The following is a 963,985-nucleotide window of genomic DNA, read 5'->3' as shown; positions in this document are numbered from 1 at the left end:
GAGAGCTCCTTTAGTGGATTTTGAACATTCTCATCATTAAGCAAAATCGGTGCTTGTAAGGTCACGTGTAATTTCCACATACTTGGTTGATTTTCTTGGAGAGGAGTAACCATAATACATGTCAAGCATTTGAATTAACAGCATTTTCCCGTTTATAAAACTATGCTCCGGAAACACAAATTATTGAACGGAATCAGTTTATATTTTCATACATGGTCTTTGAAAGTCGGGGGACTTTGATGAAAAATGAGAGAATGTGATTTAATGGGACCTCTATCAGTCACACTCCGCACTTATCTATCGATGAGTTGAAAATTAGTGAAAATATTGACTAAACGACACTTTGTTTGGCACTCGAGAATATGCTTTTTATATGAATATTGGCCTAAATTATGATTCAGTTTATTCATGCTATTTGTTTATTATGTAGGAAGTAGTAGCTTATTATCATTCTTACGAATTCATAGGTTTGGCACGTTTGGTATGAAATAATAAAGATTAGAATTTAAATATTTGATGAATGTTTCTATGTGAACAATATTTGCTTTAAAATATTTTGCCTCAAATGTTGGTATTGCAACGTTGGCCTTGAAAAGTCGGTTTTTTGACCAGGGTCAAAGGAGTACCCATCATTGGAACGAAGTTGGAACAAACACTTGTTGTAAAACTACACATATTTCTTTCCTCTTTCGTGTGAATGTTACGTGTTTTGTATGAAAACCCAAAGTTTCCAGTATCATCCAATTTATTATAAAAGAATTTATCTGTTGTATGCTCCATCACTTTTTTGCCTCGTTTTCATTTCTTTAGAAGAGGTTAGGTAAGCTTCCATGTTTCGTCCAATTTTCATCCAAAGTTTGAATGTGAATATTGGCGCAATCATTGGACGCATATTGTAGTTGCAGCACTATATCCAGCCTTTCTTCCAATGTTCAACCGTACTTTGTAACGCGAATGTTGCCACAAACCTTGGACGTATCGTGTAGTACTGGCTTAATAATAAGAAAAAAATCAAAAATATACTGTTAAATAATATTAAAATATGGTCTCCGTTTATTCTTTTACAGTATAGATTTTAAGCTTACAACATTTATTACTTGCTTCTCAATACCTCTTTGGAATATACGTTTACTAGGGACAAAGTATTTTTAACAAATTGCGGAAAACATCAGAGGTCCAATGAGCACTACAAACAAAACGTTCTAGACGTTCTTCTATAATGCTGTAGGTTGTCCAGCTAGGCTCTCTCAAACAACCGTTTAATTAAACGTTCTCTCGTCTTTCAACAGTGTTTACACCAGGGAATTATTCTCTATAATTATGCTAGTAACTCCATAATCTAATATTATAAGAATTTACTTCCTACTGATAAGGAACTTAGAGATTTTGTAGCAACAGAAGTATGAACATCAAACCTCCAAATCAAACCGTAAAAAACTGGAAAACTTAATAAAACATAAGATCTATTTCATGGTAAGAACATGATAGAAACTGATTTTGGTAAGACTACTTTTTATAATATTTAATATTCTATTTTTAGAGTCAAATTTAGAAAATATAGTTATATCTTATATCGTACAGTTTATATTATTTATGAGGCGATTCTGTTTTATTTGCTGCTATTTGACGAATAAAAAATTTTTATTTCAAAGAACCTCATTAAATTAATTTAGGTCGCTTTTGTTTATTCGCTGACTGATCTAATTTTTAGTTTTTACATAATTTCGCTTTTACACGGTTACACACAAATAATTTAGCCACATATTCGAATATACATATTGTTATAATTCCCATTAATTTGGTAACACTGATGGCAATAAATACATTTAGGGAAATACCCTTGATACGAGTATGTAGTACAAAAGTAATTCATGTGAAAGCAAAACCATTTGTAGTAAAGTGAACAAATCTCCAATTTTTTACTTATCTAAACTGGTAGGAATGTTATCCTAGGTATTTGTATCCATTTTTCAAGCTTCCAAAGTATCTAAAATTAGAAAAATAGAGAAAATTTCTATTTTTTTTAGATAACTAATGAAAAAACATGGATCACTGCCAATGCCTTCAAATAATAGTTTTGGTTTAGTGACGTCCTATAAGTCAGAAGATATATAAGTCTTTCAACACACCATTATTAATCGATTATGTACACTACGTGATCCTCTAGATTTACAACACAAAAATATGAAAATCGTTATTCTTTTAACAAAAAAACAACTTCCTTATTGTATCCCTCAATCCAAGAAATAATTTCGGTTTTCAAAGCACTTTACATCAAGAAAATATTCAAATATATTTCAGAACAAATAGAGAATGACTCATAACTCATACGAATAGATGGAAAAAATTTGCAATCCTAGATTACGTCAAATATGTTAAATTGTCTGATCAAACAATCAACGCTCGAAACCAGCTGGGAATTAGTTTGGCTACAAGCTATTGAAACAAAAATCTTATAGTAAGTGACGATTTTGAAGATTTTCCTCAAGTAGCTTTTGGAGAAACAAACCAGACGAAGACAATGATATCGATGAATGCAAACATGAACAATTTATGTTCAGAGTGAAAGCCATCAGCGTATTTAGCAAAACAACATGAGCAATTGTTAATTACAGATTGCGTTCTCAATTTGAGATCTTCCAGACTTCGTTGACTGATGAATCAAGACCGCACCGATTACTCAAGTAACAAAAGTGATATCATACCAATTAGGAACAAAATGTACTAATAGTTCCTGAAATGACAACAAATAAACTCAATGATTTAACTTAATTAGTTTTTTAAAGATTGTTTGTTTCTTTTTTCCCATTGTAAAGGAGGTAAGTTACCAATATTACATCATTTTGTTGACAAAATATTTATCAAAGTTGAAGTTTTTTTTGATGCTTTGTTCTTGTTTTACATAAATAAATGACTAGATTACTAAATCATAAATTAGTTTCTTATCCTAGGACTAGAACTACACGGTTTTATCTGTTAATTGAGGGATATGATTGGCTACTTCCAAATTACTAACTAAAACATTCTTTAGAAACTTAATTATAAACAAAAATTATAATTATGATTAAAATGTAGGTACAATTACAAGTTTTATTATACAATGCGGTGCATATGTATGGAATAAATTCAATTTTAACGTTATTATATACTATGTGAAAAAAAACCTGAAACAAGTCGATTTTTATTCTTAAATTGACAATTTACAGTATGAAAATATTATTCCCCTCGAAAATTTTGAATAAAGTCGTGTGGCACCTTGTTGGAAAGGGATTTTAGTCCTCTGTTCAGCAATATAAAGTTTTTTAAATTTGCTGTAATCATAACTAGGAAAATTTATTTCCAATGTACTTTACAGTTAAATTAAATGTTCCAAATAGTTACAATTTACTTCTTGACAATAACCGAAGTGATTATGGAATTCTCGTACAACATTTTGTATGACCTCAGGGGTTGTCAATTTCTTCCCTTATCCTAAATTTTGAATAAGCAATATTGTCTGGTCTATTAAAATATACTTTAGAAATAATCAGGTATTTTCGTTCTGTTCTGCTAAACATCAGGAAAAAAATCTTTGAAGATACTAAAATATTAGTCAAAAAGCCAACCCTGGTCAACACGTTTCGCTCTCTACAATTAGCAATATTGAAAAAAAGTTGCGTGAAACTGGAAATGTGAAAAATTTTGAACAACCAGGTAGAAATGTTCAATTTACTGACGAAAAACACTTAGATGTACTTCTAGAGATTGAGGAAAATCCGCATAAGACAAATCGAGAATTTGCCACCGACAATGATGTAAGTAAATCATCTATTTTGAGAGTTTCGCATAAAGAAAAACACCACCCTCACGAAGTTAAGTTGGTTCAGGAGTTAAATAAAGATGATTCTTATAGAAGGCTAGAATTCTGTGAATTGATGATGGTCAGAATGAATGTAGATTTGTAGTTAATGAACAAAGTAGTGCGACGTTTCATTTGAACGGATATAGATATTGGAGCAGAAAAAATCCTCACTGTAGGTGTGAGGCACACACTAAATATCCTAAAAGAGTGAACGTTTGGGCTAGTGAGGTTTAACTAGTTTTTTATTAACTTAACATTACAAAGACTTTTTCCTGATGTTAATCATCTAACTGAGATATATCGAACTATTTATTATCAACAAGACGGAGCTCTACTGCATTTTGCACGTATAGCTAGAAATTATTTATACGAGGTTTTTCCCAATAGGTGGATTGGAAGACGTGGAACGATCGAATGGCCGGCTAGATCGCCCGATTTGACTCCTCTCGATTACTTCTTACGGGGTTATTTGAAATATAAAGTATATTTTAATAGATCAGACAATATTGCTAATTTAAAAGCTAGGATAACGGAAGAAATTAACAAAATAGCCCCTGAGGACATACAAAATGTTGTACGAGAATTCCAAAATCGCCTTGGTTATTGTCAAGAAGTGAATGGTGGTCATCTGGAACATTTAATTTAATTGTAAAGTACATTGGAAAATACATTCCAAATATTATGCGACATCTCCATTCTATGTAAAGTTTTGTGATAGAGATATCATCATAATTTTACATCTTAAAAATGAATTTTCTTAGTTATGATTACACCAAATTTAAAAAACTTTATATTGCTGGATAGAGGACTAAAATCCTTTTCCAACAAGGTACCACACGACTTTATTTAAAATTTTCGAGAGGGTGCTGGAGATGGATAATATTTTCATACTGTAAATTGTCAATTTATGAATAAAAATCAACCTGTTTCATATAATAACGTTAAAATTGAATTTATTCCATACATATGTACCGCACTGTATGTTTGAATTTGAATGAGGACAAGTTCCATAAACATTTATATGGTTATGCTGTTGACTTTATAAATAAATGTCGTATCCTGAGTATTTCTTTGCAAATAGTGAATAGAGTTTACTTATTTGGGGGTGTTTGATAAAATAGTTTATTTAACGATATCCAAGTAAGAAAAACTATGCATTTCTATAATGTCTTTATTTTTGATTTATGAGTAATTACATACATGATAATACAACACATACTATATACAAAACCTATGGCAATAATATTACACAAAAGTTAACTATGTTTTATAGACAAGGGCACTTCAAAACTTTAAAAATTTTCTCGTTATAAATGACTCAAATGGATGAGTTTTTCCTAATAATATTTACAACAAATCATAATAATACACAGTAATTAAAAATAAGAGATTGCTCTGAATATAATTTTTACATACGCACTTTTTTCTAAACTATTTGATCATATTTCAGATTTACGAAAATTGAATTATATTAATAGAATAAAACATTGCTTCAACGATTCTTGTTTCCTATATAATTTCATTCATACACGTTTGATTATTTGCTACACACATTATTTAAAATCAAATAGGATAGTGGAAGCTGCTTCCAATTGGCCATCACTGTAAAAACATCATATTTAGAAGGCGAAAAGCCCCTGGATTCATTGGTATTGTCCATGTTTACTTATGAGGGCTGATCCATTTGTTCTATGCATGAACCGATTACAATAGAAAATGGGTGAACATATCAATTTTATTATATAGTACTTAATAAGGTTAAAAATTGTTTCCCATTAATGTTCTAGCATATTTAATACGTCTCGAAATAAATATTGTTTAATCTCTGCAATCCACTGATTAACAGCTGTAGGACATCATTATACTATTATAATGGTTTACCAGGCAAGTGTTTTTTTAATTGTAGAAACAATCGATATTCGTTAGGGGCTAAAGTTAGAGAAAATAGTGGTTTGGTCAATTGATTAAAAGCCTGCCTGATCTATTACGGCTATTGCAATGGCGGACCTGTAATCATAACTTCTTTTGGCATGTTAGAATGATCTTACCTGCTGAAGATTGCATCTTGTGTATTTTTGGCGGTGGTGGATCTCGATGTTACCACTCTTATTTAGTCATGGATAAGTAAGTTCTTGGATCTACAGGCACATATCGTCAAGTGAACTTAATGCTTAGAGAAATGATTTAATCAAAGTAAATTTTTACATATGAATCACACGCCTTTTTATCAATAAACATAGCATTCAATGACTAAACTTGTAAGAAATCTATACTACGTTGAAAACGACTGCAAATATTTTAGAGTTTGCTTGTGTGCATTTGCTAACATTCATGTTCAGTTCGGCAGTGAGAACCATATGTGATAGGAGTCTACATGTTTGTCTGTACACTTACCAAATTTTTTTACGTCGACACCTAGATCTATCTAATGAGCTTATTTTACGAAACAGGCTTTGCCAAGACATACCTACTCATAACAGTGAAAAAAAGTTTTATTTTGTAGCTTGAACGATTTAAAATTTTGTAAAAGTGATGTTCTTAGCTTTTTACTGAAGTCCTAGTAAGGTTTTTTAATTATTTTTTTCATTTACTTCTGCTTTGGTTAAGGGTATTGTTGAACCACACTGTCGGTCTTGCTATATGGTGTTTCTTAAGTAGTTTCTAATAATTCTCAATTTCTTTTTGCGGACGTTATACTTAAAATATACTTAATTTGTAATTATGTATTGAAACATCTACTGAACTTTAAAGAAGTTTGGTAGATTCTGGAATAAAAAATGTAGTTTTTCATGAAGCTCATAAGTTTCTAGGTCTTTGCCCTCTTAGTCTTCAAGTACTATACCTAAATCATTACAGTGCTCCAAAAATTATTTGTTTGATAAAAATTTCAAATTATTTATGTTTATCCAAGATAAATAAATAAAGAAAGATTCAAGAAAGTGGCCTATATCACTACTTCAATAAATTTTAATCAATCTGTAATACTTAGTAATAAAAGTAGTAGAAGTAAATAAAAAAGTATGTATTGCTTCATGATGTAGTCTAAAAAGCAGTTAAAACTATGAAATTATGATGGATATTAGCGAGATACTAGACTTTAACAAAAATCAGGACATCCCCAGTACATAGAGGACAACTTTCTTAGTAACGATTCACTCAGTTGAGTGACACTTGCCAAATTTGAGTAATCGAAATGCTACAATATCTTAAAAAGTGGGTGTTATGACTTCTATTATCAATTTCAGGTGTAGGAAAAACTGTATTCTTATTCTGTCAAATTTTATACCAATTTTATGCAATGTATGATACTGCAGTTTCTCTTATTGTCTCCTTGTAATCTTTGTAAATAAATAAACGCACGTATTTAATCACTGCGCGTCACTCTATACCTACTGAGATGTGACTCTCTCGGCTTCTACTCTAGTCGTTTCTATCTTGAGTATAAACATAATAGGTTACAATGGGACATGGTGATAAATAATTAATTTGATTTATAAACAGGCGGAGCAAAGGGATCAGCTCTCATACACTTATTCATAACGTTTTTTACCTGCAGTAATAAATGCATGTTTAACGTTCCTCATTCATTTTATTTTTATTTAATTTATTCTACAATAATGACAAGTTTGTATATTATGGAGTAGGGAACAGTTTTCAAAACAAATTTGGATAATTTTCTAAAAAATATGACACTACGTAAGGCGGAACAAAATGCTTTGCCCTCATTTGAGAAGCCAGATCAAATAATTTGAAAAAAAATTGAAATACTGCATAATAGAAGCATATAACATTATCAAATATCTATTTCGGATATATGGCAACAATACAACTATAACTTTATTTGATGTTTCTGAATATCTAAATCCTAGTTATTTGAGAAATGAAACTATTTCGTTGGTTTGTCACATAAAAATTCACTTCTATAACTCCCTTTGTAGTTCTAGGAAATAATGAAATATGACAAATTATATGACGAACCAAAAATTATGCCTGTAACCGTTGGAAAATATTATTAATGAAAAACTTTTCCACACAAAAAATATTAAGTCAAAATCTTATTGTCAAGTTAACAGATAATTTTAATAAACAAATACAAAATAAACGACAATTTGGCCATTTTAAACTAACTAAACGTTTAACCAGAAAGAAATTTATTGAAATATATAAGTAGAGCTTTTTATTTACATATATACAGGTGTTACTCAAAAACTATGAAAAATTATATTTTAACATGCAAGTGATACAAAAGTTATATTAGAATAATTTTTTTTCGAGATGCATTAATTCTTTTTATTTTTTTGGAAAAAGATAGGGGGCATCGATATTAAGTGTTACAGCAAAATTTGTGATGAAGATATCGAGATAATAGGTTCCAGCTAACAAATATTCCATTAATTTTCGTAGAATTGGAAATATTAGCCAAGTATTTAATCCTTTTAAAAAAATTCAGTTAACAAGAGAGAAAATTTCTCTGCTCTCGTACCTAAATAAAATAAATAACAATATTTCGAGTCATCATATTTCACAAAAAAAATTAGTAATCATTGGTTATATACTGAAACGATTTTTTTAAGAAATAAGAAGTTCAGTTCAAGCTAAAATACTAAATAATAAATTAAGAGGTTCACATAAGCTAAACAATTAGAAAATATATTATGTAATATATTATGATTCTTTGAAACAGTTCATGAGTTGAAAAGATCATAACAATTTAAATAAGGTTTAGAATTTCCTGTTATAAATTTAGGAGTATTTTAAATTTATTTTTAATTCAATGTCATGTTATATACTAACCAAAGCTTCAATGATCTTTTATACCAACAATTTAAATACAATATGTATGACCTAAAAATGTTGCAAACCTGTTTTGGTTGGGTTTGGTGTGAATGTGAGTTTGGGACAAAAATATTTAGGTTGGTATTACACTCGTTATTTGCAAACCAGAAACCCGCGATCTTGAATTTCGAATCTACAATAACTTCAAGAATTAGTTGGTTTCTTTCGATATTTGTTATCTCTCTGCAAATAAATTTATCAGCAGAATTTTTGTATGTTATATATTTTTGTTCTCAAAATAATTCAGTCTACAAAACATTATTTGAGTTCGTAGAGTGGGAATATTGAGTTTTCATAAAATATATTGAAATAAAAAAATAATATATTTTGTGTAAATAATCGTTAGAAATAGTTTGCAACATAACATTGAAATAAGATCATCAAAATAGAATATAAATCTAACAACCGTGTACATCCATTTTGATCAAACTCCTCCTACTAATGAAAATCGAAGTAATTTGGCTTTAACACAATTTTCAAAATCTATATCCAGATACCAAACAATCTTGCCTATTATGTTTGCCGAGCCTAAGTGATATTAGCTGCCGTAAAGCATCTTTGGAATGAATGAATCACAATTACACCATATTCTTCAAGTTATATACTTTTTGTACAATTGCATGTTTTAGGTGATCCATAAAAAATTGCTACAACTGGTTTCGTTACAGTAGCAATATTTCTTTTAATAAATTCCCATGAACCACTCTGTCAAACAATGAAAGGAATGTCTTCACTTATAAATATTTACAATAAAGGTATCTGAACATGCCTTCCTGGATCCACAGGCACATATCTTTAAGTATACTTAGTGCTTATAGAAATTATTCAATCCGAGAAAATTTGTTCAGATAAATCACATGCCTTTTTTATCAACATACATTTTGTTTAATTATGTCAAAAAAACATTGGACGGACATCCAACATTTATATCTTGATGTAGAGCAAGTTTATGAAATATGAGTAGCACAATAAACAAAATTCAGTTAGAGATGAGAGTATGTGATGATATCCAGCATCACAAATCAAATATATCACAAGACTATGCGCTTTTCTACATGTCTATGCCTCATGTATGAAGCCAAAGGACCCACCACCTCTAAACCCTTATATTATAACTCCAAGTTTGCAGAATCGTTTAGTGAATATCAAGATCACAACTACTTATTATTTTGTTGAAGAAAAATCTGCTAACACTGTTTATGGATTTCAAATATAAGCCTTAATTATTTATGTAGTTGTACGTATTTTATTCATATTATTTCACAGCTTCCCCTACAAGAAATCTGCTAAATAGGGCAATATTTTACTTTCATATCAGTTTATATACAAATATTCAACTAAATTAATTTTATTTTCAATTAATTCATTATAGAGTTTGCTTTAAGTTGTTATGAAATACATCATATTATAACGATTATTTTGAAAAAAATAATCAAAAGTGATTAATAAAGCAGACCGATTGAAGAAGGAAATCTCAAAGCAATAGCAACGTTCACCGGGTTTCCTATGCAAAATGGACAAATTTAAATTATGATTGCTTCCACAGCCACTATATACTCCCGATCTGGTAACAGTGACTACTAAAAAAATGTTCCAAAGACGCATTGCTCAATAGAAGCTTATTCTGAAGACAAGGAAAGAATAGTTAATATGATTGTATCGCTCTCTAAGGAAATTGTCTCTCATAGTATAATTGTTCAATTAGAACACTTTACACATAAATTAGGTAATAGAAAGAATTGAATAATATGTCTTCAAAATGAAAGTTATGAAAATTTTTGGGATAACTAGATGTTAACTTATTTTGGTACTTGTGCTACTCTAATGTGAGTGATACTAAGAATATATGAAAAATTATGTGTATGGTACAAAATGTATAATAAGAAACAGTCATATAAACATATTCCTAAATTTTATTGACGAAAGCTTAAGGCTGATTGGTAGCCTTTCCATGAAATACGAGCAACATTTCTTTTAGTATATTAAAAGTAACAATAAGACTGATCTGGGTTTGTTGACATCTTGCAATGTATTAGTGAACCAATATTTAATTGAAAGTATAATTTTAACAAAATAATGTGATGAGAAATCTTTTTTTCTTTCAATTTTCATTAAAATTCTTTAATATTAATGTCTGAGGTACTTACGAACTAACAAGCGTTACAGTTTTTATAGCTTCTTCATTTAAAACTCCATTTAAATATTAATAAAGTATGTGTTTTATTATTTGCTTTAGAAATCCGAACATATTTCAATTAACAAGAACAGTAATCCCAGGTAAACACATATCGTAGAGAACCAATTAGGGTATTCTTCTTTCCCCAGTATGACTTTTGCACCATGATTATAAAGTTCACGAATAATCTGGATTGTTTTTGATGTTCTAGGTTATTACGAGTATAGTTATGTTGAAGAAATGTTTGAATAAGGTTCGTATTGGGTATAGATAAGCGTATGATAGGAGGCACAGGCACAGGACTATAAGATCGATTTAAAAATTTTGAGTAGACAGTTATAAACTATGATTTTTGTTATGAACATTGATTTATGTAAAAAAGAAGAAATTCCAATGTATTAAATTTTTTTTCATACGACATTTTCGTCCATAAACATCTATCTCATATCGTACTAAATTACTTCCCGGACTAAATTACTATTTCTTTATTTTCAGTAAGTAGAAAATACTTTCATTTGTATTGAATCAAAAAGGCAGTTTGTTGCTAAAGATTTTAATATTTTTCTTTTTAAGCAAGGGGAGGAGGTTAATTTACTTTTGTCGAGATTTGTTTTGGTGTGTGATATAAATAAATGAATTTTTGTAGCAGCAAATATTTAAGCTGCATCTCTTTCAACTAGTTTTTAATATAATAATTCACATTTTCTGGGAGTAGAAAAATATTTTTTCCCATTAGCTGCTACCCTGCAATAATCAGTTTTATAGTGAGACGTCAACCACAATAGTAGAATTCTAAAGTGTTGGCTAAATAAATGATTTATTTTTTTCTTATTAGCGGATCATCCTGTAATATATAGTTTCTGATTTATAAATGAAATTGAATGCAATGTAATTAGGATTACTTTTTCTTAGTCCTCGACAAAATCCGAATTCCATTTATATTATCAGTAATATAGAGCTAGTAATACTATGCAAATTTTAGGGTGAATATATTCATATGACCTGAAATTAATTTGGTTAGTTATATATTATTTCACACATGAATGAATCGACATTACAGCTAAATACAAAACATAATTTCTATATACAAATAGACATACATTATAACTTGTTCAAAACTCCATACAGTATATAAAATTAACACCTAAAAATAATTCAAAATGAGGAGTTTTGAACATGTTTTATACAAACATTGTCAAAATTCGGATTGAGACTGCTATAATCACAGTCCTATAATTGTCTTAGCTTGAATTTAAACGCTATAATAAACTAAAAACCAATTTTAACATTTATAAAATACAATTATAAAATTTTTATACAATAAGAAAATTATTACCGTTTCTAACATTCATTCATACTCTTATAGTAGACAAATTTCCAAATATACGAGGCGTCCTTCAAAAGTTTTTTTTAAATATAAAAAGTGACCAAAGAGAAAATTTTAAACGGGACAGTAATATTTGACATATATAAACTATTAACTGGATAGTTGGTCCTAGTCTACGAAGATATTTAGGAAGTTTTTTTATAAACACACAATATACGAGGGGTTATTTAGAAATTTCTTTCATTATAAAGGGTGATCAATATTTAAATTTGAAATGCGACAGTATTTAACATATTTATAATACGAGGTCGGTTTTTCTCAACCTTCGATAGGCTATAAATCGAAGACAAGTTCATATAAAACAATAATTTTATAACCAAAAGATTGGTACACTTTCGGTTACTTTTCGACATAATCACCGATGAGATTGAGATTTGTCATATCTGTGGACAAGCTTCTCAATACCCTCTTCAAATAAATTTGCCGTCAATGCTGCCTAACCGTTCAGTAACAATACAATCAAAAACAGACCTTTAAACTTCTGGAAATTCCGTAGGCAAAGCAGTAATGGTGAATCTGCGGTTTTCTTTAACCATTCTGTCAACTTGTTGAACCTGAAAGGACAGATTTGCGCCCTTGGCTCCTTTCATCATGCATATCATTACGGCCATTTTTAAACCTTCGACACCATCACTCATGAAATTTTCGCCATATACACGACTCATTCTCCGATGCAGAACTATTGCCTTCAGCATGTGGAAAACGAATCACACTTGGTGGGAGCATCAATAATGGCGGAAATGTTTACGTGGCTGTAGCACAACGCCGATTGACGTCTGAATGTCAACATTGAGAATGTAGTTCATCGGTAGAGTATTGAAATTATTCGTTGAAGTTAAAAAGAATGATTGAAACATGTGTAAAGGGTGTTAAGGAAGGACAAATGTTCATGTTGCAAAACAATCTAGATGGGTACGTGTCATGAATACTTGATAACAAAGTTGATGATGAAACACTATTTACGAGCTTAATCAGTAGTCTATCAAATTGCGACGCTTACAAAGTAACTGGTTCAACAGTCAGGCGAGAGAGTTCTTTGATGATGTTATCCAAAAGTTGATGCTACGACTCGACAAATGTTAGATTTTATTAATTACGTTGAAAAGTGAAATGTTCATATTATAGTTTGTAATATATTTTTAAAAAGTGGCTATTTTATGATCACAATCTTGATTCTATAACACATGCGTCTGTATTTTGAGGCATATTGCGAAATAGGACTGAAGAGCCTGATTATTTTTCTATTGGTTAGGTATTGCTGCGAAATCACATTGAGTATTTGAATTTTGGCGATTTTCTAGATAAGAATTCGTAATTCACATACTAGAGTTCGGTTAATAGAAGTATTAGTATTTCAACAGATGCGAGAAACGAGAGCTCGAATTAGTAAGTAGTGCATTTGAAACACCAATTAGTTGTGTATAGTGAATTGTGTAAATTAGATAGACAAAAAATTGCAATATGTTCAAATTTTCATTATATATAATGGTTATTGAACAACTGAAATTTCTTGTTGCTCCTTGTTCTCATTATTTTCAAGAAAATATCATATGCGATTTTCCTAGTTAAAAATTTTTGGAAAAAAAATTACTTTCTTCGGAATTGCTATGATTGGAATAGAAATTCATGGTTAAAAATAATCTTTCTTATATAGAAAATAATATATAATCAAATATTATTATAAATTAGGATACGTTTGAACGAGAGGTAATATTCAAGTTCTTTATCAATAGAAAAATCTCTTTTTCCTGGTCAATTATTGGAAATATATTGAACTATATTGAACATCGTTTATATTGTAATAAAGAAATATGAGAAAAAAATTCATCTTGTGGAAACAAGTGTCATTATTTCGAAAAAGAAATTTATTAACTTCTATACAAAAAAGAGTAAAGAATTTACGGTAGTAAATTCAAACAGGGGCTCTCATTGTGGAGTTTCTTGAATTTAAACATTTCTTGAAATAAATATTCAAATTAACGTGAATGCAAATAAGTTAAAAATATAACAGTGAAATCGACTACAATTATTAATATTTCAAAACATTTATAATTGATCAAAATTAAATTTCATCCAAATGATTACGTGATAACAAGTCATAGATATGTAGTAACATTTTGAATGAGACAACTTATATTTTTAGTTCCTTTACATGAAGCCTCAAATAAACTTCTTGAAATGAAATCTTTTGATGTAAAATAGTTAGAAATTTGTGGTTTTAGTTCTAAATTTGCGAAATAACGTCGAAATCACTGACGATTACACAATTTCGATCCAGGAAATCAAGGAACACTTGATCTAGTCTTTCTAGAAGAAGAAACATAACAATTTAATCTACAATAAACTGGAATGTAATTAGTAGAGTGTATTTCATGAATTACATAGTTTGGTATGATTTCACAACGATATATTTAAGTGATTCAACGTTATGGAATATTATTGTGGTCAATTGATAGAATATTTGAAAACGTTTGCTACTCTGATTCTCTCTCTGTCTTTCTTTCTCTGGTCATATAGTAGTTGACTGGATTAGAGAAAAACAAGATGAATCAGGACATTGGTGAAACTTCTTGTGATTTGTGAAAGGTCCTTCCTTCACTTGGCGATATTGGAAACTATTCACGGATAACTTGAAGATTGTTATTTACTCTTCTTTTATTGGAAGTGCGATAGAATCAATAGGAGCCCAATTTCGATTAATTTTGTGGTTTATTATGAATGTTGAATGTTTTTTCTCTGATGGTTACCATGTTTGGTTGATTCCAATTACAATCAGACTTTTAGAGGCTTAGTATTTAATGGATCATTAAGAAGATCAGCTTTATTAATGTTTTTCAGCAGTACAGCGATCCGTAGGTTAAAATCTTTGAATAACCATGTCGTCACAAAGTAGTATGATGTCCTCTAATCCTTTATTTCTTCTTTGCCAACAATGGCAAAACACGTTTCTTTTCAGTTTTGGTTTCTGGTACCGTTACTACAAAGATCTTCTACATGTGTAACTAACTACAAGTTCATACACCATATCTGATCATGGAAAACGTTTAATGTTGTGCCTAATGAATAAGTTTTAGGATATTATCTCTGGATAAGAAATTGGATATTTTTGGATGGTACCCTTTTCACTCTTAACTTGAAACCTCACAACATTTGTGAATTTTTCAAATACACACAGCTTGGGGAACATTTTTCACATATACCATCAAAGTATCCCAACAACATAGTTTCCTAGCAATCACTTCAAAATTCATATTTTTTGTTTTATGAGACTTTTCTCATTAACATTAACTTTGTCTTTTCAGCTTCCTATACAATTTCCTCGAGAATTTCAAAATCTTATTCCATATTTGATTTTTGAGTTTTTTGACATTTTGATAAATATCTTCCTAGCAACAAAAGTGCTGGCAATAATAATGTAAAGGTGAAGTAAAGTAAAAGTAATAAATCTATTATTCAAAACGAATTGTTATGACATGAAAGTAAGTTTACTTACCTATAAGTTTTATATTGGTTATTTGTTTTTAATGTAAATACTAATTATAAAAAAGGTTTGACATAGTTAAAAAACAGTTATAGTAGATAAAGTTGTGAATTCTTCAAAGACACTTACAAATTCTTGAAAAATCGATTTCTTTAGGACGTATCAAAAAAGAAAATCATTAAATGTAGGTTATAAAGGTGGTTACTTCATATTTAATTATAGATAGACTAAGATTTCTATATCCTTTTTTTAATACAATTAATGATGAGTAAAAGTACGAGTTCAAATTATTAAATATATTTATTATTATTCAATTTTTTGATTGAATTCAATTGACACGAGGTAATACATTAAAATTGTTTCATTTAAAAATACAAACTTTCAAACAACGCCCTGTTAGATAAAATGGAACATAAATTTATATAATAAAACATTTTCGTAAATAAACACTTACTAATGAGACGGTAACATCTATTAAGTCATCATAACAATTACATTTTTTTTTATAAATATACCAGTTCTTCTGAATTACTTAATTTAACTAGGTCAAAAACGAGTTGCTGTGACTGTTCGAGGTAAAGTAGAGGTTATCGTTGGCGTTCTGGAGCTGTTGATATCCATCAGCGATTGAAGAGCCTGAAAATGGAAATATAAATGTCACTTATATACAATAATCATTCCTTAATAAATTTTAATGTCTGGAACTGTTGGTGATATTCATACTGAACACACTGTTTATGCTACCACTACATCAATACTCAGTTAACTGTCTAATCTTCTGCCAGGTAGTTTTTACTTTTGGTGTAGCTATGAATAGATTGTTCAACTATTATTTGATACAAGTTGGTTCACAATTTGTGCTATTCAAAAATCCTCATTGATGATAGGTTGTACAATTGTAACATATAATGGCATAGTCATAATTTTGAATGAAATCTACCACAAGCAAAATTTCATTAAAAAGTACTAAGGAACATCCATTTAGCGACTTTTCAAACTTGTCAAATATGAGGGTGTGAGGTCCAGTAATCGAGCTCGATGACTAATTCACAATTCGTTATTTAAATATTAATTGCAAAGAGACAGAGGGAAAGAGTACCAGTTTGCTTCTTGACATACTCAGATTTTCGGCAACTTGTTATTCTGAATTCGGTGATCGGATATTCATATATTAGTGTTGGAATTAAAACAAATAAAGTTAAATAAACTTTATATCCCAAAATAGGCTTTCTCTATACCTTTAAAAAGTAACGCTTGTCGTAGGACCCCAGTTAAATTTATTGATTGATCATCTGTTACGATTACGTCATCTATTACAACTAATAAGCCGTTTCAATATTCAGTTTACAAAACGGAAAGGGATTTCTGAATTATTATAGACACAGTCTGAGATTGGGTTCCAATCTTATTTCTTTAAATCACTCGCATATAGGCGAAATCCAAGAAATCGTGATCAACACCCTTCAAGCTAAATTCCGAATATTCGGGACCATTTTAAATTATGAAATTGGATGTCCCAAATTAACGCAACATTTAAATTTGCCGCCATTTATGCAGTAAAATGTTGATAACCCCAAAAAAACGACAGCTGACAGTTTAGGTTTAGAAAAAATGGAGCTTTACACGATAGATCAACGTGTCTTCATTATTGAACAATATTTTATAAATAATGAAAGATTGGCAGCGGTATTTCGAAAATTTAATACAACATATGGTCGGAATAGTGTTTCAACTTCGATAACTGTGATGAGATTAATTGACAAACTTCGGGAGAAAGGATCCGTTGGAGATGCAAAACACACTGGTCGTCCAAAAACCAGTGTTCCAAATGTCAAAATCAAAGCAGTGCGTGAGAGTATTGATGACAATCTAGGAACCTCAAATCGGCGTCGTGGACAAATTTCAAGAAGCGTATACTCACTAAACATCTGCGTCTCCTTGCTTATAAAATTCTATTAATACAACAACTGAAGACTAAAGACTATACACAGCGAAGAGATTTTGTTGCATGGATTATTGAGCATCAACTAATGGATGAGTTTTCAAGCAAAATCATCTTAAGCAACGAAGCACATTTTTACCTTGACATGTATGTTAATCGCCGAAATAGCCACTTTTCGAGAACCCACATGTGATTGTCGAAAAACAAATCCATCTAATACGTGCCACTGTTTGGTGTGCATTTTAACAAAGTTTTTAGTCGAATTTTTCAAGGAAAAATTAGACTGTTACGGTAGGCATGACTAGAAGAAAAATGGGGGGCACATCATTTTTCCCATGTTTTTGAGACCTCCTGAACACGATTATGATGGTTTTTCGAATGTCTGTAGTTTATATACATATCTGTTTAAGCTACAATTCTTATTTTCGTGTCTCGAGCAATTGCTATGGGTCCGATTTGGTTCAAAATTAGCATACATGGCTTTTTTGACGGCGGATTGATGTTATTAGAGTTTGGCTGAAAACAAATGAATATTTCGAGGGATCGCAGTGCCTAAAAAGTGATTTTTGACCTTTGCTCATCTCTGCTGGTCAAACGAAAAGCGAATGAAAAATGAAATTTCACATGTAGGTTCAATTAGTTGCGAGATGATTTCCTGTCTAAGGTCGAAACTTTCCATCTCCACCCCTCTCCATTTTATGGACATTTTTGTTATATTTTCTTATTGTTTGGCCAGAAAAAGTTTAAGTAGAGGGTTCGAACTTCGCATGCAAGTAGGGGTGATGTTGAAGAATTGTCTTTCTCAAGTTCAAAGTTTTCTTTTTCAGTTCTTCTAGCACAAAACGCCCGAATTCATTTTGATCGTTGTAATTGTTGAACTGGACCGCCTCCTTTTTAATGAATAATACGAGTATGATCGTTGCTAGGGTGATTTTTTTTACTTCCCATTTTCGAAATTTCTTTGTTGTCAATTGGAATTGAACAAGAGGGTTCGAGACCACCGGGTCTATTCGAAAGAGAGAGTTAACTTGTGAAATGAAAAGTTATTGCGGAATAGCAAATTTTCCATATAAAGGAATAAGATATAATTTCCAAGAAATTCATTTTATTGAAAGATTTGTTTGTGTATTAGTTAAATTCTTCATTCGACGAAAAATTCGACTTTCGTGATTGAGCTCTGCTGCTCACGGCTTTTTTTTATTCAAATTGGATGGTATTGATGTGGCCAATATGTGGTTCCAACAAGACGGCGCCACATGCCATACAGCCCATGAATCACTTTGATTACTTCTATATACTTTATGATTCAATGGGGTACTTGCATAGCTTGAGTAAAAAATAGTTTTTGATAGTTTATAACAACTTTTATTATAATTTTTAATTCTTTGATCAATATTTATAGAGAAAAAAATTATTAAACATTCAAAAATTTTGTAGGTAGTTCAAATATTTCATTATAAAATAGACAATGAACATATGGTACAAAGTAAATACGACATTTATTCTCTCGGTTAATCTAAAATAAGCGTTATTATTAAACTTTGATCAATCTGAAAAATAGTATATAAATCGTGTTTTGTGCCAAAATGTGAAAATACCACGACCTGATAAAGTTTTTTTATGGTGCCAAGAAATTCTAATATACAACAAAAATTGTTTGAAAGTGTTGATTGTTCTGACGATCCTGCGAGTTGTAATTATTTTTATTGCAAGGATCATTTTTATGTAAGAAAGATTCAAATTTAACTTATTTTCATATTTTATAGCAATTAAGTTTATTATGCTTTTAATTTTTAACGTGATTATGTAATAATGTGAGAACTTAACCTATAAAATGTTTATTCACTTTAATTGATACATATCTAATAAATAAAAACTGTATTATAACAGCACACGCTGCGTTGCCGTTAACGATAACCTCGTGATCATCAAGCAGATGCTTGCAATTTTTGCAATTTTCAATTAAATATTTAGGTTTTATTTTTTCATCCTATCGAAAAATTACTATAAAAAGACTGAAGACTGTGTTTTCTATTTAATTCATATCTTGTGTTGATTTTGGGATACTCTAAATTTCCAGAAATGAAAAGAATATAAATGTGAAAATTTGTAGTTAAAAAATGTGTTCTATAAAATTTCATGAGATCAGCAAGCTTTTGTAGAACTAGATTTAAGGAGAGAGCATTTGTGATTAGTTGATAAAATTAAATTTTGATTTATTAGATTGATAAACGTGTGAATGGTTGCATATTCAATTAGTTTGTTTTTCAGAAAATATTGTAATCCAAACATTATATTTTTAGTCAGTATTCAAATTTATAGTTCTACATAAAATTATTGTGTATACAAGTTATCCAAATATCAAAATGGCTTAAAAAGAAGAGTGTTGTTGTCAAAATCAACTATGAAGTCATGTTTGTAAATTGGGACATGTTATTATTATATACGAAAAATCGCTATTGGAAATACTAATCAACAGCACGAGCATTGTTCAAAATTTCACACCATAAAAAGTTGGTAAGTGAACATTTTATTTTCAGTCATCATTTATTCGTGGATGTCCATATTTCCTATGGAAGATATATTTGGGAGAGGATATTTGAGCAGATATAAAAATATGATTTTTCCAATATAAATTTCGACATTAAAACTGAATATTGTTGGTACTTTTTTCGGTTTTGATACCAAATGAAGTATCCCTAAGCGGCGTTATTGATTATGAATGTTTACGCAGTCTTCTCTATATAGTAAATGTAGACGGTACTGTCTACTACTACCACTACACTAACACTAACAATTACTCTGCCTAACACGCGTTTTGATTACGAAGTTATTTTTTCCAGAGGTCAATTGTAAGTGTTCGTGTATGTGAATATCATCAGTGCTTCCAGACATACCAATTTAGCAGTACAAAAGAGAACCAGTTGAGAACAACTTTGAGTCGATGATAGATAACGTCACACCTTAGATACATGATTGAATTGGATAAATAAATAGAAAAATATCCAAATATACTTACTCCAGTGTCTCTGGAATTCAACAAAGGAGTTTCGGAGCTAACTGATCCATCGTCCCGTACCGATCTTGGCATGTAGGGCGGTAGATGTGGATGATGTAAAGTTTGAAATGACGAAGGCCGGGGTGTGGCCATGGCTTGTAATGTATGTGTCGGCATCCGCTTTACATCGATTTGGGCGTACACTGTTGGTTCTTGTCTTCTGATAACTGACATAGGGATACACTGTTGATTGTAGATCACTTGCGGCATCTGTTGGTTTGCGATAGATAATTCAGCATATGTTATTTCGTCGTTCTGAAAACAGTTAGGCTACCCTGTTTTGTTGTGTTAGATTTGGGAGGTGTGTAGGAGAAAGGTATGTTACATCAAAAACAGTTAATAGCTACTAGGCATTTGAAAAGACGAGTTATGTAGTTTTAGTTGTGAATATTTTTATACCAGCCCAAGCAACCACATGTCATCAAGTAACTATTGACCTTTTTCCTTATTACGTAAACATCTTTTATCTTAAATTATCACATAATCTAGGTATGACTAAGAGGATATTAACAAGTTTCAACAGTTTTCACTCTTGTCTATTCAATGAAAATGACGATTCGATGGAACAATATTATTTATTGTCGTCATGTTGAAAGGTACGCCATAATTAAACCATAATCAGCCCATCATCAGCTACAATTTTTGTGACCGGTAGTGGCGAGGGTGGTGGCATCACAGCTATAAAAAAATTAGGAGGGTGGAAATCAACCGCTGTTGGTAAAGCTTACATCGAATATAACCTAAACATCAAGTTATAACGAGAAAAAAAAATTGTGGAAGTTGTTAAAAAGAATAACTGTACAAAGTATGTACCACAGAAAGTACTACTTATAATATTTCGAATGAAAGAAATCCACCTATAACTTTCAATACTGTACTATGAGGATTGCAGCTTAAGTTTTAAGTTATGGCAGCACTGATATCAAATGTCAAATCTGACATTGCCATCATAAAGTTTGACATTTTTAATGGTGAACATACTCAGAACGGGTTGTGATACGAGTGCTACTTAAGTTGTTTACAGATACTTGAAACATTCAGCTTGGTCAAAAAATGGAATTAAACCAGAAAATTTTCATACGATGATTTTCTATGACTTTCGACGTGGATTAAACCAACAGCAGTTTCCTTTGATTTTTGGTGATGAAACACTATCAGGAGTCGTCCAAAATCGGTTGTTGTGCCAGAAAACATCGATGCTGTGCGTAAACTGATATTGCAGGATCGTCATGTAACATACCGTGAGATTGAGGTATATTTGGGCATTAATTCCACTCGCATATATTCAATACTAAATGAATATATCCTAAAAATCAAAGGCAACTTCTGATAATTATTAAACAATATCAAAATCCTCTCACATTACCACTGGAATGCCCTTGAAAATTCTCTTCTCAAAATGTACACAACCTCTAGTTTGCTCAAAATTAGATGGCGATTGCCACATATATATCTTTGTTCTCAAATCAGACCACGATCTTTGAAACTCGATCTTTGAAACTCGGTGAGTAATACAGCTCTACCTCTACATGTTTAGATGTTTTTCGATCTAAGCCAATAGAAAGCCTGAACTGTGAAGTTAATGAGCCCCAGCTTTGAATTTGACGACAGTCCATAGATCTATCACAAAAAAGCCCTCTTCCTATTCCCACTATCCCACCATGGACTATTGTCCTTCCAAAATCAATACATCCCTTACGAGATACATCAAATACGCAACCTCCAAACAAGAAACAGAAAATGTCTTCTAAGAAATAATAACTAGTATGATAATTTTATATACGTATGCTTCAAAGAATGAAATAGGAGTCGGCTGAGCAGTTACAACGTTGCAAATTCCAATTCAATAATTTCTAATTCCACCAACCTGCATAGTTCACCCAGGTGAACATTTCAGCATTCTACAAGCCATCAATTTCATCACATCTCCTTATAAGCAGGTTGCAATATGTACAGACCGACTGGTTTTAATTTCATATTTTCACCAATCAATACTTAACTTTTACCAACCCCTCACATTCCAAAAAATAGCAGTTACTATCATCTGGTTACCTTCCCACATCGGCATAGTAGGTAAGGAGCTAGCAGACCAACAGGAAACATGTGTTTCCTGTTACCTGCGAAGTTACTAAGTAACTCTCTCCAGACGAGACTTAACCATTGTAAGAAGGATAAGAATCGGTCACTCAAGACTCATCTAATGTCTTCTGTTAGAGCTGCTATAAAAATTCATTCACCGTATTTTTCTTTTACACCTCATATATCTTATTGTTCATCTGAGAGGATCCAATTTTTAGAGTGATAGTAGAGCTAAAATTTGAATATTCGTTAAGCTCTATTTGTTGGTATGGGCGTAATATATCACCTGTCATATGTCAATATGATAGCACGGAGATAGCAGAATTTAGTTTAGAGAAAACGGAATATTGGCATTCAGAAAGTATGTATTGGGATGAAGTAACGGAACTACGTAAAATTTATTTTAGTGAAAAGTAGATTAAACGTAAAAAAAGAGGCGTATAAAAAAAGGGATAAAAATAAAGTTACGTAGGTTAGTGATAATTAAGACGTTTGTTGTCGATTTGGTTGCTTGGCAGATGATAATAATTGAAAGTAAGGTCATCATATTAATTCTATTAGGTGATAAGTCAATTTCATCTCAACATATTTGGAATTCAATGTTCACTACATGTATACAACAAACTGATTTAGTTCTTCCATTCACAATTGCAGAAGTAGCTTCAAACAACTAACACGTATATACCCTTTAAAGATTATGTGTACGTGACAATTCAAAAATTGGTATTCCACTAATTGAAATTGTGAATCGTTTGGCTAAATGCAGTATATTGGTCGAGAAGGGTATCTTATTTTATAGTAGAAAATTTTTAAAGCCACAAGCAGTGGTATGTGTTTGGTAGATACTGAGCCGAGGAATATTATATTATGTTTTGTCCTGTTGTTTTTTTGTTGGAGAATTCGGTGTTTTTCGACTATATCAAGTGAGAATATTATCATGAGAGAGAGAGAGAGAGAGAGAGAGAGAGAGAGAAATACTTTATTGTCGACAAATTGTTTACTATTTTTAGACAAAAGCTTGTGAAAAACTGACAAACACACATAGAAATAACTAAATAAAGAAACAAATAAAATAAAATAGTCGTTTATAGAGTAGAAGGTACTTTCCAGTAAATATGGCCTCAGATTATTGCGAAATGTAGGAAAGGACTTCAAGGATTTAATTTCAATTGACAAGTGATTGTGCATTTTTTGCATTTTAAGTATTGAGCCCCCATCTAATTCTGAACGTGGAATAGGTAGATAAAGGTAGTGCTTCGCGTTCCCATGTGGAGAACTTTGCAATGAGCTGTCTAGAATTGGAGAAGTGTGCTTACGAATTAGGCAAACAGATTCAAAAATGAATAAGGAAGAATGAGTTAATATACAAATTCTACTACAAAAACTTGCACACACAAACCCAACTGTATAAGCCTTTAAAAAGTGAAGAGAAAGAAATACATGTAAGAAGAAACTTAAAAAATAATTACTCAAGTTCATAAGAAAGGAAAAAGAATGAAAAATACAAAAAATTAGCCTTTTCAAATTCAGGCTATTAACAAGAAGTGAAATTAGGCGATTTTCAGTATGGAACAACAGTTGACTATGAATTCAATAATTGGAAAAAGTTATGAATATAGAATTGAGCAGAATATATTATTTATCCACTTTAAATAGGCGTCTGACAGAATGAACAAGAAACACTTAAAGGTCTAACAAATATTGGGGAAGCGAATACAACCCTGTTAAATATGCTTCAGATAGAATTATTAGAGCTACTAGTTTAAAATAATAACAAAACGGAAAAAAAGATAAACGAGGAAAAATTAGAGCAATGTTTGTATCCCGAGAGTTCACGAAAATTGAAACAAAAGAAAACGAGTATCACATAGTAAGTATTTAGGTCTCTTCATAAGAAAAGATAATGACAGGACTTTAGAATACAATCACAATATTGAACAAATGAGTACGGATCACTAAACTGACATGAAATAAAGCAGGATTGCGACAGAGGATGTTGGATAGAAAAATTAGTAGGAACATTTACGGTCTAGTTAAAGCAGATTAATGGGAATTTAATTAATGATGAAATTTTAAAGGAAAATAGAGAAAAAGTTATAGCGAGATTCATAAAAGTACGCAAAACGGAATAGTATTGACACTTTTATAGAAGAAGTGAAGAGAAAACAGTGAGAAAAAAATTGAGTGAAAACCAGTTGTAGACAAAACAACGAGAAGACATGAAAACCAGAAGACAAGAAAAAATAGATAGTTACCAGCTTCGGGTATGACTACAATTTTTTTGGAAATGTACTGTAATGTATAAATATAGAGTTGATAATCTCGTCTCGGCTGCTCAAGCGAAAAGCATCTGTGATTGTGAATGGAAAAAACTATAAAATGTAAATACCGTTAGATTATAATCTGTCTCGCGAGATTGTGAACTGCCGAAATATTGTGAGCCGTAACATATTGCTTACATTTTAAAGCATAATTTTTTGGTAGATTGTAATCAATCGATGTGAAACTGTTAAAAGACAATCTTACAATTGTCAAATTGTCAACTGTCCAAATGCTGTCCCTGATTGGTCGGCCTTACAGTAGACCGTTCTGTGTCCATAGAGCGAGGAATGAAATAGGTGTCAGTCAAATAAAAATAAATGCACTTTATGAATTGTGACATCAAGTATTTGTTTATTATTTTGTAGGTAATCAATAATTCTAACATCACAAGGTATCAAAACAGAAACGTAACAATATTTTAAACACAAATTAAATTTGAGAAAATAATGAAATTTTCTGTTAGAAAGCTTTTCTTTGATAGACATGTTTTACGCAAATTTGGAAATATTGAAACCGCACATAATGGCACAACATATTTATCTTCCAACCTAACCTAACAATTTCTTATAACTGATTCTAAAGTTATGAGTTCTTTAAAAACGACAACAAATCAATTAACAAACAGTGGCAGCGCGGGGCATATGCCGTTAAACCAATCAGCGCACGAGGTGCGTTCCGTTTCACAATTTGACGGTAGATTTCTCGCGGGATAAATTATAACCTATATAACGTTATTTACAATTTTACGGTGACATGTATATTGTAATTCACAGACATTTCCAGAACCTACAATAAATTTCATTCATAGTTTTCTATTCTACATCAAAATGTAATGTTTCGAAATTTGTTTAAAGTTGTTTTTATGTGAATTTTTTTGTATAAGCAAAAAGTTGATAGGTGTAAACCTATTCATGTTGATGTTATCATCACGTTGATCTTTATCGTCTTTTCAAAACATCAATTTTCTAGATCCCTTTTGTTCTTATCTAATATATTCCAACAGTGCCGGCTTCAGAGAGCAGTTTCATAAATAAATCATGAGAATACATTTCGTTGCTTTTCAAATTATGTATTTATTTATTAAATGTAAATCGAAGACCTCTATATAAATATATTTCTGTTTTGATTAGAAAAATATAACGGTCGATGATGGAAACTTTAAAGATGAAAAGAATTTTTAAATGGTTGAGCAAATATTAAACCTTTTAAGTACTTTACATTTTTTTAGTTTTCAACTAGCAGTAGATAAGAAGTGAAAAGAAAACATACAGATATTTAAGGAACCGAATTTTCAAACATTCCTCGAATAGATAAACTGACATAAATGAATTGAGTGGTTGATACTAAGACCCACCATTTTTATTAAATCATCGCAAGTATTTGCCTATGCAGTCCTAGAACCTTAAGAAGAGCAAAAGAAACTTTTGTGGATTTTGAGAACGCGGCAAAGAATATTAGATTATCAATTAATTCTAATAAGACAAAGTTCCTAGTTAATTTTGGGCAGCCAAGGGGCTGTTGAGCACATAGGCCTGTCGTGGCCTACTTGACGTTACCAAAGGCCGATATTCTTTAAGAAGCCGATCAGGCACTTTGGCTTGAACCCTTGTCATTAGGAAATTTGTGAGGCTTGCCTAAGTCTTTAAGCCGCGCTCGTATGAGTGCAAAGACAAAGTTCATGGCTGCCATGGAAAAGCGCAGGGCTAAAAATGCGGTTCAATATATTACAATTGGGAAATATAACATTGAAGCGGTGGATTAGTTCCTATAACTCGGAGCCTCGATAAACCCTAGTGTTAACGTTAGTAAACAGATAAAAAGGCGTATATGCTTGATGTTATTTTGGACTATCACAATACTTACATACCAGTTTCAATCTGCGGAAACTAAGACCCTAACAAAATTCGATGAGACGTTACTGTCGACCGTCGAGAGAAAGATACTGAGACAAATTTACTAACCTAACCAATAAAATAACGTCTGTGAACGTAGACCTTTGAGATGTACAACATATACAGAGGATCAGAAAATAGAGACTTGATAACAATAGTCAAGATTGGCAAACTTAAATGGGCAGGACATGTATCCGCAACAGCTTGCCCATGTAAAAAAAACACTAAGACCATACCAACGCACAGTAGAGACAGAAAGAGGCCAAGATAGAGAGACGGGGTCTTTGAATATGGTACAAAGATTGGATGGTCCTTACGAGAGACCGGTAAGGATGGCGTTAGATAGTAGCGCTAGTGACGATGACTTAGTTAATGAAATTGAATAAAACACATTCATTGTTGGTTTTCACAACATCTTTCAGCGATTACTTGGTTACTTTAGTTTTGTCGCGACTTCTAGTTTCTTATTTCTAACAACATCATAATATAATCATTTTCCAGTAGAGCTTTTATAAACTTTCTCTATTTTCATTCAACAAAATGTATGTGTAACTTATAGCTTTATTCATATATAAAAAACATCACACATATATTAGCATTATTTTTTAAGGAATTTATAGTGTTTTGAATTTAAGATGTAAACACCTCAATATGTTCATTATTTCAACAAAATTTTTGAGAATCATGGTCTTCACAATCCATAAACCAATGATTATTATCTGTGGCCCAGTATCTACACTTTTGAGACTACACAATCCCATTATTAGATGTCTTTTTCTTAAGTGCGAATACTCTGATACTCCGTTTATTATAGTATATTTTTAAAATTCCCAAAAATTGTCGGAGTGTTCATTTTTTAACTGCTCAACTAGTGAATCACTTCTGTTACAAATTTATGTACAACTATTTTAAACTTCCGGAGTACTCTACATTATTTATTCGAGACAAACTTCTTCTTTTCGTTTTGTTCTCTTAGTCTCTTCTTTTGCTTCTACATTTTGTCAAGTCAAGTTAATAGCATGCAGCAGGCAGGATAATATTTTTAGGCTTAAGTTTCAGTAATTACTATTTGTGAAAATTCGGTTTTCTATCGGCAGAGGTTTTAACTATAGTACATTTCCAATAAGCTTTATGTTAGATATCTGAATTACAATAATATTTATATATGTAGTTAATTTATATTGAATTGTTGAATTTCCTTAAGCCGGCACTGTATTTCACAAACAAACAACTTACCATTTTGGCACTGTAACCTTCATAAGAGCCGTTGTTTTTGAGCTGACTGTTTGGACTCTGCATTCTATTGTAAACTCTCATCGTAGTATTATTTAACCTTTCGAATGCTCTTTCCTCGTCTTGATATTCATCTTCTGCGTTGTTCTGGGGAATAATATCGGGATTTTTCTCTTCTAAACTGTCTACGCTGTCGTTGAGATCCTACAATAAGCCGAAAATATATTTGTGCTAATGTTACTACAATAGATTATCTGATTAATTGTTTCGAATTATTTTTTATTAGATAATAAGTATGGTATATCGATGAATTAATCAGGAGATCTATTGTATTATCAATAAAAATCAATATTGAATTTCAAATTTTCAAAACAGCGACAAAAACATGCTAGTAAACAAGTTTAGAACTGCAACAAAGATCGCAGATGAAGTCATTTTCCCCATTTTACAAGATTAAGTAATGATAAAATAATTTATCATAATTCTGCTCTAATACACCGGAGATTTTCTCAGGCTCCTAACAATTCTGGAAGTCATTGACTGGAGCTTCCCACATCATATGTTCTCAATTGTTTCAAAATGTGTTCCTCTTTCGGTCGTTGGGCGGTGAATCTGGCAAATAGGTGGTTTTGGCTAGCATTTTTCTGAAATTTAAGAATTGCAGCACACTCAGCTCATAGTAGCAGGGATCATTTTTATTTGAAAGTATCCTATCTAGACGCACATTGTTTTTTAATTCTTTTCAACACCTATGAAGATTTTGATCATAGAACACTTGCTTCACTGTCTGTCAAGGTAGATCGAACTACTTATGAGTTAAACGGCGACTGTCAAATGGTAGATAAGCATCGTTTTCACTTTCGACTTGCGCAAGCGAGTTTTTTTGATTTTGGATCATTTGGTAATAGCGATTGTGAATTCAGGCGATTCGTTTCGGTGTCTTACTGAAAAAACAAACTTTCGTCATCCATAATAATACCATCAAGCAACGTTAGGCTCATCCATAAGCAACGTAGGATCACGAAATCTTGAATTGAAATCAGTCTGACGGTATTGCGGTTGATAAGTAGTTCGTCTGCTATCATTCGAACTGCTTATAAGATCTTTTGTGCACCTAGACCGGTATCTCTGTCTGCGCTTCGTCTTCCATACTTTCACGGCTCTTTTTGAGCATTTTATGCCAATGAACCACTGTTTCAGGAATCATAGAATCATAAACAAACACATTTAGTACTTTACTGTAAGTTCTAGTCACAGAATCGTTCAATTTCGCACAAAATTTGATTCTCACTTGTTCTAGATTGTGTGAACCGTAGACGAATGCTGCAAATCGTACGAGTGGGAAATGAGTATTCCATTGGAATTATACACTATACTTTTTCTTTGGCTTTAATAGATAATAACGAAAGGATGTAATGAATAACATATTTGTGATTTCTATTTTTGTTGAGTCACCTTCACGCTTATGTCTATACTGATAGATTAAGATTTCAACAAACGGAGATCCAGTTGAACAGCAAAATTTCTTGTAACTTATCGTCTCTAGCAACGATAATTTATTCAGTAAAATAATTTAGGACTTGATTTCTAGACTCACCTTATTAAGGGGTTCCGTACTGGCCTTATCACTATTACCAGCTACACATCGACGTCCAGTTGTTGCTAATCCACCATCATCGTATTCTTTGTCATCGCGATCACCGCCGCCTCTTAATCGTATAACTACCACAATGATAATGGCTATTAGAATTAGTGCAGCAACAACGCCAATCAGTGCACCTAGAAGTGGAGTTATTTGGAAGAGTACCGGAGTTGATGCTGAAAAAAATTGTACAAATGATGAAAAAAATATTTTCAATTGAAAGAAAGCTATAATAATTATTTCAATTTATGTTTTTGTGGTTGAAAATGTAAATGCAATAACAAAGGAGAGTGACTGATTTACTATAATCGCAACTGCTGAAACGGAATTGCATGAAATATCTTTTGATGAATGATCACTCAGTTCCTTTACATCTAGAGTACTCGTAGAAGACAAAAACATCTAAATATTCTATTAAATACAAAAATTTTACATGTGTTCATGTTACAAAGAATGGAGTAACTATAGTCAAAGAAATTGAAATCGTGCCATTGAAACCGCAATAAAGGAAAGATCACTAATCCAATTGAAGAGATAATTCCAAACGAAAATACGGTGATGTTATTAAATAAAGTTCATTTGACATCTACTGAAACTAATAGCTACATTAAAACACCAGCAGGTACTTATTAACTAATAGGTCGTGAGCAGTACAACAAAAAAGGCTAAAAACTCAGAGAAGGAATAGAGAGGATATAACAGCTCAAGGAGAGTTTTTGATCAGGATAACATGATAACCCAAGCTTTTACTATCTTGTACCGTGGTGTCGTTCAACTTGAGAGTCAGACAAAAAAGAGCAAATTAAAGAAACTATAGGAATATTATAAGGTTTGATAACTAAGATAAATATAAATGAATGCATAAAGAGAAGATGAGAATCTGAAGGAAAACTGGTGAAAATGAAAGAAGACAGTTTCTCCTGAATCGAGGGAAGATTTGAATAAGAGAAATTCAATTCAATACCAGGAATTATACTCAAAATATTGAACTTCAAAGAAACATACAGATGTGGGAAAGAGGCATACCAGAGTTGCCGTCGTCATGGAATAATTTAAGAAATACGTAGACCCAGAAAATCTAAGAATAGATTCGAGAAACTTGATATTAAGACAGATATTGAAAACATCCGTGTTTTTCAACGAGATAAAATCAAACAGGCCTGAAAATACAAGATACATACTCAATAGAATTCTGGGAAAATAAGCGCCAAAGATTTACCGGACTGCTAGGGATACTAAAACTCGATATTAATTTAGATGAAGTTATTAACTAGTATGTAACTTTGGTTGTATTAACAAGTAAATAAGTCCAATAGAGGAGTAGAAGTAGATTAACAAATTAACAAAGCAAGCGTTATTGTCATAAATAACTCTGTACTCAGTAGATTAGGGCATTAGAGTTAGTTTACTTAAGTAGTTGATGTAAATAAAATAATACAGATCATAAAAAATGTCGCTAGGTATGAAAGTATTTGTTCATATAGGGAGTGTCCGTAATTTCCGAGCCGAAGGCCAAAGTTTTGTGCTCTAATCTGAACTTGTTTCCACTATTAAGATCATATTGGTATAACGTAGTGCAAATGGTAATATATAGTAGTTTGAGTTTCTTTTGATTTTACAAAAATATTAACATCGATAATTGCTAGATAAGATTTTTTTAATATGAAGTCATATCAAGGTAAATTATATATGTTCTCATGATCCTCCTATTAATAATCAAAATTGAATCCAAATTGGGAACATTTCAGGAGGCATTAAGATACTTTAATGTTCATTTAAATGATAAGTAATTTGGTAATTATGATGCAGGCCTGTTATATTGCGCTCACATCTCTTGGTACACGATTAGTATCAGTTTAATCTCTATGAGAGGTACCAGAATGTACATGTACAGTTTGTTGTAAAAAAAGAACTGGATTCAGAAAAAAGGTTATATTATTCGAGTTTGTACAAGTATTTAGTGGGTGGAAATAATGTACTATGCAAAAGAGACAACAAGAATGTCTTTGTGAAGGACAATTATTTCGGAATTATTTAATAGAGCTCACTATTAATGTCCAATAGAGCAGGTAGTTACCAATTTTACTGTTTTACTTAGTTCCCCAACTTAATTTTATTAGAATGAAAGCTTTTTTCTCCAGAACCTACAGTTCCAAGTCCAACAGAAACTGGGACAGAATAAGACCAAAGGTTGTTAAATCAACTGTGTTCTCTGATCAAACGTTAAATTGTAGTTTTCTTAGAAGGAAAATAATTGAATTAGGACGAGATTTATGATTTATTCGCATAATTTAGTTTTGAATTATAATGTATAATTCTTTCCAATATTTCCTCGTGGTACTTTGAGCTTTCTCCATATCAATAAATCCAAATAATGCATCTGTATCTCAGCGAACATCTTTTGTTTGATGGTAAATACGTGATCTTGTATACTTATACATTTGCGGGATCCACTTTGTGCATCATTTTGTGTAATTTCTACTTTATTATCTGCGATTTTTTCGTAAACTTTCATCGTAAACACAGTAAATTCATTCCTCTGTAGTTTTTACATTGCTTGCTATCTATTTACTTAAAAATGGATAGTAACAGTCTTTTGGTATATTTGCCGTATTTTAATCTTTTTCGCATATTTTTGTGAATAATTCTATACCTTTCTATCGCATAGCTATTAACATTTCAGGTGTTATTTTTTCGCATTCCGCAGCTTTTCATTTTTGGCTATGATCGCTTCTATAACTTCTTCCGTCGGCATCCTTTTTTCGTTTTCATCGTGGTCCTCTTTTTTACTTGTGTTAATAACTTCTTCAACTAGTCCATCGTCAACACCTGTTCCCATTAGCAGTTGCTATAAATACTATTTTCATCGTTCAATTATATCTCGTCTTACCTTCTTAAAAGATTTAATTTCTTTGTAAAACAATTTTTGGTTTCCTTTACTATCTATTTCCAGTTTGTTACCGTTTTCTTTGCATATATTCTACTTTTTTCTCTGCTTATTGTCTTTTTCATAGCTTTCTACTGTTCTGCTTGCCAGATTTCACTTTTATGCGTCTTTGTTCTTCGTAATTTCTTTCTTTATGTGGGACGTCCGCCATGTTGTCAATTTTTTGTTAGTAGTTGTTCTGCATATTTCATATACTTTTTTTGCTGCTTCGCTTATCGCTAAGTTGAAAACATTTCACGTTTCTTCCAAATTTCCCGAAAAGTGTAGCAACCGTCTTTCAAATTTTTAATAACTATTTTCGTAAGGCTCATAACAAACCTATGGGTGATTCCATTATAACTGTGATATTCAATGTCCTGTATTGTTTTTTTGTACTAGTCATTAATTAATAATCAATTAATAAAAATTTTGTGTTAATTGAATAATTCTTAAGATATTTAAACATTATTTTTATACAATATAACTTGCCACTTAAAGAAAACTTATACTACATCACTTGAATGTCAGTACCGTGTCATGTCCATTCCTAGAATTTACCGATAAATTATTAATTTTTTTTGTCGTAACAAATGATTTAAACTAATTACCTTATAAATTCTAATGTTTATGATCAAACTGAGGAAAATTGATGCACTTGTTGTTTAATATCTTAAGTTACCATGTCAGTACCGTGGATAAATGAGTCAGTACCGTGGAACTCAAAATCCGACATTTGTGTCTTGCTCGTGATACTTTGAAGTTGTAGTAAATTCCTCTTAGAGTTTTATTTTTACAGTAAAATAGATGAATAATATGCATAAAAAAGTTAGAAAAGTTAAATTTTAAAATCTTGAAATTTTGAATACAAAAAATCACAGTTAGAACGGAATCACCCCTATGCGTTTATCTCAGGGTAAACAGGCGTAAAAGGCAAACGAAGACACAACAGTTTCTAGTTTCGATTATAGAAGAATGATAAACACTTCAGATTCAACATAATAGAGGGTGCAAAATTTTGTGCCTTATAGATAAATAAAGTTCCAATTCAATAAATTGATGCCAATCTAAATAACAAAAATTTGAGGGTATGGTTAAAACATAATGCCATAGAAGATTTATATTCCATAAATATTATTTATGAAATCTGCAATAGTTAACGTAGAGCAGTTTTATTATTCAATTGCCTATCTAGTTTATGGTTGCAATATTAATCAAAGCTTGAAACAATAGCTAAACTATTAATGTTATTTTAAAATAGTGTTTTTTGATTTGCTAATAGTCTAGTTTGAATTTAATTTTATTCAGATTGAAACTTCATGATCGAATTTCATATCAATAAAAATTGGAACGCAAAAATTTACGGGCAATCAACACTGCAATAGTTTTCAATTATGATTTATTCAAGGTGAATAAATAAAAAAAAATAGCGAAGTTATGAGACATAGATAATCCCGAAAAGTGTCTAATATTTTCCTTTCCAGAGGAATACAAGAAATCACACAGAGCTGGATCCAAAGGGATAAAGGGATAAACATGCCCCTGACATCCAACTCAAAGGGCAACACACTTTCTATTTCTATGTTTTTTTTGAGCGTTCAATCTCTATTTCACTACTGCTTACTAGGTACGAACTTCTTGATTAAAATTTTGGAAAAAAATATTTTTTGGCCACGTAATCTCCTTTTAGCTCTATAAACTTTTCCCAGCAATGTTCAATAAGTTCGATAACCTTTTTATAATAGGAATCGTCAAGCTCCTCGAAAAATAACCATTAACTGTCGACATCACCTCTTCATTGTTGGAAAATCTTTGACCAACGATCCTTTGTTTCAAGTCTGGAAACAGAAAATAACCCAAGGAAGCTGAATCTGGCGAACAGGCGAATAGCCAAATGCGGCTGTTCTTGCTTGATTTTTCATTCAAACGTTGCAATAAGTTTGTATAGAACTCACCGTTGATAGTTTTTTCTTTTTCAAGATAGTCAATGAAAATTATTCCACTCAGAGTAGAATCTAGTTAAGTTTTTGTATTGGTTGGGCTAATGCCTTTCGAATAAAAGTATTCTATTCAATAATGATGATCAATTTTTTCCATGTTTACAAATTAACTGAAAGCTTTCACTATTAATGGCTGCCAAACAAATACGAAACAACGTGGCGTCTTAAAACTTGAAACATTTGCTGTATAAATTATGTACTTTCTACAGAGGTATTTTTCAAGAAACTACCGCCATCTTTAGGTCAGGCCGGGCACTTCTGCGACTATCCTTGTATAGTAAATATTGTGTATGTATGGCATCGATCAATATGTGCAGTGCTCTGGAAGGTTCATTATCTCGTAAAACTTCTAGAGTGATAAACCAGGTGCTTGAAGTTCATGATTTTGAAGTACAGAAAATGAAATCATACTATGCTATTGATCAAGACATTAAGAAAGTAATTCAGTGAAAAATAACTGGTGGCATATATAGAATGGAAGAGAACTTCCTAGTTCGATAAATATTTGTAATCTTGTAATATCAATATTGATAATTATTATTAAGAAGTCCAAAATACCAATAAACATAATAAACAACTCTCTATAACTACAACATATAATTAATACGTGAACAAAAACTCGCCAGTTTATGCAGATACAGATGAACATCTCAAAAAATGTGTAGAATTCATCTGAATTTAAAAATCTTTGAGTGAGAAATGATTACAACCCAGAAAAGCAGTTTCCTGTGCAAATATTTGAAAAAACTAAATTTTATGCCGGGTCGAGACTAAACAGACAAGAAGTGAACACGATTTTGATACGAACCAACGACAGCGCAAGAACGAATATTCTTCGTCCAATGTCGGAAGAATTAAATGCAACAGTTTTCGAATAAGACCCAACTTGAAATAGAAGAAATTCATTTCATGAATAAATTGTTAGTTTCATTAGGCAAATACAGTTTGACAGTCCATGTACTAACCATTTGGAAGTGAAATATTCAGCTAGCTCCGTGGTGTTTATATTCAATGTTAGACAAATCTCTTACAATTCATTAACTTTTTTATTATAATCCTAATTTTTCGAACCCCATGCATATGCTCTTTGTACAATTCTATCAATCTCCTTGAACATTCTGTGTTCCACTGTGTTTCGACATTGTACGTAAAGACCCTAGTGCTTCTTGACACAATAGAACTAAATTTGTGTGATTTTCCGCTGGTTTATTGGTCTCTTCTTTTATCAGTGCAGATCGTTCACACTGCACTGACAACTTGTAAATTATGCGTACCAAATATATGTATTTCTCTTGCCATTCTTTGTCTGTCTAGTTTGGACCCGGCATCACAAAAGACACACTATACTTCTGTCCAGATATTTGCTGAATTATCTCAAATATCTGTAACTGATGATCATTCTTCATCAGGACCCAAAATGGGTCTTGAATATTATCTTTCCTATGCAATCTATACAGTAAATTTCGTCTTTCATTTTAAAATACGTTTATTATTTGCAACCAACACTCGTTACATTAAGAATATTATTACTATCTCTACATCTACCTACTAAAAACCAATCGAAATATCTACAATCCAACACCAAACCGGAAAAGATTCCAGCATCTTACCACTTGCGTTCAATCTTGTTATTGCAGGAACGAATATAATACTAGCATCACTTGTCACGGATCTAGCATCCATAGTTCTAATAAACAAAAGTAAATCCTCGTGTATATCTCCCAAATTCCGGATGATTATCTCACGTGGATTTTGTGAGGTAGTAGTACCAATTAGTAATCGCGTATCAGCATCGTATACTTGCATTAAATAAATATCGGAAGGATGATATTTGTCGTCTGCTACTTGGCAAGCCACGTGGAGGAAATACTGTGTTTGGTAAATGATTGTACAATTTTCTGGTGGAAAAGGTTTGTCTAGTTGTGAAGTAGCTAAAAAGTAGAGTGAATATTTATTCTGCTTATTGATGAAGAAAAGTGATCTTAAACATGTTGTAGTAAAGTTGTTTTTAAAAGCAATACTTTGCAATTACTGTATTCCTTTTTTTATTATAGAAAACTGAAATTAGACTATATCAAATTCAATATGAAATTATGAAATTACAATTTGAAAAATGTATTCAAAATATGGACATATTAATGTATATATGTATAGGTACGACACAAAGGAACTATTGTGCCCCCTTTTCTTGCTGCGATACTGGGGAACCCAGTATTTACAGCAGATCCACTCCTTTTAGAAGCTTTAGAATGTGGGATGGCTTTAGTCGCCAGAGATTTCAATCTCATACATTCCGAAATGTAGTAATTCGAAGTTCTGTGGTGTTTAACACTTCGAGGGAATGTGGATAGAGGTTTCGTCTTCTGTGCGACAAAATCTGCACGAAGCATTATCTGCAAAGCCTAGGGTCTTCAGGTGTTTGTTGAGGTAACAGTGCCCCGATAGGACTCCTGTTAGTCTTCCTAGTTTGTTCTTAATCAGATTGATACATTCAACAGATCTTCTCTGATTATAGTTTCCCAGAAGAGTCTTTGCCTGTCTCGGCACCTGTAGGTTGTCCCAATAATCGGTTTTGCTCCTATTTACCTATCATACTAGTACAAGTCGTACTAACTAATTTGATAGCAGGATCTTTAGATCAAGTTATATCTTCAGTTTTTTATACCATCTGTTGCATGTTCACAATCATTTCAATCATTTATTTATATTTGTAAGACATTCAGTATCTAAAATTTGAATTAAGTATAAAGGATATCAATGATGTTCTTTAGGTGAAACCAAATTTTCATCAATTAAACTAGAGCTATGTTATACTAAAATCAAATATCGTGATAAACAGATATTGGAAGATACTAAAATCTTATTAAAAGGTTTGAAGTACCTCAGAGACAGAATCTGATTATTTTAAAATGATATTTGACTCATTTTACAAAAAACGTGATAATAATCGATTCAATGCAGAAGATATTTTAATCAGTGACATTTCTGGTAACAAAATTAAACAATCAATTGGTGAACCATCATCCGCACATTTCCGATGTACAAACTTTTCTTAAAAACGTTGTACAAGAAGTAAATTACAACAATACACAAAAGAGCAGCGGAAAATTTCGCTTTCTCAAATTAAATTAAATAAATTTTCAATACTTCATACAATTTTTCACGATTTAAGAAATTGACTAGCGTCCAGTTACTATATGAAATGCAAAGAATAGACTACACCCTTATATTTATACCTAACGCTAACAGGGTCGGATTAGGTACTGTCCAAACATCTTGGTTGGTGTTAGTTCATTTCGAGCCAAGAAATAGTGTGTATTATAAAGTTAGAGTCTTTTAAAATGTCTACCAAAGAGCGCTAATAATTGCCCGTTGAGACAAAAATGATAGCTGAAAGTATTCACTTGAAGTTAATTAGTTAATTGACCGATGCTATGAAAAATACTATCCTTTAAAAATACTTTAGCTTTAACGAGCATCCCTGAAAGTACAGTTTGGAAAATTGTGAGAAGACAATGGGTACCAAAGTTCATTGATTTCTTTCATGGAGGATTGAAACGTGGCAATATTTAAGGAATGTATGCAGAATAAAAAGTGCCGTTGATTGATGGTGATGATTCTTGGAAAATTCTCATTCTCCAACGGACAGTAATTTAGTCCTTATAGAGTTGATAAAGGTCATTGAAAGAGAAAATTTTTTTTATCAACTATTTGTTTGTTTTGAATAATTTTTGGTAAAATTCAAGCTTTTCGAGTAATTAGTTAATAAAGTTAAAATACATGTGTTTTTTCAGTTTCAATCGTTAATAATTTGGAGAGTATCAATTAAATAAAAATTTCGACCAAAATATTTTTATAATTATCATATCGATTTCCAAGTAAAATTGTTCTTTCCCCGGAAGAGGGTGCTTTTACCCCTAGTACAAAAGCACAGTCGACAGATCAGATTTTGAATTTTGCTGTATTTGAGGAATGATTCTATTCATCCATGCAAGACGTCTGAGGACAGACAGCGTATTTTCACCAAAGTTTCCTTTTAGCAACTAGGTCGACTTTGAAAATGAATAATTGAGAATCTATTTAATTCAACAACAATTTTATCAGTGATAAAATTTCTGATAACGTTATTTTGTTTAGTCTTTTCTATTCCACTACTACGTAGAAATTCAATTTCTGATTAAGCACGACGTTAAATATTCAATCTGAGACGCCATCAGTCCTTCACTTCTGATGATAATTACCAAAACATTTTGAATGGCCCTTGGGTCCATATTATAGAAACCAACAATTATAATCAGGGCCCGTTTCAGACCTACACAAAGCTGATATTCGTCCTCAATACACACAAAATATAATTAGGATAGTATATGTATACACGACATCATGGGCGTATAAAGACAAACGGGATATTATTCATGTAGTAATTACACCGACCTGATTTAACTGAGGATATATTGCATATTATTCAATAAATAAATAATGTTAACAAACAACTTGAATAGTTCTTGTGATTATAAGATATGTAAAAAACTATAGTTTCATTCTGATATGATTACTTTTCAAAATTTTTTATAAGGTAAACCCCAAAAAAGATAATCTACAAAAGTTTTAATACAAAAAGTCTTTTATATCGCCACGACTTTATCATGTTGTACGACGGGACAAAAATCATAACTCTGACTACTCCAAATGTAAAATAACAACAAAAAAATTGTTATCGATTACATATTCCAAGTGGTTTTCAAAGTTATGGTATCACGACTCGACTGCAGTATACATTATCTCTAAAATAGCCTATAAATTCATTCAAAGTTTAAGGGTGTGTTCCCCGTGTAAACCAGTCGATTTTTTGTTTTAGTTCGGGTTTTTGAGATGATAATACCATGTATAAAGTGTTCAGGTGTAAAATATTAATAATAAATGAAATATATTAATATATAAGTAGATAAACTTAAATATAAAACTATATAAAATATCATTCTCAAAGTACTATGCAATGCAATCAAAGTATTAAAATATAAATCAGCTATAACCAGTTGAACTAATTATTATTAGTTAAATTTGAGTTCTGAGGCTATGTCGCGCGGGTTTTCAACAAATCCCTATTTGCCGAAAAGTTATGGATCATTTTTGAATTGAATACTTTTTTAGTTTTTAATTTTCAATATATTTTATTCTGACATTGCTTGAATTAGAAGAATTTGGAGATCCATATCAGCAGAAATTATGTTGAGGTAAATAATCCTGTTTTGTTTGCAAAAAGGCGTTGTCGCTTGGAAAACAGTCTTTATGAGAAGTATTGACGATCGCAGATCGCAAAATATTGTATTTCCAAAGAGACAAGTTCAAATTATAATATGCTGCTAGGTCTTCTGAATGTATCAGGGTTTTCTAAGCTACCTTAACCTAACTAATCATTCATTTAATAACATATATGGGCTATAAATTATTTAAATGTTTTAGCTGCTTCAAGTATTAGTTGTTAAAATAATAAATTTTTTGTCATTAGTAAAAAAAAAACTATAAAAAGCGGGAGAAAAGTAGGTTGTATTTAGTTACCAGAAATAAAAAAAAAATTCTGATGTATAAGTAGTTACCGGAAAATCCAAACGGAGTGTTACGGAAATCGAATAGAGAAAAATCCGAAAGTGTATTTAGTGATTAGAGGACTCTAAAAGGAACGTAATAAGGAACAAATTCTGAAGTGTGCATAAGATCCAAAGTTAAAAACCCAGTACTAGTTATCAAAGTCAAACAGATTCCTGAACACAAATTGGACCGAACTGTCATTCGTAAATATAAACATTCGATATTTTAGATCGTCATAATAATTGGAATAGTGTAATCAGACTTAGATAGGATATACGAGACATATTTGATTTTACGAATTGTCTTTATTTCGTGTAAACCAATTTTTATAACCAATAAAATAATATTCGCATATTTGTCAAAATTTATTTCAATTTTTAATGTCTGTCTTAAATGATAAAAAACCGGAATAAGGACATTACATTATAAATTTCTTTGATATTTGATCCAAGATTATCTTTGAATCAATAAAACTGTCTACACACTTACCTATTTTTGTAAGATAGATTAATAGGTAAATATTTTGGAATATAAAGAAAATCAAAATTTTCGAAAAATATAGATAATATAACTAATTTCATAATTATATGGACAAAATTGGCGCTCAACGTTTTTTCTCTTCTTCTTTCGAATCAATATACCTTCCATCCATTTTTTCCTTGGTTTTCCACTTTTGCGGTTTTCTGATGGTATCCATCTCTTCACTTTCTTTAGTAGTCTTACTTTTGTAATTCAGTGAATATGCCAGTACTATACCAGTTGTTTCCTTTCTATACATATTATAAATGTCTCTTTTATACCCATTAGTTTCTCAATTCTCTCATTATTTACTGTTTTCGATAATTATGTCCTAAATGCCCTTCTTGTTGCATTCATTTCTGTAACTTCAACTTTCCATTTCATTTGTGCACGTCTCTGATCCATAATGGGTGTCCTACGACGACTTAAAACTATCTGTATAAGGCAAAATATTTATAGTAAAATCATGAAAATTTCTACGTTTGGGTTTTCAGATTCGATCTTTTTAACTGAAATATTTTCAAAGATGGCCGACTTCCTTTTCTACCGGAAGTCGACAGTAACTTTGTTATTTTAAATAAAACACCCTGTATATTAATACATTTTTAAAATCTACTTAAAATTTTAGTAAGCATGTGTCTGAAAACTTTTCACGAAAAATACGAACTTTTTGAGTTATTAATTTTTTTGTAAAAAATTTCAAAGTTGCAGACCCTTATAAATTATTTTTTTACGAAGATACCCTTAAATATATGAAAATGGTTTCTGTTTGGTTGCTTTTAGCAAGATCGTATTTGAATTGAATCTATGTTGAAAACTTTTCATTTTATACAGGGTGTGTATAAAAAGTGCTTAACTTCATAAATATCAAATTTCTTTATTTTTTTAAATAGGACCACTCAGTTTTTTTCTATGTTAATGCATTCAGGTGTGAAAAATAAGGCAAATTCATGTGTACTTTCCCATATCTAAACCTTACTGTTATACAGATATTGAATGTTTTCTGTAAATTTTTAGCAGGTGTGGTCTAAATTTTATACATTAGGTATTAAATTGAGAACGAGCCATTTTAACGATTTTCGAAAGTAGCAATAATTGAATAATGACAGTTAAATAAGTGCCAAAGTCTACTAAAAGTATTCATAAGAAATTACAACTTGTTAAAAAACACAATAATCATTTTAAACCTCAAATATCTCGGAAACGACTAAAAGTTGGAATAGGATTAGTAAATACAATTTGACCTGATTTTTTCACAGACCTTGACAATATACATATATATAAAAATACTTCTTTATTTCTTAGTGCTTGTATCAACGGGTCAAAATAAAATTTAGACCAAACCTACATCTCTAAAAATTTACAAAAAACATTTAATATCTGGATAACGGTAAGGTTTAGGTGCAGGAAAGTATACAATATACTGTAGAACGGCAAGTCGGCCATCTTTGAAAATATTTTAGTTAAAAAAATCGTAAGTATTTTGTTATATACAGATAGTTTCAACTCATCGTGGGACACCCTATATATTAACGTACTTTTGATCATGATGTCGTATATTTTTACCTTCCTTTGTTTGCCTATCTCTGAGCTCCACAGAGTTTCATTAAGTGCTTTTATTATCCGTTTCGACTAGTTTATTTTCGATTTTATTTTGGCCCCATCGGTCACTTGTTCATTAAAATTTACGGCTAAATATCTATCACATCTTTTTATTGTTCCATTATTTTCCAGTACAACATCCGTAGTCTCTTCACCTATGAGTTTTTTTGAAAATAAATAATAACATGAAAATGTGAAACAAGACATACTGAATATATATCCTTGTTTTAATTATTTTCAAACAAGTCAAATGAAATAAGGGAAACTTAAGAATAACGAATAATAAAAATCCCCTTTGAAGATAGAAATATAGAGATCTACTTACTGATATTGCAACACAAAAAATCATTTACATATTTCTAAACATTGTTTTAATATTTACTCTACTTCCTATACAGTAGTTAAAGATAATATCAGTCCCATATTATCAATTACTAGATCAAGATACTGAATTTATGGCACCACTCTTACTTTGTAACGAGTATTTAGTTTTTTAGCATATTGGAATAAAAAAAGATTGGTTTATTCATATTATGATTATGCCCAAACACACAGACTAAATGATAGGTATACAAAAAACACAATGATAATCAAATTGTTTACATAACTCAAATGTATATGATTTTTTTAATTCACCTTGGGAAAATTGGTAATCAAGTAAACAGGTACATATACCAATTATCATGATGATATTTATCCACGATTATTAGAAGAAATTATTATATACTATTAATAAACTCGTGGCCATAAATAACGCACCATCCTTTATTTCAATATCAAAACCTAAAATGGTGATCTTTTGGGTTTCTTTTTTTTCTATCACAAAAAGTTAAAGTATCTTAAATGTTAGCGATAAAATGTAGCAAAATTTCTTATTAGCAAATAACTGTTTTTGTGTTTTGTGTTTCTTTCATTCTATTGTTGTACCAACCATCAAGGTTTGTTAAAGTCCAGACTAGTTAAACAAAAAATGAATAGAGTTAGGCAGTTAAATGAACGCGAAGCTGAAAGAATAGCCAAGTTAGTTGGACAGGGACAAAGTTATCGTGAAGTGGCAAATCTGTTTGGCGTACACCACACAACCATTTGCAGATTGATGCAAAGATTTCGAGAGACTGGTTCACATTCTAGGAGGTCCGGACAAGGACGTCTTTCATTCCTCGAGATGACCGTTTTTTGCAAAAATTCATTAAGAAATCGGTCAATGACAAGTGTCGAGCTCAACAGTTTTTTACGAGAAGTCCGAAATGTAAATATCTCTGATAGATCAATAAGACGACACCTTCAGAAAGCTGGTTTACACAGCAAAAGAGCTGTCCAGGCACGCCAAATTTTATTTACTGTTGAGATAAGAATTAGTCTAATAGGTCCAGATGGACGTAATCAAATTTGAAGACGCCGAGGAGAAAGATTTGCGCAGTATTGTATCATTCCCAGGAAGCCGTTCCAAGGAGGGTCTATCATGTTTTGGGGAGGAATTTGTTTTGATTCCAGTACAGAATTAGTGTCTCTTCCTAGACCCGCCCTTAACGCAGCAAGATACATAACTGACATTCTTGAAAATCACGTCGATCCATTTGGGTCATTTATTGGTGATTATTTTCGTTGAATGCATGATAATGCTAGATCACACGTTGCGGCTGAATGACCTAAACGAAGTAGGAATTCATACATTGGACAGGCCACCAAGAAGTACAGATATGAATCCTATCGAGCATGTCTGGGACATTTTAAAACGCCGCATTCGTCGTCGAAATCCATCTTCTCAAAATTAAAATAAGCTTGAGCAAGCGGCATTAGAGGAATGGGAGAACATATCTCAAGAAGTGATACAGCACCTAACTGAAAGCATGCCCAGGAGAATGTTAGCAACAATTACATCCAGAGGCGGAATTACATTCTACTAGCAAAAAGGAACATTATTGTTTAGAATGCAAGTTTTATTTTTAAGAAAATTTGGTTTTATCGCAATCACTCAAAATTACTACATATTTCTTATTATTGCTTCAAAATGATTGAAAAGAAGTTAAACAATAGCAATATTAATATCACTATAGTTATTGGAAATTACAGGCAGATTTTCTTTTTTCCTCGTATTAAAGAGTTATTTTTATTAATTACTTCAACAATTCTTCTCACTCGTGCTAACTAGTTGTTTACGTTGTCTGCTGTTTATTTCCACCCTTCTAGTTTTTTTAAAGTTGTAATATTGCTCGCTCAGACATGTGTTGCCGATGATTTAATGAATGGCCCGTTTAAAGTTAAGGATGTTTCAGTTATTTATTTATTTGTGCCAGCTTTTTGTTTTGTGTATTTACCATTCTGTTAATTCGAAGCAGAAGAGTTTGATATGGGATAAGTGGGTCTCAGTGAAAGTTACTCTCTGAAAAAATTTTGTTAAATTCACCTATTTGATCGTCTTTTGTGATGATCAGTTTATTCTGCTTGATTTATTTATTTAGTTCCTCCGCTGTAAAATTCTTGATAGTTGGAAGACGACTTGTACTTGTTTAATTTAGCAAAATATACTAGAAACATATTTTTAGAAAAGGAGTAGTTTTCTGCGCTGTACAATCCAGAAAATTTTCTATCTACGGCATTATATTTCTTTGTGGAATTTATATGTAGCAGATTTTCTATTTCGCACTCGTACTAGTCTCAGTCTTAACACTTTATGAAAAACGAACAAAACATCAGATAGAAATAAAACAATGCACAATTAATATCATCGTCAATGAAACCCAGATAAGGCGCATAAATAGGCAAAACAATTAGTCAAAATATACCTAAAATTCTTGAAAATAGAGATTTATTGATTTACTTTAGATAAACGAACAAAGAAAGTGGTTTTAGTTATAAAAACCGTAAATCACTAAGTTTTCAACTAAAACATTTTGTCTCTTGTCTGAATATAAAAATTTATAAATGGAAAAATACCTTTCGACATAAACTGATGTAGTGATTTTATAATTGTTGATTATTGTATCCAAATGTATCCAAATAAAGGAATTCAGTAAATTCCCTCTTATAAATATTAACTACTTGGTGAAGAAATTGAAATCCAAATTTTTTCAATCACATTTGAATTTTCCAAAATTATGCCTTCCATTTTAACTGTGACATTTTGAAAAACTGCCTCACATTGCTCCATTATTTTTACATTATTTGTATTATTGTTCTTGAACCAATTGGTTCTTATAATCGAAAATTTTGTTGAATTATTTCTGTATTTTTGGGTAAATGCTTAACATCAGTGAGCAGTTGGGAAGATGCGTCAGACAATTCTGAAATTAAATCTTTTAGTTGACAAACATTCCCGTGATAAAAAAAGCGGCTTGCAACCATGTTCCATCTTGTAATTAAGCTGGCATTTTTGGAGCCGATTTATATTGTCTGACGCGCGTTTGGATAACCAGGGTTTCGTCTTCAGAAACTGAGTTTACCTTCAGTCTCTGAAGACGATAACTTTGTTATCGAAACAGGTGTCAGACAGGGTAATCATTAGTGCTAGTGTAAGCAGAGTATCCAGTCTGAAATTAAATTATTTTCAAGAGGAAAATATTTCCTAATCTCTTCAGCAACCTTATTTGAAGCATAGGTAAGACATGTTACATGTATTATAAGTTGAGGTAAAATATTTTTAAATTTTGCTCAGACTTTTCATGTGTGGTGCTGCATCTGATAACAATAAACAAAAAATTATCCGGAACAGGTGTAGGAAGGAAATATGTTAAAAGAGTCTCTATCAATAAAAAAATGTTCATTCCGAATTTTAGCTTTAATTTTTTCCGATTATAAGGAATCGTTTCTTCGTATTGTTGATTAACAATTGGATTAACTAGTACATTGGATTTTTGGAGAAAATATGTGAACTTTGACGATGGAATATTTGATGTCATCATTGCGTAACATAAAACTCGGTTAAATATATCTTGTTTGCTTATATGTTTGGAAATTGGTTGGAAACATTGCATAAATGTGAGTTGTGACACTTTTCTAGATTTCATCTTACCCAATTAAGCAAAAGTTTTCATGTGTTGTTCTATTTGAAATTTTTTTCACGTTTTACCTGCAATAAAAAAAAACAAAAATTGAATTATCGAATAGAAAAGCAACAATATTAATACTTAGATATAAATTCCTAACAAATAAATTTGAAACTCACACGAAAGTAGCCAAAGTGATTCGAAATCTTTCAATATCTTTGATTTTTCGGCATTAAAGAAATGTAAATAGAAAAATAAATCACGTTATACACAATCATAACAAATATACATTTATTTTTTATTGTGTATGCTTAAAAAAGATCTTGTTTTTGAAATTCTCGAAAAGATAACATTTATCGACCCACCTTTTGTAATAAATATAAAAAAATTATACTTACTAGTTTTACGCACGCACAACAGTACACTTTTCCCTTATCCATACGACGTTTTTGGTATGACTTGATCGATACTGACGCAGAACTGACTTTACAGAGCACAAACTCATGTTATCTGTTCTAAAGCTCAAAATAAATAAAAAATTGATCTGACACCGTATGCAGACCGCATAAAAGAGCCCTGGGTTAAGGGTTTAATAGGAATTACAGACTGGGTATACCCCTTCATTTTCTTTGAACCGTTTGACTAACCCCTTTAAGACCAGTCTCATGAGAACTCAATAAAAGTAATTGCTTCAGAATAGTAGATTTATGAACTTGTTTTCGTCTTGAAACGCCTGCCAAAGCTCTATATATTTCAAAATTATGCACACTATGCTATTTACTAAGGATATATGCATACTTGGGTTTTCTTAATAATTACTATAGCAGAAACTCGTTATAGTACATAGATTATGTAATAGTTGTGAATAAATAATTTATATTCAATGATATTTTTATCAAAATAACACGATTATTAGTTAAATAACTGAAATAACTTCGATGTTATCATTTTTTTTGGTTCTATATTTATTTTACTACGTTCATGAGAAGTTGAATATTTTCGTGTCAATTTCGAGTTATTATCTTAAGCTGGCATTCCATGCATCCATTTTCCAATAGGATGATTCCGAAAAACAAATAATTTCGTAAATGTTGCATGGCGTATCGTTTAGATCTGGATGTACGGAAAGAAGTCAAGATCATAAGTGTAAAAATTCGATTTGTTCTGTGACCTGTGACTTTAAAATTTAATTTTTTTAACTTTCGTCCAGCCAAGTTTAAAATCGTGCAACATTTTCATATAAATTCTAATTTTCAAAAATCCTTCAATCCAAACTCTTCGTGTTGTTTGGATTTAGGATTTAATTTCTTCTATATGTTTGTACGGATTATACTAGATATTTAAGTAATAAGCTATTTACATTTCCCAATTGATGGCGACGAATGTGTAGATGAGAATTATCCATGAATTCATCATTCCAACAAAATTAAACAACCAAAAAATGCAACACAAATACAAAACCTGGAATAAATCAACTCATTTGATGTATGATTTCTTAAAATTTTCAAATTCAAAATTAGTGCCAAACATTTTAGAAACCTACTGGATCGTATGTATGGTACGTCAGTCTTCATTGGGAATATTATAATTTGTTGATAGTCATATGACATGCGTCTGTAAAGACTTCCATTGTTATTTGTATGTTGAAGATATAAGCGTAAAGATGGAATTTATTGCATATTGATATGTCTACAGTCCCCCGTAGATGATGAATGAATTCTTGTTATTGAAGATTTTTTTCACATTTCCGCAGAATATTCCGTTAGGTTAGCTTTTGGTAGAAGTATTCTCATTAGCTGCTTCTTGAAGTGGAAATGCAAGAAAGTCAGTCAGTGAGGAGGTGTAGCTTGGTTATATCTTTTTGGATCAAATTGTATTAGATTTCCGAAAGAATATGATGCATGGTAGGAATTTTATACCATGTATAACTTTTAATTGCTCAACTTTGCCCTAAACAGAATGTTAATTTTCAGATGGAAAGTGGGACGTAGTTTTAGAGTTGCATAAAAGATCTTGGAAACAAGTTTTAATTCAATTAAATGAAACAAAACTTTGAGTCGGAGGCATTTTGTACATGATTCTGTATTTAGAATATACGAGATATGGATACTAAATAGACTGAAGGTGCACAGAAGAAGTGTGCACACGATCAACTTCAGTAGAGACAGCTCTTAACGTAAGATTATTAACAAATCAGTACAGCCGTACCCTTAATTTGCATTAAACTAACAGTACAGTAACAAATTGTTGTAAAATGTGGAAAAACCGCAACTGAAAATTCAATTTATTGAAGTGGGTTTTCACGCGCATATGTTTTTGAGTTGTTAAAACGTTTTCGACAGGGAAGACGTTATTGCTCGGATCGCTGACAGAAATATATTACGATAGCAAAAAATCATGGTTTTTTATTTAGGATCCTGAAACGAAGCGGCAATCCATGCTATTGAAAAGACCACAAAAGCTCAAATGAGCAAATCTAAATTCAATTCAGTCAATGTTTATCCGCTTTTTGCACCGTGCTATTTCAATCTGTTCACAAAGATTGAATCTACATTGGAAGGAACAAAATTTGGATACAATGAAGCTTTGAAAGAGAAAGTGGCAAGAGTATAGAAGACACAGCACTGTTTAAAACAATTGAAGGTTTGCATGGAGCGTTGTGGTGATTGATGAGAAGTATATATTGAAGAAGATGGTATGGAAAAATATATGAATTTAAGTTAAATTATTTTACAGTCTAACTATTTAATAGCCAAGCTTCTTATAATGAGAAACTTATCATCGTGATAAATTTAGATATAGAAGGTGATAATAGAGGTAGAATTTGTTGACTGCGATTTTAGATATTGTTTTTAGTACCTTTAATTTGCAGAGCTCAAAAAGATTATGCTTGCTGAAAATATTTGACTTGAAATAGACTAGCTGGAAGCGATTGAGTAGAACGTCAATCAACCTCTCGCGAATATTCATCAAGTTAAAAAAATATAATTTTGAATCATCATTGATGAAGAAAACTTTGGTTAAAGAAAGGGTTTTTCTCAGTTAATTATATTATTTAATTTCTAAACATACAGCAAACACAAATCTATGAAAAATATCTCAATGTTAAAGCTTACTTTGAAGATTGTTGGTTTTTTATAAATGTATTCGCTGGTACTATTAAAATCATGTCTTTATTTACTTTATAATTTATATAAGTTAATTCACTTTTGCTTAAACTAGTACCTCATCTTATTTGAAATCTTGAAATCTCTTATTATCTGTGTCTTAATATTAATTAAATTAGGTGTTTTTCATTTTCTAATTTCTACCAATCCATTTGTTCAACAAAAAACTAACATTTGAATTTTTTTGAAAACATTCCAACCCCTTCGCGACACGCTAGTTCCGCCATTGGAGCATAGACTTCGCAATCAAATTCTTCCCAACAAACAACCCTAATTTGTAGGAGTTTGTATATGAATCGATGAAGTATTCACATTTTGGCTTGGTGAAGGTTAAACAAGATTTGGGGGTTCTAAGTAGCATAGAAAGGTAAACAGTCGTGATTTGAAGATTGTTACTAAATATAATTTGTACGAGCTCCACGGTATATTGTTTGAGATTGAGTTGAATACAGAAGTAAGATGTTTGAGAAATATGATTTGTCATCAAATTCAATGCTTCTAAAGGTGAATTTCAAAATTCATTTCCATTGTATTTTGAAAAATTTATTCCATGAATTCCAAATCTATACTGTGTCCACATAAGTTCGGACCATATGGGAAACTTTCTTAATAATAGATAATACTACAAAAAAAATTGTTCTGCTTGATTTAAAAACTGGAATAGAACCAACAGATTTTGAAATTTTTCAGTCGTATATTAATTTTACTCAAAAGCAAAGTATCTTCATTTTTTATAATATCGAAAATAAACATCGAGAAAATTCATTTAAAATTGTAAATTATGTTAAAATTTACAGCCTTATATCAGAATATTGAAAAACTACGAATTTGTAAATTTTGTTAACTCTAAAACAGTAATAATTGTATAAGTATATATTGATACATTTTCAATCCATTTCCCATGATATTCACATTCTTGACATTAAACTTCGAATATATATTTGAAAGTAATAATGAATTTTGAGTGAAATTGCCGGTGGTATTGAATTTAGAAATAGAAATTGTGGTAATTGTGGTGATAATTATGAATTAAAAATAAAAGACGTCAAGGAAACAATATACATCATACAACTGTTGGAAGTGAGGCGACGAAGCTAGATGTAATGCTTTCTACAGTACTACCTAACCTCACAAAGATATCTAAATTTGTTGAACAGTCAACTGTATGATTTTATTGATGACCTACCAATACACGAACAACAAATTTGGTACCAGCAGGACGTAGCAAAATGTCATAGTACGTTGGAAGTGAGGCAATGTTTGAAAAATACTTCTAATGCAAGAGTAATACACAGATATTCAGAGATTGTTTGGCCAGCTAGGTTACCAGCTTTAACCCCGTTATTTCTTTTGTGGTTACTCGAATGAAAATGTATATAAACAAGGGCCGTTCACAAACGTCCAGCAAACTGAAAGGGTTATCAAGGAAACCATACATGATTACAAATATGTTAAGAGAATTTTGTAGTGGAATGAAATGTTAAGGAAAATTCACCATTCATCCAGTGGTCCTGGATTATGGTCGATTGAAAGTGCGCGAGCTAGCAGATATAGTAGGCATTTTAAAAAGTGAGGTACATCGTATATTAAATGAAAATTTGGACATTAGAAAGCGGTGCTCAAGATGGGACCCGCGTTTAGTCACAATGGAACAAAAACAGCGTTGTGAAGATGTTTTCATCGAGTATTTGGCGCAATATTTCACAGAAATAAAGCCGAATTTTTGCCCCGTTTCATTACCATGTATAAAACGTGAGTCCATCACTTTACACTTAAAGCAAAAAAACAATCGAAATTATGGACTGAAAAGAGAGAATCGACTCCTAAGAAGACGAAGAAATCAAGCAAAAATGCCCATAATTTTCCATTCCGATTGACGTACCTCCAAAATATGTGATCGCATCAACCGCAACTTCAGGTGTAAAAAAACTTTGATCTCGCAATTTATTTTTGATTTGTAGGAATAAGAAGGACTATACAGCGAATTATCCATTAATTGACTGTTCGTTTTTGTTTGAACTGATGTGAGATAACCAGGATTGTCGTGGTGGAGAATGATTCGTCTTCTGCGTTTCCTAATTTTTTGCGAAAACGTCTGGCAAACAGATGCTGATGTACCATTCAGATTTTACGGTTCTATGGTGCTCTAATGGAATGACGATGACATGTCCAGTTATTCCGAAAAAACAGGCGACCATTTGCTTCAAAATGATTCGTACACGAACAACTTTTGTTGAATTTGGCTCGTCTTAAAAGACTCATACAGTCGATTGTTGTTTAATTCCAGATTCATATGCATATATACATGATTCGCCGCCTGTCTCGATCTTATAGACGTGTTTTGACTGCATTTGAATGTTTCAGCATTTCTTTGCACCAATCGGCACTAGATTTTTTTGAGCGATTGTCAAATTATCCGGTATCCAACGCAAACAGATATTTTTGAAAGCCAAATTCTCATGTAATATTAAATGTTTGCGAATGGTCATTTTACACAAAGCCTGTTTTCTGGTGCAACAGCCGATTTTGGACAACCTTCACAAAATTCATCCTGTAAAGAATTGCGACTTCAGAAAACACTGTAGCTCGAGATGGTGGTTAATCACCAAAAACCAAAGCGAGTTGATCAGTACACTGCTGTTGGTTTAATCCACGACGAAAATCATAGAAAATCATTGCACAAAAATGTTCGTGATTTAGTTCCATTTTTTTACCAAAATGAATGTTCGAAGTATCTGTAAACAACTTAAATGGTACTCGTATGACAACATGTTCTAATTATATTCAGATTTGACATATTCAATCAGTGTTGCCAGATATCAAAACTTAGGTTAGCAATCCTTTATTTATCTATTTTTTATAATAAGCATGGATAGTTTCACTTTTCTATAAATAAAAGCCATTATATAGTCATAACCGATAAAGACACCACAGCTCGGAAGCGCGCTTAAACTCATTTTCATGCAAGATTTGTATCGTTTCCATAATCCACTTCTCTATTGACATAAGTGGTCATCTATATTCCTATAAAGACGTTAGTATGTTTTTTATTTCGTAAAAGCGTTATAATGTAAATATTTGTTCAGGTGAATGAAAATATTCGTATCGAAACATACAAAAGTTTTGTCCAATATTATAGTAACAAATTAACTTTATATTGCTATGACCGTGAGTTCAAGAGTATTCCAAATTGGGTCGAGCTTATATAATGATCATCATAATCATAAGTCTATGACTCGAAACATCTAGTTCATTATTATGGGGTGCTGCACAAATTGAAAGCTTTTCCGAAGCCAGTACAGTTAATTAATTACAAGCACTTTTAAACTTATTGCCTTGGTCCGAATAAATGTCTACATCTCTACTATAGAACGTTCATCCAAAAGTTTGTAAGAAATGTATCTGGTGAAAGATTCAGTTGAATGGCCTTGTATGTATCACAAACAAATAAACAGTGAAACGGTTCAGCTTAAGTGTCGCAGAAGGATATATATATATAGAGGTTTTAATAACAAACCGAATATAGGCCAAGCGAAAATTTTGGGTCAATCGAAATATTCATTATACAATAATGGAAAAAATTTCATTCATTGTGTTTATTTACATGAGTTGTTCAAGCGAATTTTCAATCGTCAGTAATGGAAGAAATTCTTCTCATTCTTTTCATTTTTCCTTTTACCCACTCCTAACCAATATATTTATAATACATTTTTCCATTTCCTCTATCTTTCCCTGACCTGTGCTAGTACAATCTTTTGATCATTTGATTTATTGTCTGTTTCTTTTGTTTTCCTATATCTGATATTTGTTCGTTCCATATTTTTCTTGGTCTGCACTCTCCTTCTTCCTATAGTTCTTGCTTTTCATATTCATTTTGTTAATCTATCATGTTCCATTCTCGTTCATTGTCCAAACCAGTTTAAGATTCTCTTATTTATTTTTTATTTGATTGTTTCTTGTTGTAAGTGGTTCATTATAATTTCATTTTCTATTCTATCTCAATTGCGGTTACACTCCGTTTTACTTTCTATGATATCTCCTTCTTTCTGGACACTGTTTCATTCAATGCATAGTTTATATTTGTTTTTTTTTGTTTATTCTGTTTGTAGCCTCCGATATTCAAAAGTTGAGACTTGTACTATTTGTTCTTTTGCAATTAGTCTGACTTTGTTCCCATTTTTCTCGTTTATTTGCAGTTCTTATATCTCTTCTATCCAGATTTTTGTTTTTTTTTCCATATTTTTGCGATTTTCTGCCTTAATTATCACATCGTCTGCATAAATTAAGTTTATTGGGATCCTATTGACGTATCCTATGTTCGTTTGGTTTGTAGGTGTCTCGTCCGTTCCTTTACATATTTTAGTAACTGATGCATTGTTAGTATGAAAAATAGTGGGCTTAGACTCCTTTCTCCATCATAAAGCTGATCTTTTTCCATCCAGTTCCACTTTCTCTTTTACTCTTTTATATACGTTTCTTGTGATAGTTATTTTTTTTGGCACTTCTGATTCTAATGCAAAGAAATTACTTCTAAATCACAAAATGCAATGAATTATTAATTGTGGAATTGTACATTCAGCATTAATAAATAACATATTAAGTGAATATATCAGAGAATTATCTTAAACCATAATCCAGTCCTAGTATAACCTAAGATAATATGAAAAATTGTAGGAAAAGTGCGACTGTAGATTTATGTTTCTCGAGCGTAAAGTGAAATTGCGAATTTCAAAAGAACTCCGCCCTCCGCTCTACGTCACGCGGCAAAATTATTTCTCAATTTGCAGTATGTTACTCAACGCTCTAAGTACACAAATAACTACTTCAATCCGATAAATAAAATGTTTTGTTTTTGGAATGTTACAATACTAGTTGATTATGCACAATCAGTAATAAACTCTGTTAATAATGTTGAATATAAAATTACCTCAAACAGTATCATGCATTTTACCTGCGGCGTCGTTTAACAATTTTCCTGCGGAGCAACTAAATCATTTATGTAGTAAATAGCACGAAATGAAATAGAACCCGAATTTCAGTATAAAATACTAGTTGACGTGATCATAACAACTTCGAATTAGTCACAAATCATACACAAAGGCCCCAAATTGAAATAAACCATTATTAAGAATAACTGATTGAAAAGAACCTATTCGACTGGCAATAATGATTACATTATTGCGTGTGTAATAAAATAAAAAAATGGAAGATTGTTAACTTAAAATATTAGTACGTCACATTGATAGATGAAATCTTTCCTTCCTTTATACAAAACCCAAGAATATAGCAACATTGTGAAGTTCGAATATTATCTCAATTTGTCTGCAGTTGCCTTAAAAATTCAGGCTTTCAAATTCCTTTTTTATGATCCAAGTTATTTTTTAGCATATTGAGAACCATGAACGATTTTTGAGCTACCGCTTCCTAAATCTAGAAATAATTCTTTTGTGTGGAATCTCATGTTGGTAACAGTTTCAAAATAAACTAATTCATTTACTAGCATCAAACTCGTACCAACATCAGATTCCCCGCAATTCAACGTTTTTTATTTGTTGAAGAAGTCACTTGTAGCATAAGATAGGAGCACAAAGTTAATCAAATCAGATCATTTTCAATTAGGAGAAATAAATAGAAATTTTTTATGGCTATTATCCTAGAAAATGCATAATCATAGTGAAATATTTTGGAACTGTTTGATGTAGCGTACGCCTTTGCTTCTAATAATTTCATATTCCATACAAGTCTATGATTGGATGAGTTCATTTCTGGTATCCATTTGATTCATATTCTAACTAAAATATTAATATTCCACCCGGTGATGAATATATTAAATTAACATGACGTGGTTATATAAAATTGACGCAAATTTCAAAATCAGTTGAAGAGCTGGACCTGTGAAAAACCGCTGAATTGACATAAAACATTATCAAACAACAAATATTTTACTATTGCTCAAATTTACAAACTAAAACCAGTAATTTTTGTTGTCAAAAATTTAGATTTTGTTTTGGTTAATGGAAGAGAAAAAGTTTTCCTCCAATGTCGATTTTGATTGAAGCAAAATCTGTTTTTATTGTAGAATGGGTCAACAAGAAGATATTGTCAAAAAACTGATTTTAGGTGCCGTTTTTTCTATATAGAGTCGTGACCGGCAAAAATACGACGTGACAGAATTGAAATTTGGAACATTTTCAAAATTCTCTGTAAACTTCCCAGCTAAAACTAGCAAACAACTGTATCACTTACTTTGACATTATTATTATCTGACTTTTTGCTGGAATGATAAATATTGGAATGTTTCATATGTCAGATATCAAGACTAGAACAAGATTTCGAAATTACCGAGAAAATCGCCAAAAAGACAGAAACAGTAGTGCAAAACCTGTTACCATGAGAATCTAGAGAATCATACGACGTAGAATATGACAAATTTTTGCAGTGAATATCAAAAACTGCTATAAAAAAAACATGATCGAATCTGTTTAATGATATATCCGAAAAAAATTTCCCGAGCTGAATATTCCATGATAAAGAAGACAATTCATCATTGTTTAAGAATATTCCAAAAGATGATTGACTACAAGATTCCATGTTGTGGAAGCTTAGGTGATAAAAATGCATTGATGTAGGTTGTGATTATAATAAGAAAATCATTTTCATGAAAGATTTGTAGTGTTTTTGTAACACAAAGTGTATAGCGTCGCCGCTTTTCTCATGAGAATCGACCTCCACTCTGTTTTTTGATATATGACATTTTAAAATGAATTGTCATACTGATATTATGATTCTGATTTTGCATGCTTATTTATCAATCATATGAAAATTGTTGAACGAGTTTTGATGAAATTTGGCATACATCATTATTACTTGGATACTTTTTATCCGGAAAAATGTTAGTTTCCCATCGGAATATGTGTTTTCGGTAAAAGGTTTGTTTATGATGTTTATGTCCATATCGTAACAGTGACTGATGATTGAATCCGGTATTTAGAACGCGAAGTGGTGGATAGTATCCCTGAAATATTGATACCTAGTTGTTTCTATGTCGAAAAATGTTATGTTGTTATGATTCATTTCAATGATGTTTTGAACTGTTTGAGATAAGTTGTGAGTGTTGAAGTAACTTGTACAATTTTATAGACGAACCTTTACCCGAGAAACGTATATTGAATACATTAGGCACTAAATAGATTTGGGTATAAAATTAGAACTTTACAAAAAATTCGAGTATTGAAAATACTAATGAGAAATTTATTATAAACAGAGCAACAATTCTTTTTTTTTTCTTTAGCTTGAATTGCTAAGGCCCAAATAAGTGAGGTTTAAACCTCAACATCAGTTTAAACTAGAGATATCAATTTTTTCACGTTGTATAGATGGCGTTTATCGACAAACTATAATTTTAAACCAAGGACAAACTTCCTTTTAACATGAAATGCAGGGTCCGAAGCTGTCTTTTTCACTTTGTTTACATTTTTTCAACGTTATAAACGGTTTTGGTGAAATGATTTATGATTCACACTCGACGATCATGACGAAGAAATAATCATCATGTCGAGGCGCCGAGAAAACAAAAAGTTATTCGTCCTAGAGTAAATATTTAAATTGTACCGCCTACTTTTTAAATTTTTTGTGATTCTATCGAATTCTTTCACAAATTCATCCAAAAGTACTACTGCTAGTCTATTTAACTGTGTCCTTGTTTATTTTTGATTTAAACTAGAGTTTGAGCTCTATCTCCAATTTTACTTTAGGTAAATTATTGCTTTGTCACACGTTTCATCACTTTCTGTAACCAATTCTAAAATCAATGCGGACGATGTCACGAATAAAAGTTAGTAATTGAATAATCGTTGAAATTTCCGTTTTAAAGAATTCAATATCTCCATAAATTAATGCTTAATTGATTGTATCGTGCGTTTTAATTTGCGGGCACATAAAAGTTTCTATTATTTATACCTGATTGAACATTTATTGATTTACCAGATATCATTTTTCTAATTATAGATCGTATTCAATATTCTGTTATTAATTATGAAAATGACAATGGTATTCCGTCAGTTATTAATGATATCTATTCTACAGAAGAAGTTTAATGGAAGAGTGACTTTTCAGATATTGATAATACCTTCGTTTATATTGTTAATTTCCTTCATAAATTTTTGATCTGTAGAAAAGTTCACAGATATATTAGTTTCAAATCTAGAAGAATGAAACATGTTTTCGTTGATTACTTTTTCGCAGCTAAAAATGAAGTTACCAACGAAAAGTTACGTCGTAGGCATCATTAACAGTTAGTAGGACTCCTATAATGGTCGATGAATTTCGTGCCCTTGTATTTAGTACTAAGGTAGTTGATGAAGTAAATATTTCAAGTGAATGGATATTTAATATTTTACATGAAATGTTATATATGATGAGAAGAAGTCTAGTTCTACGTTTGCTTAATGCTGATTATAAAACTCATCATACTAAAGAAATAAAAATTTAGTCGAAATAATGAACTTTATCTGAGTAACGTTCCCCAAGAAACCAAAAACTGTTTTTACGCTAATAAGGTCTGTGTATTTATACAATATTTTGAGATTTCGAAAGTGTATAATCACTCGTTCATTTATAAAGGTCAAAAGGCACAATTGTTGATAAAAAAGTTCTATTCACGAAAATTCTCACGCTATTGTTGCCGAAAAATTAGCCAAACTACGATTTTAGATAAATTGAGAGACGATGGCAGAGCAACATGGGTCAAAATGGTAAACCTAGTATGTGAAATTAAAAAAGTCACTATTCCAACAAGTATGCTATTATTGAGAAAATATCAGTTGTGTTCAAATTATGATTGATCCAACAATTTTGAAGCTTTCAACGACTTGTTTTTCTGTCTCGTTATGTTTTTAATTACACAAAAATACATAAGCATGTTAGGAAAAAGTTTTGTGGACAAGAAATCAACAAACTAACAAGTCAATATGAAGATGAAATGAAAAAATTAAGAGAAAAGTTTTATGAAAAGTTCAACAGAGAACTAAAGTTATTCATTTTGGAAATCAAGAAAGGCATCTAAAAGGGAGAAATTATAAGCATTTATCGGAAAACTATCTCACCTCTATCAATGAAAGAGAATAGACATAGATAATCCAGTCAAGTTTTATCATGATAATACCTCGAACAATTATAGATCATAAAATGATTTATAAAGCATGTATCGATACTTTTTTTCATACGAGCCACCGTTTTTGAGACATTATGATTGAAAAAGTAAACGTGATCGTCATAATATACCACATACATACATTTCTACAGTTTTAATATATATTAAAATATTTTGTGTGGCTTGGTTGGTTATCTGCTAGACCTTACAGAGCGGAGCTGGAAGTTGGTTAACAATACATTAAAGCCCTTCAACTTCTGAGTACAACTTTTTGTAACTTCAGAAAGGGATGCAGTGCTTAATGTGGTTGCAATAAAGTCGGACTGTTTTGTTATTTGGCATGTACAAAGCGCCAAGGCGGATCGTGCTCTAATGTTGAATAACCAGTGGATTCGTTTGATTTCAACGGGATAACATGTGATATATCGCTATTGATGCAGTTTACTTGCACTCATAATGCAGATGAAAAAGAGGAAGAACGACAAGAAGAACCATAAGAATTTGAATGTTATGAATTGTATGAATAAGCTTCACTACTTTTATTTTCTAACATTGCTTCTATTTTTTAGTAATTTCCTTAGAGGTTGAGGCGCTTGGACCAGACGACATCAAATGTCAATCTTTATTACGTGTTGGTGGATGGGGGAACGTATCAAAAGCGGCGGGAAAAAGTCTGATTTACATGGTGGAGGACTGTATATGATTAATTAATTAGTTAGTTTTAAATAAATAGTCGTAGCGAAAAGAACGAGTTAGTAAAAGTAACCGCAAAAATTATCTAGGTGATATTTATTTAAGTAAATTATCATAATTTAAGTGTATTATGTAAATAAATTAAGAACCTAAAATGTTTATTAATTCACCCCACGAGTAGAGAAAGGTTAAATAAATACGAAAAACTTTACAATATTATGACGATTACAATTTTTTCAACTTTTTGAATCGTAATATCTCAAAATCGGAGACTCGAGGAATAAAAGAATCGATTTTTGTCTGAAATATTTTTATGAGAAAACTCACCGTGCAGAAAATCACGAAAAACTCATTTTCTTGTCCTTTGATCTTTGGTAAAATTTTTTCCATACATGAGAATGATGGGTAATTTGAAAATTTTATTTTTATTTTGAACAATTTGACAGAGTTTCAGCTTGTTGTGACTTTAAGTATAATCAAATTGACCGGACTAAGACATGAATCAGCTTTTTAACATGTTCACTCTGTCAGAAATAAGTTTTACAATTGAAATTTGAAAGACAATTCACAATAACAATCAAAATACTGAAGTAAGATGGTGGAGAATGTCTTTAAATGATTAACACCGAATAAAGAGTCGCTAGGTCAGTACCTAGTACGCTTCTTATATAAAAAATTGAACAGAATCATTATTACTCGTAACTTAGCTTTTTGCCCATTCACAACCTAGCATTCTGACGATATAATCAACTCAATATCCTTTTCTATATTTCAAAAGCAGAATGTTCTATTCATTGAGAAATGACAAATTCCGCATTGATACGCGGTATTCGTCAAATCTTATGATTTTCTACTGTTTCGTTGGAGGTATTCTAATTTTGGAGAAGTTACTTTTTATACTACACCACAAAGAACTATCGATGTTCCAAGAGAACGAATTAACGTACGCCAAACAGTGTAAGTCTACGTTTTTGATACCTTTCTTAGATTTCTTTATAATTATAATTTGCACCACCACATTTATGAACCGAAATGTCCATCATTGAAAAAGAAACCATGATTTTGTTTTGTGTGGTTTCTTATAACTCTCGTCAATAAGAATTATTTCTAGAATCAATTAATATTTCGAAAATCAATTTGAAAACAACTATCGAGTATTTGAAACAATCCTTTGATCTAAGAGATGTGATGAAGAAAATTGATCCTTATAAATCTATAAAATTGAGGAGCGATTGGCGTTCAAATAATCTTAATACTAATCAATAATTGAAGTTTGATTTTTGGAATCCCAATGACAAAGATATTTTTCTCTTTTTCCTTTGTTGTGTTGTAAATGCCACTAAAGAGTTTGCAGGAAACAAAATAATCATTGTATTATTTTCACTTACCGGTATGTTTTTCTGCCGCTTTGAGAGTGAATGCTTGCAGACGACTAACTTGACTCCTTCCTTTTTTATTGGCAGCGTATAAACCAATATCAAATCCAGCTCCAGATTCCAAGCCACTAACAGCGAAAAGAGGTGTTCTTGAAGAAACGTTGCTTACTAATTTTCTAGTAGCAGTATCAAATACTTCCATGATGAATTCTTGCTTCAAACCACCATCAAATCCCTCACTACATTCGACATTTAGAGAATCAGAAGTCTGATTCACTATACTGCAGTTCGAAAGGGCATCTGGTTTACCTGAAATAATAATCATGTATATTATTCTTTGATACAACTATACAGTGCTTTTCAGATAAAAGTATCCACCTTTAATAACTTTTGTAATACTGGTATTTAGAAAAAATCCAAAAACACGTCAATTTATGTTGGAAGGGGCAAGCATTATGGCTTATTTAAACTTACTGGAAAAGCCACCACCTCACCCCTAGCAGCATCCCCTTTATTTTTTTAAATTACTTTTCATATTTTTTATGTAAAATTTGGATACTCCTCTTTGAGCTGATTTCAAAAATGTATAATACTTGTAGGTTAAAGTGGTTAGTTTATGAGATAAACAATTTTTCTTTTAAGAGCACAAATTTTACTTATTATTTACTTTCACCTTATTTGCCTGTACTAAAATGGGTTGTACAACAGTTCAAACTCTTTAAACTTTTTAACTGTGCTATTTATTCTACTTAAAAAATCCAAACAACAAAAAACTCTACTTTTTATTAAAGTTTGACATTGTCAACTAGAATTTGTAGTCACTATTGATAGTGTAATTTGATACATTATTTATTTTGTTTCTCTGAAATGGTTTACTCTTTGCAAGAAAGAATTGAAATTGTAGGTTTATACTACCAAAATAATAATTGTGCAAGAGCTGCTGCTAGAATATTTAACGAATTACATGACGGAAGACATGCAACTCATAAGTATGTAATTCAACTGATGGAGAAATTTACCACAACAGGGTCTGTTTGCAATAAAGTGCATAAGCGAGAGGGACTCGTAAATAACGAAGCAATCCAAGTGGCAATTTTAGGGCAAGTCAGCTTAGAGGCTCAACAACCCCAATCGTTGTCAACAATAAGTAGAGCGATCGGTGTTTCATCTTCTACAGTTTTCCGAGTTCTACATAAATTCAAGTACCACCCATACAAAGTTAAATTGGTGCACGAGTTGAATGAAGAAGATTTTGATCGTCGTCTAGAGTTTTGCGAATCAATGACGCAAATTATCAATAACAATCCACAATTGTTAAACAATATTTGCTTTTCTGATGAATGCTCATGGTCATTAAATGGCTTAGTAAGTAGGCATAATTGTAGATATTGGGCTGAAAGTGATCCACATATTATGCGTGAATTCCATACACAACATCCCCAAAAGTTAAACGTTTGGTGTGGTATCCTAGGTGACCACATTGTCGGACCTTTCTTCATCAACGGAAATTTAAATGGTGAATCATATCTTGAGTTACTCAGGGAAGGGGTTGACCCACGTATTACAACAATAATAGAAAATGATGATAACCTTTCCGAAGATTTACTGGTATTTCAACAAGACGGAGCTCCCCCACACTATGCTATGCCTGTCCGACAATTTTTAAACGAAACATTCCCCGCTCGTTGGATAGGTAGAAGGGGGCAGATGATGGAGTGGCCACCTAGGTCACCGGATTTAACACCCCTAGACTTCTTTTTATGGGGGTATTTAAAAACAAAAGTTTATGCTACCCAACCAGAATCTCTGGATGATTTACGAGAGAGGATAGAAAATTAATGTCGACAATTAAATTCAGCCGTATTAAGCAATGTCAGAGAGGCATTTCAAAATAGATTATACCATTGTATGGAAGTGAATGGTACTCATTTTGAACACTTATTGTAACTTCATAATAAATAGCACAGTTAAAAAGATTAAAGAGTTTGAACTGTTGTACAACCCATTTTAGTACAGGCAAATAAGGTGAAAGTAAATAATAAGTAAAATTTGTGCTCTTAAAAGAAAAATTGTTTATCTCATAAACTAACCACTTTAACCTACAAGTATTATAAATTTTTGAAATCAGCTCAAAGAGGAGTATCCAAATTTTACATAAAAAATATGAAAAGTAATTTAAAAAAATAAAGGGGATGCTGCTAGGGGTGAGGGGGTGGCTTTTCCAGTAAGTTTAAATAAGCCATAATGCTTGCCCCTTCCAACATAAATTGACGTGTTTTTGGATTTTTTCTAAATACCAGTATTACAAAAGTTATTAAAGGTGGATACTTTTATCTGAAAAGCACAGTGTATAAACTTTAGAACAAAATATGACATGAGCTATTGAGATACTACAACAGAATTCACCACGAAAACAAGGTCATATAAGACGCCATTTTTATGCTATAGGTATCATGGATAGTTTTTAATGCCGATGGCGCATTGATGTGGAGGAAACTGCAGACCACGTCTTCGGAGAGCTCTCAGAACACTCACAAGTGCAAGTTTTAAATACATGGGCAAGCTATCAAGTTTGCCTAGTGACTTTGAAAAGTTCAAGACGAGGTGCCTGATCAGAGTTTCCAAGGACATCGGCATCTGGTAGTTTTCAGAGGGGAGAAACGAGCCAACGTGTGCAACGGTTTATGACCTCTCACTGTCATAACTATGCACCATGAAGGGTTTTTTATATGCTACGAATTTGAGTGGTCACTTTGTAAAATCTGTTGTTACTTAAAAATGGAAAATTGTCAAGATATATCGTTTAAGAATTAAACGAAAGATAATGAAGGATACAAAGGATCCGAGCCAAAAAAATATCAGTTAAAAATTGAGAAAAGTTATCAATTACTTGATATCTAGTGAGGCGCATTCAGCATCTGAAGTGCCGGGGATTTGAAGCAAGATACTGATAAGTCGAAAAGTACGTGATATGTTCCTTAGAAGAGATATCAAAAAAATATTTCCTTACTAAAAATGCTAAAGTTAGATGAACATTTGCGAAATATTACATAAACTTTACTGTACATAATTATATGTGGATTACTTGGTTATCTATAGGCTCTCGCTAAGAGTGGAGGCGTTAGGAGTTCTAGACATCCATACTCTCCATTTATTCAGTTGCCCACTACAAAGTGGATGTGATTAAATGAACTGCGTTAGCTATTTTATGGAGTAAAGGAGAACGAAAGAGCTTATAGACTCGCTAAAATAGGGGCGGACAAACTCTACTAGGACCTGAATCCACTGGAAAAGAATATGGATAGGGACAAAATCAGTTACTGGGACAATCTACAAGGGTTGAGATAAGATACGTTTAGCATGAGATAACTACAAAAATAAATCAGCACAGAGAAGGTGATGGATTGCACTCTACAAGAAGTGAAATATTTGTAGTTGTACCTACCTATAACTTATTTTCTACTTATCCGATTCCACGCGTTAATTATTTTATTTCTATCTTTCTGATGAGAATTACAAATGATTGGTTTCATTTGATAAAGTTACATGAAGGTGATGCACAATTCATTGCTTCACTCTATCATGATAGAAAATTTCACGCTTTCAGAATATATAGTAGTGAACAAAAAAGTGAACGAGTGTGAGAGTGTGGTTAATTGTCTCGTCTCGCACGTCACGTTCTTTGATTCGCGCCTGAAAATCAAAATGAAACGGACCATCCTCACTCTTGTACTCGTATTTCCTTCTAGATAGTCTGGAGCGAGTTATAGAAATGAAAAGGTAAGAGAGTAGAATTTAATGATGACAATATTGACTTCAATGAAATGAATGGATGTCTGAAAGCTTGAGGCGTTAGAAAAATGTACAGAATCGGACGAAATGATGAGAAAAGGTACCTCAGTATTATGATAGTACAAGTATTGAAAGCTGTTGGAATGTATATGAAATAAATTTAATAAAGTGAATCAATCTGTTGGATAGACAATGCTTATATAGAACTGATTAAACTATCATTGAAATTGGATATTTAGTATACAAAAAATGTCAAATTGTGAGAAAAATAGAAGAGAGAAGTTATTGATGAAAATCCTGGTCATTTCTCTTTTAAACTAAGGAAGTAATTGTGAACTTAGAATTCGAGTTACAACGTCAATAATAATTCGAAGAGATCATCTCATAAATAAAATAAACACATAATCTTTTGTTTCCAAATGTATGAACATCTACATCTACATGAACATTTTCATTGTTTTGGGATTTGTTCGTTCTATGAGTCGTATTTTTCGTGAAGAATCAAATTTTCATGCGTAGTAATTAGCTATAGTATAGATAGTCAATATATGCGATTCTGTTCTCTGTGAACTTTATGTGTTGCTCTAATTATGATTCTTGACTTTCTCATTTTATTCAGTGTTTTCGTAAACAACATTCTTGTCGAAATAAATATTGCTCATATTATCAACGCACTGTCTTATTTGTATTTTACCGATTACTACTCGTATCTTATTTATATTTTGAATGAATTATTCACTAAACTATATACTAAATTATGTTCACCGACTCTCTACTCCTCCGTATTTATAATGTGAAGACTCATCTAGAATATTCGATTTCGAGAATTCCTCTATGCTTGCGACATTTCACAGTGTTCTATTTGACAGAGTTCGCTGATCTAAACAATTAAAAAGATTTTGTGGTAATATAAATGTTCAAATTTGTATTGCCCGGACTATACACAAGATATGAGCGTCTCTTTGAAAATTATATGAATATTTATACATTTACTGATTCATTAATTGGATTTATTTTCATCCAAAAACCGATAAACCAAAAAGTAGTCCTCTAAAAACATCAAACCATGCTCGACTCGAGCACGTCTAGTCAAGTACTCTAATTGCCGTTATGTATTTTTAACTCAAATTAAGTTTCGATTGATATATCTCGCTCAAGCTGATAATTTCTGACATATATCCAATTGATAGCTGTTGAAGTCTGGCGCAATATATAATTCGGTTTTTATTGCTTAAATTACGGTGCGACAAACGTGTCCAGTCCCCTATTTTCATTGCCGTAATTTTATTTTGACGCGTTTGGTTACAATATTTCTAATATAATTGGCATTCCGGATCCACGTCATATTCAATCATTCGATGACGTTTATTGTATATGAAAAGTTATTTGTGTAATTTAAAATATCCCCCAGAACATAATGTTGGATTGGATGCAATTTGAAGATGTTATTTTATAAAGCAAGTTTATTCTAACCTAGATTAATTTTATGTTTCAAACTAAGGTGTACTCAGCAGTGCTCCTTTTGTTCTGGCTGATGGGGTTACATTAAACTTAACATGTGAAAATGAACTAAGCTCTGGTTGTAACATTTTCCCTACACTAACACAAATGGTTTGATCCTTTTAAATCTTCTTCCTATGCCTTTGTTATCTAGCAGCTGGATTGATTAGAAATTCACTTGTCGATAAACTAATTTTTGGTAATGAAAAGCATGCCGTCATTTTTGGCAATTTATCCTCTTTTTACTGCTTTTTTTGGATATAGCCGATGAAAACAATCCCAAAAAACGTCGTTACCACTTTTCTGATCGACGCAACCGTCTTTGCTTTTTTCGGAATAGGTACGCCCTTTTCATTCACGATCTTGACTGTTTTCTCGTTTCAGGAATTTATTGGGATATTCAGGTACATTCTAATGTGTTTTTGGTCCAAATACAGCAAACACGACACCCAATGCGCAAGCATAATTCTTCAATCAGTATATAACAAATGTTTCTGTCTTCAGGTTACGGTGGGACACTTTTCAAACAACTATCATATATCTATATTCGCCTCTTTTCTTCCTTTAACTTCAATACAAATACAAATATAGTCAGAGGTCGGTTCAACTTTCTAATATTTGGATGTAGAAAGCTTCACTTCCAGCTATAAATATTCCTGGAGAGGTTAATTATTTTTACTTGTAATTCTGATTTTTAATGAATAAATGATAAGTTCAGGTTGAGGTAGGAAACTTTTTAGACAACTCGTATACTATCAATCAATATATGGTTCTTATAACTTGTTAAGCAAAAAATCCATTTAAAAGTTTGCAACTGAAGTTTCTCATTTTCATAGTCGCTGTTATATTAGGTTGACTCATAATACGTATTTTCTTGAATATATCAATCAAATATATTTTTTGTTATTCAATTTATCATTAGCTTTAATGTTACTTTATAATAAATAGCCGTTACTCCATAAAATCAATGTCAAAATCTGATTGATAACAAATTTATTGAATTGAAATAACGCTGCGTTTTAGTAATATGGTGGACGCGCCAGATGCATATTTCCAAAAAGTGCCAACCTTTGAATTACGTTTTTGTACAATCAATTTCTAGGAAATCGCAAATTATTTCTAATGTGTGTGGAATACGGTCTTGTTTCATGCTCGGCTTTCGCGTTTTCAACCTTAAACACGTGCTCTATGCGTGAATATGTTTTGGTTTACTATTTTTCTTCGCTAAATAGAGTTTAGCTCATTTGTTTACTTCAATGATTTACATTTGAAGATTATTTCAGATTATATTGTTTTATAAATTACATCTTGTCAAATAATAACTCGCCCCGAGATCAATTCTTTCCTCATTTCGAGTCTTTGAACATTGCGACAACCCACAACTTCACAATAGAAAAGAGCCATTGATTTTTGGTGTAATTGGAATATCATATTTCATTAGCAGAAAAAATATAGGTAGTTAGCCGCATATTTCCACTGAATTCCAAAATTCAACAAATTTATTTTTTGAATCAACAGCTTTTTAGTTATTTACATTCATGTGGATACTGAGACAAACAAAACTGCTTCGAAATTGATACTTACCAGCAGGATTTATATAAAACATGCAAGGTTCTTTTTGCATGCCTATTTCATTTTTACCCCAGCATAACAAAGTTCCATAATCTAGTTCATTCATCGGTTTATATAAAGCAACGCTTCGTCCTTTTTCGGTTTGGATTTGACTTTGCGGTATATCTATCATGTCGGCAGAGTTATTGAATTTCCAAACAAACACTATATCACTGGGATTTCCTTCCAATTCGCAAACTATCCGAGCAACTTCGTGTCTTGCTACGCCGAATACTTTAGGCTGACCTGGACGACAATTTGGAATAACTGGAAGAGAAATGAGAGCAATTAGTCAAAAATTGAATAATAATCTATCAATTGTATACTTTGTAGAAATAATTGGAGTCAAATACAGTATATATTGATTCGAATTAATCGAATATTATCGCGGAAAACATACATTCCAATTAATCATGATAAAACTACTATTTAACCAATCGGTTACACTTGGTCCCGTTATTGTTAAATTTTCATATTAATGGCATTCCATATTGTTAGCAAATTCAATGGATATCTTAATATATCATCATCATATATATCATCTACAATGATATTTTCGGTTCTTACCAAACCCTTCCCTTCTGGGGTATGTGTTCTGCGACTCTGAGCGAATGTCCAAACTACAAAAGAAAGCCATTAGATATTTACTCAGACTGAACAAATAGACTCACGGCCGGGACTAAAAGATTCAAAATATTGACTCTTCGCGAAGCATGATCTTTATCTACCTATTCCATGTTCAGAGTTAAATGCTCACTACTGTATAATGCGAAGTAAGTGCACAATCATTTGTCGATTGAAATCAAATACATATCTACTTGTCGTGTGTATACTTTTTATTAAGATTTTATTTTATTTGTGAGTTTGTTTTGTATATATTTACAAGCATTTATCGTTAAATAGTAAACAATTTTTTGACAATAAGTTATTCTACTCTCTCTCAATTTTTTTCATATGTATTGCTGTTCAAATTTACTTATCACACAGTCACAATTTCATTTTTGTAACTTTTGTAGATACTGCTTATCTGCTAATCAGGGCAGGTTTATCAATAAACTTCTTTCAAATAACTTCTGAGAATCCATTAAAATGTATCTAAATCTTTCATTTAGATAAATTGTTGAGCTTTACATCACCATGCGGTTGTCAACTTTAAAAAATAACACAAGGAACAATATAAATTCTCGTCTTAAAAAACCGCCTCTTTATCTTCATACAAAACGTGAAAATAAAGTAGCATCTCTTCTTGTAAAACACTTGAAGCAACCCTGACTAAAGAACTCTTGAAACTTTTACAAGGATCTATATCCCGAAAACGTATAAAGTTTCTTTGTGCAGGATGATCCTGTTTCATATAAAAAGTTAGTTAACAATTGACAAATACGCGTAGTTGAAACCACAGGCGTTCTCGTATTTACAAGGATATTCATGAGAGATATTATTATTAGTCAAATAGGTTGAATACGTGGGGTATGATTGCATATTGATTTACAGAGTGAGCGTTGAATGTAATAATCAAAAATATATTGTAGTCTTGTAGTGGAAAAGAGAAATTATCAACAAAATTTATTGTCAATAGTGTAATAATAATTTTATATATGGAATAATCATACAGTAACAGAGCATAGTGATGTATTATTTAGTACGGCTATGCAATACAAATGTGGTTGTTAATATTTTTGTAGCATTGATACTTGACCATAATTATCTACTCCAATGGGTTTTGGGATACTGTATATTGCCTTGGTACCAGTTTTTTATCGTGGTATCCTCCACTTGCTTCGGGAAGGATCAGTGAGGAAAATAAAATAATCCAGGAGTAATGGTAACCTGGATATTTACTGCTAGTGTTACTCACGAAGCTTTTAAGGTCGGAGTCGTAGAAGAAAGCGAAACGACGGTTAAACACAATTTCCTTTATTTGAAACTAGGTTTCACCCACTTAAGTTCGGACGAATTGACGCAGAAACCCTTTAACGGACACTTACTCTACTCCGGGTCTTGTCTTGCTGTAGGCTGCATCATGGACGGACTGCTGGTTCTTCGAGAACTACCTTTTTTCTTCCAAATATTAAGACGGCTGCCGGAATTTCCCTATTACCAATCCGCTGAACGGATTCCAGTTGATATTTTTACTTACAATGGTATTCCTTGCTTTTTCCTTCGATGAAGACGGTGAAAGGACTTCCTTGAATGACTCTGTACCATCTCTTTTATTGCTGTAGGTGCTTCCATTTCTCTAGCGGTGCGTAAAGGGGGGTCGTCTTGGCTAGGATTACTTGAGTTTCATATTTTATATTGACAGATATAAATTTACATTTAAAATTGGTGAAATCGTCGCTTTAAATGTAGTAAATTCGTTGCCCAAAATCGTAATTTTGTTACAATACAGAGTAGTCAATGGAAATGAAATAGAAGGAAAAACTTGCTGAAGTAGGTTCTCGTGTGGAATCGACTACAGGATGGAGAAAAATATAGTTACTGTGATACAGGAGTTGTGACAGGCAAAGATAGTATAGAGGAAATAATCTCCGAACCTCTAGAGACACCTGGAGACTAACGAAATAGGAAATGAAGACTGAGATTAATAGATCAGCTGTAAACACAAATTTTTTCTAGTGAGTCAGCAAGAAAGAGGACATAATCAAATTATTGGGTAGCATTGTATATGACACCTTAAACTGAAAATACATAGTTATATACGAGTTTGTTGCATATGAATTAACATATATTATTTTCGTATTTATTTACACTCTTTCTATTTGTTGGTTGAATTAATAAACACTGTCTTTTACGCTCTTAATTTATTTACACAATTTAAAGCATTCATAATAATTCACTTATGAATATCATTTAAATAATTTCTGCGATTATTTAACTAATTCCTTCTTTTCACTACGACTATTCAGTTAAAACTAACTACACAAATCATTATATAACTAAATAAAATTCTAAAAAGTTCTAGAACAAAAAGAAAGAAAAGAAATAAATGAATACACTTTCCAAGAAATTATTCAGAAGAAATAATGTGAATAAACCGCCTGCCATTAAGAAAATTATATAAAAATAAATATAAACGAGTTCCGTCGTTTATAAAAAAATTTGAAAGACGCCGCTCGAAAACCGCTACTGGAATTCGCTGAATTCTATAGTAGCTTGACAGGACCGGTCTAGGGAACCATTTTGCGAATTTCGTAATGTATCTATGTCAATGAGCATAGTAATTCTAATTTTAGTAATTTTAATTCTTGAAAAGATTTTTTTTTCTGTCCCAACGAGAAACAAAAATTCTCTGAAAGTTTGGGCCCTAAATATTAATATTAAGTCCTCAGCCGAGAGGTGAAGAGATTTCCCCTTGTAAAAACACACAGAGTTTTTATTTTCAAATTTCTATAGCTCAGTGGCATTTCATAGCATCGCTTCGACCATGGACGGGGCTTTTTCGGAGTTGAATGTTCTACAAAAATGCCAAGCTGTAACTAGAACCGACGAGGTAGTATGGGCCTCTAAGCTTAATTTTTCCGTGAAATTCACGTTTTTCCGCATTTATCTCGTGAATGATAAGAGCTACAAAAAATTAAACAACAACTTGTAGAAAATTCAATTTCCCACAAGAAAGTTCATTAACACTAAGTCACTAAAATAAATGTTTCTGGAGATACTTAATGATAAAGTTTTAATAGAACGGTAAAAAAATATAAATAGTCGGAAATATGTTAGTATCTACAGTGAAAAAAGGTTTTATATTTTAAGATAAATTGATAGGTTAAAAATTTTTGTAGTTTATAAGGAGTTGAAGACCCAAATTTAATTATAACCTCACTATTCATTTTCTATTTCAGTAGTCTCCAGGGGTCTCAAGTAGTCTGGAGGTTCGTAGTGTCTCACACATCGAGAGAATTAGAGGCTACTTTCTCTATACTAATTTGCATGTCACAATTCCTGTAGATTATCCTAGTAACCATTTTTTCTCTATTATCCTTCAGCAAGTTTGCCTGCTATTTCAATTCCATTGACTATATTGTATTGTAACAAAATTAATATTTTGCGCAACGAGTTTTCTATATATCTAAAACTTAATAGAGACCATTTTTTTTGGTACAACAAAATTCCACGAAATATTTTAAAAATATCACCCTAGTGATTAATTCCAAAATGATAACAAATTAATGATATAGACGCTAATCAATATACAAAAACCTATTATTTTTATCTGGATGCAATGTTAACGCTCAAACAAAAACGGTAAATTTTCTTTAGAAGTTTTCCAAGTAGAATCAATACAATTAGTTAAATTTCAGTTCCATTGTTAGTAAGTTTCATTAAACTTTCTATAAAGACAAAAATTAAAAACACATTTCAAAATCAAAAAGAAACTGGTTAAGAAGCATTCAAACCGTAGTAATTCATTAGAGTTTATCAGATAATGGTTATCATTAAAAAGAGGCTATCTGTAAAAAAAACTTCCTATTCCAATTACATGAAAGGGAGTGGAAATATCATTCATGAAATGATTTATTTAAATAAGACGAAGTTCTGTAACCGTCTGTGATCTTGGGGATTGTTTCTGTATATTTCATAACTGGAAATTACTTGATATCATGGAATGAATCAACCCTTTACTTAGTTACGCTTATGCGTTACACTTTATTTGTTGTTTTGGAGGAGCCGTAAATCACAGATCTCGAAACCGAGACCTTATCCTTAAGAGTCCGTCCGACCCTTCTCCTCAACTCAAAAATGATGGATGTGTTTGTGTATTTTTATTCTTAGCATTTCAGGTATATTTTCGCAGAACGTGATTTATCTGCTTTCTCTGCGAATATTAAACTTTTTTGTATTATTCGTTCAGTTTTTACTTATTTGTAGCGATATTGTGATGGCGTCATGATAACGTCGATGATGTATGAATTCCAACCATTCGCAATCATTATTTATAGACTGTCAACTGATTCCGGTTTGATTGTTACCATCAGAAAAATGAGATAACGGAATATGATCATCAAATGTGCAATTTATAACTGTAATGATTGTCATCCATATTGACAATTATAAAAAAGGATGTGCTTAAACACGTCAATTTTTACGAAACAGACACCTGGCTCTTGTAGACCTCCGTCTTTCATTTTCCCACCTTCTTGTTCCTAAATATATGTAAAACATCATAAGAAAGTCATTTATATGAATAATCCAGACATAATTTTCTCACATAGTGTGAAAATCAAATCCTATTGCGATTAGTAAATGAATAAACGTAGGTAAGTACCCACCATAATTACGATTCCTTTGCTTTTTTATTCTATACTGACGGACGATTAAAATATAATAACATTAGATAAAGAATATCAAAAATTATGTTGGAGCCCACCTTTAAAAAACTATAAAGAAAATAATTGCAGTTTAATAAGCCAACTTTCTTCTGTTCGAATGCGTACAAGTACTCTGACTTACGAACTGAGAAGGAAGCTCAAATGTAACTTCGAAAGTTTTACTTTTCATATAATCCTTGGACCGCCAACAAGCGGGATCTTATAGCTTAGTTCTATCGACAGTGTTAACGCCATTCGATCGAATTTTTGTCTATTCTGTACGTGAGGTGGAGTGGATATTATGACAATAACTTGAATCACGTGTTAAGTCGCACGATTTGCCGCTTTGTACGCCCGCTAACGGCGAGTCTGATAGGATTCACTGTAGTACTGTAATATTACTCAAATGCACAAGCGTGATGCCATATGACCATTCATGAATGTTCTTAGAAACATCTAAACCTTATCAAGGCAGTTGAATTTTTCACTATTTCCCAGAACAAATTACCAATTTTGCTATTTCTGCAGTTCATTAGAACGACAGACAGAATTTATAAGAGGAACCAAAAGAGAAAATAAACGTCATTTAGTAATTATAAGGGTTTAAAATTAACTATAACTAATTTTTTGACAAATTAAGGTCAATTCTCAATAGTATGCATTCAAAAGTGATAAATTTTATTAACAACAAGGATGATTTTATAATTGAAATTATCAATTTAAACAAGTAAAGTAATAATAACGAAGTTTTAATTATTCTGGCATTGTATAAACATTTCAATGTAAAATTTACGGTAAACACTCGTTATATATTCTTAAACTTTTGATGTTTTTAAGTTTGGATACGTACGATCGAATTGAATAAATTAAATTAAAGTTACCTACTTTAAAGTTAAATATTTACACTTAAGCCGTGCGGTAACATGTTTCTTTGGCGTAGCGGCGTATAGTATCAGTAAGCAACCGCAGGCGCATGATATGGCATGTGTAACCGCCATTTCCTGTAGCGATTCCGCCATTTGAGCATTCACAAGAAACGTTTCAAACTTTCGTTCTGTTTGTTGATTTATGGGCAAAGTTTAGGTTTGATTTCGTGGTTAACTTTCTTACTTTTAACGGCATCTTGTTTTCTAGTTATACTTTTTCGATTATAGTTTATTTCCCACAAGTCGGTAAAGAAAAATGAACATTCACGGTTCATTCAAATGTTAGTTAACGTTGAAGATAAATGAATTCTGTATGTTATTATATGTCACAACTATGATATGATATTAATTTTGTAAACATCTGTTTTAAAACAACCACAATTTTTAAGAGCAATCAAAAAATTAACCAGCTGTAACATATTGTATCGTGTGCTCTGATCCGTTCAATTTATTCTTACAAATTACATCATACATCATTTGCTCTATTCTGATGTAATTGAGTTGCACTCAATAATTATTTTTAATTGTCTCATGTGGCTGGCACAGCGAATGAAATACGTTCAAATCTGTATCATTCAGTTTTATCTCCTGCTCACAAATAACTGATTAATTTTGGATTTGATAACTTATGATGATTCAATCAATAAACGCAACGGTGTTGACATTACTCGAAGAAGCCTCGATTCGGTTAAAACCATCTGTTCCACATAGAATCTATACCGCAAGAAGAGTCTAGATTATTTTAATGATTTTCAAGCCGTACGATTTGAAGCGCTGTGTTTGATGAAGACGCTGACGCATTTCGGTGATGAAGTAGCCAAGCAAATTTAGTCCAAGGTTGTGATTGGCTTCTACCGACTGACTCACGCAATCTTCTCAAAGCTTGGACGTAGTATTAATAATATTGTGACTTCTCGGAGCACACCACGTTCAAAAATCAACCCTGTCTTCACTTTCACATGCGTTTTATGGACTCATTGGTGCGTGGTGGTGGTAACTCTCTACATACCTCATTTGAAATTTTTGACTCACAAACATGACCTCTATAGTCACTTTGGATAATTCTAGTTTATATTTATAGTATCGTGAATATGATAGTTCTCTTGTTTATCAATATTATTTAGCGTTTCCACCCTAATTTTCCTATTATTTGGTAATTTTTGAATGAATTTATTTATTAATACATTTCCTAATTTTGTGATTTAATTTACTTTTCTTCCCGATGTTCAAGTAATCAATTCTCTCATTATTTTTCGTTCAATTCATATTGCACCACTTCCCATAGTGCGTTGTCAATGTAGCTCATACAAGGCTTGAGAATATTCTCGAAACTTCTTTAAATTCCTGAACAATTTAGAACATTATGCATTTTTAATGAATAATTATGTATGTCCATTTTGAGTGTTTGAATGAATAAATGATTATACAGTATTATCTGAAGGTCATGAGCGGCTCATTCACAATGGTTAACAATCCTTAACTTTTACAGGAATAACCTTTACAATCTATGGAGGAAAGGAAATCGTTCGTTATAAAGAGGCATTACGACAAAAATTATCATAAATTGTACAGGAGGTATGGAAGCATGATAAAACATTTTTAATTGAACTGCATACTGTCGAATATCGTGTTATTTACACGAGGAAAAAATATTATAAGAAATATTCGAAATCAGCATATATTGTTGTATATAGCAAGCTTTCAAGATATCCCCCCAAAAATGAATCCGTTGTATTCAATTAAGGACAACGTAGTGGCCATGGAAATAGAACTCCCCGACCAATTCATCTAGTAAGAAAATTGTTATTAAGATGATTTCATATATCATTTAGGAAGTGGGGAGGGGCTCCATCGCGCATGACCCACATGTCTCTGCGAATGTTTAGAGGAATATCACATAATATGGGTGGGACAGTGAACACAAAGAACGAAATTATAGATAGAATAAACTTCCATTGTAACAGAATCTTGGAAAGTTCAAAGAAATATTCTCCGTAGACTCCGTAAGTGTATAGGAGTGCAAGGTGCCCACTTCGAACATTTATTATAATTTTTTTTGTGCTTAGTTGATAAGTTGTAGGGTAACCAATAAAATTTTTCCAATAAATAATCACAATTCATGCTAATTTTCTTCAGAATGTCTCTTCATAGTGAACAGTTTCCTTGGCATGTAAAACGATCTAAAAATCTACATATTTCCCCAATCATAAATTTTAAGGAGTTAAAAAATCGATTAGAAAATTAATTTTTGCTATCTTTAGATTATCCTTGTAAAAGTTACGGATTTTTAAGTCAAAGTAAAACACACTACATACATAAATATAATCATCCATTGAAAATTCATAATGTTCGAATGTATAATTTAAAAAATATATTTACATTAAGTTCTGATTTCGCAGCTTTATAACTTATAACTTATAGCTTATAACTCGGGATCGTTTTTTTCATTTTTTCATATTACAGCATTGTTTTAACGTCATCTAATACTCTCGAATTATTTGCATCAAGCACCCTCTGAACAACTAAAGACGAAGTTATAGAAAAACGAAAAATCTCTAACCGTAAACTATTAGTCAGATTCTTTTTTATAACAGTTGTTTTGATCGGCCAATGCATTAACATTTTATTATATTCCTTCTACTTTAAGATTAGGTTTTCATAATCATCCAGCTGATCATCATCAAATCATTCAGTCCTTACGGATTATAGCTAATGGTAATGCAATGCATTTTGATACATTCATTATTTTACAGCTTGCCATGGCACCTGGCTATTCCACTCCAGTTCATGTTGCTCAAATTGCATCGTTGCTCTGGGTTGGATCCAACTGTAATTTTCTTGATCCTTCTCAATTCTCTTCTTTTCATCATACGCCGATTGTCTTCCAGCTCAACATCTATTTCTTTATTACTCACGATTTTCCAACTGCGTTCTAGTGTTGATCAAGGATTATATTTCACTCTAATATTTCAATATCATTCGCCTCTTTTTTTATTTTACAGTTTAACAAGGCTCTTTTCTTTATCATGTCTAGATTAGTAAGCTTAAAAATTCTGCAGGGCTTTTAGGAACATGACATGATTTTTGTGAAAATGAAAGTAATTTTTGATAATTACCTCCAATTCTACATTTCACACAAATGCTCGCGCAAATTAATTAACGTTTCCACAGTAGCTTTTCAGGCTTTGGATTTACCGCGCGAATACTAAATGGTAAATTCATTGTTTATATTTTTTCAAATCATTAATTCGTTTTTCACAGTTTGCAGATGAAAGCAACACGGTTATTCCCGCTTTATATTTCACTAACATTATAATATCTTGTTTCCTTTTTAAACAGCCGCGGTAATTAATATCAAAATTCGTTTGTGAAGTAAAATTTTCACGTTTTATGTATTGAATCTTTGCACGGATAAATTAAAGAATAAATAACTAAAAGTGCACTAAGTTTTCGAAATAAACTGTATTATTTGATAACTTAGTGATTTTTAGGTTGTGCAAAAATTTTTAGTTGTTTTTTTCTCCATTGAATGATGCATGTATATTATCTAATTGTGTTGTTTTGTATAACACTTCAAATATATGAATAAATGGATATTACTTCTAATGAATAAAATATTAGTTTTTTTTGCTAACACACTTTGAGCGAGTTCTATTTATTATTGGCAAAAAGACATTTCGTGGCTCTTAAAAAACGTTGAAGTTATGTACATTGTAATTTTTAATTCTCCTGACTCAAGCTTAATTAATGTTAACAATTGGCGTATGTGCTAGGTCCTTTCGGTGTTTTTACAATGTATTCACCTATTTTTGTAATCTGTTTACATTATATTGTTACCGTTTTTAAAAAAAACAATGTCTATCAAGACCTTCTTGTTTGTTAATGGCATTCCAGATATCTCAATAACTCGAATTATCTAGAAATCCGTTGGGTATATATAAACGGTAGTTCAATATACCAAACGGTGTATTTAAATGAATTAGTAGTGTGTTGAGTATCAGTGAATAGTATATTTAGTGATAATTTATAAATAAATTAAGTAAGTAATAAGATACACCATGTATAACTTCAGCCTACAGTTTAAATACTGTTTGAATACATAATTCAAGTGACAGATGGCGTTCATAAAACTAAACTTGTGCAGAAATAGAATTTCTTCAAAAGGTTTGTTTGTTCACGGTCTTTATATTGTTAATAATAAAATCAGACCTGCATGCATTATTTAAGAGTTAGAAAATTCAATATCTTTAAACAACATCTTTACTTCTTGGTAATTATCATTAAAATCTCAAATCATATAACGTTAAAACGGTTAAACTCTATGAAATTATTCATTCTTAATACATTTCCCTATAATTGGAAACGTGAAAAAAAACTGAATAACAACACTGATTACCAAGCTCTCTAGAAACTGTAAATGTAATGAAAACATAAAGTGCCTAGACAATTTCAAAAGAGCCTTTTCAGTTATTTCTTTGAAGGTATTATGTTTTTGCTTCCGAATATATAGCGACACGTTCATTTCTATGTGCAAAGGAAACTAAAAGGTATTACTCTATGTTGCTATTAAGTCATTCATTATAAATGCTGGAGATATTATCTTCTTTTTGCTTCCAGTGTTCATTTCCATTTGAAAATATTAGTATTTTTTTTAATTACGAATTTATATAGGTAAAGCGATTAGCGACCTATGAAACCAAAACAATCTAATAAGAACCTTTCTTAATCTAATATGAATCTAAGTTAGTTTAAATCTAAGTTAGTCTAAATCTAAGTTAGTTGGAAAGTACTGAATGAAAAGTAAAACGTTATAATGCCTTTGTAAATTCTATAAAACTGTATCTGGCCCTTTTCTTCCCAGTTAGTGATGTTTGGTTATCAAGTTTTATTTTTACATCTCTGCTTTGATATACCTGGCCATTCTTTTCTTAATCTGATCTCATAAACATGCAAAACATTCCAAATTTTCTGTCAAAACTTTTTCCTATTTGGCATTAACTTGACATCAATGCTGACATTAGTTTTGACATTAATTTTGACATAAATTTCGACATTGATTTTGACATCAATTTTAATATCAATTTTGACATCAATTCTGACATCAATTTTAACACCAATTCTGAATAGAAATAAAACAAATATATAAATAGACCTTCTTAGAAATTAGTTCGAAAGAAACAATGTAAATAAATCGCCTGCTATAATAAAACCAAACATGAAAGGCGCTGAATTTAAGAATTCCACTAAAACCAGGCAGGACCGGCTCCAGGAGAGTGACGAAATTTTTTGAAAACCGACACTCATTTTCAAAGTTATAACTTTCGACATTTTTTTGTAAACAGAAATGGAAATATCATCTACTTTATATTATGAACACGTTTATTTGTATGCTAAGGACTGAAAGTGCTACTTTGTTGGACGAGTCTGAAAATTACGACACGAGCGAAGCGAGGCGAGCAACAGACGAGTGTTTGTGAACTTTCCATACGTGATCTTGAACCACACGAATGAATATAAATCATCTAAATGAATATTTGCCATATCCACGTAATAAAAATGAGTTTTTTATACTTACATTTGACGTCAAGTTGCACAGGATTGCTTTCTCCGTCGCCTTCTTGATTGTGTCCGACACAAGTGTAAAGTCCTGTACGGGCTCGCGTAATAGATTGTAATACCAAACTCTGATTACTCACTATCGTGTTAGTTTGGATGTTGTTGTAAAGTTGTTTGCCCTAGAAATAAATATGACAACTTAATTAGATGTGATATCTTTCAAGGAAATGAGATGTTGAGTCCGTGTCGCGATGGCGTAAATTACTATTTTTGAACGGCATATTTTTAGAACCGGGACCGGACACTGTTATCGATTTTTTAAATTAATTCCAAAATTTTTAACAAGTTCTAAGTTTTAATCAACAATGCAATATTCGTTATCAACAACATTTTGCCATTTAGTGTGCAACTTTTCAATGCAGCACCTATTAAACTCATTTAGTTTTTGAGTAAAATATCTTGATGTGATATCTAGATTTTTCAAATTTTTTACTACAAAACAGATGTCGGAATAAATGTAAACTCGAGATATCGCGATATCGGTCGAGTATTGTAGGTGAGGCAGTACCTCACTCACTACCCTCACTCACATTCCGCAATAATTCTGCATATATTCCACCAAACACACAGTAGCGTCTTTTTAGAGTGTAAACCGGGCTTCGCAGTACTTGCATTTGAAGAGAGCCACCCTCTTCAGCGTTTGGAATTATCATATATTATTACTAGCAGACCCGGCTACGCGTTACTGTGGCTGAGTGATTTGATTTCAAATAATTCTAATGACAAAACAATTACTCTCTCTTCTGCTTGTTCAATGAAATTATACTGGCATCGTTACACGTTACACGTTCTTCACAATTGCTCATAAAATAGATCTGAAGAAATTTCTGATCTTCATTTTGTATTGGCATCAATGATCCAATTTTATGATATACCTAGCCTTCAATTTTTAATGTTGTCTCAAAATTACGACCATCAGATGACAAATCACAAACTTTGGATGCTCCAAACGACGTCATTTGGAAGCAAGAATTAAATTTTCGTGTTTTACGCAAAAATAATTTTGATTCATTGGAAATGCCGGAAAGTAGGGATTTCAAAGGTTCAGGTGGAGTAGGGAGTGGTGACAATACAGCTTTTCCTGATGCGGACACATGCCGGGTGCTTCGTTGCGAAATGTTAACGCCTGACAATAATTGCAATTTTGTCCATCGCACCAATAGTAACTTTGGAATCAGCCGAGTAATTGATGTCTGGTTCATAATTAAATGCAAGACGAACAAATAATCCACGCGTTACTGCGCGATTGGTTCGATGTTTTTATCGGTTTTGTTCTCTATATGAATCTATGTGTTGTTGACGTGCCACCCTGGTTCTCAATGCATTTTCTTGTCGACGATTATCACGCTGTTCTCGTGCAGGAATTTCAGCTGTGCGAATTCTTTGAGCTACATTTCTTTCTGCTCTCTGTTCGACTGATTCATGAACTCTTCCAACATGTGCACATCTTCTTCTTGCTACGGGCATTATTTGTGGGAGGCATTCTACTAAAAATATTAATAAAATTTTTAATGTGAATGAATTTCGCTGTTCTCTATATAACATAGTCTCTATAATGTAGTTTAGAATTAAAAAAAAAACTATTCGAAGTAATGTACGCAACGAAGACAAAATGAAGAATGATTTTAAAAGAAGCGACGTTAAGTGGGATAGGCAAAATAAGGCATGTATAGTGTGTAGTCTAAGAAAATATATCACTTTAAAATGTGGCGCCATCTATAAGGTGCAAAGGACAAAATTTTACAGTTCTCTGTAAAGAAATTAGCTTCAGGCGCTACCTGTTCCAGAATTATGGAAACTACGAATAATAACAACAATCAACGTTGATGAACAGTTTATTATTAATTATTGGGACTATTAATTTAAATAATAACTATCCTATCATTTGAGTTGGACCAAATTACATATATATGCCAACTTTCATGAATATCAGTTTACTCGTTTTTGAGTTCATTCGGAACATACACACGGACACTGAATTTTTAATATTTAACCCAAAATCTCTAGTTTGGCTGGGATTTCTATAATTGTGAAATACTCAAGCAAAGAAAAACATAAGCCAATCTTAAGTGTATAAAACACGAATTGATACTTGTGGTTGTGGAACAAATTTTAGGTACATTATAATACAACTTTTACGATATAAGAGGATAATCCAAGAAGTACCTAGCTCAACAAAAAAAAAGAAAACACAGAAATTTTGTTTTGGAAAAAAAGATATTTATTTTTCAACGTAGTTTGATAATAAGAATCGTCAAGCGCCTCAAAATAGCTGCTGCATCTCTTCATTGTTGGAAAATGTTTGACCACCGGGCCATTTTTTCAAGTCTGGGAACAAAAAATAATCTGGCGAATAGGGTGCATGAGGTAGCCATTCAAACTTTCTCCTTAGCTAAATACGGCCGTTTTGCTTGATTTCTTCCCTAGAAACTTGCAATAAGTTCGCATAATACTCGCCGTTGATAGTTTTCTCATTTTCAAGATAGTCAATGGAAATTATTCCACGCGCATCCCAAAAAACCGATCCCTTTACCTTGCCTGTAGATAGAACGGTCTTTTTCCTTCTTTGGAGCCTTTTCTTCTTTTCCAATTTATTGTTTCGATTGTTTATTTCTGTGAAACATTGCCAAACAGTCGATGAAAACATCTTCATGACTCCGTTTTTGTTCCATTGTGAGTAAACGCGGCAACCATCTTGCGCACATCTTTCTAAAGTCCAAATTTTCAGTTATTATTCGATTTGCCGCACTTCTTAAAATGCCTACGATATCTGTTAGCTCACGCTCTTTCAGACGAAGATCATCCAGTACCATTTTGTAGATTTCCTTCAACATTTCTGGAGTCGTTACCACATTTGGTCGACCACTGCATTGCTGATCTTCGCAGGTCTCGTTTAAATTCTGCTACCAAATGTTTTAGTGTTGATTTTTTCCATATTTACAAATTCACTGAAAACGTTCGCTATTGATGACTTCCAAACAAATACTAAACAACGTGGCCTCTTCAAACTTGAAACATGTGCTGTATAGATTATGTACTTTCTATTACAGTGATGTTTTTCAATCTCTATGTCAAGCCAGGTACGTTTGGGACCACCCTCGTATGTGTGAACAGCGATTCAGGTTATTTATTGCTTAAGATTAGTAATTATAGTTATATACTGAAGCTATTTCATAAATAAATAAACATCTCTCTCTTTTGAATCGTTAATTCCCGCAGGTACAAGTTGACCTTACACCCATTTGCATTGAGGTCTCTAATTATATCATATCAGATACCCATTACCAACGTCTATATTAAGAGGTAAAAAGAAAAAAAAATAAATGGTGATTTGTTTCAGCTTTTTGTTAGATTTCGCCCAGAATTATTTTTTTCGTTCTAAAAACACCACTATACTTACAATTAGACTGTCTGGCTCTCATTTAGACAACCAAGTTATGGTCTTCAGAAACAGAAGGTAGTTTGTTGTGTATATAAAGATTATAAACGGATTGAGAAATTAATTAACTCAATTTGTTTACGATATTCAGACTCTGATGTAAACTCGAAAAGTCACACAACTAACTGTATATATATATATGTATATGAAAGAAATAATTTTACTCACGTTATGCCTCCAGCTGACTTTATATACCCAAGGATTTGATTTGATATTGCATTCAAAATACACGTCAACACCTTCTTTGATCGTACTTCCATTGAGCGTGCTGCCAAGTTCAAGAGATACAAGAGGAACGTCTGAAATTAAAAAATCGTTTTATAATTTCGAACAAAAATAATATGAAAATCTTTAAATTCTAGCAATAATTTCTTGCGTTTTTATAATTTTTTTTTGAAATGAAATTTATCAACAGCTGTTAAATTTTGAGTTCGTTCGAAAATCAATCTGCATCGACTGGAATGCGGAATAAGTTTAAACGAGCAGCGATGATGTTCAAAAATGAGGATGTTTAAAAGAAAATATGAAAAAGTCGTGTGAAACAGGAAAATAATAAAGTGAAATTGGGTGAAGTGAGATATCATGATGATAAAGATGGTTTGATCGTTGTTAAGTGCTGTCCAAGCGAAATCAACAGGATTTTCCGAATCGATATGTAACCATATATGGAAACTGTATTCATCATTTTTAACTCTTTCCAAGGTTATTAGGCTTCATTTGAAGTATATATAACTGGTACCCGGATGAAGTGAACAATTGGTATAGAATTAGACTTAGAATTAGCTTTCCAATGAATCGACATGAAAATAAAGATAAAACTGAAAAAGCTGGAAAAACCTTCGAAATAAATGAAATTTCTAATAGAACTAGCCTAGCTATTAGGATCCTCCAAACTAATAAACATCACCGTAAACAAAAAAAATTTCCAACAATAATATATTTATTACAAAAACAAATTGATAACCATCATAACTTATATATGCCAGAGATAAGAACTGGAACTTATCAGTGGAGAGTAGGGGTGGTTGTAGTCCACAACTGTGGACAACAGACCGTTGATGATGTAGTAGTTTTTTCTTAAGTATTGCCACATATCAGCTGCAGAGCTGAATAAAGTTTATTATCCAGACAAATTGACACATTCATCACAATGTACATCAAGTTGCATCTCTTGTAGGCGCTACTAATGCGTTTTTTTTGTCCAACTTGTTTTCCTTTAGTAATCCTTTCATAGTAACCTCAATGATACGGAATTGTAGCTTTTAATCCCATATTTTAACAACATAGGATAGAAATCATGTTTGAACAAGTCGCAGATCGCTTATCTGTCTCATCGAAACAATTTCAATTTAGTGGGCCATTATTTAATGTTAAGTACACATCAACGTCACTTGAATTTTTAGTATGGCAGGCATCGAAAGAGGTAAGTAATATCTATTTTACATTAATACTTTTGTATAACTTTTTTTTCCTTAATATCTTTAAATAACATTTTTTCGTTGATATCTTTATAATATTTAAGAAAAACTTCAAATCGACATATATCAATTTCGACCCAAAACATTCTTAGTTCTTGAAATATTCTGATTTAGAAACAAATATAAATCATAAATATAGAAATCATTCCTGTCTTGTACTGCTTTGAAGGCTTTTTTATGTTTATTTCTTTTAGAAAACATCATAGATCTGAAAAACATTGCTGTTCTGGAAACTTGGATAAATTCCAAAGGACCAGACAGAGTTTCTGCTATTTACGCTACTGATGTTGATCGTTTGCACATTTCTGCACCTTCAGATTCCATACATAAGGCTATTCAAAAACGTCAAAAATGTATGACTGGGCGATGAGGTAAAGGGCATTAAAATTTTCGAATAAAGTGGAAAACTGAAAATAAATTAATTTCTTTTTGTACTTGGAAGTGGCTATGAAACTGAAGTGACGACTGCGATACAATAATTAATAAACGAATTATTTGATGAAAATCTAACAGAAATATTACATATTATAATATACCTTCATTTATAAGTTCGTTACTTCGGACTGTACCCAGCAAAATCCGTGCGAAGCAAAAAAAAACAGCAATCGGCATATAATGTTATGGCCTCTGGGTGTTGAGATATACATCGCATTTTGAAAATATGAAAACAAGTAATAATAACTATTGTTTGACCAATTTCACATGTAAAAGTCCATGAAAACAATCATCAAATTCAATGAATAACATTTCGAATGGTATTCTCCAGATGTGGTCCCCAGAGACTACTGATTGATTTTATTTCTAAAAAAATCTCGAAGAGAAGAAATATCACTAACACTCACCATTACACTGTTTAACGCGCGTTTCGATAACCAAGTTATCATCATCAGAGACTGTTTGTAAACAGTTTACCTTAATACATAATTAAATTTAATTGGAGAATAATATTTTTGATTGAAATGAAAGTAAATGATCTCAGATATACTACATCCCAATTTACCATTTATTCAAATTAGTTGAACGATGAAAAACATTGATAGTTTTGTATCTGTTAAACTTTCTATCTAACAAAGACATTGATAAAATCCTGATCTGTTGAATAAAGAAAAGTTTCGCATTTTATTAATGTAACTTATACTAAATACTCTGCTTACACCACCATTACACTGTCCAACGCGCGTTTCGATATCCAAGTTATCGTCTTCAGAGGCTGAAGGTAAACTGTTTACCTTCGGAAACTGAAGGAAAGTATATCCTACATTGATAAAACGCAGAACTTTTCTTTGTCTTTGTCCAGATCAGGATTTTATTAATTTCTTTGTTAGATAGAAAATTTAACAGATACAAAACTATTAATTTATTCCATCGTTCCTTTCAACTAATTTGAATAGATAGTAAATCGGGATATGGTATATCTGAGGTGATTAATCTTTATTTTAATGAAAAATATTATTTTACAATTAAACTTGAACTATGTAATAAGCATGATAACCTCTACTAATAAAGTTTCACTATTCATTTTAATAGAATATTCATAAATACTACTTGATTTATTCTTCAACGCCTTCAATATGATGTACAGGGAAGGATAATAGCAAGGGATGCATTAAAAAGTGATGACATTACATTTTTGCGCTCCGCTTCCTTTTACCGATATTAGGGTTGGTATAAGTAAGCCATTTTTATCCGAGTTTTATATAGAAATGAACGCTATTGAAGTTCTATAAGTATTTTTACGAATTATGGTGCGACCTTTTTTAAGTAGGGGAATCTGGAGTAAATTTTTGTGTATCCATGTCATATTAGGAAATGTGAATACTAAAAAGATTCCAAATTTCTAATGATATATTACCTTAAGTTATACAGACTGTCAGAAACGTATTATCGGCTAAGAACCTTTCGTAAGTAATGGTATAGTGAGACCGTAAAAGTAACTAAAGCGAACCATATTTATTGGATGAGGTGGATCGTATCTACATTGTTCCTTAGAAAAAATATTCCGAAATCTAGCATGTCATCGATTTCGGAGAAAAATATCTTAAAATACTTTGGTAATCATTTTGTATCCTCTCAAGAAAAATAAGAAAAAATACGCAAGATATGAAAAAGATCCTTTAGTGCTTTACAATAAACATAGTTACCTTGGAGCTCACAATTCCAGTACGAAGGATTTGACTAAATACAAGAGAGTTGAACCGAAAATAAGTACACAGTAATAGAAAACTGTACCTCCTTCGGGTAATCATAATATGTTTTAATGGAACTGATGTTTTCATCGTTAATATTTTTAATCAAACATAAATACGCACACAGACGAGCAGAAAAATAGGATTATCTCATGATATTTTGCTACTTGATACTAAAAAATATATTGAAACCAATTTGTGTTTCAATGGCAAAATTTGCTTTCTCGATTATAATCATTTGATTCACATATAGTTTGTTGTTTTCAAATTTGTCGTAAGCTTCGAATAATCAAATTTTGAGGGATATAAGTATTCTGGATATTTTTAGTCCTAGATAGAATTGAAATCCCAATAACTTTGGAGTCAAACCAACCCATTTGCTTGGAGACCATACTTTTATCAGAGTTAAACTAGAGATCCCAACTCGATTCCATAACGCCAGGAAAGAAGCTGAAGTAAATTCTCTTTTCAGTGGAAGTGGTAGCGTGAATACAATTTATTAAAATAATCAACATTATCTAATACGCCCCTATCTGGATGATAAATATATATTGGTACACCGAGCAGATTATCATCTTGATATTGGTCAGCATAGACTTAAAAGATGTTCCGTTAATCTCTATAAATCGAATTTATTTCAAATGATATCTGGGTTTATCAAGTTCCGATAGGTCATAAATATGAAACGTATTGAAATAACAAGATGATGTTATTCGGTAGATTCATACTAATTTTTTTCACGAAGGTTAACGCGAGAGGTCACATTTTCTATATCATTTGCAAAAAAGTTAGTCTCAAGAGAACTTAAGTAGGTCCTTACAGCATGCTGAAGTTCTTCGTTGGTAGTGGAACGTTGTGTATTTACCCTCGTCTCCATTTTTCTCGTCTGATAGTCCAAAGCTGCTAGAAGGTCTAGGTAGAAGGTCGAAAACTTCCTAGTTGACCTTTCGAAGGAATTTTATTGTCAATTGGACGGTTAAGCATTTTCATGGGTCAGAGCCGTGCCAGAGGAGAGTATGCTTCTTCATTTGTTCTCTATATTTTCGCAGATGTAACGTTAGGTATTCCAGCAGCATTACTTTGTTATTGTTGTTTTTTGTTTTATAATCAAATTATCTGTAAGAAGCTTGTCTTTTTGTTTCAAGACAACGTAGCAATAGTTTTCTTTTTCCCGGTTGTTAAACTTCGATCTAATTGTAGCTCGAAGGAGGAATCACATAAGCATACATTATTTTGACTGTCTTTCTTGTTGATGTTAGTAGAGTATCGTAGAGAACTCAAGTCTTATTTTTAGTAATAAGAGTTCTTAAACTGTTTTCCTCAGTGTTATACCGTTGAGAAACGTTAAGGCTAACACCACTCTCTTTATTTTGTGGCTTTCTCAGAAGATTTTTAGGATCCAAAGAGGAAACAGTTTTCGATATATACCATTTGATTTTTTTAGAAAATATATGGAAATTCCGCTTATTTTAAACAAATTTGCTGTAGCAATTAGCTTATGTCATAGACAATTTTCCGATCTTTGGCAAGTGACGATCTTATCTTATAGCGTTGTCGCTTTTACAGTATTTATTATACACTGCACTCATCATTATTTAGCTTGTGTTTGTGAGCATAGATTATAGTGATTACAGATTTTCGACAATAGTTCGCTGACGACTGAGAGGTAGGAGCCAGCACCAGCGGTAGCAGTAGCCAAAAAGTGACTTAATATTACAACTTTAGTTTTGTTTTCTACCGCTACAAACTTTTAGAAACAAACGCAACAAACATAGGACATTGAAAGGACTTAAGTTGGAATTTTTGGATTTTGGACACCAACACTCACAATTACACTGCCTGCGTGTTGATAACCAAGTATCGTCCTCAGAGACTGAAGGTGAACTAAAGATTACCTTCAGTATTTTACTAGTGAGTGTTGCTCATGATCTGATGGAGTTGTTGCAAAACTGAAGGTACTGAATAACAGATAATCCACATTACTTCATAAGTTCTGAAGATACGTACTGTCAGAAAGTGAATGACTGATGTGGGATTCTGAGAGATTGAATGATTGACAACTTTCTTTAACAAATAATTGAAGGCTGATCGATTAGTTGACTTATTCGAAAAAGACTTATGGATGACATTAATAATCTTTCTTTTATATAGGACGGGAAACGTTATTAATTAATTTAAGAAACGTTCGTCGTTGTTTAGACGCCGTACATGAAGAAGAAACAGTTAACAGATTACTTTTCGGAGAAAACCAAGAAGTATCTTCTGTCAGATTGTGGTAATATTAAAAAATTTTCTGTACTTTTGACGCTAAGCAAAATATTGAGAATTAAACCTATTCGTGAAATCGTATTGATACGATATACTGTATGAGCCGCCAGACGATTAACATCGGTCATTATAAGGCTGCTATTGTTTTCGTATATTATGAACAGTAAATTTAAGTGTATATTGTTAATATATTGGAATAGATATGATCCATATGTGTATGTTCTTAATTTCTATTCAAACGAATAATTTTTAACTATTGAGACTCTTACTTCTTCCTTCTAATTACACTGGAGAATAAAATTGAAACTGTTGTGTCACACAATGTTCACTCTTATTTTTTACTTTGATCGATGACTAGTAGTAAAAATGAGTGAATAAAAAATATTGGCTAGATTTATGAATTTATTAATGTAATTGTAGATATTTCAACAAATAATGATTATACAAAACAAACAAAAATATGAATTTATCATCTAGGATTTTATGGCAGTTTTAGCTTTTTTTAATGTAAAACAGTACTTGGCCAACATCGATGGGGTTCATTTGCAATGATAGCGTTTTCCATTGCTCATAGCTCCCAAATTGCCAATAGAAAAATCTAGATGTGATACTGAGAAATGAACTTTGAGTGATATGTTGCATCTTAATGCTTGATAACCCAACTGCAATTCGTTAACCAACTCTTTGGACTCCTGACTCTTATGGTTGCCTAAAATATTAGCAAAGGAGTTTTCGAATGCATCTTTACTAATTTGCATCTGGATAAGTCAATTTTTCTCGAAAATACTTTATCAACTCCCTAATTTGAGGACCAACAAAAATACCCTCCTTATATTTGCGTCATTCATTTTAGAGATTTTTTTTCTACATTATACAAAAATCCGTTTCCATTGTATAATCTAATGCGTCAAGAAAGTTTCAAATTAACACTATTTTTTGGGCAATGGTAAAAGAAGAATTTCAGACGTCTCTACAATAAATAAAAATTTCAGATTTATTTTTTCAGGATTTGAAGATTTCGCATACCCCATTCTTTTTTATGATAAAGTATTTTTTCTCGACTATCCACTTCACAAAATATCTGGTGGTTTATGAGGTTCCCGTATTTACCACATATATTGGAAACATATTTTTTTAATACTGTACTGTAAAGTCTACTCTAAAGTACTAGTTTGAGTCCGGAATATGGCACTTTACGGTATCGTTTTTTTATATATTCTTTCGCGTACCTTTTCGAAGACTTTTCTTTTAGAATTGATACCTTTCATATCGATAAGATAGCAGTTTGAAACATAATCTCTTGGTTAGGGCCAAATACTGGGCACAGCAAATGGAATAGGACGGGACAATTCTTCCAGTTACTTAAATTATTAACACAAATTATGCAACAAATATGGGTAGCTCAAGATTTACCTGGATGTACCACAAGGAAACTAAAATATTGACGTTAATTCTCTATAGAAATATATATTGAATAGTTTATTCCATTTCTTCGATTACTCTGCTTGTTCTGCTCACTACGACTATTTATTATAAACTGAACTAAACTGCGCTACACAAACTCCTTATATATATACATATATATATATATATATATATATATATATATATATATATATATATACGTTCCTAGAAATTATTCTGAAGAAACAATGTAAATAAATCGCTTGCTATATAAAGTTATATAAAAACAAATATCGAACGAATTGCGGGTATTTCATCAAAGGCCGCGCCTTCGCTAAATTTGACAATTTCACTATATCTAAGCAGGACCGACTCCAGGGCAAAAATAAGTTCATAGCAATACTTTCTCAGCATATTCATGCAATCACAGCAATGTCTTATGAATTATTATATTCAAATTACTATGAAAACAATTATTCTAATGATTTTATTTTTGTCTGATTGTTTGCGTTTATTATCATAGTACTGGTTATACAAATAAACACGTCACAACAAATCTAAGATCAATCAATATAATACAATATAATGTTAACCATCAAATTTCGTGTGGCATGACTGACCAAAGTAGTCTAGTTGCTGAAAATATATTTCAAATTATTGTTACAATTATTAATTATCAAACAAAATTCAGGTTTTCGTTTTTCTAATTGAATTATAAGTAAAATGAGAATTTATTGTATTGACTAGACATATTACTTACAAAACACAACGTAGTACATGAAATTCTCGTATACGTTCTAAAACATCTACATTTAATGAAATAAAAGGCAGACATTGCTCATTTTAGTATTTCTATGAATTGCATTCGCCTTTTTAGTTGCTATCTATCCAAAAACTTTGTTCATTAATTCTCAGAAATCAAAACAAGTTTGTAACAGGTTGTAAAAGTTGGGTAGAATAAACTTCATCAAAACTTTTACCGGTAGATTCTAATCAGAAAGTGGTATGTGTTTCTATTTTAATAATTTACTTACTCATTACTTAATTCACGATAAAATAGTTGGAACCAAATTTATATTGAAGTTATTGAAATTACGTACTATGTGAGGGATACATTTTTTTTGAAATTGAAAAACTTGAGTATCGAGCTGTCATGAAAAATTTGTTTTTCAAAAGCAGATGAAGAATTAGTTAAATACTGTATATGGACATTCTGCACCATTACTCACGACCCCCGATACACATACACCGGAATTGTTAGCACAAATTTTTGACGCCTCGCGCATTACATCATGCTTGGATCATGTCATTAAGATTAGGCTTGAATTGTATATATTTACCGGGTTTCCATGTGTTTGTAGTATTTTTTTGAGCTTATCGACTTCGCCAGTATTGAAGACTACTGTAGAGTTGTTTTAACTGTTATTTTTTTTAACATACTACTTTCTGTTATAAGATCATAATGCCGGGTTGTGCCTTGGCTACATGCAAAAACAATAATAGATACAGGTATTGAATACTTTGTGATTCAATAGATGAAGACTTGGCGAAGCAATGGATAGGAGTTTCTCGTGATAAATGAAGTTTCTATTTTACATTTCTATATTTGAGAATAATTATACCTGTTATATTTGTTTCGTTGATTCACTTGTAGAATTATAAACAAAAACGGTTGGGAATCACCTACACATTTTGATGTATTTTGAAATATTTAAATAGGATACCATTTATTTATTTATTTTTTTATTTATTCATCTATTCATTTATTTATCTATTTATCTATTTATTCATTTATTTTTCTATCTATTTATTTATTATATCGCGTGTCTGTTCCTTTCATTTCGAAAAGTACAGTATTATAATGCTGATTATCTGGAGCAGGCAGGAAATGATATTCCTTGTAAACAGCAGGCAGCCTTAAGAACGTAGAATGTATCTGATAAACTCAATAACCTATATCTAATTCATGTATCAAATATTACTTTTGGAATCAAAATTAAACTTCATAAAACTATTTCATGATATAAATGCAAGTGGCCATAGGGCCACATAGGGTGTTTTTGAACCAAAATTGTTTAAACAATTACGAGGAATTGTTATTTTTCAACCAGCTAAATTTTTCTCTCTTATTTCTTGAAATACAAATAAATGTTTAGAGATATAAATTTTTAATGGTAAAAGTACCCAAATTTGAGATTTGGGTACTTTTGACCCATGAAAAATATATTTAAAAAAAATAGAATATGAATATAATTTTTTTCTAATTCTGTATGCAATAGTGGATAATTATCTTATAAGAGATTTGGGAAAATTTCATTGGTTACACCTATTTATTAATTGTTATTGCCGCCTCTCCGTCCTCAATCATTATTTGCCATTTATCTTGAAAAATATTAACTTTATCAATGTTTTTCACAGAGCAATATTATTAATAATTGAAATGTCTGTAATTTGTTTTCAATAATTTTTTTCTAGAATCAATTCTACAAAAGTTATTCAAGCATGAATCAGAACATTACTTTTTTATCAGTTTATATTATTTTTCTGTTATTATCTCAGTAATTATATCAACAATAATGAGGTATAATGGTATTTGTACATTTTTAGAATCATAATGATATATAAATAATAAAAAGATATAGATATTGGAAGAGGTAGGTATAACTAATGAAACTCTGAATCTCTTTTAAGAATATTATCAACTATTGTATAAGGAATTATAAGAAACATGTATTTAGTTTTTTTTTAATACTATTGTATGGGTCAAAAGTACCCAAATTTGAGATTCTTAGAATCTCTAAATATTCATATCTCCAAAAATATTAACCTTAAGTCATAGAACCTTTTTTATTCGTATTTCAATAGAGAATTTGAAAAAAAAACTTATCCGGTTGAAAAATAACAATTCCTTAAAATTTTTTAGACAATTTCGGTTTAAACTATTTGGTACGGGGATTCCCCATGGCAACATGCATTTATATCATCAGTAGGGTAATATGAAGAGGGTTGCATAGTAAAATTAAGGTGGAATAGTTTTCGGTACTCATGCGTCGCTTCCTCCTGGACTAAATAGGTTTATAGATAGCATACAATATACTTCATATTTTGATTATAACGTGAAGTCACATTGTGTTAGAGGGAACGAGCGTGCCCGCGCATTGGCATACTGGTATGTGTATATACGACTGTCAATTTTTGGGTAGCTGAATTCAAACGTGACCGTATCAGTTTGACTGACGATGAGTGTTCGGGAAGGCTAAAAATTGCGACAATCGGCGATGTTATCGAAAAAGTTCACCAAATGATAGTCAATGACCATCCATTAGGGAGACAAAAGAGGCTATCGGAATATCAAAAGAACGCATTTGTCTTATACTGACTGAAAGCGCATTCGAATGAACATTTTTCTTCTTGATGCAGTAAGCAAAATAGGTCGGAATTTTTTACTTTAATTAAAAATTGTAGATGAAACTATACGGTTTCATCGGCCGGAAAAGTGATCAAAGACTATCTTCAAAGATATGAAAAATAATTATTATTACGTGGCAAGATGAAGGGATTTGGAAAAAATAAAGTGCTTTTCCATCAGGTCAACGCACTTCATGACTACAGTTCACGAATTGTACTTCGGACTAATTGACTATCCACCATTTTGACCGGATCTCGCCCCCCACCAACTTTTTCCTATTCCTTAACTTCGAAATTTTTCTTGCAAAAGAGAGATTTCCATCATATGAGGAAGTTATCGCATACTCAGGAGAGAGACGGTGAATATGTTGAGAAATTATTTGGAAGGGTTAAAAAAGCTTTTATAAACTATGTATATGTATATGACTTAAAGGAGACTATGTTTGAAGATAAAGATGACCAAAAAAAATATCTTGTTAGGGCGAAAATCAAAAGGCGTAAGCATCAAAACGTCTATATTAACCTGTTTCGAAAATACCAAAGAAAACATTTATTTTTCATATTGAAGTATAATTATATGAATTGGATGAGCTGAGATCAATATGGCAGATATTTTTGAGGATGAAGTGGTCATTATTATTCAGACGAATATTTGAGAAATTCATATCGAACTTCAAAATCAAAATCATTGCAAAGGAATAATGATGTATGGAAGTACGAGTGCAAGAAAAAAATCTCTCACATTAAAGTTCCAGTGAGGAAACTTTCACGTTTTTGTTTAGATTAAGAAGCTTGGTTATAGTTTGGAGAGTATACAGGAAAACGAGCCGTTAAGACTTTGATGACTGCACATTATAATTTTGTGATGAGCGTTATCACATGCAAATATTTTGCTTTACATATTCACCACAGACAAGAACTTTGAGTCCTTGATACGCGAGGAAACTAAAAGATCAAAGCAGAAACCGTATAATGTATATTGAAATAGCTCAGAACTATAGTATACTAGTGTCTTCTTAATCAATATATGACATGGGTTAATTGTTCATAGGTACAAGTATATTTTGATGCCAACACTTCCAACTACTTTACAGTCTGAATGATTGTATAAAATAGAATTTTAATAAGATATTTGAAATGAACATTTTGTTTAATTATGATCATGAATTATTCTGATATTGAATGCAGAGTTATGATAAAGTGATACACAAAATTCATAGAACGTACAACGCTAATTTTTGAAACAAATGCAAAAACAAGTCACAAAAAAAACATTAATAAATAACAAAACATACTTTGAATTCATGGAACAATGTACATAATTAAAAAAAAATAAAAATTAATGTTATCGACAGATTTCGAAGTGTCAAAGGAACTTATGCTTCATTTAACAGAACCATATTTCAGAAGAAGTCAAATTTCTAGGAGCACAGTAAGCGTGAGGGACGCTTCAAAATCTGGAAGACCTAGAATAGGCGACTATGTAAAGCTAGATATTTTACTGTCACTAGAAGGTCACTAGACTGCACAGACGTTCCTAATTGTGTATTATTTTAAGGCTTGACAAGGTTTTATTTGAGTAGTACAGTAAATTGACACAATTCTCTCTACTGGGCTCACCACTAGATTCAGACACAACACACCCGGCTTCCCCAGAAAATTAATCTTTGGGTAGGACTCCTAAGAAGAAAAATTATTGGTCATCATTTGGGAAGACCCAGAATAAGCGACTATGCAACGCTATATATTTTACTGTCACTAGAACGAAAATTCTTCTTGAACTTCAGGAGATGATACGTTCCTAATTGTGTATCATTCTAAGACTTGATATCGTTTTATTTAAGTAGTACGGTGAATTGATACAATTGTCACTACTGGGCTCGCAAAATTCTCCACTAGATTCAGACAAAACACACCCAGCGCCCCCAGAAAATTAATGTTTGGGTAGGAATTTTAAGGGCCATCATTTCTTTCGTGGGAATTTAATAGCTTTGCAATATTAGAAACATCTTCTTATGGCAGTACTTCCGGACTTGGATCCCACTATTTGGTTCTATCAAGATAATGCAATGTCACATTGTGGTTTCAATATTCTGGATAACCAGTTTGAAGGAAGATAGATTGGGAGTCGAGGTACGGAGTGGTCACATAGGTCACTTGATTCTACCCTTTTCTATATAACTCCTACTTACATGATTTTTTTAACGTAGTAGAAGCTTTATCAAATAATTTTGTTTCTATTTAAAAAAATATTGACAACGCCATCACGTTGATAAATTTGTCAATGATTTTACATATTCCACAACAATGAAAATTATAAGTTTTATAAATTGTAAGCATTCGTTTATCATAACTCTATATATTATGTGTTATAGACAGGGAATATAAATATACGAGCCCCGACTTGGTAGAGTTGGTTTAACCATGAAGCTACCTATCAACGAAAATGTATAACAAACTGTGATGAAGTTCAGAAAACCTATAACTTATTCAATCTAAATGTTGAATACCTAATACTAAAAAAAATATCTAATCTAATTGAGAAAATTTTTAAGAATTAATTCAACCAAATAAAATCAAATCACCACATTACTTTACGACTGATTACTGAAGAATGAGAAGTATCAGCTACGATTATAGCCTTTATCTATATAAAAATTTATTTGATGTTGATATATCCTAAGTTCATTCGTCCAATAGTTTTGACTGACAGTCCCTACTAAAGGACTGTTGGTGAGGAAATTGGTATTTAATTCGCTGTTTCTTATTCACAGAAGAACTTTGCTAAGCTGATTATTAAGTTACACGTTGTGAATTCTTATTCACCAACAGTTTAAATTGAGGAGAATGTGAAGATTCGTATTTACATACACTTAGTAAGATTTCTTTTCTATGTTTATTGATAATTGAATTATGTGAATAGATATAGTAAATTTTCGAGTGTTTTCTTTTATATGAAAGACTTTCTCCCAATTCTTTCAACATCATACCACAGGACATTATTTGCAGTGCCACAAATGCAGTTGTGTGTGTGTGTGTGACGTTGGAAAAGTTGAAAAGGGTGTATGGGAAAAATTTCTTATCAAAAACCTAAGTTACCCGCTCACAAAAATCATTGCTAGTAGCTTCTCACCCATAAAAACTTTGAACTTGCGACTTTTTCCTTCAAGGAAAATAGAGGAAAATATATGATTTTTCAGTAAAAAGCCATTTTGGTTTGAAAATATTGGATTCTGATATATGTGAAATTAGTTTTACTACTTTTCCTGCACAAAGTAAAACGATATTTGGTTTTCACAATGTCCAAGCAATCCTAATGAACCACCTTCATAGAATATCATTTTTGTGGTGCAGTTCTGAAATCGTATCAAATGACTCTGCTGCAAATAATCGAGGTTGTTAAAAGATTAATAACGTCTAGTGCCGGAATTAATCCTCTAAGTTATAGAGATTTTTCATTTTGACCAACAAAAATAGAAAAAATAATCAACATTTATACGTTATCAGAATTGCAGAGATTCTTTTTAGCAGGTCTTTGTCTCATATTTGCTTCGTTTTTGGTCTTCTACAATAAGTGCAGAACTTTCTGCTTTTATTCATAACATGTTCTATTGTGTATTATATACTGTAATTATTTTGGATTTCGCTGAAAGTACTGCATGTTTTATGATAATTCAAAAACTTACTGTGACCTTTCTGAAAAACTGTTGTTCGTTGCCTGAAATGAAGAGTATTTAAGCTGGATGTAGCTCTGGAAGCTTAATTTTATAAGGAACTTGTGATGGAAGTTTCCCAGTTATTAAAGCCGCTTAAACATCGCAAAGTACTTGTTAAAAGTATTTAAATTAATTGAATAATATCGTGAAGATTAAATAGTTCGACGTTCTGCGAAATTTGCTAATTCCTGTCAGCGAGTTTTAACTAAATTTAGATGTAAATTTAGAAACGTTTCCCCTTATTGGGTGATTTATCCAAAGCAATCTGGGATTTCGTATTAATTTCAACATTAATATGCTAGAACTCATTGGTGTATGAAATGTCCACTAGAGGATTGGGAATTTCTGCCAAGTTAGTCAAATTATTGCGGAACTGGGAAATATTAAGACGGTGTATAAAGTGGCCTCACGAAAAGTTATAGATCTTTGAAGTTATTATAAAAATTAAATTGATTCTAACTGTACTATGAGCGTTTCCGATTATTGGTTACAAAAATTATTTTCGAAGCTTCTATTACAACTTTATATTTTTTCTTAACCTCAAACAATAATAATTAAAAGAGGAATGTAACGTAGGCTTAAAATAGAGCTTAAAAGATACAAACAACGATGCTTATAGTAAAAACAAGATGGAAAAATACAATACAAGATGAAAAGCAGAAGATGGCGCTAAGACTATGAACATTGAGTTGGTGGTGTAAAAAACACCTAAAGAAGGAAGTCGAAGAGAAGAAAAGAAGTATGATGGGAAATAGTAAACGTATATCAAATTGAGAAAAAAATACCAACGAATTGATAAAATAATATTACCAAGAATATAAAAGACGAAGAAGTCCCCTTTGTTTAAACGTAAAAATAGTTAAGGAATGTATGAAAAATAATAGATTGCTAACCTACAAAAGAAAAAGTCGAAAACAAAGTTGACATAAGTTTTTTGAATCAATAATTACAAAAAAAAATACCTGAAACCTTTGGTGGAGTTTGTACTTTATTTTCTTGAGATGTATATCTTCGTTATCGGAAAGAATAACTCGGTTATCGGAACGCGCTTCAGACTGTGTGAGCGTTGTTTTAGTGCTGATTGAGAAGTGTGTTCAATATGAAGAATGAAAAATCTCAATAAAAAAAATAATTTGGTTGATCGAAAGAGAATTCCATCATTTAACAATAGTTGTAACAGTTGTCCTTGATACTAATAGTATCGACATGACGTCTTAAATGATCGTGTCCGTTTAAAAGACTGGTCATCAATGGAATTTCACATCTGTATAGGTAGAGCAGTTGATTTGTAAGACTGGTATAAAACCTATCTATGTGTTCCTGTGGTTGTCTCATCCCAGGTGACTCTAGCCATTTCCACAGAGCTTGTTCTGCGATCAAAATGATCAGAGATGTAGTAGCTACAATTTTAGCTACAATAACAATGGGTTCAAAGCCTATTGATGGATTTTCTGATCGTAGTCGGACTAGCTTTCAGCCGGACCGTTGACCTTGTAGTCCAAAACGAGGTGGACCTTGTAATCATCACTCACTAGTTCTTGTAGGACTTCATCATAATCCTAGAGGACACCATTTTACTCGACATACTATTTATACTACTACTACACTATTAAATGCTTGACTAATGCCAATTAAATGACACGGAAAAAATAAATTTCTGGAGTCACGAAAAAAATGACTTGTCTTTATAATTACACTAGCTTTTACCAGCGGCTTCGCTCACATCGAATCCATTAAATAAGTATCAGAAATCATTATAATAGAAATATATCAATATGATAACATTCCAGGAGTTTCATCTTTTCATTTGAGTGCATTGCAAAATTGACATTTTTTATTCATTGAACCAATAACAATTAGAGGATGATTGTGATATTCCACTGTAGGGTCATATTGAAATCATTAAATACGGACCATTCCTTACACATGAAATTTCGACGACGCGTGGTATCTATTTCTGCTCGAACAATTCTCCTAGCTTGTGATTGGCGTTTCTATCGCTCTTCTAGCTTTCCGCTGCTGACCATGTCTTTCTAGGCGACGTTGGATTTGAAGAGGTCTTTCAGCAGCTCCCAGATCACTTTGTCGCCTTGCTTACTGTTGTCTTCTCAGCTCTGCCTGAATCGAAGATTCTTGATTTATTGCAACTTTTGCTGCACGGCCCCGTGACGAATTTTTAGATAATGTACATTTACACTTCCGAGGCATTTTTTAGACATACGCTTTCAGTAACAGTTGAAAATAACAATGGTACCTAACCTCAAAAATTCCAATCAGCTGAAACTATAGTCAATTTGATTGGATGTATAGATTAAGGTTTGAACTTCATTACTGTATGTTAGATAGTGCTGAAGTAGCAAAATGTTGACATTGGTTGACAAATTTTTTTTTGTAAGAAATATTTTTTTTTATAAAAAGTATACAATGTTACTTCTTGTACCTCCCAGAATATGTGTACAAAGTTTCATGATGATTCGTCAAGTACTTTTTGCGCGAAAGCGTAACAAAAAACCACACTTTCACATTTAAAATATAAGTAAGGATTCTCGTATAATGCTAATTGAATCATGCGGAAAATAGTATATTATATTATAAGGATTAAAAGTGCATATTTTTTTACGAGCAATATTTGCAGTTGCGAAGCGAGCGAAGCGCAGCCGAGTGAATGCAAAATTGCAAGTAAATATAGGCACTTTTAGTCCGTATGATATATACTACTTTTTCTCCAATTATGTCAAAATTAAAATAAAGTTAGTTTTATTCAAAAATCGTTAATAATTTGGTAATAAATTTGAACACCTATTAATTATAACAGCGATAGCAAGTCGATATCTTGTATTGTTGGTAAATATCGATTGTCAAGTACACGTCAGTAGACGTACTAATTTTTGTAGTAGTTTAGTAGTACTTTTAGTCCTAGGATTAAAAGTAGCGTTTTTAATCCTAGGATTAAAAGTGTTGCTAAGCAACGAGCAAATATTTGTACGGTAAGGGAATTGATGGCTTTTGCACCTGAAAATAGTACAAAAATGTCAATATTTTTTGATGGTTGGAAAAAAAATAATATTTTAGAGACTCAACGTCAGTGTTATGCCAAGAAAACTAAGAAAAGTCACTTTTTTCGTGACGTCTTCGAAAAATTCTGCATCATTTAATTGACATTTGTCGATAACTTAACTGGAATAGGAAATTTATTTTCTATTATTGAATTACATTTAGAATAAGACTCTATTGATTTTGCACATTTTACTTGCATTGCTATGCTAACTTTTTTCTATAATTAGCAGGACAGCCAATGTATCAAAATCTGCACAGCAGGAAATTTCTTGAAATGGCACTCAATTAGCACTTAATTTTTCGCTTATTGTTTTTTCTCTCTGTTCATATCGTTCTGCTAACTTTAGTGACATTGTACGCTCAATATTAATATCGATTATAACTTCTAGTTCTAATCATGCAGAGTTAGTTTTGAAAAAATGCCATAAAATTAACCCTACGTTTTAAGATTATTTTTATACCAAGAATTACTTTTCACTTTTCAGCTTGATTGATTATAGAATCGTGTTTTACAGATATTTTCAAACTATAAATTATTCCAATACAAAAATAGCGGAGTATCGACATTGCTTTTTGAACTGATAAAACCAAGCTTCATATTTCTTTATTTTATACTATAGATGAAAAAAACTGAAGTCATTTCTTCATCATTAAGAAACGAATATTTAACAGCTCATTTCCTTTTGTTTCGTTAGTAGTAAATGTTTTATACCCAGTCAGTATAAAATTCCGCAACTCATTACGTGGGATACAGACAGCTGTAATTGTAAAGGAAATGGATACCCTTCACATTTTCAAGTTTTTTGAGCTATTTTGCATGAAGTTTAGTTTTAAAATTATCTTACGACATCCCGGAATTTCATACAATGAGAAGCTTTGAGAAATGGTGTCTATGACGTTATATTCTTACACTACGCTGGTTTTCGTGTATGGTGAGATTAGTAAAACTAAACCGGTATTAAGAGTATTTTCATTATACATGGAGCTGAAAAAATTATCCTAATTACAGTTGGGTTGTCTACAGGGATGTAGATATATATATATTAATGTTCGCTACAGCTAGTGTTATAATGAATAATTTCATTGTTGATATTCTGGGAGAATTAGTTGACAGTAATGTTTATTATTACATAGCGACAATAAATGATTGAAATAAGCAGTGTAATTTCCACGTAGAAATGAACTTTTTTTTCTAAAAAAACATATTTTTAAGCCTTTATACATTAATATACATTAATTTTACTTTGAAGGGGATTTTATTTATTTATTTGACGTATTGAAAAAAAAGAATAGATTCTTATGATAATATAAATAAGGAAAATGAGAAACCTAATGGAATATATCTTATTACTTGACGCTAGAATATCTATTAAATGATAAATACTAGAGATTACGACTTCGTGGAAAAAACCAATTGTTGAGAAAATGAGATAAAAGTTCCATTATTAAAGATATAACGTCTCGGACAAATTTGACACTAGAAAATGTGGAAACTATTTTTTCCACTAACCATCCGACTAGATAGCATTAATTAAATCAGCACTTCCATTTGGATTTCAGCTGTTAGATGAAATCTAAAAATGTTTTGCGACAGTTAGACTCTTGAAAAATGTTTTGCAAGGAAATATTAGGATAACTGGATCTCAATGGATGTCGCTTATATTAATTATTTCTTTTCAAATACGTCAACATTTGCCGAAAATGGTATAAACGTATCATTTTAATCAGTTTTTTCTCTGGCTGTCAGCTGATAGTATTTCGTTAGGTGCCACATACCCTTTCCAACGGCAGAAAGGGTGAGAATCGTGTGGGAAAGCTTGAAAATAATGAAGAATGGTGGTTATAGTATTCTTTCTGAAATACTTGGAAGTCATAAAACATACATACCAATTATGATATTGCTACCCACCAGGAGAGTAGAGTCACAAATGAATGTTCGTCAAAAGAGTTATGAACGCATAATTATTTCGTCGTACAGGATTAGTGAAGATGATGAACGTAGATATATTCAGAAAACTGATACACCACAAAATGTTTACTTGCAGTTCTTGCATCGTATCCTTAAAAAAAGTCATTGAAAATCCATCTTATTAACCTGATTTGGCAATAGGTTATTTCCGGTTATTCTATAAATGTTTATATTATCGATATTTCATGATTAAAGATTAAATATTTGAAAAATTCATCGATTTTGGAAAGCTTTCGAAGAAATTATTTGCTGTAAACTATTACATTGTGGAAGCTTCAATTAATGTAGGTGCTGATTACTCCTCATGAGCGTGAATTATTGTTTAAAAAATATTTTTTTGTACCTTAAAATATTCGTTATATAATTGATAAATTGAACTAATGAAGTGCCACCGATTTCAATACCGTTTGCTTAGCATCCGTAATATTGAGGCATGACATTATCCCGGTATAATCCATAGCTTTCCTTGATTTTCCAGCTTGCTTGACAACGGGCGGACTGAAAGAAGTTTTTCCTTTATGTAGATGGACTGATTTCGTCTTCACGACGTGATTGAAGGGACCTCTAGTTCGATGCTTCTCACAGGAAGCAATTTTTCGCTTGGCCGCCTATTAATCCTTCACATAAACTTCATGTATTTCCCCTTAAAATCCTGTCCTGTGAGGATAAGATTCGGAACGTATAATTTATGGTGTATTTTTTTCTCTTTACTCCCACCTCACTGAATCCGATAACGTGCGATTCCATAAATTCCTGTGTTAGCCGATTTCAACAAGATTTTTTCTCACGCAACTTTCATGAAAGTTGATTTATGTAAAAAAGATTTCAATGAATGAGACTGTTTTCATTTGTGATATTGAAACATAGATCCTTAAAAAAAGAATAAATGACAATAAAAAAAAGCATCAGAATCAAAATATGAGACAGAACTATAAAAATTAGTGAGAATTTATAAAATATATAATTAATGTTGTGAATATAAACATAGAAGGCGCCTTTGACAAGTAGATAGAGCAACCTCCAGATGGATGGAACAAGGGCAAGACACCATTTGAAGAAAATAACTGCAAACAGGGGATGTCCACAAGGGAGAGTCACGTCCCCACTTATGTGGAGCTTAGTAATAGACGAACTCTTATGCGTGTTGACTGAACTCGACATACTTTGTCAAGGATATGCGGACGAAATAGTTTTATACGTAAAAGGATGCTTTGAGAATACACTCCGTGACATAGTTCAAAGAGGACTTAACTATACAAAAAAGTGGTGTTGATCGGTGAGGCTAAACGTCAATCTGAACAAGACCTACCTAAGTTCCTTCACTAGGACGAAAAAATTCAACTTCAAACCCATTAAGCTAGACGGGTAAGTAATCGAGTGGAAAATGGAGAGAAAATATCTGAGACTTACACTAGTAAACACTTCTCTGGAACAAACATGTAAAAGAGATAATCACCGAAGCCACAAAAGCTCTGATGGTATGCAGAAACTTTGCAGGGAGGAATTGGGGTTGTATCCTAGAGATCCTAAGGTGAATGTACATGGCAATTGTGAGACCAATCATTACATATGGGGTAGTGGTTTGGAGTACTAGAACTAGTAGGAATACCACGAGGAACAATCTTTCAAAAGTACAAAGTCTGGACCTATGATATCTTGCCCAACAGCTGCACTAGAAGTGATTCTTAATCTCCACCTTCTCATATAGTACTAGAAAGCGAGGCAGAGAATAACATGAATGACAACCAGACTTGCCAGCAGTTATTACATCATTTGTCGGTTATAATAGATTAACATGATTATATCAGCAGTAATTTTTTGTGAAAGTAAATTCTCTCAAGTTTCTATCAGTGTGCAGAAACTTTACAGAAAATAATTGAGTTTTTGCCACAAACATCCTGCTATTTTGTACAGGCTTATAGTGGATCCAATAATCACGTACGGGGACGTGGGCTACTATTACTTATCTGAAAACCATGAGAATTAATCTTCATAATTTGCAAACATTCCAAATGGCTGCTGCACTAGAATCTTAATTAAATATCCTACCTATTCATATATTAAAAACGCGGAGAAAAAACTTAAAATGATTAGAGAAGGAGATAATTCAAGATTGCCTTCAGAATGCGATCAAATCTGGGCTATGCCTCAGGACGAAATACCGAAAAAGTTTGGGAGAAAATTATTTTAAAAGAGTATATGGAATCACAAAATATTAGAAATAAGCAGAAATGCAATCATATGGGACACATATAGCTCCAAAAAATTGATAAACTGCAATGGAATTGTACAGGCTCAGAAGCAAACACTATAAAAGCTTGTCTAATACAGAAATCATTTTTCGAAATAAATATTTATCGGAAAATGTATTTAGTCCAATTTAGAAACGAATTATCGCAGACATCATCATCATCTTGTCGAACAACCAAACAGTATTTAGGGTTGCTTTCAATATCATAAGACCAAGCTGTTTGACAGATTTGCTTGAGAAAGAGCGGATAAATCCTCTATATAACCTAAATCCATCCCGTAATCGCCACAAGCGATTGTAAAACAGAAATACATACTGGAGGAGGAGGTAGATAGAACAAATCAATTACTAGGAAAATCTATTGGGGTTGAGAAAGGTATATATACTCTTGGGAATCTATGATCTTGATAATCTACTAAATATATCAACCTTAATATTAACATGTCTATGAACATTTTTTCGAAGTGTGAACAACTACAGAGTACTACACTTGTGGGCGTATAAAATGGATAATGAAGATCTTTCTGATAGAAAGATTGGGATTTATAGTGAATAATGTTTTACGTACATAATAAGAGGCCCCAATGAACAGCAAAAAAAGGTAATATACTTACGGGCTTATTCATATCATAATGATCATAATGATCTTTAAGTTCAAATAACCATATTGCCTATCACGCGAAAAGCTCGGTTTAATACTAAGTTATATTTTCTGAGCTACAATCATTAAATTATCCAGTAAACAAAATTTTTTATGATCAAGAAGGAAGTCGTAATTTGCAAACCAATTGTTTTCTTCGAGTTCTAATCCAAGGTTTCATAAATTTTCATTCAGTTCCTCGAGGAACTGAAAATCAGAAGGTAAGATTGGAAAAGTTGAGAAAGCCATCAAAGGTAACTTACTTTATTAAGATTTCATCCTCGTTGTTGAATTATTATTAGTAACAGTGATAAAACAAAATTTATTGAAACGTCGAAGAATATATTCTGACGGCAAAACAATTACTTTATTTACATTGGAGGGATTTTCATAAAATGGAGATGTCTTTGAACGATATGCTTTTCTTCACAACAAATACTTTAAAATTCGTTTTCTATAGAGTTTGACGGTAACCTATTTGAAAGAATGAATCTCTTGTTATCGGTATGTTTATGATCGATAGAAGAGCTCGAAAAACAATCTAAATGAATATTGAGATTGTTAAAGGAAAAACAACACACGATAAAATTGGGGGAGAGAAAATAATTAGTGAAAATTACGAATGACTTTTTGTATTTGAATAATATTATATCTAACTGACTAAGTTAAATATAAGAAAACGTCGAAGTTTATACAGACTTAAAGGTACTGGAACAAACATGGTGGAATTAATTGAGTAATAAGAGCATTGAAATCAACTTAACCACTTTTTGTTTTTCCATTTTTCATTAACATTAGTATTTCGTTCCAGAATTTTGTTAGTTCAGATTGTTCTGTTCGCTTGCACCCCAAGCAATTGCTGTGTGGTTTTCGTTTCAAACTACTTGATTGTATCTTTCGTTTACTACCTACTACTACCTTTGCTACATTATTTCTACATTTGCCAACCAAATATATTATTAAATTTCTGGTTTTTTCTTAGCAATGCTTGTTCTAGTCTTCACCCTATTATTTTATCACAGTCTGTCTCGTCCATAAATATATTAAATGAATTAATCGTGAATTTATCACATTTTGTTTGTGTATTTGTATTAAAGGATTACGTAACTAATTATACAAGGGTGTTCCAGGACTTGATGCAAAAAAATTGGAAGTGAATAGATGACATGCAAATAATACTGTGACACGGAAAAAAACTTCTCATACGACCCCTCGTTTCTGAGTTATAGGCCTTCAAAGATTAGAAATCAGAACTTCTATTTAATATAGTTTCTAAATTATACATTTTTTAATATGTCAACAATGTTTTAGACGTCCTATGAATACTCCTAATCAAATGGTCAATTTCTGCTTGAGGTATCCTATCCCTGGAGTATGTGGAGGGTAAATGGAGTAATCTTCTTTCCATAATATTCCAGACGTATTCTATTGGTAATATATTTGAATTCCTGTGGAAAAAGGTGATATATCGACTAGATTTTCTCAAAAATGAGTCAACATAGATATAGGTTCCAAAATTATTTCCTGGATGTAATACTATGGATGACTGGACGATAATTCCGACATTGTGGGTAAGTCTCCATTAAGAGAATGGACGATTTTATCATTTCTGTCACCTTCTTATTCTTGCATCTTTTAACAAAATTTTCTTAATATCATCACATACAATTTCATAGTTCAGCTGTACTCTGTATCGAGGCCAATCGATTATTTTGGTTTCTAGTCTTATGATGGTCTCAAATAGGTGAAAACTTGTGATTCGGCAATAAACACTTCGCAATTTTTTCGGTTTGTAATGTTCTGAAAACCATTGGTCTACAAATCATTTAAAGTGCGTTGATTATTGTGTCACATCCTGAACCTCTAGCTCCGTGATTACTAAAGTGGTCCAGGTGGACTGCCAGAGTTCCACGAAAGAATCGACAAGGGTCTACGTTGGATGTGACACAATCGTAAGTGAGGGTCTATAAAAGTTTATTTGGTTTCGATGGTGAAGAACTAAAATATTGGTTTGACTTCTCCTATTAATATAAATTAGTTGATTCTATTATCAAATAATTAACCCTTTGAAGCAATCAATTCAAACCGTTTTTTTTGAAAACTGTTATTTCGCCGTTGAAACTCAGCGACAACGCAAGATTCACTTATTTTCGAGATTTGGATACTGGTGGTAATGTAGCTGCAGAGGTCTATTAAACAAAAAAGTTCCATAACCAACAATATTTTACTACTTTTTTTATACTGTATGTCCTCGTAGTTCTGATAGCCAACTAGTGCAAATATTCGTAAAAATTATTTCTAATAAAGTTATCAATAATGTTGCTAATAATGAAGAAGCCTTGTCTCTCCAAATTGTCTGGCGAGTCCTTTTGCAGTCTCCTAGGTCATGCTTCCTCTAGCTCATAGAGGCTCTCTAAAATCTAAAATTTCTTATGGCTTAATTTGCAAGTATAGCATTTTAATTAGCAATATTTAGAGTAAATGGCAAATATTGTAGAAATATTCAAATTGATACAAAAGTATATAGAATAGAATTATAATACACCCTTTGCAGCAGCTAATATCTCAATATTTTCATATACAGTTACCCGACTAGACAGCATCATTCACGTCGTCATTCGTCAGTCCGTCAGTACCTAATATTTACATATTAGGTTTTAAACAACATTTCCATGATCAAAATTCATATCCCATATTAGTGTGACGAATGATGTAAATCCAACTTTATCTCGAAACTAAATCCTTCGTTCTGTTTGTATCAGTGAACAATTTCACCACCAAAGTTACGTGGTCACAAATAACAGTGCCAAAGGCTGAATTTTGACAAGTATTAGTGGTAGCTATCAAATTACTTGCACGAATTTCACATTTTGCCTATTAATTACGGTTACACGTGCCCCATATTATGCTGGAACTAATTTGTTTGTTTTTCATAATGAGTTTTATGTTCAACACTCCCCGTTGATGTTTTCAATGGAACTATTATATATCACGGCATTTTGCAGCTAATGAAGACAAATTATATATACCTGGTTTATTGTTTTTGAATATTTTAATGAAATCAAACGATAACGTATCTTTCAAAACATTTAGACGAAAGGAACACCCCAGTTTTTTGCTGCGTTGGAAAGCTACTGTTATTTTTTATTTTACGTCTTTTCAGTATATGTCATTCATTTGAAGCGTTAACAAAAATAATATTTTTTGCGGGAAGTTCTTCTTCATTACTTTAATATGAGGAAAAATGCTACCGAAAGTCATCGTATTTTGATGGAAGTTTATGGTGAACATGCTCTAGCTGAGCGAACGTGCCAAAAGTAGTTTGCACGATTTAAAAGTGGTGATGTTGGCTTGGAAGACGATAAACGTCCTGGGCAGACAAAAAAGTTTGAAGATGAAGAACTAGAAGCATTACTCGATGAAGATTGTTATCAAACACAAGAAAAACTTGCATAATCTTTGGGTGTCACTCAAGCAGCCATTTCAAAACTTTTAAAAGCAGCTGGATATATTCAAAAGCTAGGAAATTGGGTTCCACATGAACTCAAACCGAGAGAAGTCGAAAGGCGGTCTTGCTAGAATGACACAGAAGAAAGTCATTTTTGCATCGGCTTGTTACTACTGATGAAAAATGGGTCCATTACGACAATCCCAAATGCAAAAAATCATATGTGAAATCCGGCCAACTAGCCAATTCAACGGCAAAGCCGAATATCCATGGCGTGAAGGTAATGCTCTCTATTTGGTGGGATAATAAGGGTGTACTGTATTATGAGCCGCTAAATCCGGGTGAAACCATCAATGGAGAACGCTATCGAACACAATTAATCCATTTGAAGAGAGCAGTAGTCGAAAAACGCCCAGAATATGCGACCAGAGACGAGACAATAATTTTCCTTCACGACAACGCTCGGCCCCACGCTGCTACTACGGTTAAGAACTATTTGGAAACAAGTTTTAGCTCACCCGCCTCATAGCCCAGACCTTGCCCCTTCTGACTACCATTTGTTCCGGTCGATGCAGAACGTCCTCACTGGAATACGGTTCATATCAGAGCAAGGTATCAAAAATTGGCTTGATTTATTCTTGACTGTCAAGCCGGCGCAGTTCTTTTGGGATGGGATCCGTAAATTGCCAGAAAGATGGGAAAAGGTCATAGCTTCAGATGTTTTTCTTAAATTAACGTTCAAATTTTGAGAAAAACCGCAGAAATTAAGTTATAGACATTTGTTATTAGTTCAAGATAAATTGTTCAGTAAATTAACTTATCAACTGTTCTTCTGGAGTAGAAACTAATATTTTGATTATTATATTTCATACAGATGAAACGATTAGACCTAAGTAATATACTCATTCCTCACTAAAAATATTTGTGATTTAAAAAATAAGGTTTTCCCGTTTGCACGTATTTAATTCACTCAACAATGAAAAAAGTACATAGATATTATTCATGATGTATTTTAGACGTTCAAGAATAACTGCCTATGGACTTAATTGTTTTTCCAAGTTTATTGTGAGATTAATTCTAAACTTAGATGAATACTATAATTTCAGTATTTAATGAACATATACTTTTGTTGTGTGCTACCATGCTTTGTACTTATTTACAGGACATGACAATGCCCAACTTACTTTGAGCAAGGGCAACCTCTGTTTCGGTTGTTTTCCAACTGACAACCATGGTGTTAGTGAAATGTAACGCAACTAAATTAGTTTCTTTTTAAGTGCGCGTGTGTAGCGTTCTACGTTTTTGGTATTGTCAGGTTATATATTCTTTTACTTGGATTTTCGTTCTTAGTAAAGATAAATCTCAATTTTGCCTTAACATTAGAAAAAAAAAACAGGTGAGTGTTAATAACTAACAATGATATACCTGTTTTCGCCTGTCAACTCTAACGTTGCGGCTGACTGAGAGTTGGCAACCATCCTAATTGACCAAACAATATATAGTTGCATGTTGAATTACCTAATTAATTATACTAAAATAAACTACTGGTAATTTCGGCTAAGTTTTTATAGGCAACCTATCGCTAGTCCATTGTATACTTTCCATACATTCATTTAAACAATCTGCCGAATCGAGCGGTGGGATCTTAGACCATAAGAGGTAAGGCAAATACGGATTAACTTTATCGATTTATATCTTAAAAAGTCTGGAATGAAAATTGTGCTAGTGATAAACATGTTTGCTAGAATCTTGTATGGGATTGCAAAACTCCTCGGGTAATCCTCAGCAAGACTTCTTACAGATCCTGGGGCAAATATATAAAAGATAAAAAGATACAGCTGTAACAAATCGTCGTGGAGAAACAAACTTAATGTCGCGAAAAAATATTTAGGTCTGAATAAATCTACTAGAGCATTTTGAATTGATAAAGGCCGTGCAATTTCATGCATGGTCAACATATTGCATGTCGCTTGACATTAAGCAAGTCTCTTTCCATTGCATTATGGCTGCCACTAACAAAAATTCCATTGTAAAAGCAAACAAATTCTTAACCTAAATTTTTGTTCCATAAGTGGTCGGTGAAGCGCTGTCAATAATTATATCTGCTGCTATCTTACTTCTAGAGCTTGATGGATAGGGTGGTTGTTAAGCCAAAAGCTACTAGATTTACGCTATGAAAATGTCACTAAGGGCCGCCTGACATGGTGGAAGACAACGTGCAAGAAATTGCATGTTATTCCTTGAAACATCAAAATATTACATAGACGAATATTACATGTCGTTTGACATTGTGCACTGCATCATGGTTGTTACTAATCAAAATTCCAAAAGTAAAAGTAAACAATTTGATAGCCTCAAACTTCATTTAATATTTTGTGGGCAGTTTAAAATTGAAAATAATAAAGGTAATTAAAGTAAACTAGAAAAAGTTGACAAGTGCATCACTGACAATAATAATATCTGCCTCTGCCTTGCTTTTGGAGTCTGATGGACAGATTAGCTAGAGAATTAGACGGGAAAAACATAGAAAAATTAGTTCAGTATGGATGAAGAAATATTTGAAAAACTCCTAATGAAAATAAAACGTAATATTAGTAGATTATTAACTCATTTGCGCATGCTTCTCATCGAGAAATATTGCGTCTTACATTGCATTGCACGTTGTCTTGCATCATGTAAGCGACTTTAAATTAAGATTACCCAAATTGTACATTCATTCTTACTATCGTTCTCAATTTATAGTAACTTGTTTCATGTAGATCGATATCTACATGAAATATCTATTGCCAAAAATAAAATAAACAGTACCAGGATCTAAAACTGAATATACATTTTTAGAAATTTAGAAAACACAACTGTTGTCTACTCATTAAAAATCTCTATGTGTGAAAGTAGAAGCAAATTTAATGGTGGAAAAGAGATTATCCACAATTGCAAAGTAAAAATATAATATAAGAGTGGTGAGAATTTTATTGTTGAAAATGAAACACTTTCAAGTCTGAGTGTAGGATAAAAGAGAGAGAATCCACAAAAAAGGGTTTTAACGACAATCAATATAAGAGAAAGCCGAGGGACAATTTTCATTTTCAGAAGTTTAACGACTATATATTTCGTGGAGTTTACAGGACATTTGTGTTTAGACCAAACAGAACTGGACAAGAAAAGGTTCATTGTCGAGGGGACGTAATTTATTCACTCTATTAATTGAATAAATCAACGGAGTCAAATATATGAAAAAGAGAATTTATATCTATGTTAATAGGATATTGTGAAGTGATGATCAAATCAAGATAATCTCAAGGATTGAGCATAAGTGAATCTAACGAAATTATGATGATTGTGACTGGATAAGTTATAATAAAAATAAACATTTCCAGTTAATTCAATGTATCAATATAAGTACGTGACCACATAAGGTACAATGATGCTGATCTCGAAAAGTGAGGGAGACAATGCAGATAATATTGTATAAATATATGAAAGTTTCAATGGAGAACTGGAATTTGAACAGGTGGACAGATAATGGAATATAGCAAAACGATAGATTTGTGGAAAGAATAGTACTGAAGTTGCGAACAAAATAACATTCTGATCAATTCATGATTGAAATATTATTTTTAACTTAACTCAAATTTAGTACAGCAGACATTTATATTAATTTATCTTGTCCGGTGGGATGTTAATTATTCAGATTATTTGCGATATGATCCTACAACTAATCTGGAACTGTACAGTTAGTGAACTGGAATAACTAAGCTAAATACTGCCACAATAGGCCAAGTCACGAAACTAGTTTCAATATAACAGAAACATTACTTTATACAACAGCTACGAAAAATTGAATGAAAGTTATTTTCCTAATTGTTTAATCAATTTCCAGCAATCAAATATTTTTTATTACAAATATTATTACCATAACTAAGAATATGAAAGGCTAACTGCATGGGTAATCCTATTCAAGTGTCTTTTATCGCCTCTCTCTAGATCATGGTCCAGAGAGTTCTCAGATCTTCGATTTTGAAAAAATTGATGTTTTTATTAATTGCTACACATACCAGGATCATAATCTGATGAATTTGAACAATTGTTTTGGTCCTAGAGATTAAACTTCATAACCATAACGAATTGTAGGTTAAAATGTATGTACGCATATAATATGATAAAATCAGTAAGAGAATTGGATAACAAATGATTCAAATGATTCTCATCTCTCCAGTAAGAGCTGGAAGTTACCGTTTCTAAAACTTTAGCTTTCATTATATATCCTTAGATCAACATAGAGTTATTGAAAATCGATGCTGAATCACTTCGAATGTAATTACTAGAATTGAGAATTGAGGACTTGTGGAAAGATCATTTCGCAGAATTCAAGCAAGTTGCAAAATTTTGAAATACAAGAATATATGCGCATCGCACACCACATGTAGATAGTTCTAAATGAAATTTCGCGAGATGATGCCCTCGTATTCAGCGCTTGGAATAAAAAGAAAAATGACCCCAGAAGTCAACTAACCAACATCTGAAGTCGTACTTAGAATCGGAAACATAAAATTAGTCAACAATCGAAAACTTATGAAGAATTATTATAATAAATTTTGAGTAGCTCTTGGGAATTGGCTTTTACATATCCAAAAGATACTATGTGAGTTTAAATTTAACAATTACAAACTAGTAGTTAACGGGAAAACTATATTGAAATTCACAATAACATCTAATCAAACACTTCTTGCCTAGATAATATAACAGCAGCAAATCTGGAGTTTCTAGAACCGTTGGAATCTAACCTAACTCAATGTTAAGTCTCTGAAGACGATAACTTGGTTATCGGAACGTGCGTCACATAGTGTAATTGTGAGTGTTGATTTAGTGATGGTATAAACAGTGTATTCAGCACCAAATCTGTTCAAATAAAACAATGGTATATCCAGAAGATCGCTGCATATTAAAAAAATATTTCCAATTTGTGTATTACGTTTGTCCTATTACTAAATTATTTTGTATGTCAAAAATTGTTGATATGAAAATATGTGCTACTACACAATTTCCTGCTGACTAGTTGGAAGCTACATTGAATTGAGGTTTCAAAAGTAAGTCCGAAAACAAGACTGAAAACTAATAAATCTGGTTTCTTAAGATATATGGGTACAATTACCAAAAGACCGACAACGAAACTCTATATTTGTCATCTAACTCATCTTGATATAGTAACAATACAAACTCTATTTGAGAAATGCGAAACGTTAAATTTTGCATACCATGCAAAAAGTCGATTTTAGTATTATAAACAACCTTCTTTCGCTGATTGCATAATTAACTACTGGTACGTTATTTATGAACAAGTAGGACCACCAATACTGCCGCTAGACTTCTAACATAGAGAAAGTTTTCTTATTCCCCAAATTGTTCATCAATATCTTTAAGTATATATTCAAATACTGGACATAGAGGACCACAGTACGATTATAAATTGTGTAATACTTGCAAATAATTTTAGAGATTCTAAACCAAGTCAAATTAGAATCCAGTGAGGGTGTGCTGAAAAACAATACCGATTGATAACTTGCCACCAAAAATTATAAAGTGAGCAACTTAAACATTGGGTAAATACATTCACGAGATTCGATTCTTGAAAGACAAGCTCGCAGAATGTGTAAAATTTGAGCAACATGTAGAACATTGACTTTTTATTTCAAGATCCCATGTGTCTTTAGCCAAGGATCGAAACATCACCTCTAACAAAAGAAGAAGGGGGAAAATGAGAAGAGAAAATGAAGATAGGGTTGCGATCAAAAGTATGAAAAATCATTGATGATATTAGGCTGGTAACCTGAGAGATCGAAAAATGGAAGAGGAACGGAAAACATAGAACAAGGTCTGCAGAAGAGACAGGTCGCCCACTGGCTAGTTATATAATCTGCAGATCATCTGAATAAATGCCAAATAGTATAGATCCAGATACAAGTTTTTTTGGGGAGCTTATGTACGCGATGTCAAGTTATATTTGAATATGAAGGCAACTTCGTAGTTGAGAATAATGAATTGATGTCACAGTTCTCTATAGAATTGCTCTCATTTATTATCATCTATACTCAAATATCAGATCGTTTTTTTCCACTTTCTGTCATTGTATTTACGAATTGCTCACCGGCCTAATTGGTCTATGTCAAAATTAGGTCGTTTCACAGCAATGCAATAAACTAATTACACTACGGTAATTCAAATGTTAAACATTATCATGTAAACTGAAACATTATGCTATCTAATCTAAATTGTCAGAAAACAAATGGATTGACATTGACATGTGCAGTGCTCGCTAAGCAAAATTAACCTTTCTATAAATATTTCTACAACGGAATATGAATGCTCATTTGTAATTGCACAAATCACAGTAATTTTCTCTCTTCTTTTATTCATTCATAAATATCAATGGGGGAGAGTACGGAAAATATATACAGGATGATCAAGATTTATTAAAAAGATATCAAAATTTCATTCAAGGTGTGTTGTAAAATGTTTGCGAAAATTCTCACAGAGTTACTCAATCTTTAGTAATAACTTACAGCGGCAAGATTAGAATTTGCAGTTATTTTAAATTCGAATTCAAAATTTCAACATTCACGTTATAAAAGTTGTAGTTAATAGTCAACGAAAATAGTACGAATTTATGAAAATTATTGATTTAACAAATAATCTTTAAAACTCAATGGAGAAAGGATAAAAATACTCAACAAGTTTTTTTTTCATATTTATAGGGTTGTCGCTCATGGTAGAATCTTGTGCTGCCGTGTTTGGTAGAAATGTAGTATTTTCAATAATTAAAAAAATGTGATTTTGACGCACTCGCACTTTTTGAAAGTGCCGTATCTGTTACCAAGGTTACGAAAAACTATTTATAATATCTAGTATCTAACGAAACTTTTCCTAAGTAAAAATCATCAATAGCTTGGCTTAGCACAATCGTGAAATCTGACACACACGCATCCGTGTTTGCTAATCATAACGAACCTTCTCCGTTTCCACTTACCAAGCATCAGAATACATAATGACAGATTAGTTGTTCGTTAATATTTGTTGGAGTGAGTATTATTGATGAATAATACATCGAAAGTATGTAACTATGTACAAGCAACGAAGAAAGGTTTTCGACTTGGCGGAAAATGAGACTTTTCTTCAAAATAACAAACTTTATTTTGATAACAGTTATTGACGGAAAAGGAGCGATTATTCCTGAAATATTTGGGGGCACTTAAATGTAATAATAATTTAGGTTAATAAATTTTCAAGCTAAAACAAAAGTTGGGGCTACTTCAGTTTTCATTACTACATTATCAAATATAATGATATCAATGCTGAACGAAGTGTTATTCGTTATGTGAACCAGAACATACATATATCTATGTCTCCTCACAGCTTTCATCATCAGGTATAGCTATTACTGCTAAAGCAAAGAAAAACGTATAACTTTCCAGATTTTGTAAATGCGGTAGCACTAACAGATAATGGTGAAGTTTGCACAAAAATATGATACATCTCTCTCATAAGAAATTAGGGCAACAAATTAATGGAAATAAAGGGTCATATTGCGAATATAAACCATTCAATCGCTTAGACTTTCTTAAGTAAAAGCAGCAACTAAGCCGCATAGTATAAAATCACCAACGTCATTAAGTAGATCTGGTGAATTTTAATTGTAGAAACAGAAAAATGTTGTGAAAAATCTGGAAGCAGTTATGCCAGAAAACAGATGAGAATATTTTGACCCAATATTACAATAAGAAATGATTAAAATAAATTAAGACATTAAAAAATTTGTTTTCTTGTTGTTATTGATATTATCATTCATTGTTCATGATGATGTTTCCACAATAAATGGAACATAAACTTAGAAATGATTGTATTTTGTACAAAATTCTATCCAATGAATATTGAACTGTACTTGGTGAGAACGTAGTACTCGTACTGCACTGTTTTTGAGCAGCCTACGACTAGTTTTAGATTTGTTGCTGGAAAATCACAGTATCTCATCAAGCAACAATTTGGGACATTGTAATTTTTTAAAGATATTATAATTTATCTCCTTGAGCACAATGAAGTTTGACAAAAAAATTGCCCAGTCGTTTTAGGTTTCTCCGCTAAAAAAAGTTTTGGTCTATTGTTATCTTCTGTTGGTACTGCATTTCTGCTAATTACGGAAGTGTACCGCTATACACATCAGTATAGCCGCGGCCTTCGTTTGTTTGGGGCTGCACAACTGAAACTGAAACTTATAATTTATTGAAACAAGTGTATGGCAATGAATGTTTGTCGCGTCCAAATGTTTTCAAATGGCTTAAACGTTTTCAGGATGTTGAAGATGATTCACGGTCGGGTCGCCCTTTACGTCAAAAAAGGATAAAAATATCGAAAAAGTTCATAATCTTGTTCAAAAGAATGTGTGCGGCAAATTTAACCTGAAAATTTTAAGATACAAAAAATGTGAACAAAACTGGTGCCTAAAATCCTCACATTTGAAGAAAGCTCGCAAAAATATTTGTATTGATACTTTGGATGCGATTTAAAATAACTTAAATTTATAGGAAAAGCTAATAACGTGTGAAGAATCGAATCTAGATTAAAGGGAACAAGGACTTGAGTCTTTTATGTTCAATTTGAGTCTTGATTCAAAACAATTATAGATAAAAAAGGTTATAAAGAAAAAACCAAATATGATATATTCAGTTTATAAAATTACTGAGAAAATATCTATTTGTAAGTATGCCTACAATATTTTTTGCCCTCGTACATCTTCTCAATTATATAGAACGTCAAACACAATTTTCTAAGATAATTGATTCTTAATTTTATTTTCAAATACTCTGTATAACATAAAACAAAATTGTAGGGAACATTACTGGGAGTATTTGATTAAAAAACGTAAGTTCACTTTATACAGTGTTACCGAATAATCTCTCTCTACTAACTACTAATATTTGTAAATAACTTTTTGGTGTCTCGTTCAATAACAGATATAACAGATATTTTAATCGAGGTCGATATACAAACGTAACTTTTATTATAGTTTTCCAATTATAAAAACATCAATTCGAATTTCCGTAAGCTCCGCAGGTTTCAAACACAACGTCAATATACAAATATAACTTACGATGAATATCTAATTTCCAACCATCTTCTTTTCCACTATCATGAATATGAGGCTGCTGTCCTCGACAGGATAAGTATTTGCCGCCATCTTCGACTGTCGGTACAAATGTCAGAACACTCGTGGTCGTATTGCGATCGGGACTTGTCTGCAAAAAATAGAAATAGAGTCAATAATATGCAAATACGGTTGATAGAATTGGAATATTATTATTTGTTGGAAGATATTGTGTATTTTGGTGAGAATTCTAAGTTTGCAACCAGCTGGGATTTTATACGATGTGACATTTTTCGACGTACATACAAGGAAGTAATTTTATAAGAAATAAGACAAATTTTATAATACAACGGGATTGGATTTTGTTTCATAAACCTAGCATACAGTATTTTCAATTTATTTTGGAATCTTCTTTTTAAAATTGTCAACATAAATTAGAATGTTATAATCATATTGAGTCAAATATATGAAATTAAAAGTGTTGAAAATACGAATGTAATGTAACTGATTGTTCTAAATATGAGTGATACATACAATTATTATAATTGGTTGATTCCAGAAATCTTAAAATCTGTTGCATTCTCTGTCATTTTTTCCCGCAACTAAGATTAACTTTTGTTTTAATTTGTTACATTAGATAAAACACGCATACAAAATATCCCATTGGGTGACTTTAGGACTTTTCGGAAACTACGATTGGGTGAACCTTAACATGATCCAAATATTCGGAAACTAATTCTAATCACGTTTATTGTTGTTCTCAACTCATCGAATTTATTGGGCCGTGGTCATATGTTATGATCCCTCCTACCCTAGAAGACACCAGATTGACCTCATGTACGTTGTTGGAATCCACAGTTGGTATATAGGAATCCCTCTCATAATAAAAAAGACAAAATTCTTAGTAATCTTGTTCAAATTAGATAAGTTTCAGAGTTCATAATTAACGTGCAATAGTGAAGAGATTGAACGAGTAGCAAAGTATACCTATCTGGAAACTAATATGGAGACTTGTTATCAGACATAGAAATCAAGTACCGGGTAGAAAATGCTCATTCATGAAATTAAATTACTAACTTTCCGTGCTAGGAAAGGCAAGGAAAGCTGGACACTGAAAGTTGACACCATGAACAAATTGGAGGCATTTGATATGTGGATCTACCGATGAATTTCGATAGTTCCGTGGACAGGAATGACGGAATTGATGGATACCAGGATACCAGAAGAAGAAGAAAACACCGAAAAGACTCTGGCATATTAATGATTGATTTTATATTGAGATCACACATGATTAGCTCAGTTTTTATCGGTACTACCAAAAAATTACTATAAAATAATTTGCTATAGCTTAATTTACTTGGAATAATTTTAAACCAGTAGCTATAAAATTTCAGAAGAAATGAATAAATGAAATAAAATATTCCGTCACTGTATTAGAAAATGAGTTTTGATTTATCTGTAGAGATGTATTTCCACAATTACAATTTTTCCTAAAACTGCGACGCTGTGAGTAATGAGCACAACGAATATTTTTATCAGTATAAATGAGCAATGGGAAATCCTTTCATGCATTCGGGCTACTGTTGGTTTATCGTTAAAGTGGTTCCAGTAAGAATTCGCGTATCATAATGATTATTTATTATTTAATTTTCTATTCTTTTGAAACAAAGAACCTATTTGAAATAACTGTAATTATTTTCCGTTGAAGAAAAAAAAATATTATTGAAATTTTGCAATGGTTATTTGATTTATTGATTGAGCATAGTTCCTCATAGCAATCTAGCCCAGGGGTCTTCAAACTTTCCAGCCTTAGGGCCATACTGATTACTCCAGTAAGTTCCAAGGGCCAAAACCATATTATCATTGTTGCCGGTGGTGAAAAGTGGAATAGTCCACTGAAGAAAAAGAAAGTCCGAAAAAGTAGGCAACGTTTAAAAAAGGATGCAAATCGGACTAATGTCCGCAAAACGGCAACGCTGCATATTATTAATTTTCCTGTCATTATCTGTAATTTCTAGTTTAGTCGTAGAGTACGAGCCATGAGGAGTAACGTGACACGATATCTGGTGGAAACAAGCGGAAATAGGTAGTGCCTTCTATTTCTAATAGATGGCGCTAATAGCACGTACAGAATAATCTCGTTGATTCGAGAAAGTTCTGGTGTCTTCCACTCACTTCTAGCTGGCAGTAATTGGAATATATAAGAAGGCTAGTGGCGTAACCATAAGTCAGTTCCTATGACACTGTTGTGAAATAAAATACTGCGTATCTCCTTAAAACGTGTTTGTGCGTGTTTAAGCTCAAGACATCTTTGTAACAGTATTTTGATTTGAATTGTTGCTTTTGTGTCTGATTTAGTGGTAAAGAGAAGAAGCGAACCATTGATAGTGAATGCAGAAAAGTCAAAGATCAGTGGAGCATTCTTTTTTTTGTAATTGAGTCCAGTAACAAGGCGCTATGTTTGATTTTCAATGAAAGCATAGCTGTTCTCGAAGAATATGACAAGAAATGATCAAAGAATGCATAATTGCAGTAGCCGAAGAAATGTGCCCTGAAAAGGTAAATTTATTAAAAACTGTCAGTATGTGAGCAAAAACTATGGCTCGAAGGGTAGAAAATATCGCTGAAAATATATCTTCTCATCTGTTCGACAAAAATGGACATGTGGAGTGGTTTTCTTTGGCCTTGGATGAGTCAACGGATGTGTCAGATACTGCTCAGGTGTTGATTTATATTCGAGGAGTAGGAAAAGCTATGAAGTGCATGAAGAGCTTCTTGATATGTATAGTATTCATGACATAACTACTGGTACAGATATTTTTAAAGGAGTTGAAATGGCCATTGATCAAAAGAACCTTCGATGGAAAAACTTGAAATGTATTACAACTGATGGACGCAAAAACATAAGTGGGAAAGATAAAGGAGTGGTCGCTCTTGTATCAAAGGCTACAGAAAATGACGGTGGTTCAAAACCATTAGCCTTACATTGTATTATTCATCAAAAGTCTTTGTGCGGAAAATGTTTGGATATGTCTGAAACCATATAAACTGTTAATTTTATCAGATCTTTTGGGCTTAATCACCGACAATTCCGACAATTTATCGAAGAGATTGGAGAAAATGACTTACCTTATCATACTGCCGTACGTTGGCTTAGTTGTGGAAAAGTCCTTCAGCGCTTTTTTGATCTTCGAGCAGTAATCGAAATTTTTTCGATTGAAAAGCATGGCCCTCTTACTGAATTACAAAACAACGCATGGCTGTGGAAGTTAGCCTCCTATGTTGATTTGACAAAACAAGTGAACGAACTGAATTTGAGATTGCAAGGAGAAAACCAGCATCTTCCTGATTTTTACACCCTCATATCAAAACATTCCAGAAGAAATTAATACTGTTCCAATCACAACTACGAAGTAAATGTTTTTCACATTTTAAAACATGTGAAATATTCAGCCACACCACTGAGACTGAGTTTCCTATCGATTTTGCAATCGAAACTTTGAGTGCTTTGAAAATAAATTTTGATACTCGTTTCTCGGACTTTGATGCCATTGCGAATCAAATTAAGATTTTTCAGAATCCTTTTGATACTGACATTGAAACCCTAGCCCCGGAACTTCAAATGTAAATGATTGATCTACAGTGCAGTGATATAATTAACAACATATATCAAAACTCATCTTTGTTGGAATTTTATAAGAGTCTTCCACTGACACAATTTGATAATTTGCATAAATTTCTCGTTTTCTGTTTTTGGTAGTACTTATTTGTGTGAGAAGACTTTCTCCAAAATGAAGTACATCAAAAATGTTTATAGATCTAAATTAACTGATGAGCATCTTAAATTTATTTTAATAATTGGTACAAGTAAAATTAGTCCACAACTACAAACTATTGTCAGTGGAAAATCTCAATTACATAAATCTCATAAGTATTTCATATGTCATTATGCTTGTTATAAGTTATGTTTTTATTTAAAATGTATAAAATGTTAGTTGGATCCATTTCAATAATTTGTTAGTTATTATATACTGAAGTTAAATATTTTCTGCATATTATGATGTCTTTGCTACATACCACAATTCTGTGTTTCTTTAATCAACTTATCACAAAAACAATAACAATAAGACTACAACAATGTTATCAGTAGTTAGCCCATGGCCATATCAATGTAGATGTCATATTAATGATTATTCAACATAAAATTAGAAAACTTCAGTAAACTGAATTTAATTTCCTATAAAAAATATGTTCTCTAAAAGGAGTTTTCAAGTATGCTAGCTCTCTGCGGACCGGAGAAAATCTGTCCGCGGTCCGGATGTGGCCCTCGAGCCGTAGTTTGGATCCAACCCATGAAAATCTTTTAAAACGGACAGACGCACCAACATGCGAAACCTGTGATGTAGATCTTGTGTGGAAAATGTAATTGGTTCTTTAAAGGAGATAAGCTTATATATGTTATTAACTGACCCAGCCACACGTTGCTGTGGCTCAGTAATAATTATAGATTCAATCCATTTTTTACTAAGTCTTTTGGTTCAATCAAATTAATATTTCCAAAAAAAATTAAAAACAGATTCATTTATATGGGATTGGAAATAAAACAGTGACTTAGTTACAAGATAGACTATATAAATTGAAAACATATAAAAATTAATTGCCATAAATTAGGTGGATAACATTGAAATCAAACTATTATTTTTTCAATTTTGAATTATTGAAACTAAAAATTGCGTAAGCACTACTTTGAGTACAACATTCATGTTTAACCTGTCTAAAAATCAGAAATTAAAGCTTCTTACACGTTATTGGAGATTCTGACGCTATCAGTGGAATACGTTGCAGCGAGGCGATATTTTCTCAAAATTTTCCCGTCAAAATTGAATTACGGTATGAAATGGCTCAAAAACGTGGTATTAGAGTGTCCTGAATGCTATTTGGATACAGGCAAATATTTACGTGGCTTTTCACAATGTAAATATAATGGAAGAACGTTATAAGGAAATTAAACTTATTTGGTTGGTTAATAAACCAGTCGTAGAAACCTTAATGAAAGTAATGACCAACTATAGTGATAGTTCCATTTCAATCTCAGTGGTTTAACGAGATTATATGAGATATTGTTTGTCAAATATTAAAACTGACAGTGATGTTTAAGTAAAATAAATAATGGTGCTTGAATTTGAATGTTCACATGTATAATGAAGACTGATTTCATTTCTAGTTTATTAGACATCTTCTATATGAAAGTTTTTTTGCATTGTTGATTAAATTAAATAATTGATACTTTGGGCGATTGGAGAATATTAAAATCTTATATCTTTGTGTTATGCTTTCACAAATTTGAACATTGATATAGTGTATGTTTTGATACAACCTTACGATCTTTCACGTTACTAAAAACCCATTTAGGTCCATGAATAAAATATGTCCTTCTCCCAATTCCATATATACACCTTTTTATTTTCATCCGACAAAACTTTCTCATATAAGATATATAGAAATATACATATTTGAAATCCAATATTGCATACGCGTTAAGTCGGTGGTTCGGTGAGGGAAGAGACTCATAAAACAAGCGAATGTTGAAATTTTCATATTGCTATAATTAAAACTCGTTTTCGTAAGAATTATTATGAATTACAGTGATTATTTCGAGTAATAAAAACATTGGATTGAACATCAGTGAACGAAATATGAATTCCGGAGGGATAACACATGAAAATATGATATTTATTATGTGTCAAATGAAAGGCTTAATACCAAGCCTCTAAAGTATGTCTTCTTCTTACGTTAGGACTTCGTGCTTGCATCAATGGTTGCCTAGCTGCAGCTGGGATGATGAAGACCAGCTTTCATACCATCTTGTAGGTGGTATATTTCGCTATTGATCTCAGCATTCGCGTTTCAGTAGTTCTTAAAAGCCGCCTAGTTATGGTGTTCTCTGCTCTGGTCTCTATCGTATATGTCGTTACTGGTCTCTCATAGGTCTTGTATATTCTGACTTTGCTCCTGGTAGCTATATATTTATTCAACCAAATTACATCTATCAGATACCCCTGATATTAATGACGCCTTTGTTATTTGAGCTTTCACTTCATTCTTTAGATTTCTATTACTTGTTCGCTCCAAGATATTTGAATGACATCACTTGTTCTACACTCTGATCGTATATTGCGAGTTCTCTGGATACTGTAAAAGATTTGGTTTTCTTCGGGGATATTTGCATGTTAAAAGCTTTCGCTATTTGTTCAAACCTATAAAGTAGCTTTTGTAAGCTATCTTCGACAATGGGAGAATTGGTCATGAAGTTATACCCGGTATCAAAAACCGCTTCAACGATGAGACAATAAATGAAAGTGGTTACCAAATGGCATACAGAATGAACTAAGAATTAATAACACCTTCAACCCACATAAACCCCAACATAAGTATAACTTCGAAAACACACGAGGACACAAGTCAATAATAGACTACCTGCTCACAAATAGAAATATGCATCCGACAAGAATAGAGGACATGATATCTTTGGTTCCCGCCAACTCTGGAACGAACCACCAACTTGTGATAGCGAAAATACGAAAAGTCGTGCAACCAATCTGTAAGAAATTCATTGAAGAAAGAAAATTCAACATAGAATCCCTATCTGAAGAATCAACTAAACACCTATATCAAGAAAGATTCAGAGGAAAAATAGTTGCGAACAATATCCAAGACTGCGACGACGACGTCGAAACGGCATGGGTAAAGTTAAGAGTGAACATACTGGAAGCAGCAGAGGAAGCATTTGAAAAAGAACGATAAAGAACGGGGGAAGATCAATTACTAAACCTTGGTTCAAAAAAGAACTTAAGATTCTGCCTGAAGAGAAGAGAAAATCGTACTTGCTGTATAGATCCAAAGCAGTGACAAATGTATAAATCTGTAAGAACTAGGGTCAACGAAAATATTCGAGTGATATGGAGAATGATCTCTACGGGGAACAAAAGAAAATATGGGACCTACTCAGGAATAGGAAAAAGCCATTTCATTAGTACATACAGAACACAAAAATCAATGCGGAAAAATGGGCGAGGTATTTTAGAAAACTCTACGACTCATCAACAACAAGTACATCAACACAGAACTTACATAAAGATAAGGAACAAATTGACGTACCATATCTTTAAAAAAAAATACAACAAATGGTGACTAAACTGGAAAACAGAAAAGCTCAAGGTATTGACGAAATATCAAACTAGATGATCAAGTATGGATGTACCACGTTACACGAAGAACTACGGAATATATTCAATAAAATACTAGACACCAAAAGTATACCATCAGAATGTTGGTGACTTTTGACACCTTTATTTATGTGTGTCTTTTTTGATGTTGTGCCTTGGAATCTCACTTTGATGTCACTTCTATTTGGGAGTAATTTTATCAATTTTTTAGAATTCTTTATCTTCCTAGTTCTTCTGTTATTTTCTTTCTTTTTATTGAATCGAAAGCAATTCTGAATTCAATAAAAACTACTTTCTCTGCTAGTTCTTCCAATATTTTATTCATTAAATTTGTCAATATTTTGTAGGCGATATTTAGCACGGCTATGGCTCTATAATTGTCACATAACTTGGACGGACACAATAAAAGAATCGAAAAACAGCAGGGCGCAAGGAAAATCACAGATTGGAGAACAAACCATAAGATTGGCAGGAAGACCAAAATAGAGATGGGAAGATCAGATTGTATGAGATATGTAAAGTCTAGGATCACATGACTGGAACAAACAGATGCAGGACAGAAAGATATGGAGAACAATAGTTTATGCTTAAAAAATATGTCTGAAAAATGTCAGTTCGATTTAGGAAACCGACATAACCACGAAAATGCAAACTTCAAAACGAAAAATTATGACCATGTTTTTATTCATAAAATAAATGGGTTTTTCCGTTACACTTTTCGTCAAGAGTGATAATAATAAATGCCGGGAGGTATCGTGGAAATTTATTGAAGTGTACGGGCGCCATTTTAAATCAATTTCTAGTGGCGTTATTTCGCTTCGACAATAGGTGGCCTCGCATTGCAACAAAAACAAAGGCGAAATATCAACCACAATATAGTCCTAGCTTAGCATCATCAGACTTTTATTTGTGTTCAAAAATTGAGGTGTATCTTGGTACAAAGAACTTCTAAAATGATGACAGGATAGGAGAAATTATTACTAACCACTTTAACAGTCAATGAGAAGAGTTATTTGATTATTGCATCTAAAAACGAATACCACGACTATGATGATTATGTTACTTTGCAACACAACTATTGTTGTACGTTGTTTGCTACAGTATTTCGCAATAAACGTTATTTCCACGGCACTGAAGTTCCTTGAAAATAGGAATCTCTAAAAATTATATAACATTTTGTCGGTGCTTCTAATGAAATCTTGCCGAGCTTGCAATAACTTCGAAGACTTCGAAATATTTGTTGGAGTAACATAATTTAATTTTGTGGCATAACCGGATCTTGGACATTTTTCATACATACGTCCACGGGAAGTTTTGAAACTGAACAAACGGCCTGGAAAATGTTAAAAATAAAATTCGAGTCAGTAGCGTGACCCACGTGGAATGAAATGAATAATTTACATTATATTGTTTCAATGCTAAACGTTTTTAAATCTGCATTATACATGGAGTAGAAAATATGAAGTCACCTTAGAAATGAGATATAAAACGGGGGCTATTTTTTATCCAGCTTTGGGCTATAAATAAAAGATGAGTAAAAGTAAAAAGATTTTATTATGAAAAGTTATGTCAAATGTAGGTTCTGTACATAATCACTTTTTCAGTTTAGGTATTTGTCACATCTGTGAAGAAATATTACTCGTAAAAATTCAACACCAAATTGGAAATTTCTTACACTAGCTGGCTAGAACTTTTGAAGAAATATCCTCCTCATATAAATCTATTCCCTTTACGAATATGTCCACGTATACTTTGATGAGCTAAATATAAAATTAGATTTGAGATACATCAAAGCTTTTACAAAATCTGATGTTTATTGAAGCACATACATTTTTTTCTACTGTTTTATATCGCTTCTGTTTTCAAAATCGAAGAATATCATTGTAATGTACATAGGAATTTGAAGATAAGACACTAACTTAAAGATTTGAGGGCATTCTTCATCATCCGAGGAAAATATTGCTAGGAACTTATCTCCGCCCTGGAGCTGGTCCTGCTTGGATATAGTAGAATTCTAAAACTCGGCAAGAAAATACCCGCAACTCGTTTGATCTTTGATTTCATATCAGTTTCATAGCAAGCGGCTTATTGACATTATATCTTTTGAATAATTTCTAGGAAGTATATAAGAAGTTTATGCAGCGCAGTTTAGTTCAGTTCAAAATAGTTAGTCGTAGTGATCAGACCGAAATAGAAAGTTATCGAAGAATTTACAAAAATTATTCAAGTTAGTTAAGTGTAGTGTATAGTATTTGAATAAATTGAGAACTTAAGAGGCAATGTTATTGATTAAGCCCACGAAGAGAATTCGTATAAATAAACGCATAGTGAAGTAGAGAACAATATTGTTGCAGTCAAATATCGTTTGGGATATGATTTTTGTTTGAAATTTTCTGATAAAGGAATTTCTTATTTAATAGACACCTTAATGAACATACTTAATGCATCTAAATATTCTTGATTTTAGGCCTCTTTTGTTCTAAAATTAGTTTTTTTAATAATTTTTGGAAGATAAATTTTGACGTTTCGACTATTCTTTAAGTCTTTACCAAGAAAAGTCGAAACGTCAAATTTTTAAACAGAAGAGACCTAAAATCAAAGATAATTATTAGTATATTAAAATGTCTAAGAAATAAAAGAAATTGAACATACTTAGATATGGTGATAACCGAGCCCAATTGAGTATAATAGTAAACTTAAAATGTGATTGTTTGTTTTGATATTATTGCAAAGGTTTTTCAATATGCAGGAACAATTATTGTTTGTGGTTCATACATTTTTTCTTAATTGTTTCTCTTGTCTTCTTTCTCGACTGTTCCACGAAAGTACAATTTGAATACTTAATAGATTTCAAGATTTGCAAATAAGAAAGAAGGAGGGGTTGCATGAGTCCGATTAATCATAAACTTATTTGAGAATAGCAACAGATTCATGAATAACTGATTTTAACTGGATTTTACTCAAATATATTCTAAAATCGAAGAATTTTGAATTTTTTAAAAGCACCCTTCCACACAGGGTAGATTTTGAATAAAGGTGTAAGTAGAGCTTAAATCCAAAATATCATGAAAAAATGTTGATTAACAAAATTACACAATTTTAACATTTTTTGCGGTTGAAATCATCAGATTGAGACGCGAATTCGGAAATGTTTTACTGACTATTGAAAATAAGCCAAACCATTCTTTGAACCTTTTGCTAGACAGTGAAAATGGCAAGCGCAAGGTGTTTTTTCCCACAAATATAACCTCAGCTTTCCAATCCGATAACTAATGAGTAATTGTAACTTTTAATGATCACAAACATCATTAGCTCATTTTTAAGTCAAAGTTTTTATTGTTTCATTCCTATTATATGAAAAATGTTAGCATTTCAAATTGAAAATTTGAATTATTGAAACAAGGAAATTCATTATAATCACAGAAAACAAAAGATTTTAAAACAATATAAATATTATTATCATTTCGGCGATATTTCATTATTATGTCTAAAAGGCGTTGTTATAAAGTAGTAAACGTGAAATATGATGGATGAACGGATGTAAACTTCTGTTAGTAGGTTTTTGATATGTATACTAGTTATAAAGTACCTATTAAGGATAACTAAACTGATTATCAGTATTTCTTTGATTTGTATCATTTTATTTTCGTACGGCAATGAGTCTTTCTGTTGATAATTCACCAAATGATATCTTGAAATAGTATCGTCACATTTTCTTCAGAAATTAAATGTTTGATCTTAGAGAATGTCTACAGAGTTCCTTCAAAGCTTCAGTTTTATTTGTAAAAATACCGGTCCCGAAGGGCACGTCTCTACGTTTTTCTTTAAAGCGAATGCTCAAGAACCAAAAGCTAACTAAATATTCCATGATTTCTGTGAATTTGATCCTTTCAGTAAGGCGAGATTATTTTTTCTCCTATTTACATTTTTTGTTTTCGTTACTTGTATAAATATTAAATGAGTTTACTTTGTCAACTTTCTGTTAGTTGCATGCTCAATTCAAATTCTCTGTATTTGATAATCTGATAATCATTAAAATATATACCTACGTGCATGAATATATATTTTCGGTTTATTTCTCATCAATTTTAACATATATCAGTAATTTAGTCAGAATCTAGTTAATAAAATTGCAAAAAAGTCTATTTACCAGACGATAAAACGTCAAACAATTTTAAAAATCAGTGAACGGATTAATAGATAAAAATATTTTAATAGTTCGATGAAGAAATAGCTCATAAAGTTGACTATTCACTATTTGACAATATTTGCCTCTAGGTTTGCGAATTTTGACTATTTAGATACCTCTAAGTTGAAATGGGCAACTGCCTATCACCGTTTACGGCTGAACTGTTCATGAGTCATTTTGAAAAACAAATCAGTCAAGAGTTTCAGTATTTTCCCAGGTATATGGATGATATTTTCGCCATATTCAATACGAAGAAGGCAAACGTAGACGAATTCATTTTGGAACTCAATTCAAAATATCTATCTATGAAATGGAAAATAATGGACAGTTACCATTTTTAGATACTTTAGTAATTGGGAATAGTAATAGGTTAGAATTTGATGAATTTAGGAACAACACCACCAACGTGCAGGTACCTCCCAGCTGACTCTTTTCATTGTATCCAACATAAGATGACCAGTCTCCATTTCCTGGTACAATAAGGAAATATACCATTATTAAGGATTGGGCAAACTAAGAGATCCGTTATGGTCTGGTCTAAGGAGCACATAGCTCATTTGAAATATGGCCACGTTGCCATTCATAATCACGACGTAAATATTAATAATGTAAAATTGTTAAGAAATGTATCCTCCTATAATAAATTGTTGGATGCATTTGAAAGCATTGAAACTGCCGAATGTAAGAATAGCTTAAGTAGGGAAAAAGGGCCAATTCCATACAGCTGACTCTATAGTTTAGTAGTCAAGGAATAAATGTGACGATTCCCGCCAAGGAGGTTGTCCCGCTGGAAAAATTTAGTATGGAACAGATAAGTTAAGTCACTAGGTTTTAGTTTATCTTCAGACTCTGAAGACGATAACTCGAAACGTGCGTTTGACAGTGTAATTGTGAGTGTTGGTGGTGTGAACAGTGTATTCAGTACTTCAGAGGTATTCAGATACCTCGATAAGAAGATATTCAAAAGATTCAAATCTGGGAATGTCGACGCGCACTATCTTGTTGAATCTGGATATCTGTGTGACGTTAGTGTATTCAGAATTAGGCAAGAATATAGTAATTGCTACACAAATTCTACTAATAATAGTAATAATAGTAGTAGTAATAGTATTCGATTGTGAGTGAAACTTAATTTCATTCAATTTTGAGTATGAATTTTCCTTATGATGTGTGGACTCTCATCAGTTCAACATCGACCACTTTAACTACTTACCTCTTAGGATAAATGTACGGAATTTTCTCTACTAGATTGTTGTTCCTACCTTATTGAGTCATAAATTGATTACAAAACTGTGGCTTCCTAAAAAGATCATTTTCCACAATTTTGCTTGGCTACTGAGAAGTGGCTTACATACTCGTTCCCTTTTATTAACATTCTCTTTTACTTACAGTTCTTTGTTATACTATTTTTTTTAATATCTTGATTTCTAGTTTTTCATAAAAAATGATCCAAAATCTAGAAATTCTATTTTTCAATTTCAAATTCTTCTTGTAATCAATAAGGAATAAACATTTGATTTCAAGCAGTTATGTACAACTTTACAAACCTTGTGAAAATTTTCATAAAATTAGCAGATATCTCTAAATGGGTATACTCTATATACTATATAATTGAATGCTAAAGAGCAAGAGTTTTGTTGCAAAAAATCATTACTTGAAATCTTGATTTTATTTGAATTATAGACTGATTTTAGTCCTCGAACAAGTATAATCTAGTTTTTTCTTGTTCTCCAGATGTCATATGTCATGATTGTGATGTTATTTCCAGCTTTTTCTGTTGTCACCTGTAGTTAATCTCGAAATTAATCTTCATCATAGGAATTAGGATCATAAACAATTATTGCCGTTTGTTTATTTTTTGTTTATCCCACAATTTTACTGAAAATGCGCTCTCATACCACACTTTCCATTTATATATTTGTGAAATTTACAACGACTGCACAGTCGGCTCTTTATATTATTATCAATTCAGGTTATATGAATACGAGGGCATTTTGAGGGAAGAGATATTTTTCAGAGATTGACCACACTGTCCCTATGATAATTTTTGACGTCATCTAACGAAATTAAACATAAATCTGACTGACTTTAGAAAGTTGTTTATTATTTATTTACTTGAAAAATTCCAATAATTTCAAAAGAGACTATAAGAACATGAATGATGTTAGCAATAGACAGCTGATTTAAAAAACATGGAATGGTCAGGATGACGATACTCTTAGACTACAGCTACTAGAGCTACCAGACGGATGTTACTTTGTATTTTATGCTGATGAAACAGCTATCATCATCACTGGAAAGGACACGGAATAAATCTAAGATAAGCTAACCACGCCATGCGGATTCTGAGAAGATGGCTCGATCACTATGGACTATCGCTAGCGACGGAAAAGACCGATATGATCTTGATTAGGAAGAAGGCAGAATTTGACAATATAAAAACGACGAAAATCGAGGAGTTCTCCATCTACAATAGACTAAAGAATCAATAACATTTTTGACATTCACATTAGACTCGAAAATGAGTAAAAAAAGAAGCAGACGAAGCACAACAATCTTTAAGCTGACTAATGAGAAATGTCGGAGGTCCGATTGCCATCAGAAAAAGACTATTGACGTCAGTCAAAAATTCAATAATTCTCTACGGCTCAGAGATATGGGAGAAGACTAAGGAGACATGAGACTAAGCAAATAGAGGTACACTGCAAAAGAATGGCCAAGGTGTAACGCAGAAAAAATTTTACGTGCGTAGAAACGGGAAAGTTTGGTAGATGACCCAATTATCTAAAGCAACAGCTGAATAGATTACAGAACCACGAATGGACAGAGCAAACACAAATCAAGCGAAGAATAGCTATTCTGTGGAATCCTAGCGCGGGTCCAGGATGGGAACCTCAAGGAGGATTGGCTTAAAGAGGAAGGGTTTTTGTAGGTGGTACAAGTGTAGTATAGTCCTCACATCGGTCGGTCTCGATTGGCAACTGATGGCGCGATTGCGCATTTCCTTTTCTTCGGATAAAAAAGTCTTGATGATATAGATATACTCCTGAAAGAAATATGGAGTTGAAATATTCGAGAAATGTGCTCCCAACAAAGCAATAACAGTTTTTTAAGTCAATAAAGTCATGACCACATAGGTTTGGAGTCGAAAGGTGTAATTTTTATTGATTAGTAATAACTGGGTAATATTATGTTGATATGCCGAACAAAGAAAAAACAACATAATATGTTAAAGAAAGTAGTTTCTTACCATTACAATCATTAGGCCTCTTAAGTTGCAGAATATTTAGCCGTACTACGTTGCGATTTATTATGTCACTAGATTGACCTGATCTGGCTCACTTAGATTACTTTCTGTTTTCATACTTTGAAAAATGGCTTGGTTAAAAGCAACTTCAGACAAACGAAAAGGTTATGAAAGAAATAACGCATATTTTTCGAAATTTTTCATTGGATCATTATAAAAAAGATTTTATGTTCAAAAATAGAATATTATTTTAACAATAACTTCTTTCTTTGAGAAGTAATTCTTCGGTCAAAAAGGTCCTAACACGATAATTTGTTTGTTACTATTTACATCAAACGTCCTTTTTTGCTCAGACGATTGGTGCCTTTCTATTGATAATTCAAAAGTTGCTTTGAGATGTGTTGTTTCTCTAAACGGTAACAAATCATTCCACTAGTTAGCTCAAGAAATATAGAGATGTAAGCATTGTTTTTCTTGATTATTTTACTGAAAAACATGTTTTTACTCGAAAAATCTACATAACTAGACTTTGTATATCAGGATATTTGGAGTCTGTAACTCAATCAGTTTGCAAATTAAGGCGTTATAAACAAATTAATTGATTCTCGCTCTACACGACATTGCACATCATCCTTACGTAAGCTGTTTGTTTTGTTAGTATTTGTTGGTATTATTTTTCGAAAATATCCAATTCGGCAATTCAAAATGACCTTATTTGTACAAAGCAATATACCTCATGTTAATGAATTTTGTAATACATTATTACGTACATTTATTTACAGATCATGAAAAAGACTTTCATCTGAAAAAAGATTCGTCCAGATTACAACCATCAAAATTTAAACCTTATATATCAATAATTTCAGGGCGTAGGAAAAAAATAAAGATATTTATAATCGAAACATGTAGTACTTTTCCTGCTTAAAATATCTATTTCAAGGAAAAACTGTGCTTTAAGTCATTTTCAATGTTCATGCTCAATGTTTGTGCAACGTGAGAAAATTTCCTATTTTGCGCCTTTAAACTCGGCTCCGGAGATGCATTGGTACTGTTATGAGCTCGTTCACTGACATAGACGGTAAAGCCTGTCCTGTTTTATTAAGTTGATCTATGCTAAATTTTGTATGATGCTCTATCATGCCAAATCAATTCATCTATTTTTTATTACCTGTTTACATTAAATTGTGACTGTTTTTACAGAGACAATTTCTAAGGAGGCTTGTTTATTTGTTTGCGGCACACTAGACATTTCCATTAAATGAAATTTATGGAATTGCATAAATTTATTTAAATGAGGCCCTATCAGTCGAAGTTAGTTGATAATTTGATGTCACACATCGGGATAGTGTGTATATTTAAATAAATTAGTATGTTAACAATTATATAAGAGTAAGTGCAAAGTTTAGTGAATAGTGAATAGTTTAGTGTAAGTAAATTACGTAAGATAGCCCATGTATATGAATAAAATACTCCATTTAAAAGAATTCAAATGATTATGAAGGACATTAATGTACTTTTCTCGATAATTAACCAAGATATGATTCGATGACAGGAATCTATTCTTATAATCTGAAATTATGAAATTAGGTAGAATCGACCTTTGTTATGAGTTTAGGAGGAAAAAAGTTGTAAACTTTCTTTCTTTGATTGATGGAAGGGTAAAAAGATATGCACGAAAAACCTTATTTAAACCTTATTGTTGAACAATTTTCACAAAGTCTTCAGAGATCAGTGTGAATGTAACTTATTTTACATAGATTTTGTCCTCTTGTCAAGCAAATAAGCTACAGAAAAACAATGTGAAATTGTCATTTTCATTTAACATAACAATTACTATAGGTAAATAGCTTCCACTCTTATACCCCTATATTCTTTTTTATCAAAATTGGTTCATTATAGTGAAAAATAGGGAAAAACATTTCATCAAAAGATCAAACTATGGAAGATGGATTTTAAGGACGTTGAAGCTTTCCCCAAGAAAGTTATATAAGAGGAAATTTTCAAGTAACTTGTATCTTTATAACAACATTTTGCACACAAAATCTACCAGAAACTATTGTTCTTAATAGTGAATTTATTGTAAACAATATTTTTTTAGGTATTAAATATAACGACAACTAATAAAAAGATACATACATTAATTTGCTTTGTTTGTAGTTGTTCTAACTTTTTTTTGTCTATATTTTCGCGAAAATTTTATAGACAAATAATTGACATTTTTAAAACAAACACGTTGATCAGAAAATATTTTTGGTTACTTCGACGATGAAGACGAGTGTAATTTATTTCCGAATTAATAGGTAACTCATGTACATTTGAGTATTGAACAAAATAAAATGGTTAATAATTACAAAGAATATAATAAAAATCACAATTATATTAATTAATAATATTTCAATTGGAAGCCTTAGACATGGAGGTTGACGAAATTAACGAGCCAGTTTTTTTTGTGTGAATCTTTTCAGCTTGATGGTTGCATAATTTCCCCCATTTTGAATTCACGCGACACTTTTGAATTTCTGTAGGGCAATTATTGCTGTTATTTCATTAAAATTGTACTCCTCTTAAAATAACTTCAGCATATTATGAAAATGTTCATCTTTATTTGTTCCACTTATTTTAGGAATGACGACATAGAAGAAATTCAGATCATTGAATACATTAATAGTGTATATGCGCTTAAATTGATGATATATAATATTTGCATCATTATCTTTTGATAGACCATATTAAGCTTCTAAGTGAGAATCATCAAAGGATATACGTATAGGGAAAATAAATGAGCTGAGGGAACTATATATTAATGAGGATATAGGAATGTTCACTTAAGTAGCAAATTAGTTATGTACATTTCTCACAAATAGCGAATCAGATCGATATCTCAGATATAATTCACCAATAAATACGAGAAATTAAGTTTATTCAATATGAACTCAGTAAATACATGTGATGCATTATCTTCAGAGATAAATAAGGTTTGTTGTTGACTAGTAGATTAAAGTGAACATATATTGACAACGTATGACATAAAGAACGAAATGTCAATTCATGTTCAAATGCTTTGTCACCCCTCCGGGATAAATCTCCCACTGGGGATTTCTGTAACGAATTTCTTACGTCCACAGAGACATACATCGAAATTCCAATTTCTGCTGATATAACTGATATTACTCGTATTATGGGATGATATGAAACGAAAGATATCAAATTTTGCTGAAATAAAATTAAACGAAATAGGTGACGTAATAGACAGATAACAAAACGTGATTATCTCTGAAGCCTCTCAGGCTTCTTGGACTCGTGAGATAAAGAAATATAAGAGAGAACACGTCCACTCTCGTCGAAATGCACCAGTGAACTGGTAAAGAAAACTGTGTCTCAATATGCGAAGGCAACTGCACCACACAGTTTTTTCGAGATGCCTTCCTTTGCGCTGTGCTGCCCTGCACGTGTTCACTGCGTCTCAAATTGCGCCCGGCCTTAGTCTCGTCGATTGAGTAAACTAACGAATTGTCAAAATCAGTTGATGCTCATTTGCAAAATGATGATTTTGTTGTAAGTTTTGAGGAAGTTATTAGTTTTTGTTCGATTTTAAACCTTATAATTTCCAGCTTTCTAAAGCTTCGCTAATCGTAGAAGTGTGAAATTTTCTTCCTGGAACGTGGGTTGGTTGTTTTTTTGACTATGCATATTGTTGTGCTTAATGTAGGTAAGTAGGAAATATAGGTATGAGAAGCAAATATGTTGAGGATTAGTAAAAAATGAACAGGATTCTGACTAAAGCTCTTTTGATTCAATGAAAAGGAGCTAGCTCCACCCAAAGCTTAAAGTTTGTCCGTGTCCGCTGCTCGAAACTGACTAAAAAACCTGGAAAAATTCTTGATTTCCGCTTTGTTAATTTCAATACCTAAACATATCTATGGAGACCTTTTAATACCATAAAACAAAATAATTGATACAAAACAACGGAGCTACCGGAAAAAATCAGGAAAAGCTAACACGAGAAAGGGAAAAGGAAAAGAAATTAGATAGGAGCAAAACCAATTATTAGCACAGAGTAAATTTACAGGGGCAGAGTTAGGCAAAGACTTTTCTGAGAAACTATGACCAGAGTGGATCTGCTGAATATATCAACCTAAGTAACAACAATCTACGAATACTAACTGGAGTTCTAACGGGGCACTGTCGCCTCAACAAACACCTGAAGACGCTAGACCTCCAGAACACTACACCTAGCTATGAAGATCTCTGACAATTAAAGCCATCCCACATTCTAGACTTTTAAGACGAGTGGGATCAGCTTTGAACACTGGGTTCTCCAGTATCGCAGCAAAAAAAAGACAGAATAGATCCTTTGGATAGCAGTCTATACTAGATACAAAATCCATATGTACATACATACAACACGGGCACATACAAGAAAGTCGTTTTGTCATTTTGATGTTTTTTTAGGTTGCTCAATTGAATGGAATTGATAATTTGATAGAATAATATCAATCAATAGTCAGTATCAAATATCTAGAAAATCATATGTCAATCCGGAGGATTTCAAAGCCAAGACTGAATAAATTTCTTGAAGATGCACCAGTTCTTCTATTTTTTCTGATCAGAGTAAGTCTTTAAAAATTAAGTTTTAAAATATTTTGTCAGTGTTTTGTGCAAATTGCACTAATCATGAGTGTCATTAGGTATAGAAGATACAATGGAGCTCGTGTTTACATACTGGTGGCCACAACAAAGATCGTTTCCTGCGATCACCTCATGCCACATTAAGCTCTACATTCCATAATTGAAATTACCCGAATGATCAATGCACCATACGTTGGTTGTTATGTTTTTATTTGTGTAAGCGGAGGTACGGACGTCACAGCTGTGGAAGATATAGAAGGGTGGAAAGAAATTGTCGAAGGTCACTCAAAGACAATAAGACTATAAAAAGTGTAATTAATATAACAAATACAATTATCAAAGATAGTACTACTTATGATATGACGGATAAAAAAAGTCTACCAGTGGTAATATTCCTATTAATTATGATAATCATGTTTATAAAAACTAATGATAAATTGTATTTTCGCTCCTTGAAGCTCCTTGTATTTTAGTGATGCGGACAATTTCACGAACTTAAAATTCTATATTTAATAATTGTCATACTTTATAAAAATATTAACATTTTCCACATTAGTTGCGTAATCTATTGAAGTCCATGTACTGTAGAGATTGAAATGAAAATTTATATTGTATACTGTGACATATTGGCCTGAGTGAATTTTTTATTACCACCGAACTATATATTTTATAGTTCAGATTTTATAGTTTCCCAAGAACTAGCAGTAAAATTTTGAGAACAAAATATCTGTGTCTGATAATAAAAGTGTTAGGGTGTTCATATATTGTGATAAAGCATATTTAGTCGAGAAGTGAATGTGAACTATAGGTGCCTCCTTGTTTTATTATAGACTTTATCTCACACTAACCTACTCGGTTTGTGGAAACCAACAATGCTCTGGACAATCAAGCATATGGATATTTTATATAGACATATTATTAAATTTTTCATAAAAGGCGATGAGTCTCTGGTTATCGAAAAATAGGCTCAAACTATGCTTAACAATTTTCTCCAGATTTGGATTATATGTTGTTGCGCATATTTTTCAGCATAAAGATGTCTAGCTTGTCGATAATTACCACTTGCCATACCAAACACAAAATGCATGTCGGCAATTTCAGCCTTTGCATTCATGTTACAATACAGAGATAATGCAAAAATAATAACCTATATAAAACTTAGAAATGGACTTCGATTGGTAACTATAAACAACAGTATTTGATATCAGCCAACTACAATTTGAATAAACATTAAGTAAACATGGTAAATAAATTGTCGAACGGACAACAGCCCACTATTCTAAAACTTTGTGATTAAAAACAAGGTAGGGGTGGTTATTCGCAGCATTTATCATCGTATTAGATCGTATTAGATTTCACATCTTTACTGTTTTCCATTCAATTTATGAGAAAAAATATAAATTAAGGTGTTCATTTCATTCTCTGCAGCGGTTGTAGGAAACAATTTAAGAATAAAAAATATTTCAAGTTATCACTTTATTTCGTAAAACTGCATCTTGAAAAAATGTTTTGATATGAAATAAAGTAAGGGTATAAGAAAACAGGAATATTTAGGAAATAACCCCAGTTAGTCCTTTGCCAGTGCACGAAAATTACAAAATTTCAAGTTTCTAGTATTACTGAAATTTAAAAAAAAATTAGGCACCACCTTTTAAGGTGGAAGTGAGAGTTTCGTTTTAGGAAAGACCCATCTTAATTTCATACCGTTGATCACCTCTTGAATTTTATCGCTTCAATTTAGGAATATAATCAATCCGACAAATCACAATTTAAACTACGTTTGTTAAAAACTAGCTAACAGTAATTATGTTTTTATTGTTTCCTTTATCACATACAAATTGTACTATGATTTATCAAATAAATAAACCAAATCATGTTATATGAGCAAATTATTTTCTTTGTTCGTCAAAAATATTAATTATTCAGGATTTCTCCTATTTGTTAATATATTAAGAAGTCAAATTCAGGACCAGAGATTTATAAGCAATCTCCCAAAACTTTCTTTTAACTATTTTGATCAGAACAAGATTTTTTATTAAACTGAGAACGCTTCCTACACAATTTTTCTTCAATAATAAAGGCTTTGTCGAGCAGTTTAAGTTAAAAGGGAACAGAATCAATAGTCTTAGTCTTTGAATATGCATACATTTTCTCATATAATCTGTGCGTAGGTAGCTACAGAAAAAAAGGGATAATATGAAAAGCATATAGATGTAGTTGGTAGAGTGAGTAAATTGTGGAAAATATGGATTTTAACAAAAAATAGTATTATGGGTTCGTACCTCCGTTACGGGATTCACTACAAATACATCTTTGAAAATTGTGTGAAAGAAAATTTATAGAAGTTGTCTCAAAAATTAATTATTTCACGGGATCAAGTTTCATTATTGATAAAATTCTCATAAAATTATTTTCTTTCCTCAATTTGTTTTTACTTTTTATTCCCTTTTGGCGTTGAAATTTCTTCCATTATTTCCCATTCAATTATTTCAACTCTATTCATTTTCACTTTATTTTTCCTCACCTTTCTACAGTTAATTTGCTCTCCCCACAGCTTGTGCCATGAACTATCATATTTTTTCCATTTTCATCACCTAACTTCTCATTTATAACTGGTTCCATTTTATTTTTGCTTATATATTAGACGATCAATTGTCTTCTTTGCATAGGAAAATTCTCCGAATGTTAATGGTTTCTAAGCTAGATCAAATCATACAATCTTTATTCACAAAACCTTGTTAATTTTAAAGGTTTAGTACCGATAAGTAGAGGTAATCCAGACGCACTTCCAGTGTAATAACTTGCTTCTGTTATTCATGTGCACCCTAATGTGGATATTATCTTGTAGAGCAAGCTGTACCACGGTAAGTATGAGCACCAGCTTGGTCTTTATAACAGTGTATCTTTCTAAAGGAAGCATATATCTTTTTCTCCTTTCCACTTGTATACTCCTGCTCCAGCCGATCTCATTTTAATCTAATTCTTCCTTTTTCGGAAGGTAGACATTCAATTTAATTTGACCGTTTTATTCTAATAGGGGGCGGAATGAGAATACCCTTGCTTTGACTTCCTTCGGTCCATACCAACTTGGCAGTTTTATTTTAAGTATGGTTGTAATAGAAAGTAACTGTTAAAACAGTAAGTTAAAATGGTTTGGACACATCGTTATAATGAAGAATGTCCATATACCCCTAAGAAAACCTGGAATTAAGAAATAGCTGATATTTTAGAGAAAAGGAGCGAAAACGTGGGTATTAAGCAATAAGCATGGTAAAAAATGATAAGCTGAATTGATACATGAGTACAAAAACAGCAGAAGAAACATTGAAAGATAGTAAAGCTTTTTAAACGAAAGGTGAAATATGACAATATTCATTTCCACAAAATCAGTATACAGATACTAAAGCGAATAGTCAGGAATAACAAAAATTGGTGGAAAGCGGCATCAATAAATATCTCAAATATAAAAGTCGATATTCCTTACAATTTGTACTGTAAACCATTCTTATCAATTCGGTAATGGTTGTATAAAAAGTTTGTTTGCTCCGATTCCATATATTTCAAGTTGAAAGTGGTCGTTGGTATTTTTATTCGTACTATATTTTGTCTGTAACATATAAGTACTAATTTTATCACAAATACGTTAATGGGAGCTTCGGTTTGTGTGAGGCAACAGTAATTTCTCAGTAGTTTTCAATATACACAAACATTTAAACAGAAACTTGATTTCAACAATACTGGAAAAACTAAAATTCGCATAAGGTGCGTATATATTTTGAAAAATTTCTTTAGCAACATATTTCCCAGAAAAAATTGCAAGAGTCATTATTTTGTGTATATAATGGGCGAAAACCAATTTTGAAAAAGGAATATTGAGATTGCCCTATTGAGTTTGTCTAAGATTTTCGTGACGCTTGTGTCGCAGCTTTTAATTCTACATCCTTGTCAAATTTCGATATAATTTATTTTACTTATTTGAAACCATTTCTTTACGATATTGAATAAAACACAGTACAGTTTCAAAAATGTATCTTCATGAATCAACAACATACTCGATTTTTAAATCTTCTTAGAAATATTTTTTTACGAACTCGTCTACGACATGGACCGAGGCGTCGGTCCTGCGCGGTAATAATAGATTTCTGAAATTTGGCGAGTACGCCGAAAGCGGTAGCCTTTTTTGACATGTTTTTATCACAGCGTTGAAGATATAAGGATTACCACGTTAAGTCACGAGACTGACTCATTGTTCGCGGATCTAACTACCTTCCTGTCGCAAGACTGTCTGTTTTTTTGAGAAACTATCCTTTTGCTGATTACCATTGCTTTTGCAATTTATTTTTTTGAGGTATGTAGAATACATAAACATCATATCGTAATTGTTTAATAACAATCGTTACGTTTATTCATGATTTTTGTTGTCTAACGTGTTTCACATGTACCAAATTTTTACGAAATTTGCTTGATTAGTTGTTTATAATAACTGTTTTTTGCCCAAATAATGTTATAGTCAGGGCGTTTTATGATTAAATTATTTTAAAATGTTTTACTCCTTTTTTTCGATTAATGTTTCATGGGTCGTGTTTATTACAATATTGAACATGTTCGTTAGTAAGTTTAAACCATTTTCACCGGGCTGCTATAGTGCTTCTTAATGAATTCCATCTACCCCTATTGCTTTTCCGTTTTCTGCGCAGTTTACTGACCTTGACACTTCGTCTTCGGTGATACTAGGAACAGTTTTGTCATACACGTTTTTTATTCAATATTGTACCGATGTTTGAATGTCAAATCATAATTTCGATTTGGTGTTTCTATAATAGAGGATAAGTTATTTGGATCCTTAGATTTTCTATATAGATATAATAATGGAATGATGTATGTAGTTCTTCTATAGCATTTTGGATTTAAATAGGGGCGAATGGAGTTATATTGACCACTTTGGACATAAAATATAACTATAGGATTGCGGACATTGTCGTTTTTTTAGGTAATTGGCTGCCCTAATAAGTCGAGAATATTATTAAGAATCGACACTAGAGAACCTTATCATAAACAGTGATTCGAAAAATAAAAATAGCTAACATGGTACCATCTTTTTCATCATAGACCCACAATCCGATAAAAATATAAAACGTTTTCAAATTATGGTGACTACTTATTATTACCTTTATTATAAGATTCTACAATCTTGTCTAGTATCAATAAAAAATAATAAATGTTGGAACATATTCGACAATGTATTCAATCCTACGTGTTCTATCTCGAAAACGATACCTGCTTGAGTGAAAATTAAGGGGAAACGGCTTATGGATCTAGGAAGATCGTAACATAATTTCTGCTTTATTTTCCATTCCATGAATTCGACTAAAACAACCGTAAGTGTATATTATATCTAGACAAAGATTTCCTTTATGGGATACTACTGTAAATTAAAGTCATTGGTAGACATTGGGAGCTGAGAAAACTATTCGTTCATATTGGCTGCATTCAAACTTTTGAATTTATTATTCGTTTCCCAGAAAAACAGTAGGTAGGTCAGATTATGAAAATTTGCATTCTTTTATTCTGTTTTGAAAGATTCACGAAACGGTTTTAAGGAAGCGAAAATTCTATAAAATTAATTAGAGAAATATTCTATGTAGATAATAGAGGAAAATATTGTAATTTATATGCATGAATAACACAACCTATGATATTGGGAAATTTATATTCATGGAATATGTTAGCAATTATCTAAATATTGAGGATCCCCAGCAAGGTTTCTCCTATTAACTAGATTGTATAGTTTTTATACCATTCGAAAAGTTATTATTTATTCAGGTTAGTCAGAAGGTAAAATGAAAATTTTTTATCACGTCTGGTATAAGAAATCCTTATTTACTTGTGAAAACTTGGTTAACTTGGTATTATATATAGTAGGAGAACAATCTGTGTTTATGAAAAGTATCCTTCGAAATGAGTTAAACAAAGGTAGCACAGTATCAGGGTAAATTTCCAATAGATTATATCTACTACATTTTTTTTAAAACGTAAATCGTTGAAATTTCCAAATATGAACTGATTAAGTACAAAAATGATATTAAAATTATAAACTCGGCATACTTCAAATCATCTGAATTCGCTACATTCGTACCCTTTGTCTATACCAGCGCAATTGTGAAAGGTTTTTGAACTGTTATTTATCGTATACAACTGGAGACTTTTCTCACATGAGGGATCCTCCCTCTTCTCTCTACCCACCATACTTAGTATGAACAAAGACAAAATAATGGATTTTCGTCTTATTTTTGGACCAGTTTCTCTTATTTTACATCACCATTAATCAGCTAACCTAAAATCTCTGACATCTACTTCTTAAGTTACGAGGGAAAAAAATTTAATATAAGTGCAAGAAATGACTTCTAACTGTTTTTAGTAACCAAGCCACAACATCTTTTCCCAAAAACTCTCAGATAACCCTTTTAAATGACTTACAAGAAGCTTCTTCCTTGACAGATCTGTGGTCCAACAAATATTCTTTGTGTAATGTTTTCTTATATATTTATACTATTTTTATCGATGGGGTAAGTTGATATACATTGTCTTTTACGAACTTGCTTTATTAAAAAAATTACATACACTTAACTAACTTATATTTTTCGGTCAGTTTTCTATGTCGTTCACTATGACTATTTATTGTAAGCTAACTAACTTCGCTAAACATGCACGAATTTCTATCAGAAATACCATTTCTAGAATTTTAGGATGGAAAGAAACATAAGATCTTCCTAGAAATTAGTTCTAAGAAAAATAACATAAACAACTCGCCACTGTTTATAAATAATATATATCAAAGGCGCCGTCAAATATCAAACGGCTTATTAATTAAATTTTAGATTTTCATTATAATCGGACAGGACAGGCCTCCCGGCCCTTGCCGTTGACTTGTTAATAATACTTCTTCTAGTTCCCCTTCTGTAATATTTTAAAATAATCTATACAAATACAAAATCCTGAAGTCCCTACCTCACAAATGGAACAAGAGTATTTGGCAAATCCACTTCGTGAACTAAAACACTTTAAGGTCGCTACACATTTCCATTGATGTTTTTCGTACTTCATCAATATCATGAAAACATTGATAGCTCTCTTCTCATTTTACTGCATATCCTATGAGTATAAGCGATGTTGTATTCCCGTTGTGCAATAAATCCGCTTGTATTTCGAAAAACAACGATTAAACTCCATTCTGTTTAATTATAATTCAATTCTTTGCTTGAAAAAGTTCCGGGATATCAGTGCAATAACAGTATTCTCTTTTTAGTTTGTAAAATTACGAGTAAAACTTATTTATATTTCTGAACAAGGTAACTTTTAATCGAGATTTAAGACGTTCTGCAAAGTATTTTGATAACTGTAAACCTTAAGATCATCTAATCTAGCTTAATTGATGGATATTTTTTTTTTAAACTGTATGATATCTCTATCATTGTGATCTGATCATTATCACGATCAATGATAAACTATGTTCTATCATAAATTACTATAAATTTCTGTAAACTCGGGCCAAAACTCACGCGCAACGAGCGACATGTAAGCGGGCGTATTATCGTGATGAAGAATCCACCTGCCTCCTTGTGACATACGAGTTATGAAACGTACTCAGTAGAAGCTCGTTCAATTATTACAACTACAAGTATTATTGTTTATACTAACACTAATAAGTAAAATTATACACTTTGCTCTGCTTTCACACTTAGCACTTAGATAACTAACTCAAAAGGCTTCGTCCTCTTAAGTCTTCTGTCTAGGTTGGTGTTGTCGAGGAGCTGGATTACCTCGATGTTTAGTGAATATCTGACTTACAATGTATATCTCCAGGTCCTGATGAAGATCGCTATTTCAAAAGTACCAGGGTGCATCAACAATACTTCTCAGCACTTTATTTTGAAAACTTTGGATTATTTAAGTGTTGCTTTCGCTGGCACATCCCCATAGTTGAATCCCGTAACTCCATACCGGTTTCAGGATTTGTTCATAAACAAGTAGTTTCTTTTTTATGTGAGGTTTCCAGCGTAACTTCGTATCTGTTCCTCGTTTATTTTTACTGGCACATATAGCTCCTTGTTATTTGTGAAATTGACATGTAGTGATTTTTCTATTATATCGGTTACCCTGATTACTTGGTCTATGGTGGAGTGGTTTGCTCCGAAGCCAAACTGATGTGAAGGTATTAGTTTTATTTCTTCAAGTATAGGACTTAATCTTTTCAGTAATAGCTTTGGTGATAGTGATATATAAAGATACTACGTTTGTTGGTTTGGTGGTTTGAGCCAGGAGCTTTCTTCTCACTTTTATTGTAATCATTGTGAATATTTCCTTTGGAGTATTATAAGTAATTTTTTAGCTGTCTTGCTTCTGTATTAACTGTTCCAGTAGTTCTCCTCTTTCGATAGCTGTAAAAGTGTGTTCTAAATGTTCTGCAAATCTATAGCTTTCTGTTGATTGTTTCTAGCCTAGCTACCATCTTGGTTTTTGGTTGCAAGACTTTGGGTGATTGACCTCTTTAATCTTTTGGCCGCCTTTCATAGTGAGTATTCTGTAGGCTTGTCATTTGTCAATTTGTTTAAGTACTCACTTATAGTCTTACTGTAGATATTTTGAATTTTCCTTTTCAGTTGTTTAGTAGCATTATTCAGTTTGGTTTTATCTTCTCTTCTGGAGCTCCCACTTGTGTCTCGTATTAGTTCTCTTATTTCAATTTGTTAGTTATTGCCTTCCGTCCTTGCGATCAGGTTGGGGGTACTATCCCATGCAGCCTTGTCTAACTCTTCTTTGTTTTTGAGAATTACAGAAAGATTTGTTTTTCTAATAAAGTTTTGACATTCTGCCAATCTGTTTGTCTCTTCACTAAGCATGGTGGGTTTTGTTGAGGAGAATAAAGGAATGGTCTGAGTGCATATACCACGCCTCTTCTATTTGCAGATAATTTAATGATATATTTCTTGTTATGAAAAAAAAAAACGATCAAGTCGGGAATTGTAATCGGTTCGGTAGGCCAGTTTGTTGGTTTATCTGTTGATAGGATTTCGCACTTGAGTTGCTTAGTTTTTTTCTTTTGTTGTGATAAGCCTCCATTCCCAGTGGGTATGCCTAGCATTGGAGTCACCCCCAGCTATGAATCAATAGCTTTGTGTTTCTAGAAACCATATATATTGTTCTGTTTTGATAGTATGATTAATTGAATGTGAAGTATTTTCTTAACGAGATAAACCGTCCTAATCGCTAGGAGTGAATTAACTTTATTATCACTTTTATGGTCCTTAAATCAAAAAATTCACCCCTTCTGTGAAGATATAATCATGTTTTATGTAGGAATTCATTTATATGATTTTTATTTGATTATATAAGAATATAAGGCATCATCGAGCTGCGGTGGTTTTAGAAGAAATAGAAAGTTCAGGTTTTCTTCATCTACCACATCCACGAGGTTGTCTGATCTCAATAGCAATCGGTTACAAAAAGCGATTGATGACTACTATTCATGACCACAAACTATAAGAAATGTTGAAAATCTTCTAGAAATTTGAGTAGGAATCACATAAAATTTTCGGTATTCTTTTGGTATTCAACAGTTAGATGGATGAAGTCTAGCTTACAAGATCGAGTTCAATAATTGTTCTCATTTTCTGAGATCTATTATTAACTTTTGTTGGGCTTTTGTCGATAAAAAACCATTTACTTCGTAGGTTTTCATGAAGAAAAGAGATTACATAAAATGACTTATAATTTTTCAATGGCAAAACTTTCCGTTCGAGACACGTTAAAAAGCAATCAGGTGACTGAACTTTTTGTTTTATTAGCAGCCTGTTTCGTTATATCAGAAACTTGGAAATCTTTTCGTCATCAATTGTTCTTCTGAATAAGCAGCAAGGACCTTATTTGTATACAAGCATTAAACCAGTAAGTACATAATAATTTCCAATTTCTATAGTTAAATTATACATTTTATAACTTCTCAATATGTGTTTATTATCACCTAAAATTACTAAGTTCACACTGACTCAATTTTTGTGAGAAATCATTGGAATATAAAAGTTAGTACCATAATAATCGTTATTATGATCCTTGTAGCATAAATATTTATTAGAATGTCTTCCTGCTAACCGTACTGCCGTAGTCCTTCCTCATATTACGCGGAACAGTAAAAGCACAAAAGCTTATGCTGTTGTAGCATCAAATTATTTCTTATAATATGACTAAGATATGATTCTCCTGCAGCTTTTGATAACAGTAAATTGATAAGTAAGTTTCCTGATAAACAGAAAATTCTAATCATAAATAAACACATTCTAAATTGGCTATGATATTAAAAAGTTTATTAGTGAAACATACCTACACTAAAATTTTCAGCGTATTTTATGACTCGTAAATAGTGGATTTTTATGTCACATCTTTATGTTTCCCTTTATGAGTCGAAATTTTATAACCTTAAATAAATTATTGGCAACAAATGTTTCTTGTGCTCAGCAGTTTAGGACGTTAGAAGCTTCGACTTGGACGATAACTCATTCTCAGTTTTATACAACTGGTAATAACGGCACATTGTAAGTTATCATGTGCATGAGGTATCTTGTGAATTTCGAAAGGGCAACAATCCATTTATTTCAAATCGCTACATAGCTGTAACAAAGCCAATAAATAAATAAATCATCTCTTGATGATTATTATGTTACTCAGTTGAATATAATCTTTAGTTTGGAATAGAAAGTAATTACATATAAACTTGATGTGAATAAAATACTCTAAATAATAGGTATGATAAAAATATGGTGGCTGAAATTGTTTAGCAATTTATTTTAATTAGAACGTCTCAAGGCCAAGGCTTTCTTCCGCATCATGACAACACGCTGAATGTGAAGTTATTTTTGGCGAGTTTTGTTGTCTGAACAAATCCGCCTTACTCCACAGATATAACACCATGCGACTTATGAAAAATGTACTTGAAGAAAAATGCTTCGACACCATTCCTGAAATTGATCAGTTCACGATAGAACAAATAGAATCATTCCGAAAGTAGTCTTCTAGATATGCTTCCAGATATGCACCAACGTTGTGATAAAATTATTAACAATAAGTATCGAATGAAATTTGTAAATAATTTTACAAATGGTACAATCCAAGTGGGTTATTTTACAGATTGGAGTAGTAGTATTTTAGGAAAATATATGGTACAACATGTGAGAAAAATAACATAATCTAAAATATTCCCCAGAGCCGAAGGAGAGTGTGAAGCAGAAATATGTCATTTTTTAATTTGTAGTACACGATACTTTTTCTACAAAAGTTTTCAAAAGTATGTCCAGAATAAGAATGCATAATACATTAACTCATTTTCAAATTTTTTTTTCGATCATTGGAATATTAGCCGAGGGCGAGGTTGATATTACCCGTAAACGAATTTAATAATTGTAAAAATTTCCCTACATCTTTTGTAATTTAAAAAAAAAGAGTGTTCCTTCTGTGCCGGGTCAATGCTTTGCCATATTATATATATTAATTTGGTAGAATTCTGGTAGTGTCATTTGCGGAATTTAGATCTTCGGTGTCATTAACTATTTAAGGTGTTTCTTAACTTAACTGTCTCTTAAAAATACATCGGCCTGGACTTTTGGGTGGACATATTTTACCAAAAGGAGTACTTATCCACGTTATGTTACCTCTCCAGATCATTAAATTGCAAGAGTGACCAAGTGATATCTTAATTAAAGACTCTGTAAATTCTATCTGCAATCGACTATAATTTTCTTCTAATTTCATCAAAAAGTTCATTAAAAACTAGATTAATACAATTTGATATATTGTATATATCGATAAGAATTATTTCCATACAATGCTCTTATCTATTTCCAAATACTTCTATAGGATATTTCTTAGCACATTTGGAGTTGTGAAGCTGCAATATAAAATAACAAAAAATGCTGTGCTGTATAATCTTGTGGAAAAACAGTCCAGATCCCTTAATATTATTAAATCATTAGATCGATGTAATGTTTCAACAAAGTAGCTTCTAGGTTACCAGAAATACTGTTCGACAATCTGGTTAGTCATTTGATAATTTTAGGTATGACTTTCAATAAATAGAAGTAGATTGGTTCTACTTCAATTTGGCTTTAATCGCACATTGGAATCAAAGTAGCTTGGTCAGAAATCTTAGTCTAGCTTGATACTGATCTTCAGATTTACTTAACAAACCTCATCAGAAAATCTTGGCGCGATATATGGAGAGTACAACAGCAGTATACAATATTCATTCATCTACTTCTCACCCAATCCTAAATTTTTTGGGTCGAAGAGAAGCTGGGACAATGAGAAGATTCCGTAGCAACGACATAAAACTTATGATTATTTGAGGTGGACAGAGAGTCGTCCTGTCTACCAAAATTGGCACGTTTCTGTGTCCGTTCAGCATATCCTCACCTACTGCAGAAGTAGGATATAAGGATATAAGGATATAAGGATATAACCTTAACGAGACAGTCAACTGCCCGTCAGAAATCAGCAATGGAGCTCCTCAAAGTCACCAATCTGTATTATTAGATATAATTCATGTAACTTGGGTATTTGTGATTTGTGATATGATTTTGTGTCAATATTCTGTAATGTTTTATTTATTTATACGATTTCTATTCGTGGGGTGGATTAGTAGATATTGTCTCCTTCGTTCTTAATCTATTTGAATACTATACACTATAATTAACTGATTTAAATAATTTACTTATCATTATCACTCAACTAACTTTAAAATCTATTCAATTCTTCGATTACTTTCTATTTCGGTCTATTCACTACGATTATTTATTATAAAATAACTAAATTGCGCTACAAAAATTCCTCATATATATCCCAAAAGAATTCTAAAAGTTTTAGAAATTAGGAAACAAAATAAATAAATAGTTCTTCCTAGAAACTATTTAAAAGAAACAATGCAAATCAACGGCCTGCTATAATAAAAAGTTATATAAAAAATAAACATCAATGGCGTTCCGTCTGCCGAATTTTAGAATTCCACTAAATCATAAAGGATCGGCTCCAGGGCGGAGACGCATTCGTAACAGTTTAGCGCTGTCGAGACACATATCAAACTATTTAAACTATAGCAGTTAGAGTTCGTCTGTATTAGCTATGTAAGAATCTAGCAAAAAAGAAAACGGTAGTGACTATGTTTCATACAATTTATTGTTTCCTATTGTTTTCCACACAATGAAATGTATGGAACGTTAATATGGTGGCTACTAAATGATGTGTTGTCTTTTATTTTTTTATTCCATTGGTCACATGTTGACAAAATAAGGCATAATTTCAATTCTGCAGTATCATTTTCACAATACAACATCACGAGTATTTCCACAAAACCATTGATGAACTTCAAGAAACAATAATAGACGATTTGAGAAAGAAGTTACAGATAATTTGAAATAAGTATTATTCAACCAATATTACGTTTAATTAATAGAAAATTGATTCAATTTTCCAACACCTAATTATAGAGTGTACTGATTTTGAACTAGTTGCTCTCTGAGTCACTCGTAATACTGCCAGCTTTCTATTATAAATATATTTCAAATCATCAAACTGAAATTAGCGACCAAAACAATGAAGTGGCTATCGTTTGAAAAAATTAATGGGAATGTAAAAATCGCATGGTAAGAATTTTTGTCGTCACTTTCAGATTGATAAAAAAATTCGAAGCATTCTCTAATTTTGTTTTTGCTCGCTTTTATGTGATCATGATGAACAAATAGGATTGAAATTCTTTCGTTCTTCATTTGTGTCGCAATTTAAAGAATTTAATACATATCCTGATATTTTATGGTTTTCCTGGTATTTGTACGACAGCAAGCAGCAAATTAGGATATGAATCAAGTTCGTTGAAATGAAGGTGAAACAACTAATATTAGTCACAAATTTGATTTTAAGTTAGTTTTTACATTGAGCTTAGGTTTAGATTTCAATTACAAGTTAAACAGTAATATTTTACGAACTTGTTGTTCACAATATTGTATGTAAAGCTCACATCAGGACTAAATTAACGTATTTCGCAAAAAGAACATGAACAAACCTGAATATTAAGGGGAGCACAGTTTATAATAGAATTACGGTAAATGGGTATCGTTAAAAGGGTGGTAGGCAATGGAAAGAGAATGTAGAATGCACGGTTGTGGTGGGCATCCAAAGTGCTGGTGGTGTTAAGTATCAAAAGAACCGTCTCGGCTGTTCACAAGAAGATTTGCAGAAAAACAATAATTAATATCTTATTTGGAACTAGGTTTTTCGCTGGTAAGGCAGAACCTTTTACAAGGACAAGAGATAAGGGATCAATTTTTTGTAAATGTTGCCGTTTATCGAGAAAGCGGAAATTTGTTGGCTAATCTTATCCATCTCTTGCATGACAATTCAACCATAATATGTCCCAACTGTAAAATTTCAAATTACCAGGGCAGAAAATATGTAAATAAACTGACTTTTGATAATCTAAACTGCTGAATAATATTGTTTCATCGTCTTATTTTATCTTATTGAATTTAATAGTCAATCAATATGGGTTTAATGCCATTTTATGTACTTTATTACTGGTTGAGGACTTTATAACTAAAGATATATTGCACTATTTATAGCATCAATAACGGGAAGGCATAACATTTCCCCATTCATGGATATTCCGTAATAAAAGATCAATATATCGTATCTTGCTCGGAGGAATGGAAAGTTTGCAGTGATGTTGCTTACCGAAAGAATTCAAATAAATGAATAGAACAAAAACTGCATAACAAAATGTGTACTTCTATATTGGAAAATCATCTATTCAAGTTTAGAGTTCTCTAAAAGTTTCTTCTTCAAAAACATCACCTTGTTTTTTAATGATTTTACAATTTTGTTATCAGTAATAGTCACATTACCATCAATAAGATGAGGAAACAAAAATGTGAATATCACTGTAGGAATATTTTGATACTTTCAAAAAATTCCATGTCAAAAATAGGAAATTATCGATCCACTCAATTTGTTAAAAATGAATTTTTGCTTGAAATATGATCATTCTCCTCAATTTCAATTTTGTCTTATTCATTGAACTCTCACACGAGTTTCAATACGCACTTTTTGGTATAACTTCCAGTTCTGTATATTCTGTATTGTGACAAAACGCAGTCCTCTGATGATTCTTTTCAGTTTTAAGAATAGATGTGAAAAGTGAAGAATATCAATTTTGCTGAAAGAATACTGAATTATATAATGCCAAATCCTCGTATTTTTTCACAAAATTAGTACAAAACTAAAATCTTTATATTTGACCTCACGAGTTTCTGACACATATTCAGCACTTAGTATATTTGTATATACTTTACGCTTTTTAAGTTGACCCTCTTGGATACTGCTATTAAGATTATTGGACTTTCTTTATTATCATATCCATACCCGTAACCATCCATATATATATATATGTATATGGCATATAGAATGGCCTTACGATGTAAGGTATATATTATATACTATTTGCTCTTTGTAGCATTGGGTATGTTCAGTGTTTATAACTTATCTCTCATTTTATTCAGAAAGTTCAGAATGTAGGATGGCTTCAACTACCAAATACCTTCATTCAAAATTTCATATGACCTCAAGTGTAATGCTCTGTAGCTCAACTTCGAGAAAATGTTGGAATGATGGAATAAATACGTGATCTAGAGAGAATGACGATAAACGAAGGTATGCGTGAGAACAAAGTAAGAACTCGGAATATACATGTTGACAGCAGAAATGAGACTGCTTTGCGTTAAGTTTTAGGAACGTAGAAGATGGTATCCATTGTTTTTACCGAAAAAACGTATATCCAATTTAGAGGAGCATCTTTGAATTGAAAAGCTCCAGAAATTACGAGGTGTCATAGTCATTAGTCAACCCCTAAAGATTATTCCACTGAATCCTTATTTTCTTATCTATCTCCTCTTCTAGTGCTTTCTCTATTGTCCTGTAAATATGGCCACGGAAGGTTCTAGGTTCTACAAAATGAACTAAATATAAAAAATTATAATAATATGAGAGTACTTAAATTTATAAATGCACAAAAAGAAGTTCTAACTTCAATTGGCAAATAAAATAATGGAAAAAAGTTTTCTCTCTCTTTCTTTCTCTTAGATTTTTGTTCCTTATAAAAAGTTGGGCGAACATAGAAAATTCTAATCGCTTGAGAAATTTGTATTATCCACCAAGTTTCTCTATGGATAAAAAGAGTCGTAGAACACATGATGCCAGAGGGGTATGATAATATACTACCAACTAATAAGATGAGTAGACAGATGACTTTTTCAAAAAGATAATCAAAAGTGTTACAACCAGAAAGAATTATTTATCTACCATGATTTTTAGGTAAAATGACAGCCTTATATGTAGAATTGAGAGGAAACATTTGCGAGAAATGTTATTAATAAGACCATGTTTTTGCTGCCCGTGTAGCTACACTACCAGCCAAAAGTTTTGCCCGCCCTATACCAACAAATAAAAACAATACGATCGATTTATACTATAATATGTGCTTTTATTATTTCGGTGCACAATTTTATCATTCTCTGTAACGATTTCGACAAATTAGGTTTAATTATTTAGGACTGGACGATGTCATACTGGAAGATAAATTTTTTGCCGATCAGGTGCTGGCCAGAACTCATTAAATTCTTCATCAATATTTTTATAGCCTTTTTTATCGAAAGATTTCCAGCCGCCCTTCCCCCAATACATCCTCAAACTATCAACTAGCCTCCGCCGTGTTTCACAGTCCAGATTACAAATGGGTCTTACATCCGTTCTTCTTTTGCTTGTGCACAAACACCCATCTCTTAGACCAAAAACCTCCAACTTTGGCTCATCACTCCATAACTCCATCACTCTCTTTTGTGTTCAATTTCTATGTTATTTAGCCCATTGCAGCGTCGTCATGTTATTTTGACGACTTTCCTTCACTGCTACCCTTCTAAAAAGGTCAGCTTCTCTCAATCTCCTCAATGTAGAAGTACTTGAAGGCAGATCCCTATATTCATTTATTTGAGCTGCTATCTCTGGGCCTATTAGTCGTCGTCATGATGTTTAGAGGCCGACTTGAACTTTTTCTATCGCTAAAGCTTCTCGTGGATATTTATTTTTTCACAATGTTGTCCACGGTACGTGTAGATATTTTTAATTCGGTGGCAATGGTACGGTTACTTTTGTCTAGTTTGCCTAGTTCCAAGTCTGAATTTGCAAAATCGAAAACTTGGTCCTAAAAGTATGAATAAAACGTTTTTGCATCTCAAAGGGTTAGCTGGGATTCAATTACAATCATGAATCCGAAGAAATAATTCACTGTTGAAGAATAACAAACAAATAACGGACACTAATATTTTTGGTTGGTAATGCACCGTTTAAACCTTCGCTTGACAATATGAGAGAGAATGTTAAAGTGTATAATTTTGAAATTTAATGAATAGATTTAGGGGTACGTTTTTTGTCTCTAGATTTCAATGAGTTTGTTTTAAATCTTCTTTTTTACGGCGGATTTATGAAAAAAATAATGGGAATAAAAAAATTAAAACTTATTTTGGTTAGGTTAGGTTAGCTTAGAGAGGGGTGTGTGCTAAAAATTCAGAACAAATGTTCTCATTTTTCGTTTTTTTTTTCTGTAGACTGTTGAAAAAAAATATAACAATTTCATTTGGTCATTTGGAAAAAAGTTATCAACAATTATACGTGAATGAGTGCATTTTCATGAACATTCAAAGCCATGAAACCAATATAAGTTTTAATTTTTCTTTATTACCAAGATTCAAGAAAACATCATCGAAATTGATCGAAATCGGATGATTTTTCGATTTTCTAGAGCCAAATAACGAGGAGACCGCGAAAGTATAAAATCGCCTATACTTTTATCACAAAACTATGTAAATAATTTTCCATGTTTCATTATATATAAGATAATACGTGAATTAGTGCTTGGAGACGTCGCTGGTGACGATAAAATTACTATTTGGTGTGGTGGTTTTCCGATGATGACAAGAAAATTTTCTAGGACCCCGTACTGGAAAAGAACACACTTCTGAAGAGGAGAACAACAGAAAATTATAATGAACGTGCCCTTTCAAAAACCGAAATTAATCATTGGGGACAAGTATGGCTTGAATTATAAATGTCCTACAACAACATCCAGTGGCGTATAAGGGATTATGCTTTGTTTTATTTCCTTCTGCTTCAGATTAAGATGATAAGATTTGCAATATATAGCATTAAGTTAAGCTGGGTGCTATCAATTTGACCCCATTAGTAGTCTCTCTTGGGAAAATTCTTTATATTAATTTTTTACACAACCCGACAAGTCAATATGAGTATAAATTATTTGCAATCAATCAAACTTCCGATGATTAATCAATAATATAAGAATAGTCTCAACTAGTCTTTTTTAAACGCTTCGATGATCGACAGTTTTGAATGTAAATGAATACTGATGTTTCTCCCTCTACATCAATAATACTGAAGCAATTGAAACTGTTAAATTAAATGATACAGTTTAATGTATCTTTGAAAGTGTATCAATTTCCCATTATTGTTCTATGAGGACATCTCCTCTTTTCTGAATCCTTTATTTTCAAATGGCCAATGTGTTTTTATACCGTCTTTACAAAAGAAAGTCGTGCATCGACCTTTGAAAATGATGCGCAACGCCTATAGTTTGCTAATGTGTCATGTTTTCTTTCATACCAAAAATAAATTGAAACAAATCTGTGGGATTGTGATGTAACTGAAATTAATTAATTTCATAGGAATGATACGTAAAACAATTTGAATTTAAGAGTTAGAGAGAAAAGTGGATTCTCGAAATAAGGCCAGAGTTTTCTAATCACTTCATGTGTACCATTCTTTTTCTTAGTTTCAATTATCCAAGCGGGTCTTTTTCCAAAAAGTTATACAGAAATTTAAGTCGAAGAATTTACATAAATATCTAAAATATGGGTTACTAAATTGTTTGCCTTCATGATGCTGAATGAATATTTTCTTGCACATGTGTAGTTTTCCAAAAATATCGATACACAAAAAATGCATTAACTAGCAATAATGTCTTGAGCGGTATTGCAATTTCAATTAATATTTTTTATTAAATTTTTTGCGGATATCGAAACAAAGCATAGACGATTTTGATATTGCAATATTCTATTCCCTATGAGTTTCCATAAATCGAAAAAAGTTTATCCAAAAGCTAATGAATACCATGAAATATCTGGGAGGACAATTTTCTCTGGCCCATTCTGTATACAAAGTTTATTATATAACAAAATATTGAGCTAAATTACTATCTATCATTCTTGTTCAGCCATTTAATTTTCCCCCGGTCCTATTCTGCAAACTTAATTTATGAGCTGAACTTAACCACCAAGTAAAAAAAAGGGCTTTGACCACACTGAACCGCTTCCATTCCCTTCCACAATAAAATCCAATTTAGTAATGTCAATAGTCATCATGAAACAAAGTGAATATTCCCTGCCCTTCTTCTTAATGCTTCGACATTAGCTCAGAGCTGGATTAAGGATTAAAACAACATTAGTATCATAAAATAATCTTTTTCTATAGAAACAAAAAACAACAAGTACTCGTTTGGTTATAAAGAACCTATTTTGGAATCGGAAACTAGAGCCAGCATTAGAAACTAATAGATTGTTTTTATTCATAATATCGAGCTTTTACATAAAGAAAGATATTTCATCCTACAAGCTTACAGAAGCCAATAGTTATACTCAGAATATATTAAGGAATTGCTAAAGAGGTTTACAAAAATCTGATATACCACCCAGCTTTTTTAAGAGAGAAAAATGAGAGAAACTGCGTGTTGAGTTATATTTAGAATCCAAAATTGATAGAAAAACATATGTGTTGTAGATTCTTAATATTGCTATTACCTCATCTTAGTATTCTCAATACTTCTTTCTAAGTTAGATGCCCCCAAAGTTGATATTACATATTTAATTTTTCGTTTAGAAACGTTAGGATTATTACGTCTATTATTATATCACCTAATATTGTTTTACTTTCTCAATTGAAATTCAAACGAATTTAGTATTATTTTACTTATTCTTCTGCAAATTTTCATTGCGAAATCAATACAACTTAATTAGTTCTGACTAAAATTTCTGGGTATAACATTTTGAACATCCTTCTTTTTTTGCCACTATGAAAATATTGTTGCTATTAGAGTAAACAGAAATCCGAGAATAGGTATGATTAATAACATTGTACCCACAACAATTTATGAATTTATTTCAAGGTTCATTTCACGCAGACCTACATTAATAGTTTATTCAAGTTCATGTTCACAATCTGGAATGAAACTTGGCTTCGCAATATATCGATGGAATTAGTTTGGAAAGGGCCACTACGTTTTGCGTTTTGGGAGACTAACAATAAAAAAAAAACATCGTAGGCGAGCTTTTTTGGTCAAAAAGTGGATAGTACAATATTTAAACACCACTTAACCTAGATCTGTGATTGAACATACTTCATCTTTAATATTGAAAATTATATGGTTTTGTTCCTTTGATCATTTGTGGTTTGTTACTGGAAGCAGTTAGAAAGGATACAAAGCTCTGTTTTCACTGCGTCAACTGCCAGATCATTTCGATTATTATCTGATAATAGTACATGGTGCTAGAAATACTAAATGTACAATGTTTCGGGAACTTTCACTTTCTTAAAAAACAATCACAGTTTTCCCGCATTTGCATTATCTTCATGAATAAAGAAAAATAATTCTTCGTAAAGGCTATCGCTCTTGCGGTCTTGATATCTATACGGAATTAAGATAAATTGTCCCAAATTGAATGATTTATATAATAGAAAAATTATGTTTTCAAACCAAACCATTTTTTCCAATATTTTGTTGCTTAATCGTAAACTTGAACTACCTCCTCTTTTGGGATTTCTTTTTAAATGCGCTATAACCAGATTAGTTTGGGAGCCGAAAAATGAATCTCCGATTTTTAAATTTGTTTGTAAATAAGATATAATTTTATACACTTTAATAATTTGATAGTCTTGTTGGCCTCTTAATAAATATATATGAATTTCTATATTATACGATCATGATTTTTCCCCTTCTTGCAAGAAATAAGTTTTTATTTGATAGCAAACGATCAAGAGCTTGAAAAAGGCTTCATCATTGCACCGGTATATGTCCGAGTACTAGATAATAAACTTGCGGTCTTGTTAATGGAAAATCAGCCATATTGGACGCAAACTGGATAAATCGCAGCCCCCATTTTTCGTCTCTAGTGACCAAGCAATAAAAAAACCGTTGAAGAAAGACGTTGGATGTAATAGATTCATTCTCTTCGGATAGATTGTGCGGGAACTAAACACTTCCTCTGGTTACTATTTCAATTCAATTAACGTTGGTTAATGGTGTATGAAAGTTCTTCGATTGTCCAACTTGGATTTGCTCCCACATCTACCATTAGTCTGTCGTCGTCTAATGTTTGCATAACTAATAAATTTGGGTTAAAGAGATTTAAATCACTAGATTTGAGCTTAAAGAACCATCTCCAATATTTACAAATATGTAATGCACTTGTATACATATCACAGCGTTTATTCCCCTAACCAAACTCAATCAGAGTTTGTTAAGTCTTCTACTATTTAGAAGTCAAAATAGCCTAAAAATGTTTGACATTTCGAATTACTCAATGAGCTAACAAATGATAAACAAATATAAAACGAGCTGAAACAACATTATTTTGAGGAGCCCCATAGATGATATCTCTTCTTATAAATATGTTGCTATTCGATATTTCCTCTTGAAAATGATACTATTCATAAAACTTAAATCCTAAAAAAGTTACGGCAATATCTTTAAAGTAGAACTGAAGAACTAGACCCAAGATCTGATTAACGAGGAAAACTAGGTTAATTTAAGACTGCAACAGATTTATTACCATATAAATTTTTATTATATATGAAAAATGGGTTTTTCAAATTAGGAATGATGAGATTTATTACTATTTAGAAAGAAAGGTACAAGTATGTGATATAATATCAATTATACACTTCTATGTTAAAATTACTCTAAGATGTAAGAAATAAAGCAATCTCACACAAAAAACTACTCCAAAAAGGAGTTAAAGCTTTCTAAGACTAACGACGAATCATTGTTTTACAGCTTTGTGTACTACGGTGTAATGACATACTTTAACCATAAAAAATCAATTGAAGTGAACATTATATTACCGAATATATCTATTTTTATCTCATATTATATTTGTTGGAAAAAAGGAGTAAATATCGACAAATTTTTGGAATATTACCTCCTCCATTTCAAACCTGTTCAACGATATACATGAATCTCATTTCATCAACCTTCAATCTCTCACAATTTTAAATCACCAGAGAATTTTGGATCGATAGCGTATAGAATACAATCTGAGAATAATAAAACGTGCGAGATTTCATGTGAATGTGAAAGGCCGATTATCAATATCAACTCATTGACTAAGCCGAAATATTGAACTCGAATTTTAGAAATATAATAAGATATTTGTTGGCATGAGTCCAAATAAATTGTGTTTTAATTAAATCTCTTTGTTATTGCAATGTTTCCACTCACCTTAATGTTGAGATGGTGATGAGAATATCTCATGACCTTCTGTACTAGAGTGGAGAAATATTGTAGAAACTCTAGTAATACAAATGAATCGTTATAATCAAGAATATGACAGCCCAAGATGAATCTAAGTATTTCTCTGAAGAATTTTAGAAATATAATAAGATATTTGTTGGCATGAGTCCAAATAAATTGTGTTTTACTTAAATCTCTTTGTTATTGCAATGTTTCCACTCACCTTAATGTTGAGATGGTGATGAGAATATCTCATGACCTTCTGTACTAGAGTGGAGAAATATTGTAGAAACTCTAGTAATACAAATGAATCGTTATAATCAAGAATATGACAGCCCAAGATGAATCTAAGTATTTCTCTGAAGAATTTTGCAAGAATTCTTCTTGGGAACAACATTTCTCCAGTTAGTAACTCCTAACACTGCAAAATTCCTTCCCCTTTCTCTTTCTCGTTAGTTTTGAGGTTTTGAAAGAACGAGATTTTTTACGAAATTTAGATCGTTCATTCGCATAGTCAGCCAATTAAATCTGCCAATTTTAATGAGCCCAATGAAGTCGGGATCAAATACCAATATTACTCAATAAGTCGTGTGACTGAAACACAGATGGCGCTGCCATTGTCAAATCCATAACACGTTTATGAAGTGCCAGCTTTCAAAAGACTGTGTAAAATTTCATTACATTTCTTTTAGTAAGAAAAAGATGGAAATAATTTAAGTGAAGCTACATCATTATTTTAAAAACAATGGAATCAAAATAATTTTTTTGTTAATTGATCCTTACTTCTTGATAAAAAAAACAATACTCTACTCCAATGAAAAGAACCATTTGTTTTTGTTGTACAGTGTACAGGCACTGATGATGGTGACAATTCTGGTCGTCCAATTGAGGTGGTTACTCCAGAAAACATCAAAAAGCCCACAAATTGTTTATATCTAATTGTAAATTGAAATTGCGTGAGATAGCTGAGGTCGTAAAGATATCAGAAGGCAATTTTTTTACGATTATATATGAACATTTGACGATGACAAAGCTTTTTCCAAAATAATTGCCGCGGTTACTCACAGTCGACCAAAAACAATAATGAATTGATGGTATAGATTTATGTTTAGCCATGTTTACACGTAATAAATTAGATTTTATACATCGATATGATGATCAAGTGAACAAATAACAGTTTTGTATGATGACTTTGAAGAAGGACGTTGTATGTGATGGATCGGTTGGCTATTTTCTGTTAGGATAGTTTATAGGGAACCAACACACCTCCTCTGCTGTTTTCCAATTTACCGAACAAATTCGTGGATGGTCGACCAGAATTAGTTTAGAATTATGATATTGGGTGCAAAGAAACAGTTATTTTTTGAGAACAACTCAAAAAGTTGATAACGACCTTGTAATGATTTTAATGTCATAAGCTTATGACTTTTGATAGACTTAAAGACAATATGTACTCTCAATTTAATGCATGAGTAACTCAAAATTTTTTCAACAACAATATTAAATAGTAGACACGAACGTTAGTCACTAACTTGAATGCCATTTTCAATGGAAAATTCACCATTTTACCTTGAATTCGAATTCTTGAGAGTTTTAACAAACGGATAAGTTTTAATGCGATGGCAACAGCAGAATCAATAAATAAATAGTGAATATCATTATCAATCTTCAAGGTTCTTTCAAGAATTTGTGTCAAACTGGAAATGTATTTTACTTTGCGAGAATTACACTGATAATACTCTATTTGTGACTCAAATGAGATACATAAGAGGATTTTAGAAACTAATCGAATGCCCCGGTAGATCTTCTTTCTATGAATTGAGCAAATAATACTTGAAAACGAATCATTTGTTATCTAGCCCAACTATGATGGTGTTTAAATAACTCGCTACCATATTTGAACTGCTCTGGAGACTAACTATCGACTCCTGGTGCTATACTATATCTCAGTTTCCCAAATGCTAGTTAAATGATCCCTACTGATTCTCTCCATGAAAAGTATGATGAGGGTGACGAATACAAATGAATGATATTGTTAATGATTTTGTCGTTTCTTGTAAATCCTTTTTATAAAAAGATGTTACCAATTTTGAGGAATTAAGCGTCAAAAGTACTATCATCATAGAGATCTGATACGGTGAAGAATTGAGTTGAGCTTGCCTATTACATTAGCCACAAATTGAAAAAATTTGCAGCTTTAGTTTTTCATATCCACAACATGTATCCCAAATATTCCTCTTGAACTATTAGAAGACGTATTTCTTCTTCAGTTTCGGTCTATATAGATGTTTTCTGTAGTGCAGATGGCCAATTGTCTCGCCCTATTCTGTCTGCAATCTTGCGGTTCTTAAATATTTTATCGAGTAATTCAACTGGAGCAGGCCCAAATATTGGCGTGATTATTTCCAAGAAATACCAACTTATGAATGAAAGCTATTATGAAATATATCATTCATAAAACTGCATAACATGTGATGTATTGTGTGTATGACACGTCTACCGATTAGTTTGCTTTTTGCTGTAGGTAATTAAGTGCTACACCTGGTCCATCCTATACCTCAAAAACGGTTCGATGTATGGAAAAGTATTTCATACCAGAATAGTAGAAAATGAAATTCTCTACAATTTCTAAATATGATTCAGAAGAATAATTTAAGACACAGATACAGGATGATTTTGTGGAATCTTCAGGGTACTAGAATATAGGTTTTCAGTTCAATAATTCTTACTATGATATTGAGCTTTATTTTTGATCTGAATGAATAGAGTATGATGGCAGTGAATGAATTAGTAGATTAAGATATGACCAGAAGCCAAATTCACCGTCAGCCCAATTTAAAAATCAAAAAATATCCTTTTAAAGCTACAAATCTTCTACAAACTGAATAATTACTGACGGCACTATATTCGGTTAAGGAACGATATCAATAATTCTGTATTTGGAGTATCTCTTAATAGGATTAAGTCTTGTTATCTTTCACATGTACGTTACATTTTTTATTTGAAATTTTTGGAAAGCAGAAAAAAGCTGACCCCAGTCTAACAATGCTGCTTGATTAAATTACAGCTTTCCCTAACAATTTACGTTTCTTGTTTGTATTCGCTTCGTAAAATGCACCAAAAAGTTGAGATAATTGAAAAGATGACCGATCCCAGAGGGACCTTCACTTGTGCTTCATTACATCCCCTAATTATCTAATCAAGCGGCGGTCTTCTCGAAAAAAACTCCTAAACTGCCTCAGGGGACTCGAACGGTCGAAACGTGAAAGTTAACAATTAAGAATAACTACGGAAGTAGACCTGGACATAGTATTTTTAATTTCGCTAGTGGAGGCAATTGATATAAAGTATTGGTAGGCAAATTATTGATGAAGCTACGGAATTAGCAGAGCAATGCAAGTTAAATGTGTAAAATCAATAGATAATGAGAGTAGAATGCTTCCATATTTAAATGTTTCGTTGTTCAATCATGCAGAAAATTTTTTGTTAAAATATTTTTTCTATTCGTGGAAGGAATTGTTGATTCTCGCGCCTTTTTCCGGAGAGTGAAAAAGCAGCACCAAAGGACATCGCTAACAAATGGTTTGTTTCACAGCAGAAAAATATAATTGCCGCGGAATTATCACCTAGTGTCTTGTCCTTCTAGTTCCAAGACCCTTTCAGGATATGCGTCTAAAAACGTGCGATAAAAAATTTTTCATGAATCTTTTTTCACACTTTTCGAAAAGTTTCCAAAACATATGGAAATTTCTCAACTAGCTGGCTACTTAGTTTATCTTATGGACTATAGCTTCATCAATGTGAGAATTCATATTTCAGAACCTACTATTTCTCGCATTGACCTTCATTTTTTTTTTTGGAATCTCAGGCCAGTTTTATTTTGAAATCCTAAGCGACGATTTCTCACACGATGGGTCGAAATGTTGAATAAAGATAATGTACTTCGGGTTATATCTACTAACCATCATTCAATAACTTCAATCGGTCTATACAATTTCCTTCAACTTTTAAGAAATATATTTCAATTGATATGGAACTATAAATAATGATTGTTGCAATTTCTGGAATACGGTTAATTCATAAATAAATAATTCGAAATGTCAAAACTGTTACCAGAATCGGAGAGCGAATTCACAAATATCAATTGTGTATAAACGGCAAATCAACTATAAGAATTTTTATGAGATTCTGATTTCAGTCTACTCAAACCACGAATCCACTCAGTTATAGCCCAATTAACTTGAGCATGCGCGTCACTACTCTCGCACCATTACTGAAAAACAACACTTCAGGGCCACTTATCTTCAAAATGGACTATTTTTGGAAAAAACATATCATCACTTTTTTTGTGAGAATTGACACGCTCTAAATACTTGTTTGTTTACATGTGTTTTCAATCCCTTCGCCGAAATACCAATTTTTCATGGCCGTTCGCACGCGCAACAATTTTTTTCCTAAAATCAGTCTTCAAAAACTAGCTGTGTCCCAAAAATCATTACTATTTGTGTTAATGTCACATTTAGTAAAATTACTATCAACTTGTGATTGAAGTTTATATTTGATCCAATGCAATGTTATATTTTTAAAATTCATGAAAAATACAAAGAGGTGTATATACAACACCAACGTATATATCTGCCAGTTAATTTTTAGATTTTTGTCTTTGAAATACAGAAACCGCACTCCTGTTGGAATTTTCAACGGCTACATTTTATCACAAAAGGCGATTTCTCTTTCAACATTCACATCAATAGGTTCATGTGGCGGTTTTCAAATATACCACAAAATGTATTTGGAGTTAAACGCAGATTCTCGATCATTTCGAAGCAGAATTTCGATTATCAAAAATGAATTTATGACTTAAAAAATGTGTTAAATAGACAACAACCATTCAACAACTAATTCGTGATTGTTATTTCATTTGATTATGAAAATGTCGGCACAATCAGGAGAACGTAAACAATTTGGTTTTACCAAATATTGTCGGGTATTTTGTAAACGGCTTTTGTTTAATTTTTGATACCTTATAACTATATAACCAATTATTTTAAGTATGCAGTACTTTTATTTAAAGTGGTTTTAACAAGAATTGATGTTTGATTGGGAATTGGAATATAAATTGTAGGCGATTCGACTCGAGCGGAAAGTCTTATTATGTTTCAGGTGGAGTTAAGAAGGTTTAGTGTACTTTGAAATCATTCGAGATTCTCGAGCTATCAGTGTCGAGGTGTACACTTGACACTTATGCGAATATATGAAGATTTATTGGAGAATTACTCATGTTCAGTTAATCGAAAGGGTACTTTGACAACAAGATAATGCTAGATCACATAAAGTGAAACTTACAAGGAATACGGTCGATGAACTTGGTGATCTCAAAGAACTTGCTAAACTTTAGGTTGAAACAATAGAATGCGATTGGTTATATTTCGAATATTGAAGCTTTCTTTTGTATGGTTATTTAATAAACAAAGTAAACATTCTTAGCCCACATTATTCATGAGACACTCCCTTTATTAGAAAAAGAAACTTTTTATCTTATAAAAGTAGAATATTTACATTAGATGATAGTTTCCTCCTTTTAATTGTTTAGCAAGTCAGACATCAATATTCATGTTGTGAGAGATAATTAATAGAGAATACAAGAGAAAATATCTCACATTTAGCTTCAATATGTCCTGACTTGAATCTCATCATAGCTTCATGGAGTTATGTAATCAGAAATGTTGATTTAAACTTTGTGGTGGCAAATCTTTCGCAAATATTAAAGATAATGAACGAAAATACTGTAAGTTCTGCAATGAAAACTTCTTTCTTCACCTCTCAAGTTTTGAATATTATTCAATCAACCCACAATTTTTCAATTTATTTACGAGAGGGACAAGTGATATCAATAATAATATTGACATAATTGATCATCCAAATCCATATATAAAATGGATAACGAAGTACTTCTATATCGCTTAAAGAAAGGTTCCCATCAATTTAGAAAAACCGAACAACTTTATTCTCAAGTCGAGCAATCATATTGATATTAAGGCTAATACAAAGAATTTTCTAATACAAAGAAAATGAAATACGGGCATTGTTATGGGGGAAATCCAATGACTCGCATATGTTTCTCGATGAAAAAAATTGGAATTCTCTATAACTCGAATAAAAATGTTTGTATACCTCGTTTTGTCAAATTACGTTAACAATATGATAAAATAATGAGGATCATTCAAGTACGATTACAAAAAGCATTTTGTTATTGAATAATTGTATTTTGACAAGGATGAAGCTCATACCGAGTTGTTTATCATGTTATGTGATATATTCAACGAAACAGCGCATCATTGGAGTGTTACAGAAAAAGCTACTCTACAAATAGCAACTTGCATATTCTTGTTTTTCCACAGAGAGTCATAAATGTCAAATCAAGGTACACGTAATTTATCTTCACTTTTAACAACAAATCCTAAATATCTATACCGGGTAAAAAAGACTAAAAAAGAGAGGTTCGCCCATACAGGTGGAGACATTCTGGTCAACGAATGGCTCTAAGAAGTCGAAACGCGCTTATGAGTTACAGTATTGACGCTAAACGGATAGTAGCTGTCCCAGTAAGTCTAACAGACTTAGATTACGCTGAAAGGGGTAACCTCGATTTTGATCGGCCAATGTTCACCCTGTTCCCGAAGCTTATTGTAGTCTATTCTCCAATGTGTAAAATTAGTTGACTCCAATCTTTTCTCCTATTTTGGATTATTTCTAAGCATTTCAAATTCAGAATCTCACTTTTTCTTTTTCTAATTATTTCTCGATCGTCTCTTTTTCTTCGTTACAGTTGTTGTCCGTTATCTTTCACCAACTGTACAATTGCCAGTAATCACTCCAATGTGCTTCCGGTTGGGTGATTAGTGATTCTGATTTTGTTTTTTTTTTCGTTTCATCGATCATTGGCCAAATCCCTATGGATTACTTTTGTTTGACGTTTTAACAGTTTCATAGGTAGAAGCAGACTGCTACAGAGTTTCTTTCCACTTTGTAGCAGACTGTACCTCCGTGTCACGAATCCAGAAGATTGCTTCACGACGACTCACTACCACTTGTTTTTGTCACTATAGTTTCCAAAGTTGTATTGCTATATGTGTAGATTTCTGTTTTCCTGCTTGATGAACCACTTTCCCTAAGCAATTTAGCAGACTTACATCCAGTTTCCGTTTTGTATGAATTCTAGACGTTTAATTCCATAATACATTTTATATCATTAATCTGAGGGGATTGAAAACCCTTTTTCCTTTGTTTTTCCTCCATAATATATATATCTCATTCCATTTTTCTTTTGAAGGACCATCAGTTGTCCTACATTTTAATATTTTAAACTGATTTTTTATTTGAATTTGGTTTAGTTTCCATTTGAAGTGATCGCAAAAATGGCATTCTACGAAATTAAAATCTGAACATAGACATTTATGTACCACTGTATCACAATAAGCGCCATATTAACCATGAAAAATCTTAGATTTACATAAACATAATTCGAACTCACTTTCGTTATAATTTCTGATTCCGTTTGCTTAATCAATACGCCCTATGTATTTTTAAATTTTTCGGTTCTCTTTAAGGGCAATCTACTCGAGAGGGTATAGTTTTTGCCATATCTGGAAGTCATCCCGACCTTTAATTATACAATTAAGCCAGAACTCTCATGGCATAATACGCTAACGACTTCATTTGTTTTTACGATCCTAGCAGGTTTTCTAAGTGAAAAAAAATTAATTAGGTTTTTAGAATCGTATTTTCTGGTAGATAACAATCTAATTTGGTTTTTCCTTCACACATTTTTAATTAAATGAAGAAAGAAGTTTAACGAATGGCCGTTTCCAGATTGTCGGTAATAGCTCTAAAGATTTGTTACACTTTTAAAACTTTTAGAACATGTATCCTTTATCCCATTAAATTCTATGTTGGCACGTTTGTCTTTGACTTCAATTGAAAGATGATTCTGAGCCAGAACCAGTATGAAATTATTTTAGATTCAGAAGACGTCATCTCACGTAATATAATGTTGCTTATTAATAATTATTTGGTAAAAAAGTAGTACAACACTCTATATATATGTTTTATCCACCTATTTGTTTTGGCTTGAGGAATAGTTGTGGCATTTTGAATTGCATTGAACTTCATGTTTGACGCAGTTAGGTTCGGTTAGGTTAGATTAGAATAGGTTAGGTTAGTTATATTAACTATTGACTATATGGATAGAAAATATATATAATGACTATTGTACTACTTTTTTACCAAATAATTTTTAATAAGCAGCATTAAATTACGTGAGATGACGTCTTCTAAATCTAAAATAATTTCATTCTTGTTTTATCAGAACAGCCACTGGCCGTTTTCGGTCTTTGAACATATATACAGCTGCGTTTCATACAGCATGAGAAACTATGTAAGGAGAAATAAGGAGAACTTGGCGTTAGCATTTCGTAGATTTCATTCAATAAAATCAGGTATTTTCGGTAAAAATAACAATTTAGAAGAATAAAATTTCATGAAAGAAAAGAATAGTGATCAAGTAACTAAAAATACACTACTGTAGTTTTAGTTTAAAAACAAAGGCAGAGAAGGATTGAGGGAAAGAAATAGTTGTGAAGTTTTAAGTTCGAACAAAGTCGTTTTAGAGCGGTTCTTGTAACAGATTATTGGAAATTTTTGAAATTTTTGGCAAATGTTTTCATAGATTGTGACGGGTAAACATCCATACATCATGTAACGTTAGATTAGTAAGGAAGGGAGAGGATACTGCACATGTATATCTAGCAGTGGTTTTCTTTTGTTACCTTAACTAATCAGTCTGCTATTTTATTTATGGAAAACAAAGCAAATAGACGACATGAAGCTTTAGTGATTTTCTAACTGAAAAGTTTTATTTTTCGAATTTATTTTACACTTATTATAATTCTAAACTGTTGTGCTTTCGGCTGTAGAAGTCATGGCCAAAAAAATTACCAGGTAATATCGTTTCACAGGTAATCATAATTCATGATTATAGTATGCCTTCTTCGATTATTAGTAATCATTTATTCTCATTGTTTGAAAATTATTTGCATTGTGACAAGGATATATTATACCTATTAAACAAATGAAGATATTAAACTATTAAAGCTACTTTCATTTGTTATTCCAATAATTTTAACTGAAAATTTCATATTTAGCTTATAATATTAAAGAAGTATACCGTGGCGTAGATAATCTAATTCATATTTAAATGTTTTTCGTTAAATATATATTTTTCTACTCCAATTCTTCAATTATAGTATTTTATAATGCAGTACCTGTATTTCAATTAATCCATTACGACACAAGTTCGTGGCATAAAATACTATTATTATGATACAAATTAGACCAGTGGCAGTTTATTGTCAGTTACATGAATAAAAATGTATATTTTCACTTTTAAAAATTTCTTAAAATGTTACAGATGTCCTAAAGATGTGAAAAGAAGGAAAACGTAAATAAAAAATATGAAAATTTTGATTTTGATCAAATGTAGATCTAGTTCAGCTTGTAACAACGAGCCAATTGAATGTGGAGTTCCCCAAGGCTCAGTATTAGGCCCTATTTTGTTTCATCTGTTTATAAATGCCTATCTAGACATCAGTGGTGAAATATAACTTTTTGCAGACGATACTAGCTTCTCTTGGAGCAACCCTGATCTCACGGCACTTCATAGGACCATATCTAGTGACCTAATCACCATTAAATCATTGTGCGATTCTAATCTTCTCTGTCTCAACGTTTTTTCTTATAAAAATACATTGCTACCGTTTTTATTAAATAACACCACCATTGACGTCGTGGAATCTGTGAAATTCTCAGGGCTTGTTGTGGAGAATTCCTTGAAATTGGAATTTGCCGCCTTATCTAGAAAATGAACTTCCCTTCCTCCTGCTTTACGCTGAGATCAGTTTCCAAAGAACTAAACTTATCCTCCTCTTTAACAGACTATTATGCCTTTATTGAGTCTCATCTCCAATATTCCCTCTCCTTCTGGGGTACGTGTAGTGGAGGACTTCTTTAAAAATTCTGACTCTTCCTTCCTTATTCATATTTGAATTCGTTATCCTAATTCATAAGCTCGCTTCTCCAATTTCAGAAAGTTCATTGCACGGCTATCAACGCGGAGCACGACCTTTACCTACCTTCTCCATGTTCATAATTAGTTTATGCCCTTATTGAATCTTCAAACTACAAAAGAGAACTGTTAGATATTTACTCGGACTTAACAGCAGGGCTCACTTCAGGGACGGCTATTCACTTAAGAACGCGGAGCTTTATTTACCTGCTCCACGTTCAAAATTAGTTGAGGGCTCAACATTGTACAATGCAAAAAAAGGCACAATCACTTGCCAAATTAAATCAAATCGATATCATATTTTTCGTATTCCGCAATAATTTGTGGGCATATTTACTGGAAAGTGCCTTCTACTCTATAATTACCTTTTACTATTACCTATAATTTTGTTACTCTTTGTGGTTTTCTTCTGTATATTGGAATTTTATTTTATTCTTCCTTTATTTAGTTATTTTTATAATTGTTTTATAGTTTCTACAAGGTTTTGTCTACAAATTGTAACAATTTTTTGATAATAAAGCATTTCTCTCTCTACAAGACTGATACTATGTCACACGTTTGTTTGCTTAATCAGGCTGTCCCCATCTTTTTTCCTGAACTGCCTAAATATGTGTAACCATCAGTGGCAAGTAATTACTTTTGAAACCATTGTAATAAGATATGTATTGCACTGATGTTTCGATAAAAATGTAAGCTGAAATCAATAAAACTCTTCAAATTTCTGGCTCCTAAAACGATCTCTTTCTCAACAGCCAGGATCTTTAACAGCATCCTCAGCTGTAGTCACATTCACAGAAACCTCCAGAAAAAAGATGTTGAGGAGAAAGCTCTTCCATGAGAAATTCACGAACAAAGAGAAATTAGTGCTACGAAATAAAAGCAACTTCTTAATGGATATTATTGAAGAGCTCGAAAAAAATTCGAACACACGTGTGCTCTGCATCTTATCGTACTAAACTGTACTAAACATCTTTAGAAGCTATTTTGCACTTTTCACATATTTTTTGGTAAACAATGACAGTGTACCATTTTATATTGCAGTTTGTTCCACAAAAGGATAATAACAGCCTTTTTATTGAAATATATCAAATTTCAAGACGATTTATCAACTGAAACATATTGTTGACCTATCATTCATTATCTGTATATCCTTTATTGTATATCCTATAACACCAACTTGAAAGTTAGTGAAGGAGTTACATTCTCAACGATAAATAACACATTAACTGCTTTTTAATGAGTTGATTAGGATATTGTTCTCCAAAATCGACATTTTTGTGTTTGGATCACTGAATAACAACAATAAGTTTAAATGTAAACATGTTGTTTACACCAAAATCTATTATCTAGCGCTTCTAGTGTTTTGTTATGAATAGTTGGTATTTTATCTTGAACAGTTATGAGAACTGAACATTATAATATTACTTGTTTTCGTCTTGAAATGCATTCTTCGGATGTCAATTTTCAAAATAGATGACGCTCCTGTTTTCTGCATTTATATAAGCATTTAAGGATGCATGGAGTAGTTTTGATTTATTGCACTGTTATAAAATATACAAATGCTTTCCGTACCGATTATTATTTGTAACGTCTACTAGTATTTCATTGCTTAGATATAAGCATATATTATTTTAAATTGACTGAGTGTCAATTATGTAATGCCCTCTATGTTAACTGTTATCTTTTAACCAACTTTACTATATTTGTCTTACATATTCTGTTAAACTGGCTCTCAAGTACCACAGAGTTGAACTTCAGAACTCGTTTTCTATATTCACCTTATCGCTCTATGCAAACACAGATTGTATGCTACTAATTCCCGAAACACTAATTATAATTTCTTTAAAAATTATTTTTGTAAGGATCTGATTAATTGATAAATCAATGATACAATTGTGTCATTAGAAACTATCAAATAATCGTCATGGCCGAACGAAATGGTGTTATATCTTAAAATCCAAATTCGAATCGTATCAGACAACATTTTGCCTTGAACGTACTACATGTTTGTGCATTTTTAACTTCACGTCGGACCTCATTTTTCGTTGGGTCTTGTCAATCTTGTATAGTTACAAGTCAAAATAGGATAGTGTCAAGTTTCATTTCTATACAAGTTAAATATTCATTACTAACCACCCAAGTTGAAAAGTGTTTAGTATAACCTATTTATGGTCCTTCGAGCTGTATATTCTTCTGTTTTTAGTCACAACACAGAAGCTCCAATCGCTCTTCTTGTTACTCGATTCTTCTTGACAGTTATCCACTATATCTTAATTATATTCAATGACTCAATATTTTTTTGAGTCGTTGAACATTGATTTCGATGCACTGTTCACTTATTATAAGAAATATCTTAATCACTTGTAAAACATTCCAGGGTCAGTGCCGTGGCTATGTTAAAAAGGCAAAAACACCACAGTTTGTTGAACTATAGACACCTGCTATAGAAAAAGTCGGAGCTCGTCTACGTAGGATGGATTTTACTAGATAATGGGCTACAGCTAATTATCAATTAGCTTATAAGTTTCATCAAGTTCCAAACGATATTTGAGTTTGCAGGTAACATTCCATTATAGTTCGAGATTTTTTTATATAAAATTCATTTATGGCGATATAGAGTTTCTTCTTTCTTCCATTATTGGTCTAACGCCTGCTTCTTCCTCGATATCTTTCCTCATCCACCTTTAATCCGTGTTCCAATTGGAGCAGCCAAGTTTGCAAATATTCTCAATAAAATGATTTTTTTTATATACTAACGTTATAAGTGTTTGGAAAAGTCCAAATTGAAGAAATTATGCAAATAGGAAGCTTTTGCTAAAGTGAATTGTATAATGGATTCAATAATTTCATTGAAAGTCGTGAAAACAACAATTTCTAAATTGTATTTGATGATAGCGTCACTTCAATGTATTCCATGTCTCACAAACAATATTTCTTTAAAATTTTCGCATATATTGTAAACTTTATACGAGTTTGAGCTCAGAGAGATAAAACCATTCCTACTCTACGTTACGATAAAAAGACAGTTAAATATAATGTAAGTAATGACAAAGCACCGTCATATGTGAATAATCCGAGACAAGGTAATGGCAAAGAAAATTGGAAAATTTTTCACTCGATTTAGTTATGAGCACTCAGATTTTTCTGCATCAGCCATTCTCTACCCTAATGGTCAGAGAGTTGCATTTTCAAATAAATCTTATGTGTAAAGATTGATGTGAAATACGTTTATTGAATCTGAAAACATAATGATTCTTTTTTGGTTAGAAAAATATATCATCCAATCAGATTTGCAGTCATAATTATGGAAAAAGAGTAATTCCAAATAAAGACAGTGATTCGCCGAATGGAATTTCTTACGGAAACATAAGCAATCATCTAATAGATCACATTCCTGTATTCTATATATCCTAAAATGTGTCTTTGTTCATATACATACTGTTAATATGTCAGAAATCTGAAAGTGATAGGGTTGACAGAGGAATTCTAATGTAAATTCTGTCGATAAGAGAAAAACTGCGAGCACATTCTTTTTCACAGTCCTGTCAATATAAAGCTTGTAGAAAACGTGCAATTTTCAGAAATGTATCTAGTAAATCAATTCTTAGGAAATATATGAAAGATTTAGTCCCTAAACTAATAGATTTTCAAGAAAAAGAAACCTGGAAATTATGATATGTTAATTGGTTCTAGTTTGTATCTAGATCTAGATATCATATTTTAGAAAATATGATAGAATATTCCAGCAACAAAATGTGCTATTTCTACTTGCTTGTTCAATTTCTAGATCAATGCAGAGGAAAGGAAATATATTAAGAAATTGAATATGCAGTGGGATAATAATGAAAATTGACGAAGGCAATTTGCAAGAAATTTTGCTGTAAGCTTTCAGATATTGCACGCTTTTGATCAATAGAATATTATGAAAATCATACTTTATAAAGAATAGAAAGTGTACTGAAAAATAAAAAAAGGAACAGTACCAAAAGTGTGGGTGTTTATATTTCATAAATATCTTACCTCTTCCAAGAAATAGTTTATGTTTTTGTATTCTATCAACGGTTAATTTTTATAATAAATTCTCTATTATTACCAAATTCTACTTTCATAATTACCAACATTTTTTGCCTCGACCCCTATTGTTTCATTTTTTATATACTTTTAAATCTTTACGAAGTGTGATTCTGAAATATGTTTTCAGCTTTCTTCTCCTTATCAACTGCAAACGATGAAACCCGAGATGGAATAGGACGCATATATTGCAGAAATACAACATAAGTTTGATTTTTTGTATCCGTTATCATGTTTTATGTGGTTTTCAACAAAATAAACACTTTTGTCCGTTCATTCGGCGTCGAATTTAATTCCTGTAGAGCTGCACCAAAACCGAAGAAATTTTGGGCATTATTGGGAAAATTTATGAAATTAACGAAAATCCCTTTGACCTCAAACGACATGAATTGACGTGAATCGTCATCAATAGACATCATAAGACATGAACATCACCGTTTGCTGAAGGTAAAATCTTTTTACATGTTTCTGATGGAGCATCATTTTTTCTTTGATTTTTTGCTTACTCGTAACCTAAACATTTTTTATATCATCAATCAATCATCAATTCTAAATATATTATTGTTACGTACTCGCCCCAACATGAAGCCGATCATGTCCGGTTATGATGAAATTCTAAAATTCGGCGAACGCGCGTCACGTTTGATATACGTTTCATACACCGCGGAATTCGTTTGATGTTTGTTTTTTATATAGGTTTTTATCAGAGCAGAGAATTTGTTTCTTTTCAACTAATTTCTGGGAAGGTCTATCAGTGAGTTGACTATTAGTGATAAGTTAATTATATAACTTAGTTTATTGTAGTATGAAGTGTTTAAATGAATCAAGTGAGGAAAAGACAGTGTTTATAAATTTATCCCGCCAGTTTAAATAAATAAGAAAAACATCTAATTATTATCTATAATTTTTAATTATTACTTTTTATACTTTTTCTTTCCTTTCGAAACATGAGCTCATCACGAGGAGTAAAACCCTTTTTTCTTTTGTTATATTTGTTTATATTGGTAATATTAATGCGAACAAAAGAATATATCACAGACTTTGCCAAGGAGATTCATCTGAAAATTAAAACCAGATTTGTGAATCCCATATTCAGTCTTCATGATATATTTCTACTATTTCTAAGATCGTTATGAGGCATATTAATTATTTCTATGATATTCACTTTACAGCCTACATAAGGTTCTGTTTGTGATAATGGAGAATATTTCATATTTACAGAATTTTGTAGAATCTACAAGTGAAAGGGAGTATGAAAGTGAAACATTGGTGCAATAGGGGTATTATCAAAAAAGGGTCACTGATCTTTAGCAAAACAAGGAGAAAAACTGTGTTTTAAGTCTGAAAAGAAGGATAGAAACAATTACAACATATAGAACAAGAGAAAGAGATTGCCTGTCTACTGTATTTATATTGCAATGTTATTTCTAAATATGGGTTGCATAGAACAAACATACTTCATTATCAACAAGATGTGTGACTTCCAAGGAATTCTTCAAATGTAGGTAAATTCAAAATGTTTTGTATTATTATCACAATATTTACTGTAAACTTTAAAGGATCAAGATAACTGAAGCTCGCATTATAAATAACATGTTGACAAGCTTCGAGATTCTAGGAGCAAATATAAGTTTCTGATTACATTTTCTCTACAGTTATTTCGACAGATTTTCAGAAAACTATAATAAGGGAAAGCTCTTCAACAAGGTGCAAAAAGTAATGTAAGTATTCGATGATTACTGCTTACTAAAAAGAGATAGTTCCTTCAAAAATATAACAAGAGTCTACATTTTCTCTTTTTTTCAAGAAAAAAATGACAGAAATGAATCTGTTGATTTTTGTTTATCTTTTTTTATCTTATGTGTGATGAAAATGAAGATTGAAGAAATATCAGAGCCAATATATCAAAATCATTGATAGTTTAATGAACTGGGACCATAAATATGTTCGAAATATACTAATTCTAATGGAATAACAACAGTTAACAGTCAGAATCAATTATAATATAGCCGTGAAAGACTTTTTTAAGAATATTAATTACAGTTTTCCCATACCTGCGAATTAGTCGGAAAAAATCGGAAGTACACCTGTACGCTTCTCGATCCATTTGTCGACTCTATCAATATAAACACCCAAATAAAAGTTTTTGACATTGATTGATAATCATTTCCAAAAACGCTAAAAACTACCATTAGTTATATCTTTATCGGAAGGCGCCTAATCGAGTTTCTCTACACATATTCCTCACCTAGAGGAAAAGCAAATATCAAGTTCTAATATAAATGTTGTTTGGCACAAAGGGTTCTAAAGCGACTTAGATTGATATTATTGAATGTTCGACCGTTTGTCATGGTTTTTATTACAACTAGATCGATCAGGTCCGACGTCTTTTCCAAAATGACTGAATGTGCAAAAAATTTATTTCACACAATCACAGCTTAAGTGGAAATGAGTTGTTTTTGTGACGCTTTGCAATATTTTTGTTTCATTTTCAAGGAACAGTATGGTGAAAGCTTTCATCAATAAAATTTATTTACTTATTTACTTCTTATTCCAACGTGTAGCATGAATTTAAAATACAAGATCTAGCTATTAAATAACGAGACTGGTTACAAAAAAGGGTTTTATTATAAAAATCATTTTACATTCGAGTGCTTCCCTTCAATATACTCTCCTTCCCTTGCCACACACCTTTCCCATACTTTTCTCCATTGATCGAAGGAGTGCTGGAAGTCTTCTTTGGTGAGAGTCTTTAGGATATTTGCCGTTTTTTGCTTTACCGCTTTCATCGACTCAAATCGGGTCTCTTTCAAAGAAAATCTTTTCCTAACCTTTCAAGGAAATCTGATCAGACCCGTTGACGCAAGATCTTTTGGTCAGGAGTCAGATTTTTTGGCACCACCTTCGCACCCGGATGCCCATTCGATGATCTGCACGCACAATTTGATTGATTTTGGTCACTACCGGAGTTGAAACAGTGCGACCTGCGCTCTCTCGGCCCTCACTCAAGCGCTTACACCACTCAAAAACACGCGCATGGGATAGAGAATTGTCCCCATAGGTCTCTTGCAACAATATATATCACTAAATTACATTTTTTTCCAATTTAACGAGAAATTTGAGATTGATACGCTGCTCTTGTTTCTCGTCAAGAGAAAAAACACGTTCGTTTCAAAGCGCTACTGCACAAATATTATAATAATAACGAAAACGTGTTTTTGGGACGTGCATAGACAAGATTTTTAGATACCCAACGCACTACTCATTTTTTACCTCACCCGTCTAGGGCGTCCTCTAGGCGCGCAGTCTCGTTATTTAATAGCTAGACCTCGTACACAGTAAGTATATTTTGCTAAAGAAGAAGACTAGACATTCACCTTCGTTTCTTTTCATAACGTCCTTTGACTACGAACCACAATCGTTAACGTTACAGCTCGATTCTGTTTAGATTTGCATAATGAATGTAGAAATGTAAGATTCCGTTAGGACAAGTGCTCAGAAATGTTGAGGTGATGGTTTGGGGCGACACGATAGCCAAGGTAATATAACACTTGAGCGTTATGTTGATGTTACCCTTTTATCCTTTATTCTGTAATTTGTATGGGCGTCTCCAAATCCTTTTCCAGCATGATAACGCACGTCTACGTAGTGCCCGTTAACTATGAAGTTAGGGTTAATGTTTCACCATAATTACCAGAATCAACTCTCATCGAACAAGTGTAAATTATGATTAAAAGTACACTCTGGTACAGTTAATCAACCAAGTTACTTTGAGCGGGGATATTTATAAAATTAGAACTATCACATAATATCGATAATATCAGAATTATTTATCAACTGATGATATGAATTTTATGATTTAAGACATTGAAATTAATTTAAACCATATTTTATAGTATTTATTTCACTTATAAGGCGGCTTTTGCCTGATAGTTGACAATCAGTAACTTTTCCAGTCGATTTTCCAACATAAAGGTACTTTTTGTTTAACTCGTTAAAATTTTGGTTTAGGAGATATTTAGATTTTCAGATTATTGCACATGCTAAGGAAACCGTTTGCTATAAAGAGAAATTCTGAATAAAATTATCATAAATCATAATTATGTATTGAAATTACTTGAAGGAGGTATTAAACACCATCAAATATATCTGGGTGAATACTGAATAAATAAATACTACATACCATCGAATATCATATTACCGGCATAAGGAAACAGATTAGTAATTATTTTTCATCTGGTAGAGTAATGTCAAATGAGATACATGATATTCAATTAAAAATTGCAAGGGACTTATTTGTTAATGTCAGTTTGCTGTTGATTTTCTTAAAACCTGTCATCAAATTATCACATCGTATTCAAAGTTTCAATATGGTAGAATTTACATTTATTGAATATGTCGACAGGCATTTGATGTATGATTTGGCTTCTGGCATCTCGTCAGAGGCCAGAAGGTTGTATTCTGAACGCTTTCCGGGCAGAATTATACCTGATCACAAAAAGGTTTGTCTACATAAATTTTAGTAAACTAGTTTTCCTATTTTTTTTATAAAACGATATTTTAGGAAGTGCTCGACCAAAAAAGAGCAAAGTGCATTAGATACGGTTTTATGCTAGTGTACACAAAATTATATTACAATTTAACGTATTAACGACAACGATTCATAGGATTCTCCAAGAGAAACCTCTTCAGTTTCCTTGGCATGTACAACGATCTAAAAATCTACATACCTTCTAAACTAAATCGATTAAAATATTCATTTTCGCTATCAGGATGAGCCGCCCCTAGCCCTAGAAATATTTATTCCGCCAAACACTCTAAATAGACATACGTAATCAAATCATCCATTGAAAATTCATGATGTTCGAATGTATAATTTAGAAAATATATTCAAATATAAGGTCTGATTTCGCAACTTCAAATGCCTATAGCTCAGAAATGGGGGGTCGTATGAGAAAATGTTTCTGATGTCACAGCATTATTTCCACGTCATCTACTCACTTCCGAATGTTTCGCATCAAGTTCCGGAGCACTTTGTATATATTTAGATTTATTAGTTTTTTTTTGGCGACTGTATACACACGGGTGTAGAGTAATTTGGAAAGTTTTTGAGTAGGTCGCATGGGTTTCCTAGCTAATTAAAATTGCAAAAATTGTCACCGAAAAGAGGTCGAGTTGTATTATAAAAATTATTATGTAATTTTCTGTACAAAGTTTTGAGTTACTGCTGTTGGGAAGTTAATAATCGCCGTTATGAAATAATTATCTCGGTTTTTCAAGCATTTCGCTAAACTAAACAAACTTTATAACTTTCGTAGACATTTTAAGCTATGGCGCAGTCGGTAGAATAAGCGTCCAGAATTTGTCGATCTAATCAACTATGGTTCTTTCGTATCGTGCTCAAATTAATGTATTAACTATGAATTATTCATAGTTCCATCGTACATCGGCTTGTTGTTCTAATATTTAATAATGAATATACTATCATACATTGTATTAATGATTTGGGGATAAGAAGACACTAAATGTTTATTGAAAATTAATCAGTTTGCTGATTTTAGAAAATTTTGTAACTTTTAGTATTATGGAGAAATGTCCTTAGCACACTAATCATTTTCATATACTTTTCCATGATTCATCATATTCATTCTCATCAGACTTTTGTTAATGTAGAAAAATTATTCACTATCGACAATAATAAGATGTTATTTTATGAAAAATATTCTACATAATTTGATTTGTGAGTGATGTTTCTTCTGAATATCGACTTGAATAAGTAATGTAGTTAATATTCAAGTCCTTCGATTAATCACACCTGCCTCGTATCTGACTTACGATAAGACAGAATAATGATGCATATGATAATGACCGTTGAGGGAAATATTGGACATCAAAAAAAGGAGGTAAAAGGCCTTTTCCTATTATTCTGCCAGGTTCAGTTGTATCTATCAACTGATAAAGAATATCTTCATTGTGATGTTATAGTAAAAGTGAAGTAAAACAAATAAAAGTACATAAAACTGTGTACAACTTAAAAAATAAAAATTAAGAATATGAATTAATAAAGAAACTGAAATTGAAGCAAAAAATAAAAGTAGAGTAAAATCCGTATATAAGGAATCCCAAAAGCCACAGTTTTTTTTATTTATAACTATATTTTCCTTGATTCCAAATTTCCCAACATTTAGTTTCCAACAGTAAAAAATTCACAATGTAGGGGTGGTAGAGGTATCAATGAATTGGAAAAAATATACATGGTGCTCTGGGACTGGATGCAAAAATTTAGAAGAGAAATTCACTATCTTTATTCTGTACAGATTGTCCTGTAAAAGTTACGGATTGTGAACCATTGGATATGAGTCGTCCCTAGCCCGTAGAACTATTCCGTCAAACACACTATATAAACATACATAATCATCCATTAAAAACTGATAATGTTTGAATGTATAATTTAGAATATTTACTTAAATATAAGTTCTGATTTCGCAACTTCGAAGGCCTATATCTCATAAACGAGGAGCTGTATAAGAAAATTTGTCACAGCATTATTTTCACTTCATAAACTCACTCCCGAATTTTATTGCATCAAGTCCCGGCACAACCGTATATCAGAAATACATATACATATTTGAATATACTTTCAAAACTAAATTTAAAATATGATCAAAAGATTATGGATCACTGATGTTACATTCAAAAAACTTCAGTGCATTGGGTAATTTTGCAAATGATCCTTGATTATAGTCTAGGTGCACTCAGAAGGTTGGGCACGCTTGACTTTTTTTCCGAGACAAAATAAACTGCGAAAGTACTTTCATCGCCCACAAATTTCCGCGGATTTCAACTTTCCATTTCATTTATGATCGCAAAGTTCTAGTTTGAGGTTAGGCACTTTTTCTTCGACATGTCGTTTACAAAACACATTTTAGCTGCATATAAACGGAAAAAACGCATTATGATGGGGCAGGGAGGAACAGTCCGGCCAGCCGTGATTCCTTACAAATAGGTAACGAAATTCTTTACAACAAGTTTTTGGGCCCCCAGAGGGATGGAAGTTCATTCTTTACATAGAGGATTTCTTTATATATATGTTATTTATAACCATTTTCCACTCATATATGACATAATGTTAAGCATAATTGAACAAGAAGATCTTGAAAAAAATTTTATTGCTTCTGGCATAAGACTCGAAAGTATAATAGTTGGATACTATATAAATGTGCTAATGAATAATAGAAACGATCTGTTGATTTTTTTGGAGTTTTATGTGCAAATATTGAGATAGAATCTGAGATAAAACTTATATCTTAATATAAATTATTGGCAAAACTTCTTGAGGGGTACTTAAGAATGGACGTATCATTAGATCATGATTGTGTTTACGGATAAGATTTACTGATTCAAAAATAAACCAAGCAGGAAAAATTAATTTTTTTGTTTCTCAAAATAGAATTAGTGATCTTCTGTTTAAAATAAGATCATATTTTTATTATACAATGTATTACTAATTAACTTCGGTAACACCTTCCATGGCATCCAAACAGTATTCGTATATTATTTTGGAATATTTCCCATACACAAATGCTTAACACTATTTACATGATTTTATTGTGTTCGATTTTCTCAATATGAACTGCTCTCAAGAACCTCTTAGCTGCTTTTCATTGGACACTGCACGAGAAGACATCAATCAGAATGAAGTGACAATCTACCTCAGTTGGCTTCAATGGATGTTAATCGACAATATTTGACAAAATTAGACCCCAGCTCACCTAAATATATAACGATGAGATTTGATCTGAATCGACGTCAATAGACATCATAAGACTAAGACATCAATCAATATAAAGTGACAATAGATCTCAATCGACTTCAATAGATGTTAATCGACAATATCTGACAAAAGTAGATACCAATTCACATGAATATATAAGAAGTCGACGTCAACAGACATCAGAAACTAACTTCTGATAAGACATAGAAAAGTTTTCAGATCAATGTCAATGGGGAGGTTTTTATGTGAGGCCTAGCATAAAACTGGCCTTTCACAAATATTGAGCCAGATTTTTGAGATAAATAACACTTGGTGGTTGCAACGGAAGGCACTTGCCAGGTTTCACTTCAATGTTAACTGTTCACCATTCATTGAACAACTGAGATTAAATTTTATCCTCTTGTTCCAGGGGATGAGTAGCAGGTAGAGTAACTTGAACACAAAAAGTCAGTCGAAATTGTCATTTCCTAATAACAACGAGAATACCTGACTGCCGTCCAAGTGACGGCGTGGAGCTCGGCAAAAGGTTAACAATTGACGTACTCCAATAGAAAGATTATTTTTATATATTCCAATTAAATTAAGAAGCATTAATTATATTTATTTTTCTTTGCTTTGTCATATAACCTTATAAGAATATAGGTGATAGATGATAGTTTCTATTCCGATTCCATTCTATTTGCTAAGATGGTTTCATTTCAATCTTCTTTTTCCGTTCTTCACTTCATATTACTTATTTTCCCTTATCATCTCCACTGTCATATTTCTTCCAGCTTTCATTAGGCTAGTACCTAGAATTCCAATGCATTTGCAGGAGTTCAACACAGAAGTTGTGAATAAAACTTGAATAATAAAAATTTCAAAGTAAGTGAACCTATTGTACTTTTTCTAAATGTCATTGAATTTAATGTGATGCTCCAAAAGATTAAAAGTTTTAATCTAAAGGGTGGTTTGAAAGTATGGTCGAATGAAAAAATATTTATCTCTTCTTTACAATAGATGAATTTTTCGTGGAAACGAGCTCCAAGAGCAGATTTTAAAAGCCATTTGGTTGAGTGAGTTTCCGTAACAAAGTTTGTAGGGAAAAGTTCAAGAACATATATTTCAAGAAACTAACAGGAAAAACTTAATTTACGGAGTGATGACCGAAAAGATCGAACTATTGTTATTAGTTTCGATTTGTCCCACTTTATAAAATTTCATAAAATGAATAGTTACTTTGTAGCAAGCGATCGGAGGGGAAAATGTAGTTTTAATCAGATTTTTAGCAGCTTAAAACTTGGATTTAAACTGGACAAACGTTTCAATAATGTGTACATAATAATCTATATTCTAATCTCTCTAAAAACTCAACTCAACCCTAATCTTTACAATTGAACTGTTAAACTTTGAAAATACAGAATATAAATAACACGTGAAGTTAACTGAGGTTTATATGTCATTAACGAATTAAGACTGGACTAAAGTTGTGTCGAATATGAATGTTTCGAAGATATTAACATTAAGAGTATCAAAAACGATACTTTTTCATTGAGTAACTGATCTGTTCCACTCTATAATGGAATATAATAATTCGAAAACAACATGAAGAGGAAACAAAATGAACTTATGAATACAGGACACGCGATGGTGAAAATTAGGGTCTTTTTTATGTATGTAAACGTCCACAATATCGAGTTATAATAATTCAAACATATAACGAGGAAAATGGGGCCAAAGTAATAAAAGCCAATTACGTGTGTAATGTCTACAACAAAACTTGTGGCCCAAAATGGTTGAAATTAGCTCAGTAATATTGTTATATGTTAAAGCGAACGAAGTTATTTTGAGTTTAGCGTGGAGTAATACGGCGTAGTTTATTGTGATGTTATAAGAATATTTTATGTTTCTCAAAAACCTTTCATACATTAATAATATAATTGTTCGATCATTCAATTTTACTATATACGGGTATCAGTATGACGTATATGGAACTTTTACTCAAATTTTTGTTAACTGAAATGATTTATACTGATAAATTTGAGTGATTGCTCCAGAATAAAATATAGGCTAGTCGTTACTAGCTACTAATCATTTTAAAAAAGTTCTGTTAAGAAGTGATTCGTCAAATAAGATTTTTTTGAGACAGGTTACAGAATATACTTCAAAGAAGTTTGTTTGAACTATGGAATTTTGTTATCATTCAAAACAAAAAGTTATTAACAACCACCACTCGATCATATCTTAGTTTACCACTGATGCTACACTCTAGCTTATGTGCAATAGTATATGGAAACTTTGATGAAATTTTATTTGCTCCCTATTCTTCGATATGAAACAGAAGTTTTGTGAAAGAATGCATTGCCTCAATTTGATTCTAAATAACTTCGAATCTAGTTGCCATAGAAAATAAAGATTTTCTAAAGTTTGAATTTATTTTGATATGTCATTTTAATTTTTGTCAAATTTCAACTTAGTTACCCGAACAAGTATATACAGTTTAGTTGGACAGTTGTCAAGAACTTACACTGTAAATCTAGTAGAGAGCATAATATTGCACTTTCGATCAATTATAAAACATAAAGTGACTGTGAGAAAGGAATACCAAGCTTTGTATGTATAAGTCCCAGTCTAATAGATTGGTAGAATGTGCAATAGACAAACTAAGACCATAAACTCGAAGGCTGTCTCACCGATTTCGGGTTTTCCACATGATCATCAGTCGAGATCTTAAGATAAAGAGTAAATGTCCAGCATTTACTAAAGAGCAGTTGCGAAAAATTCCGATATGCTCACGTGCATTAATAAGACATCACTTCATAGAGCATAGAGTTGTGATAACGGATGACGAGAAATTTTTCACTTTCTCACCGTTAGAAATTGAAGGCAATGATGGATTTTATACACATGGAATATTCTCTCAATGACGTGAGATATATATCCGAAAAGATAACTGGTCTCGTGTGCCATATTACAAGCAGGCATTTAACGTCCTTATATCGGGTGTGTGAGGGGTCAGACTTTGGACGCACATATTTATACAGGAATTCTTTGATTTCATTAATACACATCATCCCAATGACTAAACAATATTTTGGTCAGATCTATCTTCTTGTCACTATGCCAGGAATATCAGACATTGGTTAAAAAGTGACGATTAGGAAGCCAGAAATGAGCAAGAGCTTTGATGTAGAATGATCAATCGAGTACATGCGACGCGTTAATCATAAATTACGCGTAATTGATGAAAATGACCTTTCTAGTATAATTTAAATTGTGTTTATTGTTACCTATATATAGGGAAAAAATTTTTGAATAAATAAATTTTTAACTTTATTTCCGATAACTTTTGGTACATATCGTTATATCATTTGTAATCTTCATATGCACTCTATTGATATTTAGTTTATAGTTCAAATTATATCTTCAAATCGTTCACAATAGGGACTAATTTCCATATATTATATATTTTTTCTATTTTGATTAAGGGACTTATATTCTCTCCACAACCAGTACATGAATATTTATCAGTTTTAGACTATGCAGTTACATGGACTTCTACTTTAACCGAATAAGTGGCACAACAAAGAGGACTAACGGCAAAACGACCATGCGTGTCTATGCAAAGAGTTTTCAATGTTTTTTTCTATTTTTAGATTCTTTTACAATGAATGATAACAATTGTCATTGTATTTAAAAGAACGAGAAATGATTTATATTCATATCAAGAGACTGACATTGATTATTAGGTCCAAAAAAAAGAATTAGAAAGTGGTATTTCTGGTATCAATCCCTACAAATTGACGTTGGTCCAGGTACATTTTTACTGTTAATGAGAATAGTAGTGGTAGAAGACCATATAACTATATAACTGTACAATTTTAGATAGGGATGAGCAACTTTTTCTGTAGCTTATATTCTTTTCATAAACATAAAAATTGAATTCAACTGACTAAATTTATTTATAATAAATTAGTATGAAATGGAAAAATTCTGAAGAGCATGATTAATTATTTAAGAATCCAAAGTAAAAAAGAAAATACATTCTAATTAATAAAACCTCTGGTACTGTATATACTTTGATAACAGTTTAATGTCCGGCTCGAGTTGCATGGTGCTCAAACGTAAGCTTTCTGTACGCGAGTCAGTTGTTTAAATTCTTTATTTCGATTTCAGAAACTTTGTTTTCGAGTAGAGCGGTTCACAACGATAAGTAGAACCAAAAAAGAAGTGAATGTACTTTGCATTAACCAAATCCGCAAATTGCTCAGTCGGCACATTCCTATAAAATTTCGGGAAAGGAATTTGAATTGTAAAATATCGGGTTAAAGTTGCTTCAATCCTCTTGTTCTCAATCCATATATACATGTGCACCATCATTAGGAATAATTACAGTATTAGAAAATTTTGATTTGAAAAAAGGTATCAAGGGCCGGAATAGATACTCACATAGATCGAAGCTGACTCGCGGGCCGTCTGTTGCCCTTCGTTACGGTTAATCTAAACTTCTGACGACATTGTAATAGTAATTGAGTCATATGGTTTGAGTAAGTTATGGGTAACGAACAAGGCAAATTGGTACAGAAAAATATAAAAAAGGAAGATTAGGATAAACATAAAAAATGTTATAAATCAGGCTATTATGATGAGAAATTTTCTAAAAGGATACTGGTATGATAATGTATTACAACGATCTAGTTGTGGGAAGTATTAGCTGATAGTTTGAAACTTCAAAATATGATTGAACAATAGGAAGTATGGTATTAAAACAAGATAATAATTATATCTGGCTTGTACTTTGATTTAGATGAGGTACGTCAAATAATTGATATATTGATTGTAATCTTGCTGAATTATAGTGAATTTGTATAAAAAACCATGATTCGAAATGAATGATCACATCAAATCTTCTAGTATCGAAATTACTACATTCGAGTAAAGTGATGAAAATAAAATAACACAAAACATACAAAGAAAACGATGTAAGGAAATAGTGAAGTGTCTTATTTTTAAAATGTTCCAGATGTAACCCGATATAATCTTACGATTATTAGAAGTGATGTTACGAGTGAATGTAATAGCGAATCGATGTTCCCTATACAAGACATTACCAACATTCTTTCAAGTCTTACAGCGGTGTATATATAAGCAGTAAAAATTTGAATAAAATTAATGGAAAAGAAGCAACCATATAAAGTAGATTTGCTACCTTAACTATGCTATATTGGGTTGATAGTAACAAGTGAATTTCGTTTGATTTGAATATGTTAGTGAAGTTGAATTGAATGAAGAATACTTTGAATCATATTATCCAAAGTCTTAGAAATGGTCATATAGAATAAGTAGTGAGAATTGAAAACAGTCTATGGTCTTTCGAAATATTGGAATACAAGTTGTATCTAAGAACTTAATCTGATATATTGAATTCATATCTATTTAAAGTAGACAATATAAAGTAAACCCTCCTCTTCACCATAATACAAGACTTTGACCGGTAATCTAATAAACCAAACTTGTGACTTGTTATTGTCTTTCAACATACGATGTTTATAATGAGAGTGCTCAAGCATAATATTTTTTTCTGGAAATTGATAAACCGGCATAGACATGAATATACCTCGGAAATATCCTAATGAGTATTAAATCCAACAAAAATGTAATTACAATCGATACATGATTCATTATATTATCAATTGACTATAATGAAACAAAATAACCGAATGGAAATAAAAGGAAATGACAATTAACGTTACCTTGTCGCGGATGTTAACTTTGGTAACTTTGAAAAAATGATTATCAGACTTTCTTATCTAGACTCTCAACTTCTGTCACACGTTAAAGTTTTAATTATATAACAATATGTCTAAGTAATTTGTATAAGGAAGATTACATAAAATACCCCCAAAGTTTCTTTTTGAAGAAGTTGGCGTATAACAAACTTTCGACATTAGTTTTGTCCGGCAACATTATTTAAGTGTGACCTCATAGTCGCTATTTGAGTTGCATCATTTTTCTACTGAATGAATTGTACTTGACTCACCGTTTCACGTGTATTTTTCATTTGAGTACTTCCTTTCCACCACGTTATTGTAGGTTCCGGTCTTGATCCTACAACTTCGCAACTCAATTCGTATGTTTGTTCAGCTGACAAAGGTTTGTTATCACCAAGAAGTCTCACCCATAGTGGTCTCACTGAAACAGGATATGAATGAAAATTAGCAACTAAATTTTCTTAGTAGAATCATATCATTCGAAGAAACATCTTTTCAATAATTCTTGTATAATATGAATTTATATTTCATGAAAAATGTATACAATATACGGAGATGTATATAACGGGATCAAAATCAGGAATCTATAACATGATTTTGATAAAACAGATGAAATCCAGAATTTCCTTCAAAAAGAAAACAATTTTGAAGCTAACAAAGTTATGGGAATTCTTTAGTGTGTTAATTGAAAAAAAAAGGAATTAAAAATTATACTAGAGCTTGAGAATTGTACATTTGGACTACTTTGGACAGATATCTGCCAATGGTCCTGTTTATTCTCTCAACCATTCCATTTGAATGGGTATGTAATGCAGTTGTCCTGTTCTTCTTCATCCCCAGCAGGTCACAGATTTCCTGGAACACATAGCTCTCAAAGTTTCTTCCTTGATCGCTGTGGATCTTCAAGGGCACACCATATACTCTGACTAATACTTCACCAATACATCTCCGACAGCTGTGACTTGATTCAGGACCGCACAAATTTCTACCCACATTTTAGAATAGTCCTTAGGTCTAGGATGTATTTATTACCACTTTCTTTCGTCGGAAATGGTCCAGCGATATCTAAGGCAATCCTTTGAAAATGTTTCCAGCATTATACTCTTAAATGGGCGCCTTTCTTTTACTGTGGTCCATTACTCGCAGCACAAGTCGTCCATTTCTTACACCGGTTCTTCACATCGTCAGAGCTGTCCATCCAATCAAACCTCTCACGAATTCGCTGAAGGGCTTTATTCATTTCCATATGACCTCTGGTATTTTTGACTTCGGAATGACTAGATATCTTCTCTCATTTCATCAATATGAGTCGGGGAAAATGTCTGCGCATCCCTTGAGAGATTCTCACTGAAACAACAATATGCCTACGAAAGAGAAAATGGAGGTATAGAGACTTTGTACCATCATTTTTGACCGTAAAGTTTTGGGCAGCTGATATCAAAAGTAGCCTCATTAGCATGACATCAGGACGGCCTAAACTGTGACAACCAGCGATCTCAATGAGAACTTCTACCATATAATAACGACGTTGCTGAATGAAGAATTATGCATGTCAGTGTACAACGTTTGCTAACTTTGGACCAAAATGCATTAGAATGAACACTATTGAAGCGGTTTAAGCAATATTTTAGACGGATTTTATTGTCGATTCATATTTGTAGATGAAACCTGGATTAATTAACGACTCTCCTGAACTGAAAAAAAAACTGTGAACACAGATGATTTCAAAGGCCGAATCTGTTCCATGAAGCAAAGACGGTTTCATCGGCTGGAAGAGTAATAGCAACGGTTTTTTGGGATAGTTATGGGATTGTGTACATTGATAAAATAATAACAGTAAAGTATTTCGCAACATTACTTCGAATTACTTCGAAGAAAAAGAAAGTGTTTTACCATCAGGATAACGCACCTTATTACACTTCAGTGATCACTCTAGCTGAATTCACAAATCGCTGTTAAAATTAGTTAACCACCCACTGTGTTCACCAGATCTGCTCCCTGTGACTTTTTAATGTTCCCTAACCTTAAAGTTTCACTTACAGAAAAAAGATTTTCATCTTACGAGGATGTTATCATAAACGTAACCGCATATTTTTAAAAGAAAACGGCAACTATTATTTATTTTGTAAGAGTTGAAAAGCTAAGAGAATGGATACAATGTATGTATTTGAAAGTAGACAATGTTGCGAAATCAAAATAATTATGGAAAAAAATTCTTGTTTCTGTGTTTGGTCGGAAACTTTTTAGACAACCTTCGTAAAATCAGAACGTCTTCCATTATGCAGTGATATTTTGGTAATAAGAAGGAGGCATGGAAAAGAAACGATTATTTGTTAGTGTTATAATATCAAATGTGTTCTTTTAGAATACCATTACATCGAACCTCCTTGAACACTCATATTTTCTGAAAAAATACTGTAGTAAAGGTTTGTATTCTGAGTCTCGAAATAGATGTAAAATATAAATTCATCCATTATCACATTGTTGTTGAATATATTTGTGAACATAATTGACAGTAAATTGATTGAAATATATCTCTGCGAGACTAGGAAAAATTAAATTTACATAAACAATATTCATAATATGATTCAAAACACATATAACAGCAATGCCAAACTTCGTTAGTATGTTTTTGTAAAGATATTTCGTATAAATTGTAACTTGAAACCCAGGTGTCAAGATAAGTTCCATGTTTCGGTTGTAACACCTAGTAGCAACCAAATATAACGTATATCTCCATGCCAAATACTTGATCATTCATGTAAGGGTCAATTGTCTACATGTTAATAAGAAGGTATCAATTTCTATCCAAATATGACTAGTAGCTGTGGAGTGTTCAAGAACGTATATATAATTTCAGATTATATCAAATATCATTTTAGGATATATTCTAATAAGTTTTCTCGGATGAATCTACACGTGTCAGATAAAGAGATTGACAAGAAAAACAAACAGACGGGAGTGATGCAATGCGACAGTTCCGATGAAAAGATACCCTAAAGCAGAGAACGATCATACATAACACCGCTGTCGAAATGTGTAATACCGAAGTATCTATTTCAAAGGAATTCAATATATAGAAGATCGAATGACATAGACCACAGAAATGTCGACACTTCTAACAATTATTATTGAAAAATTCCGAAGGAGAAATATTCGGGTCACACCGATTTCCATTTGATTTATCGACACAAAAAAAATTGAATTTAAAACGACAGATAACGGAAGCAAGTAATTTAGATTTTCAAATTTCTAAAATTCCTTAAAATATACTGGAAATAGTTGTTGTAACCTTTCCTTGAGAAAGTGTTTGGTCTGAATGCAGACAATACCGATGAGATTTTTGGTATTTACCATTGTCTGTATAGAAATGTTGAATAACGAGTTCCTAATTTGGTGGAGGGACACACGCACATACAGTCGAGCATGCAATGTATTTTTAAAAACTTTTCAGAATCCACAGCCTTTCCTCTGTTTCTGCAGTCCGTAGAGAAGGGTATAAAAATTTGTTGCTGCTATTGAAGGTGAAAGGTATGAGCCGAAACGGTATGTTGGTACTAGGTGGTTTTGATTCCTTCATTGTGTGGACATAGTTTTGAATTGGAAGGCTTCGAGTGATTATATTTTTGGTTTAATCCAGGAGTATCCTACACATATTCAAAATTTCATATCACTGATATAGTATGTCGAAATAAGAGCCAGAACAGCGAAAAAAGGATATATTCCTTTGGTTATTAAACGAAAAAAATGTTGCAGATTCTACAACTGATTTTCCTCACTTAAATTTATGATAGTCAGAAGATTATCCTGTCTATTGTTAAATGTTCACGGTATATTACTTCAAGCGAAAACAATTGGTTATTTCAGATTGTTTTTTTCTAAATAAGAGGTTAATGAACATAGGACAATATTTAGAGAAAAAATTAGCATCGAAATTGAGAAATCTTTAGTCAGAAAGATTGAATGAAATATTTGCAAAAGTAAAAGAGTGTAATGAAATTATGGGAAAAACCACAGGACAAAAATAGCAGCATACTTTGGAAACTACTGGAAATTACTTCCCCAATTTAATAATATATAAGTAATTCCATTCCTGCTTTCTATTTCCGCCATTTCGGCGTTTACAGAAAGGATTTTTTCAGTTACGAATTTGAAATACTGAGAACAGAGAAACAGAAGAAGTATCTCATTGATAGAAAATGAACTATTAATTTATAGTAATTTATAAATTGAATGTATTCACACACACTTTTATTTCAGACAAAAAATTGTCAAAAAATGCGAGAAGTACAAAAAAATATAGTTTTTATAGAAGCAAATGGGTAACAAATTTATCATTGTCCATTTTTAATTTTTCCCATAAAAGACTGAATCTTTTTGGAAGTGTACTATATTTTGGAAAACTTATTTTGAAAAAATACTGTATTTCACTGAAATAACGTTGGCAACGTTAGTCTCTGGTGTACGTTCATATGAAATAATTTATTTTCACTAAACAAAGCACTATTCCATAAAACACTTTTGATTCTACCCATATTAATGAATTGAAACTTTGCTATCTTTAGAAAATGTTATATAACAAGTTCTCTTTGTAATGTGATCAAACAGAAGAGCTGAACCAGCTCCGAACAACAATACGAGAAAGAAACTTGACAAAACATTGAGTTTTGTTCCTAGTTAAAAGAAAGGCCAAAGTGGTATATGGAATTTTAAAATCTCCTGATGATATAATAGCTCCGAGGACTGTCTTCAAATTATAAGAGCGATATATAGGAGCAGTCGACACGATCTTCCAACTAAAAAAAGGCTAGTTTACTACGAAGCGATGTACAAAGAAAGAGACTTGAAAATTGAGCCTGTTTAAATCAGGATAGAATTCAGAGGGACGTGTCTCTGACTGTCCACATGAACCTTGTCAAACTTATCACTATTCTACTCCTAGCTCATCCCGAAAATTTAGTCGGAGGGAAACGCTTGACACCATTTCTAACATCGATAATTCCAAGAAGTCCGTCATTCCGAAAGAATCTGTCTAAAAATACTTTCAGTCGAGAATTCAACATTGGGATGATTGCATTGCAATACTTTGAAGAAGTTTATTCAATCTGTTCATCCCTTAATTCAATTCCTAGTGAAATTATTCACTGTATGGTTAGATCACACATGCTAGTTTTCCAAAATCAAAGTTGTGAGCAATAAGAATTTTCTTGATATTGAAACTGGATATTTAATGAGAAATGTATCATCAATAGGACACACAAGACATGACATGATTCTTGATACGTGTCTTTTTACCTTCTAGTAATGATAGTGATATCAAGAGGCGAATATAACAATTTAAGATGCAATTTTCTAATCAAATTTAAAACTTTCTTTAGTGTTGACATAAAGTATATGTTAACATATTCATAATAATGATGATGATCATTTGGAACCTTTATTTAATAATCCAAAAGAAAGATATTGTAAAATGATGATTCTAAAACTGCAAGATGGCTAGAAGTTCACAAAAGACTAAGAAATAATACCATAGATAACAGTTAACGTCGAAATATTTGTTATTTTAATTAAATGTGGAGAAAAAAAACAAACAATGGCTCATTGTGAATAAGCAGTTTCATATGATGCTTTCTTTAAAACAAACGAAATTGGGAATATATAAAGATTGGATTAGTGGTAACCTTTGGTCATGAGATAACTAGTCGAACTAAATAGAAATAACAATAAATTTATTATGTTCAAGACAAAAAATTTGTGGAAAATTGATGGTTTCGTTATAACAGGAGACAGAAGAATAAAAACATTGATGGAATTGTGAGAAAAACAATGGAAGAAAAGTAGTGAAATATAAGCAAGCAAATTATGAGGGTACAGATATATCTACAGATGAAGCGAGAAGATACACTGAAAAAACTAGCAGAATGAAAATCAGTTGTAAGAAGAGCTAGGGGAAGACACATGACAAAATGGGTTAATACAAATTCAAAGAGTACTGATATTGAGAAAGCGAGAAGGAAGTGAGTGGCATAAAGTTGAGGAGATAAATAGTAGGAAGTTACATTGCACCATTTGATAAACAGGACAATGGACCATTAGTCTATGATAAATGGGTATATGTGGATATACAGGCATGTTTATAATCTGTCTTGTGAACAAGGTGTATAGACAGACAGTAACGTTCGAATTGTATTGGTAAAACTGTAAATCGAAACAACTGGCTCTATATCAAACATTTTCTTCGGGGAGGTGTGGATTACACCTGAAAATAAGTTTCAAATTATTATTCCATTGATATTATGTCCAGAATTGCATGGATTCCATCTTCTGTAGCAAAAGATAATGCCGGAAAAACGGAAAGAAATTGTTAAGTTATGTTTCGTATTGATTACAAAAAAAGTATGTGGGATTGAGGATCACATTCCGTTTCTACAAATTTGAGCTGAAAATGTCGTGTACATATTTTTTATTAAGTAATGAGATCAAACATCCACATAATAAGATAAATGTGCAACTACAGTTTTCTTCCATTATTTATGTTACTGTAATTGAGTTCAATTTCATTTGTAATCGATGGGTTTCTCAGTTTTAGAGAAATGATGTGATAACCTTCGAGCAATTTTCTATAATACCGAGTATATTAATTTGATGTTCAGCTCTAATCTCCTGTTATTACGTTGCATATACTCTCGGGTTGAATAAATCAAATTCGTATCCACCTAATTCTCTAAACCGATACCCAACTTCATAATGGACATTTTATTAAAGAGAGTGCATTGCAATGCGGGATAAATTTTGAAATAATCCGTAAATAAATTGGTCAAATTACTTTTCTAAGGCTGATTTATCGTTTTTGTGCCCTGAAAAGTACCAATGACGGCGAGAACGTGGATTATTAAAAATTGTGGGTTAGGCGATTTATCTGATGCATTTTAATATTAATTTGAAATATTGCGGAATTTGAAGGGTTTGATTAATGCCGAATCAATTTGTTTCCATTAGAAACCTATCAGGTATTTGAGCAGTCAACATGGAGTATTTAATTTGGGATGGAAGTAATTATGTAAATTTGATGCCGTAAAACATGAATCTATTAGTTTTTTGTTAGAGAATTGTTGTGAAAATTATAAAAATATGTAAGTTACTTCTCTTATTTTGATGAACAGAATAAACTGTTACATTTATAATATACCGCCTTAACAAGTAGATCGGAATAGAAAATGCTTAACGATAAAATATAATGAAACGATCAATTGATATGGAAGAAAATTGAAATTGTAGTAGAGAAGTATATTAGAAGCTTAGAAAATATACCGCTAAGAGTTGGTAGAATTATTCCGTTTCAAATAAATGTTGTGGATTGAAATTAATGTATGACATGTGTTTTGACATAATAATTTCTCATTTAAAATTATTTAAATTTTAAAACATTGCAAAAAAGTAACCCAGACAGAGATGCAATATCTTGTGAGTAAATCTGTTAGTCATTTAGTTGAAGGATACAATAACGTTCCTTATTTTTACCCTCCATTAACATACCCTGTCGGATAGCCCAATTTCTGTCTTATATTAATGTGACTAATGAAGAAACATAAATTTAAATTAATTATAAATTAAACTCAAGGTTTATTGTATTCATTGAGATTTATTATACACGATCTTAATAGGGACCCACATCATAGATGATTGATTCCGGGTGTCCCTTGTTCCATTAAGATATCAAATTGAGCTTTTTGTTTCGGTTGAAATGCTTCATTTCTTGCATCACTCCAATGTATTTTGTTCCACTATTTCTCAATGCCTAAGATCTCTGGCTCATTACAATCTATTTTTGCTAGTAGTAAGGGTCAATAAAGGATTCTCTTGGGTCTAATGAAAAGATGTTCAACCAAAAAAAATCTATTTGGAAAATTTCTTGTGTGGTGGTGGTGGTGGATCTTGAAACACATATCAAGACAGCATAATACCATAAGTCTTTTATCTTGTTCAGTCTCGCTCGACTGAAATTAAAAACATTCCATTAATAATATTCATTTTGATATAAAACTTTTCAAGTAAAAGAAATTTTATTCATAATTAATTTTTTCCCAAAATTTTCCAATTAAGATGCAATTTGTTTTCTCAAATCTTCGCAAGATGAATGGATGGTTTGGAAAGTTTACTAAAAATCGTATAAACATCCATGCCGATGACGATGATGACTATAACCTCCGTCTACCAAGCTAACCAAATGATCAATGAGATACGAAGACTTATGCTAAGAGAAAAATTTACCAAGAGCCAATAGCATCATCCATTACGTTCCTAAAACTCTATAACAATGAGGAGATCCAGAGACTGAAGAATGGATACACAAACACACTTCTAACAAACCAAAGAAAAATCCAAACAAAGTTTGACCAAAAAAGTGTGTTTATAGTTGATTTCATGAAATATGAGATCAATTTAAGGCTTAGTACCAATGTAACAAATGTTTCAATCGTCAATTTTTTCAATAAGTGTTAATTTATTATTATCATTGTTATCATCCTAGAACAAATCGTTTTCTGATATACGATCGAAATGATTATGAAGTTGATTCAAATCAGATTCTAAAGTTATATTGTCGGTTGTATCCTAAATAATTATACTTTTTTCAGTTGAACCTAAAATTTAATAAAAATATATGAATAAACCAATAGATGAAATGATTTAGGAAAAAGGTTTAGTGATTTTCTCGATATTACTACTTTGGTTTTATTTTGAACTTCTTCTGTCCTACCTCAGGAACACTTCGTTTAGTCTGACCGCTTCTTTTCTCATCTTCTCGTCCTGTTCGATCTTCTTCTCGTCGCTTATGTTGGGAAACCAATTGTACCTGTCGACTCTACTTGTAGTAGTGCAGTCTTTTATTACTTGGCAGATGGCTTCTTGCGGGTGTATTAGTTAATTTTCCAGTTTCGCTGCATGATTGACGATCTTCTTCAGCTCTTTTTCCATTATTCTTTCGCACTTGGCCAACGCAATTTAATCCTTGACCTAATCATCATGTGAAGACTTATATACTAGCAAAAAAGCACACATCTCCTTTAAGAGCATTATGTTCCAATTAGAATGAGCTCGAATAGCTGCTGAAGAGAGTATTTAGAATGGGAGCAAATTATATTTTTTTGTACATGATAATAAACTTTAAATAACTTTATTAACAGTATGATTATTAGAGTTATGAACATTATTTATATGTATGCTCGAAGTTTGAGATACTTGGGAACATCTATATAAAAAATGGACCTTAGCATGGATTATTCACAACATAAGCTTGATGGAGACTCCAAAAATATGGGGGGAGAATAAACATTAGAAACTTTCATGTGTCAAAATCAACAATGGAAGGAAATTTTAAAATTCTCGACGAAACTCGAACAAAGGCTCGAAAAGTCAAGCAAAATGTTTACCGTGGAAATCCAAAGACTCAAGTGACAAAGAATGTGATCAATTTTTGATGTAGATGTGAAAAAATGTTTAATGACAAGGATACTACTACGAACAATATTATCCTTCAAGGTGTCAACTGGTACAGGTTCAACACCTAATTCTAATGAGCCATCTTGTTGAAAGTATACATTTTTCGAATACAATCAGGCAAATTATTATATATAATGTATAAAACATAACTCAAAATTCTGACGTGTTTGGTCCACGTCTAAACGAGATACCTAAACCTAAATACGAAAACAGATACGGATAGCTCTCAAACAAACTCAGAAAAATATACCAAAAACAAAAAATGAAAAAAAAAAACTAAAAAGTAATATAAGTGCCGTTATACATTGGGGACAGCTGTGAAGAAGGCGAAGGACCACTCGTATTAGATCTTTTCTTGCCTAAGAAAGTTGGAAAAGGTTTACCCGATGCAGCGAAATCACACAGACATTAAGACGTCCAGACCAAGAAGACAAGAGTGTATAGCCTATTGGCTAACTCTTAGCAAAAAGATAATACTTCCCAGAATCTTCATTGGAATTCAGGACAGAAGAAGGAATACTGTGAGAATGAGAACCTGTCGAAATGATGGAACGTTCTTCGAATCCGGACGGATTTATTGTTTGCTGGATACTTAGAGGGACGGGGGAGCGGGCTTTCCCACGCGAACGGGTGTCTGTGTACAAATTACTCTTACTTTACAGGCGAGCAGTTTGAACTATATGCCTATGTAACCGAGCAAGAACGCATACAGTATAAAAGAGATGTGCACAGCATTTTGAAAATTATATCCGGTTTGCCGTTTTGCCGTTCAAACCTGTTCAAGATTAAAGAATATGAAAATAGATGCATTATTGTCTTTTTCTACGTATTAGTTATGTATTGGTTTTATTAGAGCATATGTACACCTGAACACATTCTAAAAATATGAAAGAATTTTTAAAAACCCTTGATATTTGAAACGCTTCGCATTAGAGCCTACCATTTACTTATATACTATATGAGTCGAAAGGGGACAAAATTCTTAGGTATACTTTTAATTGATTGTGAATTATTAATTTTTAAAAGTGGTTTTTGATGATATTTCTGCCCAATGATTCAAATGAGGAAAATACATTATCTATAGAGTCTATCGACGAAAAATTCCACCAATTCTTACAACTATTCAACTCCAATTGAGACCAATTGGCAAAAAATAGATGCATACAATGCATGGCATACATTGGTGTATGCCAAGTTTCTTTCTTGTAAGACAGAGCCCCAATTTTTACCATCGACGATGAATAGATAAATTTGAATATTCTCCCACAATTTCACTCATTGCCTTCTTAGACACGTTGATATATCAAAAAAGCATGTGGTATAAAATCTATCTGACGAAAACTCACCTATTAATTGCGCGAACTGATGATTGATATTCAAAGTAAATTTAGAGAAGAATGTTGCGTAATTCAAGCGTCAATCATAAATGTCAAAAAGTGGATGCTGGATGGAAGGTACCCGGCCATGAGTGTTTTCTAGCTCAAAAATATGACTTAAATTTACCAAAAGACAAATTTTATTTTGAAAAACAGTAATCTAATCTAATATTGTTGTCATTTTTAATAATAATAATCTAAATATTTTCAGAAATTTTCATGAATGAACCTGAGCAAATACGGGCTTTTATTGGTCTTCCATAACCATTCAGAGCAGTCTAAAAACTGGAATGGTCAACATTCCTGAGTACATTACATAACCATAGCATGAGAGTATGAGTCAATACAAATTTTCTATCTTGTAAAGAGATCCAAGTTTTGTACTCTTAACAATTCAGTTTAAACGTTACTTGCAAGGTGCACTGTGCAATCTAATGTCAATTCTATTGTAATTATGGAAAATTCGGCAAAATTTGACAAAAATCTGTGCGAAGTTGGTGCCAAAAAATCTGACTCAAGATCAAAAGCTTTTGCGTCAACGGGTACGCTCATATTTCCTTGAAAGGTTAGAAAGATCTGCTTTGAGAGGGAACCGATTTGAGTCGAAGGAAGCGGTAAAGCAAAAAACGGCAGAGCTCCTGTTTGGCGAGGGTATATTGAAGAGGAGCATTCGAATGTAGAATAATTTTTATAATAAAAACCTTTTTCTCAACCAGTCTTGTTATTTAATAGCCAGACGTCGTATCTTGAGAAATATTTCAACTGTGTACTAAAAAAAAGGTACGTCTATGGATTACTAATGCTTTATCTTATCATTTCATCACTCTCTGATACATAAAATAGTCCTTCTTTGAGCAAATAGCTACGATTAACATGATTAAATTTGAAAAATACTTTTTGATTTGAAAATTCGCAATCTCTATGACTTAAGAAAACTCAAATTTCATATTATGACAATAAATGAAAGCGCTGATGTTTATTGCTGGACAGTTGTAATCTATTTTTTTGTAGCTTTGTATACAAAAATTCAAATATAAATTTTTGAATTCATGTTATGCAATATTTTCTTATTTATACAATGTAAGATTAAAGCGTCATCATATAATGAAATAAACTTAACCACCATACACACCCAACACTTATATCAGATCAACCAGTTTAATTTACCGTCTTCTTATCCCTCTCCTTCATTAAGATTAATCTGATGGATAATGTTTGGTCTGGGAATGCACTAAAACCCAATAATATTTACTATCCTAAAGATTGCTGCCCTCGGTTTCGGCACTATCAGATTAGGCATAGAAGCAATCCCTGTGGTTCTTATGAACATAGTCGTACATAGGAATGAGCGCACGTGAGTAGGATACCACATGAATATATATATATAGTGATCATGAAATCTCAATTTCTATGATTTCATGCGAAAGGGTGTATCCAAAAGAAATTTACGACGTTTGTGTGTTAGCAAAATAAGAGATAGCACTATTAGAGAAAATAAGAATTTATAATACACAATCGAAGAAGGACAATTAACATAGTTTGATCATGTTATGAGAAAGGAAGATGAACGATAGATACGGAAGATTCATGAAGTACGAAATTACCCAAAAAGAAAGAAATAGGGAGCTGGAGAGACGATGGCAGGGAAAATCGAGGGATAATATGCAGGAAAATAAAACAAAAGACACAGGATAGGAAATTATGGAAACTGCTGCGGAAAAGAAAGCAAACGTAATGACTCAACTCAACTTTTTGATATGAGAAATGCTAGATACTCTCTTTAATTTAAAAAAAATCTATAAGAAGGAAACAGTAATTTTTTTAAACTTCGAAACGTAGCAGATACACGAAGGCGAATTCCTATCACACTTTAGGGTGGTGTGTGTTATTCTAATACATAGTTTTTTATTTCAATTGTTAACGTTTCTGTTCCGTTATTATTACCGGGAACTGAAATTTCATTTTGTTGCATTAAACAAGGAATGGCATAAAAAGGGTTACCGTTTATAAAATATTCATTTTATGTCTCTAGATATATAATTGTAGAATTTAGGGTAAACTACCATTGAGAAGTTCCCTATATGTTAATAATATTGTTTATTGTTTAATGCCTCGAAGAATCGTGGAATTTATAATGAACTGTATCATCTTCAGGGAAAAGTGTGGCTTCGTGCCTTCCACCAACGTTTCTATAGAACCCCGAGGATGAGAAAAACCACATACCCGGCGCGCTCGAGTACGTTTATGATCAAGCAAACCGAGTTTAACCACAAGTTAATAACAGGGATTGCCAACAGCAACGTAGAACGTTAATGAAAATAAGTTATATTTTGTATTTATAAATCATATTTATTCCAACTAATTTGATTTACCTACCTTTTTGGATATAAATGTTCAAAGCTTAATGCAAGGAATTGAATTTCATTTAGTTTTAATTATACAAGGTACTGGAAAAACTTCACTTTGTAAGGCGTTAGCACAAAAATTCACAATTAGAATGGGAAAAAGGTTTGGATCTGCTGTATTAATGGAAATCAACAGCCACAGTCTATTTTCAAAATGATTCTCTAAAAGTGGGAAATTAGTGAATAAAGTATTTCCTACAATATTATATTATACAAAATTAAAATATTTTACTGTGTGTGTTATTTAATGAAGTGGAATCGTTAGCGCATGCTAGAAATGTTGTTAATGCTCTGACTCAGATAAATCAGATTAAAAGAAACTTGAATGTCCTAATCTTCGCCAATATTACCGAAACATCTGATTTAGAATTTATTCATAGAGCTTACATCAATTAATTTTTAAGCAACTCTTCCGTACATGCAATTTATAAAGTTTATCATACTTGTATCAATGAAATAATTAAAGTGAACGTTATCAAGGATGGAATGCTAGATTCTATCGAATACATTATCAATAATTCTAAATTACCTTCGACAGAAACAAATAAATTATTGGATATATGTGAGAAAAGTCTGGGATTAAGTGGAATATCTCTGAGGAAAATACCATTTTTAGCTTATGCGCGTTGAAAAAAAATGAGGTGAAATTTCATTCATAATCTAGTTAAACCAATTTAGGCCAAATTTAAATTTACTTCCAATTAATAATAATATTCACAAATTCATGATATCTATTTAGTTACTTACACAATATGAAAATTTGTAAACGTGAAAATTGGAATTTGAATGTGAATATTTGACGTCCAGCTTTAATCGAGTGTGAACTAAATTAAACAGCACAGATATAACTTGAGTAAAATGTGTAAAATCATATTTGGAATGGGTTAGTTTTTGGCTTAGATATTCCCCGGTGGTAAAATTCGGTTCGAAATTGGAGCTTCGTACGAGAAAATTTAATCTTCTTATGCTTATAGAGGAAAATAGTAAAAAATGAACGTAGCGGCGCAGAGAGAAAATTGGTCTAGCAGATAACTACGGTTGTGTATTTTAGTTAACAATTCCAAGAGTGCACACGAACATTTTCTTCCAAAAATATTGCCAAGGAGAATATAAAGAGCATCGTTGAATTCATATTTATATATGCAACGTGAAGATTACGGTAATAATGTATACATTAGCTTGAACTAATTGAAAATGCAGAGGAGTATTTTCTCTACTGGGAGATATTGGGGATTTCATTAATTGCAGCTTCACATAAATATGCAAATATTAAATTAACAGACGTGTTTTTGTTAATATTTTTTATAGAAGAACGTTTATTCATTATTGGCGAATTGTTTTTAATAGATAACACAAATTAATGATTGGGAATTATTATTGAAATATAAGATGGAAATGACATTAATAGGTTTATATATTTCTGAATATCATTCACAAAATACATTGACAACATACAGAAAAAAATTGGAAGTTAATATCATAAATTAAACCGACTGCTTATGTTCGAATACAGATAAAGAGTTAAAGCTTTCTAAAGCTTCGATTTATTCAGACGTTTCAGACGTTATTTGATGTATTATACTGAAAAGTCAGAAATGGCTTTCTTATGAGAGCATCATAATAAAAAGAATTCGTGGTACTCTTTGGACCGTGAATCTTTGTGATACTTTGTGATGTAAATTGAACATATTATTTTTGGAATTACCTGAATGTTTATCAACATTTAGTTAACTATTTACTCAATTAACTTTTATATACGACTTGCATTTTCCATACATTCCTTTCAGTTCCCACTGTCTTCGGTTGACAAAAATCTGGTACCTTGAAGTAATAATCAAGTTCTAAATAAAGAAAAGTTGGTAATAACGATAGCCTCACAGCTATCCGATGATTTTAAATCGCCTTCACTTCTCTTCGACGATGTCAATTACATTTGAACACGTCCCCATCTACCAAGAGTCAACAAATTAGTGTTTGACAAATATTTTGCCTATTTCTGGAAATAATTGAAGCTTATTTCACTACATACATACTCCTCTCACTAAAATGTACTTTATAGGAAAGGTCGCTTGTAAAGCACAAATTAAAAAGTTGAAAATAATTTTTAAAACGAGCTTGTAACAATGATGAATGGAAAATACTATAGTTAATATGAAAAAAGCCTCAGGAACTCGATGTACGAGAAATATAGAACAAACCCACTCGTGCATTTGTTTTAAGCTGATTTTAAAAATTATTCTCAACTTTTTAGTGTGAGCTTTAAAAGCGAGTTTTTTAGTTATTCTAAGCTATATTTATTTTTTACTTTTTAGTTTCATATGCTCCATATGTTTTTTGGTTTTTTCAAACTATATTAATCAATTGATACCACACTTCGCTGCTTATGTACCTTCATCTCGTCGAAACTTGTATCGAGCGGTAACGGTGAAATTGGTGAGGTTATCAAAGTGCTTGATTTCCAACACGGAGATCGGAGGTTCTAATCTTCTATTGATCAAAATTTTCATTAAATAAGCTGCTTAATATTATTCCATGGGAGAGTTATAGAGTTCGCATTAGGTTGTTTATGTTTTCTAAGGGTTATTTAGAGGTAGACAACAAAACTTAAACGTAGCCACATTCTTTCACTGTAAAGTAAATCTGAATGATAGTGAAAGTAACAATTTTTGGTAATTATCATATTATTCTCACGCTAATATTTCTGTTACTTGTTCAGAACAAGTCCATTTTCTGGAAATTTGTCATTGATGCTAATTTTTAGTTTTTGGAAGAATTATGTAAATAGTTGAATTTGCTTAAATTCTGTGGAAGATCGACTTTTTTGGAATTATCTTAGACCGATTTCACAGTAGAGTGGATTTTGTTGTACAGCTTTTAAAGCAGCAACAACTCTGTAAGAAGTGGTAAAGTAGAATTCTTTACTTCTACTTTGAGTAACATTCAGCTTCCGAAGATTGTTATGTACTCGGTAAAAACAAATCTAATTATCTGTTATACAAAAATTCGATGTGATCAGAAACATCTAATTGGTATTTAGGCTAGATAGTTATTTCTAAATAAGTAATACTCCTGGATACAACTTATAAGGGGTTAGGGTCTACGATTTAAAGTATAAATAGTATTTTATCAACCATTGGTATTAAACTATTAAAAAATTTAACGAAACTGCAAAGAAGCGCAGTTTTTAATCTCGCAGTTTGTGGAAGTTCAGACTAATTCCATTAACCGCAGTTCATGAATATCTGCTAATTAACACCATATTTATCATTTAAATGAAAGTGCTAGACTACTGAATTATATTTTTATTCGGAAGTCGTTACGATACCAAAAACGTTTAGCATCAATTTCATAATGCGCTCTCTCCTAATCGATTAATGAGACACTTAACTACTTCCAAATTATGTCAACAACTTTGAAAGTTCTAGAAACTTACCACGGTTAACCACATAAAGACTTCTGGAACTGATAAGCTTCAAGTTTCCATTACTTTCCAACTAACACAGACACCAAAACGCATACAGCACAATTAGGGTCAGCCGCAAAATATGAGCAACAAGTTTATATTATAATTTCGTGTCTCCGGAACTATAGAATATTATCTGTTCACATAAATCGTCATGTTGTTATCGCCTCGAATAATAATTCGCCTTGGCGTCCAGTTAACTAGCTTAATTGGAACATTTACTCAACCGTTTAGATAGTTTGGAGTTTGACAGGTGTCGTATATAACTTAGTTAAGTATTCCATATCATAGATGATGGAGTTTGAGTAGACACGTTGAAGTATATCTGACATGACACATATAACATTTTACATGATTTGGATATGTAAGCGAATATACAGAATGGAAAAGCCATTGGGAATGAAAAAACTTATAAAATGACATTCCAAGGTCAGAAAATAAGATTGAACTGTCTCTGACTTGGGCTTGAGATAATAATTATAAAGATAATAATCATTTTTCAAAGCATGAATATTTTGTGTAGACAAAAGGACAACATACAATCATTTTGAATGTTTTCTAATTACTTTTGTTAATTTGTTGTTATGTTAGATTGTTAAAATGAAAAATTTTTTGGAATTTCTAATTTTAATTTGTGTACGGATTGAGAGTTTGTATGTTTTTTTAATAAAATGAATGTTTTGTTTCGCTACCACCCACAATTATACTTGCTGACGTCCTTATGTACTATAAAATATATGACATAACTCTCAGCAGTCATGCTTATGCTGTTTCTTTAAGAATATTCATTGAAAATATCAGAGAATATAGGAGACAAACATCACGATTTTAATAAATAAGAACTGTTGGTTGAAGTAGTAATACACATTACAAATGTCTCAAACCATTCTTTTCAAAACAACAAGAGTATTTAACTATGTGCCAACGCATTTTCTTACCAAAAAAAATGCAGCTCAAATTAACGATTTCTTTCCATTTCACTATGCCCTGCATTCGACTGTTCCAGTAACGTACTCCTGTATAATTTGATCTCCCCTTCCACTTTTTAGGTCTGACCAGCAGTATTTTCTTGAACACTCTTCATTCTGTTATTTTCCTTATCCCTTGTGGTTTTTATATTCTTTTAATCTGTCTGTATCACTGTTCTACGAATTTTCCTGATTATTCTCTTTTCATGTATCCTTTGTTGTTCTTCGTCGCTGATGCTACAACTCGCAGTCTTAATCTGGTTGCTTGGCTTATTCTCTTACTACGCATTATAGTTTTCTACTTACAATATGACCTATATCTTGTATGACTTCTTCATCTTTTATCGAACATTGTTCGTTTTTGTTGCTTCTCATTCCTCATCAAGGGTGTGAACTAGTTAGAAGCTATGGTCATTTATCTTTACTGTTTCTAGTTTGTGAACTCCATTTTCTCTCAGTTTCAATATACTTTGTCTTTATTCGGAATGTTGTTTTTCCTTCCTCTTTCACAATTTGTATGGAAATGCCTTTAAGACTTTTCCAGTCCCTCGGTATTGGAGATGAATCACCGGCATATGGCATTATTTGCTTTGATTTATCATTGATACTTCCACAGATATCATATGCCCTTACTATGCCGTCTAATGCAATGTTAAAGAATACCGCTCAATGAGAGACTATCAGCTTGCCTTACTACAGCATTTATTTGAAATCCATCTGATAATATTTCTTTTGTCATTAGCTTTCCCCTATAATTTGAGATAGTTAATTTCCCTAATCGTATCAACTTTTGTGGTACTTCAGGTTGTCTGTTATCCTTTATAATTATTCTCTTTTTAATACTGTGAAATGCTTAGTTGAAGTCGATTAGTAGCATTTGCATTCCAATGTTGTGCTTATAGCATTTTTCGATCACTTTTAGTAGATTTATAGCATGAATGACTTCCATTATTGATGTCCTTTATATAAAACAGTTTTGATACTCCTCTGTTTGTAGTTGCACTTTTTCAGTCATTTATTTATTATCAATGTTAGTATTTTATATACTGATTACTCTATAATTGATACCTATATTGGGACGTCCATTATTGGTACAATCAATTTTGTAGATCACTCTGCCTCGGATTTGTTTCTGATTGCCGTACTATTTCTACGAATATCTCAAATTATACTTTAAAGTGCTGGTATACAGGGTGATCTCGTCTCTAGGATAGATATAAAACTGAAAAATATTTGGGGTTTGCTGAGTAAAAAATTTTTGTCACTCCATCCATATTTTGAAAAATTGAATGAATTTTTTTTTATGTCTGACTCTCATATAGGTCTCTAGTTACACGGTTCGTACCAAGTAGTATTGAACATAACTTTTTTATTATTAGATTTATTAAGCAAAATTTCAAGTGAACTTAAACCTAATTTAATTTTAAACTAAAAAGTACTCTTGATAAAACTCTATACTGTGTACCGTTTTGGGAATATTTTGATTTGAAAATTATGAAGTAATAACCGATGCTGGTATGAAGTAATGATAAATTATGTATGTATTGATTAAGCAAAAAATCACATAATGAAAATTTAAAAACGGCTAGTAATATGGAAATAGAATTCAAATTAGAGTAGATGTTCAAAATGTCATCCGTTTTCGCAAATACTCCTTTTTTCTAAAGAACCCATTAATCTTCTAAATAGTTGGAAGTGAGCTATGAGGTCATTAAAATAACGTTGAATTCTATCTTTCAAGTCTTGAGGTGAATTTAGCTCTGTAATATAAACTTTTTCTTTAAGATACGAACAAACTGTGTGATCCAAGAGATGAAAATCGCATGACCGAGAATGCTAATGAATCGGAGCTTCTGCACCTCTACCAATCCACCGATTCGGAACCATCTACGACACACACCTTCTATCAAAGTGAGGTGGACCTCCATTGTGCATAAAAAATAGAGATCTTCGCTCTTGTAACGTTAAATCTTCTAATATCTTGAATATGTAATTGCTTTAAAAATCCAGGTACATATCACCATTTATAATTCCCGGTGGAATGCGATAACCTATTAATTTATTACCTAAAGTTTTGTGAAACGTTACAAGAAACGATAACCTTCAGTCAATTTTATTAATTGTATCCGTTTTATCGACGGGGTCTCATTTAGGCTACAAAATGTTCAAATTACATAATGCTTACTAATTAATAATAATAATGATAAGTAATAACTTTATCAATACTTTATGCCAGGATCGGTTATTACTTCATAATTTTCAAATTAAATTATTCCGAAAACGGTACAATGAATACTACTTGGTAAGAACCGTGTAACTAGTGCACCTACGAGAGTCAGACATAAAAACAAATTCATTGGATGTATCAGCCAAAACATATATAAAATTCAAGTATAATGTTGCCACTAGTTGCGGCAAAATCGTAAAAAATGTGTATTCTGTTCTTTCTTCAACGCCGTTTATCATGTATGCAGCTGGTATTACGAAAATTTTTTATTGAGCAAACTCCAAATATTTTTCAGTTTTCTATCTATCCTAGAGACGGGATTACCCTGTATTTGAAAATACCGAACTCAAGTTTTATATTTCATACAACAGCAAATACAATCCTGGAAATTATGTCGGACAGTAACATCTCTACCCTATCAATTTAACTTATGTAAACTTTAAAACTTTGTGAGAAATATTGATACGAACCCTCACAAAGCTTTTCAACTTAAATATATGTTACGGTCAGCTTCAGAACTAACAATATCTTGTGTAAAAAGAAGGGTCTTGTGTTTTATGTCTTTTAGTATGGACGTTCCGCTCAAAATATTTTCATAAATTGTAGAAAAGAATTTATGTAGACTGATTTGTGTTATACGAAAAACAAAAGATCTATAATCATTGGTAAGGTTAACATGACAGTAATAATTAAAAATTTGGAATAAATATATTCTTAATACCAACCATTTCACAGGTTATATTTTATGATGATAAAGAATGTTTTATATAACTTCTTCGGTATCGACATCCTACAAAAAGTATTTGTTTCATATAATTCCAAATTCGCTTCTAAGAGAGCACTGGGAATTTAAAAATCAAATGACCTCTGATTGTCGATTCAATCCAAATTCACTTTTTGAATTCTTCAGCGGTAGTCCTTTGTAATTTATATGTGTGTTCAGAATGTAATACGACTGGAGAATTCTAATCCAATAGTTCTGCTCCTAATCTACAATGTATCTCTGGATAAGTAAACGGACTCATGTGAGAGATAAAAAGAATAATTTCTAACATCATTTATGTTTTGAGAAATGATGTATACTTAGTAAAGTTTCTTTTATGTGGCAAATATGAAAAAAAGTTATTGAGAAAAATTGTTTAGACGCAACATCTAGGATTATATACCAAATTTTTGAAATACTTTTGATAATTAAATAGACATAATTTCAAAATCTCTTTTTAAATGTTGCATTCCATCAATTCTTCTTCTTCCAATGCGCAGTTTTAATATGTTTTCGGAATTGTCCAAAAGCTGCATATACCTTTTTTAGTCGAATTTTTCAAGGAAAAATTAGACTATTACGGTTGGCATGACTAGAAGAAAAATGGGGGGCACATCATTTTTCCCATATTTTGAGACCTCATGAACACGATTATGATGGTTTTTCGAATGCCTGGAGTTTATATATATATATATATATATATATATATATATATATATATATATATATATATATATATATATATATATATATATATATATATATATATATATATATATATATATATATATATATATATATATATATATGTTTAAGCTACAATTCCTATTTTCTTCTCTCGAGCAATTACTATGGGTCCGATTTGGTTCAAAATTAGCATACATGGCTTTTTTGGCGGCGTTTTGATGTTATTAGAGTTTGGTTGAAAACAAATGAATATTTCGAGGGGTCGCAGTGCAAAAACAGTGGTTTTTGACCTTTGCTCACCTCTGCAGGTCAAACGAGAAGCGACTGAAAAATGAAATTTCACATGTAGGTTCAATTAGGTCGAAACTTTCCATCTCCACCCCTCTCCATTTTATGGTCATGTTTGTTATATTTTCTCATTTTTTGGCCAGAATAAGTTTAACTAGAGGGTTCGAACTTCGTATGCAAGTAGGGGTGATGTTGAAGAATTGTCTTTCTCAAGTTCAAAGTTTTCTTCTTCAGTTCTTCTAGCACAAAACGCCCGAAATCATTTTGATCTTTATAATTGTTGAACTGGACCGCCTCCTATTTAATAAATAATACGAGTATGATCGTTTCTAGGGTGATTTTTTTTACTTCTCATTTTCGAAATTTCTTGTCATTATGACAATTTTTTCTTTGTTGTCAATTGGAATTGAACAAGAGGGTTCGAGACCACCGGGTCTATTGAAATTATGAATTTTCATTCGAGAGAGAGAGAGAGTTAACTTGTGAAATGAAAAGTTATTGCGGAATAGCAAATTTTCCATATAAAGAAATAAGATTGAGAATTGATATCATTTCCAAGAAATTCATTTTATGGAAAGATTTGTTTGTGTATTAGTTAAATTCTTCAATCGACGAAAAATTCGACTTTCGTGATGGAGCTCTGCTGCTCACGGCTTTTTTTTAATATTCCACTATCATTTGGAATGTGATTTTGATAAATTATTTTTATTCACCCTCCAGCCCACACTTATTCTCTAAGACCATTTTCCATCAAGCTAATTATTGAGCCAATCAGTAATCGTTTGTGTAAAATCAGCAGAGCAGTCACCATATTGAAATGAGTTTGTGAATAGTTTTTAACTACTATGCTAATTTAATGTTCCTTCTATAAATAAAGGTCCGCTGATTTCTAATTCATATGCTTTCAGTCACAGATTCAACATATTAGTATTACTATTTGATATGGTCAAAACATAAAAAATTCACTACTACTTACACTTATATCTTACACTTACACTTATATAAATATCTGCCAAAAGTCATAAAATAACTCGTTGTTTTTGTCTTTGTCTTTTATCACCAGTTGGTATCTTTGTTGGGTCGAATAGTTCTTTTAAAAGTATTGAGTTTACTTTTACATCGATTTCAATGATTTTGACAAAAATTCAAATATTTGTCTCTCATGATTTTAGAAATCCCTATAAGATTGATATTCATGGTCGATCATTTTTAAAACCAGAAAATATATAGAACTCCAACTTCAACTCGTATGAAAAAATTTTAAATTACTAAGTTGTAGGCAGTAAAAAAAAACTCAAAGTTTATGTAAAAATTGAAATATCTAAGTTTTTAGTTTTTTTAATATTATAAAATATCTATAAAAAAACATTCGTATCCAAAATTCCTTTTCAATCATTTGTAGAATTAACAAACGAAAAACGTTTAATTCCATGTTACAATGATAAACATAAGTAGTTAAAAGTGGAAAATTTTAATGAATACCTTGAAATTGTACCTACATAAAGATTAATTAGAGCTTACGGATGCGTTTTTTTGCCTTTTCAAAAAAAATCTACCAGGGTAATGGTAAACTTTTTTACGTCAGCAGGAAGTAGAGATTTTAATGGAAAAAACGCCCACTGACTTTTAAAGAAAACCTGATATTTTCACGCAAGAATTTTTGAATTAGGCGTAAAATTTTTCATCTATTTCGCGTGAAAACATTTTTTGGTCAAAGATAAAAAACAAATTTATTATTTTAATTTTATGTTTATGTTATAAGAGGTGCAGATCTTTTTATTACCTACAACTTAGTCATTTAACTTTTTTCCATAAGAGTTTTCCTTCCGGAAATAAAAATAAACCGTTTTTTACCCTTCAACCCCATCCACTTCCCCACCTCAGATCGCCAGTAAGTTCTTTTTCCATTTATTTTTATCATATTCTCTTCCTTTTTTGATGTGTTTCACCCTACTATTATTTTTTTCCCACTTTTTTCTTCTTTTAAAGTCTTCAGTCCTGGTCTATTAGTATATATTCTAGCGGAAGTCTCCTTCTCTTTAGGAGGGCGATATAACTTTTCAAAAGTTCACGGTGTTTCTGATGTCATCTGTGGTTGAGTAAATAAGAAGAGAAAGGCGTTTCGAATGTAAATGGAACATCTCTTTTTATGAGGAAATACAATTGATGAAAACGACGAAAAATTACGTGAATATTATCCTGAAAGTTCCTTGTCTCATAGAATTATTTTTATGGTTTATATACATCGTGCCATTTTATCATCGATAGCTAAAGAAATAAGTACGTCAATTAAAATGTTGTTCAAATATTTCATTTGAAAGATTACATAGGAAAAAATTCGTCAAATAAATTATTGGATGTTATCAACCGTAATTCAACTAAGTTGGAATTTCTGGAACCGTTGGCGATATTCATACTGAATACACTGTTTAAACCACTCACTACACCAACCCTCACGATTACAGTCTGACGCGCGTTTCGATAACCAAGTTATCGTTTTAAGAGACTTCAGAGTAAGTAAACTAGTTTATCTTCAGTCTCTGAAGACGATAAGTTGTTATCGAAACAGTTTATAGCTTCAGTATACTCGTATATTTTAGATGCATTAATCTGAAATCGAAGACCATTCGTGAATTCATCTGAAATTGAATAATAAAATTATTGATTGATTGTGACAAAATGTTTGCCAAAAAACTGCAAACCTATGAAAAGAATCCTTTATCAATACAAAATCATTTTTCTGTTGAAATTATGTGGACGTAGCTCTCTCTAACCAACTCCATTTCACCCTCTCGCCCATTTGGTTGAAACAAAATCCTTTTATATCATCGTATGAGATGTTTAGTGCTTTATATCGTATTCAAATTTGCGGCCTTTTCCTCATAAAATTCGAAACTTCTTTACTGTGGGTATTTTACATGAAAAGTCATATGATAATGAGTGGTTTGAGGTTTAACCTCAAACTTTATCCGACTTATAAAAAATGTTACGTGCTTCGACGAGGAGGAATTTTATTCAATTTGATCCTTTAGCATTCACTTTATTGGATTTGTTGTCGAATTTCATTTATTGAACATCCATTGCACTATCGAAGGGTTTACAACCAAAGTTAAGATTTTGTTGATACTTAGAAAGTGTACCTTAAAAGAGGTTAAGTATAATTTCTTTTTATTAGTTTGATTGATGTAAAAGATACTCAATATAGCATGAAACACAAAAATAATACCCAGAGACTGGGAAGAAAATCTATTGATACCTCTACATAAAAAAGGAGATGATCTAATGCAAACTATAGAGCAATAAGCTTATCTTCAGGTGGCTTTGAATCATGTAGGAGATAAAGCTAGGTAAATACATTAATGAGAAAATGGAGGAAGACCAAAGTGCAGATAGAAAAGAAAAATAAGCATTCACATGAGGAGCTTAATAGGAAGGAAAATAGAGCAGCTAGAAAAATTATATATTGAATTCATCGATTTTAAAGCTGCAGTCGATTCAATAGATAGAGAAATGGTATGGGATAGTATGAGGAATATAGTAATCCCTAAAAAATAACAGAATTAACCAAACGAGAAATGAAGACGTGAGAGGGAAAGTTCAAATAAACGGAAGAAGATCGACGAAATTTAGGATAGAGCAAAGAGATAGTCTTAGTCCTCTTTTATTCATGTTTGTCATGGATAGTATCATTATAACAATGAAAGAGTAGGACTATAAACTGGAAACAATAATTGGTTACAGAAGCCTAGAACCAGTAAAAATGAATAGATTAGTATATGCAGATACATTTAAGAAAATGGAGGAAAAAGTGGATATATGGACAAAGACAATAGAAGACCTAAGAATGAAATTATCAAGATATACAAAGGGTACTAAATCAAAACAAAGAACATTGGAAATATTTAATAATTAAAGGACAACGGATAGATAGAGTGTCCACTTTTGCATATCTGAGTGTCATTTCCACAAATCAAAATGTACTACGCTCTAATAAGAAAATTTTCGGGAAAAAAGAAATAGGAGAAGGCATAATAACAAAAGTATGCGACGCGACAATTGTACCCACGTTAATATATGGAAATGGAACTTGGGCAATGAACAAAAAAATACAAACTAGGATAGTAGCAGCGGAGATGAAGCAACTGAGTAAAATAGAATAAAAATTGGGATGGATATGATGAGAACTGAGCTAATTCAAGCGAAGCTCAAAAAAAACCAATAGGAAACGATGTAGCAAAAAAATGATATGGTACGGTACGAACCCATAAAGAGAAGAATACCACAATGCTTAATAAGAAAAGTAACAGGAGCAAAAATATATTATATAACAAGGAAAAGGAGTCCTAGGAAAACCTAGTTAAAAGAAGGAGCACAGGAAGAGGAAAAACAAGGGAAAACTATACAATATATAAATGAAATCGCAGAGGATCGGATAGAGTGGAGAAATTGGACGAAAGGAGAATGAAAACTAGTATTCAAATATTTGAAAGGAGTTAGAGAGAGCATGAAGCAAAATGACACTAGCAAAAAAATAAATCAACAAAATTAATGTGATTATTTCATACTATTCACATCAAAAGTGCGACAGGATCCATTTCAGTACCAGTAAGAAATTTCATAGAGTTGTTTTTACGAAAACAGTTTACCTAATATAAGCTCTCATCAAGTTCATGTCGCACCTAGTAAAAGATAAATGGCAAACTTCAAATTATGGATGCAACAGACTAGGGAAGGAAATCTGAAAACTATAGTACAATGTGGTTTCAGAGAAAGAATGCAAAACACATCGTAGAGAAGTATTCTGAATGAATTTGAAAGAAATCACGCTGTTTCGCAAGTTTACAATATATTACATGAAAATTTTGAAAAAATGACGGTAATATCCACAATACCATGAAGGCTCAGTGCTGGAGCATACAGTCTGTAACCTGTACTACGATGAGGTATTAAGACTATGATATGACATTCATTGAATACTGTGACGATCTCGCAGTGGAGGTAACAACCAAAGATGCCCATAACTTAGAAACGAAATAAGGAAGGGCAGTGGAGGATATTACATACTATCGAAGTTGTCCTATTCGCAGCTGAAAGAAAAACATTACAATTAACAATCGAAGTAGAAAGCACACGTATTGCTTTCCAAGCAGCAGTGAAGTACTTAGGGAATCATTTAGACCGTAATATGTATGTATATAAGATCATCAGAGAATCGCAGGAGTCATCAAGAAGAATACCATTCGGAAATGTAATCTCTTAGGTACTATACGGAAAGGCTACATACTGAAAAAAATAATACGATATAAAGGTGATAGTGAATGGATAAAAAAGTAATAACAGACTTGATTTTAATTTATGAAAAAATGGTACAAGAATTCTAATTGTCATTCTATTTTATAATTACCTATGTCGAGGATTATTCACAAAACTAACTGCACTATCTCCCATGCACAAATTAATGTTAATCATACTTATTACTATTGTCTAACATGAATCTCCTCAGAACCTTGATGCATTGTTGTAGTTACCTCTTAACTACGACTTCCCCTAATTTTAACAATGTTAACACTACATCTTAACTAACTACACTATTAATCACTATTAACGTAACTACTCTTGGTTATACTGCTTTTACTTATAATATATGCATCCTAAAATTGATTGTTCAACATGTGTATCAAAACATTTCCTGTGTTGCACTTCCATAATTGTTTTATATCAGCAAATTCCGTATGTGTGGACAGTACTATTTAGATTTTACATTATCCTTGAATCCTTGATATTCAAGAGGGACCTAGAAAATATCGAAACATATCATTTTCAATTTGGAATCACAAAATATAACAGTATTTTAAAGCTATTTATTCGAACATTTTATAATCACAAAATGGTTGGAAGAATATATAAATACTATGTTTCTAACTTACGAAAATTATTTATACACTATCTATTCACAAACACATAACTTAAAATTTTTCACTGATACCTGCTGCTGAACTTATATACTTTCATCACATTCTAGAATCTTACATGCCTGGAAATCTCTAGCTTACCGTGAACAAACAAAGGTCTTTTTAGAAGTTGTCTTTTTGAAAATAGTCATAGAAATAAGCCGACCTTCCAAGGAATAATTGTCGTGTCCACCAAACTTCAGCTTCAACAATAGGACCGGCTTCACGGTCTATACCAGTAGAAGAGTTTGTAGCAGCATAACAATTGTGGAATTCATTATCTTCATAACCTTGATGGAAATAATAGCTTCTATTTCATGCTCATGCTCCTCATATTATATCGTTTATTGAGTTGGTCGCTTTCTTAGGCTGTCTTTTTCAAATTACCCGTATAGTTGGGAAAGTCATGAATCATAACGCACGTTTCATATTGATCATTTTTTATAATGTTTAAAAACAACATTTCCATTGGTTTAAAACTTCGATATATTCCAAAAATGAACGATCTGGGACATGCCGAGGATTAAAAGCTGTTGCGGAGTATATATCTTCTTGGTCTTAAGGGAGCTTCAGCTTTTAGTGAAGCTGCCTTAGCTAATTCGGCCATGTGACTATGCTTTCGGTATCGATGGTGGTGATCTGTTGATTTGGGTGTCAGCCGAGTTTATGGGCTGTTTGATTTGAACGACGACATCAATACATCGTTGATGTACTGATGTACAGGAGAAAGAGTCTAGGTGAAAAGATGCATCCCTGCGGAATACCAGTATTGACCTCAAACCTCTCTGAGCTATGTCCATCGATAGCAACCTAGATGGATTGGTCTTTGAGAAAGGTAATAAATCAGTCGATACGTGAGGATAACATACCCTACGAACTAATTTAGAAGGTTGGCATTCCAAACCCTGTCAGTGTGATTCCTCGAGATTCCTCATATTTCTTCAATGCCCACCTTGATGACATAGGCCAAAAGATTTTCTATGTATTGATTGTTGATGATGTTAGTGACTCAAGATTCGCTGGTTAACCACTATCTTCATGACCTTATCAAATGCTGGAACTAAAGCGATCGGACAGTAAATCAATCTTAGATGTAATCTTAACATTCTGATAACTCAAGACATTTTAGGAATAAATAATATTTAATCTACAGATTTCTGCTAATGTTTATGTTTTTTGAACCACTGCAATATTTTAATAAAAGTACGGGTTTTGAGACAATACATAGAAAAGCTATTCGTGAGGAATCCCTTGAAATATTGAGTCTCTAAACTGATATGATTCATAAGAAGAATGAATTTGGAAAAGACCACGATAGGTTCTAGTGAAATAGGCTACAAGCGACTCCGTTAAATCTAATCTATCTCATCAAAGTCAAATTTTGTTATCTATATTGAGCTAACAAATTGTAGCTTTATAAATTATCAAGTGTTCATTCCATTCACCAACAAAATTCTGGCACAATTGATCAAATAACATCTCAAAATCCACAAAAAGACATATTACTGATAATCCTGAGGTTTTCAACTTTCAATTTATCAAAGTCCTTCAATATACGTATTTAAAATTATTTTTTAATAGTTATGGTTTGAAAACGACAGCTTCACAATGAATTTGTAGCAATTTATAATGGCCTCCCATACGGTTATCCGTTCAGATACTACTTCACAGTTAAAACGAAAGTTAAAAACAAAATGGCAGAAAAGTTTAACTAAGCAGATTTACCACGAATCGACCAACCAACCGACCTACAGACGGCAAAAGACAAACGACAAGGGTAAATTCAGTTAACGAATACGCAAAACTTCATGTTAATTCTGTTCACGAAGCAAACACAGAAAATTCGTTATGTTAACAGAACATTCGTAACGTGCATATATCATATTAGTGCTTTTCTAGATCAGAAGCCAAATGTGATCGCAGTGGCGGAACAGATTCTTTTACGATTTCATTCTATATACGGAGTTGAGGTATTGTCTGCTTTTTAGTGATCATTTATAGACTGACTGGCTTTACGGGAACTATCGGGTTAATGTTATGGAAGTAATCACGTTAACTATTGTTCGAAAACTGAAATAATCAGGTCACCGCCATATGATAAGATACTCAGGTGAGGAGTTGTTTTGATTCATTATGTCAAGGGCATGACAGTGCATCTGGACCGAGGGTACGTTAGTCGCTCGAGGGTGTTTACAAACTTTTATACAAAGAAGTTCGTTTTGGATAAAAAATTTTGTTTATTAATTTTTTTATTTTCATCTGCGATATTATCTTGACATTATTATTGTGTACGGTTTTATTACTATCGAGGTGGGTATTGAAATTTTTAATATGTCAAAGTCAAAAAACAAAAATGAAATAAGATTTTGATACTCCCGAACAAATTTCAAAAAAAACTGAAAAATAGATTTTGATGCACCTCTTGAAATGTTAAAAGGTTCCTATATTATTTGGTGTTTTTGTCGAAAGTCAGCAACAAGCACTAGAAGAATAAAAATCAGTCTTTATCTTTTTGTTGTAAGGTATCAGAAATCAAAAGTAACGAAATAATTTTTTGTTTTAAAAGCGTCGATAAACCAATTTATCATGCGATTGTTTAATTCACACAAGAGGCTTCGTATTAATTAATACGAATATTAAAAAAAGTACAACTAATTTTTTTTCTACGACTCTCTAATGAACTACAACATTTAAAAAAAAACCCATTCCACCTAGAAGCCAATTTTATACCTTTTCGCGTTTCTTGAACTGTCCAGAGAAGTCTAGCGTCAAGTGTCATTGCCAAATACTTTGCATTGTTGGTATGAGGAATTTTTGAATTTTTTATTTTCATTAAGATATTTTGGTTTTGTTAGTTCGTGAAGTTAACATGAGCAGTTTTATTTTCGTTTAACTTGATACGGCATCTATTAGTCCAGGTGTATATCAGGTGTATGGATGTTTGTAATTTCATATTAGCTTCTTCGTGGTTTTTTCGATGGCCGTTTCATTAGCAAACAATTTGGTATATCGCTCGTATACAGTAAGTAGATTGTAGGGCCTACCTTGAGGTACTCCTGCTTTTATTTATATTGAATGCTTCTTTCTGTTTTACTCTATAATATCTGTCTATAATTCAGTGTTCTAGCTTGATTTCATCACTTAGTATATACCGGTACTCCATGTTCTACCGGGTAGAAGCAATTTGAAAAGAATTGCAGAACATCAATACATTCAATTATCATTATTTTTGTCTTATGCTTGTTGTACCAAAACCAGCTGCTGATTTTCTAGTTAGTCAGATTCTTAATGAAGAAAAGAATCATTTTCAAATTTCCTGTGATATATTTCATTCTTCAAATATTCCAAAATTAATCACAATCATATTTTTTTATATAAAAACATGATAACTACAAAACAGAGAACATATTTCAGTTGTTAAGGGATGTCAGATGTTGATCCCTTCATAATTAACCCTTCTAAATTAAACGTTGACCCTTTCGTAAACGTGTAAATTCCTCAACGAAATACCCATAAACAAGAAACGCTTTCATTATTCTCTTTAAGTTACAGTTGAAATAAAAAAACAGTCTCTCTCGAGATTAGCATAATTAAAATGGGTTAAAAATGAAGTCGGGCATAGCAGTGCTGTTTCATTATAATATATACTGAAAAGTTTTCGCCCTTTGCACCTGACAAAACAAACGTTTGGAACATGCTGTGTTCTTCCTAAATAATTTGTAGAGCCAGTGCTTTGGGAAGAATGAAGGACAAAATTCCTTTATTAAATTATATTCGCACTTTATTACACATTTTCGGTGGAAACTATGTGACAAGATTTCTTTTCAACTTGTCTCAGAAGTGGAAGTTTTAGTTAAACTTGGATAAGAAATTGGCTAGAGGGTAGGCCGCATTCCAACTATAACCAGAATTAGAAGCTTTGTAGCAGACAAAACAGCTAAGTTATATCACTTCGTTCCTTGAATTTTCATTCGTGTGCTTTATACATTCATTACTCTACCCAAGAAGTTGTTAACATAATAGTAACGTGTGGAAGTAATTGACAGTTTGGTTTTTCATTGAAATGGGTGTTTTATTATAAATTATATTTGTTGCGGAATACCTAAGTAACTGTTGTCCATTTTTATGAATAAAAAAAAGTAATAAAATAGTAAATCATTCGTAATCCAAAAGTATTTTAGTATGAAATAACATTTGTATAAATATCATAAATATATGGGGTCTATACTTATATTTACACCAATTAGTCTGCTTATAATTTTCATACCTGTAGGTAAAAAAGTGCAATTTTTTTTTAAAAATGTTTCATTGTTTCACAAGGTATGAAAAACATTGTGCCATACTGGTTATATAGGTATGAGGGTTTAAATTTTATCTCGAAACAACCTTAGGTACATAAAGTAACATTTCAATATAAAAACTCAACGCTATGAGTAGAATTACTTCTTACAAATCCAAATCAGGATTAGAAGATTTACTGTTGCAACTAATATTCTTTGTTTTTTACGCACCGAAACGAAATATTCTTGGAATTTGAATTCTGTATATATTTTTTCAACCACTTATTAGTGGGCAATTTTATAATAGTCTTGAGTGCATTTTCTATCACTATTATACAGTTCTGAGGAAAAGGATCTATCATTTGTTAGAAAAATTCTATGACAACATCAGCAGATTCAAAAGCCAATAACTTTTAACAACCGCTTGAACTGCCGATGTGAACTATTATCGGTTTTTACCTCTTTCTTATTGGTAGAGTAAAACCATGAGATGAATTGTTTGAAAAAGCCTGTCACTTTTCTAAAATTTAATTGGTGTATGTCCTTTATTGATAAATGTTTTCTCTATGTAGAATATATTTCTTTATTGCTTCATATTTCTTTTATACTCCTCAGGTAATTTCTTCTCCATACTACGATATCGTTTTATTTTATCAAAATATATTTCATGGAATGCGTTTCCTATTTCTTTCAAAAGTTTCCATAGTGTGCTTCGACTCAGTTCGGGGTATATCCTCATCATCTCGAAGCGTGACAAAAACTTTGTTTATTGTCGGAAATTCCCATCTAAAGAAGAAAGCATATACTATCCTTCGAAGTCTTTATTTCAAATTATTTTCTATTTTAAATTTTGGTTTTGCTGGAATAAAACTTTACATGTTATTTGAAACTCGTCCCATTCTGTTGATAAGTGTATAGATCTACACTAATTACACTATGTCATAAACACTTTTACATATAAGTCTGTTTGTAAATTATTTAAAACAATTAAATATTGATGTTTTTTCTTGACTGCCGAAGAACCGATTCATTTGAGTTTACGGGACCCCGGGAAATTTTCCATAATTACAGTAGAATCCACAAGAGTATGCACAATGCACCTTGCAAGCTGCAACTGAACTAAACTGTTAAGAATTTACAGCTTGGACCTTGTTGGAATTTCTATCTGTTATTGGCAAATAAGTACTCAAAGATTTTATGATATAGCGATGTAATCTTTGATACAAACGGTTTTTGACTAATCCAAACCTTTTTTTATTGTTTTTTACAACTTGTGGTTATAAAAGGCCAATAAAAGCCCAAAAAATTGTATTCGTTCGGGTGCATTTATGAATTTTTTGGAAATATTTAGATTATTCTGTAATAGTATTTAAAATTACCGTACTGAAATGTGGATTGGTAAGTAGATTTTATTATTCTCTCCTACATAAAAAGACTATAGGGTATCGAATACAGAGTTCCACTGAAGCCCAAAATAAAATTATATATTGACATAAAAGTGACATCGATGAAATACGTTATTTTTTACATTGGACGTATTAATTTCTGATACAAAGGGGCTTTTCCAACACTTTTGAAATTTAACGGTTTGTTGAGTGTGGAGTCATTAAAAATCTCTTGGAAAACTGAATTTCAAAATATCCCATTTTTTTCTTTGGATTTACGTGATTGTTGGAAAAAGAGAAAAATTCTTTTATAACTGAAAAAGTCACTTTTCTACTTTTCTAGAGTAGTCGATGGGTGAATAGCGTAGCAGATGTTAAAAATGTCATCCATCCTTTTTTGGCAAGATTCCAGCCGATGGTAAAATCCGTCCATAGAATCCTGAATACCCGGTATGTTTGATTCCATGCTAAATTCAACACTGTTATTTAAATTTTTTACATCTCGCCAACAGTACTCTGGAAAAAGTAATTTTCAGGATTTTCCCCATTAATATACACTTTCAATTGATTTCTTATCTATCCCAACAACTTTGATACGCTGCTTTTTTAACAATTTTCGTTCAATAAATTGATTCGGATGTGTTCAAAAGTAAGCCAAAATTTTTATCGTAAAATATAAGTGAAAAACTCGGTTCCTGGTACAATTAAATAGTTTCTCTCTTTTCAAAATAGATTTCCCAGCAGTTGCTTACAATTGAAGTCATTTTGTTTAATGTTTTCCTGAAAACGTATATCCTAGCGAAAGTTGATGCCATTTTGCTTAATTAAATCTGAACACAGTGTATTAATTAGGTGATATGACAACCCAGGTTCGCCTTTTATTAATAAATGCTCAATTAGATCTAAAGATGGAGCCATCCATATCTTTTGTTACTATTTAAGAGATTTTTCCGTATTTCTCAATAATCATACAAGTGAAAGATTCCATTTTCATGAAATTTTCAAAGATTCGAAAAAAGTTGACTAAGATTGCAGTTAACGCCTTAAAGAAAAAATAATTATAGTTCAAAAAAGCCAAAAATCACGCTTTTAAAGCACACCAAACTAAAAACAGGAAAATATTCTCAAATATGAAAATTTTCTGTGAGTCATTTGTGTTTTAAATCCCCAATAGAGAGGCAGAGCTGTAAAATTCTTCTCTAACAACAGAATAAAATGTAAGGTGTAAAATTTGAATGTGAAGAGAAAATTTGTGATCGTTTCTAAAAAACCTTTGCCGACAAAACAAATTTTGAGATTTGAGCCCACGACTAGCCAATCCGGAGGTTGACTCCTTAGCCCGATAGGCTAACGAACACAATTGAAGTGCTGAGATATACTAACAGTAATAAGCTACAAAGTGTGTTCCAAATAAACAAACAAACATATGAAGCTAATAGGTATAAGCGTGTTAAAAATTTATATAACCTAACGCAAACCGATCAGTGATATCGAAGTAAAGTGCATTGCCAAATGACACCGAACAATATTGAGTTATCAGTCATCAGTTTTATGAGCTTCAAAAGCATGTTTTCCATTTTTACAAAAAAACAAACAATCCTTCATGTAGGAGAAGCTAATATAATCCGCCTGTTAAATAATATTCTATTAGTAACTAATACATCTAACGTAAAATCAATTCACGTGTTTTTTTCAAAATGATGTGATTAACTCAGCAATCTATAGATCAGAACCAACCAACATCAACTTCTCTTCCAATTAACGCTTGGCTAGTTGAATTAACTTAATAGATAGCGTAGTTGTGACCAGAACGAACGGACACCATAAAGTAAGAATTTTGAACGAGATAGAAAGTTTAATGCAGCTCTTAGCCGATAACGAGCGCTGCCCAGAACATTTACTCTTAATGACCTAAATTATCCGGCTTTTTGCCACTCTGTCGAGCTACATCTACGTATAGATGAGGGTTTTATATGTGGATAGGAGAGCGTTTTATTTTAATTTTGATAAGATATTGCTGTCAAATACACTGTACGTAGTTTTCTAGTTTCCCAAATTTGTAAGCAATTATTATGTTGGAAGACATTATCATAGTGAATTGAAAAATATGATCTTCTCACAAAAATTAAATTGCGAAGCTTTGATTTTATTTTAGAAATTGTCAGCTTGATTGTAACAAAGTTTACTGTTTGCTTGATTTAACAAAAATTTCATCATTATCATTACTATTATTATTATTATCTCTGAATTTTACATTTCTACTCAGTCATAAGTACGACGGCATTGATCTATCCATAGCATTTGCTTTTCCAGGTTTTAAGGAAAGTAAAATTAACAAACCCACAATTTATTATTAATTAGAATTTATAGTTGAAACCTCTAACTCATTTATTTTTAATAAAGGACTTCGAAACTCACCAGAATTAGACCTGACTTGGAAGAATACAGTTTTGGAATACAGTACGTTGAAAGAAAAGCAAACTACGAGGACAGCATAAAGAGAATCTCTATAGAAGAGCTCAAAGACTTATACATAAATAACTCACGAACACGAAACAAAAAAGCCCAATTAGAAAATGATCTTGAGCAAAAGGCAGAGGAAATGCCATTAGAAAAACCTTAACTGAAAGGCGCGTATATTGCCAATCCTACGTTTTGAAGATAACCGTGTCTCACCTGAGAAACGGAGCAAAAACAGGTAGAAATTCAACGAAGTTTTACCTACCGGAAAATACAACAAATATTGGAAAAGCTTGATATGTTATCGGTGAAATTTGAAGTAATGTAAATTTAGGTCCTTGTAATTTTTCTCCACTTCTTTCGGTTCCTTGGCTTTTTTTCTCCAGCTCCTGATATTTCTCTCCTCAGGTCTCTTTCTACTGCCCCCCTCTACCCTTTTTCTGGTCCACTTCTTTTGCAACTCGTTTCAAGATCCTGTCTTAGTCTATTCGCTCCAAGTAACATAGCCATTATAATCTGTTTAGTCTTTATAAACGCGATGATTTGAAAATGTATAAATTTCATGGTTGGATCGTCTCTCCCATCCTAACTCTGTCTGCTTTTCTCTCCCAGATATCCAAGTCTCACAGGTGTATATAAGGGTGGGTCTCAACATTGTGATGTTAAACACAGCAAGGTGTAGGCCACAATAAATCAATAAAGGTGCATTTTGATTCAATCAAAAACACGTATCATTAGAATATAACAACATAACAATATAATGATCATTGAATTTATATAAAGTACACTTTATGAACAATAACATTGATATTTGTATAAATATGTATATGAGAATCAGCAAATAGATAGATAGATATAGACACACATATGTAGTTGTCAACAGTCGCATTACTATAAATGTACTCACTGACCAACATGTTGGCAGAGGTCAGGGATTATAATATAGTGTAAGTATTATGAAATGTGTGAGGTGAAAGTGAATTAATGATATTTTTTATTGAGTTCCCACTGATAACATGCCCTCGCCCTCTTACAACACATGGCGACCCTTCAATCACCACATTGGAAAATTTGAAAGTGTCTCGTAAATGCCGAAAAATGGGTCCTTTAACAATTAATATCAAATGGTTTTGAATCATTTACAGACAAAAATTTATGTGAAAGTTTGATAACACAGTAGAATTAGTTGGTGGTACGCTCAGTTTTGAAACATCTACGATATTGAAGAACAGAAATGGGTTGAGTTTCACTCAGCACGTAAAGATCCAGGAAAACTAGAATTCCAAATAGATGATCATTTGAAAAAACAGAGATTTCGACGGAAAGTACATGTGATCTTTGGAAAAGAATTTCCGACTGTGAACAAAGATCTTGCCAGGGTTCGTGATGATAAGTATTACCCTGATTTAAGTCGAAAAACACTATGAAAACTTCCAAAAGAAATACATTTTCGGTTGAAAGAGCATTTCAGAAAGTCATTTTACAACAGTAAGGAACAATATTTTAGTCTAGAGAAGAAATAACCCAACGATTATAGAAGAAATGAGGAACCAAAGAATAAATTTATTTTATTTAGATGGAATGTGGATCAATGAAGGACATACATTTTGGTAAGATGAAACTGTTAGAAGTTGAAGAAGGGTTTTTACAAATAGTTCATCTACTGGCTCCAATCAACCAAAAAAAGGGCGCAGACTGAAAAAAATACACACGTGCAATTCAAAAACTTTTGTTTCTGAATCGGTTATTATATTTGTTAATCTCACTTTTAAATATGTTATGAGCAATTTTTACGGGATTTCACTTCACTTCATACTAAATAAAATAATTCTAACATTCCGCGGAAACTCTAGTAATAGGAATGGTAGAACAAGTTTCCTCGGTAAGGTATTTGATCCCACACCATTGTGGTTCCATACCGTTATGTATAATTCTAGTTTAGATTCCACGCATAAATTATTATCAAACTGACAGACATTCTGCCACGTTTCCTCGTTAGAATAATGTAATGGCAATTCATTTAAGTCGGAATAAATGGTAGATGTTTCGATAAAACGTATTTAGTAAACATAAGAGGATTTGGTTTATGGAAGCATCCAATGGAAAAGTTTTCTCCCTCTTCTATATAGAATTTCAATTATACTTTTCATTATATATAAATAGTCGGTTAATATAGCTTAAATTTCTAAAATAGTGTATTATATTGTATGTGATATTTACTATAAATTGTTTTGGTTTCAACAAGAATTGTAATGTTTTGATATTTCAATCTGTAATGCTCAATTATGTGAGTATATAAAGTATAGTATATATTTTAAAAAACAAATAACGCCTCACAACATATACAACTATTTATTTAAAACAATTTTATTTGTATTTATGAAATAATAACAGTTACGGGGCACGTATTGATATAAATATATTTTAATAAGGTATTAATACTGAAAGTAATCAATAATACAGAATTCATAATTATTATCAGTGAAGTTAGTTGTAGTTGAATGGAAATGTTTAGAGGTGAGTTGAAAAGTTCGTTGGCTAGCATAGAAAAACTTCTATTTGGTAGAATTCGATTTTTTGCCTTCGAGATCAATACAACGGTCATACTATTTTTTATATGATCGCTCTTTGTCTTTAGCCTCAAAATTAAAGCAATTATGCGACACGTTTTTTCGAGCGTAGTCTGTTTTCTCTCCCTCTAGTTTGTCGGGATATCTTCTCTTCTCGTGAAGGGTTAGTTTCGGTGACTATACACCCTTGTCGTTGCGGTTATTAATGTCGTCACAAAGTGTGTGTGTGTGTGTGTGTGTGTGTGTGTGTGTGTGTGTGTGTGTGTGTGTGTGTGTGTGTGTGTGTGTGTGTGTGTGTTTGTATAGATCTATGGAGGAAAACTTTTCTAACCTTCTTAGGAAAGAAGGTTAGAAATCTAATCCGACTGGTCATCTGCTTCTCCAATCCCCGATGTATAAATGGCACGTATGAAGTACCGAGTTACCGTGTCAAGAAGTGTCCACCTGTGTATTGACTCGAGTTCTAGGATTTTATTTCTTGCTAAAGTCTGTAGAAGGTTATGCAAACTGAAAAGTCTTCTTTCCTTCATATTCCACAAGAATAGGTGTTTAAATATGGCGACCAGGGTGATTCCAGAGGAAAATTAACTCTAGTTTCTTTTAGAAATTCCATAGATTAACGTACAATATGTTAAATTAAGTTTCATATCTAAAACGCGACATATTCATTTAAGGCAAGCAATAATTATAGAGCATCACCAACAGAATGCTCCTTTGTTGTATTGCTTTCAATAAAGCGGTGATCGACGTCCATAATAAATAGTTTCTTACTCCAACTGTTTTATGGAAATCCCGTCCAAAAGCCAACAAGATATCACGTTGCTTTTCATACAAAATCGCGACTTGTAACTCAATGAGATAATACAAAATTCTGACGCTCGGTGTTGTATTCTGTGCAACAGTTTAAACATTGACAATAGAGTTAATTCCCTGAAGCCTATCTTCAAGCTTGTTGGTGAGCTGTACCGATTGGTCTTCTTGTTTATCTTCCTTTTGCTCACGAATGCCTGACCGTCACTGCAGTACAGTTTACACGATTGAATATATCGCTATTGGTTAAATCGATATCTAGATAGTCCACAATTATATCCATGTGAAAAAAGGTGATAAAGGGATTGTTTTGATATATTCGAATTCGAGGCATTTTGTGTGTGTGCATATGTTCCAAGCATATGTATGCATATAATTTGTACTTTCTATTTTGCTTTTAATATCAATTTTAAAGCGTGGTCTGACCGTTCCTCGAAGGGGAGAACTAATACTTTACTGGGTAGTATGGCGACAAATATTAAATTCCATTTCCTTTGTAGAACGTAACGTCGGTCGACCAATGCGTTTGATCTGTTGAATTAGATATTACAAAAGAGTGTACTATTTCGTTCTGAAGAAATTCTAATTGATATAACCGGTCAATGCAATATGAGCTATTAAAGATGTTGATACGTTGTCAATATATGAGTGATATATTTTGATGATAAGTAACAAGGTATGTCTTTTGCCGACATAACGATGATTCATACAGGATGTTTTGATTCTAGCAATAGAATATCTTGGATTGTATGACATTTCTGGGTTATATGCTAGAACAAATTATTTTTTTGATGAAAAATACTCACACCTAGTTATTCAAACTTCGTTAAGTGTTGGTAATTTGATAATTAGAGAGTTAATTGCTATATAAACTACCAGACTACCACCAGTCTATATTGAAGGGAAATATACGAGGTCATAAGATTTCCCGCAAGAATAACGAAAAGTCCCCACTTCCCTTCCTCGAACTAATTGTGAGTTTACAACTGAAATCACCAACTCCAGAATATGCAAAGTTTCCACGAAATATTACGACCTTATATCATCTCCTCGAACAATTTTCGTACTAAGACAGATTTACCATCGCGAAAAAGTACAATTGTGTTCTCGTGATAAAATACCATCGGGAATTGTATGTATACGAGAATTGTTGAATAATTTTTCAACGTTTTCCTAAGCACTTTAAGCGGAGTTTCTCATACAAAAAAAGTCCAGAAAATAGAAGCGCTGTATCATAAAACGCTAATTGGCAGAAATACGACTTATGTTGTACAAAAACGTCTTTGCAAAAAAATATAGCACCAATTAACAGCTTGAGACTGAAATATTGGAAAATCACAGAAAAGTATAACAAAGTACCTTTTTAACTCGAACAATACCTGCAAGAAGTATCCTAATAAGATTAATGAATGTGAGAAGTTATGTTAGGGTTGTAACGTATTTCATCAGATTATTCCTCTATATCTAATTTTTCTTTTGTTAGTAGTTTTAGGAGTGGTTTGATCTAAAACGATTATTTCCTCGTCTATTGTGACAAAAATAATAATGTAGGCTAAGTAGGCTTTAATAATACCTCTACACATTTACATTTTACCTACCTCTCCTTCGAAAAATCCAAATGGAGAATTGACTTCGATGAATTAGAAGTATGATGTTAATTTCAGTTGATTCAAAGTTATCGTGAAAGTATATAAGTATCTTAATTCTCATAAATACCGTCTCATATTTATTATGCCTATATAGTAAATGAGGAGGTATGGTGATTTAGTCTATTACCTTTTCGGGTGCACAGACATCGCTGTAATTATGAATAGCTCCAGTTTATGATAGTCTGTTTAGGAATAACTTGTTAGGAATTGTCTTGAAAACCGTAAGTATTTAATAGAAAACTCTCGTGCTCGTGGTTGTCATGAAGATTAGACTCGTGACGGAAGATTATGCATCTCGGAACTTTAATTATGAAATGAAAAACAAAAATATTTTACATTCTAAACACAAAACAAAATACATAAAAAACAATATAAATATTACATTTGTATCAATAAGAGATATGTTCCACAAATTTATATTCTGTTATTTTATTGGACCTAATCAATTGCAAATGTAATTTATAATGTTATATGGAATTTTACAACATAGAGTTTCCGCTTTTAAAAATTCATTTCTCTATTGTACATTGTTTAGTACCTACCTAATGTTGAAATGCAGTTTAAAGTGTTTGGAAATTCTCGGTTTCATTTTTTGAATTTTCCAACTTTACAAAGAGGATTAGGTAGTAAATTCCAGGTAATAATTTTATCTCTCACGATTTGTATTATGTACTAGAATGAGCGTTAAAGTAGCCGCAAAGGAGTTTGGCGTTCCGTTGACAACGCTGAAGAAGAACAGCAAATACGTGTTTAGCAAAAAAGACTCTTCCAATACAAGAATATGAGAAGATTGTACTCAATATCTCGCATACCATGACTCGCTGATAGAACATCCCGTAATAGACAAAAAGGGTTACATTTCAGTCTGTACTGGGAAACCCAATCTTGGGCCAAGACTGGTTGACTTAATCTTGGCCATACGAATGATCACCCAAACTTAAACCAAGAATAGCTAACCCAACCTTGGCTAACTAAAACTCGGCCATATCAAGGATTATCCAATGTTGGCTTAGACTTCTTGACTTAGCCTTGACCATGCCAATGAACACTCAAGTATGGGCCAGGGCTGTATAACCAATTTTATACCGTTTAATCGGGACCCAGAATCAAGTTAGGCCATTCGGTTACATACAACGTGATTAGAGTATTTTTGTTTTGAGCATACTTGTTTTCATTCTGTGTCAGATCAATTCGAACTTTAGTTATTCTATCAGTCCTGAAAACCAAGCATGGACTTATCCTTAGAATTGGGCATGGTCCAATTAAGCATTGCCAGTCTTGACCATTAAGCGTGGCCTATAGTTATCACTCCATACTTCTACCAAGACTAGCGAAAGCCTGGCTCACAAACTTGGCCCAGAGTTCTATATAGTTGGGGCGAGTCTCTACGAGATACCATTTACATCTTATCTCTGGCAAGCCACGACTCGTTCATTAAAAATGCCAGTCAAAAGGAATTCTTTTTCATCTATCTATGTTGCCAACAACCGTTCAAGATCTTGCAAACCGCGACTCGTTAAAAAAATATATCGTTCAATACCTCGCTACTCTCCGAGTTAATAAAAATTTCCACTATAATAACTGAGGATATAATTAATCAGTAACTTATATTTCCGAAATGTTTTTGTATTTTTTTAAAATTATGTTAGATTTATGAAATAATTGAATTTTAGTAAAAATTGCAATACCAACAACAAAAATAGTGAGTTATCAAAAAGTGTTTCGTCATCGTAGGTAATTGAGTATTGAGAGTATGTTCAAAACGTAACTTTGTAATTGACTTTGTTCAAAGATTTTGATTTGTTGTCACTATTATGACAGTTACACAAAGACATTTTTTTTCATTAGAATATACTTGAATTCATTTTTTGTTAAATACCATAGGCTTCTTTCATCACTCGACTCATTCAAATAAGATATAAAAACTAATAAAAGATTTTGAAAACTTTTCCAGTTTCACAATATATTCGGAATTTCAATGATTGAACGCTGAAATCGAAACTTCTGCTGCCAGCAAATATATCCGGTTGTACTTTCAATGGGAACCAAAATCAGGCAATTGATAATCCTCACTCCAATTTCCAGTCACGATTTCTCAACTTTTACTTATGCAGTTTTTGATCGACGATTTTATATCCATTTTCTCATTTTTTTTCCATCCAATATATCCCCCAAGCGGATGTATTTCCAACTTTATATATATCTCGTTAAATTCTTCCAAGTATATTCCGTGTTTCAGTCCTTTTTCAAATAATTTTTCAATTTTATAGGTTCTCATAATTTTTCTTTGACAAAGTGGGTATTATTTTTAGAATAAATTAGATTTACATCAAATCTGATATAATATCCGGAAGATTTAACATGATGCTGAAGTTAGAGCAATCTGTTATTTATATAGTTTATGCAGGAAGTTGAAATTCTTAATTAACCAAATAGCAATTATTAAAAAACAAATATCACTTATGATTAATTTGATGAGCTGTATGACTATATATAACAAATAAAAGTTAAGAGCGCAAAATCAATAATCAAAGTCAATAAATTATAACAGAAGTATGTTTTTCACTGATAATTGGTTCTTCAACTTGCTTTTCGAAAAATAACATTTTTCTTCGATGGGGAAATTAAGCAATGAACATGTCGAGGCACGTCCCTTGGTAGTTACCACCAAACACAGAAATCGGATGTGGAAAAATTGTTTATCCTGATGTTGCTGATCAGGATCATCGTACGAATATTGAAATATACATATAAACTTTCATAAGTACTATAAGCAAGTTGTTTGTATGTTATATAGTATTGGTATGTTTGGGACTAATGTCCAGCGACATCATTTCTCACTATTTTTTGTTTCAATTATTTTGTGTGTATATAGGTTCTAATATAACTTAATATGTATAAATATACATTTAAAAACGATACGGCAAGTCCAATGCTTATTTTTTATCTTTGTATTTGTTCACCATTGTCAAGTAGGTTCACCGCCAGCTCATTTGGGAGGTTGTTAAGTCTATTTAAGTAGCGTTCACTATGAGCAATTATTTCTTCTTTGACAGAATTCACTTGAAGATCTTTCCTTATTCCATTGTTGGGTATAAATCACGGTACGTTGGCGATTGTACGTGATACTTCAGATTGAAACCTTTCTATAATCTCGGCTGTTCCCCATAACTGGATCTCATAGGTTCATATTAGTTTGAAGACGACTTAAAAAACTAGGAACTCATTTTGCAACGATAATTTGGATTCATGTCCTAGTAACATCCTAAAATCAATCGGAATCGACGCAAAAGATCTAAAGATCATAACCGGACTTTACAGGCACTAAACGGCAACAGTCAAAATCGAAGGGTCCACATCAGAAGAGATAGCAATAATAAGAAGTGTTCGAAAAGGATGTGTATTGTCACCCCTACTGTCTAACTTCTACTCTGAGGCAGTATTCAGCGAAGCCCTCGAAAATACAACTGCAGGCATAAAGATCAATGGAAACAATTTTCGTTACGCTCCATGAAAGGATCCTTGAACAAGTGTCTTCTCTAAGATACCTGGGCACGTTTATTAACCAGCAATGTGACCCAAAACTCGGAATCAAATAAAGAATTGAGCAAATGAAGAAAATGAGGACACTTCTGGCAAACCGCAACCTCAGCCTGGAACTCCGGAATAGAATGTTTCGCTGTTACATCTTTCCTGTTCTCCTATACGGATGCGAAAGTTGGACCATGAATGCGACCACAGAGAAGAAAATGCGTTCAAAATGTACGCCTACAGGCGAAGGCTGCGGATATATTGGACGGAACATAGGGCAAACATGGAATTCCTACAGCCAATGGGTAAACATAAAGAACTTCTCATGACAATAAAGGAGAGAAAGTTGCAGTAACTAGGACATATGATGAAAGGCGATATGAGATTCTCCGCCCGATAATAGAAGGGAAGATCGAAGGAAAACGGTCGGTCGGCCGTAGACAAAATTCATGGCTGAAATATTTGCGCAGATGGCTCGGACAGATGTCTGTAGCAATTTTCAGAGCTGTGGTTTCTCGTACGACAATAGTCATTTGGATCGCCAACCTCCGTAGGGAGACGGCGTCCTAAGAAGAAGAAGAACAAATAGCGTTTGCTGAATTTAGTTCCTAACTGTTTCCTTTTGGTAAGAAGTTGTTGTATATATGCAGCTACTACGTAAAGTTGTGTGTGGTTTGCTAATATTGCTTTATCGTCAGCAAATGATGTGGTAGCTATATTTCTACTTGTCGGAAGATCAGTAGTAAACAATAAGTATAGAATAGGTCCAAGCACGCTACCCTGGGTCACTCCCGATTTTACTGGAAAAACTTGCTTCTCGTCCATATGAGGTATATTGTGCATGGGAACTGCTTCTTAAGTGTGAAAAGTAAACCTTGATGCCAAACTTTATCGAAAGCCTGGCTCACATCTAAAAAGGCTGCTGCATAATAGGTTTTTGTCCGAATTGGTGGTGTTATTCGTTTAGATTACTGGCATGATCTTCGTACGTAGTAATTTTTCAGTAATTTGCTGAGTATAGAGAGAAAGCTGATAGGAGGTAATGTTATTGGGAGGTTTCTCAGGTTTAGAGATAAAGGTCATTTGGGAAACTTTCCACTAGGGAGGGGGAAGTGTCCTAGACGTTGGGTTGCATTAAAGATAATGGTCAGCAAGACTATATCTTCTCTAGGAACTAATAATTTATAGTGGAATAATGAAGTTAATATTTTCTTCAATTAGTTGTTTGAAATATTCCCAGGTGCTTCTCTTATTGATTTGTTTTTCCGATTTATCTCGATAACTGTGCCACTGATTGTAGTAATTACTGGTATGTGGTCAAAGAATAGATCCGACGTTCTGCAGTGCTCAAAAATCAACAATTCTCTCACATACATTTTTCTTATAACAGTATGCGAGTATTTGGATAAAATACTTGCATACTGTTACTACTCTAAATTTACAAAGTAGTCAATTTTCTACGATTATACCCAAAATTTGAGAAAAAACTAAGTATTAAGTACCTATTAATGTGAAGCTGAAAAAACTGAAATCTAAAGAGAATTTTAGCCTTAAATTTATTCAAAAGTTATTCTTGAACAAATAACCACGGCTTCTCTAACCATTGAATCGATATGCAAACTAGATCGTTGTTTTTTCACACTGTCGTAATGCGTATGTTGGCGTGTAATGCAGTAAAATACCTGTAGCGTACACGTATTCCAGAATCAGAAATGTAGAACTCAGCTGAACAACTAATTTATAACTTTAAAGCTATCTGATTAATACATTCGCTTGTATGTTTGATTTAAATATTTATTCAAAAATTACATTCGAGAATACTGCAACGACATAAATTCATATTCCGTTGGAAATTATTTTTCAGTCGGACGAGAAAAAAGTCCTTTTCATATAGTCACTATTTCGAGCAAACATATAAACTGCATTTTACCGTTATTGAGGTTTAATCATTTGCAATTCAGTTTACTAGTCAATAACAATCAATGTAAATGAATATTTTGAGTAGGATAAATATATAGAAATGTTAAAATAAGATAATAAAAAATAATGAATTGTTGGTTTTGAGTAATCCACAGAAAAGGTTTGGTATGATAATATATATGAAAATATTTTAGCACAGTTAGCTACTGTTTTGATTTAAGGTTACAAAAAGTTGTAGCAAATCGTTGTACAACCAAAGAGAAAAATTGCATGACATAAGTTGTGTAGTGTAGGATTTTGCTGGAAAAAGGTTTGTTACTTAAATTTTGAGATATGGCAACACTGATGTGATGTCAAATCTGATATTGCCATCATTAAGTTTGACATTTTTAATGGTGAACGTACTAAGAACCTGATATCATACGATGGCTATTTGAGTTGTTTCCAGATATTTAGAACATTCATCCTGGCCGAAAAATGGAATTAAATCACAAACATTTTCGTGCGATGATTTTTTATGACTTTCGACGTGGATTGAACCAATGTGTGTCGGTTAACGCGCTTCGAATTTTGGTGAAGGAGCATCATCTTGAACCAACGCCAGTTTTCTGAATTCAAGTCGTCAAAAATCGGCTGTTGTGCCAGGAAACATCGATGCTATGCGTAAACTGATATTGCAAGGTTGTCATGTGACATACCATGAGATTGAGGCATGCTTGGGTATCAATTGCACTCGCATACATTCAATATTGCTTGAAAATTTCTCTGTCATAAAGATTTGTCTACCGAATACCGCATAATTTGACAATCGCTCAAACAACCGGTTATGTCGATTGGTGCAAGAAATGCTGAAAAAATTTAATCGTGGTGTTTCGAAAGACGTCTACAAAAGCGCACAAAGCACTTCGAAGCAAATAGTTGCCTGTTTTATCGGAATAACTGGACATGTCGTCACCGTTTCGTTAGAGCAGCGCAGATTGGTCAATTCTGAATGGTACACCAGTATTTGTTTGCTAAAAGTGTTTGAAAAAATCGGGGAAACCAATCGCAGATGACAAATCATTCTCAATCAAGACAATACACACTCTCACACATCAGTTCAAATAAAAACATTTTTAAACAGTCAAAACATGGAATTGATGGGTGCAGTCTTTGTTTGGTACTAAAAAATTTCTTCTTAATTCCATAGTTTGGAAATAAATTGCGAAAAGAACGTTTCTCTACAAAAGAAGAAGAGGTTGATACGTTCACATCATATATTTTGGAGGTACCTCAATGGTAATAGTAAAAATGCTGTGACAATTGATTTAAGCGTATGCAAAAGTCTATTGATCTTAATGGAGAATATTTTGAAAAACCATATAGCCATATACAATTATAAATATTTGTTGTTATTTGTGTATGAACCCTTGTAACATGATTGACAAGAATATGTTTAATTAAAGAAAAGTGAAGCTATTACAAGAATAATTTAAGGATGAGCATTACTTCAAAATTGTATCTTCTGGACCACAATGTAAATCAATGGAAAGAGAGCTAACGAAATCACCCTATTTATCGCCTGCAGACTAAGTTAATCGAAAATTATTGTGTAAGAGACGAAACTGAATAGAATAGAATGGAAAACGAGTCCGTGAATAATTTTTTTCAATAACTGCAGAATAAATGAATTCTAATTATGCGGTTTTGATATATTTGCTATTCCGGTCGTGTACTTTAACGGTATTTGGTGAGCACATTGTGATATTTTTCAAAATTTTATACAGAGTTGATATCAGTATTTATGAGGATTAATTTCGCTTATCAGCCTTTGATCGAGTCGCAGTTACTCACAAACGAATCTACTTCGCACAATATAATGATCTAGAGAATAGTGATAAATATCACTATTATGAGACTGAAAATATGCAATTTTTCTTCCTACTGTGAAGTCAGAATCGATGAAGCATAGATATGTTTGGTAGGATTGTGAAGAATCACGCAATAGATAAATTTTTTGTAATGGTTTCTTGAATGGGCGAGAAGTTAAAATTATCAAATATCCTTGAAAACTGAGCAATGTCTAAAGTAAACAACAGGTCGCAGTATTTGCAAGGTAGATTCACCACCTTACGCCCTAGCTTTTTTCTAATCCATTGAATCGATTACACTATTAGGACTGATTATCTATAGTTAACTATAAAAGAATTCCATGTATTTTTTTTTCTTCTGGTTTTTCATTATTGATTACATAATTTCGATTTAATGTTAAATATTTCACCCAAATTAACAACAAATCACTACAGGTAATAGTAAATAAGTATTTTCTCTCAAAAACTCACAAATTATCGCGGATATTTCAACTCTAGAAGACACTATACTATACTATCATCATATTGAGTTTATTCTAATTATGAACACATTTTCCATAGTTTATCGTTGCTATTGAATTTCCTGGTTATTATTTCCATTTTTATTCATCCCAGTATTTGTTCAATAGTCCACTTTAATCAACGCTCGTTATCAGATCTATCTCGTCTTGTTTGTCGTAATGGAAGCAACACTAGTTTCCTTTACTCAGTCGAAATCCATTAAGTTGTCGTTCATATTCACACTGAATGCACTATTTACGTTACGACAACACCAACTCGCAATTACACTGTTTGACGTGCGTTTCTATAACCAAGTTATCGTCTTCAGAGACCAAAAAAACCGGTAGTTTAAACAGTATGTTATTCTTTGTTATTTTTATTATTTTTCTTAACATTCTTGTTAAATACCTTCAATTCAACAGATCTAGTTTTATTCGTTCTCTTTTTCTTCAATTTATTTCTAATATTTTCTTTCTTTCGTGCTTTTCCTTGTGTCGATTCCGATGGCATATATAAAATCACTATTCTTTTTTAAATTTTATTATTTTCAAAATTTTTAAATATGTTGTTGTTTCTTTCATGGATTCAATAACAGTTCTTATTTTTTCTTCGTTATAAACTTTATTTTCAGATAAGTGATGGTGACTAAAATTTCAAAGTCTTATTTGTGAGTTCCAAATTACTTTATTGTCACTATTGTTTCCCCCATCGTAATAAAATTTGCTCTTATCTGATTACGGCTGCGACAAAAGTAATTTTGAAATATAATATGAATACCTCTGTAACGTGATGATTATTTGAAAATACTCCCTAAATTATATCTGACTTGGAATTCTTCTCCGAGAAGAGTAATCAAAATTAAATTAGAGTTTCTTAGTACGCCGGATTAGCCCGACACGACCCCATACAAAACCACGAGTTTTATAGCAAAGCCACTTTTTGTTATACTATCTATCTCACCAACATGCAGTCGAGGTGTTCATAAACATCCTGGCTTATCCTGTGTCTACATCTACACATTACAAAGGAACAGGCAGCGTGTCTTTAAAGGAAAAAAACTCGTGTCATTATGTCATAAAATAAATGAGGCGCGAGAGAAAAGTGCGAAGTGTAATTTCGTATAAATGGCTTCCAAGTTGGTGGTGAAGTTTTCGGAATTATACAGTATGTTTAAATGGGAGAGGTACAAATGGTAATTTGCGTGTGGAAAATAGACTCACCTGGGACTAGATGTTGAATTTTGAATAATGTGGATGAAGTTTTTTGAGTAGAGCCCTTAGTGAAACCGTCATTAAAAAAGCGTCGGTGGTAATTAGAACCTAATTTTTGACTTTATGATTTATTGAACAATATTCTCCTTTTTAACATTCGACTCGAAACACTATATATATATGACCTAGAGCAAAATACTCTACGATCATTCAACGAATACTAATGATGACAATAATGTTTCCCTCGACGTAGCATATAGGAGAACTTCCCAAGAATTACGAAACGTGACAGATATTAACAATATGCGGAAGAATCCAATTCCAATAAGATATTCTAATAACTTCGAGACGAACAGAAATTTTACCGAAATAGCTTATTCGGGAAAAGCGAATAATAATATTGGCAAAGTCTCATAAGAGGAACGGGGTGAGGGAAAATATGCATTTGTAAATTATGGTAACTGCTAAGTTAAATACTCTCGTATTTGCAATGTTAATCTCGTTTTGGATCAATAGTCTCTGGGGATGTGAGAATTTCTCGTTCCGTTATATCAGTGGTGGCGGACAATGAGTCATCATGTTAAGCTCTCTTGCAAATTAATTTTTAATCTAATTATTGTTGCAGAGAACTAATGACGTTAGTATTTCAATTTCGTTTTATTCGCATAATGTTTAATACGAGGAAAATGAAAATATCTATAATATAAAAATGGATCGCTGAATGTGTCGCTAAGCACAAATCCCAACCTACTTAATAGACTTCGCTGATTCTTCTCCATCCTCAATTACGAGGATGATTCTTACGGAGAAAAAAATTCAAAAAATTGCCTAAAAAAGTCTAAAAACAACACTTATAACATAATCAAGTGCTAGTGGAGTTCAGGAAAGGGAAGAAAATTTAGTGACGTTATTATCAATCAATGTCAATATTTGTCAAGATTTATAAGATGGTAACATAGTCACACACGAGTTGTCTGTGGTAGAATGTCACTTGAAATTTAAATGTTCACATCCTGCAACATTTCCAAGAATTCTGCACAGGCAAATGATTTTCAGTGATATAAACTAATTGTTTGGGACGAATGCACGATGGCGCATAAAAAATCTTTATAGGCTTTAGATAAAACCTTAAGAAATCTACGGAACAACCAAAACCAATTTAGTGGCGCAATGATTTTATTAGCAGGAGATTTTCGGTAAACCTTGCCAGTGGTTCCACGTTCAACGAAAGCTGATGAACTAAATGCATGTTTAAAGTCCTCCAGTTTGTAGAAACATATCAAAGTATCACATTTAAGCAAAAATATGCATGTCATATTGCAAAATGGAGAAAATATTATCTAAACAACTCAATGGTAATAGCAGATTTCCTATAAACTGACTGGCTGCATCACCTTAACTGAGATTTTTTGTCAGTCAAAAGCTGAACTCATCCAACAAGTGTTTCCAAATGCTGCTCAAAATTAATTATTCTAAGATTGGTTGAGCAAACAAGCTATACAGGCTGCCAAAAACACTGATGTAACTGAATTGAATTTCAAAATTCAAGATGACATTTCTGGCAAAATAAGGACATATAAATCAGTTGATAAGGCAACTGATGAGGATGATATCCTGAATTATCCACCTGACTTTTTGAGCTCACTTGATTTTCTAGGTTGAATCTATAGTTATGCTTCGAAATTTTGATTAACTGCGACTATGTAGCGACACACAATTAGCAATAAAAAATTACTGTATAACGTAAAAAAAGCAAACTAACTGAAAGGAAAGTATGAAGGAGATGTTTTGATTTTTGTGTTTTACCATTTCCATTTTTTGACGTAATGTAATTGTCGACTTATTGACTTCCAAATAGCACAATAAGAATTAAAAAAACTAAAGAATTGACTGTTAGACGGTACGAAGTTCGCCAGGTCAACCAGTTATAAATATAATACGATTATAACGAATAATCTACAACTATCCTAGACTCTAAAAAATGATAGGTTCTATTGATCGTGAAAAATTACTGATATTGTATATGAAAACGAACTTCGAGAAACACTCGATTTTACGAAACATAGAAATGATAGTAGAATGCACTTCTTCCCACGCCACGTCAATGATCGCAACCTCTAAATTCTACGAGTGTAGCTGTTGTGCTCTCCATTTACCACAGATAGAAGAGACCTACAGTTTAATGAAGGATCTGCACGTCAATGCTGAGTGGTTTACTGGGTAGCTGTACTAATACCGGATATCCAGTTTCAGATGCCGTCCGGGCCCTGTTTGGAGCAGATAAAACACCATCACATTACATCAAGAAAACGCACTAAGAAAACTAAATCATAATGATAAAAGAGAATAACGAGAACAAAAAATTCAAACATGAAGAATATAATATAAGGAGACTGAATTCATATATGTGTGATAAAATCCAGGGAGTAATGGGGATAATATGAAATAGAATACTATGGATCGTCTTGAATTGGAGAAAGAATCACGGTATGGGTTACTGAGAATACTAAAACCTATAGTCTTGTAGCTGGAAAAAATATAGTACATATATTGTATCTATAAACGAAGTAAGACTGGGTATAGATTACACTTTCAAAGATCTTTGAAAATGATCAGGTTTCAGGCAACAAATGAAGCATTTTATATCAATATATTAGAAAATAAGCATACCAAGTGTGTTACAGTAAACAATCCCCTTATATTTCTCAGTATTCATCACATTATTTTTAGCTAGTGATTATACTAGATTTGATACATCCATTCGGCAATCAGACCTAATGATCGTCGATGCTTTTTTTATATTTAAAAGGTATTTATTCCATGTCATAGATAGCTACGTACATATATTTAAAAACGAAAGCAAAGCTATAGTGAGGAAGATAACAGAAGGGCTAAAAGGTAGATCAGAATCTTAATTTTGAAAGAGAAATAGAACAAATAAAAGATGATGAGGAATGAAGATGAATAGTTAGAGAGACGAGAGAATACCAAAACTTCTGAGGGGAAAAATATTTGATCTACAACGTATTGAAAGATTTGCAAGCCCGTTATAGTTTCTTTATAAGAGTATAGCTTGTATATGTATTCATAGGGATTCCAATCAAAAAGTTCCTTGAACAGTAATAAATAAGAAACGTGAAACTAAATCAGCCATGTATTCAAAATGACTTCAATTACCCTATTGTTCCCATTGACTGGAACAAAATTGAGTTATCACTCTAATTTAATAGGATAATTTTTAGAGAAAAAAAAAAATAGTTCAGAAAAGCAATATTTAATAACTCAGAGATGAAAATAACTAGAAAAGTGTGATGATGCTTTATTAAAAAGTTAAGTGCGCTAACTTTCAGAGTCTCATTAAAACCATCAAAATTACATTTATCAGACCCTACAGGAAGGCTACTACACCCACTAATTAATGTGTAAATGCTTGTCGAAATATTAACTCTAACGAATTGGAATACATTTTCAACTTCTAGGAATAAATATGAAAATAAATTAATTTTTCAAAATATTATTTGCTAATTAGTGATTTTATCAGAACCAAGGAAATATTATCACTTGTTAATGTACTGATATGCAGGGGATTTAATGGACTTATACGACTTTTTTGGGAACGAATAGAATAGAAGATTCTGCATATTTTAGGGCGTAATAACCTTTGTACGAAATCTTTTGTCTTACGAGATTTTTGGTATGTTGTCACTTCTTTTATAACAGCATATAATGTGTTCTTGAAACTGAAAGAGTTCAAATTAGTATTATTGCAAGTGGTGGTACAGACCGATAATAGTGGCAAGATAAATGGAAAAACGGCAAGATAAATGGAAATATTCAGACAAGTGGCACAACTATATGGATCGGCTATTACACGAAAGAAGTGGTCGAAGAGAATTATAAACTAGATATAAATAAACTATTATACCCACAATTGGAGATAGTTATGGATAATGATAATAAAGCAATTACCTATACCAAAATGAATCACGGTTAGACCAGGTTTTATATATAGTAATGTAAGTTGGGTACCAAGCAAAATTCAAGCAGCAGAAATGTCAAATTTTCACCATAAGCTATCGAATTGAAAGAAACGAAACAATAAGAGGAGACTTGAATGTTGAACCTTTGATTAAAGTCATTGACAATCAATAGTTAAGATTCATCCCCAGGGGTCCACGGGAGACTCAATGGGGGTCTACGTTGGGCGTGTGAAAAAATGAGAGTCCACAATCGTAAGCGGAGGTTCCTGAAAATTTATTTAGAGCTAAAATGTTAGCTTGACTCCTAACAAAATCAATAATATATTGACTAAGTTTCAAGATTTCTGGAAAGTGAAGTTCCTTATTTGAAAGAAACACCGATCAGCCTTAAATCAGAAAACGCGTATTTGACTGATTTGTTCAAAAAATTTAATGACATCAATTCACAATTACAAGGGGATAGGACTCCATTTAATAAAAACGAAGAGTATAATTTCAAATTTTCTTGGTGAATTCAAATTTATTAAGGAAAATATTGGTCGGGGTTAATTTCCAGAGTTTCAAAACCTGTCGCAGGTAAAATGCCTTGATGAAGACATTCAGATATAGGTTCAACATTTGATTGCCCGGAATGATGATTTGTAGAAGCTTCTGATCGCGTTTTTCTCGTCATATCTAGTCAAAAAAGTTTTAGTGCCTCTACAAACTTATTAAAAAAAAGGAACATATTGAATATCATAGAACGGGGAGATTTGCGGTTATTCCTTACAAAGCTCAAGCCAAATATTGATAATTTGCTGTAGTACATCTCTCTGAATGAAGTTAAATTGTTTTTGAGAAGTTACATAACGTTATAAAAGTTCAATTTTGATTATATTATAACTGTTATAACAATAATAATTAATAGTGTGATAGTTTATATATTTGAAATAATATCTACCATAAAAGACAATATATTATATTTTCCACTACTCCCAATATGAAGTTTTCTGAATAAAATTTGGTTTTTGTGCTTTAAGTCATTGTAGATTTCAAAACAGTCACTTTTTTCATTTGATCGGCTTTGCTTTTTTGATCACAACACAAGTAATTGAAATTCAATTAAAAATTTATCTAGTTCATTTTATTATCAAATAATTAACACTATCAAGCAAACAATTCTAGCCTTTTTTTGAAAATTGTCAATTCGTCGTTGAAACTCTTCACTTTTTCTCGAGATTTGGAAATTGGTAATAATGTAGCTGGAGGGGGCTTAAGTCCAGCATATATTTTAAAGTGGTCTATGAAACAGAAAAGTATGGTAACCAATGGTTCAGATTGTTTAAACACCTTTTTAGAAAAGCAATTGATTTAGCATATTAAGAAAGCGAAAAGTGGAAACTCAAAGAAATTATTGAGAAAACACAAATGATTAAAACCTTTGGGAGAAAAAAAGAGGATAATAATATAAAAATAATAAAGTGGCAGAAATACCGATACCCACAGTAGATACACATGGGTTTATTATTATAGGGATATTATGAAACTCGGTACTTTTTTTCTACGGATTGTCTTGCAGCTTTTCAACATTTGCTTATTAGAATCGCGAAAGCATTGTTTGAAAACTGATTTTGTTTTACAATGTTAATGTTTATTTTCAAGGTTTTATTAATATAATTTGATTTCACCAAACGGAGATCAGATCGCAAACGAACCGTAATCGACCTTATAATGTGGATCTAGCCTTAAGTTTAAAATTGGAGAATCACTGATATAGATCATCCTATATTTTTGTTTATTTCATTAATGTTGGATAACTATGGCTTCGAGAAAACTATGAACTGAAAACAATAGTAGGAAACTTAGAAACAATAGTTATTCTAGTTATTCTAGTCATACAAAATACCAAAGCTACTTTCAATAGTTTTGTAATGTAATATTATTGAAATTTTGATTATTGATTATTTGTCAAATGTTAATTTGAAATGGAATCATAATTAATACGATATTGAAGCAAAAAAATGTGTAAGAGTAACATGAACTAAAAAGATGAAATAAATCTCTAATATGCCTGTGAAATGTCAAATGGTGAAATAATTATTTGAAACTTTCTAAATAAGTTTTGTGTAATGCTGGAAAGTTCATACTATTTTCTTGGCAGTATTTCTTGCATAATATTAGCCTCTAGTGATAAATAAGAAGTTTGAAAAGTGAGAGATAAGACTCAGCATATAATATTTCAAAAAATATTTTCCGTAGAATTACAAGAGATCTCATTATTCACCTTTCCATATACTTTTGGAAATCGTAAATGAGAATTTTATTGATGAATGTAAGTGAACTTTTATGTACGGAAATATTCTTCTTCTTTCTCTTTTTTTAAGACTTAGACTGTTGTCGGTTCTACTATTCAGTTTCTTGAGATGTTCAGCTTTCAGGCTACCTCTCGAGAGGTCGCCCAGGAAGTTGGTTTTTCTTCGTTTAGCCCATCGTTAATTAATGGAAATAAACTCATTAGTTGTTTCTACAATTGAATAGATATAATAATAGTTCTTAGCATAACCAAAAAACTGTATATAAACATTAGGATCGAATAAGGAAAATTGAAAATGAAAAAAGAAGGAAATTTTCATTTTTTATTTCCAATATTCGAGTTGTACGCATCAAAGAAAAAATTCATAGGTTGTTTTTTAATATTTTTTTTTTCAATTCAGAATATCAATATTGTAACAAATTTGATATAAGAATATTTGACATCAAAAGAAACTGGTTGAAGTTTACAGGATTCGCTTGTCTTTGAAAACCAATAGCGTTTTGTTCATTCAGATCTTCTTCGCTCGTATTGCTTATTCTGTGAGGTGTTATTAGAAATTCCAACTCTTCAGAAAAATCCGATTTATTGCAGTAGATGAAATAACGCGTAGAGAATTTCACTCTAGACGATTTGTTTCATCTCAACTTTTTGTGCGAGATTGTTGAATCTGCGCGATTATTTCGGTTTCAAAAAAGAAATTCGATTTCAGATACTTATATATCTGGTGGTTCAATGAGTCTATCATCCAATAAAAAACACTATTTTATGGTTTTGAAGAGATTTTATTATTTAATATACGCTCCCTTAACTTTAATATACGTTTTCCAGTTATATTCCAATTTATATTTTCCATCTCTGAAGTAATAAAGTGAAAAACTGTCGAAATACGTCGCCGACTTTTTGAGATGATGAGAAGACAGAACTCTGTAAGGAAGTACGTTACCTTCATCAAAAATGATTTATTTCTCACGTAAACCATGTGATGTTTTCACGGAATTCGACAAGAAGTGTAATGGTATGTTCTATAGATAAATTGCGGTACGAGAACTCGAGAAATATATTCTATTTTCGACTCGCGGTGTGTGCAAAAAGTATACGTTGTTAGCTGCTTTTATAGATCATTAAATGAGCCCGGTACTTCTGGTTCTTCTATCTTCGAACTAGACGATACAATTCGAAACCATGAGGACAGCAGATAGGCTGAATATCCTTAACGAATTGCAGGTTGTAGCACCTGGTAATGGGAGCATCTGATTAAAGATAACAATTATATTAATAGTCTTAAGAGCTTGGGGGCACGTACAACTGACAAAGAACAGTGGACAAGTGGCTTTAACTTGACAATAATAAATCATGGAGCCAACTGCTACATGTGGTGAACACTCCCGCAGAGAACTTGTTTTGAATTTGGGGGCATGCTATCGTCTTATGTATTATCTTTATTTCACATTTCAGTGGATGTCCGATTCACAATGACACAGTAAAAAAATCTGAAAACACAGTAATCTCAATTTACTCAATCAGCAGAGCTGCTACACAAGTAATGACAGTGTGGTTTAGACTTGTGATGTAGTGTAAAAAATCTTGTAAGAGCTGGTGAGTGACAGCTGCAAATTCCAGTTCGTTTGGCTGCATTGTCCTTCAGATATCAAAGGTAACAATAAAGATGATTTTCTCACTAGATTGGGTACAGAAATTTCACCAATGATCCCATAATATTTTTGGTGTGCCCAAATGTGTGGCTATTAAACCTGCCAGAATTCTAAATCAGAAAAGGAAACACTAGTTTGATACAAGCTAAGGCACACATTAATGGGCCTCCCGCCTTTCTTACCAAGCAACTGCTAAAAAACATGAAAATAGGGTGAAATTAGACGGGCCAGAATGCTGCCTTACAATTTTCATAGCAAGATACATCTGAGGTACAAGCCAAAGTTCTGATAGCTTTTCAAAGGATACTAGCGGTAGTTTTAAGAGGTTCTATCAGAAGGAGTTTATGCGCAACGGTCCCTGACAGTCCACAACAATTATGAACTCTGATAAAAGAGAAGAGTGTCACGGGAAAATGAAAATCCAATCAAGATTCATCACGTTTCACTTCTAGCAGCTTACCGTATGAACCCATAATTTAAACAGGAAAAGACACTACGTATCCTAAAGGATTAAAATTCACGCAAAACAACTCTAATAGCAAAAATAACATATGGAGGTTCTCCACAAGCAAATTTTTTTTTGCCTTACAAAATTGATGGCCAATTACTAAAGTCTTATTTACAATTATTCGTCCTATCATTCCTAGAATACTTCAAATGTCATTAAGAAGCTAACATACGATTGTGTTTATGTTTGTTGTCAATGTCAAAAGTTGTATTTTGATAAGGACTGAAATTAGGTGTAAGTCGAGAATATTTTCCATAGAAAAATCTTCTCTGCTACTTCGTCACTTCTCCATTTATCTTCCTTTTAACTTTTTTATTAAATCAACACGCTTTACTTCTGCTAAAGCCATAAACTTCCAACCACTTGACTGTATGACAACTTCTTGGTAAATATTTTCTATTAAAATTTCCATAACAATTCCCTACCTGAAATATGAACTATAAACATCTGCAAACTTTTTCAAATAAGACGTTCAGTCCTCAAATATTTAAACAGTAATGTGTAATATATCGTTTGTGAGAACCGACTAAGTGATCATACAACTTTTTGTTAACAGAAGAATAATACCAGGAAGCAAAAGATATATACCCATTGGAACATACTTCATACCATGAATGCTGAATTTTCTTGATATACATATATCCTGAAGTTATATTCCCTTCATTATTTCAAGAAATGCCAAAAGGGAGAAATTTAGTCCATAAAAACTTGAATAGAACCAATATTGTTATCGAAATAACTTAACAGGTGAAAATTTCCGATTACCACTACAGCAAAAGAAGTAAGTATGATATGCCAAGTACTGTGTAATAACAATACACCCTTGAGAGATATTATATAACACCCCTTATTTCATATATATCCTTAGGCTGACTATATAAGAGACAAAAGCTGCTGATTTAATTTTGTCGTCCGCTTTTATTAAGGCCACGTTTTAAAATGCTTTTAGAGTGCATTAAATATCTTTTGAACGAATTGCGTTTATGAAATGCTGGTAATTGAAGACATTTCGGATCGGTTATTTCAAGATAGTCTTCTTTGATCTACGTTTAATAAATTAATGATTATGATTTTTCAGTAATGGTATTTTTATTATCTTTCTTTAGGAGGGCAAATATGTTCCAGCTTTGATAGATTTTTCAAATATTTTTTCAATATCACCGAGCTGCATGAGTATTCAACCTAGTCATAAAATCTATTCCATGCACATTTCAGTATTTTCCTGAGTTATTATTTATAATTGCTTTTAACGTTCAAATATTGATGACTGATGATATGATTCGTCTGATGTCTCACACTAAAAAATTACTGATCTATAAGTCTGCTCCCGCACATGTATAAAGTATTCTCGAGAACAATCACGGAAAGAATCACTAATAATTTAATTCTATAACAACCTTGAGAACAAGCAAATATCGGGACAAATGACCACCTCTCGACTCTAAAGACACTGATCGAAAGGAGCGTGGAATACAACCACTCTTTTTGATATTTGTTGTCTACGAAAAAGCATTCGATGCAATAAATCGAAAAGAAATAATGCATGTGCTCACAGAATGCCGTATGGACCACACGTATAGTACTACTTGTCTAATTAAAAACATACTTGGGGAAAACACGAGAAGTACGACAGGGAGTGGTTATCTCGCCAAATTTATTAACAGCACTTTTGACATGTTTGTTGAAAATAATATTTATTTCTAAGAAATTGGTATAAACATGAACACATTCTTCTTATTGAAGAAGCTAAAGAGATATTAAGAATACTAATGCATTAAAAATAGTGGGGCTTAACAGAAATCCTAGCATGATCAACCTCGGTATAGTCATATCGCTGGTACATTTAGATCCTAGAATCTGCATCTTAAGATATTACCAAACCTGTGAGCTCTAACGTAGAATTTGGTGAAGTGCAATTCGGAAACAAAACCATTCCTTCCAAGTAGATATTCCAATTTGTCTGTGGAGAAACGTTATGGAACGATGTGCATTACTAGTACTCACTCACGGAGCAGAAACTTTTACACGCAGAAAACAACTGGTGGTGACATGGATGCTAGGCCTTTTTCTCAAAGACAATGTTCCGAATAAACAACTGCGGCAATCAGCGAATTACTAATTTATGTGCTCAAATTTTTGTTAGCTGTACACATTAACAAATTTTTTTTTGTTGAAAATACGAAAATTAACTGAAGAAAAATACCTTTTTAGAAAATAAGCTTTTATTATTCGTTAATGAAATGAACTAAGTAAAATAAATTCCAATAAAAAATAATACTTAATACACTTTGATACCAAGAAGAATAAAAAGGTGCTAAATGTTCTTAATTATACCAAAATGTAACACGTATTTATTTATAAACTTGAGACTATGATAAAAACGGGAAGCATCAATAATTAAGGCGTAAAGTTTTAGTGTTAATTATGAAATTATATTTGCTATTAGAGTTAATTTTTTTGACTTTCCAGTTCATTTTAGTAACAAATAATAGAAAAGGGTTTTTTCTTTATAATTATTTTTACCTTTTCAGTATTTTTAATTCGAGATTTATTATTTTTTCAAACCATTGCCGCTTGTGGACATTGCTTTCACTAACAATTTTCTCTCTCGTTTCAATTTCGCCTGCTCATTTACGAGATAACTGCAAAAAACGCGAATTTCATAGAAGAATCAAGTTAAGACGCCTCTACAGCGGCTTCGCCGCAATGGACACTTTTGTAGAGCATTACATTCGGAAAAAACCCGTGTGTGGTCTAAGTTATGCTATGAAATGCAACTGAACTATAGTTTTGGTGTCTTTTTAAGGAGAAATCTTCACACCTCTTAGACGAAGACTTATTATATTAATATTAAAGACCTAAACCATCAGGGATTTTATTTGGTACTTGTAACAAAATTTCACGATGAGACAGAAGAAAAATAGTTAAAAAAAGCACTCTAATGCACTATCAAGCCACCTTTAATTTCATTTGTCAGTTTCTATTTCTGATTCTGATATTTTATTTCTTCACATCCCTCTTAAAGGCCTTTTAACCTCAATCTTTAAAGGTTTCATTAAATTAATGGCGATAGAGAAATGTATACTTTCAAAAACTAGTTTGTACAATATGGGGTTTCCAGAAACTAATCTTGGGAATATTTCCATTGCATCCAAACCTTCTATTTAGAATTAAAACAAGCATTACAAGTACAAACTCCAACATTCATTCCAAAAGTCAATTGAAAGAAGGAATAGTAATTTCAAGTTTTCTTCGGAAGAAGAAATAAAAATTTCAACTAATTGAAACGTTTTTAAAATAGAGAGAAAGCTGTAATAAATGTCTTGATAAAACTAGAGGCGTCTAAACTTGAATTAAAAAAAATAATTAAAACAAACTTTTTCACTAAGTAGTTGGAGTTCATTCGATCTGTCAGTTTACCAACAAAATGAAATTTACTACAAATTTCGATTTTACGTATGAGCCACAGGTGCTTGAATTAAAATATGTACTTTTTCCATCATAAAGTGAATCTGTCAAGTAGCGTCGGTTCTATCGATCACATACATACGCTGAGAGAAGTTATGAGTCGTAAAAAAGAATATGAAGTAGCACTGGTCATGGCCTTCATCGATTTTAAGAAGGCTTCCGACTCGATATATCCCGAAGCAATTATATAAGCAATAACAAACAACGGGTCGACAAACCAAATATATAAACTTTTCATCATAAACTAGGAAGCTGAAGCTAGAGTCATGATATATAATGGAACACCTGAATTCCTGACAAGCAGAGGAGCAAGGCAAGAAGACTTAATATCTCCGAAGCTCTTTACAGCAGCATTGGGAGAAATATTTCGTAAATTAGAATGGGACAACAAAGGTCTGAGAATAGATGGAGAATACCATAACTATATAAGATCTACTCCTAATTGCCAATAGCCCGAAAAAAGCTATAAAAATAAATCAATGAACTTAACAGAGCTAGGAATGAAATAGACATTAGAATGAACCTAGCTATAACCAAGGTAATGTACAATGAGTTAGTGAATAGAAAAGCCATCCTAATAAATAATACTACACTTAAAATTTTAGAAGATTACATATATCTTGGCCACACCACAGCTCCGGATCACTATTCAAATCAAATTCAAATCTAGAATGCCATTTAAACGGAAGAAAAGAGTCTTTGACCAATGCATAGTAGTCATGAGATACGAAGTTCACTTACGACCGGAATTACTAAGAAACTCAGGTTGCACAAAGATCAATGGAACGCAACATTCTAGGGTAACAAAAGGGGATCGTTAGAGAATAGAATGGATACTGCAAAAGACCTAGTTGATAGACGTCATCTATATATTCAAATCCCTCAAATGGTAATGGGCAGGACAAGAAGGACTGATAATAGATGGAACACAAAAATTACAACTGGTACTCACGAGACATCAGAAGACCCAAGAAAAACATAACCTAAGATGGGACAATGATATCAAAACGACATCAGGAGAAACTGGAATCCAACTAACCAACGATAGACATCAATGGACTCAAATGAAGGACCAATATTTGAACATGTGAGGGAGGCCGCTACGTAAAGAATCGTAAGATTAGGTTACATATGATGACATTGATGAAGGTAATCTATAGGTTACGATTATATTGCTGAATCTGTCGTAATTATAATTCAGTATCTGATGATTATATTCTTCTTTTTAGTCTGTTATCGAACACTTTTACACTAAGACTAGCGAATTCCCATATCGTCTTGTTTTGAGTTTTTTATGTCAAGTGGTGTTCGCGTATGGAAGTAGATTATCCCACTATTTCTGAAGCAGTCGCGCCCCGTACCACTCGTGAATTATCTTAGTTTCCAATGTAATAATTTATACCTTCATCTTCAGTTACTCGCCATATGTATATATTGATTTGATTTACATTCATTCTTCATTTTTCTTTTCTTTTCTTTTCTTGGTCAGAATCACCCTGCAGGATGTAGATCGCAATTATAAGAAATATACGAAATATATTCTAGCTTCATCACGAATATGAATCTTAATTTTCCGATTATAGATCAACTGAGCTCAATTATTTATTTCAGTTCGGCAGTCAATATATAGTTCAGTTATTCATACGTTCTCGATTTATATGTAAATACACGATATCATTGATTTGTATACTACGCGTATCACTTTAGTATCAGAACCTATATTCAGCTCTTCAAGTCTATGGATAAAAGTTTACATTGACTTATTAGTAGTTTGTCGTTAACAAATATAGGTGATTGAACTCTATATGTATAATACCTCTACGTTCGGAGTTCTGCTTCTTAAAGTCAAATTTCATTATAGCTATTCATTTGCTACTGGTATTGATTTAATCTTACTTTTTATGTGGCCCAGTGGCACTTGAACTATATGATATCATATTTTGATTATTTTTTATTATAGTACAATGTCTATGATCGACATTTGCTTTGTCCGTTACCACCAATCAAAGTCATAATTTGATCTATAGTCTTTTCATAGTTCTGGAATGCATAATGAAGAATATTTTTTGACATGTTATCGCTATATGAATGATATTGCTGTGATTTATTTCAATTTTATTCTTTCAAAAATAAAAATTGAGAATACTCCCCCTTGATTCAAAAAGAGACTCAAGTGCTCTGGACTTAAGCATTAATGGAAATTGCATAGCTGACACCATTTATCAAAAATTTTTGGGACTTTTCCAAAAATAGGAAAATTGAAACGTATTGGGGATAAAATTATATCCTAGAAACTGTCTTGTGGAAAAATTCTTCTCAATTTTTTCGCAAAATTTCTTACAAACATCAAAATTTGTATAGTAAAACTGAAACTTAAATTGAATTATCAAATTTAGTATATAGAATATTCAACAATTTTGAAATTGAATTTTTTCCTTCATATTCTTACATGTTTTCCTTATTTTTTTCCTTCATATTCTCACATGTTTTCCTTATTTTTTTCCTTCATTCAACAGTTAAGTTTTCTTGAAACCTAATTTTATATGTGCAAAAACGTGATTCTGATGTAAAAATAATTTTTACGTTTTGGTATAATTTGAGGCTTGATAGCAGAAGCTGATTTCGTTCAGAATTAAGAATTTATAAACTCTTACGTTCGCGCCCGCACCTACGCTCTCATTCGCGTTACATTCGTATTGGAAAGTATTTATAAACTTTTCTTTCCGTACTTACATATTTCATTTGTTTGGTAAAAGAAACATCTCGTCTCTGTTTCAAGTTTCTAAATTCTTCCTGTTTTCATTGACCAGGCGCTGGAACGCGGGCGTCGAACAGAAAAGTTGCCCATACCCATAGGCATAATATTTTAACTTTCTAGTCAAAATTGCGAATTCTATTCAAATGAAAATCAAATTTTTCATTAGATTAAGAGGTATATAGAGATAAGCCAGAGCCAACGCTCAATATTTCAATATGTCTACTGTATATAAATAATTATGACTATTAGGTAGCATCCACGCCACTCAAATTCCTCCGCTAGTTATGAGGAACAATTATATTTCACAGTATGGGTTACTGAAATATCTGGATTGAACACATACAATCTACTTTCGGTGTGAAGACGATAACTAACTATAGAAACGCGTGTTAGTTTAATTGTGAGTATTGTTGCGGTGTTAGTAAGTTTATTATCGACAATTACAGTTGCCTCAACTGTCACATAGCTAAATAAATAGGGAATGGTTATTGATCATAGGGGTATCAAGCTGTTTGGTTATTTTGCAGAGACTCATGAAACTAATTAGGGTAGACAGAGATACTCATGTCAATAGGTAGTTAATTCAATAGAATAGTTTGGTACGTGGTTTACCAGATGTTACGTAAACCGATTAAGATCCACCTAAACTCTTGAATACGATATTTCTCGTCTTCGGTTAACCTATAAGATTAACTATTCTATTATATTGAGCTGTATTACTATTTGGTTTTAGTGATTTAATCGGTGGTCTTAAACATACAAACTCGAATATTATTACGGCTCAAATTTTATGAACTAGATTACCAAACTAACTGAAATACTGAGAAATGAATGCAATGAGAGAAAAGAATGAAATGTTGTTTATAATATGGAACACTAAGAAAAACTAAAACCATTGGTATAAAGGCTCAAAAACTACATATAATATTGTGAATCATATTTCTTCAGAAATAATTTTGAGAATTGATATCTTAATTCATACAACTGAATGAAACTAAATATAATCAAGACTCCCTGAAACAAGAATCAATTCAATTCCTTTATAAACTAAGACAAGGTAATAAATTACAGAACACAGAAACACAAAATGCGAGCACAGAATATTTGTACTGACAGATAAAGAAACACATAAATCCGGAATTGTATACAAACACAATAAAAGAGCTGTTACAAAAGCCTAAAGTATAAAGCTCAATTCACATAAAGCAGTGGACAGAACATTGTATATGTACTGAAATAGAGAAGTAAAATAAGAAGTCGTAGGAACTAAAAATAAAAAATGGGAAAAGAAATGTGAAGAGGTTGGAGGAACGAAGGTGGCAAATAAAATATGAGAAAGAAAAATAACAGAATAATTTCCACCTAATAGGTATAAGTCAATGTAAAGATCGTTACGAACAACTGCTGACGGAAAAGATAACACAATTTGAATTACGATATAATGGTATCCAAATTGATAACCAAGAAGTAAAAGCGCTAACAGTAGACGAAATTCGGAAAGCTTTAAAACTGTCAAAAAATAAAAAAGCGGTAGGAAATATTCTCATTGAGTTGGTGAAACGTGGACCGAAAATATTACACGAAACTATAACAAATCTTATTAATAAGTGCATGTTGAATGGGGACGAAATTACAGAAGACTAGATTGGGCGTATATTATTACATCAATATATAAGAAAGGAGATAAGAAGAACGGTGGCATTAGTGTAACAAGCGTAATGCTAAGGTTGTACGGCAGAGTTTTGAAAAATATAATTGAAGAAAATATGATTGAAATAGTAGAACAGGACCGATTTCGTGTGGGACGCTTATATATTGATAATACATTCGTTTCACATCAAATAACAAAGAAACGTAAAACCAGAAATTGAGCCACTCACCTCGTATTTATTGATATCGAAAAGGCCCACGATACTGTGCCGTTTAGAACGCTTTTTGATATATTGACGAAATCTGACCTCAGCAATGTTTATGCTCGAGCTATTCAGAACATATACAGGCAGTCAAAAGGTGTAGTCGAGTTGGGAAATACCTTATCAGACCCATTTTCGCTTTAGAAGGGTTTGAGAAGAGGATGCAGTTTATCATCAACATTATTTAAAATATATATTCAGGAAGCTCTGAGTAGTGTTGTAGAACTAAAATTGCGAGAATGGGAATAGAGATAGAGGATAAGTGCTTAACAACTCTATTTTTTGCAGAAGACCAAGTTATTATAGCTGTCGATGACGACGATGCAGATAATGTGCTGAGAAAATTGGACGTCGAATATGTAAAATTAAGTTTGAATATGAATATATCAAAAACAGCATATCTACCGGAAAGAAGCAAGGAGACCCCGAACTGCAAATAAATAGAGTTACACGGTGCAGACAATACAAATACCCAGAAAGTATAATTTAGCAAATAAGATGGAACAACAAAAGACGAGATATAAGAAATAGAGTGCAACGAGGTAAAAAAGCTACACAAATTCTGAACACATTGATGTGGTTAAAAAAAATTGATCTTAACACAAAAATGACGATATACAAAGTCATAGTGGAACCTATTTTAGAGTGAGTACTATGAATGTGAGTGCTGGCAACTAATAGATAGACAGAAGAAAAGTATAGAGGCTGTCGAAATGGACTACTTAAAAGATCGTGAAGGATATCTAGAACAGAGCACGGAATGAAGATATACGACAAATATCAGGTCGAGTGTACACAACTTCAGAGAGAATAAGTACTCTGGTACGGACATGTGATGAGGATGGAGCAGAACAGTTGGCCGAAGAAAGCATTGATGTATCAACCGCAGGATAGAAGGAGACGGAGACACTCGAGGATCTAGAAGGAAGGAATTAGAAAAAATTAAAAGACAGTGATTTCCAGAAAAACGAGTAGATAGATAGAAAAGTGTGGCGTACAAAATACGGTATGCGGCAAAGAAGGCTCTAAGACCCTTGTTACATATATAATTTATACAATACCAACAATTTAATGACGTTTGATAATCATTTTTGTTTTTTAATTTACTCAATACTAGCAAAATTTCGTAAGTAATTTGATTTTCAGTAATTATTTCAAGAATACTATTAAAATTTGGATATAGATTACGAATTGATTTGATGATTTATACATGACTCATCACACGTTCAAATCTTAAACTTCGACATTTGAAATTTGTAGTAATTTGATTGAATACTTCTTGCATCAAATTAATAGCTGAGAATACGGTGAATATTAAATTATAAGATAGAAGGCTGAGTGAGAAACTTGAACTGAATCCAACCATCAGAAATGCTTAAATATAAAATGACAAATTGTGAACCAAACAAATGAAGAAGAAGACTCGGAATTGTGCTAATAAAAACGATATGAATTTGTACATTATTTTCAATAACTAATTATAAAAACTCTACTTGTGTCCAGAAAGTGCACCGTATATTAAAATATGCAGTCTTGTATAATGGACTATATTAGCAGTAATAGATACTTTCATTTTCTAGTCTTCGACAACAGATAAACGTTTATTTGTAGAAGCCATACAAAGTGGACTATAAAAATAATAAAACGTGCAAATAATGGAATTTTAAAGAATCACGTATCCTAACTTCTGAGTGTATAGCACTAAAATGGAATTTCTCACAAACTAAACTGAAAAGGGCCGAAGCCATAACAACTTCTATCCAATTTTACGACTGCCATTTGAAAATGGAACTTTTTTGGATGGAAATTTACAATATCAAATTTTCACAGTTGACATCAGCAACCGGTTGGGGTGGTGATCGTCTCGGAAATAATATATTCCCAGTAAACCAGTAAAACAGAATATCAAATTATGAATGTTGACTTATCTAAACTTCTCAAAATTCGTGTTTATGTTGGAAGGCGCCAGACAAGTGCCTAGAAGGAAATCAAGAACTCTTTTTATGCCTTCACCCTTTTACGATGGCGTTTATAAGGATTTCCTCGCATTCCATGGACGTTTAGACGGAATTTGAATAAAATCTGATAAAGCGCTAATCTCAAATAATTCTACCGAATCTTGCAAGAATATTATTAGCAGTCCAATTATATGAATAAATATGTTATATGAAAAATAGTGTTGAACTAGCTAAACATTCATAATACTATCATATATACTAGTATATAAGAGATAATAGCTGAAACACATGTATATTCATAGTATTTTCAACACATAAAGCTTCTTGATATAACATATAAGTACTACTCCTTAATCAAAATTCCAAAACATACATAGTTGTCAGCAATCTTTTAATTCCAACCAGTTTTGATGAATGAATTTATATAGAGAACATAAAGAGTGAATAGTTGAGAAAATTTTTTCTTTTACTATTTAGAGGTGTGAGAAATAGAGATCGTGATTATTGGTGAATCCACCACTCTAAAAAAACTCCATGTGCATCATATGAGATTCCTAAAACTAGAATTAGAACTAGAAGAGGACATCTGCCGACCTGGTAAATCTGCGCATCCTAGGAGAATGGCGAGCTATACAACGGGAACAGATTTAGAAATGACGAAGAACTTTTTTTAGCATGATATACTTTCACTATGCGACGAAAAGTATATGTAAGAACAGGTGCTAAGATAAAATTTGGAAACCTCCAGAAGCTTTCCACAGATCTAGGTGTGGAGGAAAGACACTAGGCATAAATAATGTCGATGAACGCGAATTACGATGAGGTCCTGCCGAAATAACAGGTGGTGGTAAAATGCTCTGATTGGTATTCACCCATGGACTTTATCCAAAGGTACGAGGATGGTTTCAGAATTACCTGGCCTGACCTAGATATGACGGTAGTTGATTGAAAAATCAACAATTTGTTTGTTAACTATCAATAGTGAATGTGAATTTGTAAATATGGAAAAAATTGGTCATCTTTATGTGATACATACTTTTATTTGAAAGACCTTGGACTCATCAGTATAACAGATGAACCAGATTCTACTCTGGGTGGCACTGCTCCTTAATCAATAAAAGTAAAATATTGGGTAGCAGAGTTTGAATGAGGCCGTACGACCTGCGAAGACCAGCATCACAATGATCGACAAAATAATGTGACGACTCCAGAAATGTAGAAAAAACCGATAAAGCGGTACTGGATGATCGTCGACTGGAAGTGTGCCAGCTAGCGGACATAGTAGACTTTTTAAAAAGTGCATATTAACTGAGAATTTGGACATTAGGAAGCTGTGCGCGGAGATGGGTACTGCGTTTGCTCACAATGGAACAAAAACAGCGCCATGAAGATGTTTCTCGAATATTTGGCAATGTTTTAAAGAAATAAAGCCGAATTTTCACACCGTGTCTTAACCATGGAAGTCCATCACTTCAGACCCGAAACAAAAGAACAATCACAACAATAGACTGTAAAGGGAGAATCGGCTCCAAAGCAGGCAAAGTCATAGCATCGATTTTTTGGAATGCGCATGGAATAATTATAATTGACTATCTGGAAAAAGGGAAAACTATAAACGTTGAATATTATGCGAACTTATTGCAACGTTCGAGCGGACAAATCAAGCAAAAGCGGCCGCATTTGTTGTTGTTTTATGAAGACAATGCACTAGCTCACTCATCCGTTATTGCAATGACGAGAATTAATGAATTGTAGTTTGAATTACTACCTCGAATTATTTTCTGTCTCAAAACTTGAAAAACTGGCTCAATGGTAAAATATTCTCCAACAATAAAGAGGTGATGTCGGCAGTTGAGGAGGTTTATCTTTCCAAAATTTTTGTGCTTTCTTTGTTCAGCCCTGTACTCCTGGGACCACCCTCGTAGATGCTTAACGGGACGGGCTATCTTACGTGTGTGTTTGGTTATTCATAATGCAGATGTACATCATTTTGTTGTGAATATGATATGGTTAGTTAGAATTGTTCGCGTATGGGAACATATTTGCAACGACTGGTGCAACTTCTGTTGTATAAATAGCAAGATTTTCTTGAAATATAATGACCAATAATTTTGTTGACAAATATTCGCATTTAGACCGTTTTTATTGAGTATTGAGTCTTCTAGTGAGGATTATTTTCAATCCAGTATCTGCAATAATAACTATTCATTTAAACAATTAGATAGCATGTACCCTCATCAGATTATCGTTACCACACATTACAGAGTTGTATACAGTGATCGGCTTTTCTGGTATCTTAGAAAATTTTTCACATGAATGGTATCTTAATTTTACTGATAATGATTGGCTAAAAGTTACGTTTAGGTACTTTTTTTTTAATTGTTCACGTCAAAACTGATAACAAAAAACGACTCACTTCACTTCAAGAGGAGGTAAATTGTGCGAAATAATGAATTTGCTTTATAATTTAAACGCGCTCTGTACATTAATAAAAGTTAAAAGCCTCAGAGTAAACAGCTTTATCAAGTTAGTGCATACAACCCTATTTCATAAACAGTTATTGGATGTTAGAGCATGTAGTAATTTCGCAGATACCTTATACTAGTTAATAGTTATGAGGTCACTTGAGCATGGTCGATTACATGGAAATGCTCTAACAGGAGAATAATTATCTAGATGTACTTAGAAGCCTTGTATGTTACTCACGAGCGACTCTCCTGGAAATTGTTGCGAACATTATGTACGAGGGTTTATCTAATCCACAAAGTGTTTCACAGCTTAAATCATTGTAAAATGAAAGTGTTTGTACTTTCTCAGATATCTCATTTTTTCCATATACTATTTCACTAAATCTCATCATTTTCAAAAGAATATTTTGTATTTGAATTACAGAAAAGTTGAAAATAACAATATTGAAAAGAACTCCTCAATTAGAGTAACTTTTAAATTTGAAAGGTTGTTGTGTTGTACAGAACTAAACAAATTCTTTGTCGTTTCATGGGTAGGGATAGTGAGGTTTGAGTCAAACTCCATATTTTGGTATATTCTTCACTACTTGACTTAAATATAAAATTCTATTGATACTAACTGGCACTATTTCATTATTTCATATAGAGGATATGGAAATCTCTGCAGCACTTTTAGTTCAAGAAACGTTCTTCGAAATTATATATTGGAAACCAGTAGATTTTTTCTTTGTTATGAATTCTCAAGGTTCAATTTTAAACTGTAATTGTCACGTTGAGGTTTTTAAATGAATATTACAAGTCACTCACATTATCAACTACTATATCCTCAGAATAATGTATCTTGTTGATAATTTATCCGTTAATTTTGATTCCAATATATTTTTCCAGCTGTGGTATGATGGGTTATAAGATATACATGGTTTGGAGAGAAAAAGTGGTAGATCTGTTTTGACAAATGTTCCTGAATGCATAACTTTCGACAAGATTTTGAAAATGGCTTTAACAACAAAATCAAATAATATTTTTGAGCGGTCAACTGGAAAATAGTATTTTTAGTGATTTGATACTGGATAAGCAACAGATTTTTAAATGAGGGTTTTCAACCACATTACACATTAAATATTATTTCATCTACAGTATGCTGCATTTCGTTTGAAAAATGCAATACTAATTATAATCTTCAAATCAAATGTATTTGTGTATTATGATAATGTTACGAACCAGTCCACGACATGAGCCGTGAAGCCAAACCTGTCCGGTTATAATAGAATTCTAAAATTTGGTGAGTACGTCGAATCGTTTGATGTTTGTCAGCATCGTTGATATACATATTTTATAAACATCGGCGAGTTGTTTATGCTATTTTTTTAGAATTTATTTCTTTTCATTCAATTGTTTTTGTTTCTACACTTTCTAGAGTTTTAGAAATATCGTTTCTGATATAAAATAGAGAATGTTTAGAAGAGTTTATAATAAAAAGTCATAATGAAGGGAACGGCATAAAAAAGTACCCGGTAAATCTGAATAAATTATATAAGTTAGTTAAGTATTGATGATGTGTTGATTACCGACAGAAGTAGTATAAATAAATACGAAAAACATTATACTAAAAAAGGCCTCATAGAGTCTATGTAAGGTAGCAAAATTCTGAATTGAAAGGATCCTCATCAAATTCTTGATAACATAATTATAATAATTGACAATAACACAAATAAGTAGATAAAGAAAAAGTAATGAAGAATAATGTACATGAGCTTAACGATACAACCATTACAAGAAAGAGAAGATGAAGAAAAAGTCCAGAAGCAAATAAAACAGAAGAAAAATTATAGAAATATGGAAACTTGAAACTAGAATGCTTTTAAAGAACAATGGAATGACACATATGTCGTTTAATCATTGAAATATGAATAAAAAATAAGCTATCAGAAGATTGGCAGGATGATAGTGTCGTAGCCGTAGTTAAACAAAACATGAAGAAGAAAAACTGTCAAAAATTTAAACCGATAATATTACTAGATAAAGCTTATAAGATATAACTCAATCTTTTAAAATAGAAAAGTCTACACAGGAAAAATTCTAGGAAATAACAATACGTTCTTAGGACAAGAAAGCTGAAAATTAACAATACATAATAAAGAACAAATACTGAAAAAAAACTGGAAACGTGAAAAAAATTGTGATACAATCATTAGAAACCATACAAACTAGACATATTGAAGATCGTAAAAAAGTGAAATCAACGATTAACATGAGCTGCGCACATACATAAGATAAAATAGAACTTCCGGCTTCAATATGACAGATTCTAAATTAATTGAGGAGGCAAACAGGAAGACTACCTCCCACTAGCACTAATAAACATACGATTTTGAACCATTTAGCATACATAAACGTTTTACGGTAATAGCAAATAAAGAAGTATTCATATTTGTATAGAAATAAACACAAAACGAAATATATATATATATATATATATATATATATATATATATATATATATATATATATATATATATATATATATATTGTGAGAGAAGGCAATAATGCAGAAAACTACCTTGAAATCGGAAAACACGGATCTGTGAATTCTACTCACTTTTTTGGGATAACAATAGGAAAAATGGGAAATAAATATAAGAAAGTAGGATATTAAGACAAAATCTAGTGTCTATCGGGGAAATAAGGAATGTGAAAAGGTAAAATAACAAAAATGAATAAAATGATTATAAGGCTAGTTATTACGAGTATAAGACTATTATCGACACAATAAAATTTCAGTTAAAAATTTAGACTAAACCCAAAATAATAGAGAACTGAAATCAATGAAAATAATTCTAGAGCCAGATACTGAAAAATAATAAAGAATTGGATGAATTGGACGGATAAGACATTCTGGAGAATTATTGCAGTGGGCAGAGTTCATCATGAGGAAATAAATAATAACGAAAATTACATTACATCTCGATCCCAGTAATATACAAAAGAGAATACAAGTAGCAAGAGAATGAATAGGTGGAAACTAACGAGTATTTCGATTGCGGTTACTCGTGTACTGTAAGTTTTCATTTCGTCTTCGCCTAATCTGTTCATTTAATCCTAAGGTTTTTCCTTTCTTATCTCCTGTGTTCTCTTGTCGGTTGACAGGAAACAAACAAACAAACATTAAAATAAATGGGAGTGAAAAAAAAACAACGAGAATAACTTGCACCTAAATCAAAGTATAAAAATAATGGAGGTATGATCCACCATAATAAAAAGATCAAAAAGTATTATTTGCCATAATACGAGAGGATTGAACGGCTTAATAATGATGACGTGACAAAAAAATATTTTCATGTTTCACAAGAAATCAGAAAGAAAAATGGATTGACAATTTCACTATAAAATGTTCACCTACCATAAATTTATCTCCAAAGTAGCATTCGAAAAGCACATTAATATTGTGCACAATACATCATCAACACCACAACATGGATACTTCAATTCTGACAATATAAAACGTTGAATAATAAATAAGGAAGAAGAGCCCTCAAAGGTACAATCATATGTAATAATAATGAGTAGTTGAATTTTAAATTCAAATGGTGTCCAGCCATTACCTGAAATGGATATTCAACCCTTAAGGGTGTCCTTATTGAACGTTGAATATTCATAGATTAATCTGGCGATATGCATTGAAATATTGTTGATAGTCCGATAAAATGACTGCATTTTGAAATTAAAAAAAAATAATTCTTTGGGAAATGTTACAGAAACGTGATAAGATGAGTAAAAGAGTTGAACAGAGAATTCAACGGTGAAAATTCTCTATATAGTCCTCTTGAATCCCTTTTGAAGTATTTGAACGAGAAACTGAGATATTTGCAATAAACGTAATCTATTGCTACACCGTGTCAAATAATATGAGAAAATTGCAATTGAAAAATATGAATTTCTATTTTTATAAATCCCTGGTACATACACACAGTATCAACATTTGAAAATTCAATGAAGTGAACTTCCTCCTCTCCAGATCACACTCCTAACAACTACGTGCTATTTGTAGACATCAATAAAATGCTTTAATTAGCAAAATTATGCAAAGTATGATGACATCATTAAAACAGAAGCTTCTACTAATGCCAAAGAGAGATTTTTCTATAAACATTATATTGAAAAGTTGGTAAATCGTAGTAGAGAGTGTATCACTAATTAATAAAATGAACTTCTCCTAAAAGAACTTGTGTTTGTTCACTAGAATCATTAATTTATGATTTGAATCAGAGTCGTACTTCATTTTTCTGATATTTTCGACAATTTAATCAATAATCTATATGTCGATATTTTCACTTTTGGTTAGATATCGTATTCATTATTTTATCATTTAATGGATACTTTCACTCTTAAAACGAGTAGTTTCTTCTTTCTTTTACCTATTTCCTCCCTTTTCAATGATTCTCTTTGCAAATCTTTTACCTGTCATCTTTTCAGTATTCCCTAACTATCCATAGTCCTTCACTTCTTTTTATTCCCTCGAAAATTTTCCTCAAGAGCTTCCCTTTATATATAATAAGTTTTGTTTCTTCAGCTTTTGTTAAAATCCATGTTCCACTTTCGTTTCTAACTTTCATAGCTTTTATCTGTGATCGTCCCATGGGTAAATATCTGATCCGTTGTTCCTCTTCTTTTTTGAAGCTATCGTCTGCATATGTAATTGTTTGCTGTTTATGGTGATAAATGAGCCCTTCATCCACCACCAGATTAAAAGACAATGTAGATATTGGATTTCTTTGCTCCCTTTTCAACCCTAAATTTGTCTGATAGAATTTTATCAATCGTTACTCTTCTGTGTCAGTTATCTAATTCAATCTTGATTAACTTCACAATTTTTTTCAGGATTCCTAGTAGATTAACGATAGCATACATTTTCTATCTACTGTGCCATTAGCGTTCTTAAAATCTATAAATACAATTTGATGTCTCCCATCGTCCCATGGATAAATATCTGATCCGTTGTTCCTCTTCTTTTTTGACACCCCGTTGGTATTCTCCGACTATCCTTCCACACATTTATAGAAGACGAACAATTTTTAGTTATGATTATAGTAATAAAAAAATTATTATACTATATATAAAAATATGTGTGAAACTATTGGTAGCACACGTTCCTATTTCTTTTACTGATCTTTTTTCTCTATAATATTTCTACAGGACGATGCTGTTACTAGCGGCCCGATGTTTGACGTTCACTGTGAAGATCGATGCAAGTACTAATTCCATTCCTATACATCCATCGTTGAAATATTAGAAAACTTTAGGATGTAGTAGCGGGCTAGAAACTTTTCAAGAAGCATGTATTTATCTTTCAAGTTTAAGCAGATACAACTAAATTGTGACAATACTTACATAACCAGAAAAATCAATGTTTGTGAAATAGAATACAAAGTCATCAATACTATAAGTAATATTGATATCAGCTTCTGAAGATGCCAACCTATCGTATTGGTGAAGAGTAACAGTTAACATCTCAATAGCCGTACATACACTACCCGTCAAAGTTTTTTGTCTACTCCATAATTCATTTCATTTGAAAATCATATACTTCAAGAAATTTACCTTTTATTGTCAAGCGGTGGTCGGAACAGTGTCTTACAAACCAATAATAATAGTGTCTGTTACCTTATACGAGCACTTTTTTATATTTTGTCGTTGAGTGTGTTGAAACTTGCTGATTGTTTATTATTCTTCATCTAACAATCATATCTTTAGCGTTTATTATTGTAGTTTGGTCCCAGATAGCCCCTTAAGACGCAAGAAAGTGAGATTTTCGTTTTGTTTTCGTTTTCGCAAATTCAGACCTGTAAGTTTTTAACAAAGTGGAACCAAAGAATTATCAGTTGAAACTAGGCAAAAGTAACCGCCGAATTAAAAATACCTCCACGTGGACTACAAAGATAACAAATTCGTAAATGTGATCGACGACTCACGCACCCAGAGATGGCAGTTCAAATTTATGAATCTAGGGATCTGCTTGAGTATTTCTACGACAGAAAAGAGATTGAGAGAAGCTGGCCTTCTTGAAAGGCTGGTAGTGGAAAAACCTCTTTTAAGACGTTAAAATAAAAATAGGAGGTTGCATTGGACTGAAGAACATAAACATTAGATGCATGAAAAGTGAAAGAGAGTTTTATGGACTGATGAGTCAAAGTTTGAGATTTTTGGGTCTAAAAGAAGAGTGTTTTTTGGAAACCAAGAGCTATAAACAATATTAAAGGAAAATTTATTACGTTCTGGCCAACGCCCGATCGGCAAAAAATTTATCTTCCTGTATGACAACGATCTCAAGCATTCCTTGAAGCTGTGTAAGGAGTATTCTAAACAACTGGATAGGAATTATATTCTGAAAGTAACGATTTGGCCGTCGCAGTTCTCGACCTCAACCTGATTGAGATATTGTGAGAAAAATTGGACAGGGAAGTGAGAAAGCAGTGTCCTGCTTCCTCTTTAATTCTTGGAAATATCCTGAGAAACGAATAGAATTAAATAGAGGACAATTATTTGTCGAATTTGTTACAGAGAATGCCAAAATCGTGCTCCAAAATACAAAAAGAAAAAGAGAGTTACATTAATAAATTTAGATTCAAATATAAACAATTACAGGCTGTAGTTTCATTATAATTATGTTCTTTTCTATAAATGTTTCTCAAAATATAAATATCAAAATCTATCGTTTTTATTTGCAAATCATTGAGTTTGACTTTTGAACGGTAGTCTATATTAGATAATAGCCACGAAAACACATTTTAAACCATCGATTATATAAAAATCTGCTAATATTCGAATCTCAATCAAATACAAATTGATTGATTGATTTTTTATGATATAACAACTAAAAACAAATGTTCTTTTGATATTCACGTGATAGGTCTATTGATTTATATAATTATACGAGTTATCAATATTAGCTTATATTTTGATAAAGACCGAAATTAAATGTGAATGTCTGAAAGTTATTATTAATTAAAGATTGATTGATAATTAGGAAAGGCCTATAAATGAAATGAATATAACTTACCACATCTTGATTGATTATTGCAGTAGTACATATTAATGATACCAAGACTTACCTGAAACAAAATTGACGTTAAACAAATTGGTTAACTATATGTAAATGCTAATTGTACTGAATGGAGACAATTATTTTCTTGCTAGTCAAATTATGTTGTTTCAAGCCGCGTCTACAGACATTCGATACATAAGCATATATTTGATTCGTACATACTACTAGTTACAATTCGAAATCAAATATTAAGCTTGTGATAGTTAGATACTCAAGAAATATAGTTCAATACCTGTAGGATCGGTGCTACATTTTCAGTATGTTTTCCAGTAGAAATACTAGAAAAGTATGTTTAATAGATTTTTGAAATAAGTTTAATATTATAAAATTAGGTCGACGCTAGATGATGAAGTTCAAGGTTCTAAAAATAATTATGAAATACATCCCCATTTCGCCAAATTGTTAGTAAAATATATTTAGAATCTGAAATGGTTGTAGATTGATATTCGAATCAATGAAAACTAATAGATGTATATCACTAGATATACAGGATGTTTCGGGACTTGATCAGAACTTTTTTAAGTTTATTCGTTCGGCAGAAAGAGACATTCTGAAGGAAAGTATCATAAATTGTGATTATTTATTGAGAATATTACAGTATCTTTTAAAACATAATCAAACATTTCTAATTGAACTGCATACTGTCCAGCATAGTGTTACTTACATAAGGAAAGAATTGAAATATGGACAAATTTAGTTGGTTAGCCTATAACTTATCGATTAAAAAATTATAATAAATGGGCACCTTGCACTTCTACATACTACCGGAGTCTACGGAAGATATTTATTTGAACTTGGAGGAGCATTCCAAGATTCTGCCTTATAGCATCACAATGGAAGTTTATTCTATCGAACATTTCGTTCCTTAGGTTAACCGATTTTGCATATAACGAACATTAAAGATATCTCAAAAAAATGAATCTATTGTATCTAATTCAGGGCATCTTGATGGCCATGTAAATAGATCTCCTCGACTAATCCACCTATTTGGAAAAATGTTATCACATAACATGAGTTGGAAATCATTTTGGGTAATTCTAATTATCGCTGACCACTCAGACTATTATCATAAAAATATGGAGCTACGAAGTTATTACCCACAAGTCCTGCCCACAAATTAACACAAAATCGATGTTGATTCTTTGTTTGAATTGAGCCGTTAGGATTTTCATTTTCGCATATATGTAAATTATGGGAATTGATAAAACTGTCTCATGTAAAATATGATCCTCAATAGTATGTTGTTTATTTATTTATTCATTAATTCTTCAAGATATGTTTGTGTTTCAATACTTCCTATAAGTATTTTCATAAAATAATTACATTTTATGATAATTTTCTTCAGAATGTCTCTTTATGGCGAACGGTTGCCTTGGCATGTACAACGATCTAAAAATCATACAAAACATACCTCCTAAACCATAAATTTCATCGACTTAAGCAAAGAGTAGCTTATTGTTGAAAAATCGATTGAAAAACTAATTTTTGGTATCTTCTGATTGTCCTATATAAGTTACAGTTAACCATCCCTGGCCTTCAGATAATAGTCTAGAATTATATATTTTATAAAATACAATGCGTGTACATACGTAATAATCCATTGAAAATTCATGATATTCGAATGTATAATTTAGAAAATATACTTAAATATAAGTTGTGATTTCGCAGCTTTGAATGCCTATAACTCAGAAACGACGGGCCTTTTGAGAAATTTTTCCATGTCACATCATTATTTTCACGTCACACTCTGTATAGTTTATACGATATTTATCAGAAATGTATGAGACTAATAATAAATGCAAATATTTTCAGTTACAAACATGTCACACCATTACAATTTTATTATATCAAACAATAGAAAAAAACCACAATATTGTGTTTGTGTTTCAGGGCCAGTTGTATACTGTGATAATATATTCCGAACGCGCGTAGGGCGCGCAAAACGTTCATCGTATTGAGTTAGCAAGAGCGAGCAACTGATGGCGTAAGAACAATATTTCATACCACCCCTTGTCGACTACTAACAAATACAAATTTCCCTACTTCCATTTCATATATTTTCTCAGTGAGGTTCATTTTAAACAAAACTTTTATTTACCTTCTGTCTTCATTTCTAGAGCGTATACTTTTTGACACATGTTTTCACCTATTCTAGCTATTTGTTTTCAGACGTCTTACATGTTCAATAATACCAAGAGAAATTATATTTTAGATGTACATATTATTGCGAAGAAATATTTGATGCTAATAAATGTCGTGATACAACCAGACACCTATTAAATTAATTAAATTTCATTCGTTATTTATGAGAAATTTGCTCTGGAGTTTGTAAAGAGTAGTCCGCTAACTTAGATTTACTCTAACGGTGTTCTCGATCACATTTTGTTCAAAATATGAGTCTGTTATTAATGAATTAGTTGAACATTGATTTTGTTAAATGATAAATAAGTTATTTTGATGGTTTATTTCATAGGATTTTTGTCCAATATCAAATATTTATTCTTTTCCAATTGTTACATGCAAAACTCTCTCTGCTTGTGTCTTAGCCGTAACCTCTTTGGAATATCCCTGTTCCTTTCATTTTTCATTTACTTCTTATATTTTCCGTTCTTCAGCCGGATGTATCGAAACCTGAAAAGGTTGGTCTGTGACTTTTATTTGATCAGAGCATTTCATAGGTGATTGGCCTTTTCTGTACTCTTCCCATCACTATAAGGCTGCTTATATTGTCATTCCGTTTTCTAGCTACGTGTCCAAAAGATTGCAATATAATCTGTTGGTTACATTCAACTCTTCCAGTTTCGTTTGCTTAGTCTTTACAGTCTATGGGAATTTAAAGCAATCTCTTGTAAGACCATATTCTGATCGCATTATTTAACTTATCATTGTCCCCAAATATATGAAGTTGTTAACCCTTTCGAGATCGTCAAGTAGATGGATCTTGTTCAATCTAGACCAAAACTTTTCACTCTTTTGCTCTTTTCTGTTTTCTGTTGGATCAATTATGGCGGTGTCACCGGCATAGCGTAAGTAGATTGTTTGATCTCCCAGAATTATACCCTCCAATTCATCTAGAGAATTTCTCATTAAAGCTTCGCCTTTTATAACCTATGGGAGTTGAAATCCTTGTTAGACTAACATTCCGTGGAAATTCATGTTTCCTATTCATGTAGAGACCACAAAAATTGTATACAGCCGTTTTCCATCTGTTTAAAAGTTGAAAATATTTACATAGTATATAAATATAATTTTTGTATGTATGAGTTTATTTTTATGCAAATTTATTCTTTTTCTTTCTACTTCTTCTTTTTTCAGTCATTTTCATTCATTCACATTTTTCCTCTACTGTACATCTGAAGTAACAAACCAAACCACCAGCAACTACACCACTTTCTTCAGGTGAGTTTAATTTCTTATCTCAGGAACATTTAAGTCTGTATTCCCTTCAGCTAGGATCTTAACAAAATTACACATCAAATGGAATATTTCATGTTTTTATATATGTTCAACTCATATATTTTCTTATTTTGGAAAACTATCAAACAAAACAAAACCATTAAACAAAAAATGGGATTGAATTTTCCAGTAAACTAAAACATATTTTCAAGTGAATCGAATAAAGAGGCAACTGTTGCCAAAGTTATATTCTGTGATCTTTACTTTTACGGTGTACAAGAAGTCTGAACAGATATAGGTTACATGTAAAAAACAAATTTTCGATAATTATTATAAAGACTATTATATATCACAAACAGACCATTGCAGGTTGTAAAAAAGTCATAGACTTCTTAATGAGTTCATATGAATTTTCATAACTTAATCACAAAGAGATTGGTATAATATTGGATTCGACTTTATGCATTTTCTACAATAGCATCCCAAGTGATTGTCCAGTTGATCCTATTTATAATATAGACAAGAATGATCGAGTTTGATAACGTCTGCTATTAGCACACAAACAAACCAAATCCTACTGAAAATCAAATAACATTGCTAACTCAAGCCATTCAATTGAATCTGAAACTAGGAGATCTATTTATCACAACTAATAAAAATCGCACGAAAGTCGATCTGCCATACGATGGTCTTGTTGGTATTGAAGAGAAGAATTGCACAATAAAAATTAGAGATGGTGATCATCACGTGACATAAAAATAGTATTAAAAATATGAATCCTGTTTATTTAGATAATAAGTTAGACAGGTATCTGAGCAGTACTTTGAGAAAATCACGAATGTGTTAAACTTGGAGCGTTAATTTTTGAGATATTTTGGTTTGGATCACATTGATTTATATTTTGTAAACTACTTTTTATCCTAATATATATTATAATTGGTTTTTGTGACTAGTGTCATGAATAAGTTCTAATATTCATAATATTCTAATATTTCATTTGTTTAAGCACTAATTATCATGGAAAATGACCTTTAAAATTGGCCACAGTGAAGGCCATTTCTCTGCGAGAGGGAGATATAACAATTTAAGTTGAACAGACTATCCAATAAGAAGCTAACATAATATATTTGCTGACACTATTACACTAACCTCATTGAAAATGCTGACTAAATTAATGCTTATGTTTATTATTTTCGTTATTAGTATGGAGTAACTACATTATTTTGAGAAACTCTTTTGGAAGTAATATAGAGGTACTTTAATCTAGAAGAGACGGTTACGCAAAGGCTTTGTGATACGGCCAGTTATGGTAGTATTTACATTGTTTTCAAATCTTTCCTTTTTTCCGGAAAAATAATGAGCTCTGTTATTTCAAATGAACCACCCTAAAGTTCCCTACACCTAAATGGCACTTTTTGTATCAATGGAAACGTAAATCGGCATAATTGTAGATACTGTTCACGTAACAATCCTCGTTGGACGCGTGAATCCCACACCCAATGTCCCGAACAACTGAATGTATGGGCTGGAATAACAGAAGACGAAATAATTGGTCCCTTTTTCATTTCATTACATTTAAAAAAATTATTTTTTCAGACAATAACAATATCCCAAACGACAATATTTGGCCCACTTTACTATACGTGTGTGGTGAGTTAATACCTAAATAATGTGTTTCCCAGAAGACGGATTTGAAGGCGTAGTTTTATCGAATGGCCCCCGCGATCACGCGACATGAATTCTTTAGACTATTTTCAGTGGAGTCACTTAAAAACATCGTTTGTAAAACAAAACCTGTCAATATTCAGAAATTAACGGATAGGATTACCACAGAGATAAGATGAATTGCTATAATTGCCTCTACTGTATGTTTTCTAAAATTCGTAATTCCTTCACTTCACAAATGTGGATCTACTTCTAACACGACACAAACATTTGAATATTTGTTCAGTTATTGTAGGTTTTCTGCGCCATGATTTGGATAAATATTTTACTGCATCAGTTTCGTTAAACTTTTTTACTAATTAGCACATGAATTAAGGAATATTCAAATTAAACGAGTTAAGTCCATATCGTAGCCATCTATATGTACAATATGTAGCTATAACTAATTATGGCGTTTAGGTATAGAAAACATTAAATGAAAAATATACAGTGTCATTCATTTGAATTAATGAGGTTTTTTTGTTATTTATTTTTCCATAAAAAGAGAAGATTTGATAACAATATTCATACCACCATAATACTGGGCAAAAATTTATAAAAATCGTACAAGCCGTTTCCGAGATAATTGAGGGGCTCCTTACATAATACTCACTCGGTATTTAGAATTATAGAGAAGGATGTACCGAAAAAGTTTCAACTATTGGAATAAAATAATAGATGAAGAGGGCAGGACTTTTGAACTTGATGTGGTTGATTTTGGACATAAAATTTGTAACCTCTACAGAGATTGGGTTTGGATGCTTTTAATATGGTTGTACAAGTATGTTAATAAAAATAGAAAGATACGGCTGCAGCTACGTTATTCTCTGACCTTGTCCATTTGCCTGATAATCAAGTTCATCTTCAGCATCGACGTTGTGAGCACTTTGGTAGGAAATGGGACTTTTATAGGTAGTTATTTAGGACTTATGATAGTGTGCAGTTATTTGCGTCGTGCGATTTTTTTGTCGAGATTCGTCTTATATTCCGACGTGTACAAACATTTTTTTAAAATTTCTTCTTCAAACATACTATGCAAGGTGGTACCACCACCATTTCCTTGAATCCATGTTTTCACAAATTGTAGTATCCTAAGTGATAAATACTGAACAATACCACTACACAATTATACTGTCTCAGTCACAATTTAACAGCCAAATTCAACCAACCTCAGAAATAAGGTGGACTGTGATAATGTGTTCAATAAGAATAATATAAACGGTTTTAGAAATTCAAGCCTACTCACTGATAAAAACTTCTCGTTTCCTCAAATTACAAGTTAAAAATGAATAGACTATAAATTTGACGATTTTTCCAATTCTGCTATACGTGAAACTAACAATTAAACATAATTTTCGAGCCTGTTACAAAAGTACTGACCCAATATTTCAAGATTAAGATACTATACTAATTTCGTAAGTATATTCAGAAGTTTTAATTAAGGATTAATAAAATAACTAGAAAAGTTCAGAAACCGACGACATTTTTTTGTCTTTATTGGACAGTGGTGATAAAATTAAGAACCCTTTGAGGCACCAGCCTTTTGAACTTAGTTATTTCTCCACTTTCAAGTGAGAAAATGATAATTAAGCATATAACAACCATAAAGCAGCGAGGAAAGTATAAAATAATTTGAATTTACATTGTGTTAAATTAGAAAAGAAGGTTTAAAGTCACTTTTTTCTTTATACATTAGAATATTTCTGGAAAGTCTTAATCTTGAACTGAGAAAGGTTTTTCTGGAAAATTGAAATATATACTCTATTCCACAGACCAACGGGTAAATATTGAGTAAAAAATTCCGTTTATATTGTTGAATATATAACCAGAGCTTCAAATGAATCAAATAAGCTATGTAAGGCATCAAAAAAATCCAATATATTATCTATGAATTTCAGTATCAATCATCAATTTCATAAAAACTAATTAGTTTGGTACCATATGGGAACCTATCACTTAAGCTCTAAACTGAGGAAAACGTAAATCAGTGTTTCCCAACGAGGGACCCTTTCGCTACGTGTAAATTAAATACTAAATTTCGTTGCCGAATTCAATTATTAGGTTTAATCTGACTGGAACAAAAATATCTCCTGGGTGTTTGGTTTCTTCAAGTGAATATGCTGCAGACAACAGGCTTCAAGGGCAAGGGATACCCCGTACTTCTCACTATAGTATTTCATAGCTTTCAGTTGGTATTAATTTGAAATTTGTGGAACCGTTGGTAATATTTATACTAAGCCCACTGTTCACACTACCCTTACATCAACACTCACAATTACACTGTCTGATGCGCGTTTCCATAACAAGTTATCGTCTTCAGAGACTGGAGGTAAACTCTCGAAAAACCAGCCTTAAAACTATATTCTATGGCACATAAATATGGTACTCTGATGACATGGTCATATTTGTAGAGAATGAGGAAATGCTAAACCAAAATCCCGAATTGTACATCCAAACAATGGAAAAAAACAAAAACGCACGACATCAAAATAGGAAATAGACTAATAGAACATTCCAAATATCTTGGCTCAATGATGGCAAGAAATAAAAAATTGGAGAAAGAAGTAACAGAAAGGACAAAAAACGCAAAAAAATTATCCAACGCTATGAAAACAATGAAATACCAAGGAATATGAATGTTAGAATTTATAAAAGAGTAGTAACAACCAAAGTAAAATATTGTTCCAATGCATGGAGAACGACCGAAAGGTTAAATTAGACCACATCCAAAAAGAAACAAAAAGCAAGAACCCTGCAGAACAAGATGGTTCGAATATGTGAAAAGGTTGAGTGAGGTGAGGATTAAAAGAATACTAGAAGATGGAACAGCATGAGTGAGAAAGAGAGGAAGATCTAGTAGATCGAAACAAGAGAGCGATTCACGACACATAGAAGAAATTACCACAAACAAAATACCTATTGAATTTAAAAGATATAGGAAAATTAACTCCATAGAAAAAGAACAACGCCACGTCTTACACTAGTATAGATAGATAGATATAAGGATTTAATAAGTAACTAAGACACACATGTCACATAACGTTTTATTCATAATCACACTCATTTACAATCACAATAGCGAACGTTTTTCAGCCATTACATTCTTAAAGATAACTGAAATTATGTGCAATAATATCGGAATATGAGAACGGTTGTTATTCATTTTGAAATTTGTTAACTTGTTAACGAAATAAACAAGAAATAAAAATTCCTTCCTTGCATAATACTTAAACAAGTTCAAGAAGCAGCAGTTACTGCGTGAAAATTCCAGGTTGTAACAAATTACTTTTTGAATTCAATCTATCAAAAAAACAGGGGCTATGACAATATTTTTGGAAATCCTGTCTAATAAAAAGTCTGCAATCTACTCCATATGGTTAAAGTATATACATACACAATGGAAAATTAATAAGGTCACTACCAATCTGATTGAGTCAAAAGGATATAAGGTGTAAACAGCCTTATTATTGGAAAGGATACACACTATGAGGATATAATGAAAAATTCTTAGCCTACTATAGAACCAAACAAAATTTCAATGTCAAAATATTTTATTACTCAATATATTCTTCTCTTAATTGGATACATTTATTCTAGCAACGTCTCTTTACCTTATAAAAAAATGTTTCTTCTTTACGACTTTTTAAACTTTTTTTCAGTTGAGAAAAGAGATGATTGCCAAATCTGGTGAATAAGGGGGGTGTTCTAGTAACTCAAAACCTAAATCACGAATTTTTTGCATAGCAACATGAGATTTGTGAGCAGGGGCGTTGTCCTGCAAAAATAAAACACTTTTGGATAGCTTTCCGCGTATTTTCTCTTTAATTTTTTCCCTTAGAGTGGTCAGTAATGTCGAACAGTAATCTCCAGTTATTGTTCTACCCTTATTCAAACAATCAATCATGATTACTCCATGGCAATCCCAAAAAACTAAAGCAAGAACTTTTCCAGCAGATTTTTGGAATCGAAACTTCTTAGGTCTTGGAGAACCATTGTCGCCATTTCATCGATTGTTGCTTTGTTTCTGGATCGTTGAAATGCACCCAAATCTCATTTTGGTCAACAATCAAATATTTGGGGATCCATTTTGCAGGAATTTTTCTCATGTCCAAATTGACGTGAACTATATAATGAACGCGTTCGCATGAAATATTCAGTGCTTCAGATATCCGTTTTAGCCCAATTCGACGGTCTGATAAAACCATGTCATGAACTGCTTAGATATTTTTGGGGACTGACACAGAACCTGGCCTTCCCGATAGGTCATCATCTTTAATGAAAAATTTACCTCTTTTGAAGCTGGCAGTCCAATTTTTCACGGTCGTATACGAAGGACATTGATCACCAATGGTATTAAGCATATATTCGTAAATCTGCTTACCTCTTAACCCTTTTAAATACACCTATTTGATGATGGCTCGGTTAATTTCGAAGATATCTTTTCTCTTTTAGTTTTTTTGTGTAACTCTGTTTTACTTTTTTGACGTCAAACTTTACACTTACACTTCAAATAAGTAATTGTTAGTTCCTATGGCAACGCAATATTTTGTTTATGCATGGAACTGCTCTAGGCTAACTATATATCAATACATCCTTGTATTGGCGAGAATAGTATCGAGAATTAAGATGATAAATATTGGAATATTGAAATATTTAGTAAGCCAACAAAACGGGAGTATCTGGGACTTGTTGATGCAGTGAATTGACGATTTTTGAAATCACAATACATATTTTATATAAATAATTATATCCTCAATTATAATAATAGGTTGAGTTAAATATTTTATTAATCATAGACTAACGGAATTTAAATACAATTTAACAAACATCGGAATACGAGTGATTTCTAAGAGATCTAAATAAGCTGTATATCGCCATCAAATGAAAGATTTATTATATGTTCCAAATTTTAGCGACACTCTAATAGCATCTTAAAAAACAAGAAAGAAAGAAATGCAAGTACGTACAACTACAAAATTAATCTAGTATTTGAAACGCCGTGAAGTACAAAAATGTCGAATTGCGAACACTGACTAAACCTAAAATTAACTAACTAGCTTTGTTTAGTACAGTGAAATTATGGGTGAGAAAATATGACATGCCTTCAAATTTATCCATCCATCAGAGTTAACCGTAATTTGATAAAACATTAAATCAACATTTTTCAAAACTTCTGATGCACTTTACCATTTATGTCGTTTAACAAGAAGTGGAATCATTAACAGATATATTGCACCTGTCTTTCAGTTTAACGAAAATATTGAGTTAACACTGCAGGATATTGTTCGATTCATTTATCGTATATAAAAACTACAAGTACTATAAACCGTTTAATGTGACAGTCCGCAAGCATTAACAACGTTGTACTTTTTTTATTTTCAATTTAAAACAATAACACCTTTTTGTAGTTGTAACAGCCAGAACAATTTAACGATCTAATGCTATCCCACTGTAATTACAGCTGAATTACGAACAGATACTTAATACGATGGACTAAAGTGGAACACCTAATGTGAATGGTTCGTTTGGAAGAAAATAAGAGATGAAAATTAGTGATGGTATTGGTAAATTGATATTAGCATCTTGTTTTTGAGCTTGTTACTAAATTGATGTTAAAAGTTTAAAATGGTTACCGTGGGACGTAAAACAATTGAAAGTTTTTTTTAAGTTGTTCTTTGGTCTCTACGGCTAATATATTTCACAGCATTTTCTCCATTCTTATTTGCAAGTCTTTTGTTGCAAATCAATTGAAGTACGCGGGTTGTTTCTCTATTTCTTATTCCTTAGCAATTGATTAACTCTTAATAGGCGATATTTAGAGGTTCCCTATAAAGAAATTCTTCGCTTATCAGGTTTCCTACTGCCTTCCTCTGAAATAGCAACTGAATCAGACGATACCAGTTTCAGTTAATGTCAAGAACTGGGCACCAAACAGAAGCTTGGCAATTTTTCTTTTCAATAATTTCACCAAATGTTTACCAGGCTGCGATCCATTTCTAATTCGAAGTAAACTTATGTTCTTTTAGTTATGATTTTACAAAGGGAAATCGAGGGGTGCCAAATCAGGACTCTTTTGTAGAAAGTCCAATACATGGATTCCAAATTCTTGTAAAGTACGTTGCGTTGGCTAAGTACGATGCGCTGGAGCGTTGTCACATTTTTCAAAGCTTTAACTGAATTATGGCAAACAAACTTCAGTGTGAGCTGTAATTATTTGCTTATTTAGCACAGCATTGGTGAGTTAACATTTTAACATATTCTTTGAAAAATATTCTTCTGAACTTTCCACTTACTTGGATTGATTTTCATCGGTATAGTCACACTTGCTATTTAATTTAATTAATACATACCCTTCTGTGGAATCAGCTACAGAGCAATGGAAAAATCACTGGAAAAGAAGGTTGGTAGGAGCAAAATCAATTATTGGAACAACCTACAGGGGTTAAGAAGGCAAAGACTCTTCTGGGAATCTATAATCAGAGTAGATCTGCTCGATGTATCAACCTAAGTAAGAATCTACGAATACTATCAGGATTTTTATCGGGCCACTGTCGCCTCAACAAACACCAGAAGACGCTAGACCTAGCACATAATGCGGCGTGCAGCTTTTGTTACAAAGACTCTATCCACATTCTCTCGAAACACTAAGGAATTCCAGAGCACTACACCTGGGAGCGCTTGAAATAGAAGACGAAAATCTCTGGCAGTTAAAGCCACTCCAAATTCTACACTTTTTGGAAGGAGTGGGATCAATTGATTAGCTGTAAACACTGGCTCCACCAGTACCGCAGCAAGAAAGGGGGGCACAATAAATCTTTTGAATCTTTTTGAAAGACAGTGAAACAGACCCTTTTTTCTCAATGTGTATGAGATTCTAACCGATCTATATTCGGGTGATTTTCCCTTAAACGAAATCGATGCGCTGGAAAAGAATATTATCATCATCATCATCTATCAGCCATTATATCATATTATATCATATCAGCCAGAATATTATAACAAAAAAATATTCCATAATTTACGGCAGCCGTATATTTGACAATCATTATAATCTAAAGAAAGAAAAATTATTTTAAATGCATCAACATTATCTTGTTATAGTAAATAATGTATTAAACAGTTTAAAGTTTCAATTAATGAATTCTGTTTCGAATAATCAAGCGATGGGCTTGATTTCGTCTATATGTGAACGTGCATTCGACTGATTCGAAATGCAAATAGGATTTGACAAAAAACCTTGTATTGTATATACAATGAAAGCTCCACAATTCACCATAATGTGCTTATTTACAGCCGCGAACGCGTCACGTCTCAACATCTCTCCTCAGCTGCAAATTCCATTTATGTCGAATTTAAAATTTATCTGGTTATTCCGACAGAGAATGAATTATATTTGGAGTATCCACATTCCCTCCTCCCACATAATCTAAAATGTATTTGCAATTGCAATAAATTTCAGATTTCCTGTCAGCTACTTATTGGGGCTCTGAATGTGTACTATAAATATTTGAGAGGGATTTGTCAGCCCAGACACGTACACCTTTTTGACTAGGTATTTGGAAAATGGACAGCTTCACTAAAAACGGAAAGACATGTTCGCCATAACAATCACGTTTTTTGTTGGCGTAGGACTAGGTTCTCCCTTTTTGTTGGCATTTCGGACGTAAATCGTCCGGGTTACGGTTTTTATTTGTTTTTATTATCAATGAATGCCAGGTCGCTATTTCTCTCAGCTGATTCTTAATGAAAAAAAAAATAACATAAAATTCATATAATCTTTATTATTGAATTGATTTAGTTTTCTGGATTAAGAATATCAATCCAAAATGATTCTTGAGAACAGTGTGGTTATTTTAAATCGAATGATTTTGAAAGGTGCAAAATACGGAACGTCAAATTTCAGATACAGGAGAACATTGAACCAGCTTGAGAATAATTCTCATCATGCCAGTGAGCTATAAAAATAAGTTTTTAGTTTCATTGTGTGCGTTAATGTCAATATATTACTAATGACAAACTGCTAATGAAATTTTGATTCTTATCTACTATTACATACTGAGCACACTGACAATTATTCACTATATTATGTTTAATTAAGATTTTATTCATTTTGGTGTTGATTTTAACATATCTACAGATCACACGCTCAAGGTTCGGCTTCGGCACTGCACTACGGTAGAAATGCCAAATGCTAACACGTGGTACCATTTTAAACTATACATTTTATCATAGGTACATCAGGCTGGAGAGGATGCTGCAGATAGCTTTCACATATATCTCTATCTTGTCGTGAGTTAATTGACTTTTTTAAGGCTTAAATCGTCATTATTCATGTCCGAATATTGAACGCTTAACTGGCAAACTTAGCATTTTGCATCTGAAATTACACAACCCTCTTGCTGAGGGTGAGCCTCCCTGTTGGGCAGGGGCTGTACAATTCACCAAGCACACCATATATTCTACGTCCTTGACTCTAGGTGAGTACAGAAATATACCTCTCGATAACTCGACGTGCTTAATTTGTTCAGAACATTTAAGGAAATTCAAAAAGACAATAGAAGTAATGTAGTGTAGAATATTAAAGACCTTGATACAGTAGTGCTAGATGATTCATATTTTTCTTGTGTGCCAGCTTTTTCAATAATCATTTCAACACCAGAACTTGATAAAATCAGTGGAAATTTTTTGAAGACAATAAAACCACTAGACGGTAAGATTTTTTGAAATATTGCATAATACCTAAAATTTTATACCAGACGTTGCGCCACTGGAAGAAGAGAAGTATATTTTCAAAATTTGTTCCTATAATTTAAGTGTAGAACTTAAATTCTGGTGGAAAAATTGTTGATATATTAAGAAGATATATTAAATTGAAATCTAGAATTACTTGTAAGTGTTTTCTTCATTCGGGTATCCAAATGAATATTTCTAGAACACTTTTACAGAATTATTTTTTGACATCAATTTTCACGATTCACATTATTCTACTTCCTATTTTCCATTTTCTAATAAAAAATATAGCGTGAAATCTCAGTTACGTGCTTAAAAAGCGTTTATGTTATTTGACGTCGTTTCTCTAAAGAATAACTGTGCAGTAATTTAGTCACATTTCAACTTGTTTCATATTATTATACCATTCTAAATCTTTTTATGTTCACTAAAAATAACAAAGCAAGTCAAGTTTGCACTAAATTACGTATATAAACTGAAACATTGTTGAATTTACATTATGTCGTAATATTGAAAACAGCATTTCTAAGATATTCACAATTTATTATGAATATATTTTGTCTTTTAATGAGCAACTCGAATCTTAGTTTAGGACTCATAAATTATATTTCTTCACAGTCACAATTTAATTCGTTTTAAACCGATAAAAATATTATTAGAGTTGTTGAAAAAGTTGAAGTAAATGCTAGAATTTGTTTGATAATATTTAACAAGAATCACATCACAATGTTTCAAACCAAGTTGAAACAATGAATGGACCAAATCTGGATTATAATAAAACTGAAATTCAAAATTACTAAAATGAACGTTTTAAATCGAATAAGCATCAATGCCTCATTCTAATATTTAATTATTTTGGATTATCAAGTAATAAGTATAAATATTTAAGAAAACCCTAGGAGGATTCAATTAAAAACACGTAAATAAAGTATCGTTCTATTCTGAGACATAATTTTTCAATTTAAAACTTGAGAATTAATTTCGCTGATTTCTTCAAGAGTTAATATTTCCCTCCACAAATCATGTTCGTTGCTGATCACATTATTCGGGTCGAAATCATATGACATGATCCTTAATGCTCTAATAGAACAGTGGGTATTAGAGTAGCGATTAGTTGACGGGTTGATTCATTTGTCTATGGTATTTTGAACAATTATTATTTATACTATTCATTCTCATAGGCAGCATAATTGATAGGTCACGGAGACTAGCAGTTTTTATACTTTTCGGTATTTCGACATATAAAAGCTTATTAGTATTAAACTTGTCCAATTATCAATCATCTAGAATCTAATTATACAACTGAATAAATATGATAGAAGAATTAACGAATAGAAAGTGATAAAAATCAGTTTTTGTAGATACTTTTTTTGAATTTCTGATCTAATTATCGTTCTGGGTAAGGATCCACAATCAGCCGATAGGTGATCTACCTGAATCTGGGTTATAGTTTTCGAAAAATCCTATTACCAAAAGATTATGGAAAAAAAAGAATATTTTTTTTCTACCTACATCCTACGTTACTGAAAAACTTGTCATTTAAGAAGAATTTCTCGATTTATCATTATTTTATATGCAAATAAAATACTTCAGCTTCGTGCCGATTTAGACGAGATTTTCCTTGATCTTTACAGCTAAGCATGGGGATGTAAGATAGCGTGTATAAGTTTCATAGTAGGATTTATTTATCATCATGAGATTGCATTTAATAAATGAATAAAATTGTAGTTCGCGGTCCAAAGAAAAATATTGATAAATATATTTTAAACCATACTAACTCTCCCAATAATATTAATGTGATATAATAGTACCCAATTTGAAAACTGTTTTAGTTGGTGTATCAAATGAACATTTTAAAACCCGAAACGTGAAAAAGTTTTTCTTTAACCTCATCTATTATACAATCTGTCCTTGTGAAGGACAATACACATTTAATATGACTGTCAAAGAAATATGAACGGGATTGTTCCAATGAACATACTCTTATAAAATTTAGAACTTTTGGTTAATTAAGACTAACTGTTCACCCCATGTTAATTTTTGATTACAGTCGCATTCGCAGCTACGTTTACTATCATTCGAAGCCCTATACTTTGAAATTTGTTTAAAATGGTTAGATTTAAGTTGCTTGCAGTACCTCATAATTTTCTAGACGGGCTTGAGCATTTCTTTGTATAATAACACTTTATTGGATATAGATAACTGGGATCGGCAATCATCCAGTTTAATTTAAGTGATTGATTGTAGACCAATTTGTTTTTTCCTTGCAAATATATGTTTTTGTCAATCCAATCTACTATCTAGATGTATGCCAAGATATTTAATTGTATTTGCATGATTTTTTAGTTGTGAGATGCTCTTGTTGGATTTACGTGTAATAATAATATGGTCGTAAAGTATGTTGTAGGTATATCAGTTGTATAAAACTAATAAAGTGTACGTCTTAATACACTTCCTCAGAGGACACCTGCTTGAATTGGTTGTATATCTGTTCCTCAAGTACGATGTTAGTACTTCGAACATTTCATATAGCGATTTTTTTTTGAGTTTAGTTAGTAGCCCCAAATATAATACCTTATCGAATGATTGAAATATGTATAAGAATGCTACAGAGCAGTATTTTTTCCCTCAAGATGTCTGTTCATTTGATTTACCACCCTGTGAACCTGTTCAATAGTTTAACAGGATTGAATGGTACTAGAGCATTGTTTCTGTTTCAATTTGTTGAGGCTATTATATGTTGAATACCATGGAAAAAGCCCACTGGACTGTATCTGCATGTAACAATGATTTTTTTTTAATACATCGAATTCTAATCTACTCTTATTTCAATTACTAAGGTATTTATATAGATGTACATTTTAAATTGACTTGATAATGAGATATGAGATCTTTCTAATTTGCTTTTGTGTATAAAAAATGGAAAAACATCGTCAACAAACCAGCAACAAATGAATTTAACATATAATTTTGTTGTCTCTGACTATCCCAGCAGGGTCTTAAGAGAAACTAGTACACTCAGAGCAAAATGAACATAAAATGTAAGTGGTTGGTGGAAGGGTTGTGCCAAAAGTAAGGTTTCCCAAAAGTTACGGTCTCAAGGGAAGGTGCTAGGCAAAATCCAACAGCAGCGCTATGGGAATGGTTCCTCTACTCTCGAACCCATTTGCGATTCCCTTTGTCGCTCAGTGCTTGCTTGAGAGCCGTCAGAGATTGAATTGTTGATCGTCCCTCTAGCCAAGTTCAAGGTTCGACCAGTATCCCGTATTCTACACACAAGGAAGTTACCGTCCGTAAAGATTCATCGGCAACTGACTAAGGTTTATAGTGATGAGAGCATGTCCGTTCGGCACATCCGCAAACGGTGCAGGCTTCATATGTCGAAGAAAAACACATTGTTCCACCAAGATAATGCACAGATTCTTAAGTCGATGGCAACGATGGTTAAATTGAACGAATTACACTTCGAATTGCTTTCTCATCAACCGTATAGTCCAGATCAGGCCCCTAGTGACTACTGTCTAAAAAAAATACTCCCTGGTATGAAATGTAGCTCAAATGAAGAAGCAATTGCTGAAACTGAAGCCAATTTTGAGGCATAAAGCAAATCCTTCTACAAGCATGGCATTGAGAAATTAGAGAAGGGTTGGAATGATTGTATTGCTATTGAAGTAGATTATATTGTAAAATGAAATCTATTGTTGGAATAAAGGTGTTTTTCTTAGGACTGATGTTATATATTTAATATTTAAAAAAATAGATTAAACAGTTTAGTTCAGTTGAAAATGATACTATTTTCGGTCATATTACGAACTAAAATAACGTAGGAGCGGCATTATAAACTTTGAGCGATTTCTGAGTAATATATATCTACTTTTTAGCCGATTTTAAAAGATTTACCACTTGCTATAACTTGATAAATAAATATTAATATTTATTTCCCATACTTACTCAAATTTATATCATAAATCAACATCACATAATGATAATAAGTTTGATATGATGTTATTCGTCATTTGATACATTTGAACAAACGTTTTGATTGAACACAAAAGAATTTTCAATCCAATCCATCACTCATGCCAATCCTAACGATGTAAATTTGTTTTGTGAAATAATTTTAGATTTTAATTGAGCAGAGTAGAGTTTCACCCCGAAATCCACGTAATTAATAACAGACAGATTCCATAAACTATGTTGACTAGTATTTTCAACAACAAAGGATAAACACAAGTTAAACCAAAAACGCTATTCAATGTGTGTACCTCGAGGCGAAATAATAAATATAATGGATGCATTTTGAACGAACCAAATCGATTTAAATGAATTAATAACAAACATCACAGAAACAACTGGATGGTACTAATAAAAATTTAAAATAATATTTTGTACTTTGGCTTATGGTGTATATATAACTTTTAACCTACCAGTATAGTATACAAACCAACTAATATTGGCAGTTATTTCAGTTGAAAAAATCCCCGATATGAGCTCGTTCTTTGCAATAGTTTGTTTTCTGGAAATAAACAATCAACAACGAATTTATGATTCGGAGTACTGTTTGAAGCTGTTTAGATGAAGTTAAAAGGTTGTTTACGTCAATGGATGGAACCTTGACACACCGCTAAGCTAAACAATTGATAGATAATATTACTGTATATTAATGGATCGTTTAAAGAAGGAAATCATAAAAATACGCAGAAGACTGCAAACATTTTATCTAAACAATTGAATTAAGCTCCCGCATCCTCCGTATTCTCCAGAAATAAAATCCAGCGACTGTTGTCTGTTCTTGAATATTGAAAGAAGCTCTAGAGAAAGAATCCATAGGAGAAATATTTATCAAGTGAGAAAGTTGTTGCCGTAAAAAAAAACCGATTCTGAGGCCTTGTTTGCTGTTTATTACACTAGAGACTATATCGATAAATATTGTTCATGTATTCTATTCCATTCACTTCATTTGTTTCTAAATTAAGTTTTATGTATGTCTTAGACTGGGATATAAACCATATACTGAGACCCGAGAGATATTTAGTATCTTTTCATCGGTACAACTAAGCTGAACATTTTAAATGGAGCCTTTACGTGTACTAAAGTTTTGAGAACATCTATCGTCCAATTAAATTAAATCTTGAATCAAAAAATCGCCCAAAGAAGGCTTACTGCACCGTTAGGTGCTCTTCGGTACCTGCAACTCGAATATTGAGTTGAGCATATGAAGTATTTACGGAAAGCTCGTAAAAATTGTGAGTGAACAAAGGAGCAGGAGGGACAGAGAATAAAATACAACATTGAATTGCGCAGAGGCACACTGTTCAGAGTAAACTGCTTTGCTCTGTGAACCACTAGGCCTAGTAACAAAATTTTGCCTCACTAACTTGGAATTCCAGTTCCTGGGATCAAACTACACTTGAAAATGCCATTGGCCTCCGTCGAGGTGATTTTTCCATTTCTAAATCAGGTCAGTTTGACAATTAGTGTATCTAGACATTCCTTGATTGTCCTGATTATTTGAGAGTCAATCACTCTTACTTAACTAGCATTTCAGATTAAGTTATATTTTTTCTAATAATTCCTATATAAATTTGAATATTCACACCCTCTAATAGCTAGAACTTCCACCAAAAGCTCTCTTATAGTTTCCTTGTTAGTGACTAGTAGCTAGTAGCTAACACAGTTTTTACCATATTCTTTTTTCACTTATCATGTCCGCCAATAACTTTTGCGATTGCTTCAATATAAATTGTGTAACATATAATTTCTCCACTACAATTCGGATTTCTTATAAACCAATTTATTGTCTTCACTTTATTCTTCAGTTGTTGGTATTAACAATGTCGTAGAAGAGCTCTGGTCCAATCAATGGGATTGAAGTGGCTTGTTCATCTATTTAGTCTGCTTTTCTGTTATCTTTATGCCCTTATATCCAGACCACAATCACTTTACTGTCTATAGGACATATATTGCTATACTTGTTTGGAATCAAGATCTACAAAATACAGTACATGAATGTCTATAGAGTCAGTTGAACGATATGTTCCTTCCTAGACAATTGTGACATTGTTATGAGATTTACTGGAGAGCTATCCTAGATTTAGCACCACTATTGTGGTGTTTTCCGCTTGTAAAGGTTTATCTTCCTTCCAGTTAGCTTATCTGTTGTATTAAAATAGTGACTTTGGATTGAGGATTAAGTCATAATTATAGAACTTCAGGTTACACATTATTCTCTAATGTTTTTTGTTGCGGAGACCACTGCACATGATGCGTCATATCTATTATTGAAAATAATGTAATATGGATAGGAAAGATTCTATCTCCAATTGTTAATATAATTCTATACAAAACAGGCCTTTGTCTATTTCTGATCTCGAGGATTATAAAGTGAAATATTTCTTAGGTAATCTGATAATTTTTATTCCTTATATTTTTTTTAACACTACAAGTCTAGTCGTAGGAATAATATCAATCGATAGCGTCCATAAAATAAATGTGTACAATTAACATATTCCATGAAGTTATGTATAATTTAAATGATTCAGTAGATAGATAAATTTACGTCTTAGATGCTTCCAGTTCATAAAAACGATTGATTATTTTCAAAACACAAGATGTTCATCACAAAACCCCATTACTTCTTTAATTTATGATTCAGAACGGATAAGATGATATTTTTCCAATTGTTATTCCATGATGTTATTGCGAAGTTATGTCAGCTGCAACATTCATTCAGTTCAGTCAATACAAATAAATCAGATTCATTGAAAAAACTTGCTAACGAGCTATCCAAGAGCCCCAATTAAAATAATAAACATATTAGCTTGTTGGCTTCGATGCACAATTATTTAATGGATTAATACAGAATAGATGAAGAAGTCAAGGCACGTGGTTAATTGAATGTTTTTCAAATTTAATTTATAAAATGTCGTAACTATCTTCATGATAAAGTCGACTACACGTGTAACTGTTTTCTTTTTGTATCAGTATTATTTCATAAATTAAATTCATCAGTTATTCACAAAATAATCTTAAGCTTGTGACTGTACTAACCTTTTGGCAAGTTGGTAATTAAGGATACATATGCCAATTGAATAAATAAAACTTTTGTTACGAAGCGAAGATTCTCTATATGTAAAAACAAATATAAATATTATCAAGAACTGAATAGACTATGGAATCTTTGGCTTTCAAAAACAATATATTTTTATACCTTCCAAAGGTCTATGGCTAGATGGTAGTAATCTAACATTCTTTTTGAAGACTAAACGCTTTTTAACACATATTTTACAAAAAAATGTCTTTTGTCCGTCCGTCTGTCTGTAGCAGCGATATCTTCTCACAAGAAGTATGGAAGAAACTCGTTTTTTTTGCATCCATTTCCTGTATAGCTGTAGATGTACCAAAACGAAAGAAATTTTGACCGTTATTAGGAAAAAATGCGGTTGCGGTGTTGAATAATATGGAGTAATATATCACCTGTAACATGAATATCAAAATTGAAATCTGTCTCAACTTCAATTTCTCAAAATTAAGTGAAAGCTATCAATGAAATTTTCATAATTACATTTATATTCATGTTGTAGGGGATTTTTGTTAATATTTTATTTAATTTTATATTAACGTTAAAACATGCGCAACTTTTTTACTTGTTTATTTGATGTTAATCTTTGTTAAAGCAGTTTTGATGGAAATAATAAAAAGTAATTGTATATAAAATCTACTATAATACCTAAATACTGGTTTGTTCAATTTAAAATGTGTTACTTCACATTGTTTTGATTCCAAATTAGTATGAATTGATAGTATTTAGATTTTATAAAGGCACAGGAATATTTGACGAGTTTCTGTAGAGAAAATGTGCACCATTTGCTGTTTTATACTCTTGACAGACTTTTAATGTCTCTCCTTTATATCAAAACCCCAATACCGATGAGCCCTTTCTTTATGGGTTCATATGCATAAAGTCACGATTGTGATAACAGTGTATATGGTTTTAGATGAGCTACAATTGAATTTTTGAATCATTTCATAAAAACAACAATTTTTTGGGCATATGTCGACAAATGTAGAATCCAACGAGCACGTATTTTCCGAGATTGAATATTCATGCAAAATCTCTTCTATATTGATCACATTACATGATTTGTTTCTAGAAACGGTTGTATGACAGACAACAAATTATCGTAACGAGTTCTGCATCTTTTTTGTTGGCTTTTTCGGTAATTTTGTAGTGGCAAATAGATCCACACTGATAAGTGAAATAAATGAAATATATATTACCTTTGAATTTATTATGAATATATCATTCACTATACGAATCCTGAGAAAATACCTTAACAAACATAGGATATCCATCCAATAGGGTATATATATATATACAACTTTTATTATATTTTTTTATTCTTCCTTCAATATTCATACAGACAAAAATTTTAAATTCAAAAATTTTGTAGATAGTTTAAACATTTCAGTAAGGACGCCGTATTGCGTGACGTCATAGGTTTATATATATATATATATATATATATATATATATATATATACATTTGAAATGTATATATGATACAAAAAAAATAGGACAGTTATTGTCGCGGTTATTCTAAAGTGAGCGTTATTATTGAACTTTGATTCATTGATTCATTTGAAAAATGGCATATAAATCGTGTTTTGTACCAGTATGTAAAAATACAACGACTAAAACACCTAATAAAGATATTTTATGATGCCAAGAAATTCGAATATATAACAAAAATGGTTTGCAAGTGTTGGTGGTTTTGACGATCCTGCGAGATGTAATTATTTTTGTAGCCAGGTTCATTTTAATGTAACTAAGATTCAAATGTATCTTATTTCAATATTTGATAGTAATCCAGTTTATTATGTTTTTAATTATTAACGTAAACATGTAATAATGTAAGAACTTAACCTTTATAGGAAAATGTTTTATTTATACGTAACTAATAAATAAAAACTGTATTATAACAGTACACGCCACTTTGCCGGCAACGATCACCTCGTATTTATGAAGCAGACAACTGCTTATGACGTCACAACTGAAAACCAATGAAAATCGTTTTCGTATGTAGTTGAAAATTTAGAATTTCTGGGATTTTCAATTAAATATTTAGATATATTTTTTTCACTTCATATCAAGAACTTATAAAATAAACAAAAAAATAAATACTTTTCAAAAAATGTAAATACCCGATGAAGAGCTATTTCTAATGAATTTTCAAGACATATCGACATAATATTAGATGAATAGTCTTATTGTAAGGTAGCTATAATTTTTGTAGAATTGAAAACCATCAATTGGCATTGTAAATATGTATGGCTACGACGTAATTTATTGAGTAGCTAGACACTGATATATTTTCGTTGATGTATTGATTAAGCCTTTCATTTGACATCAACCACAAAATTAATGAACATATCAAAGCTGTATATCGCTATAATGAAGTGTCCGCTATAAATATGTCATCGTATATCTGACTCAAAGTGCTTAACAACTGTCTAGTACCAAACTTGATGTTTACATAACGATGATGATTAAGTCGTAACCATTTATAATGTCGTCGTTTCATACAGTATGTACCTTATGCAAAAGTTGGTTGAAACTGACAGAAAATTATTCATATAGCATTTTCTTCTATTTTATTAATTCATTTTCTGAGAAGTTGGAGAAATTACGTGATGTTATTTTTGAAAAATTTGAAATTGAATATCTTGATTTCTCTAAAATACTCAGAACGAAAAAATTCATGTATCCTCATTAATTACGACCACCATATACATTAGTTGAAATTGTAGAAAAAAACGTGAGATACAATTCATTCGCCTCTTCATCAAACTATTTTCACTTTTAGTTTCTACTCTCTTCTATATTCCTTCACAATTAGTACTGTTTATAATCGTCAAATTTAATTGAGTTCCAGGATTCCTCTACATTCTCATATTTTCTCATTCGTCAATGTATAGCAGCATTTCGGTATTCTTTCATTTTCTAAATCATTGACGGTTCTTTAGAATTTCAATTTTCACGTTCTTTTTTCTTTTGTATTTATTCAGTTTTCCTTTCGTATTGTTACACCCGCTGAATTCTCGTGGCAGCAATTACTATAACCACTTTAATGAGTCCTCCTTCATAGTTGCTGTCGTAAAATTTACTCAAAACAAATAAACAATTTCAAGTTTACCTCAATTTCAATTTTTTTCCTAGTAGTAATCTGTGATCACTGCCCAAATCAGCCGAGTTTAGGGTTCTTATATCCTGTATTTGTGTCGGGTGTACCAACATGTTAGTTACGATATAGTCAATTGCCGATTATTGTTGTCTGGTTTATTTTGTGATCAGAGAAGGTATTATCAATTCTTAGTTCATTGTCTGAACAAATATTTATCATAAGCTGTTCGTTATCATTCAGTACCTCTTCATTAAATCGTTGTTTTACACCTAGAATTATTTCGTTACCTTTGCGAGCATTAAAATCCTCTAGTACTATCTAGTACTATCATTGGTTGGTTCTGTAGTAGCATCTTGATAGTATTTGTGATTGATCGTAAAATTCTTTCTGTTCTTGTTTTGGCTTGTTTTCATCAGGCGCATGTATGGACATATCAATAAACTGTTTGAGTTCGAGAACTATGATATGAGTACATTCAAATTCAAAACAATGGCGAAAAGTTTGAAAATAAAGATATATGCAGCAAAAACAAAATGCATGACCACCTCAAAAACACCTATCAGAAGCAAACTGGTTGTAGACGTTGAAATTATACAACAACAAATGAAATTTAAATGTCTAGGCATAGAAATATCAAGAAACGGTGATATCGAAGCGAAGGTAAGAAACCAAGAGGCAAAAGCAGCACTAACCTCAGCTTACCTGAACGATACAATCTTCCGGAACAAATATATCGGAATAGAGACCAAATCCCGAATCTACAAGACTGCTATCCGGCCTATATTAACATGCATAGCGGAAACTAGACCAGACACATCGAACACAAAGAGAACATTAGAAACCACCGAAATGAAAATAGTGCGCAAGATCGATGGAAAAACACTTTTTGATAGGGAGAGAGGCGAGGACATTAGAAGAACATGTAAGATTGACAACGTAAACGAATGAATATTGGGAATAAATAGAGAGTGCAACGAACACATAGATCAAATGAATGACGACGGAATGGTCAAAATAACTAGAGACCACTCGCACTCAGGGCGTCGAAGCGTTGTAAGACCTCGACATCCTCTCTAATAATTAAACGGCAGAAAATACGAGGAAAAACAAGCATTTCGCTTGCATTGGAGAAAGAAGAAGAACAAATGAACAAGTTCTGATTCAAGTTGAAAAAGAGCTCACAAAATCTACTATGGTAATTATGTTACCTATCAAACTTTAAGCGGTACCAATGGAGATATGAATCAGTAGAAGGGTGGTAAGTCCTTCGTATACAACATCAAATAAAAAAGTAGTAGAATGAATGCCAAACTATATGCGAAAAAAATGACAGTAGGGTTGAAGGCTCTTTTCTTTAACTTAACAATATAAGTACCGGATTTAGCATGACAAATCTGATCTGTTTCGACAAAGGACTTTTGTGACACTATTCCTTACAGTGACAACTAAAAAATCATGTATTTGACTTTATGTTTCTAAATCTTTTTATGTTTCTAGATCTTTTTGATTTTTAAAAAATTCAAAAAACCCAATTTTGAAACAGAAGAGACCTAAAATCAAGAACAATTAGAAACATAATTATATCAAAAGGTCTAAAAAATAAGAAATTAAAGAACTTTACACAGAAATATTCATCAATAATCAGATTATATTATTATATTTTTCATTTGTAGTATTTGCGAATGGTTGACTTAATACATTAAACGATACGGTTACATGTGCACCGTTTCTCAATTAATTATTGAAACTACCCATCCTGAATGAAAAACCAGTTATTCCAATGAATGAGTGATTGAGTATCGCGGTTATATTTGCTACCGATATAGCCAGGACATCGCCCACAAAAACAAATGTTGGTGATTCACCTATCTTTTCCTCTAATTTTTGTCCACTAAATCTTTAAGGAGTCCAGGTAACAAAAAGGGTATAAAAATAATAGTAGTATACTGAATTTTTGCCAGGTGCATGTGTGAAGTAACTTGTAATCCAAAAAATATGAATGTGATAGAGACTAAACATTCCATCTTTTATAAATAGATTTTTGGTTGAGAATGCGAGAGTATAGAGCATTGATTCTCTTCTATATAACCATATATCTAACAAATGACTGAATACATAAAAATATTATGTGATGTCTATCGGTTAGATCGGAGTCTTAATGATTGATTTTATAGAAATATGGGGTTGGGAATATTATCTTCAATGGATAACATGAACAATTTCAATAAGTTTGAACGGAATGTTTCTATCGATCCAAACTGAATCTAAAGTTTTTACTACAATGTGAACACTACCATAGTTGTTTCTTTTTAATGAAATTAATCATTGAAATTTAATTATAGACGATCTTCATTCTCAAAATATTTTATAATTTCAATTATATGTATAAATTGCTAGCCGTTTTAACTGTTATTGTCAAGCTATAAGTTTTTCCAAATAATATCTGTGCTGGAAGTTCATAATATTAATCTTTAGAGAAGAATGAAAGTAAAATTATCTTTAACCGCAATAGTCGACTAAATATATCATGACTTGTTGAAAGGTTAGTGGTTGTGAGGAAATTGAACTTCATAAGTTCCCTAGAAACTAATTACGATGAATTTTATCAGCCATGAGATCATTTATACCCATGTTTATACCAAAATGTAGGAAATTTAATAATTTTCAACACTATCTATTTGCTTGATTCTATGGAATCCCGATAGAAACAATAATTCGAAAAGCATCTGAGCCTGTACAAATAAAAAATATTTTCTTTCGGTAATATTTGGAATACATATGACGAACTTAGTGATATGAATACATGAAATACCAACTCTAATAATGGGCTGAAGCTCCATCACTCTCTTGTCGAAAAGCCATTAGAGTTTGATGGCCGAGGGAGGTAATTAGTTTAAACTCGGTGAAAATAGTTTTATGTTTGGCTATAAAACTACTTTATATGTATCAAAAAATTCAAGAGTTATTATGTTAGCTTCTTTTGTTATCCACCCACGCTCGCCTAACACACTTAATTTGATAGAATCATGATTAATCACTGAAGACAATAGTGATGCAAGACAATCTATTGGGCTAACCTTGAACCCATCATATGCTTCTGTTGTTCGACCTTTCGATGCCATGCGTTATAACATCTCTTAAAATAACATCTAAAGTCGTATTAATTCCACCAGAACTTTAGTGAATAAAGAGTAACTCAGCATCATAAGAGGTGTGCAAATAAAGTGATTAGGTTAGTTCCTTGCGAGTAAACTACACTTGAATGTTCTCCTCTTCAAACCATTTAGCGTAGCAAGTGTTCCTTCCACTCATAGCAGTATTGGAACTCGTGTACTGGAATAGCTTTCGGCTGCTCCCAAACAACATATGTAATAATTTCAAATGCATAATAATTATGTCCTAGATGAGTTTCCAAGTTAGAAAGACTCATGTCAGGTGATTAAAAAGGTTGAAGAGCCACACAAATGTTTCTCCAAAACCTTGTTTATTGAAGTTCCAGAAGAAATTAAAGATCCCAGCTTTATTTTTTTAAAAACTTTTAGGCCTCAACCCCACGTTGAAAGTATTGATTGAAAGTTGGGCTTCAAAGCACAAACTCTTTGTGGACGTTTCATTGGTAAAAAAAGTTCTTGGATTTCGTCGAAATGTTATTCGGTTCCACTGCCTAATTTATCTTCCACATCCACACTTTCTCCGTATTGTATCACACGGTACGTTGCGAGTTCTTTCATTTCCTTCCATATCTTTTAAAAACTTGAAACTGCTTGTACGCCAAAGTTTAAAACTACTGCCCAAAAGTGAATGCTATATATCAGAATTAGCTAAAAAATTCTAATTATCTACTAATAAATTAATGATTTATTTTGAAATAAGATATTATCGGAAGTTCGGGTTAATATGTCGAAAAACAAGTAGACAAATAATAGCGCTAATAGTATCCTATTACATTTTATTATTTTAGGATCTTAATTATAATTATTGGTTGTGATTCTTATGGACGAAGGAAATGATTTGTGACTGAATTACGGGATAAATATTTCCAATACATATTCATAAGAATTCATACGCCCATGCCCGTTTCAATAAACAACTAAATAGAATAAGAGAATGTTACAGTCCCTTTAACTTTGAAAACATACAAATATGAAGCTATGTATTTCGTCAATATTATTGTGTTGTAATGAAATATTTGTGAAATCGCCCGATCAATTTCGAAACAATGTTTTTGTTTCAGGAAGGTAGAATCGTATTTCACGATTTTCAATCCACACAAATTGTTACACTCCTCTTTGTTTTTTTAATTCCATGTTTTCACGAAAAACTGCATCATATACAACGTTAACTGTGTAACAAAACTTGAAAAAAATGTACAAATACGTAAATACAAAAAATATGACATTGAGACATTTATTGAAATAATGTTTGTGGAAAAATTGAAAACTAGTTATTTTCAATAGAACCATATTTGGAAAGTATGTACCTCTAGTGCACCAATATGATTCCTTTTTTCTGCATCACAATCCCATAAGACCAAGGGGAAGGGTGAATGATAGCTAATTCTCCCGATCATATTTTTGAACCCCAATAAACACTAGCAATGCTCCAAAAACCTTCCCACTTCTTCCTTGAGTTAGTAATATCATATTAAAATTGCTTCCCATTCCCTAGGCTTTTTACAAAATTATTTATTGAATCTAAATCCACTTCTAAAGTACTCAAATGCACTGCCAATAAAAACAAAATCATCCTTTTTTCGTATGTATTTACACTTTTCTATTCGTTGTATGAATCAATAAACACTGTCACTTATGTTCTTAATTTATATACACACTATACAACACACTGAACTATTGATAATTTACTTATAAATATCTTTTGAATAATTTCTGCGATTACTTCCACTAATTTGTTCTTTTTACTACTATTTATTTAAAACTAAACTAAATGCGTTTACACAAATCATTTATATAACTAAATAAAATTCTACAAATGTCTAGAACAAAGAGAAACAAAAGAAATAAATAAATAGACTTTCCTAGAAATACTATAAATAAACCACCTGCTTTAATAAAGATTTCTAAAAGAAAAATGAAAGGCGCTTTCCCCGTTTATAAAAAGCAGATGAAAGGTACCGCGTTATTTTGCGGAAATTTAAAATTCCATTGCTGCTGGACAGGGCCGGCCTAAGGACCCATTTTGCAAAGGAGTTCGTAACAATAATAATGTGAAATGGTTTGCCCTCTACCACTACCTCATTTTCCCGTGAGAATGCGGCATCCTTTTTTAATACACTCTTATGACCATGAACAAAAATGGAACTCTTCTCTACACCACTTAGTTATACAGTGGGTCGCATTTAACATGAGGCTTCTCATTTTCGTTGTTTTGAGGAATTGAGCTTCAAATTTTTAAATAAAATAAATATAAAATCAATAACAAAGCTACAACATATTCTATTACGAACATTAAAAAATAGTTGAAAAAAGAAAAAGTTGCCCAGAATCTAATTTAAAACCCATATACCTTCGCATTGATTATTTCTTATTATCATTTTTATAAAGAAATCCCTTTTAAATTGATATTTGGTATACCTTAAAAAATTTGAACAGAATTATTAAATGACAGACATTTTCAAGGTTTTTGAATTAGTTGATAAACTATCTTGAAATGTTAATGACTACAAAAGAAAAAATCTAAACATTAGATTGTGTAGAGATCATGTTCATAGCATCAATGATTGGATTAGATTAGATTTTTCATGAAGTCGTTTTGGTTTTTCAATCGCGCTGCACCTAAACCTGAAAGAATATTTTGTGCTCCATTGTATCTTATTTTTCTGTCTCCTAAATACGCATACTTCCCAGAAAGTCGTCATGAAATTCGTCATCTCAAATTAAATCTTAGATATAATTCATAAATGTAACAAGATAATCTTTAATGGTATGGTGAATGGCGATACTATCAGAAAGTAAATGTATCAAGAATTGGTTTCATCTGTCAGATCGTAGTAAGTCGTCGGGTACAAATTTTAAATTTTAGTAGTGTAAAATTTTGTAACATTTCAAATTCGAATTCTTCATAGTAGCCCAGGGTGTTTTCATTTAAACGTTACACCCTGTATAAATTTAGTTAATGGTTCATTTGACTTTAAAATGTCCTAAATTATTTTCCTTTCCTTACATCATGATTTGTTATTGCTTTGAAAGTTGATATTATCCGTTAATTTACATGTCAGGAACGTAGATTCAGATAGAAACATTTGTTTTGTTATTGCTTTTGCTTTTGTTGACTTTACTCCTATTTCATTCCAGCTGTGAAAAATAAAGTTATATGAAATATTTAGTTTTTTGGTATTTCTTCTAATTGTGTCGACTTTTTTTTTAAATATCACTGTTTACTATGAAAACTGAAAGTTAAGCTCTACACGGTCACGAACAGCCAGATTCAATCTGTTGGTTAAACAGGAAATAGGAACAATTTTTATCTACATTGTCACTTATTGTTAAAGAATTTATTTCATTCACAAGTATTATTATCCAATATAGTAAGATGATTTTTTTATAGTTAATTTCAGTCGTTCAAAACTATATACAAGCACATGCAATATAAGATTTTTTCAAAAAAAATACAAGGTATAGTTTGACGCCGACTTTAGAAATTCAATAGTACTTAACGGAAGCCAGATCTACATTATTTGTCTAGCTAGCATATGAAAACTATTCATTCAGAAATAAATTGAATCGAACAAATACCGATTATCTTTTTACGAATGATCTAATTCAGTAAGGGTAAGACAGGCTATTTAGGTGGACCAACTTGACTAACGAATATTTGAGAAAAGCGATTATGAATTATAATAATGGCTTAACACCCCTATTGGGGTGGATCAATCCTCATAATCGATTTCTACACCTTTTCGCTCACTTCCCGCGAAAAATTTCTATTTTATTTCTTTCCTTGTCAGTTTCTACTTCTATTTTGATAAGATTATGTTACACCTCTTAAAATTTTTTGATACTAGGCCTGTTGCGTTTTTTCCTACCACCTGGATCCCATTGCATCATATGCTAAGCTCATTTTGTTCCTTTTCTTCGTACATGCCACTTGACTCGCTTAGCTATTTTTACATTAGTCACTCACGACTTACTTTATTCTTCTTAATGTCTTCTTAGTATTATTGTTGCACCAAAATATATCATTACTGATATAATTAATGTTTACATTTTTTTGAATGTTATTGATATAAATATATTATTCTTCGTTCAATTAATGAAAATTTTCATTATTCGTTTGTTGATCAGCTTGAGTTACTATAGATGCTAGCAGTTTAAATCTCAATTTTTCACTTTTCGCCAATAAAATCACGTCTAATACTACCAGTCAGCGATTATGATACGAGCATGAACTAGTGACGAACTCTTCGCTTTCTAATATGACAATAGAGCTCCATAAGTGAAATATCTGAGTAAATTGAACAGTATTGAATGGTATTTATATGAATCGCCATAATTGAACACTAATCTTTAAACAACTTCCCAAACCAGAGAAGAACCATAATCAATGAAGGATATTTGGTGTACACTTTGAAAAATCGTTGAATCTTTCTCGAAGAAGAAATCAAGCAATGAGCATTGAGTATAGTGAGAGTATCCAGCTGTTTTCTGCTCAGGATACAAGAACTTGTAAAATTCTTATTAATGGATTATTAATTGGGGATTAGAGCATCAAAATATTTGAACCTCAGTACCATCAAGGTGTACTAGAATATGATTATGTTTTTTATCAACTGGAAGTGAAAATTTGAGAATTTGAAAAAGTGTTTCGCGTCTCATACAATATAGAATATACTTTAATGAATTTTGTCTATTGATTCCCAGGAAAACATTTTTATGATATAATGAAACATCGATAAAATTTTATTATGTCCTCCCAAATTATATTGGCCTATTTTACAATGGTACACTAATCACGGCGGCGAGATCCGCATTCGTTTGCTCTTTTCTCGTTGTTGGTTTATTTGTATGCAAGATATGAACTCCTTCGTGAAAAAGGAATGAGGTGACCAGATAACTGTTTTTTTTTCTGTCGGCGGAAATATATTCTTTCTTTTATCATTGTAAACGGAATCCTTAACAGCTTCCTTTTTTCTTTTGGTATTTTCAATTGAAGAAAAGTATCTCTTTGGGAAATTGAAATTTGAACATATTTTGAAAAGATTGACGCAAAATTCGTAAATACATTAATCGCAATGTGAAATATTTGATAAAACTGAACTGATCCTAAGTTTGTTATACGCCAATCGTGTCATATTGCAGGCTATTGCGAAATATTTGGTTTCCTGTCGATGTAACTAATTGAGCAATTTAAAAACTAGTGAATTTGTAGTCCAAATATCATGCAGTGATATATTAGAAATCAAATTTTGGTTATGTGTGTCATTGCATGATAACATCAAAATAGCCTATTGGATGCAAATTAGAACTATAAGATCAAGTAATATAACAGAGATTAAATTTCAAGCACCTCAGAATTGACATAACCAGTTATGTAGACGTGTTAAGAATGTCTTCAAAATATATGGCGATAAAAAAACAGCTAAGGCAAGAAATTAAGACAAGAATTCATGAAGCAAACCTATGATGACCTATACCACTGAAATGAAAGTTCTTGCGCGAATTTCGGGAAAACACAACTAGACCCAGAAGGAACCGGAAACATTAGACAATCATTGATGAATTGGTGTCAGCGTAAGAAACATATGAACATATAAGTCGAATGACAGACGATAGATTAGTGAAGATGGCAAGGAATGAATCTCCATCTGGAGCACGGAGTAAAGGTCGACCACGAAAGATGAGCCAGGATGAGGCAAGATATTGAAGAAGGATCAAGTGGAAGACCTGTTGAGGAAGAAACAAAAAGAAAAAAAATACCTTTGCCAACATTTCTATTGAATTTTTCTCTCATGACCACAGTTCTTTAAGTTATATTCTCAGTAAGTACTTTTTCCCTTTCTCTTATGTATCTTTCGTTATAGAAATTCCCATTTTAATCCTTTTTATTGATAATCTTTATGTCCTGTCTAATGTATGATACTATTGTGACTGTAAGTATCGTTCTTTTCTAGTTTTTTAAGACTTTGGGTGAGGACATAGATGAGAGCAATTGTTAGGGACTAATCCTCTTTTAAATATTGAGGTGTCTAAAGGTAATTCAGAGATTATAGGAGAACGACATGAGAATTTGAATTTTTAAGATCCAATGAGTAGTTTAAATATTGGTTTTGAGAGAAGGTGATATTATGAAGTAACGCTTTGCTACGAGCTGCTAGGATGGGCTTTTGTAAAAGTATTATCGGATGACAGAATAAGAAAGAAAGTAAGAAAGTCGTTAGCATAGCACAAGTTTCTATAGGCTTGCTGAAAATATGCAGTGGATTTGCTCAATCGATTAATTTATTATTTCAAATGATTCAAACTATAATGGAATTTATTAACGTGATTATATTTGTTCGAAGTACTCTTATTTTATGTTAGTTTCCAATCGAAATGAGTTAAACAGTAATTCAAGAATATAAAGAAATCAAATTTCCAGTGACCTAAGCTCTTTATCTTTTAAGTTGGTTGTCGAAAGCAGACAGAAACAACGATCGTTTATAAATATTTGGTTATCAAGTAATACCAAATATTATCGATATCGATATCGATACGCCCGAGGAAGGTAAAAATACACTATGTTTGTTTTTCGCCAAAAGAAAATTACATATTCGATTAAATAACTTGTAAACTGTAAAAATGCAGCCAAATATTTTTTTGAACATTGCTTATTACCTAGATGGAGTAGAAAAAATGTTCAAATTTCAAACAATGCACATTAGTCATTTTATAAATACGATTGTCGCATTCTTACGTCAGCTTTTCCTAACTCATATCTTCTAATCACTTGAGGAGATGCTTTATCATAGTGAAAAACATTTTTCTCAAAGAAAGCTATAAATTAAAATTTCAGACAGATATAAGTCACTTTAATCTCCTGTCGGGTCTTGGGTTGGAAGAAAAATAACAATAAAGAAATATTATGGGCAAAGAAGTTTGTGCGAGGGAATTGTTTTTCTTTTTTAACAAGTATCAATACAGATGAAAAAGTGTTTATCTAGAATTTGTAAAAAATACGGAAAATAATTTTGCCATCTCTTGACCGTAAAACGGGAAAGAAAGGAATTAATGCGTTATTTGCTTCACATAACAATTTGTAATAGTTACGGAAATGCCGTAATCGTTAGTTTGTCTTCTGGCTCTGCGATCTTAGTACCCCATGTGTGGAATACTATGACTGACCAATTATACCATCTGAAAGGTAAGAAATTGGTCATGAGTGGTCATTTGGTCCTATTAATTGATCAGCGTTAGAAATTTTTTTATTAAGGATTGAAGTTTTCTAGGGTCATTGAGAAATTTTAGCACCTCATTAACGAAGAAAATAAAAAATTCCACCGATCAAAAAGCATTCGCTGATAATTCATCTTTTTATAGAAATATTTGGTCTTTTTTATGAATATTTGGTGATTTTAATTTAATATTGAAAGAATTTATTAAGTTCTTAGTCGTAACTTGAGCCGGTTCATTGTATCAGGGCAGTGAAAATGCACAGCTCTGTACTAAAAACCATGCGGAGTGAGGGAAAGAAATAAAATATTTCTAATTCAAAAAATTGTGTTTATATAAAGTTATTATCAAAGCTAGTTAACTATAATCCCCCAAATTCCATGTATTTACTTTGATGTTCAAGTATTTTAAAAACATATCCTATTTCTTTATCGACTATTACTTATTTGATAGTAGTACATACTTGAGTTTTTTTCTACGAAAAGTATTTACCTCACTTCGTCAGGGTGATAGTAGAATAACAACTTATTTTGTTCAACATAAACTAACCAAATATTTATATAAGCTGACCAGTTATCAGCGAATGCTTCTCGAACGCGCATAGGTGGGATTTTTAATTTTTTTCGTCAATGATCTTGAAAAACTAACGCTGACCAATTAATAAGACCAACTTCCTTTTTATATCCAATTTCCGACCTTTCAGATGATATAATTGGTTAATAGAAATTCCACACATGGAGTTCTAATATCGTGGAGCCTTTTCTCATTGTTATAAATTCACGCAACCGTGAACAGGAAAATATGAAGTTGTCGAAATAATGAAGTGTTTTTGTTTATTTCCTTTTAATTGCATCTGTGTAGCTGTTTACAGTACGTAAATTGTTCAATTTATTACTACGTGACATTCAGTATTATATGGAATGGAGAAAAATCACTCAGTAGGAGTTCCATATTGAGAAATCAATAGATAACTTCATTGATAGAGGTTTGGCTTGTTAAAATCTGTTCGTTCAGTGGGTTCTTTCTGTAATTTCTATTATGTTCTTTATTATAGTGTACAAGAACAGGCATATGTTTTGACGAAAATGGCTCCTAGAAGCTTTCCGATAAAAATATTTGATTATTTTTTTCTCATTAGTTACAACAAAGAAAAGATCAAGTTTGATTGCTGAAAATTTTGTATTCAATATACTTATTTCATTTGTTTTACGGATCTTAGTTTAGTTTGCGTTTTTGTGACCATACCATAGACTATACAGTATCAAATAGTGGAAAAATTTCAGTACAAAATTGAATCGGGAGTTTGGAAACAAAAATTCATTAATCCAAATATGTTTGCGTGACTAAGACCATTAAATTTAAGTCCATAATCTTTCCTCATAATTCAAGGATTCCATAATCTCCATATTATTTTTCTTGCAGTTGGAGGTTTTGAAAATAGCTAAATTGATGGTTATCTGAAGTACGTCGCAGTCTCTGAATCCAGCTTTCAAAATCGCGCGGGTGTTGAAGTTTTCATGGCACTAGGAGCCACCTGAGAATCGGGAAGTCTATTCTGAATGTCAACTTCTCAATAATTTATCTGACGAGACTGCATAACGTCAAATAGAATCACTAACAAAAACTTTAAATGGTTTATATATTAATTTTTTAGATGGATGTTCCAATTCAGTAATCTTTATAGTATTTATACTTAATGCAAACATTCCAATAATGATTTTATTGATGATATTTGAAACATTGTTGTTATTGTTTATAATCTTGTCAATGTGACTACAGCTGCCTCTAGTCACAATATGTTAATATCAATAACCTTATCATACCGCATGAAAACTCGATTCACACTTACATTTTGGAGGCGTTATTTTAAATTTTTCCTTCTCAAATGCATATCACACATTCCATCAATGTCTTTGGAAATCGATAGTAATACAAACAATTTGCTCGATCACATACATCACACATGTAACATCTATAAGAGCCCAAGATTACCAGGTTCAAAAATAAATATGTCAAGACAGGTGCTTCGATAAAAAAAATGCCGCAAATCGTTTTATTTGAATAGATTATGATTTCTCATCAATGTGATTTTTCCTAATTTCAGTTAGCACTTCTTTTTCTTCTAAATTGATTGGGGTATAGCACCCTGGACTTTCCTGTAGTGTGTCAATTATTTCAGAGATTATTTTATGAATATTTTCAATAAAACTCAAATTTGTATTTTAAAAAAATTGTTCTGTTTCTCAAAATCAAACTTTGACAAAAATTTTTGGTCCCAAGAAAATATTCAAAATAAAATAAAGCCGCTTCGAGCCACGTATCCCATCGGGTCATTACTGGCTGGCCCAATGGTTACCAGCTTAAAAAATAAATGTGTGATGGCAGGTGCTTCGAAAAGAAAACTACCGCATATCGTCTTATTTGAATAGATTGTCTCATCTATGTGATTTTTGCTAATTACCTCATGACTTAATGCACTTTCATGTCAACTTTTCTGTTGAACCTCAACCCATTAAGTCAACGTCTTGTACTTCTCTGATATTGGTTCATTTGTATCTGTTATCATTTGTTCTTACATAAATATTCAGATTTTTTCTTATTATATAAGTTTTCAACGTTATTTCTTATTTTCAGGTCAGATACCAGTAACAAGTGTGGTAACAAAATTTGATTCAAAGTGAAATACTGCAAATTTCGTTTTATGCAGCTTCTATGTCAAGGAATGGTATACTGATTTTACGTTCATTCCCATTTTTCGTAATATCCAGCAAAAAATATGATAAATTATTAGAGGATTACTGGCCTATAAACACTTAAATTCTAATTTTTATTTCAATGTGAAATAAATAATTTGAATATGAATCAATAATAAACTTTCTAGTTACCATTGTCAATATGTATTCCATCATCTTCACCTTAATGAATCAATCCGGTCGTTCTTGGAAAATTTCAAGTGTTTTGGAAACTTGAATTAAAAAATTTTTGAAATAAATGTTACGAGTTCGCTAAATTGGGTCCTTAAGCCGTGCTACTATTATGGAATTCTAAGATTCGGCGAAGGCGGCAACCTCAGATGTTCGATTGAAATACCTAGAATTCTAAAATTCGGCGGACGAGCAGCCATTGATATTTGCTTTTGATATAACTTTCTTATTATGGGAGACAGTTTATTCAAATAATTTTTTGTTAATAATTTCTAAGATCTATTCATTAATTTGTTTTGTTTCTTCATTTTCGAGAAGCTTGTAGAATTTTTTTGGGATATATAAGGAATTGTGTAGCGAAGCTTAGGTCAGTTCATGATAAATAGTCGTAGTGAACAAACCGAATTAGAAAGTAATCGAGGAATTTAGTTAAGTGGTGGTGATAAGTAAATTATTACTATTATAAAAGTGTGTAAATAATCGTATAATTGAATAAAAGAAACATTACATAAACTATGATTTTAATATAAAATTCTCACTAGAGAACATCAGGTATTGATAGCTGTAAATTGTCGTAGTCCCAACCGTTTCCACGATTACATGGATTAACCCAAATGATCAATAATTTAAAATTCTTAATATTGATAGAGCCCACAATAACCATGCGAATGAATTTGTACACCTCTGTAATTCCGCCGTCAAAAATTTAGGCGATAAATTCTTATTCAGAATTCAGGCTTTTCAGAGGCGCCTCATAAAACTAATCAAAGTTATCACAATACTGTACAAACTTAGCGTGAAACCATTTTATGATGAAGTTCGGATATTTAGTACATCGGCGTACCATCGTGGAAGAAAATTTGGTAATGAAAGAACAGTGATCACATTTCATCGGGTAATTATTTCCTTTCAACTTCAGTGTTAATTTAGAATAGGTACGTGAATGTTTTTGTTATTGAGGATTGAGAGTTTTGTCTAGAGAACTGCCGAGTTTGTCTTATGTCTGATTGTAGTCACACTCCGTATAATTAATTTAGTCTTAACCGAAAATTATATAAAATGGATCACATTAAAATGTAAAAACGAAATTACTTCATCTTATGCATGAATATTTTCACAATTTTCGTGTTTATTAAGTAGAAAAAAATTTCTTATGCTGGGTATATATGGGTTGATCAATTTTCAATCGCAATGGTGCATTTAAGCTAGGCGTTTAATTCGAATCGGAATCATTTCTTTTTAAATTGGTACAAGTTTTTTGATATTCGTATTAAGTTAAAACAATTGGCGTGTGTAACATAAAAAAAATTTGAAAAAATTGTGCTCAAAAATCGTCGTATCGAACTCCAAGAGATAAAAGGCGCTCTCAATACCTCTTATGGACTGACTCAACATATTTTGGTTAATGCTTTGGGTAAAAAGTATGTCAACGCTAGACAGATATAAATCAGTTGCAAAAACAAGTCGAGCCGAGGTCGAAACTGCTCAACAATGAGCGAAAAGATTTACGAAATAGTTCTGCACCAAGAGTATAAAGTGATATTTTTTGGTGCACTTTCATCTAGTTTTACCAGCTTTAGTGTTGTTACTAAAAAAATACCATTGATTGAAGTTTACCACGCTTACCCACAATTTCTTCCAACTCTACCTCCATAATGCCAACAATGTGAAAATACTTAGTATCTGAAATGTGCTGCTTATACCTCAGAAATGTTGAGAGTTCTAACGATGATTACGATTTTCCACTAGGTAATTTTATTTTTATGTACTTAGGTATTTTCAGTCGTTTATCTAATATACAAAACTCTAATTTAAGGACGTTTGGGCGAATTGGATTATACCAAATTAGTGAAAACTATGTGACACATTCTGGCCGAATTTACCAGTAAATTTCAAACGACCTTTATGAATCCCTAGGTTGGATAATTGATTTGGTCGTATCTGCTGCTGCTGCCAGTTTCGAGTAGAATGTTTTGCTATTATAAATGCATAAGTCCTTGAAAGATTCTCTTCATGTCAATATTCATTTGTGTTAGTCTTGTTTCATTTTCTGTTGTAGCCACAAGATTGTTTGAAACGTATAGATTACTTGTCTTTTTTAAAACGTGTTTAAATTGAATCTCAGATATTATTTTTCTTAATATTTCCAAAATTCTTGGCATTCTGCAGAAAATTGAAGGACATTTTTAGAACTTTCTTGACTTCTTTCTCAAAGGTTTTGAACATCTACTATACTATATACTATATACTACACGCAAGCCTTATGTGTGTCACCGTGGCTATTTATAATTTTTTACAATTCACAAATTATATTCACAATAAATAATTTATATGCAGAGGAGTTACTTGCATGTACGATGTTTAGCAAAATACTAAAATATCGGAATATACAACAATATATGCAAAATATGCAACCTAAATTGCTTTCACTGAAAATCCTAAACTCAATACTTTTGACGCATTAGTCAAAGTAATGAAATCTTCGTTTTTAGTTAGCACTTCTTCTTTTAAATTTATTGAGGTATAGCACCAAGGACTTGAAAATTATTTCGAAGATTATTTTATAAATAGTATCAATAAAACTTTTTTGGCTTAAATTTCGATGTAAGAAAAATTTGCTTCTCAAAATCGACGCAACTCAATGCAATGTCGCAAAGCATCTTTGACATAACTTTTTTCATCTGATTAGAATATTCAAAATAAAAGCTTCAAGCCACGTATTCTATCAGGTCATTTCTGGCTTTGGACGAAAGGGAACGTCTGGAATTGATTTTTTCCATGTTTGCACCCTTAAAAAAGCTTTTAATAAAAATTTTCCCAAGTTGTGAATTAAATCATTGACCTGTGGAAACTGATTTATCATTTCCTTGGCACTTCTATTAACTCAATGGGAAAGTCAACTGCAGTGAATTCAATTAAGATAAAATACTGCTAAATGTTTTCCCGCATAAAACATAAGTAAGAGTATTGACACAACAACAGAAAAATGGATCCGAAACAATTCCGTGTATTAATTTATCTTTGCTGCTTGATAAAAAAGTTCAGCATTTGCTTCAAGGGTGTTCTGAACTCTGCTTCATCCAAAAGAACCATTTGTTATTGGTTTGAATTTAAACGTGGTCGTACAGACACCGATGATGGTGAACTTTCTGGTCATCCAATTGGGAGTGTTTACAATTACGCATAAATATTTGACTATGAGAAAGCTTTGTTCAAAGTGGATGCCGCGTTTACTCACAGTCGATCAAACACAACAACGTGTTGAAGATTCAGAGCAGTGTTTGGCTATATTTACACGTTACAAATCAGATTTTTTGCACCGATATGTGACAATGAATGAAACATGGATCCATCACTTCACTCTGGACTCAAAGCGATCATCATATGAGTAGATTGCAACCGGTGAACCATGTTCCAAGCCTCCAAGGGCACAAGGTAATAGTTTCAGTATTTTAGGATACGCATGAAATTTAGTTCATCGACTATCTCTAGAAGGGAGAGACAATGAATAACTACATAGAGTTTTTGAATCATTTGAATGCAAAAATGAAGGAAAATCAGCCTCATATGTCAAAGAAATAATGTTAAATGTCAATCACATTCAAATGGCTAGATGCAATATTTTACAGAGCGTCGCCAAATGTTGACGAATTTTCGTGAAAGTAGGTCTGAGGCTTGTTACCTCTATAACTATCAGTATTTCATAGAATCTCAAGATTTTGCAAATTGTGGATTGTTACCATTTTCCTTCAAGCCCCTCAATTTATTTTTCAACTGATCTGAGTGAGTAACATCATTATTTCAAGGAACATTTTGCAGTTCAGAGAAATTATAAAAAAAACATTAGGTATTATCATGTTAACTAGTCCAGGATGAACATCTATAGTAATCATTCTCAAGTTCAATAATTTCGACCTATTTCGGTTTCTATCAAAATATTTTACCTATTATTTTTAACTGATTTTTAATTGAAAAAGATCTGAAATTAAGATAAATGATCACGTTAAAGGTAATCTTTCTTTAGAGGAAGTGAAACAACATTTTGTAAAATATGCAATCACCATAAAGCACAAACTTTATTACCTAGGGACGCTACTGACTGAGTACAATTTTCAAGGAAATTCTAATTTCCATGTTGTGTGTCAAAAGCAACTTAATTAAAGAAGTTAGCAGAGAAATAAGTGCATTCTTGTGTAAGCCTAAGTTACAGCGAGGATGAAATAGGCCGAACCCATATCCGAATCTGTCACATTAAGTCTCTTGGATTAAAATAACGAAAATAACAAACTGGTATGATGGCTTAGGACTATCGTTTTGCATATGATGCGTGAACAATATATTTGAGATTCAACAACATAATACTTCGCAGGATGAAGTATGATCAGAAACTTCAAATAGTTATTATAGTGTCAGAAATAGATAGATCATTCTAAATGTTCAGTTGTATGTTAGCAATCATGTTGTTTAAACCTTTAGTTTATCCTTCTAAGATAGTTATGTGTCATAGCGGCAACGGTGTTTTGTATGAGATTTCAACAAAAAAGATACGGCGAGACGAAGTAAGATAAAAACAATAGCACCGGGTATAGACTGTTGACACAAATAATAATGTTTTAGTTTTTAGTGTTGTTAGTAAGAATTTTCGTGATTAACATATGTCTGTCTGTTAGTAGTATTTTCATTAAATAGAACGAAATTAAAAATGTTCGATTGTAGTTATTTCGTAATAGCTGGTGATATAATCCAAACTGAGATATCGAAAGGAACATTTGGTCCTTCGAGCCGGATTAGTAGAAAATAAAACCGGTTTATTGTGCGGGCAGCGGATTCCGAGAATTAAAAAGTAGAGTGCACGCAAAATAGCACTGAAAATATTGAGTTACAAATAGACTTTCAGTAAAAAAGTGCCAAAAGGGCTAAAATTTATAGTGACTGGTTTAATGCGTGCTTTAAAATAGTGTGTATTTACCCGGTATAAACGTTTAGCCATAAAAAAGTTAAAAACTTATGTGTAGTGATCAGTTACAAGTGTAGATACCGATGTTATTGATGGCACAAAGTATTGAGGAGTAAAGAAGTTAAAATGCTGTAAGTAAAGCTTATTTGGGATCAATACCAAGAGATTCAATTGAAGATTGATGAGTTGAAGCAGGATAACACAATTACTAGTGAGCTAAAATTGAAAATGCAAGAGGATGAATTTGCTAGATTGGTAGGACAACCGATGTCACTTTTGCAACAAAATAGTTCATTTCTCGCTCAGAATAATGATAATAGCTCGGTAAGTTCATCTATTGTTCCCAATTGTTCTGCCTAAACTTGACGGTGAATATAGTACTTGGATTGATTTTAAAGAGGTTTTTAAAACAATCGTAGATCAAAACCCAATGTACGGGGATGTTCAAAAATTTTTATATCTATAAGATGCACTAGACGTTAAGTCAAAGCAGTCTATAACCTCTTTAAAATTGACCCCGGCTAACTATAGTGAAGCATAGAAAATATTAACAAAAAGGTTTGAAAATAAAAATTTAATTACCCTGTTGGGCAAAAAGAAATGCACATAGAATTGAGAAACCCTTATGATACCATAACAAAACATCTGCGTACTATAAAATCCCTAGAAATAAATGTAAAAAGTTGGGACCCGTTGATCATCTATTTAATGTAAAATTTGATAGAGTATTGCGCAGATATTGAGAATAGTATGAATATGAGGGAGGTTTTTCTACATTGGACGATCTCAACAAGTTGTTTAAAAATAGGTGTGAGATTTTATAAAAAAATTGAGGCTGCTAAAAATGATAAAGGCAAAAATCAACATAATTTTAGAAAGAAAGTAGCGAGTTTTGCTGGTAATGAAAGTGAGAGGAAATGTACATGGTGTAACAGTGAGAAGCATGCTATTGATTTGTGTGAAAGATTTAAACGGCCTTAGCTTAGATGAAAAATTAGAAGGGGTAAAGAAGGCGAGGTTGTGTTTTAACTGTTTGAAAGGTGTACATCCTTATTGGAAATGCCAACTACCTAGATGTTCGCGGTGCAGAAAACTTCACCATGACATGCTTCACATATTTAATGAGAAACGGGAGGATAAACGAAATGAGTAATCAGAAGCGAGAACAGGCAACACATTCAACAATAAAAACAATTGTAAAAAAATCTTAAGTACTGAATAGACGCTTTGTAAACATAATTTTATGAATATTTAATATGTTAGTTACTTCTCTATGAAAAAAACTCGATTAAGAGAACATCTAATTATATTTAAGTATCTCGAGCTGTTTTTCATACACGAAAAGAACAATTATTAATGTAGATATGAAGAAAAAACTACCTGTATCTATGATCCAATTATAGAGGCATCAATATAGACACAGAAGTTACAAAGGCGAGCTATTTGTTTGAAAGTATATATATTTTTGATTTTATGACGTTATTTTTAAGATAAAAACGATCGACTTCATTAAACGTCGATGGTTGATACTGGATTCCAGCGATGCCTATTGAATTGCGATTACATATAGTAACAAAATAACGAATTTTGAAATGAGAAAAGTAGTGATGTAGGTGTTTGAACATTAGGGAGGAGAGCAACCTACTATATTTGAAGAACAACCCTTTATTTCAATTGTCATAAATTGATAGACATTTTGCTATTGACATTTTATGTATCTTTAGTATCAATATTGTTCATTTTCGAGATATATTGGTGGACAGATCGAATTAAACCTTTTAACGTACCTTGATGTTTATATTCATTAACAAAAGTGTTTTTTGGCTTACTGTTTTATTTCTGGTTAGTATTTATTTATCAAATATTACACTTTTCATTTATGTGATATTATAATAATGTTACTAATTTTTTTTGTTTTAGTTGGAAATGTATGTGAATATAATTTTTTAAATAAATGTATCCCTGATATAAGATGTTTTTATCGTGAGTTCAGAAAACTGCGAAATTAGAATTAGAAAAGAATAACTTAGAATACAGTAAATAATCTGTGCTGTAAGCTTGAATGAACCGGGAAAATTCTGCCACATACCATCTAAGGCACTAACTTCGAAAATCCGTCATGTTGTTTCCACTGAATAACAACTAAGTTTGTATTTCTTCTAAAGGTTCTATAACTGAATCCATCCTTCGTTAAACTTAGATTGAAAGAATGTTTCTGCACAGTAAATGCCATGAGCATAATTGTTTGTAATATATTCAGAATCACTGCTAACATAAGTCGACTCTTGTGTCTAGTTTTGTTCTAGTCCTATTTTTGGTCAAATTCTTGCATAATTTTTTGGTGGCAACTGGTGATTCTTCACGTCATTTCTATTCTTCTTCGAATTTTTCGAAGGTGAGCACGTTAATTCTTCTCAATGCTGAGTTTACGATTTTCGTTTTTTGAGAACGTTGGGAGAAAGGTTTTTGTGAAATTTCATTTGAAACGTTTTGTAGATGTTTTTTCTCATTATTCATCTCTTGGACACTAGTTGAAGGTTGACGGTCATCGTATAAAAAATATGTTTATTATTGTGGTCTCTATATTTTCATCTTCTTATTTTATCATTGTTCATTTGATTAACAAAGGCACACGCGTCTGCTGTCACTCGATAAACAATGGCGTCTATACAGTGCTGCCACGTTATTCACATATTCATTTTGACAAGTTTGGTGTCATTTAAAGTAAAAGTTCTCTCTGCCTCGCGGGTCTCCCGTGCCCCTCTTTCTTCTATATACATCCAATGATAAAATTAAATGGCTCAATTCACCAACTTGCTTTTTTTTAAAACAATTTATTTAGCAAACTGTTAATTTAATAATTCGAAGTTACAAATAGTTACACTGATCTGACTGGCGTACTAGACGAATATCAGTTGAATCAACAAAATATTAGTTTCACAGGCTTCCTTATATATTAGTTCTCACCATTTTCCATAATAATTATAAAATTACACAAATACATTTCTGTTTCATTGTCACATTAATAATGATTAACTGAAGATGATACTTGGATGGGGTTGAAGGGGAATCTATAAAACTCACAGACAGACTAAACATATTCAAAATTTATAGCAAGATAACTTAAAGAGGTTAGAGTTCATAATAATAATAATAAGTAATTGATGATGATGCGCCGATGTGAAGAGGATTGTTTTGAATAACTTAAATATAGTATACGTATGTAGAAATGTATAAAAAAGTTATATTTCTGATCCGCAAAGAAATATGATTTATCTGCTTTTTCACAAAAATCAATTTGCATTAAATAGTATAGACGATAAAGTCGTTGTTCACTATATAAAATAATTAGTTTTTTTCCAATATACCAGACTATGAACTAACCAACAAACTTCAATAACTTTTTTCTTGTATAGTACAAAATCTTTCTACATGCCTTGTAAGTCCATATGTGGGATTGTATACGATGTCATAAGAGCACAAGCTAGAATTTAACGTTCAATGTTCCCATAAATGAACATGCATTGCTTGGTGTGGATAAACAGAGGAGGAATATTGTATGTAAGCACAGTTATGTTAAGAAGGAGAAAATGCAAGCGTAATTTTTAATATTGAGTATCATCCTACAATTTAGTTTAATGGTTAATTTATAATTTTAGGAACAGTCGAGAATGAAGGAAGATATTTTGATTGTTATCCGATTGAGTGTAATTCAATTTAGTTCGAAGATAAATAAATAAAACCATAACTGCGTTGTAATTTTCATAGTATTGAAATGAATGTAAGGTTTCAATTGCTCAATAATTGATTATTTCTAAATGTTGGACGTAACTGTCTATTTGGCAGGTAGAAGATTATTCACGTCATTTGAAATAGAAACAAGAAATTTTTCCTCTCATTTGTTAAGTTACTTTTAGTATCTGCTATAATTTTGCTAATGGTATTTCTATAATTATCCAGGTGTCAATTCATAGGAAATCAGTAATGAATATGAAAATGGTGAATAAGATTATTTCTGCTTCAAAACCAATGGTTTCAAATTAATCCAATAATGATATTGGAAATAACTTTTGACTCTATTCTAAAATGAAGAACACGAGATTACAAAAGACGACTCTTTGAAGCTACAATTTCATCCTATCGAAAACAAAGTCTGTTAGATTTAATCAATTTCGCTTGACTAATTTTAACGATAAAATTATCGACATTTCGAAAATTGCTAAATTATCGATACCATTTGTCCTTGTGATACTTCACATTTTGTTTTTCACTGACCTTAGAGACGGTTTTATGAGCTCTCAAAGTGTACCTCCCCACACTTCTGCTACATCCACCTCCATGTTTGAAGAGTTCGATAATCGATAATTACCATCTTGATTGTACTGAAAATGTACGGTCAATTACATTTTCTACCTTGCACGTATTTCTTATGTTTTCACTTCTTTCTCTGTCTAAAAGTGCATTCCCTGCTATTTTCCTGAGTACTTTCATCTCTTTTGTCTTTAGTAGTCTTTTTGTCTTAGTTGTATCGGGTCTTATCTCTACTATGTATGTCATTATAGGTCTAATTGTTGTTTTATATATTCTGCTTTTTGTTTTTTGGTAAGATGTTTATTTTTCCAATAGTGCTGTTGAGGCATCCTGCTACTTTATTTGTTTTACCGACCTGCTATCGCACCTCATTCTCGACATCTCCATAGCTCGTTATATCTTGTCCTAAATATCTAAATTTTTTTACCTGTTGTATTACATGACCGTCAATTTCTATTTCGCAGCGTATAGGTTCCTTAGACGTTGTCATGCATTTTGTTTTCTCAGTTGAAATTATCACATTGTACTATTTACCTACTGTGTTGAAGATTTGTACTAGTCTCTGGAGATCGTCCTCCGATTCGGTAAACAGTGCGGTAAGTTAGATGTTAGTTAAATTACATGCAAGATAGTAATGACCAAAGTATATATTTTGCGTGTCTTATTGCGATTTATCCAATTCATAGCAGAAGATGTAGACGTGAAAAGAATTACGCATTTTTACTCGACTGCAGTCTGGTTAAATAACGAGACTGATTACGAAAAAGAGTTTTATTATAAAAATTATTCTACATTCGAATCCTTCCCTTCCTTAGCCACACATCTTTCCATATGTTTTTCCATTGATCGAAGCAGTGGTGGAAGTCTTCTTTGGTGAGCGCCTTTAGTAGATCTGCCGAGGTCCCTTTCAAAACAGACCTTATCTTCGGAAAAAAAGTCGCACGGTGCCAAATCCGGTAAGTAAGGCGGGTGTTCGAGCATTGGAGTGAGCTTACTGGCCAAATACTGCTTCACGGATAGCGCGTTATGGACAGGTGTGTTGTCCTGGTGCAAAATCTACAAGTTGTTAGGTTAGGTTAGGTACAAATTGACAAATGGTAAGTAGGGTTGACAGTCTGACCTTCTGGAATCTATTCACTAAAGCGCATATACCACTCAAAAACAGCGCACGAGATCAAGAATTGTCCCCAAAGAGCTCTTACAACAATTTATAGCACTCAGCACAAATACTATAATAGTAACGGAAACGTGTTTTGGGACGTGCATAGACAAGATATCTAGATACCAAACGCACTAATCGTCTCTCACTCCACCCGTCTAGGGCGCCTTCTAGTCGCGCAGTCTCGTTATTTAATAGTCAGACCTGGTATACCTCAAGAAATGCAGGTTTTAATAAAGCCTACAGTGCCATACACCGTAATTACCATATCAAAGAGTGAATATATACAGAAGGCCTAGAAACTTGAAGATTTACCTCCGAAAGAAAAGCGAAAAAGTATTGAGGCCCTTAGTAAATAGTAGTAGACGAAAAGAAAACATATTCATCAAAAGATCTAGACACAAGAAATATGAATGGATTATTCCAGGAAAACTATCCCAATGTCAATATATCCTGTGAAACAGAAAAACTCCAAACCTCACAAAATATCATCCAGATACCCTCTGATACATGTTGTGGCAAAAATCTGGTTGATATGAATGTTCTAGAGTATTCAAGCTTTTTGTGAAGCAATAAAGAGGAAACTTACTTTCTTCAATAATTTGCGTGAAATTAAAGCTTAAGCTTTGCCGAAAAGCATGTTAATACGCACGATAGTTTTTGAGTTAAAGCTTCAGATTACCAGAAAAACTTTCCCAATGTCATTAATACTAAAAGATATTATAATTGCCAATTATCTATATATAGATTTGATATACACATATTATTTTTCGAGAAATCAATTTCTCACACAAACTTGGAAACAAATAGCAAAAAGGGATTATAAAGAAAATTTTTATCTCTCTACGATTTTGTGTTTCATTTTTAATATGAGAGTGTAAACAAGCTCGAAATATTTTGCGACTCTGCTCTTGGTCAAAACAAAAATCAATTAAGTTTCCAACTTTATCCATTATCTTGTTCATTATAGAAAAAGATTTACATCAATTAAGATAACTTTTGAAACTCGAGGTCATTCATAGTTCATACCTCGTATGTGATAAAACTTTGGACTCATGAGTTTCAAGACACTCACAGAAACTTCTTATTATGGTCACGTGAGTAGACATATTATAACTACTAAAAGGAAGTCGAATGACAGATGTCAGAGGTTACACGAGATGACTCCATATCTGACCAGATGACCATGTCTGAGTTTGGATATTTCAATTTGTTGTAGCCGTTAATTGTTTTCATGAGGTAAATTTGTTCTGTATTCCATTCTATATGATTCTTCTCCTTGTGTGATTTCTTGATAACGTTATCAACTCGTTGCCTTTAATTCATACAATCGAAGAGACGTAGAATAGTGTTAAAATCATTAAATTACTTTTAGCGCTGATACTTGATGAAAAAATTGATGGATCAATGGTATAGACTAGCTGTATATCAATTGCCTTAACTACTGATTAGCCTACTGTTCTTACAATGCTGACTTAAATGGAGTTTAGATTATAAACTATTTGAGTTGAGCTTATCTTTGAGGACCAATTGTCTCAATATTTCTAGATATCAATCTTTCATTTAATATTCAGATTGATTATTTGCCCTCGCTTAAAATTTGATAGTCATTTAGAACAGATCCCTAATTTATATTCAGTAGTTTTATTAATAAATTATACTATAGGGTAAATCGTGAATATCCAGAAATGGAGATCTAAGCGGTTTAAAGCGACAGATAAATATTCATCGCTACAACAAGAATGTAATTACAGATAGTTCCCAGTTTGGATATTTATTATTTCCACCACACCTAAACTCGTTACGAGCAAAATTATTGAAAATTCATAGATATAGAAATTTTTGATTTCCCACTAATATTTTGAATAAGGAGAACTCACCACTTTCCTGGAAATATAGCACAAATTGAAATTGATAAATAGGTTTAAGATTGTGTTTGAGTGAATCCGTATCAATATATACTACAAGTGAAAAGACAAAAAAACAATAAAAAGTCAGTCGATCTGTTCTGATCAATGATAGGAGTTAAAACCTTATTAAAAGTAATATTATTCTGTTCATTTAATGTTTGTACAGTAAGAAAATTATAATTTACCGCCTTCTTTATTTTGATGAATAAAGTTTCGGCGTCCTGATCAACATCATGTGGGTAACAGAAATTATCAACTTTTTTCAAATAATAAACAAGATTTGTGACACTTCACATGAGAAATTGGATTATGAGAATAATTTATACATAACCTCATAAAAAAATTATTGTTTTAGACTTTCTTTACTTCCAACACATTAGTTAAATAATTAAATCATGATTTTGTATCAGTAAACACAATCTGACTTATTGTTAAAAATAAATCTCGTATCCTAACTAAAATAGCAAGTAATAATTATCAATTACAATTACATCCAAATCTGCGCAATGTATACAAAAATTTTTGATCTGCTTCGTTACTTACCCCAATAATATTTGAATCGAGAACAAAAACTAACATCATTTTTGACAACCAGAAATGAAAGAATTCATAGTATGCCATTATTGTATAAAATATTCTATAACTCTTATCTAGTACAATGCTTTTTTCCAATGATTCTTCTATTGTTTTCTGGATCAAGTCGGCAATAGTTTGTAATTTCACTTGACACACCTCTGATTTCAGGTAAGCTAGCAAGACAAAATCTAATGGGGTGAGATCCTGTGGTGTAAATGCGAGAAAATTATAATTTTTAATATAAATCGATATTGATATACTTCCAATGATACATTTTCAAAATCAGATATTCATAATTTTATATGTATCACACAACCCCCTTGATTATTTAAGAAAATTGGCTGTACCTGTTACCTACAGTGAGTTGAAATACCGAAATTATAGGAAAAATCAACATGTTCCAGCGTTTTTTGAGTTTGCGGGGATCGAATAAACAAAGGAAGTAACGTCCGCTCTAAACATGACAAAAATATCAAAAATATGGATGAAGAAACAAAAAAGTCACAAAATCTAATACCTCTACAATACTAAATTATCTCAGTTTGTTTCACTTTCTATAGTTAAGAGCTTTCAAATATTTTATTGTCATTAAACTTTTTAATACATTGATTCTTCCAGACTCCGTACATAGCAAAGAATAAAGTTTCTCATATCTTGCACATAATAAATCCGATGATTTATTATTTTCTTAAACTTATCAGAAACCTTTTAGGTAGCGATTATTGATTTTATGTCGTAATTCAATAAAAAATCACATGCTTCTTAACAATTTATAAAGTGATCTTCCATTAATTCTAATTTATTCCAACTTTATATTCATTTTCATTCTTTAGTGTGAGATAAATTCAAAAGCATACACTACTGTGTCTTCTTGTTGCTGATCACCACAATATTGTTGTTTTAGTTTCTTATCTTTGTAGACTCATACAAAAAGAAATTTCTTAAATTTATTTTTTTCCCAGGAGAGGGGACGTAACATGTCATTCGACCTGTCCTCTGTTCACATATTATGGCTCAGTAGTCACTTCTTATTCATCTGAATGTTTTTGAAGAAATTAATTTGTTGCCGACATCCCACTCCTTTCAATAAAATCTCAGTGTCGATTCTAAAAAGTCCTCTATCTACATTTAACAATGCTAAAGGTTGAAATCGAACTAAATTTGGGGTGAAACTGGTCTTTATATTCACTGGTATGTTTTTTAACGTTTTTTTAACATCTCTTCAACTTTGGAACTTATATATAATATTCACAAAATTTCAATTATGTTTATAAATTCAGCTATATAAAATGTATGTGATTATAGTGTAATCACTATTGTTTCATAGAATAAAATGCAAATAATTGTTTTAAAACAGTTTGTACCAGTTTTTTATCTACACAATTGTGTCGAATACCTTTGGGCTCAGTAGTCTGCATTGTCTTAGATCTTTTTTGGTTATCTACTTTTCTGTATCTGCATCTTCGTTCCTTTCCTGTACATTTTTATATACTTGGAATGTTTTTCATCAAATTTCTGTTTAAGTTTATTTCCTTCGAGATGTTTTCTTTAGTCTGTCTAATACTCTTTCCATATCTACAAATGCTAGGTAAATATTTTTGTGTGATTATTTCCTTCATTCACATGTTTTTGAACTTTATTCAGAAATTATGCTTAGTAAGGTTATTTCTCCGCAATTCTGGCAATCGCTTCTACTTCTTATAGGAAGGTGTGAATGTTCTAATCTGACGTAACCTGATTATGTTTTTTCATTGCATTCATGATTCAGCTAATGTGATACCTTCATCCAAGTTTCAAATATCATCCCCGCAGTTGTTCCAGAAGTGTATAAATGGTGAAGCGCTACCCCAAGAGTGGAAAACATCTTATATGACTACCGTATATAAAAAAGGGGGCAGAGAAAATTGCGACAACTACCGGGGACTTACAGTGCTGTGTACAATATCCAGAATTTATGGAAAAATCATAAAAAATAAAATCGAACAGGAATATTGCAACATGGAGGCAGAAGAACAGGCAGGCTTCAGAGCGGGGAGGTCGACTATTGATCATTTATTTACGATTTCGCAAATAATTGATAAGAAAACCGCCAAAAATCAAGAACTTCACCTTTTGTATGTTGACCTTAAAAAAGCATATGACAGCGTACCGCAAACAAAACTATGGGATGCCTTGGAAAGAACAAATATAAATGCGGCCCTAATAAAAGCAGTACAAAAGCTTTATGAAAACAGTAAATCACAAGTAAAAATAGGAAACAAGGTCTCAAAAGGATTCTCCATCAATAAGGGGTTAAAACAAGGATGCTGTCTGTCGCCCACACTCTTCAAGATATACCTGGAACACGCACTAGCACACTGGAAAAGGAAATGTAAGAACATGGGCATACCACTAATCGATTCCACACTATATACCCTGTGTTTTGCAGATGACCAAATAATCTTGGCACAGGACTACGAAGACTTAGAATATATGACAAGAGGAAGCTAGTAGAGGAATACAGGAAATGGGGTCTAGAAGTAAATTTTAGTAAAACGGAATATATGTGTATTGGAGGAGAACAACAAAATTTAATACTTGAAGAAACACAACAAAAAATAAGTCATTGTACAAAATACAAATACCTAGGCATGATCATCACTAATGATGGAAGATTAGATGAAGCAATAACACAAAGAAATAACCAAGGAAGACAAGCAATAAGACAACTAAATAGTGTATTGTGGGACAAACAAATATCCAAGGAAAACAAACATCGAATATACAATAGCATAATAAAAAGTATAACAACATATAGTAGCGAAATATGGCCTCTAAAAGAAAAAACAATCAAAATGCTTGAAGCCACAGAAATGGATTATTGGAGACGCGCGGCAGGAATATCAAGACTGGAAAAAATAAGAAACGACAAAATCAGGGAGATCATGAAAGTGCAACATACGATTACGGAAGACATTAGGGTGAATCAGTTAAGATGGTACGGACATGTCCAAAGAATGCCTGAAGACCGCATACCCAAACAAATTTTAAATTGGACACCACAAGGAAGAAGAAAAAGAGGAAGACCAAGATTAAGCTGGAGAGAAGGTATCGAGAAGGATATTCGAGAGAGAGGATTGGAAGAAGATCTTTGGGAAGATCGAGAAAAATGGAAACTGGGAATCGGAAGACGGCGAAGAACGTTTTAACCCGATTAATATATATATATATATATATATATATATATATATATATATATATATATATATATATATATATATATATATATATATATATATATATATATATATATAGTATATATAGGGTACTCGGTCATGAACTCATTCATTTATTGTTCTTACAGTTTTTCCAGTTGTATTTTTTCCACTTTGGTATAATTCATCTATTAGTATTTTTTATTCTTACCATGTTATATATGTTTAAATTTTATATAATTTTCGATTTTCTCAATTCTCACCTCCGACTCATCATATGAGTCATGTTTTACGTTATCAACGGCCCACTTAATTTTCAATCTTCCTATTTTGTATTTATTGCAACGTGCATTGTTTTTAATGAAATAGTTTAATCAAAACTTTTTTTTCTAATTTCCTTTTTTCATTTCATCAGCTTGTTTTTTTGTTTATTTGATGTTACTATTCCGTATAATTCCTTCACTGTGTTCAGTACAATATTTTTAAATACACATAATATTTATATTTATTTTAAACAAATTTTGTATGCTTATTTCCGATTAATTCATATTTTCTATTTATTTCGAGGACGAGTAAAACAGATTTCTTTATAGATATATTTCAATAATATGAAGCGAATATAAGAAAGTATACGAATTTTTCAAAAAAGCACCTACTCATTAATAAAAATCCCCAAATCTTTCATAATCTGCTTATCTTTATATATAAAAGCTTGTATCTACCAAACGCTCCTTACCGCTGAAGTGTTGTTTCAAATTGATTACATTTTGGGCTTTCCAGATCAATAAAATTTGATTTGAGTAGAGTGGTTATCAAATAATCATGTTGAAGACACAGAAGAAAATGGAATAAACGTTTGGGTGATATTAATTATTAATGGACACACATATGAAAAATTTAAAAGTTCAGATAATGTTTGTAAATATAGACGACCTATTAAGATCTAATTTATGAAATTGCGAGATGCTATCAACGGCAATCACTTATAACACAAAAGTATGATTAAGATTTATCATAATTAGATTATTTACTTAAAAAACATACTTGGGAGGAAGGATATGTAATCAATTTGAAATCATAATCCCCAGTCTACTCATTTGGAACTAATTATTAATTCAAACAGTTCAAGATATTCTGTTCAGTAGATGGAATTATGATTTCCCAAGGGGATTAGAGCTATTAAAATATAGCTACAAGATACAGATAAAGCATATTTTAATAGGAAATTGATTTTCAAAACATAAGTTACAGTTCGCAGTACTGAATTTTTCAATACCTTCATCAATAAAGGTAAGTAAGCACTGATTGAAGTTGATCCATTTCTATCATAGAGTGTTAGGCACTATTTGTCATCGAAATGTAAAATTCTAAAAAGAATATTTGCGCTATATGATCTACTATAATTTCCAGGTCAGTTAGTTTAATGGGTGGCTACGACGAGTTTTAGTGATGAACATCTTTCACGAGCAACTTTGTTTGCAACTATGTTGGCAGTTAATGACTATTTTGAGGAGCTTGACGATTCTTATCATAAAAAGCTAATTGAACATCGGTAAGAAAAACTTATGGAGGTAAAATGAGATTACGTTGCAAAATAAATATACTTTTTTTAGGAATTCTTATGTTTTCGTTGTTGGATCAGGTACTTCTGGGACCATTTTCGTATTGGTTTATATTTCACCAATACTTATCTACCAGGTTCTTAATACCAAAGCTTTCCGTAATACACCGTCAATCAAATTGTAAAGTATTCAAAAGAATCACATACTCTGAATCTCATAGTAATCGGATATGTGTTAATTAAGAAGACAGTTTCAATGCGTAGAATTTTCTCAATCAATCAATTAATGCAATATTCAACAAATTATTATTTTGCAAAAAATTTATGATTCCCAGTTCATCATATAAATTGATTTCTAGTTTCTGAGTATTTCTCGTATCATGTGATAGTATTCGTATAAGAAGGAGTTTATTGTGAAAGTTTCTCTTTTTGTAAATCAAAATTCATGAAAACTTTGCTCTAATTAAGTTCATATTCATGTTTGATCAATGCACTATATTGCTAATATGTGTTTTGAATTTAAGGTATCTAGAAAAATAAGATGCTAATTTTTCGGTTAACGAATTGTATCAAAAAGAAATCAGAACGAAATAAAAGAACAATAAGCAACCAAAAATGTCTCTGCTATACGAGATAGAATAAGATGAATAAGAAAAGTCTACTGAAAATGTGTGGCACATTTTTATACTGATAATTACAAAAAATTTGAATGAAACATTATTGAAAGATCAATCAATCGATTGACAGAGTAATTTGGAGAGGAAACATTCATTTACATTGATATTTAAAGCACACAGTTCATGGAAAACCTACCTACTAAGTAATATTCTGGGATAATAAGAAAGCAGTCGATGAAAGACGACGAGAGCAACAAGACAACAAAAGGAATAAATAGAATAATACCAACGAGAACAAGTATATTGGTATTGGTATTAAGTAACAAGCAAAAAGTGTCAAACGCATCAATTAATAAAATAAAAAATGAATCAATGCGTCATAGATTTGTTTGCACGAAGCTATTGTGTTAGTTCGATCCATGAACGATATAATCCAATAATATTCAATGAATTTAATATTAGCTATATACTGTCTAAAACAGAAACTCGTCTAACAAAAGAGTGTTCAGTATTTTCGGGATAAAATTCAGTACGATGAGCTTGCAAAAATATCAATATCAGTTTTATTTCAAGGACGGTTTATTGCAAAGTCGTGTCATAAAGTTTTTTATACAGACAAGTTTTTGATAAAAATAATTAACTATTTGCTACAAATCGTAAAAATCACTAATTGCATTATGTATATTTTGTAGATATTTCTTCTTCGAAACAAAAAAAATATTTCTTCAAATAGATCCCTTACTCTTTTTACCTCATAAATATAAATAAAAAATTGAAGTGTGATCAACTGATATATAAAGAGTTGAATGAACCCTTAATCATTTAATTAGGAACATGAAATTTGAATAAATATACATCAAAGTATTGTCTTTCACTAGCATTGCACTAATTATAACTTTGATTCTGTGACTGGAAGCTTTTCTAAAAAGTTTCTTCCAAATTAATTTTAGCTAATTTGTCGTGGGCTTCTAAATATTAGGAATAGTGTTCTTTTTTAGTATATTTCCTATTTTTGGGAAGAACTATAAGTTGCGTACAGACAATGAGTCGTTCAAGTGGCAAAAGCTTGCGAGGAAAAAGTGTGTCATAATGGAGATAAAAGCTTTTCACGTCTCATTCTTCACACACCGGTTGACAATCGTCCAGTACTTTTTGTAAAATTAAGAGTTTACAGTTCTTGTTTCAGATCTAACTCCAACGTTCGAAGAAAATTATGGTCATCATCTCGATGTTCCCCTTTAATTAGCGCACCTTTTTAGAGTAATATAACTCACTAATTTACATTTGAGAAATCTAAATTTTCATTCCAGTATCAAAAATAATGACATATTCTAGCATTTTTTCATACTTCATACTCTTCTGTTTTAGAAAAAACTTTTGAAACTTTATTTATGTTTTACAAAATATATCGTGAAGACTGTAGTAGCGAACTGATAAGCCGTGACGGGTTTAAAATTGTTACTGCTTGTCTCCAAACAATAAGTTATGAACAGTTGAAGTAACTGCGAAAGTATTTGCTGCTATAAAAATGCATTCATCATATGTTCTACTACATTTGTATTGTCTGGTTCCATAACAATCATAAGTCAACAAGGGATACATAAATCAAGAATTCATTTACTACTTTTCTGCTATGCTATTAATTATATTATTCGAATAATATATTGCGACTCTTATTTCACAATATCTAATTTTCTATCAAGGACTCAGCGAATTTCAACAAAGCTTCAAAACTCCGTTACAACATATCAAGTGACAAGAAAATAGATAGAGGACTGTGAAATGAGATTAGATCAAGTGCCCAATATTTGCTTCCCTTATTCACTTATAGTCCTTCAATTCTCTTCCAGTTTTTGAGTATCCTTGAAAATTAGATCAACAAAATAATATATTTCCGAAAAATCTATATATGTATTTAGTTTCAGCGGCCATAATTTTGAATTTATGAAGGCATGTAACAACAGTATGCTTTTCCTATATTTATCGCATTATCACAATTTGCAAATTGTCCATCAACTTTCGAAAAAATGAGGTAGACCAAATTTTTTTGGGAATTAATTTTTTTCATAATATGGGATAGAAGTTTTTCTAAAATACTCAGATTTTTAGTTCACTTGCTTGCATCTAAGTAGCAATCGTTGCCTTAAATTATTACAGAATTTAGGAATATATTTGGGCGCCAATATATTTTCTTGAAAATTTTTATATATAGTTATATATATTGCAACTTAAGATAAATTAATGTGGCAGATGACAATTTCACCACAAAAAGAAAGTAAAGAAAGTATAAAGAAGACTTGATAGAAAATAATGTTTTCGATCATAATTATTGTTAACCAGAGCTATACGCAATAATTACAAAACAAAATATCAATGAGACACGATCAATAAGCTTATTAATAAAACTGTCTATAGGGGATTGACGTTCTAGATTCAAGGCATCATCTTTTGGAATAGTAATACTGACTATCGATTCTCAAAAACTATACTCATTTCGCACAATAATTTATTTTAGCACATTAAACTATTGATCTATTGATTTAGAAATGTTTTCTCCGGCAAATATTATTATTGGTTGGCGAAAAAGTAACTTTGGATTGTAGTAAAAGATAAAACACTCTTTTTTAAAAAGAATATATTTTCCATTTTGTTTAGTGACCTTTTGCCATGTTTCTTTTAGCCTAATGATTCCTCGCTCATAAAATTATTGGTCCTTATCTGCAAAAAACTAAACCAGGTGCGATTAAAGTTATTTGTGAAAGTTTGTATATTCAAAGAATTCTGCAAACTTTGAAATAAATGGTTGACAGATATTGCCAGATCAGGGTTGTATGAGGGATGTGGCATCACTTCCCAGCCAATCTTCAATAGTTTGTGGCCTTACTTTATCATATTGGAACACTAAACCTAAACCTGGTCGTTTTTCTTTGATTACTTCATCCAGTCTCATTAATTGTTGATAGTAAACATCAGACACTTTTGTCATCCCACCAAACTTACAGCATGAGCTTTTTTTGTTGTTTTTCAGCTGTGGTTGTGCTGATTCATTACGTTTGCTCCATGAAATTTTTTGAACTATGTTACTGTACAGGACCCATTTTTTATCATCACTGATGATTCTTCTCAAGAAAGGGTCGGCTTCATTTCGTTTAAGATACATATCGCAAATGTTGATTCTTTGTGTTAAATGAATTTCTTCCAATTCGTGAGGTACCCAAATATACTCTACAATTATGATTTTGATTTTGTCTTCATCAAATTCAGTACGCCGACCAGAATTTTTGATACTACGTGTTTGGCAGTCAGAATGTTAACTGACGAATTGTCAATCCCCAAAACAATCGTTCACAAAATTCTCACACAAAAATTTGAAATGAAGAAATTGTGTGCGTGAATCGTACCGAAGCTTTCGACTTTCGACAAAGAAAAGAGGAGACTTTCTCGATTTAGTGATCACTTGAGACGGTACGGCACCATAACTGAAGCCTTTCATCAATGTTATCAACGGTGGAATATTCTAATACTTAAATAATTATAACAATAATTCAAGTTATTCTTCTCTTCAACAAAATGGTATTTTCATGAAGAAAGAAAATGAAGCGAGCAATGTTACTCAAATAAGGATTCAACAAATTCTTGGGGATATTTCCTTTGGTATAAATGTAATGAAGCTTTACATAAGTACAATGTTGTTTTGTCTTTACTAAATCATTTATGTTTTATCAGTTCATATTATTATTGTTTGGTTCCTTTGTGATTTTTGGACAAACGATCTGAAAATGTTCAAAATATTGAAAGAATTCAGTAGTAGAAGACGGGATTTGATGAATGGTCTTGAAATTAGAAAACCTGTGTCTAAGTACATGACTTCCCTTCTTCTATAATTATTGCTCACTATTCATTTTATAATGGTTTCAAGTGATTTCGGAGAGAAAAACATTGAAAACCACACTTAGACGACGCTGAACATCAAATACTTACTATCACTATTCCTTCATTAACGACACGTTAAGTTCACTACACAAGAATTCTGTTTTTCATGATAAAAAATAGATACCAATGAGTTCTTCACGTTGTAAATGATATAAAATTTGAAAAAAATCATTTTTCTTTTGATTTGTATTTCATTTTCACTTAATTTTTGGTAAAATACTTACAAGGAAATTTGATAACCTCTAATAACATTATTTAGGTATCTGTTATTTTTTTTCCATTGTTTCCCATGAGATTACTTCAATACATCACAACAGTGAGTTGAATATTTTACTTTTCTTATACATCCTCAAAACCCCCGAGCTACGGGTCTTTGTTTCTCGCGAATCATCGAACGAATTTAAGCCAGCTCAGTTTCGAAATATTATCCGTTCCTAATTCTACGGAACAAAAGCGAAAATAAAACCATTGTCCTAGAATTTTCCCGGATTAGTATGTATAGAGATTTGAAACATTTACTCGGTCCAGTGCGTTTTTATTTGGACCGCCTGACCCGTGAATGATTGCTGATTTCACAAAATGCCGGCCGTTGCAGCAGTTTTTTTTTTGTTCTAGGAGAATCTGCAGTTGAATTAAAATATTCGGGGAATGAGGGTCTTGTAGTAGGTATTTCAATCAGTGTTTTAACGGAGCTTTGCATTCTTTCACACGATTATCGGTTTGATACTTCTTCTTTTCAGCACCACCACTGTTCATTTTTAGCGATTTTCAAATAAAGGAGAAGAGTCTTTCCGACAAACTACTTGCTTTTATTTGGCAATTCGAATTTATTTTCCATGCATGTCGTTTTTCTTTTTTTATGAGGTGTATTTATTTTCTCTAACCGAGGTAGATATGGGAAACGGAAGATTGGAAAAATTTTACATCGAAATAAACAACAAAAATTGGGAACATGGGATGATGAACATCAGATATATTATACTCTCATTCGTACAAAAAACTGATCAAAAAAATATTAATGTTTTTTGATAAAACCGTTGAAACTTTTCATCCACAAAATCTTATTAACATTATGACATGATTTTCTTACTTATTTATACGATTTCTATTCGTGGATTGAATTAATTAACATTTATTTAAATACTTTACACTACACTAATTGATAATAATTCACTCATCACGTTCACTTAACTAACTCGAATAATTTATTTGAATTCTTCGATTAATTACTATTTCGGTCTGTTCACTACGACTATTTATTATAAACTGAACTAACTGCGCTATACAAACTCGTATATATATATATATATATATATATATATATATATATATATATATATATATATATATATATATATATATATATATATCGCAGAAGAATTCTAAAATAAAGAAACACAACAAATAAATACTCAAAAGCTACAACGTAAATAAAACGCTTGCTATAAAAAATATAAACATCAAACGTCGACCGAATCTTAGAATTCTACTAAACCCAGGTAGGGCCAGCTCCAGGACATAGATCCGTTCGTAATAATAAAAAAGGATATTTGTATTCAATAAACATACGAATTGACAACATCATCAACTAATGATGGAAAGATTATTATTTGTTGTACTGTTATGAAACTTTCAAACGTAGTTAGGTTGGAAATATAAGTTTTCATGTACATATTTATTCACCAAACAATTATTGTTATTATTGATAGTATTATAGTCTAAGGTCAAAAGATCAAACGGTTCAGAGAACTTTAATGATTCTCAATGAAAATAGATATTCTGGAGAAAACTTTATTGGAATTTTTAAAATCAGAAAATGAACATCATTGAGTTAAGTCCATGGAAATTGAATTTATTTCCAAAGATACATATGGACAATCAACATCCCAAAAATTTGCACGTGGAAGTTGAAAAATGTATCTAAATATTCTTGATTTTAGGTCTCTTCTGTTTCAAAATTAGTTCTTAAGATAATTTTTTAAAAGAAAGATAAAAATTGAGTCTTTAACAAAATATTTTGATAATGCTACTGTACTACACGTGCTACAACTATAACTGACATACAACTGATATAACGCCGCGCGCGTCCAGGAGAGGTACAATTTGTTCGGACAATGTCGCTGCATTCCTCATAATATCGGCCGATTCCATATCCAGTCTGGCGGGGATGGAGCTTTAACTGATATTTTTATGTTATACTGGATTCAAATTTGGTTCGTTCATTACTTTGCGACAAAAATTTTTGGAAATAAAAATGTATATCTTATACTTTATTTTCGGAACTAGAATGGGTCACTTGAAATTACGAAATGGGTCACAGTTTGTCGACCCCTGAGGTATACAAATGTATTAAACACGTGTTGATTGAAAATATGTAATTTGTTAGATTCACATCACCCTTTAATCGTGTTCGTTTTAGAAATGAAAAGGTAAAAGTCTGATTAAAAATTACTGGTGAGCCTGATGAAACACACAAATTGTATACTGACGTAAAGCAAGGGATAAAAATCAGCGAGGCGATAAAAATGTTTTTTCCGCTTCGAATTTGGATAATTGTGCATCAGAAGCGTACGAGGGATTCTAAGAATGGTATTTACTAAAATTTAAATTGAATAATATAATTGGACATTTCCACTTGAAGAATTGTCAAATTTAATATCTTTGTTGTTTATACTGTATTTCTTAGTATAAAGATTCCTGTTTAGGGGCAGCCTCGGTACTTCTTCAAAAAATGGAAATTATCAATCAAGTTAGAAGGTGAAAAATGTGAAGGTATATTCTAGAATGTTGTCAGTTTCTTTTGAGACCGATAAAGAGCAATAGGAGTACTTTAAAATGAGTGACCTTACATACGAAGAAAAGGTGTATCTCATCGAATGCTTTCATTCTAGAGGTAAAAGCTATACTGAGGCATATAGAGGTGTTCGTACGAAGTTTGGAAGTAAAAGTAAAAGTAAGTGAGAATACTCTTAGAAATTAAGAATAAAGAAACATACATTTGACTTCATGGTGAACGTGCCATCGATTTAGGATACCCCAAGTTTGCACATAGAGGTATAGAATGGCCCCCGTTTTCACCGGACTTAAATAAGTGTGACTCCTTCTTATTGGGCTTCCTGGAAGATTACTATTATATAGAGAAGCCCAAGATCAAAAATTATTTGAAAAGAGTTATAAGAAAAAGAATTTCTAAAATTTCTTCATGTACCTACAATTGAACAAATTTTTCATAACTTTCAAAAATGACTTGATTATTGTGGGGGATCACTTCGAAAATATTTACCATTAATATTGATTCCCTAGCCAGATTTTGTCACGTTTTTAAGCTTAATTGTATATGTTGAAAGTGTTTAATTGAAGTGGAAAATACTTCAAATAAAAATTACTCTTTCAGTGACTCGGTTTTTCTTATTTTTTCCTGCACCAATTTCAAAATTATAAGTGATTACTTCATGCAACTTCCCATTTGTCACCAGTTACATTCCAGCGAGTTTAATCGAAATTAAATCAGTAGTTCAAAATTTGCCGGTTGAACTTTGTCTTTTGTCTGATTTCACTATATTAATACACAGATTATTACATTATTGAATAGGTCGTGTGACTGACACACAGATGGCGCTACCATTGTCAAATCCAAATGATGTTTCAAGAGACTATGTAAAAAATTTAATGAAATTTTTAAAACAATGGATTAAAAATACGAGTACTTTCATGTGTTAATTTATCATTGCTAATTGTTGAAAAAATACTCTACAAGCTAAGCAATGGCTTCAAAAGTGTTATCCGGACTCTTGTCCATCGAAATGTTTGCTGAATTTAAACGTGGTCGTACAGAAACCGATGATGATGAACTTTCTGGTCGTTGAATTGAGGTGATTACTCCAAAAAACATAAAAAAAGTCCACAAATTGGTTATAACGAATCTTAATTGGAAATTGCGTGGGATAGATGAGCCCGTAAAAATATCAGAAGGCAGTGTATTAACAATAATGCATGAACATTTGACCATGAAATAGCTTTTTTGAAAGTGGGTACCATGTTTACTCACAGTGGATCAAAAACAACAACTTGTTGATGATTCATAGTAGTGTTTGACTATGTTTACAGATAATAAATCATATTTTTTGCGTCGATATGTTACAATGGATGAAACAGGGATCCATCACTTAACTCCGGTAAAAAACGAAGCGTCCAAAGGCACAACAGTCAGCTGGGAAGGTTATGGCTTCAGTATTATGTGATGCGCATGGAATATTGTTCGTTGACTATCTCTAAAAGGGAGACACAACCAATAGCGAATACTACATATTTCAAATATTGATTTTTAAATAGCAGATGTTTTCTCTTCAATCGAATTAAGCATTTGAATATAAATTACGAAGTATTGGAAAAAATTACCAGTCAATTATGGCGCAACATATTCTAGTTACTGGGTAAAACATTATTAGAGGTGTAATGATCGCGGTAAAATTTTGATAGGCTATTTTGTGAAACTATGAAGAAGAAATAAAGCTTCTATTTCATAGCCAATTTATTCATGCTGGAATTGGCCATAAATATCTCTCATCGTATTGACATATCGACGTTACCGGAATAACATGTGTATTTCGAATATAAATTTATAAGAAATCCATCAATGAAAAACCACAATTTATTTTAACAGATATTTATAGAGGTCGAACTATAAATGTAAATCAGTCAACTCATTTTTCTGTGAGATAATAGTAAATAGTACTCCTGTATTTTAAATACGAGGTGGGATGAAAACTTGATTAATTAAGAATTTTTATGGCAGCAAGTCTTTATACTCCATCTGTTTCTATTCATGTTTCACCCTCATGTGTTGAGAAAAAAGTGAAAAACTTGATCTTGCCTAAGTTTATTGGCATTAAGTTTTGTTTAAAGTCGAAAACAGGGTGCGAAGAAGCTCAAGGAATGTTAAAATTTGTGTATGTTCTTAATTTAGTTTTTACGATTACAGTTTTTGGAACCGTTGATGATGTTCATACTGAACACATTGTTTACACTACATTAACACTCACCATTACACTGTCTGGCGTGCGTTTCGATAATCAGGGGTATTTAGAGATGGAAAGTAAACTGAATATAAACAGTATGATATATTTTATAGAAGAAATAAGTCAGTTGAGGATGAGGAACCGTCGGAATGTTGTCGGGTTGTGGGCGGTCAGGGACATTGTGCATTGTGTACATAGGCCTCCTGATAGGACCGTCTCCTCACACTTAAAACTGGAAAATACCGATGTCCCTCGAGACGCTAATCCGGCACTTCGGCTTAAATCTTTTGACGTGCGTGCGTCAGCTCGGGGTTTTGATACCCGCTAAATTTTAACTCGTGTTATAATGTGCCAACTCGTGATCGTGATTGTTATGAAGATTAGACAACCGTGACAGAAGATTATGCAGCTCGGCATTTTAAATATGAAATGAGAAACAAAAGTAACATATATTTACAGTGTATTTCGGTGAAGAATATTTTATATTCTAAGCACATAAGAAATAATAACAAATAATATGTCTATTGTATCTATAAGAGACCTTAATTTTTTAGGAGAGAGATAAAGTGAGCTAAATATATGTTGTGGCCATTTGCCTAAAGAATCAGACTTTTTATAATCAAAACTAATCCCTTTCCTCAAAGGGACATAACTAACTAAGCAAACTGTGAGGTTTCCTAGGTGGTAGGCTAGGCTGGGCTAGGCTCTTCGTCCTCCTTCATGCATTAGCTGCATTTCGATATCCTATAATATGGAAATGGCGTCTTAAATAACTTGTTAAAAGGCCACGATTTTGTCTACAATAAGAATAGGTTCTTTACCCAATTGTGGATTTGCTGATCCCAATCATCCCTCGGCGACTTATTGTCCGAATGGCTGACCATCCCAACCAGCTGTACGTTGTAAACATCACCCTTTAGTTCTTGTAGAACTATTTTATATCCCAGCATAAGTCTAGAGAACACCCTTTCAGCTGTTAGTGCTACTTTCCTATCTAATCAGATTGAAATTACTTTGTCTGTATGTTGTCGATTGAGTATCCTCAGCAGAATTTTGATCTGGCCAAGCCATTCATCATACAGCTATCGGTGTACTTATTTAGTATTGAAGAATTAGAATTAGCCGCCAACTGTTCTTTGTCAGTAACATATGCGTTCAGGCTCTTATTACTAACGATCGTAGGTGCTATTTGGTGACTGCCCATCAAAATGACATTTACCTGCGTTTATATTTTCCCATGACCTTGCTCCAGCCTATGATTCATTAAAGATATTCAGCCCCCTTCCTGTCCTCATGACATTGAATGGTATAATTAGGTTCAAAAGTGGTATTCAAAAACCTGGGGCCGTACGCACGTGAGATACTAGACATACGGGGCACTCAACAGATGGACTTCAACAAAAATTTGACAGCTTCATTTCGAAACTTTTGATGGATAAATAAAAAAAATTGTTTGCAGTTTCTATTGACATGGAACAGGAAAATTGTTTACATGCTGATCTAGGTTTACGACGTATGCCCTCTTTGGATGTGTACGGGTAGTAAACAAAAGGTTTTTCGCATTACGCATTTCACATTACTTTACAAATAGGCTTTTGTTAGCTTTTTGGATTGTATTTTGCAAAAACAACCTCCTTCAGAATGGAATTACTATATAAGTATTCATGAATTTAACCCAAATTATTACATATTTATGTTATCATTCTGCATTTTATCTAACGCCATCTGAGTTGTGAATCCAAGTTTTGAAAACATCTTCATTTATATCAGGACATAATAAAAATAATGAATTCATTGTACTGTTTTTTCCTTCTTGTAGTTAGTGTGATACGCTAGTGACAAGCCTGACCTCTAGTGGAGGTGCAAAAAGGAGATTAAAAAGGGTCGACGTGTCCGTCAGTTTGTGCAGATAAAATCTTAAAACAAAAAGTTTAATTTATTCAGGGTGTATATTTCGTCCGTAAGTCGCTTTGTAGAGCTCGTCCGAGGGATTAAATTGCCAAACAGGAAGGGTTGGTCCCTCTTTTCTCTGTTTATTCTCATATTTACAATAGGTATTACGGAAATTAGCTTCGCAATAGACGCTTTTATCAAATTGTTCGCCTTCAAATTACAGTACTAGGACACTTCATCGAACAGCAAAGTTAACAAGGTGACGATACAACGACGCTCGTCGACATCTATAGCCGACTTCGGGGCGCCACCCATAAGATATAGTTGAGGTTAACGTTCATTACTGATATACTCTTAATGAATGCAGCTTTATATTGGCGGTTATTATCTTCAAAGGTCGGATAAGCGAGACGATGGCCTTAAATAAAAGCGAATAGAGAAATTGTATAGTGTAATTATACGGAGATACAACGGGAAAAATATTATTTCTGGAATATTCTACAAAAAAAAGACAATTTCTTGCACAGTTCTTTCAATGAACATATATTATTAGTAGATTGCACAAAGGGTAACTGAGTGATTCAGATTGTAACAAAGTGATATCTTAACGAGATAATGAAAATAAAATAGAGACATAAAATAAATTATAGTTAAAAACACGCTCTTCAAGTTAATAATAAGACAAAAAAATGTCGCACAATCTTTCAAAACATTTTATTTTTGCATTGAGAATTGTTTTAAAATTTATAGTACAACTCTTAAGGTACATTTTTCCCCGCTCCTTTTTAGTTAGTTGAAGTTATTCCAAACACACACAAAGTAAATAGCTGCCACCACCTTAACGAAGACAGTATCCAAGCATCTCTTATGTTGTCTTTGTAAGACAATACAAGAAAATCAGGAAAGGAAAGGAAAGGAAAGGAAAGGAAAAAAAATTTTCAACCAGCTCAACTATTGCCTTCTTTCACGGAGTCAACACGTATGTATCCAGTATAAATTAAAGATATCTAGTCAATAAATAATTTTCCACCATTGAAAATAGCCAGTTACTGATGCAGTTTGATTAATCACAGCCTATTTTTTTAAAAGTTATTTATGAGCTTACATATTGGTCCGCATCAGTATTGGATAAGAGAATGAAAAGAAAAGAAGAACCAAAAACTATGTTTAAAAAAATAGAGTTACATCGATTTGTTGTCCAACTTTTAGCTACAATTCAGACATTTATGGACAAATCTGTTGCCAATAGTCAGTATTTCAAATTAATAAATTAGGATTTCCAAATATTATAAATACCAACAACATATTTCTCATTATTTCATTACATTGTTTATTGTTGTTCTATCCACCATTTCCACGTTATAAATAACTCGAAAAAAAAAAACATATTGCTACCCTACTTGATATTTTTCTAAATCAAATAATACGAAAAGCATTCTTGCCATTTCGGAAAAATATATACATTGTTTTTATCAGCAGACTTCAGGGAACAATCTTACAAATAATAAAACGCATTTTTCGAAGTGGCCATTTATATAATATTTATATGAAGATGACCATCGGATAAAAAGCTACACATTAATCATTGAAAACTGTGAGCAACAAAGAAACGTAGATAAATTATTTCAGTTTAGCAATTTACTCACAGCAAATATATGAAATAGATTTAACCCCGACAAAATCGCCGAATTTGGTCACTTTATCTCATAAATTAAACCACTGAATAGTATTAGATAAGCATGTTGGGATACAATAAAAGATTTGGTTTCGCGATATAATATATTATTCTTATACACTATTGTGTTGTTTGTAACTCTGAAAAGCATGGTTTCAACATTCAACAACCGATAACAACCGGTTATTGTTTATAAACTATCAAAATCATAATTAATCTAAGCTAAATTAACATTTTCAAAGTTTGAGAAATTTTGAATGTATATCCATTATATAATTATTTAAGTTGATTCAAGTGCTGGTATTCAAGTTTAAGTGCTTGCTCAATTTTTGACCTGATTTCGAGTTTTGGGTCGTATTGCTGGTTGACGAGCGTGCCCAGATATCTTAGGGATGACACTTGTTCAATGATCTCTCCATGGAGTCTTAGAGTGGCGTTCCTTTGTATTTTTGAGAATACCAATAGTTTGGTCTTGAACGTATTCATATAAAGGCCGAATTGCTCGCTATATTCTACAATAACGTCCATAAGAGATTGAAGTTCTGATAGGCTACTTGCCACTACCACGGTATCATCTGCGTAACGAAGATTGTTTATAATGTTTCCATTGATCTTTATGCCTGCAGTTGTATTCTCGAGGGCTTCGCTGAATACTGCCTCAGAGTATAGGTTAAACAGTAGAGGAGACAATTCACATCCTTGTCGCACGTTATCTCTTATGATATGGACCCTTCGATTTTGACTGTTGCTGTTTGGTGCCATTGGTAAAGTGAATAAATAGATAAGTACAGTACGAACCGTTGTTATTGATGATATAAATACAACAGTGTTCTATAAAAATATATGAATTATGACAGAAAATGAAAAAGTTAATTTGTTAATTAGTTAAGTGAGCACGTCAAACAATTATTTTATGAGCAAAATATATTGTTTATTGTAAAGATATTGGAAGTTCAATTACTCAACTACGTTGAATAATAGCAACAGTCCGCAAGTAAGCACTTACGTAATTAATTTGAATCGTGATAACCCTTTAGTTTTCTAGTTTATCCATTTTCCAGTCCTATTTTATGGTTAGGGATCTAGTGTCTGGCGTTGCAGCGTGAGATTACTTTATCTCATTTCATTCTGTTCAATAATAAATCAAACGATAGTGGCAGAAAGGGACCACGTGATATTGATTAGAATGACTCCAAGGATCAGCATCAAAATAGAAAGAAATGAAAAATGTGGTATCATTTTACTAGAGTACCATATCATGTATCGTGAAATGGAATGAAATAAAATATGTTGCATCTCCTTATCGGTTCTTAATAACAATAATGAAGCAACAACTATATTCGGATACCTTGAGAAAAGTTTAGTCGTGGCTTTCTTATGAATGTAATGCTGAACGCTCTTCCAGTGGGTGGCACCAATAATTTATATGTTTTTTTGTCAGTTGTACTTTATAAGTTGGGAAATGTATTTGCGGATACGTTGAGAGGTACATTTTGGAATATCAGCCATTTTGGACGCTAAGTTTGTTTCTGATTCATAATCGGTATAAGTATAATTGAACTGTTGAATTGTTGTATTTTTGCATGCGCATTTTTTTCTAAGAAATTATCTGGGTGTGTCATGTGAGAGTGTCAGAACCATCTTTGGATTTTAAAAGCAACAACCTATACAGGGTGAGTTTTATGTATGGAACGCCTCAATTATTTCGGAAACATCTTGTACGATTTTCATAAATTAATGTGTACAAAGGTCTTGCCATACGGCCGGTATTATGGTGGTATAATACCGACCGTATGATGTCGTCAGATTTTTCCTTTTTCTGGAAAAACAATGAACTTTGTTATTTCAAATAGATCACCCTGTATATTTTTCGCTTCTCGAAAATCCTTAAGAAATACTTACTATTTTTCATCTAATGTTCCCAATACCTATGCCATGATTTCGAAGTTGTAGCTACATTTACCAAAATTACAATAAATAATGCACATTTTTCTTTAAGCGTATATTAATATCTATATTATTTTCGACAATATATATCGTAGAAATAACCTATTTTTTTATTAGTAAAATAATGAACGCTCATTATTGTACTAGTAACAAAATAATGAGAAACGATAGCAACGTCTGATTATGGGCGTCTAACCAGGAACTGTCATTAATTTTTTATTTAATTTGATGTTTGTCAGTTTTGAAGAGTGTATTGTAAAAATGTCTCAAGAAGAAGAATTCCAATGTATTATTTTTACGCTTGAGGAACAAATAGTATATGTCACTTGGAGCAGAAGACCCATTATATGTTTCGTCCAGAATCTGTGCTCAACAGTAATGATAGCCTTCTACTAATAGTAACATAATGTACTATTAGAAGGCTACGATTGAGTAAACTCATTTAATTTGATATTCTTCAATAATTTATGTGCTGATACAAATATCGTAACAAGGTCTAGTGTCAGTAAGTTTAACAGAAATGGTGCAGTAAAATATTTAAACAAATCATGGCTACAACTGAAGACAAATCTTCAAATGTTTGTGTGATGTTATAAATAGATTCACATTTGTAAAGTAGAAAAATTATAGTAAAGGCGATTACAGCAAATGCTCAAAATGTTGTCCATTTACTTCAATATAACATACGATTTTTAAAAAATATATTTTCCAACATCCCTGACTGCTCAATTCTTCTTATCTCTGTGGTAATTCTATATTTTAACTCCTAAATATTGTCAGGTTTTGTTTTGTTAAATTTAATTGAAAATACTTACCAGGATTTGGAAATATCCGAGCCAACTCAGGTATAATACTGTTTTCCAATATATCTTAATACGCCGGACCTTTCAACTTACCCTCAATGAAAAATGGATCAATTATTTTGTCGCCTATTATTCCATCCCAGACATTCAGTTTTTCAGGATATTGGGTGTGGAATAGACACAACTAAGGAGGATCAGTACGTGAGCAGTATCTACAATTATGCCGATTTACGTTCCCATTAAAACCAAAAATGGCCAAAATAAAACATTACTTAAAAAACTTGAATAATTTTGATTGTAACATTTTTATATTATAATATCTGACAACTATTGAACCAATGTTACTTTGTATGAATGGAATTTATTATCACGTAAAATTTTCATTACGGATGTTTGCGAAATATCAAGTTTCCTGGATATTTGTCTAGTACTCAAGTGTGGATCGTAGTTTTTTTGTGCCTTGATTTGGATAAATCTTTTACTGGACCAGTTTCCTTAAACTTTTTCACTAATTTACTGAGAGTAGATCTTGTTATGGGATTTTGGTTAGGCTATAAATTATCAAAGATATTACACGTGTCTTGTTGACTTCAACGCCTATCTCCATATGCTAATATTAAAATATCAAATCCTTTTTTTTTTCAGATAAACGATCCATTGTGACTTTCAATAAAATTAAACAATAATAATTCATTGAAACGTCAGATTTGTTATTGTAGCAGTCATAGCCACCTAAATGTATTATTTTAACTTTGGCAGAGATAAAGCAAATGTATTATAAGACCCTTGTACACAAAAATGTATAAAAAACGTACAATCCGTTTCCGAGATAATTGAGGCGTTCTTCCATACATAAAACTCACTCTTTATATTTTTTATTTTGTGGTTTCTTCATAAAATTCTAAACATAATTCATGTGCAATGTCCTATACCAATCTCCAACTATTTTGGAAATATCAAATGTTTCCAGATTTATCACAAAAATTAACATAAAAAAGAAGATGTTTTTATTTCACAAATTCGCTTCATAACACTTAACACTTATTTCGCATTTAGCTCTTGATGCTGAGAAATTAAGCAAAAACCATTCCAGCGTTCCTTTGTACTGATATGAATTTATAAAATACGTTCTAAGCCTTAGCAACTTGTCTGCCTGAATCTGATTATATAAATAGACAAATGTTTTAATTCCCGCCGGGGCCTCTTCCCGCTGGAAATATTTTTTAGGAGAGAGGGTTCACTAGTGAGAAAATTTAGTATAAAATAATTTAGTTAAGTTGGTACGTTTTGGTTCCCCTTCAGTCTCTGAAGAGAATAGCTTCATTATCGAAACGTACGTAAGACAATATAATTTTGATGTTGGTTTAATCAGTGTGCTCAGTCTGTTTGTATGATAGTAGTGCTATTATTGTATTTCGTTAACAATACGTTATAATATCACAAAATAGTTTATTTAACATAAATTCATAAAATGATCATTCTACAAATGATTGGTTATGGCAATATCGCACGGACACAAATGGAAGTTGCTCACTTATTTTAAGAAAGATTTCCAAATTTGCCGCCCATATTACAAGGAACAATCAACAAAATAGAAAAGCAATTTCCCGAGCTTGGTCATGCAACACGAATAGAAAAAACTAACTGCCATTGCAGTAAGTTATTTTACGAAATGGGATATTATGCTTGAGCAAGAAAACCAATACGATTCTGTTCAACGTTATCCACACATTACTTTTTCGAATATTAAATAAAAATTTTATCCCTATATTGTTAGTTGACAATGTGATCCATTTAGAGATGTTTTCTGGTTAAATCACTTTTACACTGTCATGTTGAAGGTTAATATGACCGCTATTGGTCTAAGAAGAAACCTTACTGGACGAAAGGAACATACGTGATGGGCAGTAATTGTTGTAGGTCCGTTTTTCATTGATAGCAACTTGATAAATATTTATAAATGCTCCAAAATAATGTTTTGCCAACTTTGAAAAACTCATATCCTAATCCAGCAAACCTGAATGTTCTTGTGAATATAATATATATGATTTACAAAATCAATGTCAACGAACCTGAACAAAATTTTTCAAAATCAGTGGATAAAGTGGCGCATATATTAAAGGTTAAAGTATCGGTAGATTGAGTGTTCAGATTTCAAAGGAAGCTATGTTAAAATGTGAAGGGAATTAGGAGAAAAACAAGAGCTGTACGGGAGTGAAGACGAAAATAGAAACGAACCAAACACGCCTGAAATAACTATAGACGAAGATCTACAGTTTGAATTGATAAAAGTGCAAGTGGCTATCAAACAGCTCAAAAACAGAAGAATCCCAGGTCAAGATGGCATAATTAACGAATTACTCAAATACGGGGGATAAAGGCTTGTCGAGCAACTAACAACTCTCATTAACAAAATCATGTCACATCAAAAAATCCTAGACGATTGGATAACAAGTACTACGATTCTCGTGTTCAAAAAAGGAAATAAAAAATACCATCTAATTATAGAGAAGTCATCACAAACAAAATAAACAGTCTTATCATGTTAACAGATTAGCAACAGGAATTTGGATCGGTAAGGTCGATTGAGTACAACAGACCAGCATTTATGTGCTTTATAGAGTACATCTACTATACAATAAACAAATCCCTTATGACTTGATAAAAACCATTGAAAATCAATACATGTACAACAAAATTCCAGCCAAAATGAACGGAGCATATAACAGTAAAAAAAGGGAGACTCCTTAAGCCCCTAGCTTTTCAATATCATTATGGACGAAATAATCAAGATAGTAAGAAAGCTCGGGGGCTACCAGATGGGGGAACGAGATATTACAATATTATGTTACGCTGATGATGCTGCTCTAGTCGCAAAAAATGAGGATGATTTTCAAAGGCTTTTACATGTCTTTAACTGCACAGCTAAATCTTTTAATATGATAATATCTGCGTCCAAAACAATGTGTATGGCCACATCCAAAACTCCGATAAGATGTAAGCTAGTAGTAGACGACCAGATAATTCACCAAGTAATGAAATACAAATACTATCTAGGAATCGAGATTTCAGGATTTGGAGACGTAGAGAATGAAGTAAGAGAGCAAACAACTAAAGCATTAGGAGTAGCAGCATGTTAGAACGAAACCATCTGGCGAAATAAACATATCGGAATAGAAGCCAAATCAAGAATATACAACGCCACGGTAAGACCCATAATGACCTACACCGCAGAGACACGGCCAGAAACGGCGAAAAACAAAAGAGTGTTGGAAACAGCAGAGATGAAAATGCTACGCAGGATAGCCGGAAAAACCTTACTGGACAGGGAAAGAAGTGAGAAGTTCTATGGATAACAACAGGCTGGTCAAGATAGCGCGCGATAAATCCCCATTGGGCCGAAGGAGTACCGGCCGACCCAGAAAAAGGTGGAACCTTGACCTTGAAGCAGGATAGGAGGTAAGAATGTCGAATATTAAACAAGGGACTACGCCTAATACACGGAAGAAGAAGAAGAAGGAGATTTTTTGTTATTTGTTAGGTCGGCATCTCTCCAGACAACTCTGGTATTAATAAAGAAAAAAATTAATAACTGCTGAGATATAATGAAACTTTGTAGTTGTTTGGTATATTTTCTTGTTTTAGTTATTGTCAAAATATTGAATGTCTATGACATACCGTTTTCAATAAAAAAAAATATAATATGAACGACGTATATCTGATTCCATGAATCTGTTGCCGTCATTGCATGAAAAATACAGAAATATTACATCTAATGAAGCTTATAATGCCACAATGAATTTAAAATGAAAAATTTTATTTCTGTCAAATGAAGTTTCTGAATGTGCTACGAATCAATACAATCCCAATGAAAGTTTTATGAGAAAAACTCCTGTTTTAGATAATCCTGTTTCTCCAACTTTATAATAGTATGCTCCTTCATTTCAACTGAAGAAATTTAATTATGACCCGACAAGTTCGAAACTTTTTCATCACAGTTTGCTTTGTATGCGTGCTACTGTTACTAGTTTTGGTGCTGCAGAACTTCATTATTATGTTCAAGAACTAAACTGCCTTATTCTACTCTAGGGGTTAATAGAATGATAAAGAATTCATATTTCCCAAACTGTAGAACTATTTATTATTAATTGTTTTTGTTCTATTATTCTTTTAAGAAAAGAAAAGTGTGTAAAATTTATGAAAGTAGGATTTTCTGGGAGACCATTATTCAGACTCTAATATGATTTTCAAAATTTGCATAAAGAGATACATGATTCCATGCGATTTTTTCAATACTTTAATATTTTCAATGGAAAATGGAAAAAAAAACTTTTACCTTTGATTCCATTGAAATTTAACACATGAAGGTTTTTTTTTTTAATATGAGGATCTCAATAAAGATATCAGTTTCTTAGAAAAAAATTTATTTATGTTTACGATGATAAGAATAACTTAAAATTCATGAAATTGTGGATCTCAAGTAAAATGCAAGGCATTTGATCTGACGCATTTTTCGGCTATGTGCGATGCTCGCAAATGAACAAACCGTAATAGTTAGTCTATATAGATAATCTAGAAGAGACAATTTCAGAATAATCAAAGACCATATTATTGAGCTACTCTAATATATACATAGAAAGTTCAATAACATTATTTTAGTGGGGGATTTTAATTTAGATATTTCCAGAAATCATGACAAATCAGACGAACTTAGAACTAGAAGTTTTGGTCTACGCCATACAATTGAAGAGCTAACAATAATAGTGTTAAATATCTTGCTTAGACAATATAGTAACTAATATAGAGTCTAGTTCAATAGAAGTAGGAATAGCAGATCCACTTATGTCGGATCATAATGGTCAATATATACATTTCAATTATCCATTATGAAACAAGTAATAAACAACACAACTATAACAAATTTCACATAGAAACTTTATGAAGTTTCTTGGAATGATATGAATATAGAAACAATGAGCTCTGTGAAGTTGGCAAACACCGTAATGGATACAATGAAACAAATCTTCGAAATATTCTTTTATGAAAACTATGAACAAAATATACAAAAAAGCAATTAGATTTGAGAAAAGTCGACGTATTCAAAAATTATAAATGAATTCTTCACGTCAATATCATAAATAGTTTTTAAATCTCTTGACGACTCTTACTTCGAGTAAGCTGGTTTTTGAACAAACTCTTATTGACTTTCTCATTCTTTATTAGTCCAATATTAGGAAGTGATGTACAGGAAGCAATACTGAAGATAAGCAATTCATCATGTTTAGATTTCTACATTAAGAGCAAAATTATTAAACATTCCATCTATTCAATTATATATCCACTCACCATTTTGTTTAATAAATGTTTAATAAAAAGAAAAGGGACACTCGCCAGACTCTTTCGAAATAACAAAAATTCTACCATTACATAAAAATCGTAACGTAGACTCTCCAGAAAACTACAGAACCATAGTTAGTCTACCAACAATATAACAAAAATATTCGAATTTATTGTCAAATTGTTATCTAGATACTAAGTCACTATTAACGGAATTTCGCTTTCACACACACTTGTAGCGATCTGAATGAAACTTCTTTAATAAAATAGCGTACCTACATTTCGCACGAAACTGTCAGCAATCTTGATGTTAATTCTTTCAACTGATTTCAAATAAACCTAGCTCAGTCAGATGAAAGCTTTGTGCTGGGCGCCACTTGTGACTTTGATTGGTCCATTTTAAAGAAACCCAAACTAGATAGATAAGGACCGCGCACATTAGGGCGAAACAAAAAAAAGTTAATAGTAAACCCCTATTATATTTTAACAAGGAATCAATTTCCATATTCAAATTTCAATTTCGAAAAGGTAACGGGGTTTTTCGGCAAACTAACACCCCTTTTTCATGTAAGAGGAGTAGTACCATTGAATTCACGATAAATTTATGGGGTACACTCCTTTTTCTTAGGAATAATTTCGATTGCAAGATGGTGAATCCATTCTCCATATTCCCAAATATAATATTTGAAATATTTATGGTTTGTTCTGAAATCTTTTAATCCTAATTTAAAAATTAGTTGAATATAACTATTTTTTTTCATGACTGAAATTCATCAATATGGTACGTTATTTCCTGCTGAGAAGTTTGTTTCATCAGATGTTTTGAAACTCAACGAGAAATCCTAATAATCCCGGATGCCATTAATCCTGGAGTTGGCCCTTCAATTGAACGTGATCAACAACGATCGGGTCTCGTATTTTTGCATTGGGAAATTATCTTAGAAAATTTAATGTAATTTTATATTCAATACTTGCTGTCACTTATATTTCAATTTGATATAAATGAGAAAAAATATAGAACACAAATTAGATAGTTCGTTTATAATACATCCATATATAACTTGAAAGAGACCCAACACTTAGAATTTTATGTATAATTTTAATTAATATTCATTTTTGTTATTGAAGTCTAGTAAACAAAATGAAATTAGCAATATTATCGATATGTGAAAACATATGATTCAAAGCGTTGATTTCTCTTGTGAGTACCTGAATCTTGTCAAATCTTTATTTCCATGTTTATATAATATTTGTTTTTGATGTATCCGACGATGAATTGGCTTACGCTAAACCAAGTATCTATTTATTGGTTAATCTAGTTAATCCTCCTGTAATATTAAGAAAATAATTTTAATTCGGACCTTGGAAAAGAGAAGTGAATATTTTTATATTAACTGCATGCTTGTGATGATCAGTTTTTATGACCATTTCACAAGAGTTATTCAATAAAAACCAGTATAAGCAGTGTAGAGAAAAACGATTGAAACAATTAGGCTTTTAGTCTAAAGAATTAGTGTGTAACGTTGTTGATTATTTAAGAAAGACATTTTCACAGGCGCAATCACTTTGTCGCTGTGACAAAGTCCACTATTCATCCAATTGTTCGTCAAAAAGATATTTGTGGCTTAGTTACATTAGACAGAAAATCTATTTAATTTGATGATAGACAGAAAATATTCATCTGGTCAGAATTCCACGAACAAATTTCTGAAGGAGTAGTAGGTGTCATTCAATTCAGAATCTCACTTAGAAAGTTTTTGTTCGCAAAAATTACAAAAGTTATAAACAATTAACTGAAAAAAACTGTAAAATCTGAAAATCGATTTAAAAAGAAAAGGAAATATTTCGAAAAAATCTGTAGATCCAATATTTATAATTTTTAGAAAGGTTTGGAAATAGGTCCAAATCGTATATTTAGTTTTGAGGAAGCTCCCTTCGAAATTTAAACAAAAAATATTATCTTCACAATTTGAGTATAAAGATGAAAGTTTTCAAAAAATCCACACACACGCTTTCATTTAGCATCAATATGCGATGTGTTAATTACAAGTGCAACAATTGTTAAACTATAAATCTATAGATTTTTTCTTTTTTTGAGGCTATTCTTCAAAGGTTTCAGATTGAATTACCGCCAAGAATCTTAAAAATTCGTTACTCCTCACATTGTTGTTAACATATTACGTCGTTGAAAAATTGGGATGGTTTCACGTACAGAGCTGGCAACAAGCTTCTTGTGGCTCGTAGCTAATTGCACAAATGCGCTTGCAAATGCTTATTGTCTAACACATATAAAGCTGGAAACAAATTTAGATTGTAGTAAGCGAGATCTCCTTAAGTGATGATAAATTATTTTTGATAGAGAAATTATAAATGAAAACAAATGGTGTACATGAAATTAGCGTTGAAAAACGAATATTAGGTGAATACCATAATCTATTTTCACAATTGAAATCTGATAATTTTCGAATTTTTTCTACTTGCGTTGGATTTAAGCAGTTTCAACTGATTTCTGAAAAAAATTGAGGTGCTGCTAACAAAGAATTATCAGATTTTAAGGGTTGATACAACGATTTCTCCTTGCCAGGCAATAGAATGTGGAGTGCCCCAAGGCTCAGTGCTAGACCCTATTTTGTTCTGTTTATGAACGATATCGCCTATATTGACATCACTGGTAAAATATGTCTATTTTCAGACGACACTAGTTTCTAAAGTCAAAGTTTCATTATATGAAAATACATTGCTGCCTTTTTTATTAAATAACATCATCATTGACGTCGTTGAATCTGTAAAATTCTTAGAGCTTGTTGTGAACAATTCCTTGAAATTGGAATTACATATTGCTGACTTATCCACCTCCTTAACAGCAAGGCTCACTGCAGGGACTTCTTTAGAAGATTGAACATTCTGACTCTTCTTTATTCATCTTTGAATCCGTTTGCCTAATTCGTGAGCACGCTTCTCCAAGTTCAGAAGGATCGTTGCACGGCTATCCACTTAGGAACGCGGAGCACGACCTTTACTACTCCACTTATTTATTGCATATTTATTGGAAAGTACTCTTCTACTCTGTAAATGACTTCTATTCTAATAATAATATTTAATTCAGGGTATTCTGCATACTGGTTTAATTTTTGCTTTGGATTTATGTACTAATTATTACCTATAATCTTGTTACTTAGGTACTTTATTTAGTCTACAAATTGTTACAATTTAATGACAATAAATCATTTTTCTCTTTCTCTTTCTCTTTACTAACCAATCAACCGCACAATTATACAGATCAGTTTCCGCCGGCTCAATGAGAGCTGGGAAAAGACGATACAGCATCCTTGTTTGCCGATTGGCATTTGCGGCAAACAGGTTTTGTCTCTGAACTCACACAACTAAAAGTGCTTGCCTGACTATTGGTAGCTTTGCAAGTGAATACACCTGAAAGTTGATTAATCCTAAAAAAAATTCTCAAAATCGGTATTTGCTTGTTATGTTATCCACAGAAACCCTCTGAAAATGATCTCAAAATTCCTATACTTAACTGTTTCAAAAATAATCATAACCAAATGCTTTATTAGAAACATTATTGGAAAATTCTTATTGGGCACATAATCTAAATTGTTGATAATAATGTGAGAATTGACAATTATTCAATTCTGTTGAATGTATTTTGAAGCCTTTGAAAAACAGTCCAAAAAGAAAAAATCTGACATTTGTAATTTATCAGTTATAGCACTGCACTGCACATTCAAGCTACATATAGTTGTTAATCTACCCCTGAACTTCCCAAACTTATTTTCCTCGTAAATCACTCTCAAAATAATTATTACTAGTTTTAGTTGATAAATTCACACCATATTACCAACTCGTCAAAAGATCTTACTATGGAAATTCAAGTACACTCCTGTTGTGAAGCTTCCCGTGTACTACCGGGAGTGCACATGACCACTCTGGAAATCACTGATTTATCCTGTGAGTGCCTGAATTTTTTCAAACTTGCATTCTCACGTCTAAATAATATTTCCTTTGAAGTATTCCACGAGGACGTGAATTGCGAAACCACAATTTCTCGTTTTCGAACGTCTTCACAACCCTCGGTAAAAATTATAAATATTGATTGTACAGTTCAAAAAGTACAGACTTATTTTAGGAAATCTTCCTTTCTTTTCCAATCTTGTCTTATATTTGATTTATCTCAAACAATGTCTTAGAAATAAGGAAAAACCCAACCCACATTTGCATTTTTGAGAACGGCCCTTCAATTTTTTTTAAAAACTTTCTACATGCAATTCCGAATCAAATGACACCTCGTTTATTTTTAGTATTAGAATATCTAGTGAATAACGTTTCCTATCAAATTTGCTTAGGCAAACGTATTTCAACTACAATTTCAATAGGGATGTAAATAGAAAGGGCAATTTGCCTCTAAAAACTTTTATTCAAAAACTATTCAAATATCTATTTGAAATGCATTGAAAAAGCCAAATTTTTTACGTAAATATTGCTGATGATGACACGGTTCAAGTATATTGTGAATATTAGGTACAAAAATGTAGAAGAAAGTTGGTCATACAGCAAAAATCACTTTTTATTGAGCTAAACCTAAGAAATACGCTATGTAGTTAAGTTTAAATTCACTACCGACGTACGTACAATGTAATAAAGTTGAAATATTATGAATGTTTGTATGAAAAAATAGGTAAGGTGTAAATCAACATTGTAATAACAAGTGTGGGCGTCTGATGTATACAGTGATTCCAGGAACAGTAGGATAAAGACTGTAATAAGATTATTAAAAAGTTTAGTATTCTGAAAGATGTAACGATAATTCAAATAATCTCATAATTTATATAACATAACATAAACCTTATTCTGTAATATTTGAAAAATGCACACGTTTTATTATTTTTTTATTGATATATTCATATCCCAGGATCAATTTCGTACCCCAGCCAATTTTTGTTAGCTTCAAGTTATTAATTTTATTTATTTATTTAACGCTCATATTGGGTATTTCATGTGAAAACCGGAAACAAAACGAGTTCAAAAAAACTTTATGTCACCAACAGCAGACAAAACAAATAAATATTCATTTATGCTACGTGAAAATATTTTTTCGAGCGTATGGAATTGTACACCCGAGTGTGACCAGCGTAATACGTATAGACGTAATTATTTAGAATTAACAAGATTCATCTTCATTAACCTGTTTTATCGACCATGTACCGAATTTTTTACGAGTCCCAATGAGTAGTTGTCATTTATATTCTGCTTTGTCATCGGTTTTTCGATAAGACCTTTTTGAATGAACTAATAAACTTTTCATACAATGGTGGCATAATTTTATACTAAAAAGAAATTCGAGAGATACGCGGGAAATGAAATCATTTTCTTCCGACTCCCCTCATACTTTTTTGTATGAATAATTTTTTCATTTGAACGATTATGCTCTACTTAATAAAAACGAAATACCGCAAAATTGGTTTATAATACAAATCGTATAAAAAATGAAGTTCATTAAACCAGGAATTCTCACTTATTCATTATTTTACTGGGAGAAAATGGGGACAAGATAAAACCAAAATGTATATATAGCCAGTCAATAGCGAGCTTCGGTGATTGTATCGAATTTTTTATATGACGTGCATTTTTGACACATTTCATGAAAATTTTTGATAAAATTGATGAGAAAATATGCAGTGAGTACAAATATTTTGAACATTCTAATGAGTTCCATCAAATTACTGGAAAATAAAAGGTAAACAGAAATATAAATACAGCTATTCGTTGAAATGTTTGGAGCATTTTGAACATAACACCTGTAAAATCAGCAATTAAACACTAATAAATTACAGAATAGTCACAAAATATGAGAATTATACATTTTTTCTTTCATTTCATGTTATGACTACTCAGCCTCACCGCCCCATGGTGCCATTATTGCAAGAGCCCATTATGTAGTACTTTTCCGTGGACAGATACTGTCAAAATTTCATCATCTATCTTTGTAATACATTCTCCAGATTCTTCGATCTTTCATTATTTCTGTGAATTGCTTTCATCATTATTACTATCTTCTGATCTACATCACGGGTTCTGAATATTTTGAATATATCTTATCTTTTTATTTTGTCTTTCTCCAAGTCTATAGAGCATAAATAAATTTACTTATCTCTATTCATCAATTTCTCAATTAATTTTTTCAATATATCTTCTCTCCTCATTTGATCAAAGACTCCAAATATATGAAGAATAAATAAATTTCTTAATTTTTAATTATTAATTACTCAGTTAATTGTGAAAATATATCTTGTCTCCTCTTTAATCAACTTTCTCCAAATCTATGAAGCATAAATAAATGCTATTTATTAATTTCTCACTTTATTATTTATTTGTAAATATTAAGTTGTCCGTACTTCTTTCATTTCTTAAACTAAGTGGTGATTTCTCTAAAATATTGTTATATATATATCTCGTTTAGTAATTCTACATCATAATTCGAATTGGTCTGGTATCATAAACGGATTAGGTTGGATTATGTAATAATATTTCAATTGTTTCGATTGAAGATTTAAACCGGTACTACACGCCAATATTCGCTTTCCAATGTACGGCTAAACATTGGAAAGAAGGCTGGACGCAGTGCTGTAACTACATTATACCTTCAACGTTAGAGTCAACATTCATCTTCCAACGTTGTCTGAAGAAATGAAAACGTGTCAAAAGGTGATGAACAGCAGATAACAGATACAATATAAACTGGATGATACTGACCACTTTGGATTTTCATACAAAACACGTAGTATTCACACGCAAGAGGACAAAAAGTGTGTGTAGTTGTACAAGTGTTGGTTTCACTTCGTCCCAATGTTGGGTATTTCTTTGACACGTGTGAAAATAAAATTGTTTCCATTGCCAATGTTCCAATACCAACATTGGAATGGAATGACATGTGAACTACGACCACACGATACGTCCAATCACACAAGCGTCCATCTTTGCGAGCATTCATTGGACGCATGGTTTGTTATCGTCCTTATAACAACAGCTGGCAGTTGAGACTTAGATATATACGTAAGTTGACTTCTCTAATTAATTTCCATTACAATATTACCACAACAACTAAATGATCACTGTCAAGCATCATCAATTTGCTATTTCTACCAATAACTTAGTTGGTGAATTGTACATAAACTTTATTTTAATTAATAATAAATAACCGATATAATTACTGTGAATTTTTTTCATACCCACGTAAAAGACAAAAAAAGTACTTTGCAATTACCCAACAATAAATTTATACAGGTTATTTGTCTAATTTGCCGGTTAGTAGTCCAGTTATTTTAGGTTTTATCTGCGAAAAAATTCCTAGTGAGCTGAATTGTCTACTTCTTCATTATGGTATTTCAATTTGATACATCGACATCCATATCGTGCCAGTTGCAAAATGTTATAAAGGTCAAACGTCACGAAAATCCGTTTTTCGCAAAAATCTCGTGATTATTTATTATAAAATTTGTTTCTTGTAAATTTGTCTACAAAAAATTTCAATTGCATTTTTCGGAAAATCAACTGTTTTTGGAATAGAGCGACTATATCATGACGATGCACTCGTTTTCTCACCTCATACGAGCTGGAAAGCAAGGCGTCTTTTTTACAAGGTTTTCTCATTTGAGAATGCCTAAAATTTTTTATTGGAATTCAGTATAGTTTAAAAAAAAAACTTTAGTATATAATTTTTTTATTCACTGTCGATATCTTCAGTTTCTCTATCAGTAATAGTTGCTGACGACACCTCGAGTGGACTCATTTCTAGATTTACATCTACATCTTCATAATTTACACTTCACTGGCCAAGGCACACACAAACTTTTGAACACCTCTATCCAATTTTTTTGCAACCACATTTGCGGCCATAACCTTTCGTGCAATTACAAAAGATGGGGTTCAGTAGATCATTGGGTGCTGGTGGTAAAAATGTCATTATTGGCTGTAGTATATTATTTTTTCTCACTGTACTGTATCAATTTCTCTTCCTAGCCAGGTTTGTATGATAATTTACTAGATAAATATGTTGTTGAGCTGCTGAAGAAGTAGGTGAGCATGGAGGAAATTTTCCAGCTGTACTTTGTCTAGTTAGTTTAGCAAAGCTACAGTATCTGTAATTATCTAGCTATTGTTGGTTGGATATTGCTAGTAGAAAATTTTTTCCAGCATTGACATATATTCCGATAGCTATTTTCTTGTTGGAATATTTCTGCAAAATTGTTTAAATCGAGTTTCAAACATATTCATTACTTTCATATTTCCACTCCTAAAAAGTGCAAAAGTTGTATAACATCCGATCACGGCATGTAGAAACAGAATATTTTTCTTGCAATGTGGCAAAGGCAATCAGTCGTATATATTTTTGATACAACATTGTTTTTTCCTGGTTTTTTGAAAAGAAATGATGTGGGTTGGTCAAGTATTTGTGTGCATGTATCACTCATTATGAAAAATATTTAGGAGCAGAGAACAACTAAAATAAGAGGCATTTCTGTAGTTAATTTTAGTAGGGACATTTTTTTTGTGATAACCGTTATTGACTTAGAGCAATAGATCGCGAAATATTTCGAAAAATTAATTCTGGTGACCTTTATAACATTTTTAATCAGCACGATATCGATGTCGATGTATCCCGTCTCCAATAAATGTGTATACAAAAATTCAACTCACTAGGATTTTTTCCGCAGATTGGGATTTAAAATGGCTAAAATGACTGGATTATAGGTCGTGGTAGAGCCAAACTTGATAGGTGCTTTTATTACCTCGCGCAGATACGATTGATTTTATTCAACTTTCCATTAATATCGAAAGACCGTAAAAAGCATTCACTCCTCTCTGAACTTTGCAAAATTATTAAATTTTACATGAGAAGGAAGTGAGGTTGAAATGCGCAGATAATGCAATAATATCTAGTCTAATACATAGCAATTATTCCAAGATTTTCAATTGTGTGTAGTGACCGTTTTTGAAACTGAACAATGATTTATAGAAGTTGCCCCCATAGAATCATACGTATATAAAGAGTAAAGTAACGAATGCGACAACTCTAGATTTAAGTACTATTTACAAAACGTATCAAACGAGAAAGTGTTATATTATACATATATAAATACATTATACATATATAAATATACATTAATTTTTCTTGTTTCATATATATTTTGATCCAAACTGTTAATTAAGTGATGTGAAAAAACTTGATTAATATTATTATTATTATTATTATGTGAAAGACTTATGCACTACTCAGCTTAGAGCCGGTATTATTTACCTATCCCGGATACAAAGTATCAAAAGGATTAGGCGCAGTTCACATAATGAATTTGCGCACGGTGTGGCAAGTATTCAGTATTACAGCCTTCTGGATGTCGTCGAAGGTATTTTTTGGTAATCCCAGTTTGGCGATGCTGTCGTGCAGGGTCTTAGGCACGACGCCTGTTGCTGAGATAATAACTGGGACTATTTCCACATTTTCGCTGTTTAATCTCAATTGCGAGATCCGTGTATTTAGCTAGTTTTTCCTGATGTTTGTTGAGAACGTTATGAGTGTTCGGTATAGCTACATCGACAAGAAGGACTGAATTGACTCTTCTATTAACCACAACGATGTCAGGTCTGTTATTCGTCACCTGTCCATCGGTGATAATGAACCTATCGTAGTAGAGTCTAAAATTGTCATTTTCGAGCACCTTCTGCGGCTGGTACTTGTAATACGGTGTATACGTATTGAGAAGACCGAACTTGTTGGCCAGTTTCTGGTGGATTATGTTGCACACTTGGTTATGCCGGTGTAGATAGTCGGTATTAGCTAAAACATTACAAGCAGATGTTATATGTTGGATGGTCTCTAATGTTTGTTGGCACTTTTTGCATTTGTCAGATTGAGTGTTCGGATCCTTAATAATATTTTTCTTGTAGTTATTGGTGTTAATAACTTGATCCTGGATAGCCATCATGAAGCCTTCAGTCTCAGGAGAGAGAATGCCGTTAGTAAGCCATCTGTTTGAGGCTTCCTTGTCAACATGCGGTTGGTTGAGTTCATGATGATATCTACCGTGTAGTGCCTTTCGTGACCACTGTTCCAGCTTCTCGGTGTCCAATACTATATTTAAGTCAGATTTTGGCGATGCGAGGCTGAGAGGTGATTAATTCTTATCTGCTTTGGATATAATCTGGTGCAGAGCTGAGACTTACGATTTAATATGAAAGAATTCACGTAGTTTCATTACTTGTCGAGAGTGCAGTTGATACCCTCTAATTCTGTTTTCGTCCACTCCAGGACTCCAAAAGAGTACGAGAAAACAGGTATGGCATAGGTTTTGATTGCCTGGACTAAGTTGACTGCATTTAATTCGGATTGCATAAGTGACTTCACTCTTTTGGTGTATTGATCCTGGATTCTAGCTTTTCCCAGCTTGTGGTCCAGCAGCTTAGCCTAATGAATTCCTAGGTATTTGTAGGTTTCTCCGTTTTCTATTGCCTGTGCGATATCTCGGTTGGGAAGTTGCACATCTCCGTTCATGATAATACCTTTCTCGATATGTAGAGTCTTGCACTTAGACAGCCCAAACTCCATATGTATATCGGTGGAGAATCGATGTGTTATATCGAGAAGGTGATTGATTTGATGCTTATTTGCTGCGTATAGCTTGATATCGCAGATATGGCAGAACCACAACGGACTCAGGGAATCTCTCTGGTATATTCCCCTACGAATAGGTATTTCGTCAGTACTGAGAGAATTTGGACCGATTTGAAGATGTAGATTCGTTCGACATTTCCTCATCGTTGTTGAAAGGAAGCTTACAATAAATGGGTGAACTTTGTAAAACCGAAAGACCTCCAAAAGCCAGGAATGAGGTACACTATCAAACGTTTTCTTATAGTCCACGAAAGCAGTGTGTATATTCTGTGCCTGCCGAAGTATCACAGAGTCTATGATAAGCTGTTCTTTGCATCCTTGATGATCTCTTCTGCAACTTTTCTGTTCCTCTGCTAGGATATTATTTTCCTCTACGTGCCTATAAATTCTGTTAGTGATACAAGTTTCAAATATTTTATATAAAGTGTGTATGCACGTGATAGGTCTGTACTGAGTGGGGTCATCCGTCATCCCTTTGGAAGCAAATGAGTGGATGTAGGAAGTGAGAAAATTGCTTCACTAATTCCCTGTGTACGCTCGGGAATTTCTTATACCAGAAGTTTTGGATATTATCAAGTCACGGTGCTTTCCAGTTGTTAGTATTTTGAATTACGTGAGTGATTTCTTTCAGTGTGAAATCATCAAACTGCATCGGAGCAATATTTAATCGCATCTCTTCGGCTGCTACCCAGTCGGCATTTCTCTTGTGGATTTTGGGAATTGACCACAATAAGGACCAATACTTTTCCAATGTCGGTTTCGATGGTATAGGTTGATTGGTCTTTTCTATGGGGAATAGCTACAAGTTTCCAGTGAAATACTTTTTGCTTGCTATGAAAAGTATTATGCTGTAGCTTCTTCTTTGTACATTTAATGTTTCTTAATAAACGTTTCGACTTCGCTTTCAACTTCTGCTGAAGCAGATCAATATACTCACTTAAATGTTGTTCATGTTCTGGATGCTGTGTGTGAGTACCTATTTTCTTGAATATTTTTCTGATGTGGTTTCTCAAGTGTTTAGAGGGTTGTGCACAATTCTTGTACTCCGTTAGGCGTCCTAGCTCACTCCGAATAGTATTGATTGAACGTTCCAGGCGACGTTTTCATCAGGGTTTTTTGGTGGTGTTATTGGTACGGATATTTGTCACATATATTTGCTCATTATGTAGACAAAGTACCGCAAAATCTCCACAATAAATAAGTGAATGAAGCCGATACAGCGTATTGTACTCGGCGCAGATGCCTCCCATTAATGAAACGACCCCTGATGATGTTATAAGAGTTTTTGCTGGTCCTCAGCTAAGGTAATTTTGGACGACGCATAGGGTTTGTGACCTCAAATTCCGCTAATGCCTTGTGCATTTCAAGTGACACTTTATTGACGATGTCTGATTTTTCTTCGTTGTCATCTCATTCTCAATATAAGATTGTATCTTCTCGTTCATCGTTTTCATATTTTTGCCGATATCCCATTGTAGATGTGACATTTTGTTTTCGACGTCGGGGCAATGTCGGTTTTCATTGATAAAATTTCGACACAAATGTCACTCTTCATAGTCGAAATATCTTCCTTCATGGTCAAAATCTTGTCGTCAGTATTGGTCGAAATATCTTTCTTCATGTTCGAAATCTTGTTTTCCATATTGACAGTATCGTTTTTCAATGTTGAAAACTTTTAGTCCACATTAGAAATTGACGAGATCAATGGGTAAGTTTCGTCTTTAAATAGATATGTTTCTGAATCAAAACCGTCACTTTTCATAGCCACTTTGAGTCTTTCTACTAATTCGCTGTTCTTACCGGACGTTTCCAACTCGCGATTCTCCAGTTTGGCTCACAGTTTTGTCATTTTCAGGTCACCAAGTCTCTTCGACATGTTTATGTCACTATTTATTTACAATACTCCACACCTGACACCAATGTAACTTTTTTGGTATTTATTTGCACTTCTTCTATTCGTGGGGTTAATTAATAAACACTGTCTCTTAGGTTGTTAATTTATTTACACACTATACAATACACTTAACTCATAATAATTTACTTATAAATATCACTTGAATAATTCGTTTTCTTCTATATAACTATTTATTTGAAACTAACTCACTGCTCTACAAAAACTTATTTATATACCACAAATATAATTCTACAAAGTTCTAGAACAAAAAGTGAATAAATAAACTTTCCTAGAAATTCCCCGAATTCTGAAATTCCATTGTAGCTGGACAGGGGAGGCCTAAGGACGCATTTTGCGAGTTGTTTTTAACAGTATATTATTATTGATTAATCTAAGTCATTCATTGTCTCATGATTTTTTTAACTACTGTATAGATTCTACTTTTTTCTATATATTTAAAAAAAGCAATTAACTGGAAGTTTAAACTATTTATATTAATAATTAAATTTCTTATTGCTCTCCAAATGACATTATTCAATGACATATTTCATGTTGGAGATGAAGTTCCAGTATTTTTAGTGTTATTAACATTTTCTAATATAGAGAAGTAAATTCAATTACTACAATTTCAACTTACTTTTCTCAATGAATATTCGAATATAAACGATTTTCGAAAAATGTGTAAAATGACATTTGTATTTCAACCTGTTATATTAATAGTCTCTCCGTTTGTGAAATTTTATATTCGATACTTGATTGCCGAATTCTTTATCATTCTTTCTTTTTAAAAATAATTACAAATGTCCGGAATTTCTTATTAATTTGAAATAATTTCAATATAGTTCCATGAAAGGAAAAAAGAAAGAAGAATATACCAAATAAAGATCATAAATTTGAACGTTTGACATTATTTTACTGACTTTATGATTGTCATACCAAAAGAAATTTATTGGGATAGAAATCCACAACAATAAATATTACACTACATTCATCACAAAGTTGATGAATTTTGTTGTACACTGTTAAAACCATTCATGGTTTAGAAATAGTGACAAATCCAACATAATGGAGCGCAGTAATCAGTAATGACAGGCTTTATTTTCTAGAAAAAAAAACAAGGAAAACCATCATCTTTACACCTACACAAAGTTGAGTACATTGAGAAAAAATTGGGTGGAAGCAAGAGAAAAACCAAAAACAAGATAACAAAACCAGGTTAATACGGATTGAAAAAGTATACATATCAAGGGAACGATTGACGAAAAAAGAAACATAAAATAGCAAAAAAGCAAGTCACATGGGATTATTCAAACAAACAAGAAAAGGCTACATGATAAACGGATAGAGTAAAAACTTTCTTGAGTTGTCAATACAAATTTCATGGGAGTATACGTAGATAATTATCTATCATGACTGGAAAACAATTATTTCAATACCAAAATATTTTTCATAATTTCAAAATATTCAGAGTGAACTCATGTTTTTCAGTGTAGTTGTATAAATGTCAATTGAGCTGATGCAGGAATAAAAATGAAAATGGTACTCATAACTATTATAAATGACAAAGAACGTAATTGATGATTGGTTTCAATCGAAACAGGGCGAATAAATGGAACGAGTATAGATACTGAAAAATAAATTTTCGGGTAAAAATATTTATGAAATGGAAATTGCCGTATGACTAACATATCTACCGTTTCATATTGGAACGAATAAAAATATATGCTTTGGATTATACATTATTGTAATCACTTCATTTTTTATTCCATTTATTCCGTGATAAGCGGAATGAAAACTCAAGATATCTGAACTTGTTTATCCAATTACATGAATCCAAAGAAAGAAATATCAGTAGAATCTTATGACTGTATAGTTCTACTCGTTGTTGACATAGAACTATCTTAAAAAGCTTCATTCAGGTAATTTCAGGTTACCGTTGCCTATATATTCTTAGTGTTTGTTATATTTGCACCTAGATGGTATGACTGACTACATTCTAAACATAGATTGTGAGTTTATTTCTCTTTGAAATGTCTATCCTATAGGATATTGTTTTCCGTACGGATACTACTACAGTTTTTTTCTTTTGCTGGAATTATATAAAGCTTATACGTGTCGTCTTCATCCGCAAATATGATTCCACCTAGTCAGTGCAGCTTATTACTTTTATTTTTCTGTATCTCTATCGATATTCTTTCTCAGTGTGTTGAATTCCATCTATATTTTCATCCATTATGATGTTATTTGTCACAGGTATCTTCTTAATTCATATACTTGTATTGTTATTTCTCTGTATAGTGGATCTGAGTTTTCACGTCTTTTGACTTGATTAATATAAAAATGTTTCCTTTCCAAAATAATGGTATATTTTCTTCTGTAAATATTTTGTTGAATTAATTATACAGGCTGTTTCTATATTCGACAGACAACGCTCTACCACAGAGAGATCTCAAAAAATGACTCATTTTGATATAGGAATACGATACCTTACGGAGCCTAGTTGCTGAGATTTTAAATCAAAATCAAAAATTTGCCATAAATCAAGAACCCCATCAATTTTTTTTTCAAATTTGGTGGCCAATATGCTCGTTAATAAAGTAATATTTTAACATAAGCTTTGGAAAAATTTAACGTTGTCCGGGCTAGTTGTCACTTTTATCCCCCTATTTTTTACGCCACTGGAGCAAATTCTTTTTCTAGTATTGTTTGAAATTGCCTAATTATTTTTAGTTAAAAAACTAATAACATTTTATAGAGCTAAAATGTAGGGTGTTGAAGTATGGGTGGGTATGGTTGGAGATTGCTTAAACAGGCCTTACATTTTACCAAATAAATTAAATGAAGCAATTTATACGTGCTTTCTGGAAGAAACGTTGGATGAATTGTTGGAGAATTTACCGTTAAATATTAGATAACAAATGTGCTTTCAACACGATGGGGCATCTGTTAATTTTGCTGCAGCGGCAAGAAATTACTTAAACAGCCGTTTTAAAGAAAAATAGATTGGTCGAGGTGTAATCAATTGTTGGCCTCCAAGATCACCTGACTTAAATCCTATCGATTTGTTTATATGGGGCTATATGAAGACCTTAGGGTAATAAACAATAATCAAATCTAAACAAGATCTAATAGCTAGAATTCAAGCTGCCGCATAAATCATTGAATCCCATCCAGATGTCTTCTCAAAGACACTTTTTTCAATGACAAAACGGTGTAATAAGTATATTAAAGTAAGCGGCCAACAGTTTGAACAACTACTGTAACTTTTTCTATTTTGTTATTGTTGTAATACAGTGTTGTTTGAATTTAATTTGTACTATTATTATTTTTATTTTCATTGTCAATTTTGTTATTGTAATACATTTTTCTTTGGAATCGATATTATGTATAATTTTATTTGTTTTGAACTACTTACGCTTAATAATTATTCGAAATTAAATGAATAATTAATTTGTAAATAACTTACGTGTTTGCAGATTTTAGTTTAGAGGCAACTTTCTACAGCACTGTCCATTTTAGCTCCATAAAAGGTTATTAGTTTTTTAATTAAAAATAATCAGGCAATTTAAAACAAAATTGAAAAAGAATTTGCTCCAGGGGCGTAAAAAATAGGGGGTAAAAGTGACAACTAACCCTAACAGCGCGCCACTGATTGAATTATTACAAAGTTTGTTTATGTGAAAATATTATTTTATTAAGGAACATATGATTAATGGTAAATTTTTGATTTTGATTTAAAATTTTGAGCACCCTATATCTCAGCAACAAGGACCTGTAAGGGTTCGTATTCCGATATCAAAATGAATCATTTGTTGAGAGCGTTGACGGTCTTATATAGAAACACCCTATAATTGAGCTAGTAATATATCAACTCAAAAATTGATTCTTTTGTCTTGAATTAATGCTGGGTGTTTTTCTTTCTTTTTATTTTACTACAATTTTGTTAATGAGGGTAGCACAAAAATGGGGTTTATCAACGCTTTGGTCTTTATTATGTATTTGGTATGGAAATGTTGATTCCTGGTTAGCTATATAGATTTTAAAAATAACTCTTTCTGCTTATGTGATTTTTATATGTACTTTTCCACCATATTTCATAGTTCCTTCCGAAAATAAGCCCTATAGTTAACATATAATGTGTTTTCTAATCGAAGATGCCTAAATATATCTGACTCCTTGAATTAGTTGTGTTTTTCCCTGCTTCGTCTCGATCACCTTGGAAAGAAGCACAGTTGAATAATACTCGGAGGGGAGTTATCTCCAAACGAATTTTTAACATTGAACAACTTGCGTGACGCCCATTATCTTGAGGTGCCTAGCAGCATACCAGTGGCCAATAATCAACGTGATCAGTGTCAGCTGATTTCATTAGAGTTGGATGAAATCGTCTTCCAGTACAGATTATGTTATTTTTCTTCCATTAATTTAATTCTATAATGTTTATTTTTCACAATAATTGTAACCTTTCCTAAACTCGTACATTCAATCTAAGAAAACAAACATCTTCATTTAAAACCTTGTGTATATAGGTCCAAAACACAACCAATATTACTTATCATACTTTTGAATATTGCAAGTGTTTCCCGAAGGAAACTCACGATTCTCCAAAATGCTGCTTTTGTAAACACGCCTTGAGCTAGAAATTAATTTCCAAATAAAAGGTCTATTTGGTTGAGGTAATCCTTATATAAGTCTGCTTTGTAAAACATATTCACTCAATGAATATATTGATACTTGATAAGGAAACATTGAATTAGAAACTACAAAAAAAGGACAGAGAGAATATAATTATTTACTATAGTTCTCCCATATTACAAGAGTATGAAAAAATTCGGTAATATACTGAGTCATAAAAAAGATGAACCATATCTGCTTATACAATTTGATTAATTTCCAAAAGACACTAAGTTCTTCATATTCAATAACGAATTTTCTACTTAACTACACCACTAACTGTGAAATCTGGTTTAAAATGAGTTATGATAATCTGCCTCACTCCACGATAATCCATTTACTCTGTGGAGGATTCTGCAAATTCAACACACTGCAAACAGTTATATTGCAGACATGTTTAATTGTAGACAGATCGCGCATCTGGGTTGCCAAAGTAAACGGTTGATGTAGTGTAAACTTGCATACTTTCAGAACTTAGCCCTGGGAGGTCATGATGCTTCTGGTCGAACTAATGGTGATCTGCTACTATACTATAATATTAATTGTGTGTTACGTATGCTGATTTTCAGTTGTAAGACAAAACTCCGAATTCGACGATATTCACAATGTTATGATTTGCGGTTATCCGGTTACTACTGAAGCAATATCTAGGATTCGATAGTCCTATTTGACTATCTTGTTGCTCTGTGGTCATTCAAAGACAAAGCCTTTAGATCGATGAATTTGGTTTTCTTGAGCTCACATCCATTGACAATTTATTTATCCTAATACTTTCATCTCTTTCGAAGTCCCTTAGCTAGGACCTCTTGCAAATTATACGACTAAAAAATATTGTCACCAAATAAAACTTGAGAGATGAGCAATTATATTCATTGCAAGATCAGATATCAACGATTATATTTCTGTTAGTAACTTTATAATTTTTAATAAGTTATAATTTCAAAAATTAGCAAGGAATTGATAGAAGATAATTTTTCGAAGACTTTTATTCTCCAAATGTGTATAGAAATAAGTTTATATTTGATATTCTTCTTGTTGAGATTTATTTGAATTTCTGAAATAATAATAATAACTAAAAATGAGTTACACTGAAAACACAGGCAGACCAGTTTGGCCGGACATTTGGGTAGAAAGGCCGGACACCCTATATTATTGAGTGTTTTGTCCCATTATTATCAGATACGACAAAAAATTGTATGTAGTCAAGTTCTAGTAAAATAATAAATAAAATCAAATGTTAAATCAGTCTTACGTAGGTACTTAATTTATATTAATCTAATAGTCTTCTGTCAAAATTAAATTCTACATGCTTAAGCATTTATAAAAATATCAAATTATTCTTAAATACTAGTGGAAGGCACAAATAAGACTTTTTCGACTGAAAAACAATAATCAAAAACATTTTTTTCTTTAAGTTAAACAATAAAACAAAAGAAAACTTCTTCTCTTCGAGTTACACAATAAAAATGATCAGTTAATTTCAAAGCTCAGTTTCTTCCAAAATATATTTGCAGAAATCTTCATATCAAATGCTTTGAATTGCATCCTACAATCAACATTTTGGCAACAGTGTCAATATAAAATCTGAATCTTTTCGTCGATTGGTGACGAGAAAGAGAAAGCTCTTTCAACGTTTGCGTTTGGTCCTGGGAATCAAAGTCATACTGGCAAATGGTGAGGAATTCTGATAAGCAATATTGAATTATCATTATTTAAAAATAGGCTATTAATCTTATGTGCTTACAGCTTCTTGAAATCAATGTTTTCTTTGTTAGGGTTCAGAAAACATTTGAGATTTTGCAGTTGGTTCAAACATTTGCTTATGTCAATTTTGACGTTTTATTGTAATAGGATACTTATAGTATCGGAAACTTGATTTCATTCAGGAACATCGTTTGAAATCATCCATGTGAAATGTATTCAGTCCAATATCGTAAATATTTCACTGCAATTATGTACATGTTTTTCATATTCTATGAACGCAGTCACCGGTTTCAAAATTTTCGGTCTTCTCTTTGAATTTAGTCAAAATGAAAATCATTTTCAGTGGGCAAAAGTCTTGTTCAATTTTTGCATTTCTGCTATTCATTATCATAGAACAGTTTTCCAAAACCTCAATTACAGAAACATCAGCCTTCTCTGTATCTTTGATGTAGTTTTGATAAATGGTCATGGTAAAATGAACACATAGCCTTTTTCAAGACCTTGTCTCGTCACCTGCGCTCGGCCACGGTGTTGACGAAATATAAAAAGCCTAACGTAAGCCGGACACCGTTTATTTTGGCCGGACACGCAATCAAAAAACCTACCTATGTCCGGATTTATTCTGACACCTGGAAACGTTATTTGTTTTCTAATAATTGTTATCGAGAATTCTTTTCTGCTGTTTGAAATTGTTCTTTTGTTTACTTATGACAATTTATTTTTTATCACTCTCTGATGTTAAGAGATAAATTGTTTAATGCAGTTATTCTTATTTTATAAAAATGGTGAATATGTATATATTCCACTGTTTATATAGAAGATTTTACCCAATAATGATTGAAATGTATACATTTATCTTGCTTGGTACGGTTCATAATCACTTTATTAGTTGGCCAAAACTCATTTAGACAAATATTAAACTTTACAAAGCTATTATTGAGCACTGCGACGAATAAACAACAGAAATAAAGAATAATGGTAACAATAACTGTAACAATTAAACGTTGATTGCTCTGTTTCTGTGTGTGTACAAATAATCCCAGTTTGTTAACTGTTATACTGAGGCTCAGATTTCCATGGATTATACTGATGGTATAAAATTTACTGGGGTTATCCTGATATTAATTTGATACGTGAATATGGCACCATTTTAATGTGATCAAGACTTTTATGAATATTGAATTTTTTGACTAATACGCACTGGAAAGGTTCCGTGATATTTAATTCTTTTAGCTCTTATTAGATAAAAAAACTGATGATGAAAAAAATGCAAGATGGAGCTTTGTTAATTTTATATAACTTCATTGAATACAGTGAACTTCATTAAGAAAACTGCATATCTTCGTTTCCATGTAATGTACGAAATTCGAGAATGAAATAATAATGAATAAACATTCGCATAAATTGATATCTGTCAATAAATACGAGGTCTGGCTATTAAATAATGAGAGTGGTTACGAAAAAAGGTTTTATTATAAAAATTATTCTACAGTCGAATGCTCTCATTCAATATGCTCCCCTCTCCTCGACACACACATTTTCTTACGTTTTTTCCATTGATCGAAGCAGTGCTGGAAGTCTTCTTTGGGGAGAGCCTTCAGGCGCTCTGCCGTTTTTGCTTTACCACTTTCATTGACTGAAATCGGGTCCCTTTCAAAGCAGATTTTAACTTCGTAAACACAAAAAAAGTCGCACGGTGCCAAATCTGGTGAGTACGGGAGGTGTTCGAGCACTGGAGTGCACTTACTGGCCAAATACTGCTCCACGAGTTATTCTTCCACAACTTGGGCCGTTTTTTACGAACTCGCAGTGCTGACAAATAGTAAGTCTGGTTGACAGTCTGACCCTCTGGAACCCATTCAATCATCACGATACCGTTATTGTCGAAAAACGATCAACATTGTCTTGAATTTTGATTTGCGCTCTCGGCCCTCACCTCGGCGCTTACACCACTCAAAAACACGCGCATGGGAAAGAAAATTGTCTCCATAGGCCTCTTGCAACAATTTATAGCATTCAGTCGGAGTTTTTGTCAATTTAACGAGAAATTTGAGATTGATACGTTGCTCTTTTTTTTCGTCACACATGGTTTTCGGTACGAGAAAAGAACACGTTCGTTTCAAACCGCTACTGCACAAACACTATAATAGTAACGAAAACATGTTTTGGGACGTGCATAGACAAGATATCTAGATACACAACGCACTAATCGTTTCTTACCCCACTCGTCTAGCGCGCAATCTCTTAATTTAATAGCTAGACCTCGTACAATTTTTATCTATACTTATCACATAATCTGTGGACTTTCTATTCTGTTAAAAAGTACCCTAAATAACATTCACATGGAAGAAAATTTCTCACTATACCATCCAACTTTATTAAGATTCAAGCGTTCTTAATTTATTCCAAAGGTCATTGATAAAAAAAAAATCCCAAGACTTTTACATTGAAGAAAATTATTTGATTTCTTAAAGAAGCACCATATCATCCATTTCTTCTGACCAAATTGAATCACCAAAAACGAAATTGAAAAATATTTAATAAGTGTTTTGCACAGGCTGCATTAATCATTGATTAGAGCATACTATAAAGAAGATCATAATGGAGCTCTTACAATTAATATACCTGTAACCTCAACCTGGACATCGCTCACTAAGTTTGCTGAATTTCACAGAATTTATGGAAAATGTATTCCACTATGACCACCTCAAGCTCCATAATTTTTGAATGACCCGAATGGTTAATGTATAAAGAATAAGTTAAATCAAGACGTTGGCTGCTATAGGCAATCAAATTTGTATGATTCTAAAACTAGAAGACTGTACTTCACATTTCATTGATCATCAGTAATAATTTGTGTCGATGCGTTTTTGTTAATTATTACTCACTTCGATCTTCTTCGATGCCGTAATCCTGCTAATAGGTAAGGCAAAGACTGCTGTATGCTTCGCATATAACAATCAGAAGCTCTGCCTCTTAGTAACCCTCGATGTACAAAATGAATATCATTCAACTCTGTAGATGGGCTCCGAGACAAAAGAATATATTAAGACACGTTAGATACAAACATACTTTCTTAAGAGAGAACTCTTGATTGGACATAACATGCAAATTATATGCGGACTATCACAAGGATCCATCTTAGGTCCAATCCTGTGGAATCTATTATAACGTTACTATTGTTTGTTATGCTGATGATTTTGAAGTGGTGGTCACAAAAGCGTCAGAAGAAGTACTAGTAACCCTGACAGATACTGCTATACATAGAATATCGGAGTACCTATATAAAAGAAATGAATCAACACTTGCGAAAGAAAAGACTTAAGCTGTACTTATGGTCAACTGTATGGCAGTTAGGCAGGTAACTATACAAGTGAATAACACACGTGTTGCAACTAAACTAGAAATCAGGTAACTTTGATTAATGTCAAAACTTAATGGTGCTACTTCTATTAAGCAAAAACTCTTGAGTACAGTCACTCACTCAATCATGCTATATGCATCTTCTTGTTGGTCTCAGTTACACTCAGTTTCCAAAATTACAGCAACATGCTTAAAGGAAATAAAGAAGCTTGACATATGGTGAAAATAATATAACTAGACTAAGGGAGGAACATATATTCATGTAAAGCTAACAAAGACGATGGGACAGTATAAGAGACAAAGGTAGCTGGACAAAAAGATTTATTCCTAAAAATGATATTTGGTTCAATAGAAAATACGTAAATATAAATTATCACTGTGTACAGCTACTCACAGGACATGGATGTTTCATAAATTACTTAAAATTATAAACTCACCAATGTGTCTTTACTGCCCTGAAGTGGAATATAGTGAGCATACATTTTTTGCATGTCAAAGATGGCAGGAGGAACCTTGAGGAACCATTCAACAAGTAGGGAGCTGATTTTCACGAAAAAATATTGTTCATCAAATCATAGCTAGCAAGGAAATCTGGAAAACCCTATCTAATATTGTGACCAATAGACCAAAACGAGATTACGCTGTGTGATGAAGAATACCTTCTAGTGGTTCCGATATTACTGTCTGTTGAGAAGCAAGGAGGGGAGTTTTCACTCACAATCTTCAAAACAGTGCCAAAATGTATTGTTTATAATGTAGAAGGGAGAAAATGATAAGTGAGTTTGAAACACGATTTAAAAGATGCTTCTGTACGATAGCTAGTATTATATATGTAACTGATAATGTCATGGTAGTTTTGTGATGTTTGAATAAATTATAATCCATTCCATAAAATAGATAATCGTGAATTTTCAAATATGGTATTCAGTACTACCAAAGAAATTAAACATTAAACCTAAAGTTGCAAATTGTATTCTACGCACTCAAATTACAAAATATTGTAGTTTTGGTTATGTTTAGTATTGACAATATCAATACCAGTCAGAAATAGTATCGCCCAGTTCAAAAATATAAATAGCAGCCTCAATACATGTATAGGAGTATTGCTAAATGCCGGACAATAGATTATTTTTTGTATTTTTTTCTATCATATATGCTGTAAGCATACTGTTAACGTTAGCATTTGCCCTTTCAACTCTACCTTGACTCTGAGGATGTCGTGGTCAAGCATGGACAATCTTACATTGAGGCCAAATTCTTCTCAACTCCAGTATGACAGCTGCAGTAAACTCCATTGTCATTAACTGCATGCTTCGACTTGAGTGGCCTTAACTACAAAAATTTTGACGCATGATCCTGGTAGTTCATCAACCATTTAAAACCTTGATTATCATCATTGGACTGAAAATCAATGACGTCGACTTGTCCTCGAGTGTTGAATTCCTGCGACAAAATGGGCTGAGCCACTACACCTTTCCTTAACGTTGACTTCTTTCTATTACAAATTTCGCAATAACCAGGAAAAATTTTGAGTGCTGCAATCGATATGCTATATTTACTTTTTAAATCGTACGCCATCTTGTCTCGTTCTTCATGACAAGTTTGAGTATGAGCTTCTAAAATTCTTTCCTTCTACAGGTACATAGTAAATAACAGCATCTGTTTGTTTTTTTCTTTCTACGATTACGTGACATTCATTTTCGATTTGCAATAGTTATTCACATAATGTTAGTAAGTATTGTAAGCTTTGGGTGCAGCTTCTCTGTATGGAAGACCAGCGAGTAAAATTTGCTTTACATTGTCTAACTATTCTTTATCCTATATACCGTGATTACTTTTCTAACTATTAAACAATTCTTTCAGCTCCTTTTAAAAATTTTCACAATCAACAATGATCTTCTCCATTCTAAAGAGTTCTTGCAAATGACTTTTCAATGAGACAATGAGAGAGAGAGAAAAAGAGAGAGAAAGAGGAAAATACGGAAAGTCAAGAAAGTGCCAGTGCGAACCTCAGTGTGAACTCAAAAATAAAAACAAACATTGAAATTGGCTTCGGTATTAGCCCTTTCGTTAGAAGTACAGGACAGCAGATAAACGCTTGGCCTTTTTCAATAGATATTCTATTATCCGAATTTTAGCTAAAGTTCCAGGAGAATAGACAAACTCTTGGACATTTTTCGACGAATAATAGATTATTCGTCCCGCATTTACCTAATACCCAATTTACCTAATAGGCATGCGTGGCGCGCCATCAGCCAACTGCCTATTATCCTGGGATATTAGCTAAAATCCCAACTTGTCTATTGACCTATGATATATACATAATACACATGAATATTTCTGGTATCAGTAAAATTGCAATTTTCCGGTTTATTTGGCATATAAATTTTGGACATATTGAACTAACTTAGCAACCGTCCTATTTAAAAATAATTGTGGTGTGCAGTTTTTAAATTGTTGATAGGTACCAGAATATTGAAGGTAGTACATTTTAAAATTGACACGCTGTATATGTATTGAAGCACATATAGGTCACTACACGTATAAATCGCTTTAATAAAGAAATGGCGGAATCAGCGATGAAGTTAAAATGAAATGAACACGGAAATGCGGTGAGAAGGCGACGGCTATTTTTTTTCCCTTTTTTAAGCTCCCAAGTCATGCACAAAAAGTAACAATGGAGTTAACATTTTCTCATTTGGAGGAGATTAAAAGGCGACCAGAACTGGTGTAAATTTAAAGAAAGTGTATTTTAATTAGTAACCCTAAGGTCCACGATATAATGGCTGTAATGAAATATTACATCGTAACAATTTTATTTTAAAAATGTTAATGATTATTAAGCTTTCGTTTTTTTATCTTCATATTTAAATGGAAGCTCGTTCTGTCACAGTTAAAGCATTGTTTCATTATTAACCCATTTATTTAGTAATAAAGTCTATAAAAGAACTATAATGCTCATTTAAAATTGTACATAACAAATTTTGTATACATAATTGAGCTTAGTGAATAAAATTTGCAAGGATTACACCACGCGTTGTGAGTCATGAATTGTGTCCAAACAATGAGGTTTTGAAGCATATAATTATAAATGCAAACAAACAATCCAGGTAAATGTTGTATGTAGAACGATAATTTCCTAATAAAATTGTCTAACTTTCCTATTGACTAAATTTAAATGAAATTTGAATGTATTATCAAATAAACAAAAAATGATTTTAGTTATAAAATAGGAATTACTAAATTGAAAAAGGTAATGCTGTTGTTCAAAACTTTTGTAATTATGATATATATTAAACATTGATTTACTAAAAATATTATTTTCACATATCTATTTTCGCGGTTTAATTCCATTTTTCGACCAAGATGAATGTTTCAAGTATTTGTCAACAACTCAAATATCACTCGTATGACAGCAATTTCTAAATACATGTATCAATAAAAATTTCAAATGCCAGATTTGACATATTCATATTAGTGTTGCCATATCTGAAAACTAAAGTAGCAGCCCTCGTATATTGTTTTCTGGAAAAAATTCAGTCTTTGGCTAAACTGGAGAGTGAGTGAACGAGATAATCAAAGATTGATTCTGAGATGTTTTATGCTTGTCTTGAAAACATTGTTAGTTCGATGTGCAGCATGGATATTTTTTTCAAAACTCATTAGATTCTGCTATACAGTTTCTTCGAATGAGTTTAAACGTTTACAATAAATCTCTGTGCTTGATGTCATTAAATTCCATTAATTTGTAAATTTATTTTCTTTTTACTTGGAAACATAAACAGGAAGATAAACTGCCACAGTACCTACCAAGTAATTTTCTATAATTCAACTAAATAGGGACACACAATATTTCAAATTCTTCCCTAACAAACCAACATACACCTTCGCTCAAGTAATACCAGTTAACGTTGATTGAGATTTATTAACTGGGTTGTCTGCTTATTTTATCCGTCTTCATATTCCTCGTTGATGTATTTATTTGATGTCTTGTTACCTCAGTTGCTACACCCAGATCTTATTTAATAATTTTGTGAACTGTAATACTTTGATACACGCAAAAATATCCAAAGTATCTCACCTGTCAAATGGATGAACAACCAAGGGGAAAAAATAATAATTTCTCGTAATTTTCAATCTCAACTTTTCATTGTTAGATGGATGACAGGGGGAAATATCAGTTCATTACCAACATTAACTTATTACTGAAACTTTTAACCATCAATTATTAGAAATTGATTCAGAAAAGATGATCAATACATATTGTACAGGACGTTCGTTCTGTTGGTGCAAACATTTCAATAATTGATAAAAGTCATAATTTCGAATCTATCTTGGTATACTCCCTATAGTACGAATTTTCGGGAATTATGTTATTTTCGATATTTTGCAATATTTTCCATAATGTACTTTCTAATAAATATGCATTCAAATTCTTGTGAAATGCCGGAAAATATGTTTCAACTAACTCTAAACGTGGATAGAGTAGATATAAATCGTGCTATACGTTCCTAAGTGGATAGTTGTGGAATCACCTTTCTAAAATAGGAAAAGCGAACAGATTCAAAGTTCAATACGAAAAGAACAGTCGATATTTTGGAGAAGAACTGGTAATGCGTAAGTATCTAACAGTTTTTTTGTAGTTTGAAGACTCGCTCAAATAGAGTCGCGCAATAAGTACCCCAGTAGAAAATTGCATATCGTAGATGCGACTCAAATATGGCATAATAAACTAGTATAGAAGTAGTTCCTTGGAAACTGATCTTGCGGAAATCGGCAGAATTTGATTATTTAGATAAAGCGGCGATATGTAACACCCATTCCAAAGAATTGTCTTCAACAAGCACTAAGAGTTTTACAGATTTAAAGACATCAATGATGTTTTTCAATACAAAAGGCTGCAATATATCTTTCTATGACAATACTGTACAATAGTTTATAATAAGTTTAATGAGCAGTGAAAGACCGTTAGGCGCATAGGCTTTCCGATAGTCTCGTCGTGCAGCACTTAAAACTATGGGAGCTAATAAAGCACGTTGCCTTTTACCATTTAACATCACTAGACAAATCATTCCTAAGTGTTTGAACATCGCACGTAGGAAGTGCTCAAATGGTATGCAGTTTATTCCTCTCGATACACCAACAGCATTCCGGATCTTAGATGATGTCTTATAGCATGGAGATCGAATCTCAGGTCAGCATGTTCAGATAGAAGACTTGTGGTCACTCGAATTTTGCGTCTGTTGTATTGAAGCAGATTGGCTTGTAAGAGGTATAAGGGATCTATGTTTGCCCTTACTTGTCTCATGCCAGATGTTTTTATACAACTTTGCTTCTCCGGTTGTCTTGTGGGCAGGCAACTCTAAGATACAATAGTTGCTTTGTTTGCTCTACCAAGAATAAGTTCTGATCCCATTGTTGGTTTTGCCGAGCCTCGACTGGTGAATGAATCAGCCATTGTTGCCCGAGAGACCATGCACCCAAACGTGCTGGAAGTTGCAGCTATCACTAACTAAATCCTGTTGAATTTTTTGCATTCCAGCATACGCTTGAAGCACCCCGAGCACAGATCGAACGCGAGGCTTCTACCCTTGCACGCTTCTGGTCAACATTCAAACATTTGGGGATCCATTTTGCAGCAATTTTTCTCATGTCCAAATTGACGTGAACTATATGATGAACGCGTTAGTATGAAATAATCATTGCTTCTGATATCTGTTGTAGCCCAATTCGACGGTCTGATAAAATCATGTCATGAACTGCATCTGATCGGTCATCATTTTCAATGGAAAATTTACCTCTTTTGAAGCTTGTAGTCCAATTTTTCACGGTCGCATACAAAGGACATTGATCACCAAGGGTATTAAGCATATCTTCGTAAATCTGCTTACCTCTTAACCCTTTTAAATACAGGTACTTGATGATGGCTCGATACTCCAGTTTTTCGATTTTCACAATTTCGGTGGACATCTTTTTTCCGGTTTACTTTTATGACGTCAAACTTTACGCTGACATTTCTAATATGTTATTATTCGTTGCTATGGTAACGAAATATTTTGTTTATGCTTGGAACTGGTCTAGGCTAACTAGATATCAATCGTATAACTGTGTATGAGAGCAAAAGGAACGTTTTTCATCATTTATTATTGATGTATAGACTATAAATATATAGAATTTACCTTCCGTCTCTGAAGACGGATCTTTGTTATCGAAACACGCGTTAGACAATGTTTGTGAGTGTTGATATAGTGGTATTCATAAATAGGTTCTACAAATTCCTTAATATACAATTATACTGAAATATAGATTTCTCTTCAACCTGAATTACTTCACTTTAAAGAAAAAACCGTTTAGAATTCATCTTAATTCACAGAAAGTTGGTCACCTGATCCTATAAACACATGAGTTAATAGTGAGACAAACAGAAAGCCGCTGAATTAGTTATTTCTATGGTAAAAGCGTATTGTGAAAGTAGAATTTATATCGGGGTTTATACGTTACTGCTCATAGGTAACTAGAAATCCCTTTTGTTAAAGAGAACACGAACAATGTCTTTGTAACCCAATGCTGATAGCGAAGCAAGTATCATCACATTGGCTTTTGTTCCAAATTTGAATCGACACCAGCAACGTATTATTTAACCGTTAAAGCTTTATCGTGTAAGTACAATCGAAAAGAAGTTTCCAGTAACTTTTATTAGAGATTAAATTCAACGTTTGAATCTATTTAATATATATGAGTTTTGCCTCAATATTAATAATGATTCATATACAGGGTTCCGGGAACAAAAAAAAGTTTTTTTGAATAAGCATCAATTTTAGAACACTTGAATGACTTTGATACCATATTTTATCATTATTTTGAGATAATGAACAATCAAATTCAAACTATACTCTATTAATCGAAGAAAAATAGTAAATCAAAAGATATTCACGCACATAATTTTGTAATAATAATTATGCACCATTATTATTACAAAAATATACAATGTAAACGTGAAGTTTGGAATAGATATAAAGTGAACGGCCAAAATATGGAACACATTCAGTTAAAAATTTGGGAATAGATATAAGTAGATGTCAATCAAAATAAAGTAATAGTGAAGAAAGTTTAAAATGTACGCCAGAAGATGTTGTTGAATTGGCAACTGCAGCGACTATGTATCTTCTTCCTGAGAAATTTAGGGAACAGTATTTGAAGGAATATAATTCTTTTATGGAGCAGCGTACTAAAAAAGGCATAAACAGCTTCACAGAAAGAGTGTTACTAGCTTACTTTGGAACTAAATCCAAAATGTGGAAGACTTCAACACTTTGGTCGACTTATTCAAAACTGAAAGGCACCTTAATGGTAAATAACGACGTAAACATCAGTAAATACTCGAAACTCATTGAATATTTGAAAAATAAATCTAAAAAAAATATGAATCTTAAAAATCTAAATCTAAAAATCTAAAACAATTGCGTGTGAATAAATTAATAAGTTTCTCCAGACGATCATTATCTCATGCATAAGGTATTACAGCAAAAAATTTTAGTGTAAGCTTCGATATTATTTGTAACATCTTTCAGGTTGTTTTAATATTCGGAATCGCAACTCTGCGAAGGGAGGAATTATATGAAATGAAGTGTAACGATATTAATAATACCGGAAATGTTCTAATTATCCCTGATACAAAAACTCATGTTCAACGTTACTGTTATTGGTGAAATATCTGACAATAGATTGAACTTGTTATTTTTGCAGTATAGAAATGGAAAATGTAAAACCCAAGCTGTAGGTATCAATACCTTTTTAAAAATTTCTCCCCTTATCGCAACATATTTGAATTTACCTAATCCAAAAAACTACACTGGGCGTCTGTATTAGTAGATTCCAGTGGTGATATTATTCTACTAAAAAAGCTCGATGGGTGGAAATCCAACACAATTGTGGAGGATCACGTAGACGACTGAATAAAAAACAAAATGGATTCCGCAGTGAAAATTTTAACGGGAACAACTAGTTCGACTTTGTAAATGTTTACGATCCTACCAACAATTCAATTAGTACTAATACAACTATAGACGATATTATTTCTTTGAACTCGTTAAATGTTCCCAATTTAAGTACCAATAGTAATGTAACTTTTTATAAATATAAATAAAATTATTTTTTTTTCACTCGAAGTGCAAAATGTCATGAAAAAAGTATTACTTTAATCACTTGTTGTATAAATAACTATTTTCAAATATTATCCACCTGATAGGTTTTTTAATCCGGTGGAAATTACATCCTAAAATGCTTGCCTTGAGGATTTTACCTATGGAAGAGTCCACCCAAACGTCATTCTCAGAATATCCAATGTTTACCCATGTTTCATCCAGGTAGTAAAGTTTCTTAATTTTTCTAAGGTTTTCTCGCCTTCACACAATTATTTCTTCTTTTTCTAATAATAAACTGTTCTCTCCTCGCTTATTATATTGAAATGCCATTTTTATTAATAAATTATATAATGTTGATCTTTTAAAAGCCGGTAACCAGCAAGTACTCATTTTGAATGAAAAAAGTATGCACAATTCTTCTGATGGCGCTCCTCTCGAGATTATCAATGGAATTGTTATTTTTTTCTTGAAACTTGAAAGAAGATAGTCCAGGAATATTTGGCGTTTTTGAAATAACGTTATCAACATTTCTGTCATCATTCTCTGGCATGTTCAATTTTATAAATATTCACAATCATTAACTCTTTTCTTGATATATCTAATGACAACAGCTTCATCAGCAATCTCTCTACAATATTATAATACGACGTCGTCCCTGTACTACACCTGATCTAGCGGCTTTTGCAGCAATACGACACTGACCCGCGGCTATTAATTTGTGGTGAATAATTTGATCCAATAACGATGTCGCGCCCCATTTCGCCCTTAATGTTCACGCAAAGAACATGAACTGATCACTGTTTTGGTTCAGTGTTTTTCTTCGATGAATAGACTTTGGTACAAAGATTATCACTGAAATTATTTGATTGGAATTACTTGCTCTTTTTCCTCTCTCATTTACACTGTATTAATGAACTCAATGAGTGACTCGTTCAGATTTTATACCAATTTATTTGTTCATACCCAACTTTTTGTGCATTTATAATTTTAGTAATTGTAGTCGCACTGAAAGATATTCTCTACAAATTTCCTGAGGTTCCCCTGAAACAGTAAACGATATCAATGTTATCTATAAAAGTAATCTTAAATTATCATGGAATATAACTAGTTTTTCTGGCGTTTCTGATGACCCACTTTCATCACAAAAAATACATGACCTGGTGTTTCTTTATTTAATTTTTTCAGTGCAAAAGTCTCTGCTTTTTTAATCGATGGCATTCGGACTGGCGTTTTACGAGCTCTTGTCGTTCCTTAAAGTGTACAGATTGATGTGATGGTGGATTTTCTGGATATTTTCAGTATCGAGAGAGAAGCATATATGACTTATTTAATTGACTAAAATATACAAATAACATAGTTGCAGGAAAATAAATCGTTATTTATCTCGACTGCAAGTCCATGAAATTATTGTATGTAACATAAGATTTCCCCTTTCATTTTGTAGTTAGCAGATTTTCTGTCGTGTTTGCGGCTACCTTCATCTTGTATGCGAAACAAAAAAAAGGTCAGGAGAGAAATGGCTCAATTATGCCATTTTTACTACCGCCTTTTACCATCTATTTGTGCCGAAATAATGCATTATAATTTAATTTTGACGTGATTTTTGTTATGGCCATTGAATAATATAATTTTATCAAATTGTCAATATTATTCGATTCAATTCATTATTATTGTTCAATTTTCTTAGAGTTCATTGTAAAAAGACTATGGAAAACAAAGTGACAATAAAATTGTTGATATATAATTGAACAATGGAACATTTACAAATATTTCATCATCATCATCGGTGACATCAAGTTTAGGGACTACTGATAAATTGGATGTTGAAAACTCTTCAAAGTATTAGTACATCTTTTAAACTTAGGTCTGTCTACCTATCTTTATATATTTTAGTTAATGATAATTTCAAACCACTGCTTTACAATTCTCAAAGTAAGTAAGTTAGCCTGAATATGAAACTTACAATGTTTGTCTCTGTTGATTTTGTAGCTAGTTGCTTCTTTCAAGAAAAAGCAGTGGATCCAACGGAAATTGATTACGCTATTCTATTTTTTGAGTTTTGGTGGTATGTATAGTTTATTCTGTATCAAATATTCTAATCTATTTTACTTCTATTCTATTCATCCAAATATCGTTGTATACATTGTTCATCAATGGAGAAAAAAGTGGTAGTCACCAAGCAATGGTTCGGTATTGTAGGAAGGATGGTACGTTTGCTCTGATCAGATCTTAGCTTCGCATGTAGAGAGGTATCATTGTGAAAGAGAATGATACCTTTACTTACGAAACTACCCTTCTCGTTTTAGAGCCTGCAGTCTTTTCTACTTGACCTCCTGAGCGATCTCGATGTCACCATTCACTAGAATGTTTTCTATCATATTTTCAAATTCTGGTATAGCATGGGCCATTGTTTCTTATTTTTCACTACTGCCTTAAATAATAACCACCTTCGTCGCACCTCAAACGGTGTGTGACAGGACAGTTAAACGCTTCTTTTGTCCGCCTTTCTCAGCATCTTCGGTTCTTCTGATAATGAGTAATTATAACATTAATTATGCTTTATGTAGGTAGTGCTTATGCAGTAGTTATTTTAAATTCGAAAACACAGAAAAAGAGGCAAAAGAATAAATTTATATACTTAGATAGTAGATTACTTCATAGAGTTTCCAATATCCTATTTGGAATTGTGGTGGTTAAGAAAAACTTTTTTACCTTACATTGGTAAGCACTTAAAATTTATCAGTTCATTTTCCTTTAAAAATTAATATAACGAGCAAAAACTATGGAAGAAAAAAAGATTTTGTTGGATCTACAATAATCGAGAAAATTACAATCGTAAAGAATTTCTTTTTCCGAAATAAGAAATATATGACAGAAATATCATCGGCAACGGCGGCATTCAGAGAATAATCCGACGTGACTGTGATTCCAACAGAACCGACCCACTAACTCCGATGATTGGTAGGCGACTCCGTGATCTAACAAGTCTTGGGGGACTAGTCGAGTCAAGAGTTGGTACAATTACAGAATGACATGTATATTGTGTCGAGAGTAACCTCCATAAGATTTCCGTGTATCGCTATAACGGAGAATTCCCCTTGGAATTGTTTATATCCTTTGAGTTCGTGGCAGCAAATTCTAGGTGTTTGGATTAACAACGGCTGAACGTCTTTATGGGAGTTGGTTATTGATGTTTATATTGTAGATAAGATTGAAACATTCACACTGAACATTAGGACCGCAATCTCTGCATATGAGTTGATGGTAGTAATTTAGAAACATTTCTACATTGTATGATAAATTTGAAGTTTCTAGAGATTCTATCATTAAAGAAAAATTAATAAGTACATCAGGATCAGTTATTCGTTTAACCTGTTTCAAATCATACTGGTACCGCTATAACCTAATGTAAATACCATTTGAAATCAGGTTTTTTAGATAAGTTTTCGCAAAACATTACAACATGTTATACTTGCAGACAGTTATCAGCAATATTAATCACTATCATAAAGAAGGTTAGATTTAAGAGAGAATACCAAAAGGTTATTTTTTCAAAAGTTCTACAATCAATTAGCTGATCTAACGTACAATTGGTCGATTTCTAAGTCAAAAATTAATAGAATTCTCCATAGATTTATCATTAATTTTGAAAATAAAAATGGGATCAACCGATGAAATTACGTGTTGGAAGTTTTTATCCTTATGACAATTTCATACAAGCAACACCTTTCGATTCAGAATAATCGATATCCAATACATAAAGCTTCTTGAACTAGAGAAAAAACCGAAAATGAACAATATTTGAGCTGTTTAGTTGCCAATTCCAACTTAAATAAGAGCTGAACAGTTTACTACAATTATTTCTTGTGAAAAATTATTGATTTTGAGATCTATATCTCATTCTTTAACAAATATAAATGTATCATGGAAGGAATTTGCTAGAGCGTTTGGTTAAAATGAATGGTTTATTGATAATAGAGAACTGTGGTAATCTTGAAGGACCATAATTTCACACATTGTACCATTGTTGTGTTAACAGTAAAACTAGATGTTCGTTATGTGTTGGGAGAGATTTTTGGTGGATATAAAATTGGACCACATTTTTTTGAGGAAAATCCTCTTTTATTGGAAGAAGTCACACTTTGTATGCGTCCAAGCATGTGGTTTTTGCATGGTGTACCTGCTCACGGTAATCAATCAATTATTGGTAAACTGAATAAATTACCTTATACGAAATAAATTATTTCCCAGAATTTTCATTGATGTTCGAATACTTTAGCGTGATTTCACTTAAATTTTACAGGATATTGAAATTGTTACGATTTTTTAGGAAAATAACTTCTCAAATACCCCGTAGAACACATCACAACTATATATCTAAATATACAATGATATGTGGAGTGTTTTATTTAAAAGAAAATGTCTTTGATATTGCACACCATTCTGGAACACCAAGGAGATTGTAAATACTTTTGAACTGTGAAGACTAATGTTGGTTTTCATCAATCAAATTTTAAAACTCATATCTCAAAGGACATAGGAAACACTGAGCTTTTCGCTGTAATCAATCACCCAGTATAATATGATATGAACAAGAATTGTTGGAAATTAAAATTATACAATTAAAGATGATTGTCACAAAATTTTGTCGGCATGAACCAATATTTCCACTGAAATTTAATCAATATAAACTTGGACCATACATATAGTTTACCTTCTATGGGTTATAACAAGCATAAGATGGTGGAAATTATTAATGAATCAACAATATAAGAATTACGAAATCCGAATCCAGCTTAATAAATCTTTAGTTAATATGCGGTGTAACTATCACTGATATTTATTTAACAATCGAAGTTTAATTGTAAGTAACACACCCAACTCTTAAGATTGCATATTTTCGTTTTAATCATTAATAAGTATCATGTATTAACTCACGGTTTATATCCAAGGTGACGGAGCTTGAGATCGGTGCAACGAGGTTGTTGTTAGATGCTTGACATGTGAAAACAGTATGTAGATGTTTTCGTTCCAATCTATCGATGTGAAGGATATTACGGACTCGTCTCTCGGAAAGATATTCGAAAGAATCGTCTAGGAGTGCATTTTCTTGCCACCATGTTACTTTAGGTGGAGGCCGGCCTGTAAAATAATCATTAACTGAATAATGCTTTCAACTCTAACACTGTTAGTCTATATAGTAAATCTCAATTTTCAACAATTTGACTTTGTTATACTCAACTACAATTATGAAGATATTTTCATATTTATTGTTAATACAAAATAATACAAAATTGGTTTGCGAACATTGTCATATTCTTTGAGTTGCAGAAGAAGAATGTATTTGTTTCGATAAAATTAGAGAATACGATTTTATTTTTTAATTTGCAGCGGCAGAATTAATGTATTTCTCATCCCAAAAGCGATTAGGTATAATAATAATAAATTAGTTTAATTCTATGCTTCTATAATCATTTATATAAAACCAATCAATTTGACCTTTGTACCATGACTACCTTCTATATTTGACCCATATTTTTGTGGAACAAAATTGAATGCAACCATCGAATTTATCAACTTTATTCCCTTGATGGAAGATATTTTCGTTTATCTGAATTCTCAGGGATTTTGTGTTTTGTTGCGTTTTTGCTTGCTTACAACGTCTTTCGTCTGGTTCAGTCTTCTAATATGTCGTTTTGATTTAAATTTGTACCGATGGTTCATCCAGAGATATCCTGAGGAAAAACCTTTCTCCTCTCTTCTAGATTCCACTTTTCCATTACTATTTTCACGACATTTGTCTATATTTTCTGGTGTAACCACCATTGTTAAACGACTACGTTTAACTTCATATTCTAGTCAATGATGGTAGATTTTCCTGAACAGAAATCACCATAAAACTTTTTAAATCAAGCTTTTGCGTCCAGAGTATTGTTTTCAGACAAAAATTGATGCGTAATCAATACATCTAATTATTTTCCATTACTTATAGTCAGAGGTTGTTTACTACAAAAAATAAACATAAACAAACTTTTGGAGAAAAAATAGTGACTGCTGTCGAACAAAAGATTTGAAAAGTATAAGTGAAAAAGGAAAAACCATAAAAAAGTTATTGACATTGGCATGTATCAATTCCCTTCTAATAAAATTCACGTAAATATGAGCTTTTCCAACGTTAAGCGTAATTTCGTACTTCATTGATTTCATTCATCAATTCTTCAACTTATCAAACGTAGCGTCATTTGATAAGTCTTCTTGATTTCAGTTAAAGAAAAATGTTAAATAATAGTAGTTGATGCAGTTTTACTTCTGGTAAAAAAATCATGAACAAGTAGATATGATAACTGGTGTATTACGTTCAAGCAAAAAGACTGAATGATGTTTATTTGTCATAGGCATAGATGAGTTCATTATTTAATTTTGCCTGTATAATCTTCTGCTATTGCTACCGAAAAAAGAGATAGTGAGCGAAAACTTCACGTTGGACCATGCTTGGTTAGCTACTTTAGGTTTTAGTGTTTTGAGCTCTTTTATTTTCATGATATGTATTCATCGTAAGTCACGACGATTTTTAGAAAATCTTATTCATCGTCTTTTTCGATCGATGATTATTTCAAATATATTGGGTTTTGTCGCTAATATTACAAGGAGGAAATTGATGCAATACTAATGCAGAGGAGGTCAATCCAACTAAATCTTGAATTTGATTGTATAACATTCAATCTAATTCGTAACCAATAATTGATGTCATATTATATTGATAAGTTTTCAATATCTAGATTGGATATTTTGTATATGAAAGTTTTTAGTTTAATAATAAACTTTGAAACTTTTAGTGTAGAGATCAATTGCTATTAAATAATGGAATTTGTACTTCTTTGAGTAACAGAATTTTAAAGTTGATAGTTAATGAAAAAGGGGAGCAAGTTAACCAATAATAGGGTAGGTAGCGGCAGCTAACAAATTAAATATTTATTTTTATACCCTTATATCGGTATGTAAATTGCATCCCAAACATCCTTCATTTTGAGCGGCTACCGGCCAGAGGTGTACGTGATTGGAATGTTCAATATTTCAATTGAGGAAGTAATAATTATGTTATGAACTTTCAACTCATTTTCTTCACAATCAATAAACTTCAAGCAACACACATATATGTCCAATTAAGATGTTTTCATAATTTCCTGATACGTAACTTGTTTCTCATATTCTGTTCGATATTATTTGATGAAATACAATCAACAAACATACATTTCATCTTGATATAAATTAGTAGTGAAAGTTATATAATTATAACCACGTTTCTTCCATCAGGGGATTCATTGAAAATCACACATAAAGTTTCTTTGATTTCTTGCTACAAGTAGGTACTTACCATCAGTGACATCATATCACACTACTTTTGCGAATTACTTCATGTTTTGGTGAATTGAAAGATTATCAAATTTGGAATGAAAAAAAAATATTATCACCCAGAGCATTTGTGGACTACCACATTTTTTTAGTTACATAACTGATATAGAAAATTTTCGAAAAAAAGTATTTCAATGTTCAGGTGACAAATACTGATGAATCTAAAACAAAGGACGGGCACTCAGTTTAATGTGATTACGCGTTCAAGTGTCTACTTTACCGATACACCCAATGAACACCAAAATGTAGGTAAGAAGGCATACATCACCATCTCTGGTATAAGGTTTTCCATTTCGACTTAGGTACCTCCAAATACATGTGATTTGAACGTATCAAGCGCTTCTTTAGGTGTAGAATAAACGTTGACTTCGCAAATTATTTCCGATCTACGGGAATAAGAAAAAATTATTGGGTGCCAAACAAGGACTGTATGGCTGATGATGGTACAAAAACATTTTGGTTTGAGCTAATGTTTGAGAGCTGGCATTTTCAAGGTGGAGAATGATTCATCTTCTGCGATTGAGTCCCCTTATTTTCTCACAGATAAATGCTGGTGTACTATCCAGAACTGAGCGTTCTATGTTGTCTATGGAACGGTGGCGACTTCTCCAATTATTCCTACCATTTACTTCGAAAAGCTTCGTGTGCGAACAACCTTTGTTAGATTTGTCGTCACGATCTTATAGTCGTCTTTTGTAGTACCTCCATTGAATTTTTTCTTTGCACACATTGACACTAGAGTTAAGTTATCCAAAATAACCCTCTTCACAGCGGCGCATCATCATTAATTACTTACTCTAACCTCTTAACGTTATCTTGCTATGAATTTTGAATATGTTTAGTCTGTCTGTAAGTAAGTAGTAAATGTTTGATTACGATGATTGTTTGTTGACCATTTTTATCAAATTTCAATATATTATGACATAATAATAGAATGTTTATTTGCATTACTCTAGTGTAATTATCAATGTTAGTAAAAAGTTCTGTGAGATACTTTTATGTAAAATTATCATCATACAAAATTATAAACTGCTTTAACGTGTTTTTTACATCAACTTGGAATAAAGAAAAAGTTAATCACTTCTTTCGTCTTATATGTTTGAAAATTATAATGAGATGGATACTGATAGAATATTGACATCCTTGTCGCTCGCACCACATCTGTCGCCAACGTAGGAAGGGGTCTAAAGCTAAGTATCCACATTTTCGCATCATACACATTGAACCACCAAAATTGATCGTTATATTCTTTGCCGACATCGTTAATCTGCTAGGCAATTTTTGCGATGCGGGCCGATAACGTCATACGGAATGCTAATCAAGTTCACGCCTTCTGCAGTGTGTGATATTTTCTTAAATGTGTCATGTGTCCAGATATTATGTTTCCTTTTTTAGATGATACAGGTCTTTCTTCCTCTTTTTCGCTAAGTTATAAGCATTTACGAATTCTTCTTCTCTACATGATGTCACGGACATATTTTGTACATACGCTCTCTTCGGAACTCCAGCTTTGGTAATCCCATTGCCGGTTATGGAGGCGGGAAATGCGATCTCTGCCAATGAGGTGGACGCATTGTGTGAAATTCATCCATTTGATGCAATTTTGTCCGCTTTTCTTGTTGCGATACTGAAGAACCCAGTGTTTACAGCTGATCCGTTAATCCCACTCCTTTTAAAAAGTCTAGAATGTGGGATGGTTTAAATTTCCAGAGATCCAAGTCTTCTATTTCAGTGGTCCAAGGTGTAGTGCTCTGGAGTTCCTTAGTGTTTCATACTTCGAGAGAATGTGGATAGAGGTTTCGTCCTCTGTGTAACAAAATCTGCACTCCGCGTTATCTGCTAAGTCTAGCGTATTCCGGAGTTTGATGAGGTGGCAGTGCCCTGATAGGACTTCTGTTAGTATTCGTAGATTGTTCTTACTTAGTTAGGTACATTCAGATGATTTTCTCTGGTTATAGTTTCCCAGAAGTGTCTTTGGCAGTCTTAGCCCCTGTAGGTTGTCCCAATAATTGGTTTTGCTCCTATCTACCTTCTTTTGCAGTTCTTTTTCCATTATTCTGTAGTTGATACTACAGAAGAGTTCGGCTGCCATTCCCTCCGGTTTAATTTTTCTAGGCAATCCCAGCAGAGTTTGGATTTCATGATATTGGAGTTTAGAACTCAAATGACTGCTTGACTATCAGATAGGATGATGATCTTCCGTGTGCAACAGTTTTCAATTGCATAAATTTCTGCTTGAAAAATTTTTGAGGCGCTACCTAGGATTTCAGCATATTTGGTTCTAGGTGCGTACACTCCTATTCCAGTTCCATCTGCTGTTTTAGATCTGTCCAACTGTTAAATTAGAACGAACCTATTGTAAAAAGGATGTTTCTCCAGTTAACTGTTACTTCGGTTGTTGCAGAGAAATTTGTGCCGAATTGAAATTCTGTACCTCTAAAAATACCTATTATTTCAGAAAAATAGGTAGAAATTTCCGATAATGTTGATAACGAGGTAATTAAAGACACATTTGTGACACCCTGTATTGATAACGGAAAGTTTATAATTATTTAATATTTAATCACTGATCAAAATTGTTTGGGAATTTTTAATAAAACTTTATTGTTTCATTCCATTTATTTCAACAAGCCAACCGAGTCGGCTATTTTATTTGAAGTTTCCAAGAGGATCCAATTTCTAGTTCGTATTTACGCTTCAATTTTGTTGTTATTATCCGATTACGATCCACCATTTCATGAAGTGAGAGAAACTAACTTAGATTAGCTATGAATAATTGGAAATATTTCCTCTCTGCTATAAATATTGACATTATATCGAGTACGTTTCGAAATGAAACAGGATTTCATTCGAGATTTAGTGATTATATCACTTAGTCAACAGCACTTCTGACGGATTTATTGGCAAAGTATTTTAGAATGGAAACCGATTGTTTTTCGAAGGTGGTGTGGATTTTGTTTCATACTTTAGTAAATATATAATATCCATTTATCTTCTAAAATACAATTAATTACTATTTTCAAGCAATAGACCCAATGCTACGAATATGTGGCTAAATTACCTATAAACTGAATTCAATCAACTATTTTTTGTAAAATGGAACATCAAAGAATAAAAGTATCTCCTAAGTACCGAATTAATAAGCTTCTTTGTTCAAATTGATCTAAAATCTCTACTCTAGCAGTACCGGTAATATTAATATGCTGAGAACCACGATCCCTGACGTTGCTAAAGTAAATAATTTCATATTTTTGTCAGAATTTTTACTTAAAACGTTTCAATGTTGCTGATATATTTGTGTTTCCTAAAGTAAGTTGAGAATCAGCTTAAAATGGAATTAACATTTTGAGTCTTAGAGCTACTGCACCTCGCTAGTACACTGAATCCAAATTTAATCGTATGTCGTTAATGAAGGAAGCTAAATTAGCTTGTCCAGCATTGACCTTAGACTGACAAAGCGTGTACGGCTACTAGTTCACAAAGATCGCCATATCAATAAAAACCAATTTCAATTGGTTTTCCATCCAAACACGTACCATCAATGTTATGGAAAATTATGTGATTTTAACAACCCGTGATCAAAGTCAGTAACAGAACATTCAAAAGAATCACTTATGATGTCAGTTGAAACCTATCTCACTGAACAAGTACTTTCAAAAACAAGTCTTATATGAAATACGAGCTACATACTAAAGAAGCACTTTGTAAAAAAAGTTTACTTGGTACACAAAAGGGGTATTAACCAAGCACAATATGAAACAAGTCTCACACTAAACACCAATGACTCACTAAACAAGTAAGCACTCTATGCAACAAGATGAAAAAGAGCGATGTGCTGAGCAATCTTTGTGAAACAATTCTTATACCGAACACAAAAGATTCACAATTGTCGGTGGCAGATGATCATCATTGGTATGCAAGTGCAGCGTTTTGCTTCACCATTATTATCAGATTAACGGAACTGACTTCATTTAGAGAACTTCATCGTTTAATCTAATACTTGACCACACTGTGAACTTTGGAAAAAATCAAGAAATTGGGGTGGGAGATATGACCCACTACTCGCTGAGATTTCTGTTCAATCCGTTTGCTACAACGTTTTCTTGGTGGCAAAAATATTGAAAAATTTGGATGATGTCGATATGGAAAATATTCGCACAGTATTGATGACGAAGGTAAATATATTATTAATTGAAAATAACATATTGCCGAAAATTTATTCGTTTGAATTAAATTCAAGAAAGCCACTCCTTTTGTATTTCTCTTTCATTTAGGTGTTTGTCGACTGAAATAAATTTGAATCCCTGCAAGCTTATTTTGAGATTGATTTTGCATATTGCAAGATAGCATGTAGATTCGGATTCCAAGTTACATCAGTTACACATGCCCTAAAAAACCTGCAATGAAGTCGAGTTCAAAGAAATTGTTTTGTTCGAATATAAAAGTAAAGTACGATCTCACTTGTCCTAAGGGAAGCAACTAAATTTTTAAGATGGTATTGAAGCCTTTGCTAATCATCGATTCCATAAACAGGCCAAATAATTTATTCTTCATTCTGAGAACGCACTATTTTTCATTCAATTTTTATTAGGGGATTTTTTAACTGCCAAAAGTCGTTCTGTTTGTCAATTTTGGCCTCACTCACCAGCAATGAATTTCTGTTCATTTCCGGAAATGAAAAATCTTTTAAAAAGAAAACGTTTTGACACTAGTACAGAGTAGATAAAAGTCATTCCGAAAGAAGCTTACGGTGATGGATTCACGTTGGGATTAAAGTATTTCGAGATAATTTTGTTCATATATAATGATTCTCCGTTTTTTTAACATAACTTGTTACATATTGTATAACCTGTAATCTTCTTTTCAAATTACGATCTAGGATTTCGGATTATTAAATCAAGAATATTAAAGATACGGTAAAACTAATTAAAAATTTATAGAGTTGGGATAATCCAACATCGTTGCCACTAGGAAACCGAATTAGACACCCTAATGACGTGAAATTCTACATTATTCCAATCCCTATCGTCACAAGAGATAATTTAACAGTAAAAGCAGATTGATTTTGATGTATATGTAAATATTTTAGTGGCGGAGCTTCCTCTGAAAACGTGATAGACATTAATGTATTCAAAATTTCAATTATATATTGCAGTACTTTCGTGATATTCCCTAGTATATTCGTATTACTGAACATAGATCATTTTGAAGTTTCAATAGAACTTTGTGTTTTATATTAATAACTAAGCTTCAAATTTGCAAAAATATATGTAATGACCCTTATTAGAATTATAACATGGATCGTAATTATTATCTTGAGTTCTAGCCACGTACGACTTAAATATATCAGTACCAGAGAAGAAAATTACCCAGATATGGAGGCTATCATTTCGAGCTAGACCATTACCAAAAACGTTATATTATGAGGTGTTTTTCCCAAGACGGTTGGTTGAAAATCCCATAACCACAAGTGTTGATGTTTCCGAGTCAATTCAAATACGGTTTTTCGGATGATGTTATTAAATATCGATTCTAATCAAATCAAGCCAACACATGCAGTTATTTTTGATCATAGCTCATAGAGATGCACGTTCATAGTACGGATATATTTAAGATGAACGTGTTACAACACACGAGAAGTATGAAATAATGGCTAATACGAATAAATACTCGATTGAAGGTTTCACTCTTTGTTGACAACAAAAGACGAAAATAATGATAATCTGCAACTTTGTAGGTAAAGTTATGATTAGTATCAAAATAAAAAGACGTTTGAGAATAGTATTATTGGACATTTATTCGTTGAGAAAAATATATTTGATGAGCTATACTCAAATTTGATTCGAGAACATCTTGAATGGACTATTCGTCATCGCGACGGTTACTTTAGCATGAAACATGAGTTATGCGGAAAAAGGCACGTATACCTGTCGTATCAAAAACTTTCTCCTCTTTGCAAAGTATCGATTAGTGCGGACAAATCAGTCGTTTGTTTCAAAGTTCAATAGTATTAGTCACAATCATTTCGCTTCTGATAACTTTGAAGTAAAAGTAAGTACAATCTTCATTAAATTTTATCCGCAATATCTGTTTTTTTCCCTTCATTGTAGAGATTCTAGTATCAATTAAGGACTTATAAGAATTACTAATCGCGGACTTGCTGAACAATCTGGTTCAGATTTATTCACCAAAGATGTGAAAAATATGAAGAAATACATCTATCAGTCCTCTAGTCTAACATTATATATTATCCTAATCTCTTCTGAACTAACCCAAATCGCTTGAGCCCTAGTGTCCTGTGTGATTGAGACTACCTAAAGTTAAAAGTAACCGTCACACCAAAATGACTGATGCCCTATGAAACACGGCCTTGGAATTTGCAAGAAAGAACTTTTACTCTGTTCCGGAAATAGTTTGATATATAAAATTATATGAAAGGAGTTTGATTTTTATTACTTTTTCATGTTATATTACAAAGGAATGGATACGTAAAATGTCTACGTGTTCACGATTTCAAAAGATTTTTCTAATACTACCAACATAAAGACAGAATGTATCTGAAATATTGTATCACTGTTATTGTTATAGATATGTTATTCAATCGAAAACTCTTTGAAAATAATTGTAGCTCTTCCTAAAAATGAGTTTAGCGTGGTAGTACATATTTCAAACATTCTATAGGGGCCGAAATATTGAATGAGTTAAGTTAAAGTCAATGTCAAATTGACACCTTGTATAAATTCTATGCCCTAAATTATCAAGCTTTTCGACTAAATTTTACAGAAATGAAATGTGGCGTTCTGTATTGAACATAAGGTAGGTATTTGAGTAAGGCCCCAAAAAGGATTATTATATTATCTTACCTCCTGTGGCAACACATGTTATATTGATGGAAGATCCTTCATTATAGGGTCCCAAAATATAATCCGGGATGTGGACTCCGGTCTCGTCCAGGACGCTCAATTTCTCCGGTGGAACTGAAACAATATCAAGAAATCAGAAAAGAAAAGGTATTTGATATAGGTACCATTGTTTTACATGTTTTAACGCATAGCATTCTGGAAAAGTGAGCACAAAATTACTCCATATATAACAACAAAAGTCTTATTTTATGTATGCGAGAGTAATAAAATGATAAAGCATTCTGTTGGTGGACAGTTGAAATATTTTCTCAAGTTGTACCTCGAGTATTTTCGAATGAAATAACATTTGTATGAATATAATGAATATATTGGATGTACACTCATATTTGCAACTTTTTTTTGAATTTCTTTTTATGAAGAGAGCATAAGAAATACAGTTTCTTTCTCACAAATCTGCGATGGAACTTAATATTCTTTGAATCTAGCCAATTCTATAAATATTTTTTTAACCACTTGGTTGTGGGCAATTTTCTGATAGTCTTGGATGATAAGTTGCATTATCCATTACTATTATACAGTTCTGAGGAAGAGGATGTATCATTAGGTTCACACCATCCTTTAAAAACATCAGAATTCATGTCCTCATGGTAGTAGTAGAGTAGATTCATACGTCAATAACCTTCAACAAAACCGTTTGACCTGCCGATGTATACTATTATCAGTCCACGCTCCTTTCCTGTTGGTGTATTCAAAAAAGTTGATAATTTATTTGAGGAAGCCTGTCCCGACTGTAATAATTTCATCTTGACAAAATTTATTTGGTGTATATTCCAACGAAAAACTATTTTTGTCAAATTTTCCATAGCGTGCTTCGACTCAGTTTAGGGTAATGCTTATCATTTCGAGCCGTGCCAAGAACTTTGTCTACTGTCGGAAATTTGTTTTCTAACACATTACTTTTCTTCGAAGTCATATTTTCAATTGATTTTCTATTCGAAATTTTGGTTTTACTGGAGCTTTACGTGCTGTTTGAAACTCCACAATAACTCTGTAAATCGTAAATTTCCCAACACCAAGAATACTATTAACTAATTCGATTGTATCATCAAAATTATACCTGAATAAAACAATTAAATATTTTTTCATAAACTCTTTCCATAATCACACTGAAATTCACAATAGATTACACACTGCACCTTATAAGTTGCAACTAAACTGGACCTCCTTATTACATGTAAAAACCAAATATATCGTGCTAGAATCTGGAAGTAACGTATAGCAAAGCTGCACTCAAAATTGAGAATCTTGGTATAAACTAGTATAAACTCACGTAAAGCATCTGGGATTCTATATCAAGATTGCAGATTCTAGTAATATCACCAAGACATTTCCAATTCCCATTAATACACTTAACCTACTGCCCAGCATCGTTATTGCATATCAATAGCTATATGAATCTCGATGCTAATCTGAGGCACCAATGTTATTTTGTTGTTTCCAAAAAGAACTAATGAAATGTCGGATTATGATTATACATATTCAATCAAAGAAAAAAGTAGAATATGTAATTTTTGATACAACTTATTTAAATCACGTTTATGTACATAATGTAAACATCAGTGAGAGCAATAAAATGAGAGATTTTTTGACGTCTGAAGATTTTAATACGAATAGAAGAAGCTGACTGCTCACTTTTTCATTTACATTTCTGTATTCAATTACCTCTGCATAAACAGATCGTCTTTAAGATATTGAAATGGTTCCGGTAATTTAAATCACGTCGGAATTATTACCCATAATATGATATAGATACATAAGTTCATGTTAAGAATTTTCAGCATTTATAGCGAAGGGAAGCAAAAATATAATGGGAAGCATAAAGTGCGATTAATAACATTCATCATATTAATGTAAAAAAGACGGTAATGAACCCAGCAAGTTTTCTTTATTAAGTTTTTAATTATTCTATTACAGTCGTGCGTGATAATGAAGTTCAGTAAAACCAGTTATAATTGTAAAACCTCCAACCATTTTTTACTAGTATACTGGTACCGGTGTTTTATTAGTGTATTAATTAATAAAGTTAGAAACTACATCATACATAAAAATGAGTATAATTAGAGGAAAGTGAGAATATTAGAAGAGTTACAATTTAATTACAAAAAAAGGAAAATGACTTACTGATTTGATGTGGTTTGTAATATATTTTTTTCTATCTTCCAAGGATAATTTTCTAGCACATTATTTAGGTTCTTTGAATGATAAATCAAAAAATTGGATAGAAAATTATCATATGTTTAGCTTTGGTGTACGCTTTTCTCAATGGAAGTATGAATATAATTTTTCAAGATTCCTTTGATTTGGAAATTATAATATGTTACCAAAAAAAACCAATAAAATTAAGTGAGGAGGAAATGGTATGGGTTGCAAAGTTTGGGGAATACAATCAATTAAAGAAAATAACAAGGTTTTGTTCGATTTAAACAAGCTTTATTTCGACATTCATGCGGTGAGTGATCTATTGATTGATATAAAATTTTTAGAATTATCACTGTCAGATTTTAGTATAATAAATACTCAAATTGAGTCGAAACGTCAAGAATATTTTCTAAAATAGTATATTACGTAGAAGTAAAGAATATTAGGGCTCTGTATCCCGCGAAATTATGCTACCCAAGTTAGAAGCAAAATTTACGGGTCAAGAATGCCCTTTTTTCTTCCTATGGTGCATATACAATTTTATAATTGCATCATAATGTTCTCTCATGAAGCACTTTGGTTCTAGTCGTGATTTATCATCTGTAATATTTTAATATTTATTCTCTTTGCAATCAACCTTCACTGGAACTGTTGAAATCCATTTCAATATAATTTAGTCCTTTTCAATCAATAATTAAAAATTTCACGTCTCAAGATACTTCCCGCAATTCAACGAACAAGTTGTTGTTAGATTATAGAGGAAAAATGACTGCACACCAATGGAAGATAATGGTTTTTATCTACCATAACTGGGTAAGTAACCAAGTAAGTATCCAAATTGTACGGTTTGTCGTCTTCACTCATCATCTGGCTTAATAGCTTTCTCAAAGACTGATCCATCCAAATCTCTCTCCATAGATATCAGAGTTTGAGGTCAACGCTTGCGTTTCCCAGGGATGCATCTTATCCCTTAATCTTTTTCTCCGGTATATCCCTCCAATAAACACGGCTAACATCCAAATCCGTAGGAAGTAACAGATCACCACCAACAATACCGATTTTGTTAACAATATAGACTGGGGTGGAAGCAATCTGATTTTTGTACTTGCTTTTTACATAAAAAAACACTTAAAACCGATCATAACTGTATATTTTCCGACCTCATTTCCAAATGGTAACTTTTTGCCGATAGATTCTAGAGCGAATACAACGTATTACAATTGTTCAATAATTGCAACTGAGTAATTGTTAAACTCTTCAATCTAATTTAACATACAAGATAAATGTTAAACAAATTTTATTAACCTCTCCTCTTCTCCTTTATTTTTTGTACGTCTTATCTATTAGCACCTATCTATCCATCTTCAATAATATTTTTTTTAGAACTTTTCTAACATCTCCCTTGTTATTGTATCTTCTTCTGGAGTTTTTTTTTTTCATTTGTTTGTGAAATAAAATTGCAAGGTTTTCTACTAATTTGGATGAGTAGGTCAATTTTACTATATACGTTATTTTCCCTGATGAAATCATATCTTTGTACTTTTGTAATTTCATATTTTTTTTAAGAAAAAAACATGTGTCCTATATATAATGGTCATTGATAAATCAATCCTATAGTGGAAAGTCTAATTACTAATTTTTATGTCCACTAGTGGATCGTGAGGATTCCTCAGGGAAAATCTCAATATAAAAGAAACTTTGATAAGGGTGATAACCTACAGGGAATTACCAGTGGTGATTGTCAAGAGTTGTTGCTGGCCCTATCGATTCAACAAGAAGTTGACAGTTCATTGATCAATTCAGGACTCCATTGGGAGAATAATGGTTATTAACTCATCACACAAAGGAATAAGAAGAAAAAGTAAGGATTCGATTTCATAAAAATTGGAATTTCTGCGGATATGAGTAGTCATTATTCATATCAGAATTGCAGTATTTTATTCATTTGGAGAAATTATTTATCTTCAATTTTCTCTTGATTAGTTTGTTGTACACTTTAGAGACCACAGAAATAAAAAAAGGAACTTAACCCTAAGTAACAGAAATTCAAAATTTCAATTAAAAAGATGAAAATAGAAAAATTGTTAACTCATCATTAATCATAAAAGTAATGTAGAATGGGAGTGCGCTGACTAGTGATTTTAATACCTGCCATGAAGATTACAACAACTTGTGACGAAAGTAATGTTCTTAATGAATCCATCATGTCTACCTTTTCGTTTACCTGAAATATCTCCCTCCCGAATTGGCGCATTATTATCTCAACGGATTAAAAATCGTCACGAGTTATAGCGTACCCTGTGAATTATTTGTAGACGAGAATAATTGGATGTGTAAAAATGTTGAGTGGATTAGTAAATATAGTGATGTTTATCAACCATGAGTATGAATTATTCCGTGGAAAAGTATTAAAATTAAATTAACTTAAAAATAAATTCAACAAGTGTCGTTACTGTCTTATAATAAACCTGACAAAAATCTTTAGTAAAATCTTGCGAAATTTTAGTAGACATTTTACAACCCTGCTGTTTAGTAAACTCATTTCAATAATTGTCTAATAAAGTTTTACTACCCCACCTATAAAACTTGATGAAATAATAGCCGTTAAATGATTTAAAGGGTACAAGTTACTGTAACAATTTTGAATCACTTCTACTCAACTTTCTTCATAATTTTTATGTCTGTTATTTAATTATGGTACAAAGTTTAAGAGTATAATTGTAAAAGATCCGATCAAAGAGTATGTTTTGGTTAGCATCGAAATCAAACGGTATCAAAATAAGATCAGAGAGTAGAAGGCCGTCTACGAAAATGAGAATCGATAGAATTATAGATTAAAGTGAAGAATGATAGTTTTCAAAAGGGACGACAATACATATATCTTAAGCAGGTATTAGAGAAAAAATTGCAAGAAGTGTACACACGCATATTAATGAAAATCTATACTATACATATACTATTTGGGTTATTAAGGAGACACTGAAATGAGTTTAGGGAAATCGAAGAACCACTCGACCACTGTAAATTGCTTTGTGGTCTGAATTCATCTTGAAATGGGCCCTATAGGGTGGTTTCAGCTTGGGTAGAAATACGTTTTCACCACTCTTCAAACAAGAAGGAAACGTTCGTGGTGCTTTATCCAACATGTTATCCAAATAATTTTTTTCTGAAGCATTGTCGCAAAGAACGTATTGTGGCCTTGCTCCATGTAATGGCTTTCTATGAACTGTAGTTATATGAAAAAATATTCTAAACCAGCACAGCAATAGAATAGTTTCTCTCCTGTTATCGTAGGATGGAAGCTAGCCTCTAATAACTCTATTGACTTCTTCTGTAACTACTGGAATAAATAATGAAGGAATAGGTTGATTCATCGCGTATTTCTTGATCTTCCAAGAATATGCAAATTTCTTTGTATGCTCCTTTTAGATACTATTTTTGAAAAGTCTCTACTCCAAGAAAACCAAATATTACCAGGGGATAAAATTGTATAATTACAACCACTGCAAATTACATTACAATGCCTTATCTCTAGCTCTGTATATCAGGCTAATGAATACGCTGAGACCATACTCGGAGAGAACAGAAGAGTTCATCAAATTTCAATGATTCCAACACTATTACCTAAGAAAACATACTTAGAACTAAGTTGAATGTATCAACGAAACAGATTGGTGACAACTTCAACACTGAACCAAAAAGCATGGTAATGGAGAAGTGAACAAATATAAGAAACACATTACGTAATATCAAAGAAGTTATTGCTAAATTCAATATCGCAGCAAATAAATCGGACTTAAATGTGAACGAAGAGCAAATCAGAATACTATCACCACTTCTAGCAAGCAATAGAACTAGAAATAGTGAAAATAAAAAGACAGTGAACACAAAGATAATCTTGAGAAGATAGAGATTTTTATGTTCTGAGCTCGAGCTCACTCTTGAATGGTAGCAATGATATCAATGAAATAACAGAGAAAAGAATAGTTTTGGGAAACTTTATCCTTATTACGACGCATAACACTTCAAAAATAGGTAATTTCCGCAAGAAGCTAAGCATATACTCAATGAATCACTGATAACTACTATTCTTATACATGAATTAAAAATCTCAATAAATTGAGGTAAACTAATGGAAACCTTCTATTGATTTTCGAACGAATGCTTATGCGACTGATTTTGGTGTCATTTATGTCAGTGGATTATCGCGACGTAGATTTAAATTTAAAATGTACCGAAAATAGTATGAAGTGACAACCAATTACTATCCTTATATATGGAAAGGAAACCGAACAAAACAAATTAAAATCTTCTGTTGGTTTTCGAACGAAAGCTTATACGACTGAGGTTTGGTGTCATATGTGACAGTATATTATGGGGTCGTAGATTAAATTTTGTATTGTATCGATAATAGCATCAAGTATAAAATGGCATAACCATTAAAGGACGACAGAACACATAGAACTAGAGAAAAGGACTATGACTTCTTAACTAATAGACAGCGAAATACAAGCACGCAGAAACTAAATTGGAATGCAGGAATTATAAAATATATTTGTGAGTTAGGATCTCCCAACTAAAAGTTGGCTCTGATAAATCGATATCAGAGACTCACAACAGGTTTTCTAAATTATGATGATTAGTTGAATGACAACTGGTAGTATCATAATAATGATTTTGAATATGGGAGCACAATATTCCGGACATATTTTTTTTATTTTCAAGAGATATTGTAATTTCTATATCAAAGGGCTAGAACTAAATTCATTCTAATCGATGAGCCAAGCATTGTCGTAAGTAAACTCTAATTTCTGTTCTAGGAACTCAAACCATATTTATCTGATGTAAAAATGTAATATTGGCTTCAAATATTGAGTACAAATAGTATTTAACATATACAGTAGAAAATTAAATTAATTATTACCGGGAAATGTAAAACTTTGAAAATAAAACCATTGAACAGTTATTTAAAAGTTCTAGATATAAGACAAAAGTGCATACTGATTTTTAAGTATAGAGGATACGCACCACCAACAAAATTATATAAAAGATTATATCGAAAATTGTTAGCAGTAATAATTATAAGTATATGCTCGTAATAACATAAAGAAAATATCGCAAATCGATCGGTGAACGTAATTTGAAAAAAATCCCGCTCTATTTGAGCGAATTATAAATTTGTTTGAATTGCTGATAAACAAGCGTACTAAAATTTTAGCTAAAATTCGTTAGAAGGGGCGACAAATTGCCAGATCGAGATGAGAAATGGTCTGGAACCAAGCGAGTTTCAGCAATTCGCGTAAATCAGAATTAATACCGAGATAAATTTCAGCGAACGTTTTCAACGATTCAGGACTCAGGACCATAGACACAGGACCGTTTTGCGACGCCGGATCATCAAAGTACGAACGGGGCTTTTACTCTGTTCTATTAAACCAGGAAGTTGTACTCTCTTTGTTAGCAACTACTAAAACAATGGAAAATGATATAGAGCTCAAATATAGTGATTATTACAAGTATTCTTGTTAACTTTTGGAACACGCACGCATTTCAAGATATTCGTTTTATAAATATATAAGAGGTTTCATAATTAATAGAATGAAGGAACAATGTTGTTGTTTCCATCTAATATAATTTTGTGATATAGATTGAATATTCACAGTCTAAGCAAAAATAAAATCAACTAAAGTCTATATTTTATGTTTTTAAATCGTCTTGGGTCTCTTCTGTTATAAAACAAATGAAGTAATATTATATATCAAGTGCCTTATACTAATTATCCAATTATAAATCTTCAAAAATTCTTGGAACGGAAACTGTTACACAAAAAACAGAATTTTTAGAAATGGTTCACATTCATAAGAACGAAAACCTAAATAATTTGAGGGAAATTTATACCTCTATTTCGAGAATTCTAATACAACTACAAATAATTCAATTGATGAATGCTACATATTTTTAATATAAAGAACTAAGGCAAAAATAAATTTTGATATTATTTTTATTATGATATTCATGATATGGGTGATCGATCTTTTGATTAATATAAATAAGCAAATTTTCAGTGTCAATATCAAATTTTGATAACGACTGAAAGTAGTCGTAACGTCAAATTTAAATCTACCTGTCGAAAATTATTGAAAAAACCTAATTTTAAAACAAAAGAGCCCTTTAATCAAAACTTTTCAACGCAAACATATAAAAGATCTAAGAAAGAAAAATTCTATAGTTTTGAAAATAAAAATGTTCTAAACTTTAGAATAAAACTAAGCTTTAAAAAGAATCTTTCATATGTTCGTGATTTTTTCTCCATGGTTAATAATTCTGTATAACACAACAGATGAAAGAAGCAAATGTGATAATGTAAGAGGAGTAAGTCTGCAGCATACCTACAAAAAAGGCTTCAGTCTAGTCTCAAACATTTTGACAACAAGCCAAAGAAAATGTGTTGGTAAATGCTAAATGTGGAGATTTAAGACTGCAATTCATTAGATGTAACAGCATTTAGCTTAACATCTAAACATCTAATTCTGCAATAATTTTTTGGCTAGGGAGAAGACCAAACTTACTTAACGGTTATTTAATATCTTTGGATATTCGTTTTGATACGGTCTTCTGTCCATCAAGTACATTTTCAACGACTATAGACAATACTATTAATTTAATTCGAAGCGTAAGCTCAAAGAAACCTTCATTTGCCCCACAAAGTTCCTCAAAGCCACCAACCTGTAGTATAAATTATAATCCATTATAATTTTTGTATTATAAGAGTTTTGTTGTAATAGCTATTATGTAATTTTACAAATTTTTGGTTCCTGTACCATTGACCATCGCTGACGAGGCTATGACGGTCTGAGTTCAATTTGAAAATTTCAAATTAGTTTTTATTTTGATTTAACATTTGCAGTTTATTCCTTTCCGATGGTGATGATCCGATGATCCAAAATATTATTAGTTTTTATGAGTAAAGACAATTTTATGTATATATCCATCATCATTGTAGATCCAATATGATCGCCACAAATTTAGTTGAACATATTAAAATATTGAGGTGTATGAAATTAACAGTCATCCACTCACTATTAACATATGGGAAAGTATCACAATTGTGTTTTTTATCGTCCTCTTTTGACGAGGAGAATAGTTCGATGACTAGTACCTAAGACGTATCACCAAATCATTGTTATCTGTATTATAAATTGTACTTTAAAAACATTTTCACTTATGTTTACATATGGATTCAGTGTATGCCCAAGAATGAACTATAATCTTGCAATATTATTATTATTACTCAAATCTGTTAATAGATATCGTGAGAAATTGTGACCCTTTCATTTCATATCAGCATGGTTACATAATTCGTCGCATTAGTTCCAACTGTCTTTGTCAAAGAAACGATGTCCTTTGAGAGACATTTCTGATCTACGAAAATTGGAAGAAGCTACGTCTGGACTGTACAAAGGCTGGCCATGCTGTATGACTATTGAATATTTTTGCACAACATGAGATATATGTGCAGGGGCATTGAAGCAACTCCGAATCTATCCAATTGTTATAGTGGTGTATTATCAATCATAATCTACATAGATTTTCTACTATTAAAACGAAAATTGACGCTAATTCGTTGATTTATCTTTCTTTATATTTTGACAGTACAAAATTGAATTGACGATGAAAATACAATGGAAACAAACACACGTCTTTCAGGAATTGTTGATACCCATGCCGTGTAGAAGATATTCGGAAGTTTTATCCCAGGGTATAATCATATGATATTGTTGATTTATTTTTTTAAGGTAGCTTTTTCTAATTGGAACGTGATGTAATATTAGTGGGTATCTATACGAGAAGCTTGTGGAAATTTTTTGTACAATTTTTGTCTTCTTTGTCTTATGTTAGCCATTTTCAATTTCATCAAGGTTTTTGGATATTATGCATATTTAAATTACAGGTCAAAGGACACCAAAGCGCGGTTATAATCTCAAATATTTCAATATACATAAAATTTGTGAGTCATGTTATATTTATGGCCTGAGGGAGTTTAGTAGTATTTTAGTGTTAGCTTAATCCAAATCCCACAAGTTTCCGACTCATTTTAACTACAGAGAACGGATAACAAACTTTTCACTCAACATAAAAAAATTATGAAAGTAAAATTTTTAAGGACATACGAGGGAAAGAAGGAAATGGATGTTGTTTGATACATGAATACAAGAATTCAAGTGGATATTTACAGAATATAATGAAGAAGTTGATTTTAATCTTTGATAATTCGAGCAGTAACGTTTTTTATCAATTTTTCAAATTAAGAGGATATTTTTGAAAAACTTATCAGCATGTCAAACTAGCTTAGTTCTACATTTACAATATCTTAATTTGAATTCTCTTCATCTCTAATAAGCTGCCCTTCTAGGCAAATCAATTTTCTATAATTAAATTTGTTACATTCAACAGAAATTTTAAATTCGATTTCGAGCAGTCCCAAATATCTAATAGATGTTAAATTTTCTTTATTTTTACTTATTGGGAATCGACGACAGTATTGTTGCTCTAAACATGGTCATCAGATTGAACTTATATCGGAACTACTATATCGGAAACGTAAATATTTAACCCAATTATCATTTAATTTCACATCAAAAAGGTACTATTGATAAAACTCGATACTTTGTACCGTTTTCGGAATATTTTGATTTAAAATTGTGTTCACTTGAAAATAAATCTAATATTGAAAAAGTAATGTTCAAAACCACTTGGCACGAACCGTGTAACTAGCGTCCTCTATGAGAGTCAGACATAAATATGAATTTATTGGATGTATCAGCTTACAATACATATTTGTATAAAATTTCAATACAATGTTGGGACAAAATCTTAAAAAAAGTGTACTGAGCAAATCCAAATATTTTTCAGTTTTCTATGTATAATAGAGACGGGATCACCTTTTTTGAAGCAATAAAGCTAATAAATTATAGTTAGAAAAATGAAAAACACGTTTTGATACTCAATAAAACTAAAGAGAAGAAAGTATAAGTATTAAATGACTGACTGACATGTTAATATTTTAGTAGCTTTCAACATTTTTTGTATATAAGTTTATTTACAAATCCTTTCAATCGGAAATACAATAAAGTAGAAAGAAGAAATTCTCCAATACTCAAAGCTTTAGCGTGCTTAGTCAAATAAAACTTCTTTATTTATTGAAAGATTATTTTTTTAATAATTTCCTACGAGAAATTTCTAGCACATAGTCAGCTTATTCAGTTACTTTTCGCTCGCTGGTAATTCTAACAATTAATATCGTTACGTATATACTGTATATTTCCCTTATTTGCAATAAATTTCACATTGTGAAATTTCTAATGAATTGCAAAATTATTTCATAGCAATTTGAAGAGCAACCATATTATGATTTTATGCAAATTTTAGCATTAAAATTTTATATTAAACCCTATAGAGCTGTACTGTATCTTGCCAAAAGGCAAACTTAACATGTGTCATCATATATATTCATGTTGGCCTAGTTTGCACTCCGGTTCGTACGGAGCTTAATTTATGAAAAGCAATTAAACCTACAGAGAATGAATTTCTTGATTCGGTTTTGTACATTTTTGTGAAAAATTACAGGGAAACATGTAATACTGTTTCCAAATTGTTTTATAATGCAATACATTAAATTAAATTACGTAATAGGGGAACAAATCGCTCAAATAGGACCATAAAATCTAGGAAAATATGAATATGAGTGTTATATATAGTATCACTTCAACAGCAATAAAAAAAATCTTTTTTTGATCTCCTGATTACTGAATACGAAAAATTGTTCCTAAATGATAATCCAAAATGCAACAGGGATTGGTCAGATGATTCACTACAAAGTACTGCACCTCTGTATTCGATAGAATTATTCATTTCAGTGCTGACACCTGTATCTTCATTGTGAACAATTGGATCTAGTTATCCAATCTTAATTGTAACAGAAAAAGCGTAAACCTGCAACACCACATTGCACAGTGCTGTATAAGACGAATTACGGAAAAAATCCATGATTTGAGGTGGGATGCTTCGTCCACAATATTCGCCGGATATCATCCGATATAGTCTTAGATTTGCGTTGATTCCAATGGCCATATGTAAACGAAATGGCTTCTGGTCCCTTTTTGTATTTAGAATAATTTCCTCAACCCATCAAAAGAAACAATTAACCTTCTCTTGTAATCAGTTCATCTTGCCAAACATATTTCACAAAATATCCTTAATTTATCAACATAAAAAATATTTTTGTTTAGTCTTCTCAATTCTCTGATCTACCTGGTTCGGTATGAAGTCGTAAATGATTGCTTTTGGGCATTTAGTAGGGCTATGTCCCAAAGCCGCTTTAGAAAAAAGTAATTAAGATATTTACATCATTAAATACTTCATATGCATTATCAAGGATAAAACAAGAACATTTATTGAATACTCCTGTGGTCTAAATACATCTTTTTCGCAGTTTCAATTATATACATATCCTTGGATGTGTCGATGATGACGGCTATAATCAAAATTACAAGATGGTGATATGTCATAGAGATTAGTGCAGTTTAGTTGGTTACATATTAATTGATATGGTTCAATCATCTTCTAGTTTTTTGATGTGTGTGTATGAAAGAAAATGGCTTGGAAGTAAGTCCATAAGCCACCACAATGATACTACTTAGATATTAATTTCAATATCCTTGATAAAATTTACTAATAGATCTAGAGTTTGTCGGTTATCTATGTTTAAAAGGTGTGTGAGGTTCAGAGGTAGTGAGTAGTTTTATTTAACAAGTAACTGCAACAAATTGTTTGTTTTATGAATGTGATTGCTGCATCCGAAACAAATTGATTGAGTGATTGAGATCAGCACAAGAATTATCATTGCCGTTAACAATTTTTTGATGATACATCAGATAGAAAACATTTTTTGCCAATTTGCGATTTACTGAATTGTTTCGTTATTACTGCAATTGTTATCAGTGTCAGAGTTTTGTGGAAATCTATTTATTGTTTGATTTTCATATTTTTTTTTTAATCCAAAATGATGTCGTTATGATATAGGGGTTAAAATGCCATACTAAATATTAAGAAATTTATGGAAAATGAAGTTTTTCGATGGAATCTATAAAGTCTCATGAGTTACATAATAAATTTTCTAGACAATTTATTAAAAATGAATATTTTTTTCAACATTACTGCTTTTTTCAATCCCAATATAGGAAAATATTCTCGAGTTGCATCCTAAAAAATATTGAAATGTTTGATTTTAGTGGAATGATACTTTTTTCAAATATAAATGTTCTGATTGACACGAAAAATAATAAAAAAATGTCTGTAAGATCATTCATTGTGAATCGAAATTTAACATTTTTTATCTATACATTCGTTGATTTATGTATTTTAAACAGATATTCGAATCCCGATTTTGTGGGATAATAAATCGATCATATCATGATTGTAGAAGAACCAGTGGAGGAAATTAAGGTAATGGAGTACAATATGGAGACTTTTTCATCATCTCCCATGGGCCTTTTGCCGATACTCAACTTAACATGACTTAAGGATCTCAAAGTAGTAGAGAGCTAGTGCAAAGAAGTAGGACTCTCAGTCCATTCCAACAAGATTGATATAATAATAATAATAATATTAATAATGAAGAGGTGGAAGAGGCTTGATCGACCTTATCAACCTGCACTCTCGACAGGTAATGAAACTAAGTAAATTCTTTCATATCAAATCGGAAGTCTCAACTCTGCACCAGATTTTATCCAAAGCGGATAAGAATTATTCACCTCTCAACCTTGCATCGCCAGAATCTGATTTAAATATAGTATTGGACACCAAGAAGTTGGAACAGTGGTCACGGAAGGCACTACACGGTAGACATCATCATGACCTCAACCAACCGCATGTTGGCAAGGCACCTTCAAACAGATGGCTTACTAGCTGCAATCTGTTTCCAGGGACTGAAGGCTTTATGATGGCTATCCAAGATCAAGTTATCAACACCTATAACTACAAGAAAAATATTATCAAGGATCCGAACATTCAATCTGACAAATACAGAAAGTGCCAATAAACATCAGAGACCATCCAACATATAACATCCGCTTGTAGTGTGTTAGCTAATACCGACTATCTACACCGGCATAACCAAGTGTGCAACATAATCCACCAGAAACTGGCCAACAAGTTCGGTCTTCTCAATACGTATACACCGTATTACAAGTACCAACCGCAGAAGGTGCTCGAAAATGACAATTTTAGACTCTACTACGATAGGTCCATTATCACCGATAGACAGGTGACGAATAACAGACCTGACATCGTGGTGGTTGATAGAAGAGTCAATTCAGTCCTTCTTGTCGATGTAGCTATACCGAACACTCATAACGTTCTCAACAAACATCAGGAAAAACTGGTCAAATACGCGGATCTCTCAATTGAGATTAAACAAATGTGGCACAGAGAAAATGTGGAAATAGTCCCAGTTATTATCTCAGCAACAGGCGTCGTGTCTAAGACCCTGCACGACAGCATCGCCAAACTGGGATTACCAAAAAACACCTTCGACGACATCCAGAAGGCTGTAATACTGAATACTTGCCACACAGTGCGCAAGTTCATTATGTGAACCGAGCCTAATCCTTTTGATAGTTTGTATCCGGGATAGGTAAATAATACCGGCTGAGCAGTGCATAAGTCTTTCGCATAATAATGATAATAATAATAATATGCTATAATTATGATGAACTTCTCCTAAAGATACACTTCTCTGGACTAGTAGATGATGACAGCCGGAAGAAGCTATGGTGGCGCTGGAAGAATTGGTCTGCCAAATATGGAGGCAATAGGTTAACAACGACGGCTGCTCTAGAAGCTCTGAGTATTGGGCCAGGGCATATTAACAGCAGCATGCAGACTGACACTTAATAAGGTGGCTGGCTAAAAGGGGGTATAACTTACCTACATTTCCATGCTATGAGGAATTGTCATTAAAATTTTTTACGACACAGGAACATGTATCCAGTTGTATTGATGCAGAGAAAGCAAGAAAACTTGCTAATTGAAATAAAACCTCTAAGTTAGGCGACGATAATACTGCATAAAATTTGCAGCTATAATTTCTTAATAACAAAAGGATGACAATCCCAGTTGAAAAGCCTTGCTTTCAAGCCAATTACGTTGGAGAATTCTCGAATTCTTGAAAAGCCTCCGTGGCAGAGGCGAAGGAATTCAAGGGGAAAAAAGGGATAACTCAAGCAATTGGGACTGTCGAAGGCTCCCCATTATTAGTGTCAATGTGATTATATCAGAGAGTTTCAATCGTTTTATATATCAATTTTGTCGTTCCATGAAAAGAGTTAGGCAATAGAAACTAGTGCATTTACCTTGCACAACAATAAAATATCCATACGTTTATAGCATTCCGAGTGATTTGTTTCCAATGAACTCATCGTTGCTCTCAGAAAACGAAAGAAAGATTTTTCTAATTTCCTTTCAGTTTGAAAATAAATTTGAAATATTGAAAGAGACACGGAAGAAAAAATTTGAATTATTTCACCTTTTCAGTTTAAAATACAAATTTCAAATTTATGTCTACAAGATTCTAAGGAAGGACTTAAACCGGATATTTCATTCCGTGACAAATAATTTTCTATTTCGAGTTCTCTATTAAAAGTTAATATTATATTCCAGTCTTGTCAGTTGACTCTGTTTTCAACGAATTCACCATAAACAAAGTGACACTCCATTTCATTTAGAAGTTCAAAAGTTTGGGATTAAAAACGGCGTAGCCAGAAAATTACCTTTATTATTCAATTCTAACTTTTTCTTTTGGTAACCGAAAGTTCTACTGCTACGAAGATGGAACAGCAGATCCGGTTAGAGTTTCAGAAAAGCATCTCTAAAACTGAAAGGGTCAAATGCTATAACAGGTGATATGACAAAATACGGTGCATTTGCAAATAAAACAATGCTATTTGAAATGTCACTTGCTAATGATTTGAAATTAGTAATAAAATTCGATTTTTGTAGTAATATAACAAATAAAATAGGTCAAAGATAAATACATGGATTAACAACAGCACTACCTAACATTCAATTCTATTCATCCAGTTATAAATAGATCTTTTCAAGTATACAGTGTGTAATATAAGTTTGCACTTAATAATCATTCTGTTCAAATGGATTGTTCAAGGTGTATAAGTGCAACCGTTCTCTTCCGTTGCTTAAGTTTGACCTTTATCTACTGATTTATTTTGTTTCTGGTGTTTCATCATGTTATCATGACTGTGTAAAAAAATCTTAAATGTTGAAGAGAAAATGGGACTTTGTTTGCGTACATGTTGAGAATATCACAAAATATTTATACAAAGGCGCGCGTGAATTGAATTTGAAAATTATATCGCATTCTTACTAATTTTTATTCAATCATATATAATTGAGTGATGATAGATGTCATTTTTGTTCATTATTCCATTTTATTATTAAAAATTTCAATTACAATTGTTTGTTAGTGGTACTTTTTAGCAAGAATAAGTAGGGTAGTGATCGTTGTGTTATAGTTTGTCATTTTGGTGTCGAGATTGACATTGCCATTGTCAAGTGACGTGAAATTGTTTATTAAGTTCAGCAGTTTGCGCAAAGTAGAAAAACGTCTTGCTGTATCATTATACCTACCAGTATAACTATTGGTTGCATTCTAATCAAGCCTCAATTTATACATTTTGAAATAATCAATTTCATTGTAGAAAAATCTTCTCTAAAATGATTTTACAACCTTCTACAACTCTTGATACTAGATATCTAACTTCTCTCTCTCTCTATCAAGTCCTCTCTCCAAAATCCCTTAATTAATTCGGCGCTTCTCTTTTTTTGTGGGTTTTCTTCTTCTCAAAGCCGATCGATGTCTTCGTCTGTAGATATCTTCCAGTATTCAATGTTTAGCTTTTATGATCTACTGTTCACGAATAGCATAAAAAACCAAAAAATTCAGGAAACAGAAAACAACAAAGCTTTAGTTAGAACGTAGATTGATTCACCAAAAGAATTGAGTCAAAGAGCTCCTGATTAAGCGTTTACCATTCCAATAGGAATAGTCAGCGATTAACAGCGCCTGAATCTTCATTTTCCAATGCTTTCGTTAAGTATATAATAGGGAAAATGGAGAATGAGGTACTAAAGGTACTAAAATATGTTAATGAACTGATAAGCGATCATTACCTGGGCTCCCAAGACCATGATAATAGTAAATTATTCAGTAAGCTAGTAATAACTATTACTTGCGAATGGAACACTTTATCTACAAACATCTGGAAAAAAAATTAATGTGAACAAGATAAATACAGTTAATAGTAATATTATTACAGTTATTGAAAATCACAGGTGGATCTGTCATTTTATAAGTAGTACTTCCTTTTGTAGTAGTGCTTGTGATATTATCAGCATTCTCTGTGCTACAGTTATTCTTGTTAATTACACCCATAATTGTTCTTCTCCTTGTTATTTATATTGTCATCGATGTAACCGTGTGGAGGAAGGATCTTTTAATAGAAATACAACCAATTTGTTTGCCCATAGCAGCTAACTTAATTATGCCAACTATAAGTGCATTTATCAGTCTGGTAATTCAGAAATAAATAGTTTCATGTAGCATGAGGTGGTTGCAATGAAAATTATCCTCTATTGATTTCGTAAAAATCCATAAAAACGAGTTGCTAGAGCATCCTCGGATAGTACTTGCGCCAAAATAATGCCTTATGATTCAATTATGACTTGACTTTTGACGATGGAATATAATTCCTTCAATTCCTTCATTGCTTATCAATATTCTCTTGCTTATTATGTGATGGTTTTAGACGAATTTTTTTCCAAGTATCTCATGTTCGAACAAGTGAAAAGTCACTTTGACATATTGTAACGTTCATTATTACCTTCAAGTGGTACACAGAATGAACGCGAACATGACACGCTCTAGACGTTCATAAATATAAAAGCCAGTTAACTTGATGAGAAACGGTGATATTGCACATAATGACTCCGCTCGTACGGGCTTTTGATATCGAAGTTAATCAACTCCCTACTTTTTACTCCCTGAATGTCATTGAACATCAAAAATTTTCACTTTTCCAGTGTAGTTTATACTTCCACATGGTAATTTGATAACTGTATATCGAATAACTTGAAAAATGACTTCTCTAAGAGAAAGGCTAGGGAATAATTTATTGGTGAATTTTCTCAATGAAAAAATGGAGACTAAGTTTCTGACACTAATATATGAAATCATTTAGCAGAACCAACGGCGTTTTAGTTTCTAACATACAATGTACTGGTTTTCTTATTGAATGATTCAATAAGTTCAAAAGTTGATCATATAAACTCCAATTCATTCGCGTGTGTTTTGAAAGATTCCTTTGGATCTATTTCTATCATTCTATAGTCTATTTTAGAAATGTATAGAGCAATAAAATGGGGAATTCCGTCCAGTTCGGCTCAATTTCGGTGTCGGCCATAGGTGTAGGTCCTGAAATATTGTGTAGGGATTACTTAGGTAGTAGATTATACAGTTACGTTTTGCGTTTAACAGGTTCCGTTTAACCTTCTATTAGTGCCTTTGCCTAATTCCAACCCTATTTCAGATTCGGCTTAACCATGCGCCGTAAGGGCATTGGTGCTGTTAAGCCGTGAATAGTGTTTACAGTATTATAAGATTAGTAATAAAATGGCGACATTCACACCAACGAAAAGATGCTCCAATAATTCTCCACTATCAGTGAATGAAAAACTTATCATTTTAAATTTCATAAAATACGATTACCCGAAATTTACTGTACAAGCGAAGTTCCCGAATGACTGGAGTTGGAAAGTCCACCGTTTTTAAATTATTGCGGGGGAGACAGATTCTAGGCCAAGTAGAACCTCCCAAGAAAAGTCCAGACAGACCAGTAAAAGTCCTTGATGAAGACACCAAAAGTATAATTCGAAGAAAAGTTCACTCTTTTTATTTTAAAAAAGAAATACCCACTCTAGATAAGATTTTAATGGAGTTTGTCCAGAATGACAGTATTCCGTTGAAAACTAAAAAACTTTTATGGACCACTTTTGGGAAATATGAATTTTGTCTGGGAAAAGCATAAGCGTAAAGCACTTTTACTGGAAAGCGATGAAATTGTTCGCTGGCGACGAAAATACTTAAAAAGTATAAAGCAGTACAGAACAGAGCAGAAGAAAATCTTTTATCTTGATGAGACGTGGATTAATAAAGGATATACAGTACCAAAAATGTGGCAAGACAAAAATATAACCAGTGCTCTCCAAGCTTTCATGAAAGGCCTGTCAACGGGTATTAAGGTGCCTTCAGGTAAAAAGTAATTTGTCTAATATCATAAGACTTAAACTAGTATCGACCCAGTTGGCTGATGGTGATTTGTAAAATGCCAAAGTTCTTCATTCTTGTTAAATGAGTATGACCAATATTAGGTCCATTATTGACTTCGTCGAACATTACGATATTCCACATATTATTATTATTTGCTAGCGACAAAGTAAATACGGTATTGTGGTATAAAACAAAAAATATATTTTAATAAATAATAGTTTCCAATCAATTATATATTTTCCGTTTTGCTCAATGACCTTTTACCATCTTCCTCTTAGCTTCATGATTTCGCGTCCTTATCAGCAAAAAACTGAACCAGGTGTAATTGAAGGTTATCGTCATTTGAGAAAGTTTGACCATTCTGCAAAATTCCAAATAAATGGAAATCAGATGTTGCCGGGTCAGGGCTGTATGGGGGATGTGGCGTCACTTCCCAGCCAAGATCCAAAAGTCTCGCACGAGTTGCCAAAGATGTGTGAGGCCTTGCATTATCATGGTGGAACACTAAACCTTTCCGATTTGAGAATTCTGTCCGTTGTTCTTCGATTGCGCCACCCAGTTTCACTAATTGTTGACAGGAAACATCAGAATTAATCGTTTGGTTCCTTGGAAGTAGCTTAAAAAACACAACACCTTTGTAATTCCACCAAACTAACGGCTTGAGCTTTTTTTGTTATCTTTCAGTTTTCGATGTGGTTTGTTCTGGTTCATCGTGTTTGTTCCATGATTGTTTTCGAACCATGTTACTATACAAGACCCATTTTTCATCACCAGTTATAATTCTTTCAAAGAAAGAGTCGGTTTCATTTCGTTTGAGATTCATATCGCAAATGTTGATTATTTATGGTAAATGAATTTCTTTAATTTCATGAGATACCCAAATATCAAGCTTCTTAACTAGCCCAAGACATTTTAAGTGTTTTCAAATTGTTGTATGCGACACGTGTAGCTTCTTCTCAACTTCTCGAACAGTTATAGGACGATCCTCTTCAATTATGACTTCGAATTGGTCAGAATCAACTTCAGTAGGCCGACCAGAACGTTGCTCATCTTTGAGGGAAAAATCTCCAAAATAGAATTATTTACACCAATTCCAACACATGCGCTCTGTTAGGAATCAGCACCATAGTCTTCACATATTTCTATGTGAGCCGTAACAGCTTTCTTTCCTTTATGGTAATGAAAAGTCCACTCCATTTGAAATTAACCCACAACAAGTTATTCTCACTGAGCTTAACATTAACGAATTCAATTGACGAATCTTGGTTTCCAACTGAGAAAAATCAAGTGAATTTTTTCCATCTTTCTAATATACATTGTATTTTTAACGGCTGTTATTTGATATATTTCAACTGGATGTAATTCGTATTTTCTATAGAACAATACACTAAATTACGAGTATGTAAGTATTTCATTTTTATATTTTCCATTAGACAGGAAATACTAAATATACTGGCGCTCACGCACTATTTTTCCTTTTTCCAACAAACCGAAATCGATACGGATGAAAGCTCACTTGAACTAAATTACATCTTTGAAAACTTTAACATAACACAGGAAATATTCTGTGCACAATTATTTTTAGTATTTATTATTAGTTGGAGAGAGAAAGTCTTTTTTGCATTGTAACATAAATAAATCATCGTGAAAGTATAAATAGCAATAACCGGTTCTGAACTACATGAACCCATTTTGTGACTATGGAAAAATGCAGCTTGAGTTCAAATGTGAAGCTTCAATGAAACCCCAACTTGAAAAGTAACTGTACAGTGACAAACTCAATTAGATTTATCGGCAACTGTTGACAGCTCGCTCATAAATAGATTAGAATTGTTAGATGTTGATTTTGTACGAATGTATCTAAAAACGGGGAGCGAGAAACAACCGACATCATGAAGTTGACGTAAAATTCTATTAGACTTCCTCTAACTCATCAGAAATACGTATTTACTTTAGTAAACATTTTCATCATAGTATGCAAATTTCAGAACAAGTGGGTAATGCGAAAGCTCTAATAGGGTTTGCGTTGGAATGTATGCAAAATTAACGGCGTTACTTATGGAAGGGATTTGACGAATATCCTATTTCTTGAGATGCAATTCTAGTTTAGCCGGCTTAAAATTTCCATGAACGTTTAACATAGGTAATCTGCAGCAAACACACTGCTTAAGCAATTTCCATGCGAGGTGTCAGACGAAATCCAAATTAATAATCTTGAGATTTCTGTGAAATCTGTAAAATGAACCCATCTTATTTTTCTAGTCCAATGAAAGACACCCCTATATCTTAGCTTTGCGAGATAGTACGACTACTTCATGTACGGCGATATACAGAAATTCAGTCAAAAAAGTTTTTCACTAGGTGGAACAACGTATCACTCCCAAAATTTTTGAACAGAGATTGTAGGAAATAAAGTTATAAGAACCATATCCTAGAACGGAACTCTCAATGTAGTACGATATTCCAGATTCTTACAAAAAAATTCGTGGCTTCATTGGACAATATATTCTAAATACTAATATTCCGTATAAGAGACATATAAGAGACAAAGATTAGCAATGCATCTTTAAATGTGGAAATATGCTCAGATCCTGCATGAAGGATTATTAAACGTTTGCCTATTCCAGCACAATCCGAAAACTTCAATTCGTCAGGCTTCATGCAACTCCAAATGCCTACAACCACAATCCACAGGGTTCGTCATAAACAGTTGCGTCTGTATGCCTATAATGTACATCTGCGGCAGGCGCTATTACCAAAAGATCGACCAAAACGTGTGTAATTTGTCGTAGACATGTTACTACGTATTGAGCATGATGAAGATTTCTTGAAAAAAGTGTGTTTCAGTGATAAGGCCACGTTCCATGTGTCTGGTACAATCAACCGCCACAACGTCCGAATTTGGGGTTCTGACACCCCACATGCAGTAGTCGAGCTTCAACGAGACATCCTAAAGATTAATTAACTACAGTTACTGGCTGCGTGTACATAGATATGCTTAATAAATTCTTCCTTGGAAGAATTACAGTCAATTGTTTACTTCCAACAGGATGGTGCACCACTATACTGGTTGACAGCACTTCACACACTTCAACGAAACTTTTTACAACCGATGGATTGGACGGGATGGCCCAACAACATGGCAACCAAGGTCTCCAGACATAACACCCATCGACTTCTTCTTGTGGGGTTTTTTAAAGGACATTGTTTACCGGATACCGGTTAACGAAATTGATGACTTGGAACGCCGCATTACACAAGTTTTTATTACAATCACAGGCGACATGTTACAGCATTGAGTTGTACTAAAAAAAACTTTCTTAATTGCAGTAATACGTGCAAAAGACAGAATATAAATATCTTGTTTCTTTTCGAAGTTATGAATTTTTGAAGTTGTAAAGATATTTTTGGAACACACTGTATATCAAACGGTTGGGATTAATTTCACTTTGATGCGAATTTATTTAATATAACTGACGTAGAGAGAGATATTGTTTGAAAATTGATGTTTGTATGCTGTTTTTCTAAAGAAAATTATAAAAATGTTCAATAACAGAGTGACATAGTCATAGTGACATAGTCAGAGAAAAAATAGTGCCAGAGATATGAAACTCGATGAATACTAGTCCTATATACTAAAAAAAATTATAGTATGAATAGATATTGAGTTGAGTGGAATGGAAAATACAAAGATAATAGAAATGCAAACTTTTCAGTTGGGATCGAATCATGGAATTTGGATGATTAGCTATTATAAGAATGTACCTACTTTGAATAACATAGATAATGACTTATTGATAAAGCATAATAAAAGAACAAATTTAAAAGTGAAATTTTATTGCGGTGTGTATAATCAAAATCAACAAAAAATTGCTTCGCCAACTCTATAATTTAGCAACGGCTACATTGAAATTTCCAAGCAATTAAATTGATGCCGGCTACCTCCACAAATGTTACAACTAAATAATGTCTTGCAAGCCATTTGGGACAGCATACCGGAACAGTTTATTGGTAATAACAGACAAGTTTATTGATAATAACAACATTTGAATGCTTTCACATGAAAAGTGTATATACATAGAGTTAGGACACGGAAATCAGTCTAAATAATTATTATACTCCAGTTAAAAGTTCTGAGTTCTATCTTGAGAAATTCGTATTTATTCCAAAATCTGAAATCAACGATTAATCTCATGATAAATTTGCCGTTGAAACTAAATTACTACAGAAGAAATTAATGTTCTTACTTATCAGAGAAATAATCCGTTGAAGAATAAATAACATGAGAAAACTTACTTATTATTGTGAGATTAACTTTTATGTTTCTTGTTGGAGTCTGCTTGAAATCCACTCTGCAGTGATAAATACCTCCATCGCTGTCTTTAACAGTTTCGAGAGTCAATTTGGCTGGTTTGTCTTGGTAACGGAAATAACCTCTGCCACCAAGAACACTTTCATCTGCCCAATGTTTACCTTGTTCTAAAGATTTATCTCTGGAGTCGAACCTGAAAGAGATATTCAATAAATTAATATAACGAAATTTGTAATAGGAATATGAAAGGAGATGGCAGAACAAAAGCTGTCTATAGTATGTGAAAGATCATATATCATAATTGTTGGTTGTATTATATTTGTGGATGGAACGACGAATCAATTATCCGAAATGTAATAGCGACAAGTTTCTATTAGTTACTAATTTTGTGAAAAGTTCCTTTTTCATTTTTCTATATCATTACATATTTTCTTTCTATATTATCCTCATATCAATTACTATTATGAGCTGTAAAACTATACAGTACGTTGTATAGTTGTCAGTTTTCTGGTGAATTATTAAAATAACTTTCGTTCACAACAATTGAAAATATTTAATACTGTTTCATACGCAATTTTCTTAAGGATCAGAAGAGGAATTTTGTCAACGCTTTAATCATTAACTAGCTGAAATTAAAGAATTGTCGTCAAACCTAAGAGTGACTATTTTGATAAAATTATTCTGAGTGCTCGCTAATGCATCGAAAAATATTTTTGAAATATATAATATTAAAAGCTGTCCAGAATCGTGTAAAGCCGTGCAAGATGGTTTTGATGTTAGTCGTTTTAGATGTTCTGCCACTGTTTCGGTCTAAGTAGCAGTCTATGTAACAGAATGGTCTAAATATGAACTTGTTTAAATACGTTATCGGATAACAAATTTGAAAACCAAGAATATTTTTGAAATAATAAGAAAAAGAATTAGAGTTTCTGAAGCTATCGAAAAATCTCTTAGGTCAGAGTCTCAAAAAATTGAAAAATTAAAATATAGTGGCAACAATACAAATTTGAAGAAAAATTTTATATCATAGAAAATGATCACATGTGGTAGATCAGTCATGTCTCTTTAGCGCACAAGTTCAACACATAGCTTGACAAAAATAATAGTAAAGGAAAACAAACAATTTTAAAATATATTAAACCTAGTAGTAAGAAAATACCTTTTCATGATAACAACAAGGTTACATATGCACCAAAGACGAAGAAGATGGTAGTATGAACTTCCATAGAGAGACATATTGGTCAACTATTCCGGTACTTATCAAATATGAAGAACTATGTATGTACGAACACGAAAGGATCTACTGTGTCCCTCTTTCTTGCTGCGATACTTGGGATCAGAGTATTTACAGCTGAACGAATAATTCCAAAACCTTTTTGAAAGTTCAGAATGTGGAATGGCTATAGCTACCCCAGATATTCGTCTTCAATTTCCTACGCTTCCATGTGTAGTGCTTAGGAGTTCTATAGAGTCCCACACTCCAAGAAAATGTGACTAGAGGTTTCGTACTCTACGTAACAGAATCTGCACGCTGTATTATCTGCTTGTCTGAGCCCCTCTAGATTCTCATTAACTGGTTTTACCCCTATCTAACTTCATTTGAATGCTTTTTTCATTGTTCTGTTGTTGATACCACAAAAGGATTTAGGTGTTCTCCTACTTAATCAAGTCTGTCAGCTATTTCGTTCCCTCTACTCCGGTGTTTCCCGGAATTTATTGCAGAGTTCTTTTATTTTTCTTGCCTAATAATGATGTTTTATCAGCGATAATGCTTTTCTAGATTCACTGGACATATTTTTCAATAGCATATATTTCCGGTCGAAAAATGCTTGATGTGTTGATGTGTTGCACAGGCTTCTATCAAAGCTTGATTTTTTGGTATCTCAAGAATGGTTTTCACTTCTTAATTTCTTCTTTGATCATTATCTGCCATGCTTTCTAATACGATATGGAGAGGTGGAAGATTTAGAATCACTTCTTGTGAAGCTGTTGGCGTTACAATCATGCAAGCCAGTCTTTGTACCTTTTTAGAGATAATTACTCGTGATGTATAGACTAGTTTTAGTATCCCCGTATGTGATGAGTTGTTTCACTTATGAAGAACTAACTTCTCACCATTAATTACTTTAAAATAGGCACAGTAACAGTCAACAGTAAGTTTAATAGGCCCAATTAAATCCATTGCTGGACATACGCCTGCCATAATTAAATACATGTGAGTTCGTTTTGTGTAGCATTCATCCAGTTTTTATTGGATTTAAACATCTGTTTAGCAAATAACACCTTTTGAATTTTCCGATTTTCTTTAATCCTGGTAATTATATAGATCAGAGAAAGAATGTTTTTTATTGATATTTGTGCCCGGAGAATATATAAACAGACTAATTATGGTTGAATGATTTGAATTAGTGAAGTTTGCCAATGTTTAGGGTTATTTATTCTGAAAATATATCTAAAAATATTTGGCTTTGAATTGTTTTCCTAATGTATTCCAATTCTTTCATAAAACTCCTACAAATTCATCTTCATAATATTAAAAATAATAGGAGCATTTAGCAAAATTGTTGTGTAGAAATTTTATAATGAATTTGAAGAAATTTATTATTAGTATCAACCCAAATATCACAATTTATACCAATCCGCTCCAAAATAAATCACCAAAGTTGGACTTTTAATCATTTGCTACACCTATTTCAACGATAAATTAATGCCAATTAGTATTCATAGGACTGATAATGACATTAACGCTATGTACTAATAGAATTGGACGTACGGCGAACTGTAAATATTATATTTCTGCTCTAGTACAATTGACATATATTATTGATATTTGCGAATTGGAATTTTTCAAAATGGATTGTGTTAACGAAATGAGTTGCGATAATCAGGGAAAATATCATCATATTCAAATTTCATGTTTTCATTTGCAGCTGAAATCGGCATATCGAGCTATAAATCGAATTTCACGCAACGTTTTGATACGAAAGAAGTTATGATGGTCCAATAAAATGATGCTATTGAATATATCCTCATAATTATGATTATATAACTCATGCTTGAATAAACCAATGAAATCCGTGAATATCACATAGTTACCACGTATTGACATGTGAATGTATACGCTTCTCGATTTTGTATAATCATTTTGTGTTTAGCCTCTGAAAATGTGGATATTTCCATTTTGAAAAAAAGAAGCATATTTAGAACAAACTTTCCTGAAATCTCTTGCCATGTTTACCAATATTAAGTTATCAAGTGAGTATTAAACAAAAAAATTTCCTTATACCATCTTATTGTAAAGTTTTCATTATTTATTTACACTCTTTCTATTCGTTGGGTGAATTTACAAACACGGTCTCTTACGTACTTCATTGGATCAAACACTTTACACTACACTTAACTAACTTAGGATAATTAACTTATCACTAACAGTTAACTGACTTATATAATTTATTCAAATTCTTTGGTTCCTTTTCTATTTCGTTCTGTGTACTATGACTATATAATATAAACTAACCAACTGCGCTACAAAAACTCGTTTATATATTCAAAAATAAATTCTAAGAAATTCTAGAAACAAAACAAATGAATAAATAGACCTTCCTAGAAGTTAATTCAAAACAAACGATGTAACCAAACATCAAACGAATTCCGCAGCTTAAAAAAGTATATCAAACGTACCGCGCATTCGCCTAATTAAATTTCCATTTTAGTTGGACAAGGTTGGGTTCACGGCCATTAACACCGACTTCTTCATAACATTATTAACCGTTTCAGTGCAGTCGACTTGGGTAAATCATTACCATACAAAGTGTGCTTGAAACTTACAGCAAAGTATCTTTTTTTTTTAGAGACTATTAAAACGCAAGCCCGTCACTTATTTATACTAGAAAATTCTTCTCAATCACTCCTTCTAATCTTGGCATGGAGTGAATTAAAATTCCAACAAATATTTTCATTTAAATTAAGGTCTAAAAATACAGCAATTATTTGGAAGGTTTGGAAGTATATAAACTTAAACGGAAACTTTGTAGAAGATAAAAATTATTATGGAAACAAATGTCATGTTTCTTCGTTTGGTGAACAACCCCTTGTATGTTACACAAATTGATGACGCAAATTGGTTACTTTGACACTAAAGAAAAAATATTCCCTTTAACTCGTATTCTAAATATTTTGCATGTAATTGAAAGGATGTTTTTTGATCGGTGTAACGACGCGACGGTTCATCAAATAGTGTCTCGTCAGGCCTGATAATTGTGTTTACAACAGACACAAATTCATTTATACATGTCACTCTAGCTCTATAGTAATGCTAGAAAATTGTATGAATAATAGTTCGTTATGAAATTATTCAGAATAAATTCACGACATATAATTATAAAATAATTGCGTTGAGACACTTTCCACCTTAATATCAGTTCCCTTTGTCTAAGAGCGAAATTGACTTAAGAGTGCTCCTAAATATGAAGATTGTCCCAGAAGTAACTGGTTTGACCTAGAGACTGGTCCTTCGTTATTGACAGTAACATATTGGGTAGCAGACTTTAAACAAGGCCGTATGACCTGCGAAGCCCAGCATCGATTAAATGAGGTGACGACTCCAGGGTTGTTGAAGAAAATCCACAAAGCGGTATTGGATGATGGTCAACTCAGAGTGCGCGACCTAGCTGACATTTCAAAAAGTGCGGTACATCGCATATTAACTGAGAATTTGAACATGAGAAAGCTGTACACAAGATGGATGCCGCGTTTTCTCACAACGGAAAAAAACATCATCGTGAAGAAGTATCCATCGAGTATTTGGTTAGGTTAGGTTAGGTTAGGTTAGGTTAGGTTAGGTTAGGTTAGTCACTTTGTTCATTAAATAATCATAAAAAGAGAAGGTTTTGATATTCAAAGTATGGCGCATCATATATTATATAGTTTTGACCCTATCTAAAGTTCAGCAAGCTCTACGAGACCTTGAAAACTATTCTTTCAGCTCAACTGCAGAGAATTGTAGCACTGCATTTCCAACATTTATGTGGATCCAAATATTTCCAATAAATAGTAATCTGATGGTACAAGTTTCGGACTAAATGCTGGATGTAGTACCACCAAGTTCTTCGATTTTATTCCTGAGTATGTAGTTGATAATTGTCTTGTTGGAAGGAAACCCGCTTTAGGTCAACTAAACCCATATATTCCTCTGATGAAACCTCATACATTTGCATCAGCTCTTCACTATATACCTAACGGATTCTGGTAATTGTCCTTTGTCTATTCACACATACTTTTGAGATCAATACGAAGAAGAAAATTGAATAAAAGTGAGGCAGGGTGAAAGGTCGGCTGGGAGAATAACCATATTAAAAAAAATGAAACAGGTGAGTTTTCACTTAATTCTTATCCGATATCTAGACAAAGTGAAACTAAAGAGGATTTGATGATCTATCTCAAACGTATGATACCCAGAATCACATAATTTTTGAATATTAGAGTTCTCCGGTTATCACAGGCAATCACGAACTGATATGTCGTGGTTGACAAACGAAAACAATAGTGTCCAAAGAGTGAAAGAATGTATCTTGGTAGATATTCCAGTAAAATATTCAACAAAAAAGAAACTAATCAGATTTAGATTTGAGTTATGGTCGTTAAATACAAGTGAAGGTTAAATTTATTCCTTATAGAGCAGCAATATTTAGAAAAGTGGAACAAGTTTTCGTTTTGAGACCCAGATTGTGTTAAAGTTGTTAACAGTTCTCGACGATATGAAAAATCATGGAGTCTTATTCCATAACTTTTTCTTCAGAGAATATGAAACTCAACATACTCCTTTACATTCAACAATTATTTATATAATGATATATGATGATATAATGAGATATGAAAAATGAGGTTCGTACTTATCATTCTATAGAGCCCATAAAATCAGCTAGAGTATAATATTAATAAATAAATTTAAAATAATTCCTATTGGAAGGAGTGGATTTGCAAGATAATGGTGTAACTAATTAACTGGATTGTTATGAAGAAAAAAAAATGGGTGTAGTCTTCATATACAAATACAGTGAGTGATATCTTAGGAAATGGAAATTATATAACATATGAATTATATAATATTGTGCACAATATAAAATCTCTCAATTTAATTTTAAATCAAACGAAAATGAATTCTTTCAGAGCCTCGGCGTCTTTTTCTATGACTGACCAACATTTGTCAGGACATAAGCTATAAAAAAATTTGTACGTTATGTCACAGCCAAATGTGTTTTATCCCTGGTATGCGGGACAAAAGTGACCTATTCGCTCCTGGAAAGACATTTCTTTTGCTCCCGGTATCGTAGCAACGACTTGTTTACCCAAAGGTTGATGACAGTTTGCTTAGCACGACATTTATTATTTATTATCGTGTGAAAATACAGAATTGAAATAAAAAAAATTAATTTAGACGATTCCAGTGCTAGTGAATTAGAATACGTCAAGGACGAACTTTTCAGCCCGGCGAGAGAAAAAATAGTAGAACTAGCTACATAAAAACGGCTCGAAACGGTTCCCAAGATCAGCGCCTGAAAGTAAAACCCCAGTACATCATTAAATGACTACTCCGTCGGTGTAAAACGTTTGCGTATGAAAATATCAGCCGGTTTTTTACGTTGTAAAACTTGCGAGAAAAATTGAAACAGTTTCCACGTAAAAATTGTTTACAAATGTTCTTAAGGTCTCAACTAACAGCGGTAAAGCAGTGGCAGAGTTTTAGTCATATAAAAAACCCTTGGTAGAGGTAATTAAAAAGTGTCGGAAAACCGAAAAATCGATACGGTTCCAGCGCCCAACTTTTTTACCAACATTCTTCAGCTAAGGGCTGTGCGACAATAAACCTTCGGCAGAGATTATTTAGTCCGAAAATATCAACAACAAATTTTTGTACGACTAAACCTCTGCCACTGCTTTACCCTTGTTAGTTGAGACCTTAAGAACATTTCTAAACAATTTTTACGTGGAAAATTTCATATAAGAAATTAACAATGAGTTTTTTTAATTATAAATATCCCAATGTGACGGTGCACTGTTTTGATAAATGATCATCATAGCATCGATATTGAGACTTCAGAGGTTCGGCCAGACCATCTGTTTAACGTAAAACACGTGATAAAGCTATAGACAGTCGAGTAATTTCAGAAAAGTTATTTTAACTGATTGTCACAGGAGATTCTTCGAGACGATCAACTTCCATAAGCTGTAATCTTTCAAAAATTTCGAACTTTAATTGTAATTGTAAATAATATTCTAGTCTCGTCACTTCAAATTTGTCTATAGAAATTTTAGAGGACAAAGTAAATATATTGAATAAGATCACAATATATTATGAATCAACAATGATATAATAGATAGAATACTTACGAATAGATGGGGGTTTTTCGATTCTCTCCGTCTTTGAACCAGATTACTATATGCATCTTATCACCAGGTATGGAAGGCTCTATGTCACAGGGTAATTTAGCCACTCCTCCTTGAACTGCCTCCACATCGAATGAAGATGTCACTGAAAAGAGTAAATGCATTTTAGAAAAAAATAAAGTGAGTGACTACTGTAAAGTATTCTCAACTATACGGGATTTAATTTTCCAGCTCTGAATCGCTATGGTGGATTGGATACTAAAGGTTATGTGCACGATTCGATCAGTAAGAAAATAGAAGTCTTTAAACATAATGTAGAAAATGTAGGATCCTCTAATGTACTGTCCCCAAGCCAACCGCTTCCATTTTGTGAAACTACACTTGCAGCACCAGAAAACTTTATACAAACCTCTGCAAGCATTAATTTATTGCCAAAACTGTAGTTACTTTACTATAAACTTAAATTAAAAAAATTAATACTAACTGCGTTTTTCTGTGGTAGTGTTGAAATTCGATTTTACACTCTTTTGCTTATTCTGCGAACTCGTGTGAAATCTTCCATTTTCAACATTTATTATACAATATACTAATTAAAAATTATTTTGGTTTAATAGATTGAGTTTTGTTCCTGGTTTTGATTACGTTGGTTTTTTCAACAGGATTGTTCAGACCTTTTGATTGGTGATATATCTTGTCAGGTTAAAAAGTCTAGGTAGGAATATATATCGTAGTCAAGCCCAGCAGTAAGAAACAAAGAGCGAGAAGTGAAAAATATTATTTACTTCCTCAAGTTTCGGTTCTCACTTTCCTAAGCTCTTCATATATCAACTTTAGTATTTTCTCTAGAAATTATTTTATAAGCGTCCCATTCTCAAATACGATTCCTCTCATTACCAAGTGTCGGATTTAGTAGTGGTCGTTAGACTAGTTAGACGATTTATATTGTGAAAGTTTAGAGGCGAAAGAGCTATAGTAGATGTAACTAGTGCATCTCCACTTGGCACCGAGACTTGAGTGGTTTCTCTACGATTCGTTAAAATTTACAAGCATCGCATTTCAAAAAGGATCGGTACATTCTAAAACTATCCAAAAGTGATAAGAAAACTACTTACTAGTAGTGAACTATACATTTTTAAGCTATACTATGAGATAAAAGTTCGATTTATCTATATTGTTCATTCAAATTTTCAAACGGTTCTTTTTTATTATTCTAACACCGTCTTGGCGCTTTGTTCTGTTTTATTTACCCATCAGAAACTATTCTCTTGAAGTGTTCACAGGTCTTTTATGAATACTGAGAAGGGAATTTCACAAAATGGTCGAAACTTTCTAACAAACTCTATCAACGAGAGCTCATTTTCGAGTATTTTCTAAACAGAAACACTTTGACACAATAGGCAGGACAACAATTATGAAACTTTTCTCATTTAGCAATTATTTCTTATCAATCTGTGACCCTGTATACAGTTAAGCACGTGAATTCTATTGTGAATAACAACTGTCTCTATTCTGGATATCTTTAATTAAAACTGGTAGGTATGTTACACTTCCTAAGTCACACTTCAGCTCCAAAAAGAAAGTATTATTACTTCACCTTTCCACTTGCAATCACTCCAGTGTAGTGCATGTATTGAAATTGCGGGAATCATATATTTTCCAAAAGCATTTATTTATGTGTTTAGAAGAATCTAATTATAGATACTAACAGAACTAACAGCTCTATTTGTACATTAACAACTATTCTAAAACAAAAATCTGTTTACTATGGTGGATCTACACCAAACAAACACTTTTCACAAACAGTTTTCTACCGGAAAATCAAAATAAAAACAAGCGTTGTTTTTTTTCGAAATAGTTCTGTTTTTTTTTACAGACTGTTTAAAATGAACAGAGTAATTATGTTTTGCTGTTTGTCCTGTTTTTATTGGAAATATTTCCGACGACAATTTTGTAATTAGCTGTGATTTTTTTTACACGGTATTTTCAAAAGCAGAGAAAAACGAATATATTGAGTTAGTTCTTTATTTAAAAGGAGAAATAAAAGTTGATTACACTACTGAACAATTATTAACTGATTTAAGAACTGACGACGTTGGGTTAAATTGAGAGTCAACTTCGTCAGTGGCCTTATTTCCTTGTGTAAATCCCGAAAATTATTTTGTTTATGATGTAGTTGATTGAACTATATAGTAGATAAGATATATTTTTTTAATGGTGAAAATTTTCAATTTTTCAAAGTTTCAAACTTTTAATATTGTACCTTTGATTAAAATAAGTGATTTCAAGAATGGTTTTGTTCATAGAACTTCGATGAATCCTTATTAAAAATGTACAAAGGATTATATGTGAGAAAATGTGGATTTTAAGAGAAATTGTTTATATTTTTAACTGTAAAAACATTATAAATCAACATTTATGTATAATTTTTTTTCCAATATTTTCGTTTTTTCATGTAGATTATGATAGGAATTATAACAACTCCATTTGATTATTTGGAAAAAAATTATTAAAAACTATACGTGAATGAGTGCATTTTCATGAACATTTTAAGCCCTGAAACCAATAATAGTTTTAATTATTTAATTCCCATATTATTTTCGTAAATCTGCCGTGAACATGAAAATTTTTGAAAAAATTAATCGAAATCGGATGATTTTTCCATTTTCTACATCCAAATGACGAGGGGACCGCGAGTATAAAATTACCAAATTAAATTAAACAGCTGTATAAAGTTTTTATTAAAATAAAAATTGATTAACTATGTCGCAGACCACAAACAAACACGGGTACACCAGATAAACAAAAATGAAAGAATACCTTGTTTCTCCTTTTAAACTTTTTTTATTCAACGACTCGAGATGGGAAAATGTTTTCTTTGCTAAAACAGTTTTAAAACCAAGATTATTTCAAGAACTATTTACTTTTTTAAGAACATTGGTATTTTTGTTCAGAAAAACAGTTTTGTTCGTGTTTTTTGTTTTGTTTGTTTGGTGTAAGCCATCCATTATGCTGACGGGTAAGCCTTCTCGAAGTGTTAACTATACTTCAAGTACAATCCCCACATAAAATACTGTTGATAGTGGTGTATTGTTTTATACGTGAGTAATGGCTATTACTCGATAATTGAATGATACAGTATCATTAAGTTGATACGTGTTAAGTAAACTCGGTATAAAACAGATTGATTTGATTTGCCTTAATGTATTATATCATACACATTATTGGAAGAAATGGTATTGACAACATGAAAAGTTGTTGTATTTCAAAGTTTCGCTAATTCTATTATTGAGAATTATCAAATAGATAGTTATTTATGTGAGAAGTGTGCAAAGTAACCTTTTTTCCATGAATGTGAATATTATCATCTCATCACATAAGTTGAGAAGATTAATCGTCATTTTCTTACTGTATAATTTTACATAACAGATATTGTCGCCTAAGAATAATTATTACTACATAAGTAGAAAAATATAAAGTAGAATGAGTGCGACTTGAACCTGGTATCTTCCGCATATGAGCCTCGTACTCTAGCCATTACGCTACGCATACATTAATTTGAACTTTCTTTACGCGCTACTGCTTGAAGTATGTTTTGTGCACTCAAAAGTGTGTCTAAAGTACGTACTTTACGCACGGTAGTAGAAAAAATATTTTCATGTTCAGTACTCGGACGCTTCGCTAGACAACTGTTAAATCTTATAATAACTAATATATTGTAAATTTTTCATTATAATGTCAACGATAATTTCGTTATGACAATTTGTTCCCGTTCATTTTTTTGTTTGGAAATTATCAGCAATCTTGAATTTAATAAGAAATATTATCTTATGACAAGAATGCCACAAAACTAAATATATTTGTTCTTTGAATAATTATTGGATAACAATTTAAATGATTTATCATTACGTGAACTGCATACTACATTGATATTATCAGAAATTCTATTATCTAATAAAATCAATGTTAAGATTCATAACCGCACATAGAAGGATGTTGTATGCGATATAGCTGGTCAGAAAAATATATATAATGTCTCAGGCTAGTAAAGAAGATCATATACTTATATTATGTTTTAATAGCTTGAGTCAAAATTATTGAATAAAATTGAGTGTGAATGTCACAACTTGTAAAAATACGTATGTAAATATTCCAAACGTTGCGGCTTACACTTTTAAGCCTTTATCAAAAGTAAAGGAGTCCTTCACGGAACTAGATCACTTCCTAAATTAGTGAATAATTAATAACCAATCTATCCCCTGTTTCCTCTCGATAATGGCTTCTAAGGGGAAGTTATTTATTTTATTTACTTCCGCTATCAAATGTGACACTTTAAGTCACTCCTTGATATTAGGAAACTCCACATTTTTCATAACCTTCATTTATGGAAAGGAGTTATGTAAAAACTTTACATAACTGTTTCAAGTTTCAAAGAATAATTTATTGGTTACTGTGAAAACTGACAACTATTTCATAATTTGAACTGACACTTGACTTATTATTTAAATTCAATAGAATTTTAAGATTTGTAAACATTGAAAATAACATTATTGAAGACACAGTTTTCTGGGTGAATATTCTCCTGAACTTCTTGTCTAATTTTAATTTCATTTGAAGCTGTGATATCATCAATCACACATAGCCTTCAGCTACTCTCTAGATTTCCATCCTCCGTGTTGCTTTATTTTCAGAATGTCTGCTCCTGAGTCTGCTAGGAGAGACGCTAACGAGCGTCTGAAACAATGTAACCTTTAATATTAAGTAGACCCAGGTACTGTGTATTATGCTTTCTGGAATTGTAATTTTAAAAAAGGTGCGATCATCAAATACGTCTCCTTCATGTAAGAACGTTAGTTCAGTCTTTCTGCAGGCTCCCACAAAAATAAATTATAAACATATCGTTAAATACACTCTACAGTTTCCTTCGTCAAAATCTCCGATTTGTTTGCATGGTATCCTGCTGACCTTCTCTTCAGCCGAGCCAAAAGCATAGTGTACTTCTTGATATCAACATTTTTGCGCACCGTGAGCTCAGATCTCAACATTGATTTTGTAGTCCACAAAGTCGACGCTTTTAATGTTTTTAAATTTTCAAAATAATCCAGTAGTACCGTTTCATTGATGTTCTCCATATTTTACAAATCGTATCCTTTTACAAATTTTTGGTAGGCCAGGGCATATCTACTTCTTGACTTTTCAGGTATTAAACTACCCATTGCAGCATTTGTAGACACTCCCACTTCAAATGGAATGTCTGATTCGCTATCTGAAGATATTTCTAGTAATTACTTCTAGCACCATTTGATTCTACATTATATTTTCATTGTAATTGAAGATTCTATTAAATATTATAAAAGCGAAGAATAGATAAAATGTAATTTGCGCTGGCGCTAGTTTGGGGAAATATTAGGCTTGTTGAACAATTACGCTGTTTTCATAACTAGTTACGTAAATAACTATTATATCCATCTCAAATATCACAAATTATTATTATGTGTCGACATTGACTGTTGTTGACGCTGCTTAAATTTCAAATGATTGTTAATACAGTTGCAAAACCTTCCATTTTGAGCTGTTTAGCAAAATATATATTCAGTTTTAAGTATAAAATATTGTCTGATGGGATGACCAAAATTTGTTTTATATTTTCAATGTTGTCAGATGGTCTATTCCAAGACTAACATTTTTAGTAGGGAAGGAAAATTGAATAACTCCGTTAAAATTAGTTTTATTTCTCTTTATTATTATTATATGTAGATTTAAGGAATTAAATGCGCCTTTTACATTATCATAAAATATATTGATGGTTTTGTATTATTGAACATAATTGAAAATAATTGGGGTCACAGTGTCAACAAAAATACTGTTTACGAAATCAATTTTTCGTCTAAGCCAAAATATAGGGTGATAAGTATACAATCAAATACAACTCAATGAGTCATTCTGTATTAAAATTATCAATCTGTTATTGACGCCTGCAGATGCATCTATTTCAAGTGTCTGGAACGGATCTATACCTTTAGTGTTGCATACGTGTGGACGAAAAAAATCAGGACTTTTTTTATTATTATTCATCAGAAAACTTTAATTTATCTACTACTCCAGAATATTTGAATTAACAGCAATAACTAGAAGCATTTTTAATAGTCATAGACAAATCCCCATTGATTTCTATTATTGTTCATTGTGAATTTTTTTAGTAATCACAACAAAATTAATTAAATTTATCGGGAGAGATATATTTCAATCACAAACATAAAATATGTATATACATATATAAAGAGTGAAATGTATAAGACTTAATATCAAGCATCAAATCTATCTGTGCAAGAAATATTTAATATTTTCATGAAAACGGCAGTGCTTATTTTTATTCATTATTGTGGGTTAAGTGAACTCTTTCAATCGAAATGGAATAATAAAAACAATACATATATTGAATTTGAAAATGATTTAATGAGTTTAACTATTCCAAATTCAAATCAAAATGGAGACATTACATATTCACTGACACACAAACAAACAAACAACAACAAGTGAAGAAAATAAAGTAGAAACATACTGTAAACTAAAATATGCCGTACAGATTTTTCAGGAAGGATTCTTCCACGTTTACTTTCAGTCTCTGAAGACTATAACTTGGTTATCAAAACGAGTGACAGACAGAGTAATTGTAAATGTTATTGTAGTGGTATTGTCAACAATGTGTTCAGAACCTTCTTAGTTTCATAAAATTATCTTTATTATGGAAGATTCTAACTTTTGATAAATATTTAAGAAAATTTAGATTTGTACATCGAATATCTATTGAATGAATCTATATTGCATTATGAATTTATAAGAAGTTTTTCTTATGTATCAATCCAGTTCTCACAATATACTATAGAAATTTCGAATTATTGTTTAAAATTATTTCTGTATTATGTACGCCACTGTTACATTTCAGTAATTAAAGCGTCTTGCCGTGTTTCTGCTGATTACAGTTGTAAACCTCACTTACAGAGTGCCATGCCTCTTTGCTTACACCCGACTCCGAGATATTTGCTCCAAGTTGGCTTTTGTTGTGGCAAGTGCTCTGTCCAGTTGCGACTAGACCTGGTTTAATTGTTTGACACTCATTAAGAACTCAACATAAAAAATTTATTACTGACAAATGGAAAAATTAATTTCATATACGCCAGTTGAGAATAAAATATTTTTGTGTGGGATTATTTTGATGATAGTGGCCATGACCACTGTATTAAAGAAAAGTTGAATATTAAATTCTATTACGGCCATTCAGATAATCAGATCTAATACACGCGTCGATAATAGGACTTGTGCCGACAAATTTATTATTTATTATAAACTTTTAATAATAATAAAAAATACATTTCCATAATAAATCAAGGAAATGATCTGATGACACTGTTTCTGTTTGAAAAGATGCTAGTGTATCTGAAAAAAAAAAAGAATTTGTAAGTCTCGCAAAATAGAGTCTTCCTGTTGACTATAGAATGATAGGTAGAACGACCCTTTGGTTCAATGATCAGAACTCTTATAATATTTGTCTATAAATTTCCATTTTGTTGTTTAGAAAAAAAATATCTTCGAAAATAGTTATTTTAGGGGTTTATAACAAAAAGATAATGAAAATTAATTTTTTTTATAAAGAAAGAGAAATATCATTGGAAATTATCAAAAAATATGAAAATAATTTTGTTGGAATATAATGTACATTGCTTCTCAAAAGTTTCCTCTCCATCTCTTGTCTTTTTTATCCCGATGTATTTGAGAGTCAAAATAAATAAACACTAAGATTTGAGTTTCGCTTTTAATTAATAAATACTTATTCAAGAACAAGTTCTTGATAATAATTGTTCAAACTGTGCTCCATCTACTTCCTGGAGTAAATCATTCTATTATAAAATTCTTGTAGGACTCGATAAAATATGTCAAGAGAAATTGCTTTTCATTCTTCATCAATTCGTAGTTTTGAAACATCAATTCTGACAGCATCTGTAGCGTAAAATTTAGATCCAAGGTATCCCCACAGAGAAAAATCTGTTTATTAGGTCCAGTGACCGAGATGGCTATTCTATTGAAACGCGTCGTCCAATCCATCTAAAAGGATATAATTCATCTTGATAACGTCTCACTGCACAGTAATAATGTGCAACAACACAAACTGCTGGAACGTTATTCCCAAGTTACCAAATTCATCTGGATTATCATTCAGATTTGAGGAATAACATGGTTACGTCAACAATTCCTATTACTTCACCTCTTGCTACTAATAGGAAAGTTTGTTTTCACTCTCCAAAGTTCATCAGTCTGGCTATCACCGTTAAATAAATAAGATGGTGCATTGTGGTTTACTATTGAATTTTTTGGAATTTAGTCGACGTTATTCTAAGTACAATATTTTGTACTTGAAAGTCAGTAACCGAGGTTGTAACGACACAACGACTCAAACTCTGATTCTCTATTGTAGTGTAAGTCCTTTGTCATGCATACGGACGTTGTGGGATTAGATCGTCACACAGGTTCGGCGTCCAATTGGTGTTTTGGACTCTTTTGCTTAAGTATATTTGAATATTCAAAATATATATTAAACAGCGTCTGTCCAATGCTCAGAGAATCAGCTCCACTTGCGTTTACTTTTAGTCTCTCTTTTAGGGCATTATAAACTGTTAAGGAGGTGGATAAGTTCAGTCCTATGGAAGCTGATCTCAATTCAAAATAGGAGGAACTTGATTTTTTAGATAAGGTGGCAATATTTAAGTCCCATTTCAAAGAATAGTCCACAACAACGTCAGTAATGGTCTTATTTAATAAAAAAGTTGAATGATAAAATTTAGTTTTAGAAACGTTGAGACAAAGAAGGTTAGAATCGCATTATGATATAAGAATATCCTAATTTCTCCATAAATTTACAGTTCACTCTAGTATTTATTGTTATTTTCTAGTTTTTATACACTTATCTCCTTGCTGGAAAAAAATAACATATAATTGTTCGTTATATGTTTTGAGCCCCAGTTGCCATTGCGGTTAGAATATCGTATTTATTATACCAATATTGCAGACATGTTCCTGTCAATGAGTCTTTACTACTGACATTATTGGAGAATCTTGATTTTACGAACATCATATACTGCAATTGAGAAGCTTTGACCTGTTCCTGTGAATATTGCTTGTATAAGCTACATGAGTGTACTTTAGGGCAAAATTTGCTCCATATTAGTGGAAAATAGATAATTATTACCAGTAATTGAACTGTAGCACAAATATTAGACTCTACTTGATTCAAGATATCTACCAATACACCATCAAGTTGGATACAATTATCGAAGCGCTGACGAATATATTTCACAGTATTTCACAGTACTTGGGAAAAAACGCGCTTTCGACTTTTCAACAAAAACAATGTAGTTACCAAAGAAATAAGTCTAAAATTATTCAATCTGTGAATTAGGGTGGTCAATTTGTCAACGGACTAGCTTGTCCTATCCGTCGGTTTGAGTAATTTGTTCAGCCATTGCCGCACAGTTATTTTATAATAAACTAGATATATATCTAAAAGTAGATTTAATCGTTAATACTATTTCATTGATAGCTTACAACCATTTAAGAATTGTAAGAAATTTGTAAAAGTTTTTATATGTTCTCTTAAGCAGTAACGATCAATAATTTATTCGTTTGGAATCCATCATCTTTCGTTGATTTTTTCAGATCACTGAATGAAATTTATTACCCAATGGGGGAAAGCTACTGCCTTATATCGACAATTCTGTTATTTTAATAAGAATTTTGATTTTTCGAATTGTATGGTTGGACGTTTGTCAATAATTTCAATGATATTTCTTGTTCACCTTCTCATTTTTCCATTTTGTCCTCTCTGGTACACCTGAAATGTATTTACTATCCATTTAATAATTCCTCCATATTTTCCTGTCCTGTACCAGTATATTCATTTGATTTTTTGTCTGTTGCCTTTGTTTTCCTATATCTGCTAATTATTCGTTACATGTTTTTTTGGTCTACCCCTTCTCCTTCTTCCTTTTGTTCTTGCTTTCCATATTCGTTTTGTTAATCTATCTTGTTCCATCCTTGTTAAATGTTCACAAACTAGTTCAGGATTCTCTCATATATTTTCTCTTCTATTGTTTCTTGTTATAAAATTTATTTAGAGAGAAGCATGTTTTGTTTTTATGAAATTTTCATTTATTTTCTCTAGTATAAACTTGAAACTCATATATAATTCAATAAATCTAAACCAAAAATATCTAAACCACATCTCGTGAACTAAGATCTCCACTGGTATCAACAAGAAAATAAATACAAACTTAAAACTCCTCCTCGCTACTTCTATCCATTCCATAGTCGTTTCCAATCTTTTTTTTTTATCTTTTCTGAACTTTAAAGTCCATATAGTACGTGCCGTATCCACAATAAAACAAAAGTAATTAAGTCAGGGTGGAATGTATTCACACAGCAAACTAGATCCTGTCGTCCTTCTGGTAGTTTCACAAAAAAAAAGTAATAACAAGAGTGTTAGGGGTGCAGAAATAATAGGGTTCTCTGAACCGCAATATTCCAGTGAGACGCCCTAGAGACGTGGACTAAAGGATTCGATGTCGTTATTGAAGTTGTGTCACGATGTTTTCATTACACAGAGTCGGGTTTGGGTGGATTACCGTTTTTCACACTTTGAAGTTGTTAACAAGAAAACCCTGTATACCGTAAATTGAGCTTATTTTGATATAACAAGGGATATACCAACTTTATGAAATTATTAATTGAATTAAATATCTGAAGCGTAGAGCAAAAATATCTAATACTGAATTACTACAATTCCATCTGAGGTAGAATAAAAAAGCTTATGAAATATTTTTTTATAATCCAGTTTGACAATTGACGTTGTTGTCAACTTGTTTAAGAAACATCGGTTCAAACTGACAAATTATAAAACAGAGATGGTTATACTGATGCAGCAGCAAAACAAGAACTTTTTGCTGCCTGTGAGTGTTGAAAAAAAGTTGCCATTTCGACACTACCTTGACAGAACCTGCCACAAGGCGAGCAATACGATGGGCCACCAAACGGAAAAGAGTTCATATGGATGTTCACTCAATCGTGCTCTAAAATATGTGGAGAAAACCTGAACCAAAATACCTATCGGCGGAAGATAACAACAGAGACACCTCCACATAACGATTGTAGACGTCATTGACAACAGTAAGAACAAAACTAGAACAAACGTGAAAATAAAGACATAGGATATACTAATCGAAGCATTCGGGTAAAGTTAGAAAGACAGTTCGACTCATACCGGAAATTTCAACCTAGTTAGTTCGAAGTAACGAATGGATTCCTTCCTAAGCCAGTTGTTAGTGGACAACGTCTCGTTTAACACTTACCTCTCCAAAATAGGCCTTGATAACACTCCAATGGGCAAGTACTGCCCAGTCACACGTGACGACTGAATTTTAAAGATCAAACGCTAAACATAGAATAGAGAACTTACACAGAATTAACTAAAGATAAGCCACTTAACACAAAAAGGAGAGGACTGGAATGAGATCGTAGTCTATAAGCGACGCTTTCTAAAAAACAAATTCAGAGAGCGATCAGTGAGGCAAGAGGAGAAAACGTGAGTCCTAGTATGGGATGTATATGAGTAATACTAAGACGGTATCTTATGAAGATTTTTCGCCTTCAATAGACGAAATACCAAGAACTTAGTTAAAGATGTCAATTATCAAAATACCAGTAGAGTGGAATACAAGAATAGCGTATTAGTTGCACCTAGAAAGTAAACATCTCACCCACATGAATTCCACCCCGTATATGAGAATATAGCTCGTTAACCAGACATCAAATTTTTCAAAAAGGCGAGTAGATCAAATTGGAATTGGTGTAACAACGAATAAACTTGTGACAAACAATGTGAAGTATTCTACAAATCTCATTTAAATGTGTGCTCGCGTGTGTCTTTGTATTCACGGGTGTTAAGTGTCATGAAGTTTCAGGAGCTTTCATTGGAAGGCACATATCAAGTTTGTGGTTTTGATATTACTTTGTGACTACAACAGCTAGATTTGTTAATGAAACAGACTTGGAAAATTAAGTACGTCGGTCATTATTCAAATATATAACAATTGAAAGTGGTTTCTTACTTTTAATATGTTCATTTATATTAATGTTATCAGAACATATTGGAGGTTTTTGAAATCCAAATTGGATTGTCACGAAAAATTCTAGTTTTCATTTCAACACATTTCACAATAGACTTGGCACAAAATCAGGAGTTTAAAATGTATAACACAAAATAAAAATGGATTTGTGAACAAAAAATTGTTTATTTTCTTGATATAAGTTGGACAATTTATTTTTTATATCAGTTACATTGAAATGTCTTATATGTAGGAAATAATAAAAAATCACAGATCCCTAAGTCTGACACATTTTTCAAAAACAAATAATTCACGCAGAAGCACTGACCACCGTGCTATGGCCGAATGTGAAAAGGGAATACCATGTTTAGAATTCTTTCTCAAAAAATGGGGAAAGCAAGAATTTATACCCTCAAAAAAGCAGAAAGAGTGGTAGGAAGAGCAAAAGACAGAGTCGAGGATTCCATAAGAAATCTAGCGCGTAAATACCATACTTCAAAGAGTACCGTACGAGAATAGAAAATATGAAACATACAGTACGAAAATTGTCCTAGAAATACCTAGCCAGACCTAGAAATGACGGTAGTGGCTTGAAAAATACATCTAAAAAGTACAAAATCTATACAGCGTATGTTTCAAGTTTGAAGACGCCACTCTTCTTCGTATTTGTTAGGCAGCCATTAATAGTGAACGTTTTCTGTGAATTTGTGAAAAAATTGATCATCGTTATATGATACAATACTTTTATTTGAAAGGCTTTAGCCCAATCTATATAGAAGCTAAACTAGATTCTCCACTGGGTGAGAGCAGAATATTGGATAGCAGCAATGGTAGTTTTTTTTTCATCAAGACAATGCACCCGTCACACATCCGTTATTCATGCACCCTATTCGCTATATTTGGCCCACTCGGATTATTTCCTGTCCCCAGACTTAAAAAATGGTTTGGTGGCCAATGATTATCTAATAATGAAGAGGTGATGTCGACAGTAAATACTTTTAGGAGCTTTACTATTCTTATTATAAAAATATCAAGACGAAAGTGTCCGAAATATACCCCAAATCAATTAGCACGGATAGCGATCTAATGTTTTGGTCGGACTTAGTGTCCTGCCAAACTAAAATTGGTTACATCAAAATAACATATCTTCTGTACTTAAACAAGATAACCTCCCTAATTTTTCTAGGATTCCTCCAATCGAAGATTCTTAGGCAATTTCATCTCGTAAAGTATATCATGGACAGTGGCAAGCCGAAAATAAGAAACAATTACGGCATAGAATTTTTAGAAAAATACAAGATGTTCGTCCAAGAGCTAATTGAACTAAGTGAACTTCATCCAATTAGAGTAATTAATTTTTCTAGTAATGAATCAATAAACTATAGTTTCATTGAAAATACTAATGTTAAAAATATATGGTTGAATATTTTGTGCCAAAACTATTCAGACATAATTTAAGATTTCTAATACAGATTTTTATGGAAATATTTTGTATGGAACTTGGAACTATGGAACAATCACACTTATATATACTACAATAATAATTTTATAGTATATATATACTATAAACTTGTCAGTCAGTCGTAAGACCGCCAGATGAATCTCACTTTGTTTGAAATAAACAACAGCCGGACTAGTTATTATTGGCGTCTGTGTAAAATAGTTGAAAAGGTTACTTTTTTATTATCATATTTAACCATAAAATAATTTCTAAGACTCCTTTAAACATTCAAATGCCATTCTTATTTAAAGTTTCAATTGCTACTACCCTTGTCCCTACAGTACAGAAAAAGAGAAAAGAAATCTTCCAAGAGATTATAAAAAAAAAAGAAATTAAATGATGAATAATCAATGGGTGGACAAAATTGGAAAATGGAATTCGAAAAAAGTAGAAGCAGACCTATAGGCTATGAAATTACACTTTCCGGTCTTATAACGTAAATAACTAGAGTACTTAAAAGTAATCGGGAAGAAAACAGTGAGCTATGGGAAAAAAATGAAAAGTCGACTATACAACAAGCGAAGAGTAATTCGAACAGGGGCCAAAAAGACGTTAAGCGAATAATTTAAATAAAAGAAACGCATGAAGTAATTCCAGAAGTATGCAAGGACACAAAACAAACTTAAATAGAGTTCCAGAACTCGTACTGAAACACATTGGATTGAACTATCAACGTAATTATAAACGTTTGTTAATTAGATCATTGAAATAATTTCTGGAAATTGATATCGTTCAGTGTGCACAGCCTCGACTAACGCCTCGGCAGTACAAGAATCTAAGCTCAAAAATAATGATAGTCTTCTATTCCTAATTACATAATGTACTATTAATACTTGATCTATATCATTATTTCAAAACATAACTATTTGGGACAATTATTCAAAATTTCATTACAAAGTTTTCACATTATTTAAATACCTTCGCAGTTAAAAAGTGTTCTTTCTCAAACTTTTCTAGTACGGCTATTTTGTTGTTGAATAGTAAGTAAATAAAAGAAAATTTGTGAATTCAGACATTATTAATGCTCTCATTGAGTTTGTTTTCATTTTAATTTGTATCGTGTATGATAAATCATAACCATTGTCCCACAACGTTTTTTATTCCTTCTTCCTCTTACAATGAATAAAAACATTACAATAAGATAGCACAGCAGGCCTTTTAGGCGTAAGCTTGAAGTCTCTCCACTGTTTTTGTTCCGACTGCATTGCGCCATTTCAATATCCGTAACTACTATAAGTCTTCCTCGCATACATCTAGGTATTTGCTACGTGGACGCCCTCTTCTTATTTTTGCGCATTCCCCATTTGTTATAGTTCTTTCCAACCACCTGTTCTCTTCCATTGTGGTTATATGCACCAACCAACGCAGCCTTTTTACCCTTACTATATAGCTGATCTCTGCCTGAACATATAACCTTTTATTCACCGCATTCGTTTTTCTTTTCATGCTCCTCTTCTTCGTGCTCCTCTCCCATGCATGTTTTCCTCACTCTTATTCATAACTCAGCATTCACTACCATATAACACCATAGGTTGTATAACTAAATTCTTAGCTTCGCTACCCTTGAGATATATTTGGAGCTCATTAGGTTTCTTAGAGCTCCAGCTTGTTCATTGCCTATTGCACTTCTATTGAAATAATTCAATTACGAATGGTTGCTACAGTTTCCCGTACTAAATGGTGCATATTTGACAAAAATATCATATTTATACGAATTCGTATCCATAAATAAACAATAGTAGATTTTTATTTCTCAAACTCAGTTAACTACCTTAAAACAAAGCACAACTAAATTATTCTAGGGTATCAAACTAATATTGCGGTAGTTTAACAAAGACATGACATTACAACACAAATTTTTAGGGAATAAAATACAAAACTCGGGCTGGCGGCTGGATGTGAAAATAAAAAAGGAGAAAACAATACAAACACGCTGTGAAAGCAGCCATTGTTAAAGTATTCCATATAGTATGAAAGTACCACGATTTAACGCTGGAACAGGACCGGGCCAAAGGCTATTCAAACGTCAAACGCGATCGTAGCTGAAATATATCATGTTTTTAGTTTAATGGTAGGCTTTTAAACTACCACTTAAATTGAATTCGATAGGTCCAGCGGGATGCCTCAAAATAGGTGGATTATATGCGATTGTGGAAATTGAGGTTTATCGTCTCGTTTCAATATGTTTGTATTTGGTAAATCCATGTTGATAGGTGAGAATTAGTCAGCGACAAGTAGGATATTGATAATTTAATCAGAATATATCTCCCACATCTGATGGCATGGGTTTATGTATATTCATATATTGATTTTCTTATTACTTATAACATGAGAAAATTTTCCATGAAAAAATTATTATATGTATAATAATTTATTCGAAGTAATTCGGTGTACACAATGATAATAATCTCTGGAAGCTGTAAGCTGTAAATAGTATAGTAGATATTTACAAAGAAACTATCTGAATTAATTCTGATATTCAGGCAGCTATCGAAGCAAAACGTTACCATGTCATCGACTCAAAACCAATATGGAAATGCTGAAGAGATTGTGATTAATTAATTTAGGTTCCTGGTTATTCAGAAAATTGAGAGATCAATACACTTGTAACCTTTTTGTAATATGAAAAAATGCTTCTATAGTAATTTAAAAAGAGAAAATAGAAATATTCGGAAGCTGACTTCCTGAGCTGGATTACTAAAATAAGCTACGTCTCCTGACTGGATTTTTATAGGGCACTGATGCCTCAAACAATTATTTCATGACGACAAGGGCAAATTCGGGGGGGAAGGAAGTAGCTCTAATTTACCTAGTTCTAGAATACTTCGCTATATGCGCAAGATATAAGCCGTACAAAATTATAGCAGCGAAGATTTGACCACCTGGAAACCAACACTGATACTGGCGTTAATTAGAACTAAGGATTTGAAAGGTAAGCTGTAAATGTACCTTTAGAAATTGTTATTTAATATCGTTTAGTTTAGTTAGTGTAGTTTTGATTAATTAGATATCTACGTGTAGATTAGTAAGATATTTTTCCATTGTTCCAATGTTCCAATGAGGTACACCAATGGTTTTTAGAGCAATCAGTAGATGCAGCGATTGAATAATAACATGGACTCTCATCTATTGAAAATATGTAGATTAACTAGGAGTATTAACTAGTATGGAGCTTCCGCTATTCTACAAACGATAGATGCAGTTTAATGTATGCGAGTTTGATATTCGAAGCAGACATTAATGATAACAAGAAACCGGTATTTCAAATTTCTGAGATTGAAGCCATGATATTTCAACAAATTGAGACAAAAAATTATCCAAAATTTACATTAAATATCAGTGGCACACATTAATCTTTTCTAGGACGCTTGTACAGGCAGGTTATCTGAAAAGGGAAGTGAATTGGTGAATTGGTCATTGGAAGAATAAAAATAATTCCTCATTAACATAGGAGCTTCCAAGGGTTATTTTTAATTACAAGTAAATGTATGGATATCACTGGAATTGTGATTCATACTAAATATTATTGGAAATATGTATGGCCTTACATCTTAAAAAAAAAACAATTTCGACAGTGAATTGATAAATGTGATAACGAAACTATTTATTTAAATATAATGATGAAAATTAATATATATTACCACCACAGAAGTGATTGTATTTCTTGATCAAAAGCCATTGTTATTGTTATTTTTCAATTTTCTATTGGTCGCTTGGATACATTTTCTTCTGTTATAGTTATTTCCATTTTATTCTGTATATATCCTTTCGGCTTCCTTTACTTTTGGCATAGAAGTATTTTGTCTTCTTGTATATCAGTTTGTCAACATTATACACATTCATCTGACTTCCCCTTAACAAATATTTTTAAATATTCTATGCCTTAATATAGCCAGGGTAAAGTAATAGTTCCTTGTTTAACTCTCGATCAATTATTCAAATCTGGGATCAAACTTTCAGTCCACTACCCATTTTCCGTATTTCTTTCCCATCTCTCTTGTCATTTTCTGGTGCTCTTCTTTCTATATCTGTAACAGTCACTTCTTCATACACTACCTTTTAATGGCAGCCACGAATTTACTTAATGCCATCCTTTGAGTTCAAATAACAGAAGTTTTCTTCTTTATTTGATAGCACTAAATGTACTGTTTTTTTGATGGTGTTTCATCCTTTGATTTGAGGCATCAAGCTTAACAGTTTACCAATTTTGTTTCCCGCGTTTTGGGTTGAGTATTTTTGAAGTTATAGAAGTTTTATAACAAATTCTTGCACTACAAAATGATGATAATTTGAGATTCGACTGTAATATTACGGAAAAAATGAATCCATCTTTATAAAATAATGTTAGAACAATAATTTCGTCAATTTATAGAGCAAAAGGTAGACCCGAATCCTCGTTCTACAATATAGTTCAGTAAAACCATGGTGGACATGGTTCAGTTAACCACCACAATTGAGGACACTGGTGTGATATCAATCCTCTCTGAATGCGGAAACATAGAACAATCTGCTATTATGGACCTATCTAATCAACATATTTAAAACAAAATCTGATAATCCAGATGACCTCAAAAACAGAACAGCAACAGCATCCAGTTAAGATATTACCAATTGGGTGATTCCATCTGATATAATTAATTGAAGTGGCTAATCGATTATTTCCTGTTACTTATTTTTGTGAGGAAAACGTTTCATACAACTATAGAATAAATAAAGTAGGATTCAGCACACTTGTATTTGTGAATTGATACATTATTAAAAACTGAAAATACGAAAGTTTTTTTTTAGAGGCCTTCACTAAGCCAAAAGAGAGGTGAATAGGGCCATTTAGAGGATTTGGCATATTTCTGATAATAAAATTCCTTACGGTTTTTGAACTATGATTTTTTACGTTCTGAATTTTGTTTAGAGGGTTATTGGACTGAAGCCGAATTTCGTATCTATTTTCAAGTTTTATACTCAATATTTCAGAAACAATTTCAACATAATTTGAGATTATTCACAGCGTTTCGTTCTTTTTTTTAATCTAAAAGTTTGATCTTAATATCTGAAAAAATTGAACAATAACAATCTTGAAATGACATTAAAATTAGATTATTTCGAATAATTTTGTTTTAGTTCAGTGACAAAATATAAAATTAACATAACTGAAAATCATAACTCAAAAACCGTGAGTAATTCCAAAGATGTAAATATGCAAAATGTGCTCTAAATGGGCCTGTTTACTCTACCTACTCACTATATACAGGGTGTCTTTTTTGAACAATATGTGAATATCTCATTTCGCAATAACTAATCTAGTTGTGCAGGTGGCGCGGATTGTGTGAATTATTAGTAATTTTAAATAACCCGCTAGGAGAATCTTGTGTGGATTCAAGAAGTAGTAGCAAAGATCTGTGCAGAAATTTAAGTACGCAGTTTTCATCACTATTTGATAGTTAATATTGCATCACTATAATGCACAGCATACACAGGATTGTTTACATGAAAATAATCTAGTGATAACTTTAAATACAGTTGTTATATCTCAAAATATACTTTGTTAGCTACGTATAACATGTGAACCTTACAAAAATCTGAATGAGTTACGTTACTTTCTGAACACACAATATAATATATATTAAATATTTTGGCTATTCGGCTACGTTTTAAGATTATTGGGTGGCACTAATATATATGAAGATCATTTTAGTGTCAATATCATTAGTTAAAAATTGAGAGTTCCAAGATATTCAAGAATTTGTTTTTAACTTGCTTGTTTACAAAGAAGGTCTTTTTAATTTTATTTCTAACTTTTTAGTATTTTTAATTCAACATTTACTATTTTTTCCAATCGTTTCGAGTTGTTCTCTAGCTCCAGCCCCCCCAAATGTCGATTGTAGACGGATAAGGGCTTCAGTACAACAGGGTTCGTCCTGGCACCTATTCAGCCCTCGGCTCGTACTTACCTTGACATTGGGTCATCAATATAATCAATCAGAAATAATCCACATTCATAACAAACGGAACGAACTTTTTTTCCCAAATTGATTGGAGTTGCATTTTCCCGCCATTTTCCCGTTGCTTCGTTTATTTGATTACGGAGTTCCTATGGCTATATTCCCCATTATCAGATCCTGGTTACCTTTAGTAAAAAACTACTCGTCAAGAAGAATCAAACGAGTCTAAACTCGATGGGGTTGAGTCGTTCATTTAGTTACGGAGTTCCTATGAGCATCTTCCCCAACATCAGACTCTGGTTACCTTCTAGTAACAAAGTACTCGTCAAGAAGAATCAAATCAGCCCAAACACGTTGGAGTAACGTCGTTTATTCAATTTATGGTAATCTTTCCCATCATAAGACTCGGAGAACGAGAAATGGATCAAATTTAACTTGCGAGATTTGATTACACACAGAGGGATAGGTGAAATAAAATAAAAGTTTGTAAAAATCGATATTATTATAACATCGATTTTAATTTCTCGGTATTTATGTCCATCAAAACTGATCGATAGTCCAGAGTTGAAGTATAATAACACGTCGACAGTTTGAACTAATCCTTTCCGATATTAATCACCCTGCTTCGGAAGCCGAGACTCGCGAACGTTAATTTGCATCTAGTAGTCGATGCATTGAAAACTGTCTCTTTATCTCTCATTCCAATCTTGTCACTCTTTCCCCGTTTTTTAATTCACAGCTTTTGAGTAATGAATTGTTTTTTGTAAACAACCGAAGAGAGCGTTACTGTTGGCGTTGTTAGTGTTATACGCAAACTCGACTGAAAGGATTTCAATGAAAATGAGAAAGTGATGAATTGTTGTCGACATTCTTCTCAAACTAATTATGCTGGGCCATGTATGTACTGATTATAACCAGATCTCCTACTGCGTAAAAGCGTTATTTGGAATGGTTAAATTAAAAAAGTATTTTTCATCAAATTGCTACAAACATTATTATCATTTTCATCAACAATTCAAAGTGTGCATAGTAAATTTCATTAAAAAGTTGAGAAGAACGATAGACCAAGAGTATATAGTAATATACAGGGTGTCCTATGAAAGATGATCGTGAATTAGATAAATGGGATTCTCTAATTTCAAAAGAGCTTGTAACTTAGTGACACTCTTCTATTACCATAAGTCTCCTCACTGAACGTTATAACGTTTTTCTAGAATAAATCCGATAGCCACTAAATTAATAATTGTAAGAAACGTACTAGGGCAGCATATGGTGAGTTTCGTCATATTCCAAATAACAGAACAATTTCCAGTAACCTAAACAGGTTACTTCTAGCAGCTACGCTCTGGGAAACAACACTAGAAAAAGTTTGAGACTATTGAAAACAACACAGAGGGTAAGAGAGATTCATGTTAAGAATCTCGCTCACAGATAGAATCCATAACGAGGAAATCAGAAATCATAAAGCGTATAGCAAGTTGGAATGGTAGAGGGTAGGTTATGTTCAAAACATGACAAAGAACGACGTACCTTAAAGACACAACATATAGGGACCAAGAAAGACTAAAAAAAATATGAAGACTCCAGAAACGCGCAATTACGAACTCATCCACTGATATAGACCGTGAATCCGGTCCTGTTGTAATCTAATCTAAAGTTTGGCGGATACGCTGGTTATTTTTGTGAATCTTGGAGTTTGTTTTTGACCAATTTATATTATTTTTGTGAGTGTTTTCGTTTCTAAAAACCTTTTCGTTTGTTTTGGTATTATAGAGACTCGAATTATCTAGAAAACGATTGGATATATATATATATATATATATATATATATATATATATATATATATATATATATATATATATATATATATATAAAACCGATAGTTCGCAGCCAGATTTAGTAAATAATTTGGTGTCATAGGAAACACATCGGAATAATGGAATGTAAACCAATCGGTGTATTTAAACAAATTAGATAATGAGTGGATAATTCACTAATACGTGTTAATTGATAATTTAGAGATAAGGGTTAGAGAATAGTTAGTATATAAAGTAATTACGTAAGATACATCGTGTGCATGAACTCAACCCACCGTGATTATAAACTGTTTAAATAAATAAGCAGAACATTAGGATGAACAGTGGATGGAAACGACAACACACAGAATAATATGGAGAATATTAGGAAATACCTATGTCCAATAGTGGATTCATAAGAGTTGGTAAATTTTATAATTTTTAAAAAATCTTGACCTGCAGCACCCTCAAGTCTGATTGAACATTTCGAATAACCAAATTTTCACAAGTTAGAATAGTAGTATATTATGTAAAATAATCACAAAACGAGAAAACAAATCTCTAGCAGTGAATAGTATAGTATAGTGAATAGTGTATCATGAAGTTTTGTAGACTGTAATGAATTGGGCTTTTGAAAAATTTTATTTTATGATAAATGGAAAGAGCATATACGTTTTATAAGGAAACTTCTTTTTATTTTTTTTTTCGCAATAATTCAAAATAAAAATTTTTGAATCCAGTAGACACACCGACAGCTCCGGAACAAACCCAGAGTGCCTGTGACGTTGTAATGTAGTTTTCACTCATTGAAGATGATATAGAAATCACAAGTACAGTGTTTTTATCTATTTAATTTCGTTGTTTTTTCTATATATACTCGTATTTATTGTGGCATCAACTTCAGAAGTTATTAGAGTCAGTTGTTTACAATATTTGATCAAGTTTGTATATTACAATTATTTAGAGAAATTAGGGTGTTTGGGACCTTGTTAGTTAGTCTTTCGTTTTTGTATTTTTGACAGCTCAACATAAGTGTTTCACTGTTTCGTTAAGTTTCACATTTTGGTGGGTTTACTCGGTTAAATAAATATGAGTGTGAGACTTGGGGTGCCCTAGACTTGAATTATCGATTTTTATTTGGTCCGTACGATTTTTAAAACTGTTTTTCCATGGTTGGACGGATGGTTTTATAGATTTTAATATCGACTGCGATCTGTTCTGTTTCTACTTGCACTGAACTTTTGTTTTGATTGTCCCTTTATAGTCATTAGCTATCACTTCACGTACAATTGTTGCTTCGTTGTTATCTGCTGCTTCTTTGACACATTTGACTACTTTTTCATTTTCTGAGATGCCTGTGAGTGATGAGACCCAAATAATTAAAAGGCCTAGGCCATTAGTTGTTTTGGATACGTCAGTATACAGAAAATGGTATTTTTTTAAGCTGACTTTATTTCGTTGTCATTGTAAAATTTTAAAATTTATATTGAAAATTTTGAACTCCAAAAGTTATCGTTCATGTTTTGCACCATTATGTACGATTACTACAAAAACTATTCCTGGAAAAATATTTTCAAAGATTATTATACCTTATAACATCAAACAAATTATATTTAATAGGATTATGAATGCACTTTCTTTCAAGATAAAAATATTGCATCGCTTCATGGTTGCCAATAATCAAAATTCCAAAAGTGAAAGTAAACAATTTTCTAGCCTCAAATTTTATTCAACATTTTGTGATTAGTTTAAAATATAAAATAATAAGTCTGGGTAAAGGGAATAAGAAAAAGTGCATGACTTGCAATAATTACATCTGCTACCGCTTTGTTTTTTCAGTCTTATGGACAGAAAAAGCACCCATGGCGATGGTGGGACAAGCCCTGGAATTAGATAAAAAACATACAGAATTATTCGAGAATGGATGAAGAAACATTTGAACGAATCCTAACGAAAAAAAAAAAAAACATAACATAACAGAGAAATCATCGGCGGAAGACGTAATATCAGCAGATCAGATCAGATGCTCATTTCTCTCTAGAATTGTAACTTGCAAGCGCGAGATCTTGCATGAAACAATCAGCTAAACTTCATTTGCGCATGCTTTTGATCAAGAAATATTGCGTTTTGCATTGCATTGCATCATATCAAGCGGCCATATATACTCTATCACACATTTTAGCAATAAATTTTCAATATTATTGTCTAGTCACGTATAATAGCCGATGATTTTTTATTAAATTTTATCAATTTTTAATTGTTTATGATTAATTGAAAAAAAATTTGGTTTTTGGCATTAAATATCAAATTTATTAATATTTTTTTTCTTAAATCCAATATATAAATTCGAGGTAATAAATTCAATTTCATATGGCAGAAAAAATTTACTTATTTCAAAATCATCCAAAATAAGCACAAAAAATAATTATATCCACTAAAGATCCCAATAGAATAAGTTTTATCAATAGCAGTTCATGAAATAAGCGTCGGTTATGTCGTTAATTGAATTTGCAAGATTGGTATTAATTAACAACAGAAATAAAAACATATTAACCTCGATAGTATCACGTTACCAATTAATGTATTTTCGTATTTCCAAAGCCACTTATCATCTATATCTGATAGCTTAAATTATACCCCTCAAAATGATCTACTAGGTAAGCGTATTGATCGTGGTGTACTAACCAGAAAATCCGTAACTCGCGAACAGTATTTGTGTCCTAATTCGAAATTCAATGCGCTCTCAACTACTCAACACTAATCGTGTTAACTTCTTCCTAGCAATTTAAGGCGTATCTAAACACGCGATCTGGTTAGCATGTCTAACACCCTTATTGATACATTATCATAATAGATACAAGTGCAAAGGGGTTGCAGTTTACCGTGAGATAGTAATCAGAACAAAAAAAAAAAAATAAGTAAGCAATTTTGAGGTTCTGCGGGAAATGTGCGGTTCGGACAAAGATATTGCGTTTTATCGAACTTGTTAACTTTGATGTGGGTACATCGCAATGAAGCTTAGTAGAAGTATATGTGAGGATATATTATAAATTACAAGCTAGACAAATAAATACGAATATATGTTTTATAATATAGATATGTTAACTTATAATCAGAGCCGGATTTAAATTTAATGCTGCTTCTGGGCACCGGAAAAAAATCCGCCCCAATACTAGAATTTTACTTCAACTTATAGTTTATATAATTTATTTTCAAAATTGCAATAACAAACTTCATCAGGGGAACCTATATACATTTTTGTAAAACCAACTGTATATGGCGGCATACGCGGTTTCAAGTCAAAATATAAAATTTTTCATTTAAATTAAAATTAATTGGTGCATGCGATAAATTATAAAATTTAAAAGATTAATTGATCGATTTAAGTTTATGTTTTAAAAAATGTAAACATTGTTCTGAAAAAAAAATACTAATTGAATTTCTTCAATTCCAGAAAATAGAAAAATCGATTATTATTTTGGACCTCCAAGGAAATAAATTGATTAAATCCTTTTGACTATTCATTTTTACTGAAGGTGTTAACATCAGAATTCACAAATAATGAATTGAATTTCTTGAATTATCAAATAAACAAAATTATGAATTGATAGAATCAATAAATTTTATTGAGCAATCTTAATAAAACAAATAAACTTGCCCCTATTGCCCCTAGTGTAAATCCTCCTCTGCTTATATAAAACACGTTAATTTGTGTGTTAATCGAGGCGTGTGGGGTTTAAGTTTATTAGTTATTTACCAATACTGGCGGCATCAATTCCGTTTAAACATATTACTTTGCTAACTGTGAGTCATGTTTCCTTCTAAATTCATTTCCAGACTTCCACAACTAATGTATTTCAGTAATCATCTTCATCCAGCTCATCTAAGTTCCTTGATCTATCTGTATCTGTTCTGTGTGACATGCAGTCTATTAACATCGTCGGACCATCTTGTTAATAGACGTTCCCGACTGCAGTATGCCTATTAATGATCTCTCCACTGCAAAATATTTTTTAACCACTGTCCAACCGCAAATTTAACTATCTGACCAGCTCAGTCTCATTTCAACTTTGTAATTGACTTAATTGAATCAGAAATAGCTTACCACAGTTGGTTATTGGAAACTTTGTGTCTAAGAAAAAGATTCATTATCGATCTCTCCACTTTTCTCTTTGCAATACGTATTTTAATTACAGAATGTTTTGTGTACCTTAAGATTTCTACACCGAAGATAAGTACTGGCAATATGTATTGATCCATAACGTTTTTCTCCGAGAATATTGGGAAATCTGATTGAAATTTTTGTTTTAGTTTCCCAAATGCAGGTGTCAACAAAATTTTACATTTTACTTCACAGGTCTGGTTGTCTCGCTCTTTGAAACGGACTCGTGGTTCAGAAAACAGCTGAAACAAAAAGAAGAAAGTATGCGAGGACAATACAGAAACCTGAGGAATACTCAGATCAATGAAATATGAATTTGCAGCTGTTGAAGCACCCATCGAATGTACTTTTCATGAATAACTACGTTGAAACAGAGAATGTGTAGATTTTAAAAATATTATGTTGGTGAAAGTGCTGTTATAATGGATCCAATCCAAGTTATCACAGTGTTCTTCTCATATTTCTCTCTGTTCAAAAGAATAACTGAATATCCAATCTTAAATTCATGATCTTGAATCGAGACGGTGTATTTATGATTTTCAGGATACTGATTTGTTCGGATGTGTGATGAGTTTCTCTCAGTAATAAAATGGAGAAACAAGAACAAAGCGAAGAGTCTTCTTGACAAGCAGCTCATTATTGTTACCCAAACAACATCGGAATGAGAGATAGTTCTGTTATTTTACAAAGAGAAAAAAATTATTATTTAATCCTCATATCAAATACACTTCTGTGAGCATACGCTCTTAAAAAGCCTTCAGATGTGTTCTAAGAGCACTTATCAACATTGCCGACGAAATACTACCACTAGAAAAGAGAGAACTTCAGTCACTGAACTTTTTTATGTAGGCTCCGAAAAATCAGGATGACAGGGGCGTCTCTAGGAGAAAATTAGTGACAGTATTGATGTGAATTTGACAAATGGTTCAGATATATTTTCGTCTATCAATTATTAGAAATTCTCTATAGTTTCCTCTTTCTTGAATAGACACCAGAGAAACTTATAACAGAGGTAGGGTTGAGCTAGTGAAATAGTTTTAATTTGAGATATTTCTCATGAAAATATCCGAATTATTGGAAAACAAAAAACAATGAGACTTTCAGCAGCACTTACTAGCTGGAACTACTGGAGGCCTTAGTGATATTCATACTGATAATGTTAAATTTATTTCCATTTGATTTTGTATAATATATAATTTCAAGCAACACCCTCTGTATACCCGCCAATGGAATCTTTGTGTATTTTTATAAGGTTATTTTCTGATGGTAATACTCGAAAAAGAAAAAAAAAAAAGTTCAAACTGTACAGAAGTGAAATAAAAGGTTAAGTTAACAGATTCGTTAAGTTTTACTCATCAACTAAATCAATCAATCATAGTATCAATCAAAAATACAGTTCACTAACCAAATCATCTTAACCAGATACCATTATATCAACACTTAAAAATTACATAACTATACTGTCTGACCCAGTCTGCAGAAAGTCTTCGGTCGCTTCGGGAAGAGCATCATACAGTATAATTGAATAATTTTGAGTGTTGGTGTAGTGGTAGTAATGAATTATATGTTTAATTGACAAGATCGTCCAAAATAACCACGAACCATTATGTATAATTCTAAATGATGTTCGAAATGGTACTATTAAAAATTTACGAATATGGTAAGAAGATGCTCTTCATAAAGCTCCAATCTTCAATCAAGAAGTTTGAATATAACATTTGCAATAGGCTAAACATTTAGAATAAAGGACAAACATCAAAACTAACATAAGAAGAACCGCTAATCGATATAAGAGTTGAAAGACATTATACAAAAAGAAAAAAATACTAGAAAGGAAGAGAGCTAATTGTAAAGTTAGTTAAAAGCCAATATGGGTTATAATTCCACGAAATGAAATTAGCATTTGTTGGTGTATTTGGATAAAAAATATAAAGTTCATATTTTTGATTGGATGAATTTACAAAAAGGTTTAAAAAGGTTTTCCTCAATAAATCCACTTTCGAGTTTCTTGCTATTCAGTCGTTTTCTATTATATTCCTTCGAATCTAAATGCTCAATCTGAAGTTTTATCGATTGCTTTGCAAATAAAAATTGTGTGTGGTCTGTCGCTTGCTAAAATTCAACAACAAATGCCAAATACCGACTATAATTTGCAAAAACACGCGGTCGCGTACACTTTTCAAGCTTTCAAATTACCTCGTGCCTGTCTAATTTACTTCGAAGCGCACAAAAAGAATCATTTATTACGACTCAAACATCTATTAAGGCGGGTGTTCCACAGTTTCGGCCACCAACCGCGAGTTAATGAGGCGCTAAGAGCCGAATGCACAGCAACCCGTTCTGATCCGTCGGCCGACAAGGCCCGGGCTACATCGTAAATCGGTAAGCAACCTCTCTATTTTGACCTTAGCGGGGTTTTCTTGGCGGATCTTCGTCCATATTTCAATTTTATTTATGATTGTTGCTGATATGTGAGACCACCATGATGTTTTTATGGAAAGCGCAGGGGGTAAAACAGTTAACGTTGGAAATTTTAGTTTTATTCAATTAAAGTTTCAATTTCAGTAATTCGGTAAATGTAGAATTACACAGAGAAAACATTTTTATTAAGTAACCAATATTATATAGAGGAGAGGATGAAGGGAAAACTGTTAATGAAGACGGCGTTAATATGCTAGAAGAAATAATATAATCATGATAAATATTAAGTGGTATAAATATGAAGTGAAAATATTGTTGGACAAAGAGATATTGCAAGATTTATAGACTACATATTACACCAACGAAATTTGGCGAAAAATATTCATCAATGTTGGACCAGAACAGAAATAGAAATAGGCCCAAATACAGACCAAGACGATCTAAACTTAATACAGAAGAGAACAGAAATGATGGAATATATGGATGATTAAAATTAGAGAAAGGACAAGTATAGTGGACTTTAGAAGAAATATGGAGACTATTTGAAGGAATACGAGGATGTATTGATGTCTAGTTAGCCTAGACCAGTTACCATAGCAACGTAAAGTAAACCAGAGTTACGCAATAAATTAAAAGAAGCAAGATGTCCACCGAAATTATGAAAATCGAAAAATTGGAGTATCGAGCCATCGTCAAGTACCTGTAATTAAAAGGGTAAAGAGGTAAGCAGATTTACGAAGGTATGCTTAATACCCTTGGTGGTCAATGTCCTTCGTATGCGACCGTGAAAAATTGGACTGCAAGCTTCAAAAGAGATAAATTTTCCGTTGAAGATGATGACCGATCGGAATGGCCAGTTTCTGTGTCAGTCCCCGAAAATATCGATGCAGTTCATGACATGATTTTATCAGACCGTCGAATTGGGCTAAAACGGATATCTGAAGCACTGAACATTTCATAATAACGTGTTCATCATATAGTCACTCTGGTTCTCCAAGAGCTAAGGAGTTTCGTATCCAAAAATCTGCTGGAAAAGTTATTGCTTCAGTTTTTTGGAATTTCCATCATGATTGATTTTTTGGATAAGGGTAGAACCATAACTGGAGATTACTATTCGACATTACTGATCACTATACAGGAAAAAATTAAAGAGAAATGACGCGGAAAGCTATCCAAAGTTGTTTTGTTTTTGCAACGTCCCTGCACACAAATCTCATGTTGCCATGGCTCCGTCCGTCTATCATCTCTTTCCTCAGCTGAAAAAAAGTTTACAAAGTCGTTCCAACGAGGAGGTAATGAAAGCTGTGGAGACCTGGTCTACAGAGCAAGAAGAAACATTTTTTTTGAAAGGTATAGTGACGTTGCAGGTTCGCTGTAATAAATGTATTCAATTAAGAGGAGAATAAATAGAGTAATAAAATATTTTGACATCGAAATTTTGTTTGGTTCTATAGTAGACTAAGAATTTTTCAAAATATCCTCGTAGTATAACAGCCGCATGGATAATATGCGAATAAAGGGCATATAAAAATAATATCTAGAAGAACGTGATGGTGGAATTAGGCAAGAAAAAAACTGAAAGAGGATATTAAAAAGCGCGAAAAATATATATCCAAAATAAAAACACAAAAATATAGAGCTAATTATAATAGGTGGATTGAGATATATAGAAAAGGGGGGGAATGTCATGAACTACATAATAGAGTTTTTAAAAGCAGTATAAGATAATAAATGAAGTGTAAAATGGAAGAGAAACAGGCCGTACTCAGACCAAATAGGCAATATAATACATTGATAGAATTGCAAAATTCTGAAGAGAAGAAAAGTATTTAACATGTAATCATCTAAGTGCATCCGTCGATACAGTAGAAATAACAGAAATTTAGAGGTGCCTAGAAAAAAAACTAAAAAAAAAACCAGAGACACTAATGTTATGGTCAAGAATAAATTACACACACTAAGAAAACTTTTAAAAAATATTCTAATGAAAATATAGATAAAATAGATAGCTTAAGTCTGATATTATTTATATAAGTATTATATAACGAATAGAATATAAAAGATGAAATATTTGCTTGGAGTATATAAAATCCCCACTATATTGAGATTGATCTGGTATGAGAAGGTAAATTGCAGAAGTTGTGAATATATACACTGAAGAAATAGAGAGTGAATATGAATAAACTTGAGTGATTAAGAAGAAACGGAATAAAATGCTAAGATGAGACCCTGACAAAAATACTGATTCATTACTATTCGTATAATATATTGACAGAGGATAAGAGAAGAATGGCATGAAGAACAAATAGGGAGAATAAATCCACAAAATAGTGCGACACATTTGAAAAGACTGTAAATAGAGATGGAAATAAAAAATATAATAACGATTGGTGAAAATTTGTCATTGAAAAATAAACTGTTACAGAGATGAAATAAAAAATGAGGAAAAAACCATTGAACAGTTACAGATATTTTCACAAAATTAAAATTGACGGATCCACAAGAAAAAATATGGAAACGGGAGGTAACATCAAGAGAAGAAGAGCTATACTTAATAATGGTGATAAAGAGTAAAAGATGGAGATTACTAGATGACATAATAAGCTTAGGAGCAAAAGAGAATCCTCCTACAACTACTGAAAACATACAAATTACAATATACTGGTGGGACAAACAACTTGCTCATTTGAATTTGGTAAACTGGAGCGACAGTTATCCGGTGGAAGGTGAAGGGGATCAAAGTCAAAAGAGTAGGCCGTGTAATTTTATGCCGTATGTTTCCGGCACCACTCACAACGCTTCTCCTTTCAATAAATTGAATTTTACTCTACTCACCCGCTGTAACATTCTCTGGAAAAGAAAGTTCGAATGTTCTCAATAATTGTGAATCTTCACAAGAAGCAGTCACAAGATTTAAGGATCTCATTCTCTATGCACCTAAAATCTGTTTGGTGAATTGAACAGTATGAAACCAATTTGAAAAAAGTCTGAGCAGAGTGCTTATTTTTTAGTATGACCTCGTAAACACTGCTCTATACATCAATTATTTAATGAAGGGAGAAAACTTAGATTGAGTTGGGCTACCCACTCATGGGAATACATTGCATCTTGCTGCTCTTTTTATATAAGATTCCAAGGGTAATATTTACCACTCCCATGGAATGGAATCACACAACAACTGTTTTCTTTAGGAATGAAATCTGTTTCCTCGATTCTTCATATTATTCATCAATATATAGAAGAAATTCAAATTCTGTTGTTAAAAAATATGCAATACATTGAAACAACAATTTTTCTAAGTGTACGTCATTGTAAAAATATGAAAGTTTCAATTTAAGGACAAACACGTGAAGTATTCGAAAACTGTTTTGATTACTATATATCAAAATAACAGATTTATCAATATTTATTCACTCTTCCTATATGAACCGCTTCTCGACGCATAGCAATAGTTGTATGCAATCGAGCAGGCTATACCGCTTTAGCGAGTTGAAGATTTAGTTGGACTGAGTCCAAATACAGCGCTGTAAATCACCGAGGGGGTCGGCAAAACAGGCTCATGCTAGCTCCACACTATTCACACATTACATACCAATGTGCGCGCTTTGCTCGACTCGGTTTCTCCCTCGACCACAATTGTTGCAGGGTGTATTCTGACACGCTGCCCGACTAAATGGGAAACATTGTGGGCTTTTTTGTTCTTTTGTTGTGGATTTTCTACTGCAACGGAAGGAAAACGCACATATTTTTTGCTTAAGTGCACATAACAGACTTTTTATATAAATTTAATGTGTACATTTCATAATATCATGAAAATATCAACTGCAGAAGTGTATTTCAAAATGTTAATGAATGAGACTTTGGAAAAAGTGGAAGAAAACTAATGAGATTGATTTTTTATATACCAACGCATTTATTTAAATAATGTTATTCCATTTAAAGTAGTCTCTTTTAACAGCTACATATTTTTGTCCCTTCTTTTAGATTGGTATCATTTGAAGATAAAGGATGGAAAGGCCTTGTGATACGGAACTTTGTCTGCAATGTTTGGTTTAGTACTAATCATTCTTTTCCGAGCCTTTCAAAGACCCTCACTACCAAATAACAACTCAGTATGATCAAAAAATGTTTTTGATTTAGATATTAATGTGAAAATAATAGTGGAATGAAGCAGAATGTGGAAAATTGCAAGTGATAATATACCATTATGATGCTAATTTTGACTAATTTTGATGCTAAAAATTTGTCAGTTTCATGCAATGAGAAATGACCCGAAATTAACTTTTTTTATAAACTATTATTATATTTGTGTTCTAGCAGCATCAATTTAGATTTGGAATTTGCTTGATTCCATTCAAAAATGTTAAACGTAACTGGTAAAACCAGAAAATATAATTCTCTGTTGTTACCGAAAACACTCAGGGAGAATCAAAACAGTTTACGTATGTACAGGGTGTAAAACATGGGGTGACCCATATATTTTTCTTGTAATTTCAAAAGTTCTTTGTATTTAAACAAATTTTCAGATAATTGACTTTTGGATTATACAGGGTGACCCAATTCTTCAGTATCAACATCAACTTTGAAATTTTGAATGGAATGTCCTATATTTTATTGCGTTTTTTGATTGAGTGGAAAAAAAAATTTCATGAGACCGACCTATTTGATTTCCGCACGGCTTGGGAAATATTTAAGGTTATTTGAATTTTCATTTATAAACCATTATATATGGAAAATTTCCCAAAATAAAAATGAGGCCAACTGGCACCATTTGCAAAATGTATTTTTAAACACATAACACATAACACATAACACATGTCAGTTGGCCTCATTTTTATTTTCTCAAATTTCCCGAATATAATGATTTTCATGAAAACTCAAAAAACCTCAAGTACCCAATAAAATATAGGGTGTTCCATTTGAAATTCCAGTTGATATCGATACTGAAGAATTGGGACACCCTTTATAATCAAAAGTCAATCATCTAAAAATTCCTTCAAATAAAAAGATGCTTTTTGATAATTTACAGGTTCTAAGAAAAGTATTTGAGTATTGACTCCCGTGCTACTTTCATGTCATTTCGTTCCATATCAATTTATTTTGGATGTTTTTTGAGACATGGTTATCTCTTCATCAAAATTAGTTATTTATATCCAATAGAATCACCTTCACGAAATCAAAATTCTTTTATTCGAATTGATAGTGAAATGAAATTAAACTGAAAAATATACATAGCGGAGTTTCGATGTGCTGCCATATTTGATCCATCAGTTCAATTTAATTGAAATATATTCTATTGATTAATCAAAAGTGGAAATGCTGTTCATTTTATTTAAACTCAATATTACGAGTATAAGCCATTCAGTTTAGAGGATGTTTCCATTAATTATATCAATACATAGATTCAATGAAAGTACACTTGGATTTTGCGTACTCAAACGAATTTGTTCATAATTATGGAAGGTGAAGATTGTCATTTGTGAGATTTAAACATAATAAAAAGAATAGAATAGTTAATGGTGGAATTTTTTTTGTCGAGGGCTACTTTTTAGTATGTACGCAAAACGTTGTTTTCTTTTATTGAGATTCACGTTCGAAAATCAAAAAAAGCTATTTTGTTGAATAGAATACTGAAGACCCTTTCATACTCGATATTAATATTGCTTTTCATTCAAACTTCATTTAGGGGGTTGGAGAAACAGTGATCAATTTAATGCAGTAAGTGTTTCATTTAAACAAATGGAAATATTTAAAAATTTATATATATAATTATATAAGTTCCTTCAACCACCTAAATAATGAAACCTAACTCTACATCTGTTTGGTTTCAGTATTCCTTGTATATTGTTGAGTCGATTTTCCCACACTAAATTCAATTCAAGTAAAAAAATCAGGTAGCAGTAGCAGGTGTTTATGACTCAAATAACAATATCCGTTTTGAAAATATCATTTTTCACGTTAGAATATTTGTCTTTCGATTTCCCAGTCACGTGTATACCTGAACCCACTATTCTTGTTTCGACCGACTTAAATGTTGTAATTTATACTTCAGATAAGACATTATTAAGTTGCAGATCGATTTCCCAACTAATTTGCATGGATACCAACTTTAGGGCAATATTAGTTTGTGGCAATTTACCGTATCAATGTCCTCACCTCGATATATAACTTTGTAGGAAATCGTGATCGTAATTCGATGATACACTGCTGATAATAAATAGTAGGTAGTAGAAATTCTTACACTGAAACAATTGATTTTCTTTACTATTGCCACTACCTACATTTTAATTCGCATATGTCGGAATAAAGAATTTAAGAGCTGATGTAAGTATTAAAGATGAGGCTGTATTAAATTCTTTCCTCTAGTTTGATTCGTACAATTAAAAAAAAATTGAAAGTCAACACAGAAACTATGATGAAAAGTTATAATTTCATTTTCTTATCCAAGGAGATGATTCCCACTTACATAAAAGGCAACAGGTATGTTCATAGTATATAATGCATTTCAAAAATGATTTTCTGATCAAGGAGGTTGCGAGATTTTACCATCTTTGAATAATTGTAATTACATAGAATTCTTCACTTTGCTTCGTTGTTTGTGAGTGAATCCGCAATCTCAGTACATATTTTAATTTGTGGTACATAATCACCTCAAATTTTTTTCACTCTATAGACTGAATCAAATTGGATGTATTCTGTTTTCTAATATTCCAGCTCTCTTAAACCACTTTAATCAATCTAAATAAGCACTATAATTTCCACGTGAAAATGAATATTTTCAATACAAATACCTACTTTCGATGCTTCATATTGAGCCTCATGACCTCCTCGTTGGAAGAAAATTTTCGATCTTTTAAACTTTTTTTCAGTTGAGGAAAGAGATGATAGTCGGACGGAGCCAAATATGGTGAAAAAGCGAGGTATTCTAGTAATTCAAACCTCAAATCACGATTATTTTGCATGCAATTCTCTATAAGGCCCAGATTCATCCATATTTAGAATACTGCTCGCACACATTTGGAGCTCGTCTCCCAAGCATACCCCCAAGATGATCGACTCAATACAGAAGAGAGCAGTTCGTGGAGTCAGCTACCAGGACACTCTTTCCCGATCACTACAACCTACAGACGTTCAAAATCAAGATATACAGGGTTTACACATTGGTGCTAGCTTTTTACATACAAAAAAATGATTCGTTCAAGTTACTTTGGTTAGATACTTCTAGAAGACATATTGATGATTTTCATATAGGATGCGAAATTAAGTTGTCATTGACATTTTTTGTTTAAATAGAATACTTTCATAAATATTAATTCTGTTTATCATCAATAATATTTGGAGACAAGAAGTTTTTTTATTTTTATTTGTGTTTTTCCCAATTATAAATAATAATTATTCTTATGTAAGTGCTTGAAAATCTTTTCAGTGATGGGAATTTCTACGTGCACTCTTGCTACTCATTCGATTTACACCGTTCCATTAGTGCCTGTAGTGAAAATGAGGATCGCATGAGTTATATGTGTCGGTTTTTTCGGAGCAGGATAACAGTTATTTCCTCACCAGGAAAAATTTAATTGGAAACTGTTCAACATAAAAATACGATGCGAGCTTTGACAGGACAAGCAGTTTTGATAGTTAAATAACTGGGTATATTGAATGTAGATATTTATGGTCATAGAAATAGAAAAATTTATTTTGCGAATGTGAGTATGAAATTTTTTGGGATTAATTGTAATAATATAGTTCGAAATACATTACTACGCATGATAAGCACTGATTTAGACCTAGAGTTTAGAATAATGTTCATATTTTTAAATTCTTAGTTGTAACATGAATTTTTATATTCCCTTAAAGTGAGAAAATTTATTGATACCAGCATCGTGTAAGCAGCATAGACAGGGATTATTAATTTTATTGAATTTATTGATTTAGAAACGTATTTTTAAATTATGCACAGTTAACTTAATAAAATTTCGTGAATATTGAAAATTTAAAAATTAAACTCAGAAATAGGCAGTTCAAGTTTGTACAGAACTGAGATTTTGGTGTTTTTTTATTATTTCGCGAGGCATACGCTCTCCATAGCACTGCGAATTATTTTTAAATTGTAGTTAGAATGATTGAACAAACAAATTTTTGACGAACCAAACGGCTCTCTCATTTTGTCGAAAACAGCTTCCCCGTGTCCAATTTTCAATAAGTGTAGTTAATAATAAGATCAATGAATCGAAAACGAATTAAAATTATAAAATTGACTTCTAACCAACGTCATATATGATTATTTATCTATTTATCTCTCAAAAACCACCTTTATTAAGTCGAATTCGATGAACTGACCATTCAATTTAAATTGTCCCATAAAATGGCGCATGTCAACGGTTTCGAACTAAAGAAAATCAGTGGTGGGGTGCGAAGGGCGCAAGTGCATTGAGCGCACAGGCACATTTAGAAAACATTTCGTGCATCTAGCGCACACTACCTGTATCGAATCCGAAGTGGTCCTAGAGATGGGCAAACATTCAAACCTTTGATTGATTATTACCATTAAAACAAAACGAAAAGTCATCAGCATCATCTAAGATTTTCCATAATGAGCAACTGTTCAATATTATTTAAAATATTGAACAAAAATTGATGGGAAAAATTATTTTATCTAAGAATAAGTGTATTTTTAGTATAAGGTTCAAAATAATTGAAAAATTGCGTAATTTAATTTTCCATAAAAAAGCCTTTTAATATAAGAATGGTGAGGTTAGGTTAGGTTGGGTTAGATTAGGAGACTATGACTATAATCGCATTAATGAGAAAACATTTACTCTTTGTTACCCAGTTGTTAACTCTTTTATGCAAATGTGCTCCCGATGCACCTTTCTATATAATCTGTGCGCTCGAACCACCCTGCACTCGACTCACGTGCGCTCGATGCCCGCATTCCATTAAACTAACCTTATGTTAGTATTATTTATAATAGCGATATCTGGATAGTACCTACACATTATACTTATCTTTTAGATGTCTTTACTAATTAAAATATTCTCACTTATATCTGGGTATATAATATGGTCTACTATTGAGTAAGTATTACTAGTGAATTTGTGAGTTGTAGAGTATGAAAATTGCATAATTAATTTGTTCATTTTTATATTCTTTGGAACTGGTACAACCATATACTAAAATAGATTTTATGATTAACTGATTCGCATAATTTTAAACACCAGACTTGGTAGATTTATAAATTCAATTGAGCCTCTACTTGATTAGCAACCGAATCATTTGATACAAATAAGACAACAGCAGCACCTGACCTATTTATAGTAGCCACGAAACACTTGCCAGAATTAACTTGTATTTGTGACAAAGTTGAGTCTCCACATTGCAGAGGGTCCTTAATAAATTGGTGAATAACTCCATAGATAGCTTTATGTTTATAATAAATTTTGTTGCAAATATGAAATTCACAATTCATATATCCATTGAAATACATTTATAGCAGATAAAACTCTACGATTTTCAATTATTTGATTCTAAATCTGGTTTCATGTATATACACATAAGCATCTTTTTTGTTGTCCACAAAGCTCCTGTCTCCATCCTGTGATCACCCATCATATAGCTCCGACCTGGCTTCTTACGACTATGTTTTGCTTGCAAAGGTAAAGGGCAAGATAAGTGGTAAAATATTTAACAGCGACGATGGAATTAAATAGTATGAACATTTTGACTCTGAGTGCATCTTTTATTTAAAGTGGCACAGAAGTTTTAGTTAGACGTTCTGAAGAGTGTATAGAAATTACGGAAGAATATGTTGGAAACTAACCATAGTATCTTTGATTTATGACTTTTTTTATATTAGGCCGCACTAATATAACTAAGTCATGGTTAAATCTCAAATCTTGATTCGTTATCTAGATCTTACATTAAATTTAATATTCATTTCTTTGTAGTATGTGGAACAAATTTTTATTATGTAAGGGTATTTAAACATTAGATATGTTATTAATGTCTAGTATGATAATTTTTTGGTAAATTTTCAGTTGTCATTTCATATTAATCCAAATTTCCACTCACTTGTTATAATCCTCTTACCATAGCGTCAGTCGACTGATTCCACTAAGATGTTTCCATCAAAAATATAACTTCTATTCTCTGTGACATAGTATGATTAAAATTGGCCCAGCTGTAGTAATTCTCATAAATATTCATTGAAAAACGTGCCTTTGTGAGAGGAAAATACTCCAAAATTATCAAATACCCATTCTAAACCTATTTCAATTTGATGGGTTAGATCAAAGTCGAATAATGCATTTTAAATTGATCCTTATTTGTTCGAAATTACCAGATGGGCTATTCTTGAAAAGATAAGTCAATTAAGAGATTTAAAAAGAGCTGCTTCTATCAAAAGTTAAGGAATTGATTGAAACATTATACGTAATGGGGGATCTTTCATTTATTTGACCTAATAAAAATGTGTGTCTCCGAGTTTAAGTATATTGTGATGAGAACTTTTCTCTTGTTAGATTATACTGAATGATGTTAGGTTACAGAGTACTAGATTTCGCAGAATTGAAGTGATTGTTACAAAATAATAGAAAAATATGAAACAAAATCTACCATCACAATAATAAATACTCGTTTCTATGAGAATATCCCATGTACTTTAAATGGCATTGACGGATTCTTTCTTATAATGTTATAGTTAAATGTTGTTTTACCTACCATGTTATTTCAAATGCGCAAGACTTGGATAGACCAAGATTCTAAGAAATATTATATATTATTATAGAATTTTCAGAAATGAGGTCGTCACGGAAATGAACCTTCTAGTTTAATCCAAATGTTTGTACAAATCTAAAAAATAGTCGGCCGGAGCGAAATCAGAGTTATATGGGGGATGTTCACCCCTGTAAAGGAAAATTTGTGTACATTAACGAGGAATGAGCGTTGTCATGAAGCATGCCAATTTTCCCGGTTACTTACACAATTGCATAAGTAATTAAGAGTAATATGCCGCGTTCAATTATTGTAGCCATAACTTTTTGGGTGTTTAATGACCTTTGCTTTATTGGAATGGGGAGGGGGATGCAAAGACCATAGTTTCACCACTCATTACATTCTCTTGATCCTCCCGATTTTTGTTATATTTAAATACTCATGTGGATCCTTAGACCACTTGTTTTAAAAATGCGGATCTTTGCTGAGGTTTATTTAGTTTTTAGGAGCCGGTCACTCAAACAATCGTTTCCAGCACTAATTTCTGGAGTAGTCACCATCACAAACCTTCCGCACATGAGTTATCTTCTAATGATTCTCGTCCCCAGATATTTAGTCTAATTTTCAACTATTGAAAATTAAAAACATCAGTCACAATAAAACAACCTCCATTCTATTTATGACTTGTGTTTTACAATTTGCAAAAAGTGGTCATTGTTGCTTCGAAGTTATAGGAAATAAATAGATTTTAAGTCTTCTCAAATTTGTACTTACACTTCGATTTTGCGTCGAGTGTTCGGATCATTGATCCTGATTTGAGAGACTGAGTTTTTGATCGTGTATTAGGTGGGTGACTATCCAATAATCCTTACATTGTAGTTTCTGGGATCAATAATTGACGCCATTAGGTATAAACTAACTTCAGTTTTGAAGCAGATGGAAGAATGTATAAGCTCGTAATTGACTTGACACTAACACTAACACTAAACACTAAACTATCCAATAAGTTATCATTAAAGACGTATTCACTTCCACTTGACGCACTAATGTATTTGAAATACATCAAAATACATCGTTTGGTTTACTTATCACTATGACATTAATCATTTACTGACTCGTTTATATACACTATATGACTTTCCAGAATATTCAATTCCCTAGAATTCTCTGATTCGCCGTGAAATAATAATAATATTTTTTCAAGAATTTACGAATTTTCTCTTTAAAACAGTGAGAGCAGAATGTGAATATAAATGTACTAACTCTAATATATTTCCGGCTTTTCCAATACTTATCTATTCATCGTCTGGGACCGAAATATGTATAAAAGTATAACAATAATGAGAATTACTCATATCAATAAGTTAAGAATTGCGGCATTTTAAATTTTATTGTTTCTTCTAAAAAACAGTAAATTCATCCATGATATATTTAGGTTGTGATAGAAATCGAAGAAATAACAATAGAAAGGCCAGCACGACAACACCTCTGTTGAATAAAGCCTCAAGATTTGCAAAATTTGTAGAATTTAATTTCAGGAAGAAAGGTCGAACCACATTTATATTTGAGATTTAAGGGGATGTTTCGTCCCCGATAGAAAGTTGGTGTCTATAATATTTCACCAATGAAAATGATTTTGACGTTTTGTATATTATCGAATTTTCCACATGGTAATACGTATATTAAAAATTGATTATTCAGAATTAATTGAAGAAAATATTTCTGTGGTGAAAACAGATAATATTTTGATATTCATATGGCAGGTGATGTACTGTCTTTTATTTGCTAATGCCAAGTAATATTTTGAAGGAAAAAAAAAGAAACTTGGTTGAAACGTCAAACAACAAAATTTGAATTGATTTTCATTGATTTTTCTGATTATATAAAATATCAATTGTTCTCAATTTAATAATGAGAAAAAATTTATCTGATGCTAACTAAAAAACATGTACATTACTAGTTAAACGATAGAGTGAAATTCTTAGCAGACAATCTGCCGTTAACTTCTTATCTATTCGCGATGTCTTTTGCACATTTGCCAATTCTAGCGAGAAGAATAACAATAAGTGAGAGAGCCAGCAGCGAATAGATGCTGCTAAAGGACATTTTAATATGCACGTCGAGTTTGAAAGCGCGTTTGGAATCTTGAGAGGAAGGACCTACTCGAAATGGCAGTTTTCGTTCCAGACATTAGAACAACGTAGATACAGCTTAGATGCACTTCATGCTTTATTTTCGACAAAACAAAATTTTATTTTATGTTGTGAATATAATACCTTTACAAAAAAAAGGAGTTGATCATATGTTTCAGTCACAATATTTCACTTTGTTTTTTGTTGTTGAATTGATTGATTGAAAATTAGAGGTCAAAGTAGGTAAGAAATTGATGTTTCGACCTACTATGGGCTTTATAAAGATATGGTTTAAAAATAATTTTCTCTCAGTGGTTATTTTTCAAAAATACGTAGAAGTCATCAATTAATTTATCAGTGCTTCATCAAAATTTATAACTATATTCTCATATTATTCAAAATATAATTAAGTTAGAATCAATATCTATTGTCCTGAGTGATTTTTTTAAGGCAAAATCGATTCCATTGACAAATGTTATACAACAGATACAGCTCCTGCTGTGGCCGGGCAATATCTTGGGTTTATATGTGAATTTAAGAGAATTATACCAGAAGTAACTTTAACAACATGGAGTAGCAAAAAATTTGAGTGATGGACCGTACCAATCGCTTCAATTTGTGATCAGTATAGTTAACAAAATAGGGAGCAATGCATTGAATATCCGCTTCTTTGCACAATGTGCGATGATGAAGTTTTTGGTGTTACATACTAAAGTACATTGGTCGCCGAAAGGTACATATTTATTAAGATTTTATTCACATTTTGTCTAAGTTTTGGAGTTTCTGGAAAGTAAGGATCCTATTTTAGAAGAAAACTCTATCTAGTTTAAAGCAGACATTGCGTATTTGATAGATTTGTTCAAAAAATTTTACCTCAACTTACAATTACAAAGGGACAGCCACAATTTGATGAACCGAAAGTGACATTTAAAAATTTTGGCTGCAGGTAGAAATACCCTAAAAACGTTCTGGACTTTGGAGAATTGGGAAAAAGCTTCTGATTGCATTACCTTCGTCATATCGTGTCGAAAAAAGTTCAAGTGCCTTTACAAACTGATTAACAAAACTGAAACCGTATATTAGTGATTATCATTGTAGAAGTTATATTACGTTAATTTCAATTTTGATTATATTACGACTATTATAACAATAATAATGAATAGTATAATAGTTTATATATTTGAATAAATGCCTACACAAGAGCACAAGAAAATATACTATGTTTCTTTTAACTCCTCCGAATGGGAAGTTTACTAAATGAAATTTTTCAGAATTGATTGGTTCTTGTGCTGTGGATTCACTTACAGGTGAACATTAAACTTCTAATTTATCTATTAGTGGATTATGACTTACTCAATTTACTTAATCCATACAATTGAGTCGCTGAGGTTGGATTTAAGACTATAAAAATGTTTTTGGTTAATGGCCAACTCCATTAAGATAAGCATTGCATAATAAGATTATCAATAATCACAATCCAGCTAGATGCACATTTTAACTATTAGTTGTAATTGATTGGTCTGCAGAGCATAATTTTTCAGTTACTATTTCAATGTCAAATCCTGCAGGGTCCATTATCCTCTGGAGTCATCGTAAATAACATTAAATTAGACCATAAACATAATAATGATTAATTTGATTCGTCCGAATTTACAATAAACAAAAGTCCGTTGGACCATTTCCCAGAACAAATGCCACCTAATAAATTTTTATATATCATAAACGATAAATCCGGCCACGGGAAATTATCAACTATATCGCGAATTGGATCAGAGCCGATCGCATTTATTTCCATCATAAAGAGAAAAATATTTCTCCATAAAAATGAATAAACATCCATATAAAATGCACATGATATTGCACATTTGTTACAGAGTGTTTGCTTCTCCTTTTCGACATCAAAAAGTGTAATAAAAATGGTCGGTATCATTATTTGATAACGTAAATCATTCTATTCGCCAAAAATCCATAACTTCAATATAAATACAAAAATTGATCATTTTCAGAAATAGATATATTTTTCTAAAGAGACAACTAATATGTTTTGTATAGACGATGCACAGATTAGTTTTAACTTTTTATTTTTTCCACGTTTGAGGTTATAGTATTTCACATGGTATGAATTCCACTACACCACCACCAGCTTTTTTTTTCTACATATGGGCAGATATTTCGGACAATAACCTATGACTCTTTCATCTGAAAATTTAGACGAGAGGAAAGTGTCTTATTATTATATTTCTTGCTAGATCATAAAGATTTAGTGAAATTTGAGAATGATTTGAGAAAATGAGTGTATTCTTTTTTTTCTTTTGCTTCAATATATTATCGTTTTGCCCGTTCTCTACTGGGTTGAGATGAAGTCTCGTATTTACGATTTTGACGCTATCAGCGGCGTTGTCTAAATAAAAAAAAACTTGATTGAATTAAAAATGAATATTGTTCATGAATTTATATTTCTGTTTATGTTGAATAATTTTAAATCAAACAAGTATATAAACTAATGTAATTTTTAACATAATGGGACGCACACTCATCTCTGACGTGCAGGAAGAAAGGAATGTGAAAGCCAGCTTTGAATCCAAGTTGAATTGATGAAAACACAGTTTAGAGAACATTAAAAATATAACTACAATGTGAAGTATTGGCACTATATATTTTTAACATTCTTCTAATGAGATACAAAGGAAATTTTATCAAATTTTGATTTATGTATACAATGACTTTCACTAATGTACGGTGTGGACATCCACATGGAATAAATTTGTTAATAAACAAATTGGGGCATGTTGGGATAACCGCTTGGGCACGTCGATTTGTATTCTTCACTGCGCATTTTTAAAACAAAAATTATACAGAGCGTGTCATGTGGCAAGAGCCAATACGAACTTTTTTGATTTAAATGATTTGTATATTATATATTTTTATATATTTTTTTGGTTCACAGAAAATACATATTTTTAACAAAAAGGAATATTACACAAAATCGGGATATTATACTAAAAACCTAATAAGTAATACTGATTATTTTGCGATAATGTGAAAAAAAAACATTAATGTCAATGTAGGAGATATTCACAATGCTCGCCGCAAATGTCTTGGCGTCATGCTAATCTATTGTAGAGCAATCAATATTCCTCATTTTAAAATCTTTAACTTAAGAAGTTTAGTTTTGTATATAATACTTTAGACATACTTTCGCTAAAAGAAGTCTAATTTTATCGATTCACACCTATTTATCCACCGATTTGGACCAACATGGTGCAAGTATTACCGGATAGTAATAGGGAGGTGGTCCAGCTTGAAGAAACCAAATTATGTTCGCTGAAACTTGCGGGTTTCTTGGATATAAGTTTGTCAAAATTGGTGTGACATAACTTGGAAGCAGTTCCAACTATTCATCTCCATTCAAGATACTATCAATAAAATAGGATATACTATATGATTTCCGACAATTCCTGCACAAATAGTAAATTTTCAGGATATTGCATAGATTCTTCTTTCATCCAATGATGATTCTCTTGAGATCAATAGCTCAATTTTCACGATTAACATGAGAATGAAGTGTAAATTTGCTCTCATCAAAAAACAAAACATCTTCTTATTGTATCATATTGTTATCTTACTCACATGATTTATCCACAATAATACGTTTACTTATTGAAATCGTCATCCTACTTTCAACTGAATTGGTAGCATTTTGTGGGGATACAATTTTTTTTGATATTCGAAAAATTGAAATGTGGCTAACGTTGAACAGTGAGGCTGCTATTCCATGTGATTTATGCGGCTTTTCTCAAATATCAAGGATAATATCCAATTTCTCAGCACAAACTGCAGGACCAAGCTCGAGAAACCGCTATAGTGCTAACTGTTCCTTAGGATGTAAGCGGCGAATTTGGATCTTTTTTGTGAAACTTCCATTGTATCCTTGTGTGTATTTCTGTTAAAAGCTAACCTAACCTAACCATTTTTCCGATATTGTTATGTACAATAACCAAATTCAAACGATAATAGCACTGAAACTCATCACTACTGTCATGCAGGCAGACAACGAGTTGCTAAGGGTATGAGTTTTAAACAAAAAATGTATTTTTTGTTTTTGAAGACACAGAATATTTCCGAAGAAGGAATTACATCTATTTGAAAAAATATGCATTTAAAAAAATAAATCGAGATATTTTTAGATCACAATAAGATTATTTTTTCTTGTTTTCATTAACTTTTAATACCCTTATCCACCAACTTAATTAAGACTCAAGTTTCCTTTTTTTAATTTTTCAGTTTTCACTGTACTATTAAGTGATGCGGTTTTTTTAAAGTTTATATATTTACACCATAGTTTAATGAATATGTCACAAAAGATGTAATGGAAAACCTTGATGGCCCAGTTTTTGTGAAAGACAGGAAATTTGAAAAGTTAAAAAGAAGGAGGTATGAGGATAATCTCATTCCTTCGCTTACGACAAGGCAGAGTGGCAAAAGCTTCTGTAAAACCATTACAGTCCCTAAAACATTTTGTAACAAGACATGCTAGCTTAACTTTCCTTTATGTCGCGTTTTTCTATAGTCTCTCGTGTTGGAATCTTTTCCTTTTACCTCTAGATATACAGAGGTCAGCATAAGTCAGGCAATTTATGGGAAAAATTACAGGATTAAGGGATTCGATAAAGGGTTACTGTAAGTGTTCAAATTGATGCCCATCTTAATCAATGCATTTACGGCAACGTTGCTCAACGGAGAGAAACCGGCGAAGCATTTGTTAGTTATGTTATGTCAACAAAACTATGAACGAAAGTATTCGAATGAATATGGAAAACAAAGCAAACTGTTGGAAAATGCCTATTGTCAGTTATTATATTATTAATTTTCACCATGGTCTGACAGATAGTTTTGGTACTAATAAACAGAAAAGAATTTTCTCCTTCGTTAGGTACATATGTAAAATTTCGAAAGTTAACTTTATATTATTTTTTTAGGTGGAAAATGAATAAAGAAACCGAGGAATAGTTACGTGAATATTATTCTGAAAGTACTATAAAATGACTCTGCTGGTTCTCTTCTCCAGATATGGTCGCGGCAATTCATGACCTCGTCTAATATGTATATAATATCGTTAATAGAGGAAATATTTTGTTAGAATGTTATGTTAGAATATCGTCAAACGTAATCCAAGTGAATTACACGGTTCATACATCACAATTCGTAAAACGTTACACTTTTATGCTCAGTCAAAATAAACGGTCGAGGAAGGTAGTCCTAATAAAGCACAAGGCCATCCAATATATGAGACCCAGCTTCAGTATTTATCTGATAAATATTTGATAATTTTTCACACTTATTCACTTATCTAATTAGAAGAATTTTCAGCTTACCAAGAGTGACCATAGGATGTACTTTACCTGTAACAAAGAAATCATTAGAATAAACAGCTTCGTCAATTGAAAATTTCACAATACACTCATTTCTAGTAAGCAGGTTGTCTAATTTCAACCTTCATCATAAGTTGTTCATAAACATATCACATATAAAACAGTAAAACAAATGATTAAAATATGAGAATTAAATTTTGACACATATTTCCACTTAAATTAAGATCTTCCCATGTTGTTTTAATGGCTTCCTGTAGCTCTTCTCCATTTCGAAGACGAAATTTCTTTTCGTAATTTTTTTTCCCAACCACCCCCATATATTTTCAACGGGATTTATATCAAGACTATTTGCCGGCCACGATAAAGTCTCAATATTGTTCTGTCAAAACCATTGATGACTTATACGGGCGTTGGGGAAGGGACAATTAACATGGTGGTAAATAAAATCTGTTGTCTATAATATTGAGGTAAACTTCAGAGTTGAACCTTGCACGAACTCTATAATAAACGTCAGGCCCATTGATATCCATAAAAGCCGAAATATTTACTGAAAACTTGCCAGACTCTCTACTTCCTTCAATATTATTCTTCAAATTTTGAATTTAGTGGTCTGTAAACGTTGCCCGAATTATTATTCATCTGTTAAGACAATTCGTTCACGCAAATCCAGATCAAGATACACATAATTAAGTGCAAACATAACTCTGGATTGCTCGCACTACTTTGAAAGCGATGCATTCCTAGTACAATCTATCGAATCCGATGTTCTCTTAAAACATTGATGAATGCATCATCCTACAAACCCAACCTTTCGGTGCAAGGTCCCATCTTGTTCCCATCACTTCTTCATTCTAACTACGGTACTCGCATTGAGACCTAGATGAGTTGCCAGTCTTCTAATAGACCAACCATCTTCCAATTTGTCAGTAATTTCAGTTAATTGAATCCTACCCAATGTCACTGACAATAACGGTGACAGTAACACTGTGGGTATATGCTTTTTCAGCGAACAGACGTGTACAGTATAGTTCCAATACATTCCAATATATGTTCCGATACTTTATTTCTTCATTATTTATGTCGTTTTTTTAACGAAAAATAATTTGAAAGAAATCATCCGCTATCAATTCGACTGATTGGCCGATAAGCTATTTAGACAAACAATGTCCAGATATCTAATTTCGAATCCATTTAATCCGACAGTTAACCAATTAGAGAAAACTCAATTTGGAAAGGCAAACAAAACACGAAAAATGATAAAACCAGCCGCTCCATTTGGTGCAGTCACAAGTACTGAGCAGGGAATACACAACTAAAAATTCAAATTTCAAACCAATTTTACGACATTTCAATGGAAAATTGCATATAATAATTGTTCTACTAGAAGTAGTGATTTTTTAAATTGTATTCATGGAGTTTGGAAGCGAGGTTACTAATAATAATTGGAAATTTTATGTTTAAGTCGAATTCAATTTTCATGAATTTACTACTACTAGAAAAAAAAATATCGAAAAGCTGAAAAGAAAAAGTATCTAATCAATTTGAAACATATTCCTTCCATCTATTGCCAGTATTTGATTAGTATTTTCATTTCTGTTCCGATTTTGAGGTAATTTGTTCTCTGGATATTTGTATCTAAATAGATTACATTGTTTCTTAATACCCTGTGAAACAATGACATTTATTTGTCAGTCATTTCAACCCAAACCATGATTAGTTGAATGGTAAATTTGATTGTGCTCTAGAGCACAGTGACCGTCAGCTGACGCTCCAACTGTGGGTAGGCCAAACGACAAAAAATTTGAGTTTCAGTAATCTCAACTTTATATGTTTGAAATTTATAGAGAAATTAGTTCATATTATTATTTAGTTACCCGGCTTCATCAACAGAAAACGTGTAAATAAGCTTTTGGTTTCGGTCATGAACGAAAGCCCTTTTTATTGTTTTTTATTTAACATTAGGTGATGTCGGTGTATATGATCAATAAAGAATATGGGTCAATTCAGAAGCTCAATTCTAAAAAAATTGTATTGAAATAATTAGTTTTCAAATTTTCTAGCGAAGAAGATTTCACTTGCTGTTTCCAAAGATTTTCGATGGCTCTATTCATCAGAAGCGTCATGCTCTAACGCTTATTACTATATGATTGCTTGTGATATTATCAAAGTAACCTTCTTTTGTCCAGAGATTGAGGATAGTAACTGATAGAAAAAAATACTGTGTACAAGAGCTTCAGAGAGAATCCACAATTGAAATTTTTCCTCTGTATCCTATAGTCTCTTACTTACATACCTTGACATTTACCCAGATACTTTATCAATATTTCTTAGATATTTTTGGAGAATTTTCGAGTATTCTTTGAACATAGTGCTTTCCTAAGTACCTGTTGAATCAATTGTGAATCAATTATATATCTTTCAATGGCTTTGATTTCAATTTAGAAATGCTTGGTTCAAAACTGTTCTAAAATCATATATTTCAATTTTTAGAGATTTATTCATCCTCAATTATCCTGAAGTAGTAGAACTCATTTTTGTACATCACCCTATTGTATCTAGATTGTGTAGCAATTTTGCGCTTTCCCCAAAAATTAAACTTTTTGATATCTCACTTCTTGGTATGTTAAGTTCTTTTTTGAATTGGCAGTATCAGTTTCTACGCCAGGAAATAAGAAATATCAATCACAATGTATTGAGAAACTATAATAGCATTTTTGCAGTGTACATAGAAGTGATTTATTCCAACTGAACCGTAATAGGTTCTAGTAATTATATGAATGCGCCCTTAATGATGTGCTTCTGACACACTACGAGTCAATTAAAGAGAAACATAAACTTTGATGTGCTATAAATTCGGAATGCAAATTCGACACAAACGCAACCAATTCGGTTCATCAGACACGGTTAAAATTGTATTCTAGTTCAGATGATGCTGTAGGACGAATATTTTTTTTATTCTAACCCAGAAAAGCACGAATTTGGTTACTTTGAAAAGGTGCAATTAAGGCAGTCTTTGAAGTATTCTCAATTCAAATGGTAACTAGATGGAATTTTTCAACGATACGGGTATTTTTTGAATGACAGACAAGATGCCATGAACGAGTATTTGATTAACTGTATGAATAGAATTAATATATCTAAAGCATTAAAGCATAGATGGTTTATTATAAGATATTGCTTCAACGCACAACGTATTTTTTGACAAGCCGAAATAGATAAGAAAATCATTATTTTGTGCAGTTTTCTACGCAATCGCCGACTCTCATATTAATATCCCATAACAAAACTTTGCTGGTAACTATTCAAAAGAAAAATGATTACTTCCAAATTTGTTAGAAAAAATCTACAAAGGTAGAAATTGTAGCATTCCGACCGATCTGTTCACGTTCTTTTCCCAATATTTCTCCATTTCGTTAATTAATTATTGTACCCCAAGTCATTTTGTTATCTTGCGATTTCGAATATTAATTAGAAATTAATATATATAATATATATATAATAATATAATGAAAAATTGGAAAATAACTTTAATAAATACATCATAATATTCATCCTCATATAAGCTGACGATTTCAGCTTTTTAATTTGGTGTTTTTATATTCTTTCTATCTATATTAACCTTTTGAAGAGAATTTCTCAAATTTTATTTCGTGGAAATATATAATTTCTATTTATGTTGGAAATGGAAAGAAGAGAATAAAGCTGATATCTGTCAGGTTATATTTTTATGAGCGCTAGAGTCTTAGTGCCGAGAATGGAGAAGATGCAACACATCAAGCAAATTTTAATAACTATTTGAACTGATGACATTTATATATATACTCATACAATAGGCCCCATAAACACAAGATCGCTCTACTTCTTTCCTCCTTTTATTTTTGTTAATGACTGCTTCACAACAGTTCTTTATTCCTTCTCTACAAGCGTCAATCCATTTTTTTCCGTGGACGATCTCTTTTCATTTCCGTTCCTTCTCCTCTAAGTAAGGATCTTTTCATCCAAGTATCTTCGTCCATCCAACAGAGTCTTTTTGCTCTGACCACATATCCCATCTCAGCTTGACCAAACAGTGCTCTGATCTCTGCGTTCGCTGTTCTACACTCGTTTTACTCTTTACATACTCCCTTTCTCTCACACTCTTTACACTCATCCGAAAATCCTTCTCTCTCATATGTTTATTTCGTTTTCTTATTTTCTGTTCATGGTCCAAAACTCGCTGCCAAACAGCACCTTCGGTTGTATAACTGTCTTGTAAATACGTAACTCGGGCTTCAAGCGTTCTGTTCACTTTCTTCAGTCTTTTGTCAATTTCCCTGGTTTCATCTTCTTTATTTGTTTCTGTCATTCCCAGGTATTCATATTCCTGGATTTATCATTTGATAAATTTGATCATATATTGACTCATATACATATATCAGAAAAACATATACGCAAACATAAATCAAAACGTAGCTCCGCTAAGATCTAATTCTTCAAGATATGCTCGCTGTCGCTGTCCCAAGAAAGAATGTGCTTAAGAGTTCTATTCCACGTCTTTTCAGGCTTTGTGTGAGCAAGGAGGAAGATAAATCAGAGACGATTGGGTTAATTACATGTTATAAGGTCATTAAGAAGGTGAATTGGAATTCCCAAAAGTGAGTAACTTGAAATTCCCTGGGTCGGGTATTGTCCAGTCAGGGGTAGAAGGATTATTATTTTATTAAGGGTTTAGTGTGGAAGTGTGGAAAATGTCGTGAATGAAAGTATACTTGTATTATATATCTAGGAATGCGACGGCACATGGCGTCGTCGTCACATTTTGAAACATTAATTTAGTTGTGTATGTGTTTTATCCAGACCTGTTATATCTACTCCTACCTAGTTGTCCATATTCGTAACCCTATTTGTTATTTCATTTTGTTTTTGGCAACATTACAGCTGCCTGGTTGAGATGGCAAAAAAATAAAAGAGCACCAAACAAGTATCAAAAAGCAATTCTCTATGCAATACACAGAAAAAGCAAAATTTGTCAAAAATGATCTGTTTTATGTTGCTTCTGGTGGGCAAGGTACAAGAGGAACTGATAATTTGGGACTGGGAGGTTGATAAATTATTATTTTTTCGTGATGAATCGTGAAGGTTTCTAATCAAAATATGATGTTTCGTCCGAAATATGAAGGAACGTTAATTTTTCTTGTTATTTTAAACTGATTTTCTATCAAAAGCGATCTAAAATCAAGATTTTTTATCACGAAAACCATATAAAACGGTCTAAGAATTAAAAAGAAAATTAATTGTTTCAAATGTTGGATTATTATTATTATTACGATTAACATATTACAAAGTTGGACATTAAATCAATGAAAAAAACGTGAGAAGTATACATGAAAAAGATCGAAACTTTGACATTTTAAAAACTCTTGACAGTTTTATTTTGAATCCTCAAACACCATTCGAAATTACATACTATGAGGGACAATAATATAAAGAATGATATTTCAACATAATATATAATTAACATATAATAAAAAATTAAACCCAATAATTGGTGTGAAGGAAAAATTACTCTGAGCCGTCAATGGTTGACGCTTTAAACTCAGAGGTTGGATAATTATGACTTTCAACTGTTCGGTGTATTAATGGAAGTGGTAATTGGTGTAAATTCTCTGATAAATAACTACTGTCCTTCATATATGATCAGATAATTGCAGGTGGTTTCGCAAACGAGCATTCATGGTTTAAACTACATTAAACGTTTATTGGTTCATATCTGACTAATTGGGAATTACGGATGCTACTATTAGAACTATGTACACTGAACTATGATATATGATTTGATATATAGAACACATGTTTTTGTTTTCCTAGTTGATATCACCTCCCAGATAAGTCGTAAGTATTCAAAACCAGTTCTCAGTTTAGTTACCAGGAGAACAAAGATAGGTGCCTGGTAAGACTCACCTTTTAGAGATATTTATAAAAACAAAAATATATTCGAATGACTTCTTTGTTTATGTGAAAATGGATTTCCATGTTAATGAATCCATCGTGAACTACTGATATACGAATTCCAGGAATCGTAGACATGAAATATACAAAATAATCGGATCATCATATTATATTCCCTATTCATTCATCACTTATCTACTTCAATAATTGCTATCGTATATATCAATTGACATACAAAAGATTATTCGTAGCATGACAATAAGTTTGGTAGAATATATAGTGCAAAAAAAATAATCGGCAACATGCACCTTTCCAAAAAATTGCAGTAGACAAATTATATTCTGTCATTTGTAAAAGAATCAGTGGAACTCATCATGTAAAACAAATCATTAGATTCGTCCATACGAATCCCTAGTTCATTAGATAACATTTCATTTCCACTACCCGAACATGTGTCTACGTATGACAGTCCTCACTCCTTTCACCTAAAATTACCGGGTAAAAGTTATGAAATCACTAACATACCCATTATCAAGGGCTTAAAAACTAAAATCTTCAGAAATTTGATCAACCATTATCTACCAATCCGCAAGATTTACAAAAGATCTTAACGATAGTAGGTGTAGGCCTCTACATACATGGATATAACATGATTGTTAAACTAGATTAAACTAATCAACTACAAACCAGAGGTAAATTTATCCTCTTTCTACAAACTGATCTGAGCTCCTTTTGGCAAATGGAATATTGAAAACAAGCTCAAAATGAGATCACTCTTTGTTAGGTCCAATTCCAGCTGCTTTTCAGATGTAATGTCGTCAAAACATCCTGGGAGTCACATTAAAATATAACGTGAAATTTGTGGATAATTCGTTGCTTGACACGAAGATACGAAGTCACTGAAGACGACGATGAAGTCATAACATCGATCATATATTTTTATTCTCAGATCAATTATTATTACTATAAAATCGAATTTGGAATGATAGAAAATTTCATAGTAAATGTGTGCCTTTTCAAATTTTCAGTGACTTCTTAATATTTAAAAAGAGATATTTCCTAAGAACAAAAACATGTAATACTATCAAGTTAATGGAACAAAAAGGCATATAATTTGCTACCGTATTTATTACAAGGATGTAATAACTATTAAAAAGATAAGAAAAATCTAAGAGAGAATTTTACGAACTAGTTGAGCTATTCTTCAATCCAACAATTAAATTTCTAAAGTGCCTTTACTCGACCTTGTTCGATGTTTTCCCAATCATCAGTGAGTGCCGTTTTTCGTGGTTGGTGTAAGATTTCTAGCTTGTCTTCATCCCATAATCGATAGGATTTGATGATGCGCTGGTTAATTCATAGCGGCAATTTTAACCTTCTGTAAATACTGCCTTACAGAACCTGCAGCATATTGAAGACCATTGTCCTTCATTAGGATTAAGTTTTTGCCGATGAAACGACTAAAATATCGGTTCGGTTCGCCGTTAACCTCCTTGCTCCGTCACCAGTTTCGATAAAAACCAACATGGTTTTTGTATCCATTGAAATGCTCTCTCAAACCATTCAGGGACCACTTCCCGGAGGCACATTTTATTTTATGCAACACTGCGCGAATCTTTCTCCAGATCTTCTGTAGAATCGTCTTCTTCCATCACTACCATGTAGACACACTCTGCTTTCGTCTGAGAAGAGAAAGGAGCTCCATTGTTCGTCAGTCCAATGCTGCGTTGGACTTTTTTGGCTGCATTAATTAAGTCTTCTTCTGACGGTCCATCCAGTCAAAGGCATTTTTCTGATCTCTTCTCAGATTTCTGAGATTCCTGAATCGGTCATCTCTCTCGGATGTGCACCTTAAAAGTTACCAGACTTTTGATAACGACGGTTAACTCTGTAAACAGCAGACTGACTCATGTTCAGAACACTGTCGCAATTGTTGGAGAGCTTGAGCAGCTTATTATTCGTTGTGTTCATTTACAGGTAGAATTCTTTTTTTTTTTTTTGTTAATAGAGATCTATATCGGTTGACGATTTATGGCTAATAAATAGTGAGCGGACAGGTAGATAACTTTTTCTAAGGGTCAGTTAACCCTAATTAGCATAAAAAGGGTGGGTACTGATCTTAACATATTGTTGGACTGTGATAGCAAGGAACATTACAATATTTGATATCATATTGAAGATAATACCATTAGCTTCAATATTTTACTGAAAAAATACAATTTCAATTCATTTCTTTGCTAGTGACTTGCGATTGCAGCGGTGTTCCCTGAGATATTTTTTTTGCTCCTCAGTGTATAATATAATGATATTAAGATTGAAAGTCACTCGAAAAATCGAGAAAATATATTCAAATAAAACTGTCATGCGGTTTTGATATCTTCGAATTCAATAAATCTCTTCAAACTAAACATTTCAAGAAGTATATCGTATTTATTATATTGAATAAAATTAAATGTCAATTCAAACTATATTATAGTCATATTTTCATTTTTCTGTAGTAAATACTACCTTCACATAGCAAAATTGTACCGTATTTTTTATTTTGACGTTAATTTATGACATCCGCAACATTCAATAACTGACCTATTTTCGTTAAAACGAGAAGGATAAGTGACATGGCCACAAACATAGAAAATACTAGTTTTTGAATAACACTTATACGTAACCGCTTTCATCTTGATATTGTCTGGAGAATAATGCAGAGAAAGAAATAGAAAATAAGAATGGCTACTGTTAAATTTGACGTGGAGTGCTTTTAGATAGATGACGTAGAGTCTAACCATCGTGGCGTCTCTGTTAAAACTCTCATGTCATCGAAATTGCAGTGCGGTAGACATAATAGTTGTGGGAAATATTTCAATTGAAACTATTTAAATAGGAAAATATATAGATGAATAAATGAGGGTCGAGAAACATCGTATGAATAATTTTATGGAAAATAATGAACCTAAATTTGATCTGAGAAATTCATTATCTTCATCTCTTGACTAGCGTCGGATACTTTTCGATTAAGATTTTGTTCATTAGCAATAAAGATCTGCATTACTTTTCTTACAAGGTTTAGTATTTCAATATGAAAAATTCCGAATTCACTTCACCAAACTCACAAAAGTGCTTTTTAAGGATGTAAATCCAGCCTCGCACTACCCAATTGGAGAAAACCACAGCGTTGGGCTCTTTGGAATAACAGCTATGCATGATGTAGCAATACATTGCATGTGATAGATAATAAATTCAATGTTAACGTTATTATGTATTATGTGAAAAAAACCTGAAACAGGTCGATTTTTATTCTTAAATTAGCAATGTGCAGTATAAAAATATATACCCCTCCAGCACACTCTGGATTATAAGCACTCTCTCGAAAATTTTAAATAAGAAAGGGGATCGTGGGGTTTTTGATGTTCTCGTATATTTTGTATGACCCTAGGGATTATTTTGTTAAATTCTCCCGTTATTCTTATTTTTAAAACAGCAATTTTGTCTGGTCTATTGAAATATACTTTAGAAATAATCAGGTATTTTCATATCTAATCTGCTAAAAATCAGGAAAAAAATCTTTGAAGATTCTCTAATATTAGTCAAAAAGCCAAATAAACAATTGAATCTAGTTACTGAAGACGTCAGTATGATATTTAGACGCGTATTAAATTTAATAATGGCTTATTTGTCCGGGACTCAAAAAATAGAAATTTTAATTATGATTGGTTAGGGTAATAAAACAAGAACTCAAAAGGAGGTTTGTGAAATTTTTAATAATAAATTTCTAATCAACACGTTTCGTAGTCTAAATTTAGCAGAATCGCAAGAAACTCGACATTTGAAAAATATTTCAAAACCAGGTGGAAATGTTCAATTTACTGATAAAAGAAAGTTAGAGATTGAGGAAACATTGCATTGAAAAAAGGTGAAATATATGATAAACTTTAATGTAGTAAAATCTAATAAAAAATAATTATCGTAGATTATATCACATTTGTAATTCGTAGAGTAAGAATCTTCATACAATAATTAAATCTTCGTGAAAGGTGCTCTTTACGCGAGTATCTGATTATTTAGTGACCGGGAATGATTCCTCACGATAGAAATTATCGATTTGTGAATTAACCAGACGTGGTAGTAAAAATGAAGAAATCACTGGAACAATATTAAAAGCACAACAAAAATACTGTAAAAGAGATGGAGATAAAGAAGAAAAAATAAGCAAAAATACAAAAGATCTAATTAGACAAAGAAGACTTCTAGTAGAACAACAAAAGGAAGATACAAGCGAAATAAGAACACTAAATAAGACTATTTCAAAAGAAATACGGAAAGATTTAAGGAAATATAACACAGAAAAAAACAGCCAAGTAATCGAAGAAAATAAAAGTATGAAGGTGCTCAGAAGGAGACTGGCTGATGAGAAAAAGGAAATCGTCAAACTCAAGGATAACAACAAAAAAGAAACAACCAATAGGAGAGAATTGGTAAAAATAGTAGAAGAATTCTACAAGGAACTATATAGGAGCAGAAGAGAAGAATTGAATATCACAGAAAATAAAATGAAAGTCTTAAACCAAGGTTCAGAACTTGTACCCGAAATAACAATTAAAGAGTCAAAAAATGCCCTAACGGAAATGAAAAACAAGAAAGCGGCAGGAGAAGACCAAATTGTGATAGAAGCTGTCAAAGTTGGGGGTGAGAAAATTTTGAAAGAAATAATCTCCCTCTTCAATCTATGTCTAAAAAAGGGGGAAATCCCGGAAAAGTGGAGAAATGCGACGATAATTCTCATCCACAAAAAAGGGGATATAACGAACTTTGAAAACTATAGACCTATAAGCTTGCTTTCTCACCTTTATAAATGGTTCACTAAGATCGTAACTAAACGCTTGTAACGAAAGTTAGACTTTTATCAGCCCAGAGAACAGGCGGGGTTCAGAATAGGGTATGGAACAAACGACCATTTGCAAACGATTAAGATACTGATAGAAAAATCCATAGAATATAATAGGCCCCTTGTAATGATATTTGTCGATTTCAGAAAGGCATTTGACACAGTTGAACTTCCAGTAATTTTATCAGCCCTGCAACAATGTAGGATAGACTACAGATACGCAAAGCTCATTAAACACATATATGAAAACGCAACTCTAAATGTAAATCTCCACGAACCAACAAATAAGATACATGTAGGACGCGGGATTAGACAAGGAGACACTATCTCTCCTAAGCTCTTCACATGTGTGTTGGAATACTCTTTCAAAAAAATTAAACTGGGAAGGGAAATGTATAAATACCGACGGTGAGTATCTAAACCACCTGCGTTTCGCAGACGATATCGTCATAAAGAACCACAATGAATGTTGGCCTAGAAATAAATCTAGACAAAACCAAATTTATGACAAATTACCGATGGAGGTGAGATAGCGCAAGTATATGACTATAAATATCTAGGCCATGAAGTGAGGATAGGAAGAGATAACCAAACGTGTGAGATAAAGCGTCGAATACAGTTAGGATGGATAGCTTTTGGCAAGTTGAGTAGTACCTTGAAATCAGACTTACCAATAAGCCTAAAGAGAAAAGTATATGAGCAGTGTGTTATACCTGTGATGTCCTATGGGGCAGAGACGCTTACCCTCACGAGACAAACTGCAGGAAAGATGAGAGTGGCGCAACGGGCAATGTTGGGAATTACGAGAAGGGATAGAATTACAAATGAGAACATCAGAAGAAGAACAAACGTTAAGGACATTATTGAAATTATAGCCCAAAAGAAATGAAAATGGGCAGGCCATGTAGCCCGAATGACGGATAATAGATGGACGAAAAGAATATTGGAGTGGAGGCCAAGAATGGATAAGAGAAGTAGAGGCAGGCCGCCAACAAGATGGAGTGACGATGTAAAGAAAATTGTAGGAAATTGGATACATACAGCTCAAGATAGAGGTAGATGGTTTAAACTAGAGGAGGCCTATATCCAGCAGTGGATGGAAGATGGCTGATAGATGATGATGATGATGATGATGGTAGTAAAAAACGAATTTAATTTTTGACATCAGCGTGAAAAACTGCTTAAAGAAGATCTTTTTTCATGTCGTCATAGATTTTGGTACAGGGTGATGCCATTAAAAACTATCCTCTCACTACTAGTCTTTCAAAAAGGAGTTATCTGACAAAGAATATTATTCGAAAATCTGAAATAATCGGCTTTCATGCTCATAAATATGATATAATTTATAAAACTTCATTCGATATAGCTACTTATTTATATATTCATGAAACTTACAGATGATTACGTTAGAAATTCTAGATCCTCCTTTTATAGTATTGGAAATATAAAGTTAGAATAATCAAATTTCATATGTTTCTGTTACTAACTCCCTAACTTCTTCAGCAATCACTATATGATGATAAATAATGTTTCACATTGTACATCAATTTATTTCTTCCAGATTTAATTCCAGATCGTTGTTTTTGAGATTAGGTGAGGTGTTCTGAGCATACCGTTGTTTTCGTTATATTTTTCATACTAAAAGGAGGTGTCTTCCCAAAAAAAATATTCAATATTTATTTTTATATGCTAGGTTTTCATTCTCTATTATTCATCTATTTTATAATATCAGTTCAATACTAGAAATAACCTTGAGAAATTAGGGATTTTCTATATCAGTGCATGATAAAATCTTAATCGACGTCAATATAAAATTCACAGTCATTTCAACAAATGTATTAATAAACAGAATAATTTTTCCAAATTCATTGTTGAGATTACACAGGAACTTGATTCTACATTTAGATTCATAATTTTCGATGTTTTAAATTTAATATTCAGGTCATATATACACTGGACGAGGTCCTTAATACCTTATTTAGACTATATGAGTACAAGCTGAAGTTAAAGTTTGATAAAAGAAAGTATCCATCTCATTTTCACAATTAAAAATGCATTACTTTCTCTATGTCAAAAAGAAAGTTTTAAAAAATTTATACTTACAATGAAGCATATTAAATTGTCTGTCAAACAACACTTTGAAGGAAACTGTGATGTCCTGATTTTTTTAGAAAGATCTGTGATATGTATTGGTGTTGAAATAGACAATGGAACAAAATTTAAGTAGGAAAACATATGATTTATGGACAAAATAAACAAAAGATATGAAATACATCTTATTGGCTTTTATAATATCATATTACTCAATTTTAAGAAAACTCAATAAACCTTTATTATTTTCATTTACCAATATGAATTAGAATTCTCGAAGAATAATAATAATAGTAATATAAATAAACATATAAAGGAATGAAAGTATATCCATGGAAAAATGATGAAATAACAAAGAGTTGATTCCATCACTTTCTTTTTCGGAGCAAATCAGAAGCAGACAATTGTTATAGCGGCTGCTTGGAACAGCACTGTAATATATTAAATTATTCAATCACTAGAATTTAAGAGAGCACAAGAAGAAATACTTCTTTTTTATCCTTATATCCCTATACTCCCACTTTACCCGGAAAATCCATTAGATTAATTGCATAAAATTCATTGTGGGTTTGCTCCTAAGTAAATATATGTTTGTCTTAAATTAGATCCACTTTCGAATTCTTGCTTTCCAAGAAGAATAAATGGCGTCGATTTAAATTCATCCTTCCATCTTTCTCAACTCTCATACAAGTACCATTTAAAATCATTAAGAGTCTCGCAAGAAAATTATTTAGGAATCAGGAAAAAACGAATCTAAAACTGATTCAAATAAAATTAGACTTTAATAAGAAAGAGAAATTTCACACTTAACCTATCGGGGTTCTTTTCTCTTTTTTTCTTAGTTACACAAAACGAACGAATTTGTGGAAGGGGAAACAATAATCTTCGTGTTTTCTATATCAAAAATTTGTGTTAAAAGTTAAAAGTTCATAGTATCAAAATAAGATAGAATATATATTTTCTAATTAATTTTTTTATAAATAAAACTGTGAGCACGTCATGAATATTTGATGAAGATCTACAGAAAATAAAGCTAAGAGCTTACAATAAGAAATATATAAACTTCGTGAACAATTTTAACTAATCCTTCTGATAATCCAAATTTAACTAAATTATTCATATTATTTAATTACTTAAAATATCAAAAAATTAATGAGGAAATTGATAATGTTCCTAAAAGAACAAGTTACAAGGTATGGAAATGAATACAATGACAACATGTTATCTCAATTAATCACAATAAGTTAATTATACATTTGTACTATTTCGGACAACCAAATTTCGTAAATTAGATATCCACGGACCAGTTTCCTGTGAATAATTCTAATCTAATACTGCAATGTCTTTAGACTCAAAGCATTCTAGATCGAAGCAAACTATTTTATGTTAGCAAGTTCAAATATAGGTTCAAATGAATGAGAATCGATCCTTTCCCGCAATATTTCGAGATACATATTCAAATCAATGCATCCAAAATAAATGAGCACAATTCCATGAAATCCTCAAATAATTCTATTCTGATGGTTATGACTGAAATTTAATCAGACATTTCAAAGTTTACAGTGCAGTTTATTGAGAAGAAACCTAAGAAGTATATATATATATATATATATATATATATATATATATATATGTACTATTCAAAATTATTGTTCTTTTTTTGAGAACGGAATAACCACATGAACGATTCCTCGTGAACAGAAATATATAAGTAATTTTGTTGTGAAGAACGTTACTGACGTGGTGTGTGCTCCGAGATAATCTGTATTATGCAAATCAACTCATTCAAAGCCTTCATCTTATACAAATTTGTCCACAAACACAACGCATCCTGACTCGTGCAGTTGTGAGGTGTGTTAACCCAAATTCTTTAATAACGAATATTATCCGCCTGGTCCTTTCCTATCTTTGACTTCGCTCATCAATATTTTTATCAAGATTTGAAACTTCTGCATATTTGTCTAGAATTGATTGGCTTTTGATCTTACCATGTGTATCCACATCTTAAGACTGTTTAATACATAATAAAATGTGTTCATGAGATGTTAAGTATTGTATACTTTACCCAATGACAGTGTGAAATTTGTTAGTCATTCTAAAAAATGCACTTCAGTTGTATCCAGTTAAAGATATTTAAATTTGTCCACTTTCCAATTTATCCGTTGAATTATCAATATTGTTAAGTTGATTTGGTTTTTTTAAAACAACCATTGTCTTTTTCTGTGTTTATTTTAACACTGACAAGTTCTTGGATATTAACCATTATAATGGTATCATGGTATTCACGAGAACTACTACCATAGTAAGAAACTTTTCGTTTGACGGTATCAAGCACGCGCTCACATGTGTTGTGGTTTTGGTGTCATTGTATGAGGTATGTCATCCAAACTTAAGCCATCTCTACGGGAACTGTTCCACGGTATTCGTTTTTTTTCGGAAATAAAATGTGTATTGTGATGAATTTTTTCGTAAAAAACCTATAAAAAATGTGAAAATGAGAGTGTGTGAAATTCACGAACACAACATAATAATTAAATTTCTATTCGGAAATGGTGCATTAAGTCCCTAAATGGTCGTTAACTGAAAAGGGAAGATTTCCAGGTATCGCAACTGTCTGTAAAGTTGATATTTGCAGAAGGTGAGACTTTGAAGCAATGTTCACATTTCTGGAATTCTACAGACAAGGTGATTCATCACTTGTTTGTCTTTTGAGAGAGGCAAGGTCTACTTCTGATTAATTTTTTCGAACTTGATACCACGATATACTCTGAGCGGTACTTTTTATCTTTGCTTAACCTTAGGAAAGTAGAGAAAATTTTGTTTTTGCAATTCTCAATACCACATGGTGAATTGCGTTGGAGAATTTCTTTATGTATTTAAATGTGTTGTTTAGCATCATCGACCTTATTGTACCGATCTAGTACCTAGTGATTTTCATCGTTTTCCAGTAATGAAAACTAGCAACACAGGACTTTGGCGAAGAACAGAAGTTACTGGGTACATTACTGAATTGAACAAGGATCCCATTCAGCGTAATTTAATAACAAGGCTTGTTCAACCGATGCGGAAAAATAATCGATTTGTTTTGTAACTTTGTAGAAGAGAAAAATTCCATATCAATAATAATCATTATCTTTATCCTTGTATTTCATATAAATACAAAACATTGCTCACTTTCTGAATAGCCTTTGTATAATTCGATTAACTCGTTTCTCGTGCTGCATAATTTTTTGATCAGTTTATTTTCTTGGAGTATAGTGCTGTTGTGAAGTAAATTTATCAGTTTTGTACGCTTCACACGATCGTAGATATTTTCTTTATCTGAAAAGTATATATCAATCTACAGTTAAACTCTATATGTTTAGGGAAGCACGATGAACTTTCTTCAGATGAGTAGAAACTGACTAAAGTTGAGTAAATTGTTTTATTATATTCCATAGCTTCTTCTGTCGCCTGATATCTTCATTATTTTTTTAAGATTTGCACTAAGCGCTTTAGCGTTGTCGTATTCCGAAATAACACCTTTTCTCATGACTAGCGTCAGATACTTCGCGATTAAAGTTTTCTTCATTGGCAATAAAGATCTACATTGCTTTTCTTCCAGGTTCAGTACTTCAAAATGAGCAATTCCCCATTAACTCTACAAAACTCACAGCAGTACCTAATTATGATCAGTTTGAGAAAGCCACGGCGTTGGCACTCTATAGTCTTCAATCGATCAAAAACGGCTATGCATGATGTCGTTATAGCATTGAGTTACATGTGGTATATTGATTGCTCTGTCTTCCCCAAATAGATTATGGGGAACTCGAAGACCCAAACCAAACACCTTTCTCATGTATGTGTATGTATGTGCTTTCACTTCTTCCCTTAGTAACATCGTTGTCTGATTCTTATTCTTATTTAGAAGTGTGAAGATGAAATTTCGACACGTGCAGAAACTATATCACTTCTCGGTTCCTAATATCAATTTCATGATCCTGAACGCGTTTATTATATATTCTAAATATGAGCTATTCCTTTGATAATTCTCAAATCAATTCAGTAAAGATAATCTGAACAAATCGGCCGTTTTAAGATTTATATATCCCACCCTTAATCTCGTAACGTTACAGATGATCGTAATCTTTATTCTTTTACTTTTTGTCGCAAGTTGATGTGGAGCGTGAGTGAATGTTATCTCAAAGTAGTGAAACAAAAACTCCATTCTAATATTTCCAAACAATTTCCTTGTTAGGTGATAGCAGGAATCAAGAAGAATTCCGACATCTTACCGAGAGATTTCGGAGATAGTCCTTATACTAAAGTGTAGGCACGTTTACACTTTGAAATGTCACGATGGCCGCGTGCCGTGAGAAATTCCTCGTGACTTATTATGGAAACTTTGAGATTTCTTATAGTGATCGGATCCTCTGATATTGCCAATGTTCGTGCCACAAATCACGTGCAAATGCCCCGAGTTCCATTACGGCTCCTTCGCTAACTTTAAGACGTTCTGTCCGAGCTTCGTCGGGTCGTTTTTTCAAACGACATCAAAGCTCTTTGATATATTCTCACGAGAAGGTGAAAAATTCGAAGGTTGCTTGGGTCGTTTATTAAAATTGTTATTGGAACTTTTACATCGAAAAGGAATTTTTCATGATTACGACCGGTCAGATAAAAAGAATCTAGGATAAACGTAGGCGCATACTAAGAAAAAACATGTGTTCTCTATCTCGAAATTTTCCTAGTTGATAGTTTCTGACAAGTAAGAAACTGTTGGGAGAAAGTATAATAGCAGTACATTTGTAACAAATGTTGGCAGGCAATAAGAAAAACTATTGTTCAAAATAGTTGATAAACCGTCGTCTAGGGACTCTAGAGACTCTAGGGACTTACTTCCGGAGCTACAATATATTATTAGATTATAGTATCAATATATTATGCGGAAGACTTATGCACTACTCAGATTAGAGCCGGTATTATTTACATATCCCAGAAACAATGTATCAAAATAATTAGACTCTGTTCACGTAATGAACTTATGTGTGACATGTATTCAATATTACAACCTTCTGGATGTCGGCGAAGGTGTTTTTTGGTAATCCCAGTTTGACGATGCTATCCTGCAAGGTCTTAGCACGACGCCGGTTGCTTTCAATCTCAACCGCGAGATCCGTGTATTTGGCCAGTTTCTCCTGGTGTTTGTTGAGAACGTTATGAGTTTTAGGTATAGCTACATCGATAAGAAAGACTCAATTGACACTTCTATCAACCACCACGATGTCAGTTCTGTTATTCGTCAGTTCTGTCTATCGATGATAATGAACCTATTGTAGTAGAGTCTAAAATTGTCATTTTTGAGTATTTTTTGAGTACCTACCATGACTGGTACTTGTAATACGGTGTTCAAGTATTGAGAGGATCGAACTTGTTGACCAATTTCTGGTGAATGATGTTGCACACTTGGTTATGCCGGTTTAGATAGTCAGTATTAGCTAACACACTACAAGCGGATGTTATATGTTCAATGGTCTCTGATGTTTGTTGACACTTTCCGCATTTGTCAGATTGAGGATCTTTAACAACATTTTTATTGTATTTATTCATGTTAATAGCTAGATCCTAAATAGCCATCACGATGCTTTTGGTCTCTGGAAAGAGATTTTCGCTAGTAAGCCATCTGTTTGAATCTTCTTTTTCAACATGCGGCTGGTTGAGATTGTGATAAGGTCTACCGTGTAGTGCCTTTCGTCACAACTGTTTCAGCTTCTCGATGTTCAACACTGTATTCAATATCATATTATTATTATTATTATATTCATCAAACACTCACATCTTAATTATTGATTCTAAAAAGGAGTAGATTCTTAAAATTTTCCGAAACGTACACATTTAAGTTTACTTACAATAAAACATAAATACCCTACATTAACAATAATTAACAGGAGGAAGAAGATCGTCTTTCCTCTATTTATCTTGTGTCGCGAAAAGGGAGACAAAACAATAAAGAAGAGATTAGGAGTCCAGTAATAAAAAGGACAAATCCAACAATGGAATTGCTGTAATTAGGCTAAAGAAAATCTTGTTAAGAAGAGGCCTCTTAGTTAGGTTAAGCTTAGAAAATCTGTCTATCTAAATTTACAGATAAAATACTCAGATCCGCGGAAATGTCGTCAAGTACAAATGAGCTGTATGTTAATTTTTTCCAGCAGTAAAGTTTTAATGTTTTTCGAGATATGAATTAAATGGATGATGCTTAGTTAACATAGGACAATATTAAATCAATTTCAAACAATGGAAAACAATTTATAAGAAATGAAGTTGGAAAGATAGAAAGTTGCAATGGAAAGGTGTTATTAACTCCACACTAATCGTAGTTTAATCAATGATTTTGTAACATTCTTCGTATTTATTTACACTCCTTCTATTCGTGTGGTTAATTAATAAACACTGTTTTTAACGTTCATAATTTATTTAGACACTATACACTTAATAACACTTAGCTTAATAATAATTTACTTATAAATATCACTTAAATAATTTTTGCGATTAGTTTTACTAATTCGTTGTTTTCACTACGACTATTTACTTAAAACTAACTAACCGCAGTTCTACAACAAAAGAAAACAAATAAATCGACTTTCCTAGAAATTATTTACAAGAAATACTGTAAATAAACCACTCACTATTAAAAAAATTTCTAAAGGGAAACATCAAACTATTTGTAAAAAATGAGAAAGACGACGCGCGATTTCGTTTCGAATGCGATTTTTTAAAATTCCATAGTAGCTAACTTTTCGTAACAATATTCTGAATTTGAAAAGTAGCTAGTAGCTTCCTTAATTATCAGTCATATTTTCTTCTAATATATCATATGAATGATAAGCGGAAAAACAGAGTATACAGCATTCAACCGCCAAGTGGATAATGAAGTACATCATACCTAATGATTACACCTGCGAATCAAATAAGGTTATGTTGATATCATTAACTATTTATAGTTATTTAAATTATAACAAAATTTTAGTTAGTAATTGCATCGATCCTCGGTTATCTTGATAAGAAAGTCCTGGTTATTATGATTTCATTCGAATGATAAAAAAAACGTAATTTACAAAAATTCCAAAAAAAAAATTTACAAATAGGTTGAAGTGGAGACGAAAATGACGTATTAAAGGATCTGGCAATATTTGTAACATTTGACCTTTTTCCAAACAAATCGAAAGAGATACGAATAGAAATATGACATTTTCAAAGCATAGTTGGAAGCAGTAGTCAGTACTCACTTTTTTCTTAGCCTTGCCGGTTCAGTGTACTGTTTACTTAAAACGTTGATCTTAAAAAATGCATTAATATTATGTTTTGTTCGGGATTTGCGCAAACTTACCTATAGTGATAATGTAGTAAAAAGTTGATAACGGAGAAGGAATTGTCGACTTCGTGCTAAGACAAAAATGTGCAGAAGTGGGTTATATCATACAGACAATTTGAGAGTTTAGTGAAGAAAAATCTCGTACAGTTCCATGTGAAGCATTTTGAGGGATGTTCAAACAAATGAGTGCCATATTTGTTGGGTCTATAACTATGACATTGAGACAAGTCAAGTCATTCAAACATGTAGTGAAATTAACAAACGGCTTTCTTTTTCATCATCACAACACATCGAGCAATAAGTTGTTTACTTTTCACTTTTTGATTGCTAAGCGCCTTCTTATTTGACAGGACACCTATACTGCGTTTCCTAACTGTTTCTGAAAACAAAAGATGTACTACTGAATGGAAAAGGTTTTAATACAATTTCTGATGGAAGAATTCCCTGTACACATCTCTTATATAGGTGCTGAGTTCTATCGGTGTAGATATATCTTTCCCCTCGGTCTTCTATTTATGTTGTGGAACCTTTCACGTTTGCAGCTTCCTTCACTTCATCATGTCATCTTTTTCTTGATCCACTTTTTGCCCCTCTACTTCTACTATCACTTTGTGTAGTGTTTTGTCACTCATTCGTTGCTCTTTCTTGGAAATTGCTGTACATTCTAAAATTTTAAAGAACGTTCAATTCTAGATTATATAATCTTATATTTTCTAGTTTTCGGAGACTCTCATTTTCTCTCTCTTATTCGCTTTTTAATTTTTTTATTCTCATTTCCAATACCGTAGATCTCAGCTTTTTGTTGTATTTCTGATTGTTCTTACTTCATTTGTTATTTCGAATACTATAATTATGTTTAGTTTCATCAGAAAAATATACCCTAATTATTATGAACGAAAAATCTGGATCGGAAGAGCTACTAAAGGGCGGTTATCTCCGTTTATATATTATTGAATCGATGAGAAGATTTAGTAATATTCCAAGTAAAGCGATCTCCTGGATATTAATAATCAATCTTGATATGTTTTCGAAACTCGGATACAAGTAGTGCTTAATTTATTACAATCATGATGAGTCATGAAATTCATTAAATGAAGATTACTTGATGTTGATTTATTACCATCTACGCCCTACTGTATGTAATTATGTTTCGAAAGAGGGTACGTAAGACATAGGAAGAGACAGAATGGCAATTTAGTTCAAATATCACTTAATGTATAGAAAACGAACCACGTTGTTCTCATCAATAATATCTGGATGCATGATATGAATTATTATGATGCTGACAAGGCTATTCATGATATTTAAGGTGGTTTATCACATATTCCATGTACCTTCAAACGGTATCAAGTTAATTCCTATAGGTTAAGTGAACCACTCGGTAATTTCCTGTAAAATCGCTAAATTTCCTGAGGAAAAGTCAACCAATTTTTCAGCCCCGCAACTTGTTGGCAGAGTATCTCTGAGGTTCGACACACACGTTCACCGGCAGGTAAACTTGAGCAGACTGGAGCTGACACATGTTACGGTTAAGTATAGATCGTACAATTTTTCGGAGTCAATTGGGGATGAATAAAGAAGTCTAGACAAGACAGTTATGATAACTTTTATTTTCATCACCATGAAAAGAAGGCAGCTACTTCTAGACCAGACATCAGTGATCAATTTTAGGTGGTTATTTCAGAACATTCCATAGTAAATCCTCTGTATCCACTAGAAATTAAGAGCCACTCTAAAAGCTCTTTGTGGCGGAATATAGTCCTCAATTAAAGTGATAAAAGATTTCAATGATTCTGTGTACATTAAGGATCACGGAGACCAATATGTCAGTATATACAAGGATGAGGACTATAAAACAACTTGATATTTTCAAAATATATATATGAATTTTCCGTCGATGAATCTATTCAACTAGATGTTTCACTTTCCTAATTAATCTCTCTAGCCCACAGGTTTCCATACTTCTGTTTTGCAATCGCTCTGGCACATTATTGGTGATGGAATGTCGTTATTGCTTCCCACGTTATTAACTGTTCACTTATTTTATTCATTCCCTTGAAATTTGAAAGCTGATAAAATAAGAAATATATATAAATATTTCCAGCGTTCGATCAACAATTAGGGGAATGTAAATGTACTGGCAAGAATTTCAAGGAGAAATTATAGTGTCGAAAGTAATATCCGGAAATTTTATGACTGATACTTAAACTGAACTATGTCTTATTTCTTATTCTTTGAAATTTCTGGTAGTCAACAAAGGATTTTCGGAAGTAGCTTTCAATTTTCAGTAGGTATATAGAGGGTAAGAATGGGAGAATACCTAGAAAACAGACAAAATATAGTGGTAAAGAACTACCTAAATCATTAAAAAACATATGGAAAGACAAAAAAATGCCAAAAGAAAGGGAAAATTGTTACAATACACATAACAGGACATAAACAAAAATGCTAAAATCAAAGAGGATTTACGCTTCTAAATATAGCTTTCAAAATAATGTCCGAAGTGTCAGAAATAATACTAAATAAGAGTGAGATTCCAGGATATAACATTAGATAAAACGTACACAAATAAGGGTGTTAAACAGGGAGACTCAATGTCACCAACGCTATTCAACATAAATCTGAAAGGCATTGTGAGTAAGGCAGGACAACAAAATAAGAACATTATAACAGATGCAATACAGATAGTAACAAATTAGAAGAAGAAGCAAGAAATTACGGACTGGCATAAATGCAGAAAAAATAAAATATACGAAAATAGGAGGAAAACCACTTACAGAGAGCAAACCAACTGAAAACTAGCAAATAAAATTTTGAAACAGTATCGACCTTTAACTATCTAGGAATAACGTTGAGACAAACAAGCAGAGGGAGGATAAAGGATATGATACAAAAGGGCTATTAAGCCTATGGAAGAAACAAAAATCTACTAAAAAACAAAAACGAAGAAATAGAAAGAGAACTGGCGAAGGAGATATAAAAAAGCACAAAAAATAATAACAAAAGCAGCCAAAACAAACCACAATCTATAAAGAAAATGAAATTAGAAAACGAGGAGTTATTAATCCAAAAAAACGGATTTAAAGCGCCAAAATTGATAGCCATAATCCACATGGGATTATGGCTATCACGCTTGATGATGATGATGATAATATAGAGACGCCTTGAGTCTAAAGAAAAACATTTTAATAATACCAATGTGGCTTCACGCAAGGTAAATCCCCAATGGATGCAATACACGCAATAGGCTAATTGGCTGTCCCTCAATAAAAAATAGAGTCATGGCATCTTGAATTACGTCACGGTATGCAGAACAAAACTGTTTACATCTGTGTCAAGTGTCAACTGTTGTCTAAAAATGAATTGATATGAATGAATGATATTTAATTTCGAGACTTCCAATTTTGAATATCACTTCCAAATTTGACATTTCAGACATTTCAAGATTATACAAAGACAAGAATTATTTTTTATTGAATACCAATAAATAAATGAGTACTTATTTTAGGATGAATATTAACATTAATTGTACAATCTGTATTATTACTCATATTTACTTCAGAAGTTGGAGCATCTACACCTAGTCTTTCTGAATAATGGCTATTGCTTACATTCAAACCAGAAATTGAGTTAGAAATTTGCTCCTTATTTTCGATAGTTTTGTATATATTCTTCTGCTACTGTCGTGGACGTTTAAGAATTGACATATCAGCACTAGTATTGGCAACCAGCGTGATAGAATTTGTCCCAAAACAGTGACCCGTGTTTGTTTCAGGATTTGATAATCTGAGATACTAGGTATTTTCTCAATGACATGCACTCCAACAACTTGTGTGTTGCACTTTCCGTTTACGTATCTCAAGAATATACAACGACTATTAACAATATGGTTTGGTCTAAGAGCTGCATATTTACGATAAATTTTTATGAAATCAATATTAGTAACAGTGAAAACATGCTTCTTATCCGTCTTGGTATAAGGAAAGGTTACTATTAATACAACATTCTCTTCCTGAATATCTTCGTGACCATTTTTACTAACTCATCTCGTCGCAAGGCACCAAATATTCCCATTACCAAAGCTACCTACAAAAATCAGTAGAATAAATGAAAAAAGTGTTTTTCATCATTAGCTTCTTTCAGGAATGTATCAATTTGCTGACGCGTAAAACTTTTTTGTTTGATAATCTACTGCTTTTCTTTTCTGAAATAGTACTAATTTTGAAAAAATAAAATCCAATAAAATGTTTTCAGACATCGTCTTAACATTCTGTTTGTCACACCAATCTTTAAACTCGCCGTAACATTTTTGGTACTGCCGTTTAGATTTTTCGGGTATTAAAACGGAAAGCGCCGAATTTACAACGCTTTTGAGCTCAGGAGGAGTGGAAAGTACTGAAATATTGCTATCAGTATCAGACATTTTGCGTTTTGTCAACAACTGTAAAAATATTTTGTATAAATTGAAACATATCATTTCCATAGCACACAGTGACAATGTTAAACAAATTGACCGGCTTTTGATTTTAGAGCAATTATCTTTTCTTTCAGTATATTAAAAAGGTATTTCGCAGCCTAAGCATACAAATAAGTCTACTTTACAGTACTAATTTCGATCCGGAAAATGGTACTTTACGGTATATTTGTACTTTGTTATTACTATTTTTGTTATTGTTATTACTACTTTATTATTGTTATATAATTTGTTATTACGATACTCGATTAGATATTCTTGACTCGGCTCTTTCGTCGCCTCCTACATAAACATCTATTTGGTACCGTACTAAATCACTTCTCGGACTTTATAACGTAAATAACTATTATGTATGTTTCTAACAATCAAGCCAGACTGGAAAAGTGGTGAACACTTGCTAGTAGAAGTGACGGTAATTGTTTATCAATGTCAAAAAATAGAATAATATATTTTTGTATGTATATTCCGATGTAAGTTCTAAACAAAATGTAAAAAATGTAAAAAAACCTAATGTGTCAATATTATCATACTAAATGCCAAAAACGTAAAACAATATGGAGTAACCTGCTCTGTTGTATGAAAACGTCAACAACCACATGATAGTCAATTTTATTTTCTAAAAATATTAATAATCATTAATTTTCATGAAGGGTAGACTGTTTTTTTAATCTCCTTTTATGAGACACTATAAACCAAGAAATTCGTTATTAGTGGACACATGCCTATTAAACAGATAATGAAAAAACACATTAACACCAAATCGATATCAAAATGCTGTCTATTGATTTTCTACAAGCTTTTGACTCAATCAATATGGAAATCATGATGAAGGCTCTGAAACACTTAGGGATAGAAATGAAAGACTTTTCGTAATGACTATGAAGAAATGGCAAATTTACTGACAAATAAAGGAGAAAATGAAGATTTCACAGTTCATAAAGAAGTCCTACAAGGTGGCTCACTATGTGCAACGCAATCTATCGCTAGAGCACGTATTAAGAAACATAAATAAAGGAAACTTAAGAAACAGCACCATATAATGGAAAGCAATTCAAAAAGGAAATGAAAAATAGGGATGTATGAATTTGGAGAAGTACAAAACTTCAAATATCTAGGTAAAATGATTAACAGTAACGAGGAAATATTATCAGAAATAATAGGAAAATATCAACGACTCATAAAGCATATCATACAAATTGGAAATTGTTGATAAGCAAAATCCTAAGTAAGAAGAACAAAATGAATATTCACAAATATTTAAAATAAAAGAAGCGTATTTGAGAATAGTAGAAAAGAAGGTAATAGAAAGAATCTTAGAATCACGATTTATGGAAATAGATACAGACTATATATGAATTATGATATAAAGGAGGAACTTGAAAAAGAAGATATAGAAAAAAGGAATATACGAAATTTTCAACAATTTTTCAAAGTAAACTATAGTTCAAATGAATTCGAATTATTTTTGAAATAAAATGTTATATCACATCAACTAGAACACAAAATTACTAAGACATTGAGCGTAGCTCAGTTGGACACTAAATTGCCATGAAACTATAAAATTGCAATAACCGAACGTTTGTAGTTGAAACAAAATCCAAGCTCAATAAAATTTTATTGGTCGATTCATTTCATTATAATCAATAAATCACGATTGATACTATTGTGAAGTTTTTTACAAATAACTCGAGAATTATTAGATTTCTTTTGAGAATTTACCTTACGGCTGGTCGAAGTAGAATTACCGTCAGTCATAATTCATATTAAACCATTTCTCCATAATAAATTTATAACAATAAATTCCCGAGGACATAAAACGTCCGTAGACAAATTAAAAAGTTTTTAGAGCACAAAGATCAGACAACTTAATAAATGGAAAGCTGCGAAACGTTTTATGTTGAAACAGTAACTACATTTTGTGACGACACAGCAAAATTAAACTTCTAAGATTATTAAAAACGAATAGAGATAGAGAGATAGTTTGCCTCTGAAAAATGTAGAAGTAGTTTTCCAATGAAGTAGTTGTGAATTTTGATAAACAAAATATAATGAGGGAAAGAAAATGTAAAAGAAGAAATTAATCGAAAATGATCGATGATTCTTCTGACTGCATCTCCATTTTGGGAAAACATCATCCTCTTTCTTAGATCGTCAAAATTTTTCTTATTTCTGATTCGTTGTGATAATTTTACGACACTATACCTTCTCAGTATTCATGAAAATACGTTTATTCAATGAAAAATTGGTGAAATATTTCATTCTATTATAGTATTTTTATATAATCAGTTCAAAATAGCATGTAAAAATTAGACGTTTCCACCTATTTTAGCAGAATATTACTTGACATTTACACTTTGCTACAAAATGAATATGAATATAAAAATCTATGTAACAAGAAAAAATAAATAATTCATAGCTGCATTGAAATTTATAAAATAGAACTATGAACGGTAATTAAATTATTTGGGTTTATTTTTAGCATTAGCTTTCTCCTTCCTATGTATGTGAACAATTTCTAAAAATTATATTTTTTGTTTCAAGAATTTTTGAATATTTTTTTTTATTTATGTTTGTTAATGCGGCAACTCATGTTTTTAATACTCGCAATGAAATTACAACTACTTTTATTGTATTTATTGTATTGTATTGTATTATTTATTTATTGAATTGTATTTTATTTTGTTGTCATAAAGATTAGTCAACTCGCGACGGAAGATTATTTAATTATGAAATGAAAAACAAAAATATAATATATTTATAGTGTATTTTAGTAAAACATATTTTACATTCTAAACACATAACAAAACACATGAAAAACGATAAAAAATTAATTAAATTAAATTTTGTCAGGAGATATGTCACAAATTTTATTTGATTAACCTAACGTAAGCTAACCTAACCTAACCTTTTTTTCGGTGTGGGTGGGAAAATCTGCGAAAGACGCCTGGAAAGGTGTCCTAGGTGTGCTGGATTCGTCCGCTAACCGGACGCCTACTAGCTAAAAACCCACCCTCTTCTCCACCGACGCATGTGGAACCGTTCTTAGCGAACATCGCGGCACATGCACCGGCTATACTACCTAACCTAACCTAATCTAACCTTACATAACTAAGTGTTCATTATTATATAATATGGAAAATTACGGCTTCCGCAAATTTCGAAAATTAATGTCTCTGTTGTATATTGTTTAATTTTGGAATTATATTCCATGTAATACTCAGGTAATATCCGGACTACCTTTTCGTTTACCTGAAACATCCTAGTCTCAAGTTGCCGCATTCTTACATCAACGGATTAAAAATCGTTAAGAGTTGTAATGCACCCGTTAATGCAGTTTTATTTTCTTATCGTGTTGATAACCTTTTAGTCTATTTTCCAAATACTAAGTGAGATGTCTGTTCTATGTAAAAAGCGTCACAATCATTACAAGAGACTTGATATATAATATTACTTCTTTTTTTTGAATGTTTTAGATTTCAGCTAAGTGGAATATTTGAATAATGTATTATGCCCTTTATGACTTCTATATCATATTAACTGAATAATTCAATAGTTGTTAGGCAAGTCCTTGTACGGGAAAAATGTATTATATTTTAACGCTTAGTTTCTTTTTTGATTCTTAATTGATTATAGTATCCATTTATCCGTCTCTTAAATAAGTTATTTATCATTTTTTCCGGATAATTACTTACTTTCGAAGCAATTTTCGCTTTTTGAATAGCTAAGCATCTGAATTTAGAATCTGATAGTTGATATCATCACAACTTATGATGATTGATCTTTTTTGTAACATAGGATGACATGAATTGAAGTTCAAATATCTTGAGGACCAAGTGAATTTTTTGTGATTGAAAATGAATTTTTAATTTATGGTTTCAATATGGTATAGCAGTAATGCAATCAACTACATAAAGAAAAAAGAATGGAATATTTATATTTGGTTTGTTTAAGACATTTTCCTCAATATCTTCCATTATTAATTCTGCTATAATATATAAAAGGGTTTAAAGAGTGAAAAGCTGAATAAAACTGAACTATTTATAGGAGATCATTGTCAAATGTAAAATAGCTATGATAGTTCAATGGTTCGAGAACGCGATTCACAATCCTTTGGTTGGTAGATCGAATCTTATTGGGGACGTGATTACAGAAGGAAAATCTTCTTAAAAAGAATTAATGTAAAACTATGTTTATTCTTATTCAAAATTTGTGTTTAAGAAAAATACACTTCATTTAAAAAAAAGTGGAAAGGATGATCACTAATACAACTTTTACTGATAGATACCAAACTAGATGTGGTGATTATACATTCGAATTAATACATAATTTTGAATTTTTTCACGTTTTTTTCTTCACATTTTCCGTCAAAATATTGTATTACTCAACATATTCTCCTCTTAATTGGATACATTTATAACAACAAACCTTCAACGTCTCTAGACCTCAAAGAAAATGTTTCTTCTTGCTCTGCAAACCAGACCTCCACAACTTTTATTACATCCTCATTGGAAGAAAATTTACGACCTTTTGAACTTTTTTTCAGTTGAGTGAAGAGATGATAGTCGGACGGAGCCAAATCTGGTGAATAAGGGGGGTGTTCTAGTAATTCAAACCCTAAATCACGAATTTTTTGCATGGCAACAAGAGATTTGTGTGCATGAGCGTTGTCCTGCAAAAACAAAATTTTTTCCCGTAGAGTGGTCAGTAATGTAGTAATCTCTAGTTACTGTTCTACCCTTATCCAAAAAATCAATCATGATTACTCCATCGCAATCACTAAAAACTGAAGCAAGAACTTTTCCAGCAGATCTTTGGACACGAAACTTCTCAGGTCTTAGAGAACCAGAGTGTCGCTATTCCATCGATTGTTGCTTTGTTGTAGAAATGTACCCAAGTCTCATCCATAGTAACAATTCGGTTTAAGAAGTCTACATCGTTTTCAAATCGAGCACAGATTGAACGCGATTCTATCCTTGCACGATTTTGGTCCACATTCAAACATTTGGGGATCCAGTTTGCAGCAATTTTTCTCATGTCCAAATTGACTTGAACTATATGATGAACGCGTTCGGAATATTCAGTGCTTCAGATATCCATTTTAGCCCAATTCGACGCTCTGATAAAATCATGTCATGAACTACATCGATATTTTCGGGAACTGACACAGAAACTGGCTTTCCCGATCGGTCATCATCTTCAATGGAAAATTTACCTCTTTTGAAGCTTGTAGTCCAATTTTTCACGGTCGCATACTAAGGACATTGATCACCAAGGGTATTAAGCAAATCTTTGTAAATCTGCTTACCTCTTAACCCTTTTAAATACAGGTACAATACAGGTACTTGATGATGGCTCGATACTCCAATTTTTCGATTTTCACAATTTCGGTGGACATCTTTTTCTTAAATTTATTGCGTAACTTTGGTTTACTTTTTTGACGTCAAACTTTACACTTGTTTATGCATGGAATAAAATTATTTTTTAATAATAAATGTGCTCCGGCAAATCTGAAAAATGAAGCAGAATGATATTTTTTATAAAGAATGCGTAATTAAGTGATTTGTAATTGTATACTTATGAACTGATTTTATATTTTAGATAGGAAATATCATCAATAAATTGTGAAACAATCTCGTATTATATAACAATATCTAGCTTCAGGAACTTATTATCCAAAATATTTTATAGCCAATTTGCTTGAAACGGAGACAAAGAATTTCTGTCTGGTCTAGTATTAATTTATTCAATGAAGTGCATACCACTATTAATAATTGAAACAAACGATATTCTTATGACCAAAAATGAGTCACTTTTTTATTTATCAGTGCTATCATCCAAGTAGTACAAGTGTATATGCCGCCATCGCCTTGTGATGTGGCTTGGTTTTTGTAATAGCCATCAAGCTGTCTAATATATGCCAGAACATGCACTTATATAGGAAACGAGTACACTACACACAGAACTATCCATTTTGTCGTTTTTCCTTTATCTCGAATTTGTTATCGTCAGCTGGGTTATTGTTGTACAAGAGAAGCCACGAAACAGTGGCGGATCTAATAATTTTTATTTAAACGTTTAATTTAATTTTTACCATAAAACAAAAATGTTTGAAATTTTTTCCTTTCCAAATATGAATGTTGTGGCTGAGAGTTCAATCCAGAATATTTTTGTCTTACTCGAGCATTTCAGCCACAGGAAACTTTCTATACAAATTTTCTGAGAAAGCTGATATGATTTTATTCAAGCACCAAAATGCCTAGAATTGAATAAATTGTTAGAATATATGATAAGAGATGAAATCAATATGAAAAATGTCTTTATTTGTGACGAAAGATATTTTTAAGCGAAGACTTAATGATTAGAAAGTATCATTAAATTTATAATTAGCGGATTTGTTAACAAGTCAATTGATATGAATAAGAATGTATAAGCCGATTTTTATAGTAGATGTTGTTGATGGAGGTATATCGAGAAGCACTAATTCTATTGATCCAACTTAACGTACATTTCACATGTGGCAATTGTAATTACACTTCAATATAGCTGGATTTGTTATAAATCGGTTTTTTTTAAATTATAAATCTTTGGTAATAAGTGAAATTTCTGAAAAGGAACGTTTTGTGATGCTTTGACTGAAGAAAAGTATCACATATCACGGATACGCAAAGAAATTTGAGCTATTCACAATGAGGATTCTGTAATTTTTCCCACCGTACTCAATTGCTTTTGGAACGTTTCAGCGGTGAAAATTTGGTTGTATCGCTTCAACCGACCGATGAAATTTTGCAACAGATACATATCGCTGATGTACTGGGCATTAACTATCAAACAATTTGGAATCATTATAAATGACTAGATATGAATAAAAAAAACGGGATATTTGTATGCTGCATGAAATTTAATTAATCAAATGGAAATCTGGTATACTTTGTTAAAACGCAAATGCATGGAATTTTTATATATATGTAACTAACAGTCCATGACAACTAGGAAAATATGATGTGCATAGGGTAGGATTAAAATAGAATTATATAGAGAAAAATTCTAATTAATGGTCAATCAACTATTATTCTGTCAGGAACTAGCCCAATTAGAAGATTTAGAAGAAGTTGGACAATAGAACTAGCGTTATATTCCATCACGACAAAGACAAGCCATATACATATTTGATCATTCCCACATCAAAAATTGATAATACTTGAATGGTGTTAATGCATTCACTATAGAACTCATATATCATCTAACTCTCGTTTCCTTGATTACATGCAAAATAAACATAATCAGTTTAACAAAAAGTATATCACTAGCTTTGACTTTGGCATTTACTGTACCTAGAAAAATCAAAATATTTAATGGCTCTCTCCTCCTTATTCATCTTTGAATCTGTTCGTCAGCACGCGTCTATTTTAGAAACCTCATTATACCGCTATCCATTCAGTTACGCGGAGCACGATCTTTTATCTCCCTACTCCACGTACAGAATTAGTTAACGGCTCTAGACTGTACCATGCGAAAAACTGCAGAATCTTTTGCCAATTTAAATCAAATCTATAACATATTTTCCCACATATATCGCAATAATTTGAAGACATATTTACTGGAAAGTGTGTCTTACTCTATAAACGACTTGTATTCTGATACTAATATTTAATTCTGAGTATTTCACTCCCTGGGTTAATGTTGATATTACTTTTCAATACAAATTTTCACATATTTTTGTATTGCCGTATATTTAATTTTATTATCTGGTTAAATTCTCACAATGTATACATCTGATGTTTATTACATATATAAATTTTCACATGTAGATTTTAAAAAGTAATATCATTATTAATTGCAGTTTTCGTGTGTGTTTTATTTTATTTTATTTGTGTATCTGTTTATTTATTCGATTGTTTGTTTTTTAGCCATTTATTAGATCTTGTCTTCGAATTGTAAACAATTTTTTGACAATAAAGCATTTTCTCTCCCACTCTCCTTTTCGAGAAAAAAATGCGTTTCGAATCAAAATCGATGAACCTGTTGTGTCTGAAGGATTGACAATATGATTGCATATATTGAACTATTATTATTTACCGTTCTACGCAGCCACCCACAGGAATTCAATAGAACAAAAATGGATCTTAACAAAATGTTGATACAACGTTTGATTATTCCTATTCCTATCCTCCTATATTCTATTGAATGAAGAGAAGTATGATTTTACTGGTACAATGCTTCTCTAAAATGACGTAGATTAATAAAGAACATTTCATGTGGCAGTTCGTGAACAAATTTGTGTGGATACTCCATCATTTTCCATCATAATGGAATACATTTTGTTTAAATAAATTTAGTTGTATACTTAGAGGTCATCTACTTTATAGCGCCGTCTGTGGCACTTAACCGATAAAAGCTGTTTAAAAAAACCAGTGTAGCTCTAAGTGTGCAGATAATACCGATTTAATGGATACGACTTATGTTTAAAAAACTATATGAGACAAGATTTATGACCAAATTATTAGGTATGCTTGGGTTCTGCTTTAGAGACTCTTTTGAAAAATAAAAGTTGATACATAATGACAATAAAGTAATCATAACATATAATTTGCTAATAATTCTATAACGAATTCAAAATTACGCTAGTTCTTGATGGTAAAATAATCACGCTGGTGTTTTTCCAACAATATAATTTTTTTTCTATGAGATTGGCATGGGTCAATAAGGTCCCACGACATTCACATGCAAATAAAAATAGATCTACTACTATTATATGCATTTATATATCAAATGTTTTGTTTTATAGAATTGATCGATTCAAAACATAAACTGGATATTTGGATTCACTTATTATTATTTTCTCATTATCCTATCAATTTACTGATATGACTTACGTATTTAATGACTACCCTATTATAACATAAATCGATAAGTACCACAACAGAAGCTTTGTCAACCAAATTTTTCGAGCGATAAGTCATTGAGTGGCGAATATTTTTTGTTACAAGATACTAATGGAACCTAATAACAAGTGGAATAGCCTTGCTGTCGACAGAATTTTAGTAGTACGCATTTTTTCCATAATCCTAATTAATCGTTATGATCAGATTGTAATAACAAAAAATACCCTAATTCGACAATCCAGTGCCGTCTGTAAATTTTTTTTCTAGCGCTACTTTATACTTGTTTCGTTTTCATTTCATTAATTAACTAACGTGTAGCTGTTAAATTTTGTTTTCTACTTATTAAACATGCTGATAAAATCGTTGAAAATATCTTACAAAGATGAATCTATGAGAAGAATTTGAGAATACGATTTGCACGGTTTAAGAATTGTTACAAGTTGATAGATCACAAACCTCGTTATGGACGCCCATAAACTGTCCTATTTCGTATTTCGTTAAAGGAAACCCGATTTTTAGCAAACAAGAGACTGGTTCTTCCACCATGACAATGCATCTGCTCAAACCTATCTGCATTCAATAGTTTATCACTAAAAATAGCATGTTTAAGCAGCTCTAAGCATCTTATCCTTCTACCCTGGGACTAATTAGAAATTGTCATTTTAAGAAATGATGCGAAAGCATCGATGGACGGAACAAAATTTGAGCGGAATTATTTTTTACAAAATAATTCCGTTTATTTTTGAATCCCCTCTTTATATAGCAAATTATCCAAGGTAAATATGAGCTTTTTGTTATCATAAAGATATAAAGTAAATTCTAAAGGATAAATAAAGGGAGGAAAGCATGAGGATAATTCTTAAAATTATAAATTTAGAGATGGAAAAACAGCATGTGATGAGATATCATTGTCATAATCCACTTTCTCCATCTGTACAAAAAAAATTACACGGATATAATTCCACAACTCTCATCTGTTCAGCTTTTTCATTCAAAGTTGAATAATATTTCCTATGAATTAGTCTTCGGATACACTTCGAAGCTATGTCGGTAATTATTTTGCTAGGAATATCTCCAAAGAAAGAAATCAGTTAGAGATAAATCTGTTGATTTGGGAGGCCACTTAACATTAAGAAATTATTTGTTTACCGGAAGTATTTTCCTATATTATTTGTCAGCAGGACTATCGTCTTACTGAAACCAAACCTCCCATAGTTAACAGGATGTTATATAAATGTAGGAATAATTTAATTGATTCAAATACTCATGTCGTACGAGCAGAAGGAAATGAAAATTTTTCGAAATCAAATAACTTTGACTGTGTGTATTATTGAATTGATAAATAATGCATTGATGATCTATTAATTTGGATTGATTATACAATTTATAAATAAATGTAAATTCAATAGGTGCAAAGTTATAGTTGTTTTAATTTGAAATTATTAAAAAATTGGTTAGACTAAGTTAGTCAGAATTAGCTTGGAATTTCGTTGAACTATAATGCCAAGTTATTCACCAACATTGTTTATATTGGAATGATCCTCATAATAGATGGATGCAAGTAAAAATAAAATATACATTTGAAAGTTATTGCTTGTGCAAGTATTATCAGCACCATTGTTATAGGACCATTATTCGTAGACGGTAATTTGAATGGACCCAAGTATTCGGAATGTGTGTGGTCTGCCTTTAACTTATTATATCTGATGATATCAAGAGAAACATTTTGGATAAGACAAAATCTTATAACAGACTTTCAAGTAACAAGTCGGTAATTGATTAATTCCATATCAGCTCTTATAATAGACAGAGATGCTGTCAAATAGAAGAACGGAGATGATTATAATAAAGTAATGTACAAAAATCATAAACCGTATATTCATCGTTAATATTGAATATTTTATAAGTGCGTCTCTGCTTTGTCCTTGGTTTGTATGAATCGAATTCAAATGTATATTAGAAGAAGCACAGGAATATAATGTGGAAAATTCCATTTTCAATCTATATTATCAAACATTAATAATACCGACAGCCAATAACTTTGAAACGTGTATTTCGGTATATTCTGTTTCTCGGATACTTTCATTCAATGAATTTTCTTGGTCCCTATTGGGATTAACCGCAAGGGGACGAATAAAATACTGATGAGACATTCGTCTTATTTGAAGTGGATGGAAGTTATTATGAAATGTGTTTTCCGTTTCATTGAGATTAGAAAAATGATATAGCGTTAAGTGGTTTCTTTAACTTGGAAAGTGCGAATTATTAATGATCAACATCTACGTATTACATAAATATACTCATTTTACGTATAAATGGAATACGAAACTCCAGTTTTTTATACACTGTGTATAATAGATTATCGAATGATATTTAGGTTAATTCTTTCATTCTCCATCAAAGTAAATTGAGAAAACAAAACATAATTAATGTAAATTGAAATTATAAATTCTGAATAAAAATTTATCGTACAAAAATTATTATATTCGATTTCCAACTTGCAACCTTATTGCCGATCTGTGGATAAAATAAAAAAAGTAAAAATCGTGATGGAAAATAGTGGTTGAACCTAAAAGGGTGAAAAATTGAGAGTGATAGGAATATGAATATAAAAATCTTGTCACAAAAACTGAAGTTTATAATTAACAAATGAAAAATAAGGGTTGATCGTGGAAGTGTTAAAATTTAGGGTTGTATATATTTTCAAAAGCTGTATCATAAAAAATTGGATTAATATTTAGATAAAATAGATTAAGGCTGATTGTTAGACCTAATCAATATGCCGTTTCAGAGGAGTATGGTAACTAACATTGTGACATTTTGACACGACAATATTATATATAAGATTCTCCTGTTTTTGCAAAATTTTTCACAAATGCTTCGCTCCTATTGGTAGCAGCGTGATGCTATATAGCCTAAAGCTATCCTCGATAAATGGACAGCATAGAAAGACCTCCCTGAAATCTACCTCAAAGTCCCATATCCATAAGATATGTGTTGCAAGTTCTCTGCGGTTTCCCTGTAACCTGGTGAACAGGTTCACCATCCAAATGGCCGACGATAGGTAATAATGCAGATGTAGGTGTACCTGCCCGCCTCTCATTGAAATTTCTCAAAAATTAAAAAAAAAAACTAACCCACGAAAAATTTACAAAAAAATCCCCAAACCTAGAAGAACCGTTTTCACTTACTAGAGCTATCTTTTCGTTTTCTGGCCAATGGTCATTCGTTTTTCCTCCTTTCCAGCCAGGACAGTAAACACAACTCCACGCAAACTACACAACCCCAGCTGTGCAAAGGACTAACTCCTACATCAAGACCAACTTTAACAAACCTTTCTCCTTTAACAAATTTCCATTATCCTATCGAAAAATTTTCCAACCAATCTCTCTCTCCTCGGTAAATGGACTATCCAACAAAAAATCTTCCAATTTGAACCAGTAGTTCCTAAGATTAGCGCGTTAAAACAAACAAACAAACTATTCAGCTTCATAATATAATATAGATTTAAATGAAGCTTTAAATTTAAGGTTCACGTTAAATTACGTGGCGCCTTTTATAATTGCCAGTTAGCCTAAATGTCCTTTTAACTTGAATTTCAAGGTGAAGTCGGAAATGTTTCACTTTGCATATTGGAATCTCCTTTAGCATCAAACGTAGAATGCAAACATAGGGTATGTTTGAATTCTCATCTGATCCAGACATCTTTTTAGTTACTTCTAAAAACTGAAAGTTTTGAGCTCACCCGAAGAAGAAAATACTATTGTCCAAAGACAAAAAATATTTCGACTATCCCAACTATTTTTAATACGACGACTTGAATTTTTTAGAACAATTTCGAGTAACTAAGTCCCCATTAAGGGAATTATTGAATCAAATTCTGGATTAAATAGAACTAGGTAAAATACCAAATATGATTCCCAAAATTAATGAATTTTGGGAACGGAGTTAAATAAATATACCACCGGTATCATTATCAAATTAGACTCTAGACTTTTCATTGCAAGAACATTTATTTTTTTTGTAGACGTTGAATGGAATAATTGGAATAAAAAATTGATTTGAAGAATTAAATTACCAAATACAAAACACAAAGATCAAGTCAAAATAAAGGTTGCCGACGAAGTAAAACAATTCTCAATACATATTTCTACGTTTCATTTTCTTTGGAACAATAGTAACTATTGAAGTAACTATTGAAACTTTTACAAAAAACCTTTACAAAGATTACAGTTTGATTATAAACGGGTGCAAATCGAGAATGGGCTCGACACGAGTTTAATTCTGCTATTCTGAGATATTTAAATGCAATTCTAGATTTCGGTGCCTAAGTGGAAGAAAAAAGTAAATTCTTAAATAATTGTAGCCAATAAATATAGAGATCAAAATGTCAGCTGGATTTTTGCGTTGTCAAGTTAATCTCCTTTCGGCAGACGATAGGCTTCGCGTGGACTCACAGATGCTTTAAAATATCGCTAAACAACGCAGTTGTTCGCATCTGAATCAAAGTTTTGAATTGATGAAAAAAGTAAGCTGAGGCGACTATTAAAGAATCTGTGGTTCGATGATGCCTAGCAAAAAAAGAGGCTTGCAGGGGCACCATCCGACTCGGAAGCAGTTCAGTCAAACAAGTGACACTAAACCTTCTGTTTAAGTGTCGGTATGTTTAGAAAAACTATTCTTTTTGCACGTTTGAAGAATATAATTAAAATATTTCAGTGAAATCGAAGATTCGGTAAATCAAAACTACCTTTTTTAATCGTCTTTCTTAAACAATAGATTGTCAGCCGGAACCACGGTTGCCTATTGTGAAACCAATTGGCGTTAGATTGTCGTTAGTGCCAAAGAAGCGGATTTGGATGCGCTAAAAACCATTGTTGTACTAAGTATCCCTTCGACAAGGTATTTTCTCACACGCAGTCCAGAAATCACTGCAGCGTGGTTTTGATGAGAGCCTAAGTTCTCAAATTCACAGACAAGTAGCATTGATTTTCTTTCTAATTTTAAACAAGATAAGGACTTGAAAAATGCTGCGTGTCCCGGATTTCAGCGACAGGAACAGTTAATTATTAATACAAATCATTTATAAATAAAGTCTCTATTGGGGTCTTGTTTTCTAATGATAATCTTAATTTATAAAAGTTATCGATTCTGTTGAATTTCGTAGAAATAGAGAGTGGGTCAAAATCCAAATATAGTATAACATCAAATTTCACTCGATTTTTTTAACTTGTATATTTTTATTTATCAAGAAAATCTGAAATTATCTTTCAATTATATTTGTAAGTATGGTTAATCATCTAATTAATGTTTTTTTCCAAAAATATAGGGAAAAAAATAACAATGTGGCCCCGAGAAACACGTGGAAATAATTTTCAGAATCTTAGGTCCCCTATTAGAGAGAAATATTGAAAATATAAAATTAGAAAAGCAAGATTCTTCACAATCGTCATTTCACAAATGTTATATATCTTTAAATAAGAGGTGGGGATAATGTTATGGAAAGAATTGGAGACGTGGACTGAAAATTATGGAATGAGAAATGCGCAGAATTTGTTGAAGAATTCGATTATCGTATATAAAGTGCCACTTAATTCATTTTTTTTTCTACAATCCGTTTGACCGTCATACTTACTTGTCCACCCAGTACATTTTGTCGATTTGAGTTGTTGAGAAACTTGAGAAAAAAGTTGACTTCTTCACCCAAACAGGGATTGCATCATCAATTACCTCGAATTAACTGAAAAAAATCCCCAACTTGCAGTTGAGATAGTTATTTGTTAACTTTGCTAACTCTACCAGGAATTGTGTCGACGTGTTTCTGAACGAAACCATCAATTAGTTTCCTCGTGTCTTAAAGATGTTATTCACTTCACTTTCTCCCTTTCCAAAGTATCATCACCTTTAGTTTTGTAGAAAAAAGAGCAGTGCAATTATAAACTATGCTTTCAATGTACACAAGCTTTAGATCTCATCATTAAATCATTACAATACAAAATTGTTTTTGATTACTCAACTTATTTCGAACAAATTAAAACATGGTAATTAAATTTTTATCACGATTGGGAGAACTGTTTTGAAATTGAGGTTTTTAATTATGAGATTTTGTTGGTTCCTATCAACTCAGAATAGATTGTAATGTTTGGTATCATCATCGATAATTCTCATTTTGTTTGTTAGCAAAATTCAATAAAATCAAATGAATGCGATTTTTATCACCTGCTCATTGTTATTTTCAGTATATAAATGGATTATTACCTAGTAATGTTTTGGTGCTCTAATGGATTAAGGAGAAATTCATGAACAAATTTAATGAGTATCTGTGAAAAACAAAAATATATCATAAAATAATATAATGAAATCGGTGATCGATATAATAGAGTGAAGGTTGGTTTTAATAAAATGTACGTTGAGAGAATAATTAGCTAACAAAATCCATGGAAATAAAAATTCATTCACAAATTCACATTCTGATATTCTTATCTTTTGTCAAAATATTAATAACAAACCTTTGAAAAAAGATAAAAAACCGTGCAAGAAATAATATTTTTGATTATAGCACCAGCTACAGAATAACATATAGGATCTAGAAGATTTTCTTCTACGAAACAGTATTAGTAGTACTGAGCGGAGAAAATAGAAAATATTGATAAAATATACATATATTATATAACTTTAATTAGAGAAATATATCTTTTCTTTTTTTAAAGTAACAAATTTAACGTTTAAATTGACGAAGATTCGAGCCAGTCCACTTCTATTTATAGAGGAGCCAATTTTCGGAAGTGGCTGCTGAATTTGGAGTATACGAGTGAAAATAATGGATTTTCTTTTTGTATAAATGATAAGCCGTTATTGTCTCTTGAGGGTGACAAATAGCACAAAAACCTAATCAAGTAAATCACTGGTTATGAAAAGAGCTGTACGCTTTACTAACTAATAAAGGGAACAAACTATCTCAAATAATAGCTTTGATTAGTCTAGTTTTGAATCTTATTATGTTGGGGGTAAATTGACATCTGTTTCGAAATTGATTCTGAATCGAATCGCGAACAAACCTAATAATATCCATCAATGTTAGGGGACTGTATGAAGAGCTGAATCATATTTGTCCAGCGTAGCTCTAGCAAAGAGCTAGATTGTTTAGATAACCGTGCATTTACAAACTCTTTGTATCCCAGGCTTAATCTAATATCCACCAAAAAATTTCCATACAGAAACGGATCAATAGGTGCTTTTCAAAAGGTTTGAAATTTAGAAACTTTTGTAGAGGCTTCTTGAATGAAACTATATCAGTTGTGTCGTAATTTGATATGAGTATAAAATACTTCATTATGCAAATTACGAAATTTAATTAACCTAATCACATTACTATCCAGCAGATCTGTACAGTATTCTATCAATATGGTTTGATGTTTAAATTAATGAAAATTCAATGAAGAGATTTCCAGGCATCCATGCCAGTAATCGTTATAACTATTAATTCAAAAAGGAAAGTAATTAATTATGTAATTTCAATGAAAATAATTACATTGTACGTAGTTTTCGTGAAGAAACTTTAATGTTACAAGGGTTTTAGACCCGTAACGATAACGGATGCTGTTAGGCGCAAGCATTGTTGCCATCTGGTTTAGTTGTTGTCCCTTTGTTTTCGATGGTTTAGGAGTGCTCTTGATGATTAAATTACGTGGAGATCTACATCGATAACATGGCGCTAATATATTATGAGAGAATGTGTTTCTCTGAAAGGACTTTCCGTTTTTATTGGTTGTTTTCTTCCAGCTTCTAGAGCCATTTGGATAATTTCACTAAAAGTAGGTCGCCAATGTCCGCTCTAATTGGTGATAATTATTCTATAAAAAGTAAGCTACAAGTTTTATATCTCTCTATCAACTCTACACGTCACTTATGTATAGAGATAAGATTTTATTCGTACTTCTGTAAGTTTCAAAATAACTGTTTTCCAAATTAGACTTTCTCAGCTGAATATTTTAATAAATATTCAATAAGATTTTCTCTATTCTCGTTTTTAATATGTCTAAAAATAACTAGGTACAGGTTTCAAACCACTGTTCAGATTAGATGTTTTCGACTCCAGAAATATACATAGTGTTTCAACGTAAACTTCATGATCTTTATTTATTCATGTAGATATGGCAAAAACCCCTATATAGCTTGATATTTTTGGGAGTCAACTTATGAGTTTATCATTCAATTAAGAGAATCTGAAAGAAGCATATTAATTAAAAGACCCTCACATTGTGATAAAACAGTTATAAACTAGATTTTCAACGCTCAGTTTTGGCAAAAGAGGTACAATAGAATGGATGTGAAGATTACCAGATTCGTTACCTTCGGATTTCTTTCTTTGAGGGCAGATAATATAAAAAATACCAATTCACGTTGCAAAGGAAATGTGACAAAATTTAGATCACTGGCAAGGGAGGTATTAAAATCAAAGAAAAGCATTTAATTATGTGCTGTATCATAAATTTAAAAAAACGTAGTGTTCAAATGCTGTGTCACTAGCTCATACATTGCAAGTATAGTCCACTCTTCGCATTTTGAATAAACAAATTCTTTTAAGACAAGAAACAAAAGCAAGAATTTACAAAGCGATCTATAATGAACTATACATCAGAAATAAGACCAGAAACACCGAAAACGAAACACCTCTAGAAGAGCAGAGAAATGAAAATTCTGACGCGAATTTCGGGAAAAACACTACTAGACCGAGAAAGAAGCGAAAACATTCTTTGACGTAGATAACATTAGCGAATAGGTTTCACATCGCAAACAACAATGGAACCAACATATAAGTCGAATGACAGACTGGTGAAAATAGCGAAGGATAAATCTTCAATTGAAATACGGAGTAGAGATAGACCACAAAAAGGTGAAGTGACTATCTAGAGAGGGAATGAGGAGAGATATGGAAGAAGAAAAAAGCGCTAGACCTATTATGAAAGAAAGGAGGTAAAGAAGATAATCTGCTGTTATTGGAAGAACAAATCACTATTGAAACAACTTGTGTAGGGATATAGTTTTTGTGATACACAAAGTGGTCCAGAAGAATTAACATTAATTCACAGCAGACTCGCTATTAGATTTGATTCTCATATTTTTTGATGAGTTTTTAAAACATGGTAGGAATGTGGCGGACACTAAAACTATTTATATTCTCAAAGTGATATACTTGATTTAAATGACTAAGGAAGCCTCTCGATGCCATGCTGAAATCACGAACATAGTTGGTCTTCTTCCGTTGATAAACTGTCCAAATTAGGATTGAAAACATTTATCTTCAGAAATAAATTAGTGTTCCAAGATTTCTGTTACTACAAATAGAAAAGTAAATACTGTACCTACTTACCAAGCTTGGTAATATCTATAGATTTTTAGGGCTCAATACAAATGGTTAAACCCAGTGAAACATCCCACTATTAATATTTTAGGAGCAAGTCAAACGCCAACGCGTCTTTGTCATTTTAATGAAATTGATGTGAACACGAATATACATAAGTGATTCGGTATAAAAGAAAATTGGGTGGCTGGTAAACTTTACGATATTTGAAAGAGCATCTTAAGCGTTCAGAAGATTTATTATACTAAAATATGATTCGGGCCATTTTACAGGACTCATGTCGCCTCGTCCATTAGCCTCGTGCATACGTTTTTCAAAAATAAAAACTCTGATATATATCTTGTTGTCCACGAATCATTTCGATATCACATTGCATTAGGTAAAAGACACGAAAAAGTAGTTACACAATTAAAAATGTATTTGGAATCAATATGAAATTTGCGAGAAAACTTGGGGATTCAAACACAAAATGCGTAAATAACACTTTTATTTTCATAAAAGTTAAAATGCTTCAAGGAAAAAGTGATTACTCTAAGAAAAATTTACTTTACTGTCACTTTCTCATTTGAAATAATTCACACCATTTAGGTAAGGGAACAAAAATATAATAGTAAGTGTTCAGATTTGGTGAATTAGGCACCAAATCGTAACGTAGTTAGGATAACGAATGAGCAGAGGTATTGTCTTGACAAAACTCTGGAATCTCGCACATCTGGACATGATCTTATAGACGGAAAAACGTTTTTTCATATTTTCATGTTCTTTAGATCTTATTAATAATTTTGACAGTAGTTATTTTTCTGGAATAGAACGATTTATCGACTGTGATATATTGACGGTAAAGGATGGAATACGGTTGAAGATATCCCAAGATTGGGTGAATTTAGAATGTGACCTGGATTAGGCAATCGCGGTTCCCATCTTTTTCATATTTAACCTATCATATTCACTATATTAGCTATATCACATACTTTTATTTGAAGATAGCTAAGTACAATGATACGGATTAGAATTACGGTCTCGTTCAGTATCATCCGTGTTCATATAGCCAGTTCCAGAATCGAACAACAATTACAAATCATTCCATGTTACCGAGCACTCTAATGATAATATTTACTATAACTTTTCTTCGGTTCACTCACGTTTTCAAACTACAAATATTGGTAATCTTTGAGAAGGCACACTTCCGTCAAACTGCAGTCATTAGTTCACTATTGATAAAGATTGATACTGCAAAGTGACACTGGGATTTCCAATTTTTTTTAGTTTACTCATATTTTATGAACAGAAATTACTCAATTCGAGCTTGCCCACATAAGTTTGTTTTTCTGACAACTTCATTAAGTTTTATTGGCAGTATTTTTAATCAATGTTTAATAGTTTCAGTGGTATAACTGAATAGTTAATATCTATTATAGTAATATGCAAATAGGGATGTTTTCTATTTATCTCTTAGCCTTATCTCCGCAGGAACATGGTGACCCTTCACTTCTACCTATATCGAGCTCTCCAGTTAACGATGATAGAAGGACCATATGGTTTAACGACGGGTTGGAATGTTGGCAATGATCATTGTTACTGAAAAATTTGTCGAGAAAGTTATTTGTCTTTTCACATGTCAATAAGTCAATTATCTAATTAAGGGGAATGGAAGATATTTCTTTTATTAGTTACGAGGACTTTAAAAAATATTGAAAATTGTTATCAAATAAAGTTAATCATAATAGAAAACTGGGTATGTTACCAATAGAAATTAGTTATACCAATAATTAAGTATTTGATATAATGAAAAGATAGCTGCAGCGTTTTTTTGAGTCTAATCATTATATAAAAACAATTTTCTTCTCACAACATAACAGAGCCGCCATATTTCGAGCCTTATGAACGTATCAATCTATATAGAGGAATCTTGTTTATTTCATAGATTAGAACCATTATTCAGTCACCAGCACGTATCAATTTTTCCTACACACTTGATATAGTCATGGTGATATTTTTGTTCCCAAATAAATAAATCATTAACTCAACCGATTAGCCCCTACTTTGGCCATATGGTAAGGCTTTCAGGTATATTTGAAATAAAAATCAATCGTTTCTTAGCGAGAAGGATGTAGGATAACTTATTTGATGAGCCAAGGTACATTGTTGCAAAGATAAAGAAAGCTTCTTAGTTCACCAGTTCGATCTTCTGAAGGTGTGAAACTTTTTTGAAATTGTGAAAATACAGATCCTAAGTTCAAGTGAGTGAAATCATTTGTCTTGGAATCTCTTCAGATTTTTTTCATAATATGATTCTTTATACTTATATTTTCAAACCAGATATACTCGTATTCAATATTATTACAAAACACTAAAAAAACACATTGGATATTATTTATAATGATGAAAATATATAGTACCTGATGAAAGTGTATTGTCAAATATTATGAACGTCTTGGATGCAAAATGTTTATTTGCCTATTAGATTCGGGTACAAAATATGGTGTATCAACTAGAAAAATATCTATTAAACTTATTTGAAAAAAGCTATTACCTCTAGTTGAAGATAATAAATTTTCTCGCTGGTTTTTCGAATTCATTCGTGGTTGCACTTGCACTGCGGGATGAATTTCGTGAAGGTTGTCCAAAATTTTGTGCCAGAAAATATCGACGCTCTTCGTAAACTGATACTGCAAGATCGTCATATGACATACCGTGAGATTGGAACATACTTAGGCATTAGTTCTACTAGCATACATTCAATATGACAATTGCATGAAAACTAGGTTTTCAAAAAGATTTGTTCGCGCTAGATACTGTATAATTTGACAGTCGCTCATAAAAAGTTTGTGTCGATTTTTGGAAATCGAAATAATGGGTCATCCGTCGTACCGTCCTCGTTTGGCACCCAATGATTTCTTCTCATTCACGTTCATCAAAAATAAATTTATAACTTTTTTCTACACGAAGAAGAAGCGAAAAAATATGGACAATTGTTCCCAATGCATGCAAATGTGCGTTTATTTGTTTTTATTTATCTACCTCAAAACTTAAGTAGCAAACCTCGTATATAATCAATATGAGTTATTTCCATCCAATATTTGGTCCAACTTTTCTTTACACTCTCTATACATAACACAAAAAAGGGAAAAATTATGATTAAATTCTAAGAACAAAGTATGAATTTTCCAAAGACATCTTGAAAATCTTTCAATGAAACAACCAAGTTTAGAGTTTAATGGAAAGAGAAATAGAGGAAAACTTCATTTCCGGTTGATAAAATTGGCTATAAAGGAGAAAGATATTTTTATTCGTCTTTATAGGTGAATTATGTGATTTGCTACTTGTTCTTATTTGCCCAGAAATACCTCATTTGAAATATCAGTGCATCAAGTTGGTAAATAATAGAAAATTCCATCATGTTATGCAGCATAATAGCCATTATTTCCGTTAAAAATGAAGTTGTTGCTTCGCAATGCATTTATCAGGGAGATTGGAAAATTTTGAATGAATTGTTTCGTTCGAAAATATTCTCTGAGCTTAAGGAAAATATAAATTGAGGTATTATTAAAGAAAGGGACCTTAATGGATATGAAAAACTACCTCAAGATTCTAACTATATTTACTAATTAGGAGAATAAAGTTCTAAATAGGATTGAATTAAAAAAAACTCATAGACCTGGAATTATATTGGATAAATGAATTTAATTATTGTGATATCTTCACCTAATTCGCAAATCTGTACAATCAAAAACATTCGCTCACATTTCAAGAGCTCACTTATGGGTTTAGAACAAACCTATGTTTAAAAATAATATGAAATCGACTTCTGGGTTTTTTCTACTCTCTATTCACAATTTATCGTTTTGTTTTTGGTTTGCTCTCAATTATTTTCAGAAGTTTTGATAATTTCTTTTACTTTATCGTTCGTTCCATCTCTCCCTTCACAACAGAGATCATATTGAAATTTCATCTTATTCGAAAATTTTCTTTAGCACTGTTAATCATATTTTGGCAACATAAGAGTTTAGTAATTTATATTTCTGACTATCTAGTAATGAAAAAACATATTTTATCATATATATTTCCATATTATTCAAGAATAGTTATTGTATCATTGAGATTGATATAATTTTCAACCAATCTTCGGAGCACTTTTTCTACATCGACTTCAAAATATGCGTATTTAATACATAAACGATTTTTGGTGTTGAAAATCGATAACGACAGAGTTGGTTTATGATGTGCAAGAACGAAAAGAGCCTCAACACCACTAATGTAATATGACCGCATATGCCTAAGTAATAATCATGTACTTCGATATGTTTATTCCAGTTTTGTTAGATTTGATTCGTGTTGAAATACTAACTCAGTTGATCGCTATTAATGATCATATGCGGAAATTGATCTCTGCGAATGTTATACCCAATCTTTTATGTCCTTTTTTCAATATAAATGCGCCAGCTTTCTTTCGAGCATTTTTCAGATTATGCGTGATACAAGGGTCAAATGATCATGTAGAATTTTAGTGTTCTATTGATATTATCAAAGCAAATAGCATAGATACATCTTCTCACGATTGTTCAAGAACGATCTAATACCATCAGTTCAAGCACAGCATTCATATTTTCAGGTAAACGTTAGTTTTTGAACGGTCCTTTGGATGTTGTCCTCAATGAACATCGGTCACGTTCGCATTAATTAGATCAGTTTTTTAATGTGTTGTAAGATGGAGCTTCATTGGTGTATAATTTACCAAGTTCTCTAATGTAAGATATAATAATTTTATTGTTCGAAGTTCTAATCCATTTTTACTAGAAACTACACTCAACTGCAAACGATATCAATCGCACTCAAATGATAAAATGTTATGGTTGAGGTTATGTTCAACAATGTGAAGCTTACTTCTGCAACGACAGCTTCAGTCAGACGCATTGAGTGTTACCAAGAGACAAATAACAGCTCTCGTACAGTCGAAATTCATTTGTATGATGAATCCTTATTTAAAAGATAATCTAAGACTTATGAATGTTAATTCAATAGTATATTTTTCTCATTAGGCAAAATTGAACGGAAACTGCCTGTGAGTACTATCATCATAAGATTTATCATAGCTACATTCAATGCTTCATTTACCAAATCACCAATCTGCTATCATCGTTAGATGTCTTTAAATAAATGTTTTACTTCCGAATAATATATGCCTGAAATTAACGAATGAATGTAATTTTTTTGAATATAAGCTTGAGTTTCACAAATAGCTGCATGAAAATTCCTAACCTAACCATATTATGGTTAGGTTAAATTGTTAAGTTTACTTTACTTTCTCATGAAACTCAGCACACCGTTTATTTCAACCTTTTTTTAGAATCAGCATAGATGCAACTTTTCACTTAGGGTACTAACTTCTTCCGATTTAAAACAAAAATGTTCTTGAAGTAACTTCAAGATTATGTTTCTCTCATTTGTAATTATTTAAGATGTTATTCAAGATGTTAAGATATAACGTGGAATTTCAAGATGTCTTTTCCTCATTCCATTAATTTATTACTTAATCATAGTTCCTTCTGAATATAACTATGATTAGGAAATATATGTAGAGTAAGCAAAATAAATTGCTCAAGTGTAATAGCAGCTTTATCTTCCTGGAAGATGAGGAGCATACGTTGCTAATATAAGTGGATTATAATGTAAGCGCAGTAATTTGGAATCTTTGTTGTCTGGAAATTGTGTTATTAGAATTGAATGCCTCTTTTTTGGTTATCACGCAATAGTTTTTTTGCAATGTTTGAAACATAACATATCCACTTTCTGTTGTACTGAATTCACTAATTTTAATAAATAGTAATTTTAATAAATCAGACAAAGAAACTGATTCTAATTGAACTTCGAAAAAGCACGTTGCAGTTGATAGAAAGTTGATGACATCGCTAATATAAGTACAAAGATAGTCTGTAAAAAGATTAAAGAAGCATTTGAAAATATCTGAGCGTAATAAAGCATTTCAAATAACAACTTTGACAGGGAGGAACATATTTATGTCTCATTTTTTCCTAGAAGCATATTAGTGAAACTTTTTATTAGGTACGTATGATACCGTAGCTTCTGGAGTTAGAAGGCTGATTTCTGCAGAATACAAATTCTCTAATCACTTAACTTATATTCAGTTTCAGTTTAGAAAATTGTAAGTTTTCTTAGGGACATCAGCTTTGACTCAATTTTTCCTTATTTTACTAGATAAATTCGGATTAAAGTATTCTCGGTATTTCATGTCACCGTCCATGAGTAGTAACGACACTCATTTGCTTATATTCAAATGAGTTTATTATTTAAAGAATTATGAATAGGTTCATATAACAAATTCTTTTTTATTATGAGAACTGGGTATCAAATAGTTTTCTGCTTGTTGATAATCATTCAATTATTACTCATAAATTTTTTTAATGTAACTATATCTTTCCTCAAACCTTCACCAAATCTAGAAGTATATGTATCATTTTATACATTTCAAAGATGAATAGAGAAGCACACATTTCAAGATTTGGCTAATTATCGAAATGGTGAAGAACAAACCAGGAGCCTTACAAATCAGTAAACGTTACTTCTTTGAATGATCCTCATGTTTTTAGTTCGTATGGAATTTATAAAGTTACTTCTGGATAAATCATAACCACATTAATTTATTGACTTTTTATTTCATTTCGAAGACTATTACGACACAAACGAACCACACAAAGTATTTGATGAATAGATCAAGAAATACAACTGAATAAATTCAGAGAACGAGCTCTGATGGATATCCTACGATAATCACTTTCTGCTTCTATTTAGGAGGTCATACAAGGTGTTAATTTGATAACGTATCACGGTTTATGTTTACGACCCCAATAGGGAATTGAAAGTTACATTAACCTTCTAGCAAGGGCGGATACAATACTTTTTAAGGTTTAAATGCGGCTTTACTACTTTTTCAAAAATACCATATCAGTTATATGGAATTTTTGATACTATTTCGCAAAAAATCTAGTGAGAACAACAAATTTAAAATCGATTTTGAGTTAGCTGGTGACCAATTTAGGATCGCTGTAATGTCCATGTATAATATTCAGTCGGATATTATCATTAGAGCGAACGTAAGTTATTTAAAATACTGTCTACTACCGTTACAGTAACTATTCCACTGTCTGATTTCATTAACCAATTTATCGTCTTCACGGATGGATCTAAGGTGTTTTTAAATTCTATCAATTTGACTTACTTTCATATATATTTTCGCATCAAGGTTAGGTAATCTATATTTCATAATTAATTTTTTTCTGGTATAGAAATAGGTTCTGGTCTCTATTTGAAATATTTTAATATCTAACAATCTCAATAATAAGCTCTCCAAATGAGACTTTCACGAATCTCTTTGTCTGTTCAACATACATTATAGCTAATGTCGTAAATTCCAGCTACGAGGGTTGCTACTTAGTTTTGAGATAGATAAATGAATGGATATGGCTTTATTGTTGACCTCGCAATTTGTTTTTGATCTGCGGGAATAAAAAGGAATAATTAAGTAGCAAACATAGACTTTACGGCGGAAGGCCCATCAATCCTATGTTTTGACTGTTCAAAAAGGTTTTGTTTCAACTAATGTGTGAGAGCTAGCATTGAGTTTCCCTAATTTTTTCGAATAAAAATTATCAAATGTGGTGCACCATTCAGAATTAATTGTTCTACGTTGCTCTAATGGAACGGTGGTCCAGTTATTCCGAAGAAACAGGCGACCATTTGTTTCGAAGTTCTTCATGCGCAATCAACTTTTGTTGGATTTGGGTCGTCTCGCCATATCTAAAATTTAAGTTGCAGCCCTCATTATTAACTCATCATTGGAATTACCTGATAATTTATTAAAAGTATTATTGAACTTATTTTCAAAATTCAAGTTAACTTATCTCAAAATGGTGTCGATATATTTCATAACAGCATAATTCCGTGTTTTATTAACGTTTCGAAGAACTCTCTCCCTGGGAGAAAATAGTGACCTTGTATACTAAGTTTGATTCACTATCCTATTCCGTAAACAAACGTTTCAAACAAAAAGTGGTCCTGCGTATCATTTTATGTTCTTTTTGATAAAAATTACCAAATAATTTATCTCACTTCTCCTTTTCAACGTCAAGATAATCCTTCGAATAGCATACGTATTAACTCGAGATTCGAGAGGCACTGATACAATCCCGGCATTTATCTAATACGTGAAAAACCGCGTAAATGCGGACTTATTTTCATATAATCGTAATATTCAAAACTGACAAGTAAAGAAGATAGAAAATCTCTTGGGAAATGTTGGTGGAATGATTCCCAGTTCTCCTTCATTGTATATACATATCACAAGCCCTATGGGATCGTGTGCCATATTTGAATATCATTTTTTTGGAAACATATTTATCGTGACGAAAATTTCTTTTTTTAATTAAAAATACTTCGAAACGAAAAATATGCAACACCAATATGATACAACTATGATTATCGAAACCTGGAAATTATTGTCACTTAGCATGCGTCGGAAATACGCCATATATCTCAAATAATATACTTGGTTTGTTGTTACAATGTGAGTGATTCCAAGTAACTTGACCCAACAAGTTTAATTCATTCCACTATCCAAAACTATTTTTAATTGGATACTAGGACGGGTCAATAAGTAAATAAGACAGAGGTTTTTGGATGAAAAATCTTTTTTGTTCACCATGGTTATATTTTTTCAGCCCAATATATTTTGATAACGTTTCTTACTTTAATTTCTTCACCTCTTTCGAGAAATTAAAATTATCGAGGACATTACTATAGGTATTCAATTGTGACATAATTTCATTATTATAATGATAGGACCTTTCAACAGGTTTAGAAACAATGTGATAAATCCGGAGGATGTGGGGCCGATTCGTTATTTCCTTCATGGATTTACGCCTGGTATAAAAATTTCTTTCTTGTACAAATCATTCTTATGGCAAGCACGAGGAAAGGAGTTGTAAAAGGAATCGATCACGTAAACTTTAACTAATACTAAGAATTTGGAACATGGAAACTTTAACAGAGCTCTAAGCCTGTAGAATTTTTAATCTGTATACTTTAAAAAAGAACAAATAAATGACCCCTTATAATAATTTCATTGCGCAAGTAATTTGAACAAATAGTTCATCATAAAATGATGACATTGACCTCCCCTAACATTAGTTATGAGAACTTATAAGATTTATCCACTAACTATGTATGATTTATTAACAAATTTCCAAAACAATTACAGTCAACCAAATATCATGTTATAGCAAATAAATATTGGAGATAAATATTACCAGCTGCAGAAGATAATGAAATTATAGAAAGAGACAGAAATTTCCTTTCAACAGAACTGCAGATAAAGGTGTTATGCCACAACTATCTAGTTGAACTTCGATAGTACATAATTATCTTTCATTGAACATTTAAATCCATTTTTTTATATTTAAACATTTATTATTAAGTGTTAAGTAATAAGAATGTGTGCTTTGTAAATTACACATTACACTGCGATATCAAAAGCTGTTGCGTCCTTCCATAAGAGTTCCTTTTGATAAATACAGCAGGCCTTCGAGTCCAAGAATCCTTATGAATCTAGTATCTGATCTAGCTTCAAGAAAGTCAGATCCCCGCCCTTGATTATTTTCGTCCAAATCATCGTCTGTGTTGGCTTCAGCGTTTCAAAGAATCTTTCGGATTTTACCAGAAAAACTTTGAATTGTTAGCTAGTAAGTCTAATGCTTTGATTACCCTTTTACTAAGTTGAAATTTCAGGAACCGTTAGTGATATTCATACTGAACACACTGTTTATACTACTACTACACCAACACTCACAATTACGGTGTCTGACGCGTATTCATAACTAAGTTATCGTCTTCAGAGACTGAAGTTAGGTTAAGTTAGGTTAGAGACTGAAGTTGAGTATTTTTGCCCCAGAGAAGCTTGAAAACGTAATGAGTGATAATTATAGTCAACTTTTGGCGGTGTTTTCCTAACCTCCATAGCAATTGATGATATTTTCCTTCAAAGCTTGAAGGCTATACTTCTTTCAGTAATATTCTTTCTTATCATAGTGGTGAAAGCCGTTAATAGTAAACAAAATAATAATGGAAAAAGGAGAAGAAACATTTCATGAAGTTTATGGTTTGAATGGAGGCGCTGCAAATATATTAGCATTGGAAAGCATTAAATTTTACCAGTGTCTCGTTATCGACACCTAAAACTTAACAAAAAATGTATATTCTGTGACAAATTATTCAGTAAATTTAGGTAGGGTCTGATTTTGCCTAATATTGATCCTTATAATTTGCTAGGGGTGGTTAAAAAAATTGTATACCCCACGCTTTTGAAATAGCAAAAATAATATTTTTGTTAGTTATTTTATTGTTTCATTGAGAATTATTAGCTGATTACGATCTGATTTTTGAAGACAATGTTTTTTTGATATTTTTGATATTGCAGATAGCACACTTTTTATAATAATTTTATAATAATCGCGTTCCTGAATTGTCTCATAATGTGACCATTTTAATTTTGTCAGTAAAATATACTAAATTATATAGTATCTTAGTATCCTGAGTAACTAAACTTCATCTAAAAATATGGCTGATGAATCAATGTATTGGTACCAACATTAAATTAGGGATTATCAAAAATGTGTCATAACAAAGTGAATTCATCACCGCATCAATCTACACAAATGATACTATCTCTTAAACTTTAAAACTAAATTACATTTATCTAGATTCAAATATCATTTGGATGTTTCAATGGATATATCTCTTTTCGCGGAAAATAAAATTACTGTACAAAGGAAAACTTTTATTCGATTTCATTTTTGCCTCTTCGCCATTTTGGGTGACTGAAGAAGCTGCTCAAGGAAATCTTATTTGATTACCGCGTAGCGTACTTCTTTCTTGACGTGCCTTCAGATCAGTTCCTGTTTCCGTAGAAATGTAATAATCCTACATATATTTACCTGCAAAAATGCGGATGCGTCTCTGAGAGAATTGCCTCAGGAGTGTAATGTCAGAGATTCGATGTAATGAATGAATGGAATTTCGTTTCCTATATATCGGTTCACATACCTTCTTTTCACTTGTGTGTGTATGTGTGAGTGAATAAATTTTCGTTGAATTATTTCGTACAATCTGGAAATATCTATTTGAAGCAACAGCTTCCCTATGTTAAATAATATGTCATTTATTATTTTTTAGTGAAACTTGACTTATTGCCACGTAAGACATGTGTTTGAATTCAGTATATTTCAATTTAGATGTCAAATTATTATAATACGATATTTAATCGATATCGAACAATCTAAATATGTAGTTATAGCTCTAGGTGGAACCCACAATATACAGAGTGACTCATATTGTAGAGCAATTTTAAAGACATTTACTTTGTTTTTAGTTGTTGCTGAATTTTTTGATACTAACAAAAAGTGAACAATTCAGTTGTAGTAGTAAAAAGCGGGTTCAAATCAAATCTCTTTTATCTTTTACGAAAACCGTTTCTTTATCTCACTTTCCAAAGATTATGCGGGTAGTTTCATTACAATTGAGAAAATCTTCAAATACATTTTTTGTATCACTACTTTATTTGTTTATTATTCACTAGTCTTCAGTAATTTGACAGGTTTATTTATCAATTGTTCAAATTTCTTCTAAGCGACAAAGGGTTTGATGCAAAATAAAACAATGACGTTGCAAAATAAAGCTCTGTTTTTAGGAAAAACGCTTTTTTTGTATTATTACCGGAAAGCGTTTTCACGTTTAGTTTCTTTCGTATATTTTGACGTGCAGTACTTATTATCGAGACTCGTAAGTTTTGAAGTTAATCATAAACAATGTTTCCGTTTCTTCGTTTTCCATATTGTCTTTGAAACCAGAAAAGAGTGTATATGTATTTCAACATATTTTGAAGACGAGCTTTGAAACTAAGTTATTTTTAGGGATGCTATGATTAAGCACTCAAAAAATTTATATATAATATATATAAATTTCTCATTTCTTAGACCTTTTGATATGTTTATGTTTCTAAATGTTCTTGATTTTAGATCTCTTCTGTTTCAAAATTAGTTTGAAAGATGGATAAAAATTGACGTTTCGACTTTTCTTTAATTCTTTATCAAAATATGATATTGACACTGACAATATATACTGTCTCAGGGCTGTTATCTTACTGAAATAGAATCGGAAAATAATTCTAGATAAATATTGTCAACCATTGAGTTGATTTAATTTGATGAATTAGTTGAATGCTTGTGATTATAAGATGTCGAAACTATTTTTTCCTTTAAATTTGTATTTTGGTTATCTATAGATTAAAGAGAAACATTATTTTGCACTTTAACAAATACAAATATTGGAGAATTTCCTATATAATCTTTGTGGTATTTTTTCGAGTCATAATTGAAGTTTTTCGCTTTAATTTAAAGAGCAAGACCGTTCAACAAATACCAATATATAGCTATCTAGTTGCCATTTTGATTGCCTAAGTTCTGTAATAACAGTTTATTACCACCAGATCGTATTTTCAAGTATTTTGTTTTTATTTCAAAATTGCTTTTTCCACTTCAATGTCTTTAATCAAAATGAGTTTGAATTCTTTTTTATCTTAAGAGTCTGCAATATCAGTCCGTCGTTTATTTACTTAAAGTTAAGAATACACGCCAAAGTCTAATTTGGTTTTCAAATTAAGTTTTTATTTTGAAAAAGTGGAACTTCAATCACTACTATTATACGAATGATGTAAGAGGAGAGCCTTGGTTCAATTTACTAAAGTTGATGAGAATTTATTCATACACTGAGAAAAATATACAATGGAAATAATTAAAACCAAATATGATATTAATTTATTCATTCTAGGAGTTGCTATGGGTGGATTTTTACAGAATAAAATCACAGTGTTAACACTACCTGTTGTTTATTTTATACTAAATAATCACAATTCATTTGAACAAAGAGTCATTTTTGTGAAATAACATAAGGAAATATGTAATATCTACAGGTAGAAATCATTTACAATTCAAGATCAATCTAAGTAGTCCTCAAATTCTGATTCGCAAGAAATGTGATGCAATCTCTAAATTATTTTATTTGAGGTTTACATTTCCATTTCTATAGTATTCTGATTTCAATACGCAGAATTATGTAATAATAAATGAGAAAAAGTGTCCAATATTCTCTTGTAAATTTAAATGTAATTATCGTAAGATATAAATTGACGATGATAACAATCACGCATGTACATAATTATACCTTTAGCACAAGGAGTTTGAAATTTCCTGCAGAAATTTGAAACCATATACTCCATCGCTAATAAATTTTCCACAGATTCAAAATTGTCAGTAATGTAAAAGAAGACAAATAAGCCTGCCGATTAATTCTATCAATAATTTTCCAATTTAAGCCAACAATTACTCGGGTCTTATTGAATTGCAGTTTTGATAATAATTATACTTCGAGATTAAATACATACAAAAAGTTGAAAAAGACTGATTGAAATTATAGCAGACACCAATTTTCAATTCTAATCACAAGGAGCGTTTCTGGTTGTTAGTTTTATATATAATTAAAAAATGTTCCAGATCAGCCAAAATCGATTGACAAGATTTTAATTAATTGGGTTTTCCATTATGAGCGTTAGTGCATTCGAGTTTTATTAATTAGAATGAATGTAGTACTGAATAGGAAGAATTCCAAGCATGAGCGCAATCGCTTCATGCAGTTCTCTCAATTGAAAGGCAATTCATTTTTATTAATACTAGCGTTCAGATATCCTGCTATACATGGTAAATGGATGCTAAATGTTGGAACATTTTCCATATATTTGTTATTGATATTGTTCTACTCTTATATTTCTTATTGTAGAGGTGATACATTTTCATGTCCAGCAAATAATACCCACTATTGCTGTATCTCAGTCTGTTTCTTATGAGGTTACAAGATTTTATCTCATGTGGTATTCATAACAGTCTCATTCATCTGTCGATGCCACACTTAATAATCCGAGTATTCGTATTTGTCTTGTTGAGAACACTATATGAAACTAAAGTTTCTCGTCATATATTCGAAATTGGAAAACCCTTGTTTTTTCTTAGATATAGTCTAAATGTATTCTATAAGTCTCCAGATTCCAAATCTGTAATTGCTTCATATACCAACATCAATTCTATAATTAAATTTCAAGTTATTGTTCTAAGAATCATCCACTGATTAATTATTTTTCAAAAGGTGTTGTTAGGTAGAAATTTAATTAGAATCAATAAGAAATCAATAGAAAACAAAATAAAACAGCTCGAAAGGGTCTCATTAAAAGGTTAAAACTGGCAGATAATTAAGTTGGAATCGGTCGAATGGAAATGGAGTTTTATAAGATAGGATTGGGTTATTTCTCTTTGTTTTGAACTAACATTGATGAAAGCATTTTTACTGACTTGTGAAATAATTTTTGTTTATTTCTCTCATTCACAATAAGAAGGACTCGTGAATATCTAATTCCGATAATGTGTTTATCACATAGGTACTAAACTAATATTTAGTAAGTGAATTTGCTCGAGAATAGAAGATTTTGATAAATTTTCATTTTACGAGAGCAAAATATATTCATCAGTTTGGTAAAATGATTATATATAGTTAATTTTAACCACTGGAAAACAATTGCAGCATAAGTTAAAGTTAAAAACGACACAACTCACAACTGCATCCATCATTCATTCAAATTCTTTCATCTGGTATCCACCAATCTCCTCTGAGGCGTTAGATTTTCTACATTTATTCTCAGTTCATCATTAATTTCACTATTCCATAATGAATTTCGTAGAACTTGGAATGCATTTCATCCGGCATAAATCAAATAAGCTTAATTAGAAAGAGGAAAATTATAGCATTTTCCATGATCGTTTTGAACATGATTTGAATAGACAGTCTTTCAGTTTGTTTCAAAGCTTCACTTGCGATTAGATCTCAAGATGTAAAGCTAGATAAGCAATTTGCAATTTCATTAACATGAGATGCGTTATTTACCAATCAATTAAACTTATAATGCGCAGAACCAGTACGAATTGAATGTATACACAATTATATAAAAACACTGAAAAATTATCTAAAAACAAGTACAAAGCTATCTATATCTTGATGTGGGTATCAAGGACGAGGATGAAGAAGGAAGTATAAAGCAAAGCTAATGCCATAAATTGAACATGAGTACTTAATAACGTTAATAACTTAATAAATTCAAGGAAAGAAAGAGCCCGCTTCGTTTGTCTTCAGCAATAAGTCACGGAAGCGAGACATGGATGAAGCAGAAGAGTTCTAAGATTGGAAAATACTTGGAAGAATTTCAGGAAGACAGAAAATGAGATAGAGCTCTGTTCAAGACAAACTAATAACGATTAACGGAATTTATTTGAGTAAAGGATCAGAAGCTAATGCTTCTGATCCTTTATAAGTTACATATCAAAAGGAGGCTGAAAAACGAAAGAAAAATTAACAGAAATGTCATGAAACCTAAGAGGGCGAAAGGAAATAAGAGGAAATCAGGGCGTAATAACGAATAGAAAATACAAACGCTCAACCCTCAAAAAACCTGGGTGTAGCTCTTATGTAGAAATGTTTTATTATGGTTGTGCTTCATCGGTTTAAATATTTATATTACCAAGATATTAGCTCCCGCGTCGATAATAGATAGAATATTCTGGAATGTTTTATTCTAGAATATCCTAAAGAAAGTGAAATAGGAGCACTGAAAATATTCAACTCTAATAAACCTTTTTGTCTATAAGGGTTGCCCTAAATTTAAAAGGAATGAAAAGACATAGAAGATCCAAATAAACCAAAGAAAATAAATTATTAAATATCTAATAACGCATGAAAGCTTTCATTCCAACTGGTGAAAGTCAAAGTATCTAATGATTTTCTGAACTCTATTGATAGTCCTTATATTCCAAATTAAAAGAACTCTATACCGATGTATATAAAGAGAAGTCGTCTTAACGATAAATTGAAGAAGAACCTTCACATTAGCCATTATCAAGGGAAGTTAATTACGCAATATCTTGAATATTTTCGAATTTACATCAATAGTATATTTTTCTCATCTCTTAAAAATAAATAAATGTGAAATTCTTTGAATATGGAATCTCATCCAATAAAACTCATAAAGGACATAATTTGAATACGAAAACCTTTTAACGGTATTATGAAATATTAATAAATGTATCATTTATTTATTCAACTACTTAGCTTTACGTCACAAATTTAATATATTTTCATTTTTTTTCTGTGCAGTGTTGAGATAGTAGCTCCTGAACCAAAGATGAATATCTACTGAGCGATTTTGCACATGTTTTAAAACTTTTGTTTTAAAGTTGTTGTAATATGGTCGATATGATAACGATATTTACATTATTGTCTATAGTTTTTTCTCGAAGATAACGTTTTTGTTATTTATTTTGTCTTGTTTTCGTAATCCCTAAGAAAGAAATTATTTATGTGATATGTTAAGCAACATTGTATGAATTATTGCAAATATGTCGGATAGACTCCAAATGTAATTTAATTCTGAAATGATGTCAATCAGGTTCAACGAATATTGCATGAAAAATATTCAGTATTGTTCATACAGGTTCAACCATTCGAATCAAACTAAAGGTAAAAGGACATTGTGACAGTAAGGCGAGTACCATTATAAAATCGACCATATAAGAAAATATTCACAAATCAAAAATTAGAAAAATCATCCAATCATACATAATTGAAGTTTCTGAAAACTAGAGTTTGTATGAATCCAAAAATGTCGAAAATTGATTACCATTCGACCATAAGTTCACTAAATAATTAATACAATAGAATAATGTAAAAACCAAGAGAAGCGTCGTATGGGAGAAATATTTTGAACTCAATAAAGTTGATTAATTAGTTCAATCAAAATGATGAATATATTTTATTATATATGTTAACTCCCTTCAAATTACCATTGGGATATCTCTCATTAACCATTGTTGATTTTCGTCTTGCGCATATTATACATTTCAAATAAATAATAATAGTTTTAGTAAAAAGTAAACACACAACCTTTCACAATAAAATAATTTTAGGGACAAGAATTTAATTTAAGATAGATAAATAAAGAATATTGAAGCAGAAACCATGATAATTCTTTGTATTCTATTTTATAGCCTCAAGTTTAGCTGAATTACAATGAAATGATACAATACTATAGGTTTCAGAGCAGAACACTGTATTTTTGAATCCACCAAAGAAATACGAATTTGTCAAGTGCGCACTAGGATCTGATATGATTTCAAGGTTCGAGTGAAGTAACTTTTGGTGTTGGATCCGCAGTGAAGATCGGACTATAGAAATGCTTAATAATGGTGCACATCGTATTATTTCTAAAATACGAGTAGTAACAGCTTATGGAACATGCATATCATTTTTTTTATATTTCCACCCGACAGGACAGCCGTGCGTCGATTCACGAAGATTCACCAAAACCAATAATGGTGACAACGTAAAGGACGGAAAGTTATATACGCAAATTCCTTTCGTAGAACAGGACTAGTAAAAGTAGAGGTTGAAGATCAATAGCAAACTAGTACACGACGAAATATTTATCTATAATCTTGAGGGAATCAATATTTAAGGGATAATGTAATCTTTATCATACATCAGCATACACTGCACAGCTGCCTTTCAAATTTTTACGTGAAAATAATGTAAAGGTCCACTCTATTCACCTGATTTGGTCATATGTGCCTTGTAGGTAGTTTTATCTCAAAGAAACGGGTAGACATTAAATGACGGAGAATGGGATAGAAGCAATTCATCAATTTTTTTAAACCATTTCAAACTATGACTAGCCAATCTTTGAAGTGGAGCAATTTTTGTTTAGAACAATAGTGATGTGGTGGAAACTTTGAACATAAATGTAATATTTTCCCAGAAGACTGCTTCACTTAGAATATTAGAATTGAAACTGCTTCATCGTTATATTATGATAGAACTCTAGTTCCATCAATCTTATAAATCTTTTAATGCGATGCATACCTAGATGTTTTTCACAATTATCACCAAATTGTTTACGAATTGCCAAAAAGGGTCAACTATCTGGTAATTTTGAAAAGGTACTTAAAGAGGTATTAGTAAAACCCTCATTTCTTCTATTTCCATTTTCAAGAGAAGCAAAATGTTAATAATGATAATGACGAATGGAAAATAATCGCTTCTTCAATTGCAAAGTGTTAGCTTTTAGAAATCACTTTGGGTTGGAAAATTTTTTTGACAGTTTTGAAGTAGCACTAACACTTTGTATCCCCATACTACGCTGACTGAATATGAGATTCTTATTTTATATCATATTTTGAGATCACAGTTAAGAAATATTGATTAAAATCACACATTTGCGCGCGTCTCAGCGCCAAGTGTTCCGAAATTGTTAATGCTGACTGCACTCTAGATTTTCATCAATAAAGTACAACCCTTTTGGAAATATCAGCCTTAAGGAACCTCTTACATGTATTCGAAGTCAGTTCGCCAACTATACTGATTTATTTTCGTTTGGATCTCGAAGGCAGCACTTCGAACCAGTCATATTTCTTGTTTTTGACCGTACATGTGTAGGTTTCAAGTTACACAGGCTAGTGCCTTATTAGCATAGCTAATAAAAACAAATATTTATAATTGGATATGGCTTTATTGTCTCCAAAAATCAATATACTTTTGTATGCGTTTGAATTAACCGTCGAACCATTTTTTCCCATTCCATTTTAGGTACCGCCAAAAATATGATTTGAACAGCTTCCTCAGATGTAGAAAAACTTTGACCTCGCAATTTATTTTTGATTTGGGGAATGAGAAGAAAGTTGAATTCATCACGTCCCATTGGTTTCTCTGCTTTTCTTGAACACTTCTGGCAAAGAAATCTTGGTATACCATTCAGAATTAACCGTTCTAAGTTGCTTTTATGGAACTATGGCGACGGTTATTTCCAAGAAGAATAATATACGCGAATAACTTTTGTTGGATATAGCTAGCCGTGAAAGACCTATACAGTCGACTGTTGTTTAGTTTATAGACGTATTTTCAGCATCACCTTGTACCATTCGAAAATTTTTTTGACAGCGAAACGTTCATGAAATATTGAAAATATGCGAGTGGAACTAATACCCAAGTATACTTCGAACTGTGACATGACGATCTTGCTATATCTGTTCACGCACAGCATCAATGTTTTCTGGCAAAGACCTTCACGAAAATCATCCTGTAGCGGAGTTCGACCATAATTGAATTCGGAAAACCAGCGAAACACTGTAGCTCCAGATGGTGATTCATCACCAAAAGTCGAAGCTTGTTGATCGGCAAACGGCTATTCTTTTAATCCACGTCGTAAATCATCGCACAAAACTGTCAATGATGTCAATATGAGATTCGACATATTTATCTCAGTGTTGCAATATCCAAAGACTCCTATTGATTTTTCTAAACGTCACTAGATATCAATTCGCTTCACGATGGTTCGTATCAGTTCTTCTTATATGCCAATCTCAATTTTGTGTTGTATAATGCAATAAACAAACTCAAATCATGTGAGATAGAAATCTCTGCATTCTATGCGCTCAGTATATGAATAAATAAGGAATACTTGGAGAAGTGAGAACAACTATGTTGGAAAATGCATGCTACAAAGTATTCAAATTAGATGAAAAACGTGATAAAATTATTTTGGATTGTTTGTTAGGATTTCAATATAAAAATTAGATGGATATATTGAAAAAAAAAAATGTTCACTTCGCTACGTATGTGAAATCCTATAAATCAAAAGCTTTGAAATTGATTACAGTAACATTTCCCCTATACAGAATTATCTAGTAACAAGAGAATATTGAATTGGTCCGGTACCCAGCTTGCAATATCCGCAGAATTTCTGCAAACAATGTGAGATACATGTACATACCGAAAAACAAAAACAACGGGAACAGTATCAGCTATGAGCCAGAAAATTGGATTGATATTAAATTTGTAGAAGGCCGGAGTCAGAAGAAAAACAAACGTAACCCGATCAGGCAAATAAAATAGAGCAACGGCAAATAAAGGAATCCCTACAGTTGCGCTTACTAATGGAAATGTTTGACTTCTGACCTCTTTGGCAACTACATACCTAATTGGTTTATTGAGTAATACAATATGAGATCAAATTTATCGTGGGATGGATAGAATAAAAATTCCGTTGTATGAAAATTCTAGTCACAAATTGACTTATTTAAATTCCAACTGACAGCTTTTAATTGGTATTAGGAAAGGCTCCAAAAAAAGTTTCAACCTAAACTCACCTTATATTATCACATATTAATCACGGTCATTAATTTATACCTATATATAAAACATATCTTTTTCGGAAATATTTATTAATTATTTTTCGAAAATAGAAAAAAGAAGGATAGAAAAAATAGAAGGATTCGAGGTCCAAGTGTGATAAGCTCTACTTACAAACATGCGTCACAAGCTGCAGCATAAATTATTAGAGAATTCAAGAAAATTATCGTTAGTCGTAATGTTTTTAATTATTCTTCTTTACGTGGAGAGGCTGATAAGAACTAACTGAATAACTAGCTTTCTGGGAAAGTTTCTGACTTTTTAATATCCCTCCCGTCTACAATCGTCTGTCAATCATAATTCTATGGATTTTTCCTAAAATATTCAAAATTTAATCTATTACAGTGTTATCTGAAACTTAGTTGCATCATTTACTTACTACCGTAAGAACTACGAAATCTATTCATCAATCAGCAATTATTTTCAATTAATATTTAATATTAATAATTCATAGAATAACATATTGATAGATAGATTGATTCATATTATTGTTTTTTTTTCGGTTAAATAAAATTGATACGAAACCTTCTAATCATTGATTCATTGAAATCGCATCTAGAAAAAAATTCAATTTTGGAAGATTTTATATTACCCAAGGGAAAAAATTTGCACATTTGCACTAAAGTGAAAGAAGAATATATTATTTTTCACATATGTTACAATGTACGGATGCACCGTTTCATTGGTACATAATTTATATCCATAATAAATACTATATTAAGTCATTCTAATTTTTTACTTAAAATTGCAATCAACAGTTGTGGTAGCTCCAGGTAAGTCGTTACGCTTCAATATTTCGGTAATTGAAATATTAGCCGACCTCAAAGTTTAAGTTAATGGAGTACTGAGCTTCTTTTAGTCAGATACTAGGGGCGCTGGAAAACGTTTTCTCTTGCATTAATTGAAATAGTCGCAGATGACCTTCGGAAACACTTGGGTGTTTTAAGAAAAAGTGTGACTTATGCGTACATTGTCGAATCTTTGCATATTTTTAGTAAATTTCGTGGTATTATCATGTCACCGTGAAATTTCTAGGAATTTGGTTCCAGTATAGAGTAATTCTATTTAAAGGGTCGAACTGCAGCTCTCTTTGAAATCAATTTTTAGTTTTCAGTTTTTAGTTCATCACAACGACATGTCTCCGAAAGTCTAATAGCTGGAGCAGCTTGAAGTTAAAACAAGAAATTGATCAAGGTTCATTTGAATATACCTTTATCAGTGAATACTTTTTATCAGGTGCATTTTTTAAAACTTATTCGTTCTCTTCAGAAGTGTGGTTTCATTTGCAATAATTATGGTGCTCCTCAGCATTGAGTTCTGAGACTATAGTGTTCATAGATCTAATTTTCTTGATAATTTTTCAATATAATCTGTCCAATTTTTTTCCAGGAATAGGATCTACCTTGGTTTGTGCATGAAATTGATGTTAGACATTTTATCTATTTGATTTCACCTAGAAAAAATTAGTATAAAAAAATAAAACTATTTCGATTTGTCAAGTTCACAGCAATTATTAAAGTAAATTGCTTGGTAGTGTTGTTACGGAAATGCTAACAATTGTTTTCATATTTTGAGTAGGTATTGCGTGCTAATCGTTGGCGTTGCCTCAACATGGAAAACGTTCCGAATAAATTTCATATGTAAGAATTCCTGATTGATTTGTGTTCTAATAACTGTGAGAAATCATTACTTATTATGAAATAAACTCCTCGATTCAATAATATATAATAAAACTGGGACATTTTATAGTATCCGTGGAACAATATTATATAAATAATTTCAATAATATATAAATATACAGTACTTAATTGTACTCTCCCTAATTGATAATAGCATGTCAGTCACGACAAAAAGTCATTTCTGAAAATTATTCTTGAGTTCCAAAACTAGAGTGCATTATGTAGTAACTCAACTTTTTCCATATTTTTAGCTCATTAGAGTTTAAAATATGTTTTGCATACAGCTTGTGATAATTTTACAAATGACAATAGAATAGCGGCATATACAAATAAAGATTACTCACCAACCTGATATAAAGGTGCGTGAAATTAACAGAGCAGTATCAAGAAAGGTAACATGTTACGAGAACGAATATACTTCTGTATATAAGGAAATAGATCAATAAATCTGAAATAATAATTCCGTATAAAGATTTATGAAAATCGTACTATCCATAAAATGGAAGCAAATACGCTTCCTACCTCTCCCATTTCATATAATCCAATTTACCAATATTGTTCCAGTATTTCATTTTAAGTATAATTAAATAGTGCCTTAAGGAGAAGGCGGAGAAGGCAATAAGGACAAAAGTTAATAAAGCAATGACGTTATTTATTTATATAAAACGGTTCCGTTGGCGAAGTAGGACATCATCTCATTAAAATGTTTCTTCCAATCTTCCAACCAAAAACATTTTTCCCCAAGAAAAAAGTAATTGAATCAAATTAAAAAGTTCATTAATTGGAAGCTTTTCATTTATTTGTTTTCTTTCGTTGAACCAGTCAATCTGTGAGAAATATTTAATTAGCTTTTCATTTGTTTTACAATCAGTTCATAGAAAACGACTTATCATTTGAAAAGCATTAATTACAGAAATGTGTGAAACGATTTTGGAGAAGTGTTGCTACAATTAAAAACACTAGTGGATATAAAGAGATGTTATTTTCTTTCAGACTAGAGGTAGCTAATCATTCCACCACAAAGGACGCCTTTAATAACTGACTTATGATGAAGGGCACGTTGATTGATTTTACTCAACTTATAAGACTTATTGAATCCAAATTCTAGAATAGTTCATCATTATATTATTTAAAAATTATTTTCTCTAATTGAAGATGTTCCTTATCACACGTTTGGAAGTAATTTTCAGTTTTATAGGACAAATGGTGAAAGTATTGATAAAAAATATTATAAAAGAATCCATTGCAGAAAATTCCTGGATTATGGAACTGAACTCTTCAGTGGAGTACATCAAAGTGATGTTCAAAATTAACAATTGTAATCATCGTGTTGGAAAAGTTATGACAAATATTTTTCAAATTTATCTTATGAGAAATGTGATGAAGTTTCTTTATCTTACAATATTTCCCCATTTAATGAGAAACTTCATGAGAGCTACCAAATTGTTTTCTGCATGCACGGAAAATTGGAATATATTTGATTTGAGGGCTCGCTAAGACAATCAATATAAATATATAATTTATTAATCTGTAATTAACCAATGTGTGGTAAATAGAGAAATTTGATGACATTGCCACCAAAACACAAATTTTTTGATGGTCGCAATTGTAGAAGGAATATAAAGATAGGAAAAAATTTCTAAAGCCAAAAATAGTCGTTTAGTTGAATTTATATCTACAAATTTTGTGGTGTATTTCAATATCACGAGACATTTGATTCTAATCAAAAAAGTTGTAATAAAATGTTTCAAATATAAAAAACATAACCCACTCTGTTTAAAGAATCCTAAAAAGAAACCATATAGGATATAAAAAGGATAATTCTATTTGAAGGAAAGAAACATTTAGAGAGATTTTTTTGAATAATATTCAAATCATCGAACAAAATGATACGACTTGTTGCTTTTCCATAGAGGCCAAATTTATTTAGCAATAAATCTATATTCCTTCTGCGTGGTCAAGTGGTAAAAGCCCGGAGGGACCATTCGCCCACGACCGATATTGCCTCTTCGTTTCCCTCCATTTCCATAAGTGTCCTTCTGGATTTCCTATTATCAACCGGAAATTCACTAGAGAAACTATGGAAATCGACAATAAACTCGATGTTATTGTAACATTGATGGTGACATGATATAAATTTGTAATAATAAGAAATTTTATATAAACCGTATCAATAACATAAAAAGAATAATAAAAATACATAGTTTCTTGCGAACTTTTCAGTTGACTTTTGTCGATTTTTTGATAGTCTATAGATAAGAGTGAAAATCGTATACAAATGAATTAAGTTAATCCAAGTATCAGTTAAAGATAATAATAGGCTTGGTAAGAATTTCAACAAGTCTTTTAGAAATTTGATCTTCAGATTATTCTCGTTATATTCATTAATCAATGTTTTTTCCTTTGAACAATTTAAGCGACTCTTTACGACGTCTACACGACAAATTGTGGGTGAAGTCGAACAAAAATGACCTAACACGAATTGGTTGGTGAAAAAGAAAGTGATTAATTTTTGCCGACCATGATTAATTTAATGTTCTTGGAGTCGATAGAAAAAAGCCGCTTTTTGTCATTTGACGAAAGGTATAATTTGGACGGAAAAAAATTTTGATGGATCATCATAAACTTTCATATATCACTTTCGGTAAAGACAATGGATATGACATATGAAATAAATTAATGATTACTAATAACACAAGCTTAATCATTCTAATTATCTGTTGTTTTCGCTCAATTTCAAAGTGTAGAATTTCACTGGTGAAATTTGCAACCTCCATGTGGTATTTAAATTAAATCAAACATATACCAAAATCTCTTTGCTCGTTATATAATCCTCTATTTCATTGGACTTCAATCTCTTACTGGAATTACTGCATATCTACTGCATATATACCAATCTGTCTCTAAGAACACTCAATACTTGTGGCTTGGTAGTTTAATCTGGATGCTAGAAAAATTTATTTCCAATTTGTCTGTGTTATTAATTGACAGTATTTCGTATCCTAATGTTTAAAAAGATAACAAAGCGAACTTAAAAAGTATTGTAATAAATTATGAGGAAATGGTTGAGGTCTTAAAATATCTACTTCGATGTATACATTAATTAATACAGCGTTTGAAAACATTATCGAACTTCAATCTACTAGTTATGATAAGATTTATATTGATATGATTATAGAATAATTGTTGTAAAATCATGGTAAGTACTTGTCCTCACTTTGCGAATTCAATCTTATGAATTTTCCTACAGTCAACTTCATAATTATTTCAAAGCACGATTTATTTTATTTTGAAATTATGTTCTAATTTCTAATACATTCCAACTTTTCTGTATTTAAATAACGTTGTGAATCTAAAAATACAGATAGTGTAATAAAATGGCAATCATTCCATTAAAAACTGTATGAACAAGAAAATATGTGTTCGGTTTATTAATTTTTAAATTATGTTTATATCTTTTTATTTGTTGTATATATGATATTATTGAATATTTTAGATCCAATTTTTAAATGAGATTGTCAAATTTATACTCTTAACGCACAGAAATTAATGCTAAATCTTCATCTACTCATTAATTTTCGAAATTATTTGTTGAGGTGTATATCGAAGACATGATTGCTATGGCCAAACAAATTAGTCAATGTAAAGAAAATAAGAGACAACCCCATTTAGTCGACTAAAATCAAAGCTCAAATCCTACTGAATATAAGGTAAAAAAACCGGATAGCATACACTTATTATTTTCAAATTAATGTTGATAGTTTATTAATTAAAATTTCAAGTATGTTGGTAAAATATAATTGAACGATATTAAATATTCGAACGGTATGTTCGGTTGAAGAGCTGCGGCATTCGATCGTGGTTACTAGCCTTACTGTTTGACGAACAAAGTTTTCATTATTTTGTTATGATTTCTTAATAGGAAGAAGTCGAAGATACCGGCAGAAACGATACGAACGATGGTGTGCTTACTATTATAATGGAAGGGTTGACGTAAATTTTGGTTTCAATAAGGAAGAGCATACTCGAACTCAACATAGAAAGAGAAGATTGATGATTGGATAAAGTAAGTTAGAATGACCATGACCTGAAATGGATTAAAACAGTGGCCTGAGCAGATTGAGTTATAAATTTGAACTAAATAGGTCTCTATCTTATTAACGTTATACAATTAGTACAAATATGTTTTAGAAAATTTAACAACTATGCGGTATGAAAAAATATTTAGCTAAAATACTTTGGACAAGAGGGTGTTGTAAACTAATTCGATTCACAAGTAAAATTTTCTGTAACGGAATAAATCTAAAATTAAATAAGAAATACTCGAAAATATTGTAATTTTTTTCGTATTTATTCACACTCTTTCTATTAGGGGGTGCATTAATAAACACTGTCTCTTACATTCTTATTTTAATTACACTTAACTTATAATTTACTTATAAATATCGACGACTATTACCTAAAAACTAACTAACTGCGCTACATTATGTAAATATATACCAGTAAAGACTCATCTAGACTTAGAACAAAACAAATGAATAAATAGACTTCCTGTAAATACTGTAAATAAACCGACTGCTACCAGAAAAGTTATATACAAATCAACATCAAATGAATTTCGCAATTTATAAAAAAATGTGAAAGACGTCGCCCGAAAAGCGCCGTGTGAATCCACCGAATATTTAAAATTCCATAGTCGCTGCACAGAGCCGGCCTAGAAAACCATTTTGAGAACTTGTTCGTACCAATATACATTTTTAAACATCTATTATTTCGGATCATCTTCCATGCTTGTTTCAGTAAGAGAATGATAGTTCTCGTGCTCGACTAAAACCGGGGAAAATAGCAACTATTGAACTAATTAGACCATTAGATTAATCAGTGAAAAATCGAATCCTATTGATTTTCGAATAGTAGAATAGGAACATCACTCTAAGGTATTGATAATCAATAATCGAATTTCTTGTGAAAGAATCTAAAACCATTTTTGAAATATGAAATTATTGAAAACATCAAAAGCAGTCAATGAAGTATAAAATCATACATAGTCGTGAAAGATCATTTTAACGCTAGTCCTTTTAAATACTTTGCTATTTTCTCGACCAAAGTAGCAGTCCATCTAACTTTATGGTTTGAGGTTATAGTAGATTGAAGTTATCAATACCTATGAGGCGAAACTACAGTCCTATTTGTAGTTCAAAAATATACACAACAAAATGTATATCTTGATATCAAGATTTTGTAAATATCCGCCCAACATTGCAAAATGAAATTAAGATTATTCAATCACAAATACAAAAATTGTTTTATAATAATAACAGAGATGAAGATGAATTATAAGTGTATTTGTCAATCGACGTTTATCATAATCAATTTCCCATTCCTAATAACCTACATTTCTTGTTCGTTCTCAACAAACTTACTCCTTACGCGACACATCATCATCATTTTCGTGAATGATTTCTTTAGCTAACGCGATGGTCCAGAATTCGGCAAGTCATCCTCAGTTTTATGTTGAAGACATTTGATAAATTATAATCGAACTTTAAATTATTATGTTTCTCTAAAAAGTATTTTTTCTCAGAATTGATGATATAATAAAGAATTGTTGCAAAGAATCCGAATCGGTTGAATAGCGAATTAGAATTGGACACAATTATTTTCGTAGTGGCATCGATCTCAAGGGAAATAATAAATTTTTAGTTTTTCCCAAGGATCTAATAGTTTCAATTGTAGTTAAAAACTGTTCAACTGCTCCGTTCTATAGGTTATTAATTATAAAATAGTTTAATCTTTTAGGGTAATGGTTCATTTTGTTCTCTCACATTCATAAAAATAATTATGAAATAAGCAAACAAAATAAGTTTCTGTACACTTCTAGCAAGTAAGTTAAATATGTATAAATGAGTTCACTGGTTTCGAATAAAATGTTCCCGTGAGTGACTGGATGGCGTTCAGTTCACTTAATCCTCTAGGTACGTATTTTTCCAAAGTTCTCAGTTCCTGATTCCCCTTCGTAATATTAGCTACAAGAACTATATAAAAAATGAACACCGAGTGTTGAAACAGCATAAGAAAGTGAATATCTTGAAAATCTCGGGAGTGAATAATTAACTGAAAGTTTAAAATATTCAAGTAAACTATGCGTCTCGATGTGTTGCAGAGAATTCTCCATTCTTTGCTACTAGTCTATGCAATGAAGTTTCACTTTATGTTTTCATCAACCGTTATTGTCATCGATATCTTTTGTTTTTTCTTACAGAGTGGTTAGTTCAGTTGATTCATGACAATACAAGAACCATATATACACATGCAAATACACATTTTTCTTTGTGGTTTCTAACTTCTTGTTTCAGAAACTACAAATCACAACAAAAGTAACTGTAACTATCTATGGCCCTTTTCGAAGCCCGATATATAAAAAAAGATTAGGTGAAAAAAAAATTATATATATTTTTCTGCTTGACTTAAAATTTTTACATCACTACCCCCAATAGTTCTGCTAAAGTTGTATCCTTGACCCAGGCTGTTCAAAGCTAAGGCGTTGTGGCAGTGCTCTTGGATCAGATTCGCAACATCACCACTTTATGATGTCGACGAGTGAAGACATTGATACTTGCAAAAACGGCCTCATAATGGCCGTGTTGTAATTGTAAGTAAGTGGACGGTACGTTGGTGATTCGTAAATTCAGTATGTAGATTACATAGAGTGGAAGTCAAGGCTCATCAGACAAACGTATAGTTTACGACTAGAAATTTTTGTCCTCTTACGTCTGGTACATAATGTTTCTCATTTTTCACCTACATTTTATCCAGATGAATAGAATAAATTTAAGAATATATTATACTTTCCCACCTCCTTAATTACACTCAACTATACAAGACTAAATTATTTTAATTTATTTTAACAGGTAAAATTACCGCCCAGCCTGTCTAGAGTTAATTGATTGATGTCAAAAATAAAAATTCAACACCAAGATGTGACCAAAGTATGAAAAAATTGGAAATCAACGAGGCTACTAGCTGTAATGGACCTCCAGTAATTGTATTGAAAATATGCATGGTTGAACTAACAAGCCCATGAAGCAAATTATTTGCCCTATGATACAAAGAGGTCGCTTCCTTTTAGATTAAAAACTAGACCAAAAAAGGCAAAAATACGATTCCCGTCCGATTACTTCGGTCCCAGCATTTTTTAACGACATAAATAAATTCTTTAACCAGACCTTTCAGGTCGCCATCGAAAGATTTAACTACAACTCGATCCCCAGCCTCGCCGACGATAGTTATTGACGTTTACATCAGCCTTCAACAAACTTAGCTAACAACTAATTCCATAGAAAACAACAATTACTATTATGAATACTGATCATGAAAACAATGTGTATTGATATAGAGGTAATGTAATGGAATTCAAAGAAGTAAGGATCAAGGATGATAATACGAAGGAGTCAATCTTTGGCTCTGTCTGGACATAAAAGATTACCACCATCGCAAATTCACTTGTTGGTTTATGAGGCTGGGACCCATATGTCCTGGCATAGTCTTGGGAGCGACAACTTTCTTCTTTAAGACCAAAAAGCTACTTCACAATAGCTTCTAATCTCAACAAAGACCAGATCCGTTAATTTTTAGAGGATTACTCGCAAATCTGGAGCTCGGCTCCCAAGCATACATTCATGATGCTTCACTTAATAAAAAAAAGATTTGTAGGTGTTCCTGAGCTAACCAGAAAGTTAGACAGCTCAGAGCATGTAAAAAGATCTCTAATTTGACTCTGTTCCACAATTACTACCACGGAAAATACTGATCCGAGCTGTACAATATAATGCCACCTAGAGCAGTATTTGCAAAATTGGCTTTACAGGCTAATGACATGGCGTCTACAAACGCTAAGACTTGATTTAATCGGAGCTTCTTCTTTTGGAGAAGTTCAAGTCTGTATAATCGCTACCACGGAACATCTTTTCCGAATACTTCAGCCTACAGAAATTTAAGACACAAGTATCTCTAGTATCATAGCCGAGGCAGCAAATTTTCCTGATGGTGTTAGAATTCACAAGAAAATTTCTAGCAAGAAACTAAACTCACTCGTGTTTTCATCGATTAGCAGATATGTGATGAATAGCTCATCAATTGGTTCTTATTTCTAGCATCTTAGAACATATTTCTGTCCAACTGTAAAATAAAGATGCTTGGCTTTGTTCGATTTTTGATTGTAGTAGAAAGAGTTTGTTGGATGGTGGAATTTGGACTTGGAATAAGAGAGTTGAATTAGATTAGGGAAGTTTGGAACACATCTACGCAGTGGAAATGTTGGTGACATTTTGATTATATTTATACTTATTATTAGTATGGTATTATTGTACGAAGAATATGAAAAATCGTAATAGAATTTTCTAATGGGTCACGAGAGACACGTTTTCCTTGTAACGAGTCTCGTTAGTTCAATGCAAGTAACAGTCGCATCTGATATCTTAATTAAAAGTTTCAGCCACTTTGCTAAATGTTTTTCTACATAGATTTTTTTGCTCTAGTTGGAATAGCGCAAAGGAGAGAAGTTTCATAATTAAATTCTTGAACCTGAAATTTCTCTTTAAGTCGATATCAATCGGTTCTAGAAAGAAAATTTAATAAGAACGGAAAACACAGCTTTCGTAGAATTCTAGTAATAGGGGTACATAGATGAAAAGGAATTTCTCGAGCATATACGCGGAGTAAACGAAGACAAACAATTTAGGCATAAAATAAACACACTTTGGGTTTTTAAAATTCACACTACGGTATAAGATTACAGCTTGACTGTGATTATACCTAGTGTTTGACGTTTAGTTGTTTGGTATAGTAGGTTAGTCGGGTGGAGACATATATAACTCTCATTCAAAATGTGTTGTATGCTTGGAAGCATTTTAAATATTTGGGAACCGATATAACAATGTCGATGATAATTGTCAATAATTCGAAGTTGGACCCAACCCAACTTCCTCCCAGATATCACCCCACCGCAATCTGGTGAAAAAAACTTGAAATTTTGGAAACTCTAGTCAAAATCAGTCACCCTGACTTCAAATATATATTTATACTTGTAGATTTTCGATCTCGAGGCCACGGTTGCCACATATTTTATTGTTCACAAAGCATTTCTTCAAGAATAATTTGACTTGGCAAACTTACACAACTCACAACTTACTAATGCCTGTGAACCGGAAACCCTACTAAAAGTAGCTACCTAGTGATTATAGGAATAATATTCTGAATTATGTATAATACCTCATTTACGTTTATCATTTTCTCAGTATTATTCGATTTAGTAACCGGATTTACTTATGTATTCCAAGGGATTAATTTGTAGTGCAATGTTGTTGTTTACCTATACTTTTAAAAGATTTGCTGATTCTGAAAATTAAATATTGTAATATGGACCTGAACAACTTGTTTACTATTCAGTTTGCAGAGAGACGTTGACATATGTGATTATTATGGAAATTATGAAAATTTTTTATGAGATAATCTGAAGAAATTTGACTCATCTGTAAACAATACGTTATTTGGAAACTGAAAATTTTGGTTCACTTTGACTATACTCCATTCACTACAATGCACATAAAGAATTGAGAAATATCTCAAATTAAAAGAGCTTAAATAATTTCGATGTGTTGAGAGAATTAAATTTGTGAATAAAAAGATTTTGTCACTAATAGTGTTAAGTATGTTAACAATTTTTCAAGTATTTGTTTCTGGTTGCATATCAATTCAATTCATATTACTTTGTACTACCCTCACAATTGTAACTGTTTGACAACAACCAGTGTTGTCTAGCTTTTTTAGACACTTTTAGTACAGGATAGGCGCTTGCGGATATTTTTGAGCACACAATCTTACTTTGTCAAGAACTGGAATCTGCCAGATCACACAAAAAATTCACATTGTTGATTTCAGCAATTCCACGCGTGTTGTGAATTAATTGAATCAAATAAATACGGAAAAAAAACTAAAAAACTTCATCAATCAATTAAAATTTGCATGTACATTAGGCAGACAATGAATGGTCAAAGTATACGACAAAGGCGATAGGCACCTCGCTAATTGTTGAAGATCCAAAATGCAAAGGGGATCTATCCATATCACACAAAAAGACTTCTTGGAAAGGAGAGAGAGAAAGCTTCGTAGAGCACAGGCACCATGTATTGTTGAATATCGAGCTCCATCAAAATCCAATTTCCCATATAAAAATAAATTCAAGCCAATCACTCAGTTTTAGAAATAGATTGGAAGAATATTTCATTTAAATGTATATTTTGACCAATATCCTGGAAATTTATTACTAGGAAATTCTAACATAGTATACCACAGGATACCTGTTTCAAAACACCCAATAGAAGGACTTTGTTTATACGTATCGTATAAAAACCATTCCAATTATTATGTTACTTCGGAAAATCAACATGGGGTAGAAGTATAGTATAAGAAAAATAACAATTATTTCATGCGAGATAATGAGAAATGAGACTCAAAATCTATGTGTACCTAATAGTGAAAAAAAATCTATTGTGTACAATCCATTTCGTCGAGAAAACTTTCAGCTTTCGATATTTCTCGAGTAAGGACAACGTATTAAAGAGAGTAGAAATCAATAAGGACAATGAAAACAACTTGCTTTATGATATTGACTTTGGAGAGTGTTTTCAAGGAGGATTGGTTGATGCAGCAGTATTGTCCGAATTGTGAAACGGAATGGACAATGGACATATTGATCGTCCTTATTAGAGTTTATATTTGTGTCAGCCATCAGACATCAGAAATTTTCCTGATACAGAGATTACACAATGTGTTTCAAGTTTCGATATAAACTAATCTTTTAACCTGAATATAATTCATTACATACAAAAATTGGAATTAGTTCTGGAGCTAAAGTTCTCGTTCCATCAATATGTCTTTCAACAATTGAATTGATTTCTATCGATCTGCCATCAGTTAATGTATCCATGAATTTTACAACAATTATGGAACATTCATTATACCTTTGCACGTGATTTCCCATACTGCCTTGTCCTTTATGAGCCCAGTGAAATGTTCAATTGGATAGTTTCCATGTAGAAGTAAATCGAAAAGAAAAAAGCCGCTGGAGACCAGATCTATTGAATGCAGTAAGTGTTCAACCAATTCGATGTGTAATTCGTGATTTTGATTACTGCGTGATTGTGCGTTTTCCTGATGTGAAGCAGATAATCACCTGTTATTTTTTTACCTTTTCAAAGATTGTCGATGAACGGAATCACATAACAATCCCAAAGAGAAGGTTGCCATCATTTTTATGGCAGACGAAATCGTTTTTGTTAAACACTGATTTGACTTTTTTTCGTTTCAGTAATGGTAGATCCAAATTGCATTGCAGAAATTATGAATCGACGCAAGAACCGATTTATTTTGCTTCAATCGCGTCAAAAAGCATGCGTTCGTTTGATATGTTGATAGCCTCTGTAATATCAATCTGACTATCGTCCAGTAATATGATAATCATATCTCTTATTGTCGTAGTTTTTGACCATCCTGAATGCTTCACTGCCGACTTTTGAATACAGCTTCCCAAAATGTATAATCATGAATGATGACGGTCTAGGCTGGCCAAGTAGTTGTGAATAAACGCTGGGCAAAAATGATTTTGAAATCATAGTAGTAGGGGACGTCCACCAAGGAGATGGTCCAACGATACTAGGAGAATGCAAGAGAAAACTAGATAAATACTGTATAGGACCGATACAGAGGGATTCAATTATGGGAGACTTATGTACAGCAATGGACTCAGATAAGCCGAATGATGATGTGGAAGACATCGTGTCTAACAGCTCGATACTTAATACTCTCCATTTTCAGAAAAATCTTCACATCGAATCACTTATACGATTGTCAAGATTCTGTCAAAGCACACGCAGATGTAATTCTCTGATAAAAGCCACTCACTGAAAATAAGTCAAATTTTAGAATTTCAATTCATCAAGGAAGAACCGGTTCTAGGGCGGAGAAATATGTTACACGATAGATACGAATTTGGATAAAAAATTCTTTTTGGATGCTGATGTTGGAGGATATTATAGATAAGCCTGTAACTACTGCAATTGCTATGCTATGAATAACGTTACGTTTACAGAATAGAAATATGCTAACATATGCAAACAGAAGAACAGGAAAATCTATGGAGTAGGTTAAAGGAAAATCTAGCGTGGTAAATGTATGCTATTTTCTGGAGCATCAAAAAGGAAGAAAAATCCAAGCCGAATTGTATAGTAAGCATAGAATAGGAGGAAAAAGAAAAACAGAGGGTAGACACAAATAAAATAATAAAAACGATGAAGTAAGAGGGAATTTACATGGATTTAGACAAGATAAAACATCAAAAATACGAAGACCGTGTGTAAAGAAAAGTTAAAATATAGAGGAGCCAGATTAAAAAAGTTATAATACTGGTAATAATACTTCTAGACGTAAGAGATAAAGAATGTGAGAAGTCTTCCACAAGGAAGGAAGTTAAGACAAAATACTGGCTATAATGGCAAAGAAACAAAAAGAAGAGAAAGTGTACAATCAAATAAAAAGGTAACAAAAGGCGCAAATACAGGTAAGTAATCCTGGCGAAATCTATTTTCAACATCAGCTTGATCTGGTCCTCATTTAATATTTCTAAGATTGGTCACGAAATTTATACAAATCAATATTTGAAAGAAATAGTCTTTATAATCTTTTCAAGTGAGCTTGTTGTCGTGTAAATTGACTAATCACGTTGTTCAAAATTAATTTCAATTCATGAATTTCACTTATTATGATTACTGATTTATTTTTTGTATATTGTTGTGTTAGTTATTTTTTTTCAGAAAATAAATTCGACAGACATCGAAACCCAGTAATCTGGAAAAATTTCTCAATTTCTAACCGATTTTCCCGGTGGTAGGAAATTTATGGAGAGAATATGGCCATTCGCCATTGATTTTGTTGAAGTATAAGAATTTTCTCATTTAAGAATATTGAAAAGAGTCAGTTAATAAATTTCAAGCAAGCAAGAGGAATTTCGAATCATCAGATCTCAAACTCATCTGAATAATTACATTCTATGGATGGAATAGACTCCACACCAATTAAAACTTCAGAAAACATTTGAGTTATGCTTGTCTTTTCAAAGTAAATAAAGTATCTGTTATTATCCAGCATGTTTTTCAAATTATGTGGATTTTGGTGGAAATATATATTTTATGAATGATTCAGAAAGTTTTGTTGAACTTGGAAAATTTAGAATCTCAGTTCGACTTAACGACGAAATTTTCATTTGGGATTACATTACAGTTATAATTTTCAACCTTGACGCTGATGAAAAGTCATTCGTTTATGATAACAAATTTAAATAATATTTTCACCACAATATGAAAGTACATAATACGGAAGAAAATTGTGATAATACAGAACAAACATTTTTTATTTGCTAATTTTTTAATATTACTCTTGTTCATTTGCAGAAAAACACTATTCAAGATGTCCACTATTCTTTGTTAATTTCTTAATGTACAATAACCAACTAGACTTCTGAATTTTTTTCAGTGGTTCCACAAATATATTATTTTGCTTAAATAGGTTATACACGCCTAATTTACACTGACCTTTTCAGATCTATTTTGGTCCTTAGATGATATCGTACATCTTCATTTTTCTTATAACGTATATCATCTTATAAAGACAGAGAGAGTCATCCATTTAGTTCTTTCCGATCATTTTCCTAGTCTAGTATCGAAAGCCTCATTTGGTTTAGCTATGCAATGGCATAGAAGGTGCTCCGTTGTGTTCCCTTATAGATAAAATCTACATCAGCCTCTCCAATTTCAGATGCATATTGACCATACAGTGCCCTGCTAATATACTCACACGGTTTTTCGGTTTCTATCCGACAAATTGATATTGGTGCATCTTGTCGGCTATTGAGTTTGTTTATTTGTTGCCTCTCTGTACCCAGACCTCGTCTCTTCACTAAAATCGTTCTGGTTTTACAGAGATACAATCCTATACTAGCTTATATTCCACCTACATATGTTATTTAAGCACTACGCGGTTCTCTATAAAGATAATGATACTCTTGCCTTTGGATATATTTCACACACCTTTATTTCTACTTGGAAATGGATAACGTTCTCAGTTATTTGGTTCAACGCTATTACTCCTACTCCTAGGCCTTCAGACATCTTTGAGTCGTCCGTATATCAGGTTTCTTCCATCTGTATTGATCTGACATTGCCTTGTACGAACGAATATTCGGAAACCTTTGCAGCCTTGGGAGTAGTACCTTATGGTCCCTGTGACACACAGGCAAACAAGCCTTGTATTCTGTATGTTTATCCATCACACCACCAATTATCGACTTTATCAAATATTTTTATAACCATTGTTTCGTTCTAAGATTGATTTTCTAGTTCTTTTCGCGCATTCTTCAGCATCTGCCGAAAGATATAACATTTTTTTTGTAGTTTTCCATGTTAGCCTATGATCGAACATATATCAAGGTTAGTATTCTCTTTCTGTGGAAAATGTAATCTTCGTTACGCATAACATTGGTGATTCTATACTTAACTTTGTTCTGTTGAGATGGCAGCATGTGTTTTTTGAGCAGTTGCCGATTGCCCGAATTAATCTATACACCATTTTCGCGCAATTATATTGTTTGAGGAGTTTGTAAATTCATGTTGATAAAACACAAAACTTTCAATTACATATTTATGTTATGTTTAGAATATGTTTGAGAATATTCGATTTTTCATCAATGAAATGATTTTTTCGTTAATATTGTTGATTCCGCTTTCCATTCAACTTTATAACACCCGGGAGAATTTATTAGAGAAGTATATTACAAAATTAGAGAGGCTTCTTCATACCTAATATCACAAACTGTATTTCCATTTTACAAATATTGACAAATGCAATAAAAACTTGTTAAACATATCCGGTTAACAGCAAAAAATATACAAAGGAAAAACGAAATGTGGGTTAATAATTCAGTAGCGCATTACTAAGTTATCCAGAGAGGATGAAAGAAGCTGCAGGGATCTGTAGTTATCGGAGCATCTTTAAAGTGCTAAGAAGTGTCTGCATTATTTAATGCTAAACGCGTCGCGAATTTTATGAAATATACTACAGCAACGAGGAGGGTGCTTCGCTTTTCATATTCCTTTGCTCAATTTTATTGAGAAATATGCTTGAAAATTTAAAACGCAATTTCGAGAAGTAGCTCTTTTCACGCTGTATTGTTTTGCTTGGAAATAGAGTGACTTAGTGAAAATCGTGGAATAGAGAAAAATTTCAGGTTGTGATTGATGTTAATTCGTAATTTTTAAGCTAAACGAAATGTAGTGATTTGGCTATTGATCAAAATCATGAACTTTATTGTCAATTTAAGAAGACTATAACATTGCTTTTCTATCGTTTTTACATCATAATATTGAAAAGAGGAAATTATCAAAATGGTTCATAGTGAATGGAGAAAAACCCTGATATGGAATTACGTCATGAGCAATTTTCTGTAACTTTCATTAATTGACTACAGTGTGAAAGACTGGAACTGGATAACATAAGAAACATTGTTGTAAATAATATTATCGAACGTAAGCAGTGGAAAAACACATATCGTATGAGCAGTAGTCGTTAAAAATAAATATAAAAATTCGAGAAGCCGCCCAATACGCTTGAAGCACTCGCGCAAAATCGATAGAATTCCGATTAAGAGTATTCGAATTCCTTATTTGGAGGAGGCTAACATATAAACTGCTCAGCGCACGTCTCCTTATCTATATCCGACAATAAAATTGATATAATCTTATCTTACTGATAGTTCCATTACTGTCAAAGAATTTCTTCCACCCAAACATTCTCTTTCTAAACATTAGATCCCAAAATCGTCTCATCACATTTTCAATTGGTACAAGAAATTCCCAAAAAACCCAAGCCATCGTCTTCGTGAATCGCCATACACAGGGTGAACGACTTCAATATTTTGTAAGATAGTATAGAGATTTGATGAGAGTGAAATTCACTCACACTCTCAATTGGTCGGCTAATCTGAATGATACTTTAAACGGAATACTAAGGCGAGTCTGTCTCATCAAGGAACTTGCAGAAAAATTTGGAGGAACCCACCTTACTTTAACTCATACGTATAAAACCTACAACCATCCCATAATCGAATATAGAGCAAACGTCTACTGCATCTTTCCTTTCAATAATGACATAACGCCAATTCCATGACTTCTAGATTCACTATGTGATTCGCTAGACGGCTCGTTACCTCAAAGTCCATATCCCATATCTTCCCTTTTGCTGCTATCGACAGGATACGAAAAACTAGCAGAAAATTGGCTCAACTTCCTAGATATTTTCCCCATAGCTCCTAAGTGGAGGCTTATTTTAAATCTCACCTAGTTGATTATCGATGTTGAAGGTTTCCTGCGGTTTATCTAAAACTTGGTTAACCGGTTCACCAGCCAAATGGCCGATTATAGCGTATAATGCAGCAACCGCTGTAACCGCCCTCCCAACAAAAGACACAATAAAATAGATATAAAAAAAAAACAGAAAAAACAAATAACAAGAAATACATTCCCACATCTGAGAAGAGCCGTTTTTTTTATGTATGGAGCGTTTCTCTATTTTTCTCTTCCACACATTGTTTAAATAGTACGCGTTTGCTCTTTTATAGCCTAATGCAGTATACATCATACTACCACTCACCACAATTCCAGCCCTGCAAAGGAGTAATTCTTATATTAGGACCAAACTCATTAAATCCTTTCCTGAACATGAAAAAATTCTTTCAGTCCATCCAACCTAACGAACCTTTCTCTCTTTCTTGTCTCTCCATTTCTTAATCACTTCTTCATAACATGTAAAGTTCGCAACTCATTTGGATGTACGATCGAGAATACGACGCGGGACATATTTAAGGAAAACTGCACATACAAACTTTCGCACTATGAACCCACATTTTTCAAAAATCCAGTCTATACCACAACTAAGTTTATTTGTAATGATCTCATAGTATAACTAGAAGCAGATGTGCGTGAATATCGCTGAAGGGGTAACAAGAAAAACTGTCGTAGTGAAATAGGTTTGCGGAAAGGAATTTGGTTATAACAAAATAAACTTCCACTTGATACCGTGAAATTTCCTATACAGTCTTGATGCAAACAGTATGAAACCACAAATTTATGCATCCATGTCGAGGCGAAGGAATGAAGGAACTGGCCTGCTTCATAAAATATTTGAAGAATGGAAATATACTGTTCAATACAGTTTATTTCGAATGATCAGTTGTTTCTGTTGGTAACAGAACTTCTAAAATTGGATCATTATTGGTGGTTAGTAGGTAGAATAGCCTTAACAACTCATTTTATCACTATTGAATTATTATATATATAGAAAGTTTTTAAGAAATGCAAGGTTATAATGCAAAAGCACCTAATAATGTTCCATAAGTTTCCACTCTACAGCTCCATTTCTTCATAAAAAACTTATGTAGAACCAAGGAAAGAGATATTCCACCAAGCCGTATTATATTGGAAAACCATGGATAAAAACAGGAATCAGATATAACATATTGCGAATGGTTCAATTATTACAAGCCAGGTACCACAACTATGTGGTACCTGATATACTTTTACGAAGTAATTAGTTGTTTTATCTTACTGTACACCCGTAATTGAATTATATCATATAGTTTTGAAAAAATAAATACAACTTTGATAAGCCAGTGGAAAAATGAAGCCTTTGTTCGATGGTAATTTTCCTCTAAATACAAATAACTTGAGTGAAAAATTCTCCGATTCTCTTTCATATACAGAGCAAATACCTTTCCAGATGATTGTTACATTCAAGAGGAGTACGTGTATCCTCTGATTTCACCGGAATCCATTATGCGCCAATTCAATTTGGCTTTGTTCTATGTAACTAAATACACATACGCGATGTTTGCCAAGCTTACTTATCTCTCAGATTTACAAACAAGAATACTGCGAGAATTTTCCTTTAAACCGTGGTGAAGAACTTACTATGTTTCATAAATTGGACAGTCTAGCACGTCCATGAAATATGAATAATGGAGTTATAGATTATGAAATCTTCTAATACTGGAAAATGTATAAAATATACTAATGAAAACTAGAATCATATTGTGATGCGATAACAGTTTGTTGCATGGAAAATGTTTTGCTCCAGTGGAAGTCGAATCAAATCAATTATCAATTGAAATTATCCGATTGAAGACAACCAATAAGTACAACATTATATAGTGAAAACAGATCCCAGAATAGGGTTGCTTTCACTTTATTACGTTGCCATGGATATATATTGATTTATTTCGATTTTAACGTTCAAAAGTGTTAAGTGCAAGCTGACCGCGATTCTATATGACGATAACTTCAATCATATCCTTGTAGAAGGAAATAAAGCTGCTCAACATCAGTACGTTTAGTAAGAATAAAGAAAATGTTGAATTTATGCGATGAAAATACCTCTGAAGGGAACGGAAATTCTATCAGATATCTGCGGTACAATTAGCTTGTCCCAGTAGGGAAGCTGCTGCTTGCTTGACTGACTTTTTTTGTGTCGAATGAAACAGCGATGGTTCTGTAACAAATCGAGTCGAATATAACCTTGTATTCAGCAAGATTTGCCAAGGTGGTTCAAGATTATGTACTGAAAACCAATTTTTAAATGCCACTTGACATGGTGCAAGAAATTGTATGCAATATTGCACGTCGCGTGTTTCTTGTCATTGCATCATGGCGGCCACTAATAAAATTGAGTGAAATACCTGACATAAAATTTGATTCATTTTTTCGTAACCAATTTAACAATGATGAACAATGACAAAACTAAGTAAATAAGTAACGAAGTGAAAAAGAGGTCAGTGGATCACTGTCAATAAACATATCTACTTCCGCCTCTGCTTTGTAGCATGAGGGATTGGTTGGTTGTTTAGCCAAAATGTAACTGGATTTCTCCCTAGAATTGCAGCTTGCACGAAATAAAAATGGCACCGAACCGATGATTTTGCAATTGGCAGATTTTGCATGAAAGAATCAGCGTCATGTGCGCATGCGTTTTATATTTATATTTTTATGTTTTTTTATATTTCGCCATGCATTGAATTGTACCTTGTATTGCATGTTGATCTGACGGAGCAATTGGCTTAAATACCAAGAGAAAAAATTAATAACCACTCCAATAGATCGACCCCGATTACTCGATTGTCCAAAAGTACAAGAGCAAGAGCTAATGAGAATTATGGGTCTCAATAATGCCAACACAATAAAACCCTACTTGAATATTGAAGAACATCATAATCAAATCAGGTAATGTAAATAGATCATCATAAGTTATAGAAACTAACACGTCTGGATCTTAAATCACTTGAATTTCTAATCGTTATTTTGTTAATTGCACCTTCAAATGTATTGGTTTTGCGCTTCATTTCTTCTTTAATATCATTATTTCAATCCGAATAACCCTCGACATTGATAAGTGCTCCTACGGTCTAAAATTTTTTCGAACAATTATCAATGTCGTTGGGTTATTACTACTGAAAATCATGTTTAGTGTGGATTTTTGGCGAAATATTCTAAGAAAACGTTTCTAGAAATACTGTTTTGTATCTGAGGCGTTAAAATAAGAGATATTGGCTTAAGCGTGAAAAATTGAATTTTCTCAATTTAATTTTAAAGAGAAATTGAATGGTTTTTAAAGGCGACGTGGGACCCTCTAAGTGCCGGTTTGATGAAAAAAAAACCCAAAACTTATTTTTATAACTTTTTAAACTTTGAAAGTGGTGTAGAGAAATTTCAGTAGTAAAATGGTTATTTCGCATATGACCTACAAGTTGCGGTTTTTGGAAAGAAGTTATGAGGGACAATATGCTGAAAATCGTTAAAAACCAATGAAGAATTTCAACTTATGAATGACAGAAAAATATATCATTTTTTCGCGTGTGCTACCCTGTACTTTCCCGCGTATGCGTTGTTTTTATAATACACTTTACATTGAATCAAATTTCTCTAAAAATTATATTTAACAATGTTTAAACGAAGAATGCAAATTTTTTATTGCACATTCCTCATTAGCAATAACCTTTTTAGGGAAATCGCTTAAAAATTATTGATTTTTTTTGGGAGTTGAAGCTTCTCTCTGTTCATAAACATGTTCTTCTATTTTTGTTTCCAGAATGCAACTAATATTGCGTATTTTGATAATCAACATAGCTAATTCTAATAATTATGGTACTCCCAATTATCGAGTACCGGAACAATGGTGTTAATCGTTTCCAATTTCAAATAAACTATTGAAACATTTTTAGACAAAGATTTCTTCTTAACATGTATTTCAAACTCCATGAAATTACTGTCAGCGATATCATCATTTGATGATTTTCAACGATTTCTATTTCTGTTTTCGAAAGTCGACGTCCATAATAGTTGTCTCGTGTTTTTGGGCCGTATCGTTTTGAAAAAACTGTCAAATTTTTTCTTTTCATAACTAGATATTGCGCACTAATTATTGGCGTTGCAGTGTGTGTTGATTTTTCGTGAGTGGTGAGGTACAGAGAGTGGTTTAGATCGTTAGATTTGCAAATAATGTTAATATTATCATTTTTTCCAATACATCGGGTTTTTATTGTAAATTGACTCCCTGTAATATTCTATTTGAAAGTTGTATAGTAACCAAAATTTTTCCAAACTAGAGTACAAAATAAAAGTTTCTAACAGTTCTCAAATAACAATACAATTCAACAACAACCAATAATAATAAGTGGAAATGAGTATTTTGACATGGAATAAATAATATCAACTAAAAAAATTGCACGACTTAATCACCAAATTAATATAATGAGTTTGTAATGTTTTCTTAAGGTTACTATATTATTTATTCAAATCATGATTGATAGTGCAATACCTAAAATTTATTTCTGGTGATATTAATGCTTCTATTATCATGACAGACTATTTTTTCTCAGTAAGTTACACAAATGTCATTTTTCAGCAAACAATAGTTTCTTTAAACGTTCAGCTTTGTTTGGTTCTTGATTTTTATTTTTGTTAATGTGTAGTAAAAAATGTAGGCCACACGATACTATAATGAAAATTTTTATATCAAAAGTTCACATCAATTGACTCGATTTATCTTTTTCAAAACATGCTGACACTCCTGCTATGGAAAACGATGATTAATCCCTCCACATTTAAAAATTTGATACGGGTCTTCTTTCGTGTGAATATATCCATGGATTTCTGCCACGAATATTTCATTAGAAAATAAACTGAACTTAGGCAAAAAAATGTTTATAGAGAAGGTATAATGACATTATAACAGGCTACGTAATTTTACTATCAAAAAACGTTTAAGTGGATGAAAAAATTTTAAACACGCGTTTTTGTACACATTTCACGATTCTGAACCGAAGATCCAAAAAATAAAAGATATTAATGTTTTTGTAAGTATTTTTGATAATGCAAAAAGAATCCATAAACTTAACGTTTGAGCTCTGTATCGTTCGTTTTACGATTGAACCCCCGGAATTTTTTGAAATTCCCTTCAACTTTTGCGAAGAATACTAAATAAGGAATTTATAAATTGAAAATTGTGATAAAAGTATTTTTTATAACGCAAAAAAATTCTTAAGCCTAACTCGTTGAGCGCTGTTGCATATCGTTCATTTTGAGATCGAAACCCCGAAATTTTCTCAAATTTTCTTCAAATATTGAGAAAAATACTCAATAAGTAACCTTTTAACAAAGAATTGTGTGGTCTATATTTTTTATTACGTCAGAAAATTCATAAACTTAACGTTTAAGCGCTGACGCGCATCATTCGTTTTGGAATATGTTATAATAGCCAGTTATAGTGTCATTATATTTCTCGCCTATTAACATTTTCGCAAAAGGTAATTTATATGGTGAAAAAATATTCATGGTTGAAATTCGTGGATAACTTAACACGGATGTCTTCCTCTAGTTCAGAATATCTTGAGTCCTTTCCATATCACATATTGCCTATTTTGATTCATTTTCCAAATTTTACAAAGTAATTTGTAAGAAATTTTTTTCAAATTTCAATTCGCAATTTCGAGTTATTCCTTTTGAAAGTTTGAGACACTGACATGGTTGTATATATTTGAAAAAGTATGTTATCGCCCATCTGGATCTAACTTTCCTCTTTGTAGCATTCTGGTAATTTATGTTCTTCATTTCCATAGATTTAACTTCTGGGAATCTCTTTAAAAAAATTATTTACTTCATGTGGATTTTGTATCTCTATTCGTTACTAAATTAACAGATGAATTACAGGATACTTTTACCTCAAAGCAGATTCAAGTGATGTGCAGTTAATCGTGAATCATTATAGAGAAGACATTTTTAATGATAATTTTGTTATTATTGTCAATACACTTGCATCTGCAGTTGTATGGATTCGTCCCTTCACCCATTTCTCATAAAATTGAATGGAACTTATAAAAGAAATAACAGTAAATTATGAAAACTGTAACCGTGACAAAAGCACTCAATTTGTGTTCGTGAATTGGAAATACAGTTATCTAGTATTTAGATGATAATGAGGTTACTCCAGAAGTTGATGTCGCCCTGAGACATTCTCCATTACAAATGCTACATTGCAAACTATTTAATTGCGATTTCCATCGTGATACCGAAACTTCAAACAAGTTCGAGTCAATCGTTAATACCCATAATCCGACCTACAAAATAATTTTCCAACAAAATGTCAGTTTCCAGAAAGTTTGAAGTAAGTTTCCTTGTACTTCTATTTACGTACGACATACTCACACCCATCACACATGATTTGGAGAGAAACTTTGGAGTTTATCTTCATCTGGGTTATACAACTAACCAAGTTGTTGTCGGATAAAAATGTCTGAACAATGAAATCGCAATTACAATATAAATTAATTTGTAATTAACTAAGGGTTGATTTGTTTTCATATTTTTACTTTACTGGTGTAATTGAGTAGAAGATCAGAGAAAGTTGAAGTATAAGAGTTGCGCAAGTAATTAAAAGTTTTCGGTTGAATGACAAGGCGTCAAAACAAATTAGAAACAACTAAGAAATATCTGAAAAGAAAAACCTGAAATGGAAAGAATCCCTATTTTAGATTTTATAACAGGAATAGTAATTTTTCATGATCACCTTAAAATAACATTGGATTTTATAAGTGATATTGTTTTACTTAGGATTGAAAAACATTTAGAATTTGAGCAATTCGGAACTCAGTGAACAAAATAACTATTGCTCATGCCTTTGTTTGAAGTCTCGAGTTCTGTTTTTGTAATATGATCAAATATATTATTTCGAGACATTGATAAGTGTAGTAGCTCTATTCTTAATCTTATTCGTAACGCCTCAATGAAAAGAACGGTGCCCAAGCTCAGGAAGAACAGGAAATTGCACAATGCTAAATCTGGTGCAGAGGTGAGTGCGGAATAAATTTGGTGGCATAATTCCTCGACTCATGTAAACTGAAAGACGGTGAACTTTCTGTTCATCGGTGAAAATTCTTGGTACTCACTTGTCCCCTAGCTTAAGGCGCTCTTTTCAAATTACAAGATTTTGTTCTTTTCAAAACGTCTTGAATAGTCAATGACTTAATTTTAACTTTCATATGTTTTTGAAGTGACAATCATCCCGACAGTTCCTCGACCTTAAAGTACTGATTTCCACTTTTAAATCGCTCATACCATTCGGAAAGTCAATAAATCATGATAGTTCCGGATATTATTTGAGTTTTTTTGCTCTTAAACAAAGCTTAATCACAAAAGTTCAAAATTGTCACTGCTTATCTCAAGCGTATGACACATGCGACAAGAAATAGATACAACATAAGTAATTGCAGCTCTGAAAATTCATATTATCAATTATTTAATTGAAGTACATTGATTGAGTAACAAAAATGAAAATAATTTTTTAGGTGTTTAGTGAATTCCGACACATTCAGAAGCGTCTCATTGTTGAAATAAATAAATTGTGTTATAATAGACTATATATCTCTTATATTTGAATACTTTGTAACAATTCTAACAATTTTTGACCAAAGCTTGTTGGTTATGGAATGATTGAGATTTGCTATAATATGAATATTTAATAAATATCAAAAAAAAATTAAAAACGTATTATTCTGTAAAGCAAAACCCTTCGGAAATGTCATTTGTCAAATTCCCATATAACTTGATATTTCTTTTCAATGACTACGACACTTAAAGTAGATAACGCTTATATTTTCGTAGTTCACATTTTGACGCACTCCAAATCATTTATATAGGATTAAACGCATATATTCTATAATTTAAAGCAACTCCTTAAGCCTTTATGTTGATATTTCATCTATTTTAAAATTCGAACTGGGAATTTTGTTCAATAGTCGGCAATGACAGTATTGGAAAATGTTTTAAGCAAAAAAAGCAACGCATTTGGTAAAAAATCCTCTTTGCTGCCAGCATAAATGAATATTACTCTTTTCTATTTCGAGCAAAGTATATTTAAGATTATTCTAAACGTTCTTAGTCAATGTACATACGCAGTTTGTTCTAAATCCCTATAAAAGTCATACATTCTTCATCGATTACAATAATTGCCAATCAATTGTGAATTGATCAAATCAAATTGATCAATTTTCAGAATGATCTCCATGTTCTCGTCCTAGACCATAGGTGGGGAACCTGCGGCCTCCGCGAGGTTCTTGTGTGGCCCTTTGCCACCTAGTACAAAATGGAAGAGTGTTTTTTCTTTTTTCTTATTCTTTTCTTTTTTCTTTTTTCATTTAGAAGGAATATTGGAAATTAAAAAATTGTAGAATTGTCAGGTAAGTGGAAAATTATTTATTCGGATATTTCAGAATTTCAGAAATCGGTTATACTTTTTTCGGAGTATTGCCGAAATGTTGGCTTTATATCCAAATAAAAAATTTCACACTTTACTAAAAATTCCACATTGTTTATGTAATTTACATATCTAAATAAAACGAATAATGTTCTATGTAATATATTTTTGAAAATAAAGTAAAATTACAAAATATTATTTACAAAATTTGTCATACAGAACAGATATATGCTAGCAGACGATATGTTTACATCGATATTGATTAGTTGCATCATCGATTACACAGAGCCATTCATTAGTCAGCTAATTGTCTTTGCAAAAAAAAATTAAAGTAGGGCTAGCAGTGCCAACTACCTTGTCTAAGAAGTAAACAAAACTCGGTTTCAGATCTCCCATTTGAGTGTAACACCTTGCTTTGGCTTCTCTGACTCGCATCTCTCAACGCTTCCTTGTTGCGATCTTCAACAAACTGTAGTTAACATTGCCCGCTTATAATAGTTACACGGTTTTATTGTATTTCTAGAAGTATAGACTTTGTTAAAGATGTTATTTGATATTCGTTTTTTATCCATCATGTCAAATAGCAAGAGAAGAAAATTAGGTGATGGAAACAGAACATTTACTTTACTGCTGAGAAAGATAAAATGATGGGTTTGTTGTGCTATACAGTTTTAAGTACTTTAAAAAAAGCGAATGCAAATGAACACTACTTGACTCGTAAAGAACATAAATATTTCGCTTTAGAAGGTGAATCACGAAAAGCTGCTCTTCAAAAGTTGAAAAATGAGAAGTATCATCAGCAGGGATCTTTTAATCAAAATTCCGCAGCAAATAATGTATTGTTGAAGCAGTGAGTATGTTAGATTCAAGAAATGTCGACAAATACAAACAATTACCTCTTTCCAGAAGAACTGTAACAGATCGACAGCACGAATTAGCACAAAATGTAATAGAGCAACTTCAAACAATTATACAAAATGAAGATGTTTATTTTTAAATTGGTTCAGATGAAAGCACTGATAAAACTTCACAAGTTTTATATTTTATTCGTGCTATTCAGTGTCTGCACCGATGGCGCACCTTCCATGAGAGGCAAAAAAGAAGGATTCGTTGCTCTGTTAAAAAAGTAATCATTTCACTGCATTTTGCATCAGCAAAATCTTTGCGCAAAATCTACCATTTTGCAAGACACTCTGGATAGAACCATTGCCATTGTCATGCTCCCTTTTGATGAGGAAACGTATAGTGTTGACCTACCATACTACTGCAAGGTTCGCTGGCTATCAACAGGTCAGGTTTTGATAAAAGTTTGTCGTCTTAACGACAAAACAAACAACAAGAATAAAGAAAACATTGTGTTCTATCAGATGAAGTATTTCTCAGAAACTTTGCATTTTTGTCTGATATGATGTCAAAATAAAATATTTTAAATATTTGCCTGTAAGGTGAAATTAGGTATGTTTATGAAATGTGGCAAAAGATCCAAACGTTTAGAAAAAATTTATCATTTTTCGAAGCATTGCTTTGTCGATCGGAAATATCTGCACAACACTTCCCGGAGCTAGCTAAAATGTTAAATGAGCAGAGCAGTGAAAATGAAGAGTATACTAATAGATTTTCTGATTTTCACGAGCACACTTCTGCTATAAAACTGGCATTTGAACCACATTTAATAGATATAACCGAGGCTCCTGCAGAACTACAAATGGAGTTAATTGATTTAGGAGAAGATAGTATTATCGAATCCCTTTATAACGTTAAAAAGGATCCAGAAATCTGGAAAAATGCTGTTGAATATCCATGCCTTCGAGAATATGCTCGCCGTTTATTTTCCTGCTTCGGAAGTACCTACTGTGGAGAGACAAAATTTTCTCTCATGTCAAAAATAAAAACAAATTCAAGAACGCAAATTATAGATGCACATTTAGAGGATCAATTGAAGCTGTGTGTTAAGAAGCTTGATCCAAATATCCAACTGTCAAACAAAACACAAAGACAAATAAGTCACTAAGTGAATAAAAAAATATCTTCTATTGTATTCTTTTATGAAATTTTCATACTATTTTATATGTATATTATATTTAAAATTTTATAGTATTATATTCTATTATTTCTATATAATGCAATAAATTGTTAAATCTATAGAAAAACTATAATAATTTCACAAAAGTCACTTTCTTAGGTCAATCAGTCTATGCGGCCTCTCTTATTGCTGCCTAATTTAAATGTGGCCTCTAATGGTAAAAAGGTTCCCCACCTCTGGACTTGAACATTTTCAAAATAATGCAAATAGATCAAATAATTATGAAAATAAACCACAACTAGCCTACAAAAATTGCCAACTTAGATTCGAAAAACAAATTGAAAGAATTATAACATGAATTGAAAACAAAGCTGCACAGGTACTGTCAGAAGTCAAAATCCAACTAAATATTTCATTAAATTCTAATAACGGGAGGACTTCTTGATCTGAACGCTTCTAGGAGCCCGTACTTTGCCGTGCGAATGAGTATTATGAATGCTGCTCTTGAACTCACCACTGTATATCAATTCTGCGGTCGGATTCTTCTTACAATTCTTCAAGTTAGAATACTGGTTGCTACTAAGTTTTGACATAGATAAATAAAAACAAATATTTTTAATTGAATATGATTTCAATGTTTTTCATTATATTCTTCATTGAGATCAATACACTTTTTCATGCGATTTTTTTCATTGCAATTGAGTTACATCCAGAACATGTGATTTGACCGCATCAACCGCTTCTTCAGGTAGAGGAAAACGTTAACCTCGCATCATCGAGATGGAGAATGTTTGGTCTTCTGCGATCGGTTTCCTTGATTTGTTCAAACACTTCTATCAAACAAAAGCTGATATACTATTCAAAATTGACCGTTCTACGTTGCTCTAATGGAATGGTAGCGACATATCCATTTATTCAGGCAACCAATTGCTTCGGAGTATTTCATGTGCGAACAATTTTTGTTGCATTGGGCTCGTATTAAAAGAGTCGATTATTATTTAGTTTCGGGTTTATATGCATAGATCCATTATTCATTGCCTGTCACGATCTTGAACAAGATGAATGTTCCAAGTATCTGTAAACAACTAAAATAGCATTCGTATAACACGTTTTGAGTAAGTTCACCATAAAAATGTCACACTTCATGATGGCAATATCAGATTTGCCATATTGACAACAGTATTGTCATATCTGAAAAATTAAGTAACAGCCCTCGAGGAAAAAATATAAAAGCCAAAACAATCTGCACTTCTACAAAAAAAAACCGATTAAATAATTAAAAAGCACATTATGGAACATAAAAATAGTGTAATAAAAATCAATATTATGAATTGGGTACATTGCAGAGGGTTTCCTAAATATGGGATAATTGTTTTCAGTAGTATATTTTCCCTTTCTTTTACTGCTACTATCGATTTTAGATATATCTTGGTACAAAAAAAACTTCTTTGGCAATAAAACATTTCCAGCGACTTTAACAAACATTATGAGCACACAAAAAACCTTTTTATGTATTTCTGTCATAGGCGACTTCCCAAACACCTGAAAACGACAAAAAGGAGCTGAAGAGTAGCGAATGGTAATTTAATAAGAGTTTTTCCCTCGTTTACGACAGATAGGGGAAAAACCAAACGGACGGCGGTATTTCCAATATGTTGAAAATTTATAAAAAACAGAGTAAAGGTATTCGATAGTACCTGAATATTTTAAAAATGTAAATAATATGATGGCAATGTTATAAAACTTGTGTTATCCAAGTTTCAACAAAGCAGAAAAATTATAAAATCGTACAAAATCCGTTTTTCGATAGTGAAAAATATTTTTTGATAATTAGTTCAGCAAAGTAATGAGTGACAGATACATTGAATTATCTTTTCGCAATAAATACAACATAAAAGTTGAATTGATCTACTGAATTGGATTGATTGAATGATGAAAATGAAAACTAATTTTTTAGGTGATTAGTGAATTCTCAAAGTTCATAGCTACAAAACAAAAAGGAGATATCGTGAAAAATACATGTCTCGGATATTGATTCAAGCGAAGTTTGAGAGAAAAGAAAATTGTTTATGTCATACACAGAGAAAATGAAATGGATTTTCTAACAGACACTTGGTAAATGATTAGAAGCAAATATTTCACATTTTAAGTCACATTAAAATAAATTTAGTATCACAAGATATGATACAAATTGATCATATACAGATCATATTATTTAGGAAACCCAAATATGCCATGTGCATACTTCACAAATTCTGCATATTATATGCATTTTCTTGTGTATTTGTATATATTCTTAGTAACTAGAATATTATGAATAATTGAATAAACAAGACGTAGAGCATTTGCAGCGTTACAAAACAAAAACAATTTCTTAAATCGATTATTCGGTTAGTAGTTACTTTTATTATAGGTCAAAAAACGAAAAGAGATGGGTATTCATAGTGTGAAATTTAAAATAAGCCGTTTTAAACCTTTAACCCTGAGTTCAGTTTGGTGGTGTGCATAGAGTGTAGACCAATTTGTGTTCTTATTTATTTTGTGCTTTTGAAGAGATAACATCGATTTGTGCTCTGTTGTTTTAAAAAATTTTATCAGTAAAATGCCTTTGGTTAGTATGGATTAAGCAATACAAAAAAGTCCGTTTAGCTATGGGAATAGTGCTTTCTTTTCCGTACGTTGGAATAGTAAATACAGAGTGCATTTTATGCCTGAAACGGCTTGTACGATTTTTATATATTTCTGTGTACTTTTATAAATAAACAAATAAATCTTGTTATATGGCCGGTATTATGGTGCATCTACATTATTTTCAGATGTTTCTTTTTACCAGAAAAATAATGAATTGTTATTTCAAATGGATCACCTTGTATATTTTTCGCTTCATGGAATTCTTAAGAAATACTTATTATTTTCCATCTTATGTTCCCTATACCTAAAGGCCATAAGTTAAAATAATACATTTAGAAGGCTATGACAATAACAATAACAAATTTAATGTTTCAATAAATTATATTTGTTAAAGTCTGTTGATAATCACAATGGATCGTTTATCTGAAAAGAACGAATTGATATTTTAATATTAGGATATGGTGATAAGCGTAGAAGTCGACAAGAAACGTGGAATATCTTTAATAATTTATATCCTAACCGAACTCCCATAACGAGATCTACTGGCAGTTAATTAATGAGTAAGTTGAACGAAACTAGTTCAATAATAGATTTATCCAAATTAATGCGCAGAAAAACTGCAACAACTTAAAACAAATCTTCAGATGTTTGTATCCTGTTAGAAGATGATCCACTCTTGAGTAATAGATTTTGCGTGATAATAGATCCTATCCATAAAAAGTAATGTGGGTTCAAAAGTTGTCAGATAACTATTTTGATAGACGTGAAGAATGTCCAGACCCAATGATGGAAAAAGGTTACAATCAAAACGATCCAAATTTTTTAAGTAATGTTATGTTTAGCGATAAGGCTACTTTTTGTATTAATGGAAACATAAATCAGCATAATTGTAGATACTGGTCACGTAACAATCCTCGTTAGATGCGTGAATCCCACGCCCAATATCCCGAAAAACTGAATGTATTGGGGGGCTGGAATAATAAGCGACAGAATAATTGGTCCCTTTTTTATTGAGGGTAACCTAAATGGTCTAGGGTATTCAGATTTATTGAGAAATGGTATTATACCTGAGTTGGATTCGATATTTTCAATTACATTATTAGAAATTTTCAGAAAATAACAATATCCCAAACGACAATATTTACAGGTTCCCGCGTACACCCGACATGGATCCTTTAGACTATTTCACTTTAAAAATATCGTTTATAAAACGAAACCTAACAATATTCAGGAGTTAAAAGATATGCTCACCACAAAGATAATAAGAATTGAACAGTCAGGGATGTGGCAAAATATATTGCAAAGTTTTGAAAATCGCATGGCTTGTTGTAATGAATTTTGAGTATCTGCTATAATCGCCTCTACTGCATTTTTCCTAAAATTCGTAATTTTCAGCTTTTCTGCGCCATGATTTGAATAAATATTTCTCTGCACCAGTTTCGATAAATTATTACTAACTTATTATCACTAGACCTTGTTACAAGATTTGAATTTGCATATAAATTATTGAAGAATATTCAAATTAAACGAGTTTATTCAATCGTAGCATCCTAAATATACAGTATTCATTATAATTGGCATTTAGGTATAGAGCATATTACGAAAAATAGTCAGTATTTCTTAAGGATTTCTAGAGACACAAAATAAATAGGATGATCCATTTAAAATAACAAAGTTCATAATTTTTCCCGGCAAGGGAAAGATCTGACAATATTTTGGATACCACCATAATACCGGCCATATCACAAGACCCTAGCACCACAACATTTATGAAAATCTTTACAAGCCGTTTCCGTTCTATACATAAAACTCACTCTGTATAATTTCTGAATATTCAATAAAAAGGAAGGTGCGAAATCTGTCGGTATGTATCGTTTTTATTAAGAATGAAAAAAACAAATAAGAAGTTCGCTTTTACCAACATACACAATAAAAATACAAAGAAATGTACAGGGTATTCTAGGTTTTGATTTTTTTTCAGTCCATATTTAAAAAAAAATAATAAATGTCCAACGATCTGCATTTATTTGGACAATCATTTTGAATTTATTCGTAGATAGTTTAAATCTAGTATTGATATTTTCGCTTTTCAATTTGATATGACAATTTTTGTTTTCCATTTATGGCAACTACCATGCGACATAAAAAAATTTCAAATAGACCAACTCGTGAAAATTTGATACATGTCTTGCCGATGCTTTAAATAGGGTTGCTGGAGAGATTAGAAAACATTTTCCTCTTGTAAATAATTCAATTTCACACATGAAATAAATCTTCCTTGAAGCACCTATAAGGGTTTAGTTCTATATAGAAAAATTACCGAACACTCCTCTTCCACTTCAACCTATTATTACAAGATTGGGTACTTGGTTAGAAGCCACTTTTTTTATGGCCAGAATTTTTTTCAACTGGAAAATATAATTTCAGAATTGTCTGATGAATGTTCCCAATCCCAATTAATATTAATCACTTATTCGAAAACAGAAGTAATACAACTTGTGTTCATAAAAAAAATTATATTTTATTTCTCTATTTCTAGAACAATAACACAAATAGAGAAGTCTCATTTACTTTCAATCTGAAGTGAAAAACTGATGAAACAATCTGAAACATCTTCTAAAAATGTCAATGGAAAACCTGGAGCCTTATTTTTCCAAGAATTTGAGAATCAGGTGGCAAAACATTTCGTAGCCAAATAGCTACTATTTTAGAGGGAGAATTTCTGAATCCATTGATTTGGTTCCTGAAATTATGAAAACTCCCCTATTACAACAGTTGATGTTAGAAGTTTTTCTATTTCAAGACATTTATATTCGTACAGGAGACAAAATTTTTCATTTGAGAACTTTGAACAACATTTAGTGTTCATTTTTCTTATGAATATCGTCAATTTGCTTTGTATAATAAATGCCTATTTGCCTAAATGATTATTTTAAAGTGATTCAATAAATTATACTATGAGAATGATTTTTTCAAGTACTTCTGAGTTTTCCATCTACATATTTCGGTTTCCTTCCTTATTACAAAAATGGAGTAGGTAGTAACAAATGATTCAACATTGAAGTAATCATATAATTTAGCAAAAGTAAATACAATATTGCAAATACAAATTTATGACAGAATTTTTAAAATTATTACAGAATCGATTACTAATGTTAAGTGGACGTTTTTATGATAGAGTCTTCTCAAGCATTATTTTCACTTCACAGATCTTTTTTGTTAAAATAGTGAATGATTTATTATATATCACGATGATTCTGGAGATTTTTGGAACAGTTTGAATGTAAATCAATAGAAACGTAATCGAACGATCAATTCACTCCATAAAGATATTTGCAGAAAATGAATTCCACAGTATCTAGGCGGCAATGTACCTGTAGAAAAAAACAACGTTTAAAATAATGTCTTTCAACTGGATTCATCAGCTTTAAGTACAACCTCAATCGGTCCTATTTGACACAGGATATAAAAGACTTGAAAGAAAGTTACCGACGATTCAGTCCCTGGGGAGCGACATAAAACGAAAAAAGTTTTCAAAGAGCAATCAAACCTTCTTATATGCGCTTTTCCTTTTTTAACTACGACAAACTCTTTCATCTAGGTCATAACTAACTGCGACCGCATAAAATGTTAAGTAATCTGCAGTAGAAAACAGAAAAGTGTAATAGTCCCACTAAGTAGGTACTGGAAATTCTGTACAAGATAATATATAATGTTAAACCCACTACTAGCTTAATTAGTCTTAGAGAATTAAAGCGAAACGTGATCCTTGCATCCGCAGTCATCACATAATTGTAATTGCTTTTGATAACTTGTAATATCTGTATGCGTACTGTTTATAGTCGAGATTATATTAAGTGCGTTTTATAAACTAAGTGTTCATCTAGGTGAGTCGAGACGGAATAGCGAGGAAACATGCGAGAATACTTCGGGAAATATGGATTTTGGCCAAGTAATATAAGCAATTTGAAGCGGTATAAAGAATAAATTAGAAGATACAAGTAGTATTGAATGGAATGAGACTCTAGTTTCACACAAAAATCATTAAAAGGGATAATTATAATTTCCATTTTTTAATATTAGTTGCCGCCGACCCTTTCTATTTACTGTTGAAAATATTGACTGATAGTCCAGGAGCCACCAATCTTGAAACATTAATGTTTACGGATACGGATATTTTTAATAAAAAAATTAAATTTAAACACTTAGACGAACAAGATTTGCTTGGTTGTCGTGAATTTGATTGGCCGGAATTATTTTAAATAAATTATATATTTTGAACTTCAACAATTTTTATGCGACATCACGCATTTGGATCAATCTCGTATATAATTTTGTTCATCAAGAAAAAATGCGACCAATGTATAATTATTAATTTATAATTTATAAAATTATAATTTTTAGTCGTGAAGGTCATGTATACCTATTTGAATGGTCTGATAGGGAGTAAAATTGTTCCATTATAACGGAAACGTTTTTTTTTTCATACTTGATGATATTTCTTTGGAATCTTTCTTCTGTCTCTTGTCTCTTCCTCACGTTTTCAACTATATTGTATATAAATCCATATGAAGAAAAGAAAATATAGGAGAATTTTCATTTTAGTTGATCATATGGTATATGATATAAATAGATTTTCTCTTCTTCGGATTCTTCACTTTCTTCTTCATTATGTTGACAATTTAAACTTAAATCTTAATACTTAATTAGTTGACTATGAATGAAACAATACATTGTTAGATTGTTATAATAAAATGCTTACATTCGATCTAGTGCTTTGAATGTTCTATTATAAAGCAATAATACACCGAACTAATCGTCACATCATCACCAAAAAAATCAATATCAGACGGTTTGACAATTTCAAATAATTAATGATCAAAGAAAATGTTTTTTCAAATATTAAACAGAGAATTTTGTTAAATTAATATATTTTATATTATATATTTAATATAATTAGAACGCTGATCCGTAGTAAGTTGGACAAAATAACGACACTTTTGACAGCTAGGGAAATAGCGGACTGAAATGTCAAACTCATCCGAATCTCCAAAATGCTGTAGGATAACATAGGTATGCTGTGACCTTTTCGGAGTTATACAGTAAGGCCTATAGAAAGTTAAAATAAATTCGATATTACTCTCACTAACTCTTAGGGAACTCCTATGGACTTAAAAAGAAACCGGACTAAGAGAACACTATGCTGTCCTACCGTAGAAAAACCTCACAACCAGAGGTAGAAGAAAGACTCCGAAAGAAAGGTCATCAAGTAAGTAAAATCTATGAAAGTTTAATCCTCACCCATATAATAAAATCTGCTATGCACGATACCTTCTGCAGTTTGTGAGCACGCATACCAAGAAAATTAATAATGTAACATTGAGTATTCAAGTAGTATGCTTGACCTTTCTGGCTAAAAATCATTGATCAGCCCTAACAAAATTATATATGATATTAATCGCAATTCGTGATGATGTATAAAAATTATGGAAATTTGATAATAGAAAATTTATTTAATTTATTTTCGGCCAATCAAATCCACGTCGACCATTCAAATCTCGTTCGTTTAAGTGTTAACATTTATTTTTTATTAAAAATTTCAGTACCCTTAATCACGAAGCTTTCAGGATTAGTGGCTTCTCGCCTATGATACTCTCACATTGCTCATAAAATTATAACATTTAAAATACAAATGTTTATTCACTTATGTACCACAAAATATTTAGAAACAAGAATAAAGTTGTGACACATAGTCATATGTCGATGAGATTGAGCTAGGTTAGTAGCGCAAGGTAGCATTTATTTTCCCAGTTTTTCAACGATATTGAGTTAATTCTCATTGCTTTGCTTTCAATGTGGATTGAGAGACTTAGTATAATGATGACGAGTAATTTGAATAACTTAGTTGGCTATCGATTGTGTTACAAGTTGCTTACAGCGGAGGAGCGTTTGGAAGATTGGTTATTTTTACTTTCTTCGCATCAATTCCAATAGTTGGTCAATAACTGTTAGGTAATTTTCATATCAAATTCTTTTTCCAACACTGATTTTGAGTTGAGAACAATCAATTTGATTTTATATTCGGTGTACTTTTGTTCTTGGTTCGATATTAACCATTTAGATGCAGCGGAAGGTTTTCATCCTGTGTAGTTGTGGAATTGTGTTAATTAGGGCCTATAAATTCACCGTCATTCAAGAAAATTACTACCAGTCATAAGAATGCTTCGTTTCCACGTCAGTTTCCTGTAAGTTTTCATCAAAGTAGTAGAACTGGATTCTCTTCTCTCTGGAATCTTTTGGAGCTCTCTTTGTTCGGACATAAGTGCGTTTCTGATATCCCAAGAGATTATACCAAATCTCGAAAAAATCTTTGTTCCAGGAGCTTCAGGAGTTTCGGGAATGCCATTAGATTAATTCATATCTTGCAAGTATTCTTTCAAAATCTCCTCAAGTTATTCATAGAATATAAAGGCATTAAAGATTCAATACGATTATTTCCAAACTTGAAGCTATTTCGAAGCGATTTTAAGACTTTTTGATATACTTTAAAAGGTGGTTACTATCGCAGAACACATTGCTGGATCCTTCAAAATACTAACTTAATTAAACCACATCGCCAAGCTCACTTTTACGACGTCACTATTTCATATGGTATTCAATATCATTGATAAAAGTGTAAATACGAGAAGTAAATATCTACAATACTTCAAACATTACATCAATCATCGATTCAAATCAAATAAATGAAATACTGTGAATTATAGGTGAAAACCATTAAATTTTCTGATCTGGTAATGAAAACATTTAAACACTGATTCCATTCAAAATTTCTATTTGAGACAGGTTTAAATATCTCAATCTGTCTAGTAAATATTGGTTGGTAAATTATGAAGCCCTCAGGATATTATCAAAATACAAACAAGTGTTTAGTGATCTGCGTTGAGCCGATCTCATAAAAATCGGGAAAATAGAATATTCTGAATGATCGGAACAATTTTAGATTAGGATTTAGGAATAGGTAGTTCCGAATATTGGGTAAGTAAGGAACAAAAAGATATTTGAAAATGTTCTATGTTATTTTAGGTCACAGTCTTTGGTAGCTAACACACGTATGGATGACATTAACAACTTTAAATCTGTCTCAAATCTTATCGATATGTATTAACTACGTATTATGATTCATTAATTATGATTTAACTAACCAAAGAGAAAATATGGAATATTTAAGAGAATGAAACGCTCGCTTAAGTAGAAAAAACATCGTTTCAGAAGCTTATACCTACAACTTAATAAATGATGAGAAAATACTGTTAGAAGATTAGCTATTACTGTCACTTTTTTGAGGAAGATAAGATAAAAGATATGAAACCAACTTCAAGCTGTGGCGAGTGGTATCATCAGGAATGCGTCAGTTTGACAGTAACTGACGCAAACATTTTTCAGAGGTCTGGGGACTCTGTGATTTCGTGGGTACCACGCAGGATTAAGGCATTTATAATATGATTACCGAATGTTAAAACCCTATTCTGATTATATATTATAAGTTTTAAAGTATAAGGCTTTATTATCCTACTAAAGGATAATTGGCCCAGCACATTATTCTTGATGCTAATTGATAGAATTTGTTCAAACAGATACATAGTTTTCATTCTAATTCAACTATTCAATTACCCATACTTACCCTATATAACATGGTCAGTACGATAAGCAAACGAGTGTCATACTGAGCTCCAGTACCATACGCAAAATTTTAATGCTGGCAATGATGACCTATCACTATTAAGAGTCAAACAAAAAAAGTAGGAACGTCTTTTGTGATGATCGCGGCAACAAAATGGAATAATCAACAAATTCGTCAGAAAGAGTCATTTTGTGAATAGTAGATGCAGCCAACCAGAGAAAGTCGTAAGCTTTGAAGATAACCTCAAAATTTTAACTGTGATTCTGTGTTTTCTTCTGCATGTATGATCAATTATTGTAAAGTTGAAAAGAGTATTTTAGATAAATGTTGTTTTATCAAGCGTAAGGCACATACAGTGTCCAATAAAATGATTAACACACCGAAATTAAGAACAAAAAACTAACCTACGTCAAACTAATTAATTGTAAATCTAAACAGTTACTGAATACTTTGATTGTAACATTTGCTGTCTCTTTGCATTCTTTGCTGTCTCTTTGCATTCACCTTATTTGGTTGATTTTCAGTTTTGGTTTTGTCACCAGTAGCTTCAATTCTGTAGGATGATGATGTATCATGTAAACATGAAGGAAATTATGTTTATGGGCGAGATCTCTCTGAAGATATTTGAGCTACTTCAATTTTTTTTTCAATGTAGCCTTTTGCAGCATATATGACTATCTCCAACCTCATACCGTTCTGTTATAACCAAATTACTGTCTCCATATTTTCCAAGTTACACTGGAACTCCAAAAACAGTAACAAATGTAAAGTTCAAAATCTAGTAATTTCAGATATTGGCAAGTAAAAGTGATATTTTTCTATTGGTTTTATATTAGACTATTGAAAGAGGATTTGAACCTGCGATCTCCGTGTTGGAAATCAAGCACCTTACCAATTTCATCTTATTCCTCGATACAAGTTTTGAAGAGACATAAGTATATAAGCAGCGTTGCCATTATACGAGGGTGGTATGAATTGAATAAATATAGTTTAAAAAAACAAAAAATATGCTTTATTAGCATATGAAACTGAGAAGTGAAAAATAAATGTAGTTTAAAAAAACTAAATGACACGGTTTTATAGCAAATCTAACTAAAAATTCAAAATAATTTGAAAGTATGAACTCTAGTCTGTTCATAGCAGCACAAGAAATGTCTTGGACGTTTATAACTTTCTCCACTTGTCCTAAACATTTGAGGTTTGCTTCTTGATCATTTGTATTGGAAAAACAAAAATAAATATTTGATAATCAAATTAAACTACACCTGTAATGTAACTGCCACTGCGGAATCATGGTTACGTACAACCGATTGCAAACTAGTTTCATTCGAGTCACCTCGTGTGCAGTTTCCCGCAGTTATATGTTGAAGAGGGTGCCAAACCGTTGCGAGATCAACTGGTTTGTTTCAAAACAGTCACAATGTGGGTGGTCGTCCTCAGTGAGCCCTTCTCTTTGACAAGCACCAGCATAACTGATAATGAGAAAAACTTGAAGTAGACGAAGTAGTTGTAAGAATTCATATAATATGGAAATCCATATATAATTGAATACCTACTTCCATCGCCAAGTACACGTTATCATCAGATTCAGCAATAAAACTATGGATGTCATCAGATTAAAAAACTTTTTATGTCTATAACCTTACGAAAATGTTTTCATGTTAGCGTGAATTCTTAAATATTTCGAAATTTGGATCTACGTATACGTGGACCATAAGGTGGATAATTTTTCATCTTTATTCATAATTTCAAAATAAGTAAGCACAATATTTTCAGTTATTGTATGCATATGCAACAACTTTTTAATTTGAAATAGAAAATAGAAGTGCAATAAAAGAATGTGTTTTACACTCGTTGCGCTCGTTGTGTTGCAATAACGCAGGCATTAAATTAGTGTCTTATAAAACTTATATAATATATTCTAGTCACTTTTCTTTACAATTCTACAAAATCCTATTTTTTCTTCATTGTTATACACAATTCAAACACTAAATACTTCTATACGTTTCAAAATTTCACTGAAAATTAGATGTGATTGCAAAAGACTATACATGAATTGATTAGTCGCGACTTAAATCAATTTTCGTGTAATTGGTTCTCTCCTTTCTCTGTTGTGGAAGTGATCCTGCATGAAGTATTAAATAATTGAAGCTTCACAGCAAATTAGTATAAGAAGCTCCATCGGATATTTCCATTATAGACTTTATTTTCAACGCGATTAGTTTTAATCCGTTTTGCGCTCAAGGATGTTTGGGAAAGTCAAGTTGCGACGATTTTTGGGCGTTATCTCCTGAACTCAGACTTTGGTAAGTTGGATGGAAATAAAAGTACTAGAATCCAACATGTCAATAACGAATGTTTAACATAAAAATCCTCAATATACAAAAGAATAAGGACATTTTAAGGAAAAGTGTCAATTATTTTCCAACATATATTTGAAATGTGACTGAGAAATTTATTGTATGTTCAATGATTTAGAAGTATTCGTGTGTATCATTTTTATACGGGGTATCCTATATCGGCGATATATTGAACTTAAAATCCTAATGGAGCCTAATTTACCTTGCGCATACTGATTATTTTGCGCAGCTTTTAACAAATCAAAAACTCAGAGTAATCATGATGACCTAACATTTTAATGATAAGTGTGATCTTGCGGAAGCTCCAATTTGAATGAATCACATCTATCAAAATGTATCATGTCGAAGCGTTCAAATTCACAAAACTTTGGTAGATACCTTGGAGGAATATGGTATAGTGAAAAGGAACTATAGTGAATTTAAAATTCGTGATTAGACGTGTACAAATAAATATCCAGGTAGAGCACCCACAACTACTAACACATACGAAAATGTAGGAAATATTCCGTGCTCTTATATTGCAAGCTCGATATGTGGGTCTCTTATACCATGTGGTACATAATATATTTTCTTCGTAACCAATTATGGAATAATCGTCTGCACAATGAATATCACGAATAATAACAAATGCACCAAATTATACTCGGAAAGACATTTGTAGATGTCTTCTAACAAAAAATAAACAATAAAGAAATGTTTTTGCAAGATTAGTAATAATGGGTGATTTCTGGATCCACTTAGATGAGGAGACCATAATGCAAAGTTTAAACATCGAGGTTCGAAACTACCGAAAAATTCCAATAAGGAACCTTCACCAAGTACGTTGGTGTTAACCATATTTTGGGATGCTGAAAGCGTACCTTTTGTAAAATACCTGCAACTATCACTACATTATTTAGTGCCTAATATAATTGTAAAAACGAGTTCTCTTGCATCAGGTCAGTCATTTTTACCGCATGTCGATGTGAACCATTTTCTTCGAATAATGAAGATAAATCAATGGTTCACAGAAGTTCTTTTCGAGACTCCTTAGAAATGCAAGAATATGGATGATGTTAGTATGATAAACTATTGAAAATAGAATTTATATTTTCACCTATATCTGAAGTAGGTCAGGGCTGGTGTCTCAGTATTCTTGGTATTTTTTTAGTAATGTTAAAGGAACTTGGAGAGAGTGATATTGGGCTTCAGTTAGATTATATACAAATGGTCCTCAATTAATATTAACCTGGACAACATTAGGGGGAAAAGCTGGAAACACTTCATAAACAATCAACCGTAGTTGAATGAAACAAACTACTATACTCGATACTTCAAATTAATTTAAATCGCTGAAACAAGAGTAACAGTTTCGGCAATATTATAAATATCTTAATGAACTCGTCCTCGACATGGACCGTGAAGCTGGTCTTGCTAAATTATGTTGTTGAAATCGAAAATTTGGTGGACGGACAGGGCACAAGATATAAAGAGGAATTTTTTTATAACTTGTGTACTGTATGTTATGGCTGTTTTTATAGGAGGAAGGCTTTTTTGTTAATTCACATTCTAGAGCCGAATTATCGAGAGATACGTTTTGTAAAAAAGTCAGTAAATAATCTGATCACTAATATATCGGTGTAGATAATAAACGGTGTATTCAAATAAACTAACATGTTAAGAATGAGATAAGAAGCCTTAGGATATAGCTTAGTAGATAGTGAATAGTTTAATGAATTTGGGAAAATAAGAAAATATGTGTTTTTACAGCAAACAAAAACATCGTATTGCTATATGTTAAATTACCGTTGTACCGGATGTATTCAATTGTTTCTATTCATGTTTTCCTTATTTACACTATCATTATAAACTTTCTTGTTCAAGATGCAAACGAACTTGGAGCAATTACTTTATGAAATATCGAACAAATGATCAGCAAACTTTCAAGTAACGAAATTCGTGTCTATACATTAAAAATATCCCACGCAAACAACTTTTGACGGGATAATAGCAAACAATTAAACAGAATAATTGATAATATTAGGGCAGCACGCTAGATTAGAAAAAGAACTCGAAAAAGTGACCGTTTCTAATGCTTTCCAAAAAAACATCTCTGAATATTCGTGCAGACGTGGCTAGTATTAGCAGCTAATTGATTAGCTGCTAGATTATTCCCGTGTAAACGGCCCACTAGCGAAAACAGGCACGCCAAATTATAACAAAAGATATGTGAGAGAAGGTGCTATGGATAAGTTACAGTCATTGAAAGGGAATAATTAGTTTAGTTTTGGACGTTACAGCGTTTTTTATTAAAGCAACAATACTCGGACCTTTTTACAAAAGGTTGATTTTAATTCTTTTAGCTGGTTTTCAGTTCCTAGATATTGTTTCTAAAAACATCCTCATGTATTATAAAATAATATAGGTACGCAAAATTAATTATGAAAAAACTACATAAAAATAACATATAAATTAGCTTAGTTATCATCGTTAATAACGTTAATGTAATATACAAACACCTGAGTGTCCGTAGTGTGGAAACGACACAGATGAACGCACGTTTTCCGTGTGTAACCCCTGGAGTAGTTTGAGAAAGGAAGTAGAGGAGACTATCGGCAGCATAAATCATGATTGTTCAGGTGATGCTGCACAAGGTAGAATGGTGGCAACTGATTGCTACCTATACAAAGAGAATTCTTAGTCAAAAGAATGCAGACGGCTGCCTGGTATGACGGTATCTTAGAAACGTAACAAATGGAACATCATACACGGACAAACTCACCAACCAGAAGTAATATCACAATAGTACCTGGTTGGAGGAAGATGACAGAAGATGGCTGTTTAGTTGGTAGGCTACGGGAATCCCACATATCCATCAGCTCTTCTAGTGGAATCCGTTAAGGTTAATGTAATGGTGTTAGCAAATAAATTACGTTTGCTTTTTGTCTAATTGAATAGTTTGATGAACTTAAATTGTTACACATGTGATAACTCTAGTTTTGACCATTCGATAACTTTTGTAAATTGGAAACTTATTGTTAAAGGTTTTAGAATAATTTTAATTGAATAAGTATTTCAACATAAATTTTATGTTTCGAAATTGCGAATAAATTTTGTTCTATATTATAATAAAATTATTTCTAAAAATATTCAATTTAAGTATCTCCAACCATCAGCCAAGATTGATAGATAGCCCTACAACTATGTCAGTTTTCAATATAAACAAAATAGCGCGCAAATGTATGAAATAATGAACGCAGCGACGGATTTCCTGAAAACACACGTTCGCAATTATTTTTTGTGAAGTTATTTCTGTACGAAAAACTGATATCCCTGTAAACTTTTAGCACTGATTTTAAAAACTGATTCACAAACAAAAGGGAGTATTGTATGCAACAAAGTTTATTAGGATGTATTGAAATAATGCTTACGCAAATATACACATGAATTTGAGAGAAAAAAATTTTTTCCACATATTAGTTTCAATATTTTTTCTACTTTTTCCATCAAAAACTCGAATTTTAATCTGTAATTTGAAATTTTTTTAATAATGTTCTCCAGTTATACATTTATACAAATTTGAAATGTTATAACTAGAGAGTCATGTGCATTAAACACTCATAATAATCGTTCTTATTCCACAGTACAAATTCAATTAATTCATCGACTATTATTACTGAACTAACAAATCTACGTGTGATAATTACAAAAATATATGATTAATACGAGTAATCTACTATATATTTCTGAGTCTGCTGGTAAGAAATCATTTAAGTTGAGTGCTATTCAAATTGAACTCAATAATTATTATTTATCTAATTCCGCTATCAACTGTGACATTCCGAGAATACACATTTTTCATAACCTTTATATATCAGTTATGAAAAGTAGTTATGTAAAAATTTTGTTTTAACTGTTTCAAGTTTCAAAGAATAATTTATTAATTACTGTAAAAACTGTGAATTTTTTCATTATTTAAACACCAGCATGACCGATAAAGAGAAAAACTTGAAGTAGACGGAGTATTTGTAAGAATTGATTTAATGTGGAAATCCATATAGAACTCAATACCTATTTTCATTATCAAGTACACGTTATCATCAAATTCAGTGATAGAACGATGAATGCCATCAGATTCCAAATCTTTAGATTTTTACGTTTATTATTATAAACGTTAATTACTATAAAAACTAATAATTATTTTCTTATTTAAAATGAGGATTAATTCATTATTTCAGTTCAATAGTTTTTTAACATTTTTACACATTGAAAACAACACTCTTAAAAACACAGTTATTTGAAGTCCATTTTTTGGGTGAATATTCTCTTGAGCTTCTTGTCTTATGTTAATTTTATTAGCATCTGCGGCACATACATATATGTTTGGGACTTGACTCAGAGGGTTTCATAAAATTCTTGTCTTATTTTCTGATGACCTCTCAACATAGCCTTTGCCTACACTGTTGGATTTCCATCCTCCATGTTATTCTATTTTCATAATGTCCGCTCCTGAGTCTGCCAGTAGAGACGTTGACGAGTGAGAGAAAGAATGTTCTGTGTATCCTTCATCATTAGGTCTTTGCTGATAATTTTCCAATGGTATTTATGCCACGTTTTCCATGATAATATCACACAAAAGAACTGTCGTGTTTTATAGTAGAAGGTCTTATATTTCAATACTTGTTGAGGAGGCCAACAAAATTGACACTAACAATATTTCCAGCAGTGACTACATGTTCTCGAATAACGTGTGTTTTGTTTTCTTTTCTGTTCTCTTACTTCAAATGGAATATCTAATTCGATATCTTAAGACATTTCAAGTAATTCCCTCTGGCTTATCTTGACCTATTTTGAAAAATCGTTGTTTCCTTCCATAATAATAATTCTTCGATACCTGCTTTAATAGTAACAATACTTCTAACACCAGTTGATTCCTCATTAATTTTTCCATTATAATTCGAGATTTGATTAAATATTATAAAAGCGCGGAATTAGATAAAACGTTGTACGTAATTTTTGCAAATATTACGGTTATTAAATAATATCGCTCTTTTGATAAATAACCAGTTACATGAATAACTATGATAGATATCACGTACTCACCTTTTTTTTCTTTAGCAGAGGTATAAAAATTCAGAATTAGAATTGAAATCAAACAAAAATTTTATAACTGGAACAAACAATACCGAATACGTTATCTTAGAAATCCCCATCATTCATTTCCAAATACACTTACGCGAATGTTAGATAAGATTGTAGATTTATGTATTCACTATAGATCCATTTATGCTTTAAAAAAACACATGCATCTATATAATCCACTCTGAAACTAAGGCGCTTATATTCAAATTTCGGACAGTATTTCGATTTCCTTCATTTGTCCCTTTGCTTCACTTTGTTTGATTGTTTTTTTGTTTATTTGTGTAATCAAAATGTCGCGACACAATTCGGCTTTAATTTTGGAGGTACGTAAACTCTCAGAATTTTGTCCCTAATATTTGATTTTGATTAAAAAACCTCAGCAATCAGTAAATATTAACAAAAATGGAAAATATGATTTATAAATAAAAGTCTCAATTAATTTTGCACATACTAGATAGATTATTGTTTTTGCATTTGTTGTAGATTTTCATGAAAATATTAAATCGATATCATTTGTTCCTGGTAGCTTTTAGACAAAATTGACTACAACAAGTATAAGTGGTGACTTCAAGGTGATTGTAATTTTAATGGGACTTCAGGGAGGGTTTTCGAAATTGCTGTTTTCTTTATCTATGGGACAGTCAGAAAGTGGATCAACACTACGTGAAAAAATTGGCAAGCAAGAAGTGAGTCTTAACAAGGATTTCAAAATGATAAGTTTGTACCTCTTGTAGATACCAAAAATGTCGTTTAATGTGAAAGGGGGCACTCTTTCACATTCAACTTGGATTGTTGAAAAACTTTGTAAAGGCTATAGATGAAGATGGTGATGGATTCAAATACCTTAGAGAAGTCTTTCCCCAGTTAAGTGATGCCAAATTAAAGGAAGTCATTTTTATCGGGTCACAAATAAGAAAATTGTGGACGATGACAATTTTGCAAAAAAGCTCACCAGACAGGAACTTGAAGCATGGAAGGCATTTTTTAGGGTAGTGAGGGGATTTTTGAGCAACAATATGGATCCAAACTATCAGCAGGTCGTTGAAAATTCATTTTCTCCGTTCCTATTTGACATTTTTTCTCAAAAATTTGGGAGCTGTTAGTGATAAGCAGGGTGAAAGGTTCCACCAAGAAACTAGAACCATGTTTCAGTATCAAGGACGATAGGATTCGGCCACGATGGGTGATTACTGTTTTCAAAAACAGAAAGTGCAACTCCTCATAAAAGGAAAAAGTGAATCTAATTGATATTTAAAGTGATTTTTCTGTAATTTTTTGTTTTTAATAGATGAGAGGCATGTTTATTAGATGTAAACGATAAATATTATTAATATATAAGATTTAAAAAATGTGTAATTATTTTTTTAATAAATATTAAATATTTTACCAATGAATATGGTTCTATAAATGTAACTAAGAGACCTTAGGAACGGATTTCCACTGAATTTGATTAATTTTTATTCTAAATACGAAAAAGAAACAATGTAGAATTGTAGACTGATGATTTTTATACATAATGTGTAATTAAATTATCACCCCTATATCACCTGATATTTTTATTTAAATAGATCAATTTCTTGAAAAGTAATTCAGAAAAACATAAATTTAAATATTTAACTGACGTTGTCCAATAGAAGAATGTTCATAAATTAATTATTATTTTTTAAATAATATTATTTTCCTCTCAACTTGTGTGTAATAATTCATGAAATTAGGGAGGAATCCATGATGAAGCAAGTGTAAATGATGGTCAAATATTACATATTCTACCGTGTTTAATAATAAATTCCTCAAACCTGTTATTTTTAAACAATTCTAAGTGAAATTGCTGGAAACAAATATTATCATCAAATTAAAATAAAATTTTCTTCACCACTACCCGCTAAATAAGGAAGGTAGCTAAAATGTAATCCCAATTTATCTCCCCGGATCTAAATTATTAGTTATATTCCGGTCGTATCCTGACGGAATATTCTGCTAAAGCGGCAGTGGGTCTTTTCAAGTGCCCACTTTCGGGATTCACTATTATCCCAACAGGCCCGGGTTGTGTATCGGACAAAAGAGGCTTGACAAAAATGGCTTCTGATAACACATATTATACCTTCTGGCAACCACTGTCGGATGTTTAATAAAACATTTACGTTACCCTTTTTTACATATGCATTATGCGTATACAGGGAATCTTTGATAAGTAAAAATATCATCAAATATACAGAGTTTCAAATTCTTAGTTTATGTAACTTTGACATAGAATTTTTTTTAATAGGAGATGAACAATCCAAGGTACGGATCAACTTGAATGATAATAATTTGGATAAGAATGTTAAACATCATATTAAAAAAGTCTTACTATGAAATCTTGATTTATACTTTTTTTATTAATACTGAGGTATCTCTAAATCGAATAAAAAATAGACTTTACTTGCAAATACACTTTATGTTCACCATAATTAGCCCCACATCTGTTTTCATCAACTCTATGGTATTCATGTTTTCGTCGATATAACCTTGGGCAGCTGCAATGATGAAATGAATGACCCCTATAAAGTTATGAATTTTTCAGCTTTCATGCCAGCGATTTGAAAATTTAATGTGGTATGAGGTGGTGGTAGTGAAATATACTTTCCACAAATTCCGTAAAATTCATCTGACACTGTAAGTGATAAATATTTCTTCAATTTCAATTCAATATGGTGGTACTTTAAGAGATTCATTTAATTTCTCGGTAGGGTTGGCTTTTTTAATCGATTTTATGAGGTTCTCGAGTAAAACATTTTTAGAAAAACGAGTGCCTATCCATACAATTCTTTATGCGGGATTATACTTCCTCTTCGATTTTGAAGGTAAAAGATTTTTTGTTGTACTTGCGGCTAATTATAATATATGTGGAGAAGAACTGCCACTTGGTCCAACTCTCACTAGTATTGTATTTATTCATTTTGTTCGCAAAACAAGCAGAACTCAAGATATAATTTCATGAAATACACAAAATGGCACAAATATGTTGGAAAACACAGATATCATCGCTGTAGCAGCCTCAAATCATCTTCTTGAGCCAAAATGTTGGGTAAACAATCGATTTTGTCTTACGTATCCGTGTTAATTTTACTGTAGTAAGAGTTTTTTTGTATGTTTTTTTTGTTTCGTGGTATGAAAAGGACTCCATACATACTTTTCACATCTGTTCCAGATGAATTGAAACATTTGAATTTGAATAGTATTTAGTCAGTCTGCATGTAAGCTTTTGAGCAATTTACAATGATAAGAACACTTGCGATTATTTTTTGCTTAAATTAGGGAAGTTCTTTAGACACAAAGTGATAACTCAATTGTAGCTGAAAGTTCAAGGAGAAAATCAAAGCTTTAGATTAGGAGTTATCCCTTTTTTACTAGGTGAAAAAGTTTTGTGAGTATCCTGTCCATTTTCCACAAGTTTCCAATATACTTTTGCTTTTCAGACAATATTTACCGTTCATTCACACTAAGCACAACAATACATAGTAGAATAAATCCAACAAAGTCACGCTTCCCGGAAGAAATTTCAAACTTATTCGGGTAACAACACTTTAAAAAGCCATTTCAAGATATAACTAGGAATATTGAGATCTTAAATTCAACAAATAACTTGAAAAACCACAAAGAAACTCATGGTACAAGCATTTCTTTAACCCCACGGGGGCCACTTTTAAATGGGCATCAACTGATTTTGACAATTGTTTGCTCAATATTATTATGACGAAAGTTAAAACATTCCTTATCAATATCCCCCAAATAATGAAGATTAGTCAAAAATTTCTATATCTCACATAAGTAACAGATTACAGATTTGAATTTGGGCAAACAAGTGGAAAATGGAAACAGAAAATATTCCAACTGCAGCAATATGCCAAAATAGAACGTATTATACGCTGTTACGAAATGTAATACTTAAAGGACACACTGTATAAAAGAACCTAATTTCGTTGTTAAATTTATAACAGGAGTGGAATTCAGGTAACTAACTAAACTCTAGGATTTCTTAATATGACTTATTCGACATATTGATAACAAATTTTTTACTCCGTTAATTTACAGGGGGAATGAATTACCCATATATGGTTTTTTCAGTATATTCAAGTATCTTGTCACTACAGTTTTATAGAATAAAAATTCATTCATTAAGAGGGATTTCAATGTGCAAAGAATTTAAAAAAATCAACATAACTGTTACACTCCTTGGCAAGTTAGGTAATAAACTTTTCTTCTTAAGTTTCTACAACGAATAGTTTCCGAAGAAACAGCACTTGGTGTTCCAGTCTGGTTACTCGATACTGTAGTTTTTCGATTTGAAACTCATACAGAACAAGTAACTTCTTAAAATACGTGATCTCACTTTTACTAAGCTATTATATCAAGAGTTGAACGTGGTCTCTGAAAATAAAGTAGGAAAATAAATATGTCTATTAAGCCCCATTAAGAAGTGTCAATATCATTCTGTTAACATATAAATGGTCCGTTTTTTCAACAAAAAAATAAGATTTTTCCTGAGAATACTCGTTATAGAAATTTTGTTGTTGTTGTTGTTTGTACGCAAATCAGAATATTGACATAATTTGAAAGATGCTCTTTAAGTTTTTGTTTTAGTTAGTTTTGGGATATTTCAATGAGGTATCAGGTTTGTTTTTCATGGGCTTGATATAGGATTATTTGTGTTGGGATATTTTTATTGCATGTGTTTTATAAAAATCAAAGGAACAGCAGCGACCGCTCTACTAGCAAACGATTTGATTAAACAAATTCATTAGGTTACAGAGAAATCGCAAAAAACCCCCGACGACTTATATTAAACTTCATTTTTTAGTAAATTCTAAGGTCATTTCAAGGTTTGTTGATAAACTGAAATTTTTCGTATTGTTGATGGAAATTATAAAACAAAGTACGGAAGCAGCAAACCGTGAAGTAATACATAAAATTTATCGTTCAGGAAGTGTATATAATAAATTAAAAATGGAAGATTAGCCAGGAAGATTTAATATAGATTGTGGAAAATTCCAAATATTTATATCTATACAAATCCCAATTACTACACAAACAGAGTAAAAAACAAATTTTGTACTCTCACCGAAACGTAACTATTTGTCTGGATTCTTACTTCACTCTTTGATTCTCTAGATTTCAGATTCAGATTCAGATCGATAATTATCAAAATTTCTTCAATTTCTTATTTTTTAGACCTTTTGATATATCAATACTTTTAGCAATGATTTTAGCTCACTTCTGTTTTAAAATTAGTTTTTTTTAATAATTTTTGGAAGACAAAATTTGACGTTTCGACTTTTCCTTGAGTCTTTATCAACATATTTTGATAATATCTTTCAAAAAGTATTAAGAGAAAACTAATTTTAAAACAGAAGAGACCTAAAATCAAGAGTATTTAGATGCATTAATTATCAAAATTAGATGAGGGAATTGAACATATGAACTGCTTGAAATATTTTGAAACGAAATGGTTATTGTCCCCTCGTAGAGTATTGGAATTGGAGTTTCGTGAAAAAAAGGAAACATTTTCTTCAACATATATTTTTTCTAATATTTGCTACGTCTACAGTACCGACTTTATAATCTTAACAAATTTTAGACAAACACATCATAGAATCCATCAAGATAAATCGGGATGTAATAGGAAATAAGTATTTGAAACTTTAAGACAAGAAATTATTCCCACATTTCATCATTTCCTGTTCACTTTGGAAATAATTTGCTTCTTCAAGTCATCTTGCAAACAATAAACCAAATTATTTCTTTCAATATACTTCCAAATATTAAATTATTTCTTAGCGTGATACAACAAATCTTCAAAAGTTTTTTCTATGTTCTGTTTATTATAAAAACAATATTTTCATAAACATGGATCCAGAAGAACTATTGATTTCAAAGAATTTCAAAGAATTTCAAATAAATCAGCTTTGTGGTGGAATTACTGATATTATTTACCTGAAAAAGGCGGAATATTTGAGCCCTCATTACGAAGAGACTTTGTACAAGATAGGTTTCCATCTTTTCTCCAAATATCATTGCATTTGTTTTTGAAATTTTCTTATTAAACTATAGCAGAGCGATACAATATTTTTTTCAAGTTGAACTGTCACTAAAAAGTTTTTAAATATGATAAATTATCCTGTAAGTATAATTTTGATTGACTCACCCATTACCGCTTGTTTTTACAATGATCAGTTTGGATTCTAATAAGTAGGGTGGGTCTCAAAAAGTTAAGGAAGAATCCAGTAAGACAGTCGTTTATACAGACGTTGCGTGAAATTCTGTCAACATGGCTTTAGTGTAATATGAGGAAATTTTGTACTGTTAACATTTTCAAATCTATAGCAAAAGTGGTCAAGTAACTTCACGTAAATTCAATTCTAGCTGTTCCTGACACAATCTAATAATCGCACTTTTTCCAAAAATTTTTTTAAATAGCACTTGCCTAAAATTGAGTTTTTTTTGTTGAAGTAACGACCTCCACACAGAATTTAAGCGTAAGAATATAAGACGATAATTTCACAATCGACGTATTTACTTCCAACGCAGAAAATTGACTCGAATACTCAGGAAAGCACTACAACACTAATACCAATAAAATTTTGCGTTAAACTAGTTTCCTTAGCAGGGGAGATTCCGAGACCAAAAGAACATTTTAGAATTTTCCCCAGTTCGCTCAATTCAGCAGCTTCTACCATCGCTTTAAAACTTGACTTTATTAAAGTCTAAGTAACCTTTTCGATATGGAATTTCTCCTCTGCGGCAAAATTTGTTAGATTTTCTCACGGTTTGTAATGTGCGCCTCAAAGGTTTCGAAATTTATTTTACGAGAGGAAATTTCTGGTAACGATGTCGTAAGGTTTTCGTTATGAAGAGGTTTTAAAAGAGAATTTTTAAATCAAAATTACTTCAGTCGTATTTTTTATTCAATATTTTCACAAAAAGATGAAAATTACAAATTTCAAATACTGTTAATACATTGGCGTGTAATGAATTAGATGGAACGTTTGTTCAGTATACGATAAATTCAAATCTAAAAATTATAAATTAAAAATATATATTATAAATTATATAAATAAATAGCCGCCTTCATTTTCTGCAGGCTTTTATTGAGCATAGAATCCTGGTCCGGTTAAGGTCAAACTATATGTATTGGATGGGATAAAGGTAAACTTACCTCGCAGGCTACTTCATAGCAATAGTTATAAATCGCTTACTGAACATGTGGGAACATTGAATGCAAAATCTTTTAAGATATTGTACTTATATAATAATGATTTTATCAATTTTGGAAATAAATTTTTCTACTTTAAAACATATGTTAAACACATTTTAACCATGTCACAGAATCTATTTTGGTATTTCGTAAAATAAAGAAAAAAAGATTTTCGAGCTACAGGTCATAAAATCAGGTATAGGTATATGGAATAGATAATAAAATCCAAAATGTATTCATTTTAGGAAGTAGGTAGTTTAGTTTTCTTCGAGAATTAACTTTGTAAGGACATCCGACACTCTAAGTGAAATAATTGATAACGTACATTTTTTTTTCATAAATACATTGTTACCTCAACCACATTCCCAACAGAACTGATTCGATCGATTGTGGCCATACATCAACGAGAAAAACGACATATGGAATTATTTGTTACACTAGCATGTCCTAGACGTATCGTCAGAACACCTGAAAAGTCAGATTTTCTTTTTTAATTTCCGTCCTAAACGAATATCCTCCAAAACTCACTTGCTCTTGAAGACCAGCTTATGTTTGTATACGTCCTCGAATCCATCAGTTCCAATGAAATTAGTGTTTTACTTATTTGGAAATAGAATATCCCATGTCGCCGTGCGCGAGATTTAATTATGAGACCTTATCGATTTGTTGATTATACTCCCTTATCGGACGTACAATCGGACTCACTCACGATGCGGACATTGAGGATTTTCTTTTGTACCTGAACACCAAACAAATAAAGTTTTGTCGGATAGTTATCTCAATTAAAATGTAGTTGACATTTTTCTAATGAAATAAGATTCATGAAGCATACCTCCAACGCAGTTTTTTTATCTAGTTTTGTTTTTAATATATTGAGTTATTGAATTAGATCAAAGGGGTTGAGAAAGTAAACAAAGCCCTTTCTTAATTTACACGTTAGACTAGTTGTTCAAATTTAATAGCGGATATTGAATCAATCAAAATAATTGTACCGCAAATATATTCCAATGACTGAAATTAAGAGCAATTATTTCAACTGAAATTTATTCAATCCAGTTATTCAGCACAGCGAAAAAATTCGTTGTTTCTATGGATTAGATTAAACAATAAAATGATGGTGGATATAGATATGTGTTTCTGGTTGTGCAATTCACTGATAGGTACTCATATGTAAGTATTCGAATGACAATTTAAGAAATTTAATGATGAATGATATTGCAAAGTTGGTTCTATCTGCGCAACAATTCAGTGTATAGATCTATAAAAATTTCATTCCAGTTCATAAATTCTATGTCATAGAAAAGCAATCACTCTTTGTTCTCCTTCTAAATAGACAACATTTATCTCTCAATATTATCGAAAATATTTCTGGAAGATAAAGGTGACTGAATTAAAATCTTCTCTTTTCCATAATAGCTCTAACACCTCTTCCTTCTTCGATAACTTTTCTAATCCTGGCTCTAGATCGTTACTCCACCTCTTTCGTATTTGTTGTTCTACGTTGTGATACCCATTCGTTAATGTTATCTACGTCACATAATCGTCTGCTGCCTTCGCTTCTTTCTCGGTCAAATAATGTTTTTCCCGAGATCCTGAGAATTTTCATTTCTGTGGTCTCCAAAAGTTGTTTCGTTTTTGATGTTTTTAGTCTTGTTTCTGATGTATAGGTCATTGAAGGTCTAATGGTCATATTGTAAATTCGTGCCTTTGTTTCTTATCTTGGGTGTTTATTCGGCCATACTACGTTCTGAAGACATCCCGCGGCCTTATTCTTTCTAGTTACTTGTCCTCTTACCTTGCCTTCTACGTCTTCATAATTGGATGCTAAAACCAAGGTACTTGTATTTTATTCTCTGTTGTATTATTTGACCATCTATTTCTAATTTCTATCTAATGGGCTATTTTGACGTTGTCATGCGTATGGTTTTGTCAGACGATTAGTTAAGATCGTAAAGTTTGTCCTGGATGATTGAAAAAACTTTTTTGTTTCATAGTTTAGATATATAGTAACTATTGAACGTATGGAGTTGGCTTGTCACGATCAAGAAGATAATAATATCCGTAGATATTTCGTCGAGCCATTTTTCCAAATCCTAAATCAGATAAAAATGGAGGTTGAGGGAATGAATGACTGATAATTATTCTGTAAAAATAGCGGACGAATAGCCAAGCGTTTTGATGTTATGGAACTGATTTCATTTCTTTCTCTCTCAAATGCGGTCGTTTTTTTTCGAATCAGCATGATGTAGTCAAAGTATGGTTTTTAAATTTTGAAATAATCAATACAAATTACAACTTTGGAATCCCAATTCACTCTAGTTTTTACAGTATTGGCCAAAAAACGGTTTTTAATTACGTACGATGTTCATTGTTTCAACTAAACTTTTGTGTTTTTGGTTAGCATGGTAAACTCAAGATTACTGTGATAAATCGACAAAAAAATTACGTTTGTAGGTGTCCAAACATTCGGTTGAATCAAGCAATCGCGGTATCTACTTTGTAAAGGGTTTCTTTCTTATGTAACTTTCCATGCTGTATATTGTATACCTATTCGATTGTAATATTTACATCGTTGCCTATCAAATTTTTCTTTATTCAACTATCACTAAATGAAAGGGCATGGATTTTATTAACTTCTAGAGAGTAGTAGCAGTGAATGTTAGTCGCAAACGTTTAGCATTATTCGTGTTTAATTATTCCATGTGCACTTTTAGGATAATATGTACATTACTTATTCTTGGTTTTTAGAATAGATTTACGTGTAGAAATGTTCAAATTGACACTATAAATTCTTTTTCTCCATATCTATTTACCAATCAAGAAGAAACGGTTTTCTTCATATGAGTTATAAAGCTATCTATCACTAATATTTTCTTACATTTTTACAAATGACGTCAAAAATATGACTAAAATTAACATTAGAGAGTATTGTTTGTGTACTTTTTAACCTTCCTGTATCGATTTTCTGTGGCTTCATTATCATCTCCGTACATCACTGATTATCACAACTAGAGCTATAGATGGTAACGAGGCAGGAAAACTGTTAGATGGTTCTAGTAACACCAGTAATATTGAGAAAATCTTGTTATTGTGTAGTTCGAAAACAATAACTTCTAACCTCTCTACGTGCTCGACGCGTTCAATTACAAAATTACTTTTCTTGTTATAAGTATAATTGAAACCAGCATCTGGAAAATATACCGTCATAACTTGTTCTACTTTACCTGGGGAATAATTTTTAACGTAGGAAACGGACAGAAACTAATGAACTATTCCATGAATGCACCGGGAATTGCTGAAAACATCGATTTTTAGAAACGGGGATCTTTATTATTAGAGAAATATTGTATTATTATTATTGAAGTTATATTATAAATAATTTCCAAATCTTCCAGGTACGAAGGGATTCTTTTATCTTATGGTATTTCCCTTCCAATTCCGTTTTCCATCCTATTCACTTATTTGCTTAAACTTGATATTTGTCTGCTTCCTATTCTTATTCTTTATGTATTACTTTCTATAATTAGCTCAAGTAATCCATATTTATCCTATCAGATATTAGAATTTGTTCATTTTTTTATTCATATATTCGTTGTCATTTTGTACTTTCTTCTGTAGCAACACATTCCAATTCTTTTATGTGAGTTCATGTGAAGCTAAAATCAAATCTAAGTTGAACTTTCTAGAAGCGGTTTTCTACAACACCAATACTAACATTTACAGTATCTGACTCGAGTTTTAATAAACATGTTATTCTCTCCAGAAACTGAAGGTGGATCAGTTTATACGTAGTCTTGGGGTACGGATAGTGGAAAAAGTTTCCAGTATTTTAATTCAAATTATAGAGAATCCAGAACAATCAAACGTCGTATACAGATTAATACACTAGTTGGTCAATTCATAGAAAATGAATTCAAATTTATTTTCCATTATAAAGCAACGAAAAATTTTCATAATAGAAAAATTAAATCAACATCATTTGCGGCAGCCAACGTTTTAAAAAAAGGCTATTCAAATCGAAACTCTCAACATTATTATAGAATGAGAACCTCCATATTCAGATGCAGATTTCAACTATTTGGTGCAAATTAAGAAAATAAATATAGGAAAGCTTCAAAAATCACACACAAGAGAACAGAAAAAATTTCAGAAGTTGTTCATCCGTTCTCATGAGCAAAACCAAAGAACCAGGTGGAGAACCTAGCTGCCATGTTTTTGTTATGGTCAACGAGGTGGCTTTCGATAGAATTGTCAAAGGTTGGTCTCTTCCCACCCAAATAGTTTTTTTCTGTTCCTACAGTAAATTCGTTCTATGACAGCGTCGACTTAATGTGCCAAGAGGAAAAGAGTAGGTTTGGGATGATAGCAAGCAGCCCATTAGTCCAGATTTAACAGCTCTTATTGTTGCTTCCACGTTATCTTCATCCCACTGAAAACGACTACTTTTTCTTTGGTATTTTCTAACCATTTTCACATAAATCTACAACAAATCAAATAACTAATTTTGTTACGTAAGTCGGCATTTTGCCAACTAAACCAAAACTATAGCATGCCAACTCGCCCGAAAATCTTGTTCTAGAAATAAGACCTATAATGGAATTTTAAGGTTATAGTTCATAAAATCAAATCTCAAAGAAATCTTAGGGGTATAATGTTTTGTGGCAAGTTATAATAGTGAATGAAAAATTTTTTATCTGCAAAAATTTGAACGTCTTTGCTTATGTTAGGAAGCCGCCACAAAACATTTGCCGACTTGTACACGATAGATAAAAAGAAGGAAGAGGGTTATTTTATCCGCAAACTTTTTAGAAACTGAGAAAATACCACTATGCCAACTCTTTCGGTATGCCAACTCAGGCACATTTCCCCTAACGATTGATCTTAATTTTCCGTCTTTAGAGAAAAAGTTCTTTGTAACAGGAATGTCCAGAACTTTTCGAAAATGATTCAAATTAATCCTATTGCAAGTAGACACGACTGAAGCATAAGCTATAATCGCGATACTCAAAAAAACAAATTTGTAATTGAACTTTTGGAATCAAGAGCCTGTATTTACCTTGAAGATTTGTAAGAGTTAATACAATAAAATCGTGTTAATTAAGAGATGGTTATAGCTAGGCCTGAACTAGCAACAATATCAAGTTCAACAATGGAAACAGGTATTTCGGCATGTATTGATATATCTGTATAGGCATTAAATATTGCAGGCTTTGTAAATACGTTAATGAATATCGTTCCAATGTAATGGAAATGAATGTTATTTAATTAACAGGCAAGCGTGATCTACACAATGAACAAGAAATAAAAACGTATGTTACATCTAAAATCAATGTAAAGATATAAAAAGCAATGTTGTCAGAGGTATTATATAAAATTGCTGAACTCACTATGAATTTTGAAGAAGTGGTATTAATAATATAAATCATGATGACTTATCATATTATTAACAATTTGAACATCAAGTTTTGAAATTTTCGGATTAGGTCCCTAGCTAAATTGTTATAAATTGTCTTTTGAAACTTATTAGTCGTGTATAGTGCATCAGTGTACTAATATTTCATTGGAAACACCTGGAAAACTGTTTATGCACGTGCCTACAGCAATAAAGAAACGAAAAACGTGTTGAGAACCTCCTCTCTAGATATATAATTATTATTATTTGGAATATAGAATGAAAACCTATGTAACACAAATATCATACCTTTAATGTAAATAAAGGAAAGAACAACCCATCAATCAATTAGTATATACTTTTCTTGAAATTATTACCTTTCTAAATTTAGTAACACATAAATCATTCGGCGCGAAGAAACCTATAACACCATAAGTAGATGTATCATTATAAGTTGGAGCTACCCCATTTGAAGAGTTCGCTTTTAATTGTAAATATTTTTAATTGTATATATAAATTATTTTGGAGGATGAAATTACTGGTGCACGGATGGCCAAAAAAATTAGTTAAATGGATTTAATCGGACTGCAACTGGTGTTTACTATATAGTGACGTCACTCGCAACTTATTGTTGCACCGTCTGTTTCTCATCATGTGATAAAACGTTCAAATTTAATGACTTTCTTCTATTGCATCGTTAACGAATGATGTCAATGAATCTTTGTGTTATAAATTTTTTTATCACTGTCTATCGATTGTCCTACATCATTTAATAAACTGTTCATAAAAAGTTAGTTCAGTAATATTTGATAAAATATTTGTAATGAATGTATGACTTATCAATAAGTTTGAAAAATAATTAATTCGAATATCTTTGCATATAATATTATTTTAAGACAATTTAAGGAGCCCGCCATATATGAAAATCACAAGATGGCTATCAAAAAACGAAACGAAAAAGATGTCTGAATATTTTTTATTGACTGAGTCAATCATTCATGCTTATATCTGAAATGATTGATAAACTTCCTTATTACCACTAGTGACGAAACGAATTTTCTATAAAAAAGGCAACCATGAAATTTTGGCACATTTGTGAGTTATCTTTCTATGCGAAAACCATGAAAGTACGGTTGACAATACATTTATTAAAGGGTTTGTTTACGGTTTGTAGGAGGGCAATATTTGACTAACCCAAGATCTGATTGAATACTGTGATTCATCAATAGTGTACTTAGTTTATGTGTATGAACCATTCCTAAAAATTGTTTTTTCTTCTATTAGAGTCAACTTCAGGTATCTTTATTTATTTGATACTTATAATTAGATGTATGTATATTTTCGAAACATTGAGATATTTTTCCTATGTGAATAACATCACCAAAATTACAAGGAATTTATTAAATTATTATGATTATGAATGATTTATCATTCTAATTTAAATTAAATTGATAGCTAGTGAAGAAGTATTTATAGAAATGTTTTATAGTTTGTTTCTTAATGGATATTGGTGATACTTCTTCATATTTGATCATCTTTAAGTTGAATATGTTAGAATGATTTAAAAGGTAGATGAAGTGTTGATCTTGGTACCTATTGTATATATGTTTGGACTCAATTTAGTTCGATGTACAATGATTCTACTTCAGAATATTCGAACTATTCCAGATATGTATCATATTCTCTTGATATCTATTCACATAAGGTATCTTCAAAATTTGATTTCTTACTTGCTTATACCATATGAGAAGCAGGTTAGGTTAGGTTAGTTTAGTTTTCAAATTTTCGTGTTTTTAAGATTAAAATTAGACCACGGTTAGAGGAGGGTGGTTGGTGGAGGGTGGCGATTTCGGATCAAGCGGAAAGACTTAGAGATACGGAAAAAGCTTAATTCTGATCCGTTTCTATAAAAATTTCCGTGTTTTTAGGAGCCACGGAAATTTCCATGCGTTTGCCACCAATGAAATTAGAAATATCATCAACTTCAGAAAGACCACACGAGTAAACTACTCTATATACTACGCTCAGTAGTTAAAAATTCGTAAGTTCCACAAGGAAAGCTTATATAATATCTAAATTCCTTCCATAAATAACTTCTCTGTCTATCTAATATTGGAAAAGTTTCTATGTTTGGGGTTAATGGAAATATTGGTTCAGGAAAAATTAGTGAGAATTGGAAAAGTGCGAAAATAGAAAGGAAACTGTCACTATTTATTGAAATAATACTGATATGCTATAAAGCATCACATATTTAGATTAAGTTGGAGAGTTAAAAATCTGATAATGGAGAGTGGAAATTTATTTGATTAACCAACATTATTTGTATCTCTTCTTTATCTTCTAGCTTCCGAAATATTGAAGTTTCTCAACCCACGGTGGTTGATTTGACGATAGACGACAAGTGTCCCACGTCATCTTAAGATATAAATCTTGAGTTATTTTAAACAGAAATATTGAAAATTGAAAAGTAATTGGTATCAGTAGAATTTAAATTGTTGACAAAAATATACCAAAAAGATTTCTTAGTGAGTTGTTAATACTTTATTTTGGTTCAGCGAAGAATGTAAGAATCTGAGCATACGTATAACAGAAATTTCATTTCCCTATAAAAATAGCAACGTAAGTTTGTTCTTGACCAAACACAAACGAGTTTCGTTGTGGATACTGAGAATTTTCATAACAATTGTTACATATGATATAAATTGAAAATGTTATATACTTTATTTGAAAATACAGCAATTCTCTCATTGGAATTTTGTTAATTGGATTCATCAAACTAAAAACAAATTGAAAAATTCAATCAAACTAAAAATATTTTGAGACCATAAATAAACCATCCCATCTGGTTCGTACATAACTCTACTACTCAATTTTTCACCCGACACTATTTTATCCACACAATAGACCCATTCAACAACAAAGAATTCATAGAGTGTACTTGATTATTTATTTAAATCACCAAGTGAACAATATCAAGGGTTGAAACAAAGGACCTGGCTTGCAGCGGACCAAATTCTGTCAGGTACGTCATTTGGTCGAATAAAAGAGCTTGTGGTGTTAAATCATTTAAATCATGTTGGTGAGCATCTATTGAGTTTCACTCAAACGTTTTGCACATAGACGTGTAAATAAATATTTGAAAGAGGAAACCGTATTATAATTTTGATGATGTTTTCAGGATATACTATGTCGAATGGTCAATTTCCATGAGTCAAAACAATTTTATTAGAGTTTGAAATTCGCTCCTTATTATTATTATATAAACGAAAGCCAATTCGAACTATTCAATTCTTCAAGGTTAGCAATTTCAGATAAAGGTTATTTTCTATAAACGTTCTGCAGTGTATCATCACCTCCCACGTCTTATAACTCCTGGTGAAGCAAAAGGCACCTGTCGACATTTCGATAGCTATACTAAAACGACGAAGTTGCTATTTTCTCCTCTTTTGATTAGTTCTTTAGCCTCTTCCATGTAAATTTACTTGTTGCAGTTCTTTTTTAATAGTTTTGCAATGTTCCTACAGTTTTGCCTCTTCTTCTTTTGCCCGTGACGATTGGTGCAAAAGAATGCTAAAAAAATTCAATCACGGTGATTCAAATGAGGTATAAGATCCAACAAAAGTTGGATCCGGGCACCAACCCCATCGAAGCAAATAGTCGTCCGGTTTGTTCCAAGTAACTCAAAATGTCATCACCGTTTTATAAGAGCAATGAAGAAGGGTCAATTTTGAATAGTAAACAAGCATTTTTATGCCAGAAGTGAAAAATCAGGGAAACCAATCGCAGAACACAAATTATTCTCCACCACGACAATGTGAGCTCTCACACATCAGTTCAAAGTAAAGCGTTTTGGAACAGTCAAAACATCGAATTATTCTTATTCTCACAGATAAAAAATAAATTGCGAAGTCAACGTTTTTCTACACATAAAGAAGCGGTTGATACGTTCAAATCTCATGTTTTGGAAGTATCTCAATCGGAGGTACTAAAAAAGTAGCAGCCCTTGTATTAAATTTAAATGCATTTCTAGTTATGTTTAGAGCTGGTTTCGGTAGTGTATGACCTATCCATATCCATTTCGCTTTTTAATCTCTATGTCTAATATATAAGTAGTAAAATCAGGTGGAATTTCATCTTGTTGCAGTCAATTACTTTACTCAATTTTTTTTCAAAGAACAGTCAACAAGGATTGTTACATGACCCCTTTATAAAGCTTAAGTTTGTTTAATTACAGAAAATGCCCTATAACAAACAACATGGACTAATTAAGTATGGATTATTTCTCTCATAAGATTAAAATATTTTGTGTTTCTTCTACGCACATTATCGTATCCTTATATTATTATAAACGCTTGATTCGCTCTTCTCAAACGAACAATGTATTATGAATTCCACTCAACTGCAGCATCAATAGTTTATTGTTCATCAAAGGTTTTATGGTTATTGTCAAATCTCATTGTTTTCTCTAATGCATTTCTAGCTGTCTCCAAAATTATAGTAATTGGATTTAACCACATAAAAATATTCGGTATTTTTGACAAATTTCTCAAAGGTGTTTGAAATAACAAACTATTTCCAGATAAACGAAAAATTGACAACGTCAATACCATTATAAATCCAACTTTAGATGATTCAGGAATTTCCTACCTAAAACTCAAACCGTATATTAATTCAAGTATTTATGTATAAAATTTACATCTACTTTTAAATATTGGGTTCATTGAATATTTTCATAATGAAGCCTCGAAACATTTTAAATATATATTCCTATGGAATTCCTCTATTAGAAAATTATGTAGTTATACTTTTTTATTGGAAAGTGAGCTTGAAATTCCAGATGATTTAACCCAAAACAATGTAGAGTGAATTAACTACAACTTTTCGCAAACTATTCAAATTTTTGTTAAAATGAATACAAGATTCTAAAACAGGTTTCTAGAAATTTGCAGATAATATATTTCAAAATACATAATTGGGAAGAATGATTTTGTACTGCTACTATATATTTCTTACAAATTATGCTATCAAAAAACCTTGAAAATTGATGCACAACTTCAAGAGAGTAGTTTTATCATTATATATCATCGTTTATAATTTTTATCAGTCCGGTTATGGTCTCCAGAGAACTAAAGGTGTTCCTTTTGTTGATTGATGAATGGTTCTTCATTTTATTGGATTGCATAAGGGCATCTAGTGATACTTAATACGAACTGAGGGTCGAACAAAAGAAACGATTTCTAGGACATCTTTTATACGATGAATTGTGAAAAAGTATCGGTATTGAGTTCGGTAAGACAAATATTCTATCTTGAGAACTTCGATCAATATTATTTATACTGATTTCTTGTAAACTGCGATTGAGTGTTCATCCAGATTCATTCATATTCTGTATATATTGTGTATTGTTACAATTTCCATTTTTGTTTTTATTTGACCATCCACTAGAATAGAATATCATCTGAAAGTTGAATATAGACATGATGAAAATGTTTGTTCTGAATTGATAACTTTGTTAAAAACTATGACACGTACTAATCACACATACAAATACTTTGAAGACGGACGATAAAATGGTTACTAAAACACGCTAAGATAGTGTAATTATGAGTAATTGGATAGTATTAGTAGCAACCACTGTTCAGTATGAATAATATAAATGGTTACAGAAACTTAAAAACTCCGTCTCACCTATTTGAAAGGTGTTTATCTCTATTTTTTAGGTAGTACCAGTTACCACATATCACAGTTAATAATCGTTTAATTTGGTTTCTCAATGCTCGGCATGTCAATCAGCGTCCAGCCATCACAACGGGACATTAACAATAACGTAATTAATGGAAGGTCAGTCCGAAAATAGTGCATACAGTTTCAAAATAGCCGAAAGTTTATGAGAGCAGTAGAGTCTACTCCCGAGCATTGCAACTGATAAACTGATTGAGAAAGCCCCCGAATCATAACAACGGGCGGCTGCATTGTCAACGCGAAGAATTATAAGCCTTTACTTCTCTGAAGATGAATTCAGAGTGTTATGTGCAGATCTTAGGCGACTTATTCCCTGAACTACAACATTTTAATAATTTTGACCATAGAACATGGTTCGAGCAGGACGTAGTAACTTCATAAATGTCCAATAGATATCCGCCACGAGTTCAAGAAATTTTTACTGTTTAACAGATCTCCAGGAGAGGTGACCTAAGTTGACTTCCACGCAGTCCCGATATATCACCTATGGACTTTTTTCGTAATTTTAAGTTAAACCTAAAGTTTACGCTAACGAACCGAATTCCTTGGAGCAATTAAAAGAAAATATTCGCCACGAAATGGCAGTCATCACGGAAAATACCTGACAAGCCATCGTAGGCAAATTTAGTGAGCGGTATACATTTGAACAATTTTGTTTTTAAGAGATCAATTCCCGGCAATAGGATTTGATTTGTAACATTTATTCAATAAACTCTTTTCTTTTCATGAAATTGTTTCTATAAATGTGAACTTTTTTTGAGACAGCTTCAAACAAGACTCTGAAGATAGAAGAACAGTTTCAGAATCTTCTCCAAATTTGCTCATATTTCGTGATTTTGATGACAAATAACTATATCCCAAATATCATTCTTCCAATCAGCTATTTCAATCAGTTATAAAAGTAGTTAATATTTACAAAACATGTTATTTCAGTGGAATCAAAAAGGACATTATTAATTTTATGAATTTAAATTTGCGAATTTCTGATAATTAAAATTCACTTATTAATAATAAAAGAATATTAATTAAATAGCATGTGAATGTCATAATTTTATGGAGTTATTCAAAGCAAATCATATTTGAAATGGTCCCTCGTGTATACTTCAAACTTCTATTGACATCAAATATGCCGGTTTCATTTGAGAGAAATAGAAATTATTTCAACTGATGCATTGCAGTGTTTTATAAAGCACAGTATAAAGTGAATTTTTATACGAAATAACTAAACTAAACATATTTCTACTGAATATGAATGCAATTTATAAACTTTTCTACTAAAGGTGAACTATTAAACTTTACAACTCGGTAGCATCTCAGGTTGAGAGTTCATTTTAAATTGCAGTTTGATAGAAAATTAAGTAGAAAAGAAGTCTTTTGGACGTTTCATTCATTTCCTTTTAGTAGACGTTTAAATTTGTAAAGGGGACTTTTAAGTGCATTATCTAATTATCTATCAAGAGAATTGAATTATCATGCTTGGCTTTTGAAGAATTCTAGTAGAACACAATGAATAAAAATAATTTCACATTACATCAATCAAAATATGTACAAGATTTACCATTGTCGGGGGTATTTATCAGATTAAATCATTTTGAAATTGAGAATAATTTGTTATTTTCGAAACTTTCAATACTCCAAAGTACACAATTACTTTTGCTCTCTTGATACCATGACCGTGTAATGGTAATTTGATTGAAATCATATTATTCCTTATACATAGTTTATGAAGTCTCATAAAAATGAAGAAATATCTTCTAATATTTACATACATATTTCCATCAATGAACTTTCAGCAGTTGCTTCCAGTTTTAGTGCCGAGAATTTTAGTGCTCATATTGAATCTCGATATATCTTTCTATTACAATCTAAAATATATCCATATGAAAATAATTTTTTTCAACATAGTTTCTCTGCAATACGTCTCGTCAAATAATTAATATCAACTGAATATCAAGCTAGAACCGCAGGTATTTTCATTTTCTTGTGGCAATTATAGTGCTCATTCTTAATAATTATTGTGGATGGCGTGAGATTTTTTATCAAAATAGAATATTAGAAACAAAAATACAACTTTAAGTGTTTTGAAGTGGCAAGTACCTCAAAAATCAAAGCAATAAGATTGCGGATTTCCTCACAAGCAATCAAACAACAAAACATATGGAAGAAAATAATGTAATCACTTTAATCACGAATAATCACTATTTTAAATTCGCGCAAACCGGAGAGATAGTTTAATGTGTTGAATAGAAGAATATGCCATGAGTGAAAGGTTGCTGTTATATTGGGTACTTTTAAAATTAACAATGTCCACCGAGAAGAAAAAATTAATCATTTTTATAATGAGAAGTTACGGTCATCTTAAAATAGAATAGCCTGCTCACTTATTTAACTATTTCATTTCAAATCTTAGCAAAATTATCAAAGTTGATTTCGAGGATTCTGAAACTTTCTGAAGAAGTCGGTTCAACTAACAACTAATGGTCACGTTTCGCAGAGTTTTGTGGAAAACCTTTAATTTAACTGCATTATTTACAAGAATGAGTTTCATGTTTATAAAACGGCATGACTGCAGAGTGGAATTTATAGAACTTTTATACAGAAGGCAGATATAGACACTAATTTTACAAATATATCTATGTTTGATTCACTGACTTAGCTCAAATTTTGTTTTTAAAGTTTAATGTGAAGATTCAGATCAAATAACAAGTATGGTTCTTTGTTTACAGATCACTGTAATTATTCATTCCTCATCTCTATTATGTGGGAAGAATTGAATGTTTTCGGTATTTACACATCAGTTAAAGCACACTAATGTTTGGGTATATAATATCCGCATCACTGTTATTCAAAATTTTTTTTTTTAAGCTCTATATAAACTGAAATAATAGCAAGTTCTGTTATTTTATCAACACATTCAAGTTGCGTTTCTATGTATTAGATGTAACATAGAAGGAGTTGAATGAAGCTCTAGTTGAGGGAGTAGGACTCTTTTATGTCGATTGAGTTGAGAGTTACAAGAAAGGCAAATAATGGTAAATTATCTTCATCTGAAGTTCTACTTTCTCCGTTCAGCTCCAAGCTTGTTATTCTAGTAATCTAGTCCGTTACATTACAAATTAACGGACTATACTTTGTAAATAAATGACTCGAACTTGAAAGAATTACTCAAATTTTCAATTTATTAAATGAATAGCTCATGAATATGAAAAAATACAAAGGTACAAATAAACCAATGATATCTGTGAATTTTCAGTAGTTTACAAACATTTTGATATTTATCTTTCTGTTAAAATTTCTATATTTGAATAATAACCTTTCTTTGATAATAGCCCAAATAAAAACAAAAAAGTTTAGTGATGTTTCGTTGATTTTTTTCAACATGTAGAACTTTCCTGATATTCTAGAAATAAAATATATCAAATAAGTCGAAATTTTTGTAAAAAAACCAAGATGTAATTGAATAACATTATACTAAAATTTCTAATGAACAACTAGCAGATATACTCATCAAAGATTGGGCGTTCAACGTGAAATGTGCAGAGATGTGAATACATCCCAGATATGATATGACCATGATCATATTATAACCAGAAAGAATATACGCATCCAAACAAGGAATTAAGGGAACTGATTAGGTACACCGGAGAGGATTACAGGAAACACGGGAGACCGAGAAGACTACTGAATCGATAGGTTAATTAGGTTAACTAACACCAAGAAGACAAGAGTATATAGTCAACAGGCTAAATCTTAACAAAAAGGTATGACTTTCCAAAATCTCCCAGAGAATTCAGCGAAGAGGAAGGAGTCTAGCACGAAACTGCAACGCAAAAGACGATGAGAACATGTCGAAATAACAGGGGGTGGTGAAATCCATACGCGGATTTATCCGGGGGGGATACTTAGAGGGACGGAACTTCTCAGGCGCACGTGTGTATGTGTGTGGTGTGTGTAGAGTGTGTGGTATGTGTAGAGTGTGTGTTTATGTGTGTATATGATTGAGAATATTTTTGCTATAAACTATAAAATAACAATGAGGAGTTGAAAATGGAACTTTAAAGATGTATTTTTCGACAATGCAAGATCTGAGTATGAAGAGATTGAATCATCGACGACTTTTTTCTTTGCAGTAGTCCATGAAGCATATCAAGGCGTATTTATATTTTGTCTTCTATTTTTTGACGATATTCTGTGAGCAGCATCCGCTTACTTTGGAGATGTTCTGGACAACTAGACATCATCATACCCGTCCGTTAGTCAAGAAAACAAAACATAGGAAGCAGGATAATGCTGTATTTAGGTGAATTTATTATGATCTTAATTGAAATTGAGAAAAAAATGGGTATTGGGTTTCATCAATTGTTAGCAATAACCAAACGCCAACAATTCACATTATCATAATGGAGTGCATAATTTTCATTACCTAGATGATATATACTTTACTGATTCACCGAAATAATACTTCTGGAAAAAACATTTCAGATAGGATTGAATAGAAAAAAACTTATTGAAAAATACTCGTTGCTCTGAAAATTGTGGACATTGTTAGATCGGTCTATTATCACTTCACCAAACCCAATCGAAATCGTTATTGTTGAGCTGATGAACTGATTCAAATTACGAGAGATGAAACTTCTATTTTTCAAGTACCTAGAATTTCTGGAAAATTGTGAGTGTCATTATCTATTGAAAAGAAATGGAAAAGTGCTTTCACTTACTTTTACGTTAATAAATGAGAAAATTTCAGAATTAGGTATTGTATGTGAAAATTTTTGAAGCGCAATAATAACCGATCATATTGATTAATCAACGTTTTTCCTAAATCGCTTAGGACAACGGAATGTTTCGTATCAAAAATGAAATAACAAAATTCCACTACAAAAAGGAAAGCTTGTACGAAACATTCGTTAAAATAGGGACGCAGGGAAAGATAAATAGTATGTAATATTGGACCAAACGGACGTGTCTCTCGAATATTGATTATCTAAAATTCCATTAAAAAGTTTTTTATAATCATATTTTTGATGATAATAATTTATTCGTTAAACCTATCTTGTGTAAATGATATGTATAATTTTTTTAAATAAATCAAAAACATCAGATGGATGTGAAAAATTAGTTCAAGTTGATGAATTGGGAGATGATGCTTCAACGGGAAAGTGTTTCCACTTACTTTTACGGTATCAAATGAGAAAATCGAAAATTTAGAGAGACAATATTTTGATTAACCAAAATTTTTCCTAAATCGCTTGAAATAATGAGATTTTTCGTATCATAACGCATTAAATTCCGATATCGTATGGCAAAGATATTGTGTGAAATTGTTCCAAATATCTTACATGCAGGTTCGAAATTCTAAAGCGGTTCTTGTAGTATTCGATATGAACCACTAGATATCCATTTGAGAACTTGTTTCTTGAAACTAAAATTGCATTTTTTTCAGTCGTTAAACAAGCGAAACAATTTTGTTCTAATAAGCGTTCAATATTACATGAACGCATATCTACAATTTGAGGTTATTTGCAAGCATTCATAATACGAATTCTAGTATCTCCAAATTGGAGAAGAAGCTGTAATCTTAATACTTTTCCATTAGTTTTAACGATACGACTCCTATTATCACCTTATATTATGGCTCCAAATAATGTTTCGGATATCATAATTTATATTCTCTTCTAATTTTTGTCAGTAGAAGCTCCACTTTTACCTATAACATACCACTGATGTAACAGAAGAACAAAAATAAATGAGTTCATGTTTTAAAAACCAAAACTAGTCTTTTGGCCACTCTGTTGTTCTTGCAAAATTTCCATATCGATTTTAAAACTCTAAAATTTATTTTGAAATAATGCGGTTAACTATCAAGTCTTAGTTTATGAGTTATAGCTCCCGATATTTTATATACTTCTATTATTATTACTACTATTATCGATGTGGTAAGCATTTTGACCTTTTAAAGTCAAATGATTAATCAGTCCTCTTTTTTATGAGTAATTACCACATACTACAATATCCATGCACAAAAAACGAATCAAAATGTCAAAATCGGTCTCACCTTTATCCAAGCCGATAAACAAACCATTCAACTTAAGTTGTCTCATATATCTATTTTTCTGTACACCCACCATTTCATAAAGCAGAGCAATTCACTATAACAAGAGCGTTGTCGGCCATTCAATTTTTCGTTGATTATTGAAAATATTGGATTACAGTAAATAAATTCTCAAATAACATTTGCTGAGTTTGCAACTTCACTGAGACCGGGCTTGTAATTCGAAAATTATCGATAAAATGCACAAACGAATGAATAAATTTGATGCACTCTGTTTCTCGTTGAATACGACAAATTCCAACAGCTCTTAACATCTGCATAACGACGCGTCATTTCATCAAGTGTTGAAAGTCTGTCGTCGTTATCAGCGGATTTGAGAATTCACAAAAAACCCCTTACCACGTTTAAGGGCAAGTGGAAAGTGATTTTACAAGATAGATATTAATTCCACATGATGTTTTATTGAGTTTATTTGAAAAGTATGCCCCGAAGTTTTTCAGTAAAGTTTATATAACGACAAATACTTTAAAATATTCCATTAATTAACAGAACAAAAAAATCGTTAACTAGTGTCATTTAATGATGTTGTATTTATCTGAGAAGTATAATAATATCTTATTCTATCAGTAATAGAGACACCAAAAACCAGAAGAAAATAAAAACGAGCGAAGAAAATAATCGATCAAGTTATAGAGAAATCAAATCAACTTTGATACGTGGCAAATATTTCTCATCTAGGTGTTTTTCATTTTTCGCAATAAGTGCTATGTCATCCACATATTCTATTTATGGCATGGATGTTTTTTGATTGTCACTTCTATTATTGTTCTTTCGAGAACTCTTAACGACAGTAGAACCAATATCACTGAGGTGGTGCGGTCGTAATGACCGCGAAAGTTTCATTCTAGAAAAAATTCATTTAAAATTTTATAATGCTGATTAATGGAATTTCCAATATATTATAAAATTAAGCACAAATGAAAATTGTGATATCTATACTGATACCTATAGCATTTTCAAGCACGAAACGTCTTAAAAAGTTACTCTAAGAACTAAACAAATGATACTTACAACAATAACATAAATTCTTCACCTCAAAGTTAAATATATATATATATATATATATATATATATATATATATATATATATATATATATATGTATATATGGATACTACAAAAAACAATATAACATTATTATACATCAAAGTTCTAAGCTCTTGATTACAGTTTGGGCACTCTTTTGTTGAGGACACATATAAGTTTTATAACACATGTAACATGTGAAATGTTTTTCAATTCTTTCCGAACAAATATAAACTGTTTACCTATTCTTCTTGATAGGCCTCTTCAGGGATGTTCAGAATTCTTCTTGTATTGTCGATAGTCTGTTTACACTTCTATCTCCTCTGTCAAACGTTTTATGGTCAGTACTCTTGTTTTAGATCTTTCCATTGTCATTTTTATTCATTTGATTCGTTTTATTAGCACTTCCATATCTTTCAACTCTCTAGCAAGCCTAACAACTCTTAACAAAATTACGGGCAAGGGTTTTCGAAATTTTGAAACTTGAATAATTCGAAAACTAAGAGAAATTCGAAAAAACTGGACAAAAAAGTAGACCATAAAATTTTCTACAAAAAAGGTATCAAGTGATTTTTTCGGAGCCACTATTTCGGAGTAAATCTTCCTCAACGCCGGAAGCCGGAGCCGCGAATTCTCCCCAGTGCGAATACAAGCCAATTTACGTTCCAGGCGCACATGAAAACTGCTCTAACTCTTGGAAAACTACTTCGTTTTAAAAAAATGAAAATAAGCACTTGAAGTTTCAATGGATATATTTGTCGCTCGTGTTATTATCAACATTTTCATGTATATAACACACATGGACTACTTGATTTCAAATGAACTAACAAAAAGGCGATCATTAACACTATTTTTCTTCTCGGTTTATTATTGTTCCAATATTCACAGACTCCTTAATAGTTTCTCTTTCACAAAAATGTGGGTGCTCATTTTGGGTTGTACAGTTTTGGCTCCGGCACTTCTTTTAGAATTTTACATAGTTTTCGAGTCATCCATGATTCAAAATATTTCTGAGCGTTCAAGCCCGTTTTATAATGGTTTGATTGAAACCTTTTTTATATGGAATGTTGTGCTCCACAATTTTTATCCCAACAGTTTGTGTCAAGATCCTCTTATCGATTTATTTGTAATTCAAAATGTTTTTGAGTAAGTACATGACCCATTTTACGTTGAATTTAGGAAAAAATTCTGAGAGACCAATTAGAAGAGAATTTTATGTTGTAGATTTTTTATTACGTTAGCTCTTTCGAATTCCTCGTAGTTTTAGAGATTTTTGCATTTCAAATTTTTTTTAGTTTCAAGTCCCAAAATTTCGAAAACCCGTGCCCGTAATTTTGTTAAGAGCTGCTAAACTTACTCAGTATCCCAAAACCTCCCAAAATCTAGATTTAGAAAATCAAAACCGCTCAATTTAATTTAAGGTTTTAGCTTAAAATCTCATGTTATTAGCACTTTTCCATTATCTGTGTCATAGTGCATATTGAGCCTAAGATAGATCTACCCCTTTTATGTGGTGTTCAAAAAAATAATTCCTCTGCAGTTACTTAACTTAAGACTGTTACTTTTTTCAAATATTAAAATCAATTGTTCATTCTTCCATTTCTCTGGAATTTACACTTGCTGCCAGAAGTTCGTTGTTTGTTTTCCAAAAGTTTCACGATTTCTTTGTATCATTCATATGAAGTTACCTTTTTGTATTTCCTGTTTTTTCCTTGCTTTACTCTCGATTTTTTCTGTATCATCTGTACTTCTTTACAGCTCTTGAAAATGTTCCTTCAAATTTTCTCGTTTTTTTTTATAGGTCTATTCTGGATATTCATAATTTCAAAGAACTTCTTCTATTGTTATCGTCTATTTCTTGAATTATTTTATTTACTTACTTATCGCCCATTATTTCTTTTTCTGTATATTTGGAATATTTTTGTTCCAAAAAATATGAAAAATATATTTACCTTTATATTTGGATCCTGTCTGAAGACCGTTTTAGAGTTTGGGTTTTTTAAAAGACGTGATGTTATATATTTTTATGTTAACTTGAAAGTAAATAATATCAGAAATTCTGGACTTCACTTCTATTTATTAAATTGTTTTAGTGCTCTCCACAGTGCTTATCACATCAAAATTAGCAGGATTTTCTATAATATCACAACATTTCATATCCAAATAACGTACAGCATAAATATGTTTCGATTAAGAGCGGTATGCTGAATGAAATACACTCTCTCAAAAACATTATTTGCCATCAAATAGACCGCGTATTATAGTTCCATGATAACTTTCTAAATTTATTCAATTATATTGAGTTTTCAAATCTTGATAAAAATCAGTATGCGCCTATTGAACAACAACAAGAATATACTTGTCAACCTCATCTGTTGTAAACAGTTAGTAATACGTTAGAGCTATAATAAGCAGTAGAAATAGGAGCCATTTAGTTTGCTAATTTACATTATAATTAACTTTAGCTGAGATGTTAGGATTTCATTAATGTTCTAGAATAACTTGAATATACGGCCCTATTTTCTTCTATAGAACGGCTAACTCTCAGATTACACAGAGCCTCTATGTGTATATTCCTTTAGTTTAGAATCATTGGTAATTTGTAACATATATCATAGCGCTTTGCTACAGATAACTTTATGAGGATTAATCAAATCCACTATGTTTACTTAGGTACCTATCTATCATTTTTACGATAACTTAATATTGAATATAACCTCTACGAGATACGTTTCAATCTCAGTGAACAATTGGGCTTATTATGTGCAGAACAGAAATCTATCAACTACGATTGATCTGATTATGAGATTAAACCAACACACAAATATAGATTTTTCACTGATTTCTTAAAAAATCATTTTATAATGGATGTTATATGATTCATTGTGTTTAGTTCTAATATAATGAACTCATTATTTTAGCAATAAATTATTTGGAGTCTAAAAATCCTAAAGCACTAAATACATTTTATACAATATATACAATATTCAAAAACCTATTCATTCATTTTATCAAAGGTTTAATACATTCCAGTTTTCAATTTCCTTCCTCATTTATTGAAAACCATTTCGACATCATATTTTTTTTTCAAATTTTCCCACCATTTCTCAATTCTTCTCTTTATGATAAAAACTTCTTGTCTTTTTCTAAAATATCTATGCCCGTTTCCTACATTTTGACAACTTATAGGGAGTGAATATTATATAACGAGACTGACTGGGAGATATTCCTTTTTAGTGATAAATTTTTACTCGTTATTACCTTCAATACATACCTCTCCTCTATCACTAAAGGGTTCTGGCAAACCTCCCATTGTTTGAAACAATACTCGAAGTCAGTCAGCCCTTCTAGAACGCGCACCACCTTAACGGATTCGAAACATTCATTTCTTTCATCTCTAGTAACAGATTGAAATTGCATGGTGTAAGATATGACAAATACTCTTGTTGTCTAACAATGGAATCCTAAACTTGTTTAGAAATGTTTAGCAAATAGCTTCTTCTGATACTCTTCACTTTCTGGTTATCGTTCTATATTTGAAATGATTTTTTTTTATCATTACGTACCTTCTGTTGTATCTTTTCTTAAATACATGCAAATGACCTTGTTTAAAATCTCTTCAATTAATAGGTATCTTTGGTGTGTGAATATTACCTAATATCAGATCATCTGGGAACGTCAAAAAGGAATATGGTGCATTTCATTGCTATTCCACTACACTACTAATAGCACTTGGAATACATCTCAAATTACACTGTGTTACTAAATGACTTTATTCGGTCAAGAGCACTCGATTAACATTGGCTTCTCAGTAGTCTGTGTACATTATATAGTAATATGTTTATTTGAAATTCGTGTTTTCTTCAACCAAGATGATCCTGTTATTTCACAGACATGTACGTTGACCTACAATTCTCGTATGCTCTTTAGCTATGCACCGAAATCCCGAAAAGGTTGAATTTATGGATTCAATATCCAGTATATATCGTTCAAATCTACTATATATCCTTATTTTTTTTATTAATATACAGCATTTCCACAATCTATTCTAGAAGCAAAGTAATAAGTAAATTGTTAAGTCACTAAAGAAAGTAAGAAGCTATCCGTTGACTCCGAGAGTATTTATTGTAGAAGATCTTCTGGCTATATTCTCTTCAATATTATCTTTGCTACTAGTTGGTTGAATAGATTTTTCATCAATTCATTGTTGTGGCCATTGGATAGAATTTTGTATCTTATAAAATAGTTCTTGATCACATCTTTGATTAGTGGATTGTTCAGATCGTAATGAATGGTTAGTAAAGTACGTAGTGTTTTGAATTGGAATTTTTGAGATATCATCGTATTCCAGTGTTTACTGCAAACCCCCAATTTTATTCCATACTACTAGATTGGTATGAATATAGTTTTCGAGTTAGTTGAGACTTGTTGTTGAGTAGCCAGTGCATATTTTTTAGTTTCAAATCTAACTGTTATCTCTTATTTTTGGTATGTGTTTTCCATGTGAGTTTTCCATCTAGATACAACCCTAAGTATTTGACAACTGGTTTTATCGGAATGGGAATATTATTGATAAACATTTCCGAGTAAACAGATTTTCTTCTTCTAAATGTTATTAGCTCTGATTTGCTGGCATTGACGTTAATTTTTCACTAATAGAGCCAGTTTTATAACAAATTCAGATGATTTTGTACTTTCTTTTCAGCTACAGTTGGATCGTTGTCATGATTGCCGTGTCGTCTGCAAATGTTGCTATAAAAGTATCGTCTGTGCTTGGAAAGTCTGCTGTGAATATCAGATATAGAACGCTAGCCTAATGTATTCCAGATTTTATCGTATGGTAATTTGTGTATTTTCAACTTTCACTTTAAAGTAGCGGTCGGTGTTATGAGATTTTCAAAAAAAGTTTGGTTGTTCCGTTACATGTAGTTTCAGTTTGTTGAGGACACCGTCATGCCAGACTGTCAATCACCTATTGTATATCGAGGAATACTCCAGTACACATCTTTTTCTCTTCTAGGATTGTTTCTATTATGTTAAGTATCCTTTGGCATTGTTCGTTTGTGGAAACTGCTGTTTGGATTTTACGTAGAAATAGTTTTTCTAGTAGTTTTCACATTATTGAGAGTAGGTTTATAGGGCGATATGAATCAGCTTCTGTTGCAGGTTTTTGAATCATAATATCCTGGGCATACTTTTATTGTATTGGATAGTATCGGAGGCGTAATATATCATCACAGTGTTAACAGCACCACTGCTTTTCTTGGTAGCTTCTGTAGTAGTTTCCCTGTTATTAGATCATATCTAGGGGCTTTCTTGGAATTTAGAAGTATTATTTGTTGTCGGACTGTTGACGGGGTAAATATCATCAAAGGTAGAGATAATTGGCATGATGCTCCAAGATAACTTTCTATATTTTCATCATTATTATTATCTGGCGCTAAGAATATATTTACAAGGTGTTCTGCAAAAACTCTGGATTTTTCTAAGTTTGTACGAGCCCAAGACATATCTGAAGTGGTATAGAGTGGTCCCCATGTCATAGGTTCGAAACATGAATGTGGAAGGATTCATTTTTTGCTTCATATAATGATTTATTTAGTCTGTGACTTATTCTGTTGAAGTATGTTTTATTCAATGGATTTCTAGTGTGTGGCCTTATACGTCACGCTCTTCTTTTTTCTGCTACAAGTTCATTTATGTGAAGGGGAATATTATAATCTTCTTGTTCACTTTTTAGCGTTGTGGTGTTGCTTCTTACCCTGCTTTTTGTATGACTGTTGTTAAATACTCTAATATATCCTTATTGCTTCAAACATCGAAACCCTATCGAACATAATTGTAGAATTATTTATATTATTCTCAGGCTGTTCTATTTTCCTATGCTTACATTTCTATTTGTTTTGGGTAGTCTGCAATTACCTAGTGATAAGATAAACGTCTGTTTCACTGTTAAATACATGGATTCTTGAAGAAGTATCAGTCAGAGCTGGATCTAGAAAATGCAATGTATCGCAATTTGAATTATGAATCCCGAATTTTCATATGTACTTAACATCTTCTATGGATATTCTGAACTTTCTCTTCTATTTGACCTTACATCCATTACCATTCGAAAAAATTCTTAAATAATATTACAAACTTTCCTAAACATTATTAGTAGAATGATACGACTCCTTTCAAATTGAGTTGTCTACAATTTCGTCCACATAAGTAATGGTATAATGTCTTTACTTGTTTCAAGAGATAAGATGGATCATTCTATTGAAAACACAATAGAACACAATTCATGTACCACCCTTGTTTAGCAATTTACTTGTCTCTAAAACGTTAAAGATGAAATAGAATCATTCTGGAATGACTTTTAGATACTTTGTCATAGTCATCTCACTAATGGTATTAAAACATTTTCCTTTTCACCTAATCTTTATTTTCGGAAATAACTAAGTTGGAATTTCCGGAACCTTTGCGATATTCATACTGAATATACTGTTTACTCCACCACTACACCAACACTAACAATTACACTGTCCAATAACTTGACTTACGTGTTTTATACTAAACTTTCCCACCAATAATCCACCTCCCGCGGGAAAAAACTCCATGGCGGGAATATTCATGTCGGTCGGAAATAAGCCAAAAGTTTCATGGTGTTAAGTATATATATAAGTATATGAATAAAGCGGATGTAATCAGACGAGAAATCATTACCTGTCCTTGCTGATGACGAAATCAACACAATAGACACATTCGATAGTTTTGTGAACTTTTTTATAACTCTTGAAGCTTAGTTTAAGCTCAATGTTTCATGATATACACTAAATCAGTAATGGAATTAAACGACACGGTTCACAATGGTTTTAGAATCCTACAAGATCTGACCATGGGCGATTAGTGATTTTTTTCATTTGAATTCTTTTCAAAACTTCCTATTAAAGTTGGAGAAGATTTTTCAATTAATTATCAAGTTTCTCATATTTTCAACTGACTCGTCTCTTTGATGATTTTCTACTCCGCTGCATTGGAGTACAGAATAATTTCTCATTTTTATTAAAAACAGTAAAAATCAAATGAAATCAACAAAATTCACTAAGAAATCAAAGTGATGATGAATATATTATGAACAATAATATTTTTAATGAAAAATAAGATTTTCCTTCAAAATTAGTGTCGCATCTGAATTATTTTCTCATTAGTGCATTAGTCGTTCACATTATTCTTTTTTCAATTCATTTATCACGGGTTCTTGTTATTATAGGAAAAAAATATCCAATTGAACCAGAATAATACAATTATACCTTTCTACACTAGAATAAAATTGATGTAAGAGCTTTATTAAACAGTTCGATTTGCGTTTGCTTTGTGTCCCTTCCAGTTACAATTCACACTTCGTGTACGGTTTAGACAAAGATAATTATCGAATGGCTTTGAAGTAAATTGGAGAACGGAGTTAGCACAAATCAGATAAAAGAAAGTTGGTAACGGTTTCAGAGGTCCAAAGTGGGTGACCGTTTTCTCGCTCTCTGTTCACGCGTTTCTTTTTCGAGATCAATAGAAAAATATCTAATTTGTGAAATTAGAAAGAGGTTGCTCCATAGACTCTACAATCGAAAAGGATTATCCAATCTTGATAAGGTTTTGTTAAAAAATACCGTGTTATATGAAAAGACGTTTGAGATACATCGCCTGTTAGGTCGAATATAAATTACTTTTATTCACGAACTGGAACTTATTGACAATTACCATTCGAGTTAGACATTACTTTCTAGCTGATTATTGAATCTGTACCCATCATAAGATATCAAGTTTTTAAAAATGACGGATCTAGGCTGAAATCGGAATGGAATTTAGGATCATCGTAGATATGTAACTTTATTTTACTGGAACATACTAAATTGGAAGTTACAAGAGCAACAGATTTTAAAAATCAAATATTTGAGCTGAGAAAGTTTGAATGGTAATTTCTGGGACAAGAGAGCATCAAATCAATAGTTATATGAACGAATATATAATTATATAGAGAATAATAATCTCATTAGAAGACATCATTGAACTAGAGCAGATGAACATAACAACAACCATCATTGAATGAAATCCAACTTTTCAACTACCCAAGCGATAAATAAGGGTCAAGATATTTGTAGTCCTTTTAGATATATGGAGAATATTCTAAGCAGCATGAAGAATTAGCAAAAACACTCTCTTAAGCACAGCAAAGGCATACTCACGGTATTTTTAGAAGATACGGGCAAAACAGGCATCCATCGTCCTACGTCTCTCGTCAGCGGTACACCAACATATTATACTATGAGAAAGAGAGTGAGAGAGGGATGGGGAATGCTCTATTGTCAAAAAATTGTTTCAATTTGTAAACATACAAATAAAATAAAATTTCAATATACAGAAGAAAACTACAACGACTAACAAAATTATAGGTAATAATTAGTATATAATTCCATAACAAAAAATTAAACCATTATGCAACATGTCCGGAATTAAATATTATTATTAGAATAGAAGTCTTTTACAGAGAAAATGGTACTTTCCAGTAAATATGCCCTCAAATTATTGCGGAATGCGGGAAAAAATATATCGATTTGATTTCAATTAGCAAGTGATTGTGCATTTTTTTGCATTGTAGAATATTGAGCCCTTAACTAATTCTGCACGTGGAGTAGGTAGGCAGAGGTCGTGCTACGCGTTCCTAAGTGGAGAAGCATGCTTACTAATTAGGAAAATGGATTTAAAGATGCATAAAAAGGAATTTTCAATCTTTTAAAGAAGTCCCTGCAGTGAGCCCTAGTGTTTAGACCGAGTAAATATCTAACAGACCTCTTTTGTAGTTTGAAGATTTGCTCAAAATTAGTCGCACCACACGTACCCCAGAAGAGAAGGGCATATCGGAGCAATAGACTATTGATTAACAATAATAGTTAAGTCTGATAATTGTCGTTCAAAACTAAAAAAGGCAGTTGTTGAAAATTTGTTTTGTCAACTGTCAATTCAGATTTTTGAAGAAGCGTAGATTTTGTATTGAAAATGGAGCTTCGTGCGTGTAAGCACTGAAGTATAGAATTCGAAATCTATGAAGATGTTGAAGACGTCCCTCATATTATACTATTGATTGACATTAATAATTGTGACTGATAATCGTAGTTTAAAACTAAAAAGGGGAACCGTTGAAAGTTTGGTTTGTCAACTGTCAATTCAGATGCCCGAATGAAGCAGCGTTGAATTTTGGATTGGAAATGGGGCTTCGTGCGTGTAAGCACTGAAGTATAGAATTCTAAATCTATGAAGATGTTGAAGACGTCCCTCATATTATACTATTGATTGACATGTGACCGATAATCGTAGTTTAAAACTAAAAAAAAAACAGTCGTTAAAAGTTTGGGTTTTTAACTGCTAAATCGTATAATTTGGAACAATTAGGTGGAAACGGATTCTACTCACTAACTTTAAAAGACCTGACTTGCTTGCAGAAACAGAATCGCATCAATAAAATACGAGGTTTGTGAGAGAAGAATTGATACTACAGGCGATCTGGTAGAGATCAGAGCTTAGAGAAACGTTGTGCGCATCTTTTGTAATAAATTTCGGGAATACGCGACTATGATTTTTGGAAAGTTGGAAGAGGTCTAATATAAATAGCCATGAAGGCGACATGGATCAATCTGTATAACCTGATAAAAATATTGAACATGTGCTTTTGTGAGATCAGACTATCGCTGGTAAGGTTGTGATCAAATAATTTAATTCTAGAACTTCTATCGTACATGAAAGTCTGACAGACAGTTTGGACCATGGCCAGAAACCAAAAATTTTTATTCAAATTTTTCTTATAACAAATGTCCTGGAACTCCTCCTTTAGAAATCTGAGTAGCAAGTTTATATGTGTCCAAGGGGACTACTTTAATGGGAATGAAATTATTGTTTGACATGCTAATGAGTAGAAAATCAGTTGAGAAAGTGTACTTATAGTGATTTGCTTGGAAATGTTATAGAAGATTAGATATTTATATTTTCGAAGGAAAACCAGGATAGAGATCGATTTGTATCATTGATAGTAAAATTAAGTTTGAAAATCAATAAATAAACAATCAAACTTTTTCTATTTGTATAACAGCAAGTGTTTCGCAACTTTATCTGTAGATAGTAGATATAGAAGACAACTGGAAGCAAATGCTTAAGGTAGCTCTTAAAAATGCGCTGAAAAAATGAATTCTTATGGTTGTATTGTATTATCGCTAGCGATTATGTTATGATTATTCAATTAAATAATTCTTACTTCTAATTCTCTGTGGCTTGTTCTTAAATTCTTCTAAATACAATCAATCAATCGTTAATAAAGATGTTAATTACCTGAAAAATAAAAGTCATCAATTAGAAATCACTTTTTTACACTCATTATTTTCGTATTAACTAATTTAGTTTGATATCCCAGACCGACATTTGTCCTTAACTGTATTCACCTGTCAATTCCGGCATGAAATGCATCCCATGTTTCGTGCTTCAGAGTAATTTCACGGTAAACCAACCACAATTTATGCAATTTAAAGTGGATACCGCGTCCGCAGAGAAGCGCATCGTTTTTGACAGATTTGCCAGGATCGCATGAATAAATGGCAGTTTCGAGGGTTGATGTCGAAACTGTAGACAAAAATCACTTTGGTAAAGCGAATTTAGTTGATTCGGGACGACTGTGGTTTCAGATACAAAACTACATTATCCTAAAATGAAGTTGGGCTGAGAAAAAGTTTTATCTAAATCCCGATTTTTATACCATCGCATATTTCTAAAACTTGATGTCGATGATTTCTCTTGAATAGTTCAAATTTAAAACTTAGATAAACTTTCTTAGAGAAATAGAGAGTTACGAAAACAAAAGGACAATGAATGGAATGTTGATGAAGTATATGAAAAAACAGGAGTTTGGTGTCATGTTGCACCTCTATTCACAAAAAATTCAAAGTGGGAACAAAGAGATCAGTATTCTCAGAAATTTGAACGAACTGAATAAGTATGTAGGCAGTATGAGCATAATCACTAAACTAATTCGGAAACTATTGAATTGACTATTTCCTTCGAAAAATTTAAGCCAACCAAAAAGCTGTAATATTTTATGTTTACCTAGCAACGATCAAATTTCAGCGATAATACTGCACTAGTGCAAATTATCGATAATTTGCACAAGTGCCAAATTTTCGTCTAGGATTAATAAACATCATTTGGTTTTAATTTTATATTTTAAGAAAAGGAACAATTATTGAAAATGCAATTAGAATATACAACTTTACTGGAGGCCGACGATGGTGTTTCTATGCTGCTTCCACCACTTCTTATTGTTACTTCGCTACTGTCATTTCGCATTTTTTGTACAATTTCCTCGTGGTGTTCACTATTTACTTGGAGGTAACTCTTTATCGAGGCCTGATTTGAGTGTCCGGTAACCTTCATAATTTGATTTTCTGAAACCCCAACTTTGGCAAGCTGAGTAACTGCCGCAGCACGGTTCGAGTGATTTGTCACTTTTATTCTTTTCGTGTCAATTCCTATAGCTTCCGCTGCATCTCTTGTCCACTTTGAAATTTCATTTCGTCCTACTGGACAATTTTTAAAAAAACCTTTTGATGTTTCTTTCATCCATGATGGGTTTACAGTTAAGAAAAGACGATCGACCGTAATATGTTTTCCTCTTTTTTCTTTCAACATTTTAAAAAGCCTGCAAAATTATAATGATAGATTGTTTGATATCATGCTTTACATTAAATACCTTATTGGGCATTTATCAGGCTCGGTGGTGTTTTGGACTAACCATCTTTTTTCTGTTAACCTATGACTCCCTCCTTGCGCTGTCTTAGAAAAAATAGGATTATAAGCTATGCGTCCTGTAGGGTTGCCGTAGTTGTCAAATTCTTCTTCAAAGTAACTCAAAAGGCAATTACATGCTTCTCCTCCTCTCCACGCCAGTTCATATGAAGCAATATGAAAGAACTTGCGTTGAAGTCCGTCCGGAGTCGACTCGTCCCAAATGGCACACATTTTATCAATATCTTGTCCTGATAAGCTAGATGCACTTGTTTTTCTTTTTTCAGGACACTTTTGCAACTGCTTCCTTTTTGCGTCTCTCGCAGTTCTGGCGCATTCAAACGTTACATCTTTAAAAGGATCGAAAATAATGTTAAACTCTTCATAACATTTTTGTTGCAAAATTTTCGCTACTGTATTCCAAAGTGTTTTGACAACACCTTCTTTATATTCTTCCCCATCACTACGTCTCATGTTGAAAGCGAAATCTCTTAGAATTACGGCCAGCTGTGCGACAGAAGTTTCCTTGTTCAAAGTGTATTTTCGTTCATCACAAAATTGTTGAAACTGTCGCCACGCAGAATCTCTCGACTTTTTCGTATTCAGTGGAGTTAGTTTATCCACTGCGGCGTCTATTACTTGCGTGGAATTCTGCCCAAAACGTAAACTCATTTTGAAATATTTTTTCACGAACAAAACTGTTGTCAATAAGTTACCGTAGATACCAATTCAATGCCAATATGATGATCGTCAACTACGGTATAATTTAAAGAATAACAAATTTTAAACACAGAATTAAGTTTATTTTAAATTAAATTTTTCTCAGGAAATAGTCTGCCAAAATGCCCTCTCGTGCATGTCAAATTGTCTCATAATTTCCTCTCGTGCGCATTCGCGCACTCGAGAAAATTAAATTATCGACAATTTGACATGCTCTCGGGACATTAATATTGATAATTTTAGTTGTATCCAGAAATTCAGAAATCATATCTATCAAACACCGTTGGAAATAACAGAGAAACCAACCTTTTACAAAAACTGGTTTATATTCAATCTCAAGGCACCGAACAAAAACAAAAAAAGAAGTTGCAAGCTCAAATGTTCCCTAGATTATATATTTACCTTTCGCAATTATTTTTATACCAGCATGTACAGGGCCTGATCGGAAAGTAGTAAGACGGGTTTTTTCCTAAAAGAACGTGCGGACTAGAGGCTATCTGCACACGCATGATTGTTGGAGAGGGATATTATAACCGCAGGAGAAAATCGGCAATCAGTTCCTGGCCACTGAAAAGAGCAAATCGCTTGTACTGCGAATCCATGTCGAAACGCCTTGTCAAGAAGTATCATGAAGCGTTTACTGCAGCAGCGATACGCGATCAAATTTGGTGTAAAGCTTGGTAAAAAGGGCAAAAAGACTTAGGACATGATTGAGGAAACCTACGGTAATGCTGTTCAGGCTAGATCAGGTATTTTGAGTCGCACAAGCTATTCCAAGAAAGTAGGGAAAGAGTGGAAAACGACGACAGCTCATAATGACCGGTGAGATCAACTAAAATGTGTCGGGATTGGAAAACTTACTGAACAATGATCATAAGATCAGAATGATCACTGATAAATTGAAGAGCATTTCTCAAAACCTCAAAAAAAAGTTTTTGACATTGTGACAGAGGAATGTAAACGCGAAGTGAGTATTATCAAAGGGAAAAAGGCCAACCGGAAAGCGATCTGTCAGGATCTTTTTGGCCCTACCAAATTGTTTTTTATCCAACGCTAAATGGGAAGTATGACGGCTAGGAAGAGGCAGTCCAAGAGGCCATGAGCAGGAGCTGAACAGCATTCCTGTACAGACATTCCTGGAGGTGTATGAAAACTAGAAAACTCGTTTGCAGCACTGTGTATATGCGGGAGGGTGTAATCGTTTGTAGTATTAATAAATATTTCATTTAAAAAATGAGTCCCACTACTTTCAAAACTGAACCTCTACATTTACAACTATTTCCTTCCAAGCTTGGAATGAGCCTGAAGCCGGTTGAATCATGAACGATTGAATTGATCACGATTGTACCTATTTTGTTCACGTTACAATTGAATTTCAATTTTTATTTTGTTGCATTCATTAATTGTAAGTTTTGTTTGATGACTAAACTGCTCAATATTCGGATCAATACTTCATATGTTCAGTACAACAAATTTTAATTCTTGTATAGATTATTATTTCCTGCTGATTATTTAATGTGATGAATAGAATTATTTGAAAAATGTAGTTACAATATGGATAAGAAATAAACGAACTATCATTTGTCTGTATTAGAATATTAATGAACTAGTTAATGTTTACCTGATTGTTCAAATTTGATTACTATGGATTCACTTACTTGGAAAGTAATTCAAGACATTATCAATAATATTAATGAAAATAGTATTCTGGTCATTAGAATCGAAATTCAAATAACAAGTAACCATCATTGCCATAAATACGGAAAGGGGTTATCAATTATGTATTGGTAATATTGGTGGTCCTATCGAACAAATTTTATTATCGTCCATTTGTATTTAAATTGCTCATATTAATCTATGTAATTCTATTCGAAGAATATATTGATAATTTTGTCGAAATATTGTTGATTGATCATGAAGAATTCTTATAAGTTATAATTTGAAATTGTATAATTATAATAGTTGAACACCGTGAAAGCTTGAAAACAGTCATATTTTGGAATGCTTCAAAAAAATAGATTAATTGCTTCAGCTACAGCATCCTTTATCGTAAAACGTCGACCACATGTTTTTTTTTAGGTTAAGAATAATCAAGAATCACACATTACTGAATCAGAATTTCTAACACAATAAGAATAATAATTCTTTTCAAATGAAGATGATCCTGTAAAATTCAGTTCAACAACACTAACAGTTGTCTCAATCGTATTTAAGTGCATCTTGGATCTTCTTAGATCATATGTCTCACTACTTGAATATTTCTAACAGTTGTTCGTGAAGGACTTTCATCACCAAATGGTTTTGCAGCTATTAAAGATATTGTTATTCACTCAAACCGATCTTGGTATCATGGAAGGTCATAGTGTACGGATGTTAATTAACAAATTAATTTTTCGATGGCACATCGTATGTATCACTATTTCTCTGTGATAGCAGCGATCCAACTGCACTCAGGGCTTATTGCTCAATGGTGGTTTACAAAAATGCAGTAATTCCAAGTTATTTTGTTATACAGAGTATTAGTTCTATGATATAGGCCACAAAATTATATGTTTCTTTATGAACACAATTTGTGATTTATATGGCTAATCCATTGTATTTATAATTATTTAAGAACAAAATTTAACCTTAATTAGTCAGTTCTAGAATAAAAGTTTCAGTAAGCAAAAATGATAATGCAATAATAATATATAACATACTCGAGATCCCTTTATTGTCCAGGTTTATTACATCTCAGGACTAGATACATCATTACTGGTCAGTTAATTCTCCTTATGAACAATGATTGTTCAAGCTTCACATAATTTTCTAGTCCCGTCTAGAATACATATTTTTGACAATTGATTAGACTTTATTGAGACTTATACGTTAATATTGGTAGCGGTACTTTCATAATATGAATTATATAGTAAGGGTCAGTGAAATAATTGGTTTTATCATTTCACTAGCTGACTTCGTACCGCCTAATAGTCAATAAATGTCGTGTTATAGATTAGCTGAACATATCGCTAACGGAGTACCAGAGCGAGCCCCGTTGTACTGAAGCACTTATTCCTCTAGAATTGACCTCTCGGGGGATGAACCGTTTTTGTCATATACTTGTGGCAACAATATGAACAAAAAAAATTACACAAAAAAAACAACGTTTTGAGAAGGCGAAATGGAAGCGACAGCAGAAGATTGCCGTAACGATTGGAAAAAAATAAGTTTAGCAGTTATTAAATATAGAGAAAACGAATCGTTCGAGCTACGCAGAAATAGGTAAGATGCCGATAGAATACACGCACAAGAGAAAAAAAAATAAATCACGGAAAACACTTGGCCAGGAAAGAAAGAAACAGAGTGCTCAAGCAAGCAAGCCAGCTAACACAAACAGCAGAGGAATGCATTGTAACAGCAGAGACTGAACGGCAGAAAAAATCTAACCCGAGGAATTTGCAGTGTGGTAGCATTGAGTACTTCAATAACGCGATAAATACATTTTGCGATAAAGTGTGTAATATTTCCACGAAGAGATGTAATCCCTATCAAGTAACCAAATATAAAATTTCTACCATATCTTCTACTTATCTTCCATGAGAATTACGCGGGAATAAAGAGGAATTGATGTTGTGCTACCGATGTAACAATCACGTAATTGTAAGTTACACATCCGTACCTCCTTCTAATGTATATTGGAAGAGCATCCTGGACCTATATCTCACGTTATACTACGAATATTGCAAACTGAAAAGCGCCTTAATACATTGTAAATTGTAAAGTTTGAAGGCTTATTTGTACAATATGTATTTTGTGATGAAGTGATGCTTTTTGTTCAAGATTTTAAAAACAAGCTTCCATTATTTGTTGATGAAATGCACTGAAAAGTTAAAAATTATCGCACTGTAATAAAAAATATAACGCTTTATGAGTTCATTGTAACCTTTAACGATAATTAAGCTTCGTCTACGACAAAATAATCCGTATCGTATATAATTATAGATTTTGAACACTGAAACTATACACCTTTATTATCAAATCTCCCCGTTTTGGTCATAGTCTCTATTTTATAAATAAGAGCGTGTACATTATAAATGTTCATAATTATACCATCAAAATGTAACTCGCTTTTATTAATAAAACAATCTGACCGGCAAACGTTGTTTTGCCATATAAATTATATCTAGAAAATATTTTTATTGTATAATATAAAAATAAACAACTTACTATGAGGATTTAGGGATGCACTTATAAACAAAAGTGATGTAGACAATGAAAATATGCTTTATTTAGGTATTCTTTATTAAAGTAACACATATATTTCAAATTATAATTTTTGATAGCTATCCAAACCAAAAATAATTCATCATATTTTTAGTATCAACATACATCAACATACGGTTGTCCTATAACCATTTTGAAATGAGCGTAATAATCAGCATCAGGCTCATACTGAAATTCTAATCGAAGAAATATATCTGGAGTAAATGCTCGAGGAATTTGTTGGTGTTGTTGGTCAATTCCTCTATGTCTGTTGGCTCTGATTCTGCGTATTTCTCTTGGTTCCAATTGTCTCCGTTGATTTCGTTTATCTCGTACCTCTTGCGATTTTGATTCACGTTCTATATTGATTTAAAATTATTTGCAAAAAATGTTTAGTACAATATGTACAGATACGATAATTGACGTTATTGGCAGCAGCTCACTACACGTTTTTATTTCAAACGATCGTTACACAAATAAAACGAAGAAAAAAGTGGGCGAAAACTGTAAAACAGGGGACTTTCGGAGATTGAGTGATAATTGAATAGTTATCGACCAGCGAGGGTAAATATAAATAGAGAAAATTGGAATTATAAATTCTGAATAAGAATTTATTATACTACATTTATTATAATCGAAAATCGAAAAAAAGGAAAAATAATAGGTTGATCGTAAGAGGGTATTAGAGTTTATTTTTAACTTTTCAGTTCATTTTGTTAACAAATAATAAAAGCTTGTTTTAAAAAAAGGTTTTTTCATCTAATTACATTTTGTATTCATTCATTTACACATTAATTCACTTATACATTTATTTATTGTGGTATGAGAATAATTTTGTTTTATATTATCTCACGAGACTTAAGTTTATGTCATAAAGACTATTCTACGAGACGAGAAACTTTTGACGATACGAGACTGACGCTGCAAGGAAACTAATTACTTTCGAAATTAATAAAAACGGAGCTTGATTTTATCAAATATGATCGTATGTCGTCTTATGTGAAGTCCTATTACTATTATTCGTAATTCCAGTTCCAATAAGATTCTCATGACAGTACTGTACTGAAAATATTAATTCAACTAACTTTGAATAAATGCGCACGATAATATAATGTAAGTAAAGACTTAGAGGTAATACTGCATTCTGTGATATCTATTCTATCCAGTGTGTACAGAATTATTTGCTATATGTAAAGTTTATACAGATGGAACTCGACTGCATTCTTTTAAATACATTGAAATGTGGTATATTGATAAAAATGGAACTTTGAGTAAGATTTTTCAGAGCTGTGTAGTGTCCTAGAGTCAATACGATCGTAATATCAGAAGAGTAATTGATGATATTGGGTATACTTAGATTTAGGTCGTTCAATGTGTATCCTAATTAAACAAATGATTTCAATTACTTTTGTCTCTGTACTTATTCCATTAGAACTATCTTGATACAGTGCTGCAAAGACCGCATTTTCCCCATTAACGGCCATACTTCTACCGAAGTGGTTGTACGGGTAAATTAACCCGTTGTTAGTTACCCAATTAAAGAATTTATGGTATATCGGGAAACGTTAATCCGCGCTATATAAACTACCCAATAATTATTGGACTTTTCTTTAGTTTGTTCGACTGAACTAATTAAAATTAATAGACCAACTAATGTATTCATACATAATGGACAAGATAACAAAATTAGATACATTCTGTTGGTTGGATATTGTAATCAGGTTTCGATTATTTAAACTTCATTATGTAGCCGCGTTACATCGCTTAATTTTCTATGAGTTAAATTAAGCAAACCTGTGTAAAATATGAAACTATAATCAATTACCAATTTCAGTTTGTTGTGTTGGTTAGCTGGATTATTTACCGTAAATATTTACCTGCGAAATTAAACTTGTCCTAAAATAGCAAATGCCGAGCAACCCGTACTTACCACATTCGAAAACTACCCTTTCTAAATAACCGTTTCAGCACAAGCATCGCTATGAATATTGTTTTTGAATCTATTTTATATTGCGAAAATTTCTTGTTTTGAACATAATGAGAATAAATAGGAAATATATGATAAATAACCTCTAGATTATAGCTTGAATTCTTACTCCAGAGGTAACGATACGAGGGTTCTACTTACTTACTTTGCTACAGGATGAATTTCATGAAGTTCGTACAAAATGGGCAGTTGTACCAGAAAACATCGATTTGTGAGGTTCACGTTTCTCTACACCTGAAGCAGCAGTTCATGTGTTCAACTCTCAACATATGTTTTGCAGATACCTTAATCGTAATGGACAAAATGTTCGACAATTAGTTCAAACGCACGCAAAAATATATTGATTTTACTTAAGCTGCAACCTTCGTAGAACGTTTCAATGAAGTGGTGGAATTGGGAATCATTCAGTTCAATATTCTCGTCGTTCCATATAAAATATGAGGTTTATCCTACTTTCATATCTTCACATTGATATTTTGAAGGATTCGGTAAGTGGTGTAACTTTCCTAGTGGTGTTCCCACTTCTGAAGCAGTCCTGGACGTCATTTATAGGAATAGCCTGCGTCAAATTGGTTCAAATTTTTATTAATAAGTAAAATGGCCAATATTGGATAAGAGCTCAGGCGTGATTGTACAGAGGCTAGCAATATTGCTGTTGGCTTGTCCAAAGCTGTGGCCATTTTCTTTTAACTGTGTCATGCAATCTCCCGATATATAACACCTTCATAATCGAAGAAAATCTGCAACATTGTAATAACTTTGCTCCAATTTTGACTTGCTTTTTTTCGTCATTGTGATTCAAAAAATAGACTGCCGCTATCTTCAATAATAACCTCGCTAGTTTGCCCAAGATTAAATAAAACCTTGAAGCAAATGTGTTGATATTTTTTAATATAACTTAATACGACTGATAAAAAGACAGTGTAAGCATCCGTAAACTATTATCGAAAGTACGTTCGATACAGACTAACCTCATATACAATTCCTAGATTCTAGCCCTAGAAATAGTTGATGGTTTCCCTTCCAGTACTTCGAATTAATAGTTCTCTACTTTAGCATCAAGATTATAAATTTGCAATCCAATTAGCATTGTTCACTAGTATTAATGCGTTGATCAAAGCGTATTGGATTCTGTTCAACTATGATGAAAACTATGAGTATAAAAACATAAAAAAGAATTCGTGACGTGATAAATATTCGAGGTATTTGCTTTTAAAAATGCATTTTTAATTCATAAAAAGATGAATTTTGAATGAGTAGCAATGACATAACTACGAGGTGTATTAAAAAAAAACAAAAATGATTATTGTATTTATTCCAACGTTAAAAATTTCTGCTGTTGCCTTGTCTATGTTGTGGTTTTCGTTTTAGTGCATTTTTTCCGATTTTAATATGTCATAATTTTTTTTTACATAACTGAGACATACTGCAATTGATTTGATAATTACGACTTTGTTGTTTCTCATTTTAAAGGTTTAATATCTTTAACAACAAAAAGAAAAAAGAAGAATAATTCATATCCACATTATCATACCAGTTTCTTTATCTTTTAGCTTGTTGTTTGCAAAAGAAATCTCACTATATAAAACGAGATCGGATCTCTTCGAACTTATAATTCAAGAATGGCTGGACGTACTTCCATGGTTTTTGATTTATTTTATTTATTTTAGTCCCTAATAGCAAAACGATAATTAAAAACATTGGAAATTGACAGTAAACACTACACTTTCTCATAAAAAATTCTTATGAACTTCGTAATTGTCAAACATTTATAGTTCATTTAATCAATACTCTCTCCTCGAATTAAAAAACTCATTTAAATAAAAGATACGAATTGACAAGATATATCCTCAATAGTCGAGCGATGGTGTATTTGAAAATAAAAAAAAAAAGTAGAATAATTTGGGTATTGAAAAAGAATATTTACCAGTGTTCAAATATTTATGTGTGCGTTCAAAAATTTATTTTATGTGAACTAAAAAAAGACACATATGGATAGAATGGGAAATTAACAAATCACTTATTCATTCTTGATGATCCTGATAGAACATAAAATATATTCCTCATGTTATTTATTCTAACTAACGTTCGTGCCAGATCCAAAATTAAGGTAGCAGTTGCTTCTTCTTCAAAGGCCGCTACCTTTTTAGAACACAAGCGTTAAAACATCCAACATATCGTCAAACGGAACAATTGATATCTAACATTCTCTGCAATGGTAAGAGTTTTAGTAGCCTCAAAAATCTTCATCTGAGATGGTAATGGCCTAGCGTAGAACTCGAGAGTTTTCGATGGTGCAATTGCTTTGCTATCCAAAGTCAACTGCTGCCGATGCTTGCCTCAAATCATCAAATATTTCATAGAAAAACAGAATTGAATGTATGTCTCACTGGAAGACTAACTCACCACTAAAGTATGCACATCATGGTTAATAACAAAAATAAAAAATTATAATGTGAGCACGCAATTTTGGAGATCTGAATGAGTTAAGCTTCACTTGTAGAATCAAATTATTAGTACCATGTATTCTGTATCCAAATCTTTGATTGTGCGTGGTTAACCAGTGCATAATTTACAACTGACGATCAGCTTGGTTTACAGCATGTTTCCCAATATAAACTAACCAAAACTATGCAATAAAACGCGCTTAAGGATAAGAAAACTAATAAGTAGTTCTAATTCCAATTTGAGGATTCCAATGATCTCAACGAAAATGCCCTTTAATTTCGAATAAATTCAGTTTCCTATTACTCTTGCCTTCTCAGTGATGATTAACAATTCAAGGGGTGAGTTTTACACTATTATGGGTCTCAATTGAAAAAATTCATGTTGATGTGACATGTCGGCAAATCATTTCCCACATTTCACCATTGAAAGGAGTCAAACCGACGGCATTCTTCTAATAGTTTAATTGACTCATGTCCTGATACGCGACCGATACACTCAATTTTCGTACTTTTATATTTCCTTTAGAGTTTTCATATTAAAAATACTGAACTGGATATTTATTTTGTATTAATTGTATTATTCTCATGAAATTATGAATTAAGTTCAGTTAATCTGTAATATTTATTGACTGAGGTGACACAAAGTCATTTAGTGAAATGATACAACCAATTATTTCACTGATGTTTACCCTATTTTTTATATTGTGAAAGTATCTCTAACAATATCAACATCACAATAAAATTCAATCAAGTTTCAGAAATATGAATCCTATAGGAGACCAGAAAAGTATTTCTTTGAAGCTGTAACATTTTTCTATTCCATGAATTTCAATGAACCAAAAGCCAAATGACGTCGATATTAAAAGATGAGATTTTTCATTTGAAATTTGAAGTGATTTTTGGAATACTAAGTCAAAATAAGGTGAAATAATTTCACCAGACCTGGTGAAAAAAATTGAAAACTAAAAACTTGGTTATTTGAATGTTCCAATTATAATTTTGCTATACTTTTGTCAATAGGACTTTTAGTTTCACGGTAAAACGAAGTCCGTTTTTATCCTCATAAACTCACCCCCTCCACTTTCCTATCCTAGGGCTCTATTACAACCTTATACCCTTAAAAATTCTATTCCCCATCCTGATCTGTGATCGTGCTTAAATATTTTTTCCTTAGATTTGTGTTATACAGAGAGAGAAATGCTTTATTGTCAGAAAACTGTTACAATTTGTGTACAAAAGCTTGTAAAAACTTAAAGGTAACTAAATAAAAATACAAATAAAATAATGTTTCAATATACAGAAGAAACCCACAATGAATATTTGATTTCAATTGGCAAGTGGTTGTGCATTTTTTTGCTTTGTAAAATATTGAGCCCTTAACTAATTCTGAACGTGGAGTAGGTAGGTAAAGGTCGTGTATTCTTCTCCATAGGGTTTCATCTTATTACAATTTTCTTTAATTTTTTTACCACTTTGAAAGTCTATTCACTGTACGAATTGCTCTCCAAGTATTCAAAGTTACGTTAATCTAGTTTTGAGATTTTCTCATTATATAAGTATTGAAAATTCTTTTATAAATGTTCTACATAAAATATTTTGTTACTTTTGCTTATTGCCTTGTTAGTGATTTTTACATTATTATTATGACATCTTTGCTTCCTTGAGTGCTAATACAGCTAGGGAAATAGCATCATCAAATTGCCGTTATATTCCTGAATATAGACGATATCAACTAGTCAGTACATACATCTGCCTATTAATGGATTATCCAGAATATCCGGTTCGCTCAATGAATAATTAATTATCGTTTAATTAGGTAACAGGTCAGACATCTCATCACGTCAGTATCACTGATCATCCCGAATCCCCCAAATTCGAATAGTGAAGAAGAGTAATCACAGATAATGCATACCAGTTACCGGAAAGTTATTACAATAATTTAGTCAGATATAATTAAAGTAAACTTCATCTACGTGGGTTAGTGTTTGATTCTCTATTTGATTTATAATATTTTTCGATAATCGTGATTAAATACGAAAAGGTATATTTTTTCTATTAATAACACACTAACACGTTCATTTAAAAGTCCAGCTAATTTGAAGTAAATTAGAAAGAGTACATCGAATTCATATTCAATGATCTGTTAACTAGATTAATTAAATATAACATGGATAACTAATTACGATAAATCAATTTAAATACTTGGGATTCAAAATTATTTTATATGCTTTTATTAGAGTAGCAAATACAATTTTAATGAAACAACAATAACGAACGTTGCTGAAAAATAATTATACAAATGTACAATATGTTTTATGTTCTCAAATTATGAACAAAATTGATTAAATGATAATAGGGGAACAATTTTCTACTGCAGTTGATTACTTTTAATGAATAGTTGCTAAAATAGTTAGTATGTAAACGACGACAACGCAGTAATTCACTGTTTAAGGGAAAGTGTTTTGTAAAAATATGTTGATTAATATTCAATATCTCAGTTTGTGTTGGAACTCAAAATAAACTTGGAAATATCAAAATAGAAACAAAGTAACGCAGAGAAGTCCAAAAGTTTAGATGCAATCTCTAAATCCAAGAAATCAATAAAAAATTGTTAAATGCAAACCATCTATTTTCACAAATGGAAAACGCTTAAAAGTGCAAGTTAACAGGGGTGATTATATTATTAGTTTTCGACATGCTGCTGATGTCATCTGATGTAAGTGATTCTTTTAGCGAACTCCCCTTCAATCCCCCAATGATAAACCGTATAATATTGATCATCTAGAATTCGTTCATTTATAAATACCTGGAATTTATTTCACACGTAGTATCAAAACAATACAAAAGTGAATATTTATTATGTCTTACAATATATTAAATAATAATATGATCATTAGACGTAATTGAAACTTATTTTGTATAAATTCGTCTTGTTTCTGATGAGGCAAATTTATCAATAATATCATCAAAGTCGATCATACCAAATTTTTCTCTTCTCGAATTTGAAAATGCTAGGTAAATTATGAAATCTAGTTCAATAGTAGATCGTAGATAAGTCAAATCAATTTTAAGTTACTGAATGAAAGTTGGTAGGTAGCAATTAGTACTGAGATCATCAGCACCAAGCTCAGGTTTGGGAAAACATCTCCGTACGAGATTAAGAATATTACGGAGTAACATTTTCAGTCACATACTTTGTTGAAGAGTTAGCTCTATTCCATTGAATTATGTATCAGAAGATTCAGCAAATTTTTTCAAGGTCGTTTTCAATAAATCGATGATAATAAATTCAGACCACTCGAATTAGCCGATCTATACACAGACAAATCTCCTAAATGTCTTTCTTTTTTAATAGAGATAATTCATCTACAGCGCTTCCTAATTTACTCTACAAAACATTTAAACTGATCTACTGCAAAAGTGTATTTTTGGACGAAATTTCCAACGTCTAGTAAAAATCAAATTCGAAATGAGAAATTGTCACTCAATTACATATTTCTTGTTATAGGCGATCAAGAAAGCTTTTCATAACGGGATAAATTTCACTTTCTGCGGAAAGACCAACATCTTTAGCCAAATCTACGGACATTATGCGAAATCTGTACGCATTTCTCACAAAGAGACTTCGCTGCTTCTATTGCCTCTTCACAGATCTTGTTTCGAAATTTTTACTTCAATACTTCAAATGATTCCAGATCATTTTCTGAAATTCATTCTAGAATCTTGTAATCTGAGCTGCACACGATCAATTCTTCTTAAGATTTCATACCAGAAATAACATTATGGAACTTAAAGTTAGTATATTTTGTAACAGAATTGCAGCCTCACTTTTGGTGTCAGTTGTAGTAGCAGTGGTTCAAGAATATAAAAGTGACGTTATAGAATATTTCTACTTTTACGTTCAAGTGGGGTAGGTTCACAAAATTATAAGCATTCACTTTGGGATATAAAAAAAAATTTAGTAGTGTTCAATTGGTGTTAGAAAATTGGAAACACTTCAATTATAGTTTTGTTGAGTTATGAAGTATTTTCTACGGTAAAGTAAGTTTTCCCTTATATAGTAAATATTTCGTCCAATCGCTCTCATTCCGTTATTAATAAATGTAGAGCTAGATTATTAGGATATATTTGGGTGATTCCGTTCTAACTGTGATATTCAATGTCCTGTATTGTTTTTTTGTACTAGTCATTAATTAATAATCAATTAATAAAAATTTTGTGTTAATTGAATAATTCTTAAGATATTTAAACATTATTTTTATACAATATAACTTGCCACTTAAAGAAAACTTATACTACATCACTTGAATGTCAGTACCGTGTCATGTCCATTCCTAGAATTTACCGATAAATTATTAATTTTTTTTGTCGTAACAAATGATTTAAACTAATTACCTTATAAATTCTAATGTTTATGATCAAACTGAGGAAAATTGATGCACTTGTTGTTTAATATCTTAAGTTACCATGTCAGTACCGTGGATAAATGAGTCAGTACCGTGGAACTCAAAATCCGACATTTGTGTCTTGCTCGTGATACTTTGAAGTTGTAGTAAATTCCTCTTAGAGTTTTATTTTTACAGTAAAATAGATGAATAATATGCATAAAAAAGTTAGAAAAGTTAAATTTTAAAATCTTGAAATTTTGAATACAAAAAATCACAGTTAGAACGGAATCACCCATTTGGAGAAATGAAAAAAAATTACGTTCACAATATTACTCTAACGTGTTTCGTATTTATTTCGTATTTATCTACACTCTTTCACCTTCTTAATTTATTTAAACACTACACAATACATTTAACTTTAATAATTAACTTAGAAATATTACTTTCGCAAATTCGTTCTTTTCACTACGACTATTCATTCAAAACGAACTAACTGCGTGCACACAAATCTTTTAAAGACCTAAATAGAATTCTAAAAAGTTCTAGGACAAAAAGAAACGCAAGAAATAAATAAATAAATGAACTTTCCTAGAAATCATTTAAAAGAAATACCATAAATAACCGCCATAAAAACAGATGAAAGGCGCCGCGCGAATTCGGCGAATTTTTAAATTTCATTTTAGCTGGACAGGACCGGCCTAAGGACCAATTTCGGGAACTTGTTCGTAACATTAAAATAGATAGAGGGCGTGATACAACACATATGTTAGACAGGAGTAAAATGTTGATACGAAAATACAAGTAATCAACAGAATCGAGAAAAATTGTTGATTATATCAGAAACTCATATTTGTATCTCTCATTATATTCCCTTTCATTTTTCTGTTTAATATATAATCTTTTTAGTTCAATTCATGCTTTTATTCTCAAAATAATTTAATGCTTTAATGTAATTTCAAGTTTTCTGTTCAAACGTCACAGGATTTCAATGAAAAACGTGTATCGGAATGAATGGAAAGTATTTTAATTAATTTAAATTGTCAGTAGAAATTGTTATATTAGAGATTCGTTGATAAGTTAACAACATTCATTTGAGAGTCATTTCTCATTTATTCCTAGAAAAAAACCCCATTGCGAAATTAACATTTGGGTGATTCCGTTCCAACTGTGATATTCAATGTCCTGTATTGTTTTTTTGTACTAGTCATTAATTAATAATCAATTAATAAAAATTTTGTGTTAATTGAATAATTCTTAAGATATTTAAACATTATTTTTATACAATATAACTTGCCACTTAAAGAAAACTTATACTACATCACTTGAATGTCAGTACCGTGTCATGTCCATTCCTAGAATTTACCGATAAATTATTAATTTTTTTTGTCGTAACAAATGATTTAAACTAATTACCTTATAAATTCTAATGTTTATGATCAAACTGAGGAAAATTGATGCACTTGTTGTTTAATATCTTAAGTTACCATGTCAGTACCGTGTCATGTCCATTCCTAGAATTTACCGATAAATTATTAATTTTTTTTGTCGTAACAAATGATTTAAACTAATTACCTTATAAATTCTAATGTTTATGATCAAACTGAGGAAAATTGATGCACTTGTTGTTTAATATCTTAAGTTACCATGTCAGTACCGTGGATAAATGAGTCAGTACCGTGGAACTCAAAATCCGACATTTGTGTCTTGCTCGTGATACTTTGAAGTTGTAGTAAATTCCTCTTAGAGTTTTATTTTTACAGTAAAATAGATGAATAATATGCATAAAAAAGTTAGAAAAGTTAAATTTTAAAATCTTGAAATTTTGAATACAAAAAATCACAGTTAGAACGGAATCACCCATTTACCAAATCTGTGATTCATTAAGTATAATTATCACTTTCTTTTTCTAAAAAATTGAATTTTAATTTATTTATCAGTATTTTTATGATATAAAAACACTGTTTATTCGTCAATAACTCTTATTTAGACCGTAGCTTACTGTTGGCCAGGCGGTGACTGATAATAAAGGCAATAGAGGAAGAAGTATCATTCGGCGATTTCCCGAAAACGGAAACGGTCCCGAGGCAGGGATCCCGGCATCAGCAGGCTTGGTGATCGTTCATCGAACGCCGGCTATAGAAACCGATTTCCAAACCATTGTACATGTTCTTTATTGGTGTGGTCTTCTTCCACTCGACTTTATATAGTTGGATTCGAATTATTACCGCCGTTTACTATATATCTCCAGGGATAAGTCCGAAAAGGAATGGAAAAACAAGTCACAGTAGCGGTAGAGAATGTGCTATCTGGTTTATTGGGTTTATTTAGGGACTGTTTTCGCAGTGACGTTATGTTTATATTTTACATTAGTTCGCGCCGGGTTAAAACCTAGATGGTCTCGTCGTATAACCCATGTGTATGTAAATTTGTTTGTTATCTTCGAAAGTATATATTCAGAAACAAAAAAATATTAAGTGACTTGTTTTGTTACAGAATATTCTCTCATCTGTTATACAATAAAGGTAATAGCATACATTATGGAACAAATTTTTTGGTAATAATTCATTTTAGATGATAATCCATCGGTTCCTCGACAATAAATAAATCGGCGACCACATTCTTGTTGCACATTATGAATAACTTCCCGAGTAATTATTTCATGTAACTATATTCATCTTCCTCTACCGATCAAACTCCTGAACACTAGTTTAAAAATATCACGTGTACAATTCGAGGCTAAATCAACTTCTTGCAAATTATAAGTGCCGTTCTCCTGTAAGATTCTATTGTAACAAATAAGGGCAAATATTTGCTATTTCAACGAAATCTTGATATTCCGATGATGTTGAGCATGAGCTCCAATCGTCCAGGTTGGATTATACTTAGTCCAATATCTGGGATTTTGACATTTAACTGAAGTATCATGGTAAAGTATAGCCTTATCACAAAACATCTTTTGTTTAATAAAATTTAGATTACGATAACATGAATCTATCAAAATGTCATTTGGTTACACATGCAGATCGAGATCGATCATTATGGTATAACTGAGTTTTGTATGCATCTTCTTTCCAAATACGTTGGATAGAGAGAAATTGGTTTGTAGAAATAATTTTCAAAAAATAGACAAACAAAGACGATATAGGGGTGTATTGAATAGAAAGAATAGCGGATATAATTGCGGCAATAGTATTTGAAATCGTGCCAGAACTGGAAGAATATAATAGGATATAAAAAGAAGAGAATAAGAACTTGAAGGCGAGAATTGAAGTTATAACCCTTAGAATTCTGAGCATGGCAGAAACAATACAAACAATGGACACCAAAATGACAACACTCATCGAAAATCAGGAAAAGAGGGAAGCGAAGGAGAAGAAAACAAATAAAAAATAAGAGCCCCCAAAAACAATCAACGGAATCCAGTGTTACAGAAGTCAAAAACACGAAAAAGAGAAAGAAATCAGAGAGGCAATCCTCCGAGGAAGACCGGTTTTTTCAAGCGCACGTGTGTGTATGTAAATCGTGCCATTTGGATACGGGCCGTTAAGATATGCTGTCTTTTTCTCAAGTTTTTTCCTTACCTTATGGCATCTAGCATTTTAATTATTTTGATCAATTTTATCACCTGTTGATTGGGGGATAGATCTACCTGATTCCTTTCAGTGATATTAATTCTTAAATCGTTCACCCTACACTTCATTTCATCCCATTCCAATGTACTGGGTGAGGAACAAAAAAAGGACTTCGACCATATCGCAGGAACGGATCATTTTACAGATTTAGAGAGACGAAAATTACATAGTGGTCTCAAAAAACACGTGAAAATTATTTTCATAATTTGAAATATACCACTAGAGAGCGTATTTGTAAATATGATATAAAAAAAATAGATTAAGCCTAGTAATCGATAAATGCGTAGAATTTGTTGAAGAATTGGATTATCGTGTATTACCACTTAATTGTATGAAGTTTGAAAAATTTTGCTTTTTCGATTTTATATTTCCAAATATAAATAATTTCTACGTGTTTCTCGAAGAAACTTTTTTTATAATTTTTGCTCTCTGAAAAATGTAATATAATGACTTCCTGAAATATGGCACTTACCTTAATATAATCTGTCGAGTACTCAAGAGCATCTAAAACTAAAGAACTAAATTTGCTTATTTAGACAACGTTATAGGAAGTCATAATCAGTTCCAGATGCAAAAGAACGTAAAGTTACTTGCAGATTCCCTTTTGCTGAGACTTTAGATCGCGAAACAGTATTTATTTTTTGAATTGTAGAAGCTATTACTTCATATTCTCTGATGTCTTCAGTTTCTACTTGCTCAACACTTTTCGAAGTCCACCTTCTATGCATGTGTTCAATAGTCACAGTCTTGCCCATATTCATTTTCTTCATTAAAAGCTAATTTTATTTTTTTCTTCCACATTACTTTGCGAATATATGTTATCATCGAAGATACTCGCAGTATCAAAATAGCTCGGTCTAGTGCTAGGCCAAATACTCAACTTAGCTTTGCAGCGTGGCTTCTGAACAAATCTCAACAAATTTCTATGAATTGGGTTTCATTTGAAGTGAAGTAATTTACCACATTTTGATGTGAATATGTACTAAGTGGCCAGATAAGATAATATTGTATCAAAAAAAACGTAGGAAGTTCTTTACTTCTCAAAATTTTTAAGAATATAATAAAATTTGAGCCACACAAAACAAGAGATATGGCAACTATTACAAAAATGTTATTTTTAAAACATAATATGAGTTATCTAGCGATTTTGCAACTATTTATAGATTTCCAAGACCCTCGCCTCATATCTTGAACTTTCAATTAACTGGAATCTACTCAATGGATGTTTAAAAAATATTTTTACTGCAATCAAAAACTTTATCTCCTTAATGACTGAACAGATTTCAATAAACTTGGCACCGTTGAAAGAAGCATTCATCACTCTATAGAATCCATCTTAGCGATGATATATCTACTTCTTGTTTTTAAAGCTATAGGGCGAATATTTGATGTAATCAAAAAATTGCTAAATGCTCTAAAAATTGAATGCTACAATTTTGTTTGTATTGATTAGTCAGTGAGTAAATTTTTCTTCAATTGATGAATTCAAATTAATTAATGGTATATATTTGAAAAAAATTCTCTGGTATTAATATAATTCAATTCTAGAACTAGGGGGACGGACTGCAGTTCTTTGCTTTTTCTCTCCCAAATAATTTACACACCTTCTGCAAGATACAATGTCATCAAGTGCCTCCCTAAGCGGTAGAGTTCTTCAAAGTGGCTGATTATAAGTTTTAGATGAATTTTATTAAATCCAAATCGTTCATTGTTCATATCGTATCAAAGTTTGAACGGAACTGTTTAGATTGATCCAGCCCTGGATCAACCCTTCTCAAAGTCTCTCTTCCAACCTACTGAAACTATTTCTTATAATACACTTAGAAATATCACAAAAAGACCAAAAAGGGTTATTAGATCTCATTTTCAGGTGAATGAATAAGTCCCTGAAATACCATCGTTACCTGTATGTCCAGGAACCCAGAATTCTGAAGTAAATATGAATGATTTAGATTATATGTCTCTATTATTATCGATATAATTTTGGATCTATAAATATTGTCCTTGACATCATTTTTTATTTTGTTTCTTTCTTCCAGAATTTAATAGCTTGTATGCCCTTATACTTACAAGTGAGTTGAAGTTAAATGAAACGTATTTTTGCTGTAGATAATCAATACTCTTATCATCTAATACATTCACGTCTTATCATATAATTTGGAAGACTTTTTTATATTTGGATTGCTTAAGCAAATTCTAACCACAAACTTGCAATTTTGTCGAACATAATGAATGAGAGAGACAAACTAAGAGAACTAAGTTTCAGTTCCGTAACAAGTAATACTGGTTCGTATAGAAGCATTTGTGCATGCAACGCTTGTTAAAACTGTTCAAACAGGGGAATTAAAGAGAAACCGAAATGAAATAATGTTATTTCGGCGTATGAGAATTACGGGATACTATGCAGATGTTCCCTCGAAGCAAATTGTATGTTTGAAACTAGTAAAATCAATCTACGGTATGTAATTTGTGAATGCGTTATTATGAGATTTTGTGCCCATTAACAACATATTATTTATAGGTTTCAATTGAACAACAGGCAGTTCGTGCAAAATTATAACATGTGGATACAAAACCGGTGTAATAATGTAACGTTTTTTATTTGATAGTACAGGCTATAGATATTCCATTTTAAATTCGTACCTTTCTACTATTATTTCCTCCAATTTCTATCCATTTTCTATTTTTACAACGCTCTATGCGAACCTTTCAGTGTTTGAAACAAAGCTGGAAGTCTGTCATCTTTTCCAGAATTCCTGTCTTTTACAGTTTCAACATTTTCAACTTTTATTGTTAATTCTACTTCAGGAAAGGAATTTTAATCGTACAGCGCAGGTGAAAACGATTCCAAACATTAGAATTTCAGGCATCAAAATCTGCAGTACAGATTCTTTATCATACAGTTTAGGGTCAGATTAGAATTTTTCCGACATTTCGAGAATCTGTTACGTCTTCTTGGCCATATTTACATGATTTATGTCCCTCAAAACACGTGCACGTGGTAATTGTTCCCTGCTGTAACATTCTTACAATGAATTATAAGTTCCAATCACGGTTTTCCCAAGTTTTCATTTTAATTCATTCTTTACTATTTTAACTGGCGAAACATAGAAGATAACCGTGATATTAACAAATGAAAACCTTATAGTTACCATTACTATTGTTGATTTAATAAATTTTTAACAAAAAAATGTTTTGTTAGGTGATATTTTGATAAAAATATTTGGCAAATTGTTTGAGGTTAGTACCCTGAAATAATTATGTTTAATTAATTTCTCACCTCTAAAAATAGGTTAACCTTGGAGATTGAAATTTGCAAATACAGAAGTGATTTCTTTTCTGCGGAGTTTCGAAATTTCAAGTATAAAACAAAAGCAATGTTAAATTTAAATTAGCTGTTAATTAGAATCATTCCGAATATTATAAAATCCATTACTGCTCTAAGTCAAGACATCATAAATAAACTGAGAAAATGAACAACTAGTTGGAAATTAGATGAGAAAATAACAAATACGTAACAAACCCACGTCAAAATTTGGAGACATTACAATAAAATTCTAGATAACTAAAATAAGTTGTTGTTGGAATAGTAGTCGTTAGACATCTTGCAGCCTTCACTTATTATTTCAAAATGGAATGCTCTATATATTTTCGTTAAAAATTGTTTGTCTTTTTATTTGAAGTACCTTTTGATATTTGTTTATTGAAAAAAAATAATAAATTATGAAGTATGAACCTATGACGTAATTTATAAAACAAAAAAAATCAGTTGTGCTATAATGCAAGTTTTCGAACGTATCAATACCAATTTTATATAAGTTCCCTGAATCACAGCTACTTTAATGCTGCGACATGTTTCATGGAAGTCTTCTTTAACATCATATGAATCCACATCTAATTTGTGAAGTAACCTCACAAAAAATCGTGCAGTGGTGTTAGATCTGGTGAGCGGAGAGATCAAGTATTCCGTTGTGTCTTTCGTAGATTCTGGTCACACGTATACAAGAAAATATAAATACTCCTCTTCAGTCAACGCATTTTAATATAAACAGGATCCAATCAATTCATCCACTCCACCTGTAACCCAACTCTTTGGAAACGAATTGATTAACGGTTAATCAATAATGGGCATTCAGAACATCGATGTTATGAAATCGACTTTTATCAATTCAAAATATTTGTCAATTACCAAATGAAAATATTTGTATTCTCAATTTCCTATACATTGCTTGTGTTTATTCCATTTGTTTTATTTACTATTCTAAAGGACGCATAAGGGTTAACATCAATATATGCAATAACATAATTATAATTCACACAGAGTTTGAGTGTGAAACATTGTTTAAGATCGAACGGCTGCTCAATTTCCATGTATTTTACATGACGACGTTGTTATAAACCCGCTCGTTGAATATTTTTCACCACAAATTAGCTGTGTAACAAAGTATTCATCTGAACTGAATATTAATGGCATTGTAGATACTTGTAATGTTATTGAATATTTTTATCTAAAACGTATAGATAGTGGATAGAACAAACAGTTATTTCATAGGTTAATTACACCAATTGTTACAATGACCTTTCAAAGCATTTTTTTCAAAATTTTAAGTCTCTAGCCAAAGGACTGAAGCAACTTAGGACAATTTGTGGAGTGAAGTTCGGAAATAAGTTTCATGAAATCCGTTTAATTTTAAATTAAATAAAAACCTGAATATATATCGAGAACTTTATTTAGATAAAACGTATCTCACAGTTCAACGCTTTATAAAGATAGTTGCTCTTCGTTTAATCATACTTGGCGCTTGTGACTGGGTGAGTGTGTCGTTTGAAAGAAAGTTTGCTATGAACTGAAGATTTCACCAAAAACTATGGCTTTTAGAGCCTAATCTACCGAGCCCCATTAAAGATGTCTATTAGATGATTCAAGTACTGACGACATTACCACTTGACCAACACTTGAGTGTTTAGTTTACCTCTAGTGTTTGGAAATGATAATTTGGTTATGGAAATACACATCAGACAGTGTTGTTGTAGTGGTAGTGTACACTATTCAGTGTGATAATCATGAACAGTTCTACAAATTCCTACTTATCTATCATAATATTTGCATTGTTATTAGAATTATGAAGACTATGCTTAAGAAATAAAATTTTCTGCAGATTTCCTAATAGCCCATTGCCAAATTATCATAGATTAGGCCAAGTATGATCGTTGTGTTATATTTTTTGGGTAGTTCTTGGCAATGGTAGAAAAGGGGCCTAGCTGATGTGACATCGCGTCTATATTAGTAATCGTTACGGCACGGATAACATGATCAATTTTTTATTTATATTATTGGCGACAATAATTTTTATAGAAAGAAATGCAAAAATTTACTGATTATTGACAATAAGAATTTAAAAAAATATTCCATACTATGTTGTAGTTGGACGTCTAGAATGATATAACTAATATGGCATCATGCAACATAGTGAATGTTCTATTGATACAGTAATGCATCATTATTTATTCAACATACTTGGTCATAAATTATTCACAATAATTTTTGAAAATTGTTGAAAGGCGTTCAAATATCATTAAAATCGTACGGTAATCAATATGGGGTTTTAGGTCGTTAATCAGAAAAATTTCACTTGAACCAAGGTATCGTAATGAGTTTATTTCTTATTTCTCCTATAACGTGGTTTTTTGTGCATAGAATATTCCTACAAAAACATTCGATAGTGTAACAAGTCCACCGATTCGTGCAGAAAAAGCCCTGGAAAACAAAAAATACTGTTCTGCTGTTTTGCTTGATATCGGACAGGCTTTTGACCCAGTGTGGCATCAAGGGCTGCTATACAAAATTAAAACTCCCTCAAACTACTGCTCACTTCAGAAATCTTACCTAATCAACAGAACCTTCCAAACAAAAGTTAATGAGGAAAAGTTCAAAAATTTTACCATAGCAGCAGGGGTGCCACAGGGTAGCATACGTTTACATCTGATATACCAGAGATATAGTAGACAACAGGAACTTTTGCTTCCTTAATGAGTCAAATCAATAAATGTAACATTCACGCTACGTAATGGTACTTGACCGCCAGTTAAACAATACGGAAATACCACAAGCAGATAGTGCCAAATACTTAGGAATCCACCTAGACAAAAAACTTAACTGGAAATAACACATCACAAAAAAAGGAAACAATATTATATGAAAGCAAGAGAACTACATTGGTTGACAGGGAAAAATCCAAAGTCTCACTTGTAAACAAAGTCCTTATCTACAAATCTGTCATCAAGATTAAATGGACATATGTGGGATTGCGATTCCAAATCTGATACAAATATTATTCAGAGATCCGAATCTAAAATACTCCGTCAACTAGTAGATACAACAAATCCCACCATTCACGTGGACCTGGGAGTGCCCACTGTACAAGAAGTTATCCATGAGAGGGTCATCAAATACCACAAAACTATAGAAGCTCGCCCAAATCCACTACTAGAGGAGTTGTTAACGCCACTAAACGCGAGAAGACTGGTTGGTCAATAGACCTAATATGAGGTATACGCCCATAGAATGCAAAATATTTTCTGATTGTTAATAAAAACTTGTAATAAAAAAGAATATTCTGGGGTGTACTTGAATGTTTGGCTATATAACTGTGTACATTAAAGTAAATTGATATATAAAATTTTAGGAGAACATCAAAATATTGATGTATCATTATTTTCGTATTATTATTTTTAAAAACAAGCAAGTATGCCTGTAATAAATGAAGTCAATTTTTAATGATGAAACTGGGAAAAAAGCTGGATCCGACAATTGTATAACGATAGTGCAAAAAAAGTTGTAGAAAATATAACTGCATTTTTCTAAGTTCCAGATTTGGATTATTTACGGACACCGAGTGTGTAGTTCGTGTTTGAAGAAACAACGATGGTTTCCATGAAGGTCATTAGAGAAAATGGTTTTAGGAGGATTAGCTACTACGATGACTGTTACGTAAATTATAACATCGACGACAATTTCAGGAGAAGTGCTTATGATATGTATCTAATAAACAGAGAAATCGAAAGTTTTAATATGGATTCGTGAAAAGACAAGAGGTTAAAAACCTGCCAGACTTTTATTTGGTAATATTCTGTGAACATGGTGTATGGTAGCAAGCCCGATAAATATGCAGCTGAATAAGATTTCACGTAAAACACCTGTTCAATAGAGAAATGTGACTGTTGTTTGTTGTTTGACAGTAAGCTCAGTAAACATTCCGCTAGAGGTATCCGCATATATCCTGTTAGTCAGTAAGATATGAGATTTCTATATGACTTTATGCTTAGCTTTAAGCTCTGAACATCTGGAAAGTAAACTGTATGAATTTATATTTAGCTGAGAGTCAGTGGAATTCCGAAAATATATTGAGAAAAAACTATTTCAGGTTGCCGATAAGTATAAAAAAGTGGTAATCTGTATAAAAAATTAAATAACCTACAAAAATTTCGCAAGAGATCAATCTTGATAAAGAGATAAAATCTTCCAACGGCGACGACGATATTGGACGCAGATAGACAGCTCTAAAGAATAGAAATGTCTATTCTATTGATGAAATTTGTTGGAAGGATGGTTAATACTCGTTCTTGAAATGTGGCAGGATGTGAGTCGAGCTTCCATGTAATGATGTTTAACAGCAATATAAAACTTTTGAGTCTGATATTATGAATAGTGCTATCGGCTATTTGAAAAATCTAGCATCTAGTATCTTTTTGATAAGAGCTATACTTTATATATATGAAGAAAAACGTGCTGTTGAAAATTATGGAGGTGTATAAATTTTGTACCAAATGTTCGTCGATCAAAACGAAATAGAGAGATTCAGTTTTTCACCATATTAGTGTCAATTTAAACCAATGGAATTGCGTGTACGAAAGTGAAGGTGTCGTAGCAAGACTAATACAAATGAAGAATAAAAGACCTTTAAAAAATCTCACAAGTGGAAACTGTAACTGAAAATAGAATAAAAAGAATACGAGCTCTTTTTATTTTATATCATCTCCTACGGTGTAGAATGGCTTGTTTTCTTCATAAAATACTCTTGATTGTGCACCCTAATTAAAAACTACAAATGCAACTTCCATCTCACTTTCACATTAGAAAGAACAATGTCAATAATTATTTATTTGTTAATTTTCTTGACTGATCAAAGATCCGCATACCTTTTCTAATTAGAATGTTGTAGGGTTCACTACTGAAATATCTTTCCCAACATTTTCTATATTAAGCATCTGAATGTTTGTATTGAACATATCATGGACTTGGCAAAAGAAAACATTGCCCTTGGCAATTTTAATAAGAGAGATTGGCTATTACCGAATTCAGAAACCTCAGCACGTTTTGGAATTTCATCTCAAATGTTGTATATGAGAAAAAGACAAAGGTATACTACTAAAATCAAACTATTATTTCGTTAATAGTCTCACATAAATCGATCCACGACATACAGCCAGTTTAAGGTCACAATTGATAACTTTGCTAAACGTTGAATGCATCAGGAGATGAGGAAATTGTACAATAATGAGGCTGTCGAGTAATCAATGTTTTCTCTCGATAAATTGTCATGATTTCAGGACTCTTTCTATAGAACATTAATTTAAAAAAAAAGTCTGTGTCTATATGACGAGATTGATAATTTGCATAATGATGTTAATCAATAGATCACCTATAACATGAGTATCAAAACAAAAATCTGTTTTAACCACAGAAAATTGAAAAAATGAATATTTTGATTTAAATTTTATATAATAAGTGTAGATAATTGAAGCCGGATATTTAAAAAAAATCGAGTAATCTTTTTTAGAATATATATAGTTTTGCATATTTTCTTAAATAAAAAAAACTTATTATTTGGCATATAATAATAACTATGGCAACAATCTTCTTAATGAGACGGTCATATGTCTCTCCTAATGTTTCTCATATTATTTTATCTTGTTTCAGTTGCATATATTATCAAGCCAGCGTTTCCTACTATTCATCTGGTCTCTCTTGGTCGCCATGCTGTAATCTTTGTAGTCCATCTTTCTTTGTCTTGTCTTTGAGCATGAACTAGCAAAATTCATTTCAACAATACGCTTTATGTGCCTACTACACGTAGTATAGATTTTTTCGGAATTGATCTTATCTCTGGGCGAGATTTCTAACATAGCTCTCTCCATTACTCTCTGTGTTGCTCTTAGTGGACTCAGCTTTTGATGTGAGTTTGATCCATACACATTAATCTTTGATTCACTGGGAATGGTTCGGTTTCTTAGGATGTGATGAAAGCTTAGGAAATGCTGCCAAATTCAAAGTCATTCCTCATCCAATTTGGCGTTCTGATTATTCATGCCTAAATTCATATTTCAACCAATACTTATAGGCATTTAATAATATAACATTCATATTCAACTCAATATTCTTTGCTGCCAAGTTAAATTTCTCTACGCTCACTAATATCACTTGGAATTGAGACTATATCGTCTACAAAGTGCAGATTGATAAAGTGGGATCGCTCAATTCGTATCCCCCCTTGTTCCTTTGATAGCTCTTTAAATACATCTTCTAAAGCAAGGGTAGATAATTTGGAGATATCGGGTCTCACTGGCCGACTCCTCGTTGTATTTTCATTTTGTTAATTTGTAGATCTTCGAATTCGAACATGGAATTTGGCATCGAGATTTATCTTTCATATATAATTGAGTATCTTGAATTCCTACCCTGTACTTTGGTTTTACAAATGCTTTATGAAGGTTAGATGAAGATAAGGAGAGGAACTCATTAATATCACAACGTATTGCAATGAACCTGAGAATGGTTCAACTATTTGTGATTATTATCAACAGTTTCTAGTTGATATTTACAAAACTAAATAGAGAATGGGAATTATTTGAGAACATCCAAGGTAACGCATCTTTCGACAAAAAAACTATTACTCGAAGTTTATAAATAGGATGCAAAACTTAACTATCAATTTTAACGGCCATACAAGTAACGACCGTTCCATGAACTCGTTTCATGTCTTTAAATATTACATATTAAAAAAAATTAAAAAAAGTATTGTTGTCATATCTGTTACTTAAAGGGCAACCACAAAATCCATCATGTGAGAGTTCTGGCGATGTACAACCATATTATATACTAGTTTTACTAATACATCAAAATTTTCACGAACAAATTATATCTAAATCAATTTCTTTCAATTAGCATGAACATTCTTGTGGGTTCATTCCTCGGGAATATTACATTTAAAATTACATTAGAAAGGTTGATATGTCAATAATTGTAACTGTTCTTTGATCGTAAATTTTTCTGAAAATATCTAACAGCCTTCGGCAGCATATACTGTCAACTGGTAAGAGTATGTAACTTTTTTGTTTTGCAAAGAAAGCTTTTGATTTAAAATAGTGATTAATAATTGGTATCATATATTAAATAATTCACTCCAATTTACTCCACTGTGATTTATAAGATATAACAATTTCTAAAATTCCATGCAAATGCCTTAACAGGTAAACAATTTAATTCCCTTGTCAGATCAATTTTAGATATTTTAAACAGTTTATATCCCTAGGGTTCAGAATTTCTCCACAAAATTATTTAATGAAAGCTTACACAAAATCGACGATGTTAACCTTACAACAAAACTTTCGCAAATTAGTAGAATGCTCCATTTTATGCAGAGGGTATATTATATGGGATGTACTCAGTAACAATGAATCATGATAACGTGGATATCCTGGAATAAGCCACAGTAGAGAACTAAAAAAAATTTTAGCTTTTTGGAGAACGTCAATACGAAATACAAATCGATTTATGATCAAAACACAATCAGTGTAGAAGAAAATAATATTACAATATGGAACACACGTGGTTTAAAACATGGGAAGAAATAATGGAGCTGGGGTGGAAGGGTATGTGTGATATAACTACAATCAAAGTTTAAGGAAAGCTCCAAGGATTCCAAGTGGAAATTTACGCAATTAAGAAATATGATAGCAGATAGAAACTAGCAAAAAAGAACCTGAATTGATTAAAGATAGACAGTGAAGCTAACACAAGCGAAGATACCATTGAGCAACTACATTTAGACGAGATAGAGGATAAAATCCACTCCAAAACATTCAACATAGATTTTAACAGGATATTGCCACCGGAATCAACACTCAAGAAACTTATGTTTGTGGAAACAGAAGACTGCAGATTCTGTGGGCTCGGTAAAATAACATTTATCCATTTATTCGTTGGAGCAGAGTACAACTTAGTCTCACAACTCAACAAATAGAAGCATACTGCAAGACTGAACACAACTGAAACGATTTCCTGGAAGTTATTGAAGGATCAGAAATAAAAAAATTGGGTGGATATGGAGCACAATAAAATTTTCTCAGATAATCTTCTCACAGCTTCAAATGAAACAGTAAGATGAGGAAATGGGAGAAATTGTTGGGAATAGATCTGGTAAATACGCTGGGAGGTCAACTAGTTCGAAGTGTAATACTTGAATTTTTACTATGGCGATTACCGAAGTGTGAGAACGTGTGTTGTCTTGATGGGGAACTGCCTCGTTTTACTTCATATGCGATCGCTTCTTCGCTATTTCTCTCTTCACCTTATAAAGCAATGAACTATAATACTCTTTTTTCTTTGTTTCACTTTTTTGAGGATCGTTGATGAACATAATACCATGACTATCCCAAAAAACAGTCACCATTATTTTCTCTACCCATGAAACACTATTTGCCGGTTTCGGAGTAGGTTGCAATCTACTGTCTTGACTATTTTATTCGTTTCTGGAGTATAGTAGTGTATCCAAGCGTCATCTACGTCTACATCTTATGAACCTAGGCCAAAAATCCAACCCATTTTGCTTGACCTGCATAAATTAGGCCTGCTGAATATTTATTCGAATGCGCTGTTGATCTAGACAACACTTAGGCGAATGCATAATTCTTTAGTCATTATAAGGCTAATCCTCGTCGATTGCTACTTTTACCTTTGTAACCCCAATTCGCTAGTCCATAACCATTTGGTGGACTTTTTGACCTTTCCCAAATCGTATATTTTCCCCCTATTCAAAAGTATGATAAATCATAAAAATGTTTGCAATCTTTAATATGGCTTACGAGCTTTCTTCATCAACTTTTTGATAAACACATCCGATTGAGTGATACAGGACGAACCAATTAAAACTAATAGAATTATTATGTATCGCAACAATTTCCAATTCAAAAGAGTCAAAAAATTTCAGATTTTCCGATCTTCACAGCTTCAGAGAACTTCAATATTTGCATGATGTAAATGGGTGACACTGCACTTATTTTAAAAGTTTTCGTCGGATTTTGATAACCTTATAATTTCAGTCAATCATATTCATTGGCAACTAAAGTCTTAACTTAACCAATAATCTATTGTACCTGCCAGATACATCTTGAAAACTGTTCAAAATTACCACTATTACGATATAATCCATATAACAGCAGATTCTCTCCGAATCTGAACTTCAAATGATGGAAGGCTTTAGAGGAAAATCAATAGACTTCGTCAATCATTCGATAGATCCTCTTAGGCCCTTAAAGAGTCATCCAAAATAGTCATTTAGAAATTGTCGAATGTCTGGTAGATAATATAGATTAGTTTACGTTGTTAGTTCCTTCTTATAGGAATGATATATACTAGACGTGAACTAAGATACAGCTGCCCAATCAGTTTACCTTGCAACATAATTGACGAATTACGTTAGTGTCTTAGAGTTGTTAATGTCAGATTCAATGATAAGACTTTAAATTGAATTTGACGTGTACAGTTGGTTTTTAAACTTCAACTTCAAACATTTGTTCTCAAATGAATAATTTCCAAAACTTTGATAACCTCTCTTCAAGTTTCGGATTAGATGATGAGTTGGAACAATAAGATCTTGAAGAACTCGATCAAATATTTAAAATTTGATGGATTTCTATCCTGTCCGAGCATTTTTATCATAAATGATAATAAAATGATGGATAGTTTCTATTTATTTTCCCAATATCGCAGGAAACAGAAATTCGTGACCAGAATTCTATATTTTTTCATATAATACGATTAGATTATCGTTTGCGACAGAATTTGCTACATTAAAGTATTTAATTTATATTCAATTGAACGTAACCTTCGAAATAATCAGTGGAATGAAAGCTTAGACTCGCCTATCAAAAAAACGTTATCAAGGTTAATTGTAGGTGTCACTGTCTTTTCTAATCTAATTCGATTATTCGACAATCACTTTATTTAATACTTACTACAAAAAAACACACTGTGTATTCGACTCAACACAACCAACCACTAGTATTCGAAATAAACATTAATTCAAATCAATCCAATACGTTGGCTTACCTCTGACAGCTAAGCAAATTGATTGTTGATGAAAACAAACGCGAATCCTCCCTGTGAATATTTCCAATGTGACATTTGCAAATAAATAGGTTACATAAATAACGGAAAGAAAATCAAATTTGAAGAGAACATCCGAAAATTCAATGTAAGGGGAGGTACTGACGGTATTGCAGGTTATAACGCATTTATTTTATTGAGGTAGTTCAGTTGACAACATTGGTATGATATTTGGATCAGAATATGTATGATTTAACATCGCGAATGGTCTTTATTTCCAGGAAAATACTTTCTGCTCGATTAAGAAAAACGAATAATCTGAAATATGCTTTATTAAATAGAATTTCTAGCTTAATCTTTGGTATAGGAAATGAGGAATTAATGTTGAAAAATTGAATAGTCAGCAAATTCTTCCCACTACATAAAATACACGAAATATCAGAACTGAGACAACTGAAGACCAAACCCTAGAACGTACGGTAAAGGGATATACGGGAGTATTGAATTCTTTATGAATATGTTCTAAATAAATGTAAAGGGGAAAATCATAATGTTCACGTATGCGGAAAAAATCTGACGATTGTAAACTAGAACAGATGTCGTAGAGAGGCAAGCAAACAAATATGGGGGTAAATACGCTATAAATAATTCTTTGAAAAAACATAGGTGCAAACACAACAATTATATATGTTACAAGTGTACATCCATATTGCACGATGCTAATTGTGAAACACACTACAACTTTGAGTTTTTTCCCAAACTGTATTCGACATCTTTTTGTTTCCATCTTCGACAATTTCTACATTGAGAAGGTTCACAATTGAGCACCGTATTAAGATTATTTGAGCTTGGGCATCAATTCATTTCGTGCACTTCTTTGATTAACGTAATTTACCAAATGTATTCACAATGTGGAAAATTGTAAGAAAATGTCAGGAAATGTAAAAATAATTGAGCATGATTGCCCATTTCGTTTCACGGGCAACATCGCGTTAATATAGCAATAAAGCTGTCTACCTCCACATGCTATCTATCAAGCTTAACAATTTAACATCTCCTGAACGGATGCAAACTCTAAATAAATAATTGAATATACACGTTTACAAGGTTCAATTGACTCATGGAATGAAACCTGCTGACCATATAAAGTGTAGTGAAGAAGCTCAATGGTTGGTTGAATATACATAAGTGAATTGTCAATCCTCTTCAGCGGTGAGATACACTTACATTTCGTTCACAAAAAGAGTTAATGCATTTGGGCTAATGAGGATCCACCGGATTGTAGTTTTTCCATATTGAGGTTCACCGTGGATGGTGAGCGCTATAGCGAAATGACCAGAAATTAGCTGCTGAGCTGGTCGATATGTGGTTCCAATAGGATACTTCTTGCCACATAGCCAACGTAACAAAGGTTTATTGTACGCATAATTGAATGACCATGTTATTTAACATCCTGGCGAAGTTATATGCTGAGATCACGTAATTGAACTTTTATTTAGAGAAGAATTCTCACCAAAGGGGTCAGTACACAAAGACAAACAAAACGCTATATTTTCTGTCTTTACCGTGTATTATGGAGGGTGAATAAATTATCTAATACTTCCTCAAATATGAACTTGTTTTTATTAGAGATTTCTACGCTAGATGGGACTAACATTTTGTATTAACATGAACTGATATAACATAATAGGAAAGTTTACTTTAGTCATTATACAACAAACAGTTGAAGAAAGGATATATCCCAATGAACGCATCCAATCTAATTGTTAATGATTCATTGTAGCGGATATTGTACATTTAACAATCAAGAGGACATGTTCCAAAATACACGAAATCGAATTTCGTTCATCCTAATTGGAATAATTTCGCAATGACACGAGGTGCAAAGTGAATTGGTGTAAGCTCAACACCAATCCAATGATTCTAGGTAGATGTACATTTGTGATTGAGAAGTATAGATGGCAGTTATCGTTCCAAATGTTCGGGTTATCCGTTAGTCGATTCTCGCTATGGGATGTTATCCCTTAGAGACCAATCGCTTCTATTCCCTTCAGCTTCCCTCATTAATTATCCTCTGTATATATCAACTTAGTCGAATATCACCTTTGACCGCAAATTTTTGGAAAATTGGTTATTGAATTAGATTAAAAAGAAGTTATTCCCAGAATGAACCAAAGTAAATAAATTTAGGAAATAAATAAGTACCTATACGAGGGTTGCTAATTCGGTTTTGAGGTATATAAATAAAAATTAATATTCATAATTGAATATGGCTTTATTTTTTTTCCAAAATATTTTTCATCGAAATCAATACATGTTTGCGATTAAACCAATTTTTTCCATTCCGATTAAGGTACCTCCAAAACATGTGATTTGCACACATCAATTGCTTCTCCGGGTATAAAAAAACGTTGGCCTCGCAATTTATTTTTGATCTGCGGGAATAAGAAGAAATCATTGGGAGTGTATAGCGGATGATCCATTAATTTAATATTTTGACTTTTCAAAAACGTTTTGTTCCAACTGAGGTGTGAGACATGGTTGAGGTGGAGAATGATTCATCTTTTGCGACTGATTTCCATTTTCGAACATTTCTGGCAAACAAATGCCGGTGTTCCATTAAGAATTGACTGCTCTAATGGAACAGTGGCAACATGTCCAATCATTCCCAAAAAACCGACGACCATTTGCTTCGAAAAGCTTCGTGCGCGAACAACTTTTGTTGGATATGGCTCATCTTGAAAGAACCATATAGTCGATTGTTGCTTAATTTCGGGCTCATATGCAGAAATTCATAATTTATCTCCTGTAACGATCTTATAGATGTCTTTTGAAGCACCATGTTTGAATTTTTTCAGCATTTCTTTGCACTTATCCCCACGAGCTTTTTTTGAGCGATGTCAAATTATGCGGTATCTAACGCGCCATATGTTCATGCTATATTAAATGTATGCAACTCCAAAGTATACCACTATCCCATGGTATATGTGACGATCTCGCAAAATCAGTTTACGGACATCATCGATGTTCTTTGGAACAACAGCCGATTTGGACGACTATAACGAAATGCATCCTGTAGCGAAGATTTATCGCTTTATCACCAAAAGTCAGAGCTAGTTGATGGTCACACTGCTGTTGGTTCAATCCATCGAAGTCATAGAAAATCAAAGCTCGAAAATATTATATTATAATACTAGTGGACGTAGACAGCGTAGTTACCAAATATTATGATATTAACTAGACAATTATTTTTATTATATATATATTATAGATATTAAATATTCATATTAATTTTAAATAATATTAGTTGACCCTTGGAAGTAATTTCTATTTCAATACTGTTTTCCAAGCAACATTCACTTAAGATTCCTACTTGTTCGAAAGTTTGTACCTTGTAGATAGTACGTAATATCACTTCAAGAATATTTTCTTCGCTTGAATGAAAATGGTAGGTTCAAATGATGTATCATGGTAACAATAATAAACTAGGATTGGAAACGTAATGTTGCTTTCTTAAATAAATTTCAAATAAATGTTAACCAATTTTTTGTTTTGAATCAATAATGTAATCAAAATAATAAATTTTCTGTTAAAAATCACTGAATACTTTTCGATTCACTCGATCCAATTGTTCACAATAAATATCTGCATTGAAAGTTTGTTCAGTTTTGGGAACCATATTTCAAAGTATCATGCTGATTTTAAATTAAAACTTTTGTAAAAAAAATTGAGTTTACTATGCAACAGATTGTTAAAATTACGTTATATAATTAGAAGTAGTTACACCACGACAAATGACAAAGCTTTTATAGACAACGAACAATTATCGTTTTTTTTTTAAACCAGACACATATATGTTCCTCAATTAATTGCTCTCGTGGTCACGATATAATTATACTTATCAAGTGTCAAAACAAAAATGTGACTGTTATATATTATAAAAATGAAAATTAGATCATGATCATCTGATCCTTCCAGATCTTTGAAATTATTAAAATATAAGTAGATTGAGAGTCAAAAATCTATCATCTCTTAAAGAGTAATAAGACAAAAATCAATTAATTATAACTAAGATTACATGGATGCATTTCTCGTTGCACCCATTGCTACTGAAACAAGAAGAATCAATCACTTATTAGTCCCATAAGGAGTTGCAGCAACAACTAATTACCACAAATAATTTTGGATGTTATGGATAATGTCAATATAAATGATGTATATCTTATTGTTACTTCGGAATGGAACTTAAATAGGAATGTAAGGGCCCACAACCAAACACTCTGAAAGCTTGGACAACACACCAAACATTTTTCCAGCAGTAATATATGCATAAAATCCAAACTCGTTTGAGATTGTCTAGAAAAATTAAACAAGCTTGACAAGAAAAATAAAGTTACCTACAATGGATTCAAGGACACACCGAAGTTAAGGGAAATAGAATAGCTGGTAAGCTTGCTAAAGCAGGGGCAGACAAGCCCTTCATGCGACCTGAACACTTCTGTAGTATCAGCTACAGAATAACGGAAAAAGCACTGGAAAAAGAGGTAGATAGGAGCAAAACCAATTATTGTGACAACCTACGGGGACTGAGATAGGCAAAGATTCTCCTGGAAACGATAATCAGAGAAGATCTGGTGATTGTATCAACTCAAGTAAGAACAATCTACGAATACTAATAGGAGTCCTATCGGGGCACTGTTGTCTTACTAAAGACCCAAAGGCACTAGACTTAGCAGATTATGAGGAGTACAGATTTTGTTGCACAGAGGACTAAAACTCTATCCACATTCTCTAGAAATGTGATACTTTAATTATTTATGATAATTATCAATAGGTTTTTAGAAATTACTCTTTTAAATTTAAATATAAATAAATTTAAATTTTGGAATTCGAAAATGAGAACGCGTAATTAAAATGATCAATTATTTCTTAACAGATAATTGTTGTTACTCTCAAAATAAAATCTACAAGCTAATTATTTTTATGTAAAAGTATTTAGTTGGACAAAAAACTTTGTTATTGTTCAGATGTCTGTGAATAAATTATTGATATTCATTTATATACACCACGTGCAAGTGGAAAAAAAGTTGAGGTACATTCACTTATTACATAATTTATTTAAAAAAATGATTAATGGTCATTGGTATGTTCCAAAGTTGATCAATAATTTTATGGAAGTCGATTCCTGGGGAAAACAGACTACACAAATCTCAACGATTTAACAGAACTGAAAGAATGGAGGTAGCAATTTTTGGTCATTTACAAATTGATACCCAGTAATAAGAAAAGTAGTTCAGCTTTCTGGTTTAACCTGAAGTACCTCGAATTCCTCCATATAAAATACGATTTCTATAAGAATTGGACGAATATAAATTACAAATGTCGACATAAATTCTGCGGTATCATTAAATCTAATACAAGACATTTTTTGGCTGAACATACTTCTTATTTAAATGGTGAATTAAATATGAGTAATTTCACTTATTGGAATGAAACTAATCCATATTTGTATATTGAAGTACCACAACGTGGGTTCAAATTATGATTTTCTGCAACCCAAATTCTTGCAGAAGACAACAACTTTTTTAAACATGATGATTCTCCACTATATTTTACGGTATTTTTTTCACAATTTCTGGTTTGTGCATTTGATGGAGACGACCTGGGAAAAACCAAGCCGATTTAATAACTACAGGTTTTTTCCTTTGGAAAGTATTTGCTATTCAACTGAATTTTTAAAAGATTTACATCCAAGATGTACTTGTTGTCGAAGTATTTAAAAATAGATAACATTTTATTGAGGTAAACAAAAAGAAATTTATATCTTACCATATTCAGATGAGAACGTACCTGGAAAAAAGAAACATTTCATTACTTTTTCATTATTACAAGTGTAAAGAATTAAGAAAAAAACTAAGTAGTATATAAAGGGACATTGACAATAAATAATGACAAATCCCAGAAAAAAAAACGAGAGACGCACTTGAATATAACTCTTCCATTAAACAAAACATTTTGTCTTATGTTTCGAAAAATATCTGTTATTTTTTGAGTTTTTCACGGACCACGTGATAAATAAAATAGTTTGATTGAATAATTAATAATTGATTGTAATCAACATGTGACACTTGATGAGTGACAAAACATTTTTAATGTTATATAATCTATTAGCACCAACTTTCAAAAAACGAGTATACGAGGGTTGCTCCTCAAGTTTTTGAATATGGCAACACTGATATGAATATTTTGTCATACCAGTACTTTTCGAGTTGACACGAGTCGACGTGTTCGCTGGTTGATGAATGTTTCGAGTATCAGTCAACAAATCATATAGCACTAGTATGACAACACGTTCTGAGTACGTTCACCAATAAAAATGTCAAACTTTATGGAGAGATATTTCAAGACTTAAGTACCAGCCCTCGTATAGCATTGAGAAATTCATATTGTGTTGCAGATTAACTAGAAACGATCAACTGTGTCTACTGTCTATAAGCCATGGTCTCGAGTTCCTCGAGAGCCCATCTACAGAAACATCCATGTTCTGCTAATGTCTACTATCCCTTAGAGTTACTAAAAGGACCCGAAAAGTTTGGATAAGACAAGATAGAGGGGAGATTTCTTGTTAAAAAAAAAACAGTGAACGCTTTAAAATCTCAGAGCAGTGATATTGATACTTTGAGAAGTAATTTCATGCGATTGTCAATTTGTTTACCATGAACAACATTTACCGTTGAATATGAAAACGAGTTTTTGATATCTTCGTATTTTTAACCTACTCTTTAAAAATTTTCATAAATAATACTTACTTGAGACATGCAATATGTCTAACAGGAATGTTGCATTTGAAAAAGTCGTTGTTTCTTTATCGTTTTCATACTTAAAAGTTTTCCAAATGAAACTCAAGTTTAATACGCTTATACTTAAATAACAGTCATAGAGGAGATTGCATATAGTTGAGCTTAATTCCCTCGAGATTTATATGTTAAACTGTACTGTATTCTGTACGCTTTAAGTTTCATTTCCATAAATCTACATGTGTTAACAAAAAAGGATGATTGCTATAGGAGAGAATAGTTAAGTGAGTTCACTGTTGGAATCCGCTTCTATAGTTAAACAAGATGTAACTGTAATTACCCCAAGAAGTTCTCAGATAGTGGCGTATTCTATCTATATCATGTTGCAAACAAGTATGTGTTTTTAGTAGAGTTACAGAAACGAAATTGGCTTAAGCGATGGAAAGAAAATGAAATGATCGTTTATTGTTTTGTTATTACTTAACTAAAATTGTCGATTTTCGATTGTTCTGAGACTGTACATACTCTCCCAGTATTCGTGATTAATAATCATTAGGAAAAAAATGGAACATACAATAAATGGGATAATTTGAATAAATTTTTTATTCAAAACAGACATATAGGTATCGAATTACATTCAAATGCAAAAAATGTTGTAAATTTTTCTCTAAAGACAATGGAAATTCTACTTTTGTGATTATAATTAACGAGTAATTGTATTAATTCATCCAATCCTTTTCCTCATTTTCTTATTATCGTTATAATCGTGTCACCTCCAATCTAACTTTGATAATGCAGCAACGGAGAAGTATCTGTGTTACATAGGTGGTGGAATAATAATGAAGAAACGTCTCCACTAGTGAATAAATTTCTAAATTAATCACAAACGTAAAGTTTCGCTATGTAACCAGTTAAAGAAGGTAATTTATTTTCTGTCTGGATGAACCAAAGTTTGTTAGTTTTCTTCTTTTTAGCAAAATAACATATTGCGTTTACGAGTAACCAAACAGTTGACATAAACTCACTACTTTTTGATGTCTCATATTAAATCTAAATAAATTAAATCTAAATAAATTAAGTCAAATCACCATTTTTTCTGTCCCCTAGTTCAGCAAAAAAAGAACGAATAAAAAAACCATTCGGTGCACTAGGTATGTGTGAACAAAAACAAAAATATACACAAAAATACGAAGATCCAAGGCAATTTCTTCAATTGCAGAATTTCAATTTATTGGTTTTTGTCTTCACAATTTCCGCAATTTGTGTTCAGTTAAGCCCGCACGGAATACTTGGAACATTTGTATTTTTTTTTTAATTTTGATTCCATCATTTTTATCATAGTAAAAGCACCGAAAATTCAGCATGACAAGGAATACAATGCACGATTGAATTTTTGATTGTTAATTGTTAGTTACTTAAAACCAAAATAACTTCGTCGTCCTTTGGGTAGGTATTGAGGAAAAATTAATCATACAAATAATTTTATTTTGAATATTGTCTCTGCTTAATATATATACTCGTTGCCACAATGGAAATTACCCATCGATTATACGAAACCTTTTAGCTGTAAATTTTCTGTATGTCCGGGGTACAATGAAAATATTACATCTGTGCATCTACGATAACAAAAATAATTGTTTTGCACTGAAATAAAACCAATTATCAAATTAACGTTTCCGCATCACATCCGGGCCGAAAGATGAGCAAAATAAAGAAAAACTCAGAGGCAGCAACATAAAAAGGTCGACACTTAGTGTTCACTTTGCAGAAAACAGATAATGCCGTCCTCCGGGTTTATGCTTTATCGGCATTTCTATAGTGACAGGAGTTTCGACTGACAGCCTGTCGCCCTCCTATAACTAGAAGAGGCCGCTTCATACGAAGAGTGTGAACCTTTCAAGAAAATTACATTTTCCAGTACCTCTTACGTAAACCGTATTCAAATTTTCGATGCAGATTGAAGTTTATCTTATCCCGTTCTTTAGAATAGCAATTGATTGAGACATCGTAGTCTATTGTTTTAATCAGAATAGAAAGAGAACTTTGAGATGTAAATTGTTTTTCATTTGTTTACGGGTTCTACTCAATACAACCGTTGTTTTCGGAAGGAATAACTGAGCAGGATTATGTAGAAAAGAAAAAGTTTTCAAATTAAGTCCTAGATAGAGATGGAAAAAAGTTTTTGGGTTTTAGAAAAGTGTTAACATATTGAATATGTGTAACTTGGAGTAAACATATTTTACGTTTAATTATTTATTGTTGAAAGTACGTCAATGCACTTTTGTAATTGAAGCTTCCTCAACCTAAAAGCTTGAAGCCACTCATATTTTTAGAATCCTTTTAAAACATTGAAGAATTGCTTCATCATATATCTTTCGTCGTGAAAAGTCGACAACGTGAATATTTCTTTGAATTGAAGAATTGCTAGAACAAAAATCAGAAACAATTCGAAAATAAAGAAACATACGCCATTGGTATATGCGCTACCCATTATGCACGATGCAACTATCTCAATACAAAGATATTTATCCTATCAGGCAGCAGATGAACCCTCCTAGCACTTGACTCTTTCAAGAAAGACCCGATGCCAGTATATTAATGCAAGCATCCTCTGAATTAACTGATCACCTGGTGAATAGGATGGAGTAACTCCTTTTATACTTTTATAAGTATTCTAAAAAACCATCGAGATTCTAGGTCTAAAACCAACTTCCCTACTCTATTAACTGTCCCCAGAAAGTCATTTCTTTGAGTAAAATTACTGGTATGCTCACTGGATACTATCCAGCGAATGACCACCTACAATACATCAGAAAACCTCCGCTCTTGTCATTTCTGCAAAAAAACAGCTGAGTATCTCTGGAGTGAGAAACTTTCCATCGACAAAGACTACGGTAGTTACATTCACTATTCTTCAAACTAGAAAAGGTAAGCTCCATAGACTTAGGTCAGGTTTAATCTCTTCATTAAGTCGTTGCTACTTGACTGTTAAACAATCTGGGATACACGATGGATCAATGGGTCGAAGGATCAGTGGAGGAATTTACGCAAAGCCTATTTAATAAAAACCAAACTTAGTGGATGATTGGAATTTATGAAAGTGAAAAAAAAAACCATTGTCGTAGAAAAACACGATTACCGCAATTTTAGAAGAAAAAAAAATATAATGGAGAGAGGCTATGAAAAAGACTGGAAATAGAAAAGAGTTGCAAAAGTTTCTACATTAACAAAAAGACACAAAGACACTCACGCCCCACACACGCAAAAGGTACACACGGGTTTATGATTATATACAAAATTTTGTTCTTAAAATTATGCTTCAAATATACTTCAAAGATACTAATACGTTAGCCCTATTGATGAAGCTATGTTTTATGTTTAATTTTTATCTTTTTTGTTTCTATTTTCCGAAACAGCAGTTAAAGTTTTCTTTTCAGTTTCATGGTTAATACAAGAAGTTACAAATCTAAATTATCAAAATATTAAAGGTGGTCGAAAATATATTCATAACTTTCAAATATTATAATATCGTTTTGGAATATATCAAAAACGTATATCCAAATCATTTCATAACAAAGCGGCCAACTTCTATTTTATCTTCTGACGGTAGAAGCATTACATACAATTTATATGCAAATTTAAAATGGTTCCTCCAGCGGCTACTGTCTATTCTGATGTATATACCCTAGTTGACCTTTTGAAACCATGTGTCGGTCTCAATATTCTTGTTTTGAGTTGAAAATCAAATACATCACTTTGAGAGCCAAGTCTCTTTAGAATATACTCTAGTTTGGGGTTTTAAATAAATTCAAAAGATTGACGATTTATTTCCTGGTGATAACAGATTTATGTCTTTGAAATTTGAATGGGATTTAACTATTTTTTGATGGGGTTCATAGTTGAAATAAACCCGTTAAATAGAGTACTTTAGATATTTGAGGTTATTTAAAAAAAAAACAAGGATAGACAGACGTGATACCTGTTTTTAGTTTTTTATTTCTATTACATAAGTTAATACTAGTCCTACTCCGCAGATTCTAAAATTTCTTTCTATGTATTTAAACAAAAATAAGAGTTTATCCGATACCGTTCACCACGTTACAACATATTCAGACATTTATAGTAGACAGAAATGGAATATTAATATGGCTATAATATTTTTTATGCCAGCAAGAAGTAAGAATTGGGGTATTTGACACCCGTTTGAAATATGACAGTGATCATGCATCATTGCACTAAAAAACAAATTAATGACTCAGGAAAATTTCTTAGCATTTCAGATTATTAAAAAATAATATTCTAATTGAAAAAACTTCTGACACTAATGGCAAACTAGTAAGTTAAGGCTTAGTGTAATGTGGATGAGGGATTCAAAATTTTAGATTGAAAATGAGGAAAGGCAAGAGGACGGTGAATAATTTACTGTACCCTTAAGGATTAATCCTTTACAACAGAGAGATCTTCTTCCAATCCTCAGACTAATAAGACAGCGATTGACATTATTTCTACCAAAATCTGTCCACCATTGATGAAGCCTCAGAATTTGTTGACGAGGCTTTTGACGAATAACTTCAAAAATTGTTTCATTAGAATATAGTTTCAAGTACAATTTTGTATTACTTTTTCTGGATTTTACATGAATAATAAAGTTTGAGGTTTGAGTTTATAATATTTCTTATGAGTTTCCACTTTTCTAGAAAAATGCCTTGCATTGCAATATCAGGTATGGGTCATAATCATAGTTTTGTGGAAATAAATAAAGATACAAACAATTGTAACATATCTCACAATAACAATGAAGTTCTTGTGAAACAAAACAAAATTATATCAATAAGTTTTGCGTATGATTTATGATGAAATATTAAATATTAAAATCCAAAATAAAAAATTTGACATATCTGGATTTGTTATATTACCACAGAAATATGACTCGCAAAACAGTTTCTTCCAGGTTTACTCTACAGCTTGTTTTGAGAAATAAATTTGACTTGATATACGATTATACATTTTTATTAGAAAATAAGGGAACAAACTTTCGATATTATTCTTGATAGAGAAACTCCAAATCATTATTCAGTTTTGGACACAAACCTTCATATTTTTCTGTGATAAAAATCAACATTATAGTTACAAAATGTAGTCTTTAAGAACTACTTACACGTTAGAACAGAATTATATTGACGGTTATTTGATACGGTGCTGCTATTGGCACAATCCACGGATATTTATGTGACTCTTAGAGACATAGAAATCGCCACCCTCCACGGAAAAATCCGTGGCCATCATTTTAACCTTATATACCCGGAAATTTTTATAGAAATGGATCAAAATGAAGCCACCCGTGTCTCTAAATCTTACCATCTAATCCAAAATCACCACCCTCCATGGAAAAAAACAGCGGTCTAATTTAAATCTTAGAAACACGGAAATTTTAAAACTCAATTAACCTAACCTAATCATCCGTATCCAATTGCTACGAATATTAGTCACTCGTGTAACTTAGAATAATAAATTACGAGATATACTTAGCACTATCATCAATTCATTACTAAGGTTATAATATATTGAGATAAGAAATAGGATATATGTCAGATTTCATCTGTAGGTGGCATTTATCCGTGGACGGTATTTGCCCTTGGACAGTATTCATCCGTGAGTTAAAGCTTATTATTGTAACATTCACGGCTGAAATTAGAAACTCGGATAAAGCTTTATTCGGATCATTCGGCTTCAAAAATGTCCATGTCTCTATGGTTGAAACTAGAATCACGGAGTTTTCAGTCGAGGGTGCCAATGGACACTTTGTATTTGATAAGCAAAAAACGAATACACCGCTTTTGCACATTAAACTTAAGCTATTTTTTTTAAATGTTCCTACAAATAAACATATTGTAGATTCCAAGTTTTTTATAGAATAGTTCTCCAATTCAAGTGAAGATAAAACTGTAACGAAAAGAAAAATAGAATATTTTTCCTTACATGAAAAACTGGGTGCTATGAGTGAAAAAGATTTATAGAGATTCTACCAAGAAATGCTTATGGTTGCCCAAAAATCCCAACCAAGTGGACAAATGAAAAAAATTGCCAAAGAAATTTTTTAGAACCAGAATAAATCAAACAAAGTATTTCATGCCCCATGTGAAACAATAAGAATGTTTTGCTGTTGACCAGTGCAAACAAAAGATCAGTATTTTACTGAAAACCGCTTTAAACCGATTCGAATGTATGGTCTCCAGCTATACGATTCAATAATAGGTATCAAGTGAAATTATATGAGCTTCTCGATACATTGGCAGATATAAGAAAAAGCTTCATAATCATCCTAACCAAGTGTTTCAGCTCCTAAGCAAATAATTCCAGATTCAAAAGATCTAAGTCATGTGAGCTTGGGTGGGTGATCTGCGCTTTGTAACCATAACAGAAAATGAGCAGTTTACGTTAAAAATTGAGAGATAACACAGGTAACATTAGCAAACTTTGAAGGATTTTGTTTGAAATAAAAAGGTTGGTTAACATTTTAGATTTCCTTTCTTGAATGCAGAGCTTTTTCGTACGAATAACATGATACGTATACTGAGTTGCCCAGATAGTTTTAGAATTCTGTGAAATTAAAAGTGGTGGTTTTCAAACATTTTATTTTACAAAAACTAAATCATCGGTTTTAAATTCAATTTAGTTGAATTCAGCGTTTGGTGTGGTTTGTTATAAAGTTGGTACTTTGCACAGGTAATTGATTTATGGTTACAAAGTTACTACTAACCGAGAGCTCGATTCATGCATCCATTATAATTTAGTTGTCTTTTCCAGTTCAAAGCCTTTGATGTATATAAGCAAAGGAGAGGTAATAACATATATTACATCGCTTTATTTTTTTGGTGAAATTTCAAGAACTTAAACATGATACGTATGTTTTCAATAAACAAGTTAGGTACATCAATTTGGCATTGATCGGTAATGAATTGTTTTCTCTTAAAAAGTAGTAGATAATTATAGTATTGTATATCATTGTATCAACTACCATGTCTTCTGAACTGATATTGGAGGGTTTACATAGATTATAAGGTAAAGTAATTTGCGATATCATGTGCGATCTTAATGTATGTGTATCTTTGAAGAATTTTGTATTTATGGTGTATGAAAAGTTTGATGGACTCACATGGTATTGAGTGAAACTTGTAATTGGCTAATATTCCGATTATACAACTCGAATATTAATGTCGATAACAAATCTAGAAAAATCATATAAATTTTAATAATACAATAAAATTTAGCTACATTTCTGAAACTCCTAACATATTTAATCCACGTGATGAAAAAATTTTCACATTTCAGAATCAAAAATATTTAACAGTGTCAAAAGTAGGTACTATTCTCGACAGGTGTGTTACAAATTACTGGAGCCATTAGATGTAATAAAAATCTGTTAATTAATCATAAAAATTTAAAGAAATCACTTCGCAAATATTAATCTGGAATAGCTTACCTATCTCACATCTTTGATTTACATTATTTTGTTTTTTTTTTGACAAAGCCTTTCTTAGTCATTGCTCCAATAAAATTAATTTAAAGCAATATAAATAAAACAATTCCCATCAAATGAATTATACAATAGTGTCTTTACATAATTGGTGGTATTATTATATAAAAATGAAACTTGAAACTGAAAAACATCATGAATGAAGAATTCCCGAAAATAATCGCAGTTAAGATAAATACAAAGATTAGAAGAAGACGACGAAACTGTGGGCCTTGGAAGTTACTGGTAGAATAAGAAGCATTCTCTATGAGTTCGATACCGCAAATATTCAGCCTGCTGTTTTTAAAGAAAACTGACAAATCACCATCAACGCAAATTCGCTTGTTGGGTGTTGAGGTTGAAATATTTCCTGGTATTGTCACATGGCAGATTCAGCCAAGGCAGCTTCACAAAAACGTGGAGCCCTCTTTAATACCAAAAAACTATATACAGCTTCTAATCCTCTACATGGTTCCAAAGCGTATCCTGAAAATACTCCACCCATTATAGAACAATCCCACTTAAAGAAGATCTTGAGCTGATCAGAAGTTGGACAGCTTAAAGCAGGGGAAAGGTAACCGACTAGACTCTGCTTTATCAATACTACCACGGCAAATGCTGTCCAGCATAATCCCGTACAGGTAGTTGTGAGACCTACGGGACAAGAAATGTATCTCATCAATACCGAATTCGCCAGCAGATGCCGAAAACTTGGAGAGCGCAAGCCTGTTGAATCAGTTATCGAGGCACGTCTTTACCGAACACTATAACCTACAGAAGTTCAATATCAATATCCACAGGCATCTCTATATTAGAGGCAGCACTCGAATTACGGATATCAAGAAAATAATGTAAATAAATTAGAATCGGGAATCGGAAGAGTTTTCAATTGATTGAGGATAGAGATAGGGCAAAATACTTACTGACATCAACGGTATTCATAATGCGGTATTATACAGGAAGAAAAAGAGACCTTGCATTGAGATGTGTGTAATAAGTTTATATTGTATGCCTGTATATAGTAATGCGAAATGCGCGTGAAGGCTTACGTGCAAGAAAAATTATGTATATGACTCGATTAACGAATTCAATGAGGATGCTGGGAGGGACAGTAGTGTAATAACATTTTTTTGTAAATGGCTTTCCATTAATCAACACGCCACATACTTCTACACATAGATATTAGAATTGACGACAATATGAGAACTTAGAGAACAGCAAATTAAATAATTCGTTCTTGGTTGTTTTGAAAATTATTCTCCATTCGAACAATAATTTATAAATCTGAACATGCTGGCTGAGAATATGATGCTACTAAAATTTTTCAAATGCAATATCCTAGCATATAAAAGCTGAGAGCTGTTAGAATGGTTTTATATCGAAATATTTTAATAAAATTTTCACGCTTTGAACAGTTTCCTAATATGCGAATATTTCAAGTGCCCTCAACACGTTGCTATTTATAATAAATATTTCTTTCAACAATTTGCTACTAAGTTGTTGTTTTTCTACTTTTTCTATCAAAATGTAGAGCCATAATAACAAAGCAAAATCAACTTGATAGTTTCTTGGCTACTATGAATATAGTCCATTTGCTTTGAATATCAAATTTCAAGCTGAAAATAGAAATGAGAAAATGCTTTATTCATCCGGTATGCAGATGTAGATTTTAATTTATAAACGAATAAGTAGACAAACGTCGAACATAGAATAAAGTCGATTGTTTGTACGTTGAAAACAAAACAATTTTGCCTCCAATTAATTAAAATACTATTATCACAATTGATATCGATGTTGGAAACTGACCTTTGTAAAAAATGTCGTTGAAAAAGGTCTTCGTCAATCTAGGAAGGAACTTGATTGAACAAGATTTTTATAATTGACGTCTTCTACTTCAGCTTAGTAAATATATGACATTCATAGTAATAATCATACAATGTTTCCATAGATATTGAAAAATATAGATAAGGATCCATATGAGAAATCAAACTTCTAAAAATGTATAGAAAAAAGATTTTAATCGTAGGCATGAATATTGCAGAAAGGTTCTTCATGAATAGTGGGAAAATTGTTTCGGACTCTTTTAGATGACTAGAATAAACTACACAGAATTGCATACCCTGAGGTATAAAAAAACAAAAACCTAGGATGAAAATAATGGTAAACGTATAGTGAGACCTTATTTTTTTTTCAAGATGAGCTGGTTGTTGTTTTTCATTTTATTCAAAATAATGTAAACATTTCGAGAAATAACTGAAATTATTCATAGTTTAGGAGGAATTGGTTCATTCACAAGAAGAACTTTGAATATCTTAGGATGGGTTGTTCACTGCTTAATACCAGAAACAAAATCACCATTTTTTAGAGCAACAGAAATAGGATCTTTAGGTAACTTTACCTAATACAGAAACCTTCTTCAAGAAATTGATTTTGCTCATATAAAATGTTGATTTCAAACAGATTATTAACGCATATGTGAATAGAAGAATTTTTATAATTGAAAATCAAAATGTTTTGAACAAATTTCGCTCTACCGATGAGTGTCCGTTTTTTCTTAATGGGCGTGTTAACAAGAGAAATTATCACTACTAGAATCAATAACACTCAATATGAATGAAGACACATAGTGGGGTCCATATCTATGGAATAAATTCAATTTTAGCGTTATTATCCCCCTCCAGCACCTCCAGTACCCCTCTGGATTATAAGCACCCTCTCGAAAATTTTAAATAAGAAAGGGAGTCCTGTAGCACCTTGTTGGAAAGGAGTTTTAGTGCTTTGTTCTGCAATATAAAGTTTCTTCAAATTTGGTGCAATCATAACAGAGAAAATTCATTTTTAAGACGTAATGATGAATTTTCCAACTGCAAATAAACAATCAAATTTTATTTCATCACAAAAACAAAATGATGAATTGGAATCAATTAATTCAAATATAAACATAGCCATTTTAAATTAATTGAATATTAATGAAATTCTATCGGTATAAATATAAATCAACATCAAACATTGTACAAAGGCTTTGATATTCAGTAACATTTCTTGTAATGATATTGTTGAATGCAATTTCTATCGACATTTCTATATAAAAACATGAATATTCAATGTTCTCTAAATATTTTGTCAGGATACAACTGTATTTATGACTCTAAAATTATCCTCATGCAACATCGGACAGTATGATGTATATAAAGCATTTTTTATTTGATGAAAAGACATTTTATAATCAATTAAATTTGCGCAAAAATTTGGGGAATAGTGTTGTTGTCGATACAGGTATTTGATTCATGTATAGTTTTTAGTTTGATTGTTCCTTTTAAAACGCATTTCCGCATTTTCATCGTATTCAGAGGCGTTAAAGTTAAAAATCTAATTACTTTGGTTTATTTCTAAACTTGAAGCTTTTTTTGAAGAGATTAATTGCGATTCTAAGACCTTCTTTCAAATTTAAAAAAAAAACTGGGATTACGTACTATCGCATTACACAGGAGGGATTGGGCTGGAGTTCGTCCGCGATTTCCGAATGCCTGTATTTTGGAGTACTCACGATTTATGGTAGACTCTTTGATTTCACAATGACATTTTTCTATGAGAATGAGATTTGTCAAAAAAATATGTCTTGGGGTGATTTTCTGATTTTCTGAATCGAAAATCAGAAAATGGCGGAATCACTGGTTCACTTCCTCCCGGTCTAACATTGTTGGCCCTACCGAACAAAAGAAGATATTTCTTTTGGCTACTTTATCATGATTTTTATAATCAATAGAATTCAATAGAGTCAAAAATTTTCTAAAAATTTATTGGTAGAGATTTCAATCCATCAAAATTTCTCAGCCTCTCGATGAATTTGAAAAAGTTTCAGTATGCAACATACAAGATATAATGTAGCTCTGACAACTCTGCTTGAGACTAACTTCTACAAGAATATCTACCACGTTTGGGTTGCTGCAGTTTTTTTGTGAAGAAATTTCTATTACTGTGGCTGGAGCTTTTTCAGCTTTTTCTTGTTTCTAATACTGAAAATCTCAACAATTATAGTACAATTTTCCCTTGGTTGGAAATATTGTTGAAAGACAACAAGATTAAGCCAAATAGAAATAGCACAGATACATCTATATACTCATTTTGAAAGAGGTAACTTGTAATTGAGAGTCATCTTCTTCTTTGTTCAAATTTACCTTGGAGTGTGGATAGGACCAATTAATCCGATTTCACACCCATTTTTTTTCAGACTGCTTTGGATGGCATTTTTCCTTTTCACTCATTATCTGCCTTTGGTTCTTTGTCTTTTATGTTATATTCTATAAACTAATGTGTTAATCGATGCCAAATTACCGCAACGTGAGTTTGGATGCTACGAACATGCTTTGATTACAGATTATTCGCATCGAATTTATTTGCAAAAATTCATCATTTCTACGTTTTGCAATCGACAAAAGTGTTTTATCGTGAAATTAAAAATGCAGTAACAGTTCATATTTATGTGGCTGATCTCTGCATTTAATATAATTCCTGTGTTTATGGCTTGATGAATTTTGTTCTATTTCGACAAATGATCACATCAAGATTCAGGAGACGTGTTTGAGTTTTTTCATCGAATGATTAGCAGCAATCATTGTTTTGGTTTTCCAAACACTGAAACCCATTGTTTTTCCTTCCTTTATTCCTTTCCTCCATTGCGTCGTTCCATTCAACATTAGCACAATTTCATGATGTTATTCATAAGTGGATTGAATAAAGACCAATAAGAAAATCTCAATTTCATCTATGCTCCCTTGATATTTAAAAAGTATTCGAATAACATCTATTGTTCCTAACCTAACCTAACCTAACCTAACCTAATCTCTCTACCTTATCCCTGAAGTAAAATAAAGTAAACATGTGTTCAACTGTTGTTTTGTGTTGATGTTGTTTCTGTTGTTGTTTATAAAAGTGTTTCGATGTGAATTCTTATCACAGTTAATTCAATCAAGAGCTTTACTTGTCGCTATCTCACATCCAGTTTCTTTCAGATTGCTTTTGACGGAATCTTTCCTTTTCACTCATCATCTGCCTTTGGTTCTTTTTCTTATATGTTATATTTTATAAGCTAATCAGCTAATCGATGTCAAATTACCCCAACGTTAGTTTGGATATTACGAACATGCTTTGATTACAGATTTAGTCGCATCGAATTGCAAAAGTTCCTTATTTCTACTCTCATCTTTGTGTTCCTTGTATTGAACATACTTCCTGTATTCATGGCTTGATGAATTTTGTTGTTTTTCTATATCGAGGAGTGATAAAAACAAGGATCAAGAGACCTGTTTGAATTCTTTTCAATAGAATGATTAACAGCCATCACCGATTTGGTTTTCCGAACACTGAAGCCACTGTTTCCTTGCCAGATATTTAAGTTGACTTGTAAAATTGCAGCGCTTTTAGCAACGACAATTGCGTCGTTTTGCTTAACATTTACACACTTTCATGATGTTACTCATAAGTAGAATGAATAAAGACTAATTGTTCCTAACCTAACTTAACCTAACCCAGTCTCTCTGGCTTATCTCTGAAGTGAAATGAAGTTAACATGTGTTCAATCAACTGTTTACACAATGTTTCTAAAAGTGCTTCAATGTAAATTCCTATGACAGTATTATTTTTATCAATAATGTTTCCAAAACCAAGTCAATAATTATAATACAAGTATTTCTAATAATAACTAAATATAATGATTAACCATCCATCAAAATTTGCAAAGAATTATCAAATATTAGATGATGCCTTGTTGAATTTTCTATTTTGAAGTTTATAATATAAATATCACCAACTGCTCAAGAAATTCAAATTTAATGAGTGCTGTCTTTTTATCTGAATTATCAGTATCTCATTCTATTGAAAGTATTGGGGAATCGAGAAGTATTTTTAGACTCATATATTTCAAAGTCGTGTCTAAAAAGTTTTAAAGTTATAGTGTCCACGTCTTAATAAAACCAGTTATGATTCTCTAAGTTATTATCTTGTTTCAAGAAGACCAAACTGAGGGCAGAAGTGGAAGCAAATATATGAGAGATTTTTGAACATCCTTAACGACTCTTGTCAAGCATCCGAGGGCATTTGTATCAAACTATAAGCATAGCGGGTGTTTGAGTCATTCATATTCTGACGAGGAGAAAAAAGCCATCGATCCATTGCTTCAACAGCACGGTACAGAATTGATTTTCATCACTTAATCACAGGAGAGGAGAAATAGATCCTATATGATAATCCAAAATGCAGTTGTTCCTTTCGATAAAATCATCTTGAAGTGCTGCAAGGGTTTGCATCCCAAAAAAACGCTGTGGAGTTTTGAAGTACTGGAGTCTGGACAAAATGAGGTCTTCATTGTAAACAATTTGATCAAATGAACCAAACTTCTGCAGCACGTCAATGTAAGACCTCACATGTGAAAGAACCAAGGAAGAAATTGAGGATTGGGGGCGGGAGGTACTGCCTGACAAACCATACTCTTCGAAATCGCAGCCTCAGATTCCCATTCAGACCAATTGCTACAATATGTTTTAGTGGAAAATAAATTTAGATGATGTTCAAAATACCATTGTCAGATATTCATCTCTAAAAACAAGTTGAGTTCATCGGTCGGATATTGAAAATTTGCTCTTTGAATGGCAAAATGTTTTGATAACAAAGATAGTCACATTATTGATTGAAAATAAGAGGATAATCTCCTCTTCGAAAGGATATTACTCTCTAGTTCTCCTCTTATTTCCATTATGTCATAATTATATTGTTAATATATGGAAAAAATAATAAAACTATATGAAATATACTGATTAAACTATATATTGCAATGAACTAACTGATTATGAAATCGCGAATCAACGTGTGTGCAATTCGATACCAAATATCACAATCCACATTCCAAATAATACAGTAGATATTTCCAACATTTTGGGGAAACAGAAATCCCAACGCGAACCCTAAACCATTATCCCTTGTCACTGTTCCGTCTGCCCAAGGTGTTTTATCACCCATATAGAGCAGGAAATACAAAATTCAATTTCAATATCATCACGACTTGTCGGGAAAGTTACTCCTAAATAGAAACGTAAATCAGCATGGTAGTTAATAACAATGTAAATGAAGCAGATTAAGAATGTTTCCCTTACTGAATCAAGAAATATTCACCCGAATGTCCACACTGAGGTTTAATAACAACGACATGGGAAATGAAAGAGAAATATTGAAATGTAATATGTTTGAAAGATAAAGACCAATAAATAATTATTATAATTGCCTAGATTGGATACACTTTCCGTTCTGTGTATTCCATAATTTTTAATTTCAATGCTCATTAAGCTGATCCGACAAACTGTAATGAGCACTGATCGAACTTAAACGAACCTGAGAAGGAAGAATAGTAGCTGCAACCCCAGTTTTTTCAGTTGTTTATATTCAATCAACTGAAAAACTAAGATCATAAGGTTCCTGTAAATGTTAGAATCAAAGTTATTCAAGTAGCATAACAGAGAATGATTTTCCAGTGAATATAAAAATTGACTAAATTTTCTAAAAATGAGTTTGTATAACAATAATGTGAATTCAGTTGTAGATATTGTAGATGACTCATTATGGTTCAAGCCTAGTGGGAAACTACCGCAAATAATGTTTCATTTGTTCAATTGAATTCTTTATGTGCGTGTGCCTTGTTTCCAATTTTCAATATTTCTGCAGTTGAAGCAATACGTTGCGTGTAATAGATCGATGGATTTGTTCTCCTAGTCAGATTTTATGGGAGAACCAAACAAACGCTCTGATTATTTTCTCAGTTTGCTCCAAATGTTCTTGGATGTCTCCTTGGCATGCGATTATCTAATATTGTTGGTCCTAAAGATCAAAAGCAGCAGAAAGACCAAAATTATCAAATCTAATGAGTTTGGATAAAATCGGTACCTGTTTTTAATTGCCGATACGAAACATGGAAAGCATACAGAAGCTGGATATGCCTCACTGGTATTTGGTTGTCCATTTATCTCATCAGGTTCAGTAAAATATAACGGCAGTTATCGAAGAAGCTAACCATATTGATTTAGAAGTACTTGATATATTTGATGTAGTAGGCGTGATGTAGTTAGATTCCAAGTTATATGTTTTATGTTGAACTTTTCATTCAAATCCTATTCATGTCCATCCTCAGTAGTAGCGTTACGCCATGGCTATTTCAAATACTTCAAACCAGGACAACATGAGAACCACGCCGCTCTGTAGAAATTTGTCTCGGTTTCAAGACCTGTATGTAAGACCGTGTTCGGTAATCAATAAATTAAGTTTATTATGTTGTTTATGTGTTCATAAAATTTGTTGTCATATTTCGTATTTCTTGACCGTACTCTTTGTAGAACTTTCATTACTTGCTTTTGTTATCTGCGTTCTTAAATATCACTTTTCTTCTTCATCTGACAGTTGAAAAGTTAAGAAGAGAAAATTTCAACTTAGCCCTCTCACAATTTTTTATTTTCATTGTATTATATGCTTTCATCAAGACTAAATTATATAACAAAATCATGTCAACCAATAACGGAATACTATCACTCAAAACGCATTATTTAGAACCTACAATTGAAACAAAATAACTGTAAACTAACTTTTTTGATAGTTGAATATAAATGTGGAAAATATCTTTGTTCTAAAACAGTTTATATGCGTGATTAAATTGTTTTCGTTCCATACCACTTGCGGTTTTACCTGTTTTATCTTGATAATGAAACCAAAGGAAGGGAAAACCCGTTGGTACAAAAAATCGGAACATTCAGTTGCGTTTCCATTGATGAAAAGTTATGATTAACGCACTGAAACTTTACTTGTCACATCTCTTAACATCGTCACGATATGTATTTATTTAACATGACATCTGTTATATGAAATAAACATATGGTTACAAACGCAAACGTATAATGGGTGACACGTGATAGAAATTATTCATTTTCATATATTAGAACAACCGTTTCAGTACCTTAAACATTTACTGATATCTTGGAGTTTAACATATTCTAACATAAAAATTTAATTAGTGGACAAGTGGAAAAATTACTATTTTTCATGCAATGAATACTAATAATTTGAGAAAACAATACATAGGTACAATGGACAAACAGATCATATAACAACTCTTGAATAAGTATAAGTTAGGAAAATATAACAAATTAGAGAGAAAGGGAGAGAACAATGCTTTATAGTCAAAAATTATTCACAATTCGTAGATAAAGAGTTTGTAAATAACTACAAAACTAACACACAAATAAAATAAAATATAAATATGAAGTATACACGAGAAAACAGTGAATAACGATATTATGTACATTTTGAAGTACAATGTAGAAGGCTATGTAACAGATTTTATTCCAATCGGCAAATGATTGTGCACTTTTCCCGTATTGTACAGTATTGAGTTCTTAACTAATTTTAAACGTACTCTGGGGTCCTCATTGAATAGTTGTGCAGTGGGAATCAAATATGAATATAATATGAATAAGGACAGAAGACAGAAGGAAGAGACAATATTTTGAAGAAGTCCCAGCAGTGAGTTATACTATTTGAATCTGAGTAAATATCTAACATCTCTTTTTGTAGTTTGAAGATTCGTTCAAAGTGAGTCACACAAAACGTAGCGCAGTCGGGAAGGGATTTTTTAAGCATTTTCAGCATGATAAAAGATTATTCTGATACTTATTCTACTATTTCTTCCAGGAAATCTATTGTATCGACGGCATTTACTTCTTCTTTTCATTAAGACAGTACACCAATAAAGCCCCGCTTCATTACAATAATTGTCTATTAGCAGCCCTCAGTTCTGGAATCTTATGCCAACAGAAAATCAATTCTATTTGACCATATAGCGAAACTATTTGCCTTAAACTTAATAGTGTACGAGGCTAAACATTCTAGCAGTCTCCTCCATTGCGTAGATTGCTGTTTAAAGGATATTATGCCCAGTTTCCAGTCTGTATCACTTTTGGATATTAGTTCCTCTGAAAACACACATTTTATAGTTCTACACAGGAATTAAACAGAAAAATGTGCTATACAAATGAAAAATAACAATATAGAAAGAAAAGAACAAAACGATTAGATGTAGTATTGAGACTGAGAGCCTTATTGAATCAAACCCAAATGATCTAAGTTGTTTTCTGTGCAAGAAAAATCAAGCTCCAAATATCTTCGATTACTATTTCATTTCGAAATATTTTCTGAAAGTATAGATCGAAAAACAAAACTGACACATAATGTAGCTCTGACGCACTCTTCTCATGATCGGAACAATCCCATTATTCTTCAATTTATTTAACACTAAACTAGGTCCATTTTCAGTGAATAGACAGTTAAATTTTATCCATGATTAATAACACACGCAATTCAACACCTAACCTAATAAGGATGAAATTGGATAACGGGTTATTGATTTATATCGGGCCACTACTTGAAAATATAACCATACGATCAGAAAGGCTAATATCTCCGTAAATGTTAAAATTTTGATAGATTACCCTCACATCTAGCGTTGTTTCAGTTGGCAGTCCTGACATGTATCCAGTTTAATTACCGGTCAGAATATGCGAGATGTTGAGTTAAATACATGTATGGTGCTTTGAGTTGTCGATACATAGTTGAAATCTGGTTGAAATTGAAATTTTTATGCAAAAAAATTTTATATGAGTCTAGAAATAATAATTTGCTAATTTTTTTCTTTAACAAAATGATACACACATTTCTGACTTTATACCAGATGACCAAATTATTAGTGACTCATATATTTGAAGTTCAGCTTGAAAAATAATTGGTTATACACCTTGTATTTTTTAGTTATAATAATTCATGAAAAACTTGCGGTTGATTTTCGTGAAAAAGTAATATATAGATCAACACAAATTTAACAACATTATTGTGAATATCTGGTGATGCCTCGCAGCTTCGAGGTGTTGGGGCATAGAGTGGTGCTTTGCACATCATAAGGGAATCATAGTTCAAGTTGTGGCAGTAGCAGAGTTTCTGGTGCTCGTTTGTACTGTTCCTGTCTCATGGTCCTTTCTCCATGCTTTCAGCTGGGATGGCAAACTACACCATCATACCAACAGGATATTTAAATCTCTCTACAAGACAATCTAGATGGAGCTGTGTACCAGCTACGAATTTAAAAGGGCTACGTACACTTTTTTATCTATTTGCCAGGCAAATGTTTCTACTATCCTATCTGTACGAGGAGAAGTGATCCGTCTGGTCTGAATTTTGTGGCTGAAGTCTTCTCCATTCTGAGAAACAATGTTGAAAGAAATTGCAATTCACCTTCAAAAGATAATATATATAAAAGCTGCATAATCCATCCATTGAATTTCAAAATAATTCACTTTATTTATCTCACATATTGTCAAACGGAGGTCGAAACAGTATTTTACAAACCAAAAATTATTTGTTCACTTTATATGAGCGCATGTTTAAATTTTTCTTTAGCTGTGAATTATTTCGTTATTTCGTCGGTGTTTATGATTGTAGTTTAGTTTTCGTTGGACACCTTCATATTTTTGGAATATCCTGAAAAGCAGATGGAACCAAATAGCGACTGTTATTTGTCAAAATTGTTACAGAGAATGCCAAAATTATACACTAAAAAAATGAAAGGGGTTGCATTGATTAATCAAACATTTAAACATAAAAATTCCAGGCTGTAATTCCATTATAACTTAATTGTTTTTTATAAATGTTCTTTGAAATATGAATATCAAAATCGATCATATTGTTTTTATCTGATATGTATCACGCAAACTATATGGTAAGCAAAACTTTTGACCGGTAGTGTATATTATTTGATTATTTCAATAGCGTTACGTTGTTAACATTGGAAGCCATTAAATTTAATAGATTCCTAAGCTCTAGATAGTCTGTCTGTATTTTTAAGATAAATAAAAGCAGTAAATTTACCTCGTATTTCAATAATGTTCGAAATAAACTTAAAAGACACAATACAACTAATTTACACCCGCTGTCTGTCTAAACAAGATGATTGTAAAGATAAGTGAACCACCTACCTGTCGCTTAAATTCTCTGTCCCCCATTAAAATGACAAATGCATTATCTTATATGACTATGATTTTTTTCTGACATACGGAACATAATAAATTTTAACAGTAGTCGATGTACAGGAGAGAAAACAAAGGAAAGATAAGATCTTTGAGTATTAAGGGTTGGAAAAGTAGGTTAGTATCAGTATATCACAACAGGAACGAACAAATCCAAGAAATGATTTACATGAATACATATAGAACTGGAATGTAATCGGTTTAGGTATTTAGACGCACGTGAAATCTGAAGTCGAAAATAGGGAGATTTTATTAACGTTTTTTGAATAAAAAATATTTACTTCACTCGTTTGGATTGCTTCCAAACAGATGTCATAAGAATTTTGAAAAAAATCAACAGCAAAGTTATGACGAAGCAAATTTTCAAACTAGTTACAGTGGAGTGAAAATTTTTGATGTAACATCATTATTCTTTAAAAGAAGCGAATTATATTCAACTTAAAACAGACGTTTATTAATGTTAAAATTAAACGGCAATTTTATGATAATACTAAATGTGTCACTATATTTCAATCCTTTTGTTTAGCCGTCTGTTTGCAATGAATTAATTTCAGTTTCAGACGTTTAGTGTTTTATTTCTCGATGAACCGGTTATGACACTATTTTTCAAATAATTTGAGACAGATTTTTCATATCAGACTTTTTTTGCGAAGGCTATCAATCTGTAGCTCGCTTCCTCAATAATTCAAGAGTCTATAGCAATAGTAAGAGCTACAGATTGTTATAATACAAACGATGACATTCAGAGATTACCATCAATTTGTAAACAACTTTCCAAAGGCACATATTTCCCACACGCGCTAGAAAAACAAATATAAGGTGTGGTGGTGAAACTTCCAACGTGGCGTTGTGAGGCGACATGCGTTTGATCAAGTGGTTGTGCGTAGTCAAAATCGTATTTGCGTTTTGATGTTAGTAACATTAGTAACCCTGTGGTGTCGTATTTTGCTGCAGAATTGTGCACGGTGCAAAATGAGTTTTTGAAAAATTAAGGCCATGTCCCATCACATCATAGGTGGACGATCAGAATGATCAGAGAAGATATAAATTTAAATTTATATGATCTGTATGGAAACTATTCCAAAAAAATCGCAGTTACGATAGGATATCAGTAAAAAAAGTATATGTATATTTTGGATCCAACCTAAAATATTAGAGCATGAAACGATCTATGCGAGACTCCCCAGCACTGCTAAATAAATTGAAAATACTGATTCCAACGGTTAGTGACTTTTCAAGAGGCAACATTCAAGTGTGAGTCTATTTGAATAAAATTAATTAGAAAAATTATTTTGATTACTAAATTTCCACACTTTGTACAAAGTTCCGGTAGCTGGTTCGTTAGTTGGTTCAAAGCCAGTAATGAGAGTGTTTTGTTATAGAAAGCGATCTATTTTTTTATCATCATAATTTCAGATTTACTCTTTGGAATTAGCTGATTTGTTGCGTGGATTCGGAATCGGATCACTAAGATTAATAAACGAATATTTACCGTCCCTACCGTCTAGAAACTACAATTTTAAATGTGGTTCAAACCATGAACCTAGATCATTTCTTCATATACTTGTAAATATACTAATTATTACAATGAAAACGATTCATTCCATACCGCTCTAAAGGCGTCACATTAATAAGAAATAATGAATTAAGTGAAACTAAAATGAATGGAGACGAACTTTTCCTTATATATAATAATTATAACTTCTTCCTCTCTTTTTGTATTCTGCTAAAAAATAGATTTGAGAAATATTTGATATCTCAATGGAGAAGAAGTTATTTCTGAGTAATCTGTTATTTCTCAAGTAATATTCCTATTCAACTAATCAAACAATGCTCTGATTGAAAAAGTATATTGATCGTAACACTTTTAATTATACTTTTTCGAGTAAAATAGATGGCTTCTATATCTTAGTGTAATGTGTGGAGCTTAATTCTTTCAGAAGACTGCCAGAAATCATACGAACCAGGACATTTTCTTGATTCAATTGGTACCAGATTTTTCAGATAGCAGAATTCCAAATTCCAAATATTCTAAAACATAAAATAGTTAGCTTCTAGTCAATTCACTGTCACCAATCAATTTATTCGTTTCGTGCAATCTGTTACAAGTTAATCTCAGTATACGGCTCACAGTAAAAACTTCTACTGATTTCTATAAAAGGTCCTTTTCTGCACCACCTACCCTTGTTTTACGTGGTATTAAACCAAAATTATAGCCTCCGCTTTTATTAAAACTCATATTTTACATTTCTCTTTATACTTTCTTACCGGAATGTGGAACATATGCACTGTTATGTCAAACAAGGCAATGACATGCCACAGATGTTAAATTCTCCCATAGTTTTATATTCTAGATTTGAATTAGTCTTTCATTTTTGTACGAACTAAGATTCAAAATGATCGTCAAATTTAATATAAATTCCAAGCGAAACACTCGTATTCTAAATTTATGTGTTGGCTGTCGGTGATAACACAGTTCTTAGAAAAACTGGGTCGTAGTAGTTCTGGAAAAGTGGCTCTTGATGCGTAACGCAAAGAGAAGAAACAGAAACTGTTAAAATATGAAATATGAGCAATAGGAAGAATATTCAAAGAAGTCAATAACGTAGGTGAATGCTTGGAAATGTAGATGTTAATACAACATTCTTGAACGTTTCTGGAGTGGTAAAGTACAACGACTGGACCAAATAGAAAGCAGCATATTTCTAAACAAACGATTATCATAAGGACAAATCGCTTCGAACTATTTGAGTCATTTCTACAACATGTCGAAGATCAGTTCATTATTGTAAATAATAACGTATTCTCGAATAGTCCAAAAGCTGGAATGCAATATTGGCTACATGAGAATAAAATTGGATATAATAATGATACAACAATTAACGTAGCTATTCAAGTGAGAAACAATTACATTCAATAGAATTGGGAGCCCAACGCTATAGAACTTATTTGAGTAAAGACGAAGAGTCGCTTATTCAACAATAGAGTTGTGGAGCGTTCAATACGCACTGCAATAGATAAAATGACCCTATTAGCAAGAAAATATGCTATGAAATTAAGAAAAGGAAAGTCGCATATCGTATTGTCCATTACGATTAATGAGCGAATTATTAGTTATTAATGTTGGGAGCACAAATAGGAAATATAGTGACAATTTCACAGTAACACAAACGAACTAAATCGTTTATATGAGATAATTTTATTCATTAGCCTTGATTCACCAATGACATTCTTGAGGAAACGAATCAATAAAAGCTATCCGAAAAATAAAGACCATGGATGCGATAAGTTAATTTCTTACTTAAATATAATTAAAATAACTAATATTTCACTTTTATACCGCTCAGATTGTTTATACTGTTGTATACGTATCTTCAACATTGAACTAACCTATTTTATTGTGATATCCTAACGTATATGTACTCTTGCAATAACTCTAGAACATTCTAAAAACTTTCTACAGTGTCTAGTAATAGATAACTTCTTTTCAAGAAATATCTGGAACATAGTTCATACTCATAGCTATCCATTACTAGATGGAGCCACGGCTATCTTTGACATTTTCCAATACACAAAATTACGATCAGCACCATTAGACGGCATGCGGATGTGTATTCGTTAAACTATAATTGTCTTTTCTTAAAGTTAAGCACTTAAGACCGTTAGATACGGCTGTATATCCGTTAAAATAAAATAAACAAAATAATAGTATCAAAAGCCGGAATACGGTAAAGGAATAAGACAGGTGCACTACGAAAGAAATGGGATCGAGTGAATGGGAAAAGATCGAGTTCAAGAATACATAGACAAAACGGAAACTTCAGTGGAGAGAGTTGGATAATTAATACAGAATAGTGTTTGGAAGAGACACGAGAAACATAATAAAAAACAATTATATAATGGGATGTATTTCATTTTTAGTCCTCTTATACAATGAATTAAATAGAGTACAGGGTGACTCAATAGCACATGTATATAGCATCATCTTTTTCGCGAGGTAAATAGTGCGTGGACGGGGGAAGCCTAACGTGGTTGTATAGATGCACTTATGGAGTTCCAGTAACCATGAGTCACTTCGACGGAAAGCGTCGCGCTTTTTGTACTCGCACGTTTTACGAAAACGGTCGTTTATACGTCTTGACAAGGTGGTTCAAGAATGTCTAGGACCACAGACAATATTGATAGGGTGAAGAGAAAATCCGCATGTGTCTACCTGGAAGCGATCGGCGGCTTTAAACTTGTCGCAACGAAGTATACACAGCGAATTTTGAAGTTGAATCTTAAGCTGCATCCTTATAAACTCCAATTAACATAGGAATTAAAAGATACCAGGTTTTCATTTAAATGGATTTGTAAAATAAATCGCGAATACGAGAATTTGGTTCCAATAGAACGGACCTGTCACACATCAAATGACTCTAAGGCGGCTGTGAGACAGATGTTTCCTGCAAGACTAATTTCCAAGAGTGGTGATATCCCTTGGCCCCCACGTATCCCTGACTTAACGCCTCTTGATTTTTTTGTGGGGACACCTCAAACATAAAGTCTAGATGAAAAATTCGAGGGACATCAGTCAGCTAAAGGAAAATATCCGCTAGGAAATGGCAGCAATCAATCCAGATTTATTGACAAGAGTTTTCAAAAATATTGGTTCGCGTTTATAAAAGTGCCGTCATTTAGATTATCTTATTTTTAAAAAATAAACTTCATGCAATTACCTCATCATCAAATCTTTTATTTCAATAATACCTTATGTATGTATTTTTTTAGCCTATACTTCTATTGCGCCACCCTGTATCTTTTTTGAACTAATCAAAATTTTATCCATTGATAAACTCTGATATTAAATATTAATTGCTACCGATAACCATCATACGCTTCTCAAGTTGGAAGGAAATCCACCTGACTGTATCAATTAATCTTAATATGGGTAACATCGGCTTGTTATAAATTAAAAATATAACTACTAACCATACGAATTAATTTTGCACACTGTGCGTGAGAGATATCAACAGAGGTATCTTTAGCCGCCCTGAAGTGGTTTAACGACGAAACCGGTTCATATCTTCGAACACATTAATTCTTCATTTCATAGGTATAATTAGGACGTACAAATCTTTGCTTGTTGTAGCCTTACCATGTCATTTTTATTTATACAGAGTAGCCACAAAAAAAATCCCTTCGATATTTAAGAGGAAAACTTTTTTACAATATATACAAATGTTTTTGTTTAGTACCCTTCCTGTTTCACATTTATTCTTATATAGGACATGTAATACGAGGTCTGGCTATTAAATAACGAGACTGGTTACGAAAAAGGGCTTTCTACATTCGAATGCTCCCATTCAACATACTCTCCTCCCCTCGCCACACACATTCCCATTCGTTTTTTCCATTGATCGAAGTAGTGCTGGAAGTCTTCTTTGGTGAGTGCCTTTACAAGCTCTCCCGTTGTTTGCTTTACCACTTCCATCGACTCAAATCGGGTTCCTTTCAATGCAGATTTTACCTTCGGAACTAAAAAAAGTCGCACGGTACCAAATCTGGTAAGTAATGGCCAAAAACTGCTTCACAGATAGCGCATTATAGGCAGGTGCGTTGCTCTTGTACAAAACTACGAGTTGATCTTCCACAACTCGTTTTTTACGAATTCCTTCTTTAAGTGTTGCCAAAACTGACGAATAGTGAGTCTGGTTGACAGTCTGACCCTCTGGAACCCATCACGATACCGTTAATGTCGAAAAAAACGATTAACATTTTTATTTGCTCTCTCGGCCCTCACTATAGCGCTTACACCACTCAAAAACACGCGCACGAGATAGAGCATTGTTCCCATAGGTCCCTTGAAACAATTTATAGCATTCAAAGTTTTCTCGATTTAACCAGAAATTCGATATTGATACGTTGCTCCTGTTTTTTGGCACACACTGTTTCCAGCATGAGAAAAAAATACGTTCGTTTCAAATCGCTACTGCACAAATACTATAATAGTGAGGGAAACGTGCATACACAAGATATCTAGATACCCAATACACTATTCGTTTTTTACCTCACCCTCTAGGCCCGTAGTCTCGTTATTTAATAGCAAGACATGGTATATTGAAAACAAAATGATATGAAGAGGTCACAAGTGATCAAGGGTTTCTTCCGATATTCACGCCGCCTTTTCAGAAAATTTTTAATCAATAGAAAGACCCCTTAAAACTGAAGCACAACACTATTTGTTAGTATGTTTTTTGTTCTCTTACATCAAGAGGAAATTGGAGGAAAATTTCAAGCCACTCTGCATCTATATGTATAGATATTTTTTACAAGACTCTGCATCTACTTATAGATACTTGGAGACCTAACAAAGGAGAAAATTTTTCTAGGGTTTTTTCTTCTCTTTGATGAAATCAGCAAAACCTTCGCAGAGCAGATGCTCTGCTGTCTCATTAGTTTGTTCCCAGAATTGGTAGTTGTCGTTTTCTGCATTGTCCATCGTCTTAAGGTGATATTTGACGAGGCAAAGACTTGTCGGAAAAAAGACTACCTAGTCTGAACATATCGATATAAGTAGATTTGGAGTAATTCTTTAGCCATCCATTACTGATATGACATTTCATTAGGACACAGTGGTGCTGTGGTCCAAAATATAGAGTCGTTGCTCCCTTTTCATCAGGTTGTCTGCTTTCTCATTTTTCGATATACCCTGGTGGTTTGGAAGCTATATTAGGGTTACTTGGTTTATGTTAAATAGTTCTTTCATGTGCTGTCTAGAGAGGTTCTTATCCAAAAATTTCTGAGCACATATGTTTATTGCTAACAACTCTATCAAAAAAATCTTGATTGATTGATGAATTGGCGCTAATTGATTACTACTTCGATGGAACGTCTATATTGATCTGTTATGCATTTGACCCATTGATTGGTCACTGCTTGTTAGCTTGTTATATTTATAAACTGTGAAGTTTTAGATGAACTGTTAGGTTTTCCGGCTTTCTGGTTTTATTTCTCTATCTGGATTAGCTTAAGGCATCGCTAAATGCCTGTTTTTTTATTATAAGATGAGGTGGAGGTAGGCTTAGCAGGGCAACTAAAGTTGTGGTAAGGTAAGGTGACACTGCATTCATTGCATAAGGAACAGGAATTATATATTTTGAAAGAGTGTACAAAGATGTCAACTAACTAATTTCATCAGTTTTATGAGGAAAAATTTTATCACTCATAAGTTTTAAAGCTTGTGAGAAATTTGTCTAATAGTATTTAATATGAAGAAAAACTAGGAAAATAGATTGGAGTGACATGAGAAGCAGTTATTGGTCATATTACTTTGGATCCTAAAACTAGTGGGCGACATAAAATTGATTTCCCGCGTATATAATATATATATATATATATATATATATATATATATATATATATATATATATATATATATATATATATATGATAATAGATACTTACAGAAATTGAAATTTGTCACCAATTTCTAAATACTATCAAATAGTGAAGTCACCTGTTTTCTGTTGTTCACTCTGTATATAACACATACATTGGTAATAACCAGTTTAGAGGACATATTGTAGACGGAATCAACTCATAATTGTAACTGATATTTCTGGAAAATTACCTACTTGTTAAGGCAAAGAGATTTTCGTTTATTTATTTTTTTCTTTCAAAAATATTGTTTATATAATGATTATTACTCAATGAGTAACAAGTGAAAATATGGTTCCACATAAAATTCCAATATCATTAGTCAAAATAATAGTCAGAAGTGATATATCTTTCAGAGTATACCTGTACATAGACAATTACTTTTGTAGGATAACGTCTTATATTGAAGAACAGTAAAATTTTTTTTCTTTATTTCTGTACTCAGTAGTGTTTGAAAATAAGCATATTCTAAAATAGGTATTGTCTGGTTATTCTGAAATTTGATACTGACAAATTTTTGGTTTTAAAAGTTACTTATTTCGTATTTATGCGACGAAATTGAAACATCAGTATAATTAAAATGGGTTGTGATAGCCTGAAGCATTCAGTACAACTTTTAAATTGTCATAGACACCAAAAAAAAATTATATCAACAATCTTAGGAATTCTTTCGAATATTTGAAATTTCTCAAACGGCAGACGGATAGAACAGACCGAAAAAATCAGAATAACAGAAATAATTGTAAAAGACGCTCCTGATGAGCGAGATTAAAAAAAGGTAAGTTATTTATATTTAAGTCATAAGTTTTTTTGTGCTCGTTGATCTTTTAAAAAAATAATGATGAAATTTGTTTCCCATTATTAACATTCATATTAATTTTATATTCACCCAGCTCTCATAAAGGGAATGGGAAAAGTCGTTTCTTATATATATCTTAAGAATATTGGTGCCACAATTGTTTCATTATACAAAACCTGATTCTAAAATCCGAAGAAACGTAATTGCTGTGATTTCGAATTGTATCATAACTTTTCTCAATTTCAAACTCTGCTTTGTAGATAACAATGGATAAAAAGATTTATACAATGTAGTATGGTTTGAGCACGCTGCACTTGCGCATTTCGCGACAGCGCCATCCGGCACGTAATTTTTCCAAAACGCCGCGCCACGCCACGCCGAATATAAAGACGTAGATCTGTACGGTCAACTGATCTCAAGACATTAGATTTATTTTTATGGGTATATGTAGAATGTATCTGACGTTGTAACTGATTTAAGAAGAATAATGACTAATTCTAATGTAAAACCTTCTACTCGCAATTTGGTGACGTGCTAAAGGATGTTAAATTGAGAGATGACATTTTTACGTCACGCCGCAAAAGTTGCGAGGATTATATCGTTAGGTTTCTCAATGTTTCTGATATCATATGACAAAATACTACATATATTTGGTAGGCGGTTGTTCAATGCTGATCAAAATTTCGCTCGCATCTCAATATAAAGATGAAACTTGTATACAATATTAAAATTCAAAAAAAACCATAATGGAACAACATTATCCTATTTGAAGAACTTTCCACCAAGAAAGCAAAAACTAATTGTTTTGACAGTTGTCTGAGATTCTAAAAGTACTGTATGAATTTATTATTACGAAAATGGGAAATACTGATGGCGAACTTGAGAAAAACTATTGCATTTAATGAAGAGAAGAAAACAATATTTCTTTATTAATTCTTTCGAAAATAATGCAGAAAAAATAGTCAAACAAAGATAAGATTTAGCTATTGCCTAATCCTCCATGTTCACCTGATCTGGACCGAATTCGAACAACTGACTTGATAATGACCAATTTCAGACTACTGAAGAGGTGATGGTAGAGACAAGAATATTTTTTAAAGATGTGTAGAGTTGAAAGAGAATTATATCCAATAATAAACATAAAATAAACACTTAAGAAGCAAAGTAGATGTTTCATTGAAACATCTCTCTTCCGTTAATCCCTTGTATTGTTTAATTAGAAATTGATGCATCTCGTAAAATTCTACCACTGTTTCCAGTGGTACCATTTTTCAATACAACTCTAGAAAAATATAACAAACGAAAACAAAAAACTGAATTTAAAATTCCGTAGCAGATTTTCTGATCAACTTTTCACTTATAGATTTTCATCTACGTTACATTTCGATGAACCTAAAGTTTTATTGTCCGGTACATGAATAAAGTCTTCAACCTGGCATTTGTTAATAGCCCTTATATTCAACCTTCACAATACATATTCGTATTAACCTTACCAATTCCTCGCAATTGTTAAAGGAGACATAAATCCGGCGTTCTTTTGTTTTCGACTGAAATCTCGTGACTTATTGCCCTTTCTGCCCCGACGGACCTTGCGAAATAAATAAAAATGCAGACTTGCCCTTATTTCGGGTCTCTCCGTGCCTGGGTAAGTGGAAGTCATTCATAGCGCACTAGATTCAGGGATTATATCGCTCCGAACATGCGAGAACTCGTTCAGAGATTAGTTGAGGCCGTAGAGGTGTCAATAGGCGGCATATGTTTTCAATGTTCCATACCGTTCTGCTTCGGTATTTTTTTCGATTGAAATAAATTAAGAGTAAATTGCCTGAAGCTATTACCTGTGAGAATTTATTTCTTAACTCTAGACATATAAGTTTTTAGAAGGGCTTTGTATAATAAAAGTCTGCCTTCGAATCTAATTGAGATAAGATTCTCCAAATCTCAAATTTCTAAATAACTTCATAGAAATTTGGATTAAATCGATTTTCGACTAAGAAAGTGACTGCTTAATGAAGGTATTGAGGAAAGTACTGGGAGTGATGAAGCTGATAAACAATTAGAAATCAGATGAAAGTAGTAATTGCTATACAAAGAATCGAATCAAAACGGAAACGGTTTAGACATTTAATAAGAATAAAGAAGAGAACCACATTGGAGATGATATAAAAAACCGAAAGAAACAAAAGAAAAAGAGATAGACCCAGGAAGATGACGGAATTAGGAAATAGTTGACAACTTAAGAAAAAGGGATGGGCATGAAACTCATCAGAGTGAAATATCGTGGTTAATTTCTTCAGACATTCTTAATATTATTTTATAATGTAATAGGAAAGTAATCCAAAAGATTATCTCTAATATTTATTACAAAACATAGAACAAGAAATTGTTTAGTAAATGTTAAATTTCTCTCGCATTCTAGAGCCAATCGGATCATTAAATTTAGTTCCAACTTAAACCACCATTGAGAAAAATTTAAACGAAAGTTAAGCCTAATAAGAATCTTTAGGCTGTACATACTTCGACACTTATACACAGTTAGTACACTAATAGCACTTCACTCTGCTCTTGGATTAAATTTACTCAAATTGGTTAGTACTCTAGAGTCTTCTGATTAGCATCGATTCAAAGAGAAACTCATGACATCAATATTAACGTTACCGTTCGTTACAACTTATGAGTATTAACAGATTTTCAAGTCTCTATGAAGGTCATGATGACTGGAGTATGAAGCTTTGAGAATGGTTCTCAATCTAATTACAAACGGATAACGACGAGGCTTACTCGCTCACCAGACTATGATCCGCAAAACCGCTAGTGGGCCCAGAGCATTCTTGCTACAGTCAAAAGTGTAGCTGTCGCATTTCTCAGTAGTCTACTCGCAGGACAATCTCTGTGAATATGGCTGGAATCAACGTATGATACAAGCTAGAGTATATATAGATGGGTCTTGTGCCTCTTTTAACAAGCGAATGTTCCACTTAAACAGGCGCGAAATTCTACTGGTGAATGGTTTTATAATTGGTCATCAAAGACGCCATCTCCATTCAATAGATATCACGAACGATCCGGAATGTCTATTGAGAAGAGAGAAAATGCAGAGTACTCAGTCTATAGACGCAACGATTCTTGACCGCTCACTGTCATAACTATCAACTATATTATTGCTATATTGCTCTTATTCTGGAAGTCATCAACTCGTGAAAAATAGTTCTATTGATGATAAATAGATTCAGTGATGCTATACGAAATAAAGTAGTTGATCCTCCTGAACAGATTCAGTGTTTCAAATGATCCAAAAGTTGAAAAAGTCCCAAATTTCCGATCATATTTGTTATATATAAGATAATCAAATTAAAACTGGCTGAATTATAACTATTATATATGAGTGTAACTGCGGGATCCATTGAAATTGATTGATTTCAACTTGTTGTGTCTTGGAATTATGAATTATTGTGCAATTAGAAAGATTAATACGTTCATGCACACGGATAATTTCCGCTATTGTGCAGAGACAGTTTCAAATGATTATAAATGAAATAGTTTTGTTCTTGTCTTTTTCATGAAACTGTATGCATTTACGTTGTGGACACTTGAAAAATCTACAAAATTAGTAACCGAGAAATAAAAGTATTGACGATTATCCGTATTACATGTTAGAATCACTTTTAGTACATGCACAATCGACTGACTTGATATTATCTTATTTTACTTTTCTTAGAATGAAATTTATAATTGAAAAATGTTCTATTAGCAACAATTTCTCAATAGTACTTCGTTCAAAAGCTATTCCTCATCCTGTGCATCTAAAATACACACGTATACCGGATTATGTAACGTCTTTTGGTTCCTTTTTAACTTGCGACACGGTTTCTGTAGTTCCGGTGGGCAATAAGTTACCCTCGAGACTTAAGCGGATTTACGTTTTACCAGGAAATTCGACTTGGTCAAACTTTTGTACAGGTAAAAGGAATGAATAGAGAAAATCGAAATTTCTCGATTTAACCTCCTTTTTATTTTTTTAACCTGCGTTTAAGAGGATTCATGATGTAAGATCATGTTACTTCCGAGTTTAATTAGTTATTAGAATCGACTATTATCATCACATCATCAATTAGATTTGTAGTCAGGGATAATATATGTTTGTTTTCTCATATATTATGTACATAAAATTTTCTGGAAAAATTTTGATTTATGTTGTGTTATAATCTAACGAGCCATTTGCGGAACTAGGCTAGAAGTTCAAAGATCTATCGTTATTCCAATGTATCAGTCACATTTATTGCTCATTTGTTATATGACAGTTTTTTATTAGTATTTTATTTCCAACTTCATCCCGTATATATGATTTTGTCTAGCTGGCCAATTTAATCATTTCATAACATTCATTTAGGTAATTCCGCACGGCGAAACTAAATTGTGTCGATAAAGCATTATGCGGAAACCAAATTGAAATTGTTAACAACTGAATTTTTTGCAGGGTATATCTGATCTTTCCACAAATCTAAATATTTCGGTTTTTTCAAATTTTGTCCACAAATAATAGTCCAATTACGGTAGTGCCATAACATAATCATCGCTTCTTCGGAAAAAAATTAAAAAGTATCTTATTGTAGAATGGGAGTCTACCTAATTTCACAAAATTCCATTCTATGGTCATGATCATCTTCAGATAATTCTTGTACTTGTATTATAATTGTTAACTCCTTGTAGCCACCAACCATAAATTTTAAAATGGACATTTTATCACTTATTTCCAATTATAATGAAGCATGTACTATTTGTAAAACCAATATATTCATGATTTTTTCATTGATTATATATAAATAGAACTGTGAAAAATCTGTCAACAACGAGCTAGAATTTATTTTTTTCTATGTGGTGTGGAAATATTTGAAGCGATTTGAAATTGAAGGCTTGGGAGACTTGCAGCTGGAAATTTGCACCTATTTCTTTTCACTGACCAAACTAGACCAGTGTCCTACTTGATCTTGACACACTATAGTAGAAGGAACATGTTGCTCAGGACTGTGCTTTTTAGCCTGAATGTAACTCTCCATCGAATTGTGGTTCTTTATTGGTTTTCTCTGTCCGTTTGCACAAAGTTTCAGCTACCTAGAGTCCTTCTGATGGTTTCGTGATGCACTATTTACTCGCCATTATGGAAGCCACGCGTTTGCCATAGTGAGATCTAATAGATGGTAGAAAACACGTACTTGCGACCTTTTACTTCGCACTAAGATTTTATAGTATCCCATGATACTGTCAACTAAATCCACACCGCCCATGTATTTATCATATACACTAACTATCTTGGGCAGATCAATGTTGACGTATTTCTTATTTTTTTATCATAACGTTGAGCTTGGTCCTTGGGAATTTCACCTACGAAATTCGACACCATCGTAACAAATTTATTGTCTTTCCAAGCGACATATGGAATTTTAATACTATTAATAATGAAACTATGATCTCATAGTCATCAAAATCAATTTGATATTCACTGCCTTACCATTAAGAAGAAGGTCAATAATTTTATCCTCTTTAAGGGATAATGGGGATTTACCCTCTTATCAATGTTACAAAAATGGCCCAAACACTTGTCACAAAACTTTCTAGAATACAAAACAAAATGTCTAATTTTTGGTACTTACCTAATTACTGCGTCAAGCTGGTCCAACGAATTATTTTTTATAAATTTCAAATGTACCAACTTGCAACGGAAAACGAACTATTGAACTATACTTTCTATAATATACTAGTGACGCTAACCCTGTGTAGTTCATTATTTCGTCGGTACGGTATGTAACCGTAATAGTACAATAAGTTACAGCAAAAAAGTTCGTACTAATACTGTACGATCATTTGTCTCAAGGGTATAATAATGTAACAGCCAGATCCTAGATCAAATATTGCATTCGATTCCGTCAAAGCTTTTCCTAATGTCTAGGGATTCTGATCATCATAACCTGTCATTAATAATTTTATTAATTTTTGTGTACAGAGGTCTTGTGATACGGCCAGTATAAGGGAGGTAAGTAAATTTTTGTCAGATTTGTCAGAACTTTTCTTATTTCCAATGATTATTTTTCATGTACTATTATACCTAAACACCAAAGTTACAATAAATATCGTACATTTAGATGGCTACGATTGAATAAACACGTTTAATTTTAATATTCTTCAAAAATTTAAGTGCTGATACGAATCTCGTAATACAGTCTAGGGTCAGTAAGTTAGTAAAGAGTTCAATAAAACTGGTGCATTAAAATATTTATCCAAATCATCGTGAAAAAAAAAAAAACAACTGGAGACAAATCTTCAAACGTTTGTGTCATGTTAAAAGTAGATCCACCTTTGTGAAGTAGAAAAATTACGAATTTTAGAAAACAAACACTAAAGGCGATTACAGCAAAGTGACCCCACACGAAATAGTCTGAAGGATTCATAACGGGTGATCTAAATACGCTGGACCATTTAAGTTATCCTTAATGAAAAAGGGACCAATTATTTTGTCGCCTATTATTACCGTCTTTAACTTTGATGGAGATAATGCAAATGTAGGGATATGGTATAGGGAACATGAAATGAAAAATAATAAGTATATCTTAAGGATTTAGCAAGGCGAAAATATACAGGGTGATCCAACAAAGTTCATTTTTTCGGAAAAAGGAACGATCTGACAACTATGTAGATACCACCATAATACCAGCAATATAGAGTGTACTAGTTGAAGAATAGCAGTGCATAATCGATTCGAGGGTTATCAATTTAAAATCAGTTGGAGATACATTGACAAACATATCCAGACAAATTGGTAAATTTGTTTAAGCCTCTTAAATATATGCAATATGTATTGTGGATTTATATGATTCGAGTGAAGTAGAATCACATTACGTATTTTTTTTATTCGACAAATTTGGAGACATCGATCTATTTATAAGATTTAGAAGGAAAACTTTTGAAATATCAGAAAATGCATTACATGACAAAAAATGACCATTCCGAAAATACACAAATTTAAAAGAGAGTATCAGAATTTGAAGTATTTTGTGAATAACTGTGATGCTCTTTGCACATGGCAAACATCACAATATTGGGGGAAATCTTAAAAAGCCATCATCACAATCAAGCATCAAGAAACAGAGGAATGATGTTGTTGGCTTTGATATTGTTCAATGAAAACTATATCAATTGAATTACTAATTGTTTTCTGATAAACAGCATTAACAGTTAGCAGAGATAATATCAACTGACCAATTCAGTATCATTCTATTCGTAAACCATGGTATAGATTATATTCAAAAACTTATCTTAATTCTTGATTCTTCAACTTGTTCATTTTGATTACTTCTTTAAAGCAATATTTTGCTTGGACTTGCTTATTTATCTGTTTTTCATCTTTACGTAGTGTACTGTACTAATTTTATCATTTTGGTTTCTAATCATAAGCTTGTTGGTTTTATGTTAGAGCCATTATTTCAATTTTGCTATTGATATTCATAATATTGTTACAGAATTGAATTTCATGTATCTTTCACTTCTCAGAAATATCTGACTCTACCTTATAAAAGGACTAAATGTTTTCTGTTCTTACTCATCACATAATTTTTTGTTTTATAGTACTTTGAATACTCTTTGAATGGCGTTTCCAGTTTTCTGTTAGTTTTGCAAACCTTACACTCAGTAGCTCATCGATTGTTTTTTACATCAATATATGTCATATACTAATACTCTTGATGCAAGTATTATGTTCGTTTCGTTTCATGTTTCACAGTTTATCTTAATTTCCATGTTTGTATTATTTGCAACTAGCAAAAAATTCCTTTTTCCTATCTATTTTGTGATAATCAGATGTACTTGTTTATTATCAGATGCTGAAGGAAACTAAACATTATCTTTAACTGATTAGTTCACAAAAGTCCAGTAGTTCTTACTTCTTCTCTGTATTTTTCTACTGCTATCTAGTATTTATTATCTTTAATCATCACTTTGGCTTCAAAGTCAGCTATTACAGAGATTTTTCATTACATATTTCAGCTTATTCGTAAGTTTTTCCTGAAATTCCTATTTATCTAGCACTCTCGCACTATAATTCAGTTAATGAACTACTATTTTAGTAATTTTTCTCCAGTTTCTATTAACATCATCTGTTCTGGTATGTCTTCCCTTTAATTATTTCTTGTTGCATTTCTTCCTTTAGATTACTTCTACCCTATTTTTGTCTTAAGGCTACTTGACATTTGACATGATGTTAGACAACATGCAAATTGCAAGATCAAAATATTATATAGACGAATATTGCACGTTTTTGACATTAAGGCCGCTTGACATGATGCAATAAAGCGTGCAATGCAATGCAAGACGCAAAAGCAACGCTGCGGCAGGTATCATTATTGCGAATTCACTGACCACATTTTTCTTAACCATTTCACTTAACTTTGTTATTTTTATTTTTAAGTCGGTCACAAAATATTAAATAAAATTTGACGTGAGGAATTTGTTTAATTTTTGTTAGTGGTGGTAGTGGTAAAAGTGGTACTGTCAAACGACAAAATATTTTGACTTTTGAAAAAATTACGTGCAATTGTCTTGCACTATGTCAAGCTGCAATTGAAATTAACATTCAATTATGAAAAGTCTCTGTTTGGTTTCAGCAGATTTTATTTCATATAAATATGTAATATTTTGAATTGGCAAATTTAGGCTATCATCTAAAAATATTCCTGTAAAAGCAGCTTTTTAATAAGGTTCAAAAGATTCAAAAAGTGAATGATTAGTTTCAATATCACACTGTGAGTAGAATGTTTTCATTTATATTTGTCGTTATTCTCCCCTAGAGACTACATAAACTCCCGTCTCTTACGGGAAATTTATCCCTTAAGATACCCCAGGAAAATATTTGCAATTTCGTGAATCACCGGGAGAATTCACGAACAGAAACCATACGTCATAAAAAATTGTCCCCTAATTTTTTTCCACTGAGAACAACGTATGAGTATATGGTCGTAAATTTTCCGCACGGACCCGGTGCATGTCCAACACCTAATATATAGTTGCCTACATCATGTATTACTTTGTTTTGTGGAGAAACTTATTCGCCAAGTTGAAATGAAGTTTGGTAGGAAAAGAGTTAGGATGGCCGTAAATTTTTCAGGCGTCAGGTCCACTCCGGCGACATTTCACTAAACCGAACGAAAAATGTGCAATGATATTGCTTCCCGGATGCCAAATGCATTAAAACGATGGCATTATGGCTACCAAATCGACAAGAAAAAACTTAATGGGCAGCATTAGTTTGGTATTTTATTATTAGGAGGTTGAGTGAATGTGAAGAAATCGCCTTAAATGAATGGAGTTGTGATTTACAGAATAAATTTCGGTCAATAGAGTTAATTTACTTCGATCACTGTGCATTCTAATGTCCGAAATAATAATCGAATTAATTCGATGATATACTAGGTTAAAAATAGTATTGTAGTAATGTCAATTACGAGGGCAACTCTAAATTTTTGGACATCCCGCAAAACAAGACGATTTGAAATTGAAATAACTTCTTGTCAACAGAACATGTGCAGCTATGAGTTCAGGGTCGCTTCAAGTCAACAACAAAGTTTTAAACGGCTACAACGCACAACTTCTTCCAGGAAACAGCAATGGCGAAACCGCAAAAATCTATCAAAGTGATAGTTCACAAAATGTTTAACTGTAGTCATATGATGGTTGAGTTAATGTTGCATCATGAGAATTAATTTTCACACACTGCACAGCAGATTGTTAAATTTTTGGGATAAAATAATGTAAGACATTGAATTCGTCTTATTTGGCCATGTGTTATTTCTAGTTATTCTTTAACATACATTAACATTTACGATGTCGACGTTTCACGATCAAGACTTGGGTAAATGAAGCTGTCCATCAGCTTAGGTGATGATTACTTTTAACATAAATAAAATAATTTTTCTGAAAATACTTTTTATACTCGTTTTCTCGTATATCCAGAGCCATTAAGACTTTTCGCACTATTACAAGTTAATATATTTACTTATTTGTTTCGAACTGTTTCATAGATGTAAATAGAAAATGTTTGTCGTTTTTATTACAATGGATAAGCCTTTGATAATTCCTTATTTCGATACAAAGATTTACATGTTCAACATCAAACCTTCCGAAATTGAAAATCGTGAAATCAGATTATCATGGATAATTTTTTGGAGCGCTTAACACCAAGTGGAAACTTCGTTAGGAGGTACGTATATAACAATAATACGAATATGATATTTCTTAGTTACTAATAATTGCAATGGAAATATTTCAGCTTGTGTAGAGATAGCAACATGAGAAATTCACTGCTTAACGTTTCCGCTATTGATCTTTATTTGAGTTCAAGTTGACACTATACTTTCTACAAGCCTTTTCATGGATTTTCTAAAACAATTTTAAGGGATTCCTGCGGTTGTCTTCAGATAATATGATGTTCAACTTCAACGATACCTTCAGATATCTAATTATACTTATATTATATTTATATTTTTATTTGTATATATCTTAGACTAAAATTTATTTTGAATATTAATTTTCAATTTTATATTTATTCATATATTATGTATATGTATGGGGATTTCAGCAAATTTCGGAAAATGAGAACTAATGAAATTATAAATCCAAGCTTTCGCCCAAAAATGGCCTACATCTTCCAACTACCAAATTGTACAACCCCTAGAGCCTCACATGCTGTGAACCGGAATGAAGTTTCCCACTGGTTTTTTTAGTCTACTGTGACTTGTTCATCTGTCGGAGCTAACATATACTTTTATTATCATAGTATTACACGGTTTAACTATCATACACTCAACGACACGAGGACGGTTACGATTTCCGGACGAAAATCTATTTAGTTTGATTTTATGAAGTTTAAGTAGATTAGTAATAAAGGTGTTTCCTCGTCATACTTCTGCACATCAGCATCCAATGCTTTCCGACCGTTATAGAATCCCTTCAATGGTTTTTACTTCAAACATAACTATATCGTTACCTCGTCTCGGTTATGACAGTAACTGAATTAATTAATCGAACGTAAACAGTTGACTTAATTTAAATATCATGAACTACAAGATGTAGCTATAATGTTTGATTTCTTGTTTTTCACTAATTCATTCAAAAAGTGTGTAGATCAAAATAGTTTTTAATGTTCATCTAGCCTCTCTTTAATCGGTTGAACTTTTGCTCATTAGTTTAGGGAATAATTAAAAAAATTACATTGTTTTTTTTTTAATCTACCATTAATAACTAGAAACTGAGCTGGATTGCTTCGTGCAACAAAGTGTGTGGAGATTTAATCGCCGTATATTTCTCTTAAGCCTCGTAGCCCTCGTATATGAATGTTTACTTTTTCATTGTATGTGAGAAAGACAACTGATATTCCTAAGTAATAAATCTAAAATAACACTAAACTATGAACCTTAGGGCAATCTAGTGAATATTTATTGAACAAACTTCTTCATCAAGGTCATTTATTTATTTCTAAATTAAATTTCTTCGTAAGTTTTTTTTGGATTAAAGTACGCCAATGACTTATTATCACGAATGCAGTGCATTTGTGTGGTTCGCTACTTAAGTTAACGCATAAATCCATTGAATGGAAACGTATGAATGCTGGCGGTAAGTAAGGTGCTTCCGAAGATAATCAGCAGCCCGTTGAAGAGTGTGCAATTTCCATTAAACGCTGACGTCCTATTATCCTCGGTTATATTTGCTCTTTATATGTAGATTTAATGTAAACTCTGAGAGTGCGGGTCCGGTGGACTTTTGCTTTTGTATATTAGAACTGAAAAGGTTTGACTTGCATTAAATATCTCCAGTAGAGCACCGCGCTTCATGGAAATGATTAAATGGGGAAACTTTGAATACAATGGTGGTCGACGAGGATATTTTACTTTCAAAGAAATATGTATTGTTCGGATTTTTCCTAATATTTGACACTCAAACTTTGAGAAATTATGTATGCTTTTCACTGTAAAATGATTTCAACTTTGCTACAAATAACTCACACAAAATCAATTTGATTGTTTCACAATGATTTAACAAAATAAAATACATGGAGTGATAAGTGATTTTTTTCAAGTAATGAAAACAAGAAGATAGTAAATCAGGATTAGTAGATGACAATGAAATGCGTCCACTGTAACCAATTTAAAGATCAGATCAGCCACATCAATATCCTCAAAATAACATGCAGAGCTGCTTATTTCGGTGGCAGAATTATTTGCTTCCATTCTTCAAAAATTCATATAGTTAAAAATATAGGCACTATAATTTTATTTTAAAGAAGCCATAAAAAACTTTAGCATCTTCCGGATTTTTTAATGTAAATGACTGTTTTGTTCGGCGAATTTTATGGTGTAGGAAATCATGGATGATCTGTGTACATCATAAAATTAAATCAATTAGGGTCCTCCAGTTTTTGTAGCATATATTGACAGAATTTGAGAGATTGCGCTTTTGGTCTTTATTTCAATTCAAATAACGTGATGCTTTCTCCAAGCTATTTTCCAGATTTTCTAAAACAGTTTTTATGAATTCCTGCGGTTGTCTTCACTAAAAATGGTCAATTCAAACATTCATCAACATTTAATTATAAAAAAAATAAAGCAACATGTTATCTTATTCCTTGAGACGATATGCCCTTTGCTCTTGTAATTCTCACATGATTATAGATGATCTAGATGGAATGTCATATATTGTCTCTTCACAGCTTTCCAGTTTCGATACAGCTAAAATAGGTAGATATAGAGTTACAAAATTAACTATTGTCAGGTCTCCTGTTCCATCTGAACAGAGCTAGCTTAATTCACTTCAAATAGGTTTTCAGTAGTATAAATAAACAATATGCTACCCAGTAGAATGAGACGCCGGAGCCAAAAACAGCAAGAAATATACGGAAGCTGGGCGACATCTTCATGAAGTTGAAGACTATTGGTAAATCGAGAATAAACAAAAGGAATGTTATATGAACTGAAAATTAGTTCAATCAGAAAAAAGTAAGATAAAAAAAACTATTTGTAAACACTACAAAGATGTATGGTACTCTTCAGACCAAAACTATACAAGAGAAATAAAGAAATAGTAAGCGTCAAGATAATAATTTTGATAAACAAATACAGATTAAGAATATTCCAGAAAGAGATTATAAGTACCGTTCACGGACAAATTTGAACAGAAGGAGGCGAGTAGTTATTAGAAAATACAAAAAACAATGGGGAAAACGTTGTCGACTGTATTAGATCTTGTTTATGAACACATTTATAGGAAAAGACACTGAGAATGATAACAGAATTGATAAAAATTGTTAGCAAATGACAAAAGTGAGTAAAAATGGATTTGATAAACACGAATAATAAGGTAACGAAGAATAATATTGATCCTACTTGATAGATAGGTGAAAATACAATTTTTGTTGAAAAATGTTGTTAGGACAGAAAGTGAAGTTTTGAAGATTATTTCGATATTTTTATTATTTGGAAAGATGGGAGATTCGGAGATTTTAGATTAGATAAATAAGTTGGTTTGTTGGTGAGGTTGAGGTTTAAGTGGAAGAGTCTGAATTGGTAAAAAACAGAATCACAAGTAAAAAACAGCCAAAGTAATAGAGTAAATTAAGACGACCGCAGAAAACAAATTTAAGAATATCTGCTCATGTTAACAAACGAAACCAAAATATTCTAGTAACAATAAATGTTACTAAAATTTCTTATAACAAGAGTAGTTAAAAATGACATTTGACATTAGATTTCACCTGAAAAGTCCACGCGAAGAGCTTGATATAAATTAAAAAAGTACTGGCTTCTAAAACAAAAACTCCGAATTGTCCATACACGGATGGGTCCATACTGCTTCTTTACAAAGAGATGTAACATTGGTGCTGCCTATAGTCTTTTTAGCAACTTCGATGTAGGACTTGTTTAGCGGACCATAGCCACATTTGCCAGTAGACGTGAATAACGGATACTATAATATTAATACGTTAAAAAGCTCCTCAACAATACCAATTTAGGCACAATTTACAACTTAAAGTAAAACTGGGATCTTAAACTTCTCTGGCGATAAAGTACTACTTTTGGACAACTCCTCATCGAGTTCATTAAATATGAAGTGTAAATCTTGAGTTATTTTAGCAAAACTAAAACCTTTTGCTCATGGTAATATCATAGAAACGTGAACATTTTGAAGAAGCTATGTTGGAATTCTCAGTTTCATGTAACTAAAGTTTAAACTACCTCCAGATCGCTGGTAACATTTAAATCGAAGATTGTGAATAAAACTATCTATAAATCATGAAAAATTGCATTATCTGTGGTTTAATTTGACGTTTGAGGCTTAAACTTCAGTTATAAAATGGCGCCCAAGTGAGAGCTCAATAGGATCAAGCCGTTTGACTTGATAGTATTGTGAGTATTGTGTAAATATCTGGTAACACATTAACGGTAGTTATACAGTATGGTATACTAATTAGTAGTTAGAAAAGTTAGAAAAAAATGCTGATTGATCTTCAGGATCATATTGTAGTACCAAAAAAAAACATAATTGGGTGACTCCTTGAAAAGAAAACGATGTCTTTCGTCATTTGAAATTTGAATATTTATCATTTGGTTTTATTCTGTGCACAGCACAGACATTCTATCATCAGAAAAATTATCGTAAGCGTATGTTTGTAGTGAAAAATAACTATTTTAATTAAAATATCAAATTTTTCTATCGTTGTGCTTAGTTGAAACCAGATTTTTCTTTGAATTATCTGAAATAGTAACATTTCGCTAAAATTTCCAATCTACTAATATCTTCATTTTGAGCATAATAAACTCTAATAGATAATTTGATTCCATTTGGAGTGTAATTGCAAACTCGTCTCTCATATTCTGACTGGTTATTGCACCGTTTGATGGCTTATCTTAAACTGTAATGAAGCACTTGCTGAGAGTTTCCACTACGGTGAGTAAACGTCCTCAGCACTAGAATAGGTTCAAATTGAAGGGTGCTGCATCTTGCTAAATAAGCTAATTTCAACAAACCGTGATGGGTTTGAAGTAAAGTGAAATTGCTTATGGTCATATCCTGGATTCAATTAACTCCGAATTCTGCAGATTCAGTCAAATGGAATGTTTTTCCATATGCGGTTATTATTAAAATAAAATTTAAGGGAAAGTAAATTCCAATTGTGTCCTGTTTACGCCTAAAATTATACTTCCTAATTTTATTGAAATAAAATCTTTCTCACAACTTCCCAAGAGTATCATGAGTTGATGTGAACTTTCTATATTTACACAGGAAGTGAACACATAAAAAGTATTTCCTCCATTTTAACAAGCACTCAGGGACATTACGTCAATATTTTCTTTCCTTATTTTCAAATTCCATTAAAAGTACACTGAATTGAAAAATAATAATAATAGGATGAAGTTATTTTAATAATAATAACCTTTAGCTAAGGAAGTACTTTTTACAAAAAATAAACAAGGGAAGATTACGTATTGTTTCCGCACATCCTATCGTCTGATAACACGTTGAGCTCCGGTGCGATCAATAGGTCCGCAACTCCACTTTCCCCATTGCCCAGAGCATTTCTATGAACCGCACGATGTATTTTATTTCGACCCTTCTCCGCGGCCCGAGGGACCATACTTAAATGTGTTTCACAGTTTGGTTGTATTGCCCTGGATCCTTGAAACATTACCTTACACTTGGTCCTTCTCTTTTTTTATGACTTTTTTTCACTGTCTCTTCTTACTACTTAGACCTTTCTTCACTAGGAAATGGTTTGGTTTCCTTGCAGCTTTCCACTTTTAGACTTAAATAAAACACGCAAAAACACAACGTGTTAATACACCACTTCGCTTCTTTCGGTGTTGGTCATATGGTTAAAGTTATTGCTTGTCGCTATGTCAACAGGAAGTCTTACTGACTGTGAAGCTCATTTTTACCTGTAAACTCAAGAGAAATTCGTCCAGCCACATTCACCGGCAGCTTGGTAATGGTGAAGGTGTAATAAATGATGAAAATGTACGTGAATGATGATGAGGAAAATAATCGGAACAGGCGCTTCATGATTAACGAACTTCATGAGATATTCCTACATATTGAGATAAATGCCGGAAATGTTGACAGTAGAACACAAAACGAATCGAATAGTCAAATTTTTTGTCCTCTTTGGGGCACCATCTCAATTTCAAGAAACTATGAACTTTTTTTTTTGATACCGGAAAGGCATGTTTCTGGTGTACTTTTTGTCGGGAGTAATGGAATTAAATTGTGGAAGGTGATATGAAATTTTGAAAAAGCCAAGCCAACCAAAATTAGAGGGAAGGAAAACACTCTAGTAACTCGAGCTTATTAAAACTAAACATTTTTATCGGAAAAATTGCATCATTCACCATACAGTTCTGACTAAGAACAATCAGTCTATGTCCAAAACTTTAGCACTGTATAGCTGGAATGCGCTTTGTATGATAATTTAAATGGGACTCTTTGTAACTGATTCAACAGTCAGGTGATGATGGAATACAAAATTTGGTACTACGTTCTGGCAAATATTTTAATATTATTAATTGATATATTGAAAAGTGAAAAATTAAGATTTCAATACAGTTTTTGTTAACAGTAAAATTTTCGTCTACTTTATCATAAAACAAACGATAATTATTCAAAAAATGACTTCTTATTGTTGTTTATGTGCGTATGAGAAAAAAATTTCACAATTAATCCACTAAAGAACGTATAAATACAGTCGAATCACGCTGTATAGTATTCATGGTACTCTCCAATTAGTCCCTGTTTATTGAGCTCATAGTTCGATTTTGGGGTGAACGAAATTTTCATTAGCAGTAATTAATTACTACCACCCTGCACTTCTTGTTTTGGATTATGAAAGACGACAAATTAACCTGTAGATAGGTGAATTATACCAACAACCTCCATTTGTTTGGCAACCTATAATTCCAGAATGAATTCTGAAGATATTGGTGAGTTATATGTTGATAATCACAGTAGTATTTAACCAGTAAATTGTTTTTTTTTTCACAATTAAAAAGTATTTGGAAATATTTGCTTCTAAATATTAGAGCCTTAGTGAGTTACTACCAACTACAAATATTTTCAAATCAATTTATACAATTTTTCGTAATTATATTTTTTTATAAGTTTCAATGAACAGATTATTTCCATTTTATTATTTTTTAGGCTCATGTGTGTGTTTTTTTTGGCTTGAATTCAGATATCTAGTGCCTGAAAATTAGAATTTAAAGCAGATCAAAATTAGTTTCGAAATAGTTCGTCTTTATCAAAATATGAGTTTACCTTGAACAATTACATTAATCAATAGATCACTTTCAACGTGAATATTAGAATGAAAATCTGTTTAACTGAAAAAAATAATTTATTCTAAGTTTTTATATCTCAAATAAAAATCAAATCAAATAAAACTTTCACCCATGTTTTTTTATTTCACCGTGTCTTGATGCAGTTTTATATTTTTATCGTCTTAATGACTCTTCAATCTATTTTATGAAATAGTTTATGTGATTAGAGCCTTCTTAGCCTTCTTGTCTAAAAATAATGAGGACAAAATTAGTGAATAAATGAAATTATTGATATATATCTTGATTTATAATTCATGGAAACTTCCTTTTATAAATAAAAATATTTGTTAATATTTACTTATTGCTGACGGTAGTCTCTTGCGTCGAAAGAGCGATGACTTTTTAACTTATTCCAGTTTAAGGAGTTGGAATCACAGTTGAAAATTATCTATTTTACTTGATAGATTGTATGTCTTCTTCAAGTGAAACATTCTGATTTCTGTAGGATATGTTAAATACCACCTAGCGACTGATTAACAGTCATTGAAATTGAGAAAACATCAAAGGAACTTAAGACCTCTGAACGAAAAAATCAACAGATGATTCCGATCGCTGTATGTAGGTCACATCTTGCAGGCTTTACGTAAACGAAATCTATATTTGATTAGAAAATTTAGGTCTCTTTATGTAAGAACTATTGGATTATTGAAGGTCGTACTCAACACCATGAAAAAATCGATCTTTAGGCGGGAATAACTGATGACAAAAGTAATGGTCAATATGTTTCTAAACGTGAACAATCGTTATTTACCATATCTAAGTATAGGGTTACAAGACATCCTCCGAATAATGCGAATTTTTCTACTAAGGTTTTTCTGGAAGGTATATTAGTCTACGAATACCAATCTTAAGATAAACTAAAAAATCTATAGGAGCTCAAAAACCGAATTAGTAATCTACATCTATCTTAATCTATAAGAAGAATGTGTTTCTCGATCTGCTTATCGTCAAGAGAACGGTGCATTGGGCGCGTTTGGATTTTGTATTCTGCTGGATTTTGTATTTAAATTAATCTAAAATTGGAATTCTATTATATTATTCTTTGCCTAAATTAAATTACTTTTCATTTTTCCGTATAAAGAAATGACTAAATATTAGAGGCCTATTATAATATACGGCTTAGTGGTGAAGTCCAATGGATAGCTGAAATGGGATTCACCAGAAAAAGGCGCCCTCGAAGTGACGGAGAATAACTTCTGGAGGAGAGAGATACATACAGGCATCCTGCATCATAAAGGGTGAATTGACCTCGATTTCAACAGAACGCACGGTAACAAAAAATGGAGCAGAAGCCAAAGTTATTGAACATCCAAAGTCGTAAAATCTGAAAATAGGAAGTACATTTTTTTTATTATCCTTAAAGCGAAAAATAGTAAAAGCTGCCAGATTGTTAAGGGAAAGTTTTTAAGCATAGGAAACACACATAACAAATAATATAGACATTCAGTAATCTTAAAAACAATAGCACAAAAATCAAAAGTGATAGCGAAGCACTTTCCTGGATTCGTCATTCTGAAGTAAACCTCTCTGATAGGTAACTGAGAGCTAGTGGAAAAAAACTTGAATGATAACAGACTTGCTAAACTTGGCAAATGAGGAATTGATGCTGATGAGAATGTTATAGTAGTACTACCAATGGAAAATAAGACACGATCAAGCTTTCGCCTTCACGGAAAAGCGACGGCAAATTATGGAGGATGACATAGTAGATTGTCTTGAAGATATAGCAGAATTGGACATAGAAAAATGGGAAATCTCAATTCTGGTTTGGAATGATACAAGAAAATATGGGTCTTAAGCTACCGAAAGACCCACGTTCAATCTAGATCGTTATAGACCTCTCAAATTAGATATAAAGAGACCGACATCTCAATTCTGGTACGATATTAAAAGAAATCGGCCTCTTGAAATGTAATTTCGACAGGTTGATGAGTATTAGGATACAAAGAATTTGTTGCTTCTCCACAATTAACTATTGTTAGTAGAGTATCTACTCAAAAGTGAAATAGGAGTATTTCTTAATAAATACATTTTTCTGTCTTTAAAAGAGATCGTATTATTCAGCTACCATTAAATATAAAATTTGTAATGATGAAGCATTTTATCAAGATTCTTGCTATAAATATTTTACAGATTTTACAGATACTTGAAACATTTATCTTGGTCAAAAAATGGAATTCAATCGCGAACATGTTCGTGAGATGATTTTGCATGACTTTCGACGTGGATTAAACCAATTCTGATCAACCCACTTTTGGTGATGAAGCAGCATCTCGTAACACCGTGATATTGAGGCGTACTTGTGCATTAGTTCCACTGCCTTACAATCAATATTGCATGAATATACAGCTGTGAAAATTATTTGTTCGCGTATAATATAATATGACAATCGCTCAAAAACAGCTCACGAATGGTGCAAAAAAGTCGGAAAAATCGACAAATGCAACAAAAGTTGATAGCGCACTAAGTACTTTGAAGCAAATAGTCGTTTGTTTTTTTTTTTAAATAGCTGGAAGTGTCGACACGGTTCTATTAGAGCAAAGTATAACGATCTATTCTGATTTTACACAAGCATTTGTTTACCAAAAGTGTTCGAAAAAATCAGAGAAACAAATCGCAGAAGAAGAATCATTCTCCACCACGACAATGCTAAATCTTCCACATCAGTTCAACCAAAAACGTTTTTGAATAGTCAAAACATGGAATTGATTTGTTATCTGCCGTACAGTCCTCTTATGGCAGCCAATAATGTCTTCTTTCTTCCGCAGATCAATAATTATTTGCGAGGTCAACGTTTTCCTACACCTGAAGAAGCGGTTGATGCACTGAAATCACATGTTTTGGAGGTACCCCAAATGGAATATTTTGGAAAACAATAAATCCACATCCAATTATAAATATTTGTTTCCATTTGTCTATCTCAAAACTTAAGTAACAACTCTCGTATCCATTATAAAACTAAACTGTCATCTGAACTGATTTTCGAAAATCTTGATAACTTAAGTGAATTATAGAGACTATTTCCTTCGAAAAATTTAAGCCAACCAAAAAGCTGTAATATTTTATGTTTACCTAGCAACGATCAAATTTCAGCGATAATACTGCACTAGTGCAAATTATCGATAATTTGCACTAGTGCCAAATTTTCGTCTAGGATTAATAAACATCATTTGGTTTTAATTTTATATTTTAAGAAAAGGAACAATTATTGAAAATGCAATTAGAATATACAACTTTACTGGAGGCCGACGATGGTGTTTCTATGCTGCTTCCACCACTTCTAAAAGGAACAATTATTGTTTATTTTAAATTAAATTTTTCTCAGGAAATAGTCTGCCAAAATGCCCTCTCGTGCATGTCAAATTGTCTCATAATTTCCTCTCGTGCGCATTCGCGCACTCGAGAAAATTAAATTATCGACAATTTGACATGCACTCGGGACATTAATATTGATAATTTTTACTATATATGATGGGAGTTTATTCTTGTTGGAAAATATACCTACTTCATGTAGCTTATTTAAGAAAATCATTTTAAAATATTTATTTGAAATGAAAAATATGTCATATCTCGAAAAATGAAGTAAATATATATAAACGTAATCAGAGCCTCAAATATTTACAGAGCGCTCTGGAAAAATGTTTTTTGTGATGCGTGATTTTCACCTACAAAATTACAATTATCAAGAGGGAAACATTCAAATCTGACTACCCACATTAAATACAAAACATTAAAATTTTTTATTTACTTACTATGGCCATTACTCCAAATTAAAACAATGTCTGTTCTATCACTCTTTATCCGTATTGCAGATGTTTTTTTTAAACGTCGCTTTGTGTTCATTAATAATAAAAACACGCGCACATTAAGCTATTCGGTATGGTTTTAAATGCGGAAATGATAAATTACCTAAACTGGGAATGTCTCATTCGGGTCGTAATGTTTATTAATTCATTTAAATATACTTAACTATAATGAATATATACATTATTTAGTGATGGACAATCTGTATTTATCAGTTAAAACATTCTATACATTTTGTCCATTCACTTTTATCTGTAACTTGATTTTATGTTTTAATTTTCTCGATGCATTTGGTTGGACAAAATCATATTTTATCATTGCAACAAAGTATAAAAACTGCACGTTATGTTAATGAACATTCAAGGAAATTCTTTTTTTTTAATACTCATGCGATCCAAATCAGGTTTTAGTTCTGAAGTATTCTATATGCCAGGAGTATTTCGGAGTTTTCAGTTGAAAAGAGGCATTTTATTGAATATCATCAATAGAGTTTGTTATTCATACACATAGAAATTGCAGTTTGAGTCATCCTCAGTTTAAAGAGGAGATTCTGAGCAATATATTAATGGAACCCACCGGTCGGAACTAATTTATAGATTAGGATATATTTTAATGTTTGTCGCGGCTTATAACCAGAATAGTAAATGTACTACACCAGGGCCTGTAAAACTCAGACCTCAGAAGTTATGTATTTTCAGTATATTTCATCTTCTCTTATCGTTTTGCTGTGCAGTTCTAGATTACCTTGAGTCATCTATTATTGTATATATTTTATGATCTGCCTTTTTTAGTAAATTTTTGCTACAACAATAATCTTTCTTGTTGGTCTAAAATCTGACATTTTCTGTATCTACACCAGCCATCTCATTATTGGTTATTTCCCATTGGAAAAATATTTACCTACTGTATTTTTGAATAATGGTCTGGTAAATATTTTTCACTCTATAATACAATAGATGTAGCAATGGCTGAACAAGTATTTTCTTAGCCAATTGAAAGGCCGTTGTGATCCGTTGGTAGATTGGTTGATTGGTTACACAGAATTTCAAATCGACTATACTTCCATATTTCATCATCATGATATGTGTGAGTCTAACGTTTAAGATATCGTAGATACCACCAGGCAAGGTCTCAGGTGTCCGAAACTTGTACTTCCGGTTTTACCGTTAAATGTTTGGGTTGCCGTTCGGCTATTTTTTAAGAGGGAGTCTATTTTTAAGAGATGTAGGCTTGGCTGTAGGGAAGGAAAACGTACAGTAAGCCAAAAGTCAAAAATAACAGTTGTTAACGTTTTTGTTTTACATTCATTTACATTAGATTTGCAATCTGCCTCTTGATATTAGGCAGACCAATTAACGGATCCATATTCTGATTAGGTTAGATTGATTTAGCTTTGATTAGGTTTGGTAAGATATACTCAAATATTAATAAAGGTAGGTTCAGTTTAAATTTATGTTGGATTATCTGTTTTTACCGATAACTCCCAATGAACTGAAGAAAGTAATTCAAACCAGCGCTGCCTAATTAGATTGTGGATTGCTAAAGATACATAGGATATTAAAAGAGGTAAAGTGTGATAGTTGGGTATTTTTAATATAACTATTAACAGTAATTTATGCAAAAAGTGCATAAAGTGACTCTTTTTTTTGACTATCCATTAGGCGACTTCGGCAATTCCATGATGAAAAAAAAGACTCCTTATGCATGTGTTGCATACATTTTTTTTCTAAAGCCCTATATAAAAAATAAACTTCAAATTGAAATTTCAGATATTTTAATTGGATGACTTGGGTGAATTACAATTAAATGATATAATATTTTCGTTTCACTTTGCAATGTGAATATTGAAAACGCAATTCATGAGCTGACTTATGTAAAATTTCGATCCAGTCACACATCTGTCTATTTTACTACCAGATGAAGCTTCATTTAAGTGATGAATATTTGTATCAGTCAATGGTCTTTTGATTCCTAATATGATGTAGAAGATTGGTTTAAAAAAGTGCTGTTATTAGTTCCTTGTAAAATACGTAAAGCACAATGTATCTTTGTGTTGAAAGAACTACGTGTGTATACCAACAACTTGTTTTGTACATCTTGTATTTCTATATGATATGATAGAAAGAATTGATTGCTGGTTGAGTTTTTGGGTCTCAGATTACAATTTTCGATATCGATACATCAAATTCATTTTTAAACTGGTTTCTTGAATTACTGTAAAACGCCGACTCGAGAACGTATTTGAATCCGGAATCGTGTTGAGAAAACTTCCCCTTATTTTCCATGTTATGAATTTTCATTTTATACAACTCTTCAGTACGACAACCTCCGGCTATTCCCAGTATAAATGTTACTTTCGAAACAATGGGCAAAGTAATAAAGAATTAATCACATATTTAAAATTGTTACCTTGAACATTAAATATTTGTCTATGTATTATTATAGATTTGTAACCAACCGATTTTCATTTCAGAAATCATTTTGGCATATTCACTCATATCTACATTATCATCCATAATTAATTGTTTCAGATTAGAAATACCTAGACCATAGTGTTGAGGACTTGAAATTTTTAGAACTTTTTTGAAAATAAGATAATAGCACGCGTCTGGTAAAGCTTTGAATATTATTCTGGTTCTGCCAGTGTTATATTCTTTAGATAGTTTTCTTTGTATGTTACCCCATTTGTCCTTCCTATGATTTCTTTAGGAGTACATATTTCAATTTCCGAATCTTCACTTTCCACCTTAACAAAAATAATAATAGAAAGCCACTACTACATTGAAAATAATCTAGATACTGATAAAAGTCAAATCATGTGCTGTCATGTCAAAGTTAAATGTGACTTGATTTTTTTTAAAGGTGTGGACAAATTGCACTAATCTGTGTTAGCTTATGGAAAGCGAGAAATAAACCATAAAAAATTGCCTTAAGTGCTACGAACCGGTAAAATATAAGGTACTTTGAAAATAGGGCGTAGAAAAATATTATGTCTGTTATAATATTCACGTTTTTTTTTTCATTCATTGGCATTCATAAAGAATGTAATTTCTGAATCTGTCAAGAAGCGTGAAAAAAAGTACCTTAGCGTTTCATTTTTTCAGACTTTTGCGTTGAAATAAGTGCTGTAACGTTTAATGCAATTATAAATTTGTTCTATTAAAATAGTGAACTGTGGACGCTTTCTTTCTCGTGACAATTCGTTTCTCCGATAAACTGTCACACTTTTATTTCTTGATATTCGTTGAAGAAAATCCGTTTAGTGTCTAATAAAAAGGAGTATAGTATTATTATTAGTGATGGAGAGTAATAGTGAAAAAATTTTAAATTGCACACCAGAAGATGTTGTTGAATCGGCAAGTGCAACGACTATGAATCTTCTCCCTGAGAAATCCAGGGAACAGTATTTAAAGGAATATAATTCTTTTATGGAGTGGCGTACTAAAAAAGGCATACACAGCTTCACAGAAAGAGTGTTACTAGCTTACTTTGAAACTAAATCCAAAATGTGGAAGACTTCAACACTTCAACACTTTGGTCGATTCAAAACTGAACGGCACCGTAATGGTGAGTAACGACGTAGACATCAGTAAATAATCGAAACTCATTGCATATTTGAAAAATAAATCAGTTGGCTATAGACCCAAGAAATCTAAAACATTTACTCGTGAAGAAATTAATAAGTTTCTGTTCCAAGCTCCAGACGATCATTATCTCATGCATAAGGTATGACAATTTCATTATAAGCTTAGATATTATTTGTATCTTCATCATCATTCAGGTTGCTTTAATATTCGGAATCGCAGGAGCTCTGTGGAGGGAGAAATTATATAAAATGAAACGTAACGATATTAATAACCGGAAATGTTTTAATTACCACAGTACCTGATTCAAAAACTCATGTTCAACGTCGATTTACTATTATTGGTGTAATAATTGACAATAGATTAACCTTGGTAATCATTTATAGAAAATATAGAAACGAACGGCTCACAAGTGTCAGAACAGATCATTTCTTTTTGCAATATAGAAATGGAAAGTGTAAAACCCAAGTTGTAGGTATCAATACCTTTTCAAAAATTCCCTCGCGTATCGTAGCATATTTGAATTTACCTAAACAAAAAAACTACATTGGGCATACATTTCGACGCTCTTCGGCGTCTCTATTAGTGGATTCCGGTGGTGATGTAATTCAACTAAAGAAGCACGGTGGGTGGAAATCCAACACAGTTGCGGAGGGTTACGTAGACGACTAAATAAAAAACAAACTGGATTCCGCTGTGAGAATTCTAACGGGAACAATTAGTTCGACTTTAAGAAACATTGTAAATGTTCACGATCCTATCAACAATCCAATAAGTACTAATACAACTATAGAGGATTCTTTGAACTCGTTAATTGTTGTCAATTCAAGTATCAATAGTAATGTAATTCTTGTTCAGTCCAAATTAATAATCATCTCAGTTGTACTTTTAATATTACTATAACAATATAAAAATTGATGAGAGATTTGTCGAATTTTTTTATGTCTACGGATGTAGAAATTTTTTTCTATGAAACTCGTCAGTAAAGTAACTTTTTTCACTCGTGCGGTCATCTGTCCTACTCGTGAAAAAAAGTATTTCTCTACTCACTTGTTGCATATTCACATAACTATTTATGAATGAATCGCTTATAAAAATCTCCATTTTCAACTACGTAAAATTTCTCAAAATTATATTGAACATATAAAAATTTGTACCGAAGTAAATGTTCCATTATTTGACATTCCAAAACCGATTATTCAAACTCCATATTCTACTTTTTTATCTGTAGATACGTGTAAATGAGACACTTTATATATAGTGTTGTATAAATTTCCTCTGTATCTATTTGCTTAATTGATAGTTATTATATGGAACCCTCGTACACACACACCAGTAGTAATAATCGGAAATGAACATATTATAGAGAATATTAGCAGTAGATATTATATTTCAAAGATCAATAGAAGTTATTGTTCCTATTGTCGTTTGCGTTAAATTAACTATTCTGTTTTCCATTATTGTACGTAGTATTGTACTTAACCAGAGGTGTGTGGAGCTGCTCATATCAATGTATATGACCTTGATGCAAAGCAAAATTAGGATTGGTAAATAGTTTGGAAGGAATGTTTGAATTTGAATACGATTCTCAAATTATCGAAAAATGTCGATATATAATAATTTACTATAATATTTTCATTATTTCTCTTGATGTTGAATATCCAGCTTTTTGGTTTTGAAATATTGAAGGAATATTATATACGAAAAATGATATTTTCTTCTCTTATATGTTTAGAAAATACTTATTAACAACTTCTGCAGAAATAGTGATAAATCCAAATAAAAAACTGACTACTGGGAACGGTGGAAAGGAAAGTCAGAAACTTTATATTTATATACCCTGTCAGTTTATAGAATAAAATATCTATTGAAATTAGCCTCTACACGAGAATATGATGAAACTCACCCAAAGCTGCAGGTCTAAATAGATTTGAAATATTATCAATTAGGTTATACGGGGTACTCACTATTTTGAGTAAAAAAATGAGCTAAGTAAATTTGTGAGACCCTCGATAAAACATTAATTAAATGAATCATATTTTAGAAGGAAGCAGTGACAACATTATACAAAATTTAAACTAACATTCTGCATTCTTTATTATTCAGTACAAAAGTTGACGAATGCAGTTTTATATTGGAGAACCCAATCCAAAAGATGATTGAACGGAATGAATATGTTACTAAAATATCACCCGAAAGCCATCGCAATAAATCTCACAGTAATAAATTTACGGTAGTGTTTTATTGAACTCTATGTATCGCCCAAAGGCATGTACATGTTCCGCAATTCCAAGAAATCACGTATAAATTACAAAGTATTTTCCGAGATACTAAGAATAATATACTAGTTCCATTTTCGATATATTACGCGAGTTCGGAAATATCAATAAAATAAACCACTGGCGTTTCTCACAATATTAAAACTTTGAAATACAAAAATTTCGAGTACAGAATCAATTCCTATAACGAACATTTTGAAGGGCTAATGATATATACCAAGAAACATAGTTGATGCTATATATTTTGAGACACAAGACCACATAAATGTTTGTGTAGGATGAAGAATAATCAGAAATCACACATGATTAAATCAGGCAAATAGATTAGTTGTTCTTACAATTACATTATGTTCACGTGAAAATTCAGCTAACTGCTGTGTAGTACTTTAGCCCGCAAATATTGACAGGCTGAAGAACTGCATAAACATTTTGTGGTATGGCAGATTGCTGAACTATACATTAATCATCAAGCTTTGCTTTCACAAAAACTGTTCTAGGAAATCAAACTACGTCCATAACATTTTGACAGATCAGTGAGTCCACTTGCAGCTCTCTTGGCCAGAATATTATAAAATGTTATATATTATATTACTTAGCACTATTTTATGAACAATATGACGTCCGCCATTATTTAACATTTTTACGTTTCCTGATTCTTTATTCTTTAAGAAACCGTGAAAAAGATCATGTGAAATGATTTACTATTACGGATCCAACACCAAGAGTTACCTCAATCACTTGACAGGTGCATCTCGAATGTTCCTCGATCATATGTCTCAATTTATCAATGTTTCCAACATTAACCGATGAGCAAGGTTTACTAGCACGTGACTTATCACTAATCGACATCAGTCTATCCAAATGATCTATATAAGCGAAACACAGTTGGTGTGAAGTACTTCCATCATCAAGGTTTGGCGTGTTATTATATCTATGAGTTATAGTCATCACTTTGTTCTACAATTGCGTTTAAAAACTTATTTCTTGTACTAATAGTTATTTAATATATGACTATGAAAAAACGATTCTTTATTACAAAAACTAGCATTTAGAAGTGCGAAAAAGGAACATTTAAGAAATTGTGGAACTATTAATATTATCATGAATTCAACATTCAATTTGTTCTTAATTGTATGAAATGATTATTGAAAAGTGCAAAATAATAAATTTGATACACTTATTATTATTGGTCGGGACGCCAAATGCCGCATCCTGCGTATATCGTTGTCAAAACAGAGTGTTGGTTGTGTTAGGATGAAATATCCTGTCCATTTTTGTGTTCCTGTATTTTTATAATCTGATTATAATTATGACTACGAAGACGACTGAAAGCGGTTTTGTGACAGCACTATCAGCAATGTACGGAAAATAGATAGAAGAGTTTAAATTCGCTTCTATTCTGTCATCCCGTTTGCACTTTATTTCTAAAATAAAAGTTCTGATTTTTATCATTCCTAATACCCTAAAACTGCACAATCAACAGGTGGCCCAAAAATGTCTTAAGGGGCAGGGACGAGGAGGGTGAATTATTCAATAAAGGGCCAGAATCTATTTGTATGATTTTTACATCTACGACATACGGGTACTAAACAGAAATCTGAATCTACGAATCTACCGAAAATAGATGCATTCATGATTTTTACATTGACTGAGGTCAAAGGAGTAAAAACTACAAGGTAATTACTATCTTTCATTATATATTATAGTATATTTAATAGTTTTTTTATGTTTAAATACCTACAAATAGCTTAAGTTGCTAAAACATAACCTATAAATAATTTTGAGATATTGAATTTGCTGCTGTATTATTATCTATATTATAATGTCTTGTAAGTAGTAATAAGCTATGTAATTGCTATTTCCTTAAGTCTAGTATATCGTATGTCATTTTCGAGAATTATAAAAACACAAACATTTTTAATAATGGAGTAAACATCGTACAATATATGTACAATTTACTTGTTTATTATAGATCCTTTAAACCATTGCATTCTTGTTTTCGCATGTCTGAGAACTTGAAAACATTTTATCAGGTGTCCTTGTATTAGATTTTTACACATTACGATACGTGCATTACGATACCTATAAAACGGTTTTTCAGCTTTTTCAATGGCTTTCGTCGCTATTATAACATAAAATCTATATAAAGTAACTGTTCGCAGTTGAAGAAATATAGGCAATGTGGCAAGTGTCGTCATCCAAAGCCCTTGAAAAATAGCGGCGTTCAAAACAAGCCAAACTTAACCGAGACATATGTTTTTTATCGAGTTATAAATATGTAAAAAGTCCGTTAAAAATATAGAAAAAATACATGCATACTCCCTATTCTCTCTGTACTTTAAAAATATTAAATAACCTATAGAAAAAGTTTCAGCTTTGTCAAAGTACCTTAGTCGAAGTGGCGACCAGCTCTCCGACTATAAGTGGATGCAGATCATCTGGTGGTGAATTACAGAGAAGGAATTATAAATTATTGGAAAACAAAAATGGGAATTTTAAGTTATGAGGATATCGTTTGAATTTCGCGTTGTTAGTGGAAGTACAGAGTTATTTCACATTGAGGCAAAGGTATAAAAAATTGAGATGACGCAATTAACTGGAGTTTGAAATTGTCTTTAGAAAGTTTATTATTCATAAACTCTTTTTTTCTAATTAATAATCAAAATTTTTAGCCACTTGTCTACTTCTGGAAAAAGAGCTTAAGAAGAAATTTTTATGCCCATTTTTTTATTTCAGGTCGTCTGTTGAAATGGGTCCATATGGAAGTAATTGGTTGCATTCGCTTCACACTTCTCGTGTGTTTCCTTATTATGAATCTCTTTTTTAGCTCATTTATTTGCGGGGGTATTTTCCTCAATTTATATTTTAGGTACTGAGATATTTTGATATACTATTATTATCTTCTTATTTAGGAGTTGTTATTCTCCATTGATGCACCAATCTGATGTTTTGATGTACTAATTAAATTCTGTTTCACAACTCAGAACTTCTTCAAACTGGTCCCATTCTTATATTACAGTAAATTATTTTCTGTCATCCTTTATTTTAAGAATTTCATATTAGCTTTATTTAATAACTTGCTACCGTACTGTATTGAGTTGGAATTTTTGGAACCGATGGTGATATCCATACTAAACGCACTGTTTGCACAAGCAATACACCAACGCGAGTTTCGATAACCAAGTAGTCGTCTTCAGATACTGAAGATAAACAGTTCACGAACAACATACAAAGATGTATCTTTTACCTATTTACTTATGGATAAATATATTTTTAGTTATAGATAAATACAATGATCTATTGATAGAAAAAAACAACTATTACTATAATATGTACAAGGACTCTTAGCAACTATCAAATTATTTCATAAAATATGTCGTGTTGAACATCATAAATTATAGAAATACTTCACTTAATAAAAATCTAAAAGATTCAAATAAAAGTGGCTGTATATATGATAATTTTAGTAATAATTGTGATGCTGCTTACATGGGATAAACATCCTAATATTTAGAAGGGATTAAGGAATCATTAATATGATGAGAATCTAACTTCTTCAACGAACCACAAAATATCATAAAAGTATAAAATGTTTGAAATCGAAGTGAATTCATAGTAGAAATGGTCAACATTCATAAAAATGATCAATAATAACAAAGATCTTGGCAATTAGAGTAAAATGTATACTTCGATTTTATAGATTGAAAAGTATCTACCAAAGTTGAGTAAACTATAAATTCATATATTTGAAATATGAAACAGACAACAGTAGAAACTGCATTTGCAGTGAAAAACCTTTTCACTTCAATATAACTAGCCGATTTGCTATTTTGCAAACTATGTAATAAATAAAATACCAATTAATAACTTTCCTTGATAATTGACACTAATTTTTATCTAATTTCAGATGTTTTATGGTTGACAATAATTCAAAAAATTTCTACCTGTGTAAAATAAAGATTTAAACTTTGAATATATCAAGTCATGCATCAATAGCTCTTTTAATACGAAGTCTCTGGATAAAAAACTTTTATATAAATGAGTTTTCTCACACGTATATTTTCACTCTTATTTTTACATTTTACATTTTATTTATATTTTTAGTCTCGCATCAAACAAGAAAAGGAAACTAAAGAGTAACGCGAATAATAGGTCGTAATTCGGAAATCAATCGTCTTATTCAATATCATTTTTATATTCCAGTTTCACCAGTTGTCTGATTTGCCTGAGAAGATGGAAAATATTTTAATGTATTTCGCAATCAAGCGCCGTCAGTATAATAAAAATTGTATCGCAGTAGCTTATTAAAAAACGCAGTTTATTATTTATATCGTTGTTCTCTAAAATTGTAGCCTTCCTCTGACAAATGAGGATGGTGGTAAAGTCGGCCAGACAATAAAAGAAATTTGAGATATAATATTTTTACATGTAAACCTGGCAGATATTAGGGTTCTATTTTAAAAAGAAAAAAATGAATTAGATACAAAGATTTTAATTGAAATATCCAACTGACATATATTATGTATATGTATAACTTGTATTTTCAATAATGTACAAATTCATGAAGATATATGAATATACGACAAGCTTAGAAATTATTAAAAAAATTGGAAATTAAATATTGTAAAGAATATAAGAAATTATTTACACAGTATAAAACCAAGCAACCGATTTTACGAACTGAAATGGAGTTTATTTCATTATTTTTAAGCTGGTTAATCTTAGTTAGTAAAATCTTTTGCTTTTTGACACTTTTCGTATTTATTACATATATTCTAGTTCCAACGTTTTAAGGCACCAGAAAATAAAAAAAATGTGTGTATGACTACAATAAAAAGAACTATTAAAATGGCCGTGAGAGGATTCCCATGCATTCATTCAGTTCTGCTGATTTTTGTACTTAGATAAGTAGAAGAAATAATGAAAATTCTGAAATATAAATTTCCACTAAATAATCAGAAAACTTCGTCAATTCACCATCAATTGGCTGAATATTTGATAAGTTATAAAGTTACTCTCTAGAAATATCTAAATAATAAGAAAGCCACGTTCCGTTCCAAGAATTTTTATCCTTATAAGCAATGCTCAATCCTACATGTTGTATTTTTTTCCACCTTGATTGCGAAAACTAATTTCAAAATCATTAACAATTTCTTCTGAATGAAAATTTAATGTATGACAAATAACATAACAATTGAGACAATTAGTATATGTCTGTTATGCCTTATCTTTTAGCAAACAGAATATTTCATTTACATACCCGTCTAGAGTGAAAAGTTGTATTTCGGACCATAACCAAATGTGACGTCTTCATCAATAACATCGGTTCAACAAAGCACATACGAATTCGTTTTAGTTCCAAATAAAATAATATGTATTTTACCAGCACTTACAAACCAAAACTTTCCATTCCTTGAAGTCTTAGGTTTGTTAAAACTCACATGCAGTAATGTAATTTATCGAGGTAACCTTGGTAACATCTTTCTTCTGCTGTTGTACATATTGCGATCAATGCGCTCTAAATATTAAGTAGTGGGATCCTTGCTTCATCATGACTGTTCAATTCTCTTTGCAAAATTTTGCAAGTGTCTTAATTAATATTTATTTGCAAGAATGAGAAATTACTTTTCGATTAATATTAGTGTCATGTTCGTGCTAATGTTATCCTTATTTGTTCAGAGCTATTTATAGAAGTAACGAACGCTTTGGAATAAGATGAAAAAGTAGAGATGTAGTAAAAATTAATACTTCGTAATCACTAAAGAAATTGATGCATTTATCATCGCGGCTGACAAGCTTAGCAATTAATTCGATTGTTGTTTCAACAATTCAGTGTATCGCTCAAACAGCTCCTCTTTGTCGTGTTATTATAATGAACGATACACCATTCACGGAAAGAAACTAAAGTCACTAGATGCAATATAGGGTCTACAGTGTGGTCGAGGCTCAACCTTCCATTTGAATGAATTGATTCCAAAGTACCATGCTAAAAAATTGTAAAATGCAGTTTTGTCCACGTTTGTTTGTTTAAAAATCAATCAGTAGCACACTTTGGGCAAGATTGCGTGCCCTCACCAAATGAACTGTAACTTTTTCTTGCAAGTGACGTGTCTCTCACTAGTGTTATCATCAATTATGTATCGATCTAGTTATTAATCACCTAGCCTTTTAAAGAGATGCAGAGTTTTCGAGGATGCATCCATTCGCACCTCTTCATGATGGAATCTTATCACTTCCACAATTTAAAACAACATAGTTCGTAAAAACCAAGCGTAAACACCGTTATTGTAAAACAATATTTTTCATGATTATTTTCATGAATCCAGGTAAGGCAGCTATTTTCCAACTGAATGTACCATTTCCAAAAAAAAACGGCCATAACATTCAATTTAGGTAACTCAAGTTTAGGATATTCTTAACCTCAGAATGTTTTATTTAATTAATAACCCTCCTTCTGGTTTCAACTTGTATATTCTGCAGAAATGTACGCCGAATACAAATCGTAAAACTTGAAGGTAACTCCTCAAAACTTATTTAAGTGATAATTGTAATATAGAATATCTTCCCAAGTTTCTGAACGAAATTAATATACGCAATAAAATATAATTCTCTTAAACAATGCGAATTGTACTACTGGTAATTGTAATTATAAATAGAATTATTCAACAGAAACGAAAGTTGAATTCGAATTTGAATAAAGTGAAAAATTAACAACCGAAACTCATATATGATGTGATAGAAAAATACGGTCAGTTATTTTTTCGAAAGGAAAGTAATATGATATCATTAAAGCTGAAGTATTCTCACTAGAAGTACTACCTTCGCATCATATCAATATATCTTTTGCTATTGCTAGCAATGATATTGATCCAACGTTCAATTTACGACTGATAGAATTTCTAGAAGAATTGTTCAAGTTCTATGCTTCACAATGGACACTGCAAATACGATCTCTCTAAGGCCATTTTCCCATCAAAGCAGCCCACCAGCCACATGATGTCGCCAGCGTGCATCTTTTGTGCTGAATTCATGGTTTATTTACAGGATATACCCAATAACGCTCTAGCAAAGAAACATCCAAGTTGAGTGTCGGCTTCTTCTTGTCCAGCAACAGTTGAGAAGCGACATTCAAGCTGTGTGTGCGGTGAGATTTTGCAAAAATGTAGTAAAGAGTAAAATTAGGAAATTCTGCTATGAAATATTCCTGCTTATATAATTCTACGCTAGAAGAATATTTTTAAAAAGTTATGAGAAAGAAATCTTGGGCAGCAACACTAAATACTGAATTAATTATAACTATACCTTAAATTTCATTTATAAAAAATCACGTGCCAAAATATTCGTTTAGTAAGACACATGTATGACACCTACTTGTGTCATGTCGAAATCATGTCCCTGTAGCATAGTTTTGGTGAGACAATGGCCTAAAGTGACTAATAGCAAACTTATGTCAACGCGTGTGGCTATCCGGTATGAATTAATTAGTCGAAATAGATGCAGCGTGAGTGATTATTGTCAAAAATTCATTCATATTTCGTATATAGTAAATAACTAACACAACACATCATAATGTATTTATCAATTCTTCATTAGTTAAGAATGATAATTATAATGAAAAACCGAGTTTTAAATTATGATAATAATACTTTCCACCTTATCTATTTAAAAACATTTATGTATAACAATCAACTTTATCACGTTCGCTTGTGACATTTTTCGTCATAAAACTCATGACTGATGTTAATATTTCATGTCAATCGGCGATAAAATAAGCATACAAGTAAGTATGTTACATTATTTCTGTTACCCAATTAGGATAATAGAAGAAATTTATCATATAATCAACTTCAATATTTTCTGTTTAGAAGAAAAAATTTCTCAATAGAAATCACATTTGCACAATTACACTATGGATGGTAAGTGTTATGATCAATCAAGGTTTTACTTTATCAACGATAGTTTCAATCACTCTAGAGCAGTGTTTTTCAATCTGTGGGTCGGGGGGTCGCCAACTGAAAGAAAAAGGCAAGGAATACAATAAGAACGCAATTCAAATCAAATCATTTTCTAATCGCAGTCTATTTCTCTTTTTAGTCTTAATGTCTACCATTGCAGAAAACGTCAGTTCACACAAGTATGAAGTGGCGAATGGCACTAATAATTTTAAAGCTTCCCTTGCTAGCTCTGAATATTCGTGTTTTCTTTTCATCCAAAACACGCCGACACTTTGAGAATAAAATTCCATTTCAAGCATACCATCAGCAGCTAAATCTAGAAGAGATTCTTTCATATTTGTGGTGACATCAGACAGATCTATTGACTTGTCCAAAGAAGGGTTTAAAATCCACCTACACCCATTGTCAGAGTGCAAGTCTGGAAAGTATGTCAAAAGTTTCTCTTGTAAATTATGCAGGCTCTGTATCAGGCAAGGAATGTGAGATCTTACTACAAGACTTTGGGTTGATGCGTTACCATAAACAATCTTCTGAACACATGGAAAAGACTCAAATATATTGTTTTGCAGATGACCACAAACGAAGTTTTGCGTGAAAAGCTTTGACTTTATCTTTAGCTGTTAAAATATTTTTTTCTCGACCTTGGAGGTGCTTGCTCAAATTATTAAGATGGCTAAAAAAATCTGTCAAAAATGCTAATTTCAAGAGCCAAATAGGGTCACAAAGACGATTAACATATTCAGATTTTGCATCTTGTAAGAGAATTAACAATTCAGCTCTCAGTTCAAGAACTCTTGTCAATGCCTTTCCTTTGGATAGCCACCTGGCTTCTGTGTGATAAAGGAGATTTTGATGAAGCGAGCCCATATCTTCACAGACGATTCTAAATAACCGGGTTTGCAAGGCTTTACCGTTGATATAAGAAAATGGACTGCGTATTAAGAAGCAGTAAACTAAATATATGGGAATGGAAGAAGATCCACGAAGACTAACAAGCATTTTATCAATAACAGTGGATAATGGAGATGAATACTATTTTGAAGAGGTAACCTAATTTGAATATCTGGAAGTTGGGGAAAGGCATTATCATCATCATAGATAATTAGAATTTCTAAAATAGTAATTCGTCCAACTCTCCTCTACTTTTAGATATTATCGAGAAGCTACAAATGAACTGAAAGTATACGATAGAAAAATATTAAGAAGATTTTTTAAAGCAATTCAATCTGATGGAGGCAAATGAACAAATCGAGAAGTAATGGCCAACGATCAATCATTAGTAACCAAAATATTGAAGGCACAACAAGTTAGATGACTGGGACCTGTCTGCCGAATAAATAATTTCATAATAGTGAAAAAGATATTAAGAGCAGAAGAAGAAAGAAAGGAAGAAATCGAAGAGCAAAGAAAAAATGGAAAAAGAGTTGAAGATAGATATAAGAAAGTTTGGTATAGAAAGATGGGAATAAGAAGCACAAAACAAGATTACATGTAGAAAATTTAATAAAGAATGTCGAGTTAATGATATAAGAAAAGCCATAGATCAATGCGCTCTGTTAGTGATTTACATAGTTACATATACACGGAACTTTCTAGATTTCAGAAGACGGTACAATATAGAAAATTTCTCACGTTTCATGTTACTGTCAAGGTTCGCTAGTTTCTCTAGCAACGCGAATAAAAGAAATTATTTTGAATACATACTTTAAAGTACAGTATTATTAATGAAAAGAGATAAAATTGGTTTTCTAAAGAAGTACTTACGATACACTCAGTGCATAGATTGTTTTTCCGTTTTGGAAGAGACTTTTTACAGAAATAAGCGCACCCCTTTATTACAATATAATACAATAGAGCCATTTTGAGTGTGTCAATATGTGTCTTAATGATACACTTGAATATTTTAATTAACAATTTGACTTTTCCAGAATACTTTTGTACAATTAATGAATCAATGATGAATGGATTTTATTCCGAATATTTGAAAGGGGAAAATCACTTTAAAAAAATTATTACGGTTCGGACCACACGATGTTCCAATCAATTCACACCTTCACCGGTTTTTATACGAAATGTTCCAATAAACATCGATTTATTTCGGATTGTTTCTGCTAAGCAATTTAAAAGTTTGCTGAAAGAAACACATTTTCATTTGTGGTATCGCAGTTGGTGAGTTTAATCGGCTTTTCTGGTCGTTAACTTTATTTTCTGTTTTTAAAGAATTTTATAGTAGCAAGGAAATGTAGGAAACACATGTTACGTCAATTGTGATCTGCATTTCGCTACTTCTTGCAACCTATAAAAATGTAATATAAGATTCAACTCATAAATTTAATATACTACGGGTTTTTATTCTCCTTTTGTTGCGGAGATAATGAAAAGAAATGGTACAACTTCAATTTTCTCAATGAAACTTATGTTTTAGTTCATAAAAAACAAAGGCATCATAATGATGTGTTACGAATTTCAATACTTATTTTTTATTCAGCTTGAACGTGCATGTGACCATTAGCATTAGCTGGGCCATGTGATGTGATGAAGTATAGACTGTGGAGACTTTACTTCGTTTGCGTCTATCTCCTTTTTTCCTATGAGTTCCCTCGCATCTATTAGCTGATATTTCATACAAGTGAACATGTACGCCAGGAAAAATTTTAAACTGAATAATCGACTTTCGGTAGCAAATAATGTGCACGCTTATCAAGTGTGAAGCGTGAATGGATTTTTTCCCAGTAACCATAGATTTTCACTGGGTAATAATTATAAAATAAGTATTGAACGTGAGCGATTGATAAATATAAGGTTGGGCAACTAGTTGTTGGTTTATTTTAAATGGAGTGCAGATACGAACATTTTCGGCATATTTTACTTTTTTATCTCTAAGGAAGGAGAGCTGCTGCGGCTCACAAAGAAATATGTTTATTGGAGATATTTCCCTCAAAGATGAGCAATGTGCTGGTCGGCCTACTGAAGTTGATTCTGAACAATTCGAAGTCATAATTGAATATGATCGTCATATAACTGTTCGAGAGGTTGCGAAGAAGCTACACGTATCGCACACAACAATTAGAAAACACTTAAAATGTCTTGGGCTAGTTAAGAAGCTTAATATTTGGGTACCTTACTAATTGAAAGAAACTCATTTAACAGAAAGTATTAACATTTGCGATATGCACAAAATCAACCGACCCTTTCTAGAAAAGAATCATGACTGGTGATAAAATATGGGCCCTGAATAGTAACATAGTTCGAAAACGTTCATAGATAAACCAGCACAAACCACATCGAAAGCTGAAAAACAACAAAATAAGCTCATACTGTCAGGTTGATAGGATTACAAAGGTGTTGTATTGTTTGCTTCCAAGGAACCAAACGATTAATTATGATGTTTACTGTCAACAGTTAATGAAACTGGATGAAGCAATCAAAGAAAAACGTCCGGAATTGTCAAATTGGAAAGATTAAGTGTTCCATCTTTATAATGCAAGGACTCAAACAGCTTTGGCAACTCGTGGGAAACTATTGGAGTTGGGCTAAAAAGTGATGCAACATCCCCCACACAGCCCTGATCTGGCACCATGTGATCACCATTAATTTCGAAGTTTGCAGAATTCTTTGAATTCTCAAACTTTCCCAAATGACGATGACCTCCAATCGCACCTGGTTCAGTTTTTTGCTGAAATGTTATGAGTGCGGAATCAGCTGAAAGAAAGATGTCGATTTGGGGTAGAAATGTGCTTGATTGCGTGAAAAATAGCATTTAGCAAGTTAACCAGATCAATGTTTGTGTACATTTCGTTTGAATTTACAATGTGGTGTATTAGAGTGTTAGAGGATTTTGGTCAATATCGGTCTTACTATAGAAATGAGAGAGAAAATTGAATAAACGGCTAAAGATGATGAGAAGGATGTGAATAAAGCTTAAACTGGATTGGATAGATTTGAGAAGATTGCTACTGCGCCAAAAAGAATAAACACTTTTCTTTTAATACAGATGAGGCTCATTTGAGAGTTTGGGAATTGATATAAGAAATAATACTAGTATAGTTACTCAAATATAAATTCTGAATAATTTGAATAAAATTGTACTTCCTATTCATTTAGCTTAACCAGATCCGCTGAATAACTCTAATGGATAATAATCGATTAGCGTTCTTCAAGAAGAAGCAGATTATACATGAATTTATATCATATCTTATCAGGTTTGAAAATTATATCGGTAAGACAAACTCTGGAATCAACAAGTAGTAATTATAAACCTATTAAAATCGAATTTTCACCGGCCAAAACCAGTTATAAGTTCAAAAATAATGATACTAACGAAAATTCCTTCATTGCTCCATTTGATTTCATACTATTAACTCTGAACTACTAAAATAATTTTCCTATTCATAGATACTCGATTTATTAATATTTAAAACCAAAAATTGGTGTTGATTAAAACCAAGAAATAATTTAAATCTGACAACATTGATATAGTTATCAATTCCAATGCAAACTACGTCAGTATTCTGATCACATCCCGATCTTAATAACCGGTGTACCATGACCTACGATGTTACAGGTGTTCTTAGTTTAGCCAATCAGCGACTGCGTTCGAGGCAATCACGTCTACCTCATATCAAATACACAATACTTGGAGCTTGGCTGTTATAGTGGGAGTGGTAGGGAAGCGATTCATAAATAATGCAATATGATTTTTAATTTAGTGTGTAACTTGCCTATGAATATTCAGTGGTTACAGTTGGGTCAATGTGATTTATGAGACTTCTTTATGAAACAGTTGATTTAAATATGTTTCCGAACGTAAATAAAGAAGAAAGATATTGAGCCTTATTTTTCGTGTTTTACTTTTGAAAAATATGCGAAGCATTTGAATTGAGAACCAGTTAGAATTATTAACGATATATTAATATCCTTACTTAATAAAAAATTTCCTTCAACAGCGGTCACTTTGTTGAGAATTAAGCTCTTCGACAACCTTACCAACTACACCGTTATAGCTCGATACAAGTTTCGACGAGATGTAGGTATATAAGCAGCGAAGCTATTATACAAGGGTGGTAGCAATAGTTTAAACTAAAAACTAAGAAATACGCTTTTACAGCACATCGAACTGAAAGGTACTTTTTATTTTTATAATAAGCTTCAAACTATAATGAATGAAACATACTAGTATTGTTCTGTTAAAAACGTGGGACGGTTCGTTTCATATTTCTCGTACATCGAGGTTATCGAATTTAGTTATCTATTTATACGAAAGTACATTTTATTTTGTTCATATATATTTTTAAAATTTTCTCAATACGGGAAATCCAGTTTTATTTTACTATAACATTGCGTTTGGGTATCCGGTCACTCAGGCAAAAATTAGGCTGATTCGTTTGCTAAACTAGGATCGTTAAAACTACCAGTAGGATTAGAAAGCTTCCAGAAAGTTTATGTGCACAACGGATCTAAACCGCCTACTGCCTTAATTTAAGAACCGTCATAGAATATTATCGAACACAGAATCGAATGGTAATTATTTGGACTGGAGACGAACAAATAATTGTATACTACGGACTACGGAGTTTACGGACTACCTGCAGAAAAATCGGACTACTATGCTCGTTTAGACACCGAAACAGATGTAAATGTAACGTTGACATCAATAGATCGAGATATATATCGGTTGAATGGGAGTTTCAGATGACATAAACTAAACTAAGAAGAACCATTGAATGAGAGGATCATCATTCACCGGCTCAAAGGGAAAAACGAGGTGATAATAATATGGTAATGAATTTAAACGTGATATTTTGAAGTAAATAACAAAATGAAAAAATATGTGTAAACACAGTAATAACTGAAAGTTGGGCCAATTCCATCGTAATGAATAATCTTTTACAGGTTGATGTGTGGGTACGACCCAAATTAAATAGAAAAATTGAATTGAAATCCCAACTCTTATTCCCGAGATTTTTACAAAAAAGCCATAGGAAATAATTAGGCCGCTCAAAACTTGACAATATTGTTATTTTGATAGCTATTTCTATAGTATATGCATTGTTGAACAAAATTTTCTAAACACCACCATAAAAAAGTCCAAACAAGTTAGATATAGAAATATTTGTGGCATTAGACATTGAATAGTTCATCCACTAAAACGTCGGGCAAATTGAGGAGGCTAAACATATTGCTTGAATAAAATTTCTTTATTCGGTATATTTTTATCTCGTGAACTAGACAACAGATCCGCCAACCGTAGTACTCGTTCTTCTCACAGAAATTCTAAATATCATACTCTAATGAGAGATACGTTCAAGAATACTGTTTCTATAATTAGACTATTTATAATCATTTCTGAGAAAATGAGTTTTTCTACGAATTAAGCCTCTACAAAAGTAGAATCATCAGTACAACAAAATGTGATTCGTATATAGTTGATCCATATTTTTTTCTTAAAACTACAGTTTTCTTTAGGGACCATACTGTAATAATTCCTGGAGGATTTTAGCTTTGCAATGAAGTAATTGCAGGGGGTTTAGAGAATTCGTGCTATTTATGACTATCTTATAAATTTAAAACAGTAATTTCAGTTTTATTAATCATACTTAACGATCTATCCGAAATGACTCAACTAGTGCTAATAAATAATAAATATTTCTAAGCTTTCAAAATATTTATTCATTCAGATATGAATAACCATAATAGTATTTTTTGTTCCATATCCAGATTGCTTGTTTCTTATATCTAAGAATTTAAACATACTGTATACGAGTTCTAATTATTTCGTAATCTACTTATTTTCTTTCTTTCACGCTTAGTCTACTAAAAAATACTGTGGAAATAGGTAGTCAAATTATTTTCATAATAACCTACCAATCGATATTGTCAACATTATACATTTCAATCAAAAATTTCATAACTTGTAAGAATACGTTTTCTCCAAAGACTTTGCTACTTATTGATTTTCAATATAAATGAAAATAGTATAGCAATATAAGACTATTATTTGATAGATTATTGATACTGTTGATTGATCTAGTTATACGTCACTTAACGAAAGTGTGTCAATATTTATATCCTGATGGAGGCGTCAGATGATGTGAGTAAGGCCGATAAGGAACTGTTATCGTTGAAGTATTTATTGGTTATGTTTTATGTACACAAGAACATATGATATGGTAGGTAAAGTTTAATCACCTGAATATATTGCAACGACAGCCCTTTTATTTGAATTGAAGTTTTACTATTTTTTACTATTAAACAACCTAATTTACATTGAAACCATTATGATTCGATGAATCAATCGATTCAACTTCTTAATAACGTTTACTCGACCCAACTTTGTCCTTTTTTGTTTTTGATTCAGTTTCAAGGAATTGTATCTTGTATTTGTTTCTTCAGCATATTTCAATCTATTTTTCAAATAATATGATGTTTGTCTTATGTAAACTGAAGATCTACGGCCTAAGATTCTATATATGCTTTTCGGCTTTTGAAATGACGTTTAAGCAACTGTCTTACTACTCATATTTTTCTATTTTCTATTCATTAAATACAATATTCTGTGTTTTTGTTTCGATTTGATTAATGTTCTAGGCTCGCTAGGCTAGCTTGTCAATTTATTATAGAACCTATACCAACCACTTCAACAACCGAATAAAAAAACTTGCTAAATCTTACACATTCACACACTTCTTACAAGGTAATGGTAGGTAGATCAGTTAATGTAGAGATTAATACATAATCAAAATCACATACGCCAGACGCAGAAGTTGTAATGGAACAATATGGTGAAGAAGACTGGAAGGGGTTGTATCCATCCAGGCGAACGCAACCTGCTATACGAACGGCTTTGTAGTTGTTGGAACAGTAACGACGCTAAAAGATATAGGTTTCTGAGTAAATTCAACTGAACACTCTAAGCTTTTTCTTAAATAATAGCAATCCACTACTTTGTGAAAGTAATCCAAAGGTCGAAATGACCATACATATTCTATCTATCTCTGCAGAGAGTTACGCAGCACCTTAAAGAACTAGATTCTGAAAAATCAAATCCAAGTAAGGATTAGCTTTGTGCTCAAACTATAATAAAATGACAGTTACCTGTATATCGGAGCACGGAAAGGCAATTGAAAGACAGACTAAATAGTCACAAAAATTCGGTTAATGCTATTCCAGTGCAGAAACAAACAAAAGTAAATACAAAATAATTATAGAATTACAATTATAGGCTATTGTGGAATAACTAGTGAGATGAAGGATAAGCGAAAACTTTTATATTAGTACAAAATGTATGGCAGAACTGATATATGAAGATAGAAAAACAGTCGAAATCGTTATGAGTCTGTTAACAGTGCAGTACTAGCTCAAGAGATTTGGAAAATTGATGGGGTTAAATAGAACTCCTTGTGTAGGTTCTGTCAATCATAAGAAAAAAACTGTAGAACACATATTATGTTATTAAGTTTAACTACCATGCGATTAGCGGCACTAGGTTTAGAAAAGCCAGTAGCAAAGCACTACATAGAGGATTCAAGCTTCAAGTTGATAGAATTCTTGAGAAGAATGAAGCTGAATGAATAGAACCACAATGAATGTGTACACAGTGGAATAGACCACAAGCAATCTTATTTAAACCTATTAATTTATCGCGAATGACAAAGTTTTGATCCTTCTCTCCTGGAATTATCTCCAACAATTATTTTTCCATTGTTCTTTAACCTACCCCAAGTTGTTCGATCATTTTATTTAAATGGGCTATTTCGTAGTCACAAGTAACATTAAAATAGATAACTCATATCTTAGATACGTCGGTCATATTCTTGTTTTTTGTATCAAATCAAATTTTCAATATGCTGTCCGTGATGATTAATTTCCACGTTGTACTTCGACTATTTGGTTGTTTGTAACAATTCTGATGGCGTTGAGGACATGTCACTCAGCTTGGTATTCACATTAATTGTTCTAAATAGGTTTTTTTTCACGTTAAAGTCTAAATATCAATATATCAAATTCTAAATATACATTAGTCGTATCGTCTATTTTCGCAGTGTACTGTATAGAGGTAGGTTGTTATGTTAAAGAAAGGGCCGATTTCTCTACGAATTGGAACGTGAGCGGAAAAATTTATCGATATTGTTACTGATGAAAGAACTCTATTGATTGATTAGATATTATGGGAGGGTTTTCATGTATTTCAGAATGATACGACAAGCTGGAGGGTTTTGAGGGGTTGCTTTGACTAAAATAATAACTTGAAAATTATTATTGTAGTCTCATGATACGAAAATATGACAACTGAAAACCAGAAGGCTATAAGCCAAAAATATAATTCATTAATCGAAATCTATAATATGAATTTGTTTTCTTGGAGTTTGGAAAGTTTTTCTATTTTTATCAGATGTTAGATAAATATTTCGTTCAACTTCAGTATTCTGTACAATCAATCATGACGATGAAATTTTTATATCCGTTGAGATTGAAATTTGAGGAATTTCCTACTATAACCATAAATTATGTTATGACATTGTACAAAAATTGAATAAGTTTGGTATGATATAAAATAATTTTATTTTTTCCAAATCCAAACAGAACTAGATGACATACTTTAAAAAAAAAGGAAAATAGAAACAATAATTTATAATAATTCCTATGAAACACTTTAAGTTTGAGGGAATTTGGATTTCGATCTTTTGTAAACTTATTTCACTGAATACCAGTCGTTAACAGGTAACAGTAACGAGCCAATTGGAATAAGGGCACTATCCAAAACCGCTTGGATTTGGTTCGTAGATGATAAACAAAATTCTCTGAATATCATGTATATGTTACAGGAAAAGTAGATTGTTAGCGAGAGTTGACTCTGCCTAGGAAGAGTTAACTCTTACTAAAAGTTTCAGTAAATGTTGAATGAGATAAACAGATCAACTTTACCTAGGAAGAGTTAACTATACCTTCTGTGGTTTAGTAAAAATTTATTCCAAGATGTTGCTCTTATCATAGGTTAGGTTAGGTTAGGTTAGGTATATCAGTAAGAGTCGACTTTACCAAGGCCAAATCGGTTTTCCCCTTGCAAAAAGTCAACTTTCACTAACTCAAGACAGAAGAGTATACTTTCCCTAGGTCTAGTCAACTCTGTCTAGTAAATGTTGTTCAAAATTTATCACTTTTCCCTTTTAATCAACTTTTACTAAAAAGTCCAGTAAGAGTCGACTTTACCTAGGAAGAGTCAACTCTTACTGGTTGTTTCGATATGACTGATATTCACGGGGTGTCTAGAGCTAAAAAATTGTGATGTTCCAAGAAAAAATTCTTAAATATTTGCAGATTTCCAGAAAAATATTTTTGAATTATTTTTAATAATCTAGAATTTCACTTTCAACAATTGTGTGATAACAACAAGAAAACTTATCATTCTTAACTCTATAAGTTACAGTGAGATTGGATAATTCGAAGGACTATGCTAATTCGAATGATGTACTTTGATTGAGGTTTTTATACATTCGCTCAACGATTTCGTTCACTTCAAAGTAACTTGTATTGAATATTCAGGAGGAAAAGAGACAGAATGAAATATAAAAAGAAAAAAATATTGAATACACCTTGTGAGCACGTTCACAAGAATATGTACGTTCCGTCAAAGTTATTGAGGATAATTTGAAGTCAGAGATAGTGAACATACGTCCCCCATGGATAGTAGAAGTGATTGACGATTATTATGACGAAATGTATATGGACTTAAAAAAATTAAACCAGTTCTGAATTAAACTAATAAAGGACGATAATATGACAGCAATCCCTACAAAAAACTAATAATAATATTTGACGAATATGGCATTCATTGTTTGACAACATTGTTGACAACATCTAGATATTATACTAGGTATATAACTCTATAAGTTTTAATGATCTTTTCAAAGCCTCGATTACATGATCTGAAATTTGATATTTAAGTCAGTACCACCAGTAAAAATAAAAAACATTCGTTATACTTGTACGATTGTTATGAACTATAAAATATTTGTAAGTGCGTGTTCTAGATCTACCGTTGCTTAAAAAATCACGATCCTTTCTCAACGCAGGATAAATAAGTCGACAAAGCTATATTTTCAAAAGATAAACAATACTGAATTGATGATATCGTTTATAAGTATTAACTTTGACATAATTAGGATAAATACTTCAGTATTATTACGAATCGAATTAATTCTCATTTGGGCGCATATTTATCATACTAAACTGATTTTCTCGAACTTAAACAGATAATATTCTATGAATCTAATACACAGTATACAGAATGTTAAATGTAAAAGTTTGTGTATTTTCTAGTTTACTGACTGCTGCTCTGAATTGACCTGACTTGGACTGGGAAAACATACTTCTAAGTTATTTCATTCCAAAGATTCAACGCTTCCAGGTCTTGTTTTCCGAAATCCAAAAGGTAACCTGTTTTGTCAGAATACTCGTACATGTCAATTCTGAATGGTATCTTAACATTTGTTTGCCAGAAATATTCGAAATGTCAGGGAAACAAATCGCAGGAGACGAATTCAGTTCAAACAAAAATGTTTTTGAACAGTCAAAACATCGAATTGTTGAGTCGGCTGTGTTTGGTACCCAATGATTTCTTCTTATTCCTGCAGATTGGAAATAAATTGCGAGGTTGATGCGTTCAAATCACATATTTCAGGAATATCTCATTCGAAATGGAACAAATGCTTCGAAAATTGGTTCAAACGCATACGAAAGTATATTGATTTTAAAGGAGAATGTATGAAAAAACAATAAAGACAAACCCAATCATAAATATTTACTAAAAACTTTAGTAGCAACCCTTGTACTCCAAATAGACGCATACAATTGTCGAACGTAATACCGATTTATCGATCAATCATTTATAAAACAATTATATAACTCATTTCTTGGAAAATGGTTCTGCATAAATTTCAGTGTTGATTTGTAATAATCTGATATAGGGTTCTATAAAATAAAAATAAAAAATATTTAAAAGGTATTCCGTTCTCTTTATAAACTTTAAAAAGCCCTGCCAAGAGTATTAACTGAAGCACATGATATCTCTTTTAGCTACATATTTCATGTTACCCCCTTTTTTATTCTTGTTCACACAATATGGACATTTCCGTCAACGTTCAGGAGTCGATCCCATCCCAAAGAACCGATCAGACGTAGCAATTCCATCGTTTTAATTTGGTTTGTAGGGTTTATTCATTTACTATGATGATCCTCATCTAAATTTTCTAATGAGTTTCCTTCAAATGAGAGCTTTCATAAAATATTTTATTTGCACTGTAATTCAATCAAGTAACTTTTAACAGTGTATAATTTCTTTTGTGCTTTTGATGCTTTTTATAGATGTTCCGGGTGGAAAATTAAAAATCAGGGAAAAGTTGGCCAGTAACAAGCATAAAAGTTACCGCAGTTCTTTCTAATTGAAAGTGGTAATTCTTTTTGAGTGATTAATCATCTTGGACGGTGGTTAATTCTGGTTCGTTTCTTGGAGATTTTCGGTCGGTACGTTTAGTGCATAGAAATTGCTGTTTTATCGAAATTGGTGAGCGTTCACTCCTGATTGAGTCTACACTAAGAAATTGATTTCTTAATAACTTGCAAAGATTTGGAATACTTAACTAAGTGATATTAGTCCTATCAAAACAAGCTGCTTCTGTTGCACTGAACGAAAATTTAATCCAACTGATACTGTAATAACTTTTGTAGTAAATTAACTTTATCATTTCAATTCACAATATGATTCAAGTAGTGATTTCTGTGTTCCAATACTTGTAGTTATTTTCTGTTTGAATCATTTTTCTGTTTTGTTTTCGGCTTCATTCGGATTTACCTAATTACGGGTTTCTTATAAAAAATCATTATCATTATGAAGTACGAGGATATATTGAAAAATTCTTAGCCTAGAATCAAACAAAATTTCATGTCATAATATTTTATTACTCAACATATTCTCCTCTTAATTGCATACATTTATTACAGCGAACCTGCAACGTGTGTAGACCTTTCAAAAAAATGTTTCTTCCTGCTCTGCAAACCAGACCTCCACAGCTTTTATTACCTCCTCGTTGGAAGAAAATTTACGACCTTTTAAACTTTTTTTCAGTTGAGGAAAGAGATGATAGTCGGACGAAGCCAATTCTGGTGAATAAGTGGGGTGTTCTAGTAATTCAAATCCTAAATCACGAATTTTTTGCATGGCAACATGGTGCAGGGGCGTTGTCCTGAAAAAACAAAACACCTTTGGATAGCTTTTAGCGTGTTTTCTCTTTAATTTTTTCCCGTAGAGTGGTCAGTAATGTCGAATAGTAATCTCCAGTTGTTGTTCTACCCTTATTCAAAAAATCAGTCATGATTTCTCCATGGCAAATCCAAAAAACAGAAACAAGAATTTATCCAGCAGATTTTTGGACACGAAACTTCTTAGGTCTTGGAGAACCAGAGTGTCGCCATTCCATCGATTGTTGTTTTGTTTCTGGATCTTAGAAATGTACCCAAGTCTCATTAATAGTAACAATTCGGTTTAAGACGTCTACATCGTTTTCAAATCGAGCACAGATCGAACGCGATGCTTCTACCCTTGCACGCTTTTGGTCAACATTCAAACATTTGGGGATCCATTTTGCAGCAATTTTTTTCATGTCCAAATTGATGTGACCTATGTAATGAATGCGTTCGTATGAAATATTCAGTGCTTCAGATATCCGTTTTAGCCCAATTCGACGGTCTGATAAAATCATGTCATGAACTGCATCGATATTTTCGGGGACTGATACAGAAACTCGCCTTCCCGATCGGTCATCATCTTCAATGGAAAATTTACCTCTTTTGAAGCTTACCTCTTACCTCTTAACCCTTTTAAATACAGGTGGACATCTTTTTTCTTTTAATTTACTTTTTTGACGTCAAACTTTACACTTACACTTCTAATAAGTTATTGTTCGTTGCTATGGTAACGAAATATTTTGTTTATTGATGGTCTAGGCTAACTAGATATCAATACATACTCGTATTTAGGAATTTGACATGTATCGTTTAGCAAAAAAAAATTTATGTTAAAGTGAACACATAAATTCATTCAGGAACGGAGAACGGAAAATCGGACTATTAAGACGTTGAAGAAAGGTAAGACGATAGCTCCGATAATGCCTTGTTGGGAAATAATTATATTAACTATTACCTATTTGGTAAACAATTCTTACCGATGGATAACGAGTTTAAATAAGCTTGAGGCGTATCGACTCTGGGACCGTGTACTTCGATGAGTATACCCGAACTTTAAATATACATAATAAATGGAATATAGCAGCGATTATCAATCGCAGTAAGTGTGATGTATGATGGATAAGTAAATAACACTCCTAGAATTTGACTACATAACTTTTATAATTATCAATTGAATTTTTTATAATGTTAACGATCATTTGAATATTAATAGCGGATATTCTCCATGTTCCAAGATTTTATCTAAGAAATATTTTTCTATTTTCAGAGATAGTGTTCATATCAACAACTAGTAGTCTCTTTGAACCATTGAAGATCTATAGGAATTAATCTGTGAAGTCAGTACTTCTGTTAAGAGTTAAGAACTTTTGAAAGTGCAATTTCTTTCAAATTAAGCTATGTGATTCTTATTCACTATAACAAACGCTATAATTCAGGGGTCGTCAACTTTTTGGCAGACATGAACCTCAAGTATACCTGCAGCTCTACTTAGCTATATAACTTCAAAATAACACAAAATATATCTATTATCCGCTTTCATCTCTGTCAGAAACTGTTGAAATTGGCGATTAGTCAACTCCTTTTTCTGACGTCGCATATTTTTCCCCAAGTTTACTTTAAATATTACCTATCAACCTCTTATTTTAACAACTCATGTTTCTATCTCCACCAGTTGTTACAATTAATATTTATTCTCACGGTCATTGCATAGACGTCAAGGATTGATGTAAAAGCTTCTTTCAGAAGTTCTTACCAATATCAGGAACAAATATAAAAAGCTGGGCAGTATCGGACACGTCATGAAAAGCTATGGAAAACGTTCTATTCTAAAAGGGTTCAGAAATAAAGTCTTCGTGTATATGTTCTCCCAGATAAGCAAAAATTCTGAATTTTTTTTTTATCCTGGGCACATCTCCTCGGCTACGGCTAAGACCCTTTGTTTTACATTGTAAGTAGACGATCGCAAACTTCTCAAGCTCCTCGAAAAAGCCGTTAACTGCCGACATCGCCTCTTTATTGTTAGAAAATCTTGAACCACCGAGCAATGTTTTCAAAACATAGAACAGGAAATAAACCGAGGGAGGTTAATCGAGCGCATAGGGTGCATGAGGTACCAATTCAAACTTCAATTCATTAACGTTGGCCATTGTAATAACGGATGTGTGACATGGTGCATTGTCTTGATGAAACAACACTTTCTTCTTAGCCAGAAGCAACGTTTTTGTTTGATTTTTTCGCTCAAACACATAATACTCGCCATTGATATCAAGAGAGTCAATGAGAATTATCCCAAGCGCATCTCAGAGAAACCGACACCATGATCTTTCCTGCAGATGGAACGGTCTTTGCCTAATTTGGAGCCGGTTCTCTCTTTTCAGTCCATTGTTTTGATCGTTCCTTTGTTTCGGGTGTAGTTATGTATACATGTTCCATCCATAGTTATGAAATTGCGCAAAAAATCGGCTTTATTTATGTGAAACATTGCCAAACACTCAATGGAAATATCTTGACGATGCTGTTTTTGTTCCATTGTGAACAAACGCGGGATCCATCTTGAGCACAGCTCTCTCGTCAACAAATTTTGAGTTAATATGCGATGTATTATATTGTCAGCAATTGACCAGATTCACAAACAAATCGAAATAAATTCTTGTAGTTGGTCAAAAGAGCGGGCGCTGTTTTCCATCGCGACAATAACTGTCTAGGTACATTTTTGAGAATTCGCCAAAGATTGAATTAACTGTGTTGAGAAGATAATGACTCCACAGAATAGCCCAGACATTGAACCATCTGACTATTATTTGTTTCGGGATTATCAGAACTTGCTTGTTGGAAAATATTCGACATTAAAAGAGATATCAAGATTTCTTTGCCACTAAACCACAAAAATTTTACACTGATGAAATTTAAAAATTACAAAAAAAAAATGGCAAAAGGTCAAGGATATTAATAGCAAATATATACTTGAACAACATCGGTTCTTAGTACAGAAAAGTGAGTGAGAATAGAATCCTTTTTGATGATTCTATGCTCAAAAATATTATTTCCGTTATTTACTATTTCATAGTAAAATATATTATTGAGGATACTTTTTATATTTATATTCAACATTTCAATGTAATGAACTCTTCATTTTACTGAATTTAGGTAGATGTATATTTCTCTCTGGCAAATGAATCTTCCTAACACAATTGTTCAATTATTAATAGGCTTGGTGACCCTCTGAAGGGCTATATTCATGATTGACTGTATCACATGTGACTATTAAGTACAAACATGTTGTATGCGTAAATTAGAGACATATATTAATCTGTATATCAGAAGAATTGAAAAGTTCACATCACCGAATTGTACAAATATTTTTATCGTGAAGTTCACCCAACTGACTCTACATGACGTTTGTCGGCCACTTATCGAAAATTTTACACAAAGTACAGTCAGAATAGGGTTCCAATATCGTAAAATACTTGTAGACTGGATCAACTGGAGACAACTTCAACTATTATCCTCTTATTCATATGCTCAGCAAAAAATTCGTGGAGTGGATTTGTGAAAAAGCGGATGCTGATTTTTAGGAGCAAATCATGTAGCATCTTGATGGCTTTGTTAGTGTTCGGAGTTTGGAAAATTCACAGGTGATTGTTGGAAAACAAATGCATCCAAACATTCCATTTCGCTTATTTTTTCCAAATAATAAATCTTTGGAATTTTCAGAATCCTAAAATATTGTGGATATGGTCTACTTAGCCGAAAAAATTGTTTTTGCTTTCTCGGGAGTCGGATAAAGTTCATTATTTTGACTGTATTTTTGTTTTCAACTTTCATCTTCTGTGACATATTGACGAGAAAATTCATTCGAATAACGTTTGGAGCATTTGTTGAAATATTTTTAATTTGAGCGAGCTTTTAATCAGTATTAAGCAGGCTTCTAGCAAAATTCAATTTGTATGTGTTCAGCTCGAGTCGAACAAACATATTTATTCAATTGTCTTAAAGGAGCTAACTCATACTGAGATATTTGACACTTGTGTGAAAAATTTCACGTAAAAACAATGGCGATTAAGTATAGTTTACATTTTTGAATTAGTTATATACAATGAACGATTTTGTTTTATGTAGGAGGGATAACATTGTTTCAAGTTTAATGAAAAAAGTAAGCGGGATTATTGAGAGTGAACGAGATAATGGCTGTTTAACACCTAAGCCTAGCACTAACCTGCGGGTATATAAACATGATATAAATTAAATTAAAAATGTGGAGCTGGAGGATGAAAATGAAACTAAGTGAAACCATCAAACATTTAGTTTTTAACTAAAGTATACAAGCTTATGTTTATTCGGGGAAAATTAAATTTCCACTTCACTTCGCAAGATGAAAAGTGCCACTGTTGAAGTTTTTCATTAAAATATCAGTTAAAGAATAACACAAAGTGGGACAATCTCATTTTTCATCGGATCACTAATTTGCTCATTGCTCTGAAAGCGATCGTTTTTTGTATCAATTGAAATGTTGCACTAGTTGTTATCTGCTAGAATCTTGCAACGAGGATACAATAATTAAGCACCCAAACGAGACATGAACTGTGTACCTTACAAAGTAGTTTAGAGCTTTGTTGTGGTTTTTGGTGAGATCATTTCAAGATCAAACAAGTTTGAGACTCTTCGACAACCGAGAATGCCTTTGTTGGAAACCGAAATATACAGTTCGTCAAAGTCATCTTCTGCCTTAATGGTCGGAATAAGGATGGAAAGTTATTTGTTTAAGATGAAACTCAAATAAACACTCTAATACACATTCTAAATTAAATCCGAAAAAAGAATTTTAGGAAACACAAAAACAACATGGAGATTTTTGACTATATACAAGGTGTAAACCAAATTAGTGTCTAAATTAGAAGTAAAACTTTAAAATTACTGAAATGGGAGGAAATTACCTATTAAAATCGATTTCCATATCCAGTCTAGTGATGTTATCGAAATGATTCCATACAAGATCATTGGTAATAATAATTGGTACATCCAACCATTTTTCTTATGTATACAAGTATAAAATGGTTTTGAATGAAGTATTATGACTAGGAAGTTATTTAAAACTATGTACTTTGCATAAAAATAGTCCCAAAAACTTATTTCTTGTTGAAATCTATCAAAAATATCAATAATAACACTGTTGCAACACGATCATACCTATAGATCTACAAGTCTGACGAAAGTTCTGATTATTTAACATTTCGATTCCAATCATAAATGATTTAGACAGTAATGTTTTGTCATTGTAATGAAGAACACAGATGTCTGGGCCCATTCTTGTTCAAGTTAATTATGGGTAAAAGAATTAATAGCATAAAAGAAGTTTCTGGAGCATACTATATTAGACGAAAGCCATTAAAAATATTGATAGATATTGATTGATAGCCGATAATGTGGATGACCTACAGCGTTTGCAATATCGGTTCCAAACAACAGTCGAAAACATGCAAATATGCAGATATCTGTAGAAAAAGCAGAATCAATGGTAATAGATTAGAGCTAACAAGGTACAAACTTACTGTGAACGACAACTTTTTCTACCAGTGTATGCATGTACATTGGTGAAACCACATCGATAGAATGATGGAAGATTGATGGGCTAAATGGATAAAGAATGAAAGAGCAACTTCAAGATGGTATGAAAGCTGTACATCTACTTCTCAAGAGACTGAATAGTAGAATAAATAAGACTAAGTCTTAAAAACAGAGAAAGAAGTTCAATTGATATTCCTTTATCTACAATATAATAATATTATATATTTTAGACAATACCTTTCACATTTCGAAAAAATGAGAAATATTTTTCTCAACGCAAATGAATAAATAAAATCCGTTAATACATATTTTAAATTTCAAAAAGTAAAATACCTTTTCTTGTCAAAAGTACAACAAAGTTCAAATATTTCAATAATTATGAGAAAAAAATCGTGAAAGAAATTATATTTTATAGACTAACATTAAGTTTATACAGTTTTATATTTTCATGGAATTATATATTGTGGCCATAACTTAATTCGTCCGGTTTTTTTCTTCAAAATTTGGACGTTTATTCAAGAAAAACATGTACAATTGTATTATTCAAAGTAATGTCCATCTGAAGCTATGATCTTTTCCCATCTTTCTGGCAATTTGTGGATCCCATCTCAAAAGAAATGCGCCGGCTTGGCACCCAAGAATGAATTAAGCCAAATTTTGATATCTCTGATGGAAAACGTTTTCCAGTGAGGGAACATTGACCGGAACAAATGGTAGTCAGAAAGGGCAAGGTCTGAGCTATGAAATTAATTCCTCTGCTACTGCTCTCTTCAAACAGATTAATTGTGTTCGGTAGCATTCTCCATTGATGGTTTCACCCGGATTTAGTGGCTCATAATACAGTACACCCTTATTATACCACCAAATATAAAGCATTACCTTCGCGCCACAGATATTCGGCTTTGACGTTGAATTGGCTGGTTGGCCGGATTTCACATATGATTTTTTGCGCTTGAAGTTGTCGTAATGGATCTATTTTTCATCACTAGGAACAATCCGATGCAAAATGCCTTTCTTCGGTGGCGTTCCAGCAGCATTTCGGACATGCAAAACTGCCTTTCGACGTCTCTCGGCTTGAGTTCCTGTGGAACCCAATTTCCTTGCTTTCGAATAAATCCAGCTGCTTTTAAACGTTTTGAAATGGCTGCTTGAGTGACACCCAACGATTATGCGAGTTATTCTTTTGTTTGGCAACAATCTTCATCCGGTAAAGCTTCCAGCTCTTCATCTTCAAACTTTTTGGCTGCCCAGGACGTTCATCGTCTTTCAAGCCAAAATCACTACTTTTAAATCGTGCGAATCACTTTTGACATTTTCGCTCAGCAAGACCATGTTCACCACAAACTTCCACCAAAATACGATGAGAAGACCTCCCCGCAAAAACACTTTTTCAGGAACAAAGTTCGACATATTTAAGTGAAAAAAAATTATTGTTGTTAACGTTTCAAATGAATGACATATATTGAAAAGACGTACAATAACAGTAGCTTTCCAACGCACGTTCGGAATATTGGAACGATATAATATAATACAATATACGCAATCTCTTATGAAACCGCACGAATTAAGTTATAGACAGCCTGATCTCTGAACCATACGAAGATCTGACTGAAGTCGCTCGCGCCTAAGTGCGTCATAGGATTATTGCCACCCTAACCTAAAGTTGAAACTGAGAGTCGCGCCGAAATGAACCATGTTCGGAATAACCTATAGCGTGTCCACTGCCATCTTGAAAACGCATAAACCATTCAAAAACACGTGTAGGCGTCAAACAATCTATGTCATCCACTTCTTTAATAAGTTTCACTTGCGATTTTACTAAAATCACATAATTTATAGGTCCACTGTTAGTATCAACATTTTGTTTCGAAACTAAAAGTAAACTCTCATGTGAATGAAAGCTACGGCTGTACTGATATGGTTACAGTAGCGATATGAGCTGCAAACATAATGTATCACAATAACAACTATTCTGTGAAGTTAGTGAAAATTTTTATATTCCTTTCTCCTCGTTGGAGTTTTATGGGATATACTATGCAAACTCAGATTCGGTGAGATCCGATGATATCCTTTGCGATAAAAAATCCACATCTAAAACTGTATTTTTTTTTCAAATCTTTCCAGTATTTGTATCTAGCATACCTCAAGGATATGTTTCCTCATTTTAATTTTTACAATATTTTGAAGATTTAGCGTTATGGTTGATGCTAAAATACTGTAGATTATCAACTGTCAGGTGTGATTTAAAAAAAATCATGTAACATTTCTTTTACGTCTCATTTGTTTTGAAATTTTTCAAATATAATAAACAGAATAAAATTGTACGCTTTCTCTATGTAAGGCTCTAGTAGGACGAATCTGCAAATTGACTTGTTGATGGTTGATCCTGAAGACTCAGTTGCTACATACTTTATTATTAAAAAACTCTTATTTAAGAATAATTTGACATTTAATACTGACTGTGATCCGATAAACCTACTTGAAGTACCTACCTGATAATTATGGAAAAAATATTTGGATTTATGTATAATACCCTATTTATATTCATCATTTTCAAAATATTACTTGATTTAGTAACCGGTTTAATTTAGGAATTCCAAGAGATTCATTTTTGGTGTTGTGATGTTGTTGTTTATCTATACTTTCAAATCATTCCTTGATTCTGAAAATTAAATATTGCAATGCGGGCCTGGATAAGATTTTCGCTATTTGATGACGGACATTATACTGAGATTTGATTTCACAATTTAATAGTAGAATAATAAACGTAGCAATAATCATTCATGTAAATAACAAAGAAAGAAATATTAAATAAATATCACAAGGTCAATATTTACTTTACTATAAGTTTACTAAGAGTTTACAGATAATTTCCGCGATTTCCAGGTAGTAAGTGAAAGTAATAATCTCCGAACGAGCTATGTAATTGTTTAAACCAAGTAATTTCATTGTCTTCAAACATATTCCTTGATGTGTGAATTACTACTAAGACGAGGCGAGGATAGCATTGATCGAAAAGTGTCTGTAATTTTCTAAACATGTAAAGTATCAAAGTGATTGAGAGGAATGTTCATGAGGAAAAATTTATTATAGGGGGTGTATATTTTTGTAGAGATAACAATGTTCGGTCTGTACTAGTATTTAAAATGAGTGCTGCTCCTATACATTAGAGGTAATGTTATATTAGGTTTTTTTTCAAACGATTCTATTTAATGCTCATGTCAAGCAGGTAGTTTAAAATTATCTTTCCACGATTGATTACCTAGCTACATAATTAGTTTGGAACGTCTTAAACCGGACAGCTTAATGGGAGTAGTGCATTCACGATCTAAAACATATGTTTTCAGAATTATTGCTTCTCAGTAATCTCAACTACATAACTTTGAGTCATGTAACTGGTTCTAAGTTACAAAGCATATATCTGCAGATTTCCTAAGAAGTACTTATAATTAGAACACACGACAGACTGAATAAGTTTTCAACTTTATAGAATTTTTTTTTTTCCGTTTTATTTATACAATTAACAGAAAGTCGATTATTCTCCAAACATCTTGTATGTTTCATCAAGCAATAACGAACACTAAACAAGCCAATAAAGAAACAAAATCCAATTACAGGTATCCATTTTAAAACGGAAAAGAAAACAATTTTTCTGAGGAAAGGAATCCTTTTGTATTTTTTTTTGTGTTCAAATTCCGTGTTGTCTTTACTGAAAACAAACGCAATCAGGAACTTGGTCCGATCGAAACTTTTTAACTCCTTCCTTTCCCTAAACGTGCAGAGAGTGCCTGCTTTGGGCATTTTGCTACGAATCCAACAACTTCCGGGAAAAAAACGTCGAACAGAATTTTAGTTACTTACCGTACTCCCGCTTCTTCTTCTAAGGAAAAACATCGTAATTCATTTCAAGTCCACAACAGATAATTGTTTACGAACTATATAAAAATTGTCTCATTCCGAAGTTTCATTGGAACTTTACATTAAAAAAAAACATAAATTAACTAAGAGTTTAAATGTATACCAAGTAATAGTATTTTCTCCTCATAAAAATAGGTTGAGAAATATAAATATTTTATGACTTTTGTAGGATAAATCATGAGATATATTCCTAATTGTGACAATCTATATGTCACGGTCATGATTCTGTAGAAGAAATTTCTTTAAACACCTAAGATTAAGAGTCTTGATTGTCATTTGTTCTCTATTTCTAATCTTCATAACTAGTTGGTCAGTCCAACGGAGTTAAGTATATTGAAAAATCCATTCATTATTTAGAGTATTTAGAGCTTCTGTCACATCATAAACAATGTGTTGTGATACTTTATACCAAAGATCAAAGAAAGTAGTTCATAAATGATCAATTAGCACAGTGTTGATCATAAAAATGTTGATCTCAAACAATTTCGATGGGATGAAGGAATGTGATCTGGATAAAGTAATTTGAAGGAAAGTATAATTTTCATGTTGTCGCTGATTGTCCAAGACCATAAAATTGACCCTGGGTTCATCAAAAAATAAGTTCTCGATAATTATATATAGGGTTCACACCAGCAATGAAAATTTAGTGGTCCAAAAGGACCACCTAAGTTATGATTTAGTGGTCCAAAAATATAACGTGGTAGACAAAAGTAAAAAAATTAACATATGCATGCTACACACACTTGTATACATATTTTTACGGCATATTTAAATTCTTTTATGCAAAAACAGCACAGTAAATATAAAATATAGGTTTTTTTAAAAATATTTTGGGCGACAAATTTGTCGTCGATGTGTATGATTTTGGCGACATTTCTTGATAATTTGGCGACAATTGTCGCTATGTCACCATGCTGGCGTGAACCCTAATTATATACAAGTTTCTACAGTTTTGCGCTGAGATCAGTTTAAAAAGAACTGAACTTATCCACCTCTTTAACAGTTTATTATGCCCTTATTGAGTCGCATCTCAGATATGCCCTTCCCTTCTGGGTACGTGTAGTGCGACTCAAAATGAGCGAATCTTCAAACTACGAAAGAGAGCTGTTAGATATTTACTCGGACTAAACAACAGTTCTCACTACAGGGACTTCTTTAAGAGATAAAAAATTTCGACTCTTCCTTCCTTATTTATCTCTGAAGTTTGCCTAATTCGTGAGAATGCTTCTCCAATTTCAGAGAGATAGTTGCATGGCTATCCACTTAAGAACGTGGGGCACGATCTGTGCCTACCTACTTCTCGTTCAGAATTAGTTAAGTGCTCAATATTTTATAATGCAAAAAATGCACAATCACTTGCTATTGAAATCTTATTGTATTTGTATCTTTATTTAGTTACATTTATGTTTGTCTTTTAGTTTTTACAAGCTTTGGTCTACAAATTCTAATAATTTTTACACAATAAAGCATTTCTCTTCCTCTCTCTAATTTTCAAGTCACTCTTTTTTGTGTCCTAGCCTTACAGTTTCACTTGCAGGAGAAAGATTTTAATCAAACGAATTATCAAATACAAAAGCGCCCATTTCGAGTAGAAATGATTATAAAAAATATGTTTTGCTCCTTTGTTAGGTCGGAAACTTTTCAGACAACTCCCGTACTTGAAAGATCAAGATATTTTATATTGATTACATTTTTTTAATGAATGAGTGATATGAAAACAAATAAAAGAAAACATGTGAAGATATAATGCGTATTATGGAAAATAGTTCAAATCAAATCTTCCTGTTTCGTAAGTGAATTCAAGAAAAATATCAATAATTTCTTTATGTCGATAATTTTATCATCATAACATTATAAAAAATAATCTTTAAACCTATATTTACATATGCAGGGGAAACTCGAGCGTACACAACAAAAAAGAACATGAGTAGTGCAGCACAGATAAAAACATTCAGTACTATTGAAAGAGTGAGCCTAAGAGATCAAATGAGAAGCAAAGTTATAATGAGAAAGATTCAGGATAAAGTACGATTCACGACATCGACACAACGTTATTGGAGAGACCAAGTAAACAGAAGATCGATGAGCTGAATAGGTAAATGATGAAAGACCAACTTCGAGGAGACCTCCCGGCAAACCTCCCAAGAGATGTCACGAGACTTAAGAAAAAAGAAGAAGAATTTTATCCTCATTAATTCTGGATAATTCTCATGATAATTGGTTGGTAAAATGAAAAATATGATTCATGAATAAAAATTTCCATTTTGTGATCACTTAATTTTGCAAAGACCCCATCGTTGTGTTGTGTGTTTGCGTTTGCTGTAGCTTATCTTGAAGATAATAAATTGATGTAATATTTTGCCATCAAACATTTTTCAAATTTGGTGGTTATTGAAAGATATTAATTGGAATCTCCATGAAGTATGACATTATCTAACTTTAACAATTTGTGTTGATCTATAGTTTAAATGAATCTATATTTGTTGACGGTTGTTGGTAAATATATATGTTGATATCTTGTTATATGCGAAAAGTTTCTTGGTTACTACCAAAGGTAGATTAGGCCGAGTATTGAATATGAAGATTATATTCATTTTTAACATAGATCATTGTTCCTTGTGGTTTTGGTCGATCAGAATAAGGATTTTGTAAGGGAAAAATCACATTTGGGTTAATTTAATTAACTTTTTCCTAATACTTCCCAAAATTTTTTCAATTTTTCGTTTCGGTTATAGAGGAATTAAATGCAAAAGAAACTGAGCGCGCTACATGCTTCCTGTGAGGATATATCGCTGCTACAGAGAGACAGACGGACATAACGCCAGTAATAGCAAATTTTGTTTTAAAAATGCGTTAAAAATTCACTAACTATTATAAAGTGGAAGTAAAAATCGTAAAATTTATTATTACTTGGAATGATTATACCGTTAATATTCACATAACATTTTGTGATATTTGTTTTCAAATAGTTTAGTCCAGTCATTATAGGGGGTTGACCTCGGAAAATTCACATACCCCTTATATTGCCACGTGAAAACTTGTATTTTGACATCATAGAACTATTGTCAAAACTCATATATATTTCAATGATCGCAAGCTTTAAAGTCAGGGCTCAAAGGTCACAAAAATTGATCAACATTGTAGAGAATTAAATTCTCTATAACTATTGTATTCAACATATTTTTATACCTTGATCTGTTTTCGAGATAGAGGGCGTAGAGCGCGCGGTCAGAGAATTACGAGTATGTAAGGTCAACTGGTAGTCCCGATCAAAAACTAGTAATATTAAGGTTATAATTTATTGCTTAATGTATAATTATTATTTTCAACAACTTTTTATTGAATTCAATCTTTCTTTCTTATAATTGTAAAATTTATCAATTCAATAACACTCATAATCCCTTTTAGCAATTGAAAACTTACTAAGGAATATACTAATACAATTAAATTGTAATTATATTCTCATTATAACTAGTAGTATTCGAAGTATAAAATAATTAAGCACATCTTATTCTAAATATGTAAGTTTGCTGCAGCATTTGAAGAAGAAAACTGTACAATTCAGATATTATTTAAAATTGGAATGCTAACCTCTTTAGCAGTTTACAATGCTCTGAAATCTGTGGATAGTATCGATCATCTCCGTCATGCACTATGTACCAAAATCGAATAAACCTGTGCATATATCAAATATTCCACCAACGAGTGGAGCAGCTGACCAATATTTCAATCGCATTTATTATCAAATTCAAACTTAGCTAGGGCATGATTTAGAACCTCAGAAATGGGGTTGGACAATGCGTAATGAATTCCTGGAACCTATCATGGCTATTTTACTACATGCACCAGACGAATTACACAATACAATATTCTGTAACTGCAAAATTGGATGTAGCTCTGATGTGGATGCAGGAAAGCGGGGTTACAGTGCTCTTTAGCTTAAGCCTAGTTTAATGGACAAGTTTGTCTCAATGCTGTACAATATCAGACCGATATTATTGATGATTGAACCTTTGATCCAGAAATCATGGATGACTTGGAGACAAATGTCGTTAAAAAAGGAGAAGAGAATCTTGAAATTGTGCAGCAGGGGGACGATGACGACGTTGATGGAGAAGAAGATGGAGAAGAAGAAAACAATTGAAATTGAAACTTGTTCTCAAAATTTTTATTAATTTTGACAATATTAAATTTATAAACCTCAATATTACGAGTTTTTGATACAATATTGATAAGAAATGAAAATAGCGTAAAACCCACAGAAAACGATATATTTGCAAAAAAGATAAAAAATAGATTTTTGTGATCACCGACTTTAAAACTTACGATCATTCAATTATATGTGAATTTTGAGAATCATTTTAGTTTGCCAATATATGTTTTTAGGTGATAATATAATAGGAATGTCGATTTTCCGAGATATTCACCTAATTTGGCCTAAGATGACTGGACTAGTACATATACTGAAGGTATCAGTCTTATGTTATAAAAATTATCGAATTGTAAACGTTACTACTGGACTGCATATGTATTTTTAGAAATTCTCCATCCAAAGATTATGTGCAAACTCAAAGGAACGTCAAACAAAAAAAGCAATAAAGATACGGTTTTCTTTGTGAAAACACACGATGAGGCAGTAAAAAACTCATTTCTTTTACTACGAGAAAATTACAAAGTTGGTTTACGAAAGATGTTAATACCAATTAAACTCTTTATGTTGTTATGTTTTATTCCGATATAATGAAGAATCAAATAAACATCTAAAACCTAAGCTAACGTGGATCCATTTTAGCATAATATCCATCAAAAGGATCCTTACAGACAAATGAAAAGTGAAGAGATAGATATTTCATATATTTCAAATTTTTGAAATTTCTTTTAATCATACCTACTACAGTCTAACGAGTTATGTGAGGAATATCTATTTTTTTGATAAAAACTAATGAATAATTATATTGCTTAAAAGCGGGTGTTTTATATCAATTTTTAAAAACAAATGTTAAAGAATGGTGGAATTGTATTTCACATTTTTATGTTGGTCAAGAGTATAATGAACTCATTCTCATTCATCTTTATTAAAGTGTTGATATTATTTTATTTTTATTTAAGGAATCAAAGTTCTGAACTTCCTTTTTGTACTTTGATCTACTTTCTATTTAAGTTCTAGTACTATCCTCAATAGAAGATGTTTTTTCAAACTAAGTTAGTCTTCGTGTTCTTGAAAAAAGGGTAGTATCGTTTTTATCGTTTTTCTGTATTTATTGTATTATTCCACATTGCCTTTAACATAATCTTCTATCAGAATTGCTATAAGAATTGATCCGCAGTTTCCTTTGTCTCATTGTTTTTTACCATTAGGTCTTCAGGTAAAAAATGTGTAGATTATAAAAGATTATTTAAGAACCATGATTCCAAGTTTTTAAGTGTTTTGTGTTTGGAAATGCTTTCGAAATATTTATATAGATTTTTAAAGTAATATTATAGGGGAGATCAGAGTAAATAAGTAGAATAGAATAATTCAAATCGAAAAATTTTTCGAATTGTAGGTTTTCTATTTCTCGATTATTAGGATTCAAATGATTTTGAGATTTCTTATTTATTATTTTTTATAATACCTGTGATAGGTAACTTTAGTAACATGATTATACCCACGTGAAATTGGATTTGTATATTATTATGTTATCAAAATTTTTGTCCGGAGTTTAAAAATGGAATTCTAGACGAAAAAATTGGCATTAGTTCAATCACTATTGATTTTGACTCTAACTTTCCATTCTGTTTATTTTATAGCTTCTGATATAACCATCATATTAAATAATAATTTCAATGGAATGAATATACAAATTCTTCTTTCATAATATTATTGAACTGGCATTGTAATTTTTTCATTCTGATACTTTTAATTCAGTTATACCTGACTAAATATCCAACTTTGTAAATTATTATGTAACGTTTCGTTGATGTATAACAAAGGTAATTACTACTTCTTGGATCCAACTTCCGGTGAATCCGGGATGAAAATTTGTTGCAAATTGGTTTTGTCAACTTTTTTTGGACTACAAACTTTGTCATCTCACGGGAAAAATTGGAAATGTTTACAGATGCCTGCGGATGAGAATAAAAGAATGATTACTTAATTCACTTTGTTCACTTTGTTCGGATGTATCATTAGCCACTAAACATTATTATTCGACATAACGATAAAATATTATCTTATCTTTTGAAAAAAACAGTTACAATTCCAATTACTTTGGATTTAAGGGTACTTTTGAGTTAATATACAAAATTATTTCACAATTGTTTCACTCGGAAGACAAATTTGTTGACCTTGCATTATTGATAATAACCTGACCATGTACTGAACCAGTAATGATAATAAAATCAAATTACTTAATTTTCCATTTTAATTTATTACTCATAAAAACTGTTTACGACGGTCGAAATTACTGATAGTTATTTCCAGGTACGAACTACTAACCATAGATTTGTCAACCTTGTATAGAAACCATTAGGCTATTGATGCTATTTCACATTTAAAAGTTCAATTGAAAAATGATTTATTCCAATAGTACTATAGTAGACTGACAAAAATGTGTAATATAACATTTTTAGACGCAGTTGCGCAAAAGTTGCGTTCCTGAACTTTTGTACCTCTCTAATATCTTCCAACTTTGCATCCATTCATTTTTCTTCCTCCCGCAACATCTTCAAATACCGTTTTTGCTTTTTGTCGTGAACTTTGCTTTATTTATTTTCCGTCCGTTCATTGTTTTTATTTGTCAGTGCTGCTACCAGATATTCAAATTCACACAATTTTCTTTGTTTATATGTTTTGACTTATCCCACTTCAATAAATAGTTATTTCGAGTTCGTTTATTTTGTTTACCCAACCTCAACATCTCATCTAAATTTGCAGCATCATACATAGACCTTTGCGCGTTCCAAATTGGAAGTTGATAAGAACGAGTTGCCACTAGTAGACATAGAATATCGAGTATATTTATCATTTATAAATGTCTTTAATATTTCTGAAGAGGAGTTTGGAAGTTTGAAGCATCTTTAGCAATATGTATGATCAAATATAGGAAATAGACAATTGACAAACTTATTTATCTAGTGTTGGTTACTTTGAAACTTAGAAAGGTTTGTAATTTGTGTCATTCTTTACATTAGATAATTACGAATTTAAAATACATTATTGAAATTATAATCTCCTTGTAGTGAAATTCCTCCAAAATTTTCAATAGACTCAGTCTTGACTGTTGATAATTAATTATAGTAATAGTCAAGATGAGCCCTTCTTGTATATATTTCATTGACCATATCCTGGGAGTGATTGGGTTCGAACACAATACAAATTCTTGTTTAAGTCAAATGTGATCTCTGTGGAATCTCTCCAAACGTTCACTGACCACAAACATAGCTTTCCTCGAATGTATCGTTTACGACCATCTCGTTTTGAATCAACGTATGGGGATATATCTGGAACTTGAGGGCTATTGTTTGGAAATGTCGCATCATTTTATCGGTTACGGAATTAGTGAATTGGGTGTTAAAATTGTGGTCAGAATTTCAATCCGATTAAGAGTTGTTGTAGCAAGTCTTAATATTGATAAAATTATTTCGTTAGGTATACGCAGACAAGAAAAATTGAGGGAAAAAATTCGAAAGAAACACTTCATTTACTTAGCACTGGAAAATAAAACTTTTCGCGATAATATTCAAAGTGTTTCAAAAAAGGTGATCCCGTCTCTAGGATAGATAGAAAAAAAATAGGGTTTGCTCAGTAAAAAAGTTTGGTAACGCCATCCGTATTCAAGATAAAGGGCGTTAAACTTAAAATTAAACGTCATTTAATAAATCAAAAGAGATACTATTGATAAAACTCGATACCGTGTACTGTTTTCAAGATAACTTGATATGAAAGTAATGAAGTAATAATCCAAATTTTTTAAAATGTATTTTTTTACGGACGAGGCCACTTTTACGTGGTATGTTTGACTCCCATAATGCACACTATTGGTGTGATGAGAATTCACATGTCAAAAGGGTGTCACATTACCAAAACTTATTTAAAATTGATGCGCAGCAACTTTAGGTGACAAATTAATAGGTTATCACATCCTACCTGGAAATTCAAAGAGTGATATGTACCTGGATTTTTTAATCAATCACTTATTCGAGATTTAACGATGAAAGAGCGAAGATCTCTATTTTTTATGCACGACGGAACTACACCGCACTATGATAGAAGGGGTCGTAATTGGTTGAGTGAACATTTTCCGAATCGTTGGAATGGTAGAGGTGCAAAAACTCTGATTCATTAGCCTCCTTGGTCATGCGATTTCAATACCTTGGATTACACATTTTGGTCGTATCTTAAACAAAATGTTTATTCTACTCTAAATGAATTCTATTTTATGTTTTGTGATTTTTTGTTTAATCACAATCAGTTAATACTTCATAATTTTAAAATCAAAATATTCCGAAAACGATTGAAAGTATCGAGTTTGTTTTTAGTGTAAAATTAAATCATGTTTAAGTTAACTTGAAATTTTGCCTAATAAATCTAATATTGAAGAAGTTATGTTCAATACTACTTGTTACGAACCGTGTAACTAATGCCTTCTATGAGAGTAAGACATACAAACAAATTCAATTCAATCTAAAAACACATTCGTATAAAATATCAATACAATGTTGCCAGTAGTTGTGGCAAAATCGTAAGAAAAGTGTATATGTGTATTTTTTTTTCTTCAACGCCCTCTATCTTGAATACGGATTGCGTTACGAAACTTTTTTATTTAACGAACCGCAAATATTTTTCAGTTTTCTATCTATCATAGAAACGGGATTACCTTTTTTTGGAACACCGTGCATAGATATAATTGATCGGTAACAAAGATTCCAATAATAGATGCTGATGATGACTCAGGTTTTTTATCATTAATTCCATTTTTCAACTCTGTCTTCATCAGTATCTTTTATTTAAATTATTGTTTAAGATCAATTATTTCAAGATTTATGACAAAAATTTTATTTTTTTGGAAATTGTGTGCGTGTCGGAAAATTTCATGGAAAATAAGTTATTTTTTAAAAAACTTAATCTTTATTCACGACCCTAATGAGTTACGACCCACTAAGCATGAGTTTGTCCTAATTCTTCACGCCCCTCATTGGGCTATCCTACATTTGATACTTCATTTGGACGATAAATGATTGCCCAAAAAACCGTTTATAAACATTCTGTTTTACATAAAAAGTGAATCTAATTCGTTTCTATGTCTCTAATATTTCCATACGTTGTATCTAATCATTTTTTCTCATCTTCAATTACCCTTTTTGCTTCTTTTCGTGATTCTATTAACTAACTCAATGATAACTTATAACACTGTTGCTATCATTGTCATCTCCACATTAACCTCAATTACTCAACGTACTCAACAATTTTTTGTGCTCATGAGACAGCAAAGACTAAACAAATCATTTAGTTGAAAATTGATACAGATCGATACAGATGACACTAATGAACTATTTGTCCATTTTAATAATGCTTATGTAAGTGACTCTCAACGGCCTGACATTAAGAAGGTTGTACTTGAGTGTAAATTGAGAATTATGTTAAATAATATATTCTTAGAGAGCATTTGTGATAGTGTCCATAGATTTATGGGTAACTAAGAATAAGCAAACTTCCGTTGTCAACTTTTTAAAAAAGCGTGGATAGTCTCCATCAAGACATAAGACGCGTTGAAACATGATATCGAGGTCACTGATGTCTCACAATGCTTGTAGATTAGTAGGTACTGTTTGTTGAAAAAGTTGTCTCGATGCAAATCTCTAATGACAACTTTTGAAGATATTTAAGTTCAAATTTGTCTCTCGACATATTCCTTTATTTGAGACCAGATTAGTTTAATTGGATCAAATGGTGGTAACTGTAACACTATAACTGTTCTTTAGCTAATCTATCTACTCTATAATTCCCAATTTTTTGTAATTGTTATTCACATAAATGCAATCTATCATTTGAACAATTATTTGTCTGTATTAACAAATTATTTATCAATTCTAATATGAGCAACCTATAGTATTTGGGAATTTGACGCCATTAAACGTACTGTTTGAAAATCTCTGACGATTATTTATTATTAGTTAGCTACAAGCTATTCGTTTTGATCTTGAATTGTAAATATCTTCTACCTGATGAGATCGCTCATTTACCTTATTTCTGTTACTTAAAACGACTAAAAAAAAGAAATAAAAGAGATTCTTATTCACTTATTTTAGAACTTCTCTGGGAATTACCTGTTAGGTTTAAAAGAATTCTACTAATTTATTTGATAATATTGGACCAATGAATTCAATGTTTAAACGTTGTTTTGGTACAACTTTTTTATTCCATTCTTTGTAGATTACTGTTATTAAAGTTGAAGAATCAATCTATTTTTAAGAAAATTGTATCGATTGACCTAGAAGAAGAATTTAAGAGTACTGCTATATTACAAAATTTTTTACATATCATAAAAAAACACATTTTATGTACAAGATCTAATCAGAATGTTCTTTTTAAATAGTTTTCAGTTTAGACGGAAGTTTTATGACACTTTTTCCAAGTAAATTTGATTTAGTTTTCATTTTCTCAACTCGTCTTCCATATTTGTATATTTTGAGAACACTATAAAATTTCAGTATCGTTCAAACTTTGGGTTTTGTAATGTAAAAAGTTATATTGGACTCGGAAGCCAAATTTTAAATCACACTATTATGTCATAAAACATGTTAGTGATTAGCTAATAAATGACTGCATTTTTATATGACAACAGATATTATGAAAAAAACCAATCGGTCGATTAAGTTAGGGCAGTGGTTACTTCAGTTTTAGTCACTTCCATATTTAAAAATAACATTAATTCGCAAACGAATTTTTTTTTGTTTTGTAGAACAAACGCCATAAATTCATTTTACATTTTAACTTTTGTATATGTTGAAGCACAAGCTCTTTTTATCCAGATCTGTTTTATATACTCGTTCCTCCTTTAGTCGTTCTCATCCGTATTCCCGTTTGTTCACAAAGTTTTCCAATTTTTCGTAGCACTACAACTAACAGGTTCAGGTATAGGAAAATGTGAATAAAATCGAACCAAACCACCAACAAGTACACCAATACCAAAGGCAATTCTTAATTAACATAAACCACATTTTAGGGTTGCAATCATCCCGACTTTTTTCAGGTTCCATTTCTTATTCTTCTTCTTCATATACCGAATCTATTTCGAAAATTGGCTATCATCATACCTATTTCGACTTTGGAAGCTATAGATTAGATTATGTTTCACCTACAAATTTCCCCTGGATTATAAGCTATGGGATCACTCATCATGGGGCCAAGATACTGAAGTCTCCATTTACTGAAGGATCTCTACGTTCTCCATTGTTCTCAGAACATCTACATTGTTCACATGATTCGACCATAATCACGAAGGATCCTAGCTTTCACTAGGAATATGCGTTGTTTACCCAAGCTTATACACCATATAAGAGGACTGAGAAGCTTTTTGATCTTTTTAAACGATTCACGAGCTTTCTTGATTTGTACTAATACCTCTTGCTTCTTTCCAGTCTCTCATTTTCCACATTCAGTTGTTCATTGAGCGCTTCAGTTTATGTGACAATTATATATTTGGTGTCCTCAACTTTCAGTGTAGTATCATATTCTCTACTCCGACGGCATCATTTTCGAGGGCTTTGGTGAATATTTTTCCTGAATAGTTGTTGAGAAGGAGTTAAGAAAGAATACACTCCTGTCTGACTCTTCACTTGATATCCATTGTATTTTGAGCATCAAGTCGAAGAATAGTTATATTTGTTTTAGCAGGTCTTTCAAGCTTTTTCATCTCTCTTTTTAGTTAAAAATCGGATAGCGTCCAATTCAATATGAAGTTTTCTCCTCATATTAGTACCAGTTATTTTTGCTTTAACTTAATCCACTTCCTGAGCCTCCAAACTTGAGTTACAGTTGATAAACAACTAAGTTGGAAGGTACGTAAACTGTTTACCTCCAATCTCTAAAAACAGTAAATTGGGTTTGTGAGTGTTATTAATATAAAGTTTATTTCATCTATTACCTCTATATGAAACCTTTGTATAATCTAAACTTAAGTTGCTCCTTCATTCGTATTCAGATGTTTTAGTAGAGCTCACACAGCTTCTCTAATATTTGCCTAACTGTAGAACAGAACAGGTTCAATTTTACCTTTATCAAAATTATTTACTACTACCGTATGATCAATCAAAAGCATTCATTCAAAAAAACAATTATCGAATAATTTGAATAAAAATGATATAACTATAAGTCACGAAGGACATAATACATTATCCAAATATTTCACTAAACTAAAATCTAAAACATTCAAACACCAAAGAAGTGATATTATATATCAAGTGCCTTGTACTAATTGTGACTCTGTCTACATAGGACAAACATCTCAGCATTTAGAAAATAGACTAGAAGGTCATCAATATGATGAAAAAAACTGCATTAAAAAACCACGTAATGTCACAAAAACATAAATTTAACGATAAGATTCAGAAATTCTTTAAATGGATTTTAATATACAAAAAAGAGAATTTATAGAAATTGTTCTCATTCATAGGAGCCAGAATGATAAAAAAGACCTAAATAATTAGAGCAAGATTCGAAGGTCTATTTAGTAAACTTTAGGACAACTACGAACAATTTGATCTATGACTGACTAAAAAAAATTAATTTTTCTTATTAAAATTTCTATTAACTACCTACTCTAGTACTAAAAAAGGGATGGTGACGATTTAGATATTCGAAAATCATGAAACCATTAAGAATTATATTTTATAATGAGGACAAAAATATTTTCGACAAATGATATTGGTCAAACTTAAAAACAGGTCAAAGTTATGAAAAGAAGCATCTATCTAAACAATTTTCGCTTTTACAAATAAATGGACCATCTCACATTCATGAAATTGGAAAAGTTTTCTGATCGAAAAAAATTTGTTCGAAATTTGTTGATAAACTTGACTTTCCATTTAACAAAAATTCCGTAACGGATTTTAAAAATTTTTGATAAAATTATAAAAAATAATAATCCCTTTAATGAGACTCTCGTCTTCTTTTGGCTGTTGGGAAAGTAATCTACCGACACTGAAATATCCATTAGTTCAACCCAAACTTTTAGGAATTTCACTTGAAGAATTTCGTGTGCAGTGAAGTGTTTTGGTGATTTAAAAACAAATTGAACTGCAGTAGTTGTAATATTAAAAACTGCACAGAAATCAATCAGATTCTTAAGCTCTTCATAATTTAAGGGATAATTTAACACATCAGTGCAGTGTTGTAATAAATCTAGAATTGCTAAAAAATATAACAATATAATTATTTTCAATAACAATTATTATGTTTTTTATCTTTAAGAACAAAAGAGTCTATTACTATAGAGTGGAAAACTCAATTATGAAGAACACTGGAAACATCGGATCCAAATTAGAAATTAACGAGAAGCGTGATCTCTATATTAAAACATTTTTAGATAATAAGTACCAACCTGCATCATTTTCGAGGAGGTTTTGTAAAAATTTCTACCGATTAGACGTTGGAAAGGAGTGGATAAATAGCACTCCTTTACAGGACTCCTTGTTGAGTTCCACTGCATTCATCAGTTTGGACTGAATGCGAAGAAACACAGTTTCTTTTCAATAACAAGTACGAACCTCAATATCTTTTAATACGAAATACGGATGGGCGCCTATTAAATAATTTTAATTATTACGGAAATAAAAGTAGATGAGAATAGAGTCATTTAATTACCAAAATTCTCCATATTCCATTGAATCATCCAATGTTAGGTTGAGTTTGAACGATATATATCAAGTCTTTTTTATCATTTAAAAAATTGAAAGTTGTTCCTTTCGTTTGAGAAATTCACATTGTAGATGAAGATCATCCGAAATTGTACAATGAATCGGTTGAGAAGATAAATTGCGGAAAATTCGTATAACATATTGTGACAAATGACAAATCCGATATCTTTGAACTAATGGGAGCCATAACCGTATGTTTTGATCTTATCAATGGTTCACAAATATAAATATAAAACTATTTATGTGAATAAAAAATTCGTTCACGTAGCTGTTATTCAATTTTTCAGATTTTCTTTAACAAATCTGAAGTCAGATATTTTAAATTGAAAAAATATACAGTGAAATAATATTTTCCTTGATAATCATCTCATTATTTACGGATAGTAGGACATAAACCGTGCCAAATTCAAGAAGAAATAACTAACATGCTCTCAAATGCTTGAGAAAGAAGCTAGTACTGATCGTGAGAAATTGAAAAATGGTATGGCATGGCATCATATTTATATATTATCTGCGTCGTAGCAATTTCAACAATATTAGGAAAAACTTCACCTTTACGCCCATTCCGGATTTACATTGATGAGGAACAAAACTAAATAAAACCATTGAATTACTACAATGTGTTTAAGTAGTTCCAAAACTATACACAAATTAAACAACCCGTCTACTAAGGTAGAAACGATCATATCATACTACGATCCGATTAACTCGTTCAGTTTCCGAACATTTAGATCATGAGAGTATCCTGTAACGCACATGCACTCGGGACACCTCAATCGCACATACAACTCACAATAGGCTGGGAATATCTTGGGCAAGCTATTTTGAACTATTTTTTAAGCAATTATCTTTAATTAAATGTTGCAAAATCAAGAAAATTTTATACTGACTTCACATCTAAAATGTATAGAATGTGCAGCTCTTGGGTGGCTTAGTATTTACCTAGACGAACTATTGGGTGGTCAGGTGGATGTGGATGCCAGCTACTTTCATTTAATTAGATAATGGAAATATTTGTAAACATTATTGTTAAAAATAATTTTTGCAAAATAGGACAAATTCTAGTCCAATTTTTTATATTCACCCATATATAGTACTTAAAATTATTTGTACTAGGGAAATTCAGCGTGGAGGTATAGAGTTGGAATGATAAATTTTAATCTTCTCTAAAAATTTTTGGCAGGTTATTTTCCATATCAACATAGTAATATTATCCATACAAATATGGAACAGTTTTGAATTATTCACTTGTCTCGAATACATCTAATTAGATATAAAATAATCGAGTTAATCAAAAATTGCAATAAGAAAAATATTGTGGGATATTTACTGTGACCTCAATTGAAACTGGCAATTATTTTTATTTTTCAATATAATCTCCAATCGGGTTCGAAATTCAGACACTTGTGGTCTCGCAAACCACTTTCACAGTGTTTTTCAAGTTTGGAAAATAGTACATGGAATCAGTCACTGACGGGTGGATAGAACAGCAGCTTCGATGTCTGCCATTGAAATACATCGTATTTCCTGTAGAACTCTATCATTCATATGATCTTTTGAAGTAGGTGGATTGGTAAACGAGATATTATATTCGACAAAAAAATAAAAATGTAAGCAAGTTAGGTCTGGGGATTTAGGTGGCCAAATAGATAGACTTATAAGTCTCATTCACCTATCAGGGCATAACGGATCTGCAAAATGCTGAACATATCGTCGGCACCATGCTAAAATTACATATGTGAAAATTGGCACTTTTCAGGAGAGCCAAAACACTGAATATAATTTTTCCCCACCTGACGCCTTTGGTTACTGTCAATTTTCAAATTTTCATAGATATCTTTGAGTGTAAAACTAACGTTCGAAGGTATCATTTTAATTTTAATTATTTGTAAAATTATCAATCATAATTATTTAAAAATATTCGTTGCTTTACCAAAATGGTTTTTTTGTCGAAAGTCACTGCATTGAAGGTAAAGTATCGAATATGAAATTTTAGAGAATATTCGATAGTTTGCAATGAAGTTTCATCCATTTTCGATACTTTACATTCATCTAGGATACAAAATTGCTATAAAAATTAATAATAATGGATAAAAAGATAAAAAAACCTTTTTTTTTACTAAGAAAAACTTTTATTGAACACAAGATAAGGCAATAAATCAACAAATATAACATAAATAATGGAAAGTGAATAAACAGGTGAGTAATTCAGTTACATTTCACAAACGATTCATCGAAAAACACATAATGCATAAAAAATAAATTAACTGTTCAATTTCCGTATTATCGGGTTCTGCCAAAGAATCGCAGACTGATTTGGAACTCGGAAGCTGCTCATAAAAGACCTGCATGCCCCAGGAACTAGCAATTGATTGCATAGTTGCAGTAAATCTTTTTTTTTCTTCACCTCCGATATACAAATCTGACCATCGTATGGCATAAAAGGGTTGGGAGGGCTATCATTGGGAGTAATAAATGTTTTCCCTCGTTTTCGATTTCAGATCAAAAAATCGAAATCAATGTCATCAAAATTACTTTTGACAAAAATTTTATTCAGTTCAGATTTCCAGTATTGAAACCACACATAAGAATTGAAACTTTTTGGTTTTTTTTTCTCGGTAGTTTCTGGAACAAATTTATCTTCATAAGGATTAAAAATTAAAAAATCATCTTGCTGGAGCCTAGTCACATCGTAAGGTTTGGATTTTGTACGCCCCAATCTGATCAATTGGTCCCAGTCAGATGGTACGTGTACTTGTATATTTTTTGCTCTAGTCTCAAAAACTGGCATTTTCGCTAGTTTAGATTATAACGTTTGGGAAATTTTTTTATCCGTTTAACTGTGTGAACCATGTGTGTAAAAATGACATTGGCTTACGACCATATAACAGATTCATCATTTTATGAGTAGGTAGCACTTTTTTAGTACTACAGGAAACCATCGAACTTAAAAAACGCGATTTTTCACATTCGTTATTTTAGCATGGTGCGACGATATATAGGTTAATGTGCCAGGCAACCATCGTGTTGTAAAAACATGTCACAGCGATCGTAAGGGTATGTCCACTAAGGTAAGTGGCAATTGGTTTCTCAAAAAGTCTGAATATCTTTATCTATTAACTGCCTCATTAGAAAATATGTAGGTTCTTATGCATATTTTATGCTTCTATTCATTGACAAACAAATGTAACATTTTCAACTGATGAAAAAAATTTAACACAATTTATTTCTTCAGCCTACTAGATCTTTGAAGAGTCGTTTACACATTTCCTTAGTTATCTCGTGACAGATATGCATGCGGTTTCCATTATTTCAATGTTATTTAGTTTACTTTTGAAAGACTTATGTGAACTTTTATAATTCTATTCAAATGTGTCAAGAGAAATAACAATATCTATAATATATGTGGATTACATTGCTTGGAATTCATATATTTTGTATTGCTGGACAAAATTTCTTTTGACCAATATCAAGTTTATGAAAATCGGCTAGCCAGAACCGGACTTTTTTTCATCATGAGTTTCCCACTCTCCCCCATTTCTCATTTAAAGAGACAGGTTAACACTTTTAACATGAAAAATACGCAAAATTTGTTGAACAGTTCGATTATCTTATATAAAGTGCCACATTAATAGTACATTACGCACCTATGGAGAGAAGTAGGGCATTCTCGCCCGCGATTATTGTCACCTGAGCCGAAGGAGAATCATGGGCGAGGATGCCCTACTTTTCTCCCGTGGTGCGTATACTATTTTTTCTCTCACCGGGATGAAAAGTTCGTCCTTGACGTATTCTATTTTAATATCACTAGAATCGTCTAAATTAACTTTTTTTATATAATATACTAAATGTCGTGTGAAGCAAACTATCATCTAGAGTAAACATGACGATAAACAAGTCGTTAATTTGTTGGTACAAAAGTTCTTCACGGAAGAGAATAGGCTACTTTTGTCCCGTATACCAGAAGCGAAAAGCGAGCTTTTCATCCCTGGCAATAACTTCCATGCGTTTCTCGGAACTTTTGTAATATTTTTTTCCTGAAGCTGTGATATAATCCGTTCCCGAGATACAGCCGACGGTCATCCTTAGTTACCCACCGGTATACACATTCGAGACAAGAACGTCCAGCAAGCCCCCTATTCCACTTTTACTCCTAAAATAAAATATTCATCTATAATTATAAATCTAATTGTTTATTTGAAACAGCAACCATTTTTGTTGTTCAGTGTATAAGAGATAATGAATTTACGTGCTCAGTGGAGTGTTTTTCAGATTCAAACCCAACTATTAGGTATGTTTAACTCGAACAAATAAAATAAAATAAAACAATAACACGCAACAGATCATGAACATATTGAACTAGATAAGTCCTCTAAATCTATATTCCAGCGTCGATTAGTGTATCCAAACTGTCAAAACAAATGAAAAAAAAAATGTACTCTTAAAGTTGCAGTTCAAATTCAATATCGCGTGATTGATGCCCCTATTTCCTTAAAAGCAGACCGAAAGAAGAAGAATAAGAATTAAAGTATAGCGATGACAGGCAGCTCGTTACTTTGCGTTATTTCAAACCAAGACTGAGTAGAGCAGCTTGTTTAGATAAGTAATAGGTGGGCTTGTCATAGAATTAAAATGATGGAGAGAAAGCTCCCTTTTATGCGTCTCTCAGAATTTTTATCTCTCCTTCCGCCTGTTCAAATCGCTCGGAAAGCTAATGACGTATAGGAAATAAACCAAGTAAATTCACCAGTGATACATTATATCGCGATCGATTCAGCTCTGAAGTAACAATGAAGCAATACACTCCCAACGATGTATATGCATTTCATTAAAATAGGCTAATGTGTCTATTGATTGACAGCAACAGATTCTGCAAACAATTCTGTTAACGCCGATGTATTGTCTCTACAGGCTGGGTCATACGAAATATCTACAGGATTGATATTACACAATAATAACGTTTCACGTCCGATTGAACATATTATACAATTATGTGGAAAAAATTGTCAAAATACCTGTTAATTCTTCACATGTATTGTCAGTCGATTTAATATCATTACTGTTCAACGAAAGATATTTAATAACAATGGTAGGTACGATAAATTCTTTCATATACTTCTGACAATTTAATAGTGAGACTTACTTTTGTGGTAAACCTGGATCAACTAAACATCTACCGATGTATTTCTACACATTTGTTCACCTGTATCCGTCACTAATTCTCTTTCAACGGTTTGATTTATACATATGTGATTGTGGTGCACGTAACAAAAATGGAAATCGATCATGTATTGTGCGAAATAAAATACTTTGGTAAACGACACTCATTGTAAAGTATTAAAAGTGTTTGTTGATAATTCTCTCAGGCGTTAACCAGTGTTTCGTTGGAATAAAATATTCAAGATGAACCACGAGTGTTTGGAGGTAGAGTTGCACGCTGACATGTACACGCGTGTACATGCCTTTAGACACCAAGATTGTCGGTTAACTGTTCGAATGATTACAGACAATTCTTAATATCAACCGTGAAATCGGCAAGTAGATTTTAACTTTCAATTTTACGATGAAATTACTGTGCAGGAACAGTTCTCTAAAAAAGCAAAATCAATATTGAATATCAATCGCGGAAGACAGGCTGCTAGTGAAACTACGTTGCTCGTTCGCATTATTATAATCCCAAAAGCTCGTATGAGCTAGTCGAAAGTGAGAACTACACTCATTTGCTTCTTTCACACAAAGTGGTTCATAAAGAAATCATTCCATTAAAACAGAACAGGAATCGAGCATTCTATTTTGATAAACTTCGAAAAACTGCGTCCAGATATCGTGAACTCCATCATGACGTGCACTTTACCAATGCGCTTTGAGTACGATGTAGTTGTCAGAGAAATTGCACATTATCAAAGCTACTTTATTCGCGGATATTTTACCTCTCCAATCCTTTCTCTTCTCTAAAATAAGAAACACCGTGAAAGAAACGTTTTCTGGAACGATTGACTTTTAATTAACTGTGACTATGAAGATGCTGTGGAAATTCTAATCAGAAATGAGAGACTTATAGAAATGCTACAACGCCTGGAAAAATCGTTGGAGTCGGTATATTAGAGGATTCTTTTGAAGAGGATAATGTTGTTAACAAGTAATTAGATAACTTGATTGCTAGCCTTCAATATGAAACAATGGTAAAACCAGTGAAAAAATTGTTAAAATGCGATAATAGAGTATTAAGAAATATTAAATGTCCTTCAAGACCAAAACGAAATTGGTCAGATATTTTTTATTTAGCTTAAAACATGTGAAATAATGTGTTGGTGTAAAATTTTTATTTTGGAAGACAAAAATATATCTTCACATTCTAGATTAACTTACTTCATTTAAAATTGCAGAAGATCTGGAGGAAAAGAAAACTAATCAGTACAAAAATAAAATACGTCCACCAACTATTACTTTGAAACAGTGACTCCCAAAGTGGTCCAGGTGCAGCCCAAAGGGTCCACGGAAAGCACTATAATAGGGGAGTATTTGAATTTCCATAGTCTGTTCTGATTTTTTGAAACGTTGTAAATATGGTGTAAATGTATCAACTAAAACTAGCAATTGGTATTTTGAAAGTTACGAGGAAAAAAACTTCCGCTCTAAAATACAGTTTGAAAGGTTTGAACAATTTATCTTCTTTTATTCCACTATTATTAAAAAACCTTCTTATCTGATTCAATTTCAGCATATTAATATCAAGCAGGTTTATTGTTTAAATTTTAATTAAAACAGTATCCATATACGTATACTCAAATTAACATAATCTCTTGGTTCATTAGACTAACTCATACAATTACATACTAATCAATAAACATTGATCCTGATTAAGATAGAACTGCTGATTGAAACAGAACAAATTCCATTTAATAACTGGATCCACGCGGCTTACACTACCTCGGCAGTAACTTTGGTTAGTTTGGAACAAGCTTATACAAGAATAAGAAATATTCTCATTAAAGTGATTGTGAGTATCCGTTGAATAAATTAGTAGGTTTGGAAATGGTATTTAAAATTGGAAATAGAGTTAAAATTATTCACAAGTATATAAAAATAGGAAATGACTTACCCATTACCAGATAATAAGTATGCCACTCACCTGAAAACAAAAATTTAATATGATATATCAGAAATATTTTTCTATTCTATGTCATTGATGCAAAGCCAAGTTATATTTATTTTTATTAGGGTTAGTTTTTAGGCTGGTTTTGATGTAAACTACATCAAATTTGTTAAAAGAAATGTAATAAAAAGGTTGTTTGTAGTCAATCTGACTACAGATAGTAGTTAGCTTCAATGTCTATTTTTTTTTATTAGAGTTCTGGGGATATACCTAGGATTACTTATAATTAAAGAGGAACATCACATTGTTTGAAATTACTCAGGCACTCTTCTTCTTCATCTTTCTCTTACTTAGTTTCTTCTACTATTCAGAAGTATATGTCAATCTTTCGTACCACCTCCTGGGAGGTCGGCCGGGGGGTTTTGTTGAAGTTAGTTTTCCACCCTTTGCCCATTTAGCTCCTAGATCTTTCATCATTCTCTCCAGTACCATCCTCTCGAGATTGCCAATTATACAAAATACATACTGAATATACTGTTTACATCCCCATTACACCAACACTAACAATTACACTGTCCGACGCGCGTTTCGATAACCAAGTTATCGTCTTCAAAGACTGGAGGTAAACTAAAATCTAATAACTTACCTGTTTTATACTAAATTTTCCCAACAATAAGCCACCTTCCACGAAAATTATTTCCAGCGGGAAAAAACTCCTTGGTGGGAATATTCATGTTTATTCTTTGACTACTAAACTAAAGAGTGGGCTGTAAGGAAGAGGCCTTTTGTCCCTATTTAAGGTATTCTTACATCTAGCAATTTCAATGCTCTGAAATGCATCAAATGATTTATTATTGGATACATTTTTCAACAATTTTACATTATTAATATTTATGCAATGATTGTGACTGGCAGCGTAATCGGCAATACCTGATTTTCCGGTATTTGTGGGAAAAATTAATATAAAAAAGATAAGGCAAGTTTAGTTTACTCAGTCTATGAAGACGATAATTTGGTTATCGAAACGCGCGTCGGACAGTGTAATTGTTATTGTTGGTGTAGTGGTGGTTTAAACAGTGTATTCAGTATGAATATCGCCAACGGTTCCAGAAATTCCAACTTAATACAAAACACATATTATTGTGAATGAACTAACCTTTAAATTATGTTTTAAATGCTGTTAGTGTTAGAATTTCGAATACATTTAGTAAGTTTGGAAAAATACATTTTTTAAAGAAAATTTTTTTAAGGAGGAAACATTGAAAATTCAGATACATGCGTACCTTATAAATCGAATTAGACATATATAATTTACATCCGTTCATAATTGCATCACAATAAAATAAAACCACTTCAGTTTACACTGACTGTGAAATTAATGGAAAATATGGGTGATTCCGTTCTAACTGTGATTTTTTGTATTCAAAATTTCAAGATTTTAAAATTTAACTTTTCTAACTTTTTTATGCATATTATTCATCTATTTTACTGTAAAAATAAAACTCTAAGAGGAATTTACTACAACTTCAAAGTATCACGAGCAAGACACAAATGTCGGATTTTGAGTTCCACGGTACTGACTCATTTATCCACGGTACTGACATGGTAACTTAAGATATTAAACAACAAGTGCATCAATTTTCCTCAGTTTGATCATAAACATTAGAATTTATAAGGTAATTAGTTTAAATCATTTGTAACGACAAAAAAAATTAATAATTTATCGGTAAATTCTAGGAATGGACATGGTACTGACATGGTAACTTAAGATATTAAACAACAAGTGCATCAATTTTCCTCAGTTTGATCATAAACATTAGAATTTATAAGGTAATTAGTTTAAATCATTTGTTACGACAAAAAAAATTAATAATTTATAGGTAAATTCTAGGAATGGACATGACACGGTACTGACATTCAAGTGATGTAGTATAAGTTTTCTTTAAGTGGCAAGTTATATTGTATAAAAATAATGTTTAAATATCTTAAGAATTATTCAATTAACACAAAATTTTTATTAATTGATTATTAATTAATGACTAGTACAAAAAAACAATACAGGACATTGAATATCACAGTTAGAACGGAATCACCCATATATATTTTTTGCTTCACTAAAAAAGTGTTTGAAATGTATAAAGTCAAACTAATATAACTGGATTATTCCAAAAATGATTACTGAATATTTGATATAATAAAGATGAAGAAAATCAACTCCTCACAAAAACTCTGTGAAATTAAATCAATTTAGCTACATATGTGGTAAATTTAGCTAACAAAAATAACGAAAACCGTATAACCAATAAAACAAGCTTATAACGTAAATTTTAGATTATGATTACGACAACAAACCAAATGCTGGGCTCGACACAAAATTTTAGTCACTTTCATTCTGCAGTCAAAAAAAAAACTTTCGTTTGTGATATGGAACCTATGGTTTGTGATATTGATAACCTATGATATGGATAGAGCCAAAGAACCACCAGGACATCAGCTATTTTTGTAGGGTTGAATGCATGGCTCATTTTCTTCGTCAAAGTATTAAATAATTTTGTTCTTGTTTCATATTTAATGCTTTACCAAACTTTTTTGAATTATCTCTTAAGCTATAAGACTAGAAAATTGTTGATAGTAAAAAACATGCTCAAAGGATATTTCATTCCCATCCTTATCTGTTTATCTGTTTTTGTCAGGTCAATCGAAAAGATGTTTTATTTTTTGTTTGTTGATTTGTGTTACTTTCAACTGTTTTTATTAAGTTTGATAAAAACTAAATAACATTATTAAAGTAATGTTTTTTTTTGAAGAATGAAAATTGATCAAATTAAATGCAATTTTCTAAATTTGTGTACTATTTCATAAGAAGAGCCACGCGACGTTTTTTATTATTATCTAAGACCCGCTATTAGTCCAGTCTTCAACGGTTTTTAGCTAGCAATTCTTTCGAACCACAACGATTATCATGAAGTTCGACATAAAAGTAGTAAATACCTCCAGAATCAAAATTTTCATTGTGTGCTGTCTGATCTGGAGGTAGAATCCACCTTTTTTCAAGAGGTGGAAATTAACAAATGGTAGCTAACCACAGACATCGATCAATCAGCCAATTTTAAGCAGAAAATGTTTCATGCATATTTTTCACAATATCAATACTTTTATATATAATCAGGATTACACATTCAAAAAATTTGAGACATTTGAGATTTGGCTCTATAAACGCATTCTCAAGATACCCTGGACTAACAGAATCACCAACCACGAAGTACTAAGACGCATTGGTCGCAAAATAAAGCTGTTGATAATTATTAAGATAAGAAAAACATCTTACATATGACACATCTTACGCAACGACAAATACCTTCAGCTACAGAACATAATGCAGGGCAGAGTAGAGGGAAAGAAAGACATCGACAAGAAAAAATCCTGGTTCCGTAACATAAGAGAATGGACAAATATCAGAGAATTGTTTCATGTTGCGAGGGACAGAGACCCATTTAACGTGGTCACCAACCTTCAATGAAAAAACGGCATGTGAAGAAGAAGAAAAAACTTTTTTAGTTAATTAGAAAACTATACATTTCTCAGTAGAAATCGTTGTGAACAAAGCTGAAGCATGTAAGCTTGATTTTACTCAGAATGGGAAATGCCACAAACATACTTAATGTATGATTCATAATTGGAAAAAATATATTCATAAGACTAATATTAAAATCATAGTTAATTTTTGAGCACCCATTATTTATTTAGGATGTCCAATATTAGAAGAGTAAACACGTATAATACACTCAATAATTAATTAAATGAGTATAGAATTTTGAATTGAAAAAATGTAATCAAAAATTCAAGATTATGATGCCTATAGGGAAAGGGGAAATTGGTTGTGAAAAATTATGATGTTGTGCATTCTGAAATATAACGGAATATTTAACGTGTACTATTCAATTTGGATTTTATTCAATGAAGCGAGATTTAGCTCATGAAATGTTTTTTATTCGTATTTATAAGGAATGCTAGTTTTCCTTCTTATAGTATCGAATCCCCACATCAGATATATAGGATAAATAAGGCAAGACAAGCTTAATTCCAAAATTTATACCGAATTTTGTCCGAAAACATTAATAATCTTTTATTACTGTTGGTGACTGGACTATATAAATATTCAGAATTCAGAATTGCTAGTTCTACTGCGATTTCAGATTTTGGAATGCTTAAGTCGTCGATTTAAAAAGTTCAAGTTGCATTTACTGAGTAATAAGTATTCAGAAATAACATTACTTCTATTGACCTGTAGTGATAAATATCTTTAAGTATCCTTGTTAAAAAAGTTAGTTGTAATAAAAGCTCATTGTATTTACAAATTAGATTAACGAATAAGCTATTACCTTAGCGGTACCTTGAAATAATTAGAGTACATAGTACATAAAAATAAAAAATCCACAAGTGCTTTATTACAAAACTGTAATTTCCCTCATCTGTACAATAGCAAGTTAATGATAACAAATTATATATAAACACATTTTTAAATTTATTGTAACACCATTGTAGTAATCCCAGTTCATTACTATGATAACAAATATTATCTGCTATTTCTCTGCAAGTGATACGCAACAAGTGTATAATATAATATGTAATAAATGAAAATAGATCTTTTTCAAGCAGTTTTGCACGCTAATTCCAAGAATGTAATTCGTTTTTTTCCTTTTTTCCTGAGGATTCATTCCCGGAGGGATTTACATGTACATCGATCTGTTACATGTTTTTCTTGTCTGTGGGCATCTCACTCACCTGATGCAAATTTCTTCCAATCATGCATCGAATACAATCATCTTTTTTTGCAAATTGCTGGAAACATATATAGTATAAATGCAGCAAATGCCCTTTGGGATCTCTATGGTATGGCGAGAACCGCAGAATCAAGTAAATGACTGTTATTTTTGTATGGTCATGATATGGATATGGATATAGTCTAAAAGTTGTTTGATGCTGCATTTCTTCACCAATAGGACCTTTATCGCAAGGGCCAGATCTACAGATTCCATCTCCACCTGGCATTTTGATCAATTCATCAGCTAAAACTGAGAGTGAAACCAATTCATAAGAGTATGAATTTACTCTAGGAAGACGCAATAAACCACAGCTGTTTACTCAAGCAGAATTAAATGATTTGGTTAGAGATTTCAACCTATCGAAAGAGGAATCTGAAGTTCTAGGCTCAAAACTGAAATAAAAAAGATACATTATTTCTATTGTATCTCCAAAGAGATCGAGATGTACAATCTTTCTTTAGAGCAAAAGATTCTATTTTGTTTTGATATAATATTCCTGATCGAATGAAATATATTGGAATCACTTAAAAATTTCAGTTGCTCATTTAGTTCAAATAAAGCACATGAAAATGTGAAATCCTATAGAGTACCAATGCATATACACAGCACCAATGGCTTGTGTATGTGCTGATTTCAAAATAATATACCTTCTACTAGCTGGGTTATACGAAAATGCTGTACTTCTCATATGAATAGGACAGTAGAACTCGTGAAAAGCACTAGAAATAAAAATTAAGGCCTAAACCACAAAATTTTGTACCTGGTATGGAAAAATATCCTGCACGAATAGTTGATTGACCCTTAGAAGATTTTGCTACCACCGCTGCATATAACGATCGAATTCATGAAGTCATGTGTGATTGCTTTATCAAAAACAGTGCCAGAACGATAGTTGAAGTATCTTTCAGAGAAATTTTCTCGCCTTACCTCAGAAAAAATGAAGGCAGGAATTTTCGAAAAGTATCAGGAAGAAAAACTAGCTTAGATGAGCTTTGAAAAGATTATGCGCGGTTTTCTGGGTAACAATAGAGATCCCGAGTACAAAAACCTATTGGGAACAAGATACGCCATTATAACAATCTTGAGTGCAACATAAGCGTGAAAGTGCAATTTCTACATTCCTATCTTGACTATTTCCCTGAGAACCTGAGGGATTACAGTGAAGAGTAGGGTGAACGGTTCCACCAAGACAGAAGAAACGGTACGAAAGTAGGTGGGATAAAAATATGATGGCTGACTACTTCTGGAATCTCAAGAAACCCAAGATATGTGCAGGAAATGAAAAAAAACGAAAGTTCGAAATGTAAAATAAATACTTTTACGTTACTATCCTATCGGATTTCACATACTTTCAAAAGCCTTCATTTTTTTTTAATTAATTGATAATTTATCCTTTGTCAACTATTTACATCCATCCACACATCTCTGTACACGTAAACTAATATTGAAAACAAAATTGGTATTGTTGATGTTTTTCTTCATAAAAAACATATCATAGTGAAATTAGATTATGAAAAACGAAAAGCAGATATAGAATGTACCAACATTTGAGAAACATCTATTTCCATTGAAACATCTGTAAAAATTTTTATATACAGGCTGATGTAATCAATCATTTCTGCTACCCTCTATTACAAATGAATCGATATCCCCTTTCTAAAACATCACTACAATTTTTTGTGTCAAAAAAGTTTAACTCAAAGACGTACAAAAGTTTTTCACAATAGTATTTGTAAGCTTCTACTGGATTGCTGATTACTTTACATGATTGTTAAATTCCAATGCTCCATCGACTTCAAACCGGGGATAAATTGGACTTTGTCTTTTAGACAACAACTTAAATAAAAAACATTCAACAGGAGTCTTAAAGTCACACGTACTCGTATATACCGAAAACAAAGTTATTATACAACGCAAAACGTGTGTATAATGTTTTGGGTAGTAAGGACGACGACAACGGAGTCGAAAATGGGTGTTTTTTCAAGATTCGTGTAGAGATAGATCTGACACATTTAACATCAAGATTATGGTAATATCAAAACGTGAAGGAGTCTTAATATTTAGTATACTTCGATTGATCGTTATCCGTATAGGTAGCGAAAATAATAAAAAATAAAAACCGATTATATTCAACGAAATGTCCAATATCGCCTTTAAAAAGAAATGATTATATTTGATAAGTTGATTATGGCACCAAAGAAATCACAATAATTTTATCAAATTAATAAATTAAATTACAATAGAAAGTGTTCTTCACATTTATCCAGGAAACTGCTCAAGTGCTCGACAAAAGCTTATAATCTTCTGAAGAGTATAAATGTAATCCAGCTTTGTAAAAGTTCTGGTTTTTTTAATGAGAAATATCCTAATCCTTATTCATGACTTAACTCTGATTTGGTTAGTTCATGTTTCTTATAAATTATCCGCAGGACGTGCTGCTTATTGTGTTCTAGTTTCATTACTATATTAAGGGTCCTTAGAGGAGCCGTATTCCAAGATTAAAACGTAATCAACAAAACCAGTTTTCATTTGAAAAGTTCTTGATTTTCATGAAATAAGTAAATGTGGATTCTTTATTACTGTTTCAGTGGTGTGCATTTAAGATATATTATTTTTTATGTATTTATGAGATAGGAATTGTCTTACATAAAAAGGAGGCTCATAATTGCACCTGATTAGATGTTTATTTCATTTAGTTTCCAGTCATTTTGTGAATTATTGTATTATTATGCAAGTACAAGGTATGATTCCACTTCTAAAGAATATATAATGTGTTTTGGTAATAATAAAAGTATTTAGTAGTTCCATTAAAAACGAAAAATGATATTTTGTTACTGAGGATATTCAGGAATTTTTAATTGCGTTTCCAATATTGTTAACTATGAAATGGAATTTCAAAAGAGCAAAATTTGAAGTTGTGATTTTTGGTGTTGAAGCTGATGATATTTATATTGTACTGTCTGACATTCGTTTGTATAACGAAGTTATCGTATTCTGAGGATGAAACAGTATTCTTTGATAGTTCTTTGAGTCCTATAATATTATCACAACACACTCCTATGTGTAATGATAATGAAAATAATAATTTATCGATTATTAAGGATAATAATGAATTCATTCCATTTCCGCAATCTGATACTTATGTCAGATTTCTTCTTAGATGAATGTGGATCTTGAATTATATAGCCCAGTTTAGAATGAAATGTAGCATTTTTACTGTACTTGAAGGTGAAAATTTCTCTTCCTCTTCATCTTTGCCTACTGCAAATTGAGTCAAATATTGGAATTTCATCTGATAGGCTTGTAATTTGGCTTTTATGGAAAACCCCTCTCCTACTACTGTAATGTTCGTCTCATTTATTTGAACAGTTTTTAATGACAAAACGGTGTGATGGATTCCTACACACGGTGAGACCTTCAAGGAATACAAAGAAGTACCCGGCGTATCCGCCAAACAATAACTGCAATTAACATAATAGAACAGTACCTGCTTCAAACTCTTTATCAGTAGACGAGTTGTTCAGTTTTTCAAGAGCAGTTAAATTTTGTCTTGATGTCTTTTATTTGGAACATGGATAATAACACTTTGTAATCAATAATGCCTTTGTCTTCACTCTTTCTTAAGAAGAAATCACAAATATAAAAACAATAACCCAAAAAGTATGTAAATCTTTTAGAAATATAATGACCTACTTCTGTGTCTCTGTTATTTATTAAATAAATGCTTAAAATAAAAATGTCTTTCATAATAAGTTGAAGAATATATTTTGTTGTAGACGCACCTACGATATGTAATATATTTTCGCCATATCAATTTAGTTTGAATTAGTGTGATTTTTCACGTCAGAAATTATCAATCAATATCTATAAACAGAATATTAACTGAATATCCACTTTACATCCATGTTAAGTTTCGTTTAAACAGTGATTATATGGAAGAGATCCGCTTCTGAATCCGTAAAACGGCAGCTGTGATCTCGTGTTTTTTGGGACACAGTGAGAAAGCAGTGATAAGAAAAATAATCGGTTTACCGATAATTGATTCCACCGAACATTATTCATAGAGATAGGAAAGGAGATTTAGGGAAACTACCATGAATTAAGGTAAAGTCACGTATGATAGGGGCGAATGAATCGGCTGTTATAATAATTTTTAAGATGTATTTCCAGAAAAATATTGATTCTGTAGTACATATGTACGTAGTACGAATTTGCGACCACACACGTATCATCTTTCACACTTGGGAATTGCAATATATAACAATTATAATTGTACAATAACAAAATAATTGAATAAGACATATTTTGACCTTTGTTTCTCAAATTATAGATCATTTATTCAAATCTCGATAAGAATATCTATCTACTAATATGGAATTTCTGGAACCGTTAGTGATATTCATTATGAACACATTGTTTACACCACCACTACACCAACACTCACACTTACACTGTCTGACGCGCGTTTCGATAACCAAGTTATCGTCTTCAGAGCAGAGACTGAAAATAAACTAAAATCTAATGACTTGACTTGCCTGTTTTACACTAAATTTTCCTTCCAATGAACACTTTTCGCAAAAATTAATTCTAGCGGGAGTCATTCCTTGACTATAGAGTGGGCTATAAGGAATTGGCCCTTTGTCCCTATTTAAGTTACTCTTACGTCTAGTAATTTCAATACTTTGAACAATTTTACATTATTAATATTTATGTCATGATTGTGACTGGCAGCGTGACAGGCAATACCTGGTTTTTCGGTCCTTCTATATTTCAAATGTGCTCTTTAAACCGGACAATAACGGATCCTCTAGTTTGCCCAATATACTTTCCGTCACAATCACCACAGCTGATTCCATATATATACCACTCTTTTCCAAATTAGATATTTTATCATTAGGATTTCCCAACAATTGGATGGATAGAATGAAAAGAATCAGCCGGGATGTACCTGCACGTCGCTGCACCAAATTCTAACCGAATAGTATTAATTCCTGATTACTAAAGTATCTAAAAATGGTAACTGTTCCTTATTTTCCATTTCATAGGTGAACTTTATATATGGATAATTTGAGTTGAGTTCCAAAATGAATTCATCTGCGTTTCCCTTTTACGTATTGAATATGGCGAAAATATCATCCATATATCTGTACTTTACTCTGGGAAAATACTGAAACTTTTGACTGATGTGTATTCAGTATATCTATCTACTTCCTAAGTTGTGGAGGAAAATGTGGGTACAGGAAATGTAGTATTTCCTCTTTTGATTTTTTCTTGTGTAATATTTTCTAATATTGTTTGTAAATACCAGAATGCATCACGGTTCTTGCTTCACAAACTTTTTCAGCTTAATCTGTAAAGGTGAAGTAATGTTTTTTGAATCTACCAACAACTTATATTTGATGTAGTATAGTATACTCGTTTAAAATAAGCCAATTTTTCCTTATACCATGATATTCTCTGGTCCTGCTGTAAGACAGACAAAGGAAACAAAAGAATTTGATAAAGTAACAACATTAACAATGATTTTGTGGTACATTAGACATATACTATCCAATGGATTCCGGGACACACTGGAGTGTGGAGTAAATAAGTGGCAAATAAAAACTTATCGAATTACGAATAAATTCTCTATAGGACCTGAACTCTTGTGTGGAATCGTCTAAAGAACAATTAATAATAGAAAAGAACGAAGATAGGAGAAAATAGTTACTGAGATAATATACTAGAGTTTAGACTTGCGAAGATACCTTAACCAAAGAAGATCAACTGAATTTATCAATCTAAGTGAAAACAATTGACGAATATTAACAGAAGTCACGTAGGGCAGAGGATGCAACCTTCAGATTCTGCTACGTGAAAGACGATACCAAACCACATTCTCCCGAAATATGGATGAAGAACTCCAGAGGATAAAAAGGAAGTTATTTGACAGCTAGAATCATCCCACATCCTAATCCGTATGAAAGAAGTAGGATTAACAACAGATCAGCTGTTAACATTGAACATATCCAGCGAAAAAATGGACGCAACAGTTCCTTTGCTAGCAATGTATATATGACACCACTAACTACACATATATCCAGTATATCCAATAGTTTTTCTATGTGAGCAATGAGAAATGGAAAATCGCAAATTTTCAATGTCTGGGCGTGATAAGATCATTTAAGAATTTTTGATTGAAGTTTTAAATTAACAAACAAGTTATTCATTTTAACTTACTATCTATGAAATATAGGAACTATTATAGCCCTAATCCCGTGACGTATTCCATTTTTTTTTTCATATAGCTGTTACTGTTTCAGTTTAAAACTATTAATGTACTTTAAAGCTCCCAAAACTTAGAGTAAGCTATCTTCTTTATTTGACCTAAATTAGCATCATTGTTGAACCTCTTCATTAGGACCGATTTATCTAATGAAATTACAGTCAATCAACTGCTATTTCTTAAAAGACTACTTTCTCTTTCAAAAATAATTGCTCGTTATTTTGTTAAAAACAATATCCAATTACTAACAAGTCTAATAAAGACTGACACAAAATTCGTTATCTTTTGTTTCACCAGGTGAATATTTGGATGACAGAATGATTTATAGGATAAATATCCTGTAGTCTTACGCCTACAATGGATATATTAGTTCAGAGTTCTTGTGTATCAGAAATTGAGAAACTGTAATGACGAGAAAGGTTATGTTAGAATTTTATTGAAATCCTTGTTGTCTTAGATAAAATTACTATAACTTTCCAGAATTTTTTCACCAATTGATTGATATTTGCTTTTATTATAGTCCATAAATATTTTCAGTGAATCTTAGTTTCCATTACAAAAAATATCCAAAACTTGAATCATGTTTCAATATTCTGAAATTTGTCATAATATTTAAATGATTTGAATGATTTTATGTCTTTTCTGACCTAAACTCAAAAAACATCGTCACGAAAACATATAAAATGGTCTGAAAAGTAAAAAATGCGAACAAACTAATTTATTTATAAATTAACACTTAACGTTTAACTATTACTGTCTCAATGTATTCATATGACATCAAATTCTTGACTATTTTACGGGTACTATACTATCACTTTATATATCCAAAAGCACATTCTAGATCCTTCGACTTCTGGAAGTCTCGATGTCTCTGGTTTGCCATAAGCAAACAGTAGAAATTGTTTTTATAAAAAGAGTCACAACAACGGAAATACAAAAAATACTGTTAGATTAATTATGTAGATTATGTAAATATATTTAAACAGTTGAAAATAATTATTTCAGTGAGTTTTCTTCTTCTTTATTCTCCAGTATGATCAGAATCTCTGCTTTTTGGCTGTAGGTCTACTTAGGTTTTAGCATGCCTATAGGTCTGTTACAATTTTCACAATCTTTTTCCTTAAAATTGGTATTTCCAAAACAATTTCTTTTGGATTGTGTGGCTATATAAGGGAAATGTCTCCTACTCAGTAATCAATTAACTGGAAAAAAATTTTTAAGAAAAGTAACAGGCCGATTGAGAGGCTACTAGGTCTAAGAATAGTTTTTTTGGACCCGAAGATGATCCATTCGATTGAAGCCCCATTCCATTCGATTTCTATTTAATATCAATATTATTATCAATTGTCTTTCTCCGCTCTGCTCAGGAAGATTCTTGTAGGCACCCATAGTTTTGCCATCTCCAGAAGCTTCTAATCCTTTTAGGGTTGTTCGTGAGTTTAGTCTCTTCTTTCTGTTCTTGTTTATTTTGCCAAATTGATTTACTAGTATATTCTGTGATTTTAGTGGTTTATTGAACTATTTATGGACTTCAGCTTCGATGTTCTCATTTACAGAAACTTCTACACCCAAATATTTGAACTCCATTACACATTCTGAAATTTTGTTATCAAATGTCAAGTTGTAATTTCATTATACATTAATGTTGTTATCTCCATATTCAGTGATTCGGCTGCTCGATTGAACACTTTTAAAATGGTTTTAGTCCATGTTCGTTTTCTTTGATCATTACTATTACAAGGATATCAATAACTAATTTATCAGAATTCCATACAAGATTATATTGAAAAGAAGTGAGGCTTCTTAACTAATCTTTCTCATGTTTTGTTTTAGTAAGCTTTTTACTAGATTTTGCTTGAATTTAGTTAGCCTCATAAATGATTTTAATTATTTTTAAAAGGTATTAAGGAACTTGTGTTGTCGCAGTATCTATACAAGTCGGCTTTTAAATAACATTTTTATATTATGTATATATTATATTATTTACTTATCATCAGATTCCATATCTATCACTACATAGCTCCATGCGAATCTTTAATTATTTGAAACAGTGCAGTAAGACTTTTTTTGTGGGTTTCTTCAGGACGCGTGGCGCTTTTTATTTCATAACTTCAATAGACTCTTGTTGTTTTCAATGCAAATTCGATGCGACTCACGTTATTACTTTTTCTAATAATTTTGTATCATTTTCAATCGCATCCAAAGTGTCAATACAAATATTTTTGCAAGCTTCTTGTTGTTAAAATGTAAGCATTTCAGGCACCAGTTTTACACAACACATTTTTTGTAAATTCCTATAAATCATGTAATCGAACGAATACTAACCTATTTCACGGTTAGATCGAGCAAGATTACCAAATTTTCCGATATTTTTTTCTTTCTCTGTATGTGGAAGGCCAAGCAATTACATAGCAATGGGTTTAAGTTACAATTTCATGTTACTATTCCACAACAACCCATTGTATTTTTAGTCCCTATACGAATGAAAGTAACTGCTACACTGGTTTGTCTTCAGACACGGTAGACATCGCATTCGAAAGAATACGTTTCATGCTAAATAGTTGACAGTGTTTTACTTTTGGCGCATGCCTAGTTTTTCTGTAGCAGCTCTAGTCTCGTTGCTCAAAATCCACACATCGTATTATTTAAATTGAACGCGATCGAATAATTTTTATAAATATACCAAATAATATTTGCAATAAGAAATAACTAGATACTGGCTATTATTTATTAAGACGTTTCTATAAATTATATAAAAATGTAAAAACGGACGTCCATTACTATAAACCAAAAGTAACATTAGATTTGTGAACTGCATCAACTTCCCGGATTTTCTTTCCGGTTTTACCCAAAGCAATGATTTTCAACGAAGGAACAGGATCAATCTTACAGTAAATACCAAACTTGGAAACGTACACAAACATAAATTATAATAAAAGAGCCAAAGCAGGTCTAACTCGAATGAAATCTTTGCACTTTGGATTGATTTAGTGGTTGCTGCTATCTTAATCTAATTTTATTGGCCAAGCTCAAAAGATATATAATTTATAGGAACAGCAAACTTTAGCTTCAAAATCGATTTAGAACAATTGTTGTTATTGTGTTACGTTGTTTTTGATGTATTTGATAAATTAATTCGTATCGTATCATGGTTGGTTCTCGAGGTACTCACTACTCACACAGTCAATTTTTGTTACTGAATTCTTAACATTCCATATTTTTATGCTGCGAATCAAATAAATTAATACGTCTTATCATATTTTCATATTATACAAGCTTTTATTAATTCTGCTATTGGTATACGAAACATGATGTACTATTGGCAAATGAAAAGTAAATGAATTAACATTGTATCGCAAAGTCGAAGATTTAATATCCCGAGGGCCTCAGATTTAAGAAAATTGCGTTCAAAATTCTCACTCCTTTTAAATTTTCTATTCAATTATTAGTTGTTTGGATGACAGTGGGTTTTATTAACACAATTTGGTAAGAATTGTATGTTGAATATACTGCTGTAATTATCTCAGATAATTTGAAAGGAAACCTAGAACGAGCCTAGCCCAACGTAACTTGATCTAACGTAACCTAACCTTACCTAATCCAGCCTAACTCTAAAATTGTTATTTCTTGTTATTTACAATCTCACAATTTATACAAGTCTATGATTCCACGTAATAAGTCGTAAAGCTTCATTTTTTTTTGCTCAACCATAGTTTACGCAATGTAAGTGTTAGATAATATTTTATGATTGAAAGTAATAATTATAATTGTTATACATTTTTTGGCTTTTGAGTACTAAGAATATTTTTTGACGGGTTTCATTTCCGCTATTTTATATTCCATATTTAGAATCCCTACCCCCACCCCATATTATATACCAAATCTCACCAACATCCATCACCGGGATGATACGGAAATCTAGCCCATAATTTGTTCCTATAAATTCTTATTTGTTATTCGAATGACAAAAACTTTTGCCTCGGGTATTTTTCATCACTGGCTATTCTTTAACAATATCTTTTTTCACAAATTTGATAAAATGAACTAATGCTATGTAAGAAATTTTCATAATAACGTGATCATCCAATAGAAAAGCTTAAAGCTCAAAGAATACGTTCTAATAAATTGAATTTATAACAGAATAGTTTCCTAGTTGAAAAATGATTTGCTATATAAACAAGTTTTATAAATAAAGGAAGCTAATAATAAAGTGTGAATTTTTGACTATATTATATTATATAAGCCTGAACAAATGAAAATATTTAAATTAAGAATATGAGAGATAGGAACTAATAACAATAATTACTGTAAACACATAAAATGAAAAGACTAGAAAATTGGAATCTCTAGATCCCATTAAGATGGTTATATTCTATCTCTTTTGGGCTATAAAAAAAGACGGATGAGTGCACAAAAAAATATTTCAATACACAAATTAATTTACAGTACAATATAAGTTACTTATCTTTTCCTTCTCATCTACGATAAAAATCACATCCTTGAATAAGCTTTAGAATACATACATTTGAGCTCCAAGTCACTACTTCACATCAGGAAAAGATGAAAGTCGATCGACGCTGCATCGAAAAAAGTCACATTGAAAAGGCTGAAGAATTCTTTGGATTCTAAGGCCGTTCAGAAGTCTCTTGGTTGGTCATAAAGAGCTATGGCAAAGTATGATAACATAAATTGCTGTTCCTGGTGTATACTGTAAATCTATGACACCTTTGAGGTTACAAAAAACAATTGATACCACTCCAATTTTTGTCGTTTCGTTGAAGCATGTTAAAGTGAATCTATGTTTTATAATGAATTTCAAAAAATCTTGACCAGCATTTTAACGGTAAAGGAACTCCATCACTAGTTTTATGGTTGTCAATGAACATTTGTGGAATCCAGCAAGCTCAAAATTTTATTTCGCGAATGTGTTCAGTAATGATATAATACGAGGAAGTTCTCGAAACTTCGGGATCCTTTGCTTTGACTTAACTACTTGATCAACTTATTAAATAGTGTATGCTGTAAAGAAAGACTTGCGTCCTTAAGGCGCTTAAATGCGTGAGGCTTTCGACACCATTCACGGACAACGCAATCACTTAGCAAAACTGCGTCCTTGAACCCTGCTTAATCTTCTATATAAACCCTATTCTGTTCAAGATCCAAAATATTTTTCACCTAAAAACTATACCACTAAAAAAGTTTTTCAAATTTGTATGTATTATGTCTTTTCCAGTAGAAGATTGGGTTCAAAGATTTTTTTTTAGTTCTATTCACTCAAGTTGAAGACAAAAATTGGTATAGTTTTCAAGAAATATACTTCACTGCAAAAATCTACTCTCTGTATATTTGAACGCTATGCTATTGAATGATTTCAGTATAGAATGTGTCATAAATTGAGCATTAAATGACAATAGCAAATTTCCAGCTTTAGCAATTATCAGTATGATCTACAGTTTCAGCCACAAATTCACGGTTGAATTGATAACTAATAAAGCAGAAATTCAGCAGGGAACATTTTTGTTTTTGTCTCTAGAGTAATAAATCTGAAAAATGGAAAGAATTCATCATTGAAATAGTATTGCCAAGCGCCCAATATTGAGCTCAACGCGTTGTAATTCATAGTTTTGTTAGATATACTATTTGCCCTAGATAGAGTTCCCCATTGAGTCGTCGCGCATTACTATTCCAGTGTCGTACATTTCTCTTCACTGTCTAAGAAAAGTATATAAGATGATTGAAACGATGTTACGGCTTAATTGATCAACAATGCTATTCATTCATTACATGGACACTAGAATGATTTACATCAATATTGTTTTTAGTTCTGAGAGTTTTTTTGAAGGTGCATTTTCCACACAATGTTCACTTCCTCAATCTCTTTGATTCGTGAGATCTCAATACCTTGATAGGAGACTCACTATCGAATTGATCGCTGTCTTATTCTTTTTAGATTTATCCCCACAAACCTGTCAGTGTCAAGTATTTCTCACAATAAAGTGACGGTAGTTGTAGTAGAAAGCTACATGTTTATTTTTGATCATATAGTAATATAGCTTAGTAAACTCCAATTGACCTAAATAATCGTACACTATATTATTTCCACATTTTATTCCACATTGCTAAATTGTGACATTTTTGTTTTAATCGCTAATTATGTGCTAATATCTTTGTCGTATAATAATTATTTTCTACCTAATCATAGGTTAATGAACTGATGCTCTCCAATTGGAGTAGAAAATGGTATCTACTCAACCATATAAAGGGTGCGGTGTAAATCCTATTACCCAGTAGTAACATGACATGCAAAAACAAACGAGATAAAATTTAAAACACAGATTTCAGAAATATTTTTTGGGTGTATGTAATGACCATCTTTTCGGTGAAGAACAGTGCTCCCTCGTCGGTTACTGAGGGGGATCGTTAACGCTTTTGCTAGCTTAAACACTGATATACATTGGGCGGTAACAGTCAAAGGAATAGGTTATAATTTGAAAAAGTAGATAAATTCTTTTGTAATCGAATAATATTTTCGAAATTGAATGTTGAATGTACAGCTGTAATTATCTCAGATAATTTGAAACGAACAATATTTTCGAAAATATTTGATAGAATTATGGAAACTTTGAAAGGTGATGATTTTATCAAAATATTTTTCAATGTTCTTCAAGATTGAGCATGTTATAATACACGGCAGCCAGAAATTTAGCCACTCACCTCGTATTTGTTGATCTCGAAAAGGATTACGACACGGTGCCGTTGAACAAACTTTCTGATATATTGACGCAATCTGACGTCAGCTATATTTACGTACAAATACAGAAAGTCAAAAGGTGTAGTCAAGTTGTGAAATACCCTATCAAAACCATTTTCGCATTCGAGCAAGGTTTGAGACAAGGGTGCAGTTTATAGCCAACATAATTTAAAATATACATTCAGGTCTGAGTAGTTGGAGAACTAAAAATGCGAAAATGGAAACTGAGATGGAGGATGAATGATTAACAAGTCATTACAGCTGGTGACGATGACGATGCAGATTATATGATAAGTTGGACGACGAATATGCAAATGTCAATATGTCAAAAACAGAATATCAGCCGGTAGGAAGCACACAAGGAAGCCCGATATACAAAGTCATAGTGGAACCTATTTTGACGTATGATATGAGTGCTATCAACTAACAGAAAGACAGGAGAAAAATATAGAGGCTGTGGAAATTGGACTACTTAAGAAGATCGTGCAGGATATCCAGAACAAAGCATGTACTGAATGGAGATAGACGACGAAAAACATACACGACTTCAGAGAGAATATAGAATATTGATATAGAATATTGATATAAAACCAGTTTCATATCAATTTAGAGTTTCTCGGAGCGTTATTGAAAATTTATTTTTGAAATCTATTTGCCACTAGAACAATTTCATTATGAGTTATTTTTGTTTGAATCTATATATGTTTTGGCGACTGGCTCAATAATAATTCAGATTGATCATTATTATGTTTTAAATTGAACCTGTATTTTATCATTATGATGATGATTTTATGATACTTTATAATTTCCGAAGCATTCCATGTGATAGATGTGATTGTCTTCATTTTTTTAGTGGAATTGAAAGATTTGTAGATCATATTTCATATTGTTGAACGTGGAATTAATTTTCTACAAATAATTTCACTAAACAAATTCGAGAAAATGATCAGTTCTAGTCCCAATTAACATTGTAACCAAGAATAAAGTTTTTCGATACAACAATAATTTCATTCAAAGCCATTTAAGTTTCTCCAGGTGTGAAAAGACTTTTCATATCAATTGTTTAGATACATATGAAACTGGTTATATATTAGGAACTATCCCGTATAACATTGCAAAAACCTATATTATAGAAACAGGATCACTTAGAAAAGTCTCAAAATGTGGAAATAATACTATTTTAAAAATATTAATTTGGTTTTTTTGTCAATATCATTCAAGAATTTTATTTCGACATATTTTGTGAACATGCGTGTTTGATGTTGAATTACAAACATTTTTTCATATCTCGTATGGCAACCATTTGATCGAACACACTCAGTATTGTTCAATTTCTAATTTAATATCACTCTGTAAACATGCAGAGCTTAGTCGTTGAACGGAAAGAAGTGGCATCTTTTCAAATTATTTCATTCATTACACGGTATATTTCCAAATAATAAAACTTTTTGAAAAGGTCAATGAAGAGCATAATCTATTAAACTAGTTTTCAGCTAGTCCATCCAGAAATTAATGAAATTCCTCTAAGCTGATCGATTCGATACTATGCTGGACTGAAGTTTGATGAATTCAGTATTGTCGATCAGAAATTATGACCATAGTTAACGATAGTTATCTTCTACATATATTAAATAGAATACCCAGCATTCTTTTTGAATAAAATCCATTTTTTTATATATTAAGTTATATCTTTTTTCCACTATTATTGTGTGGCCTCCTAATTTAAAGACATATTGTCTATATTACGACCCCTATGAAAAATTACAGTATAAGCGACGCCACTTCAGAGTTTTTCTTAAAGGAAAGTTTATTAGCTGGTTATTAATGAGATGACAAATAATACAGCGGAGACAGACACAAGTGTTGTGAATTTAGAAAAATCACGTCAAATTGTAGAGATACTTTGTGTTTAAAATTTGTGGCAAAAAATTTTGAAATCAAAATTTATTTTATGAAATATGAACTGCTGTCTATTATTTTTCTAACTGTTATGAAATGTGCTTCTAAACTCTTCCCTAACATTCCGAAAAACCGGAAGCTCTCAATTCTTGAGTCTGTATTCATAAGCAATGAATTTCAGATGCCTATATAGAAAGAAAACTGAAGGAGCTACGTTCGATATATTGTGGAGATCATTCTATTATTCCTCTTCAATCAATGTTGGGTAATTTACTATTAAGCTAATATCTAATTGAAAGGGTGGAATGTGGTGGAGTTCCTTGTTGTTGGGAATTGATTAGATATCCTTACTAAAAAATCTTATCAATCAATTCGATTTTTTGTAATATTTCTTGAGGCTTATTTGAGTACACTCATAACTCACATTTTTCTCAATCGTACTATTCTCAAAAATACCAGAAAATAGTTCACCCGCTTTGAATATTCTCTGCTCCAAAAAGCCTAAGCTTCTCCACATACCCATTAAAAAACCATATTCGTGAGAGGAATGAATATTGTGTAAAATATTTTGTTTTTCAATTATAAAATCCGCCACTGTATACAAAATTCAATCCTCATGTAGAAATTTTCGCCAAAAATTTGTTAAATTTTCGACTTACACAATTGAAATTCATATAACTGTAGTAATTTTTTTATTATCTCATAGCACATTCTCACGTGGTGTGTAAAACTTCCAATTCCGGTGCTGAATACAAAACATTTTCTCAAAATTGCTTCTATGTCATAACTATGATTTATTTTTTTACTTAGGAGTACAGAATACTCCAGCCACAATTTTACTCACTTACTCCTCGGATATACAGTCCATGGACGAACTTGGTCCTCTTGTTCACACATCTCCGATCCATGGTCTTTTAGTTCTCCTCAAGTCTTGTTCTACTTCATCTTATCCCTCTTTCTGGGACCCCCATTCCCATTTTTATCACTTTTATTCATTATTGTATTACCTTATTGTTAGCCACTGTATTTGTTTAGTTTTTCTGACGCTTTCTTAATCCTGACTTAATTTTTATTCTTCAAATATTTCTATACTTTATTTTTTTGCATGTTTATGATGTATGATACTTTTTCAAAATTGACATCTTGTATAATGCCATTCCACTTGCTACATTTTTCCTCAAATATTCTGAATTCTCCAGTAGTTTAATTATAACATTTAAGTTTTCGAAGAAATTTTGCCGAAAAATATTTTTTTGTATTCCTCTCACTCTCTTCAATAAAACCTTTATTTCGTTTCTAAAACGTCCTCTATCTATATTCTACAACGGAACTCAAGAATCAGAAAATCAATAAATTTTTGGTGATACTATTCTTTATATATAAAGGTAAGTTTGTCTAATATCTTTTTCACATATAGTTCTCTTCCAAGAAACTTTTATAACTTCCTTCTATTTTAAGTAAATTTTGTATACTTATTTCCGTGTTAGATCTAAGTTGCCATCAAGGAACCAACCGGTACAACATCCCCACGTGAAAATCAACTTCAACTTGGAGGGTTGAGGGTTTCAGCAATACTGGTCGTCCACATATAAGTCCCAACTCTCACCTTTGATATATATAAACCTGATTTGTTAATTTTATAATTGCTTTTTATTCGTTGTGATGCAGATTGATGCGATTTTGATTACTATTCTATAAAATAATTTGTTGCTTAAACTTCTTTTATTGTTTACTGCAATAAAAATTAATTTTGAGAAACGTGTTCGGGTATAGTTTTCAAAGTTTTTTTTTAATTAAATTCAAAGGGTGGATTCCAATTCAATATTAACTGTTCACTCCATCTCACAGTTGTCTATACTTTAAATGAGGTCAAATATCACTCTCTGGGAAAGAGTCTCCAACTAGGGAAGTGTGTTTACAATAATTATGCATGAATATTCTACCATGGAAAAGCGATGTGCGTTCCGCGTTCACTCACAGTCGATCAAAGACAACAACGTGTTGATGATTCATAGCATAGCTTGGCGAGGTTACACGTAATAAATAAGATTTTTTTGCGTCGATATGTGATAATGGATGGAACATGGATCCATCACTTTATTCTGGAATCTAAACTATCATCATCTGAGTGAACTGTAGTCGGTAGACCACGTCCGAAGTGTCCAACCGTCAGCTGGAAAGGTTGGCATCAGTATTATGGGATGCGCATCGAATATTGTTCATCGACTATCTCCAAAAGGGAGAAACAATCAATGGAGACTACATAGAGTTGTTGGATCGTTTGATTGCAAAAATAGAGGAAAAACGGCCTCAAATGTCGAAGAAAAAACCAGTGTTTTACCGACACAATGCACTGATTCACAAGTTGATGGCAACGATGGTTAATTTGGATGAATTACATTTCTAATTGCTTTCTCATCCCCCGAATAATCTAGATCTGACCCCCATTAACTACTGGATCAATAAAAATTTGTTTTTCTTAGTTGTCACTCGACTTATTAACTGATGTGTTACATAACTTCTAAATATTCATTTTTGGAATATTCAAATTTCAAATATTTCAAACATTCACAGCGAACTGATAATCTTGAAATTTCACAAAATTATTGGATTTTTTATCAGTTTTACAAATCAAATTTCAATATATTCATGATAATGTCAATTTTTGAGAAATTTGTTCTTTTCAATAAGGATCATAATCCAACAATTACTCCAATTATTTCAATCTAATGGCTGACTATTAATGTATGCAAAAGTCAATCGATGAACGGGTTATATTTGATTAGGATAATGAGATATCTGCTTGTTATATCCGCTAGGTCCATGATTGACAAATATTTACTTAAGGCTACTTCCACAGACAATTCTCATTTCCTGATGTTTATTATTCAATTCATCTCAAAATTATTTATAGAGGAAATGTGAAAAAAACGGGGATTGCACAACTAGGTTTTCAATTCAAAACCTACATCTGTTTTGTTCTTATATTGTCACCTAAAATTTTCACATAGATTTCAACAAAAAAGTTCTATAACAAGTATTTAGTTTCCAGAGTTTGTCAAGGTGTCGATTCCCTCGCTAGTCTTTTAAGAAGTAATCGATTCTTTCGTCTAATCGATTCGGTTTTTTAAAAATTGTTACTTTTTCTATACCTGTGATATCGACACTACTAATGGATCGTAATTGCAAGAAAAGATGTGTAATCTGTTGAACATTTTCAATGCCAAGGGGTATTCTGGTCTAGAAATTTGAAAAAATCGATTTTTATTGCATATTTTCAAAGCAGATTTCAAGAAATTCGTATCATTTCCAACTAAGAGCTTCGAAGAGCGTATTTTTGCTAATAACTATGAAATTTCCTCTTAAATGGTAAATAATTAACAAATAGTGATTGAAAACTTAGTGGAACACAACAAATTGGTAATTTTCGTGGTGAGCGATGTTAAGAATTTCGGGTAGTTGATTTTATTGGAAAATATCACAACCTAACCAAAATTTCGTTAAAAGTAATTTGACGATAAAGAGAGAGAGCACTAGAATATATAATAAAGTTCTTAAGTCCGAAACTATGGTAGCAGAAGGTTTGAAGGATAGCCTACAGGGCCAACTGTTTTTCCTCATATTCGGTTTATAAGAATACCGGTTAGAAACCCATCGATTTCTGGTTATATAATTTGTTGCTGACCCTTGTTTTGTCAATGGTCGTCGATATGAAAAAGGACAAAATGAGTTTTTCATTTACTAAGGGAAAAATGCGGGTTGAGCTTTAGTTTTGATTAAATCTTTTTTTTAGTGGGGTCCTTCAGCAACAAATTTTGGTTAATTTTCAGTTTCTGTTCTCCAATATTCATTTATTGTTACAGACATTTCAACATCTAATTAGTATGAATGAGCAAACAAATTCTAAAAAAATTTTTTTCTACTTTCTGCTCAGTTTGCAGTGCCAGTTTTATGAAGCTACAACTTGTATAACTACACCAAAATCAACAGGACTTGATATTAAATCAAATCACTGTTTTTCTATGAAAGCCATTTACGAAGCACTTAAATGCAGTAGTGATGATCATTTAATGTTTCTTCGAATCCAATAATATATTATTCAACAAGCTTATGTGGTGTTAACACGCACTTTCGTGGATAATTATCATTATATGTGTTCAGAATCCATTATTTTTTTATTTCTTGTTTATTAATATATTTTGTAACAATATATCATAAGCAGAAATCATCAGAAATAATCAAATCAACCCCCGAATAAAACAAGGTAGGTTTCTGTAAATGGGAAAATTTATTCTGAAAACCAGAAGAAAATAGAATAATGTCGGAAGACATTAAATAAGTTAATTCTCATAGCCAGAAAAACAAAGAATCTTTCTGTATTTTAAAGGAAGTAAGAGTGAAAATATTCTATACTGACGAGAATAAACCAAGTTAAAGGAAATGAGAACTTACAGACATATAAAAAAAGGATTTCATCAAATTGATGAAATCGAATATCTGAGTGTGATTGTAACAACAACCAAAAGGAATTAGAAAAGAATAAAGAGAAAGGAAATCCAGCAACTGGCGCAATTTGAAGAATATAAATATAGAACATCACGACAGTCGCTAGAGGACAGTAATCCAAGTATATTGTATTGAGCGAGAAATGTGTATTCAAAATTAATTTAAAAAAAATGAAGATGAAATGAAATGAGAAAAAATGCGTGAGAAAATCTTCGATTTGGTAAAAGCTGAAAACGTAAGAAAAACACATTTGGAAATGAGGAACTTATATGAGAAATAAGAAATTGGTCCTTTAATTGAAGCAATTAGATTATGATGTCGTAAAAATGCCAGACGCAACATTGGTCAAATATGAGCCGGAAGGAGTATATCCAGAGTATAAAGAGTTTGCTGCAGTCAGACAATGTAATTGTGAGTGTTGGTGTAGTGGTAAACAGTCTGTTCAGTACGTCTTTAGTTCTTTCCTTGTACTATTCTCTGACCTCCAATTTAGAAGTACTAGTCCCCTGCTTACACATTATACAACTTTGTATTTCTCCCGATGTTATAAATTTCAATTTTTGAAGGTTGCGAATTGCAGAAAACGCGTTCCTGCGAAGAAAACATTTTTGTTCTAGACACAATTATAAATATTTATTAACGCCTGCCCTCTTTGGAATTATTTCCACTATTTGTTGATTTGAAGAAAACATTTGACTGTGTAGAACATGTTTTATTCTGGGAATAATTATTCGATGTTGGAGTGGGTGCAAAAATTATATGGATACTTAAACTTACTTATAACTCCGAAAAAATTAAAATAAGTGAAGGTATTCTACAAGGAGATACCCTGAGCTCCTTGTTATTCTCTCTCTTTATCTCAGACTTGGAAGTCTACTTCCAAAATCATGGTGCCAAAGAAGTAACTTTGGATAACAATGAAAATATGTTACTTTACACCGATGATATGGTCTTATTTGCAGAGTCTCAAATGGAGCTGCAAACAATCCTAAAGATTATGGATTCCTTCTGTAAAAATTTTAAGCTGGCAGTAAATTCCAACAAAATCAAAATATTGGTTTTGCTTAGGAGCGCTAATATGAGTCGACAGCCACAATTTCGTTATAAATAAGCTGCTGTTGAGCTCTCGAATACCTATAAATATTTGGGAACCAACCTCACATCTTATTACGAGTGATCTGGTTCGTCATATATATCTGTAAAAGCTCTATCTGCTTCTTGTAATTTAGTGGCATTTCATCTGATTGAAGTCAATAAAATTTCAAATGCTTCAGACATTAGTTGCACGGATTGTTCTATTTTGAATACTAAGGGGTATTTTTCCAACAGTTTGGAAACAGATACATCAAACAGTTTCTACAATATTTGCGAAAGATCAACATGTTCATATCTTTAAGCCCAATGAATTTTTTCAAAGCCGCAGTTATGACATACCTACTCAAAGTTGATTTAAGATGTACTTTTAATCAAGAAACCGCTGAGCCGCTGAAATCAACATCGGAAAATTCATATTTTTTCCTAAGATACCAATTCATGAAGACAAATCGGAATTCTAGGTGTGCACTTTGTTGAAATTATGTAATAATATGTTTTAATTTTTCCCAATAAGACTGGAAAAAACGTATTATCATCTTTTTCCTAGTTCCGCATTCTCTTAAAAAAAAGTGCCGTTTCTATTCGACAGATACTACTGAATCAAATATATTTATAAATTCAGCCCTAACTTCTATTGAACCGAGTGATAATTGTTTCCACAACGCTCTGCGAACGAATCATTTTGATTAATTTTGTATGATTCAAGTTCAAATGAATAAAGCCATGTTTCATTAACTGTTAAGTTAACCACTATAATCATGGTTATGTATTCACCACATACGCTCAATATAGAATTTTATTACTGATGATCTGTTATATTATACGTTGTTGATATATTAAACCAGAATTTTCCTATAGAAAAATTGATTATCATGTCATAGAGCTAAATTTTTTTATAGTTTCTCCAGATTGTCTCCTTCACACTCTACACACTTTTACCACCTCTTCGCATTGCTTTCGAATCGCAGTCCAAAAGTGCCTCTTTTGATAGACCAAATAAATAAAGTCGCATGGTGATTTATCGGGACTATGACAAGTTTTTTTACAGATTTCTTTACCGCGTCCACGGTTCATTGCTAAGTGAAAATCAACCGCAATTACTTTTCATGCCCGGAAACACAGTACAAAACACCTTCCCCGTTGAAATTGTATCCTCCTCTTTAATAGGCGCACCTTCGTCTTCCTTCCTCTACTTCATAGAGTCATAGAGGCGCGTTCACTCTACGGAATCTAGTGGTATACGTCTCGTCTGTGGTGAATATCCAGTGCAATAAAAATTCTCATTCCTTTTCATCGCGCCACAGGAGGTGCATTCATAATTCACAGCGCCTCAATTTCTGCTCAAAAGTCTTACGCTTATGCCCATTTCTTCAGCCATATTACGTACAGTATTATATCAGTCTTCCAGAATAAATTTTTTCACAGCACTGATGTTCTTATCGGTAACACTTGTTCTGAGACGCTAAGCGAGTAATTCATACACTTGACTCTTGGAGAGGTACTCATTCCCGATTAGATCGAGTGATTTTCAATAAATTTTCGTGGATTTTACATTATCATTGACTTAAAAGCAGATAATGATGCGTTGCACAATAGACACTGGTACATCCTCTTCTCTCATAATTATTAGTACTCTTAAAAGCGGTTTCTGATGTTCTCTCCATCCTACAACAAAGCAGTCAGTTCCACAACACTAAATTTTTCGTGTATTTATCCAAAATTTCATAATTGAAGTTAATACTTCACAGTAACACATTCCAAGAGTGAATAATTTTTGTTGCCTAAATTCAATGTGATACATACAATAACTTTATTTTCTATACGTACAGATTTCTATTCATCAAGTTTGATATTTTGGCGCAATTAGTAATGTAATGTCATCAGTAAATGTAGCCATCATTCTTTCTTTCTTGATTTAAAATATGGTTGAATTAGCGTGACAACTAACCTGCTGAAAACTGAAAACTTTCATAATAATATTCGAACTATTTTGTCGAGATAACTTTTGAAGGTAATCTCAAATATTAGCGTTGGTTAAGTCCCAGAACGTTCAACGTCATCCGCGTTCTTTTAAAAACAAACAACCATTTATAAAGCAACTGTTTTTTCACGTAAAAATAGTATTTAATTGACACTATAAATTCTTCATTTTTATTGAAAAACAGTTTCGTTTATAAGTATTGGTAAATGTAAAATTTTGACATAAACTTGGAGAAAACTAATAATGAAATCGCCGCGCCGTAGAAATAATTCACTAAAACCACCCTGGATATATGGATATATTTCGCATTTATGTCTGAAGCTATGTTAAAATTAGTCTCGTAGTGTATAATTTAAGGACATACATAAGTGTTTTTATTTATTTTTATCTGTTAGATACCTAGCAATTACGTTTATTGCATGTCGTCTTTTAGACTATTAACTACATCGACTTGGCGTCCATGCTTATTTAATATTCTAGGTGTAAAATAGCATTTCCGTAGGAGAAATCGATCGTAAACAAAATAAAGACAAAGACTATTGGGAAGAAGTGTATTGTGACAAGGAATTATTGCTTCCTGATAACGTAATTATTAATGTTGTAACTGTGATTTTTTAGTTTAATTTTGAAATTAGTTACGTTGAAAACATCGTTTGTTCCAAGAAAATCATTTTCAGTTAATTTATAAAGAATAATATAAAGTGTGAATTAATTATTTTTCGAGACTTGAAATATGGATGATGATATATAATAGGTTTATTCGTATTCTTGAACATTTTAGAATTTACTCTCCAATCCAATCATTGGAATGAAAAATCACTTGATACAAATATAGCCTGTTAAAAAATCCAAATTCAAATCAAAGATTGAGATCTTCAGTGTCAGCACGTGTTTTCAATATACATGGGTAAGCTGGAAATTAAAGTCGCCTTATTGAATTAAATTCAAACGCATATATTTTTCACAAGTTTTTATTTTTACTTGAAAATTAATAACCTCCGTTATCAACAATATTTTGCCATCTAATGTACAAATTTTGAATGTATTCTTGATAAAAATCAATCGGTTTTCGGATAAAACAACTCCTATTTTTAAAATTATTAAATTTTTCATCCATAAGAAAAATTCACAGCGATCGGAATAAAGGGAAATTCAAAGGTATGATATCATACCAGTATGGTGTGTGAAGCGGTACTACACACCTCAATGCATTAATGTTTCCCAAGGTTCATCTTTCACAGTGCGGTCTTGCATTGTCTAATTTCATGATAGCATACTTTTCGATTGATCTTTGGTTCACCCAATACCAGTAGTACACTACCAATGACCACTATAAAAACCTGCATTAACAGTTTGTTCAGGTTTTAGCTCTTCAAAATGAACAACTTCGCGTATAAGAAACCAAATACATGAAAGTGCTTTTTTGACAAGGAAAACCAGCTTCGCAGTATTTTGTAATGATACATTTCGACTGCCTTTAGATTTATCATATAAAACCCATTCTCAGTGATCAGGTAATCAACACATTAAAGCAAAATTGTATGTGATGGATCCGTTGGCTTATTTTTCCAATCTGCTACATATGGAAACGAAAATCGACAGAAGAATGCAACATCTTAAGAGGGGTCACACAATGTTGCATACTCTCTCCACTTCTCTTTTATTTGTATTCAGATAAGATCTTCAAGCAAGCTAGACACAATTTATGACATGGAGTGAAAATTAACAGTAAACTTATAAATACAATCAGATACGCAAACGATAGAGTTGTTCTGTGTGACGACTTGAATGGACTGCAATACCTTTTAAACGCCATTGACAGAGTGGGAAGAGAGATGGGCCGTACCATGAAAAACAGCTACAGGTAAATGGTCAAACGATTCAAGGAGTGTTCAGTTTCAAATATCTTGTTTGCTACATTACTGAACAACTGAATCCCGATAATTCTATAATGATAATTCAAAATTTCAACTCCGAAAACGATTGATCAAATGTTAAATATGGTCAGTTGTCTTATATGTTGTCGAAGAACTTTGGAAATATCTACCATTAATCGTTTAGAGATACCGTGGACATCTATGCAAACAAACGATGCAGTCCTTAACAGAGCAAATGCGGTTCGTTAGTGGGTGGATAACATTAAATGCAGGAAAATTGATTATTTGGGACACACACTGCATAGTAGCCGGTTTAGTATCCTCCAGTTGATTATGATGAATTAAGTTGAAGGTCGTAGAGGAATTGGAAAGAAACAAGCCTCTTGGTTGAAGAATATTAGAGAATGGACTGGAATAAGAGAAGCAGGATAGTTATTTAGACTAGCTCAAGATAGAGAGTGTTTTGCCAACGTCAAGGGGACTTGATACGGTATCCTAAGAAGAAGAAAAGCCTAAACCTTTAAAAGATGAGTGTAAAAATTCGATAACTATTATTCATACTATATTTTTTTAAGTAAACAAAATTGATAAATAGCAATTTCGTGTGTTAATTAGGCATTGCTTTTGTGCTAACAAGTTCCTTTAATGCCAATCCATGGCATCCTAACCTAACCTAACTAAACATTATTCGGACGTTACTTCAAGAAAATTAAGCGGTTTGCCAAGTTTAAACGATGCAATGAAATATAGAAACCCTAAAAATATCAAAGAAGAGTGGTGGACATCCTGAATTACTATTTTGATATGCCCTTTAGAAACAATAACAAAAACAATGCGTATAATTCTGATTGGTGTGTATAAAATCATTCGACTATCTTAAACAGCTATTATATCGTAGTGTTATTATTGTATTTGAAAGACGAAATCGAGAAAAAACGGCCCCATTTGAATAAGAAAAAAATGGTATTTTAACAAGTGAAAACCATGGTAAATCGTTATCGTCGCAACTGAAGCCTATTGTGAGACCAAAGACAATTCGTAATTAAAAAATGATACAGAAAAATTTCATGGGGACTATAATAGTTGTATCGTCCTGGAAAGCAACTATATTGGATAATCAAATCAAATTCCATCGACAAAAGCAAAGATTCCAGCTCTCCGTTACAGTTTTGTACGCACATCAATTGTAATTTAAACAGAAAAATCATTTAATAATTTTCGATAGTATAAAATTTGGGCGACATTTGTAGCGAATAGGATTAATTATATTTTTCGTTCCAATTATTCATCTTATATCAGCGAAGAAATATCCCAAATTTCTCTGACAAATCTGAAGAAATATCAATCAGTAAAATCAACTTTACAACTATTAGTTTTTCAATCACATTTCTTATCATTTCTTATTATTCTATCATTTAGATGCAAACTCATGTACATTTAACATGTTTTATTGCCGACATTAAACAACTTGTAGTTATCTGTTAGAAATCTCCGCTGAATGATATCTTCTGCGAAAAACAACCATTTCGAAGAATTACCTCGTGTTGTAATTACAACACACCGTTATCAATCATTTGAAAATTATTTTAACCCGATAATAAATTACTGCAAATTGTTCTCGCCACCGACAGTATACACTTTCATTTTTGCACGTAAGTACATTCTGACAATTATTTTTTTAGAAAATGTAATCAGCAGTTATGTTGTGGCGTTTCAAACATATAATTACGATAAGAAGACATATACGACTTCAGGTGATTGAAAATTGAGTCCAAATGGAATTGCATTATAATTTCAATAATCTTTTGTGACAATTAGACACCAAAATGAATGTGGAATTGTCCCTCTTGATAATTACTCGCTCTAGAATTTCAACGAGGCTTTTCAAGTATTGCCATTTGCATTGCCACAGAAACGTTCACGTTCGAATTTCTGTCTCCAATATAAAATTTAAAATTCCATGTATTTGATGATACGTAAATTATTTATAATAAAATTATATTGTAATTTGGTATTTTCAAATTTATTTTCTTGGTATTTACAATAATATATGAAATAAATTTGAATGTACTGTATATTTTTTTAATTTGCCCACAACACAGAACAGAACTATCCAATTAGTATTTTAGGTACAAAACTAATTTATATTCATTAAGTTCGATACTGACTGACTACCTTCTGGTCGTCATGTAAAGTTTCTCGTTCGCCCATAGTTCACTAATTTTAATTTTCTTATTAGGCAGGAGCCCTATAAGTGCATCACATTAAAACAGTTACTTCTCATGAAAAATGTAGTTAAGAAAAATTCTGCAATAAAAATTTGTTTTCTGGCGAAAATGTTTTAACTGGGGTGAAATTGTTGCCAACAAGTTTCATCCCGTTGCGATTGGCACTCCAACTGAAACTTCAAACTTTTGCTCAGAACATGATCAAAAAGTGGCTACTATGTTTAAAATGAGGTTTGTTCCAGCAGTATGTTCTCATCATATGACGAACTTTGATGCACTACGAATTACTTGACTCTAATCTATTATGAATACGTACCTAAGAATTACTGATAAAACACCCTTGTGGTACATGTGGGAGAGGGAAAAAATTATCGTTTGTTTTACATTACATTAGCATGGATTAGGCAAAATTTGGGAGCCTCCCCATAATCTACTAGATAAAATTCAGGCTAACACACTTTAAGAAATTTCTCTTCTATATTGTCAAGCTAAATGAGTGCATACTCGATCATACAAGTACAGGCCAACTGTGGATTATTTTTTTGATGCATGAATGTAGTTTAGTCTCAGTTACCCCATAAGACGCAAGAATTTGTACCAATCTTTTTTTGAAAATTGTATAGGAATTGTTCACGTACTCGAATATTCAGACTGGTAAGTTTCAACATGGTACTTTCGGTTGAAACTCGTGCATCAATCGCCGAATTGAAAATACTCAACATACTGTGGACTACAACGTGATAAAATACGATATTCACCAACAGTGTTGAGGACAAAAAACGTTCAAGGAAGCCTCAAATAACAACAACCGCTGAAAATAAACCTATCGTATTGATCATTAGACAGTGAAAGAAACACTTTTGTTCCGCTTATTCGCTCCCTCTGCGCCTAATTAAGGCAAAAGATTCTATGTAAAATTTATAAAAACAATATGAATGAAAAATCACAATGTTAATAAGCCCACGGAGCCAAGGAACAAGCCAAAAATGATATCAGTGTCTGACGCTGTTAATCATCCTATAGTCGAAGAAGGAACTACAAGTTAGAATAGAAATATCTGAAGTTTATATTCAATCAATTTTAGCAGTAGTTCTTGACATTATAGGCACTACAGATTGAGCACTAAAAGTAGAATTTTGGAACAATTATATGCAAGATTTCAATTTATCGTTCGTCAAAAAAAGTTGATAGAAAATGATGGTGTTGCTGTTGTCGATATTTCCATTTCCCATATTCATTTTGTTCATTAAACTATCATACAAAAGGAAAGTTTTAGTAGTCAGTAAGTAAAACCATTCTTTGGGCGAGATCTCTTTGGGATTAAAACTTTTCCCACGCAAGAATTTCGCCGTGGATCTAAATAAATAGTAATCTGATGATGCAAATCCAGACTAAATGATAAATGTGATAGGAGTTTAATAACATTATCTTCTTCGATCTTATTCCACATAAGTATCACATACATTCGTATTAGTTATTCACTATATACCTTTGAGAGATCGATTATCTGGAAAACACAACCTTCATAATCTCTTTCCGCAACAGGTTGTGGTTATTGTTCTTTATTTAAAAATCTATTTAGCAAGTTCGGAATTGTTTGGATAAATCTATTTTTCATCGTAAAAATACGGTTCATAAACCCATCATCTTTCTGCAAGGCAAGAAGCTGTTTACATACCTCTAATCATGCAACGTTTCGCTTGAATCTTGGTCAATTCGTGTGGCACATTTCGACACCTTTCAAAGATCTTACCGATCAATAACTTGAAATGGGCCACAGACTATTGGAAGTGTGAATTGTAAATTGGAACAGCGGAAAATATACTGGAGAGATCATGCACACTTCAAAGTGTGCATGATAGAGAGTTGGTGGAGAATCTCCCATGAAAGTAGTGGAAAATTGGATTTTCAGCATTCGTTATAGTATGAGAGTAGATATCGGTAAATAACTTGTTTATATAATGGCCAGGAGAATACTCAATGGTAAAGTTTCTGATTAGATTTACACATCTTACTATTGAATTTTACTACAATAATTTTGAAATAGAAAGCAAATCAAAGGTGGAGTGAAAGTTCAATTTGAATTTGAATCGGTAGTACTTGGGTTATATTTCGGAGTATTCAAGCTGAAATTCATAGTCCCCACATTTTGCAATTTTTTTATGTAAATATGTTATTTTTTTTCTTTGATGTATCATTTTATATTTATATAAGGCCTATCTACAAAATAAAACTAATTGCAAAACATGAATAACTATATTTTAGTGTTATAACTGAAATAAGAAACTCCATTGACTCCATTGATTGAAGTTTTCATGATTATATTGTGCAATCACCGTAATGATCAGATGAGATAATTAATTCTTTTCAAGGTCTTGGAATATAATTAGCAAATTTCGTAAGCGACTTGTAGGTGATGAATATGTATATCAGAGAGAAGCTAAGCGCATAAAAGCAACCCTCATTCTTTTTAATATTTCAAGGATGTAAATCCCCCCTACGCATATTCATATCTCTTCATCAATCTTTTCATGAGTCGACAGTTCTTGAAACAAATCCCTCTTCCTTCACCTTGAACACATTGGAACCATGTAACGAAATGCCTTCAGAATATAATGACTTGCAGTCGCTTCCCGCCCTAAAACCCCTTTGTGTCTTTGAAAGATGATGACAGATATCGATTGTGATAATACCGATCTATCAATAAGCCGAAAAAATGGTAATTGTCTGGAAATATTGGTTTCTACTAGGTTGGGGGGATTTTGTTTTGGTTTTGTTGAATGTCTGTTCCGAGATAAACTATATTGTGTAACAGTGCGAAGGAAACAAATGAGTATCAGATTTAAAAGTTGAATTTTCTGTTTTTTGTGTTAAATACCATGAGTAATTTGATTTAGACTAAATGTCTTGATCCTATAGAGAATATATATCATATAATTTGGTAAAAATAATAGTTTTAAAAGTTAAAATACATTATTTTTGATTTTTAATAGCCTTGGAAACCAGCAGAATTGCTACAATATTTTCTTATTTATATTATGAAAGAGTTATTTATGTAGCAAAGAAAAAAATGTTTATTATGGTCGATACTGCAAATTAATATCCGGGGTGCAGCCTAGGCAAATAAACATATGAGATACTGTGGTAAATATTTGTTTATTTTTTCCTTACCAAGTGCCAAAATAATTTTAATAAACCTCTATCAATCTGATTTGTATAACAATGCTCACAGTTATACTAGTATTGAATTATAATCAATAAAAGATATTCAATGTACAATTTGTTCAATCATTGCTTCATGCGATGTGATATACAAGTTCAGACAAGGGTGTTTGCAGAGCCTTACATCCTTTTTGGTGCCTCCATTTTATTGAGAATGAAATCCTCAATCTATCCTTCACGAGAAGTGGAGAATTTCCATTTTCCGTGCTAATTTCATGATGGATTATCTGTTGCGGAGTTTGTTTTGTGACAAAGTGTGATATCTTCGTAATTAGATACACACTACTAAGTGCTAGTACAAAGAGCTAGTGAATAGCACTTAGTACTGTCGTATACATTGGTTGGGCTTGCCGTAGAAATAGTTTTGTTCAAGCCTGTACTGGTTATGACAAGTACATCGCCTTCCGAACGGTAATAATTAACCAATAAATAAATTGGCAAAATAAAAAAATTACTAAAGAGAAAAACCGTTTTCCTTAATAACTTATTATTGACAGAAGAACATGTTCTAAGTGCCACGTAGTTGTAATTGTCAATTCCTGTAGATACGGAATAGTTGTACTGTTTTCCCATTCGCTGGCACTGTCCATTCTAGATTATTATGAACACTAATATCCACATGAAGCATCCAGCGTATTTTATGAATAATTATTTCCGGATAGCAAATGTGAGTGTCGCAGACGTCTGCTTGTATTGGGTATGAAAATGTCTTAATAGCCGGTCTTGCACCGTGTAGTGACATAATACTTTCAAAAATTCCAGTTCTCTATGAAAATATTTGCCCTTCAAAAATGGAAAAATTACTAATAACTTTTTACTGTTTATACATTTCATCATATATTCATCATTATTTGATTATTCCCATTATGTTTCAAAGAATATTCAGAAGCGGTCAATTTAAAATATTATGAATTTAATTATTTTCTTGAATCAAACTATCTTTATCCTTGTTAATATACAAAAAGAAAACAACTAAACACCGCAGAGTAGTTAATTGAATAACCAACAAACAAACCAATAACAAAAGGCGTCTGTATTGTGTGTCATAATTTTAGATTGAATAGCTTCCAAACTTCCGAAGAACTTCTACGAAAGTTTTATCCCAAACAATTATAGCCAATAAAGAGATAGCGGTTTACCCAACTTCCAACTTCCTGACATTCTTCCCTACGTACAGACTTAAATAAATTTTGATGTATCTACCTCGAATGTGTACTTTGTAACTAAGAACATGTCTTTCGTTGGATCACAGTAAGTAGTTTCCGCTTTTTCGAATTTTGATTGAAACATTTCGGCTAGCAATAGAAAACTTTTACTATCTTCTAAATAATCTTCATTGATATCTTAATGTTTGTATTTTTAGAGTTTAAACAAACATTTAAGATTGAAAAATTAAGTTATTGAAAGATTTTTTCATACATTGACCTGAACACATATTATATTTTTCTGTTAAACTCATTGAAAGTGTGGGTTCACTAAATTACAGACGGGTGTTTAACAGAAGTCTGGAATTGATACTCTGAATCCATGTTCTATCAAATTAAGTTTGGCTTAATGTAAAAACATATTATTTATTTCATATATTATTCGAAAAATAATAATAATTGACTATTGACATTGAGAAAACCCCATAAAATATGTCTAAAAATGATATCAGAGTGATAATCCAGCAGCCTAGTGTACTCTTCCGTTTCCTCATTAATTGATTTGTAAATGTTCTAAACACACCTCAGAAAGGTTTGAGGACAATGCTGGTGTTCCCCAGGAATGCAACTTGTCACCTACTCTCTTTCTCCTACTCGACAAAACGGCATACCCAATCCATAACTTCGCCGACGATAAAACACTGGTGTCGTTGTTCAAATTAGCCGCACCAATGAACTAAACTAACACCCAAATCCGTAGATAACCACCATCAGTACCGATCTTGAAAGGTGGAGCCAATCTGATTGAGTTTAATGCAGCAAAGACCCAATCTACCGTTTTAACAAAGACTATAGCTCAGGATTTGGTTATCAAATATCACCATCACCGCAAATTTGCTCGTTGAATGTTAAGGTTGGAAGCAATATGTCCTGGCCTAATCACGTTGCATATCAGCAAAGGCAGCTTCATAAACACTAGAACGAAAAAGCTATATACTCTGCAACAGTTTGTAATCTCTACAAGGCCAATATTTGTCCATATTTGGAGTATCGCTTACATATTCGGAGATCGGCACCAAGCGTACCTGAGGATGCTTGATTTAATAGAGAATAAATCAATTGAATCGTTAGATGATAAGGAAGCAGTATTAGCTGATGAAATCTATGGGGAACAAATGGGGAAACAATGATGAACCAGACTAAGGAAAGATAGAGAAAAAATGTGGAAAAAATATCCCGGATGAATGGAGAGCAGGAATAATCATTTGGGATTATGTCAAAATACCATCTCGAGATATTTTACACAAAAAAAATAATTTTCCTCATTAGCGCATTGAAAGTATGTATGCTAGACGATAAAATGTAATTGATAACAAAGAAATAGGTTAAGCTTAATCTAACATTCAGAATATGAAGTTTCATAATGCACAACACTTATTGGAGTAGCAACTTACCGAAATTTAAATAAAAAAAATAAGTAATATCGTTTAGAAAGAAATATAATAAACCAATATAATAGCTTCGACTCAGTTAACAGTTTTCAACCCTGAATCAATACACTTGTTTACTTGGAATTGCTCTTTTAGCACGTTTTCCTTCAATGACCCCTGAAGGCAAAATTGAACAAGTCAACGAAGCGGTCATCGGCTCTTCTGATCCATAAGCATAAAAAATATGTGCGATGTACGACTGTGTTGAAAGAGAAATACAAAAAAAGGGAAAATGTTCCCTTGAGGAAAAATTAATGTTTTGTTTATATTAGTCCTTTTGTCGATTTCAGCTTTTAGGATAAAAGGAGATTGTTTCAATTTGGTCTCTGTGACAGACTAACACAAATATAGAATTTAAGGTATCTTTGGAAATGATGCGAAGGAAAAGGGAATGTCGTGAAAATATGTTTTCTTCCGTTTACGTGGATACCTTTTGAAATATTTATAAGTAACGTTCGAGAGAAAATTCAATTTCTAACGTCACAGGGAGATTTTAACTGTGAAAGTAATAACTAAATTGGATAAAACTTAACAAACAACAAAGGATTAAAATGAAGTATTAAAAGGAATAGTACTTTTAGGGGTACATTTGCAATGAAGCCATATTTTCTGTCACGTTACCTGTCAGCTTCACATAGATGATGATATTCTGAAAATAAATGGAAATGGATAATAACATAAAAACTGGACAGTATTCGAACAGCAAACAGTCCAAAATATTCACCTTCTGATTTGTGAGTTGATTTGATTTTATGCTTAATAAAGAAGTTGTTCCAGTAAACAATATTCCTTCAAGAACATATTTAACGTATGACAATATTTCATAACTAAGTAAAGTGTCCAATCCATTGATGACTAGCAGACTTTTGTCTCTGACATGTGATGTACAGAGATACAGATCAACTCTTAGTAACGATTACGGGAATAATCACTGATGAAGATTCCATTCCTGCGAAAATGTACCACGACTACTGTAGCAGGAAAATTGGGCAGAAACATAAGCAACTGTTCAAAAAATGTTTAAGGAATAAATTTAAGAAGCTATAAAAGCACAAAGCCTGACGAGAAGGAAAAAGTTAGCGAAACTAAGCTGGAAATACCAGGGGTACTAGAAGAACACAAGAGAGAAGTTTGGAAGAACAGAATCAACGAGCTTCTTTTTCTTATGGTGCCGAGTCCGTTTCCGGACAATGGCGATCATGTTGGCTATGATAATTTGGTTCACTGCAGCTCGGAAGGGTGAACTAGTTGTATGACCGAACCACTGACGTAAATTTTTCAACCGTGATGTTCTTCTTCTTCCAGAACACTGTTTCCCCTCTTTTTTTTTCCCTGAATGATAAGATGCAATATCTTATACGTGTCAGGATTGCGTATTACATGTACGAAGTAAGATAATTTTCATACGCCTTTATCTCCACATTTCAAAAGCCTCGAGCTTTTCAAAAGTTGTTTTCGTCGGTGTCTATGCTTCTACACCATACAAAAGAATAGAAAAAAGCTGTAAACTCAGATCGTGACAACAGTAAATGTTTTTTAGTCTAATGAATACTGCTCTAGCTTTCTCAATGCGACATTTTAATTCTGTTGAGTGATCCCATTTGTCATTAATAGTTGTTCCCAAATAGTTAATCTTTTCCGGTCGTTTGAATGGTTCATTCTCAACAATAAGGTCAGCTGGACCAGTATAAATCTGGTATATGGAATATGGTGAGAATCCTAAGACAGGATAGAAACCAAAACCGCCAATCCAAAAACATACAACATAAACACCGCTAAAAAAAGCCATGGAAATTCTGTTTATACTAAACTTAACGAACATTTCTATGAATATATAGATTTCTCAGACATAGTCGAACAAAACATCCATGGAAGTGTAATGACTATTTAGGTTCACATTGGCAAAGTAAGCTCCCGAAATAAACGGAATTTCAACCACAGCGCTAAAAAAACAAGCTCAAACAGGTATCATATACATATTCTTGACGAACAAATAAAAACCAACAGAACAGTTCGACTTAGTAAGAGAGAACCAAACAACACCTTGAGACTTGTAGAATACACAATTCAAGGTTCAAATTAGACAGAATTAACGAGAGTCATTTTCCTCAACAGTAAAGCCCTCGATCAAGTGTGGCACGAGGGCTTAGTTTATGAGATGAAAGAGTCAGGATATAACTAACCTCTCATAAAAATTCCGAGTAGTTATCTCAAGGAAAGGAAGTTTCAGGTGAAGACGGCAAATGAGAAATTCGATATTTGCAGAACAAAAGACAGGGAGAAGTATTATTATCCTTGTTGTATATATATTTGTATAGTCGACCTACCTTGAACGGAGGAAACCAGTCGATACGACAATAGTATGGAGGTCCTTGAGAGTAAACATCATAAATACTCAAAAATGTCGCACACCAGACTGACAAACAACAAGCCTTCTACCGAGAAGAATATAAATAAACAATGAAGAAATACAGTGAACAAACAAGGGCGTACATTGAATCAAGGTCCCTCTTTTAAGGAACACGACAAAAACAAGGACAAACGACAAACGCAAATCAAGATTCACAATCTGCAGTTTGCTCTTCTCTTGTTGAAATGGATTGCTGTTGTTGGAAAAAATGGTTACCGTCGAAGCAAAAAGGAATTGGAATAATATTATGTGTAATTACTGATAATGTATATTATCATAGATTGATGTCTTTTTTCTACGTTACTTATTCAAACAATATAAAAGAAAATAAGGCCTCGTAGAAGATAAACCACTTATGTATTCAAATATTTCACTTCATTTAAAGCAGATCATAAAACCAATTTTACATTATACATTATTTCTGGATTATAACTGTACGTCCTAGGATTACATAAAATAGTCGAGACGCGGAATTTAGATAGCTTTGTTGTAAAAACAATCAAAATTCCAGTAAGTAGGTTTCTCAATCTATCAGAAACACAGGAATGCTTTGCTCGTATGCAGCAATGCAGTACAGAATGAAAAATAGTTTGTTTTATATATAAACACCGCAGCGGTACATCTAGATATTAAAACACAACAGATGTATCTTTCGTTATATGTTGTTGAATTTACTAAGTTAATAGGTTAACAAGCATAAAATAGTGTTGATGTAATGCATCTTTAAATGGATTTTAGAAAGTATTCATTGAACTAACACAATAGAGCAATAAATTGTTTGAATTATGCTTATAAACGACAAACCTAACATTTAAACATTCACCTTCATGAACTATTTTTGGTAAACGTTTCTCACTCTTGTTATCACATCTGCTTTAAATAATGAATGAATTTTGTTCATTGCTCCTATCAGTAATAAGATCTTTGATAAAAGACATGATGATTGTTCCTCTTTCAATCCCAATAATCTTAAACATCCGATAAATGTTTCAATCAAGATTTGGTATCACCCACAAAGCGGCCACAAATAAGAGCAGAGCTTTCAAATCGTCGTAACCAACTTTTCAACTTTTAATGTCTTGCAAAATATCGAAATATTAAATGACACATTATTCTGATTGGTAAATATCTATTTCAGAAACATTTAGCAAATTACACCTGTAAATTTTTGTTTCCTAATCATCCACCTAGTTATAAATGAAGATATTAGCAGTAAAATTGATATCGTAAAATATGTTCTACTTGGGGAATAAAGAAAAATGATTTGTTACACACTGTCTGTGTAATAATAATTCCATGAAACCGTGGACTTCAATGTAGCGGTTATTGCACCGGAAAATAAAATTAAAAGCCAGGGCTGTGAAATATTCGGATTAATTCATTAAATTGAAACTTAACTCAGATCATTTCATTATAAAAAGAGGTCACTTCATTCGAGACAATAGCGAAATTGGCATTTCAGTCTAAATTGCAAACATTAGACAGCGTAATTCGATGCGGTAACGGTTTGTTAGGCTGAAACTAGAATGTTGCGAAAAGAATTAAAACACTTGAGAGAGACACTGCGCCTAAGGGATGAGGCCAGGCTTCAAAAGACACGAGGGGCGACAAGGAATGTTATTAGGCCAGTTCTTAAGAAAAATGAACTTGTAGAAAATTAATAATTCATTCAGTCGATCACATTGATATTTTGTTCTCACCTCATAAAAAAATTGTCAAAGGTTTCATTCATTCATTTATAGTCAACTCTAAATGATTTGACACTCTTTAATTTGAATCCCTCGAGAAAAATAGTGAGTGAATTGGAATAAATCGATATCTGCCTGGTAATTTGAGGTATTAAATTATCGCTAACATGCGATAATTTGAAGTCCGGACTTTCCCACTCTCTATAATTTGAAGCATTCATCATGCACAGGCCTGTCGTTTGTTTACGTAAATGATATATGAGTAAGTTCGCATTCCAATCTTTTTTCAAAAAGTCTTTCCATAAGTGAGTGGGATCGAACTGTGGAGAATGAACAATGAAAAATGTATCGCTAAAGACCATAGACATTATGAATAATTTTTAAAAATCTACGGTGAATTTTCTCGACTCAAAGAGCTTACTTAATTTCATTCGTCAGTATAGACATTTTTCGCAAAGTTTCTTAGGATAGAGAAATTTGCAGCAGGTTAGGGTTAGCGGGCACGCAAAGTGTGGATGACAACAGTTATTTAATGATTGGTTGGTCTCAGTAAACAGTGATATGAGAAAAGTAAATTGCGAAATCTCATTGACTTTGAACAGCTGCAACATGAGTAATTAGATAATGTAAAATAGATTTTATTTCTAGTCAACATCACATTAAGACTGTAACAATTGACCAATTAGACCATTCATAAAAACGGTCTCTCTAAATGAAGATAAGGAAGAACTCGAGGAATAAGAATCAACATCCCTAGTCACATTGAGTGAGATCCTCGAAAGAGACACGAAAGACGATAACTTGACAGTTCACGGTATCAAAATTGAATGGACAATAATTTTTTTATAGAAGAAAGCTAAATAATGAATTATAATAGATTCCAAACTATCGTCGAAAAAGAATGTGTAGTGAAGAAAAAAAAAATAAATCCACACTTTTTGCACCCGTAGAAAGAAATTTGGTGGAAAATGGAGACTACGAAGGTGATATATTGGTTGTATACAGCAATAATAAGGTCTACCATAATTTATGGCTCAGTAGTATGGTAGAAAACTATGAGAAAAGAAGAAAACTAGAAGAATCCTACTGGGAATCATCGAAGACATAAAGAGTACTGTACTAGTAGCAATTCTAATTCTGCAGCTTATAGAATTTCACATAGGAAGTGTAGACTTAAAAGGCGCTCTCTGTTTGAAATAGAGTAACCTTTAGAGATGTTTAGGAAATTAGGATATACAACTATCCTCTGAAAAATAGGTAGAGTAGGAGAAGAGAGAAAAGAATGAAGGATCTATTAGATTAGACCACGCACCATAAGAACACAGAAGGGACTTCAAAGAAAAGATAAAGAAGAGTAAACCGAAATCTGAAACTTCCTAGATGCCTTTGTAACAAAAATGGGAACTCTAAAGCAGATAGGCTTGCAAAAAGGAAGAAGATGCCAGAAAGACAGTTACAGTGCTACTACCGAATTCAAATATGCTATTGGCAATAAATAAATGAAATACAGTTAAACATAAGTGATTGCAAGATTTTCAGAGCGATTTGGTGAAGACCATGGGAATGACTACTATGTATTTTACTGTTGTGTGATAGTATCAGTATCTGCCTGCGTTCTGCCTTGACGGAACAACGGCGTCATATGCTACGGGACGATATAGTAGATTGCTTCGTAGAAAACGTGAGTAATTCTGGGTTGGAAGAAAAAAACTTATGAAAGAAGAAAATATAGGAGGGTAGTTACATAGTGAACTAAGTTTCTTAATTCTGGAAAATAAAGTGTAACGGTCAAGCCTTCTAGTGGACTACGATCCATTTAGATCAAAGTCTCCCGTATTGACCTAAACTATCTTAATCTGTATTATTGGATTTAATAGTTTATGAATATTAATAATAAGGAAATGATGAATCACGAGTTTTGATTAAAATCCAATGTACTTGAGTCGTACATAGCGGTATTTTAAACGCCGGTTATTTTGAATTCTTGGTGATACGCAATGTTTTGATGGTTTCCTGAATATCACTGCTTTATATATATATTCCCATCTATTTATTTAATCATTTTTTAACAAGAATATTAATAATTATTCAATAAATTCATCTACTTCGCATTTTATTATTATTTTCATAATACAACGGTGTTTATAATGATACATATTCTCAAAGTCCCAATCTCAAATATTTCAACGGATGGTTTTCTTTTTTATTCACCTTGTCATCTAAATAAAATCGAGCACATTTCACAAACGAGTAATTACAAGGGTGCCATCGCTCCACCAAATAACATGAATTATAAATGTCCAACAAAATCAAGTCTACCGAACTGAAGTCGGAAACAATTTTGAATAAAATCCTTAAACATACTTTCACTATTTCAGTTTAATATCAAATAATATTGAAAGAAATCACTTGTACTAGTGATAGTAGTAATGATTATATAAAAATGCAGTCAGCTTGACCAGGTATTGAGGAAAAATCGATTAAGATAGCGAGATATATACCAAAAATGGAAGACAATAAATGAACAGTATAAAAAATAGTTTATGGAATGTATCATATTTCCGCATCATAATTATGATTATATATTTGTTACAGAATCTAGTATACATATCTAAGTATTTTAATGAAATTATTGGTATAATATGAATGTATTTTCTAATATTGAGAACATACATTGATTAGTGAGTTATCAATTCATAATTCTATTCAATCAGTTCATGGGATAATGCTATTTAGTTGTTAAATTTTTCATTCCTAGCTCAGATATTTCATTTACGTACAAAAAAATATAGAGATGATTCAAGATATTTTTTTTTTCAATTATAAATAGTGTAAAACAATGATGACAGTACAGCAAAGACAAAAGCCTTGCAAAAGGATGTAATAAAGGCTTAATGTGTTGTAGCAGCAGTGGCGCATTGCGACCCGCTTAACAGAAAGGTTTCTCTTTCCTGGTTAAAGCTACGATTCACTGACCATTCTGAATTTATTGTTTGGGCGCTCCAAACGACAATTGAAAAAAGTCCGGTTTCGAAAGCAAAAAGGGATAAAACGTTTGGTGGCAATGTCGATTTCATGAGGCATTGAATTTTTCGATGTTTCCACTAAAATAAACTGGATACGCCATCTTTGGTGTCTGTTACAAAAGAGTTCATTTGGATTTAAAATTCAAAGAGTTCAACAAAAAATATATAAAAAAGTATGAATACATCCATAGTAGTTTTTACACAAAGAGATAATATGAAATGTCACGGTGACAAATAACAGAGATGGACTAATTGAAATTAGAATAAATGATGTTCTTATAAATTACATCTGATTATTACACACCAAAATATATGTTGTACCTGATGCAAGGGACAATTATTTCTTATTCTTTGATTATTTATCTATCATGAAATTTATAACTTTCAATTATTATCACTTCCAATATATACTACTTCCTTATATCCAAGAAGCTCCATTGTAGGGGGCAGTGCTGGAAGTCGTATATTCTAGCAGTGGCATACTGAACTTTGGTAGGAATCTCTCAATAGACATTGCGAAGTGAGGCAGCGAATTTTCCTGGTGGGGAATCCATTTTTAACCCACATTTTTGGTGCTTTTTTTCTCACTCGGCTCAGCAATAAAATGATAATAGTATGGAAGGAGAACCTATGAAGTAACACATATACACTCTCAGAAATATGAAAAAAAAACAAACTTTAATTTGCCCCATCCAGTTTTTTTAAGTTTTGGTGAAGATGAGCTCTTCCATGTATGGATTGGTGTATGGTTTCGGTATCATGAGTAAAATCCTTCGATTCGTCACATGTTATTATCCTTTCCAATGAATATTTGATGAGTAATTGAGCTGATTGCTGACTTTCTCGATACTGTCATACATTTTTGACGTGGTAACTCTAGCTAGCATCACCTAGAACAGTTTCTCCCAGTCAAAAACAAGCATTGACTGCCATAAATTCTCAGCTTCAGTTGAAGTTTTCCTACGAAACAGGAAAACAGCAATAGCCCCAGCAGTTGAACTGATTTGTTCTCAAAAGCGAGAAGTTGTATGGTGTTGTTGACGTCGGGCAAATGTTCTCTTCTTCTACAGTACTGTCAATCTCAGTTTCATAGCCATACATCAAATATAGAGCATATGATATCCGAATAGAAATAAGAAAAAAAATTAAGAATAAGTAAATTGAGCCAATATCAAGTAAAGTAAAATTGAGATGTATTAATATATTAATACTAAACACAGTTGTCCTGATAATGAGCATACCTCTTCATTATTACTGCACTAACTCTATGAAATACACGGCCTGATACTTATTTCAATAAACGAGTTATTTTCACCAGAGATCGAATATGAATAAAACGTTTTATTGTAGTTAAACACAAAACAATCAGTTCACATTGTTTAGTACACAGAATTTCCATTTAATATAGGAACAAACAACCAGGTTGATATTTCTGGAACCTTTGGTGATATTCCTACTGAACATACTACTACCATTCTACCAACACCCAGAACTCCACGGATCCGCGTTTCAATAACTAGGTTATTCTAGAAATAGTGGAGATCTTACATCATGTGACTGAAACACATATTTTCAATATAATATCTTCTTCTATCAAGAGAAACCTAACGTAACAACATAATATCGTTGGCTTTTTCACAAGATCAACTATAAGATGTACGTAATAGTTTCTTGAAATTGACATTTGAACTTGAATAGCTCATCGTACCAAGAATTGAGTTTGACGTGAGCTTTGTTTACTATGTTGCTTTTAAATGTTTAAATAAATAAAATATGTATGTCGTAGATTGGATAATTAGGAGGTATGACAATAATAATAATTAAAACACAATATTTTCAAAACCTCGCTTTTGATTCAAGAAACGACATTTAGTGTTCATTAACTAACCCTAATGTCTAACACTAACAATAGTGTAAGACATCAATCGCAGGTAATTATTGATAAATTTCAATTTCACAAAAATGATTAATTAAATGTCAACAAAATGACTGAATTGACATGTACGTCGCCTTACCGTCATGTCATCATTCCGTTCAATTGACAGAACTCAAAATTGAGTTTGACCGTGCATGTTACTGTATACTATTACGACACTCTGCAAAGTGCGGTAATAATTAATGAAAATATATTTATTTATAACCATATAAGTAATGCTGTCATTATTAACGTCATTGAAGGTTGAAAAGTCCGCCCTCAAAAATTACTATTTTACTATAAAGTAAGTGAATAAACATATGATGAAATAATACAATACCGTTCCATGTTCCTAACCTTTAGATGAAGTCAGGTTACATTGTGAATAAATTAAAGGAAAATTAGGATTACGAGTACATTGTGATTTTTCACCAATTGCTTATAGTGTTCTAGTGCAGGGTTCTGAGTAATGAAAGTTTTAGAATACATACTAGAACTTATTCTAAAATCGATGGAATTTCACAAAGAAGGAACTGAGAAAATCAATGTGAAGTACCAGGTACGTCTCTTATGGATATCTTTATTTGCGTCAATTTTCAAACTGCTTAGGAATCTTCTATTTAAGACCCATATCCTATCGAGCATGGCTAATATTAATTTCAGATTTTGTAAATTATACAACTGATATAAGACTATAAATAAAATACAAACAATCAAACAGTTAAATTCATTTTTTATTTGCCAATGTATAAAAGCCCGATCTTTGGAATATTAGTTACTGAAAAGTCTGAAATTTTGACTTGATTCATATGAATATTGTGATTACGTATCAGTCTTGTGATAGGACACCTCCACCGTTTCTATTTCATGTGAGTAAGTAGTATGTTCAGTATAAAAGATTTGCAAAATTTTGTAGCGTTTGATCTGATATTGTCCTAGAGTGAAATTTCACGGTTGTTGCTCCACTGGCGAATGGACTAAGGTCAAGTCTCTTGGAACGTCAATTGATATCATTTTTTAATTTTTTTGGAGGATAATTCTTTCATCGCACTTTAGACTTCTTTTCAAAAACCTCGCAAAATTTTATTGTAACTTTTGACAACCGTTTACAAAAAACGCATTTTCGCAATATACAATGATGATGCATAATTGAATTCCATGATCAAGCAATCACTCTTAAGGATTATTTGAAATAACTAAAACCAGCACAATAAACAATAAAAAAATTATCTACTTGAAAGGAGCTTTGAAATAAAACTTTTCATTATACTATTTTCTAAGTATAATTTATCATTTATTTTTTATAATAATTATGAATTCCTTAAGAACACACAAACAGCTTTTGAAGTCGCGTTCCTCGTCTTGTGGCATCCCCTGAAAAGACATTTCGTCATTTCATTTAATTTTCTCAATGTTCCCAGTTCATAGTTAGCAGTCTCTTAACAAGATTATTTTTTGCCTTTATAGTGAAAATGCCGTTAGCAATATAAGTAAATACGTAAACTGATGATCGGCTTTCACGAGCAATTCTCATAAGTTGTTGAACCATAACTAAGAGCTGTGTATCAAGATGATTGATAATGAAAGGGTGGAATGCCGTAAACAAGGAATATCATTAATTCAAATTTTCTACGAGAGTGAGAGAAACAAATAAACAAGATTAAATATAAAATTAGTATGAACATCGTCGCCGATATCATTAGAGTCAACAAAGTTGGGAATTTATTTGCAAATCGTTACTTTTGAGATAAGAGAGCAGCTATTTATTATCAAGCATGGAATGAGTTACACATGAAAATTGAGAAAGTTTTATTAAAATTGAAACAAAAACAGTCATGTAGTTGAAAAAATACAACATAAAGTGATAGAGTTTTGCAATGAAACTACTTACAAATCGTTGAATGAAAAAGAGATTTGATTAATTATTTATGAATGAGAACATTCATGGTGTAATTAATCAGTCACATCAAATATAAAATAGACGCAGCGCACAATGTATCAATCGCATTATAAGAATTTTTTAAAAAAGAAAAGAGAATATAGGACATATCAAGTGTTGTGTTGTGGAATTTTAACTGAAATTGAAGATGATAAGGTATGAAATAAAACAATCGATACACGATTTGGGACATTCCGTATAGGGAGCAAGCATTTTTCATTTATTGACTATTTGGTTTCAATCAAGTCCGTTTTTAGAAGGAAATGCTTATAAAAAACATGGTTAATAGCCAATTTCCGTTGAATTGATAATAAAAAAATAAAATACCACTAAAGAAGAGAATATATAAATGTACTTTCGGAGATTTGAAGTGGGCATGCCAAAGATTACGAGAACTTGGTGTATACTTTATTATTGTGATATTCACCCAGTGATAAGGGTTAACGGTTAACTTCCTCATAAAAATTCCAGATAAAATAATAGTGATTTGAATGAAGCAGCAAATTAAAGGAATATTTATGATATCAATTCGAAGTCTTGTAAGCTTAAATTTGTTTATTTTGGTTTATTAGATCTCGATTGATTCTTGACGCGCTGTAATCATATGCACTTGTTTTTGACAACTCAAATCACTATAAAGTTTATGTATAATTTCAGAGTATCCAATGAGTAAATTGTATTCGAAATGGATATAATTTCGTCATACAAATCACAAGTGTACTGAGTTGTATATTAAATCTTGTAACTACGATATTTTTGTTATAAGAGACAATTATTTCAAGTTCAACTTTACCAAGCCTTGTTAAATCAGAGAAGAGAAAAAAGAAAATGTACTCATTGTTATTTTTAACCCTGATCTTCACTGTGTATATTATAAGGTTGCAAATCTTTAATATGTTCCTAAAAATAACTTTGATAATTAAAATTGAAGTAAGTACAGCAAAGTTATTATCCTATCCCCCATTAGTGGCTCCAGTCCTAACTGTAGAAACAGATCAGTCATCACTTGTCAGGCGATAAAACAATTTTGGTGAGGTACTGAAACAACAGTGGGTGTTTGGTGGAATTTTGAGAAAGAAAGGAAATATTTCGTGGACGCTGTGGAGGACAGATCAACTGTTACTAATGTCTATTCTAATAGACAGCATTGGTTCTGGGACAATTACAGTCTCCGATGAGTGATGATCATACAGTGGGAAATTTGAACAGAAATTATGAACAACAAACGGTCAACCATCAACTTCATAGATCCGGAAGTACCGCACACAAAAATATAGTTGAACGAATGTGGGGAGTTTTCAACGTCGTTTTGGTAACCATTTCCTGTTGATCGATACTTACTCGTGTCAATTTATGTAGCGTTAATGGATTCCTCAAAGAGCAATACTTTAAGACATTGCGAGGTTCAAGCCACTTTAGTAGTCATTTCAATTTTGTCCTCATTATTATTGAGTAATCATACTTGCTATAAGGTTTCAATTGTTTAGACAAACCTTTATACAAAACTGTATTATATTAAGAATAAGGAAACAATGTTGATATGTCTTGCATTCTAAGTACTGCCATTCCTAAAACATAAATGTTGAGGCTACAGTAAAAATACTTCTGAAAACTGAATTACCTGTATGTAAATGAATACAAACTTCTTCAAGACAATTGTTTGTATATATTCAGAGCAATATTCCCTAGGTTCACGTTAATCTAGTTGAAACATTGCCAACTTTCTCAAGAATCAAAGAAAATTTGGAAACTTTTTGGGTAAAATTGAAATGACTGCCCAACCTTACCAGCAATTAACGAACATCTTTCTGTCTTGGGTTGAGTTCGCCAGATTAGTTGTTAACGTTCTTAGTAATATCGCTTTCCTCTTTAATTAGTGAAGAGGGTAATCGTTGGGGTTATGAGAGAATGGGAATAATAAGACTTCATCTAATTTCAACAAATTATTCAATCCTCTGTTAAAATAGCTCTGCACTAAGTAAACAGTTTATAGAAATTACGCCGCCTCCGTTTCGTACATAATTAAATTTGTTATGCTGTGCACGCACAAAGTTTATTCAAAGTAACAAAAATTATTTAGTATATACCAGTTTATTGTGAGAAATTTGTCAATAAAAAGTTTATATGCTTTCCCGGTACCATATATCTCAACTAAATTATATCTGACCACACATCTGCGTCAAAAAATTTTTTCTTTCCAAGATCTGCCGAACGATAACGGAATTCATACTCTAAGAGAGATGATAAGCCGTCATGTCACCAACTACCCCATCTTATATGAATATGAACTAGTTTTGGATCATAGCTATCTTTATTATTTACTCTTCTATACAAAAAGGCATCGTGATAATCGGTTAGACAGAATAATATCATTTCAGAGGTTGTGAACACTTTTGTTCACTTTTGTTACTTAATGCTATTTTCTGGAGTACTTTGTCCAAATTTTGATTGAATATGGCTGAATAGTTTTTATAATCATGAAAAATACTATCTTTGTTGTTGGGAAATTATGCAGAAAAAATGATTTCTTGTGTTGATTGAACATTATTTGTTAGGTGGAAAAACTATTACAGAAACTCAGGAAAAGTTATATGAGTATTATTCTAAAATTGCTCAGTCTCAGATTTGTAAATGCCTGAAACTGCCTATAACATCTCAAACTGTTAATAAAATTCGTACCTGTTTATTCGGTGATTGTCAAATACTTCATTTGGTAGGGTATGGAATATTTTGCATAAAAGCTTACATAATAAAATGCTATCTGCATGATGGATACCGCGATTGCTTTATGCTGATCAAAAGCTCGCATCCACAAAAATTTTCAAACGATTAGTTGGATAACTCAACATAATTAATATGAGGCAGTAGAAGGGGATTTGGGACACTAATATATCTCATAAACAGAAGAGGACAGGCAACTACCTTATTTGGAGAAAGAGGAAAAAGTCGAAATATTATGTCTCTTATTGTGAATGATTAGTGGTGCCAAAGAAACAATAACAGGTTTTTATACCAATAATGCCATGGATATAGTGTTATGGCATTCCAAGACTATAATATTTATAATTATTGGAAACAAAACCTATAACTCTGCAATGATATACTGATTTGTTTTATATTTATATCACAACAATGCGCTTCTCTATTTGCCTGCTATTGTAAAAATGATGACGAACTGCGTTGCTATTCATCGCCTCACCGTTCATATCTACCTTATCTGACTTCTAGACTTCAAAAGTTTCAGATAAACAAAAAATAGCGGAGAGAATCGCTTACAATGCTTTTTAAAGGTTATTTTTGGGTTTGAAAAAACTTGAGCTCTCACTAGACCGTGTATTTCTTACAGTAAAAAACATTTTTTATTAAAAATTTAGTATTTCCTCAAACCACTCTCGTATTTTTATTGTATTCGTTATATTTTTAAGAGAATTATCAGAAGAATTGTTAAAAACATGATGATACAAAAACTTTCTTTTTAAAAGATATCCTCAATTTTCTAATGAGCGCATGAGTTTTGGCATTGACAAGACATTAGTTATTTTAAAGTAATCGAACAATCAAATGAATGACTTCTATATAATTAACTAACATTATTTCTTATCAAAAGCCTTTAGTTTTCTATATTTCTCATATTTGCATGTATCTTCTCAAATCCTTTACTAGTTTTCATTAGCGGTATATTCGAACCTCTATATTTGTCTTTACATTTAACTGATCTATATCATCTTAATACCTAGCGAATATAAGTTAAGATAGTACCGTTTGTGTTTATCTATTTACTCATAATTTTTCTTGATAAATTGTCTTGATTAATTAATTTCTAAATTGACGTTTCGTTCTTCAACAAAATATGGCTTGATAAAGATCGAAATTGGTCGAAACGTTATTTGAAACCAACTTTCTATCAAAAGAGATCTTAAATCAAAACAATTTATCAACAAAAATATATAGAAAGGTCTAGGATTTAAAAGGATTTAAAAGAGTTCTTTTAATTTTGTACAATTCAAATGAAATTGAAATTATTTCTTTCCCAAGTACCCTACATTGGCAGTGTGATATGAAAAGTGATTTCCACATGTACGAATTATTGAAACTATTGCTGTTGTTTATTAGAAATGTTCTTGATATTTTATTAAACTCAAATATTCGATATTCCAAACTTCATTAAGTAGTGAGTTATTAATATAGGTATCAGTTTCTGGAAGGTGTTTAATTTAAAAAAAACAACACAATTTGTGTCCTTGATATTCATTTTCAGTTTATTACAGTAAATCTATCCAGAAAATCTAATGATTATTATAATATTATCAAAGACTTTAAAAAAAATTCAGCGATGCTGAACAAGCTTGAAAGAAAATGGAACTCTTCATTTACAAATGAAAAGAGCAATAAAAGTGGTGTCATGTTGTTTCGATGGAAGTTTTCTAGGTCCATGAACATTCTGTAGTTTTCATTTTCCACTATTCTGTGTGTGGAAAAGGTGAGCGTGCTCACGAGATATAGTAGTCTGAACAGCGTAGAATTTAATATCCGCGTTTGTTTTTTATATTTATTTTTTTAACATCAAAATTTTATTTGAATCTAGAGATGTTTCAATACGATTATTTAACATGAATCATCAATTAACTTGATGTCGAATCATGGATTGTTAATTATGATATATGAAAGGAAATGTTCCATTGAATTTCATCAATCCTGAACTTAGCCCTAAAACAATTTCGACGTTTTTATGTTACAACGCTCAAAATAAAAATGATTAATTGAAAGTTGTGAGAAAATTGCTATAATGTAGCATAGAAAATAGAAATGGACTATTCCCTCTTCCAGGTCTGTGAAGCTGCACATTTAAGCTTTATTGTATCCACACAAAATTTGAATATCTATAGAAAACAAACAAATCCGATATGTTCAACATTGAAAATCCTTTTAAGGTCACATACAGATAGGTAGTCACGTGCAGATAGGCAAGCAGAATATATAGGAGACTGGAATCTATTACGAATTAGCTCAACTTTCACCTTAAATCTCACACATTTTCCAAAAAACGATTATCTATTAGGATCCTTGATTTTAAATTTTGCAAATTCCAGCAATCAAATTTATTGATGTTTCATTCAAATGAGAGAATTCCAGATCATCATTAATTATAATGTCTAACTATCAAGTTTTTCAGAGGATTTCGGGTTTCCTATTAAGCACGTGCAGATTGATAAACAATCAGCACAAAATTCCTGGCTTTATACTTATACCTCACACAGATAGACAAGCCTAAAGGATCCATAGAATTATCTTTAACTTAAATTATGACTCTCTATTTGAGAAGGACTATTTCATTTGGATGAACAGTCAAACAGTAATTATACATCAACAATCAAGCTTTTCTGGAGGTTCCAGACAGTGTAGCAGACACATGCAGATTTATTGTCGTTGATAGACAAGAAAAACATATGGGAGACTACAATCTGCCAATTTAGGAATAACATTATTTGGATCAGTCATTCGAGAAACACCTCATGTTCATTTTTGGCCAAAATAGAGGAAAACATATTAAATTGTTGGTGAAGATTAGAAAAATTAGATGAACAATTGAAAGCTTCTGTGACAGAAGAAAATAGAATCAATCCTCGATAAAAACTAAATGCACCCTTACCACACTATGTTCTTTTTGGAGATGAAGCCACGTTTGATAAAAATGGTTGTGTTGACAGGCAAAACTTTCCCTATTATTCATCAACAAAACCATATCACATATTGAAACACAGTCAAACTAGATGTTCGTTGAATGTGTGGGGAGGTATTGTTAGAGTGTAGTAGGACCACATTTAAATGCTAATTGTAAGATTTATCAGATTTTCTAGTGAACCAATCACCTCTTTTATTGGAGAAAGACCCACTTGGTACACAATGAAGGATGTAGTTTTTGCATGACGCTAATAAATTAATTTATTGAAAACTGAATATTTTCTGGATAAATGATAAATGTGCGGAATGGTCCAGTACAGTGACCCCCAAGGTCACCAGATTTCTATAAAATGGTCTCATTTTTATGGGGTCACATCTAATAATATTGTTATCAATTGCACAGCAGTAAATGAAGTGTACAATATACCTCCAGCAATAAAGGAGAGAATACGGAATGATTTTTGGAATATTTTTGTAGGAATCCTTCGTAATATGAGTATCTCTTCCATTTATCATTGCAACCATGCATAGATGTCTTTGGAGGTCATTTCGATCACCTGTTATTATAATAAAGACATGTACGTTTACTGTAGTGAATAGGATAGATTTTTGTCTCGTTCCTGTAATATTAGTAATATATTCGTTTTTTCCTTGTATTTGCAATTCAACCTTATCAGTACCAAACAACGATGATAAAATGTCAGTTTTTCACAAATAAGTCATAGCCAACTCACAATTAATTGTTAAGTGAATAGATATGTACTTAATCTTTGTTCTAAACAGAACAGAATATGTCTACAACTAATAATTTTAGCTATGAGGAATGCTTGATAAAAAAACAAATATGCTGGAAGTACTTTTCGATACATAAAAAAAACCGAGAAAACATTGTATTTGAATTTTGATTCAACCTGTAGCAGATTCAATGGATATTAACGGAATAAATAATTTTCCAGACCGTTTACTACTATTCGAATGCTTTGGCTGCAACAGATCTTTCTTTATTGAATTTCTCTTACATGGTACAAGGTATTTAACTTTAAGATTGCAAATAATTTCAAAATATGAAGACTAATGGCTATTATCCATCCATTTTGATTTCCCGAAAGTTCACTTTTTTGGATATGAGATGTTTCTCATATAACCTAGGATTGATTTTGCAGATAATCCCAACAATGAAATAACTTAAAAATTAGGAAAATCTAATCAGATTATCAGCAGTAAATCACAACCAGCACAAGATGAAAACGACTGGTATCAATAATTAATAAACTAGTACAATGTAAAAGTGGCTGATATAGAATATCTCAACTCCGTCCCTGCACTACACACACCTGATTAAGGTTGAAGAATAAGCTGAAGATATGGGACAATGAATTATCTATTTGAGTTCTGTCTATTTTATTTGCAAATAAATATTAGATTTTGGAAATCACCGATTAATAACACCGTTTGTGCCGATTAAAACGATCACCTTTCGACAAGCTGCGAATGGATTCAACCAGTTTACCGACTAACTAGTTTACGCGCGTCAAATAGTGTAAATGTGATCGTTGGTATAGTGGTAGTGTAAACAGTGTGTTTAGTATAAATATAGTGAATGGTTCCAGTTAATTACCACGGAAAATATGGTTTTGATGATCCACAAAACATTTCTTTTTCTAGAACGTCCATATGTCTACAAAAATGTGACCGCATTCATTGACAGTGAACAGGAAACGTTTCAAATGTTAGGTGAAATCATCTAAAGTTTTAACTGGATCAAAATTGTCGGCATTTTAGTTATACACAGCTCTCTGCCTTATTTATAATTAAAAATTAGAGGAGGTAATTTGGAATGCTTCCATATCTAAATTAATATAAATGCCATCTATGTTTTTATGCCTTAAGCATAGTATCATAAGACAAACGAAGCGATCGAGCATCCAAAATAAGACGCTATCTTGACATTCCGGCTTAAGGAAGCGAGACGCCTGCTTTAAAAACTTTTTCGGTAAAAATTAAATTAATGATATATTTACCGTTAAAGTTAATATTTATTTTTATTATTACAACAGTTGAGTGACCTTGATAGTTCATGATGTTATTATGATGTGGATACTTCTAGAATTAAACATGTGATAAAATTTTAGATTAGGAAGGTATGTTGTTAATTTGTAATATCGAAAGTGAACGTAATTTGGAATATTCCAAATTTTATGCATGTTTGTAAGTAGATATAATTATATAGGCAGCTAAGCAGTTCAACGTTCCCAGCTCAACACATTTTTGATTTGTAATTGATAAAGACTCTCTGTTGAATCAATAACGAATGAAGGCCAGTTTCTGGTTAAGACATTGAAAACCTGTTGGAGAATGTATTAACTATGCGACCTTTCACGTATCAGCTAGCTATAAAAAATTATTTGTAAGATCCCTTCAATGATGGGTTTGCTGGCAGATACTGGCTAAAAGGGTTTGTAACACGACACTATATAATTTGGTCCATAAAACAGGCTGCTGGAACTTCTCAAACACGACTGATTGGATTTACTAAAGAAAGAGTACATAGTACAGAGAAAAATCCCAAAAATTATAGCTCGAAAATGACGTCAACCGATAGTGGGTCCTCAATAACTATTGTAATTTATATATGAGTATTTGTTCCTTCAATGTGCTCCAATTGGTTTCCTAGGAAAGGTTCATCCATCGGGATCGCTTCACATTCACCATTGAGTTGATAGGTCTAGCAAAACAGCATTTTGTGACAATTCTATCACTAAACTTTATTCCAAATTATCTTTTGAAGATGTTTTTGAAATTTCGTTGTTTGAAAGATATTTTGATAAGGTTCTTGGTTTTTGTTACATTTGATTATTTTCATTAATGAGGTTTAATTATTAGTCAATAATTTTATGTAGTTTTATGAAGCTATGTCGTTTTTCCTTGAATTTATCCTCAAAACAAATCTAGTGTTCCAAATATGCTGCAGTTCCTATAAATTCTAAATTTCTAGTATATTTATATAATTATAGTTTCCGTGACTTTTTCCAGATGTCCATAACAATCTATTCAGTTGCTTTATAATCGTTGCTAACCGTAGGCACGCAACGAAAATCAATTGTACGTGATGAAAAATTTAGACTAAACGCTTCCATCATAAAAAATAATTGTTACAATTTGGTTGCGTGCTTTGCAATGCTATCTCGTCAAATCACTCTAGTTAAATCGTATAAAAGGAGCAAACGGATATATCTGAAGCGATTGCAATGAAAACACTGAATTTATCGATTTTTATTATTCAAATGTTCAGACTGCGAAGAGTTAAGGGAAATACAACTATAAATATTCAATGTTTGGGGTAGGAAAATTGGAGACTGGAGAGATGTTAATGATATCACTATTTGTTCGATCGATACGGTAATTAGAAATTTTTATAATTTACTATATAAGGTATGGATTGATCATATTCTCTCAATGTATACAATTCCTTGTAATGTTGAGGGTCTACAGTCTACATCTTTATATGGAAGTTAATCTTAATACAATAAATTCTGGCCTTTAATGCTATTCAAAAAAATTAGTGAACGTACTTAAATGAGAATAGCAATAAGACCAGAAGTAACCTATGGAAGAGAAACGATGAACCTAACAAAAGCTGATGAAGAAACATTAACACCTTCGAAAAAAAAAGTATGATCGAAGAATATACGAGATAAAAAAAGCTAGGTGACAGAAAATATAGAATCCTTATCAACGCTAATATCAGAGAAATCTTAAATGAAGAAAATATCACCAGATTTATAAAATGACAACGAATAGAAGGAATGTATTAAAAATAACACTGAAATGGAAAAAATAATCGAATGGAAACCGTTAGGAAAGTGGTCCAGACGAAAACCAAAAAGTTAGTGGTATAGGACAGGAAGAAATGGAAAAATAGTGGAAGAAGCAAAAAATGATTCAAAGAGCTCTTGATGGAGTGGTTGCTATTCATATTGGAATGTACAACGTTCATATATACAAGAATTCACAATAGATTGCACACTGTACCTTGGAAGTTTCAGCTAAAGTTAACTGTTAAGAATACACAGATTTGACCTCCTAACTATATGGAAAAACATAAAATCGTATTTTCGGTGGAATTTATCAAGACGAAATTCTTAGAATTGAATTAAAACAAAATTTATAACTTTCATTGGTAAATAGGTACTTATAGATTTTATGATACGGCTTATTTGTGACGTTTCGATTACTTTCAGTCTTCATAAAAATATATTTTGATAAAGTCTAATCTTGCTTCTGTCATTTTGTGAGCATACCTGTACCATAACTTTCAACAAATGTTAAAACTGTCTTAATTCTGCCATTAGTAACTATTCTCCATGGTATCCTAGATGCTCTTCTCATTGCCTCCATTTCGGTAGCTTCTATTTCCCTTTTCATATGATTATCGTTCTTTCACGCCTAAATATCTATAGCTATCTCATTTTTTATTGTTTCATTATTTTCCACAAGATGTGTGGTCACTTCACACAAAGAGTTATATTGTATTTTTATTATATTGATTTGAAGACCTCATTTTTAGCACTCTTACAATTTTTCGCACACATTTATAGCAATTTCATGGAGTACTTCCTCGATTTTCGTAATTGGAACTTTATCGAAGTCAATGAATAATAGATGTGTTGCCTTATTCCTTTCTTGTTTTTTCTCTATGATTTTTTTAGGCAAAATACGTACATAAAAGATCATCGAAAGTCCGATAATTTTTAATATCCCAGGTACATTTATAGATTATCATATAATATTCAAAATTAACTTAAATTATAAATTGGTGTGTGAGTAGGTTTTATTACTCGTACATAAAAATGGACTATAGTCTATTTCAGAAAGGTATAGAGCAATAAAGTAGGAAATTCCGTCCAGTTCGTTTCAATTTCGGTGTCGGTTATAGGTGTAGGTCTTGAATTATTGTGTAAGAATTACTTAGGTAGTAGATTATACAATTACGTTTGGTGTTTAACAGGTACCGTTTAACCTTCTATTAGTAACTTTGCCCAATTCCAACTCTATTTCAGATTCGGCTCAACAATGCACCGTAAGGGCAATGATGTTCCAATAATTGTCCAGTATCAGTGAATGAAAAACTTATTGTTTTAAATGTACACGATTGTATAAAATACGATTACCCGAAAAATACTGTACAAGAAACTGTCGACCGATGTTCCCGAATGACGAGTTGTAAAGTCCACCGTTTTTTAATTGTTGCGGGGGAGGAAGATAGCAGGCCAAGTGGAACCTCCCAAAAAAAGTCTAGGCAGACCAGTAAAAGTCCTTGATGAAGACACCAAAAGTGAAGTTCGAAAAAAAAGTTCACTCATTTTATTTTAAAAAAGAAATACCCACCCTATATAAGATATTAATGGAGCTTGGCCAGGATGACAGTATTCCGTTGATAACTAAAAAACTTTTATGGACTACTTTGAGAAATATGGATTTTTCCTGGGAAAATCATAACCGTAAATAACTTTTACTGGAAAGCGATGAAATTGTTTACTGACAAAGAAAATACTTAAGAAGTATGAAGTAGTACAGAACAGAGCAGGAGAAAATCTTTTATCTTGATGAGAAGTGGATTAATAAAGGATATACAGTACCAAAAATGTGGCAAGACAAAAATATAGCCAGTGCTCGTCAAGCTTTCATGGAAGGCCTGGAACGGGTATTAAAGTGCCTTCAGGTTAAGGGAAAAGACTAATAATTGTCCATATTAGAAGCGGAGAGGGATTTTTAAAAGCAGTTTTGCTAACCTTCTAGTCGTGCCATACGGGAGATTACCACGAGGACATGGATTCGGAGTTTTTGAAGACTATTTTGGTTAGGTTAGGTTAAAATGATAAAATATCTTTCGGTTGACTCAGTAGTGGTTATGGATAACGCCAGTTATAATTCTTAACTCATAGAGAAGACTCCAGCTTCTTGGAGAAAACAAGAAATTATTGACTGGTTAACCACTCAATCCTATAGAACTTATAAGGGCACAAGTGAAAGGATTTGTAGCAAGACACAACTCGACATTCAAAATGAAAGACGTTAAGCTACTGTTTCATCAAGCCATTAAGGAGGTGACACAAGAGAACTGGCGAAAAGCAGTCCAGCATCTCATTGAAGAAGAGGAGAAAATGTGGGATCTTGACTACTTGATCGATAAAAAAAATTATAATGAAATCAATGCCAAACTATGAAAGTGGCTTGAATATTCGTTGGGTCACTCTGTGGTCCCTTTGCATACCTAAAGAGATGTTATTACTCTATACCTTTCTGAAATAAACGATAAAAATGGACCAAAGGAGTTAAATATATATTGTACAGTGTGATTCTGGATATAAACATTTCATTCATAATTAAGTAGGTAATTAATTAATCTGTACTTAATACTTTCACTGTAAATACACAAGGTATATTTTAATGATGTAATTTTTCATTTTTTAACCGCCTTTTATTTCCTCTAATCGGATTTCTATAACTACAGCATATTATATTATCAAATTATCCGAAATTATATTCAACAGTTTCCATTTGCTCCAACGATTTATCTCTGTGTATATCAAACCCTTTTTGCTTGATAAATATATTTATTAATGCACTCCGTTTTGCTTCACCAACTCGAATATTACAAAAAGAAGCAGAGCAACCTGTGAATGTTTCATAGAATACAACCTGTTCCGACCGATTATGCCATACTTTACTTTTAATTGGCCGTGAAAATGTCTAAAACCGGTAGCACCTTTGTAGGGGAGGAAAGGCACGGTAAGGCGGCATCCTATTACCTACCAGATTTTAATTTCTTACGAGAAACAAGAATTTGCCGCTTAATTAACCCCATTCAGATAAAGAAAATCCCTAAGCTCCAGGCTATTGGCCCTTTAATTATTAATTTGTTCATTAACGAAATTCAGCTAAGAAAATGAAGGATTTGTGAGATGGTTGTTTCATACCGAAAAAACGCAGAAATGGGAAGAAACTACAGGGAAAAGTGGGGCACAATGATATAAATTGGATGTAATACCTCTACCATTATTATCATTAGCAGTAATAATCGATGGAATTAAGTCGATTTTGAATTTTTGTAATGGTCATTGTACAAATCGTGTGACGAATGCGCACAATTGGTAGAAATGTGTAAACTGTACCTAACATGTCCGCGAAGGCACATCATTCTATTATCCAATCAGTACATGAAGCAATATGTGATAAAATTTCAAGTTATATGCTCTAAGAAAACGTGATAGTTCAGTCATTTTAGACGGTTACTGCGAATGAGAAATAAATCTATCTTTTGGCTAGTTAACAATTGCAGAATAGAAAAGTTGCAATATTGTTTCATGCTTTCAACCGTTTCGTACCGTATTTTAATGCAAAATCTATCATAAGGATTTGTTGAAACTGGAATTTACAAGGACAAAGAAAGCTCCAAAATGAAGCCTTCCACCCACTGACTACAATATTATCCCCAACTCCGAATGAATTAATAAATATTCCATTTTATTATTGTGAAAATAGATTGTGGTCTACGGTGCAAGTGTAGAAAATTGAGGCTGCTCTGACCTCTAGCTCCATGTTGTGAAAGATAATCTTGACTCATTCCTGCTCTAGTGCAAAATGGCTCTATGTTTGACTCTAGATGGCCACGAAACAATAATTTAGATTAGAGGGAAGAAAGAAAGGAAAGAAATGCTGTATTGTTACAATTTTTAGACAAAAACTTGTAAAAAGTGAAAAACAAATTTAAAAATAACTGAATACAGATGCAAATACAATAAAATTTCAATATACAGTAGAAAACCACAATGAGTAACAAAATTATAGGTAATAGTAATAAGTAATAATTAGTATATAAGTTTTATATAAGTCCATAGCAAAAATTTAATCAATATGCAGCTTGTCCGGAATTAAATATTATTATTAGAATAGAGGTCGTTTACAGAGTAGAAAACACTTTTCGGAAAATATGCCCTCAAATTATTACGGAATGCGGGAAAAGATGATATCGATTTGATTTCAATTGGCAAGTGGTTGTGCATTTTTTTGCTTTGTAAAATATTGAACCCATAACTAATTTTGAACGTGGAATAGGCAGGTAAAGGTCGTGCTCCACGTTGTGGATAGCCGAAAATAGGAGAAGCGTATTACGAATTAGGAAAATGGATTCAAAGATGGATAAGGAAGGAATAGTCAGAATTTTTAATCTTTTAAAGAAGTCCCTGCAGTGAGCCCTGCTGTTTAGTCCGAGTCCGCAAATATCTAACAGCTATTTTTTGTAGTTGTAGACTGAGTCGCACCACACGTACCCCAGAAGGGAAGGGCATATCGGAGATGCGACTCAATAGGGGCATAATAGACTGTTATGAAATTCCGTGAGATTAGGTTTGCTGCAAGATAAACTAGTGTCGTTTGCAAAAAGACCTATTTCACCACTAATGTCTAAATATGCGATGTCGTGTATACACAGAAAAAGCAGAATAGGGCCTAGTACTGAGCCTTGGGACACTCCACATTTCATTGGCTTACAAAAAAGCATCGTTGTATCAACCACTTAAACCACGCGAGAGGTGTTCCTCTGAAACCGTAGTACTGCAATTTGTTGATTAAAATATTATGATTAACACAATCGAAAACCTTAGAAAAATCACTAAAAGTTGTTGTATTGAAACCGAAATTATGAAAGCCTCTTTTTGAGCAATACTTCTATGATGTTAGAAAAAGTGCAATTGGGCGATAATTCGATGCTCGATTTTTATCTGCTTCTATATGCAGAGGTATAATTATATCCATCATAAGGTAATTGGATAAAGTGACATTTTGAAATGAAACTTCAATTAAAGTGGTAATGTGATTTAATGTGCAATCGGGCAGACTCGAAAACATTTTTAGTGTAAGTCCATCAATTCCAGATGAATATTTTATTTTTGATGTCATTAATTGTACAGCGAAGCTTTATTGAAACTACAGGCATAAAGAAGAAACTGTGTAAGTTAGCATTAGTAATTAATAATAAATAAATAAAGTAATTATTGAGGTTATCAGGTGAACTAGAAATTATGCTCGATGAAGAAGCCTTATTTCTTAGATCATTCACAATGGACCATGTTTTTTTAGAAACATTACGAGAATTGGTAAGTCTCCTATTATAATGAATATCTTTGGCAGCTTTTATTGTTATTATTTAATATCGAAAATGATAGCAAATAAATGCAAATTCCTGAATATCTAGGAAATGACGATGAAAAAGAAAAGAATTCATACTAAATAAAGTTGAAATTGTGTTTAAATTTTATTAAAAATTCACTTAACACAAAGAGAACCCGTTCTGCGTTCCTAGTTGATACGGAGCACCGCAGTCAGTACAGTATGAAAAGTTTTTATTTTTAATAGAGAATATTCTCAGAATACGATAAGTCCAATGACAAATACAAAATAAAAATATCAATCCTTGAATCTATCATGAAAGCTTAATTATAAACACATCTTTTGAAGCTTCTGTCCAGTTCACCTGAGTTCACCTCATTTCTGCAGAACTCATTGGAATTGATCATTGTTGAAAGGTCATAAATAGTAGAAATTCACAACAAACTTCGACTAGTAATTTGATCCATAGAATCAATTCATTATAGTGATAAGTAAAATAAGTAGAATAGATAATTTCCTGTGAACTGTATAAATAATTTCTTTGCAGAATGTTCCCATGTTTTGTCTAGGGATAATCATTTCCAGTCTTTCAATTTCATTTTGATTATATTAAGAAAGCTTCAATTATATTGAAATCGAAGCCACAGCAATAATAAAACGAAAACTATAAATATTCATCAATCGGTTGAGGGTTTCGGGCGCCATTCGAACGCTTAATTTGAAATGCAAGGAAGAAATATAAACAAGAAATGTGAAACGGTGAATATTGACGATTCGCCTTCATTATTTTTAATGAATTAATTAGGATTTGTTTGTAAATGATTCTTGGCTATATATTCAAGGTAACTGAGATTGAGGCTGCCATGAATTATCCGTTGTCGGTGTAATGTATTCGAAACTGGTTCGATGGTGGTATTTCTATTGTAGAGTGATTAATTAATCAAGGACTAATGGCAAAATGCAGTGACGAGGATTCGGAGATCCTTTGTTATTGGCAATTATTCAAAATACTTTCTAATATATAGGATGAGTCACAGAAAACAAATCACCTCGATATTTGGATTTATTCCATGTAAGGGAATACTGAAACAAAACAATATTTATCTAAAGAGGGGTATATTCGCAGTTATCTGTCCCTTCCTTATACTACAAGCACCTATCCCGTTACCAAAATATATAATGATAACGCAACATACCTTTAGTAAATTAGTACTTATCTTAGTGAATTAATGGTCGATGCCAGCACAAACTATTCACTATGGAAAATATTTTAAGGATTGAAATACTATCGATAAAAATTCCAAATGGCGAATGAACAAAAAATAAGCAACAAAAATCTGATAGACTTTCCCAAAATCTACCGGACACTTTCCAGTCAACTGAATGGGATGATGATATTCACAAAGGTACAACATAACAAGGAGCAGATATTGAACCCACATCTCCTGAAGAAATTTTGAGAGAATGTGAAGCTGTAGTTAATCTAATATATCTTATCAATACATTTTTAGGTTTGAATTTGTACCAATGATGTGGATAGGAAAAGGGGTCATTATGATCCGTGAAACAGACGCTTCCTTTCACGGGCCTGTCACTCTTCTCTCTGTATTGAGCTTCTGAGTAGGCCCTTTATTATAATAATATGTCAATAAATAGAGGAGAGCGTATTGGGAAAAAACATGAACACGTCGTTTTGTATTTTTAATTGCGCGGGGTAGTTTTTTAAACAATACTGTTGATACATCCCTATAAAAAAAAAGTGCAATGGCATCAGATCAGGAGATCGTTCTGCCCATTCTATCGATCCGTGCCACCCAATCCACCGATTTGAGACAATTTAGTACAGTACTCCGTGCATTAATTTTGTAATGCAACGGTGTCCAATCTTGTGGTAACCATGTACTACTCGCAGAAACTTGTAGGTTTACTGAATTAGGATATGGATTTGTCAAAGATTGCACGACATTATTATGGAGCAGTTCTAAATATTAATCTCCATCCAAGTTGTCAATCTTAAAAAAAAGGACCTAAGATATGATGATATGATGAATAATACCAGTAACCACCGACGTTGGTAAGTAGTTTAATTACGTTTGTTAAATTTGGTAGCACAAAACGCTTATTTTAAAATAAACGAGAAAATAACTGTCGTATTTACTTTCTATCATATGCTCAGTGTTTATTTTATACTTATGACGTCATTAAAAATGGCGGCCTTACTGAAATGTTTAAACTACCTACAAAATTTTTGAATTTTCAATAATTTTTTTTCTCTATAAATATTGACCAAATATTCAATATATATATATATATATATATATATATATATATATATATATATATATATATATATATATATATATATATATATATATATATATATATAATAAAAAATGTATATGAACTATCTAAATCTATTTTTTTCTCAAACTATGTAGATAAGTACCCTATCAAGTTATACAATTGTTAATTGAAATATATGTCAAAAATGTGAAATTAAATGAAACCAGCTGAGATTTGACCAATAAGGAATCTACAAGGTATAAGAATAATAATAATAACTGTAATAAAAAAATTACAACTACATTTCATTATTAAAATTCAGAATCTTTTTTCAATGAACTCAATTTGTTGTTATTAAATAGAATTTACTCGTACCAAATTACCAAAGTTGTTCATTAAATTCATTTGTTATATATTTGGCAAATTTTTCATGCAGGTAATCATTTAAAACGATTACAGTGAAAAGTTATTAGAAGCATCAATAAACATCTGCTATTAACTAAATACAAAGGACCAATAAATAGCATTCAACATTTTAATTCACAAAATGTTGGAGTATTAATTGTGTACATTTGAATGTATGTAAAATAGTTACTCGCTTTGGTGTGCAGTCACCAATTCTATTTAATCAGGTAGCGATGAACGAGACTATGGGAATATATTGATTGTTAATAGAAGAATTGGTGGTCTCATGAGAGATAAATCTGAAGTTTCACGCATCATTGGAATGTGTAAATTGAATTAAACGATAATTTAACAATAAAGGCGAGACGCACAAATTATTCAACGGAAATAGTGAGGAATTAGGAGGAAAAAAGCCTTCACGGAAGAATACATCCGTTTTTGGAAACAATTGATTATAATAGTGTACTCAGTGGCCAATTTTCGAAAAAACGCGGTCAAAAATGAAAAATTGAAGTTCCGGAATGATAACGAGTTAGGGTCTTATAATATGACTCCAGCTTAAACATAGTCATCTGTACAGCGCTCTCGCCACATAAAAGTTAAGTGAATCCAATTAAAAAGTGATATATTTTGTTGAAATAAGTTTTTCATAATCCAGCAAGATGGAAAATGTTAACAATAGTATGTACAATAACCCTTGTATGTAGTTAGACATAATTAACGTTAAGAAATTGATACTTAATTTTTGTATATAGTAATATTATTTTGATAAACCATAAAAATAGTTGCGAGATCGATCGAGATAGAAGGTGTAACTTATTTTAAAATGAAGTTTAGTATATGATCTTTTTTTGCCCCAAGCTGCTCATTTTAAGTCAGTTTATAATATAAATGCGTGCAGTTTTAGAATACTTTGAGGAAAAAAATTGCTTTGCATGCGATCGGCTAGGAAAACTAGGAAAACAAAAATTTGGTGTTTTGTCAATAACGTGGAAGGGATTGGAAATTTCAATACAATGTACATGACCAAACCTGTAGAACTTAAAAATCTGCACTAAAATTGTTTCTACTTATTTTTTTGAAAACTGCCTATTTTACGAGATAAAGGGCTATAATTGATAATATCAGAACTATGCGTTAACAACTGGGAATACTATAAGACCTTCTGTGACGCTCAACTAAAATCTCTATAACTCTTTTCTTTTTGGGTCAAAAGTTCTAAACTAAACGGGATTTTGAAGGAAAATCCTCAAGCAATTTATATATACAGTTAGTGCCGTCAATTTGATATCCAAAGCTGAAATAATTTTATTTAATAGATAAGCAATAAAATTTTATATTTTTTTACTGGATTATTTCGACAAGAGTTTGTTCCATGGTTCAGTAGGTCAAAATTGAAGAAAACAAATGAGATATTCATTCCCATCTTGTTATTAGCGGAATTCAATCACATTTTCCCAATAACGTTGTTTTTTAGTTTTTTGTCTTTGCGATTGACGTAAAAATATCAAAGTAGAGATTCCTGAGAAAGGCCACTTGTCATTCTAGTCCCATAAGTTTCAGAATATGTGTCTGAAAACGTGCGATAAGAAATTTTCCGAAAATTTTCCAAAACACATGGAGATTCTTCTGCTAGCTGGCTATTAAATCTATCTCATTGACTATAGCTCCATCAATGTGAGAATCCGTATTTCAGAATCTGCTCTTTCTCGCAGTGACCTCCATATTTTTCTTGGTAATCTCAGACCAGTATTATTTTGAAATCCCAAGCGCGGGTTCCTCACATGGTGATGATGATGATATTTGAATAATTGTAGAGATGATGTACTTCTGGTGATTACTTACCATCATTTTGTCCATCTTTTCCACTTATTCCAGTTCGAAAATCAGATTTCTTAAAATTTGGTCTATATTATTTCATTCAAACAAATTCATTTCAATTAACGTGAAACTAATAATAGTAAAAGTTGCAATTTTTTGGAATATTGTTAAGTATGACTCAACAATATTCCAAAAAATAAATAATTCAAAATGTCAAACTACTTTCAGTATCAGGAAACGGAAACAGAAAATCAATTCTGTATAACCAGCAAATCAATTAACTTGAACTTGCGTGTCATAACTCTAGCAACAGGGGTATTACTGAAAAATAACATTTCAAGGCTCCAAAATGAGCTATTATTCAAAAAACCATGTAGATGCCCTTTTTGTGAAAATTTTCACGCTCTGAATTTTTGTTTTCATAGATTGTATCAAAATTTTAAATCTAATCTAACTAATATTTAAGGATTTTCCAGTGTTTTTTCCCATTTTCCATCCATGCTCACGCACAGAACCTAAATCGTTATTATTAGTTTTAATGTCAGGTTTTAGTAAAATTTTGGCTTCAGCGTTTAGACTAACTTTCAATATTACACTCCCTGACCCGCGTTTCGAAAATCATTTTATCGTCTTCAGAGATCAGACATATAACCAGAGGACAATATTCCAAATTGGTTGATTTATTAACTATAAATGAATCAGTAACTTGTTGCCGAAAGAAAAATAACAAATAATTTTGAGCAAATCCATTTATTTTAGCAATAAATGATAAAACAGGTGCTATTATTGAGACAGAAAAGAAAGTAACATTATCTAATTCTTAGTGTGAAATAGATAAAGCAGCTGTCTAAAGTCCTGCAGAATATATCCTGTTGTTTGCGGCTTATTAACGTAGTTGAGTTCAGAAGAGCGGTCAGACTATTTCAAGACTAGGCATTATTAAACACTAGCAATTGCAATGCGGTCAAATCCCTACAAGGCAAAGAATATAAACGGAATAAAGAATTTCGTTGAGGTATTTAAATATTTGAGTTAGCAAAATGTTAATCATTTTCCATTTATTTACTGGAATTACAATGTTTGCGATTATATTTTCAACAATTTCGTCTTATATTACATAGAACAAATATGTCACTAAGTAAGCAGACAGAAAAAACAATAAACGGAAAATTAAGTTCTAATTAAATATCAACTAAGTGCCATATTACTAAATTTTTTGAGGAATTGGTTGTTCTACTAACTTGAGAATGAAGTTAATAGGGTAATGCAAATCATATATGCAAAATCAATAGATAAAGGCCGCTTAACATGATGCAATATAACGAGCAGTGCAATGCAGAAAAAATCGTGCGCAGATAAATTTCAACAATATAGTCACTTCTTTCTTGTTCATTTCATTTAGCTCTGGTATTTTTAAATTGGTTTCAACTGGTCACAAAACACTGGATGAAATTTGTCGTCGGGAATTTGTTTAATTAACTTATGGTTAGTTTTGTTAGGGGCAGCCATCATGCAGTGGTAAGAGACTTGTCAAACGACGTCCAATATTAATTTATGTAATATTTTGACTTTGGAAAAACTTGTATGTAATTTGCTGCACGTTATCGTGCACCATGTCAAGCTGCCATGAATAAAGTAGAATGCTTCCATAATTGAATGATAATTAAATGCTCCGTTGCGCAATTATAGAAGAAATTTTTTGTCGAAAAAAGTTTACAATCTCGTGGAGAGTAAAAAAGCTTCGCAAAATGTCTAATAATTAAGTGCTCGACTAATATTAATTAGCACCTGGCAAAGCCACATTTGCCTATAATTTTTAAATAATGATAGTGTTCTACTGTAAAAACTCAGATAATCTCATTTTTCATACATCTGCAACAAATTCATTTTTGTCTGAAGCAATTAATTGACTAGCACATAATCACACAGACCCTAACGGGCCACGTAAATCTATAGTTTCTCGCCAATTAAATTTTTCTACTGAGAAAATTCGGGAAAATTCATTCTTTTCTTGATACTGCGAAAAATTAAATTTTGCAGTAGCATCTATTAGTATTGGTCGAGCAATTAATTATTCAGACCTTAACGACAGCTCATGAAACTATAGTCATTTTTTTCGTGACGTTACCGAAAAATTCCTTTTTCCACAGTATCTAATTAGCATTAGTCGAGCACTTAATTATTTGACATATTGTGAAGCTTTTTCACTCTCCGAAGACAGTCGCCAATTTCATGCAAGAATAGTAAACCTTTCTTTTGACAGAATTTTTTTTCTGTAATTGAGCAACAGAGCATTTAATTATGGAAGTATGTTACTTCAACTATTTAGCAATTGTGAAACCAATAGTCACATATGGGGCAGTGGTTTGGGGACTAGAACTAATCTGAATACCACAAGGAGCAATCTGTCAAAGGTACAAAGACTTGCTGGCTTATGTACAAATGGGGCCATGAAATCTTGCCCAACGGCTACACCAGAAGTGATTCTAAATCTCCCAACTCTCCACATCGTACTGGAAAGCGAGTCAGAATCATCAAAGAAAATCCTTTCCTAAATAGTGACCAACCCTTGGACATGCATCAGGACGTTGTATCGAAAAAATTTAATTTTGAGAAAAACTCCAACTCAATATGTAATTGTAGAAGCAAGTGGGATCAGAACACGATACATGAAACTAACGGAAATGCCATTAAATGGTATAAATAGGAGACGAAGATTTTTTAAAAGGAGGGGGATTGATTGATCAGCTGTGAACACTGAGCAAGAAAGGGGGACCAAATAGATCGTTCGGGTCGCAGTATAAACCTAACCACAAATCTTGCATACACTGCCAACTTTTTTCTAAAGTTAGTACAACAGCTAAACTCTCAAAAACTTGCAAAGCGGAAAATTTTGTAATATGGCGTTTAATTAGCATTTAATTTTCCATTAATTGCTTCTTCTGCCTGCTCATATTGCTTCGCTAACTCTAATGACAAAACAAATTGAATGTCATGAAACAAGATATTTTATCATTTTGTCTTTCTCATTTTCAAATGGTACATCTAAAAAGATTATATAATAAATGTACTTTTATAAATATGCTATTTCTGGGAAATTCTTATATAGAAGTAACAATGAAATTATACTACAATCTGAAAAAATACGACATTCAGGAAAAAATTTTATGGAATGAAATATTTGTCCACAAACGTAATTGTATTCTTTGAAGGTTATTCCTGCTATCATAAAAAGATTCTTTCCGCCTTTTTTATTGTATTATAAGAAAAATGGTCCTTTATACTTGCACCCTTCTCTATATGCCATCGATTTTTCCATCTCATCTAAATTATATAGAAACTATGTTTACTAAGACCCGTAATAAGGACTTTCAAGTAATTTTATTGGAATAAAATTTCGAAAATCAAGTCAACAAATCGAGAAAAATGGAGATCAGTTGTATCCGCTAATTTCAATTCAAAATCATCTTAGCGATTAAAGCAAGGCGTCTTTTTATTGACAGCTACTTCATTACGAATAGGGAATGAATTTTGATCTATTTTTTAAATTATTGCGTACATCTTAAGTTACGTACAAGTTACGTCAATATTACTATGATTAAGCAAACCCAAATAAGTGAAGTGCATGTGTAGAAGAGTTTCAAGACATAAACAATTTCATAAATCTGCTATTCTGGAGCAATACTTCTATTACAGTTCTCAAGAAATTTATCTCAAACGCAGGTAGTCAAACTTTTCAAGAAAAATGTATGGGTATACCCAGACTTAAATTTGAAATAAGTCATTTTAAACCTTCAACCCTGAGTTGAGATCTCTGCATAGACTGTAGACCCATGTGTGTCACCTTTTATTTATTTTGTGCGTTTGGAAAGATAACATCGATTTGTGTTTTGTAGTGTTGAAGTATTTTATCGATTTTTATTAGTAAAATTCTTGAGACTAAATGATTTGGATATTTATGCGCATTATTTGAGTTTTCCATTAACATATTTTTGTTTACATAACTATGATATCAACCGCAATTGAACACAAGTAAGAAGTTATTGGAGACTTTAAGATAATGTACCAAATACTCCTGCCTATGGATTAGTAGTGATGGTGCAGGTCACTATCGCGAAAAGCGTTGGCCTGAACATACTAAGTATAAAGTAGGAAAATACAGTATTGAATAGTTTTCAAATATTTGAATAGATCACAAGTTTTCAGGCGTGAAAATTAGCTGCAATCCCTAAATATTATGGATTGTGATGTCTCTTGCAAAGAAAATGGCAACAAACTTTTGAGTCTTTCAGTTCATAGTTTCATTAGAAGAACTAAACTGATGGATTGTCGAAAGTAGGACATCTTAAAATATACACTGCCTTCTGGATAATAGAGCATTTTATTAGAAACAAAATAAAAAAAAACAAAACTGTTTAGTTTCAATCATTCGATATATATATATATATATATATATATATATATATATATATATATATATATATATATATATATATATATATATATAATATATATAAGTGAACTTTTCGCATTTCTTTCATAAATAATTAAAATATATCTTTATTTTAAGCTATAGAAGAAATTGTTTCCTGGAGTAGTCACCGTTAAAGCACCTCCCAGTCGTAGGTCATCTTTTAATGGCTCTCGTTCCCAACGAAACAATAAAGACCAATTTTTAATTATTGAAAATGATGAATTTAAGTCACCGTAAATAACCTCCATTTTGTTTTTGATTTGTGTTGATGTATATCCTTCGTTAGTTAAAATTTTTATAACAATGCGACATTTTTCAAATCAACTGGACTGAGTGATCGTTCAAACTCTACTGTAATGAAATGTATTGAAGCAGTTAGTTGAAACTTTGTGTTGGGCCTGTTCGAACTTGTGCCTGGGGCGTGCATAGATATTTTTGCGAATGCACTCTATTTACTAAATGAGGCCAAGAGCTCATGATAAATGGATAAAAGGAAATGATAAATATTAAATATCATGTATATTAATCTATCAATGTACTTTTTCGGTCTATTTGCAAAAGTCTGACAGTGGATTAGAACATTATTTCATTCAAGTTTCTAGCATTACCATTAAACTACCTCTATCTATTACATTTGGATACAATTTCAAAACTGGAGTCCAAGAATTATGTAAACAGAAGACTAGTATCTGGGACAATCTGTGAATAGTTGACATATCACATTTACCAAGTCTTATTTGGAACTTAGTAGCCTAAATATGAATCCTAGAGAAGCAATAGTACTATACTCTAGATAGTCTTTGTTAGATCATCTCGTCAATAGTTAAATATTATTATTTTTATTATTGACCACCAAGGGTTTTAAGCATATCTTCGTAAATCTGCTTACCTTTTAACCCTTTTAAATACAGGTACTTGATGATGGCTCGATACTCCAATTATTAGATTTCCACAATTTCGGTGGAGAGTTTTTTCTTTTAATTTATTGTGTAACTCTGGTTTACTTTTTTGATGTCAAACTTTACACTGACACTTCTAATAAGTTATTGTTCGTTGCTATGGTAACGCAATATTTTGTTTATGCGTGGAACTGGTCTAGGCTAACTAGATATCAATACATCTTTGTATATGTATTGATGAGCATGGTTATTGGAATATTAAATTAATTCCTCTAAACACGTTTGAAAAGAAACTCTGTAAAATGGGTAATGCATGTTGATACATATTTATATAGAAGTAAAAAGTTCTTTTCATTTTTGCTTGTTTTCAAAAGTACTACATACTTCCACAATATAGTATTTTTATACATTCAATATTGAATAATGAAATGAAATAAATGCATTACGTCGATAGCTCCCCATTTTGCACCAGCCTGATTTCCTCACGTTCTAAGAAATTATTAGAAAATTTATGCCGAATTGAATGTGCCAGAAATTTCCGTACATTCCTGTATTTTCTATAGTCGCCCCCCTTATTTCCACTTCCTTCAATGCAATAAACGTAAGCAATATAAAAGTACCCCGCAGAGTACGATTTAGAGCGGGAATACAAGTAGACTTGAAGTATTTTATGAAGATGTAGGGCCCAACAAAACTCCCTGGAGTCCTTTGCTGTATACTTGACTTGTAATTGTCCAAAATAAAAGACATTATTTAAGTTTATAGCTAGTTATATATGACAAGTATCTATTTAGGCCAATTTAACTAGAGCAACCGCAAGAACGGTAACGAGGAGAAAATTTTTAACAAAAATTGTTAGTTACTATTTTGAAATATAGGACAGTGCTTTCAAGATCACTTTCTCATTTATTCCAAAGAATTTGATAGGTAATTAAAAATAATTGTAGTTTTTCATTGCATAAACTTTTATTTCACAGAATTGAACATCAAAACTTATTTTGACTGTCTCAAATGCATAATGTCTCAAAATATTTGAAACAACTATCATAGGAAATCAGTAAATAATGCTTAACAATATCCGAAACGTTGAGTCAAGCCGTCTGCAGTAGATTGAAATTTTTAAAAATGGCCTTGCACATATACTGCATATCAAGCAAATTACGTAAAAGTTTTAAATTGGTTCAACGCCAGATATAACCAGATCGTAGGCACTTCATTTTTCAAAGGTGTGAACATTATAAAACTTGCTGTTAGCCATTCAGCTACCCTAAGCAATAAATTTTATTCATTCACAGTTGATTGTTTTATGTTTCATTGAAAATTATACTTTGATTTTTGGATAAATATTATTTCCAGCATATTTTCGAGGATTAAAAATTTATATAGTATATAAGTTGTCCTAGGACCATCAAATTAGTGTAATTTAAGAAACTCATTAATTTTGGATTAGTTATTCTCTTTATTATCCCAAATTGATTATCTATCGTGAAGGATCGGAAGCGAGACATTCCCATATATTCAAAGGAATCTCGGGTAACTTATACTTTCGCGGTCCCCTCGTTTTTTGGCAATAAAAACGTTACAAACGATTATATGTAAGAAAAGGTCAGAAATAGTTATAATTTTCAATTGTAAAAACATAATCAACCTTTTTGATATAATTTCTTTTTCAATTTGTTCGAATTTTTCTGTAAATTTTGAAAAAAAATTTAACAACTCCATTTGATTATTTGGAAAAGAGTTATCAACAATTATACGTGAATGAGTGCATTTTCATCAACATTTAAAACCAATATAAGTTTTCATTTTTTTTATTCCCATAATTTTTTTCGTAAATCCGCCGTAAAAACAAAGATTTAAAAAAAATTCTAGCCAAAAAACGAGGGGACTACGAAAGTATAAAATTATCGAAACTTGATATTTCTGTTAGGAGATTTTAGTCTTGGATGTCATTCTAGTTTCTAGATAATCACTTTTGGACATGAAATCTTTGAGTTACAGTGACTTAACAGCTTTAAGGATAAGACGCTCCTTGAACTTTGAAAAAAATTAAACGACTGATAGACCTGAAACTGTATACGAATTTACTCGTCAACATACAATGGCTCGAGATGATGCCGAAAGTCGAAGCGAGTTGATCGGCCCACTGCTGTTGGTTTAATTCACATTCTATTGAACACATACTGTTTATTGATACCAGGTAGTGTAATTTAAATGTTTGTGTTCAACTTCAGTTTCTGAAGACGATACCTTGTTGTTGTTATCGAAAAGCACGACCGACAGTGTAATTGTAAGTGTTGAAGTAGGTAAACAGTGCTTCTTACTCGGGTGTCTGTACTCGTAAACTAGGTTGACCTTGCAGCGTGCTTGGGATATAGTTCGACGTTTGAAAGCACTCTAGGAAATTCTCAACGTGATCGTTAAAATTTGGTTAGTCTTTAAAAATAGCGAGATTTAAAATTTTGGCCCTCCTGCCTTCTTCTTCCTCTTATATAAATAATATATAAATAAATTTCAAATTGGGAAACTCATTCATTTTTTGTTATTCGCCTATACTTATTGAATCTTTCAAGGGCAAAGACGGCTTAATTGATTTGTTCACACCCTGACTAATTGTAGTTTTAACTTACTGAAATCTTCATTAATTACCAAAACTTCTTTGGCACCCCTTTCTTAACTATGTTTCAAGGAATCTTCTTCAAGTTGAAGGTAGTTGTTTGGTGAAGATCAGATTGTCATGGACAATCTCAACGTAACTTCATTACGAAAAGATTCGTTATCGTATTTATATTTGTGGCTTTAAATTCAACATACGAAGAATTTAGAGAATGGACGAATATAAGAGTGTAAATATTGAGACACATTGAATTGAGTGATTCGTTAGGTGACTACATAAGAGAGTTATATTTCTCAAAAGACTATGGGGATATTTGATGTTTCGGTCAAGCGAAAGTATTAAGATAGATGGGATAAAATTAGAAATATAAAATGTGATATATAAGTAATACCAGATAGATAAGGGAAACAAATTATGTCGTAGACTAATATCCAGTATGAATATTAAAACTATCAATAGATAATAATGACTTGTACTCATCCACTAAAAATGTTTTCAAATATGATATTTCAAACTATCAATTTATCGATATTTTAGAAACTCCTCGTATTATCAGTCTGGCGTGATGCCGAATCTGTTTCTTCTGATGCCAAGAATTGACAATACAGCTCCGGATGTTCAAAATGGGCGTTATTAGGAGAAATAAAGGTTAGTTAAGGTTTATTGCTGTAAATATGTTGACCGTGACATTATGTACATGGTCCAAATCCTCAGCGTGGGTTTTATGAATCGTATAATTCCAGCCAAACATTGTTGAGTAACAAAAAAATATATATAAAAACACAAAAAATGTGACAATGATAGTAAATTTTGAGAATATGTTCCATATGGAGGTTACATAGGAATCTATCTTGAAATAGCAATACAAATAATGAAATAACATCGAATAAGTTGTTTCTTTGGAAAGAAAAGATCAAAAGCCATATTAATCGATATCCTTTTTATAAATACTACCACGGGTTATAAAGAAAAGATAATCCTCGGTACTTAGAAATTGGCATTCTGCGATTATGTGTTTTATAGTCAATTTGCAATAATTGCAGTTGCTACATTTTGGTTCAGGTTTCGCTTCAAATAAGTAGCTATGCGTCAGTCGCCTAGACGCAGACGTGTTAGAAGAACTTCATCTCTGCGATTTTTCGGTAGTATTGACCATGGTTTTACTGAGTCTTCCATTTCGCGAAGCTCATGTGTAGACGTTGATCATTTGTTCTCCCATTCATTAAGTAATTTACGCTTTAGGATTGTTTTAATATCGGCAGTAATTAAAAAGTTCGCGCACTCCGAACTATTACTATTTACAGCTTCCTTAGCGGCCAGGTCTGCCACTTCGTTTCCTTTTATTCCAGTGTGTGAGGGGATCCAACAGAATACTATTTTTTTGTTGTTGTCTTGTATATATTGCAGTTGTTGCTTGATTTTGATTGCTAAAGGATTTGTGGTGTGAATTTTTTGAAGACTTTGGATTTAGCTAAGAGAGTCTGTGAGTATGAGATGATAAGGTTCGTTTGATGAAATGGCGATGTGTGTAGCTCAATATATTGCATATAATTCAGCAGTGAAAGTGGATGCGGCTGGAGGAGTTTTTAGCATATATTTGGAGGTTGGTGTAATGATTGCGATACCCGTACCGTCTTGAGATTCGATGCGTCTGTGTAAATATGTACAAAGATTTTGTACTCATTGAGTATGTTATTTAAGTGTCCTTCGATTAGCGTATGGTTGGTGTGGTGTTTGTCGAAAGAGGTAAGCTGGGTGATGAGTTTGGTGCTTTCTATTGACCATAGTGGAATCTAAGAAGACTCAATGGGAAAGAATAAAGAAATTTAATTCGCTTAAATATGATCAAATTCTAGCAGGAAAAGGTTTGGGGGTTCTGAGTTTATTTGAAAAAAGATTTGGGAATTTCTTGGAGAAGCAGTTTTGGAGGGTCGGATTGGAAGGATTGGATTTTAGTTTGGCTGCATTTGTGAGACTCAAATATATTCTTCTGTCTCCCAAGGATGGTTCCCCTGATTCGCAGTACAGACTTTCCACTGGTGTTGTTTTGAATGCACCTGTTATCAAACGTAAGGCTGAGTTGTGAAAGCTGTCGAGTTTTTTCAGAAGCGACTTGTTAGCTGTTGAATAAACAATTTATCCATAATCTAGTGTTGATCGAATAAGTGTTCGGTATAATGTTAGTAATGTTTGTCGATCTGCACCCCATTCTTTGCTCGTTAGCATTTTCAGTAAGTTCAATCGTTTGTTGCAAGCTAGGAGAAGATTTCTAATATGATAGTTCCAGCTTAGTGTGTGGTCGAATAGTATTACCGAGAAATTTTATTGATGTTTCCATTTTTATGTTTCAATACCGGTACGTTTGGTATGTTCTTTTGTCTTGATAAAAGAAAGTAGTGAGTCTTTGTAGTTGAAAAAGTAAAACCAGTTTTTTGTGACCACAGTTCTAAGTTATGGATAAAAGCCTGACTTTGTGAGAAGAGGTTTTTAATATTTTTTCCTTTACAGTAAACAACAAGTCATCTGCGTATAGTCGAGCTTTTACTGGTAACTTGTTTTTCAGGATGTCGTTGATTGCGATGATAAAGAGTGTGGAACTTATGATTGATCCTTGAGGTATACCATTATTGAAATATGTTTTTTCGGAGGTGGTGCCGTTGGTTTTTTCTACTTTAAGAGTGGCTTTGCTTTCATTTCAAAATTTGTCGCAGCATAATTTTACTGTATCGAATGGAAGATCATATTGAACTCAGCAAATTACGTTGAAATTAATAGATAACGTAATATGATAAACATTGTGCATTCAAATAAGACGTAATTAGTGATGTAACATCTGCATAACAAAGTTACGGTGTTGTGTTGGGTTTTGCTGATATTTAATTAGAATTTAATCGCTATACAGACAGGAGGCTGTGTTCTCAAGTTAAGACTATACATATTGTTCCATATTCAAAAAAACTTCGTGAAAACTTGTAACTCACGTACAAACTTCAATTTTTTCATCGATTACCGATTCGTCTTACTGACGAATATCATATTACATTATAAATATATAACAGCAATCAAAAAAGAAGCTTAATCTGTGAAATTTTTCCGATGGAAACGTACTTGACAGCGTCGAGACTTCTATACAGATCCATGACAAAGAGTTTACCACTCCTATATTTAATTTTTTATGTACATTAAATCCATGTAGACCTTGGAGCTGAACGCTTCGATTTAATGTGTAATATATAGTGAATATACCAAGTGTTTATTTGGGAACGTTCCACTTTACTACTATATCCAAATATATGCAAAGTCACGTCACACTTATTTCACTAGCTTGTCTCCTGCGCGGAGCCTTTTACATGCAGCTGGTATAATTCTATAAAGAAATCTCAAATCTTGAGGCGAATTATCGTTTTAGATGCTCCAATAAAACACGTGGGTGATCTTGTTGGCAAATCTTTTATTGCTTCTGCCAGGAAATCTATCACCCAGGCACTGTTAAATGGAAGAAAGTGGTAAGGGGGAGCTTCATCTAACTTAGTTTATTATTTCTTGTTCAAAAATTCATTTGAATACTGTTTAAGACCTTGAGACACGTTTACTGGTTAACACACCCATAAAACAGAAAATCTCACACACAGAATATAAGTATTGTACAAAATATATTGGTTCGCAATCATAAAAACCGCAATTTTGCAACAATGTGCTAGTACCAACATGACCTGTACAGCCACGGCCTCTTGGTCAATACTTCCGTATGCACCGCCGCGACCTCCCAACTAGTCCCACCTTCATGGTCACGTACAAAACAGAAAGGGATAATGCCTATAATGGTCGAGTATGAGCACGAAGCTTCAGTGCCATTCATTTCCAACGCCAGTAGCTTCGATAGGTGAGTTGTTATACTGTCCTGCTGTTTCAAGATATTAACGCTGTTCATAGTATCTCACAAGCCTCTATTTTAGGTCCATGTGGAACTCTGATTTGACTAATTTATGGTTTTATAATACGCTGAGGACGTTTAAGTTTCAATATCTCATATCATTCGCTTTACTGAATGAAACTTCGCTACGAGCGCCAGATATCCTGAGGAAATCCTTGGAGGAGAAGAGCTACTAGATGGTCCGATAAGTTCTCGTCCACTAAACTAAGTTCTTATGATCTATGTGCACTTAATATGCTGCGGATCTCGATCATAATTTCCTTTGACTTCTCCAGATCAGACATAGTACACCAACTTTCGGGTTCTAACGTCTACGCTCTTGGTGTGATGCGATTTTAGTTATAAAAGGGAATCGCTCATCTCCATCGCTGGACGCAAGGTGAACCTATATTCCTAATACACCTTAAGGTGCAGTTATGTCCCAATGATTCTATAATGTTTGGAAATATTAGTTTGAACGGGTAAAATTTATTCAACTGCTCATCTATTTAGCATACTACAATTCGAAACTATTTGTGCTGCTTAATCCTAAATAAAGAAGATTAGCAGTTAATTCGGATATTAGCAGCCTAAAAAAGAACTAAACTTTTTTAATGATCATTGGATCAAACAATTCATGAATTTTAACAATGGCCATCACCGAATAGTAAGAAGGTGCGTTGTCCTGAGGGACAAGAACTTCCCTTTTCTTCAATTGCGATCATTTTTTCGCAGTTTTTCCCCGTACTTTCTCAAGCAACGATACGTAATACTCTCCTGTTATTTATTCAAATCTTTTGAAGATAGTCGATGAACACAATCCAATGACTATCACAAAACACAGACGCCATTGCTTCTTTAGCCGTGTCGTTTTCGAAACCGATTCATTGTTTGCAATACACTTTCTCCATAATTTTTTCCTTCCAGGAATGTAGTGGTGTATCTAGTTTTTATTTAGAGTTAGGAATCGATGCTGAAAATGCATTCTTGTGATAAAACGATAACCTCTTCTATCTCTCTAACTTCAATCTGACGTTATTTCAAAACCCTTTTGGGAAATTTTCTAATGATATAGTTGGTTGTCTCAGATTTTGGCCGTTCTGAACATTCGTCTTCACAAAAGTTGATACGGCTAAACTTGAATTTAGCTTCCCTAAATGACAGCCCGATACTTTTCAGAGAAACCTTGACAACGACTCATTTAAACGATTGTTAAACATTGGAAAAATGTCCAAACTGATTGTAAGAATTTCTCAAGGCGTGGACAAATAAATTTCCAAACTTATATTGATAAGTGCTGATATCTTTAGGTTGAAGTCGCAATCTTTTCACACAGCCCTCGTATTTATTTCAATGTTCCGATTCACAGTAAATTACTTTGATTGCGAGAAAATACGTATTATCGCAAAGGACAAATGAAGAATATATTAACGAAAAGATTGATATACCTTCACTTTATTTTTCAACCTGTACTACTGCAAAATGTACCAGTAAAAGTGACTTACGTCCTTTCGAAAAATATTTTTTTACCTAATACCTCGATTATTTTGTTGGATATTAGAAGCAAGTGAACAATATTCAGATTGAGTTTTCAATACTTAAAGCATGTTTCCATTCCTCATCAAACTTATGAAAAATGAAGATCAAGTATATAATATTTTTGTGACGGTAGTTAACCTCTAAAATGACGCTTCATGCTATTTTGGTTAATTTACAGTTAGCACCTAATTTTATTTTTTCACTTGCCTATATTACTGAAGGACCTTTCCCTAATATTTTTCTTATTCAAAAACATAACTAGGACTTTTTTGCCAGAATTTATTAATTTCACTTAAAAGTTTTTTATTGGGTTAGAAAATAATTAGTTATATTTATTGGTTTCATAATGATCAGAATTAAGTTGATTAATCCCATTGCTATTAAGACTGTAATAGTTACCCGCAGCACTTTATCCACGGCGCATCTACTGCCTACTTCAATCATTATAAAAATTGAAAAAATAAACTCGTAGTTATATAATTAATACTTGTGTGTGAGTGGCACTCTTATTATTCTATTAAGAAACACACTCCGTAGTGAATTCACCTCTGGACAACCCAATACTAAATATTCTAATACTGCAGTCGTGAATCGTACAAAATGAGAACTAAATAATATCCCAATTAATTAGACACTAATCAGTTTCCTGGTATAAAAATAAAACACACAGCTAGAGCTCATTACGAATTATGTTTAATATACGTTACAAGTTGTAATATACAAAGAACTTTTTATTAGAGAAATAGTTTCTCATAAAACAAATAAATATAATATACAATTAGAATATTTTGTTTACCGTATATCTTATTCAAGAATCTACAAACTAGAAAACTTCAAAAATCTGAAACCAATCAACTATGACTAATGTTCACTATGACATCCATTCAAACATCGTTTCAATCCTATAACGCCCCTTGCTGGAACTAACTGAACTGTAGTCTGAGATGTATTCACACGATTGAGAACAATTCCAAAGATAAAATCCCACGCGGTTTGAACTAGACTAGTGCATCTTGAACCCTTCTCACGCAATATAGATGGGAATTGTCGGATTGTCATACATAACCAGAACATTACAATCTGAATCATTATGTATAAAATAGATGATGGATGTAATAATTTCGTTCCTCTTTTGATAGAAAGGGACTTTCTGGAGAAAATTAAGTCACTGTTAACGATCTAGTTATCTCCAGATCGTTTGTCCATTGTCATCATTAATCAAACTGATTCTAGTGAACTTTTTAAAAAGACCTATCTTCTAAGCTCTTGTCCTCATTGGAAGCAGACAGCACGATATCTAAGGAATAAATGGGAGACCCGTATTGGACTTCTAGTACGTAAATTTAGATCACGGAATCGTATAGTAGGTGCTGAATAATACGACGAAATACGTATCCGTGATATTTAAAGCTGATGCCGTTCAGTTTCTATGGGGATATTGTACCAAATAACGATGCAGTCCTGTTCTAAATACTCTAGGAAGTCCACCACGTGGTGTATTTTCCACTGCTGTAGCATGTTCCCTATCTCTGTGAATCAATTTCTTCACAGAGAATCTAGGATTGCTCAAGATTTTAGATATCTAATGGTTGAGATAAATTATATTGGAATAACGCAGTATTATCGTATTAAAAACATAGAAATTAAAAGTGGTAAAGAGAATATAATATTTTGTAGTAACTAATAAGATTATATTTTATCAATATCTATTGCTTTTTCAAAACTTGAATTTTTCCAAACAATAAGTGAAGCATTATAACTATACAAGTAATTTTTTACTTTGTATTTATAACTTCTATACAATAAAATCATAGTTCTCTTGCTTGGCTTCCCTATTCTGACATATTTTCAGTTAATACATATTCAGGGGGATTAACGTGGTTTAGTAGAATAATGCTCTGTCTAGTATTTAAGACAGCTCGGGATCAAATCCCGATTATGGAAATAAAAAAAAACTGCAACGAGTTCTGTCAGGAAATAAGGGTAGTCGATCCAAAAAAATTCATAAATTGTTAGTAAAATTATTGAATATGTTTCGATTGTTTCTGTAGTGGAAATAAACGTAAATAAAAAGTGAATAAATTGAATTAAAGAAAACATTACAGTATACACGAAGTTTAAAAAAAATGATCTCGTCTCTAGGATACGTAGAAAATTGGAAAATAATTAAAGTTTCCCTTATTAAATTTTTCCTAGCGCAATCCACAGCGTTGGTAAAAAATTCACATTTTTACAATTATGTCGAAACTACTGGCAAAATTGTAATGAAATTTTCTACAAATATGTTTTAGAAGCTGATACATCCCATGAGTTTATCTGACGCCTCAGAGAGGGAGCTAGTTAGACGGTTCTTAATGAACATAACTTTTTTTGTTAGATTCGTTGAACGAAATTTCAACTGAGCTTAAAAGTCATTCATTTTTACACCAAATTGGTTTTTTTTGGTGACATTCGATAGTATGTGCAGTTTTTGGTAAAATTGATTTGAAAATTATGAAGTAAAAGCCGATGCTAGTATAAAATAATGTTATATACTAGTTAATAAATACCATTATTATTAATTAGTACGAATTGGGAGGATTGAATATTTTTTGATCGAACAGATACGTATTAACGAATTGGGATTGTAGGCCTACCAGTAATCAGAGTAATTCCTTCTCCACGTTTGCCATAGAAAATTGTCATTTATTAACAGTTAGGACGTATTATTATATTAACCGTAAATAAGGATTAACTAAACTCTTGTGCAGCTGTTACAAGTTAGGCAGAAAATACAATCAAAGCCATTGAACAATGTTGCCCAGACACTGAAAATGTAAGATCAAAAAAGAAAGAAATCTATTAGATCGAAACAACAAGGGCCATTAGTAAGGAAATATAATTTAAAATTTAATTGATGATGAGCCAACAATTAGTGTAAGAAATATAGCAAGACAAACACATACGTATTCTTTGAGTACTTGGACGATACATCCTTATCATTAGGAACAATTCCAAGAGCTCTTGCAGTCAATCTAACGATTTGCCAAACATAAAGCCGTCAATCTAAGTTTTTCAAAATATATTCTTTTTAAGGTCAAAGCAACCTTCACGCGACAAGATATATTTGACTCTCACAATGCACAGCAAGTGGTGTAATGAGAATGCACAAGGCAAAAGGGTAGTACAGTAATATGCAGGTAACAAATTAGTAGTGTATCACGTTCTACCTCGAAATTTAAACTGTAATATGTATCTGGAATTTAAACGTTCATTTATAACGACTTATTAGATTTAGATTTAGATTTAACACTAAGCGAGGAAAAATCTTTATTTTTGAGGCACGATAGAGGTCCACTGCACTTTAAAAGAAGATGTCTTGATTAGTAGAGTAACGATTTTCTGCATCGTTTAGTAGAGGTGTGGAAGCTCTGATTCTTCGGCTCCATCGGTCATGTGATTTTAATCCTTGGAACTACAAAGTTTATCGTATCTTAAGAAGACTCAAATTCACGTCAGCATATGAAAAAAAAAATTCAACATTATTTAATGACCTCAGCTAACCCCCAACCTTATAGAAGACTAATGGATTCTTTAGAAAGAAAATTAACTGTGTATTTGTGAGAACGGACCTTTCTTAACATTCACTCCAATCGAATTCCATTTCATATTCCCGGTTTCTAATTCAATTATCTTTTTATGATTTTTTGTTTAATTAATAAGTTTATTAACTCTTTAAACCCTCGTCAGTTATTACATCATAATATACCAAAAATAGTACATACCATTGAGTTTTACCAAAATCCTTTTCTTGAGTATGGAGCAAATTATATTTAAATTTTGTACTAGAGACACCCTGTAGGTAATTACATATGATCGACATTCGATATATTAACGTCACTAATCTTGTTTATACAATCCTAACAAAGATATATAATTCGGTCAACATGCTAATTAATATTTTATTAATGATATAAATGAAGTTTACATTACACAGACCTTAGCACACACCCAGTATAATAGTACAATAAAAATACCATTCGAACCCATCATTCAGGGTGGTAGGTAGTCATCAAAAGCATTTCAATCGCTGTCTGGTAAAAAAAAACATTTAAGTCGAGATTCGTTATCAAAATGTACACAGACTCGATACACACAAATATCCATCTACTCTGTCAATAAAATGGGGGTAAAAGATAAGAAGATTCCTTTATTTGGTTTATCTTGTCGTATAGATAGAAGTAAGACAGGTTCCATTGATGTAAAAACGAAACCTTAAATCAGTCCAGATTTTATTTGTGTCGCTTGATTATTTGATAATTATGTACTGTTGCTTTCCCTATTTAAAGTGCTTACCAATTAGTACTTTCTTATAATTCATGGAACTACTTACGTTTTAATTGGTAAATTAATAAAGGGTTAGAATTCTTATTCTAACCCTTTTTTAATTTACACACCTAATTTTGTAGTATGATAGTAATTTCATCTATGTAAGATCTCTTCCTCTAGAGGGTGTGCAAAAGTTATTCTTATAGGTAATTCGGAAATTTGAATTAACCTTTTAGAAGAAATGAAGTTTCATTTTACTATAATATTGGAATAGAGAGAGATTCGATGATCATACTTAAATTGTATTATATTTGATGCCATACTAGCTTGTAAATTAGAATTGAGTAAAGTTGAAACTGCAAAGAAAATCTAGTAACAAGATACAGATTTTCATTTAGTTTGTTTTGGGGATAAATAAGCATCTAATAATCATACATTGCATGCTTTATTGACTATAAAAAAACCCTTTTGACTCTGTGTCACACCAAAAAATGATCAAAATCCTAAAATCAACCGATATCGTCACACTAGATCTAAAGATCATAACCGGACTTTACTGGCACCAAACATCAACAATCAAAATCAAAGGGTCCACATCAGAAGAGACAAGGATGTGTATTGTCTCCCCTACTGTTTAAACTCTACTCTGTAGTGGTGACAGTATTTCGCGAAGCCCTCGAGAATACAACTGCAGGCACAAAGATCAATGGAAACTATGTTCGTTACGCAGATGATACCGTGGTAGTGACTAGTATCCTACCAGAACTTCAATCTCTTATGGACGTTATTGTAGAATATAGCGAACAATTCGGCCCTTATATGAATACGTCCAAGACCAAACTATAATCAGATAAAGAATTGAGCAAGCGCGGAAAACTCTGAGCAACATGAGGAGACTTCTAGCAAACCGCAACTTTAGCCTGGAGCTCCAGATCAGAATGCTTCGCTCTTACATCTTTCCTGTTCTTCTGTACAGATGCGAAAGTTGGAACCTGGATGCGGCCACAAAGAAGAAAATTGACACGTCCGAAATGTACGCCTACAGGCGAATGGATATCTTAGACGGAACATAAGACAGACATAGAGGTCTTACAGCAAATGGGTAAACATAAAGCTTCTCACGACCATCAAGGAGAGAAAGTTGCAGTACCTACGACATATCATGAGAGACGAGCAATAGGAGATTCTCCGCTTGATAATAGAGGGGAAGATCGAAAGAAAACGGTTGATCGGCCGTCCGTCTACACCATATTTATTTGGTCAAGGTTGCTTCCAAATTATTCTGCATCACTTTCTATATGTTTTTTTTCTATTTTCGAGAATGTAGTTAATTGCTCCCTATTGAAAATTATCAGGTTAAGTTCAGAAATTTTTCTTAACCACCATTCTTGAATCTGTTCCATATAGTAATGACAGTGATTAACCGCTTTCAGATAAACTAAACATATTCTTTCAATTGAAAAGAGAAACCTTCGAATTATGGTATATTTTATCAAGTTACATGTTTTATTTGTTCCATAAGTCTTAATGATATTAACGTTTATTTTTAGTATATTGCCATACTGTTTCGGTTAATTTCATTCTGCTCCATTAACTAACACGAATTTAATCTTCCTTTGTGAATATATAATCATTGAATGTTAAAGTCTTGCTGATCACCTTTGCTTTGCTCCTGCTCCGTAATATAATATAAAGGGGCTCTAAAAAATTTCTTTTCTTCAAAGTTGATCATTTTTTCAAGTTACACCACTGTATTACTGTACATAGGAGCGTTAGTAAGAAATTTCTGATCTGAAATATAACTTATACTGATATAACAAGTATATCTCTATTAAAAAGTTCCAATCTCTTCACTTAGAGTCTTTCATATCTTCATACATTGTTTAAATTTGTTTTATATTGTTTAATAAACAACGTTATTGATAAAACAATGACATAGACGGTGTGCTCCTTTCAGAAACTATCTTGCACAGTTGAGTAGATCTTATGTGTCTATATTTTTTAATTTTCTATTCATTTGCTTCAAGAGTCATTTGGATGACTGGATACAATGGGCTGTAAAGCGTTAAATCCTCATAACGTTGTTAGCTGCTCCCCACATCTGACTACTGTAGGTCTAGTACACTTTTGAACGAGGAATTGTTTTCTGAGCTGAGTTTTGATTTGGGTTTCAAAAATATCAAATAATGTCAATCATTCAATTGTCAGAATATTTTAATGGACTTGAAACTCATACTTCCAAGAGTCAAAAAGTATGACAATGGAGATCCATTTATTGAATTCAAATAACATTATTGTATTTTAATTTGAATTTAATATGAAGTAAATGATCCAAAAACTCATGGAACAATATAAAGTCTATCTATGGAGATCGTTCGTCCACATTTACTTATCCGATCGACAGTGCAGCAAGTTTCTTGACCACTAAAGCTTCGCATCAGAGAAATTTGTGGTATTGAAGATAGCTAAGAAGGAACGTGCAGAACCACTACCTGAAAGAGGAAGGTGCTAGTTTTGCGATAGTAAAAGAAATAGATAAACCCGCTTTCATTGTGTAAAATGTAAAAAATTCATGTGCCTCGAATATGTTACCATCGTATATGAAACATGTTTTGAGAAGTTTTCGGAATGAAAATGTAAAATTAGTTACTGTGTTTCTTCGATCATATATTTTGCACATTGTGATCCAGTTTACATTTATTTTAGAATAAGTTTTCAGTTTATTCTTTACCTTTTCTATCTGTATCTGTGTTTTATTTAATAAAGAACAAACATATTTTAGTATAATATTATTTTGTTTCAATGCCTCTATATAAAATAGATAGAAAAAGCTATTATGTTATTCGTTGAAACAAAACGGTCTATTAGACCGAAACGGGTAACCGTTCCCAGATTTTCAAGCGGGTACCGGAGGGTTAATTTTTAAGTACTACTTCTATGGAATATTTATTAACTTTTTTTAAACATATTTATAATAATTCAGAAATGAGCATTTTTATTGTTTACCTTTTATTATCGACTGATCTCATATTCCAACTGCTTCTTATGGCACTGAGCAGTAAAAGAGAATCAACTCACAGTAGAAATGAAAGACAATAAAATACAAACCAAAGAGATGCGGTAGTCTCTAGTTTGCAAGATCGAACTACAGGTTGTTTAACTATAATTTAAGACATAGATTAATATAACCTTTACGGGGTAATAACATTAAACGTTCATTTATTTGAACGGTATAACATTTACGACGGAGTATTATTACAGCACTAAAAATGGAGTAATGTTTTACAGCAAGTAGTTATCCACGTATTTATCAGAAGAAAATTGTCGATGATAATTTATTCAAACTGTTGAAATCTCAATTAGAAATATCGTTTACCTCAAGCTTGTACTATATACTTATCGTTAGATCTTATTTGCATAAATAAGGAGAAGAAAATCTATCATAACAGTAATTTATGATTTGTTTGGTTTCATAGCTCATAACAACATAATTGGTAATATTTCTAATTAACTTCTACAGGAAATACGTTCCCAATTTACAATACATTGTAAGTAGACAAATTTAAGTAACTCCATCCATTTTCTTGGTTGATCGACTTTTAATCATTATAAGTATGATTCCCTATGGAACACATTTTAATTAAAAATTCTGCTGTATCCCACACATTTGATCTACATCTGATAATTAAAATAATCTTATTTGAAAACATGATATTCTCATTCACCTCTTCAGTTCCCAGATATGAAGACCAAATCATATCAAATTTATTGGAAGAATTCACTCGTGAAAACTGTCCATTCAAACGAAAGAATGATGAGAACTACTCAAACGAAGAGGAAAAAACAGTTAAGAGAAAGAGCGTTAGAGTTAGAATGAGAAGTCGGGATAATAGAGAAGAGCCAGGATCAGAATGTTATGAGATGGATTAGCTTAGCGAATATGAAACAATGAAGCCGAAACATAAGCAACGAAAAGAATAATTAAGACTACTGAAACGAAAATGCTAATAACAATCGGGGGAATGAGTCTCATAGAACTAGGAATTCAAGATGATAGTGAAAAATTTTGGAGTGTTCATATCGATGCGAAAAAATGGATATAAATCCAAAAAATAAACGCAAGGAGACCAATAATCAGACCATAAGAAATGTAGTATAGAAACTGGAGCTTAGCGTCTCACGTCAAGCTTAAGAGGAGACTGAATATTCGGAATTAAGTCTTATGGAAGTGGCACCTTATTGCCAGCCAAGACTTACACTTACCAGCTGTAGCACGGGGCTTGCTCGTGAAGTTTTGTACAATTCTTAGAAACAATAAAATAAAAATAGATATTCGTCGTGAGTTTGAGATTGCAATTCTGCCAAAAATTAAATTTTAAAATATCCTTTCTGAATACATACTTACCTTATTCATGGGGCGTTTGGGTGAAAATGATGCTTCTCTCTTGAATTCGTTCATGGTTAAGTTGCTAAATTTACTGTAGTTAGGAAGTACTGATAAGTTGGCGGACACGGTTTTCAATTAACCGTCGTTTCATATCCCGTAGTGGTTACAGACATGATTATAAAATAGAATCAGGAAGTATCAATCATAATCGCGTAAATTGTAAATACAAGTGAAGTTTTTTTCATAGAGAACTCAACCCCCTCTTCACAATTTGTGAAATCATGAGAAATCCTGATGGAAGTATTCTTCTTCTTCTTCTTCCTGCTGTGTATAGGCATCATTGCCTGTTTTTCTTCACGTCATAGCCTCTGCTCAGTAACCTGGGAGGTTGTCACTCCATCTTTTCCTAGGTCTTCCAATGCTTCTTTGTCCTGCTGGTGATTTGTCCCTTGATATTTTTACAATTCGTTCTTCCGTCATGCGGTAAATGTGCTCATTCCATTTTATCTTTCTATCCAGTACCCAGTCATTGATATTATCTATCCCGCATGTTCGTCTTATGTTTTTACTCCTTTCTCTATCCAGTAGTGTTCTTACCGCTATTCTTCGAACTATTTTCATTTTTGTAGTCTCCAATATCCGTTTCGTTTTAGAGGTCTCAGGTCGGGTCTCTGCTGCATAGGATAATATAGGTCTGATTGCGGTCTTGTAAATGCGGGCTTTTACTTCAGTTCGAAGTTATTTATTTCGCCAGATTGTGTCATTTAGGTATGTTGCTGCTCTTGAGACTCTTGTAGCTTGGTTTCTTACTTCCGTCTCCACGTCCCCGTGTCCAGATATTTCGATTCCCAGATATTTAAATTTCATTTCCCGGTGTATTATTTTGTTATCCACCACAAGCTTACATCTGATCGGTGTCTTGGAAGTAACCATTGATTTTGTCTTTGCCGCTGATATTATCATATTGAATTTTTTTGCTATACTATATAAAACTATATAAAAACCGTTTAAAAGGGAAAATCGATGAAAGTATTTATTTTTGTTAAATTTGTAGGCTAAATATTGAATTTGAAGATTCTAACTTCAAAATAGACTTTAATACATGAATTAACCAAAAAATTCTTATTTAGCCCCCTATGGGTTGTATGATCCAAAGATCCTCTCTCATTGGGAGACTATGTTGTTAGATGAACCTACTGTGCAAATTTCATTATAGTAACTTCAATAGCTTCAGTTATGTAATGATCAACCATTCGTAACATATAGGGTGTTTCTAAATTGATGCGATAAAATTCAGGATGTGATTGCCCGTACGAAATTAAAATGAGTCTTTCTTATAACCCCTATAACAATCGAGATCCTTCTCCTTTGGGTATATTGTTTATACCACAATACAAAATAACTGTTAATCGAAAAAATGAATTAAACAAAATTTGTTTTAGAGCATACTCAAGTACCAGTTTTGTGGAACTGGAGTTTGAGATGATACAAAAATACTGAAAAGTCATAATTATTCGTTCCCTTCGTTCCCTCCATTTTATTTTAATTTGTTTATTACTTTTGTATAAATAATTACAAAATGCGAATGCACCTAGCAGTAGCCTTGTCAGTAGGATCTACTTCAACCATATCCATCAAGTGCTCGAGCTGTACTGTGAACACGATTGTCAACACTGCCAATGTAGAGCTACGAAAAATCTGCGCGCTATTTTCTCCTCAATTCGCGATGAAAATCGGGTCCGCGAATTGCGCATGAATGTGAAACGCCTATCAGTGTAATATTGGTTTCAGGTGCTTGTTTCTTAACATTTGAAATATTTTACATATATATCAACATACTTGTATACAGCTGCATTCAATATAGTTTTCTCAAAGACTAATCATGAAAACACCGAAATATATTCGTTATATAATGCATTGAAAATTTAAAACTGCAATTTATTTCAGATACACTAAAAAATGAAATATCTTGGTACAATTTGTTTCTAAGTATGCTTCAAATAATCGAAAACTCCTACTAAATAAAGCTTAAATCTATTTTCATGGATAACCACTATGTATGTGGATGAAAACTGCGATCCAAAGGATCTATTGTGTCCCCCTTTCTTGCTGCGATACTGGATAAACCCAGTATATAAAGCTGATCTGTTAATCCCACTCCTTTCAAACAGTCTAGGAGATGGGATGGCTGTAGTTGCCAGAAATCTTCGTCTCATGTTCCAAAAACTCCCAGGTGTAGTACTTTGGAGTTCCGTAGTGTTTCCCACACACAGAATATGGATAAATGTTTCGCCCTATTGGAGCTTAAATCTCCGATGGTGGCTTGACTATAATTTCTCTCTAGATTGAGCTAGACACATTTTTCAATTACATAGATTTCTGCTTGAGAATTTGGTGTGTTGCCCAGACTTTCAGAGTGTTTAGTTCTGGACCCGTGCACTCCCATTTCCATTTTTTTCAAGTTTGGTCATTATTAAAGGACGGTTTTATTTGGTTGTTCCGTCTCTAAAAATTCTAAGTGAAGTTGTGATTATGTCACATGCTTTCAGCGTCCAAGTTGAACACAAGCAAGCCAGTCTTTGTACATTTGAGAAATTATTCCTCGTGGCATTCAGACTAGTTTTAGTACCCCAAACCATTGCTTCATGGATCTTTGGGTTACAACCCCAATTTCTCTCTGAGAAGTTTGTGTACACCATACAATTCTGTTATGTATTATTTAAATCATTTTTAAAGACTAATCGTACTTAGATTTATGCCAGAATTTTTAGTATATATTAAATAAAGTTGTGTTTCAAAAAAGTATTTTTGTACTACCATTTCCTGACAAAAATATCGGATTTGTTGATTCACACGAAATAAATCAGTTCCAAATAACATATAAAAACATCAAATTTGTAATGTATTGTATAAATTGGAAAATATCTTATTCTCAGTATGTTGGGAAATTGTAAAAATTTCAAATATCCATGCTTGTTAAACTTCTTCAAAGTGTATCAAGTATATAATTGCTACAAAGAACTTTATAGCGATAAATATTTACATTAGATTCAGATTTATTATGATTTCATTGCAAATTGTTAGAAAAAGGTTTACCAGTAATATCAATTATAAAAACACTAAACAACAGCTGCAACTGGAAAACGAAAACAGCTTCGAGTATTAGGTAAAAATACTTAAATTGCTGCCAGTTAAATTAAAAACATACTCCATTTTATTACCAGGCAGTTTAGTACTATGGAGGGTAATTATTGAATTCTGGCTAAAACAAAAATAGTGTGTAAATAGATTTTCATTGAATTTCATTAAAATACATGAATCAGTAAAGCGCCATCGATTCAATTTTGAATTTTTAATTTAACACTGAAACAATACTTCATGCAAGGTATTAGTATACCATGTTTTTAATTAAAAGGCCATTGGCTCTCCTAAGCATAAATTATATATTGTCATGCGATATCAGAAAAGGTATATGAAATTGATTAAAACGACATAATTGATTAAAACGAAATATTCACTACAGCATACGTGTTAATTTGGATAATATACCTAAAAAAAGTTCAAGAATTCATGAATAAAAGATATGAAATAAATTGTTTAGACATCATCCAACAGATAGAAAGCGTTGGAGTTAAATATGAAGAAACATATAATTCAAAAAATATTCACCCATAAGACCAACGATATTTCAATTTTAATAATTTCATTTAAATAAAAACCATTATTTTGATTTATACGCTTTGCACATCCTATACATAGTAAAATTCTTATATGATTTACAAATATCTGATCAATTATTATGTTTTAATATGATATTTGAGTGAAAAATTTATAGTGTTTTGTATTACGGGAAAATTTATCTCAAACAACATAAATAACACTTTTCAATATTTTCAGTAATTATATCATGTGCTATGCCAATGACACCATGATATGTGCTGTAAATAAAGAACGTCTTCAAAGATTATTGAATATCTCCGATCTCACAGACAAACATATGAATCGACTGAAAAAACTATATGCATGACAACATCAAAACAGCAGAGAATGAAATACTTGGGATTGGCATAACCAGTTATGGAGACGTAGAGAAAGAGGATAGAGGACAAATAGCTAGAGCGAATAAAGTCGCGGGATGTCTTCAGAACATAGTAGGGGGCAAGAAACAAAGGCACGTATTTGCAAAGCGACAATCAGATCTATAAGACCTATACATCAGAAACAATAAGAAACACAACTCTTGCAGGCTACAGGAATAAAAATTCTCCGACAGATCTCGGGAAAACACGAGCAAAAAAATTAGACGATAATCGTCGACGTAGATAATATTAACGAATGGGTATCACAGCGTAAAAACAATTGAACCAATATAACCAAGACGAATGACATGATAAACTAGTAAAAGTAGCAAGACAAAAAGGTTTAACTTGAACACGGAGTAGAGGTCGACCACGAAAAATGTGGAATGACAATCTAGAGCCAAGATGGGGAAAGACAGAAAGAGGGAAGAGGCGTCAGACCATTTATGGAAGAAAGAAGAAGAAAAATAATAAGCTTCAAACATAATTTTTTATATAACGAGTAACGAGACGTCATAAGCGGGAAGTCATGTGTAGTTCGAGAGATTTTTTGAGGTTTATCTAGAGCTATTTCACCTAGTTTACCTTCAGTCTCTGAAGACGATAAGACTATGTAATTGTGAGTGGTGGTGTAAACAGTGTGTTCAGTATATGTTTCCTCGGAGAATCGCTCTCTGATATCGCTATCTAATTATGTTATCGTAGTAGGTTATGTACCTAAGTTCCAGTAAATTATTTGTTGTTTTATTTTTCTCTGCTGATTCTATATAAACTGCTGAATAAAGCGTTTGTTATGTGTCACCGATGGATTAGAAGGTTTCGTCTTAATAATTTTCTGGTCAGTAGATGACGAGAAATTGATGAAATTTTCTAAAAACTAACGTATTTGAAGCATTTACAGCTCCCTATATTATGAAAACTTTACCCATTGAATGCTTACAAATTGATAATATAATGAAAAAAATGTTTTCTGATTATCCATACAATTTTCACTGCATCTCATGTCGCAGTTTTTTTTGTAGAGTTCTCCATCTTTTATAATTCTTTTCCACAAAATTTTAACATTTGAACAATATACTATATATCTTTACAAGAGGAAAAATAAATATAGAGCAGTGACATTTGGAAAACATGACACTCATATTCAATTATTAGCCATATTGCAACGACAGAGATTAACATAGCTGCAGCTGTAGCCACCTGCCTCTTCACTTGACTTTATTACTCCAGAAGTCTCACATCAATAATATCATACCCTTACATACACACACCCACACAGCACTCCAACCCAAGCCGTGCAGAGGAAACAAATCCTATATCGAGGTGATCTAAAATCAACGTAGTCCAATTTTGAAAAATTCCTTCCCGAATAAAAACAATGAACTAAACGAGCTTCTTTCTTGTTGACAAGTAGTATTCCTCATTTTAGGGATATTTTTTTCGAAACGAGACACTTTTCTATGAGGTTTTCAACAATATACTTGTAGCAGTTGCAAATGATTTCTAAACACATAATCTTTCATTAATATTGACGTTGATGCACCATGAGAAATATTTGTAAATGTAGTTCGAAAAACTTTTGACATTTCTAAAACCATTTTTTCTTAGTTTGCATGTCATTTGTACTCGACAAGTGGAAAGGAATATGTTCGGCTCAGAATATCTACCTCCTGAATCCATATTTGGTCTCAAATGACTATTTGAATACCATTCAAAAGAAAACGAGACGCCCTAACGTTTAAGAAAAACGGTTACTTCAAATCAAAACTGACAGTGTATGAAATATGTGATGAGTTCTCAATAATTAACGGTTTTTTTGTTCATTTCGAATTGTTTAAATAAATCGTGATAATTATTGAACAAATTTAATTTCAGTGTAGTTTTATTTTTGAGATTTATGGTTATTAAATAAAAAAAGTATTTTCAGATCATCACCGTAAAAGTTCGTTATCCTGGGAATCAGCAGACTTTCTCAAAACTGCATTTGGGTCTTGGCTGGTATTTGTGATTTCTACTTACATTTTTGAGTGGATTTTAAGTAGAAGAAGAGAAAAAGTCAGTGCTTAAGTTTAAGCTTAAGCTTAAGAGATTTGATGCTTGTTTTCTTTTGTGTTATAGTCATTTAAATTGATTACTTTTATTTACCCTTCTATTTCCCAAAAATCCTGCAAAGTTCATTGGTAGACACAATATACCTTAAAATAACCTGCTTAGTTCCAAAATAGCTTATAAACAATAGAAAATCAGTTGTCTTCATTTGAGGCTTTTCATAAAAAATTTTTCTAAGTAGATTATTTTTGAATTTTATGATCTAAGAAACAATTAAAATTTTATAAAAATTTTTCTCTTTTCTATAGAAAAACCTTGAAGTGAGTGAGCAAGTTTATACTTTAAGGCGATGATAACATAGTAAGTGGTATACCTAAGTCTTCGTTTCCTTGAAAAATGTCAATTATACTAGAATTTCGTAGGGAAACGAGAAGAATCACAAGAAAATTTATACCTTCAACTTATTGTTGTTATCATTTGTATGTGAGTAATACCAACATAAATTGATTACGAGAATTAAAATATAAATAAAAATGTTTTGAATAGTACAAATGAAATTTTTATGATTAATCAGTCTCTGAAATGACTAATAGTATAACTTTGTTATGATCAGACGGCATACGGAGGTGTATGAATGCAACAATAAATTGAATCACTATTCAAATGTAATGAAAATTGAGGCAAAAGAAATTCGGTTGCTGCATACAATATAAGCTCGCATAATTAACGTATTTTTTCCCTGTCATAAAATTTCGAATTCAATTCAACTGGACGAAGAGATAATATATTAATTGACTTAATTATAATTCATTTTCTCTGGGCAGCAATTAATAAAAAAATATGGGATCCGAATATGCCTCTTAGGTTTTCTAAAAACTTGTTTTCATTATGAATTTATTTAAAATATTCTAAATATTAATCATGTTAATCACTAATGTCAACCATTCAAATAATTAATTTCGAATTGCATTGTTTGTCCATCATTATTCCGAAATGAATTTTATCTTATGCTAAGAAATTATCCTGTAAAAATTTGTTCTCAGTTACTTCAACAGACTAAAATATTTTGGGACGTTGATATATGTAGATGATATATACTTTTTTTTTAATAAATCTATGCTTGTGAATATTAAATCAAAATGCCTTCTGTGAATATATGCTTATAAATTCATTGAATAAAACGTTATATATTCTATTCGTGGAGTCAATTAATAAATAATGTCTCTTACGTTCTCAATTTATTTGAACACTATACAATACACTTAAATAATTTTTGCTATTACTTCTACTAATTAGTTCTATTCCCTACTACCATTTATTTAAAACTAAACTTACTGCGTTACATAAATTTATTTATATACCACAAATAGGAATGAATAAATAGATTTTCCAAGATATAACTTAGAAGAAATACTTCAAATAACCCACTCGCTATAATAAAAAGTTTTAAAAGTACACATCAAAGGCGCTTCCGCCATTTAGAAAAAATATTGACTTCGCGTATTCGCAGAATTTTTAAATTCCATTGTAGCTGAACAGAGCCGGCTAAGGACCCATTCCACGAGCGGTTTCGTAACATTAATTTGAAAGTTGAATAAAATTTCAGCCGATTTCTTCACATAATTTCATAAAAGTCGAGATGTGGATGTCGAAAAAGTAGAAATATTGTGAATATTTGTTCAATATGAACATATCAACTGATTTATATAAAAACAATAAAAGTTTATTGAATCAAAAAACCTATTACATAAGAGTAGCATCAGTTCTTATGATGCAAAGCAATATCAAAGATATTAGTTATAGCTATACAATAAATATACCAGATCATCAAGCGAGGAAGGCATTGAGTTGAGATAATGCGAACGAAATTAGAATAGAACCAGAACAGTAACGCGACCAAAACCTGTGGGGTAACCTTTAATTTGTTTTAGTGTTAATGCCTCATTTGCCTACTAATAAGGTACTTTTCTATCTCCACGCAAAGAGATTTGACTTTTTTTTTATAGTTTTCCGATAACTTATTCCACATTTGAACCGAGTTATAAAAAAAGATTTTCGATGTTGAGGTACTCCATAAAGGTTATTATTTCTAGTATAGAAAGGATGGTTGAGTGTATACAATTAATTAAACAAATAAGTATGTTGACCGTTTTTTATTATTTTTTAAATAAAACTAAGCATGTGCATGTGTGATATCGATAAGATGAATTAATGCATCGAGCCCCTGTGCGGTCCATAGGACCGCAAATGAATTTTTCTTTTGTGTCACCTTCACTTTATACCTTGATCTCATATGAAATTTCTTAAAACATATCGCACATTTTGGTCCATTTCACATAAAAGCATAAATCATCTTTCAAAGGATAAAAAAGCAAACAAAATTTTGTTTTCCCATACTGCATCCCTAACCTAACCTTATATATAATGAAAATATCTATTTCGAGTGAAATGTGCAGAATATGATGTTTTTTGTATACGATCCATAGGGCCCTGGAGAAAGTATTAGCGGTAACTTTTTATTTCGAATTTTTACTCCATTTTTCATTAGATCCACATCCCATATAGAAAGTGAAAACACAAAAAATTTTTTGGGCCCAGGGGAAAGTTTATCAAGTTTGGTTGGGACTCAATGTGTTAAACAAAAAACGCATGCAGCTGTTTTGCAATTTTTGGATGCAGTTGAAAACTGCAATAGTTATCGAATAATTTTCTAAATTCATTGATTAATATAAATACGCAAATTATTACTGTCAATATCATATTTCGATAAATACTTAAAATTAATCGAAGCGTCAATTTTTCATCAATCGCTTAAGAGTTATCAAAGAAAACCAATTTTAAAACAGAAGAGACCTAAAATCAAGAAAATTTAGATGCTTAAAATATCAAAAGGTCTAAGAAATGAAAAATTAAAGAAATTAGAATAGACTATATCTCCGAAATCCAATACTGGAAGAACGAGAATGTTACATAGAAAATGCAAAATGTTTTTAACATGATGTACGCTCTTTAGTCAATCATAAGCTATTTTCTGCTTATATTTTATGTGGCTTTCAAAAAAAAATCAATTTACTATTGTTGTATTTCCGTTATCAATATTTATGCCAAAATTAAAAGTTACATAAAGTAGTTGTCGCATTTAGTTTCAAATTGTGATTTTTTGATAATAATTTTATGTTATTAAGATCGTCACTAAATCGATCCTGAAAAACTGGGATACCGGATTTCGAAAAGGAATCGAATTTATGTGAATTGTCTGCATACTGTAGTATATTATAGTAGTTTAAACAGTTTTTCATATCTGCTATATATAAAAAAAGACCTACAATGGAAGCATGAGGCACTTCCGTTTTTAGTGGGACATATATGGATTTGTCTACAACCGCAATATTTTGGTTTAAAACGCAATTTGGATGAAAGCATATTATGATCAGTGGTATCGAATGCTTTGCCAAAGACAAGAAGTGACAAGCAGGTTGCCTCTCCTAGATTTTTTTTAGATTTTATGGCATTTACTGATTTAACCAGACTTGTTGACGTACTGAAAAATTTCCTAAAGCTTGTTTGGTTGTATATGTGTCTTCTTACTATTTTTGATACGACTGGTAATATGCTTATTGATCTCAAGTCTTTTGTTTCTTTTGGATGTGTATTTTTAAGAAAAGGAATCAAAATACTCTTTCCGATATTCAACCGTCTTTACCAACAGTATTTGTAGAAATTGTAAACTTATTTTGAAATAGAAATTTTTTAATTAACATTCAATATTCTATAATAGAGTGAAATAATTGAAAGATCAATTTTTTGAACTAATAACATAAATTTGAATTCTGTATAAGTAGATAACATCTTCATCCACAAACTTTCGATCAAAATAAGGCTTATCTTACACGAAGATGTTGTTCATAAATGTTGTTTCATAAATTGTGGCAACTTTTACAAACTAATATATAAAATACAAATATAGTTGATAAAGCCACGTCAACTAATATTGTTTAATATTTGCACATTTCATACAAAATTTAGACGAAGCTTTTCTCATGATTTCCGACTAGATTACCATTTTTTGTATATCTTGTGTTATCTGTACTTTTTCCCTGTCAATTCTAAATAAACTGACAAATGAGTCTTTACACAACTGAATTAGGCATTTGTTATTGTCACTGACGGATTGAACGGTATCTTTTTGATGATTTTCTGGTTGATCGATATCGAAAAACCAATGAAATTTCAAAGCTTCTAAATACTGACGTATTTAGAGCATTTGCAACCAATCCATGAACTTTCTTAAAAACCTCAACGTAATTAAACTTGAACTTTCTTGATTCAACATTCTCGGAAGAATTTAATAATAATTTTCCTCTCACTTATTTCAAAAACATGAAAATATTGAGAAATACCCTTTGATATCCGTCAATCACTTTTTTAATGTTACAATGTGTGGAATAAAGATTCCCATCCACATTCTAGATTTATACTTATTTAGACTACACTGTACACAAGGTAGTTGAATATCCTATGACTAGAATTGGCCTAATAACTTCTACTTGAGGAAAGGCACTCAAAAAAACATACACTACCAGTCACAAGTTTTTGCCCACTTTATAATATATTAATTGGATTTCAAAATAATAAATTTCATCAAAAATAATAATGTCCGTTATTTGTTTATACCAGCGCATGTTTATATTTTGTTTAATTAAGTTTAAACCTGCAAGTACCGGTTAGTTTGTATATTTTCTCTGTGGATCATTTCCTCGGAGTTAATGATTGTAGTTTAGTTCTAGTTAGCCCTGTGAGACGCAAGAACGTGCTGTGATTTATACTTCTTGGAACAAGACATTTTTTTGTTTTCGTTCTCGACAAATTCAGATTTGTAAGTTTTAAAATGGGTAAAACAAAAGAACTCTCAAGTGAATTATAGTCTAGGCAACAATAACTGTACCATTGCCCCAGAACTAAAAACGGCGATAGAAAATGTTCAAGGCGGCCTCGAAAATCCACTACAGTAAATACGAAAACTCACGGTCCCAAATATTGTAGCTTTGATCAATGAATCTAGGGATCTACCTCAGTAAAAAGGAGATTGATAGAAGCTGGTCTCTTTGAAAAGGTGGTAGTGAAGAAATCTCTTTTAAAACGCCATAATAAAAAAAATAATATGTTGCAGTGGGCAGGAGAATATGAAAATTGGACGCAAGAAAAATGGGAGGGAGTTTTATGGAGAGCCATATGTAATCCCGACTGTAGAACACAATGGAGGCTCAGTGGTGGTTTGGGGATGTTTTGCAGGAAGGGCGACTGAAGACCTGGTGAAGGGATTTTGAAAGAAGGCTATAAAAAAAGGAAAATATGGTACGTTCTGGCTAACATCTATTCGGCAGAAAATTTATCTTCCAGCATGGCAACGATCCCAAACATTCCTTGAAGCTGTACAAAGAGATGTGGGACAAATTGGACAGAGAAGCCAGAAAGCAGTGTCCTAATTCACATCTTTGGAATATACTGGAAAACGATTGGAACCAAAGAGGTTCCGACGATTATTTGCAGATTAGGGGGAATGCAAAAATTGTACGCCGAAATTATGTTAGCAAAAAAGGGTTACACTGATGAATCAAAACTTTGAACATATAAAAATTACAGGCTATAGTTTCATTATAACAATGTCCTAATTTTTTTAAAATATGAATATCGAATTGTTTTCATATGTTATGTATCACGCAAAATATAGTGTAGACGAAAACTTTTGACGGTTTGATGGTCTAAGTTATTTTCAGTACCTATATGGTTAGACAGAATTAAACTTGTTCAATAATTACTGGCGATTCACACGATAAAAGCTTGCTGTACAATTAATTCCTATTCATAGTAGAATTTTAAATGTCCCCAATGCTGCTACTTACTACCGATTCCTGCAAAGTTTTGCCAAAAATATGTATCGGAATGCAGTTGATTGAAATATTCTGTGGTACTGTTTTCCCATAAAATTCAATCATTCCTGTTTTTTCACGATAAAATGTATCAATTATGAAATTTATTATATTTTAAATAAAGCACTTGAACGTAATGTGGAGAACTACTAAGTTTCAATGGAAAATATTTTTTGCAACCTGAAACGAAACCATATCTCACTCTATAAAAAGTACCATGAAAAACCAACTATAAGGAATGCAAGTCAAGGGGAGTAGACAAAAAAGCTAATCGTTCTTTTCAAATTTTACTACAAAAATTTTTAAAATAAAGATTCGATTTATACAGAATATAAAATTCTTTTTAATATGTTTTACTTTATCCCACATTCCAAGTTCAGAATGATAAAGTTTGGTCAATAATTTCTTTTCCAATAGTTGTCCATCCGGTACATTTTCGATGGGTCACATTGTATAACATATACGGTTAGCAGCAAAACGAGGAAAAGTGTTTTAGGATATATCCTTAACTTGCGGGAATATTTATTCACAACTTCAGGGAACTGAAAATAAGGAAAGGAAGAGAAAACGAGAAAGATTTTTAGTTTCCCGAAGGGAATAAATTCTGTAGATTTATGGAAAAACGTATTTTTTCAACATTTCGGTATAATTTTGGAGTTTTTTAAATATTCGTTCACATTTACGATGTAACTAACGATTAGTAGACTTTTTTGGAGAAACAAACATAATACGAAACACCTTTTTTATAAATAAGAAAACTCATTTACTCTTCTTTCATAATTATTGCGGTGAATTAATTATTTGGTTTTTGAGTCCAATAAAATATATATATAGATATATATGTTTAGGTTTAATTTTGTTACATCTGTTACCTCGAGTAAATAATATATATTTGATTATTAAATTAAATTTCTCTTTCTATTTGTTTAATTTTAATTAGCATTCCCCAATAAGTTTCAGCCGCTTCCAGCAGATTATTTAGAAAACCTCACATTATTATATTTGATAACATTACAACTTCTGTATTGAATAAAATTAATACGCTCATGGTTTCATACCTGGTTCATTTTCGAATTGTCCGCAAACTCCCAAGAAACTCACACAAACTAAAACCACTTGTAATAGCATCACACAGTAAATTTTCTCACCAAGAAAAGTGAACACCATTTTATTAGTATTAAACGGACACAAACGTCACCGAAGCACTCAAACAAACATACCCCTTGCACACAAGGAAAGATAGAAAGTTAATAAAAAAGTTTTCTGTTGGGAAAATATTCGCGAAGTATATTTGAATATACCGGCCGGAACGCCTAACTCAGTGTTCTCTACGCAGCGGTCAAAATACCACTAGTGCTGGCGCTAAGATGTTGATTTGAAGCGTGCGCCCGGCCAATAGCTCTGCAGATCCGACACGCACCGAACGCCCACGAAGTTTTTTGTTTTTTTTGCGTTTTTATATGGACGCTCTCAGATTTTAGTTTCAGGACGAAAGTTGTTCCGTTGATTGAAGTTTCCAAAGATTATTTTGTCTTAATAAAATTGTCTGAAGTACAAAGAACATTAAAAGTTTGTTGTCAAGATATATTTTCTACGGAAGATTTCTCCAACTTGAAAGTTGCGTTCACTGCCTCTTTGTTCTCTTAAAATATATAGTTTTTCATCGTTTCAGTTCATAAGGAAAACCAATAACAATCTCGTAGTCCGTGTACAAGTCAAACGAATGGATATTAACACGCTTTTATTAGCCTTGGTATGTATATATAATTCTTTGTAACGAAATTTTTGCGCTCGATTCTGGAGCGTATCAAAAGAGCGAATCAATTTGGAACTTTGAACAGTAATCGATGATGATACAAAAATTTCATAAATTCGTTTTCGTGTAGCGGATTCTTTGAACTCGATTTTTGAAATTGGATTGGTATCTACCGTACTGGTGGCGTGAATACAAACCGTTAAATTTATAGAAACAGTAACAGATTAAAAATTCTCATTCTAAGTTGGACATCGACTATCCAGAAGTTGCGAGCCTGTACGGGTAATCTTGCGGTTTCTTGACTATTCACTGCTGAATAATAAGCTACACATCATTTATAAATAAAATCTTACATCAAAAGCTTCAAACATGAGTAATCCGAATTCAATATGATATTCTAGGGGTTAATATTTAAAGGATCATATGTTAGCTAAAGATAATTTTAGAGGTCAAAATCTTAGAAAACGACAGTAAATAGGTGCAAATATTATACTGCTTCACTAGCTACATACCGACATGCTCCAACTGCATCAAAAATCCTTCAAACAAATCCCACTATGATACTGCAATCGTTGAAAAAGGACAACCTCAACAACAGTCTAAATCCATCCACATGAGTTTCACAAACAGAAGACGAAATTGTCTCTTCGTCACTGGACATCGACTATCCAGAATTTGCGAGCTTGTACGGTTAATCATGCTGCGATTTATCTAAGCTCTTGACTATTCGCTGCTGAACAATAAGCCATTCAGGACTTTACGATGGGCCCAGCTTAGACCCACATTTAGGCACCACACTAAGTATGTACGACTCTGTTTCAAATTTGGTAGGATTCTGGGAAGATAACGATGTCTTCCCGCTTGGTTTGCAAGCCTAAACCAGGCCTGGTTGCCTAAATAAACCCAATAAACCAAATTTTCTGTTATATATTCTATTGTTTAAAGTAGGTTCTTAAAGAAAAAAATCCGCGGAGGTTCAGAAAATTTGAGAATACTCAACCTAAGCTTAGTAATGTGGACAATATAAACTTCTTTATTTTAACCTTATGAGCTTTTGGTGATTTCTTTTATCTTGAAATTGGATTTGATGTAGTTGATTATCCACGATTCAAGCACACATTTTGGAAAGATGGTCTCACTAAAGTAGCTTTAATAGCAGACTACTGCATCTCTTAATATATGCTCGATCGATATCAAACAATTAAAGATAAATACACTTTGAATTCATAGACCAAAGTGCTATTATTTATATTTGGGAAAAGTATTACCCATCAACATTTGCTGGTCTGCCCACACATTATCATTTGTACGAAATCGTATCTAAAAATAAAATTTTTCCGTGAATGTATTATCATTCTGCTAAATAACCTTCGATATACATCTTTCGAATCCCAATTTTATGACTTTAGGAGCTAAAAAGAAGAATATCTAACTCTAGGATATACGTAAAGCTCATGGTAAGAATTTATGAGTTTCTTATATAGTTATTGCTTGATTGCGAATAACTTTACAGTACTACTTTAAACTGCAATTCGTTATTAGTGACGTAAACCTTTAGTGTTCTTTTTGAAATTTTAAGCAGAGCTTAGCTCTATAATCTTATCACCCCTTATCATAATAAATTTTATTACTATTTATTTCAATGGAGAAACGGATTAAGTTACTCCCTAGCAAATAATCAGTTTACATTACTGGTTGAACTGTTAGAAAACCTATTGAACACCAGAGTAATAAAAAATATTGATGGAATCCAATTTATTTTAAAACATTAGTAAGAATCCCGAGAGGGACATGCTTCTGTTGGGCACATACAGAGGATAATAAATAAAATCATGCAAGATCTGAAAACTGAAAAGTACTGCTCCGGGATATTCTTCGATGTAATTCAGACCTGTGATAAAGTTTGACAATTGGGTCTTCTTCACAAATTCAAACATTTCCTACTCCAAATTTTTTTATTCGCAAAATCTACCGTTAAGATTGCCAAAGCGAATAATTAACAATACATCTCATCCACCACGTGTTTCCCTTGGTAGCATTTTGGGTCCGCTTCATCAAATGTACCCAACTCAAAAAAAAAATTAGTGCAACATATGCTAATGACACTGCTTCACTAGCTATATACCAAGATCCTCCAACTTCATACAAATCTCAATATGATACTACAATCGTTTAAATAGAACAAACTCAATAACAGTCTAAATCAATAGACGTGACCTTCACAAATAGTGCCTCTTCTTCACTATGAAGTAAAGAGAAGACAGGTTCAGTAGCGCCTCTAAGATTGTAGTAAGGTAGGTTGACATTGCACCTGTAATATGTGCACAGATTAGCCTTTAAATCTTATTTTGCATTCTCTAAGCTGTTTTTGTCATCATGTCATAAGTCATCATGGGTTTGATGACTGTTTGATAGTACCATTTTATACTTTGGTCCAAATGCCATCAAGCCTCCAAGTCCATATAGCTGCAGTGGCTACTGCAGTTACCTTGTCGAAGTTTTATTGGGATTGATCGAGAGTTGGTTTTGATCACCTCAATTGTTGATTGTGTTTATGGCAGAGTTTATGCCTTCATACTTGTCCCTTATTGCCATTACTAAATCATCCTCGTAAATCCAGTACTGCTAAATCTGATGACCACAGTAGGAGTGATAGGAATTCGCCTTACGGACAACCCTTTGTTGTAAAAGGAGTGGAATTGTTTTCGTTTATTTCTGCCGTTCCTATTCGATTTTATCAACATCGCTTTGGCTCATTTTGGAGTGAGGATTCCAGCTTTCCGTACTTTTAATGCCCTTTCGATTCATTGATGTGAGGTGTTATCAAAAGCTCTTTTTATATCGATGAAGGCTGTCTCCAACTAGGCAATGTAGTGCACATATGGTGGAATTGCCTTTTCGATAAGGGAATTATTTGATCTGAAGTGGATTTTTAACGAGAGCCGTACTTGTGAGATATTGTTCTACGACTTTTTATAGTTCTACAACTTTTTCCATAGTTTTCAAGGAAAATGTGGTGATGCAAATCGGGCGAAAAGACTTTGGTTGATCTGCTGGTCTTTTATAAACACTACTTTTGCTTCTCACTATAGTTTGGGTATACGAGTATAATCTAGATCACGCTTGCATCAAAACGCTTCTGAAGATTTTTCTTCATTACTTTCTGTAGTATGGCTGGAAAAATGCCATCTTTGCCAGGTGATTTGTGGGACTTGAAACTCTAAATCGACCACGGATACTTAATTGATACGAAATAATTGATTATATACAGATAGTTTGACACATTTACATTTCTAAATTAAAGGATTTAGAAAGAAAAAAATTAGTTAATAATTAGTAATAAATCTCGCAACATGAAGTAGTGAGTATTTAAGTGATTTTGAGGATATCAACAAACTGTTCGATATTTGACTTTTTTTATATATATCTTGTTGTTATATGAAGTTATACAAATACAAACCATTATAAATAGTCACAGGTCGTTTAGGGTTTTTTATAATCAATATTTATTATAGTGAAATTTAAATTCAAATAGTTTCTACTTCAATTCAGTTACTATTGTTTGAAAATACCTTCAGCAACAAATCTTATTGAACTATACGGGGACCAGTTTTTAACGTCGATATATAGGCAGCGAATATAATAGGTAGTAAATTTGAACAGAAGCGCGTAATTGGTTATATGTACATGTACAAGATAACAATGTAAACGACGAAGCATTTCATAGGTATTCCCCCTCATAAAATTAGACTTCCCCATACTAAGTTCATTGAATATAATATAACCACAAAGGAACTAATTGCTATATCATAATTAGAAGCAGCTCTGTAACTAATTAGAATTTGACTTAAAAATATTGCTATATAACAGAGTGAACTATTATTGAATCTCACAATAATTTCAACAAAATTGAACTAGAAATGTCTCCTATTGATAATGGGTTAGAAAATTGAATATACAGTACACACAAAAAAAGATCATTGGTCACATGGAAATTAGCGTGGGTGATATGTTAGGAAGAATTAAGTTCATCACCTTTTTATTTCAAATGCGAAATAGGTAGTACTAGAAGAAAGATCAGTTAACTACAAATACTGTGATGTGAGTATTAAAAGTGATGTTTTATTTTGTAAGTGAAGAAGTGTGAAATGGAATCACTTTTAATAAAAAAATTATACATTTATCAGGCTCATACAAAATATTCAACTTTCCGATAACCATATGCGGTAATAGCGAGTGTATCATGTTTAAAACTACTACTACGTGGCTTTAAACACATTAGATAGTTACGATTCAGTATAGATTGATAATGTAAAAGCTTAGATTGTAAACCACAATCTGAATATCACAGCGACCTATCAGGAATAAATAATTTTGCAGTACCACAGAAAATTCTGAACGAACAAGCATGGACTCTGGACCCTATATAAAAATAAAACACAAAACAAATAAAAATAATTAAAAAATAATAGGTTTTCCGAGTCAACCCATTAGAATTCACCACCAACACGGTAACTCCGCACCTCACAAGCAAATGCCGAGTTATACATTGGGGATGGTTGTAAAAAAGTCGAAGGACCAATCGGATTAGATATTTTCTTGTAGAAGACTGGAAAGGGTTAAACCGAGACGATTTAAGAAAATAATATTATCTTATGTAAGAAAGTTGATATAAAAGTTTTAAGCTGTAAATTTCCGAATACATTATGTCTTCTATCTTCTAGTATTTATCAAGACACAACATTTATTAGATTCGATAAAGTCTCACACATTACCAACGAATTTTTTTGATTCCGGCAACATATTTCACTATGTACGTATAATATGAATCTCCTATTGTAACTATATTACGCAGTTGTGGATTCAAGTATTTTTCGCTCTATGAATTATTTGCTTCCATTAATGTCATGTTTGACAGTGAGCGGATGTGTCAACGATATTTCTGGAAATTATTTTGCTATTTGTCACACATACAGAGAATTTTTGTACAATTGGATGGGCACACCTTAATATGTCGTTTTAGTATTTTTATCTATCTGATTGTACAGTTTCGTTTGTATATTACATATTTTATATTTACTATCATTACCGAATTTCGGAATTTTAGGTACATAATATTTAGTTCAAAGGAAATGATACTTTGCTCCCTTTTCCATTTTAACCTGCCCATTCGCTAGCCATATATGTCTACTTCTTTTATTAACTGTATGTTATATTGGAAATTAAATGAATAATTTATTAATTTATAAATTACTTACGTGATGGCAGACTTTTGCTTTAGCTCCATAAAAGGTTATTCACTTTTTTAGCTAAGAATAAATATAAATATAAATAAATATAAAAATAAATAAGAATAAATAGGAAAGAAAAATAAAATAATTTACTCCAGTGACGTAAAAAATAGGGGGATAAAAGTGATAGCTAACCCTGACAGCACGCCACTGATTAAATGTTTCCAAAGTTTGTTCACGTCAAAATATTACATCATAACCATGCATGTTGGTCTCCAAAAATAAAATAAAATTTTTGATTTAAAATTTTCAATATCTCAGCAACTCGGTCCCGTAAAGCTTCTTATTCCTATATAAAAATGAATCATTTATTGAGATCTTTCTTTGGCGTTGTCGATCGAATATAGAAGCACCCTGTATTTATTTGCCGTGGAAATTAGCAATGCATTCATTTTTTGTGCCATTCTTGTCTACATTTTTTGAAATGACCAGAAAATATACAATTTTTGTTACTACATCAATTTCACTACAATAGTGAAGACATTAGAATATTCGTGAAATTTTCTTATCACTATCTTAGATAGAAACAATTTGTTCAGTTGGTACGGAATGGAATCGAAAAGAATATAAAACGGTAAAATTTTACTGTGATATGTGAGAACAATAATCAAATACTAAATTTGTTTCTTATATAACGATAACATCGTCATCATGATAATGTTTAACCAATTTTTGTTTTTGCATGCAAAATAATTCTCTTCATCTGAAAAGAGCCTGTACAATGTCTATTATTATATTTTGGTCTGTTTGTTGATATGTGAAATTTCAATATATTATCTACCAACTAACTGAAGCCGCATTAATTCAATTGCACTTGCGGCAGGAAGGCAAGTGCATCATCGCTTTTATAAATTCAATTATCCTAAATAAACTTGTATTATAGTAACATATTTTCTTGGAATTCGTTCTGGAAACTAACTCAGAGAGTACTTATAACTGAACGTTTCCGCTTATTTTGTACTTCATGAACTGAAAATTTTGATTTTATATATCACATAGCCATCGAAAATTTGGAATAACTTTATGAAGCAGCTTTGAGTAGGATGGGAGAAATCCAAATATTGAGTTCGCACTAAGTGCTTCAATTTAATGTGTATATATATGAGGTAGTTGAGAAAATTGAATTCGAATACTATTCTCATAACAATGATTAGAAATATGAAAAATACAAACACTAATTAGTAAAGTAAAGGGAATACATCCTTCAAAATAATTGGCATCTGGCAGACTACTGCGCGCGAATATTTGTAAATTATTTGTTAAGTAACACGGCTAAGGCTCGGTCACGCTATGTAACCTTTCTATTCCATTCAAATTTCTAACGGAATTAAGACAGAAAATATATTCTGCCAGACGATACCTTTCTGTTAGTGAAACTGTGACGCAGTGGTTTGATGAAGCTAAAGATGATGCCAGTCATACAGACGAAATCTTAGAAAATGAGTATTTGCAATCCAAACATAACAGTGCCTTTGAAGTTTCAAAACACGAGGAAGAGGATACTACTCGTTGAAATAGGGCCTCGATAAAGATGGAAAAGAAAAATGTGGATTGTTAACACAGTTAAGAAAAAAGATGCTGGGAGAGCTAAAAGCCAGTCAAGGGATATTGACTACTAAATCAGTTTTCAATCAATTCATGAAAATATACAAACTTTTTTTGCGGGACATATTTCGAGCAATGATACACCCAAAATGATTTTTCAATATTTTATCAGCTCTGTGGTTTAGCAATCCCGACACTGGAGGTTGTCACCAGCAAGAAGATACTGCAGCTACAATTGCATTCATAGATGCTTGTCAAAATGCATATGATTGGAACAGTTAGTGACAAAAGAGGAAATGCTAATTAGTTTTAATGATAGTTGTAGATTCGAAGTGAACATGCCCCTGAAAACGTAAATATAATTAATATATATTCGTCTCTCAGACTCCACGTTTCCGATGGTGTATTGAAAGTCCCTTTATAAATGCTTGAAGAATTTGAAGAATAATTCCAATGCGTTGGAAAGAATCGTATATGATAAGGGACGCTGCTGATGATGTCTAATTTTGAATTTATTATGTGTAAATACCATGCCCAGTAGCGGAAAATGAAAATAATAATATTTCCAATAATAAGTTCTATCCCTTCAAAAATATACAAATTATAGAGTTCAAATTCAAATAGAAATAAACAAATAGAAGAATGGAAAAGGCAAGCCTCTGTGACAAGTCACATGGCTTCACGAATTTGGTGTCATACCACCATCAAAATAAAAATATACTGTAATATACTGTACAATAATACATCTGCTGAATAGAATAGTTTTTTAATGATTAAATAAATGAATTATATCATTATCAATTGGCAAGGGGTACTGACACATTTATGTTCACGTAATTACTATGAAGCATATTGTAAATTCATTCTTCCATCCAGGAACAATTAAAAGTTAATACTCATAAAAAACCAGAAAATCTGAGTAATTCAACAAATAATGTAAAACTGAAATTAAAACATAAATTAATTGTGTAGTATTGAAGTATGTGTATGAACTAGAGATAATAAAATATACTTAATATTTAATTATCCAACCCATATGTGTGGTAACGTTTTTCGTTCATTTATTTACACTCTTTCGTGAGGTGAATTATTAAACACGATGTCTAAGTTCTTAATCCGTTTACATATTATACAAAATACTTAACTAATAATAATTTACTTATAAATGTCCCTTAAATAATTTCTGCGATTGCTTTCACTAATTTGTCTTTTTCATTACGACTATACATTTAAAACTAAACTTACGATATATAAACTTATTTATATACCACAAATAGCATTCTACAAAGTTCTAGCACTAAAAGAAACACAATAAATAAATAAATACACATTCCTAAAAATTATGTGAGAGAAATACTGTAATAAACCACTTTTATAGTAAAGTTCGTTAAAGTCGCGTTCGCCATTTATAAAAAACTGATCAAAGGCGCCGCACGAATTTGCCTAATTTTAAAATTCCATTGTAGCTGGACAGGGCCGGCCTAAGGACCCATTTCGCGAAATTGTATTACAATTTCGTAATTGTATAAATTGTTTATGTGTATACAACATAAATTTTTGAAAGCGAACAAGAAAATGTCTTTCCATTTAACTGCTACCCATTACCAAAGAATGTTGGTTACAAATAAAAAATGAAAGATATTCATATGCTATTCGATCATTATTATCCATCAAAATTATAATGAAAAAAAGATAAGAGAACGTTCCTCAAGCCTCCTCAACCATTCCCGGATTTAAATTATTTTAATTGCAGTTATTTATTTTGATCGCATCAAATAAAAATAAAAGTGAAATGGAGACAACGTAATGTTCAGATAAAATCAATGCTTGATGCGATTAGATCAAGTCGAAGATATCTTTAAAGACAGATATTAAAATCTCTTGATTAAGATATCAGTATCTATTCGGGAGTTGTTAAGTGTAGAGAGTGACTACTATCCCGGTAGACGGACACCATGTAGAAAAAGCATTAAATAATTTGAAAGAATTTATTAAATGAAGTAATTCTGAAATAATTATACTTAAATATAAAAAATATGCTAAACGTTTTATGTCCATATATCGTTTTCACTATTTAAAATGGAAATATTTTTCAAATTCTCAGCATGTTTGATCTTATTTCACTGGCTATGGTTATCTAAGTCTATTTTATTTTCGTCGTATTTAAAACTCAGAATAATTTGGAAAAAAATAAAATTCTATAATTTTCATAAAAGTTAAACGCGAAATATAAATCACAGCGAATATGATCAAGATGTTTGTGATGAGTTTAATAATCTTCCGGTTGCGTAGCCACCACTTTAAAAACACAGGTGGCTTTTAGTAACCAGACGGCAAAGTCAAGTATTCAAACATTTTTCACTTCTACAACCTAATTTAAGGCAAAGGAACTCTTTTCAGACAAACTAAAATATTTAAATGAGGGCCAAAGAGCTGTCTTAATAAAATTCTGGAATTATAGTGGTAATTTTAATAAGATTTAGTTGCGGAGATCGTAAAAATATATTAGCTGACATTTTGATTGTATGGAGATGGAGATAAAAAGAATACTCTCGTAAAATTCATAACAATTCATAAAAATAATGGTTTTGTCAGACATTCTTATTGGAACATTCATATTGTAAATAATTATAAGCTAATACGGGGCGGCAGCTAGCAATAATTTTATAACATGAGAATTATTTTCAACAAATTTCAACATATCTATCAACAAAGTCTGGGTGTACTCATGAGAGTTTTAGCTGAATTTAATTTGAAGAGGTGCAAACTACGAATTCCCCAGAGAAGCAAACCATAGCGAAGACACGATTCGAACAATGAATACTAGGTTGTTAAAGCAGTACGAGCTTTTAAGACACTGAGGATAATTGCGATGGTGTTGCGACCAATGATTCTCAAACCTTTGTATGCCATTAAGCCAGATCTGGAGAATATGATGGGTGTAAAAGTAATTCTATGTTTAATTATTAAACAGTTTATATCGATTTCTCACACAATGCATTCTCTTGGTGGAAGAGAATTTCTTTTTGTTTTTATATGAGTTCAGTTTTTGTGATCTTTGCGAGTGCAACAATCTGTAGTTGATTTCTTTCATATTCTCAAGTACTGGATAAAGAATATGCTGTATCCATTAGAGACCATCATGTGCGTTACTTTTTCACTTTAGATGTACTGTAGTAGTGAACCGAATTGTCACATATAGATATCAAAAACTATTTCTATTTTGACCAAATAGCTCTAAACTATGCCCTGATCATCAATTTTTTGTTGTTTTCGGTTTTACTTATTTGGAAAAAAGCTTTTTTGTGATGAAATAATCGTGTTAATCATGTAAATAATTATTATGATACGTCTCTGTTGTTTAATATCTGTCTCTCAATAATACTTTTCCGTTCTCCACCACTATTTTGTTATTTTCTGGTATTCGTCTCCTAAAAGTTCAGTACCATAATACAATAGAGCTAATCTTTTAACTTAATGGGATTTTTTTTGGCAAAAAAATGCTCAGTCAATATGTGCAAACTTTTTTTTTCATTTTTAAAAAAACTTGGAGGTTGATCAATTTTACTCCAATCAAAAATTGTGCAAATGAACTGAAAATTTGACAGTTGCTGTTTGAAAGATAGAACTTCAAGGAAATATGATTTATGTTGACCTTTATCTGTCGAATCAGAAAGTTATTGAACAAAGAATTATGAAAATAAAATTGAAATGTTAGGAGTTTCTTAAAAAAATGTACGATGAAGTAATAATAACAACCAATTAGTAATTTGAAGCTATTCTTTTCGATAGTTGAATAGTTTACTAGCTGATGGAAAAAGCCACAGTCTGATGATAAAAACAATGTTACACGTCTTATTATACTGATTGAACTCACTTCTGGCAATTGGATTGCTCGTCTGTTAAAACACATACGATCTCTATGAAATTTATGTTCATGGTTTGGCGACGCTTCGAGTAATCGGTAGATTATCTCAGAATATGGTGATACAGGTTGTTTGTACTTCATAGTTTGTTTGTGAACGATATTCATTGATTAATCCAATTCAATACTTTTGATGGTTCAAGGTTTATAATTTATTATTCATGCAACTACGAAGGGTGGATAAAAATTCATAACTAATTAGGAGATATTTATTATATTTAGACAGAAAACACAGTTCTAATTAAGCATTTATTATTTTAGAGGCCCAATTATTTAACCCGTCTTGGTAGAAAGAGACCTAATCTGTTCATTGATCCAGGTCACCGTCATCTGAATAAGTGCTTCTTCAATCTCGTTAACAGAAAATTGCATTAAAGATTTTCCAGTTGAACCAACTTGCGTTGCTTTAATAGTATAGATATCGTTATGACATGTTTTCTGATCATACCTGAAACATTTCCCCTCGACGGCCATAATGTTGATAATCCATCAAGATAACACCAGAATCATTAACTTTTTTATTGCTGGTTATCCGGGATGTTCAAACTTCATAGATGAAGCTGAAGATTCGTGTCCTCATCGCATAACACCCCCAGTACTCACTGGTCACAAATCTTCAAACAAATTAGAAATTATATACTACTCATTATAAAATTATGCTAGACTTCTAGACCAGATTTGTTTTTTCAATCATTCTAAACTATCAAGGTACTTTCAATACCTACTCTTATACCAGCTATTTGACAGCTAGCGCGATATTTCTCAATAGAACAAAATTTCTCCATAATATATACTTTTTGAATATTGCAGGTTGTAACCTCTTTCAACTAATTTTCAATACACTTCACGTGATCTTTGATTTCGTTTAAAATATTCACGTATTCAAATTTTATCGTTTCAAATAGCAGCAAAATCAAACGAATGATATCTTAAATTCCCTCGTCATGTTTTACAAATAACTATAATACAACTGTGCATAGGATGCAAATTACTTCCAATGACTACTTAGGGAAATACGTATATTTGCAAATGAAGCAACATACAAGGAACGATTTTTATTCTATTCTTATATTGTATGTTAATATTATTAAGTTTTAAGCAATCTATATATGCGCCGTTTTTCATGGTTAATACTGAGAGTAAATACTGAAAATACTAATAGTGTTCAACACATCATCCTACGCCGTATTAGTTTCCTGTCAATAGAGTCATTTACATGTTAATCTTTTATGGGAAAGTCTTGATACATGGAAGTATCGATGGGAGCTTCTTCATCCACTACTATAGTACTACTTTCTTGTTAACAATTTTGATTTTTGGTAAAAATATATTCCGATATATTTGAGATATTGAAGGTATCTCAGTATCAATAGCAGATTATAAAAACTTATATAAAAACCCTTCCTGACAATTTTGATTGATCTACCATAGACGTAGATACCTAATTATATAAATTTATTATTTTTATAAATCCTTTTAAAAATATACGCATCTTTGCGTTGAAAGGCAATCGAATCATTATAAATTGAACGGCATTATACGCCGTTATTAAGACAGATGCACTTAATTGTAGTCCTACTTTGGAAAAAATCATTATTATACTTTGTTAACTTGCTAACACTGAATATTAAATTATAAAACGTAAATATACGAATAAAATGTATCTGCCTTTAAGGGAGTTTGGTTAAAACAGGGTACCAGACGTGAACTGTGCCCTTTTTGTACCCCATTCGTTTTTTTTTCTAGAAAAAAAAATTTCGAAGCAAAAACCATAAATAAAAATAATAATGGTAGTCAGAATCGTCTAAACTAGAGTCATCATTTGATTGAATTATGAAGGGTTGTAAAGAGGGTGATACCACATCTTCTTTGATAACATGTTCAACACAGTTTTTCAAAAGATCTCGTCGGTGTACAACTAGAACTTTCTTTACAAGTTCTACAACATCTTTACTCAGTTGTGGAGACAAGTAACATTTTTATAATTCTGATTTTACGTTCGCCCAAATTAATTTTACAGGGTTAAATATGCAATAGTAAAGAGGTAGTCTGAGAAGAGTATGACCCTGTTCTTTGCACAGCTTGTCATTATAATAAATTTCCTCTACTTTTAGACCTTTATTAACAGTAAGCAATTCTTTGTGTGTTTTCCTTTTTTACAATCTCTGACAGGAATAGGAATATTTTTTCCAAACATAAATGCCAAAATTTGACCTTTGTTACTACTACTATTTGGTATCTTAAGGAGTTACCGCTAGTGGTAGGATGCCCATAACAATTACTGACTGTGATGGAACGTTTTTTGCTTCCAGCGTGTACTATTATAATGCGTTTCCCTTTAGAAGACGGCCCATTCAAACAACAATTTTTACTATTGTCAACCCAACCGTTATTTACTACATCGTGACGATCAAACCATGTTTCATCTAGATAAATTTTGTGTCTATTAGAACTAGTCTTTTATTTGACGCAAATAATCTTGTCGCCATCGAACGATGCTTTACGATTTGGTTATTGCCATTCGTTTATTCAGTTTTTTGGTGTTTAAAACCACATACTGACAAAACTAGACGCTATGTTTCTAAGCTGGTATAATTGTATTTTGGATAATCTGCTACATTTTGCTGTATTACTTCTAATGTCGCAACCCGGTTTTCTTACATAAACTATAAATTGTCCTACGTATACAATCTTGAGTAGCTGTGTCAACTGATTTTAGTTTTTCATTACATGTTTGTTCTTCGGTTCTGTGAATGATCCACAGCAACTCCTTCCGTGACTACTCGATAAATGGAAAATTTATTTACTCTAGTTAATTCAGCAGTTCTTATTACGATTGCACTATCAGATTGCTGGATATTTTCCGTTTTCAAGCATAAGAATATATTTAAAAGAGCTTGCTGTGTTTGTTTATCTAAATATTCATTATTTAATTCATACCTCTCGTCATTATCACTGCACTGTGCAATTTCATTGTCTTAATTCGCCCACGGTCTAAAGCATATTTCTATTTATTTAAAGGAATTTATGAATTGAATAAATCTCACCAAGCCACGCTAATGTCTGGCAGGAATATTTCGAAGAAATTGTGTACATACTGCTTCAGCCAATAGAAATGCAATTATGTTTAGATTCGATGTGGAGATGATGAGTCCACGTGGAATAACGGTTTGTCTTCTGCAATTGATGTTGGAAGAACTATATGCTTCACGTAGAATGAATGTGATAAACTAAAAAGCAAGGTTGTCAAATCTTTTCTAGAATATCTAATTCAATTGTTCCATTTTTCAGTAAAATGGTTGTTCGTAACGTTAATAGTTAGTTTAAATTAATAAGCTAGCATTAAAGCGTTCGAAATTGCTGGAATAGTAGTTCACATTACTATTATTATTATATTATTAGGTGTTGAGCTCGGCTATCTGCAATAAAGGCGAAACACATGATTAAGTCTGAACATGATTCAAATTATATGTAACAAAACATAGGAGGCACTGTTTATATTTCAACTATTCATTAGTATCGAGGAGCACCGCTCCTGATCTACTCACTCAATAGAAATATATTATTTTTGTTTTTCGGTATTGTTATTAAATTTTTTCATGTTTCAGCATTTTGAATCTGTAACAAAAAATATAGTGCAGCTTCTGCAGAAAATTGTATACTACGAAAAAATTAAATTTTGTAAACAAAGTTAATCACTAGGGGCTAAATGAATAAGGATGCTTATATAATTCGAAGCGAGTATGAGCTATTACAAAGCCGCACATCTTACTGGGTGCGTTATCCTTTGGAAGACTTTCACGGCGGCTTTCTTTTATCACCCTTTTCGAAAATTAGGGCATACAGTTAGGTCGGCAGATGGTGGTGGCTACTTATTTACATCATAGTGATGTATCCACAAAAGTTTTACTGACTTTGTGAAAACTTCATGTTCTATTTGGCAATCAGTATATTATATGGTTTGAGCGACTACTATCTCCAACTACTTGTCTAATATCACTTCGAAATTATATCTTGAGATCTGGAACTTATTTAACATTTTAATGGGTGGTAGCAATTGTGGGTGAGAATATTTACCATTTTCAGATCTTTTCATCATGGCATGTAATACTGCCGATTCCCACAATGTTTCCCCAAATCTTAGTGAATTTGCGTTGAGGCAAATATTTTGACCTTAAGTCTTCAATGCACGATACTCAACACGATTTGTTTTGATATTGGGGTTTGGTTTTATGAAATTCGGGCTTTTACTCTAGACATGCTTTAACAGGTTCATAGTGTGAGTCTATACATAATGACGACGAATCATTATTTTAATTTTTAATTGAGGGACATAGCAAACAGATTAGCTCTCGTATTTTAAAACAAAAATCAAACAAAAATTGCCAGAATTTATTTAAATGAGTGTTTGAATCCAAAATTATTTATTGTGTAGATGTTTATTGCAATTTTCGAGACATTGTTCCAATAAAATCAATTCAAAAATGACAAAATTCACAATTTAAAACTGACAGAAGTTAAGTCAGGTAGGTATTCAAATGACAGAACGACCTCTCGCAACAAGAAGTTCATTATTATATTGGTTTTGGCGTTTATCGCCAAAATGTATGTATCAATGAAAATCTTATTAATGCCGTTTTGTAAGCTAATTGAATCAAGAATTGTTGTGAATCACTCTTTAAAGTGAATAAATTTAAAGTGCAGTGGTGAAATAAAGAAATATTGTTAACAATTCATTTATCCAGCACTTTTTTCTTAACATATATTTTATTCAACTGAGCGTAATTTTCTTAATTGTTGCTGAACGATATGATTGTCAATTTTGCGAATTTTTGAAATATTCTACATCGAAGATATTGCTCATTTTCGGCCCCCAACCTTTATTATACACTTTTTCACTCAAAATCGCCCGAAACTCTTCAACAGAGCGAGCTTGGGGATTATCTTATTTCGGTATAAATGGTATGCCGTAAGCCTATAACCAATCTCTGGTTATTCTGGCGTGACCAGAGTCTAGATACGGCCAAATATTATTTCATCATTGGGATGATGTGTATTATTCACCCAATTTTGAAAGACAACTCAAATTCCTAACATAAGAGGACGATAAATGCATGTTTCGGATACGGCACACCAGTCTAAAACTTTATCTTCAAATTTTTTTTTGATTTATTTTTCACTTCATTGGAACAATTTTCTATGTCATCTGTAAAATAAATCATTGCCTTCAATTTCTGAATGTGAAGGTCGAATATTTTCCGTCATCTATGATCACAGTTCTGTGAAGTGATGTTTTATTTATAAATGGCAGCACATCGGAATTCTGCGCAACTGATCTTCAGTATATGTTGGACATTTCTCCCTTCTCTGATCTTTTCTATGGGAAATTATTTGTTCCGAAAACTCTGGAATTGGTAACTTAGTTAATAAATATATTTTGAAATGTTTCGGAATTTTTAATGTGATTTTATTTAGTTGTAAATCAGATAAGTGAATTGTGTGGAATCGTTGAACTTAGATAGGAATATTTGCGTTGAATGAAAGCGTACCGTGATTCAAATAAGCTGTTTAATATATGAAAAAAAAAACGTTTTTTGCCTATTACAACTGGATTGACCAGATAAAAAGTATTTCTTGAAATAAGCGTTATTACTCTCTGTGTCTAGAGTAGAGATGGTTTGGTACTTAGTGCGTTGCTATTGTGGCATAAAAGTATAACAAAATCTTTTTGGGATTATTAGGATAGTGGATTTGTTTCCAAAATATTGAGTTGATTAGCTTTTACCTAAGATACCGCACATTATAGTGATTTTTAGCAATTGGTCCTATCATTAAATGAAATATAATAGCCAATAACAAAACGAAAAAGAACCAAAGGACGAAATTCCGATAAAAAATATATAATTGAGATAATGAAGTCGCAACGTGCAAATTGAATACGTCATAGATATTATTTGTAACAAGCCCGTCAATACTTTATAACGATGACACCCATATTACTGCATCTTTAATTTAATTGAAATGATTTGGGGTATTGTAAAAAAACATGATAAATCGTCAACTTGAAGCGTGCCTAATGATAACAATGTGAAAGTGAAAATTTTGTGAAAATTATAGAAATGTATAGGAAAACAAAGCAATAGTAGTTATTGACTTGGAATACACTTATTATCGAACAAAATAATTATTGTCATAGTACAAACAGAATTACTGTTTAATTACTTTATCCCTATATCATGGCATAAGTATGGACCTTAATTGCGCATTCCATATAAAAATTATCAGTCTGCTTCACAATTGAGACATGGTAAAGCATCTATCCAAAATATTTCATACAGATCAATACCTTCAATGTTGCTTGTATAATCTCTAAGCGCTTGTACGAAAAAATCTGCGAAATTTCGATCATTGTTTACTAGAAACTGAATTTAAATATAATAACGATCCAAGAACATTCGAATTGGGAGTATAAGCGACAGTCAGTCACAAAAAATGCGAAATCATTGTATATTATTATTGTATATTGTGAATTAATTTTTTTTAGTCAGAAGAAAATTAGTTTAATTCAGTTGAACATGAGGGTTTCTACGTACAAGATCATAAAGATATAATATAGAAGAATGTATAAGTGGAAAAAATATTTATTTTCACGTGGAAATTATGGTGCTTCCTTTTTAAGTCAGTATTGGAGTACCTTAAAATTGGAATTAAAACATAGACGATCCAATTCGTTTTGCTCAGTAAGATAAGCTCAGACTTCCCATTGTTTCTTACTCGCAATTTTTCAGAATAAGTGAATGGATGAACAGAAAGTTTTTTTAGAATTTTTGAATTTATAGAAAGTATATGGCAGCCTTTGAGCGGCATTTCTCATCAATGAAATTTGTAAGATTTCTCCTCCCATCAACATTAGAAAGACTATAACTGTTTCCTCTTAATTTTTGTTTAACGGTTCGCTTTCAAGACAACAAATGTATCACACAAAAATAATTTATAGTTTTAATATCATATCATATAATAATATCAATTATTTGAACTCGATTCCCAGTGTATCATATATTATGTATAGAATTTTGGTGATATCTTCTCTTTCCATAATTTAAGTCTAATGCTGACTAATTCCACGTTTTTGTCTAGTTTTTGCTGTTTTTAATTTTTTTCGGATCAAATCATCTACATATCATGAACATTTGATAATCTAATCGCTAAAATTGTTTAGAAAACCTAGTTGAATATAGTACAACAATGGAGAAGTGTCTGTGAATATTTTAGAAGACCACACACGGTTTTTTATTCGAAGATACGTCGATTGACGTAAATCCCATGTATGGCTAATATCATGAATGTATGCATTTACAGATTTGGGAGTCTGCTAAATTGCTACGTTATCTTTTTTCCATCTAACTAAATGTTTAGTCTTTTTTATTGAATTTTATTGCTATGTCTGTCCTCATTTTATACAAGAAATCAATGAAACTGATAAGTTGATAGAATAAGTAAATATGCAAATAAAAGTAACGTTTTCAGACTAATATTGCTTTATGTAAATTTTTCGGGTTTTGCTCCAAGGATTTATTTATAACTGAGTATATTGGAATGCATTAGAAGTGTCTTGAAATGGAACCTGTGGTTACTTGAAGGCTGTAAAGCGATTTAAATTGCCTAAGTCAACTCATGATAGTCCATTGAAATGTTACATTATCTTTTCCTTTTGCAGAGGACGCAATTTTATTCTAGAGAAATGTGTGGGGGTCAATAGAAGCTTAAACTCAAATTTGTGGGAACACCACCCTTGTCCCTTGGACGCTATATTGGAAAAAGGGGTGCAAAAATCTTTTTCGTGATATCTCCAGTTTCTTAAGAATATATTTACAATAGAAAAAAACAATAATAAGTTGAACATTTCTTTTTGACCGGATTCTCATGAGCATTGACAAAACCGCGTTTTAAATGAATGAAATTAAGAAAAATCACGGAGAAAAATTTTCCTCGAAAGATCATCTGCAACATTGGTCTGAAGTAATTTTCTTTAATTTCAAATTTAGGGCAAGAGTTATATGAACATATTTGTAGGCAAAACAATTTGCAACAAATGATGTTTTCACGAATTTGTTGCAAGACGTATAGTTTCCGAGATATCATGCAAAAGATGTTTGCACTACTTTTTCCAAGATGGTGGCCAAGGGATAAGGGTGGCGACCCCACAAATTTGAGGTTAAGCTTTTATTGACCCCCACAAATGTCCCAAAAATAAAATTGTATCCTCTAATAAAAATTTCAATAGACTATGAGGTAATTCAAAATTAACAAGGTATTGAACATACTCGTATCAAGCTAGTAGATTGCAGAGAATTAACTAGATATGATATTAATGAATGGAAGTTGTCGTGTAAAAAAACTATAGGAAGAGTATGTTTTCCTTTAAGTTCCAAATTAATGCTAGAAAAAGATCTGAAAAATTGAATTGGAACGTAATAACTTTATTTTTTTCAAACTCTAGTGCCACTTTCAAAATAAATGAATTAATAATATTCAACTTTGATAAAATTACTACAAATTCTAAGATAAAAAGCATATTTTCGAGAAACAAAACATTACAGGAAGATTCCTCTATGTTTACATATCACAAAATATATATAAAACCTGAATTTGCAGGTACAAATCTAAGTGATATTAATCTGAGTGGATGCTATTAGATATGATTGATGTTTAATAATTTATTATGGTAGATGTTAGATGCCTCCTGACAAATGGAGTTGGTTAATTATTTGGTTAGCATCAAAAGTGCATGGATGCTCTCAATAAAAATGGATTCAACCCCACAATACTTACAAAAATTATGTTCACTACAGGTGTACCGACTAATTATGATTCCCATGAAAAATGCAATACGGTAACATATCAACATAAAAGATTGGGAAAAATCAACAACATTCTAAGATAGTCAAAACCAGTAGAAGAAATAATCAGGGAAATGAGGAAAAATGGGCTTCTAGGGCTTCTAAGATGATTAATTTTGCAATACAGTCTATTCTGATGTCGTTAAAAAATTACAGAAAAAGAAGTTAATCAAAAGAGTACGTGATGGAAAAGAGAAATAAAAATTAGTTTTTTCATAATTTTTGAAAGACAGATAAACTTTTCTATTATACGTAAATTGTCAGTGTCGGATCGTATTTTGATAGACTGAAAATATTCGAATCTTAAAGTTTTTATCTGTCTTTTAGAAACTAGAAAAAAAAAAGAGGAGAGGCCTAATATCGAGGCGATTTTGAGACGTAAACATATATAGAGGATCTAAGAAATAAGGAACAATCTATTACTATAGAAATTCAGACTGCGGGAAATTTTATTTGACGTTATCACCCTTGAAAAACGCTGTACCAAAGTATGTAAACAGGGGGGTCCCAGAGCGTCTAAGAGGAAAATCCTTTCGAGTATGGTTCACAGCCAGATCCTGTATGGTGCACCAGTATGGCACACCGTCTCCGAAAGAAAAACTTTTATCGCAAAGCTGACCCGGCTGCAGAGAAAGATGGCCATCCGCATATGCAGTGCCTACCGGACAGTTTCTGCCGAAGGAGTAGGGGTAATAGCAGGACTGCCTCCAATAGAGCTACAAGCGAAAGAGAGAAAAGAGAGGTACGACGGAGTTTCGAAGCTTGACGCAAGAGTAAGTCTCATCCAAAGGTGGCAAGCGAAATGGCACAGCGGAACGTACGGCCGATGGACCCACCGACTTATTCCTGTAATCGAAGTCTGGGTGAACAGGAAATATGGGGAAGTTGATTATTTCGTAACCCAAGCACTCTCGGGCCATGGTTGCTTCCGTAAGTACCTATACACCAAGCGAAGGTCAGAAACTCCTAAATGCATCTACTGTGGCGAGGAGGACGACGCCGAACATACGCTTTTCCTCTGCTCTAGATGGGAAGAAGTAAGGAACCTGTATACCCAGAAATGTGGAAGAATTTTCAACATCGGTACCATGATGGAATGTTTGTTAGAGTCAGAAGAGTCCTGGAAGCACACCTATGAAGCGATACGTGCTATAATAGAGACCAAAGAAAAAGAAAGTAGAAATTAGACCACAGTGAAAGACAACCTTTGCAATGAAGCAATGCGAGAGTGGATACCATTGCAAAGAGCAAGTGCACAGGGGGGGTCTTAGTCAGTAAGAGTCTGACACTACCCGACAGTATGAAACCGAGAGGACGGAGGATGACTGTCGGGTGTCCATGAGGATTTCCCCTCCTACAGAAAAAAAAAGTATGTAAACAGAAAAAACTTGAATGAATGTTAGTCCTGAAATGTTAGTACTGTTATTTTAGATTTTTTCAAAAAATGACTCAATTTCATTTATAAGGAAGCAAAGCGACAATCTACCAAGAGGACTTGGCCACCGCGTTCGCCAGATCATTCAAATGCTCCCGTCTTTTCCATAAAGTTATTTTAAATGACAGAGAATATCAGATAGATGAAACAGAACATACAAAAACGAAATACTGAGTTTTCTACATGTTAAGGAGTATAATCGAAACCGCGTTAATAAAGCCATTTTCTGTAAATGAAAAAATAGTAGATATTTATCTGATATCATGTTTCATATATAATTTAATGTTGAAAAATTGATTGAAATCAATGTTCTTCAACTTCTTGCCAAAATTTGTGATATATTAAGAAAAACATCTGAACAAGAACCGATCTTGGGTTCCTCACAAAGACAGCATTGTCTATAAAGAAATCCTTCTCAATTGCCAGATTTGCTTTTTTTTTGTTGAAATCGACATTATAATGATTTAAGTTCCGTTGGAGCTGTGAAAGTGAAAGCGCCATGCGTCCTGAGCGTTTCAAACGATCAAAGGTTTCTATGAAAGATTCTAGATAGAGCAGTGGTGTATATTGAATGGGATAATAAGTAGATACAAATTTTTGTATTGTTGATAAAATGTTAGGGGATCTATCTCGTTAATTATTAATGTTAATAAAATTGATAATAATAATTTTTTATGTAATGGGAAATGGATAACCGTAAATCCTATAGAGTTATACTGTACCTGAAATGTATTTTCTACAGATTACAGCTTCCCACTAGAGTCTCTGTTACAATTTCCTTGTGAATACGTCAAATTCTAACACTTATTGAATTTATCATTTTTTATACGAATCGGAATTTATTGCTGTGTCCTTCACGTTTCCAAACGAGTTGATGTTAGTATATAAATCCCCCCATACTGTGCTTAAATATATCTCACTCTATCTTAATCTAATCAAAAGAGAAGGAAATAGTTCTTGGGGTGAATCCGATCTTATCTTATCACCGAAGTTTCTCCTTTTTTATCATATTTAGGAATCTGAACAGTTTGACTGCTTACTGACCAAATTACACTTTAAAAAATTTATCTTTTCACAACCTATAGTTTGACGACACCGACGGTTCGATACGTTTTCAAGAGTTAAAATATATTTTTTTTTATAAAGAACCGTGGAAGGAGAAAATTTTCGGAGAATCAGATCACTTAAACATTCCAACAATTCGAGAAGGAGTTTTATATCAAATATTGTGAACTTCTTTACAAAGTTTGAATTGCATTTGATGGGGTGACATAATCATATAATTAAGCAAAAATTTTAAGTAGAAATGGATTGGGAAATATCGATTTGTATATCCCTGAAAATGATGAATTTTGATTAAGGAAAACAGAGTTGAATAAAAAAACTTAATTCTCTGATTAATGTATTTCATAGTGGAAAATAGTCCGTCGATAAATGGAAAAAGTTGTTGATTTAAACAGACAACTGAGTTTTTGAATAGTTCTTGAAACGCAGTGCGAAGAGAAAGATTTGAATATAGACTTTTTTCTTAATCACGACAATGCGTCGAGAGACAAGTCACTTTCAATTTGCTACGTTAAACTTACTCATCAGATTTAGCACCATAAGTCCTCTGGCTTTTCATTGTCATTAAAATGTACTAAATGAGAAACTAAGCTATTCACAAATAAACCTTCTTAAAATACTTCAAAAATGAGATGAACGCATTCCTAATCAAGCACAGTTCTTTAAGAAGACGTATTTGCATCTATTAGTGATTTTGATTTTAACAGTGTTGCTGAAGTTGGAAAAGCCAACAGGATTTTTAAGTGGATTGTTCTCAATCGGCTTCCACATTTTTTACGGTCGATTTGTGTTTGTTCGGGAACGGGCCTTATATCAATCTTTATAGATGGGTCCGGACTATTTTTTATAGCCCGAGTTTGTTTTCACAGCCTACTTCTATTAAATGTGATGAGAGTAACTTGGAAAATTGGTGTGAAAAGGAGTGGATGATTGCGGATAAAATACTATATTTGAGACACTTCAGAAATTGTTTTACTTTATGGGACAGTTTGAATTACATATATTTCTTCAACTATCAACTATCTGTTGAGAAGTCAAGATCAGATGAAGGCGAATTCTGAAGAAAAGAAAGATAAATCCAGAAAAAATTTGCAATGGAAACACATGGATTTGAGAGCCAACAGAATAATTCAAGGACAACGTCATGATGGGGGAGGAGGAAAATAAAAATATTAGAATAAAATACCCACAATAAATTCAAAAATCGAACAATATGTAATTTTTTATTTGATATTATTTATTTATAGTTATGATGGTGCAATTTTCAATACGAATCCCTAAATTGATTGCTTCAAAGCTAGTCCTGGAATTTTAGTTTAGCTAATACCCATAGTAGTGAACTGCATCATGAAAATATTAAAAAAGCCAAATAAGCTGTGTGAACACTATAGTCAATTAAAATTTATAGTCAATTTCAAAAATCATCCTGCAAATTAATGAAAAGTGGTTTTCACAAGCATCTCTTGCACCATTGCCAAAATTTTGCAGAAACTATGAAAAATTATGGTAAACTCAATCATCGTAATTTTTAACAGGTTTAAAAACTCGTATGGTCTGATGTAGTCGTGCTGGACGAACATGCCTTACATGATCAATTTTGGCCTTTTTTTGATCTTACGTTTCAATTACTTCAGTTTTTGTCCATAGAATATCTATGGCATAAAATGAGAAAAAAAACGTACGCGTATCTTTGCAAGATCAGTGGGATCACTGAAATCCAGGCTTCAAGAAATGTGACATGAATTCAAAGCTCAAGATTTTAATAACTTGTAAACAGCGAACCCAATTTTTTGTGTTTATTTATAGATATATCATTATTAATGATTGTTGGCATAATATTTGACAAGAAATCTTTGATATATGTAGGAGAAGTTCTTCCTCTTTAATGATATGCATACCAGCGAATTCACATCACATTTTTCTAAATTTTTTTGTGAAATTTGGCAAAAAATTGAACTAGATTCATTTGAAGTTTGAATGAAGCGATTTTTTGATATCCTCAAAACTCTAGCACCGACATTTTCAAAGTGCGATATCTTTTAAAGAATTAACTTTTGATTATGGTAGATCAAGTGAGATGAATATAAAATTGAGATCTTTTGTATGTTGTTTGCGTTTAGAAGAAGAGTTTTTGGCCACTGTATAAATAAAGAAATTGGATACTGTATGTACAGCAATAATGCTAGAAACGGAGAAAGAGACTGGAAGCAAATGATCTAAATTGAGTAATTCACGATACTAATGACATAGAAATACGAAGGCAACTGATACGATTGTTAACCTATAGAAGAAATGGTGTTTCAATTAAAATTATGTGGAATTGGAAATTGTTGGAATGTTTGTTCTTTATTCTAAAATTTCAATAGTGGCCCTCGTAGAAACGACCAGATAAAATATGAAAACTACTTGAGAATGTTTTGATAAACAATTCTGACATGCATAACATATGGGTAGCGGTTAGATTTCGATATGCAATCGTTTATATTGTTAATGTTAGTTATGTCAGTTGCAGTAATCAATGGTTAAACATAATAGATATATAAGACATCTCGTAATTTAACCGTCATCAAATATAAGCCTAGGGGCAATTAAGTAAAATCGTACCAAAAAAATTATTAAAACATATATTCTTATTAGAAACTTATAATTTCGATGTATGGAACAAATAAATAGAAAAGATATCGTTGGAGTGGAAGTGAGGAATTTCAAAATAATAACCTAACTTAATTTTTAGGAACAATATCATGTAAATGATGACCTCTCTTAAAAAATGCACTCCTTGAACCGTGAACGTACAATATCGAAAAGTTTTTTCACTAATGCTGATGTAATTGCTGCCTTTTCCCCTCATTTATTCTCCTTGGACTGATTGATTGGATATTCTTCTCGTTTTGTTACGATAGGTTATATGTTTGGAATATCCTCAAAGAAAGAGTCAAGAGTCGTCAAACTTGTTGTCTTAGAGAGGGCTATGGAATACCCCGTCTTTTTAAAATCAGTCTGCCTGCTCACGCGTCCGTTCCATAGCCACCATGAAGTCATTTGGTATTTCCGTCTTATCGAAACCATGTCCTAGAAATCACTATTATTGTTATTTCGAGCTGCAAACTTTGGATTTAAAAAACTATATTCACAGTGACCTTTCACTTCCAAAGAAAAAAATATTCTTCTGCCCGAGATACCAGTCCATACTGTCATTTTACAACTAAGTAGTGGATTCTGGTGCTTTAGTTTACAGAAGAATGTTATATAAACTTGGACTTAGGTCTACCAGTAATCCACAACTAGAAGAACATATTCTGTAAATTATTAACGAAGATATACCTACCTACCAATCCAATTCTTTCCTGCTCAAAAGGCACTATTGACAATGGATTTCAAAGGAAATGGCAAATAATAGAATTTTTGATGTTGATATGTTTTGTTTATGGATAAGTTAAGCTTATTGATACATGAACTTATTCTACGTACCTCAAATTTAACATTAACAAAACTCTCTTGTCAATGTATGGCTTGGTAGTGTCGATGAGTATCTATTAGGACAACTGTTCCATACTATACAGTAGATGGTATAAAAAAGTATGGATTTAATGCGTTATGACATATTTTGCAGTAATAGTATTGGAGAAGGTCAAAAATTTCTCTTCAATGAAGAGGAGATGTTGAGGATGAAGAGGAGCTTGACGATTCTTATTATAAAAAGGGTATCGTTATAAAAAGGGTATCGTTATTTTTATTGAACATCGGTGAGGAAAGTGTATGGAGTTGAAAGGAGGTTACGTCGAAAAATAAATATATTTTTATATATACTCTTATTAGGATTGTGAACACTTATGATATAGACTATTTCTGGACTTTCATTTATTTCTTATACGAAAAATTTATTATCAAACTCTTTTCAATTATTTATCACACCAAATTCCTGACGGAATCTACCAAACCGATCTGAGAGTTGACCCCATCATTCTTCTCAAATGTCCTCGAAAGTAGAGAAAGCCAAATGGAACGAAAAAACAGTCTCAAATCCAACGCGAAAGCAAATCGTTATCGAAATTGTCCTTCAGCCGGGATGGTCTTGTATAAAAATTATGTTTATTGATCATAATGGTTAGTTTGACGCTGTTTGAGAATTGGTCAATGTTTTGGAAAGAAAAGAATTCGAATAAAAGAAAAGTTGCTCACACTTCAAGTAGAAAGCGAGATGTACCAGCCGTTAGACATTTCCGGAAAAGCTACTTCATGTCTTTTGCCAATAGAGAAATTGTAAGGATAATATATATAAAAAGAATTTTTATGGATACCATGCAAAAGTAATAAATATATTCTTTCAAACTGTTTCAATATTCACTTTTAAATGCATATTTAAATGAATTAGATTTTGGATGTACCAAAAATCAATCATTTCAGTTCAGGTTTTTGTTTAAAATGAAAAGAAGTGATTCATAAGTGTAAATATTCCACATAGTAGATCTTGATTCCAAAATATGGAGATTAAATCCTAAACACTTCAATAGAATACAGCGTGTTCTGAATTTAGTACTACTTATTTCTAAACGACTATTGGATATATTCTGATTATACCTGCTTATGGATTTAAGCATATGATAATTTGTTATGAGCAGTGGAAAAAGGGCAAAGGGGGATTTTCCTATTCCTTTATTATTCACTACTAAGTAGATTATCATATATATAATATATGAGGTCTGGTTATTAAATATCGAGACTGGTTATGGAAAAGGATTTTTTTATAAAAACTATTCAACATTCGAATGCTCCCCTTCAATATACACCCTCGCCATACACCTTTCCATTCGATTTTTCCATTGATAGAAGCGGTACTTGAAGTCTTCTTTGGTGAGTGCCTTTAGGAGCTCTGCCGTTTTTTGCTTTACTGCTTCCATCGACTGAAATCGGGTCCCTTTGGAAGCAGACTGATTCTGATTCACTGTCTTGGCCCTCAATGAAGTGCTTACACCACTCAAAAACGTTTCTAGCCCTTCAAGGGAATCTGAGCAGAGCTTTTGGTTAGGAGTCAGATTTTTTGACACTAACTTCGCACAGACAAGGACGCACAATTTGGTTAATTTTGGTCACTGTTTCCGGAGTTGAAACAGTCCCGGGGCAACCTGGGTGCTGGTCATCTTCAGTGTTCTATCGGCCCTCACTAAAGCGCTTACATCACCAAACAACAAGCGCACGAGATAAAGAATTGTCCCCATAGTCCTCTTACAACAATTTATAGCACTCAGTCGAAGTTTTTTTCAGTTTAACGAGTAATTTGAGATTGATACGTCGCACAGTGAGTCGCCTAGTAGAAGCAAGGTGGACAAAAACATTTCATTTGATTATTTTGTTTTGGTTTGTCTAAAATAAGCCGCATCTGGTTTTTGAACTTCTGCTTGATTCGTTCCGAGCGCTGTTGCACATTAGATTTATCATCATCACCTCTCGCTTGCCATTTATTTATATCCAAACGATAACTAATGTGCAACAAGCACTCAAAAAGCCGGATCCAAGCATGTAAAGTAGACGAACCAAAACCATACTGCTCTTTTTTAACAAACACATCTTTTGATTCGCCATTAATCATTTTTGGAGTAGCACCGCAGAAATAACATTTTTGTGGAGAACGTGTGTCAGTCGAAGCATTGCATACTTTTTCATCAGTCATCGTGAATAAAAGCTCATGGTTCACAGTAACTCAAGATTCGCCAACACTACAAGATGCTGGAATAAGTTGAGATACTTCATCCAAAACTTTGTTAGTTTCCGTTATAGTAAATTCATTTGTTTCCTTGGAAAAAATGAATTTTATGGGCCGGCAATAGAGTGTTGATGATGGCCGTGGATTTTGCCAAATTATATTTTGGCCGTTTTGTTCAGAAGATTCAGAACTTATTCTAACCACGGTAGCAATGTTTCTATGACCGGACAAACGATTTGCTATTTCAGCAGCTGTGGTCAATTCGCTGGCACTTCTCGAACGCACTAAGTTCTTTTTGGGCCGACCTTGAGGAATATTTCCTCCAAATGACGAAGAAGCAGGGGGCTGATGCATGCTGATTTTAAATTCAATATCTGTGTTCTCTAACCAATTTTTGTTGTCGTTCAAAAAACGGTCCATCATCTAATTGGCTGCAGCCCACTTTTGAGAGAATTTGGCAGAATAACTTGAAATTTTCAATTGCAGATTTCTCTAGAAATCATCAGTCACATCAGTTACGGAAAATTTTTGCATAATGAAATGCATTAGACGAAAAAATTTCGGTTCTCTTTGGAATGTTTCCTCCATTCTTCAAACAATTCCATTTTTGATAAAATGCATACGCGATCTGAAAAAAATAATTTTAAAAAAATGGGGGACCAACGTAAAGCTATATTATATATCATTAGTTAGCCTAGGGTGATGGCTATAAAATATTAAAAAATTAGCCTGGATACATGTGGATAAAAGTAGCTGCGTACGTTAGAAAATTGAATTGAAAAAAAGAAATTCGAATTTTAGAGTGAATTTTACAAACCCAATTATAACAGATAATGGCTCTTATTGGGATTAAATATTAAATAAAATAAAAAACTCCTCACCCTTTAAAGTAAAATCCATCACAGCAAAAGAAATATCCTCCACTTCCAGTCTGTTTAGATGTTATATGAACTAATACCAAAAGTTGTTTACAGAACATGAATTACTTTTTCACTACATTTAAACCGGTTAAAATCCATTGCTCTCGAAGTTTGAAAAAAAATTATACCTAGAATCGACGTCTATAAAGAGGTCATATTATCATCGATTAATCAATGCTTTGAGTTGACTTTTGTCCACCTAGCTTGTACTAAACGGCTCACTGTGCATCGATTTTCGTCACACATGGTTTTCGGCACGAGATAAAAACACGTTCGTTTCAAACCGCTACTGCACAAATACTATAATAGTAATGGAAACATATTTTGGGACATGCATACACCAGATATCTAGATACCCAATACACTATTCGTTTTTCAATCCACCCATCTAGGGCGCCCTATAGGCGCGCAGTCTTGTTACCTAATAGTCAGACTTCGTATATATAACCAATTTATCCATATTCTTTCTATTTTTATTGTCAAAACCATTTCTAAATTTGAGAAATTTTATGCTCTGACACATCTGCGATGCTAAAATACCGCTCACCCACAGCAGAATACCTTTTGACAACCATGTAGTTAAAACAGAATTTTTGTCCGCCGACCAAGGTCACTTCCGAACAGCGTCGGCTGCTAGTCGTGTAGCAAGCGCTTTACAGTGGTGTTGAAGATTATCCACTCGATTATTTTCTTTCTAATCTTGTTATTCAATATACCAGTCTGAAATCGTTAGCGTTGAATATTCCATTAAAAAAAACATCCAATTCCACGAGAACTGATAACTGATAAAGAATGTATGTTATTCCAGACTTATATAGTATAATGAACACATTGTTCAAGTTTAATCACTAAAGTTCCTACTTGAAAGCTCTTCTTCTTATCCTCTTCAATGGCAACAATTTTTTTTTGAGAATATCTCAACTATTTGAATATTTCGAAAAATTTTTCGAGCATTTTTATTACACTGATTTATCCAATTTAGTCAAAAATTCCTTATCGCACAAAAATATCAGAAGAAATATATCAATAGAGATTATTTTTCTAATTAATGAAAATTTATAGCTTAAATATAGTCCAGTTAATGGCCGTTTTTGAACAAAATTATTTTGAACTTGATCAATTGAGGTAAAAACTGTACATGATCTAGTAAGTGCCGATTTTACAACCTAGAATAAAACTGGAGATTGGATCAACTATGATTTGATCTCTAGATGAAGTTGAACAAATATTTTCCTGCCCGTTGTTACAAATATAACCAAAATTTCTGCTACATTTGTTTTAGATCTAAATTATTTAAGAAAATTGTATGAACAAAAATGAACAGTAAAAAATGCAATTTCTATTAAGTAACTTCTTAACTATGTAAAGAAATATAAAGGAGGAGTAGAATCCAAAAAAAGTGATATGGTAACTTGAAATGAAAAGGAGAAAAATAGGGAGCAGTTGTCAAGGGGATTTGATTGTAAAAATAACGAAAGCTGTCATGTTTTCGATACAGCCAAAACAAAGATAAAAAATGTGGGACAATTTAAAGATTCGCTGTAGAAAAAATAACTTGTTTCTCGACGTATAGATAATATTAATAATTTCTTCATAATCGTCATTAAGCTCATCAGATATGAAATGCAAATCTTCAAACAAAACCCTTTATAATATTATAAGATTAAAAAGTTAGGTTCGGATTCTCCGTTAAACTCGAAGTCTAAACCACCCTTAGACCACCAATAACGTTTAAACCAAAGTTTGTCGCCATCTATAAAGCATGGAGGAGACGGTATATCTGTAGTTTAAGCCGACGTTTGAAGTTTAAACTTGAAAAGGCAGTTGTGATAGAGGATACTTAAGCTTTCTCTGTGTCTCAAATTCACTCTATTCTAGAGATTGGAAAAAATCACTGCAATTAAAGTTATACGTGGTTTATATATATTTTTTGATCGTTTTCGAGAGCTTTTACTTAAATACCTTAGAAATTTCCTATAGAAAAAAATATTTTTGATAGTGAACGAAAAATTAGAGTCAAATTTAACACATTTGAAAAATAATGAAGAATTTTTTATAGATAAAAGTATACTGCACATTTTTTGAATTACTTGAAGTTAGTTATCTGTGAAAGATATTAGTAGTGATAAAATAATGTTTCGATTTTTCTTTGTTCATGAAAGAAAAAAATTAATTGAATTATTAGAGCTTGAAGCTTGCTATTAATAGTTCTAACCATGATACTATGAAAAAATATGATACAAAACATGAGACATCACAGAAGAATAAACGGAATGCAATGTAAGAAAATTTTTTTTCAAATAGGAATGAGAAAGTTGTCAATGATAAAAAAGTTCTCTACAATTCAAGTGAAATTTATATATGTGTATATAAATTTTAATCCAAATGCAAATGATTCAATAAATGTCTGCTACTTAATGTAGCAACATTTTGTGGTTAAAACAATGTTATGTTTATTTTTGATATTCGAGTTTTAGATATAAACGTGAAAATTGTCAATGTCTAATCATATGTTGATGAAAACCGAAATAGGTGTCCCTTGTTGCCATCAAAAATTCATTCTAAGCCCATATTACCTAAAGAAAAAGTTGCTTGTCACTTTTATTGGACTGATCCAAGCAATAATTCGTCTTTTTCTTTATCGTGATCTTTTGTGATCTTTTGTGATGATGCCAAATACGAAGTTTACGCTGCAATAATTCGAAATGACTAGAGACGCGGCGTAAAACGTTTGAATAACGTTTATGGTGTTCACACGCCAACGTCAGCGTATGACAGAGGCCATAATAGTACATTTCTATAGTCAGTATCGTGACCCGACGTACGGCGTGACGCTGTATGTGGCAAAAAGCGTTTATAGGAAAGCATTGCCTAAAAATAAAAGGAGTGAAAGCATTAGTATGCAGAGCTTTCAACGAGTAAACAGGTGGAATGGTCTACCTATCGATCTTACCATACAATGAAAAAAATATTAATATTACTTTGAAATATCATTCAATCAGATATCTACTATTTCAATAGGGAAAATGATTGGAAAAATTTGTTTTCAATTATGAAAATATTTTATTAATGCGATCGATCAAAACTAGACATTTTTTAGGTTAGGTTAAGTTACGTTGGGTTAGTTAAGCTTTATAATAAGCCAAGTTAACATTAATTTACAGCAGTTTTCTACTTTTTATTTGTATTGGATCTATAACAAAAGGTTAAAAAAAACAACTAATTTAATCGAACAAATTTTTCATGTGTTACATTCAAGAATCTTGAAGATTGAGGAGGATTGAGTTATTTTATTCTTCTAATAGCTGATATATTAGGACATTAGGGGTTGTGGTGATTAGGTATAAGCTACAATGCAACACCATATTCATTTCACACTTAGAAATTTCATTGATCACACAAAAATATAGAAACGTATTTTAAATTTCTGAATTTAGTATATTGAACGTGAAATATAATATTGTGAATTTTCACCTCAAATGGTAATATATAACATTTATATATCCCAATCCCAAATGCATAGTAGTTCAGTTTAAATAAATTGTCAAGTCACAGACATTGTTTTTTTCCCCAGTCACTGGACTAATAGGGAATGACACATAATTTATATGTCACACGTAAATCTTAGCAACAAATTGAATATAAAATAATCTCATATTTATACTTCGACTGTTTCATGAGAGAACAAAAATATGGTCTAATCTAATCCTACTAGATATATTACCACACAACAAAAGACAAAAATACCCGAAAGCAAGCATTATCGTTTCGATTATCATACATGTGTAACAATTCAATCTCTGCCTGTAATCCCCGATAATTGGCATATGATAATTCGAGCGGTGATAGTTAAGAGGCTAATGGAAAGTGTGGGCTTAGGTGCCAAAATTAATTAAAGCCTCGGGATAATAGTAAATTTATATGTTTATACCTGTAGCTCTTGTTCAACTCAGCACCTAAAGCCCGTGAAGCACAACAATGAAATCAATATTTGACTTATTCAATAAGATAGTAGCCTTAATATAACTAACAATCATTGTGGAAATATTTAACAATGACGTAGTGTCAATAAATTCAATTCAATACTTCGCTTATAAGGGTTTGGACAACACCATAGATGTCTCTAGTATCTGTGAAACTAATGTTTTATTTCGTCTACAAACAAGTTGGTTATTTGTAGTGTTTTGCATAGTAGTTTCACTTACAGTTTTGCCTATTTATCTATTTATTTTCTGCAGACCAATATATATTTCATATTTTCTTTTAGATTTTAAACAAATTAAAGAGAAGGACATCAGAGTAGTTCATTCCCATGACAGTGGAAGATTGCTAGCGTGGCAGTGCTAATACTTTTTTATTCACTAAAAACCCAAAACTTAATTTTTTTGTCACTATTTGGAATCGCCAGGTAAAATCATTCTGTCGTAAAGTTGATGAGTTTCCTTATTTTCTCTCTCTTTCAGTCTTTCCTCTAGTTTTTATTATTTCTTCCATAAGTTTATGAGTTATTTCCCAATTACCTTTCGTTTGTAACATTTGCTCTGTTAGATGTTCTTCCATTTTTGTCTCTACATGTTTTCTTGGTACTTCAATCACTTCTTGGAATCCAATGTCAAACGTTTTTTTTACTGCTCATGTTTCTGATCCATCTCTTTTGACATTTTTCGATTATTCTTTTTATGCCTGTAATTGTCACTTCTTTATCTCTTTCCTACATCGCCTTTTTCAATATACTGTTTAGTGTACTGACTCAGTAATTACTTTTAGTGCCTCTGTAGAGATTGTTTTAAATATGGCCTCACTCTATTTAACGCTTTTCTTTGCTTTATCTCCAATAGTGAGCGGTTTTACTGGCCATATAAGAACCGAATATTTCGTTGTGGTGTGTGTTTCTTCAGTACGATTTTTGAATTAGCGGCTTTAATCATGATTACACATCTGCACAACCGTTAATTATTACGTGATCGATGAGCTTACAAGGCTTCTTTGTCTTGTTATTTGAATGTAAGTTTCTCTAAAGTAGTGATATAATGTGAATGAGATAAATTTGACAGGTTTCAACTCGTCGTGTTTGCATTACGTATTTCCAGTATTCCACTTTTTTCTATTACCACTCATGTTTTAAGAACTTCCTTGGCTTGTATCATGATTATCCCCTTATGAAGCATTATTGATGTTTTGCTCAACTTTCCTTGTTTTCTATTCCAATCTTTTAGCCTTTATATGATCACCGCGAAGTTTATTCATAGATTTCAAAAAGCAAAGTTGTCTAAATGTGTTGTGAACTCCTTTCGGTATCAATATACCCCTTCAGTTATCCATTTCTTTGGAAATATCTGCTTTTTAAAGTTCGTTATCCATTTTCAAAAGTAATTTTCTGTTCATTTGTGCTGCTTCCTTTAGAGCTTCCGCAGGAATCCCATCTAGTTGATAAGGTTTTGTTTCCATTTTTTTTGGAGGGGCTAAGAAAGAGCAGGGCTTCTTAGCTAGTAACTAGAAAATCACAACATGAAATGTCGCTGTAGTTTATTTACAGCTACAAAATGTTCAATTTGTTGAAATCCGTAAGCGTATTCAATTTGATTCCATGATTAATTGTTAATACGGCTAGCTCCATACCGGAATAGTTTTCAAGCATATACTATTTTATCTGAATCATTCTGCAAATAATTTTATTTTATATAATTATAATTTGAAAATCGATGACTGGTGTACATTTCAGTTAATCAGTAGATCAATATTAAGTTTTTTATATTCAATGTTAAACTAAAAATTTCGTTTATTCTTTTGCTGCTTTCAATGATTTTATTTCAAAACATTTTATTTCCTTCTTAGCTTTCAGCTGTGACTATCGTAATTATCAAATTTTATTCTTATTATTAGGAAAGACATAAAATATGGTGAAGATGACAGCGCCTCTTACCAGATGGTCGATTCCATGGGAAAACATTCAATCGTTGTTATTGCGTAAAGACGCAATAATAAGGGCTGAATATATTAGAACCAAATTCACTTGAACCTTTGGGGAAAATAAAGGAATTTATGACGACTAGAGACTATTTACAATGTCGACGGTAGATGGCTAAAGTTTTAAGTCCAATCAGGCTCCCAAACAAGCGTTACACAAAAATTAACGAATTTCATAAAATTATTATAGGTTTTGCAGTTTTACTTCTACATTTTCAATCGCATCGAACGAAAGTGGTGTTTCGACAAAAGCTTGAGGTTTGATCTAACTCAAAATTAGACAATTTTCTAGCACTTTCAACTCAAAACAGATTCATCTATTCATTCGTTCGTTTCAATTTTCACGGAACGTAAAGTCGTCCATTACTTTTCCAAAGTTCAAAAAACCTTAGCCAAATGAAACAAATCAGCTGATTGCATTTATCCACATGTCTACCAAGTTGGAACGGATCATATGACTACGACCCGATTATCTCGGTCAGCTTCTGCAACATTGAACGTGATCTGGATTAGTTTGCGAACATTCAGATGAAGATCGAGTTTCCAACAAGTTCTAGTGAAATATCTAAGTTGAACAAAATTGTGAAAATCATCCTTTACAGATCGGTAGGAAAAACTGGTAAGTATTCCGTATGAACATCATACCTTGTGGTCATTAGAATTAACTAGTAATTAAATATCCTACAAAAAATTTGATACAAAACTCTCATTTCTTAACAAATTTAGATGTGACTTTCCGACACGATGCCAATCATTCCCAATAGAACTTTCCAGGCAATGGTAACTATTGTTGATTCCTTTGAGGGTATTTATTGGATGTGACTGATCTTTGACAAAACCTTCGTGCAGGGTTTCGATTTCAAACCAAACTCACTTTCAAAGCTTGAAGCATTTCCCACATTTTGAAATTTGACTGTTGGTTTTTTAAGTTCCCTTACAACTATGTGGTCTTCAGATATTTCAAATCTGCTGATATATTTTATGGTATTGTCCCAATATTATATAACTTTATATCACTCTATACTTCTTTATATATAATTTAGTGTTGATAAATCTAATTTTATCACAAAAGTATTTTCGTTTTTTTCAAATATCACTGCTTATCACTATCGGAAATTACGTTTGTCCAACATTTCCTAAAGAAGTGTTGATAATTTCCATCATAGTATTGATTCATTTTGTGTACGTTAAATCTATTTGATTATCTTGATACAGAATAATCTTGAATTTTTTATGGACGTATATGGCTACACAAATCAAATAAAATATCTGCAGACATTGATTGGGATCAAAATATTAAACATTGCTACGATACAAAGCACTAACTATTTCAATTGATATAATTTAATCATTTAAATTTAACATGTTGATATTAACTGGCGAGTGTTTGAAAATATTTATTTTCCATTCTCGTGTTTCATGCAAACCGTTTTGGGTAGAAATATATTAGTGTAATCGAACCTCCAATTTACCCTAATTATATTTTCGTCCATTTAGCACGCATGTTTACTAAAAAAAAATGAGCCTTCGCACTATAACACGACCGAAATTCAGTAGAATTAATGAATCAAAGTTTTCGAAGTGTAGGGCTGGTCATTGTGATGCATAATGCGGCGATAACGAGCCGAAGGAATGCAGGTCCACTAACTGGCACCCGACGGCATCAACACAAGATGTTTTTTCGGTGGTTCATCTACAATGAAGTTGCCGACACTTACAGTCTGAAATGGTGGTTGATTGTTGAGATGAGAGGTTTCGTGTGGTAGAATAACCCAATGCGGTAGTTAGTTTATAAAGGGATGAGAATACAATGATGTATCATATACTAAAAATAATTTTAATTTGATTTATAATTTAGACTAAATTTAGATATTGAGAATTATAGTTTTGCTATTAATTGTTAAAATAAAATCCAAAGACACTTGAGATTGTATGTTCCTAATAGTTTTGTAACAAAATTTAAAGATAGGTTGTGATAATATACATAATAGCACAAAAGCTTCGTGAAAAATTGTTTATTCTCTTGATATTAGTAAAACAACAAATATTTATCATCCTATAGTCGATTGTGAAGAAAGAATACCATGTCTGAACCTCTCCAAAAGTAGAAAACCAAGAATTTTTAACCGAGAAAGAGAAGAAAGACTGTTAAGACGAGCAAAAGACAAAGTCCAGGTTTGTTTAAGAAAACGCATAAATACCATACTTCAAAGGGTATCGAATAGCGGGAATTAGCAAGAAATGGAAAAACTTAAAGTGTCCTAAATATATTTCAAACCAATTAGCATGGATACCATGATGGTAAAGTGAATACATTGTTATGGAAACGTACACATACATCAGCATGCCTATGTGCAGATACGCGTAATCTCTCTTGCACAATGTGACGTCACGCTGGAATCAAAATGTTAAAATTAATGTATGCTGTATGCCTGTTATAAAGTTTTATTTTGATTCCAAAAAAATATTAGATGTTAAGTTATGTCTATATATGTGTTATATATATGGTTATTGAATTTAATAATTAATAATAATGAATGGAACAAAACGAAAATAACTAACACATAGAGGGGTATCGTATCTAAATATTTCCAACCAGACCGAAACCGTTTTTGTTAATAATCCTACAAGTGAATCGACAACAACATTAAATAAGTATAATTTGAAAAAATAGGAATTGTTTGTGTGAATTGGTGATTTACGACATTAATTTACCATATTCTAAATTAATTTGATCCTCTCGACTATACGGTCGTATCTACTGCTTCGCCAAGTTTTTTTATTATTATTTGAAAACCAAAGTATTTGATATTTGTTTCTTTGGTATTTTGATTAGTGTTTGTGTATGTAGCGACGGCATTAGGATCGCATAAAAAATCTTAAAAGAAAATGTTGGCAACTAGGTCAACTTTATAATAGCTGCTAAGCAGAAAAAAATATCACCAACCTAATCTTATTGACCAAGAAAACATTCTGATACGAGAGGATGTGTATCGTGCTCTGCAAAAAATAATTTCTGTTAAAAGCTTGCACCATAATTTTTTTCTGTAGTTTCTGGGAAACGGAAAACAAGATATGAATCAATTGAATATTTAAATCAGAAATTAGCAGAAACAAAACCTTCTGTTGAAATTTTAAGGACCTATCCTCAATCGAAAACTCTTTAATATAATAACCCAAAATCACGAAAAGGAAATACCTGATTAAACTAATTCAATGAAAAATACTAGTTTTATTTCCTGTATTTTGCAGAGAGAATATTTTTATGGCTCAAAATAATCCGAAACTCAAAGAATGAGTGAAAAAGAGAATATTTTGGAACATAACAATTTTTGGTTAAAAAAACACTATTTGAAGAGTAAAATACGACTCTACATTTAATCACGTATGAATTACTATAAAAAAATCTTAAATTCAAAGTAATTTAATTCGTGTTAATCATTATTTGGAAATATCATTGTAGGTTGTATCCAGGAACAAGGAAAACAAAGATTAATCAGAAAGACACAAATGGAAATAAATATCAATCTGTTCCCTTCATTTTATTGCTGTACGTGGAACAATGTAGAATATATTCCATATAATTTATTTTTTTCTTTAACAATTACTATTATTCTAAACATTTCACATTGTTCTATCAAATTATTATATATCATTTTTGGTGTTTATAAATTACCTACACACGTTCGGAGTCTGATTTGACAAATATGTTGGCAATGAACAATCTAATTTAACTATTTGAGATGGAATTTTATGTTTCCCTGATTTCATTCATCTGTATTTAGGAATATCGTAAGGTAGGGTAGCGGGATCTGTCCTTTACCTTATATACGCCAATCTCATTTCTGAATTAATGAATAACACAATAGGCACCTTTGCAGATGTTACGGATTCATTGGCTGTGGAAATAAATCACTGAGATGTGACAAGAAGTCCGTAAACATCTATTAATCAAATTAACAACTGGACAAATCTCGGATAAATTAACTTGAACGAAACACAACGATAGGATGCCCTAGAAGCTACATATCCCAAAAAGAAAATATTTGATTGGAAATTAGGAAACTGCAAGGTATATGAAAAAAAGAATAAATTAGTCAAGTCAGATTTCTAAGCCACAATGGAAATATAATTCAATACTCAGTAATAAAAGATAAATTCTGATATAATTTAGAATGGGAAAATAAGGTGCTCTATGAATTGAAGCCTTGATAATTGAAAGGTTCATAAAAGTGAAGATAGGTCTCTACTTAATCAACTTGGTGTAGATGCAATAAGGCTTCTTGATATTGGAATCATAAATATCTCTATGTTTTCATACAAATTTGCTTATATTCACCATACAGGGTGTTTCAAAATGGTGATCTATCTTTGGGATAGATATAAAACTGAAAAATATTTGGGGTTTGCTCAGTGAACAATTTTCGTAGTGCCATCCGTATTTAAGATAGAGGGCGTTAAAGAAAAAAAATATAGAAATTCTGGGACTCAAAGTGTTGTTTGTGTCATACTAAGGCCCCCAATAGCTGAGTACTGAGTTTGCCATGGAAAACTGTCATTAATTGATAGTTAAAACGTTGAATAATAATAATTACATTTCTGAAACCTTGATTTTTGTTAATTAAAATACATTCAAATTTTAAATACATTGACATTACTTACTCTGGCGAGTATTTAGGAAACTCTTGGTGGAGCTAGAAAAAATTCTTCAAAGAAAAATACATTTAGAGCCATTGAACAACGTTGTTGAGAAACTATGAAAGAAAAACCTAAATTTTGCTAGGCCAAGAACAACAAGAATCTTTAATAAAGAAAATATGATTCTAAATTGATTTGATCAAAATCAAATAATTATCGTGATGAATGTGGCAAGATAAACACATGTGTCTTCTTCAGGTACTTGAAGGATACTTGAACAGCATCCTTGTCATTACAGACAAGTCCAAGACCGCTTGGCAGAGTATCTACTGGTGAGGGTGGATTTTTGTCAAACATTACAAGAAAGAACAGACCTCACGACAACTATGCTAATGCACACTACTGGTGCGAGGAAAATGCACATTTAAAAAGAGTATCACATTACCAAAACTCATTCAAAGTTAATGTTTGTGCAGGAGCTTTAGGTAAAAATTAATAGGTTCACAATCTACCTGGAAATTTCAATGGTGATATGTAACTTGAAGATATTAGAAGATTTAACGCTAAACGGACTTCTATTTTTCAAGCGCGATGGAGCTCCACCACACTTTGATAGAAGATGCGGTAATTGGTTATATAACCATTTTCCGAATCGATGTATTGCGAAACTCAAATAGCTAACCCTCAACCATTTGGAAGACTAATGGATTCTTTAGAACAAAACGTAGACTTGTGTACTCTTATTAGTTTTTTTTTTAAGTTTTGACTTGTGATTTTTTGTTTAATCAATACATTTATCAGTTTTTCATACCACCATAAGTTAGTACTTACGGTGGTATGTACACAATATCGAGTTTTATCAAGAGTAGTTTTTTGGTGTAAAATTAAATGATGTTTAAGTTTACTTGAAATATATAGTGCAATATATAACTATAGTACCAGTGTATAATTCTGTCTTTTTCCTAGTATTTTCTCCTGGATATGAACAAAGATTTAATTGTATTCTTATTTGTTATAGATATAAACTATGTGTATACCATGCGAGGCTACTATAATTTCCGCATTCTTTTCCACTGAATTTTTCTAGATTACGATGATAATCCCAGAATTTTCTTTTTTTGGTTCTATCTATAGATAATAGACTGTTTTTGACATTCCTATTATCGGTTTTTCTGTAATGTTCAGGAGTTTTTTCTGGTTTCGGTCTCTTTGATATCCTTTGTGTTTTTGTACTTGTACAATTTCTTGCTTCTGTATATTTATTTGGTTCATTTTTATATCTTTCGGATCTATCAAGAAGTTCTTTCCATAATTTTTTCCTATGTCTTTCGATATTTCCATGTTTTACCTTATAAGTTTCATGTCATTTTGTTCAAAAAAACTTATTGCAGTGCTAAGATATTTCATACTTTACCATAATAAAAAAGAGAAATATATGATATCTGTTAACTATTAAATATAAATTAATGTTAATGTCGATTTTCTATTAACTATATATAAACGAAGAAAAACTTGATATCGCGGCATCTAAAACCGTCACATTTCATACTTCTATGTGCTGAAACTTCTTCTATAGGAAAAGTCTCAATTGTTAAGAGTAAACTTATTTTCTACGCTCATGTATTTCAAACGAAATCAGTCTCCTAGATTTGAGCTGTTTGCTTTCAACACAGTGGATACAGAATTTAAACTTTCTAAACTACGTGAAAAGTTTTTGTCACGTATCCTAATGTATTTACGTATATGGAATAATAATGATTCGAACATTTCACATGATTACTTTTGATTTTAAATCGCTAGATTTCATGCAGTTTGCACTTAAACGATTTTTGTCGAGTATTTTTGGACAATATTGTTGAGATTATACATTTGACAGATATATTCAGGGTGCGGTTTTAAAAAAGTTATATTTCTGCACAATAGCGAGCCAAAAACGATATCAGGTTGGTTTCAACAGAAAATCCGAGACTAATTAGGATATTGAAAAATAAGCATGAACGGATTTTATACATTCATAAAACATTCTGCATTTCATTATTTTCTTGGAACGTAGTCCTCTCCATTGATTCATCAATTATCTATTCATTCATTTCAAAGCTTCAAAAAAATTTTACACATAATGAGTTTAATGATAATTAATACCTGAAATCACAAATTATCGAATAAAATGTCGGACGTAAATAATTCATGTAAAAATTTGAAATTAAACAGATAAACTATATGTTGTACCCAAGTGCACATTCCGCAGACAATCCAGAACAATCCAATTCTTGGTATACTGAACATTACAACGTAGAGGTCAATTTATTACTTGGAACGCTGAAAATATGTACATTTTAATTCTGATTATTATAACTATTTTCCAATAAATCTAAAAATGCCGGACTCTCAATGAAAAAGGCACTAATTATTTTGTAGCCTATCATTCCAGACCATACATTCAGTTTATCGGGATATTGAGTGTGGGGTTCACGCATCCAACGCGGATTGTTACGTGACTAGTATCTATAATTATGCCGATTTACGTTTCCACTAATACAAAAAGTGCTTTACTTTAAAAATTTGGATGTTTTTGATTGTAACATTTCTCCATCATTAGGTCTGCAAACTCTTCACGTCTATCAAAATCGTCATCTGACAACTCTTGAACCAACGATACTTTATATGGATGGAATTTATTATCACATAAATTTTCATTGCGGATGTTGGCGAAATATCAAGTTCGATAGATATTTGTCTAGTACTCAAGTATGAATCGTCTTCTAACAGGAAACAAACATCTAAAGATTTGTTTTCAGTTAATGCAGTTTTTCTGCGCCCTGATTTGGATAGATATTCTACTGACACAGTTTCGTTAAACTTTTTTATTAATTTACTGACAGTCAAAATTGTTATGGGATTTCGGTTAGGATATAAATTATTAAAGATATTAGACGTTTCTTGTTGACTTCTATGCCTATCAATATATCCTAATATAATCAATATATCAATTCATTCTGATTCAGATAAACGATCCATTGTGACTTTCAATAAACTTTCAATATAATTTATTGAAATGTCAAATTGGTTATTGTAGCAATCATGCCAACTAAATTTATTTATTATAACGGAGATAACGTAAATGTAGCTCCAAAATTATGGCAGAGGATGAAAAATAATAAGTATTCTTAGATTTTGAAAAGTGAAAAATATACAAAAAATGGAATTAAATCGCAATGATTTTCTATGACTTTCAAGGTGGATCAAACTAACAGCAGTGTGCCGATCAACTCGCTTTGATTTTTGGTGATGAAGCACCATCTTAAGGCAACGTGCTTCGCTGGTTTTCCGAATTCAACGTGTTCGCACTTCGCTACAGGATAAATCCCGTGAAAGTTCGCCAAAATCGGCTGTTTTGTCAGAAAACATCGATGCTGTGCTCAAACTGATATTTGACATACCGTCAGATTTGGCTATCAAAAAGATTTGTTCTCGTTGAATACCGCATAATTTGACATTTGCTAAAAGAAGCTCGTGTCGATTGGTGAAAAGAAATACTACAAAAAATAAAATCGCAGTGGCGTATATAAAATTAATTCTAATTCATACCCCAACGTTTTTTGTCACAAATGTTCTTTGTTTTTATTTTCTACCTCAAAACTTAAATAACAATATTCGTATATGAGTATGGTGTGCGTTGAATTTTCAGATTTACCATATTTACTTTATGACTCTGTATCGAAAAAAAACAGGAGAAGTCAAATGAAGCGTCATTGATATTTGATACACATTCATATGCTTTTTAATTTCAGTGGAAGTACAAATTCTTGAAAGCACTCGCAAGTGAACTTACTCATACTTATTCGATAAATCTGATTCAATACTTACCAACGCTGTTCGAAAAGAAACTGATTAAAAATCTCTCTTCTCAAAAACTAATTCTACTACTTAATAAATATCTCACAGTCTGATTTCAAAGCCACTCCAACTTTAAATAATCCAGGCTCGCAATATTCTCTGGATATCTCATACTGCGCTTTCTTTTTATCTCTTGAATCTCTAATCATCCAAATCAGAGATAAATTATGTAAAAGAATACATTATCTCAGATCAAACACCAGAAATGCATTTAAAACCTGAAAGAATGGCATGTAGAGGTTGAAGCTCTTGAGACGATGGTGTGGCTGGGTCCTCATTAAATATTCTCTGCATGTTCCGGAGCTTCTTAAGAAAATGTTTAACCACGCTTAATGGATATTCTTAGTAGAAAACTGCGTATGTTCGAGTTAAATAAGAAAATCGAAATAAATGTATGCTAAACCGGAAGGACAGGCAGAAAATCGGATTGATAATTGATTTCTCATCACATTAATGCTCATAAAAAGTATTCATTGGATAGAGTTGAATTAAATTAATAGAATTCGAATAAAGTGCATAAGTGTTAAGAGTTAAGTGTTATTTTCAGAGTATTTGTTTTGAAAATAGAGTAAACATGAAGGCATTAATTGAAATTTATAGATTATATGTATTTATCTACTCCTAGCAAATTATATATTAATTATTTATCTCCCTTTGAATATTTATAAATAAACATTAGAAATAGTAGAAGATTTTATTTTTATTTTATGTTACTTAAATAATTCACAAATAAAGTGAATATCCAATTATATGGAATGTACTGCGAAGAATTAATCAAATAGTGAAGATAAATTATTATGGCTACATCCTGAAATACTAGAAGCGATTGTCATACTACAGAATTCGGTAACTGAAAAATTTTTAAAAAAATATGAAGTTGGATACAAAATTGATATACCAGTAGAAGTAATTTAGATAAAGTTCACTTGTGGAATATTTCAAAAAACTTAGCACTTAATGAGAGGGAGAGAAAGAGAGAAATGCTTTATTGTCAAAAAATGTTACAATTTGTAGACAAAAGCTTGTAAAATCTAAAAAATATCATAAAAATAACTGAATAAAGGTGAAACAAAATTTCAAGATACAGAAGAAAACCACAATGAGTAACAAAATTATAGGTGATAGTAATAGGTAATAATTAGCATATAAGTCTAGCAAAAATTAAATCTGTATACAGTATGCCCGGAATTGAATACTATTATTAGAATAGAAGTCGTTTACAGAGTAGAAGGCACTTTCCAGTAAATATGCCCTCAAATTATTGTGAAATGCGGAAGAAAATTATATCGATTTTAATTGACAAGTGGTTATGCATTTTTTTACATTGTAAAATATTGAGCTCTTAATTAATTCTGAACGGGGAGTAGATAGGTGAAGGTCGTGCTCCGCGTTCCTAAGTGGATAGCCGTGCAAAGTCCTCCATGAAAATGGAGGAGGGTCCTTATGAATTACGTAAATTCAAAAATGAATAAGGAAGGGATAGTCAGAATTTTTAATCTTTCATAGTCCCTGCTGTGAGCCCTGCTGTTTAGTCCGAGTAAATATCTAACAGTTCTCTTTTATAGTTTGAAGATGCGCTCAAATTGAGTCGCACCCCACGTACCCCAAAAGGGAAGGGCACAAAATCCCTAACAATTTTATAGATTCAACGAAGTCAATGGTGGTGACTGCAATTTATTTTTATATAATAAAAATTTAATTTGAGAAACGTTGAGACAGAAATTAGAATTGCACCATGATTTAAGGGTGATCAGGTCATTTAGACATGCAGCATCGTCTCTATGAACTTTTTATTTCATGCTAAAAGGCACAGAATTAATGAACTTATTTAAAATTACCTGTATTTTCTCTACCAAAATTTATACCAACTCGTACTTGGTGAAAATGTGTTTATTAGGAGAGATAACATGCCTTCACTCCTAGTTTCCTTTTGACACGTCTTATCACCGTTATGCGTGTTGTAAACAGAAATGTCAAAGCTGCCCCTATTCACTCCCTTATATAATTACCTGTAAGCAATTTCAACACCCATTTTATAAAAAACTAGTGTTTGGTTAAAAATGTCTGTGGAGCTCTTGAAAACATTTACAGAAGCTTTGTTATCGTGAAATAGTGATTTTCACATATCTTCAGGACCAGTTCGTTATCCAGAATACTTGAATATCTATTCTTTTTATTGTGATTGTTAGTTTGGCAGTTTTTAAACATTTATTTTATAACAAAACTCCATTTATCACCGTTCACAAATTTGCTAAGAAAGTGTTAGGTATTTTGAAAATAAAAACCATATTAGATATAAAATCGTGTCAAAATACATTAGGGGTTTAGATTGGAATATAGAGAAAATGCGTAGTTTCAAAATATTCCATTGTGATGACTAGACACCAATAGTTGAGATCTTCATGCAGATACCAAATATGTTATGTTTTTGGCATCTTTCTTATCTTCTAAATGAACTGGATTAGGTGTGTACGGGCCCAGAACCAAACATTCTGAAAGCCTTGGCAAAACACCAAGCATTTTCCGAGCAGAAATCTATGCAATTGTCTAGTTCAATCTAGAGAGGAGCTATCGCAAACAGAAGATCACCACTCCATAGCAAGCAGTCATTAGTGCTTTAAGCTTCAATATCATAAAATCCAGAAATAAAATAAATTACCCTATAATAGATACAATAAGGTCGCTAAAGCGGGAACAAACAAGCCCTTTATGCGACCTGAAGTCTCCTATGGTATCAGATAAGAGCAAAACTAATTATCGGGACAACATAGGGAGGCTAAGACAGGCAAAGATTCTCCTTGTAAACTATAACCAGAGAAGATATGCTGAATGAATTAACCTAAGTAAGAACAATCTACGAATAGTAACAGGAGTCCTATCGGGGAACTGACTCCTCAATAGTCACCTCAAGAATCTAAACTTAGCAGATAATGCGGCGTGCAGATTTTGTTGCACATAGGACCTTACCTCTATCCACATTCTCTCGAAGTGTGAAACACTATGAAATTCCAAAGCACTATTCCTAAGAGCGTTTAAAATAGAAGATGAAGATGTATTGGATCGCAGTGTATATGCACCAATATCCACATACATACACACAAATATGTATATGGATATAATATGGGATGCTAATGGGTTCGATATACACAATAAACAGTTAATTATTAAAATTGAATGATATTGAGGAAACGCAATAAAGCAAACATCTCAAAGTTTTTATTTCTGTTTTTTATGAATACTTCTCAATCGAATTTTTTATAATCTCAATTTTCCATCTTACCACACTTTACTGATTATTATACAATAAATATTTATTGATTATTGAAACATAAATTCTTGAAATAAAGCAACCAATTGAAACTATCCAAATTTTTTTCCATTGTTAGTATATTTAATCATTAAAAACGGTTTATTTCCCAACTATAATTATAGTTATATTCCTCAACGCAATTATATTTAATTATACTGGTTAGATGGTGTTCCCTAACCCAGCAGCCAAGAAATAATTGATGATTTTTCTTATACTTATAATTTAATTAATAGGTTTATGGCTGATCGTGTTCCTCTTAGCGGTTGAAATGTTAAGAAGCAATGCCGACGGTAATATATTATCATTATGAAAGATACAACAACTGATAAAGATACGTGCTTCAAAATTAAATAAGTGTTGAAAGTGAAGAATTAAATCAAATTATACTAGTAAAAACACATAATTAAACGAATGAATTTGATACATAAAATGCAACAAAAACAAATCATTCGAATCATTCGAATATAATAACATAGCTTCATATGAAATATTTTTCCAAAAGAAATTAAAACTATTCAAAAATTTGATCATTTTGGAAATAATGATACTTTTTGTTAACAAATTAAAAGTAGCGCATTCAATGATGAACATCAGAGATTTGAGACAACTGAAAATAATGACACAAGACTGCTATTGCATATTGTTTTTTATACATTTTCTTATAGATTTTGATGTCTTAAAACCGAAAAAACTATTTAAAAAATTTTATCACTTTAATGTTTTCTACAATACCAAATCTTATATTTTTATCAATCTAATTAAATCAAAATTATAATTTAGTGAAAGGGAACATAAAGAAATTCTGGTATTAGGTAGATGTTTGCACTTATGTCGTGCCTAAACTGATTTAATTAAATCAGTAACATACTCCCACATACAAAGTCGGATGGATACTAAACAGGACTATTCATTATTCCCTTTCAGTTCTACAGGTCCTCATCGTATTTTGCATGACATTTACAGTGCGTAGACTCCTTCTTTGTGTCCTAATTCAATGGGAGATTCCAGGAGGTCTTCCTTTTTTGTGAAGGGTCCTATCCGATGAATATACACCTTTGTCGTCGCGGTTGTCAAGAAGTGGTAGCATGTGTGTACGTATCGCTGCCTCGGGTAAAACATTTATAATCTTCTTTGGCGAGAGAAACTTTACTCCTAGTAGTCCTTCGGCTATATCTATCTCCGATGTATAACTCTGCACTTGCTTATGTGTTACTATGTTGGAGGGCATTATTTATATATGAAATGTAGTAGAGTAGCATAGAGTAGTTTCAATAAATTTACTTATTATATTGAATTTGCTATATTGGTTTCTAGGCTGTGTCATTCTTAATGAATATTATATAGAGAGAGAAAAGAGGGATGCTTCATTGTCAAAAAATTGTTACAATTTGTAGACAAAAACTATGAAACAAACATAAAAATAACTAAATGAAGATACAAATGAAATAAAATTCCAAAAAACAGGAGAAAAAACAAAGTATAACAAAATTATAGATAATACTAGTAGCAAAAATTACACCCGAATGCTGCATGCCCGGAATTAAATATTATTATTAGAATAGTCGTTTACAAAGTAAAAAGCACTTTCCAGTTAATATGCCCACAAATTATTGCGGACTGCGGAGAAAAATGATATCGATTTGATTTCAATTGACAAGTGATTGTGCATTTTTTTGCATTGTAAAATATTGAGCACTTAACTAATTTTGAAAGTGGAGTAGGTAGGTGAAGGTCGTGCAACGTTCTTTCTGAAATTGGAGGAGCGTGCTTACGAATTAGGCAAACGGATTCAAAAATAAATAAGGAAGGAAGAGTCAGAATTTTTAATCTTCTAAAGAAGTCTCGGCAGTGAAGTCTGCTGTTCAGTCAGAGTAAATATCTAACAGCTCTCTTTTGTAGTTTAGATTCGCATAAAATGAGTCGCACTACACGTAGCCCAGAAGGTAACGGAATATCGGAGATGAGGGCATAATAAACTGTTAAAAAGTTGGATAAGTTCATTTCTTTGGAAACTTATCTCAGCGTAGAATAGGAGGAACTCCCATTTCAAGGAATTGTTCGCAACAAGCATTAAGAATTTCACAGATTCAATGACGTCAATGGTGATGTTATTTGATAAAATAAGCTGCAATGTATTTTTAAATGATGATGAAGAAACAAAATAGGGCCTGGTACTGAGCCTTGGGGCTCTCCACATTCTATTGGCTTGCAAGATAACATCGTTGTATCAATCCTGACAAGCTGACTTCTGTTGGTAAGGTATGACTAAAACCATGCGAAAGGTGTTCCCCTGTAGTATTTCAATCTGTTAATTGAAATCGAAGACTTACAAAATCACCTTGTATAGTTGCAAACTATATAATCTTAGCGTATTCCTATTTTATATGAAAGTTGTAATTAATGCACATTGTTTACGGGTTACTAAAACCATACGGCTTTCTATAACCTCCATGTAGGGTTTGTATGTACGAAATTTGTGGCTCTTCTTTGTGTAAGTGATAAATTAAATTTCACTCCAAGCTTACTTTTCCAAGCAATTAGTGTGCATTACTGATGCAGATGTTTGTGCAAAAAAGAAATGCAGATATTAAAATATCTTTGGAAATTCAATTTACGTGAACGTCATGAATCTTTATGCTATTGAAAAAGTACTGGAAGAAATTATGTCGCCCTTGAAGAGATTATAGCGACCTGTCGTTAAGGTTATAATAAAGATCCATAATTCATTTGTTTTTATTACTTTCAAAAAAGCTTTATTATATTTCCCATAAATTTCAGTCTCAAAATCTCATTGTTTTGTTCTCAAATATTACTGACTAATTTTATAATTTAGGTAATCCAACATTATGAAATATCAGGAATTTTTAATACAACTAGATTTGTTGATTGTCGATTTACGTGACAATCGTCATCTTATTAATCTTTCTCCAATTGAGAAAGCAACAAATAACCAGATAGATTATTTTGATTATTATGGTTTACAAAAGAATTGACAGAAAAAAACTTCAAACATCAGAGCTATTATATTATGATTAAAATTCTATATATGAGCTTTCTTTTCAAAAGATTGTCTACTTTTCTATAAACATATGTAATATCCTTTTGCATATGAATCCATATAAATTTTAACGATTTGTTAAATTAGAATAATTTGTTGCCAATTCTGTTCAATATGTGTTTCTGCAAGTGTATAATAATAAATTTATCACTTTTTGTAAGACCGTATAAACCGTATATGTCAGTAATACCGGGGTCATTTCGTATATGATGAGATGCGAAGGAATTAGTAACAGTCCTAAAAGATTGCAACACGAACTTGGTGTACATTGAATCTAAAAGAGGAGGAGAGACATGTTGGTAGAACTTAATATCCAGTTACTGCTGGAAACATTGAGAAACTGAGATATATGATCGAAGAGGATTCGAGATGCACCTTTTAAATGGTTGAGGCAACTCTTGGTGCTGATTCCGCAATAGTAAGCACAATTTTATATGATCGCTTCACGTAAAATGATTGTCACTAATTGGATCAAAGCGGTTGTGCTTGAAATCACAGTTACACCAAACTGCTACAGTACAAAATGTTCACATGCAGTTTCTGAGTTAGTTGATAATCACAGGTTAATGCAGCTCCACGAAAATGTATCGTTATACACTGCACATCATATACTTAGTTGAATTCTCACATAGAAATAACATAACTCTGATTGAACATACGTAGTAGGAGATAGATAAAGCAATTCATCAATTTCTTAATAAATATAAATAAAAGCTGCTCACATACCAAGCGAGGAAAAGATTCGTTTCTTCCCGTGGTTAGTTTTATGCCCAATGCAATAAGGAAAAAACGCATTGTTCTCTCAGAGTACATATTTATTTCTACTATACCTCTACAAGCTCTCTCGGGGGTTTTCACCTTGGCGTGGTGAGAGGGCTCAGTAACTTTCAATATCCAGGGAGCGATGCCGGCGGTAGCATAGCTACTGGTAGGGCCACCCTTGCCGGTAAGGTATCGAAGAGATGAAAGTGAAGCTAAGAAAACCCACAACGGTGAGGCGTCTGACCCAGAGTGGGCGGCTTCAAACAGCGTCTGTATCTCCATGTTAGGAGCGGCTGAAATACACACTCGCCAACACGCAATGGCAAGCGTGGCGTTTTATTTTGCCAAAAAACCCTCAAAGTTATGTCGAGTTTTAAAACAATTACGGAACGACCCCAGGCAAGTAGGATAGATCGTCCAAAATCTTGTGCTGAAGAAACTTCAGTCAGTCCCATGGATTCTGGGGGGGGGGGGACAAAAAACCGACAAGCAAATCAAGTAGAAACACTAAGATCTTTAAAATCATAACCTACAATGTAAGAACATTATCGTCAAGTAGTAAACTTCTAGAAATGGAAGAGGAGATTAAGGACATAAGCTGGGATATAATCGGTTTATGTGAAACAAGAAGAAAAGAAGAACAACTTCTTAAATTGAAGTCCGGACATCTCTTTTATCAAAATGAAAATCCCAACAGCCCTGACGGTGGTATAGGATTCTTAATAAACAAACGACTTGAAAAATCAATAGTCACTCTAAAGACTATATCAGACAGAGTGGCATATATAACACTTTCCATAAGTAAAAGGTATGAAATTAAAATTATTCAATTATACGCTCCTACGACAGCCCACACAGATGAGGAAGTTGACATCTTCTATGGTGACATAGAAATAGCACTTAAAGAGAATCGATGCTACTATACTTTTATTATGGGGGACTTTAACGCCAAAATTGGAAAACAAACAGATATGTCGGAGGTGGCAATTGGAAGCTTTGGAATAGATGGTCGAAATGAGAGAGGACAGACATTGATAGATTTCCTGCACAATCAAAAGTTATATGTAATGAACAGCTTCTTTCAAAAGAAATTGCATAGACGATGTACTTGGGTAAACCCAAATGGAAGAACAAAAAATGAAATAGACTTTTTTATCACGACGGGGAAAAGATTTGTCACAGATGTTACAGTTCTAAATAAATTCGGTATAGGGAGTGATCATAGAGCTGTAAGAGCAACTGTAAGAATAAACGCCAGAAATTAACGACAAAAAATGATAAGAAAGAAACAACAAATAAAGTGGGAGACCCCAAAAGATATTGATGCGTATAATACTTTCTTAACTGAATCCCTGAACACGAACCAGTCACTAGACATAAACATATTAAATGAAGAAATCACTGGAACAATATTAAAAGCACAACAAAAATACTGTAAAAGAGATGGAGATAAAGAAGAAAAATAAGCAAAAATACAAAAGATCTAATTAGACAAAGAAGACTTCTAGTAGAACAACAAAAGGAAGATACAAGCGAAATAAGAGCACTAAATAAGACTATTTCAAAAGAAATACGGAAAGATTTAAGGAAATATAACACAGAAAAAACCAGACAAGTAATCGAAGAAAATAAAAGTATGAAGGTGCTTAGAAGGAGACTAGCTGATGGGAAAAAAGAAATCGTCAAACTCAAGGATAACAACAAAAAAGAAACAAACAATAGGAGAGAATTGGTAAAAATTGTAGAAGAATTCTACAAGGAACTATATAGGAGCAGAAGAGAAGAATTAAATATCACAGAAAATAAAATGAAAGTCGTAAACCAAGGTTCAGAACTTGTACCCGAAATAACAATTGAAGAGTCAAAAAATGCCCTAACGGAAATGAAAAACAAGAAAGCGGCAGGAGAAGACCAAATTGTGATAGAAGCTGTCAAAGTTGGGGGTGAGAAACTTTTAAAAGAAATAATGTCCCTCTTCAATCTATGTCTACAAAAGGGGAAAATCCCGGAAAAGTGGAGAAATGCGACGATAATTCTCATCCACAAAAAAGGGGATATAACGAACCTTGAAAACGATAGACCTATGAGCTTGCTTTCTCACCTTTATAAATGGTTCACTAAGATCGTAACGAAACGCTTGGAACGAAAGTTAGACTTTTATCAGCCCAGAGAACAGGCGGGGTTCAGAATAGGGTATGGAACAAACGACCATTTGCAAACGATTAAGATACTGATAGAAAAATCCATAGAATATAATAGGCCCCTCGTAATGATATTTGTCGATTTTAGAAAGGCGTTTGACACAGTTGAACTTCCAGCAATTTTATCAGCCCTGCAACAATGTAGGATAGACTACAGATACGCAAAGCTCATTAAACACATATATGAAAACGCAACTCTAAATGTAAATCTCCACGAACCAACAAATAAGATACATGTAGGACGCGGGATTAGACAAGGAGACACTATCTCTCCTAAGCTCTTCACATGTGTGTTGAAATACTCTTTCAAAAAATTTAACTGGGAAGGGAAAGGTATAAATATCGACGGTGAGTATCTAAACCACCTGCGTTTCGCAGACGATATCGTCATAATCACCGACAATATGCAAGACGCTCGGCAGATGGGCACGGATTTGAAAAGAACCACAATGAATGTTGGCCTAGAAATAAATCTAGACAAAACCAAATTTATGACAAATCTGGTAACAAATGATAACATAATTATCGATGGAGGTGAGATAGCGCAAGTATATAACTATAAATATCTAGGCCATGAAGTGAGGATAGGAAGAGATAACCAAACGTGTGAGATAAAGCGTCGAATACAGTTAGGATGGATAGCTTTTGGCAAGTTGAGTAATACCTTGAAATCAGACTTACCAATAAGCCTAAAGAGAAAAGTATATGAGCAGTGTGCTATACCTGTGATGTCCTATGGGGCAGAGACGCTTACCCTCACGAGACAAACTGCAGGAAAGATGAGAGTGGCGCAACGGACAATGTTGGGAATTACGAGAAGGGATAGAATTACAAATGAGAACATAAGAAGAAGAACAAACGTTAAGGACATTATTGAAATTATAGCCCAAAAGAAATGGAAATGGGCAGGCCATGTAGCCCGAATGACGGATAATAGATGGACGAAAAGAATATTGGAGTGGAGGCCAAGAATGGATAAGAGAAGTAGAGGCAGGCCGCCAACAAGATGGAGTGACGATGTAAAGAAAATTGTAGGAAATTGGATCCATACAGCTCAAGATAGAGATAGATGGTTTAAACTAGAGGAGGCCTATATCCAGCAGTGGATGGAAGATGGCTGATAGATGATGATGATGACCTCTACAAGAAATTTTTGGAACCACCCGCCAACTGGGTCATTGCTATTAACACCCACAAGTCAAATAAGTTTATGCTTGGTATCATTAATAACACATTACCCATTTTACAATGCTATTATAAATTTTTAGCAAAAAATGTAGCTAATTTTTAGGCGTTTTCAAATTTTGAAAAAGAAAAATTTGAAAATGGGTCATTTATTAAAAACAGCTTGAAATTTTCTTGTGTCCTCTATATAGTATATAGTAAATTACATGACGAGCGTGGTTGGTGATATTTAACACACGATTGGGAAATCGCGCCAGGATATTTATCACTATCCAGCGAGTTATGTACAATATTTTCCCCACAACGTAATATACTTTATTCATTCATTTAATTTTTTTAGCCTCTTCTGCTATAGTTGGCAGCGTACATTCTACCAATAATTCATCTTGGTCAAAAAATGAAATTAAATCGCCAGGACTTCTTTCTAATAATCCATGTCTTTAGAAATACCTACCAAGTGTTCTGAATCTTCTGAAGAAATTCATAATTTCGCTTTTCATATCATAACTAAAACTGCTTCTACACGCATTTTTGCGTTTTAAGCTTATTCAGAAAGCTTGAGAATTCAATTTCTTCTCTTATTCCCAAACTTACGTTTGTTGCAAAGTAATTCATTGCAAATTTTAGACGTTTTCTGACATTTCGAGAAAAGTTAACAGGTGGTTACAGTCGCAGCACACTTTGTAGTACCCACCAAAAAAATGAACTACATCGTCTATCGTATTAGTGCTTATTTATACGCCGTAATTGTAACCAATAATCTAATGAATTGAATAATCGATGATTTCGAGAAATAATTCATTCATCAAATCTATTTTTTAACGAACGTCAAATTTTTCAACGATGTTTGTTGAGCTTAAGCCCTATAAGAAGGAAGATTTGTTATCAGTACCGCTCGACCAGACTTTGAACTTTGTTTATAATATTTGATACCGACAACATTTTCAAAACAAATGAATACCTTTACGAGGCAATAAACATGGGAAAGTAAATGGATAGCGATATAAAATTCAATAAATAGAATTCACTCACTTTTCTATTATTAAATGATTGCAGGAAAATCACCATAAAACATTTCTCTTCAACTATGTTTATTATATCGATTATTTTGTTATTACTCTACATTTAAAGGGCACGTCGAACTAAATAAACATGATTTATTTTAATTAATTTTCATCAACAAAAATTTTTAGTAGGTTCATCATAAAACAAAACCGCAGTAATGAGATCTGTTCAATCAATTATTGAACACCTATTTTTAAACAAATGCATTGCCAACATTGCCAAAGATTAATTTTAGAAACTGTCACACCAGTTGAAATTATTTGCAATACGTAAACCAAAAAGGGATTTCCATCGTTATTTCATAACAAGGTTGTAGTTGATTGTCTGTTCAATACCTAGATAAAAAGTTATCATGAATCAGGCAAATATTTTTTTTGTTAACATTTTTTCATTGATCGAAACAGTGCTGAGAGTTTTCTTTGGTGTGTGTCTTTGGAAGCTCTACGGTTTTTTGCTTTGACGCTTTCATCGACTCAAATTGGGTCCCTTTCGAAGCAGATCTTTTTCCAACCTTTCAAGAAACCCGTTGATTCAAGAGCTTTTGGTCAGGATTTTTTGGCACCAACTTCGCACAGACTTTTGTCATGTGTAATTCCTCGTGTAAAATATTTATAATCGCTTCTTCATCGGCGCTCACAGCCCCGGCAATCATCCGGATGCACATTTGACAATTTTCACTCAGATTTTGGTTGATTTTGGTCACTGTTTCCGGAGTTTAACCAGTCACAGAGCGATCTGGGCACTGGTCATTTTCAGTGCTCTCTTGGCCCTCATTAAAGTGCTTACACCACTCAAAAACATGTGCACAGGATGGAGAATTGTCCCCATAGACCTCTTGTAACAATTAATAGCACTCAGACGAAGTTTTTGACAATTTGACGATAAATTTGAGATATATACGTTGCTCCTGTTTTCCGTTACATATGGTTTTCGATACGAGAAAGAAACATATTTGTTTCAAATCGCTACTGCACAAATATTATAATAGTGATGGAAACGTATTTTGGGACTGCATAGACAAGATATCTAGATACACAACGCACTACTCGTTTGTTACCCCACCCGTCTAGGGCGCCCTGTAGCCAGACACTGTAAATGTTTACTGATCTATATTATAAAAGAAAAGTGTTGGTTAATTGTATTAAATTTGTAGTTATTTCAGATTTGCTCTTCGTATTGATATCCAGTTTAGACTGTCTGGCTATCCCGGGCCGGTTTTATGGGCAACATAATAGGAAATTTGAAAGTATGTCCAAAACATTTCAGCTTGCAATTTCTTAAGTTTTTCGATAAAATACCAGACCTCCTAGTAGGACAGTCAAAAGGTATAAATTGACCACTGCACAGTAATATTTTATCTTTCGGTAACTTTTCACTTCTTAGACCTTATTTTTGATTATTAAACTTTACAGATAATGCAGCTTACAGATTTTGTTGCGTAGAGGACGAAACCTGTATCCACAGTTTTTCGAAGTGTAAGATAGTAGAAAACTTCAGAGCATTACACCTGGGAATGTATGAAATAGAAGAAAAAGATTTCTGGCAGCTGCAGTCATCCCACATTCTAAGAGAATATCACCGCAATTATTGAGGAGCACAATAGATCCTTTGGGTCGCAATGTATAAGATATTCTGGTATATAGGTACCTACAGGTATTTATCTATACTATGTTTATTCTGCATTTTTTCGAATGGAATAAAAAAACTGTCGTTTGTCTCATCTTAGTATCCAAACAAATCATATAAAAAAAACGATGGTTGATGCAACTCCATTAAATTATTTCCACGAAAAATTTGGATTTGATATATGCCGCCAAAAGCAGAAAGGAACTGTTGTATGTACGTTTAGTACTGCTAATGACCTAACATATGGCGCTGAAAAGGGAGCTCGTGATGTCATTCAGAGGATGTGGTTGATCTATGGTGACATCTTTTGCTGCACACAGTTTGCAAAATTTTATCAATATTTCAGATTCATGGAAAAATATTTCACCATATTTTCTTTCTCTCAGATCGTTTTCTATCAATCAGTACAAAGATTAGTTACTATAATTCATTTAACTTTCATCATCAAAGACTTTGTTTTGTAGATATTAAGATTTTGATCTAAAATTTCTTCAGAATAATCTGAATAATTATCATGATAGTAATATAGGTGAATGAGAAAAGTAAACTTCTAATAACTGTAGTGTAGATATTTCTAAAACTCGGTCAACTGGATACGATTATCACACTCTACATTACACCAAAACGTATATTATTCCCTCGACTCACAATACCCTAATAAATCTTATTGGTTAGTGACCCATTATAATACATTTTCTCACACAATACCCTTTTCCAAGTTCTTTCAACATAATTTTTGTTCTTCCTGACTAGTTGAGAGACAGGCTTAAGTTGTTGCATTTTTTATTTCATTACTTTATTTACAGATATAAACAAAAAAGTAATTAAGATTTTAGAATATTTAGAATATTTTACGTATTATTAATAACGATTCTTTGCATGATTGATTTCACCCTGAACCAAACCAAGAGAAACAACATGAAGCTAAATAAATAAATATTCACATTCTATCATTTTCATAAACCTGGCCATAATATTATAGATAATTTTGTTTGAAAGTCAACAAATATAACATCACTCAATTAGCCTTGTGACTAACTAAGAGAAAGACACTTCTTTGTCAAAAATCGTTTTTATTCATCAACATAATTTTCTTCAAGAGCAATATAATGATTCTAAAGCTTCTTTAACTTCTCAATGCCGTGCTTGTAGAAGAATTTATCTTTTGCCTCAAAATAGGCTTCAGTTTCAACAAATGATTCTTTATTTGAGCAGAATGTCTTGCTGGCGAATAGCCAGTAGTCACTGGTAGCCAGATCTGGACTATAAAGTGAATGAGGAAGCAGCTCGAAGTATAATTTGTTCAATTTAAGCATCGTTGCCATGGGCTTGACAATCAGTGCATTGTCGTGGTGAAACATATGCTGTGATCCTCCCATTTTACCCGATCCTGTATATTTACTGCGGATTTTTTTTTTAATTAGGTATCCATTGTTTTTTTTAATAACTTGTTCGAAGAAATAGACTTTTTCCGAAAATCCCTATATTTTTTCAGGCGTTGAAAAAGTAGATTTAATGAAATCTATATAATACCATAGATTTATATACATATACATATTAATTTTTTGTTTTAAAATTTCTTCAGAATAATCTGAATAATTATCATGATAAGCAATTAAGGTGAGTGAGAAAAGTGAACATCTAATAACTGTAGTGTAGATATTTCTAAAACTTGCTTCCGATTTTTTTTAATTGAATGACTTTTCGTTCTCTTGAATTTTTGTTTTCCAAATATTTCAATATTTGATTCATCTATCCGCATTATGAACTTGTATAACTTAGGATCTTCTTTTGTAGAAAGACAAGCTCTCAATATTGAGTATTCAGACCAAAGTAATGAGGGTTTAATATCTTTCGATCTTTTCGAAAAATATGCAAGAAGCACTTTTTCTGTAAGATTTACAACTTTGTCATCGATGCACTACTCCTTAAAAGGATTATAACGAGTTTTATTATAGTTTTCGTGATTTACTAGGTGATAAGTTGTATTTGCTATTGCACTAACTTCTGGTGGGGTCCCAACAAATTTTTCTTCATCCTTATTATCTATTTTTCCAATAATATCACTCGTTTTTAAACTATGTTTAATTGTCAAAATTAATTTTAGACCGACATTTCTAGAAATACAGATTTGCATTATCCAAATCACAGTGGAAAGACTTAATATTTCGCTCATTTGAATGTTTATGTTTGTCTTGATCAGAAACCTCTATACTATAATGACAGATGATTGCAATAAAGATCCACTTTTTCCAGTAAAATAGTTCAATAAAGTTTTGTTTATTGCATGAACGTAGAAAAGACAATGTGTAGTGTTCCGGATTATTATTTCTATTGCTCTTACTAAAAGTGTAAATATTTAAAATTTTTCAGCAAAATACCTGGATTTCCACTATTCTTTCAATGAACTACATAATGAATTTCCGGTGAAAAAGCTAATATTATAATTAAGTCGTAAAACTAAATTCTGCTGATACGAATTTTATGGTTTAAAAGCATGGGCGTTTCATGAAATTTGTTTTTGCGTGAAAAAGGTAGCCTAATAATTCACAGCCTTCCTTAACCCAAAAATTTAATAAAAGAAATGAAATAAGAATATCTTCAAAGTTTGTGGAAAATAATACAAAATAGAGAAAACATGGGAGGAAACAATCTTGATAGTTCTTTTATGCCTTTGAAATTGGACCTCAAGAAAAAACTTTACAATTTATATCAACACTTTATCTATCTAATGTCACTGAATTACTTTTATATTGAATACACAGGATGCAAACTATGAATACAGCTCTTAATACCACTCTGCAACTTAATCTATCAAATTTTTTTGATGAGGTCAGAGATTTCATGGATTCTCTAATTAAATTTCACATGTTATCTTTTGAATACGAACTCTACATCTGTATATTCTTCAAAATAATTTGGCTTGATTGTTGATTTGTGAATACCAATTACTTCTTTTTCTCAATTTACCCCGTTTTTTAAATAATTGGACTCTCCGCCGCTATATTTTAGTACACAACATCGTCATCATCATCAGAATCAAATATAGGTACGTTTCTGTCAGCAATTCTCAAGTATAATAGATTTTTTCAAAAAGTCTGCAAGATTGTCTACTTCCGCAAAAGATTAGGTTATTAGCAAGTAACAGTAATATATTTATCTGTAATATATCCTATTAATTTCAGAAGGTTAAGTTATTCCTAGAATAAGGTTACCCACACACACACCCACACACACATACACGTGCGCGCGAGAAAGCCCTTCCCTCTAAGCATCTAAGCAAAGAAAGACATCCCACCAACCTCCTGTCATTTCGACAGGTTCTCATCCGCATTCGCGACACAGTTTCGCGCGTAGTCTCCTTCTTTTCCCCTGAGTTCTATGGGAGATTCTGGGACGTCTTATCTTTTTGTTGAGAGTTAGCCTGGTAACTAACGGCAGAACAAGTAATCATATTTTCATACAAACAATACCTACTGGTGATTTTAGTGTTTGGGATCTTTGGGTATATTGTAGAGATGATTTAATATATTCGAGTGTAGATGATGTGGAAGATAATGGGCGTTTTATTACTGCGTTTTTGAGAGATGGAAAAAATGATATGACTAGTAGTTTTACCATTACCAATGAGGTACTTTCTAGACCTGTGCACTTCACCGTAAATATGCAGATATTTGGCTAAAGAGTAGGCCGAAATCTTAGGTGTTACGCCCAACATGTTATGTACCATACCAACAGCGCTATTCCAGAACTTCTTGCAAAATACCTGAAACCTAAAAACCCCGAAGAATATAGAGGGTATGGGCTAAGGACTTTTTCGACAACCATGTTGGTGGAAATCGGCGGTGACTTGCTCACCTTGAAAAGACACACTGGATAACGCGGAAGGATACATAGAAGAGTTCATCCAAAAAAAACATATAGTAAAACTGTTTAACCCTTCTTGCTTGCAAAATACAAGCTCTGCGACATATCTACGAACCGTCTGCTTCAACATCTTTAGTTCTAAAGAAGTGACAGAACTTCTGCAATAATACAAATTGTACAATAAATGCTACTATCAATATCAAAAATTCCTTAATATACTTATGATGTTGTTATTTTCAGAAAAGTGTTGAAAAAATCATTTCTTATAATTAAATCTCTAAATGCGAAAAATTTTCCTTGCGCTGTTCTGAAAATTTCACCTTTATGTCTCTGTAAATGCAGATGAGAACAGAGTGTTATAACCTATGTCAAAAGTATATAAAATTGTATCTCTTTCTTGGCTTTTATAGTTACAGAAATACAAAATACGTGTCACAGGCTGAGGGGATGAGGACAAATGAAATTGCCGCTGCCAGAACCAAAGCAATATACTAAACACTTTCTTAAAAATACTAACAACAACATATTATGAATATTGGGGGAGATTATCAGTTCATCTTTTATGCAGTAATACAATCAACACAAACAATAAAGGATCTTAGGATATGTTAGTTCAAATTGCAATTTCTTTTATTCAACAGAAGAAAATTGTTGTAGATAAATTATAGTACGTTATACGTGTTCTAAGCTCTTTACAAAAATCGCTGCGTAGCTTCGTGTGTAACCTGTTTAACCTCATGTCTAATGAGTTACTTACAACTCTTATTTTCATACGAAAATATCAATATTTCAACTTTTGTGAAAACATGTGATCTTTCTGGGAAAACCATTGGGAATTATCATTTTATTATAAGTAGAGTGTGATAATTCGAGCATAAATTGTAAATGTAAGATCTTATGTTTTTGATTCTTTATTTGGCTTTAACTAATCCACGCCCTTTTTCTTCATGTCCACTAATGCATCCAGATTTTCAAGTCTCAATAATATATTTTCTTGCCGTGAAATTGGCATATTTCATAAGCATTCATTGTCTAAGCATCAATCTACAATTTTCACTGTTTCCTATCCAGTCCATTCCATTTTTAGTTACCAGTTGAAAAAACTTAACAAAGCAATGAGCCACAAGACTAACTCTTCACGTAACCTCAAATGGATAGAGAATAGACGTTTACCTGCGACCAATTGTTATGGATGATGCTCCAAGGTTAACCAGTTTTGCGCCTACTACTCGATTCGGCAAACTGTATACATAAAGCGAATAGGAGGCAAATGTCAACTGAATCGTCCCGTATAAACCAAGCCTGACATAGTGTTCGTAAAATTAAGCTTCATGTTATTGCTTTTTAGTAACAATAATAGAACAACATCATTTTTTCAATCCCACTCAACTATCCTTAGAGAAGCCGTAATATAAAAATCGCTTTGTTCGCGGTAGATATCCTGTTATGCGTTCGCGGTGCTAATGAAACATGTTCAGGATGTAAAATCCTGTTTTCGTGTAGCACAGATTACTTGTCCCGAACTTGTTCTGAATACGTCCAATGTATACTCGGATAAGGGTAAGGATTTTTAATCTGGCGCATGTGCATTCGTCCTTTTTGTGATATTTGACACGAATTAGCATCTAAACGTTTTCTACGTTTTTGTATTTCAAAAACACAGTGGGTAGTTGACTTCATATTTACAAATATTAAGAATAAACCTTCAACCAGTTGAATATATACATTTTATTCTCCTAGCTAGTTTTGAATTCAAATCAAATTTTGAATACAAAATACAGAAAACATTCGAAATGTGTCCAAATTATCTATCACGAACTAAGCTAATTATTTATCTACGCTACTGTACCACACCGAGAACATTCTTGGATTTTCTACTAAGTCCAATTAGTAGGATTGGTGGAACAAGTTTATTTTCAGGGGATGCAGAAGTGAACGTGACCGCAAAATGAGGAACAAAAGGTTGTCAGTCAGGATGTTCTTTCATCGTATTATTTATGATGCAACGTGCTTTTACCAAGAAACTTGTAGAAAGTACCTGGATAAATATTTAATTTATTACATTCTTTATATTGGAAACCATGAGATAGATACTATAGAAGCTGTAAAATATTGTAATAGTTGTATTGATGGAATTCTGAAAGATATTATTTCGTATATTGCATACATAATTTAATCGCCTTTCGATAGCAAAACAAATATAGAATAAATGATTCAAAAAAGATTTTTTCTATTTCTTAGGATCAGTTATTTCCTTTTGTAATTGTACAAGGATGTAATCTATTGTCAAGAGAATTATTACATTGACTTGAATATTTTCATGATTCGTATAATTCGAACGCCATATTTCTATACTTTTGGCTTTGATTTTGTAACAGCAAAATGTATCATTTATTAATATCCAATATGAAATGTGAAACTTCAGTTGAAACACAGGTGAAATAAAATATAAACGAAACATACATACATACAGCAATTTTCGTTCATCAACTATTCCATAATTTAATTACCACGCTGTTTTAGTCGGTGGAAAACTGATAATATGTCAGATTGCAAACTTCAGAGAAATTTATATTTTGTGAAAAATTTAATTTTTGACCAATCTGATCGGCACTAGTCGCTAAAAAGCAATATAAGTTGGAATAATATTCAAATGAATCAAAGTCTTCACACCTACACCTGAATAAGAAATCAACCTGTTACTATATTAAATTATAAAAATTCTAACAATACAATAGTGGAAAAATCCGATCTTCTATAGTTGATAGTATTTCATTGCGCTAACATAAATCCGAGACGTAATATAATAAAAGCCCGACCAATCCATTTCAATAATTAACCCTTTCTATTATTCTCGTTGTCTGATTACCGCCTGCCACTTCACCCCTTTTGGCCCCTAACCGTGTTGACCGATCTTTCAAATAACATCCATGATAATCAGTATTCACTACATGTATAATTTTTTATAGTAACATATAAATCATTGAATACCTTTATTTTATTTGGACTGAACCGCTCCAACCAGCAGCTGGTTAAAGAACAAAGATAATCCAGATACGGATTTTTGTAGATGATATAGAATTTAAATTATCGAAATGTTCGGCATGAATTTAATAACAAAGCTTCTGATATTTGGAAAGTAATAATAAAATCCGCATTTTGAATCCTTGTTAATATTATATATTCATAACTAAAATAATGATTATTTTTCTGTTTAAAGCACGCGACGCCCGTGAATTTGTCTAGCAAGGCCTTTAGATCAAGTTTGAGTGCAATAAACAGTTTTTGCACGAGTTGCATTCAGCATTTTTTCTACGTTCATGAAAAAAGGTTTTATTTATTTAGGTGCAGGAAAATAAGAAGCGTAATTTAAGAGCAAATATTTAATTATTAATCAACACTATCGGTTAATACTGAGAAACCTGGGAACTAGTAATTGGGAATCATTTCATTTAAACATTATTTCTATAATTAATATTAAAAGTAAAAGTACAAATGTTTGCAATATTCAATATCAATATTTCTTAGTTAATTATTTCGATTTCTTGATTTGTAACTTCTTAGTACTAGTACATGGTATTTGTACATTATCATTTTCTTCAGCTTGAAATATTTGTTTTGCAGCATTGGATTTATTTCCGAGTGCAGTGAAATCTTCTTTTGTAGAAAGGCAAGCTCTCACTATTGAGTACTGAGACCAACGTGATGACGGTTTAATATGTTTTCGAAAATTATGCAAGAAGCACTTCTGATGAGGTCCCAGCAAATTCTTGTTCGTCACCATAATCCATTTTCCCAATAATATCACTCATTTTTAAACTTTTCTCAGAATTAATTTTTGACTGAATTTCTAGTACTGCAGAGTTGCATAATCCAAATCATAGTAGTCGTGATCGCGTATGTTTGAGGCTTTTACGTTTGTGTTTATAAATTGTAATTATATGGCATTTCAGAAAAAAGACATTTTCTAGTAATTTCCTAATCTAGTACATGATAAATATGATTGATAATAAAATAAAATCCGCAATTTCTTGATAAGTATTACAATCTCACAGAAAAAGGACTAAATATTTCGCTCATTTTTGTGTTTGTCTTGATTACAAACTTGTGTACTATAATGACAGATGAGTGCAATAAATATTTATTGCTCTAGTGCAATGGAGATCCAATTTTTCTAGTAAATATAGTTCAATCATATTCTGTTTATTGCATGAACGTAGAAAAAATATTTTATAGATTATAGAGGATTCTGTTGACACTTCTGTCTTCACTCATTAGTTGATCACCTCAACTATTGTTTATCTCTGATATTTCGGAGATGTTTGTATGAAACATTGTGAAAGATTTTACGATTATTTAATCAGAATATTCATTTGAAACGTATCACTCAGTTATTCTAACCGAGTGGGACAATTTGTAGGTTGGTTTTTGATCAAATTCATCCCTAAAGTGGGAGCGGCAAAAATTCCTGAACTCTTTAAACAAAATGGAAGGTGAATAGTGACTCACTTCAAACTTATTAAATTAAAGTTCCATAATCAGTAAATACTTTTTTATATTGGAAAACTAATGAAAAGTAATAAGTAATATTATTTTCTAGCAATAAGTCTGTTCTCATATTTCTTTCTAAGATTTCGAAGACCTTCTGCCTGAAGCTAATTACAAGTAAATTTCATAATATTCTAAGTATTGAGGTTGTGTTTCATGAACAATATATTCCAAAATCCCCCATACAAACTCGGGTAATTGTGGAGGTTATTCTTGAAAACAAATAAGATAATTTTGTGAAATCACATCAAATACGGAATAAATTTAAGCATAGCTTATCAATTAGATGAACTATTTTTTTAAATACCCATCGATTAAAACATACATTCATCAATGAAGCAAATATTGAACAAAATATTATGGTAATTATTCCAACCTTTCTCACGAAATCATCAATCAATTCGCGTATATGGTTCAAATTATTTTTTCAATATCCCAAGAGGTATCTGTCGTATAAATCACACTGCAAAGGCTCTGCATAATCTAGAACACGACCAATATCTTGTCTCCGTGTTATCCTGAAGATTATATCATATTAGAATCTCCAAAGTCTATGTGGTTTATATATGGGGAATTGAGAAATTATTTTTTGGTCCAATTTGACCGGACTACTATTAATATTTCTAATTTGAAGCTACTTCATCAAACAAATTTTTTGTATAAGAGATTTGTATTAATGTTTCTAATTTTCTTATTTTTCAAACATTTCCATTTCAAATGATGAATTAACATCTTCAAATAAACAATGTTCAAATATTTTACCAGATTATACCGACAAAAAACAAAATGTATGTTGGTATTTATTTCGTTCATTTGAATTTTTTCAATCAGTTTGTTCGTCGTAATCGAAATATTCCGAACGAAACTGACTCACCTGTGATTAATGACTACTAGTTTAATTCTGATCGAATGAATATTTCAAAGTCTTGTAATACGTCTGATTCATTTATCGAACCGAAACCGTGAATAGAAAAACGAATTCTGGCATTTGTACAAGTCTCTAGAATATATTTCAATTTATTTATTGTACTTAATACAAAATTCCAATAGAGGTAAATCCAATTATTGAATACATATGGTAGAGACTTTGAACTTTATACATTTATTGGTAGTTAAAACCATCTGGATTCACAATAAATCGAGTGTTTATCATTTTCACGTGAAAAATAGTTGAAAACTCAGGTAAAAGTTATGTAAATATCAACGATCCATTCCATAAAGTAAATTGTATTTAGTTCTTTGCTTTTAAACTAGCTAATACGTGAACTAATGAGTATGCAATGTATTGCTGCAAGGTGACGGCCTATCACTTAATGCCGAACAAAAAATCGCTTACATTAAAAATTCAATCGAATGTTAGTTTATCTTTGAAAGGAGTGTGAATGAATTTTTCCGTCACTTTATAAAATAAAAGAATTCAACCATGGATATCATTCGAGGAACATACTCAAGAAAGCAGACATTGTTTTCTTTAGCCAATAAAATCAGAACCATAATTTTTTTAGATTCTAAAAGTGTAATCTCCAATGATTATTCATATTGAGGATATAACAATAACCGGAGTATTATGTTGTTTTGCTAACACATTTTAATACTGAAAAAGACCGTATTGGATCGAGAAAACTCATGCTAATTAACCACGAAATTTTTGCAAAAAAATTTTCTCAATTGCTTTCCTGCCTCATCCACCATCTTCACTAGACCTGTTTTCCTTTCTGTTCTTAATCTGGACAATATGGGAATCAATTACATACAAATAAAGAGGTTATGCCATGGTCGAACGCTAAATCATACTTTTAAATGTTAGGGAAAAATTGTAAAACCGCTGAAGTAAGTATTGAGAGGAGATTATGTCAGAAAATATTTTTTGAACTACACTCGTATTGAATCTGTAGAATATCGACATAAATTTACTTTTTGAAAGCGTCGTCCTTTTATTATGCGGTTATTGAGAGTTTGAAATTCAAATTTAGCATGAAATAAAATCTGCTTTCAAATATTTCTAGGTTTGTTCAAACTTTGAAAAAATGTCAGAACAGATGAATTTCTAACAGAATTTTCATAGTTGTTTTAAGTATGGCAATGGGATTTTAAAAGTGTCAATCTCAAAAATAATCGTCTAAAAATTTTAACAAGCTTTATGGTATGTATACAGTAAATTATGTTATCTAGAGTAATCACCAGTTTTTGAAGGAATAAAAAACTTGAATGGTTCTTGTGACGGATGGTTATCAACAAATTATTATCATAATCGTGATTTCTGAAATGGTTTCTTGTATAAAAGAATAAATATACTAATGCTGCTACTAGAGACATCAGAAAAAATCATTGGGAATAGACCGTCAGTGTAGGACAAATTAGATAAAAGAATTTCAAAAACCTCGTTTTGTTTCGAACAATGTACATGGTCGTGAGAATCTTATCAAAAATTGCGTTGTCGAATTAATTGTTCTAGGTCATAGTCTGATGGAGAAGAGGCAATAACTTTGAAAACGCTCTCATATACGTATATGGTGTATCACAAAAGATGTGTTCAGCGACTAATAAAAAATTTCTAATTTTATTGTAATGGAATGGAAATAGAATAAAGGTGATGTAGTTCGATATTAACAGTTTTCAAAAATTCCACACAGTGGTTAAATGAGGACGCAGGTTTACAGCATCGGTTATGTAAATTAGTTTATCAAAATTCCTTATTGATCCTTTTAAAACACAAATACAAGACGATGATATGATGAAAATCATGTGGTGGAACATTTTCTCACTACCATGCTCGTTTCTCTAGATAAAGGATGGTCGGCTATACCGTTTGGCCACCTGAGCTGGCCGACTTAATTCCTATATATGTTTTTATGTCAAAAATTTTTGCTACAACAATAGAAATATCAAGAGAATTTAGAAAAGCACATTTAAGTTCAGGTGATTATCTAGTTTACCTATTAAAATTTTTCAAATTGAGCAGTTTTCTAAATCCATCACATTAATCCAAGTAGTTTTCTCATAATTATTTTCTTGAAATTAAAACAGAATTGCATTGAAAATAGTAGCAGTTATATAATAATAATGGGAAATGTTTAAGTAGTTCTGGGTGCTAGAAGAGAGAGGAAAGAAGTTTGGATCTTACTTCAAGAGTTTGAAGTTGTCTTATTTTGTCAGTTTCTTCAGATATAAAGAAAATGTCGTTTGAGACAACTGGTATATTAGTTTCCTACTATGTTATCCAATTACTTCGAGAGATAAATGAATGTGAAAAGAATAATGATCTTGGTATCACAAAATTGAATTCTACCAGTAGATTCGACTTGATTGACTAATGGATGGGTTAAGAGTGTAGGTTTTGTTTGATGTGGCTTGGTTGACAAAAGTTCAGGTCACGTTTGTCAATCGACTAATGTTTTTTTCTGCTCAAGAAGCATGGATTATATTTCTTTATGCTTGTATGTATGCCAGAAATATTACACAGTTGTTACCAGTGTTTAAGTCGAAGTGATATTCCAAGATTCTGGGACCCGTCAGATTAGATTCAACTGATAAAGTAATATAAATACTAGATATTTTCAATAAAGCAAACTTGTGTTATACGACATTAAAATATTCATAATTTTGGCGTCAAACGAACGTCACGAAGGAAAAGTTTCCAGAAAATAGGGTAAAGAATTTTAAGTTGAATTGGAATGTCACCAACAGTCGAACAAACAGAAATTCTATTTCGATCAGAAAAGTTCACTTTAAGAGATAAGCCGGTCACAGAAATGTTTGATTTGAAAGTTGTTTGCACAGGGTGTGTAGAAATTTGCCAGCGGGCAGCGACATTTTCTATCAGTTACAGATACAACAAAGATTGTTTCAGATTGATTGATTATATTTTATTACAAACGCTGCACTGCTTAGAAAATAATGTAATAAAATTAGCCGAAGTCAAGGAAAATGAATAATTAACTTTGGATTAGAGCAAAATGAGTGATCTTAAAAACAAAATTATGGTCACAAAAACGACGCGACGTAAGCATATCCGCCGAAGAAATTCTGCAAAATACCTTTCGATGAATAGAGACACTTTGTGTCTATTTTTCATATATTTATATACCTTTTGTGGAGGTTAATTAATTTGTTATCAGTCGAAACGACACGGGGATATCCAGAAGAGTACAATTTGAATGGATATCTTTTTATGCTGTCACATCTTTTCACTGTCTCTCTGATTCTGCCAGGATTAATAAGAAATCCGAATCACTTAGGCCTTACCATTACAAACCATCGCAGAATTTGCTTTGGACGCGAAGGTTGTAGGAGAGAGAATACTGTAGTTCATAAAAACATAAGATGAGCTGTAAATGAGACTTCCTTCAAATCAGTCAAGATTTGAGAATTCGTAATGTTTCTAGAAATGGGGTTCTTATGGGGATAGATTCTAACGTGAAGTTACTCCATTGTCTATACTCTGAAATCATTCTATATACGATATATTTCATAGAACTGCTTTCAAATGATTCTAACTATATAAATCAGCTTTTGATATAAGCAACGAATTTGAAAAAAGAGTTGTTGAATAACAATTACGAGTCATAAAGGAACTGTTAACCTCCTATTCATCATATCCCAATTTCTAATGTTAGTGCTTCAAAATTGTTTTCTTCTTTTAAATTGACATCCAATTTACATATAATCATTCTTAACGAATAGTTATTTGTATGCCAAGGCCTGAAAGTCGCGGTGTACACAACATTTTTGAGACGCATAAGATGCAAAACTCTTTCAATTACACTGAGGAAAAAAAATAAATAATAGAGAATTATAAACATTTTCTTCATACTTTTTTCTGGCGAAACCACTTCATAAAGAGCTCGTACTGTTTTTCGAACATTGCCCGAGATTTATCCGGCAACGAATTAAGAACGGCCGCATTCCTTTCTTCGGAGAGATCAGGTGGCGTGGATTCGAGTTACTCTTCAACGCTGATATTTTCTTTTTCATGATCATTCCTTGTTATTCATTAATTTAGAAAAAACTTTGGATAAAACAAATAATTTCAGAAAATTAAAAATTTAAGGTTATGCAAAATCATCGAAGTGAAACTGTCAACTGTCAACATTGAAGTGGCTAGATTCACATATAAGGAAGTTAAAGCTGTCTACTCCAGAGTATCCCGAAAGTGTTTTGCAATACGGAGCTGTCACTACATGGAACACTTAAAACGCAATTTTCAGTATGTAAATGAATACGAACAACTTTCAGATGGCGTCGTCTAAAATAGTTATTCTCCTAACAAGTGCGGAAAGTGATACTTTCCCGCACGCGACTGCAGTTGTCCCGACGCGGAGCGGAGTTCGGGCAAGCGGTCAAGTGCGGGAAAGACACTTTACGCATGAGTTAGGAACATTATTTTTTCTACGACCGTATATACAAAAAAGTATACCAACCCATTTTTCAAAAATTATTTGATTCCAACAAACATAATACAAAATTTTAACTAAAAACTATTAATTATTATAAATATTAATATTGAAAACACAATTTGTTGTATTCTGTAGACTAGTAAGAATTGCCGGCCCAGTGGAGTTATTTGGTTTCAACTGGAAGGTAGATGACGTCGGTGAGGATGGCATCGGTTGAAGGTCGCATAAAGATGACGATGACGGTGACGGCAACAGTTTTAAGTCATTTGTTGAACAGAGAAACTTTTTACCATCGAATAGCGGGACCATAATGTATTAGATTTCAAAACCTTACTTAGGTCTGAAAAATACGCCAGAAATACCTCTTCCTTATAAGTTTTGGCCCCTTTCTACTTACACCATATAACAAAATGGTCATATTGCTTCTCATACTTTAGTCTGAATTTGGCAGGTAACAGCTCGGAATTAGCTTCATTACAGCCTTCAAAATGGCTTCGGGAAGTTCTTCGTCGGATGAATCCATTAATATTATTGTATCGGATTCGGTTTAATGTGGTTTAATTTAGAAGAAGATTGTTCTTATTCGGTTACTTCCAAGACCTTTTCAACAACTTTGACGTTTTAGTAACAATTATACGCTTGGGTTGTCATAGCAACTGATATCAAACCCGGGTGGTTTGATAGTTGTTTCTCCTTTGAAGAATGTCACTTTCCCGCACTAGTGCGGGAAAGTGACACTTTCAAAACTAAAATGCGTGCGGGAAAGTGGGTTAAAAGGCACGGTCGTAGAAAAAAGATTTTTCCATTTTCTATTGTCAAAGTTTGTTTCTAGACTATCTGGTGTTTACATCGTTTAAATGTTTTTAAATAGATATTTCCATATTTTTGAGAATTTTTTATGTTTAAATCTCTACTCCTCTTTATTCGTTGTTGAATTGTGCTCATATTTTGTTCTCCATTCCATAAAGATAAACAGAGTACATCCTTATTACGGAATTATGTTTGTGTTATCTATGCTGTGCTCACCAGCTGCAAAGATAAGATTGTTATTTATCAGATTATAATTAAATGGTAAGGACGATTAGGAGAACAGAAAAAGATACTTTCACCATACTGTTGTCATGGATAATACTTTTCATTTTTTAATTTAATGCGTTTTCCAGAAATTTGTCGATTTGATTTGTCAGAAATCAATAATTTTAATATTATATTCAACTTTATTTAGATACTGAATTCGACCAATAGTTTCAAGGGAAAATGAACTACAAATTCGTTACTCTTATTTTAACGGCGTGTTTGTTATAAATGTTTGTTTCTCAATTAGGTAATTACGATTTGGGTTGAAGTATTGTAGAGTAACTTCTATTATCAGTATAATGCCGGTCAATAAATAGCGAAAATCTTATCTTTTTTACAAAAAGAGCCACTGCGAACTGAATAGGTCACAAATTGTTTAGGTCTGCATTAAAACATTTAATTTTTAGAGTCTGTGAATCATTTGAAAGTGTATACAATAACATAATACCAAAAATTAATCCTTTGGAATTTCTGAATTACCAGTTACTAAATCAAGTAATTATGAGAAAATAATGAGCGGTGTATGGTGTGAATGGGGTACTATACATAATTTCAAATATTTTCACTATAATTTTGAGGTAGCTACTCATAGTAGGGTTTCAGGTTCAGTTAGTAGTTAGATGTGAACTGTGCTAGATTGCGGTGTATTAAATGTTGAATTATTCTTGATTAAAAGTTTTGTGAATAATAATGTGGGTGGCAACCATCAACAAGTCGATATGCAGATTCGGTAAACCTCTTACTAGAGACCAGTGCAGAGGAAGGTCAAACAGTTCAAAAGAGACGGCAATATCTATCTTTTTAACAGACTTTTTAGTCGAGGAATTTCCAGAAAAGCTGGTTTCCAGGAAACAATGTTTTGACAATTACTTCTCTACAACTGTACAAAGCAAGGTGTTTTTTTTTAAATCAAACCTGATATGTTAACTTCAATATGCTAAGCAACGGTATGTTTGCATCAAACATGATGCTAAATCTTCAAGGTATCCTTGAAGTATGTTCGGTAGAAACATTGGCAAGATTTTTTGAAAAACATGGTTCTAGATATTAGTAGATAAAAAGACAAACAGTAACGGTAAGCAGTCGTTAGATAAACTGGAGAAACGAATATATGGCAAAATTTCGGAAGTATCGTTATTAAGGAAAACATATCTATTACTTGAAACATGGTTTGATAGCCACGACACTGTTCGTTAATTTTGGACAAATGATAAGGTAGAGGCTTATGATTATTACATTCCGGTGGAGAGCAGGTTTGGATGAATATTTCATTATTATTAAGTTCGAAGCATGTTGAGGATAGCTCTTTAGATTAGCAGGATATTCAAGGAACCCTTTTCGAGTCTAGGTGCAAAGAATAACTGGTACCAGCACAACATGCAAACAGTGTAATTGTGTTAGGTAACTCCTCGTTTCATTCAAGCAATAGTCCAGTGTTTAAGGGGTAAAGCGGTTGGAATTTGTTTTAACTGCATTTTATTGGCTTATCATTTTATCATATAATCGTAAATCTTATTTTTATGAGTAATATTTTCTTAGAATCCAGAAAAGGGCGTGTGTTGTATAGTGTCATCATATTTTTTTAATCATAATAACGATAAATATGGACTAATTCAGAATTCAGAATAGAAAAACGTTCCTATACACTTTGCAATTCTAGACTCTTGGAGTGAATCATCAACTACGTGTGATTCATCTTATATTGGAGCTTTTGACTTTAGTTCTCTAGTAATATCTATGACAAACATATTTGACTTTGCTGCTAATATTTGTTAAAATCATTCCACTAGCACAAGGCTGAAAAACGAATAATAACTAATTCTCTATAAAGCTTTATTTTTGAGTGGTTATCTACTGAAAGTCTGAGACCATCATTCACTGGAAAAAGTTACTAAAAAAATGTCCTCGTACTTTATGTTCGTAGAATAAAAGTACGTGATAACTAATGTAGAAAACTATTTCAACCGAGTGAGAATCCATGAAATATGATAATACTCATGATAAGCATATCTTGTTTGAATATTACATAATATTTTCAACATCATTTCAACCTGATGGAAGAATTGGAGAAATAATTTAATAAAAACAATTATGATCATTTGTTGTAATTTTCACTAGGTAGCTCACTGAATATGTAAAAGGTTTCCTCACGATACTTCAAGAAACGAAAAAGGTATCCAAATTGCCTCTAACGTCCAATCATTCTTTTTCATAAATTCCTGAACTGACTGCTCCCAGCACCATTTGGCTTCGAAGTAATTAGTGAACAAATTATTAATTATGAGTAAAATAATTAATTGCTCGCTGTAGAAGCTTTAAAAAGTTTCATTAATCACGGACCGACTGTTTCAGATATATTCGTGTGTGGTAAAGGAAGATAGGTTATACCTAATAACTTTGCTGTTGAAGTCGATTGGTGTACATATCCATCATCACTGTCTCAATTTATTGGCTTTTAACTTTACAAATAAAATTTATTCAGTTAGACTACTGCTTCCAGAATCAATCAGTTTCTCAACGAGGGGCTCCATTGTACAATTAGTTATTTATTCATTACACAAAAAAAATCAGGGATCTGATACCAGTATCAACCGAGTTGTAGCTTCCAAATAATTACCGTTTAGATTTAATCAAATCAATTCGACATTGTAAAATTATCATCCGTTTTTACTGCTGGGTTGGTTAAGGATACAAATTTCTGGACTGGAATTATTTCAATTCTCCTCAATTGAGACTTCATAAGTAAGCTTGAATCTCATTTATTCGCCTTATATGGAGATGTACGATTATACAACATCTTGAGGGATCATTTCTAAATAGTGCTTTTGGATCTCTATCTTTCCTATGATATGTCCTCAGCCCGCATTTGACCATTTTTCGCAACTTTTTTATTGTAATGTAATGTAAAGAATTTAAATCAAATAGTAATTTCTAAAATTCTAGAAAGTAAACAAACAAACAAATAAATGAAAAGAGCACCATGGAAACTTAAAAAAACAATATAAACAAATGGCTGCTACAATTCTATTATAACTGAACAGGACCGGCCTCAAGGTCTGTGTCGGGGACGAGCTCGTAACATCAATAAATGATCAAAATTAACTTTGTAAGATTATGTCTGATTCTTGCTGCCTGTTTCAAATTAATTATGTACATTTGAAAAATTATTGTTTTTATGAATTACATCTCGTTTGATGCTTCAATTGAATATTCTTCAATTACTAAACAGGTAGGTGAGTAAGCATTGAATTCCATATTCCGCGAATTTGCCATATTTTATACTTCCAATATAACGGAATAGGACCGGCTTCAAGGGACATGTCGTGGGCGAGTTTGGATTCACAAAGTTTGGGGCCATCTTAAAATTTTCTACTTCGGTACTTTTCACCTTCTAACAAATTGCTATTGGTACTTTGTGCTTTGAGCTAAAGAGTTTGCTGCCGTTAAGATTTAACAATGACAATTATTGTTTTTGTACCATTGAAATGACGTATTACCATCTAATTCAAAAATTGTTCAATTTCACGGTGTTGAAAGAATCCAAAATCTTTGTACAGAATAAATAATGTTTACGTTGACCGATGATGATTGTCGACTTATGTAGTGATGACTAGTCAACACATATCATGAACATCTGTTTGAAATGGAGATATTTCATCGTTTTCCTTTTCTGTATATTAGAGTAACATACTTTGGATGACATCAACTTTTCAGCAGACACGGAACAAATAAAAAAGACACAGAATTCAATTTATCTTTTAACATTGACCAACAGATCTGAAAGTTTATTATCCGCATCCTAAACAAGCTCAACTATAGCGAATAACCCGTCAGCGTAATTACCGAACGACACTCGAAAATATTTCAACAACGCAACGAGACAAAACTTCAACATTATGTTGGTCACTAAATTAATTACTTTTTGTTTGTCTATACGACATCCCAACAAGTATGGCCACCCTTATTTTATTCCTCAATGAACAAACATTGTCTTAGAGGAACAATACAATATGGTTAGAGAGGAAATTTTAGATTAAAACTAATATATGACACCAAGCAGTGAAGTGTATATTATATAATGTATTACTATTCAGATTAGTATGTATTACTAAGAAATAGTAATCATATATATCTTTAAAGTATAAAGTGATAACCCTTTATGAAAAACTAAAACATTTCTTCCAACACCTTAAAATAAATGTGGTACTAAATACTTCACAGTATTATCGATACCTAAATATGGAATTGTGGTTAACCATTTCCCTACGTGTAGCTTAAGTAGAATGGATATTACAGTAATCATAACACCCCCTCACATGTTGGGACAACTACCATTGATGGGATTAAATTTAAAGTAGTTTTTATGACCAAAAACATAACCTAAGTTAACATAACCGGATTCAAATTAAAAAGTATGTGTAATACTTAGTAATGTGTAATTAGCTGGTAAATAAAAAGGGGTCAACCCGAACGCAACTAGTACATCTAGACATTCACAGGTCCGGCTGACAGCGAGACGCATTAAAGTGCAGCGCATACAACTGAATTGCGCATTCATCAGAAAACAAAATTTCTTAAATTTATCATTTCTTAGACATTTCTTATTTATTTTCGTGGTTGAATTATCTTTAATTTAGAACTCTTTCAATAGGATTTTAAACTGATGAAATCAAATTATAGTCGAAAGAGGTCAAAATTTCAAGATATTTATTTGTTTAAATATCAATTTTCAATGAAGAGATACCCGAAATCAACACAATTTACGACAAAAAATATGCTATTCATACCTATCGAAGCATCTTGTCAAGGTACCACGAACGGATTAGTAATATATGTCCAAATTTCTGTAATGAGTATCTTTATTGGAACTTCTCTCATTTGCCATAACTCACGACTAAGAGAGTTAATAACTTTAACCAAACATCGGATCCCGTGCACTTAAACTAGGCGTAATTTTCTACGAACATCTTTTGTTAGGTTTTTCACGACCTGAGCATCTATTTCGCGCATTGATCTAAATATTTTTCGCTCCAATTGTTCCTCATTTTTGTCTTGCCACCCTCCATCATGCACTTTGCGAGATAAAATTTGAATGGGATAAGCCTGAGGTAAATTAGGGGGGTTATCTTTTTTGGTACAAATAATTTGTCATTTTGCTAGACGCAATCCGCCTAATTATCGGCCCCAGCAGTATCCATGCTAATAGGTTTGATATAATTCAAAAATTTCTATCTTCTATTTAGTATTTATGATCATTTCGTTCTCATTCTCGCGATATGGTACCCTTTGGCGGATGGTAATTTCCTGCAGAAACCCTGACCATTCTTTTTCATTCGGCTATAGCAGTGTGCTATGTCAGGCTTAGGTATCAATCCAAATTATGCATACTGTTTTTTACTTCCAGCTTATGAGACATGAGTCATTATGCAACTGACATAAAAAAGGACTTGTCTAATTTATATCAAGAACATGAACAATATTTTGTTCACATAACCTACTGCACGTTCAATATGGAAAAATGTTTGTTGTTTATTATTAACTGGATTGAATTAAAATATTTTTAAGTCAGATATAAAAATGCTTAGAAGTATGCAATTATTGTTCAATTTTATCGTAGTTAAAAGACTGTCATTTTAGAATTTAGAATAGAAAATTAGAAGCTGAAAATACATTCAGTCGAGTGAGAAATTTTAAGAGGATTTCAGAGTATCAAGGTACCTAAAAAAATTCATATAAAATTTATGGTGCGAGATTGCGCATTCATTCACAAACAAACAAACCACGAAACAAAGTGAACAAAAGTATTTACAAATTATAATTGAGTTCAACTGCCTGAAAGTTTTAGTAGACAAAATATGTGAAAAATTTTATTGTTTAATTGGACGATTTATTGTTTGGAAGATGATTTTGTAGGAAAGAAACTTGAAATGTCATTTTTTATGCGTAAATTTTTATTAAAAATTCCGTTTAATTATTGTTTTGCAAACGAATCTTTCAAATTATTCATTATTTTCGAGTATATCTTAAGTGCTTCCCAAAAGCAACGAGGCCTTTATGATATTCCTTTATCTTTCAGCATGCACAGAGTGTTCCAAACGTTTGTACAGTTCAATTTCTCGAGAACAGTTCACGTGATAGTCATTAAATTTAGCAGTTATGAACAGGCTTTCATTTTCATATCCTTTATTGGTATTTACTGTACATTTTTGCAACTACTACTTGTTATCTATATTATTTATAAACAGCTGATACTGGTTGGAAACTTTCAGTAGATTTTGTCAATTATTGTATTCTTCATATACTAGAATGTGCGATTTATATAATTTTTATATTGAAAAGTTGCACCTTATTCTTCAGATAGCCGACTCGCTTCTGCGCCATCTCTGGGTTCATTAGTTGTACTAACATACATGGAAACAATAGTTCCCTTTCTGCTTTTGGCGGCCTATTTCAAATTGTTTCTTGATAACCTCTTTCTTCCAGTTATTTTTCGAAACAATTTAAGTTGTATCAACTAAATTGATAGTGAATTGTTTTAAGAAATAACTGGAAAAAGGTGGTCTCACATTTAATTCATACTTCCTTTTTTAATTATGAGGAGAATGGGCCTTTCGAACTGAAACAAAAAAATAGACAAACGACATAAATACTTAGAAAGAAAAATGAAGTATACCTACCTTTCCTTTTTCTGGTGTTTGTTAAATAGTGCTTGTAGTGGAAAGACTTGCACACTCTTTTCAGATATCAAAATAACTCTCTGTACGTTAATAGAACGATAACGCTCCGGTACGACTAAAAACGTACAACAAAAGGTTAACAAGTTGTTGTTGGTAGACATCAATGATATTATGTCCATTCTGTTCTGTTCTGTTAGTTGTGCTAATGTACTCCGAGAGAGCGCAATCGTTCTGCACATTTTCTCACCAATGGCATTTTGAACTAAAAATGAAAGATGTAGGAAAATAGAATAGTGGATATAGTATTTTTTTATTTCAAAAAAAGAAACATAGTTAGATAAAAAATACATGGATTTCTTATACCCATATATTAACAATTAGATAAGAACAAATCAACGCTCAAACAACTGATATGTATGCCAATAGCTTACGAAGATATTCTCAAAAAAGAAATGTCAGCTCTGCATCGGTCAGAATTACACTTATCAACTTTTATCTACACTAGAAGTAGTTTATTGCGTCACTTGCATGGCTTGTAGAGCTTTCAAATATACGGCATGAATATTAAAAGCAAGCAAAATTATTAATAGTGTTTTAAGGACTATGTTCCACAGTGATCTTTGCGCTACTCCTCCACATAGAAAGGGCTCATAAAGGAGAAGGTGTATAGTTTTAAATAGTAGATACTAGAAATTTTCTTTCAAAACATAGCCAAGTGAAAACTTGAAACTACTAAAAATTTAAGCAATTGTTATTCAAGCCTCAACAGCCAGTTTCATATTTTTGGAAAAGATGTAATCGTGAAACATTCGATATACAGGTTAGAGAGCATACAAAAACAACATGAAAGCTGTACAGTATCAACAAATGAAAATCAGTATACCAAATTGCTTAAGCTTCGGAAACTTTTAAATTTTATGATAGTTATAAGTCTCTACTCATATTCTTGACGTTAGCTAGTGTTTGAAAATGAAGATGCGCCACTGTATCCCAAGAAAACAAAGTATAGGCAAATATTTGCTGACAATTGCGAGACGTATTCATTATGCTTTTGACGACATAAGTTTCCCAAAGTTTCTCTGCTAAATAGTTGTAATAGCAAATTTGCTACAGCATTGTCTTCGGCTGGAGCTTGAGGCTATTGTTAATTTGATGGAAATAAGGTCACATTCAAAAGTAATGAGGGCTTTTTGTTATATCTGCAATATGTCAAAACTAATTAATCTTTTTTCTAAATTCAGAAACAATATTCATTTAATTTCATAGAGTGTTTCCACAAATATTGTCTGATAGATGATACATTTGAATTGTGAATATTGAAAAAACTTGATTCGTTGCTAAGATTTTGTTCTAAAAAAAATACAGTGTCATCCGCTATCTAGATACATGGCATAAAAAAATTAATACTAAATAACGGGAAAAAGCAATCGTTCACTAACCTCAACCAATCCTTATTTTGATTTTTTACAAAACCGCTAATTATGAACAATGAAATTATCAACAAAATAATGGGAGTGATATATTACCATTAGAATTACAGATTTTCTTGAATCAAATAGGGAGGAAGCAATTTTATACAAATTTTTTAAAGAGACTACACACAAGACATTAGCTAAATGGGAGTAATTACCTATTTATCAAAATTTCACTAGAAGAATTAATTTCATCAAAAATTTGTATTATATTGTATTAGATTGGCAGAGATTTGGGAACAACAGGTCTAAAATAGCTGCAGTATTTATCTCAAAATTTCTTTTTTCCTGCGTTACAATACTTGTAAGGTTTTGTCTGCTCAAGGATACCATTCCAATGGCTCCTGTCTCGAGCTATCATGTGACATCTCCTTAGGTCGAGTGTTCTCGGAATACACTTAGATCGATCCCTCCATCTTCGCAATTGTACTTCATTATTTAGGCTTTAGGTTTATATCTGCTCTTTACTAATACCACAATATTCGATTCATTTGAAATTCCTGCTAGTTCAAAATTATATCAAAGCTAATATATATCACCCTTAACAGTACCAACGATGGTAAGTATGACTTTGGGTTCGAAGGTGAGCATCATTGTCACCAAGACTCGCACCTAGAAGTCAATATTGGGCAGATCAGCGTTTCTGCAATAATCTAGGCGCAAATGTGAATGAAACTTATTAATAGCCTTTGATTAGGTATTATATCTCCGTTAGGTTGTGCCAGCAGTCTGTGACAAACAAATTTATCTACAATCTTGAAGATATGACTAACCTAACCAATTTTCACCGTATATTTTTGTTGATTGGTAAACTTATTGCTAGTGGTTTTCCTCATATCAAACGAATCAAACTGAAAAGCTGATAAAGTGTTCAATAAAATATATTTCACGTGGTTTATAGACCATTCAACGGGTGCTATGCTCCTATAAAAAAAGCTGTGTATCTAGAGCTTCGCATATTGCTGAAGAAATTGCGCAGGGAAATTATGTAACAACTATAATATAGCAGTCTGAGCCCAATCTTATTGATCATCATATTGGATGGAATCATAGATGATATGAATCACGTTGAAAAAAGATATCGAATTGAGGAAAAAGGAGTAATGTCAAGTCATATATCGAAAAAGAGGTAAGTACATGGAAACGACAATGTTTTTACCTCTGCCATGAGCAAACTTTCAATCTGAAGAGACCTAAAATCAAGACGATTCTTCATCAAAAGCAATAATGATAATAAGATATGTTGTGTATATTCGAAAATAACATATAAAAGCTTCTTTATAAGTTTGACCGTACAAGAATAGCTTCATATGTAAATATGTAAGATGAAGACAAAGTCTCTTTCGGTAATAATCTCACGAACTATAATCGGGGTATGCAAACATAACAATTTACAATGCTTGCGTAAGTCTGATTGGTTGGTGAGTGATAGAAACTAGAGCGGGTAACGTAACCACAAAACAGCACCTACACCCAACAGAATGTAGAAACTTGAAAACGTGAAGGACTTACTTTGTAAACACAATGTCAAGTGACGGTTTAGTGGAAGTCGTTGAGGAGGAAGAACCAAACATACCTTCATTATCTGGATAATCTCTTATAGGATGATATGAAACCTAACATATGAAGATATAAAATAAGTATTTGCTACGATTATGTGGAACCTACTTGAAACGCTGTAATGAAATTTGGTGAACATTTCTTCAAAAGCCAATAGATCGTATGAATTTGTTTTTATATTTGACTCTTATAGAATGAGTTAGATAGACGGTTCGCATCAACTTTAAACAGCTTCCTCATTCAGTTTTTATGGGAAAAGCTTTTATAACGTATTAAGAAAACTGAACTCATCTGTATTGCTCTAATGCTATTCACTTGGTGTAAGAATCGGTAGAAGAAAATTGATTTGAATTTTGATAACCGTTCAAAATGATTTCTCGTCAGTGAACAATTCTATGCATTTTATGAGGAATGCAGTTATAGTTTTAATTGTTGACAGATCAGGTGCGAGGTTATTGAAGTGATATAAACTTATCCGTGTAGCATATTCAATCGATATCATCTTTTCCCGCATTTCGCAATAATTTGAGAGCATGTTTACTAGAAAGGGATTTATATATTAATTATTACCTATTACTATTACCTATCATTCAGTTATTTGTATATTTATTTAGTTATTTTTATGTTTTTTTCTTAGTTTTTACAAGCTTTTGTCTACAAATGGTAACAAATTTTTGACAATAAAGCATTTCTCTGTCTCTTTCTGCTTTTTCTTCACATATGGTGAATGAATGAATAAAAGAATCGGATCTTGGACATGTCTCAATTCATCGATTTAGATAATTAGTCGAAAAATATCGATTACATAATTTTATAAGCTTGAGGTACATACTACCAATCAGGTTTACAGATTAATTGAGACTACCAATCAATTTGTTATTTAAACTTTGTTGGTTATTTTAAATAAAAAAATGATCTGACAATGAAATTAGACAAATACCCAACTAGAGTAAACGTTAATAGAAATTCAAATTTATTTGGATCTCCAACAATATTTAAACATAGGATATGTTCCACTATCAAGTTTCATTTTTTAATGAAAAAATATGATTCAATTGCGAGAGTGATTCCACCACATAACTTAAATACCAAGTTAGTTTTATAAAAGATATGTGATCATACAGAGGTCGGCATAAGTCAGGCAACGGTCACGAAGAATCGCCTCAAGTCCGGCTACGCTCATGAGTCTGATAACGAAAAGATTAAAACGAAGCATTTTCGTACTTCAGGCGGTTGTGTCTGATTCATGTTAACACGTGGTAGTCGAGTAGAATTGTTTTCAGAATGAATAACAGATACAAGTTCAGGCTTCAAGGAAGAGTTTTTTTGTTACGTCGTATCTGCTTACGAACGCGGATTACGGAATTATGTTTACCGAATTCCAAAAATTTCCGAGCTCATCACTTGTCATTAGTGTGGAAAGCGTACCAGAAATTTTTAAAAAAAGGGTTTTAATGCCGACGTGCCACGGTATGGAAAACCGGTATCTGTAACAACTAACGAAAATTTGGGAACAGTGGCACTGGTGTTAGTTGAGCAGCCGAACCAATCTGCAGTGCGGCTATCGGGAGAACCTCAAATATTTGATCGCTCTTTACGACGAATGCTGAACCATGTACTATGGAGTTCCCTGTTAGTATCTTCTCTACGCACTTGAAAAAGATGATATCAATCGCAGATTGGAATTTTGTTAGTGGTACTTTACGTGCAGTCTCGCAATTGCGACATTCCATTTTGTAGTCGGATAAAGCAACATTCAAGCTGAATGCTAAGCTCAATCGGCATAACTGCGTCTACTGTAACAACCAGAATCCTCACGTCTTGAGGAAGAATTAAATATGTCTGTGGTGTATGTGGGGGTAGGTATCCAAGCGAGAGGTCTCGTGGGTCCGTATTTTTTTTAGTGTCACCTGACGACCAAAGTTGTGAGAAAATGCTTGATTTTCTTTTTAAATATAAAAGGGAAACATCCTGTTTACATCACCCTGTTTTAAGAAAATTATAAAGCTTAAGTCATATCTCATAATATTTTCAACGTATAATTTCAATGATACTGAATCGTAATTATCACAATTGAGCAATTAGACTTGATGAAATGGCAATATGTGAAATGATCATATCTCAAATCTATCACTAGTTATTGCCCTTTGATAATAATGTTTAGTTAATAAATCATATAAACACAATATATAAACATATTGCATGGATCATTTTGTTGAAAGTTTCCTCATGAATTAAGTAGGTGGATAAGTTAATTCATTAATATTCATGTATTCTTCAACAGACAAGCTCTCAATCAAGAGAAAAAAATAAATACCCTCGATTTTTCTACTCTTTCGATTTCTTGGCAACCCTTAAATGAAACAGATCACACTAAAAACCAACGAGCTGAATACCAATGTGCTGATTAGTTTGAGTAAACACCAATAGAGGCGTTAGTGGAGAGTAAGTTGAGTTGGAGAGATTTTTATTTCGGTCATAATGGAACGGGCTTAAATTAGAGAGTTGTGAGACGCCAATATTAAAATAAAATTTCTGTTTATCTTTAATATTCGAATGTGGTGTTTCAAAGCATAACTTCAAACCAATATATTTCAATGAAACGTTTGATTTTTATAAGTATGACAGATCTATCGTTTCTTTTAATAAGTAAGAAGTACATCCAGCATCGCTAATTTGACATTATTTTTTGTAATAAAACTGTGTCAACTAGGAGAGCGCCAACTTAAATTTCCGTTAAAAATAGGATTTCCACATTATTTTTCTACTTCGTAATTTTTCTAAAATAGCTAAAAGCCATTTCCGGCATTTCTATACAAACCCAACATAATTCCGAGGGGTGGCTGATATTCTTTTCCTGTTTCTAATACAGACACAAATCATATTGAATTCAGAAAATAGAAAATTGTGAAATTTTTTTCTTAGAACATGACAGTTGTCAATCTAAGTTTAAATTTTTTAACGATGTATTGTTATTATTCACAGCGTCATTGGAAATACTTTTAACCATATTTATTCAATTTACTCTGTTCAAATTTAATGCTATTATCAAATTTTCTCAAACTTTCATTTAAGGTAACGATTAGAAATTGTTTTGAATTACAATACCTTTATGTTTCGATGGAAACATTGATGATATTTTGATAATATTGATTGTCCTAATTGATTATCTTAGTCTATATGTAGAACACAATATTGCGGAACTTATGAATCAAACTGTACAGTTTAACTAATAGGAAGCCCTACAAGACATGAACAAGATTTATGATTTCATCATCAAGAAAACCCATATACGCAAATGGAAAACCTAAGATATGCATAAATATGGAAATCATTCAGTTAAGATATGCAAAAAAATGTTGGAAATATACAAATTATTTTGATACATCAATTAATTCTCCTTAAAATAAACAGACATTCTAACTTTATTTGAATAGGTATTAAACTAGACCTAAAGTTGCCTTTATTACACACAGGCAAATTTCGTTAGTTATAAAAAAAGTAAAGCATTAAATGTTCTCAAATGAAATTTTTTTTCTCTTGGGTAAATATAAAAATTTATAAATGGAAAAACTTCTTTCCACATCAACTGATATAGTAGGGGACTTTTTTATAATTGCTGATTGTTGCAGGATCCAAATCAATGGATTCAGTAAATTCTCCCTCTCAATTATGACGACTGTTTTGCCTTTATGACTAGCTGACTCAGATTGTTTTATTAGTCTTACACTTAATAAGTTTATGGCAAATTAGACTCATCTATTTGTATAGTTGTTCTTGTATGTCTGTGATTTCGAATAGTTCCTTAACATCTTCAAGAGCTTGGGAATCTGGTATTTTTCGATATTAGAAAAATATCGATATAAAAACAAATCAAAGCTGAAACACTATGTACATTTCTCGGTATTTGCATTGTGTATGTTGTTAAAAATAACTTCTTTTTGTATTCTCAAAAAAAATAACACATATTCACCGATTTCGCACTATCCTAGGGTTCCTTGTATGGACATGACCAGGACATTCCGACAAAAAAATAGTGTATTTCAAATAAGGTAATCCTGATGCGATCCTAGCGTGGAACTCGTTTGAATTGCTCTATTAAGGTTAACCTTGTTCTCTACTGATAAGGTTCTTTTTCAAGGAAGTCAGGATACTGGTTATACTTCTCACTACTTCAACGCTAGCAGAACAATACACTTTTCCCGAATTATTAATGCGTAGTTCCTTGTATGGCTCGTTATTAATAAAAATTAATGAAGCTTTATAACACTACAAAGCATAAATCGATGTTATCTGTTCAAAAGCACTAAATAAATATGAGCCGACACAAATTGGTCTACACCCTGGTTTAAAACGACTCTTTTTCTAATTTCACTTTGAGGATACCCATGCATTTTCTTTGGACCGTTTGACTACCTCCTTTGATATTAGTTTCTTGAGGATTGCAACCTAAGTAATTGCTATGGAATAGTGAATTTATTAAATTGTTTTTGTCAAGAAACGCCTGACAATGCTGTACATATCTCGAAATTTGTTTAATCACGCACAATAAGTTATTTACCGACGATATATGTAAATATTTCAAATAATGGATTTATTATGCAAAATATGTATTTGCATATTTGGTTTTCCTCTTCCATCATAATAAGACTCTAATTATTTATGTTATATTTATTAACAAAGTGAAAGCGCTGGAATATGTTAATTAATTTGCTATCATTGACTCGACTTGAATTTCTATTAACTGTTAAATATTATTAATTGAATTCACTTCTTGCTTTTATGGTTACGTGGTTAGGTCGTTGTATTACAATAAAAAAGTGGAAAAATGTGACTGGAAAATGAGAAATTGCTCATTTGATTTCACAGATTCTTTTTCACGTTAAATGAATAATTTCGATGAAGTTCTACCCTAATCAGGTTTCAAATGTAAAATAACTTCGATAGGTGGTGTACGTGTAAGTATGAATTTTAAAAAATACACAATTTATTTGAAATCGACTAGAAAATCTTAGGATAATTGGTCTTTATTATGACAAAGCTGCGGAAGTATATAGAGGAAATGTAGAGGAAAATTGCTCGTATACTGTCTCTTTCTAATAATAAGCTGAGAAATCCGTTAAAGAATAAAATTGACATTCACACACGTGCATTGTGAGAATGTAAAATTTATTAAGAAATTTTAAGTACTTATCGCTTTTACAATAAAAATGTTTACTCGATTTCTCCAGTCAGGGCAGCTGTAAAAAACTAATTGAACTCACAAGAAACAAAGTAAAAATCTGTAGTATCATTTTTCTGTACTATTATCTTTCACTCATGTAGTATCAATTTTGAAGGAGTAATAGTAATATGGCGATATCCTTTAATAGCTGGTTTCATAAAACGAAAACATAATTATGAATATTTTTTCCATTCTTCTGACGTCTCTTATTTAGATTAATTTGAATTTTTTCTATTTTTTGTTAGGTCAAAACCAAAGGTGTACAATCTAACTCAAAATCTGATATTTTAGTACATAAAAAAAAATTTGAAATATTTATCTTACAATAAAATTCAGTTGCTAATGATAAAATATTTTGTTATACATAAAATGACATTCACTTAACCAACAACTTGAAATTTATAGTCATTACCACAGTTTCTCACCCCAAAAATAGTTTTTTCAATAATTTTTTAGTATCCTCGCTGTCATCTCACAAAAGATATATTCATGGAACTTTTTGGAAATAGTACCTCCGAATCATATAAAATTCGAATTTCAATTTAGAATTTTCAGCTACACCATTATCTGGCAATGTAAAAAAAATCTCAATTTTTTTATAACTCTACAACTACAGAAGTTTGAACATTTTGAAGACTCTAGTATCGCGATTTCAGATTTTATTTCAAAATGAAAAGTTGGAAGTTCACTTATAAGTATGTTTTGTTTATTTTCTTAGCATTTATCCTCTCTCTCTCTCGTTTAATGATCATATAAAATAAGGAATTAATTTGTTACCCAAGGAGCATAAGTAATATTATGATATTCTTTAATAGTTAGCTAAAGCATATAACAATAACATAATTATGAATTAAATTTTCATTTTTCTGAAATCTCATATTCAGATCGATTTGTTTTCTATATTTTTTGTTAGGTCAAAACCAAGGCTATACAATATAACTCAAAATCTGATATTTTAGTATATAAAACAATATTTGAAATATTTATCCTACAATGAAATTCAGATGATAATAATACAATCTTTTGTTATATATAATGACATTTACTAAACTAAACAACTTGAAATTTATGGTCATTTCCTCAATTTTACACTGTCATCCTGCCAACGATATATTCATGGATTTCCTCGGAAACAGTACCCTCCGAATTATATAAAATGACTTACTTTTTATAAATTGCGGAATCCCTTTGATGTTTGTTTTTATTTATCTTTTTTTATAGCAAGCGGTTTATTTACATTCTTTCTTTTGGATAATTTCTAGGAAGGTCCATTTATTTATGTCTTCGAAGTTTGAAGAATCCTATTTGTGATATATAAATAAGTTCGTTTAGCGCAGTTTATTTCATTTTATGATAAATAGTCGTAGTGAACAGAACGAATTAGAAAAGTTATCGAAGTATTTAAATAAATTGAGAACGCAAGAGACAGTGTTTATCAAATTACCCCACGATTAGAGGAGGGTAAATAAATAGGAAAAACATTACAATACTTTTCGCCTAGCTGGAAAAATAAGTAATATTAAAATAAACAGAAATACAAAAAATAATCAAGAAGGAACCAATATTTCTTAGGATAAATTAACCTAGATAATATATTCCCCTTCAGTTTCCTTTTCAAATTAAATGTTAGGAAAACGGAAGCAAGTTTATTCCATTGTAACAATCTTTAATTACATTCGGTGAAATTAATTTAACCTCAACGTAACGCGAACGCATGAAGTTGAATTCATGCTCAATCACTCCGTTTGAGTACATGGAGCCAAAAAGATTTAGAATTCCGTAATTCTTGATGACACTTAATGTCGATTAACGATTTAGTTAGTTTTTTAGTCAAAATTTTGTTTTATTTTTATATATATTCGGAAGTATTATTTCAATTAGCATCACATCAAACATCAAACATCAAAATGTTTGATCAAATAATATCCTCCACTTTTTCAAGCAAATTATGAAGAAAAACTTTTTAAAAAATGAATGAACCTGCACCAGGAATAAAAAATTGACGTATTTGAAGGGTTTCATGGCGAACCTTTATCGTCAAGATATGAAATTTATTCCATATCCATTGTATATATTTGAGGCATTTCAGCTCTATTTCATCTAGCATATAACTTGAAAGAAAAACGTGAAACATAGAAGAGCTTTTTTTTCACATAACTCATAATTTTTCCATATTTTGTAAAAGCTCTAGGCATAAATAAAATCATCAACACCTCTCATTCTCTAATCCAAGCCTTGTATAATTGAGTTAACTCGATAAAACTCGAAATTGCTTTCACTTAGGTATAGTCATTTACCTTTTTTTACGGTTTCCTTATATACCCAAAAGTTTTCGTATTAAGTGTGGCCCTTTTTATGTGGTATCGTAAATAAAATCCACCGTGTTTTCAAACTGTTTTTATATTTACTAAAGTAACACGCTTATGACATATTTGGAATGTAATTTTTCTAACAGTCTAACGAAATAAAATTGATTTTCAATATAGTGAACCGGATATCCGGTTGATTTACTTTAGCGCAAATGATAGAGTGAACTTTTATTTTAGCGCCACAAATCATTTTAGTGGATTTACCTCCATTAGTCGTGAACATTTGTTTAGATAGTTGCCGATAATCTAGATGACAGTGAAGTTTGGCACGCGTGTTATTCGTAGTCAAACCAATCAATTTCTATAACAATCAATCATCCAATATTTGGTTTAGGTTTTTAATATTTGCCGGAAAATTGCACACAAAACGAGATGTAGATGGAACGCAGGAAGATGACATTATTATGAACCTACAATAAGCACAAGACAAGTAAGTCGAGACCTCAATGTTATTAATCGAAAGTTAATTGAAATTTACAAAAAAATCATCTGTACCCATACCATATTCAAATACTTCAGCGTTCACATCCTGGAGATTTAATTCATACGCTGGAATTTTGTAAATAGATTAACAATCATCAACCAAAGCTGTACCGGATAATATTTACAGATGAAATCCAAATTACCAGAGAAGGGATAAAATTCAGGTGCAATCCCCAGGATATTTGAGAATGTCGTTCCCTGTTAAGGTTTTCAGTTAATGTATGGATTGTTGTCATTAATGACCAATTGGTAGGTTATCAATTTTTTGATGGGGATCTATTTGAACTTTCAACAAAATATCATGCCAAATTTGCTTGTCAATACAAACTTTGTTATCCGAGAGATGTATTTTTAGAGTGATGGACATCTCTCCACTTTTTACTGGCAGTGAGACAAACATCTAAATTATATCTTATCAGGATGACAAATTATTCCTACTATGAATCCTACCTTCAGATTCGAAAATACACGACCTCAATTCCATGTTTGTGTGAATACAAATATAGGAAAATCTTGTCTAAATTGGGTAGAATTGGGAGTATGATATAAACACAAAAAATACAGAGAAAGAAAAAACAGTCTACTCAAATGGTAATCCCAAATTTCTCATTAACCCACTACCACTTAATCCAGTATCATAGATACTAATAACGAGTGACAATACGGGATTCAATTGAAACTTTCTGAAATCCTTTTGAATCAAGCTTTCACCCATACATGGAAAAAAAATAGGGAAAATTTATAATTTTACCAAAATAAAGGGTTACAAATTTCAAGAAATATTCATTACTTTTTTTAATAAAGCATTCTGTCGCTATCTATAACAAAATGCGTTTATGCTGGCGTGTGTAGGTCTTTGTCTTGCAATCAAATAGTTGCGGACTTGAATCTTTGCATTTTTTCATTCTAGAATACTAAATATATTTTATGGGACTCAATTTGATTTTACAAATTTCATAACGTTTTTATTTTAATAAATCATTCATATTGTTACTAACTCGTCCACGACATGGATCGCGAAGCTGATCCTGTTTGGATACAAAGAACGTCTAAAATTTGGCAAATACGTCGATAGTTTCATTTATTTATTCACCTTTCTTAATTATAGAAATTCCTTTCTGATAAATATTTCAGCTTGTTCAGCAGCGCAGTTTATTACTTGAATGAGCCAGAAAAATAGTAATAAAAGTAGTAAATAGTTAATTAGACAATTAGTGGATAATATTATTATGTAAGTTAGTTGAGACTAGACTAAGTGTTTAAATGAATTAAGTGAGTAAAAAATAGTGTGTATAAATTTATCTCACCGTTGGAAAACGATAAATTAGAAAATAAAGAAAAACATTAGAATACGAACCTTTCCAAATGAGGCTTGAAATGTGAAATAGCGTCGATAGCTCAATGGTTTGTTAATGTGGAATGAAAGGAAGGTGAATGATAAAGTTAATTTTCCTTGAAAAATTTTTGATATTTTCACTCTAAAACTATTTTTAGGAAGGGTGAAATGGAAAGATTAGGTCAAGATTTTTGAAGAACTACACTTACTGGTAAATAGAATTGTGTAAATCTTGATACAAATGGTCTTCAAAAATTGGTCAAATAATAGATGATGATGGAAAAGTGGTGAAAGTATATTGTGAACAGCCTGGTATCGGAATGTAAAGAGAAGCTGTTCATACAGGAAATATCAATTTATAATAATAGTAATAGGTACATCTCTTCACCTATTTGCTCAAAATACACCATCAGCATCTCCTTCAAACCATTCTCAAAGACCAATTGTACTAATATTTATACCAAAAATTGGCAAGTGGAGAAAATATTCAATTTTATTTGAATTTTTCTGTATAAAATATCGACTTGCATTGTATTCATATCATTGAATCGGGTACTATTCATATCAATAGATCGTGTTCGGAAATTATTTTATCAATTGAATTAACATCAATTATATATGTAGTGCTCCCACCGTTTCCACTTTTTTCTATATTTCTAATATTCGAGTCACGAGTCAGGAAATTGAATTTTCACATAATGACAAACTTTATAAAAAATATTAAGTTTTTAATGTTAATGAATGTAACAACTCATGTAAAAGCAGAACCGGCAACGGTGTAGAACGTACAAAGTACATTAGAGTATATATCCAGTTGTCATTTTCGACCGTTTGTGATTGAATACTCCACAAATTCGTTGGACGATGATGTCAACGCCGGGAATTGTCATGTGTCACTTTAGTCACAACCAGAGTTATACATTTGATAAATTAATCTTCGGCCCATTGCTCTTGTCTGCGCCATTTTGATTCAGAAATGAGCCTTCAAGCAGTGGAATGCGTGTAAGGCGACGTATATGAATAAGTTTAATGATGTGTGGAAGTGGAAAAACTAGAAAAAATAGCTTTGGTCTGACGTTGAAATGGATATTACTTATAGTGAAAATACTTTAGAAGAACGAGAGTCTCATTTTAACAGTTTAATTCATTTCTTTGCATTTTTACTTATATTTTTTAATGAGATATCATACTATTAGATTGTCAATTTTCATCAATGTGAATTCAATTGAAGTTTATAAAGTAAAAATGAAATAACTGATATAGAACGATATAATTTAGGGCCCTGTTACGATACGTTGGCAAGCCACGACACTATTCACGTCGCCGGCGACGTGGTTAGAATCGTGGCTTGCGATTGACACGGTCGCAGGCTACGTCGCCAATCCCCTAACTCAACACGTCGATGCTTGTTGACGTGTTCAGATAGTTTTTTCCCAATCTTTCTTTCTTCTTAGCAATTTTGTCCTTATTCACTATCTGTACATTATCGTCAGACGTTTTCTTATCCCTTCCATCATCGCTAACGTCACCTATTTTAGACGGAACTATACACTAGTGATTATAGAGGTAGAAACAAACCACTGTCAGTGACAAACAACACTTGGCACACTATTAAGTCGCACTGATGTTTTGGTCGAGCAAGTGCTTCTGCGTAACCGGCCATTACAGGCTATCATATAGCCAAATGTTAAACAATGCACATCCACATCGTGGAAAAGCCACGGCCTGTGTGTCCATCCACCGTAAAGTTCAGAACAGCCTCCGTGGCACTAGCCACCGCAGAGTAACATCCAAGATAACATCATTTCCAACCCATACCTTGTACAAATTGTGAAATATTATATTATTCATTTTAATTCACGGTAGCATCAACCATAAGGATTATTAGAGAAAAAGAAGAAAATTAATATAAAAATTGAATGTGTGGAGCAGAGCAGGTGATTACTGTATTTGAAATGGTTAATCTTAACGCAAATTGTTTAAATCTTGTAGACAATCATCACATACAGATGAAAATGTTCAAAAACTCCATTATTTCGAATGGAGACAAATAATGGTCTCTTACATCTGTGATACAAAATATACTCGCTGCCAAACTGCACGAAAGGTACCAATAATCTAAAGAGATACTAGACACTACCAAAATTATTCGCAGTTTTTTTTTTAACTTAGAAACAAGAGAATTTTTCTTGCAAGATTATTAACAATGGAATAACTTCGATGTAGATGTTTCCAAAAATATGTTAACCTCAATGGTGGAACTTTTGGGCATCACCGTAGGTACTGAAGCTCATACATTAGCTGTCAGACGTAACGAAGTTCGGATTGATCGCTCCGAATTGCAAGCTTCTGCTTCTTCGAAGGCTGAACAGCTCGATAGGCAGAACGAACTTCGCAAAACATCGTGTATGAAGTAGAAGAAAGCCCAATGTATGAATCTGGGACCGCCGATTGATCTAAAATGAGTTTAAATATTATTTTTTTGATGTCTTTGACATGATATCTCAATTTATACTTGATGGATTCCTTTCAAATTTGATGAAAATACACTTTATATTTCTCACTCGCGTCTACATGAGATTTTGAAAAAATTTAGCCTAGTCGGCACCATTTTTTGAATTTTCATTTTTTGCTAAGGTCAATGCAATAGCGACACCTATTTTGTAGCCCCCCCTTCATTGGTCTATAATTTGTCGTACCTATCAGTTCTTTAAAATTTTTTAAATTTTTGTAATGTCACTAAACAACATATAAAAATGCATAGAAAAAATCTTTTACATTTTTTTTGTTAGTTCGAAAAATCCCTAGAACTTAGGCTTCTAAACCAGAATAACTAAAATATCTTTCTAATTTTTCATTATAAGTCGTTCAAACACAATAATATTTCTGAACAACTTTAGTAAGCATAATTAAATATGAGCTAGATTTCAAAAATTGAAATTAATCGGTATAAAGTTACTCGGAACAAGTAAGCGCCACCTCCTGGATTATAAAGATCATTCCACTTTTATTTATTTAAAGACGTATATAATGAAGTTGAATGTAAGGCAGTCAATAACAACCCAGTGAAAGCAAATATAAACATATCAGCTTGAATGAGGAACTCATTTCGGTGAATATCCTGTAGTCTAAAAATAGAATATGAAATGAATTCTCTAGTTGATACCATTTATCTCGTAACTGAGTTAAAGGAAGTATATCAAGAAAATTATTATAAAACTTCTCTGAACTTTTACATATCTTGTTCATGTTGTACATCAAATAATTATGATAATTAGATCTTTTAAATTCAATTCAATTTACTGATGACGTATTACCAGAAAATTATTTTGCTATCACTCAGAAAGAAATCACGGCTTATCATCTCTACATCCTTCAAATAGCACTGCTATTCTGATTTTATTTGGATCATCCTGTAGATTTGAATGTCCTAATAAAGATGTTTTCCTATCTACATTCTTCGTAATTAATTTGACTCTGGTTTATTGTCAATTATCTCATGATGCACTCTCATTTAAGTACATCAAGAAAATTGTAAATGAAAAGTTGCTTCCATCAAATTAAACTGAGGACGTTTACTGAGGCAAAGTTTCATTAATTCAATAATATCAATTGGCCGATGAATAATTAAAAGTCTATTCCTAGTTTTCATCAAACAATTTTCCATAGCTTGAAACATTTTATTTGAGTCTTTTTATTGAGAACACGAATCGTTTATCATATATTGAAATAATCATTTTCAATCCAGTTTTCAGTTTACCAAGCTAAGCTTTGGTTACCTTTCTCATGTGAACACAAGAAGTTGAAGTGAATATCACCCAACCTTTTTTTTTTCTCTATCCCAGTAGCATTAATTATTCGCTAGCAATGACTTTTTCAATTTGAGCTCTCCAAAGCAATAAATATTAACCTAGAAGTTTTTGAAATCAGTGCTTTCAACCAAACAGAAAATTTTTGATATTCGTAGAGATTAATACAATATTTTACTTTTACAAGGCAATAAGTATACAGATGTTGTGAAAATATATTTCAAGGAATTCGGATACTGCAAGTTGCTATTTATTGTAGCTTCAACTCGTATTTTAAGAAATTGAGAAAGAATATATGCCGTTGTTTTCTTAAATAGCCCGAATTCGAGCAAATTGATATATCTGATTTTCCTTCGCATTAAGATATGGTTTTATCAAACAGAAATTGTTTTTATAGTTTTATGTTATTTAGTAAAAAAAAAAATTTCATTTACTACTAACCACATTTTGAAAATCTTCACCTAAAATGTTGAGATATGCATTTAGGCAGCAACTCTTATATCGCTATCTAAATCTCTATATAAAAAGTAGTACGAGGTTCTATAGAGTTTGGCTTAGAGCAAAGCCGTTATCGAAATAAATCAAACTTCCACACTGCACTCGGTGCATAATGCAACTTTACGTCTTTGTCTAGGTGCTATTCAATCTAGCGCTATAGAAAGCGTTAACTATGGAGCTAAGGAGCCTCCACTTTGGATCCGACGACAGCAACTACTTTTTTCTTATGCTGCCTCTGTATCATCTAGCCCCTTAAGCACTGTCATCATTCCACCAATAAAGCCCGTCCCATTTCTTTTATCATCTCTTTTTAGCACGGCACAGACCTCTCACAAACAAGCCCTTTCCCTACTCCCACTACCCCACCTTGGACCATTGACCTTCCAAAATTCAATACATTCCCTACGAGGTATGACAAACACTCAACACCAAAACAAGAAATCGAAAATGCTTTTAAGGAAATAACAATTAGTGGCAACTATGATGTAATTTTATATACAGATGCCTCAGAGAATGAAACAGGAGTAGTCTGCGCAGTTACAGCGTCACAGTTTCCAATCAAATCACCTCTAACTCCACCAAGTTCATACAGGTGAACTATTTAGCATTCTACAAGCCATCAATTTCATCTCCCTTCCTCCCTTTAAAAGAGAAACCACAATAACGTGACAGCAAATCTTGAAGACTACCTTACACTCTATACATCACACTTACCAAGTAACTTCACAGGCTTCTCCAGACGAGACTTAGCCATTGCAAGAAGGATAAGAATCGGATACTCACACATGGTTATCTAACGTCTTCTACCGGCAGACCCATTTGCACCAGCTGCAGTTCCAATTTGACGATAAAACACATATTAACTGAATGTCACAATATGCCCTCCAAAGATTGCAGTTCTAATTCAAGACTAATTACGAAGACATCCTGAATGGCTTGGAACAAATCTCTTTCGTGTTTCAATTTCTAAGGGATGTGAATCTTTACCATAAAATGTGGAACAATTATATATTGATAATGTGTTAATATATGTTGTATGTATATATTGATATAACTGTAATCGCACACAGGTGCAAAAAGTATGTGTAAGTAAGTGTAAGTGGCCATATTAGCCGAGCAGTTAAATATGAATAAAAGAAAAAAACTTCCACATTTGGAATTGTGATTTTTAAAAAGTGAATCGTTAAGAGATCTACACGAAAAATTTAACCTAGACAGTAAAATTCCCCGATATACCAGAAGAAGCTTAAAAGACAAGCAAAGACAGACTTTTTCAATTATACATTCTCCAAACAACGATCTTAAGCTCCTCACTCAAGAAGGAACTCTATGTTGCCAGAAAATGAAAGCAGGAATCATCTTGGTGAAACTAAACCCAAATAAGGAGGGATCCAGAAGCAAAATGTCAAAAAGAAATGATGAGTGAATTGACGAAAGTAGATTAAGCGTGATTTCTCTACACGTTACCGTCATAAATCAACGTAAAGTTTTTGAAAACTCACCGAGCTTATAATGAGAATTTGTGGGGGTAAGCTAGAAAATTTATTTGTGGATACGATACTACAACTAATACAAACCGTGTGTACGTACCTTTGGAATTAGTGTATGGAAGAAAAGCTGACTTTTACTGTGAGAATAAAGCCAATTTCTTGAAATTAATGAAAAAATGGAAATTTGATAAAATATCGAAGGCATAAAAGACTTGCATCTACAAATTTCAAAGTATTATTGGCAACCAGATAATACAAAACTTTACCTGCAATATTTAGGCCCAAGTGATTAAAACAAACGGTGTATATTGTGAAGTCGAATTATATCAGAGAACGATCATTGTAGCTCATAAAAATCGTGATGAATATAGCCAGAAAAACAGACGAAAACAGACGAAACATTCTATGCATCACTGCGCTAGTAGGAATATGAGTACTTCATTGATAAACTTCGAAGACTAATATGAGAACACACTATAATTAGTGCATATTATGATGCAGGTCTAACGCCACTGAGCAACCTAAACTGAGTTATTTCCGTAAAACACAGCTTGGTGCTGAATCAGTAAGGGAGAAGGTGAATATCTCTATAAATCTTATATGAGTAAAATAAATGAGACATAGTAATGAATCAGCAACACTTAGAAGAGTTGATATTATCTGAAGTTACATGCAACCGAATTTAACTACTCGTTAGATTATAAGAGTCGTTCTCATCGGTCCGCTTCAAATGTCGATTTTGAAATCATCAAAAAAAAAAACAAAAAAAAATTCCAAGATCCTAGGTTTTTCGAGTCAACCCACAAGAGGACACCCCCCGACACGGTAACTCCGCATTTCATAAGCATGTACCGAGTTAGACATCGGGGACAGCTGTAGAGAATGCGAAGGACCACTCGGATTAAATCTAAACCGAAGAAGGTAGGAAAGAGCTTACCCAAGGCAGCGAAAACACACACATCCAGACATCCAGACCAAGAAGAGAAGAGTATATAGCCAACAGGCCAGCTCTTAACAAAAAGAGAAGACTTCCCAGAATCTTCCATGAAACTCAGGAGAGAGGAAGGAGTCTACGCGCGAATGAGGTAGATGCTTAATTCATAATATTATATTTTTGCTATAGAGTTTTAGTTATATGCAATGACACTGAAACGTCGTCAAATTATAAGAAATGAAATCGTAGGACTATGTACCGTTTAATTATAATCTAATATGATCAAATATGATATAATACAAGATAATAGAGCCAAGGTAAAATGTCAAACCTTTACAGGTATATCCAATGGTCTTAAATCAGTAATTCTAAATCCTAGATGTTTTTTTTTTGGTTTTAGTATCATTATAAATCTATCACTCAATTGTGATGACAGTTTAATCATCTATAATGGTACCCTATTGAACTTTGACAAGTTTTCTTGTATAATATTATTTTCTTGCAATGCAGATACAAGTACTGTTTATATCTCAGAAGTAGTTAGTCTATATCTAAATTTGTAAGAACAGAAGAAACGATTTCCTGATGGTAATCTTACTGTGAAAGTGAATCAAAACTTAGTGAAAGCACTATCGAAAGTAGTTACCTTTTCTTTAAGCCACTAGTGATTATACCAAGACTAGTGTTACTAACTTAAAGTTAACTAACATGGAAATAACCCAGAACCTATGTGATTTATGTAACACTAAACCTATCAAATAAAAACGTTTTGTATATCGGCAGAAACACCATATTAGAAAGAACAGAAAAGTTTGTAAAGACCCATTTCAGAATAATAATTATCACAAACGGATATTTTTCATCTAATTTGATTTGTTTAATTCTGTGTATTTATACCTCTTATAATTTTTGTAGAAATTTTTTGTTGAATTCATCATAAAAGATTCAAATATTCACTGTTCATATATTCACCTTGTTCTACAGATATAATTAAAGATGCATGAATCAGAATATAGGAATAATAAATAATGAGTATTATGAAATGTTGACAAGCTCTTAGTTGAGCAAGAATTTATGCCGTCCTGTATATTTATATTTTCATGTGAAACGATAAAACGTTAGACCTACCCGAAAAAGAAAAATGTACACACAAAACAAACAAAGAAAATTCTTTTTATCTTATAACCATGTGAATGTTTACTTTTCCTGTTATTTCCACTCCAGTGTTCACAATTCGTTATATTTTCTGGAATTATGTCATCAAACCAACAGTGGCAGCGTAGAAAAAGGCCTAAATATAATATAAAATATCATCTCTTCTGAAAAAAATTTATTTCCATTATTTTGCATGTTTTTTTTAGTGATAGATTACTAGAAGGAGAGAATTTCTTTGTTCACATATTGGGGCAAAGTAGTCACTTCTGATTCATTTATTCTTTGCAGAAATCAGTTTTTTATCGACCTACGAGTCCATTCGATAAAGTCGATAAAACGTTAGAATGTATTCGAATTCTTCCTCTACCTATTTACACTTTAAATGAAAGTAAATTTGTGGTAACTTTATTCTTTATATTTGCTGGTATATTTTTCCTTTTGTTTCAAAAAAATTTCGTAGTAGTTTCCGTGGAAATTCGTACTTTCCATTTATTTGGGAAACAGAACGAATAGAATAGAATCGATTTGTGTTTGGTTATATTTTAAAATAATATAAATTCATTTTTCTTATATGCTAGAGCATAACCTCTTTTTAATTCAAATCTGTTCTATTTACTCGTTCCTTCTTTAGTAATTTCCATTTGTGTTTCCGTTTCCTTCCTCATTTCATGTTTTTCCCGCAATCATGCTGCTGCCAGGTTGTGAGCTCAATCAGGGATTAAGCCGGTACACCAACATCTGAGTTGTTTCCAATTTATAACTGCTTTTATTCGTTGTGCTCTTTTAGATACGCAGTTAATGCAAATTCATTATTTTTTCAATAAATTTATTTGTTGCTGAAACTTTCTTTCTTGTTCGTAACCATAAATATTAATTTGGAAATCGTGTCTAGGGATAAGTTTAGTTTTTATTATTAATTTAATTCATAAGGTGTTTTCAACTTTTTTACCTTTCTTCATTCGTTCGTTAACAAACTGCTGGCGTCCATTTCTGCTGGAGAATGGAGTTTATACTTGCTTCGTTCTTTGTTTGTTCGAAAGAATTCAAACTATAGCAACAAAATGTTTATTTTGATTGGAAAATCTAATATCTTAAAATTGTTTCACTCGTGAATCAAACCACCTAGTTTGTTACAATCTTCTTAAACAGATCTAGAGACTAGGATAGTTGTTTTTGGATTATAATTCTGGATCCAAATACATTGTTCTCAATTTTGATATTTTCTGTTTATGGAAGCTATGACCGCTAGTACATATAATAAATATCACTATGATTATTATTTTATACATTTCTAGTTTAATCCTATATTCTCTTAATAACCTTTGAAGCTTTCACTTTGTTTAATTCAGGGTGCCAAATCAAGATGAAGCTCGCTGGGGCAGAAACTAGAAGAAAGGAAGCAAGCTACACCCCAGTGTTCAAAAATCCCGCCTTACACTGTTCCTAGCGTCATCACTTCCTTGGGAACTTTATTTTATGCATAACCCTCGTGTATCAGTAGAAAATATGCTTAAGTAGAAGCCTTAAGCCAATCCAGAATAATCCGTTTCTATGGTGCTTTTAGAATCATGTTCTGTCTACCCCTTTGTGAAATTTTCTAAAAGCTTCAATTTTTATTAATCGTCCTTCATACTTAATATCATAGTCCTTTTCTATGTCATTCTGTTCACTAGGATGATTATCTTAAGTAAATCAAATTTTGTAACGTGAGTGAATTTCTTACTTTTCTTATTGTCATGTAAAACAAGTTTATAGTTTTGGTTATTATGATTTATATCATTGTATTGAAGTTACACCTCATTCATTTTTTTTCTGTACATTCTTCACTGTGTCAAAGGAGCTTCGGAAATTATTTAGTTATTCGTCAAAGAGATTCTTAATTTTATTTCAATTATTGAAGCAAAATAAATCCTTTTTTTATTTTATAATCTAGTATTAGATGATTGAAGATAAATATACTTATAATAATATATCCAAGCCGTGGAGTTCTACTCGTTAAATAGCAAAAATCATCCCTTTTCAGTCATCAAAATACCGAAAGTGAATTGATTATCTTGTATTCAAATCCGTTGAAAGAAACTGAGAGATAATATATTCATATTTGTTATATGAAAATGTATATTAAACAATTAAATTAATTAGACAGATAGTTCCGAAATGGCATATGAAAGGAGCCGACTCGCATAATGATATTTAGAAAAAGTTTGAAATTCGACATGGTTTTTGTGGTGATACCCAACTGTTATTTCCAGGTAACAACCTGTCATGAAAGTGTCTATTTATTTACAGTTTATGGTTAAGGAGTGTCTTGAAATGAGGTTTTAATAATCTAGACCACACAATCTGTAATTTATTACTCCTCCAATTTAAATTAAAAAATATTCAAATTTCAACACATCTTTCGAAGAATTTTTATTAATCTCACTCTAAAGTAGGGTAAATTTGGAAGAACAAGATAATAAGTAGATGGCGGAAATGAGTGGAAATCTCTACGAAAAAAAAGCATAAAATTGAAAACGAATTAAATTGCAGTTATTGAATCTTAATATGAAATAGTTCTCGAAGCTAATGACATTATAAATCATCTGAATTTCTTTAGAGAAGTACAAATGAAGGAATTCAGTGATTTTTGAATCACCATATAGGATAAAATAAAGTCCTCCACTGCGGCAGTCTGTGTGTTTTTTTTTGTTACATTCAAAAACCAATATTCTAATTTGCTAAAAAAGTCGTAGTGGTCCATTCTCTACATTAATTTTCAAGACGTTTCCATCTTTACAGGACTCTCTTCCACCCGTGTACCACTAGTATTCAACTTCTGGAACAAGCATTAGCAAAACTAATAATTTTGTATATGCTGATTGCTGGAAATATTTTGGGTGTTAAGTGTTATCCTCAGATATTCAGTTGTGCTAGCGCTATAATCAGAATTCCTGCCACAAGTACTCCATTGGCGGCATTGTGTTTCAAAACATGGAGATCAATACGCTTTTGCATGCGTTCGAACCAATTGTCGAAGAATTTTGTCTATTTTCTTCAAGGTAGATCTGGAATATCAAATAAATGATAATTGTAGTGGTGAATCATGGCGGAAACATATGATGTCTTATGTGGTGAATATTACTGAGAATAACGTGTAATCATTTTCTTAACTACCACATTTACTGTGTTATACCTAAAATCTCCTTTTCCTACTCCATGATTACATGCAATGCTCAACAAACTCAAATCTTTTCCTTTGATAAACAGCTATGACTGACATTCGCTCCATTGGTATTTATTTCAAAGCCGCCGTACAACCCCAAGATTAGTTTCTTTATGCCCTTTACCAATCGGGATTCTCATATCAGTAACGGCATGGGGTTATGAATAACGTTGCAGGGGACTGTTCATATTATCTTTCAGAAAGATGGATGATGTAAGCAAAATAACTGATTACGAGGTATTTAACGACAACAAGGGTGTAGATTCTTCTATCATAAGATCTTCTACATTATAGAAATGTATACTGTATATTCTTTTATTATATCCCAGTTTATATATTGAATTATTTTCTGTAAATCATGATCTTAAGCCAGCTGATAATACAAATATCCATGCATATCCCTTCATATCGTAACGTCTCTGCCGTGTTTTCTGATCGTTCCAATAGTTGAGAAATGTAAGAAGTTTTGAAATATTTAAGTTATAGGAAATAATTAGATTGAATTGAAATTTACTATCCACTTCATACATACCAAATGAGCAAACTAAAATATAAATGAGGGAAATAGTTATTACGGATTTTCTCATCGGCTACGGTTTTGACTCAATAAAAACTTTAAATAAATTGTTATAGATCTTATTTGATGTACAATATTGAGTAAGATTCCATAATCTACTTCATCTTTCCTATTTTGTCGGAAAAAATTACATTTTGAACTTAGTCAAACTTCTACTATCAATATTGTAATGTTTTTATTATTTATTTATATGCTTTTTATTCGTGGGGTTGATTAATAAACACTGTCTCTTACGTTCTTAATTTATTTAAATACTATACACTACACTAATTTATAATAATTCACTTATCACGTTCGCTTGAATAATTTATTTGAATTCTTCGTTTGCTAATTCATTCTATTTACTACGACTATTTATTATAAACTGAACCGAATAGCGCCACATAAACTTATTTATATACCCCAAATAGAATTCGCCAAACTTCTAGAATATAAAGAAACAATACAAATAAATGAATGAACCGTCGTACAAATATAAAAAGTGAGTCAAAGGTACCGCGCGCGTGTTCGCCGAATTTTAGAATTCTAATACATTTAGGAAGGACCGGCTCAAGGGAGGAGACACATTCGTTTGGTTATTTCAGATCGAATTATAAGATCCCACTCTTTCAAGAATGATATTCGAAATTTTTCGTTTCTCACTTAATTTTCGCAGCTTATTGACTTGAAGAGATTATAAATTTATTTGGTGTTAATGTCAAATTACTATTATATATATTACAGAAAATAATGAATAATACCAACAACTCCACTTATTGACTAAAGTAGTATGATATAAGTCATCAGATTTAATTCTAATGAGAATTGGAAAAATAAATATACCATCGCAATTCGGACAAAGAACTAAATGTTGGGTTGGATTCATATTTATGGGACTACTCAAAGCCGAAAGTATACGTCAGTTGGCTCGATAATATTGAAGAATTGATAGATTACATTCGCGCTAAAGTTACATCCATTTGAGCTGATATAGTTGAACAATTAATTTCAACCTCTATCGTTGAAATAAATAGGTGTAGCTTTGATCTTACTTATTTTTGAAATTTTGATACTTTGAAGAAAGTATCTTAAAAACAATGATTATCTGGGTAAAAGTGAAAGATATTTTACTTTTTAAATCTACGGATGTACTTAATTTAACAATTAGAAATGCAGGTTTCCATTTAAAAACAATTTGAATATAACAATAAACAATATAAAAATTTGATGTTGATAACCCAAAGAGTTATACTATATGTAATTCTCATGAGAAACTTGAAACAAGCTGAGCTCGTTCAATGTGTGAAAAATTTTTAGGTTAATATCGTGTTGTTTCTTTTTTCCCTAATTAGTCCATAATAGTTATTTACGGAAAAGTGCGATATTGTTCAACAAGCGTAATATTTGCCAAAACAATGTGGTATGATATGGTGTTAGAAGAATTGGTGTTTTGGGAGCAGGTCTTGAATTATTGTTACTATGGAAACAAATAACGATTTTTCAAAATAAGTCAAAACAAGTCAGAAGTAATTAGTTGAAATGGCCTCAGATAACGAATTAGACATTCCATTAAAAATAAGAGAGTCTGCAAATAGTGGATTGGGTAGTTTAAAATGTGAAAAATAAAGATAAAGATAAGCCCTGGTCTACCTGAAAAATGGTGCGATTTCAAAAATATAAAGAACATCAATGAAAATGTACCACGCTTATTTTGAAAATTTGAAAACATTAAAGGCGTCGACTTTGAGGACTACATATTCAACGTTGAGATCTCAACTCACCGTGCGTGAAAATGTTCATGTCAAGAAGTACACTATACTTTTTGCATGGCTGAAGCAACGGTCAGCAGGATATAATGCAAAAAACGGATTCTGACGAAGGAGAGAATCTAGAAAGATTTATAGAAGAGGGTGGAGACGAAATATTTCTATTTGAAAAAGTACGACTTCATTTACGATATTTTTATAGTTTATTATTAAATAAATCTGTTCCATAGTTCGCAACGATAATGAGGATTGCGGGAGCCTGCACTTACTTTTCTACCAGAAAGAGACGTATTTGATAAGAGCACCTTTTTTATTATTATTATTTCAGGAAACAAAACACACACAATTACCAGATTATCAATTTCCTCTGACAAAGTCAATTATCAAAAACGTAGTTTCAAAATATTCCATTCCATTCCATTGTTTTGTACATATTCGTACAAAATATCTTCCCATGTCACATCAGAAATTTTCAAATTACCAGAATATGATTTTTGCACCATAAAAAATATGAAAATGAATGGATTGGCTGCTATGGGCAGACAAATGTTTCTTGAATGAAAATATTCTGTACTTATGGTCATTCATTTCTTCGATCATTCTCAACAATTAGACCCCGGAGGGGTTGTGACAAAACAAATGTAAAAAAACTAGAAAGATGGAAATTAACAGCAGTTGTCGTAGATGAATTAACAATTATAAGTGTACCATACAAGTACAAGTGTAGTATGACTCGCCATACTTGTAGTGCAGTTATCATCTATTATACTTTCATTATTCACTTTTTTTGAGAAATAATATTTTCAAGCATTGAACGTTTTCCACAGAAACTATTTCACAGTTGTATACATTTTTGTTTGTTTAATAGTTGGAAAGTTAGCAAATGCAAAATTAAAATGTAGAGGAACGTGCAAGAATAACAAGAATATCCTTGTCGATTCCAACATGTGTTACGTTTACTTCTAGTACACAGTTGGTGGAAAAATTGTTGTGCTATAGAACAATTTGTGTATATCTGTTGGACTGAGCGGTTTAGAATTGATTTAGTGCTTTCAAGTAGATTTCATCGTTTCAGTACATGTACTTCTCTCTGGTATCATGTCATAATATACCTACTTTTTATTTTCAAATTTACCTTCACTTTATTGTTAAC

At 32.0% G+C, this 963,985-nt stretch overlaps 2 protein-coding genes and 2 long non-coding RNA genes across 5 annotated transcripts; 2 read left to right on the top strand and 2 right to left on the bottom strand.

Annotated features, from left to right (window-relative positions):
* Positions 1 to 4,996: 4,996 nt before the first annotated feature.
* LOC130891644 (uncharacterized) lies at positions 4,997 to 12,957 on the bottom strand. Its single transcript, XR_009058935.1, has 2 exons — positions 10,825 to 12,957; positions 4,997 to 9,382 (listed from the first exon to the last, which is right to left on the bottom strand). It is a non-coding gene; the product is annotated as an uncharacterized LOC130891644 (long non-coding RNA).
* A 3,066-nt stretch (positions 12,958 to 16,023) lies between these two features.
* LOC130891509 (protein turtle homolog A-like) lies at positions 16,024 to 858,512 on the bottom strand. Of its 2 annotated transcripts, none has more exons than XM_057796310.1 (15): positions 858,219 to 858,512; positions 417,872 to 418,013; positions 410,467 to 410,675; positions 386,571 to 386,684; positions 377,233 to 377,436; positions 187,994 to 188,145; positions 118,056 to 118,200; positions 83,257 to 83,387; positions 79,609 to 79,768; positions 67,772 to 68,065; positions 60,908 to 61,204; positions 29,845 to 30,065; positions 28,251 to 28,451; positions 20,683 to 20,931; positions 16,024 to 16,357 (listed from the first exon to the last, which is right to left on the bottom strand). In XM_057796310.1, exons 1-15 carry the CDS (start codon positions 858,325 to 858,327, stop codon positions 16,268 to 16,270), a joined length of 2,718 nt encoding a protein of 905 aa, XP_057652293.1. In that variant the 5' UTR covers positions 858,328 to 858,512; the 3' UTR covers positions 16,024 to 16,267. The 2 variants fall into 2 exon arrangements, with proteins under 2 accessions (XP_057652293.1, XP_057652292.1); XM_057796309.1 differs by having other exon boundaries at positions 20,683 to 20,976; positions 858,219 to 858,489.
* LOC130891510 (uncharacterized) lies at positions 685,222 to 687,026 on the top strand. Its single transcript, XR_009058911.1, has 3 exons — positions 685,222 to 685,382; positions 686,658 to 686,836; positions 686,906 to 687,026. It is a non-coding gene; the product is annotated as an uncharacterized LOC130891510 (long non-coding RNA).
* Positions 858,513 to 909,905: 51,393 nt separating the features above from the next.
* LOC130891473 (craniofacial development protein 2-like) lies at positions 909,906 to 910,598 on the top strand. The gene has a single exon (XM_057796255.1). The coding sequence runs from the start codon at positions 909,906 to 909,908 to the stop codon at positions 910,596 to 910,598; it is 693 nt and encodes a 230-aa protein (XP_057652238.1).
* Positions 910,599 to 963,985: the final 53,387 nt, after the last annotated feature.

Source organism: Diorhabda carinulata, chromosome 3 (assembly GCF_026250575.1).
Source record: "Diorhabda carinulata isolate Delta chromosome 3, icDioCari1.1, whole genome shotgun sequence".
NCBI lineage: Eukaryota > Metazoa > Arthropoda > Insecta > Coleoptera > Chrysomelidae > Diorhabda > Diorhabda carinulata.
This window is presented reverse-complemented; position numbering and strand designations above follow the sequence as displayed.

Excerpts from the sequence above, each read along its gene's own strand:
- LOC130891509 (XM_057796309.1), bottom strand. The coding sequence starts at position 858,327 with ATGGTGTTCACTTTTCTTGGTGAGAAAATTTACTGTGTGATGCTATTA. Across the intron at positions 418,014-858,218 it reads ACAATTCGAAAATGAACCAG|TGACATCTTCATTCGATGTG; the intron begins GTATGAAACCAT and ends TACTCTTTTCAG. Across the intron at positions 68,066-79,608 it reads TGTGCAACTTGACGTCAAAT|TTATTCCAAATTGTCGTCCA; the intron begins GTAAGTATAAAA and ends TTTCTCTTCCAG.
- LOC130891473 (XM_057796255.1), top strand. The coding sequence starts at position 909,906 with ATGGAAGAGGAGATTAAGGACATAAGCTGGGATATAATCGGTTTATGT.